General features: G+C 38.8%; 13 protein-coding genes across 31 annotated transcripts in view; 5 read left to right on the plus strand and 8 right to left on the minus strand.

Annotated features, from left to right (window-relative positions):
• Positions 1-8,328: 8,328 nt before the first annotated feature.
• LOC129727130 (larval cuticle protein A3A-like) lies at positions 8,329-23,758 on the minus strand. The gene is made up of 4 exons (XM_055684619.1): positions 23,633-23,758; positions 11,131-11,211; positions 10,591-10,707; positions 8,329-8,907 (listed from the first exon to the last, which is right to left on the minus strand). Exons 1-4 carry the CDS (start codon positions 23,642-23,644, stop codon positions 8,533-8,535), a joined length of 585 nt encoding a protein of 194 aa, XP_055540594.1. The 5' UTR covers positions 23,645-23,758; the 3' UTR covers positions 8,329-8,532.
• A 162,660-nt stretch (positions 23,759-186,418) lies between these two features.
• On the plus strand, positions 186,419-193,335 carry LOC129727121 (uncharacterized). Its single transcript, XM_055684599.1, has 3 exons — positions 186,419-186,610; positions 186,669-186,742; positions 186,799-193,335. Exon 3 carries the CDS (start codon positions 189,734-189,736, stop codon positions 193,052-193,054), a length of 3,321 nt encoding a protein of 1,106 aa, XP_055540574.1. The 5' UTR covers positions 186,419-186,610; positions 186,669-186,742; positions 186,799-189,733; the 3' UTR covers positions 193,055-193,335.
• A 65,494-nt stretch (positions 193,336-258,829) lies between these two features.
• LOC129727122 (dual specificity calcium/calmodulin-dependent 3',5'-cyclic nucleotide phosphodiesterase 1A-like) lies at positions 258,830-860,212 on the plus strand. 10 transcript variants are annotated; one of them, XM_055684608.1, is made up of 10 exons: positions 258,830-258,871; positions 258,951-259,067; positions 713,499-713,867; positions 736,212-736,596; positions 756,475-756,588; positions 758,375-758,614; positions 769,038-769,127; positions 842,499-842,748; positions 854,115-855,360; positions 855,515-860,212. In XM_055684608.1, the coding sequence occupies exons 4-10, from the start codon at positions 736,430-736,432 to the stop codon at positions 855,625-855,627; spliced, it is 2,220 nt and encodes a 739-aa protein (XP_055540583.1). In that variant the 5' UTR covers positions 258,830-258,871; positions 258,951-259,067; positions 713,499-713,867; positions 736,212-736,429; the 3' UTR covers positions 855,628-860,212. The 10 variants fall into 10 exon arrangements, with proteins under 10 accessions (XP_055540583.1, XP_055540584.1, XP_055540575.1 ...); XM_055684609.1 differs by having other exon boundaries at positions 258,951-259,052; XM_055684601.1 differs by lacking the exons at positions 258,830-258,871; positions 258,951-259,067 and adding exons at positions 528,380-529,350; positions 620,717-621,766.
• On the minus strand, positions 576,961-588,300 carry LOC129727127 (alpha-glucosidase-like). The gene is made up of 3 exons (XM_055684614.1): positions 587,118-588,300; positions 578,285-578,721; positions 576,961-578,223 (listed from the first exon to the last, which is right to left on the minus strand). The coding sequence occupies exons 1-3, from the start codon at positions 588,282-588,284 to the stop codon at positions 578,082-578,084; spliced, it is 1,746 nt and encodes a 581-aa protein (XP_055540589.1). The 5' UTR covers positions 588,285-588,300; the 3' UTR covers positions 576,961-578,081.
• On the plus strand, positions 633,493-636,454 carry LOC129727125 (maltase 1-like). Its single transcript, XM_055684612.1, has 3 exons — positions 633,493-634,045; positions 634,110-634,471; positions 634,531-636,454. Exons 1-3 carry the CDS (start codon positions 633,533-633,535, stop codon positions 635,486-635,488), a joined length of 1,833 nt encoding a protein of 610 aa, XP_055540587.1. The 5' UTR covers positions 633,493-633,532; the 3' UTR covers positions 635,489-636,454.
• LOC129727128 (maltase 1-like) lies at positions 643,871-645,740 on the minus strand. Its single transcript, XM_055684616.1, has 2 exons — positions 644,852-645,740; positions 643,871-644,797 (listed from the first exon to the last, which is right to left on the minus strand). The coding sequence occupies exons 1-2, from the start codon at positions 645,703-645,705 to the stop codon at positions 643,915-643,917; spliced, it is 1,737 nt and encodes a 578-aa protein (XP_055540591.1). The 5' UTR covers positions 645,706-645,740; the 3' UTR covers positions 643,871-643,914.
• On the minus strand, positions 649,247-651,685 carry LOC129727126 (maltase 2-like). Its single transcript, XM_055684613.1, has 3 exons — positions 651,087-651,685; positions 650,402-650,698; positions 649,247-650,343 (listed from the first exon to the last, which is right to left on the minus strand). Exons 1-3 carry the CDS (start codon positions 651,591-651,593, stop codon positions 649,327-649,329), a joined length of 1,821 nt encoding a protein of 606 aa, XP_055540588.1. The 5' UTR covers positions 651,594-651,685; the 3' UTR covers positions 649,247-649,326.
• LOC129727123 (maltase 2-like) lies at positions 667,060-699,758 on the minus strand. 2 transcript variants are annotated; one of them, XM_055684611.1, is made up of 7 exons: positions 699,461-699,758; positions 670,218-670,903; positions 669,856-670,143; positions 668,977-669,707; positions 668,770-668,910; positions 668,121-668,183; positions 667,060-667,541 (listed from the first exon to the last, which is right to left on the minus strand). In XM_055684611.1, the coding sequence occupies exons 2-7, from the start codon at positions 670,788-670,790 to the stop codon at positions 667,304-667,306; spliced, it is 2,034 nt and encodes a 677-aa protein (XP_055540586.1). In that variant the 5' UTR covers positions 670,791-670,903; positions 699,461-699,758; the 3' UTR covers positions 667,060-667,303. The 2 variants fall into 2 exon arrangements, with proteins under 2 accessions (XP_055540586.1, XP_055540585.1); XM_055684610.1 differs by lacking the exon at positions 699,461-699,758 and adding an exon at positions 671,191-671,276.
• LOC129727129 (mesoderm induction early response protein 1) lies at positions 851,647-869,141 on the minus strand. 2 transcript variants are annotated; one of them, XM_055684618.1, is made up of 6 exons: positions 868,814-869,141; positions 868,705-868,752; positions 853,659-853,972; positions 853,114-853,598; positions 852,786-853,047; positions 851,647-852,344 (listed from the first exon to the last, which is right to left on the minus strand). In XM_055684618.1, exons 3-6 carry the CDS (start codon positions 853,954-853,956, stop codon positions 852,304-852,306), a joined length of 1,086 nt encoding a protein of 361 aa, XP_055540593.1. In that variant the 5' UTR covers positions 853,957-853,972; positions 868,705-868,752; positions 868,814-869,141; the 3' UTR covers positions 851,647-852,303. The 2 variants fall into 2 exon arrangements, with proteins under 2 accessions (XP_055540593.1, XP_055540592.1); XM_055684617.1 differs by having other exon boundaries at positions 851,648-852,344; positions 853,114-853,601; positions 868,814-869,140.
• A 7,477-nt stretch (positions 869,142-876,618) lies between these two features.
• LOC129729559 (cyclin-Y) lies at positions 876,619-918,676 on the plus strand. 8 transcript variants are annotated; one of them, XM_055688210.1, is made up of 3 exons: positions 876,619-877,048; positions 877,374-877,707; positions 914,641-918,676. In XM_055688210.1, the coding sequence occupies exon 3, from the start codon at positions 915,408-915,410 to the stop codon at positions 916,431-916,433; it is 1,026 nt and encodes a 341-aa protein (XP_055544185.1). In that variant the 5' UTR covers positions 876,619-877,048; positions 877,374-877,707; positions 914,641-915,407; the 3' UTR covers positions 916,434-918,676. The 8 variants fall into 8 exon arrangements, with proteins under 8 accessions (XP_055544185.1, XP_055544183.1, XP_055544186.1 ...); XM_055688208.1 differs by having other exon boundaries at positions 876,619-876,945; positions 877,162-877,707; XM_055688211.1 differs by having other exon boundaries at positions 876,619-876,945.
• On the minus strand, positions 918,591-921,066 carry LOC129729558 (zinc finger CCCH domain-containing protein 15 homolog). The gene is made up of 4 exons (XM_055688207.1): positions 920,833-921,066; positions 920,318-920,761; positions 919,767-920,258; positions 918,591-919,710 (listed from the first exon to the last, which is right to left on the minus strand). The coding sequence occupies exons 1-4, from the start codon at positions 920,902-920,904 to the stop codon at positions 919,444-919,446; spliced, it is 1,275 nt and encodes a 424-aa protein (XP_055544182.1). The 5' UTR covers positions 920,905-921,066; the 3' UTR covers positions 918,591-919,443.
• Positions 921,067-935,731: 14,665 nt separating this feature from the next.
• On the plus strand, positions 935,732-938,653 carry LOC129731588 (translocation protein SEC62). The gene is made up of 4 exons (XM_055691694.1): positions 935,732-935,919; positions 936,462-937,256; positions 937,324-937,583; positions 937,745-938,653. Exons 1-4 carry the CDS (start codon positions 935,884-935,886, stop codon positions 937,836-937,838), a joined length of 1,185 nt encoding a protein of 394 aa, XP_055547669.1. The 5' UTR covers positions 935,732-935,883; the 3' UTR covers positions 937,839-938,653.
• An 18,976-nt stretch (positions 938,654-957,629) lies between these two features.
• LOC129728381 (uncharacterized) overlaps positions 957,630-975,119 on the minus strand; it is a 28,725-nt gene continuing 11,235 nt past the window's right edge. Inside the window, exons 5-8 of the mRNA XM_055686819.1 lie at positions 960,126-960,280; positions 959,631-959,794; positions 958,253-958,367; positions 957,630-957,835 (exon numbers count right to left, since the gene is read on the minus strand). Of these exons, the coding sequence (XP_055542794.1) occupies positions 957,723-957,835; positions 958,253-958,367; positions 959,631-959,794; positions 960,126-960,280 (547 nt within the window). The 3' untranslated portion in view covers positions 957,630-957,722. The remainder of the gene's footprint in view (positions 957,836-958,252; positions 958,368-959,630; positions 959,795-960,125; positions 960,281-975,119) is intronic.

Here is a 975,119-nt window from a genome sequence, read left to right on the forward strand (position 1 = left end):
AAAGGAGAGCGAATGCGTGAGAGAAAGCAACACATTGTTTCCCGGTGCAGAATCCAACTTCGCTTTCCTTTTGACTGCCTGCAGCGTGCGGTACACTGTTGCTGCCGGGCTAGCAGACAATGAATGGCGTGGAAATCTCTAACTTCTGGCGCGTGTCTGAGTCGCGTGCCGATCGGCGAGGACGTTCTCTCCTGAAGTTTTGTCTACCGAGACAGGTGAATCCTGTGGGTGCAGAGGATTGCTTCCTAGTCGGAGTCTGCCGTTCGTGGAACGTGGACTACATCGGGTGAGCACACATTTTTCTCCCACTCGGGTGTGCATTTATGCTGCTTTTCCGAAGGAAAACTGTGCCAGCTCTTGGTATCAGTTGGCACTCGGCTGTCTGGCTATCAGGTTGAAGGTGAAGACGAACATTGAAGTCGGTGTGATTTTCTAACCGTGGAAGGTGGAGACTGCATCCGAATTTGATCCGTTGCTCGATTAGTGCTTTCAGCGGTAATTGGGTTTTATAATCTGGTCAGGGAAGGGTGCAAGAAAAGTTTCACAGGCGCTGGAGCGAAGAAATTATGTGGAACTGCTTCCTAAGCGAATTTACAGCGCTAAACGGAAATGCTAAGGCAACACGTTGAGGATGATTGTTTGCGTGCTGAGGCAATTAAGGGAGCCATTATGGAGGCATTAATCGTTCGGATAGCATCGGGCGGCGACATACTGGAGGTTTTTGATCTGTTGTTTACGAATAACTGACAGTCGCTCGTGTAGAATTTAGTGCAGGTTGGCTAATTTATTTTAATAGGGTCAACACTTTGGCGGCAGAATTAACGGGTCGCCGGTTTCAAATGAAGGCAGGTTGTGTTAATTTGTGGTTGATTGGAGGTTTCGCTGGCAGTTGGGCCCATCGATTGTGTTAATCCTGTCGGAAGGTGTCACTGACGTAGGTTGAAAAGAAAACAAAAGGATTAGTGTTCTGCCGACGTCGGACGCTATCCGTATTGTGCTTGCTTTACTAATTGAGTTACCAAACCACCAAAAGTTAATGAAAGTGCTTTGTATAGTATTCTTGATTTAATTTGGTTACCAAAATTAATTATAAAGTTGTCGTGTAGTACTGATATTTCAAAAGGATTACGACTCTCGAAGAAAAATGATTTGAAAAGGTAAGTGCTTGTCCCTGAAATAAATTTGGCCATCCGTAGCGTTAATCAAACATTCATTGCCGGTAAAATAATGGGTTGGTCAATATTTAGCAACCCCACGAAGTTTTTCCTCACTGTTTGGACTTTGCAAACACATAATTTAGCTAGCGCCTGATGTGAGTAAATTGTAAAATTGTTTCAATTTTCGATGTTTACATACTTAAAACTTCGACATTTTGTGTCTTAGGGCGTTCGCGTAAATTCAAATATACATAACCAATATTGTTTAGTTGTGAATAGCACTGGGCAGCTCAATTTGGTTCCATTTTAATAATCGCATTCAAAAATTATTTAATCATAGCATAACTAAGAGCGGATGGGAAAAAGATCGATCTCCAATTTGAACATAGTTTGTACCAATTGGGATTTTTTAATGAACAATATAATATTGACCTATCGGCATCATGGCACAATATTAAAGTATTTAACATACTAAGAAAACGAAAAGAACAATTGAAATTTTTTTCGTCGTAGCGTGCTGAAATACGGGAACACAATAGTAGAGGGTGATTCGACATTGGTCTTGGGGGAGTTATACCTTTTCCAGTAGTTTAATTGGCTAAAACACCTTGCCGGAGACAATGGAGATCGCGGGTTCGAGTCCCTTCTGGACGAGGGAATTTTTATCCAAGTCTAAAGTCACACAGTTCTATTCCCGTTCATTATCGAATTCTCGCAAACTACATACATTGCCCGCTTTACTATACTTATTGATGATAGTTTCGAAACCTTTGGACTCTACACAAAGCGAAGTTATTCCTCCAAAGGTTAGCTACATTGCATTTATTATTGGAAACTGAGAGCACACATCGTATACGAATAAACAGCTTTCTACTGCACACGATGTGTACCGGAATCGATGACAAAAGTAAAATAAAAGTAAAGTTGTCTAGAATAAAAATAGAGACAAATATTCCGCATAGTAAATTTGAGCATTGATGAGATATTCCACTTCCAATAACGTACCGGCTCACAGTAGGTAGTCTGGAACTGCGAATAGTCGGAAAAAAGATAATTTTTCAACTTAATGCATCGAGCAGGCATTCTTTAGGAATCATTTCTGCAAGGTTTGAACTATGTGAAAATGCATTAGAATGTTCGGATTATTGATGCTGTCATACAATTAACTTAGTTGAAAATTTAGGGTTCTTGTATACTCACATCTTTTCTATTTTCATATTGATTGCCAAGGTGATTAATTATAGATTGAAGAAGTAGTAATGAATCTTACAATGGTTTCTAATCGATTATATGGCCTTACCATAGCATTCCAACAACTTCAGATATATTTTTTAGAGTATTTTATGGAAATAAGCACTCCACAAAATGAGTATGATAAATGGTATCCCCGCCGTTACCCGCGCATATTCAAAGACTAGAAAGTTTCCTCGTGTTCAAAAAAACAGGAACGTAAAAGTGTTGTGGGCAATTTTCGCCAAAACATTCACAATATTAAAAACAAGAACCCACTGTAGTGCCAATCACCGGTCCCCGGGGAGGCGATTCCACTCAGGACCCTAACTTACGACCCGTTGATTAATGGACCGGCGCCAACGGCTTTACTTCCTCATGCGATGGAAAGCGTGATCCCAGAGATTTTTCGCTTCGGAAAATCTCCCGGTGTCGGCTAGGATTGAATTTAGACCAGTTAAGGTTGGTTGCGAGTGGATCACACTACCCCATAACCATCGACACCTATGTCGGCGTTGGGATTCGAACCCAGGCATCGAGCGTTTTTGGCGGAGACATTGCCAACCACGCTAGTCCCCCGCCCCGTAGAAGGTCCCGTTAGCAGCTGCAACTCGTCCTTTCATTTCGTGGCATAACCTTGCATGCCATTCAATGTGCTCCAGCTTATAAGTGCGTCAATATCCTCCCGTAGAGCAGAACAGTCAAGTTTGTATTCAAATACACGGAATAATTTTCAAGTCATCCACAAACATGAGTTTTGAGGAACGCAGACGGGTACAAGGGTCGTTTACGAACAAAATAAAAATTATTGGTCCCAAATGATTGCCTTGAGGTACACCTGAAGGTTGTTTGAAGCTGGAAGACTTTGTACCATTGATTGAGACGTAAACTACAGTATTCTACTACTACTTGGTCACCCAATTAGGGAATCCCATACTCCTCATCTTATCCACTGCTAGCGCATGTGGTACCATATCGAATGATTTACTGAAATCCACATAAATTGCATCAACTTGTCGTCGTTCTTCAACGCCATTTATCAGCGAATCACTGTTCGTGACTGTAGATCGCTTTCCCACGAAACCATGTTGATGTTCAGATATAATTGGATCAGTAGAACGATATGTAGCATCGTAAACAATTTTTTCGAGCAATTTCAGAAGGCAGCTAAGTATTGAGATACCACGGTAGTTTTCGAAAAACAAAACAATGAAACTGATTATTTTGTGCTGTTATTTCGATTCCAACAGTTTCATTTTCAATTGATTCCTTCCGGCTTCTGTTATCGAATCACTGCTCTGTCTCTTCCCCCAATTTTGCAGGGTAATTGTTCGTTGTTCTCGCCACGTGCCCTGCTTAACGTATCCGTCCAGATTTGGCCACTTTCTGAAGCCTGTAGTAGGCAAGACTCCCGCTGATGATTCCTAATCTCACGGCTGGTATCGTTGTTCTCAGTTACCATTGACCCAAGATACACGAACTCGTCAACTACCTCAAGCTCATCACCGTCGAATATCACAACACTACCTAGACGTGCCCTGTCGCGCTCAGCACCACCCACTAGCATGTACTTCGTTTTAAACGAATTTATCTTCAGTCCAATCTTCTCTGCTTTACATTTTAGTCTGGTGTAATGATCCGCCACCGCCTCAAATGTTCTGCCGACAGTGTCCACGTCATCCGCAAAGCAGATTAATTGACCGGTTTGAACGAAAAACGTGCCCCACGTGTCTATTCCCGCTCGTCTCACAACACTTTCTAGCGCAATATTGAACAGCAGGCAAGAAATACCATCACCTTGTCGAAGTCCTCTGCGGGATCCGAATGGGTCGGATAGATCACCCGAAATCCTCACACAACACTGCACAATCTCCATCGTAGCCTTTATCAATCTAGTTAGCTTCCCGGGGAAGCCGTTTTCGTCGAGAATTCTCCATAGCTCTTCACGATTGATCGTGTCATAAGCGGCTTTAAAGTCGATGAGGAGATGATGCGTAGGGACTCTGTATTCGCGGCAGTTTTGGAGGATCTGCCGCAGAGTAAAGATCTGGTCCGTTGTGGACCGACCCTCCACGAAGCCGGCCTGGTAACTTCCCACGAATCTGTTGATTAGTGGTGACAGCCGCTGAAAAATTATTTGGGATATCACTTTGTAGGCGGCATTCAGGATAGTGATCGCTCAGTAGTTTTCACAATCTTGGTTGGATAGCATAATTAATAATAAGTTTGGATAGCATAATTAATTTCGCTTATCGGTGGGGGTGGCACTTCTCCGTTGCTTGCTGCACCGACAGAGTCTTCTGCGTCGCTGTTCTGGTCTCCTGCCTGTACGCCATTCAGATGTTCATCAAAGTGCTGTCTCCACTTTTCGATCACCTCACGATAATCTGCAAGATATTCCCCTCCTTATCCCTGCACATTTCGGCTCGCTGAACAAAACCTTTGCGGGATGCGTTGAATCTCTGATTGAACTTTCGTGTTTCATGAAAGCGGTACAGCTGCTGTAGTTCTTCGCACTCCTTCTCCTTCTAGCGGCACTTTTTTTTCCTGGAAGAGTTTGTTTGCTTTCTCCATTTCTGTTTGTACCGCTCCACGTTCTGACGGGTGGCTCTCCGCAGCATTACTGCGCTGCGTTCTTTTCATCCAATATCTGTCGACATTCCTCGTCAAACCATTCGTTACGTCAACTCGGTACTTCGCGACCTAGGACGTTCTCCGCTACACTGCTGATGGCTGACTTGACGGTATTCCAGCAGGCCTCTAGAGGGGCTTCTTCCAGCTCGTCCTCTCCTGGCAGTGCAGCTTCGATAGAAAGCGCGTAGTTTTCGGCGACTTCGGGTTGCTTCAGCCGCGCGAAATTATACCTTGGCGGGCAACGGTACCGTATGTTGTTCACGGCGGATAGCTTTTGGCGTATCTTCACCATCCCTAGGTAGTGGTTCGAGTCGATGTTAGCGCCCCGATGTGTTTTGACGTCAATAATGTCTGAAAAGTGCCAACCGTCTATCAAAACGTGGTCGATTTAAGTTTCTGCTTGGTTAGGTGATCTCCAGATGTACGGATGTTGGAGACTATGCTGGAAAAAGGTGCTACGTATGGCCATGTTCTTGGAGGCGGTGAAGTCAATTAGTCTTAGGCCATTTTCATTTGTCAGCCGGTGTGCGCTGAATCGTCCAATTACCGGTCTAAATTCCTCCTCTTGACCGACCAGAGCGTTATTATCCCCGATGACAATCTCAACATCATGTTTTGGGCAGCGATCGTATTCACGTTCCAATTGCGCGTAGAATTCGTCCTTGTCGTCATCAGTACTTCCGAGGTGAGGGCTGTGCACGTTTATAATGCTAATGTTAAAGAATCGGCCCTTGATTCTTAACCTGCACATTCTGGGGTTAACTGGCCACCACCCAATTCCCCGCTTCTGCATCTCACCCATCACAATAAAAGCTGTGCCTCGCTTAGGTGTGTCACCACAACTCTGGTAGATGGTGTGTCCATCCCTATACGTACGCACCGTCGTCCCTTTCCAGCATACCTCCTGCACGATGTTGAACTTGCGGTTTTTCAATTCTTCGGAAAGTAATTACTCCCAATCATTAAACAAAAACCAAATTCAGTAATTAATAAGCATTTTTCCTGCATTCGGTAACTGTCTCCAGTCGCACAAGGAACGATCCCAAAAACAAATCAGGCACATTCCGATCCGGTTGCCTTTCGCTTCTCCTGCCATCTGCTTCCACCATCTGCACCTCGGTCCGTGTGCGAGCTTTTTTGGACCGCCCGCTTTCCCTGCCGCCAGTTTTCAACGTCCGCAACTGCTGCTGCTTTTAGCTGCTCTCCATCCTCTGCTGCTGCTTCTGCTCCAGGAGCCAGATTGGAAATTACCGCACGCTGCCTGTTTGTCCTGCTTTTATGCATGAAAGTTTCCCCACCAACATTGTAATTGAAATCCGACGCTCACTTTTTCTTTTCTCACTTGCAATGTTGGTGGGGGAATATAGCCTCCAGATTATTTTCATTCATAGAAAGCAGTTCAGATATGCGGCACGCATTCATTTCCAATCTGATTTCGAAAGCTGAAGCACCAGCGGCAGTTCCGAAATATATTCCGAGAGATTATGTATGAGCAGCACATACAACGTTTTCAAGCTCCGTCATTCTCGCTTCTGCGTTTACGATGCTGCATGTGAAGCACATACAACTATACAACTTTCTCATGTTCCGTCATTCTCGCTACTACGTTTACGAAGCTGGTCGTTTTCATTGCCTTAGAGAAAAAACGTACAGCGAAGCAGTTTTCGACTGGTGACCGGCCTTGCACAATATTCAAACATCTGAAATGAAACTCCACACGGGCTAACTGATATTTGGCTACCGATCTAAACAAAATGTGTTGAATCTATCTACAATATTTTGGTAGCTGACCTTAGGTGTATGGCCTACAAGAAGCGTTATTCAAAAATCCGAAATAAAGGCTTTAGAAACAACTCTAGACGGTCTACAATCAGTATTCAAAATTGTCCTTTTCGTCGGCCATTTCGGATTTTTCGGAGGGCGGATTTTTTTTTCGACTAAGTCTTTGACTCAGTGAACACTAAGCCGTTTTTGGTTCCCAGCCCGCGTTAATTCGAAAATCCGCGAATTTTTTTCTAATTAGCGCGGTATCGCGTAAAAAAACCTGACAGTCATCATTGCTGGCCACCTTTACCGTAACTTGGGGATAGTAGAAAGGATATTGATGATGCGGTACATACTTAAAGGGAGGCCACTGACTCAGCGACACTCCCGTAAGTACCGTACTGCATCAAATTTCGAACACTGCTCTGATGTAACTTCTTGCACTAAAATATCAATGAAACAGGAACTTTCTCATCGATCTTAAAGGTTCAGCATGCTGGTTATTTTATTGTTGTTGCAATTAGGTGCTATTTATATAGATTTAAACGCGTTTTGTACATGAAAACAAGGAGAAATTTGAAATCGGCTTTGATTCAAATTCCGAACACTTCCACGTAATCACTAAGAGAAAGATAGCAAACCTGACTGAATGCTGACTGTCACTTTTTTCAACGCCTGCTGATTCCTTTAAGTGATCCTACACTGCCGTGATATGACATTGTGACGTAGATCCAAGCGATCAGTTTTTCAGTACGGCCCAAAAACGAATGAATTTCACGCCACTTTTGTATTGAAAGGTCTTCGAATAATGATCAAATTGGCATGAAAACCCATATTCGAAAAAATGGTCACGGCAGTACAGTAAAGAGCTATACATCACAGGGTGAAGGACATTCCAAGGAACGAAATGGTATATAATAATCATCTTTTTTTATTACATTAGCTATCATAACTCGATTTTCATTGTAAAGTGTTCGAAGCTTGAATCAGAACGGTACTACGGATTTGGAGGAAATTGAGGGATTAGCTGGACTCGCATCAAGCAAGTGCTTGTTGAGTCCATTTAGCGTTTATCAAGTTGCACCACGAGGACTCTTTTGCTACCCTGGTCACGAATCTTTTTTGATGAGAATTTTTTTTAAAGTTTCCACACAATGCACAAAATAGTCGATTGTGGTCTTGAACAAGAGAAAATATTTCGAAGTCCCGCTTGTTTTCCATCGGCTTTACTGCGTTTTTTGCTGGTCACTCCGATTTGCACCATGTCCCTACTGATTGGCAAAAACGTGCATTGTTTTATCGAGAGCAGAACCGAATTACATTTTAAAACAGGTGGAGATGTACTAGTTTCGGATTTTCTTCATAAGGTTTTTTTTTTTCAAACATATCGAGTGTCTACCATATTCTACTATTACTAGATGCATTTTCTCGAACGAAATACTTTTGTTCCTGGAAATGGGATAATCCAAAAAAATGTTCAACCAGATCCGGTAACGATATGGATTATAAACATTTCGGATAGTTGAAACAGAACAAAGCACGGTTTAGTGTTTAACCTATCGATGACTAATCGTACAGCAACAAATACTTTATTCAATAATCTCATCTCATGTTGCAACCAGTGTGTGTGTATCTACAAAAACAGAACAAATTTGAGCCATTGTTTAAAACCTACGATAGTGAAGTCCAATTCGAGTTCGAGTCCCTTTTAATGCCGCATGATTCGAGAAATAGGAGAGCCAGTGTTTTAATGGTACAGAGCGTGCGATAGCACTGGTTCGTGGTGCAGGATGGTGGTGGCCGGTGCGTGGTAAGCAACAGCTGGCGCATGGTGCACGGCAACGGCTGGTGCATGAGCGTAGGCATAGGTCGGGGCATGGTGGGCCACAGCCAGAGCCGGAGCATGAGAGTAAGCCAAAGCTGGGGCGTGATGTACAGCGACAGCCGGAGCTGCATGGGCAACGTAAGCTGGGGCGGCAAGGGTCTTGAAAACAGGAGCGGCGGCAACGGTCTTAACGAGGGCAGCATCGGTGGACTTTGACACGACAGCGTTGAATCCGTTGACGGGATCGGCGGTGTAGTCTACGGTACGACGGGTGCCATCAGGTTCAACCAGAGAGTACTGTTGGGAACAGAGATTTACAAAACGTAAAAACAGGGAAACCGTTAGTTTGGTGTTTCAGATAACATACTACTGATTTGATTCTGTGTGGTTCAAAGTAGAGCTGCGCTCTGTTTAATACGAGCCGTGTGGAAATCCCAAATGGCGAAACTAATTACGTTCTTCTGAACACAGTCTTTTGTTTGCCAGTCGTCTGCTGTTCAAAGAAAATTGCACCACTCACTACGGGACGGATGTGATGGATCAGATCCTGGGAAAATAACTCACAGGAACGACTCGGTTGAGATCACAGCAAAACTGGTTCGATTTCACACAGTGGTACCGTATTGAATTGTTGCTCAGTACCGTCGCTTCGTCACAGACTGTTCTCTCTTTCCACTCCCTTCCGATGGCAACGATGCTGGAAATTCGATTTTAATCACACAGTATCGGGGAACAGGGATTTTCCGCATCGTGTGGGCTTTCCGTTGCTGTACTATTTTTAGGCTTCGCCCTCACGCCTTTACCGTGTCTGTCTGGTAATGTAACTCACATTCAATTACCCATGCCAGAATTACTCGGACAGAATGCGACGGGTGCAGCGGAACCCACGATGGCGTAATTTTTAAATTGGTGTTTTACCGTCTTCGACGAGGAACGGCTGTAGTTTCACTTCAAAATGAAACAATATAGTTCCAAATTAGTTTATCAGTCCGGTCTGGAAATAACAGTTGCCAGTAATGAAAACGCGCCGTTTTGGTCAATCAACAAATTATTAAAATGTTTAGGATATTTTAAAATATTCCAGAAGTATAAATTTCTGGTTAGAGTTCTTTATTGTTGCCATCTTGGAAATGGATAGAAGAACAAATTCCTGGGACGGAGTCCTAGTCCCGGGATAAATAATCCAATAACCCAGATTGAAAGCAAACCAGTTAAACCGTTGAATTAGCGGTAAAATTCATTGAAATATGACCTCACATGATAACAATTATTTTCTTTATGTTTTCATTGATGGTCTTAAAAATTTTTGAAGTTTAATATCATCAATATGATAATAGTCTTAAAAGAAAGCCAAGCATTCACCGTTTAGGTGGATTTTTTGGTTGAAGCCACAGAAGTGTCTGACAGCATTACGCCCTAATAGCCTACCAGGTGGGTGGCTGGAATTAATTCGGAAATGATTGATAACGGTGCCTTGCGCATGCCGGAGATGGGCTTTTTTTCCGGCCAGGTAGAAATTGCTGGTTAATGCTGCATGCAGCATCTATAATGCATGCTGCATCGATCAGTGTCAGTTAACTTGAAAGCCGGTAAAACACATTCATTTGGTTTTGAATAATGAAAGAGGCCTGAAAGCTTAACGCATGACAGTGAAGCGCAAATTTTCATCTTCCATACAACAAAGAACAACAATTCTAATGTTTTGTTCAACAGACCTGTCTGGTTCTGCCTTAGATAAGTGGACGCTTGAAAATTATTGCACTAAACCATTCTGCAGAAAGCTTTAGCCCATAAACACAACTATATTTTAAAACCGCTGACAACGGTAGCAGGTTTAGCATGTCCTCTGCATTGGTTGTAATTCCCAGAAGTGTGGTTTAGAGAGCAAATTTTATATTTTGACACAGTTGACTGGGAAACATTTCCGGCACAGCTGTCCAATAGCACAAAGCAACGATGCACAGTGAAAATCGTACGTACCTGTCCTTGCACAACATCTCCGTCGCGGGTTTCGTGCTGCTGCTTGTTGTCACCGGTGAGCGCATCCTGGACGTCGTACGAGAAGCTGTACTGCGGGTGAGCGTCATATTCTTCGGTCTACGGGTGGAAAAGAAGTAAAACGAACGGGTTATTCTCGCGGGGAAGGTTTTGTTCCGGAATATGTTATTAGATGCTAGAGAGGAGAGCTAACGAAAACGGAATTATGCATGTTTGTATTTGCAGTTACGTAGATGGATTGGTAGACATGAAAGTATTATAAACGGAAGTTGACGTTTACAGCTTAAAGTTTTAAACTTTTTCACTAAAATAAGGTTAAGGTCTACTTAGACATTTAGTCGTACAAATTCAATTAAAATTGATCACCGGGGGAGAACAGCTAAATAATTATTTCGTGCTGTCTTGTGTGCTCTTTTCCAATATGTAAGTTGCCGTTTTCCGTTTCCCTTTTTTTTTTGGTCGAAGATTAAATCCTATACTTGGAAAACAGTGCAATGGGTTGACAGGTCACAACGAACGTACCTTTACGAGGGCCGCTGGAGCGGCAACACCGATTGCCACCGAGTTGACACCGACGGCGACGGCAGCAAGAAGGACGAATACCTGTTGAAGCGGAGCGACGATTTCGGGTTGTAGTGTAGGTGGCGACCAGGGTGCGTTTTCAGCGACATCACAGCCATTGTCAGCGGGTGCCGTGGGCAGAACGTCATTTTTTTGGAACGTTTTCATGAAAGAGAAATAGAGAGACACATTTTTTGCTCGGTTAGCTTTGCTTCATTTTTGACGGGATCAAGGAGGAATGGTCATCGTTTGTAAAAATGCCTTTCTGAGTGGAACAATTACACGATCTGAACAATTCACTGGCGGAGAATTGTTTGGTGTTTTGTTCGGTTCGCTGAACCGACAGCGAAATCCTGGAAATGAAACCTAGAGGGCCGCAAGCGAAAAAGAAACCGTTTTATCTGGAGATAAAATTTTATTGTGGATTATAATCTGTTTCGGCTCATATCATTGAGGATCTCTGCTACGGTAGAACGCGGTTTGCGTGTTGTTTTTTTTTTTCAATGCAATTCAACGAGGTTAATCACAACGGGTGCGCTTCTCAAATAACGCTTCAAAGTGGCTATTCAATGCCAATGAGGTATACAAAGGTGAGGAAGAAGAAGACATTTGTCTGTATTAGTAACGAAGAAGAGGTAAACAGAAGCACGTGTTGGGGTTGTGACGTAGATCTCCAAAAACAAGAAAATGCCATTTGGAATTGTGTTCCGCATTGTTTAACGACGCAGGTAGTTCAGCGGTAAACTGTCATAACTTGTGAAAATTTCTTGGAAAAAATGTACCGAACGTTGATTTTTGGGCATTGTTTTTTGACTTTTACGTCATCACTGTTAACAAAAAAGAAGCCCTTTAAACCCGAGACTCAAATCATCTCCGTACCTTTCTATATTCCATTGATTCAATGCTACAAAGCTGTGGGCTGAGTGAGGACAACCACCTTTGAAAGCATTCACTGGTAAGGTTATGTAATCGAGTTTCTTGGTTGCGTGTGGGAATATTTTTACTTTTTGTCTTTGAAAGGTAAAAACATTTGAAAGACCTCAAAATATTTCCGAACTTGGGCGCTGTAATATCGTATTACAGCTGTTTTCAAACACATAACTTCAGTACTGACATGTTTTGTCTGTAGAAATAAAAAAAGTTTTGTTTAAGATTTCACCGTGACGTCGAAACCGAAATTGAATTTCCATTGAATACCTGCCACAACTTGATCAACTTCGTTTTGTAGTTGGGTATTATCGAGGAGGCAGGCCTCACTGTTTTAGAATCACATTATGGCTACGAAATATAAATGGGCAGAGTTGTGAAAAAGGTTCTTTGAATTCACATAATTTTCCTTTCAGGGCTTTGTTAGCCTTTGCTACTACTAGACAGACGCTTGCACGTATTTCCCATCCGTTGAGTGTCTTAAAGCTATGTACTGCGTGGTTCTGATGTAAAGTTCAAGTGGCACTATCAGTTCAAGTTGAATAGATTGATGAGAATTGAAAGTAAAATGTGCCAAACCCTCCAGACGTGCAAGAGAAAATGATTTACGCGATAGAAATTTCCATGAATTATTCAGCTATTATGTTATTTGCTACATAAGGACTACTCAACTGCTTTTGATTTTCAGCTCTATTTTTCTGAAGATTTGAATTTAATTCCTTGCGCTGCTTAGAACTAAATTTAAAAAACGTTTTGCGCCGTTTTCTGTTGGTTATCGGTAAATTTTTCAAACCGTAATGAGTATAGATAAATTGTGGTTCTATCGAAGGTAAAATTGAGAAAAACTCTCACGGCAGCATCACCAATCGCGTCCATGTTTTATGTGAACCTTTCAGATTAAAAAATAACCACATCTTATCCACCTAAATTGGGAGCTCCCATATCGAACGGACCACTAGGGTTATACTTCAATAAATAGCTTATAAATGAAATACCACTTTTACTAGTCATATCAAGACTTCCATTGGAAATTGATTGTAAGAATGAATTCAATTTTAAACAAGCATTTGAAGCTACTTCACTAACTCAATACTAGAGCCTATTATCATCGTCATTTAATTTTCAACCCTATAATCGGCAGTCGCCGAGATGATTCGATAAGGTTCATGTTGCTGATTCGTCTTGTTTTACTTGCTCGGAAGTGTAATTAGCTGAAATTAGTTCTCAGTATTAACGAGCGGGTGCAATTTATGGGATTAGATACAGAGGAAAACGAAAATAATGACTCGAGAGGCGGGATGGTAGACTGTATTAGAGCATGAATTTATTATGCTATTTTACAATTGCTAGAATTACCTCTTTATAGCTTGATGTCATTCTTATTATTGCTACTATTTCAAAGTATTAATTGCATTATTCGCAATGTTAAAAATAATGCAAAATAAAACTCGGACAGGGTGAACCGAATTCTAAGTCATCATGCCGATTCATTCACTCTTGTCAACTTCGAAAAACCAAAACCAAAAGCTCAAACCAGAAAAAAATGAAATATTTTGGCTATTCAACTATTCCTGTGAATTTGGTGTTTGATCCGTTTTGATCGGGAACACAGCTTGGACTGGCTGCCCTGCTTGTAGCCTTCTGTTGTGGTTTTGTGCTCGCGATATTTTACTTGATTTCCAAGTGAAATAAAGCAGTTGCATAAACGAGTGTTATTCAAAAATGTATTTTGCGTACCGTAGTGCGTAATACGATAGAAGAAGGAATAATTAAGTGAAGTGCGTCACACAATTTGTGATCGTAAAGGCCCAAGCACAATGGATTTGACAGAAAATGTATTGGCTAACTGTCAAATTGCCGCAAACGCAGCCGCAACGTATCAATTGTGTTTAAACCTTAAGTCTTGCTTAGTTTTGCGGAATAGAAGTGATCACACAAGCTAATTGACGTTTGTCTATTGAGCATTCGCATGCAAGCTATCTTGTATGTAATCTTGAATCGCGTACAAGATATCTTGCATACGGTCTGACTACTCAAGCAGTGTTGCGATTGTGTATACTGATAAACTAATTATTTGCATGATGAAAATTAATAAAATGTTCTTGGCTTAAATAATTTGTGGTATATTAATACTTTTTGCAACCAAACTAACTTTTTTTTATTTCTAAAAGTTAGTAAATTAAATTGAGTCGTCCAGAACAGTTAAAAAATGCGACGAACTCAATTCCATAACCATGACAACTGACGAAAATTTGTATGACAATGTTCTACGAATCAAGGCGATGGAAAACTTTGCTTCATTTTCTTCGGCCATTCTCAAAACCAAAACCTCAGATAAATCCAAAACTGCAGTGTCCAACTCTTGGACAGTTCGGTAACGCCAATTGTACAAACCCGGAGGGCAATACCAAGGGCTACAATAGTAGCTATGGTAAACAGAACTCCGGGTTAATCAATACTGGTCTTATTTCTTTCCAAAGAGTAACTCATGCCCCTCGTCAGACTCTAGAAAACCTGCACAAGCAGCTGATCAATCAAAAAGCCTTGGAGCCTGGGCTAGGGACACAACTCAAACAAACATACATTCTTCTGGAAATCATTCCAATCAGAGGGATCTCATGCTCCTGAGGAATGGAAACCTACATAATAAAGGTGAATAAAATTATTAATTATTTAGGTGAAACATAATAAAAGGAACTAGCAGCGTCCAATGTAGCAGGTTAACCCGGGAAAACCTGGACGTAGCTCTAATCCTAGTGTCTTGAGATCCATGAAAAACAAATTGGGAGAACTATCATTCCACAAACAAGAATTTTGTTTTTTTCCTGTAAGAAACTGAACCACTGCGACTATCATTTGATCTGTTCTGGTATGCTCCGACTTAATCTAAGTGCGCTAGTTTATTACTATTTGGCGAGTAGATGTCCTTGCTACATCGCACATTTATCCCAGTTAGGCAACGCGTTCCGTATGAAGTTTAATACCTCACCGGGACTTTCCCTCCAAATATCGGTAGGTTCTTTACGTCCCTTACCGAAGATGCGCAATCTGCGTTGTATTAATACTCGGCATTCGTCGAGTAGGTGTTCTGATGTTTCGCTTTCGATGCTACAAAGGCGACAATTGTCATCACCAAGTTTGCCTAGCTTCTTGAGATGACACTTGCTCGGACAGTGCCCTGTAATTAGACCTGTGAATGTCCTCAGGACTTTCTTATTTAGCATGAGAAGCACGAGGCTCTTCTCGCGATTTGGCTCTATGACTTTTTTCGATTGTAATAATCCGTTTACTTTGATGGTCGCTTTCTCCCATTCACCGAGTTCAGCTTTTAGATCGCTCGGAGGGACTCCATAGAAAGGTTATGGGCCAACAAATCTAGTGATTGACCTTTGTCTGGCTAGTGAGTCAGCCCTCTCATTTCCTTCGATGCCACAGTGACCAGAAGCCCAGTATATCTTGGTTTTTCGTAGCTAACTGTCGAAGCGGCAGAATACATTTCCACACTAGTTTAAAGTTGCAAAAAAAAAGAGAATTCAGGGCTTTAAGTGCTGCTTGACTATCCCAGAAAATGCAAACATTTGCGAGTCGGTAATTTCTCTTTAGACACGTATTCGCGTATTCTATTATAGCGTGTATTTCCGCCTGGAATACTGTGGGTCATAGCCCATGGGAAAATATTTATTAATTCCTGGCTCTGTAAATCCGTGGGTGCGAAAACAATTCATTTTAAAACCGTCTGTGTAGAAGCAAAAGGAGCCGTCCCGAATTGTGGGTCCACAATGTTGCCAACTTTCTAGTTCTATCTCTGAAATTCTGTAGGGAAGTTTTGTTTCATTTCCACCCAATCCTCATTACTTTTTAGTTGATTATTTGCTGGGAAAATTTCCTGTATTCTCAGGTGTCCTGGTAAATCTCCTTTTAGATTAGACTGTCGATTTAGCACTTTTCCGCTTCTAGTTGAACCACCTGATGAAGTGGAAGGAGGTGAAGTACGGGCATCTAAGGCTTTTGATGAAATGCTACCCATGGCTCTACAAATTGATGCACTTTGGATTTTGCCAGGCTTAGCTTGAATGGATGTTTCAGCAGTTTTGGGCCACCAAACTAACAAGGCGTAGGTTGTTCTCGGTATGATTATTGCTTTATATATCCAAAGCGAGCGAGGAGCAAAATCTTTCTCCTCCTTTCTGATTGTGAACGAGACATATGCTACGCTTCTCAAGTCTTTTGATAACACGCTTTCGAGATTTTCTCGATTTTTTATGCATTTCCCTGACTAGCTGCAAGCGCGAACCGACACGCAAAAACTCTTTTGTATTGCTTCTCAGCGACTGTAAAAGAGTACGCGAGTTCCTGTTTGCGAGTCGGAGTACTCGACTAGAACTGTTCGATTAGGAGGAGTGCTTGAAAAACTATGCTCGAAAACGAAAATTCTTTCTTCCCGGTTTTGCTTCATGCACCAACAGCCGATAGTGGGGCCAAGAATATGTGAAGTAGCGCAACGTGTAGGGTATCGGACTGCTTTGGTAAGTGGTTTGGAGCAGCCGAAGCAAACCGCTGCCGAAGTCTTGAAACAACTGTCCTCGAGTACATACGAAGAGAGAAAACGGGAGTGTGGTGCATATGATCTCGGGAGCGAATCGAGAAATAGCTTGACTGGAGAATTCACCAGTGTGTGTAGCGGTAGCAACGAGAGCCTTGCATGGGGTGTTGCATGCTGCTTACGAGCGAGACTAACAACACTGATCCAATGTATTATGCTGGGTTCGAGACCCCAGTATTTTCCAATGACTATGCTGCATACCCATAAAGCGTTTGTAGCCTTGGTGATTGTTTGTCCAATTTGAGTGTTGCAGCTTACTTACTGGCCTAGTATGATTCCCAAATATTTGGCGTCAGTGCAAAGCTTTATATCGGTGCCTACAAAACCAACCGTTTCGAAGCCTTTTTCCGATAAGTTTCGAAGAAGATCGTCTACGATTGGTGACCACAACAGGGGTGACACTATCTCGCCTTGACAGAATCCTTTTGTAATTTTTCTTGTTAGGTAAGTGCCACCGAGTTAAGCAGTAATTTCGTGACTTATTAGCATAGCTTGCAGCCCACGTTATTGTGTTCCTGTCTATGTCATGCCTTTCCATGGCTATTTGCCTTGAGTTGTGAAACGCATTATCAATTGTCCCCTCAATATCAAGAAAAGCTGCCAGGGAAATTTCCTTGGCATGGATGGATTTCTGTTTTTGTAATTAAATTGAAATTTATCTAATGGATTGGATTTCATGCATACTGTTTTAATATTACTATTGATTAGTTCTTCCATAATTATCAAAGAGATGGAAGTTACACTAATTGGCCCTGAAGGCTTTCGGAAGTGTCCTATCCCATTTTCCGCCTTTTGGTATGAAAATGACTCTAGTTTCTCTCCAACCAGAAGGAATGTAATTTAGTATTAGGCACGCCTTACACATCTCCGTAATAATGGGAATAAACAGTTGCTTGCTTCTCTGGAGCAAAGCTGGTTGTATTTCATCCATTTACGAAGAATTGTATTGTTGGAAAGAGTCTATTACCCATCCAACCTTCGATTTACTGAAAATAGAACTGGCAAGTTCCTGGGTTTCAGTCCAAGAACTTTGTTTCAGTGGACGGCATTTCTTCCACCGAGCAGCTTGAAACTGTTTCATCATATTTGTTAACCAATATAATAGAAGCCTTCGAGGATAGTTGACCGTTGAAACGGAACCATAAACTTGAAAAAACTTATAAAATCATCTTTTTGGCTTTTTAACAAAGCTAAAGCTAGCGGCAATCGGACAGAATATAATAGCTGTCTAACAGAACACAATCGAGGGACTCGCAAATCAAAAAGAAGGGATTGAAAGTTTACATGCGAACATGCCTATGGTAGCTAGACTCCTTAAAACCCATTCTATAGATCACACTAATGTACCTGGTAGTTTAAAAAATTAAAACGGTCAGTGCACAACAGGTTCTCGGGAAACACTCAGTGTCATGATGAATACACATTTCCCAGACTCGCTTAACTTCTGAAAAAGCACTAGGCTTCTATAAGGTTCAATCTAGCTCAATCCATGAGAACGTTATAGCCCAAAGAAGCTAGTGTTATATTTACGAAGTCAATGGTTGAGTGGGTTTGTGGATTTAAAAAACGAATTTTTTTTCTTGAAATCAAACTAAAAATCAATGACAGATTATAGGTTTTTAATCGTTTGTGTGGATTTTACTTTCCTTAGCCAGCTCGGAAGTATGTTAAGTCTTCAGAGACTTGAATAAAGTTTTCCAAAGTGAACGTAGAAGCGACGAACCTTGCGAGCAATTATTCTGTTGCCTTTTGACGTTCCTCCGAGCTCGCTAGGGGCACGAAAATTCATGGTTAAAAAGTTGTAATCGTTCATATTTTGAGCTCAAGGGCAAAACTTTTGTTGACTAGTGTTATCAATGCCATTATTACACGAACCCTTTTCGAAAATTAGTCGTGATTAAATAACAATTACTAGTAGCACAAAATGATATCATTAGCCTATATGAACAACTGTGCAAAGTTTCAGCCAATTAAAAACAACAAATAGAAAAAAAATATATTTAACTTCATCAGATTTCAAAACCTTTTCGTAGATAATATTTCTGTCACTCTTTTTACCGAGCTCTACCATTAGCGGTAATTAAAAATTGTCTTCGCGAATGCGAATTAGAATTGCGCGAATGCGAATTAGAAAAATGGTATTCATCAGTATTTCATTGGTCATTTTATTTTCAAAAGCTGACTGTGATAGCAAACAGTGTAGTGGTGCTCTGGTGGATTTTTTTATGATTTTTTATGCTTGGTTTCAACTGATTTAAGCTATGCAGCTATGCAGCGAAGTATTCATTCTGATTATTTCTCTATCGGATTGTTATAAGTAGGTACGAGTCCAAGAAACTTCTTGTTCAGGGTAGACTGAGAAGACTTGACCTCTTCATTGTATCTCCCAGGTAGAATAAATTCTGTTGGTCGAATATTCTAGAGTTTTATATAAAACAGTAAAGGGTATCGAGTCTTCTTAGTCCCCCTGGTTATCTCAAAGTTAATTGGGCAATACATTCATTATTGCAGTTGTTATGAAATATTAAAGCTATATCGTTTTCAATAGTTGTTTGGTTTTCCGGAGCTTGAAGATAGAGATTACCTTTTTTCAACAAAAGAAACAACAAGCTTAGAGACTTGCAAGGTATTTTAAGAGTATTCATGATTTTGGTTGATGCTTGAAGACTCACGAGTTGACGCTGATTGTATACAGGCCTGAAAAACTACACTCGGATCTGCAACCTTGCGTGCAAGCCGCTCGTATTATTGAAGCATAGCATAGTACAATAGACTCTATACAAGTCGAGAATGGTGACATTTAATCTGTACCAAAATCTAACAACAATGCCAAATTGATTCTTTTAACAGCAGCATTCAATTGGGTGTTAATTCGTTTTCGGTTTACTGTTACGTCAAACGACAAGCTTTGAAATTCCCAGTTTAAAAGCAATGGGTAACAACTTTTCAACCGCAGTAAAAGTTACCATTCTTTTGCTGCGTTTGATAAAGAAAGGCAAAGAAAGCAGAGAAAAGATTTCCGTAGCACCACCCAATTTTGCTTGCTGGCGAATATTCAAATTAGTCCAGAATGCCATCGCCTTCACGGAATCAGCCGGTCGACTAGCCAGAAAGTTTTCCTTCGCATAGCGGCATAGAGTGACGAACAATTTCCATATCGTGAACTTTTACTGTTATTGTTTGCTAGTTCGATGCTGTGTTCAAAGAGCAGCAGCGTTCAGTCGGAAGGATGAGATATGGAAGTGCACATGAGTGAATTTTTTTCACAGTTGTTGGATACGGTTATGGATCGGATTGTGGAGCCAGATGGTTTGAGATGCCTCTTTATATGTTGGTTGTGATGTGAATTACAAAATACCAGAATGCGAGCGCATTAGATTCCGTAAAAAACTGTTATGCAAGTTGGCCCCATAGCTAACTGATGGCTGTGCCCTTGGGAGGGCGCATTCCGACTCAAGCATACTTCCTTATGAAGTGTAAATACAGAAAAAAAATGCTCTAGCAGCTAGCCGATGGCTTTCTGCTGGCATCAGCATCGTTATACGATCACACAATCAAAAACCGGATTCCAGCTGGAAGAACCTCGTATACTTTTAGCACAGAAAAGGAAACGATCACGGCTAACGAACTCCCGGCCAGTGAAGAACCGGAAACAATCAGTGGCACTAGGTTTATGTGACACTTTGAATGCTATCCTGCCGTGCTGTTGTAGCGATGATGGGAGGGTCATTAGCGATTGTTGAACTGTGTAAGCAGAAATACTCCCCAACATCTTTTTTGACAATTGAGCTGCCACAATCGAACGAACGGTGAGGCTTAGGATGGCTCTATTTTCGTTCAACAGCTGGCATTGGAAGAAATCATAAATGATGCCACAAGCTCAGATAAGCTCTATGCTTCAGACAACTCGGCAGAAATTTATTCGGGCACAGACAGTTCCGAGAAACGTTTTCTTGTGGTGAGGGAATATTAATCGAAAGTGGTTCCGGTTGCGAGAATAATTATCGATGTTGCGGCCCACTCCTACATGATTGAGTTTCTCACGTAGCAAAAGTTGGCTCTCTTTGTTGGTTGTCAGTTGAATTAGGAGAAATTACTATGCATTTATCGTTCATGCTTGAATTCATAGGACAGCAGCAGCGCTAGAGAGGCAATAAAGCAGATGCGACTACCACCGGCTGTCACTAGTGACGACGCAGGGCTGGCAACTCTGTCTGCGTGGGAAGTTTTTACGGCCCGCATCCACCGCAGGGAAGCAGCTTAGAGCTCGGTTTCGGGAACAAGATAATCAGCGTAGAACGAAGACAAAGTTTTGATAAAATTGAGAAGTATTCCTGGGTGGCGCGATTCCAGTGAATTTGCAAGCACTGAGTGATAATAATCGGATTCTGATGAGAAAAGTTTACCGCGCTGTAAGAGCCCCTTTCAATCTGACAGGTGTTAGTCAGGACAGGGGTTCGTTTGTGTTCGGAATTTAATCGAAGGTTTGAGGAGAAATCAAAAATTACCTCTTTGGTAAAGTTTTTTTTATTTAATATTGCACTTGTTGTACGTTGGAAAAAGGAATTGGCTAAAAATATTGTCAGGTGAAATTTATGTTTCAACTGATACACAACCAGTTCGTAATTATTAATTGCCCAGTTTCGTCATTGATTGTGAACTCAGGAGATTCAATCGAAATCGCTGAAGGATTCGGAGCAATGCAGTAAAGAAGGTCTCAAGATTTTGTACTGTTTGCATTCACCTGATTCGAATAGAGTAAATCAGAGCAGTTTACTGGGTATATTTATATAAATTTATTCTCGATATGGAACTGTTATTCAGTAAAGGCCACAGAACGATCTTTTCTTGTATGAAATTTATCAGAGTAAATTTGTTTTGCAATACAACCATTTGCGAGCCATTCGGAGCAAAGTGTTGATACCAATCGAACTGCACTCGTTTTCCTCCGATGTGAACAGATAATCAATTCAATTCCGGTTATTCTTTTGCATCATTGCTTCAATTGCGTTTCAAATTTTCCCTACAGAGCAATCAGATAATTTTTGAACTGCGCCACGAATGCTTTATCGCTTTTTTCAGTGATTTATTTTTTTCATTTTAAACTCAATGAATTTTCTAGTAGCTTTTCTGTTCCAGTCGACCGGAACATATCCGATTTCTTACTTCAAACACACTTTTTACAACCGAGCGCAAACGTTGCACATTGTATACTCCAGCCCACGTTTGTGTGAAATTTTCCCCAGTGTGCAGCAGCGCGGAAAAAGCTTTAGCAGAATGATGTTTGCACGGTTTATGGGAGCCAGGTTAGCACTGAGCTCATGCACTCTTGGGAAGGTGAATGACGGTTCCGTGCCGTACCGGAGCGATAAAAGATTGTAGAAGTTGATTGAAAGTACAGTCTAGTTTTCGTTTAGAACTTGTTGAAAGCTGTGTTCTGTGTGTCGTAATAAACTAGATGTAAAAGGATTTGGACGTGTAACGACGTCATTGTACCGCTTTGGTACCCGACTTACGATATTCTTTCAGTGCCTTACCGGGTAGCGATTCTTCAGAGGCGAAATGGGATGATTTTATTTATTCGACGTAGATTTGATTGCTTGAAGGTGAATTATTTCCTATTTTATCTACTTTCCTGAAGAGATTCTTCAAACACTGATGCTTTATTCTAGCACTTTTCGTGACACGCAGCGGAACTTCCACCAACTAAAATTGGTCATGTTTGATCACCAACTATCACAGCAATATGGTTTCAAAAATTGAAAAGAAAAATTCCACAGGAAATGTTGGGATTACGTTTCATGTATGCAAATATCGGTAAATTAAATATTTATTGATTACATCTCCATTGCACTTTGTATAGATCCATTACGCTTGGAGATGGTATTAAATGGAGCACTGTTAAGGTGGACAAAGTTGTTGTTTAAGTTGCCCATTGATGCGGCAACAGCAACTTATGCAAAATAAGGTCAAACCAGCGTGGTGACCGTTACCTAGGACGACTGGAAGCTAGATAAGTATTTTTAGCCAGAAGATGATGAAAAAAATACCACGATGGAACGAGAAAGTTATTACCGAATGACTTAAGTTTGAATCACGATGCTTCAGTGAAATTTAATGGAAGCGAGCAAGGAAACAGCTTCGGGATGGACGGAAAATGAGATTTTCACATCAACTTCCTTTTTGCTTTGATAAAAACAGAGCGCTTTGACGGCGTAAACATTTGGGAACACAAGGCAAGGAACGAGCCGATTTGCTGGAAGAAAGTCTTCAAGCGAAATTACTTTTGTTCGGGACTTTTTCGAAACTTTTTCATTGTTGTGAACAAATCCAATATATGGGAGGGATTGAATTAAACTATAATTATTTCGTGGTTTAAGGACTGACACTTTAAGATAACACCTGTCATAAAAATGTACTACTCTCGAACGGTACAAAACGAAAAATGTCTGTAACAGCTTACAAGCACAGTATTATTTTATTAATTAGTAACTCCACAGAAAGTGTACAATTTTCACGCAAAAAATATCGCTGAAAAACAACAACTTTAAATGAATTCAACTAGTTTTACAAACCGGTCTCCTATAAGTATCACGACAAAAATAAAAAAAAACCGTTTTCTTCCACAGGCTACATTTTAAACAAGCAGTATTACTGAATAATTGAATCTGCTGCGAAAAGCGAACAACTTGCTGGGAAAACGCGACCGTAGGTCCCCCTGTTTCCCTCGCTGCTTTCAAATGCACTTTGGTTCTCAGCTCGGTTTCGTTTCGAAACGGGTGACAAAGCTTCACAGTCTGCACCGAGCACCGGAATATTGCACTACGATACGGTATACTCTTCTGCTGATGACAGCGCCCTCCCCCGGTTGGCGTTTATATTTTCCCATCGCAAAACACTTGACAGTTTTCACAACCGCAGTTTGAACTTTACCTTGGAGAACATTTTGGCTGGTTTGTTCGGAAAATTCACACCGGGAACGACGGGGACTCTCGGGAGGGTAGGTTAACGAGTGTGGCTGTGCTGTAACTTGAACAGTTAACTGAACTTTGATTTTGGTTCGGTGCAATGCACGCACTTTATATACTACTAAGAAGGTTCGTCGTCGCTGGTGTCACGAGCGGTGCGTGAAAAAACGACCGCGGGAAGCACTATCTACGACGAGAATTCGACCTTCCCCCACCCTCAAACTGCACAGCAAAACAACGACAACGCATTAAAACGCATATAGAACCAATCTCGAATTGGGCCCTCCCTACGAGCGCGGGTTCTCCCACCTTGTTTGTCTGTCTGCCGGCTGTGACTGTAGACTTCTCTCACGCCATCCACTTCGTGCAGCCAGCGGCTGTTGCTGACAAGATCGAGACATACCGATTAGTAGAGGAGGTCTTTTGTCGACAACAACGGTCACACCGCTTGTTTCTTCAACCCCCCATGATCTGTTTTCCAGTTGCATATTGTCAAATAGAACCACCGAAGGCACCGAGCCTGGCTGGAGGATACGCGTACCCGAACGAAATGCGATGGTTGCACTTTGTACGACCTGTTGACGGCGAAATTAATCGTTCTCTCGCGCGAATACATGGCTACCGACTCCACCTCCAGTTGCGAGTCAAACCAACCGAAATCGAAATCCCCGCTTCTGATCGTACTGCGGCTGTGGCGTTTCGCTGGACATTGGACGCGAACTTTTGTGCATGCGTATACGGCTAATTCCACCGTGATATTTCTCGAACCGATTAAGATATCGATCGGCTGGTCTCGTGTTTTACTTTTAACCGTAGCGTATGTTTATGTCCGTTTAGTTTTTTTTCCTATTTGATAAATCATATTTTCCAATTTGTCTCTGATCGACGGAGCTGCCTTGTTTGGAACGTAGGCAGCACAAAATTAGTCACTGCAGTTAGGACTTGTGTGGCTTTTGTAAAAAATGTTATAACATTCTGTGATTATTTGCAAAAATGTTCAAAAATATTTGAAATAAAGGGAGATTTCAAATGACATGAAATTTCTTTTTTAATTAAATTATTTAAATTTATAGAAATGTGCATTTCAATCTGAAGCTGTTGATAACTTAATATTTGAAGCTATCTGTTTCAGAAGAATCTGTGAATTATTTGAATAACTTCAGCTCCAAAACAAAATTCAACTGCATTTTCACTATTGACATCACATGTATTCATACAAAATTTCTATTTCTCTATTGGCAGAAACACAACAATATGACATATATGACGCAATATTTTAAATTAAGAGTTATTTTCGCTGAAACCAGGCCAGTTGATGCACGAGGCCGTTCAAATTTGGTATAAATGATGTTGAAGAATGGTGAAAAAATGAAATTTTTGTTTGTTCAAATTTGTAGACGGGTAAAATAGTTGGAAAAGTTGAAACTTTATCTATTCTTGATGTTTTATTCACTATCTCTGAAACCGGTAATAGATCTTACTACAACCTGCACTTTTCTCTGAAGAAGAATGAAGGGGCTTTCATTTGAAGTGATCACAACTATAATCGCCATATTAAATTTCGAGCGCAATCCTGGTTTATACCAGCCGACATCTGACGGTAGCCTGGTAAAATACCTCAAGAGCATCTGCGGGCCTCATGTGATGCGTTCCCCGCTCGTATGCGGCGAGTGGTTAATTTAAGGGGCTAACAAGTAAAACTTGACCTGCCTGTTTTGCAAAAGTGATATGTTTTCAATCGAATTCTATTGCAATTGGAAAGCAAATTCATATTTTCGCTTCCGTGTATTTCCCTCCTGAACATGCAAAAAAAGGAGTCATACGAAAAATTCTTTAGTTTTGCTGAAGAGATTATTTCCAAGTCCGAACCTGAAATTAATATTCACATTTACGGTGACTTCAATCAACGAGCAGCAAATTTTATTGCTGATGACGAAAACGAATCTCTGCTGTTACCAATTATGAGTGACAATGAAACGCTTCATTACATATTCGAAAAAAGTGCGGCCATAGGACTTAATCAAATAAATACGGTTAGAAATCATAACAACTGTTATTTAGATTTATTATTTACAAACATGACTGATGACTTCTGCGTCACTGAGGCGCCAGCTCCTCTATGGAAAAATGAAGCATTTCACACAGCCATTGAATATTCCATTTTTATGCATTACAACACCACATTGCTAGGTAGCGAATTGTCCGAATCATTCTTTGACTTCAAACAAGCCAACTATGAGCTTATCAAGAGCAAATTGAACTTTGTCGATTGGCAAACCCAGATCTATAACTTGAGTATAGAGCATGCAGTGGATAAGTTCTACGAAATTATATATGAAATATTAGAACAGACAGTCCCAAAGCGGCAAAGAAAACATACTAGCACATCAAAAAACCCAATATGGTTCAACAGAAAAATAATCAATCTTAAAAATAGAAAACAGAAAGCTCATAAAGCTTACAAAAAGGATAAAAGTGATACGAACCTTTCATGCTATCTTTATGTATGTGACCAACTGAATATAAAAATAAAAAGTGCCTATGATGAATACAACACTAAGATAGAAAACAACATGAAATTAGATCCTAAATCATTTTTTAATTTTGCCAACGATAAACAAAAATCGAACACCTTTTTTTCAAAGATGCACCTTGAAAATAATTTTGGTCAAACTAACAGTGAAATCAGTAAGTTATTTGCTGAATTTTTCCAGGATGTTTACACCACTCATAATGATAGAGATCGTGATTATCAGTTTTTTTCATATCTTCTTGAGCCTTTGAGAGATATCACAGTCGATGATGTAACCCTTGACGAAGTATTGGCTTCCTTAAATGGATTGGATGTATCGAAAGGTGCGGGACCAGACGAGTTACCACCACTACTTCTCAAATCAGTTTCTGAGGAATTAGCACAACCTCTGTTGTGGTTGTTCAACTCTTCTCTAGAATGCGGCACGATCCCACCAGTCCGGAAAGAGTCATTTTTGATCCCTATATTCAAAAGCGGTAAAAAATCAGACGTTAAAAACTACCGCGGAGTTGCTATAATTTCGTGCATTCCTAAATTATTTGAGACTATAATCAATCAACGTATCTTTTCACAAGCCAAACATTTGATTTCCTGCAAACAACACGGTTCTGTTAAAGGTCGATCAACGACCACAAATTTGTTAAATTTTGTAAATTTTACTATTCTCGCAATGGATAAAGATAACCAGGTCGAAGCATTGTATACTGATTTTAGTAAGGCATTCGATAGAGTTGACATTCCTCCCCTGCTCTTCAAATTATCTAAAATAGGATTTAAGGCGAGTCTTTTGAAATGGGTTCAGTCATACCTGGCCGATAGAACACAAAAAGTAAGGTTCAAAAGTAGCTTATCATCAGTGGTAAATGTAACATCCGGTGTGCCACAAGGCTCTCATCTAGGTCCTATTTATCTTATTTCTGCTATTTATCTATTTGTAAACGGTGTAGAACATATTTTAAGCAAATTGAATGTTTTAATATACGCAGACGACATGAAACTTTTTCTTGAAATACGTAAAGATTCTGACCTTGAGATATTTCAACGGGAAGTTGATAATTTTCACACATGGTGTATAAAGAGTTTGTTGGAACTCAATGTGAGAAAATGTAATTCCATTTCTTTCACCAGAAAACATAGAGTAATACATAGGGCAATAACTATAGATATGAAAACAGTTGAAAGGAGCATTCAAGTTAGAGATCTAGTAGTTACACTCGACTCCAAATTAACCTTTGTTGATCATTATAATAACATTATATATAAGGCAAGTAATATGCTCGGAATTATATAAAGATTTAGTTTGCACTTCAAAGATCCATACACAATAAAAACATTGTACATTGCTCACGTTAGGCCCCTGCTTGAATATTGTAGCATAGTTTGGTCACCATATCATGATACACATATAAATTGTATTGAGTCAGTACAAAAGCAATTTTTATTGTATGCTTTACGAAAGCAAGGTTGGACCATTCTACCTTTACCTTCGTATGAGGCACGTTGCATGTTAATAAATCTAGATGGACTTAAAATGCGACGAGAATTCGCAATGGTAGCTTTTATAAACGATATTATTTCACAAAGAGTAAATAGCATAGAACTTCTAACGAATTTGAACTTTTATGCTCCCACTCGTTCTCTAAGAAATAGGAATTTATTTTATATCAGTAATCGAAGAACAAACTATGGCCAAAATGAACCTCTCAACAGAATGATGTCATGTTATAACAAATATTGTAAATTAATCGATGTAACAATGAATAAAACTACACTTAAGAAAATATTTTTTTTCAAGATTAACTGGTTAAGAACGAATTGTAAACAATATGGTCTACTTATGATTGACGACAATTAAATAAAAATAAAAATATAAAACCTAAATTAATCCACCTAGCGGTCAGACCCAGCCTTTCTCATTCAAACTTTTATTTGTAAAGATAGATAAATATATTCACTCTTTAGGTTCTAAAATATTGATGTTGTAATGTATACATATAAAAATGTAGTCCGGTCTGTCTGACTGTTTGATCCATATAGGTTCGTAAACTACCGAACCGATCGACGTGAAAATTTGTATGAAGGAGTTTTAGGTCCCGATAAAGGTTCCTATGATAGTTTGAGACCCCTCCCTTTTCTGGAAGGGAGGGGTCCAACACAAATGAAACATACATTTCTGCACAACTCAAGAACAAACCAAGCAAATGAAACCGAATTTGGCATGTGGATGTTTTAAAGGGTAACAAATATGTCCATATTGGTTCGACGCCCCTCCCTCTTCCAGAAGCACATGTTTCTGCACAAATTTCTGCACATCTCGCGAACTAAATGGAACCATATTTGGCAGGTGAATGTTTTTAGTGGTAACAAATATGTTCCATAATCGACCTTAAGCAACATTTTACATTGTAAGATGGCAACTTCCTGTTTCTGGAAAACAGCTAAAAATGGCCGATTTCCACCCAATATAATAATATCCGGATAAAAAATGAGGAGGAAGAGCTAAAATCGACCACAGACACCATTATGAACTGTAGGATGGCAACTTGTGGTTTCTGGAAAACAGCCAAAAATGGCCGATTTTCGTCTAACATGAGTATCTCCGGATCTAGAATGATACACGGCAGCTGAAATCGATCACAGACCTCATTTTGGACCTCAGGTTGGTGACTTCCGGTTCCTGGGAAACAGCCGAAAACGATCGAATTACACCCAATATGGGTGTTTCTTCAACCAGAATGACGCACAGAGGCCAGAAATTATCTTAAATACCATGTTGAAATCCAAGATGGCGACTTCCGGTTTGTGAAAAACAGCCTAAAATAACCGAATACCATCCAATATGAATATCTCTGGAACCAGAATAATGCAATGAGCTAACAATTGACCTCAGGCACCATTTTGAATCGCTAAATGGCAACTTATAGGAAACAGTCGAAAATGACCAAATAATACTTATTATGGATATTTCCGTAATCGAGAGGATGCATAGAAACCAAACATTGATCTGGACACCATTTTGAATTTAAAGACGACCACTTTTAGTTTCTGGAAAATAACCAAAATAACTAAATACCTCCCAATATGAGTATTTCCGGTGTCAAATTGATGCCAGAAAATTTGCTGAAAATGACCGAATACCACCCAATATGAATATATTCAGAATTAAGGTGATGTACAGAAGCCAAAAGTCGAGGATGTTGTCATTTCGTAAAACCAATCATTTCAAACGATTTGTTATTTGACTTTGATCATATCCTATGGCCGATTCGTCCTGCATTTTCAGACTTTAAACACATCGCAAGGAATCAATGAATTTGGAACGTTCAAATCGTACGATACCACATTTAATTTATGTTGAGGCCACATATATCGACAAAAGCAGGTATAGTTTTAACTAGTCTTTGAATTTCTGTTTTTCCCTTTTGAGCCACATATCAAATTGTTATGAAGTTTGTTATTTGTAAGTTCGAGAGATGACTCGTTTGTATGACACTAGTTATGTTCAAATAAGTCATGTAATTTTTGAGATAATAGACTTTCGTTGTTTTATTAACAATTTAATACATAACGGTTGCATAAGTTCGATTATAATGAAATTAAATGAGAACGTATAGGGCAGTCAAACTTTGAAACCACGTGTTCAATCATAATTCATTAGTTTACCCTTAACTAGCCCGCTCATCTGATAATAATATTGATCAAATCGGTTGTGTAGTTACTGAGATAATGAAGTTTCGTGATTTGCACATTTCGGTACATTACAGACGAAGTTACAGTTCGATTACAGTAAAATTTAATAGGGTGTTATGAGGCACCTAGACCTTTCATTTGACACTAATTTTGTGGAAATCGGGTCAGCCATCTCTGAGAAAAGTGAGTGAGTCCAAGTAGTCTTCGGAATATGTTCCTTTTCATAGATGGCTTTCACATTTTTAAACATAACAGGCAAAGTAATAATCCGATTGCAAAACAAATCAATAGGGTCTTATGGGGCAACTAGGCCTTCCATTTGCCATCTCTGAGAAACATGAGTGAGATTAAACAGTCTTCACAACACGTTTCTTTTCATAACTTTGAACCACAAGTTCAATCTTCATAAATTTCAAAAGTTAAGGGTTTTCGGGATAGCCCGTTCATTTGAAACCAATTTTATACAAATCGGTTGTGTAGTTTGCGAGATAATGATGTTTCATGATTTTTACATTTTGATACATAACCTTCAAAATAAAAATCCGATTACAATAAAATTGAATAGGGTCTTATGGGACAACAAGACCTTTCATTTGCAATTAATTTCATGAGAATTGGTCCAGCCATCTCTGAGAAAAGTGAGTGAGAATAAAAATCTGCACATACACACACACTGAGGTCAATTGTCATTCTGGTTCCAGAGATACTCATATTGGATAGTGTTTATTTATTTTAGGCTGTTTTTCACAAACCGGAAGTTGCCATCTTGGATTGCAAAATGGTATTTAGGATACTGGTTAAAGAAAAACTCATATTGGGTGATACTTGGTCACTTTGGACTGTTTTTCAGAAGCCGAAAGTCGTCATTTTGGACTTTAAAATTGCCTGTGGAATCAATTTCTGTCATCTGGGCGTAATTCTGGTTCCGGAAACATTTATATTGAATGGTATTTGGTCATTTCCGGCTGTTTGCCAGACACCGGAAGTCACCATCTTAAAATCCAAGATTGTGTCTGTCATCAATTTTTAGCTTCTGTGCATCTTTCTTGTTCCATAAATACTAATATTTAATGGGAATCGTCCATTTCAGGCTGTTTTCCAGAAACCGGCAGTTGCCATCTTACAATTCAAAATGTTGTCTGAAGTCGATTTGTGGCTCCAGTGCATCATTACGGTTCCGGAAATACCCATATTGGGTGGTATTTGGTCATTTGCCGCTGTTTTTCCGACAACGGAAGTCGCCATTTTGGATTTAATAATGGCATTTGGAGACAATTTCTGGATTTTGAACGGCATACTGGTTAAAAAAAAACTCATATTGGGTGGTATTTGGTAATTTTCTGCTGTTTTCAGAAACCGGAAGTCGCCATTTTAGAATTTAAAATGCTATCTGTGGTCGATTTTAGCTCCTGTGTATTATTCTAGATCCGGATATTATTATATTGGGTGGAAATCGGCCATTTTCGGCTGTTTTCCAGAAACCGGAAGTTGCCATCTTACAATCCAAAATGTTTCTGAGGTCGATTATGGAACATATTTGTTACCACTAAAAACATTCACCTGCCAATATGGTTCCATTTAGTTGATTAGTTCGCGAGAGGTGCAGAAATTTTTGAAGAAACATGTACTTCCAGAAGAGGGAGGGCGTCAAACCATTATGGACATATTTGTTACCTCTAAAAACATTCACATACCAAATTTGGTTGTATTTTCTTGATTGGTTCTTGAGCTGTATGAAATTTGTGTTTCATTTTCATGGGATCCCTCCCTTATAGAAGAGGGAGTCGGGTTTCAAACCATTATGTACATATTTGTTACCACTAAAAACATTTACCTGCCAAATTTTGTTCCATATGGTTGATAAGTTCTCGAGATGTGCACAAATTTGTGTTTCATCCAACTATTATGGACATATTAGTTACCCCTTAAAACATCCACATGCCAAATTCGGTTTCATTTGCTTGGTTTGTTTTTGAGTTGTGCAGAAATTTATGTTTCATTTGTATGGGACCCCTTCCTTCCATAAGAGGGAGGGGTCTCAAACTATCATAGGAACCTTTATCGGGACCAAAAACCCCTTCATACAAATTTTCACGTCGATCGGTTCGGTAGTTTTCGAGCCTATATGGATCAAACAGTCAGACAGACCGGACTACATTTTTATATGTATAGATTACAACATCAATATTTTAGAACCTAAAGAGTGAATATACATTTATTGGATTGAAGCGTTCATATAAATCTATTTTTACAAATAAAAGTTTGAATGAGAAAGGCTGGGTCTGACCGCTAGGTGAATTAATTTAGGTTTTTTTCAATGTAGCACACGAATTGTCGGACCCTGTACATAGAATCGCCAACAAATAGTACACTTTTACAATAAATGACACCAACATGGACTCTAGGTTGGAACAACTGTGATACAAAATTCCGAGAAAACGGATCAAATATCCACCAACGCATGGTGCGTTTTTTATGTACAACTGATTGTGAAGCTTTTCACGCTGAACGAAGAACAGTACAACTTCATATCCCTTGAGGAAGACCAAGTCCCAAAACCGAAACGTCGGACAAAAATATAATTAGTCAAATCGTAAAATTCGGGTTCTCCTATTACCTGGAATAGTTAAGAAGGCAGGATAAGTAACGTTTTAATCTCGAAGTCTTTAGTTTGTTTTTGACCAGTCATAAAAAATCCCGAATACACCATCGATCGCTGTCGGGTAGAAAAATTAGCCAATGAAACTGTCCTCAAAAATGACTGAAAATCCTGAATTTTGTTCAACGTATACAGTTTTAATGCTAGAACGAAAACTCTGATCAAATAGCTGTTTTGCGAACATACAAAATGCTGTTCAGCACAGGAAAAAACTTTGAAGAAACATCAATTGAAAAAATCAACGAAAATTGCAACCATCCGGGCGCCATTAGGGTGCCGAAAAAATTCCCTGTAAAACAGATGCAAACTGCTTAAAATAGGTTCGGTCGGGTGATTGAAATAGTGTCTCTCGATTGGGAACTTTCATTCATTACCAGTATAGTTTGTTAAATAAGTTTTACAATCTGAAAACAAGTGCTCACATCTAGAAGAAATGCTAACATGCAGAAAGATAGTAAACAAATTGATATACATACATAAATAAATGTCACCTTACACATTTCGAGTATTTCGCGCTGAGCTCTCAGGTTCAGTGTTGCAGAAGCGGCAATTGTCGGCTGGGACTCTGCGGATTTTCTTGAAATGGGGTTTGTTGAACTTGTCTGCAACCCTGCGCATGTTGCCAATAAGATGCTATTTCTAGCTTTCCCATGTATTTTGTTCACCTTCAATGGCGGATGTGGAGGTACTAAGAACGGTTCAGGTTTAATGAATGCATTTACTTAAATTCCGCAGTGACCGAGTGTTGCAATCTCTTTATTGAAACTCACTCTTTACCCATTTTATAGCGGAGGAGTGATTGAATGCATCCCTTGCTTGGCAATGGGTATAATAACTGTTTTAGCGGGGTTAATGCTCAGCCATTCTTCTAAGCAGGCATCCCAATGGTACAGTTTTTTACTGTCTTCTCAGATTACGTTTTCTGTTGCTGTTTGTTCGTGATACCTATCCACGTTAGCAGTCCGGTAGTCACACTGAGAATGTATTGGCAACAGAGCATCATAGAAGAAAAAGAAAAATGTACTTCATGAGTCGATTCGGCATTATTTGTAAAATGTCTTCGAAATAGTGAATGTGGATGAGAGCAGAAGCACACTGCTCGGCACCTTACCGACAGCCTTCTTGCAAAGAAGAGCGAACTCGGCAATAGAGCGGCTGTGTACTGAAGGATGTGTGTATCGCATACCGAATGTTATATACAATCATAGGGTAAGTATGTATAAAACTACATACTGTTACATACAACCATAGGGTAAGTATGTATATTACCTGGCATTTGCGAACTCGAGGTACGATGCTGGCCTAACAAGCCGGTCGTCGTGAGTTCGAGTCTCGGCTCGGGAGAGACTGTTAGTGTCAGTAAAATCGTAGCGCTAGCCTCGCAATTGTCCTGTACACTAAACAGTTGGCTGCGAAGTCTGTGTATAAAAAACAGAACGTCAAATTCCGAATCGGAATGTAGCACCAAGACCTTACTAACACGCAGAGAATCCTGAGTAAGAATCCCCAGGATACCTATAACTCGGTGACGGAATCGTCCAGAGGATTATTCGAGAATCCTAGAGCCATATACAGGGCATTCCTGAAGATTCTTTTTTCAGGAATCCTTTTCAAGGACGCTCACGAATCCAATGTGAGGAATCCTAGAGAATCTATGCGAATCGTATGTGGTCGTCCGGGAGGCTTTTTTTGCACTTACATACCGCAAGTGAACCTATAAGCAGCTGTATCAAGTAAAGAAACGGTAATAATTGCATAATTTGCTTAAGTATTTAATGATTTCTGCTACACTACAGCTCCGGGCGGTATGCCCCACCTTTAGTCGTATTGATACGTTCATTGCTTTAGCGTTCACTTCTGAGACTTCAAGTGCTCTTTTACTTCACGGGCTGAGCTGGCATAAGAAGCTATTGCTTGGAGCTTATTATACTGTATCTGTGGTATTTTGCCCCGGTAGATTGGATAGTTTGCGATTTAGTCACGTTTTTTAACAAAATTATGGCGTTCTTGTGTAGCAGTTATTGTTGTATTACCTATTCAATTATTTTTATACTTTGACCTGCCCCTCGCTTCACGAGAAGTAGAGTAGTTCGAATTCACCATGTACGAACAGTTATTCAACGACCCACATGTGTAAGACACTGAATAAACATACTGGTTATTATTCGATCTTTTATTAGAGTTAAAGAAAGTTCTTGTATCTCTTTCATGAATACGACATGGTGTCAGAAGCGGTCGCGTAGTGTTTTCTGCGCCTTGGAAAGTGAAAATATCTCGAAAATCGTTTTTCGCGAGTGGAAAATTCTCTCCGGCGTGGGGCTGAGGCCTACGTTTTTTTTTCTCTTTCCTATCTCTCGTCGCATAAGCGTTGGTGTGCGTGTAGCGGGACCGTCGGTGGTTGTATCCAGACGGTGAATGTATTGAACCTCATTGGAGGGCCGTGTGGTTAATTTTCGTGTTCGTGTCGGTACCGAGTAAAACAATATTGAAGATTTTCGTGTACTGCTTGAAAGGCAGAACGCTTTGTTTGCTGCTTTGACAGAACGTATCATTAACTTGCAAGTGAATGCTCCTGCGCCGATTGCTAGTGCATCTCAGCCGGTCCCACAGCCTCCTCCGCTATGTTTGGAGGGAGACATGGGTGATAATTTCGATTTTTTCGAGCGTAATTGGAACAATTATGCTAATGCAATAGGCATGAACCAGTGGCCGGCTGATCAAAATTCCAAGAAAGTTGGGTTCTTGTTATCAGTGATCGGTTTTGAGGCTCTCCGAAAGTATTTTAATTTTGAGCTAACAGACGACCAGCGTGCTTCGCCGGAGGTAGCTTTGATAGCAATAAAAGCTAAAGTGGTTCGCGAACGGAATACATATTTAGATCTGTTCGAATTTTTATCGGCTAGGCAAGAACTAGAGCCGATTGATGAGTTTGTTATGAAGTTGAATTTGTTATGAAGTTGAATTTGTTATGAAGTTGAAAATGCTAGCTAAGCCGTGCCAGTTAGGGGCATTTGAAGAAAAGTTTCTTACGTATAAAGTGATTACTGCTAATAAGTGGCCGCATCTTCGGAAGCGGTTGATTACTTCCAAAGACATTACCTTCCACAAAGTGGTAGATGAGTGTAGACTCGAAGAAGTTTCGGTTCGGCGTTTTAAGGCGCTTGGGGGTGAACAGGAAAGTGAAGTGAACTCCATACAAACCAGAAAAGGCAACGTTGAGAAAAAATACTGCAAGTTTTGTGGAGGACGACACATTTTCGAAAAGGGTTTGTGTCCCGCTTTTGGACAAAAGTGTAGAAAGTGTAAAGCGAAAAATCACTTTGAGAAGATGTGCCCAACAAACAAGGGTGCTGTTAAGAAGCGAAGAGTAAAGAAAGTGAATAACTCTGACGATAGTGACTGCAGTGAATCCATTGTGAGCAGTGAAGCTGAAGATTCGGGTGAAGAACGCCAGATTGGAAAAATTTACAACAATGCTTCGCAAGGTGGACACGTCTTGGCGGATATACGTTTCAAGTTGAACGGTCGCTGGAAGAAAGTGAAGTGCGAGCTGGACACAGGCGCGAACACGAGTCTGATTGGGTATAACTGGGTTAGAAAGCTTTATGGCAAAACTGAACCCGAGATTTTGCCCTCTGACTTCAAACTTCAGAGCTTTGGTGGCAACCCAATCCCTGTTCTCGGTGAAGTAAAAATTCCGTGTCAGCATAAAGAACAAAAAGTTACATTGGTGTTGCAAGTTGTCGATGTTGATCACCGGCCTCTTCTCTCAGCAAATGTGTGTGATGTGTTGGGCCTCGTAAAGTTTTGTAATACGGTGTCCTACAAGCGACCAGAAAAAACCGAACATCATTCGGATGTCTGGCAGATTCACCGAATTGAAGCGGATCGCATTGTGGATAAATTTGACGAGGTGTTCAGCGGCTATGGAAGGATCGAAGGAGAAGTGAAGCTGGAGGTTTATCCGATGGTGCCACCACTGATCCAGCAACCTCGTCGGATTCCGATCGCACTTCGGGGAAAATTAAAGGTAGAACTAGATAATCTGGAGAAGAACGGGATCATCGTGAAGGAGCAGGAGCATACCGAATGGGTGAGCAATATTCTGCTGGTCAACCGATCGTCTACAGGTGAGTCGTTCAGAATCTGTCTTGACCCGATACCCATAAACAAGGCTCTAAAACGTCCAAATTTACAATTTTTGACACTAGATGAAGTGCTGCCTGAGCTTTCGCATGCCAAAGTCTTCTCAACAGTAGATGCCAAGAAAGGTTTTTGGCAGGTGGTATTGGATGAGGCGAGTAGTAAGCTGACTACGTTTTGGACCCCTTTTGGGAGATACCGTTGGGTCAGATTACCATTTGGGATTTCTTCAGCACCTGAAATCTTTCAAATGAAAATGAGAGAGGTTTTGGAGGGGTTAGACGGAGTTGAATGTCTCGCTGATGATGTTTTGATATTCGGTCGAGGTGAAACTCTAGAAGAGGCTATGAAGGACCACAATCGATGTCTTCAACAGCTTTTGGATCGTTTCCGCCAGCTTAATGTGAAACTCAATCGTTCAAAACTTACGCTTTGTCAGCCATCAGTAAAATTTTTTGGACATTTGTTGACGGATAAAGGCCTTCAAGCTGACAATTCTAAGTTGTCCGTTATCAGAAATTATCCATCTCCCACGGATCGCAAGGAGTTACAACGTTTCATAGGTATGCTTAACTACCTAAGTCGTTTTATTCCGAACCTAAGCTCGAACTTACATGCCCTCCGCAAAATGCTGTCGGAAAAAGACCCTTGGTTGTGGAATTCGCAGTACCAGCTGGAATTTGACAGAGTTAAAGCGCTAGTGTCGGATATCAGAAATCTCCAGTATTACGATATAAACAAACCGCTCTGGATCGAGTGCGATGCCAGTTCTCATGGGTTAGGTGTTGCTGTGTACCAGGACGCAGGTGTGATAGGATATGCCTCTCGAGTACTAACGCCGACGGAGCAAAACTACGCACAAATAGAGAAGGAACTGTTGGCTGTGCTCTACGCATGTGTACGGTTTGACCAACTGATTATCGGAAATGCTAAAACTGTTGTCAAAACGGACCATAAGCCTCTAATCACCATTTTTCAAAAACCTCTATTGAAAGCTCCAAAACGTCTCCAACACATGCTCTTGAATTTGCAACGATACAATATCCAACTGCAGTTTGTCTCTGGCAAAGATAATGTTCTTGCTGATGCTATTTCTCGTGCTCCGGAAAATTCTAAAGCGGACTATTCACAATTTCAAAAGCATCATATCTACCGTGTTTTCGGAGACGTCGAAAGCATCGATCTAAGCAGTTTTCTAAGCATCTCGGACGATCGGATTAACAACATCATGGAGAAAACTTCCGAAGATTTAGTACTACAAACAGTAATTCAGTATACCAAGCAAGGTTGGCCGGTGAAAATCAGCAATCTTCCAGTTTCTGTGAAGCCTTTCTTCAAGCATCGCCATGAAATTTCCTATCAGGACGGTTTAGTGTTTCGTGGGGATCGTGTCGTGATTCCAAGCTCGCTGCGTCGAATGTTAACTGAAAAGCTTCACGTGGGCCATCCCGGAATCGAAGCCTCGCTGAGGCTCGCCAGATCTAACATCTTCTGGCCCGGAATGAATGATCAAATTAAGAATCGTATCCAGGAATGTGAAACTTGTGCCAAATTCGCTGCATCTCAAACAAAGCCTCCCATGAAATCCCATCCTATACCAGTCCTATTCCAGCTGGTATCAATGGATGTCTTCTTTCAAGTGTATCAAGGAAAGCAACATAAATTCCTAGTAACCGTGGACCACTATTCCGACTATTTTGAAATTGATATCCTCAAAGACTTAACTCTTTCGTCAGTCATTCAGGCATGTAAACGCAACTTCGCTTGTCACGGAACACCTCAAAGGGTCATATCGGACAATGGCTCAAATTTTGTCAATGAGGAAATGGTGCAGTTCAGCAAGCAATGGGACTTTAAGCACTCCACCTCGGCTCCGTATCACCAGCAGGCAAATGGGAAAGCCGAGGCTGCAGTAAAAATCGCAAAGCACTTAATCAAGAAGACAGCAGAATCTGGTCAGGACCTGTGGTTGGCGTTACAGCTTTGGCGTAATACACCGAAAAACATCGGTAGTAGTCCGGCATCGAGATTGTTTTCCCGTGGTACGAGGTGTGCCATTCCTATGCCGGGTACGAACTTGGTACCTAGTGTCGTCGAAAACGTGCCGGAAGCAATTTTAAAAAATCGACAGAAGATAAAATATGACTACGATAAACATTCTCGGCGCCTGCCCGAGCTGGACATCGGTTCTCCAGTGTATGTCCAACTTAGACCGGAATCATCTAAGGTGTGGACTCCTGGAATAGTGAAAAACAGACTGGGAGATCGATCGTATATGGTTGAAGTCGAAGGAACCAGTTATAGACGAGATACTGTTAACGTTAAACCACGCAAAGAACCGGTTGCACCTCTTGTGACCATTCAGGATTGTTTGCCTAGCACATCCACTGCAACCACTTTCGTGACAGTCCCAGACTGCACTCAACCTGGATTACCTTCACCTGTAATACCAACCATGGGATTCTCCGGACCTGCTGCTTTGACTACTGTGGTGGAACCTCAACGATCCGATATCTCTCAACAGCTTTTAAGTACCCCATCTACTTCCGCAACTACTAACAGTGCGTCTCCACGGGCTGCACGTCCTAAACGTCAAACCAGAATTCCCTCTAAGTTTAAAGATTTCATTGTTGCAATGAAGTAGTTTAAGTTTCTTATTTTTGCATTAGGGAGAGGATGTTGTATTACCTATTCAATTATTTTTATACTTTGACCTGCCCCTCGCTTCACGAGAAGTAGAGTAGTTCGAATTCACCATGTACGAACAGTTATTCAACGACCCACATGTGTAAGACACTGAATAAACATACTGGTTATTATTCGATCTTTTATTAGAGTTAAAGAAAGTTCTTGTATCTCTTTCATGAATACGACAGTTATTACAAAACAAATAATTAGCAGTGCATTACCAACTAAATAATATATAATAAACATTCGTTAATGGAGAACTAGACGACAATGTTGTAGTCGCAATACATTTTATCTATCGGCTGTTTTTATTTTCCAATACCACTACTGTCATAGAGGGTCGCTCTCGGATGTCTTAAAAAAACTGTCATCGCTTAGTACATTTTTTTCCCTGCTTCTAAGCATCACTGAAAGGTGGTGTTAAGAGCCGTTTGCATACGATAGAGTTGCATCACATTTTCCCCGAACAATGAGGACTATGTCATCACCATAACCTGTTATTTCGTACCCTAGAGAACGTCTACCACCAGTGACCATGACAGTGGAGAGAGAACTCCTCTCTGAAAACATTCTACCACTGCCTCTACTGTAACAGACGTATCTCCCAATATAGCCGTGATCTTCTTACTCGAAAGCATTACTTGAATCCAGCTTGTTGTAGTATTATTGACTCCTTAATTTTGTAGAGCCGTGCATCAGGACATGTTATCGAAAGCTCCCTAAATATCGAGAAAAGCGCAGACTGTCTCCTTATGTCTCAGGGACTTCTCGATCTCCGTCACTAGGCAATGCAAAGCGGTTTCAGTAGGCTTACCTTGTTGATAAGCACATTGATGCTTATGCGAATGGGCATTGATAGATTTTCATATTTTTAACTCTTGAAATAATAATAACAATTACCAAACAACTGCCAAGCAATGAGGTTTGAATTTTTGCCCTATCCTCAGATACAGACACATGTAAATAGCTTTGTTTCTGGTAAATTACTAGTACAAAATATTGGCACAACAAATAGCTATTCCAAAAGTTTTTAAATTCAATATTCGCTAATAAAGAGCGCATCTTTATTTCTTCCGTTTCCAACGCCACTTATCAAATATAACTAGATCAACTGGTACATCAATTTCTAAGCCTGAAGACCATAAACTATTGTAAACATCATATATTTCATAATTATTTTCGGCTGTGGGACTCACTTGCAATGATTTTTTTCTATGGGACCGACTTGCGATCATTTTTGCTCTGGGACAAACTGACTTGCTATTTTTTTCATAGTTTCTCAAAACAAGGTATTCAAAATGATGTGTTTTTTCAAAAGTACACGGTGAAAGGTGATGATTCCACCAATAAAATCAAAATTGATAAAAATGCAATTGGGACGGACTTGCCATGAGCGGCAGTTTAGGTCTGAAGGCTTTTAGCAATGTTTTGTCTTTTTTGTCCGGCTTTGGTATAAATACCACCTTAACATTCCACCAGGTGACCGTAATATGTGCCAGAGTAGAGCTGGCACAAAAAAGGCTGATTAGTTCGAACATGACGACTCCGTATGTTTTTTGCAGAAAAATTGGTAGAATGCTTTGCGGTCCTGGATGTTTAATAGGCTCAAAAGAGCTTAGTGCCCATTTGATAGAAGTCTCCGTGAATAGTCGACGAGCGAGCACTGTGGAGTCACGTGACGTCATGCGTTTGGATTCGAGGCTCTGTAGCTCTTAAACGTTCGACTCGGAGGTCACTGTTGAGCCAGGACAGTGAATGTTCATAAGAACATCCAGTGTTTCTTTGATTGTCACAATCTTCTATACTTTTATCTTCCTTCTTCAATAGCCCAAGACCATTCGTATGATCTCTGGACCATGATGTATAGAGACATGATGTAACGGTATGTCAAATGCAGAATCGGCCATATTGGAAACAAGTTTGATTGCCAAGAAGTTCGTTTATAAACAGCCTCTGAAAAAAAAAATCGCATCGTTGAATATATCATTAAGTTGCATTTATATTGTAAATATAACAATGCTACATACTTTGCTATCAATATTAGTGCTTCTTGAAAGCTACTCGCAACTTAAACACTGAAAACTCGAAAGTTTCTTTTTCAATTGAGCAAGGACACATAAATAAACAAGGAAAATTTTCTTCCTGTTGCATAGTGATACTTCGTCTCCAACCTCCTTAAGCAAAAAACACTACCTCTACCCGCGCCTACTGTTTGATCAAACCGTTACACCATGTTCTACTCATCATGCTCTGGACATCGTTTTTTTGCAGTCGAATTGCCTCGGGCAGATTTTGAATGTCTCTGGACATCATTTTGGCTTTGCGTAGTCCGTTTTATTAACGGGGTTTAAAGTAAAAGCTTCCGTGATCCTATACTTTCTGTGATGTCCAGTTCAATAGGATTTCGAATATTTTTGCGACAGGATGTTCTCGAGTTAAGCAAATGTTTTTTGAAACAGTTACAGTTGGTTTTCGCTGGATTCCTAAAGTGTTTTTTTCTCAAAGGGGTAGCCTTGACGTCAAAGCTGATGTGTTTATGGTCTAATAGACTGGGTTCATTTTGGCCAGTTTTTGACTTTTTCCGTTATCGAGGCGTTACAAAGAGTTAGATCTAAAACCTTTCGTCTAATAGCATTACTTGGCTCGTTTCTTACATTGCATACATTAACGTTGTTAGAAGTAAGGTATTCAAGCAGGTACTCACCACGTGTGTTGACATCCTAGCTGCCCCAGACTGTGTGGTGCGTGTTGGCATCGCAACCGACGATTAGTGGTTTGTAGATGCCTCGGCAGCACCGCACAAGCTCTGTGACTTCGGATGTCCGTATGTCATCCACATTCCCTGGGAAGTAAGCGACCTGGGAAGTAGGCAACGACCATCTCATGAGTGCCGTTAGTCGTTGGGTTAGCCAATTTGGCTATCGAATTCCGTTGTATAGGCACAGTAATGGGAACGAATTTAATATTTCTGTTCGACTCTCACGTTTAGGTGACGGAAAGCGGCTCTGAGGGTCACGACTGGTCAGATGCTCACGCTAACTCCTCTTTCGATTTTTCGGCGGAACCTTTTTCACCATCGCGCAAGTACATCGTGCAGGTGGTAGTGGTACACTCTTTGAGGGAGTCTCCGAACGTACCTTTCCTGCCTTTGCATCGAGGCCTTTCGTGCCTGTGTTAAAGGACTGTTTTGCCAACCTGCCGCATGCGTGCTTTGCCTTACTTGTAGTTCAGCAGGAAGTTCTCTGCAGCCATGAGGACAACAGGCTGTTGGTACTGCTCCACCATCAATTCCACAGTTTTTCCAGTAATGTTACGATGACATACTCGCCATGCATTAGCAGCAACCGTCGTTCTGGTTTTGGAGTAGACGAAGAATTTTCTCATTTGTGGTATCCACACTGTCCTGGGAGTGACCTATGAATTTTAGGGTCTTCGGCAGGTCCTTCGTGTGCAAGTCACGAAGGTGTGCCTTTTCTCACGATTTAATAGAAGACGCCGACAACCCTACATTACTCAAAATAGAGATTCTTTGTTTCACTTTGCTTCAACAACCAACAACAGTTGCCATAATATTATAAATGCAGAAGAGGCTGTTATTTTTGTTTTAAGAACTGAAGTATTAAGGCTATTCCATCTTATCTATCTTCTATCTTCTTCTATTTATATAAAAGAGAAGTTTTGTATGTATGTATGTTCCAGCATAACTCTCGGAGGCCTGAACCGATTTCAACCAAACTTGGCATACATGTTCTTTGTACAGAGGAAGTGGTCATAGAAATATTGGATAGGGGGAGGGGTCACCATTAAAGAAGGAGGGGATCAAGTAATAAATTTTTATATATAATGGAAACTTTTCATTGAAATTCGATGACTTTCGGGTTCTTGGTCATATTTGTAGGCCGGAGGTGGATGTCCAGAGACCGAAACATGATGTTCGATGCCATTTTCAATCCAAGATGGCGACTTTCGGTTTCTGGGAAGCCATTTAAAACTGTGGAAAACGCTCACAAACCCCCCAATGTTGGTATTTTCGGAGCAAAAATGACACCTAAGAATCGGTTATCGGTGTCTGACGATACATTTAAACCTGGGTCGCCGACTTCCGGTTTCTGGAAATCTGCGAAAATTAATAATTGAGTTATATACTAGGTAATATGGGTATTTTCGGAATCGGAATGATGTCGTCATACGAAAATCGAGCATATATTTCCAATCATTGGCCTTTTTTTGAAATGTAGTGTCGTCTGCTTGCAACCGAAAATCGGCTTTCATGCAAATGTTTCTAGAGAAGTGTTTCAAAACATCCAACTTCCTTTGATCCGTTTTTGGAACGATTTCTTGACATATTTCTTGCATAATTTGATAACGGAGAGTCCAATCTAGCGTTTTGGATAAAAAATATGTTTGGAAAAGTTGCTGAAGCTCAAAATCAAAGCTTGGTTAAGAGTATCGATCAAATAAGATAAGAGCTCCTAAAATCCAGCTATTTTTTTTTTTTAAAGTTTTGTATGTATGTATGTATGTTCCAGCATAACTCTCGAATGACTGTACCGATTTCAACCAAACTTGGCATACGTGTTCTTTGTACAGAGGAAGTGGTTATAGTGCTTTGTACAGAGGAAGGAGCAACCCCCAGAGTCTGAATATATGTATATTTTCGATGACGTCCAGAATCCAAATATTCATGTCCGGCGCAAATTTTTAAATCGTAGGGAAAGTAGGTTGAGACGGACACTGCGGGTAAGATGGACACTTTTAATATTTCACAAACTAAAACGTATTATGAGTGATGCGAATATTTTCTTTGTAGTGTGTTAATACTTTTGAGATGCACTGTCGGGTTTCAGCAAGCAAACTGTCAAATTTGTAAGTAAAACAAAGAATATTTTCGTGAACGCGCTATTTGAAGTAATTTTCATTCACGGAAAACAGTAGAAAACTCGTGAAACTTGTGTGTTTTTATTTGTTCTCTATAGTAAAGTGTTTAATTAGTCTTTCTTCGGTTTTCTTATGAATCCAGCAGATTTTCGATGTTCCGATAGAGAGCTACGATCGTTTGAAAAATCTGTTCAAACTGTTCACGTGATGTATAGATGGACCCTTATAACATAGAGTTGTGTATGGCAATCACTTAACACATAAATCAAAAGAATACGTAACGTACTCCATCTTTTTTGTGAGTGTCTACCTTTACCATCGTAGTGTTCATCTTATCCACCCCAGGTGTCCGTCTTTCCCAACCATGTCAAAAAACAGCAATTTGTAGTCATATTTTTGAAGTCCCCAAAACACATAAAACTTGGAGGAAGTTCACTACTATCAAAAATAATTATGACAACAAATGATCTTAAGTTTCAATTGGAGTGACTGCTGCGATCTAAATAGCAATACCTGAGTAATCATGTAGGTTAAACCTTAGGGTCTCCGTCATTACCTACTTTCCATTATATGGCGGATTACATTTTCTGGAAAGGTTACTAGAATACAGAAGAAGGCTTGGACGTAATATTGAAACGTTGTTTTGAAATCAATTCCACGATTTCTGCTTTTTGTCAAGCTGTATAAAACTGAGTAAAATGGTTAAATAATGTCAATATTTCTAGAAAGAGAACTATGTTCAGAAAATGATAACGGGCGTCCAACGCTTTTTTCAAATTCAAGAAGAGAAATATTCAAATACTCCCTGATATTAGGTTCATAAGGTCAGAGCTGACTCCCCAAAACCAAAAATTGGTGTACGAACGTTTGGGTCGTTTTTCTGCATTGGAAGTTATTCGAAACTTTAGGAAAATGTCGAGATAGTCCCCGTATCTCCAATTTGTTAATTAATTCATGAAGACTGATGTTCAACTATAAGGATGATATTGATATTGTTTACACAAAAAAGTAAAACGAGAAGACATAGCAAGCAATAATTTTAACTATCAAAGGTGAGCTTAGGCTATTGATTATGTAATTTCAGTGTAATTTGAGTTAATTGTAAGTTAATCGATACCGTCGAGGTTGCTGATGAGGCAATCCATTTTCCAACGGAATTTTCGAACTCACTCGACCCAGCTGGAATGCCTCCGCATCGATTGTTAATCAACGAAAAAGGTGGTATATAAACAAGTTTATAACTAAAATAGAAATATTATTTGAAATGATGGGTTGGAAAAAATATATGGATATATAGAAAATTATAGAAAAAGCAGAAATTTTTACACGAGCAAGGCCGGGTATATTCAGCTAGTTAAATAATAAAATTGGCATGAGAAAGGCCAGATGGTGTGCAAGCAAATATAATGCTCTTGAGTTAGCAACATAAAATTCTTCTGACTGCTTCCAGTACTACTGAAAACTTTTCAATTTAAATTCTCACCCTACCCACAACGTCCGTTTGTACAACCTGAAAATAAAACACAAGCATGGATACCGACACTTTTTGTGCAGCAAAACAACTAACTTAGAAGGAGTTTCGAGCACTACAGAAAACACAATACAAACTGCTGCGATCAAGTCACGATAGGGACTACAAACAGTTAAACTGCCAGCTGAGCTTATGTCATGGATTACACATCTCTCGAAAGATCAATAATTTAATGAAAAACGAGGCAAAAATGCAGTCAGCCAAACACTACCACACTCTACTTCACCAATGGTTAACGTTGTATTAGAAAAACCCGACGATTAACTTGAATGAAATAATAAAAATAAAATAAATAATATTTAGGAATTATACATTACTAATAGACGTAAACGAAATTCGACGGGATATCTATTTTAAACAAAACAGTTGCTTAGACTGTCAAAGTTCCAGACTTGAAGACTATTAAAATCCTAGCACAGACTCGATTTCCAATAACCATCTTAACAGTTCGATTAAATACTATAGATATTTGATAAATTCACTTTCGAAACTCAATTCAAGTCAAGTGATCCAGTTATAAAATAATAGAAACAGATTTTTGAGAACTGCAATGTAAGCAAAAGAACATCATGTGTATTTCGATATTTGACATCATCTCTACCAGAAGACACAGTAGAGTGTGAATAAAAAAAATTGCACAAGTTTTTTGTTGTATATTATTCGAAATTGAACTCGAAATGGGAGAAATGCAATGGAATAAAAAAGTTTTTCATGAAAAAGCATAAAATTTGGTTGATCACCGCTTGCTCTTCCTCGATTCGGTGAGAATAATAATTATGAATAAAACCACATTTTTTCTCGTGGGCATCCTCAGAAACCTTTTTGAAAGCTGCTCACCAGAATTAAAAAACGGTGAGTTGCAGAGCTCGTTGAAAATAACTCCCCAGAAGAACTAGTATTTGCTACTACCGTTTCGAACAACTGGAATTCGTCTGAAGATGACCTAAAACGAAATTCGACGGGATATCTATTTTAAACAAAACAGTTGCTTAGACTGTCAAAGTTCCAGACTTGAAGACTATTAAAATCCTAGCACAGACTCGATTTCCAATAACCATCTTAACAGTTCGATTAAATACTATAGATATTTGATAAATTCACTTTCGAAACTCAATTCAAGTCAAGTGATCCAGTTATAAAATAATGGAAACATCCTGAAAAAAATCTGTCGCGTTGTTGATACCTTTGCTGAGCCGTTGCCAGTCATTCATCATCGCTCGTCGCCGACTCAGCAGCAGCAGTCGGCGGCTAATATTAACCGTAGGTAATAGTACCGTAAACTCACACACGACGTGGCCCCTATGAAGCGCCAGGCCGCAGCCACCTATGGCTAGCCGGTAGGGGGGCCTGTCGACTGGCTCGACTATAGCTGAGCTGAGATTGAAAGTGATTTCCAAGATGCATGCATCGGGCAAAGAAAGAAAAAAAAACGGCCAGCCACGCCGTATCATATGATGCTTCAAACGGTTCAGCCGGTGTGAGTGGATTTTGCACAAAAGCGGTTTTTCTCATAAGGACTCTGAGGTATCTATCACCGGCGGTTTATTGTTGACTGTCATATAGTGAATTGCTTTACTAACATTGAACGAAGATGCATATTTGTGTGTGGAAAACGGATGCGAGAAACATGGTTGTAAAATTTGAATTTTAGTTGTTGAGTTTATTTCATTCTGTACCAATTTGAATTTGTAATGTATTTTATTGAGAATTTAAATATTCAACATCTTGTTATGAATAGTGCTCTACACTTCAGCTGATCATTTTTGTTAAACCGATTCGAAGCCCCATGACGGTCAGTAGAGTGTAGCAGTATTTGGCTGACTGCATTTTAGCCTTTTGTCGTCACTCGCTGAATGATTGGTTTTTCAAGAGACGTGCAATCGATGGTATAAAATAAGCTGGTAGTTTAGTTCTTTTTCGGTCTTTGTCGTAACATGGTCCCAGCAGCTTATTTTGCGTTTTGCATAGTGCTTGACTTGAAGCTCGTTCTTCGTTGGTTGTTTTGTTCGTTTTGGTGCACAAAAAGTTTTAGTATCCATACTTGTTAGCCACTTCGGCGCTTGGTTTGCATTTTGTGTTTTCGGATTGTTCTTCTCTCAGATTTTGTGGGTAGGGAAAGAATTTAAATTGAAAAGTTTTTACAAGATGAATCAAATCAGTGGAGTCCTAATGTATGTACTGGCTCCACTACAGATTGATTGAGTCGAAAAGCGTTCAAAAGAATTTTATCCTATTTACTGAAGAGCGTTTTTCAAGAGAATTTGCTTCGAAAAAAAAGAACAAGCTACTTCATACCATGACATGAGATGATATAGCTAAATTATTTCAATCGATTATAAATTCGATCCATCTTAAAACTGGAATTTGAAACAATGGAATGGGCTTAACCAAGATAAGAGGCATGTTTTTATGCATCGATATTCTGAGTAGAAAAATGCCTCGAATAAATCTATGACCATGACCACAGCTTGACATGCTTTGTTCACTATTTAAATTTACAAAGTATAAACAGCCACTTGCCTTTGTAATCCAAAATGTAAACTTCATTAATCATCAGGAAAAATGTTCCATATTTCTGATGTCAGTTTTAAAAAAGGCTACAAGTTTACGCTTTTTTAATTTCGAATCAAAACAATTATTTAATTCGCTTACATATTTACATTTATTTGAAATTCACGCAGCGCCAAATGAAATCCACAAAACAGTCCGTTCAATCTTCACATCATTAGATTACTCAAGGCATCATCAAACGCAAGTTCTAGTGAAATTAACAAAATTAGCGTGATATTTCTGCGTCAAACAATTTCCATGAAATAAGTTTCGCCACGCCGCACAGTGCGTTGAGCCATAGACAAAAATCTTTTTTCTTCCTTTTTTATTTGGATGCACCAAGTACCCAGAAGTGTTCACAGATATCTCGTGGGTTATGAACAAAAATTGGTAAGCTTTGGAAAGCATCACAAATACTAATACAAGCATAGCAAGCATCAGCGTCCAGAGGAATCATTAGTTACACATTTCGAGCTAAATTGTCGCGCGTTTTCTAAACGTTGGTAAAACTTAATTACTTCGTGTATTCCAATAAAATAAAATGGAAAACAACAATAAAGGTTAGTGCAATATATTTCATTGGTAGAGAGACTTGGTTTCGATTACTTGCATGATTAATCGGTATGATGAGTTGGTGAAGGCATTAATCCTTAAAAAAACGCGAACTCAAACTTTCGTTAGCGTTTTAAATAAAGTTGCACCGAGTTCCTCTCTAAAACATATATCAAAAGTTTGCTTGAAGTGTTCTCTACAGAATGTTTGAAAATTAGCTGCAACTTCCTGCAACTCTGCGAGATTTTTTATTTTTCGTATGTCAATGACGATCGCTCGTGAACCGGCAGATTTTTGAGAACTGCAATGTAAGCAAAAGAACATCATGTGTATTTCGATATTTGACATCATCTCTACCAGAAGACACAGTAGAGTGTGAATAAAAAAAATTGCACAAGTTTTTTGTTGTAAATTATTCGAAATTGAACTCGAAATGGGAGAAATGCAATGGAATAAAAAAGTTTTTCATGAAAAAGCATAAAATTTGGTTGATCACCGCTTGCTCTTCCTCGATTCGGTGAGAATAATAATTATGAATAAAACCACATTTTTTCTCGTGGGCATCCTCAGAAACCTTTTTGAAAGCTGCTCACCAGAATTAAAAAACGGTGAGTTGCAGAGCTCGTTGAAAATAACTCCCCAGAAGAACTAGTATTTGCAACTACCGTTTCGAACAACTATTCCAATTTGTCTGAAGATGACCTAAAACTTGACTTGATAATATAACATGCATCATGAAGAATTTTAAAATCGTTTATTACTCTGGTAATTGAATATATAAAAAATAATAAAAATAATACATAAAAGAATATCTAAAAGAATACCTAAAATAATCTTTTTTTTTTTCGTTATAATCGCGCGTAAGTCACTTTTGAAATTATGTAAAAATAAGTAAAACATAGAAACCGCAGTTTTCGTTACAATGTACAACATTTACAAAGAGATTAACGGTTTCTGGTAAAGGATGAGTACGTTGGCGTTTGGGACAGTTTTGTGATTTAGTGAAACACATAAGACCCTTATGCAGCTACTCTGAAGGTAACGAACAGCTTTTCTTGTTACATCAACATGTTTTATCGACAAAATCGTGTAGTTTTGATTTTTGTCCCGTCTTACCCTACATTCAACGTACTGTGCGCCGCTGCCTGTAGCGAAGCCTGTATTTTGTGTGGAAAATGTTAAACTGCAACAGGCAATTGATTTTTCACTCATAACATTTGTGAGTCATATAAATATTGTTACTATCACCATAAAAAAGAGCCATTCAAAACTAGGAAGCTATTTTCCATGAACTTTTCTATTATCTGCGAACTCTGTGGAAAATTTTAGTTCTTATAACAAAAAAAATGATATCAAAATAAAATAAAATTTATATTTTTCTAAGTGTAACAAAACCTTGGTTGAGAGATATGGCTGCATAACAGCTACCGGAACAACATAGCTATAACAAATATTTGTTTATCAATACTGAGAATATATGTTGACACGGATGGACATGTTTCCATTTGTCAGTAGTCAGCAAATCAATGAAGACGGAAATCTGGGGATGAATAAATTTGCGTACGATCGAATCATCACTTCATCAATATACGATTGAAACCAAGCGAACAGAGATGAATGGTGATGATTGTGATTTGATTCTGCCTCGCCATGTGGAAAATCGATACCGATACTCGCTGCACCCATATCAGTAGCTGCCGAGTGATACATCGTGAGAAAATTGTCTGAATCGCAAATAAACTGTAGGAAGGAAATTTCCAAGAATTCATCAATGATGAAAATATTCACTCTGTCAGCTGTATTCCATTCGACAGACTATCCAGCAGCCAACTGTGGCGCAACGATTACCGGCTTCACAATTGCTGACTCAACCCTTAATCGAAGCATCGACGACCGGTCGTCGCATCTAATATCAGTCGGTGTCAGTTTATTGGATTGACAAGTTATTCTATATTTTCACAATAAATCATACCGGGGCCGGATAAAGAGATGCTCAAGAGGCAATACATCCAACATATACATCTAACTATAGTATTCCTATAAGATCTCGAAGCATTAACGAAAATTGGTGGAAACTTGCGATGATGGAAGCTATTTCTATTGGCTACCAGTCGACTGGTGCAGGATTTTTACCGAAATTTAGGCAACTGTTTGAAATTGGTAAATTTTCGGTGAGCGTCCCGGTTTTGTGGAATATCTTGATATATGCCCATTGTAAAATCAGAGATTAATTTTCTTTTGATCCCAAACAATGACATCACCAACATTCAAGTAGATAAAAGTCTCCTTAGTACAGTCGCTAGTATTGCCGTCTTGTATGAAAACAAATTTTCGGTTAACAATAAAGCTAAAGAAAAACATTCTATAGCCGTGTTTAATCCAATAACAGTGTTTGGAAGCAAGTTTTAAAAATATACTAGCTTCCAAACAACTTCGGTAATTGTTGGCTTTCGTTTATACCTACATGGTTTCCGGCGAAAGAATAGAAAAACTACCAAACTCACAGCTTGTCGGGACTTTCTCTGTAAACAAAAAACTGTGAAGCTTTGACCATAGGAAATGAGTGAAAGCCAGATGTAGCCCGGAGCATTTGAGCAAGCAGCTTTGTGTTTGTGTTATTTAGTTTGCCCAAAAATCTGTCGGTGAAAGAAAAGTATATTTGGAAAAAAAATACAATAAAACTGGAGAATAATCGTTATTTGTGAAAACATATATACCGCATAGAAACAAAAAAAAAACGACTAAAAATAGTATTTTTGTTTTAACATAATCTGTTAGGATTTGTCAAAATTGATTGGCGTTATTGTGTTCGTATATTAGATTTCAATGTGAACGGACCAAATACGCCCTTCTGATGAGTGACGAAAACGATGTTGAATTAAATAAGTTTTAAAACACCTCTGAGGAAGAAAAATTGACAAACAGTCGAGGAAAAGTGATTTTCTGCTAAAGCTGTAACTGCTCTACAGAAGCATTTATAAGTCTTGTTTTGTAAAGTAGATAGAATTATTGGAAGGTTTTTTTGGGTTTTTGATTAATGATAAATATATTCTTGTACAATATTTAAGAATAATCAAACTGATTGAGCTCAAAGAGGCATTTTTTCTTTGCGAATTTGAAATGGTTTTAAATACAGATACAATATTGTTTTTCTTCAAGTACTGCTTGGCCACAACGAATTGTCCAGAATTTCTCTTGGAGTTTATCTTGAGGGTTTTTTTCTTTGAGGCCACAGCTTGAACAGCAAGCAACAATCGTATACCTTCAAAGGCAGCAGACGCTTCTTACATAATCGTTCGCGTGAATTTCCTAGTAGACGGTCCTGGTTGCAATAAAAAAATCTCTTTCCAAACCACAGATACAGGCAGCCGGCCAAACCAGTTATTTCTTACTTAACTTCGAGTTATTTCTTAACTTAACTTCGAGAGTTTCGTATGCTTGAAAATGGGGTTCCGTCGTCCATCACCACGTTATCAAACACTGAATCAAGTATTCACTTATTTGTTATTGGAAACGTCACATAACTTTACTTGTTTCATAATCTAATTCATGTTATGTGTACATATTAAACTACATGTGAAAACGAGATGAAATTTGTTAGAACGCAGGAATACTTTCTATCTGTCAACCTGATAGCTTTTATGTGAATACGCTTCATGTGCGTGGACAGTTTATAGTTATGAGACTTCCAGATGTGAAAAAATGTTTTTTCGTCCGTGTATTCAAGATGGCGAATGTCGCAGATAGTTTTCTGGAAGATTTGGCGTTTTTCAAACATTCCTTAGACCTTAGACATTACATAAATCAAATCTATTTTTTAGAGTGTGAAATTCAGCTGTATTAGCTCCTAACATTTTCGTTGGACAACTTCAAGAACAGTTTGGAATAAAGTTCCGTTGAATGGAGTTAAGTTTTATTTGTAATGTAAGTTTCATTTACAATTATGTTTATTTATTATTTGTAATATACCTCAAGCATCATTGAAATAAATGGACAAATTCAATGTCTTATATTTAATCTTTTATTTTCGGAAAAATGCAACACTTCAAACTGCCAGACCGAACATTACATGCACATGCACATGAAGTATATAAATAAAACCAATAATTCTCATCGCAGTAAAACACATACAGCGCATGTGATTATTCCAATGAATATAAATAAAACCGTAATGTGAGTTTCTAAGTGACATGCACATAAATGCTATTGGAAAACCTACATGGAAAAAAACTATATATGTTTTCCAATAACTTTTACATGATTACTTGGTTCAGTGAACTTCTTCAGCATAAGTTGCGTACAGCACTACCTTTTCATAAGTTGTTTTTATATGCTGTCTAATGAAACACAGCGAGCATTTTTTGTTTGAGCAAACGGGTCCCACAATAATTCTTAAAAAATAGGCTCCACCCCAATGTGCAACGTGTTTTACTCTTCTTAGTAATAGATACAAGTTAATTTTCAATTACACAAATATTTATTTTCAAAATTAAGTTATTATTATTGGTTCTTCGACAGCGTTTATGCTAAATTTAGCAACAAACAAGTCTAGTGACAAGAAGTGTCGTCAAAAAGCCTGCAATATGAATAATAATAATAATAAAGTGTGATTTTTCAACATTTATTTGAGTGCAAGTTACACATGCCGTAACTTGTATACAACTTTTAATATATTTATTTATTGTTCGTCCTCCTCTTGGCTAACTTTGATAACCTTGGACATGAAAAGAGTTCGAAGTTTGTATTTATTTGTATTTATTTATTTATTGTTCGCCCTCCTCTTGGCTAACTTTGATAACCTTGGACATGAAAAGAGTTCGAAGTTTGTATCAGCAGCCTTATTGTAATTTAAAATATAGAAAATTTACGAAAGCAGGGTGTCTAACTCAACTTGTAACGCTGATTTCGGCTGTGCTGAAAAGCTTTTACAAAAGCAATTAGAATATTATGCAACTGATTAGACATTGACGTTTCACTTCCATAGAGCGATATTCTGTGCAAAGTGTAATTAGAAAGGTGACATGCATAAATTACGTAATGCAAAAAGCCCAATTTTTGCACCCTATGTAACGAAACGTAACGGCAGCACCTACCGCCATTAAAATTACGTAACGCTATAGAAGATTTGCTTGATAGAAATGCTCGTTTTTGGAGAGCTTCTCCAGAGTTTTGTGTTACGTAACGCTGATTTTACCTTCCCCCTCCCCTATGTAACAAATCGTAACGCTCAAGGATACCCCCTTACCCCTTTTTTCCTTGTAGGTGCTTATGAAATACCAAGTTTTCCGAGAAGGTTAACCAATCCTATAAGGGCTACAAACCGAATCCAGATTTGTGTAGGAACGGAGAGGGAAACCTTATCACAAGCGAGCGCAAGGTGTTTGATAGGAGGAAGCAGTTTTTCGTTGGGCACCTTAATAGCGAAGAAACAGAAGGAGTGCCTAAAAACGATAACATCCTAAACATCAAAGGGAAAAAGGGCCACTAAAGAACAATCAAACCGCAGGTACACACTAAATTTATCTCGGCAAACTTCCCAACAGTTGTTCGAGCTCGGTGAAGTTTTTAACAAATGTCTGCAATATATTTCGACGAACATTCAGTAAATACATCGTTCTACCGTGAACCAGTCGAAGTTCTTGAAAAACTGCCGAAAACTTGTAGAACATTTCGCTGAATTTATCAGCTGTTGAGTTCTCGGCAATAAAGTCTAAGTGTGTGAGGACATACTACCGGCAGAGCTCTATAAACACGGCAAAGAGGCTCTATCATCAGCACTACACTCCGTAATTTGGTGGGAAGAGAGACTATCAGAGGAATGGATGAAAGGAGTTGTCCCATCTATAAAAAGGCCGCCTACAAAGTCTGCTTCCAAATTCTGCTCCGCCGTCTTTCTCCTCTAGCAAAAGGATTCGTAGGGCAGTACCAAGCAGGCTTCAGACAAGCACGCACTACTACCGATCAAATCTCCACTCTCCACAAAATCTTTCAGAGATGTCGAAAGTGCAACGTGCCCACACATCACGTCTCCGTGGACTTTATGGCAGCGTGTGATACAATAAATCGAGACCAGCTATGGCAAATAATGCACGACTTATTAAAGCTACCTTGGATCGAATGCCGTATTAAAGACTGGAACGCGCAAAAATTGGTCGACAAAGAAATCGTTTCTTTCAGTCAAAATTCATGATACAAAAAACTTCCGATGTTTATTTTGGTAGTTCAACTCACATATTTAAAGGAAAAAATGTACGTTTATTATTTTGGTTTGCCAAATCCAAACTGCCGTGCCTTCCGCATAACCCCTTTCATTAAATTTTGTACAGTGGTGTTATCATCGCCAAACGTCAGCTAGATTTATTCTGCTGCTTGTTTTCGATAGATTTATTAAGTTTTCAGATATTCCGTGTGATCAATTCTCAATACTGTTCGAAAGGGCGGAAATCTGGGCTGTTAGGAGGGTTGTGGTCGTAGGGAACCACAACCACGTTGTTCGATTCGTACCACTCGATCGCCTTTTTCTCAGAGTGGCAGCTTGCCAAGTCCGACCAGAACAGTACAGGCGTGTTATGTTGCTCTAGAAATGGTAGCAGCCGATTTTCCAGGTACTCTTGGACATAGATCTCTTGATTGACGGTTTCGTAGTAATGGAAACGCCGCTTTTTAGACCACACGTGTATATGGCCTGCCAAACGAGATATTTTTTCGGGAACTTCGATAGTTTGATGGTTTTGAAAATATAGGCCACCTCCCCTTTTCCTGATACGGTATAAAATTCCTGTCCCGGAAGCTGCTCGAAATCAACCTTCACATAAGTTTCGTCACCCACGGTCGAACTTTGTTAGCAGATTACAGTTTTCCGGACCACCGCTTTGCCGAGGTGTTTTGATCATAATGTGGGTTCGCCACCTTCACCGCCTTAAACGTCGACAACCCAGCTCGTTTCTTGGCCCGCTGCACATTAATATGGGAGACAATGAGCTTGCCAGTGACGTACCCGATGAAGAAGTTAGGATTCCGCCTATAATTCGCTACCACCTTCTTCATCGTCGTTGCCACGTCCGAATTACGATTGCCGCCGCCTCAAGGCTTCCTGACGGTGAACAGACGCTCCCTGAACACTTTTGAAATACATGTTATGGTCGATTTGGCCACATCCAGCAATTCCGCCAATTTGGCGTGCGAGAACGTCGGATTCTCTTGCTGCGCGAGCAAAATTTTGACACGCTGCTCCTCTTGCTAGGACGCCATTTTGAAAACTGGAGAGCAACCGGTGAAAACTCATTTTAGCAACTATTGTATATACAATAAACTTCCAAATGCAACATTTCATGGTTTATTTCATGCATTTTTAACAGAAATACACCAATTTGAAGTCGACCAATTTTTCCGCGTTCCAGTCCTTACGTGTGCGTATCGGAGACACTCTCGAATCCCTCCAGAGTACGCAGAGGGTTGAGACAAGAAGATGGACTATCCTGCACGTTGTTCAATATGAGCCTTAAGGGTGTAACCAGACGAGCGGGCATCGAAACGAGAGGCACGATTTCCAGCGAAGGTAGTCAACTCATAGGCTTCGCAGATGACCTCGACATTGTTACGAGAAACTTTGCGATAACGGATGCAATTTACGGCAGTCTAAAAGTGGAGGCTAGGAAAGTTTGACTAAAAATTAATGCGTCGAAAACCAAGTTAATGAGAGGGAGAGGCTGGCGAGAAACCATTGTTCGCCTCCCAGGGAAGGTGATTACGGGCGGCGATAAACTCGAAGTGATTGATGAGTTCGTATACTTGGGATCTATGGTAACCGCCGACAACAACACAAGTAAGGAGATCCAACGACGTATTCAAGTAGAAAATTTAACTTACATGGGCCTTCGCAGGACGATTTGATCCTGGAGCATACGGTGCCACACGAAACTCTCGTTGTACACGACACAAAATAGACCAGAAGTTTTCTATGGACTTGAAACCATGACGCTGCTCACGAAGGTCATACGCGCACTGCCCGTATTTGAACGGAAAGAGTTGCGGACAATTTTTGGTGGAGCACACAATCAGAGCGAAGAGTGGCGCAGGCGTATGAATCTCGAGCTGCAGGCGCTACTTGGAAAGATCCCCATTGTGCACGTGACGGATAAGCCGGACATATCGCGAAGATGTCGGACAACAGTGCGGAGAAATCGGTTTCATTCAAGGATCCGACGTGCTAGGTGGCTTGACCAGGTTGAAGTAGATTTGTCGAGGCGCCTAGGAAATTGAGAACGAGTTGCCAAGGACCGAAGACAGTGGAAAAAACTTTCTGATGTGCCACGAGCCACTAGGCTACTGAAGTAAGTAAGTAACTCTTATCCCTACCTCTACGTGATACCGACTGTGATAAAGGGTGTCCACGATGAAATTGCCACACACAAAATTGATTCGCAAAATTCGAACATTCATCCGATTGCAATCAAATTTTCAGGGATTGAAAAATTACTATTAAACTTCATTTTACCATTTTACTCGTATTTTATTAACAGTCCAACAGTGCACAACCTGTGAATCAACCGTTTTTTGCATGTAAACCCATACTTTCTTCAGTTCCTCGACTGTCTTCCTACCTTAGGTTGTTTAAGAAGGTGCTGCTTCATAATCGCCCAGTACTTTTCGATGGGGTGGAGCTCCGGAGTGTTGGGAGGGTTGAACATTTTCGGCACGAAATTGACCTTATTGTCCGCATACCACTTCAGCACGTTTTCGGAGTAGTGGCATGAGGCCAAATCCGGCCAGAAGATTTTTAGGACGTTATGGGTCTTCAGGAGAGGAAGCAGCCGCTTCTGGAGGCACTCTTTCATGTACACCTGTCCGTTCATCGTGTCCTGGGTCACGAAAGGTGCACTCCGCTTCCCGCACGTGCAGATGACTTGCCAAACCAGGAATTTCTTCGCAAATTTGGACATCTTCTGAGTGCGGACATGCTCCGGAACGCTGAACTTATCCTTGTCCGTGAAAAACAGGTTGCCAGGGATCTGTTTGAAGTCGGCCTTCACATATGTTCCGTCGTCCATGATGCAGCAGTCAACTTTTGTCAGCATGTTGAGGTACAACTTCCTGGCACGGGTTTTGGCAGACTTGTTCTGCTTCTCGCCGCGATTAGGGGCCTTCTTGTTCCTTGAACGTTCGAAGCCCAGCCTTAGTTTTGGCCTTCTGGACAAAACTTCGGCTTAGGTGCAGCTTCTTAGCCACATCCTGAACGGAGGCGTTCGGGTTTCGGTTGAAGGCCCCAACTACGCGGTTGTGATTTTTAGTGTTGTACGGAATACTTTTTCCTTCACTTCTGGGCTTCCGATCGGTGGTCAATCGTTCCTCAAACCGCTTAATCACTTGCGACACCGTGGAATTCGCGATTCCCAACGTTTTAGCGATATAACGATGCGAGAGATCCTTGTTCTCGTGATGAATGCGCAAGATTTTATCACGCACGAGCTGTTCCTCCGACTCCATTTTCGCGAGTTTTGATTACAGGACTTCAAAACTTGCAGGATCTAAATAATGTACTATGAACTAAATCCACCCAAATTTTCATTAAATTCTACCAAACGGTTAAAAAGTTAGAGCAGGTGTGGCAATTTCATCGTGGACACCCTTTACGAGTAACCAAGGGAAGATCGGTAAACCGGTAGGAGCTTGGTTATATGCTGATAGTGAAAAAGAAGCTATTCTCCACAGAGGTCAGCTTGTCTGAGCGTCTGTTTTTCATGTCAGGGGCGGTGCAAGGCAGATTCTTCATATATAGCCTTATCAAACCGACGACATAAAGAAGGAGTACTACGAGCTCCTTGAAAAAACGTATGAGGTGTGTTCACAATAGGACATAATGATTGCTATGTCGCAAGAAAAGAATACTTTCACACTGGTATTGATAGGATGAGCCTTCACTCTACCACTAACGACAACGGTTTGAGATTAGTTAATTTCGTTGCGGCTATAGGAACGGCTATTTATCAACGGCCGGCACTTTTCAGACGCAAGATAGGCAACATTCGCACCTGGTTGTTCAACGTCCGTCTGAATATCTAGTGGTTTTCTGCAAAAGGAATTGCTGCAGAAGACACTTGGAAAGTTGATGGACGAATCGGTGAGCCAGTTAGAGTGGAAGCACACTTCGTGGAGGCGCAACGCAACGAGCTTCTATAGATTACCGAAATCAGAAACGGGACTATGTGAGTTCTTGCCGTCTAATTGTCGGTAATTAGACATAGGTGACCAGGCGTTCGAAACAACACGCCGAAGCGATATTAAACGGTGAAGAAGATAGGAGAGTCTTCGTGGGTAAAAAAGAGAGAAATTGGGGATGATGGATAAGCTGTGAATCCGCCAACCTTGGACGAGGTGAAAAAAGCTTGCAGAGAGCTGAAGAACCACAAAACCACTGGGAAGAACGACTTACCGGTCGAACTTTTCAAAGTCGGAAGTGAGCGTCCGTATAGTACAATGCACCAGATTATCCTGAGGGTATGGTTTGAATCAACTTACCGGCTGGCTGGAAGGACTGATATGACAATAGCCTCCTGTTTCGTAGATTGAAGCCGTTATAGGAAGGTTTTTGAGCGGGACGACAAGTTTCGAGAACGCAACATGCAGACACATCATAGGTTTATTGACTTCAAGGTGGCGTACGATTCAGTGAAACGCAGTGAGTTACGACAGATTTTGCCTAAACATGGTTTCCCAACAGAACTGATCAAACTAATACGTGAGACTCCTGATGATTTCACATCAATTTCGGATCCATTTGTGACGTTTGATGGTGTGACGCAAGGGGACGGGCATTCAAACTTGTATTTAACATAGTCTTGAAAGGTGCTATACAAAAGGCAGGTGTGCAGAGGAGTGCCTCGTTATCACAAAGTCTTATATGTTTCTAGGCTTTGCCGACGACAGCGGTGATAATCGTAGAGCTGTGAAGAAGGCGTTTACGGCGCTTAGAAGGGAGGCTGCGAGAATTGGTCTCACCATGAACACGGTTGTTCTACGGACGTTGGCGCTGCGGTGGTGATAGATGAGGATAGTTTCGGAGTGGTTGATGAGTTTGTTTATTTTGGTACACTCGTAACATGTGATAAGAAGCTGAGCCGCGTGGTAAAGAGACGGATTGCGGCATCGAACAGGGGTTATTGCGGATTGCATAGCAAGCTTAGGTCCCGCAGCCTGCAGATCCGTAAGAATTTGGTGCTTTACAGGACGGCAACTCTTCCGGCGGCGCTTCACGGATATGAATCGTAAATGTCAAAGAAGATCGATCTGCAAGCGTTTGAGATTTACGAGCGTAAAATCCTGCGATCAATACTCGCTGGCAAGTTCGGAAATGGGATGTGGCGCAGTATACAGACACGCTGTTTAAAAAAATTTGTATTTGTATTTGAGTATTTTGACATATTCACTCTAAACTTTTTGTTTGAGTGTTTTTTCCTAACAACAAATTACAATGTTAAAAATTTATCACTAAGAGCATGATACCAATCCAATGCGCTATAACATGATCGATCATGCGTAACCGTTATCAGAAGGTTGGTAAAATAAAATGAACTCATAAGGTAATCCAACTAAACAATACGTGTTTATTTCCAAGCAAATTTTTTGTTAAAATACCTGTGGTGCAACGAAGAATTAATAAAAACCCTTCAGTATAATGCAAAACTTGCCAGTTGGCGTTCTTCTGTTGATGCCATCATAGAAAACTTAGTTTGCTACCATATGTACAGAAGAGGTCTTTTGCGGAAGTTGCAATCATATCGGTAACACCATTATATCTCGTACGGTTGTGTACGACCATTGTGCAAATTTTGGTGATTGGCGTTTTCCTGTTGATTCATACGGTTTTGTGTAGCATTCGCAACGAAGTAGATTTAGCAACTTTGTGTACTGAAAAGTTAGTTCGAAATTAGAAATTTTGGATAAGAAAAAATAAATTGTCTATCTTCTGTAGTTCTACGTCAGAATGAGGTTGTTTAATATGACACAAATGCTTTTAATTTTGTTTATCGCCACTGTAATCTCTTAAATGTTAGTTGCCCTTTGGATTACATAAAATTTTACTGAATGTTTTGAACTACAAAAAGACGCAGAGATCATCGGGCCATGATGATTTTCTGACAGCAGTTTTTACTCTGTTTAAACTGTAAAATTACTAAATCGGTTCTGAATACGGCAATTGTATTTGAAAATGGCAATATAACCTCATCTCTTTTGGAGTCGAGAAGGCATATCTATTTCAATCAGATATCAGAACAGTTCATGTTTTGTACTTTATAAAAGCATTTTGCATAATAAATTAAAACTGGCACGGTTTTAATTGCTGACAATATTAAAAAAAACACAACAAATAAATAACGCGTAGACCAACGACATCAACGTTGCGGAATGATATTTTAGGCATCATGGTTATTAAAATATGAAAACGCTCTGTCAATAATAGAACACCGCCTACATTGTGTGCGCGGTAATTAATTTACCTAGGTATCTGGAACTGGATCCAATTATGTGACACAGAAACATTCAGTGTTTTCGATTGGGTTCGGCACATGTTCAAGCTTGGATGGCTACGCAATTCTGACGAATTCTCATAACCCTTTAATGTGTGATGATACATAGGTTTGGCCTCCCAGCAGGTCTCGATGAGCTATGTTGATGTGAGAAACCAGTTGTCGTATGTTCGAATTTCGACTTGAGAGATACTCTTAGTTTTAGTAGGATTGTAGTCCGAGCCTGGCAATTGTTCTGTACACTAGAAGTTGGCTACAAGTGTTCTTTACTTTTTCAGGAAGGTAATATAGTTTGATATACATATTTCGTGCTCACTGTCATTCTCGAATCAAATCTGTCAGTTGTTTACAGAAATTATAAACATTAACGCGTAAACTTAAATTGTGCAACTTCTCAACTCACAGCTCAGAACCTGCGGCTAAAGTTGTTAACATATTTATTTTGCATCCAGTAAGCGTGAATAAACGAGTCGAATTATCACCTAAGGAATTCGATTTTTAATTGGCTTTGATTGCGCTACTAATAATAAAGATAATTAGTCGTGGCTTGGCCGATCGATTCGAGCCAAAGCGACTGAGATAATGTTCAACGGTCACTTGATAATCATTAGGTCTAACACCTCGTTATGACAAATCTTCTACATTTACTGAAGGGGCGCTGCCGTAGATAGTGTGGTCGGTTGGTAAGAGATCTTCGGCACCACACATGACAACATTGCGGTGAGGCTGAAACGGAAAATCAGAATGAAGCAATCAGCCAGCACAATCGGCTTGTGTCCAGAGTGACCAGAGCAATTTATCATGGGTGTTTCTACGCTCTTACCATAAGTATTCACGCAATGCTTGAAGCATCAAATTCACCTAGAAACGTCAGCAGATATAAGTCTCACTTGGATTAACTACCGGTCAGCAGTTGGTGTTTAGCGATTTATGTTGTGCTACCATATATATCTACCATGACATTATGCTGTAGGGTGCTTTGTGCGTCTTTTCTAAAGCTTGAAAGTGAGCTTTTTGTGAATACTAGTGACTAGTAGTAATTGTGTGATACTTGAATGACAAGCGACCTACAATAAGAGTATTTTTTTGAGATTTAAAAAGGGTGCTGCCCTACCAGAGGTATTAACCTCAAACCTTCCGGTGCCCATTCAGGTGCAATACGTTGCTGCTATTAACTGCTCTAATCTAATGTGAACTGCCTACACCTACCGAAGGGAAAGCGGATTGGTGTGGTGCTACACTTACCCACTGGCCAGCTAACTGCTGTCAACCGACAGATTATGATGCAAACATATCACAGCCTTATTCATTTTAAGATCTAATAACTTCAAGTGATACTCCGGTCGGTTGGTGGGTAGGCACGCATGTTCGCGCATGAGGCAATAATATAATAAGTCAGGGTTGTTGACTCGCCGGTTGTCACGACACTAACCACGCGTCTCGCAGGAGCTGTCCGCTGTTTTGGTTGCACTGGGAATTCATCAAGTGTTTGATCGAGCCGAAAGGGCTCACGCGCGAAGGGCAGCAGCCGGCAGGATCGTGAATCGACAAAAGTGGTAACCTAATTTTATTTTTCAATTTGTCCGGAAAGCCTGATGCGAGGCGGCTACTTTTAATCTCGCAAACTGGATCAATATTTTGAAGGTACGGGGAATATAAATTTGAAGGTCATCGGGGGTTCGTTTCGTTATCTTTACGCGTTTGGAATGCTGTAAAGCCCAAATTTAGCAATACTGTGTATGGGAGCTGTATTGACAAAATTGTTTTTTGTTCGACAACGGTTCGTTGCATGATTTGTCAGACTGTCAAATGTCATTAATTTTAATCATACTCGAAAGGCCCTTTGAACTGCTACTGAAATACATCGTGTGTTCTTATTGGCCGACGAAGTTCAGCAACCATTGAAACTGGACCGTAGTAAAAACAACGTCTGTAAAATTTAAAATAATGCTAGTCTTAATGTTTCATGGCAAATAGTTGGTTACAATTGGATCAGGATTTTTTCCATTTTGATCCACATGTTTAATCGTATTTAATAAAATTAGATTAGTAATGATACTAACAATATTGTATCACAAAAACATCAAAAACAAAAAAATGACAATAGTAAACACGGAAAAACAAACTCAAATTTGCACCAAAATTAGGAAAATATAATCGAACTGCTTTCACCATTGGTATGCCTTCTTCTCCAATATCCTAATTATGCTAATTGTGATATGCAACTTTAATTGTGGTGGTTGTATATTTTCAAAGGAATTGAGCTTTTATCCATAATAAAAATTACTCTTCCACAACAAAACGTGTTTCAGATATTTTTATGATCAGCTGGTCATAAAATAATATGCCTAATGTGACTGGTCGATAATTTATTACTTTTAATAAACAGGTCTTTGAGAAGTTTTTACAATCCTTTCCAGCTTCATCTGGCTCGATTATGATGCACGACTGATCGCCTGACTGACTGACTGACTGGTGAGCTGCTGAGGTCATCAAGGCTACCGTATAGATATCCAAAATCCGCACAAAATCTCGAAGCAAACCTGTTGAAGCAGCAGATGTCGAGCAGCCGCTGGTGACAGTCGGAAAATTGTTGGTCATCAATCATGCGTTGTCTTGAGGGGAAACGGTCGGGGATGGCATTGTTGTTTGGAGGTGACAAATGCCACTCCATACCGGGTGCGACCATTAGGAGCAAGTTCAAAAAAGTCATGCGGTTTGGATGCCGCTGGTCGCAGGAGATTAAGATCTAATGTTACTTTTAACAAATTCGATAAATGTTTATCGGTACACGGTTTACATATTGTTATCGTCCCTCTAGAAATAAATTTTTAATCTTGAGTTAAAATGTAGATAAATTATGAATATGATAAATTGCTTCTCGCGTCACTTACCTTATTATTTGACGGTGGGAAGCAATTATTCTGCCACTCTGATGTCTGAAGCTTGGATAAAAGGTACGCAGAAAATGCTTGTTGGGTCGTAAAAATATCATTGAAAAAGATTCGCGAGATTAAATGGATACAAGAAAATTAACACGTAGCACAGAGCGGTGTTTTGCGAACGCAGCTTCATTAAAATGAAATTATTTCTGATAGCAAGAGATATTTCAAACATTATCTTTATTATCCGTGGAATCAAAATTTGAATAAATTGTTTGAATGATATAACGTGGTATTAGGACAGATGGAATATTGTATTAAAGATTTTGAAATCTACATTTATTGTTATCGGAATAAGTCGGAAAATGACTGTCCCATTATTGTCCAACATCATTGTTTCCACTAGAAACGTTTCCGAATTGAGATAATAATAATGTAAATTTTGAGGTTATGGAGTCATTCGATTTTCAGTGCTTCTTCAACATTCAAAAACAAATTGTGTCCTAACATAAAGTGAACTCCGGCTACGAGGGAGATCAATTTTTTCCTTACTTACGATGCATCAACATCCTTTATTGCTGTTTCGTTATTTTTAACGAAATGTGACATTTTAAAAGCACGCCAAGGGACGACCTCTTTCTCATTCCAATGTCGTGGGGAATGGTCGAGAAAATGCAATGCGACTCCAGGCTCGCAGAAAAGCTTTCAAATGTAGGTACCAAAAAACCTAACACAAACAGAATCAACTTTGATGATTCTACAGCATACTAGTAGGTACCTATTTCGTTTAAGTGGAAGTGCCTGTTGGCAAAAACTTTGAAATTCAGTGGAATTTATTGCGGATGGAAAGTTTTAACCTACATACAAGTACTATTTAACACTTGATGTGGTGAACATTACTAAAAGAGTTATAGTTATATTTATGTTATCTGTTTAATACTCGTAGTGAAATAACAACACGCAAAATTTTTCCTTATTACTTTAGAAGCAATAGCGCAAAATTACCTTTTAGGTAACAAATCCATTACTAAAAAAGCAATAAAGTTCTTCTCAAGTCAAGTAACAACACATACTGTCATATATTTAGCACGTGTTATGAGAGTACGACTACCTAATAATGGTCGTTTCAACCACATGCAACGTTTTTTCTGTCGAAAAATGCTCCCTTTCCACCTCAAGTCAAAAAAAATCACACACCGTCGCATAAGTTGCACATGTTACAAGTTTTTTCAATCTCCAATTCATCCGGTGGGCGTGTATTAGTTCGCTCGTTGTATGCATACGGAGTAGCGAAAAAATATGACAAGAGCTGCCAAGCAGCATTTTCCCCGTCATAGAGTATGCAATCGTTAATGATTTCAAAGACTTGAAATGCGCCTTAAAATGACATCACGTTCTGTAAACTGCGTTAGAGAAAAATAAAAACATTCGCATTCTTGCAAGCTATTTACAGCACATAATCATTGGTTCATGGAAACTCATTTGGACCTGTTTGAATATACAAAACTCGTGCCCATCCAGAACAATATTCGCAACTTCGGCAACTCTGGTCAGACAGTATTACATATTTCCATTTCAAGTAAACACTGGGGGACGAAACGAAAGTGTTTCTAATTGGACATTTGAGGTTGACGGTTGAGATTCTGATCATGTGTGGATGAAGGGAGACAAAAATGAACCAGATCGTTGCATCAATACAAATGCAGCGAGTGAAGACTTGCCATGCATTGCGGTGCTTGGCTGTATGTTCTCCTGCAGAAACACATACAGGCATATGGCCGTCATAATTTTTATTACTTTTTGTTTGTTACTTTTTGTGTATAATGCGCAGTCATAAGACACAAAAAGTAATAAAAAATTGCCCAAAAGTAATAAAATATTCCCCGTTTGCGTTGGGTGAAGCATTCATAGTCGTACGCACGGGAAAGGTGTGTGTTTAAAATTTCACTCGATTGAATTACTTTGCATTTACAATCTTTAGTTGGTCTACTCCAGAGTCAATGAGAAACGTTTAAACTGCCTGTGCTTTAAAATAATTAAGAGTTTGTAGAGTTTATCAAGTCATCAAAAATAGAAACTTAAATGGAAAATAATTAGTACATTTTTAATTGCACAACTCTTCAGAGGGCCAGATATTGCTCGTTTCTATTGTTTATGTGAGTGAACTGATGACACTATTTTACTGACCGGATGTCCTGTAATGCTCGTTCAGGTTCCCTCCAACTGGTCCATCGATACGTCCATCTACTTTTTTAATGTACCCAGAAGCAAGCCCTTGCGCTGATAGCCACTGGATATCCAGATGTTCCTTCCTCTTCGATCGCAATTAAATTACGTAGGACAGCCGAGTGTGAAGCTTGCTTACCACGAGATAGTGAATTGAATCGAAGTTTGGTCTCCGAAAAGAAAGGTGACGGGGAAATCTGCAAATGAACACCTGAGAAGAGAACTGATGGTGTGGGGATGTAACTAGGAAAGTGATGCGGGGGTGGTCACACTTTCCTTGGCACCTACTCGGCCTGTTACGGATCCACTCAAACCCTTCAATTCTCCAGCCCCAATCTTCCCGAGAACGATGGTTAAGTATTTTATAACCTCCTAGACTATTCAACATCCTAGACTGGTAATTAGCTACCACTGGCGTGTTGGTGGTTGACACACCACACACGTTGCCGCTCCAGGATAATCAGAGAGAGGACTGCACAAATCGCGCCCCTGATGTCCGGGTCGTCGCACATCTTCTAGACTAGGTTGACCAGAGTAGTGCATGGCCCGCTCACTGCCATCATGTCGCTCCTCGCATGTACAGAACGTGGGCATACATAGAAACGTGCTTGGCAGCCTCTTCCGCATCCAGATAGATGAACTGGTCGCCATAGTGACTCCCGACCCAGCTCGACCTTTGTGGAATTGGACCATTCCCGATGCCATAGGGACATCGATAATGACCCTCTGGATTCTCGTATGCCCCTTGTGTTACGCTGGTGGAAGCATTCTCTGTCCTCCTTAATGGCGATGTTGATAGGTATCACGCCGGACAAGACACAAATTGCATTGTATAACAATGTACGGTACGCAGTCGCAACCCTAAGGCACATGAGCTTGTAGGTACTTTCCAGTTTACCACGGTAACTGTTAGTATTAAGAGCTCTGGACTACACTGGCTCACCATACCTAAGTATGGACGAAACCCCTCGTCCTTGTTGTAAGTAAGTACGTCCTACCCTTCCGGAAACCGAACTGGTTACTTGCCAGACTGAAATTACACCATTTGTGTACTTCACCAGTCTGTCGAGGACAATCCTCTCAAGCAACTTGCCCGCAATGTCTAGTAGGCAGATAAACCTTCATGCCGAATGGTCCCCTGGCGCTTTCCCAGCCTTCGGCAGGAAGATCAACCTCTGTCGCTTCCACCGCTGAGGAAAAAAACAATCATCTAAGCACCTTTGCATGACGGCCTGGAACAGCTTGAGAGACGTTTTTGTCGCCAGCTTGATTGCCAGGATACTGGAACGTCGGACGTGAGACTTGACAACCGAAAGCCAAAGATAGGGCTCGTGGCGAGGAAAGAGTCCCTCGATGATGCGCTCCACCGGTGGTGATCGCTCTGCAGGCTCCAGCACACCTTTGGTCTTGACCATTACGAACCTGTAGGCGTCACTCCATATTGATGACGCCTGGAAAATGTCGATCGTCAATCAGCTAGTGGTCTCGTAGTAGGCCTCTCCATTGGGGTGTCTCCAGGTGTGCTTCCTAAGGTTCCAACGTGTTAAATAGTTACTTCAGATGGCGATTTCTCTGGGCGTGGGAAAGTTTACTGGCCGCAAGCCATTGCCGTTGATGGTAGTGTGAAGGCTTTCTCTACCTATTACGGGATGAATGAATTCCTCCCCTTCAATTTGTACGTTCATATCTCTGACGATAACCTTTATATCATGTTGCTGGTACAGCTCCTACTGTATGGCTGCTACAACCACATTTGCCTTAGGCAGCTCTTTGGCCAAGACACCCAAGCGTCCCAGCTCGAGCAGAGTCCTAACAATCCAAATACTAAGTTTCCAATTGTTGTTCTTTTTTGTTTGCCTAGGTCTAATCCAATTGTCCCGCTTCGCATTATTCTCTGGGTGGTTTTTTGTATATTTGTTTCAGCATGCTGCTCTACTAGGGACGCGATGTCTAGTCTGAAGCTTCCGTCTTGTGTGTAACAGCCGAGATACCCCAATTCTTAGTTCAGCCGTCCACTCCAGATCAGTCGATTTTTGAGCCCACTGACATGGGGAACAGACACTTAGACAAGCTGCCCTACAAGGAGAACAGCTGCTCCTTCCCTGTCAGCATATGCCCAAGTTCCTACTGGTTCACTGATCTGCTCTTGGTTGCTTGCATCCCATTCGATACCACGTGGGGATTGCTGGGCAGTCTACTCTGGAATTCGGCCTGTTTTATGTCAAATAGTACGGGTTGTACTGCTGGTACGCTCTGCGGTGTCTCACGACTACAGAAAAAAAAAACAAATCTACAGGCTGCTCTCGATGGTAATGGTAGCTTCCCGCAACTCCCGGCTGCCACAGTGAAATGAGATTTTGATTTTTCGCACACTCTCAATATATGGTGGAAAGAACGTCATTATGCTACTCCACGAAACTAGAATGATACTTACTATAGTTTACTTTACTTTTACGGCAACAGACCGATTATCGATCCAATGCCGAAACCAGAATACGTCGCCATGTCACTCGGTCTTGGGCTGCTATCTTCCAATATCCCCTAACACCTATTTCGCGGGCATCCTCGTCGACAGCACACATCCAACGAGTGCCTACCTCGAAGTCGACGGCCTCTATCGGAATTTCTGCTAAATATAGTCTTCGCTGTTCGTTCTTCCGGCATTCTACCTACAAGCCCAGCCCAATGCATCCTGCCGTGTTTTATCCGCCACACCAAGATCTCAAGGATCGGCCTCTTTCAACGTCCATGCTTCATGGCCGTAGAGGGGCCACGGGAAGAATCAGTGTTTTGACCTAATCTGGTTACGCAATCCGTAGAAGGCCCTGTTTTTAGCCTTTATCCGCCTTTTTATCACACGGCTAACCTCGTTGTCACATGTCACTAATGTACCCAGGTAAAAAATTCGTCGACTGCTTCAAAAGTTTTCCCATCTAACATCACCTCAGCACCAACATCCGTTGGAATACCACGTTCTCTACCAGCCACCATGTATTTCGTTTTGGCAGAGGTAATGATGAGCCCTATTCTCGCAGCTTACCTTCTGAGAGGTTCTACGGTTGATACCAATGATGTCGATATCGTCCGTAAAACCTGGAAGCACTTCGTAATGGTGGTACCGCTTCTTTGCACGCCGGCCCTTGAACAATAAGTTTGACAGCCCCTGCTCAAACCATCTAACGTCACAAAGGAGTCCGATATCTCACCGGCTATCCTGACACCTGATGTAGAGCCTGCAAATGCGACACGTATCGGCCTAATTAGTTTTGTTGAGAAACCATGTTCGAACATAATTCGCCATAACTCATTTTTCCAAACTGTATCGTACGCTGCCCTAAAGTCAATGAACAGATGGTGCGACTGCGGGTCGAGTTCTCAAAATTCTCGAATTTCTCGAGGATCTGTCGCAGGGTGAACATTTGGTCCGTAGTTTAGCGTCCCCCTTGAAAACCATATTGGTAATCGCCAACAAAGGTTTCCGACAACGGTCTCATTCTATGGAACAGAATACGGGAGAGAATTTTGTAAACGGTGTTGAGAAGGATTATTCCCCGCTAATTACTACAATCCAGGCGGTGGACTTTTTGTAGATCGGACATATGAGACCCTTCAACCAGGCTGAGAGCAATTCTGCATCGGACCACACTCTCAGGATGATCCGGTGTAAAGCGCGATAAAGTTGTTCGCTCCATACGCTGAAGAGTTCTTCACTACTTTCTTAACCTCGCTCATGGATGGTGGCAGCTTTGCCATCATCCTCAATCACCATCCTGCTTCTTTCGATTACGCTGTTTTCTTCACCATTCAACAGCACAGTAAAGTGTTCCTTCCAAATGCCTGGCGACCTCCGTTCTATCGATAATCAGGTTCCCCTCCCTATCGTTGCATATGACAGGGGCTGACACGTTCCGATTTCTGATTCCATTAATCTTCTTGTAGAAGCATCTTGCATCGTGCCTAGAGAAGCAACCTTCCGCCTCCGCAAGAATACGCTCCCAATGAATGCTGTCGTTACACTCTGACAAGTCACAGCTGTGGCTAACATGTGAACTCTGGCGCAGTTCATTGCATCCGTCGCTCATGGCACCCAGCATCAAACCACTCATTGGACGCGGCTGTCCCAGATGTACCTAACACTTCTCCCGCTGTGGTGCGGATTGTACTGTGGATATTAGGGTGGGGAAAAATGATCGATTTTCCAGAACCAAGTTTTTTTGGTTCCATTTGGGATCCCAAACAACCCTAAATTTACCTGAAGTCGATTGGTCTTGTCTCCGCTTGGCGCATTGTATTTCAAATTTGTATGAAAATTTTTATGGGAAAACCTACTTTTTTGCATTTACCTTTCTAGAGAGCTCAATAATGTTCTAATAATGCACTTCATTATGTTAGTATAGTATTCAAGATGCCTAACAACTTTGTAGAAGACACAAAAGAGCTAGGATGTCCCTAAGAAGAGTTATAGCTGTTCAAAGTTGAGTATGTCGATTTAAATGCAGAAATTCGTCTTTTCTGCCAACATTACCAATGTACCGGCTTCAGTATGATTCCCATCAAAAGTAACCTGTCGTAACGAGTTTATACACTCAGCTGGATCAAGTAAACAAATTTAGGTCAATATTCTAGGCGTAGATATAATCTACAACGTGTTTCAGAGGTAACTTCTGATGGAAATCTGGCTGTCGCCGATACACTGGCAGTGTTGGCAGAAAAAAATGGTTTGCAACATAAATTTCGACATACTCAACTTTGAACAGCTCTAGTATTTTTTTGGCTCACCCTAGCTCTTTAGTGTCTTCGGCCAAGTTTTAAGGCATCAAAAAACCTACCGTTTGAAGTAATGAAACCTATGGTTTGAGCCATTTTGAGCTCTTTAGAATTGAAAATGCAAAAAAGTCAAGTTTTCCATACAAATCTTCATATAAATTTAAAATGCAATGCGCCAAGCGGAGACAAAACCAATCGACTTGCAATAAGTTCAGGATTGTTTGGGGCCCCAAACAGAACAAAAAAAACTTGGTTCTGGCTTTCTGCTATCAAATTTCGTTTTTTCCATATAACGATTCCCCACCCTAGTGGATATGCCTCCACTGTTCATTCAGGCTACCTCCAACTTGATCCTCAAACCGCTCATCAACCTTCCGCAAGTAATTTGTAGCCACTTCTCCAGTTGATAGCCGCTTCAACTGTATCCTCCTTGTCGTCCTGGATTTTAACACGTTGGACAACCGAGCGCGAATTTTGGATACCACGAGATAACAATCCGAGTCAACGTTTGGTCTTCTAAACGACCTCACGTGTGTAACGTCTGAAAAGTGCCGACCATCAATCAGAACATGGTCGATCTGAGAGCAGGCCTCTCTGCATTTTGGTGCCTCCAGGTGTGCTTACGTATATTCCGGTGTGCAAAGTAAGTGCAATAGATAGCCATACCTGTGGCTGCAGCGAAATTGACAAGCCTCAGGCCGTTGTCGTTCGTAGTAGAGTGGAGGCTCTACCAATCACGGGGCGGAAGAAGTTCTCCTGCCCAACCTGCGCATTTGCATCCCCGAGGATGATCTTGATGTCGTGTCACTCATTATACGTCTTTTCTTGGAGCTCATAGAACAACTCCTCCTTCTCTTCATCGGATTTATCGTTGGTCGGTGCGTACTCATTTATCATGCTGTAGTTGAAAAATTTGCCCCTTATTCTTAACACGCATATACGGTCACCGATCTCCATCAAATGACACGCTTCATCTGTTTCCCTATAAGCACGAAACCGACTCCCCTTTCTGCTTTTACGCTGCCACTGTTGGAGATGTGGTACATAAATAAAGGGCCCGCAATGGGATCTACTGCCCGGAACTCACGTTCTCCTGTTTTTGGCCACCACACCTCTTGTATGGCAGCAACTTTCACATTCACCTTCTGCAGCTCTCTAGCATGTGCCGGTTCGAGTAAAGTCCTTACATACAAGTACCGAGTTTCCAATAATCGTTGTCCTTTTTCGTTCGCGTAGGTCCATGCCGATTATTGCGTTTCGTATTTATACCTGGATTGTTCGTAGTATTTTACCTTCGATATGCTGCTTTACTAGGGCTGAGATACTTAGTCTCGCGACGGGGCTGTCGTCTTAGATGTAGCTGACGAGGCACCGCCTTTCGTAATTCAGCCACCCGCTGTTGTACGCCGCCCCTAACCTGAGGATACAGCCGCGTACGACCCTCCTTCCCAGTCAACATACGATAATAGTTGGTTACCCGATCTCCGCTAAAGTTACATAAATGAAGGGCCCGCAATGGGATCTACTGCCCGGAACTCACGTTCTCCTGTTTTTGGCCACCACACCTCTTGTATGGCAGCAACTTTCACATTCACCTTCTGCAGCTCTCTAGCATGTGCCGGTTCGAGTAAAGTCCTTACATACAAGTACCGAGTTTCCAATAATCGTTGTCCTTTTTCGTTCGCGTAGGTCCATGCCGATTATTGCGTTTCGTATTTATACCTGGATTGTTCGTAGTATTTTACCTTCGATATGCTGCTTTACTAGGGCTGAGATACTTAGTCTCGCGACGGGGCTGTCGTCTTAGATGTAGCTGACGAGGCACCGCCTTTCGTAATTCAGCCACCCGCTGTTGTACGCCGCCCCTAACCTGAGGATACAGCCGCTTACGACCCTCCTTCCCAGTCAACATACGATAATAGTTGGTTACCCGATCTCCGCTAAGGTTACTCGTATCCCGGTCGGCACCTCGTGGAGGTTGGGATAGGAGTTGCTAGACAGAGGTGAATGACCACAATGGGGTCTCAAGTGACACGTGGCCAGCCGTTTACCACCAACTAGAATAATAACCGAATTAAGAGAAAACTAGAAAAATAACCGAATTAAAAAAGGGATGAAAACTTTTACTGCATGGAAATATAGGTTATAGAAAATGAACGTGCGGCACTATTTTAGCTCGAATGCACAGCTATTGTGATTAAAAACAATAGTATTATATTATTATATTAAAAATTCGATTTCAATCGAGGTTGAAGTACAATTTCATTCAAAATTTTCAATCGTATTGAAATAGACGGTTTATCTGAAGCAGCAATATTGCAAGCTATTTATTGTGACTTTTTGTATCGCACTACTGCCAACAGGAAATGAATTTGGGTTTCCTCCAAACCAAATCATGATGTAACATAAAATATCGAATTATATCACCGGTAGTTGTAATTTAAGTGTCGCATAAAATGCTTGATGTTTTTGGTCAAATTTCTTTAGCTGCACGAAAACCCAGAGATTCTAGCTATTTCATAGCAATAATCTCAGATACACATGAAAAACGAATTTTTCGAAACATTCGTATTGATGCCAAAACCAATTAACTTTCACGCGTAATTTCGATCTTTATTTGTTTTTTTTTTGCTCATTACTGATCCGAATTATCTTTAAATATTATTGTAGCGTTTTCAATCAACTTTTCAGATCGTGTTGCACTAACGTCTGACAGGCGTGCGATTGAAATCGATATCAATTTCTTTAATTAGAATTGTCGAATGTTGTTTTAGGCCGCCCACGATTGTTGATTGACTCATGGCGAAGGTTATATCTTTCAACCTTGATTGTGCAATGGAAAAGAGATGAGAATGCATCAACTCGGTGGAGTGATAGACACTTTAAGATTACATTTGTTTACTGACTGGAATTACCCGCAAAAGGATCCACTGAAACCGCTATCTTATATAGAAATTCTACTGAATCATTCGTAAGTTATAATCGTTGCTGCGAAAACCCGTTGAGTGCATTATAGGTCGAGTAGTACCAAGACCGACACTCTCGCCACCTTACTACACGCATTGCTACCTTGAAAAATACATTTTAGTGGTCACTAAAAACATCATGTTTGGCCTTTGTACAAAGGCAACAAATCAGAAAATTCATTTTTTAATGGTTAGGCTGACAACTAGGTTGTCATTTTCAATACATATTTCAATCAATCTTCATGTGAAAACATGACAATAACACTCAAATATAGATGCCTAATCCCATTCCTGCTTTTCGCTTCGATTCTTCGAAAACAAATTCAACAATGTTCTGTCAAACAAACTATCGCTTCTCAAATGAACCTTTTTACCTTTGTTATACAAAACAAAGGTTATAAAATCGGTCGGAAAACGCAAAATAGATCCAAGGCCCGGAGGGCCGAACCGTATATACCATTCGACTCAGCTCGACGAACTGAGCAATGACTGTTCGTGTGTATGTGTGTGTGTATGTGTGTGTGTATGTATGTTGTCTGTATATATGTGCCGCAAAATACTAACGCACCTTTCTTATAGAACGCAATATCCGATTTTGATGATTTTATATGCAAATGAAAGCTACTGTGCTCCCCCAGAATGCTACCGAGTGGATTTTTGATTAGTGGCTTAGTTCTCGAAATATTGATCAAAGAGTATTTTTTACATAAGATATTTAACTTTCAAGGCAAAATGAATGGCATGGAGAGCCATGTGTTATACACCAGTCGACTCAGATCGATGAACTGAACAATTTCTGTATGTATGTGTATGTGTGCCTGTATGTATGTATGTGTAAATATGTTGTTTATATGTATAGTATTTTAAAATCGGAACAAAAAATTTCAAGAGAAGCGCTCATTTTACAGAACGCATCTTCCGATTTTAATGTTCGCATGCTCAAATGAACGCCCTAGAGCTCTTTAAAAATGATACTAAGTGTAGCTTGGACTGTAAAAATTTGACCGAAGTATATTTTAGACATGGGATATTTTACTTTTTGGATAATTCATCTCTCTCTCCCTGCTCTCTCTTCTTCTCTATCCCTCTATGTCTTTTTTTCGTTTTTTTTCGTATCACTATTTATTTCTCAAAAGAAAACAACAATCTTCGACAACGTTGCATGATTTTTACACTCTTCGTAGTGCGTCTTTATTGGTGTAAAAAAATTACCCTTTAGCTTTTGCTTAAAAATTTGAATTAGATTTTGGAGGAAACCGCAATGCTCACTTAGCTCCTTTTCTGCCTTGTGAAGCTTCCGTCCTCACTTTCTTTAAAATATATATATTAAATTGTACGTTGAATCCAGATTTAAGAATAAGAATCTTCTACAGCTACAGCCAAACATTGTAGCAAAATCTGATCTCACAGTGTTCAAATGTAACACAATTAGCGATGCAGATATTTTGAAAAGCTTTACCAAAAATGTACAGACCTATTTACGTACGAATATGTTAGTGCCACCCGTTTGCAATGTTACATTTTGAACAGCTGGGAAACTTCTTAGTTGAACACTTATTCTAAGTTTTAAATTCAGTTCTGAATATACTTTTTACTCGTGACCAGGAATCTTCAGTTGATGGTGAACGTAATTGGCAAAATAAGGAAAAAGTTTTGAGAAATTGTGAACATCGAGATGCGATGATTTACAGTTTGGATGAAACTGAAGCAACTTTACATGGCTATACACGTTTACTAGTGTGCGCAGGTGAAAAGTTACTTATTTCTATGATATGATACACTATTCTCATGTAAGATATAAATATTGCTGTTAATTTAGGACTAAGTGCAAACAGAGTATCCATGTTATTCCGCTTCTCGTTATCGCAGCAAGTTTTACAAAGACTTCATTTCGAATTTTATCATACAGCCTAGGCCTTCGAAAATAATAATGTTCTCGACTACACTCTGAAAATCCAAAATTCACAAATGTCGTACAAAACCTTCATTTTCAGATAATGCATTTGAGATAGAACTAAATTGACAACTTTCATGAATAATTCTGAACTATAATTTTTCGAAAACAGGTTTTTAGAAATTTGCTTCAATTCGTAAAAAATATAAGATGCTGATTCATAAATCCTGCAATTTCTAAAATTAAAGCGAAAGTGATATTCAAACCTTGTTTATGGGGATTTAAAAACAAAACTGCATTAAACTAACATACATATTTGTTGTTCTAGTATGAAATCAGTATCATTGTTATCTATTACTGTTTCCCCACGTTCGATTATTTCAAGAAAAAAATTGAGTTGCTTCTAGCTAGCATTTAAAAATTGGTTTGTGATCGAAAAAATAACACTCATATACTCCAGTGACAACATCCATAATAATTGCAAAACCCACGTCAAGCTTTAATTCAATGATAGTGTTTGGTTCACCCTCTGAAAACTATTTTTCAAATTCTTTTTATTCTTTATTGAAATTGGACTTACGTTGGTATACGATTTGTGGTTTAATGGTCTAATAAGTATGAAGTAATAGGTAGTTAGTATAACAAAGGTTTCTGCACCACTAGGTGGATTAATTCAGGTTTTATCGAATAAATTATCGCTATTGTTGTTGAATTGTTTGTTCTATCTGTGCATGTCACTTGTGCCACCCATTGTACACGTTGGACTCGGAATGAACCCAGCACGATTACCAGGCACTTTTCAACCGTGAATGATCATCAACCCTTTTTTGATAATTTTGTGTCCACCTGCCAACAACAGTCGGGCCCCCTTAACCGGGCCAGTCGAGTGTCAACTATTGAACTTGAAACATTATTTGTCCATTTGGACATGTTACGAAATTCTCGCTCACAACCGGGTGCAATCCTAGCTAATGCGCTGAATGCTTTCAACTGACCGCAGGTTTCCAACGGCAACAATAGGCTCACCAGTGACCTTCAAATTATTCAATCTAATTGTTAGTTGGGTTTATTTTACTTGCCGTAAACGAGTTAAAACGCGAGAGTGGGTCATTCCATTATGTTACCATTAGAAGGGCTTATCGAAAGATCATTTAGTCTCGCGTGATACCGTACTAATATGCACAAAGCCTGACAAGCTAAGATCGATTATTATTTTTCTCAAGGGCAATCGAGTGCAACAGATTGCTCGACTGTGTTGCGCGGAAGGCTCTTATGCCCAAGTGAATCGGCCCTTTAGTTGAATGGACTTATTCAAATGTCCCCAGATCAGATACAAAACCGATCGTACTGCAGCTTACAACCAACGACAGTCTGGTGAATTATTCAGTAAAGGCTTGTTTTCTCGATCGGTATCACGAAGAGCCCTTAAAGGAAAGGTCGTGGCTAATGTCACGACACCCTGCAGGGTCTGCGTTATGGGCTCGGTATTCAGAGCATGACGATGACGGAGCATTTCGCTCAGCTAATTGTCAGATCGCGCTGTGCGCTGTAGGCAAATCTGTACGTACGTAGGTGCTGCTCCTCGTGATTGACCATATTGTCTGAATAGAATGACGTGCGCGTTGCATAAGTTACCACGAACAAATTATTCGGTGGGCATGAAACAGCTTAATTAAAAAATAAAAATCCTTCTGCTATGAAATTATAATTCATGATGACAGACACGTGAACAGGTTGATAAATTGCTGGAATTTAGTCGATTGTTATCTCGAAACTGAGAGCATGCTGGGAGCATAATGATGTCATATAAATAGGTAAATTCTTTGAACTGCGTTTCAATTTTGTTCATACTCTTAATTATTTCAACGTTACACGGCAAATTAATACGTTTGATGACGGATTTGTATCGGTTAATCGTTTTTGGTAAAATATTTGATTTTCACGTAGAATTATGTACCATCCGCATCAAAAAATTTATTCGTTAGGTAAGGTTCAGAAAGTTTTGAAAAGTGTAACCCGATCAGAAAGACGAAACAAAAATGTAACAAAAGGTGTTAGTTAGTTATGTGAAAAATGTTCCAGGTTGTGTTTTAAGTTTGATTCGGTTAGGTGTTGAAATAACAGAAATTATAACAAAAATGATTCTACTAGTATCAAATTCATATCAAATTTTGTCACTAGCGTATCAGCTTTTTAACAAAATAAGATAGCATATAAAACAGGTTGATAACAATCATTGTGAGAAACAACAGCTTTCGATAGAGACGAAATATTCGAGAGATTTGGTTCAGAACAACTTCGTTTCAGGATTTGTTATCATATCTGTATCAGATTAATTTTTGTTATCAAAAACATTTTGGAAAATACTAAATCGTATCCAAATATGTTATTTGTATCTCTTGTATATAGAACTTTGAAATTCTTTAGTTATGCTTTTCTGATCGAGAAGACACAATTTTTGACAGTTAAATTAAATAATATACCGAATGCGTGCAATTACCATTCTGTGATTTCAATACACAATTATAAGAGTAGATAATGTTTTTATAGCATATCCCGTTTATGACAGCTTTTCAAGCGAAATGAAATGAAATGAAATTCAAGCAACAAGGACAAAGCTAAAGATTAATAGGCACCTAGATGGCAATGAAAGGTCGTTTTCTACGCAACCAATAACATGGAACAGTACTACAACCGCTCTCTCACAACGCGATTTTGTCAGTCCTAATTGAATTTTGCGATTGGCGACCTGCTTTCCTGGGAATTCCAGAGAGTTCAGCCATAAAGTCTAAGTTGCAAGATGAATGAGGGAGGCCTACAAGCCAGCATCTTTTATAAAATAATCGACGTTTTCTGAATTTTCTCGGTTGACAATTAAATATTTATCGATTTCCGGAACTCGGTAGCTACGGAACGCAGCATGAGCCAGTATAACATGAATAATACGTGCCTACAGACACCACAGAAAATACTGAAAATAATTTGACACAGCACGTGCTTTTAGTTAGTAATGCAAAGAAATTATAGATTGTGCGGTTAAATTACCGAACATAAAATTAAATAAAACAGTTGTTTCTTGTTCTTACCAGAGAAAAAATCACTTTATTCAGTATTTTCTGAAGAAAAAGCGTGCCGCGAAACTACCGCGAAATTCGAATATTTTCTAATTTGCCACCCGCGAATTTTCAATTTTTTTGCCGCGAATTACCACTGTCTCTAATGATGACCTAAAATTTTAATAGTTTTATTATAAACAGCGTATGTTCATGCTGCAGTAGAAAAAAAAGTTGTTATTAATCCGAGGTATTTTGAATCCACTCAAGCGCAATTGAAAATAAATAAAATCTGTAGCATGTATATCTACGATTGCTGCTTTTCATACCAAATGACCAATCGTTTAGATTAGAGTATCTCCGATAGTGAAGAAACTTTGCACACGTTTTCCCGCAGCAGGTGAAATTTTGTTGAACGTTCAGAAATCTTTGCTTCTACAGAAAACTGTCTAAGGGTGATTTAAAGGAAATTGATAGTGCTTTGAAAATAAATATATTGATATAAATTCTATGTTAAAGTGAAATGGCTTCATTTTTCAATTTTTCCATCTAAGAAACTGGAAAAAAATCCAGGATAAAAACATAGAAGATATTTTTCGAGCAGGTCATGTTCTATATTCAAAAAAAATTTATGAACTAATTTTATTGCAGTAATGTCTATAGATTTTAGTAAACATCATTTTCCAGTTTACCGCCAAGGATTGAACACAAGATTCTACCCTGAAAAACACCAGAAGCCCGTCGATCAGCCTCCTTTCGTGTCCCTGATTCATGACCATAGAGGGCCATAGGAAGAATCAGTGTTTTATAGAGTGCTATTTGCACGGGTTTGCAAGCTGCGGGACCTCAGCTGGTCACGCGATCCTTAGAAGGTCCTATTTGCGGCCGCTATTCGCATCTCTATCGCACAGATAACCATCGCACGTCTCCAATGTACCATAAATTCATTGAATACTTCAAATGATTCCCCATCTACCACCACCGCAGCACCAACATCCGACGGGCTACCACGTTCTCATGAACTTCGCTTCGGCAGAGTTTATGAAAAGCCCAATTCTCGTAGCATTCCTCTTGAGAGATCCAAAGGGCTCTTCCACCACTCTACGGTTAATACCAATGATCGTCCGCAAAACCTACGAGCATGTGAGATTTCATCTTGATTAGTGTTCGACATCGGACCGGGTAGGGTCCGGAAAAAGTCCGGTCCGGTCCGGTCCGAAGTCCGATCGGACCGGAACCTTCAAAGTCCGATTTTTTTCCGGACCGGACCGGAACGAAGCCATCCGGACTTCGAAACGGACCGGGTAATCCGGACTCCTGACATTTTCGGTGAAAAAAAAAAATTTAGGTCATAGAACGCAGCAAGTTTTTCATCCTTTTTGATTTTCTTCGCTGCTTTTATTAAAAGTCAACCCATATGGCCTTGCTCGCCTTTTTAACCTGTAATATATGCTTTAATTGATTACATGGTTCTCATAAAATTAGAAAGACATTGATTGATACATTTTTTTGCTATTTCAATTTTGCTCCTGCTATCGCTTCGAAACTAGTGAACAACTGATAGACTCGCACAACTTGTTCTGAGTTTGTGCTTAATTCAAGGTGGTCAGCGAACCGGGAAAACCTTGAAAACCGGGAAAAAGCCGGGAATCCGAAACTGAACCGGAAAAACCGGGAAATTTATCATGTCCATTTTTAACATTATTTTTCATTTACACATGCTTGGGATCTGTTGTATTAGTTAAACGCACTATACATTTTCTGCCATCTCACAAACACTGGAAGGTACAAGGAACCATTCAGTTGGTCTCGGGGTAAGGTGCTGGAGTAACAAGCCAGTCGTCATACGTTAGAATCTCGGCTAAGAAAGACGACCGTTAGAGTCAATAGGATCCTCGCGCTAGCCCCGCAATTGTTCTGTACACTAACAGTTGGCTGCGATTATTTTTCTCTAATTTGTCTCCCTTCTCATTCGCACTGATTAGGGCTTCAACAGTAAGTGGCGATCAAACATCAAAACAACCACCACTTTACAGGATCAACGTCTAATGTCATTAATGGCTGAGTTTGTTTCAATGTTATGTACCGAATTCTTCACAATTGATGTAAAAATATTCTTTATAAAGAAACAAGATTTGAATCTTGGGTTACAAGTCGGCAACAAAAACCTACAAAGCCCGGGAAGGTAAAAACTTCAAATTACTAAAAAATATTTTGAAGGCCAGAGAAGTCAAAAATGATTCCAATAAAATTTTATATGTTAACTTGAAATAGGCAAAAACTAAACTATGATAAAAAAATATTTTAAACCTGAAACAAGTAACCACGTGAAACAAGTAAGCCACGCTGGATCTGGGTTCGAAACCCAACGCCATAGGTGTCGATGCTGTGTGGTGACGTTATTCACTCACAATCAACCAAAACTGATCTAGATTCAATCCTCCGGAGATTTTCTGAGGCGAAAAATCTCTGGGTTCTTCTATCGCATGGGAATGTGAAGCCGTTGGAACCGGCCCGTTAATCAACGGATCGTTAGTTGAGATTCTAGTTGAAGTCGCCTCCCCGGGTGTCGGTGATTGACAAACATTTCCTATTTCGAACCGCCCTTCAAGACGACCGCCATTCGACCCGGGACGCATACAACAAGGCACTATGGAAGATCCTTATCTGCCTAGCTCAGTCGTGCTGCCTGCTGTTATCGATCCATCGGTGTTATCTCGTTCCTGCTATTCAAGTCGTCCCGGCCCTGAGTCTAGTGCTAAAGATGGGATCTTCCAGACGGCCTATTATGGCAAGTATCTTATAGATAACAACTCTCCATGTCCTGATGCCTCTTCACCTCCTAGCACTAAACATCCCATGAGCAAAGCCGCCACAACATCGTGTACAATGCTGATGTACTACCAGAACGTCGGTGGGATCAACAGTTCTCTATCGGAGTACCAACTGGCATTCAGCGACGGTTGCTTCGACGTCTACGTTTTGACGGAAACGTGGCTCTCCGCTAACACGATATCGAACCAGCTATTCAACGACTCGTACTCCGTTTATCGCCAGGACCGGTCGTGCATGAACAGCAACAAAAGCTCTGGAGGACGCGTTTTACTCGCTGTTCGCTCGGGCTACAAATCGCGTTTGGTAAACCCTCCCGAAGGTGCGTTAGTTGAACAAGTATGGGTTGCGATTGCTACTGCTGATGCAATGCTCTACGTATGTGTAGTCTACATCCCTCCTGATCGTGTATCCGACGACGCTTTGATTAAAAACCATCTTGACTCTGTTTATTGGGTTGTATCGCAAATGGGACCCAGAGATAACATGGTCGTGTTTGGTGATTTCAACTTGAGCGGGACCTCTTGGCAAAGCAATTCCAACGGTTCCTTTTTCCCGATTACCTCTCGTTCTTCGATTGGCCCGACGTCCCGTAGGTTACTGGTGCCTATTGCACCGCTGGTCTGAAACAGATGAGCGGAGTTGAAAACGAGTGCTCCCGCATACTCGATCTGTGCTTCGTTAGCGATGAGCTCTGTGAGGTCTGCACGGTTTCACAAGCTCCATCACCGTTGGCTAAAATGATCAGATACCATCCCCCTCTACTGGTAGATTTGAAAGTCAACCCACAACATCGTTTCCGCGATACTGCCGATAGCGTCTTCTACGATTTTAACAGGGCTGATTTTGATGGCTTGAATGACTTCCTTCTGCGTGTCGAGTGGGATGATGTTCTTCGAAGCTACGATGTTAACGTTGCTGCGTCAACCGTCTCCACTGTCCTTCTATATGCTATCGACCAATTTGTTCCCATGAAAAACCAAGCGTGAAGCAGCTAAACCTGCTTGGACGAGCGCCGATCTCAAATACCTAAAAAAAATGAAACGCGCAGCCCTCCGAAGACACAGCAAGTATCGTACGGACTCTACCAGGGCCAGTTATTTGTTAGCAAACGCTGAATATAAGCAACTGAATGATCGTCTATACAACGCTTATCAGGACCATCTGCAAAATAACCTCAAGAATAACCCCAAAAGTTTTTGGCGGTACGTCAACAGCCAAAGAAAGGAAACCGGATTGCCCTCTACGTTGACTGATGGTTTGCTGGAAGCTGAATCAACTGTGGATATTGCCGACCTCTTCCGATCTCAATTCAGCAGCGTTTTTACCAATGAGCTTCTAGATCCGCAAGACGTGGCTGCCGCTACCAGAAATGTTCCCCGACTGACGGCATCTGATTCGCAAATCGTCATTACCGATGATATGGTCAAAGCAGCAGGTATGGATCTGAAGTGTTCCACCGGATGCGGCCCAGACGGGATTCCTTCGCTTGTCATAAAACGCTGTATACACTCACTTGCAACATCGCTAACCACAGTATTCAATCGCTCTCTGCGTACAGGAGTGTTCCCTACTTGCTGGAAAGACTCGTATGTGTTCCCGGTCTTCAAAAAAAGGTGCAAGCGAGTCGTCTCGAATTATCGCGGAATAGCCGCGTTGAGTGCTACCTCTAAGCTGTTTGAGTTGACAGTGTTGCGCATACTGACTCAGAGATATGTACAGTATATATCACCGGATCAGCACGGTTTTATGTCTAAACGTTCCACAACGACCAGCTTAACCTGCTTCACATCGTTTGTAATTCGTCAATTAGAAAATGGCCAGCAAGTCGATGCTATCTACACCGATTTATCTGCGGCGTTTGATAGAATGAATCACCAGATTGCCATAGCCAAATTTGACAAACTTGGCATGAATGATAATTTGCTTGTATGGCTCGAATCGTATCTAACCGGAAGAAATATGTCCGTCAAAATCGGTGACCACATTTCCTCACCTTTTCCCGTTTGGTCCTGTGTTCCTCAGGGGAGTCATCTTGGACCATTTCTATTCTTGCTGTACATGAACGATGTCATCCTTACCCTCGCGTGCTCTAAACTCTCCTACGCCGATGACTTGAAGTTATATTACACGATAAAACAGCCAAAGGACGCGTTGTTCTTGCAACAGCAGTTGGAAGCCTTCGCTGACTGGTGTCAACTTAACCGGATGTCGTTGAACGTATCCAAATGCTCGGTCATTTCGTTTAGTCGTAGAAGCTCCAACATCAATTTCAACTACGCTTTGGCAGGTGTACAGTTAAAGCGCGAATCAACGGTGAAAGACCTGGGAATTCTGCTCGATACCAAACTGAACTTCAAAGATCATGTTGCATACATCGTTTCGAAAGCCTCGTCGCAGCTAGGATTCCTGTTTCGCTTCGCCAAGAAGTTTAAAAACATTTACTGCCTGAAAGCATTATACTGTGCAAATGTTCGGCCGTTACTGGAATATGCATCTGTGGTTTGGGCACCCTATAAACAGGATGGGAAGAACCGCGTTGAGGCTGTTCAACGCAGATTCGTCCGCTTCGCTTTGCGCCACCTCAGGTGGGCGAATCCACGCCATCTACCCTGTTATCATGGGCGCAACTATGGAAAATTTCTAGGGGGGCTAGTTTTCATACACTTTATTTAAAAAAAATGGGAAAAAGAGTTACAACGCGCCTATTTAAAAACGCATAACGCAGTGTCGTAACAGAAGACAAAATCACTTCAATCGGGAATAAATCTCCGAAGATATATTGAATATCGTGACCATCTCTTTCAGCTGACACTGATTCGATATTAAGGCGAACTAGGTTTGGTAAACGGCTGGGCAGTGCGTACCAGCAGTACACCCGTGCTAGTCGGCATAAAATAGATCCCAGTGTGGTCCAAGGCATAATGCCATATTCTTAACTCCACGTGGAACCGACTGGAATTCGAGCAACCATGAGAAGATTGGGGAACCGGTGGGAACTTGGTCGTATGCTGACAGGGAAGCGGTAGTTGTTCTCCTTGGAGAGCAGCTTGTCTGGGCGTCTGTTTTTTCAGGATGGGGGAGGCTCGAACAGCGACTGATCCGAAGTGGACGGTGAACTATGAAATTCGGTGTCTCGCCTCTACACCCAATATGGCGGCCCCGTCGCGAGACTAGGTATCGTAGCCCTAGTAAAGCAGCATGCTAAAATAAACATACTACGAACAATCAAGAACTGAAAACGAACCGGAATTCCCCGCAATGATCTAGTGACGAAATAAGGCCGACGATTAGAAGCACGGTACATGTAACAGTAGATCGCTTAACGCCTCGGATGCCGACCGGATCCTGCTGGATCAGCTAGAACTTCACCAGTTCGGCATCGTTGCGCTCCAGGAGTTTTTTCGAAAAGGAGAGAAGGTACGGCGAATTTGTGGCCGCAGGGCACAATTTTACCAGAACGGCGGCACAAACAATGAGCTGGGTACCGGTTTTATAGTGCTGGGCAGGATGCAGAGTCGTGCGATCAAGTGGCAGGCGTTCAGCGACACGTTGTGTTTGTTGAGAATAAAAGGCCGGTTCTACAACTACACCATCCTCGATGCCTACTGCCCTTTCGAAGGACGTCCCGATATAGAGAAAGGAACGTTCTACGCACAGCTGGGAAACTCTACGATAGCTGCTCACGTAGAGACAACAAGATCGTCATTGGGGACATGAACGCTCAGGTCGGTAGGGAAAACATATATAAGCCGGTGATTAGCCCGCACAGCCTGCACACCGTCACGAACGACAACGGCCAGGGATGCGTCAACTTCGCAGCTTCCCGCAGACCGGCAGTCCGCAGAACCTGCTTTCCCCAAAAAGACATCCACGAAACCACCTGGAGATCATCTGACCAACGTACAACAAACCAAATTGACCATGTTCTCATCGACGGCTCTTTTTTCTCAGACATGCAAACGTACACACCAATTGTGGTGGGGGTATTGGCATGACCACTTCGATCGAGTCTTGTGCGACGAAGTAAAAAGTTGACGATGTAGCTGATACGACCGGTAGTTCTCTACGGAATCGATACATCAACGCTTCTGGCCTCTTCGCTCTTGGACTTTTCGAACAGAAGGTGCTGCGGACTATCTATTGTGGAGTACAGACAGACGACAGATAATGGCAACAGTGCATGAACCATGAGCTGCACGCGCTGCTTGGAGAGAACCCCGTTGCACAGCTGGCGAAAGTCAATAGGTTGCGGTGGCCCGGTCGCGTCGTAAGGATGCCGGACGATGATCCTGTGAAATCACTTCTCTTCAGCAACCCTGTGGACTAGGGGCGCAGCGTGCGCGATGGCTCGACCAGATCGGAAGAGACTTGCGGGTGATGAGACGTCTGAGGAACTGGAGAAACACAGCCCAAAACCGAGCAGCATGGCAACAACTCCTTGATACAGCACGAGCCACCACGGCACTCGTCTTATTAGTGAGGTAAGTAAGAGAACTAGGTTTGAGAATCGATCCTGGGCACAGTACTAGTTCTCAGCCAATGAATGATGGCTTCTCAATTTGTGTTGATTTTGATGCTCTGATAGGAAAAATGGGATGTATTTATATTGACTACAATTATTCTCTGGGAAATTCTAGGGGGGGCTGTAGCCCCCCTTAGCCCCCCCCGTAGTTGCGCCCATGCCTGTTATGAAAGCCGTTGCTTGCTGTTTAGATTAGAACTATTGGAGAATAGAGGCAACTTGGCTAAAGCGTGCTTCATAGCTGACCTCCTTCAGGGTAATATTGACTGCTCTTCGCTACTTAGCTCTTTGAAAATCAACATACGCCGCCGCAACTTTCGATCGCACCGGTTCCTGAGAATCTGTCGTGCAAGGACTGATTATGGCCGTCATGAACCAATGAGTAATATGTCTCGAGTGTTTAATAGCTGTTACCATGTTTATAACTTTAATGTATCTCGCAAAGCGAACAAACGTCGTTTTAAGCGCATTTTGTGTTAATTTTAAGTTGTTATTATTAGGGAGGTCATTGGGGTAAACATATTATCTCTTGACTAAAATAAATAAATAAATAAATGAATAAATAATAGTGGCAGAAATAGACCATCAGAAAATAAGCAAAAATTGAAAAATCGTAACCTAACCCATTCCCGGCGTATCATGCCATATGGCATTACCTGACATTCAAACTTTGATATGAGTTCAACAATTATACTTGAAAATTTACACAAGGAAACTATTCAGCATCGTTAAAGAATAGATTGATGCTTAATATGCAATACAGTTTATGTTAATTATGCATATTGTTGATTAGTAATAAGAGTTAAAAATTCATTGTTTGAGGTAAAAACTGATTTTTCTCCACCGGTAATCGGTTATATAAGCTTAAATCCGCTTGCGAAAATGTCTTGAGGCCAGAAATTTCAGAAATTGATTTTGAAGAATTTGCGTTTCAAAAACAAGATGCAACGAAAATAATTTAATATTCAATTCAAAATTTATTAAATAGTATTCTAGAGGCTTCAAATGCAGAGCCTGTCTTTGTTTTTTTCTCAAATTGCGTGCATACTCCTCTAAAATCAGAAAGACATATTTTTCAAATAAAAAAGGCAAAACTATAAGGGCCATTGTGGAAATTATTCGCCTAAAAAAATCTTGGAACAATACCACGTAAGGATAACAATGGTATCAAATTAGTCCTTTCTATATTGTCAAGACAATAACTGAGCCTCAAGAGATCCTTAAGAAAACTGAAAAAATATTTTGAACGACAGAAATACACACAGTTGTTCATAATTCAGCTCACAATTGCCATGAAACGTTTACAGAGACTAGAAAAAGATAAAAGATATGTTCAAATGTTTCTAAAGCTCTCGATAAAAGTCAGCAATCAGATTTTGATTCAAAGCCATAAATGCACCATAAATATGAAAAGAATTCAATGATATTATAAAAGTTATGAATTCAATTTTTTTAAATAGATTTTTGTTGAAAATTCTGAAATCTAGAACGCGGAATCAGAAAACACAAACCAATCTTCTTATTTAGCTTAAAAAGGCAAAAATTGTTTCGAAGTAGAAATAAAGTTAAATTGATTTAAATTTAGAATTTCAAATAGATTTTTATTGAAGAAACGGCTATCATTGCAGATTCAGGCAAGGCGAAAAACTATCTCGATTCGGGGTCAAAAATATATGTTCTAATTATTTTAAAAACTCTGAAAAATAACTAGAATGTTTCCTCTCATCAAATAAAAAGGACTATGAACAAGTTATCAGGAAACAAGAAAAAAATAATAAAAAAAATTTTAAGTCAATTAAATAAAAATATTTAAAGTCAATTCAATTTAAAATTAGGTTTTAAAAGAGAAAATGAACTCAGAATTGGGAATTTAGCTTAAAAAATGCTAAATTTTAGTTTGACGAGAAATCAGAAGAAGAAACTCTAGAAAAGATTCCAAATTGAATTTAAAAAAAATCCACAATCATATTTGAAATTCAATATAGAATTAGTGGAAAATGAATTTTTATATTTTATTTTTAAATAAGCACTTTGAATAAGGCCAAAATCCGTAACAAAGCTTAAAAACAATTAATGAAATTCCACAAGGCTTGAAATGATAGAAAATGATTTCAAATATTTGTCGTTTCCGAAGCTCAACAGCAGCCAAAACAACTTTGAATTAAATTCCAAATTTGTAAAAATATATATTAAAGGTTTGAAAAGGAAAAACCAGTTCTACAAAACGCAGAAAATCTCAACCAGAGAGTGCAGAAAGTTACAAATATTGCTTTAGTTAAACAGTTTAATTAAACCAGTAATTATTTACGTAAGTCTAAAATGACAGAAAAAACGAGGTTGAACTTATATATTTATGTGTTTTAAAACCAGTAAAAACATTAATTTCTAACCGGGAAAAAACCGGGAATTTGAAATTGGAAATCTCCTGGCCACCCTGTTAATTGAATGCCATCGGCTAAATTGGTGGAAAGTGACAATATACATAATTTTTGTTTCATTTATGGTGTTGTTTATTTTCTTTTCATCATTCAGGACAATTCTGAAAGATTTCCGAACCTGTCGTCAATGGCAAGAGACGTCCTGTGTGTTTCTGCATCGAGTGTTCCACTCGAAAACAAATTTTCTTCGGGACGGGTCCTCGTCACATCACGCATAAACAGACTAAGTAGGAAAAGAATCCGGCAGCTACTTTTACTAAAATATTGGCTTAAATAAATGTTCCAAAACTAGGAAAATTGTAGAACCAGCCTTTTTTGTTACTGCACTCCAAATTTTTCAATTAAAAAAAATATATAATAAAAAAATAGAAAAACAAATTGCAAAACTTAGTTTGTATTGTATTGATTTAATTTTAATTTAAAGAGTAAATGTAGTAATGAAGATAGAAAATTAAACTAACTGAAAATATGATTGTAGAAACTACGAAAAATATAGTTCAGCAGGTGGGACTCGAACCCACAACTTCCAATCTCCGGTCAGATGTGTTCCCGTTACACCACCGCAGAACGTTAAAGACGTAGTTCTAGAATCGAGTTTTGTATCGCTTATCCAATTCTCGCACTTCGTACATTTACTGCGAGAATTGGATAAGCGATACAAAACTCGATTCTAGAACTACGTCTTTAACGTTCTGCGGTGGTGTAACGGGAACACATCTGACCGGAGATTGGAAGTTGTGGGTTCGAGTCCCACCTGCTGAACTATATTTTTCGTAGTTTCTACAATCATATTTTCAGTTAGTTTAATTTTCTATCTTCATTACTACATTTACTCTTTAAATTAAAATTAAAAATAGCATGACTTTGCTAAGAGTCGAAAAAAGAAAAGTAAAAGTGTATTGATTTAGTCAAACATTTTTCAACATGCATAAAAGTCTTTATAATATTTTTTTCACTAAAATAACGCTCTCGAAAAAACTGGCAACTTTTGTTCCCGGACTTCGGACCGGACTCCGGACCGGAACCGGAACGAAGCCAATCGGACCGGACCCAAATCGGACCAGAACGAGCTAGTTCCGAATTTTTACCGGACCGGACCGGACCGGAACGCGGACCCAATGTTTTCGTTCCGATGTCGAACACCTTGATAGTTTCACCTCTCTGCACGTCAGCCTAACGGTACGATAGCGTCCGATATCTCACCAGCCGCTCTATGTAAAGCCACAAAGGGTGGCATGAATCAGTCTAGGGTAAACAGGTATAATACGCCCCCCCCCCCCTAAGGAACATCGTCAATATTGTAGCTATGTTTATCACAAACAACAAATCTTTCATACAGTTGGCTACACTATTTAGTTGGTAATGCATTGCTATTATTTTGTTTTGTAATTACTGTTACACAAAAACGCAATAATTTTATTAAAAAATATGACTAAATGGCAAGCTTGCCATTCTACCAGGGCAAAACGCCCCAGATGCAGTATAATATGCCCCATGCATTAGCTTCATATGCCAGCTCAGCATGCGAAGTGAAACAGCGCTTGAAGTCTCAGAAGCAAACGCCAAGGCAATGAACAAATCAGCCGGGCTAGCGGTGGGGCATATTGCCCGGGAGCTGTAGTGTAGCAGAAAGCATTGAATACTTGAGCAAATTATAAAATTTTTATCGTTTATTCACTAGATACAGATGTTTAGAGGTTCATTTGAGATATATAAGTACAGAAACCAGGTAATAAACTTTATACATTAGTGAAAAAACGTTACGGAAACGCTGCAAGAAATTAGATCTGAAGCAGCTCAAATCAAAATTGATTTTTGTTTATTTTTTGCTGCTAGTGACAATGATCAAACTTGCACAGAAGATTGGTCCTATGACCCGCTACGGATTCCCAATAGTCTCATATTTTATTTTTTGTGTGTTTCCAAATAAAGGGACTGGGGCGTTATGCCCTGAGGGGGCGTTTTATACATATTTACCCTACTTAGTTTTGCTGGAAAACCTTGTTTGAGCATTATCTGTCACAACCACTTTTTTCTCACTGGGTCGTACGCTGCCCTCAAGTCTATGAACAGATGATGAGTCTGCGAATTGAATTCTCGAAATTTATTAAGGATTTGTCGTAAGGCAAACATTTTGTCAGCCTCAAAAACCACATTGGTACCTATTCGCCAACAAAGTTTTCCTGCAACGACCTCAATCTGTAGAACAGGATGCGGGTGAGAATTCAATACACAGCATTGAAAAGGGTTATGCCCTCATAGTTGCTACAGTTCAGGGGGTGTTATATGAGACGAGTCCGAGGGCCCACACTTTCAGTGTCTGATGGATGGCACGACACAGCTGTTCGATCCCGTGTTTGAAAAGCTCGGCGGGAATGCCGTCCTTTTCAGTTGCCTTGCAGTTCTTCAGTTCTTCAACTGTTTTCTTTACCTCGTCCACGGATGGTGGATTCATAGCTTGTCCATCATTGTAAATATTAGTTCTGCTCTTTTCGACGCCTCTCCCTCGCCGTTTTACAACACACTAAAATATTATTTCAAACACCTGACCACCTCTGAATTATCGGTGATTAGGTTCCCTTCCTTATCGTTGCTCATGACATAGGCAGACACGTTTCGGTTCTTATTTCCGTTAATCTTTTGTAGGAACCCCTCGCATCGTGAATGAAGAAGCCGCCCTCCTGCTCCGCAAGAACACGCTCCCAGTGTTGACGATTCTTCAGGTGATGCAGTCTCTTTTCAGCGGCTCGATACCTCTCTCCGCTCTGACGTGTCGCAGTCATAGCCAACATGTGACCTCTAGCGCGGTTTCTTTTCATCCGTCACTCGCTGGCACTCACCGTCACACCACTCATTGAAGGTGAATGTCGCAGTTGTACCTAAGACTTCTCGCGCTGTGGTGCTGTTCGTACTGTGGATATGTCTCCATTGTTCGTTCAGGTCCCTTCCAACTTACTCATCAACTTTCTGTGAGTACTCTGCTACCACTCCTTCAGATAACCACCGCTGGATGTTCAACCGGACATCCGGATGCGACATACTACGGACATCATACAACGAAACAGTGATCCGAATCAATGATTGGTCCTCTGAAAGACCTAACGTCTGTAATGTCTGAAAAGTGACGACCATCGTTCAGAACATGGTCGATCTGAGACCCCATTTGGGTGCATCTACGTGCATGCAAATAAGTGCTAAGTCATGCCTCGGCTGCAGCGAAATTGAGAAGCCTCAAGCCATCATCATTCGTAGTAGAATGGAAGCTTTCTCTACCAATTACGGGGCGGAAGGAGTCTTCCTGTCAGACCTGCGCATTATCATCCCCGATGTCATGTCCTGGACACTCACTGCACATCTTCTCAAAGAGATCATAGAGCTCCTCCTTCGCGTCATCGGGTTTATCATTGGTCGGTGCGTGCACATTGATTAGACTGTACACGGTCAATGATAGGCCTCCATCTAATGATACGCTTCATCTGTTTTCCAATTAGCACGAAACCGATTCTTCTTTTTGCCTTCACGCCGTCGTTGTGGAAGATGTGGTACTTAAATGAAGTGTCCGTAATACGATCCACTGTCCGGAACTCACACTTTCCCGTTATGGGCCAACGCATCTCCTGGATAGCTGCGACATCCACATTCACCATCCGCAGCTCTCTAGCCAGGATACCTGCGGGTGATGGTTCAGGTGGATTCCTTACATTCCAAGTGCCAAGTTTCCGAAAATCGTGAATTGTTCGTTGTATTTCATGATCGGTAGACCTTACTAGAGTTGTGATACCTAGTCTTGCGCGGGACTGCCGTATTAGATATGGCTGGCGAGGCACCGCATTCATGGTTCAGCCGCCTGCTCCGGGTCGCACGCTGTTGGATGCCTCCCCTAACATGGGAACATAGCCGCGTTCAACCCTCCTTCCCAGCCAGCATAAGACCAAATTTTCTACCGGGGGTTGGTTACCCGATCTCCGCTAAGGTTACTCGTATTCCAGTCAGCAACTGGCACAGTGCATTGAATGTATGGGAATGCGAGACAATAATCCAAACAACCATTCTACGTTTTGGAGCTACTGTTTGCATAAATGACGAATGTCAAATACGTAATCGCAAAAATGTCCTGAGCACCGTTTTTGTACTGAAGCATAACATAAAAGCATAAAAGGCCTAACAAGTATGTATTAATAACTTGTAGGCGACGAAAAAGTGATCCAAGAACCACCTTTTTTTTAAGCTATTAGTTATGTTGATATACGGTTTACTATTGCACAACATTTAGGCATCATCAATCCGGAAATCTCTCATGTGTTTTACGCATAAATTGCGTTTTATGAATAAAAATAAGGGTCAGATCTACGTTACATTGCTCGTTCTTAGTCACTGGTTCTTGGTTGGTCTTTGTATTTAAAAAATAAATTTGCATTTTTCGGCAAATTCGACACTTTTCAATTTGATTTTGATAGTTTCATCGTACTTTTCGGAAAATTTTACGTAAAAAACACTTATCACCCGGAGATAATATGAGCCAATCTCGAGATATAACATTTTTACGAAAACAGTTTTAAATCTCGTAATCATTTTTCGTAAAAATGTTATATCTTGAGATTGGCACATACTACCACGAGGTGATAAGTGTTTCTTACGTAAAATTTTCCGAGAAAGACGATGAAACTACAGTAAAGTCTTTTTTAAAACAGCCAATCTCGAGATATAACATTTTTACGAAAACAGTTTTAAATCTCGTAATCATTTTTCGTAAAAATGTTATATCTTGAGATTGGCACATACTACCACGAGGTGATAAGTGTTTCTTACGTAAAATTTTCCGAGAAATACGATGAAACTACAGTAAAGTCTTTTTTAAAACAGTTTTGCTTAACACGGTTCTTTTTTACGACGATTTTCCAAATAACGCGTTTTTTTGTATCGTTTTCTCAATAACGCGGTTTTTTTACACGGTTTTTTTTGCACGATTTTTCGTTTTGGCATAAAATTGTTACAGTAACGGTAACAGACTATAGCAGGCATTTTTTTACATAGTTTCATTTTTACACGTTTTGTGTTCTTCAAGAATCACCTATCAGTATTTTTCGGACAAAAACTGATTTTAAGGATGGGTGTTCCACAAAAAAACTCTATTTTATCGTGTTTAACGTACAGATAGAACATCGCAGTATTCAGCAATTGTTTTTCTTTAAAAATTTTACACAACTTTGCTGAAGAAAGCAATCCGATACATAGAAAATTAGAAAAAATATTTTTTTTATCTAACTTTTAGGTGGGTTGATCGAAAAACCAAAAACGCCAAAAGTAAGGCCTCGTTCTATAAAACAATTTTGCTGAAGACATTGAGTACCCAAAATCAATTTTTCATAGTCAAATCTTGAACGATCACGATTTTTCGAATTTAGACCACTGTGCACTGTGGGATTTTCAAAAAAAATCTTCCCACAAATTGTTAATGTCTTGAAATAATATAAATATTGGAGGAACAATATTTTGGTATTATTTTTTGTTATTTTACCAACTATGTAAACCATATTAAGACCTAAATGAGGTCTATTTTCAATATCTGGTTGTGATATTATAATGATATTTTCTCCTGCTCGGGAACCGCGTAGCTCAACTCATATTACAATTTCTCGTTTGCGTTTTGCGTCTCTTGCTTCAATCACTGCCATCAATCCTTTGCTTGGGCGACATAAATGCAAAACTCCTGACCAACTTTACAACATTATGGTTAAGTTAATTTTACCATATTTTGAAGCTGTCAATTTTATATATATAAACTTTTGAAGCGACTCTGTTGACATCTCAAGATCGTGTGCTTCTTGGAGGACATTTGGGGTTCTTTGTGAGACTTTTACCACTCGATCATTGTTTTGATCTTTTGTGGTGATATTTGAGGGTTTCTTTAAGTTCTTCCTCCAGAATCAGGAACTTTTTAATTATCGAATGTTCATTGCATTGCGCAATCAACCCGAATAGGATAGTTCTCGGCAAGTTATCACAAAATATGAAGAAACTAATCAAATTTTTACAATCGATGTATGACATAGGCATGATAAATGCACTCATTCAATAAAAACAAAAATTCAGCAAATCTGAATGTTCCAACTTCGCATTGGTCGCAATTACGAATTGGTGAGCATGGGGCAGATTTTCTTTCTGGTACTTATTGAGAAACACATGACCTTTCCAATGGTGGGTGAGTTTTTGCTGGGGCTTGCTGGAAACCCAAACGAAAATCTTTCGTTTTTTTAAATTTCGTTCAAAAGAAACTGAAAAACACGTGTATGGTTATGCCTTATTTTTAACAAATTTTTTCAACCTATACAACACATTACCGACATAAATTTACTTAACATACCTTCGTTGTTACCGCCCCTATTAAATTTACACTCAAGAATCACTTTAAAGTTATAATAACATGAGTGGAAGTTTATAGTTTTCGTACAACAATTTGTGACTTATTCATGGGCTCTAATCATTAATAAGGTTATGATAGTTACTGTAGTTAGTAAACAACTCAGATAATTTCAAGATGGTTTGCAGTAGTAAGTGTCAGAGAATTCAAAAAGAATCAGTAGCACGAGGAACACTTGAATTATTATTTTCGTATTTTGGCCAGGTTTTTGACTGAAATACTCCTATGTGCGTCATAACGAATCGAATGGTGTACTCAGATTCTTTGGTGCATTTTTTTTATAATAACGGTCTGTGGGAGCACCGTGAGTCGGCAGTGGAATGTGATACGCATATAGATTGTGGAACAGTACCACCGTCCCCCGTAGCTTAATTCGTCAAAACACTATGCCAGAGACAGGGAGATTGCGGGTTCAAGCCCCGTCGGGATTCGGTATATTTTTCCAAATCCGAATCATGTTCCCAGTCCGCTTATTTTTCGCTTCCTCTACTGTACACATTGTCTGCTTAATGAACTTGAAGGTTAACGGGTAAAAGCCGTTGTTGAAAATTTAAATTTAGTTCGAAAAAAGTAGTTGTTACTGTTGATGCTAATGGTTGATGGTAATAATTATGCGCAAATGTATAGTTTCGATTTTATACCGTAAAAATCTGTGTGGTTTCTCTTATTATTTTGAAATAGTATTTTTTGCTTCGTTTCCTTGAATGTGGACTACTTACATATTACATAAAACCACGCATACGTGTGCCTGGTTAAAACAGCATTTTACTATTGGCTTCAATCGATTTTAAATAGTAGAATTAAACACAATTTGAGAATATACACACACTTGTGCGTGGCCCCAACAAATTTTTTATTATTTATTGGTGTAACTCGGTTCCGTAAAATCAAAATATAACTTTTGTATTTTTCTCAATGAAATCACACACATTTGTGCGTGGCCTCAACAGCCTTCTCATGGTGTGCTGATTTAAATAGGGTCCACATTGTGTAGTATTCACCGAGTTCCAACATCTCCAGTCGCTCCAATTGTCTCAGATCAGAAAGTAAAGCAAGTTTGTTCCCTATTGAAACAAACCATGGACACTTGTGCGTGGCCCCAACAGCATTCTTACCGTCTGTTGGTTTAAATCGGTACCAATTATAAATAAGCTAATTATGCGTCTATAATCAGGCGGCTGAACCGATAATAAATCAGAAATAGTTAGATAGAGGCAGGTATGATCGCATCATTTATCATGGTGAATCCTGATCCAATGTACCTTTTCCTACTATTAAGAATTTTTTTTCTCTGTGAAGATGCATAGGTTTACACGATATCCAAACAGCAAAGGTCACGCTAACATCCCTTCCCTCTTTCCTCTTGATTGCAAGGACATGACCGGTGCCGTTATTGATTCTGCAAAAAGTATTGAGTCACTAAAACTTGAATAATGGAAAATCATCGGTTACTACCCGCCCCATTTAGTTGATTCATTGTGCAATTTAACTGATTTATATCAACTAGTATAAACTAAACTAAGCAAAGCATCCATTTTCGATTTAATTATTTCGTTTATTTGTATATCTATTCTGATGCGTCTATGCATAGAAAATTGGAATTGCGGGAAATAATCCTTTTAGTAACTTATAATCAATAAATTTTGATTTGAGATTGATTTCGAGATTTGATTTCAGATTGTATGTTTCGAAAGTTCATTCTTACGGAGAAAACTTTGGTGTAAGTTCAAATCATTCTGGCTAATATTGCGTAATTATATTTTTTTCATTGGTGAAGTAATTCAGCAATACAGAAGTTTCTGTGCTGCAGTTGCATCTGATACTTGAAGAAACTAGTAAGTTCTACCTGATCTAAGTACATACTTATTTACTCAATTACTTCCTTGACTATTTACAGATTTACTCACATAGGTATTCATTCAATTAGTCATTTAATTTCTTATTCCATTATTTATTATTTTCATCATTCAATATCCCCATTCTGTGCCGAACACGCATCAGCATCGGTTGTGCTTCGAAATCACTCCGATAAATTTCAATACATGTGTGCAAGTGGTGGCATTTTTTGACCGGTGTCTTTTGTCTAGATTGCTGTATCGCAAGGTCAAGCGCCTTTGTGTTACTGTGTCGCTTTGTAGCTGCCTGCTGTCGAACGATTTGGTGGTGAGTGCAGTGCACTCCAACACGAAGGAGAAAAAGAAAGGAAGGTACGTGCTTCTTGTCTGTCCCATCGGCGCGCTAGGTTTAGCGCGATGGATGTAGACCCCCCACCTTCCGCACCTCCATCCTCGAATCCCCTCAACCCTGTCCCTCCTGCACCCCCTCCTAATATTAATTCCTCAACTCCCCCACGTGTCAGATTGTATCCAGATGGATCGACTCTTCCGGTGGCAGTTTACCTCAGGCCTAAAGCGGGGCCGAAATCGAAATCTTTAAACATTCTACAGATTTCGAAAGACCTGACGTCACACTTTAAAGCTGTGACTGAAATTTTAAAAATCAGGCCGAACAAGCTCCGTGCCGTGGTCAATGACCTTAAAGAGGCCAACGATATAGCTTGCTCCGAGCTTTTTACACGGGAATACCGTGTCTATGTACCCGCTAGAGACGTGGAGATCGACGGTGTCGTGACCGATTCGAGTCTGTCCGTCGAGTGTATATTGAAAAGTGCTAAAGGGTGCTTTAAAAACAACACATGTCCCGATGTGAAGGTGCTCGACTGCAAGCAATTGCGGTCGGTATCGATCGTCGGTGACAAAAAAGTTTACACTCCGTCAGACTCGTTTCGAGTTACGTTCGCCGGGTCTGCACTACCAAGCCACATCTCGATCCACCGGGTTCGTCTCCCTGTGAGGCTATACGTTCCCCGCGTCATGAACTGCACTCATTGCAAGCAGTTAGGCCATACAGCCGCCTACTGCTGTAATAAGGCACGTTGTGGCAAGTGTGGGGAGACTCATGCGGAAGACTCTTGCAGTGTTAGCGCTGTAAAGTGTATTCACTGCGGGGAAAATCTGCATGAGCTCTCGACATGTGCGGTGTACATGCAGCGCAGGGATAAAATAAAACGGTCTCTCAAAGAGCGTTCAAAGCGTTCCTACGCTGACATGCTGAAGAAGACCGTTACCACTTCTCCCGTTACTTCGAACTCCTTTGATCTGTTGTCCTCTGATGAAACCGATTCTGACGATTCACCAGAGGGAACATCTTATGCCAATCCTGGGGCGTCTAGAAAGAGGAAAAATATTTCCTCTCCTAAATTTCCCCGAAAAGGTCCTAAGATTTCCCAAAGTGAAATGAATGGTACAAACAAAGCTAAAAGTGCAGCGGAAAAACCGAAGCAAACCCCTTCTGGGCTTGCAAATTTAAAGTCCCAGAAGGAGTTCCCAGCACTTCCTGGAACATCTAAAACCCCAGTTGTTCCTTTTGCACATCCAGTTGAAAAATCAAATGCTGGACTGGTGAAATTTTCTGACATTGTGGACTGGATTTATGAAACTTTCAATGTACCAGATCCAATTAAAATTTTTCTTACAGCATTCCTCCCAACAGTTAGAACATTTTTGAAGCAGTTGACTGCTCAATGGCCCCTCCTTGCAGCGATCGTATCCTTCGATGTCTAATTCATCTGCTTATGTGAAGGATTCTATCTCTGTCTTACAGTGGAATTGTAGAAGTATTTTACCAAAAATTGATTCGTTTAAAGTTTTGATAAATAAAAACAAATGCGATGCATTTTCCCTTTGTGAAACTTGGCTAACTTCGAATACTGATCTTAACTTCCATGATTTTAATATTATTCGCCTTGATCGAGACACCCCATGTGGAGGAGTACTTCTAGGGATTAAGAAGTGCTATTCTTTCTATCGTATTAACCTCCCCTCGATTCCAGGCATCGAAGCTGTTGCATGTCAAATGACAATACAAGGTAAAGAGCTTTGTATTGCCTCAATATATATTCCTCCCAGAGCACAGGTTGGGCAACGGCTGCTCTTTGTTTAATAGAACTTCTTCCCTCGCCACGTTTGATTTTGGGAGGCTTTAACTCTCATGGCGTGGCTTGGGGTTCCCCTTCTAATGATAACCGCTCCTCTTTAATTTATAACCTTTGCGATAACTTCGACATGACTATTCTAAACAACGGTGAAATGACACGTGTCCCGAAACCTCCAGCGCGCCCAAGCGCTTTGGATCTCTCTTTATGTTCGACGTCGCTACGGTTGGATTGCACATGGAAGGTAATCCTCGATCCTCACGGTAGCGACCATTTGCCTATTCTTATTTCAATTACCAACGGGTCAACTCGCATGCGGCCAATTGACATTCCGTATGACCTCACACGGAATGTTGATTGGAAGTTATACGAGGAAATGGTTTCAGAAGCTGTCGAGTCGATTCAACATCACCCACCACTTGAAGAATACAACCTCTTCGCGGGCTTGATTCTCGACGCCGCGTTGCAAGCCCAAACGAAGAAATATCCCGGCGTAACGATCAAAGAACGGCCTCTCACTCCGTGGTGGGACCAAGGGTGCTCCGATGTCTACACGCAAAGATCCGACGCGTTGTTGGCCTATCAGAAGAAAGGTATACCTGGCGACTATATACGGTATTCGGAGCTTGATACTAAGCTTAAAAGCTTGGCTAAAGCAAAGAAACGCGGATATTGGCGTCGGTTCGTGAACGAGACGTCGAGGGAGACATCGATGAGCACTCTTTGGAACACAGCCCGAAGAATGCGGAATCGCGTAACGGTCAACGAAAGCGAAGAGTCTTCAAGTAGGTGGATATTTGATTTTGCCAGGAAAGTATGTCCGGAATCTGTTCCTGCGCAAAACTTTGTTCGCGATGCGTCTCCGGGCCACGACGCAATAGAATCACCTTTTACGATGGCAGAATTTTCAATTGCCCTCCTGTCCTGTAGAGATAACGCGCCTGGGTTAGATAGAATCAAATTCAACTTGTTGGAGAATCTACCCGGCAATGCCAAGAGGTGCTTGTTGAACTTGTTCAATAAGTTCCTGGAGCAAAATATTGTACCGCAGGATTGGAGGCAAGTGAGGGTGATCGCCATCCAAAAACCGGGAAAACCAGCCTCTGATCACAACTCCTATAGGCCGATTGCAATGCTATCCTGTATCCGGAAATTGATGGAGAAAATGATACTCCGTCGTTTAGACCACTGGGTCGAATCAAATGGTCTACTGTCAGATACTCAATTTGGTTTCCGCCGTGTCAAAGGGACGAATGATTGTCTTGCGTTGCTTTCAACAGATATCCAGCTGGCGTATGCTCGCAAAGAACAATTGGCGTCTGCGTTCTTGGACATTAAGGGGGCTTTTGATTCCGTTTCTATTGACATTCTTTCGGGCAAACTTCACCGACAAGGATTTTCTCCAATTTCGAACAATTTTTTGCACAATTTGTTGTTCGAAAAGCACATGCATTTTACGCATGGCGATTTGGCAACTTTTCGAATTAGCTACATGTGTCTTCCCCAGGGCTCATGTTTAAGTCCCCTTCTTTACAATTTTTATGTAAATGACATCGACGAATGTCTGGCAAATTCACGCACGATAAGACAACTTGCAGACGACAGCGTGGTTTATGTTACAGGAGCCAAAGCTGCCGATTTGCAAGGACCATTGCAAGATACCTTGGACAATTTGTCTGCTTGGGCTCTACAGCTAGGTATCGAATTCTCTCCGGAGAAGACTGAGATAGTAGTTTTTCTAGGAAGCATGAATCTGCTCAGCTCCAGCCACAATTAATGGGTAAAACGATTTCTCAGGTTTTGGTACACAAGTATCTTGGTGTCTGGTTCGACTCCAAAGGCACCTGGGGTTGTCACATTAGGTATCTGATGAAAAAAAGCCAACAAAGAGTGAATTTTCTTCGTTCAATAACCGGATCATGGTGGGGAGCACACCCGGGAGACCTTATAAGGCTTTACCAAACAACCATATTGTCGGTAATTGAGTACGGGTGTTTCTGCTTCCGCTCCGCTGCAAACACACATTTGATCAAACTGGAGCGAATACAATATCGTTGTTTGCGTATCGCCTTAGGTTGCATGCAATCGACCCATACGATGAGTTTGGAGGTCTTAGCTGGAGTTCTACCATTGAAAAACCGCTTCTGGAGCCTGTCTTCTCGTATTCTTATCAAATGTGAGTTCTTGAACCGTCCCGTGATTGAAAATTTTGAAAGGTTAATCGAACTTAATTCTCAAACCCGTTTTATGACATTGTATTTCAATCACATGTCACAAAATATTAACCCTTCTCCGAATATTCCAAATCGTGTCAACTTATTAAATACTTCTGATTCTACTGTGTTTTTCGATACATCCATGATAGAAGAAACTCGTGGAATCCCGGATCATTTACGCGTGCAGCAGATCCCCAAAATTTTTTCCAATAAATATCGAAACATCAACTGCGACAATATGTTCTACACTGACGGATCACTTCTTGATGGGTCCACTGGCTTCGGTATCTTCAATAACAATTTAACCGTCTCCCATAAGCTCGATAATCCTGCTTCTGTTTACGTCGCAGAATTAGCTGCAATTCAGTACACCCTAGGGATCATCGAAAAAATGCCCACGGACCATTAGTTCATCTTTACGGACAGTCTCAGTTCCATTGAGGCTCTCCGATCGATGAAAGATGTCAAGCACTCTCCGTATTTCCTGGGGAAAATACGGGAACATCTGAGTGCTTTATCCGAACAATCTTCTCAGATTACCTTAGTGTGGGTCCCTTCTCACTGCTCGATACCGGGCAATGAGAAAGCGGACTCTTTAGCTAAGGTGGGCGCAACAAACGGTGAAATTTATGAAAGACCAATTGCTTTTAATGAATTTTTTGCATTTGTATGTCAGAATACGCAAAATTCTTGGACCAGAGGGGAACTGGGAAGGTGGTTACATTCCATTATACCCAAGGTATCGACGAATCCGTGGTTCAAGGGGTTGGATGTAGGTCGAGATTTCATTTGCGTGATGTCTCGGCTTATGTCCAATCACTATAGATTTGATGCGCATCTCCGTCGTGTTGGGCTCGGGGAGAGTGGTATCTGTGCCTGTGGTGAAGGTTATCACGACATAGAGCACGTTGTTTGGTCATGCCCTGTCCACCGTGACGCCAGGTCTAAATTAGTAGCCTCCCTTCAGGCCGGAGGTAGACGGCCAGCTGTTCCTGTTCGTGATGTCTTGGCGAGCCGTGACCTACCCTACATGACCCTTATATACATTTTCCCAAAATCCATCCATGCCCCAGTCTAGTCCCGTTCCCCTCCGTCTACACCCAACAAAACGACAAGAACACGTTTGAACCTTAAGCAGAGGTTTTGGAATCAACAACTGCACCCCACACGAATTCACCAGGACCTGAGAACCCGAGGCCTTCAGTGATATCTTGGCTCAGCGGCACATACCATAGGCCACTTGAACACCAGCTAACAACAACAACGAACCATAACCAGCAACTAGCCCCCGCACAATACCTTCAGGACCCGAGAATTACAAGCCCCTCTTCCAGCTCATGACATCGTGGCTCAGCAGAACAAATCCATACATGCTGCATATTCATGGCCATTCGAAGAGCATCAGACGACCATCAAACTACAAAACAGTGATTGAAAAATACATCCTAGTTTTAAGATAGACTTAATTTCAGCTCGTAGTCGGCAGCGAGGATAAAAAATTTGCTTTAAGATTTTAAGTCTTCAGATATAATTGGCGCCGTTTATCTTTAAATTGTATTTGTGCCGTGTCAAATAAATGATATGAGAAAAAAAAAATCATTCAATATCTCATTCACTAACTCGTATACTTTTTACTCACTCCTTTAATCGACTCATTTGATCATGACGAAGTGAATGACAGGTTTATATCCAGCTGTGCTCCAGTGCAGCATCATCGCCAGCCTACTAAAAATATGCTGGCTTTCCCTGAAGCTTTTGGTTTTCGACATGTTGAAGCGTGGGAAGCTGTCAATATGGGTATTTATATTGAGCTCGTATACAAATACCCAGCTGTAAAAATACTCACCTCCCTTGACGGGTAATGGAAGATACACAGTTTACGGCGAAATATTTGTATACGAGCTCGACGTGAAGACTTCTAATGCAATTTGGGAAAGTAAATCGAACGCCGTTGGCTTCGACGGTATTCTATTAAAATTTGTTAAGATTCTGCTTCTACTGAGTGTCGCACAGCTCACATTCTTATTCAATATTATTATAGACACTGCAACGTTCCTTGATGCCTGAAAACAATTTATCATGCTAGCTCATCGAAAAAACTCATCCTAATAGGCCATCAAATTTAAGACCAATCAGCATCCTATCTACACCATCGAAGATCTTCGAAGGTCCATTAAACAGTAAATATCTTCCTGTCTTAAAAAAGTGGATTATTGCCCGAACGACAAGCAGGATTACAAAAAGAATATAGTTTAAAAACGCTTGTACTAAAAGTAACTGGCAACATGTATCATTTTTGCATGTTTTACAGAAGTGTTTTTCAAATTTATTTCTCTTCATTTATAAGTCGACCATATCAATCCCAACCTTGTGAATGGTTTCTTTTCTTCAGCGTATTGTTCTCCATAGTTAGGTTAAGTTTTTTTTAGTAAATCTATAGGTAGAATTTTTCAACAAAATTCAACATTTCCTCAAAAACAGTTGCAATTCCTGAGCTAAAAATTTACCCAGCATTTCCAAACACAAGAGCAAACAGTTCAAAGTTAATTCCCAACCACTTCCATTGATTAGCGCATATTTTCACCCAACCCAACCGGATGTAGACAAGAATTGTTGATTAAATTTTCCCTGCCTTTTCCTGTTCCTTCAGGTACCAGTTGTAAGTCAGTTACTACGTTTGCGGACCGATTTCGAACCGGCTGGTACTTTGAGGTATCCATCAGCGGTGCTTGCAGCATACGGTGCTTCCCAGCCTCGCTCCCGAAAACCAATAAAATCGAGCTTGATGTAATAAATTAAAATTACAATAAGTGTTGCCTCAGGCTGGCGAATCGAATTACTATTCATTTCACATTCGTTAGCTCGGGTGATGTTGAATTAGCTAACGTTATTTATGAATGTGGTTCTATTTCGATTTTTTTGACAGAAAGTAACAAATTCATACTTTCAAATTAAATTTAGTGAGATCTTTCTGTCAAAGGAATAGTTGTCTGTAGTGAAGCTATCAATTTTGCTCAAAGAATGGAAATAAACGGATTTAAAAACAATGTTTCAATAGCTACATAATAACCAAAACATTTTCCTCCATTGTAGCACGTCTGGTCAGTATCCCGTTACTTTACTGATGGAACTGTTCCCACAACTTGATTTAATTTCACACACAGAAGCCGCTGAAGTAAGCAGTTAACACCAATTAGCTAAAATATAAATCACTTCATTTTGTGCTCACCTACCGTTTTTATGCATACCGTATCAGATTCACACTCACTCAATCGAGAGTTTAATCCTTGGCATGGTTTTTTCTACGCGTTCCAAATCGTCGAATCGACAAACATTGCCACCGGCGATTGTGGTGCCATGCTGTTGCAGCAGCTGCTGCTGCTACCGTGTTGCTGCCTGTTTGCAACAGTTTGTCAACCATTTATCAAAAGTTCACCCCAAGCGTTACTTTGTTGGACGCCCCCCGCTGCCACTGAGAACTGCTGGGATAAAAAATGTGTTTGCTTTTAATTACTAACTTCCCTTGCGAGCAGCGAACTGCAATCATTCGGTGCACTAAACTGGAAGTGAACTGTCAGGTTGGTCGAACGTGTTTCGCTGTAGCCAAGACTGATCAGAAAAATATTAAAATTTGATCGTCAAAACCAATTATTTTGGGTTTCGTTTGTCCCCGGAACGCTTGAAACCCTGCTATGACAAAGCTCACTGATTCAATGCCAGTTATGTTAACTGGAAAGATAGTAGAAAATATCAACCAGTCTACTACTCGTTCTGAATAGTCAAACTCAGAAGTCCGTTAATCTATCGCTTCCTTAAGGGCATTTCCGTGGGGTTGCTGCAATGCAGTACAGGACGGATTTTCTGCGGAACTTTTTTTTTTGTTTTATTTTGTTTGTAGCACTGTCAAGTACCGGTAGCCAGATCTAGCGCTGCGTTATTTCATTGGAAGCTGGAAGCTTGAGCGGAATGAAAAAAGTAGTTACAAGCACCTACACACAACCTAAATCAGCTGTTTTGAATGCTTTAGGCTGCTTGGCCATCGTCGCTGTCCTCAACTGCTGCGACGGTTATCGCTGAGCTCGTTAGCATAACAAATTAATTGTAACATGGCGGGGGTTTGTTGGGTGATTGCACGAACAACACCATTGAACGGGATGCAGCCAAGTTTATCTTCTCCCTCACGGGAGGAGAGTTCATTTGAATTTATATAGATATGGTTAGTGCAGCATAATAAGCTTGATTAAAGGATTTTTTTAGAACGATTCTTGAGAACGGAACAAGGGGAATGGTAAATAATAAAAGAGTTTGTAAACAATCACGGTTAGTTCGTCGTTTAAGGCATTCTTAAGCAGGTACTAGATGAAGCAAATATTTACTATTTTTGGTACGAATTTTATTTGGACAAAATAAAATTCATTCTGTGCCGAACACGCATCAGTACTGGACGTGTTTGGTGATCGGTCCGATAGAGTATAAAACAAAAGACGTGTGAACAAGTGTTGGCATTGTTTGCCTGGTCGAGTGAAATAAATCCGGGTTCAAGGTCGTTCCTTTGTGCAACTGTTTCGCATCGTGACTGCCAACTGGTGCGTAAGCCGATTTGGCTGCTGGCTGGATTGTGCTACAGCAGTGGACGAGACACAAACGAGGAAAAAGAAGAAGCCATCAGTGTCAGCGAGTCGTATCGCTGTGTGGAGTGATCTCACACCTGGCTCGCTGCTGGTGGCTGTTTGGTGCTGCTGTATTGGTGCTGCTGGCTGTAACGGCTGCTACTTCGAACGATCGGACAACCAACCTTACTGGAAGGGAGAAATAAAAAGGTACGTGTTCTTGTCAGCGCTAGTGCGCTAAACATAGCGCGATGGATGTAGATCCCTCGCCTCCCGCGCCACCATCCCCGAACCCCTCTGACCCTGACCCTTCTGTTACCCCCTCCCCTGTTCATTCTTCAGTCCCCCCTCGCCCCAGGCTTTACCCAGACGGAGCCCAGGGCAGCTATACTGTTTATTTTCGGCCAAAGGCAGGACCGAAATCGAAAAAGTTGAACCTCTTGCAGATTTCTAAAGACCTGACGAAGGAGTACAAGGGCGTGACCGAAATTTCCAAGGTCCGGCCTAACAAGCTCCGTGTCGTGGTCGGTAACCTGAAAGAGGCCAACGATATAGCTTGCTCTGAGCTCTTCACACGCGAGTATCGCGTTTACATACCCGCACGAGACGTGGAGATCGACGGTGTCATAACCGATTCGAGTCTGTCCGTCGAGTGTATACTGCAAAGTGCCAAAGGGTGCTTTAAGAACAAAACGTGTCCCGAAGTAAAGGTGCTCGACTGCAAGCAATTGCGGTCAGCATCGATCATCGGTGGCAAAACAGTATACACTCCGTCAGACTCGTTTCGAGTTACGTTCGCCGGGTCTGCACTACCAAGCCACGTCTCGATCCACCGGGTTCGTCTCCCTGTGAGGCTCTACGTGCCCCGCGTCATGAACTGCCTGAATTGCAAGCAGTTAGGCCATACAGCCGCCTACTGCTGCAATAAGGCACGTTGTGGCAAGTGTGGGGAGTCTCATGCGGAAGATTCTTGCAGTGTTAACGCTGAAAAGTGTATTCACTGCGGAGAAAATCTGCATGAGCTCTCGACATGTGCGGTGTACATGCAGCGCAGGGATAAAATAAAACGGTCTCTCAAAGAGCGTTCAAAGCGTTCCTACGCTGACATGCTGAAGAAGACCGTTACCACTTCTCCCGTTACTTCGAACCCCTTCGATCTGTTGCCCTCTGAGGAAACCGATTCTGACGATTCACCAGCGGGAGCATCTTACGCCAATCCTGGGGAGTCTAGAAAGAGGAAAAGTGTTTCCTCTCCTAAACTTCCCAGAAAAGGTCCTAAGATTTCCCAAAGTGAAATGAAGGTTACAAACAAACCAAACAGTGCTGCGGAAAAACCGAAGCAAACTCCTCCTGGGCTGGCAATTTTAAAGTCCCAGAAGGAGTTCCCAGCACTGCCAGGAACATCTAAAACCCCAGTTGCTCCTTTTACACTCCCAGTTGATGAAACAAACTCTGGATTAGTGAAATTTTCTGACATTGTGGACTGGATTTTTGAAACTTTCAATGTACCCGATCCAATTAAAATTTTTCTTACAGCATTCCTCCCAACAGTTAGATCATTTTTGAAGCAGTTGACTGCCCAATGGCCTCTCCTTGCAGCGATTGTATCCTTCGATGCCTAATTCAACTGCGTATATGAAGGATTCTATCTCTGTCTTACAGTGGAATTGTAGAAGTATTTTACCAAAAATTGATTCGTTTAAAGTTTTGATAAATAAAAACAAATGCGATGCATTTTCCCTTTGTGAAACTTGGCTTACTTCAAATATTGATCTCAACTTCCATGATTTTAATATTATTCGCCTTGATCGAGACACCCCATATGGAGGAGTTCTTTTAGGGATTAAAAAGTGCTATTCTTTCTATCGTATTAACCTCCCCTCGATTCCAGGCATCGAAGTTGTCGCATGTCAAATGACAATACAAGGTAAAGAGCTTTGTATTGCCTCAATATATATTCCCCCCAGAGCACAGGTTGGGCAACGGCTGCTCTTTGATTTAATAGAACTTCTTCCCTCGCCACGTTTGATTTTGGGAGACTTCAACTCTCATGGCGTGGCTTGGGGTTCCCCATACAATGATAACCGCTCCTCTTTAATCTATAACCTTTGCGATGACTTCGACATGACTATTTTAAACAACGGTGAAATGACACGTATCCCGAAACCTCCAGCGCGCCCAAGCGCTTTGGATCTATCCTTATGTTCGACGTCGCTACGGTTGGATTGCACATGGAAGGTAATCCTCGATCCTCACGGTAGCGACCATCTGCCTATTCTTATTTCAATTACTAACGGGTCAACTCGCATGCGACCAATTGACATTCCGTATGACCTCACACGAAATGTCGATTGGAAGTTATACGAGGAAATGATTTCAAAAGCGGTCGAGTCGATTCAACATCATTCACCACTTGAAGAATACAACCTCCTCGCGGGCTTGATTCTCGACGCCGCGTTGCAAGCCCAAACGAAGAAATATCCCGGCGTAACGATCAAAGAACGGCCTCCCACTCCGTGGTGGGACCAAGAGTGCTCCGATGTCTACACGCAAAGATCCGACGCGTTTAAGGCCTACCAGACGGGAGGTATACCTGGCGACTATTTACGGTATTCGGAGCTTGATACCAAGCTTAAAAGCTTGGCTAAAGCAAAGAAACGTGGATATTGGCGTCGGTTCGTGAACGAGACGTCGAGGGAGACATCGATGAGCACTCTTTGGAACACAGCCCGAAGAATGCGGAATCGCGTAACGGTCAACGAAAGCGAGGAGTCTTCAAGTAGGTGGATATTTGATTTTGCCAGGAAAGTATGTCCGGACTCTGTTCCTGAGCAAAATATTGTTCGCGATGCGTCTCCGGGCCACGACGCGATAGAATCACCTTTTACGATGGCAGAACTTTCAGTTGCCCTCCTGTCCTGTAACAATAACGCGCCTGGATTAGATAGAATCAAATTCAACTTGTTGAAGAATCTACCCGGCAATGCCAAGAGGCGCTTGTTGAACTTGTTCAATAAGTTCCTGGAGCAAAACATTGTACCGCAGGATTGGAGGCAAGTGAAGGTGATCGCCATCCAAAAACCAGGGAAACCAGCTTCTAATCACAACTCTTATAGGCCGATTGCAATGCTATCCTGTATCCGGAAATTGATGGAAAAAATGATACTCCGTCGTTTAGACCACTGGGTCGAATCAAATGGTCTACTATCAGAAACTCAATTTGGCTTCCGCCGTGCCAAAGGGACGAATGATTGTCTTGCGTTGCTTTCAACAGATATTCAGCTGGCGTATGCTCGTAAAGAACAAATGGCGTCTGCGTTCTTGGACATTAAGGGGGCTTTTGATTCCGTTTCTATTGACATTCTTTCGGGTAAACTTCACCGACAAGGATTTTCTCCAATTTTGAACAATTTTTTGCACAACTTGTTGTCCGAAAAGCACATGCATTTTACGCATGGCGATTTGGCAACTTTTCGCATTAGCTACATGGGTCTTCCCCAGGGCTCATGTTTAAGCCCCCTTCTTTACAACTTTTATGTAAATGACATCGACGAATGTCTGGCAAATTCATGCACGATAAGACAACTTGCAGACGACAGTGTAATCTCTGTTACAGGAGCCAAAGCTGCCGATTTGCAAGGACCATTGCAAGATACCTTGGACAATTTGTCTGCTTGGGCTTTACAGCTAGGTATCGAATTCTCTCCGGAGAAGACTGAGATAGTAGTTTTTTCTAGGAAGCATGAACCTGCTCAGCTTCAAACACAATTAATGGGTAAAACGATTTCTCAGGTTTTGGTACACAAATATCTTGGTGTCTGGTTCGACTCTAAAGGCACCTGGGGTTGTCACGTGAGGTATCTGATGAAAAAATGTCAACAAAGAGTGAATTTTCTTCGTACAATAACCGGACAATGGTGGGGAGCCCATCCAGGAGACCTTATAAGGCTTTACCAAACAACGATATTGTCTGTTATTGAATACGGGTGTTTCTGCTTCCGCTCCGCAGCAAACACACATTTGATCAAACTGGAGCGAATACAATATCGTTGTTTGCGTATCGCCTTAGGTTGCATGCAGTCGACCCATACGATGAGTTTGGAGGTTTTAGCTGGAGTACTACCATTGAAAAACCGCTTCTGGAGCCTGTCTTCTCGTATTCTAATCAAATGTGAGGTCTTGAACCGTCCCGTGATTGAAAATTTTGAAAGGTTAATCGAACTTAATTCTCAAACCCGTTTTATGACATTGTATTTCAATCACATGTCCCAAAATATTAACCCTTCTTCGAATATTCCAAATCGTGTCGACTTATCAAATACCTCTGATTCTACTGTGTTTTTCGATACATCCATGATAGAAGAAACTCGTGGAATCCCGGATCATTTACGCGTGCAGCAGATCCCTAAAATTTTTTCCAATAAATATCGAAACATCAACTGCGACAATATGTACTACACTGACGGATCACTTCTTGATGGGTCCACTGGCTTCGGTATCTTCAATAACAATTTAACCGTCTCCCATAAGCTCGATAATCCTGCTTCTGTTTACGTCGCAGAATTAGCTGCAATTCAGTACACCCTAGGGATTATCGAAAAAATGCCCACGGACCATTATTTCATCTTTACGGACAGTCTCAGTTCCATTGAGGCTCTCCGATCGATGAAAGATGTTAAGCACTCTCCGTATTTCCTGGGGAAAATAAGGGAACATCTGAGTGCTTTATCCGAAAAATCTACTCAGATTACCTTAGCGTGGGTCCCTTCTCACTGCTCGATACCGGGTAATGAGAAAGCGGACTCTTTGGCTAAGGTGGGCGCAACAAACGGTGATATTTATGAAAGACCAATTGCCTTTAATGAATTTTTCGCACTTGTACGTCAGAATACGATCATCAGTTGGCAAAATGCTTGGACCAGAGGGGAATTGGGAAGGTGGTTACATTCCATAATCCCCAAAGTATCGACGAACCCGTGGTTCAAGGGGTTGGATGTAGGTCGGGATTTCATTTGCGTGATGTCCCGGCTTATGTCCAATCACTATAGATTTGACGCGCTCCTCCGTCGTGTTGGGCTCGGGGAAAGTGGTATCTGTGCCTGTGGTGAAGGTTATCACGACATAGAGCATGTGGTTTGGTCATGCCCTGTACACCGTGACGCCAGGTCTAAATTAATAGCTTCCCTGCAGGCCGAGGGTAGACAGCCGGCTGTTCCTGTTCGTGATGTCTTGGCGAGCCGTGACCTATCCTACATGTCCCTTATATACGTTTTCCTGAAATCCATCCACGCCCCAGTCTAGTCCCGTTCCCCTCCGTCTACACCCAACAAAACGACAAGAACACGTTTGAACCTTAAGCACAAAACCAGCAACCAGACCCCGCACAACAGAACCAGGACCCAAGGACTACGAGCATCTGTCCCAACTCACGACATCGTGGCTCAGCAGAACGAATCCATACATGCCATTCGACGATTATCAGACGACCATTGAACAACAAAACACTGATTGGAAATCCCATGCTAGTTTTAAGTTAGACTTAATTTCAGCTCGTAGTCGGCAGCGAGGATAAAAAATTTGCTTTAGTTTTTAAGTCATCAGATATAATTGGCGCCGTTAAACATTAAATTGTATTTGTGCCGTGTCAAATAAATGTTATGTGAAGAAAAAAAAAAAAAAAATAAAATTCGTACCAAAAATAGGAAATATTTGCTTCGTGTAATACCTGCTTCAGGGACTCAAAAATTTTCAAGTTAAAATCTGATTTTTCTCCGCCAGGAATGGGTTAATGTATATTTCAAGGGTTGAATTAACTCTAACTAGGAACTTTTGGAACTGAACAAATGGTACAACAATTAGCAATAGCAATAGTAATAACAATAGCAATAGCAATAGCAATAGCAATAACAATAGCAATAGTAATAGCAATAGCAATAGCAATAGCAATAGCAATAGGAATAGCAATAGCAATAGCAATAGCAACAGCAATAGCAATATCAATAGCAATAGCAATAGCAATAGCAACAGTAATAGCAATAGCAATAGCAATAGAAATACCAATAATAATATCAATAGCCATATTAATCGCCATATCAATAGCCATATCAACAGCAATAGCAAATATTAATATCAAGACATAAAAAACTTTTTAACTTTTCGCAGAACATTTCCATACCTACATTTTTAAAAAATATTTGTCCATTCATCCATCAATCAGACGAGAGCCGTAGTGGCTCGTGCTGTATAAAGAAGTTGTTGTCATGTTGCTCGGTTTTGGGCTGTATTTCACCAGTACCCAAGGCGTCTCATCACCCGCAAGTCTCCTCCGATCTGGTCGAGCCATCGTGCACGCTGCGCCTCTCTAGTTCAGCTGAAGACGAGTGATTCCACTGGGTTGTCGTCCGGCATCCTTACGACGTGACTGGCCTACCGCAACCTGTTGACTTTCGCCAGCTGTCCAAGCAGCGCGTGCAGCTCTTGGTTCGTGCGCTGTCGCCATTCTCGGTCGTTCGTCTGTACTTCACCGTAGACAACCCGCAGCACCTTCCGTTCGAAAACTCCAAGAGCGTTGAGGTCCTTCGCGAGAATCGTTGTTGTCTCGATTCCGTAGAAGACTACCGGTCTTATCAGGGTTTTGTACAGGGTCAACTTTCGATTTCCAGCCTGGATGCGTCTCTGGATCTCTTTGCTGGTGTTATTGTCGACGGTCACCAGGGACCCAAATACAACTCGTGGACCACCTTAAGCTCTTCGCTGTCTACTGAGACTTGAAATGGGAAGCTGATGTTGTTCTCCTTGTATTTCGTTTCCGCAGTCCGGTTTCAGCTTTCCGTAGGGAGTAACTTTCCTCCGACATTGCAAAGTTACTTGTTATAATATCAAAGTCATCCGCGAATCCCAGAAGCTGAACAGACCTTGTGAAAATCGTGCCCCTCGTGTCATGCCCACCCTCCGGATCACACTCGCAAGGGCGATGTTAAACAGCAAACAGGAAAATCCATCACCCTGTCTTAGCCCTCTGCGCGATTCAAAGGGTCTCGAGGGTAATCCCGAAACACGCACCTTACTTGCGCTATGTTGGTCCTGATCAGTTGAGTCAGTTTACCCGGAATTCCGTTGTCTTGCATGATCTGCCATAGCTGTTGTCAATCCACTGTATCATAGGCTGCCGTGAAGTCGATGAAGATGTGAAGTGTGGGCACGTTGTATTCTTGACATTTCTGTAAGATCTGTCGGGTTGAGAAAATCTGGTCCAAGGTGGCAGGGGCTCCGATGAAGCCCGCTTGGTAGTGGCTCACGAACCTCCTGATTAAAGGTGATAGACGACGAGGCAGCATTGATAAGCGAGATACCGCGGTAGTTTCGGCACTCTAGCTCTTTTAGTAGATGGGGCAGACGACTCCCTCCATCCACTCGTCTGGTACTTTTTCCTCCTCTAAAATCCTGGAAATGACCAACTACAGTGCTCTAGCTCGCTTGCCAATCCGTCTTTGCCTGCGGCTTTGTTGTTTTTCAGCTTCCCGATCTAACAAAGAACTTCATGAACATCGGGGTCTGGTAATCGGTCATCTGCTTCGGGTGATCCTATGTCAGTTCCTACTCCGCTTCTATTTACTGTATCGCCGGTCAGGTGTCCAGCAAAGCACTCCTTCTACCTGTCGACCACCTCGCTGGCATCCGTGAGAAGGTTCCCATCGCGTCTTTGCACATGTCGGCTTGGTGCACATAGCCTCTGCGAGACTAGATTATCTTCTCATAGAACTTCCGCGTATAATTGGCACAGTGAAGCTGCTCCAGCTCTTCATGTTCACGATCCTCTTGCTGGCGCTTCTTTCATCTAAGAATCGCGGTCATGTCGTTCCGTGCCCGTTTGTAATTGGCCTTGTTCTCTCTCATTGATCTGCTCAGGTATATCGCCCTGGTCCGGTTCCTCTCATTCTCCGCTGCTTCGCACTGTCCCGTCATACCAGTTGTTTCTGTCACTCGGTGCTTCTACTCCTAGTGCTGCCGTTGCGGTCTCCCCGATAGCTGTGCGAATGCTGCACCAGCTGTCCTCGAAAGGCGGTGCACTAAGCCCCTACGCCGTGGGTTGTACCGCTTCTAACTGTTGCGTGTATTCCTCCGCAGCCTAGGGGTCCCGGAGCTGCTTGATTTTAAGCCGCGGGGCTCGGCGATGTCGCGCGGGGTATACGGTCGACAGTTTTGAGCGCAAAGATACCGCAACCAGATAGTGGTCCGAGCCAATATCCGCACCGTGATTGGTGCGTACGTTTGTAATGTCTGAGAAGAACCGGTCGTCGATGAAAACATGGTCGATTTGGTTTGCTGTACGTTGGTCAGGTGATTTCCAGGTCGTTTTGTGTATGTCCTTTCGGGGATAGAAGATACTTCGTACTGCCAGTTCTAAAGGAAAACTGCGAAGTTGACGCATCGCTGGCCGTCGTCGTTCGTCACTGTGATCAGGCTGTGCGGGCCGATCACCGGCTTGTATGTCATCGCCACCGATCTTAGCGTTCATGTCCTCGACGACGATCTTGATATCTCTACGCGAGCAGCTTTCGTAAAGTTCCTCTAGCTGTGCCTAGAACGCTTCTTTTTCTACATTGGGTCTTCCTTTGTGAGTTCAATGCCCATTGAGGATAGTGTAGTTGTAGAACCGCATTTTACTCTCAACAAACACAACCTGTCGCTGATCGCCTGCCACTTGATCACACGTCTCTGCATCTCGCTCTGCACTATAAAGCCGGTGCCCAGCTCATTGGTTGTGCCGCCGCTCTGGTAGTACTGTGCCCTGCGGTCACATATCCTCCGTACCTTCTCTCCTTTCCGGCCAAACTGCTGGAGTGCAACGATGTCGAAGTGGCGGGGTTCAAGCTGATCTAGTAGAATCTAGTCGCCATCCGAGACGTTCAGCGAGCTACACTTCCATGTACCGAGCTTCCAATCGTCGTCCCTATTTCGTCGGTCGCCTAGGTCATTGCCGATTGTTCCGGTCCGTATTCCATTCTTTATTATTCAATTTCAATTTTTCATTCCAATTCTATTTTTCAATTTTCCTTCATGCTGCCTTACTAGGACTGCGGACGCCTAGTTTCGCGACAGAGCTGTCGTCTTGGGTGCAGTTGGTGAGATACCGCATTTCATAGTTCAACCGTCCGCTCCGGATCGGACGCTGTTCGAGCCGCCCCTAACATGGAGGACAGACGCTCAGGCGAGCTGTTCTCCTAGGAGAGCAGCTCTCTCTTCCCTGTCAGCATACTACCAAGTTCCCACCGGTTTACCGATCTTCCCTTGATGGCTCGTACGTAACCTAGTATGTGCCACGTGGAGGGAGGAGCCATGCCAACTGTGTGTACTACTGGTACGAACTGCCCAGCCGGTTACCAACTAAAATACACTAAAGTCGCTTTTCACGCGGGGGATACGTGCCGCGTAAAAAAAACCGCGTAAATTTCGGAATCCGCGTAAAAAACCGCGTAAATTCTGGAATCCGCGTAAAAAAAACCACGTAAATTCCGGAATCCGCGTTAAAAATCGCGTAAATTCCGGAATCCGCGTAAAAAAAACCATCGTTAATATTGCATTCCGAGTAGAGGGAAACCGAAATCCGGGCAAAAACAAAATACCGCGTAAATTCCGGATTCCGCGTAAAAAAAAGTACGAGGGTGGTATCCAAGACACGACCGCATGTTTGACGTAGGACTACGATAGTTTTATATTTTATTTAGAGAATTCAGACTTTGTTCGATTTGACCACGTTTCACTTTTGACACGGTTCGACTTTGGCACACATAGGCCAAAAACGAGCGGTTAGCTTCAATCATAATTTCTTGCTTTCTTGTTTTGCTTTTAACCAATTCAAACTCAACAACCACCAAAAGAAAGGCATTTTGTCCATTATGTTGTCGAAACCGAAACCAAAATAGACATGATCAAAGCAGTACTTAATACCGTGCTATACCTCTAATTACTCGGAAGGGTCATATCAAGTATCTAGGTCGTTGAAGGCTTCATGCGGACCTGTCCCCGTTGCGTTCCGGATACTTTCAGATTATTGAGCCTAAATCCATCAAGCGACACCTCTAACAACTTACAATCCTAAAACTAGTTCATTACCGACATATTGTTAAGGTCATATGCCACCAGAAAGTCATAAAAAGAAAAGCGTTTATTTTTAACATGGTTCGATTTTGACTGAAAAAATTCTGATTATTTATTTGCAGACATCTATTCAAGAAGAAAAAAATACTGTTTTTAACATTGATGAATACCTTTCATCCTAATGCAGTCAATTTTCTTCAACACGAGAAAAGGCAATATTTTATATAGGTCTTAATTAAGAACAATTTAGTAGAAAGTAAACTTCCTTTCATCTTCAATTGCGCTTGTGAAAGATAGCTCACTCACCGATTCCAAAGCAGCATCATTGTCAGTTTCTTACAACTGCTTAGCAAAGATGTCACATAAAAAAATCCTGTTTTTACAAGTTCGTTTGAAAAGTGACGATAATGATTTTGAATTTGACATTGAAATTTATGAGGATGTAACATGCAACATTCATTTTTTTCATTTTAGGCCAATTAAAACATTTAATCATTTAGCAGAACCAGAAAAAAATAAATCAGTTCTAAGACACCAATAAAAAAAAACAAACAACAAAATGCCATATTTGAGAGTCATCCGTCTGTTTCCTTTAAAAATAAGCCTAGCTCTGTTTGATAAACAACACTCACCTCTCTAACTGATGTTTGCATAATGTTGTTCAATTACAAGTCCGGCAATGACAGGTTGTGTTTATATGTTTAGTATCTTTACACGGTTGTGTTTATATGTTGTGTTGTGCGACAGGTTGTGTTTATATGTTTAGTTACAGTTTCTTGCAGATGCTGATGTAATATTTTTGTAATTAAAAAACACGAATATGAATGTTTAAAACCTAACGTCAAGATGCATATAATTTGGTTTTTCTCTATACCACAACCGCGTAAAGCAACTAGGATTGTCATATTGAATTAAATTTATTTAACATGAAAAATATAACCATCAGTACAGCTCAAACGAGCTATCTGAACTATCTGTTTAAAAATCTTTACGAAGCATATTGGTTTTCTATTGTCTTTTAAATAGCCTATAGTTGGTCATTTAAATAAACCTGAGAAAAACAGCGTGTAGAATTCAAAACCCAATGCAACTTCGAATTTTAGGAATTTGAAAGAAGTTATTTTCATTAAACATGGATATGAAAATCACTACGGTTGCAGTTCAAATGCCTTCTACTCGTCGTTTAATTATTATAGTACAATCTTTCGCAATATTCTACCTATCAATTAAGTCATCGATGTTTGAAATCTGTTCAGGGGAAGTAATACAATAAGCACTTTAAAACGATGAGAAAACATCTGTTGCAGCTATATAAAGCGAGCTCGTGATTGGTTGAAAGCTGCGAAACTGAACTAGAAAAAGTGGATTTCAACTGAACTCTTTACTAATTTACTGTTCCATGTACAATGTACAATGATATGCCAATTATTGTATCACATGCTTTGGCAACCGTCGTCGTTCGATCAAAGCATTGGTGGTCAAAATCCGTTCAGTTGTAATCACATATTGGATGCAACATCCAACATCGTGATATACTGTTGGGTACAGAATTATTTTATCCCTGGCCGCACAGCGTAGTGTGCGAACACGCACCACTGTACGTCGACAGCAGCTGCATCGTTTCCACTTAGCTTGACTGCACACAAATGGCAATCGAGTGCTACTGCACTGACGACGAGCGACCGTCTTCTCATACATGGCTCGGTGCAGTACTGTTGCCTGTACCAGCATGTTTTCCTTCAAGACATCAGTTTTAATAACATTCTCACAGTAGATCGTTTAATTGTCTGATAAGGGAGGTTGTTGCGAACTTTCCGAAAAAGCTTCACTTTCAAGACATCAAAATAGTTCAGGTTCATAGAAGCAAATATTAGTTGACCTATTGGGACGGGGAGATTCTGTCAAATTTGTTTTTTGCCACTGATATAGAGGTTGTCATAGCAGGCAGTTGGTGTCCACTCATGAAGTCTGTGCCAGGCGTGCTCGCATGTGATTGGTACATTGTTCGTGAAAATACGAACTTGAAATTTTTCATCAATTTTCACTATTTAACAATTAAGTAACAATGATATATGAAGAATCACAAAATTTTCCATGATTTTATCAATCCAACGACATATTGATTATTGTGATCTTTAATGTGGTTACATCAGTATTACCGTTTGAAATCTTTCATTCCGACGTTACATCTTGGTTTTTAGTTTCCTCAGAATGAATCACGATTTAGACGTAGTCCTACGTCAAAAACGCGTAAATTCCGGAATCCGCGTAAAAAAAAACGCGTAAATTCCGGAATCCGCGTAAAAAAAGCCGCGTAAAAAGCGACCTTAGTGTATTTGTATTCTGATGGTTTTAGAACATTTGGAATGACCTTTTGAGCCTGAAAGCTTAATACAATTACCTTTCTACATGCACTTGATTTCAAGTTATCGCAAATTAAGTTTAGAAAGATAGAAAATTAACACGAATTTTCTTTATCAATACATGGAGATGAGACGAATATAACGCAATCGTTGTTTATCTTCAGCTGCGCAACTCATGATTTGTGCAGATTGCGATTAAACTTGAATCCTCTCAATACTTAATGAAATCCGGAGTGTTTCGCGATTAGGGCGTAACTAACATTATGTGAGCAAATCGTTCCTCTTCTAGTAATCGATAAAATTATTTAAATCAAGTTTCTGGTCAAGGGTGACAGAATAGTAAACAAAAGATAGTTTGGAATCAGGGGCCATTCACATACCACGTGGACAGCTTTGGGGGGGAGGGGTGGTTCTGTATGATGTCCACGGTCCATACAAAATTTTTAGAATTTATATGGGCAGTTGTCCACGGAGGGGGGGGGGGGTTTAAAATCATCAAAAATTTGTCCACGTGGAATGTGGATGGCTCCTTAGACCCTTTTCATTGTTTGGATAGGCGGATCAACATTGTTTTCAAAATACAGGCCCATTCAAATAGTTAGGCGAAACTGAAGGAAACATGAAAACAAGGCGAAATAGAGGTAGGCGAGTCTAGTCCGAATGATCTAAGGTTCGAGAAACGCAGATTTCAGGCATAAATGCACAAATTTAATGTACCGTAAACTGGGGTGACTTTGATCACTTTTTTGATTGTATCTTAAATATTTTCAGAAAAAAAATAAAAAAATATTGTTTAATATTTTTAAAATAAGTACTGGCATGCATTGAGAAAGATTCAGTCTTTACTTCAAATGTTTAGCAACAATTTTGCAGTTTTTAAATATGCTCTAAAAATTTTACACCAATCATCATTCCGGGGTGACTTTGATCACTTCATTATTTTGATGAATTTGGAGTAACACTTTGCTACTTTCACAAAATTAAACAGCCTAAAACGACTTAAACGAGTTTATAAATATGGAAAGCAATTTGAGGGCCATTCACATGCTACGTGAACAGTTTATGTTGGCGAATGTCCAAGATTCATACAAAATTTTTAAAATATATATGAACGATTATTCACTGAGTGGGAAGGTTGTCTAAAATCATCAAAAACTAGTCCACGTGGAATATGACTTATGCAATTGTCCAAATTTGCATGTTACTTCACGACTTGGGTTTTTGTTAAGAAGGTATATGTGATAGGCTGTGGAGAATATTGGGACTCAACATTGCCTTTGAGGAAAAACTTGCAAAAATAACAATAAAATGTATTGTTATAATATTTGTTTATCTTAAGAACTAATCTGGGAACAAAATAAAAAAACTTTACGTATTGCAACTTGTTGTTTTGAATCTGCCTGAACCGATTGTTTGTATGCAACAAAAATCGCCAAAAATACACTTTATTTTCAATTAATATTTTAGCATGAAAAACACTTTTCAAATAGCAGGAAATGCATAAATAGTAGCAATGCAGACATATATCCCCACAATCAGTGAAGATAACGGCAAATCCCAAGCACTACGAGCGCTTTTTTACCACATTTTCAAAAAAGAGGTATAGTGATCAAAGTCATCCCGGTGATCAAAGTCACCCCAGTTTACGGTAGTATTATTAAGAAACTATAAGTTAAGTTTATTCTACGTCGATTTTTGGTATTAATGTTATTGTTATTCACTTCCAACACCAAGGTTATACACTTTCAACACGGATTACGATTTGAAAAGATTCTAGCAAATTTTCAAACTGATGTTCTCCAATGTTGCCGCCCAGCTGGTCTCGCGGTACGATGCTGGCCCAACAAGCCAGTTGTCGTAGGTTCGAGTCTCGGCTCGGGAGAGACTGTTAGTGTTAGTAGGATCGTAGCGCTGGCCCCGCAATTGTCCTGTACACTTAACAGTTGGCTGCGAAGTCTGTGTATAATAAACAGAAGGTCGAGTACCGAATCGAAATGTAGCACCAAGGCTTTGCTTTGTTCTCCAATGTTGATTTTTTGCTAGTTGCGCCCTAATCGCAAATCTCTCCGGAATCGAGTGTTTAGTTGAAAAATATAGCGGAACTGCTCGATTATTCATCTCAGCCCATATATTCTTCTCATAAAACATGAAAACATAATTGAAAACAGGAAAAAAACGCATATTTTCTTCTTAAACCAATCTGCTAATCCTTGGAATGGATTCTTCTTAGTTCACTTTAGATTCCTCATAAAGTATAATCCTCAAAAACTCATTTAAAAGCGCTAAATTTGATATTATAGTCGGGCATTGGCACTCGAAAACTCATTTAATTCTTGAATTAGCAGAAATATATAAGATGAACTTCTACAATTCCTAAATTTCAACTGTATGTATTTTCATCTGTTTTCACTGCGTTGAAGAAAATCAAAAATTGCCAAATCAGTTTCTGTTAATATGAAAAAATCATACTGAAAATGTTGAATTATTCCGACATAATTGACATAAACGGACAGCACTGTAGTGGTTACCTACGTTACCAATTTCGCACGTAAACAACTGCAGCGTATATCTAGGTAACCTACTACGACGGGCTGCGGCTACGTTCATTTATGATAATGTGATTCATTCATGATTAACAGTTTGATGAATATGGGGGCGTCGCGTCGTGAAATGAATAATTGAGCAGTGATTCAAGTTTTGAGATGGATATGGAAGCGTTGTGAAAAATTGTTTGTTTCACAAAATTCAGGATAAAACTACCAAATTTTACAAAATATCCAATGCTAAACGATTTCATAAGAGCACGTAAGCATATTTAGTTTATTTGTTCAATGATTTCGTGAAAATTTGGTGTTTAATCCGTGCATTCTTCGTGAATATCGGCTTAACGAGATGAATAATGGAGCAGTTTCCCTATTTTGATAACAAATAAATTTTTTTAACGGTTTATATATGTACTCAGTTTGTTAAGGTAAAAACGTGTGCAAATTTCTATTCGTATTTTCAGATCTTTTGGCATACGTAACACTAAACCTAACTCCATTGCCACAAAAAAACGATCATTTGAAATTGCCAATCAAATAACAGTCGTCTTGCGACAATACCCTCTGTCATGTGGTTCCCAATTTGACACATGCACGTATGCTAGCGCTGCTCCTGCTGTCTAAATACAAGACGCAGCGTGTACACGACAGTAAATAGTGCTAGTATTATTCAGGTAAACTACTGTTATCAACCAAACGATGTTTGTGGTTTGATTGTCCATACAGAACACGAAAAAAAATACTAGTAAAATTTCCCGAAACATTTAAAAACTGGAGCTTATTAGCACAGTAAATTTGGGTTGTATACGAAACGTTCTCTCAATTCCTTTGTACAACCTTATAGTAGAATTGATTCATTTTTCATTAAAATTGCAGAATTCTATTTTTACATAATATTTTAGTATCTCAGTTTTATACTCACGCTAAAAAAACATGTACTCGCGTAATAGCGAGTGAAGCGAATGGAAGCATTTTTGATAATATCGAACTTTTGAGGATATCGATTCATCACGCATGAAGTGTGACCTGTTTTACACTGTTCCTTTCAGTCGACAGCTCACGTAGTGGCCTAGTTGACGTCGATGTCAGTTGGACCGATTTTCCTATTCAAAACGATGCTCTCGTGAATTCTTGTATTGGTTGTAAGGATACGATGCTGCCACAATGAGCTAAATAGCGCATGTTCGATTCTTGGGTCTGTTTGGATCAAACAGATGCACATATTAAGAGTTTCCTAGAAGCACGTTGGTTTATATCATATGGGTATCATGAAAAAATCATGTTTCTATTTCACTAAGTAGCATATAAATAATCACTTACATTAACGAAAGACATATATAGTTCTCGTCTATCAGACATCGCTTAGTGTAGAGAAATATATTCTCAAAGACATATGAAAGGCCATAAATCTGTAGAGCGAAAAGATTGTTTATTCTCTTCCGCTGTAATGCCGAGTGCGTTCGGTTGCAATTTGCAAGGCAAATTGGACGATGAATGACGGTCGTTAACCAGACACCAGACCACCCTTTCATCGGTTACCGAACTGTGCGTGGGGAGTCTGCGCTGCCGGTGAGAAAACATATTACGAGTCATTATACTGAAAATATGTGTAATCAGAATTAATACGACAGCAATAAATAGAAATATCAACTACGTGCATAATTAAACTGCACTGTGACGTGATTGGTCACCCGACCGGCGAGTGCATCACGATAACCACCGAGTTGAATTAATGGAACGGAATAGTGGTCATTCACTTGAAAATATAATATCTGCTGTTGTAGTTGAGAAACAAAAATCTTTCTGATAATTACTGAATAAGAATTCGTTGCAACTCAAAATGAATGTTTGACAAGTGTATTATACTTCTTTCATTTAGAATGCAATCTTAGAAATTACTCATAACACTTAGTTATTCTTGTTGGGTAAAATGATTGTTGTCTGACCCCGATTTCCCGCCCCTTTTCAGGTAATCTATGTTGTACCTTGTACAACAAGCACCACTGTCAAAGCTTGGAATGTAATGCATCAATAGATGCATTGGCTCTAATGGATTCGTGTCTCTTCGACAGGCAACCCACGTGGGTGGATTGGGTGACGGATAATGACATGCAGAATTATGGGTAACCTTAATCTGTATCTAAATTGGAAGTTCGTTTTAGTAGTAGTACGACAGCAGCAATGCGTGACTGGAGATAAGAGTCATGACTTAGCGTCTAGCTTTGCCGATTTGCTATTTGTAGAACATTGTAAGCCCTTTTTTAATACATTGGAGTTGTTTTTTATGCGAGAGACAAGTTTTGTTGAAAAGGTACAAAATGTAACATTTCTGAAGGAAAACATGATAAATTTGATTGAAGTGTTAGCATATCTTTTCCGAAACATAGATATCTACGCTGTTTATAAGTTAATTTTTTTATTTGAATGATACTTGAATGAAACAAGAATATATTTATCATATGGTAAAGTTTTAATCATATTTTTTTAATTGTTAAAATTTTTTAAGTTTCCCACAATCACTTCTTTCAAATTTTATGAGAAATATTTCAGATTTGCTACTAGTAAATTTAGAGAAATCAACTAGAATAATTTTGAGGAAATAGTAACTAACTAAGTCTAATGGTTTTATTCCAACTCATCGTGTCTAGTTTAAATACACACTAAAAATTTTTTGCCAGGTCTCGGTTATTTTTGCCGAGAACGGCGCCACTGAGTGTTCGGTTTGAGATTACCGAGCTATCACTACCGAGATTACGGGATATCTTGTTCCTAAATTTCAGTTAGGTATACCGAGATTTACGAAAAAGTGTGACAGCTGTCACTATTTTTTGAACCGAACACTCAGTGGTGGCGTTCTCGGCAAAAATTTCCGAGACCCAGCAATAAATTTTAAGTGTGTAGTTACAATTTTCGGCCACTTTTCTGCAGTAGTCCAATGCAAAACTTGCCGAAGCTATTTTGAAATGACAAAAATAAATAAAAATAATCGATCATTGCAAGAGATAGAACACACTTTTTTTTGTTCGTTTTGACATAAAGCTTGTAATCTAATGCCATTATCGGACTGTACGACAGTTAACTCTAAGTTTCTAAAAGATGAAAAGATAAAAAATGAATAACGAAGGAACGATTACGTTATAACTCAAAACCCGGCGGATGACTAAATACTGTTGAACTGCGGAACCTTGATAAAACGAAACTGGATCACAGCCTTGAAGGCAACCAAAGAAATTTATTGTCCCAGTTTTGCTACCGTTTTCCATACACATCATGCGAACGAAAGCTGGCGTATCAACTCTTGCAGTTTACAATCAGATGTTCGTGCAAAGCAGAAAAAAAGACATTCCGTTCATGTCTGACAACCGCGTAGTGCGAGCCACATTCTAAAGGCCAAAAGGATAATTTCGTCCGTCTAGTCGATTATCACCGGTCAGGTGAACTTTTTTCGCGGCCACGGCATGCAGCCACATCCAAATCGGAATGGCCCGCGGTACGACGGCACACGTAGCGAGGGTGTAATTGTTGACCGTTTTGGTTCAACGCGGCGCAGCGCTTTTACAGATTCTGCACTGATTAATTGGCACTGCCAAACATTAAATTATCGTAACTGCAGCCAGTTCGTGTTGTTGTCGTTGTTGGCTGGCGTCTCGCCAGACCGGTCGTCCAGAGCTGGAGGATGAATTACCCGAGGGCACTCGATGTGACGAAGCATGCAATCGATAGCGCGTATAGAATAACTACTCTGGCGGATTGTCTGGCGCGCTGCCGCAAAGGAAGAGAAACGAGCACGTACCTATAAATAAAAGCAAGAAAAAACGCAGCAAATTCCCTTGGAGACGAGGATGTAGGTAATGAAGAAAAATGGAGCACACCGTGCGAAGATGAGATGAAGAAATTGCTAGGGGTAAGCGGGGTAAGACCGCCCCCTTAAGCAATTCTGTTTATAGAAAAAAAAGTTGCGGCTGCAATTTCATTTTTTCTTCGCTAAGAGGTTCTTCTATTCAATACCCGCATTTAAAAAATAAGAACTGAAATATTTTTGTTTATTTTCCAGCTTTTTTTTTTTTAATTTTAAAAATTCATTGAAAATGTGCAGATCTTTTCCATGCGGGGTAAACCCGCCCACCAGCGGGGTAGGATCGCCCACCATTTTTTGAGGATAAACAATATTTTTAGGGCCGAAACGGTTGATTCTATCGGTATAGTGTCTCTGACAAAGTTGTAGATGGTATTTTTTTCTTTTTAAATAAAATATACACTGTGAAAAATCTGAAAAAAAAAATTTTTCTAAGTTTTAACTTATTTTGTTTTCTGATTATTCAAGTTCAAGTCAATGTTTAGGTAACTTTTTTGGTTTTCAAAATAAATAGATTTTTCAGCATTGGGGTTTTTCAAGATATTGAATTCATAATATACCTATCTTTAAGCTAAAAATTAAAACTCATTAAACCTATTTGTAAGATTCTTTTGAAGACTCATTGTGTATAGACAAATACAAATAATTATTATTTCTTTTATTTATATTTTCAATTTTCTATGTTTTTTTTTGAAGAACAAAATTACCAACGACTCTATACACCAAATAAACCGTCAAAAAAAAAAATTCTTCACAAAAATTGAGCTATCAATATTTTTATTACTCCATGATCCAACAACCATAAAATTTTAGCTTACCTTCTGTAGATTTTACAGGAAAAAACATGTTTTTTTTCAAAAAAAATTGAAAAAAAATATATTTTTAATTCTATTTCTATATTTTTTCTTTAAATTTTTTTAGAGCGTGTACTTTTTTCGAAAGTAAAAAACTACTATTTTCAATTCTGCTGGAGACGTCATACCTATCACACCGTCCTGGCTCTAAAATTATTGTGGTTCATTAACATCATTTTCACACAGGTTTACTTTTTTCAAAAATAAGTCTTGTTAAAATATATTACTAGAAAAGCTTAAACCAATCGACAATGGTCGATTAACATCGATGTCTTATGTGGCTTGAAGTTGCTTTACTGATCCTGTAAATATTCCCTTTGTAGTATCGAGGCATTTGGGTCTTGAAGTAAAACAACAAGCAGTTGGATTCGTGGCGGTTCTACCCCTTGTATAGTGAGCGACTTTACCCCCAGTGGAACATTTTCATATTTGACCGAAAAAGTAGTCAAAATTACAAGATTACTCACGGCCTTCGATATTTCCGAAAGAAGACAGATTCAGGCAAGCGATTAAACGTATTTTTTTTTTATTCTCGCTTATTTTCCGTCGGTCTAGTTCCGCCACTGTTGTGGCCAATCACCGACGCCCAGGGAGGCGACTCCACACCCAGGACCCTAACTCACGACCCGTTTATTAACGGACCGGCGCCAACGGCTTTACTTCCTCATGCGATGGAAGGCGTGATCCCAGAGATTTCTCGCCTTGGAAAATCTCCCGGTGTCGGCTAGGATTGAATCTAGACCAGTTAGGTTGGTTGTGAGTGGATCACGCCACCTCACAACCATCGACACCTATGTCGGCGGTGGGATTCGAACCCAGGCGTCGAGCGTGGTTGGCGGAGACGTTACCAACCACACTAGGCCACCGCTCTGATTAAACGTATATTCACGAACAAAACAATAGATTTTTAGACTGAAAAACCTTAAGTCCCGTTGCCGCAAAACAATAGCGCATTGACTGGTTGCCAGCTGAAAGGTTGTTTTTGATTATTTCTGCGACCGTTTGTGCACTATCAAAACAGAAAAACGTGTAAAATGTTATGTAATTATACTGTAATAGACACGTTAAAGAAATTTTTCAATTATTTTATAACTTTGTAGTAAAACTACGGTGGGCGGTCTTACCCCGCAAGGCGGACTTACCCTGTTTACCCCTACACAGTTTTTAGAGCTCTCGTTTAGCTTGCCGAGTAGTGACCATCATACCAAGTGAAAAACAGGGTTGCTAGTGATGTTGGTACTTTGTAGAATTTCATCACAATTATAAATGAAATGTTGGAGTGAATTGTCTAAATTTGCAGGATGAACAGATAGTTGACCAAACATTTTTTAATCGGACATTATTATTGTTTTAAATTCTATCGCAGGCGATTATAACTTCTTCAATATTGACCATCGGAACGCGATCTTAAAAGTCCGATTCAAATTACATAAACGTAACTACTAGTCAACTTTAAAAAACTGTAAAATGATAAATCTGTTACTGTAAACAATAACACGACTTCTGGCAAATTTGGCCTATTTTTAGTCTTCAGACCGGTGGCTTATCCTACCGTTGAAAAATTAGTCTTCTGTAGTTAGCCTCGGAATTGAATTTGCATTGTAAAGCAAGTCTTTAGACTGAAAACATATTTCGTATTGTAGATGTTTACTATCTCAAAAGGTCATTGTACTCAAAAAGTGAGCAACACTGCTATGCGTACCTCTTGGGATTATTTTCAACAAATCGTTTGCACAGTCAGAGTATCCGTTATTGTGAAAGAAATCATTTCTGTTCGCTGTTTTCAAGCACGGCGACAAGCAAAACAATTTAAATTATCGTGGTATACCTTCGTTATGTGCAAGTTGCTTGAAATCTTATTTGGAAACATTCTCTCACGTGCAACTAAACCGTACTGTTTTGAGGATCAGCATTCTATCCCGGACGATCGACAACAACAAGCTGCAGTTTACCTCACACTGTATTAGGCGCGTGGAGCTTGGATTGCAAGTGCATACAATATACACAGATTTGAAGGCAGCATTTGATCGCGTTGATCATGTTATCCTATTAGCGCAAATTGGAGAACTTGGAGCTGCATCTCCTCTTGGTAACTGGAAGAAGTCTTATCTTATCGATCTTTATCGTTGAAGATCTATTGCTGACTGCCGGGAGCTGCAGAGGTACGTTGACCTTTTTTGTGACTGGTGTTGCATTAATCTTCTGACCATTAGTGTGACAAAATGTTCCGTGATCTCATTCACCCGAAAGAAAAATCCAATAACCTGGAACTACACAATCAACGGTGAAATACTCAATCATACATTTTTAGAAAAACGATCCTTTTTTTCCTCTGTGTGAACTCATCGCTGCGACCAGAGACATTTGATCTATTGTGATATTGCACAGGGGTTTTTGTACTTCGAACCTTATATTATTGATAGTATCACTATTGAAATGTATGATACGTCTTTTCATTGAATTATATCCGTGCTTGTGTGTGGGAGTCTACCCTTTCGTTTCAAGCTCACTGCTGTACTACACCGAGTCTCTTTCTGAGACTACGCCTAATGTTCCTCTCTGGCCATTCTAAGAGGGACTTATTATGTCAACAAGAAGGAGTCTTATCGAAACCTCGTTCCTCGTGACAATATCGCCAAATACAATTCCCTAGAGAATGAATATTTCTATGATCAGTTTTATTATAAGAAGGACCTATTTTGTTAAGAGAAAGGAGTGTTATCGAAACCTCGTTTCTCCTACCAACACCGCATCACAATTACAATTCCCTGAAGAGGCACTTAATGCTTTACCTCTGGTCAGTTTTATTATAAGAAGAACTTTTTGTCAAGAGGCAGGAGTCTTAACGAAACCTCGTTCCTCCAGCCAAGATCGTGCCATAATCACAATTCCCTGAAGAGAACTATTATACGTTACTCAGATCAGTTTTATTATAAGAGTGACTTTTTTTTTGTTAGGATGAAAGTCAGCAGGGATACTATAGCATTCAGCTTGAAGGAAGGGTATGTGGTAGCAAGCTTGAGGATAAACCCATGTTAAAGTCCTTTGAAAACCAAATGGCCTGATTCTACTAAGATTCGAACCCACGACCAGCGGCTTATCAAAGCGGACTCTGTAACCTTACGGCTACAAAGATCTGCAATTTTTTATTTGGTTTCATATTTGATACGTAGCTTGGCTTGACTCCCCCTCTTGTCACATTTCGTCACAAAACTGTATACACTCCCCTCCCTCCTCGAAATCGAAATTTCATTTCGTGTTGGCAGCCGCAGCCGGGAGATGTCAAAGTGATTATCGATGCTGCTTCGGCGTGATAACAGTCTTTTCCAAGACGTTGAAATTTTGATATTTTCCTTAAATATTCTGACCACCTTGCGAATTAAATAACTAATATAAGTTTACCTGAGATCTCCCAGTTGATGTGACTACCGGTCGCATGTTGAGAGTGGAAGCGGGCATCTTTCCTCGGAAGGAAGTTTCTACCACCAAAAACGCCATAAGCGACGCATCTAAAAGCGTTATGTCCAAGTCCTAGTTGTGTTCGGGACTTAAAACAGTAGCACTACGTTGGTTCTCCAGCGAGAAAGTGGGGTTGGTCGTGGGCCTGGCAAGCCTGCACCGCGGAAAACAAAAAGCAACGAACGATATTACAGAAAACTAGAACCATAATAATCGACATAGACCCAGGACGAAAACGGACTAACAATTGGATACTCGGAACATGGAACTGCCGATCTCTCAATTTCCTAAGAAGTACCCGTGTACTTTCCGAAGAACTGAAAAACCGCAAGTTCAACATCGTAGTGCTGCAGGAGGTATGGTGGAAAGGAACGATGGTATGTACATATAGAGATGGACATACCATCTACCAGATTTGTGCTGACACACATGAGCTGGGCACAGCTTTTATAGTGATTGGTGAGAGGCAGAAACGGGTAATCGGGTGGTGGCCAGTTGATTCCAGAATGTGATTAAGAATCAAAGGCCGATGTTATACAGCATTATAAATGTGCTCACCTTACCTCGGAAGTACTGATGACAACAAAGATGGATTCTACGCACACTTGGAACGTGAATACGATCGCTGCCCAAACATGATGTCAAGGTTGTCATCGGGGATAACAACGCTCAGGGTCTCGGTCAGGAGGAGGAATTTAAACCGGTAATTGATCGATTCAGCGCATACCGGCTAACGAATGGAAATAGCCCAAGACTAATGGACTTTGTCGCCTCCATGAACATGGGCATACGTAGCACCTTTTTCCAGCATAGCCTTCAACATCGGTACACCTGGAAATCATCTGACCAAACAGAAACTCAAATCGACCACGTTTTGATAGTCGGTACTTTGCAGATATTATCGACGTCGAAACACGTCGACTAGAACCACCACTCGGATAGTTAAGATGGGCCAAAAACTATCCGTTGTGAACAATATACGGTACCGTAGCCCGCCAAGATTTAATCTCGCGCGGCTGAAGCAAACCGAAGTCGCCTAAAAATACGCACTTTCTCTCGAAGCTGCACTTCCCGGAAAGGCGAGCTGGAAGAAGCCCCTCTAGAGGTCTTCTGGAATACCGTCAAGCCAGCCATCAGCAATGTAGCGAAGAATGTCTTAGGTCGCGTAGTACCGAGTCGACGTAACGAGTGGTTTGTCGAGGAATGTCGGCAGATATTATATGAAAAAAAGAAGAACTATAACAGTTCTATCGCTCTCATGAAACACGAAATTCAACGCATCTCGCAAAAGCTTCCGCGAGCCGAAACGTGTAGGGATAAGGAACTGGAAGATACTTCGAAGAACATCTGAATGGCTTACAAACAGGAGACCAGAACAGCGACGTAGGATACCTTGTCGGTGCAGCAAGCGACGGAGATTTGCCACCCCAATCAGTAGGCGAAGTTAATGATGCTATCCGGCGGCTTAAAAAAAAAACAAGGCAGCTGGAAAGAACGGTAACGGACCGGATTTTTACTCTGCAGCAGATCCTCAAAAAATGCCGTGAATACATGGTCCCTACGCATCATCTTTTCGTCGACTTCAAAGCCGCCTATGCCACGAATAATCGTGAAGAGTTATGGAGAATACTCGACGAGAACGGCTTCCCTGGAAAGCATACCAGACTGATAAAGGCTACGATGGAGGATGCTGTGTGAGGATTTCGGGTAGTCTATCCGATCCATTCGGATCCCGCAGGGGACTTCGACAAAGTGATGATTTTTCCTACCTGCTGTTCAATATTGCGCTAGAAGGTGTTGTGAGACAAAGATTGAAGGCAGAGAAGATTGGATTGAATGTAAATACGACTTAAACGATGTACATGCTAACGGGTGGTACTGAACTCGACAGGGCACTCCTAGGTAGTGTTGTGATAATCGACGGGTTCATGTACCTTGACTCAATAGTGACTGAGAAGAATGAAACCAGCCGTGAGATTTGAGCTCCACAGAAAAATATGGTCGAAACGTCTAAGTCTCCGCGCAAAGTGCACCTTGTACAAAACGCTTATCAGACCGATTGTTCTTTACGGGCATGAAACGTGGACAATGCCTGAAGAGTATCTTCGAGCGCTCAGAGTTTTCATACGACGGCAGAATCATCTTAGGCGGTGTGCAGAAGAACAGAGTGTCGAGACGGAGTATAAACCATGAGCTCGCGCAACTCTACGGTGAATCCAGCACCCGGATAGTTGCCAAATCTGGACGAATGCGTTGAGCAGGGCACGTTGCGGAAACGACGGACAACTACCCAGCAAAATTGGTTCTTACCTCGAATTCGGTTGGTACGAGACAAAGAGAATCGTAAAGAGCAAGGTGGTTAGACCAGCTGGAGCATAGTTTGGCAAGTATGGGGTGCTTGCATGATTGGAGGCGGGCAGCCATGGACCGATCGAGTTGCGCGATTTATGTTATGCAGGCCATGTCGTGGAATGTAGAGCTGTTTGAGTAAGTAAGTAAGTTGGGGATGATTTACCCCAGTCCGCACAAATGGCATGTTGGTGACCTTCAAGAAATAATTCATATTCGTACGAAGAATATTTTCTGTAAATGGTCAGGAATGCTGAAAAAGCGTCGAAAAGGCGGGGCTTAGAGCCTTATACAAACTTTTGGTAATTGTCACAAAGTGGTTTGCTGGAATGTTCAGCTCTTTCGTATTAACAACTTGGTGATGTTTGTAGGAGAAACCAGCAACGTTTCCTTTGTTGGAAAATGTCACAGCGAGTCGTATGTTCATCAATACATTCATGAATATTTTTCGTGACAAAGTTCCAGAATAAACTATTTCATTCGTGACCAACTCCCATTACTATTTTGGATTCTTTTTATTTCGCTGATGGAAATTAGAAATGTGTACATATTAAGTGATAACACATGGAAATGCGATAAATGCCAAAAGTGTTTTCCAAACACAATTCCATTTTTATGGTGAAAGTATATCGCCTACCCCTTAAAATTTTCAAGCGCCATCACAAAAAATATAACTTTCATTCCTCTTTTTAATCAGATGTCTGTTCCAATGCAACCCCTGTTATAATATTGTTACAAAATATATGGAGTTTACGAGGAAAATGTATAAATTATATTATGCTATATTTTTATTATATATATTTTTATCGCTTTTAGTAATTATCACCTCCATCTTGATGAACTAAAAAACTGTAGGAATTCGTCACCAATTATTTTTGGTGACCGTTTTGAAAAAAGATTCATTCTTTTCGATAATGATCATAGCCTATTTAATAAAGATCAATTGATACGGAGACTCTTGTGAGCCAATACTAATCGAACGTTGGATGGAGGAAATATGTGATATGGAAGTAATGTTTTCTTTGTTATTTCATTTAAAAGAGATAATTACATAAATTCATGTGACAATGTTAATAAGAGATAAATTTTTTAAAGGATCACATATTCTAAAACAACATTTGACATATATTTCCTGACAAAAGTCACGGTGATCGAACAGTGATATTTGTCGATCAAAGCTTGATGTATACTTTTCCTGATTTTCAGTTCAAACCAAAAGAGATGATTACTAAAATCACTTGTACAATGCTAATAACTTATAAGTTTTTCAAAAGGTCACACCTTCTTTCAAACAAAACTGTTGTTGTATATTTCCTGTCGAAAGTCACAGTGACCGACTGGAAAAACTTTTTCTCTGGACAACATGTCTTTTGTTTTTCAAATTATCACCGTGACTACTGAATGAAAAAAATACCCTTGCTTCCAAAGTAAAGTAATTTGGTCTGTGATTCTTAAAAGAAAAACTTTTAAATTCTAATTCAATTGTCACAGAGTCAAAAATCGGAAAAATTTGTTTTAATGAAAACTTTAGTGACTTTTGTGAGAAAATTCACACAAGTTTTTCTATAAAAAGTAATAGTTAATCAATTACAAAAACTGTTGCCCCATTTTTTTCTAAAACGTTTGGGGGACAATATTGAGACCAAAGTCCTATTTAATTTGTAACTCTCGTGCGGATTGGGTCGGCCTCTCGGCATCTCTCTTTTCCAGGAAATACTCATTTGGGTGGTTTTTGGTCAATTCAAGCTGTTTTTTGTTCAAGATGACATTGGAGTTAATATCCGGCTTTTTGGCATCAATCTGGTTCTGGAAACACCTATATTGGGTGGTAATCGGCCACTTTAGGGTGTTTTCTAGAAACCACATGTCACCATCTTGAAATAAAAATTGGCATCATGGGCCTCTGTATATGACTCCGATCTCGAAAATATCCATAGTGGATGCTATTTTTGTTCTGTTCAGCTCTAATTGCTCGAAATCAGCGTTCAAAACAAGGCTTGACATATTTTAATAGTGCAATTCAGTGGACGCGTAGTTAAATTTTCAATCGATTACATGAAAAAAGAACAAAATCCGTTGAGAACTAATCGAGTTATGAGCATTTGAAACTGGACAACAATTATTACACGTTTAGATGTTGAATTTATTTACATCTCCCAGATGCCTACCGAATGACGTAGTTCTACCAGGTGAATTAAATAAATTTAATTGGAAAAGCAGCGGTTATCCAATCATGAGCTCGCTTTCTGTTTCTTATGTTTATTTTAGAGCTATCTTCCAACTAGCTTCGCTTTTGTTTCAAATTCTAACTGTTTGTCCCTGTTGTATGAATGTACGAAAAATAATCTCATTTATGTTGGTTACCAGCGATACCGGACCGATGGAGTTCACACAAGCGCAACAATATAACACATATCGTGTCGTGTTGTGGCTGAAAAAGGAGACAAATGAATTGTTCTTGTTTTGGATGGAAGTAGATACCAAGAGTACAATTTTTGCGTGTTGCAATTTGCCGACGTGCGACTGGAGGGAACATGAGTATAAAGTTCGAGCTTCTGTTGTGGTTTCAAACTATATCCGTCTTTTGTATGCTTTTTAATTATGTCTGAGGAATTTTCTAAAACGGATTCAGCATTGTTAGCAGAACATGCCTAACATTTCCGTTCGAAATTGGATTATCATATATACAGCTGGTTATGCACAGCAACACCGAATTCTTGTAAACATCATACTATTGCGCATTTGCTACGGCTTCTGATCACAGTTGCAGTTTAATAAAAAACATTTCTTATGCTCTTCCAAATACATGTACCAGCCTTTAAAAAGGATAATTAATGTAATCGCAAATTTGATTCAGTTAGCGCATAAATGCGTCATGGTAAGACCGCGTACGATATCCGCACTGACATAATTATATAACTGAAGAGTTTGTTGTATAATAGTTTACGTAGTCCCACGTCTGCCATCCGACGTGTCTTGGATCCCACCTTCCTTCTATGTTTTTTCATAAATATCCTACAAATAAAACAGTCTTGTACCGCTGTACATGGCAACCCTGCCCTTTGACGGCTAACTGTGAGCCAATGATAAACTGCTGCAACGGACAATGATATCAATTTCGTCATCGTAATCAACTTTTCACCGAAGAGATGATGAACTTGACGCTTGAACTCAACCGATGCGATGCGAAGCTGGACGCGCCGCGCCCTTCGTCCGTAACATCGCCGCCGTCAGTAGACAGAGAGGAAAGAAAGCGCTTTGCACCGCAGTATCGATTTGCCGCTGCCGAGATGTCAAGATTTCTCGTTATGTTGCAACCGTCGTAGGTTTGTCGAGCGCTGGCCTCCAGTGTGGGACAAAATGTACCAGAATATAACCAAAGAAAAGATGAATGATTGTGAGGTGCTCTGAAATTGGATCGACCAATCACTAACGACCGTTTGGTACTTCTTCTCGTCACTCGGGGAAAGTTACTTATAAAAATATTTCTCCACGTAGCCACATCTTCATCATCGTAGAGGTAGTTGCCTTTTGTTACACAAATAAGTATTGTAATTAGGACTGATTAAAATAGAAGATAGATTTGTTGCATTTGATGACATCTCCGAAATGCTGTTTAAAATGAGTGTGGTTCCAAATATAAGGATCTATTGAAGCAGGGAAGTGACACGAAACTATGCAAAGAAGACGAACAGTCACTGTAAGGTGACTTTCCCCACATTTGTTTTTGCATAATTGCCAACCTTGAACTTATTACCGCAGTCGAACGGATCTGTCTCGACGCAAAACGAATGAGGCGGAAAATACTGCCATTGATTGGTATTTAGCACTGTGATTAGTATAATGATGAATGGAGGATATGTGACAAAATGAAATGAATGTCTGGTATGCTCGATGAATGGGCTAATTTGAACGCCTACTGATTAGTGAAACGTCGGCGAGTTGTTGTGGTGCGGGATAACATCAATAATATCTGCGAGGTGTGTATTTATGGTAATAAACAAAAGTTCAGCTATAATCAATTTGGGAAAGCGTTGTCTATCCGGATAATGCTGTTTGCTTGGATCTCTCAGGTTTTTTGTCGTTGAAAGATGGTTTGTACAACGCAAGATATCTCTTTGTCATGAAAAAATGATTTCCTTTTCATTTTTTTTCAGTCAGCCATAAAATCACACGCGTCGGATACATACATTCAAAATAACTATTTTTTTAGTTCTTTAAATAATTATTCCATAATTTTCATTAACAAAGATATAAAAATTGATCAGACAATTCACCGAAGGTTTGAGGAACTTGACAAGTATTAATTAAATGAATTAGTAGTTTTTGGTCAAATACAAAATATTCGAAACAGCAGCTAATTCGAAGAAGTGTAGAGATGACTAAAATATACGACACAGTTGTGACACAGAAACTTTGCAATGTAAGAGACAAACCAAACAAAACAAACAGATCTTTAGTTTAGTAAATACTGTCATTAAATATCAAAATCACAGGAAAAAAAAATCGAGTGAAAATAGAAAAATTTAACCCGAAAAACATACATTCTTATACATTTTGAAAAATCGATTCCGAAAGTTATAACATTTTCAACAATGAATGTTTCCCGAATCATCAGATTGACCTTTTCGAAATCATCATCCTTGTATGGAGAACCCTTAAACGTTCACCACCCGTAAACACTTCGATTAACACTGCACCCATAAAATGCCGCATGTCTCGCATTTTATCGCAGTAATTGACATACAATATATATTTTTTGCTCCCTACAAGCAAACAGGCAAATTCAAAATGAATGCACCCAACTGGGGACCGACTTGGCCGTACTGCAGAATAATCATTCATCTCACATTCATGTTTTGCCACCGTTTTCTTGCCTTTCCTACTGTCTGATGCCAAATAAAATCTGATGGGTTTCCCCTTTCTACAGCATATAAACAAGGATTGCAATGTACCAATGCGAATTATTCTCTTTTTCATCCTTAGTATTCGTTTATTGTTTTTGGGGCTTGTGGCAGGAGTCTGGAGAGGGGTTGGCCCTTCATACTCGACTCGATCCGTGTGTCGAGTTTTGTTTCTGCAATTTAATTTATGTTTACGGCTACAAAACATTTTTTGGCATTTTTGTACACACTGATGTGTTTAAATGGCATTTTATGTGTACATGCTATGTACCCTAGGAATGCAAAACGTAAAATGATGTCATGATTCTTTCGTTCACAGCTGACAAATTTTGTCTGTATCAAAAGCTTTCGTTTTCAAAACATATCATGCTAGTTTAATGAATGAGTTGCCTCGGAGAAAGTCCGAGATTTTATCAAATTTTTGTTACCTTTGTCTCTGTTCATTGAAACTAAATGCACATAGCTTATTGTGGAGATTGAAAAAGTTTTTCTTCTGTTTTCGAGCAGAATGGTTGCCTGGTTGGCTACAAGGACAAAGCATTTACGGTGGGAGTTGTGTACGACATGTTACATGGTGATTTAGACTTCCCCATAAATATTGTTTGGTTGAACTGTCCTCGTTTTTTTTTATCGATAGCGACACTCGAAAAACTTGGTTTTTGGGTCAGCTGGTTAAAATACCCGTGACCGCCAGCAAGCGATAATATCTTTACAATGAAGGCGTTGATTAATGACTAGTTGGTCCTACGGTGACCCAAATTTGGTCGGTTTTGGTTGTGATTGCAACATTTATGCATTCTATTGTATACGGAGAACAAAGCTTGTTCTAAATTTAACATGTTTTATGTATTCTGCTAATTAAAGCACACCAAACGGGTAAATAAGCACCCTTGTCTTTTTGTGAGACTGAAGTTTGTATGACCTGTGTTCTGTCGAACGAGATATCAACAACCAAAATCCGTTCAGGAGTAACAAACTTATAAGCACTTGAATTCTTTCATTCTGCCGTTTCACTCAATTCTCGATTTTTTGGCATGCCTCGCTACCAAAGTAAGTCGTAATTAAACGTCAAAAGTTGTGGATTGTGTAATTCAATGCAATGCAGTTCCCAGTCGTTGACGAAGTCTAACTTTCGTGAAGCTTCCAATTCCATGATTTGGAACTAGAAAATAAATCAATTTTTTTTGTGATGTATGGAGAAGTTTCAACGGTGATTAAGAACTTGGGTTGATAACGGCAGGAATGAGATAAGAACTTGGGTTGATAACGGCAGGAATGAGATATTCCAACTTTTCTTCAATTCACCCATTGATTATCCTTTTCAGTTAAGTGGTAGGTCATAGTCAATTGAAAGAGCCGGCACAAGACCAAAATGAACATCTAGAGCTAACCGGACCAGAAATAATTGGACCGGGAGAATATATTATTTCCGTCTTGTTCAATCATCATGCAAACAAAACATCTATTTGGTCCATTGATAGCATAGACAAAAATAGACAGTAATTTCGCTGTTCAGATTATATCTTCTCTTGAATAGTTAGGAAATCCTAGAAAGGAATAGCTTCGAAAATCCAAAACAGAATATCATCCAAACCAAACAGATTAGTTAAATCTGAAATCGATTCGACATTAATCATTTAGTTTCTGTGGTGTCTGTGATTAGAGTAGGTAATTGGGAAACAAATCGTGTAACTAACAAGCACAAAATTCCACAGAAACGAAAGCTCGAAACTCGTTTAACACGATATTTCTTTCTCTGGAAATCACCTTCTTCAAATAACAATTATTTTTGTGACCCAAACCGAAACCGATCATTTGATTGGACGTTGCTAGTAAATTTACTTCGGAGGTTTTTCACAAGGATAGAAATATATAATAATTCGATCTCAAACCAGCACATAATGAAAAACCATTTCAAGTTTCAAGCAATGTTATTCATCTCGGAGGGGACAGCTTGTGTGATTTGTATATTGATGGCCACGTACCTTTCATTAGGGAGGTTACCTACCGATTTAATCAGAGCCCGGCGGAAACCAGCTTTCGTTTGTTGCTTTTCACTGTATTTTCCGCTTCGTGTGCTTTTCACTTTGTGACTGAATTGGATCCAAAAAAACGTATGAATAAATTTGGAGAGAGTGAACGCATCGGGTAGACCATTACAGGAACGGATCCTTGAAAACTTTTATTTTGTTTTCCTCTTCCTTTTCGTTTTTTATTGTAAAGCAGCCTTTTTATTTGCAAACTTTTCGTTGGTTCCAGCATCCGGCATCCGGTGAATTTTTCAATCAACATCGTTTGCTGCAAGTCAGGGCAATTTTTGCTTGAACGCACAACGAGATACGGATGTTTTTTTTCTGCAACTAGCGTAGGTACCTACGCCAATTCTGTGAAATGTGACTGTTAGAAAAATAACCAATTTATCGACTCACCTGTTGACATTTGCTGTGATAGATGTTGTAGTTGATTTTCGTAGTTAGTTCGTAGGTGCACATATGGTTCAAAGCATAATCTGTGCCCAATGGTTCCCACCTAGTACTGAAAGTAGATAGCTGTGTTCGCATAATTTCTCAGTTTTTGCTCCTAAGTTCATTAATTGAACTTTCAGTAATAAATAATACTAAAGTGTGGGTGTCCATTTTTCAAACAACGATTTTAACAGGTTTCATTTCCAAACAGCGGATTTTAATTTTTTTTGCATCGCAGTTTCGGTTCGGCAACCAGTGAGTGTAATATCCATTTTCTTCATTTATTTATTATTTCCATCATTCCATTATTACAACTCTAAAGTCTAAAACCCTGAGGCGTGGCATTGTTTGTCCATGTAGCAAGAGATACGCTGGCAACCCAGTTTTAAACAATATCGCACGCAAGCCTGGGGGGCTTATGCGGTCTCGATCAACTAGATTAATTGAGAGAATTCGTTATCGATATTGCTTTTGGCACATTTTGCATGTGTAGGATAAGTACAACGATACACCGTTCCCCAGTGCTGAGTCGAGAAAATTTCCAGCTCGAAAAGATCCTCGACCTGATCGGGAATCGAACCCGATATCTCAACCGTGTGGGAGAGCTAGCCGACCGACATCGCTAACCACAGAACCACGGGGACCACACAACCCAGTTTTAGTAATAAATTAATAATAAATGGATTGCTTGCGAAGAGCATTCGCTCAATCAAACAGAAATTTGTTGCATCATCCTGCTAATATTAAAGATGTCACCGGAAACCGTAACCAACATGGGGGTATTATTTGCCACCGATGGTAGGGAAGTTATTTATAGCCGTTAAGTTTTACCATCAGTCACCGTTTTCATTAGGTTTTGACATGGTATCACTCGTTACAGTATAGGAAAGACTAGAATTTTCAAACTTAAGATGGTTTATATAAAAACTTAATGAATGGTTAGCTTCAAAGTGTAGACGAAAATTTTTATTCATGATTTCCAACGCGTGAGTTGTGAGTGGCGGGACTAAAAAAAACACGTGTCTGTAAAGAAGTTTTTCTTATATTCATTATTTTATAACGGGTGACAACTAGTTCATTAAGCAGACAGTATGTGAAGTAGAGAGAGTGAAAAATAAGCGAACCGGAAATATGATACAGATTTGGAAAAATATACCGCATCCCGACGGGACTTGAACCCGCAATCTCCCAACTAAAATTATAAAATTATTTTTCTACTGCTGTCTTGAAGAGGTAGATGTGCTTATGTGGTGTTTGTGAGGAAATGGAATAAAAATTTTCTTCAAACGTTCGTTCTGGTATACATCTTGATTAATAGCCAAACCTGAGAAGCCAAACCATTGGGCTTGAACCATTATTTAGACCAGAAGAATGAAGTTCTTTTAGTACATTACTTTGGCCGGTCTTCCACTAACTTCTTTGCGAATTGTTGTTGAGGTTTGGCGAAAATTATACACAGATGAAACCAGAAGCTTCTAAAATTGTTTACCGTGAACTTTTTGCTTAATTTTTTGTGCAGTTCATTTTTAACTGTAAAATGCGCTTGTACAGACTACTTGTTTCGCCGTCATTTTAAAAGAATTGAGTATGCATAAACAAAACAAAAAAAACACTGGCCTAAAAAGACGTATAGCTTACATATACAAGCCTTTAATTTGCTCTTAGCGTGGTTGTTGTCAAGTAAGCGAGAAAAATTCTAAAATTTTAGCTGTCGCCCGTTAGCATCAGATATATTTTAAATGCACATATGTCTCATAAGTTAAAACAATAAATACTGAGACATTTGTTTTCCTGATGAGAAGCGAAACATAAACAAATAAGGAAAAGTTCCTTCCTGTTACCTAGTGATACTTCGATTCCAACCCTCCATAGTGAAAAAACGATTCTCACCCCACAGGCCCCGTGCCTGCTTTTTGATCGAGTCGGTACTCCATTCGCTACCACAGCAGACAAAACTGACATAGGACGTTAGTGAGCAGATAAGGTTTAGTGACTATCGTCATCGCCGATAACGTTAATGTTTGAAGACGCTATCGTTATCGTCAATAACGATACCATACGTTATCGGTAACGGCGATGACGATTGTCGACGATAATCAATCGTATATTAACAAGTCTGCTTAGCATTTTCACTATCCCATGCAATGTGCTTTTCAGGTGTGAAACAATCAGATAGATAGTGATCACTCATCCTCAATCTTCCACAAAATTTCGGAAGCCCTCGCCATCACAGAAACTCTAGACTACCTCGAGATTGACTTTTTGACATACCCAATGTTATGAAAGTGAAGTTGTTGAGCTATGGTGGCTTTCCAACCTTTTTCGTACACCGACTGGAACAGTACGACTTGATTGTTAGCTTTTTTGTTGTTGTTGGCAATCGGTCCTCTAGCATAGAATCGAACGATCATGCTATGTATCATAGATTTTTTTGTGGTCTACCGTCAAAACGTGACTCGAAACCTTCGAGCATCCAAAAAACGCGCTGCCGGGAGAATGCTCTCTTCCTTGACCTTCATCGTATACAAACGAAAACACAGTGAGCACGAACCACACCCACAGAGAGGAGAAAAAAGCAAAAATTTGGACCTTTTTGTTTATACAGATACAGATAGAAATTTTTCACTTATGTAAAGCATAAATTATCATGAACACTTGTTTCTGTCTATGAAAACATATATCTTCACAATCTCGCAATTATTCTAAGAAATAACTATTAGAATTTAGAAATGACCTTTGGGTTGACACTATTTTAATAAACAAAAAATTTTGCTTTTCTGTCTTTATTACACCTAGAAACTTACTAAAACACTTATCGACAAAAGCGAAAAACAAATTTTCCCCAGAGCTCAAACTGGGAAATAAGATGGACTATAGCTTTTTAACCGTTCCTGTGAATTTTGGTGCCCCCGGAAGCCGTACCGGAAGTGCAGCAAGTCTTCAAATACTTCAAGCGACGAACTCGGCGAAAAATTACTCTGAGGCTTTCGGACGCACTTCCGTTGCGACTATGAACACTAAAATTTACAGAAACTGTTGAAAAGTTAAAATTTTCAATTTTTTCCAGTGCGACCTCGGATAAAGGAACTGCTCCATCATACATCTCATTAAGCCGATATTCACGAAGAATGCATGGATTAAACACCAAATTTTCACGAAATCATTCAACAAATAAACCTATAAATTAATATGCTTACGTGCACTCATGGAATCGTTCAGCATTGTATATATAGTAAACTTAGCTAGATTTATCCTGAATTTTGTGAAACAAAAAAAATTCACAACGCTTCCATATCCATCTCAAAACTTGAATCACTGTCCAATTATTCATCTCACGACGCCCCCATATTCATCACACTGTTAATCATGAATGAATCACATTATCATGAATGAACGTAGCCGCAGCCCATTGTAGGAGGTAACCTATATTTCCGCTGTAGTTGTTAACGTGCAAAATTTGTAACCTAGATAACCACTGCAATGCTGTTGATTTATGTCAATTATGTCGAAATAATTAAACAGTTTCACTATGATTTTTTGTATTAACGAAAACTGATTTGGCAACTTTTGATTTTCTTCAACGCAGTGAAAACAGATGAAAATACATACAGTTGAAATTTAGGAATTGTAGAAGTTCATCTCATATATTTCTGCTAATTCAAGCTTGTTTTAGGAAATTTGAGGTGAACATTTCAAAGATTCAAGTATTCTTAGTGTAGTGAGTGATTTTGTTCAGTGATTAAAATGAAAAGTGGTCCGCTAGTGGTGAAAAAAAACTTTGGTTGGCTGCAAAACGAGTCCCGTTGTAGCCGTATAGGACATGCGCGGATTTTGTTTTCTGAGGTAGGTTATTGAATTAAATGAGTTTTCGAGAGCAGATGCCCAACTTTAATATCAAATTTAGAGCTTTTAAGTGAGTTTTTTGAGGATTATGCTTTATGAGGAATCTGAAGTAAACTAAGAAAAATCCATTTCATGGATTAACAGATTGATTTAAGAAGAAAATATGCGCTTTTCCTGTTTTCAATTGTGTTTTCATGTAGTATGTGATGGATATATGGGCTGATATGAATAATGGAGCAGTTCCCTTACTTTTTGTAGTTCGAACTCGAGTGCAGTGTTGACCAGTGTAATTTACCTTATCTGAGCTTTGAAGTATTCTCGTTCACATGGATGAATCACTTCATTTATTACTAAACGAATTCATCCGCTTAGACTGTTTATGCTATTGAAGAGAAGTTTCGCGAAGAATAACTTCAATGCTTGTTAAATTTTTAACCTTGGAATAACGTGAGTTCTGTTTCCCTAAAACTAGCAAATTAAGGCATTTCGAATGCCCTCGATTATGAGCTACGTGGAAAATACTTAAACAAAATCCAGCTTCAAACAACTTTCAGGTTTTCCTCGGCTCTACTTATAATAGAGTTTTGTTGCCAGAATCAGGGAAATTTTTTTCAGTTTAGAAATTCTCGAACTAAATTTCTATTTTTAACAATGGCTTTTACCCGTTAACACACAAGCTCCTTAAGCGGACAGTTTGTGCAGTAGGGAAAGCGAAAAATAAGCGAACTGGAACTGGCACGCCATACTATTGAGTTAAATAAATTGCAGAAGCGTTTGCTTCTGTTTTCACACGAAATTAATAATGTAATCCATCTGAGAGCTTAAACAATGTACGATAGATATGAAAGCACTGTTCATACGCAAATGTATCCTTCTCTTGTGTTGTCATACAGCAAATCAGTTTCGGTACCTTGCATACCGTTCCAAGATAGAACATGCTAAAGGCCCAAATACACACACGGCGCAATGACACCTTCTCCATACAAAATAGAAGGCGTGATCGCTATCCCGTTAAATATTTTTTTAATTTTTTTCTGGAATATATATAGGCTTTAGGCCCGTTATCCACACTTAATATTAAAATACAATAAATCGAAGAAAAAATACAATCAATTAATACTTTTGAAGTTGTCCTCTTAAATATAAACCTAGTCTGTTTTTTAAGATTGTAGGCGACATGTCGCTGTTAACAATATGCTGTAGTTCATTAAATGATCCCATGAAACGGCATGTAGGTTCATGTTGTGAATAATGCCAAGCTTGTTGCGGAGGGTTAACGCTCTTGGATTTTTCAGCGTACCCGTATAAGCTATAAGTCTTTTCTGTTAATACATTGGTGAGAAATACTATGTCAGCAATGTACTGTGTCAATATTAACTAATGCACACAATTCTTGATAGGCAGGTAGTTGATCACCATTGCATCTAAGGGTCCGTAAGGCTAAGCGCACGATCTTTTTTTGATTCCTTCAATTCGTTGAATATGTGTTACATATTGGAGGCGCCAAACAACGCTCGCAAAGCCCAGCTTGCCCCGCACTAGCGTTGTGTAAGTGGCTGATATAGAATAAGGGTCTTTTAAGTCCCGTCCGTACCGTCGCACAAGAGAAAAAAAAAATCAAGCATTGTCAATAAGATTTGTAAACGAAAGTTGTCGGTCAAATGTAACACCTAGGTCGCGAACTTTTTCTTTACTTGGTAACTCAGTTCCATTGAAATGATATTTAAACTCTATAGGAGATATTTTACGAGAAAATGTCATTACTGAACATTTTTCAGCGTTAACGTTTAGACCACTATCCGAACAGAATTTTCCAAAACTTTGCATGTCCAGTTGTAATTTATGACAATCGTCATTTGCTTTGACGGGCAAGAAAATTTTCACATCTTCAGAATAAATCAGAATCAAAGCATTAATCAATTTGTCTGGAAGCTTGTTCATCACGAGTACGAATAACAGTGATCCTAAGTGGCTTCCTTGAGGTACTCCCGAATTCACAGTGAACGAAGCAGGGATGTGTCCCTTTATTTTAACACACTGAACTCTTCCCACCAAATATGTTTGCAACCAATTGTAAAGTGGACCGCCAATGCCGAAGTCACTAATCGATCGAAGAATGCTGTCCGTCTTAACCGCATGAAATGCCTTGCTTATATCTGTGTAAATACAGTCGACTTGAAATCCTTTGCATATATAATCGGTTACTAGAGAAGTAAACTCTCAAAGATTCATGGTAACGGATTTCTACTTTAAAAATCCGTGTTGCACAGAAGAAATGCGTTCAGCGACTACCTCGTAAAGAGAATTGTACACTACCCGTCCGAAAAGTTTAGGGGTAGCAGATTGGATTGTTATATCACAATAATTCTCTACTTCTGAGCGAGATCCTTTTTTATGAACTGGTGTGACGTGAGAAATTTTCCAAATTAAAGGAACAGATGATGATGATGATGGTCCCACCTCATACCCCTAGTAAAGTAACCGGAAGCCAGTGACGCGTTGAACAAACCGGTAAGAGGGACCAAAAGCTCACCTTGAAACTGTTTAAGGAGGCTGTTAGAGAGAGTTTCATGGCCAGGCGGTGAGTTTGTGTCAAGTTTGTGGATTCCATTTTTGACATCAGTTTCAGATACTTGAAATACTTCCAAGCGACTGTCGAAAGAAGGTATACGCACAGTTGAAGGCTTCTCTGCAAAGACACTACGGAAATGTTCGGCGCAAAGGCCGAATTCAAAGTATGGGGCACCTTATCTTCCAGGGACGACGGTTATGTATTACGTCGTGAAGTGGCTTTTTGTGCTTGATATACCCCTTACCTTACCTTACCAAACAGACCAGCTCTGCAGTCTGCGTTGGGTCCGTAAGTCATCTTCCACCCGATCGATCCACCTTACCCGCTGTGCACCTATCCGTCTCGTCCCTGGTGGGTTTTTTTCAAGAATTTCTTTCGACATGCCCAGCCCAGCACAACCTGACAGTCTCAGCGGTGTGGAAGATAGATGGCATCTCAAGCAGTTCCTACAGTTAGTGGTTCATTTATCTTTTCCACGTTCACCGAAGATGGTAAGCAACAGAAAAGATCGCAAGGGCGCATTGTTCCTCCACAAGCATTATCCATGTCTCATGGCCGTAGAGTACAACCGGTCTGATCAGTGTCCTATATATGGTCAACTTGGTGCAGCGGTTACTCGATCGGAGCGTCCTCCAGAGACCAAGATTTGTGCTATTTCATGCCATAATGTGCCGTCGAATTTCTAGTATTGCTAGTATCGTTGTCGGAAGTTACCAGTGAGCGCATGAACTCGTTCGATTTTATCATCACCAATTTGAACTTGAGGTCGGAGATTGCATTATCTCTCTTGATACACCCCCTTTACTATTATAACTCCTAGAGCTGACGAACTGGAGACTGGCAATAAACTATCACTGGCGTGTTGATGATTGACTCACCACTCATGTTACAATTCATGGACGAGTTGAAAGGTGGCTGCACAGGCTGACCTATAGATTTCTGGGTCTTCGCAAATGTTCCGGACTAAGTTGTCCGGAATAATGTCTGGCACGCTCACTATCATCATGTCTTTCCTAGCATGCACAAAACGAGGATATACGAAAAAGACCTGAAAAGCGCAAATTTGAAGTTCATATGCAACCAGTCCAGTTGTTGATAATGATGTTTCTGTTCAACCATTAGGTAACTTGATTTGTTACACATCGATCGCAGTGAAACAGATGCATATCATGAAACTTTCCTTGGTCAAATTAAAGTTTCGATTTAACAAATTTCTCAGGCATATTTGTCTGGCTTTTACTCGCGACATTTTTCATAATCTAACCAGCATGTCCATGTAATATAAATGTGAGTGGTTATTTGTGCCTATACATGATTTTGACATGCAAATTAAAATCCATGGTGAAACTGATGATTTTGCTCACGCAAAAAGCACGCGCCCGAAAATGTTAGGGCATTAAATAAATCAATTACTTTTATTCACCATTCTACATACTCGTTTAAAATATTTTTCAATGCCGGCACAAATCATATATCTAAAAGTAGTGTAATTAACAACAAAAATTATAAGATAATCCCCCTTTTATTGTTGGAAAACATAGTTGCAGGATATTTCTATATGAAGCAGATTTTTTTTTCATTTGCTCAAAATAATCGCCATTTTTATCATCTCACTCGAATTTACACTGCCGGCCAATAGAGTGGCTATATCTTTCGTGGAACCAAACACAAATATTTATTAAAGGAAAACCAAAAGACCTGAGACGAGCGCTAGTAACGAGTCAGTTTAATTGAAGCGTAATGGGGAAAACTCTCAGGTTTTTTCAGATGTTTTTAACACGGATTTTTGTGCTAGTTTTTCTTACCCGGATTTTATTTTAGTTTTCATTGCGCGGATTTTTGATTATCGCGGCTTTTTACGCGAATTTTCGAATCAGCGCGATTTTTTACGCGGGTTTTCGAATCAATGCTTTTTTCCCGCGGAATTCGGATTGCGCTTTTTATCGCGGATTTTTGAATCAACGCGCATTTATAAATAACCTTGTTTTTTACCCGGATTTTCGTTATTAAGGTTACAATGTAAATTGTAACTGAAATATTTAATAAAACATTCCATCGATATCTTTTTGCTTTAACAAAAATATTTGTTAAAATAATGTTATTTTTAGATCTTCCATTTTCCTGTTATGATATTTGTTGCAATGGAGTTAAATTTTTATCAAATATTTGCAATGGTCTTCTAATTTAAAAAAAAAAACATGGCATTTCAAGATAAGGTGTACAGAAACTTTCAGTTGGTAGTAGAATAAATTTGACGTTATAGTCGGAAATCACAATTCGGTCACAATTATTTACCGTAACTACTATTAAACTTTAGCATGTTTCTTTGTCACTTGTTTATCGTCCGAATTTGTTTCACTGAAACAACGGCATCTAAAATGTTGCCAGTAAATTATCCTGTAACAATAGCTTGATAAATCTTGTCACGAAGTAACTTATTCTACCGACGCATCTTGTTATAATGTAATGAAGCTGTCGCATAGGGAAACCACGGACAAGACACACATTTTTCATCCAACGATATTTATATTATTCGACATTCACCAATACTCTCCATGATATAATACCAATTAAACCATTCTAATAGCATTAAAAATTATAACTTTTGAAAGATCTAAAGCCGCGATAGCCGAAAATCGACATGACGAAAACTACATCAGTTTGCTGCTTTTATGAAGGTGGCTTTCTTTCTGGTGGAATTTCGATTATTTCTTGAATATGTAAACGCTCGAAATTATCATAGTATAACTGGCATTATTATTTGTTAAAATATCGATAGTTTCATATAGAATTGAGCACGGACCATTGCTCAATTCTATATGAAATGCCCTTAGTTTCCCTGTGTTGTGTCTTCATCGCAAAGAGTTTGGGAACGAAGAAGCGATGCCATTTTGTTTGCACGACACACGGGACACAAGTGCAGACACGGATAACTACAAAAACCCTACCAGCTATCACAGTGCGGTGATGCAGGCAAACTGGGTGGTGAAAAAATTGTTTACTGGCCTGGATGGGACACATGATGAGTTTGGCAAAAAATGATGAATCTGTTGCGGATAAGTAGATCTGTCCATATTTTTGATCAGCTAAGCAAGCAAACTTCGAATCAAATCCGCAACGTAACCTTGCAAAAAATGTTAATTGCATACATGTCGTCGACTAGTGGCAATGTGACAAATTTTTTGTTATTCCGCATATCAGTTGCATGTACACATGATTGTAACAAAGGATGATTGATGAAAGTTACTGTTCGTCTTCGGAGTTACACTAACCACTATGTAACAATACTGTATCTTGGGGAGTTGAAAAGTAGTTTCGCGTCGTATATGTGACCTTTTCATCTCTCATGCAGTCTAGTATGTTTCACAGTAACTGCAGTGAGATCACAATGCGACTTTCATTTTTATTGATTTTTTCAAGAAGAGGTGACAAGTGCTGCTTGGGGCATCTACCCTTCGCGGAATTGGACCATTCCCGTTGCCATCTGGTCATCTGGTCATGTAGTAGCGCTAGCGCTTTAGACCACACTGACTCATCATACCTGAGTATGGACAAAACCTTGCTAGCAAAAAGTTTTGCTTGCTACCATATATCACCGAGCAATTCGCCAGCTTTCAAAATAATGCTGCATTAGCCGTTGAGGCCCTTTCTCAGACATAGTCGACGAGGCTCCCAAACGTGAGCTTGTCGTCGATCATAACCCCTATGATCTCCACAGATTTATTTGGTCGGTAAGTCCTTTGGGCATACTCTAGCAGCCAGACGATGTCTTCAGGTATTTTGTGAAACGGCATAATCCTGGACCTGTAAGGGGCCCGACAGAAGCAAGTGGTGCAAATACTGCGAGGAGCCTCCCAAGTGGAACACTTCTGGCGGTCATATAGAAGACAAGCAACTTCCTGGTTCAGGAGGTCATGTCAACCTCCAGCGTTAGAGTTTCATTGAATCGTATCTGTAGGGGAACTGTGTATAAAATACCCAGTCGGGGCAAGACGCGCCACTGCAATAGCTTATTGAATACTCACTTTTTTAAAGTAATTCAGAAGTTGATGGATTGTAGTTCATATAAACTTTCTAAATTGCATAAATCCCACAAAAATTGAATTATATATTTTGTATTTTTTTTTTTTTTAGTTAACGCTGGTCAACAATTGTCAAAACCTTTGTGAAACGTAGTGTTGTTATGATTCTGCATTGCTCCGGAAAAACCTTTTAATATGTCTCAGATCCGGAAAAAATCGAATCAAAGACTATCCAGGTGATTCCGGATAATTCTGGTTGTGTGGTTATCTAAATAAGGCAGCGTATTTTACCTCTTCGTTGTGACGCTTGCTGACCCTTTGTTGTGGGGCGTTTTGTACACGCATAGGCGCATTTTGGAATGGAACTGAAAACAAAATTCCGATTACCTTTTTTAATTTCACGATTCGACGTATTTCAATGATTTTTAAGACTCTGAATGAATGTATTTGTTACTGGTTTAGCTTCAATCTCGTGTATTTTGTGAATTGCAATCTGCAATGACGAGTTCCTAATGGCGGGTTCTTTTGAACGTGGTCAAACTGTCCCCAGTTCCCCTACACTCTTTACGGTTGTTTTAGGGAATTTGAGGCCCTTCGCAATTTTTGCACCTGAACACGTCGGATTTTACTCGTGAGTAGGTAAAGTTTCTCACGTCCTAAAAAACGTTCAATCGTCGAAAACTTTTGATCCACTGACGCTAATTTGATGAAACTTTCACTATTATGTCAATAAACCTTCCTCATCACTGCGCTGTCATTGGTTTTTCGTAACCCCCACTAGAGGCGCCTCAATAAATAGAAAGCTGCAACCAAATATTAAATGGATCTAACTTTATTTCCGTGTAGCGATATCTTCGTGATAAGAAAATAATCGCTTCTTATTCGAAGTTCATCGTTTCTCTTCATTGCTTAGCATGGTTAGTTAATTCAAAAACAAGATATGAACTGCTAGTAGAGTTAGTTATCCACAATCAAAGCTGATTTGTTCGGTGAGTTGAGTCATGCATTAAGGAACCGAATTTTATGATAAGTTGAATATTACAAAAGATGACTGTGCAAATTGAATTGAAGTTAAATAAGATAATAAGCACACCATGCAACTACAATTTCATGTGCAGACATTCGTTTAAAATAAAAAAACCCAACAATACCCAATTTTGTCTGCTCGAATAATCTCTCTTCGAAATACAATGCAACGCTAGACACCGCGGTCCAATGACCTTGCCCTCAAATTTGTTTTGAACATCATCCATTCCATCAATGGTTTTTTCCCGTCGTCTTACTGATTTACTACCCTTCAAAAGGTCGCTGAGCAAAAAGCAGAGCAGAGCTGGCCGACCTCTAGAACAATTACGCTACGATCGCAGCAAAACCTCAACCTTGCTCTTTCGTGGCAACATTGGGAGCATATTTTACCCGTTGTCCCTTTCCGGACCACCACCACCGGTCAGCCTCGAAGCCGCTTATTGAATTATTGTTGAACATTCAGCAGAAACATCTCGTTATCCTTTTCCACTTTCAGTTTCCACCTGGGCAGATCAGTAACAATGAACGGTAATAAATTATGTCATCGATTGCCGTTCAATTACTCTCGTCTCCCTGCAGTTTTGCCTGGCCGTTCTTGAGCTTGATGTGCCGCATTTCATCAGAGTGCAAGCTTTTAAAAGAATCACTTTTTGCTCTGATTATATCTGGAACCATTTTAATCACTGCTATCAAATGAACGATGGCCCAGTTTTACGCGTGAGTAGCTATAAATTTTCTCGGTATAATTACTCCCTCAGCGCCGCAGAATACGGCCGGACGCCGCACCAACCGTTTCGAGTGACGCGAGATGAACTCTTTCGCTGAGTTTTGCCGCCAGTGTCGTGTCCGGCCAGCAGGCGGTGCTTTCGATCCGACTTAAATTCAATTTTACACGCTCAGTTATAATTAGCACCGTCCATGTAAGGTAACGCAATGCAGTCAGACCGCCGAGAACGGATGTGATCTGGAATAATGGAATGCCATGTTTGCCAGCTAAACTAATTGAGAGGTATTGAACCGTTATACAACGGAAGCAGTGGCCGCCATCGGAAAATGTGTTTGAGGCTGATAGTGGACGCGGGTTATTAGGATACTGTTATTACGAGTTGTCAAAATATTTTATATCAAATGTATCTATATGTGGCATATTTTTTACCCACATATGAAAGTAAATATTGGGATAGGGAAAGTTTTGATTAAAAATCGACATAACAACACGAGGAAAGTGCTAAGATATTTTTAGCCACAGGCTAAATGTTCCAGCTTGAGAATCAATCCATGCAAATATTTCCAAACGTGTGGCGGAATAGGATATGACAACATTTTCTCTTTCTTCGCCTTCATGTCACTCTTTCAGATAATCCTTTAGCATCGATGACAGCAATTTTTCCAGCGTAAATATTCCATCCTGAAGATGCCCATCAGCTACGAGTGGAAGGCCATCTTTCGCAGGAGAAGATGATGCCATCGACAGTGAAACGATGAATCAGCATATTTCAAGAACCTTGAGGCAGCAAAAAAACATCAAATCCATTGCCAATTCAAAGTTGCACCTGTGCATGACCCCTACCGGATGATCGTGTGCTGGACTCCACCGATAGAGACTACTGGGGCGCGAATAGTGTACCGACGAAAAGTGCAATAAATTATGGGAACTGTTGTGTGTCTTCCGGCTGGACCGGAACTGATTTCTCAATGCAACCGATGTGCGACTTGTCTGCCGAAGCCATTCGGAAAGCGAGGTGAGTTCTGGCCTTTCTCACTAGTTCTGGTTCGTTTTACTGCTAGCGGTGAGCTTTCATGATGAACTCATGTTCGGCCGAAATCCGACTCGGGTTGGGGAGGTAAACGAAGCTTTCCACTGATGCTTCCACTGTTGCTTTTCAGGTGTCTCTGCGCTAAGCTCGGCAGTGCCATCTAGCGATAGTGTGTACAAGCTGGCTGTAAGTTTATGTGGTTTCATTCTCTTACTTGATGTGTCGAACGTATTTCTTCTGTATTAGTGAGTGGTAGTGATGCTCGAAAATAAATGTCGTGTGTAATATGTGAAACATGATTATTACAAGCTTTGGCATTACTCCTAAATTTACTAATTTCAATGTGTGCTTTGTGACTATCTGATCTGTTTTTATTTTTGTTACACAGACATAATCTTGATCTGTTTATGTTTTTTAATACAATAATGAATTAATACATACGTAAATTTGAATTTGTACAAAAATGAAGCTTTGTTTACGATTTTATGCAGAAGTATGTTGTGGAAAAATATATATTTTATTCATTCTGAATCCAATTTTTTCCACTTTGTTAAACAATAGCGTGACCAGATGGTTGCTGCATCAGTTAGTTTTTAATCGTAAAATTTGTTTAAAAATTACAAGTTTATTCTAGATATAAAGTTTCAAGAATTTCGAGGATTTAAACAACTTATATATTAAATAAACTTTAATTTTTAATTTAAATAAGCTTGTTCAATATCTATGTGATCTTTGAAAACATGTTTTTATCTTTAAAAACGATTTGTTTAACATCGAATAACCCCATTTATCTCGATAACGCGATCATTGTTCAATTTGAGAGAAGAAGCTTTAGGCTTATGAGAAAAAATGGTGTTTGAGCAGCATTAGAAGGAATTTAGCACTTTTGCAAGCAGGTAAAGAAAACATCTGAGCCGTTCTGCAATCGACTGTCACCTTTAGACTCTTTTTAGTGAAAAAACAAGCAAATAAGTTTTAACTCTAAATTGTTAAACATACTTCAATGTCCTTTCTGTCGTGAAATTTCTTCTTGTATTTATTTTATTTAATATCATAAAACTCTAACTTTTGACGATTTCTGAATTTTCAGGAAGTGCGACAAAGTAATGATGGTTCTGTGACGCATCACATGATAGAAGGTAATGTATTGATTTTTAATGTTATTATTAAAAATATACCAAACAGGATACAAAGCTGTGTGATTATACCCTACACTGTTACCCATTCTAATAATGCTCCTATTTTGATCCATACTTTCATCTAGAAGATATACCTTAGTAAAAGTATTAATCGCAATCAACCGTGGTTGATCAAATCCAAAAAGGTAGGAGGCTGTTATTCACCAGTCGTACTTTTTCCCAATAAAACATAAAAATAATAGGCACAGAATGATCAGGACAAGAATATTTACTTCGTATCCAGAATATTTACTTCGTTCGCTTATGTCTGGTTTTCAGATTCACACCACGTCTTGGTGTTAATTTCGCTTTGTGGCTTGCTTGATGGCAGTTCATGAGAATGGATCAATAAATTCCATGGCTCGTTTCATTCGTCTTTTGCCTTTATACCCTTGGTATTATTATTCTATGAGCATTTGAAATTATGACTCATCTGACTGGATAATCATTTGATAGAGAATAAAAATCAATTATAATGTCATCTTAAATCCCGTTCAACTTCCGAATAGATTTTCCATAACACAATAAAGTGAAACTAATTAAAAACCACTCAAGTGTTTCCGCTTGGCTAATTTTTGTTATCCTTTTTCGCGGTACTGCACGAAAAATTGACACTGGTCTACCGAGCGCCACGTAACCATAATTAACGGCTGCAGCAACTCTCTACACTGCCTAGAGGCTCTCCTCCCATCATCACCCCAAACACTCAATCGAATTTTGTGGCTCTTTTTCGATTATACTGCTGACACCCAGACAACGAAAGCGATATCATCAGAATATCACACTACAGCTTCTCCGGAAAGTGCCACCCTGCAGGAATGAAAGTCACTGTTGTCATCCACACCGGTGTGCCAGTAGATTTCAAAGAGATTTCAAAAATTCATGTCATTCGCCTGCTGGCACTGATGAAGTTGAAACGACACCAGGTTGGAACGACTCAGGAAAATGGTGTGGACTTCTGCTTTTGCGTTACGCGAAACAACGGAACCGGTCGAAGCCAAGCCCTAATTATGTTGATGTTTTATTTTCTCTTAGGGGCTTTCATCTTCATTTTGTGGTTCGGTTAGCGATATATGAGCAAAATTCACCTTTTTCGGGGGAAGTATTTTCTCCTTCATGCGTGATCCTCCCTAGCAGGGAATGTGGGGATAATGCATTGGATTGTTGTTTGCGTAGTTTATAAACTTTTACGACTGAGAAAGTTGAAATTGGAACGTCCTTTACCCCTCTTCTGCTTATGATATGGTGTAACGTCGGCCAAACTTTGAATGCGACTTCAGGGCATTACTTTCCACGGGATTCACCAAATTATGGGTGGTTTGTTTACCTTGCCAATGAGGATTAATGAAAAAAAAAGTACGACGGACGTTTGGCAGAGAATTTTTATTTCAATTTGACAAACAAAAGTTTTGTCTTCTGCTGAAAAAACTCAAATCCGATTGCAACTGGTTTACTGACAGATGTGTGGTTTGTAATCAAAGCATCATTCCACTTCATTCTTTGTATATTTTACTAAATGTTCCATGTGTAACCTCTTAAACATCCTATGATTGTATTTTGAGATGCACTCTTCCAATTCCAATTCCAATTTCCAATTCATACTTATTTCCTAATTTATTTAATTGATCACGGATCAAAATAATTAAATATTTTGTAGAAATATTGCAACTGCCTTAAACTGATAAAAATGGAAGCAGTTTGACCAGAACTACCATATTGAGTTCTGCTAGCCTAGCAGCTAGGCGTTGCTCTTGCGAATTCCGGCTGGAGGAGACCGTCAGAGTGCCAATAACAGCGATAGCCCTGCGATTTTTCTCTACATCAACGGTTGGCCTCGAAGTCTGTGTCACGTAATCAGAAAGTCAAATTCTGAATTGGAACGTGGCACCTGAGTTTTGCTTTGGTTACTATTCAGAATTTTGATCAGCAAATGTTACCTCAAAGAATGACTGATTACATGAAAAATCTCCGGAAACAATTGTCTCAAAAGTTATTTTCCGAAAAATAAATTTTCCAGATGAACCTATTACTCGAGGACCATTATTCCGCATGATTTTTTCAAGAATAAGTATCTTCCCCAAACACTGTAATTTGCTGCGATTGGAAGGCTCTTAACAAATATTTTTTTAAATTAATCTAGACTCTCCATCTTAAGCAAAAGGCTATTTGACTTGGTTTCTGGATTTAGAAGGTGTTGGCCAGAGTCAGATTTACGATTGCAGGGGCTCGAGGCCCGAATTTTGTGTGGGTGCCTCAAAATAATACAACAGTTTTTTGATCATACGCATTCAAAACCGTCATTTGTCTTTAAAAATTTAACGGAAACAGTCAGACATTTTCAGAGTATCTTCTTGAAAGGATTATTTGACGAAAACTTATCCCTTTTAAAATCAACACTAAATTTCTGCAGTCAAACGTATTTGTAACATCGCCTTGGGGTGCTACATTCCGATTCGGAACTTGACCTTCTGATTTTTATACACAGACTTCGCAGCCGACTGTTTAGTGTACAGGACAATTGCGAGCTAGCGCTACGATCCTACTGACACTAACAGTCTCTACCAAGCCAAGACTCGAACCTACGACGACTGGCTTGTTATGGCTTGTTATGTAACATAGTAATGCCAAATTTGACATCCATTCACTCTCTATAGTCGTACGCAACCTATTTTGATTGAGGTTAATCTCGAGAAAGACCTTTTCTCAGTTGCGTTCAAAATCCAAAATCATGTGACTCAAATGAACACGCAATTTTCGAAATTTGTGGGGGCCCTGAAAATGAGGAGGCCCGGGTCCTTTAGATCCTTTCGTAAATCGGTAAAACCTTCTGAAGATTCTTTTTTTAAAGTTTGGGACCACTGCGACCATCAATTGCTGTACATTCCGGAGCCATTTTCCAATCGGCAAGCCACGTTTCTAAACAATATTAAAATGTTCTAAATTCTATTATTGTTTTAATAATTTCAATTCATATGTCAAATATATTGACGCGTATTAAACGATCGTAGGGGGAATAGGGGCATATTGGAGCACCCTAACTTGGTTGCAGATTTAAGCATGGAGAACGACAAAAATTTTAGGCTGTCTTCAATGCGAAACTTGAATTAACTATCTATAATTAAAGGTACACTATTCACAAATTGAAAAGTTTATCGTATAGAGGTGAAAAACACAAATTAGATTCATGCATCAAAAACTAGCAATCAGTCGATGTGTGGGGCACAATGAGCACCCCACTGGGGCATAATAAGCACCCACGGGGTATAATGAGCACTCTTATAGAACATATCTTGAAACTGTGTAGAAGTACAACTAATGGGCCAACGTTTGTCGCGAGATACCGTGATAGCTGGCGGCTTGTTTCGTGAATATCCCGTCTCGCCTTATGGTGGCCAATTCTACCTGCAGTCCCTTTTTCTGACCGATTCGGTCTCAAAAATTTTTTTCTATTCGAAAAGATCTCGCACCATCACTGTAAACAAACACTGACTATGGAAACAGACAAACTCACAAGTCTACTGAGATGAATTTCAGATAAGTTTATGTGGCAAGGTGTGCTCATTTTACCCCACCTAAAGGTGACCATTTCGCCCTATCGAATTAGTTCAAGTAACATGAGATTTTAACACTAATTAAAGCTTAAAATCAAAACTTCAATGACGGTGAAATTTGGGGTACGACCCATACGTCATATTGATAGATGTGTCTACATACTTGATTGAGCCATTTAAACGACGGTAGAAGCTTATTTTGTAGTGCGTAATAATAATAACTTTTCCAACATCCAGGAACCAAGTTGATTTTTTCACTATAATTCCATATTTTAAACAGACAAATCACTTTTGTTCAACATAAAAAGATACTGTAGTAACCAGGGCTCTACATTTTCGAAACAAAACAATGAAACTGATATACTCGCGCTGACCTTTCGATTCGAACAGTTTCGAAAATGATACAAAAGCTTTTCAATTGAAAGCGACGGGTCAAAGCGTCACTATAACCTGATAATTGGTTGGCGTGCGACCAGACCGAACCAAGCGCCATTTTTTTGAAAATTGAGTTTTTAACACCAGTGGTTGTGAAAAATAATAATCTATCTTTCATGAAACAATGAAATCATTTGAACAGTTCATGATGATATTATAAAAAAAAATTTCCTGCAGTAGCTTGCAGAAAACAAACGAGGTGGTAAAACTTTGAACCCCGATTACTCGAAATAATTTTTTTGGCGCTTGGTTCGATCTGGTCGCACGCCGACCAATTGTCAATTGAAAATGACTTTGTCAGGCTCTGGTAGTAACTACGAAAGAGTTCCATATACCATATTGTATTAGAAAATGCGTAGTTTCGCATAAAAGAGGGGTGCCCATTTCGCCCCGTGTGCTCATTATGCCCCTAATCCCCCTTACGTTTTATTAAATAAATCGACGAGTGAAAAAATGAGAATAGAGCCAGAACATGCCCGCATTTAAGGGGAGGCAACGGAAGCAAACGCCCCGGGTTTCCCGACTTGAGCCAACCGCGGGCCAACCTTTCTTTTTTTACGCGCCATCGCCATAGCGTTAAGCCATTTCACAATTTGCCACAATCTTTGCCCCCCATAACTCAAGTCAGGCTCTGACCAGTATTAAATAATTAAAAGTACAAAACAATGAATAAGTCTGGCAAATACAATACTAAACGAATTACACTAAAAATAGCCATTTAAAAAACAAAATAAGCAAATTATCGTTGTTCTGTACACGCAAAAGTTGGACTGTTCGAAACCATATCAATATTTTATCAATTTAGAGCATCTTTTGTACTGTTTTGTATCCAGTACAACGGGTGTGTTGTTCATAACGCATTTGGTGCTCTAGCGAATGTTCTATGTATTGAATGGCTCAAAATCATAACACTTTTAAAGTATTAACCGGTGCTAGTATTGTCAGAATAATTTGTACTGGTATTGGTAATATTTTTCAGAATGCTGCTATCGTTAAAGCAGTGCAAGCAGTAATCAATAGTGATGATCTTGGTACTGACTAGCTTAAGCTACTCTGGAGGTTCGAAAAATAATAATAATTTGTAATTTTTTGACGGATGTTCAGAGTAAAGTGATGTGTTCGGGTATTTTGGCTATTGATTAAGGTATATGTGGAAATATATTTTGCATGTCCTGGATTCAAATATAGTAAGTATTACGCTGTTGGCAGCATTTCTCTCGAAACCATGTTTTGCAACTGGTGGTACGTTTTTCTCAGCATCTATCAAACCGATTTGGCTGAAACTCTTTTAGCTCGTAAAAATAGATTATCTAACTTGTTATAAAGGCTGTTATTGAAAATTACAAAAATTGCCAAAATGGCGGCCTTTTTAGTAAAAAAAAATACTTTTTTTCTAAGAAAAATCCCTATTTAAAAATTCATAGAACATTGAAAAATTTAGATATCAAAAAACAGTTATGTATCAAGCTAGATGATCCATTCTTACATGCTGAAAAAAATTTTCAGCCAAGTCGGTTCAGTAGATGCTAAGAAAAACTTACCGCCATGGTTTTGTGAAACATCCGAATACTACACCTTTCTTTAAACATCCGAAAAAGTATCACGAAAATTCGTTATTTTTCAACTTTTCAGAGTAGACAACATTATCGCACGCTTAGCCTTGGGGCTAATGGCGGTCTCGATCAACTAGATTAGTTGAGAGAATTCGTTATCGATATTGTTTTTGGCACATTTTGCATGTGTAGGATAAGTACAACGATACACCGTGCCCCAGTGCGGAGTCGAGAAAATTTCCAGCTCGAAAAGATCCACGACTCGATCGGGAATCGAACCCGATATCACAACCGTGTGGGAGAGCTAGCCGACCGACATCGCTAACCACAGAATCACGGGGACCACAACACTTTTCAGAGTAGGGTCCCCCCTTAATGCAAATATGAACTGATCGATTCGCTATCATAAATCCGGTCATTCAAAAACATCATAAATATAATCATAAATATAAATAAAGAAGATAGTACTTTACTTTACTTTTATAGACCGTTCCAATAATTATAAATACACTTACGATCAACCGTCATTTCAAATAACGTGCAGTATTCAACCAAACGTTGGCTGCGTCCTGTTGTTTACATCCAAAAGAAACAGATGCTGTCATTTTTTCTAACATTTAGTGCGAAATTTTGAAAATGCGTGGCCTTTCTCCCGAGCAAAGAAAGCGAATTGTGCACAAATGGTGCACCGTGAGTGGTCATTCTATAAGAAAATTAGCCAGAGAAGAAGGTATAAGTGTCGGAGCAGTTCAAACCGCATTGCGGAAGTATTGTGAAGAGTGCACATTTACTGATGCTCCAAGACGTGGTAGAAAACCCGGGCCTGTTGATCCCACAATGGACAAAAAGGTTAAGGAATACTACAAGCGAGTACGAGATGTGGCGAGGAAGCTTGGAACCTCGGCGAGTAACGTTATGCGTGCCAAGGGAAGAATGGGTCTGCAGACCCGTCGGAAGCAGAAGCAGCCAAAACGAAATCCAAAACAAGCTGAATCTGTGAAATCGAGAGCTCGGAAGCTTTATGACAAACTTCTGACCAAAAAAATGGGGTGTGTTATCATGGATGACGAAACCTACATAAAACTGGACTATAAGACTCTGCCAGGACCGCAATTTTATACATCACTGAAGGGAAAGGATGTCCCTGGACCAGTGAAAGCCATTTACACCGAAAAATTCGGCAAGAAGGTAATGGTTTGGCAGGCCATTTGTAAATGTGGGAAAATATCTCGTCCATTCATTATGAATGACACAATGAATGTGAAATTTACGTTAAAGAGTGTTTGCAGAAAAGGTTGTTACCCATGGTTAAGCAGTATAACAATCCTCCAATCTTTTGGCCCAATCTTGCTTCCTGTCACTACTCTAAGGATGCACTAGGGTAGTTTAAAACAAATAATGTCACATGTGTCCAAAGGAGATGAAACCTCCAAACTGCCCTGAAATTCGCCCTATTGAAACTTTTTGGGCTTTGACCAAGGCAAAGCTGAGGAAATATGTCAAACCAGCGGACAATGTTGAAAAATTTAAAAAAGATTGGCTTAAAGTGGTAAAAATGGTCGGAGAACACACTGTGCGAAAGCTTATGAGTAGTGTTAAGAGAAAAGTTAGAGAACTCGCGTATTCTACGAAAAATAATCCCAACTTGAATTGAAACTGGAAAGAAAACACTTTTTATCTATATTTCAGAATAAAATGACCCGAAAAATCCTGTATTTTTTGTTTTATTCAAGAAAGAAGATGTATTCATAATTTTCGGAACAGTCTATATGGCGACAGATCATTAAGATCCTATGCTGAATCCAGAATACGTCTCCACAAAACTCGGTCTCGGGCTGCGGCTCTCCAGTCTCCCCTCACACCCGCTGCTCTGGCATCCTCGTCGACAGCACACATCCAGCGCGTGCGCGGTCTGCCTCGAAGTCGTCGGCCTCTATCCGGTTCTCTACTAAATATTATCTTTGCCGGTTGCTCATCCGCCATCCGTGCTACATGGCCAGCCCACTGTAACCTGCCGTGTTTCATCAGCTTGACAATATCAGCGTGTTTGTATACTTCGTACAGCTCGTGATTCATGCGCCTGCGCCACACCCCGTTCTCTAGTTTGCCTCCGAGTATTGATCGCAGGATTCTACGCTCGAAGACCCCAAGCGCTCGTCGATCGGCCTCCTTCCACGTCCACGATTCGTGTCCGTAGAGCGCCACCGGGAGGATTAAAGTCTTATAGAGCGCAAATTTCGTACGGATCTGTAGGCTACGGGACCTAAGCTGGCTACGCAATCCGTTATAAGCCCCATTCGCCGCCGCAATCCGCCTCTTCACCTCGCGGCTCACCTCGTTGTCACATGTCACGAGAGTACCAAGATAAATAAATTCGTCGACCACTTCGAAGGTATCCCCATCCATCTCCACCGCAGCACCAACACCCGTAGAACTACCACGCTCTCTGCCCGCCACCATGTACTTCGTTTTGGCAGTGTTTATGGTGAGTCCAATTCTCGCAGCTTCCCTTTTGAGAGCCTTAAATGCCTCCTCAACTGCTCTACGGTTAACACCAATTATATCAATGTCGTCCGCAAAGCCCAGAAGCATGTGGGACTTAGTGATGATGGTGCCGCTTCTCTGCACACCTGCCCTTCGTATTGCACCTTCCAAAGCTATGTTGAATAGCAAGTTCGAGAGCCCGTCACCTTGCTTTAGACCATCTAACGTCACAAACACGTCCGAAAATTCGCCCGCTGTCCTGACGCATGATGTGAAACCGTCGAGCGTCGCACGTATCAGTTTAATCAGTTTAGTTGGGAAACCATGTTCTAGCATTATTTACCACAGCTCGTTGCGTTTCACTGTATCGTACGCCGCTCGAAAGTCTATAAACAGATGATGTGTCTGCAGGTTATGTTCTCCAAACTTGTCGAGGATCTGTCTCCAGGTGAACATCTGGTCCGTTGTAGATCGCCCCACTCGAAAACCGCATTGGTATTCTCCAACAAAGGCTTCCTGTAACGGCCTCAGTCGCTGGAACAGGATACGGGAGAGAATTTTGTACGCGGAATTGAGGAGAGTTATGCCTCGATAATTACTACACTCGAGTCTATGTCCCTTCTTGTAGATAGGGCATATGAGTCCTTCCAACCAGTCCGTAGGTAGTTGTTCCTCAGACCATACCCTTAGGATAATCTGGTGAATTGCACTACACAGCCGCTCGCTCTCAACTTTGAAAAGTTCGGCCGGTAAGCCGTCCTTCCCAGCGGCTTTGTTGTTTTTTAGCTCTTTGCAAGCATTCTTCACCTCGTCCAATGTTGGTGGGTCCACAGCTTGTCCGTCCTCCCCAATTTCTATCCTGTTCCCCTCGACGACTCTCCTCCTTTCCTCGCCGTTCAACACCACTTCGAAATGTTGCTTCCAACGCACAGTGGTCCAATAAGGCAAAAAGTGGAACTTAATTCCATAGCCCCTTTAAACTTCATCCTAGCTTAATAGTGTCTTCGTGGCAATTGTTTGTATAAATGACCCACATAATCGCAAATTATCAAAAAATATGAAAAGTTTACCATACTAAAAATAAAAAAAATAACTTTTTTGTGTTAAGAGATAGAAGAGCAGTTAATTCAGCAAAGTTGTAGGAAATTCAAAAATATGAAACTTTGTTGAACAAATGAAAATCCTATCTCTTTTCGGTACAAAGTTATAAAGTACACTACATGGAACTTATTTAAAAGTTAGTTTTTTGTACTTAACTTTTGTTAGATGCATTTTACACGAAAGTGTAGTTCGGAGGAATTGTTATGGCACACAAAACACACATTTTTGCCGAAGACCATATATCTCCAGGACTTTTCCTTACAAAGTTATATCATATTTTAGCTTATTTTTTCGATAACTTCAAGAACGTATAGGTTAAAAAGGGGCAAGTGGAATCATGATGTCAATACTTTTCCTTGAAGTTAAGCTGAAGTACTATAAACTTCTTTAAGTTCCATTTGTCCCAATCCACCCATTTTAGAGTACGGCGAGCATATGTCACAGTAGGTTTTCATATATTAAAAATACTAACTTTTTTGTGTTAAGAGATAGAGGAGTAGTTTATTCGGCAAAGTTTTAGAACGTACAAAAATATGAAACTTTGTTGAACAAACAAAATTTCTATCTTCATTGGGAACAGAGTTACAGAATATTTCATGTAAAAATTACTTAAAAGTTAGTTTTTCGTATTTAATTTTTGTTAGTTAGATTTTACAAGAAAACGTTGTTCTAAAGAAGCATTTGGGCATACAAAACACACGTTTTTGTTGAAGGCCACACATCTCCACGACTTTTCCTTACAAAGTTATAGCGCATTTCAGCATATTTTTTCGATAACTTCAACAACGTATAGAATAAAGATTTGGTGGATTGGGACGGATGAAACTTATAGTAGTTTTGAGCACTTGAGCTAAACTTTGAGAAAAAGAATTGACATAATGATTCCACTTGCCTCTTTTTCCTTTATACGTTCTTAAAATTATCGAAAAAATATGCTGAAATGTGCTATATCTTTGTAAGGATAAGTCCTGGAGATGTGTGGCCTTCAACAAAAACGTGTGTTTTGTATGCCCAAATGCTTCTTTAGAACAACGTTTTCTTGTGAAATGTAATTAACAAAAGTTAAATACAAAAAACTAACTATAAAGTAACTTTAACATGAAACACTCTGTTACTCTGTTCCCAATGAAGATAGAAATTTTGTTTGTTCAACAAAGTTTCATATTTTTGTACGTTCTAAAACTTTGCCGAATAAACCATTCCTCTATCTCCTAACACAAAAAAGTTAGTATTTTTGATATATGAAAACCTACTGTGACATATGCTCGCCGTACTCTAAAATGGGTGGATTGGGACAAATGGAACTTAAAGAAGTTTATAGTACTTCAGCTTAACTTCAAGGGAAAGTATTGACATCATGATTTCACTTGCCCCTTTTTAACCTATACGTTCTTGAAGTTATCGAAAAAATAAGCTAAAATATGATATAACTTTGTAAGGAAAAGTCCTGGAGATATATGGTCTTCGGCAAAAATGTGTGTTTTGTGTGCCATAACAATTCCTCCGAACTACGCTTTCGTGTAAAATGCATCTAACAAAAGTTAAGTACAAAAAACTAACTTTTAAATAAGTTCCATGTAGTGTACTTTATAACTTTGTACCGAAAAGAGATAGGATTTTCATTTGTTCAACAAAGTTTCATATTTTTGAATTTTCTAAAACTTTGCTGAATTAACTATTCTTCTATCTCTTAACACAAAAAAGTTAATTTTTTTATTTTTAGTATAGTAAACTTTTCATATTTTTTGACAATTTGCAATTATGCGGGTCATTCATACAAACAATTGCCACGAAGACATTATTAAGCTAGGATGAAGTTGAAAGGTGCTATGGAATTAAGTTCCACTTTTTGCCTTATTGGACCACTGTGCAACGCCTGGCCACCTGCGATTTATCGGTAATCAGGTTCCCCTCCCTGTCATCGCACATGGCATTTACTGGCACGGTCCGGTTCCTGATTCCGTTGATCGTTCTATAGAAGCTCCTCGTGTCGTGCCTGGTGAAGCAATTCTCTGCCTCCGCGAGGACGCAATCGTAGTGCTCACGTTTATTACGGCGATGAAGCCTCTTTTCGGCAGCTCTTGCCTCCCGATATTTCTCCCGCATCTGACGCGTTACACGATTAGCTGCTACTAACGTGTTGGCATAGGCTCGATTCTTCTCCTCCGTCACCTCTAGGCACTCAGCATCGAACCACCCACTACGCGTGGTTCCCGTTGTCATGCCTATCACTTCTCGCGCTGTTTCGCTGACCGCATCATGGATGTGCTTTCACTGCTCGTTCAGGTCCACTCCAGCTGGTCCACCGATCCGTCTATAAACTTTCTGAGTATACTCTGCAGCAACTCCTTCCGCTGATAACCTCTGGATGTCCAGATGTATCTTCCTCCCCGATCTCGATTTAAATACATTGGACAACCGGGCGCGAATCTTGCCTACCACGAGATAGTGATCCGAGTCGATGTTTGGCCCTCGAAAGGACCGCACATCTATGACGTCTGAAAAGTGCCGGCCGTCGATCAGCATGTGGTCGATTTGGGAGCAGGCCTCTCCATTGGGGTGTCTCCAGGTGTGCTTCCGAATATTCAGACGTGCAAAATGGGTGCTACAGATGGTCATTCCCCTGGCCGCGGCGAAGTTCACTAGCCCCAAGCCGTTGTCGTTGGTGGTAGAGTGAAGGCTTTCCCTACCAATAACGGTACGAAAGAACTCCTCTCGTCCGACTTGTGCGTTCGTATCTCCGATGACGATCTTTATATCGTGTTGTGGGCATTCTCCATACGTTTTCTCGAGGAGCTCATAGAACTCCTCTTTTACGTCATCGGTTTTATCGTTTGTCGGCGCGTACACGTTGATAAGGCTGTAATTGAAGAATCTGCCCTTGATCCTCAATACGCATAGACGGTCATTAATTGGCTTCCACCTTATAACACGCTTCATTTGGTTTCCAAGTAGTACGAAACCGACGCACAGTGGGGCCGTTTTGAAAAAAGACGGTCAAAAGTCTTTTCTCACTTTTACTTACATTTTAGGGGTTTGGTATCTTCGGAAGAAATGTTCAGAATACTGATTAGAGTTAGCTGACATTTTCATATAATTGCTTATTAAGCTTGTATCGTACTTGGAAAAATTAACTTTTTTATTTTACGAGATATCCAATTTTGATTTTCGTCAAAGTTGTAGAGCTATCGATTTCATGAATCTTTGCCCAAGACCCAAAATTCCTATGTCTTATTTCTGAAGAAATATAACTGTTTTTTTTAAAAGACTACCTTAAAACTAGTTTTTTCACCTAAATTATATCTTAACTACTTCTGATCGACTTGAGATGTTCTAGAAAGTTTCAGATAATAACAAAATACAATTTTTACCAAAAAAAAGAAGTTAATTCTGTTGAACCAACTCCGAGATAGATCGATTTCAAGGTAAAATTATGTCAATTTTCAAAATCAAATTATTTAAAATTGTGAATGTTTGTGAAGTATTACTCAATGTCATTTGTTTTGGCATGTTTCGAGGTATAAGTACACATATTTTTCAGAATCGGGACTCTTCGGGAACTTCGTATTTTCATAGCTTTAAAATATCACTTTTTAACTACCTTGTTCTCTTAAATACTGCCCAAAACTAGTTTTTTCACTTTAATGATATCTTAACCACTTTTGGTCAACTTATGATGCATTAGACAGTTTAGAAAAAAATATAATGCAAAACTCATGCGGTTACTGAGATATTGTATGTAATGAACATGGATGTGACACACAATTAATGGGTAAAACGATTTCTCAGGTTTTGGTACACAAATATCTTGGTGTCTGGTTCGACTCTAAAGGCACCTGGGGTTGTCACGTGAGGTATCTGATAAAAAAATGTCAACAAAGAGTGAATTTTCTTCGTACAATAACCGGACAATGGTGGGGAGCCCACCCAGGAGACCTTATAAGGCTTTACCAAACAACGATACTGTCTGTTATTGAGTACGGGTGTTTCTGCTTCCGCTCCGCAGCAAACACACATTTGATAAAACTGGAGCGAATACAATATCGTTGTTTGCGTATCGCCTTGGGTTGCATGCAATCGACCCATACGATGAGTTTGGAGATCTTAGCTGGAGTATTACCATTGAAAAACCGCTTCTGGAGCCTGTCTTCTCGTATTCTAATCAAATGTGAGGTCTTGAACCGTCCCGTGATTGAAAACTTTGGAAGGTTAATCGAACTTAATTCTCAAACCCGTTTTATGACATTGTATTTCAATCACATGTCCCAAAATATTAACCCTTCTTCGAATATTCCAAATCGTGTCGACTTATCAAATACTTCTGATTCTACTGTGTTTTTCGATACATCCATGATAGAAGAAACTCGTGGAATCCCGGATCATTTACGCGTGCAGCAGATCCCTAAAATTTTTTCCAATAAATATCGAAACATCAACTGCGACAATATGTACTACACTGACGGATCACTTCTTGATGGCTTCGGTATCTTCAATAACAATTTAACCGTCTCCCATAAGCTCGATAATCCTGCTTCTGTTTACGTCGCAGAATTAGCTGCAATTCAGTACACCCTAGGGATTATCGAAAAAATGCCCACGGACCATTATTTCATCTTTACGGACAGTCTCAGTTCCATTGAGGCTCTCCGATCGATGAAAGATGTTAAGCACTCTCCGTATTTCCTGGGGAAAATACGGGAGCATCTGAGTGCTTTATCCGAAAAATCTACTCAGATTACCTTAGCGTGGGTCCCTTCTCACTGCTCGATACCGGGTAATGAGAAAGCGGACTCTTTGGCTAAGGTGGGCGCAACAAACGGTGATATTTATGAAAGACCAATTGCCTTTAATGAATTTTTCGCATTTGTACGTCAGAATACGATCATCAGTTGGCAAAATTCTTGGGCCAAGGGGGAACTGGGAAGGTGGTTACATTCCATAATCCCCAAGGTGTCGACGAACCCGTGGTTCAAGGGGTTGGATGTAGGTCGGGATTTCATTTGCGTGATGTCCCGGCTTATGTCCAATCACTATAGATTTGACGCGCATCTCCGTCGTGTTGGGCTCGGGGAAAGTGGTATCTGTGCCTGTGGTGAAGGTTATCACGACATAGAGCACGTTGTTTGGTCATGCCCTGTACACCGTGACGCCAGGTCTAGATTAATAGCTTCCCTGCAGGCCGAATGTAGGCAGCCGGCTGTTCCTGTTCGTGATGTCTTGGCGAGCCGTGACCTATCCTACATGTCCCTTATATACGTTTTCATGAAATCCATCCACGCCCCAGTTTAGTCCTATCCCCTTCCGCCTACATCCAACCAAACGACAAGAACAAGTTAAGACCCCGGATCCGGAAACAGCAATCAGACCCGCACGATACTCTCAAGGCCCGATGGAAACAACCCAACATGCCAGTCCGTAATATCTTGGCCCAGCAGCGGAACAAATTTAATATGCTGCTTACCTATGGCAATGAAAACCATCAAACAGCAAACCTGTGCTTTTAATGCAAAATATTCTAGCTTTAAGTTAGATTTAGTTTCAGCTCGTAGTCGGCAGCGAGGATAAAAAATTTGCTTTTAGTTATTAAGATACTTTAGAAAGTAAGCTACCAGATATAATTGGCGCCGTTAAACATTGAATTGTATTTGTGCCGTGTCAAATAACCTATAGATGAAGAAAAAAAAAAGGTAGTTAAAAAGTAATATTTTAAAGCTATGAAAAGACGGAGTTCCCGAAGAGTCTCGACTCTGAAAAATATGTGTACTTGTACCTCGAAACATGCCAAAACAAATGACGTTGAGTAATACTTCACAAACATTCACAATTTTAAATAATTTGATTTTGAAAATTGACATAATTTTACCTTAAAATCGATCTATCTCGGAGTTGGATCAACAGAATTAACTTCTTTTTTTAGAAAAAATTGTATTTTGTTATTATCTGAAACTTTCTAGAACATCTCAAGTGGATCAGAAGTAGTTAAGGTATAATTTAAGTGAAAAAAATAGTTTTAAGGTAGTCTTTTAAAGAAAACGGTTATATTTCTTCAGAAATAAGACAAAGGAATTTTGTGTCTTGGGCAAAGTTTCATGAAATCGATAGCTCTACAACTTTGCCGAAGATCAAAATTGAATATCTCGTAAAATAAAAAAGTTAATTTTTCCAAGTGCGATACTAGCTTAATAAGCAATTGTATGAAAATGTCAGCTAACTTTAATCAGTATTCTGAACAATTCTTCCGAAGACACCAAACCCCTAAAATGTAAGAAAAAGTGAGAAAAGACTTTTGACCGTCTTTTTTCAAAACGGACCCACTGTGCGACGCCCCGTTCCGCTCTATCGCCGCCACTGTAGTAGATGTGATACTTGAAAGAAGTGCCCGCGGTCCGATCGACCGCCCGGAATTCACGTTCTCCGGTTTTAGGCCAACCCACCTCTTGTATGGCTGCTACCTCCACTTTTGCCTTCCGTAGCTCCCTGGCCAAGATGCCCACGCGTGTCGGTTCGAGCAGAGTCCTAACATTCCAAGCAGGGTTGATATTTGTTGACACTCTTGAGTGAAAGTGAAAAAAAGCATCCATAAACGTTATTTTTTTACAATCCTTTCAGAGTTCTCCTTTCCCGCTTTTTGCATGGAAGTGAACTGTCAAAACACCTCATTATATTTCATGCGATGGAAGTAAGACAACAAAATCAGTTTATCAGTTAACGAAGATTGTCAAGGCATCGGTCAGTATCAGTGAAAAAGTGTTTCGGTGAGGTTTATTTTGGTTGAGTGAACTGTTTGTTTTTCTTTTTCGCTTTGAAGTGAAGATCATTTGGTTGGATTTGTCGTCAAATTTATATTTCATGTGAGTATAACAGCACGTTACTAGGACGAAAATCTAGTGTATCTGAAAGAGTGCTGTGATCATTGGAAGTGAAAATTGAAAATCATTGGCTGTAATTTTCGAAGAATTTTGCTGGGGAAAATGACTTTTATCAGCACTGATTCCAAGTACCAAGTTTCCAATCGTTGTCCTTTTGAAGTAGAATACTTCTCTCAGGAAGTTCGGCTACATAGGGATGTGAAATGAAAATCTAAAACCGAAAAAAGTGAAAAATATGTCCAATTTCAAATGCTAATAAATCGGTTAGTATTCGATGGATTTCCTTCGTTCTTGCAGCAATAGATTGGAAAATCTTCTAAGATTCTTCCCAAAATAAGATAATTGTAATTTTATTATTCACACTATTGTACTATTGAAAATAGCCAAGCCTTGTCAAAACGAAAAATTCGACCTCTGATTGGTCGTTATATGCTTGCTTCCCAAGCACGGTCGACAGGATCATATACCTTGCAATTGAAAACATGCTATTTGGCCTATATAAGAGCCTGTTTCAGCCGGAGCCGCTCATAATAGTTCTAGACAGCGACAACAGCAGTCGTCCTTCCTTAGCAGCAGCACTAGCCCTGTGGTTGGTCACCACGTCTCAGGAGCAGCGCGGATTTTCTCAGCGTGTGTCGCCAGACAGCCATTATTCCCCCCGTGTTGGGGCAGCATGATGATTGCCATCAGGAAATCCAATTTCGGAAATCAAAATGCCTTTTTTGAGGCAAATAAACAAGTCATTGAAAGTTAATAATTTTTGTCAACGCAAGCAAGCATTCTGTGTTGCATCCTAGCAATTCAAATTTGTCGCACCCGTCTAATTTACTGAATGTGAAATAGCTTCCACAGTGCATGTTGTCCGTGTATCTTAATTCCCCCAATGTTAGGGCAGCTCAAAGGTTGTAATTAGCAACCGATTTTGAACCGCAACATGCTTTTTTCAAGGCAAATAAAAAAATAATTGAAGGTTAATAATTTTCTGGCATCAACACAAGCAGACATTCTGTGCGGGATGCAATCAAATTCTGTTGTAGTTGTCTAATTTTTACTTTCACTTTATTTAGTAAACCCCCCACTGTAGGGGCAGCGCAAAGGCTGCGATCAGCATAACCGACTTTGAATAATTAACTGCCCTGTTAGTACGCATTCACAAAAGCAGTTAGTTCGACTATGCAGAGCTAATATGAAGTCGATTCAATCCATCAGCATTAACAGAATTTCGTCGTCTCCCAGCTGCCAAGTTGCAACATGATGCAACACGCAACAGCGAGCAAACGAAATCGCTTGATGTTACAAACCGCAATAAGATACGGGTTAAAACCGTTGCGTGTGTGAGAGCACCATCGGTGTTTATTCGCTGGATACACTATCTCTATACTGTCTACTGAACGCAATAATCTGCTTACATGCGACACGGGGACGGGAACATGTTCTTCTACCAAGGTGCACAACACGACACAAAACATATTATTTTGTTGCTTCAATGAGAGTGCTATCAGTCCGGCTCGACAGAATGTTCACAAGAAATCATTTTCGTGCATCCGTGCTACGAAACTGAAGAAAAACTTTAGAAACTGAAAAAAGAGGTGGAGCTTATCAAATAATCGCTCTGACACATATTTTTCAAGTTATATCATTCCACCATGTACGAAAAATAGTTCATTCCTATTTTCATCCCTATATAAGAGCCTGTTTTAATCGAAGCCGCTCATAATAGTTCTGAACAGCGACGACAGCAGTCCTCCCTCAGCAGCAGCGGGAAAGAGCAGTGGGTACCATCGATAGCGGATAGCGGCTACAACTGTGGCATGGCTGCGGATAAGCTAAGCAGTTTCAACGGATCTCACCATCGATAGCAGCAGGGCCAGCAGATGCAGGTACAGCGGGTACCAATGGTGGCCACAACTGTGGCATGGCTACGAATAGCGTTGCAGTTGCTCAGCAGTTGGGCCAGCGTATAGCGGCCACAACTGTGGCATGGCTATGCATAGCGTAGTTGTTGCAGCGGGTATATCAGCATCGATAGTAGCAGGGTCAGCTGATGCAACGACACTCCCTTCACTAAAATGCTGTTTCAGTGTGGTAGCGAGAAGCATCAGCAGCAGGCTTGCATGAAGTGAATACATCAGCCAGCAACTTTCTCTAAGGCCTCTGCCATAGTAGACGCGAAAAGCGGCGCGAACCGATTCGCTCGGCCGTAGTGAATCGGTTCGCGTCGCTTTTCGCGTCTATTATGGCAGAGGCCTAATGGGAAAGTTGAATCATTTTGTTCAGAAGAATATTATTGTCGGTAATATTACAGAGATGCGATTGCGTAAATCCGATTTTGAATTGAACAATTGTTCTTCTGAGAACAAATAAAACACTTATTTGAAGAGTTAATAGCTTTTGGTACCAATAGCAGTATAGTGACAGCCTCAGCGGTAGATGCAGATGCGGCCGGTACTTCCCTGAGGCCGATGTAAAGGTAAATGGGAGCAGCACGGCGAAACAGTTCGGGTTATGCTTAGACGCGCGTCATTTTTCGTTGTTGACATTCCCCACATGAAACGACGCGCTTTCGTATGATATCGGTGGTATTAGCGGTAGATGCATTTGCCAACACTTCCTCCAGTAAAGCCGTGTCTAGTTTTCAATGTGAAAACACCTTTCTCATTGTGTTGACCGTGCGCCTTAGTCCTCACTATCAAGGTAACACAGAGATGTAAGATAAACACTACATCCTATGATAAATTGAACAATTGTCCTTATAAGGACAACAAATGAATTAATGAAGATTTAATTTTGAATTACAATACTTCTCTCAGGAAGTTCGGCTACATAGGGATGTGAAATGAAAATCTAAAACTGAAAAAAGTGAGAAAAATTTCAAATGCTAATAAATCGGTTAGTTTTCGATGGATTTCCTTCGTTTTCGCAGCAATCGATTAGAAAATCTTCTAAGATTCCTACCAAATGCATGAAATTGCAATTTTGCAATTGCAATTTTATCATTCGAACTATAAAACTCTTAAGCCTTGTCAAAACACAAACTTCGACCTCTGATTGGTCGTTATACCGCGCTTTCCCAAGCACGGTCGGCAGAGTTATGGACCTAGTAAATTGGGAATGCATCATTTGGCCTATATAAGAGCTTCATCAGATAATAAACAAACATTTCATCGGATATTAAATTGAACAACTGAAATTAGAAGAACACGAATGATTATTTGAAGAGTTAATATTTACTCGTTTTGCGCTATAATCCAAAGTTAATTATCTTTATCTACATGCATACTCTGATTATTATTACGTGTTTGCGTCGCTTAGTGTTTGGCTACGGTCATGCAAAACGCAAATAACGGCGCGATGCGATTCGGCAAGACGAAATCTGTTGAAATGTATAGCTCTACTTCGCTTTAAAAAGAGCTGTACATTTCACCACGGTAAGGCGAATCGCATCGCGCCGGCATTCGCGTTCTGCATAACCGTAGCCTTTGTTCCGTTCCCGTTCAATGATGTCGTATTAAATATGCATATTCCAATTCGGCAGCACTTCAACTTCTCATTTGCACAAAATTTAAAAATATTCAATGAACTTCATTCAAAATATCAGACAAAAAGAAATTACAATACTGCCAATGAACGGTCAACATTTATTTACTAGAAAAAATGACTGACACGCAAGCAGCCGGGTTATCTTTCTTGTAAAAGTATTCTACTTCAACCTTGCGGTCGTGGCTTTGCATACAACCTTATTGTGATTTTTTCGTTTGCCTAGGTCTATACCGATTGTTCCGATTCGTATCATTCTCTGGATTGTTCGTAGTATGTTTATTTTCAGCATGCTGCCTTACTAGGGCTGCGATGCCTAGTCTCGCGACGGGGCTGCCGTCTTGGGTGTAGCTGGCGAGACACCGCATTTCATAGTTCAGCCGTCCGCTCCGGATCAGTCACTGTTTGAGCCGCCCCTGACCTGGGGAACAGACGCTCAGGCAAGCTGCTCTCCAAGAAGAACAACTCCCCCTTCCCTGTCAGCAGAAGATAGTATAAGTCTTAAAATACTGCCTTGAGGTACTCCGGAGTTGCAACGGAACCAATTTAATGGCCACGAAGATACGAATCAATCCATGCTATTATCTCAGTTGAAGCAACTAATTTATTGCATTTAGCACATCGAATGCAGCTTTCAAGTCCGTATAGACCACATCAACTTGATAATTTTGATCCATACCTCGTAAGCAAATGATGGGAATTCCAGGAGTTTAGTCGTCATGAATTTGCCGGGGTAAAAACCATACTGAGCAGTAGAGATGTAGTTTCACAAAATTGTTCTTCATACATTGGAAGTTACAAACAAACATACGTCAAGTATTGAAAACGAGGTTCATGTAGAGCTCCAAAAGCTCCAACGTGAAGGATTGCATGAAAGCTTGTATAATAGCTGAATGGATAGTGCTTCTGTTTCCACCGTACACACAAAAGTTCAAGCTCACATCAACCGATGTGTCCACTCAAAACGCACATTAAATGCTCTGATTTTGCACAACAAGTGTGTCAAAAGGATAACGCAACAGTTGCACAATGAATACATTGGCAGAGATCGAAATCAGAATCTGTATAAAACACACAAAATCGTGGTGTTTTGATAGATTTCGGTTTCGGGCAAACAATCAGTTTCGTGGCGCTCAAAACATGGTTATCTCTAAAAACAAGTCGAGGTTAATGTGTGTATTTAGTTAGATATATTCCCAACATTTTATGATCGTGTGCGTTACCAAGTCACGAGGTTTTGTATTGGGTGTAGTTACTTCTCTTACCGTAGTCACTACTGCCAACTACTACCAACAAGTCTCGGGCACCGCGATGGGCAACCCTTTATCTCCCACTGTTGCCGATCTGGTCATGAAAGTTCTTCTAAAAAATGTTTTATCGGAGATTAATTTTCCCGTACCGGTTATCAAAAAGTACGTAGATGATCTGATTTTAGTGGTACCGGAATACAAGGTGGATGAAACATTGGAGAATTTCAACAAGTACAACACGAACATACAATTTACACACGAAAGAAAGAAGGACGAATTGCATACCATATTTGAACATGGTTTTGGTACGCCAGCCTGATCAATCCATTGAAACGGAATGGTACTGCAAACACATTTCGTCTGGACGTTTCTTGGATTTCCTATCTAGTCATCCAATGCACATGAAAATAAAAATGGCCACTAATTGTATTAGCCGTGTTCGCAAACTCAGCACGAATTTACCAACATTGTCGCTGAACAACATTATTGAGAAAAACGTACGAATCAACCACTATCCTGTCTCTCTTCGGCACCGTATGATCAACCGATCAAGTCAAAGGAGCATTGAAGTGAGTTCGAATCAACAACAGGATATAGCATACAAACCAATGGTCCACGTAAACATCCTGTCGAGTCGACTAGCGAAGGCCATTAATGAGGATTTCCCAAACATCAGACTAGTGATGAGAAACGAGTATACGATCAGAGGTTTGTTTACACAAACGAAAGATTGCATCCCAAAAGAATTGCGCAGCAACGTAATCTATCGGATTCCCTGTGCCGATTGCGATGCTAGTTACGTTGGACTCACAACTACAACTCTGAAGAAGAGAGTTGGTCATCATAAGAGCGATTTGAAGAAACTAAATGCTCTCACGAATGACGACAACAGTATGGGCGATAATACCAGCTATGAACTCGGATGACTAAAAAAGAAAACAGCTCGCTTGCATCATTCGGCGGACAAAATAGTAGGAGGGTGGTATTCAAGACACGACCGCATGACGTTGACTACCGTATTCTTATATTCCATTAAAACAAATAGTAGAGGGGATTGCAACGCTTCTATTACAAAACTTCGAGGCACCAAAAGGTACCAGTTGCCGATTATTCTTGTTTACTGGTTAGTCCGTCCAGAATTCCAGACATTTCAGTATTTTGCAGTAGCCATGTACTACTAACAGCCACCATTACGGGTGAAATCGGCCCGAGATGACCGGTACTATTTTGTCTTTCCTCCTTTCAGTTGTTGACACCTAGCGTCCGTATGTAACCGGTACGGTTTAGTAATGAAACTGATGGGGTTTGATTGATTGATTTTGAAGGGACTTTAGCCCCAAACGGTCATTCGTCCCTCTGCTTTGCTTGAGGAGAAACAGTCTCTTATATAGCCCAAAGACATACGCTGGATGATGGTGGCTTCTCAAACCTGGCGGTGCCACACGTAGTGATGCCACCTTTTCATCTGTATTTTGGAGCTCAAAAAATCTTATCACCTTGGTAAAATTTTATAAAAATGTGTAAAATAAAATCTGCATATGTACTGGACATATCCTTCTTGAAAAAAAAAGCAACATAGCTTGTTTAACATTTTTTCCGTGATTCATTCATGCACACGTTCATGCGTAGCATATGAACATAATAAAACCTCCGACACGCTCCACCGCATTTGAGTTAGTTTATGTTTTTCAACTATATAAAGAAGTTTAATTTACGACCCCGTGAAAACCAAAAAAATCTGTTAAAATCTGTATTTTTTCCAGAAAATCTGTAATCTGTATAGGCAGATATCTGTATGTAAAATACGCAAAAAATCTGTATAAATGCAGATAAATCTGTATATGTGGCATCACTGGCCACACGCGCTATAAACATGCACACACGCGCAACAGACATTCATACACGCCATAAACATACACACACGCTATATAGCAAGCCACACACGCTAGCCACACACCTTATATATTAGGGACACACGCTACAGATATTCACACACGTTATGTGCACACACCCTATATATACATACGCTGGATGATGGTGGCAACTCAAACCACCTGGCGGTGCGAGGCTCTTTCAGTTTCGGGTTGTATTCACCCAACGATATCTGAATCGGATTACCGCTGGCGGGGTTCAACTCAGATCGAAGGGAAGCCGAACTGAAAGAGGTAGAAACTGCAGTTAACCACTACCACCGCCGCTGTTGCCCGCTGCTGATCCACTTCGCCTACTGTCATCGGTGTTAATGTCCGCTGCTGCTGCCTGCTGCTAGTAAACTGAACTGATGGGGTGAAATGTTCGAACGGTACCTTTATACCAAGGCTTCGTCAGTTAGTTAGAAAGAAGGAGGAGCTAAGTAGCTAATGAAATGACAAGTAACGTAAATAAGCATCGTAAACAGAAAGTGACAACAACAATTACAACAAAGTCAGATCGATTGTATCCGTTAGTGTCGACTGTGCTTGGGAAGAGAGGTAATGATTGGCTGCGCGGTATGATTTAGACAATCGATATTAATTACCAATGTTTCAATAGTGTATCTCAAACAATAGTTCGTTTTTGTTACATAAATTAAACCGTAAAAGAATTTTTGATCGTTTGATGCCAAAACCTCGAAATTCTAAAAAGAAATGACTGATATATAAGCGCTTGAAACCTGACCACTTTTTCCTGGTTTTCCCTGGTTAAATTACTAGATTTTCAAATTCAGGTGCCTAACTTCGATATAGACGTTAGTCAACGTCAAAACACCGCTTCGCACTAGAGAACACAGAGATTCTAGAATACCATCGACGACGCTCATTGATTGTACAGTTTGGAAAGCAGTGTTGCCAATTACAGATTAATTTAAGTAGGTAAGTATTCGAATTAAATAAAATGTTTCGTAGGACTGAATTATTCTATATTATAGCGACACCATTACTGCCTTCTAAACAAAATTTCAAAGTAATTGTTATTTTTCTAGACGAAACAATCTTAATCGAGTGGCACGTCTGGTTGTCTGTGGTTTATTCATTATGAATTGAATGTTGAAGCGTTGTTTATTACCTAAATTTCGTAACCAATTTGAACAAAAGTAATGTCAAATGAACGCTGTCTCTTGAACCCTAATAAAATCCATGCTGAGTCAAAAATAAAAATACATCAGTTGAAAATAATTCAAATATATGTTGTTGTTATATCAAAAATTTCATCGGACAATATTTTGTCCAAATAAATATAATTAACTTATAGAGACGATTAACAAAAAATATTCTTAGTGGATACTTAGGCGATGCAAAAAAGTGTTCTGAAGACGAACCCCAGCTGCTATTGTGTCCAGTACGTAAGCTGGCTATCCAATACTACGCCAAGATATCTATTATGACATACACGCTGGAAAGCGTGTCCAGACAAGCTGCATGAAAATCTGATTGGTTGAAATTTTTTGCTAAAGGTAATGATGTTACGTTTTTCTACGCACAATGTATGGTGATTTCGGGTGCTACAATCACTGAAGGCATCAATAAACTCTTGTAGTTCCAGGTAGTCTCTAAGATAGGCAATAATCATTAGGATGTTCAAATCATCTGTAAAAAGGAGCTGTGTATCACGCGATAATATAGCTGCAATGTCATTAATGAAGAGTGAGAACAAAATTGGGCCCAAATTACCTCCTTGCGGCGCTCAAAAAGAGGTTGTGAATTACTCAAAATATGACAACCCAAGACTAACACATAAAACTCTGTAAGTCAAGTATGATCGAAACCATCTCACAAGCCCATCGGAAAGCCCTGGTTTATCCTGGTTTTGCAGACAGTATCAATAGTTGGCTATTGCGCGTGTGTTCCCATTTCTATGAACAGACGTGAGCATTGAATTTTTCCACCTGGCAGATTGTTATCCTTGATACAGAGAAATTAAACAGCTTGACCACCAATTCGCTAGAGAAATTTTTCAACATGTCATGGTGAAAGTGATACACTTTATTTATGCAATAAAATTGAAATAGTTGAATAATTATTCTCTGTTTTTTTATTGTCACATGGTAGAGTAGTAAAGTTACAGTTAAATCAGTTCAACTCGAATCCGCCTTTGCATTTGATTACGGTCTGCAAACGCTTCTCACGCACGACTTCGATCAGCATTTCAGCCCAGATTCTCACCAAGCGGTTCTTGTAAGTGTCCAAAGTCATGCGTTTTATTTCACTCAGCCTTCTTAGCCCCAAATGCTGAAGTCTAATGGATTCAATTCGGAAGCGAATGCGAGACATTCAGAGTTGCTGATATAGCACGGTAAATTTTTGTTGCACCATTTTCGAAAAACCAATGCCTTTTATGCCGGCGCTGAAAATCTAAATTTTGCTCTTTTTTCTCGAGAATAAAGGTATATAACTCCTTAAAGCAATTCTAATAAGAAATTTTATTTTATTTTATAATTGAATTATAAACAATTTTTAATATTCAAAGAGCAAGAGCTGGTGTGAACTTTGATTATCAAACCTTCAATAATTTATTTTTCTGATGGTTGGTAACTAAATTTAATATTAACAAAATAACGTGTTAGAGAAATTCTAATTATCTGATCTGTCTTTCAACATAATATCACTGAATCAGCTTGCACGATGATAATGGGTTCTTTTCCAATTAGATTATAGATTGCTACCCGCTGCCAGAGCACAACGTAAATAGAAATATCGAAGTCTCTAGAATATCAATTTATTTTTTTCCTAAATCTTTAGCCGGTAGTAAATAATCGAAAATACACATAGAAATAAACGATTCGCCTACTCTTGCAGCGGAATCTTTCCATAACCATCTCTCCTTTCGGAGACTTCAGTAAACAGCAGAAGTCCCTTTACCATAACAATTCTCCACGGAACAACACAAAAAGTCGAGTGGTCCTTATCAGGAGCGTTGCTCGTTGGTTTGTACGTTGGCATGCTCGAAGTGGCACGTACACATCCGTCGACGGCCGATGCTAACTGAAATAAAACAACTCGACATGCTTCCGACCCCGGTTCGGTACGGTTGTGTAGCGAGCGGCTCTACTAACGAACCTTGTCGATTGTGATACTTACCACCTGTGTCGTCCTTTGCGGTGCCGGTGCAGTGTCGGACGGAGGCTCGGTTCATCTATTCGTGGGCAAGTAGCACGTGTCGAGTGGGTTAGTCTTGCCAGTCAAGAACCATGCCATTTCCTTGGGAAAGTGCGGAACCCCTTGCAGCCTGCAATGTACCTACCTGATGGTCTGAAGGAGTTTGAACAGAGCTGCTTGCGCGGACGCTATCGGGCAATGAATGCAGAAAGATATTTCCCTAATAACATTATATAAATATTGCGTATTCTATCGATCTGTAATAATGTATATATGCAGTTATTATTTGCTTTTGGATGCCTGAGTTGTTTTTTTTTCTTCGACATCTATAAATATAAATATATAGTTTTTAACACGTAATGGTTACGACGCATTTTTTCAGCTGTATCTCTGAGATAAGCGGTATCCTTTGCGGAGCTGGAATTGACCCATCGAATTGAATTTTGATTACTAAATCTACAGTAAACTGAAATGTATACCAAGAATGCCGATATTTGGGGAAACAAGCCCTAAATGTTCTTGCAAGAAATGTGTAACCAACAACTGAGCCATACATATAAAAATTACAACGTAGGTATAACAAGTCGCGATTAAACACGGTAAGCTTTCAATTTCCAATCCTGCAATGAAGCCAATCAGCCAAGTAATATTAAACCTCCTTATAACATTTTCATTTATAAAGAGCCTGTTTTGCTTCAAGCACACACGCACACGATTTAACTTTCAAAAGGTGTTCTGCTGAGAATCCTTTTCTCCAGACTGAAAACCACTTTAAACTTTTTCTATGATCAAACAGCAGAATAAACGCGCCTGGGATGACGGTAGTGGAAACCGCAGAAGGACGAAACACTTTGTCGCTTGCGATCTATCGATTTTAATCCTCTTAAAATTGCAACTTTATTAGCGCTGTTGGTAAGGGGTTGTTTTATGGGCGAGGAACGTGCTAACACAGGAGATGTGATATGGTACATGTAATATAAAACTCACAAGAAAAAATATGAAGTATTATAAATGACAATGAAGAAACTGTACTCCTTAAATTCAGTTTTGCATGGAAAATATAGTTTGAAGGAATATTTAAAAATATTAATGAAGGAAATTATGGCCTGTGTTAGTTATGGAACATCAGTTTTGAATCAGATACTGAGCGCAGCATCGTTTAGCATGTTCAGAATTGTTCTGCTATCTCATGTAGAATCACGAAAACGACTAAGGACAATGAAATGTTGGAACGTGACATTTAAACGACAATCTTTTCGGTCAAGATTCGCAGAGTAGGAAGAAGGACCCTTTTTGTGGTATCTGCAATGTCAAATCGGGCCGGGTTGGGTTGCAGTTAGGTAGTAACAGACTAACCGTCCGTGGTGGCATTCAATGTTGCTCTGAAGAGTTATGTTTCCATTACTTGTAACAGTGTTGGTTGTAGAGAAAACAACGAAGAAGGGAACCATTTTTTAAGAACTGGTTGAATAAACTTGAGATAAAAACTTATTAGTGACGGGACGGGAAAGAATTTTCCCTCATTAAATGCCGTGTTGAATAAACATTCATGGCTTCATTAAATAATATAACAATTAGTGACGGCATTTTCATCCTTGTTGTAATATCAGAATTAAAACAGCCAGTTTTTTATGTTCAGGAAATAGGTCACGAATGTCTGCCGAAAGCATTGGACCGCAATTAACAAATTATGTGAGAAAAGCTTCTTTGTGTAAAGCTTTTCTCTTCTCCAGCTCTATAAATGCACATACCAAATTGGTTTGCACTCGTTAATTAGAACAGCCAAAGGATAAGCGAAGCAATGAAACTACCTTGTCATTGTAGGCGAGCCTAGTTTTGCTTGCAGCTATAGAGATAAACAACCTTCCACAATTGGTTGATTCTGTTGAGGTTGAGTGGCTTTTTGAACAGAAGTAACCTTTTTTTAAATGATGCTGCAATTAGCGAGAGCAAAATTACTACCAAGAGTTCATTCTTTGTTCATTATTCAAAACTGTTTCACTCCTGATTTTGATTCCATCATTTTGTTCGATTGTAACGATTTGTGAATAAATTGATTTAAATCCTTTTACCATCTCGTTAAATCCCCTATATGTCAATTTGTAACATAGAATCAATCAAAAAACCTGGATCAAGTTCTAGAATCCTGTTATACAAATCAACCCAAAATTGAATGATGAGCATACAGCAAACAAAAAGAAATACACAATATGTTTCAATTGATTCTAAAACCCACATCAGCGGAGACAAATAGGGATCCATAACCATGATTGCAAAGCGACAGAAAAGATAAACCAGTCGCAATTTAGCTTGACGAAAAAACAAGTGGAACACGCTGTAAACTGAATCCCTAAATTCCGCAGATTTGCAAATCAACCGGATTGAATACAGCAAGGACAGACTACGAGCGTACAGGGCTCCATCTAGCACTCCACACTTCCATTGTGTCCCGAATAAACCCGGAATGTAAAATCGATTACGACAGCATTTTGCCGCTATCCCGGTTCGTAATATGCGAATGTAGCAGGCTTCTCTCGAGAAAAGCTTCCCGGGTTCCCGAAGAAGTGTGTCCGGGTTTTTATGCAGGGCTCATATCTGAAGCGGAAAACTTTCACTGTCGAGCCGAGGGATCGTCGGAATAACGGGAAAGCAACTTTCCAGTGCGGTGTATTTTACTCTCTTTATTCGAGTGTTCGGTGGCTGGCCCAGTAAAGCACAAAAACCCCAATTCTCATGATATGATATTATATTTATGTCGGTTATTTTCGTTTTCTTCTGACCGTGTCGATGGAGTTGCTGTTTTTATGTGGCATTTGCTCACAGTAAAACGGTAACAAAAGCTTACATGAAATGAAAAAAATTGATTTATGTGTCATGTCTATGATTAAACGGTATTAGTAAAGACGAAAACTGCTGGAGTTGGATGGTAATAAATGAAACTTTCATCTAGCACATTATTTGATCGTTATGTCGAAATAATGCTTTTTTGATTTTCTTTAATTCTGTTGTGTATACTGAAAAGAATAAGGAAGGAAGCAGCACATAGGAAAATATTATGCAATAGAGAAATCTTCCAATTTAAACCCATTTTAAAATGGAAAATCAAAAAAATATCGTTAAAATGCAATTTAGGAAACTATCTACAGTGGACCCCTCTCCTAGAGTGGATCACTCGTCAGATTATTTCTAAAATTCGTCGAGTCCACTATAGCAGAATGGTCCACTATAAGTTAATTAATTGTTATTCGATATTATCAGAATATTATTAGATATAATAAGAAAAGCCTTTAAGAGTAAATTTTAACTATTATAGGTTAAATTGACCAACAGGGGACCCTCTATTAAAAGCAACGGTTGATTCCATATGATTTGATTATCTTATGCATACGAAGTTAAAGCTTGATCCATTTTATACTTGGTTGCACCATATCTTCGTCAAAATATACACGTAGAAAAAATGTTACTGCAAATTTATTTAGAAAAAATATAGAAAAAGTTTTGAGTTTCAGACGATTTCACACACCTTTGGTTTGATGGTGTCCATCATATTCTGCACAGTGGAACTGTCAACTCGATCCGCCATTTTCCACCACTGCCACTTTTCTTCAACTAGCTCTTGATTATCGCGAAATATTTTTCGATTGGACGAATATCTGGGCAATTTGGTGGCTTGATCGCTTTTTCGATGATATCAATTTCATTCTCGTTGTACCAATCCATGACTTCCCGGCTGTGGTGGCAGCTGGCCCAGTCAGGCCAGAACTTCACCGAACCGTCAAGTGATTGGATTACCGGCAAAATCCGCTTCTGGAGGCACTGTTCCTCGTACACCTAGCCATTCATGGTTGATCCGGTGATGAAAACCTTGGTTTTTTTTTGCCACTGCTGCTGATTCTCTGCCACACCATCAGCTTCCGAGAGAACTTGTCAGCAAACACGAATTCAAACCGCTTTGCGACGCTTTGACATATAGAATTTATGTTCTGAGAGCTGCGCGAAATTCATATGTCTTAACGTCCATTAAAATGCAGCCATCGAATTTGGCCAAGACTGTCTAATATAGCATCCTAGCGCGGCGTTTTGCGACGTCTGTAGGTTTGGTTGGGGTTACTTGCTGACGTGGAACGACCTAAGGCCTTCACGCCGACAGATTCGTCGAGCAGTGCCGAACGGTGCCGAGAACTTCTCAGCGAAATCGCGCAGGGTGGTCCCAGAGTTAGTCCGAACTGCACTGCAGGCTTTCAATCGTAACTGCTTGTCAATCGTCCCACTTCGGCGACTGCTATGATCAGCGAGATCCTGCGTTAGAGTTTTATTTAATCGTTTCAGCACGCTGTTTACGGTTAATTGGGGGATTTGAGGCACTTCGCAATTTTTGCATCTGACCACGTCGAATTTTTAAAGTGAGTGTGCAAAATTTTCTCACGTCTTTCACGTTCATCGTCGGAAACTTTTCACCCACTGACGCAAATTTGATGAAACTTACACCATTTTTTTAATAAACCTTCCGCATGACTGCGATACCATTGGTTTCTCGTAATCATCACTAGAAGCACCACAGTAAATAGAGAGCTGAGATCAAATATCAAGTGGATCGTACTTCACTGTTTTTTTGGTTCGTAAACATCTTTAACCCATTATAGACCGGACCTTGATCCCGATTTTTATTTAACATGATTTTTGCGGGCTTGTATTGTTCTAATCAAGAAAAAACTGAAAAAAAATTCTTTTCGACTTTTCACAACTGAGTTTTTTACTGGTTGTTTTGCACTACAATTATCCCAAACGTGAAAAAATATGCTTGCAGAACATTGGTAAATGATACAAAAATAATGTCAACAGTTAACTACTAGAATATATTATTATCAATAGTTTCTATTGGTTTTTTCAGCAACTAAACAATTATTGAAAAAATGTGTTTTTGAACACATTTACGCGAAACACTCCTCTACTTACGGAATGAAAAGAAAAGGAACACTGAGAAGAAAAAAGAAATAGCTTTCATAAAAAATTGTGTGCAATTTACGTCGTTTGTAACTTGCATGCAAATACCACAATAGATCAAACAATGGTCGCAGTGGTTTAGTATTCTACAAGGGAAAAAAACTTGCATGCAAAAGTGTGTTGAAAAATATCACATTATTATCATTATTAATCATTTGGCTTGCCTTTTGATGACACTCTCACTGTAACTGGACTTGTTTGTTGCTAAATTAAGCATACACGCTGTCGAAAAGACAATAATATTAACAAAACGGCTTGAAGGGGGGGAGGGAGGTGGGCATAAAATGAAAATGAAAATTGTATCGGCCTTATGCAGAAAAAAATCTGAAGTATTGTTCGAGAAATAGAACAGTTCGTCCTATTTGCGTTAACAAATGGACATAAAGCCTGTTTTGAAATTAAGGTAAGTTAAATTACAGTGAACCACTTGACACTGGGGTCGCGTTTTACGCGGTTGGTTGTACCGCATTTAGAATATTAGATTCGATATATTTATACTAAACTAATTTGATACCGCGTACAAATAATATTTCGAATCGACTGAAAATAATCCGATTAATTGTAAAAATATCCCGTTTAAAAAACGCATAAAAACAACCCGCGTGAAAAGCGACTCCAGTGTATTGTAGTGGACCACTCATCATATCATCGCAATTTAAGCAAAAACTCGAAAGATTTTCAAAGTATGTATAAATTTCGATTTATGTTATGAGAAATTGAGTTAATCTGACGAGTGGTCCATTATATGAAAAGGGTCCGCTGTAGGTTAATTTACTCTACATCGTTTCATACGAACATTTTGTATTTATAACCGATTTAAAAGCGTGGGGCAGCTTTCCTATAATCGACCCCTTTTCCAATAAAGACACTCCATCCCGGGCGAAAGAATGGTTTGCCTCTTAGGTGAAACGGTTGGGTAAAATAATCTATATGGCACCCCTTCCGTACAGTGGGCCACTCGTCGGAAATACCTAATTTCTACAAAAACTCAAGGGATTGACCGAAAACTTACATCGGGATACATCTTCTTCAGTCAATCTATATCAGAATCACATTAAACATTTGTAAGTTCCGATTTATGTTAAGAGGAATTCAGGTAATTTGACAAGTGATCCACTAGAGGCAAGGGATCCACTATAGGTGAACTTTCCCTTGAAATCGTCAAAACAAACACTTCAACAACGTTTCACATGATAACCGTCTACGTAACTGACGATAAGTTTTAAATAGGGTAAATTAACCTATAGTGGACTAGTCGTCAGATCAACTGAATTTCTCTACCTATGCTTGAGTGGTCTGTTGGCCAAAAACGAAGGGGATGGGTGTTCAAGATAAGTTGGAGAAACTTCCGCCACTCTCTCAATAACGGATGCAATAAGAAGCCATCTACCGAGCCCATTGGAAGCTTTTCTGCCTTACAGATCATAAGATCTTTAAACCTCTTCGAGGGTGACCTAACAGGTCATCTTAATATTCTAAATATTTTTCGTATCAATTCTTTAGTAGTCAACAATGAATACTGGATGGAGAAAAGATACAATTTTGAAAAACGATTGCGAATACTTGAACCTGAGTGCGATGTTTTGAACGCGGTGGTCCCGGTTTCTGCACTGTGGTCCAGAAATAAGAAAAGGTAGTCAAAAGTTGGTTTTTAGCGAACGGTACATTTCTGGGCAATGACTCGAGAAACTTTCACATTAACAGATCCGTGATGAATCCCCCAAAAGTGACATAAAAAAGTACGGTTGTGCACTTAACACGAAGTGTAATACCGGACTGGACTTATACTATTGGTCAGCTAGAGTAGATCTTCTTAATATAAACTACTTACTTTAGTGGACCACCTAAACTTCTTACACCGAATGACACATTATAAATATACTCATTTTGATTTGTGCTTTGACAACCTCAGTTCTTCATTAGAAATGTTGCAACAGACGTGTTGGCTCTGGCGACACTGCTATGCCAGCTACCAATATCTCCGATAAAGAAGTTGCTACCCAAAACGAAAGTGGAGCTGTCAAGCAGGCGGAAGCAGCAGACGACGATTAGGAGACCAACAGCATACACCTTTTTAGAGTGAAGTTGCGAATTAGAATTATATTACAATAGATCAGTGAATAACAATTAAAGATATATTAAAATTTTTCTTATTGAATAAAATTTGTCGTTAAATAGAATTAGAGATTAAAATTGGATTGAGTTACGAGTTACTACGTGAGTAAAAATTAATTATATAATTAGCAATCTAACCTAACAGACTGTGTCTGAGCAGGGTTTACGTAAATCCCTGAATCCGTAAAGGAAAGCAGAATTTTGCCTTTATTATTAGAGGAAAGACCGATTTTTGTAAGTCGCATTAAATGTATCTTTTAAAACATCTACTAAAAATAAATATTTCACAGCTAAAAGCTGCATTCGCTAAAAAACTGCGTGCTGCTAAAAAGAATTCGGTTCCTCATACAACTCCGCTATTTCGGAACAATCTTTTAGAAAAATCGATCGATCATGGATAGCACAGCTGCCGATAACGAAATAACAAATACACCCAATGCGGACTTATCGAGCTGCGTGAATTGCGACCGCCCGGACAGCGATGATAATTTCGTCCAGTGCGACACATGTGATGCATGGTGGCATCTATCTTGTGCTGGAGTTACGCCTTCTATAGCCGATCGACACTGGAGCTGTCGTTTGTGTGTGCACGATGTATCATCTATACGCACTGTGTCATCCGTGGCAAGATCGACTCGCCTTGCGTTGCAGGTCCAGAAGCTGAACGAGCAGCGTGAAGTGGAGCGAAAATACATCGAAGAAAAATACAAGCTTATTGAGGCTGAACTGGATGCGTCTGAGGAGAACGATAGTGTCCGGACACAAGCAAGTAAACGGGCCAACAATGAGAGGGTGAGGAAGTGGATCGACGAGAACGCAGGTCAAGCTGAAGGCGCAGTAGGCCACAATGAGGACAACAAAGCCGCCTCCTCGACGCTGCCCCCCGCACCACTCGACCCTATTGAAGTTGCTGCTGCCGATATGATTGCTCCCGCATCCAGTCCATTGAGACATCCATCGATACTGTCTCAGCTTAGGCAGTCGATTGGGGCAAAGAAGCACCCAACGAACTTGCAATCATCTTTACAGTTTAATAAAGAATTTGCTGCTGTACACACCGATAATGCAGCAGTTTTGTTCGCCAAATTTCAGCAACAACTGATGAACCCAAGTAGTTCATCCATGCTGGCAACAACCGCTAACCAATCGAGGGAAAGTACTATTTTGGAGAAGAGCAAAGGAGCAGTACCAAAGGTGCTGCAAAATGAATCGAATCTTACTCAAAGAGATAATCGTTCGAAAGCAAAAGGTAAAGTCATTCCTGAACCCCCCGTAGCACCGCAGCAAGGTAAGCCAACAATAAATAAGAAATCCGCCCCATCGGCTGAAGATGGAAATTTTCAAAGTTTAATTGATCAGTTTGGTAATATGTTTCAAACCAAACCGAAACCAATACCACCACGATACTCCACCGCTTTACCTAAACCAAACCCAAGTGTTCAGTTTCAATCAAGTACTGATTCACTACACGAAGATGTAACAACCCCCATCGAATTTTCGAGAATTACCGAATATATCCCCACCCTCTCGCAGCTAGCCGCTCGTCAGGTTATGTCACGGGATTTGCCTCAGTTTTCGGGCAACCCTGCCGATTGGCCTGTGTTCATAAGCAGCTTTACAAATTCGACGCTTGCTTGTGGATACACTAGTGCTGAAAATTTATGTCGTCTCCAACGCAGCCTCAAAGGTGCTGCCTATGAATCGGTACAAAGCCGCCTTCTTCTTCCGGAGTCAGTTCCGCACGTATTAGATACCTTGTATTTGCTCTATGGAAAACCAGAGCTGCTTATACAGGCGCTACTGGAGAAAGTTCGTTCCGTGCCCGTGCCGAAAGCCGATAGACTAGAAACACTAATCGATTTCGGGATGGCAGTGCATATTTTGGCCTCTGTGATCATCTTGAAGCTGCAGGGCAACTCGCGCATTTGTCTAACCCAACACTCTTGATGGAATTGGTTGGAAAACTTCCCGCTCATATAAAGATGGAGTGGGGTAATTTTTTGCGAAACGTTTCGGAAGTTAATTTGAAAACTTTCGGAGACTTCATGTCAAACATCGTGATATCTGCGAGTAAAGTGACAATGTATGAACGAAGAAATATCAAGAGTGAGTCCAGAGAAAAATTAAAACCAAAATATCGCGGAACTTTTAAACGCACACTCAGACATAACAGAGGAGGTGCGTGACAAGGAAAGATTGTGCTACGTATGTAAGAAAACTGGACATCGTGTGCACGATTGCAAAACATTCAAAGCGTTATCTGTCGATGAACGTTGGAAATACATTAATGCCGAGAGACTGTGTCGGAACTGTTTGTGTGACCATGGCAGGAGGAGCTGCAGGCGTTCGAGTTACTGTGGGACGAATGGATGTCAATACCGTCATCATCCTTTGCTTCACACTATGAGATCCAATAATGCACTGAGCCGCCCGCCGTACATATCTTCTGGTGAAAACTACACACATCGACAAGTAGAGCAATCGCTGTTTTTCCGTATCATACCGGTGACTCTCTTCGGACCACGCATAGTGGTTAATACGTTCGCATTTCTTGATGACGGCTCGTCAATGACATTGATTGAGGAGACTTTGGTGAATCAACTTGGTGTGCACGGTGACAAGCGACCGCTGTGCCTAATGTGGACGGGTAACGTAACTAGAATGGAAACAAGATCACAGCAAGTGTCTCTATCAATTTCCGCGGTTGGCGGACAGAGTATGCATCCTCTAGATGATGTACGCTCAGTTAAGGAACTTTCACTTCCGAAACAAACTCTGTCGTACGAAAAATTAGTGGCAAAATACCAACACCTACGAGGGCTTCCCGTAGCTAGCTATGTAAATGCTACGCCTCGGTTGCTTATTGGTGTGAACAATTTGAATTTGATCGTTCCCTTAAAGGTGAAGGAAGGAAGCTGTCGTGAGCCGGTTGCTGCGAAAACTAGATTGGGATGGTGTGTTTATGGCGGCCATGACGGACAAAACACGAAGCAATCGCTGAACTGCCATTCTTGTAGTTGCACTAACGACGATGAACTACACAAAATAGTAAAGGATTACTTCACACTTGAAGATGTTGCCGTTTAATCTACAATACCTCTGCTATCCGCGGTAGAGAAGCGGGCTCAACAAATTTTGGAGAAAACAACGGTCCGAGTTGGGAGCCGCTTTGAAACGGGGCTCTTGTGGAAGTACGATCGGGTACAGTTCCCTGACAGCTATTCCATGGCACTGCGCCGGCTGCAGTGTCTCGAGAAGCGAATGGACCGGGAGCCTAAGTTACGGGAGAATATCGAAAGACAGCTGATGGAATACCAGGCGAAAGGATATGCACACCGCGCGACAGAAGCGGAACTGGTACTGGAGAACAAAGATCGGATCTGGTATTTACCGCTCGGGGTAGTTATAAACCCTAAAAAACCTGAAAAGGTTCGTTTAATATGGGACGCAGCAGCGAAGGTGGGAGGTATATCACTAAATACGCTCCTGTTGAAGGGACCAGACCAATTGACCGTCTTACCAGCTGTTTTGTCGCGCTTTCGGCAGTTTAAAGTAGCGGTTTCAGCAGATATAAAGGAAATGTTCCACCAGATCGTAATTCGTGCCGAAGATCGGCATTCGCAGAGGTTCCTGTGGCGGAAAGATCCGTCGTGTCTCCAAGAAATTTATTTGATGGATGTGGCGACCTTCGGATCAACATGCTCCCCGGCGTCCGCACAATTTGTCAAAAACAAGAATGCGAAGGAGTTTCAAGAACAGTATCCCCGAGCAGTGGAGGGAATAATAAAAAACCACTACGTAGACGATTCGCTGGAAAGTTACGAAAGCATAGAAGAGGCGATCAGAGTCTCTGAGGAGATGCGGTTAAAACATGCCAATGCTGGCTTTGAATTAAGAAACTGGCTATCCAACAGCACAGAAGTACTGCACCGTCTCGGTGAAATAAAACCGTCGTCCAGTCAGGATATTAAGTCGAACAGAAAAGAATTCCAGCGCGTACTGGGGATGATGTGGTGGACCAATGAGGACATTTTATGTTTGTCCACAGTAGTACAAGAAGCTATCCAGAAATTAATCGATGAGGGAGAGCGGCCAACCAAGAGACAACTGTTGAAATGTCTAATGGGTTTTTTTGATCCACTGGGCCTGTGGAGCGCGCTGCTTGTGCATGGGAAAATTTTGCTGCAAGATGTTTGGCGAAAAGGAACGCAGTGGGACGAGAAAGTCGATGATGCCGATTTTGAACGTTGGACTCGATGGGCGAGCCTTTTCCAGGATATCGGAGGGATACGCATTCCCCGATGCTATTTTCAGAATGCAACCGTTCGCCACTATCAAAACCTCCAGTTGCATATATTTGCAGACGCAAGCGAAGTAGCTTATGCCGCTGCAGCCTATTTTCGGATCACAAACCCAGACGGTATAGTGGAGTGCACACTGGTTGCCGCAAAGACGAAAGTGGCACCGCTAAAACCTTTGTCAATTCCTCGACTGGAGTTACGGGCCGCCGTGCTGGGAGTAAGGTTAATGCAATTTGTTGAACAGAGCCACAGCGTCAAGATTCAACAGCGTTTTCTTTGGAGTGATTCAACCACCGTTTTGTCCTGGTTGCGCGCCGATCATCGAAAGTACAAACAATACGTGGCATGTAGAGTAGGAGAGTTACTCGAGGCATCCAACGTACGAGAGTGGCATTGGGTGCCAACCAAACTAAACCCAGCTGATATGGCAACAAAGTGGGGGAAGGGTCCATGCAAAAACATAGCTGGCGCTTGGTTCAATGGGCCGGAGTTTTTGAAAGGTTCCCCAAACGAATGGCCTCGTGAGAAAACTAAATTGTTACCCACGGAAGAAGAGTTGCGACCGTGTCACGTACACCGCCATATTTCCATACCCGGAATGGTGTTCGACCTACAGCGGTACTCACGTCTGTCACGCCTGATTGGCTCAGCCGCATACGTACATCGCGTTTTCGACACCCGAAAACAAATGTCGATCGTGAAAAGCCAGAACAGCAGCTATTTGACTTCGGAGGAGCTGCTTAAAGGGCAACGGACACTGATTCGTTTAACGCAATGGCAAGCGTTTCCAGACGAAATGGTGCTTCTAACGCACAACCAACAGAACTCGACGGATAAACAATTACAGCTTGAAAAATCAAGCAGCTTGTACAGGTTGTCGCCTATGCTTGATACTTTTGGAATTTTGCGGATGGAAGGGCGCATAACAGCCGCCCCCAACGTGACAGAAAGCTCTAAGTTTCCAATTATACTCCCCAGAAAACATAGATTTACTTATCTCATGTTGGATGATTACCATCGCAGATTTCGCCATTGCAACCACGAAACAGTCGTGAACGAGGTTCGTCAAAAATACTACGTGCCGCAACTAAGAGTTGCCGTGAAGCAGGTCGCTAAAGCATGCCAATGGTGTAAAGTGTACAAAGTAAAACCCAGCATCCCCCGAATGGCACCGTTGCCAGCTGTACGTCTGGCTTCATTTGAACGACCATTTACGCATACCGGTTTGGATTTATTCGGACCCTTAGTGGTGAAAATTGGTAGGAGCAATGCGAAACGTTGGATTGCGGTGTTCACCTGCCTTACTATACGAGCAGTTCATGTTGAGGTGGTTCACAGCCTCAGCACTAGTTCCTGTATAAAAAGCATTCGCAGGTTCGTCGTTCGTCGTGGATCACCAGCTACTATTTACTCCGATAACGGAACGAATTTTCAGGGAGCAAATAGATTATTGCAGGAGCAGATGGAAGAGCTAGCCATTACCTTCACCAGCACTTCAACTAAGTGGATGTTTATCCCTCCCGGTACACCCCACATGGGAGGCGCGCGGGAGCGCATGGTGCGCTCAATAAAAAATGGCATGAACGCTGCGTACCAGAGTCATGCAAAATTGGATGATGAAAGTTTAGAAACACTGGTGATAGAAGCAGAAGGTATAGTGAATAGTCGCCCGCTCACATATCTGCCAATCGCCTCTGAAGAAAGTGAAGCATTGACCCCGAATCATTTTTTACTAGGCAGCTCAAATGGGGCTCACCAGCTAGTGCCTCAATCAAGAAACAATGTGGCCATATTGCAAAAGTCTTGGAGTCAAACTCAATTGCACTTGGCCACCTTTTGGAGGAGGTGGGTACGAGAGTATTTGCCTACTATTGCTAAGCGAACGAAATGGTTTGCGGAGGGAAAACCAATAACCTCTGGTGACTTGGTTGTTTTGGTAGACGAGGCGATCAGAAGCACCTGGGAAAGAGGTCGAGTTGTCGAAGTCATCAGAAGCAGTGATGGGAGGATCCGTCAGGCTATAGTACAAACTGCGAGGGGGTTGATTCGTAGGGCGGTGAATAAGCTGGCGGTATTAGAGGTAGATGAAAAATGTAAAACAGACCCAGAGGGTCAGTGTTACGGGGGGGAGGATGTTGGCTCTGGCGACACTGCTATGCCAGCTACCAATATCTCCGATAAAGAAGTTGCTACCCAAAACGAAAGTGGAGCTGTCAAGCAGGCGGAAGCAGCAGACGACGATTAGGAGACCAACAGCATACACCTTTTTAGAGTGAAGTTGCGAATTAGAATTATATTACAATAGATCAGTGAATAACAATTAAAGATATATTAAAATTTTTCTTATTGAATAAAATTTGTCGTTAAATAGAATTAGAGATTAAAATAGGATTGAGTTACGAGCTACTACGTGAGTAAAAATTAATTATATAATTAGCAATCTAACCTAACAGACTGTGTCTGAGCAGGGTTTACGTAAATCCCTGAATCCGTAAAGGAAAGCAGAATTTTGCCTTTATTATTAGAGGAAAGACCGATTTTTGTAAGTCGCATTAAATGTATCTTTTAAAACATCAACTAAAAATAAATATTTCACAGCTAAAAGCTGCATTCGCTAAAAAACTGCGTGCTGCTAAAAAGAATTCGGTTCCTCATACAACTCCGCTATTTCGGAACAAGACGTTTACTATAATATTTTTCCTTAAAGCTGCAAAAAATGTTTTTTAAAAACAGCTACTTGATTTGCCATGGTTCGTGAACGTTTTCATAGGAAATGGCTTTACCAAAACCTGTACTGACATCACACTTTCCGAGCGAAAATAATCATATTTTCGATGAACGGGTAGGATAATAGTGTCTTTAAAAGATAAGCAATAAATTTTACTAGAAAAACACTTAAAATATTGAAAAAATAGTGGCCCAATTAAGGGTGGAAATAATAACGTTTTCCTTATTCCGGCATGCTTCATTTCTAACAAGAGCTATCATCGAAATAACGCCGCGAATCATAGTTACCATAAATTTGTTATGATCGTGTTATTGTATAAAATTGCTGCTAAAATGGGAAAAACGCCGGAAATTGGTAAAAAATATACTGAAGCAGCTGTTACTGAGTGTCTTCAAGCAATAAAAAGTGGTGTTTCGACTAGAGTAGCTTGCAGGCGCTCCAATGTTTCACGATCCACCGTAATGTTCCGTGCAAGCAGCAAGTGGTCAGGAAAACCACGAAAAGGTAAACAAAATGCATTGACTGCCGCGGAAGAGGATTCAATTGTTGGCTGGATAACTCGGATGGCACGTAACGGATTCCCTATTACGAAAGAACGGGTGCAGTCTACAGTTGATCCAGATCTAGAACTCTCAGTGCGTAAGCCAGAGTTAGTTTCATAAGCGGCGGCTACGGTCAAAGAGATGTATAATTTAGACCTGGCCCAAATTAGGAAATTGTTGTGGTCCAAATAAGGAAACGGTGGCCCATTAAAGGAAACTGAAACGATGATTTATTGCTTTTATTTTTAGAAAATAGAGGTATTATCTAGTTGTTTTTATGCAGAAAATATAATAAACATGTTACTTCATGTTTATACATGATGAAATACTGAATTCAGTTTAGATATTTACACTTTTTCTTGCAAAATTTGCAGCTACGCTACTAAGTGGTCCATTAAAGGCAGTTATACCCTATAACAACCACTTCCAATAGTGATACGCTAGCAAGAATCAAAAAGCAGAGTTAGCAACATTAAAAGGGGTCACAAAATATAGAAAAATTGGTCGCAGTAACAAAAATCTCTAACTATCTAACTAAAGCATGTATTTATAGTGGACTCTTTCCTATTATAATGGACCACTTGTTTCAAGCTCAGCAGCATTTGTTTTGTCAATTAAAAGTTCGAGAGAAACACATCGTTTCGGATTTACCTTACCTGCTATGCATTTAGAATAATTAACACCTGGCCAAAGAGTAGTTTGACAAGTAATTCTCGATTTTCTACCGTTTCTCATCACATCCCACGGCAATATTATCAGGAATTGAATCGTCTAAGTGCTCTACACATACGGGAGGTTAAATTTCTTGCAAAAATATCTTTAATTTAGGTTTAACTATGCCATGTTTATCAATAGCGGATCTATGTTAGCAAACACATAAGGTAAATTAACCTATAGTGGACCCCTTTTATAAAGTAGACCACCAGCCAGATTCAATGAATTTATACGAAAACTCGTGGGATTTTCAACCGGATTTTATTGGGAAACAACTTAACCAGTCAATCTGCATCACAAACATTTATGAGTCCCGATTTGTGTTAAGATGTAGTAGTTAATCTGACGGGTGGTCCACTATAGGTTAATTTACCCTAGCAAGCGTTGCATTTTCACATTCGGATGCATCTTAAAGAGCGTTGTCGTTGGGTGTTACCATGTGATTTTTGAAAATTCAAATTTTAGTTTAAATGCTCCCAAATGCTTTCAATGGGACAATGACTCAGTATCATATGACCAGAACCTTTCTGTGGTCAATTTGCTTGTTTCCTTCGATTGAAACTGAAACGCTTAAATCCCACTGAACAACCGCTTTTAATGGTAGGCAGTCGAAGCGGTTTATCTAATCGAACGTTTCTATGACTCGCAAGCTCTAAGCACATATACTGGTCTAATAACAGGGTATATTCCGAGCCGTAATCATTTGAAGGTTGCGAAACTTTGAAATGATACATGTACCATCGAAACTTCAAGATGATACATGCCGTTTAAATGGAAAGAAGACTAGGAACATCTGTTATACCGATGTCCGGCAAATTTTAGCAAAAGGTATAAGTTTTTCGATAGAGGGCTACTAGAACCCTCTGAAATCTGGAGAGCGAATCCCAGTACGGTTGTGCACTCAATACGAAGTGTAATACCAGACTGGACTAATACTATTGGTCAGCTATAAGAACCACTTTTAATAGTGATACAATAGCAAGAATTAGAAAGCAGCGTTAGCAAGATTAGAAGGGGTCACAAAATATAAAAAAAATAGTCGCAGTAACGAAAATCTCCAACACGAAAGCATAAACCTATAGTGGACTTCGTCCCTGTTACAGTGAATCACTCGTCAGGTTAATTCAATTTCTCTTATTATAAATCGGAATTTATAAATGTTTCTCGTGATTCTGATACAGATTGGCTGGATAAGATGTTTTCCGCTGGAAGTTTTCGGAAAATCTGTCTTTATTGTATGTGGTTCCCCTACAATATATGGTACAGAGCAGCTTGCGCTGGACTAATTTGCCGATTATTCCTTTTAGTAGAATCAGGAGAAATGTTCGATGACTATTCGTTACAGTTGTTTAAACATTCGAATCCGAGTTCACCTTTCTTTATTCAAGCTCAGCAGCATTTGTTTTGTCAATTCGAAGTTCGAGAGAAACACATGGTTTCGGATTTACCTTACCTGCTATGCATTTCGAATAATCAACAGCGTTCTGATTAAACAGAAATAGGATAAGACCTTTAGTGAACTTCTTTGCTTTATCAACCTATGGTGGACCACTCGTCAGATTAACTCAGTTTCTATTAACATACCTAAACCGTACATGTTTGTGAAGCAGATTGGCTGGATAAGATGTTTCCTCATAGAAGTTTTTTGAAAATCACTAGAGTTTTCGAACGAGGATTACGTAACATTGATATAGAATTGGTTGCACAAAACATAATTTCAGATGAAAAGCTCCTAAAATCCATAATTTAGGAAATGGGGTCCACTACAGGTTAACTTACTCTATTTAACGTTTCAACTATTACACTAGACATCATCTCAATTTAATTTTCAACTTTCCCCGTAATCACAATCCTTCGCATATTTATTCCAATTTCGATTCAAATTCCAATTCCAATCCCAATTCCAATTCCAATTCTAATCCCAATTCCAATCCCAATTCCAATTCCAATTCTGATTCCAATTCCAATTCCAATGCCAATTCCATTCCCTATTCCAATTCCAATCCCAATCCTAATTCCAATCCCTAATCCAATAACAACGGTACGGGAATACACTACGCCTCACTGTCTCCGACAGATTCTAATCAAGTCATCAGTGTCTCCATCTACGCTAAGTTGATGCCTTTAGTAATGTTGCTGTGATGGTGTCAATCTCACGGTAAATCTATCAGAATAATGCTGGTCTAACGAGTCAGTTATCATATGCTAGGAAAGTCGTTTAGTATCAAAAGTTAGTCCCATAATTGTCTTACACACTAACAGTGAGCAGCGCATTTTGTGTCAAATAATCAGTAAGTCTGGTTCTGAGCGTTGGTTCTAGTGTAACAAGTTTCTTTACCATATACACCAGTTTGGAAATATATTGCATTTTGAGTGTCCTAAAAGTAAAGCAAAGCCTTGGTTCTACATTCCGATTCGGAACTTGACCTTCTGTTTATTTATACACACACTTCACAGCCAACTGTTTAGTGTACAGGACAATTGCAGGGCTAGCGCTACAATCCTACTGACACTACCAGTCTCTCCCGAGCCGAGACTCGAATCTACGACGACTGGCTTGTTGGGCCAGTATCGTACCTCGAGACCAGCTGGAGATTTTTGAGTGTCCTATATTATCGTAAATATTTTATCGATTGCATCTGATCATCTCGAACTAGCTACTAGCTGACTAAGCTCATGAATTAGTTATACGACAGAAAAAGCACGTTCTTCTACCTGGCAAGCTTTTATTCAACCTGCCAGAGTATTGTATTGTCCTTTAGGCCAGCTTGTTCTGTTAGTGCTGCTAGCTCAGAAGCAAACACCGGCTGTGAATCAATTTTATCGATCCTCTATTTTGGGATTAGTGAGACGAAAAGGCAAAGTTCAAACTTTTTGTGTCACCATCGACAGTTTCTTTCCATTTGTTTCAACGTAACCGGAATAGTGTTTCAATGCGATAGCATGCGGGTTGGTAATTAATACTCACCCAAACGAAATAGTCAGAATGACCGACCTAAAGTTTCATTAAACAATCTTATCAAATTATTAAACAATTAGATAACTTTTTGTTGCTGCTAGGTTAATTGCCGTAATCGAATGCAGCTCAAGGTTAGACTGTAATTTTCGAGTTATTTTTCACTCACACAAAGTCAATCCCTATTGAATGGTGCATCTCACCAGATACTGTTGCTGCGGAGTCAAGTCTCGATTCATTTAGACAGGAAACATCATTTTGTGTACAAATTTTCTGGAATAACATAGTTACCTTAACTCTGCTGGTACCGATTTCGCAACGCTAGTTGTACTGCCTTGTACTAACTCAACTGAAACGGAACAAAATCATAGGGTAACCGCTCCTATGTTCATATTAGTACCTATATTCATCTCATCACGCCTTTTTGATCAATTCATCGTCAGATTTTATTATATTTTTAACGTAAAACTTTCAACCACTTGACAAAATCGAGAAGCAAATAGATTTACTTTCAAAATTTGTAGAAATTTGACGGTAAATTGGAAAAATGAGGGAAATATGATGAATAGAGGAGCACCTAGCTGTTGAGATGAATAATGGAGCGATTACCTTACGTGTTGCGATGATTTTACAGTGAAATTTCAGTCCGAAGATAAAAACGAAAGATCTTTGGAGGGGATGTTATAGCGCTTGGAGAAAGTTAGTTTAATGGATACGGAAATTGTCATTTCTCTGTCGTTACACTACCATTCTGGCAGTACATACATGTAAAATGTGCGATCCGTTTTCCGATAGGTTCATTATTTGTCATCAGAGATAATAAAGTTATGTTTGAGTGTTTTCCATTTTTCCTGGTTGCCGTCATAAATGTGATGTGAAAGCATGTGTTTGTTGTAGGCGAGAAAGATTCCGTAATTTGTTTTATTCTACATCGAAAGCTTCCAGCTGTAGAACAACATTAGGGATTGAGTTGCAGTTGCTAGTCTGTGTATGCTGAAGGATAATAACGTTACATAATCTTGATGCATGGCAATCATGAATAAAACAGCTTTTCACTTGGCACTTTGAAAGTACTGTTGATTACTTGTTCTTTTCGCTTCAATTAAGATGTGGTGTGTTGTGCAGTTTAAACTCTAGTTTTTTGGTTTTTTCACACAATATACTATCGTCAACAGCTTAATTCTGAAGCATGTCATTTTCTCTCTTTATTTAAATTGAGTAGTTTTATGCGACATGATGAAAGTTCGGTTTTATTTTTTTTATTATCTATTTTCGAATTCAATTTTGAACAGTTCCGATTTCATTAGAGGGATCGTTCCGAATAAGCTCATAATTTAAGACTTCGTTTACTTACTTGAAAAGAACTTTTCAAACATAACACAAATAAATAACATTTAATTACAATCCTTATTTCAATCTCAATCTTAATCCGAATTCCAATCATGATCACAATCCCAATCTCTTACCCAATGCCCTGTCCACTGTCAATCCTATACTTAAACAGAATGTCAATCTTAATCCCGATCACGATTTCAGTAACAAATCCAATTCCAATCTTTATTCCAATCCTCTTCACAATCATAATCCTAATCCGAGTCTTAATCCCGATTCCAATCTTAATTTAATTACGATTCCAAATCCAAAGTCTTTGACCCCCCCCCCCCCCACTCCCAATCTCAATTCGATCCCATCTCCGATCCAAAACCCGAGCTCAATCTCGAATCCAATAACAATTCTTTTTTCAATTCAGTCCTATCAAAAAGGGACGAGATTACGCAACCCGACCTTCGCAGTGCTGGCAGTTCCATGAAAGCCATTAGCATTTTGAAATTTATCTTCTTAATATTTCATGCGCGTCAAAATATCATTTAAAAATAATTGTGTTGTAGCGAAAATAAACTTTCGTGACTTTGAAATGAAAGCTTTTAATATTATGAAATAGCGCGCAGTGGAAGCGTGCTTGGCCTATAACCTGTTAGCAGGGTAAAAGCACTAGGATATGCAGATCGAATCTAAAACACGCGTGTACGGTAGAAGGTAATGATAAGTAAGAGAACGATATATTTAATTTCTTTGTTTATAACGGAAATGGCAAATAGATGTCAAAGCAGGCATTGTTGCCTACACGCCAGTCTCCACTGACACGTAACCAGTCGAACCTAGGGGTTCAACAGTACGTACCAGAAGTACAACCTGCACTAGTTGGCATAGTAAGACGCATTTCGCATTTTTTCTGCCGCACCCTGTAGTGCTTTTTACAGGAGCTTACAGGAACTGTCATCTTCTACTATATAAAAATGGAATTCCGTAACGCTTGATCTTATTGATATTATTCCCTTTGTCTCTGAGGTGTACAGTAACTACGTAAAACATGCACAATTATGACTTTTTGTGCTGAATTTGCTTCTAAATCAAAATTTAAAGCGATGAGATATGATTCTTTTTCAATTAAAATGTTTGTCAATGTTCAAAAAAGACATTTGAAGAAAAATTATTAGTATCTGATCACTAAAACTTGAGATATTATTCACAAAACTACGTAAAACATGCAAAGTTATGACTTCTTGCGCTAAATTTGCCTCTAAATCAAAATTTAAAGCGATGACGTATGATTATTTTTTTATTTAAATGTTTGTCATTGTTCAGAAAAGACATTTGAAGAAAAATGATTAGTATCTGATCACTAAAGCTAGAGATATTATTCACAAAACTACTTAAAACATGCAAAATTATGACTTTCTGTGCCGAATTTGCCTCTAAATCAAAGTTTAAAGCGATGACATATATTTTTTTTAATGAAAATGTTTGTCAATGTTGATAAAAGACATTTGAAGAAAAATGATTAGTATCTGATCACTAAAACTTGAGACATTATTCACAAAACTACGTAAAACATGCAAAATTATGACTTTTTGTACCGAATTTGCCTCTGAATCAAAATTTAAAGCGATGACATATGATTCTTTTTTCATTAAAATGTTTGTCATTGTTCAGAAAAGACATTTGAAGAAAAATTATTAGTATCTGATCACTAAAACTTGAGATATTATTCACAAAACTACGTAAAACATGCAAAATTATGACTTTTTGTGCCGAATTTGCCTCTAAATCAAAATTTATAGCGATGACGTATGATTCTTTTTTGTTAAAATGTTTGTCAATGTTCAGAAAAGACATTCGAAGAAAAATTATTAGTATCTGATCACTAAAACTTGAGATATTATTCACAAAACTACGTAAAATATGCAAAATTATGACTTTTTAGGCTCAATTCGTCTCTTAATCAATTCGCGGTGATATGTGATTCTTTTTTCATTGAAATATTAGTTGATGTCCAGGGAAGACATTTCAGGAAAAAAATTAGGTATCTGATTACTCCGATTTGAGATATAATTCACAAAACTACGTAAAACATGCATCATTAAGACTTTTTATACTCAAATCGTCTCTAAATCAAAATTTAAAGCGATGACATATGATTCTTTATTCATTAAAGTTTTCGTTGATGTTCAGGAAAGACATTTGAGGAAAAATAATAGGTATATGATTACTAAAACTTGAGTAATTATTCACAAAACTACGTGAAACATGCAAACTCATGACTTGCCTTTAAATCAAAATTTAAAGCTATGATCTGTGATTTTTTTACAATGAAATGTTTGTTAAGGTTAGGGAAGTTATTTGAGGAAATCACGTGAAAAATGGAAAACCATGATTTTTTTAATTTGTTTATGTCAGAATTCAAAGCGATATCATGTGATTTTTTTTAAATAAAATGTTCATTGTTCCTACAACTTTTGCAAATGTTTTCCTGCAAAAAAACTCATTTTTTGATTCAGTGCGAGTCGAGCATAATAATTTAATATGTCTGATATTTTCGTAGTTTTGTGGATAGTAACACAATACCGGATTCGATTAACTTTTTCACTTTCATTTTACTTTTATTCAAACTATATCTTGGGAGATTGATTGGAAGAAAGACTACATTTCATTAGTTTAAACATCGATTAAGGGGCGACTTTAGCATTAAAACTCATGCTTTTTTATTTTCTACGTAGTTTAGTGAATTAAATCACAATTGTGAGTTATCAGAAAACCTTCACTTCTTCTCAGACGTGTTCCTTGGACACTAACAAACCTTTATCATTTTGAAAAAAAAAAACACACATGTCATCTCTTTAGATTTCATTGTAGAGGAAACCTAAGCATGGCTGGTCATGCTCATGTGCAATTCTTCTCACGTTAACTTCTTTCTTTCAAAAGAGACACGAAAAGAGGTTTTACTGTAAACGATTGTGGAGTTGCCCGAATTTCACCCAATATAGGTATAATCGGAAATAGGATGGACCCACTTATTTTCCAAAATGGCGACTTTCGGTTCCAGGAAAATAGTCTAAAGTGGTATTTGACCAACAATTTCAATACTTCCGAAAGTGGAACTCCATACGTCATTTCGAGATTCTAAATGATGTCTTAAAGTTTACGTTCTGTGCGTTCTTAGAATATTGGCAGTCCCTCTACAATTATGGGTCAATACACATGTTTCCTAAATGTTGAAAAATGAATATAAAATCAGAAAAAATTATCAACTATGAATGTTTTATTTTCCCTTTCTGTATTCTGATGTATACTTTCGATCGACAATTAGTTTCACTGCAGCTGATGCGTGTAAATCGGTTAGTAAGAAAAATAGTACTTGCATAGCAAAAGACACAATTATGGGTCACTTTTGCCCTTCAAGATCATTGAGTTTATAAAACCACCAAATCCATCACAAAAGTTATTTTATTGTTGTAAAAGCTGGATAATAAGTTATTTTATTAGATCGTGATGTATTTTCATGCAAAAGTGATAAAAATAGCCAAAATATGGACTGACCCACAATTGTGCACCGCAAAACGTAACATTACTACAATTACGGGTGATTCACTTATTGCAACCGAGCAGAATTATTGTTTTTAGTAACATTTTCAACATTGAATCATTTTAATCGTATGAATGGGGTTACAATTGAGTTATAAAAAATACCACTGCCAATGAAAATTGTTCAGTTTTATGAGAATAGACGTATTTGTGTAAAAGTGACCCATAATTGTAGCTGACCCATAATTGTGGAGGCACTGTATACGATGCGAAATATTTTTGAAGTATGTTGTACTAATGCATCAATGAAATAAAAAAATGATTCTCAATTTTTAAACCTTTGATCCCGAGCATCGCCGGGAACGTTAATCATAAAACCGAAATTGATATATTTTTTGTTCCAAGATAAAATTTCCAAACCATTTTCGAAAATCAATGTGTGATAGTTACATGAGTGTATACCAGTAACTCACTGCTATCGTCACCACCCGAATCATGTGTCATTAAACCGACATTATTACACCCACAGACCTGCCATCATGGACTAGTCTAGTCCGTCTTTTTGTGCTACAAACTAGCACAGGCTTTGCGAAGGTGGAAAATATTCTCCGAATGGGACCATCATCAGCCGCTATCTTCCGTCGCCGGAAGCACTACATTCCCAGACCGCTGACGAATCTTCTCTGTGTGGTCCGTTAGAGAAATTGAATAAAGGAATTAATGAGTGGCACCGAAGAGGAAAAATCCAGAGATTGCTCCACCATTGAGAAACGGTGAATGGGGTAAAGCTTCCGAGTTCGCATTAGAAAAGGATCCCGTTGGCGAAAACAAGGACCCTCAATTTTCGCAAGTCGGAAGCAGACATTTTATTTTTGGTTGTTACTCTTTCCGGGCTGGGATTCTCCAACAGACTCACAACGTTCGCAAAGAACGGACTGAAGTGAGAACCGAATTGGAAGTGTAATTTGTAATAGAAGCGAAGTTTTGTGAATTTGATTTCTGGTTTCTTGTGGTCTTTTCATGCGGTTCCGACCGCTGTCGCTAGCATTTACGCCTCTATTCTGTGGGGAAAAGTTTTTCACACTCCGTTCCGCTCTCGACTGCTCTTGTCTACCGGATGGATGAAATTTCCGACGCCAAGCACCAGTTTGGCCATCAGAATGAGTGATTCCATTGTCGTGCTTGTTGATGACTCGCCTAGGCTAGTAGTCAATGGTTCGCCGCATGGTTATTTATTGATGGAAAACACATCGCGGGCTATGCGATGTGTCCTGTTAGCGCCGGTGCTTCGTATGCACATGGGATACGGTGCTGGCTTGTGTTGAATTACTTTTACTGGATTCAGAAGTTATTTCTGTTTATGGCACATTTCAATCACTTATTCATCGGCAGCATAGCGTTATAATGATCGATCTATTTCAATGTTGTCACCCGTGGTTATACGAAATAATCATTGTATGTATTAAATCAATCAAACTTATCCAATGTCTGCATAATGGAATATTCGTAACGAATGGCTAAGTGGGTAATCTCTATTAATTCATTGTCCATCGAATTCCTCAAATTCCAAGTTTACCGACGCCTTCTTTTCCATCATTTATTATGAATTATAACTTAATCACCGAGATTATTAATTGGCATCCAGACTTGAATGAAATTTCAACTGCCTTTGTGGCTGCAAAATACCTTCCGGCTTTTCACAGGAATGTTAATCGCAGTTCCATATTCATGTACAGTGTACAACGATAACAGCCAACTGTCGATAATTAATAAAGAATAATCATATGTGAGCACAGTTTCATTATATTGAGCTACATTCTGCAGATTAACTCTGGTTGGATCGGTTACTTCTGCAGCACGGAGCTTGTTGATACGTAACGGCAGTGGTCGATATCGTGTAGCAAAAAGTCAGAACACCGAGAAACTCATTTGGTCTGTGTTGGGGCACACACATTTCGAGAGTACGACTTGTTTCACGAATAATAATGGCGCCATTAGGAGTAAAAATAATTTATTACTGACGATTGACGAACCAACTTTTGGGACCAAGAGAATGGCGGCATTTTTCGCTGCCGATCTTGAATTCCGTTCACCCAATGGAATGTTGGGGCCTGTGAATGAGTCGCAATGCGTAAGCTTTTTTTGGTATGTTTTTTGCAATGGACGAAGGCTACCTAAGCCTCTCTAAGTTACGCATAGCAGTTGGGTAAATGCGGGTTGAAATTTTCGGCATCGGAATATGAGAGCGACATTTCGGCGGTTATTAATCTTTATTATCTCTGGTGCTTTGTTTGAGTTTTAATGATATTCACAGTAAACTAGAGAGGAGTTATCCCTTTGAGGAAAAACCGTGGAGTGAGGGCAAAAACGAACCGATGCACAACGACTTCATACAAATGCTGGTCAAGTAAATAATGCCGGTGTGTCCAAAATTAATGTTATTTTTTAAAAAGCGAATATTTGCTTAAAAAATTTAGAAAATTTGGAATCATTGGCATTGTGTTAAATATGCAAATAGATATAGCCAGCATAAGAACATGAAATGGAATAAATCTACTATATAAAAATGGAATTCCGTAACGCTTGATCTTATTGATATTATTCCCTCAGTCTCTGAGGTGTACAGTTATCAGCATCATTTTGAATCGTTCTAAATCAAAAATAATAAGCGATGATATGTAGGTTTTTTAACATTTGAAAAAAATTATAGGTATCTAATTACTAAAACTTGAGATATTATTCACAAAACTACGTAAAACATGCAAAATAACGACTTTCTGTGCCTCTAAATCAAAACTCAAAGCGATGACATATGAATATTTTTTCACTAAAATGTTTGTTAATGTTCAGGAAAGACATTTGAGGAATAATAATTAGTATCTGATCACTAAAACTTGAGATATTATTCACAAAACTACGTAAAACATGCAAAATTATGACTTTTTATACTTAATTCGTCTCCAAATAAAAATTCAAAGTGATGACATGTGATTCATTTTTCATTGACATGTTCGTTGATGTTAAAGAAAGACATTTGAGAAAAAATAATAGGTATTTAATTACTTAAATTTGAGATATTATTAACGAAACTGTGTAAAACATGCAAAATTATGACTTTCCTTGCTAAATTTGCCACTAAATCAAAATTCAAAGCGATGACATATGATTCTTTTTTCACTAAAATATTTGTTATTGTTCAGGATAGACATTTGAGAAAAAATAATTAGTATCTGATCTTTGAAACTTGAGATATTTTTCACAAAACTACGTGAAACATGCAAAATCATGCCTTTATGCTGAATTTGCCTCTAAATCAAAACTCGAAGCAGTGATCTGTGATTTTTACTATAATAAAATGTTCGTTGTGTTTAGGAAAGATATTCGAGGGAAAAATAATAGGTATCTGATTATTTGAAATTTAAATATTTTCTACAAAACCACATGAAAAATGCAAAACCATAATTTTTTAGGCTCAATTTGTTTCTAAATCAGAATTTAAAGCGATGACACGTGATTTTTTTTTTTCAATAATATGTTCGTTGATATTCAGGAATGACATTCGAGAAGAAATAATAGTTATCTGATAACTGGAAATAGAGATATTATTCACAAAACTAAGTAAAACAGGCAATATCACTAATATTTTGGCTCAATTTGTCTCTAAATCTTAATTCAAAGCTATGATATATGATTTTTTCCATTTAAATGTTTGTTTATGTTCAGGAAAGACTTGAATAAAAATAACAGATTTTTGATTACTGAAAATTGAGATATTATTCACAATACTACGTCAAACAAGCAAAATCATGAATATTTGAACTCAATTTGCCTCTAAATCGAAATTCAAAGCTATGATATGTAATTATTCTTCATTGAAATGTTTGTTAATGTTCAGGGAAGACATTTGAGGAAAAATCATAGGTATCTTATTGCTAAAAGTTAAGATATTACTTTAAAAACTACGTATGTTTGAAGATGATTTTCTGCATACAGAAAAACACATTAAAATACTCTTTTTGAAATTGATATATATATATATATATATATATATATATATATATATATATATATATATATATATATATATATATATATATATATATATATATATATATATATATATATATATATATATATATATATATATATATATATATATATATATATATATATATATATATATATATATATATATATATATATATATATATATATATATATATATATATATATATATATATATATATATATATATATATATATATATATATATATATATATATATATATATATATATATATATATTTATATATATATATATATATTATACATAAAATACATTCAAAATTTTGACTTTTTGAGCATGAGCTCAATTCGCCTGGGAATTAAAATTGTTTTTTCAATAAAATGTTCGTTGTTCCTTCAACATCTGCAAATATTATCTTGCAGATGAATTTATGTTTTAATTTGTCGAGTCGAGCAGAAAAAAATACATTTCTAATGTTTTCGTAATTTTGTGAATAGTAACACATTATTGGATTCGAAATACTTTTTTACCTTAACCAAAACTAGATCTTGGGACATTTGGCTGGAGGAAAGGCCGCATTTTGTTTAATCTTTTATTTTTAATTTCTACGTAGTTATGTGGTTTAAAACGGTTACTTCATCTCAGACGTGTTTCTTGCACACCAACAAACATTTTCGTTATAAAAATTCACATGTTATCTCTTTAGATATGATTATAAAGGAGAACCAAGCATGAATTGTCACGCTAAATTCTTCTTACTTTGATTTCTTTCTTCTAAAAGTTGCATAAAAAGAGGTTTTACTGTGAACGATTGACGAATATCCGGTTATCACCAGAGTGTGGAATATTCGGAACTGAGATGACCCCACATAACATTTTCCTAAATAACGACTTCTGGTTTCAGGAAAATAATTTAAAGTGGTATTTGGCCAACAGTTCAATACTTCCGAGCTCCATACGTCATTTTGAAATCCGAAATGGCGATTTCCAGTTTCTTTAAAACATCCCCAAATCACAAAATGCAATCCAATATATGGGTATTTCCGTTCTGTGCGTTCTCAGAATGTTAAAGTACTTAAAGTGATGATGGACGTATAAGATGTGAAATATTTTTGAAGTGAGTGGTGCTAACAATGCAATGAATTATAAAAAATGATTCCTAATTTTGAAACTTTTGATCCCGACCATCGCCGGGAACGTTCAACTAGTTATATATAAAAGGAATTATATAGGGTGTCGAACGTCTTCGTCAGTGGTTTTCTTCGGCAGTTTTTCTGCAGCAATCTTATGCAAAAGGGGGCAGAAGAAAACCACTGACGAAGACGTTCGATACCCTAAAAATCATTTAAGTACAAATGGACTTAAACTACCGAGATTCAGAGCAAAGTATCCGAGACCCCTGTACAGGAGGATGGCTGTAACAGTTCCTATCCATGGTTATTACATAGAACGCGGATAAACCCTCCATCGAAGGTGTCACGCGGTCCATGCTTGAGAATGAATGGCAGGAGTGTTTGACAAATGTCCTTGTCGCGAACAGAGCCAGTGGGTATCCTCTACTGAATCTCTGCCCTTACTGCGTTAAGCTGGGCTATGAAGCTGCGGCCCTCCATTTCCCCTTTTTCGGACCCTCGTTGAATTCGCATAGAAATGATACAAATAATTCAAATTATATCAGAAATAACAGTGCTCAACAGAAGACGGAGAAATTGGTCGGACAAATACTTTTTGATCAGCAGTTGGAAGTAGGGTTTAACCTTGACAGCGATTCCTTACAGGCTTTCCCATTCACCTTCTCCATGATCCCCGTTTCCTCAAACCAAATTTATATCTAAGAAGCAACTTGGGACTGTGCACGATTTGATCCTGGATCAGATTGTGGCAATAGCTACTTACTTTACTTTGTTGGCTAACGGACCGTTCACCGGTCTAGAGCCAAACGAATTAGAGATGTCCAGTTTCTTCTGTCTTGGGCAGCTGTTCTTCAGTCTCCTCGTACACAAGCAGATCGTGCATCTTCTTCCACCGCGCATATTCACCGCGTGCGAGGCCTACCACGGAGTCGACGGCCTGTTCCTGGTTCTCTACTTAAGATAGTTTTGGCGTCTCTCTCGTCAGGCATTCTGGCTACATGTTCAGCCCACTGAAGCCTGCCCCGCTGTATTACCTTCACTATATCAGCATGTTTGTATACCTGGTACAACTCGTGGTTCATGCGTCTGCGCCACACTCCATCTTCTAGTTTACCTTTACGCTCAAAAACTCCGAGCACTCGCCGATCAGCTTTCTTCAGCGTTCCTGCTTCGTGTCCGTAAAGGGCCACCGGGAGTATCAGCGTTCTATACAGCGTTAGTTTTGTGCAAGGTCGCAAACTACGAGACCTTAGCTGGTTACGTAGTCTGTAGAAGGCCCTGTTCGCAGCTGCAACTCGTCGTTTCACTTCACGGCTCATATCGTTGTCACATGTCACAAGCGTACCAAGATAAACGAATTCGTCAACCACTTCAAATCGTTCCCCATCTATCTCCACCTCAGCATCAACACCACGGGGACTCTTGCTCTCTGCCAGCTACCATGTACTTCGTTTTGGCAGAGTAAATGACAAGTTCCTATCTCGCGGCTTCCCTCTTAAAAGGAACGAAGGTCTCCTCTACGGCCTTACGGTTGATAATGATGATATCGATGTCGTCCGCAAAACCAAGAAGCATGTGAGAATTCGTGATGATCGTACCGTTTTATTCCACGTTTGCTCTTCGTACTGCACCTTCAAGAGCGATGTTGAACAGCAAGTTGGAGAGCGCATCCCCCTGCTTCAGTCCATCCAACGTTATGAACGCGGCTGATGTCTCGCCAGTTATCCGCACGCACGATGTCGATCCCTCCAGCGCCATACGACTCAGCTTAATTAGTTTCGTAAGAAAATCGTGTTCCAGTATGATCAGCTCGTTTCTTTTCATTGAGTCGTATGCCGCCCTGAAATCCACAAACAGATGGTGAGTCGGTAAGTTGTACTCCCGGAACTTATCGAGGATCTGTCGCAGGGTAAAGATTTGTTCCGTCGTAGGATGCCCTTGTCGAAAACCAGCCTGGTATTAGCCAACAAAGGATTCCGTTAACGGTCTCAATCTGAAGAACAGGATACGGGAGAGTGCTTTATATGCAGAGTTGAGCAACGTTATGGCTCGATAGTTGCCACAATCCAATCGATGACCCTTCTTATAGATAGGGCATATGAGGCCTTTTAACCAATCGTTCGGAATATGTTCATCCACCCAGATCCTTAGTATTATCTGGTGGATCACATAGTACAGCTGCTCGCTGCCCGCTTTCAGAAGTTCGGCCGGGATACCGTCCTTTACAGCGGACTTGCCGTTTTTCAGCTTCCTAATCGCCTTTTCACCTCCTCCTGTGTTGGTGGCTCCACAGCTTGTTCGTCACTCATAATCGTCAACCTGTTACTGCTCTGCTCATCCAGCTCCTCACCGTTCAATAGCGCCTGAAAATGCTCCTTCCACCTGGTTGCAACCGTCAGTTTATCAGTAAGCAGGTTGCCGTCCTTGTCATTACACATGACCGGCACAGAGAAATTCCTGCTTCTGACTCTGTTGACAGTTCTATAGAATCTCCGCACGTCGTTTTGAGCATGCCTGGCACGGTTCTTCTCAACTGTCGCTTTCTGGCACTCGGTATCGAACCAGCCGTTACGCTGTCTTCTACTCGTACCTACCACCTCTCTCGCAGTTGTTTCGATGGCACCATGGATACTGCTCTACAGCCCATTTATGTCTTCCACTCCTTCCTCCTGCTGTTCTGCGATCCGTTGATCCAGCTCTCTGGCCTATTCTTCTGCCACACCATCAGCTATTAACCACTGTGTGTTGAAACGCATCGTCCTCTCTGTGTGAGATTTCAGCACGTTGGACAACCGTGCGCGGATCTTACAAACGACTAGATGATGGTCAGAGTCAATGTTTGGTAAAGACCTAACATCAGTAACATCTGAAAAGTGCTGACCGTCAATCAGTACGTGATCAATTGGGAGCAGGCTTCCCCATTTGGATGCCTCCTGGTGTGCTTCCGAATATTCGAACTAGGGTTTGCAATATTCCCGAGAATAGATTTCCCGGGAAACGGGAATGAAAAATCTGGAAAAGAAAAAATCCTTAGCAAAAATGAGATTTCAAATAAAGTTTATTAATAAAAAGTTTCAAACAATCGTTTACAATTTAATTATCAATTGAAAATCAAAATTTATTCAACTTTACTCCAGAAATTCTATCAATCGCCTCAGTTCCACTGACAATTTTTCGTTAGGCCCAAATAATGTAGTTCCCTTCTGTAAAACTTTGCTTAAGATCGCTGAATCAGCTCTTGCTACATTTCATTAGAAACTGAAGAGTCCAATACTTTTAGTTTGTTGAAGATAAAGCTGAGTGTTTGGCAGCCAGATTTTAGAGCATTTAAATGCTTTCGTAATTAATGTGAAATCGCGGCCACGACCCAAGTTACACTGACTGAGTTTTATTAATTTATTTATTTTTGGTCGCATTGACTGACGGGTTTCAATTTTTTTTATCAATTTACAGGTTTCAAAATTCAAGAAAAAATCAAGCAACTATCCGCTTAGTAGTAAACTCACTAGCAAAAAAAGACATCAGACGAAGAAAATATTTCTTAATTTATCGTTTACTAAATAAGACAGCATATTTTTTTGACAAATAAATTAAGCAAATAATTTGATATTACACGGCAAGCAAATATTGATCGTCGTTTCAAGCAAATATTTGCTTCGTATAATGCACACTATGAAGCTGCTCTACACTTCTACGACGTAAGTTTCGTATTTGGATACAATATTTAGTTTTATTGCAATATTGTATGGAAAATTTTCCGAGGAGCTCGGGAATCCCGGGAATCAATATTCCTATTCCCGGGATCCGGGAATCCCGGGAAAAGGCAATTCCCGGCAAATCGTTCCCGGGATTGCAAACCCTATATTCGAACGTGGAAAATAGGAGCTACATATGGCCATTCCTCTGGCCGTGGCAAAGTTTATCAGCCTTAGGCCGTTTTTATTGGTTGGGTCGAAGCAAGCCATGACCGAAATCGGACGCAAAAATTTTTCGCTCGCATGTTATATCGGAAGCAAAATTGTTTAATTTAGTTGTGCATGTTCGTTATAGATGTAATCGCGGAGTGAGTTTATTTTCTAAATTTAAAATTGTTTTTTCTTGGAAAAGTTCGCGGATGGTTGTGCGAGGCCGTGATCAAAATTGGCCAGCTGGTTCCTGCTTTGAAATCATCACATTGTTTGGTGATTTTCGGTTATTTTACACCTAAAGAAATGTTAAACACATATACAGGTGTTCTATTGAAATGTGCTGAGTGCGAAAAGTGTGAAGTTCCACAAAAAAAAAGTTAATTTAATTGTGAAAATTGAATATTATTGCGTTGCTTTTTAGATTCACCAAAGTGTTTATTTTTTCTTGTTCTTTTTTCTATCGCTGTCTTGGCGACGGTTTGAAAGTGTGGAGTGTGTAGTGTTATTACATACAATAAGGAGAGTGTTTTTCGAGCAGCTGCTCCACATAGTTTTATAGTGATTGGATGCTCATTAGGGATTTATTCATTGGCATAGTGCAAATTATATTTGGCTTGTATCTAGTTAAACTTGAAGTGAAAATTTGCCAATAAGATCAAAACCATGCATCGCCGTTTACAGTGTTAATGTGCTATCTCTTTTCAACGAATGAAATGTTGTATGGATTAAACGAGTGTGTGAAGGCATACAAGCATGTTGCCACTGTACTTCTATTAAAAGAAAAGTCCAAAAACGATGAAAACAACTGGAAAATGCAGAGATGAAAGCTATATATACGTTTTGTCTTGTCTGTATTGTAAAGTGATATGTTGATGCTTTTTTCTAGTTTTACTTTATGTGAGAAAACAGATACAGAGAGATTTTGATTTCATCGTTGAAATTGTGTGCGCGGTATTTTTTTCCGCAGAGTTTCAGTAACAAGTTTTAATTTTGTCCACAAAGTGTTAGTGTGGTTTGTGGAGTTTGGAGTATGTGTTTCCCAGGAATCATATGCTTTGATTTTTTGATTGTTCTAGCTTTTTTTTTTTTTGACCAGTTGTTTTACATAAAATGTTATATTTATGACTAGTTCGGCACTTTGTCAACAAATTTAAAAATATATTCTGGCTAATGTGTATATTTGCATTTTTTAAATTGTTGAGGCTTTGGATGCATGGAACATTGCCAATTTTCATATTTATTAGGCGTACATTGTTAAGAGATAATCGACGTAAACGCCGAGTTCCTGCGCGTATGTGTCGGCCGGGGGGATTAAAGCGGTTGTTCGTAACGCTTCGGTGTAAACGCGTATTCAGCCCGGGCGAGTTTTGCTGATATATGGACTTCCGGCGTGTGGTGATTTCGCGAAGTGAACCCAGATATTTCATCATATCTTTCTCATCTTCATCAACGTTAAGTCGGAGACTGCTCGCGCGTTGCATATAAATTATTACATCGGAAATCGAAGAAGATTTCGTTCAGTCGATAAATATCATTTCAACCCCCGCGTCGGTACCTTCCATGAGGTCGTATTATCTACAGATGGATCAACAACGCGCAATAGTTTTAGGTATAAAGAGCATAACCTTACGAGGAGATATACGGTAATTTGAGGTTGTCTCGGTTTAGTCAAAAATCCTGTATCCTCGCGTACGTTTTATTGTTGCGGTGTTACATTGTCAAACTAAATAAGTTCGAATCACATTATAAATATAGTGGCGGATGTAATAAACTTGTAGACGCGGCACATGTTCTGAAGAACCCGACATTAGCGCATCGTTTACCAAAACGAACCCTGCTGTATACCTTCCCCTTTATCCAACATCCCAGTGATTTCTCGTGGAAGTGCAGAGGTGTTCTCGGCTTCCATAAAGCGAGTATCACGTCAACATATTCCTATACAAACTCCTTCTTTGACCAGCATTCGGATGCGGCCGGCGCTGGTATTGCCTAATATAAAGATTTAGGTCACCTGTTTTTACACATTGAGGATGCATGTTGGTCCCAAACATGATCTGTTGGTTCTTTGTGTAATTACAGCTGATCTGGCAATAACGGAGTAGCAACCGCGGGCGGTCAATCATGCTCATGCTCATGCTCATGCTCTTAGGCCGTTTTTATTGGTTGATGAGTGGAGGCTATGCCTTCCAATGTCCGGACGGAAGAATTCCTCCCTCCCAACCTGTGCGTTTGCGTCTCCGATGATGGCTTTTGCGTCGTGTGTTGGGCGCTCGTCATAGATTTGCTCAAGCATGTTATAGAACTCATCTTTGACTTCATCGGATTCGTCGTTTGTCGGTGCGTGGGTGTTGATTAAACTGTTGAAGAATTTGCCCTTGATCCTCAACACGCATATACGGTCATCTACGGGCCACCACCGGATGACTCTTGTTTTCTGATTTCCCAGCACTACGGAACCGACGCCCCGTTCTGCTGCTTTTCCGGCATTGTAGTAAATGTGGTACTTGAAGGAAATGCGTGCAATAGGGTCTACTGCACGGAATTCCCTTTCTCCGGAAACCAAACCTCCTGAATCGCTGCGATTTCAACTCCCCGCCGGCCGCTGTAGTTCTCGAGCAAGCAAGCCAGCTCACGTAGGTTTATTGAGAGATCGGACGTTCCAAGTACCCAATTTCCATTCGTTCACCTTAATTTTTTTCCGTGTTCGTAGCCTAGGTCTTTGCCGATTGATCCGGTATTGTATTTCTAATTTCGTTGTTCGTGGTTAAAAAAAAGGTTTCGGTATGCTACCTTACCAGGGTCGCGATACCTACATCCTTCTGATGGGGCTGCTATCGTAGGTGTAGCTTGCAGGATACAGCATTCCATAATTCAGCCGCCCGCTGCGGGTTAGACGCTGTTGTACGCCACTCCTAATATGGGGTCAGAACCGCGTACGACCCCCTTCCCTGTCAACATACGACCATAGTTTCCACCGGGGATTGGTTACCCGATCTCCGCAAAGGTTACTCGTACCTCGGTAGGCAGCTCGTGGAGGTTGTGACAGTAGTTGCTGGACTGAGGTGAATGACCACATTAGGGTCTCAAGTTACAAGTGTCCAACCATTTGCCAACCACAAATCATATTATTTCATACAAAAAAAAAAACAACAATAAATGTAACAGTACGGTTACTAAGAATAGTGCACTTTCAATAATAAAATGTTGCATAGGAACTTTTTTTCGAGAAGACGAAATTTTTTAAATTTAAAGGCCGAATTTTGTCTTTACATTGCATTGGCACCATTTAGAACGTTATAGAAAGTGTTTCTTTCTCAAATTTTCAATATTTTCACGTTGATTATCGTGCATATTTGTATACAAATGTTTTATTTATTGCTTGCTTGGGAGAAATTCCAACAAAAATATTCCAATTTTTCCACCGTGACAAAATCGAAAAATTTCTGTATTTTTTGACGTAGAATTACGTCTTACGGCAACATATACAGGGGACCAATTTCATTACAGGGATCCAATTTCAAAAACCAAAAACATCGAGAGCGTCACAAAAATTGTCCATTTTCAACCGTTTCAAGCTCAGTCAGTTTCCAACCGATTTTCGTTATTTTTGCAGTAATCGATTGGAAAATTAACCAACCACCCGTCCAAATGCAGAAAGTTGTAATCTGATTGTTCGAACGATTGTACTATTGAAAATTGTCAAGCCTTGTCGAAACGCAAATGTCGACCTCTGATTGGTCGCACAATGCTTCTTTCCCTAACAAGGTCGACAGAATAAACCTAGTTGACTAAGAATGCGCGCTTTGTGTTTTATGTATAATTCATTCCATGGTTGTGCCGTTACCACACGGACGTTGGTTGCTGATCGTGAAGAAGAAAGAAAAGCCGGGTTTTAATTTCTGGTTGATCGTTCTGGGCGCGTTGATACTTAAGCACCTGTCTATCTGGCGGCTGTTGTGGATATCGGTAGCTGCAGAATTATTGGAAATGGCAGACAATTCTAAAAGAGAAACCGGGAGATGTAGAATCATCGGCGAATGGTTATCCGGAATGATGATAATTGAATAAACTTGCCAGTGTTGTTACTGTTGTGAAATATAATAGCACATGTTGGTGCTCTTCAACTATGTGATTGAAGTAGTTAAAATTTTTCATCTTGTGTAACAGACGGAAAACCGCGAATTTCAGCATTTGCAAGCGAGGAAAAATTCAACATTGCCTCAAGAACGTGTTGGTGGCCCTGAGAAGGACCGGTTATAATGTATACTTGTTCTCGTGCTGGATGGCAGCAGATGGCAGCAGGCAGCAGGCAGCACTTACGCTCTTGCGTCTTAAATTAAAACGGTTATATTTTGATACCTCAGCAGAATTTTGACCTTCATATTCATGTCTACCATCGGCAATGTCAAACACGCAATAATCTGCTTTCATACGACACGGGGACGGGAACATTTTCTTCAACCAAGCTGCACAACACGACACAAAACATATTATTTTGTTGCTTCAATGAGAGTGCTGTCGGTCCGGCTCGACAGAATGTCCACAAGATATCATTTTTGTACAAACGTGCTACGAAACTGAGGAAAAACTTCAGAAAACTGAAAAAAGAGGTGGAGCTTATCAAATGATCGCTCTGAGCCAGAATGAAGAGATGTATTTTTTTTTTCGAACGTTGTAGTATGGTATAACTGGAAATGATTAAGTCACACATATTTTTCAAGTTATATCATTACACAACATTTGAAACAATTATTATGTCAGAGCGGATATTGCACGCTATCTGACTATGAAGCATTTATGCAATAATTGAATGAAAATTGCAATTGCAGCAATCGGCCTTTTTCAAAGCTACTAAATGTATTTCGAAGAGCATATTGAATGGTTATCAATAAACTGCAACTGAGGTTTAATGCTGCTACAAATGTACAGCAGTCAGCACGTTCTGCTTACGATGGTGAGTCTATTTTAGAAAATTCGTAACGTCTGGTCGTAACGTCTGGTAGAAGACGGTTGAAGTTTAACATCACAGCAGCTCATGTCTACCATCGGCAATATCAAACATGCAATAATCTGCTTCCATGCGACACGGGAACGGGAACATTTTTTTCAATCAAGCTGCGCAACACGACACAAAACTTGTTATTTTGTTGCTTCAATGAGAGTGCTATCAGTCCGGCTCAACATAATGTACATCCGTGCTACGAAACTGAGGAAAAACTTTAGAAACTGAAAAAAGAGGTGGAACTTATCAAATGATCGCTCTGAGCCAGAATGAAGTCACACATATTTTTCAAGTTATATCATTCCACCACGTACGAAAAATAATTCATTCCTATTTTCATCCCTATATAAGAGCCTGTTTTAGTCGAAGCCGCTCATAATAGTTCTGAACAGCGACAACAGCAGTCCTCTCTTAACAGCAGCGGGAGCAGTGCAGTGGGTACCATCGATAGCGGATAGCGGCCAAAACTGTGGCATGGCTGCGGATAAGCGTAGCAGTTCAGCGGATCTCAGCATCGATAGCAGCTGGGCCAGCAGATGCAGGTACAGCGGATACCAATGGCAGCGTATAGCGGCCACAACTGTGGCATGGCTACAGATAGCGGCCACAACTGTGGCATGGCTACGGATAGCTATGAAGTTGCTCAGCAGTTGGGCCAGCGTATAGCGGCCACAACTTTGGCATGGCTATGCATAGCGTAGCTGTTACAGCGGGTATATCAGCATCGGTAGTAGCAGGGTCAGCTGATGCAACGACAATTCTTTCACTAAAATGCTGTTTCAGTGTGGTAGCGGGCAGCATCAACAGCAGGCTTGCATGAAGTGAATACATCAGCCAGCAACTTTCTCCAAGGCCTCTGCCATAGTAGACGCGGAAAGCGGCGCGAACCGATTCGCTCGGCCGTAGGTTAATGTACAGCTCTACTAGGGTGGTCGGTATTACCGACTTTTCGAAAAACCGGTATTTCGGTATTCATAAAATTAAAAACCGGTAAAACCGGTAAAAAACCGGTATTTTTATTTTTTCGGATTAATACAAACCAGGGGTGGCTCGTGGCCTTTAAACCTATTTTTTCAACTACAAAATTCCTAAAATCTTAGTTTGGGGAAGTAATGATGATTGTTCGCGAAAAAAAACGCAAGTCACTCTCTGTACTATTTAAAAATAAAACTGGAAAATAATTGAAGGGTGTCGAACGTCTCCGGTAGCGGTTTTTTTCGGCCGGTTTTCTGCCACAGTCCTCTGTAAAAACCTGCCGAAGTAAGCCACTGCCGAAGACGTTACCTTCATAAATTTGGATTTGTAATTTATTTTTTGCTTAGCGTCTCAGGCAGGGTTGCCACATTTAAATCTGTGTTTTCCCTTGAAAAAATCTGAGCATCTGTATCTGGAACAAAAATATCTGTAAAAAAAATCTGTATTGTTTAAACATAAAGAACTTTGTTTTTTTTTTAGGTTTTTATGGTACATAAACGAAATTTTTAGCTTAAAATGTGTGAGGAGTTGAAAATATGTTCAATTTGCTTAATATTTAATGAAATAAAATTTGGATTGTTTTTAAAAATTAATGTCAATTTCGAAAAATCTGTAAATCTGTACATTTCGACGAAAATCTGTATATCTGTATATGCAGATTCTGTACCGTTACTTCGGCCAAAAATCTGTAAAATACAGATTAATCTGTACATGTGGCATCCCTGGCCTCAGGTTGCATATATGTATGGACGTGTCGCTGCATGATTATGTTTTCGCATTTATGGGTATCTATGCTTCATTACAATCCAGATTTTTTTGTAAGATTAGGACCTCTGCGATCATTGTTTTGATCACTTGTGGTATACGATCCAGATACAACACTGGATAACAGTGTTTGAAAAACTCCAATTAATGAATCTAGTGATATGATTACGAAGAACATAATTTCAAAACTCATGTTATAACAAAAAAAAACATGCAGATTTTTATTTAAATTTTCTTTTACATCGCAAAGCTTAGTTTCAAATTAGTGAATAACTTTAAAATTCGTAGAAAAACAATATTTGAAACTGTTGAGAAGAGTATATGAATGAAGTAAAAAAAAAGTATTGTGCTGTGTCAAATAAATGTTGTGTGAACAAAATAAAGTAAAAAAAAAGAAATCACGATCAGACCAGAATTTACTTTTTACGAATCCGAATGAATCGAAGGTTAATACTTCTTTATTCTGTTCAATGCTTTTTTGTTCGTCCAAATAATTTATTATTATAATTATTTTATTAACTTTAGCTTCTGATGGAGAATCGAAAAATGTGGCATATGAGCAAGTTTGTAACTGAAATAGAAATAAATATTTGAAATGAGAGGTTGGTAAAAAACGAAACTTTGACCATGCTACAGCTATTTAAATTTCACTTTTTCAAGGAGCAGTAATTTTTAGGATGAAATTCTTTATTGGTTGATTATCTCATCCTGTGAACACTTTGTATCAACAAAAAAAAAAAATCCTCATCGAAGTTTATATATATATATATATATGTTTATTATTTTTTAAGTTTTACTTTTAAATAGCACAAAATGAATAATGACTTGCGTATTTTCGCTGACATGATTGTGATTACTGCCTCAAACTATGATTTTCATAATTTGTAGTTAAACTGGAAGGTTAAAAACCCACGCGTTGCCTCTGTGAGTATGAGTGTGTAAAGTGATTAGCAGGTCAACTTGAACAATAAATGTTTTGCTTTATTGATATGAAGTTTTCTGACTTATTATCGATACACACAAACACATCGTCTGAATCCGAGCAGATTGTTAGAAAATAACAAAAATTGATACATAGGGAAGGGTAAAATAATATTTAATGTTGCTTCTGTCTAAACGTATTCATTATACAAGGTGCTACGGAGCTCATATAAAATCCTTCAAGGGGCGATAGAGGACCATATTTGATGAAAAAAAATCCTTCTACGCATATGGCCAAAAAACAACTACTGCAGAGTTATTCACTATTTTCAGTTTTCGGTTATGTTTGCCTTTAACGAGCAGAAAATTATGAATTTTTGAGACACTATTGATTACGAAATTCTCTCAGCTCTCCAAGAGAACCAACAGAACTGAGCTAGCTATCATACTTCTTCTGATAGACCTCGTTGAAGGTGAACATAACCGAAAACTAGAAGAAGAGAATAACTCTTCAGTAGTTAAATTTTGACCATATGCGCATAAGGATTTTTTTCATCAAATAGGGTCCTCAATCACCCCTTAAAGGATTTGATTAAAAATGAGCTACCTAACACCCTGTATACATCATCATGTGATTTGTAACACCTTACCAAAGTGAGTAGCATTCATTAGCCCAACAATGATTTATGAATATTGTGATAAGATTTTTTTTCAATATAAAGAAAAATACCGAAAATACCGGTTTTTTCGCCTCTCCAATACCGGTATTTCGGTACTGAAAAAAATATCGGTTTTACCGGTTTTACCGGTTTTTGTTTTACCGGTAAACCACCCTAAGCTCTACTGATGGCTGCACATTAACCTACAGCCGAGCGAATCGGTTCGCGTCGCTTTTCGCGTCTATTATGGCAGAGGCCTAATGGGGAAGGTGTATCATTTTGTTCAGAAGAAGATTATTGTCGGTAATATTACAGAGTTGCGATTGCGTAAATCCGATTTTGAATTGAACAATTGTTCTTTTGAGAACAAATAAAACACTTATTTGAAAAGTTAATAACTTTTGGTACCAATAGCAGTATAGTGACAGCCTCAGCGGTCGATGCAGATGCAGCCGGTACTTCCCTGAGGCCGATATGGAAGTAAATGGGAGCAGCAAGGCGAAATAGTTCGGGTTATGCTTAGACGCGCGTCATTTTTCGTTGTTGATATTCCCCACATGAAACGACGCGCTTTCGTATGATAGCGGTGGTATTAGCGGTAGATGCATTTGCCAACACTTCCTCCAGTAAAGCCGTGTCTAGTTTTAAATATGAAAACACCTTTCTTATTGTGTTGACCGTGCGCCTTAGTCCTCACTGTCAAGGTAACACAGAGATGTAAGATAAACACTACATCCTATGATAAATTGAACAATTGTCCTTATAAGGACAACAAATGAAATAATGAAGATTTAATTTTGAAGTAGAATACTTCTCTCAGGAAGTTCGGCTACATAGGGATGTGAAATGAAAATCTAAAACTTTAAAAAAGTGAGAAAAATTTCAAATGGTAATAAATCGGTTAGTTTTCGATGAATTTCCTTCGTTTTTGTAGCAATCGATTAGAAAATCATCTAAGATTCCTACCAAATGCATGAAATTGCAATTTTATCATTTGAACTATTGTACTATTGAAAATTCTTAAGCCTTGTCAAAACACAAAATTCGACCTCTGATTGGTCGTTATACCGCGCTTTCCCAAGCACGGTCGGCAGAGTTATGGACTTAGTAAATTGGGAATGCATCATTTGGCCTATTTAAGAGCTTCATCAGATAATAAACAGACATTTCATCGGATATTGAATTGAACAACTGAAATTTGAAGTAAACAAATGAATATTTGAAGAGTTAATATTTTCTCGTTTTGCGCTATAATCCAAAGTTAATTATCTTCATCTACATGCATACTCTGACTATTATCACGTGTTTGCGTCACTTAGTGTTAGGCTACCCTAGTAACTATATTAGTATTATAAGTTTTATAGCGCCAAATATAGCCAAAATAGCGCAATAAAACTTTGATAAAACCAGTTTTGTTACTTGGGTACGGTCATGCAGAAGCAAATAACGGCGCGATGCGATTCGGCAAGACGAAATCTGTTGAAATGTATAGCTCTACTTCGCCCTAAAAAGAGCTGTACATTTCACCACGGTAAGACGAAGCGCATCGCGCCGGCATTCGCGTTCTGCATAACCGTAGCCTTTGTTCCGTTCCCGTTTAATGATGTCGTATTAAATGTGCATATTACAATTCGGCAGCACTTCAACTTCTCATTTGCACAAAATTTAAAAATACTCAATAAACTTCATTCAAAATATCAAACAAAAAGAAACTACAATACTGCCAATGAACGGTCAACGTTTATTAACTAGAAAAAATGACTGACACGCAAGCAGCCGGGTTATCTTTCCTGTAAAAGTATTCTACTTCAACCTTGCGGCCGTTGCTTTGCATACAACTCTCTTGTGATTTTTTTTTTCGAACGTTGTAGAATGGTATAACTGGATTAAATTTTTCCAGTTATCCCATTCCACAACGTGCGAAAAATCTATGTCAGAGCGGATATCGCGCGCTTTCTGGACCATGAAGCATTTATGCGATAATTGAATGAAATTTGCAACTGCAGCAACCAGCCTTTTTCAAGGCTACTAAATGTATTTAGAAGAGCATAGTGAATGGTTATTACTGAACTGCAACTGAGGTTTGATGCTGCTGCAAATGCATAGCAGTTCGATGTTTATTACGATTCATTGATACTGTGCATCACAAACGGTATATGCGAAACAAATTTTTAGAAAATTCATAACACTTCATTAACATGGATGTAACGTTTTGAAGAAGACGGTTATTGCTCGACATCACAGCCGAATTTTCACCTTCATACTAATGTCTACCGTCGGCAGTATCAAACACGCAATAATCTGCTTCCATGCGACACGGGGAAGGAAACATTTTTTTCTTCCAAGCCGCGCAACACGACACAATACATGTTATTTTGTTGCCTTCATGAGAGTGCTATCGGTCCGGCTCGACAGAATGTCCACAAGAAATCATTTTTGTACATCCTTGCTACGAAACTGAGGAAAAACTTGAAAACTAAAAATAAAGGTGGAGCTTATCGATTGATTGCTCTGAGCCAGAATGAATGAGATGTATTTATTTTCGAACGTTGTAGAATGGTATAACTGGAAATAATTTAGTCACACCTATTTTTCCAGTTATTCCATTCCATTGCATTAATGCAAAAATAATATACGAAACATATACGGAAAAATATATTGCTTCACACCATTAAAATGAATAACCCTAATCGAGTGTATTTCCAAAGCTATTGCAAAACATTATTGACATAAGACAGGCTGTCGTAATTCTACGTTAACCTTGCCGTTAACCGTTAAACAAACCAATCGGGCTCTATACATACCTAGTAAAAAAATTGCCTATTTCGAAAATCCGTGTAAAAAACACGTTTATTCGACATTCCGCGTCAAAAACCACGTTAATTAGAAAATCCGCGTAAAGTGAACCACCAAGAAAGGCTTTTGAAAAAAAAACGAGACGCTCTACGACCAGTATTTGAAATTGTCCTCTTTAACGGTCATTCCGGAAACCTTCGGAGGGCGGAGCGTTTTTTTTTTTTAATAAATCTGTTACTCATTAACACTTAGACGTTTTTGGTTCCCAACCTTCGTTAAATGAAAAATCCGCGTTGATTCAAAAATCCGTTTAATAGAACCTCGTAAAAAATCCGCGTGAAAAAATCCTGACTGTAGTTGTAATCATCAATATCATTTTTACCTAGACCCTTTCCTTTCTTCTACGCTTCTTACATGAAGAAGATACAAAGCGCGTGAAAATCATGAAAATCCCGAAATTCGCGTGAGAAACCTACGCGATTTTTCTAAACTTCGGTTAATTTGATAAAATTGGTCGGACGGTTCAGTTACTAGATCCTCTTGTAGAATAAATTTTAATTATTGGTTAGCTGCATGATAGAATTCCATAAAGTGCCGCCAAAAATTCGAAGTTGCGATATGAACTAAGCACAAGCTAGTATTTTTTTAAATGTTCAACAGTGAGATTGGTATTATAACTTAGGTAGATATTTGGATCACGGACGTTGTCTTGAACTTTTCCAGATGGATAATATATATTCACCGATTCCCGAAAACCGAATGGTAGATACGGAATGCAGTGTGAGCAGTGAATAAAACAATTATTTCTTCATTTTACCGGAAAAAATCACTTTATTTAGTGTTGGCTGAAGAAAAAAATTGGCGAGAAATTACTGCGAATTTTGAATGTTTTCTATTTTTCCACCCAACAGTTACCATTTTTTTTGGAAATCCGCCACTGTCTTTAGTGAGCGGTAACTAATAACATGATTTTTCATCTTCTAAAAAAATGTGAATTGTCAAAGAAAGCTTGTTAACATGAATAAAAATACAGAATGTTCAATAAGTTCGAATACACTTTACAATACAAGTGTGTTGAAAAAATGAAAATACAAGGTATTATTTTCTGAGTCGATTTTTATTGAGAACCTTTACAACATGTTAACTGTAAGCACTCCCACATTGTACTGCATGACGAGCTTGTGTCGTTTCTTAAAAGAATAGCACGCGGCACGCATCAGGTCCAAGTTTTATACGAGCTTATTGAACACACTGTAATGTAAAAAAATGTTGATCAACTAAAATTAAAAGGAGGTGGTCCAAATGCGAGCCATGAGGAACTTTAATCACTTCAACAGATTTCAAAAGCCTACTTTTTACGTTCGACTTCTTGTTGACGATCGGTCAACCAATCTGGACCCGAAAATTTAGAGGCATCCAATGCTTTTAGAGCACCGTCAATCATTTGAAATGCTCGGTCATGATTCGCTCCCGGTAGTGTCTCATTTTCACCAATAGTTAAAAGTAGAAAACAAGTGGTGTCAATATTGGAGATGAAACTATATTTTCTTGCAGTTTGATTAAGATGTGGCGAATTGTTTTATTTTTTCTTTCGTCAAGCTTTAAATTGTACATATTTTTCTGTTTTTCTTTTGACGTTTTTTCGTTTCATCGAAGAACTGCTAGTCAGCTTTCCAACGCATTGTTGGTCCAATTAAACGAAATCCCGTGATCACTATCATTCTTCGGGTCTGTTGAAGTGAAAGGAGAAACTTTTTTTCTGTATTCTCAAGACAGGTATATCGATTGTTGTTTTTTTATTCTCGCTTGTTTTCCGTCGGTCTAGTTCCGCCACTGTTGTTGTGCCAATAACCGACGCTCGGGAGGTGACTCCACCAGGACCCTAACTCACGACCCATTGATTAACGGACCGGCGCCAACGGCTTCACTTCCTCATGCGATGGAAGGCTTGATCCCAGAGATTTTTCGCCTTAGAAAATCTCCCGGTATCGGCTTGGATTGAATCTAGGCCAGTTTGGTTGGTTGTGAGTGGATCACGCCACCTCACAACCATCGATACCTATGTCGGCGGTGGGACTCGAACCCAGGCGTCGAGCGTGGTTGGCGGAGATGTTACCAACCACGCTAGGCCCCCGCCCCCATATCGATTGTTGTTGAAAAGTTTGGTAAAAAATTGGCTTCTGGGGAAAGTTCATAGAATGCGAATAACAATAATAATGCGTGAAACCAGAGCAAGAAACAGTGTCTTTTGCCACTCATTCGTCAACATGATGACCTTCTATTTTTGGTAACCCAGAAGTTCACTTCAAGAGGAAATTATACTTAAACGACTAAGAAAAGATTGGATAAAACTAGCAATAATTATTGCAAGTAAGTATGTGCGAATCTTAACCGAAGGAGTCAAATAAAACAATTGAAAACTCGCATAGCAATGAAGTAGTATCAAAAAGGTGTCAAGAGTGTTAATAATGTTTTAAAATACTTATTTATAAAAATTAGAAATAAATAAGTTAAAGTCTGTTTCAGTAGTCAAAATAATAGTGAAGAAAAACCAGAAGGAACAAAAATTACAGAAATATTCAAATAATAAAAAAACTGTATAAAACATTAAACTCATTTGCTCAGTCAAGTCATTTTGCTGACATAAATTATTTCATATTTCGAATCTTCCAAGGTGTATTCCATTGTAATTAGAAGCGAAACATATTTACTACACCTCCTCTTTGAAAACGGAGCTAGATCCATTACCTTGGCAAGTTATCTAAGTAAGTAAGTAAAACTTCCCTTCAATTTTGCTCAATTTGCATTTTCCTTCCCCCGGACAATAAGTTCTCTTACTCCACTGGAAATAAACACCATCTTGTGCTCGTGTCACATGAAAGGTCCACTTCTTTCTTTCACTAATTAATAGCACTCCAGAAAAAAAAATCCTCCCTCAAACTCGAAGTGTGCAGGTAAAATATTTTTAATTAAACAGGCCGTAAAATTTATGCATGCCGGTCGAACTTTAGCGTCATCTTTTCGCCATCAAGGCGCACGGTTTGCCTGCCCGAGGTCGCATTCCGATTTACCCTCGAGAGGCGGTTTAATTTGCGGTTGGATCTAGACGCGGAAAGTGAGAGTAGACGGAAATGAAGCTTGTGCTATGATGATTCTTGCGGCTTAATTTATTGCGGCAAATTTCTTGCCGGTAGGACACTTGTTGTTCAGGAGAGAAACTCAATATTGATATTTTTCTAACGTCAATTTCGGGTTGTTGAATTGAAGGGTAAACACGTTTTCTTGTTCGGGGAAGGTAAAAGGTTTTTAGAACCATTTGTGACCAAAAGGTACGTAAAATGCGACATCCAACAGGGAAACCACCAGTTAAAAATTACCGCCTGCAGAATTTTAATCGTGACCATTTACGCTTCCGTTACTGTGTTGATTTAAAGTTAGAATAATAAAATTATACTCGTCGTCATCCTTACAATTTCACTTAAATTGGTAGGCTGTTCAGTTTGTTTCTTCCAGTGTCGCTCTATCTGTTTGATGCATTGCTGAACATTTATTTTCACTCACTTTTCTGAATTGGATCACAATCCAATATGGGACGAAAAACACGTTCTCTCCAAATGGTCATTACGTTACAAGACTCCCCACTACCCAGCCTTTCCTCTCCATAGGAAGGTGTCGTAGCAGTTTGGTAATTCTGTCCTCGGAGAAACCGGTTGGCAGGAAATTGGCCAGCAATGAAAGTTCTTCCAGATGCCGGAAACAAGCGCAACACCTTACGTTCCACTCCAACGGACAGCCAGCAACTATATGATACCATAAATAACATTACATTATGACACAGGCAGGCAAGGAATGCTGGCACACGGTTCACTGGTACGTAACATCAAATTAATTGGGCTCGAGTCAACCATCGGAACTCGAATGATGAGCCTCATCGTTCGGTAGCGGTTTGTGTTTGATACTGGACGGCGTTACACTCTCCATTTCGGCGTGGGGCAGTAATTGCGGTGTTTTCATCATTGTAAATCAACTAAATTTGGACATGGCAGTGCCGATCAGTCGAACCCAATAACTCTGCTGAGTAGTGCTAGAGCTATGTTATATTGTATTTCACGCGTACATTAGATGTTCTGCTTCGAACCTTTCACAAATTACGGTGCGTCATCATTTGTTTATCAGGATTAATACACTGCAAACTAATGGAGTCAAAAGGATACCCAGCAGACGAAATGTTCTATATTATTCGAACTCTACTTTGTTAAATGAACCCTTATTTGATAAAAATGACCATATTAGCCATATACGTGCATTGAGATAAATACTCTTTACAATTTTTTAAAACTTCGCAAGATATTTTAAATAGCCTTTTTTGTAAGTTCATGTTGCCCGTTATATGACGTAGAGGAATAAAGTGTTTTACGATTTTATCTGACGCATCAAACTGCTTCACATCTAAATTAAGATTGCTTTTTAGGAGATTAAATATTCAACGGTATAAACAAATTTAATGTTGCATCTTAAGTAACTGAAACTTGATATGCATATTCGAAAATGTGAGACTACGAAGAAGACTGCCTTCAAACCATAATTTGGTAGACAAACGATTTCAATCAATTTTTAAACACCAGTGAAGTACTCTGAAATCTTCATAGCATTGCTGGTTGACAGAAAAAATCGAGCGAGAAAAACACCCCTTGAGTTGCATACATTGAAATGAATGCTACTCTGGGCAACACAGTAATGACCTGAAAAAGTGAGCTACGCAATGCGTGCAGGTAATATGTTACAAAGCTCCCACTAGTCAAGCAACGGTTCAGGACGCATATACTTTTAATTCACCAACGCATTTTTTTTTGTTATCTAAAGGGAATATAGTTGGTGTGGCCGTATGACTTCTACAGCAAGTAGAAGCTAATATTATTACATTGGTCTTCGTTTATTAATGTATGCTGCTGGTCATTTGAAGCAGTCAGTCCACGGGCCAGTTGTAAACTAAAACAAAAAGGTTGCAAGATCAGGTACATGGTACATGTTCTTTTGCTCCTTGGTCGTTAACAACATCGTAAAGGTCCTTTGTTAAATTTTTAATGTGTTCCACCGTTTGTGGTTCTGGCAAACAGTGATGGCATGAACTCGTGCAAAGTTGAACTGAGTAACACTTTTCCAGATTTGAATCCAACTTGAATCTGCTTCCTCTAGATAGTTTGAGTTTTTTGCACCGCACACTCTGATCGATTGAGTTTAAATGCGTGCAATGCATGCAGTGCACGATGTATCCAGCGATGCAGGCGATAATGTAACGCGATGAGTTTTGTTTTTAGATCGAATTTATGCTTTCAAAGGACAATGCAACAAACTGTAGCAGCAGACGCGGCGCGAATTTCATCGCAATTCGATTTGTATGCAATTGTTGTTATGCAGGATTCAAACTCAAATCCAACTCAAGTGTAGTGCACTGTTAGTAGGGCTTACGTGCAAACCGAAAATAAATGTGCAAGCAAGTTTTAAAACTCACTTGGATACGAGTGCAAAGTAACACTGCCTACTCTGCTGGCAAACGCTGTGTTCAGTTAGAATGGAGCGCAAAGCATTGTAGAACAACTTTTGTACAAAGGCTTTCTCGTTTTGGGCAACGTCAGTGGCAAAAATAAGTGTTCATGTTAAAATACCTTTCAACAACTCTCAAAACTATTTAGATGTAATTAATAAACGATTCATACGTTACCAAGAAAGGCAGCCAAGCGCCTCCATCAACTGTGAAGCGCTGCTGGTATGCGTAGAACAAATCTCGTTCGTTGTTCCTGTACCCGAAAAAGTTTCACCTTTTGCTACACTCTTACTCTGCCTGCATGCTCGGATGTAACATACAACAGTAATTTAACACCACTCAGTTAAATTGAGTTAAATTATCAACCTTATTGTATTAGCATGCTCGTTAGTGGACTCCCTTCAGGCGAAAAACGATCGATAGATTAGAGTAATGCATTTAACCACGCTCCGGCGGTTAATTATGACACAGTTCGAAGCTTCAACCGTGTCATGGGCTGGGAATGAGATTCAAATAGCAGCAACAGCAGCACAATGCACGGGATTTTGACGTTGGTCGTATATGTAGCTTCGTCTGCTGCTGCTACTGCTATGGAGAAGCCGAGTCAAAAGAGAATGTCACATGAAAGTAAATTTTGCTTTTGAAGATTTGTCTCTAGGTTGAATTTATGGCTTCCTTCGCTCAGGTGAAAGCCGGATTCGGCTCACCGAAATTGTGACTATTATTGAACCTTTTTCACCAGCATGCGATGGTTAAAATTGATTTATTTTAAATATGAAAATGTTCACAAAAATCGCACAAAGTCTAACGGTAGCAAACAGTAAGCAGAGCTCTGTTCAATTCTACCTAGACTACTTCTGCACAGATATAAAAACTCGAACGAACGTTATGATACACGAATGGCGAACTTGCGAGTAGAGCGGTAGCTTAGCATTCTGTGTTTTGTGTACAACTAAGTACCACAGTCGTAGGCTAAAAATAGACCATCCCTACAGGGCGCTTCGCAAGGGAAAAACATAATCAAAAATCATAACAAACTGTGACGCGAATGCAGCAAGAGCCGATGGCAACGTTCAAGAGAATGAGCTCCACTCGCGAGTGCGGTGCGTTTAATTCGGCTGACTTCGGGCCTAGGTACGGGAGTTTTGTTACTAGTCCTATTCGGGTATACCGAAATACCTACAGTGTGGTTGGTTTCGGTTCGAAAATTGTGAGCTCTCGGGAGCTCACTTGGGAAGAGTGATACCTACTATGGCATATGAAATGTTGTGGTGAAATTCAAATACTCCTACATGCCAGTACAATAGCGATAGAAATAAGTTTACGTCTAAACTTCACTCTCTAGTTCTGCAGTAAACAGCAATAAACTTATTTTAACTTGCTGTGTTTGTGACAGTTTTGCCGATACAATCTTACTTTGGGATATTTCGATCATTGATTTAAGGGAAACTCATTGCTAATTTGTAAATTTACAAAATTTAGAAACATATTTCCGGGTTTTTTCAGGTAAAACAGGCAAAGAGTGAAACACAATTTGAATTGCATTGCAAAACATCAATGAAATTCTTTGGCGAAAATATTGAAGATTAGTTTCATTTGATTGTGATTCGACTTAACAACAAATTGGGAATCTAAATTTCAGTCATTCTATTTGATTGTAAAAAAATGTCGACAGAAAACGGCACTAAAGCTCAAACTAAAAAAAAAGGAAAAATCATAGCTATTTAACCATCCTTCAAGCCATTTCAAAAACGCGTCAGAAGCTCCCACTAACTCCAACGCGAACTTGAACCTGGTGTCTCCTTTCACTGTTGAATCTGTGGAAAAGCTAACCAATAACCATTGTAATGCGTTCTGGGGAACGAGTTTAGAAGAACTTTTAGAAGAAATTGTTCTGTAATCACAAATTTGAGTGACACTAATTTTCGATGACATCAAGCATCTAACTTTCTTATCTTTACAGACAGAGTTAAACGATGTTCTACATTGAAAATTTTGCGTAACTTTCCAAAAAAAAATTTTTTGTCTATGTTTCAAAATAACGAGTTAGATCTGATTTACTAATTTATAACAAGAAAATTACAGGTGCGGCCTTAAAGCTCAAATTAGCAAACAATGTAAGATTATAGCTATTTCACCATTCCTGTGATTTTTGGTGTTCCTAGCTATTTCAAAAACGCGTTGAAAGCTCTCACCAACTCAATCGCGAACGTTAACCATGCGCCTCCTTGTACTATTGAATCGATGGAGACCTGGGAACGAGTTTAAAGGGATATTTCGATCTGAAACACGTAATATTACTATAGAAAAATTTCCTTCTACAAAACTGTACAGTATGATAGAGTGCGCATATACCTCACATTTTCCAAAAAACGTGACCCTAAATAGATAGAGAAAAGGATTGTTCCGTTTCAAATTTTCGTACTTAAAATTCATAACAGCATTTTCATTCTAACCCTTTTATGATTCATGAATTATAAAGTAACTCTGGATCTTCGAAGTTGCCCACGATTGGCGGGGCTACAACAATGTAGAACATCGTTAAACTCTGTCTGCAAAAATAAGAAAGTAAGATGCTAGATTTCATCAAAAGTTTGGATCACATTTATTTGTGATTACAGGAAAATGTGCGCTCCATCAGTTAAAAAAATCCTAGAACATTACTATCCACCACTAGTTCCAAATGGTCCGTAGTATAATGAACAATTGTTCAGAAGTCGTTCGAAAACAGTTTGAAGGTGAAAATTGAGAGAAACAAGTTAGAGCGAAAAATGTGTTTTTTTTTCAATATTAATCGGTTATTCTCTAAGATAGGAAATAACTTTGTTTTCATAAAGTTACTTAAAATAAACTTGGTTATAACATTGTGGAACAACTTTTTCTTCTATCTACAAAGATAAAAAAGTTAGACACTTGATTTTACCAAAAATATGGGTCACCCTAATTTTTTATATTTTTTTCGATAAGCGCTTTATTATATGTAACAGCTTTGTAGAAGAAAGTTTTTCTTTAATTTTTTTTTCTAAATTTGGTCTGGACACAATTGTACAATGTTTAACCTAGCATCTCCACCGAGTCAACAGTGTAAGGAGGCGCACGGTTAACGTTCGCGTTGGAGTAGGTGAGAGCTTTTGACGCGTTTTTCAAATGGCTAGGAGCACCAGAATTCACAGGAATGGTTGAATAGCTACAATCTTAATTTTTTCCAGTTTGTTTCCAGGGCCGCACTTGTGTTGTCCAGTGTTATTTACAAAATATATTATTTTTGAAGAAACCGAAAATATCGAGTGATACAATTTTTCGTCAGAAGTTTTCGAAGATTTTCTCTTTTGTTTAATGACTATAATGCAAGTCAAACCTTTTTTATTTCTATTTCAAGCAGTAATTGTAGAGTTGATGATTGAAACATGTACTAGCTGGAGAAATGATTTATTAGAAATTTTTCGAAACATATATTCCAGCAGGTGGGAGTCTTATATAGACCAAAGAGTCAACTCGGATAACTAGGTATAATACTATGTCAACCGTGTTAAGGAAAACATTCAGTTCGTGGACGAAATCTGCGATTCATAGGGTTCGACAGTTTCTAATAGTACAATAATTCTAAAAGGAGAGCATTGGAGCCGCAAGGTTACAGCGTTTGCTTTGGCAAGCGGGTGGTGATAGGTACGAATCCTAATAGAACCAAGCTACTTTTTGGCAAAAAGGACTTTCAAGTAGAGACATTCCATGGAAAATAAATGAAAATATTTTTTTTTAGGATGTCATTTTCGATTTCGCTGAAACTATGCACAGTTGTTCCCAGTTGATAAAGAGGTCATACTACACTATCAGTTCTTCATGTAGACTTACGACTGCTGTTTCAGAAGGGCCTATCCAAAAATGTAACTGATGAATAAAATATTTTGTATCACAAAAACGACTTGTTTGATTGAAATGGTGTCTTCGGCAAAGTTGTAGGTAATTAACTTCCGATTCTGAAAAAAATATATACACCGTAGAAATTTTTATTCATGCATTGAAGACGACAATATGTACTACTATCTGTCAAAATTTGGTGATGGTTAAATGAAAAATAAAAAAGTTATGATTGTTTGAATATTTTATCATTCTCACTCAGAAATTATTTTTGAAGATTTATTTTCCTTGTTGTTATAAATTATCGCTAAGAGTATGATACAAATCCAACGCGCTTTTTTGTGGTAAAATTAACTATTTAATCGATTATACCTGCCATGCTATCATACCTGCCTATAATATTTCCCAGCCAAATAGCTGCTATAACTAAACGCAAAAGTTTAACTTATTATTCGTACTAAATTTCTATTTTGACCAACGGCTTTTACCCATTAACATTCAAGTTCATTAAGCAGACAATGTGTGCAGTAGGGAAAGCGAAAAATAAGCGAGCTGGAAATATGATACAGATTTGGAAAAATATATCGCATCCCGACGGGACTTGAACCCGCAATTTCCCAACTTGAACCCGCAAATCCACAGTCCCGGAGATTGCGGGTTCAAGTCCCGTCGGGATGCGGTATATTTTTTCAAATCTGTATCATATTTTCAGTTCGCTTATGTTTTGCTTTCCCATCTGCTTAATGAACTTTAACTTATTACTTGGAGAATAAGTAAAAACAACACATACTGTCGTGACTTAAATGAATTAGATCGCTGCATCAATACAAACACAGCAGATGATGTCTCGCTCGCAACGCGGCTCTTGCTTGTATGTTCCCCTGCAAAAATGCATACAAGCGCGTAACTTTATTACTTTTTGGTTATTAGCATCTTTGCAGTAGCAACAACTATACATAAAACGGTTTTGAAGTGAATAAATAAGTGGTTTAGTGAAATAACTGTTGGTGTTAAGGTCCAGCAAACAACATGAATAACACTACGTACAAAATTAAATGTATTCGACCTTCCGATAGTAAAAAGTGTTCGGAGCAGCTGCGGAAACTATCGGATAATAATATTCTGAACTTGAAAGCGATAAAGTATCGTCGTCAGCATGTATAGAAACTAGCTCTCTCTACGCGTCTTATTTTTAAACCCGTCTGATAGCGGGGATCGTCGCTGAGTTACGCATATTTGATTTTAATAGGGCCAGTATCAAAATGATTGATTATGTTACAAAAACAGCGCGTTGGATTTGTATCAGGCTCTTAGCGATAATTTATAACAATAACAGAAAAAACACGAAAATAAATTCTGAGTGAAAATGACAAAATATTTAAATGTCCATAACTTTTTTTATTTTACCATCACCAAATTTTCACAGATAGTAATAAATAGTCGTCTTCAATGTGTGAAAATATTAAATTTTTTTTAAGAAAGGTACTTTTTGAGATATTTTAGATTTTGTGACAATTTGGAATCTTTGGCCTAAAAAACATTTTTACAGTGTATATTTTTTTTAGAATCGCAATTTTATTACCAACAACTTTGCTGAAGACACCATTTCAATCAAACAAGTCGTTTTTCTGATACAAAATATTCGATTCATCAGTCACATTTTTGGATAGGCCCTTTTGAAACAGCAGTCGTGAGTCCACATGAAGAACTGATAGTATGAAATGATCTCTTTATCAACTGTAAACAACTGTGCAAAGTTTCAGCGAAATTGAAAATGGTCGATCGGAATCGATTTGGGAAGTATCGTGAACTTGCTCAGAATGGGTTTATTCTCAAGCTGTTCCACACAAAACTTTCTTCTAGACCTAATAACTACTGGTCTAAAGCTTGCAGGAGGATATAAGGTCGATAAGGAAGAAAGTAGGTTACGGACCTTTGTGAAGATGGCGGATACGTACATCGGATTAAAGGCTGAAGCCAAAAAGATTGGACTGGTCATCAATGCATCGAAGACGAAGTACATGAAAAGAAGGGGTTCACGTGAAGACAGTAACAGCATCAGTGACCTCCCACCCCGAGTTCAAATTGGTGGTGATGAAATCGAAGTGGTCGATGAGTTCGTGTATCTGGGCCCACTGGTAATTGCCGACAACGATACCAGCGGAGAAATTCAACGGCGCATTATGGCAGGAAATCGTGCATACTTTGGTCTCCGGAGGACGCTTCAATCGAGTAGAATTCGCCGCCGCACCAAGTTAGCCATCTACAAGACGCTGATCAGACCGGTAGTCCTCTACGGGCATGAGACATGGACTATGCTTGTGGAGGACTAACGCGCCCTTGCGGTGTTCGAGCAGAAGGTGTTGCGTACCATTTTCGGTGGACTGCAGATGGAAAACGGAGTGTGGAGAAGGCGAATGAACCGCGAACTGCAGGAGCTGCTTGGGGAGCCATCTATCGTCCACACCGCTAAGATAGGCAGGCTGCGGTGGGCTGGACATGTTGTAAGGATGTCAGACGACAGCCCGGTAAAGATGATTCTTGAAACCAATCCGTCAGGGACGAGACGGAGAGGTGCACAGCGGGCAAGGTGGATCGATCAGGTGGAAGACGACCTGCGGACCCTACGCAGACTGCAGAGCTGGTGAACTGCAGTCATGGACCGAGTGGAATGGAGACGACTCTTACGTACAGCAAAGGCCACACCACGGCTTGGGACTGTTTGGTAAGGTAAGGTAGGTTACTAAGCCTGAAGTAGAAGACAGAAGTACCATAACACGAAGCAGGTTACTTCTCAATAGGTAACACTGCAAAAAAATTAGAAACAAAATTGTGCGAACAGCATACCCGTCCGGGCAATGCCACAAATGATAAAATCCTACAAGACATACAGCCCTAGGGTTGTATGACATGGTGACGTGCAGTGGTGGGCACCGCTAACCGAAAATTTAGCGACGCTAATCGCTAAGTCGCTAACCGGAAAATTTAGCTCGATAATCACTAAACGCTAAACGCTAAACTCACATTAGCGGAACTTTCGCTAATCGCTAATCGCTAACTTTTTAATATGTAAATAGTCATTTCGCAATATTTATTGCTCGTGTTTTGTAAGATTTGGACCACTTTGATCTGTTTTGGTTAAACAAACGAAAACAATTACTTCTTAAGGCTATTTACAGTAAGAGGTTCACGAAACGGTATTCATATTTGATTTTGTAAAAACAAGAATAACAAAAGTTATTTAGCTTGCATTGAAAATAGATACTCTTAGGAATGTTTTCATGAAAATTCAATTATTATCTGAATCGAAAAAGTAGAACCAAAGTTGTCATAATTTCAAGCGCATTGCAAATTACCAAAGTTCTTGGTGTGCCAAAAAATCAATCTAGACCTTGTGCTTGTTCTTCCAAATGCTCCTGTGGCTTGTACGATAACTGGAACTCCATTCTAGGGTAAAAAAATTGAAAGAAGTCACTTTCGCAGTAAAGTATGTTCATCTTTCGAAGCAATTTACGTAAGCCATGAGCAACTCACAGTTTTCTAAATATTTCTATTGTCGCTTCTCCACAAAATTTAGCGAATTAGCGATTAGCGTTTCGAAGGCCAAAATTTTAGCGACGCTAACAGTTTCGCTAACCAGCTCAAAAATTAGCGAAATCGCTAAATCGCTAATCTAATTTTAGCGTCGCTAATTAGCGAATTAGCGAATTAGCGGAATGGTGCCCACCACTGGTGACGTGGGATTAAACACTGTAATTAGGGGATTTTTTGTTCCAAAATATAGTCCGCAGACAGAATCGATGTGTTTGCTCGGTGACTTACGTACTTTTATTTTCAGCCTTAGAATAAAAATATCGTTTATATTTGGCGATATTATGCCTGTAGAATTTTTTGTGCAAACAACATGCATTTGACAAAGCACAAGCTTATCGTTCTTGTTTAGGAAGCACCAAAAATTTCTCGTAATGCGTCAAAGTCAGAATTAACTCTACATCCTCCAAAACCAAATCCAATAATACTTACGTTATTATAATGAATGGTTTTGTCTTATTTAACTCTGATTACATCAAATTTATAATATGAATCTTACTTTCAAAATAATATGGGAGCCCTTACGAAAGTTCATTAATTGGCAAACATAAGAAGATATGTTAAACAAAATTATCAACAAGTTTCAGCAAAAAATCGTAGCAATTACTCTTCTCACTCTTCTATAAATTTGTACATTTGTAGAAGTTAACTTTCGATACTATCCGGTCACGATTATTTAGTGAATATCGAATATAAAATATAATAAATATAACTTATAACCGTTGCAAAAATGTATAATTCTTGTTGAGTAATTTATGGTAATGTTGAGTAATTTATGGTAATCATATTCATGAGATAAACTGTCAATCACCATCAGCAGCAGCATTGCAGTTTTTCCTCGATTGCACACGAATAGAAATGTACGAACAGAAGTGTACCACTGCAATACGAATAGTACCGCGCGATGCAGTACGAATGGAAGTGTACCGCTGAAATGTACGAATAGAAGAGTACCGCTGCAATCATAGACGAAGAGAGACCTGCTGCTTTTTGCTCCACTGGTACTGTTGCTTATACCAGCATGTTTTCTTTCAAGACATCAGTTTTTAATACATTCTGACAGCTGGTTCAGGAATTGTTAAAGTATGGGGGTTGTTTCAAATTGTTCGGAAAATTTTTACCTTCGAGACATCACATTAGTCCAAGCTCATGGAAGAAAAAATAAATTGACCTATTGGGACGGGAAGACTCTGTCAATTTTTTATCGATATAGATACAGAGAATTTCACAGGGAACCAACCGCTCCATTCACGTCATCTGTGCTAGGAATACTTGCATGTAATTGGTTCATTGTTCGCGTAAATTTGTCATTAAAACTTTTTATCAATTTTCCGGCTTATCAATGAAATCAGAGTGATAACTAGCATATAGCAAAATTGTACTACTCCCCAGGGCTCATGTTTAAGCCCCCTTCTTTACAACTTTTATGTAAATGACATCGACGAATGTCTGGCAAATTCATGCACGATAAGACAACTTGCAGACGACAGTGTAATCTCTGTTACAGGAGCCAAAGCTGCCGATTTGCAAGGACCATTGCAAGATACCTTGGACAATTTGTCTGCTTGGGCTTTACAGCTAGGTATCGAATTCTCTCCGGAGAAGACTGAGATAGTAGTTTTTTCTAGGAAGCATGAACCTGCTCAGCTTCAAACACAATTAATGGGTAAAACGATTTCTCAGGTTTTGGTACACAAATATCTTGGTGTCTGGTTCGACTCTAAAGGCACCTGGGGTTGTCACGTGAGGTATCTGATGAAAAAATGTCAACAAAGAGTGAATTTTCTTCGTACAATAACCGGACAATGGTGGGGAGCCCATCCAGGAGACCTTATAAGGCTTTACCAAACAACGATATTGTCTGTTATTGAATACGGGTGTTTCTGCTTCCGCTCCGCAGCAAACACACATTTGATCAAACTGGAGCGAATACAATATCGTTGTTTGCGTATCGCCTTAGGTTGCATGCAGTCGACCCATACGATGAGTTTGGAGGTTTTAGCTGGAGTACTACCATTGAAAAACCGCTTCTGGAGCCTGTCTTCTCGTATTCTAATCAAATGTGAGGTCTTGAACCGTCCCGTGATTGAAAATTTTGAAAGGTTAATCGAACTTCATTCTCAAACCCGTTTTATGACATTATATTTCAATCACATGTCCCAAAATATTAACCCTTCTTCGAATATTCCAAATCGTGTCGACTTATCAAATACTTCTGATTCTACTGTGTTTTTCGATACATCCATGATAGAAGAAACTCGTGGAATCCCGGATCATTTACGCGTGCAGCAGATCCCTAAAATTTTTTCCAATAAATATCGAAACATCAACTGCGACAATATGTACTACACTGACGGATCACTTCTTGATGGGTCCACTGGCTTCGGTATCTTCAATAACAATTTAACCGTCTCCCATAAGCTCGATAATCCTGCTTCTGTTTACGTCGCAGAATTAGCTGCAATTCAGTACACCCTAGGGATTATCGAAAAAATGCCCACGGACCATTATTTCATCTTTACGGACAGTCTCAGTTCCATTGAGGCTCTCCGATCGATGAAAGATGTTAAGCACTCTCCGTATTTCCTGGGGAAAATACGGGAACATCTGAGTGCTTTATCCGAAAAATCTACTCAGATTACCTTAGCGTGGGTCCCTTCTCACTGCTCGATACCGGGTAATGAGAAAGCGGACTCTTTGGCTAAGGTGGGCGCAACAAACGGTGATATTTATGAAAGACCAATTGCCTTTAATGAATTTTTCGCACTTGTACGTCAGAATACGATCATCAGTTGGCAAAATGCTTGGACCAGAGGGGAATTGGGAAGGTGGTTACATTCCATAATCCCCAAAGTATCGACGAACCCGTGGTTCAAGGGGTTGGATGTAGGTCGGGATTTCATTTGCGTGATGTCCCGGCTTATGTCCAATCACTATAGATTTGACGCGCTCCTCCGTCGTGTTGGGCTCGGGGAAAGTGGTATCTGTGCCTGTGGTGAAGGTTATCACGACATAGAGCATGTGGTTTGGTCATGCCCTGTACACCGTGACGCCAGGTCTAAATTAATAGCTTCCCTGCAGGCCGAGGGTAGACAGCCGGCTGTTCCTGTTCGTGATGTCTTGGCGAGCCGTGACCTATCCTACATGTCCCTTATATACGTTTTCCTGAAATCCATCCACGCCCCAGTCTAGTCCCGTTCCCCTCCGTCTACACCCAACAAAACGACAAGAACACGTTTGAACCTTAAGCACAAAACCAGCAACCAGACCCCGCACAATAGAACCAGGACCCAAGGACTACGAGCCTCTGTCCCAACTCACGACATCGTGGCTTAGCAGAACGAATCCATACATGCCATTCGACGATTATCAGACGACCATTGAACAACAAAACACTGATTGGAAATCCCATGCTAGTTTTAAGTTAGACTTAATTTCAGCTCGTAGTCGGCAGCGAGGATAAAAAATTTGCTTTAGTTTTTAAGTCATCAGATATAATTGGCGCCGTTAAACATTAAATTGTATTTGTGCCGTGTCAAATAAATGTTATGTGAAGAAAAAAAAAAAAAATTGTACTACATTCTATCTATCCAACAACATATTGGTTATTGTTATCCATCATGTGGTTATACTGTTATTGACGTTTGAAATCTGACGCAACATTTGCCAGTTTCTTTTCCAGTTTTACAGAATGCATCTCAGTATAGTAAACAAAGACGTAGTCCCACGTCAAAAAAACTACAAGTCGCATCGGGTCCACACAAAAAAAAAATCGAATAACCAAATTACAGTTTTCAACACTTGGGCGAACGCATAAAAGGTTATCCGATCGATTGGTGCAGGAATGCAGAGAATCTATTAACTAACCGACTTATTAGGATTTGACATATTTGTCGCCTTTTCCGTATTTAGATTTTCATTTTACACCCCTAGGTAGCCGAACTTCCCGAGAGACGAGTGTATTTGTGAGCAGTAGAGCTCTTTAATATTTTTTATGCAACAAACTTTGCAAATAATTCATGATCTGAAATAGTGAGTAGTTCCCTTTTCTGATTCTTGTTTTAGCTTTCATCAAATTTGAAGTATGTACCCTAAAACGAATGTACTTACTTTTGGTTTGATTAATATGAACACAATGTGAGCATGCAACTTTATAAATATCTGCTTCGTGTAATTCGCCAGTAGGGTACTGAGTGAAAATCAATCTTGTTTTAATCTGGTCATTTCTGCTAGTGCAGATAATATCCGTACAAATTTTTTCAACTTTGTTTTACGAAGTGGACGTCTTGAGAGTTGTTTGAGATTTTCCGTGTTAAATTATTTTCTCTTCATCAAAACTAGTTTGGATGGGTCTGTTACCATTAACATTTCACTCAGCAATTTCATTAAGGGGCAAAGATTCGATAGTGTTGTAAAAATCAGCCGTTTTATGTTAAAAGTAGTAGTTAGAAGGGCTAGGTATTATCCATTTTGCGTGCATGAGATTTCAAAAAATTCGGATTCAAAATTTCCAATTTTTTCAGCAATGACTACATCCAAAAAAGGATGCTCGTCGTTTTTTTAGTTCATCTAACCTAGGATTACTTGAATGACGGTCACAATCGATTTAGAATACTGTACACCTAACAAGTTGTTGCCTAAACTTATATGACGGCACACCTCACCTTTTGCTCAGTTTCCAAAGTAAAGCGTAAATATTTATGGATATCATTCGAATTTTTGACGTAGAACTACGTTTTACTTTAGCATACCACACAGGGATGCAAATTGAAAAACTGGGACGAAATTTGTCCCTTTTCAAATGCTTATAGGTCGGTTGGTTTTCAACCGATTTTCTTCATTCTTGCAGCAATCGATTGGAAAATTATACACGCATCTGCCCAAATGCAGAAAAATGTTGTTTGAATCTACCAACTATTGCACTATTGAAAATTGTCAAGCCTTGTTGAAATAAAAATAACGTCCTCTGATTGGTCGCTTGCTTGCTGTGTGTGTATGATATGGTATCATGTGTGTATGTGTGTATGATATGGTATGATGTGTGTATGGTATGATGATATGGTATGATGTGTGTGTGTCTATGATATGGTATGATTTGTGTGTGTGCTGTGTATGGTTTTTAACTCGGCACGATCTGCTAACTGCTGAATCCGGTTCATGAAATTCACAACCCTTCATTAGTAGACATTATAACTCATTACCCAAGTAAAAATATTGGTTTTATCAAAGTTTTATAGCGCTCAATACAGCCAAAAAAGTGCTATAAAACTTTGATAAAAACAGTTGTGTTACTAGGGTAATGAAACACTCAATGCATTTGTTAATAGTGTACGTAGTTCTACGTCATTTATGCGGTCGTATCTTGGATACAACCTCCTACTTTTTTAGTAATCTGGTAATCTTTTTACCCTCGGTGATTGCCCGAAAAAGTTCACATAGAAAAGGTAAAACAGGATTTCCCATAGGTACTCCTCTTGTTTGTTTGTAAAATTTTCGGAGCAATAAAAACCAAAAACTGCATGGCTGTCTCTCACAAGGTTAGAGCCGTGATACCGGTGCTGCAGAGAAGAAAACATTAAAGATACTGACAAGGTAAAGGGTGTTACGGTAAAAAATTGGTCGACTTTAATTTGCCGTATTATTTTTATCGTGTATGAAAAAAATTGAACACCCCTCGTTTTAAAAATGTGTGCGTATAGTATCATCATGTTTGATTTTGACATTTACTCTTCAGTTGTGAAAACGGCGTCAAAGCATGGGAAGCAACGCATCAAAACTTTGCTCGCGCATCGCTAAAATCCAAATTTTTCGCACGCCAAGTTGGCTAAATTGTTGAATGTGGCCAAATCAATCGTCATCAACGTAACTCAAGTGTTTGGAGACTGCCAGGACGATAGTATCGGGGGGAAATCGAAATCCGAGAGCCGCAAAAACGACGAAAAGAGTGGCCAGCAGTTTCAAGCGGAATCCCAACCTTTCCGTCCGAGATGTCGCTAGCAAGCTAGGAATGTAGTCTACAACTGTGATTCGAGCCAGAAAACGAGCTGAATTGTCGACGTACAAAAATATGGTGGCTCTAAATCGTGACTAGGTAAAAGCAAAATAGGTTGACTAGACAATGCTGGCGAATTTGGACCTAAAATTCAACCAAGTTGAGTTTCAAGCATAACTGTCCCAGCATCCATAGGCTTACATAGAACATGGGACAGATATGCTTTGAACGGCAGTCATGATCTACAGAAATAAAAGTAAATAAACTGTCGATGAAGTAAAGCAAAGTGAGCTGTTGGTGAATGCATAACTATAACACGATGTAAAACCCAACATTTTAACTCGTTTATAAAAGACTCAAGAAAAATTAGAAAAATACTATGTTTGAGTATTTCATCCATTTCGGGGGGGGGGGGGGGGCAAGTCAGTAGTACAAGATCTACGAAATCCAGTTGAATTTCTATCAACACTCCAATAATCAAGTCACTGTATACACCAAAGTGTGCAATAAAATAAGGCCGGGCGGTATTGGAAATTTTGTTTTTTTTGTTTTTTTTTTCAACAATCCATTTTATTATAACGATCACATTTCTAATAAATGTGAGACGAACTCTCAGAATTCAATGAAACATTGTGGGTGTAAAAGCCTTACTAAACTAACCAACTTCTCATACTTATATTGAAGAGGTTAGAAGAAGATAGAGAAATGTTGCCAATATATGACTTCTAGGGATTTGCTTGAATTTTCATCTAAACATCTTAAAAAAACGAATTCGAGATCCTACACTAAAAAAAAATCAAAACAACAAGTGACTTAAAAATTCTTTTTTCAGATTTCTCCTAACTGAAGTTTTATAAATAGAGAATTGAGTGGCCTAAGACTCTTCTGAACATTATGAAATGGAGACATTTAATGATACAAAGTTGAACAACCAGTATGCTCAAATATTTGCCGAAGCGTCGGAAAATCCTTCGTCAGTCTTTTTTCAGCTTAATTCCTCTGGGTGGTTTCAAGGTTTGCTATTACTTGCCTTCCATACCTGCCACAATATATCAATATTTACAAAAATGAACTAACGAAATGTTGAATTTAATCAACCAAGTTGAGCTAAATTTAGCCAATGTAACCCACCTTTGCATTGTATAGATCGTATTTTGCTGAAAATCCTTGGGAAAACGTGGTAAGAAAGTTGCAGGTAGAATGAACAGTGGTGGTTAAATAGACTCCTATTTAAATTTTGACTGTTTCATTGAAAAACAGATCTTACTTCATTACCTTTTTATATAAGAAGCTATGCGACATTAAACTATAAAACATTGAAAGTAATAGACAAAACCAAAAGTCACGAGAACATTCGAGATGGGGATGTTATTTTTGGTCTACAATAATAAAATAAACTAAACTGTGTGTGAAATAAGAAAAACTAAACTGTTGGTGAAGGTATAACTCTATCACGTGTTTTAAAATAATGAGAGAGTTATACTTCTATCTTAGTAGAGCAATAATTGATTTCTTCATCCAATGAACAATATTACCACCTCCCTATGTTCATTTTAAATGCACATTTCGATTTAACCCAGAAAAAACTCATTCTAAAATTTATTTTTTATTTTTTGAATCAACCGCTAGTGGCCCAGAGAATGTGTGCAGCTCAAAATTTAAATGTTCAATTGGGGAGAAAAGCGAGAAATGGCTATGGGTGTCCAAGTTATCCACTCTTCCCCTATACCAATAATTAATGAAATCGTTAGGCTTTTCACAAAAAAACGGATACAAAGCACAATAAGGACACATTTAGAATATTTTTCATAGTTGAGTCGACATAAAAATATCATCAAAAGTTTGATGCATAACATTTGGCTGGTAGTTCTACGTTAATGGCGTGCTCGTATCTCAGATGCTACTCTCGATTTTTTTTTGTTTCCATACTATACTACTTTACAGTTTCTAATTCATTCTATACATTTTTTTCATTTACAACGAAATAAATCGCGATAATATCTATAAAACAGATGTGGTGTTTCCATGATTGCGATTTTATTTCATCGCAAGCGTAGATCCCCAATGGGTTGCCAATAGAACTCAGAAGTGATCTAAAAAGTCAGTTATCAGCCGCTCTGGATATTAAATGGCGTAAAAAAGCAGTATTGCTTATAAAAAAATCGTGTCGGTGTTGTTCTCTCTGACTCCCCATCCACCACTTGACTGTCTTTAATAGGAAAAACAACAAACCATACCATTATATACAAGTTTATTGTCCCTATTAATGGGATTATCGCAACAACTTCCCCGATCGGTTAAACCGTCTGCGGAGCTTCCAGTGAATTAACCTTCCACAATCAGTTTTTCTCTTCTACGCGTTGCCTATGACAACCGAACAGGCGTCTCCACCAGCTGACGAGAAGTGAAAAAAAAACACGTTACACATAGCGGAAGAGATAGACTCGATTTTCATTGGTGTCTCATCAGTCAAGGTTGGATGAGATGATTACAGTTTACGAGCAAACCGAAGCCCGAATCGAACGTGAGTGCAGTCAAAATAAAACAACCGCGCGCATCCGAATGCTTCTCGCCACTCAGAGTACCTCCCTCCGGCAACGGAAGCATTATTTTCACAGTTTTCTAAGTCACATGCTTTTCTTCCTTTGCACCTTGTTATACAGTACTCACTCTCAACTCAACAGCTCGTGTTAGTAATTTTAGGGCTCAATTGAGCAGAACTCATTGATTCCTAACCGTCGTCTTCTGATGGCTTGGCAGTTAACCATCTGTTTCAGTAAGCACTCGGCAGTCAACTTTTCAGAGAAACTCGGTCGGGAAGAAGGGTTGTGCGTGGTATTTGTCAAGAACACTTGTGAAACGAGTTTTATTGATTGGGAAAAGTTGCGTTTAATGATCTCTATTGTCTGTAAGGTTTCCTCAAAATACGATGCCAATTTAATGGTTTGCCCATTTTGACGCGTTTTCCCTGTCATGTCTCGATGCGGGCGTTTGTAATAATATCAACAACCTGTGCACTGAGTAGCGAAGAGCTGAGAGCAAGTGGGGCGCCACCGCCGCCGCTACACTAAAACACGAGGACGAATTCTGCCAACACAGCGGGTGTACGATTGGGTTCAGTTTCTATGAAACCGGCACCCAGTGTGGATCGTTTTTCCCGTGCGTGTGTACAGTTTTCCGCCTTCCGTTGCGTGAGTTTTCCCATCGTCAATATCGTGGCGTTGCTGTGAAGCATACCTACGCCATTCTTGGATGGTTAATTTATTGGGAAAAGTACTCTCGTACGATGCGGCTAACGTGTTTATTCGACGTTTAAGATTGTTGCCGTAGATTTAGTGGGAAAGTTCGATGTAATTGGTGAGATTCTATTGGAAGGAGATTTTTATTTTCGGTTAAAGTTGAGGAAAGTATTCTCAAGGTGGTAACCGAAGAAGCACAGCTGCGCGTTAGTTTCGCGCTAGTGCTATAGTGCGTTATCGTCAAAACACTGAGTCAAACAGATGGTTGTTGCTAGTGAAAGGTGAAATGTTAGGAACGTGTTTTTTCTGCTTTTCCCCGCCGTACGCAGGCCGACTGAGTGAGATTATTACTTTTTCCGAAAGAAACTAACTGCCGCAAAAAGCAAGTCCCGTGCCAGATGGTGGCAGTGTATAATAACTTTCCTTGCGATGGTTGTCGCATTTCTTGCGTTCCCGGGGTGCAACGCTTTTCTGGTTGTGTAAGAAAACTGGAACCGAAGCAAGAGCCATTGTGAAGGTTTTATAATTAGCTTAAATGTGGGGTGCCATTTAGTTTGCTTTGTTTCTTATGTTTTTATACCCACCTGCAGACTGCATTGTTACCGGCTGGCTAATTTATGTCGCTTTGTTTGGAGTTAAATGGGGAATATCACTTTTAGGACAGAATATTCAAGCTATAACTTGAAAAAATTTTTAATTCCAGTAGAACAATATATTTGGATAGACTTAAGGTGATCGTTGATCTTAGTTTTTGTGTCTTACAAATTGAATACAAACCAATCGTCTTATATTCGAATCCTACCATGGGAGAGACTGTTAGTATCAGTGATATCGTATCTCTGGCCCAGCAATTTTCTTATACACTAAAAGTTGTCTGCGAAGTCTGTGCATAATGAAACAGAAGGTCATCCTCCGACATCGAAATATTGTACTTGAACCTTGCTTTTTATTATCAGGGATTTGTTTAGCAAATCACAGTGTTCCAATGCGATTCCCAGTCATGGTCAGGAACGGATACAATTGGATTTCAAGGAAACCTCATTTGAGAATATAATAATCGTAAAGGGTTTTCTGGTTGGGTTCCGCATTACAGTATTGTTTCGATTTTATCACGGTCAAAAAAACATCCTCCGACAGAACTGTGTTCTTAGGGAAATGATAAAAATCAGTATTTCTTGTTAGATTTCGTTTCAAAAACTACTAACCTCCATCATTTCCTCGAATCTACAGTCTCGCTAGATTCGCTAGATTGACCGTGATGAAATCGAAACGGCACTTTATTACAAAACCCTTCTCCCACACTTCTAAAACAAATGCAATCCAAAACATAAAAAATATACGATTTACAATCAATATACATACAATTATTTGCTATAGTCTACTAAAGCGACGGAGTTTTCAAATATTTGCTGATATTTATTATTAAGTTTCGGTTTTGTGTAATATTGATAACATTAGAAAGCCGATATTTTAGCATCTGAAAGAAGAACAAATTTCTATGACATTTCTTCACCTTGAAATTTTCCCAAAAGTTTAAGTTATAACTTCAAGTTACGCCAACAACACCCAAAAATTTAAAAAAAAACCTTTTTTATTGAAGTTATAGCTCTAGTTGTGGTGTTTTTGCAAGTTGTGTTTGAAACTCGCTTTTGAAATATTTAAAATTTGGTTTACATTTAAAATCCTTATGATAAAAGTTTGATTTTTTTTAGTGTATACAGGGTGAATGGTTCCTTGTTAGAAATATTTTAGGGCTGACTCTTAAACTGTTATTCCCCCAAAACTGAAGCAGATAGCGAGTTGATGTTAAACAATGAACTATAGGGTAGTCAAAGCGATTCATTTGAGCTAAAAAAACTATAATGCTAACCACGTCTTTTTGTGAGAATTTATCAAAATACGATTAAAACTGCACTACTTTTGAACATTTTTGCTTCGAGAATGGTAATTTTTACTTTCATTTCGACATTTACAAGCTGTATCTAGTAGAATTTTTTCTCAACTTTCAAATTAAATGAACAGAATGGCTTCAAGTGGAATGACCACAAATTTGGAGCCACTTTATGGATGAGTATCCAAGAACCTTCAAAGTTGAATAACTCCGAGTGGATTACGTTAAGGCATATGCTTAAGAAAGTTTTTTTTATAAAATGTGGCCTTTATCATCCCTCGAAACACTCCCGACAAGGAACCAATCAACCTGTATATTTCAAGTTATTTGACGTAGGACTACGTCTATCTGGAAGCTGAGAGCAATGCAAGCATGAAAAATATGATCAGGGTTTGAGCGCCTATATTCCAGTCATTTGTTATCAGATTCTGAAATTTTTAACATCAGTCGATCAGAAATTCTTTTACGGTTGAATTCTTGTCACAAAAACAATCGATTGATTGGGATACACCACTAAAAACTTTAATACACCACTAAAAACTTTAACTTCATGGACGATTTGTTGTTGTTGTTGTTGTTGTTGTTGTTGTTGTTGTTGTTGTTGTTGTTGTTGTTTTGCTCACTCGAGTGTACGACGTGCCCACCGGAAATATAATTTTTAGTTGTCGCGTACAGAAGCTGGCATGAAGAAATTTAGTCTTCTTGGTTTAACTGATTACTGTTGCAAAGGATAAATTTGCATAGACCAGCAGCAAACAGGTGTGGTCCCCGTGGTTCTATGGTTAGCGATGTCGATCGGCTAGCTCTCCCACACGGTTGTGTTGAGGGGTTCGATTTGCAATCAGGTCGAGGATCTTTTCGAGCTGGAAATTTTCTCGACTCAGCATTGCCTGGGGCACGGTGTATCGTTGTACTTATCCTACAACATGCAAGACGTGCAAAAAAACAATATCGATAACGAATTCTCTCAACCAATCTATTTGATCGAGACTGCTATTAGCTCTCCAAGCCACAACAACAACAATATCGCACGCTAGCCTCCAGGCTTGATCAGTAAGCAGGGCTGCAGGCGATGATTTCATATATATTTTTGTAATGTTTTTCTGCTACACCTGCTACACTGTTCTGCTGCTACATTGGATAGCAGTCTTCCGAAGCACACGAACCAACAGAACAAACCGGAAATCACACATTCGCAGCACTTAAATGGTAAATCTGATAGATTGCCTGCTAAAGCTGATGTTCCTCAAGGAAGTATCTTGGGACCAATATTATTTAATATTTTCACTTCTGATCTTCCTGATTAAACAACAGGATGTTAGAAATCTCTATTTGCGACGATACAAACATTTCCGTAAAAGGAAAAAGTTTCCGTGCAATCAGCCGCAAAAATCTAGCTATATAATCTGGATATAAATCATCACACTTGCAGAAATGTAAGATTTCTTCTAATGCATTGAAAACACAATTAATTAGTTTTCGTCATAAGTAAACAACTTCATTTTTTTTAACTCCCCAGTCAATACGTTGGGTGTAGATGATGCGATCTCAAATTGGTCTGCTAAAGTTGAATACTTAGGACTTATTTATGAATAGAATCTTTCTTTTAAGGAGCACAGTGAGAATATCCAATCAAAGTACAATAGTAACATATACGAAATGTTCATATCCTCTTATCAACAGGAGACCTAGACTTTCTAGGTTTTTTTTTCTCAAGAGTAAACTGATGATTTACAAATAAATATTTAGACAAGCCTCATCTGGACAAGTTGTACAACCAGGAAGAAGTAAGTTTCGACACAAATCGTTGCAATCTTTAACTACAACGATTAGCACACTTTATAGTCAGAGAGAAAGTTTTCAATATCTTTACCGCACTTTATTCTTTACTTACTGAACTTTTGAATGAAAAACTAACCGGCGGAACATCGGGGGTTTCTTTTCGTAGCGGTGACGGAGTTGACGAAAGTCAAACCGTTCACAATGATAAAACCTCTTTGCGTTGAAAGCTATTCCGGCGAGACGAACTAGAGTAGACCAGTCTTATTTACCGGTGTTTTTACATGTGTGGCTAGCTCAGGCCCCTACTGGAAAACAGCTGGAGAGACGAGCATTAAAATTGCAACGCTGCATTTTGCGTGCTGTATGAATCAGGCACCAAGCGTTGCGGTAAACTCAGCAAGGCCTGGTAGCGAGTGTGCTGTAACGCTTAGGCATAAGGCTTTCAGTAAGTAACGGAACTTACTTGCGTGGGTCAGTGGTTTGATTCGAAATTTGTTTTGTTTATGGTTTACGGTGCCGTACAAAAGAGTTGGTATACGACAAGTTGAAAGTCTAAGTCAAGGTTTTATTTTAATTCATTATTCCCTTGACAAGTAGGTTTACAATTTCGAGCGGCGGTGAACCTGCCTGTGTCTGAAAACCACCTTAATAAAGAATAAAAAAAATTTAGAATTTTCCTACAATTGAAATTAATTATGCTTTATTAAATGCCACTTTAATAAAGCAATGAAAAAAAGTTTATAATTTTCCTGCAATTAAAATCACGAAAGCAATTACATTCTATTAATATGATAAATTTTAAAATATCTGTAATACTGTCGATATGTCACCGTTTGTAGTAGAACGCACAATATAAATTCTGGATAAATAATAATTGATAATATTATATTTAATGCAAAACATCACCCCGTCTAAAAAATAAAATAAAAATAAAATCTATTCACAACAATAGCTTTTGGATACGTTTTTCTCAAAACCACTGATTTTGAGCTGTGCCTGTCTTGTATTCAACTGATGATATTTGTGGTTTGCTTCCTTTGCAGTGAGTGTGAAGAAATAACAAGAGAACTAGAAATATCTCAGGTCAAAGACAAATGATAATTCGAAATAACGATAAATTAAACACACTTTCCGGTGTTACTATTCCGAAACACCAACGGTACATTTTAGCACCCCAAAATCAATTAATTGAAGTAGTTGATATTTTTCTCCACTCGCCATAACGCTGCTGATAGTGGTGAAAACTACGCAATAAGCATATTAATTTTTCGACTGCAGCCGGCACAGCTATCGAATGTAGTTCACTTTCCTTGCCATTTTCTAGTCTTTCAAACTCCACTCTTATTCAAAGCTTCTCTCGAAACCCCAATAACATGCAAAAATTTCACCTTCGTTTTTATTCCTGAGAAGGTGCCATATAGACGCTAGGGTGTGATCATGGCAAAAAGGAAGGGAAAAGTGCCGTTCATCTCATGACGGGTTTCATTTTCTGGCAGGGCGTGTGATTTCATTTTCTGGCGTGCTGAAAATTATCGAGGGATCTTATATTGGTGTCCCTAGTAACAATATTGGTTTTATCAAAGTTTTATAGCGCTTAGTACAACCAAGACAGCGCTATAAAACTTTGATAAAACCAGTTTTGTTAAATGGGTTATCCATTACCATCTCATGTTTAATGTGAAAAACTATATTTCTACTGCGTAGCACGGGTTTTGCCCCGGTAGATCTGTGTCTACTAATTTACTGGAGTTACTCTGCTTTCTTTTTTGCCTTCAGATCGATACTTGGTATACAGACTTAAAGGTTGTTAATCATGGGCTTCTTTGTTCCATGTTCAACATATTTGGAACTGCATCTGGAAAGGGTGAAGTGGCTAGATTCCTATCTACGTAGTTGGACACGTCGTAATCCACCTGATTTAGCAACAGTTCCGATGTTCCCCAGGGTTGAATCCTTGGACCGCTACTTTTTTCACAGTTCATCAATAATGTGACTAAACTCATACGACCAGGAACAAGACTGTTGAACGTAGATGATACAAAACATTTTAAACTCATGAAACTCTTGAAGGTTATCATGGAACTCAATCGCTGATTAACTTATCCTTTTTGAATTGCTCATAACTAGACAATATTTTTTTTTTAAATTTGTAACTTTTGAGCCGTTTGACCAATTTAAAACCTTTTAATGCAAGTTGGAGGTCATTAATAGGCCTTTCAAGGAAAATAAGAAATAGTACGTCAACGTACGTTTGGTATATTTTTCTCGTTTCATGGATAAACCCTTATCGAGCCATTAGAACAACGATATGCAAATCGGAACCCGGGAATTTGAAAAGTATGGTAAATTTCCTATAGGCTATCCGATCGTTCCGAACTATTTATCTATTATGGCCTTCCGGAAGTATGTTTTAAACTTGATTTAAAAACTTGTTGCATTTTTGGAAAGCGTAGGAAAATGACCAATAATTACATTAAGTTCTTTTAAAAATGAAACTTACTGATGCAAAACCATGCATCACAATTAAAAGAGTTACAGGTATTTGAAGTTAAGCTTTAAATGATGATTTTCAAATACAAAAATCATCAAAATTGCCTGACTCAGCGACATTTAAAGTGCTGCCAAAAATCGGTATATCAACCGATTCCCATGAAACTCTACGAAGAGGTTATTAAGAGTGTAAGAGACCTCGGAAAAATATAAATCATATAAAATATTGACATGAAAGTTTTAGGTTTTTTCCGGCCCCCGACTACTGTGGGCCGATTTGATTATCCAGTTAACCTGACTTTACTAGAGCTGTATTATCCCCTTCGTCCTCGACGAAACCCAAGTCCATTTCAAATAAATGTGTACAGCATGAATTACGACCTGAATTAACCTGTTCGTCGAATGGCCTTGCTCTCCAAAATATGCTACGAAAAATTTAATTTTTTGTAATTTGTTGTATATTATGAAATATTCGTTATCTATGTTATGTTACACTTCTACTATTGCTATGTATGATTCTTAAAAGATGCTTGGTTTTTATGCCGGGTTCGAAGTTGCCTCAAGGTGGCTTTTTCCAGCCATATACCTTCATATACAATTCAATTATCAGTAATCCTAATGGCACTTTTTAGCACCCTAAACTCATATAATTAAAGTAGTTCATATTTTACTACCACTCTCTAAATTATTGCTGGTATTGATAAAAGTATAGTAGTTTAACGTCAACCATGCGGTCATGTATTGGATACCAACCGCCTACTACTTTTGGTGCGCAACTAAATTAGCATTGTTTTTTTAGTAATGATGCAAATTTTTTGAATATAATAGTAATTTATTTAAAGTATTGCTCACCGCTAACTACGACTATCCCATCTTTCTGGCACAGCTCGAATATCATTACAATAAAAGTGTTCGTCTTCTGAGACTATCCACTATTCTGGCCATTTTTTGGTGTCGTCGTGTAAGCAGAACTGCTGATCAACCAGACCATGATCATCGTAATCGTAATCGTCATATCTGGGGAATACGGCAGGTGGAGTAGGACTTCCCATTTGAGCGTTTCCGAGTAAGTTTTAACGACTTTGGCAGTATGGGACCGAGTGTTGTCATGCAGTAAATCACTTTTTCGTGTTGTAGCCATTTTTTGCGCAGTACTCGGTTTAATCGCATCAATTGAAGTCGATACCGCACCTTAGTGATGGTTTCGTTCGGTTTCAACAGTTCATAATAAATAAAACTGACCTGGTTTCACCAAATACACAACACAACCTTTTCAGAGTGTATATTTGACGAATCGATGACGTATAAGCATGAGTACGTATAAGTTGTTGTAATGAATCCATTTTTCATCACTCGGACGATGCGATGAAAATCCTTCGTTTTCAGCCACTGGAATAATGTAGCTTCAAATCATAAGGACCCAAGTACCTTGTTTTTTATTAACCCCTAAAGCATGCAATCGCTTGGAAATGGTTTGGCGGGTAACTCCTAATACCGAGACAAACTGTTCCTGTATTTGGCATGAAACCCCGAGTAGTTTATCCAATTTATCTTTTTCAAAGGTTTTTTGGCATTCTTTCACGCGGACAGTTGTAAACATTAAAAATACCGTCTTTGAAGCGATGGAACCAATCACGGCACGTTGTATCACCCTAGTGAAGTATATCAGTAAACTTTTTATCAACTCTCGATGCGCTTCAACTGCTGTTTTCTTTGATTGAAATGAGGAAATAAGAAACATTCTCGGCAAATGATAATAATTTAGCACCCAATAAGGTATTTTCAAACAACCAAAAGTCGGCCAGGAATCACTGCTGGTGCCATTTATGGATATAAAGGAGGACTTTGCGGCGCACTGAAATCATCACACAACTAATTTTACATGATGACTGTTTAAATTTCCTGAATTATTGTCGAAGGGCTCCATTATGCCGAAATAGAAAAAGATGTCAATGGTGATACATAATCCTTTCGAAAATAAATGTCTGCCAAATTTACTAAAGAGATAATAAAACTATTTTCTGTACATAAAAAGGGAATTTTGTTTAGAATAAACTACGTTTCAGTATGCTGTAAATAAAAGGAGTTTGAAAGGGTTCTACAGTTTTAGGAATTGACGCCTTTATAACGATGATTTGTAAGCAGATCAATGATTTTGGTGGTTATGGTTTTTACAGAGTAGTCAGTGTCTTATCCACGTAAAATGTCAGCAACATGTCAATTTTGTCCCAATCCCCCTACAATACTAAAATGGCGTTATCTCGACGTTGGATTCACTTATTTGAAATATGTTTAATGTAATATCAAGAGTGTAAGAGATACTCAAAGTTTCAATAAAAATTTGCCTTCACATGATACTCCCCTTTTTGCGGGGAGCCAAGGCAAAAGAAATTGTTGCACTCTGTTATTGTCGTCTCCTGAATTATTATTTTTCGTATATTTATATATATTTTTTTCTGACTAGGTGCAGAAGAATTGCATTCAAACATTTTCTGTAGTATACAAATAATTGTAAATCCGGATGATAGGTTACAACGGCATGCGAATCACTTCAATACACTTCAATACAATAGATGTTTTTGCGCATCAAATACGATTTATTTCCATAGGTACACATGCAAATATATTATCCATTTAGAACTTGAATGTATATAAAAAGTATATTTGTATATGGAAATGCTGTGAAAGTGGATAATCTTTTACAATATGTGAATCATCGTCAGTAGACAGAAATAGCCACTCAAATAGAGTTGATATTCATTTTCTAAATACAGCATACTAGCTCTTACTTTTTGTTCGCTCTTTAAAGCTAGTAAATTGAGTTAACAATAATGAGAAGACAATAGTTTTACTCTGAATAAAAAATATATCCATTATGACCCAATGTTAGACATTAAAATAAACCAAGTTCCCATGAATCATTGGAGCAGATTTTAATGCGCTACAGCTCAAGAGTCCTTCTCAAAGCCGTATTTAATATAGTTAAAACATAACTTTCACTTAGTTTCTAACAGAAAACCGAAAAAAAGTAAATTTATTGCAAAAAAGTAGGAGGTTGTATCCAAGACACGACCGCATAACTGATGATGAACTACGCACACTATCAACAAATGCATTGATGTAGGTGTTTCATCAATGAGTCATAAAGTCTACTAATGCTTGCTTTGTGCTGCCTCAATAGTGGGGTAATAAAGACACTGAAAACACGAGCTGTAAAAGCTGTTTCACATTCTGTATTCTGATTTAAAATGCCACTATCCAGCACAGATTGCTCGCTTGAGTTGTCAAAAATTATTAACTTTCAATTACTTGTTTATTTGCCTTGAAAAAAGGCATTTTGCTGTTCAAAATTGGATTTGGTGATGACGATCTTCATGCTGCCCTAACACGGGGGAATAATGGCAGTCTGGCGAGGCACGCTGAGAAGAACCGCGCTGCGCTGCTTACTTCAATTTGAAGGCAGCCACAGGCGCAACCCGCTGTTACTTCTTAGTGCTGTATCTGCTTCTACTGCTGTCAACGTTGTGGACGGTCCATCCAGCTCGCCTTCCGACTAATGAATGTAGCTAATTTTCCCAGAAACACTCTTTTATAGCCGAAGGGTGCTACGTAATAGGCCACGCCTTTCTGTTCAGTTGTCTGATTATCTAATATTCTTTAGAGGAAATATTCCACAATTCGCATTCGATATTTGTTTCCAACGAATAAACACCGATGGTGCTCTCTCACACGCAACGGTTTTAACCCGTATTTTATTGCGGTTTGTAACATCAAGCGATTTCGTTTGCTCGTTGTTGCGTGTTGCATCATGTTGCAACTTGGAAGCTGGGAGACGACGAAATTCTGTTAATGCTGATTGATTGAATCGACTTCATATTAGCTCTGCATATTCGAATAAACTGCCTTTGTGAATGCGTTCTAACAGGGCAGTTTGTTATTCAAAATCGGTTATGTTGATCGCAGCCTTTGTGCTGTCCCAACAGTGGGGGTATTAACTAAATAAACTACAACAGAATTTGATTGCTAGGATCCCGCGAAGAATGTTTTCTTGTGTTGATGCTAGAAAATTTTCACCCTTCAATTACTTGTTTATCTGCCTTAAAAAAAGGCATTTTGCTGTTCAAAATCGGTTGCTGATCGCAACCTTTGTGCTGCTAAGATACACGGACAACATGCACTGTGGAAGCTATTTCACCTTCTGTTAATTAGACGGCCGCGACAGATGTAACTGCTAGAATCCGCACAGAATGCTTGCTTACGTTGTCAAAAATTATTAACTTTCAATGACTTGTTTATTTGCCTTGAAAAAAGGCATTTTGCTGTTCAAAATTGGATTTGGTGATGACGATCTTCATGCTGCCCTAACACGGGGGAATAATGGCAGTCTGGCGACACACGCTGAGAAGAACCGCGCTGCTCCTGAGACGTGGTGACCAACCACAGGGCTAGTGCTGCTGCTAAGAAAGGACGACTGCTGTTGACAACTTGTCGCTGTCCAGAATTATTTTGAGCGGCTTCGGCTGAAACAGGCTCTTATATAGGCCAAATAGCATGTTTTCAATTGCAAGGTATATGATTCTGTCGACCGTGCTTGGGAAGCAATCAAATAACGACCAATCAGAGAACGTAATTTTCGTTTAAACAAGGCTTGACAATTATCAATAGTACAATAGTTTGCATAATCAATCAACAATTTTCTACATTTGGGTGGATGCGTGTATAATTTTCCAAACAATTGCTGCAAAAATGAAGGAAATCGGTTGAAAACAAACCGATTTATAAGCATTTAAAAAGGGACATATTTCGTCCCCTTTTCGTTGATAGTTTTCCTATTTACATCCCTATGTGGTAGGCTAAGAAAAAAACGTAGTTCTACGTCAAAAGGCATTTTGCTGTTCAAAATTGGATTTGGTGATGACGTTTTTTATGCTGCCCCAACAGTGGGGGAATGATGGCAGTCTGGCGAGGCACGCTGAGAAGAACCGCGCTGCAACTGAGACATGGTGACCAACCACAGCGCAAGTGGATTATTTAATGTGAAGGCAGCCACAGGCGCAACCCGCTATTACTTCTGAGTGCTGTATCTGCTTCTACTGCTGTCAACGTTGTGGACGGTCCGGTCCATCCAGCTCACCTTCCGACTAATGAATGTAGCTAGTTTTCTCAGAAACATTCTTTTATAGCCGAAGGGTGCAACGTAATAGGCCACGCCCTTCTTTTCAGTTGTTTCATTCTCTAATATTCTTTAGACGAATTATTCCACAATTCGCATTCGATATTTGTTTCCAGCGAATAAACACCGATGGTGCTCTCTCACACGCAACGGTTTTAACCCGTATTTTATTGCGGTTTGTAACATCAAGCGATTTCGTTTGCTCGTTGTTGCGTGTTGCATCATGTTGCAACTTGGCAGCTGGGAGACGACGAAATTCTGTTAATGCTGATTGATTGAATCGACTTCATATTAGCTCTGCATATTTGAATTAACTGCCTTTGTGAATGCGTTCTAACAGGGCAGTTTGTTATTCAAAATCGGTTATGTTGATCGCAGCCTTTGTGCTGTCCCAACAGTGGGGGTATTAACTAAATAAACTACAACAGAATTTGATTGCTAGGATCCCGCGAAAAATGTTTGCTTGTGTTGATGCTAGGAAATTTTCACCCTTCAATTACTTGTTCATTTGCCTTGAAAAAGGGCATTTTGCTGTTCAAAATCGGTTGCTGATCGCAACCATTGTGCCCCAACAGTGGGGGAGTTAAGATACACGGACAAGATGCACTGTGGAAGCTATTTCAACTTCTGTAAATTAGACGGCCGCGACAGATGTAACTGCTAGAATCCGCACAGAATGCTTGCTAACGTTGTCAAAAATTATTAACTTTCAATTACTTGTTTATTTGCCTTGAAAAAAGGCATTTTGCTGTTCAAAATTAGATTTGGTGATGACGATCTTCATGCTGCCCTAACACGGGGGAATAATGGCAGTCTGGCGACACACGCTGAGAAGAACCGCGCTGCTACTGAGACGTGGTGACCAACCACAGGGCTAGTGCTGCTGTTAAGGAAGGACGACTGCTGTTGACAACTTGTCGCTGTCCAGAACTATTATGAGCGGCTTCGGCTGAAACAGGCTCTTATATAGGCCAAATAGCATGTTTTCAATTGCAAGGTATATGCTTCTGTCGACCGTGCTTGGGAAGCAATCATATAACGACCAATCAGAGGACGTAATTTTTGTTTAAACAAGGCTTGACAATTATCAATAGTACAATAGTTTGCATAATCAATCAACAATTTTCTACATTTGGGTGGATGCGTGTATAATTTTCTAAACAATTGCTGCAAAAATGAAGGAAATCGGTTGAAAACAAACCGATTTATAAGCATTTAAAAAGGGACATATTTCGTCCGCTTTTCGGTAATAGTTTTCCTATTTACATCCCTATATGGTAGGCTAAAGAAAAACGTAGTTCTACGTCAAAAAACCTAAACCTATTTCCCAAGTAGGATTTATGAAATATCAATTGAGAATAATCATCACTCCGCAATTCATTGGATTCGCTTCTTATTTCCACTTGGCCCTGTGATGATGCCTCTGCAACTAGATGAAGCACACTAAAGCACAATCAACCTATTCATTTATCTTCCGTCAGTGATATCTCGCGGAAGATCGCCCTAAGACACTGTTCACAAGGCGAAAAATGAAAAATTCTTCCATCTCGACCTTAAGCTGATGCAATATTCCATTTTATCAGGCCTGTCCTTGCTTTGAAGTGAGTACATAAGTGCGGGTAGGAAGGCTAGCGTACGGATGCGCAAGCAGTGCGGATATGTAGCGGTTGAGTTGAGAATGGGAATGTGACTACACTCTGCAATAGTCCCTCCCCTTCGGGGAAAAGCAGAAAAAAAATTGTCCCTTTCGGCAACATTTTCCCATTCCGAGGAAAGGCAACGCCGGGAGTATTTCATGAACGATTTCTATTAACAGCTCTATATGTCGATTGCGTTTCACTGACAGCAGACGGTTGGAAATCTGGCTGAAATCGCCCCAGTCCGGGAGGAAAGCAAAACAGACAAACTGCCAATCTGGAGAAAGTGAAAGAAAATCAATCAAAATCGTCAGAACTGTTTGACGTGAGCAAGTAGTACCGCCGCTTGGGAATTGTACCACACCAATCTGGGCGAGTGTTGGGTGTTTGTTTGGAGAATTTTCTCGTTCCCTGCTACAGTATAGAGGCAACCAAGTGGAAAATATAATAGAAGTGTGAAACGAACTTTTTCGTATAAACAACAGTGCACCATTCCGCTGGTGGAAGTGGGAAACAAAAAGCAAAAAAGAAGCAGTGTATAAAATAAAATTTACAAATTGAATCGTTCTCGTGTAATAGCATGTGAATTTGATTTACGTGAGAAGTGCTGTCGTTGTGCAAAGTAAAGTGGAGGTGGGGTTCGGCAGTTTATCTTTCGGCCTGAATCAAGCGAAGTGAAGGACTTTGCAAGCTGAGTGCAGAGATACCATCATCGAGGAAGAGGCCGAGTATTTCCTTAGTGTTTTGAGTGCTGCAGGCGAGCTGTTACAAACCAGTAGTGTGGGTATTTTGCATAGTGGCCTGCCTCAAGCCGCAGTAAGATAGAGAGAGAGAAGATCGGTTGGTGAATAGCAATATTAGTTGTGGTGATAAGAGTAAGTTATGATTTCTGTGCAATCTAAACTGCTAAGTGATTCGAATGGACATTAGCGTAAAATGTACGTTGGTGATCAGTTTTTGTGCAGTATTATTTTCAGGACTGGAGTCATCACGGGATTGCTCCTGCTGGCTTTGAGAGGTGGCAAATTGTGGTGGAATTCAACTGTGTTGATCTAGGTGAGTTACAACGAGGTAAACATATCAGTTTTTTAAGAAAAAAAATCAATAATATAAACTCAGACTTCAGCATTATAATAATTATTAGACGGGATTGTATCGAAATTTTTACTTCGCTAGTTTCAGACACTATTTAAGCGTATGTGTCGAAACAAACCTTCAAACACCAGGACCAACTGTGATGAATGATCATTCTCATACTATAGAAATATAGATGTAAAGAAAACGTCATTATCTTTCTCATCTATTAGATCGGAACACTGCTTTCCTTTTTGTTTCTGATCAAAATAATCACCTAAATCAGCAAATATAATGGTAAATAATTACGATACGACGGCAAATATGGCTGCATTTTAATCATGTTTTTTACATGATTTTGTTAAACTTTAATTGTTCCAGCTCTATTATTGTTAATTGTTTTAATGAAAATGGATTGAACATTAAACATCATTTACTTTCAAAATTGGCCAAAAATTTAAATAAAAATGGTTTTCGAACTGCAAACTGTCGTATAAAATTCATACTGAATAAGTGAAAATTACGAATCCGAAATCCGCAGCGTTACAGAGTAACCATGACGTATCAATAAAGTTTCAAAAATAGTAGATACGATTAACACGCTTGTTTACGTGAAATCTTAGTTTGCACCTCGCTCTTCAATCGCTGTAAGAAAGAGAGCACAATAAAAATCGGTTTCGCCTTGGCGTTCCAAAGGTGAAATTTTATTTCCATGCTCGGATCCAATCTGTTTACTTTAGGTTAGTAAACAAATGCGTGCGTGCCAATTATGTTGAATGAAATTCTGGCTGTCTGAGTTTCGAAGCAATTTTTAGTATAATTAAATTTGTCCCCTTAGAATGCTATTAATTTCAAACATTTTTAATCAGTTGAACAAATACGACTACTTGAGGCAGGTTTATTTGCTTCTCAATATATCAAGAAGATAAATTAGTAAAGATTAAAGAAACGTGATTTATTAACTTGAAGCAACAATCGAGATACCTACTAACAATGCGTTGTTTTGATTTCATTTTATTTCTCACCTTTAATAAAACGAAGCGGAGCAGAAATTCCGTAAGCATCGTTTGAGAGACGCAAATTCTCGTTATTCTGCTACCGAACTGAAATGAATCAATTGTTATGACAGAAATGTTAAATAACGTAAACACATGTTCGCGTGAGCACAGGAAGATCTGCTTTGGCCGTTTTCATTGCCTGATGTCTGGTCCGTTGAACACATTGACACAACCTAAGTAACACATTTCAAACACCCACGATTCTGTTTCGCTGCCGATTTACAGCTCATATTTCCATTAAATTTTTGATTACACTTTAATACAAGCCGTAAAGCTAGACCTAATTTCCGAACGTCATCCGCCGACAGTGGCGCATAAGGGTAGTGCATTGGAAACGCAATTTACGACTGAACGGTTTCGTACCAAATGAATTTACCCAAAAAGCGTACCTCGCCGGTAGGCGTTTAGCTATCTTGTTGCTCATCCGGAAGGAACGTATCCGGTCATAAAATAAATTTCTGAACAGCATGGGTTGGGACTATCCGTTACTGTGCCAAAACTCCCAGCGGACAGGTAGAGGAACGTATAATAGATACTTTCGCGCCTCAAGACGAACCGGAGGATTCATTTTGCGCCTACCTGTTCGCCAATCGTGTTTCGAAACAGGCCGTAATTCAATCAATTTTATCGAATCGCTTCCCTCCTGGGAAAGGTCGTACAGCATGTCTTATGGCATGTCCTTAGGTGATCTGGGTTGTTCTGAATTATTTGTTTTTTTCCCTATTTTTCGTGAAACGAAAACTTTTAAAATCTGGTGAACAAATTTACCGAAAATATCCAACTGACTTTCCGCATCAAAGAGAGTGGATTAAATCTACAACTTTGTTTGTAGTAGGTTAATCTAACTGATTATAAGGGGATATTTTTACACGCTATCAATCACTTTACTGGTTCATTAGTGGTGAACACGTGGGTGTTCACACACCCACGTAATGTCAATTTATGGTGTCCTTATGTCCAGGTCAGACGCCTCAAGAATGGCAATTTTTATCCGGACACCACACGGACACGCAGGGCTCTACAGGATGTTGCGTATTTATGTTTATTACCCCAAACGTTACGACTATTGCCGATGTAAACACGATTCTTGCGGCAGTATCACTCCGAGCTGATTTATAGACGCTCAAACGAGACCTTGTTTGTTGGGTTCGATTAAAATGAACACATTCTGTCTGGTTGGTTAGTTTATGGCACGGTAAAGGTAGCGATGGTGTTGATTGATTAAATCTCTGCTGCACAGCTATCTGAAGACGTTTGGGTACGTGTGCCAACAAATCGCAAGATCTACCTTTCGCACGTAAAAGTTGAAAATTAGTAATCCCCCCTGAAACGATTATTCCCTTCTCACAAGGGTTTTATCACGTTTAAGCCTTTTAATTGCGATAACATAATTTAAGAGCTGCGAATTTAACTGTATGAGAACGATACAGTGCAATACGTAATTGAAATATCTGCGTATAATGAACAGTGCGAAATGAAGATATTTCATTTAAAAAGCCTTAAATAAATATTGCTTTGATCCTGGATTGACAACGCTTGTTTGAGCACTCAACTAGTGAACATGGCGATAGACACTTTGTCGGTTCGTCAGCAGTAAAAATTATCTTTTTCCTGGTACTGTGCTCCTCAATTATGTTGTGTGAGACCTTCTACTATCAAACCAATGCATTGCAATCGGTGCAAACGAGTCGGATACGCAATGAAATATTGCTCGGATAAAATCGAATATAATGCTTAAAATGTGATTTACAACACGATGAAACTACTTGCCAAGCTAGTCAATCCATATGCATTTATTGCAAACAAGAATCACACGCTATTGAACAATGCACTGTTTATGAGGCAAAGCAGATAAACGAACGTAGACGGAATCGCATTTCAGCTAGACGGAGTTATTCTGAAGTACTGGAAGCTCTTCTTCTCGAAATAACTACGTGTACCCATCGAACCCATATGATACCCTTATGGAATATACGTATTCAAATGAAAGTAGCAGGACTCCTCAAAATAATGCAGCCAGTTCGTCGAGAATAAATCGCCTGAAACCCTCAGCAATGCAAAAGGGTAAAACTTGATAAATCTGAACACAGCACTGCTGCTTCTATCCCGAAACACCGCAAATAGAGTGAAGGTATCTCATTGAAACCCCCACGGTACTGAATCAGTATTTCAATAATCAATAATCAACAAAGCGTATTTCGTTGAATCGACGTATTATTTGAGACGTTGGGAAAAATCAATTTGTTCGGCAGCAAGGTGCCCATCTAACAATGATTTGAAAATAATAAAAATTGGCGGTCGCACAGTTTCACATAAACAAGCATTAAACTCTCTTAACTATGCTGTAGAATGGGCAGAACAAAATCAAATTGACATTGCATGTATAATTGCCTTGAGAAAGTTCGCGAAAATGCTTTAGATACTATGAAGTAACATTTCTTTTTGGCGTATAATTATGTCTTACATATTCAAAATCCGAAAACACCGTGAGTGTCATGAAAAATGTTCACTTTCAATCATTGAAAATATATTTTAGTTTATTCTACGAAAACGTGTGTATTATATACAAAACATTGAGTTGTTTTCTGCAACGAAACCAATGCGTAATAAATATGAGGGTACTATCGTTAAAACTCTCAAAGTACGTACTCGTATAATACGTAACGAAAGGTTTTAAAAATGAACGCAATCATTCGTACAAACAAACGCTGCATAATGTAAATAGCACGAAAAATTAGTAAGCCTAAGCAATAACAATGAAAACACAATTGAAAACAGGAAAAAAACGCATATTTTCTAACTAAACCAATCTGCTTATTCATGGAATGGGTTCTTCTTAGTTTACTTTAGATTCCTCATAAAGTAGAATCCTCAAAAACTCACTCAAAAGCTCTAAATTCAATATTATAGTCGGGCATCTGCACTCGAAAACTAATTAAATTCAATCACCTACATCAGAAAACATATTCCGCGCATTGTTCTATACGGCTACAACGGGACTCGTTCAGCAGCCAACCAGAGTTTTTTTTCTAGTGGACCTAGTGGACTAGTGGACCACTTTTTTTTTAAATCACTAAACAAAATCACTCACTACACTAAGAATACTTTAATCTTTGAAATGTTTACCTCAAATTTCCAAAAACAAGCTTTAATTAGCGGAAATATATGAGATGAATTTCTATAATTCCTAAATTTCAACCTTATGTTATTCCATCTGTTTTCACTGCGTTGAAGAAAATCAAAAGTTGCCAAATCAGTTTCTGTTAATACGAAAGAATCATACTGAAAATGTTAAATTATTCCGACATAATTGACATAAATCGACAGCATTGCAGTGGTTACCTAGGTTACCAGTTTTGCACGTAAACAACTACAGCGGATATCTAGGTAACCTACTACGACGGGCTGCGGCTACGTTCATTCATCACAATGTGATTCATTCATGATTAACAGTGTGATGAATATTGGGGCGTCATGAGATGAATAATTGAGCGGTAATTCAAGTTTTGAGATGAATATGGAAGCGTTGTGAAAAATGGTTTGTTTTATAAAATTCAGGATAAATCTAGCTAAGTTTACTAATTATACAAATTTGGTGTTTAATCCGTGAATTCTTCATGAATATCAGCTTAATAAGATGAATAATGGAGCAGTTCCCCTATAAAATCAACAAAAGCGCTGTACAATCTACGAATTCCATGTTTACGAAACTCAGTCAGTCTCCAACTGAGCTCCTTCATTTTTACAGCAATCGATTGGAAAATGATCTATGTATCGTTCAAATTCAGAAAATTGAAGTTTGATTATTCTATTGAAAATTGTTATTCCGTGTCATGTCCGTTGTGTTAATCGCCTGATGTTTGCTTTCCCTAACACGGTCGACCGAATATTATACAGTAAGGTCTTTTTTCACGTGAGTTGCTTTCTCCATCACTTGAAAACATAACAAGATATCGACCTCATTTCAATAATTTTTTCCGTTTTGGGCCAAAAGTTATCATTTAGGAAAGGGGAGCCAATTATGGCAAGTGCACCAGTCATGGCTTTATTATACTCCATTTAAACTCCATAGGCCATAAGGCGTCGTACACATATTATGTAACGCATGAAAGGGGGGAGGGGGTTGAGTCTGCGTTACTTATTGTTACGAAGGGGGGGGAGGGGAGGTAGTAGAGACAGTTACGTAACTGTGATGTTTGCTCGAAATTGAAAATTTCGGAGGGGGGTCAGGCTGATCAGCGTTACGTAAATTTAGGAGTGGAGTCATGTCGAACGTTACCTTTCGTTACATAGGGGGGGGGGGGGGGAGGGGGTTTGAAATCTAGATTTTTAGCGTTACATAATTTGTGTACGACGCCTAACTAGTTCATGCCATAACTGGTACATTTTTAGGTATTGCCATAATCGGTACTCCTCCCCTATCCGTTTTCAGAAAAAAATCATAACTTTTGATGTAAATACTGAAAATTTAAAATATTGCATTTTAGTCTCCATATTGTCCACTATCATATTCGAGCTAGGTGTAAACAATTTAGGACGGTTTTCTTAGTTATATTTTCAACAAAAAAGTCTTTTTTAACGTGGGTCCATACAAATTTGGAACGTATCCCCCGCGTAAGAAAAGACCTTAGTTTACATAGTAAACCGGTAATTGAGGAGTTTCGAAGTCGCAAGGTTGCAAAGCCTGCTTTGACAAGCGGGTGGTCATGAGCTCGAATCTAAGTAAAATTAGGCCTTTCAATGTCAAAGGACTCGAGTATGAATTTATTTTTAGATTCTCCCTCACAGATACTTTTCTGCAGACTGGAAATCTCTTATCCAGAACGTCGGAAACTTCATCCATCCGTTGCATGTTATACATTTTGATCACATTCTTGAAGCGATTATAAGAAGATAAGAGAATAATAAGTCTGGGTGTATGCATTACAGCACGTGGCAAGTAACCTCTCAATAAGTTACACTGCAAAAAAGAGAAGTGCGAACATCAAGAAACATTCGGGCAATGCCACAAAAGATCGCAGTGGGGTCCATACAAAAAAAAAACTAATGCACTATTGGGCTACAAACAGCCTGCCTCTGGTTAAACCAATCATTTTACTAATGGATGGTGGAAAGAACGGTCCTAACTTAGTAGTAGCTGATTACAGCAGCGGTTAGCAATATCGGTCACGGCAGCGGTATATCCGATCACTGTTTCAAGAGGATGCTTTACTGGAAACTGGATCGACAAGCAGCAAGCAGAGTTGCAGCAGGCGGCGATTTCAAATATGAGCCGCTGAGAGCAAAAGTGGTACATGTGCCTTTTTTATGCTTTATGGTTTTTTTTGGCATAAATTGATGCAGAACGCGATAACGTACTAGAATATTTAATAAAATCCAAGATCTGATAACCTGAAACAAGTTTATAGCTAAAAAAATTTCGGTAGGTAATTAACATAATCACCATTTCGTTGAGAGCAAAAGTGGTACATATCCAATCTGTGCATGTTAGATACATTAAAAGTCAAGGATCTTAGGATATAGAACAATCATGTCCTGTCCTGTCCTGTGCAGTTGGTCAAGTGATTGAATACTTTCTGATGAAGATCTGTCTGCATTGGACTTGTCTCAATACGTGGCGCTTGTGTACCCGTAACTATTTTGTAACAGAAAGCATGTTACCTATTTCAGTATCGTTTCTTTTGCTGTGGTCAATTTAGAAGATAACACTCTGATATTTTTGTTATAGATATATGTTTACACACTGGACCCAGGTTTGGCTTTAGGCAGGCCACCGGAAGCCTTCCGGAAGATCCGGTAATACCGTAATTAAGGCAATTTTCTAAAGTGATCCAAGAGCTACCTAGTTTTTTCGAAACTGCTTCTGCGGGATTGATCAGAAACGAAATGATCTTTTGATCGAAAGGATGTTCAAAGTGGCCACCAGATGGTTCACCGAAAGATTCTAAACTAGCGTAAAATGTCAATTTTCAAGTGCTCCTAAAGCTTCCTGTTTTTTTTTTTTTGAAACCTCTTCTAGAAGGAAAATGATCTTTTAACGAAATATAGTACAAGATGGCCACCACGTGACCACCGGAACTACCTTGAAAGGGGTTGTTTTTAAGACTTCTTACTTTTCTTAATACCATCGCGAGCACTCGTCGATCAGCTGCCTTCAGCGTCCATGCTTCATGTCCGTAAAGGGCCACCGGGAGTATCAGCGTCCTATACAGCGCTAGTTTTGTGCGAGTTTGCAAACTACGGGACCTTAGCTGGTTACGTAGTCTGTAGAAGGCCCTGTTCACAGTTGCAACTCGTCGTTTCACTTCACGACTCATATCGTTGTCACATGTCACAAGCGTACCAAGATAAACGAATTCGTCAACCACTTCAAATCGCTCCCCATCTATCTCCACCTCAGCACAAACACCACGGGGACTCCCACGCTCTCTGCCAGCTATCATGTACTTCGTTTTGGCAGAGTTATTGACAAGTCCCAATCTCGCAGCTTCCCTCTTAAAAGGTACGAAGGCCTCCTTCACGGCTTTACGGTTGATACCGATGATATCGATGTCGTTCGCAAAACCAAGAAGCATGTGAGATTTCGTGATGATCGTACCGTTTCTTTCCCTTTGCTCTTCGTACTGCACGTTCAAGAGCGATGTTGAACAGTAAGTTAGAGCGCATCCCCCCGCTTAAGTCCATCTAACGTTACGAACGCGGCGGATGTCTCGCCAGCTATCCGCACGCACGATTTCGATCCCTCCAGCGTCATGAGACTCAGCTCAATTAGTGGCTGTGACTCTGTTATACATGCAATTTTTTTTGAATTTTATGTGAGCTTTTGTGATTAACTGATTTGTAAATAATGCAAAAAAACTGTGGTTCCTCTAACTCTCACACTTTGGAAATTTATGATACTATGAATATTTTAATTTATTTCGCCTTCCTTCATCAAATTTTACCTAAAAGCGATCAAAATGAAAATTATGGTAAAATGCACTATGAAGCACTGCAATAAATTGCATGACAACTTGAGGTATGTTTCATTAGTTTTGATTTTACTCCTGAGACTTCAAACGCTTCTCATTTCACGTGCTGATTTTTGCTAGGTGCACATTAGCCTTCTGCATTGGAACATATTGGCCTTTGTTTCGGTGCGTTTTAGCCACGAGCTTGTTTGGTAGCAACTGTAATTTTTATCAAAAATAACAATGAAATCGAGTATTTTAGAATTAGCTTCGTTGTTAACATACATTATATAGATCCTACAATCATCCTACAGGTTCAATGTCGCTTAAAACTAAATAGAAGCACTGTAAATTGCGTAAATGCTTAACTGGTGTTGTTGCTTAAACCAGCTGAATGGATGTTTCTGAATTTTAAACCACCACAGGGATTTTTGGTTGGTTGAAATATCATTTAATACAAAAAAACTTTTGATGATAAATTTCTTAAATTACAAATTTCGCTTACATTTAGTGCCTCCAATTTTGTTCACCACGTTTTATACCTGGTTATATTTCAGCTTTAGGTTAAGCTTTGCCGTTCCTAGTAATAAGCAATCGCATTAACTACTAGATAATTTGTAATATTAATTTTAAGTACAATTCCTCACCCGAGCTTTAATTATTAAGTGAATGTATTTTAATTTTATAAAGTAGAAAAATTGCAAATAATTTTAAAGTTGCGCACAAACTCGCTGGATCCTCCTAACTCACCAAGATGAAACTCGCTCAGATCCCTTGCTAGAATGACACGCAAGTTCCTTTGATCCCATCCGATGACAGGCCGAGTTATGGATGAACGCCGAGTTATTTCAGGCAGATAGTCTTTGATCCAACGTTTCCAAAAGAGATTAGCTAGCCACTGATAAGTCGGCCAGCCACGTCGTAGCGCTGCAGTGTCAGATTCGATCGTTGTCAACGGTTTGGATCCATCTGTAGATCCTAACAGGAAGTGGTTGGACGTTAATGCGGAAGCTGCCTCATCGTCAATAGGAACATGAGTTAGAGGTCGGCTGTTAAGAACACCTTCTATTTCCGTTAATGCATTTCTAAGCTCTTCATCTGTTGGTCGCCGCAAGTGAAGAATTTCAGTCAAATTGCGTTTTTCTGATCCCACGAGTCTCTCCCAGCACCCACCCATGTGGGGGGAAGCCGGTAGGTTAAATTGCCACGCTGTTGAAGGAGTGGTGAATTCACGCATTAACTGTTCTTGGTTAACAGCCTGATATATCTGTTGTAGCGTTCGATTAGCACCCACAAAATTGGCGCCTTGGTCGCTGTAGAAGCTAACAGGCGCACCCCTTCGTGCCATAAAGTTTTAAATTGCCATTATGCATGAGCTTGTTGTTAGAGTGTGAGCTGCTTCAACATGAACGGCTCTTGTCGTCAAACAGGTAAATAAAACTCCCCATCTCTTCTCGACTTTTCGGCCCACAAGTACCTCGATTGGACCAAAGTAGTCGACCCCAACATGAGCAAATGGCCGAGTATAGACAGATAGTCTAGCCGGCGGGAGATCAGCCATTTCCGGTGGTACAGGAGTAGCATCTCTGTTTTTGCACCATTGGCAGTTGCGACGGATTTTTGAGAGTGTTTGTCTCAGGCGAAAAATGCTATATTTTTGGCGTACTTCATTGACTAAGATCTCGTAATTACGATGCATATATTTCTCGTGGTAGTAAATTAACAGCAGAGCAGAATCATTTCAAATCGCCTGGAAATAGGCGAAAATTTATTCGACCATTTTTTATTTGAATGAAGCTTTGCACACGTATTTGGCTTAGCAAACTGAGCATTTTTCACAGGTGCAGAGATTTTTTACACCCATGAGTTACATTCTAAAAGGGCGTATGCCTTTTGGCATAGGTTTTATTCGAAGCATTGTAGCCCAGAAACCATTGGTTGTATAGAAAAACTGTCTGAGAATGAGTTGTAGGGAATTAAAAATGCACCATAAACAATATACACTGTACAAAAAAATTCTTTTTGACCAAAATAAAATTAAAAATAAACATTAAATTTCAATTTAAAAAAAAAGAGTTGAATTTTTTTCTTATTTTTTTTTTAAAGAAACTTGACGTTAATACGCAACTTTTTAGAAAAAGTCCAGAATGGAGAAATGAAAAATAATTTTTTTATGGTAGATTATTTTTTTTATGAAAATTCTAATTTAAACATTTTTCAAAATATTTGTATTCTGATGATTTTAAAAGATGCAGAGAGTCATTTTAAATCAAAAAGCTCTTGGTAGTTAACATTCTAAAGGCATTGGTTTTCGAGTTATTTCTAATTTAAGCTCGAAAATTATAATTATTTGGGAAAATACACGTTTTTCTTAATTTGTCCATGGTTCTCCAGCAAAAACCATACGTTCATTGGAATGCTTGATCAAAAATATACAATTCATTCTTTGACAAAAAAACGATTGGGCGAACGGTTCTCAAGAAAAGAGTTAAATGTTTTAAGTGATATAAATATATATAAGAATCAAATATTTATTTTCGAGTTTTATCATCTTAACAACATATTTTTTCATGACATAGATACTTTACAGAACTAGTTTCACCTTATATTTCATATACATCATAAGTAAATGATTCGTCATCTTTTGAAAACAGCTTCGTTTGAATCTTATTTTCTGAAATCGAAACAAAAGAGTAATACTTTTGTGTGGCAGCTATTATTATAGATTTTTTGAAAATATTGCTCCATTCTGTTACTCCTTGTTCATATTCTTCATATTATACCCAACTAAATGACATTTTTGATGAATTTTTATTACTTTTCTGATTAGACCAATCATACAATTCTTTTGCGCTTGTAATGGGATGTTCATGTTCTTTAGCTAAACTTGTATTTCCTGCCATTCGTTTCAATATGCCACCAATTGCATCGCATGGGCCTTTAACATGAGAAGTCGCAAAAAAATGCCACTCTGCATCGACGTTATATTTTGTTTTGAACTTGCAAAGTTTTTTCTATTTTTATATTGTGAGGCAGCTCCATAAGACATTAATATCGCTTTTTTCAACTCCATTGTTGTTTTCAAAAAACTTATTAATTTGGCAATGAACACCTGAACCGCAACAGTATCATGATGTAGTACTTCCGATATTATGATGAAGCTGGTATTCTTAAGTGTTCCAGATTCTGAATAGTAAACAACGAAGGGATGAATGGTGGCTTGACTATCATTCAAATAACTAAACGAATCACAAATTGATAAAGACGTATTAAAATGAGCTTGACTGTTCAATGTTTTTAATTTTGCAATAACGTTTTCGTTTAATTTGCGTAAGCTTGATGAGCACCGATGACCAGGAAAGGGTTTACAGCATTTGGGCTTGGTGTATTGCATTTTCACTTTATTCATCTTCACAAAATGCAAACTGTTACTAACACATCTGGAGTAGTGCAATCGTATTTATATACGAAAACAGATGTTATACTTATAGGTAACCCAGTAGTTATTGGTTGCGTACTTTACAAACAGTTATTATTAGTAAACAAGTAGGTAGTGTTGCACGACAAACATATTTTTTTATAAAACATTCGGCAAGGGGGAACGTGTAGGTAGGCTATGGTTTAGCGCTTGAGTTATTTATCCAATCGTTTTGTTGTCAAAGAATTAATTGTATATTTTTGATCAAGCATTCCAATGAACGTATGGTTTTTGCTGGAGAACCATGGACAAATTAAGAAAAACGTGTATTTTCCGAAATATTAATAATTTTTCGAGCTTAAATTCAAAATAACTCGAAAACCAATGCGTTTAGAATGTTTACTACCAAGAGCTTTTTGATTCAAAATGACTCTCTGCATCTTTTAAGATCATCAGAAAACAAATATTTTGAAACATGTTGAAATTAGAATTTTCATAAAAAAATTAATCTACCATAAAAAAATTATTTTTCATTTCTCCATCCTGGACTTTTTTTAAAAGTTGCGTATTAACGTCAAGTTTCTTTAAAAAAAAATAAGAAAAAAATTCAACTCTTTTTTTTTTAAATTGAAATTTAATGTTTATTTTTTAATTTTTTTGGTCAAAAAAATTTTTTTTTGTACAGTGTATATTTTTTTATGGTGCATTTTAAATTCCCTACAACTCATTCGCAGACAGTTTTTCTATACAACCAACGGTTTCTGGGCTACAATGCTTCGAATAAAACCTATGCCAAAAGGCATACGCCCTTTTAGAATGTAGCTCATGGGTGTAAAAAATCGCTCCATCTGTGGAAAATGCTCAGTTTTCTGAGCCAAATACGTGTGCAAAGTTTCATTCAAATCAAAAATGGTCGATATTCGAACATCGGTGATTTGGCGCGATCTTGCTCAGCAGCGATGTAATTTGATGGTTTGGCGGTAAAATCACTGGATTTTTCGCATCACTGTGAAGATAGGCACATACACCTGTTCTGCCCTTCATCCTCATTACACCGACGTTATCTATGAATGGGCTTAGTTTGTACAAGGCACTAGACTTCGAAACTTGCTTGGTTGTTGTGCTTGCCGCTCTCAACGTTGCAACTTCGTCTTGATATGAGTCTTGCTGAGCTTGGCGGTAATGATATTCCTCGGCTCTTCGTAACTCTTCACGCGATAATGGCCCAGAAACTGGAAAATCTTTGCTGACTCGACGAAGCAGTTTTGAACAAAATCGGATGACATATGCGGTGGCCCCCAACAGACATCGCCAGTTAGAAAACCTGCTTATGTTGATTATCTGCTCAGACGCGTGGCAATGAAACAGCACATTGAATCTCATCTCTGCTTCTGTCGAAATAGACTTTAACGGTAGACACGGCCATGTACCTTCTTCCTGCATTAAAAATTCAGCTCCTTTAAACCACCTGCTTGTAGATGATAAGTCAGGCTGGTCTCGCCATCTTGTTCCGTCGTCCGCTACATTGAGCTTGCTCGGTACCCATCTCCATTCACAAATATCTGTTGATTCTAACAATTCACCCACACGCGATCCAACGTAAGCGCTGTATCTTTTGTGATCAGACCGCAACCAACATAAAACATTTCGAGAGTCCGTCCAGAACACCCGCTTCGACACCTCCAGCGAAAGATTTTGTAAAACAGTTTTCGCTATTCTGCAACCATAAACTGCTGCTTCAAGTTCCAAACGTGGGATGGAGATGTATTTGAGCGGAGCAACACGAGTCTTGGCCGCAACCAGAGAACAGTCTACTTTCGTATCTATCACAAACCGTAAGAACACGACTGCTGACATGGCGTTTTCACTAGCATCTACGAATACGTGCAAATCGATAGCATCAGCTTTCCGTAATGGTAGTACTTGCTGATAGCGTCTAGGAATACGCAGCTGTTCTAATGTTGGAAGTAAACGTAGCCAATTGCGCCATCTGTCGAACAAGTTTGCTGGAATCTTTTCATCCCACTGGACACCAGAGCGCCACACTTCTTGGAGAAGAATTTTCAACATAATCAGGGAATGATCTATGAGACCAAGTGGGTCGTAAATCGACATTAATGTCCGTAGAATCTCCCTTTTAGTGGGACAACGACTTCCATTTAGTAGGGCTTGATCGAACCTCGTCCAGCCTATTTTATACTTAAAAACATCATCATACGTATCCCACCACATTCCAAGGATCTTTTGACTCGCCAGCTCTCCAGGAATATTTAAATCCTTTTCTGTTGATGCCCTATCATTCATCTTCGTAAGCACTAGCGGTGAGTTTGACACCCAATTGCGGATTTCGAATCCGCCCTGCTTGTGAATAAACTGAACCGCTTCCGCTAGGCTGACTGCTTCATCTTCCGTTTCCACGCTCACAACCATGTCGTCTACATAATGATTATTCTTGATGACGGCAACTGCTCCTGGATATTCTTCAGCAAATCGGTCGGCGTTTCTATTCTTCGCGAATTGCGCCGTGGCTGGTGAACAGCATGCTCCGAAAGTCATCACCTGCATGATGTAGGTATCCGGCTCACTATGACTGGCGTGATCGCGCCACAAAAAACGCTGGCAGTGTTGGTCTTCAGGAACAATTTTCACCTGGTGGAACATTTCGCGGATATCGGCACAAAATCCTGTTTGGTGCTCCCGAAACTGATAGAAAATGCCCACCAAAGAAGCCAGCTGGTCGGGTCCAGTAAGAAGCACTGAGTTCAAAGATGTTCCGTAGGCTTCAGCAGCTGCATCCCATACCATTCTTACTTTTCCTGGCTTGTTCACGTTGTAAACCGGAAAAATTGGCAAATACCAAACGCGCTCGTATTTTTCTGAGAGTTTTTGTTGCGACAGTTTACGAATATAATTTTTCGACATGTACTCCGCAATCTTGTTTCTCATAATGTTAGCCAACTCTTCATCCTTTTCCATTCTCTTCTCAAGACATTTCAAACGCCGGACTGCAACTGGTTTATTATCCGGTAGACGGGTCTTATCAGAGCACCACAACAATCCGGTTTCATAATGTTGTCCACCCAAGCAACAATTGAAACATAATAAAAAAATAAATTGTGATCATTTGTTGCACTAATGAAATTCCGAGGTTTTAAGAAACAATTGTTGTTACTTCGATGAAATTGTAAAGAAACAAGCAACAACTAAAGTTGCATCGCTGATTCAAAAATCTTCACTCCAACAACGTAATTCGCGAGGTTGGATTTGTTGTTGAAACGTGTAAACGGCATTTCAAAACCTAACCTTCACTGAATAGATCTAGTGGGTGGAGCATATAGGTTGCCAACGTGATGCTTGCGAGATACAAAAAACAAACACACAAAAATACTTCTAAAAGTTGCTGTCATGTGCTGAAGCCATGTAACAGCCACTTTTGCTCGATTGTTCGCCTTGTATTTGTTTTTGAGATGAGGTTATTTACTGCGTTGTAACTTTTGGGTACTTGGACTAGAAGTCGTCCAAAAAGTGTGGGTCTCTAAAACGAAATGTGATAAATTGCTTTGAATTTCATTATCACGCTGAGGTACTGATGAATTGAAGAAGCAAAATTAAAACTGGTAATGACCATTAGCATGTTAAGGGAAGCAATATTTAAAACTAAGCCATGAACTTGCAAGTGTTTCTACAGCAAACGACGTAAATAGTACAAACGAGAAAAGTGAATAGAAATTGATAACTGGAGATAAATCCTCAAATTTCTGGAAATAATCAAAGATAAATCGCTATACAAACAATCTCTTTCCATTCTGACCATTTACCATTTTACAATCTACCCACAACGCCATGAAGTTTCTATTGCGCCCTAGTTGCTGCTACGATGCATCTTCGTAGCTGAAATTTCACCATACAGCATTTACCATGTTGTTATCAAATTTCATGCATTAGTTCATACACATTGCGGTTTCATTCTTGAAACTTGTGTTGAAACAACGAAAATGTTGCAATTGGCTCCACCTCCTGCGCTTTTTTTGTCATTGTATATGAAACTGAGATGTAACTGCAACTTAATTTCGCATAAGAATTTGTTGCTGTGATGTACAAAGTTCATAATCGAAACAAATTTTGCTGCTTGGGCATCAAAGCGGGTACGGGATTCGAGGAGAAGCATCGCGCGTTCATCGTTTTTCGACAATCTGGTCCGACTCGGTTTGACAACCAAACTGTCCAAAGAAAAATAATCTTTCACTGTTTGATTTAAATCTCGCACGTTATCCCCAGTACAAGTGCAAATGTGGTAAGTGTGACTAACTATATTTGATGCGTTCTCCGTTGTCCAACCACCATACACCGTCCAGCCAAGATTGGTTTTAACAGCGATTGGGTCACCGATTTTTCCCTCTCGGCTTTTGCGTACTAACATGAGATTAGCGTGCTTCAGGCCAATTAATAGTCGTGGACGAACGTCTTAATAAGAATCAACGGGTATTCCTTGCAAATATTTATATTTTGCGCACAGTTCATCCATGTTCAAAGATTGATAAGGTAATTTTAATTCCGCTACCGTTCGTACATCCTGAAGGAACCACCTCTTACCTTCGCGCCCACACACCTCAACGTTAACACTTTGATAGTCAGACTCGTAACGGTGCGTACCTCCCGTCCATTTTAGACAAAGTGGGCGAATATCTCCACCTACTTTTAATTCTCTGGCTAGATCTTGATCTATGAGCGTCAGTTCCGATCCATCATCTAACAATGCATGGCATTGCACCTGCTTTTCATTTCCAAACAACGTTACTGGCAGATAACGGAACGATCCCGGAGTGGTGCAAGACTGATGTGTGTGAATATTGCGTTCCTCATTGCGATTTACCGCACCGCTACTCGTACTTGCGGAAACAATCAAATCCTTATGAAGCAGAACATGACGTTTAAAGGTGCACCCGTTTTTACCGCAAACTTCAGGGTTACAGCCACCCTTGTGTTGCTGCAAGCATTCCCGGCAATAGTTGAAGCCACGAACAGTCGTCCATCTGGTTTCGTATGACAGCTCCTGGAATCGTGGACATTTTCCAAGGTTCCTGCATGTACCTTTGCAAACTGGGCAAGGTTTTCCTTCACTCTTTGATACGCCTACCGAAGAATTGCTCTGTGCTATCGGTGTGGGCTTGTTTTCAAAATGGGAAGTTATATCTGAATGAGTGTTCATATACCGTTCCTTACGACCTGCACGACACACCTGGTGTTTGCTTACTCGACTCTGAGAGCTGAAAACTACATTCACATCTTCTGCTAATCGATATATCCATCTACTGAAAGTAGCTAGCTTTACCGTCGGCAACTTTCTTTTGTACCGTGCCCAATCGAGTTTAATTTGCGGTGGCAACTTACTCACGAATTCTCTGATTAGGGTGGTATCCCACATATATTCGGCCTCATCATTAGCCTCAATTGTGGCGCAAAGATTTTGCACCTCGAGTGCAAATTCAACGAGCTTTTCCAGCGCGTCTGGCTTTATGCTAGGCATCGCCACAATTTTCTCCTTCAAGTGTTCGATTATGATTTCTGGTTTACCAAAACGCAATTTTAATGCATCCATTGCCTTTTTTACTGTCTCGGGTCGCAGTAGAAAACTTCGAACGGCGTTATAAGCGTCACCTTTTAGGCTGGTTCTTAATCGGATCATATTTTCTGCCTCAGTGTAGCCACACATCACAGTGGTATCTTCATATGTTGACAAAAACATCGGCCAATCCTCCGGATTACCGTTAAATTTTGGTAACTCTCGTGTAACGACTTGGCGCGCTGAAATTTCATCTCTTGATAATCGCTTGTTGCAGCGTAGGGAGCCTTGCCGTTCTGCCACAGAACGCTGTCTGCACCCGCCTTCTGACATTATCGAGGATTGTTGTTTTGATGATTTGCGCTGTAACGTACTGTTCCAATTAAAAGAGTCTAAATCCATATCGCACTCTTCACTAACAGATCGGTTGGATGATTTCTCTCCGCTGAAATTCTCATCATACGGTATATCGTCGCACAGATCCTCTTCTCTCGAGCATTCGGATTCTAGTTTGCTTTTGGATCTGTAAGTGCTGTGATCTTTCACCACCGAGCTCCGTTCACTCCGGCAATTCTCACGATTATTTAACCAGTCCTGCACTCTAATCCGGCTCTTCTGATGATCAGAGGTAGACTCAGCACGACAATCCAAATCGGTAATATCTTTCATAATAGCAAATTTCTTCTTTACTAAATCGCGCTTACGTTTCATTTCTTCTAGCATTAATTTCTCCTCGGCTTCAATTTGCCTCAATTCTAGATCCAAACGTGCCTTGGTTGACTTGAATGAGGTGGCTGATACAATAGACTCGGCCTTGGGAATCGACGTTGCTGCTGGTGCTGTATTTCTATTATTCATCACAACCGAAATATCATTGCGTATTACATCGACTTCATCGGTAGCATTGCCTAGTTTTTTACTCGCCGAAACTTTTCTATTACCTTTCGCATTAGTGAATCGCACAGCCTCTCTACGTTTCACGGGGGATGATCTTACTCGCGTTGTAACCTTCCGTTCGGATTTCGATTTGCCTCTGGTTGTTTTCGCATTACCGCATTTTAAACAATCCTGGCTGCTGTGAGCAATATCTTCTGATACGCCCACGCACGAAAAGTGGTGCCAAACGTCGCAGATGTCACATTGGACCATACGCATATTATCTGGCTTATCACATACGCCACAACTGCTTTGGGCCACAGGTGTAGTTTTTTGCTCAAGGTTAAAGGGGTTAGGGGTCGAACTAATTACATTGTCACTTTGAGGTTTTTTATTAAACATTTGTTCCAGTGGGATTATCATTTGTTCAAGGGCATCTCGAGAGGGGGTTTGCTCTCCTGGCTGAGCACTGGGGAAAGACTCCAGGTGCTTACCTGAGCTAGCTTTCGCTCCACTTTTTTTGGTTTTGCTCATGATTGGCACCGACATCACCACCGGTAAATGTTATTTTAATTTGTTGCTTAAACCAGCTGTATGGATGTTTCTGAATTTTAAACCACCACAAGAAGTTTTGGTTGGTGCCTCCAATTCTGTTCACCACGTTTTATACCTGGTTATATTTCAGCTTTAGGTTAAGCTTTGCCGTTCCTAGTAATAAGCAATCGCATTAACTACTAGATAATTTGTAATATTAATTTTAAGTACAATTCCTCACTCGAACTTTAATTATTAAGTGAATGTATTTTAATTTTATAAAGTAGAAAAATTGCAAATAATTTTAAAGTTGCGCACAAACTCGCTGGATCCTCCTAACTCACCAAGATGAAACTCGCTCAGATCCCTTGCTAGAATGACACGCAAGTTCCCTTGATCCCATCCGATGACAGGCCACGTCCGATCAGCCGTCGATAATGTAGACAGCGGCTCCAGAGGTGTTGTGATTTCTAGGGGCGTTTCGTCTCTGACGTAACAGGTGTATTTTGTACAATTCTCCCCTACTTTAAAAGACTGCGTTTGTGCTATTTACGGATTATTTTACGCATCGCTGGTAATGTTGACAGAGCATACCGTTTGTGCACACAACTGACAAAAACAGCAAAGAAAATACTTCCGGAACGGGTTACTGAAAGTCACCAGCAGAAAGTTTTGACTGAATCTTCCAAATGAATTTAACGAGTTCAAGTGGATGGTTAAAAGGGGTGTGGCTAAAAAAATGTCTCTTGATACACCTGCGTCTACCGTGGTATATTCGAACATAGTGACATTTTACGTAGATCAGACACCTACCATTCTATTTCTGAGACTTTTTTACTCAAAATAAGATACAATTTGACTACCGCTTTGAGATATTAGCGAATTACCATTAATGCTCAAAATAATCGATATTATTTTGCTTTGTGAAATATACTAAAACTATGCCAAACCCGGTTTCGTAGAACACCGTTTTGAGCTCAGTTTTTGTCCGATTTGAGATCTGTTTTTTTCAAAAGATGGGTAAAAAGATGCTAATATGTGGACAAACTCTTAGAATTTTGATATTTGGCCTCAAAACAAAATGGCGTCGAAAAAACCTCAAAAATGACCGGTTTCTCAAAAATTCAAAATGGCACCATTGTTGCCCCTTAAGTTGAAATATGTTCAAACTCGGGGAAATTTAGTTTTGCATAAAAATACACAAAAAAATTATATAAAGAAGCCAAGGTAGAAAAAAGTCAATTTTTGTTGCACTGTGTTATTTTCGAATGCGTAACCAGCGACACGCAAGTTTTGTTCAAGATTAACCCCCTACCCCGTAGGTAGCAAATCATTACGCACATCGTTATTTGCAAAAAAAAATCCCATTTTCTTCTGTGCTTATCTCAATAAAAAATATATCGGCTCTTTTAGGTCAAGCAAAACTATTAGGAAAAATATATTGAACTGAGAACAAATAAACAGTGCCTAAACTTTTTTTGTAGCCTAATTCGAACAAGGTTAAGTATTTTTTTCTTGCATCGAAGTATTACTTATGTTAAGTATAACTAAAAACATTGTTTCGTTTGTATAAAAATAACTGCGCGATTTTTTTTTTCCTAAAATCATTCACTCTTTTAAAAAAAATAAGTTTCTTGGTTAATGAATTCTGCCCAATAGGCAACGTATCATTACTGATTCATACGAAAACTGAAAGAACGAGACAAACCCGGTGATTTTTCGGTGATTTGAACTGAAAATAAACTAAACATTTATTTACTCCCGTCTACACGCGACGCACGCGTACTGCCTGGTGGCATTTTAACACGCAGGTATTACGTGTATTTGTGTACGGCAGAAATAGTGTGAGTGAAAGATGAGCGGTCCAAATAAAAGTAGATTTGTTAGCTGGGTTTCAATGTCAGAGATGGCAGATCGCTTCTCAAAATGCAATGTTGACTGGCTTTTCCGTAAGACTCGTTTAATCGGTGGAAACAATAAAAGTCCAAAAAAGTCATAAAGTATATCGTACAATTTTGTAGAAACCGAGTCTCTTTCTCTGAGTATTTTTAATGTGTGGGAGTATGGTTACTACTGTTTCGGCAATTTTGTGAACAAATAAGACTTCCAAGCTAACAGCTGATCTCGAGGTGCAATGCTGGCTTAATAAGCCAGTTGTCGTATGTTCGAATCCCAGCTCGGAAGGGACTGTTAGTGTCAGTAGAATGGTTTGCGGCGCCAGTCCCTTAATTGTCCTGTACACTAACAGTTGGTCGTGAAGGCTGCGTGTAGAAAAAAGAAGGTCAAGTCCCGAGACGGAATGTAGCACCAAGAAGAAGAAGAAGAAAACTTTCACCAAATCAGGTGCTGAAAGAAGAGATAAATAAAACCGATTCTCGCACAACAGAATTGAGAAAAAATATAATTCTAGTGATTTTTTATTGCCGCATAATCGCCTTCCTACGTACACAATAACCTCAATGTGCCTGTAATTTTTTTTTATTTCAAAGTTGGCGTGTAAATTCACATGATTTAAAAAAACGCGACTCTTTTTATGATTTGTTATGCAAAAGTTTTTAGTGTTTCTGCAAACGGAAGTAAAAGTGTAACTTACCTACCAGAAAAAAAGCTTTTACCTTTTTGTATTATTTTCTATGGTACGGGTTTTCAACATGAGCATCCACATTTACGTGAGTTACTTTTATCAAGCTTTCGTGTAAGGCTGTACATTTGTAAAAGCTCACCGAAATATTAGCTAATGAATGGCGCAAATGAACGAAACGTGTTAAATTCAAGCAGACAGCAATTGATAATCGCTTATTTCACACAATGCAAGTAGTGGTCAGTTCGAAAAAAACTCTCACATTCATTGGTTGGGATTGCATCGTTTTTATCCTGCTTCACGTATACTTATCGAAACCTTCGTCGACGAAAATATTTTCAATTTCTACTCATTCGGAAATAGATTACTCACACCACCATACCAGCAGATTGAAAACTGATCTCTGTATCCGCCAGCATGTGGCAGTGCCACACAGCGAATCGAAGAAAAAACTCCACTGTAACCTTGCATCCTTAACAGTACGCCATTCGATTTCGCAGCTGATTCAGCGCGTAGAAGCGTACCCATTGAAGCGTTTTTTTTTTGCCTCCACCCACGATTACAGTACTTTCGTTCGCCCTTTGGAACCACCAACGAAAATCGTCCATGATCAGATTGCTAACCATTATCAGCCAGCAGGAATCAGTGCAGCAATTGGAATCGCGGCTGGAATTTTGCCTTTACACTTGTGCTTTCCTCTCTCCTCCACCTTCTCCCGGTGCCTCTTTCACCATTCCATTCGATTCTTCGATTATTTATTTCTGCCGTTTGATCACGACTCGAATTTCATTAGCGTGCAACCCGTCGAAACGGTAGCGCTCCTGTTGGGCAAATAAACAGGCAATTGATACATCGGGAATATACGGCGCACGTAACCGGTAACACAAACAAGGCCACGAAGAATTGGGTCCGTTACCTTTCGCGCAGCGGGAAAAAATTCAAAAGCGCTTTTTTCGGATTAACTTACGATGAAGACAAGTATTAAAATATGAGATTGATAGAAGTTAATGTTTTTTGTACAAATGCGAAAAATGTCTTTTTTCTGTTGATTTGATCGGTGCTGCAGGAAACGAGCAGGGCTAGAAGTAAAAAAACATATCGACTCAGGCTGTGAAAGGTTCCACATGGCCACTGGATGGAAAGGTTGCTTTATATGGTATGCTTCAGTACGATTTTCATTTCCAGTATGCTGTATCGCACATCGAATAGGGCTGAAAACATCCTTCCAGTCTCAACCAAAAACTGCCGCGAGATACTAGATATGAGGATTTGTTGAATAAGTAAAATCCTATTTTTACATTTCCTATATTGGGCCGTGTACATGATCTGTAGTTTTTAATAGATCTTTCATTTTTAACGAGTTAAATGGAACCTTTTTAGTCTATATCCATCAGTAGATATTGGAGAAAGTAATTGAGCTTTTTCTTTAGTGAACGATAATTCCTAGTTAGTTTTAATTAATGCTTAATTTATCTGATGAGAAGCGATAGAAATGTAGGCGTTCAAAGCCTGACTACTTTATCCACTTAGACGTAGTACTACGTCAAAAAATGCAACATAGAGTTGTAATCGATATTATTCCCTCATTCCTGAAGTGACTTATACTTATTCTCAACAAAACTAGTCAAATGTCAAATATATGCATCCGCATCATTAATCCGAAGGTTTTCCACAAACAACAAGCATACACCGTAAGACGATGTTAAAAATTGAAAATGCTTTCTCCGCTGGCAACGGCAATTTGTCAGCCGTTCTTGTGCACTCGACAGGATGCAACCAGCAGGAGTTCACTTATCTAGTGCTATTACTGTTTATACTGAGCGCACGCCAATCACCAGCCTCTCAGAGGATTTTTTCCGATGGCCAGCTCTTACAAGAAGCATGCAATCCTACTACCCTTCACAGTAATAATTCAACGTCTGATTGCATTTATCACGAATCGAACCCTTGCAGCGTTGCACAATAGCGGACTAGCACATTTAGACCAAGATTAATTGTGCTGGTTGGTTGGTTAGATTATAGCTTGTTCCAAATTGGCAAATCATCTCAAGACTCTTCATATGTGGTGGGTCCAGATTTGAAATCGCTGTTTTTGCAACTCATGCTGACCGTGTGAGCTTGTGCACTCTGGCTGGAGAAAAAAACCGGCTGGTTGCAATAGATTGACCCTAACCAACGATTTATTTTAGGATTTTTGGATTATATAAAATGCTTACTTAAGATTTGAGGATTTGTTCTGTCTGTAGAACTAGCAAGTATTGGAAGGAGCTAATTCATTAATGCTGCCACGGCACATTGTGCGACACTCGTACGAACTAGATTAACAAGGGTTTTAATTGAATTGTTCAGTTAGTTGTATGCGTGCCACGTTTTTCACCTAGAAAGGAATTGCTATAAGAACGGCTGGGTCGTATGGATCGTAAGTAAATAAAACACAAAACATTTGTCAGAGGCTGTGGTTAAAGTTATTTATCCGTTCTCCCTCAGCTTTTTAAAACATGTCCAAACCTTTTTTCACCAATTTTAGTATCTAATAATAAGTCTGGCTGCTCTTCTTGCGATTTCACAAAGTTTAATCAACGCAAAATCTTTAAAATAAATAGAATATATACTTAAGCATACGAAACATTATATCAGCACCATTTCATTGAAAAAGTGTGGTCCCCGTGGTTCTGTGTTTAGCGATGTCGGTGGGCTAGCTCTCCCACACACGGTTGTGATGTCGGGGTCGATTCCCGATCGGGTTGAGGATCTTTTCGAGCTGGAAATTTTCTCGACTCAGCACTGGGGCACGGTGTATCGTTGTACTTATCCTACAACATGCAAAATGTGCCAGAAACAATATCGAAAAAGAACTCTCTCATCAATTCTTGATCGAGACCGCTATTTGCCCTCCAGGCTAGCGTGCAATATTGTTTGTTTGTCCATTAAAAAAGTAGTCCGACGCAAGCTTTACATACGATTGCGAAGATCACCTATATATTTTGGCAAGTTCGTCGGTCTTAGACAACTTTTCTCCTGTCCTCTCGAACGCCAGCAGCTCGTGCGTCTTCCTCGACAGCGCCCAATCACCAGGTGCAGGGTCTACCACGGAGTCTATGGTTTTTTCCTAGTTCTCTGCTGAGAATAATCTTGGCGACTCTTACATCAGGCATTCTGGTTACATGCCCAGCCAACTACAACCTGCCGCGTTAATTCACCTAAACTTATTTATTTATTTATTTGACATTTCTTCTTAATGTCATGGCCTGATTCACAATGTTTATTCAATTCACTCGGTTATTAGCTGCCGCTCTCCAATCCCTGGGACACCCTGTACTCTCTGCCAGATCTAGCTCCACCTGGTCTACCCATCTTGCCCACTGCGTCGGTGCTGTCTGCGCCGTGGTCGTCTTCTTCCTACCGGATTCGAGGCAAACACCATCTTCGCAGGTTAGTTGTCTGGCATTCTTGCAACATGCCCTGCCCAGCGTATCTGTCCAGCTTTAGCCACCTTCTGAATACTGGGTTCACCGTAGAGTTGCGCGAGCACATGTTTTAACGTGGTCTTCCGACCACGCCTTTTTCCCAACTAATCGGCACTTGACAGAATCGACTAGTCGTGTTATTAGTTATATAAAAGTGGATCTTCATTTCTTGGAAAAGGATTTTTCGATTTGTGCAACACTTCAAAATCATAGGCCAATTCAAAAGTTGTTCGGATTTTTTTTCCTCACACGTTATTCTCCGCCTCCATATTCCGTTCTCCTGCATGCCGCCAAAAATCGTCCTTAGTACCTCAAACTGATTGAATGTCTGACGGACGGCTCACCATTGAAATTTTCCAGCAACACTGCTACAGCATGCTGCTATTGCAAACTTGCTTAAGTATGAGGAATAATTTCGCGTGGAATTAGCTTTCAAGGCGTGATTTTTGCTCATAGTATCTTCGGGGAAGCCTCCAAGATAAATTTAAGCGATATCATTTCTCATTACATGGTTGAATTTGCAACAGCAGCTTGCTGCAGCAGTATTGCTAGTAAAATTCAATGGTGAGCCGTTCGTCAGATATGAAATCAGTCTGGGGAGAATATCTTTTTTCACAAGCAAGGTAGCGCCTTGCGGTCTTCAGAAGAGTTTTTCCCAGGAAAATTTCCTATAAATATCATGTATTGATATATTCTTAGGAGCCAACTGGACATCTCTAGAGAAAAAGTTTTGAAAAAGTGGTCTTTCCCATATAAAATCGTATGGAAGCTTTAAAAATCGGGCGCAAATCGGACGTTTCACCGATCGAACCGAAAAGTTACACAGTTGTTATAGGACCCATAAGGAACAAGAAAAGTGCATGGGAGCGAAAAAATAACACCATCGCTTTTTTCTCATATAACCGTGTCCCAGTCTATTGTCCACGTTTCATGCCCGTGTATAACAACCGGTCTTATGAGCGTTTTGTACAGGTTACACTTCGTACGGGGACTTAGTCTGTTCAACCGCAATTACTTGTGGATCCCATAGTAGCCTCCGGATCTCTCGGCTGGTATCATTGTCCTCCGTAAACAGTAAGCCAAGATAGACAAACTCTTCGACTACCTCGAACTCATCGCCGTCGATCGAAATGCTCCTGCCTAGGCGTTGTCGGTCGGCTTCGGTTCCGCCGCTTAGCAGATACTTCGTTTTAGAAGTATTTGTCTGCAACCCAATCCGTTTTAGTTTGGTGTACTGTTCTGCCACCGCCGCAGTTGTTTTGTGGACAATGTCCATGTCATCAGCAAAGCAAACGAATTGACTGCATTTGTTGAAAATCGTTACTCGCGTGTTGATGTCTGCTCGATTCATTACACCCTGTAGCGCAATGTAGAATAGCAGGCAGGAGAGATAATCACTCTGTTGAAGCCTGAGTGCGCCTTGAGCTGCCCGACAGATCAGACGTATTTTCGGTTGCTTGTGGACTGGTCTTTGACTGCCTATAGCTTCAAAGTTTGTGTTTTGTCAGTGTGTCTTTTAAAGATTACCTGGAAGTTAACTTACATCAGTCTTTCTCAAGACTACCTATTTCTTTCTTTCTCAATACTTGCAATTTGATATTATTTTTGAACTTTTTCTGTATCACCTGAAATGGCAGGACGAAAAAAGAAACCACGCATCGCTACGGGGAGGAAAAGTGAGGCATCTCTTTCTGAAACTAGCTTATGCAGTGAAAATTTATGATATTCTGCCTGAGCAGGAAGCCGGCGAAATTGAAATGCTCGAAAGTAAAACTATTCAAAGTGAAATTTCTGTAAAAATGGAGAAAGTTCCACCTATTGTGGTAACTATTGTTTCTGAATTTAATATTTTTAAAAGAGAACTTTCTACGTTTCTCTCCGACGTCAAAGTTACTTATCAAATTGGCCGAAGAGGCGAATGCCGTTTACTGGCCCAAACATTGAAAGATTGGAATCGTCTTATTCAGTATTTAACTGACAAGATGTACAATTTTTTTATATATGACACCAAGAACGCCAAGCCGTTCAAGGTTGTCTTGAAAGGTCTCACCAACGATCAAACCGTTGATGAGATCAAACTTACTTTAACAGAATTACTTGGTATAGCCCCTACCCAAGTAGTTCTGATGAAACAAAAATCACGAGGCGAAAACAGTCAGCGAACTGGGATTTCCCTTGTAAATAATTTAATTCATTTTAACCGCAGTGAGGTTAATAACTTAAAATTTTTTGAAAAAGCACATGCTTTATATAACGTGCGTGTAAAATGGGAATTACATCGAAAGTTTGGCGGAGGTGAAAAGCATATCACCCAATGCCGTGTTTGCCAACGATATGGCCATGGTTCAAAGTTTTGTAACATGGACCAAAAATGCCTCATTTGTGGAGACTCTTCTCACAAAAAGGACACATGTCCTGTGAAAGAGAGTAAAAATTTTCGCTGTGCGAATTGTAACGACAACCATATGTCGAATTTATATCAATGCCCAGTCCGTTTAGCAATTGTTAAGGCAAGGCAAGGTAAACAAAATTCAATTTCCCAATTAAAACAAGCTTCAAAACAAAATTCTCCAAGCGTACCAGTGACGCATAGTTTACCTACTCCTTTGCATACCCGTTTAACATATGCACAGGTTACAGGTAGTTCGAACATTCTACCGCCTAGTGTTGGTAGTTCGAAAATGACCGCTAATATGGGTAAGCAAAACACGCTAGAAAATAATTGTACACCTATTACCCCAGCTAATATTGCTGCCGAAAATATTTTTTCTAATGTCAACTGCCTGGGGTCTATTACGGCAGGTAAACTTTCTTTTCTGCAACAAGCAATGTTCGATCTTATGAACGCCATGTTGAAGGCAAAATCAATGTTTGAAGCCATTCAAATAGGTACAAATTTTACAATTAAAATTGTATCTAATTTAAAATTTAGCAATGATTTTAAATAAACCAATCAAAATTTTGAATTGGAATGCTCGCTCATTGAAGGCCAATGAGAATGCGCTTTTCAATATTTTAACAGTAAATAATGTGCATATTGCAATTATTACTGAAACATTTTTAAAACCTAACATTAAATAAAAATATGATCCCAATTACGTGGTTCATAGATATGATAGGATTCAGGGTTCCGGCGGTGGAGTTGCAATTGTTATTCATCGCCGAATCAAACATCGTGCTCTTCCCCATCTTGAGACGAAAGTTATTAAAACTTTGGGAATTGAAGTTCAAACTGAACTTGGGATTTTATTTATTGCCGCAGCATATTTACCATTTCAATGCACACGCGAGCACAAAAATTATTTTAAAGGTGATTTACAAAAACTCACCAGAAATCGTTCGAATTTTTTTATAATCGGTGATTTTAACGCTAAACATCGTTCATGGAATAATTCTCAAAGTAATTCCAATGGCAAAATTTTATTCAATGATTGTTCTTCAGGATACTATTCTATTTTGACTCCGAATAGTCCTACATGCTTTTCTTCTGTGAGAAACCCATCAACAATTGATTTGGTGCTAACAGATCAAAGTCATGTATGTAGTGATTTGATCACACATCTTCCAATAACTTTTTCTTTATCACATGAATCAGTTTTAAACCCTATGAGCTCTGTTTTTAATAATAACAAGGCTAATTGGGGAAGATACAAAATTTATATTGAGAGAAATTTCAATAATGAGCTTGATTTGCAAAACGAAGTGAATATTGATTCCGCTTTGGAAGCACTGAAATGTGCAATTGTTGATGCCAGGAATTACTCTGTTCCGAAGGCTCAAGTGAAATTTGATTCACCAATAATTGACGCAAATCTTCAACTTCTAATTCGTTTGAAAAATGTCCGCAGACGTCAATATCAACGTTCTCGTGACCCTGTTTTTAAAACTATTTATAAAGATTTACAGAAAGAGATTAAACATAGATTTACTCTTCTGAGAAATCAATTATTAAAAATTTCAAAAATATGAAAGCACCTGGTGACGATGGAATTTTTAATATACTAATCAAACATCTCCCTGAGAGCACAATGGAATTTTTAGTGAAAATTTTTAATTGCTGCTTCAAAATTGCATATTTTCCCAAATTATGGAAAAATGCAAAAATTACTCCAATTTTAAAACCGGATAAGAACCCAGCTGAAGTTTCAAGTTATCGACCAATCAGTTTGCTTTCTTCAATATGTAAACTGTTTGAGAGAGTTATTCTTAACAGAATGATGTCACACATCAACGAAACTTCAATTTTTGCAAATGAACAGTTTGAATTTCGCCATGGGCATTCCACAACTCATCAATTACTCAGAGTTACTAATATGATACGAGCTAACAAATCTGAAGGTTATTCCACTGGAGCTGCTCTTTTAGACATAGAAAAAGCATTCGAAAGTGTTTGGCATAGAGGTTTGATTGCGAAATTGCAAACTTTTAATTTTCCAATTTACCTAATCAAAATTTTAAAAAATTATCTTACTGATCGAACCCTGCAGGTTGTCTATCAGAATTCAAAATCTGATAGATTTCCTGTCAGAGCAGGTGTGCCTCAAGGTTCAGTCTTGGGTCCAGTCCTGTACAACATATTCACTTCAGATCTTCCTGATTTGCCTCTAGGATGCACAAAGTCATTGTTCTGCGATGACACAAGCATTTCCGTAAAAAGAAAAAGTCTTCGCGTCACATGCAGTCGATTGCAGAAAAGTTTAGATATTTTTTCTTCCTACTTGCAAGAGTGGAAAATCTCTCCCAATGCTTCTAAAACTCAAATGATAATTTTTCTTCATAAGCCTAGGGCTTCTTTCCTCAAGCCAAACAATAATCACGTTGTCAAGATGAATGGGGTTATTTTACGTTGGTCTGACAAGGTTAAGTACCTGGGACTAATTTATGATAAAAAACTTATTTTCAAAGAGCACATTGAGAGTATACAAGCCAAGTGCATCAAATATACGAGATGTTTATATCCTCTCATTACCAGGAATTCTAAACTTTGTTTAAAGAACAAACTTTTGATTTACAAACAAATTTTTAGACCAGCAGTGTTTTATGATGTACCGCTCTGGTCAAGTTGCTGTTCAACAAGGAAGAAAACGCTCCGAAGGATTCAGAATAAAATTCTAAAAATGATTTTGAAGCGTCCTCCTTGGTTTGGTACACTCGAATTACATAGACTGACTGGTGTTGGACCATTAGAAACTATGTCAAATAAAATTATTAACAATTTCTGACAAAAATCGTTGCAATCCTCAATTGCTACGATAAGCTCTCTTTATAGCCAATAAGTTAGCAACTAAGCCAGTTGTAAGTTTACTTCCCCTTATCTGACAAATAGGTTTAAATCCCTACGATAATAAGTCCTAATTGCGAAAGCAAACAAATCCTAACAATTAAAATTACAAGTTTGAGAAGTCACCATTTGTGATTGGACACACATACTCATTATTTACTAATATTTATCATAAATATTCAAGCTACTAACAAATCCCCCCTTAAAAAAAAAAAAAAAAAAAAAAAAACCCTGTTGAAGCCCCCTGCGGGACCCGATAATCTACCCGAAATCCTTACACAGCACTGCGTCCCATCCACCGTAGCCTTTATCAGTCTAATCAGCTTCCTCGAGCGCCGGTTTCGTCCATGACCTTCCATAGCTCTTTTCGGTCGATAGTGTCATACGCGACTTTGAAGTGGTGGTGCGTGGAGGTTCTGTATTCACGGCATTTCTGGAGGATCTGCCATATGGTAAAGATTTGGTACGTCGTAGACCGTCCTTCCAAGAACCCGGCCTGATAACTTCCCACAAATCTGTTGGCTAGGGGTGCGAGGCGGCGGAAAATGATTTGAGAAAACACTTTGTAGGCGGCAGCTGTGGTAGCTGTATCCCAAATTCTTGTAATAGGCCGGTGCAAACTCCGCTTCTCCGGGCCCATCTTAATAAGCCGATTTATTGGTTATCAACTGCTGGATTTCATCCTTAACTTTGCCTATCGTTGGGGCTGGCACGTCTTCTACGTTTGTCGTACCGACGTGATCACTTTCTCCGCCGCCACGGTCCTCTGCCTGGGCGCCATTCAGGTGTTCGTCGAAGTGCTGCTTCCACCATTCGGTCACCTCACGATCGTCCGTCAGAATACTACCACCTTTATCCCGGCACGTTTCGGCTCGCGGCACAAAGCCTCTGCGAGATGCGTGGAGTTTCTGGTAGAACTTTCGCGTTTCCTGAGAATGAAGCAGCTGTTCCAGTTCTGTAAACTCCTCCAACTCCTCTAGGCGGCGCTTCTTCTTCCGGGAGATTTGGGTTCGCTGCATCTTCTTCTGACGGTGTTTTTCCACATTCTGACAAGTGGCACTGCGCATCTTAGCCGCCCGCGCAGCATTCTCCTCATCCATAACCCTCCTACATTCGTCGTCGAACCACTCCTTCCGTTGGGTTTGGCCCACATGCCCGATGACGTTATTCGCTACGCTGTTGATGGCTGTTTATATTGTGTTCCAACAGTCCTCGAGAGGACCTTCCTCCAGCTGGTCCTCTTCCAGCAGCTTAGCTTCGAGCGAGTGCGCGTAGTTTTCGGCGCGAGATCTAACCGGAGCAGGCGTCGGTACAGAATGTTGTTAATAACGGAGAGTTTTGGGCGCATCTTAACCATCACCAGGTGGTGGTCCGAGTCGACGATAGCGCTCCTAGAGGATCTGACGTCGATGATACCTGAGAAGTGCCGCAAATCAAACAAAACGTGGTCGATTTGTGTTTCCGTCTGATTTGGTGACCTCTAGGTGTACTCGTGTGGGAGGTAGTGCTGGAAGCAGGTACTACGCACGACCATGTTCTTGGAAGCGGCAAAGTCGATGAATCTTAGGCGAATCTCATTGGTCCGCTGGTGCGCGCTGAACTCTCCAATCACCGGTTTGTATTCCACCTCCTGGCCGACCTCCCAAGTAACAAAAGTGGTTTTATCAAGGTTTTATAGCGCTGTTTTGGCTGTATTAAGCGCTATAAAGCTTTGATAAAACCGATATTGTTACTAGGGCTGGGCGTTGAAACCCCCGATGACGATATTGATATCATGTTTTGGGCAGTGGTCGTGCTCACGGTCCTACTGCGCGTAAAATTCATCCTTGTCGTCTTCGGTACTTCCGAGGTGAGGGCTGTGCACGTTTATGATGCTTATGTTGAAGAACCGGCCCTTGATTCTCAACCTGCACACCCGTTTCCGCATCTCGCCCATCACTAGAAAAGCTGTCCCCAGCTCATGTATGTTGCCGCAGCTTTTGTAGATGGCATGACCAATGGCTGCCCCTAACCTGGAGTAACGACGCCGTTGTGAGCCGCTCCTAACATGAAGGACAGACGCTCGGACACTCAAAAGAGCCCTCCTTCCCTGTCGACATACGACCAAGTTCCACAAGGGTTGGTTTTACAATCTTCCCCTGGTTGCCCAGCTGGCACCGCGTGGACGTTGGGAGAGGAGTGATTGGATAAGAGGCTCAGGACCACGTGTGGGGTCTATTTTGTTCCTGTAGCTGCACTTGGCTCCGATGGTACGCATTTTCCAGCCGTTTACTAGTAACCTTAACTATGTCAGCATGTTTGGATTTTATTATTTATGCTTGGTAAACAGCTCTTGACTCATGTCTTTTCACCACACTATATATTTTAACTTGCCACCAATTATGGAACGCAGCATCTCACGCTCAAAAACACCAAGCACTCATCAATCAGCTTTCTTCAGCGTCAATGATTCATCACCGTAGAGTTGTCCTCTACCGAGAAGATCAGCGTTCTATACAGCGCCAGTTTCGTGAGAGTTTCGAACTAGTTACGTAGTCCATCGTAAGTCATTGCAGCTGAAACTCGTCGTTTGGCTTCGCGTCCCATGGGTACCAAGGTATTTTATTTTCTCAACCACTTCGAAGATTTCCCCATCTAGCTCTTCCTCAGCACAACTACTAGCGCTCCCATGTTCTCTGATTTGGCAGACTTCATGATGAGCTTTGACCTCACTGTTTCTGTCCTGAAAGACCTGAAGGCCTCCACCATAGCTCTATGGTTTTTCCCCGAATATATCGATGCCATCCGATTTGCGGAGAAGCATATGAGATTTTGTTATGATGGTGTTGATTCTCTTCCTACAACACCTTCCAAGGCAATTTTTGACCGATTTTCGATCTTGGCCTGTCAAAAGATTGCAAAATCTGTCTACTTTTAGAATCCGGAACCGACATGAACCTGTGACCACATCTGGTTCCTGTAAATCCGGATCTTCGGGAGCATATCCCGATGAGACAAATTACTACAATTGTTAATACAACTGAACATGGAGTTTTTTTTTCATTCATTTTGAGTCCACCTGATAAGTTGTCCAAAATGGCCATTTCGGAGCAGCTTTCCGCAGCTGCCGGGTACTTCCGTGTGTAAGAATTGCCAACTACATAACGAATAATGAATCATAGAGTCTCAAATCTAGAGCAAGCTGGGAGTTTATTGTCCACTTCAAAGAAATACTGCAATACCAACTTGGAGTAATAGACAGTTTGCAGGTTTTGTACCGCGCTGTTATCGCATGACGCCCTTAGAAAAAATGATTGATCTTCAATTGCTTGTTTAGTTACCCTAAGAAGGTCAGTTGGTCAATTTTTGCCTTTCTCCTAGAAAGGTATAGCAATCACTGGAAAAACCAAAGGTATAAAAGTGCTCCAAAGGGTCGAATCTCGTATATCAATCGACTTAGTTTGACGAGCTGAGCATTTTCTGTATGTGTGTGTGTGTAACGCTCTCCCAATCTCACTCGATTTTCTCAGAGATGGCTTAACCGCTCTTCATGAAATTAACTGCAAATGAGAGGTCTAGTTGCCCCATAAGACCCTATTGAATTTCATTGCAATCGGATTTTTAGTTTAGAGGTTATGTTTAAAAATGTGAAAATCACGAAACATCATTATCTCAGAAACTACTCAACCGATTTTAACAAAATTGGTTTTAAATGAACTAGCTACTTAAAAACCCTTAACTTTTGAGTTTCATGAAGATTGAACATGTGGTTCAGAAGTTATTCAAAGAGACGTGTCCTGGAGAGTGTTTAATCTCACTCATGTTTCTCAGAGATGGCTGAACCGATTTCCACAAAATCAGTGTCATTTGAAAGGTCCAATTACCCCATAAGACCCTATTGATTTATTTTGCAATTGGACTATTACTTTGCCTGTTATGTTTAAAAAGGTGGAATCCAGCTGTGAAAAGAAACATATTCCGAAGACAACTTAAACTCACTCACTTTTCTCAGAGATGGCTGAACCGATTTCCTCGAAATTAGTGTCAAATGAAAGATCTAGCTGCCTCATAACACCCTATTGAATTTCAATGTAATCAGTCTGTTACCTTGTCTGTAATGTATCAATATATGAAAATCACGAAACTTCATTATCTCAGAAAGTACACTACCGATTCGAACAATATTGGTATCAAATTAACGGGCTAGTTAAATGTTAATTGATGAATTTTATAGGGATTAAACACGTGTTACAAAAATTGTGAAAAGAAACATGTTCCGGTGACTTTTCAAATTCACTCGTTTTCCCAAAAATGGCTGGACTAAATTCAACAATCTTAGTGTCAAATGAAAAGTTTGGCTTTCCTATAGGTTCCCATTTTATTTGACTATAATCGTATTTTTATTCCAACTGTTATGTATTAAATTATAAAAACAACGAAAGTCTATTATCTCAAAGATCACACGACTTATTTGAACATATCTAGTGTCATTTGAACGGGTTGTCTTAAACTCACAAGTAAGAAATTCCATAGCAATTTGATATGTGGTTCAAAAGTTATGAAAAGAAACGAAATTCAAAGACTATTTACAACTGTAACTGCTTTGATCAAAACATATGGCCTCAACAAAATTTAAATTTGGTATTGTGCTATTCGTACGTTCCCGGTATTGCTCGTGATTGAAGTGTACGAAATTCAAAGTCATTTTTTTTATTTCGCTATTTCTTCAGCACGAATATTTTACTCCTAATTAATAATTTTGTTAACTTTTTGCCTTCCTCCTAGAAAGGTAAAACCGAAGATATGAAAGTGCTCCAAAGGGCCGAATAGCATATATCACTCGACTCAGTTCGACGAGCTGAGCATTTTCTGTATGTATGTATGTGTGTGTGTGTGTGTGTGTGTGCAGATTTTTATTTTCACTCACTTTTCCCAGAGATGGCTGGACCGATTTAAATGAAATTATATGCATATGAAAGTTCTAGTTTCCCCATAAGACCCTATTGATTTTTTTGCAATCGGACTATTACTTTGCCTGTTATGATTAGAAATGTGAAATCTAGCTATGAAAAGAAACATATTCCGAAGAATACATAAACTCACTCACTTTTCTCAGAGATGGCTGAACCGATTTTCACGAAATTAGTGTCAAATGAAAGGTCTAGCTGACTCATGACACCTAATTGAATTTTACTGTAATCGAATTGTAACTTCGTCTGTAATGTACCGAATTGTGAAAATCACGAAACTTCATTATCTCAGAAAGTACACAACCGATTTGATCAATAGTATTTTCAGATGAACGGGCTAGTTAAGGGTTAACTGATGAATTATGATTGAACACGTGGTTTCAAAGTTTGGCTGCCCTATACGTTCCCATTTCATTTGATTATAATCGAACTAAGCAACCGTTATGTATTAAATTGTTAATAAAACAACGAAATTCTATTATCTCAAAGATTACACGACTTATTTGAACATAAAAAGTGTCATACGAACGAGTCATCACTCAAGCTAACAAATAGCAAACTTCATAACAATTTGATATAAGTTTGAATGAGAAAGGCTGGGTCTGACCGCTAGGTGGATTAATTTAGGTTTTTTTAAAAATTGGATGCAATACTGATGGTAACCTTTGTGCTGCCTCGACAGTGGGAGAATAAGGCACTCTGACAACACATACAGTGATTCGTTTAAGCCGAAAACAAATCCGGAAAGCCAGCCGATGGCGTAGCCAGCTGCTGCTACAGCTAAACCTGTTACGCTACTGCAAATGTAGGACGTCTGTCCATTCGACCAGAATGTAATGTTTTTGACCAGAAGCAAGTTTTATAGCCGAAGAGTGCCTTATAATAAGCTCCGCCTTTTTGTCAAGATTCTCGTTCTCTCATCTTCACTAGATGAACGATTCAATAAATCGCATATAATTTTTGTTACCATCGGAAAAGACCTATGGTGCTCTCACACACGCAACAATATAACTCGTATCGTGTTACGGTTTGGAACGACTAGCGTTTTTCTGCTCACAGTTGCGTGTGCAGCATATTGCAACTGTGCGGCTGGGGAACAAAATCCTATTCATGCTGATTGATGAATCGAGTTTAAATTATGTATTGCTGTAAAGTTAAATTGACCGCGGTTTCGGCTATAGCAATGTGGCCATAGCAGTTTTGGCCATGATAGAATAAAATTGACTATTGTGAAAAAGTATGTTTAATTACATGCATACTAATGGGTTTCATAAAATGACACGAGTTTTGTACTATCAAACAGCTCCAAATGAGTCTTTGTTGCTGTTAACACGATGAAGATTAAGGAGAAACGAATCAACGGAAGGACAAAAAATAACCCGAATCCATTTCTTAAAATTTTATCGGTGGTAATAAAAGCATTGATGAATGATGATTGTTTGTTTTGTTAGAGCAAACAACATTGTAGAACATGGAAAAATTGTAAAAAATCACTACTAAATATTATATTGGAAAAGTTGATTTTTAGTGGCAATCTGTAGAAAACTCTGCAAAAGTTCATTTAAGTAGGCTGATAGACGTGTGGTGTCCTTGACAAAGTTGTTTTTTTTTATAGAATGTGCCAGAACTTTTCCGAAGTGGATTTTTATTTGCAAAAAATAAAGAAGTAAAATTAGTCTCTCACTGTTTAGTAGATCAATTACAAAATTGCAAGCTCTATGAAATGGAGAATAATTCACGAATCAACCTACCTGAAGGTACTACGGCTCTACAATCATATTTTTTGGGTGAAAATAATTTCGATCACTTTTTTGCTGCTTTGGAAACAATGGGCGATGATGTTAGTATTAAAATGTATTTATAATTATCTCCATTTTGATTTTTGTCCTGTTCTTTCAACAAATTAAAAAAATAATAAATCATATTTTCGATTAGATACAATCGATTTGTTTTCACTACTGCTTTGCTACCGCCACAACGCGTAGCTTTGTTGACATTATTTGTTTACAAACTGAGCTTGTACATATACTATTTTTTCCTCTTGAGTGACACACAAACGAACGTGTATAGAACGAGCGCGCAGAAAATCGATGCCGTTCTGATTCAAAACCTTTCGCAACCGCTCCATCCGATAACTACTTCGGTGGACTGTTTCCGAGATGAACTGTATGGAGCAGAGAGGGACGGATGGAAAATCAACAAGGATGTGTATTTATTTATGTGCATAAATACATTTCAGCCGGTAGTCCGCGAATCCTGGCAGTGATTTGCGATTCACTGAAATGGAGTTTTAAATGTTGACTCGTCAGATGTCTGTGTGGATGGAAGGATCTGACATGAATATTTTTATCTGCTGATGTGGCCATCAATGTCTGCAGCTGAAGTGGGAAAGTTGTGGAAAGCGATATGCTGGCCTGTGGATTGATGTTATGAACCGGTCAGAGCGAAAAGCTGGTGGTGCAGGAAGAGGCCCTTCGGCGATGCGGCATTCTGGACAGCACAATACTCAACCATCAAAAGTTGATGAGACCGGTATACGATTCCGTGATGATATTCATTTAATCATTCCGATTTCGGATCATTACACTTTGACACCGTATCATCTGAACCATAGCACGGAATCAAAAGGATTCGATGGAATTTCATACATAAAAAGTTGCGAAAGATAAATGTCCGAATTCCTCTTTCGATGCTATCATCAACCGGCAACCGGGGCTACAATTTAATAAACCTAGACAAGTGAACAGTTCCGACGTGATCATAAAACTGCTGCACCTTTCTCCGATGCACACAACTCAGTGACTGAGCTTCTATATATTCAGAAAAAAAGTGTTTCGAGAACAATTTCTCGTTTTCTCGTGCAACCATCCGTATGATCTTCAGAAGTTGATTTTTATTCCTCGGCGAAGGCAAACGCCACTAACGACTCGGCTGCGGTGCAATCGAATCATCGAATTCCGACTTTCGTCGGGAGTTTCTCCTTACCGCGCAAATACAGACAGAAGCCATAAGAATGGTTGACATCAGTCCGACATTGGATCAATCACCTTGCAGACAGCACGTTCTGCTTTTCAGGATGGATAGGTTACCCTTTCTATTTCACTGCCCGCACATTTTATGCTCTTCCTGATGTATCGAAACCTATTTCATTGGAAATAGCACAAAGAGAAAACGGGTAAGCCTGCTTGTCATACACCACAACCCGTTACAACGGCCATTCTGTTATGTAACCCCGGTTGGCCTTCGCTCCTGCGGACCACGTTCGCAAGTTGCTAAAGGTGCCTACACCCGGTTGAAATGGCAAGTCTATAGAGAATACCATTTGTCGATAGAGAGTAAATGGAAAGTGACCTTCGACTTGATTGTGAATTATATTTGGATCGGATTTTTTTGTGTTCGATAAGGATTCGATGAAATAGGTACGTCGTTTTGGCTGTAAATAATGGGATCATGATATGAGCATGTTTACAAGTTTACACTGTACGGTTGGTTAGCTTATTTTAATTAGAAAGTTTTCTCACAATATGACGCAAAGAAGATTCACTAGGGTAAAGTTAAAAGATCCTATTAAATATAGAACGACCGTCTCTCGGCTTGAGCTTGGGTTGCAAGTTGCTTTAAGAGTGAGCTTGATTAATCTGTTTTTATAAGACACTTCTGGGTCTTTTTTTCATGTAGACTGATCGAGAACTTTTAATAGGAATTTGGGATAGGCACCGTAATATTTAAGTTATGCAGAGGTGTTACATTCTATTGGAACTTGAACTAACTTTGTCTAGCAGTAACTTTTTTCAATGGAGACACATGGTGGTTCATGAAAATATATCTCCTTCCAAATTTTTTTCAAAATTTCGTGAGGTGTCAAACAAAATTTAACCGCCAGGGTCTTTTAGGTGTTACAAAACTTTTTAAAACAGCAAAATGCGATTTGTATCATAATTCTTCTTTAGTTATTGTTATTTAAAGTACGGTTTGAGTTTTTTTCTGGTAGACCTAACAATTACCTTCAATTTGATGCCAAAAAAACAAAATCCAGGACTTTTTCTTACAAAGTCAAATCATATTTGAGCTTTTGTTTTCGATGATTTCAAGAACGAATTAGATAAAAGAGGGGTAAGTGAAAGTAGGATGCGAATACTTTCTCTCAAAGTTTAGCTACAAAAAAAAAACTAACTTTTGAGTAACTTTTATATAAAACACTCTGTATTGTGCCGTGTCAAATAAATGTTGTGAAAAAAAAAATACTCTGTAACACGGAAACCAATAAAGATACGAATTTTGTTCGTTCAGCATAGTTTAATATTTTTGCACGTTCTGAAACTTTGCCAAACAAACGCTTCCGCTATATCTTAACCAAAAAAAATTAATTATTAATATATGAAAACTTACTGCAACATATGCTCGCCGTACTTTAACACAAAAAAGTTAGATTTTTCATTTTTGGCATAGTGAACTTGTCATAATTTTTTACAATTTGCTATCATGCAGGACGTTCAAATAAACAATTGTTTTGAAGACACTATTAAGCTAGAATGAAGGTGAAATGCGCTATGGAATTAAGTTCCTCGTTTTGCCTTACCACTGTGCACAGTGAGGCGACTCCATACAAAGGCTGGCCAAGCAAAAAAAATGTCGATAAAAGCGACAAAAACTTGGTATATACATAACTTTGGGGCGCTGAACACAAATTTGGCATCCATTTTTTGTTTGGGGCCGTCCATAAAGCACGAAATCCAATTTTTAAGAATTTTTGACACTTTTTTCCTTTTTTAAAGAATTATATGATCTTTGACCACAAGTAGTATATATATATATATATATATATATATATATATATATATATATATATATATATATATATATATATATATATGTATATATATATATATATATATATATATATATATATATATATATATATATATATATATATATATATATATATATATATATATATATATATATATATATATATATATATATATATATACATATATATATATATATATATATATATATATATATATATATATATATATATATATATATTAATTAATTACAAATTGAAAAAGTCATCATCATCATCATCTTCCGCTGTGATCGCTTAAATCTTGTGTTGAATTGTTTCCAGAAAATTTGAAGTTCATTATACTTATCAGCAGGAAAAATGTCTTTCGCTGCAATTTTCATTCTTCTACTGATTGTCGATGTTTCATTGTTTCATATGTATGTTATCTTCCTAATCCGGTTTCTATGGTTGAAAGAGGACTGTTAAATACATGTATAACACCATGAATTGACAACTTACTAGACATTGAATTGAAGGCTCCATAATAAAATTCAACGAATTTATGAATTTGAAAACCAAGACACTGGAATGACACAACGTTCTAAATGAATACGAAAAGATGCGGAGAGCGACGACTGTGCTTTGTTTTTTTATCATAAAGCAAAATGTGTGCTTTACTTTTGTATGCAAACGAGTGCTAAGCAAAAGAAATCTTTAAACGGGCTATTGTTAGCCGGAGTTTGATGGTGTGAATTTGCTGCTAGTATTTGACACTTCAATCAGTTTAGCGAATTTTATTATCATGAACTGAAGGGGGCTGAATGTTTTTAATACTGTTTTAAATTTGCAGAAAGTGATAAAGTTTGACATAATCAAAATTTTATAAAGATTTTTTTACTGTTTTTTTGTTTAACACTTATTTTATAACTTTTTATTGATAAATTTTGTGATTTTTGCCTAAATTTATATTTTATCCTTACGGATTGAATACGATATCATAAATGTTCATTAATGGGGTATCATGGTTATGATTAAAATTAATCCTGGATGAAATTTCAACTTCAAAAATAAAAACTAAAAAAATCTGCCATCGCTTTTTTCACTAAAGTGACAATTTGCGCAGTTTTGCGCTACAGCGGACACATGCATTTGAAAGCTTACGTTTTTCCCTAAATTTTGAATGTAGTCACAACCGTGGCAAACTGCGGTAACTAAACTTTTAAGCTGCTTTTTTACAAAAAATCAGGTTTTTTGAAATTTTTTTTTAGTGTCAGGCCTACCATAACCAAAATTTACAATATCTAATGAAAAGGGTTTGTTTTTAACAATATTTACAAAAACTTTTCCTTTGACGTCAAAAAAATCCAAGCTATCATTGAAGCTACAGAGCGTTTCAAAATAATGTACTTTTTTTTCAAAAAAAAAAAAGCAAAAAAATCAGTTCGCCAAGCTTTGAAACGTCATAAAAAAATCAAATTTCATTATATTACGCCCAAATTTTGGATTGAGACACTTGAATGTTATAGCAATAAAGGAAAAATATTATGAAACAGCTAACGAAAAAAATTTTTTTGGCTGATGGCCAGCGATTCCCCACTGTGCTGTGCTGTGCTGGTAAAAAAAAATAATCGGACGGCACAATATCTGGAGAACAACGTGGGTGAGGTTAACATTAGAGCTTTTATATGTAAGTTTTACGGGTTTGTAGTAAGAGGCCGAGTGTTGTCATGTAGTGGATCGCTTTTTCGAGTTTGTATTGTTGTCGTCGCGCAGTGTTCGGATTAACTGCATCAATTGAAGTCCCCAGTGATGTTCTCGTAAACATAATAAATATCACCAACCTGATAAAACCAGATACACAGCGTCCAATGACGTAGCAGCATGGCCGGACAGTTTTCATGATTTTCTTTTCTTTGATTTACTGTAATGAAGTCTTTTGTATCGCCTATTACGATGCGGTGAAAACAACCCTTCCTTTCCTGTCGCTGGAGCAACGTTCAAAAACGATCGTCCCTTGCTTTGAAATTATATAGAACCCAGGTTCCTTGATTTTAAATCATTCTTAAAGCATGCAACCGCTTCGAAGAGGCTTGGTGGATAATTCCTAATACCGAAGCAAGCTGAATCAGCATTTCTTTTTCTTTTTTTCAATTCTGCGATTCAGTCGACCTTTTTATTTTATTGAAACGAAAATAATAAAAGTGATCGCAAATGACTATTATTTTGCACAATATCAGACATTTATACCCATCTAAAAGATTTTGCAAAGCAAAGCATTGGTGCTACATTCCGATTCGGAACTCGACCTTCACGCCCTTATTATACACAGACTTCGCAGCCAACTGTTTTAATATACAGGAAAATTGCGGGGCTAGCGCTACGATCCTACTGACACTAACAGGTTCTCCCAGGCCGAGACTCGAACCTACGATGAGTGGCTTGTTAGGTTAGCATCGTACCTCGAGACCAGCTGGGCGGTCTGAAAGATTAGCCAGCTGCTGCGGTCTAAAAGATTATGACGCCACAATTAAATCACTAACATGTCAAAGCAGTGTGTTTACCATATAATTGCGGGGCTAGCGCTACGACTCTATTGACACTATCTGCCTCTCCTGAGCCGAGACTCGAACATACGACGACAGGCTTATTAAGCTAGCATCGTACCTCAAAACCAGCAGGGAAGGTATAACTTCTAATATCTACAAAAATTCTCTACTACAGTTTCTACTTTCTACAAGTTTATCAGTTACACAGTTCATTTAGCCAAATACTTGTGCAAAGTTTCATTTCAATCGGAGCCACTCGGAAATTGTGCGACAGGCAATTTGGCATGCAACCTATCTACCAATCTCTTTTCTATTTACGCTTGCTATAAGAAATTATGATCCGTAAAATTAAAGCACATAGAATGCAAAATAAAGAACGTTTTCAACAGATAATCTTAGCGCAAAAACTCATCAGTATCGAACATTTAATCCGATGTTACGTTCCGCAGCACAGATGAAAATCCATCGACCCCACCTAATTAACATGTCGATTGCACATTAGCAGCTATTTACCGGCCTATCATATTCAACCCGGTCCGGCCGAGCCCTAATGAAATAGCGAAAACGATCGAATTCTTTTCATTACAAGTTCAGCGAACAGAATGATCAAATTTAATTAGGATACTCGCACACATCGGCAAAAGGTCGGAAATTGATAACCCAAAGCGAGAGAAAGGACCGATGAAATTCCTCCGCCTTGACATCGTGTTGCTTGGTTTATATTTTAGACAGGTCAATTCGTTCGCAAAAAATGGATAAGGTGGTTATTGGGAAGAATGCTATTTACACAAAAATTTCATTAGTTTTATGGGGAAACATGCAATTTTGAGCAACCGTTCCAAATATTGTGACGGTTTTTTGAATATGAATAAAACCTGTAGACACAGCAACCAGTCGGGATTTGCCTAATTGAGTCAAATTGGAAAGCAGGCTCCGGCCGACAATAAGCCGCGCCAGCAGTTACCGACGGACAATACAACGGCACAGATTTATGCAACCTAGAAGAGTAGTTAGCCCTAAAAGATTTTCTCTGGCAGTTGCCACGAAATCACCTCCCGAAAGGTCGCAACGATTGAATCCCACACGGGTCACCGCATTGCAGCCTCTGCTGTGCCACTATCAAATTCCGCAACCTTGACAAGGGCGGTAGCAGAATGCATGTCGTGGCGCGATCATCAGCATTCGAATGTGGTACCTCGAACAGCGCCAGAGTAGCGCCATGACAGCCAAATTGAATTTGCGTCATTGTGAATTCGATAAAATACCACGACACGTGGCCGCCGGCTTTGGCTCCTGCATCCAGCACTGCCGGGCTTGAAATCGTGCGTTGAATGTGATTATTATTCAAATGCTACCACATGGCGATTAACATTTGGTCGATGAAGCGGAAGTTTGCATCCCGATGGTGTGCTTTGTACCTACTATGGCAAACCGCGATGGTCGAGCAATTTGAAGCGATGATAGTTGTTGAGTTGTTGGTGTGACAAAAATGTCTTTCATAACCGACAGTAATGACATGTGGAGCTATTGAGATTAGTGCTGTATCTAAAATGCATTAAAATCACTGTTAAAAAGATGAGCTGTGAAAAAGTAAACGCAATTTTTCTCTACAGAAATGGAATCCATCTAAACAGAAAACATATGTGGTTTAACACCATGGTATCTGGATATTTCTTACAACCGCACATTTTTGGTCAGATTTTTGTAAAGATTAGGTATTCACTACTTGCCATAAGTTTGGAGTCGATATAACTCTATTGAATGTATTGATCAATATGACGTAGGTTAGCTAAAATGGATAAACATTTTGTAATATGATCAGAGCCTGGAAAAGTTATCTTCAATTGACAATTGTCAGATTATAATGACGCTGGTAACCGTCGCTTTTAATTGAAAAACATTTCTTTCATTTTCGAACACTTGTTAGTCAAATGAAAACTACTCGAATGATAGCTGAAGGGCTTAAAAAGTGAAGAAATGATTTGCAATTGAAAGTAGCAGGGTAGGTACGTGAATGGCATCAGTGGTAGCGAGGATGTTCCGTTTTAGCTTTGCAAGTAGCATGGAATTGTATTGGTTTATTTCTATTCTTTTCGAGTTTTATGTACAGGTTTGTTCTATCTTTTTTTTTTGTAAGATTTGGACCACTGCGACCATTATTTTGATCTTTTGTGGTATCTATCCCACTCCAATCCCATTTAAGTTACTCCAGGTGTTCCCCAAGGCTCCCACCTAGGACAACTCCTTTTTATTTTGTACGTAAACGGCATTTCCTTCATCCTCAAAAATATTAAAGTTCTAATATATGCCGACGACATGAAAACTGTTTTTGGAAATAAAAAATCATGAAGACATCAATGTATTTCAGAATGAAATCCACACATTTAACATCTGGTGTAAAAAAGCCTACTTGAATTAAATAAGAAAAAATGCAATGTAATATCCTTTAGCAGAAAATTAACAACGCACAAAATTGTAATTGAATTAGGGAATCACAATGTAGAGAAATGTGAAAAAGTTAGGGATTTAGGAATAGTCTTAGATTCTAAACTTAATTTCATCGACCACTATAACACTATCATACACAAGGCAAATAACAAGTTAGGGCTTATCAAACGCTTCTGCTACAATTTTCAAGACCCGTACACTATCAAAACTTTGTATATTGCCTATGTGAGGTCAATACTGGAATACTGTAGCATTGTGTGGTTTCCTCGTTCAAAAGTACAAAAGCAATTTCTACTATATGCTCTTCGTAAGTTAGGTTGGACCTCACATCGTCTTCCGTCATATGAAGCAAAATGCATGTTGATTGACATTCAAACATTAGAAAAACGGCGAGAGTACGCGATGGCTTCATTTGTAAACGATATCGTTGCGCAGAACGTTGACTCAGAAGTACTACTTTCTAAATTGAACTTTTATGCACCCATTCGACAACTTCGACACCGTAGTTTATTTACTCTCAACCATCATCGTACGGAATACGCAAAGAATGGCCCAATAAATAGTATGATGAATTCTTATAATCAACACTGCGAAGCTATTGACTTCACGATGTCCCGGTATAAACTGAAACAGTATTTCAAGTCCTTGAGACTGAGGACACAAAATTAATTCGTTTTATGTTTTGTGTATAGTTTAGAAATTACAGTCTTTGGACATTTAGAGTGCCTGGAGGAGTAGACATAAACTAAATCTCCCAGAAATCGTCACTAATTTTGGTAGATTTTATTTGGGTAAGTCTCGTTTACAGTTTTAAGCAGTGCTGACATGTATGTAGACATAAACTTCTCAGACTGAACCCCCTGTCTCCATGGATTTTCGTCCATACAAAGCAAAGCAAAGCCTTGGTGCCATATTTCGATTCGGAACTTGACCTCCTGTTTATTTATACACAGACTTCGCAGCCGACTGTTCAGTGTATAGGACAATTGCGGGGCTAGTGCTACGATCCTGCTGACAACTAACAGTCTCTCCCGCGCCGAGACTCGAACCTACGACATCTGGCTTGTTAGGCCAGCATCGTACCTCGAGACCAGCTGAGAGTACATAAACATTCAAGGAAATTTCAATAGAGGGTAGAATCTGCTCTATAAGCTTGAAACATTATCTTATTAATTTACCTATTAAAAACTCAGGTAACAATCAAAATGCTTCAAAAATTTACTCTGGCTTGGTTTTTTCCAAGTTGGCTTGCATTAAAGCCTTCGATTGTAAGTAGATTCTATTTGATAGACATAAAATATTTTCTGCTTTACAAACTATTATGTGTCTTCCATAATACAACTTAGCTGGCTTGCATTAAAGCCTTCGATTGTAAGTAGATTCTATTTGATAGACATAAAATATTTTCTGCTTTACAAACTATTATATGTCTTCCATAATACAACTTAGCTTCACAGCTTTATGAAAGGCCATTTTTTTTAATATTGACTTCCATAACAACCGAATAAAACCAGAAATACATGACCTGTGGAGCTGTATGATAGTCCCTCTCAATGCTAAGTCATGTAGGTTATGATTGCGGCTTGTATTTAACTTGATTATCGGAACATAGCCAGACGAATGCTATGATTGGTTTTCTTAGGTAATGATATGCTATGATCCGATCAAACTATGAGAATTGGTTATAACGAAGATTTTAAATACGTCCGGAGTTTTATTTTAAAACAACATGTCGTATTGAATGGAAAAATTGCAAACTTTTGTAATTATATCTGAAATCAGCATTTTTTTTACAAGAATAGCGAAACCTTACCAAAGTTTTGAAAATCTAATGATAGATAGCGGCATGCATATAACAAAATATTCCAAATCATGGCATTTATTTTTTCATCACCTTAGTTCAGAGGAATTGAATTTCAATTATTTATTCATTTCCTACAGAATTCCTGCGGCGCGTATCATTTGCGATAAAATTCGTGGCCGATTTCACCATAAATATTTTATGGCATGTGTTTTCACATGCACGAAAACAATTTAGAGGCAACAATATATTCATTAGTCAATCAAGATGGATTTACATAAACTTGTTTTCACGAAACTGTCGGAAAAGAACCCTTGTCATAGAGAAATTAAATCAAGATAAAATCAATGCATCACACTTAATTTGGAGAATATATCTCTATTAAAATTTCGAGGCCATTAAGTGGTTAGCAAATCGAGCTGTATAAAACTTCTGGTCCTATAATAAAGCGTATATGAATTTTGATGACTGCAATAAAGCTGGACCAACTAGCCATAACACATCGTCAGTTGAATTCAATACTGGCACAACTCAAAATTCATAGTTTCGAGTAAAACGCGTTCGAAAATTTGCGCCAAAAATTTCTTTTTTTCATTTTTGGGAAAAATTCCAATTTTAAGACTTCTCATTTTGGTTGAACGTGTTTGGGTCTATCAGGTGCATGTAATAAGCAAGAATTGTAACCTCATTTTTCTGTCTATTTAGTGATTTTTTAGATTTGTGCAATAAAGGCACATCTACATCTTGTGCAATAAAGGCACATCATGTTTCAGGGGAACTCGTAACTGAAACATTCTGGGCCCCTAGAAAAACTAATTGGGATAGCTATAATTCCACACTTCAAAACAAGAATTTTCTCTCAGTGGACATCTCTGCCACCGAGCAGCTTGAATCTGTTTCCTCAACTTTTCTAGCCAATATAACGAAAGCTTTCGAAGAATGTTGTCCGCTGAAACGGAAAACTTCTAGCAGGGACGTATCTTGGTGGAACAATAAACTTGAAAAGCTTAGAAAATCATCCAGAAGGCTTTTTAACAAAGCTAAAACTACCGGTAATTGGACAGAGTATAAAAGATGTCTAACCGAATACAATCGAGAGATTCGTAAATCGAAGAGAAGGGACTGGCAGCTTACATGTGAGCAAGTTGAAAGCTCGCCTGCTGTAGCCAGACTTCACAAGGCCCTCTCTAAAGATCACACCAATGGACTAGCCAGTTTGAAAAATAAAAATGGTCAATTCACAACAGATTCTCAGGAAACACTTAGTGTCATGATGGATACACACTTTCCTGGCTCGACTCATTCGACTCCTGATAACGCACAGGACTTCTATATAGCTCAGTCTAGCTCAATTCATGGCAAGACTAGAGTTCAAGGAATAGCCAGTGTTATTTTCACTAGGTCAAGAGTTGAGTGGGCAGTGGATTCTTTCAAGCCCTTTAAATCGCCTGGACCAGATGGGATTTATCCAGCGCTTTTACAAAAGAGTAAGGATATTACAGTCCCCCTTCTAGTAGAGATGTTTAGGGCTAGCATGATACTAAGCTACATTCCTAGTAAATGGCGAGAAGTCCGCGTCATATTTATTCCTAAGGCTGGAAAACGTGACAGGACGAGTCCCAAAGCATACAGACCAATCAGTCTAGCGTCTGTCATTTTAAAAATGATAATAAAAAATCATCAATCTACATATCAAATTATCATATTTGAACAGTAGACCATTGAACAAATTCCAGTTTGCCTACCAAGCTGGTAAATCAACTGAAACAGCACTTCACACGTTGGTTTCAAAACTAAAAAAGTCTTTTGATGCCAAGGAAATCTCACTAGCAGCATTTTTTGATATTGAGGGAGCATTCGACAACGCTTCTCACGAATCTATAAAGAAAGCTAAGATAAATCGGGGTTTTGACATATGCATCTCGAACTAGATACTTGCTATGTTAGACAATCGGTAAATCACAGCCAATTTAGGAAGATCAACTTTAACGACAAAACCAACAAGAGCCTGCCCGCAAGGAGGGGTTTTATCTCCTTGATTGTGGTCTCTGGTAGTCGATGATCTTCTTAATAACTTAACAAACCTAGGTTATGAAGTCATAGGATTTGCTGATCATATTACTATCTTAGTTAGGGGCAAATGTGGGCCTACTATTACTAATAAAATGCAAACTGCCCTAAACTACTCACTCAAATGGTGCAAGCAGGAAGGACTAAATGTTAATCCTTCTAAAACAGTCATTATCCCATTCACAAGAAAGAGAAAGTATAACATTGCAACTCTAAAGTTGGGAGAAACATAGTTGGAGCTATCCAAGCAAACCAAGTACAATGCTCTTTTGGCTTGCAGCAATACATTTAGAGAGAAGTGGGGACTCAAATCAAGGATGATTCATTGGATTTACTTGGCTATAGTGAGACCCAGAATAACTTATGCCTCATTAGTGTGGTGGCCTAAAACTACACAAACATCAGCTCAGGAAAAGCTGGATAAGCTACAACGTCTGGCATGCCTATCTATAACTGGAGCGATGGCCAGCGCACCATCCAAAGCCTTAGAAGCTTTTTGTATCTTCTACCTTTGCACCAATATGTGCAACTTGAAGTGGAAAAAGGTGCTCTCAGGCTCAAACGCGTTAAACTTCTTCGGGAAGGGGATCTAGAAGGACACTTTCGAATCCTTAAAGATTTTCAATTGAACAACTTGAACAACGTGCTGGGGTTACTGAACCAAGAACTAATATATCAATTCCAATGGGACAGTGGTCCACAGTTTTCCAAGCTGAAATAAATGCACAAATATTTGTTTGGCTAGAAAATATAGATATACCAATATCTGTATTTTCTCTGATAGTCAAGCAGCTCTTAATGCACATAAAGCCTACACATGCCAGTCGAAGTTAGTTTGGGATTGTATTTTATCCCTACGACAACTGACTGTAACAAACAATGTAAATCTATACTGGGTGCCTGGTCACTGCGGTATAGAAGGAAATAAAAAAGCCGATCTTTTGGCAAGAATTGGTTCTTCAACTGCATTCGTCGGACCGGAGCCATTCTGTGGGGTTTTATACATCCTGCCTGAAATCAGAGCTCAGAGGCTGGGAAGCAATGATGATTGGTGGCAACTGTAATCTTGAAGTCGAAACTTCGGAACACCTACTGTGCCAATGCGGCGCATTATTTTAGCAAAGACAGCGTATTTTTGGAAAAGGTGTCCTTACGCCTAACGAAGTATGGAATGCTGAACTAACAAAGGTAATAAACTTTATCAAAGAGGGCATTCCTTCTTGGGAAATGAAAAGTCCTAGGGCGACCGTCACTGATACCCATAGTGATGGAACGAACTGACAGCGCATATATATTAACGCGGAGTATATTTTTTTTTTCCTGTATGGACTTCCTCGCTGCGACCAGAATCGTAGATCTATTGTGAGACGCAGAGTATACCACAATATATCTAACTAACGGTAGCAGTGGTCATAAGCTCCTATAAGGGAAAAAAAGGCACATCTACCTACTTATGTTTCTAGAAATATTGTGAATTTTGAAACGTGATTTTGTGAGACGAAACTTCATAGTATTTGGCATCGTTTGCTATCAAATTTTGAGTTGTGGCAGTATTGAATTCAACTGACGAAATGTTTGTAGCTGTTGTAAGTAGGTTGTTATAACCGCATGGTCGGCATTGAAGGTTTTATATTTTAGTTGTATCATATACACTAAGGTCGTTTTTTATGCGGGATGCGTTCCAAATTTGTATGGGCCCTTGTAAAAAACGACTTTTTTGAGTTGCAAATATAACAAAGAAAACCGTCCTAAAACGTTAAAACTTCTTCATATTCAAACATGATAGTAACCAATTCAATATTTCAAATTTTGAGTATTTACACCAAAAATTGTGATTTTTTTTTGGAAACTGATAAATGATTACTCGTGGCCTAAAACGTGAAACGTGATTGAAATGAGGTTGATATCTTGTACCGTTTTTGAGTAATGGAGGAAAGCAACCTGCGTAAAAAAAACCGCGTAAAAAGCTGAGCTTAAAAACTTTGATCTAACTAATTCTGTTACTCTGAGCAGTATCAAAAATCTCTATCCCCCATTCTCGTCAGAAATGTTGGAATCATACTTTAGCCTATGAATACTCCGTCATAGTCACATTTATTAGAATTAGTTGTGAAAAGTAGGCTAGTTCAAGTCTTTTTGAATTGTTTTTGGAGTTATTAGTCATCTTTGCTAACAAACAAAAACCCTTAAAACTTTTTTCTAAAAAAAACAACTCTCTATGACTTCATGAAACAGAAGACACCAATAGAGGAGAACTGAACAAAACGCACCAGCTAAGCACTTACGCAATACACAGCTCTTCTAAACATTTTAACCTCCTCCCCGAGGAGAGGAATCAGTTGTTACCTCGAACAATGATCCTCAAACTGTTATTACTCATCAACTACATGCAAAATTGGCACAAACTGTATTTCAAATTGTCTCCCAGATGGTCTCGAGGTACGATGCTGGCCTAACAAGCCAGTCATCGTAGGTTCGAGTCTCGGCACGTGAGAGACTGTTAGTATCAGTAGGATCGAAGCGCTAGCCCCGCAATTGTTCTGTACACTAAACAGTTGGATGCGAAGTCTGCGTATAAATAAACAGAAGGACGAGTTCCGAGTCGGAATGTAGCACCAAGACTTTGCTTTGCTTTGTATTGCAAATAAAGATCAATCGGGTTTATGACCGTGTTAAAAAGTTTCATTGAAAAAAATAATCAATGTTTTAATGTCAGGTGATGTCATTTGTCGAAAAAAATCAGCTTGACGGAGCACCTTCTGTTGTTGTGCCGCATCTGCAAGAACGGCACAGACTGGCTTTGGTCTCGATCAGGCAGGTTAATGAGAGTAATCATCCACAGATGACGCAAAAATAACGCCTGCACAGCAGTATGAGTAGTTGATAGGGGTGAGCAATAGAATGGGCGGAAGTGGAATGTGATACGTCATTCAATAGCCCCTAAGTGGCTATGGGGTGCCAGTGATGAACAGCAAAAATATCGTCCGGAATATTATTTTTCTAACTGTGAGGCTTGCCGTGTTAGAAAACAATCATCAAATGACTTGTGCGGTGATAAGGGAAGAAGGGGCAAGACCGATACCCCGAGCATTTTAACTAATAGAAACATGGAAGCAACAACAACAAATGACTACTATACCGCAAAGTTTCTACATAGTCCAATCAATATACCTATGTTAAATATCAAAAACTCGATTTCCTAACAAATGCACTAAGTATTATGATTGTAGAATTTTATTGATAAAACGGCTATTTTTTCTCTGGGTGGGTTCAAACCGGCACCAGTGGAGTAAACCAACATACTGTTTATCTGCTCAGAGAAAATGCAACATCCACTTTTATTTGTTGGCTTATTCTTCCTTATTATTTCTGCTAATATAAAATATTAAGTAGATTATAAACCTAACTTCTATAATCTTAGGTAGGTTTGAATTTTTTTGCCTTGGCTTCTATGTATGATTTTTTGATGCAGTTGATGCGAGAACAAATTTCCCAGAGTTTGAACATATTTCAACTTAAGGGGCAATAATGGCGCCATTTTGAATTTTCTAGAAATCGGAAATTTTCGATGCTTTTTCGACGCGATTTTGTTATAAGATCAAAAAACAAAATTATTTGAGTTTGTCCACATATTAGCATCTTCTTACCCATCTTAAAAAAAAAAACAGATCTTGAATCGGACAAAAACTGAGCTTCTACGAAACCGGTTTTGGCATGGTTTTAGTATATTTCACAGAGCAAATAATATCGAGTATGTATGAGCATTATTGGTAATGCGCTAATATCTAAAAGTGGTAGGCAAATTATATCTTATATTGAGTGAAAAAGTCTCAGAAATCGATTGGTAGGTGTTTGATCTACGTAAAATGTCAGCAACATGTCGATTTTGCCCCAATTCCCATACAAAACTAAATTAGGTTTATCTCGACGTCAAATTAACTTATTTGAAATCTGTTTAATGTAATATCAAGAGTGTAAGCGATACTCAAAGATACAATAACAATTTGGCATCACATGATCCTCGCCTTTTTGCGGGGAGGGGGTCGCATTTGACATTATCGAAGACGCGATGATTCCGTCTCATAGCCGAAGCGAGATTTTTATATTTGACGGGTCCTGGCCAGAACTGCAACTGAAAAAAAGTCAATTTTTGTTGCACTGTGTAATCAATAAAGTATTACGTTTCTGTTTACGCACCATCTGTTAAGGAAAACCTGACTATACTAGTTGTTTCTACGGGAACCGTCTGGACGATGTAAATCTTTTCTATGTCTAAATCACAAGGGCTGAAGTTCATTTTTCGTATCGTTGAAAAAATCACATACATTGCCTACTTTACAACTTAACATGTAAGTCATAAGACAAAAAATGTAATTAGTTCATGAACTAAATTGATTGACAAAAAAGTTGTATCCAAATTGGCAGCGATTAGTGAAGTGTTCGTTTATGCGATTTATGTTGACGTTTCTCGCGGTGAAGCAGTACATGCTGGTCGATGTACTAAGCAAAATTTAAATTAAATAAAAATTGATTAGAAATTAATGTTTTCGTAGCAAACGACCGGCTTTAGCCCCTAAGCCCCCCTTGAATTAACTTGAAAAAAACTTTTATCTGAAACTCTACTAAAACCACTATTTCGACCCTATAAAAACGTTTTCTAGATATGTTTTTCGAAGGGGTTCTAAGATTAAGTTTCCTATGCAGAGTTTTAAATAAAATAATCATAATGCTCAAATGAGGTGAACTGGAACACGTATTGAATAAAAGTTTTATTTATCCATGATATGGTATGTCTTAGGAAACTTAATGCAAAAAAATGTATTTCAGATTTTCAAGTTGATCGTCAAACTCGGTATCATTTGAAGACACCAAATTTAAATCGAAAATATTATTCACATTCCCCTTCCCATTACAATGTCTACGACAAAATTGAATATAAATAAAGTGTGAGCACATTTATCCACCGTTTCATAGCAGCTTGCATTTTTTCGCTATAATAGACCGTTCCGATAATTATAAATATACTTACGATTAACCGTCATTTCAAATAACGTGCAGTATTCAACCAAACGTTGGCTGCGTCCTGTTATTTACATACAAAAGAAAGAGATGCTGTCATTTTTACTAACATTTAGTACGAAATTTTGAAAATGCGTGGCCTTTCTCCCGAGCAAAGAAAGCGAATTGTGCACAAATGGGGCACCGTGAGTGGTCTTACTATAAGAAAATTAGCCAGAGAAGAAGGTATAAGTGTCGGAGCAGTTCAAACCGCATTGCGGAAGTATTGTGAAGGGTGCACATTTACTGATGCCCCAAGACGTGGTAGAAAACCCGGGCCTGTTGATCCCACAATGGACAAAAAGGTTAAGGAATACTACAAGCGGCATCCTTCAGTATCAGTACGAGATGTGGCGAGAAAGCTTGGAACCTCGGCGAGTAACGTTATGCGTGCCAAGGGAAGAATGGGTCTGCAGACCCGTCGGAAGCAGAAGCAGCCAAAACGAAATTCAAAACAAGCTGAATCTGTGAAACCGAGAGCTCGGAACCTTGATGACAAACTTCTGACCAAAAAATGGGGTGTGTTATCATGGATGACGAAACCTACATAAAACTGGACTCTGCCAGGACCGCAATTTTATGAATCACCGAAGGGAAAGGATGTCCCTGGACCAATGAAAGCCATTTACACCGAAAAATTCGGCAAGAAGGTAATGGTTTGGCAGGCCATTTGTGAATGTGGGAAAATATCTCGTCCATTCATTACGAATGACACAATGAATGGTAAAATTTACGTGAAAGAGTGTTTGCAGAAAAGGTTGTTAGCCATGGTTAAGCAGCATAACAATCCTCCAATCTTTTGGCCCGATCTTGCTTCCTGCCATTACTCTAAGGATGCATTAGGGTGGTATAAAACAAATAATGTCACATGTGTCCCAAAGGAGATAAATCCTCCAAACTGCCCTGAAATTCCTGCTGTAAATTATAATACAATTACAGATGGACAAACTAACTCGGCTTTATCCACTTACTTCAAAACTATTAAATGTTGACCGAACATTATTCTGTTGCTGACATGTCGCGTGCCCTTTAGAGTGGTACGTTAAAATAACCTGGCTGGTTTCGACATTCGGTATCACAATGAATGTCCAAAACAGCTTCGCCGCAATTAAACGAGAACCTATCAACCCCCAGCATGGGTTCTACGTAATTTATGATTAATATTATGTCAATGCCGAAAAAACTTTTTGGGCTTTGACCAAGGCAATGCTGAGGAAATATGTCAAACACACTGTGCAAAAGCTTATGAGTAGTGTTAAGAGAAAAGTTAGAGAACTCGCGTATCCTACGAAAAATAATCCCAACTTGAATTGAAACTGGAACGAAAACACTTATTATCTATATTTCAGAATAAAATGACCCGAAAATTCCTGTATTTTTTGTTTTTTTCAAGAAAGAAGATGTATTTATAACTTTCGAAACAGTCTATAGAATTTTTTAGAACTGTTCAGTTCTCACCCTCACAAACAAACGATTGACTGGTACTGAACAGTTGTGCCAGCCCGACTGGCTGTCAAACAATTTCAATTAAATTTTCGATTCGACCGATGTTTATTGGAATGAACAAAAATCCATTAGGTCAAGTGAACAAGTTCCTGACTATCAGCCCTAATGCATTTCCCTTTCTCATCTAGTTACGGCCGACAGCATTTTCACGAAATTGATCGCATCCAATTAACATTACCGTTCCGATACCGGTCTAAACCGTATATAGCTAGTTTGGATTCATTATGCAACTTAAAACGCATCCAGCTACCCTAACGCCTAACGAGAGGAAAGCCGTGAGTGGAAAGCAGAATTTTCCTGCAGCTCTTATCTCTAACTAATGACGACCCACTTTATCACGAACGCGGTCGCCGGTCCGGTGCGGGATGAAAGAAGAGCTGTGATCATCAGGCGACAACAGTGAAAGAATTTTTCATTGAAATTTTTCTCTCTGAAAGACAACAACAATATCGCCGAGCGACCGACCGGAGTCAACCGAAGACAACGATAGCACCATGGGCGACAACAGAGGCAAAAGTTAGCAGAACGTAAAACTATGTGGCAGTAGGGAAATTGTCCTCGAAGCAAAAATATACCATAGCGAGGAAAGTGGTGTAGAGTAAATAAAAAGTATATATAGTTTTTTTTTCGCTGAACGAAATAAAAATAACTATTTAATGGGACGCTCAACCGAGCCAGGCGGTGGATGATTATTCTGTGTAATTAATTACTGCCGGTTTCTCGTACGATTCGATTCATAAAAGCGCGAGAATAGAGCGTCTTTAAACTACCACAGTGTAATATTAACAGTGCCGTCGTGGTCTTACCAATGACATTGGCCTTCTTCTTTCGCCTTGCCACGGCTGACGTTCATTCGTATTATCGTTAACGATTCATAGCATCGTGAAACTATGCCAAACTGCTGTCGCCTCGATGGGGATAACTTAGTGCGACACGGCCAGAGTGCAGTTTGTTTGAACATCTTATTCTTCCCACAAATACCAGCTTAAGCAGAAAATCGATTTAGAAGAAAATCTGTTTTTTTCCGGGCAGGATTGTAAACAATCTGCGAAATCTAACGGGCAGAATCATCGATGTGCATCGAAGCTTAGAATAAGGGATTTCTTTTTTCCTTAATTATAAAGGTGGACGAGAAAAACGTTCGTAACAAATCAACCCACGAGCAGGTGCTTGGCATGCTACCAAAAAAATAGCAACAAATTGTGCTCAATGGATTTCCTTGTTGTTTCCTCTTTGCACTATGGTTTAGCAAGAGATGAAAGATGCTTTTTCAGATCACCTGTTGGCTCTGATAACAATGCTATTTTTGGCTAACCAAACCGTATTTACGTCTATTCCAGTGGGTCCAGATTGTCCCAATCGGGAACAATCGATACTGGTTGCATTGCGTAACATTTCCAGCGGCCAGCGCATTAAAGAAATGAAACGTGCGGGAGGTAAATACTTCCGCAAGGTCAGAATTCCTCCCCATCCCGTTCTGGCTTCACCATTATATTTTACACTTGCGCCCATAACTTAGTGGGTGTCATTTTCATCGTCAGCCGCCATCGCCGGTTACTCCGCAGGCGAACCAATATCGAGATTATAATTTCCATTTTTATTGGAAATGATTGACATTTTTTTTCCTTTTCCTGCTGCAGCCGGCTTCGCGCCGGAAACAACTTTCACATAAAGAAAGCATTTTATGTGGAAATGACCACTTGTTTGTGTATGCCGACTAAACGACCAGCGGCCATGAATAATGCCATCAATGTACACGATTGACGTTTATTTCTACCCCTTCTGTCGCGGCGAGTTCGGCATTGACATAATATTATTCATGAATTACGTAGAACCCATGCTGGGGGTTGACATGGTTCTCGTTTAATTGCGGCGAAGCTGTTTTGGACATTCATTGTGATACCAAATGTCGAAACCAGCCAGGTTATTTTAACGTACCACTCTGAAGGGCACGCGACATGTCAGCAACAGAATAATGTTCGGTCAACATTTGATAATTTTGAAGTAAAGCCGAGTTAGTTTGTCCATCTGTAATTGTATTATAATTTACAGTAGGTTTATTCATTGATTATGATTCAGCGTAATATCCGAGGGAACCGGAAAAAAATATTAGCTTTTTTTCGGAAGAACTACTTGAATTTATTTCTCGTTCATTAATTTATAATCCTGCTGTTCTTCAAACTTGGCATTTTTGTATCCATTTGTTACAATATTTCTACTAATTTTTGAGTTTCGTTTAAAAGCTTTGCAAATTAGGGTATCGGATCTATTATTGTTAGGTTTGTCCAATTATCGTCAGGAGGGTGACAATGTCCTAGAGCGTTAATTTCTTGCATGATGGTTCTTCATAGCATCTTCCTGTAAAAGATTAGTCTATGACTTCATTAACCCCTCGGACGATAATAGGACAAGCCTGACGAAAATAGAGCCGTTACCCTATATTTTTAAAGTCCATTTAAATTTATTAGGAGGATATCAAGGCCACACCTCTAACAAGTATTCGAGGAACGGTGGAAAAAACCACATAACTCCACTTCACAGAGTGGAAGCGCAACAGTTGGTTGAACAGGTTAGGGTATCTGTATTTTGGGATGTGCACGAAATCCATTGAGTATAGCTGTTTTTGGAGCAACTCAATGATGAGCTTGGTGAAAGAATAATTCTTAATAGAATGAAAAAACATGTGAATGAGAGTTCAATTTTTGAAATGAGCAGTTTAATATGAATCGAACTAATAAATCAGAAGGTAATTCCACTGAAGCTGCTTATCTTGACTTAAAAAAGGCATTTGACAGTGTTTGGAATGAAGTTTTATCAAATTTTAGTTTTTATTTTTACATTACAGAATAATACAAAAAGAGGCTCTGGCAGCACGGTCATCGTTTTTTTTTTTTTTTTATTCTCGCTTATTTTCCGTCGGTCTAGTTCCGCCACTGTTGTGGCCAATCACCGACGCCCAGGGAGACGACTCCACACCCAGGACCCTAACTCACGACCCGTAACGGACCGGCGCCAACGCCTTTACTTCCTCATGCGATGGAAGGCGTGATCCCAGAGATTTTTCGCCTCGTATCGTACGGTTATCGTCAACACGTGTGAATTGTCTGCTTAGTAAAAGTTAACATTTCAAGTGTTTTTTCATCAGTTTTTTTTTTGCTGAAACTAGCGCGTTTGCTATGAGCAGGCTTCGAAATGATCACGGTAGAGCCACTTTTCACTGCGATAATCGTCTTCTTCTTCCTCTGACGCAACCAAGGCTCGCTGTCTGAATACATTCTTAAACAAAAATGTCAAAGGAGTATCGCCATCACGACGTCATTTACCTCAAACGTATTTTGACTTTTTTTCTAGAAATGAGAATTACGCACGTTGAGTGCGTGTATTCTGGAAATTATTTATATCATTGATCTTTTAATAATATTTCTCAACATAAATGAACGAAGTAGACAGAAAAAGGCCGAAATAACATCGCTAAAAGATTGACAGTGTGCATCTCTTTGATACGCGAGTGTTGTTTGACTATCCTTTTCTTTCTGTGAGCTGAGCGGCGATGGTTTGGTTATTTAACAATTACGAGCGAAAGCCGACTTTGACGCACGCTAAGGAAGCGAGATCAAATGAAAATGGTGACCGTTTACAAGCCTGGCTATGAGTGTTTGCTGCAGGCTGTAGAGGCACTCGTATATGCAACAATTTCAATGGATTCAGTAAGATAGTTACGAATTATTGTTTCGATTTTATTATGAGTTGATATTCGAGCTCATACCCAGCAAAAAATATTCGACACCCTATCTTACGCCGCACTGAAAGTGCAGGGAAATGTCGCATGTGTGGATTGCAATATCGAGGTTTTCCAGATGTTTTTTTCATCATTGCATTTTTTATGCGTTTGCTTATGAAGATAAGTGACATTTCTCGTACATACACCGGCAAACCTGTATGGACCATTTTACGAGCTGGTAGAATACACGGTATTTGCTGATGTTGATGTCGCTTTCACGTGCGTTATGACAGTAGCTTCATGGTTTCTGTTGAAAGTTTTATTCATGAATTGAGCTCGGAAACGTCTCGTAAAATGGTTTGTAACCATGTAGGATCTTTTTTGCTACGCTCGACCAGTGAATCATCGCATCTCGGTGCTCCAATTTTTCCACTTTTTGCCGATAATGCTTGTGGTTGTGGTAGATGCGTGAACGATGGTCTGTGTGGATGACTTTATACAGTGAATGGTTGTAGGAAGGAGCGACACGTCTGTACAAGCGCTGCAATGTTGTTGTAATAACTTCTCTTAATTCATGTTTTATGTCGAAACAGAACACAACAACAACCATTTTATTAAGAAACACAATAAACCCCTACCATATGCTATTCGAATATATTCATATCTATTTATCGAATATAATTATATCTATTTCTATTATTTTTTCTATGTTAATGGTTTGAAAATTTCAGCAGTCGACAAAAATTTTCTTTACATACTCTAATACTTTTCATTATATTCTATAATTCATGTTCAATAATTTCAAATTATATGTAGATGGGGTATCAAGACATTGAACACGTGGTTTGGGTGTGTACTGAATTCCGCGGCGCCAGATCTCTACTTTTGGATACCCTCAGGGCCCGAGGAATACAGCCCTATGTGCCAGTTCGTGATATCCTCGCTCAGCGAAACTTGCCATACATGCTATTTGTTTATAGCTATTTTAAGTGCATCAAGGTGCCCATTTAACAGCGAAACGAATCTTGGATAAAAAAACCATGTTAGTTTTAGTATTAGATATAGTTTTAGCTCGTAGTCGGCAGCGAGGGTAAAAAATTTAGATTTTAGACCATAAGGCATTAGATTTAATTGGCTTCGTAAAACATTAATTTGTATTGTGCCGTGTCAAATGAATGTTGTGTGAACAAAAAAAGTTATATGTACATGGTCATATCTATAATCCAATTGAATCGTGGTCATATCACTTATCAAAGTGAATCCTGATCAAAAACCCATCCCACTAACAAAAATTTTCTTTCGTGGATGCAGAGGTATTTGTCTCTAACAAAGCAAAGACTACATTTCTCGATGGTTTCGTGCGGTACGGAAACAACTCAAAATTTCTAGGATCCGATAGAAACGGGATTGAAAAGATAGCGCCTAAAATTAATCTCCACGAAAATTGGGAGCAAGTTAAAATCTCTTTGGTAATCGTTGAAGGATTTTTTGGATCTGAATTTCAAAGACACATCAGCTTATAATTCAGGATTTTTTTCGAATTCTGAAACAAGTCAGTCAGAGCTAAGCCATGTCACAAAATATCAAAAAATTGGTCGCAGTGACGAAATACCCAACACGAAAAAAAGCCAAGCTAAGCTAATATACATTACAAAATGATACAAAGTTCTTTCACTTAACGCATTCTTCAACTTAACAATTGGTAAATCGGATTGGAGAGCTCAAGGAATGGTCCAATCTTGCATGATATTTTTACTGCTGATCTTCCTGATTTATTACTAGGATTTGAGAAATCTCTGTTTCGTGACAATACAAGCATTTCCGTAAAACAGAAAAAAACTTTCGCGTCATTTGCTGTCGGCTGCAAGATGGAAGATTTGTTATAGAGCATCAAAACCACAATTAATTTTATTTTCTCATAAGCCAAGAGTTCACGTTGTTAAGATGAACGACACGATCTTAAACTGGTCTGATCGAGTTAAACACTCAGGGTTAATATAGGGTGCTCCACAGACCGTTATTATAAAAAAATGTACCAAAGAATCTGAGAACACCATTCGATTCGTTTTGACGTTCAGAATCTCTGGTCAAAATTTCAAAATCATCGTACGGTACATTTTAATTTTAATGCTCTTTGGAAGGGCGTAAAATATGAAAAAAGTGATACAAAAACGACGAAATACTTGTTGTAAAGCACGTTTTCAACCACTATTTTATGAAATTACTTCTAAAATAGTTTCTACACATTCCAAGTATTATATTTCAAGACATTATCAATAGGTGAAGGATTTATTTGAAAATCCCACCACTGAGCTGAATTCGAAAAATCGCGATCGCTTCAGATTTGACTGTTGAAAATTAATTTTATGTACTCAATGTCGTAAGCAAAATTGTTTCATGGAACAAGGCCTTAAGCAGGTATTAGACGAAGCAAATATTTGCTATTTTTGGTAGGGATTTTATTTTCTGCAATTAAAATTCGTACCAAAAACAGCAAATATTTGTTTCGTCTAATACCTGCTTTACTTTCGGCGTTTTTGGTTTTTTGATCAATCCACCTAACAGTTGGATAAAAAAATATTTTTTTCTAATTTCCAATATACCAGATTGTTTCCTTCAGCAAAGTTGTGGAAAAGTTTAAAAGAAAAACAAATACTGAATACTGCGTTGTCCTATCTGTACGTTGAACACGACAAAATAGAGTTTTTTGAGAAACACCCCTTCTCAAAATCAGTTTTTCGTCTATAATTTTGTCTATAATTGTCAAAAGAATTGTGGCTTGTACCTGTCGTTCGATATTCTTACGACATGGCCAGCCCATCGTTGCCTCTCAATTCTCGCCGTTTTGAGAATGAGTGGTTCTCCGAGCAGCTGATGCAACTCGTGGTTCATCTGCCTCCGCCACTATCCACCTTCAATCCGCACTCCACCGCAGATGGTACGCAGCACCTTCCGTTCGAAAACATCACGGGCGCGTCGATCCTCCACGAGCATGGTCCAAGTTTCGTGACCGTACAGAACTACTGGTTCTTCAATATTTGAAATGATTGGTGTTCTGAGCAGCGTTGCACCGAATAATAGAGCTGGGAAAAAGTTTTTTTGTGGAAAGTACCGAATTTTCAGTTTACAGAATAATGGTTTAAACTTGAGCTTGTCTAGGGTAAGTCACACAAAGTCAAGGATAATTTGGTTTTCAATTTATCTCATCTTATCATCATGTTTAGTTGAATATTCGGCCGTCTGTTAAGCCGAGTATTCGGCCGAACGTACGGCCGAATATTCAACAGAACATGATGATCCTGAATTAAAGAGGATTACCCAAGACAAGTTCTAGTTTAAATCATTGTTCGAGAATCAGAATACACTAAGGTCGCTTTCTACGCGGTTTTTTACGCGGTTTTATACGCGGCTTTTTTACGCGGATTCCGGAATTTACGCGGTTTTTTACGCGGATTCCGGAATTTACGCGTTTTTTTTTACGCGGATTCCAGAATTTACGCGGATTCCGGAATTTACGCGGTATTTTTTTGCCCGGATTTCGGTTTCCCTTCACTGGGAATGCAAAATTAACGATGGTTTTTTCTACGCGAATTCCGGAATTAACGCGGATTTTTTTACGCGGATTCCGGAATTTACGCGGTTTGTTCTACGCGGATTCCGGAATTTACGCGGCTTTTTTCCAGCCCTATTATTCGGTGCATCTCTAGTTTTGAGCGGCGACTTGTTGGGCCTTCCCGAACTCCTTGTCCCACCGGCGGATCATCGTGTCAACCCACGCTGACACCAGGACTTTAATCAGGAACGTTTATCCCAACGTGAAGATCAGACGAAGGATGCTTTACGCGCCAACGATCGCGTCGCGCTTTCTCGCTTAGCTATTGCCAGATGACAATATTACTCAAGCAACGCCAACCATATGTGTTGCTGTTTCCACTGGCAGTTCTATGTAATCGTATGACGCGTAAAAGAGTAAGATAGGATTTTGTGAGGCCCGGAGCTGAGCTTGACGATCTTCGCAGGTTGTCAAATCACCGTTTGAAGTCCGCATTGCCTCCCAGCTGATCTGAACGTACGATGCTGGTTCAACAAATTAGTCATCGTATGTTCTCAGCCGGAGCTCAGTGACGTTCCTACAGTGCCGCATATGGCGAAGAAAAAAGTGCTCTTTCACTATGACAACGCTTCCGCTCATTCTGTTCGTATTCTGTTTACGACCAATCAATTGGAAAAATTGAGCTCTGAACTAGTTTTCTACCCTCCGTATTTATAAGATTTAGCCCCATGCGACTATTTCCTGTTTCCTGGTTGCAAACTCGGCTTTCTGGTAGGCGATTTGCAGTAATCCAGGAGGATCCAGGTTACAGGAGGGTAACATTTACCAGCTCTATGTAGTCACTTGAAAAAGACTAACAAATGATCTTCAAATAATTTTTTTAATTTATTTTTGTAAATTTATTAGTTTTAATGAAAAATTGAGTTGCTGGGACTAATTGGTCGGCGTGCGACCAGATCGAACCAAGCGTGGAAAAATCAATCATCTATCTTTCATGAAAAAACGAAATCATTTGAACAGTTCAAAATGAGATTGTAATAAAAATTCTTTGTAGCAGCTTGCAGAAAACGTACGGGGTTGTAAAACTTTAAACGCCGATTACTCGGAATAATGTTTTTGGCGCTGAGTTCGGTTTGGCTGCACGCCGATCAATTGTTCACTATTCTTCCTACAGTTTTATAATTTGTGAAAATGTATTTTTACCTACTGTTCTACGCAGTGTTCAGAAATCGATCCTCCCGCCTTTCGCGCCATTCATTTCATGCTTCTGTCTTATGAAATTTTCTGTTCTATGTGTTTGGTCATTGAACTTTGCCTATAATGTTTATGTACTTGATTTTGAAGTGGGACTACGCCTTAGGCCTCTGCCATGGTGAACGCGAACGAGAGAGCGAATAAAGAGAGCTGTTTATTTACCTACGGCAAGTTTCTCGCCCCATCGCTCGCGTTCGCGTTCACCATGGCAGAAGCCTTACTCTCTGACACGGAACGCACTTTAAATGCCAATCTCTTGAACGAAAGGTCAAGGTTGCCCTCGAAAGATGTTCAAGCAAGAACAATATAGATTGGAAATTTCGTGTAAATTTTCAAACAGAAATACGTTATAAATCACTTGTACACTAGTGCTGCATGGTGATCTCATTGCTACAACAAAATTTAATCGCAGTTGTACGAGGTTGGCGTCGCTAGTAGCGTCATGACTTTTTTGAAATACTGCTCGTTCATATCCGATACATAAAAATAAAAATATAGAATTATTGAATTTCGAAACTTAGCCCACTGTTTATGCAGACAGTGTAAGTTACTATCGCGAAGCATTGGAAGTTCATTTTATTCCAAAATGCCCATATACATACCCACCACATCCCAATCGCAATGATTCTGTCTGAATAATCAATAAAAGCACATTTCCGAGGCGTCAACTGCCAAACGAGCCAGTATTGTGCACTTTCCATGCGGTTGAGTAATGCATTCTGGTGAGCTGCTGTAGAGAAATGGAACTAACATACACCTACCTATAAAGGTATAGGTAAGAAGGATGCAATGTGAGAACCGGTAACATACGGTTTACGTAGGTACATGGATTCAATTTTCCACTGCACTGCATATATGCAACGTAGTCATACTAGCAGTGAAATGGTTAGAGCAAAAAAAATTAAATTAAATAGGCCGGCTGCCAAGGTGGACTTCACTGATTTATAGCACCGAAGAACCATCTCACGTGAGTGTTACTCTCGAAGACCTGTCTGTTTTTGACGTAGGACTACGTCTAACCGCACTATATCGAGATACATTCTGAGGAAACTAAAAACCAAGATGTAACGTCGGAATGAAAGATTTCAAACGGTAATACTGATGTAACCACATGATGGATCACAATAATCAATATGTCGTTGGATTGATAAAATGATGGACAATTTTGTGATTCTTCATATATCATTGTTACTTAATTGTTAAACAGTGAAAATTGATGAAAAGTTTCAAGGTCGTATTTTTACGAACAATGTACCAATCACATGCGAGCACTCCTGGCACAGACTTCATGAGTGGACACCAACTGCTTGCTATGACAACCTCTATTCAGTGGCAAAAAAAAATTGGACAGAACCTCCCCGTCTCAACAGGTCAACTGATATTTGCTTCTATGAACCTAGACTATTTTGATGTCTTGAAAGTAAAGCTTTTTCGGAAAGTTCATACACAGGCAACAGTACTGCACCGAGCCATGTATGAGAAGACGGTCGCTCGTCGTCAGTGCAGTAGCACTCGATTGCCATTTGTGTGCAGTCAAGCCAAGTGGAAATAATGTAGCTGCTGTCGACGTACAGTGGTGCGTGTTCGCACACTACGCTGTGCGACCGGGGATAAAATAATTCTGTACGCAACAGTATATCACGATATTGGATGTTGCATCCAATATGTGATTACAACTGAACGGATTTTGACCTTGATCGAACGACGACGGTTGCCAAAGCATGTGATACAATAATTGGCATATCATTGTATATTGTACGATGAACATAAATTAGTAAAAAGTTCAGTTGAAATCCACTTCTTCTAGTTCAGTTTCGCAGCTTTCAACCAATCACGAGCTCGCTTTATATAGCTGCAAGAGATGTTTTGTCATCGTTTTAAAGTGCTTATTGTGTTACTACCCCTGAACAGATTTCAAACACCGATGTCTTAATCGACAGGTAGAATATTGCGAAAGATTGTTATATAATAATTAAAATATCTCTTCAACAAAAGTTGTGTTAACATTCTACTAATCAGAAGCTTGCTACCCCGTTGCTCGTTTCCTTTTGGTTGTCGTGACGAGTAGATGGCATTTGAACTGCAACCGTAGTGATTTTCTTATACATGTTTAATGATAAAAACTTCTTTCAAATTCCTAAAATTAGAAGTTGCATTGGGTTGCTGTCTTTTTGAATTCTACACTCTGTTTTTCTAAGATTTATTTAAATGACCAACTATAGTCTATTTGCAAGACAACAGAAAACCAATATGCTTCGTAAAGATTTTTAAACAGATAGTTCAGATAGCTCGTTTAAGCTGTACTGATGGTTTTATTTTTCCAGTTAAATAAATTTAATACATCAGCATCTGCAAGAAAATATTACTAAACATATAAAGACAACCTGTCGCACAACACAACATATAAACACAACCGTGTAAAGATACTAAACATATGAACACAACCTGTCATTGCCAGACTTGTAATTGAACAACATTATGCAAACATCAGTTGGAGAGGTTAATGGTGTTTATCAAACCGAGCTAGGTTTATTCTTGAAGGAAACAGCCGGATGACTTTTAAATATGGCATTTTGTTGTTTGTTTTTTCATTGGTATCATAAAACTGATTAATTTTTTTCTGGTTCTGCCTAATGAATAAATGTTTCAATTGGCCAAAAATGAAAAAAATGACTGTGACATGTTACATCCTCATAAATTCCAATGTCAATTTCAAAATTTTTGTGAATATAGATTTTCTACTAAAAACTGCAACTCTTTATCGTCACTTTTCCAACGAACTTGTAAATACAGGATTTTTTTATGTGACTTCTTTGCTAAGCAGTTGCATGAAACTGACCATGATACTGCTTTGAAATCGGTGAGTGAGCTATCTTTTACAGGCGCAATTGAAGATGAAAGTAAGTTTGCTTTCTACTAAATCGTTCTTAATTAAGACCTATATAAAAAATTGCCTTTTCGCGTGTTGAAGAAATTTGACTGCATTAGGATGAAAGGTATTCATCAATGTTAAAAACAGTGTTTATTTCTTCTTAAATAGATGTCTGCAAACAAATAATCTAGATTATTTTTAAAAATAATCGCTTTTCTTTTTATGACTTTCTGGTGGCATATGACCTTAACAATATGTGGCCACCAATGAACTAGTTTTAGGATTGTAAGTTGTTAGAGGTGTCGTTTGATGGATTAAGGCTCAATAATCTGAAAGTATTCGGAACGCAACGTCCGCATGAAGCCTTCAACGACCTAGACACTTGATATGACCCTTCGAGTAATTAGAGGTATAGCACGGCATTGCTTTGATCATGTCTATTTTGGTTTCGGTTTCGGCAACATAATGGACAAAATGCCTTTCTTTTGGTGGTTGTTGAGTTTGAATTGTTTAAAACCAAAACAAGAAAACTATAAATTATGATTAAACATAACCGCTCGTTTTTGGCTTTTGTGGGCCGTGTCGAGAGTGAAACGTGGTCAAATCGAACAAAGTCTAAATTCTCTAAATAAAATATAAAACTATCGTAGTCCTACGTCAAACATGCGGTCGTATCTTGGATACCACCCTCGTACTATTTTTTATCCTCAATAGAATTGCAGTAATATTTGATTTTCTAATCCCGTTAACAGACACGTAAAATGCTGTAGGATTTGATTTGCGAGGGCCGTTTATTGAATGATTCGATTGAAACCGTCTGTGACGGGCAAGCTTTAGGAACGTCCTGGTAATCCTGTCGAATGTAGTAATGGATAGATGGACAGATGGATAGAATGTGCCATTTCACAGCTTTGCGCTTACAATGGGCAGACTTTGCTGTCCAGCATACGATTGTAGACTGAAATGATATCTAAATAGCTTCTCCAGCTCAAAGCATTGGTAGTGAAATGTGCGTGCTCAAGCCATACTTGATTGCTCCTAGCAGCAGTGAAAGAATTACATACCAGCGGAAACATGGGATGGCGAAAACATACTGGGTGTACATATCGAAGCGCTAGCCGACCGAATCGAGGGATGAACTTTCGCACAGGGGTGGGTCGAATAGGGAGAAAATTGTTTTGTTTTGGTGAAGTTTATCGTATATTTTGCTTTGAGCAGATTAAATTTTGAATATAAAATATTACAGGTAAAAACAACAACTTATAGCAGCTTATTCAATGCTGCTTATGAGACTAGAGTTTGCTGAAAAATCTTTTTCAAGCAGGTAATTGACAATGTTAAGCTAATCTTTTGTAGTTTTCATGAGAAAAAGTTTGATATTTAAAAATGAACTTTAGAAAAGAATAAATTTTTAGTTTTTCTTTTATCTTGTTTTTTTTACTGTGTATTTTTTTTTCGGAGAGACAAAATTATTTTCTACAACTTTGCCAAGGACCTTACACCGATCGAACAAACCGTTTTGGCTCTAAAATATTTGTAATCATCAATACCTGCCCAAAAAAGCATTTTTAAATGATTTTTCCAAAATTAGTCATATTTCCAGAAATAAAACCAATAGCACAAAATAGCAAAACTGTTACATTTTTTGTGGAACTGCTCAATTGTTTAATTGGATAAAACACCATACCAGAGACATCGCTGATTGCCATAAATGTCCCGTTTGGATTAGGAAATTTTTTTGCAAAACCTAATTACCAACCTCAGTTCATGTTCATTTTTCGCATTCTCGTAGAATCACAAACAAAGCTTACTTTACAAAAACATAATAATGATATGTGCATCTAAATCGAACATGTTTTGATTGATGGCACTCACTTCGGACGTTGCAGACATAACCGGATTAGGTGGAGGACCAGAGGGGACCATGACCTCCGGGCCTCCATATTTTGGGAGCCTCCCCAAAAATTTATTTCTCATGACTCATGACTAAATACAAAAAAAAAATAAAAACCCAAACCCAACTAAAAAGCAGTTTCACAAAGTACTTATTATTGATGTTGGTATCGAGAACTACGAGCAAACCGGAGGTTTAACTCCCAATAGCCACGTATAAAAGCTGCAGAAATTGAGTATTCACTGTATAACCGACAATGTAGCAAGAGGGCGACTTTTACTGCAAACTGTTTTCCGCAGCCGGCAGATCAGCAGCTGATATTAGCGCAGCAAGGCTGAGCATTTTGATCATTCCATCGTAGTTTTTCACAGCAGATGGACCAACCGGTGGATCGCAGCACCGCACAGCATTGCTAAACGTGTCCGGACATGTAAATAATTTTGCTCGGATCTTTCGTATCGCGTTTGCTTTCACTCATTTAGCCACAGCCAATATCTGTGAGTGTGCCAGTAGCGTGTGTCATATTTGCTTGCTTGCAGTATGTGCGGAGTAGGAAATAACTGGAAAAATAGAATCATCCCTTATCATTGGTAAATGGCAATCAAAAATCAACGCTTTTTTTCAAGATTATCAATCAATTAATAGTAAAAAGAGTTGAAAGAAAAATATCACTGAAATTAACCGCACCATAGAATTGATTAACTCCAATCGGGTTTATTCTCAAACCTTTTGCAAAAAATACATTAACATAAAACAGGCTGCCGTAATCAGAGCTTGAAAAGTCATTTTCAGTTGAAAATTATCAGGTAATAGTGACGCTTTGACCCGTCGCTTTTATTTGAAAAGCATTTGTTTCATTAACAAGCACTTTGTAAGTCACATGGAAACTACTCGAAAACTCTAGATTTGATTTTGACAGCTGAAGGGCTAGAAAGGGAAAGAAATGATTTTCAATTAAAAGCGGAGATCAACAGCGTCAGCGTCTGATGATTTTTAATTGAAAACGGCAATGAACGCTGCGAAGGCAGTACTTCAGGCATGCAGAGGGAAGGGTGAGAAAAGAAAATCATGACGATATAAAACGGAGAGCGCCAACTCCAGTTCCACGACCAGAAGTGGCTACGGAGTGTCAACAGCAAAAAAATCTCCGAAATATTGACCGAAACTTACGTGACGTATTTATTACGGTGGTATTAGAAAACTATTATCAAACTAGTTTCAATTGACACGGTGAAGGAAAGAAAAAAGTTTTTCTCTCCGTCAATCAGTTTCATTTGAAATGATGCGATAAACAGTAGACTGGAAACGAACCCGTAATCTGTTTGACAGCGAAAATGTTCATCGTAATTCGATGACAGTAACCGAAAGGAATCAACAGAAAATGAAACTGTTTGTATCGAAATGACTGCGCGAAATCTTCAGTTTTATTGTTATGTTTCAAAAATGTAGAGCCCTGGTCGTCATTCTGCGTTAGCATTCCGGTCATGTATTATGAATAACCTCTTCAACTGTTTACATATATTGAAAAGCTTTAGCAACAATCTCATGAAAATAAAAAAAAACTGTATTATTTCCAGAAAATCTGTTTATACATATGAAATTATGAATTTCTATGAATGAATTTATGATTATTATATTTATATGATTTATATTATATGAATTATGAAAAATACTTGATAAGTCTGTATAAATGCATTTCAATTTGAATATGAGGCATTCTATCTCTAGTGAGCACACCTAATGTCAACTACGTTCTCAGATTTGGACAAACTTTGGAAAATTGCTTATGTAAGTTCACTATGCATGAATCCCAACTTTGTAACTGATAAGGCCACTCCTCGCGATTGGGATCCTTCCTTTTTTCGATGAAAGTGAAATTTTTGGAATATCGCTACAAATACATAATGTCTAGAAATAAACGAAGCTATTTTGAAAAGAATAAATAAAAAAATAATTTTAAGCCGCGGTGTTGCCAGATATCTTTTTCTGCATTTGAGTAATTGAATTTTTTTCGACAAAAAATGAATTTGAAATTTGATAATTTCATCCTCTTCCTGAGAAAAAGTTACATGACAAATACTCATTTCCCGAGGTATTAAAAGCAAAGCTCAAGCAACAGCATTTTCAAGAAATAAAGTCAAATTTTTTCTTGTTAATTCTTTTTCAAGTTTTTCACATCTGCAGAAGCTTTCTATCAATGATTGTTCTAAAAATTTTGAAGAAAATTAGCGAAGGAATCCAAAAATATAAATTTCGAGCGACAGTGTTGCCAGATGTTAAGCTTGCCTTTTATAAATAAATTTCGTTTTTGGGCTAACGAGTATGCTCTGATTTAAATTTGACAACTTCATCGCATTTTAGAGAAAATTTCACACGAAAAACATTTATGACTCAGGGGTATCAAGAGGAAAACTAGAGTTATAGCATTTAAGATATAAAATCAAATTTACTCTGATATTTTTAAATTTCTATTTTTACTTTGCTGATATCTCTATTTTGATTGTATATATTCTGAATAATGCAATTTAAAGAAAATTTGCCAAGGACTTCAGAAAGTTCATTAAGCAGACAGTATGTGAGTAGAGGAAGAACTAAAACTAAGCGAACTGGAAATATGATACAGATTTGGAAAAATATACCGCATCCCGACGGGACTTGAACCCGCAATCTCCCTGTCTCCGGCATGGTGTTTTGACCAATTAAACTACGGGGGACTTCAGAAAGTATATAAATTTTTACTAGAAAGATTGCAGTGGCTTGAATGTCCATAACAAATAGTTTTTTTTTTATTCATTTCGAATTTTACAATTGTAACTTGATACAATTGTAACACCTTCTGGTGAAACTAGCGAGACTGTGGATTCGGGTAAATGATGGAGAATAGTATTTTACGTTCAATAGCATTAAAATATAACAAAAAATACTGATTTCTATCATTTCACCAAGTCCACAGTTTCGTTGGATTCACGAGAGGATGTTTTTTTTTGATAAGTGTTTTTCGTATATAATTTTTTCTAGAACATGATGGAATTATTAAATTTGAAATCAGAATAAACCTATCATATTATTTCGCCAAATAAGTCGAATCTACCTATTGGAATTGAAAGTGGATGCTTATTATGTTTGCTCTTGTGTGAAAAAGGTTTGACCGATTACTGACTCCAATAAGTCATGCGTCTTGTCATAACACACTGCAAATCTAACAATGCAATTTCTGAAACGAAAACTCGTCGGACATGTGATGTCATAAAGGACGACATTGACTGGCCACCCAAATTTCCGGATTTGAATCCTCCGGCTATTTTTTGTGTGAGGGACGCCAGCAAACTTTAGAATATGAGCGAGCTCAAGGCAAACATTTGGAAGGAAAAAATGATGGCAAATGCAGTAGAAGAGGGCAGATTCGATTTGATTGATAAAGGCAAAAACTAGTTCAGATAAATTGGACATCGGATAGTTTTGGAGTAATTCAAGAAGACAATTTAGTTTATATGGCCTCAGCTGCAAATAAATTGTTTATATGTCTTGAATAATCCTGACGTTGGGATTTTGAATGCATTGTTAAAAACTCAATACCGGTGCGCTTTTTTACCTTACAACAGAACAAAGTCCCGATACCTAAATAAACCCATATTCTACACTCATGCTATTGTTTCAAATCGAGCACTGCTAGACAGGCATGTGAAAGAAGCAGAACCACCCTTCTGTACCGTGCCAGTTCGCTGGGCGTGAGTCGTCCGTTCCGGAAATAGGCCTTTGTCAGTCCGCCATGTTCGTTCGGTTTTAATATAGCCTTTTACGCCGTCGTCGTCGTTTGTCGTTCGCCGTTTCATTTCCTTTGCACCTCCAGTCTATCTTTTTCTCCTTTTCTCTTCCGTAGGCTCAGCAAACATGGGCACATAGGAAAACAGTCCGTTTCGGCGAATCCTGGGTGGTTTAAAGCGAATCATCACCATCAAACGGAGTGATGAAACTTGTTCAAGCAGTTAAAGCAGATCGCTCTATTCAGTACGCCCTTGGGTACAAGATTAACGGTGTGCTTTAGTAGCCTACAGCACGAAAAAAGTCTGCTTTTAATTTCCTACCCTCCTCTGGACGGTGGGTAATTGAAAGCTCTTCCCAAGGGGATCGAACAGCGCAAATGGTACACAGTCGGAAGGAAAACATTTAGGACTAATTAACGTCGATTCTCGTTTTATATTCTGACGCACGGGCTGTCCTGGCGCCTCCCTCGCAGCTGGAAGTGAAGGTCGCTGCCGTAACGTTAATATACCTTTGAAAACGCATTTGGTAACCGGGTCTCTACTTAGCCCCACTGCTAACTTGTGGATGGGGATGAAAAAAATTTTTTTTTTCGGTGCAGAGGAAGTGGAGTCATTTTCGGTTCGATAGCCAGTAAAAACCCTACAGTATTCGAAGGGTGTGGTCGTGAAATGGAAAACTCCACTCGAGTGCTTACATGAGAAATGGCAGCGCAACAGTTGCAGGTTAGATTGTGGTCAGTTTGTAGTAGCGGCAAAGAGTAGGAAACTTTGATTGCCTTTTAAGACACAGCTGGTAAAACAATAAAGTATATATATATATATATATATATATATATATATATATATATATATATATATATATATATATATATATATATATATATATATATATATATATATATATATATATATATATATATATATATATATATATATATATTCGTAGTATATATTCGATTACAGATTAGGTCGGAAACTCTTAGTTGTTGAGGGGTAAATATACATCGAAGAAGCCGGACAACGTGAGGAAAAGTCATATCGTTTTTGAATCACTCGGCATTTTCATTGATAGGAACGGAAAACTGGTTATGAACGTGAATTAATCGTGCTTCGACGTTTAAGGAATGCACTACCGACACGCGACGATTCACAAGAAATTAAATAATTTAAATCACCCGAAAGATATGATAGACTCGATGCTCTAAATAATTTTCACACAATTACCAAAATTTTTCAAAGCAATATTATACAGCATTAGTTCTACTACTATTTTGTATACCATCATATGACTGAAAATTAAATTGCTTTGCTTTGGAACAGATTAAGTTAATTCCGATCAACAACTGATCAGTTTTAAGATTTCAGCAAACTGGCATACTAATGTACAAATTGACATGCATATTTTTCCATTTTTCATCAATTATTATTCCAAAAACAATAAGTAAACATAAAACAAACCATAAATAAATACAGCCAACTCTTGTGAGCGTTATCTTCGTTATCATCAGCAGGTTACAATCGTTGTTCGAACGGCGTTATAAAACTTTTAATTGAATTTACTGTTTGCGTTCCACTCAAAGATAGCAATCAGTCAACACCACCAGAAAGTTTAAATTCAATCCTGTTATAACTCGAGATCTCAGCTTGTCCCCCTAAAACAATTCACATTGTCAATATAATGAGGTACAGTTCCGTTCAACCGTTAACTGTCGGACCATTTTTCGATTTTGTTACTGTTTAAGTTGCGGAAGTGATTTAAAGCAAATTAATTCGAAACCTTTTTATCTTTTCTTTGCAGGTAGGACACTCAAAAATAAATAAACAAATGGTAAGCAAATGATTAAACCAATAGAGGCTAGTCAGAATCGTGGAGTAAACATCCGAAACATTAGCTTTTATTGGAAAAATTCTTTATTGATGAGGGTTGTTTTATTGCCATCGATCCCCTGAAGGCTCTTCTAAAGAAGAGAGCGTGATTGAGGGGATCCACACTATGTTCTTGGCTTAAATTCAAAAAATTATGCAAAAAAATGGAAAATGGCTCGAGTTAAATATTTTTTATCATTAGTCTTCTTGAAAACCATTGAAATCAACAGAAATTATTGGTGACTAGAGAAAATATTTCAAAGACTTTATTTTCGCAAGATTTTGGAATAATTATTGATTCGCTGAATTTAATTTTTGGCCTGTGCGGGAACCATTGTGCGGCATAAATTCACACTTCGAACGCTTATAATTCAATTGGGTTTATTAGCTTTCCGGTACGCGTTGATTTTACTAATTTGTGCAAATCTGTTTTGTTTCCATTTTGTTGATTGTACCATAAATATTCAACCGCATAATAATTAAGTACGAATCGAGTATATATCGATCATCTATTCAAAGCCCAGTTTATAGCAAATGGTTTTGCCAAGAGACATTCAACTGTTGAAACATTTTCGTAATTTTGTCAGCTATAGCTGAACAAGTGTTAAGTGTATGTACGTACCTACGCAGCTCTAATTCAATATGCTTAGGAGAGCTGATGTAGCCTGTGAATTTATGCGCCTTCAATACAGTGGAGAAATGCCTGGTCAAATGGCTAATTAGTGTCGGCAATCTAGTATAATTATTGTTAGTTGTTCGTATCGCACAACAGCAAACTATACGTTCCACCTTGTACACATTTTTATTTCCCCCATCACGAATTAATGTATAGCTTGATTTCGTAAAAGCTAGTTAAGCTTAATACAAAATTAATCGTGTTGTTTTTCGCATGATATGATAAATTATACGTTTGAAGAATTAGTGAAATGAAGTTACGGGACTTTGCTACCCACTAGAAAATACACTCGAATATTTCACCATACTGGGCACAATCTTAATAGCGCGTGCGAAGTCGCTAATAAACTAGAATGCGTTTAAACGAATCCGCTTATTGAATATAAAAACTGGTAATATTCCATGCTAAAAACTTAAAAAAGTGTTTTTTTCATATGATGAATGTTGAATGATGCCTATTGAAATACCAATTGTCGAACTAATCACAATTAGAAAACCTTCGTTATTAACCCGTATCACGTCGAGAGCTCAAAATTAGGAATCATTTCATATATCTTACTGCTTGTTTGGCACAACTCACTTCTCAAATATCACGTTGCGTTACACATCTTATAATTCAATCATCACATTCTTTCAAAACGGCTTCTAGAGCCGATTTCCAACCTGGTTCTGGAAACACTCATATCGGGTAGTATGTGGCCATTTTATGTTGTATTACGGATACTAGAAGCGGCCATTTTAGATTTCAAAGTGTCATCAAAGCCGATTTTCAACTGCTGGGTATCTTTTCGATTCAAAAGATACCCGTGTTTGGTAACATGTGACCATTTTAGGCAGAATTCTTATTACCGGAATTTACCATCCTGAGTTCGATTCGTTGTTTTGCTTTCGTCTCGATTAGATGCAAATTGTTTATTTCCGTTTGAGTTCGCAAAATAACAATACACGAGTTACCGTACGGGTGTTTTTTGTCGATTAGTTCTTGTGTTGCGCGATAACAATAGCCTGTTGTATATCGGCAGAAACATCTGCACACTGGTAGGGGCAGGCTACCCCGCCAGTGATACGATACGCAGCTGATATATCAGCAAGAATAATTCTCCCGCACCGCTGTTACCCCGCTAGCAGCACGGACCACCATACGATCGAGCGAGTGGAAGTCAACTACAAGTGGCATCTACAAGGTCGCGTGTAAGATACAGCCACTGTGTCACAACACGAAGCTGGATCGTCATTGTTTGTTCTGCGGAGACACTCGATTAATCCAACTATCAGCCGTGAGGTCGTGACTTAGACGTTCGGTGAAGTATTACCTTTAGAATTTTTACTATTATTATCAATATTATTACTATGTTATAATATTATTATTAATATTATTATTGATATTATTATTATTGTTATTATTATTATTATTACTACAATTATTATTATTATTATTATTACATTTGTTATTAGCATTAGTATTACTGTCTTTTTTTTATTTGATCCATTGTAGATTGAAAAATTGTTTTTAAAATTTAATATCAACTACTTGAACCCCCCCCCCCCCCCATATTCGAATATTTATCGTTTGTGTGCGGTAGAGCGTAACGCTCCCGCAAAATGGACGACATGCAGGTGCAACTTTTCCTGGATGTGGAAACAAACGGGGAAGAAATTGAAATTTCTCCCATCAGCTCACCCCTACCTTCCCCTGTGCCCTCCCCTTTGCCAAGTCCTGTACCAAGAGTACCGGAAGTACGGGTAAAAGCTTACCCAGATGCCGCTAGCGGTCCCTACGTTGTTTTTTTCCGGCCCATAAAGAAGCCATTGAATATTATTCAAATTGGCAAAGACCTGGCAAAACATTTTTCGGCCGTAACCGAGATTACGAAGGTGAGGCCGAACAAACTGCGAGTTGTCGTGAGTAGCTTGAAGCAAGCAAACGAAATTGCTGGCCACGAGCTCTTCACGAGAGAGTAACGCGTGTACATCCCTGCCAAAGATGTAGAAATCGACGGTGTGGTTACCGAGGGGAATCTCAATGTCGATGACATTTTGCATCATGGAGTTGGCTGTTTTAAAAACCCTTGATGCAAAGTGTAAAGATACTGGATTGCAAGCAATTGCATTCAGTATCCATCGAAGAAGGGAAAAAGAAATTCCTCCCTTCGGATTCCTTCCGAGTAACATTCGCCGGATCCGCGCTGCCGAACTACGTCCGCTTGGACAGGGTTCGTCTACCTGTACGCCTGTTCGTACCGCGGGTCATGCATTGCCAAAACTGCAAGCAGTTAGGTCATATAGCCACCTACTGCTGCAACAAGGCACGCTGCAGCAAGTGCGGAGGCAATCATGCTGAGACCGCTTGCAGTGAGAATACTGAAAAGTGTCTTTACTGCGAGGGAACTCGGCATGACCTTTCGGCGTGTCCCGCGTACAAACAGCGCGAGGAAAAAATTAAGCGTTCCTTCAAGGAACGATCAAAGCGCTCTTTCGCAGAAATGCTGAAGAGTGCTGAGCCACCCTCGACAGGAAACATCTTTTCCTTTTTGCCAACCGATGAGGGTACATCGGATGATCCCGTCGAAGGGTGCTCTTATGCCATGCCAGAAGGATCTAGGAAGAGGAGAATGATCAATTCTCCAAATCTTTCTCGCAAGGTCGCAAGATAACCCCTAGCGGAATGACCAATAAGCCAACACAAAAAGGAAGCGGTGAAGATAAACCGAAGCAAGTACCTCCCGATTTTAATTTTAAATCACTCCAGGAGTACCCACCGCTTCCTGGGGCACCAAAAACCCCTCGTGCACCTATTTCTCGATCAGAAGATAAAAAAGAAACAGGGTTCATAAAATTCTCTGATATTGTGGACTGGATATTTAAAACATTCAACATACCAGATCCCCTTCAAAACATTCTTCTTGCCCTTCTCCCTACAGTGAAAACCTTTTTGAAGCAACTCACAGCAACTTGGCCCCTCAATTCAGCTATCGTATCTTTCGATGACTAATACGTCGAAAGAGGTTAGGAGTTTTGTCACTGTGTTACAGTGGAACTGCAGACGTATCATCCCCAAATTTGATTTATTTTCACATTTGATAAACACATACAATTGTGATGCGTTCGCGCTCTGTGAAACTTTTCTCGATTCAAATGACCAACTTAATTTCCACGATTTTAACATCATTCGTCGAGATCGAGACTCACACGGTGGAGGGGTACTTTTAGGGATCAAAAAGTGCTATTCTTTTTCCAGAATCGACCTCCCCTCGATCTTGAATATTGAAGTTGTTGCCATTCAAACGAATATGAATGGAAAAGACCTTTGCCTTGTTTTGTCATATATTCCCCCATCCGCGCGGATTGAACAGAAGCAACTCCTTGATATAGCAGAATTGCTTCCCGCACCTTTTTTGATTTTGGGAGATTTTAACTCTCATTGTTCGCTATGGGGGTCACTGTACGACGACAACCGATCTTCTTTAATATGTAACTTGATCGACGACTTCAATATGACAGTTTTGAATACTGGGGAAGCGACACGTGTACCTAATCCTCCAGCACGTGAAAGCGTGCTTGACCTATCCCTCTGCTCGACATCACTAGCGTTAGATTGCCAGTGGAAAGTAATCAACGATCCCCACGGTAGTGATCATCTTCCAATCGTTATATCAATTGCTAATGGTTCAACTCCCCCGAACCCAATCAATATTTCCTACGACCTTACACGTAATATTGATTGGAAACGTTATGAGTCTATTATAGCGGAATCTACCGAGACTCACGAGGAACTTCCTCCGGAGGAAGAATACGCGTTCTTAGTTGACTTGATAATCGACGCCGCGACTCAAGCTCAGACGAAACCGATACCCGGGGTAACGATTAGACAGCGCCCTCCCAACAAATGGTGGGACAAAGAGTGCTCTGAGCTGTACGCGCGAAGGTCCGCGGCGTATAAGAACTACCGGGAGTACGGCACTGTCAACCTACTTCGAAAGTACGAGGCACTGGGCAGGCAGATGAAGAGCTTAGTAAAGGCGAGAAAACGCGGGTACTGGCGGCGGTTCGTAAACGCGTTGTCGAGGGAAACAGCGATGAGCACTCTTTGGGATACCGCCAGGCGCATGCGGAACCGTGACGTTTCGAATGAGAGTGAGGAGTATTCAGATCGCTGGATACTCGATTTTGTCAAAAAGGTCTGTCCGGACTCTGTACCGGAGCAGAAAACCTTTCGCGACGCGTTTGTAGTAACTACGGAAGAGCCTCCATTTTCGATGTTGGAATTTTGAATGGCTCTCCTGTCGTGCAACAATAAGGCTCCAGGGTTAGATAGAATAAAATTCAACCTGTTGAAGAATCTACCCGACTCTGCAAAAAGACGCTTGTTGAATTTATTCAACAAGTTTCTTGAGCTAAATATTGTTCCGCATGACTGGAGGGAGGTAAAAGTCATTGCTATTCGGAAACCCGGGAAACCTGCCTCTGATCACAATTCATATAGGCCGATTGCGATGCTCTCTTGCCTCCGGAAATTAATGGAGAAAATGATCCTCTTACGGTTAGACAAATGGGTCGAAACAAACGGGTTACTTTCAGATACTCAATTTGGCTTTCGCCGGGGCAAAGGGACGAACGATTGCCTAGCGTTGCTTTCTACTGAAATTCAACTAGCCTTTGCTCGAAAAGAGCAAATGGCTTCTGCGTTCATGGATATTAAGGGGGCTTTTGACTCTGTCTCTGTAGAAGTTTTAAGCGCGAAACTTCATTCGCAGGGACTTTCACCATATTTGAATAACTTTTTGCTCAATTTGTTGTCAGAAAAGCATATGTATTTCTCACATGGCGATTCGACAACTTCCCGAATTAGTTACATGGGCCTCCCCCAGGGCTCATGTTTAAGTCCTCTCTTATATAATTTTTACGTCAATGACATCGATGAATGTCTTGCAAATTCATGCACGCTAAGGCAACTTGCAGACGATAGCGTTGTATCCATTACTGGTGGCAAGGCTAGCGACCTGCAAGGACCATTGCAAGATACCTTAGACAATTTGTCTGAATGGGCTCTTAAGCTGGGTATCGAATTCTCTCCGGAGAAAACTGAGCTGGTCGTTTTTTCTAGGAAGCATAACCCAGCTCAGCTGCAGCTCCTACTAACGGGTAAAACGATCTCTCAGGTTTTACTCGCTAAATATCTCGGGGTCTGGTTCGACTCCAAATGCACCTGGGCTTGTCATATTAGGTATCTGACACAAAAATGCCAACAGAGGATTAATTTTCTTCTTACGATTACCGGAACTTGGTGGGGTGCTCACCCAGGAGACCTTCTAAGGTTATACCAAACAACGATATTGTCAGTTCTTGAGTACGGCTGTTTCTGCTTTCGCTCCGCCGCGAACACGCACATTATAAAATTAGAGAGAATACAATATCGTTGTTTGCGTATTGCCTTGGGTTGCATGCAGTCGACCCATACGATGAGTCTTGAAGTGCTAGCGGGTATTCTTCCGTTGAAACATCGTTTTTGGAATCTCTCTTACCGGTTGCTAATTCGATGCACAGTTATGAACCCATTAGTAATTGAAAATTTCGAGAGGTTGGTCGACCTTCAATCTCAATCCAGATTTATGACTTTATATTTTGACTATATGGCTCAAGATATTAATCCTTCTTCATACGATTCCTCCAATGTCGCTCTTTTAGCTACTTCTAATAATGCTATATTCTTCGACACCACCATGAAACAAGACATTTCTGGTATCCCGGATCAATTGCGACCCCAAGAGATCCCTAAGATTTTTTCCAATAAGTTTAAACATGTTAGTTATGATAAAAGCTTTTACACTGACGGATCTAATCTAGATGAGTCCACTGGCTTCGGTGTTTTCCACGAAAATTTGACCGCCTCCTACAAACTCGATGCTCCTGCTTCCGTGTACGTCGCAGAACTTGCTGCTATTCAGTACTCTCTTGGAATCATCGAAACCCTACCCATAGACCACTACTTCATCTTCACAGATAGTCTCAGTGCCATTGAGGCTCTGCGATCAATGAAGCCTGTGAAGCACACCCCGTATTTCCTGGGGAAAATACGGCGGTTTTTAAGTGCTTTAACAGATAAAAATTACCGGGTTACCTTAGCGTGGGTCCCTTCTCATTGCTCGATTCCGGGTAACGAAAAGGCTGACTCTTTAGCTAAGGTGGGTGCTATTGACGGCGATATTTATGAAAGACCAATTGCTTTTGATGAATTTTATAGCATTTTGCGTCAGAGAACACTCAACAGTTGGCAATCATCATGGAACTCAGATGAACTGGGACGGTGGCTACATTCCATTTTTCCTAAGGTATCGACGAAAGCATGGTTCAAGGGGTTGGATGTAGGTCGGGACTTCATTCGCGTGATGTCCAGACTTATGTCCAATCACTATACGTTAAACACGCATCTCTTTCGTATAGGGCTTGTAGACAGTAATCACTGCGTTTGTGGCGATGGCTACCATGACATCGAGCATGTTGTTTGGTCGTGTACCGAATACTGTGGTGTTAGGTCTGAGCTTATAGATTCCCTTCGGGCCCGAGGAAAACAACCGAACGTACCCGTTAGAGACATTCTGGGAAGCGGTGATCTCCAGTACATGACACAGCTATACGTGTTCATAAAACACGCTGGTATTAAAATATGAAACTCTTCTATCTATTTGTTAGATTACCATTCCCGCTACACGCTGAAAGAAGATGATACACTAAGCTGGAGACACCCAAACGAAGACTCGGCATCTTCATGTTCACGCAGACACCTCAGTCCAAACTGCTCAAATAGAACATCACTGCTTAGCCATGTACAAATAAATAAATCGTATAACTCAATATAGTTGAAATCAAAATTGTAACTCCCCTCCTCTCACCTTAAATCCCCACTAGCTCGTAGTCGGCCGCGAGAATAAAGAAAAGGCCTCCCTCTTTTCCCTGCTAATTTAGAATTTAAAAAAAAATGTACTTGGCTCAGTTAAACATAAATTGTATCGTGCCGTGTCAAATAAACTATTTAAAAAAAAAAAACCAGTCGAAACACAAATAGATCGTATATCTTAATTAGTTTTAAGCAAGAATTGTATCTCCCCTTCTCTCACCTTAAATCCCCACTAGCTCGTAGTCGGCCGCGAGAATAAAAAAAGGCCTACCTCTTTTCCCTGCTAACGTAGAATTAATACGAATTGTTCTTGGCTCAGTAAAACAGAAAATGTATCGTGCCGTGTCAAATAAACTAATTTTAAACCATACCATCCTGAGTTTCCAAATGGCATCTGCGGTAGATTTGTGGCCTACCAAGCATCATCCCGGTCTGCGGAAAAAATGTACCGAGCGATGACAGTTTTTTAAGACATTCGAGAGCGTCCCTCTATGACAGTGTTGGTATTGACAAAATAACGACAGCCGACAGATAAAAATTTTTTTTGACGTAGAACTACGATTTTCATTAGCCTACCACATAGGGATGTAAATAGGAAAACTATTAACGAAAAGGGGACGAAAATGTCCCTTTTTAAATGCTTATAAATCGGTTTGTTTTCAACCGATTTCCTTGATTTTTGCAGCAATTGATTGGAAAATTATACACGCATCCACCCAAGTGTAGAAAAGTGGTGATTGATTATGCGAACTATTGTACTATTGAAAATTATCAAGCCTTGTTGAAACGAAAATTACGTCCTCTGATTGGTCGCTTGCTGCCTTTCCCAAAAAAGGTCGACAGAATAGTATAACTAGTTAGCCGCATCGTAGCGAATTGCAGCGGGTTGCACCAGCAAACAAATCACATCACGTATCTAAGCAGCAGCTAGGTAGCACCAAACGTCTCGATATGCCAGTTAAGAGCTTCGGCCTTCTTCTCGCAACAAAGTTTTGCTTTATCTTGGCAACAACACATTCTGTGCTGAATCCAAGAAAACACAATTCTGTCGCGGCCGTCTTATTTACTGAATGCCAAAACAGCTTTTAAAGGTTTTGAACAACAAAATGCCTTTCTCAAGGCAAATAAACAAGTAATTCAAGGCTAATAATTTTTTGGCAATAACACAAGCATTTTGTGCTGGATCCTATACAGCAATCAAATTCAGTCGCGATCAAAAAATTTACTTTATTTATTTACCTAATCCCCCCACTGCTAGGGTAGCACAAAGGCTGTGATCAGCATAACCGATTTTGAACAACAAACCGCCCTGTTCTGTTAGAACACCTTAACATCAATTCGACTTTACAAGAATAAATTGACAGAGCGGGGGCCTAGTGTGGTTGGTAACGTCTCCGCCAACCACGCCGACGCCTGGGTTCGAATCCCACCGCCGACATAGGTGTCGATGGTTGTGAGGTGGCGTGATCCACTCACAACCAACCCAACTGGTCTAGATTCAATCCTAGCCGACACCGAGAGATTTTCTGAGGCGAAAAATCTCTGGGATCACGCATTCCATCGCATGAGGAAGTAAAGCCGTTGGCGCCGGTCCGTTAATAAACGGGTCGTGAGTTAGGGTCCTGGGTGTGGAGTCGCCTCCCTGGGCGTCGGTGATTGGCCACAACAGTGGCGGAACTAGACCGACGGAAAATAAGCGAGAATAAAAAAAAAGAATAAATTGAAATTCAATCAATCAGCATAATCAGAATTTCGTCGTCTGCCAGCTGCTCAGTTGCAACATGATGCAACATGCAACAGCGAGCAAACGAAATCGCTTGATGTTACAAACCGCGACACGATGGGGGTTAAAATCGTTGCGTGTGTGAAAGCACGATCGGTGTTTATTCGTTGTATACAAAAATCGAATGCGAATTGTGGAATAACTCGTCTAAAGAACATTAGAGAATGGCAAAAATGAACAGAAAGGCGTGGGCTATTTCGTAGCAACCTTCGACTATAAAAGAGTGCTTCTGGTAAAATCAGCTACATTCATTAGTCGGAAGGTGAGCTGGCTAGACCGTTAGACATCATAATCTTATTACTATGCATATTTGATATAGTCAGGTTTCGGGTTTTCAGACCCAAACCCGACATTTTCAAACCTGAACTCGACCCGAACACGAAATTTTTTTTTCCACCAAACTCGAACCCGACCCGTGCCTGACACCTTTAAAAATGTTCAAACCCGAACCCGACACTTTCAAAACTTTTCAAACCCGAACCCGACGGGCACGGGCCGGGTTCGCGTTTTGGGTTTTCAAACCCGAAACCTGACCATCTCTACTGTCGGTGAGTTGCCGAGCAGTTCTTACGCTTTTTTTTCTCACAGCCTTTTTCAACAGCCGTCACCCGACATCCACCGTAGTCAAATGAAAAAAGAGGAAAATATCTTAGGCGGATTCGGGCTGTTACCGAAACGCGCTGTTTGTGTAGTGCGGACACGAACTTCTGTATAAAAAAACAGCTTCTTCTCTTTTCTACATCCGCAATCCCAAAGACAATCTTCCAAATAATGCCGAATCGACACACGGAATACATTTTTCGTTTCCTTTTGTGATGCTCTGTTGCCAATACGTTCTCAATGTAATTATCGGACTGGCAGCGCGAATAGGTATGGTAACGACTCCATAATTCGCCCACTTTATCCGAGTACCCAAAATTCGCCCACCTATTTTTTTATTGTTCGCAATATAGTGTCAACTCTTAGAACCGTGTTTAAACATGAAAAAGAAACAGCTGAGATTGAAAATGAATTATTATTTGGCATTATTCAATAATAAACCCCGTGAACAATTTGTTGATTAGTGGGTGGGCGTATTATGGGGTCAGGGCGAATTATGGGTCCCTTACCCTATCACGAACAAATAGCAACAACAAACCAGCGTTGCAAATCGAGCGAGAAGCAAAACCTTTCTCCTCCTTTCTGCTTGAGAATGAGACTTATGCTACGCTTCTCAAGTCTTTTGCACACACGCTTTCGAGATTCTCTTTTTTCTTCATGCATTCCCCTGAGTAGCAGCACGCATCGACACGAAAAAAATCTTTTGTTTTGCTACTCAGCGACATTAAAAAGAGTACGCGAGTTCCTGGTAGCGAGTAGGAGTACTTGACTAAAATTGCTCGACTAGGAGGAATGCTTGAAAAACTGTACTCGAAAACAAAAATGCTTTCATCATCTACCCGGTTTCCGGTTATTCTACTAAATAATCGCCGCTAGACTGACAACCTGAAACATAGCATTTCTTATGTAAAATTGGTCACTAAATCGATTGGTGATGGTTCAATTTTGTGCAGGGCACGGAAAATGGTCTATTTTGCTCCTTTTCACTATATTTTTTCGTATTTTTGGAAATACAGACCTTTTCCCGTGCCCTGCACAGAATAAAACCATCACCAATAGATTTATTGACCTATTTTACATAAAAAATGCTATATTTCAGGTTGCTAGCTCAGCGGCATTAATTTAATAGGGTTTTGGGCTCGTTTTTTCCAGCGTGCATTGGCATGCCTGATCCCAGTTCTAAAAAACAAACGTAGGAATTTGACTATTTGCGGCTATTTTACAGACACCGGAAGCGGATTTCAAAAACCTATATAGAAAGGTATTTAGTCATTTAAGGTCTTGGATTTTAAAATGGTATTTGGAGTTAGTTATTGGTTCCTGAAATGCCAGCATTGGTTGGTATATGGCCAAATGGCATCCGGAAATAATGTTCGACCTTTGGGATTCATGCCAATTCCGGAATAATCCGTACTGGTAGGTATTTTCCCATTTTAGGTTGTTTTTCAGAAACCGGAAGGCGCCATCTCGTATTCTGAATTGGCGTCTGGAATTCATTCCCGGTTTCTGAGAATATTCCCTTATTCGAGAATACTATTCAGTTACTTTTTGCTGTTTTCTACAATTTCGAAACCAACATCTTGGACTTTGAATTGTGTGGAGTATATTTCCCGCATTTGGGCATCATCCCGATTACAGGAATACCCATGTTGGGCGGTATTTCATCTCTCTAGACATTTTCCAGAAACCGAAAGTTGCCAACAGCAAATTCAAACTGGCGTCTAAAGTTGATTTTCAGCCTTTGTGTAACATCCCGGTGCCGAAAATACCGATTTCGCCATCTAAGGTTGTATTCAAGAAACCGGATAATAGACCGGCATCCAGAACCGGCATCATCTTGGATATTTGGTAGTCATGCCATACATATGAAACACAAGTTTGTTCATAACTCTTGAACTAATCAAGCGAATAGACTTAAATTTGTTATAAGGCGGTTTTTTGGTACGAGTAATGTTTCTATAGCGCTTTATGATTTCCTTTCTTTGAAAGAGGGTACACGAATTTCTGCATAACTCGTTAGTAGAGCGAATGGAACTAAAATTGGAATGTAACTGTTTTTCGACGCTACTGTGTTATTAAAAAAAATTTATCTCTTTGGCGTAATAAGGATGGGGAGGGAGAGCTTAGAACTTTTAAATAAATTCAAAACCGCTGAACCGACCACCATTAAATTTAGTATGTATAAGTTATGGTAGCGGATGTATTTTAACGACTTTGAATTTTATCCATTTAATCAGCGTAGCAAGGTGAGTGGTGGTATATTTTCATTACCAACCCTCCACTCACACCTACTCCACGAAGCCCATAAGTAGCCTTTTTGAAGAGTTCGCAACTATTTTATTTAAATTTTTTCTGTTCCTACTTTTTTTTCCGTGTTGGATATTTTCGTCACTGCGACCAATTTTTTGATATTTTGTGACATGTTCCTACTTACATTCTAACTTAAATCTTCACAAACGTGTTTATCACTCGACTGACTTGGAGATGATTGATGTTGGCGATGACACCCCGTTAAGCGTACAGACGCGAGGCATACGGACGCGAGGCATAGTACACTAGGCATAATGGACGGCAGGCATACGGACACGAGACATACGGACGCGTTACGTCTAAGGCTAGTTTTAAACTTTTGAATATTTCGTTGCGCTTTTATGGTCGCTGGCAGGGTACTGTATTTTATTTTACCGCAGTAACAAAAGGACTGTTGTATCAGCCCAGAATTTGGTCTTTTAATCATTAAATTGGATTGATTTCTAGTTTCATACAAGTGGGATGGGTGCTCAAGTTGCAAGTTATAGAGTTCGATTGGGTTGTAGATTCTACATCTGCAAAGGCAACTGGTAGAAAGGAATGGTCTGCTTCACAATAAAATATTACAGTAGAAAATAGCCTTGAGGACGGTTTTGATGCAACGATTTTGTAATCGTTGGAGTTATTCCTGGAGTTATAACTTAGGCTTCGTATTACTGGCAGCTCCCCATACAGAAATGAGATACTGCAGATTAGAGTACACGAAAACGTGTCAAGAATTCCGAAGTTTTCCATAAGAATCCATAAATAGAGCTTAGATCGGACGATAAGGCACTTATGTTGTAGCTCCATTTCAATGAAGGTCGAGGATAAGCTCCAAGTATTTGAGTTTGAATACTCCTGAAACCAATCTGAAGTTGAGCACTCACAGGTGTTGAATGAACTGAGTGGACGATCATGTATTTAGTCTTGCCCAAATTAAGAGACGGAAGATTTTCACAGAAATATTTTTGGAGTATCGCCATGTCCTTCGAGATTTGTGTGTACGTTTGTTGTAGGGCGAATATGCGAGGCTTTCCGGTCTATCTGAGATTGGCTTTGTCCTTTATGTATATTAGGAACAACAACGAGCCGAGGTTGCTTCCTTGTGGGACACCTACTCATAAGTAGTGATAAGTACTTTTTGCTCCGTTTATTTCGATGTACTGGGTTCGAAAGCTTATTTCTTAGCAGTTGATTGGGAATTCCTCCTTCTCAATAATATTCAAGTTTCTGAGGTAGAATCTATATCCAAAAATAGAACACTCATCACTTCGCATCTGCAGCTTCAACAATGCCATCATTGACAGTTATGAGTAACTTTGTGCTATTGGAGAAATTTTATGATTCTCTTGGCCAGTATTCGCTCCACGATTTTGTTGATCACAGATAGGACGGAGATCTACATTTGCGCACGTCTGTTTTACAACCTCCTTTGTAAATCGGAACTAGAAGTGCGGTATTGAACTGCTGTGAACTTCTTCCAGCAGTTTCGAGAAGAATACTTGATGGGTTTTGAGGAAAGAGACAGGTATTCCACCTGATCCGCAGCTTTTTGATCCATTTATATCTTTTATCATTAAAATTACTTTTTCATCTGTGGTAGGTGTTATGAAAAACGAATTGCTTTGGCAGTTCAGAGAGAGTAATTCCATGCTACTTCGCAAATCGATCCTGACCCATCATTTCCGATTTCGCTGAATCTTTCAGCTAACTCGCGACTTCTGTTGCAGAAGGGCCTATTCAAAAGTCACCATTTTAAATAAGCCCTTTTGCAACAGTCGCGATGGATAAACATTTGTATATCAGAAAAACGAATGGTGTGATTGAAATGGTGTGATTGAAATGGTGTCTTCAGCAAAGTTGTAGGTAATAAAATGACGGCTCTAAAAAAATATGTACAATGTTAATATTTTTTTTCTGTGCCAAATTTTCCAATTTTCCAATTTACCAAATAAACACAATCACAAAACCCAGGTTCTAAACCTGGGATACGTGAAAGTCGTGAAAATCAGTAATGGCGGACAAAGCAATTCTACATAGTACCTCATTCATTGTTAAAACTTGCTCTTGAAACATGACTGTACTACCGAGAAACGCGGATCAGTCCCATCTGCATTTTCGTTGATTTTGAGTTAGAATCGCCAACGCTTCTCAAAATAAATGTGAAAGACAACATAGTTTGTTTTGTCAAATTTGCAAAAAATATCAGGTTAGTTAGTCCCATCTAAAAAATAAACGCATACCAGTCTCATAATGAATAAAATAAAAAATAACGATTGTATTTAAAGCTTGAATGCCTTTTTCCACAACACTTTATTTTTCTTTGTTAATGTTAAGTAAAACCAAACGAAAAATTATTTAGAAGTGATCAAAAAATTTTTATGGAACAAAAGAATCAAAAACATTGAAATCCATCAATCTGATTCACAGCTCAACGGCAACTTTCAAAACTCGGTGTCAAAGTGGATGAACCTTCCAAGATATCATGAATAATCATTGGGTCCACATAAACTGGTCACCGCATTCAATAGCGGTGAAAGAATATGTGTGGCCGAATAGATAGCACTCGCCAACAAACGGATCAAACCGAGTCCTCTTCATGAGCTCTGTCCACTCGTTAGATTGTAACCGTTCTCTATTCGAGAATGAAAGCTCATTTGTTAAATTGGGTATCATTTGTGGACAATCATGATGATATTCTGTATAACCAACTCATTAACCAACCACAGACACACACACACGCGCACACAATAAAGCACCCATTCTCAGCACAGAGCACATAAAAGTTGGTGTGTTGGTTTATTGACACTATCAAACGACATTTAACGACACTATCAAAAAGCTATTTCATGAAGCTTTAGTTGTGGTTGGCATCGGACAGTCGGGCAGAAACATAAACGAAGTCCTACACTGAAGAGTAAGTGAGGGCGAACCTATTCTTATGCTTCGTCCGTTCGTCCATCCGCTCGATAGAGCTTCCAGCTGGGAGTTCATATTTTCCACGAGAGCCGATTGTACTGTGCTTGTATATTCATGGTAGGCGATAGAATTTCGACACAATTCCTTCGGTTGGTGTTTAACCAGAAGCTTTCCAATCAAGTTTTCCCAACGCGTAACCAGATGGTGTACTGGTAAAATGATTTTTTTTTTAAATTCGTAACAAAGAAAGTAATTAACGAAGATAAGTATCTTACATTTTGTTTTCCATGAAATAATTGGCAAATTTACTTTATCGTTTGGCAACAATCTACAATCCTCGATCTAAAAAATGAATGATTGTACAGAAAACATACTCTTTTCCAGGTAGCGTTTAGTTTGCTGCGAAAACATTCCACAATTCCCTCGGCAGCAACACTATCGGCAGTCTGTAAAATCACAGGTCAGGATTCTGAGGAAAACTCATTTCCCTTGGAAAAGTGCCACCTAATGTAAACAACCGATAATAGGTTTTGCGTACGATTAGTGCGCTCCTTGCTATGGAATTCAATAACGGAAGAGCAAACATTCCCGCTGGCAAACTGGAGCGTCGGTTCGGGCAACAAATCGGTTCCTAGTCACAGCCTAGGCTAGATTCTACGTGCCACATGGATGGGCGTGCGTTTAGATTGCGTTTACACAATCACATGCTGGGTAATTTTTTCCATGCGAATTAAGCTTTGCAGAAATCTGATAATAGTTAATGACTATGTACCTTAAGTCGAAAACAATGTTATTAATTGTGGAACAGTATTGCAAATCTTGTCTTTTCTCTACACATAATTTTTAATTTTAATTCTATATACATCTATCGTCCAGATATGTGAGCTAAGCGGAGCATTTCATTGAATGTTGGCTCGTTCACATACGTTAATTATTCGTCTAGGAAAAACAGCGTCTTCAAAGATTTATGACATCTTTTCGATGGTTTTACGATCGTCTCTGCTACTAGCTATTTCACCTAAAACAAGGAACATGGAATCTGGCGTATCATCGTCTATTTCAGTGTTCCTCAAGGCAGCAATATGGGGCCTATACATTTTTTGTACAATTCACCTATTCACCGGAAATAACAAGCTTGACTTCAGAATGTACATCGAAGAGAACAGTTTGGTTGATTGTCAAATTCTACCTGACCGAATCAACGCACACTGTTTCCCAAGCTGCAAAAACGTGATCGAAATTATTTTGACCCAAAAAACTTGATTTTAGAGCCATAGTATCTTTAGTAAAGTTGTTCCATTATTTATTCTCCATGTTATAGAAGTTACAGTTTTGTGATCAATCCACTCAACAGTGAAAAGCGAATTTCACTTTTTTCATTTTTGCATACAAAAATTCATCGTGTTCGACAAAGTTGTAGCACATTTAATAAGAAACAACTTTGTCAAAAACACCATACTTCTATCTGACTATTTTAATGGACCTATGTGAAGTTTTCTACAGATTGCCACTTAAAATCAGTTCTTTCAATATAACTTTCAGTAGTGATTTTCTACTATTTTTCTATGTTCTATAATATCATTTACTATAACAAAACAAACAATTTCTTCGAAGGAAGTTCACATATTTTTTTTCAGTTATTGACGATTTCTACTCAAATAATGCACTAATGCCTGATTACTTTTGTCAGTATTGTCCCAGCTTCAGCAGCGAGCGCTGTAGGGACTCCCTGAACAACAGCCTCAGGGTCGGCTTACTAAGGAAATTTCGCGGTTCCAGGAAAATGCTTGTCTGAGTCTCTATGTACACAATTTTTATTACTAGCATTCGTCACCCACTTTCTTATTTCTAGCTAACCTTATTCACTTTCGTTCTACTCCGGGGCCCCGTTTCACCGTCAGCGCACAGTCCACCTTCTCGTTGCACCTGGTTCCTGCACACCCACGTTCTGTCCGGCGTCGTCTTGCGGCCTTTGCCGCCAAAATGGCTCCTAATCGGCGTCCTCAGTCACCGGCGTAGGGTCCAAAGGGATTCTCGGCGTCTTCGTGTTTAATCCAAAACAGCGGGGTTCTGGGAAATAAGCGTTGCTGCTGTTCACTATAGCCACACACTTTTTACTGTCTCCTTAGAGTCGCTTGTCTTCTTGGTTTCTAGTTAATTTTCCGCAGGTCGTGACCGTTCAATTCGGAATCTGGTTACTGAGTAAGTGTAGTGGCTACAGCAGGTCATTCCTCCTTGCCCTAAGACGTTGGCCTCGTCTAAATTTTCGCGCCAATAATCGCAGCCGCGCTTTTTCCCCATCTGTCATTTATATTTTCGCCTGCTCTATATTGGGTGCTGGTGTCTGGAAAACCGATGGGTGGTGGGCTGCGTGCTTTAGGGTGCGGTGGACTAACTCTGGCCTATCGGTGCGTGGGGGTGTGACAGCAACTCACGACAAACCCTTCCTGTAGATCTTGCATTGCATTTCCAATGCCAGCGGTTCATAACTCTCAGCAATCCCTACCACCTTCATTGCTTAAGCTAGCAATGCTTACACTCTCCCCCAGCTCGGATAAAAAAAATGTTTATAAATTAAACATTTTTTCCCATCATAAATTCCTTGTCCAAATTTTTGTCACACATACCATCTGAACCTGCATCCCACAACACAAATTTTCACCGGACCTCCCCCATATCAACCTTTAATTGCACGTGAAATTTTTCAAACGAAACGTATTAAATTCTGATGAACAAACCGCAAAACAAATTTGAAACACATTAATAATTTTACTAGTAACTAAAAAAAAACATTAAATAGATCATGCAAGACTATATTCTACTACAAAACGAATTACTATAAACTTATGATTACATTCAAATCATTACAAATTAATGAATACAAACTCCGGAGTGTTTAAAACTACAATAAAATTCAAATCCCCTGAAATATTTCCTATTGGGTGTCGGAGTTGGGTTTTAGTACATCATTGTTGATAGCGTTATCATCTTTTATCAGTGTGCGTAAGAAAGCTACTGGAGATCGAAACATCTGTCAATTCAGCCACTTGCTCGTTCAGTGAAACGTGTTCGGACAGTGATATAGACTGATGAAGTCTTATCGAGGAAAAAGTATTAGTTCTCTAGTGGAAAAATTATTTGTATTAATTTTATTTTGTTAACTCTGGCCAGTGAATCATTATTAGTTATTTTTTGTCCCGTGAGCTCCTTTTTTTTCCTACATAAAAGTTCATCGATCAGTATATAAGGTAAGTACATAACGATTTTGCTTGCGTAGCGTGTTTCGGTTATTACTTCTGTGGTGTATTCCTTGCCATTCTATTGTTCTAAGTTTGATCGTGACCTTGAATTCTGATGTTCGTAATCTTCTCCCAGTTTCTCTTTCGCCAATGACGATAGTTGCTACTCATTTCATTACTCTGCCTGGGTGCACTGCAAGATTAAAGGATTGTTAACAATCTTGCATGCAACACGAGCAGATGCATTACGTTCAAGCGCACGATGCAGTCACCAACCCTTCCATATGCACCCTCGATTCCGATTTTTCCCATTTTCAATATATTTTTTTTCTAGCTAAAACCTTTGGATTTCAATATGAAATACTTTTACCTCCTCAACCTGCATGTAAGGTTACATTCTGCGGTTACATGCAGTACAATAATTGATTTTCCACGGACACTTATGAATGAAACATGTTGGTAGACTTTTAGATCACATTTTAACAAAAATTACCCATTTTTTTCACTCTAAATCGCAATGGTAAGTATTTAAAATTTTTGCACATTTATTATTTCATTCCCACATTCACGCTTTTAGGTCTGCGGCTGAAAAAACTCCAAGCGATCTTCCATTTAAGTCGGCTACCTCATAAGAACTGGTGCCCTTTTTTTTTATTACAATACAAGGCGTGTATTGTGGACCCAGCTTGGCATTGAATTTACTACTTGCCACGGACTGACGAAAACACCTTTTGTAAACGCGCTGCCCGACGTCGAAAGTCGGTGAGTATCGTTTGTGTCTAAGATCATATCTTTTTTTCGTACTTTCATAACAGTTTCGTAAATGCTTTTTTACCATTTCATAAATTTTACCACTCACACCTTTAAGCTTTTCCATTCGTTCTTCCTGTGTTAAATTTCCTTCCTCTTCCAATCTGTAATGCGATCCTTTCAGTATTATTTCATGACCATAAACTATGTGATATGGACTAAATTTAGTTGTAGAATGAATTGTGTTGTTCAAAACATGTTCAATTTCTGAGATTTTCGAGTCCCATAATTTCTGATCCTCTTTCACATAACTACGTATCATAGCATTTATAGTCCGGTTGAGTCGTTCAACTGGGTTTGCCTGGCTTCGGTGCCGGGCATTCGCCCAATGCTGCACCTCGTACCGCGCCATGAGGCTCTGAAAATCTTTTGACAAAAAGGTTGTCGCATTATCGGAAATCACGATTTGGGGAACGGATAGCTTTCTCAACCACTGCTCTTCCAGTAATTTGCATAAATTAATCGCCGAAATCTTCTTCACAGGCATAAGCAAGCAATACTTAGAAAATAAGTCCATTATTACTAATAAGTGTGCGTTGCCCTGCTTACTGCGAGGAAGTGACTGGATATAATCTATGCATATTATCTGGAATGGCCGGTTTGCTATGCGTTGCTTACCCATCTCCGGACATGTTGATACAGTAGAATGCTTGTTCTCTTTGCACAGGCTACAATTCGCTATATACTTTTTAATGTCCGCCGCCATCCGCGGCCAATAAAATAGACGCTTGATTTTTTCAACGCATTTTTCATATCCAATGTGTAAGTTTCCGTCATGTTCAAGTTTCATAATTTCTACCCTTTTATTCTTCGGAACGCACTGCTTCCACTCAAAACGATAGTCCATAGTGTCGGTTTTTGTTGAAACGAATTTATATAGTTTACCCTCGACTATTTTAAAGTCCATGTAATTTTCAGGCTCTTGTTCTACGGCCAACAAAAGTTGTTGGTGCCACCTATCGTCGGGTTCCTCCTCTAGACTTTCTAATGATCGGGAAAGCGCATCAGGGACAATGTTTTCCTTTCCTTTCCTGTGCCGAATCTCCATATCAAATTGCTGGAGTGTAATACTCCATCTACTAAGTCTCGAAGAGGATCTCCATTTGGCTCGCATGATAAAGGTTAATGCAGCCGAGTCGGTCACCAGAACGAACCTTGTACCCTCGATGTACCCTCGGAATTTATCGATGCAACGGAGGGCGGCTAAACCTTCCTTTTCCGCCGCATGGTAGTTTAGTTCAGCCCCTTTTAGTTTTTCGGAATGGTACGCAATCACCTTCTCTTCGCCTTGCTGCACTTGCGTCAAGATCCCAGCGATAGCGTTATCACTCGCGTCAGTCTGGACAGTAAATGGCAAACTAAAATTTGGATTAGCCATCACCGGAACCGATATGAGCCTTTCTTTAATAATTTTAAACGAATCGTCTGCTGCCGAGTTCCACACTACTTTCTTTGGTTTGTTTTTCAGCAAATCGGTGAGAGGTAAAGTGATTTCACTGAAGTTGGCGATGAACCTCCGGTAGTAATTCACCATACCAAGGAATCGCCTGAGTTGCCTAACGGATTTCGGTACCTGATATCCCAAAATCGCTTGTACGCGATCTGGATTAGGCCTTAGTCCGTCTCTGGATAAAATGTATCCCAGGTAAGGCACCTGCTGGCAACAAAATTTTGATTTTTGTACGTTAATACACAAATTTGCCTCTCGTAGTCGTTTCGCTAAATCTTTCAGTTTTTCGATATGTTCCTCGAATGTTCGACTAGCAACGACAATATCGTCTAAGTAAACGAATATTGCCGGCTCTAGCGCTCCGTGGCTCAACACCCGGTCCATAAGTTTGCTTAGAGTTGCTGGACTATTCACTAACCCAAACGGAAGTCGGGTGAAGTGAAATAGCCCTCTCCCAGGTATTGAAAAAGCGGTAAATTTGCGAGACTTGACGTTTAGGGGGATTTGCAAGAATGCTTGCGAAAGATCGATAGTCGAAAGGTATCTCACTGGCTCCAGGTGGCTCAATATACGATTTTGATGGGGCAGAGGGTATGCGTCTTTTTTTGTTCTCTCATTCAGTTTTCGCGCGTCTAAACAAAGTCTAACTTCCTGGCTATCACGTTTCGTTACCGGTACTACTGGGAGAGCCCATTCTGAGTTTGATTCCTCAATTATTCCCTTCTGTAACATATCGTCTACTGCCTGGTGTATTTTCCGTTGAATTTCTGGACTCCAAGGGTACGGATTTTTCCTCACCGGGTCCGCCCTCTTGAATTCGTCCTTGAATTCAATGGAATGTTCTATCAAGTGGGTCATACTTAAATTTCCTGGTGTCGCTTCTAGAAAATGCTGCTTTACCGTTTCTAATTCTTTTTCCTGTTCTGCTGTGAGTTCGACTTCCTCTTCTAGGCTCTCCTGTGCGCTTTCATCCACAGAATCGATTGCAAAATCGTTCCAGGTGGGCCGAATGCCAAACTTTACCCAGAAATCGTAGCCTAGTACACACCTTCGTTTTAAATTTGGAGCGATTAAAACAGTTAATAATTTTGTAACATTGTTAAACGTGATCGGCAGTTCAGTTGAACCAATCACTTCCAAATTTTCACCTGCAGCAGTTTTTAATTGCACTGAAGAAGGCTCTACCTTTAAATTCAGGTCTTTTATTATTTGCCTTGCTCCGATTCCAAGAACCGTCCGAGCTGCTCCGCTATCTAAAAGCCCAATCAATTTAATCCCCATTAAGTTGATTTCAGTAAAAGGACGAACATCCCCGCTAAGTTTAACCAGCAATGACGCTATTTCGTTGTCGTTGTTACCTTGTTCGATGACTCTCGCATAACCCAGTTCTTGTAACAACTTGGTTGGTTCTTGTTCTACGTCTTGAGGTCTTGTTCGGTTGTCGGGCTGACTGCTATGCCTCAGTGAGCAGTCTTTCCCAAGTTTTTTGCTTCACAGTATGGGCAGTCTTTGGTGGAAAATCCCGGAAAGCCACAATTTTCACAAAAAGTATGCTTCTCTCTGGGACACCTCTGCCAACTGTGCCCTTCTTCATGGCAGTTAAAGCAAATTCCTCGTTTAATCGGAATGTAAGCGTTAACTATCCGTTGCAAGGCATTTGTTCCGCTTGTGCCGGGTCTGGGTTCGTCATAGCAAAGGTTTGTTTTTTGATTGTTGTTTATTCTTGAATTTTGGTAGTTGCTTCTATGTGATTCTTTTTGTTTTTCTCTCTGTTCATTTTGTTCTATTCGATCTTCGGTAAACTTTTTCTGGAAATAGTTATAATTCGTTCTAGAATTTTTCACACGATTTCCATCATTCTGTCCTCTCTGGAACCTATATGCAGTTTTTTCTTGAACATTCTGTCGATTTACTTCTATTTCTTCTACATTTACGTTTCCTCTATATCCCGGTCTATTTTCTCTTCTTTGGTAAATTTGCCAGTTTATCGCATCGTATCTTTTTCCGAATTCTCGCATTTTGGTGATCGACGTTACGTTAGCAGCAAGCATTGCAGTTCTACAGTCTTCTCGTGTGTTTCTAAATAATACGTCAAACTTTCGTTGTTCGTCCCAAGGTCTTGACACGCTACGGAAAAGCCGGACCATATCCAAATAAAAGTCTTGAAACTTCTCCCTCAGGCCTTGTTTACGCGCATTAACTATTTGTTCGTATTGAAAATCAATATCAATCGGCAAAAACTCATTTTTCAGTTCACGAACTAAATTTTCCCACGTTTCAAGCTCGTTGTTACCATTCACTTCCATGAACCACCCCCTAGCTTTTCGTGTGAATAAATGGTGTGCCGATAAAAACAATTCTACGTAGGTGAATCCTTCCGACCTAGCATTGAACTCCACATCTTTTAAAAATTCATTCAATCTTCTCCCATTATCCATACCATCATATTTTATTCCCCATTGATAAACCGGTAATCGGTGACTGTTTCCCTTGCTAGCTGCGTATGCATTTGCATTCCTTTTCTCTCTTTCATCTTTCTCTTTCAACTCTCGTGCTTTCTCTTCTAGACTATCTATCGAGCTACATCTATTTTTAACCCAGTCTAGAAAATTTTCTTTAGGTTTCTCTCCCACACTGTCACTCGGAATAGGCTCTTCCTCCACCGGAGTACTGTTAGCCATTCCACATTCATTCTCTTGTCTTCTAGTATTTCGCATATCCTTTCCTCTTTCAAGCGATTCAATTCGGTGTAGCAAACGTTCTACTACTATTTTCAAACGATCGTTTTCCCTTGCAAGTAGCACCAATCTATCTGGTTCTCCCACTCTATTTCCACTTTCAATTTCTTCCTCATTTACATTCTGGTGTATTTCATCGTTTCTACTGGGGACTCTTCCACCATTATTGTCGGTTGTTGGGTTTGCTCGCTGGCCATTCTGTTGATTTCTAGTTTCTACCTCTTCATCGATTTCTGATTCACTATCTTCTCTATCGTTAGTCTCTTGGCGGAGTAGCCGTAAACTTTCATTCACTCTAGCTATTTCCGCTTCTCTCACCTCTGCTAAGGGGGAGATCATTGAAAAGAATTTGTTCAAAAGTCTAATGCATTCATTTGCCATTTTCGCAATGTTACTCAAATCTGTTTCCTCTTTGGCATGATTTCGTAATCGTTCCAGTCGGAAAAAGACATGTATTAGTTTCGTTTTATGCCGTTGATCTGGTACTCGTTGTTCTTTTCTTCCTTCTAAAAAAGTTCTAATTTCAACTATTTTCTCTTCACAACATTTAAATTCACCTTTTAAAGTTGTCCAACATTTTCTGTAGTTCCAATTCGGGTTTTCTTTTTCTGATTTCAGGTATCCACGCAGTGTTCTTTCCTGCACCGTACGTGTTTCACTCATTAGGTCTGCGCCCCGGACTTGCAGCTCATGATCTAGCTCGTCGTCCGTCAGGTGCATCGTATTCATCGCAAAATATTGCGTTAACAAGTGTTGCTGTTCCATAGTTGAATTTTCTTATTCTTAGAATTAAGTTTCACTAAATTTCCGTTATTTCGTAAGTATTCGATAGTAAGTGACTAAATAAAATGTTTTCACTGTTGGGTTTATTTTCTCCCTCCGAACTTCTTACGCACTTTGCTAAAACCTCCGCTCGACTAAGTAATTTGGTAATTTTCTATGATTGTTATTTTTGCTAATTAATTGAACATCAGAACCCCTCGGTTTCGAAAAACGTTTCGTAGTGCACTGTCAGTTTCAGTGGATTTGCCACTTAAATGTGAATATTTGTTCGTGAAAGCATGGACGTTTTCCCAGAGACGTACGTAGCAACTCAATTTAAAACAAGCAATTTTACAAGCTGGAACCCTCAAAATATCGGTAAGTTTATTTTTGTTGGGCGCCAAAGTGTCAGTATTGTCCCAGCTTCAGCAGCGAGCGCTGTAGGGACTCCCTGAACAACAGCCTCAGGGTCGGCTTACTAAGGAAATTTCGCGGTTCCAGGAAAATGCTTGTCTGAGTCTCTATGTACACAATTTTTATTACTAGCATTCGTCACCCACTTTCTTATTTCTAGCTAACCTTATTCACTTTCGTTCTACTCCGGGGCCCCGTTTCACCGTCAGCGCACAGTCCACCTTCTCGTTGCACCTGGTTCCTGCACACCCACGTTCTGTCCGGCGTCGTCTTGCGGCCTTTGCCGCCAAAATGGCTCCTAATCGGCGTCCTCAGTCACCGGCGTAGGGTCCAAAGGGATTCTCGGCGTCTTCGTGTTTAATCCAAAACAGCGGGGTTCTGGGAAATAAGCGTTGCTGCTGTTCACTATAGCCACACACTTTTTACTGTCTCCTTAGAGTCGCTTGTCTTCTTGGTTTCTAGTTAATTTTCCGCAGGTCGTGACCGTTCAATTCGGAATCTGGTTACTGAGTAAGTGTAGTGGCTACAGCAGGTCATTCCTCCTTGCCCTAAGACGTTGGCCTCGTCTAAATTTTCGCGCCAATAATCGCAGCCGCGCTTTTTCCCCATCTGTCATTTATATTTTCGCCTGCTCTATATTGGGTGCTGGTGTCTGGAAAACCGATGGGTGGTGGGCTGCGTGCTTTAGGGTGCGGTGGACTAACTCTGGCCTATCGGTGCGTGGGGGTGTGACAGCAACTCACGACAAACCCTTCCTGTAGATCTTGCATTGCATTTCCAATGCCAGCGGTTCATAACTCTCAGCAATCCCTACCACCTTCATTGCTTAAGCTAGCAATGCTTACACTTTTTACTCAAAAACAATTGATTTTGGAGCCTTAGTGTCGTCAGCAAAGTTGTTTTGTTATTTATTCTTGATTTTATGAAAGTTAGAATTTTGTGATTAATCTACCCAAAAGAGAGAAACGAATTTTATTTTTCTCATTTTTGCATATGAAAATCCACTTTGCTGAGTAGAGTCTTAGCATATTTTATAAGAAACTTAGAGGTCTTTAACAAAGTTGTATCTTATGAAATGTGCTACAGCTTTGCCGAACACGATGAATTTTTATACGCAAAAATGCTTTTCACTGTTAAGTGGATTAATCACAAAACTGTAAATTCTATAACATAAAGAATAATTAATGGAACAACTTTACCGAAGGCATTGTGGCTCTAAAATCAAGTTTTTTGGGTCAAAATTATTTTGATCACGTTTTTGCAGCTTTGGAAATAGTGTGCAACGTTAGCGTCCATGCTTCATGACCATAGAAGAGGACTAGTGTTTCATAGAGTGCAAGTTTTGTATGGATTTGCAGATTATGGGACCTTAGGTGGTTACCCACGCTGGAGATTGCCTTTTAGAAAAAAAAACAAGGTTATAACCTACGAAGCTACGAATTTCAATCTCAATGCACCATACTGCTAAGCTGCTACTGCTGATGCATACCATGATGCCAAAAATTAGTTTTGTAAGTTGTTACTAACCCCTGAAATTCTATTTTAATCACCGCCGAAAAATCCCTTCCTTATTCTAGAACATTTCAATAAATGACCTGCTTTTTCTCATGAAAACTTAAGTTGTTGAAAAAAAGATATTATTCAAAAAAAAATCCTTTATTATTTATTACAATTTTTAATGCTATCATATTTAATTAAAACTGCGCTGCTGGAATTGATTTTTCCTTCTCTATTTTTCCTTATTTGGTGGCAGTTTGTTGATAGCTAATAAAGATATTCGAACTGTGAGTTTCCCAGCCACTGTTAGCTTCAGATAACAACCAAATCATGAAATAAATTGGCAATACCATCACGAGATACATCAAAATCAGTAGCACAAGCGAATCATAAAATAAAACTACTCTAAATTTTTCGCATTTTCGTTGCTATGACCATGACCGTGTATATGCTTGATGTTTTGGCTTCTCAGGTTCTGGATAGACTGTTGGTTTTCCGCTTTATTTTTATTCCTTCGATTTTCAGAATGGTATATCGTAAAAGAATCACATGTTGTTTCGAATTGCATAACCATGAAGCGAAACGATGAATTCATCAAAGCAATTGATCCTGCTTCTATTGAACATCTTGCATCCAATGGAGGTATCCAATTTAGACGATTGACAACATATCAAACGTACCATCGAACACTCACAAACAATTGTGAAGTGTTTTTTGTTTCTATTTTCATAGATTTGAGAATCCATATTTTTTAATGGCGTGACGAAGATGACATCAATGTTAATAGGATCACATACTTTTTGTTTTTATTCGGCAATTAACTCTTAAGATTGTATATCTGTGTGTTTCCTAATATATCCCCCAATATTTGATTATAGCGTATTCGCAAAATTCCCTTTCCGTAAATTGTGATCAAAAAGTTAGTTTTGTTATAACTACAATATTAGAACAAATTAACCTTATTACATGCCGCCGTACACTGTATTACGATCATTTTCTGACCAAACGATAGTTAGATTGCTTTTCCGAAAGCAATCAACGTCATTTTCCCCGAAATACGGGGACGCACAAACACCTGCGTAAATATTTCGCCAGCCGAACGGGAATGAGCCGAAAAGTTCATTTACGTCCAAAACAAAACTACCCGGGGCAGCAATTCCGCTAGTGATCAAGCTGACCGATAAACGTTTTCGATTATCATAAGGTTCATGGTCGGTCCAACGTTGCTAATTCCAATGGAGACCTCTGTGCCTGGACGAAAATGGTTATGTCCAACATAAATACTCGGGATACTAAATAAAATACTAGCGCTGCCTGCTGATATGAGCATCACACATACTAACTAGGTTAGTGACACTATTATACCTCAGGAAGTTAAGGGTGCTCAGTGTGTGGTTTTCACCAGGAATGCTCTGCGAAACATGGTTGATAGTAACACTTCAAAATTTGTTTTAAACAAATGTTAATTTGTGTGGTATTAGATAATATCTACTTCAATCCTAGAATGTTTTCCATATGGTTTAAAAGTTTTCTCAAACCGACTGTAACCTGTATCAATTAAGACTTTCAAATGATTATATGGTGACAGCGAAATTTTTGCAGAAAGATAATAAAAATATAGAACTTTTATCATAACTGAGTTGATAATAATTTTGCAATGGTACTAGCATGATTCACGAATTGATTCCAAAATATGTGAGCATGACTACATTCTCAGAACTTTTCATTCGAAAACGATGACCTTAGTATGAAATCCAAACTGTTATGAAATCATTTAAAAAAAAATTTCACTTTCCCTAATTGTTACAAAATTGTTTCTCAAACGGTTAGAAAAAATTCCAACTAAAGCTTTCGAATTCAGCCATAGTTGATTACTCCAAAATTGATCAAAAGGGATACCAGAAAAAGTTTCAAAAATATATTGTTCCTCAATTTTTTTTGATTTCAAAATTTTTATTGGATAAATTTATCATCAAATGATTGTGTAATAATTCTGAAATACTTTCAAAATGATAATAAATAACAAGTTGTTACTCAGTGTTTTTAAATTGATTTCGTGATGAACCTAAAATTATTCTAATTAGATTTTTAAATGACATAAACATGATTCTGGAATGGTTTTGGAAAGGAAATTTTAAAACGCTTGTGGCATCTAAGAAAAACTCCAAAGAGATTCTAAAATCGTTCTTAAAATTGTTTTTTTCGTGTTTTTATAAAGATTCTAGGGAAAGTAACGGCTTAAGCAGTGTCGCCTATTCCAATCAGTCGAAGAAAATACCTTACCTAAGTTTTTATCAATATCGACAATTTCAATTACGATAGCAAAAACTCTAATTATCTTACGGATATATAAAAACCCAAGTTTATCCATCTAGCGGTGAGACCAAGCCTTTCTTTTTTACTTATTATTTGTTCCAACAGATTTACACGAACACTTCAATTTTCAGAAAAAAATACACCTTGATAATATTTGCTGGATTTATTCATCGCTCTTAATATTAAGTTTTTGGTGGCCAGCAGTGAAACTATACCGAACATTTGAAACATAACATACAAACACATTAAGCATACATTAACACATACAAATAACATGAAATAAATATGTTTAAAATTTATGACGCGAATTCTTTTTTGATCGTTGTATATTCGAAACGTCACTGTAGGTGCTTATATTTAGGTTGAACTCGATTACATATAGATTCGATTATATATGGTTATGTTTGAAAGATCAATAAAAACGCTTTATATTGACGATTTTGATTCTACTTGCTTTGACTTTCGGCGAGGAAACTACGATGCCATTAACACCGCACTGTGCAGTGTTTATTGGAGTTTTGTTACCAACTGCATCGATATTAATGTAGCTGTGTCCAGATTTACTGCCATTATTCATGAACTGATTGTTCATCATGTGCCTAGAGTTTGTCTTCGTCGCAAACCCAGCAGAGGGAATAACCATCTGACTCGTCTCAATCGGGAACGAAAATCAGCTCTTAGCGCATACCAAAAGTGCAAGAATCCTGCCAACCGATATCACTTTATCTCTGCAAGCAGATACAGTCATCCCAGTATTATGGGTCAGTCTACACTTTGTGTTGGTTTCTAACATATTTCAATAACTTTCAATAACCAAATTTAAGTTGAGTGAACGTGAACAACGTTTACAAACTTGAATTTGACTATTACATGTTATTGGCATACGTTAGAAACCAATACAAAGTCCATTGGCCCATAATACTGGTTGGCCCATAATACTGGGATGACTGTATTATAAAGCGTTAAACAGAAGACCCCGCACGAACCCGACAGAGTCCGAGGAATACAAGCCTTCCATGATTTCCTGGCTCATTGGAACATCAAGATACCCAGTAAACAACAAAACCAGCAATCAAAAAAAAAACAATTTAGTTTTAATTCTAGGATTAAATTTGGCTCGTAGTCGGCGGCGAGGATAAAAAATTTGCTTTTAGTTTTTAAGATACCTTAAAAATTAAGACACTAGATTAAATGACGCCATTAAACATTTTTTGTATTGTGCCGTGTCAAATGAATGTTGTTGTGAACAAAAAAAAACTGAGATGGTTGCATGGATTAGTTCGTATCTTAGTGGTCGCAAAACTGCCGTTAAATTGGACACGTCGCAATCTAGCTGGTTCTGTAGCAACTCCGGAGTACCCCAAGGCAGTATTTTAGGACCTCTTCTATTTTCCCTATTTATTAACTACTATTTTTCATTTTTTTCAAAACACATGTTTAGCTAATTTAATGTATTTTTGGATGTTCTGTTAGGTTGATTAGTTTCTGTTTTGACAATTAATGCACTAGCCGAAGAACCACTTCACAGGAAACAGGTCCTCTCGGTAATGATGTTATGTGCATAATTTATGTATTTGTTTCTAAAAATTGTTTTGGTCTTATTTTACTTGTAGAGTCTTGATAAAGAATATATATTATTCGAAACGTCGGTGTAAGAGAAAAATATCGTTTTCTTTTCACATTTTAAAGACTGCGAAGCCGAAAGAAACTCCTCCTATTTATTAACGATATAACTATTGCACCCAGGCACGAGACTATTGTACACCGATGATACTGAAATCTATAAGTTCATTCAAACTCGTGACGACTGCGCCAGACTCCAAGAGCTAATTAACCTTTTCGCTGATTGGTACCGTCTTAATTATATGTCGATAATTATCCCTAAGTGTTCCGTAATCAGCTTTAACAGAAAAAGTAGGAGGTTGTATCCAAGACACGACCGCATGAATGACGTAGAACTACGTATACTATTAACAAATGCATCGAGTGTTTCATTACCCTAGCAACACAACTGTTTTTATCAAAGTTTTATAGCGCTTTTTTGGCTGTATTGAGCGCTATAAAACTTTGACAAAACCAATATTTTTACTTGGGTAATGAGTTATAATGTCTACTAATGAAGGGTTGTGAATTTCGTGAACCGGATTCAGCAGTTAGCAGAACGTGCCGAGTTAAAAACCATGCACAGCACACACACACACACACATCATACCATATCATACAGACACACACACACACACACACACACACACACACACACACACATTATTCCATATCATACACACACACACATCAGACCATATCATCATACCATACACACATCATACCATATTATACACACATACACACATCACACCATATCATACACACATCATACCATTTCATACACACACAGCAAGCAAGCGACCAATCAGAGGACGGTAATTTTATTTCAACAAGGCTTGACAATTTTCAATAGTGCAATAGTTCGTAGATTCAAACAACATTTTTCTGCATTTGGGCAGATGCGTGTATAATTTTCCAATCGATTGCTGCAAGAATGAAGAAAATCGGTTGAAAACCAACCGACCTATAAGCATTTGAAAAGGGACAAATTTCGTCCCAGTTTTTCAGTTTGCATCCCTGTGTGGTATGCTAAAGTAAAACGTAGTTCTACGTCAAAAAAACATCCACTAGTTTATGATTACCGCATTGCTGGAATGAACTTAACGCGCTGCGAAGTTGTTACTGATCTTGGTGTTATACTCGACACTAAACTTACGTTTAGGCCACATTATACCTCGATTATCAATAAAGCCAACCGACAACTCTGCCTAGTTATGAGAATTGGTAAGGAATTTGATGATCATGGTACCATGAGAACCCTCTATTGTTTACTAGTATGCTCCATTTTGGAGTCTGCCTGTGCCGTGTGGGACCCATATTACGAGTTTTGGGGCCAACGCATTGAACGTGTACAAAAGTTTTTCGTCCGAAGGATTTGTCGCACCCTGCCTTGGAGTAATTCTGACATGCTTCTGCCCTATGAGGATCTCTGTGCGTTGGTTGGCATAGCACCATTAGAACGGCGACGAAAGGACATCATTGTTAAAACTGCACATTAAATCCTAACTGGCATCTATGATTGCCTCAACATCCTGTCGTTACTTCAACTGCACTGCTCCTCTCGCCCTCAGCGACATCAGCGACTCCTACAGCTATCTCCGCAACGTACTAATTATGGCCTGCATGAACCCATCCGTCATCTCGCAGAGAAGTACAATTTAAATGGACAAAATTTTAATTTTTAGCTATTGACAACTGTTTGTTTGTTTGACTATTGCTAGTATGTTTAAAATTATTGTATTGAAAAGTATTGTCATATGTTTGTAATCTTCCTGTTATCAAGATGCAGGGTTTTTATGCCGCTTTGAAAACCGCTACTGCTCTTGCAAGGCGGATTGTCCCAGCCACCAATTCATTAGGACCCTGTGTCGGACGAATTTTAAAGAATAAATAAATAAAAAAATAAATAAATAAATAAATAAACAAATAAATAAATAAATATATCATACGATAAAATATCATTTTAGAATCGATTATTTGTAGTAGTTTTTTTTTATTTCAAATATGACATTCTTTTCACAACTTTTGAACCGCGTGTTCAGTCATTATAAAATTCATCGGTTAACCCTTAACTAGCCCGTTTATTCGATATCGGTATGTTTCAAATCGATTGTGTAGTTTCTGAGATAATAAAGTTTCGTGATTTTCAAACTAAAAATCCGATTACAATAAAATCAATAGAGTTTTAAGGGGCAACTAGAGCTTTCATTTGAGAATAATTTTATGAAAAACGGTCCACATTTTTCTGCGAAAACCGAGTAAGATTGAAAAGTTGCACACACATATACACACACACTACAAACACACATACACACATAAAATGCCCAGCTCGTCGAACTGAGTCGAATGATGCCATTCGGCCCTTTGGAGCACTTTTATACCTTCGGTTTTGCCAGTGATTGCTATACCTTTCTAGGAGAAAGGCAAAACCGTTCTACACGGAAAAATCCTTGAAAAAACATTAAACGAAAAAAATCAACCAAAATTGTAGCCATTCAAACGCCATTTGGGTGCTTTCTTGCAAACCAGATGCTACTGCTTGAAATTGGGTCGGGATGAAAATTCAGAATATTTCCTGAATGACTATGAAATGATTCTGTAACAATTGTAATATAATTCTCGAATAATATTGAGTTCCGCAAAAAAAATCGAAAATGTTATTGATTCTAAATTATTTCATAACGATTCTAAAATGTCTTTGCAATGATTCATTTGGAAATTTTATTGATTAAAGAATGATTTCAAAGTGATTCCTAAACTATTCTAAATTCTACAATAACTCAAAAATGATTATGAAATGACTGTGATTATTAATCATTGTACAATAAATTTCAAATGATTCTAAAGTAATTTTCATAAGGTGCTCGAGTTGTTTTAAAATGATTCTTAAATGTTTTTGAAATATTTCGGAATGATTCCGAAATGTCCCTCAAAGATTTCATAATAATTCAAAAATGATTTTTAAACAAATTACATATGATATGAAATTCCATTAAGGGTTTCAAATTAACCCAAAATTGATCAAAAATGATTATTTCTCTGGAATCTGGAATATCAAAATTTTTTATTCCCAATTACTGTGCGAGTTTTAAGTTATTATAAAATGAACTTTTTATAGAATGATTGCAAAATAATTCTGAATGCTTCCAAAACAATATAAAAATTGTTCCCTGATGTTTCTAAATCGAAATGAACCTAAAATGATTCCAAAACATGTTCAAATGGCACAAAAGTTATTTCAGAATGATTCTCAACTGATTTCGAAATGTTTTTAAAATATTTCTAATATGATTAGAAAATTTTAGGAAAGATTCCAAGAGATTCTGACATAATTTCAATACATTTTACAAATGTTTTTAAAGATTTTATTATGGTTCTAAACTGATGATTCTAAGTTCATTCTGAAATGATTCTAAAATGATTCCACAAATTTAAAATAATTCTGAAATGACTAAGAAATAATTCTTAAATGTTTCTAGAGTAATTCTAAACTCTAAAAATAATTTCAAATTGTTTTTGATTCTAATTCTAAAATTGTGTAATTGTAAATTGTGTTTCGTCGATGTATTGCCGCATTAGTTTCCCCACTCTGCTCAATTTTGAATAGCTCACTCGAACAGCGTAAATTCCCGAAAATATGGAAACAATCATTTCTGGTTCCAGTGTTTAAAAGTGGAGATAAAAGTAATATCCATAACTACCGTGAAATTACAAATCTCTCGGCAGCATCGAAATTATTTGAAATTATTGTCAATCGAAGTCTTCTAGCTGGAATGAAGTGCTATATCTCTACAGACCAGCATGGTTTTATGCCTGGAAGATCGGTTACCACGAATTTATTGGAATTAACGCATACTTGTTCTAAACAACTGGAAGCAAAATGCCAAGTGGACGTGGTTTATATGGATTTGAAAGCAGCATTTGACAGAATTGACCATATTATACTATTGCGCAAAATTAACCTGCTTGGTGCCTCTGACAGCTTTCTTGCATGGCTTAGTTCATACCTGTGTGATCGATCACTTCGGGTGAAATTGGGAGCGTGCAGCTCAACTCCGTTCGTCAACTTGAATGGTGTACCTCAAGGAAGTAACTTGGGACCGCTGCTTTCTACAATACTTTTAAACGATGTTAGTATTTTGCTTGGTGACGGATGTAAGCTTATATATGCGGATGACCTAAAACTATATTTAGCCGTGAAGTGCATAGAAGATTGTCACCGTTTGCAGCAGTTACTGGATATGTTTGTTGAATGGTGCCATTGTAATAAGCTGATTGTCAGCATCCCTAAATGCTCTGTAATGACATTTCATCGGAACTCGCAGCCTATAATGCTCAACTACCATATCGATGGAGTCGTGCTCAACAGGGTTGAAGAGATGAATGACTTGGGTGTGACAATGGATAAGAAACTCTCCTTTGCTAGTCATCGATCGGCCGTCATTGCTAAGGCTAATCGTCAGCTGGGGTTTATAACCAAAATAGCCAAAGATTTTAATGATCCGTATTGCTTGAAAGTTCTGTATTGCTCTTTAGTGCGACCTATCTTAGAGAATGCTTCACTAGTTTGGCTTCCACATCAACTGACCTGGAGTTAACGAATTGAAAGAGTGCATAAGAGATTTGTCCGAATTGCTTTGAGAAATCTGCCTTGGTGTGACCCACAGAACTTGCCTCCATACTGTGATCGGTGCAAGCTAATCAATCTGGACACCCTAGCTCGACGAGGGAAGATTTAGCAGGCAACATTTGTCGCTAAACTTCTGAACAATAAGTTGATTGTCCCAAACTACTATCTTCACTTGATTTTCGTGTTCCATCGCGTGCTTTAAGGACTTCTACTCTTCTCCAAACATGGTTTCATCGCACAGCGTTTGGATTTAATGCCCCTATGTCTTCGATGATACGGGCATTTACTTCTGCTGAAGATTTATTCGAATTTGGTGAGCGTTCCAGTTGTTTCTCCAGTCGAGTAGCAAGATCTGCTTGTCTTACATAATGACGTTGACGATAGTGATATATTCATATTCATTAAGACTTTATGTTAGATGGATAAATAAACTAATAATAATAGTAATAATTTTTAAGCCATTATCAAATGTCTCCATGATTCATAAAAAATTTAAAGTGATTATTAAACGTTTGTAAAATGATTTTAAAATGACTATACAATAATTCAAAAATGATCTTAAAATGATTCTAAAATCCTTTTACAATAATTTCCAAATAGTTTTCAAATGGTTTAGAATGATTTTCCAGTTTTTGAAAGATTTCGAAAACAGTTTCAAAATAATTGTGAAATGATTATGAAATAACCAAAACTCTAAAATAATTCTGAAATTTTCATAAAATGATCCCTAAACAATTCCAAACCAAATCTAGAATGATTCTGAAATGATCATAAAATGATCCTATGGAGATTCTCAAATAAATATCAAATGATTCTTAAATAATGCACGGTTTCCGGCCGTGATAGAAATTACTAAAGGCCACTCCAATAAATTGCGTGTTCTGGTGTCAAGTCTCGAGCAAGCAAAGCATATTGCTGCTTTTGAGCTATTTACACTGGAGTACCACATGCAAGCTCGCGCAATGGAAATCGACGGCGTGGTCAACCGACTCGAGTTTGATCGTCGAGGATTTGCTGACGGCCGTTTTTAAGATTCCATCTTTCAGCCGGTAGAGATACTGGATTTCAAGCAACAGCATTCAGCATCGTTTGACAAGGGTGTATGGAAAAACTGATTCGTTAGCCAGACAGGGTTCATGTTTTGATTTCATAGGTCCAGAACCGTTCTGCGGGGTGTCATCAAGTGCCCTGAAAGCAGAATTGAAAACCTGAATACATCAGACAGTACAAGAGACCTTGATATGTTGTGAAGAGCTACGTCAGTCTAAACGCATTTGTAAAAACAAGCGTGCAAAAAGCCAGCAGCTGCTTAGTTCAAACAAAATGGATTTAAGCACAATAATAGGTGTGTTGTCACGGTGCTCCCACAGACCGTTATTATAAAAAAAAGGCACCAAAGAATCTGAGCACACCATTCGATTCGTTAATCTCTGGTCAAAATTTCAAAATCATCGTACGGTACATTTTTTTTCAGCCACAATTTTATGAAACAACTTCCAAAATAGTTTCTACACATTCCAAGTATTACATTTCAAGACATTTACTATTGGTGGAAAGATTTATATGAAAATCTTACAGTGCACAGTGGTCTTAATTCGAAAATCGTGATCGTTCTAGATTTGACTATGAAAAATTGATTTTATGTACTCGATGTTTTCAGCAAAATTGTTTTATAGAACTAAGCCTTACTTTTAGCGTTTTTGGTTTTTCGATCAATCCACCTAACAGTTAGATAAAAAAAATCTTTTTTCTAATTTTCAATATACCGGATTGCTTCCTTCGGCAAAGCTGTGGGAAATTTTAAAAGAAAAACAATTTCTGAATATTGCGATGTCCTATCTGTGCGTTGAACACGACAAAACAGAGTTTTTTGTGAACACCCCTTCTTAAAATCAGTTATTTGTCTATAATTTTTTCTGTGATTGTCAAAATAATAAATTTTACAAAGTCTTGGGGAAAACTTAGTTGAATGCATAAATTCTTAGAACATTTTGCTTGTTTTGACCATTACAGACGAAATTATAGACAAAAAATGATTTTAAGGAGGGGTGTTCCACAAAAAAATCTATTTTGTCATGTTCAACGTATAGATAGGACATCGCAGTATTCAGAAATTGTTTTTCTTTTAAAATTTTCCACAGCTTTGCCGAAGGAAGCAATCCGGTATATTGAAAATTATAAAAAATATTTTTTTTACCTAACTGTTAGGTGGATTTATCGAAAAACCAAAAACGCCATAAGTAAGGCCTTGTTCTATAAAACAATTTTGCTGAAGACATCGAGTACATAAAACCAATTTTCGTAGTCAAATTTAGAACGATCACGATTTTTCGAATTTAGACCACTGTGCACTGTAAGATTTTCATATAAATCTTCCCACCAATAGTAAATGTCTTGAAATATAATACTTGGAATGTGTAGAAACTATTTTGGAAGTTGTTTCATAAAATTGTGGCTGAAAAACGTGCTCTACATTGAGTATTTCGTCGTTTAAATATAACTTTTTTGTACTTTACGACCTTCAGAAGGGCATAACTCAAAAATGTACCGTACGATGATTTTGAAATTTCGACCAGAGATTCTGGACGTCATAACGAATCGAATGGTGTACTCAGATTCTTTGGTGCATTTTTTTTAATAACGGTCTGTGGGAGCACCGTGTTGAGTTTTCAAATAGTTTTCAAATGGTTTAGAATGATTTTCCAGTTTTCAAAATATTTCGAAAACAGTTTCAAAATAATTGTGAAATGATTATGAAATAACCAAAACTCTAAAATAATTCTGGAATTTTCATAAAATGATCCCTAAACAATTCCAAACCAAATCTAGAATGATTCTGAAATGACCATGAAATGATCCTAAAGAGATTTTCAAATAATTCTCATAGATAGAAATTACTGAAGACCATTCCGATAAATTGCGTGTTCTGGTGTTTTCATACCGGAGTACCACATTCACATGGATTAAGAAGTGCAATTCTTTCTATAGTATTAACCTCAATTGGTCCGAGGCATCGAAGTTGTCGCGTGTCGAATGACAAGGCAAGGCTTTGTAGTGCCTCAATATATATTTCTCCTAAGGCATAGGTTGGACAACGGTCGTTCTTTGATTTGATAGAACTCCTCACCTCGCCACGGCTTATTTTGGGGTTCTCCTTCAAATGATAACACTCCACAATGGTCCAAAAAACCAAATTTAGGGGGAAGTTTAGGTCTAGAGCTCTATAGCAACATTTTTAAGAAAAACTTTCTTCTACAAAGTTGTTACATATGATAAAGCGCTTGTTGAAAAGTTATCAAAAATTAGGGTGACCAACATTTTCGATGCAATCAAGTATCTAACTTTTTTATCTTTGTAGGTAGAAGAAAAACTTCTTCTACAATGTTATAGTTCCAATTCTCTTAAGTAACTTTGTAAAAAAAAAAGTTTTTCTCAATCATTGAAAACAACCGATTTATATTGAAAAAACTCATTTTGCGCTATAACTTTTTTATTTCAAGTTTCATCTCAAAACTGATCTATTGGTCTATAATCTTTGCGCTGTCTTCGATACGAATAATTTTAATAATTGGGATATGACTCGTCTATCAAAATCTCCAGCGCCATCGAGCGCTTTAGATTCAACCTTATATTCAACGTCTCAACGATTTAATTGCACATGGAGGTAATCCTGGATCCTCACAGTAGCGTTCATTTGCCTATCTGGTTTTGATTACCAGTGGATCAAACCATGCACAATCGATAAACATTTCATATGACCTCATACGATACGAGGAGAAGATCTCACGAGCTGTCGAGCGATTTAAGATCTTCCACCACTTGAAGAATACAACCTTCTCGTGGGCTTGATTCTCGAGTGTTCCGACGTCTACGCGTAAAAATTCGACGCGTCAAGGCCTTCCGGGAGGTAGGCTAACCCGATGACTTCAACCGGTATTCGAAGCTTGAGGACTCTTTGGAGCACAGCCCGAAGAATGCGAAATCGTAATATAGCCAACGAAGGCGAAAAGTCTTCAAGTCGGTGGCTATTTGATTTTGACAGGAAAGGTATGTTCGGACTCTGTTCGTGATACGTTTTCGAGTCACGACGCGGTAAAATCATCTCTCACGATGGCAGAACTTTCAGTAGTTGTTGAAGAATCTACCCGGCACTGCTTAAATGCGCTAATTGAACTTGTTCAATATGTTTTGAAGTAAAATATTTCACCACAGGATTGGAGGGAAATTAAAAACAAATAAAAGTAATCACCAGCCGCGATAAAGATTCCTTAATAATTCTAAAATGACTAAAAAATGTTTATAAAATCATTCTATAATAATTTTTAAATAATTCTAGATTATTTCCATAATTATTCCAAAAAGATTCATATAAGATTTTAAAATAATTGTAAATTGATTCAGAATTCAGGAATCACGAATAATTGCTGCTTGCTTATTGCTAATAAAAAAGCTGATGCTAATAAACAACTTCCACAAAAATTTTATATAACGAAAAATGTTGCTCTAGCGTTATTACTAGTTGCCGCACAACTACCGTAGCATCCGCTCTATTCAAAATAATTCATAAGGAACAACCATATGACATGCACCGCGAGACCCGAGACATTACATCACACCGTTGTTCCGGAAACTCGCTTGAAAAGTACAGTTCAGCAGGCAACTGCGTATGATTGATGTGAAACGAGCCAAAGTTGAAGACGGCTTTTCTAAGCTTAACTTTATATGCTAGCCTTGTTTGGATTGTCGTTGAAAATACATACCTCGCCGAGAGGATTTTTGTTATACTTAGAACATCGTCTAGTAGAACTGATCTGGTACCCCGTTTACAACGATGGTTTTATTAGTTTGAGTTTCCAAGATTATTTGATGGCAGCTAAACCGGTTTCGGTTTTTATGAAGCACTAAAGACCATTTACACTAACATTAAACCTCAAACGTTTGACAGCAAAACCAACAAAGCTTTATTATTCACTCGTTAAAAATTTTAAACATAATCGGGTCTTGGCGCGTTTTGCTACTCTGTTGTCTAACTTGCGAGACACACAGAGTATTACACTCACAGGATGTCGAATGCTCTCGCATTTTAGCTCTCGTGTCGGTTCCCTTAGTGTTGGCCACTGAGGCGCGTCAGTGTGGAGAAAAATTGAAATTCTACTATAGTTTCGGCGAACTTTGTGAGTAGAATCAAGCATGGTAGTATGATGGTATCAATTGAGATCCTTTCGTTATGGACTAGACTTTAGATAGGATGCAAAACGGAGATTATATTTCAATTTAAGTGTTTTCATCTCCGTGGTAAAATTGAATAGGACCAAATCTCACAATCTGGACACTGTTTATTCTTCCAGCCAGCATGAAAATGTCTTGATAAGAAAAAGAGCGTGCCAAATTCAAGTTTTCAAAAATTCTTGTTTCTGTACAAGCATACAATTGGAGGAATTTGACGCAAGTGTACTTCGTTTACTTTGGGAATGTTGAATTAATTCTTAGTGAAACTTTGTCACGCATTTGGTTCACGCAAGTGTGGACGCATCAGCTGATTGTATACAAGCCTGAAGAGCAGGATATTGCACTTGTTTACGCAACCACTCACATTGGTTTGCTTTTGCATAAGTATTGTATTCGTTTATGAGTTTTAACGTAATCTTATGCATTGATGCAATTTAGGATTAAACTCAAAAGAATTTGAGTTTATTTCATTCGAAAACTTTGGGACTCATAATTTTTTCCTGTTGGTACCCAAAACAAATTCTTTTCATTACAAAATTACAATGAAATTATTTATCTCAAAAATTAAAATGTATTTTCCTTGATAACGATTTATTTCGAATTTTTAAACTTTTCCTAAATACTATTGTTTTTTTTTTTCGATGGATAGATACATTGTACAATACAGTGCTACAAGGAAAAAGTTTTTCTAACAGCGAATTGGCATGAAATCCCTCACTATCGACGCTGACGATAGTGGTAGATAAATTTAGTGAGAGTGAAACGCTTCTCTATTCGCACACTCAATCCCACTAAGAAGGGAGCCTGATTCGGGTCGTATTGTGTAACACGTGTTCCAGATGGGCAAATGACGGTTCTAGCCGATTTCTCGCTCGTTTCAATCCCGTACCGCAAGCCAATGACAATGTTCCGATTCAGTCGGCCTGTCAGTCAATCAGCATCCGGGAAAGTGAAGTTGTTGCCTCACGAAACGTTTTCGGTCCAGAGTGGTGTGTTGATGTGGGTTTACTGTGTGCTGTTTTTGTGCTTTGCGCCCGAATCCAGCTGTTAGCAAAAGGATTTCAGCTGCCATAAGTGATGCCCAAGTGGATGCGTTGATAAGCTCGTTGAATAAATCTGTGTTCTCGCAGTTTCAAAAATCCTCGCATTCAGTCGACTATTCAGCTGCGCCATTGTTTCAGTGCGGTCGCCATAGTGCAATCTAGGATAATGAACATATTACGAGCAGATGTTTACCATCTAATTAAGCTAAACATATTCCCTTCTGGCCGCCGCCGGAGAGGAGTCTCATCTGTGCGAAAGCTTACTAGTGTTTGTTGTGAATGCTGTTTATTGAACCGGTTTTGCTATTAGTTCCAGCTCTGGCAGGGGGAAAATGTGGCGGTTGTTGATTGTGAATAAAAATAAATGCTTTGAAACCAGAGTTACTAGTTGACTGCAAATTTGGTAACCAAAGTGAAGCCATGTGTTTCGAAATTAGAAGCATGCAAAATGAACCTGGATGGAAGTAACATGCAAAATAATAAAATTTCAGGCACTTTGTATGATTTGCTTTTGAACCGATAGTTTGCTGAGTATAATTTTCTAAATGCTGTTCTAGAACAGTTAGTAATCATCTTGTACGATAAATTTGTTAAATCCAAATTAGCTAAAATAAAAGTAAAGTACTGCAATAATGCTTGATTTTGAAGGATTTGAAATTGAAAACTATACATGCAATTTCAACACCAAACGGAAAACTTTTTCTGTTTGAATTGCTTTAAAAAATCGTTAGTCGAATCCCTGAAGATTTATCATCAACAAGCAAACTCGTTCAGTAGTCCAATACTATTCCTACGAGACAGCACGGAGAAGCACTTGTGTCAGTGGTGCTCCTTCCTTGCCGTCGGCTTCTTTAGTCTGTGGCAGGAAACAAATTTCACCCTCAGCAGCAAAGCGGATTCTTGTGGAAAGTACTCTTACAACCACACAAAACCTTCGGGCGCTGATCTGTCTGCTCCAGTTCGTACGTAGGCGGAAAATGCAATGTCAACGGTTTGCAGCCATTTTCTTCTCTGTGATACAGGGAATGGCAGTTTTGTGCTACTTCTTCAAGAGGTGTTATCTAGGAATACATATAGGGATCGATTCTAAGGAAAACTATAAACAATTAGAAAGTTATTCATGCAACCATATAATCTTAACCTAGATGTTTAGTATACATTCAGGATATATTATGTGAAAAAGTAAAAAGAATCACTTATAAATATATATAAGTGTATTATTAGTGTTTTTAGTGATTTGGGGCAATGAATAGCTGCACGATTCATGATACATCTGAATGTGTATCAAACACTTAAGTATTTCGTGTAGGAAAAGATATTTTGAGCATTTACGCAATGGAAACCGATCACTTAATGGTTTACAGCCAAAATATGCTGTAAATAAAATTGCACAGGTTTCAGCTGTTACATGTTTTGTATTTTTGGAAAGGTGAATCTCACTTCTCAATATATCAGATGTTAAAATATTTGAGCCAAGAGTTGAAAATTTACTGGAAGCTAAGCAAGATTAACGAAACCTGCAACTTTATTTGGAAGCATCCTATTTACGAAGGTTAACGCATTTCATGTACAGTCCCTCTACAATTATGGGTCAGTCAACGTGTTGCCTAAATGTTGAAAAATGAATATAAAATCGGGAAAGTTATCAACTACGAATGTTTTACTATCTATTTCTGTGTTCTGATGTATACTTCCGATCGACAATTAGTTTCACTGCAGCTGATGTGTGTTCAAGATCATATAGTTTATAAAACCATCAAAATCCATCACAGAAGTTATTATATTGTTGTAAAAGCTAGATAATAAGTCATTTTATTAGGTCTTGGTGTATTTTCATGCAAAAATAATAAAAATAGCCAAAATATGGACTGACCCACAATTGTCGCTTGCGATATTTTTATTTAATTGATAGGTCACGTATTCTTTACGCAGGTTCTATTATAAATCTTGCGGCATTCGGCCCTCGTGAAAAAATTTTTATACCAACCGAGCCGGATAATCGCCCTTAGAAGCTAAACACTAGCACACTAAGGTCGCTTTTTACGCGGGTTTATTTTACGCGGATTCCAGAATTTACGCGGTTTCTTTTTACGTGTCACGTATCCCTCGCGTAAAAAGCGACTTTAGTGTATTACAGTATTCATGCTTCCAGTAATAAAATATAAACCGATTTCGAAAAGAGGTAGAAAGAAGTAGGGTATCGGCTCTATTATCGTCCGGTTTGTCCAATTATCATCCGGGGGGTAATGAAGTCATTGAGAACTCTTTACAGAAAGATGCTCTGCTTTGTGAAGAACCATCTTGCAAGAATTTACCGCTCTAGGACATCATTTACCCCCCTAACGATAATAGATAAAACCTGACGATAATGGAACCGATATCCCATATACCATCATATCCCGCAAAGCAAAATACACTAAAGCCGCTTCTTACGCGGGAAATACGTTCTTAGTGTGATGTAAGACGAAAATAGTTTTGCTAGTGTAAATGCTTATAAGAAAACAAATGGTTTCGGCGATGCTAGCTTTGTTTTGTCCTACTCCCATACCAAATGACATCTTTGAAGATATCTTGACTTGGATTCATGAAAAAAAAAACATTTTTTTTCAGAAAAAACTACCTTCTTCTCCTGAACAATTACCGCGTCTGAGATACGACCGGATGGTAAAAATAGGATCACATGAAGCCACCTTTCGCATTAGAAGCTTGTATTGCAGCGGTAACTCTACTAAGGTAAATTAACCTATAGTATCCGCCTGCAATGGATCCTTTAGTGCTCGTATGAATGGACTTGAACTATTGGGAATTAAAGCAGAGGGTCCAAAGCTTTTATAATGGAGGATGGATTTGAAAGCTACTATTTATAGCTATTACGGAAAAAGAAAAAGACCTTATCTAAGGTGTTACGCGACCCGTGCCGCAAACGAAGTGGAGTACCAGGGCACCCTCCCCTGTACATCTGCTCTTACTGTGTCAAGCGGGGCTCTGACGCAGCGGACCAATTTTTTCCTAGCTTCTCGTGAGATTCACTTAGACAATACAAACAATATAAACAGCTTCAACAAATATACGCAACAGGAGACGGAGGAAGTGGTCTTACGAGCACTTCTTGATCTGCTTGGTTTAATCTTGATAGTGTTTACTACAAGGATGCCCATCTGCCAACATAACCAGACGTACCTTCTAGTCTGCCCGCTCCCCGTAAGAAGAGAGCGAAGTCCAACGAGAGCCTCTCTCCAACGAACAAAAGCGCAGGTACGCGGTGTAGCTGAAAGAATGCCACTCAAGGGATGATCCGATGCTCCGGTCGGCCAGAGCTACAAGGTCAAGCTGCTGTTAAGCGGCAACGATCGATTGACGTCCCGTCACCAAGCACCAGCACCGATCGTCCGGCGAACAAAAAATCTCGGGTCGCCAATTGGGATGGTCCCGAGACCCTTGGTGTAAGTTACTTACAGGGAAATGGGTAGCTTCACCTTCGCCATCACCCTTGACGGCTGCTCCGCCAAACTTCTATCCAAGGAGCAACTTGGAACTGTGCATGATACCATCCTAGATCGATTTGCGGCACTTGACCAGGCACAGAATTAAGATCAGGAGTTGCCATTTCGAACATGGCTACCTTTACTTAGTCTACGCCGACAGCGAAACGGTTGTGGGGCTGGAGAAGACCATCCCAGACCTAACACCGATAACCTGCCGAAAGTGATCCTATTCGCAGTTTTTTTTCGTACAGCGTGGATATCCAAAATCAGAACTACATGTAAGGTAAAGCTCGCATGCGCCGGGTAGGCAGGTCGACGACCAATATACAGAAGAAAACTTCTGTTCAACGAGAAGGAAGGTACATCCAGTTCAGTCATCACCACTTACTCAATGAACAGGAACAGAACGTCCAGTTTCGTCATCATCGCCTGTTCAATCCAACCCTGCAATCGAAGTTAAGGTTCAGCAGACGACTGGTAATAGCTTGTTGCCTCAACCACTCCCCATTTACAAACCCGCGAGTGAATAGAAATTTCCGCAGAAAACTCCAAGGAGCTCACTGTCTCAACCATCTTCAGTTCGCAAACCTAGGTCCCAGAAACTACCTTCCGGTGCTGATCATGTGTCTGTTGCCCATCGCTTACAGCAGGCAAAGCTAGCCTGTGTCGGAGCAAAGGCAACCCAAAGCCAACAACCGTCTAACCACAGGCGAATCCAAAACGCAATGAGCAGCTTTCACTGCATCCAGGTGAATCTTCATCACGCTAAGGGAGCCTTCAGCATCGTTAGCAGAAGATTCACCAAGGAGTAACTAACCGATTCTTGGCTTTGTGGACTTAACCCTCTAGTGCCCAAATTAATTTCTAAACGGACTTCGATAAAATCATTATAAACCATTATAAACACTTTTTGAGTATTGATTAAAGCCTTTCGGAACTTCGACTGAAGCCCGCCAAATGGCGGCATTGGGCACTAGAGGGTTGAAAAGTAAGTTAATCTACCCTAACAATCAGCCCACACCAAGGAGGACGCAGAGAGAAATTCAGTCAAAACAGCAACACGTTTTTTTTATGTATCCACCAAAATATTTTTCTGGCAGCCCCTTTTTGCTCAAGTTCCAGTTGACTTCAACGGAGTGTTGTTATTGTCAGAGTGAAAAGATAGTTATTATATTTAAATTTAAAACAAGTTCGTTTGGGAGATCGAAGTAAACCACGAACGCGAACGGACGCAATTTTTCGCTGTGTCACAATTTGCTCGTTGAATATACTTAAAGTTATTGTTCTCGGATAGTGTTTCATAAATGTAATCGTAAACTGAATCAAATCAAAGGTAAAGTTGCTAGTCGAGCAAAAATCAGCCCGGAAATTGTGAATTCAGACTTCAAGTGACTAATAAGCAACTAACTGTGACAATTCTGGTCTATCAGCACCAGGAAAGAGGAAGAAAATTGTGTATGTTATGTAATGGTGTCGAGTTTAGTGCGCTGGACAAGGGTGCTTTTTGGTGCGGCCTCAATTTCAGCTGCAGCCAGGAGCCAGCTCAATTCAAGTGTTTGTTAGAAGTTGAGATCGGTTGTGAAACTTCCGCCTAATCAACCACAGTGTCGGTTAAATATTGTGTGAGAAAAAGTAAGGACAGGCAACAGCCTAAACTTATTCCCAATCTGATCCGGATGACATAGGTGATAGCGTTCCTTTTATATTTTATCATATTTTTCTTTAAATGCTGGAGGATTCGATCAATGGGATAGTAAACAAGCAGTCTATTCGTGTTCGCGTGCATTTAATATTAAGAAGTAGCCATTTTGGGATAAAATTCATGGAGTCGAAACTAAACCACGGTTAGAAGTAGAGTTTGAATACCCGGCTTCACGCGTATTGTTCTACACAAAATAGCGTTAGTGATAGAGACCCCCATTGGATCATAATTTGTTAACAGTGACTAAACAAAATAGTTAAAGTTGTTTTGGTAAACATGCACATGGATGAGGAGAGTTTGAAATGTAAGTTTTGCTACTAACCAGAATCGATGCTAACTATTTTTCGATTTTTCTAGCTTTTGAATAGTCGTTTTGAATATTATTTTATAATTATGGCTAGTTTGGCGTTTTGTTCGCAAATTTGAGACTACGTTTTGGCAAATATGTGTACCTGCATTTTTCAAATTATTAGGGCTTTGGATGCATGGAATTTCGCCAATTTTTGTATTTGAAAGGCGACTCTTGCGTAGACAAACAAAAGAAAATCGACGTGAAACGCCGCGTCCATACGCGTCCACATCGGTAGAAAGGAATAGAGCGGTCGTGCATGATGCTTCGGTTCTGCCTTAAAGTCAGTAAATCGCTTTTTAAGAACAGACGAATGTCGTTAGTCGACCTGTTAAGCAGAAAGCCATATCTCCGGGTGACCGAATATCTACCGTTATAATTTTCGGTATAAAGAGGGTCCTTCACGAAGAAACGATAGAAGTGGCGAGACGTTAACGTGGACTCAACTCCAGTAGTTTTCGTAAAATCGTGTAGTCAGCTGAGATAAATCAATGGGAGATACGTTTCGGTAGTTGTATAAGGACTTCATAAACAGATGTCCGAATGTCACGTCGATACCTTCCATGAGTTCGTGTTTTCTACAGATAGATTATCAACGCGATGTAGTTTTCGGTATAACCTCTTGGAGGAAACAATAGAAGTGTCGAGACGTTAACGTGGATAGAACTTTCGTAGCTCTCGTAACATTGTGTAGTCGGCTGAGATACACCAATGGGAGACTCTCTTCGGTAGTTGCATGATGATTTGTTGAGGGAATGTGCGAATATTTTAGTCTGTATTAATTTAATCACAGTTCCGGTATTCTCGCGTGCCCTTTTTTCGGTGGTATATCAAACAGAACGAGTTCGAATCGCGTAATAATTTTCGCGGAGGTTAATATGAACTTGTAGGCGCGATATTTGCTATGAACCCGGTACCCGAATTCAGCGCATCGTTTACCAAAACGAAATCTGCTGCAAACCCTACCCTTTTCTCCAACATCCCAGTGATTTCTCGTGGAAGTGCAGAGGTGTTCTCGGCTTCCAATAAAGCGAGTATCACGTCAACATATTCGCTTACACACTCCTTCTTTGACCTGCATTCGGATGCGGCCGGCGCTGGTATTGCCTAACATAAAGATAAGATCACCAGTTTTTACACATTGAGGATGAATGTTAGTCCCAAACATCACCCATTGGTTCTCTGTGTAATTACAGCTGATCTGGCAATAACGGAGTAGCAACCGCGGGCGGTCAATCATGCTCATGCTCATGCTCATGGTAACAATCAGCCCACACCAAGGATTGCAATTCTGTTGAACAGAGTAATCAAATGCAGTCCAATTACAGAATTTATTCAACCTGACGTCTTTGCCACAGTCCCGACTACTAACGGGAAACAAGACATGGTCATCGCATCCGCTTACTCCTCCGGTGACTTGGACGATATTCCGCCTCCTGAGGTCAGCGCATTGCCAAGAAAATCAAAAAATTGCATGTCTCTGACGAACCAAGCTTGTCAGATCACCGACACGTCATTTTTGACACCGAAGCTAATCCTATAAAAAGCGAAAGAATGACTAACTGGTCCCCGTTTAGGGAACACTTAATTAACTCCAATGATCTTGGGCAATTGAAAAGTGAGGACGGTCTTACCGTCACACCAAGGGAATCACTGCTGGTTCTTATGGCTGCCCACAAGGGGGAACTCTCTTTTAAAACAGTTAATTCCTCCTCCACCAAACAAAGGAAATACGTCCTATCTCCTCCTTCACTGAATGGGTTCTTACTGAACTTCTGTAAAGAAGTGAAACACTTCTGGTTAATAAGCTGAATTGGACGGCTTAAATTAAATACGTAGTCAAAAAATCTACAACGGCAATTCGAGCCTACAGCACACTATTTAGTAAAACCTGGGGGTTGAAACAACAATTGGCTCTTTGGTCCTACATAACTATCGCACGGCTAAGAATTATCTACGCCGCTCTCGTGTGGTGGCCGAAAGCGAATGAAGTGACAGCCCAAGAAAAGCTTAGCAAAGTTCAGCGACTGGCTCGTCCCTTCGTCACCAGCCCCATGCACCAACAGCAGCCTTGGAGGCCATGCTCTGCTTACCACCTCTACATCTACATGCTTCTGTTTGTTATTCACAGACGTTGCAGCCAACTGTTTAGTGTACAGGACAATTGCGGGGCTAGCGCTACGATCCTACTGACACTAACAGTCTCTCCCGAGCCGAGACTCGAACCTATGACGACTGGCTCGAGACCATCTGGGAAAGGTAAAATGGGCCGTCTGGTAAACGTAATGACGTTCCATATAAGGTGATCGAAACTAATCGCCACATGTGGAGCACTTCCATCAGCCATCATCTGTTTCAATACAGATGGGTCAAAAATAGGACCCAACACTGGCTCCGGAGTCTACGGGCCCAGTGTTAAGGAAACTATTTAAATGGGTGTATGGCCACCGTTTTTCAAGCAGAAGATATGTCTTAAGCGTAATTACAGGCACACGAAAATCGATATCTTCTCGGACAGCCAACAGCACTTTTGGCACTTAAGTCCTCAACATGTGCGTCCAAATTAGTTGGGGAGTGTAGCGCAGCACTACGGGAGTTATCCCTGGACACTGTGGTATCGGTGGAATGAAAAAGCTGACTACTTCGCAAGTCAAGGATTAGCACAGCAATTCATTGGCCCTAAGCCATTTTTGGGTACCTTCAAACCTGCCGTCAAGACCAAACTTAAAACATGGGAAAAGCTAGAAATAGTTATCTGATGGACCAACACAAAAAAAAGTAGGAGGGTGGTATTCAAGACACGACCGCATGACGTTGGACTACGTTAGTATTGCTGCAATTTTATATAACAGCGCATTTCTGAATTCTTAGACGTTAAAGCGCTTAAAATAATTATATATGCTAAAAGGATGGATATCTTTCATTTAATCGCTGTCATTTCATACATATTCGAATCAACCCTTTGTTCGTAGCTGCACTACCAAGACAATCATTCAATTGAGCGAATTGGTAAAATTTTCCTATCTAAGCAAAAAGCAAACTTAACGAAACTATCTGAAATTGGAACCCAGAACGATTCAAACGAAATTTTTAAATTTAAAAATTGTTTGACATTGAATCGATAAAACTCATGCTAGGTTAGCTCCAGCCCAGCATATAACTTCATGTATTTAAAAAGAATACGTTTAGTTCAATAACTTAATATAGCAAGAGCTCAATCACAGGTTTTTCGGTAGTTGTTATCAAGGTTTGGGCGAGTGACAGGAAAATATCTTAACTTCTTCAATTGTGATTTAGAGCATTTCTAATTGTTTTGTTATTTTTCACGATAGCGACAAGTTTGTTTCTTTCTCTGTGTGCGTGAAACATAATCAAAACCGCGCACCGAGAAACAAAACGAAAATTTAATGAATTCTCATTGAGAAAACTTGCAAATCTCTTTATCAATAATTTATGATACTCAAAAGAACTCGTTTTGATATAAATGAAATTTCTAGTAAATAAGTGTTGATCATTCATAGGCAGTAATTTTTCCTCGATGAATAAAGACTGGCTGAAGAAGTTAAAATCGCTGCTGTAAAATCAAATTCACAACTGTGTTCGTTAAGACGTTTTAATATTTTTAATGACAATAATAATCTTCGATAAACACCCGCTATAGTTATCCACACACATGCTATAACTATCTAAACACACGTTGAAACTATTCATACACACGCTGTAGCTATAGTTTTTTATACACACATGCTAAAGCTATCCATACACACGCTATTCCTATCTATACATCCGATACAACTATCTATACACACGCATAAGCTATCCAATCATGTGCTATTACTATCCATACATACGCTATAACTAATCATTACACACGCAGCAGCTATCCACACACACGCTATAACTATCCGTACACACGCTGAAGATATACACGCATTAGCCATAATATGCTACACATGCTACGTCTTACACACGCTATAGCTGGCTACACGCAACAGCTCTAGCTATCGATACACATGGGTTGGTTAGCTCCCTATCATCGCAAATGTCATAGCTTTGCAGATGCACATACGCTATATGTGCACACTGCACACACACTAAATGGCAGTAGCTTTCCTAGTGGCGGTGCTGGCTCGTGCAGTTTCTGGCTTTTTTCACCAAACGATATCTGAATTGGATTACCGCTGGTGGGGTCCAACTCAGATCGAAGGGGAACCGAACTGAATGACGAAATGCAGCTGTCCACTACCTCCGCCGCTGCTGCCTGATACTACCGCTCTGGTTCTGCTGCAGCTCAGTTTCGCCACTGGAATTAGCCACCGCTACTGATTATTCAGGACCGTTCTAGTGGCCTTCCACTTGTTAACTAATGACTGCTATTATATTATTATTGATATTATTGAGGTTTTAACATAGGAGTCATTCACCTCCTTATGACTGCTATGAGACGACGCAGGCTATTATATAGCCCAAAGCAAAAATCCATCCGCGAGCGAAGGAGAAGCGAGCTTGTGATTAGTTGAATGTGCACGACTTTTAACACAACTTTTAACTAGTTTAGTATCGAAAACATATTTAAATTATCATATGACAATCTTGCGCAATATTTCCCCTATCAATCAAGCCATTGGTGTTTAGAATCTGTTCAGTTGTAATGATAAAAGAATCATTTCAAAAAGGTGTTGAAACACCTGTTGCAGCTACCGAAAGCGAGCTCGTTATTGGTTGAAAGCTGCGGGACTGTTTACAAAGTCAGATCGGTTGTATCCGTTAGTGCTGACTGTGCTTGTGCAGAGAGGTGGTGATTGGTTGCTCGGTATGATTTAGACAATCTGTGTGATTTATCAATTTTTCACTAGTGTATCTCGAACAATAGGTTGTTTTTGTTACATAAATTCAACCGTAAAAGAATTTCTGATCGGTTGATGCCAAAACCTCGGAATTCTGAAAAGAATTGACTGATATATAAGCGCCCAAAACCTGACTACTTTTCCCTGGTTTTCCCTGGTTGAATTACTAGATTTTCAAATTCAGGCGCCTAACTTCGATATAGACATTAGTCCAACGTCAAAAAAATTTGAGCTATAACGCTTCAAATAAAGTCCATGCAGCGTCTCCGCCAACCACGCTCGACCTAGGTGCCAACGCCGACATAGGTGTCGATGGTTGTGGGATGGCGTGATCCACTCACAACCAACCCAACTGGTCTAGATTCAATCCTAGCCGACACCGGTAGATTTTCTGAGGCGAAAAATCTCTGGGATATCACGCCTTCCATCGCATGAGGTAGTAAAGCCGTTGGCGCCGGTCCGTTAATCAACGGGTCGTGAGTTAGGGTCTTGGGTGGAGTCGCCTCCCGGGCGTCGGTGATTGGCACAACAACAGTGGCGGAACTTAGACCGACGGAAAATAAGCGAAAATTAAAAAAAAGTCTATGCTAAAATACATACACTTGTTAAGAAAAATTTCTCTCGATTTTACTGTGTAAAATACGTGTGCTAAGTTTTATTCAAATCAAAATATTAAACTGCTTCATTTTTGGGGGCGCTGAAAAGCCCTGTTTTTGAATGACTGCCATATATATCTGACCTTGAAGGATTCGCTTGCTTGTAACTATTGCAATCTGCTACATGTATATCTCGCTACTGTGGATTAGAGAAATGCCATATATTTCGCTTTTATTTATTTATTTATTTATTTATTTATTGATTTAAATTTCATCTGACATCGTGGTCTTAATGAATGGTTTTAAAACTAGTCTAAAGTTAAAAATACAGTTCGCAAGCGTTGTCTAAAACTGACACAAGAAACATTAAAGTCAAAAACGTGATAGCCTTCTTGAAAACGTCTCCGTATTGTGTTGACTGGATCGTTATCACCGTATACGGTGTTCCTCGGTTCTGGCAAAATAAGTTGCCGTGGACGCAGTACACGTGCGGGAGCATAAATTCTCATGCGCTCCAGCAAGCAGGCACTATCGATTTCTCCGCGCAGTATTTTAGCGCCAAACACAGCTTGGTTTATACTTCGACGGGACTCCAGTGGCTCTATACCCAATAGGGCACATCGATGTTCGTAAGGGGGCAGGTCGTTGGGATTGCGCCATGGAAGTCTTCTTAGCGCACGACGGACAAATTTATGCTGAACAGATTCGATTCTGGATTTTCACACAGCTTCATAAGGTGACCAAACGACCGATGCGAACTCGAGTATCGAACGAACTAGGGAACAATAGAGGGCACGTAAGCAGATGGGGTCAATAAAGTCGCTTGCCATTTTCAGAACAAAACCTAGTTGACGATTGGCTTTTTGGATTATCGCGGAATAATGCAGCTTGAATGTGAGTTGGTAGTCAAGCAATACTCCAAGATCCCTGACTTCGTCAACCCGTTCGAGTATCTGATCACCGATGACATAGTTGTATAGGATAGGTCCTTTAAGTCGTCGATATGAAATCACGTAACACTTTGCCACACTCACTACCAGGAAGTTTGACTTGCACCAATGAACGAATTTGTCCAGTAGCTTCTGGAGTTCTCTGCAATCAGCTTCATTTCGTATGATCAGGTAGATTTTCAAATCGTCAGCGTAGATTAGTACTCCACCATTCGCAAGAAGTATCGTCACGTCGTTAAAAAATATCACAAACAGCAGTGGACCCAGATTGCTTCCTTGAGGCACGCCAGAGGAGGGGGTCAAGCTTTCAGATACTGTTGATCCAATTTTTACGAAGAGCTGTCTGTTGCTCAGGTATGAGCGAAGCCAGCTGCAAATATTGTCGGACATTCCAAGACGATGCAGCTTAGCAAGGAGGATACCGTGATTAACGGTGTCAAATGCGGCTTTATTTCGCTCAACACTTAAATTCATCCATTTCCAGCCATCCAAAGTACAAATAACACTAATCATTTTTATAATACTACACAATAGGCTCGTTAATTTGATGAGGTGTCTGCATCAAAGCTGTATGTACAATAATACAATACATCTCAAGATGCATTTGTGAAACCTTTTGAAATGATATCTATCAAGATTTGTTGTTTTGAAGTTTGTTTTCATGTACCCACTAAAATTCAAAACAATTGGGCAAACAATAGGGGAAGGGGTGATAAAATGGACACCCTAAGCCATTTCTCAATTTCCTCCACAGTTTAGCACTACAACTTTGAGTCGATAGCGCACATTAACTGAGCCACTAATGTTAATACAAAAAATAAGAAGAAGTACTCAAATATAGTATTTTTCGTAGTTTTCATGAGCATTTTCAAAAGCAGTTGGGGGGAAAAATGGACACGTGTGGGTAAAATGAACATATTGAGGTGGTAATATGAACACCTTGGGCGTGAACATTAATTATCCCTTCACAGATAGTAAAATGTTGTTCCATAGCAGGTGATACACTTATGCATTCACCAACAGTTCAATTTTCACCGTTTGTCGTAGAATTAATAACAATATATGACCTTATCCGCAAGGAACTGAGAAATGGCGGAAGATTTTTTTACGGACATTCCGCATTCAACGGTACGTTTGGCCGCGGTCATCTGTTCATCGGTCCTAGTTAACCTTTGCGTTTTTCTGATATAAACACGAAGCAACTAGATTTTTCAACGGAAATTAACACAATTTTTTCCCCATCACCATTGGATGTCCATTTTACCCGCACATACATATTATTGAAAATACCTAACTATATCGAGAAAATCATTTAAACAATCACTAACCTTTGATGATTTCTACTGGTTAGTAGTAGTTAGTAGATATTTGCAGAAAAATCGTTATAAAATACTGTTTTACACTAGAAATAACCTTATTTTTTGCAGGCCAAAAATAACATCACCACCACGAATGTACACGTGTTTTTTGTGTTTGTTTATTATTTTGACGGTTTGACTGTATCATGTCGCATACTTTGTCTCAAATAACTTCTTGTGTCTCTAAGATAAGGTGCCAAAGAAATTTGTACTATTTTTCAACGTAATAGTCGAGATTTAAACGGGTGTCCATTTTACCACCCCTGTTCACTTTACCCACAATTCCCCTACGTTATTTATATGTAGCATTCTTGTTATTCGATAGCCACTGAGATCTTGTAAATAGTTGTACTTATAAGAAGTGTAGAATCAAACAAAGCAACACAAAAGAAGAAGAGCAATAATTAGATTAACAATTAAAAATTTTTGTTCTATTGTTATGGTCCTGGTTATTTTCACGGTCCCCTAAACCGTTGCCGGTACATTCTTTGGAAGTGCGTCTCTACGTTTGATATTTATACTCTTCCTTCGGTGTTTTCTGTGAAGTGGAGCCCTATTCAATTACTACTTCGAATATTATAAAAATAGAAAGAAGGAAAGAATCCACATAGTAATTTTTCTTTTGGGCTCAAGAATAAAAAATAAACGAAAAATAACTTGACCATTTCTCCCTCTATGTTGAAAGTTGCATTTTTTTCATTAATTTGGTGATTAATCTTCCGCTAGCACCATCGAAGGCGCATCTTTCGAAGGTAACCAACAAAGATTCTCCTTTTCGGGATGACCACCGTTTGGCATTTAAATTGGCTCCCCATTATTTACCCACCAGGCCAGAATGTATTTTTTGCGACTATAACCAACACAAGTACGCGAGAAATTGATGTCCATAATTTGGTTTTCCCCACCGTAGGAAGATGGGTCGATATACTTTATAAATGGCATGAAAGAGCATACTGATGTCATTTATTTCCAGGGAAAATCGAACAGCCATGAATATAATGATTTCCGGTTCAGTAATAAGAGAAGCATGCTGATAGCACTATGATGAATAGATTTTAATAATGTTTCGTTACGCTTTTCTATCTGCGGGTATCGTCCTTGGTCCTTTGCCGTACCATAGACTAACGGACGTATCAGGTTGAACAGCAATTTCCGCTGAATGATAGTTTTCATTATGCTAATAAGGCTAAGCAAGTGGGCTATCAACCATTTTACACAGAAAAGTTCATATCACTCTTCATAAAGTGAATCGCACACTCGCGGTGGTTAAACTAACAAGAATTAATTTGTATGACAAGTGAGAAGTGTTTTAATGGTATGTTTTTCAATCTGTGGCAGCTCCGTAATAGGCTCGATTTTTCTTCGCACTGTTTCCTATCGAACAGAACAAAAAAGAAATATTTTATTCAGCCAGTTGAACAGTCCTACTGAATTATTTATTTTTTACACTGACACAAAGTACGTGGTTTTTAGCTTTTCACGGGTGCAAGACAGAATATGGGGCACAGTAATCCAATCAATAGTAATGAGTTTTCCCTCGAATAGTTGATGAGCGTGTACTTTAAAACAGTAATGCGCTTCAGCTGTCGTGATTACTATTTCTTCTTCTATCATTCATTAAAGCATGCAAGCATTTTAATCTCGTCAGGATCCGTTACATTCCAACCTCCGATTTAACTATCTCTATTCAGCAGCAAGCATGCAAACAATTTGTTGGCCGCTGGATCGTTTCTCAGTGCAAATGGGTAGCCCCCCTTTTGACCTCCCTGGCCGGATGACGTTGGCTGAAAAACTTCACTCTGTCTTTCGTCCGATGATGATTTCAATTGTAATGCTTACTCATCTCATCAGGGAATCACATCACGAGCGACACTTTCAGTCGCTCATCGCCGCAGCCACCTAACTAGCAGTCAGCCAGCAAGCAGGTCACGAGATGGCGCGCTCGAGGGTGAAAATAAGGATCGTTCCACTCGACCTTAAAACGACCAGCTTTGTCACGTTCCTATGTAGCTACGGAGCCGGCCGGAGCCGTTTGTAGGCGGCAAACGTCAGCGTTAAGCCGTGAACTGGTCAAACTGTTTCAACCGTAATCCGAGTGTGACGTTGTTCTCAGTTGTTAAGAATAGGAGATTATTTTTTTTGCAGCTGGGAACTGTTGATTCGGGTTTGTTTATTTTGATTCCGATGAGCGTTAATAAGATATCCGACTTGTACTCAGTTTAATTTTTGTATAAGCGGCAAATCGCTTTAATCAAAGATGATTATTTCTGGTTCTGCAAAAAAATTAAAAAAATTCCATAAAGTACATGTTTTGGTTGAAAAACAAAAGATATTGAATAGCTAGAAATAAAACTAGAAAATTTGTTATGTTGCAATTGGAATCAGTATTATCCAGACAGCAGCAATTATTTTTAAACATTTCTCCAATAATTTGAGAACGTAAAACTGTGGAAATAAATTCCACATCATTCTAACGAAAACTATTAAAACCATAAAACGTCACAAGGCAGCCTAAACACCTCAAGCGCGTAATTATTGTAAGAATGGTTTCTTTCTCGAGCTTTGTCCCCGAATTTCTATCTCACGCCTCAGTGAAACAAGTGGTGAAAAGCAATAAAATGTAGTAGCTTCCACTGCTCCGAACTGTCGAGTAATTTAAGTACGAGTACATATTCTATTCTACCCTTCAATGCGACTGTTTTGTGGTCTCATCTCTCTCGCCTAAACTCACCATCCAACGTTCGTAGGGATTTCTGTAACCAACAATATATGTTATGCGTGGCGACACAATACTGTTAATGCATGATGTTGATGATGATGAGCTCGGTGATGTTGATGATGATGATCATGATAATAATAATAAAAATAATAATAACGGCACAGCGGAGGTTAAGCATACTCACCAAGAGCTCCATCGACTAACGCTTCGCTTTGTTGAACCATATAACAGGATAAAGGGATTGTGTGATGGAATGTTTCCTGTTCGCACAAATTGCATCCGACAGAATGTGCATCATCCTCTAAGATCGTATCCCGTTACTACTGAAAGAGGGTTAGGTTTTTACAAAATTGACTTTACAAAACGAGGACCATTCCATTTTCTTCTTCTTACACCTTCCAAATAAAACTATCCCGTTTATTACTGACCACTTTATTCGTAGTATCTCGTAAGAACACCAACGGATAGTATTTGATTGAAAAATGCCATTCGTCCTGCCGCCTCAGTTCGCCCTATCCTCTGCTTCTTGCATTGAATCTTTTCTTCAATAACCAACGAAATGGCCTGCAGTAAAGGTTCATAATTCATTCCCATCACTTACACACATACAAATCTGCTTCAACCAACAATGGCTGGCCTGGCTCTATCGGTGACTAGGACTACGGACGGCTCCGGAAGGTTGATACTACATTATTCACGCTGCCACTGAATACCCCGCAACGCCGACGCTCTGGCTTCTCGATTCATGAAGCGGAAGATGCGATCTAGGAAATTAAATCCTACTATTTATTGGTGCTTCTCGACGACATGCATGACAAATGAGCTTTCGCCGTAAACGACAGGCAAAAACAGAGGCTTTGAATATTTTACGACTGCACTTTTTTTTCGACTGCCGTGTACGCCTCCGACTCCAACAGGATTTTTGTTGAAATTTATGAGTTGAAAGCCCTTTGTATCATCGCACGTCGAAAGGTTGGTGGAATTGTGTTTTCATGAATGCGATCAGACAATTTGAGAGCTATGATGAATTAATTCTGTAAGTGTCAATAACTATGAGAAGTACCGTAAAACGGGGTAACATTGATCATTTTTTTCACTTTTTCGTGAGTATTTATTTATTTTACAACTGAAATTACAGGTTTCATATATTTAGAACCAGTTTTGGCATTCTTAGAACTTGAAAAGTTAGTTTTTGAACTAACCCCTTCGAAAATCTTGAACAGTAAAAACATTTTTTTTTCGTCCTTGTTTCAATTTTCCTTATTTGGGGTAACTTTGATCAGTTTCAATATCATATAGTTTTGAAGCCTTTTTAAACTAAAAATGTTAGATAATGCTTTGATAACATGTTTAGAGACGCTTCCCGGATTGACATCACGTTCTCCTTAAATGCTCTTACTGCGGAGGATATTGATGATGAAAAACATAAACGTTGGTCGCGAAAGTTACTTACCTTACCTAGCGGGCTAGGGCCGGGGTGGCTTGTGCTGTATCAAGAAGTCGTCTCCATTCCACTCGGTTCTGGGCTGTATGGCGCCATGGTCCCAAGCGTCTTGTCACTCGTAGGTCACTTTCAATCTGATCAAGTCATCGTGTACGCTGTGCTCCTCTGTTTCTGGTGCCGGAGGGGCTACTGAAAAGGGTCATTTTAACCGGGTTGTCGTCCGGCATCCTTGCGACGTGTCCGGCCAATCGCAATCTGTTACCTTTGATGCGTCTATGCCATTCTCCGTCTTCAGTCTATACTCCACCGTAGATGGTTCGCAGTACCTTCCGTTCGAAAACTTCGAGGGCGTTGAGGTCCTCTGAGAACAGTGTTGTCATCTCTAGCCCATAGAGGACTACCGGTCTAACTAGTCTTTTGTACAGCTTCAACTTTCTACGGCGGCGCACTCGATTGGATCTCAGTGTCTTACGAAGTGCAAAGTAGGCACGATTTCCCGCTTGAATGCGTCTCTGGATCTCCTTGCTGGTGTTGTTATCAACGGTCACCAGCGATCCTAAGTACACGAACTCGTTTACCACCTCAAGCTTATCGCCGTCTACGGTGATCCGGAGTGGGAGGCTGACATTGTTCTCCTTGGAGCCTCTTCCCTTCATATACTTAGTTTTCGACCCATTGATCAGCAGTCCAATACTTTAGCTTCCGTTTTTAGTCTGGTGTAGGTTTCCTCCACCGTCGCAAAATTTCGTGCTATGATGTCGAAGTCATCAGCGAAGCCTTTAAGCTGAACCCGTTTTGTGAAAATCGTACCACTCGTGTCGATGCCCGCTCTTCGTATAACACCTTTGAGGGCGATGTTAAAAAGCAAACAAGAGAGTCCATCACCTTGTCTCAATCCTCGGCATGATTCGAAGGGACTCGAGAGCATCCCCGAGACCTGCACATCACACGGTTCATAGTAGCCTTGGTCATCCGCGTCAGTTTATCCGGGAAGATATCCTCGTTCTCGTACATGATCTGCCATAGCTGTTCTCGATCAACTTTATCATAGGCTGCCTTGAAATCGATAAAAATGTTATGCGTGTAAACGTTGTACTCGCGACATTTTTGTAAAATCTGTCGGATTGAAAAAAATTGGTCCGTGGCTGCGCCGGCTCCCATGAAACTCGCCTGGTACTGCCCCACGAACCACCTTGTTAAAGGTGTTAAACGTTGGAATAGAGCTTGGGAGAGTATTTTATTAGTAGCGTTGATGAGCGTAATGCCACGATAATTGCAGTACTTTAGATTGTCGCCAGACGACTTCCTCCATTCACTCTTCCGGCAGTTTTTCCTCTTCCCAGATCTTGGAAATAACCCAGTGCAGTGCTCTAGCAAGCGTTACTTTACCATGTTTGTAGAGCTCGCCCGGCAGGCCGTCTTTGCCGGTGACTTTGTTGGTCTTCAGTCTCCAAATCTCCAACTGAATTTCGTGGAGGTCGGGGGCTAATACCCGGTAATCTATTGCTGGCACGCCCAGGTCCGTTCCAGCTTCGCTTCTGTTTGCTGAATCGCCATTCAGATGTTCATCAAAGTGCTGCTTCCACCTGTTGATCACCTCGCTGTCGTTCGTGATGAGGTTACCTTCCATATCCTTGCAAAAGTCGGCTCGCGGCACATAGCCTTTACGGGATTGGTTAACCTTTTCGTAGAACTTTCGCGTCTCATTAGCAGTGAAAAGCTCTTCTAGCTCTTCATGGTCAGGATCCTCTTGCTGGCGCTTTTTACGTCTCAGGATCGTGATCCTTGCCCGTCTGTACTTGACCAGGTTCTCTCTCGTCCTCCTCTCGTCCTCTCCGTCTGGTATTCCCCATCATACCAGTCCAGTTTCTGCCACTCGGCGCCTCTGTTCCTAGTGTCGTTGTCGCGGATTCCCTGATGGCCGTGCGGATCATGGTCCAGCCATCCTCGAGAGAAGCTGCGCCGAGCTCCTCTACGATGGGTAGTGCCGCTTCAAGCTGTTGCGCGTAGATTTCGGCAGCTTGCGGGTCCCGTAGCTGCTCGATGTTGAGCCGCGGGGATCGGCTCCGTCGTGACTGGGACAGTCGACAGTTTTCAGCGCATACAAACCGCCACTAAGTAGTGTTCCGTGTCAATGTCTGCACCTCTGTAGGTGCGTATGTTGGTGATGTCCGAGAAAAATCGTCCTTCGATGAGCGCATGGTCAATTTGGTTCGTTATTTGTTGGTCAGGTGATTTCCAAGTGGCTTTGTGGATGTCCTTGCGGGGGAAGAATGTACTTCGGACTACCATTCCTCGGGAAGCTGCAAAGTTGACACATCTTCGGCCGTTTCGGTGTGCAGACTTTTGTGTCCGATCACCGGTTTATACAAGTCTTCCGATTTGAGCGTTCATATCCCCGATGACGATCTTGATGTCCCGCTGCGAGCAGCCATCGCAAACGTCCTCCAACTGCGCGTGGAAGGCTTCCTTTTCGCCATCGGGTCTCCCTTCATGCGAGCAGTGCACATTGATTATGGAGTAATTGTAGAACCGGCTTTTAATTCTCAATACACACATCCTGTCGCTGATCGCCTGCCACTTGATCACACGACTTTGCATCTTGCCCAACACTTTGCATCTTGCCCCGCTCATTTATTGTGCCGCCGCTCTGGTAGTACTGGGCCACACATCCTCCGTACAGTTTCTGCTTTCCGACTAAGTTCCTGTAGCGCTACGATGCCGAAGTGACGGAGCCCCGACGGAACTGATTTAGTAGGATCCTGTCGCCACCCGGGATGTTCAGCGATCTACAGTTCCACGTTCCGAGCTTCCAATCAGTGTCGTCTAGGTCGTTGCTGATTGATCCGAACTGTTTCTTCTTCTTGATTATTTGTAGTAAAGTGTTTTTACCATGCCACCTTACTAGGGTGGCGATGGCTAGTCTCGCGACGGGGCTGCCGTCTTAGATTTAGCTGGCGAGGCACCGCGTTTCATGATGCAGCCGCCCGCTCCGGGTCAGACGCTGTGGTACGCCACCCCTAACATGGGGAAACAGCCGCGTACGTTCCCCCTTCCCAGTCAGCATACGACCAAAGTTTCCACCCGATCTCCGCTAAGGTTAATCGTTTTCCGGTCGGCACCTCGTGGAGGTTGGGATAGGAGTTGCTGGACAGAGGTGAATGACCACAATGAGGTCTCGAGTGACACGTGTCCAACCATTTACCAACCTGGTCGCGAAAGTTGCCAGAAGTATTTTGTAAGTCAGCAATCGTTGCAAAATGTTTTTGTTCAGCAAACGTATGTTGATCATATATGCAAGGCCTTTACAACAACAGAAGTATCAATAGGTCAGCTCTAGCCTCTTACGTTCTATGATCTAGCCAAAACAACACCCTTAACGAATATAAATTAATTTCTCAACAAATATAAATTAATTAACTGTAAATGTAATAAATTTGAATACAATTTTTTTTAGTTGATTGAGAAAATTAAATAACGAATTTGAAAAACATGTCAATGCATACGAAATGATTAATATTCGACTGATATAAAGTGCTTTTTTTGGCACTTAATGAGAGTAAGAAACATAACGATCGAATTAATTTTTAAATTTGGTCATCAAAACAATAAAAAATTTCAACCAACACAAAATTGGGCAAACCTCGAGTGACACAAAACTAAGATGTTATACATAAAATTAGTAAAAGTAATCACGGAGCAGTTTTATTTCAACTATTCATGAGTCGGGTAAAACTGGTAAATGTTACCCCGCTGATCAATGATACCCCGTTTTACGGTACCGCAGAGTGATGATGGTCATGCAGGTGCTCATATTTCACTTTATGGCAGATTGGAAGTCGCTAGAGCATTGATAAAACGCCTGCTAACTACCGGAAGTGTAAAGGTTGTCAATGAGGGTGGAAATAGAAGAGAATTCTTCTTGGTAGAGAATGCGATTTCATTAAAATTGTTCAATCTGCAAGCGCCTCTGCAACGGTGATTTACTGTTGGTCGGAATATAACATAAAATATTGTGTCTAGTGAAAGGCATTGAAGATTCGTATAAATCTTCTGGAGGCGGTCGAGATTGCTCAGTCAAATCATTTATCATTCAATTTTTTCGAAGTTTATCCTTTTTTTTTAGATTTCTACTAACAAAAATTATCCTCTTTATAATATGAACATTTTATATTGCACGATTGTTGATTTAAAACTTAAATTTTGTATTGAAGATACTGTAATAATGCTTCTCTGATGTGGTTATGGATCCTGGAGGGCACTTTTTACTGCGAAACAGTGTCTTTTTCTCATGAGTAATTTTAAAATTTTGAATCACAGAAAAGGTGATGAATGTTCTGAAGTTGATAACTCAATCGAGTCATGATGGTTTATAGAAGTTACATTGCTAATCTAAGTTAATATTATAACAGTCACAAGATTGATAAATATTAGTAGAAAATTAAAACAAATAATTATTTAATGTTTCATTGTGATAGTTTTTAATTCGCGAAAATGACTCGATCATCATTTTATCTTGAAATACAACTCATGATCTGTACAAATTTCAACCAGCGTTTCCAGGTCCATTAAGTTGATATCTGGGAAAAGTGGAAGTAAAAAACAATCTGGTAGTCATTTCGTATGTCAAAAGGTTTTTTAAAAATGAGTATCTTAAAGTATGCAACACTTAAAGTGCTAAAATTGCAAAATTTAAAGCGAGAATTTTTAAGAATATAAATACTATAAATAAATCAACTCTCCCAGCTGGTCTCGAGGTACGATGCTGGCCTAACAAGCCAATCGTCGTAAGGTCGAGTCTCGGCTCGGGAGCAGGGATCGTCTAACTACTCAGAGCTATGCAAAAAATCTTCGTGCGTCTCGCAGATTCTTGTGCACGTCTCCAATATTTGGAAGGAGTAAGAGACACGGCAGGAGAGAGAGATTTTCTACCTGAGAGCAGCGTTGCCAGGTATCCAGATTTAGCTGGATTATCCAGATTTTTGAACATGTATCCAGGTAGACAGATTTGATGTCCAATTATCCAGATTTTTCATGAATGGTCCAGATTTTATCCAGATTTTGTTTTCTCTGCTCCGCAAAAAGGTCATCACTTCAAATTTGGCGCGAAATTTTGCAATTTTGTCACCTCAAATTTTACGTACCCCAAGACTTTTATCCGGAGAATTTACCTTTCGCCCCACGAAATGACTTCCAGATTTTTTCCAGATTTCTTTTTTGCCTTTTCCAGATTTTTGAAAAAATGTGCCAGGTCAGAAAATGCTGCCTGAGAATCAGAGATCGGGTGTTACTCGTTTTTTTGCGTGCAAAGCACACGCCGTTGTGAGACTGCACATTAATTTTTAAAGAGACGAGTAAGAGCAGTTCGGATTGCACTGTACATTCGTTTCCAAAGACGCGAAAAAGTGCAGTTCGCATGTCACAGCGCTCTTTATCCGTCTCCTACCGGAGATGTCTCTTCGCAATTATGTGCAATGAAAGCGTTCGAAACTTGCTACGAATGTTGCATTAAAATCTGTGTAGGGGGATTAGGGGCGTAATGAGCACACGGGGCGAAATGGGCGCCCCTCTTTTATGCGAAACTACGCATTTTTTTAATACAATATAGTACGTGGAACTCTTCCGTAGTTACTACAGTATCTTTTTATGTAGAACAAAAGTGATTTTTCTGTTTAAAATATGGAAATGTATTGAAAAATTCAACTTGGTTCCCGAATGTTGGAAAAATCATTTTTATTGCGCACTACAAAATAAGCTTCTACGGTTGTTTAACGGCTCAATCTAGTATGTAGACACATCAATATGACGTATGGGTCGTACCCCAAATTTCACCATCATTGAAGTTTTGATGTTAAGCTAAAATTAGTGTTAAAATCTCATATTAACTTTGACTAATCCGATAGAGGCGAAATGGTCACCTTTAGGTGGAGTGAAATGAACATACCTTGTCACATAAATTTACCTGAAATTCATCTCAGTAGATTCAGTAGACTATATATTAGAAAATCTTTGAGATCGAATCGGTCAGAAAAAGGGACTGCAGGCAGAATTGGCCACCATAGGGCGCGACATTCACGAAACAAGCCGCCAAGTATCACGGCACACTGTGGTCCAGAAATGAAAAAAAGTGGTCGAAAGTCATTTTCTCATAAACGTTACATTTTAGAGCAATACTGTCTTCGGGAAAGTTTTAGAGTAAAAAAAAAGATCCTTCTTTGGACATTAACAGATACGTGATAAATCCCCCTACAAGTGAGATAAAAAAAATATTTTCTCTAAAAATCAATTTTTTTACCGCCGTCTCTGGCAAAGTTTTCCAAAATAACATAACAAAAAACTTTGCTGAAGACACTAGGTAGCTATTTCTCAATCTTACTGAGCTATCTGATTATGTTTGATGATGCTTTAAAAAAAGGTTTTTGCCGTTAAAATTCATATTTTATACCACTATACTGCCGGTAACCGCAAGTCAGTCCCATCTGTAATTTTGTCAATTTTGAGTTAGCATCGTATTTTGGCCTAGCTTTGAGTATATTTTTAGATGTACCGATAAAAAATAGTGGTTTGTTCAACAAAAGTGAAAATCAATACCAAGTCGAATTGTCACATTAGGCAGAGTAACCGCAAGTCAGTCCCAGAAGAAAAATAACCGAAAGTCAGTCCCGATGAAAAAAAAAATGAATGGGGAGTGAACAAGTGTTCGATACGACCGTTTAGATGAAAATAAGTTATCTAGTAATCAATTATTGAGATTATTTTTTAGTTTGAATTGGTAATGAATTTATGTGGAGCAATTTTCTGCTAATACGAATCCAAGTCCTTGGTTCGCTTCTTCGTGGATCTATCCGCAAAATCTTGAGTATCGTAAAAACTTCCATCAGAATCCGGGGAATCGTTCCAAGAAATCTCCAAAGGTGATGCTCGATCCTCAAATGGATTTGGTTCATCTTGACATTTGTTGTCGGATGAACCAACTGCAGTCCCGGCTTCAGTTTCTTTATCCGAGTCCTCATCGGATAAGCTTTCATCGGTTTCGTACATCATGAGATTTTCCAGCGTCGCCATTTCTTAAAAGGTTCTCATGGACATACACTTCCTAACAGCGAAGGATTAACAGTTTTCCACGGCAACGAATAACAACACGTCAACACGCACTATAGTTTCAACATGGCAATGTGACTGACTTGCGGTTACTTTTCTCTTCGGTGTAGAATGTAACGGCAAGTCAGTCACACTCAAGGTTTTTATCATAAATTCAATTATATCAATGGTTTTTGCAACGTAATTAGTGCGGGCTAGTATGCAAACTATATTTTAGCATGAATATTGTCAAAATAATTCATCTTAAATAAGCGATAACTGTGCGTGAATGAAATATCTTTCGAAGCTGTTTTCTCGTTTTAATATTTTTACAGATGGGACTGACTTGCTGTTACCGGCAGTATACCTCTGATATTCTTACTGAAATTTTAAAACAACACCAGACCTTTATTTTTTATATGTTACAGCAGACTTTATTCAAGAAAATTAGGTTGCTTTCAATTTTTCCTGCTGAAAAATTTACTTTTGACAAGTAATTTTCGATTTTCTGCCGTTTTCCAACACATCCCACGGCAAGATTACCACCAATTAAATTGTCCATGTGCTCTGCACACACGGCAGTTAAAATTTCTTACAGAATTTTGCAGAAACTCTAAAATCATGAAACAAAACAACTTTAACGTGAGTTCATTTAAGTCATGTTGATTAATAGCGGATCTTTGTTGCGAAAAACATAGCAAGCTTTGCATTTTTACTTTTTGATACATCTTTCGAAGTATAATCAATGCATGTAAACAATAACCAATTATTATTGTTGCTTACTAAAGATGAATTATATGAGCGGTAAACCTATTCGAGAATATTTGAGCTGAAATTTGAATTTTCAAAAACCACGTGTTTACATACATCGATTATACTTCAAAAGATGCATCAAAGGTAAAAATTCATGGCTTGCTATGTTTTTTGCAACAAAGATCCGCTATTGATCAACATGACCTAAATGAACTCACGTTAAAGTTGTTTTGTTCCATGATTTTATAAGTTTCTGCAAATCTCTGTAAGAAAGTTTAACTGCCGTGTGTGCAGAGCATATGGACAATTTAACTGGTGGTAATCTTGCCGTGGGATGAGTTGGGAAACGGCAGAAAATCGAAAATTACTTGCCAAAAGTAATTTTTTTAGCAGAAAAAATTGAAAGCCACCTAATTATCATGAAATATAGTCTGCTGTAACATATAAAAATTAAAGGTCTGGTGTTGTTTTAAAAGTAAAGTAAGAATATCAGAGGTATAATAGTATAAAATATGAATTTTAACGGCAAAAACTTTTTTTTAAACATCATTGAACATAATCAGATAGCTCAGTAATATTGAAAAATAGTTACCTAGTGTCTTCACCAAAGTTTTTTGTTATGTTATTTTAGAAAACTTTGCCAAAGACGGCGATAAAAAATATTTATTTACAGAGAAAATATTTATTTTATCTCACTTGTAGGGGGATTTATCACGGATCTGTTAATGTCCAAAGAAGGATCTTTTTTTTACTCTAAAACTTTTTCGAGGAAAGTATTGACAGTAACGTTTATGAGAAAATGACTTTCGACCACCTTTTTTCATTTCTGGACCACAGTGCGGCATCCTACGACAAACGTTGTAATGAGCCAACGTTGTACTTCTACACAGTTTCAAGATATGTTCTATAAGAGTACTCATTATACCCCGTGGGTGCTCATTATGCCCCAGTGGGGTGCTCATTGTGCCCCACACATCGACTGATTGCTAGTTTTTGATGCATGAATCTAATTTGTGTTTTTCACCATTATACGATTAACTTATCAATTTGTGAATAGAGTACTTTTAATTATAGATAGGTAATTCGAATTTTGCCCTGAAGACAGCTTAAATTTTTTGTCGTTTTCCATGCTTAAACCAGCAACCAAATTAGAGTGCTCATTATGCCCCTGTTCCCCCTACGAGCCAGCAGGAAGACGCAAACGGACAAAATTTTTATACAGCGCAGGCATAATCAGGGTTGCCACTCACATTTTGAAATTCATTTAACTACTGCACAAGAAGTGTAAAGCTAGCTAAACTTTGTTGGTTTCGTTGGAAAGTCGAGAAATTTCGTTATCAATATCTTTAAAACGTCGAATTAAAGAGAATGAGAAGCACCTAGAAAAGGAACAATTTCCTCTCTTAAATATGTTATAAACATGGGTTTTGTTGTTAACTAAATTAAATTTTAAAGTCTACTCTACAAGATTTTCTTTGACGCCAAGCATCTAACTCTTTGAGTTTAGGTGCTTTTGCACTTCAAATGCAATAAGCTGTGCCTTCATTTAGTGTTGTAAGATCAATTTTCTTCAATCTGTATGTTGTTCAACATAGAAGCATACCTTTCAAAACAATAACAATGTGCGTTAAACGGTTTATTTTTCACTTATTGAAAAGGTGTGATCCGCATCCTCATAAAACCCAGAAAATCTTTAATGTCAAAAAACAAAATGTGTATAACTACAGATAAATCTGAATATGTGGCATCACTGGCTGTGATCAAATACCCTCTCAACAAGGAGACGCACAAAGCCCAAGAAATTTTCTGAGGTAGGAACTACCTTGATTGCGGGTAATTCCGAGCAGCACATTTTCCGCGCAATCATCTTAAAAAACTATTTTTCAACAGTAAATTTCACTAAAACACAGTTAATTTGTGTGCTTTACCATGTGCATAGCATAACCTGCTATAATAGTACAGAGATCAGGTATGTTCTAGTAAAATTTACTGTAGCAAACAGTTTTTTAGGCTGAGTGCGCGGGAAATTATGCTGCGCAGAATTACCCGCAGTCACGGTACGTCTTTCTGCATTATACTGGGGTAAATTCTGTGAGCTCTTCTGAACGACACGAAAGCGATCCGAACTGCTCTTACTCGTCTCTTTAGAAATTAATGTGCAGTCTCCCAACGGCGTGTGCTTTGCACGCAAAAAAATGAGTAGCACCCGATCCCTGCTCGGGAGAGAATGTTAGTGTCAGTAGGATCGTTGGCTACGAAGTCTGTCTATAATAAACAGAAGGTCGAGTTCCGATACGGAATGTAGCACCAAGGCTTTGCTTTTTTTTAATATAAATAAATCAGCATATCTGGCAACACTAGTTACAACTAAACTTGAATCCTTTCAAACCGTAATGAAATGCTGGTTCAGCGATATGGACGATAGATGGCTCTTGAAAGAACCTCCTGAAGTTCGTGGTTCATTCGTCTTCTCCACGCTTCGTTCTCCATTTTCAATGCACCAAAGATAATTCACAACACCTTCCGCTCGAAGACCACAAAGGCGCGTTGGTCCTCCACAAGCGTAAACCATATCTCTTGGTCGTAGAGGACTACCGATCTGATCAGTGTTTTGTAGATGTGGATGTCCTCCTGTCCTGAGACCAAAATCTGCGCGATTCCTCATTACAATGCGCCGATGAAATCTGATCTGATGCTATTGTTCGTCGACCTCGATTTTATCGCCACCAACGTAAACTCGAGGTGGAAGGTTAGCACTGTCTTCTCATGAACCCCTTTCTTTCATGTACTACGTCTTCGATGCTTTGATGATCCAATCCGTTCCTCAGAATGATTGCCCGATAATTGCAGCAGTCCATGCTTGTCGCCCTTTTGGTAGATGGGACACACAATACCTTCCATCCACTCCTCTGGTACTGAGGGACGTTGTTTTAATGTTCCTCGATTGAGCTGAAATTTTCAGCATTTGTTTGTCTATTCAAGGTAGGAAGTTTTGCAAAATTTCAATTTTTTCTTTCATTGAAGTTAAGTGGGATAAACGGCAGTGCAAACAAAGTATCCATGTTATTCCGCTTCTCGTTATCGCAGCAAGTTTTATAAAGTCCTCATTCTGAATTTTATCATACAGCCTAGACCTTCGAAAAAAATAATGTTCTCGACTACACTCTGAAAATCCGAAGTTCACAAATGTTGTACAAAACCTTCATTTTAAGATAACGCATTTGAGATAGAACTAAATTGACAATAATTATATAATAATTCTGAACTATAATTTTTCGAAAACAGGTTTTTAGAAATTTGCATCAATTCAAACCTATTCGAACCTGGATTATGAGGATTTTAAAAAAAGATCTACAATAAACTAACATACATAATTGAAGTTCTAGTTCTAGTTGTTATCTATTACTGATTCCTCACGTTCGACTATTTCCAGAAAAAATTTGAGTTGCTTCTAGCTAGCATTTAAAAATTGGTTTGTGATCGAAAAAATAACACGCCAGTGACCACATCCATAGTATTTGCGAAACCCACGTCAAGCTTTAATTCAATGATCGTGTTTGGTTCACCCTCTGAAAACTATCCTTTAAATTCTTTTTATTCTTCATTGAAATTAGACTTACGTTGGTATACGATTTGTGGTTTACTGGTCTAATAAGTATAAAGTAATGGGTAGTTAGTATAACAAAGGTTTCTGCACCACTAGGTGGATTAATTCAGGTTTTTTTTTGTTTTGCATTAGCATCAACAAGAAAATATTACTTTTCAAAACCTTACTTGTAATTGAACAACACTATGCAAATATTAATTGCTGAGGCTAATGTTATGCATCACTCTAGCCCTGTTTATTTTTGAAGATAACAGACATATGACTTTCAAATATGGTATCTTCGTTGTTCTTTGGTATCTTGGAACTGATTAATTTTTTTTTCTGATTGATTCTGTATACTGATAAAAAGTTTGAATTGACCTGTATTGAATGTTAACATGTTACAATTCTATGTCAATTTTGAATTTTCTGAGAATATACATTTTCTACTAAAAACTGTAATTCGTTATCGATATATTTTCCATGAGCTTGTAATTGCGGAAAAAAAAAATAATGTGACATTTTTGCCGCTTTGTGATCGGTTAGTGAGCCATCTTCCACGATATAATAAAAATCGAAATCGTACAGATATAATAAAAATCGTACTTAATTTATTATTGTATAGAAGGTTGCCTTTTCGCGTATTAGGGAAAATTGACTGTATTAGAATGAATGATATTCATCAATAATAGAATAAATTTTCTTCTAAAAAAGAGTGCTGCAAATAAATAATCAACATACAGACCCCATGAACTAAAAGAGTTCCAAGTCGTTTGAAGTGTCGCTTGATGGATTACGGCTGACGACCTAGATACTTGATATTACCACCCGAGTAATTAGAAACATATTACCGCTTTGCCTATATTGCCTATACACTATATTGGCGGAACATATTCCAGTCATATCTCCGGAACCATTTTACCTATTTCGGTTATCCGCTTCGGCAACAAATAGAACCAAAATACTCTTCTTTTGGAGGATGTTGAGCTCGAATTGGTTAAAATAAATCAAGAAAACTACAAAATGTGATTAAACGTAACCGCTCATTTTTGGCCCATGTGTGCCAAAATCGAACAGTGCCAAAAGTAAAACGAACTCAAATCAAACAGAGCTTCAAACGCAAATATAAAACTATTGTACTGCCCATAAAAGCAAAAGAGTCCCATACGACTTTTTGGCAAATTTGAGTATGTATCTAGTTTTGTTCATATTTTCGTATGCCTTGATGAAAATTGAAAAATTGAATTTGTTCTGAAAAATACTGGAAAAATACCAAACCTTGCCTGTCCCATATTGGAAATAAAGGCATACGAGTCCCATTCTAAGTATATACTTAATTGTCTTTTAAAAACTACATTTCACAGTTGTTATCAGTTAAAAAATAGTGTTCACTTACAAATATCATTGACTAAAATAAATTAAAACACAGTTAATGTTTGCAAGGTTCAATTTAAAATAAGCTAGAGACATTAAAACTGAATAAAACTTATGTGTAATTTCGAAGAAAATTCTTCTTAGCATCTAAGATGGGCAAAAAAATGTTCAGGAGTGTGGCCTTACGGTCTGTATTGTTGTGGACTCTTAGGAAATTTCATTGTAGACTCTATGTCGAACTATGTCTATGTCGAACGAGTTTTCGTCTATCAGCTGTAGTTGCTCTTTGGTAAAAAACATGCACCGGTTCATGCTACAGTAACTATATTGCAACTCTATGTTGGATTACGATAAACTGTTCACATGACAGACACAACAAGAAATAATTATAAATGCTTTGGCCGTCTTAGAATGCGTGGAGACTGATATGCTTTTATTTTTTGAATATAGAAAAAAAAATAAAGGCAAACGAGTCCCATCATATATTTTCAGACCTGGAATTCATGCGAAAGTTCTTATAACTTGTGAAAGTACCCAAAGCTTCACCTCATGAATATACAGTTGAATAAAATATACCTTTAGTTAAATCATAGTTATTTACTATAAATTCAAGATTAGAACTTCATTTGCAATTTTCTCAACTGTGAGCATTTCCATATAGGAATCTTATGCTTTTATGGGCAGTGTAGTCCTACGTTAACTATGCGGTCGTGTCTTGGATACCACCTTCCTACTATTTTTGTAAGAAATGTGCTTTTTGACTTTTAGGCGGATGAATCAAAAGTAATATACAGAAATTCTCTGATTCGATTATATATAGTAAAAAACAAAATCGGAGACTATATATAATCTAGTTCGACCTGTAAAATGCATAATTAAAATTAAGCCCATTAAATTACGGATCCAATTTGGGTACTCCATTATCTGATTGTAAATTTTGATTGCTACATAAAACTCACATAATCCTAATCCTTATAAAATATGATATAATAATGATTTTATAATGAAATATGTTGAGAGCAATTCGATCTATATTGGGAGTTTCGAGGAACTGACTATCGGCCATCAATTGAATCGTTTCTAGTCCGTTTGCATAAGTTCAACTAAATGTTTTTAACGGCTAATTGTACCAAACCAAATGCCGCATAAATTATAAGTATTTAAACATATTTGGACAACATCCGTTAATGGATTGAGCGGAGAACCAACAACTAAGTGAATCTCTAAGTTTTCCCGGCATTAGCCAACCGCCCCGCCGTCGCGAACGCTGCAGCATCGAAGCTGACATTCGAGAGGAACGAAAATATCAACCGAAAACCAAACGAAACTGCCGCCAGACAGGTGGAGGGAAGGGTAGGGTTTGAAACCTGAAGCAACTAGATAAAAGCTTTCCATGATTCTTCGGCCGGCAACCGCAGACCGACACGAGCGAAGTTTGATTTTATGCTCAACTTGCTGTCGATTCGATTGCAACCCGATTCGGCACGAAGCGGAAAAAGCTGGCGTGTCCCGACGGAAGGACGATAGAGCCTACGTAAATATTTGCCTGTACTGTGGGAGTAGATTAGAGTTTCTTTTTCTTGCCAATTCAGGGGGAAACAAACTTGCAGTCAGTAGGTAAGATAGCGGGGTATCAAAAAAATTTCGCCGGAGCTTCGAAAGGATCCGGTAATGTTATCTAATTTCTGTTTTGACGGTTATTCCTGTCGGCTGTTAACATCCAAGTAAAGTGTGGTTTTTGGGGATTTCCTTGGATTTTGTAGGAGGCAAAAAAACATCTGTGAAACCGAAATACTCGTTCGTTGTTACTTTAGTTGTGTCAATTGAAGAGCACAATAATTGAATTCAAACTTTTGCGTGTATAAATCATGATATAGCCAGCAGAAATCGATGGACAGTTCTATACCATTTTAGTTTATCAAAATCTAAACTAAACATCGCTAATTAACGCGGATGTTGTTACAAAGTGTCATTACATTTAAGCACTCCATCATCATCTGGTAGCTTTGTGATCACTCAAAACGAAAACAGACTGTGTTCTTCCAGACGGCCAACGTAAACCTAGCAGCAGCAACAGCACATCACATCATTGCAGCTAAATTTGACCTAAAACTAAGAGGAGCCTAAAGATGCCAAGCGGCTCTCAGAAGATGAGAAAGTCCTTGGCAAAATACATGCAGGTCCTGCTGCAAAAACAGCCATCGGGAAACACAAACCAGGAGACGAGTAATCTATCAGAAAAGATGACAGCTCCAGCCCCGCAGACGGAAACAATAAGCTCGGTCTTTGCGGTCTCAGTTGGTCGCCTATTGTCGATGGTGGTCGGTGTCGGTGGTTAGCAGCTCGGTTGGAATGGGAGTTCCTCCCGCCCATCCACCCCTTACTGCCCCTGATAGCAGCTATCAGCTGCGAGTCGAAACACTGAGCCAGCTTAGACTCCCACGGAGATTTTGACATACGGAATGGGGGGGCGATAACGCGGTTTCGGCGTCGGTTTCTCCATTTTAGAACCGGCAGCACCAGGGAAGGACGAAATAATTCAACAACAAATAACGGCCTCTGCAGTGCCGCTGAGTGGTTTTCCATTAACAGGCCATAAAATTCAAATTTATTCCAATCTTCCCCCGTACACTTCTGGCTGTCAACTCGCCCACCAGACCAGACATGCCAGCATCCACCGGAGGGTCTGGCCTCTCCGGGTGCTTCCTTCCGTTTCGACGGGTGGTGAAGGAATGACTTGGACAAAGAAGTATCGGCAACAATGGGAAGTATGGTGTAACGTGTCACGCGACCTAATTTGATTTACTGTGAGCGCGAATTTGACGCGAGAAGTTATTAATTCATGATTTTTTTTCGACCCGTTTTACGTTGTGAACAGCATCATCAAACAATGTAGAAGATTTCACCATTCTCACCGAAGGAAAAGTGATAATTTCACTACCAAAAGAGTGTTTAAATTATCGTCACACATTTAAAAGTTCTTATGCGCTGATTATGACGATCTAAAATAGCGACCTTTGAGCTATTATTTTTATACGGATAAGTAAACCCGGAAAGTTTCAGCCCAATGGATAAACTTTTCCCTTGCTACCTTTCAATGCTTCTGATTTCCACCAGAAAAACCTAAATTAATCCACCTAGCGGTCAGACCCAGCCTTTCGCATTCAAACTTATTATTTGTAAAAATAGATTTACATGAACGCTTAAATCCAATTAAGGTAGGGTAGCGAACGGCAGTGGTTTTCTTCGGCAGGTTTCTGCATAAGATTGCTATTTATATATACATATATTGATCAGAGCAGGTATAGTTTAAAGTAGTCTTTGAATTTCTTTTCTTTCCATAACTTTTGAACCACATATAACATTGTTATGAAGTTTGTTATTTGTAAGTTTGAGAGACACTAGTTATGTTCAAATAAGTCGTGTAATCTTTGAGATAATAGACATTCGTTGTTTTGAAAATTCAACGCATAACGGTTGCTTAAGTTCAATTATAATCAAATGAAATGAAAACGTATAGGGCAGCCAAACTTTGAATCCAAGTGTCCAATTATAATTCATGAGTTAACGCTTAACTAGCCCGTTAATTTATTATCAATATTGTTCAAATCGGCTGTGTAGTTTCTGAGATAATGAATGTGATTTTCACATTTTGATACATTACAGACAAAGTTACAGCCCGGTTACCATGAAATTCAATAGGGTGTTATGAGGCAGCTAGACCTTTTATTTGACACTAATTTTGTGAGAATCGGTTTAGCCATCTCTGAGAAAAGTGAGTGTGTTCAAGTATTCTTCGGGATTTGTTTCTTTTCATAGCTGGATTTCACATTCTTAAACGTTACAGGCAAAGTAATGGTCCGATTGCAAAACAAATCAATAGGGTCTTATGAGGCAACTAGACCTTCCATTTGACACTGATTTTATGAAAATCGGTTCAACCATCTCTGAGAAACATGAGTGAAATTGAACAGTCTCCAGAACACGTTTCTTTCCAAACTTTTGAACCACATGATCAATCTTTATAAGATGTATGAGATAATGATGTTTCGTGATTTTTACATTTTGATACATAACCTCTAAACTAAAAATCCGATTACAATGAAATTTGATTGGGTCTATGGGGCAATTAGACCTTTCATTTGTATTTATTTTACTTGAAAATCGGTCCAGCCATCTTTGAGAATAGTGTGTGAGAATAAAAATATTCACATACACAAACACACACACACACACGCACACACAGACAGAAAATGCTCAGCTCGTCGAACTGAGTCGAGTGATATATGCTATTCGGCTCTTTGGAGCACTTTTATATCTTCGGTTTTGCAAGTGATTGCTATACCTTTCTAGGAGAAAGGCAAAATGTAGACTTATGTTGATACTTCCAAAAACATATCAGTACCATTTAATCCGTAGAAATAACTGTCTGTCAGCGTACGACTCGAGCTGTCTTGCAGTACGGTCGCATTTTACCAACAGCTCGAGGATTATCGAGAGATAAGGGAAAATTTTCCACTTTTAACACGTAATCTTTTTAAAAAATTTCGTGAAGTAATTTTTTTTTCTCTCCCGTGAAATAGATCACTACTTTACTTACTTTTACTTTACTTTAATATTAGTTTCAAATGTGTAAATTGTTGGGGAAAACACAAATCTAATTTCTTTGATTGTACTGTTAGGTTAAAAATTATTGTATTCAGATAACGTAGGTATTTAAAACAGTCTGTTGCCAATTCATGTGGGTATTCATGTTGGTAACCAAACGACATTCAATACTGATCAGGAATCATTAGCTTTTTCTCTAGCTAGTGTGTCTGAAAATAATATTATATAAATAAATAAATTTATTTATTTATTTATTTATTTCGTCAAACAAAAGTAGACTACATATGTTTAAAACTAACTTACATGCTATATGCTATTTATACTAGTGGGAGCAAAAAAAAGTGTTTATACATAATTGAATAATAATTTCTTCACTTGACGGATTATTACAATGAATGTTTTCTATCGATTTAAATTGCGCGTTGAATTGAAATATTGTTTCAATTTAGTTCTCGACATAGAAAAGTCAATTGCTTCACAGTGTTGGTTATACACTAACATAATTTGATTAATTGGCCCGTATTTAGCATAATTGTTTCGTTGATGATTTAAAGAAAACAAAGTCCGAGTTCGTAAATTTCTAGAAGGTACATAAAGATTGAGTTTTGATAATATTTCGGGTGAATCGACACGTTGAGATACGATATCGTTAACAAATGACATCATTGCGAATTCACGACGGGCTTTTAATGATTGGATGTCAATAAGTCTGCAGCGTTCGTCATATGATGGTAGGGGAAATGACGTCCATCGTAGATTACGAAGTGCATGTTTACATGTGTTGCAGAAAACGGAGACCATACAATGCTACAGTATTCTAAAAGTGACCTGACATAGGAATTATAAAGTGTTTTTATTGTGTATGGATCTTGGAAATTATAGCAGAAACGTTTTATAAAACTGAGCATGTTACTAGCCTTATTAACAATTGTATTGTAGTGATCAGTGAATGTTAATTTTGAGTCGAGAATGACTCCTAGGTCCCTAACTCGTTCCCTTTTCTCTACTACCTGATCTCCTAAGGAAATCATATTGCTTGGCATGTTTCTTTTTCTGCCAAAAGCCATCGAACTACATTTTTTAACGTTTAGCTGAAGAAGGCTTTTTTTACACCAAATGTAAAAATATTTTATCTCGTTACGAAAAATATTTACATCATCAGCGTTTTTAATTTCAATGAAAAGTTTAATATCGTCGGCATAAATAAGAATTTTTACATGTTTTAGAATAAAGGAAATGTCGTTTACAAATAATATAAATAGTAGAGGGCCCAAGTGAGAGCCTTGAGGAACTCCTGAGGTTACCTGAATAGGTTTCGATATTCTACCTTTAAATTTGACTGTTTGTTGACGATCTGTCAAATACGATTCAATTCATTTGAGTAATTGTGGATGAATTCCAATTTTTCGTAACTTGAAGAGAAGCAGGGGTATATCAATGCGATCGAAAGCTTTACTGAAGTCAGTATATAAGGTTTCAACATAATTACCTTTATCCATTGCGTTCAAAGAGAAGTTAATAAACTCGAGTAAGTTAGTAGTTGTTGAGCGCCCTTTGAAAAAACCGTGTTGCGTTGGGGTAATTCTATTTTTTATTTGGTGGAATAACTTTTTGTTTATTATTGCTTCAAAAAGCTTAGGTATACAGAAAAGAATGGCTATGCCTCGATAGTTGCTAATGTCGGTTTTTTACCAGATTTGAACACAGGCACTAGATATGAGTTTTTCCAGAATTTCGGGAAGCAACCGGATTCCAGCGACATATTGAAAATCAAGAACAGTGGGGAAGTTAGCTCTTTAGCTAAATGTTTCATGAATGCTGGCGGAATTCCGTCTGGTCCCGGACCTTTAGACGCATCCAGAGCTTTTAAAATATCTTCAATTTCGCGTGCGCTGACATGTTCAATATTGAAATAGTTGGGAAACTCAGGAAAGTTGGTGAAGAATGTATAGTCACGATCAGATTCGGAGAAAGTTGTATAATTTTTTTGAAAAAAATCAGCAAATAGATCAGAGATGTATGCCGGGTTCTCTTCAACTTTGTCATGCAGTTGCATTTTTGAAGGAAAATGTGAACTCTTCAAACGCGTTACTAATGGCATCGTTTAATTCGCCGCAAATGTTAAGATAAGTTGTTAAAGCATCACGATTTTTATGAGTTTTGTATTTTTTATGTGCTTTTTGTTTTTTGTTTTTTAAGTTTTTAATTTGCCTATTGTACCAGACTGGGTATTTGGAATTGCCATGACGTCTTATTCTTTTCAATGGTATTTCGCTAATAAATAAATCAGATAATATGTTATAAAAATTTTCTATAGCCGAATCGACGTTTCCGTCTTCAAACAATACATCTTGCCAGTTGATACTATTTAGTTTATGTTTTAATTCATCATAGTTTGCTGACTGAAAGTCAAAAACATCTTCGAATTCATATTCGTCAGGTCTTTTATTCACATGCACAAATAAAGTAAACTCTATAGCTGTATGATAAACTTCGCTCTTCCATAATGGTTGTAATGAATTCGTCACACAAAAGTCTTCACTAATGTTGGACATTAACAAATCTAGATAACAATTTTGTCCATTTTTCACATGATTTATTTGATTAAGACCAAGACTAGAGGTTTTATCAAAAAGAAGTTGCAGCGTTTCATTTTCGCCAATAATAGGAAGTAAAATGCTATGGTTATCGATGTCCGGAATAAAATCAATGTTGCGTTGGTTGAAATCACCGTATATGTGGAGTTTTACTTCAGGTAACAGCTTAGATGCAATATTTTCAACAACATGAAGAAACTTTTCAAAGATTTCATTCCGCGCATTATTTGGAGGGAAATAGACAGAGACAAATACGTGTGTCTCTCCTGCTAGTTCTGCTTTCACCCAAACATGTTCGAACTCTTTAAACTGAATGGTGTCGATAAGCGCTGAATTAAAGTCTACTGACACCGCAATCAACACACCACCACCGGATTTCATTTCAGATAATTGATAGTTACGGTCATTTCTATAGACATTATATCGGCAACCGAAGATTTCTTCGCTGCGAACACCCTCATCCCAGCTGGTTTCGGTTGCTAAAATAACAGAAAATGAACAGGATAGTACATTTTTTTGAATTTCGTTAATTTTGTGAGCGCCTCGCATGCGGTTAAAATTTTGGCAATATACAGAGATCTCGGTAGTGGTGGGGTGTTCGAGTGTAGAAGCTAAAGAATGAGAGTCATTATTAACAGAAGTGTTTACCAGAGCGGAGCAGGTCGCGTCATTTCCTACATCTCTAGGTTGAACAAAATTATCACCAGCAACGGTCCTCTGATGAGTGAGTCAATTGCGTTGAAGACACGAGTGCCTAGATGAGCACGCAATGCATTGTGAAGTAGGAAGGTGTGCAGGATCGCTGATCATCTGGGGTTGAGAAAGTGAAAACTCGTCGTTCGCCGGGTATGGGTTAAGAGTTTCGCCTCTTTGAAATTGAATCGTAGGAATGAAGTTAGATTGAGGTCTGGAGAATCGGTCTTTCGCTGCTGCAAGAAGCACTCTGTCAGGTGGTAACAGTTGATTTGCATGGAAACGATTAGAGTTGGTGTGTTGTTGATTATTGTAGGAGTTGGTGACGTTATTCTGTTGCCTGTTGGCCATGTTATAGTTGGGGCTATTGTTATTATTCCAAAAACTGTTGTTGACGTGACGGTTGTGGTTGGTATATCTACGGTTACTATTGGTGTTGAAGTTGTAGTTGTTTCGATTGGTACTTTGATGGTTATTATCGAGATTTCTGTTAAAGTTGAGGTTGCGATTCTGGTTCTGATTGTTGAAGTAGTTCTTATTGTTGCGGTTGTTGTTGGAATTGTTATTATTATTGTAGTAATTGCTGTTGTAGTTATTTCTATTGTTATTGACAGAGTTGTTGTTATTATCGTTGTTGTTGTTGTGAATGATATGGTTATGCCTAGGGTTGTTTTTTCTGTTGTAATTATTTCGTCTTCTGGCCCTCCGTTTTCTTGCTTTGTCAGCTTGTTTTTGCTGCTGCATAATACGGTGTAATTTTGTATCGTACGCTGTCCAGTCCTGTTTCCAAACTTTTCTCGAGCCAAGGAAACGCCATCCACTGTTTGGAAGATCATTTGAAGGCTGGCCGGCCATAGTTATTTCCTCTGCCACACTTGGATAGCCAATGCTGTTTTCGATGGGCATCATTCTTGGCGTGTACTCAGAAATTCTGCTGCCAATTATTCGAAATTCTTCCAAGATTTCAGGAACACTACATTGAGTCTTAGAAGTGGCCACATCGATCAAATTTTCATTAACAGCTTCAAGCTGTTCGTCGACTTTATTAGTTATTTCATCAATATGACTGGTCAGCTTATTTGTAATCGAGTTACTAAGTATCCCAAGCGACTCAGTCATGTTAACTTTAGCGGAAGTTATAGCATCGTCGAAAAGTGTCGTCACGTGGTTATTGATTTGTCTCACTACTTTTGTAGGAGAGTTCACTTTTTTAACAGACGAAAGCTCCTGTTTTAGTTCATCGAATAGAGTTTCTTGTCGTTCGAGTGCCTCTTGAACGATTCCAATTTTCTGCAATGTCGACGTCGATTTGTGTATTGCTTCGCTATGCTTTTTCACTAAGTCAGCAAGAAGAGCCTGCTGGTGTACCAGGTGACGAAAATTTAATTCCATCGCGATTCGCTCCTGGCAATCATTGCAGTTGAAGCCATCACCACGCTGTCATATGCTAGTGACCTTTCAGGTAATAATTCAAATTCAAACGGCAAATAAGCAAACAGCGTGATTGATGCGAAAAGTTACCCTGTTGTAATTAGGGTAGTCATACTCCTGAGAAGACTACCTACACCAATCAATGTTGCAGTTAATGTCCGTTTTGAGTAACTATGACTCGATTAAGATGCTGTTTAAGAAGGTATGAAATTTATTCATGAAATTTTTATAAATTTGAAACTCAGCCATGATTTTGAATAATAATGCTACCAAATTCTTGAGCAATTAATATTAACTCAAACGGAACCCAAATTATCTAGTTCATAAGTTTGACAGAATTGATGTTGTCAGAGGGGGAGTTGCAACAATTATCTACTGTAAAATAAAACATCTAGTCACAACTTTAAACGAAAGTCTGTCTGTCTGTCTGTCTGTCTGTCTGTCTGTCTGTCTGTCTGTCTGTCTGTCTGTCTGTCTGTCTGTCTGTCTGTCTGTCTGTCTGTCTGTCTGTCTGTCTGTCTGTCTGTCTGTCTGTCTGTCTGTCTGTCTGTCTGTCTGTCTGTCTGTCTGTCTGTCTGTCTGTCTGTCTGTCTGTCTGTCTGTCTGTCTGTCTGTCTGTCTGTCTGTCTGTCTGTCTGTCTGTCTGTCTGTCTGTCTGTCTGTCTGTCTGTCTGTCTGTCTGTCTGTCTGTCTGTCTGTCTGTCTGTCTGTCTGTCTGTCTGTCTGTCTGTCTGTCTGTCTGTCTGTCTGTCTGTCTGTCTGTCTGTCTGTCTGTCTGTCTGTCTGTCTGTCTGTCTGTCTGTCTGTCTGTCTGTCTGTCTGTCTGTCTGTCTGTCTGTCTGTCTGTCTGTCTGTCTGTCTGTCTGTCTGTCTGTCTGTCTGTCTGTCTGTCTGTCTGTCTGTCTGTCTGTCTGTCTGTCTGTCTGTCTGTCTGTCTGTCTGTCTGTCTGTCTGTCTGTCTGTCTGTCTGTCTGTCTGTCTGTCTGTCTGTCTGTCTGTCTGTCTGTCTGTCTGTCTGTCTGTCTGTCTGTCTGTCTGTCTGTCTGTCTGTCTGTCTGTCTGTCTGTCTGTCTGTCTGTCTGTCTGTCTGTCTGTCTGTCTGTCTGTCTGTCTGTCTGTCTGTCTGTCTGTCTGTCTGTCTGTCTGTCTGTCTGTCTGTCTGTCTGTCTGTCTGTCTGTCTGTCTGTCTGTCTGTCTGTCTGTCTGTCTGTCTGTCTGTCTGTCTGTCTGTCTGTCTGTCTGTCTGTCTGTCTGTCTGTCTGTCTGTCTGTCTGTCTGTCTGTCTGTCTGTCTGTCTGTCTGTCTGTCTGTCTGTCTGTCTGTCTGTCTGTCTGTCTGTCTGTCTGTCTGTCTGTCTGTCTGTCTGTCTGTCTGTCTGTCTGTCTGTCTGTCTGTCTGTCTGTCTGTCTGTCTGTCTGTCTGTCTGTCTGTCTGTCTGTCTGTCTGTCTGTCTGTCTGTCTGTCTGTCTGTCTGTCTGTCTGTCTGTCTGTCTGTCTGTCTGTCTGTCTGTCTGTCTGTCTGTCTGTCTGTCTGTCTGTCTGTCTGTCTGTCTGTCTGTCTGTCTGTCTGTCTGTCTGTCTGTCTGTCTGTCTGTCTGTCTGTCTGTCTGTCTGTCTGTCTGTCTGTCTGTCTGTCTGTCTGTCTGTCTGTCTGTCTGTCTGTCTGTCTGTCTGTCTGTCTGTCTGTCTGTCTGTCTGTCTGTCTGTCTGTCTGTCTGTCTGTCTGTCTGTCTGTCCCATAAAACAATAAGCTCACTTTAGAACCAGTAGGAAAGCTCTTCAAAGTTTCATTTGATTCAATTTTTTATTGTTTGACAAGAAAGTTTTGATTGTTTCAGGATTACATTCCCTTAACTGCGAATGCAATCACAAACCATTAATGTAATGAAGTTTACAAATCTAGAGAATCATTTCAAAAGGTTCTATCTGCTTCGATTGATTTTTTGATCGATGACTTTTATTCAATCACCACAGCTCATTAAACACCTTTTATGACACGTTATTTGTACAAGTCAATAGCGGAGGGATCACTCTTGCCTTCTGAACAAAAACCACGCTTGGGAGAGTCACTAAAGCTGAACCATTACCAAAATGAAAAGACGCTCCGGAAAAACGATAAAAGCAGATAGGACCTTTTGAAATGTTTATCTAGGAATATATTAATATATATTAGTGTTGTAATGTCACCATTTGTGACAGAAACATACAACACAAAGTCTTCATGAATTTTAAAAACTAACCGTTACAAACATTCCCTCTTCTAAGAAAAAATTTAAAAACTGACTGTCAACGGCCTGATACTTTCAGTTTTTTATCAAAGCGCTTTGTATTTATTCCCAGTTTTCTTCGAGTTCAATATTTCTCCCTGATTGTTAGAAAAAAACGGTTTGTATTTTATGTTAACATACTGTTAAGCAGAGTTCTTTATTTCGAAGCATGTTTCTAAGTTTTTGAGTTTCTGAGTCTTGGTACTATAATTAATCCGGTCTTTTTTCTTTACTGCTTTTTTTTTCGAATTTCAATTTTATTAGCATGTTTTGTGAGGAAACCACGCGTTTATTGTATAACTGGATTGAAATGTATTTTTGTTTTTTATTTGCTCTGATGATTTTGCGATTCGTGAATGTCATAGAACGGATGCCGTTGGCGACACCGATAGAGATCTGGGCAGGACACGATAATGACAGGACACCATCCGGTCTGCTCATATTTTGTTTTATGTATTTTGCAGTGAATCTTTCTACGTTCAGTGCTCGACGATTGTGTATAATTTAATCATTCATCATTGAGTTGTTGCATCAATACTCTTCAAAACCATTGAAATGTGAATGACACTTTTTTTCGCACCAACATCGTTGGTCGTTCACCAGCACGGGCGTCGCAAAAATCCCTGAATCATAATTTTGCCAAATAAGGCTCAAAGGCACACTATATTCTCTTTAAATATTAATTATGCTCAAAAGTGCTTTCAGTTTCATTGCGCGACAAAAAAGTTTCGTATACAACTGCCTCTATATACACGTTTGTACTTCAGCGAAAGCACATACATACTTTTGAAGCTTGAAAGCAAATCCCTCTGGAATTCTACTGTACTGCAGCATAGCTGCGCTCACTTCGTTTTGCACTCAAAACTTACTAACTTTGGTAAGTGTAGTGTGGCATTGCCAGGAAAACTTTTCCCGCCGGCTGGTGGATGGTACATTTCAAGACGAATAACGTTTCGTTTACTATCGACCCTCCGGCAGCAATCTCTTAGCTCCTTCTACACACTGAAGCCTCCCTGTTTTACGGACAATCCCAGATGCTAAATTTTCTTTAGCCCCCTGAAAACTATATGGCACTGAGGCAGACTAGTTTCCAGCTGCGAGTGAAGCGCTTTGTGAAAATATGTTGAATTCATTCGTTGGAAGTGGTACCGAAGGTATGCTGAAAAGAAACGAGCATGTGAATAATTTATTACGTAATCATGTGCACGGTGTCGTGCCAACTTATGGTCGGACCAATGTGTCGGCTGGGGAATTCACAATATGCCGTTGTCCATTTTGGGAGGGATCAGAGGTTGCTCACTTGTAGTGTTACTGTACCGTTCTGTACTGACGCCGCGGGGAAGGTTTACTACGCTGACTAGCTAGGCACGTGGCGGTAATTTATCTCTTCAAAAGTTATGTTTTATCCACAATGCCACGCACAGGAAATTTCTGGGCAACTACCCAGCATGTGAATTAAATATGTGAATCCCAGAAATGATTTCACCTCGAAAAATTATAATTGAAAGCATATTTAGAGCCTATTAAAGCCATCGCTTGAAAATCTATAAAATTTGGGGATTTTAAATAAGTTTTGCAATCAGAGTACAATTTTCTAGGCTGAGGAATATTGATCTGCTTGTAATAAAGGTTTTTATCAAAATTCACATTTGATCCAAGGATCTGATTTTATCATGATCGAAAAGATTAAAAGGTATCCACCATAAACCATTGTGGTGTAAGTTTGCAGAGCCAAGTCATTCACCGCAATAAGTTCTGCTTTTTATAATCCCTTTTCAATTAAATTGGTGTGCAGGTTGTACTTGTGAAGCTGAAGACTATTTGCCAGTATTAGGGGGCTGCATCAACTGGAGCAGCAATCAAGTTTTTGTTAAATTTATTACACCTTTATAGCCATCCAATATGGATACTGCAGTCTATATCACGAACTCTCGTAACCACAAGAGACGAAATATTATTCCTTTCTCAATTTGTTCACAGCCGTTGTAAAATCACTCGTTAAATCGAAGAAAAATCACACACCGTCGTATATGTTGCACATGTTAGGCCTGAAACATGCTGAATGCCAACGCGAGCGATCAGGCAAGATTCTTGCCGTAGGTTGATGAACAGCCATAAGTAGAGCTGTTCATTAACCTACGGGAAGATTCTCGCCCGATCGTTCGCGTTGGCTGTGGCACTGGTGTTTGGGGACACCAAGTCATCCGACCGCTGTCGCTTGATGGCGACTTGATTTTTTTGAGCAGCTGCTCTGGAAGAAGGGTCAGCTTCCTGGCTTCTTCGTACGAGAGACCGGAGCGCAGATTTTTGCTCACTCGCCGTCTTTGCGCATTAGAAAGTCGCTTGAAAAGGAGTGCCGACGATTTGGGTTTCCCTTCGTCTTCGGGCCTTGTCTCTGGACCGGGAAGTAAGTTAATTTGACTCTCGTCATTCCTTTGTGGAGAACGTAGGATTAAGGATGAAGCAGAGGGTCCCCCGTCCAGCGATTCGCTGTCGAGGTTGAAATCCCCCTTCATACTCCATCTCCTTAGTTCCGCTCGGTGCTCTCCGTTAAGTCCATGGGTACCGGCAAAGGAAGGCTGCCGGTGGCCGAATTTTGTGAAGTTTTGTCGTTCATAAAATTTCCACGAGTCGCTTAATAAGGGTTCACTGCATCAGCGACCCGCGTGATTAGGGTTTGCAATATTCCCGGGATTCGATTTCCCGGGAAACGGGAGTGAAAAATCGCATTTCCCGGGAATTCCCGGGAACCTGGAAAGGACATTTTTTCAGCAAAATAAGGTTTTAAATTAAGTTCATCAGTAAAAGATAACAAAAAATTGTTCAAAATTTCATTTTCAATTCGCATGAAAAACAAAAAAAAAACAAATGAAATTCAAAAAATTCGTGATCGATTTTTGTAGCATATGTTGCAGAAGAGGAGCATTAACGGTCTTGATGTCGTCAAACAATCGCTTCAAATCCGCTGACAATTTTCCGTTAAGCTCAAAAATATTTCCTTTTGTGAAACTTTGCTCAAGTCTGCTGAATCACCGCTGATGTTCGATTCCTAGAATACTTTCAAATCACCGACTACAGCTTTTGCTACACTTGAATTGAAAACTTCCAATTCTTTCAGTTTGTTGAAAAGAAAACTGAGTGTTAAGCAGGTATTAGACGACGCAAATATTTGCTATTTTTGGTACGATTTTTATTTGCACAAAATAAAATTTGTATTGAAAAATAGCAAATATTTGCTTCGTCTAATACCTGCTTTAGACAGGCATTGAACGCGGAAAGTATTTGCTATATTTGGTACGGATTTTTTGGGCAAAATATTTTTACACTACAGTAAATATTTACTGTTTACTTGAGCGGTAGCAAACCTATTCACTGTGTCTCAAATCTAGGTTTCATTGACATTTCAAACCCTTTTGGAGTTTATATCATTATTGATTTGAACGTAAGATTCCGAGGAAGAATTTTGGTTAATTAACTACGTTATTTCGTTATTTCGCCGTTCGGTGGTTTTCTGTGACTGAGACAGACCGGAAGGAAACGAGAGAATACAAAATAATCAGTTCAATACGACTCAAAATTAGTCAGTCTTAAAGCATTTGAATGCTTACTTATTAACATGCAAAGATGATTTTTACGCTGAAATTCTATACTGACTTTGAGTTTTATTAAATGATTTATTTCAGGTCGCACTAGTTTGACGTATCTAATTTTATTGCAATATTGCATAAGAAACTATAGCGAATCTTACAAAATTTTTCGCGGAACTCGGGAATCCCGGGATCCCGGGAATCAATATTGCTGTTCCCGGGATCCGGGAATCCCGGGAAAAGCTAATTCCCGGGAAATCGTTCCCGGGATTGCAAACCCTACACGTGATGCAGTAAGGGCTAATTACAGTGAAGGGTGCCCTGGTGCTCCACAGGCTCCGTTAGCGGCTGAGTATTTGTTAAACGACACCCCCCCCCCCTCCTCAACCCATTTCATTTATCGGCACGGGTCGCATAACACCTTAGCTTAGGGGTTTAACCATTGGATTTTACGTAACAGTCACGGTTAAGAGCTGCTAGAACCATCCTCCTTTCCAGGGGTTTTGGACCCTCTGCTACAGTACTCAATAATTCAAGTCTATTTGTAAAGGATAGACTAAACTAAGGAGAACTGTAACAGGCGGAGTTCAAAGATAATAAGATAATAAGGATTTTTTTTGACGTAGGACTACGTCTTTATTTTCCATACTAGATTACATTTTGTGAAATTGAAAATGAAACTGGCAAATGTTGCGTCAGATTTCTAACGATTATAGCAAGCGAACGACTTAATGCATCTTAGTCATTTATATGTCGGTGGATAGATAAAATGTGTAACAATTGTTTGATATAATGTTTAACATTGTTGCTTTACTGCTTAATGGTGAAAAAAGGTGAAAAGTTCCAAGGTCAAGCTTTCCCATACATTTCCCTCGCTATTGGCTTGCTTCCCGAGCACGGACAATTATAACATGGACGGAATAAATTCCACTGCCTGCATATTTTGACTCAACAAAATGTTTTGTTCCGTTTGTCTTTGACGAAACTGCGTGGTCACGCCCTCTTAGCAAAAATGTACGCTAAAGTCGATACAAAAGACTGCGTGTAGAAAATTCAGCTTCAGCCTAGTTTGTCACACGATAGCGAGTGGAGTATAGCTGTTAGAGGTACGCGACATTAAGAAACGAGAGCTGCATACGGGTCAACTTTCAGGCAGTGCGTAGCATGTTACCTTTATTTTTCATGCGGCAGCAACAGTTACCATCGTACGCTGCAGGATATTTTGCTGGCACAGCTATTGGAGGGCACAGCGGAGTGCAAATTTTATGCGCGGCCAACAAAATATTCAATACTACCGGTGCACAGTGGTCGGAAAAGACAATTTGACGAACTTAATTCATTTGTGCTTAAACGATTGATGTTAGCCAAAGACAATGTTCAGAAGAATTGTTCACAAAAATATAAAGGAAATGTTGATAAGAAAATTTTTTGATCATGGCCTACTAACATACAAATAAAAAAATTTACTTTTGATACAGCGAAGATACATAAATAGTTCCTTCAACAAAGTTGTAGAACTTTTTAAAATATGGAACTTTGCCAAAGATATTTAATTTCTATGACAAACCGGTGCACATCATCAAATTCTTTTTTTAAAGCTTAGGCCTTGTACTATAAGCTAGTTAAACTTTGCATTTTACTCACGTTGAATGATCGATGGATGCACCTATCAACAACTAAATATACCCAAGAAGTTTTCTCACTAATTTTGAAAGTATTGCGAGTTATCTGTTTCATAAATTCACAAATTATCGTTCATTAATCAGGTAGTTGGTGCATTTTTGTATACAATACCTCAGAAACATACATACCTGAAACATCACTCTACTCATTCATTTATAAATTGTCAAGTATCAAAGTTTAACTACTTATAGTACAAGGTCTAAGCTTTAAAATAATGTATTTGGTGATGTGCACCGGTCTGCCTCTTTCTCCCCTATATGCATTTAAAACAGGGAAATTAATTAATGAAAAAACGCTCTAACTTAGCATAGAGCGATTGTAGCAACATGCTGTCTTCGAAAGAAACCTGTGTTTTTATGTAATTTATATTTGTCCAGAACATTATGTTCTTGAAAAAACAATGTTTAAAAAGCTTTGCTAGAAAAACTAAATTCGAGGGGGTTGACAGCGACAATGCTTTGTATTTCAATAAATAGACGTCATATAAATTTAATATTTTCGGCATAGTTTCATATTTTGAAAAGTTCTACAACTTCATTGAAGAATCTATTTATATTTCTTCGCTGTATCAAAAGTTAAATTTTTTATTTCTATGATAGTAGGCCATGATCAAAAAAATTTCTTATCAACATTTCCCTCATATTTTCGTGAAAAATTCTTTTGAACATTGTCTTTGGCTAACATCAACCGTTTAAGCACAAATGAATTAAGTTCGTCAAATTGCCTTTTCCGACCACTGTGCGGTGGTGGTGCGATCATCAGCGTTCTATAGCACACATTTCGAGCTGAAGATTATGAAATCGGTTCTTATTAGAACTATAAATGCTTGAAGATAAGGGTTATGAGAATTTTTAAAACTACTACTAGTGTAAAATTTTCATGTATTCATGCATCGTTAGTTTTACAATAACGACCATCAAATATAAACGGTAGTGTTGCCTATGAACAGTTTATCGCAGCATATAATATATACATTTCGTCCTACGTCACCATTTCATACAACCCCTAGGGCTGTATACCTTGTAGTATTTCATGTAAATTTTCGTCATGAATCCCGTTTTGCAGTAAAAATTTCAGTTCCTGACTTAAAGATTTTTTGCGTGTGTTTTGGAGGGTTTTATCTGAAAAATACGGAGAAAGTTCTCTTGTTTGCGATGGTTGTTTTGCGAATGTGCTCTGTGAGTCAAACAACTGAATGTGATGCACAACAAAACTATGCACAATACTCAAAAATAACCCAGCATAAAAAAATATGGAAAAATGTGGGAATCGAACTGCAAAATAAGCAAAAGAGTGGAATTGTAGCTTAAAAAAGTATTTTTTTTCATAAATTACGTTTGGGCAACTTGAAAACCCTTTTTTAGAAAGTCGAAATGTCCCACAAAATACTGTAAATAACACTATCTTTCAATTCAAGGTTGAGCTTTTCAACAATGAAAACACATAGTGAAAACACCACAAATAACTAACAGTTGAAACAATAATCCCCCTTTCTCTCTAGCTTAAAATACCCTTTATTAATTCTTATTATACAAATAACCAGCAAAGCTCATGCGCTAAACAAAAAAACGATACCTTTGTAAGTGAACGATACACCACAATTATTCCAGAATATTGTAAAAAAAACATCTATTTTAGAATTTCTTTGGAAAAAGCCCGTAACCAACGGTCGAAACGTCGGATGTGAAGAACCTATTCGTTTAGATCCTTCACTGAGACTGCAAAGCAGAAAATCCCGAAATACCAGGTGTTGCATCGAATTTAATGGAATTTTCACAGCAGGTGCTTCCTAAGTTGCAGGTTTCGGAATCATTTTTTGGGGAGAGATTTAAATAGTTACTATTTTTCAAACCATATGTTGAAAAATGATGTTCTGGGGCTATAACAAATCTCAAAAAAATCACTAGTATTATTGACATAATTTTTTGGTCAAAAGATATGGGGTAAAATTTGGTCCCGCAACGCATTTTCAAACAAGATGCGAGTGAGTAGTACTATCATAGACAATTTCAGTTTTAGTTATTTGCAGAAACTCTGCAAGGTGTGTAGGCTCAGTTTGATAGAAATAATGCTCATTCTGTTACTCAACTAGATGATGTAGACAGTATACTTTTATTTATATGTTTCAGTATCCTTTATGGAGTGTTTCTCGAATCACAAAAAAATATTCGAATTCGCAATCAACGAACCGAATATAATTGTTTCTTTTTAATGCAGCGACGTAGCCAGAAATTATTTTTATGGGAAAAAGAAGTAAAGTCTTAAAAACAAAAAAAAATAATTAGGCACGGTTTGGTTTTACTTTCCTCTGACATGGTCCCAAACATGCCGAAAGAGATAGAAATAGTAATAAATATCTTAAAGAAATCGTAATAAATATCCTAGAAGAGATAGAAAAGGTGAAGTTTCTATATAAAAATTGAAAACTATCAGAAAAATGATTATTCGGGAGATCGTGTCTTAAGTTCCGGATTATCGAGTTCCGGATAATCGAGTCCCCGGATAATCGAATCCGACCTGTATTTTAATATGCTCTTCCGCATTATATTACACAGAATGTGGCCGTTGCAAGCAAACCAATGAGGTTTTCAAGAGGGACTCCACTACGGTGCAAATGTTCACCTTGCGACAAATGCTTGATAAACTTCGAGATTTTAACCCGCCGAATCGTTATTTGTTTATAAACTTCAGGACAGCGTACGATTCAGTTGAGAGGAATGAGTTATGGTGGGTTATGCTCGGACATGGTTACCCAACAAAACTGATGAGACTAATAAGTGCTGAGGCGGATAACTGCAAACAGGGCCTTCTAGGTACGGATTGCGAAACCAGCTAAGGCCCCGAAATCTGCAAACCCATATAAACCTATTTTATTCCTCTGTTGGCTGCAAACTGTTGATAAGTATCTAAGCCGCTTTTCGAAATTAGATGCGTTCAACAAACCATAGCAAAAGCGAATACAGAAGCTACTTGCCATTCTTATAGGAATAAAAAATATGCAAAAGGCTCTAGAATACAAGCACCGATAGTCTGAGTTTTTTTTTTCAAACGATAAAACCATCAACCGTAATAGGTTCGTTATTTTTCCCTCAGTCTCCCCTTCCCATACTCGCACATCTCTATCCCACTCATCCCTCTTGTTAACGGCCATAGATTTTCCAAACATCAATTTTCTCAATTTAACGGATACTTCCGGTCGGCAATCGATCTGTTATAGCAGCATAACAATATTAGCATAAAAATCAGCTCCGTGGAAGTGAAAAATTACCCACCATAAAATTTGCTACTGAAAGTTACCGTGAGAACGCTCGAGCTGGATAAAAGGTGGAAAATCCAGAACGGGAAAAAAAGTTATGCTGATTCGTGAAACCGAAAAGGAATCCCTGAAGTTACACCGCAGTATAATATATTCTCCTTTAGTGTATGAAGTACATAGTTTGGCCTATCATGGAAAAATCAATACCCAAGATACAGTGACAAAGTAAACAAGCGAGTAAGTTAAAGTCTACCCTCGTCGCCTCTCGGTGATAACAGCGAAAGCGTGTGGTGAAATCAGCGCAAACATTTAGCTGAAGTTTTTGTAATATCATTGCGTTACGGAAGAAACGGCACGGTAAAGGAAAATGGCAAACCAAGTCAATCAATCATTGAAAAATAATAACTTATCATCGACATCGCCAGCTAAGGAATCCGTTTCGGGACCGGTCGCTTTAGCATCGAGCGACAAAGGTGCTGCTTCGGATGCCAGTAAAGTGCCACTCGATTCAACGGTTCTGACGGGCATCCACCAGCAATCAGAGGTTTTACCGCGAACCACCTCAACATCAACAGGGAGCGTCCGAGGAATTCCGGTGCCGACCCTGGCAGGACGAAGTGCAACCCGAGCTGCTTCAACCAGCGGAACTGGTGGCGGATTTGCATTTCCCTCCCAGAGTGCCGGGATGAGAGTGTTCAAGAAGTGCAAAAGTGCCACGTTCCAGATCGACGGACATACTTATACGATAGGTGAGTATGGGTCGGGTATCGGGTTTCCGGTTGCGGTGAACATTATCTGAATGTATGACGCTGGAATAGCGCCGCTCCTGAAGAAGATGAATGTGTTTTGTATGCCATTCCAATGGTGGTTGGGCACGCGTGAAAGTCTACGACAGGATGAGACGACAGTGCAATTTATGTGCCACTGACAATCCACAAAGCTGTATTCATTTTTGTTATCATCGTCTGCAGAAAAACACATACCGCAACTTCACAACCCAACACAAGCTGTGAGTGTCTTTTATTTTGTTTCTTTCTTCTTCTTCTCTGTGTAACAAGTGCCAACTTGCTTGGAGTTGTTGTGTTTCCATTAATCTTGATTAGATGACCAATCGAATAACTTTTTCGCTAAGTTACTTTTTCGTCGTTGTTTTACGACACACTGGCACGCACACATCCTGAAACAAAGGCCTAAATGGAACCCGACAAAACTGCTAGCCTCCCTTGGGATTAGTCCTACATTATCCACGTCTTGGAAAAAATTTGATTTGCGATTATTCAATTGTGTAATTTGCACGTCCATTAAAACGACTCTTCTGACAGCGGAAGATAGTGGTGCAGCTCACGGTTGGTGATCTTCGATCTGACAGGCAAGGCATCGCTGATTGCATCATTGCCGCATGGAGGGTAACAACTAAAACGCCCTCGGCAAAAGCCGACATGTTCTCAGTTAAAGTCTAAAACAGATTACTTTAATGTTGAAGTCCAAAATAGGTTTTTCTTTTAGAAAAATTTTAAAATTATGTGATATTACATGATGCTGGTTGATGTATTGTTATTAGTAGGATTTCTCATGCCACTTGAGGACATCTCGGCTTTAATGGCAGCTTGCCAAGTCAGGCTAGATCTTCATTGTACCTTTGTGTGATCGAATGAATGGCAAAATCCTCTTCTGAATTTTATATTAGAAATTGTCTGAATCTCAAATAGCTAAAATTTGTCGGAACAAACTTTATCATTATAATCAATGATAGCATCTTTACGATTTCCCGCGGGCTTTAAAACTCTTTGCAAAGTCTAAATATGCTAAAAGGTCACTGAATAACATAGCAGCATAAAAAGTCACTTTCACAGAGTTAAGCTATTTATGGTTCGGACCCCTTATAAGCCAGGCAGCGCCGCGATTCACCGGAGCGTTTTCTTTCCCCAGACAGAAACTCGGTTTCCTACGTTTCAACCCAGCACCAACTTGTCATACGATCAAATTGCGCTCAGCTGGTATAAGATTTCAGCATGCCGAATGACAGCACTGCCAGGCAATTTTCCGCGCTCCAGTCGTCATCCTGACGGGCACATCACATCACAGGGTGACTTATGATCCACCATTTTATCCTATTAGCTTTGACAAACTTTACCGAACTTCATTAAAAGTTAAAATCTAAGCTAGCAGTTCAAGTCTTCTGTAAACCAATTACGTGTGGCCCTTGGATCACCGGAACGCCGAGGTTTTGGGTGTTGGAGTGAAGTTTAATCGTCAACCACAATTTTACACGTTGCTTCGACTGCTCTGTTTCGTTACACCCAGCCAAAAGGATACTCGTCAGTCATTAATCTCTTTCAGTTGCTCACAGAGAGAGACAGAGAAAGCAGTCGACCTCCGTCACAGATGGTGTGTCAAATTATGCAAATAAAAGCCAGAAACAATTTTACCTTAATATTTTCGCCTCTTTCTTTCGTTCTTTTGTTTCAAGACGGTACAGTGTCGTCTTTTTTTGTGTCGTGAGAAAGTCATTTCTCAAGTATGCATTCTTCATGGGCAGCGAAGAAGCTTAATTTCATTCATTCATTCATTCATTTCATTCATTTTTATTTGCGCAAAAACTACGCCAACCGGAAACTGCTGGCTGCTCCAAGTTAGCAGCGAATGCGAATTAAAAATTGTATGGTGAGGGTTTTCTTAGCATTTATTTTGCACAATCAAAGATGAATTTATTTACAGTTTGTGCTATTTGTTTCAATTTGCTCCGATCTTGTGCTATAATCAGTTTAGGTTTATCAACATAAGTTTGGCTTCGTGCCAAAAAATGACACCACAAAAAAATTTATTATATTTTTTTTTTCTTTATAGGTAACCGAATATTTCTGCTACATGATTTGAAAACATTAATTAAGGTAATTCCGCTAAGCTTTTTCGTATCTTTGAATCACTATAATTTAAACAACCGCTGCCAAATAACGACCAAAACCTAAATAACTATCAAAACCTATTATACGCTCGAGTTCAGTTACTATCCCAATGATACATAGAAATCCTCTTCCAATCAAACTTTTCCAATAAAACTAATATAACCTACCTATACAGGTCACTGCGAAAGCAAACGAAGGGAAAAACTTATACCCATACAGTAAATTGATTACGATTAGAAAAGATACCAACATGCGTTCTGATGTTGAAAAGAGGAAAAAAACACGTAACCTACATTTGTCGGCTAGAACGACACCGAATACATTTGGTAGAAATGAATGCGCTCTTTCCGTAGGTAAACAATTGATTGGTGCTTCCCATAGCCCCCCGCACAAGTTACCCTCCGAGAGAAGAGCATACTTTTCTGTCCCGAAGAGTATTGTGTTGCAAAGTTTACCAACAACTTCGGAAAAGATAAACTTTAACGTAAAATTTCACGTCTGAAAGCATCACATAATTTGAAGGTGACATTCACTGCAGAAAAACTTCATAACATAATTTATGTATCAGTAGCTGTACAGTTCAATTATTTTTATCAGATTCGTTGCTTATTCCAAATATAGTAGGACAAAACGCTTTGGGTGTTCTCCCCCCAAACAGTACATAGTGTTTCGAATTTCGGCTTTTCCCATTTGTTTGCTATACTTTTGACTGAAATCAATGTCCGTGCATAAATTATGTTAATATGTCCTTGTGGTGGATGGGCGTCCAAAGCGTTTGACTGCTCTTCTAAAATTATTCTATATTCAATAAATACGACCTTTGGAATGTATAGGATGGTGAAGTTTCGAGAATTCGTTCCAGACAAACGCGGTTAACACGCAGTAAACATTTGCCAGTAGAGACGAATAGTTTCAATGCAAAGCAGAGCGGAAACGTGATCTCGGATTCCGACCAAAGTTTAGCATATGTATGCAGCGCTGGGAAGTAGTTTTTAGTTGGAATGTTTAGCATCCAATTTTCCCCGGTTGTTATCTAACAAGAACGGGTGATACGTTTCAAGCACGCTGCGCGTGATGCTGTTCGAACTTGAATATGCATTTTTTTTTCGCTGATTATATTCTCAAGGAAAATAAGTTTTTAAATTACTTCCAGAGGTTTCTTTGTGGTCGTTAAAATGATTGATTAAGTCTAAGAATTGCATTTGCCTTTCGATTGTAAATAAAGCTTACACTTTTAAACGTAAATAAAATTTAAAAATATATTTTTCCTGGATTATAATACTGTTACGAATTTATTATTCTACGATTTTACGACCCTAAGACTATGATGTTATGGCTTCATGAATTCACGACTTAATTACTTAATTTATGACTTTATGAATTTATCACTTTATGCCTTTAAGACTTTATGAATTTCACTCTCCCAGCTGGTCTCGAGGTACGATGCTGACCTAGCAAGCCAGTCGTCATAGGTTCGAGTCTCGGCTCGGGAGAGACTGTTAGTGTCAGTAGGGTCGTAGCGCTAGCCCCGCAATTGTCCTGTACACTCAACAATTGGCTGCAAAGTCTGTGTACAATAAACAGAAGGTCGAGTTCCGATACGGAATGTAGCACCAAGGCTTTGCTTTGCTTTGACTTTAAGACTTCATGAATCTATTACTTTATGACCAAATAACCGTGTGATTTTATGACTCTGTGACTTTATGACTTTATAACCTTATGACTTTATGACTATACGACTTAATGATTTTATGACTTTATGCCTTTATGGCTTTAGGACTTTATGACTTTATGACTTTATAACTCATAATATGACTTTACGACTATATGGCTTTTTGACTTTATAACTCTATGACTGTTATGATTTCATGGCTTTATAACCTTACGACTTCATAACTGTATGACTTTATGGCTTTGTGACATTATAACTTTATGATTTTGTGATTTTATGATTTTATGATTTTATGGCTTTATGACTTTTATGACTTTAGGACTTTGTGATATTATGATTTCAAGATTTTATGACTTTATAATTTCATGACTCTATGACTTTATGACTTTAGGACTTTGTGATATTATGACTTCATGACTTTATAACTTTATGACTTTATGACTTTATGTCTTTATGACGTCATGACTTTATGAATTTATAACTTTATGACTTTATGGCTTTATGACTTTATGACTTTATGGCTTTATGACCTTATGACTCTATGACTTTATGACTTTATGTCTTTATGTCTTTATGACTTTATGACTTTATGACTTTATGACTTTATGACTTTATGACTTTATGACTTTATGACTTTATGACTTTATGACTTTATGACTTTATGACTTTATGACTTTATGACTGTATGACTTCATGACTTTATGACTTTATGACTTTGTGACTTTATGACTTTATGACTTTATGACTTTATGACCTTATGACTTTATGACTTTTTGACTTTATGGCTTCATGACTTTATAACTTGATGACTTGATGACTTTATGACTTTGACTTTATGATTTTATGACATTATGACTTTATAACTTTATGAGTTTATGACTTTATGACTTTATGATTTCATGATTTTATGACAGTATGATCTCGGATTCCGACCAAAATTTCCAACCAGGATGTGTCTCTGGATCTCTTTGCTGGTGATATTGTCGGCAGTTACCGCTGACCCTGAATACACGAACTTGTCCTTTCGATTGTAAATAAAGCTTCCACTTTTAAACGTAAATAAAATTTAACAATATATTTTTCCTGGATTATAATACTGTTACGAATTTATTATTCTACGATTTTACGACCCTAAGACTATGATGTTATGGCTTCATGAATTCACGACTTAATTACCTAATTTATGACTTTATGAATTTATCACTTTATGCCTTTAAGACTTTATGAATCTCACTCTCCCAGCTGGTCTCGAGGTACGATGCTGACCTAGCAAGCCAGTCGTCATAGGTTCGAGTCTCGGCTCGGGAGAGACTGTTAGTGTCAGTAGGGTCGTAGCGCTAGCCCCGCAATTGTCCTGTACACTCAACAGTTGGCTGCAAAGTCTGTGTACAATAAACAGAAGGTCGAGTTCCGATACGGAATGTAGCACCAAGGCTTTGCTTTGCTTTGACTTTAAGACTTCATGAATCTATTACTTTATGACTTTATGACCAAATAACCGTGTGATTTTATGACTCTGTGACTTTATGACTTTATAACCTTATGACTTTATGACTATACGACTTAATGATTTTATGACTTTATGCCTTTATGGCTTTAGGACTTTATGACTTTATGACTTTATAACTCATAATATGACTTTACGACTATATGGCTTTTTGACTTTATAACTCTATGACTGTTATGATTTCATGGCTTTATAACCTTACGACTTCATAACTGTATGACTTTATGGCTTTGTGACATTATAACTTTATGATTTTGTGATTTTATGATTTTATGATTTTATGGCTTTATGACTTTTATGACTTTAGGACTTTGTGATATTATGATTTCAAGATTTCATGACTTTATAATTTCATGACTCTATGACTTTATGACTTTAGGACTTTGTGATATTATGACTTCATGACTTTATAACTTTATGACTTTATGACTTTATGTCTTTATGACGTCATGACTTTATGACTTTATGACTTTATGAATTTATAACTTTATGACTTTATGGCTTTATGACTTTATGACTTTATGGCTTTATGACCTTATGACTCTATGACTTTATGACTTTATGACTTTATGACTTTATGTCTTTATGTCTTTATGACTTTATGACTTTATGACTTTATGACTTTATGACTTTATGACTTTATGACTTTATGACTTTATGACTTTATGACTTTATGACTTTATGACTTTATGACTGTATGACTTCATGACTTTATGACTTTATGACTTTGTGACTTTATGACTTTATGACTTTATGACTTTATGACCTTATGACTTTATGACTTTTTGACTTTATGGCTTCATGACTTTATAACTTGATGACTTGATGACTTTATGACTTTGACTTTATGATTTTATGACATTATGACTTTATAACTTTATGAGTTTATGACTTTATGACTTTATGATTTCATGATTTTATGACAGTATGATCTCGGATTCCGACCAAAATTTCCAACCAGGATGTGTCTCTGGATCTCTTTGCTGGTGATATTGTCGGCAGTTACCGCTGACCCTGAATACACGAACTTGTCCTTTCGATTGTAAATAAAGCTTTCACTTTTAAACGTAAATAAAATTTAACAATATATTTTTCCTGGATTATAATACTGTTACGAATTTATTATTCTACGATTTTACGACCCTAAGATTATGATGTTATGGCTTCATGAATTCACGACTTAATTACCTAATTTATGACTTTATGAATTTATCACTTTATGCCTTTAAGACTTTATGAATTTCACTCTCCCAGCTGGTCTCGAGGTACGATGCTGACCTAGCAAGCCAGTCGTCATAGGTTCGAGTCTCGGCTCGGGAGAGACTGTTAGTGTCAGTAGGGTCGTAGCGCTAGCCCCGCAATTGTCCTGTACATTCAACAATTGGCTGCGAAGTCTGTGTACAATAAACAGAAGGTCGAGTTCCGATACGGAATGTAGCACCAAGGCTTTGCTTTGCTTTGACTTTAAGACTTCATGAATCTATTACTTTATGACTTTATGACCAAATAACCGTGTGATTTTATGACTCTGTGACTTTATGACTTTATAACCTTATGACTTTATGACTATACGACTTAATGATTTTATGACTTTATGCCTTTATGGCTTTAGGACCTTATGACTTTATGACTTTATTACTCATAATATGACTTTACGACTATATGGCTTTTTGACTTTATAACTCTATGCCTGTTATGATTTCATGGCTTTATAACCTTACGACTTTATAACTTTATGGCTTTGTGACATTATTACTTCATGATTTTGTGATTTTATGATTTTATGATTTTATGGCTTTATGACTTTTATGACTTTAGGACTTTGTGATATTATGATTTCAAGATTTTATGACTTTATAATTTCATGACTCTATGACTTTATGACTTTTATGACTTTAGGACTTTGTGATATTATGACTTCATGACTTTATAACTTTATGACTTTATAACTTTATGACTTTATGACTTTATGACTTTATGTCTTTATGACTTTATGACTTTATGACTTTATGACTTTATGGCTTTATGACTTTATGACTTTATGACTTTATGACTTTATGACTTTATGACTTTATGACTTTATGACTTTATGACTTTATGACTTTATGGGTTCAATGATGGCAATTTCGGTCACGGGTTTCTTTAAAACACGTTTTATTATGTCAAAGCCAACGTTTCAAGGATATATTTCCTCGTCCTCAGGGCAACTACGATTAACAGTTTACAATTTACATAAATTAGTCACACGAATTAAGTTATTACATACACAACTTACAAACAAAACAAACAAGTTCTCGTCAAAATATGGTGCATTGGTGTAAAATTGCTTTAGGTTAACTGCACTACACTATGGATATAAATTATACAGAATATTAATTGGTTTGTGACTTTTCAAAATTTAAAAAAAAAAAAAAACGCAAACGGATGAGCTACACTTACACAGTATCTTCCAACACACATCACACACGATTAAAGCCGTCGGGAAATGTTGCGTCAAAACGGGGAGAAATAATGTGGCATAGTACGCGAGTACTTGCTTACCAACAACTATCCGAGCTCACTGATAAATCGGTTAATCAACAGATTTATCAACCAAAGCACGAATAACGTTGTTGAGGAAGTAAACTCGGAACCAAAAGTATATCGATCTTTGCACCATGTTGACGGCCTCACACCCGCACTTGCACGCAGCATTAAAAAGAACCATGAAAATATCAGTCTGAGTTTCAAATGCGTCAAAACCAACAGACTACTTTTCACGAAACTCAAAGACTCTTCTTCGCATCTTTCAAAAAGAAACGTTATATACCGTATCCCGTGTGCAGACTGCGATAGCTCATACATTGGTATGACTACACAGCAACTGAAGAACCGTCTTGCCGCGCACCGCTCTCTCATGAAACGCTACGAACAGTATAGAGATTCTAGCACTGAGAGGGAGGGAAGGGAAGATGAGTTTAAAAAGACGGCGTTGATGAAGCATGCGATAGAAGAGAATCACAGTTTCAATATAGCCAACACTAGAATTTTAACTTCGGATGACAGGATTCAAGCATTACAGGTGTTAGAAATGTGTTACATCGCATGTGACAGATCCGCAATAAATTATAGAACGGACACGAACAACTTAAGCATCGCTTACTCCGGCACGCTGCGATCTCTCACATGTTGATGCAGACTACTACAGTCTCTAGCACTCTCTATCTCTGTCTTGCAACATTATTTCTCCCCGTTTTGACGCAACATTTCCCGACGGCTTTAATCGTGTGTGATGTGTGTTGGAAGATACTGTGTAAGTGTAGCTCATCCGTTTGCGTTTTTTTTTTTTTTTTTTTTTTTTTAATTTTGAAAAGTCACAAACCAATTAATATTCTGTATAATTTATATCCATAGTGTAGTGCAGTTAACCTAAAGCAATTTTACACCAATGCACCATATTTTGACGAGAACTTGTTTGTTTTGTTTGTAAGTTGTGTATGTAATAACTTAATTCGTGTGACTAATTTATGTAAATTGTAAACTGTTAATCGTAGTTGCCCTGAGGACGAGGAAATATATCCTTGAAACGTTGGCTTTGACATAATAAAACGTGTTTTAAAGAAACCCGTGACCGAAATTGCCATCATTGAACCCATTAACTATTTATTGGTCAAGCACCGCTTAACATTTATGACTTTATGACTTTATGACTTTATAACTCATAATATGACTTTACAACTATATGGCTTTTTGACTTTATAACTCTATGACTGTTATGATTTCATGGCTTTATAACCTTACGACTTCATAATGACTTTATGACTTTATGACTTGATGACTTTATGACTTTATGACTTTATGACTTTATGACTTTATGTCTTTATGTCTTCACGACTTTATGACTTTATGACTTTATGACTTTATGGCTTTATGAATTTATGACTTTATGACTTCATTACTTCATGACTTTATGACTTTATGACTTTGTGACTTTATGACTTTATGACTTTATGACCTTATGACTTTATGATTTTTTGACTTTATGGCTTTGTGACTTTATAACTTGATGATTTTATGACTTTGACTTTATGATTTTATGACATTATGACTTTATAACTTTATGAGTTTATGAGTTTATGACTTTATGACTTTATGACTTTATGATTTCATGATTTTATGACAGTATGATCTCGGATTCCGACCAAAATTTCCAACCAGGATGTGTCTCTGGATCTCTTTGCTGGTGTTATTGTCGGCAGTTACCGCTGACCCTGAATACACGAACTTGTCGACCACATCAAACTCATCGCCGTCTACAGAGACTTGATTTGGGAGGCGGATGTTGTTTTCCTTGGAGCCTCTTGCTCTCCTTGATTGCGTTTTTGACGCATTAATCTGTCGTCAAAGTCATCCGCCAAGCTCAGAAGCTGAACAGACCTTGTGAAAATCGTGTCCCTCGTATCGATTCCCGCCCTCCGGATCACACCCTCAAGGGCTGTTAAACAGCAAACAGAAAAGTCCATCACCTTGTCTTAACCCTTTGCGCAATTCAAAGGGGCTCGAGTGTATCCTCGAAACACGCACGTAACACATCACTTGCACCACAGTGGCCTTGATCAGTCGAGTCCAGTTTATCGGTAAATCCGTTGCCGTGCATGATCTGCCATAGCTTTTCTCGATTGGCTGTATCATAGGCCGCCGTGAAATCGATGAAGATGTGATGTACTGTACTCGTGACATTTCTGTAAGTTCTGTCGGATTCAGAAGATCTGGTCCGTGGTGGCACAGGCTCCCATGAAGCCCGCTTGGTACTGACCCACGAACCTCCTAGTTGAAGGTGATAGATGATGTAACAGGATCTGTATGCGTATTTTGTAGGCGACATTGATAAGCGAGATACCGCGGTACTTGCGGCACTCCAGCTTGTCGCCCTTCTTGTAGATGGGGCAGAAGACTCCATCCATCCACTCGTCTGGCAGTTTTTCCTCCCCCCATATCATGTAAATGACCCATCCAGCTTCCCGATCTCACAAAGAACTTCATGAACATCAGGGGCTGGTATCAGAGTCATTTGCAGCGGGTACTCTTAAATCAGGTTCTGCTCCGCTTCTGTTTACTGAATCGCCATTCAGGTGTCCATCGCAGTATTTCTTCCACTGGCATCCGTGAGAAGGTTCCCATCCGCGTCATTGCACATGTCGGCTTGCGGCACATAGCCTCTGCGAGACTGGCTTAGCTTCTCATAAAACTTTCGCGTATCACTGGCACGGTATAGTTGCTCAAGCTCCTCATGTTCACGATCCTCTTGATGGCGCTCCTTTCGTCTGAGAATCGTGGTCATATCGTTCCGTACCAGTTTGTAATTGGCCTCGTTCTCTCTCGTTGGCCTGCCCAGATATATTGCCCAGATCCAGTTCTTCTCATTCACCGCTGCCTCACACTCCCTGTCATACCAGTTGTTCCTGCCACTCGCTACTTCCACTCCTAGTATCGCCGTTGTGGTCTCTCCGATAGTTGTGCGAATGCAGCACCAGCCGTCCTCAAGTGCCATGCCCCTCCACCGTGGGTAGTACCGCTTTGAGCTGTTGCGCGCATTCCTCCGCAGTCTGGAGGTCCCGGAGCTGATAGATTTTGAGCAACGAGGTTCGGCGACGTCGCGTTGTATATGGTCGATAGCTATGCGCGCACAGATACCGCAACTAGGTACTAGGTAGTGGTCCGGGCCAATATCCGTACCGTGATTGGTGGTACGTTTGTAATGTCTGAGAAGAACTGGTCGTCGATGAGAACTTGGCCAATTTGGTTTGCTGTACGTTGGTCAGGTGATCTCTAAGCGGTTTTGTGGATGTCCTTTCGAGGAAGAAGGAACTTCGGACTGCCAGTCCTCGGGAAGCAGAGAAGTTGACGCATCACTGGCCGCTGTCGTTTGTCACGGTGTGCAGGCCGCGCGGGGCGATCACCGACTTGTATATATCTTCCCTACCGATATGAGCGTTCATGTTTCCGGAGAAAAAATCTTGAGTTCTCTACGCGAGCAGCTATCGTAGAGTTTCTCCAGCTGTGCGTAGAACGCTTCTTCTCCTATATTGGGTCTACCTTCGTGAGGGCAGTGCGCATTGAGGATAGTGTAGTTGTAGAACCGGCCTTTTATTCTCAACAAACACAACCTGTCGCTGATCGCCTGCCACTTGATTAAACGATTCTGCATTCTGCCCAACACTATAAAGCCGGTACCTAGCTCATTGGTTGTGCCGCTCTGGTAGAACTGTGCCCTGCGGCCACAAATTCCACAATGTTGTGGAATGTCATGTATGACGAGGTGTTGGAACTCAAGTTTACTGTAGGAGTTGTGATCGTCGGCTTTGCAGACAACATAACGCTAGAGGTCTACGGCGAGTCGATCGAGGAGGTCAAGTTGATGGCCGCGCATCAAGCGTAATATTCTTGACAGCGTGGTTTCATCCATATATGGAGGCCCAGTCTGGTCCAAAGCAGTGGGTACTATCAGTTATCGTGGTAAATTGGAAATGCCTGAAGGTTGCGAGTGCGTTTCGTACAGTGTCTGCGTCCTGTTCGGCATGATGCCTATCAGCATAGCCATTACCCAAGTAACAATTTAAGTCGTATTGCATTCTTTTAGCGGTTTTCATGACCAATTTCGCAAAACTGCTGTTGAAACTGGAAATACTATCAGAACCTCCTGATAACCGCTATACTGCCGTAATCTTCCAGACTGACGTATGCGACAGCGAGTAAAATTTTCAGTACGAAGCTTTTTCCAAAAACGTTTGTATATTGAGTGTTAGGACGAATTTCAACAATCTGATCTGTATATGATGCATTAATATAATCACAAAACATTGCCGAACGTATGATTTGTGGAAAAAGGTTTATCAACTAAAGTTATGTTACCAACGCCATTGAGAGGACTGGCAGCACGGCTACATTATTTATACGTGCACTGGAGCTGCTCCTACAAGTTATTGTTTTGCAAGTGATTTCTGTTGACAAATTTGCTGAAAAGTAAAAAAATAAGTGTTCTTCAGTGATTTTTCTACATGAAAAAAGTAAAGTTTCAGTGTCCTTAGTATGAAAGTGTTAGATTTCATTTATGCTTAAAAAATGAAAAGCCAGCAGTGTTGTGTTGGTGTGAGTGCAAGCATCGCGCTGGTTAGCACTGCGTTATGAACGATAGCTTTTGGAGACCGGGGCACGTCGATGTTATCATAATGCGGGCAAGGAAAGCAATCATAATGGACTGCTTGGAATGCTCAGATAAGTACCACATTAGATAATACAATTTAGTGCATTTATAACGGTGGAGTGTAGAGAGGCAAGATTTATTTGCTTGTGTGTACATGTGATGAAGCCGGTGCGATGGTTACTCGGCGGTGGTATAAGTATTGGCGCGAATGAAGTTGATGTGGAAACGAGTTTATTGAACGCTTGTTTTCGTGCATTTGGCTAGTGGCTCGTTCGCACTGACAATGGGCTACGTTCATATAGTGAGCATCGCGTTTCGTTCTAAGATTGTTTCAGATAGTGATGGGAAATATCGAGCGGAGTCGTTGACGATGGCATCGGTTGTTTCCGAGTTTTTATCGATATTATCGAGAAATTACTGATGGCTTTTGACGTTTTCAATAGGACCTATCTGGCTTTGGTAACAGTGCGGGGTCACGGGAGCAGGGATACTTTTTGTTTACCTCTAAGTTTTTCTTAAGTCTGTTTGACTGTGGTGAAGCAGTTGATAATTTTCCTATATGATGATTTTCAGGTGCAGGAGGTGGTTCACATGCTTTGTGCCACCTGCGAAATATCGATGGTTGTCGTTGACACTAGAAATTTAGCGATGTTATCGATGGGAGGCGGTTGTCGATGTTAAAGATGGGTACCAATAACTTTTCTATAATGTAATAGAAAATATGGGAAAGATCACGAAAGATCTTTATTCTTGTACGAAAATAGACCTGGAACTGCAATTTAAAAAGCAGGGTTTTCTATAAACTGCACACTATTTACCAATGTCATTGTCGGACTATGGTGCAGTGATGATAGCCAAAACCTTATGCTTCACTTTTTCGATTTTTCTAGCTTTTGGGCAGATGTTTTATATACTATGTTACAATTATGACTAGTTCGGCATTTTGTTAATGAACTTAAGACTATATATTGGCCAATATGGATAACTGCGTTTTTAGATTATTAAGGCTTTGTATGCATGAAACTTTGCCAATTTTTCTATTTAATAGGTAAAATTCGCATCGAAATGTCGTGTCCCCGAGCGTCTGCGTCGGTAGAAGGGAAAATAGCGGTCGTGCGTAATGCTTCGGTGTAAACCGCGTTTCCGGTTCGGGAGAGTTTTGCTCATATGAACGTTTTCGAAATGAAGTGATTTCACGGGGTATACCCAGATGCTTCTTCATGTCTCACCGCAGATTTCGTTCGGTCGATAAATATCGTGACTAACGAAAACGCGATGTATACCTTTCAAAGAATCGCGTTGGCCAACGTGTACTCGGGATTAACAAATAGCTGGTTGCTACAAGTGGTAAAGGCTACTTCGCGCGCGTCGTACGCAGAGGATCGCGGTGTTTGGCAAGAAAGATACTCATGGTTCGTTTCCGTAATAAGCGCGCATCATTGTTATATTCCGTGTTTCAGGTGTGTTTTTCGCGGGATCGTTTTTGACGTTGACTAACGTCTATATCAAAGTTAGGCACCTGAATTCGAAAATCTAGTAATTCAACCAGGGAAAACCAGCGAAAAGTGGTCAGGTTTTAAGCGCTCATTTTTCAGTCATTTATAATCAGGTTTTCGAGGTTTTGACATCAATCGATCAGAAATTCTTTTACGGTTAAATTTATGTAACAAAAACAAACTATTGTTCGAGATACATTATTGAAAAATTGGTAATTAAATTCGATTGTCTAAATCATACCGCACAGCCAATCACTACCTCTCTTCCCAAGCACAGTCGACACTAACGGATACAATCGATCAGACTTTGATGTTATTGTTACTTTCTGTTTCCGATGCTTATGTGCGTTCCTTGTCGTTTCATCATCTACTTAGCCACTCCTTCTTTCTAACTAACTGGTACTAAAAGGTACCTTTCGAACATTTCACCCCATCAGTTTCATTACTAAACCGTACCGATTACATACGGACGCTAGGTGTTAGCAGCTGAGAGGAGGAAAGACAAAAGAGTACCGGTCATCTCGTGCCGGTTTCACCGGTAATGCTGGTGGCTGTTAGTAGTACATGGCTACTGCAGAATATTAAAATGGTTGGAATTCTGGACGGACTAACCAGAAAATAAGAATATAATCGGCAACTGGCACCTTTTGGTGCCTCGAAATTTTGTAACTAATTGCATTTTCTGTATTACAAAATGCTGCTGCTAGCGGGAAAAACCTTGCAAATATGCATCTTTTTGTTGGTGTTAATTCTACGACAGCGGTCGGCGCAGCTTTCAAGGAAAATTTACTTTCCTTGTCATTTCATTCTCTACTTAGTCACTCCTTCTTTCTAACTAACTGACGAAGCCTTGATAAAAAAGGTACCTTTCTAACATTTCACCCCATCAGTTTCATTACTAAACCGTACCGATTACATACGGACGCTAGATGTTAGCAGCTGAAAGGAGGAAAGACAAAAGAGTACCGGTCATCTCGTGCCGGTTTCACCGGTAATGCTGGTGGCTGTTAGTAGTACATGGCTACTGCAAAACACTAAAATGGCTGGAATTCTGGACGGACTAACCAGTAAACAAGAATAATCGGCGACTGGCACCTTTTGGTGCCTCGAAGTTTTGTATAAGAAGCGTTGCGATTCCCTCTACTATTTGTTTTAATGGAATATAAGAATACGGTCAACGTCATGCGGTCGTGTCTTCAATACCGCCCTCCTACTATTTTAGACCAGACGAAGTGAACACGAGAGACGTCGTTTGTCGATCTGTTAGATAGAAAATATACGGTTGACCGAACCTCTAGAGACTCCGCGTTTATTCCTTTCATGAGGCCGTTTTATCTCAGATAGATCAACAACGCGCAATAGCTTTCGGTATAAAGAGGATCACCTTACGAGGAGATATCCGATCATTTGAAGTTGTCTCGATTCGGTCAAAGATCCAGTATCCTTGCGTACGATTTATTGTTGCGGTGTTACATTTTCAAACTGAATAAGTTCGAATCGCATTATGAATATCGTGGCGGATGTAATGAACTTGTTGGCGCTACACTTGTTGTAAAGAACCCGACGCTCGAAATCAGCGCATCGTTTACCAAAACGAACCCTGCTGTATACCTTGCCCTTTCTCCAACATCCCAGTGATTTCTCGTGGAAGTGCAGAGGTGTTCTCGGCTTCCATAAAGCGAGGATCACGTCAACATTTTCCTATACAAACTCCTTCTTTGACCTGCATTCGGATGCGGCCGGCGCTGGTATTGCCTAATAAACAGATTAAGATCACCAGTTTTTACACATTGAGGATGCATGTTGGTCCCAAGCATCATCTATTGGTTCTCTGTGTAATTACTGCTGATCTGGCAATAACGGAGTAGCAACCGCGGGCGGTCAATCATGCTCATGCTCATGCTCATGCTCATAAAGTTATGTTACCAACGCCATTTTGTTGTAGAAACAGCGATTTTTATTTCACTGTTTCTACAACCGATTGACGTACATCCATCGTAGTATGCGACAAGTCGCTTAACTTTTTTTTTTCATAATCAGGCAAATAGTCGCGATTCGAGAATAAATTTTTGAAAATGAATTTGGTTTGGAATATAATAGCATTCGTGGCCTCTGCCATCTCCCATCTGCACTTCTTCCGTACAAAAAGCAAGTGTGCTTTAGTTGTTCACGAGCATGGGCCAAGCTTCGTGGTCTTAGAGGGCTACAGTATGATCATTGTTTTGTAGATAGTGAACTTCGTTCCGCGTCGAATTTTATTCGAGCAGTGCGTCCTACGGGGTCCATAAAAGGCACGATTTTCCGCCATAAGACCTTGAAGAATTTATCTGCAAATGTAGTTCTCGGTAATCACCAGTTAACCTAGGTGCACGCAATTGCCAACTACCCCGATTTCATCCCCGCTAGGCTGAATCCGTGGTCGGAGATTAACACGGTCTTCTCTGGAGTCAATTGTAAGCTTCTGTTCTCGTTTAAGGAAATATCCATATTGAGTGGTATTCGATAATTTTGGGATGTTTTCCAGAGAGCAGGGTCGTCATCTTAGATTTCAAGGAGGCTTAATTTCTGGCCTCTGGGTATCATTCTGATTCCGGAAATTCTCATGTTGGGTGGTATTCGGCCATTTTGGTCTGTTTTTTAAGAAACCATAAGTTGCCATCTTAGAATTCAAAATAGTCTCTGGGGGCAATTCTTGGCTCTTGGGCATCATTTCGATCATTTTCAGCTGTTTTCCGGAAAAATTGTTTTAAATATGAGTTTTACTTGGACAGAACCCTTCTCTTTCCAAGAAGACCTGTCGTACCACCATAGGAATATTTTCTGCTCCCAAAAGCATCTACATGCCGAATTTGGTTTATTTTGCGAGTCGTTGAATGCAGTAAGAGCATCACAAACATAATTGGGTTGGATTTACGTCACGATGAGTAGAAATGGCCACCAGAACATCACGCCACTTTTTTAATAAGGAAATCTCTCGTCGCGGGAGAAATGTTTCACCTGTGTTGGTTATCATCGTGCAATCGATTTTATTTGATGGTGATATTGTAGAAAGATAAGGAATTAAGAGGGGTTTTTTGTAGGTTATGTAGCTCTCAAGCATATGCGCATGAAATTTGTCGTGCATTTTGAGAACATAGGCGCTTAAAATTTATGCGCCATCAAAATAGTACGGGCTTACAAAAATGATCTCATTGTTAGCATAATTGAATTGGATTGTTTCAGCTCAGTTTTTCAGAAAAAAAATCTAGCCGTGTTCTTTAATACAGGGCTAAATCAAACTCAACTTTGGATGTTCAATTTATTTGTTAGTCAGACGACGATTCGATTTTCGTTTCGAGATCATAAAAAGTTTCAAAAATATCAATATGGCGCGGTTGGTTATTAGTTGGTAACAATCGTAGCCGCAATAAGCCTAGTTCAATGATATATATGTTGTAAGGTGCGGCAAAGGTTGGATGCCTGTATTATTAGAGAAAAATATAGTAAATCCCTGGGGCCTAGACAACTTTATTTTTATGAACAATCTAACATCACACCGACGATAATGAGGAATCAACAAGCTTTGATATGAATAGAGAGGTGCACCAAAAATGCAACGATACATACTTAATTTAATTGAATATTGAATATATTTCGAAATATATCAATAGTGTCTTGCCCTTACCTTATTTTTAAGGACGCATAATTCAACGACATAGGAAATTATTTTCAACCGAAACAAGACAAAACTAAATTTAAAAAACAACTACCGAACAGTAATACGCACTAATACTAAGTTTGCCGTGTTACTTAATTAGATTTTTGGAGTTCTACGTCATCAATGTTCACAAATGCGCTGCAAGATGCTCTAAGGCATTCTACACACATCTTACGGAGACTGCGACAGAATTCTGCATCACACTAAACCAACTAAGCCGCTTTTGTCTCACCTGTATGTACATCATTGCCTGCGTACTTTTGTTTACAAGTTTGACAGGTTAAAACTGGGCACTTATTACAATTTTATACAAGGGGCATACGAGGTACCAAAAGATCATTATCGGTGATCAGTTGGTAGCAGAAATGGTCGACGGTAGATGGAGGCCCCGACTTATTCCGATGTATCCGTCCCCGTCTTCTTCGTATGTTCTCTTTTTGCACGTGCGCGGAGGGACATGATGATAATGAGCGGGCCAGAAACTTCTCCAGATAACTTAGTTCAAAGGATGTGAGAAGACCCGAACATCTGGAAGGCGGACAGTCGCCTCTCAAATAGTCCTAAAGTTGCAAAGCAGGCGACAAATTGATCACCGACACGCCAGTGTTAGCTAACTACTAGTCTCCAGATAAGTTAGACAGTTAGGAGACTTGATGTAGCCCGGAGGATGCACAAAGCAAAAAAGCCGTTTCCTAAGGCAACACCTAGAAGGCGTCCCGGGGAGTATTATGGGCTAGGGATTGGAGGGTTTTTAGTGGGTCAAACCCTAAACTACCTGAGATTGGTCTCTCAGGTGTTTGGCAGCAAATTTTCCTTCTACCTGAAATAAAATAAAGCGTTAACCAATGATTTTAGTTCTATTCTGAGAAATATTTTCATGTTAACAAATAGTAAATAGTGAATGCTGCAGCCGTACAACAACTTATCAACATAATATATTTAAAATCTTGCAAAAGATACTATGCAATTAAGTCACTTTTTCCTGAATTGAAGGTAGTGCTAAATATAATGTGCAAATTTTCAATGCTCACCTACTTATTTTTCTTCCTGGTAAAAACGGTACGTAAGTACTAAGAAATGTGATATCATTTATCGGTGGGAAATCCGTATTGGATTCCAGGTGAGAAAAGGGAGTGTATACAGAAATATTCACTCTACCCGTTGATACGTTTGACGCTATTCCTACTGAATCACAGGAAGGGGTACAGTACAGTCATGAACGTTTATTTTAGTTTGATTTTCGTTTTTGTTCGTCGTTAAATTATACTTTTTACTGAGAGCATACAAAAATTGGTATGATTCGTTTATATTCGAGAGAAACAAACAACCAACCGCTTCTTCTACATCATTTCAAGCGAATCACATATTACCCCGGGGGTGCGTGCCTTCGAATTGCTAATAAATCAGTCCCAAAATCAATTATTTTGGGAGCTATCGCTATTCAATTAAAGACAACTTAGCAAACAAGCTCGTTCGGAACCAATAAAATACAAGGTTCTGGTGTTTTATTAAAATACACCCATTTGTTCCGAACTTCATTACAAAATCCACACGGAGAAAGTTTTCCTCTCGTCTGCACCGCACGCCGTTAACCGTATTCGTGTCTAGCGTCGTCGGCATGAAATATTCAATGTGTGGAAAATAGCGGAAACCAAAGTCGTTGCTTCTGGTGGCTGCCATACAACTTTCGGATGGAGAAAGTTTTCTCCCGGTCGGAAACAACTACACGATAGCCAACGGCTGGCCAAGAGCTCCCACACACGACTGGCGTGTTGGCACGGCTGTAAAATTACGTCGAAGGCTTGCTTCCGGTACTGAAAAAGATCTTTGCGAATCGTCTCTAACTCACATGCGGAAGCATATTATCTGAATGACTGTGGATTTTCTTTAGGAAATTTATAGTCATTGTTGAGCCTTACAATCCTGGGTCACTTACAATCCGTGGACTGCTGCAGTAGCAGAAAAACATTTTCCGATAAGAACATTTCCGATAAGGTTTCCAAATCTGTGTGATATGTGGAAACGGAAATAGAAATGAATGTCATGGATACACATCATTCTCAAATAACAACTCAAAAAATATTTTTTAAGTTCACATTTTACAATTTATTCGGGTTGTTATGACTTTGAAGTTGAATAAGAAATGTATACTCAAAATTCAGATACACAAACCAGTTGAATTAGCGGCCTGAATCGCAATAAAAGCTTTATAAAATATTATTATTTTTGTGCCAGTTTATTTTTACATGCAACTGATTTATTCGCAAAAAAAAACATCTTTTTATCAAAATACTACAAGGTATACAGCCCTACAGGTTGTATGAAATGGTGACGTAGGACTAAATGTATACCGTTTTTATTTGATGGTCGTTACTGTAAAACTAACGATGCATGAATACATTAAAATTTTACACTAGTAGTAGTTGCGAAAATTCTCATAACTCTCATCTTCAAGCATCTATAGCTCTGAAAAGAACCGATTCCGTAATCTTCAGCTCGAAATGTGTGCTATAGAGCGCTGATGATCGCATCACCACCGGTAGTATTGAATATTTTGTTGGCCGCGCATAAAATTTGCTCTCCGCTGTGCCCGCCAGTAGCTGTGCCAGCAAAATATCTTGCGTACGATGGTAACTGTTGCTGCCGTATGCAAAATAGAGGTAACATGCTCCGCGGTGCCTGGAAGTTGACTCATATGCAGCTCTCATTTCTCAATGCCGCGTACCTCTAACAGCTATTCTCCACTCACTATTGTGTGACAAACCAGACTGAAGCTGAATTTTCTACACGCAGTCTTTTGTATCGAGTTCAGCGTAGATTTTTGCCATTAAGGCGTGGCCACACAGCTTGGAGAAAGAGGAACAAACCAAAACACCTTCGATACTACTGAGTGATTTTCATAAGCATCAAAAAAAAGTTTTTGCTTTCCCGATGCGAAAATCACTTTGGTTCTTAGATTAACTAATTTTCGTTGCTAATATTTGACTGATAACGGTGTTCGAGTGCACACAAAGAAACAATTAAACCGGAAAATCACTCAATTCAGCAGTGAAAATTCTTGAAATGAGGGTTATATCTTGCTGTGATAAACTCTTCATAGGCAACACTACCGTTTATCTTTGGTGCGCCCTGGTCGTTATTGTAAAAATGATTATTGAGAAATAAATGAACATTTCAAACTAGGAGTAGTTGTGAAAATTCTCATAACTCGTATCTTCAAGCATTTATAGTTCTAAAAAGAACCGATTCCATAATATTCAGCTTGAAATGTGTGCTATAGAGCGCAGATGATCGCACCACCACCGCTAGCATTGAATATTCTGTTGGCTGCGCATAAAATTTACTCTCCGCCGTGCCCTCCAGCAGATGGGCCAGCAAAATATCCTGCAGCGTACGATGGTAACTGTTGCTGCCGTGTGCAGAATAAAGGTAACATGCTCCGCGGTGCCTGAAAGTTGACTCGTATGCAGCTCTCGTTTCTCAATGTCGCGTACCTCTAACAGCTATACTCCACTCGCTATTGTGTGAAAAACTAGACTGAAGCTGAATTTTCTACACGCAGTCTTTTGTATCGAGTTCAGCGTAGATTTTTGCCATTAGGGCGTGGCCACACAGCTTGGAGAAAGAGGACCACAACCAAAACACTTTGTTGAGTCAAAATATGTAGGCAGTGGAATTTATTTCGTCCATGTTATTGCTATCTGTGCTCGGGAAGCAAGCCAATAACGAGGGAAATATATGGGAAAGCTTGACCGTGAAACTTTTCACCTTTTTCCACCATTTAGCAGTAAAGCAACAATGTTGAACATTATATCAAAAAGTTTTTACACATTTTATCTATCCACCGACATATAAATGACTAAGATGCATTAAGTCGTTCGCTCGCTATAATCGTTTGAAATCTGACGCAACTTTCACAAAGTGTAATCTAGTATAGAAAACAAAGACATAGTCCTACGTCAAAAAAAAATAAGCAAATAACAAAACAAATAAGCAAGTCATACACTTGATTCTTCTTTTGTGTCCTCTTAACTCTAACTAGTTTCAGCAAAGGCATTCTCCTGCTGAAGATTGCATCAAGTGTTTTTCCTGAAACTGTTCCCGCAGTCCTTGTAACTCAATCCCGTTATTTTGTGGAATTTATATGTAACAAAGTTTGCTTCACCGAATTCTACGACGACCCAATCAAGCCGTTATCAGACCACTTCAATGATCTAACAGCTCAGATGTTAAATCCGGATGGAACTGTCCATGTCTTTGGATTCAATCTGAAATTCATACAAAAAATCATCTCTCGGTTACCTTCTTAAGGCAATTAAGTAAGGATAATTCCAAAATCCCAAGGATTTTTGCAATCTGGCACAGGATTCCTCATTCTTTAGTTTTTGTTCGGCATTTTTCAGTACCCTGGGGGTGTGCAAATCTTTCCACTTATTATTTTTTTGTACGTCCTGATTGGCAACATGATTATTCTTATTATCGAACGAATGAAAACGAGTACCCTAGCCTAACTGATACTGTTTGCTTTTGTCTGCTGGACATGACAAATATTTTTTTTTTTTTTGTTTACTGGCAAAAATATTATGTTAAACTGAAATAACACGCATGATCAGCTGACTCGATTAGCTGTTAAAACGGTTCAGTGTTACTAGTTTCAATATTATTTTCTGTATCATTTTCGACTTGTCCTGTTACAACAAAGTTTCGCAGCTACCTAGAAGAGTGAGTGAATCATTAAAATGTTTTAGACATTTTGCATGATGCAGTTCTTTCAATGATGTTTGATCCCATTTGATCACTGTACTCTCTATATTAGTTGATGAAGAGAGAAATTTTACGGTCAGCAATAATGTGACTAGCACTAGAACTCTGCTGATTCATTTACTTCGGGGTCATGTAGAGCAACTGCCAGTTATTTCGAAGCTTATTGTTTGGCTAGACCTAAAAATACATCACAAGCTTACATCGCTGTGCCAATTACGCCATTCAAGGATAACAAATCAGCAAATGGTTTAATTCTCCCACAGTTCGCTCCCACCAACAACGGGTAAGCTTATTTTATAATTACTTACATTATGCAAACGCAACCATCCGATGAGTGGTGTGCGGACAGTATTCCCTCCCACTGATTGAGCTGCACTAAAAGAAGGACAAAAACGCTGCAAATCGATATCAGCCGGAGGGGGCGAGCGTTACCGGCGTAATTTAAAATCGCAGCAGCTAGCATCCCATCAGCTTCACTTATCGTATGGATACTTTTGCAGCAAGGCGCTCTGGCTACCAACTGCTGCGAATACCCAACCAATGACTGCAAGCAAGAAAAGAATAGATAATCCTACTAGCAGGTACAGGTTGATCATTCTCATGTATTTTGTGTCGGTTTGAAACAATTTCGTCTTCATTTTCTCATGCATTGGAACGTTTTTAATCATAGAGAGATAGTGACTTTTCCCGGGTAAAATAACGAAAAAGCTATGCTGACACCGAGCAAACGGATCGGGTTGAACCGTAAGTGAAACGTTTAATCTGCATCACATTATTGTCTGTCGCTTTCCGCCTGTTGCCACCCACACCTTCCGGGCAAAGCGTCTGGTTGTTCATGCTGAGTCAGCCAGCAGTGGTGACATTGTCTTTCACTACTTCAACTGGCTCCCAGCTGGCTATCAACGGTGGGAGGGGCTGGGAACATTGTTTTCCGTGGAAAATTCAACAAGGTAGCAATTAGATTTGGCATGATCATCCAATGACATTCATATGTGTACACAACACTGTTGCCATTCAACAGATGAAGGCGATGTTAGTAAAAGCTCGACCTGGATGGATAGAAATCAATTTACCGGCTCCATCTCTTCTACTAGTAAATATCATTCCATTTATAAAGTCAGAGTTTTCAGAAGCACTTTAGAAACAAGAAATGATGTTTGCAGCTAGGGAATGTGAACAATTAGAAATCTAATTGAAAAGATTATAGAATTAATCTAAAGCTTGATATGTTTCTAGTCAAGAAGGAAGGCAAAAATGACAGTCATTTTAACTACAAGTAGTATGTAATAAATTGGATCACGACAGAAATTTTAAGCGGCTTCAGAAATTCGTAAATGAGAAACGAAAAGAAACTGCTCCTCCGTAACTCACATGCTCATCTATAAGAAAAGTTGAGTTCGTTAACTAGATGAAATCTTAACACCTTGGACGATCTTCATTAGAAAATTGGGAACTGTCGAGTCTTACCTGTGCGATAAAGTCAAGCAATTTGATTGTTACACAATGTAGTGTCGTTTGTTTATGACAATTAGGAGAAAGAGCAACTCTCTGCTGGGATGTTGGATATTCTAATTGAGTACATCCAACAAGGCGATTCTGTATGGAAAGTACAAAGAGGTAAGAGCTTACCGTTTGCAAAACAAAAACATGTGTAAATAGATGTGAGAATAGAAGTGGTGACAAGAGATTTTTCCAGCAAAAGGCTGATTTTATAATTCGGAGATCGAGAAAACCTGGCGCTACAGGCAACTCTTGTTGTAATCTAAGAGAATCTTAAAGACTAATCTATTAGTTACTTGTATGAACAACACGCAGAACGGAATAATCTTCATTTGTAGCTCTTTTAATGGTGGATATACTTTAGGGTGGGGAATCGTTATATGGAAAAAACGAGACTTGATAGCAGAAAGCCAGAACCAAGTTTTTTTTTGTTCTATTTGAGGCCCCAAACAATTCTGAATTTATTGGAAGTCGATTGGTTTTGTCTCCGCTTGGCGCATTGTATTTTAAATTTAGATGGAGATTTGTATGGAAAAACCAACTTTTTTGCATTTTCCATTCTAAAGAGCTCAAAATGGCTCAAACCATAGGTTTCATGACTTCAAATGGTAGATTTTTTGATGCCTAACAACTTGGCAGAAGACACTAAAGAGCTAGAGTGTGCCAAAAAAATGCTAGAGCAGTTCAAAGTTGAGTATGTCGAAATTTATGTTGCAAATCATTTTTTCTGCCAACACTGCCAGTGTACCGGCGTTAGTCAGATTTCCATCAGAAGTAACCTCTGAAACACGTTGTAGATTCTATTTACGCCTAGAATATTGATCTATTTTTTTTTGCTTGGTCCAGCTGAGTGTATAGACTCGTTACCACAGGTTACTTCTGATGGGAATCCTACTGACGCCGGTACATAGGTAATGTTGGCAGAAAACAAGATTTTCTGCATTTAAATCGACATACTCAACTTTGAACAGCTATAGCTCTTCTTAGGGACATTCTAGCTCTGCAGTGTCTTCTGCAAAGTTGTTAGGCATCTAAAATACTATACTTTAACATAATGTAATGCATTATTAGAGCATTATTGAGCTCTCTAGAAAGGTAAATGCAAGAAAGTAGGTTTTCCCATATGAATTTTCATACAAATTTGAAATGAAATGCGCCAAGCGGAGACAAAACCAATCGACTTCAGGTAAGTTCAGGGTTGTTTGGGACCTCAAAAGGAACCGAAAAAACTTGGTTCTGGAAAATCGATCACTTTTCCCCACCCTAATATACATAAAAACAAGCAGCATATTCAAACAACTGACAAGTCGTACCATAAAAATGTAAACATTAGCATAAAAACCCGAAAATCTAAGTGTTATTGCTGTCCCCTACCGTTGCTTTTCCGTGAGAAGAAACATCAAAGAACCATCGGTGGGTACAAAAATGGTGGTGGCACCCATAATGTTGTTTTGAAAGGAATCTTACAGCCACTTCTAGCCCCCGAGTCTTACAAAGTTGTAATTTTATCTTATGTGCCTCAACGAGTTTCAACAGTATTTTAACCTTTTTCGCGACTGGTGTCCTAAAAACTCAGTGGCCATTAGTGTGACAAAATGTTTTGTAATTAAATTCACCCGGAACCATTACTCAGTTGCTTGAATAAGACAATTAACGGTAAAATACTCAATCAGTTATTTGGTGTTGAAAATTCTCGATGTGCTATTAGTGGTGTAGGGGATGTCTCGATTGTGCGTCTGTATTCAATTTCTTCTGTGGTTGTTTGGAGTTCGTTCGCAGAAATATGAATCAACGTAATCGAATTTGAGCATTCCTTCCTGACAACCTGGCTAAAAAATGATGGCTGCCGTCAAAGATAACTAGAACAAGATACCTAACTTTCATATTTTTCATACATTTTGAACACGACCGATTTACGACGGTTAGTGCTGCCATCTGATGACTTAAATTCTCATAAAATTGTCACTATGAGCAAAACCGATTTATCGTGCATAGTCCGTCATCGATCATTGAGCTGTTCAAGATTGTTTATGAAAAGGGTGTAGCAGTTTGGCTCGACGCTTAAGATAACATGCAGATCAATGATATTGTTATTTTTTGCACTTAATGCTATTGCCATATTTTTTGCACTTCAAAGTACGACAGAAAAGTGTGACATTGACTATCAGAGTGGGGGTTTATATTGAGGGGTTATATTTATTTTCAGATCCCATTCTACCAAAAATTAAAATTTGATATGTCGCAAGCCAGGGGTGGCATTGCGCAGCTCGATTCGAACGATTTTCGCTATTTTCGAGTAGGTCACATATTGCCAGTTATGCTTTAAGCTTAATAGGAGCTGTCATTGTCATTTGTCCTGCGGCTCATCTAACCCGCAAAGTCGAAAAAAATACGAAAAACAAAACAACGCCCCCCAGCGATCATTTAGTTTTGTTCGAGTTGCTCGACAATGCGCAATGTCACCCCAGGTTTCAGAACCATTATGCTTATGGTCAGGTTCACCGGGTCACTTTTTCTTTATTACCCTCGGTAAGAGTGGAAAACTTGACTGTATACCGTGCTCATAGTGGTTATCAGAAAGTTCTGATGGTACGCTTAATTTTAAATGATGCGCCGATAATTCTTGATTCTTCCGGAAAGTTTCATGTTTGAGAACTAAACATTCGTACACATTATTATCATTTTTCGGATGGCAGCACCGCACAGTCGTCCACATGGATACTGAAAAAATTGTTTCACCTTTCAGCAGTCATGTCTTGGCCTTGTCGTTAGTTGATTTTGACGTAAAGTATGCATCATATTAACAGTGTATTAATTAGTTCGACTTTCGCTCACGCGCAACGACAATCATGTCCGATGAATTCTGCAAGAGTCAGGTATCTTGTTCTAGTCATTTTTGCTGCCGTGTTAAATGTACACGCGAAAATTTATTGGTGCGAAATCGTATCAATATTGTGCGGAATTAGCACAACTGATGATTAGGGTTGAAACCTTTACCTTTTAGTGCTTAAACTGAGAAAAAAAAAGAAATATAATAGATTTTCAACCATTCCCGTGAATTCTGCAGCCGCTTGTGTATGCAGAAGCGCGTCAAAGTGTGGTACAGTAATTGCTCGCCGCATTCGTCGCTTCTACGTTGTCTTATGAGAAAACTCATTTAAGTAACAGAAAATTTTACCTTTACTAGGGGCACCAAAATTCACAGGAATGGTTCGAAAGCTTTAATCTTTCATTTTTATACAGTTTTAACTCTAGAGCAAAACCTGAGTTTACCAGTGCAATCTTTTGCGTCCCTCCCCGACTGCTGTATACAGATAACCAGGTACTCGTACTCATTGAAAGAGTATTGGTTGATAGTAATACTGAGCCTCAATTTGGTATCGCATAGTCGAAGAAACTAGCGACCTTTATGGGATTAGAATTCCATGAATGTTATGGAGTTAAAAGATAACGTTTGAAGAACTTATGCCTAGCAAACGCAAGGCTTCATCCTGACAAAGTAGGCGAGCATGTTTGGACATATTAACTATGCTCGGTTAAGGCCCAGTTACACACCCGGCGTAATGACGCCTTCTCCATACAAAATATCGCCATCACGCCTTCTATTTTGTATGGAGAAGGCATCATTGTACCGTGTGTGTAACTGGACCTTTAGTTATTTCAACCATTTCTCATGTTTTAGGCTTGCGATCGACAGCGGAGGTTTCCAGAAATGGTTCAGGTTCAACTAAATGCTTTGCTGCGCTTTGTCTTGCGAGGTAGTCATCGTTTTCCTTGCACACGATGGCACAGTGTCCAGGTATCCAGAACAGTAGTACTTGGTTCTGCCGGGATAGCTACTTTGGCACTGCACTGCACTTCCAAGCTACGGTTCTCCATTTTTCTCGCGCCCTGTTCCCCCTGGTACCGCCGTTAGGCATTGCTTCGGGAAGAAGGGCGATTGTTCCTTTAAAGCGCCCCACGACAATTCGATAATATCTGGACTTTACTGTTTAAGTGAAGGCAAGGAAGGTCAGCCTTCACTGGCATTTCGATGATTGTCCCGTCGATGGTTGCCTTGCAGCGAAAGAACAATCTTGGAAGCAGCCGTGCTGACTGCTCTCCAGGTACCCTCGTCTTCGCACATCCTTCCCACTATGTTTTCCGGAGTAGTATCCGGCCCGATTACTGCCAATATTTCGCTTCTTACCTGTGTGAAAAGTGGACAAACAAATATCACATGTTCAGTGGTTTCTTCCGCCTCCGCACATTGTGGGCATTGGTGACTCCGCATGCTCAAACTCTTGAGCTACTGCTTAAAGCAGCCATGGCCTGACAGTATCTGTGTCAGGTGGAAGTTAACTTCCCCATGGCGTCCTCGATCCATCCGGCTATCTCCGGGATGATTCGGTGTGTCCATATACCTTTGGTAAAATTGGACCATTCCCGCTGCCACCTGGTCATCGAAGTTGACCTTCTGGCGGTTCGTATACCTCTCGTGTAACGTTGATCGAAGCATTCTACGTCCTCTTTGACAATGATGCTGACAGGTATCATGCCAGTCACGACGCATATTGCTTTGTATGACACGGTTTGATACGCGCATGCGACCCTCAGGCACATGAGCCTGTAGGTGCTTTCCAGTTTACCGCGGTAACTGCAAGTACCCAACGCTTTCGACCACACGGGTCCGCCATACCTGAGTATGGACGTTGTCACACTAGCTAGCAGCTTGCACCTGCTGCTAAATACCGCCGGGCTATTCGACATCATGCGCGATAATGCTGCCATAGTCGTGAAAGCTTTCTTGCAGGCGTAGTCGATATGGCTCCCAAACGTGAACTTGTCATCGACCATCAAGGCTTCAAGGATCGCCTCGAGGCGATAGTGTCCCCACCGGCACTGATCACCGCCTTCTGTTCAGATTTGCGGTTGTTTACCATGATGACCTCTGTCTTATGATGCGCTAGCCTCAGTTTCCTGGAGTGCGTCCAATCCTCAACTACGCGTATGAATAGCGTGGCTTTCAACTCGACCTCACTGACCGACTCACCGTAAACCTCTAGAGTTATATCGTCTGCGAAGCCTACAATCACCGTTCCAGGTGGGAGCTTCAGCGGACCCAGGATGGATCCTTGCGGTACTGCTGCGGTAATCGGGACGCATTTCTGACCCTCATGTGTGTAGTAGACTAGTACTCGATTCTGAAAGTAGTTTTCCAGAATCTTGTACAGTGCCACCGGCACTCCGAGATTCCGAAGCGCGTAGGATATAGAGTCCCAACTGGCGCTATTGAACTGGTTTTTTACGTCTAGCGTGACAATTGCGCAATAACGAATGCCCCTTCTTTTACTTTGGAGTGCTACCTCGGCCGTCTTGGTGACGGAGAGAATAGCATTCACCGGGAACTTACCCTTACGGAATCCGAGCTGGTTGCTTGACAAACCAGTTTCACTTTCGGTGAATCCTACAAGTCTGTTGAGGATTACTCTCTCAAGCACCTTGCCCGCTGTGTCTAGCAGGCAAATTGATCTATATGCCGAAGGGTCACCTGGTGGTTTCCCTGGAAGAGGCAGTCGTCTAAGCATTTCTGCATGCCCGCCCTGAATAAGCCGGGGGCTACCTTAATGGTCGTCCTAATGGCCAGGCTCGAGATTCCGTCCGGTCCCGGTGCCTTGCTTACCTTCTGCGAGTTTGCGATCTCAATGAGTTCACTGTTCGTCACCCTTACCGCATCCTCGGCCTCTGCGCGGCTGCCGTCACTCGCTGTTTACGGTGAATCAGCAGCAGGAGGCCAGAGGTTTGGCTAGGCTGACAAGACCTAAGCATGGTGGCTTTGCACGCCCGTGATAGTATAGCAAAAAATTGGTCCACCCTCCAGGGAGCCCTCTCCCCTTCGAGGTCCAACCTTATTGCTTCCGCGAATACATCGGCATCAAAGTGCGCCCAATCCGCACGAGGGTCACAAATGAAATAGGGCTTTTTTCTTACAATTGTCCCCCGAACGTTTTAAAAATAATATGGAAATAGTTTTTGTAATCGAGTAACAATTACTTTTTATAGAAAAACTTGTGTTTATTTTCTTACAAAGACACTAAAACTATGATCAAAAAACAAATATTTCTTTTATTTTGTTTCCGTGATCATTGAACTACAATTTATTTATTTTTCTCTGAAGAGTCACAGACGAAATCATTTCACTTGTGAAACGAAAGTATTTTTTCCATTATGAAGTCACGGTGATAATTCAAAGTATAAATGGCTTTTTGTCTTAGAATAGTCACCAAGAAATTAAGAGTTACATTTAAATTTTTCTGACAAATGCACAGTGACTTTTTATAGAAATAGTTTCCCCAGTTAGTCACTGTGACTTTTGTAAGAAAATATTTGACAAAAGTTTTGTTTAATAGAGTTCGTGACCTTTTGAAAAAACTTATAAGTTATTAACATTGTCACAGTGATTTTGGTAATCATCTCTTTTGGTTTAAATAAAAATCAGAAAAAGTAAACATCGGGCTTCGGCCACTTAATGTTACTATTTAGTCACCGTGACTTTTTAATGCCAAATGTTGTCATTGTAGAATATGTGATCTTTCTGAAAAATCCGCGGGATTTTAGTAACTATCCTGTTTTAACCAAGTTACAAAAAAATGGTTCAATTTAACAAGGTTACATATTATCTGAAACTAACGTTCGGTATTGTCTCAAATGAGTCCCCGTATCAGTTGATTTTTATTGAAGAATCAAGAAATGAGCTATAACCGGAGGAATGCATCTTGTTTACAAAAGTCACCAAGAATAATTGATGACGAGCACCTGAAGTTTGTTGGCTCACTAAAATGGGGGAAATACTTGCTAAAAGCGGCGAAAGTAGTCCATTATAAAATTAAACCACAATTAGATTTAGACGTTTTTCTCGAAAATTTTCATGTATTTTGTAGCAAGATTACAACACTGCCGTAATCTCGCAGACTGACGTATGCGACAGCGAGTAAAATTTTCAGAACGAAGATTTTTCCAAAAACGTTCGTATAATGAGTGTTAGGACGAATTTCAACAATCTGATCTGTGCATAATGCATTAATATAATCACAAAACATTGCCGAACGTATGATTTGTGGAAAAAGGTTCATTAACTGAAGTTATGTTACCAACGTCATTTTGTTGTAGAAACAGTGATTTTTATTTCACTGTTTCTACAACCGATTGACGTACATCCATCGTAGTATGCGACAAGTCGCTCAACATTTAACTTTTTTTTCATAATCAGGCAAATAATCGCGATTCGAGAATACTTTTTTGGAAATAAATTTAGTTTGCAATATAATAGCATTCGTGGCCTCTGCCATCTTCCATCTGCACTTCTTCCGTACAAAAAGCAAGTGCGCTTTAGTTGTCCACGAGCATGTACCAAGCTTCGATAGTCAACTTCGTTCCGCGGCGAGTTTTATTCGAGCAGTGCGTCTTCCGGTGTTCAAAAAAGGCACGGTTTTCCGCCATAGGACCTCGACGATTTCTCCGCTAATGTCGTTCTCGGTAATCACCAGTAAGCCTAGGTGCACGCACTTGCCAACTTTCTCGATTTCATCTCCGCTAAGCTGAATCCGTGGTCGGAGATTAACACGGTCTTCTCTGGGGTCAATTGTAGGCTTCTGTTCATCATCCCGATTCAGGAAATATCCATATTGAGTGGTATTCGATAATTTTGGGATAGTTTCCAGAGAGCAGAAGTCGTCATCTTGGATTTCAAAACGGCTCAATTTCTGGCCTCTGGGCATCAGTCTGATTCTGGTGGTATTTGGCCATTTTGGTCTGTTTTTTAAGAAACCAGAAGTTGCCATCTTAGAATTCAAAATAGTCTCTGAGGGCAATTCTTGGCTCCTGGGCATCATTTTTATCATTTTAAGCTATTTTTCGGAAAAATTGTTTCAAATATGTGTTTTACTTGGACTCTTGCAGAGAAGAGAGTGGTGTCGTACCACCATAGAAATATTTCCTGCTCCCAAAAACATCTACATGCCAAATTTAGTTATATTTGCGAGTCGTTGAATGAAATAAAAGCATCATAAACATAATTGGGTTGGATTTACGTCACGTTGAGTAGAAATGGCGGTTACGTCATTTCGTTTTCGTGAATTTATGACGCTAGTTTTTGCACTTTTGATAAAATTTCGGTGCCCATAGGTCCGGTCTGGTGTGTTCTATCATTTAATCTCAAAAAACATTAATCGGCCACTTTGGCGCTTACGTCAGTTTGCGAGATTACGGCAGAACAGGAGTCACTTATAAACAGACATTTGCCTTAAGAGATCAACAAAATTATTTTGTCGTGTTTCTAAAATATTAAAAATTTTACAAATACTATCTAAAACCTAATTTTTTCAAAGGCGCGTGAAAATTTTGAGGGGTAGGCGATATACTTTCTGCATGAAAATGGGATTGCATTTGTAAATAGCTCTTGGCATTTATCGAAATTTCGACTTGTTCTATGTTATTACTTACATACACACACTCAATCATTTCTATATTTCATCGGCGAAATAAAAAAAAACACTAAAATAGCAATGTTCGTGAGTTGGTCACGAATAGTATGTTTTATTTTAGAACTTTGTCACGAAAAATATTCATGAATGTGTTGATAAAAATATGTCTCGCGGTGACAATTTGAAAATAATAGAAATGTTTCTGGTTTTTCCTATAAATATCACCAAGTTAAAAATATGCAAATGTAGAAAATTTCTAACAAACCACTTTGTGACAATTACCAAAAGTTTGTATAAGGCTGTAAGCCCCGCCTTTTCGACGCTTTTTCAGCATTCCTGACCATTTACAGAACATATTCTTCATACAAATATGAATCTTCTCTTAAAGGTCACCAACATGTCATTAGTGCGGACTGGGCGCTGTCTCCCAGCCACGAGTGATTGAGGTATTGGCCCTACCCGTCGCTTGCCGCCTCGTGTACACGCTATAGCTGACCGACTGGTGGTCGCTATTAGTGTGGCCGTTGTCTACCTTCCAGTTCGTGATCAGCCCAGGGCTGCTGAACGTCACGTCGATAACCGAACCCGCGCCGTTTCTGCTGTAGGTTCTTTTAGTACCGACATTTGCCAGGCCTAAGTTGAGCTTCGCCAAAGCTTCCAACAGGATCTGACTCCTCTGGTTAGTGCAGCGGCTTTCGCAATCAACAGCCCAGGCGTTAAAGTCTCCTGCCACTACCAACGGCTTTAGGTCTACTAGTTCCAAGATTACCCGATCGACCATCCGAACCTTTCCGTAAACCAACTGCAGTAGAATACCCCTACCATGGCAACCAGGTAGCCCTCGTTCGACGTCGACACAACCTCCTGAACCGGGAACCTGCCTGTCGTCCATATGGCCGCCATCCCGGACTTATCCGCTACCCAGTTACCGTTTCCAGTAGGGATGCGGTAGGAGTCCGATACGATGGTCTGACAGCAACTCAGTGGCTGCTTGGTGTAGCAGTTGCAGGGCCGCGTAGCAGTGGATCAGGTTTAGTTGCATCACCCTCACGTCTGCGGTTTAGTAGCCGGCTTGCTAGCCGGGCACTTGGGGCCTCCCGTGACGTGCTTAGCGTCCAGCTTACCGGTGCATACTAAGCACTTGGGAGGCGCCCCGCAGTCCCGCGCTTTATGGCCTGCACCACCGCAGCGTCGACATTAACTGGACTTGTCGGGCTCTTTACAGGACCATGACTTATGTCCCCGCTCGAAGCACCTGAAGCTTACATCGGGCTGCTGGAGAATGCCCAGCGGACATAGCGACCAAAGAACCTTCAGCTTGGTTTTCTTCAGTGCTTTGCTTCCTTCGGACGATGGATGTTTTACGGTGGCAACCTGAGTCCCAGAGGGGCCCTTTCGGAGGCGAATTACCTCTACGGCCACCGTGACCCCGCATTCTTTCTCGAAGGCTTGTACAATGTCGCACCCCTAAGTAATTTCGTCCAGGTTTTTAAGCTGAAGAGTCACCTCCGGGGTGAGGGCTCGCATCCCTGCGTAGTTCGAGGATCATTTCGCCGGTACGAGATCGACGAATGGTTCGAACATCTTCGCCCAGTTCCTTCAGCTGGGTGTCGCCTCTCATGGCCCTCAAGACCTCCAAGTACTTAGACCCGTCGGTTTCGAGTATGAGCGCGTCACCTTTGCTCTTCTTCGTTTTCTTCGGCTTTTCAGAGCGGTTTTCTCATTTCTCGCGCGTTTCCGCTTCTGCCGTTTTTTGTCCACCACGGTAGTCCATTTCTCCCTACCCGTGGTGTCCCTGTTGGACTTTTCCTTCGTAGGACCAACGTTCGTCGTTGACGGACCATCTGGTGGGTTTGTCTCGATCAACCTCCTCTTGATGCACGCGGGGGCCTGCTCTCCTGGAGACTTCCTCGTTCGCTTTGCTGCCGGTTCTGTAGAACAGACCTCGGCGAACGAAAAATGTGGCCGTCTGTGTGCTTTTAGACACGGTCACATTTACGCGCTTAGAAGTGCTTTGGCACTTTTTGAGCGCTTTTTCTGCCGCTTCCGCGCGCTTCAAGAGCGCAGTATAATCGACCCTCGCACTGTTAATGCAGATGCGTAGCAAAACAAGACTCTGATTCGTGCTTCGAGATATTGCTACGGCAATCCGCAAACTCGATTATGGCATCGAGTTGTATCGACAGTACCGCCACACTGGATAGCGTTTCCATCTTTGCCTGAACCACCGCTACCAGCCGATCGCCGGGACCGCGTTCGCTTTCCGGGGTAGCTTTAGGTGTACCTGCCTTACCACTGCCTTTGACAGTGTCTGTCGGCTTCGGTGGGGACCGCTGAATTCCCCCTGTGGCTTTGGGCGTTGCCGCCTTTCCGCCGCTCTTGTCTGCATCTGGTGATCCCGATAGGGACCGCTGAATGGCACCTCTTGCGAATGGATTTGGCGATTCATCCGCTCCCGCATCCACTCCCGCGTTCGCTCCAGCATTCGCACGCACGCACTTATCCATTTTTTGAAAAGGGTCCCCCTTCCAGCCGCTATCCTCATTCATATGGAGTAGTCACCTCTTTGGTGGGCTATGCCGAAGCAGTGAGGTCATGGCTAGAATGGACGCTCATAGCGCCTTATGGGCAACCGCGGCGTAAATCAGGAAAGGGAATCTGCTGCTTAGGCCAGCTCCCAGCATCTGATCCTACTCCTGCCTGATTTCCACCAGGCAATGAACGCGAAACGTACTGGAAGGTCTGCCAGGTTTTACGGGACTGAGACCCCTGCTGCCGTTTGCTACCTCGCCGTTTTAAACCGTTGTCACACGACTTTACTAAGGGAGCTCGGTGCAGCCATACATCGTGGTATAGAACGTGTACCAACTCATATCCTCAAAAACTGCGACCAGTTGCCTGGTTGGTATTGGTCTCCGATGGGTGGGGCCTTTGGGAGATGGGAGCGGCACTATTCACTCCGTCGAAGCTGCTTGCGGGTACCGTAAACTGGGGTTACTTTGATCACTTTTTTGATTGTATCTTGAATATTTTCAGAATATACTGAAAACAATATTGTTTGATATTTTTAAAATAAGTACTGGCATGCATTGAGAAAGATTCAGTCACTACTTCAAAAGTTTAGTAACAATTTTGTTGTTTTTAAATATGCCCTAAAAATTTTAGACCAATCATCATTCCGGGGTGACTTTGATCACTTCATTATTTTGATGAATTTGCAGTAACGCTTCACTACTTTTACTAAATTAAACAGCCTAAAACGACTTAAACGAGTTCATAAATATGGAAAGCAATTTGGGGGCCATTCACATTCTACGTGAACAGTTTATGTTGGCGAATGTCCAAGATTCATACAAAATTTTTAGAATTTATATGAATGATTATCCACTGAGAGGGAAGGTGGTCTAAAATCATCAAGAACCAGTCCACGTGAAATATGACTTATGCAATCGTCCAAATTCGCATGTTACTTCACGTCTTGGGTTTTTGTTAAGAAGAAATATGTAATACGCTGTGGAGATTATTGGGTCTCAACATTGCCTTCGAGGAAAAACTTGCAGAAATAACAATGAAATGCATTGTTATAATATTTGTTCATCTTAAGAACTAATCTGGGAACAAAATAAAAAAACTTTGCGTATTGCAACTTGTTGTTTTGAATCTGCTTGAACCGATTGTTTGTATGCAACAAAAATCGCCAAAAATACACTTTATTTTTAATTAATATTTTAGCATGAAAAACACTGTAGTAGCAGTACAGACATATATCTACACAATCCGCGAAGATTACAACAAATCCCAAGCACTACGAGCGCTTTTTTACCACATTTTCAAAAAAGAGGTACAGTGATCAAAGTCAACCCGGTGATCAAAGTCACCCCAGTTTACGGTACCGTGGCTTTTACGGGGAGTCGACGGCCCAGTGTACGATACCCCACCACGCCCTAGGCGCGCTCCCTCTGCCGGTACGAGACTGTTTGACTACTTTCAGTGAACACACACTAAGCATACATGGCCTTGCCGTCGCCGAGTGCCGACTTGTGTGGACACGCAGCTCTACCAGTGAACTTTTAAGCTAATTCGACGTGTGGGACCACCTCTATTCCGACGAGTGGATATGGTCACTCTATAAGGAACGTCTAGACTGCTCTAACTTCTAGGCAGTCTGATGCAGTGGTTACTAAGGGTGTAAGTTTTAACCCCTTCGATGCGAAAATTACCAGCCTGTTTGCCTTAGAACATTTTTACACTATAGGAAACTGGTGTTAGCGCATCAAAAGACGAAGAACACGTTTGTGAACAACCGGAAGTCAAAGCAATAGGCGATGGTCGGAGCCGGAGACTGCACCATTACCTCAGAACGATTTTTGAAGCTCTTGGGGGTTATGGTCGACGACAATCTCACATTTGTGACCCACGCTGACTATATCTCTAAGAGGGCCGATTATTGCAGCACTATCTCGAGTGGGACTCTAAACAGTGGTGTCACGATGGTCCTCCAGCAAGTCTGAGGGCTGTTCAGGCCTTACAAGTCAACCGTAAAAAAAATCAGTACAGGAATCAAATAATGTTAACACGGACCGAAACAATCGGCGTAGATCTAGACGGATGAACATGGAGTGATCGACAGGTGGAAGCAACACTACAATGAACTACCAGATGACGCAGAGGCAGAAGACCAAGACGGTAGGAGAAACGACTTCGTTAGCACAGCGGGCGAAGGAGACATACCGCACAATTCGCAATTTCAGTGTACAAGTAGTGCAATCTCGGGGTATGCGATTATAAGGAAATGCAGAAGGTGCCTGTATAAGTGAACACGTTCTATCCTCGAATATATACTTACAATAGAAATCATTGTTCCTCCATTTGTAAAAAATTGCTTTCGTTTCAAATCTGACCTTCAGGCCGTCTGCGCCACCTCTAGACCTTAATGAAATTTAACCATGTGAAATTTTCCAAATGTTGCTCATTGAACCCCAAGGAGGTCTTTTTGCCTGGGAAAACAGGTCCCGCAAATATTTTTGAAAAAAAAACTCCACTCTAATATACTGGAGTGTGCTAAGAAGTTAATGGCATTACATAAATTTTTGACCGATAAGCGAGCAGAAGTTTTGGAATGTGGTCTAAAGTATGCAGAAGAAAATTGTACTGAACTAGAGATTGACCCAAAACCCCGAAAACGAGTTCGTCGAAAAAAGGGAATGCCAGGTGACGAGGAAAGGAAATTGCCACAAGATCTCGATCTGAACTCGCAGAGGAAAAGGCTTTTCAACACCCGACATTCTTTTGGATTCATCTTGGTGAAGCAATAGAGCTATTAAATTTTATTCATAGGTATAAATTGTTCGATTCGGTACCAAACATAAAATTCGTATGTACGGGGTACGCGTATCGCTATAAGTACGCGAAAGCCTTCAGGGGGTATGCGAAAGAAAAATACAACGGACAAAACATTTTATCTCTGTAATACTTCATTTGTTGTTCAAGCTCGCTCTTAAAACATGACTGTATAGCAGTAAAATAAACCATAGTTCAATTTAAAAAACCTGAACTAGACTATCTCAACATGGCCTACCTCTACTCTCTCCATTCTGCGAGAACATTCCAAGGTACAATTGACTTGGAAAATATCGCCAAGGGGTACGCGGACAAAAAAAATTTGAGAACGGCTGTTCTAAGTTAAAGTTGATCAAGAACTATTTGAGGTCAACGATGAGTAACTTAAGATTAACAAACCTTGCCACTTTATCAATCGAACGTGAAATCACTGATTCCATTGATTTTGAATCTGTAATTTCTGATTTTGCCAATCAAAAAGTACGGAAAGTGAGTATCCAAATTAACCTTATTTTTAATTATGCGGAAAACGGAATAAATAAGTAGAAAAATCTTTTTTTTTGTTTGTATCATTTCCTTTAATGGAAGAAAAAAATCCCCAGTCATTTTCATGGGGGGCCCACATTTTTGTTACCGCACCAGGCCCACCAAATCATTGCTACGCCACTGGGGGTATGTAAGGATGATGTATAGAGACGAAGAATGAATCACGAGCTGGAGCAGCTCTACGGCGAGCCTAGTGTCCAGAAAGTGTTCAAAGTTGGAAGGGTACAATGGGCGAGACATGTAGTAAGAATTCCGGACAATAATTCTGCAAAAATGGTGTTCATTTCGAATCCGGCCGATACAAACGGAACGGCGCAACGAGCTAGGAAATGTAGGATGCTCTAGAAACTGGAGAAAAGTTATCATGAACCGAATGCGTTGTGACGCAGGTGAAATCCCGAGGGATGTTTCACCAGGAAAGTAAAAAGGTATCTCGGAGATATCGAATAGCTCAGCGGTGTTCGGCAGCGGGTGGATATTTCTTACCAGCGCGATTTCGTCCATACTTAGGAATGGTGGGCCAGTGCAGCCCAAAGCGCTATGTGCTAACAATTATCGCGTTACACTGGAAAGTACCCACAGGTTCATGTACCTGAGGGCTGCGAGCACGTATCATACAATGTTATACGACGCAATCTGCGTCTCGTTCGGCATGATGCATACCAGTATCGCCATTAAGGAGGACGGAAAGTACTTTGACTAACGTGACACGAGGGGCATGCGAGGTAAATCATCCTGGATAATTGCCTGACAGTAGAAATGGTCCAATTCCGCGAAGAGTAGATGGACGCGCTGACTTACCCCAATGTTATCCGGATGGGTACTTCTCTGGACCTCTGGAGCGATGTTTGTGCAGCCGCTTCCCAGTTCCCAGATTGTCCTGGAGTTAGTCATGAGATATAAGAGTAAAGAAGGCTTTTACGAGCAGCTTTTATCAATTCATCATGCTGTGAATTCAGGAGAATCTCATTGCGGATATAATAGCTGAATGTCTTTCATCCTACCCTTGGTGTTAAATTGACTTTCCGCGTGATATCTGGGAAAGGTATTTTTTTCACTTTGAGCATTACACCATCCCGTCTGGATGTGATATTTTTTCCCAATACTGTATTCAGTTCTTATTTTTCGCTTCACTAATTCAATGATCATTATACCAACATCTGTCATTCACAAAAAGAAGAATAAAATGCCATCTGGTCCTGGAGACTTCATAGGTTCCAGAAAACTTAATACCCGAATGTTTGAAGCTTCCGTGGACAACCTAAATCAGTGAAATGCAGAAAGTGAACGAAGTGTGTGTATCGTCGAAGCACATTACTATCACTAATTGAGCCGTTGCGGACCAGAGTGGTCTATGTGCCATCGAGCAAATTGTTCAGGAGAAGCAATTTTCGAAAAATCTCTGAATAAAATTCTGTTCAACGGATTCTTTCAAACAAAATGTTCTAATATAAAGGTTATGAAGTGGCTTAACATTGGGATACATGCAATTAACAGTACCTTTCCCAAGTAACACACAAAACGTGTTAGAAAATAAGTAACAACGAAAGTAGTCATATGAGTGTATTACAAGCGCAATTGAAAACTTGCGTTACTATATTTTGTTTGAAGTTGTTTTTCATCAGTAATACAACCGCATTTCGAAAACAAGCACGTTTTTTCTGGTTTTGGAGATGTTCTTAATAACATGAGTTCAAGAATGACAATCACTATCACTTGGTCTTTTCGTAAGACATAACACCATCTAATAACAACACTACATACCTGTAAATTGCTTTTCCTTAGTACAATAGCCCTAGCATTGTACCTAAACTTAAAATTACTTGATCAAAATAATATTTAAATTATATGAACGATTTCTATATTTATTCGATGCGCTTCAAAACGCGCCATCAAAAGATAAACAAAACGCTTGCAGTGTAACCAATATCATTTCAGTTTTTTGTTATTGTATATCTAACAACGTTTTCTAGTTTTGTTAGATTTTAGATCCAGATAACGTTGAAACTATGCGAAAACAATTTCAATATTGTAGCGAAAGAAACAACTCATTTTGAAAGGTTGAATATTATTTTTTGTCATCATTTTATAATCAATTAAAACTGCCACTGATAAAAGCAATTGTCGATCTAGTTGCACTGCGCAGACACAACACATTTGCGCATGCGCTGGTTAACAGTTGTCATAGCAACAGATTTGCGCATTGCCATTAGTACTCGAGATGTATTTTGCCACTTAATTATATCAAGTTGGCTTGCTTTCATGCAGTAATCGGTACTTGTTCTACTAGCCTTCATGTTTCGCGCTTTTCTGGTGATATTGATGTCATGGAATAGGTAACGTCAACTATTCTATACCAACGTGTGTTACTTGGGTTGCGAAATCGGTGATTTTATCTCACCAATGTACATAGACCACTCTGACTTCATATATATATTCACTGGAATCCTCGAATCGTTTCGGAACAGAGTGGTCTATGTACACAAACCTGGTAAATGACAAAGAAAATGACGGTAAATCGTATGGCTAGTGTCACATGTTATATGATACATATAGCATGTCACATGTAAGATGTCACGTGTTGCATTACATGTAACACAAGATATTACATATTACATAATATTTTACATGTTAAATTTTTCGTGTTACATTACGTGTAACATGTTACATATCACGTGTGACATGTACAAAACGAGTGCATTGTTCCTTATCACATGTAATGCTACATGTTACGTGTTATATGATAGTATTACATCGATTTATGTACATAGACCACTCTGTTCCGAAACAATATGGCCATTCTGTTTCGGACGAATTTTCAACACGGAATAAATCAGCTTTAAAATTCGATTTTCCGAAATTTTCTTAATCTCCCAACTTCAGCTTCTTGAGTAGATGCGGTTTATGCAAAAAACTCATTTTCGAAAAAAATGGTCTTTAGACCACTCTGTTTCGCAACGGCTCAATTACAGGTGACTCATCACCTGTTAATATATTTCAAGGTGGCGTGACATTCAGTTAAGTACAACGACTCATGGCAAATGATGTCTGAACATGATTTTCAACGAAACTGATCAAGTTTCCTCGACGGTATTACATCATACGTTAGAATAGCAGGAGTAATGTTGGACCCGTTCATAACGTCGGACTGTTTGATGCTTTCAAGAGACGTTGTGTCGAAATTATTCTCTACCCCAAAGCTCGCTAAACTCTTAATGCGAGATGGAGCCTTTTTGCTTTACTCTCATTGAAGGTACTGTTTTTACAATACGCTTTCCATAATCTAAACGTTTATGTGAATCACTGTTCAATTCACTTTCGCAATGGGAAAATTATTACACTAAATATGTGTAGGTACATCCTCACATCTGAGGTTATTTGTACAGAAATTAAGCATGAAATCAAATGAATTTCGATGAGCCTAGCAAACATCAACATTGGTCAAAACATAACACATCACCCTGTTTTTAAGTCAGAAAAAATTAACCACTGGCTTCTACTAAAAGATACAGCAAAACCCAAACTAAATGTGTCAACATCAAGCAAGGGACAAATTTATTATTCCATTACCAAATGTGTTTGCAAACTCCATCCGGGGTCCGATTGTAATACGAGTGGCTGTTGCCAACCGTTCCGGTTCACTGATTTTATCTTCAGAAGTCCCACATTTCCAACAAACCTGACACCAACACCCATCGGTGAACTTTCCACTTGCTGTCGTTGGGATAATTCAAGCCCAGCCAAGTTACATATGTGCCATGAAACATAATATTTTCTCAGAACTCATTGTAAAGCGACCGAAGAACTCTGAACCTACGCGTATACCTCCGAATGACAAACGCTGACGGAAAAAAGCACACACCTTTTGATTTGAAAAAGGCCCCTTTGCTAAAGGAGTTCAACCGAGAAAGCAAAGCACGTTCAGCAAGTAAAAAAATCCTATTATTTATCATGTCAGAATGGATGAAATCTAGCGGCTGGTAACAAGTCAAGTGAACGACTCAAATTTAATCAGACGGTGTTGAATGAGTGTCTCTGGAACAACACGGATTATCATAAAACAGTTTTTGTTCCGCACAGAAGTTTTTATCAAAAAAAAAAAGTTAGAAGTTTCCCTGATGTGAAGCAAAATGATTCCAATTCACGGTAGAGCAAAAGAAAACGGTGCGGTCTGGGTTGGTTTCTTTTCATCCCACAGATCTGTAACTTGATTATCTCCGTCTGAGGCTTAGGAACATTCGAAGCTCCTCGCAGGTTCATTCCAATTTGGGACCAAGATTGCGGTGCCTTCTGATGTAGGCTTTTCAACTTATCACGTGTGTGAAGGATACCAGCCTGTGAAAGGGAAGTAGCATTCGACGAGACACAACCTGTGGTGAAATTGGTCGGTCCGGGAGAGAAGATGAGCCTGGAGAAGTCTCCTTTTTACTGACTGCGGTAGACGAGAGTGCTGTCGGTAATGATTTTGAATCAGGAATTAGTCAGGAAAATTGCTCCTATTGTTATGTTAATCCCTTTTGTGGGCCGACAAATGGATTATATGGAATCGGTAGATTCATTGGCGGGGAAAGGGGTAATGCCGTAGCTCAGACGGACGGTCTTTGGACGATGAATCGTTCTCTTGATATCAAGGTTTATTAAAATGATGTGAGTGGATAAACTTTACTTTTTTTTTGCTCCCCAACTCTATTCGAAATAAAGTGTATCTATCTTCTCGAATACCAAATTAAATTTACACGTGAAATATTCGTTTTTGCTATAACTCTGAAAAGATCGTAGAAAAATAACAGAGTAAAAGTAATACAGATAAATTTCAATCGAACGAAATGTTGATGGAAGAATGCCTATTTACGAACATCGCAAGAAAACATGCACATAAATATTTCTCGTGCTCAAGAGTTATCTTTTTCCGGGAAGCGCCTAGCATTTATAAGAGAAAATGTAAAATGGATCGACGAGGTTCGGAAATATGCTTATCGCGTTACTTCCATAGAATATTCACAACTCTGGTATGATAATTGTAACTGGAAAGTTCATTTTCTGTTGTGTTTATTGAAGAATTCCCTTCATTATTCACGCTTCACCTATCGATATATAAATAAAAAGAAGCGTATCCATGTTTTTCACGAATGGAATGGACTGGACTGGACTGGACTGGACTGGACTGGACTGGACTGGACTGCACTAAAAATTCCCTAAAATTTTGCGAATTTATCAACGTCGTCAAAATTTGACGGACGTTTCTTCAAACAAATATGTGGAACAGCTATGGACAACCTGCTTTCTCCCACAGTAGTGGATCTTGTCACAGGAACACTGCTTAACTGGGATTTGAGTAATTAAAAATCATGCTACCGTTTAATAAAATTCAACCATTACGTACACGAAACTTTTAACAATCATAATTCAAACTTTCAATGTACCTCCGAAGTGAAGGGAAACAAATGGCTACCGTTCCTCGATATGACACGGTGACCAACATATTCCAATGGAATAATATCAGAAACCGACGCATTCTCTACATCAGAAATTTTATTGCATTAAAAATTGGACCATCTATCCTTAGTTCCACTTAGTATCCACGATCCTTCGCTGGGTAAAAGGTAGAGAGTTTGATAGGTTGATAGAAGTCTCCATGCAATCTTCGTGTAATCTCCATGCGAGCACTACAGATTCACGGGATGTCGTACGGCTGGATCAAATGTTCTGTAGCTCTGCGACGTTCGGTTCGGAGATCACTGTCGAGCCATGAAAGTAGCTGTTCATAATAACCTTGAGCGTTCCCGAGGTTTTGATAGTCAGACTACCATTTTTCTTGTTCAATTGACCAATACCATTCATATGATTCATATGATCTTTGGATCTCTCAGACACAGCCTGAATGTTCTCACACATTCGAACTCTGGACTTCTATTTGGCTTTGCGTAGCTCATCGTTATACTTTGTGAGGGATGCTCTATACGCTTCCCAGTCGGACGTAACCTAAGCTTTGTTGAACAGGCTATAGCTTCCCGATGAAGGTTGCTGAGAGTTCCGTTTCACCAGGGTACATCACGACAGACTGCCCCTTTGATACCGCACAAGTGCTGTGACTTTGGATGCAGTATGTCTTTCATGTCCCCCAGGAAGTAAGCGGAGGCAACAACCATCTCTTGAGTGTCATTGGTCGTTGGGATTTCTACCGCAGTGGCAACCAAATCCCGTTGGATTAGTAGGATTGAATTACACTGGTCAACGCACTCCAAAAGTTCATTCCGAAAAAAATTGAAAGATCATAGCTATTCAACTGTTACAGTGAATTTTGGTGTCCCTGGCCATTGCCGTTTTTTCAGAGACCTAAAGGAGTTTTCTCATAAACATAACGTTAAAGCGACGAACCGGGCGTGTAATTTCTATACGACACTCTCCCGAAAGTTGAGACGTTTTGGTAATCGTTAGGGGCACCAAATGGTTGAATAGCAACAATCTTTCATGTTTTTCTGGTTTGAGCTTTTGGAATGCACTTTTTTTATTCTATCGTCCAGTGTTATAGTTTAAAGACAAAATCACACTTTTAAATACTATATTGGAGACTCATTGATAATGACAAAATAAATTGCCGAAACGTTGGAGCGAAAGTAACAAGTGACACTTCGTTTATCCAATGCTTGCAGACTGCAGACCGATAATCCAAAACAGTTTATACATAAGTGACAGTCGGGTATGGTTTTCAACAACAAAAAGAAGCAGCGCCAAAAATTATATAGCAAAAAATCTCGGCAAAGAATGAATGTTATGATTTATAACCAACACAATTTATCAGATCTGCATTAATACGCTGAAGCCATATTTGTTGTAGCACCAACAGCAGAAAAAAACCTTGCTTAGTGTATTTTTGTTGGTGCTCTGCTGAAATGAATCATGTATACATAGCTATAGCTAATAACTAGCATCATTAGGAACCACTTTCGTATGACTTCATGTACATCATCATCCTCTTCAGTATGAAAGTTTGTAGTGCTCCAGTCATTACTACAATGTCGAATAATACCACTTTTAATCTTCGTCGTGTTCGGGACGAAACTCTGTAACAGATTTTTTAAATACTCACGATGCGCAATTTAAAGGCAAACAATATAATCACTCGCGGGGAGTGAGTTTAAAAGGTGGTAGTACTCGAAAACTAAGCTTGTATTAAGGTCAACCGTAACAAACAGTCCTTGAACATGAAAAAGCAATGAAATTGACAATGTATTTAAAATTTTCTAGAGCATCAGAACTTTTGAGAGGCTATCTTTATTTTTATTTTATGGTGAAAGGAATAAACAAACAAGATGCGGTGCGTAATCATTGATTCGAGTTAAAGTACTTGAGTTGAACATATTGAATTGCCTTTCCCCCTCCATATTTACCCTCTTCATAATTTTCAAATAAGCATATTTTCTTTCAAAGCCATCCCGCTGTACTTCTCGTTGAATAGCCGGAAGCGATCGTAAAATCCGTCGCTAAACAACATGCTTCCTATTTCCTAACCCTGTTTTGGAATTCTCCATGCATTAACTCCAGTATTGCTCCAGTGTGTGCAAAACTGAATAAAAAGCTCTTCAACTCAGCGTAAAGCTCCTCTATAAAGCTTTCGTTGTTGTTTGTTGTAACGAAAGTCAACTTTCTAGGGTGGTATAAGAGACACACAAAATAACGTTACTCATTTACCGAAGAGCTTTCGATGGCTTTCGCTAGCATCCGCAAGAGGCGGTATCTTATCCTGTACAAAGGATACCCTCACAACTAGACGTCTAATCCTCTCTTCTCTCGTTTACTTTCAGGTAGGTACGTAAGCTTGAATGTGGGACGTCACCGGCACCAACTTGTTGATTCCCCATTAGGAAACTAGGAATAAGCTACGTAACTGATAAAAGCTTTTGATTAGATAGTGAGGCGCTAAATCTTCTCTCAGGTAATCGATTTGAACGCATTTTTTGTAAACATGTCTAATTTTGTTCGCCATCGTTTGTTATTGTTATACTGCATTAGAAACATGGAGTGCAAAACTAATGATGAAACATCAAACCAGTTTCCATCTCCGTCCGCTAGATCTTCATCACGCTAATGAGGAGCCAAAAGCGCATACCACCTGGCTGCATAGAGTGTAGCAAAATTAGTTCGCATCGGAAAGGCTCGGTGTCGGTGCATTACCAAAAGTGCACCAGCGACGAGTCAATTGCTAACGCATTCTAGAGCGCGCGCGAGATTACAAATGCAGGTATGAAGGCATTCCGTACCTGGGCCTTCGGAAGGTTGAATTCATTTGAGTATTGGCAATTTAATGCATCAATAGAGTGCGTATAGTGAACCGTTGGGTTGAGCCCTGCCTGATGCGGGGCGGAGGGACGATTTCCACTCACGCTGACTGCGCAGTGGGACTTGTTTCAGCATGGGGTATTTTCTCGTGCCATAATATGCTTTCATTAGTTTTTTTGTGTATCGAGCACTCAAACGATAGATGCGAAAGTACTTTCAGTTTGCATTGGATATGTAGATTAAATTAAACCGTTGGTAATTATACTAGCTACATGACATATGTAAATGGTTTTCCGAACAACCATTTACACGACAAAGTGCACAGTGGATTCGAGGGTGACTACAAGTGGTGATCTGCTACTAATGGGTTTTTATTCAGGTGTTATTTCTTTTGTGTTGGAAATGTTCAGCATAATCGTAATCTGTTCAACGCTTATCTTTCCACGTACTTTACATGTGAAAACCACGTGAAAAGCGACCTTGGTGTATAACAATTGGTCTTAAGATGTTAAATTAATTAAGTCGATTAACTAAGAATATTGGCCTTCTGAAAAGCTATTTATGAAGATAAAGTAAACTAAAAGAAATAAAAAGGTAACAAAAGTACATAGGTTTTTAGAATAGGCTTTTACAATTTATTTAAAAATGAGTTTAAGTTCGAGTGTTTGAACTGACGTATAGGAAGTTTATGCACCGTATTGCACTGTTATATCCGTATAACGGACATATGTTTAGAACAATATTTTTTCGCTGCAAGAAAATCAATTAAGTATCGGTACTAGCTTTTGGCTAACAGTCACTTGAGTACACTAGTTTTATCAGTACCCAGATTGGGTTCAACCTGAATATTTATTGCTTTCGAAATCGCGATTTTAGAAAGAGAAGAATTTGATAAAAATGGTTGAAACAGAATAGCATATCAGCTACGATTAAAATCAAACAAAATTACCAACCTCCACCGGCACTCTAAAATAAAACCCAAAGAATGTCAGTCGTGATCGAGAATTTGTTCTATTGATACAGTTCACTCTACTAAATGTCTAAAACCCACTTAGTAATTTCACTACATTGTAATTATACTCTATAAAAAATCCTAGTGACCACTGGATACGAGCTTCCGTTGAAACCGACTCAAACATTTTTGCAATCAACCCGCCCCATAAAGCTATACTGCAGCCAAAACTCTGCAACAAAGTATCACGAGGGGACGGAAACTTACCTTACCCTACAGCTTCGCGTCATTAGGCGCATTCGAAACCGTATGATCTGGTGGCGTGGCGGCTAAGGTAAACAGCCGAAGAGCGAAAGGCGCCGTTTACTGCGCCGTTGTTTGACGGGCTTGAGTTGAAAAGATCAAGTGCACCGATTGCCGGGTGCGTTCCGCGATCGAGTGAAACGGCATTTTGTTTTCGGCTCGGTTGCATATAGTGCTGCGGTTAGCGACGCAGCAGTGGAGGGATGCAAGCAGGCAGGTGGGTGGGCAGGTGTACAAGGGATTTATCGCCGAGTGTGTTCGATAAACACCGTAAAGGCAGCTTCGACAAGTTCATGCGACACGCACATCGATGTAGGACTCGTTTAAGCTTCGCGTTGAAGTTTGTTTTACTAAGTGATTTCTCGCTTGGCGATCGAGATTGACACCGCTCTGGGAAGCGACTTGTGATGCTGAGGCGCCGTCGATGTGGGCGATAGGTGTGCGGGAACAGAAGAGCTGCCAGCTAATGATTCAATTTTTTCACGTTATATGCCTTCATGCGTGATGTCAACGTATTATCATTACGTTTGCAGCTATTAGTATTAAATTTCATTACAACCTGTCGCTGTATTTATAATTGAATTATTTTATGGAGGCCTAACAAATTTTATTCAGATAAAAATACTCACTATCACTTTTGAGTAAAACAAACGATTAGTTCAAGTATTGTAAGATATTTTAGTTATTCTACAAATAAATAGCAGTTGTACAAACGAAGATAATAATAGAGTATGAGTATTTTGAAATGATATGAAGTATGATAGAAGACGGTGGAAGATGATGATGCTTAGCAAATTATGATGCAATATGTTACATTGCCATTCCTAATCATTTCTTAGCCTGTCAAACATTAATGTTTGTTTACAGTCCCAAAGGAAATAACAATTTGCGGTAGAGTTTAAATTGGAAAAATAAGAAAAAATTAGCTTTTTACCCATTCCTGTGAATTTTGGTGCCCATAGCAAGCTCAGAAATGCGTCAAAAATGCCGGGTTTGTCGCTTCTCCGCTTTGAAGTACGGAAGCTGCTTCATCAACAGGAGCAGCTTGTGGAGGCAATACATCGACAGACGGACGCCAATCATCGAATTGCCGCGGATATGAAAAAAATCTGCTTAGTGTCAGAATTGTTCGACAGTTCTGAGCACCTGCTTAATGATGTCAAAGAAACTTTGTCAGCGATTAACAAAAGCAATCAAAACATGTGCAGTGCGGTCGGGCAGCACATAAAGTCGTGTGACAATAAATTGCACACGACATTGACCGGCATCAGCGAGTCGTTTTCAACGATGCCACAAAAAATACATAATTATTTTGACGAACGGCAATCAAGCCTGACTAGCAATTTTATTAGTTCAATCGCAGAGGCTGAGTCATTGAAACCTCATACAGATAACGACGCAAAACTTACTGAAATACTCGAGGAGGTGAAATTTGTCTCAGGGACTGTCTCCAATCTTTAGGTGACCAATACATGCAGTGCAAAACCTCAAACAAATCTTCAGGAAGAACTAGCTGAAAAATCTTTCTACCCGAAAGCGGACCACACATCTCCAGGATGGAGATTTCTGGGTAACAAATGGCAATGGAAGCAGGACTGGTCCACTTATGATGCCAAGCAACGGTCTTGAAGACTACAAGAAAAAGCTGCCGAAAAAGCCAAAAGAAACCGTAAAAAAAGAAAACAACAAATCACTCATACCAGTAAACAAAACAACCAGCACAGCGGTACGCAAAACTATCAACGTATCAACGCATCAGACAAAGAATTACTAGCCACAGCAAAAGTTCAGTTCGCCGGGCCACCCTCATCAACCGACCATCCGATAGCTGCACTTTCTGCTCCAAAACTCATCAACTTCAGGAAAGGAGAAACTATCAACCCGTATCGATCTGAAAAAGTACAACACAGAGCACTACTTCACAGTCAGAACCGGAAAATACTGCTCCGCTGCTAGATCCTATGCGTCCACCGATTGTCAGACTAACGGAGCAATCCGCTGCTGGTGACAAACGCTATCTGAAAGCACGGCTGCGTGATCACAAAATTATGGATACGGTACGAACTTTCCTTGCTTTCCTGCATGATCAGCCAATAACGGTGTGCATTCGAGGAATCACCAAAATTAGTGCATCGGTGATGCTGGCAGCTGAAGGACTACCAACTGACTTAAACCTGCTACGTGAAATTTTCCTGGACGTACATGAAGAACTGGGAATATCACGCGATGACGCTTTAGCAGACCTGCAGTCCAGTGAACGAACACACCGCCTACAACAACTAAGGGAAAGCACCGACAAATTTTACAAACCGAGTTTTCGGAAATAACGACCCCTTTCGATGAGAAAGAAGAAGACTTACAGGTAACACTCACCAACCCTCAAACATCTTCAACCACCATATCCCCAAAAATTTTTTCACCAACACAAAATGCGACTGAAATTTTGGTTTATTTTCAAAATTTCAATCGCATGAAAGGCCCAGCCAAAATAAAACAAATTTACAACAATCTTTTAGGCTCATCCTTTACAGTCATATTGGCGACTGAAACAAACTGGGATGAAAGTGTCAAAAGTGAAGAAATTTTTGGAAATATGTTCAATGTATTCAGGAATGACGGGAATCTTCAAGAATCTGAAAAGAAGTCAGGCGGAGGAGTCCTCATAGTGGTCTCTGTGAATTTTAATTCAGAAACTGTTGCTGCACCTAAATTCAAAGAATTCGAGCACATTTGGATAAAATCGCACATAGCAGGTAAAACACACGTATTCGCCTCTGTGTACTTTCCTCCACATAACGCTAATAAAATTACGTATGAAAAGTGTTTTTAATTGCGCAGTAAAAATTTTATCTAAACTACCTCCAGAAGTGAAAGTTCACATCTATGGGGACTTCAATCAAAACACCGCTGACTTCATCTTGGACCCTGAAAACGAAAGCATCCTACTCCCAGTCGTTGGAGATAACATCACTTTGCACTTCATGTTTGACGAAATTGCTAAACTAGGTTTGAACCAGATTAACCATGTAAGAAACCGTGAAAATTGCTATTTGGACCTACTCTTAACGAATATCCATGAAGATTTCTGTATGACCGAAACAGTTAACCCACTGTGGAAAAACGAAAAGTTTCACACAGCAATTGATTATTCTTTATTTTTACATGAATATCAAAGACCCAAAGACTGTGAGTACGAGGAAGTCCTTGATTTTAAACTCGCGAACTATGCAAATATCAAAAACAAATTAAACTGTGTCAATTGGCAACAAATTTTAAGAGATGAAGGAAATGTCGAATCATCTGTTAGCGTCTTTTACAAAATTCAGTACAACATCATCTCTTAAGAGATTCCATTGAAGAAAGAACGACGTCACGCTAACACTAAACATCCAGTCTGGTTTAACAAACAAATAAAAATTTAAAAAACCGCAAACAAAAAGCCCACAGAATTTTCAAAAAACACAATAGCAGTGAAAATCTAGCAATTTACTTGGAAATATGTGATCAACTGAACTTTGCAATCAGTGATGCATTTGAAGAATTCAATGCAAAATCTGAACTAGAAATTAAGTCTCGTCCAAAGAACTTCTTCAATTACGTCAAAACAAAACTAAAATCAGACAATTTTCCATCAATAATGCAACTCGTTGAACATGTTGGTGATAACTCGGAGAAAAACTGCAATCTCTTTGCAAAATTTTTCCAGGAAATCTGCCTATTTTCAAATCTGGGCGTAAATCTGACATACGTAATTATCGTGGAATCGCTATTATCTCTTGCATTCCTAAACTCTTTGAGGCAATTGTCAATGAAAAGATATTTGCTCAAGTCAAAAATCGAATAACTGACAAACAACACGGCTTCTTCAAAGGCCGCTCTACATCAACAAATTTACTTGAATTCGTAGATTACTCATTGAATGCAATGGATAATGGGAATCATGTTGAAGCTCTTTATACAGACTTTAGTGAAGCATTTGATCGTATTGACATACCAATGCTACTTTTTAAACTGCAAAAAATTAGAATTGAGTCTGGTCTCCTGAAGTGGCTTGAATCATATTTAACAAACAGGCAACAAATAATAAAATTTAATGGAAAAAGTCAAATCCCATTCAAGTTACTTCAGGTGTTCCCCAAGGCTCCCACTTAGGACCACTTCTTTTTATTTTGTACGTAAACGACATTTCCTTCATCCTCAGAAATATTAAAGTTCTAATATATGCCGACGACATGAAGCTGTTTTTGGAAATAAAAAATCAAGAAGACATCAATGTATTTCAGAATGAAATCCACACATTTTACATCTGGTGTAAGAAAAGCCTACTTGAAGTAAATGTAAAAAAATGCAATGTAATATCCTTTAGCAGAAAATTAACAACGCCCAAAATTGTAATTGCATTAGGGGATCAGAATGTGTAGAAATGTGATTAAGTTAGGGATTTAGGAATAATCTTAGATTCTAAACTTAATTTCATCGACCACTATAACACTATCATATACAAGGCAAACAACATGTTAGGGTTTATCAAACACTTCTGCTACAATTAAAAACAGACCCGTACACTATCAAAACATTATATATTGCCTATGTGAGGTCAATTCTGGAATACTGTAGCATTGTGTGGTCTCCTCGTCCTGGCGTACATGAAGAAAGAATAGAATCAGTACAAAAGCAATTTCTACTATATGCTCTTCGTAAGCTAGGTTGGACCGCACATCGTCTTCCGTCATATGAAGCACGCTGCATGTTGATTGACATTCAAACATTAAAAGAACGGCGAGAGTATGCGATGGCTTCATTTGTAAACGATATAGTTTCGCAGAACGTTGACTCAGCAGTACTACTTTCTAAATTGAACTTTTATGGGGCCATCCACATACCACCCCGTGTACAAATGCCCATATAAATTCTTTTTTTTTTGCGTTGCGTTGTTTGCTTTGTATCTTGAAAAAAAAGAAATGAAAAAAAAAATATAAATCCAGTCGCCCGTCACACGTGTTTGCTCTTAGAATGCTATCTAATTTATCTCAGCAGTAATCGCCGCGGTGTACTTTTGTGTATTCTGATTAAAACTGTGATGTGAGCAGCAAGTGTACTATTTTTTGCGAGCGGCAGAAACACAACACTAAGAAGAACGAAGAAGTTTGGTGCGAAAAATTGCTATACCCAGAGCTCATGCTGGGGAAGAAGTGAGCGGTGAATAAATCCTCTGCTTTTTCAAGTATTGAGTAGAATAACAAACCTGACTGACAGTTTCTTCCAAGTAGGGTATGTTTCAAGTTAATATGTAAAGTCTACTGAAGACAGTGTATAGAGTAGAGATGGTCGGGTATGGGAAATTTGTTACCCGTATCCGACCCGTACCCGACCCGTACCCGACTCATCGAGAATTTTCAAACCCGTACCCGACCCGAACCCGAAGTCGGGTTTGTTTGAAATACCCGTACCAGACCCGAACCCGAAAATATTTGTTTTCAACTACCTGTACCCGACCCGTACCCGAAAGAAAAATAACCCGAAATTACCGGTACCCGACCCGTACCCGACCCGTCCTGGATTTTTATTTTATTTTTTTTAAATACCTGATTACCTCGTACATTTTATGCCCTGATTGTCATATGTGGTTTCTCGAGATGATGGCCAGAGTTGGGCTAGACCCGAGTGTTCATGTGAACGAATGTCAATGAACCAGAGTTCCAGGCGATGTATTGGTGCTCCCAGAATCCAGCGTAGCATCTGTCACTGAGAACGTCCGCTCGTCTGATGTTGAAAAATTTTATCATTTTTATCACGCAGCAAAATATCTATTCATAACAGTGTACGAATAATTTGGGTTCCGTTAGTTACCTCATATTAAAATTGATCAGGGATTTCAATTATTTATTTTGTATGCATACGTATGATTCATATAAACTGCTGAAAATTTTTATTTTGTTAATTTACCCTACTAGCACAACTCGCACAACAATGGCTAAAAATGCATGTCTGGTAGAGTTTAAATTAAGCGACGAGTTTTATGTGCACATCGTAGCAATCAGGAATTTTAAATTCGGTATAACACAGATATTTCTGTACATGCGGCATCCCTGGTCACAGTGCAAATCAAGACCTGGGATTGAGAAACGAATACTACACTAAAAAATTATCGAGATGACACGCACATTCGTCGTTTTTTGATAGCGTGTAACTATTTTCCTGCTGTAACCCGAGTATGACTCGAACATAACGAATATTAAATGTGCAAATTTGTATGCAAAACACAAATTTTTCGAGTCAGTTTTTCAGATTTTTGAGTTTAATTATATTTTCTCAGACTTGCGCAGAGTTGCAATAGTTTTAGTGTATAGTTGGAAACTGTTACCAAACGACTTCTTTTTATACCCGAGTAATAATTATGTATGAGGTCTGCCGAAAAGAGTTTATTTGCAAACATTGCTTACACGTTTAAACAACAAAAATGCTTTTAAAAAAATCGGCAAACTTTCAAAACTCGTAGCTTACCAAAGGACAGAAATATTATGTTTCAGAAAATATTGTTAATTTCATTGCTAGTGTGGATATTATTTTTTTATTTTTAATTGTTTATTTATTTCGTCCAGCAAATGTAGATTACATAAACATTTCATACAGTTATTATTTATAGTGTTTACAATGTTCTTGTTACGAGCTAAAAATTTCTAGTGTATTTCAGACAGTTTTTAATTTCTTTTTTTTTTGACATTGTTATGCCAATGGTTTTACAATGTAGATTATACTGACACATCATTCGATTTATGGGACCATTTTTTGCATATTAGTTCTGCAATGTTTTTCTGAAAAAAGTTTTCTCGTTCTAAGATGCCGTGAAGGTGTATTAATGCTGAGTTGTGATAGTAATGCAGATGAGTCTATACGAATTGAAATAATGTCATTGACGAAGAATAGCATTGCAAATTCGTGGCGTTGTTTAAGTATTTGCAGATTAATGAGCATGCAACGTGCTTCGTACGATGGCAGAGGAAATGCAGTCCAATTCAAGTTGCGAAGCGCGTAAAGAGGGAATTGTTTTTGGACTGATCCATATGAGATTACAATATTCTACAATAGGTCTAACATATGTAATATACAATAGTTTGATAGTATACGGGTCTTGAAAATTGTGGCTGAACCGCTTAGCAAAGCCCAGCATACTATTTGCTTTGCTTATGATGAAGTTATAGTATCATAATAAGTATTTTTCGAATAAGTCCACGGTCGAGCAAAATGCAATCATTCTTCTATAGAAATCAATGATACCGTTACCGATGCAACTTCGTGCTGCTTCGTATCCGTTTCTCCCTCCCAGACCAAGACTATGCTAAAACACCTAGGCTAGAAAAGTTTATAATTAAATTCTCATAATGCACGACAATCGAATAACCCGTACCCGACCCGTACCCGACCAGTTGAGAATTTTTCAAACCCGTACCCGTCCCGAACCCGAAAAATATTTTTTGACGTTACCCGAAACCCGACCCGAACCCGTCGGGTACGGGTCGGGTACGGGTATCGGGTAAAAATACCCGTACCCGACCATCTCTAGTATAGAGCTCTAACGTGGCTCTCATTAACCATCACGTTTAACCCGTAAAGACGCGGGACGGAACTTGTTTTTTGAAAATGCTCGTTCTCAGCACTGGAACGGCCGATTTGGGAAAACTTGGAATTTTACTCAAGGGGAATAGTTGCTCTAAGTTTTGGTGAAGATGCCACCCCTCTGGACCCCTCCCCGTTTTCGTGAGACGCAAATATGTCTGTGTTTTTTTTTCTAATTTTTCAAGCAGATTTAGTAAACACTGGGAATTTCCATACGTATCAATTGCTCCATCCATCTAATCATGTCAGGTAGATGAAATATGATACCGTAAACTGGGGTGACTTTGGTCACTTTTTTGATTGTATCTCAAATATTTTCGGAATATACTGAAAACAATATTCTTTGATATTTTTAAAATAAGTACTGGCATGCATTGAGAAAGATTCAGTCACTACTTCAAAGGTTAGCAACAATTTTGCTGTTTTTAAATATGCTCTAAAAATTTTACACCAATCATCATTCCGGGGTGACATTTATCACTTCATTGTTTTGATGAATTTGAAGTAACACATTGCTACTTTCACTAAATTGAACAGCCTAAAACGACTTAAACGAGTTTATAAATATGGAAAGCAATTTGGGGGCCATTCATATTCTACGTGAACAGTTTATAATGACGAATGTCCAAGATTCATACAAAATTTTTAGAATAAATATGAATGATTATCCACTGAGAGGGAAGGTGGTCTAAAATCATCAAAATCTAGTCCACGAGGAATATGACTTATGAAATAGTCCACATTTGCATGTTACTTCACGTCTTGGGGTTTTGTTAAGAAGAAATATGAAATACGCTGTGGAGAATATTGGGACTCAACATTGCCTTCGAGGAAAAACTTGCAAAAATAACAATAAAATGTATTGTTTTAATATTGGTTCATCTTAAGAACTAATCTGGGAACAAAAAAAAAACTTTACGTATTGCAACTTGTTGTTTTGAATCTGCTTGAACCGATTGTTTGTATGCAACAAAAATCGCCAAAAATACACATTATTTTCAATTAATATTTTAGCATGAAAAACACTCTTTAAATAGCAGGAAATGCATGAATAGTAGCAATGTAGACATATATCCACACAATCAGTTTAGATAACGACAAATCCCAAGCACTACGAGCACTTTTTTACCATGTTTTCAAAAAAGAGGTACAGTGATCAAAGTTACCCCGGTGATCAAAGTCACCCCAGTTTACGGTATGTAAGAGTGAATTTTGGTGTTTCTAAATTATTTCAGTACAAAATCACAAAACTACGTATTTTCATAAAAATTCAAATAAGAAAATCGTTCTTCAAACTTTAAGCTCTACATATTTGAAGTAAGGTCTCCTGAATCGATACGCGATGAAATATTTATTTTAGCATGCAAATATTTTCAGCAAAACGAGTTTAAATTCACCAAAGTACGTATTTTCATGGAAACCTGATTTTCTCAGTCTCCCACAGTAGGTTTCAACTTAGCTTTTCAATTTTCAAGCTCTTTATTTCTAGAGTAACGTCTTCTGAATCCAAAGATGCGGAAAGATTTTTTCTTGCATGCATAGATTTAGAGAAAAACGAGTTTGAATTCACTAAAGTACGAGTTCTTATTAAAAGTTGATTTTCTCTAAATCTGTGCATGCTAGAAAAAATCTTTCACTATCTTTGGATTCAGAAGATGTTACTTTAAAAATATAGAGCTTGAAAATTGAAGAGCTATGTTGAAACCTACCGTGGGAGACTGAGAAAATCATGTTTTCATGAAAATACGTACTTTGGTGAATTTAAACTGGTTTTTCTCAAAATAATGAATATTTCATCGCGTATGGATTCAGGAGACCTTACCGCAAAAAATTTGAAGAACGGTTTGAATTTTTAGAAAAATACGTAGTTTTGTGATTTTGTACTGAAATAATATGGAAACACCAAAATTCACTCTTACATACCATATTTCATCCACCTGAAATAATTTGATACATGGAGCAATTGATACGTATGAAAATTCCCAGTGTTTACTCAATCTGCTTGAAAAATTAGAAAAAAACACAGACATATTTGCGTCTCACGAAAACGGGGAGGGGTCCAGAGGGGTGGCACCTTTTCCAAAACTTAGAGCTACTATTCCCCTTGAGTGAAATTCCAAGTTTTCCCAAATCGGCCGTTCCAGTGCTGAGAACGAGCATTTTCAAAAAACAAGTTCCGTCCCGGGTCTTTACGGGTTAAAGAAAAATTAATGGACTTCTTTAAACTTGTAACGGTATAATGATCTGAAAGGTCTGCCTTGTTGCGTACTAGAAATCCTATTTGATATTCATGCTCCAATGCAAAATTTTTCATGAATGCTGAGATAATTGTGCCAGGACTAGGACCAGTGTAGCAGTCTAATGAAGACTGTTCGGGTTGAAACCGACACACACTCAAATTGCTCAAATTGCAAATTGCAGAGAAGATAGTTTACCGTGCATTTTTGACACTAAGAGAATTGGCTTCATTATATGCACAATAGTCGGAAAATTTTTATCAAAAGAACAGCGTGTTCGCGAAGAGTAGAGTAGAGTAGAGTAGAGTAGAGTAGAGTAGAGTAGAGCAGAGTAGAGTAGAGCAGAGTAGAGTAGAGTAGAGTAGAGTAGAGTAGAGTAGAGTAGAGTAAACGGTGATAGTCGATGGCACAGAATTTCAGAGTTTTGTAGATGGGCCACACTGTACCCTCCATCCAACTCCTCCGGTACTACCTCCTCCTCCCATATCATGGCAATAACCCAGTGTAGCGCCTTAGCCAGTGATTCACCACCGTGTTTCAACAGCTCGCTGGGGAGTTGGTCAGCTCCAGTGGCTTTATTGTTTTTCAGCCGGCCGATCTCCTCTCTAGCCTGCTGGAGGTTAGGGGCTGGAATTCCCTCTGTACCTAAAACATTTAAAGGTACAATAATAGCAAATTGTGAAATGAATTCACGCTCGGCTGGAAAGTGGCGAGCAAAAAAAGGTTTTCACTTTGTCTTCCCGTCTATTATGCTGTCGAGTGGTGTCTGGCCTAGGACTACGGTGTCCCTCGAGTCGGGGGTCCGGGGCATTTGTTCCCGTTACCCCCCTTAAATCCGGGCCAAGGGACAATGATACCTATCCGTTTCGTGTTTACGGAGCTGAAAAAATTTTGTGGGCATGATTTGACTTCATTTTTGACTCTACGATAATATTTTTCTTGTCAACTAATGTCAATTGGAAACTGTAGCATTGTCCCATAGAGGGGTTGACAATTGTAAAACGGTCGGTTGAGAAAATTTGTCGCCAGAATCGGTTTTAAAAAAGATAGTGCTCAGAGTTAGATCAATAAAACTTTTAACAAGCTGCCGAATCAGTTAACATCATTTTTTATACAAATTACAAGGGGAAGTTTATTTTGATAAGTTTTCAAACCAAAGCGCTTGACTTTTCTCTCCAAGCTTTCACAAAAGATATGAATTACATCGAGGTTTACTGCACCAGATCATAGCGACCCACAGTAACAAACTATGACGCAACAGCAATCTATTCATTAGTAAAGTTACAAACTCCCGCACTTAATTAATTGTAGCCTTTGAAGTAAACGATCGAAACATTTCCAGCACCTTTTCGAACATAAATTATAACTACACTTCGGCTATCTGACGTGTGAATAGCAGTGGTCTTACGAATGGTTCATTTATTAACTATAACCCACCCCTTGGCGGGAGCAGTTGTCTAGTGGTCACATGTGCAAACTACTCACCAGCAATCACCAGTGCTCTTAGGGCGTCTGTGTTCACACAGGCGAAATCGCCTATCAGTGTTAGCTAGCAGTTCAATTGAAGTTTGGCAAATGGTAAATGATTAGAAATACAAAGCCTGTCCCTGGGATTTAATACCTACAAGTTTACGGATATTATCCACACGTCCGGAGGGATTATACGCAGCCCACTTCGAGACGCTTTTGACTCCCAGCGAATCACCTTTCACCGTTGATTGCATGGTGTTTCACGGTCCAAATCACACTTAACCAAAACGGTCGCAAATCGTGTGATTGGTTGGCAAAACTTGCCGGCGGCGATTGGTAGCAGCATCTCACAAGTGCTGTCTAGAGCCTGACAGGCGTTAATTGCCTGGGCCCGTACAAACCGATCGAAAGATCGAAACGGGGGTATATTTATTTTATTTATTTCATTTTTTTTTTGTGGCGATTTTCGATTTCCACCTCGATCGTACTCGATGGGCGGCACACAATTACTGTCGATACCGAGCGGCGATCATATCGAACGCGGTTGTCCCAACGGTTGTTGGTTTGTCGCTGTTAGTGTGACTTTGAACTTCAAAGGGCAGCGGACGCGACTGACCGATCGGTACTACGGTTTTGTAAATTCGAGCTGAGCATCGATTATGCTGCGTTTGTTTTGGCAGCTTTGTGTTTTTCTTGAGAAATGTCGGAAACCACGTGTTAGTTTACTGCACAAACGCCACGTTCCTTCTTATGTATGCGCGCATAGTACGTGATTGTGTTCGGAGTAGAAGTTGAAGTGCCTTCCCGGGTAGGGCAATGTTCGAACGGTGAACGTGGTTTTCTGTACCGCCGATATGGATTTATTAAACTGGCAACTTACGCGTTCAGTGGCATGTGTTTAACTGACAATTGAGTATGATAATTCCGAATAACTGTGCCATGGAATATATTGGAAATTTTATCGGATAGCGCAAAGGGTTGTAATAAAGGTGGAGTTTCGGTCAAAAATATTCCTTGTTCTACCAACTAGATGAAGAAAATATTTTAAATTTTTTTTTTTTTCATATAGTTAAAAGTTATCTGTTTCATTTAATTTGTGCATATCACAGAGCACATTTGATCAAAACGTTTCCTTTTGCAAACAAAACGTTCTTTTTTAACACATAACATATGAGGAAAAAAATCCGAACAAACTTTCAATTCCAAATTGAAATCTTGCGCAACTTATTTTTCTATACTTGTTTGTTTATTCAAGTAATGTAACTCATTTACAAACCTCATAGGAAAAACTCAGCTCTACATCGCGCTGATTTCCTGATCCTCTGAGGTACTTGCTTTATAGCTTCCTGAATTCCGGATGTTTCAATTGTTTTGAGCTCCATCTTGCTTTTTCGATCAAACAATCGACGTTTTTTGCTCTGTAACCTTTATGGTAGACCATTCACTTCAAATTTGCTCTGAAAGTTTCAATAGACTGCACCTGTGGCACATTTTGAAGATTTTTTTTTTTTTATTCTCGCTTATTTTCCGTCGGTCTAGTTTCGCCACTGTTGTGGCCAATCACCGACGCCCAGGGAGGCGACTCCACACCCAGGACCCTAACTCACGACCCGTTTATTAACGGACCGGCGCCAACGGCTTTACTTCCTCATGCGATGGAAGGCGTGATCCCAGAGATTTTTCGCCTCAGAAAATCTCCCGGTGTCGGCTAGGATTGAATCTAGACCAGTTGGGTTGGTTGTGAGTGGATCACGCCACCTCACAACCATCGACACCTATGTCAGCGGTGGGATTTGAACCCAGGCGTCGAGCGTGGTTGGCGGAGACGTTACCAACCACACTAGGCCCCCGCTTCGTGTATTTTGAGGATTGTTTCCTTTCGGAATAAACCCGATATTGCCTTGTCGCAAATTCGCTAAAGTTACATTAGCATAGTTTGACAATGCAAGGTCTGGCCAAAACACTACTTTGTAATTTTTTTGGTACTTAAATTTAAAGTTTTAAACCTATTTCATGCAGATACTTGATCACCGTTTTTTAATCAATCGAATATTTATTGCGCAGCTCACGATATGATTACGCTGACCGACCAGTCGTTTCCGCCCTTAATTTCGCTCGAACTTTGCACTCTTGCAAAGTGCATTTTTGTCCGGAACCAGATTTTTATTTGAAGGTATTTTTATTCTCGAAGAGTTTGTCAATAATGTTTATAACTGTTTTAATCTATATCCAAGATCTTTAGAATAGTGGAACACTTCACTTTTAGATTTTTCTTCATTTCGCTCACAAAAATTGCAAATCAATTTACGACGATCTTTTTCCGACCACGCCTTTTTCCCAACTAATCGTCACTTGACAGAATCGACTAGTCGTGTTACCAGTTATATAAAAGTGGATCTTCATTTTGTGGAAAAGGATTTTTCGATTTGTGCAGCACTTCAAAATCGTAGACCAATTCAAAAGTTGTTCGGATTTTTTTCCTCACACGTTAGCATGATATTTTTATTCAAAATTGTTGCACGAAATATACAATATTGGCAGTTTATTTTTGAACTAAATTGGTTTTTACAAGCTTTAATGGATGAGAGACTACAGAATAATTCGTTTTTAACCTCATACTGTTTAGCCGAAAATTATTCACTTAAACTTGTTTAGATACATATCCCAAGTAACAATGTTGCTCTTATTAAAGTTTTGTAGCGCTCAATACAAACAAAACAGCACTATAAAACTTTGATATAGCCAGTTTTGTTACTTGGGATAACACCTTACGGAGCTGCAAATAAGATTAAAATAGGGGAACTGCTCCAGTATTCATCTCCTTAAGCCGATATTCACGAAGAATGCACGGATTAAACACCAAATTTTCACAAAATCATTGAACAAATAAACTAAATATGCTTACATGCTCTTATGGAGTTGTTCAACATTGTATATTAAGTAAAATTAGCTAGATTTATCCTGAATTTTGTAAAACAAACCATTTTTTACATCGCTTCCATATCCATCTCAAAACTTGAATCACTGCTCAATTATTCATCTCACGACGCCCCTATATTCATCACACTGTTATCATGAATGAATCACATTATTCTGAATGAACGTAGCCGCAGCCCTTCGTAGTAGGTTACCTAGATATCCGCTATAGTTGTTTACGTGCAAAATTGGTAACCTAGGTAACCACAACAGTGCTGTAGATTTATGTCAATTATGTCGGAATAATTCAACATTTTCAGTATGATTTTTTCGTATTAACAGGAACTGATTTGGCAACTTTTGATTTTCTTCAACGCAGTGAAAACAGATGAAAATACATACAGTTGAAATTTGGGAATTGTAGAAATTCATCTCATATATTTCTGCTAAATCAAGCATGTTTTAGAAAATTTGAGGTAAACATTTCAAAGACTAAAGTATTCTTAGCATAGTGAGTGATTTCGTTTAGTGATTAAAATAAAAAGTGGTCCGCTAGTGATGAAAAAAACTTTGGTTGGCTGCTGAACGAGTCCCGGTGTAGTCGTATAGAGCAATGCGCGGATTTTGTTTTCTGAGGTAGGTGATTAAATTAAACGAGTTTTCGAGTTCAGATGCCCAACTATAATATCAAATTTAGTGCTTTTAAGTGCGTTTTTGAGGATTATACTTCATGAGGAATCTAAAGTGAACTAACCAGAATCCATTTCATGGATTAGCAGATTGGTTTAGGAAGAAAATATGCGTTTTTTTCCTGTTTTAAATTGTGTATTTATGTTGTATGAGATGAATATATGGGCTGAGATGAATAATGGAGCAGTTCCCCTACTAGTAACTTTTTCATAATATCCGAAAGCGAGTTCAATCTTCAGGGGTGAGCAATAAAATTAATCGACAGTGGAATGTGATACGCACATAGATTGTGGAACAGTACCACCGTCCCCTGTAGTTTAATTGGTCAAAACACCATGCCGGGGACAGGGATATTGCGGGTTCAAGTCCCGTTGGGATGCGGTATATTTTTCCAAATCTGTATCATATTTCCAATTCGCTTATTTTTCGCTTTCCCTACTGCACACATTGTCTGCTTAATGAACGTCAATAGTATTGTTTTGCAAAACTTTGAGTTTGATATGTCGTAAGCAAGGTTTCGATACAATTCTTAATCTAGCCTGTGTCCCTAGAATGGTACTTATCCCACGGCTTCTCTCAATAAATCAACACTAACAAACAAGCCTTGTCGCTACATTCCGATTCGTAACTCGACCTTCTGTTTTTATTTATTCGCAGACTTCACAGTTCAGTGATAAGGACAATTGCGGGGCTAGCGCTACTATGCTACTGACACTAACAGTCTTTCCAGAGCCGAGACTCGAACTCACGACTACTGGCTTGTTAGGCCAGCGTCGTACCTCGAGACCGTCTAGGACACACAAATGACATAACGCAAAAAATCCAGATTTTTGAAACCCCTCCCCCTAGGTTTACGTTAACATTTTATAAATTAGTTGCGTAACTGTCCCAAGTACCCTCCTCTCTCTTATGTATCAAACGTAGACACAACACTCTTTCCCCCGTTTATGCGTTACTTAATTTGTGTACGACACCGACACCATGGTCTACATGGATTCGGGCTCGTCCTAAACCACTGGGTACCAGTGATCACGATCATCTCGGAGATCAATCTCGTAGTACGTTTCGGAGACATCTGACGAGGAGAGAAAGCCTAGGGGTTCCAAATTTGAGTGCGAAGTCGCCTGGTTGCACCACGAAGGTGCCTGCTTTCTCTGCATCTTCGTGCTTAGTTTAGTCGAACAGAACTGTATCATCACTGTCGATCTGATCTCTCTGGACAATTCCTTTCGCAGATTGCTCTACTTCCTTTTTTCACTCTTACTTTTTGATCTAGGGCTACACCAGTCTGTTTTTCAATACGATCTGTGTCGATCATGCTTGCTCCACAGTCAGTAGTCACTGTGTTCTTATTCAACCTTGAAGAGATGACGACTCTTGGCATCCTACTTTATCATTTTTTGGTTCGGTATCCACGCAAAGGCTTGCCATCCAAAGACACGTAGCTTCTCTAGACTTGGTGAAGCTGCTAGAAACTTCTCCACATCAACGAAGTCCCGTTGCTGCTAGCTATTCCTCACGCTCTTCTTCCACCTCCTTCACCTCCTGATCCATCTTTTCCACCTCTTCTTTCACCTCCACGGAGGTCCGTTGCTGCTAGTCTCCCCTCACCTTGTTCTTTCTCCACCACCTGCTCCTTTATCTCCACGGAGTTCCGTTGTTGCTAGTCTTCCTGCACCTTGTTCATCCTCGAGGCAGTCGGCCTTGCAAAAAGCCTGTGGTAAACAATGTCCTGGCCGTGTCTCTACGGACGGACAGAAGCTTTAAACGTAATAATCAACAGCGACTTTCATAGCTTGGTAGACGGTAGCGATTTGTGCATGGCAATTTACAAGAAGCAAATCTCAAAAAGCGCAGTTGAACTGACTCGGATTTCTCCATACCTTTGTTGTATTGAGGGGTCCAGACTAAGGATCTAAGGCAGTAAATATCCGTGAACTCCTAGCGGTCCTGAAGATGAGTCCCAGAGCTATAGAGGCTTCATCGACGGCAAACGAAATGCGAGATTTGAAAGTGAGCTAGAAATCCAAACTTAGTTCTCTTGAACTTGATCTACGCGCTTGATTTCTGTTCCTAGCAAAGTGTATTTGAAATGTATAGTCTTGTATACTGGAAACATGTACGCTAATGGCCAGTAAGACGGAAAAAATACCGAAAGCGACAGATAGCTGGAAGACCTGCAAAAGCGGAGATACGAGGTTTTTAATATGCGTTTCAAGAAACGTTGACAAAATCTCTTCAGGTCCCGGGCTTAGTTTGCTGCAAGCTCTAGAAATCATCGTCGCTTATGAATGAAAGCTATTCAAAGTTTGGCCGGACAGTCTTATTATGTGGCAACGTTCGCCACAGCTAAGATGACATCCATAAATTACGTACGGGGTATCCTTGAGCGTTACGATTTGTTACATAAAGAAGGAGAGGTAAGATCAGCGTTAGGTAACATAAAAATTCTGGAGAGACTCTCAAAAAACGAACATTTTAATTACGCAAATTCTTCTACTGTGTTACGGAATTTTTATGAGGAGCTACGTGTTGGCGTTACGTTTCGTTACATATTGGGGGGTTAGTCCAAAAATCGGGGTTTTTGCATTACGTAATTTATGAATGTCGCGTAAGGCACTTTCTGTTTAACTTGCAGTTTTTTACGTTTTTCGAATTTTGCATCGTTGCGTACCCTGTCGAAGGGCTTCGACTAGTCGTCGAGCAACCGGGTTTTAATCACCTCGTATGTCAGCTTGTTTTCTGGTAGATTTTCAAAGGGTCGTCATGGAGAATCTAAGGACTGCGATAAAGGCAAACTCAATGCTGAATCCCAAACATTCGAGTCTTCAAGAAACACCTGCACACGAAGCTTCCAGATATCGTAACCGCTTCTGGCGAACTGTGGAATCCCGTGAAACTGCTTGTTGCTCATGACCTATTTAGGTGCATTATTCAAAAACGGGGAAAGTGAAAGAAGCTTGGTGGTTAACGTTTGAGGAGATTTATTGTATGTCTTGTAAGGTTGACTGTTTGTTCAAAGATTTACAAACATTTTGGGTTCCGTATAAAATAAACTTTAGATTTGCTGAAAAATATTTTTAAAACATTTTATTGAAAGACCAATATTTTGAATCATCCCGAACCTAGCAAAAAATTAAAATATAGTAAAATAAAATACTTCTTGAAATTTATTCGTTGAAATTATGCATGATACTAACAACTAACATTATACATAATATTAATGCTTCGAATAAAAAATGCTGGATGAAAAAAAAAATATTATTTAAGATTTTGTCAGTGCAAAAATAATTCTTCATGACCACGCACAGACTTGAAAGACATTAAAATTTGCTTTGCTGATGTGCTGATGTGTCATAAGAATTGCTTCAAGAGCATATGAAAAACATTTGCAAAGTTAAATAAAATCAAAAGACAACAGAATTAGAACATTGAAATTTACGGTACTCATATAAAACTGCACTTTTAGTGGTCCAATGTAAACAGTTTTTGGTAATCTTATAACACTAAACTTCCGTTCATTTGCCATTCTAGAAACATTGCTCTTTACGTCCTTTTTTGTTTCATAATTGTCCAAGCTTCTCAATCGGTTTGAAACAGCTAAGCTAAGTTGAAAATTGATCCACTTATTATTATATTTTTGAGGAACTAAACTAATAGAAAATTACAGGATAAAAATAATGTTAGGTAGTAATAATTAATGCATTTTTGTCACTTTAACACCAAGTCAAAATAAATTTTAATACATATAAATTATTTGAGCTACTATCAATTCGTCCATCTCACTTTCAATCGGGCAAACAAACGCATAACGCCCACCACAAACCCACCGTGCGCTACGATAATACAAGCGAACAAAAATGCAATTACTTCGTTGCCAGCTTAATTACTCTTGACTCTAAAACGTACAAACGTGGCTATGTGTTCCTGCAGAGGGCTGCGGCGTTGTTCTAGATGCGAGTGCATTTTTAGTTTGAGGCAACCCCGCATGTTAATTCGGCCCCTAGTGCGCGCAGTTTACACGCCGTCCGGAGGTGAGAAGCATAATCGGTTGCAGCGACGACGACGACGACGTCGACGTGACTTGTGCACAAGAATACATAAAATATAGAAAATAATGTTAGAAGCAAAAGTGGCACAATAGGTCTCGTGACCGGCATCTGAGAGGCTGCGCTGTGACCCTGGGGGCTACTCCCAGCAATCGGTCGACGCTAGAACCCCGTAGCGTACCGTCTGTGCTCTGTCGGCCGTGCATAGTAAGTGCAAGAGTGTAGGAGGAGTCTAGTGCGACATAACCCCAATCGGTCGGCCCGGCGAAATATTAAATCATAAATTATAAAAATATTAAAGGTGCTTGCGGTACGGGTCTTTAGTTGTGGCGGCGCTTCGTAGAGTCGTGTGGAGCTAGTGGATGAAGTGGATCAGTGTTAGAGTGTGCAAGAATAGAATATACGGGCGGTGAGAAAAAAAGTGATCTATTGACTGACTAAGCGGTGTCGCGGTTCTTCGGATACCAAAGTCAATGCAACACGAGGAATGCGTGCAGTGTTGTGATATGAAAAATTGCAATTACCAGTAAACTGGGTCGATGGGTGGATGCATGATAACAACGTGTGACGTAGGGTTTATTACACCAAGTGTTTTACATTGACGAAGGTTTAAACACAGTGCTTCATATTAACATTATACCAAATTAAAATATTTTAAACAAAAGTGCGAAATGAAAATTCGTCAGAAACCTTTCACCGACTCTTTAATTTCTCCAAACCTGTTTTTCTCCATCTTGAAACAAAAGCAAACACTTCACGTCTAAGAACTCGCACCACTTGTTTAACAGGCAAATCACAGTTAATTAAATGTTTAGACTCACGACCGTCACCCTCGTGAGACTCCGCTCCGTCTAACGCGAGGGTACGATTATGTGCTGAATAAGCAGGCAGCCAGCAGCAGCTCGAGCCAGGACACCCAATGTCTTCATCTCTGCAGCAGTTCTCGTTGACATTGACATACGCAAGCTCTGCTCCCGTACACAGCGCACATGTCTCTTCTGCCTTCTCGTGCGTTGAGTTTTTGCAAAAGAGGATATTTTACTTAGCAATGGTTTTTTAGCTTTTCTCTATGGGAAAAGTCGTGCGATCACCAAGTATTGTTGGAGTGGCAGAATATTTGCTTCATTATGAGAAATTTCTCATATTTAAACTTACCTTATATGAATACAAAAGACTATTTCTCTATGCTGCTTTCACCTTGAAAAAAAATAAGAAAACCTCCTCCGACTGACGAGGAGACCCCCTTAAGCATTTTTGGAGCTGCTGCTGCGTGAGCAAATTTGAAAATGATCATAGATGGCGACCGTTGACTTTTCATTCGAAAAGAACATCGATGTTTTTGATTTTTAACTCTGGAACAATTTGAAAAAAATATTGAAATGTTACTTCACAATATTGGAAACAGTTCGATTTCAATTCTTCAACACTGCCTGCAATGCATCCAAAAAACAATGTCTCACAGGTTTCTTATTGGCATTAAATTCACGATAGTCTTGAAACGATAGTCTTGAAACTGAGAAGAATTGACAAAAATCCTTTGCAATCGTCCGTTGGCCATATCCTTTGGAAGTACATTAACTGCCAATAAACACGTTTATTCAGATCGTTTCCGAATACTATCAGCAAAAACAAATGATTTCATAATAACTTTGAGGCCATTATAGAAACAAAACCTCATTTTCTTACTAATAACTTCTTTTTAATTACTAAATAATAAGCTAAATTATGGCTATTTATCAACAGCCAAATTGAATTAATTACTGAGTATATCTCTCTGAAATATACGAGAAATACTTATAAAGCATTGATTTTACCAAAGAAATGTTATTAGATCTGATCTAAGAACCACAGAAAGCCCTTCGCCATTAAAAATAATAGGCCATAAAAACTGCAAAACGAGTGTGATAAATCTTTAATTACTATGTTTTATTACTTTTAAATCTCGTGGAAAAAGGGACTCTATACTACGGCTGCCAGAGCCAAACCGATCGGAAGCACTGTTAGGAGCTTTTTTTTGCTGTTCGTTACCAGACCGAGATTTTCTTCGCCGATTAAAGTACGTCGTAAATTTCCTCCACACATCCGAGAGCAGCCAACCGGGGGACCGGTCGGTCGTGCTGCTACCGATTAGGCTGTACGACAATCCCATCGTCATTCTGTCGACGAAAAACATCAAGCTAAATAATTGAGCAGTTTGCCTAAATGGGAATGAATTACATTAAAACTGCAAACGCTTTTATTAGTCACAGGCTCCACTCGATGCGAAATTCGTTTGCCGTGCAGCGAATTCGAGCTGGGCCTTGTCGCTTGTCGGTTTCTTCCTCTGATCCGGTCGGTAAACTGTAACACCAAACCGGATTTTCTTCATATTAATAATGTTTTTTTTTTTTGTTCGTGTTTTGTTTTTGTCCTGCACTCGCTTAATTTCCGCTAACCGAAAGCAAACAGCGGTTGTAATATTTGCGGTTAAATAATGTGTAACAAGTAATACCCGGCTTTATCCCTATACGAGTGTGAAACCCAATCGATCGGCAGCTCATCCGAACCACATTGCACATACACCGACCGCAGAGACTCGCACAATGGTAATGTGCAAACAAGTGCAACCCACTCACTGACTGTAAGAGCATTATCCGCACCGGAAGGCCTCTTTAGTCGTTTAAAGATTATTCGTTTTATAACATTCGGATTTATAAGATCAAAGTCAATTTAATTATCCTAATGAAAAAATGTTTTTTTTTTCTTTCAACGTTGGAGTTGAATTGCTTCATGGTTGTTTAAATCAAAAAAGAATTACATTTTCACATACCTTAAGTGGGTTTTTGTAGCACGAACTTAATGAGTAAAAGCACTCTCAACCGATATCGGCCGAGTGGAGGCGAGCAATACCAGAACGCAAAATCCATTCAACTTCGAGAGTAGTAACAAAAAAGCTCCTGAGTGGGTATAAATTATTAAATGCCACAAGCATAAAGTACCCACACTTTATTATGCAAGTTACACTCACATTTCGTCTGCTGTGTACGTGGACGGGGGAAGCCTAGGGGCTGGCAATGGGACGAACCGATCGTTGGTAAAAGCCGCGTCAGCGACAGAAGGCTAACCTTCGCCACATCGCCACGGAGGCTGCGGAATGATCAATTAATGAATACATTGATGGTAATTTATGTAGTTAACGCGGGAGTAGATTAATTAATTTATTCGCTGCGTGATTTCGCACGTTTCGATCTTTCAAACTTCATTTTAGCCACTGCTGCTGCTGCTGCTGCTGCTCTACACACCATCAGACGTTTCAATGCTGGTTTGGAGAGTAAAACATTGATTTACTAATAAATAAATCGGTCGCATGACCGCAATGATTCGCGTAGAACGTGTGGTCTCTGTTAATCAGCGCAGAACTGTGACGGACCAGCAGAAAAAAATAATATGCCACACTACTGATTCTGTAAACAAAGCACCGATATTAATTTCCGTGTCCGACAGAGATGATTTGCCTCGAGCCTTGCGTCAGATTGCTAAAATATAGCTATAATGTTTATCTTTCACCTGGCTGTTACCAAATTCTCTTACATAAACAGTGATACTATCTAGATCATGTAGAAATATTGAAGGTTATACCCAAAAACAACATATTCATATTATTCACCAAAGGTAGGAAAGCCACCATTTTGGTTCAAAGCTTTGAGTATGCTCTTTTTTGGTTATTTTCGTCTACAAAGTACACGATTGTTATGATTTGTTTATGACCACCATTATTTTCTTAGAACGAGACTTAAATTGGTTTGGCGAAAAAACCTGTGGTGAAGCAAAACTTGGTGTGCCCATTTAGTAGGTTACGGATTGCTATTGGATTCAGTTACCATAAAAATAACATTAAATAAAATAAGTTGCATGTGCATAACAGTTTGCGTTATTTAGTTGACCCGTGCAGATAAGTGCAGCTTTCGTAGCAAATTGGGTTTAATTTCAAATTTTAACAGTTTTATCAAACATGGAAAAAGTATGTTTTAGAGATATTTTCCGTCCCTTCCTGGTTAATTAACAACTGGAGTCCTGAAAGTTTTTTATCGTATCAATATTACCAGCGTATAATTTCTATAAAATAAAAACATTGATGTTTCAAAATGCTATCAATTGTATATTATTCAAAACGGTATCAGAAACATATTTTTTTTCAAAACTGCATCAATTTTTCTCGTTGGTGAAAACAATAAATAAATTAGTTGAAAATTCACCTCAATAAATGTGAGCAATTATTCTTACTGAAATTTCTTCTTCAAAAGTTAACACAAATATTTGCGTGCAAATAAATTGTCCTAGTGATTCGTGCTTTCACATAAGTGTCCTGTACAGCAGTGTCCTAGAACCACAAAACTACAGTGTGTTTCATGTGCAATAAACATCATCGTGGTCTCGTGCAGCATAACCGCCATCACCTGCAGCAAGCAGTGCAGAGAGCAGCAAAAAGAAAATGGATAAAAAACCAAAGCTGGACGACTACAGGGCAGCCGAAATGGCAACGGATTCGGACACGGACTATACGGACAGCAGAATGGCTGCTATTCTGCTGGCGGCCCGGAAGCAGCTTGTCGCTCGGCAGCAGTCACAAAAAATCGTCTTGGCACCCGGCAGCAGCAGCGATCCGATTTATCATATTTACGGTAAGTGAGTTGCGTTCCATGGAAGAGCAGAAAAAAACTTGGTTTTGCGGTCCAATGTTGGTTGTTTGCTAGTACAGCAACGGTTGCTCTTTGCTCATTTCATAAATTAAAAAAAAAAGTCTTAAATTTTTCATTTGTCGGTATTGTGTGTAGAAAGCAAGTTCGTGGTAATGGTCCTTTTTCGCCGCCCATAGATCTGTTTCATTTATCAGCACAATTTGAATAGACTTCGTCATACTTAATATAGCGCCAGCGCGTAAACAAAAATGAAAAATCTATTCTCATGCGTCGTTGCCATCTTCATCAGGCAAAAGTTATTACAAATTTAAGAATAATAAACAAATTAAAAAGAATTTCCGTGCACGTCTTCGTATAAATAAGACGATGTACAGCACATATACAGATGGATGATGAGAAGGAATCATTCCAACAGCTTGTGGTAGCATTTATACTTCGCATGCAGTAGTACTGCTCGATGAAGGCGTGTTGTTTTTCATTGTGCACTTTATTTTTTAAGCATGTAATTATGTTGGCACTGAAATTAAATTAACACGGTATGCAAACATTTGTGGAAATTTGTTTGGTTTGCGTATCGTCAAATGATACTAGAGAGTGTTCGATGAAACAGATGTGAACTTCTGAAATTCACAATTAACTGGCGGTTCTACGGTGGTGGAGGAAGAGCAAGATTCGAAACATAAAAGGTACGATGGGAAACAAAACCATTTTTTAAATTAATTGGCCACCAACGAACAGTAGCAAGGAAAAAAGCTTCAGTTCACTGTGGCGAAAAATACAGTAATTTCCAACAACAGTAAGAAATTAGAAAAAATCAAAACATCAATAAACTTGCATACAAAACTTTAAGAAGCATGCCTGAATAAATATGTAAATATGTTGGTATTGGTAAAATTTATCAGGCGCTTTATCGAAGCAAACATATAAAATAATCTTCAAATTAGAAGTTGAAAATATCATTTTTTCTTTCAATTTAAAAGAAAAGATTCTGGTAGCAGATCTGAAACTGAATTTGCGGTGCAAGCTGTTACCTACTATTTCGACATAACATATTCCTTAAATAGTCTGATGAACAAGATTCCTCCAAGGAACTTGGTTCCCGACAACGTTTCTCCGATCCCGCGGGCATCCAGTGCTTGCTGAACCTTGCTCTACTTGGTCTCTGTATCTTGCTCACTGAGCTCTATCATGTGCCAACCGGATTTCCAATAAAGACAAGTTTTGCAGGGAAGTTGTCTGGCATTCGTGCAGCTTGTCTTGCTCAGTGTATCCATTCGGCTCTGCCCGTTTCTCAAGATACTGGGAGAGTTGCCCGAGCTTGTGGTTTCGCCTTCACCACCGTCCTCCGAAGATGGTTCAAAACATCCGATGTTCGGAATGACCAAGTATATGAACGTTTTGTGCCGCTTTGCATAAGCGTTAAGTTTGTTTGTTTCGCCACTTGTGTAACCCGTAGTAGACACGATTTTCATTAATAACACTGGTCAACACACTCCAAAAGCTCAAACCGAAAAAAAATTAAAGATTCAACCATTCCTGTGAATTTTGGTGCCCCTTGCCACTAATTTTTTGAATGTGTTTTCTCGTAAACATAACGTTGGAGCGACGAACCCGGCGAGCAATTACTATGCGAACTCTCACGTAAGTTGACGCGTTTTTGTAATGGCTAGAGGCACCAAAATTCATAAGAATGAATTGAATTGAATGGCAATTTTTCATTTTCTCCGGTTTGAGCCTCTGGAGTGCTTTTTTTATTTTGTCAACCAGTATAATACTCCTCCGGATCTCACGGCTGGTATCATCGCCTGAAGTTATCAGAGAGTCAAGTTCCTCGAGTTGACTGCCACAGCGGGCGTGATTTGTTCTTAGCATGTTTTTAGTTTTTGATTGCTTATTGTTTAACTCAACATAATATACCTCTGCCGATAATGTCCACGACATCGATAAGTCGATACGTTTTCTGGTTAGGATCGTGCCCCGCATGTTAAACGCCGCTTGCACATAGCACCCTCTTAGTGCAATTTTGAACAACAGGCAAAAAGGACCGTCGTCATGCCGAAGTCCTCTGGGGAATACGAATGAATCAGATAGACGACCCGGTATCCTCACACAATTTGAATTAGTCGGGTCAGTTTTTCGAAGCAGCCGCTCTCGTCCAATAGCTCTTAATGGTCTGTTGTAACATATGCGGCATTGAAGTTGGTGAGACTCTGTATTCACGGCGCTTTCGAAGGATCTACCATGAAGTGAAGATCTGATGCTGATCTGAGCTTGATATCTTCCCACAAATCCATTTGATACTTGCGGAAGAAATTGGAAGGTGATTTAGAAAAGCACTAGACGGTATTCAATAATATAATAATAATTCTCACAGAGCTATTTGTCGCCTTTTTGTAGCTAAGGAAGATAACTGCATCCACTCCTCCGGCAGCTGCTCGGTATCGTAAATTTTGACAATCAGTCGATGCAGACAATACATGCGTTTTGCTCTGACACCATCTTTACCGGCTGATTTGTTGTTCTTTGGTCGCTTGATGGCATCCTTAGCTTCACACCGTGGCATGCGTACGTCCTCTGCTGCACCGACGATTTCATTTTCTCCGTCGTGGAAGAGAGTCACCATTTAGGCGATCATCAAAGTACTTTTTCTTTGTACGTGATACGTTGAGTTTCTGGTAGAACTTTTGCATCTCATAAGAAATTCTTCGAATTCCTCGTTCAAAACTCCTCGGCGGCGCTTTTTCGCCTGAAAAGAATGGTTTCACTGTCTTATAGTTGGTCATTACCTCACACACACTGTTCTTTTCGTCTAACACATGCCGACACTCTTCGTCGAATCATTCGATTTCGTTCCACATGCCCCAAGTTATTCTACGCTACGCTGTTGATGGCTGTTGTTACGGATGTTTTCATAGTACTCGAGAAGGGCTTCAATCAACACACCCTCTTCCGGTAACGCAGCTTCGAGCAGGTGCAAACAGTTTCGCGTAGAATTAAGCTTGAAAGCGTGATTTTTTGCTCATAGTATCTTCGGAGAAAATGCTTAGAATATCAATCCCTATATTTTGATAGTATTCGTTGTGTGATTTATACCCCTAAAAGTAAGAAATCAGCTTTCTAAACACCCCTACGTAGTGGAAAACATTTTTGTGTAGGATTAAGCTTGAAGGTATGATATTTTGCTCACGTTATCTTCATTATCGGAGAGCTTGCTTAAAATATTAACTATCAAGTTTTAATGTAGATTGATTACTCCCCCTGAAAGAGGTAAATAAGCTTTCTGGGTGTTTAGAAAGCTTATTTCTCACTTTTAGGGGTATAAATCACACAACGAATACTATCAAAACATAGGGATTGATATTCTAAGCATTTTCTCCGAAGATACTATGAGCAAAAAATCACGCTTTCAAGCTTAATTCTACGCGAAACTGTTTCTCATTCAGTTCAGTTTGCAACAGCAGCATGCTGCAGCAGTGTTGCTGGAAAAATTCAATGTTGAGCCGTTCGTCAGACATTCGATCAGTTTAAGGTGAATAACTTTTTCTACAAATTTTGTAGCGCCTTACAGTCTTCAGAAGAATTATTTTTAGGAAAATTTCCTACAAATATCATGTATTGGTATATTTTTAGGAGCCAACTGGAAATTTCTAGAGGATATGTTTTGAAAAAGTGGATTTTCCCATTTAAAATCGTATTGAAACTTTAAAAGTCGGGCGCAAATCAGGGGTTCCACCGATCGATCTGAAAAGTTACACAGTTGTTACAGGACCCATAGGGAACACAAAAAGTGCATGGGAGCTAATATTTATTTTTTGTCCCACCCTAGTGTCGGTATCTAATGTTGTTAGCGATGGAAAGTTTTTGGCACATTTTTTATGTCGGCGTCTCGACAGGTTCTAACGTCGGTGATGTCCGAGAAGTGCCGATCATTAGCGATTCTGTCTGTCTTGGAGACCTCTGCGATGTGAGAGGCTTTCTAATCACCTGTTTTAACTCCTCCAACTCCTTCGACTTCTGTTCGACCTGAGCGATAACGTAATCCCAGATGATGATCTTGATATCATGTATTGGAGAGTGGTCGTATTCATTCTTGTCATCACCGCTACTGTGCACATTAATGATACTGACGTTAAAAACCGAGCATTTGATCCATAACTAGCACATTCGGGAGGTGGTTAGTCACCACTCAATCAGCCGCGTCTGCTTCTCGCACATCAACAAAAAGCTGTAGCCAACTCATGTGTATGTAGAGCGGGGGCCTAGTGTGGTTGGTAACGTCTCCGCCAACCACGCTCGACGCCTGGGTTCGAATCCCACCGCCGACATAGGTGTCGATGGTTGTGAGGTGGCGTGATCCACTCACAACCAACCCAACTGGTTTAGATTCAATCCTAGCCGACACCGGGAGATTTTCTGTGGCGAAAAATCTCTGGAATCACGCCTTCCATCGCATGAGGAAGTAAAGCCGTTGGCGCCGGTCCGTTGATAGACGGGTCGTGAGTTAGGGTCCTGGGTGTGGAGTCGCCTCCCTGGGCGTCGGTGATTGGCCACAACAGTGGCGGAACTAGACCGACGGAAAATAAGCGAGAATAAATATCGCCACAGCTGACTTGTAAATAGTATGAGCATCCCGGAACGCACGTACCGTAGAATCTTTCCAGCACTTTAGCGCTACGATGTCGAACTTGCGGCTATTCAGTCCATCAGTACTCGTTCCTGCCTATGATTTTGAGAGATCGGCAGTACGATGGTCCGAGTTTCCATTACCCGAGTTCCTATCATTAGTTCGTTTTCATTGCCTCGATTCCATAGCCAAATTTTCCGGTACGACTTTTTTTGTTCTTCAGTCGTTGTTAGGTTACTTTTCTTGGTGCGGACTCGCAAGGCCCTCAATCCACTCCAAAAACCGGCCGCGAAGCGAACAAGGCAGTCTCCGGGAGAACAGACTCCTACGAGCATCAAAAGAAGATTGATCGAGACAATCCCACCGGCTGGTTCGTCAACAGACAGGCCTACCTGTGGGCCTGTCTGTGGGCTGGTAGGCCCACGAGGGAAAAGTCCAACAGGGACACCACGGGTAACGGAAAATGAGCTACCGTGAATAACAAAAAACAGCAGAAGCGGAAAACGCGTGAAAAACACGAAAACCGCGCCGATAAACCACGAAAGGTGAAGAAGAGTAAGGGTGACTCGCTCATACTCCATACTGACGGGTCGAAGTACTCGGAGGTTTTGAGGGTCATGAGAGGCGACACCCAGCTAAAAGAGTTGGATGAGGATATTCGGTTCATTCGTTGACCTCGCACCGGTGAAATAATCCTAGAACTACGCAGAGACGCGAAGGCCAAGGAAGCTACCTACAAAGAGGTAGCCCAACAACTATTAAGGAAGGACGTGCAAATTCGGGCCCTCACCCCAGAGGTGACTCTCCTGCTTGAAAGCCTGGACGTAATCATCGAAGGGTGCAACATTGCACAAGCCCTCGAAAAGGAAAGGTAAAGCTTCCATCGAAAGAAAGAAGTAAAGCCCTGAAGAAAACCAAGCTGAAGGTCTGTTGGTCTCTATGCCCGCTGGGCATCCTCCAGCAGCTTGATTTTTGCATTAGGTGCTTCAAGAGGGGGCATAAGTTGTGGTCGTGTAAAAGACCCGACAGGTCTAACTTATGTCGACGCTGCGGGGGTGCATGCCATAAAGCGCTAGACTGCGAGGCGCCTCGCAAGTGCTTGGTATGCACCGGTAAGCGGTACTCTAAGCACGGGTGGCCCCAAGTACCCGACTAGTAAGTCGGCTACTAAACCACAGGCGTGAAGGTGACGCAATTAAACCTGAATCACTGCTACGCGGCACAACTACTATACCAAGCAACCTGAGTCGTTGTCGGACATTGCCATCGTATGGGACCCCTACCACATCCCTACCGGAAACGGTAACTGGGTAGCGGATAAGCCTGGGATGTCGGCCATATGGACGACGGGCGGGTTCCCGGTTTAGGAGATTATGTCAACCACGAATGAGGACTACGTGGTTACCAAGGTGGGCGGAGTATTCTACTGCAGTTGCTATACTCCGCCGCGTTGGTCTACAGAGAGATTCGCTGAGTTGGTCGATCGTGTAATGGTGGAATTAACAGCTATAAAGCCATTGCTGGTGGCGGGTGACTTCAACGCTTGGGCTGTTGCACTAACCAGAGGGGTCAGATTTTGTTGGAAGCTTAGATCTGGCCAATGTCGGTGCTAAAAGTACCTACAACAAAAACAGTGCAGAATCAATCATCGACGTGATGTTCGGCAGCTCAAGACTAAGCTCGTACTGGAGGGTAGACAACGGCCACACTAATAGCGACCATGAGTCGGTCAGCGACAGCGTGGACACGAGCCGTCAAGCAACGGGTAGGGCCAATATCCCAACCACTCACGGCTGGAAGACATCGCATTCCAAATAATTAGTTGGGGCCTCGAAGAGGAGAAGGTTCCCCCGAGCGCTGATTAAATTATTGCTACAATATCGCAGGTGTGCAACCCCATCGTGTATAGGTCTTGTGAACCTACGAATGGAAGGCCACCAACATACTGGCGAAAAGGGTGAAGGACAATGAACTCATTGGGATCGCAAACTGAAAGTGAGCCAGGCACCAGGACCAGACAAAATCCCGAATTTGATCATTAAGATGGCTATAAATGTAGCCCCCAGGTTGTTCAGGACGGTCATGCAGAAATGCTTGGACGACTGCCTCTTCCCGGAAGTGACAGAGACTGGTGTTACTGCCGAAGGTCGAAAAACCACCAGGTGGCCCTTCGGGATATAGACCAATCTGTCTCCAAGACACAATGGCCAAGGTACTTGAGAAAGTATTTCTTAACAGACTTGTGATAGTGACCGAGAGTGAAACCGGTCTGTCAAGCAACCAATTCGACTTCCGAAAAGGTGGGTCCACGGTGGATATTCTCTCCTTCTACTTCTCCTTTCTCTGAATCCTCAAGCATATAAGAAGGGGCATGTGCTATTGTGCAATCGCCATGCTAGACATGAGAAACGCGCTCAATAGCGCCAACTGGAACTCTAGAGCCTACGCGCTTGGAAGTCATAAAATGCCGATTCGTGTGTTAGTTCACAACACACACGAAGTTCAAAAATGCATCTCATAAGGTTCCATTTTGGGTCCGGTATTGTGAATTATCATGCATGACGGTATGTTCAAACTTAATCTTCCTCCAGGAGTAACGATTGTGGACTTTGCAGACTATATAACTCTAAAAGTCTACCTCACCTCAATACGAGTAATTGAGGATTTGATGCAGGAAACTGAAGTTAGTCCACCACAGGACAGAGGTCATCATAGTGAACAATCGTCAATCGGAACAAGAGGAATCGATTTGTGTTGGTGAATGCACTATTGTTTCAAAGTGATTCTTAAAGCTTTTGGAAGTGATGGTTGACGACAAGCTAACATTTGAGTAGCGGCATTTTTACGCATGATGTCAAATAGCTCAGTCGTTGGAATTGTTTACTTTAGGGAGCATCCATAAAATACGTCACGAGTATATGAGGGAGAACTGCTTAGAATAATTGTGATGATTTTTACCAGTGTGTGTCAAAACGTGTCAGTGGGTAGCGAAAAATTAAAGCTTTTCAACCGTTCCTGTTAATTATGGTGCTCTTTGTCAATCGGGTAATAAATGCGTAAAGTCTTCAGAAACTTAAATGAAGTTTTCCCATAAGCAAACAAAGAAGCGACGAACCCGGCGAACAGTTGCTCTGCAACTTATTGACGCTCTTCGGAGCTTGCTAGGGGCATTAACATTTACAGGAACGAATGATTAGAACGCTGTTTTTCATATTTTTCCTATTTGAGCTCTAGAGCAAAACCTGTGTTCAGCGCTCCTAGTCAGAGATGCCAAATTTTTGAGTTTTGAGAAATGTCTGCAACTGCTCGATAAACCGGAAAAAATGTTCGAAATCTGAAAACAATCTGTCCGTGATTCGCAAAAATTACACTCGCGCAGGCAAATCTGTAGAAAACTGCACATGTTTTAAGTAAGTCTGCTCAAAAATAAGAGACTTTTACAAGAATATGCAAAAACTATAGAAAAACTGCAAATATCTGCGAATCAATAAAAGTCTGCACACGAACTCCAAAAACCTGAGTTTAGCTGACAAATCTGCACTCCTGGTACGCCTGCTTCTAGTAATAAATTCGTATAAAGCGCTCAGATAAGAATAATAAACTCATACAACGGAAGTTTAGAGCACAATTTCATCCATCATACCTTACATAAAATAGATATTTTATTTACATGCTTTTAATTTTAAATATAGGTATTTGATTTCATTAGGGGCCATCCACATACCACGTGGACAGCGGGGGGTGGGGGGGTTGTGTAATGTCCACGGTCCCTACAAAAAAATAAGAATTTATATGGGCATTTGTCCCAGGGGGGGGGGGGGTCAAAATCGTTAAAAATCTGTCCACGTGGTATGTGGATGGCCCCTAAGGCAAATTGCGTCAAAACTTCTGTGAAAAAATCGAAAGAAATCTGAAAGAAAAGGCTACCGAAATCTTTTTAAGTATAATATTTTATACTAAATTCTGTCTTCCACATTTCATGTGAAAGTAGAAATCTAGATGATTGAAAAGAAAAAACACTGCATGTCTTCGCTTTTGTGATCTGGTCATTTATTTGGACGGCTTTCGCAAACAAGCCAAACGGAAATCGGGTGCTATGTTTCTATCTACAGTGATATATCTTCGCAGCATGAACCTCGCTATAAATCAAGCTACTTGCCTTGAAACCATACCGAATAACAAATGGCCTTTCGTTACATTCGATAGCATCGTAGCAAATATGTTAACAGATGAGCAAGCACCGTAAAATCACACAATTTCAGAGTTTTTGAATTACTATCCTCTTTGGCATATCTCCAAGGCCAGAAAACAATGAAAGTTTCTGGTTATTAGCGAATCCTTGGTACTTTCTGGCAACCGTCAAAATGTCCTGTTGAAAGGTTAAACAGCAGTTCATTCGCCAAGCTGTTCCATTACTAGACGGTTCACGTTACAAAACTGTGTTCGAGTAAGTCACGGTCCGGTTTCCATGCGTGGGAAACATAGAGCCAACAAGGGCGGTAGTCCATGCAAACGTGGGCAAATGTGTGTATTTTCATGATTTTAACTCTACTTTCGCTATGCAATGCAATCACACTGATTCAACAAGTCGTGGGTTTTTTCAATCTGAAAAAAAATCAAACATTAAAATCTAAAAATAAGAATACGGGCAATTATAACTAGTGCACTAAACTCTATCTTTAAACCACCAGACTTCTTCCACAATTGTGATGAACCAAGCGGGAATAAATTGATATAAATGATAACCATCCATGTATAACCAGATACATCAAATTACCAGGGGTAATGAAAACAGCAATTAAGATTAAACTTTAAACGAAAAACGAAATGAAAGCTCTGCTTTTACATCGTGATTCATAGCTACCAATTTGCACTCTTCATCATACTAATGACCTTTTGTTTTCGTTCTAGGTGAGTGCTGTTGTATAAAAGCGTTTGCGAAAAAGTGAGTATACAGTAAATTCTTTTGTCATTGACTACATCGTTGAAAATTTCTCCCGTTCGCAAATGGGAAAGTTGGAATAAAGTCGTAACCTCAATCAACATTAAACATAAACCGTAATCATAAAATATTTCGACGCGCAATCATTATTGCGGTCAATTGTACGCTTTACCAGTTGTGGGAACAGTATGCGATGAGATATGTTCAATATTGCTGCTACATCCCCCGCAATTTGAAACGATTTAGCGGTTTTTTTGATCCGCAATCTCAACTTTCGTTGCACACAAAAATCTCCGCACGTGATTATGACACGTCTCGGCACAAGGGAAGATAAATTATTTTTTTGTTCCGGCACCGAAAGCGGTTGAAGTTAACGTTGTTTCAACTTAATCCCCCTAACGTGGAAAAGTTCTACAACGCCAGTTGCTATGCAATCTGCTCAGCGGGTTTGAGCTTGACATTAGTCGATGCAGATAGAATGACTATCGTACAATCTGTGCATCCAACATCTATCATCGATTGTTCCACTAGGAAATACAACACTCCCAGCTAGCTAGAAAAGCGTGATAAGTAGCAGGGCGAAAGGGAAAAAGTTTACAGCCCTTCTTTTCCTAGGGCCGATGACAGGTTTTTAAAAGCAACACGAATGCGAACGTTGATTTATTGATTTTCCCAGCTCAGATGAATTTTCCGCAGACGTAAATAGCCTTAACCCTGGCGTATACAAGCCGAACACAGCAGTTTCATTTGTAAATTGCCCAACAATAATAATGTTCAATCTGTCGGAAGTCTATATAATTCTGCCCGCTCGCGTCTCTTGTATCGACTGCTGAAACGAGCTCTCGCAACATATGTTTATGCTGGGAGAGCGCAGCCTCCGAACGAAAACAGCTGAGCACCGGGGTTGTAATAAAGTTGTACGCTCTCTTTTGCTCGTATACTCCAACACCACGCTCTCGTTCTCAGTTTGCATGACGACGCTCCCGCAACGATGGGAAGCAACAAATGGTTGTCTTCATTTTCTTCCGCTGTCGTTGCGCTGTTATCACTTATCAGTTTGGTGGAAAAAAATCTCTGATAAATATTATGCTACTGGTTCCGAGTTGATTCATTTTAGTTCATTCGGAATGGGGTTCTCCGTTTTTGTTATTGACATGCTTCAATGAAAAAAAAATGATAGTGTAGAACCGTCTGAAGCAGATAAACAATTCATTTTGCTAAAGTTTTTTTTTTGATTAATTTTATAGACAGGTAGATTAACCTTCAGACCTGATTCATCCAGGTTCACTCAAAGTGCTGAGTTTTTACCCCGAGTGAAATGATAAATTCTCTTGTTTTTTAGTATATTTTGATTCACTGTACAGAAGACAAATCAAATCAAATCAAATAAATTTAGTTCTCATGTTTAGATGTACAAGAGACTGTGAATAATTGTGTAAATTTTTGGACTTTGAAACATGATAAAGTCTTTCTAATGAATGAAAATAAATAACCTATGTAGGTTAGTATGTAGGAACAAATTGAAATTTTATGTTCAGCTCTTAATAGATTGCGTTTGAGAATTTCCACCTTAATCCAGCTTTGTATAGAAATAACGTTAATTTTTTTTAAATTTCACAAATATATTAAGTAAAATATGCTCTCAACGCAGAGAAAAGTCTTTTATTGTACTTCGAAGTTCGAGTCGAGTCAGTCGCGGAAATAAAAAAAAATATTTTTCATAAATGGCTGTCCCCAAATTCTTGTCTTTTTCGAAATTTTTGAAATATAACTTGAAGAAACAAAATTCTCCTTAAGAGCTATAGCATTCACCATCAGAACCGAGTTTGTTTAAAAAGAAATCGCATATTTGGAGTTCCTTAACAACGAAAACTGGACTTTGGACAATTATGCATTTGGAAGATTAAATTGAATAGATCATTTATTGCTGAACATACCCAAGTAACAAGACCAGCTAACTGCTTAGGGTAATGAAGGTTTCATACATTGCGATTCCATGCAACATAGGACTATTCAATTTTTTATATTCTCAATAGTCAATTTCAATTCGGCTGAAATTTTGTACAGCTAAATATGAGATGATTTTTATTTTAATTATGACTCATTTTTTAGAAGGCTTTTGTGAAAAAAGTAGTCAAAACGGTTTGTTTCATCGTTTTCATCAAAGTTGTAGATAATAACGTTGTTTATTGAAAAAAAATATACACCGTTATTTTTTTCAAGGGAAACATGAATCGGAAAAAAATATTCTAATTTTATTTTGTGAATAAAAACTACAAAAGGTTACCTCAACATTTTTGGTGGGTTTTCGATTAGGTAGAAATGAAAAATATGTTTCCTACTGTATATTCATGGAGTTTATGAAGAGAAAATAAGGTTTGATTTTTTATTTTGTGAAGTTCATGTTGTTACATTGATGCTTTGATTTCCTGGCAGTATGGTAATTAGAAAACCTTCGAAAAAAAAATATATATTGTGTACAGGGTGGCAACGTGAAAGTGATACACTTTATTTATGTCATAAAACTCAAACCAGTTTTTATTTCTCTCCGGAATCGATTTAAATAACATCTATAAATAGTAATAAAATGTACTTAGTTGAGTTCAAATCTTTCACTTTTGATAATGACCCGTAGACGCACGCACAACTTCGTTCGGCATTTCATCCCAAGTCTTCACCAAACGTTTTTTAAATGTGTCCAAACTCAAATGCCCAACGTCGTCCAACTTTCCCCAAATACTAAACTCTAGCGGGTCTAAATCCGGTGACGAAGCAAGCCATTCAGATGAACTGATGAAACAGAAAAATTCTGCCAACATCATTTCTGAACGATCAATGCCTTAAGCGGTGGTGCTGAATCCTGTTGAAAGCAAAAACTGTCTCTCCTAAAAAGCATTTTAGCGCAAGGATGCAAATGGCCTTTGATAACGTATTGCAAGTAGTACTCCTTGTTCATTTTCACGCCCCTGTCGAAGAATAACAATGGTAATTTCCCTTTGGTCGATATACCTCCCCAAACCACCACAGCTGAAGCAATTTGATACCGCTCGACTGCTCTTTTATGGGCTGGTATATCACGGAAACCTGCTCCATAAACACGGTCATTTTGCTTGTTCAAAGTTGCATCCAGAGTTAAAACTTTCCGTCCGAAAAAAAAAATGTTTTGACCTACATGCGTCTTCAGCAGCAACCGAGATCTAACAACCCTGTCGGCAATATTTCTAAGAGGTAATCCGTGAATGTTCTGCTCCATAAAGAAAAGCAAAGCAAAGCCTTGGTACTACATTACGTATCGGAATCCGACCTTCTGTTTAACTATACACAGACTTCGCAGCCGACTGTTAAGTGTACAGGACAATTGCGAGGCTACCCGATCAGAAGAGCATAACAAAAAAATTACAAAATTCCATCAACGTGAGATACAAATAACAGATTTTGATACAATTTTGTATTTTTCCATATAAATTTGATAACAAAATTGAATCTGAATGAGTTATAATAACAAAACGTGAAATAAAGTAGTTCTGAAACAAGTCTAACTAATTTTTCGTTTTTATCAAAACCTGTTGTTTCTAACAATGTTTGTTGTTATATTGTTCTATATACTATCTAATTTTGTTAGAAAGCTGATATATTAGTAACAAATTATGATATGTGTTTGATACTAGTAGAATCATTTTTGTTATAATTTCTGTTATTTTAACACCTAACGGGACCAATTGAAAACACAGCCTGTAAGGATTTTCCCGTAACAAACTAACAACTTCTGTTACATTTTTGTTTTTTCTTTCTGATCGGGTATCGCTACGATCCTACTAACACTAACAGTCTCTCCCGAGCCGAGACTCGAACCTACGACGACTGGCTTGTTAGGTCAGCATCGTACCTCGAGACCAGTTGGGAGATGTTCTGCTCCATAGAAGCTGAATATCCTAGGTTCTCTTTGATAACATTCTAACAAACTAACTGTTTTGATTTCGAATAAACAGTAAACACTCTTTCAGAACATGTTTAGATGTTCATCATGCTGTGAAAGAAAATACAACGAGGGGCACTCGAATACGTGTATCACTTCTATGTTGCCACCCTGTAAACACTATTACTATTAGGTGCGCAAATGAGCTTATAAATGGCCTGCGGTTAGAGCTGGTCAACGTATTTGAAACGTAATGATTTAAGATGATACAAATGGTAAACACACCGCTGTTGGCCCAATTATTCGTCATTTGCATCACGGCTTCTGAGACGCCAAGAATTTTAAAAAGTTTACAGAAATGCTGCTCTATGTGAAATACTCACTTACTTTACTTTTATGACGAGAGATCGTTGAGATCCTATGCCGAATCCACAATATGTCTCCACGAAACTCGGTCCTGAGCTGCTACTCTCCAGTCTTCTCTCACACCCGCTGCTCTGGCATCCTCGCCGACAGCACACATCCAGCGCGTGTGAGGTCTGCCTCGAAGTCGTCGGCCTCTATCCGGTTTTTTGCTAAATATTATCTTTGCCGGTCGCTCATCCGCCATCCGTGCTACATGGCCAGCCCACTGTAACCTGCCGTGTTTCATCCGCTCATGATTCATGCGCCTGCGCCACACCCCATTCTCTAGTTTGCCTCCGAGTATTGATCGCAGGATTCTACGCTCGAAGACCCCAAGCGCTCCTTCTACGTCCACGATTTATGTCCTTAGAACGCCACCGGGAGGATCAGAGTCCTATAGAGCGCAAATTCCGTACGGATCTGTTGGCTACGGAACCTAAGCTGGCTACGCAATCTGTAATAAGCCCTATTCGCCACCGCAATCCGCCTCTTCACCCCGCGGCTCACCTCGTTGTCACATGTCACGAGAGTACCAAGATAAACAAATTCGTCGACCACTTCGAAAGTATCCCCATCCATCTCCACCGCAGCATCAACACCCGCAGAACTACCACGCTCTCTGCCAGCCACCATGTACTTCGTTTTGGCAGTGTTTATGGTGAGTCCAATTCTCGCAGCTTCCCTTTTGAGAGCCGTAAAGGCCTCCTCAACTGCTCTACGGCTAACAAATTATATCAATGTCGTCCGCGAAGCCCAGAAGCATGTGAGACTTAGTGATGATGGTGCCGCTCCTCTGCACACCTGCCCTTCGTATTGCACCTTCCAAAGCTATGTTGAACAGCAAGTTCGAGAGCCGGTCACTTTGCTTCAGACCATCTAGCGTCACAAACGCGTCCGAAAATTCGCCGGCTGTCCTGACGCATGATGTGAACCCGTCAAGCGTCGCACGTAACAGTTTGATTAGTTTTGTTGGGAAACTATGCTCTAGCATTATTTGCCAAAGCTCGTTGCGTTTCACTGTGTCGTACGCCGCCTTAAAGTCAATAAAAAGATGATGCGTCTGCAAGTTGTGTTCTCGAAACTTGTCCAGAATCTGTCCCATGGTAAACATCTGGTCCGTTGTAGATCGCCCCACTCCAAAACCGCATTGGTATTCTCCAACAAAGGCTTTCTGCAACGGCCTCTCACTCACACTCACGCTCAAACATTGCTCAGTAGATTTTCTTGGATCATACACCTTACGACTGTTGAAACCATATACAGTCGAATCCCTTTATAGCGACTTCGCAAGGGACTGTCGTTATAGCGAAATGTCGCAATAATACGGAGAATTTTTGTATATGGGTCATTCCATACGAAGTGACCACGAAAAAGCACAAACTTGGACACGACCATCACAGATTTTGCTCAAAGTTGGGAACATTATTCATCTACTGTCACTTTGGAAAAATCCCAAATTTGGTGTTGATTGGAATACCCCCGCTCTGTGGGACCCCCCTGTTTATTGCAAAGTGACGCATTTTTTGTTCAAAATCTCTTTCTTCTTTTCCTTACAATTCATAGACGTAAGATGTCCGAAAAATACTGATAGATGACTTTTGAAGGAAATAAACCAAGGAATCCAGAAAAAATATAAATTTTGACCGGAAGTGTTGCCAGATAAATTATCCTGGTATTTGAAAACTAACTTTACATTTTTCGGCAAATGAAGCCATTTTGATCATAAATTTGATAATTTCATCGTGTTCCTTGGAAAATTTAACATAAGAAACAACTATCGGTAATATGAGCCAATCTCGAGATAAAACATTTTTACGAAAAAAGTTGTAAACTTCGTAATTAATTTTTTTACAATTTGTAGACGTAAGACACCCGAAAGATAGTGATAGATGAATTTTGAAGGAAATGAACCAAGGAATCCGGAAAAAATATTATTTTTGACCGGAAGTGTTGCCAGTTGGATTATTTTTGTATTTTAAAATTAAATTTGCATTTTTAGACAAATACAGCCTTTTTATTTTAAATTTGATAATTTCATCGTGTTCCTTGCAAAAAATTTTACATAAGAGACAACTATCAGTCCGAGGTAATATGAGCCAATCTCGAGATATAGCATTTTTACTAAAATAGTTCTGAATTTCGTAATTAATTTTTCGTAAAAAATGTTATATCTCAAGATTGGCTTATATTACCACGGGGTGGTAAGTGCTTCTTGCGTACAAGTTTCCGAGAAATAGATGAAATCATCACATTTGAAATGAAATTAGCTGCATTGGCCGAAAAATGCAAATTTAGTTTTAAAATTCAAAAATAATCTATCTGGCAACACTTCCGGTCAAAAACAATATTTTTTCTAAATTCCTTGGTTTATTTTCTTCAAACGTCATCTATCACTATTTCTCGGGCGTCTTACGTCTATAAATTATAAAATAAAATAGTTACGAAGTGTACAACTTTTTTCGTAAAAATGTTTTATCTCGAGATTGGCGCATATTACCTCGGGATGATAGTTGTTTCTTATATGAAATTTTCCAAGGAACACGATGAAATTATCAAATTTAAAATCAAAATGCCTGCATTTGCCGAAAAATGTAAGGTTAGTTTTCAAATACAAAAATTATTTATCTGGCAACACTTCCGGTCAAAACTTATATTTTTTCTGGATTCCTTGGTTTATTTTCTTAAAAAATCATCTATCAGTATTTTTCGGACATCTTACATCTATGAATTGTAAGAAAAAGAAGAAAGAGATTTTGAGTAAAAGATGCGTGACTTTGCAATAAACAGGGGAGTCCCACAGAGCGGACGGTATTCCAATCGATACCAAAATCGGGATTTTTCCAAAGAGACAGTAGATGAATAATCCCCCTAACTTTGAGCAAAATCTGTAATGGTCGTGTCCAAGTGGTATGTACACTTCGTATGGAATGACCCATATGTAGAACAGAAGGTACCGTTGAGAATGTTGTTCATAGATTTAGCAATGTCGTTATTATTTTTTTTTTTTTCAAAGGTGGCGGGGAAATCTGCAAACAGACACCTGAGAAGAGAACTCAGGGTGTGGGGATGAGACTAGGGGAGAGATGCTGGGGTAGTTACACTCCCCCAGACACCTACTGATCCCTGTCCCGACCCACTAAAACCCCTCCAGTCTCCAGCCCTGGTCTTCCCGGAACGACGATTAAGTATTACGTCGGGAAGTGGCTTTTGTGCGTGATGCACCCTCTTTACTCTTATAACCTCCTAGCTAACTACCTGGAGACTGGTAGTCAGCTACCACTGGCGTGTTGGTGATTGACCCGCCACACACGTTGTAGCTCCAGGACAATCTGGGAGGCGGCCGCACAGGCCGCGTTCCAGATGTCCGGGTCGTCGCACATCCTCCGGACAAGATTGTCCGGAGTAGTGCCAGGCCCGCTCACAGCCATCATGTTGCTCCTCGCTCTTACGAAACGGGGGCATACGAAGAAGACATGCTCTGCAGTCTCCTCCTCTTCCACGCACTCGGGACACATGGGGGACCCCGCGTGCCCGAACCTGTGCAGATATTGCCTGAAGCAACCATGGCCTGACAGGATCTGTGTCAGGTGAAAGTTCACCTCGCCATGTCGCCTCCCGACCCAGCCGGATATCTCCGGTATAAGTCGGTGCGTCCATCTGCCCTTTGTGGAGTTAGACCATTCCCTCTGCCAACGGAGCATCGAGTATGACCTTCTGGTGCCTCGTATGCCCCTTGTGTCACGGTGGTCGAAACACTCTCTGTCCTCCTTGATGGCGATGCTGATAGGCATCATGCCGGACAAGACACAGATTGCATCGTATGACACCGTCCGATACGCACTCACAACTCTCAGGCACATGAGCCTGTAGGTACTTTCCAGTTTACCGCAGTGACTGTTAGTACCTAGCGCTCTGGACCATACTGGCCCACCATACCTAAGTATGGACGAAACCACGCTGGCAAGAAGTCTTCGCTTGCTGCCATAGACCGCTGAGCTATTGGACATCATACGAGATAGTGCTGCAATAGCCGATGAGGCCCTCTTACAGGCATAGTCGACGTGGCTCCCGAACGTGAGCTTGTCGTCGACCATAACCCCCAAGAGCTTCAGGGATCGCTTTGAGGTGATGGTACAGTCTCCGACTCTGACCACCGCCTGTTGCTCTGATTTACGGTTGTTCACAACCGTGACCTCCGTCTTATGGTGCGCGAGCTCCAGTTTCCTGGAGCGCATCCAGTCCTCGACCTTCCTTATGCAATGCGCAGCCGTCAACACGACCTCTTCGATCGACTCGCCGTAAACCTCTAGCGTTATGTTGTCTGCAAAGCCGACGATCACAACCCCTACAGGAAACTTTAGTTTCAACACCCCGTCATACATGACGTTCCACTAGGGGTGTGCGAAACTGGCTTTCCTGGTGTCGAAACGAAACGAAACGAAATTAACCCTTAATTTCGGTTTCGCCAAATTAGTCGAAACGAAATCAAGGTGGATTTCGAGTTCTCGAGACGAAACGAAATTGGTCTCTAAATTTCGCGAAATTTCGAAAAATAAAATAAATGTTTCTGAAACATGGCATTACAATGATTTGAAACGGTGGACCGTACGCTAACGATGTACCCTTCAGCACCTGATCGCAAGGTGCTTACCTGGTCGACGAAGAGTAACGTAGGTATTCAGATATCGATAAACCGACAATGACGAGAAAATCAAAAATGTTGAAAACTAAAATCTTGATGCATATATCCATTTATACAGATTATATTGCAGGTAATAGTAGCGCGATAGATACAAATGATCTAAAGGTCACACTCGAAATGTCTTTGTAAATAATAATTTAATAAACTTCTGAACTGATTTTTTTGGTTTGAATGCAACTATGTTTAAAATAGTAATCCTTCTTTCATAACACTTTCATCATTCAAAATCCAAGTTTTGTCTTAGAGCTCGAACTGGAAAACATGAGATATGGTAGGTAGGTTTTCAACCATTCCTGTGAGTTTTGGTGTCCCTAGCAAAGATAACTTTTCCAAAGAGTTTTTCCCTATGCAAACGTAAAAGCGACAAATCCGATAAGCAATTCCTCGGCGGCCTTCTGATGCAATTCTGCATTCTCTAAAAGCAGCAAAATTCACAGGAATGGTTAAAAAGCTGTAAACCTTAGGACATTTTTTTCACTTTTGTCGACCAGTGTTATTGATTTTTTTTTAACACCGTTTAGTCAGACTAGACTAAGTGACATCTTTATCATTTCGAGGAAAACAAAATTTAAGCTAACTATTCTGTAAACTTTGAAGTTTTCAATATTTTTGCACATTTTTTAATATAACTTAAGATTACTTTTTAAAAATGTCCCAGTTTCAATATTTTTTGTCATTTTTGATTTGGCTTAAACTTTGCATAAACGTTTCTATAGGCTGAGAAGCTATTAAAAATGCTATTTTGGGAGGATTATTGTGATTATCAATATTTTCAGAGCCAAAAGTTTTTTGATCAGTGTGACGTCTCTGGAAAAGTTTTAGATAGTAACTTTGTCTTTCCGATAAAAAAACACTAAAAAATTCATATTTTTTAATGTAAAAGAAACATTAAAATTAATATAAAAAGCTTATTTTTCAAAAATCCTATTTTTTTTGTATAAAAATTACAAAAAAAATTACCGAAGCGATGAAGTAATAAAAAAAAAAACAGTTATAGATTTAAAAAAAAAAATTAACAACATGTTTGTTTTTAGAAGGACAATATTATTATCTACAAGTTTGCCAAAGACACTATGCCAATCCAACAAACTGTTTCGATTATAAAAATATTTTAATTACCCACAGAGTGCCCAATTGGAAATTAAAATTATTTTTTCAGCTAAAACAGTTTGTTTGACTGGCATTATTAGTGTCTCTTGTAAGGTTGTAGAAAATAATTTTGTCCTAAAAAAATATGCCTTGTGAGTTTCTGCGACACCAAAAATAATAAAATGCATTTGGGACCATTCCTGAACTACGTGGTCATATTTTGATCCCTTTTATACCCCCTACTCCCCCGTGGTCTTTCGTGGTCTTTTGTTTTGTGATATTATTCTGCAAATATATGTACAATAAAGTATGAAAAATTTATTTAAAAAAAATGAAGGTTTAAGATTATTAGTTATTGCGCAAATTGTAAATAGAATTTTCAGTAATATCATTTTCTCAAAAACAAAAATAACAAATAGATAACAACCATTAATTTTTAATAATATTTCATTTTCTTTAACAAATATAATAATTTCCTTACCTGAAAGTTATTTAAAATACGCAATTCTTTTGAGTATATTCAGATTGATTTTCAATTTGTTGTTGAGTATCAAAATAAATAAAATTTGTTTAAGCAGTTTGATCATATACGATAAATTTTTCGCTTATAGTTATCATCTAGAAAAATATTATTTGATAATAAGTGAAACCTTACTTTTAGTGATTTTCAGGTATCGGATTTGTAATTTAGTTTTTTTCTTTAATTACAAATTTTTTGAATGTCGAACAAAATATAAACATCTTTCTTTCTTCCTTCAGTTCACGAACATCCAGATCTTATATATTGTTTTAAGACCAAGACGTTGATTTTTTTACCGGTCGTTGAGTATTGAAATATACTTCCAGGAAAAATGTCATAAATCCCGACGCATTGCCAAATAGAACTATTATTCTATAGAAGTAAATGCCCTATAAGGCAAAGCCTGTTTAAAACCAAAAAAAATATTTTCTTCTTTCGGATAAATTTGAAATATGTTTTAAAAATTTGATTACAGTTAATTGCTGACAACTCGCAAACTTTCCGTGACACTCATTAATTATCAAGTCGTGCCAAATAAATTTATTAAATAAAAAATTACGAAAGCTTTGTCTTGACTTAGGGGAAATAATAAATTATAAGTCAGAAAAAAGACTACGTGGTCTATTCAATAACCCCCACACCCCCCACATGATTTTTCGTGGTCTTTTGACAACCCCTCCCCCTCCTCCCCGTCTCCCCCTTTATAACGGCCCCATTGAAATCAGGCCCGGATTTAAGGGGGCAGGGGGCGAAGGGGGTGAATGCCTCGGGCCTCCCGATTCAAGGGGCCCCCCTAATCCTGGGGTGACCTTTTTTTTTGCTCGTCACCTTTCAGAACGTTACCTCTAAATGTTTTAAGAAAAGAGGGCCTCACAAACAAATTTTCCCCACCGTCTAAATCCGGCCCTGTTTGAAACAAACAAAAATTATTTTTCTTTCAAACAATCAACAGTTAGAATGGAATTTTGTAATGCAACAAACAAATAGTTTTCTTTTTACTCAATTAAGTTATTCGTAATCATCCTCGTTCTCTTATTTCTCGTTCTTTCTAACCTTTTTTTCTTCTACCTTGTAAATTCGCCAAGTGCGAAGTCAGAATTACTTTTATGTTAGAATCTGAACTTGTTTTTGACATTGTAAAATTTTGTGTCCCCTAAAAACAAAAGTAACATTTCTCAGTTATGTGTTCAACGATGTACTTTTTATTTATTCATTGATAAAGTATACTTTTTTGGTAACACGTTTAAAATAGTTTTGATAAGGTACCTGGCAGTTTTGAAACCTATGCTAACTTTGAAGTCAGCAGTCAGAGTGTTTTGAAACAATACTAAAAATTCAGGCAATTACAACTTTTTCTGCTTGAATATGACTTTTAAACGCTTGAAAATTTTTACAAGTCGAGTAGCATAGAACATTTGGCCTGTATGATAGAGCTTCAGAGCTTTAGTTTTGACAGAAATTGCCATGCCCTCCTAAGCGAAAGACAAAAAGTGATAGTTGTCTTTAACCTTGTGCGCTGCAAATATAACCACATTTTGATGTGCGTAAAAGATGCATAAAATTTATTCCTACAAACAAATTACTAGATACCTTGTAGCGCATTTGGACGGCTTAATATTTCTTGAATATGACTTCAGTGTTGACATGAATTTTATGCTCTGCGTGAAAAAAAAACTTCCCGCATGATGTTACGGTTTTGTCTTTAAAAACAAAAATTACCGGCTGAGAGTTTATTCTTCTATGTCTGACTTTTATTAGTAAACCAGATATCTGTTGAGATATATTCAATTTATTTTTAGTCACAATGAGCACAAACCAAAATAATGTAATAATGTGCATCGGAAATTTTGTCCGAAATTTCGTAATCGTCGAAATTGGAAGTTTAATTTCGCGAAATTTTAGGCGGAATTCATCGAAATTCAACGAAATTTTTCGGCAATTTCGCGAAACCGAAATTTCGCGAAACTTCGGGAAATTTCGAGTTTTGCGAAATTATACGAAATCATTCGAAATCTCGCACAGCCTTACGTTCCACAACACCGGACCCAGGATTGAACCTTGCGGAACCCCGGCGGTGATTGGGACGCACTTCTGACCCTCCTCTGTGTTGTAAACCAGTACTCGATTCTGGAAGTAGTTTTCCAGAATCTTGTACAGCGACACCGGTACGTGGATGCTCCTGAGCGCGAGCGCTATGGAGTCCCAACTGGCGCTATTGAACGCATTCTTCACGTCAAGCGTGACGATTGCGCAATGGCGTATTCCCCTTCTCTTGCGCTGGAGTGCTATCTCCGCCGTCTTGGTGACGGAGGCGATGGCATCCAGCGTGGACCTGCCATTCCGGAAGCCGAACTGGTTGCTTGCCAGACCGTTTACACCCTCTGTGTACCTCACGAGTCTGTTTAGGATAATCCTCTCAAGTACCTTGCCCGTCGTGTCCAGCAGGCAGATAGGCCTATATGCCGATGGGTCATCTGGTGGTTTCCCAGCCTTTGGCAGTAGGACCAATTTCTGCCGCTTCCACCTATCCGGAAAGAGGCAGTCATCCAGGCACCTCTGCATGACTACTCGAAACAGCCCGGGGGCCGTTTTTATCGCCAGCCTGATTGCCAGGTTATAAACAACCTCTTCCACTTTTTTGGTTTTCGGTTTGGCTCATTTTTGTTAATTGGGTCCCCCTTCCAGCCGCTATCCTTGTCCATAAATGAGAAGTCGCTTGTATGGTCCCATGGTAATCTATGCCGAAGCAGTGAGGCCCTGGGTAAGGGGGGTCGCCATAGCACCTTATGAGCACTATGACGCCCCCGCCCGCGCAAGTCAGAAGAGAAGCATCTTGTCCTAGGACTAGTTCCCCCCCATCTGATCCTTCTCTGCCTGATTCCCACCAGGCAATGGACGCGGAACGTACTGGAAGGCCTGCCAGGTTTTACGGGACGAAGACCCCTGCACCGGGTACCATCTCGCCGTTTCAAGCCGCTGTCACGCGACTTTACTAAGGGAGCTCGATGCAGGTGCCAGCCCTTGGTCATGGTTCCTTATCGTATTCGACTCGAATCCGTTTCGTTCGCTGCCAGTTGCCATAATTGGGACCTTTCTGGTGTCGGCCCCAATGGGCGAGGGAGTGCATTTGGTTGATGGGAGCGGCACTACTCGCTCCGTCAGAGATGCTTCCGGGTAATTGTGGCATTTACGAGGAGTCGACGGCCCAGTGTCCGACCCTCACCACCCCTAGGCAATCTCCCGCTGCTGGTCCGGGGCTGTTAGGTACTGTCAGCGGTCGCCCTCATATAACGTGACCTCGGCGGTCGCCACGCGCCGACCCGTGGTGGCATGCAGCTCTGCCAATAGCAATGTCGTTATAGAGAGATTCGACTGTACTATTGTCGCAATAAAGAATGACAAGTATGAGTTTTGGCATGCGGTTATAGAGGAAGATCGTGACAGCAAAATATCGCAATAAAACGAAGAATATTAGTATAAAACTGAGAGGCGTTTGAGAATGTTGCTATAGCGAAATTTGTCGCTATAAAGAATGTCGTTCTTGAGGGATTCAATTGTAGTTTAGACAGTTTGCTTCGGTATTAGAAGTTACCAACCAAGCTATTTCCTAGTGGATGCATGCTATGGGAATAATCTAAAAACAAGAAATTGGGTTCCTTATTATTTAAAGCTAAGGGACGTTGATTATCGTTTTTCCTTTTATGAGCAACTGCTCCAGCGGCAAATAGGAAAGTGGATCCATTACAAAAGTCTTAAAACAGAAAATCGAAAGTCATGAGGACAGCCTGGTCATTAGGGTGTCCCAAAAAAAACGATGTTGCAAAAGTCAAGGTGCTCAACCCTAAATTGAGGAATAATGTTATTTATAGTATTTTTGTAGAACAATTCAACTTTCTAAAAAACTGTTTTAACGTTGCTCGAACGTGATTTATGAAAAAAAAATAGTTTTTAAGGTAAAAACCAGTTTTTGATTTTTTTTTTCGATTCTGGTAGATTCCCACATTTAATCTCATATTTTTTATTTTTTGTGGGGTTATTTTTGAATATGCTGCATGGTAAAGTTTAGCATCACATTCAATTATTTGACTCACAGAGCCCATTGAATACCGCAAATAAGTGAATTTGGTTCAAAACTTTTAGATAAAACCCTCCAACACAAATATTAAAAATAATTCTGTCGAGTATTGAAACCTTGATTGCAAACCGGTGCTTAAAAATGCCAATATGTCAGCCCCTTGAAAAGATATGAAGGTTCTTTTTTAACGTAAATTTTTGTCATGAATCCCGCTTTGCAGTTCCTGGCTGAAAATTTTTATATGTATTTGATGGGTTCCAACTCAGAATTATAAGCAAAATGCGTTTGTTTTACGTTGTATAATGGGCTTTGTTAGTCAAATAACTGAATGCGATGCTGAACTAAACCATGTACAATATTCAAAAATAGTCCTACAAAAATAAAAAGTGCAAAAGGGTGGTTTTGTAATCGAGTAAAATTGTCACTGGAAACGATCGACTTTAATTGATGTGATTACGAGCAGAGGCTCGAAAAAGTGATTTTACAGCACGACAACGCTCGGCATCACACTGCCAGAACATTGAAAATGTACATAGAAACGCCAAAATCGGCTGCCGTTCCCCAGATATTGCACTATCTGATTATTATTGATTCCGTTCGATAGCACAGAATCTGCTGATAGTTAAGCAGCTCTGCTCACCTGACAATATCGAAAAATGGCACGATCAGTGGATAGCTTCAAATGACGAGCACTTTTATTGTATCGCTTTTCGAGCTCTGACTGAAAGGTGGGACAAAGTAACACCTAGCGATGGACAATATATTGAATGATTTATAGATGATTATTTTTCCAATAAAATCTGAATTTTTATTTGAACTTAGTTGCACACCGAATATAACTACACAATTTTTACCAATATTCGGTTTTATTTCTCAACACACTCTTTTTTTTAGGCCGCTACAGCGAGTCCAACGATTTTCTAACTTTTCGCTACCGTCCGAAAAGTACTCGATAAGAAGATTTCCAAAATGAGCCTCAGTTTCAGCTATGAGCTTTTCATTTGAGTAAAAACGCACCGGTGAGCCATCTCTTCAGGTTAGACAACAAGTAATAGTCGCTGGGTCTGGTGAATACGGTGGCTGAAGAACCAATTCATGCAACTTTGCAACTAAGCATGAATGAACAGGCGCATTTTCGTAATGATAAAGCAGTTTTTTCTTCTTCAAACCCGATCGTTTTCGGCGGTTTCGATTTTCAATCGGTCCAATAATGATAAATAGTATGCTCCGGTTATGGTTTTACCTTTTTCAAGATAGTTCACGGATATTGTGCCCTGTGCATCCCACAATACGGAGGCCATAACCTTTCCGACCCATTGTTGAGTTTTCAGACGCTTCGGAGCACTTTGGCCCGGTAAAATTCACTATTTTGCCTGTTGCGTTGACTCAGGAGTTTAGTAATGGATGCAGGTTTCATCCGTGATTATGAATCGGCGCAAAAACTCGGTCGGCTTACGCAGAAATGATGCCAAATTCTGTTGGTAAGTCGTTACACGAATTCGTTTTTGGTCCACTGTAAGAAAACGCGGCATCTCTCACGCACAGAGCTTCTTCATGCCCGAAACTGAACGCACGATATTTCCCACGCGCTCCAATAACATGCCTACACCATTAGCTACCTTTCTCAATTTCACTTTGGGATCATTCAACAACATATCATGGTTTATTTCGGACGTTTTCAGGTTTAGTAACCTCTTTTGGGCACCCAGATCGTTCAGCATCAACTGCTCTCGTACGGCCACAACGAAACTCGGTAAACCACTTATGAATGGATCCAATCGACGGTGCAGAGTCCGGGAAATACTTATCCCGTTTGGCCTTGGTCTCGGATATCGTTTTCTTAGTGTTTGACCAAAACTTGAAACTCATATATTTCCATATTCAAAAAACTCGGAGGATAGTCGCTTCTCAGTACTGTAACTTGTAAATTCATAAACATAAATTTTAGAAAACCGAAAAATCGGGGGGGGGGGGGGGGTTTGGATACGTGAAATTTCGGTTTTCGTAATTTTTTCTTGATGCCAAATGACTTAAACACGAATGAAACGTCGAGAATTGGTGTCATCTGAAATTTTTTTTTGTAAAAATCGACTCTCTGGGACTTAGTCGTTTTTTTCAATTGTGGAAGGCTGAGTTTAAACATTTAGAATTTATTTCAATGAAATTGATCGCTAGTCTCTCGAAATAGCCTGTATAATGATATACACTATAACTAGCATCAATGCATTATGTTTCATTAGGGTGGTTAATATATTCGACATAGGGTGGTTCCTAATATTGTGTAAAATTGAATATAAAAGGAAAAAAATCACTTTTCACTGAATACAAACAGAAAAATTCCTGAAAACGTAATATTTGTTATATCATTGTCGTTAGGGTGGCAATGTTGAATTGGAAAAAAAACATGTAAAATGGCAAGATATTATAAAACAAATTTACAAAATGTTTCAAAAAACTACTCTATGCAAAAAAAAAATTATCTCAACCAAAATAAAGATTATGTTCCGCGGAAAATGTTGAATGCTTTCATGTCATTTTCAAAATCACACACGGGGGGTACATGGAATTTGAATATTTGATAAATGTTTTCGAATCCAAGTGTCTTAAAAGTACATGAAACGGTGGAAACTGATGGAATATGTTTTTTCAAATTTTGTTTGAAAATCTACTCTCTAGGACACTTGTACTTGTTCTTTCGAATGTTGTACCAGATAATTTATTCGTGTTATTTACCACAATGATGTCCTTTGCCAGCACTTGATCGAACACACAGTGCTCTGGCTTATATAATCGGACAAGGGACTGTATCGATGTTATTCCGTGATAATGAGAGTATAAGGATATCAATCAGATACGCAACACAATTGACTCGTTGTTTCTGGGTTTGCGTCGTTTTGACAGTTCGACCATACATTTTCAATCAAGTTTACATCATCAGAATAGGCAAATTTATAGGCAAAAGATGCCATTTTTTGCTATTGGTTTAATTTTTTCAAACACAACTCATTTCGAAAAATACTATTTCGGATAGGTATTGATGATTACAAATATTTTTAGAGCCAACACAGTTCGTTTGAGCGGTGTGACGTCTTCGGCAAAGTTGTAGATAATAGTAGTGTCTTTCAAAAAAAATATACACTCTAAAAACAAATTATTATTTTTTTGAAAAAAAATTAAAAGAAAGTTTAAAATTAATTTTCCAAAACAGCCCATTTAATAAAAACTGGTTTTTTTCATGAAAAATACGAAATATTACCTGAACAACGAAACCGGTCATGGAGAAATCAGAAAAAAAAGTTATATTTTTTTAAATTTATTTTTGTTTTCATAGAGTACATTTCTTTTGGAAGAACAAAGTTATTATTCACAACTTTGGCAGATACACTATGCCAATTAAATAAACCGTTTTGACTGTGAAAAATATTCTTAATTCCCCATAGAGTGCTCTATTGGAAAGTAGAAATATGCCTAGTCGAAACGGTTTGTTTGATTGGCATAGTGTCTTCGGCAAAATTGTAGAAAATCATTATGTCTTTCCAAAAAAATTCCACTTAAAAAAATTATTTATTTAAAAATAAAAAATTAGAATAAAAATTAACAATTAATTATTCAAAAGAGCTAATATTTTTCAAAATCTGATTAAAAAAAAACTGCAAAAAACTTCTAAAACAATAAAGTGAGGTTCATTTTGGTTGATTGGACTGTTCGTTTTTCTTTTTCGCTTTGAAGTGAAGATCATTTGGTTGGATTTGTCGTTAAATTTTATTCCGTAACCGTGAAGGATGCGCGCGATCTATTTCATCTGAGTATAACAGCACATTACTAGGACGAAAATCTAGTGTATCTAAAAGAGTGCTGCGATCATTGGAAGTGAAAATTTGAAATGATTGGCTGTAATTTTCGAAGAATTTTGCTGAGGAAAATGACTTTTATCAGCACTGATCATTATACAGGCTATTTCGAGAGACTAGTGATCAATTTCAAAAGATAAATTCTAAACATTTTGAACTCCGCCGATTTTTGCAAAAAAAAAATTTCATGACACCAATTCTCGGCGTTTCATGCGCTTTTAAGTCATTTGGCATCAAAAAAAAAATTCGAAAACTGAAATTTCACGTACAATCCCCCCCCCCCTTTGGGTGATTTTTCAGTTTTCAATAAGGTGAAAATTTCCAAGGTCAAGCTTTCCCATACATTTCCCTCGCTATAGGCTTGCTTCCCGAGCACGGATAACAATAACATGGACGGAATAAATTTCACTGCCTACATGTTTTGACTCAACAAAGTGTTTTATTCCGTTTGTTTTTTGAAACTGCGTGGCTCTAATAGCAAAAATCTCGATACAAGAGACTGCGTGTAGAAAATTCAGCTTCAGTCTAGTTTATCACACAATAGCGAGTGGAGTGTAGCTGTTAGAGGTACGCGACATTGAGCAACGATAGGGCTGTATACCTAGGGCTGTATACCTTGTAGTATTTCGAGGAGGTGAACATTTTGTATAGAGTTTTTGTTTTTTGAAATTCGTGATGACCATTTTGGCTGGCACCCTAATACAGGTCGGACTCGATTATCCGGAACATCAAAAACTGTTTCATTCCGGATAATCGAGTCACACAAAAATACTGAAATTTTGCAATTAACGAACATAAAATAAAAATTTCTATTCTTTATTTACTTGTATGATGCAGAGGCGTAACCAGAAGTTATTTCTGAGGCGAAAAGGGGTAAAATCTTGAGAAGCAAAATACATTAATTGGATATTGATTATTTTCACTTAATTCGAACATGTCCCAAACATGCCGGAAGTTACTCAAATGGTAACAAATATGCCAGAAGGGATGGTAAAGACAAAATTGCGGAATAAAAATTGAAAACAGACATATAATATTTTTAATACAAAACATGAATTTATTCCCAGAAAGCAAATTATTGAGAGCTCGTAATTTGCTATTTTTCTTTTCTTTAAACAAGTAATAACGTCAAATCTACTACTTCATTCGAAATTCAATCATGTTTTAGAACCCAGAATGATATAGATTTCCTACAAGATACACCAAAACCTTTCTTTTGAAATAGGATTTACAAAATGCAGATCATTTCAACCCCAGATTCCTAAAAACTTACTCAATTTTACGCAATTCCTGTAGTAGATTGCTCGCAATGTGTAAGTTGTATGAACAATCATTATACATCACGACACGTAATCAAAAAATCTTAGTTTTTTGACGTAGGACTACGTCTAACCGCACTATATTGAGATACATTCTGAGAAAACTAAAAACCAAGGTGTAACGCCGGAATGAAAGATTTCAAACGGTAATACTTGTGTAACCACATGATGGATTACAATGATCAATATGTCGTTGGATTGATAAAATGATGGACATTTTTGTGATACTTCAGTGATCATTATTACTTAAGTGTTCAACAGTGAAAATTAGTGAAAACTTTCAAGATCGAATTTCCCCTACAATGAACCAATCACGTGCGCGCATGCCTGGCACAGACTTCATGAGTAGACACAAACCATGGCGCATGTAAACGTAAAATTGATTCTTGAAATGCCACGTCGTGATTGATTTTTTGTTACGCTTTCGGACATTTTAAACAACTATTCCATTTAAAATACAGCTTCGAAAAAGTATGAATATCCTTGGTTGGATGAAATTGAAATAACTATTCTTATACATTTTTCAAAAGTCTTGAAAAAGACTGTTTCTGAACTGCTTGATAAAGTTGTGTGCTGGGCTTCGGCAGATACCTTCGCTGCAGCAAATTTGTTTACTACAAGTACTGCCCTTCCAAGCATAGTTGTCCCAGCGTGCATAAGTTTTGTGTAGAACATGGGACTACTATGATTGGAACGGCAGAGTAGCCTTTCGACAGCCCATCACTTTCATCACAACTATTTTTCTCCGTCTCCAGTGTTAGCGCTAGAATCAGTCAAATGATTAGAGTTCGTTGTCTAATCCGAACAGGAACATCCAGCGTTCCACTAGCTCCAAACAGAAATGCTGCGACCGCGACGCGCACAGGTCTAGCTCAAAATGCGAAATGACTGAACGCGCGGACGGTTCTTTTCCTTTTATACTCGCACACTGGCAACTGATAAGCTCCGCCCGGTTTAATTTTTCTTTCATTTCCTTAGCTGCATATGTTCCCGCAATCACACGCAATGAGAAATTATCTCAAGCAATCTGCGGCGGGACAAATGAATTCAATTTAAGTTTTGATTTATGACGGCTTGCCACTGCTCGTCAGAACCCGCAGAAACGATTTTAAAACACTAATAGCCATGAAATTCGATTTTGATCTTACATTACAACAGTATTGCTGCCGGTTGAAACAAGCTAGCGCACCGTTTCTGAAGCAAAACGAACCTGTTATTATTCACTGTCCATTCACTGGGCTCGAAATTCCCATCGTTGAGTAAAATTTAATTAACTTTCTTTATAAATTTAATAAAAGTCTTGAAAAAGACTGTTTGTGAACTGCGTGTTAAAGTTGTGCAAACAGGAACATCGGGAGTCCGCTAACTGCAAACAGAAATGCTGCGACCGCCTTGGAATTCGATTTTGGTCTAACATTACAACAGTATTGCTGCCGGTTGAAACAAGCTGGCGCACCGTTTCTGAAGCAAAACGAACCTGTTATTATTTTTAACAAGACAAGAACGAGCCAGTATTGTCATTCGCTGGGTGAGGGTAGGGAGAAGCTTTGTGCTGGATATGTCGTTGCAATGAAACCTAATGAGAATAGAGCTGTGAAGAAATTAAAATCAATGATTTGAGCATGTAAAAATCAAAGATGTGGTAATTCTAGTTTTCTTTCCTCTTGCTCACTGTGTTGTGTGTCAATGAACGATTACTCGGAGTAGTCCTACGTCAATAATGCGGTTGTGTGTCAGATATAACCTTCTACTTTTTTACATTATTCTGTTCTATTACCTAAACCAACATTTTTGAATTCGATTTTTCTATCTATGATAAAAAACACGTATACAACCTTTCTCTACGCACATGTACTTCAAATGCGCAGTGAGAATATGTATTACCTGATTTCCCCTTTACGGATTGTGAGCTCTCCCATCGTTTTTTACGCTGAAGGTATAATATGCATTATCAACTATCCGCTGGCAAAGCATTCCACATGAAAACGAAATCTACGGGCAGAGGTAAGCGACGATAAACAAACGGCCCCCAATTATAGTTCTACTTACTATAAAACTACACATTTCTATGCTGGTTAGTAAGCATAAAATATGCTCTTTGGGAGATTGATTGTGTGAGAGAGAGAGTGCGCGAGCGAGAGATTGATCGGGCTCAGAAGCTCCGCGAAAGAGAGCTCCTTTGGATCCCCTGGCATGGACGAAGCAGACGCTGGCGAAGGCGAAGAGGACGACGACCGGCCAGCTGACGGGCCAAACGGTTAGGATTTTGCGAAAACCCCCAACGACAACATCAGGCAACTGAAAACAACAACAAAATGCACAGCTTCTCCGTTGATACCGACTGTGACGATGATGACGACGACGACGATGACGAGAAGTGGTTCACTAGAAAAGTAGTTCAATCTTGCAGCCTCGGCCAGACCGAGACCCGAGTTTACCGCTGGCTGCCGCACCGCGCGCTCACCCGGCTGAATTCGATAATTCATTTCAATCGTGTAAAATTCAGTCTCAGTATCGCGACGGTCGGTCCACTGGCAGCCCCTTTCGTTCGGTGGCCACAGTTTGCTCATAGAGGGCACTGAGTTCGCGCGCGTTTTCGGCTGGTTCTTCGCCGGAACCTGTTCTGAGGGAAATACGGTCGTTCCGCTGCTGGCAAATTGTGTTCTGGAAATTGTCATGAGCTCTTTTTCATTGTCAAAAAGAGCTACCATTCATCCACCAGAGGTGAGGGTGTTACTTGACGGTGAAAATCAGGATCAGCAAGTATACCGTCAGAATTGTGCGTTCGTGTTTGTATGCGAGAAAACCATGTTATGCTGAACTAAACCCATGAAACAAGATAAGCAATTATCGTCACAAATCGCTGTTGGCTGTCACCTCTTGTCACTAGTGATAGCAGCCTTGATAATTAAATGTACTTTTCCCTCATCAAAAAATCAACCCACCTGTAAAAAACAGTTGAAGGGAAGTTTTTTTCGCTCTCTCGCGGTGTTTTGAGTGGTCATCTTGCTCGAGTGGAGTTGATTGGAAAAAAATGAAAGTGTTTGTAAACAGAGGAAACAAGTTGAACAGCATTTCGTTTGAAGCATACTTCAGACGGCCGGTCGGACAAAGGTTAAAAGCTTCCAACAGAATGGAAGCAGCAATATCCATTTGCCCCAACTCAATGGAAAAATAATAATCTCGAAAAATTAGCACTCCTTAATTATATGTGATCGTACGTGCAGTTCTTCGAGTCTGCCAGCGCGCGACCGTTTAGACACTCGTAAACCGTTTGATCGTCGGTCCTGTTGGCGTGATTGTGGCCCCGTGTCCAGACTTATACGCGAGTTTAAAATAAATGCGTCTCGTATATAATTTACGAAGCCTCAGATTATCTTTCCCGTCGCCTTTCGAAGAGGTCGGTAAATGTGCCCCGTTTAATTAGAAAAAGTTAAAATTGATCAAATTAAGTAACGAAAAAAAAGCTGCCGCGTGAATATCGATGAAGGTGAGCGACGAAGTTTGCGGTCATCTGTGATTTGTCGCTGCGACCCGACGGGGTGCCCAGCTGTGAGCGGCGATTTTCAGCGATCACAGTAGTGTGGTGTTGATGTCATTAGTGTTGTTTCTTTTGTGTTTCTCAGTTCTTTTTTTGGGGGGGGCCCTTCAATGAATGAAGCGAGAAATGGAGTGATCTTTAAAGTTCGGTGCTCGGCAAAAAATCAAGTTGCGATCGATCTGTCGATTCAATCACGAGTAGGTCAAACGCTGTCTGCTGTTTGGTAGGTCGGGATCCGCGCCACAACAGGGAGGGCGTCTGTGTTGTGTGTGCCCGGCATACAAGATATATATCAGCGAAGCGAGAGCATAGGCATACTACCATCTGAAAACAAGATCTGCGCTTATTGGGCGTACGAGAGTCCGGTGGATTAGGGTGAACAGCGCCACCGGTTGGACTGCTCGAGCTCTCGACGACGGCCTGTCTCCGGTAACCTTCGATTGCAACGATCGTGGAAAGCCGTATAGATGGATAGGTTGAAACAAGTATGAATGGGTGCAGCAACGATTCCTGCTGTTTCGCTGGGCGGGAACTTCCCATCAATTTATCTTGACAGATTATCGTGGGTTTGTGCGCTTGTCGAGAGCTATTATCGGTTGTGTTTTTCTTTTTCGTAAGCCTCATTATATTGCAGAGCTAATGGCAATGTTTGTCCAGTAAGTCGTACTGTTCGCTAATTTGTTTTTTTTTTGGGTGGACTGGATTTAAGACATCGATAGTTGAGCAACGATTAGCGAATTCAGTACAACATTTTTCCCCACCAAATGCTTTTTATTTTGTTTGGGATATAAGAAAATATAAAATATTCGAATATTAGGCACAAACAAAACAAGTGAAAATAAATAATGACTTCAATTTAGATCCACAATAAACAAAGTTGAAATTTTAGTTCCAATTATAAATAGTAATTTTTTATCCTTTTCATCTATCAGCTTAAAACCGAGTGAAGTTATGTGCTATGTATGTATTAAAATATGAACGTCGCAAATATGCAATCACCGTTAATGTGGATTATGGAATTTGATAATGAAACAAACCAAAGCAGCATGATGGGGTTGCATATGAAATTATTCCATGGTATATTTTATGATCGATATAGTGAACAAATAGTTGTTACTACAGAACAAGAAGTTGTTACTGTTAATATGGATTACTATGAATTTTCGTTTTTTTTACCTATAATCATCTAGATTTTCACGAATTCAAGAAAAGTTCCAATCAATATTCGCTTAGCTTCATTGAATATTACTCTCTGCTAAGAAATTTATGAAGTTCGAGAACCCTGAAAAATTGATTGGTGTAACTTTGAACTATTTTTTCTGCAAGGGTGTACCGAAAATGACCTGCCATATTCAGGGTAGATGTACTTTCATATTTTCAATTTTTTAAAGCTCCATGGAACGTTTTAAAAATGAGATGAGCTGAAAAGCCATCATAAAGGTGTCCGGGAATAGCCAACCATTTTATGCATAATTCGAATATTCAACACGGAGGACCTAATTTTTGCGGAAAGCTAATTAACACAGTTGGTCTTGAACAAAAAAAGTTAACAAATTTAAAACAAACCACAAACTTCCGTTTTTACAAGTTTTTATGGAAAAATGCAAAAGGTAAAGCGAAACACAACTTAAATAACACCTGTCGCAAACACACCAAACTTGTCAGCAAGTAATGCATCAGTGGTGGTAAATTTTCAGTTAGTGTTAGTTGAGTGCTTTTGTCAATTATTGAGCAAAGCGGCGAAACTGCGTCGTCTAATGCTCCGGCTTCGAAACACTTTTAAGAAGCGGTAAGAAAATTATTGTTGAATAATTCTTATGCCTTCGTGTCAGTAAGCAATTTGTACGGTATCGGTACCACGGTGTTCCAAATACCGTTATTAAAAAAAATACGACATCAAAACTGTTGATGCCAGTTTATTTTTTTTCACCATCCTACACTTCTGAGCCGATTTTAAAAATCTTTCTGGGAATAATTTTTGAGTTACGCCCTTTCAAAGTTTTAGGGGGGATTTATCATACAAAACAAAATTGAGTTACTTTTCCAAAACAAACTTAAATCATGGTTGGTATGATTTGCAGGCAACACATGTCCATTGACGAACTATTGAGAAGATTTAAACTATATTAGCACCACTGGAAAATTGTCCGGATCAAACAACAGTAAACATTATTTGACTCCTCAATCTACCAGAATTTAATAACTAGACTAATGGAAACCTTATATCTAGAACAAAAATGGTTTAATCCAAATATGATTCAACTATACAGAAAAAAAAACTTTAAAAATTTTCCACGTTAGATGATGTCTCGACTAACTGTTATAATCATAACTATTTGTTTTATGAAGGGTTTTGCGACAAGAGTGCTACAACAGTAGACAGATAGGGACAGCAAACGATGCCGTATTTTTTCCTGCTTTTTTACATTTCTTTTCAGTAGGTATGCCATTTCATAATGGAAAGATACACGATCCAACAACGAGTGGATTAAAATCTTTCCACTAGACGCTCAATTGTTATCTAGCAGGGCGATTATGACGACCATAAATTGGATGTAGCGCTCATAAAATGTAAGTCAAGAGACAAAAAACATAATTAGTCCATGAAGTAATACAAATCAGATTTTTGCGCGTAGTCATTGGATACAAAAGAGAAGGAAGAGGTAGGAGATTTAGTATAAACAGAGCTCAAAACTTTTCCTTATATATCCACGTATGTATAGCAAATAATGTTGATAGATGTACTTTAAACATAAACATAAGTGTAGTATATGAAAAATATTTGTTATTATAATAATTTTTCGAAACACCATCTAACGTGAACAGTATTTTCGGGTCATTTTTTGTATAATTGAACCATGTTCGGATTGAACCATTGTTGTAGAAGCTGTGAACTAAGGTACCAAATGATGTTTTTTGGGTTTTGGTTGAAAATTTTCCATTTTACCCGGGGTCTGACTTCTGACTAGAAAAAATTTCCGATGGTTCTAATACAGTTTAAGTCTTCTAAGGAGGCGTCAATGGGCATGTGTTGTCTGCAAAACTATACCTACTATGATTAGCGTTTATTTTGAAAGAGTAATTCAAGTTTTTTTGCCTGAGTAATCCTCTCTAAAACTTTAAAAGGGCGTAACTCAAAAATTACTCCAGGGATGATTTTCAAATTTGGCTCAGAAGTGCAGGATAGTAATACAAACTAACTGGCATTAACAGTTTCGAGGGCGTATTTTTTTATAATAACGGTGTTCGGAGCACCGTGAGTACGGTACGGTACGATACCGGTATTTGGACTTAATACGGTAATGTAGATAGTTCTAAAATGATTGATATTATGAGTAAATCGGATATGGTAGTCTAAAAATAACCAAAATCAGGCAGCATTGCTACCAAGAATATGTTCTAATATTACCAAGTTTTTAAACAATCACAATTAAGTATTCCTTGTCATATCACATTCGGTTTATTTCTTTATTTGAACACAAATAATTTTTTTTCTTGACTCTAAGCAAAGTCATGTTATTTTTAAGTATTGGTTAAGGAGAAAATGTAGCGATGAAGATAGAAAACTAAATTAACTGAAAAATATGATAGTAGAAACTACGAAAAATATAGTTCAGCAGGTGGGACTCGAACCCACAACTTCTAATCTCCGATCAGATACGTTTCCGTTACACCACCACAGAACGTTAAAGACATAGAAGACAAAGGCAACATACCAAATATGGATTAAATTGTTCTCAAGATACGATGCTAGTCTAACATGTCCGTCCTCGTATGTCTCAATATCAGTTAAGTAGAGACTATTAGTGACAGTAAGATTCTAACACTAGCTCCGCAATTGTCCTCTCCTGTAAACAAATCTGTCTAATGAACAGGCATCACAACAGGTTCTGACCAGGCATTCCAAAAGTACAACCTATTTACTGTCTTCTCAGAATACTTTTTCTGCTGCTGAGGCAACAGAGCTTCACTAAGTGTAACGAAAATTGTAAACGAAATTGTGTTACGCATTTCACACATTTTATATGCGAAGTCAGAGCAATCATCGTGCGTTTTGAGGGGACATATTGGTTGATAAGGGTTTGAACTTTTGCGTGTGGGATTTGTAGATAGAATCTTCAAACTGGAATAATTTTTAAACCGTTGTATTTAGCAATACTGCATAAAAATGAGCTAATGGCAGAATTGAATCTTTCCTCCGTTGTTGATTTTCTCCGTTGCGGGACAAATGTCAATAAAATTGTTCATCTTGTAAACTTGTCGAGATCAACAATATTTCAAGTTGAAAGATGCTAAGGAAACACAAAAATGTCCCAAAAATTATTCCTGAGTTTTTGAAGCAGGAAGTTTTGTTGCCTAGAAGTTCTAACCTTCATCCACTGGACTATTTCCTGTGCGTAGTCGTTGAATGGGGTATCAATAGAGCTCCTGACACAACAATCGCTCCACGCAAGTCCAAAATAAAAGATGATGACTTCAATGAGATGTTAAAACAACATTGTAGCAGTGGTTAGAAGCGAAAAGCCACAGTCGTCAAGAAAACGGGCAACTTTTTTGAATGAAATCGTTGTAAAATACCAAATTGTTTGAAAAAAAAAACAATCGATATGACGTTTATCAAAGAATTATCTTTTGAAAATTATTTCGGTAGTATAATAACACTGTGTTACAGATGAAAAAAAAAATGCAAGCACTTCTGAAGTGATCTAGTGTAGGTTATAGATCTTATTGAGTGTAACATTCGCTCATACTAGAAATTTTCCAAACATATAAAAAAATTGATGTTATGGTCAGAATATCGTAAACCTCAGCGCATACATTTTTTTCAACTTGGCCAATTCTAAACCGATTTTCAATGCTTTAGTAGTTTTGGAAAGGGAAAAAATAGAGCTTTCTAAATATATGCAAGTTTGTACTAATTTCATGAACAAACATTAAGTTATTTGAGTTGAAATCTTATTTTTTATACTTTCTCACGCAATTTGTCGACTTAACATGAAATTTGCGACTTATTTTTGTAGGAAAAACTCTACAAATCCACTGGGATTTTGAAAGTATATTCGAAAACGATTCAAATATGGGTGATTTTGTGAAATTGGTTTGAACTTTTTAGAAGTTCTTAAACGCTGTAGCACAGTGTTATTTAGTTCAGAAATACTGTGCGCACCCTGTAGAAACCGGATATTCATGCTTTTCTGGTCGGAATGTAAACGATTTATTCATTTCACTAAGATAATGTTGTCATATTTCAAGTCAAGTTATTTGAAACAAGCAATCTATTAGCATATTTGATTATAATAATTTATATTAAAGGTGTTAAGTGTGATAAGTAATCATAGAAAGTTTGTCTATGAAAAACGCTTAATCGGTTTTACAAAATCCATCAAACACCCCCTAATAAGAAAAATAAATTCGCATGTTTGGTTTTAAATGGTTTGAACATCTTTTTTACTTCTTCCGTAAATGCAGCAAAAAGCGGATAATTTTTTTACCGGCGTACAGTGGGACGCAATCAAATATAGTGGGACATCGGTGTTTGTTACGAAACGCATAGTTTTAGCGTTTCGATGTTTTCTAGAAAGTTTCTCAGTTCTGTAAGTACTTTATTTGGATGGTTACATTTTTTGTTAAAGAAATTCAGAAGAATTAAGTAATTTATTTCTAGAACTAAGTATTTCGAGCAAGGTTGTAGAATATCAAAAAATTCTATATCGTAATCTGACAAAGTTATAAGGTATAAGGTATAAAGCCCCAAACCCCCCTCTACCCAATTTTTTTGCGTGATATCTTTTTTATTTAACTTTTCCATTGTTCAAGTGTTCTACAAAGCTAAAACTGAGATAAATTTTCACAGTTCTGTAGAAGAAATTGTATCGCCATCTCTTAGTTTGGAAAAGTTATGTCTGTTTTTGCAATTTTCTGACACAGTTTTCACGAGAGCATATCTTGCGTTTCTTTCTTCATATATTGTGTACTAACGATACAATCGGATCTGATCAACCAGTTTGGTGAGTTTTGCTCCTGTTGGGGTGATTGCATGGCTTCCGGGGGAAGCCTGGCTGTATCTTTCTTGTGTTCACTATGAGCATTCATTTGAGCAACAAATAAAAGCTCAGCAGCAGTCCTCAGCAACCCGCCATCTTTTGCTTTAATCAGTCAGTCAATCAAAGAATTGTTTGAGTTGAACGTGGTTCAAAACTTCTGCAAGCCAAGCTTTATTACGATCTGCGAATCAATTGTCCCAATTTCAATCGGAACATATGACAAGTGACGAAGATAAAAAATTGACCAAAATTCCAAAATAGTTGCAAGTTATCTTCCGAATAATTATTCCAGTTCGATCCCGGTCAATATATACACACAATTGGAAATTATCCTAACAAAATAAAACTGAAAGTGGCTGCCAATATCTGCCTTTCTACAAGATATGCTCTCGCGAAAATTGTGTCAGAAATTTCAAAAACAGTCATAACTCATCCAAACTAAGAAATAGCGATACACTTTCTTCTACAAAAATGTTGCAAGTAGTCTAAGTTTGAACTTTGTAGAACACTATAATAATGGTAAAATTAATAAAAGAGAGTTATCATGCAAAAATATATTTTAAGGGGGTGCATTACTATTATACCTCATAACTTTGTCAGATTAAGAGATAGAAATTTTCGGTCTTCTACAAACTTACTCGAAACAGTTAGTCTTATAATGTTTCGGCAGAAAGTTATCAAGTTTACCAAGAAATAAAAACAAATAAATTCTTATTTTAATATACACCCCCTGAAACAAAATCACAGGAGGGTTGTGTGCAAGGCCACAACTGCAAGGTTGAAGTAGAATACTTTTACAAGAAAGATAACCCGGCTGCTTGCGTGTCAGTCATTTTGAAATCGGATTTGTTTCGTATATACCGCTTGTTAAGCACTGTATCAACAAATCGCAATAAACATCGCACTGCTGTGCATTTGCAGCAGCATCAAACCTCAGTTGCAGTTATTAATAACCATTTATTATGCTCTTCCAAATACATTTTGTAGCATTGAAAAAGGCCGATTGCTGCAATTGCAATTTTCATTCAATTATTGCATAAATGCTTCATGGTCAGATAGCGTTCGATATCCGCTCTGACATAATAAATTTTTCGAACGTTGTGGAATGATATAACTGGAAAAATTGGTGTGGCTAAATTAATTCCAGTTATACCATTCTACAACGTTCGAAAAATGTTATTTCGTATGTCGTAATACTCACGTACGAAAAATACATCTCATTCATTCTGGGCCCGCCTTTATTTTCAGTTCATTCAGATTTTCTCAGTTTCGTAACACGGATGTACAAAAACGATTTCTTATGGACATTCTGTCGAGCCGGACCGATAGAGCTCTCATTAAGGCAACAAAATAATATGTATTGTGTCGTGTTGTGTGGCTTGGAAGAAAAAAATGTTTCCGTCTCCGTGTCGCATGGAAGCAAATTGTTGCGTGTTTTATATTGCCGATGGTAGACATGAGTATTAAGGTCGAAATTCTGCTGTGATGTCAAACTTTAACCGTCTTATTCGAGACGTTACATCCTTGTTAATGAAGTGTTGTGATTTTTCTAAAACAGACTCAGCATCGTGAGCAGAACGCGCCGAACTTTGCTGTTTGAAATCGGATTTGTTTCGTATATACCGCTTGTTATGCACAGTATCAACAAATCGTAATTAACATCACACTGCTGTTCATTTGCAGCAGCATCAAACCTCAGTTGCAGTTTATTAAAAACCTTTCATTATGCTCTTCCAAAAACATTTAGTAGCCTCGAGAATGTCCGATTGCTGCAATTGCAATTTTCATTCAATTATTGCATAAATGCTCCATGGTCAGATATACCCGCTGCAACTGCTACGCTATTCGTAGCCATGCCACAGTTGTGGCCGCTATACGCTGCAATTGGTATCCGCTGTCCCTGCATCAGCTGGCCAAGCTGCTATCGATGCTGAGATCCGCTGCAACTAGTGCGCTATCCATTGCTACGCCACAGCTGTGGCCGCTATCCGCTATCGCTGGTATCCACTGCACTGCTACTGCTAAGGGATGACTGCTGTTGTCGCTGTCTAGAACTCTTATGAGCGGCTTCGGCTGAAACAAGCTCTTATATAGGCCAAATATTGTATGATTCTGTCGACCGTGCTTGGGAAGCAATCATATAACGACTAATCAGAGGTCGAATTTTTCGTTTTGACAAGGCTTGACTATTTTCAATAGTACAATAGTTTGAATAATAAAATTACAATTATCTTCATTTGGAAATAATCTTGAAAAAATTTAAAATCTATTGCTGCAAGAACGAAAGAAATCCATCGAGTACTAACCGATTTATTAGCATTTGAAATCGGACATATTTTTCACTTTTTTCGGTTTTAGATTTTCATTTCGCATCCTAATGTAGCCGAACTTCCTGAGAGAAGTATTCTACTTCAAAAATGTTAACATCCAAATGAAGTGTTTATAAAACTGTGAAGCTTTCTATAAGACATCGAAACACAAAAATCATGCGGCACAAACACCGATGTCCCACTATTTTTAATTTCATCCCACTGTGCGGTGGAGAATTATACAACCAATTGCTTTAACTAGTTCTGGTAAAAATCATTCCCACTAGCGAAATCATTCGAAAATTTCAACCAATTTTTTTAAATTTTTACTTCTAATGAAGGCTGCACCCTTCCAGATACACTACTTTTTCATCCGTGTAACGAGCTGTCATACTCTGAGGAAATATTTTATGCGCATCGTTCACGGCCACGCAATAACATTTACTGAGAATCCAACCAAATGTTTTTTACTGTTTTTTTGGCGGGAAGCGAAAATTTAAAAAAAAAACTACAAACGTATTAAAAATTAAACAAAAAAATTGATCCAAAAGCAGACTTTCCGGTTTTTTGGGGTAATGTTCCTCCCATCCATCACAAGTCGCGTAACATTACACGAAGCGAATTCACAGAATTACAGTTCACAGAACAACACTCAAAGTAAAGTTTTTAAAAATGAAATGATAATGATGATGAAAAAAATGGAAGGGAGAATAAGCATTGCATGATAGCGAAATACTTCCCTGCCATGGTAACACTAACGTGTATAATACAGTCCCTATATTTACAGTCTGTCTGTTAGCAAATCATGCAATCTGACAACCGGATAACTTGATCAAAATGGTTGGCAGTATTGCAAATTATTGAAACGCTGAATGGCAAATATTCGTCTTGGTCTTATGTAAACTGTTGCTTTGTCCTATAACCTAAAATCAAATATATATTAATTTAGTCGATACACAACAGCTGATAATATTCCTCAAATATAATTTCAACTATGTTTGCAAACTTGTTTGCCGTCTTTTTTTTCCAGAACATCTGATTATGATAGAAATTTTCATATGTGATTAAAATATGTGACAAAAATATGTGTGGTTTACTGTCTCTTATATAGTCTTTGAATCAATATTGAAATAGTTGAAATTATTTTGACAATATCATTTCAGGTCTCAATAAAAAAAAGCAAAGCCTTGGTGCTACATTCTGTATCGGAACTCGACCTTCTGTTTATTCTACACAGACTTCGCTGCCAACTGTTAAGTGTACAGGACAATTGCGGGGTTAGCGCTACGATCCTACTGACACTAATAACAGTCTCTCCCGAGCCGAGACTCGAACCTGCGACGACTGGCTTGTTAGGCCAGCATCGTACCTCGAGACCAGCTGGACAGCTTTTAACACGATTGTTATATAACCCATAAGGAACACGAAAAGTGCATGGGAGCTAGAATTTATTTTTTGTACCACCCTAGTGCCCTGGTATGGAGTTGTGAGGTAACTTTCGAAGAAGTTAAACCTCGATGAAGCAAGAGCTCCGCAAAGACACATGCTTAGTTATGTGAGAGGCTGTTCTATTAATGGTTTTGTGAAATCAAAAGTCGTGCATTTTTTTCAAATATGAGTTAAATTTTCCTCACTAATGGGTAACTTTAATTTAACGTGTATTTGACTCCAACTGTAAACAACGCACTATCGTATACAACAGGTCCGGCCATCTATAACCAGCCGTCGTTTACATTCACTTGCTTTCAAATGGAACAGAGAGTAAGACGTCACACTCGCTGTTGTAAAAGCTTTGCGAGAGAATAAAAGTAACGAAAATTTGAAATTTGTTTTTACTGTACTGCCGTAATCTCGCAGACTGACGCAAGCGCCATTTTTTCAAATATGGGGTTCTAAGGCCAATTTGTTCGTTATTCGAAGACCCATCTTTTGGTATCTTTCTTTTAGTTGTTACTTATTCGTACGTTGCATAAAATCAAGAAAACTGAATAACGTATGCACCATTTCAATACAAAAGTGACAAGTAACCCGTTCGATTTTGGGTCGTATTGAAAAACTGATCAAATGGATGTACGTCATAATGATGTATCACGGCAGTGTACGTTATTTTGTTATTATAAACTTATTGAATCATATAATAAATAAGTTTTCATAATAATTTTAAAGTCTTAAATTGATTATATCATGACAAAAAAGGTTTTCTTTTTTTTGGCACGGTTCCGGTTTTGGCAACTGAAATTTAAAATTTTGTTGCCAAAAACGGAAACTTACTGTACCATGTTTTGTTAGCTCATACTATTTTAGTAGCTCTAAGCAAATATTGAGTTGTGAATGCTTATGGTAAAATCCAAAGTGTTCATCTGCAAAAATTCAACTTTCATTGATGTGTGACACCATCCTATTGAGAATAATTCTCTCAGGCAGTTTACTGAGCGAAGGAACCAAACTCGATGGTCGACAACTTGAAGCCACAACTGAATTTTTATCCGTCCCTGAAATTGGAATGGATTTCACAATTTTACATATTTTGAAACAAATATTAAAGGTTTAAAAAACAGTTGTGCTAAAACTTCTAAAATCTAATTGTCGCCAGTGGCTATAAAATTTTTAAAATTTTTGACAATTAATTTCATTTCATTTACAATCAGCTTAAATTACTTCTGCAGGTAAAAATTTCTGGAAAAAAAATTGCTGTAGGTATTGACAAGTGACTTTATCTTAAATAGAACTCATAAAATTTCGTAAAATTAAGACCTAAACGACTATGTTATGTCGGAGCAAAGGAGTAATTTTAGATTTCTTTTTTTTGTCTGTGACTCGTTTCGATCTTCGATGATTAACGATTTTATTTTCTTGAGGAAGTCATTTACTAATCATGGAGACATTATACAAAAATAAGAATCGTTATATAAGTGCATTCAAGAAAAAACGCTACAAACCGGTGGGTGTTTATCTATTCTGCCTGAGAAACGCAAAAGGTCTCTGTTGGCAGATGTTGGTACACTGTACAACTGTAGAATATCTCCCAGCTGACAATCGAGCATTCGGCTGATAAGTTGGACCAGAATCGTAGCTCGAATCTCAAATAGTTCCTCAAATTGTAATAAATCAATACTAATATTAACGACGAACGAAAAATCACATGTTGGAAGCACTTTTTGGCAACACCACAAAATCCGCACAACAGAATGAATATTCATTTTACATTTTTTTTAGATTTGGCATTCCATGTAATTAACGTTCGTGATTAATCTATAAAGACGTTGAGCGCTACAGACCAAATCGCCGACATCAATCTGCAGCCGTTAATTTTTGTACACAGCCCAAGCTGTCCCTTCGATACAGCGGCGCGGCGGCGTGATCGGTTTCGCGTCCAGAGATTTCTGCAATTTCATCACTTGTCGCCTAGGTGGCGTGCCGACCTATCAAACTATCGCTGAACTGCACAACGTGGCCAGCACCGCATTAAACTTCCATCCGCACCGCCCAGCTGGTAGCGAAGCAGAACAGGAGAGAGTAATGCAAGGCAAACAAATTAGTGTCAGTGGATTGTCGAATTAATAAGCGCTCCGAAGTAGCTAGCACCCATGTCGCATTCAACAGATACGGCAAGATTTCGGCGGTTCGGTTGATTGCTTACTTCGGGTGTACAAGACCTTTTGATATATTGAAGCTTAACATGATCAAAAAATTTTAATTGCACTCTGCCTGACTGACATACTAAATCACCGCCAGCAATCGAACCGGGCCGTGGAACGGGTGAAGCCCGTAGACTCGAATTCACCGAGGACGGCCACACCTTGAGGTTGCTGGCTGCGAGGAAATATGACGTTCGCCGGAGGCGCCATCCGAGCAACGGAACATTCGAACAATCGATACGCATAAGGCAGATGAAGTGTTGTGTATTATTGGTGACCCCCTCCGAGCCGCAAGTTGCGATGAAATCTTATCGTAATTAAGAGCGACGTACCGCAAGCATGGAACCCCATTTGTGTCCATTGTATGCACTGTGGCCACAGCCACAACACAAACAGCAAGTGCTAATGACTGCGATTACTAAATTGATTGATCTGATCACCGAAACTCACTGTCCCACTGCTCGGAGCTGGAGAAATTAATTATGCCATCGACGTGCCGAACAGATCTTCAACCGAAAGACAGCCGGCGGCACTCGAGCTCTTTAGCTTTAAGATGAAAGCTGGCTTGTACCTGGTTGATTGAAATGAAAAGTTTTGTTATCAAACAAAACTTTGTCGAGCAGCAGAAAACTTATCACTACTAGGTGGATTGTTTCCTCATTATTACTTTTCCTGTGTCCTGTAAAAACAACCGCTTGTAATAAAAGGCTGTGTGGCAGTTTGTACTGCAACACTGCTTCGAGGGTCTCAATTAGCCCGCTATCAGCGATCCACGATCGGTAAAAAAACGGGGTCTGTGTGAGAACGGAACGTCTCATTACAATGTACCGGAATGGGTGATCGTTAAATCGGTGTGCATTTTTTCGCCGCTGTCTTTACACACGCATGAGAGTCCGTTATTTAAGATTTGCTTTGGAATCGGTCGATTCGAGGTTTACAGTTGTTATCATTTTGATGAACCTTTAGAGAGCCGATTTTTCATTAAAGCGTCCTCGCACGCAGTTTGTCGGAACTGAATTATAAAGAAAAGGTTCAGTAACAAGGTTATTATAAATGAGAGAAATGAGCAAACATTCCAAACCGATCTAAGACCCTCATCTGCATTTGAGATTGCTACTCTACAACCAGCCGGTCGTTTTTGTTCATAGATAAAAGCAAAGCCAAATTATTGGATGATTAAAGTTTATTACCATTATTTATCCTTTTGCGACTGGGGTGAAATCAGAAAACATAATAAAATAAAACTGAGGAAAAGGGTCGTTCATAATTTTGGAATGTCTTCTGACGAAAAGCAATTCAACGTACCATTTTCTATTTCATGACCTGCTACAAGAATAATATAAAACAATTTCGATGAAACACTTGGTGAGATATTATAACCTCCATTGTTTTAGCCATAAACATCGTGAGAACTAGAATCTGCGCACACACTTTTGGAAGTAATTCCAAACTGGCACAAAATTTATAGTTTTAGCTTGCCGCATTGTAAACCATGCAAACATCATATGCACACTGCAATGAGAGCAGTATAGCCTGCCTAGAAGCCTCCTCTGTGCCAGAACGTATTTCCAATTTTACCCAGTCACAGAAAATTTATGTCTGTTTTTAGGTATCTCTAAACTGAAATGTTATTTCGCCTTGTTTTATTTTTTAAAATAGTATCAGTATTCAGGATCCATGTTTCATGCACTATATCAAATATGCTGTGCAATACGCTTACAAAAATGTGCAAATTCACATTTTTCATTATCTGTGTTAATCTCTATTTGAAAAAGAAATTTTTCTTTATTCGTGATTTTTTTTTTTAATTTAACAGCACAAAAAAAAGGGAAAACAATGTGCGGGTATCATGTTAAACCAGTCTTAATGTGTTTTTATGGAGTCCTACATTTTGTTTTGTTTTGTTTTTTTTTTTTTTTTTTGATAAAAGTTTGAGCTTGATAAGATTTTGTTAAGTTAACCCTCAAAGCGGTCAAAATTTGACCTACGACGATTGATGAGATGTTTCTATACTATTGCCTTCAACATTACATCTAATTTATGGCATTTTCTCGAACTATCGACAAAGTCAACCTCTCTAATTAAATATCCCATATAATAAGCCATCAGCAGCATATGATTGAGAATATGTTTCATTACTATTATCATGAATACTTCAGTAACTGCATTCTAATTCTTCGTTTTAAATTCAACCGAGCTCAAAAGTTCCAGAAGGTCGATAATTTTCAAAAACATCAATCAGAAGGGTTGTATGCAAAGCCATGACTGCAAGGCTGACGTAAAACTACTGTTTGTACTTGCATTGTGAGTGATCGCAAAGGGGTGGCATGTTGTTGGATTTTCAACGAGACTGTGACCTTCTAAAATGCATATTATATTATTACGTTACATTGTGTTGAAGGAAATGTGAAGATTGCCCCGAACTTGTGGTATATTAGTTGACACTTTTTCTAATAGTAATTTAAAAATAAATTGAGTTGAAAATGAATCATTTATCCGCACTGACAAACAGCGTTGCAAAGCGAGCGAGAGGCAAAATCTTTTTCCTCCTTTCTGCTTGAGAACAGCACATATGCTACGCTTCTCAAGACTTTTGCACACACGCTTTCGAGATACTCTTTCTTTTTAATGCATTCCCCTGAGTAGCAGCAAACACGCACCGACACGAAAAACTCTTTCGTATAACTACTCAGCGACTGTAAAAGAGTACGCGAGTTCCTGCTAGCGAGTTTGAGTACTCGACTGAAATTGCTCGACTAGGAGGAGTGCTTGAAAAACTGTGCTCGAAAACAAAAATGATTTCTTCATCTACCCGGTTTTGCTTCGTGCATCAACAGCCGAGCGTGTGGGAAGAATCTGTGAAGTTTTTTTTTTGTTTTTTTATAGCAGTCTGATGCAAAACCAGCCGAAGCAAACTGCTACTGAAGTAGTTCGCTACCCTGTTTGAAATTTTTTTTTGTCTCTCCGCAGCTATCGTAATGCATCTTAAAACAGTTGTACTCGGCTGGTTGTGCTCATTAAAAGAGGACTACACGAGAGTAAAAGAGTAGGCGCGCGTGTGTGCATATGATCTCGGGGGCGAACGCGCGCAAGGGAGACAGCGAGTAAGAGCGAGAAATAGCTTGAATGGAGAATCCTCTAGTGTGTGATATCGGCAGCTACGAGAACCTCACTTGAGGTGTTGCATGCTGTTTATGAGTGAGATTAACAGCTTTACTGACATAACATCATTCTTTGTCTTGTTTTTTGTTTCAAAGGAATTTGAAACAAAGAAGGATTTTGCGCCTACTCGGCTGATAGGTTGGCAGCATTCCCTTAGAAAATTTTGGGGGAATTTAAACCTTACTACACTTAACTACTTTTTTTGAAATTTCATCTATACTAACATTTGAAAATGACGTGTTTTTTTAAATCGATAAATTTCAATAGTTACAAGATATGGAGAAAAGTTGTTAAGATGACTGAGTGGTGAGAAGACTGAGAAGTGTTTGTAGAAAAATAACTGAACCTGAGTTGTTAAGAAGACTGAGAAGTGTTTGTAGAAAAATTATGTCAAAATTGAATTTGAGTTCCTACACTGAAAAAACCCATCTTAAAATCAAAAAGTTGTTTAAAAATAATCGGTTATTTCAATTTTTTTTTTGAAAATAAGTTTTTTTAGATAAGAAATCGGCTCTTTTATCATCTTTTTAAAACACCCGGACGATGATAGGACCGATACCCTACACAGTAAAATAAAATTAACATTACTTTAAATGCACATAAATGGAGCATTGGAAACCATGTAATATTCCGTGTGGCATTATATTCACATGCAAAGTAAATGAATATATTGTGAATTTGCATGCCTATTTACATTCAAAGCTTTAAGTTTATATCAATTAACGTACAAATTTACATGGCTTAATACGATTCTGTATTGTGCATTATTAACGGTGTAAAATTGCATATGTTTTTCACTTTATGTGCTTTATGTGCGAAATCGTTATGCGCTTTCATTTTTATTAGTTGTGAATTTAATTTTTTGGCACTGTGTAGACAATTTCTCTGCCTAAATTTTTCCTGAACAAACCAAAGTCTTGGAAGTACGGTAATAAAAAGAGTTAGGCGTCGTTCTCAAATAACGTAACGCTAAAAATCTAGATTTCAGACCCCCTCCCTTCTTATGCAACGATAAGTATCATCCAATCGGACATACAACCCCCCCCTCTCTCCCCCTCGCAATTACGTAACACTCAACAACTAAAGTTGTTCGATTTTGAAAGAACGTCACATTTACGTAACTGTCTCAATTACCCCCCGTCCCTCATATGTAGCAATAAGTAACGCAAACTCAACTCTCCTCCCCCTCCCCTTTACGCATTACTCAGTTGGAATACGACGCCTCAGATAAAAGTTGTCAAGGGATGCCTGCTAAGAAATTATCGGAACTTTCATACTGAAAAAATTGAATTTGAGATGCTAAGCTGATAAAAAAATCAAAATCAAATTATTTTTAATTTTTCTAAATGAAAACTTGGACAATTTTCTAAAACCACTTTTCTCTAACTCATGTCGTTAGCAAACGGTTATGGTCTTAGAAGCAAAAATCGTGAAACCGCGTCATGTTGCTGTTAGAGAAACTTTTTTTATTCTTAAGAGTGTCCACTTTGATTTTCCATTAAAAGTTTCAAGCAATTAAATTAACCATCCAAAAAAACTTGTTTTAAAAAAATCTAAGGTAACCAATTTTTTCAAAATCACTATATGTTCCTAAAATTAATTTTTTCATTTGATCTCAAATTGAACTTTGTCAGTATTTTGCTAAAAAAGTTCTCAAAGTCATGCTTTGGTAACTTTTCTCTATCTCTTATCATTGTTCAGTTGAATCAATTTATTAATTTATCAAAACAAACCAAACGTCCTTTTCAGATGTTAGTACAGATAAATAAAAAAACTATGCACAGTAGCTTAGGGCTTACACACCCACAAAGTTTTCGTTAAATTCTAAGAGGGTGCTGCCAACGTCTGGCCGAGTGTTTCACTTCGCAATGTTTATTCTAGACCTATGTTGTAAGTGACTCCGCCTTTTTTGTAAATTATGTCATTTCCCCAGTTTCGCAAGACACAAACAGACAAAATAACACATTGTATCGTGTTGCGGATCCAGTAGAAGACAATCAAATTCTTCTTGGGTTCGATGGAAGCAGATAGCAGGACGTATCGCGCTCTCAGCAACAGATTATTGCGTTGTTGCGTGTTGCATATTAAAATTTTGCGGCAAGAGGACAAAATTATGTTCGTGTCGGATGGAAGCTAATAGCAAGAGAAGCCGCTTTCTCGGCCACACTGTGTGATATTAAATATGATATTTGTTTGGGCCGAAAACCGACCCTCATATAACCCAAAAAATGCATTCCCGATAATTAGGTACTCTAAAGACTTTTTTAATGTGAGGATGCATTTCAATTTTGCATAGAACCGAGTAAAAATAAACTTTTTTGAGTTGCAAATATAATGAAAACACCTTAATTAATCCACCTAGCGGTCAGACCCAGCCTTTCTCATTCAAACATTTATTTGTTAAAATAGATTTACATGAACGCTTCAATCCAATAAATGTATATTCACTCTTTAGGTTCTAAAATGTTGATGTTGTAATCTATACATATAAAAATGCAGTCCGGTTTATCTGTCTGTTTGATCCATATAGGCTCGAAAATTACCGAACCGATCGACGTGAAAATTTCTATGTAGGGGGTTTTGGTCCCGATAAAGTTTGGTGATAGTTTGAGACCCCTCCCTCTTCTGGAAAGGAGGGGTCCAATACAAATGAAACATACATTTCTGAACAACACAAGAACAAACCAAGCAAATGAAACCGAATTTGGCATGTGGATGTTTTAAAGGGTAATAAATATGTCCATAATGGTTCGACGCCCCTCCCTCTTATGAAAGCACATGTTTCTGCACAAATTTCTGCACATCTCGCGAACTAATCAACTAAATGGAACCATATTTGGCAGGTAAATGTTTTTAGTGGTAACAAATATGTTCCATAATCGACCTCAGGCAACATTTTGGATTGTAAGATAGCAATTTCCGGTTTCTGGAAAACAGCCAAAAATGGACGATTTCCACCCAATATAATAATATCCGGATAAAAAAAGATACACAGGAGCTAAATTCGACCACAGATACCATTTTGAATTCTAAGATGGCGACTTCCGGTTTCGGAAAAACAGCGGCAAACGACCAAATACCACCCAAAAAGGGGGGGTATTTTCGGAATCGTAATGATGCACTGGAGCCACAAATCGACTTCAGACACCATTATGAATTGTAGGATGGCAACTTGTGGTTTCTGGAAATCAGCCAGAAATGGCCGAATTCCGTCTAACATGAGTATCTCCGAATCTAGAATGATACACAGCAGCTGAAATCGTTCAAAGACCCTATTTTGGATTCTAGGTTGGCGAATTCTGGTTCCTGGGAAACAGCGGAAAATGATCGAATTTCACCCAATGTGAGTGTTTCTTCAACCAGAATGACGCTCAGAGGCCAGAAATTATCTTAAATACCATTTCGAAATCCAAGATGGCGACATCCGGTTTGTGAAAAACAGCCTAAAATAACCAAATACCATCCAATATGAGTATCTCTGGAACCAGAATGATGCAATAAGCTAACAATTGACCTCAGTCACCATTTTAAGTCGCTAAATGGCAACTTATAGGAAACAGCCGAAAATGACCAAATAATACTCAACATGGATATTTCCGTAATCGAGATGATGCATAGAAACCAAACATCGACGCTTGACACCATTTTGAATTTAAAGACGACCACTGTTAGTTTCTGGAAAACAACAAAAATAACTAAATACCTCCCAATATGAGTATTTCCGGTGTCAGATTGATGCCAGAATATATTATATGAATATATTCAGAATTAGGGCGATGTACAGAAGCCAAAAGTCGAGGATGTTGTCATTTCGATAAAACCAATCATTTCAAACGGTTTGTCTTTTGACTTTGATCATATCCTCTGGCCGATTCGTCGTGCATTTGCAGACTTCAAACAAACCGCAAGGAATCAATGAACTTGGAACGTTCAAACAGTACGACACCACATTTAAATTATGTTGAGGCCACATATATCGATCAAAGCAGGTATAGTTTTAAATAGTCTTTGAATTTCTCTTCTTTCCATAACTTTTGAGCCACATATCAAATTGTTATGAAGTTTGTTATTTGTAAGTTTGAGAGATGACTCGTTCGTATGACACTAATTATGTTCAAATAAGTCATGTAATCTTTGAGATAATAGACTTTCGTTGTTTTATTAACAATTTAATGCATAACGGTTGCTTAAGTTCGATTATAACCAAATGAAATAGGAACGTATAAGGCAGCCAAACTTTGAAACCACGTGTTCAATCATAATTCATCAGTTAACCCTTAACTAGCCCGCTCATCTGATAATAATAATAAAATCGGTTGTGTAGTTTCTGAGATAATGAAGTTTCGTGATTTTCACAAGTCGGCACATTACAAATGAAGTTACAGTTCGATTACAGTAAAATTCAATAGGGTCTTCTGAGGCAGCTAGACCATTCATTTGACTTTAATTTTGTGGAAATCGTGTTGGCCATCTCTGAGAAAAGTGAGTGTGTCCAAGTAGTCTTCGGAATATGTTCCTTTGCATAGCTGGATTTCACATTTTTAGACATAACAGGCAAAGTAATATTCCGACTGCAGAACAAATCAATAGGGTTTTATGGGGCAATTAGTCCTTCCATTTGACACTGATTTTATGAAAATCGGTACAGCCATCTCTGAGAAAAATGAGTGAGATTAAACAGTCTTCAGAACACGTTTTTTTTTCATAACTTTTGAATCACAAGTTCAATCTTTATGAAATTCAAAACTTAAGGGTATTTTAGGTAGCCCGTTCTTTTGAGACCAATTTTGTTCAAATCGGTTGTGTAGTTTCGGAGATATTGATGTTTCATGATTTTCACATTTTTAAACATAACCTCTAAACTAAAAATCCGATTACAATGAAATTCAATAGGGTCTTATGGGGCAACTAGACCTTTCATTTGCAATTAATTTCATGAAAATCGGTTCAGCCAGCTCTGAGAAAAGTGAGTGAGAATAAAAATCTGCACATACACACACACATACACACACACACACACACACACACACACACACACACACACACATACAGAAAATGCTCAGCTCGTCGAGCTGAGTCGAGTGATATATGCCATTCGGCCCTTTGGAGCACTTTTATACTTTCGGTTTTGCAAGTGATTGCTATACCTTTCTAGGAGAAAGGCAAAAATCGTTCTAAAATGCTTAAACCTTGGTCATTTCAGAAACCAAAATGCACTGTTTTAAATTTTGAGTATTTACACCAAAATTTGTGATTTCAAATGACTGATACATGATCACTTGAGGCCTAGAATGGAAAACGGGATTGAATAGAGGTCGATATCTTGTACCGTTTGTGGGTAATGGAGGAAAGCACCCCACGTGAAAAAAAAACACGTAAGAAAGACCTTACTGTATAGTATTATGTTGACCGTGCTAAGAAGAGCAACATTAGATCGCATGCATGCATTACTTGCTGAGCTGCGCAAGACCAAAAACCGATTGAATGTACCCTAAGAACCTTTTTTTCCTGCTAGATTTAGTATCCGGCCTAACATGCATTTGCACTTTTATTTTCAGATTCACGGATGACAACCAACATTAAGGTCTATAAGAGTATGTTTATGTAAACTCTCTCTCAAAAATTGTTGTGAAGAGGCTCGAGGTTTTTTCTTCAAATTTCCCTTTCTAGTTTTGTTTGATCCGGATATAACTCCGAACTGTTATTCGTAACATATAAAAGCTAGCATACAACAATTTTGTCTACATTCATCATTGTTCATCCGATCACTGTAGCAAAGAATGATTTACTGAAAACCGGATCGACCAGCAGCAAGCAGGCTTGACGCAGCGCAGCAGGCGACGATTTCATGTTTGTATGGTTTTTGCTGCCACACACGCTCATTTGATTACTGCGTTCTATAGCGGACGGCGCCTTGTTTTTTAGCGCATTCAAATTATTCAATTGAAGTCGTTATTATTCTTCTGCCACTCGCCAGAACGTTTCTAATAGTGATAAAAGCTATAAAATCTCGCTTTTCTTCGTAGTGTTCACTTTTTGTCCGCAGACGTCGAAAGCAACGATCGAAAATGTTTTGATTTCTCCACCATTTCCTGGTCTTTGTGTTTATATTGTGACGTACCAATGGCATTGTTTTAACTTATTTATCAGACGATTTTTTGAGTTCTGTAGTTGCATTAATTTAGCGGTCTAGTTTGTATTGCACATACTAAACGACTTCTTCCGTCACTTCTCAATCGCTTGAAAGAAATTGATGATGATTCGCAAGGTACGAAGGTCAGCATAGCTTCAAGAACGTGTTTTTGGCCTTGAGAAAAACCAATTGTAATTTGTACTTGGCAGCAGGAATAAAACAATTTAATTTGAGCTAGTGTATTTTGTAATCCCTTAAGCTTCGGACCCAGCGTACTTGGCTTGCTCTCCTAGTAGCAGCAGCAGTACGGTAGTCTGAGCTTGGCTGCTCTGCTGCTTGTCCGTATCCGGCTTATGTCCTTGGTGCCACCTTAACGATGTACTTCTTGACGGCTGAACGAAAAACTAATGTACTTCGCGCGCCGTCGATCCTTCGTCGATCCGTCGACGCGCTGTTCAATCCTTTTTTCACCTTCTTACATAATAATAAAACACTATCAACAATGCGTTTGTTATTACCAAACCAACAACCATACAATAACTTATTAAGCTGTAGTTTAGGCGGAATCCCATTAATAGCAGCTTTACCAGCCATAAATCAACAAAATAGTTTGTCGGAAAGTGTGCGTATTCTTCGTCAGTTACGCGATCGTGCTTTGGTTACACCCTCTTAATATTTTTCGTTACTAATGACTGTATCATCATGAGCAATAAATCAGTTGTTCTTCGAAAACATCTTTTTTAACAGAAGAAGATAAAAATCATAAGGTTTTGTTGTCGCTCCTGATAACTACATTCTCCAACTTATCATATTACCTCTTTTACTTTTCTTAACGTGTCGAAAGACGCATTTTTAATTTTAAAATCGAGTGCAATGTCGTCCACATCCACATCAAAATTAGGAAAATCGAATAGGAGAAACCCTAAGTGGAAACCTTGTGGAACTTTAAAAGTTGCTCTAAATAGGCTGGAGATTTTTTTTTTTTTCAAAATTTACTATCTAGTTATGATTGATCTGTTGTGCATTGCATCAAAAACAGCTCTGATTATTTGGAGAAATTTTGTCGTTGTCGTTATCGAACGTCGAAGCTAATGCTGCTTTTGATTTGGTTGTACAATTAATCATAGGTGGTCATCGATTCATTTGAGAGTTAAGAAATGATATTTTTAACTCGTAATGTCTTCCGTTTCAATGTTTCACCAAAAGCGTCATAAGAACCTTTATCATTGATTATTGCAATAAAAAAGCTATTCTATGTCAATCGTGACTCAAACTGGAATAAACTCACAAAGTTTTTTGTTGCTCCATAGGGCACGAATGTTATCCAGTTTTTTTTTTTTCAAAGATATTAATTAAGAAAGAAATATTTACTTTCATTTCATGCTATTAGAAACATACCCAAAGTTCAACTGCAGACCTCATGGAGTACCCGTTGATAACGAAACTCCGATAGATTTCCAATCAAAACTTGTGATAAAGTTTCAAAATTGAATTACTCATCCAAATTGAGTTTTGCCCAGAAATTAATTACTTTTCCCCGGCAGTCTAGAATACTTTTCGTGAGATTGTTTTCCTGCTCTCACTTATCTCCGGGCCATTATGGACCGGTGTTGTTTTCATCAGTGAATTGATGAAAAAACGGTATTGTATACATTGTCAGCAAACTCTAGTAAATTTGTCAGTGAACCTCTGATGTTCTGATTTCGTTTACCTATTGAAGAGGCTTCAATATGTTTTACCTTCTGAACTACATCAAAATTGCCTCCTAATAGGCTGAGTTTTAACAACGCAGATAGGGAGTAACAGCATCTAGCAGAATATATCAAGCCGAAATAAAAATCAGAAATATGCATGATTTAACCAACACCGTAATAAATACTAACGTTGAGAAGCAGTGTAAGTATCTAATTAACAACACAAATTTTTAACTTTTTCAAGACAACAAAAATCAATCAAACATAGAATGGTTGAACGTTACAGAGTCTAACTCTTGAAATTCATTTCTAATCAAAACTCAATTTAGATTTTTTTATTAACTTTCTTGTCATACGAAAAAAAACAAGACAAATTGAAACAAATCTTTACATTCTATACGTCTTGTATCTCGAAATTGGATGCTAAATATTGGGTTCACTTTCTTGCTTCGCCTCTGCAGGCCTTTCGTTTGCTCCTCGGACGTAAAATTTCTACTGCCCAGAGTTGGTTTAACCTGTGTGGTACGATACGCTATGCGGTCATATTCTTTCAATCCTCATTTCGGTTGCGCCTTCCGACAGGCTACATGTGCATTTTGTAAACCCGCACAGTTTGAATATGATCAAAGGACAACCCAGCACGCTCGGTCATCGTTCAGTTGATCAGAAATAAGACCAGCCATAATTAACCAACCGTACGCTTGAGCAGAAGTTACTTTCTAAAATGAAGACCTAGCATGTTTCTCTTGTCCCCCGCAGGATGAGAGGGTCAGTTACGAGCGTTCGCCTAGTATTGATTTTACAATACCAAGCGTTCCCATCGCGAACGAATTGTACTTCATTTAGCAGAGTCCACAGTTTTTTACTTGGCCCATACCATGCACACCATGCAATCCTTGCATGCCTCGGTATGGTTGCCCGGAATCATTTCCGGATACCATGTAGCCACTCAGTCATGCCGCTGCTGAAACACAGAAAGCACAACCCAGTGGAAACACGGTACAGCGGCTGGGCAAAACTTCCACCACAGAAGCACATTAAATTGTTTGCGGTCGACTGGCAACTGACTTGCCGCCTCATCATCCTCACGGGCAAACGTTTCTTGTTTCTTTCCTGTTCAGAACAGTGCTACAATGTGCAAAAATATATGTATACGTCAAGCCCTTTCGTAGCAAAGGGTTTCACATTTGGGCAAATAGTGATGTGTAAAATAACAAACGTCCGTTCCACAGGGCAATAAAGTTTTCGGATGCAGATCTATAAAATATTCAATGAAATAAACTAATTTTAATTTTTCCATAGCCCAATTCTCTGTGTGTGTGTGTGTGTGTGTGTGTGTGTGTGTGTGTGTTTCCGGTAGCAACCATGGCGTAAATATCCGACCCTGTCTAAACCCCTGCAGCATGACACTCCACCGGTTTTTGCATGGTATGATTTAGACAGTCGGTTCGCCTGGATTGCAGGTAAAAGCTTTTCATCATTGGGAAAAGGCGAAAATGGGGATATGTGGTCAGCTGCCAGATACGATTTCGGCGTTTTTTTTTGTGCTGGCACCTTGTGAAAGGATTTGGCATCATACTCGCATGTATTCTTGCTTCGCTTAACTGGAATGGCAAACGAGAATCAAAAACTCGAAAAAATAACGCATGGCTTTACACTCACCAAAAAAAAAAATAGGAAACAGTTCAAAATTATATTTTTTACTCGCTTCTAAAGCCTATTACGAGTGAATGAAATACAGGATGTTTCACCTGAAACTGGTTAGTATTGCTGTTCATCACCATTCTTTAAAATATTATACTTCATTTTGTGCATACTAGCATAGAAAAAAATATCTTGAAATGAAAGATTTCAACTATGAGATGTTCAGTATTCTCTCCCACAACGTTATTTATTTTCAACTGGTAACTAAACGGTAGGTGGTTTCAGATAAGCACTAATTGTCTGCTGAATCTGCTTATTTGAGTGATACACATATAAAACGTATAAGGAGAACCTCCTCGTCCCTACAATTGCACGAACTCTTGTCTTCACAGACCTAATCCAGCTTATGCTGAAAAAATGTTTTTTTTCAAGATGAAACAGACTGAAAATGAAAGTTTTACTCACTACTCACTGAAGTGGTCAAGTCATTAGTACTAACAGAACTTTTTTGCGTGGAATATTTGTTTTTGAAAATCGGCACGTTTTGCCACTCTTCAGAAACTTCCACCATAAATAAATAAATCGACATGGCGTACGGAGGCAGAGTCCTACACCAAGTTTAAAGGGAATAGCGCAATATGTTTTAAACTACAGCCATCCACAACCTTAACAACGTAAAGCACAGCAACGTTATTGGGATGTTGTGTGTTAAAAAAAATTTAAAATAAAAATAGAAATGAAATTGTTTCAGTTTTGGGTTCGGTTTCCTGTTTTTTTTTTCTCTATCACTACGAGAAGCTTTTTTTTTTTGTTCAATACGATAAGAATTAAGTTTTCGAACCAATTTTCCCCTCATAATAACAGATATGAGATAAGGGAACCCGTTTTTCTCACCACCTGCATCCGAAACCAAAACACTACCTACGTCATCGTTGTTGGCTTAACGTCGCTAGTTTTTTGGCTCCGAATGGAGCCGATGACGGCACCACTCTCCGCATGTTGTTTTCGAGGTTACTGCGCTTGTCTATTTTTATACCCTCAGCCAGAGTGCCCCGTCGCAAACATATTCGCACAGTTTTCCGTCCAAGCCCGGTGCGGTGCGGGACGAAAGCGAAAGTCAAAGCTTCGGCTGTGGCGCTAGTGAACATTGAACTGTGTCGATTTTTAAACGTTTTCACGGGAGTGTTTATTTAACGAACACAATGCACAGTTTTGGCGTCCCTGACGCTGCTGCCCGCGGAAAGTGATAGTCATTATGGATGGAAACCATGTGGACTTGGTGAATACGCCTTGGTTCGGGAAAACATGTGGCCGATAAATGAGCTGTAACTCGTGCCGACAGGACGGAAGCATGTGGCGCTGTTTCTTTTCCGCTAATTATAGCTATCATGCTAATAATGCGGCACAGAAGGGTAATCGCACTGCAGTAATATTAGCTTCAAACCGTAATATAAATTTGATCTTCTATTTTTTCACATTAACTGTAACTACATATGCAACGATACTTAGACAGTAAAACCGTGTCAGAACAAACCACGAGTTGGCTTCAGGACAATCTCGTCGCAACAAACAGACACCTCGCCAAAAGCAGCGGACCGCTGTCAGCGCCAATTTACACGATGAACTTGTGACACTGGCCATCGGCCGCTCTCTGGCTTTGGCACTGTATACTGTGCCACTGCTATAATTTTCCGTCGCCAAAGAACAGACGCAAACCGGCAACGGACGACGGACGGACGGCGTCAGTTTGCTGCAAATCGATCCAACCCATTCTACCTTTTGCGATGAACCGGTTGGGAACTGCTGCAGGCGTAATGTGTAGATATGTAGTGTGGAAATAGTCCGATTCAACTGTAACTGTGTTCTATGCAGCTGTTCGGTATGCAACCGGCAGCAGTAGCTTCCATGAACTTCTGCACAGCTGCCCGACCGCTTGGAAGTGGGCCAAATTTAATGCTAAATAGCAAAAGTCGAAACTATAATCGAATGCGCGCTAATGATACTTCAAGAATCGTTTGGATTTCGAGCGAAGTAGTCATCGGAAAAGATGGTTACGGTGAAGCGTCTAGGTAGAGATTTTAGCTGCTGCTATACGTTAAAAGCGACAAATGCTGCTTAAGGCATAGTGGATAGTGAAAGCGCTACAATGTGTTAAATTTGCTATTTCGAGTAGCCTTAGGTGACGTTGAAATATGCCATAGATGAGTCGCAAAGTGACACACGTTTATTCAATAGCGGTTTTCAATACAATTATTTGGTTATTTTTTGGGTTTTGAATAGAGAAAAAACACTGGGGTTTATTGCTTAGTAATTAAATCAATAGATTTACTACAGGAGGAGAAAAATTGCATTAAACTTTTTCAACCTTCAAAGCTTGAATGAAACAACATAGTTTTTGTTCAAAAATTTATAGTTTTTAGTGGTGAAATTTGTTACAATATTTTTTTTTTTTATTTCGAGTAATGGCCGAAAACTAACCATGGGTCACGCATCCTGTCATGAAAACTATCAAAATTGTCGTCTTCTTGTTTACTGCCATCGTAAAAAATTTAAAAATCCATGGCGAACAGTGAAAAAATTTTTTGAATTTGCCATTGAACTTGAGCACATTTGGTAGTTGCTTCTCCGTGATGGATCTGAGATAATTGCACAAAAAACCACCGTAGGATGGCCAAAATGAACATTGCATACCATCACCAATGCACATTATTCAGCAGCTTTCGCTTTGTAAAGATCGATAACGGTGCTAGCTACGTTCTTAAGGTCGGTTAGGGAAGGAAAAAAGGAAGTGTTACATTCGTTGTTGCCAGAGTCCGAGTAAACCTCTGCATCGCTAACTACTATAACGGAAAGCAAGGTTGCTTTGTCACCGTGGTAAGTGACGAATTACCATATTTTTACCCTTCCCTCTACACGCTGATATATAGACTCTACTGCTCTTCTTTATCGAGCCACAGTAGAGTATCTGATGACTCCTTTAGGTTGCATGTATTGTAGGCCGTTGCTAGTTTGCGTAGCTCCACTGCTTTTATTCCACTTAGGAACTATCTTACCTTGCTCATTGAAACTTTCTCGTTTACATGATTGAATCACGCTATCTAAAACTCAGAATGTTTATTGCATATCAACTTTAACACATTCAGATATTTTTCACTGCCGAAGAAAACATTCATGAAACACTTCTTTGACGCTAGCGATATTTGGTTACCATTTTCTCTAGAAATACACATTCGTTTACCTTCGAAAAACCTCAGTTCCACCGTATTAGAGCTAGCAAATACTTACGATTAATGAGAGCAGCGAAATAAATCCAGAATAAAATATAGCCACGAACAAAACAAAGGTTCTCTTCGGCGCAGCATATTGGGTGGTGTTTTTATTGCCAGAACAAAAAGGGAACTTTTTTTTGTTGCAAAACGCATCGCATCCATTGTTTCTCAAAGTTCATAGGAAGCCATTTTGATGTTTATTGAACAGCGACAACTTGTATCAAACCCTTGACAATCATGTATACCAAGGCGCATCTTACACACCCACAGAAATGACATCATCTGTATTGATGTGCTTCAGAAACTGATGGCGTCAGGGGTCCAAAAATGCTTTGAGCGGCTGTGTGACAGAGTACGAATTGCAAAATTCATAGCGAAAGGTGAACGAAACGAGTATAGTTTTAAAATCTTTCTCTCTCTCTTTGCTACTTATGAAGAGAACAAAATGATGCTTGAAACGTAAATGGGTTAACCGAAAAAGAACTGTCAGAGTGAATTTTTATAATTAAATTTAGAAGCTCGGTTTAATTGATGAAACTGCGGCGAATGCCCCAAATGAACCGAATAAAACCAATAATAATTCAATTAAAATTTGGAAAGCAAAGTTTGTTTCTTTTTACTACAGCACAGAAGTGAGCTAACTCATTTTCAAAAAAAATGCTAATGGATAAGAGTTCCTTGAAACGCAAATACATATAAGCATGCAATAAATATGAAGATATTCCTGCACAAAGCTGCACAAAATCTAGAAGAATCTTCCAACTTTTATTTATCAGTTGAATTTGTAAAATATAGTGAAGAAATCCCAAAATCCGCGTAAGTAAAACCGCTTAAATTCCGGAATCCGCGTAAAAAGCAACCTTAGTGTATTTCTCAAATTTCATTTTCCTCGCGACACTAAGTCTGTGGAGAAATAATCTTTTGTATTTTTTGAAAGATAAATTGAAACATGAAAAAAATAACTCTTAGTACAAAAAAGGCAGTCTCATTAACTACTGTTCGTGCTAGACTGGCGTACAAAGTTACAAAAATAAATACTTATATATACAAAATTTCATAAATTTCAAATGTAATTAAAATACGCAACTATTCCACCACGGTTACCTACAAAAAATTTAAAAAAAACGCTAAAATGAAGCATTTTTGAATAAATAACTTTTAATAGCTATAACTTTTGATTGTTATTTTTAGACAGAATTTAAGTGCATGATAAGATGCGTAAGGCTCTACCGAATAAGAAAACATTGTTATTGTATGTTAAAGGTAAAAAGAAAAACCGAAATTGTGCACATTCGAGTAGTCAGGTGCCGTCTGGAAAACGCCTTTTTGCATTTATTTAAATAAAAGTTTGGACGTGAGAAACGAAAATCTCCGATAATACAATACAATATTGCGGAGTATACAACAATTCCCCCACCAATTTTGTAATCAAATCAAACATTTTTGTTCCTCTCGTCCAAACTTTAATTTAAATAAATGCAAAAAGGCGTTTTCCAGAAACCGGAAGATACCATCGTGAACCTTAAAATGGCGTCTGGCTGGATTCCTGGTTACTGGATATCACACCGAATCCAAAATTACCGATGTTGGATGGTATTTGGCCTTGTTTTCAGCTCTGATTGGTCGGAATCTATGCTTAAAGCAAGTCGCTACATGTTTCAATAGACATTTGTTAGCATCATTAAATCACAATTTTTCGTATTTTAGTGGACGCTAAGCTAATTTTCCAACCGATGGCGGCAAGAATGACGGAAATTCATTGAAAACTGCCTGAGTTATTAGCATTTGAAGCTGGACAATTTTCGTGACGCTCTTAATATTTTCGGTGTTTTAATTCGCTCCCCTTCTAAGAATTTTGCCGTAAGACGTAATTCTGTATCAAAAATTCAGCATTCAACTTTTCAGAAAAACTATGTTCTGTATATTTATATTTATCAAGAGCTGGTAGTAGGGTATCGAACGTCTTCGTCAGTGGTTTTCTTCGGCAGTTTTTTGCAGTAATCTTATTCAAAGGGGGACCGAAGAAAACCACTGACGAAGACGTTCGATACCCTACATAATTTATGAATTATTTGAATAATTTCCTTAGATTTTTGACGTAGGACTACGTCTTTTAGGACTACGTTTCACATTGTTGCTTTACTGCTTAATGGTGAAAAAAGGTGAAAAGTTCCAAGGTCAAGCTTTCTCATACATTTCCCTCGCTATTGGCTTGCTTCCCGAGCATGGATAACAATAACGTGGACGGAATAAATTCCACTGCCTATATATTTTGACTCAACAAAGTGTTTTGTTCCGTTTGTCTTTCTCGAAACTGCGTGGCCACACCCTCATGGCAAGAATCTACGCTGAGTTCGACACAAAAGACTGCGTGTAGAAAATTCAGCTTCGGTCTAGTTTGTCACACAATAGCGAGTGAGGTACGCGACATTGAGAAACGAGAGCTGCATACCAGTCAACTTCGAGGCACTGCGGAACATGTTACCTTTATTTTGCATACGGCAGTAACAGTAACCAAGGTCGTCATCGCCGTTACCGATAACGTATGGTATCGTTATTGACGATGACGATACCGTCTTCAAACATTAACGATATCAGCGGTAACGATAGTCACTAGACGTTATCAGCTCACTAACGTCTTATGCCAGTTTTGTCTGCTGTTGTAGCGAATGGTGTACGACTTGATCAAAAAGCAGGCACGAGGTGAGGAAACGTTTTTTCACTTCGGAGGATTGGAGACGAAACATCACTAGGCAACAGGAAGAAACTTTTCCTTATTTGTTTATGTTTCAGGAAAATAAATTTCTCAGTTTTGATTGTTTAAAGCACAAATTTGAATAGTAAGGTATGTAGCATTGTCATATTTGCATTTAAAATGCATCTGAATGATATATCTAATAAAGCAAAACATGATATTGCATTGGATGGTAATAAACAAACGTTATTGATTCGATACCGTCCAGTAACTATCGTCATTGACAATGACGATAATGTCTGAAGACGTAAGCGTCATCGTCGATAACGATAACAGACGGTATCGTTATCGGCGTTTACGATAAATTATCGTAATTATTTGCTGGCACAGCTACTGGAGGGCACAGCGGCGAGCAATTTTTAGATGCGCGGCCAAGCAAAATATTCAACGCTACCGGTGGTGGTGCGATCATCAGCGTTCTGTAGCACACATTTCGAGCTGAAGATTATGGAATCGGTTCTTTCCAGAACTATAAATGCTTGAAGATAAGAGTTATGAGAATTTTCACAATTACTACTAGTGTGAAATGTTCATCTGTTTCTAAATAATCATTTTTACAATAACGACCAGGGCGCACCAAAGATAAACGGTAGTGTTGCCTATGAATAGTTTATCACAGCAAGATATAACCTTCATTTCAAGAATTTTCATTGCTAAATTGAGTGATTTTCCGGTATTACTAGGATTAGGACTAGGATATTAGTAAAGCCCTATTTAGAGTTCCAAGCGAAGTGAAAATCTCATATAAAATGTTCATTTTTTCACGCTCGTGGAAAATGCAACCTGCAAAAATTTCACTTCGCTTGGAACTGTAAACAAATCCGATCCAGCGAAATCAAAGGTTGTGGATCACATCTTTTTCACTTGGGTATATTTTTCTCACACATGCAAACGCTAGTGAAAAAAAGCAGTAGCAAGCGCCAACTTGCGTGCGTTTCTATTTTGTCAGTTGCAGCCAATTTTCACTTCGCTCGGAGTGTAAGTTCGTGAATTTCGCTTCACTTGAACTGTAAACTGCAGGCTGGTGAAATACCTGCGTGTTCCACAAACGGGTTTTCACGACAGATTTCGCAAGCGAAAATTTACGCTTTTTCACTTGTTAAATTTTTCACTTCGCTTGGAACTGTAAACTATGCTTAACGAAAATTAGTTAACCTAAGAACCAGAGTGATTTTCGTATCGGGAAAGCAAAAACTTTCTTTTGGTGCTTATGAAAATCACTCAGTAGTATTGAAGGTGTTTTGGTTCGTTTCTCTTTCTCTAAGCTGCGTGGCCACGCCCTAATGGCAAAAATCTACGCTGAACTCGATACAAAAGACTGCATGTAGAAATTTCAGCTTCAGTCTAGTTTGTCATACAATAGCTAGTGGAGTTTAAAAAAATCCGATAAAACACAATGTTTTAACAAGTCGACATGAAATTAAAACATTCTTCAAGTCGATCTTTTCGCATCCAATTTGTTGTGTTCTCATAATTCGTAGTAGTTTTCTCAAGAAGAACTTCTCAAGAATGCAAATTCAAAATTTACTGAAAAAATCATTGAATAACTACAAACCCACAAACCTAAATTAATCCACTTAGCGGTCAGACTCAGCCTTTCTTATTCAAACTTGTTGTTTGTAAAAATAGATTTACATGAACGCTTAAATCCAATAAAAGTACATTTACACTTTGGGTTCTAAAATATTGATGTTGTAATTGAAGTGTAAAATATAAGAAATGACTTAATTTCGAACAATTAAATCACGAGTGAAACCGTAATTACGTAAGAAAATAGGGGTGGAGGGGGTGTGCAATTTTCTTACGCTATCTTACAAGGGAGGGAGGGGGTGAATTGATTTTCTTACGTAAGAAAAACATTGTTAATGCAGCTGTTCAAATAATCATGTTCATGACAGCGTGGACGGCGAAATTTATGAAAAGGAAATTACAAAATTACTCGAATAACGGACAGAAGACGAAACGAAGTACTGCGCTTGCTTTATAATGATAAAACTAAAGTAAAAATCTATATATGCTTGCAGTAGGATATTACAAGGGGGGAGGGGGTGTATCAAAAAATCTTACGATGTCTTACAAGAGAGGGAGGGGGGGTTGAAAAAGTGGAAAAATATGCTGATGTAATTATTGAACGGCCCCATATATATTGATCAAATCAGGTATAGTTTTGAATAGTCTATGAACTTTGTTTCATTCCAAAACTTTTGAATCACATATCAAATTGTTATGAAGTTTGTTATTTGTAAGTTTGAGAGATGACTCGTTTGTATGACACTAGTTATGTTCAAATAAGTCGTGTAATACTTGAGATATTAGACTTACGTTGTTTAAACAATTTAATACATAACGGTTGCTTAAATTCGATTATAATCAAATGGAATGGGAACGTATAGGGCAGTCAAACTTTGAAACCACGTGTTCTATCATAATTCATCAGTTAACCATTATTATCAATATTGTTCAAATCGGTTGAGTAGTTTCTAAGATAATGAAGTTTCGTGATTTTCACATTTCGATACATTACAGACGAAGTTACAGTCCGATTACAGCAAAATTCAATAGGGTGTTATGAGGCAACTAAACCTTTCATTTGACACTAATATTGTGGAAATCGGTTCAACCATCTCTGAGAAAAGTGAGTGAGTTTATGTAGTCTTTGGAATATGCTCCTTTTCATACCTGGATTTCACATTTTTAAACATAACAGGCAAAGTAAGAGTCCGATTGCAAAAAAATCAATAGGGTCTTATGGGGTAACAAGACCTTCCATATGACACTGATTTTATGAAAATCGGTCCAGCCATCTCTGAGAAACATTAGTGAGATTAAATAGTCTCCAGAACACGTTTCTTTCCATAACTTCTGAACCACATGTTCAATCTTCATATAATTCAAAAGTTAAGAGTTTTTAAGGTAGCCCGTTCATTTGAAATTAATTTTGTTCAAATCGGTTGTGTAGTTTCTGAGATATTGATGTTTCGTGATTTTTACATTTTGATACATAACCTCTAAATTAAAAATCCGATTACAATAAAATCCAATAGGGTCTTATGGGGCAACTAGACCTTTCATTTGCAATTAATTTCATTAAAATCGGTTCAGCCATCTCTGAGAAAATCGAGTGAGATTGGGAGAGCGTTACACACACACATACACACACACACGTACACACACACTTACACACACACATACAGAAAATGCTCAGCTCGTCGAACTGAGTCGAAAGATATACGACATTTGGCCCTTTTGAGTACTTTTATACCTTTGGTTTTTGCAGTGATTGCTATACCTTTCTAGGAGAAAGGCAAAAAGATGTTATTTCTAAGACACAATAGTTTGCAATAGTTTCGGGAATACAATTGATATGTTCTTACCTTGTTGGAAGAAAGATAAAACGAAATTGTGTCGAATTTTGTGAAGTCAACTGATTGTGAAGTAGTAAAGATATTTCTGCTGCTCGCGCGCATTGTTATATTCTGTTGTCTGTCTGCTAGTTATTTTTATTTTATTTATTAACTTATTTTTTGAAAATGATCGTTCTCAGCACTGGTGCGGTCGATTTGAGAAAACTTGGAATATTATTCAAGGGGAATAGTTGCATTAAGTTTTGGTATAGGTACCACCCCATTGGACCCCTCCCCATTTCCGTGAGATGCAAATATGTCTGTGTTTTCTGTTACTTTTTCAAACAGATTGAGCAAATGATGAGAATTTACATAGGTATCAATTGTTCCATGTATCAAATCATGTCCGGTAGATAAAATATGGCAAAAAAGAGTGAGTTTAGAAGTTTCCAGAATATTTCAGCACAAAATCACAAAACTACGTATTTTTTAAAACTTTCAAAAAACATTGTCGTCCTTCCAGTTTTTAGGTCTACATTTTTAGAATAAGGTTTCCTGAATCCATACATGATAAAATTTTTCATAAAAACTCCTACTTTATAAAACTCAAACCCATTTTTCTCGAAATATGTGCATGCTAGAATAGATATTTCATCGTGTAAGAATTCAGGAAACCATATTCTAAAAATGTAGAACTAAAAACTTGAAGGAGGACAATGTTTTTTGATTTTTTTTAAAAATACGTAGTTTTGTGATTTTGTACTGAAATATTCTGAAAACTTCCAAATTCATTCTTATTTGTCATATTTCATCTACCTGACATGATTTGATAAATGAAACAATTAATATCTATGAAAATTCTCATCATTTGCTTAGTCTGTTTGAAAAAGTAGCAAAAAACACAGACATCTTTGCATCTCACGGGAATGGGGAGGGGTCCAGAGGGGTGGTACCTATACCAAAACTTAAAGCAACTATTTCCCGTGAATAATATTCCAAGTTTTCCCAAATCGACCGCGCCAGTGCTGAGAACGATCATTTTCAAAAAATAAGCTTCGTCTCGGGTCGTTACGGGTTAAATGTCTTTCAAACGATGACAAGTTTTTACGTCTGGCATCCCCGCAAAGGGGGTAGAATCATGTAAACACAAATTGTTATTGTATCTTTGACTATCGCTTACACTCTTGATATTACATTAAACAGATTTCAAATAAGCAAATCTAACGTCAAGGTAAACCTATTTTAGTATTGTAGGGGAATTGGGGCAAAATTGATATGTTGTAGATATTTTACGTGGATCAGACACCTACCAATCGATTCCTGAAACTTTTTTACTCAATATGAGACATAATTTGACTACCACTCTTAGATATTATCGCATTACCATTAATGCTCAGACATACTCGATATTATTTTGCTTTGTAAAATATACTAAAACCATTTCAAAACCGTTTTCGTAGAGTCATTGTTTTGAACTCAGTTTTTGTTTGATTTAAGATCTGTTTTTTTTCAAAAGATGGATAAGAAGATGCTTATATGTGGACAAACTTTTAGAATTTTGATATTTGGCTTTAAAACAAAATGGCGTCGAAAAAGCATCGAAAATATCCGATTTCTCCAAAAATCAAAATGGCGTCATTGTTGCCCCTTAAGTTGAAATATGTTCAAACTCGGGGAAATTAGGTTTTTCATCAAAAGACACAAAAAAATTTTTGTTGCATTGTGTAATCCATTTTATAGTCAGTGCCTTTTTTGCAAGCAGTTATACTGGAATAAAATATTCAGGGATTGCAGTATATTTTCCTTTGAAATGCTTCTTTAACGTTTAAATTTCATGTAGAAACACTTTTTGTGCAAAATATTTGCATTACAGTTGGAATTATTGCTGATATGCGAAGGACTGTTTTGTATCATGTTCGAAACAGCTTACTTCTGAGACATCATACATCTATCTTCCTATTTACTGGACTTTTGTGGAGTTTCTATAGATCACCCCCAAAAATTGCTTGTTTTCAATTTAACTCTTCATAATATTTTCCACAATTTTTCAATATGTTTCAATATTTTTTGCTATAAGAAAACACACAATTTTTTCAAAGGAAGTTTATTTACATATCACATATTTCATTGGTTATTGACGATTTTACTAAAATAATGCACTTATTACTTTTTACTCGAAAAAAATGATTATGGAGCCTTAGTGTCTTCAGCAAAGTTGTTTTGTTAATTATTCTACATTTTTCTATAGTTAGAATTTTGTGATTAATCTACCTGAAAGTGAGAAACGCATTTTTGCATATAAAAATACACTTTGCTGTGTAAAGTTGTAGCAGATTTCATATCAAACAACTTGATCGAAGACATCATACTTGTATCTGCCTATTTAAATGAACTATTGTGAAGATTTCCTTAGAATTTCTCTTAAACCGATTTTCCACGATTTCTCAATGTTCTACAATGTTGTTAACTATAATAAAACACACAAGTTCAGAAGTTTATTATTTCTCTCATATTTATTCAGTTATTGAAATTTTCTCTTAAAATAATGCAATAAGTCACAAAGACAGTTAAATTTAATGGTAAGACAGCGCTTGATCCTGCTCTTTTAGTCAAAAAAAAAATTCTGAGAAAAAACATTAAATCAGCCAATATACCAACAAAATTTTAGAAATGTAGCGTTTGAACAATTTTTGTTTGATCGGAGAATCCGGTCAGAAAAAAACGAAAATTGATAGGAAGTTGTTATGCTATTCAGGTTTTGTTATGAATAAGATTCTGGCAGATATTGAAATGGCAGAAAGTATTCTAAAAGTGCTCGAGGTATTCGCAAACTTTTTTCAAACTGTTGTATTGGCTTCAAAATTCTATAATAACCGTTGTTAAAACACATACGTGGATAGATTAAAAAGTAACGGTGAAACGAACATGTTCAAATTGACGATTTTAGTTAGATGTTTCAGATTAATATCTGACCATGATTTGTTATAACAAAGCAAAGCCTTGGTGCTACATTCCGATTCGGAACTTGACCTTCTGTTTATTTATACACAGACTTCGCAGCCGACTGTTTAGTGTACAGGACAATTGCGGGGCTAGCGCTACGATCCTACTGACACTAACAGTCTCTCCCGAGACGAGACTCGAACCTACGACGACTGGCTTGTTAGGCCAGCATCGTGCCTCGAGACCATCTGAGAGAATTGTTATCTTGTTCAATTTGATTGTTATTACTGAAAGCACATGCAAGTACAACATTAACGCATTCCCGGCGAAGAGAAGTCAGTTTTTACCTGAAAAAATGAACTTTAAACTCTTATTACTAATCAACTATATGCACAATTGGCACACACTGAATTGCATATTGCATATCAATCTATTCTCTAACGATATTCAATAGTTTTTTCATCGTATAAATTTTCAATTATGATTGTTGAACTCAAATCAAAGTTTGAATGTCACGTGATGCCATATGGCATCAACCACCGGGAATGGGTTAAAATAAATAAATAAATGCAATAATTGTATGATGTTTAGATTAACTTTTAATAAAAGGTGGTTGTGCTCTTCTGGTTTGGAATATTACTGACATAACTAAGGTTGCGTTAATAAAAAATCCTTGACCAAAACTAATAACGAGCAAAAACTATCCCTATGCGGGGGACTATCCCTTGCGATATAATAATACAAAATCGGACAATAGCATACATTCATTGCTTAGATTCGTTGTTGATACCAATGCTTAATGCTTTGTTTACGAAAACAAATTCCCCCCGTTCGGCGGACAGCGACATGAAATTGTGGTCTTTACTTTCATGTTGCCAAACAAAGGTCAATGCCTCCAGAGGATTGTCAACGTTGTGGCCAACTCCTTGCAATTGTTGAGAAAGCAAAACGGAATGTTAGTCCAACATGTACTCAGGAGAATCGTAAAGAATTCCAAGTGCCTTTGTCATGTTTCACGTCAGGTGGGAGAAATTGACGTCAGATGGGTTAGAAAAAGTGAAGATCCCGAGAGACACCCGATAGAAGTTACACACACTTAAAATTTATTGCCGGTTCTCGCTAATTTCGCCGAGAACGGCACCACTGAGTGCTCAGTTAAAAAAATTGACAGCTGTCCCATTTTTTCGTAAATCTCGGTTCACTTAACTGAAATTTCTTCACAAAATATCCGTAATCTCGGTATTATTTTATGCCAGTATTGTGTGAACGTGAACAACAGGTTATATCATGGCTTTATTTTTCGCAAACAGTAAAGATACTGTGGTAATTTTTCAACTCTCAAATTTCATTTTATAACAATCCCTTGATTGTGTGATATCTGATTATTGGTACATTATATTCTGATCATTAAAAATCTGATTATTATGAGTCGCGAGTTAGAGTTCACCATATCACACGCATTCGACACCTTATCATCTGCCTGACTAAAGCGAACCTACCTTCAGTCTTACGAAGACAACACGCATTAAGCCCGATGGCATCTGGCCACCAAAAGTTATTTATTGAAATACGTACAAAAGAGCACCTGCTGTGAACATTTATTATAACGCCCACAGGGCTTGAAGAAATTCCACAGTTATCAGAATCACTTTCATTTTCGAACAACTTACTCAGCACAGCAAGCAAAACCCATAAAAAATATAAGTATGACAATCAGAACAAAAGAAAACGAAATCCCGTTTGTCGCCATTCGCATCAAAATATCTCCTCCTGCAGTGTCGGTGCGGTACAAACGGAAGAAGTCGAAAGTTCCCTTTATTGGATATGTGTTTGTGAAATAATACACACAATAATTTATACTCATCTCACTGAATTCACTAAACCCGTTTCACACTCGAGTGCCTCACAACCTGCAGTATTTCCAAACTTGAAACAAACTAGGCTTCAGCATTTTCATTCGGATGAAAAAGGACTTCAATTAATTTTTTATTGGATAAGCAATTCTAACGTGCACACGAATTAGCCTTGCTTATGCTTCATTTTACTTTGAATCATTTATTTGAGGGCTTCCAATTTTCACCTATTCCCACTTGCTCGGGATTTTTGGTCGAATGATTTTTTGAAGCACGATTTCTAGAAGCATGAAATATTAATACTTCCGTCACTAGGTGAAAATTACCTTTCGTCGAAAGTTCGAGTACTTTTTTCCGCTATGAATCGATAAAGGTTTAATCGTGTTTAAATTATTCAGCAACATTTGAAGATTTTGAGTAAATTGACTATTAAGATACATTACAAATTGATCACTTGAATGTTTTTTTCTGGGACAGTGGTCAGGTCACAGCATCAAGACATTTAATCGTCGATTGTGAACGTGTATAACGGAATATTTTTCGAGTTTATTTTTAACAACAAACGAGCAATTCATGCCGAATCTTGACAAAATAAATATTGGTCGATTCTATTCTGAATTCATTTGTTAAGCACATTTATAAACCGACAATGATCCTACACATATTATCGATGCCAACGCTCGATGGACCTCAGGCCACAGATGGAATTCTGTAATTTGTAATTAAACAATAATTGAGTATTAAATTATCTTAATTACCAATCCCGCAAGCTCCCTCTATTGTTGTCCATGACATACAACCGTACGTGAAAAACTCCTTCCTAAATGCGCCTGCTTATTTTCACTTACGAGATGTAACCTGTTGGCTGGTCGATGACAACACGTAAAACATCCTCGAGTCCAGATGTTCCATTTCAACCCTTCCTCTCGAATGACAGCTTGAAACTTGTGCCTGGCCGCACAGTGCATACCAGCACGCAGTCAGCTTTCCGATATTCGCCTTGCCACGGCTGTCATCCTGCCACGCGACAGCTACAAAGTGGAATATGCACGCGATTCTTGTGTGGCCAATTTGCAGCCACACACAGCCGGGTCGCGCCGGACAAGCGGGAGTAATAAACGGAACACTGCTCGCGTGGCAGTCCCGGTTGGCAGTGTTACACAACCGAGGCAACGCACGGAGCTGTCAAGACTAATTAATTATTTCCGGACGCGAAGCCGCCACGGTATGTTTTCACTTTACAGAGCATACCTGAAATAGCACCGCAGCTGGCAGCGAACATTGTGTGAAAATGATTCAATGTATTTTCTCGACGACCAATTCCTGAATTGGTGGGCAGTCAAGTGTCACTCTAGGATTTCTCGCTCATGCTAATTGAGAGACATTTCCCGCCAATCGTGGAATTGCTTGCCCATCCATTCTGGAAAGTTTGTCTAATCGTTGGTGATTATTTCCACCTACTTTCTGAATCAATTAAATGCAAATTATTCTCAGCAGCTTCCACTTGAGCAGTGTAACTAACGGTCAGAATTCAATTTATAATCTGCTTCACAATTGGGTGTGTCTTGTTTTCCTCCCCCTTTTAGACTTCAGTGATTCTTTGAGAGTTTGGTGTCATCGGAATTTTAAGCTATTTTGTAAAAAATGAAAAGCTGACAACGGCTGCCTCAATTGCCATAAAATCCCACATTATGAAACGAAATAGCTAACTCACATTTTGATGGCTGTGGACGATAAAGGTAAAAACTTCTTCCTATCAACACAATTTACCCAGAATCGATCCCATTCGAAGGGAGCGATTCGATTTGTATCATCAATTATTCACCATTTGGCTTTTCCCCTTAGTCGATACCATATTGCGAAACTTTCTTCGCAAACAACGCTTGTTTATATTCTATCCTCAACAACTGTTGAACGAATCGTTTAGCTTTCCCCCACCGTCTAACTTCACCAGTGCAACCTTTTCCCCGTGAAATTAATGGCTCCCAATCCAATGTGGGAGGTTAACAAAAAATGACCATTTCAGCACCGTTCGGATTATTGTGTCGGCAAGCCGGTGAAAGTCATCGACCTGCGTCAAAGCGCACCCCCCGGCCCCCGTCGGACGAAGGATAATCCACAATCAAAATACACTGACTGCACAGCATTCAATTAATGGGTTCGAATCGATGTCAGAATTAGCTGCGAAGAACTGAATGCTAAATCTCATCCCGTTCGAGGAGCAAAAATATAAGCAGCGATTTTGGTTTATTCCTACTCACGTTCAGATGGTTCCACGAAGCTGCTTCGGCGTTTTGGGTTGAACATATCGGATCACATTATCGATGATTTTTGATTTCCTTTTTTTTTTGTTGACTCGTTAATCCTTACGGAATGTTAAAAGACTCGGGCAGATGAATCGAGGAGCAGTGCTGATTTGGCAGAAATTTCTAACAACATTGTCTGGCCAGGACTTGAAAAAAATGCAAGTCATAATATTTTGGAGTCATTTGTTTTTTTTTTCTTCTTTACCAGTTTTGCATGAAATAAGAAGGTCGTTTGTTGTTATGAATAATTATGATGTTTGCTTCATAGTCGGGTCGATTGTCATGCAAATAAATTACATATAATAACAGCAAAAATCTTATGTTGGTGGGTAGGTCTTCTATAATTTCACAGCCGTGCAAAGTATTTTTGTGGGGGTTGGTTTGTTGAGCTATGAAAAATAAATTTTCTAAACAGGTTCCTCAGTTTCGAATATTTTAAACCGATAAATTAAATTTACTAAAGACAGATTCTGTTCTGATTGTTAACTCCACCAGGTTTCACTTACCCAATTCAGCTTTAGTTTCGATTATTGTTTACACTATTGAACTATTTTCCAAGCAATAAACTATTATTCTTCAAACTTTATTCACTTTTCTGTGTGTTCTCTCGATTCCTGATTATTATAAACTGAGTTCCCAGAAAACATTTTTCGTCTTTAAAATAATATCGCAACTTTGACAAAAGTACATATTTTCGAACGCTAATATTATGGCATTGCAAGCCAATAGATATCGTCAGTTCAATTCAATACTGGCACAACTCAAAATCTTGCAGTTTTAAGTTTTTAATGGTAAACCAGCGTTGCAAAGCGAGTGAGAAGCAAAACATTTCTTCTCCTTTCTGCTTGAGAACGAGACATATGCTACGCTTCTCAAGTCTTTTGCACACACGTTTTTGAGATACTTTTTATTCTTCAAGCATTCCCCTGAGTAGCAGCAAGCGCGCACCGACACACAAAAACTCTTTTGTATTGCTACTCAGCAATTGAAGAGAATTGTAGAGTGCTTGAAAACCTGTGCTCGAAAATGCTCTCATCCCGGTTTTGCTTCATGCATCGACAGCCGACAGTGGGGCAACGTGTAGGGTATCTGCTTTGGTAAGTTTTTTTTACAGCAGTCTAAGACAAAACCAGCCGAATCAAATTGCTGCCGAAGTAGTTCGATACCCTATTATTTTTTGTCCCTCTGCAACCATCGCAAAGCATCATGAAACAATTGTCTTCGGCTGGTCGTTCTCGCGATAAAGAAAGTGGGTACACACGAGTACACACGAGGAGAGTAGACGGGAGTGTGTGCATATGATCTCGGGAGCAAATACGAGCAAGCAAGAAAGCGAGAAAGAACGAGAAATAGTTTAAATGGAGAAATCTCCACTGTGTGATAGCGGTTGTAACGAGAACCTCATATAAGGGTGTTGCATGCAGCTTACGAGCGAGACTAACAACACTCGATGCCTTTATTGCCTTTATTGCACAAATCTAAACATCTCTAAACAGACGGAAATTGAGGTTAAAACTCATATAACTTGCTTGTTATATGCACAATAAAAATGAGAAGTTTCAAAGTTTGAATTTTTCACGAAAATGAAATTTTTGTCGCAAATTTTCAAAGGCGTAACATTTGTTTTTAATGGAATAATTCGCTAAGTACTTCGAATGGCAATTTTTTTTTAAATGATCGTTTCTCAGGATATTGTTTAATTTTATCTCCGGATATGTTTTTCTCCTGTAATAAATCCATCGGTTTTGGTTCGATTTGGTACTAACGGATCGAAGTCATGTATGTAGTCATGGTTGCTAACCTTTTTAGCTTCGCACTCCCTTTGCGAAGCATAAATTAACTCTGCTTTTAAAGCATTGAAATGTGCAAGTACTGATGAATTATCCTGTTACAACGCACTCGTGACCCCGGATTAGAAACAAATTATACAGTTTTACAGAAAGAGAATAAATATAAATTTACTCTTTTAAAAAATCAAAATTTTGAGACTAAAGTTGAAAAATTGGAACCATATTCAAACCCCTCTTGGAAGCTGTTAAAGATTCTGAGAAAATCTTCAAAGCCTATTCCAGTAATTAAAAATGGCAAGGGCGAAGGTTACGGTAAAAATGTGAATTACGTGAATATTCCGAGATAGCCAGACTGGAAGAGTGTCACCTAAATCTATGACTATCATGTAGCAAAATGGAATTGAAAAACAATGATTTGACACGCTCACGTCATTCACTCTCAATACGGGTTGCGTTGTAGTAGCGATATGAGGGTGGTGAACATTAAAGAAAAAAAATGGAAAGAACAACGTAAAGGATTAACTATTTTCCTGCTATCGTTGGCGATACCACTTACCGTGTAACGCACATGCTGTTTAAATAAACCGTTGCGTCAAGGGGAAAATCTCGAAAGTTTCGTCTTTTCGAAAAAACTCCCCATTCAAAATTCATGTAGCAGCCTCTGTTCCAGAATCAGCTATAAAATCAAAATTGCATAGTCCAAAATAGTATACTTTTCCGAGTTCTTTCGCCAGAATTAAGTGTTGATACTAGACACCTTGTTTTCCGTAAGAGAAACAATGGCGGCCGCATGGCAGCGTGAAGAAGTAGCTATAAAGTTTTCTTTTCTTAGTAACTATTGGAGCGTCATACCAGGGACGTCTCGGGATGGAGTTCCCGAAATTTCAATTTCCTGGAATTCTTGTTTTTCGGGATTTTTTATCCAAATCCCAAGATTCCAGAAAGTATTTTCTACAATAAAAATTATTAATAAATAAACTTAAAATTTTAGAACTTTTCAAAATTGTATACACTTCTAAACAATATTGAGTAAAATTGCACAACCATTTACAAATTCGGCCTTGAGCAGTATGAATCTTTTTTTTCACTCTTTGTCAACGGTTATGCTCCTTAGAGTGTTACTGGAATGTTTTTCAAAATTTTGACCTTTGACTCTATCGGATTTCGGCAAGTGGAGTCTCAAAGCGGTCATAGGTTCATGTTTTTGACCGATAGAAAGATGTACAGAAAGTAGTGAAACTGTCGAAATCGAACCTTAATGCTTGATTCTCTCGAAAGAAAAATTTAACTGGCAGTCCCAAGCTCCAGCGAGAGTTAACTTCAGATTTTGACGTTCCATTCCATTCAGATTTTGACCGAAATTCGAATAGTGGATTTCCATTGACACCTTAATTCTATTGTTATAAATGCATACATAAATACATTGAAAGCAGTTATCAGTTAGTTTTCGAAATCATATCAACTTTTATAATTGTTATAATGCTTCGTTAATGATTTCGAATCATTGAATCATGTTTTGAATCTTTTTTTTTATGAGACAAAAATTTAAATTACACAAAACGCCGTTTTTTTACTTTTCTTAGGACTTATTTTGTCAAGAGGAAGACGTCTTATCGAAACCTCGTTCCTTCTACCAACACAGCATCAAAATCACAATTCCCTGAAGAGGCCCTCAATGCTTCACTTCTGGTCAGTTTTATTATAAGTAGGACTTATATTCAATCAAGAGGAAGGAGTCTTATCGAAGCCTCGTTCAGTTTTATTATAAGAGGGACTTTTTTGTTAGGATAAAAGTCAGCAGGGGTACTATAGAGTTCAGCTTGAAACTGCTGGCTAGTCTTTTCGTTTTTTTGGCAGTCGACGAAAGTTCTCCAAACACTTCTATTATTCTGATGGCGGTTAATTTGCCTACATTCAAATTTGATGAGTTGCTTCTGTTACTTCGACGCCATTTTTACAACTGAAGAGCAAATGTCAAAATCGAACATAATGCATGATACTAAGAAAAAGAGAAAAATAGGCGGGACGAATACCCGCAAACTGGTCAGCTAGGTCAATAAAAAATAGGTTATAAACACAAGCCTCTAATAAAAAGACGCATTCGCCAATTTTATGGTTCCCGTTGTCTTCACATACAACCACTCCTGTGTGCACGGTTATGAATGGTGTTGATAAACTCGTTTCGTAAACATATCATGAACTTTGCACTTATTTGTATAAAATATTATGAACTAAGCAAATAATGTAACAGTGACAGTTCCTTTTTCTGCCAGCCGCAAACATTTTACTTAACAGAAAGCGCCCCATATTCTAGCGCCTAACATATTTTCGATCCACTGTCTGAAATATGTGTCAACATTTTCATTAGTTCCGATATCTCCGAGTACATGTACGTTCCATGTACCGCACGGACACCTTTGCACAAATGCCTACATTCCCACCATCAACAATTTTCCCTCTTGTCATCGGGAAAGAGAACAGAATTATTGTCGTTTACTAGCTACACTATGACGCTTGGCCCCTGTGCTTGTTATCATCTCCGCCTCCGGGGCCCGTCACGACCATTCCTCCGATTCGGAAAAAGGAGAAAATAGCGACGTCAATCTCGCATATTTGAACATTTGTATGCCTTTTACCTTTGCATTTTTGCGGACGGATTTCCCCCCATGGTGCGACCATATCTCCATCCACTCCACACATGGGTACTAAACTGAGGCGGTCCAATATACAGTGCACGTAACGCGAGTATCGTTAGCCAGCCATAGTAGAATGAATATATTATAAAACTACGGCGATTGGACTAGGATGTACGACGGAGATAGCGGGAAATTGGATTCACTGGAAACTCACAAGCCCAATGGAAATACCCTTACAAATGACGCCGTGCGAAAGGCGGCACAATGGTTTAGAAGAAAAGGGAAAAGAGTAAAAAATAACATTGAATCTTTTTTTTAATACATACAGTTTTGTTTGATTTCCATTGATTTAAAAAAAACAGGCCATATTCAAAGGTCTAAAAATGATTGAATGACCAATACGTTTAGAATTGAGAAAGCTCACCTAAACCAATAGCACTGTGCGTTGTGTACAGTCAGGGGAGCAAGTTTCCCATCTCAGCAGGAATGACTTGACGGTTGATCAAAACAAATTACGCATTCGCTTAATGATATTCGCATCATGGCAACCATTCCATTTTGATTGGCTACGGGTTCGTTCCTGGGTGCTCGTATTTTTTTTTCCACCCGCAATGATGATACTATCGTCTGGTTTGATGGATCAGAGCGATATTGGATAATGACGTGGCTTGTCACTAGAGCCACGGGCCAATAACAAATAAAGAAGCCAACCAGCAGTCAGTTTTTTTACAATTTTTGGCAATCAGAATTGACAAAAGGGATTGAAAAAAAAATTCAGGAATGATTTCTACCATTTCAACGCGTTTTGCTGTTCATTCTGCAATGAATTAGGTAGAAAAACAAATAGCGTTTCAGATATCAAAATTTATGAGAAAAACTTACCGTCTACGAGTGAATGTCAATATCGCATATGTCAATCATTGTTTGTAATAAGTATTGCAAGTAATGGTCACTGTGGCATACAATTGGCCGAATTGAGTAGGGCAAGGGATGATAGATTCGACTTTCAAATATAAGTTTATGACAATAAATTTGGTTGATTTTTTGACATATTCATTGTTTTTATATGCAAGTTAGTAAACTCTTCGTGATAGTTTTGTGCACCTAACATAAAAATTAGACAGCATTATCTTTATGCAAACTGTAGCAACTGAATATTGTTTATCAGGCTCAGGTTTTAGGTTTCAAAGGTTTTAGGTTTCAAAGCTTAGGTTTCAAAGCTACGAAAGAACTTAACCCAACATCAGACTTGTTATTCGTGCTTCGAAAATCACACATCATTTTGTGAATCACATTAAGCGTGTTATGCTCGAGTTGACAGTTAATAATATTCCTTGAAAATTATGCTTGCGGCAAAATTGTAATTTCAGTTAGATTATGTTAATCACTTAAGCTTTAAGTATTTCAGTGAGACATACCCCGCATGTTTTTCCAAAGCTTTCAGTGAGAAGAAACAACAATTATTACTCATTATATATTGGAAAATTGATGATTACAACTTTTTTTAACGTTTAAGAGTACCAGTCATGCGCATAGTGTTCCAACATGATAATTTTTTCCATCAACATTTAGACCCAGTTTACTGACAAATAAAAAGTTCGTGTTCGAAATTCCAATTTATACAACACCTGTCGTTAACGTAGCTTTTCTACTTTGGCCTTTTTTTGCTCTGAATTTAATCACAAAGCTATGATCTTAAGCCTTCCGTCTTCCGTAACTTTCCGACATATAATCCTTTTTTTGCATAACTGAGAATACATGCTCTTGCATTCCAATGAATCAACTTACTATTTAATGCTTCTCCTCGAAGTCCCGAAGTAAATTTGTATTTTTACAAACCGTTCGTACAATGGTTTTTCTTTCCACTACAGGTCGAACTCGATTATCCGGGATTCGATTATCAGGAATTGTTTTTTTTTTGCTATTTTTTTAAATTTCTATTTCGAAATTTCACCTTTACTATCCCTTCCGGCATATTTGTTACCATTTACGTCCTTTCCAGTGTGTTTGGGACGTGTTCGAATTAAGTGAGAATAAAATCAATGTCTAGTTTATTTATTTTTGCTTCTCAAGATTTTACCCCTTTTCTCCTCAGAAATAATTTTTGGTTACGCCACTGCATCATACAAGTAAAATAACAATAGAAAATATTCATTTTATGTTCATTGATAGCAAATTTAAATTTTTTTCTGTGATTCGATTATCCGAAATAAAAAAATTTGGACATTCGGGATAATCGATTCCGACCTGTACTCATTAACTAAACATGTCTAAATATTTTTTGAACATTTATCAGACTGGAATGGAATGCATACACTGCTTTGACCCTTCTACCGTTCCGAAAGATTGAATACTTTTCTACAGCTTTCACAACTAACCTAGGATGATAATGGAGTCATCAAATCGTTTAAAAACCACAAAAACAAACGCTAATCGTTTGGAAAATATCGACTAACGATAGTTTGCTTACGTCCGCTTCGCTATGGCGGCAACCGGTGTTGGCAGTTGTCATAGTTGTAGTACCGAGTATAGTATGATTATAGTACTTAATTTGTCGAAAAAATGATGTAAATATAGTATCATAGTATCTAATGTACTGCAGTAATCAAGCTGCTTGTCCGTAATTGTGCTCTAAAAGTTGGGTTTAGCTTAAAAGCCCTACGTCAAAAATACTTAACGTTGCACCCCACCTTCTGTCTGTTTCGATCAATCCGACAAAATTTAGAATATATTTGATTTATGTTATCCCTGTACTATGCTGGAAGCTTTCGATTTATTGTGTGCTACTTTTCCTATCTACTCAGAAAAGCAAACATACAAAGACACTGATCCCTACGATTGATCTAGGTCAGCCAGTGTTGACTGACATATGTCCTTCTGGTCCAAAAGAATTGAAAGCTTCAAAACCCATTACGAGGACACACAATTAATAAGATTAATGACTTATCAACCACATAATGTTTACCGGAAAGTAAAAAATAATAGGTCAATCGGCTGGAATATCGTAACGGCAATAAAGAAAAACTGCCCCGCGTCGATCCATCGCAATTATTGACAGAGTGGTGGTACATACTCTCCACGGGGCTAATACAAATAATTTATCCTCGATTAAGCTCCATCAGCCGGCTTCCGTTTTCGTTTGCTTTGCTGCTGTCTGTAACTAAACCAGGAAAAACCGCAAAACCATCACCAACAGGGTCGAAACCGGAAGTCCAATCATCATCGCCGAGGACGCCAGATCGGCCATCAGTACAATCGAGTCATACGGCGCCAACTGCACCTTGCCAATGCTTACGATGTCCCTGAAACAAAAATACGTTTATTATTTTAATGGCCAACACCAGTGACTTCACCATAAATTACCCTGCTTTATGTGCGGACTCCGGCTGAGCCACGTAAACGGTCATTTCTAGTGGAAGATTCACGAAATCCCTTAAATCAACCGTATCTTCTTGTCCCGCCATATTCAACAGTGCCAAGTACGAATCAGCCCCGCGATACTCCCGCAGCAAAGCGTACACACTGGTTCCTATGGTACGGTGGAGAAAATCTCCGTCGCGGATAGTCTTCTCCCGTCTTAAATAGGTCATATTTCGGAAATGGTACCACGTACTGCGAAGTTCGTTCTGTTGTGCGGCCACGTTCCGCTCGGCATACTGTGGATGCACGTCGAGCCACGTGGTTCCGTTGGTACTGAAACCGGCGCTGGTTGTACTGTCCCATTGCATCGGGGTTCGGTTTGGATCCCGGCCGTCAAACTTTTGCGCTTCCTTGTAATCGAGCATACCGATCTCCTCGCCCTGCCGGATTCGTGGTGACGCGGAATGGGTGATGGAAATGGCACCGCAAGAATGAGAATTGGAATTATTAATCGAGAAGTTGGAGGAAGTTAAAACTTCAAGAGGGTTTCATGAATGCTGGGTCAGATTAATATTGGTGATTGATGATAGTTTACAATCTAATGTGCTGTCATATATAATCCATAACATAATGTTCAACGATATCTTAAAGTGGCTGTTTTAAACACAGCCAATCCCAAGTTTCTTCGAGCTAGAAGGGTAAAAATATGTCAAAAGTATAATTAATATATTGTAGAAACAACTCATCGAACTCCTATAAAAAAATATTTCTTTTGACATCTCTCCATCATCCATGAAAAATTCATCAATCGTGGAGCTGAGCTCGACTGTCAGCGGTAAATTGCTGATGTTCCACCAAGTATGCTATCATCGCGAAGAACATTTCGCTGAAATCTCTTCAAAGAAACTTTATTCGTGCTAGCTGTGAAATTAGGTTTCTTGTATAATGTATTAAAAAACATTTATTAGAATAATATCATGTATTATTGTGTAATCAATGCTAAAATCAATCTAGTATGTTTTCAGTACCGCAAGTTAGTGATCAGTTTATGTTGTTTTTTGTATTTCATGATAATTAAATAAATATACATTGTTTGTTTTACTTCAGGGGAACACACAACCAAGAGCCACAGCCAAGAGCCACAATGCATGTGTTATTCAAACCGGCGAAGTGGAGGCAGGGCTGGAATTCACCTCAGTGCAGACAGAACCACACAATTGTACACAACACATTTGCCATCAAACCGTGCGTGCCACTCCCGATATTTCGTTTGTGTTCTCTTCACCCCATTCGCTCTTTTGTATTTCTTTCGCACCGAAAAAATGCGACTGAGTACACTTTGTGCATTTGCCAAAAATGTGCGACACCACACATTGTGATTTACTTTGTGTGTTGCTTGGGGCAATGATTATCGGATTTGACAAACGAACGATTATAGCATTAATTTTTTTTCTGGTTTCATTTGACTGCTACAGAAATATTATAGGAGCTGATTTTCAGTGCTGCTCAATGGGTTTTGTTTCAAAACTAAAAATGGTTTCTTCCCGAAGGTAGCCGCAATATGTCTCGTACATGAACAGTAGGGTGGCAATAGAAATCGACATTTCTAATTTCGTTTAGAAGTTGGGCTCAATTGTTTCGTCTTCGGAAAAAGTTCCCATACTAAACTTCAGCTTAATCTGACTTTGGGAACACGAAAGCATTATTTTGTAACCAATGGAAAAAAGGCACAGTTAGTTCAATCTTTTCTGAATATCAGAAAATTCTAATGCCAAATGTCTTAAAAATGCATGAAACATCGAGATTTGGTGTAATCTAAAAACAAAACATGAAAAAAACGATCGGTTAAAGTTTCACTTTTCGACTGAACGAACTTCTAAATGCGTCGAAGGACAATTTTTTTCCATACAAGTCATGATGAACGGTATCAGTAGTGAATGCATGTAGCGATTGTATATAAATACCGCGACAGAAACATGTCTGGACGTGCGTAATATGTCCTTTCCTATGAAACACGTCCACGCCATTGAGAATCGTGTTCAAATGAATTCTCAAAAATGTAGATGGTCCTTGCTTGGTTCCTTTTCTCTGCTATTTTTTCTACCCGCAACGCAACGCAAACTGCTCAAACTGAAGCTCTTTGTTCTCACGCAATGTGTCACAAAAAGCAGCACATAGTGTTGTTCCGTTCTCCCTCTCTTGAAATATTTCTCACTTGGTGATATCTTTCACAGTCATTTCGTTTTCGCTCTTTCTCTTTGTGCCTGTTTGTTGTCAAAATGTGTAGGTACCGTTCTCGTTGTGCCTTGACGTAAAATTAACACACTGAGCGCAATGAGTGTGCGAATGACAGCCCTGCTTGGAGGGCTTAAATATTCAATGCTTTCTGCAACACTACAGCTCCGGGCGGTATGCCCCACCTTTAGTGGGGCTGATATGCAGTGTTGCCACAGGTACAGATTTATCTGTAAAAGTACAGATTTTTTCGTTTTTTCTGGTACAGATTCTGTACGGTACAGATTACAGATTTTTGTCAAAAGGTACAGATAGATACAGATTTTTCTAAAAGACCCATTATTTACACTGAAATATATTTCTCGGTGTACTTGAAATCACTTGAGATGCTTCCCTTGGAAAATAAAACCAAACATTTGTTTGAATCTCGGTGTGAAGGGCCGACTGGTGGTTTTATGCAAACGGTGCTATTGTGCTACTGTCCCAGACGGATCTCGGAAATCTTGAAAGCGAATTCCAAATTTAATAAAAACATGTGTAAATATCATGAACCTAATAAATAACATATAGCTTCTGTAATGTTTTTAAGGTTAACAAAAGTGATCCTTCTATGCAACACAAATGTTAAAGGTACAGATTTTGGTACAGATTTTCGGAAGAAAAAGTACAGATGAAAAAGATTTTTGCCCTTCCAGTACAGATGAAAATGTGGCAACACTGCTGATATGTTCATTGCTTTAGCGTTCACTTCTGAGACTTCAAGTGCTGTTTAACTTCGCGTAATAAGCTGAGACATATGAAGCGCGGGGCGTTTTGCCCCGGTAGATTGGAAAGCTTGCGATTTAATCAGATTTTTTAATAAAATTATGGCATTTTCGTGTAACAGTAATTACAAAACAAATGATAGCAGTGCATTACCAACTAAATAGAGTATCTAACTGCATGAAAGATTTGTTGTTTGTGATAACCATAACTACAATATTGACAATGTTCTTTGAGGGGGGGCGTTGTTTACCCTATAATATGCCCCCAGCCAATAGTTTCATATGCCTCTACCACTGCTCAGCATGTGAAGTAAAACAGCACTTGAAGTCTCAGAAGTAAACGTTAAAGCAATGAACATATTAGTTGGGGCATACCGCCCAGAACTGTAGTTGAGCAGAAAGCATTAAATATTTAAGTAAATTATACAGCTTTTACCGTTTCTTTACTTGATACAGCTGCTTATAGGTTCACTTGAATATCAAGTAATAAACTTTATACACTAGCAAAAAAAAACATTACGGATACGCTGCAAGAAATTAGATCTGAAGCAGCTAAAATCAAAATTTATTTTTGTTTATTGTTTGTTGCTAGTGACAATTCATCAGACTTGCAACAGAAGGTTGGTCCAATGAACGGCATATTTTTTTGCATGTGTTCGAATAAATGAACTGGGGCATTATGCCCTGGAGGGCATTTTATAAATGCTTACCCTACTCACACGCATTTGTATTGAGGCAACGCACAGTGGTCGGTGGCCGAAAAAAAATTAGAATTTTAATGTCAATATTTTTTAATATTTTTTCGAGGTTTTTTACACTCTTAACAACCTTTTTCCAAAGAATCGGAATCGGTTGATGTACCTACCGATTTTTGGCAGCACTTTGAATGATGCGTGGCCGGTAATTTCGATGATTTTTATGTTCGAAAATCACCATTTTAAGCTTATCTCAAATGCCTGTAACTCCTTCAATTTTGATCCAATTTTGAATCAACAACTTTTGTTTTGAAGGAAAATTTACCTAACTCCTTTTTTCGACGCAGGACTACGTCTTACCGCACTATATTGGGATACATTCTGCGGAAACTAAAACTTAAGTGTGACGTCAAAATGAAAGATTTCGAACGTCAATACTGATGTTACCACATGATAGATCACAATAATCAATATGTCGTTGGATTGATAAAATGATGGACAATTTTTTGATACTTTAGTTATCATTATCACTCATTGCTTAGCAGTGAAAATTGAATAAAAGTTTCAAAGTCGAATTTTCACGAACAATATACCAATCATATGCGAGCATGCCTATCACAGACCTCATAAGTAAACGCCAACTGCCTGCTGCGATATCCTCTATATCAGCGTAGATTATTTTGATGTCTTGAAGGTGAAGCTTTTTCGGAGAGCTCCCAACCACCTCCAGGTAACAGGCACAGGTAACAGTACTGCACCGAGCTTTGTATGAGTAGAATGCTTATTACTCGTCGTCTATCAGTGCATTAGAACTCGATACATATACATTTGTGTGCAGCCCAAGGGTGTTTTTTTGCGAGTGAAGTGAGCACCGCCTTTAAGGTGAAACGGGATTGTGGCCTTTTCCTATACAATTTTGAGGTTAGAGTTCTTTTTACTTCTGTATTTTGATCGAAAAAATTCGGCTTCCTCTAAATAAACAGCACTCAAATTGCTATTTCAGGCATGCAACAGTTGTGAAAACAATTGATCAAAGTTTCATGTACGTAGTTTTCATAAATCAAGAAAAAATTAGATTGCTAAATTCGAGTTGATCGCGATGGCCTGATCAGTCGATCTCTAGCGATTTGATGATCCGATCTTCTGCCGGCACTTTTCAGGTACCTAAGTCCACCACTCCGCGATGCTGTACTTCTTCACTATACTTCACTTTAGCCCGATTGTAACTTTTTTGTCGATACTCTGATCGACCGCGTCGCGTTCTAACGTTCCGATTCTGCCTAGTTTCTTCGCGTCCGTCATATCATTGCCATGGCTAGTGGAATTGATTTTCAAAGCCAAGGTAGTTTTTTCCAGCGTTCAGCATTTTTTCTACCTGACAAGACGAACCGACAGTGCAAAATGACTCCGGAGATTACTTGACCAAAGCGCATCGGGCAACTGATGTATGACAATAGATGTATATATGACAAATGAGTACTGAACTCTAATTAGCCACTCTAGTTTTACAGCTTTTTACAGCCTTTTGCAAACGACCGCAGCTTTTCTTTGCCAGTTCTTACAATCCGCGACTTGTCAGCCATCTCTTCCGGGTCAGAAGACTAATTTTTCTTGGTTAAATATTGGAGGAAACTTATTCAAGAAGGCTTGGTCTTGTGATCGCTATAAGATGGCTGACAAACAATGGGTTTGTATGGCAAAATCTCACCCCCATTAGCACAATCTTACCGCGGCTTACGAAAGTCATAAATCAGCATCATTCATGTCTTGTTTCTTTGAATCAGGATACCACAAACTGGAACATAGGTTTGTATTCCTCGGAACCTGAGGGTATCCAAAAATAACGATCTGGCGCCACGGCGTTCAGCACAACCAAAACCGCGTGCTCATTGTAATGATGGTTCAATCCACAAACGCAATGATTACTATCCATGAGCCCAATTCGCAGTAGATGTGCGTCTAACCCGTGGTGGAAGGACGAGTTCTGCTAGTTTAAAGGCGTACTCTGACGAGAAAATCGTAAAAACTCATTGTAGGCAATTGGTCTATCATAGATATCACCGTTTGTTGCGCCAAAGCCAGAGTGTCAACCTTCTTAATGCCCGAATTGGAACAATGAAAAGGGATCCACACTGAGGTAATCTGAGAAGAATTTTCGGATAAAACTTTCTGATGTTTCCGTATGAAAGGGCTATGCCATTTTCATCGACGAAGCCTGAATAGAACTGAGACTTTGTAAAGATGAAATAATGGTCCGTGGGCATTTTTTGCGGCGCAAAATCTCTGTAATACTTTTGTTTTGTAGTCATTATTGCACAAAAATCAAGTACTCAACATGTGTGATTGAACCATCCTTTTCCAAAATGAAAGAGACTAAGCGTAGATCATTAGTTTTCCCGTTTGGTTTCATTCATTTACACGGTGCACCCGCCGTGTACTCGAGAAATAACACGCGCGCACCACCAAACTAATGCGTGTTCACGGCGTGCAAAAAAAATTCTCTTCGCGCGAATCGAGTAGTCTGCTCCTCGTGATAGTCGACGAGTACACCTGGTGCAGAGAAATACCAAGTCTGTTTGCATGTTAATTAGTAAGCCTTCAAATGCTCTAAGACTGACTTATTTTGACTCGTATTGAACTGATTAATTAGTATTCTATCGTTTCCTTCCGGTTTGTCTCGGTCACATAAAACCACCGAACGGCGAAATAACGAAATAACGTAGTTAATTAACCAAAATTCTTCCTCGAAATCTTACGTTCTAATCAATAATGATATAAACTCCAAAAGGGTTTGGAATGTTGTTCAGTCAATGAAAACTAGATTTAAAACGCAGTTAATTTAAAAAAATCACAATAGCATAGCAAATATATTTAAATGAAAAAAAAAAAATAGCGAATAGGTTTGCCACCGCTCAAGTAAACAGTAAATATTTACTGTAGTGTAAAAAACATTTTGCTAAAAAAGTCCGTACCGAATATAGCAAATATTTTCCGCGTCCAATGCCTGCCTAACACTTAGTTTTCTCTTCAACAAACTGAAAGATTTGGTCACCAGTTTTCAATTAAGTGTAGCAAAAGCTGTAATCGGTGATTTGAAAGTATTCTAGAAATTGAACATCAGCGCTGATTCAGCAGACTTGAGCAAAGTTTTACAGAAGGAAATAAATTTTTTGAGCTTAACGGAAAATTGTCAGCGGATCTGAAGCGATTGTTTGACGACATGAAGCCCTTTAATTTTCCTCTTCTGCAAAAATATGCTACAAAAATCGATCACGAATTTTTGATGTTAACTTGAATATGTTTTGTATTTTATTTGTTTTTCATACGAATTGAGAATGAAATTTAAACAATTTTTTGTTTCCTTTTATTGATCAACTTCATTGAAAATCTCATTTTGCTAAAAAATTGGTCTGTTCCCGGTTCCCGGGAATTCCCGGGAAATGCGATTTTTTATTCCCGTTTCCCGGGAAATCTATTCCCGGAAATATTGCAAACCCTACTCTGGCCACTATTGTTTTTACGAAGCGTTTCGGCGTGAGCGACCCTTCTGGCACAATTCGGGACCACAGTTGACGTGCTTCAAATCGACCGTTAGTTATCCTAATTCTAATGGGGGTTATATTTTTTGCGGAGTGATTTTGCGCGTCTTAATTTGGAAGCTGCTAAGGAATAGTCGATGGAAAGCAGAGTATAGTAAATTTTGAGCTTACACGCGCTCTCTTTTAATAATTAAAAAATCTTTCCATTAACGTTCAACTTAAGTTTAAATTATATAAACCAGAAGGTTTTTGTTTGGTTGCCCTGAGCAAATTATATCTGCTAAACAGGTTAATATATTATTCGGATTTGGGAATGAGCCTGGGTAACGAGCGGCGACATCTCACGCTGTGAGTTGGATCAACAAACATAGGGTATCGTAAGTTTGAAATGGCTTTTTATATATTTTTTTACATCGAAGTTTCATATTTCTGGTGTTTGAGAAGAAGGTTGTAACCTGTACACCCTCAATTACAAAATAGAGTCGAACACCGATTTCAGAATTTCAGCGTTTCGGAAAAACCAATTTTGAGTTTTTTATTTCTCCACAATTTAATTTATTTTTTTGTTAACCAAAAGTGGATCAAAAAGAGCACAAACATCATGCTCCGCCCTCTGAAGATCAAGATTTGTCTTTCATACATAGCCAAGGGTCTGAAAATTCCCCCACTTTTCGATTCCATTTGAAAATTTCCTAAAAATATTCACTTTCTTATAAACTAAGACCTTCTCCTCTTTCAGTGGTTAACCCACCTCTCTTCCAATACATTTATGAGCACTAAAACTACAACCATAGAAATCTTGATATTTATATCAATAGATGAAAGAAAATAATGGGAGAAATAATAAGGAAGATTTAAAATGTAACCTTTGTTTTTTTGGTCCGATTCGATACGAATCATTCAAGATATTTAAAATATGCCCTTCATCGTCTAAATATAGAACGAACGCTACTACGCCTAGATGAAAACCTTGCGATACACCAGATGTCACATTCACTGCTGTTAGCATGCTTATGAGTCTTACACAAAAAAGTTTTTTCGCGATTTTCTGTTATGTTCTCTGATATTCTGAAAGTCCTCATGTGCGTATACTTTTCACAAAGTCTCATGGTCTACAAAATTACGGTATTGGCAGTGATTAGCGTTTTTACTACCAAAATATGCTGTTTGATTTTCTGGACATATTTATTATAAGCTAAAATTTTGTTGTATTTCAGAATTGCTGTGATGAATACAACTACAATACTTTAAATTAAAAGTACGCAAAGCATACCAAAATTTGATATTTTTGTTGCATACTTGAAATTGATCTTGACGGTTTATAATCTCGCAAAGAAAGATTCGAATAAATTTCTTACTGAGCGTCTTAGTAGAATGGAATAAAATAATAAGAATAGGTTATGTTTCCATTTAACTGTACTGTCAAATTTTTTAGTAGAATTGAATGGAACCAATTCTCGATATTCAAGAGCATTTCGATTTGGAGCAGAACTGCTAACTCGCTAACAGATAGTTAGCAATGGTTAGCAAAGCGCTTTGATGAGAAATGATGCCCAACACTAAATATCAGTTATTTACTCAACACGATTAAATCGATACTTACATAGTAAGTGATGCTGGTTCCCGGCAGCATATGCAGCAAGGTTATGAGCTGGTCTACTCGGTCTTCTCCAACCCGTGTTGCCACCCTAGAATGGTCGTGCGATCCGGCAACCCAACTCGGGGTATGTCGTGCCGGCATATTGTCCAACCACCAGTCGATGGATCGTTTCAGCCCGACCGCGTTCTGGTCACTCTTGAAGTCATAAATTAACTGAAAGTTGAACGGCATGTGAGCCCCCCGGCGGGTTCTGTTCGCACTTTCGTAATACAGCATCGTGCCCTCGATGCTGGAGTATGCTTCCGTCATAAGGATAACCGTTCGGTCGTTTTCGCTCGAGTACTGATCCAACTGGTCGCGCCAATCGTATACTACACCGTAGACGTTTTCTACATCCTTAGTGTATATATGATTCAGATAACAATACTTTTTGGGATCACACTCTCCCGATAATGGCTCATCCCGCAGTTCTTCATCTTCAAATAAATGATTAATCGCATCCAATCGGAACCCATCAACTCCGTGATCCAACCAAAAGAATAACATTTTCGTCATTTCTTCCAACACCTTTGGATTGCGATAGTTCAAATCTGGTTGTTTTTCCGAGAATTGATGCAGATAATATTCCTGTCGTTCATCATGGAAGGACCACGCGTCACCATCAAATGCGGAAATCCAATTGTTCGGAGGCTGATGTTCCCCGTCAACCACCTTTCCCGGATGCCATGTATAGAACTCATCATACTCAGGATCTCTAGCAACAGACTTATTAAACCATTCATGTTTATCACTGGAGTGGTTCGGAATAAAATCCAACAAAACTTTAATACCATGGTTGTGTGCTTCTTCGACTAATTCTTTGAAGTTTTCCAGAGTCCCGTACTCTGGGTTGATATCATAAAAGTCGGATACATCGTATCCAAAGTCCATATTCGGCGAGGGAAACGGAGGACTCAACCAAACCGCGTTAATTCCTGCATCGGCCAAATATTCGAGTTTCGATGTAATCCCGGGGAGGTCTCCGATCCCGTCACCGTTACTATCCTTGAACGAGCGAGGATAAATCTGATAGAACGTCGCATGTTCGTACCAGTCTTTGGTTTCCGAATCCCGAATGTCGGCTGCATTTGCCACGGACAGTAACACGGCTAGGGCCACTAAAAACCTCATCCTACCTGCGCACTAGCTCGAACGACACTGAAAGCAACCGTACGACAGCGACGGCCAACTATTTGCGGTCAGAGAACCGATAAGGAACGAACCGAAACAATCCTCATTGTCATTGCTTAACGATCAAACTGATAAGCTTTGAATTCGACCGGTCCAGAGCAATTATTGCTAATTATCACCTCGATTGTATAATGGCACGTCTTCCAGTCTCAGTGCACGCCGTAATTCAGTGTTAATGTTTCATCTAATTTGATAAACTTTGTACCAATCGTTTTCGGTACTGATGCAGGGGTAAAAATTTAAATTATATCAGCTTGAAACAAATTAGCTGGTTTCAAGAGTGGGGGATTTTCTGCGTTAGTTTGCGGAACAGATGGAATTCTGATAATATGCTGATTATCACTATTGATTTTAATTTTTTTGATTTTATTCAATTTTTTTGATAACGAAATCAATTTAAAAGACCGAATTTAGAACCGAGATTTTCATTCGGAAAATAACAGTAAGACGTGTAGCAATAATGATGAGACGATAACAATAAAAATAATGAAATCAGAAGGCAAGATACAAAATATAATTCTGACTAAAATAATTGGTAACTTGAAAGTTTGAGAATAAAAATGAAAACATTTGGAATCTTCTGGTCCCAAATAGAACGACACCTTACCATGAAGGTTTATAATAACATAGTTGACAAATATATTACTCCTAGAACAACATTTTTTTTTTTTTTCTTCACATAACATTTATTTGACACGGCACAAATACAATTTAATGTTTAACGGCGCCAATTATATCTGATGACTTAAAAACTAAAGCAAATTTTTTATCCTCGCTGCCGACTACGAGCTGAAATTAAGTCTAACTTAAAACTAGCATGGGATTTCCAATCAGTGTTTTGTTGTTCAATGGTCGTCTGATAATCGTCGAATGGCATGTATGGATTCGTTCTGCTGAGCCACGATGTCGTGAGTTGGGACAGAGGCTCGTAGTCCTTGGGTCCTGGTTCTGTTGTGCGGGGTCTGGTTGCTGGTTTTGTGCTTAAGGTTCAAACGTGTTCTTGTCGTTTTGTTGGGTGTAGACGGAGGGGAACGGGACTAGACTGGGGCGTGGATGGATTTCAGGAAAACGTATATAAGGGACATGTAGGATAGGTCACGGCTCGCCAAGACATCACGAACAGGAACAGCCGGCTGTCTACCCTCGGCCTGCAGGGAAGCTATTAATTTAGACCTGGCGTCACGGTGTACAGGGCATGACCAAACCACATGCTCTATGTCGTGATAACCTTCACCACAGGCACAGATACCACTTTCCCCGAGCCCAACACGACGGAGATGCGCGTCAAATCTATAGTGATTGGACATAAGCCGGGACATCACGCAAATGAAATCCCGACCTACATCCAACCCCTTGAACCACGGGTTCGTCGATACTTTGGGGATTATGGAATGTAACCACCTTCCCAATTCCCCTCTGGTCCAAGCATTTTGCCAACTGATGATCGTATTCTGACGTACAAGTGCGAAAAATTCATTAAAGGCAATTGGTCTTTCATAAATATCACCGTTTGTTGCGCCCACCTTAGCCAAAGAGTCCGCTTTCTCATTACCCGGTATCGAGCAGTGAGAAGGGACCCACGCTAAGGTAATCTGAGTAGATTTTTCGGATAAAGCACTCAGATGTTCCCGTATTTTCCCCAGGAAATACGGAGAGTGCTTAACATCTTTCATCGATCGGAGAGCCTCAATGGAACTGAGACTGTCCGTAAAGATGAAATAATGGTCCGTGGGCATTTTTTCGATAATCCCTAGGGTGTACTGAATTGCAGCTAATTCTGCGACGTAAACAGAAGCAGGATTATCGAGCTTATGGGAGACGGTTAAATTGTTATTGAAGATACCGAAGCCAGTGGACCCATCAAGAAGTGATCCGTCAGTGTAGTACATATTGTCGCAGTTGATGTTTCGATATTTATTGGAAAAAATTTTAGGGATCTGCTGCACGCGTAAATGATCCGGGATTCCACGAGTTTCTTCTATCATGGATGTATCGAAAAACACAGTAGAATCAGAAGTATTTGATAAGTCGACACGATTTGGAATATTCGAAGAAGGGTTAATATTTTGGGACATGTGATTGAAATACAATGTCATAAAACGGGTTTGAGAATTAAGTTCGATTAACCTTTCAAAATTTTCAATCACGGGACGGTTCAAGACCTCACATTTGATTAGAATACGAGAAGACAGGCTCCAGAAGCGGTTTTTCAATGGTAGTACTCCAGCTAAAACCTCCAAACTCATCGTATGGGTCGACTGCATGCAACCTAAGGCGATACGCAAACAACGATATTGTATTCGCTCCAGTTTGATCAAATGTGTGTTTGCTGCGGAGCGGAAGCAGAAACACCCGTATTCAATAACAGACAATATCGTTGTTTGGTAAAGCCTTATAAGGTCTCCTGGATGGGCTCCCCACCATTGTCCGGTTATTGTACGAAGAAAATTCACTCTTTGTTGACATTTTTTCATCAGATACCTCACGTGACAACCCCAGGTGCCTTTAGAGTCGAACCAGACACCAAGATATTTGTGTACCAAAACCTGAGAAATCGTTTTACCCATTAATTGTGTTTGAAGCTGAGCAGGTTCATGCTTCCTAGAAAAAACTACTATCTCAGTCTTCTCCGGAGAGAATTCGATACCTAGCTGTAAAGCCCAAGCAGACAAATTGTCCAAGGTATCTTGCAATGGTCCTTGCAAATCGGCAGCTTTGGCTCCTGTAACAGAGATTACACTGTCGTCTGCAAGTTGTCTTATCGTGCATGAATTTGCCAGACATTCGTCGATGTCATTTACATAAAAGTTGTAAAGAAGGGGGCTTAAACATGAGCCCTGGGGAAGACCCATGTAGCTAATGCGAAAAGTTGCCAAATCGCCATGCGTAAAATGCATGTGCTTTTCGGACAACAAGTTGTGCAAAAAATTGTTCAAAATTGGAGAAAATCCTTGTCGGTGAAGTTTACCCGAAAGAATGTCAATAGAAACGGAATCAAAAGCCCCCTTAATGTCCAAGAACGCAGACGCCATTTGTTCTTTACGAGCATACGCCAGCTGAATATCTGTTGAAAGCAACGCAAGACAATCATTCGTCCCTTTGGCACGGCGGAAGCCAAATTGAGTTTCTGATAGTAGACCATTTGATTCGACCCAGTGGTCTAAACGACGGAGTATCATTTTTTTCATCAATTTCCGGATACAGGATAGCATTGCAATCGGCCTATAAGAGTTGTGATTAGAAGCTGGTTTCCCTGGTTTTTGGATGGCGATCACCTTCACTTGCCTCCAATCCTGCGGTACAATGTTTTGCTCCAGGAACTTATTGAACAAGTTCAACAAGCGCCTCTTGGCATTGCCGGGTAGATTCTTCAACAAGTTGAATTTGATTCTATCTAATCCAGGCGCGTTATTGTTACAGGACAGGAGGGCAACTGAAAGTTCTGCCATCGTAAAAGGTGATTCTATCGCGTCGTGGCCCGGAGACGCATCGCGAACAATATTTTGCTCAGGAACAGAGTCCGGACATACTTTCCTGGCAAAATCAAATATCCACCTACTTGAAGACTCCTCGCTTTCGTTGACCGTTACGCGATTCCGCATTCTTCGGGCTGTGTTCCAAAGAGTGCTCATCGATGTCTCCCTCGACGTCTCGTTCACGAACCGACGCCAATATCCACGTTTCTTTGCTTTAGCCAAGCTTTTAAGCTTGGTATCAAGCTCCGAATACCGTAAATAGTCGCCAGGTATACCTCCCGTCTGGTAGGCCCTAAACGCGTCGGATCTTTGCGTGTAGACATCGGAGCACTCTTGGTCCCACCACGGAGTGGGAGGCCGTTCTTTGATCGTTACGCCGGGATATTTCTTCGTTTGGGCTTGCAACGCGGCGTCGAGAATCAAGCCCGCGAGGAGGTTGTATTCTTCAAGTGGTGAATGATGTTGAATCGACTCGACCGCTTTTGAAATCATTTCCTCGTATAACTTCCAATCGACATTTCGTGTGAGGTCATACGGAATGTCAATTGGTCGCATGCGAGTTGACCCGTTAGTAATTGAAATAAGAATAGGCAGATGGTCGCTACCGTGAGGATCGAGGATTACCTTCCATGTGCAATCCAACCGTAGCGACGTCGAACATAAGGATAGATCCAAAGCGCTTGGGCGCGCTGGAGGTTTCGGGATACGTGTCATTTCACCGTTGTTTAAAATAGTCATGTCGAAGTCATCGCAAAGGTTATAGATTAAAGAGGAGCGGTTATCATTGTATGGGGAACCCCAAGCCACGCCATGAGAGTTGAAGTCTCCCAAAATCAAACGTGGCGAGGGAAGAAGTTCTATTAAATCAAAGAGCAGCCGTTGCCCAACCTGTGCTCTGGGGGGAATATATATTGAGGCAATACAAAGCTCTTTACCTTGTATTGTCATTTGACATGCGACAACTTCGATGCCTGGAATCGAGGGGAGGTTAATACGATAGAAAGAATAGCACTTTTTAATCCCTAAAAGTACTCCTCCATATGGGGTGTCTCGATCAAGGCGAATAATATTAAAATCATGGAAGTTGAGATCAATATTTGAAGTAAGCCAAGTTTCACAAAGGGAAAATGCATCGCATTTGTTTTTATTTATCAAAACTTTAAACGAATCAATTTTTGGTAAAATACTTCTACAATTCCACTGTAAGACAGAGATAGAATCCTTCATATACGCAGTTGAATTAGGCATCGAAGGATACAATCGCTGCAAGGAGAGGCCATTGGGCAGTCAACTGCTTCAAAAATGATCTAACTGTTGAGAGGAATGCTGTAAGAAAAATTTTAATTGGATCGGGTACATTGAAAGTTTCAAAAATCCAGTCCACAATATCAGAAAATTTCACTAATCCAGAGTTTGTTTCATCAACTGGGAGTGTAAAAGGAGCAACTGGGGTTTTAGATGTTCCTGGCAGTGCTGGGAACTCCTTCTGGGACTTTAAATTTGCCAGCCCAAGAGGAGTTTGCTTCGGTTTTTCCGCAGCACTGTTTGGTTTGTTTGTAACCTTCATTTCACTTTGAGAAATCTTAGGACCTTTTCTGGGAAGTTTAGGAGAGGAAACACTTTTCCTCTTTCTAGACTCCCCAGGATTGGCGTAAGATGCTCCCGCTGGTGAATCGTCAGAATCGGTTTCCTCAGAGGGCAACAGATCGAAGGGGTTCGAAGTAACGGGAGAAGTGGTAACGGTCTTCTTCAGCATGTCAGCGTAGGAACGCTTTGAACGCTCTTTGAGAGACCGTTTTATTTTATCCCTGCGCTGCATGTACACCGCACATGTCGAGAGCTCATGCAGATTTTCTCCGCAGTGAATACACTTTTCAGCGTTAACACTGCAAGAATCTTCCGCATGAGACTCCCCACACTTGCCACAACGTGCCTTATTGCAGCAGTAGGCGGCTGTATGGCCTAACTGCTTGCAATTCAGGCAGTTCATGACGCGGGGCACGTAGAGCCTCACAGGGAGACGAACCCGGTGGATCGAGACGTGGCTTGGTAGTGCAGACCCGGCGAACGTAACTCGAAACGAGTCTGACGGAGTGTATACTGTTTTGCCACCGATGATCGATGCTGACCGCAATTGCTTGCAGTCGAGCACCTTTACTTCGGGACACGTTTTGTTCTTAAAGCACCCTTTGGCACTTTGCAGTATACACTCGACGGACAGACTCGAATCGGTTATGACACCGTCGATCTCCACGTCTCGTGCGGGTATGTAAACGCGATACTCGCGTGTGAAGAGCTCAGAGCAAGCTATATCGTTGGCCTCTTTCAGGTTACCGACCACGACACGGAGCTTGTTAGGCCGGACCTTGGAAATTTCGGTCACGCCCTTGTACTCCTTCGTCAGGTCTTTAGAAATCTGCAAGAGGTTCAACTTTTTCGATTTCGGTCCTGCCTTTGGCCGAAAATAAACAGTATAGCTGCCCTGGGCTCCGTCTGGGTAAAGCCTGGGGCGAGGGGGGACTGAAGAATGAACAGGGGAGGGGGTAACAGAAGGGTCAGGGTCAGAGGGGTTCGGGGATGGTGGCGCGGGAGGCGAGGGATCTACATCCATCTTAAGTCTAGCGCACTAAGTAGCGCTGACAAGAACACGTACCTTTTTATTTCTCCCTTCCAGTAAGGTTGGTTGTCCGATCGTTCGAAGTAGCAGCCGTTACAGCCAGCAGCACCAATACAGCAGCACCAAACAGCCACCAGCAGCGAGCCAGGTGTGAGATCACTCCACACAGCGATACGACTCGCTGACACTGATGGCTTCTTTTTTTTTCCTCGTTTGTGTCTCGTCCACTGCTGTAGCACAATCCAGCCAGCAGCCAAATCGGCTTACGCACCAGCTGGCAGTCACGATGCGAAACAGTTGCACAAAGGAACGACCTTGAACCCGGATTTATTTCACTCGACCAGGCAAACAATGCCAACACTTGTTCACACGTCTTTTGTTTTATACTCTATCGGACCGATCACCAAACACGTCCAGTACTGATGCGTGTTCGGCACAGAATGAAGAACAACATTGAAGTGAATTATTCCCAGAACAGCGCTAGATAACATAGAAACCGTGTAAAAATTAATACAGGTATAAAATGCATATTTTTCAAACATTATCCCATTCTGTTTTCTGTCTCTCATCTGTGAAGCATGATTTTATAATCAAGTACTCAACTATCCTGAGAAATAAAAGAAGAACACTCTGCGATTGAGCTGAGCACAGCGAGCTGAGCATCAAATAAATATGTTTTATAATACGGTAATTTGAATAGCATTAGGAGGAACGAAGCGTGGGCACTTTCCATAAATTTTATTCTCCACTATTAAGGGAACAAAGGAGACAGACTGTTTCCTTGAAGTTAAATTATTTTTTAACAAATTAGGGAATTTTTTATTTTGAACAAACAATTGTTTGAATCAAGATTCGTCGACGTTGATAAAAAATGACGCACAATGTTATATTTTTTTCATACCGTAATATTATGGGTATACAAAATTGTTATCAATTGCGTTCTATAAAATGTAATTCAACTCGTTTTGCCACAAAATTGCCATCCATGGCATCCTTATGGCGCTGTTGCTTTAGGACCCGTTTACGCCTGCTTTGCGTCGTTAAATAACTGTACAAGAAGTACAAACCACACGAAGCCACTCACAGGTTGACATAAAAGAATAATAACTTGCTGCTCAACCTGGCTGCCTGTCTGTCTGCCAGTGGCGATGCGATGGCTACCAGCAAACTGATTAAGAAATTTATTCTCTTTGATCGTTAGCACTCATTCGACCTGGAATAACAGTTTTGCTTTTCGCCGACAGCTAGAGGCTTTGTTTTAATTTTTCATTTTTACGGGAATTTAATATGTTTTAACTTATTTTGTAGAATAGTCTTGATTTTGTTTTCGTTTGAAACAAATTTAGGAACAATGAAGTCTTGAATTGATTTGAACCAATTTAGTTTCATACTAACCAAAAAGTTCGCCTTGGGATCATTTTTAAACCCCCCCTGATCGGGGTTTCTCAAAAAATCACTCAGGGACCAGGTCAAAAGACCACCCAAAGACCAGGCAGGGAAGCGAGGGGGTTAACGCGCAAACCACGTGGTCTCTATTTTTTTCTAACCTTCAATTTAATATTGCCACCAATGCATGAATTATGATAGTTGTTACAGAAAAACAATGCATTAATGGTTGATTCATCGTTAGGCGAACCGTCATCGCAACGCAAGCCGTGCCAGTATGTTCACGGCCTAACATGTGCAACATATGCGATGGTATGTGTTGTTTCATAACTGGATTTTTCGACAAAGAAAATCTTGCATGTGGTTGAAACGTCCATTATTAGATAGTCGTAGGGGAGAACCGTACAAGACGCACCAGTTTGGTAAGATGGCCCATGCTATTAATTCCCCAAAATACTCAAACATGTGGCTTTTTATTACGAATTTATTCGCTTTTCGCATAAGCTTTCGTACTAAAATACTCAAAAAACTATACAATTGGCTGTGGCTCCGTCCAACATGTAATTATTCATGAATTTTACATAGGCTTTTATGATTAACGCACTTGTCAATAATACAAAAAACTGAGGTTCGCCTAACCTTCACACTTTTGGAGATTATAACACAATAAATATTTCACTTTATTTCACTAATTTTCGTCAAGTTTTACCTGAAAACGACAAAATGTAAACTGCGTTAGAAACAAACTAAAACATTTGCTTTCTTGCAAGCTATCTTAAACACACACTCATTGCTTCATGGAAACTCATTTGGACCTGTTTGAAGATAGAAAACTCGTGCCCATCTAGAACAACATTCCCAACTCCGGCAAATCTGGTCACACGGAATTACATATTTTTATTTCAAGTAAACACTGGGGAACGACACAACACGCAAAAGTTAAAATGTGCGTACGTAACATAAAGATTATTTATGAGTGAAACTAGTGCATTCACTGATTAAGTTTGGAACTAGTACAATAAATGTGTGCTGAGCATAACGCATTTGATGCTCAAGCGTATTTTGAATGTACAGTGCCTCCACAGTCTTGGGTCCGCTACAATTATGGGTCACTTTTACACAAATACGTCTATTCTCACGAAACAGAATAATTTTTATTTGAAGTGGTATTTTTGTAACTCACTTGTAACCTCATTTATACGATTAAAATTATTTAAAGTTGAAAATGTCACCAAAAACTATAATTCTGCTCAGTGCAATAAGTGAAGTGACCCATAATTGTAGTAATGTTACATTTTACGATGCACAATTGTGGGTCAGTCCATATTGTGGCAACTTTCATTACTTTTACATGTAATGCATCAAGACTGAATTAAATAACTCGTTATCAAGCTACAACAATAAAATAATTTGCGTTATGTTTTTTGACGATTTTATAGACTAAATGATTTTGAATGCCAAAATTAACCCATAATTGTGTCTTTTGCTATGTAAGTGAAATTTTTTTTCCCAGCCGATTTAAACGCATCAACTGCAGTGAAACTAATTGTTGATCGAAAGTACACATTATAACACAGAGATAGATAGTAAAACATTCGTAGTTGATAATTTTTCCGATTTTATTTTTGAACATTCAGACAACACGTTGACTGACCCATAACTGTAGAGGGACTGTATTTAGCATCTCCAAATCACTATACTTCAAAAGTTTGAACCGGTGTTGGTATCGTCGTGATGATTTGTACTAGTATTGGTAATGTTCTTTAGAAGGCTGCTATCGTTGCAGCAGTGCAACCAACAACAAACACAGATGATTTTGGTCATGAATGAATTGATGAAAACATTAACTGATTGTTTCCCTTTCCTGAATCCGGTCATTTAAAAACATCGTCGAATCAAAAACAAACAAAAGGACATTGGGTTTATTAAAAACATTTTGAATTTAACTACGACTCTGGTTTTATTCATATCATTCGGTTCCACGTTAATGGCACCAGCGTCAGTAAATCCTGTTGTAACAGGATTGCTATTGGCTGTTTCGTTTACTGACAGTGATTAGGGATGCACTAGCCTTTGATACGCACCGGCTCGCAAAAGTAAGCAGCGGTTTTTTGAGCGCCGAAGCCGAAGTTTACCGAAACATTAGGATTTTGTGTGTATGATACATATTCTGATTCCGATCTATGTCCATGTATTCATTGTACAACTGATGCGTTATGCATTTTACACATTTTTTGTGCAAAGTCAGAGCAATCATTGTGTGTTTTGGAAGGACACATTGGATGATTTTGAACTTTTGCGTGAATGGTGTTGCTAATTAGGCATTTGAGGTTGACGGGTGGGATTTTGCTTATGTGTGAATAAAGGGGACAGGAATGAACCTGATCGTTGCATCAATACAAATGCAGCGAGTGAAGTCTTGCTAATACATGCATTGCTGTTCTTGGCTGTACGTTCTCGTGCAGAAACCCATACAGTCGAATCCCTTTATAGCGACATCGCAAGGGACTGTCGTTATAGCGAAATGTCGCAATAATACGAAGAATTATTGCATATGTAGAACAGAAGGTACCGTTGAGAATGTCGTTATAGATTTAGCAATGTCGTTATAGAGAGATTCGACTGTACTACTGTCGCAATAAAGAATGACAAGTATTAGTTTTGATATGCCGTTATAGAGGATGGTCGTTATAGCGAAATGTCGCAATTAAACGAAGAATTATAAAACAGAAGGGACTGTTGAGAATGTCGCTATAGCGAGATTTGTCGCTATGAAAAGTGTCGTTATAGAGGGATTTGACTGTATGTTGTGAGCAGCCTGCGTCTTCAGTATCAAACGAGATCTGGCAACCCTGTCTCCGTATCCAAGATCATTTTTGACTATTTTATACATAGTGTTATGACTCACCTTCATTTCATGAGCCATTTTTTTGCCGACAGGGCTGGATTTCGCCTGGTACGTTCTTTAACCACGTTGATCACCACGGCAGTCCACACACACTTTTTAAACCCGGTTTCTGCTTGGAAACAGCCGTGTCAGTTTCTTTGATTCATCTGATGGTCCTGTACACGAATAATCTGTTCAAATTTAGATGTGACAGCGTCCTTCTGATCTGTATATTGCTCATTGCAGCAAGAAACATGTTTGTAATAACTAACTAACTAATTAAACAAACCTTGTTAGGCCTCACGAGGGGCAAAAGAGGCACTTGGATATGTGTATCACTTTTACAGTGACACCCTGTAAAATAAAGTTTTATTTGTACGTTTTACCCTACTCACATCATCCAATCGCCTTTTTATCGTTACTCTAACATATAAAATGCAGAAAAACGTTATTTTTTATTAGATTAGGCCGTTACAAATTTTGTTGTCATTTTATGTCACCTCCCCCTTCAAAAATCTTGAATATTTAAAGGGGAAGAAAAAAGCTCAAACCGTTTTGTTCATTTTATTGGTTTTCCGACAGCATAAATGCTTTATTTAACAACAAACAAGGCCAGTGACAGCGAGAGTGTCGTCAAAAGACAAGCGAAATAAATAATAATAATAAAAAAATGTTATTTTTCAATATTTATTTGAGTGCGAGTTACAAACTTGCACACAAACTTTGATCAAAGATATTTCTTTTTTTTTTCGTCTCGGTGTTATTTATTTTTTGCCACCCCCTTTGCTAACTTTGATAATCTCGGACATAAAAAGAATACAAAATTTGTATCAGCCTTATTGATTTAAAAAAAAATCGAAATTGGCGCAAACATTTGATTTTTTTAAGATGAATATAAAATTTATAACTGATAGCGGAAAATGCTTCATGGATGATTAAACTATTCAAACAAATTTTCATTTTCTAAACCCCGCACAAAGCATACTCAACAGAATAACATACGTAGAGTTGTAAATTATTCATCTGTTGAAATAAATAAATGTTATTCAAAAAACAATCCTACAAGTATTGTTTTTTTCTGAAAAAAATTTTATCACCGAAAAGTTTATATAAAATTGGCGTAATTTCTAAAAACCAGTTTTTATAACCATCCAATTCTCATGAACACTTTCACACATATTTTCGCATAACTTGATCAGAAATCAATTTTGCTAGGAATACCAAAATAAGTAACATTTCACTTTTAAAAAATCTAGAAGTTTTGTTTTGGTGCGCGATTTTCTTGAAAAATGACAAATTACAACTTTCTGACAATATATTATTTCCCAACCATAATTTGTACAAATTTGCGAGTGAGGGCTAGCTGGATAAATAGAATGCTAAACATTTTGAATTGCTTTGACAATTACAGAAAAAGTTATAGACAACAAACTAAGATTGCAACATTTAGTCTTTTTTGTAACTTTTTTACAACTTTTCTGAAGAAAGCATCCTGGTATGTTAAAATAAGAAATAATATTCTTGAATCTAACTTTAAGGAGGATCAATCGAAAAATCCAAAACGACAAATGTTAGGCCCTGTTTTATGGAAAGATCTACAAGAGCACCGTGAGGCAGGTTTCGAACCTAACCTTTTCTTAGTTTTATAACAGAAGTTTTTTTATCTTAATTTCTAATCATTTCCATGTAGTAATGAAAAATTCAGGAAATTCACAATATTTTTATTTGAGTGCAAATTGACACAAAATTCAATAACTTTATTTTGTATCCAAATTGGGATATGATCCACCTTTTTCGGTTCTTTTTCTTTATCTATTTTTACACTAGATATGTTTGTTTAATGATGGTGATGGGTTGATTTCTTTTCTTATTATTTATTTATTCTTCCATTTGTTTTTCCATCTACAACTCAATCTATATGTCATTCTACACTTCCATCTCTGTATATTTCGTGTTTTCTATTCTATAAGCTCAGTTCCTCTCGAAATTATTCTTTCTATGTTTTCGAACATATTTTTTACTCTCCTCTTTCATTGCTTTCTAGACTTCTATTAATAAGAACTCGTTCATTGAGTTCTTTGATTGATATCAAGCTCTGCACATGAGTTTCGTCTCCTGCAAAACATCAATATTTGTTCTATCATCCATAATTTCCATCGTCTATCTTCCGTGCTGTGCATTTTGAAGGCTATCCAAGTAACACACAAAACATGTTAGAAAATAAGTAACAACGAAAGTAGTCATATAAGTGTACTACAAGCGCAATTGAAAACTTGTGTTATTATATTGTGTTTAAAGTTGTTTTTCATCAGTAATACAACCGCATTTTGAAAACAAGCTCGTTTTTTCTGGTTTTGGACATGTTTTTAATAACATGAGTTCAAGAATGACAATCACTATCACTTGGTCTTTTCATAAGACATTACACAATCTAATAACAACACTACGTACCTGTAAAATGCTTTTCCTTAGTACAGTAGTCGTCGCATTTAACACCTAACTTAAAGTTACTTGATCAAATTATTATTGAAATTATATGAACGATTTCTATATTTATTCGGAGCGGTTTTGACGCGCCATCAAAAGATAAACAAAACCCTTGCAGTGTAACCAATATCACTTCAGATTTTTGTTATTGTATATCTAACAACGTTTTCTAGTTTTGTTAGATTTTATATTCAGATAACGTTGAAACTATGCGAAAACAATTTCAATATTCAAGCGAAAGAAACAACTCTTTTTGAATGGTTGAATATTATTTCTTGTCATCATTTTATAATCAATTAAAACTGCCACTGAAAAAAGAAATTGCCGATCTAGTTGCACTGCGCAGACATAACACATTTGCGCATGCGCTGCTTAACAGTTGTCATAGCAATGACAAGAGATGTATTTTGCCACTTAATTATATCAAGTTGGCTTGCTTTCATGCAGTTATCGGTACTTGTTCTACTAGCCTTCATGTTTTGCGCTTTTCTGGTGATATTGATGTCATGGAATAGGTAACGTCAACTATTCAATACCAACGTGTGTTACTTGGGTATCTATATCTTTCGAGATCTTACACTTCCCAGCTCTCTAATTATTCTATTTTTTATCTTCTCTTAGTACACTACCTTTTTATTACTCACTGTTTGCTTTGAACCGAGTTTGCTACCTTACAAACCACAGGGTGTGACGAAAAAAAATACATAAATTTATGGTGTTTCCTTCAAATATTATTTAAAGTACTTTTTGGCAAAAATATCAACATTTTTGAATTCAATTATCTGTATGAGGTCCTATCCAACAAATTCACTCGATATGTCTTCCGTTTTTAGCAATTACATCCTCGAGACGGTGTCAGAAGCTAGAACACGCCTTTCGAACGTAGTCCTTTGGCAACGGCCGCCATGTGCGCGCTATGTTAGACCGTAGGATAGGGTGAGATGTTTTGCAAGCTTTTGCTTCAACATACGTCCAAATCGAATGATCAAACCTACAGTCGAGGCTGCTAGAAGGCCACAAATCTGTCGGCCAAAATTTCAAATTTTCCATCAGCCAGTGTTGGGTCCGATTAGACATACGGTGCTCTATCCTGTTTGTAGCACAACGTATTGATCCTTCAAGTTGGTCTTTACCCAGAGAAGCTTTTCCTTTAAAATAAATATATCACACTTCAATAATTGCACGGACCGATTCGTGATCAAAATCAAATTTGCCTACGTGCTAACGGAGGACGTCCACTTCCCACCTTTCGCTGCTTAGGGCCATTCTGTAGAGACTTTTTGATGCGATAAACTTTGGCCAAATGACATCCAACAGCTTCGGAAATCTCTTTATTCGCCCATGAATAAAGCTTCAACCTTAAAACGGCTTTGTTCTAGAGTTTGCATTCCTAAGAGCCGATAGCCTTCAGCGTAGGATGTGGGATCGCGTCAGGGAATGAATTTTAGAACAAATTCGAACAAATTTTCGTTGCACGGATTCAATTCTAGTAACCCAGAACTTGTAGAATGGATACCATACAACGGAGCAGAATTCCAAGAGAGATCGCACTAAAGAGTAGTACAGCGATCTAAGGCAAAATGATCGTTGAACTCGTGGGTTATCTTGAACATAAATCCGAGTTGTCGATTAGCTTTAGAGATGATGTCGATGAAGTGCAGTTTAAAAGAAAGCATAGTATCCAGAACAACACCCAAATCTCGAATTTTAGTCACTGTAGATAGAGTATAGCTGACCTTATATTAAAGTCAAATAGGATTGATTTTTTAGTCCGATAGAAGGAAATGACTCCGCATTTTTGAATACATACAACAGGAAAGTTTCCGGAACATCATTAACTATAAATATCCTATAGATGAAGAAAAAAACACAATTAACTAAAAATATCCACTATTTATTGAAGCTTAACACAGTCCGCAGTATTCCTCACAACTTTGAAAAGCTTAACGTCATCGGCGTACAATTTACGGCAACCATCCGGAAGAAGTAGAGAAATATTGTTAATACATGAAGAGTAGCGGTCCAAGATTGCTACCTTGCGGCACTCCAGCGATATTGTTAAACTGTGCTGAAAACTGAAACCCTATCTTCACACACAGTGATCGATTCATCAAATAGGATGCAAACCATTGCATTGGCTAGATCACACTCCCAGTTGTTAAAGTTACGCTTGCTTTCTATCTATTTCTTCTTTCTATCTATTTCTGATTTTCTTCCTGTCGTGAAACAACGAACAAAAAATCATTCAATGTCCAGAAAATATTCGAAAACTCACCCCGCTCTCTTCGAGACATCATACCGATCAAACAAACCGTTTTGACCCTTAAAATATTTGTAATCATCAATACCTCCCCAAAACAGCATTTTTCAATAGCTTCTCAAAAATGAGTCTTGGCATCTTTTGCCTATAGAAACGTCTATGCAAAGTTTCAGCCAAATCAAAAATGACAATTAAAGAAAATATTAAAACTGGGACATTCTTTGTGGGACGGTTCCGCTATTGGCTGTTTCGTTTGCTGACTGTTTTGAGGGATGGGCAAATGGTGCACGAGCCGTTGATAAACACCGGCTTGAACTTTTGTGTGTAGATCAAAACCTTGTTGTCCAGCGTAATTCTTGTAGAGATTTCGTACATTGTTTTTACGTAGAACTACATCATTCGGGAAACTTTTTAGGAAAGGTGTAGAACGAAAGTTTCGAGTCCTGACATGTTATTATTTTTGTTCAATTCCAAATGCTTCTAACTCTGTTAGTTTTTAACGGATTTTCTTCAATATCGCAACAATTTTGTTTACGATGAAGAAAACAATGAAAAATAAAGAGAAAAACTGCAATGTAAGTCATAAAAAAATCAGTGGTACAAGCTGCAAGACGGATTCTCGAACTCCCGAATCTCGACAGTAATCGCTTGGAATTTGATACCCTGTAAACCACTTGCTTGATAGACTCAAATTATATTTGAGTTTTTCTAAATCATGTTTCTTTTCTGATATTGTAATTCTCAATTCTCAATTCTGAAATTTGTTTCATCTCAGTCTCAGAGTTCAAGTTCCAATTCATTACCAGAGGACATTTTTCTGGTGGAAAAGTACCACCATGGAAAAGCACCATCAAACCGATGCCCGCAAAAGCTAACATTCGCCGATGCTAAGAACCTCGAAGCACTTTGTTCCGCCAATAAATCACGATACTGCTGCCGTTCATACCGCCGAAATTGCCAACACTCAATAAATAACCAAACATTCCATAAATGAAGTTTGTGGAAACGATTTGGGTCCAATTTTCTCATTAGTGACACAACTAAATTGGTTCCACTGCACAGGCAGTCCCAAGTGAGGGGACACTTTATGATTTGATCATTTGTAATTCTACGGAAACCAACGCCAGTGATCCGTTGCCTGCGGCTTCATGTCTCCACTCACTGCCAGTGTTTCTCATCGATAGGACAAACCAACTTACTGCTGGCAGACCCATTTTGGTTGATGGAGATTGGCTGATGATACTTGATTCTTTTTTTTTGCGCTCGTTATGATGAGCGTACATCAGTTACAACAGTAAGGAACTTATCTCCAGGGTAGAGACTTTTGTTCTACGGCATTCATTTTGTTTGCAATAGAAGTATTTTTCGCCCTGTTGACAGTTGCAATTGCCCGACTAAAAGAAAAGGTCAGCAAACAATTGTTGGAAACCTTTTTCCTGGCCGTTCAATCTCAAAAGATGTTTGAAGAGATGAAATCTAGTAGATAAGAAAAATAAATCTCAGCCGACGAGTTACACCGTTCTTGTGCAGGACTTACGGACCATGACTAACATTTGATTTAATTGGAAATATTCGAAACGCCTACATTTACTATAGACAATAAACTGTTTATGCGAATTCTCAGTTCCACACAAGTTGAGCTCACCAGTACGAAATAATCCTTTCGCCACTACAATCGGTTTGTTTTTTTTTTTACCAAAAGCAAGCCCTGGTTACCACGTGTCAAAATAGCTGTTGCGAACTTCTAACACGCAGCGAGCCAAATTTAAACCCATTTCGAGCCGAGCGCAATCTCACAAACGGTCCTCGGTATCTTCTCCCAGCTTCCATTCAACGGTATTCGCTTCCAACTGGGAGGAGCACAAATGGAGACCTTTTTTCCTAGCGTGCGTCAAAACGGATTGCTATCTGTCTATTGACATGCACCCGGCCTGTGGGTCCGGGGCAGTTTGCACGACCGGGTCGAAACCATTTGCTTCCAATTCGGATTTATTGCGGGTTTTTTTTTTGGGGGGACTCGGCTATTTTCTGTCCTCTCGGTGAGTGTTTGTGTGGTTCAGGTACAACACAATCTGGGTCGGTAAGCCTGCGGACTATTCAGTTCTATCAATTTCAAAAATGTCTGCGAAAAGGTTTCGTATTGTCGACTTCAAAGGAAGATTTCTTCTGCGGAAAGGTTTTTTTCTGTTTGTTCAATGATTCGCCTTAAATGAATAATCAATTGAAACCGTCCTCTTAAGCGTGTAAGCTCTTGGAATGCGCTGTTTAAATGAGCCAATTTTAATTTGTTAGGATATTCACTGTTTGTTGTGATTGTGATGCAGATTTTAATATCAGCACGAAGAGATAGTTATGAATTAAGAAAAATAGCAATTCGATGGTTTATTGTCACTGCTCAACCATTTATTCCTCAAAACTGTTCACTGAAATGTTTTTTTTTGCTCTTCAAAACAGCGAGTTACTTTTAATAATTCAATCCACATGGTGTCGAATTTCATGCTACAAAGTATAAAGCAACTCCATTCTTTATGCAGCAATGGAGACGCTTGCTGTTTGGCAAAGTAGACCAACGAGATGCACTCTAGATGCAATATTTTACCAAACCTTTAATTAAAAATTAAACATTCATTCAGCTTCCAGCAGAGTCAACAAGTCAAGTTTAATCGGAGCACGGCACGTATCTTAGCTATCATGCCGTGCGCGGAGGATTTCAAGTGCAAAGTTGAATCTTACTGCGACTAAACTACGACACGAAGACAAAACCCGAAACAGCCAAGATATCCCACTAGGAATCCCGTTACAAAACAGTTAATCCAGAATCACATAAATGATATTATTTTGTCACCGCTATTAAGCTCCCGCTATTTCTCTACGTTACATTTTATCTCAATTTGCAAAAGTCTTACAATTAATTGATTCACTTGCGTGCAGTGTGACGAAAGTAGCTTTCTTTACAGAGTATTCGAACAATCAAACTATTAATTGTTCATGACAACATTTATCTGTTTATTTATCGGAACAGTGCACACTGCTATCCCAAATATTCCGAAATATCCTAGAAAATTCCACTCATTGCGTGTCGAATTAAATCTGCTTGCTGTTGCTACATTCCTAGCGTGACCAGAGCAAGGGAGAATGACTCATTAACCTTTCGGAGTGATCGAAACGTTCTCAGTTACATAAGGCTAACCAACGAAAATATTCTATCGAACAAGAAAGCTGTCAAGATAAACAATTAAATATCCCAAAATATTTAAAAGTACCTTTTAAAACTTCCAACTTGTAACGCTGATTTTCCTTTGAGAACCGCAAACAAATTCCTAATTTTCTGCACGGAGTGTCCATCGTCTTTTCAAATCACTGAAGGACTGCAATTACTGTCTTAACTTTCAGCAAGCTAAAGCGTACATCCGGCGGAGACAGCAATGACAACAATGCCGACGAAGGCGTTGTTGGCCGTCAAGCTCGAGAAAACCGGCCGAGTAACAGAGATTCGCTTTCGTGGCACCCAGCCCCCTTCCATCGGCCGGCGCACTTCCCTCTGTCAAATTGTTACGGCTAATCAATTAACTAATTAGCCTGCCGGGATACAAACGAATGGCCTACGCTTTTTGCAGTGGGCATGTAAAGTGAAGCAGGTAGTGAAAAATGAGAAAATTAGAACGAAATGAAGGTGGGGACAACCGAAACAGCCGTCGGGATGATCATAGGCGCGGATAATTGATTGGATTTATTTTTCGATCCAAGGTCAAGACAAATGATATAAGCTTTGTTGATTTTATCATGGCAATTGAATGAGTACCGGGAAATTCTTTAGAAATAGAATTCTTGTTATTTCATTTTAGACTCTAGTAACGACGCAATTTTACAATTATAATTATGAATACGAAGAAATTCGTTGGATATACTTAGCAGTCATTGTTACATTAAATTTCTCCATTTCGCTTCCTAATGGTATTACGTGTGGATAATACATGACTAGCAGACGTTATTAGAGCCATGAATTCCACTGAGCTTGTGCGCAAATAGAAAAGTAATTGATGTTCAATAATTTCCAGTCGTCCCAACCCATCTTAAAGGAGACCGGCACGTATGATTGCTCGCTAACCTCTGACATTAATTACTGCGATGTCTCAAAGTGGCGATAGTTGCGTGTCAGGTTGATAATCAGAGGTACAGCAATCAACCAACGCGATCAATCATGTCACGCTCGCTCATTCTTACCCAATAAAATATTTAATTATATCATGTCTATGTTACATATTCCATTGAACCAACCTGTATGGTCTACGAAAAACTTCCCCCAAATTATTAAAGTTTGTTGATTCTGTCGGAATGAACTGGGAGACTGTCATTCTTATGGCTGCTTCTGTTACTGTTTCCGTTCATTGAATTAGATAGACCGTAATGTTGCCCCCAACTTTGTTACCCTGAAATTAAAAGATGAGTTTCAATATTTCGTAAATACTATTTGTCAAAACAGGTTTTTCCTTTTAGCCGAACTGAAAACTATGAAAAATTGTAGCTTTTCAAGAATTCCTGTGAATTTTAATGCTTCTAAACAAGTCGGAAGTGTGTATAGTCTTCGGAAACTCAAATAAAGTTTTCCCGTAAGCAATCGTAGAAGCGACGAACCCGGTGAGTAATAGTTCAGTGGCCATTGGACCCACTTTTATCTTTGCTAGGGGCACCAAATTTCACAGGAATGATAAAAAAAGAGCTATAATATTTCGTTTTTTCCAGTTCAAGTTTTAGAGCAAATATTTTTTGACGTAGAGCTACGTCTCTCAGGAAGTTCGACTACATAGGAATGTGAAATGAAAATCTATAAACGGAAAAAGTAAAAAATATTTCCAATTTCAAATACTAATAAGTCGGTTAGTTTTTAACGGAATTCCTTCGTTCTTGCAACAATCGATTGGAACATCTTCTTTGCAGAGAATTTTAATTTGATTTTTGGAACTATTGTGCCAAGCCTTGTTAAAACGCAAAATTCGACCTCTGATTGGTCACCTAATACTTACTTTCCCAAGCACAGTCGACAGATTTATAGACCCAGTATATCGAGGATGTACTCTTGCATCTAGGTTAGAACCTGCCTCAGCCTGAACTCATATTAGTTTTGGACAGCGAATTCGACTGTCCTTACACAGCAACTGTAGTGGAAGCCGGTATCAGCAGCGATAGTGGCAGGGTCATTTGGTGCAGCGGCACTTTCTCTAGTTAAAAAGCTGCCTTTTCGCCGTAGCGGGCAGCATTCGTAGTAGGTATATATGGCTTCATTTCCTCCAATGCAAGGTTACCTTATTTTGATAACACGCAAACGTTCTGGAATGCTGGTAATCAAATTACGCGGGCCGTCAAACTGTCAGTGTGAAAACAGCTCTCCACTGTATTCAGAAGAATGCTTTATTCCCACAGTCAGGGATAGCACAGAGATGCGATTTGCATTATATCCGATATTAAATTGAATTTATTTTTTGAGGACAAATTATATACCTGATTGAAGAGGGCATATCTATGGGTACCAGCAGCGGGTATCAGTAGCAGTAGGTGCAGTGGCACTTCTCTTTGTAGAAAGTTGCTCTTCCTTCAGTGAAAAGCTCTGCCGTGTTTTGGCAACACACAACCTTCTTTGTGGATACTGGCAATCAATCTGCCGGCCGTGTCTAGTTGTTAGCACTGTTGCCAGCTATACAGATTTATCTGGAAATGTACAGATTTTCTCGGTTTTTTTCGGTACAGATTCTGTACCGTACAGATTACAGATTTCGAGAAAAAGTACAGATAAATACAGATTTTTAGATGGTTAGAAAAAATTAGACAAAACTTTTTGACCGACTCTGCAACGATACAATGGATGCGATCTTGTTATCCACGCACTTAGAATTTACTGCCAAATCTCGGTAATTTGATGCCGAGAATGGCACCACCCGGTTAAAAAACGGTAGCTTTTACAAATTCTCGCAAATCTCGATTTAACCAAACTAAAATGTTGGCACAAAATATCCGAAATATCGGTAGTGTTGCTGAATTAAGGGTTTCATTGTTTTTTGGCTGGATTTTCAGGAGATTGAACCGCAATAGCTCGGTAATATGCATTAAATGTGCAAAAGTTTTATTGACAATCGAGCTAGTAGTTTGGAATTAATATTAACTGAGTCAACGCAGTCACAGTTTTCTCTAAACAATTCACGTTGAAGCTGTATAAATATATAAAATAAAAACTTTAGGCCAGTGGTACAGATTTTGGTACAGATTTTTCCCGGAAATAGTATAGATGAAAATGATTTTTGCAGCTCCCAGTACAGATGAAAATGTGGCAACACTGGTTGTTAGTGTGAAAACAGCTTTCCACTGTTTCGTCTGTGTGCCCTTATCCTCATTGTCGGCACAGTACAGAGATACGATAAACATTGCATCGAAAAACAATTGATCATAAGGACAACAAATAATTTATTGAAGATTTAATATTTTCTCGTTTTGCGCTAGAAACAAGAGTAAAATGACTATTCAAAAATGTTTGCGCTAAATAGATTTACTCCATTCGTGCTCAGTGATATCGTATTTATATGTGAATTTCGGTAGCACTTCAACTCCGCTTTTGCACAAAATTTTAAACATATTCAATACCGTTATCCAAGGTGAGATTGTGCCAAAGAAAGATGCTTTTTTGTTCTCAAGCTTGTAACGCACACATTTAAGCAAAGAATTCGATCCAAAATACACCAATGCATTCTAGAATGTTTTGTTAACAACTACAACAAATATGGTTAAGTTACAATAAACTATAATTTTGCTAAAAATACATGAACTTTGGCTCAATCTCACCTCTTCTATGGGGTGAGATTGTGCCAAAAACAATAAGTTGAATTTAATACCTGTTAAATGAAAAGTAGTATGTCTACGAATAATCGACATGACTAACATGATAAAACAGTAAGTATAGGGACAACCATAAACAACTTGGACTATTAAGGGGCTTCAGGGGGTTGATCAGAAACTATATTTCATAGAATTATAGAAAAATGTATGGCTGGATCAAATTGATACATAGAGTAATTAGTTATGAGAACTTATAGACAGTCTCTATACTTGACACAAATTCAGAAATTTTCATTCAACTAAAAGTGTATGACGCCACAATAAAACCATTAACGTACCAACGCGGCTTGGTTACCATATGTTTCACCTTGGTTTGAAAATGTAAAAATGGACCAGCTGTAACCTGACTTCATCTATTGACAAATAACGAGGAATTGGTTGCACAAAAAGATATGCTGAGTAAAGCCAAAATAGATGTTTTTAAGAAATGATATCATATGAAACTGTAAAAAATGTTGTCATTAAATTGTTTTTAAAAAACAAACTTTTGTATATATTTGAAATTCACTTTTTGGGTAAATTTTTTCGTTTGGGTTGCCATTATTAATTTTTTATGTAGGGTAAATTAAGCTATAGTGAACCCCTTTGCTATATTACCCTATAGTGGACCACCTGTCAGATTGTTTCAATTTCTCTTAACATAAACCGGGATTTATAAAGGTTTGTGATGCAGATTGCCTGTATAAGAAGTTTTCCGATGGATTTTTTTTTATTTTTTGAAAATCCCCCGAATTTTCGTATGAATTAATTTGATCTGGCGGGTGATCCATAATAGGAAAGGGGTCCACTTTAGGTTAATATACCCTATTTTAAATCAGGAATCTTGATAATTAACATATCCTTAATTTAATCGTTTATGAAATATTTTAAGATGCGAATGTTTTCTCGAAAACGGCTGTCACTTAAGGATGTGTTCACCAAGAGCGTTTTTGATTTGAATTACACCAAAAAACATTATTCATTATAAATTTTGTCAAATCGAAAGATCGACAATGCTCAAAATCACGAGGAACATTTATAGGGTCTGCCTTGAGAGGACCTTTTTTATTAGTGGACCACTCGTCAAATTAAGCCAATTTTCTCTTGATATGAACCCTAATTTATTAATGTTTCTCGTAGGATGAATTAACCCATAGTGGACCCCTTTGCTGTATTAACTTATCTCTCAGATTATACCAATTTCTCTTAATATAAATCGAAACTTAAAAGCGTTTGTGATGCAGATTGGCTGAATAATATGTTTCCCGATGGGTTTTTCCTAAAAACCGCCCGAGTTTTCACATAATTTCAGTTAATCTGACGGGTGCTCCACTCTAGGAAAGGGGTCCATTATAAGATAATCCACCCTAATTCCGATGCAGGTTTGCTGGATAAAATGTTTTCGATGAAAGTTTTCTGAATTCCACCCGCCATATAATCTCATTCTTTTAGAGAACTCGAGGGATTTTCAAAAAACTTCTCTCGGGAAACATCGAGTTAAACTAATCTGCATATATAAAATAAAGGGGTCCACTACAGGTTAATTTACCTTAGGTAATTAAGCACGTTCAACTCTGATTCTAATAAAATATTGTTGATTTATTGTAGAACTAACTTGGATGAACCACTTCCTACAGTGGATCACTCTGACGAATAACTGTTTATTCTTCCCAGTAGGCACAAATGACATGTTGGTGACCTTAAAGAGAAGATTCATATTCGTATGAAGAATATGTTCTGTAAATGGTCAGGAATGCTGAAAAAGCGTCGAAAAGGAGTGGCTTAGAGCCTTATATAAACTTTTAGTAATTGTCACAAAGTGGTTTGTTAAAAATTTTCTACATTTACATATTTTTAACTTGGTGATATTTATAGGAAAAACCAGAAACATTTCTATTTTTTTAAATTGTCACCGCGAGACATATTTTTATCAACACATTCATGAATATTTTTCGTGACAAAGTTCTAAAATAAAACATACTATTCGTGACCAACTCACGAACATTGCTATTTTAATGTTTTTTTATTTCTCCGAAGAAATTTAGAAATGATTGAGTGTGTGTATATAAGTAACAACATAGAACAAGTGGAAATTTCGATAAATGCCAAGAGCTATTTACAAATGCAATAACATATTCATGGAGAAAGTATATCGCCTACCCCTTAAAATTTTCACGCGCTTTCAAAAAAATTAGGTTTTAGATAGTATTCGTAAAAATTTTAATATTTTAGAAATACGAAAAAATAATTTTGTTGATCTCTTAAGGCAAATGTCTGTTTATAAGTGACTACTGTTGTAATCTTGCTACAAAATACATGAAAATTTTCAAGGAAAACGTCTAAATCATATTATGGTTTAATTTTAATTTTTTAATGGACTACTTTCGCCGCTTTTAGTAAGTATTTCCCCCATTTTAGTGAGCCAACAAACTTCAGGTGTTCGTCACCAATTATTCTTGGTGACTTTTGTAAACAAGATGCATTCCTCCGGTTATAGATCATTTCTTGATTCTTTAATAAATATCAACTGATACGGGGACTCATTTGAGACAAAACCTATCAAACCTCAGTTTCAGGGACTATGTAACCTTATTAAATTGAACTTTTTTTTTATTTGGTTCAAATATGATAGTTACTAAAATCCCGCGGAACTTTCAGAAAGTTCACATATTCTCCAATGACAACATTTGGCAAAAGTTTCCATACAAAAGTCACGGTGGTTAAATAGTAACATTTGTTGGTCAAAGCCCGATGTTTACTTTTTCTGATTTTTATTTAAACCAAAAGAAATGATTACCAAAATCACTGTGACAATGTTATTAACTTATTAGTTTTTTCAAAAAGTCACGAACTCTATTAAACAAAACTTTCGTCAAATATTTTCTTACAAAAGTCACAGTGACTAACTGGGGAAACTATATCTATAAAAAGTCACTGTGCATTTGTCAGAAAAATTTAAATGTACCTCTTAATTTCTTGGTGACTATTCTAAGACAAAAAGCCATTTGTACTTCAAATTATCACCGTGACTACATAATGGAAAAAATACTTTCGTTTCACAAGTGAAACGATTTCGTCTGTGACTCTTCAGAGAAAAATAAATAAATTGTAGTTCAATGATCACGGAAACAAAAGAAAAGAAATATTTGTTTTTTTATCATAGCTTTAGTGTCTTTTGTAGGAAAATAAACACAAGTTTTTCTATAAAAGGTAATGGTTACTCCATTACAAAAACTATTTCCATATTGTTTTTAAAACGTTCGGGGGACAACTGTAAGAAAAATGTCCTATTTTATTTGTGACTCTCGTGCGGATTGGGTTATGATATAGGGTAAAACTACCTTGGATAGACCAAGTCCTTCAATGGACTGTTTTTCGTCATCAGCGTGGTTCACTGGAAGAAGTGGTTCACCCTGAATTGGAATTTACAAATGTTTCTCGTGATTCTGATGCAAATCGGGAAACATTTTATGTAGCCCATCTGCATTAGAATCACGAGAAACATGTATAGGGTGAATTAACCTATAGTTTTCCCCTTTTCTGTAATGCACCGCATGTCAGATTAACTAAATTTCTCTTAACATAAATCAGAATTTAGATTGAACTATACTATAGTGGACCTCTTTCCTATAGTGGAACACCCGCCAGATTACCTCAATTTATGCGTAAACGATGCGTGTAAGATTTTCCGAAAACTTCCATCCGGAAATAGCCAGTTTTCATCACGAACATTCATTAATTCCAATTTATGTCAAGAGAAATTGAGTTATTCTGATGGGTGGTACACTATGGATAAACAAAGGAAAGGGTTGTTCCTCGTGATTCTGATGCAGATTGGCTGGATAAGATGTTTTCCGATGGTAGTTTTTGGAAAATCCCTCCAGTTTTCGCATAAGTTGAGTCCACTAATAGTTTACCCTAAATTCCGATTTATATTAGGAGCAATTCAGTTAATCTGACGAGTGGTCCGCCATTAGGAAGGTGTCCACTATAAGTTAATTTACCTTAGTTGGATAAGATGCTTTTCGATGAAAGTTTTTTGGAAATTCCTCAAGATTTCACATGCATTGAGTTAATCTGACCGGTGGTCCACCAAAGGACGTGGTCCATCCGAGGTATTTTTTCCGAAATTTAACGCAACATTTAAACGAATTTGTCTTTAAGGTAGAACTACCTTGGATGGACCGCGTCCTTTAGGAGAGGGCTTTCCAGAAAACTTCCACTGGTAAACATCCTATCCAACTAATACGCATCAGAATCACCGGAAACATTTTCAAACTAGGGTTAATGAACCTAAGGTGGACCATTTTCCTATAGTGGACCACTCGTCAGATTAATTCAATTCCTCTTAGCATTAAATCGCAATTTATAAATTTTTCTGGTAAATCTGACGCAGATTGGCAGGAAAAAATGTTTCCCGATGAAGGTTTTCGAAAAAAATCCGGCAGGTTTTCACAAAATGTGAGTTAATCTAACGAATGGTTCTCTAGAGGAATGGGATCCACTATAGTTAAATTTACTGAAAAATTTATTTCAAAAGAATAGAAAGTTTTTCTCCCGGGTGGTCCACCGGAGGAAGTGTTCCATTCAAAACAGTTCAGAAAAACAGTTTGAACGATTTAAATGGTGTCCTTGACAAAGTTGTGAGTAATAAAGTTGCGATTATAGAAAAAATATATACACTGTGATAAAAAATCTTTTTATGTGCCATATTTTCTACATTTTGACAAAATATCAGGGTGAATTTATCTTCAATGGACCACGTCCTTTAAAGGACCACCCGTCAGATAAACTCAATTTATGAGGAAATTCGAGAGATTTTCAGCAAACTTCCATCGGGAAACATTTTATCCAGCCAACCTGAATCACAAACATTTAAAAGTTCCGATATATGTTAGGAGAAATCGAGTTAAACCGACATATAAGTTGATAAAGCAAAAGGGTCCGCTATAGGTTAATTTACTTTAAATATCTCAAAAAGAACACTTAAACATAGGGTAAATAAACTTATAATGGATCCCTTTCCCATAGTGGACCACTTACCAGATTGACACAGTTTATGCAAATATTCGAGGGACTTCCAAAAAACTTCCATCGGGAAACATTTTATCAAATCAATCTACATCACAAACATTTTTAAATTCCGATATATGTCAAGAGAAATTGAGTTAATCTGACGGATGGTCCACTATAGATTCATAGAGGAAAGAGGTCCACTGTAGGTTAATTTACCCACGATTAACTCTGATTCCAATGAAATGTTGTTGATATAGAGTAGAACTACCTTGGATGGACCACTTCCTACAGTGGACCGCCGGTCAGATTAACTCAATTCATACAAAAACTAGATAAATTACCAGAAACTTTCATCGGAAATCATCTTATCCAACTAATCTGCATCAGAATCTGGAAAACATTTGTAAATTCCAATTTATTTCAACAAAATAACCAGTTTTCGTCATGATGATCCACTGAAGGAGTTGTTCATCCAAGAAAATTCTACCCCAAATTGGAATTTTAGTGTTTCTCGTGATTCTGGTGTTAATTTGGGTAATTTTGATGCAGATTGGCTGAGATAAAATGTTTCCCGAAGGAAGTTTTTCGTTTACCCCTCGAATTTTCACATAAATTAAGTTAACCTGGCGGGTGGTCCACTATATGGAAGGGGTCCATTACAGTTTAGTTTACCCTAAATTGCAATTTATTCCAAGAGAAATTAAGTTAATCTGACGAGTGTTCCGCTTTAGCCTAATTTACCCAATGTTGAGAAAGATAGAAAAAAAAACATAACTTGTGAGGTTCATCTCTTAATCTGTGGTGGAACCCTTTCGTATAGTGAAACATTCGTCAGATTAATTCAAATTAATCGAAAACTCGAGGGATCTCCAGAAAACTTCGGTCGGGAATCAGAATCATCTTATCCAGCTAATCCGCATCAGAATCTCGAGAAACATTTGTAAATTACCATTTCTTTTTCAAGAGAATAACCATTTTTTCATCAGGGTGGTCCACTGAAGGAAATGGTCCACCAAAGGTAGTTCTACCCTAATCCCAAAGATTGATTCATGTCAGCACAAAATCCGGGACATCAAAATTCGGATCCATGCAAAATTTTTAGGTGAGGAAGGAGGGGCAATTCAAAATCGTCAAAAATTTGTCATCGTCCGGTTGTCAACGAAGGGGAGAGGAGGGGTCAAAATCGTCGAAAATTTGTCAACGTGGAATGTGGAAGTTAAATATTTTTTTCGCCAATTTCACGAATTGTTTTAACTCAATGTGGAACAGAACAGAACAGAACAGAGTTCCTGTCCTTCGTTATGTGAAGCTATATGTGCAGAAGAGCAATTTTCAATTGTTACGAGGGCTCTGTACGTACGACGCGAGCTGCCAAATATTGTTTTTTGTTTTATACCATTGGTTGTAAAGGATTATGCAATTCTAAAACTCAATTGATCATTTTTCCTCATAAGCTAAGAGCTTCTTCTCTTGCACAAATAATAATCGTGGTATCAAAATAAATGGGGTTATTTTATGTTGTTCTGACGAGGTTTAGTACTATATGAGCCGTTGTGGAACAGAGTGGTCTATGTGCTATCGGTCAAATTTTTCAGGAGAAGCAATTTTCGAAAAATCTCTGAATAAAATTCTGTTCAATGGATTCTTTCAAACTGCAAAATTACAATATTAGTACTGAGAAGCTGATTTTTGTATGATTTTAACTACCAGGCTCCTGTTAATGAGTCCAATGGAATCCCACTACGAAACCAATTCTAAGTTATTATACTATTTCATGTTTATCGAGAGAAAATTCTGTAACATCGAAACAAATTTTGTTGGTCAGTGTTATATCAATTCAATTCGATTAGGTCACTGGAAGTTGCTTGACAGAGAAACTGTTATCTCTATGAACAAAATTTAAACGATAAATTCTGTCTAAACCACAAATTATGTTTGTTAACCTTCAAACCAACTGCTGAAAAAAGCTGCCAAATTTATAAATTTCACAAAATGTGCTTTAAGGTCGCTGCAAGATACAACATCTTATCATTATTAATATATACAACCATCTTACAATAGACTCCAGGTAAATTTGCCGCAGTCTTCGACGAAAAGTTACCTTTTTCCATCGCTGAATACATTTGCCAGCAAAACCAACGTTGTGGAAGGAATCGAAACCTGCACCACACCACCGCGCCCGGGTGCTGACCCGATGCTAAGAAAGCAAGCTGCGGTCTGCCTCGGAAAGTTTGATTAACTTTGCGAAAGTTTTTGTTTGAGTATATCCATTCGTTTCGCCCGGCCTACGTGCTGTTAATTTGCCTACCTCCTCAAAGTATGCTTCCATTCTTATTACGCTTGAGACATTGTTGCACTTGCAAGGGTTGACAGACCGTATCCGGATATAACTGCGGATGCCGTTTGGGTTTGTTGTTTTTCTTTTTTTTTTGTGAAACAAAAGTTAAAAGTTACAGAAATTACCACGAGATGTGAAACGTTAAAGTTTGTTATAAATTAGGGGGTAGGATGCCACAAAAAGCGTTTCACCGAAAGAAAGAAACGAAATAAAATTCTCCAAAAGTTTCGCGGAAATTATATAATTCGAACATATCGAAACAACGTACCTTTGCGGTAAATTTCAACCTGTCAACAAACTAAATCTCAAAATCATCTACATCTCTCGGATTGAAGCACCCGGAACCGAGACCAGACCACAAATTTATAAAAACTTATGTTTTGATTAGATTGGCATCAAACCCTCCCAATTCGTTTCAAAGTCATTAACACGCATGTGATGGATGGCTATTTTTCGAACCAGGTATATAACGTTCCACTAGGCCCGGGACAATTCATTTATGTGGTCTGGATATGAACGCGATTATCACCCAATAAATCGCAAATTATCACAAATCAGCCGTTTTAGCCGACATTGACACATGAGCAGAATCATTTCAAATCGCCTGGAAATACGCGAAAATTTAATTGACCATGATTTGAATGAAACTTTGCACACGTATTTGGCTTAGCAAACTGAGCATTTTTCACAGGTGGAGAGATTTTTTACACCCATGAGTTACATTCTAAATGGGCGTATGCCTTTCGGCATAGGTTTTATTCGAAGCATTGTAGCCCAGAAACCGTTGGTTGTATAGAAAAACTGTCTGAGAATGAGTTGTAGGGAATTAAAAATGCACCATAAAAAAATATACACAGTACAAAAAAAAATTTTTTTGACCAAAAAAAATAAAAAATAAATATTAAATTTCAATTTAAAAAAAAAAGAGTTGAATTTTTTTTTATTTTTTTTAAAGAAGCTCGACGTTAATACGCAACTTTTAAAAAAAAAGTCCAGGATGGAGAAATGAAAAATATTTTTTTTATGGTAGATTAGTTTTTTTATGAAAATTCTAATTCAAACATTTTTCAAAATATTTGTATTTTGATGATTTTTGAAGATGCAGAGAGTCATTTTAAATCAAAAAGCTCTTGGTAGTAAACATTCTAAAGGCATTGGTTTTCGAGTTATTTTTAATTTAAGCTCGAAAAATTATAATTATTTAGGAAAATACACGTTTTTCTTAATTTGTCCATGGTTCTCCAGCAAAAACCATACGTTCATTGGAATGCTTGATCAAAAATATACAGTTCATTCTTTGACAACAAAACGATTGGGCGAACGGTTCTCAAGAAAAGAGTTAAGTGTTCTAAGTGATATAAATATATATAAGAATCAAATATTTATTTTCGAGTTTTATTATCTTGAGAACATATTTTTTATGACATAGATACTTTACAGAACTAGTTTCACTTTATATTTTATATACATCATAAGTAAATGATTGGTCATCTTTTGGAAACATCTTCGTTTGTATCTTTTTTTCTGAAATCGGAACAAAAGAGTGATACTTTTGTGTGGCAGCTATTATTATAGATTTTTTGAAAATATTGCTCCATTCTGTTACTCCTTGTTCATATTCTTCATATGATACCCAACTAAATGACATTTTGGATGAATTTTTATTACTTTTCTGATTAGACCAATCATACAATTCTTTTGCGCTTGCAATGGGATGTTCATGTTCTTTAGCTAAACTTGCATTACCTGCCATTCGTTTTAATATGCCACCAATTGCATCGCATGGGCCTTTACCATGAGAAGTCACAAAAAAATGCCACTCTGCATCGACGTTATATTTAGTTGCAAAGTTTTTTCTATTTTTATATTGTGAGGCAGCTCCATCAGACATTAATCAACTCTATTGTTGTTTTCAAAAAACTCATTAATTTGGCGGTGAACACCTGAACCGCAACAGTATCATGAGATTCTGATTCAGTGAGTGTTCCAGATTCTGAATAGTAAACAACGAAGGGATGAATGGTGGATTGACTATCATTCCAATAACTACACGAATCACAAATTGATAAAGACGTATTAAAATGAGCTTGACTGTTCAATATTTTTAATTTCGCGATAACGTTTTCGTTTAATTTGCGTAAGCTTGATGAGCACCGATGATCAGGAAAGGGTTTACAGCATTTGGGCTAGGTGTATTCCCTTTCACTTTATTCATCTTCACAAAATGCAAACTGTTACTAACACATCTGGAGTAGTGCAATCGTATTTATAAACGAAAACAGATATTATAGGTAACCCAGTAGTTATTGGTTGCGTACTTTACAAACAGTTATTATTAGTAAACAAGTAGGTAGTGTTGCACGACAAACATATTTTTTTATAAAACATTCGGCAAGGGGGAACGTGTAGGTAGGCTAAGGTTTAGCGCTCGAGTTATTTATCCAATCGTTTTGTTGTCAGAGAATGAATTGTATATTTTTGATCAAGCATTCCAATGAACGTATGGATTTTGCTGATGAGGTTCAATTGAAGACCGTCTGAAGGTGGCACTGGGCACTAGAGGGTTAAGGTTGGCGGAGCTTGACATTTTGAAATACGTTGTACTGCGACAGGTTTGATTGATTGAAGGACGGCATTCGAGTTGCATGAGGCGTAACAGCAAAAAATGCGTTGCTGTGGGTGAACCCACGGACTCTTGAAATAGTGCAATGAGGGAATGTTATCAGACGAAGTACGATACCGACACAATGTTATCTCCTCTAAGATACAATCTAATAAAAGTAGAGAGCTGAACCAAAACATGTTTACCACTGCGAAGTCTGTTAAATCGTGCAGGAAAATTATGCAAACACAATTTGCAAAAACTTAACCGTCGAGCAAATCGCGTAGCAGAAGCTTTTTACTTCCACTCAGCGAAAACATGCAACCAATCTTTTTTTTTTATGTAGTACAGAATGAAATTCACTTTACACTTTTCTCGCTTCACTACAGCAGAGGGCCATTTTGGGTTCGCTTTTTTATTAATTTTTCGCCCCATTCAGTTCAAAGTGAAGTGATTAATATAAAACAAGTGCGATTCTAGCAAAAAAGGGTTTCATCGGCCGCCGAATCGTCAGTACTTGGCAAAGTCAACCAGTTCCAGTCCAGTCATCCTCGTAGCGTGCGTTTTTTATTTCTAGTTACCGAATTCACAAACCAGACGTGCTGCATAAAAACTATCCTAAAACGTCCGAATGCCAAATTGGCAAGTGCAAACGTCCTCGAAGCACAACCGTCTGCTCCAGTCAAAAAACGTCATCGTCCCCCGAAACGATAAGTAGCTGGTGTCCCACAACTGTGTGTGTACTTGGAATTTACTTCATATGCAAATGTAGATAAACTGTATTAACCTTATTAGCATGATAGTAAAAAATGCTAAAGTGAAGGGAGCAGTCAATCTTATGTTTCAGCATAAAATGTAACCGTCCGAATGCGATATCTTCGTAAACAACTGTGGCACTATGCAATCCGCAAATGGTTTTCTCAATCCCAAGAATACGTGACCAATTAATAGTGGTGAATCCAGTTGTCTGTCTTCGTTTATATTGATCGACTTTCGGCCTAAACTATAATTGAAACGACATTTAGCCGAATCACCAGGGAAGGGTTATTAAAACACTTTTGCGAAAAGCAAATAGTGCCAAAGAGTAAAATTGGCTTGAAATGAAGCGATGATTTCGAGTGGAAACGAGAAGTTTGTTAGTGATGTGCTGAATAAATAATCTCTATCCAACCAAAGAAGATGGCCGACAGCAGCTCCAGCGAGGAAGAACAGTGCCAAGGCGTTGATTCCGAGTCAACTGTTTCGGTGCCGTCGTCTCAGTTAAAGTTGGTCCAGCGTGGTTCGGCACGGTGCCACGACTGCTATGGCGACTGCGGCGATTGTATTCCTTGCTGCAAGGATGCGGTGCACAAGTGCCACTCGGATCCACTGACTGGTGGTAGCAGGATGCTGCCCGGCAAGAGCTTGTTGACCCGTTCGCTGCGTTATCCAATTGGGCCAGCCACTCGAAAATGTGTGCTCACACTGGACGGGTACTCGTACGTAATCGGTGAGTATTTCAAACAAACAGAGATGGGGATTCTTACTGGCAGGAGAAATTTATTCAAATTTATGGGCATCCATACATTCGCTTAGTTACACTCCAAGCGTACAATTTCAACACAAAGAATCAGAATAGCTATGGCTCGAGACGTCTTTTATGAAATTTTAGTTGTGTGTAATATTTGTTAAGTCATAGATTATTTTGTTCAATTTTGCTTTAACACTTTCTTTGTTTATCTCCAGTACAGACACCAGAACAAAAATAGTAAAAAGAGTAAAGAAGATTACAGGTAGCAGAGTGGCTGCCGTTTCCACGATGTATCAGATTTTCAGGAAATTCAGTAAAAAATGAAATTCTTTTCCAGAGCCTGCAATCGAAGATAACAACAATTTTTATTGCATTCCATTGAGTCAATATATTTCTGTTTCTCTTCAACCCAAAAGCACTGATCTGTTCAACAACCGTTGATTCAGTATCGATCCGTGTAATGGAAATGTTTATCATTTCACAGGTCGCATACACTGTTTTTTTTTTATTCTACTATATCAACACCAAACGCACATTCAAACCATCTTTTCAGTTTATTGACCAGTCTGGGATGCAATATTTTTACACTATTTCGGCTCTGCGCACAATTTCGTTGCAGTTTTTTTTTTTGCAATCAGATAACTAGTTATCAACTCAGAATGATGATGCAGTCGCTAAATCGAATATAAATCACAGAAACAAGAGCAAAGCACTTGGAAAAATTGCCTGACGAAAGTTTGTAACTGTTCACTTCGCTATGACGATAACCGGTGTCGACATTTTTTGGCGTGGTGTATGCCGCTTTGCATGAGTGGAAATATTTCATCACTTTTGTCGTTCCACTGTGATAGTGTGCTACCACATGAGGATGGAGGTTGATGACGACTAGCAAGCTTCCCCTGATCCTCCAGTCCAAATACCCGTTATCTTCCACCTTTTTCCTTCCTCGTCCATTTCCCATCATCCCAGACGGATCGGATCGATGGTACCGTTAGTCATTTACTTTCGGCCCAAAGCAGGCGCTAAATCGAAATCGCTTAATATAAACAGATTTTAAATGATCTAACGTCACACTTCTCGGCTGAAATTCCTAAGGTTAGGCCAAACGAATTGCGGTTCTTGGTTATCAATATCGGGCAGGCCAACAGTATTGCTACCTCTAAGCTTTTTACGAAGGATTATGACGTGAATATCGACTTTGTAGTGACCGATCCGAGTCTGTCCGCATCTTGAAGGTTCCTTTTGGCTGTTTTAAGAACAGCAGCCTTCCTGAGGTTAAAATACTAGATTGCAAGCAATTGTTGTAATATCACTCAGTTAAGGTTGAGAAAACCTGCACCCCGTCAGACTCGTATTGAGTCACATTTTTCGGATCTGCGCTGCTCAACCATATCTCGATCCACCGGGTTCGGCTGTCTGTCCGGCTGTATGTACCTCGAGTGATGAACTACGTTCACTGCAAGCAATTAGGCCACACGGCCACCTTTTGTTGCAATAAAGCACGATGCGGTTAGTGCGGAGAGAATCACGCTGATGATTCCTTCTGTAAAAATACAGAAAAGTTTATAAACTCAGGGAGACTCAGCATGATCTCCTAACGGGGACGGGACACGAGGCATATGGACGCTAGGCATATGGATGTTAGGCATAGTATGCTAGGCATACAGACGCGAGGCATAATGGATGTGAGGCATAATGGATACGAGGCATACTGCCACAAGGCATAACGGACGCGAGGCCGAATGGACGCGAGGCCGAATGGACGCGAGGCCGAATGGACGCGAGGCCGAATGGACGCGAGGCCGAATGGACGCGAGGCCGAATGGACGCGAGGCCGAATGGACGCGAGGCCGAATGGACGCGAGGCCGAATGGACGCGAGGCCGAATGGACGCGAGGCCGAATGGATGCGAGGCCGAATGGACGCAAGGCCGAATGGACGCGAGGCCGAATGCGATGTTGTACGATCGCATGAGATCCAATTATGTAGTTCAGGTGTTATTATATTCCTAAAGAGTTTAAGTTGGGTATAATACCTTTCTTGAAATCATGCGGCGAAGACGCATAATCGAGGGCAAGGAAACGAGGTGGCACTAAGCCGCCGTGGTTTCCGCAGTCCGAGCCGGCCGCCGACCCGCCGTCGGAAGCGGCGGCCTCTCGCACCCAAACGACTGATCTACTGGTTTGCTAGGTCTACTCAAACAGAGTTTTCTTCCCTTAGTTAAGTCCGAACGAGCGGTAGCGAGTAAGGACAGCATTCGCTTGGACAGCGAGTCGGCCGAAGGCCGCGAGTGTATTGCTTTTCAAATGACACTTTGAAGCGAAATACATGTTATCGAATGCTGTGTTGATGATGACGATAATAACACATTCCATATCACTTCCCCTTGGCCTTGTGTCCTTTCGGCCTAGCGTTTATTCGGCCTCGCGTCCGTTCGGCCTCGCGTCCATTCGGCCTCGCGTCCATTCGGCCTCGCATCCGTTCGGCCTCGCGTCCATTCGGCCTCGGGTCCATTCGGCCTCGCGTCCATTCGGCCTCGCGTCCATTCGGCCTCGCGTCCATTCGGCCTCGCGTCCATTCGGCCTCGCGTCCATTCGGCCTCGCGTCCATATGCCTCGTGTCCGTATGCCTGCCGTCCATTATGCCTAGCGTACTATGCCTCGCGTCCGTATGCCTCGCGTCTGTATGCTTAACGGGGTGTCATCTCTCCTAACATGCTCATGCAGCGCAGGAAGAAGTTGCAGCGGTCTTCGAAGGAGCGTTCCAAGTGTTCCAATTTATATCAAACACATTCAATCTCCTGTTATCTGACGAAAACGGCTCTGACGATCCATTAGTGGGAATCTCGGGGAGTCTGGTAAGAGAAAAAACCTTGCCTCTCACTAACTTCCCTGAAAAGGTCCCAAGATTTCCCTAAATGGAATGGATAGTGCATCCAAACCGAAAAGTTCAACGGAAAACTTAAGCTAGCACCTCCTGGAATAGCAATTTTAAAGTCACAGAAGGAGTTCCCAGCTCTTTCAGGAACATCTGAAACCCCAGATGTTCCTTTTGCACATCCAGCTGATGAAACAAATTCTGGATTGGTTAAGATTTCTGATATGATGGGCCAGATTTTTGTAACTTTCAGTGTACCAGATCCAATTAAAACTTTCCAACAACATTCCTATCAACTCTTAGATCATTTTTAAAGCAGTTGACTGTCCCTCCTTGCAATGATAGCATCCTTGAATTGGTAATTCATCCGCTGAGATTGAGAATTCTATCTCTGTAATGGAGCGGAATTTAACCCACTTACTTATTGGTCCGTGTTCGCCAGTCCGGCAGAACAAAGGGAAGGAATTAGAGCCATGAGCCTATGGGTCTGCCTCTTCTGCGTTGTCCTTGCGGACTCCAGCCGAGTATTTCTTTGCAAATACCGTTCACTGTTTTTCTCAAGGTGTGTTCGATCCAATTCCACCAACACTTTCGAATTTCTGTCGCTATCGGCCGTTGATAACATCGATGATAGAGCTCCTCGTTGAATATCTAGTTATCAGGCAACCAGGCACGAATGATGTATCACATGCAGTGATTAACAAATACCTACAGTTTTTGCCTTGTCTTCGCTGAGGCGCACCACGTTTCGCAGATGTACAGCAATACAGATTTAACGTTTAGACTTAGTCTTTGCTACATTGACTGAGAGACCCGCTACCTGGGAGCACTCATCTAACTTGCTCTGAGAGAGTTTATCTAACTAGCTCTGCATGTTTCGGCGTGCCAGCAAAACAATGTCGTCGACTAGGTCGAGATCATTTAGGTGCTCCATTGTTAAAGGATTCCGAAGCCAATACTCGGTTTGGTCTACCTCCAATCGCTCCAACTGATATCTCTTCCATAACGATGAGGAACAGCAGCAGTGACAAAATGCAACCCTGTCTCACACCAGCAGTAACCCTTATAAGGTCGGCCAGACGCCACTGCACAACACCATGCACGAAAACGCCTCGTACTGAGCCTCGATGAGATGGACTAGCTACTCTGAAACTCCTCTACACCTGAGAGCACCCCAGATGTTTCCGTGGTTGAATCGGTCAAACGCTTTTTCAGGTTCAACGAACACCAGTAAACGAGAGTCCTGGAGTTTGCTGATCTGCTCCAGTATAATGGGAAGCGTTTTGATATGGTCTACACATGATCGGCCAGCACGAAATCCGGCCGCTCGAGAGTTGCGTCAACAACGAAGTTGCAGAAGTATTATTTTGAAAATTTATTCTTTCAACGTTTTGATTAATAAATACAAATTAATGAAGATGCACTTTGAAGGTAATCCTTGATCATATTTCAACTTTATTTACTAACGGGTCAACTCGCACGTAATCAATTGATATTCCGTATGACCTTACAGGAATATTAATTGAAAGCATCGAACTTTTTGAAGTAGTATCGTAGAGGAGTCCAAAGGCCGAAACGTCAGATATAAAACATAATAGCGTTGTGATCCACCGTTACGACTGAAAAAATGTCGTATTTCCCTAGCATTTTTTTTTTTTTGTGATCGTATGCTACGTTATATACGGATTAAAATTAATTTTTCTACAATAAATTTAGTAATTCCGAACGTGCGGTAGCGCATGAGATTAATCAAAACAGTTCATCTCCTAAATTTTCTTTTCCTTCTCTGACACATAAAAATCAAATAAATTACCAAAGCTACCAAATTTTAAAAACTTATGACCGCTTTTTTATCTTTCTAGGTAAGTCCATCAACAAATTATCAGCACTCATCATAGAAATGGCAAGTACCGCAAAATTATGGATTAATTTCAAATACAGCTGCTTTACCTTGCCATGTTTGGAAAAAAACGTCTGGATTTTTGTTGTTTTGTACTAAAACTCTCGAAAACACGTAGTGGTTGTTTACACTGAATACGAACATCATTTTGACATCATTCACCAACACTGTACACTTTTAATCAACTTATAAGTAACAGAAAAAGGCTCCAGAGGTAGAGCCTTATGGAACGAACAGAGTGCTACAAGAATCTATCGACAACCGCTGCAGCATACTAAAGTAAAAAGAAGCAAGATTAAATTTTGTTTACTTTCACTTTTATTGCTCTGTCGGTGTTTGTTGGGCTAGTTGAAAATATCTCCATTTATTAATAAAAAACTATATCATACAAATAAATCAAAATTTTACTTTACTTACTCTTCTAATATGTATGTACTTCTATCCAAAACAGATCGCCTCTAAAATTTAAATAAACCAATAGCACAACATGGCATCTTTTGCCTATAGAAACGTCTATGCAATGTTTCAGCCAAATCAAAAGGGACAATTTAAAAAAATATCAAAACTGGGACATTTTTTGTGGAACTGCTCTCGGATAACATTACATTTACTGAAAATAAACTTTTTTAGATAATTATTTTTAATTTTTCTTTTAATTTCTTTTCATAAAACAATTCTTTTAAGAGTGTATGTTATTTTGGAAAGACCAAATTGCTATCTACAACTTTGCCGAAGACGTCACCCGATCAAACGAACCGTTTTGGCTCTAAAAATATTTGTAATAATCAGTACCTTCCCAAAATAGCATATTTAAGCTTCTCAAGAATAAGTCGTGTTCCAAAAAATTAAACCAATTGCACAAAATGGCATCTTTTGCATATAGACACGTCTATGCAAAGTTTTAGCCAAATCAAAAATGGTTGATTAAATTGGTTGCCTGTTTTATGTGGAATTGCTCTCAAGCAAAATATTAGATAAAAAAACCGTATGGTTTTGAACAATAATCAGATTTTTTATATTCGCATTTAGGATGGTCATGACTATAGCACCAGTCAATGACGATCTTGAATTAGCAAAAAACGGCTCAAACTTAAAAAAAATCTAGAAAATAACAGTACGCCACACCGTGCGACATTTTTGTTGCAGAATATCACTAGGTAATTACTTGTGTAGAATAACGAGAATGTAGCAAGTAAATAACAATTGTTTCAATTGTTCAAAATTTTATTGGTGCAACCAGAAAAAATTCTTGCAACATTCCATATTTTTAATCAACAAATATTGGATAGTTTGCATGGAAACACGTGGTTTTGCCATTCATTAAGATTTTTGTTCAAGTTGTTTACTCAGTGTATTTTACAATACTCCATTTTTCTCATAACGTACAATATGGTGTTTGCGAAATTTCACAGATTTTTTATATGTTCCATTCGTTATTTGGTAGAACAAATTTTTGCTTAAAAACCAAGTTTGGACCTTCTTTTTACCAAAGACATACTTGCACCATTTAAAGGCGCAATATACAATGGAAAAAAATACCAGTTTTATTCTTTTATTTTTGACGTTGAATAACGTCTTATTTTAGTAGGGTGCCATTCCAAAAAATCGAGAATGGAGTGAAACAACAGAATGAAAGATTTCAAACGCTTACGCTCGAGTACACAACGACACGGCCACCGGAAGTATAACATATAAAAGTTAGTATGCAGCAATCTAGTCTTCATTGATCAGCCGATCATTTATGCTTTACTGGAAACCGCTGCACCATACAAATCGACCGGCAAAGCGGAAGGTTCTTTCAAGAGCAGCAGAGAGCGGGTGGTGGTGAATTTTAGTCGCTCATTGAAACGCACGCCATCGAATTGAATTTCTCATTCTTCCTGGAGCAGCAGCATGTGAGTGGTGGCAAATATTGATATTGATTGAACTGTCATCTTTTGAAGAAGGGCACGCTTACAAAAACCGCAAAAAACGCATCAAAATGGTTCAAGTGTATAGCTTCATTTCACACAACCCATTCCGCCCCCTGAATAGTTCTTCCAACTGATGTCCCGCGATTAAGTCTTTACCATCTGGTTAATTTTTTAAAATACAAACTAAAGTGCTTCTGCATTTGTAGTGCTTAGTTAAGTACTCAACCATACATTTGTTAATGCCAAATGCGCGTTATTCAACGTCAGTCACACGGCCGTGCCTTGGATACAACCTTCTGCATTTTATCAAACTAGCAGCAGTTCACTTATATTTTTCAAGCAGTTTCCACCACTGCACTGTGGTTTAAAAGTCCATTTTGACGCGCTTAATTGATAACTCCTCGTACGTTGGATATAAAATATTGACGTCTTCAGCAAAATTGATAGGTATGACCCCCTGCATCTTCTGGTGCTATGAGATTTGTGATTAATCTCCCTAAAAGTGAGATGCAAAATCAATTTTTTTGTTTCATCGAGAGAATAGCACTTTCATTCAAGCATATGCAATTTACATGTTCTGGAATAGTTAAACCACGCTTGGTGGGATGGTCACCATAGATAGGAACTTATTACGTGGTATCTTGGTTTACAATATTAGTATTTCATCTGGTTAAATCATTAAAGAGAGTGAAAACGAGGTTTTTTGTTATGAACCAAACTCCTCAGCAGAAAGTCGTGGACTAGCGAAACTACCAGCGTTTGAAAGTTCAATTGTCATACTTTCATATGATGACTACAGAATCTGCATCTAAGTGCCTCTAAGAAAGATACAGAGGTTTGAAATATGTCAAAAAAAAATAGTCCATAAATCATAGTTTTTTAAACAATACGAATATAGTATCTTTCAGACAATTGTGTATATTGATGCTACTAACAACTTTGTAGAACATAGTGAAGGCATAGAAAATAGAAAAAAATATGTTTCATTGAAAAATGTGTTTTGACAGGTCTATTTTTAATAAAAGCTCTCTAAGTCAATTTGAGTAAGAGATATGCATTTTGTGTCTTCGACAAAGTTGGTCGAACTGATTTTACCTATAACTTTGTCAAAGACATCAATCCTGATTTTGCATCTAACTTTTAGGGAGATTAATCACAAATCTCATAGCACCAGAAGATGCAGGGGGTCATACCTATCAATTTTGATGAAGACGTCAATATTTTATATCCAACGTACGAGGAGTTATCAATTAAGCGCGTCAAAATGGACTTTCAAACCACTGTGCGCTGTGAAAGTTTGGCAAATCCAATGAACTTTCTTTCTGTTTTAATATAATTTCCCTAGTTTTTTCTGCAATCTGACTAGGTATTACACAAAAATAATGTTTTCGGAAAATCTGGAATGACAATTATCCTAGAGACAAAATGAAAGCAAAAACAATTATCACTCGCGCCCATTTTTTTTCACAAACCGATAGCTCTTTTAACTAGCACAATTCTGTACAACTTTGTATGACGGATGGACTAATAATTATTGCGATAGTTTCCTCAATGTGCTCTCATGGTTCTGCTGTACTACTTGAAAACTTCAAATTCGTCATACAAAGTTGTTAAAAAATGTGCATATTGAATGAGCTATCGCCTTGCGAAAAAAATGAGCGTGAGTGATAATTTACATCGTTGGCTAAAAGATTACTACCTTGCTTGCTGTGAGGATAAGATGTTTTCGACGAAAGTTTTTTTAAAATCTTTCGAGTTTTCGCATAAATTAAGGGAATCTGGCGGATATTCCATTATAGGAAAGGGGTCCACTATAGGTTAATTTACCCTAATAACGCTATTCCAAACACTGAAAACGCTATTCCAAATAAAAATACTTAAGAAGACCGTCTATGCTGATTCCCAAGGTTGCCCCGTACGACCTCCAACTTAGGAGGTGGAAAAACTCCTCAGAGACACTATGAAATTGAATTTCAATCTGTACAAGACGATACAGATGCTCCACCTACGACCAAACATTTTCAAACAGGCAAAATTATGAACAAAAGTGTTATTCTACCCCATGCACATTGAAGATGATGCAATTGCTGAATCGAATGCGATCCACATGAAAATAGAGGCTACCGAAAAGTATATATTGTACGTAGATACGATAACTGGAAAAAATCTCAGATGATGTGTACAGCGGCGTATGCATCTTGCGAATACGCTAGCATCACACAATTCCCAGCTACATACAATTTGAGTGGGACATTTTTTTTTTCAACTTGCGAAGAAGGCAAGGGCAGAGATTGCCTCGCCATCGCAAAAAAAAAGAAAATAAAAACAAACAAAAAAATAAGCATCACGAATCAAGTAAACGGGTCCTGATAATTGGAACTCACAGTAAATTTTGTAGAAAAGTCGAAAAAACGTTAGCAGTAAAAATCTCAGTTTTAACTCCTTTCTTGTTCTCAACTAACATCCTAGCGTAAAATCTGGTGTTGAAAGAATGACAAAATATCGGTGTTTTAGTTCCGGTCCCGGTCCCATGATTTCTAAAATTTCTGCTGTTTACAAAAAAGTAGTATGATTTGCTTCTGATTTTATTTCACACTGCTCTGACAAAATTTGAGGTTTTCGATTGTTTTTCGGTAACCATTATTTTCGTTTTTGCAATAGTTCATCACTTAACTGACTTGCGGCTAACAAACTCTTTTTTATCTTCATTTCCATTATTCCAACTTAATTGAATACAATTAAACTCCAACTTTTTAATTGGTTAGTGAAATGAGTTATTCAAAATCCTCTAGGAATGAAAATTCAAAAAAAGGTCTGTCAAAAAACCGGTTCAATGCAGGAAAAACATTTTCCCAATAACAACAGTTGCACTAGAGGAATAATTTCCTTACAACCACCAGAACACACAAAGCTCCTGGATACAATCGAGTCATGGCGTTCACAAAAGTTGTTCCCACGAGACCAGTTCGGTCTGATAACGAAACATAGTAAATCCCATTCCGTTGTCGATTTTCGTGGAAGTTTACTGTGTATATCGTATCGATTTTTTCTCCTTCGAAGCGAAACAAAACACTACCGGAAAAGAAGAAAATTACTACTGGGAACCCAACTGCAGCACAAAAGTCATAACGACTCTATTGTTTCACGCTGAAACATGACCACTATAGCCGGGATGCTGGAAGCGTAAATTCATCATAAAGTTCATGCCCTACTGCATTCTCTTTCTTCCAACTGATAAAAGCATTGATTTGTTGAAACAAAACGCCAATGCGATCCAAATGTAAAATATTTTATTCCACGGTGCTCCCACAGACCGTTATTATAAAATAAAATGCACCAAAGAATCAGAGTACACCATTCGATTCGTTATGACGTCCAGAATGTCTGGTCAAAATTTCAAAATCATCGTACGGTACATTTTTGAGTAAAGCCCTTTTGAAGGTCGTAAAGTACAAAAAAGTGATATAAAAACGACGAAATACTTATTGTAAAGCACGTTTCTCAACCACCATTTTATGAAATAACTTCCAAAACAGTTTCTCCACATTCCAAGGGTTATGTTTCAAGACATTAACAATTGGTGGAAAGAATTATTTGAAAATCCCACAGTGCACAGTAGTCTAAACCCGAAAAATCGTGATCGTCCTTGATTTGACTGTGAAAAATTGATTTTATGTACTCAATGTCTTCAGCAAAATTATTCCATAGAAAAAGACCTTACTTTTGGCGTTTTTAGTTTTTCGATCAATCCACCTAACAGTGAGATGAAAAAAAATATTTTTTCTAATTTTTAATATACGAGATTGCTTCCTTCAGCAAAGTTGTGGAAAATTTAAAAAAAAAAACAATTGCTGAATACTGCGATGTCCTATCTGTACGCTGGACACGACAAAATAGAGTTTTTTTGGAACACCGCTCCTTAAAGTCAGTTTTTTGTCTATAATTTTGTCTGTAATGGTCAAAACAATGCAAAATGTTCTAAGATTTTATTCATTCAACTAAGATTCTCTTAAGACTTTATAAAATTTATTGTTTTGACAATCATAGATAAAGTTATAGACAAAAAACTGATTTTAAGGAGGGGTGTTCCACAAAAAACTCTATTTTGTCGTGTCCAGCGTACAGATAGGACATCGCAGTATTCAACAATTGTTTTTCTTTTAAAATTTTCCACAACTTTGCTGAAGGAAGCAATCTGGTATATAAAAAATTTAAAAAAATATATTTTTCATCTCACTGTTAGGTGGATTGATCGAAAAACTAAAAACGCCAAAAGTAAGGCCTTGTTCTTTGGACCAATCTTGCTGAAGACATTGGGTACATAAAATCAATTTTTCACAGTCAAATCTAGGACTATCACGATTTTTCGGGCTTAGACTACTGTGCACTGTGGGATTTTCAAATAAATCTTTCCACCAATTGTTAATGTCTTGAAATATAACCCTTGGAATGTGGAAAAACTGTTTTGGAAGTTATTTCATAAAATGGTGGTTGAGAAACGTGCTTTACAATAAGTATTTCGTCGTTTTTATATCACTTTTTTGTACTTTACGACCTTCAAAAGGGCATTACTCAAAAATGTACCGTACGATGATTTTGAAATTTTGACCAGACATTCTGGACGTCATAACGAATCGAATGGTGTACTCAGATTCTTTGGTTCATTTTATTTTATAATAACGGTCTGTGGGAGCACCGTGATTCCACAGTTCCATTTACTAATGATTTCGAATCAATATAAATTATGACTTAACTCGCTTTTCACTTCCATAAATAAGTATTATTTCATCAAGTCATAGTCCAGCATTTCTAAGGTCAACCGTCCGTATCAATACTCTCAACTCTCTAATTAAGATAGACTATTCAAGGTAAGTCATGATTGCTTAGTATGGTAAGATAAACGTACACACTTGCTAAGCTCACACGGAGCAAAATAATCTAAATATCGTCTATTTTATATTGTCCTACCCCGAATACAAGCACTGAATCAATCAATCAATCCTATATATCATCGATTGGTCAGTCAGGCACAATCAGTTCGTCGGTGCCGGTGCAATGAATAGTGTTAGATTGCTCTGGTCGCTGCTGGTGGTTTTGGGTATTGCTGTGGCTCATACCCAGGCTCAGCAAACCGATCAGAAAGACTGGTGGGAAACGGTGGTCTTCTATCAGATCTATCCAAGATCATTCTACGACACCAGAGGTGAAGGAATCGGAACCGTGAAAGGAGTTACCGCTAAGCTGCAGTACTTGAAGGACACCGGTTTCGACGCTACTTGGCTTAGTCCGATTTTCGCCTCTCCTCAGGAAGACTTCGGATATGATGTTAGTGACTTCATGTTGGTTGATCCGCTGTTCGGCACGAACGAAGATCTTGAGGAACTGTTCGCAGAAGCGAAAAAACTCGGTATCAAAATTGTCCTAGATTTTGTTCCTAATCATTCTAGCAATCAACATGAATGGTTCTTGAAATCCGAACTAAGAGAAGATCCCTACACGAATTATTATGTCTGGCATGACGGATTAACCAATGAGACTGGAGGCCGTCCCTTAGTGCCCAACAACTGGGTAAGTAACGTTCAAAGGTGAGAGTGTTTATCTAGTAACGACGTCTCACAATCCTATCATTCAGCAATCCGTCTTCTATGGCTCCGCATGGGAATGGAGCTCCACCCGGCAGCAGTATTATCTGCACCAATTTGCCGTTGGGCAACCAGATTTGAACTACCGCAATGAATTGGTAATCGAAGAACTCGATCGCATACTTCTTTACTGGATGAGCAAGGGTGCTTCCGGATTTAGGATCGATGCAATCAATCACATGTTCGAAGTCGCAGATTTCCGAAACGAACCGCTCACAGGAAACACAGACCCTGATAGCTACGGCTACACTCATCACATTTACACCAAAGATCTACCAGAAACATATGAAGTGATAGCGCACTGGCGACAGTTGATTGATGACTACGTTAAGGAGAACAACTTGGAGACGGTGTAAGTGTTTTGATATTTTTACAATCCTACTTTTATATTGATTATTTGTTCGGTGATAGAATCATGATGACGGAGGCATACGCAAATCTTACTATGACAATGCGGTACTACGAATCGGAAGATGGGACGCAACAGCGGGCGCACTTTCCCTTCAATTTTGCAATGATCGAAGATCTGAATCAAGATTCAACAGCATCCTACTTCAAATTTATCGTCGACCGATGGCTGGAGAATATGCCTCGCGGCAAAGTCACTAACTGGGTGTTGGGAAACCATGATAAACCTCGCATTGCCAGTCGATATGGACGCGAACGTGTTGAGGGCATGGCGTTGCTGTTGATGACCCTACCTGGAGTTGCTGTCGTTTATAATGGGGAAGAAATTGGCATGGAAGATTTCAGGGACATGTCTTACGAGGACAGCCGAGATCCGCAAGGGTGTAACCTGGGAGAAGAAGGTTACAAATCGGCTTCTAGAGATCCTCAGCGTACTCCTTTCCAATGGGACGATACTTACAATGCTGGCTTTTCTAACGCCTCTAAAACATGGCTTCCGGTGCATCCCCTGTACAGACAAACCAACCTGCTGAAACAGCAGGAAGCTGATTACAGCACCTATAAATTCTACATTGACATCCTGAAACTGCACAAAGAACGTGTTTTCACTCACGGTGAATTTGCTTCGCGTGCGTTCAATGATAACGTATTTGGTATCTCTAGGTTCATACGCGAGGACGAGGATCGATCGTTTGACCCGTACAGAGTGGTAGTGATTAATTTTGCCAGCAGCTCGTATGAAATCAATGTAAAAGAACTTTACCGTTTCGCTGGCGATATGGCCACGGTGCATCTCGTTGGCTCAGACTCACGCCACAGCGTGGACGATTCCGTTAACACTACCAGCCTAATGCTAGGACCATACGAATCCATCGTACTCGGAAGCGCCAGCGCTGCGATGGCTGTCAAAATATCTTTCCTGTTACTGGTCGTAGCTCTACTAAAATCGATTTTGCTGTAGTTAACTTACAATTTCATCACAAATATTAGCTCGTAGGTACATTTATAATATCGAGTTAGTTTATCAAAAGAGTCAAAAGAGTAAGCCTTATTTCAAAGGAAAAAAATATTTTGGAATCATGTTCCAAGGACACCGAAAACATTGAAAGTTACACTCTGAAAACAAAACCAACATTTTTTTAAATATCACTCAACAATTCTATGGAATCGTATTGAAGAATATTTTGTAGAACCAACGTTCAATTATTTTAGTTTTCGTCCAAATGCAACTCTGCATATCCATATTTATAAATATAGACAGCTGGAATCTATAGTATAGTCAATGTCTACAGATTTAGTGGAGACCAGTTTGATACCCAAAAAAGACAGTTATTTGTGGTAAATATTCCTACATGTGTCAGTGGTGCTTAAATTCATTATATTTTACGGAAAAAAATGATTATATATTACGTAAAAATATAATCATTTTCGCTTTATCGTTTCTACGTGAAAAAATATTTATATTTTAGGTAAAAAAAGTGAATGTTGATGAGTTATTTCTCCATGTAGGGTCGTTAAAATGATCAGATTTCATTGATTTAACCACAGATAAACAAATGCAACGCTGTGAGAATATACTAGTGATACTCAGAGAGAGAGAGAGAGAGGGGGAGAGAGACGATAAAAAATCCGCAAATTTGGCAACTGGGTTCCAAATGTCAAAGGTGACAGATCTCTTCTCAAAGCGCAATGTTAACTTTCTCGATCGACTTGTAGATTCGGTGGTAACGATAGAAGTCCTGAGAAATAACAAAGTGCACCGCGATATCCGTGAAGGAGGTAAATTTTATGTTATGTTTAGTTTTATATACTTTTACCCAATTGATCATTATTTTGTTGACTATACAAAAGGTTTGTGCACCTCCGGTTTAAAAACATTGGAATAATGTAATTTTGTATCATTCTTAATTCACTGTTTAGCAATATAACAAGAAAAATGTACAAAAATAAATACGCCCTTAATTGTCTCTGAGTATTGCTACCCAGGCAGGAGATCATAACATAATCATAACTCATCAATAACATATTTAGCTATGAGGAGTTATCGTGTTATTCGAAAGATATTCACGTTTCAAGCATGCATATGAAAATATCATAAAATTTTGATATCATATCTCGCCATGGCTTCAATAAGATATTTGAATTGATTTTAAAGTATCTCATTAAAAGTAAGTTTTTGAGTGGAAATTGTTCGTTATTGATTATTGATAATATATTCAGTTATGCATTCAGTGTTCAATAAATTGAAAATATCTGAATCGGTCATTTTCGTGATTTTTAATGCAAATTATTGATTTGTTATTGAAATATCAAGCTTTGTTATTCATATAGCCTTGGAAGAACAATATTTTGGTATTATTTTTTATTATTTTACCAACTATGTAAACCATATTAATATCAAAATGAGGTGTATTTCCAATAACTCGTTGTAATATTATAATGATATTTTCTCCCGCTCGGGTAGTTTACACCGTATAAAAACATTTTTTTCAGTCCAGTAATATACGCATAAAATACTAGTACCATCTGGTGCAGCCTTCACGCAGTGTTCATTACGTCAATAGCAGCGCCAGCATCTGCACGGATGTCAAATTGGGAAACAGTAGAAAATGTATACGATTACATACACTACATTGCAATGGCGCGGTGACATTTCTCAATGCGAAGATTCAAGTTAATCGTTTTTGTATAGATATAGTGAGGTTCCATTAATGCTATTTTTACTAACCACATAAATATTTGTACACCAAGGGTTCCATATTAATGCGCCTCCTCAGGTTAATGTGCTTTACAACCATTTCTTAACTGGTTGCGATCCTGAGAAGAGCACGTAACGTAACCAGTAGACTGGGACACGGTTTTATGGGAAAAAAGCGATGATGTTATTTTTTCGCTCCCATGCACTTTTCGTGTTCCTTATGGGTCCTATAACGACTGTGTAACTTTTCAGATCGATCGGTGAAACGTCCGATTTGCGCCCGATTTTTAAAGCTTCCATACGATTTTATATGAGAAAAACCACTTTTTCAAAACTTTTTCTATAGAGATGTGCAGTTGGCTCCTAAAAATATATCAATACATGATACTTATAGGAAATTTTCCTGGAAAAAACTCTTCTAAAGACCGCAAGGCGCTACCTTGCTTGTGAAAAAAGATATTCACCCCAGACTGATTGAATATCTGACGAATGGCTCACCATTGAATTTTACTAGCAATACTGCTGCAGCATGATGCTGTTGCAAATTCAACCATGTTATGGGAAATGATATCGCTTAAATTTATCTTGGAGGCTTCTCCGAGGATAATCTGAGCAAAAATCACACTTTGAAAATTTATTCCACGCGAAATTATTTCTCATACTTAAGCAAGTTTGCAATAGCAGCATGCTGTAGCAGTGTTGCTGGAAAATTTCAATGGTGAGCCGTCCGTCAGACATTTAATCAGGTTGGGGTGAATAGCTGTTTCTACAAGCATCGTAGCGCCTTACGGTCTTCAGAAGAGTTTTTTCCAGGAAAATTCCCTACAAATATTATGTATTGACATATTTTTAGGAGCCAACTTGGAATTTCTAGAGAAAAAGTTTTGAAAAGTGGATTTCCCCATATAAAATCGTATGGAAACTTTAAAAATCGGGCGCAAATCGGGCGTTTCACCGATCGATCTGAAAAGTTACACAGTTATTATGGGACCCATAAGGAACACGAAAAGTGCATGGGAGCTAACATTTATTTTTTGTCCCACCCTAGTAACCAGTTTCAGCAAAGTTTCGAAAATTTCATCAAAGTCTTATCCATGCACCTGTGCAAAGTCTTGCTCCACAAGACGTACCTTGTAGCGAATCATCTTTCCAGTAGCACCACCTTTCTTTTTGAAATTCAGCTGGGTTAGCAGCTGTGGTAGGTCGACTTCAACGAGCAACGCAAGTTCACCGGCGATAGCTGCCTTCCATTGCTCTTTGGCCAACTTACTACTTCGAGATATGATCGAAAATTCAAATTCGGTTTGGTACCGCTTGGTACCTTCGAAACTGTTTTCATACTGCGCTCTGAGCGGCGGACGTCAACTGCCTCCTCCTACAACAGATCTTTATTATCAGAATTATCCTCGAATTGTTTTCTTTCTTGGAACTCGTCAGCATCTTCATACACTGCGGCATTTTCGTACTTGTCATTCTTCTCCGCCTGTCCTTGAATTTCATCTCCCTCCGGCTGAGCAACTTGCTGCTGCTTGGTCATCTCTTGCAGTTGAGCTTCCTGGAATTCGTAGTTAATGACCTTCCCAGAATTTTCTGTCTGCTGCACGAACATCTCTTGCTCCTCCTGCTTCAGGAAATGTACATCGCGGTTGATTACTATTTTGTTAGTCTTCAAATCGATAATACAGTATGTATCACTTGTCTCGTACGGAGTACTCAGTGACCGTTAATTTCTTTGCTTTGGTATGTAGCTTTGTGCGTTGCTCCGTTGGGATGTTGTTCACCAATCACATGCAGCTCCGTAAGATACCATCTATCCCCATGGGCAATCTCGCATGGAGTCTTCGTTTTGGCTCGAGTTGGAAGAAAGTTTCGCAAACAAATTCGCCATACTTACTTCTGCCCAATACTGACAGCTGAGTTTCGCATCGAACAGCATGCATCGCGCCATCTCTACCAGGTTCCTGTTTCTACGCTCAGCGACACCTTCTAGCTTCGGTTTCTCCTTTTTTTAATGTAGTGGAGAAATCTGCTGAATGGGTTGAATTTAATCTAATCCACTAGAACCACTCCAATCTCTAGCACTTATCTTTCCGGAATGACGGTTAAGTATTACGTCGGGAAGCGGTTTTTTTGTGCCTCATGCACCCTCTTTACTCTTATACCTCATAGCTGATCACCTGAAGACTGGCAGTTGGCTACCACTGGCATATTAGTGGTTAATCTTCAAAATAGTGTTTAGCCCGCTCACTGCCATCATGTCGCTTCTCGCCCGCACGAACGAGGGCATACGAAGGAGACATGCTCAGCGGTCTTCTCTACATCCACTCACTCGAGATGATGAGTAGATACTACTTGAAGCAGCCAAGGCCTGATAGGATCTGTGTCATCCGGATACCTCCTGAATAAGCCGATGCGTCAATGTACCTTTCGTGGAATTGGATGAAATAGAAGCAGTCTTTTATGACTCCTGGTTTCAAGCCTCGAAACTGTTGGAAATTAGTTGGAATAGATCGGTTACAACGAATACGATGAAATTGACGTCGGAATGTATAACAAACATGGAGAAAAAAGCGCAAGTCGATGCCATATATATATATAGACTTAAAGGCAGCTTTCGACAAAATTTCGGCATCAAATAGTGCTAAACAAGTTATCCCGGCTAGGGATTTCTACTCAATTGGTGTCCTGACCAGAATCATACTTAACGAACCGTGAACTTCGGGTGCGGATTAATGGTTGCGTATCGAGGACATTTACAAATAATTCCGGTGTGCCACAAGGTATCAATCTTGGTCCGCTACTATTCATTCTATTGTTCAATGATGCTGCTTTGATTTTGAATAGAGGTTGTTTTAAACTAGTGTATGCTGACGATTTGGAGTTATATGCTGTTATACTAACGCAGGAGGATTGTTGCCATTTACAAACCTGTTTAAGTTTGTTTGTTGAATGGTGCCGAAGAAACAAATTAATTGTTAGCGTGGAAAAATGTCAGGTAATCTCGTTTCATCGTAAATCAAAACCAATTATGCACGATTATCATATTGACGGCATTGCGCTCTCTAGAGTAAACGAGATGACTGACTTAGGGATCCTGTTGGACTCAAAAATGACATTTGATTTGCACCGCTCAGGATTGATATCTAAAGCAACAAGACAGTTGGGCTTTGTATCCAAGGTTGCTAAGGACTTTCCTGACCCGCATTGTTAGAAGGCACTGTACTGTGCAATTGAACGACCGATATTGGAAAATGCTAGTATTGTATAGAACCCCTACCAGGTCATATGGAACCTTAGGATCGAACGGGTTCAAAAACGGTTCATTCGATTGGCACTGCGGAACTTACCATGGAGAAACTCGCAAACTCCTCGTGTCACGTTGATCACGGTTGATTTCACGAAAGTAATTTTTCAGAAAGTTGAACAACGACACCGGTACATGGATGCTCCTGAGCACGAACACTGAGGAATCCTAACTGGCGCTATTGAACGCATTCTTCACGACAAGTGTGATGATTGCGCAACAGCGAATGCCTCTTCTCTTGCACCTGACTGCCACCTCTGTTATCGTGGTTTCGGAGAGAATAGCATACAGCGTGGACCTACTTTTCCAGAAGTCGAACTGGTTACTTGCCAGACCGTTTACACGATCACTGTACATTACCAGCCTGTTGAGGATAATCTTCTCAAGCATCCTACCGGCAGTATCTAGCAGACAGATAGGTTTATATGTCAATGGGTCCCCGGGCGATTTCCCAGCCTTCGGCAATAAGGCCAGTATCAGTCGCTTCCACCTTTCCGGAGAGAGGTAGAGTCATCCAGGTATTTCTGCATGACTACCCGGAACACTTTTATGGCCGTATAGATATCCAGGTTTGGGGATTTCATCCAACCCCGGTGCCTTGCTTACCTTTAAGAAGCTGGCGATGGGCTCCTGGGGCAATCGCGTATAGCCCTTCGAAACCAGTGCTAATCGCTCTCTTAAGCACCGATCTTGCAGATCTGCAAGCTGCACGCTGGTCTATCCTATGTTCAATGGTTCACGCACGATGCACCCTCCGTCTTGTAAAGCGTCACGCACTGCGAAGGTCCGCTATCACGCCTGTTCACCAGTATACCGATGACTTTCCATTTTAAGGCTGGTGCTTCCTATGTATGGTGGTGCCACACGCCCGCGATACCGTGGTAACTAATAAGTAAGCACTCGGGCGGAGCGTTTTCAAATGCTTTATTGCCTCCTCAAATACTTTTGCATCGAAATGCGATGTCTTCCACCCGCGGACGGTTGAGGTGGTGACTCAACCCGTTGCTTGCTGTCTCCCGTTGTAGTCTTCGCTATAACAAACCGACTGTTGATCGCTATTGGTGTAGGCATCGTTCGTGATCAGTCTTGGGCTGGAGGACGTCACACCGATGATCGACTCCGCACCATTTCTGTTGAGTGTATTTTCGGTCTCAACGTTACCCAGATCTCGGGTGAGCTTTGCACGAGCTTCCAACAAGATCCACTACCTTTCCACTCAATAGCCCAAACGATGAAATAAGCCGCTGTTTCATGGTTACGAGGTCAACCATCTGAACGAACCTTTCGATAAACCAACATGGCTGAGCGTAACAATTACTTTTCTCTGACGGCCGCCTATCCTTCGTTTGAGGTTAACCCAACCTCCTGAACTGTCATCGATATACCCGCCATCCTAAACCCGCGACCCAGCTACCGTTTCCGGGAGGGATGCAGTAGGGGTACGATACGATGGCGATATCCGACAACGACTCATCAGCTGCTGAGCCTTGTAACAGTGTTCCAGGTTCAGCTGTGTCATTCTTACATTCGTGGTTTAGTAGCCGGTTTACCGGCTAGGCACCTCGGGCCTCCTATGAAGTGCTTGGCGTTTCGTTTTCCGGAAAATGCAAGGTACTTGGGAGGCTCCTTGGAAGGCGTTTTTATCTTTCTGGTCTGCACCACCGCAACGCCTGTACCACTAGCCCCAGGGGGCATACTGAGCTAAGCTTGGCTCTATCGGGATCAGATTCGTATCTGCTTATGTTAGTCGGAAAGTGGCCACCTGAGTCCCCGCTGACCCTATCGGAGATGGATTGACTCAGTGGCCACTTTCACCCAGCACTTTCCTTTGAGAGCTTGTGCGACGGTGAGTTTGTCCAGGTTTCCGAGTTAGAGAGTCACCTCTGATGTATAGATCGTTATACCGCAGTATGCCGAATTCTTTGCACAATATATCCAGATTACTGCGATATTCGTCACCTTGGTACCTTCGCAACCTTCTCTTACTCCGTCTTCATCATCGGCACAAAATATTCTAAATAATTGAATGTCTCCGATTTCTCACAAATAAGGCATCTCAACGAACAGTGTCGATAAAGCGAAAAAAGTACTGACAATTACTCGAAGTCTTGGGTTCAAAGGTCCACCAGCCTCATGTGCCACTCGTGAATATATAAAGGGCTGTTGCTTCTAACGGCTGCTACTGCTGGACATCGTTACAGCTTTATCTCGTATCTTCCATTCTTAGGAACAGAGGCCGCCGCTATAATACCACCACCTGAAATGACGCAACCAATTTTCAGCCAAAGGACAGTAAATTGACTTCCAATTCTGGGATGTATAAACCCGGCTTAGAGTCACTTCCTTCACCACGCCATCATCAATAAAACACAATAGCTTGCACGTACCTTCTCCTTCGACCGGGCACTTCCAGTCATCAGCTACCACTATCTTATGGTTAGTCTATCTCCCGTTGTTCCATCTCCACGAAGAAGTTACAGATTGCACAGATATGCCATGAAGAACAGAATCCACTATACAACTGAATTGGTCATAATGAACGGATAAATTTGAACAAGCTTTTTGAACAATCGTTCCATAAGGTAAAAATGCTGTTCGATATTGTCGTCGTCGTGTACCACATCTCAAACAGCTGGAAAAACAGTCCAGTATTTGAAGAGAGAACAATCTTTTTGTGATGATTTCAAATGTTATTCTACGCTTGTTTTGCCAAGGTCGTATCCAGGATGAATATTGTGCTTCTGTTCAACTAACAGCCCGATTGACCGGGTCGAAACAGTGAAATTTTCACCGCTCTGAGGCCCAGTCAACGAGGTCCGATTTAGCTCAAATTAAGCATGAAGATGTTTTTCTAGAATATAAAATATTTGAGCCCTACCGCTTTTGAAACTCGACAAGTCGATTTTCATTAGCAGCTTTATGTGCATTGTTTCATGAAACGAAAACTACTTTAATCATTACATCTTGAATATTATGATACAGCAGAGTATGTGAAATCTGGAGTGAATTCGCTTTTGTTATGTGTTAACACTAATCAATAATTACAACACATACGTTCTACGGAAACTGTAAGACATGGCAAAACTCAAAACAGGTAATTGTCCTAGTCATGTACTCATGTGCTGTCGCTTATCATTTGAAGCTCCACAGAATTCGAATCACTTTTTTGTTCATTTATCATAATCGAACGCTTAACTAATGATCAGCACAGTAAACTGATAATGCAAAGAATACCGTGCTGAGAGCAGCTTAATGACCATGATGTCGAACATAAACGCACAACTGTCACTGAAAGTCATCAATCATCTATATAATTGGCTATTGGTTATTTGTATTTCAACAGAAAACTTTATTTAACCTTCCATTCAAGATAGCTAAAACTTCGTCAATTACCGATCACAACGGCCTCGTACGGACCAAGTGTGAGACCTCCCGTTCCAACACTATCTCCAACGTTGTAGCAAGACTGCTTACTAGACAACTTAACGGTGGCGCTCTCACTGGCGTACTCATACATGTGATGAACGTAAACCTTCTGCTCGCTTCCAGACAGATTAATAAGCACAGCATTGTATGGATCCAGGTACCGATTCTCGTGCTCATGGATGTATCGAACTATACCGAATACTTCATTGTTGAAGGCGTACGATTGGAATGCTCCATGTGTGAAAACCCGTTCCTTGCGAAGTTTTATAGCATCAACGTAAAACTTGTACGTGCTGATACTTGCCTCCTGCTGTTGGCGAAGATTGTTGCTAGCGTAGTTAGGGTGCATTGGAAGCCATGTCTTGGCAGCATTAGAGAATCCAGCGTTGTAACCATTATTCCACTGGAAGGGCGTTCGCTGTGGATCTCTCGAAGCCCACTTGTACCCGTCTGGACCAAGGTTACAACCCTGTGGATCCCTGGTATCTTCATAGGACATGTCCCGGAAATCTTCCATACCGATTTCTTCACCGTTGTACACCACAGCAGCTCCAGGTAGAGTCATCAGCATAAGTGCCATTCCATCGACACGGTCACGACCATACCGGCTTGCGAAACGAGGTTTGTCGTGATTCCCCAAGACCCAGTTCGTAATTTTTCCGCTGGGCATGTTGCCCAACCATCGATCAATGACGTATTTGAAATCATAGGCATTAGACCAGTCGCTTAAATCTTCAATCATGGCGAAATTGAATGGGAAATGTGCTCTTGGGCTTCCATCATCCGACTGATAGTACTTCATGGTCATAGTGAGATTGGCATATGCCTCCGTCATCATGATCCTGTAATAAAATTCGAAATAATAACCCTTTTCCGAGTATCAACCTTAAACTTACACTGTCTCAAGTCCGTTTGCAGCCACGTAATTATCTATCAATTTACGCCAGCGACCCACAACCTCGTAGGTCTCAGGAAGATCCTTCGTGTAAATGTGATGCGTGTACCCGTAGCTATTCGGATCATCCGGATTGTTGATCGGCTCATCGCGTAGATCCTCCACCTCAAACATATGGTTAACAGCATCCACCCGGAATCCAGAAGCACCCCTCGCCATCCAATAGCGCAGAATATCGTCAAACTCTTTAACCACAGCTTCGTTACGATAATTCAGATCCGGTTGACCTACTGCAAATTGATGCAAATAGTACTGCTGGCGAATGTCACTCCATTGCCACGCGGATCCGTAAAACAGAGACTGCCAGTTGTTCGGCACCAAAGGTCGGTCACCTCCGTTCGGTTTGCCATCGTGCCAAATATAATAGTTCGTATACGGTTCAATTCTCTGTTCTGATTTGATAAACCATTCGTGCATGTTACTTGTGTGGTTCGGAACAAAATCGAGAATAATTTTGATTCCCAATTTCTTCGCTTCCGCGAACAGTTCCTCCAGATCAGCATTAGTACCAAACAGTGGATCCACCGACAGGAAATCACTAATATCGTAGCCATAATCCTCCTGCGGAGATTTGAAGATTGGACTCAGCCACGTAGCATCCAACCCGGAGTCCTTCAAATACTGTAACTTCGCTGTAATTCCTTTCACATCTCCAACACCATCGTCGTTCGAATCATAGAACGAGCGCGGATAGATTTGATAGAACACTGTAGTCTCCCACCAATCCTTCTGCTGGGCTGCAGCTACTCCCAGCAGAACTGCCAACAGTAGCGCCAAAACTTTACAACTCACCATCTCTCCAGTCTCAGATAATTTGACTGTTCGGGGCCCCCCGATGGCTTCTTTAAAATCAACTGAGAGTAAACCAAGGGGGTGATCATGCACGAAGTGCGTGTGTTAGGCTATCACACTCAAAGTATTAAATACAAGTTAAAAAGCCCAAGAAAAAATGAATAATACAGCATTTTTGCTTGGGTGCATGATTCCGGACATCTAATGGGGTATGAAAGATTATGGCTGATAGGAGAAATCATAGAATCTGTTTGCTACTGGCGGAGTCAAAGAAAGGGGTTCAATAAAAGTCAACACAAACAGTAGCAATAAAGATATTAAAACACTTTGTCTTGATTTATAAATATGTGTGGCGCATGTATGTCATTAATAGGTCAAATTTAGCGAAATGATTAGACACCTAATAATACATCATAATAATGTAGAACAGGAAAAACAAAAAGTTTTACACAGCAATTGATTCTTTCCTATTCGCTTGTGAATTTTAAGGATCTGACGGCCTTTAGTTACATCGAACAAAATTAAAATCAAACAATTTCCAACTAACAAATACTCTAAAAAAACTGCTTTCTTTTTGCAAATTTCATCCAAAAACCTTATTTCGACATTTTTGGTGAAGGATTATTTGGCATTTCATTCAGAATACCTAAGTTATAGTGTTGATGTCAAAATTAACCACCAAAATCCGCTGAAAACGATGCAATCAAATTTTTTTACAAACATACGAGAAAAATTATTTTCAGTGAATGTTTTTGAATCTGGGTGTAAATATGGAATATATAACTATCGAGAAATCGCTATTATCTCTTGCACTCCTGTACCTTTCGAAGCCATTGTCAATCGACAGTTTTTTATTCAACACAAAAAACTGTCGATAACGGACAATCAATACGGTTTCGCCTAAGGTCGCCCAACCGGTACGAATCCACTTAAATCTATAACGTTGATGACTTTAACGAAGCATATGGCCGTACTGATATACGAACGAATATAGAGGGTGTTACGGTCAAAAAAATGGTTAACGCCAGGCTGCGATCATATTTTTAGCGTGTATGTTGTAAAAAACCTGAGCACCCCTCATTTTATAGATATGTGTGTATAGTATTATTCCTTATGTTTGATTTTGACATTTGCTCTTCAGTTGTTAAAATGGCGTCGAAGAAAGAGAAGTAACACATTAAAATTTTGCTCGCGCATTGCGAAAATCCGGACTACCCGCACGCCAAGTTGTTGAATGTGGCTAAACCATCTGTCACCAACGTAAATAAAGTCGACTGCCAGGAAGACAAAATCGGGGAGAAATTGAAACCAGAAGGCCGCTAAAACGACAAAAGAATTGGCCAACAGTTTCAAGCGGAATCCCAACTTTTCCATCCGAGATGTCGCAAGCAAGCTGGAAGTGTCACCTACAACCACGGGAATGGCATCGCTGTCAGATACCATACATTTGACGCGTTACCAACATCACTGGCATCCGAAAAATGGGCAGTTTACCCTTATCTTATGTTGATTCGGGCAAACCGGCTAAATGTTGACTGCAATTATTAATAGCATATCAGACAGTTTTGAGCAATTTCTTAAGGTTTTCACATGGTATGTGATATTCTAAGTGATATTTAGTACATTTATTGTGTCCCAAAGCAAAGTGAAGCAAACTGTGACAGTTTTGGGACAAACGGTACAGCTACAACTGTGGATCGAGCTGTAATAACGAGCCAAACTGTCAAACTTACAAGAAGATGACTCCAAATCGTGACGCTAAGTAAAACGCTACGAGGGCAAAACAACGATCGCGAAATCTGTACGGGAAGATGCTGACGAAGCTCAGTTGTGTGGTACAGGACTATGAAATTTATGTCAAGGCAGACTTTAAACAGCTTCCTGGACTGGAATATTATACGGAAACTGAAAGGGGGAGCTGGGAGAGATTTTCAAACACATTAAACTGTCGAAGGTTGCAAAAAATATCTCGTATGGCAGCCTGTGTTTGAAGAGCAACATTTTCATCACGAAAGGGAAGATGGTATAACTAAATTATTTCCTAGCTTTGTAAAAACTAAAATAAACCGCCTTTTCAAAGACGTCCACATGTTTTCAATCGAGGTAATGAAAATGAATTTATGGCTCTAATTAACGTTCAAAATTTGGCAAAATATTTTCATCGAGCAGGACTCAGTTCCACCTGCATTGTCATACAAGACAGTCACAATTATTACCCATACATTATGTTGAAGTGAACATGCTTTTGCTATAATGTTCAAGACCCGTTCACTATGCAAACTTCATGTATCGTCTATGTGAGGTTCATAAAATTGGGAGAAAAATAGTTCAAAATAGGAAAAAATAGTTCAAAAAAAAAAAACAAGTTCTACTATGTATGTGCTCTTCGTAAAGATGGACCTCATAGCATATGAATATTGCTGGACTTTGGACTAGGACTAGGAACGCGCGCTGATTTTGCATTATGTGATGGAATCTTGTCATACGGAAAAATCGAGAGGTTGGCAGCGTTTAGTTTCCCGTAAGTCATTAATTACTGAATTCGATTTTCGAGTCCTTTCAATGCTTTAAATCTAAACCATCCTTAGAAAATATTTTTCACCGGACAAGATTTCAACGGAGAATCGACTTTGGAGTTTTTTTTGAGCTTTGCGTAATTTATAAACCATGGTTATCCGTTCCATAGCACGACAAAATAATCCTCTTTTTAACTATAACGTAATTTCTGATACGGCACGCAATCTACTGCTGACCGATGGGTATGATAATATTTGTTCATCTGTTCAATATAGGGTGGTGTGGCTTAATTTTCAATCGCATGTTGTCGAATTGTCAAAATAATTTATAATCGCATATTTTCGTAAACTCGACCGATGAACAATGAAGCCATATAAAGAAAAAGATTACAAATATTTATTATTTTATTTGAATTTTGCTGAAACCCTGAGAGCCGCTTTTTACATTTAATTGATCTCAATTACAAAATCTTCACAAAGTTTTAAATAAATTTCGTCAAAATGAATGTTTTTCATTTCCATTTCTGTATTCCAATAATCAAACTGCTGACAATAAAGTTTCTCCTAGTGCTTAGTATATGCACGAAAAATCTCAACACGATATGTCTTGCGAATGATGCCATTCGACAGATAAATAACTTTATTCAGTACTTTGCAACGCAAGCAGTCACCGGTACAGTGGATTTCATTAGTCCAATAACATGCGTGGTATGGCAGTCGAATGATTTTTATTGATCAGACATTAATCTTATCTAGTCGAAAACGCAAATGGAAGTAGGCCATATGCGAACGAATGGATAAAATCATTCCATACTTCGATAAGCTAAGAAGCTGTAAAGGGCTGGAGAAAGAGATTTATTATCGCCTTCAATCATTCTTTATCTGTCGATACTGATACCAATACGTCGATGGTCTAGCGACTTTTGACATATTTATAAGACATGTTATAGAGTTGGTCTTGGGAGGAATGTTCCTTTTTTGGGATTTATAGTGATAGTGTTTTCCTTGAAAAAAATCTGTAATCTCAATCATGGGAATCACTTCAAAACTTCTAATTTCAGCTTAAATTTGTACACAATAATAAACATATATTCGAATAAAGTTATGTTCATTGTATGAATAACGATCGCAACACTGCCACCAAGAGCAACAGCAACGATCCCGTTAGCGCTGCACTGCCAGCGATAACCTCAAAGACCACCGCGTCATGGCTTCGCAATATCATGTTTTCCACATCCGCTACTTCAGCGTCAGCTGCGTAATCGGAGTCCGGCGTAGTTAGAACAACCTTGACCTTACTGATATTTTCGTTCAAATTTTTCAAATTGAGCTGCACTTCCGATGAGACCAGATTAATGACCACCACGTAGGAGTTATGGTCGGCTAGCGACCTCTCGAATGCGAACACGTTGTTTACCAAAGCTTTCGCTGTGAAATCTCCATACTGCAAAGTATGCTTCTTTCGTAACTCAATTAATTGCTTGTATAAGTTATACATGCTTTTGGAATTTGTTTTCTGAGCAGCCAAGTTCACCTCCTTGTAGTTAGGATGTACTGGCAACCATGGTTTCTCCCCGGCGGTGGTCTTGAATCCGGCGTAATCTGAATCATCCCACTGGAAGGGAGTTCGTACCGGATCTCTAGTATACAGCTGGTACGTTTCTGGGCTTGTATTTATTGCCTGTGGATCTTTCGTGTCATTGAATGTAATTGCACGGTTATCTACCATGCCAATTTCTTCACCGTAATACACGACGGCTATTCCCGGTAACAATAATTCTAGAATGGCAAAACTAGCAGCCCTGTCAGTACCAAAGCGTGACGCAATTCTCGGCCGGTCGTGGTTTCCCAAGACCCAATTAGCATTCGCTCCATCAGGCATGTTGTCCAGCCACTCGTCAATAATCACTTTCATTTCGGCGGCGTTTGTGGCATTTGTCACTCGGTTTATCATGGCGAAATTGAAAGGAAAATGAGAGCCGTTGCGCTCATCATTTCCATACCATCGCATTGTTTGCTCCAGATCGGCATATGCTTCGGTCATCATCAGTTTAGTGCTACCAGCCTTAACGGAATGCTCATCGAACAGTTCTCTCCAGTCGTAAATAAGATCGTAGGACTCGTTCTGTAAAAAATAATAACTTTTACTATCAAAATTGCAAAATACTAAACTTATACCATACCTGATTCATAGTATAAATGTGATGCATGTTCTCGTAAAACAATGGTTCGGTCTCATCGATTAGCGGCTCGTCTAGAAAATCTGGGTGCTCGTAGGCGTGGTTGATGGCATCAATACGGAATCCATCGACGCCTTTATCAAACCAAAACTCCATCATTTCGGTCATCTCTTGCTTCACTTTCGGTTCGTTGTAGTTTAGATCTGGTTGGCCTGCGTCAAACTGGTGCAGATAGTATTCATTGCCCTCCACGTCCACGTCGGTAGGCAAGCTCCACGCGTCCACATGGAAGACTGATTGCTACCGATTGGATGGAAAGATGGACATCGCCGTATATTATTTACTGTTTTCTAAAACATGTTTTTGAACAACACCAATACACTTCACTAATCCTCTTAGGATTAGCTGTCAAAAATGATTGATTCTTCCATTATCTTTAATTAACGCCGTAAATTGCCTTTTCTCAATATGTTACGTAATACTCCACAAACACTAACATCCTATAATCATTTGCCATATCTTGAAAAAAAATGCACTCAGCAATACCCTCGCTTCAATATAGTGAGTCATAAATGATCGCCAACGTTCTTAATAATAAGCTCACCCAATATTTCCACTTTGTAATTCTAATATATACTGAAAACCCCCACTGTGTATAAGTTAAACAGTAAAAAAATCCACTGCTCACCCAATTGTTTGGTGGACCCCCATCCTTGCCTTCTCGCCACACGTAAAAATTCCTGAACTCGGGATCACCGTTCTTCGCTTTCTGGAACCATTCGTGCACGTCACTGGTGTGATTCGGAACGAAGTCCAAAATAACTTTGATACCCAGCTCCTTGGCCTTCACAAGTAACGCATCAAAGTCTTCCATCGTTCCGAAAACCTCATCTATTTCGCGAAAGTTTGAGATATCGTAACCAAAGTCCTTCATCGGTGACTTGAACAGTGGACTGAACCATACACCCGTCACTCCCAAATCCGCTAGATGATCTAGCTTTTCAATGATACCCTTGATATCACCAACACCGTCGTCATCCGAGTCTTTAAACGAGCGCGGGTAGATCTGGTAGAACACTCCGTTTTCCCACCAGTCTAACTCGGGACCGTGATCATGTTCATCATCCTCTCTGGCGAAATTTATCCCTTCTGCCCAAACACAGAGCCCGAACAGAAACCACAGCACCAACTTCATTTCACCACTTTGACGTATAATACAAAACTAGTACTGCTGGACCGGGTAATTACGCGATTTCACGACAGATCGATACAGACTAGGCATTCGACATCTATCCATCACTCTTTATATGCACTTGGCAGAGAACAACCTTATCTTACAATGCGAGATAAGTACCTGCCAAATTGAAACCATACGGTTGGCACGATTTTGGGCTTTTAACCCGCCGTATTCGATAGAGGCATGTGCCAGTGAATGAATTGGATTGGTCGTCGACTGTAGCTATGTGAGAGTGATAAGCCGCCCGATAATTACCAATTATGAATCATCCTAATATTGCAGCGTCGATCACTAATCTAAAGTAGCGGATTTATGAGTTTGTGCATTGTGAGAACCCACAATCTTAGAAATTTGTTAGTTATGGGCTTTAGAAGTATTTTAGTATATTACGTCATGCTCAATCTTACAAATCAAAAAAAAAAATTCTCACACCTATTTTCCGTGGAATCGCTTCTTTGTAATGTATGGTAAAAATCATTATACAACTCGTACATAGTTTAATCTATTGTTTTCAGGTTTCACCCTTATTAAAGTCTGCAAACCAGTTTAACATTCTTTTTCTAATAATCGTTCTGCTGTTCAATGCTTGTTGGTTAAGCTTCTAATCAGCAATAGTTAGTCTCAATTGCTTAGAGCAAGTTTACTTTAGGCTTATTATTGATTTTTTTTTTCAGCTGAAAAGTTGTTCGGCTTTGAGAACCTTCCATTGTGATGTAAGAACACATGCAGCTACAGTGAAAACTGGCCAGGGTAACCGTTTTGAGCGGAACAGTTCTGTTTTGTTTTTCGATCAGATTGAACAGTCCGATTTTCGTCATTTTATACCATTTTGACACTCCTTCAAACATTTGTATAACAATTTTCCGAAATAATAAATAATTTTCTAAGCTGCCAGGATATTGTTGTTATTACTGAGCACATAAGCTGTGCAACTCAGTTCTCGCTAATTATTACTAGATGGTATCAGCAGTAAGTGCTGGTCGATTTTGACATATCTAAAACTTGATGAACCGAACCGAGACAAATATTTAAAGTTGTGTGAAAATGTTTGATCTTCACTTGAAGAAAGTGTTGATTTTTCCGATATTATTTAAAGAAAACTGTGGCTGAAACGCATTTAGCGTGAAAAAAAGTTTTCGGTAATGCTGCTCTGAGCGAAACAACGTGCCGTGACTGGTTTCATCGCTTTAAAGATGATAATTTCGATGTATACAGCTATTCGCGGGAAGAACGGCCAAAACACGTTGAAGACACTGAATTAACGGAATTACTCGACGAGGATCCAAGCCAAAAGCAGAAACAGCTTACGTCGGTATTAGATGTTACGATTGCAATTGTTAGTTACTCGTGGATATCGCCTCAAAAAACGTACACTTTCACGGTATTCGAACGCTGTCAGGAAGATAGGACGTTGCAGCTACCATGTTATGATTTATTTATAAATACCTTTGTTACTTACTTTCGTTCATTCCTCAGGATTTCACCTGCGTCACAATGTTACGTAAACGAACTTGGTCAATGGCAGCTTGCAAGCGCGTTTCGTCGCAATCTACGTCCTGTCCGGCAGGATGACTATCAGCATAGCCATTAGGGAGGATGTAGAATACTTCGGCCAACGTGACACAAGGGCAGGGCCCGCGGTTGATGTGGGTAGTATGGGTAGTAGTACCCACTAGGAAAATATCCCTATGGGTACTAACCCACACGGAGTTATCGGACAAAGCCACAAAACGTGTGACTTTTTTTTCCGTGATGGGTATTTTATCACTGCGACAAATTTTTTTATCTTTTGTGACATATGCCCTTTTTTATTTTGCTAAGTCAGGATAACGACAATCTGGCAACACGTCTGTGACGCTCCAGTGACTGTTCTTGAGCTCTGTATTTAAATTCGTTTTTAAGCTGTTTTACTGATTTGATCTATTTGAAGTTTGTTATTCTAATTTAAAGTATCATCAACCAGTGTGGAACCTGCATTAACTCAGTGATTTGAGACGTTATTATTGTGATTTAGCTGCAAGTTAAAGTGACTTCTCTTCCCTTTGTTAATTGATTCATACTCTGTGCGCGCTCTTCTTGTAACGCGCCATCTGTGAGCACTCACTCCAATCAGCATCTAAGAGCTTTCCACCTCGACAACTTATGCATTGCGCTATCGCCTTTGAGCATTTTTTTTTTTTTTGGTTGTGTCGACTGTTTTGCTTGATATGGATAAATGCTGCTATGAATGCTCCGAGCCAATCAAAAACCTAAATCTGATTAAATGCCATTTATGTGTTCGTGTTGCCCATATAAAATGCTTCGGGTGGATTCGCTCGAATCTCAACTTTGTCAACGGGCAAACAAACTTGTTGTGGTTCTGTGCTGATTGTCTGAAAGCTGTTGATCAGCTGAAAGAGCAAGCGGCACCTGATATTAACAATACTGTGATCTCATCTGTTTCTGATTTGATCAACTGTTGTATGAATGGCATTAAAGATGAGCTTGGTCAAACCAATGCTTTAATTAAGTCTGTCTCGGAAAAGATACATTCTGTGTCGACTACGTCCGTTCAATGCAGCAGTCGCTCAACTAAGCGCCCGAGAATAATTTCTCCAGATAAAACTCCAAAACTGCCCAAAAGCGCAAAAAAATTACTCAGTGGAACGCGATCGGCTGAGAATATAAACGAGATCGTTGAGACTGTGCCCAAGCCACCAGAAAAATTTTGGTTGTACCTCTCACGCATTGCCCCGCACGTCTTTGAAGAGGACGTTGCTGCACTTGTGCAGAAATGTATGCCTGGCGCTAAACCGTTCGTCAAGAAATTAATAAAGAAAGATGCTGATTTGAAATCGTTCGCTTTTGTTTCATTTAAAGTCGGTGTCGATTTACATATGAAAGATAATGCGCTTGATCCATCTACTTGGCCAAAAGGAATATATTATCGTGCCTTCGAGGATCAAAGGAATAGGTCTCAGGATTTTTGGATGCCCAACACGAGCAAAATCCCGCGAATCGATTTGTCAACACCTGCGTCCCGCCTGACTGGGTAAATTTAATTGATCAACCGCCGTTGGAACATGGGGGCCACCGGGCCCCCAGTCCAGTTAACTCGTCGTTTGGTGACACGGACAACAATGAACAGCTGATAAAAACCAGTCTGCCAGTTTCTGCACCGCTGTTAATCTGCTATCAAAATGTTCGCGGCCTACGCAGCAAAATCACTGATTTTAGTCTCGCAGTGTCAGTTTCCCCGTACGATTGCATCGTGCTAACGGAAACTTGGCTTGATTCGCAAATCAACTCGTGCCAGTTGTTTGGTACAGATTATACCGTTTTTCGTTCTGATCGCTGCTCTAAAAATAGTAGTAAAGCCTGTGGTGGCGGAGTGATTATTGCAGTTTGTAGTTCAATACCGTCTTCGCTACTAAGCAATGCAATGGATGATTCACTTGAGCAGCTTTGGGTTACCATTGCTACCATGAATGCAAAGCTAGTGATTGGTGCTATCTATATACCGTGAGTGTGTTCGGCACTGATTCTGTCTCGCCCGGTTTCGTAGCAGACACCCTATCGTCTGTCCCCAGCGATGTATTCACAGCCGGATCATTTACTGTTGCTGCCGATGACGTGGAATTAGCCATTCACAAGCTAAAACAATCGTATTGCCCTGGACCTGACGGTATTCCTGCCGCTCTTTTGAAGGCATGTTGCGAGGCGTTTAAATTTCCTATCACTGTTTTGCTGAATCTCTCTTTACGAAGCCATAAGTTTCCTGTGAGTTGGAAGTCATCGCATATGTTTCCCATATTTAAAAAAGGTGATAAGCAGAATGTGGAGCATTATCGTGGAATCACTTTACTGTGCGCATGTTCTAAAATATTTGAGAACATCGTTTATAATCATCTGATGTTTCGTGTGAAAAATTACATATCCACTTCTCAACATGGTTTTTATCCAGGCCGTTCAGTTACAACCAACTTATTGGAATTTACATCGTTGTGTTTGCGCACCATGGAGCAAGGCCATCAAATTGATGCCATCTACACTGATCTCAAAGCGGCATTCGATCGGGTAGACCATGAAATATTACTCGCTAAGCTTAACAAACTAGGCGTATCACCTTGCTTGCTTTCGTGGCTTAGCTCCTATCTACGCCCTCGCAAATTTAACGTCAAGTTGGGATCATCTCAATCTTGTTGGTTTCTTACCCGCTCAGGAGTACCACAAGGTAGCATTTTAGGCCCACTACTTTTCTCTCTGTACATTAATGATGTCACCCGGTTGCTGCCACGTGGAACCAGATTATGTTATGCTGATGATGTTAAAATCTATTTGCTGATAGAATCTATCGACGACTGCGCAAGACTTCAAAGCTACGTAGATTTGTTTGCACAATGGTGTGAATCTAACCGTATCACAATCAGCATCTCAAAATGCTCTGTTATCAGCTTCAGTCGCAAAAAACAGCCTTGGGTTTATGATTACTGCATTGGAGATACGTATTTAAGACGCAGCGATATTGTAACTGACCTTGGCGTGGTGTTGGATTCTCATTTGACGTTTAGACAACACTATATGACGATTATAAACAAGGCGAATCGACAGCTGGGACTTATTTTCAGAATTGGACGAGAATTCATTGATCCCGGAACTCTGCGTGCTCTCTATTGCTCTTTAGTACGCTCTATCCTCGAAGCTAGCTGTGTAGTTTGGAATCCACACTATGAGTTCTGGACTAACCGTTTGGAGCAAATACAAAAATGTTTTATTCAGAAAATTTGCTGTATGCTACCATGGAGAAACCCTGACGCTCGACCGCCCTATGAACAACTGTGTCTACTGATTGGCTTAGCGCCGCTCGAACAACGTCGCAAGGATATTTTAGCAAACACCGCCCATAGAATACTATTGGGCGTTTATGACCGTTCTGTCGCTTCTTCAGTTACATTGCCCACTCCGACCGCAACGGAACAATCAGCTACTACGGGTTAGGTCACATCGCACCAACTACGGACTGCATGAGCCAATTCGGCAGATGGCTTTGGAATATAACCGACGTGATATTAGTTTAGTCTTTTAACTGTATTTGTTTACTTGTTAAGTATTCTGTATTGTTATAATCTAATAGTTTTATCTTGTGATTGTGTTGTACTAAAAGATACTGGGTTTTTATGCCGCTTTGAGTGAAGACACAAGTTTGCTCAAGGTGGCTTTTCCCAGTCCAAATATCAAATATCATTAAGACGTGTAGTCGGATGACGAAATTCAATAAATAATAATAATAATAATAAATAACGTACCACTATTGGAAGTGGCGGTCATGATATGACCAATGGCATTAGTCCAGTGTGGTATTACACTTCGCATGTAGCGAATAACCGTAATGGGAGTTGTTCTCCTGATTTCAGAGGGTTCTAACAGCCCCCTATTGAAGAACTTATGTCTTTTATTAATATTTGCCGGACATCGGCATAACAGGTGTTCCGAGTCTACTTTTTCCATGCCACATAAGCGACACGTATCATCTTGAAGTTTTTTCATAAGCTTCAAGTGATAACGGCTCGGACAATGCCCTGTTATTAGACCAGTATATGTGCTTAGATCTTTCTTTGAAAGCTCCAGTATTTTGCGAGTCATAGGACCGTTCGGTGTTATAAACCTCTTTGACTGCCTACCAATGGAAGTATTTGTCCAGTTGGACTCCACCTTCGAAATTTTCCGGTTTTACAAGCTTGGCCTGACTTTTGCGCTGTACCTATGGCATTTTCAACAATACAATGTTCAGACAAATTATAAAGATAGAGTGTCTCTACATGTGCTTCATATATGACTTGTTCGAATTCTGCCTCCTCGACAAATTATAGGCTATCGAGCATTCAAAGAGCAAAAGAGCGAAACCAAGCATGGTGAAGAAGCGGATAAGCACAGAAAGGTTCTGGTTCTATGAGCTGATGAGACGATCCAAGTCTTGCAAGTCCATCGGCTTTTTCGTTCCCATCTATTCCACAGTGACCAGGAACCCAATATAAATTTACTTGATTATTGCAACCCAGTATTTGAAGTGATTGAAAACACTTCCAAACAAGTTTTGATGTGCATGTTGCAGACTTCAGAGCTTTTAAAACTGCTTGACTGTCGGACATGATGCAAATGTTTGAGTGTCTGTATTTTCTCCGTAGGCATATAACAAAACATTCTATAGCTTAGACTTCGGCTTGGAAAACGGTTGGCCATCGACCCATCGAAATTGATAGATCTATTCCTGGGCCTGTTACTCGATCGTTCATTTTTGAACCATCTGTGTAAAAAACAATTGATCCCGGACGGAGATCGGGACCCCCGCGTTCCCAAACATCGCGCTCAGGTTTAACTATTTGATATCTTCTTTCAAAGTTGTATCTTTTTTCCATCCAGTCTTAATTGTTGGTTACTAGGGGATTGATACGAATAGTTTTTAGAATATTTATTCAAGATGACCTGTTAGGGTTCGCCACAGAAGGCAGAATCACGAAAGGCAGAAGCACGAAAGGCAGAATCATGAAAGGCAGAACTCTATGTCCGTACACACAAGGCAGAATATTTCAAAAGGCAGAATTTCGGAGGGCACGAAAGGCAGAATCACTGGTAGCAAAACCTGACTCACGATAGCCAAGTGCGTGATGGCAAATTGGTGCGAATCCGAGTCACGGTATCAAAACTGCTACTCTACCTTTATTATTTAATATTATTTGGTAACCAGATATAATAAATGGTCACAAGAAATGAGCAGTTTTGATGGGAGGTGCAAATCAAGCCTAATTATTAGATCCGAAACGCGCAAACTGGTTTGGCTCAGGTCCTAAAGACTCTCACGGCATCGCGGAAAATAATTTTTCTATGTTAGGTATAACTTACACTAGTCTCAACGGCTTGTTGGTTATAATTAACATAAAACAATTCATGCGGCGAAGACGCTTAATCGAGGGCAAGGAACCGAGGCGGCACAAAGCCGCCGTGGTTTCCGCGGTCCGAGCCGGCCGCCGACCCACCGTCGGAAGCGGCGGCCTCTCGCATACAAACAACTGATCTACTGGTTTTCTAGGATTATTCAAACAGGTTTTCTTTCCCTTGGTTAAGTCCGAACGAGCGGTAGCGAGTAAGGACAGCATACACTTGGACAATAGAGTCGGCCAAAGGCCGCGAGTGTGTGTTGTTAAAAAAAATAGACAATTTTTTGATTCTGCCATTCGCTATTCTGCCTTATGAAATATTCTGCCTTTCGTAATTCTGCTTTTCGTGATTCTGACTTTTGATTTTCTGCCTTTCGTAGGAGACCCACCTGTTAGTTCACCTTCAAAGAGTTTTGAAAGTCTTTTGATCCTTAAAGCACTCTTCTCTGCTTCTAATTGTATAAACGTGAGACTTACACGACTGTAAGGCTTCAGTTCCAGAAGTACTATTAAGCTTAAATTTTGAATGGAGACTTTTTCGAAAAGACAAGTCCTATTGCTGAACGAAATTCGAAGGTCAATTTTTCTTCCATACATTACATTTGCACTTTATTGTTGGTGCTCTGTCAATCAGCGGGTACCAGCCCCCGACTACTCCTTTGTCTTCCATACTATCCAGTTGGGAAAATAGTGTCCTGTCAGGTCATGGTGGCTTCAGGCAGAATTTACACAGGTTCGGGCATGCGAAGAGCCCCATGTGCCTCGTATGCGTGGATGCGAAAAATACCGCTGAACATGTCTTCAGGTTAGTTAGCTAATTAGCTAGGAGACTTGATTGATCCAGGAGGCTGCAAAGCAAAGCAAAGCCTTGGTGCTACATTCCGTATCGGAACTCGACCTTCTGTTTATTATACACAGACTTCGCAGCCAACTGTTAAGTGTACAGGACAATTGCGGGGCTAGCGCTACGATCCTACTGACACTAACAGTCTTTCCCGAGCCGAGATCCGAACCTACGACGACTGGCTTGTTAGGCCGGGAATCATTATGGGCTGGAGTTTGGAAAGTGTTTAGTGGGTCGAACCTCATACTTCCTGAGGTTGGTCTTTCAGGTGTTTGGCAGCAAATTTTCCCTCTACCTGAAATAAAAAATGGCAGCTTGCTTATAGCTTCTTGAACGTCCAACACTTTCAAGATCTTGTTCCACTGGGTCCAACCATCTAACTCGTTGCGCGCCTCTACGTCTTGTACCGGCCGGATTCGAGACGAACACCATTTATGCGAGATTGTTTTCCGGCATACTCTAAGCATGTCCCGCCCATTGTACCCTTCTGGCATTAGCGACTCTCTGGATATTGGGCTTGCCATAGAGTAGCACCAGCTAGTGGTTCATTGTTCACTTCCATGCGCCATCCTCACATACTTCACCGAAGATGGTCCTTAGCACTCGAGAAATGGCTAGTACTTGCAAGTCCTCCTCGAGCATTGTCCATGTCTTGTGTTCGTAGAGGATCCTATAATCGTCTTGTTCATGGTTCACTTGGTACGGGGGCGAAGTTTGCCAGACCTCAACGTCTTGTGGAGTCCGTAGTAGACACGGCTTCCAGCTACAATACGTCTGCGAATTTCTCTGCTGCAGTGGTACACAAATTCGTCAACCACCTTCAACTCATTTTCGTCGATCACTACGCTTTTGCCTATGCGAGCCCTATCGCGCTTGGTTCCCCCTGCTAGCAAATACTTGGTCTTCGACGTATTCACCTTCAATCCCACCTTTTCTGCTTCACTTTTCAACTTGATGTACTGTTCAGAAACCACCTAGAACGTCCTCACGATAAAGTTCACGTTGTCAGCGAAGCAGATGAACTGACTACCCCACATGTTGAAAGCCGCACGTTTCATACCACCTTCAACTTTCCATAGCTCTAGACGGCCGATAGTATCGTAAGCGGCCTTAAAATCGATAAATAGGTTGTGTATGGGCACTTGGTATTTACGACACTTTTGAAGGATCTGCCGCAGCATGAAGATATGGTCCGTTGTCGATCGCCCATCCACAAAACCGGCTTGAGAACTTCCTACGAACGTTCATGCTAGCAGCGAGAGACGGCGAAAGAAAATCATTGATCACTCGGTAGTTCTCACATTCCAATTTTTCGCCTTTTTTGTACATTGGGCATTTTACTCCCTTCTCCTAGCTTCTGGTAGCTGTTCTGTATTCCAGATCTTGACTATCAACTGATCTGAGCCCAGCTTGATAATCTCCGATGCGATGCCATCTTTTCCAACCGATTTGTTATTCTTGAGCGGCTTGATAGCATCGTGAACCTTACTTATCGTGGGGGGCAGTATGTCTTCCTCAACCGCTATGCTGAAGAAGTCGTTCCTCCTGTTAAGAGGTCCTCTGCCTCTGCGCCATTCAGGTGTTCATTGTAGTGCTGCTTTCACTTGTCGATCACCCCACGTTCAGCCGTCAAGATTCCTCCAACTTTATCCCGACACATTTCAACTCGAGGTACAAAACCTGCGCGGGATGCGTTTAGTTTCTTGTAGAATCTACGTGTTTTTTGAGAACGACATAGCTGCTCCATTTTCTCATTCTCCAGCTCTTCCAGGCTGCGCATTTTGTCCCGGAAAAGATGGGTCTGCAGTATTCGTTTCTGTTTGTATCGACTTAAGTTATGACAATTCCTTTGCTGCAGCATCATTGCCCGTGCCGCATTCTTCTCGTCTAGAATTGTTTGACACTCCTCGTTGAACCAACCGATTTAGGGGATTTAGGGGAATTCAAGTCGCTCCAGATCATACCGTGGCGGGCGACTGCAGCGTACGTTGTTTACAGCCCAAAGTCTTCTGCGCATTCTGACCATCAGGAGATAGTGGTCGAAGCTTGCGTCACGAGAAGTTCGGACGTCAGTAATGTCCGAGAAGTACCAGTGAAGAAACGGCCTCTGATCCTCTACTTCTACATTTTGCCCATCACAATGAAAGCTGTGTGTTGCCGCTGCTCTGGTAGACGGTTTAACCATCTCTGTACGTATGTACTAGGGTGGGGAATCGTTATATGGATAAAACGAAACTTGATAGCAGAAAGCCAGAAACAAGTTTTTTTGTTCTAATTTTGGCCCCAAACAATCCTGAATTTATTGAAAGTCGATTGGTTTTGTCTCCGCTTGGCGCATTTTCCATTCTAAAGAGCTCAAAATGGCTCAAACCATAGGTTTCATGACTTCAAATGGTAGGTTTATTGATGCCTAACAACTTGGTCGAAGACATTAAATAGCTAGGGTGTGCCAAAAAAATACTAGAGCTGTTCAATGTTGAGTATGTCGAAATTTATGTTGCAAATCAATTTTTCTGCCAACACTGCAAGTGTACCGGCGTCAGTCAGATTTCCATCAGAAGTAACCTCTGTAACACGTTGTAGATTCTACCTACGCCTAGAATATTGACCTAAATTTGTTTGCTTGGTCCAGCTGAGTGTATAAACTCGTTACGACAGGTTACTTCTGATGGGAATCCCACTGACGCCGATACATTGGTAATGTTGGCAGAAAACAAGATTTCCTGCATTTAAATCGACATACTCAACTTTAAACAGCTATAACTCTTCTTAGGGACATTCTAGATCTTCAGTGTCTTCTGCAAAGTTGTTCGGCATCTAAAATACTATACTTTAACATAATGTAGTGCATTATTAGAGCATTATTGAGCTCTCTAGAAAGGTAAATGCAAAAAAGTAGGTTTTCTCATATGAATTTTCATACAAATTTGAAATGCAATGCGCCAAGCGGAGACAATACCAATCGACTTCAGGTAAGTTTAGGGTTGTTTGGGACCCCAAAAGGAACCAAAAAAAACTTGGTTCTGGAAAATCGATCACTTTTCCCCACCCTAGTATGTACCGATACTCTCTTCCTGCATACCTCCGCAGCACTACAATGTCGAACTCACAGACCCTCAATAAGTCGCAAAAATACGGGTTCTTCCTAAAAAATAAAGAGACATTATTTGCTTCCTGTACTGATTGTTTTTACGGCTGGCTTGTAAGGCCTGCACCTTTCCCCAGTTCCGCGCGGAGGACCATCGTGACAGCACTATTTAGAGTCCCATGCTGTCATCAGAAAGTTCAACAGCCACCCCTAATACGAAGATCAGACGCTTTTCTGAGCCGCACTATCTTGATGAACTGACCATCGGGTTGGCGAAGCATTTCCTCTACCGCCGAGATATGGTTATCGCACCAATGATCGCATCGCACCTTCTCACTTAGCAATTGTGATCGTATGACTTGTGGAGGTTTGAGATTGGAACTTCTGAGGACATGCCTTCCAGGTTGTCAACTCACCATTTGCACTCGCTTGTGATCCTGATCTTCAATAGAACATCCATTCTGACCGCATTTCTCCTTTCGTTCGATGCTCAGCGTTTCGTAGTAACGTTAAATCATACGACACACCGTTGACTGCACGACTCCGAGTCGTTTTCCGATGTCGCGATGCGAGAGTTGACGATTTTTCAGGTGAACAATACATTCCAAACTACTTCTACCCAAATTTTCAATGCAAATACCCAATGGGTAATTTTTTGCAGCATTTTTCCCGTGTTGCAATTTGATGTGGGACGCCCTTCAATACGGAACGGAATAATCGGCATAGGCGATCGAAAAGGGACGAAGATGATTGGAAACTCGGCGCTGTATGGACGCTATTAGAACCATCGAAGGTATCTTGACCAGAGAGCTGTGAAAGATGCATGTGGAGATCGCAGCTATCCACTAGGTGGCCAAAAAACAGGAAAAAGTTAACTCCGGTCAGTAGATCCAATTGCTGACACTTTAATCAAGTACATATACTACAAGTCATTTAATTTAAGTACATATGCAACAGTGGCGTCGTTTCGTGCTGATTGGGAAACCATGTTTTTAAGCTCTTTCTTCGTTTTTTATTAATTCCTCCTCCGTTTCGCGAAAAAAATGTTGGAATAGTTCTTGTGCTTCAAGTTTGCCCAGAAATTCTCGATAGAAAGCAGCTGGTAGAATTGGGCGGATACGCCGACTTGGGTACCACATCGATATTCAGCCGCTCCATCTCCTCCAACGATCGCTTCGAGTAGTTGGCCGACGTCAAATCTGGCCAGAACACTGTGTCTTTGCGCTTATGGTATTTCTTGATGAACGATGCAACTTCTGGCAGGCACTTCGTACTATAAATTTCCCCGTCCACGACCAGCCCGGAGCGAAAGAAGAGCAACTTTGACATCCCTTTCTCTCTGATTGTCAGCCACAGCCGCACCTTCTTGGGGAACTTGGTCTGTGAAATAAACTTCACCTCGGTGCTCACTTCCTTCGTGGGGGAGGTAAAATACAAAGAGCCCTGTTAATCGTTGCCATCCAGGGTGAGATAGGTCTCGTCGTCCATCACCACTGCCACGTCGCGATTCTTGGGGAAAATCGAATTGACCATCTTATTCAACCGCTGTCGCTGCGTCATTGCCTGCAGCTCCGAGACCAGTGGACGGGACTACCGCTTCCTGATATGTATGTCCATGTTCTCCAGAAACTTTTTCACTGTTCCTTTGAATCTTCTTGTTGTCGTTGGCCGTCCGGAACCGGGCTTTCTTTCAATGCTCTGATCGTTTTTCAATAGTGTAAAGATGTTGTATATGCCGGAACGGGCATACCTGGCGTCCACAAAGTGCCGCACGATGTCCGTTTTTAACGCGGCGGGGTACCGTCCTTTAAACGCGCACACTTCTGAACGGAGTAGCTTCACTTTTCGCCATCACAGTTAGAGTTTGACTGATAGAGCAGTCAAATTTTTTTTGCTAACTCATGGGTTACTATGATTGATGATGCATGAATAGTTTCGTCAGTGCGATCAAAGGTAAACCCACGAAAAATCGGCAATTTTTGTCCATTTTTTTACCGCAAACGTAAATTGCGTGTTGGGCATAACGCAAATCATGCTCTAGCGTTTTTTTCAATTTGGTAGCTTACTACACTTAAAAAGTTTTTTAGAAGGTTGCTCCCGTTGAAACATTGCAGCTATCAATCAATACTGATAATTTGAGTACTGACTAAATTAATGAAAATATTAACTGATCGGTTCACTTTCATGAATCCGGTCATTTGAAAACATCATTGAATCATTAACAATTAAAAGGATATAAAATTTGTTCAAAACATTTTGCATTTATCTACGACTCTGGTTTCATTCATATGCATATGAATAAGGTTGTTTTGGCTACAGAGTATTATTAGGGATGAGCAAGTCGTTCCTATGAACCGGTGCACGAAAATAAAGCACGATTTTTCGAGCGCCCAAAAATTATCGTTCGCCCGAAACTGAAGTTTACCGGAACATCACAATTCTCGTGTGTATGATATATATTTTGATTTCAATCTATGTTAATGTATTCGCAGTACAACTGTTGCGTTATGGATTTCACACATTTAATATGCGCGAAGAGACATTGATTGTACAAGACTTGAACTTTTGCGTGCAAGATCCGCGCCCTCGATTTCAATCCGCGTCCAACGTATTGAAATCGAGGAAAACGAGGAAGATACGGTTGAACATTCAGAGGTTATAAGCTGAAGGTGTGGCTGCAGTGTACTAGCAGAAAGTTGAGGAGTGGATCAATAAGCATGCTGGAGGGAGCCTGAACGAACATTGGATACATATCCACAGAACGATCAGCACCACAGCGCGAGAGTTGGGTACAGCTGCGGCAATTACGTCCAATGAGTGACTTGACGCCGAGTATCATCGAGCAACAAATGAGCGGAGAAAAATTTCGACTAGCTGAAAAGAGACTCCATTACCGGAAGAAACATCAGCAAGGAGAGCGTTTTCTTGCGGAGGCGAAGGACTACTCCTTCAGACACGATGCGAGGAGCTTCTACAAAAAAAATCAACGAAATCAGGAACCGTTTCTGCCCATGTGATGTGAAACGATAGGAAAGAGAACCTTCAGTATTTCAGAGGTGTCCAGGCGATTGAAACAACATTTTAGTGTGCTGTGGAACGTAGAGGAAGACGTAGGCGTCGAAAGGAGCAGGATGCATATTTGAAAATGATAGGCAAGCTGTGAATTCAAAAGAGGAACTGTAAGGCAACAGGAAAAGACCACATTCCCGCCGAGCTTTCCACAGTCGGGTACGAACAGCTGTATCGTGTCTTCCATCGGATCATGCTGAAAGGGTGGACTGATGAAGGATTGCCCCTGGACTGGCTAGAAGGTCTAATATACCCGATCTACAAGAAAGGCCACCGCCTGGACTGTAATAATTTTCGTGGCATAACTCTTCTCGATATCATGTACAAAATTCTCTCACGCATCCTGTTCCACAGACTGACGCCGTTGCAGGAACCTTTGTTGGCAAAATCCCATATGGTTTTAGAGGGGAACGCTTTACTACGGCTTAATTGGTATTAACCGTAGAGCGGTGAAGGGACCTTTGAACTTCTCAAGAGGGAAACTATGAGAATAGGGCTTGTCATAAACTCTGTCAAAACAAAGTACATGGTGGCCAGTAAAGAGCGTGGTAGCCCGTCATATCCCAAGCAAAAAACTGGTTTTATCAAAGTTTTAAAGCGCTGTTTTGGCTGTATTAGGCGCTATAGAACTTTGATAAAACCAATATTGTTACTAGGGATGTTAGTACTGCGGTGGTCATTCATTTGAAATTATCGATTAATTTATTTATATGGTTACATTAGTGACGTGACGAGGTTAGCCGAAAGATAAAAAGTCGGATAGTGGTACGAACAGGGCCTTCTACGGATTGCGTAACCAGCTTTGGTCCCGCAGCCTGCAAACCCATACCAAGATAGTACTATATAACGCATGTATACTGGGCGAGTATAGTCAAGCGGATAAAACTAGGCAAGCTTCAGTGAGCTGATCATGTAGCTAGAAGGTCCAGCAAAAACTATATTTAGCAGGAATCTCAATAGAGGCCGTCGACTTCGGGATGGACTCCGCACATCCCTTGACAACTTTTCTCTATTTCTTGTTATTTCCGGATATATCGATTTACTTCAACCCCTTTCAAATGTAATACACACCCACAAAATTTAATCTTTCTATATCTTGTCATGGAGTCATTTTATCTGGAGAAATGCAGAAGTTGAAAAACGTAAACCTGCTCACAAGAATGCGACATCGACTGCGACTGCTTAGGACTTTTTCATTTCGTATTCTGCGAAAATCTGAGGCAAGCCAAATAGCAAGGTTCTCGAATATATAACGGTTTATGGTTGAAAATAACATGAAACCCAAAACAATGATATTCTTTCGAAATGCAAATCGTGCCAAATAATCTACGCTAGCCTATTCAGCACGAGTATTCATGTTACCACATTGAAACTAAATTGTTTAGCTTCATAGACTCTATTATACTTACTTTTTCCAGAACACTCACCGTATTGCATTTAATATCATTACATTTAATATACATAATTTAGTTAAAAAAGACATGTTTAAAAGATTCACGTTTCCATTTTCATTTATTCGTGAACCTAATCTCTACATGAGTTCAGCCATACTAACATTTCTAGTAAGTGCTGCATCTTTCTGGCCTACAACCAAAATACTATTAATCTCAGAAGTAACTCGTATTCACGGCACTAGTAACACTTTTCAGCAGTTTTGTCATAGCTCACTCACTATGAACAGACACAACAGGTGTTGTTGTTGTTGTTGTTGCGCCTGAGCATCCGGAAAATCACTTCACTCAGGTCCCATTTTTCACAGTCTCAAAGAACATTCTTTGCCCAGTCCCAGCCTTCCTGCTGCAGCTCCAGTAGCCAGGGTGTATGACATTCCACCACCGCCGCTGATTCCACCCCGGCGAAAGATGTGAAAACAGCCAACTGCGAGACCAATCACTATGGAAGCAATTATGATCCTATCCTGCGCTGCCGTTTGCAGTACGCTGGAAATCGAGAAGGACACACCTAATGGCAGCCGCCGATGGGTGGTCGGGCTGTGCATTCACAGAAAACGTCCAACCGACGGGGAAGAAGCCAAAAAATAAAGAGAAAATAAAAAGAAACATGATAAATCACTTCAACGAAATTGTCGAACGCTTGCTGCTGTGAGGCAGCATGCGGGGGAATAGCGTTTGTAATTGAGCTTAATTAGCAAAGGAACAGCTTTCACATTTAAATGAGATTATTTTGGGCTCCTCAAATCCGAGGCAACTAAGTTCGTAATTTGACTTTAGTTGGTCTGCGAATGGTCATAGCAATATTTTCTCAACCAAATTTTATCAAATTTTTCCATGTTTGCATTTGTTTATTAATTTTATTCTTTCGTATCTCTTTACAGGTGAGTGATCAAGCAAACTGACATCTAACAAGTAAAGTAAGTCTACAACTCGAGACGCGTGTTTTATCCGCTGAAAACATAAGCCTCATGAATATTTTAGGACGAGGAAAAAGATAGACCCGTTCACGATGAAACGTTCTATTTAAGCTGCAAACCGTTTTCTTTGTCGAAAGCAAATGTTTGTTTGCTCAAAATATTAGATAGAAGTTGATTCTCTGTTCGCTACTCAACCTACCTTTCTTGCAATACCAAGGAGTCGTAGGGCCCACAGGAGATGCTGCTACGTTGAACTCTGTCGCTAAATTGAATAAATGAAAAGTCAATTTGTTAGCAGCTTAGTTGTACTGTTTGCACATTGTTTGACGACAAAAAATAGACTATAAGAAGAACAAACAATACGGGATGCTTTTGCATCCCGCGATAAAGGTTCAAATTGAATATTTTAAATATATAGCTTTACGCTCGACTACACTTTCACAAAGACAATCAAAATAAACAAACGCTCGAACCTAACATTGAGAAGCAGGAGCTAGTATTTTGGTTTGACCCGTAGCTTTGCAGCCAACGTGCAGAATACTAGCTGAATAATAAAAAGCATTTTCACCAAGCAAAGTCGTCGAGTGGCACACAAAGCGCATAATTGACATTGTGTGACAGCGTCGCTAATCACTCCTGAAATGGTTATTCTATTTAGCCTCAACTCGCTGATTTATTGCACAGTTAACAAACGGATGGAACACTCACAAACAAAAACGAAAACACTCGTGAAGAAGGATAAAATGAGAATCAGATGCAGAAAACACTCAGCAGCATAAGCCAGGACTTTTCATTAGACAGGAGATATTTGCATAATAACATGCACCCTACTGAGATTCGTAGCTTACCCTGCTTTATAGCCGGAGGCAGACGATGCCACTACGACCGTAAGTCGGTCGGACAGTCGGGGGAAAACTGACAGGTCCACCAGTTGTGCTCTAGAACCTAAATTAAAAATAATGGCGAAAGTGTCATGATCAAGAAGTTCCCTGAAACGACAACGCCTAATTATTTGCACAGCACAGGATAAACAAAACGCAAGCTGGTAAATTCACCTGATGAAAGTTACTATCTCCTCGTTAAACGGTACCAACTGGATTGTTCCTCTGCGGAACGTCTCATGTTGTCTTATTTTCACCAACTGTTGGTAGACTTTGTATTGACTTTTCTCTGCCTCTTTTTGAATCCGTAAGTTTAGTGTCGGATAGTTTGGATTTACTGGTAACCAAGTTTGGTTTGCTTCAGAAAATCCTGCATTTTTACTATCATCCCACTGGAATGGGGTTCGCTCGGGGTCCCGCGTAAAGTCTATAAAAACGTTATCGGATTTCGTCGTTCCCAACTCCTCACTGAGCTTTGGAATGTTTTTGTAATCCACCATTCCAATTTCTTCTCCGTAATAGGTAACAGCAACCCCAGGCAGCGTCATCAAAAGCATATTAATCGTATCGATTTTTTCTACACTGTACCGAGATCCAACTCTAGGCTGATCGTGATTCCCGATTACCCAATTTGCATCCCGATTCCGGGGCATGTAGGTTAACCATTTGTTGATGATGAACACGAAATCCGCTGCAGTGGATGCCTCCGTCAGATCGGTAATTAGCAAAAAGTTAAACGGCAAATGCGACCCTCTGCGGGTACCATCCGCTGTCTGATAATATTTCATTGTGAAGCTAATGTTGGCATACGCTTCAGTCATCATGATCCGCGTTGGACCTCCATGCGATTGGCTCCAATCGTCCAGCAGAGTGCGCCACTTGTAAACCATGTCATAAACCTCTGGCTGAACAATAGGAAACATTCATTAGAGTTGGTAAAAAACCAAGGTTTGAATTTGTTGCAATAACAAGCGGTGGATTTAGCGGGCTGATAACGACCCTTTCCTAATCAACAGCGAGATTCTATTATTAATCACTTGTTCATTAACTTACCAAATCCTTCGTATAGTAGTGATGGGTGAATCCATAAGAGAGCGGATCCAAATCCGTTCCCGTTTCCGGCTCATCCCTAAAGTCCTTCACCTCGAACAGATGGTTAACGGCATCAATCCGAAACCCTGCCACTCCTTTCTCCAGCCAAAATTGCATCACATCGTTCATCTGCTTCTCCACGGCCGGATTACGGAAGTTTAAATCCGGTTGCTCTTTGGTAAATTGATGTAAATAAAATTGGCTCCGCTCAGGGTGAAACGTCCAGGCCGACCCGTAGAAGACAGATTGCTGCCAGAGAAGGTAGCGGAGATAAATCGAATTATTTTCAATATAATCTACTCGCAGCAAAACATTTCCATTACCCAGTTGTTCGGTGGTAACGGAAGACCTCCCGCTGGATTCACCCGACCGTCATGCCACACGTAGAAATCTTCGTACCCTGGATCCCGTGCCACCGACCTCTGGAACCACTCGCACTGGTCACTGCTGTGATTGGGCACAAAATCCAGCACTATCTTGATCCCCAACCGGGTCGCTTCCGCCAGCATCTCGTCAAAATCCTCCATCATACCGTACTCGGGCTGGATCTGGGTGTAATCAGCGATATCATAACCGAAGTCTACCATCGGAGAACGGAAAATTGGTGACAACCACGTTGCTCCTATACCAGCATCCGCTAAGTGCGATAGCTTCGATGTTATACCTCGGATATCCCCGATGCCATCACCATCGCTATCCATGAACGAACGGGGATAGATTTGGTAGAAAACAGTGTCCTGCCACCAGTCCCTAACCTCTTCTTCCCCGCCGCTGAAGCCTCTGACATCGGCATACACCGTTGATACCATCGCTAACAGCCAGATTATCCGGCTCAGGTCCATCCGATGCTGGCAGTGCAACGAAGCCAGCAAATCCAACGGCAGGTAATTTTTCATTCGATTCAGTCGATTGATTACCGGCAAAGTGGTTTGAATGAAAATACGATTATCCTGTTTTTCCGACACGGTCTGGCAAACCGCACCCCAACAGGAAACGAGGCAAGACTTCACTGAAAATAAAAATGGGAACAAAACTGTTTATAAATTACTGTTATAAGTAACACGATTGTTCTGTTTTATTAACTCTCAACAAGGTCAGATTCGAATTGTGACGGTAAAACTCTAAATCACTGCAAACAAATAATATTTTCTCAGTCTTCTATACATCAAATGTAATCAAAACCCAAATAGACAGCACCTGCGTGCCACAGATGAATATCGACACCGTTCAGGTACAACCCGAGTGCCTGATATCCGATAATACTAAAGAAACGAAAAAAAAAGCCGGGCTGATTACCTGCATCCAACAAAACATAATAATTCCCGGAAAACCAAGCCAGCGTTTTCATTCCTAGACACTGCTCGAGCGAGCTTTGGGAAAACTTGTTTATGCCATTTTTCCTACCAGATGCTTACAAGATAAAAAGCGAGCGGACTGACGGCTCGCCCAGACTGATGCTATAAATATTAACTTCTAGTTAACCTTTGGCCGGGCTGCGAATCAATGGTGCATTGAGTAGAGATGAAAATTCACTCACCAGCGCCGGGAAAACGGGAGGCACGTGCAGAGAGATAATCGACTACAGAAAAAACGGGTGTTGATTTGTTGTTACAAACTTTTGTACCAAACCAGTCCATTTTTGGTTTGTGAAACAATACTAAAAAATCCAGTAATTGTTATGACTTGGGAAAGTCGTGTTTTGATAACAGTTGGTGCACTGGCTATAAAATTGAGCCAGTAGTTAACTGCTGAAAAATACAACTGAGTTGTTATAGTTTATTTTTTTTATGTGTGCAACAACGTTCTCGCTGTATTTTTGATTAAAATGCAACTTTATTTTGAAAAAAAAAAGTTATCTTTCTGTAAATCATTCAAATCATTATTCCTCGCTAGCTGCTACTTGTTTCTTGTTTTATGCAGAGCTCGAATAATATTACGATAAAAGTAGTCGTGTTTTGAGACTATGCACGATTCATGCTATTTTTCGATGTCTTCATATCAGCAGGATTGCTGATCTGCCAGACCATGTGCCATCGAACGACACAAGTAACAATCGGACGGCGTAATATCTGGGGAATTTGGCGCGTGAGGTACAAGTTCTTTTTTAAGAGTTTCTATGTAAGTTGTACCGACTTTGGAAACACAAGGCCGAGTGTTGTCATGCAGTAAAATCATTTTTCGTTAATAATGATCGCATTTTCATCCTTTTTTTATGCTTCTGCTCTTGTTGTGATCGTTTTTCGCTCAGTGCTAGATCTAATCGCATTTATTGAAGTCGATACTGTTTCCCAGTGAGAGTTTCATTTTTTTTTATTCTCGCTTATTTTCCGTCGGTCTAGTTCAGCCATTGTTGTTGTGCCAATCACCGACGCCCAGGGAGGCGACTCCACCCAGGACCCTAACTTACGACCCGTTTATACACGGGCCGGCGCCAACGGCGATGGAAGGCGTGATCACAGAGATTTTTCGCCACAGAAAATCTCCCGGTGCCGGCTAGAATTGAATCTAGACCAATTGGGTTGGTTGTGAGTGGAGATTACGCCACCTCACAACCATCGACACCTATGTCGGCGGTGGGATTCGAACCCAGGTGTCGAGCGTGGTTGGCGGAGACGTTACCAACCACACTAGGCCTCCGCTCTTAGAGAGTTTCATTTTGTTTCAATAGCTCATATGAAATAACACCGATCTGGTTCCTTCGCCGAGTGTATAACGGGTAACAACTAAATTTTTGGAATTATTCTAAGGTTTTCTCACTCAACGCTCTGAAAGAAATGAGAGTATGTATATGTGAACTTTCTCTCTTCTATTCATTGCAGTATTTTTTTGTTTTGTTTATGCATGCTCAGTTCTGTGCAAAATGGCGACAAAACAAGAACTTTGCACAAACGCATTGTACAGTTCTAACTGGGCTGCTAAAAAATACGCCAAAAAATTCATAAAATTTAATAAAATTTTATTTTTATTGGCATATTCCCTTCGCAGGTATTCGAATTAGAAAAGCATTTTTTCGTAGCTTGTGATGATATGACAAACATTTGAATTAGCGAATTCGGTAGATTCTCTCTTTCTCAGTAACAGAAAATACGAACCTATTCGGTATTTGAGACCAGAACGATTCACTGCACCGGCCGCTATCGAAAAATGAACACCAAGAAACATATGCATATTCAATTTTGAGGTGCTTTTTCGCCGAGTGCCGATAGCTCGCTGTACAAGTACAATTTTGAAAAACAATGTATGACAAACTTGGAGCCCCTAAGTAGTACTACAAGTTTATCGAATAGTGCAATAGTGTGAAAACCCATATTCAGTGCAATATTCAGCCAATATTCGCGGTGAATATTTTTATATTCACCGCGAATATTGGCTGAATATCCCACTGAATATTGGCTCTCACACTTTAGGCGTAAGAGTTAGAGCACTGCTCTCTTCGACAAACTTGTAGCATTACTTATGGACTGCAAGTTTGTCGTACATCATATTCAAAATGATAATTCAAATCAAAATTGTACTTGTGGAACGAGTTATCGGCACGCGGCCAATTGAATGGAATTGACGCTCCAAAATTGAATATGCAACCTAGTTTGCAAGGCTTTCCCTGCTATCAGCAACGTTTTTTGCCTTTCTCCTAGAAAGGTATAGCAATCACTGGAAAAACCAAAGGTATAAAAGTAGTCCCAATGGCCGAATGTCATATACCACTCGACCCTCTTTCAACGAACTGAGCATTTTCTGTATGTATGTATGTATGTGTGTATGTGTGTGTGTATGTGCAACTTTTTTTTCTCACTCACTTTTCTCAGAGACGGCTGGACCGATTTTCATAAAATTAAATGCAAATGAAAGGTCTAGTTGCGCCATAGGTTGCTATTGAATTTCATTGCAATCGGATTTTTAGTTTAGAGGTTATGTATCAAAATGTAAGAATCACGAAACATCAATATCTCAGAAACCACACAACCGATTTCAATAAAACTGGTTTCAAATGATCGGGATGTTTCCAGAACCCTTAACTTTCAAATTTCGTTATGATTGAACATATGGTTCAAAATTTGTGTGAAGAAAAGTTATCCTGAGGTTGTTTAAACTCACTCATTTTTCTCAGAGATGGCTGAACCGATTTTCACAAAATTAGTGTCAAATGAAAGCTCCAGTTGCCCCATAGGTTGATATTGAATTTCACTGCAATCGGATTGTAACTTTGTCCGTTGTTCATAAAAATGTGAAATCACATAATGAAAGTAAATATATTGACTTTCTCCTAACGATCACTGGCTAACTAAAAAGTAGAAAAGTGATCCAAATGGCCGAATGTCATATACTACTCGACTCATTTCGACGAGTTGAGCATTTTCTGCATATATGCATGTATAGGTGTATATGTTTGTGTGTGGGTGTGTACGTGTGTATGTGCACCTTTTTTTCGCACTCACTTTTCTCAGAGATGGTCTGACCGATTCTTTCTATCTTGGTGTCAAATGAAGGGTCTATTTGCCACTTATGATACTATTGAATTTCATTGTAATCAAACTTTTAGTTTTGGCGCTGCGAATGTGAAAAACGCTCTCATATCTCAGAAGCTATGAACATTGTACAATTTTAATGTTTGCGGCCTTGCTCGGGATTGAAGTTGAAATTAAAAGTCATTTCTATCATTTCACTTTTCGCCTTCCTCCTAGAAAGGTATAGCAATCACTGCAAAACTAGTGGTATAAAAGTGCTCAAAAGGGCCGAATGTCGTATACCACTCGACTCAGTTCGACGAGCTGAGCATTTTCTGAATATGTGTGTGTATGTGTGTGTGTGTGTAACGCTCTCCCAATCTTACTCGATTTTCTCAGAGATGGCTGAACCGATTTCAATGAAATTAATTGCAAATGAAAGGTCTAGTTGCCCTATAAGATCCTATCGATTTTTATTGTAATCTGATTTCTAGTTTAGAGGTAATGTTTAAAAATGTAAAAATCACGAAACATCAATATCTCAGAAACTGCACAACCGATTTGAACAAAATTGGTTTCGAATGTACGGGCTATTTAAAAAACCCCCTAACTTTTGAATTTTATGAAGATTGAGCATGTGGTTCAGAAGTTATGGAAAGAAACGTGTTCTGGAAACTATTTAATCTCACTCATGTTTCTCAGAGATGGCTGGACCGATTTTCATAAAATTAGTGTCATATGGAAGGTCTTGTTGCCCCATAAGGCTCTAATGATTTTTTTCTGCAAACGGATTATTACTTTGCCTGTTATGTTTAAAAATGAGAAATCCAGCTATGGAAAGAAACATATTCCGAAGACATCTTGGACTCACTCACTTTTCTCAGAGATGGTTGACCCGATTTTCTCAGAATTAGTATCAAATGAAAGGTCTAGCTGCCTCATAACACTCTATTGAACTTTGCTGTAATCGGACTGTAACTTCGTCTGTAATGTATCGAAATGTGAAAATCACGAAACTTCATTATCTAAGAAACTACACAACCGATTTGAACAATATTGATATCAGATAAACGGGCTAGTTAAGGGTTAACTGATGAATTATGAGAGAACACGTGGTTTCAAAGTTTGGCTGCCTATTTTCATTTGATTGTAATCAAACTCAAGCAACCGTTATGTTTTAATTTGCAAAACATCGAAAGTCTATTATCTCAAGCATTACAAGACTTATTTGAACATAACTAGTGTCATACAAACGAGTCATCGCTCAAACTTACAAATAACAAACTTCATAACAATTTGATATGCTGTTCAAAAGTTTTGGAAAGAAAAGAAATTCAAAGACTATTCAACACTATACCTGCTTTGATCAATATATATGGCCTCAACATGATTTGAAAGTGGTATCGTACTATCTGAACGTTCCCGGTATCGCTCGTGATTAAATTGTTCGAAATTAAGAGTCATTTCTTTCATTTCGCTATTTCTTGAGCACTAACATTACGTCAAATTTCATATTTTATACTTTAATTACAACATCAATATTCTAGAACCTAAAGACAGAATATACCTTTATTGGATTTAAGCATTCATGTGAATCTATTTTTACAAATAATAAGTTTGGATTAATTTAGGGTTTTTTTCTTCATCTGAGCATCAACAACGTTTTTTAAAAGAGAAAATTCAACTAGCCACTTCAATTACAACACTTTGAGGCACCAAAAGGTGCCAGTTGTCGATGATTCTTGTTCTCTGGTTATTCTGGCTAGACGTCCACCAACGTTACGGGTGAAAGCTGGCACGAGATGACCGGTACTATTTTGTCGTTCCGCCTTTCAACGGCACCTAGCCGTTGTCCATGTGTCACTGGTATGGTTTTAGAATGAAAATGATGGGGTGAAATGTTCGAATGGTACCTTCTATATCAAGGTTTCGTCAGTTAGTTAGAAAGAGGGAGGAGTTAAGATGAATATGGAATGGTAAGGAAAGTAAAAAAGTATCGGAAACAGAAAGAATCCCGAGTAAAACAATAATAACAACAACAAATTATTTACAAAGTCAGATCGGTTGTATCCGTTAGCGTCGGCTGTGCTTGGGAAGAGAGGTAGTGATTGGCTACTCGGTATGATTTAGACAATCGATGTTATTTTTACCAATTTTTCAATAGCGTATCTCAAACAATAGGTTCTTTTTGTTACATGAATTTACCCGTAAAAGAATTTCCGATCGATTGATGCCAAAACCTCGATAACCTGATTAAAAATGACTGAAATAAAAGCGCTCAAAACCTTTTCCCTGGCTTTCCCTGGTTGAATTACTAGATTTTCAAATTCAGTTACCTAACTTCCAAATAGACGTAGTCCTACGTCAAAATGTTCTGGTTTCGAATGCGTATACCATCCTGCAAACCTCAAAAATAAGTAGTAGTCAAAGTAATGTACAAAAGAGGAGTGGTTTAGCAAACATTCCAGATGTGTTATGTTTGAAGAAAAGTTTGATTCCATTTGTGTGTTTAATAGAGATGGTAGGGGTTTTTTTTTTAAGCCCGTACCCTACGCGAACCCGATTTTTTTCGGTTGAAACCCGAACCCGATTTTTTTTTCGATCAATCCCGAACCCGAAAATTTTATTTCTATGAAACCCGAACTTGACCTGTATCCGAAATTTTGACACCTGAACCCGAGATTTCATAGATTTTATAGTCGAGTTTCGGGTTTTCTAACCCAAACCCGACCTGAACCCGACGTGTACGGGTTGGTTTTGGGTTTCGGGATTGAAAACCCGAAACCCCACCATCTCTAGTGTATAAGCCAGATAAAGCATCATTACATTACGGAAAAATACACATTCCTGAACTACCTGCTCCTATTAATACCAAAAATACGCAACTCAATGAAACTGCCTCTGTGTCACCCAATCGAAAATTTTTCGGAATTTCAAGTTCCTTGGTGTACAGAAACAACCGGAGAGCAACAATCTGCAAACAGTTTGTTGGTAGAATCAAAAGATGCAAACCGACATGAAAACCATACACCATACGTAATCCGTACATCATGGAAAGGTTTCGTCAGAAAACCGATTACGGACCTTTTCCAAATAAATCGAGAGATAAATCAGTTTTTCATTAGATACATCTACCTTGCTTTGACAGCATTAGAAAAATTCCGAAACGGTGATCGGCAACACTGCTTTTATAAGTGCAGAGTCAATCTTTAATCGGCTCGTAAACAAAACTAATTGTAGTGGTTTAGTAAGGACAACGGAATCACATGTGATAGTGGACGTTAACGCAAAAACAATGCTGCTAGAGATAAAAGAAATGCACAGGCCGGAAGCAGTTTAAATATGATCTTATTTTACTTACAAAATTGTACTTCATACATTGAAAGTGACAATCAAAAGTTGCGTCATTTGCTTCCCACATAAAGGCTTGCATGAAAGCTTGTATGCATGTCTGAGAGGACACACAGTATTGCTTTTTCCATTATAAATGATGCAAATGCAATGTAAATAAACATTTTCATTTCCTATTTTATTTTTTATAATTTATCATTATTCATTTTTGTGTTTTGTGTATTCAGATAGGCGAAACAGGCAAATTTTGTCCAATCTTCAAGATTTTCTAAAAATAATAAAAAAATAGAAAAGGTCATCACAATATATTTTTTTAAGGAGGGAGGGGTATCAAAATACCATCAACATATGTTTTACCTCCCCAAATTTGATTCCGTTTGCTTGATTAATTCTCAATTTATGCTGGAGTTTGTATGAGATCCCTCTTTTTCAGAATACCCAGAAACTTCTGCTTACCAAATTTGGTTAAATTTGCTTTGGTTCTCGATTTATGGAGAAATTTGTATTTCATTTGTATAGGACCCCTCCTTCCAGAAGAGAAAGGGACGTCAAACCAGTATACAAATATTTCTTGCTTTCTACAACTTCCATTTGCCAAATTGGTTTTTTGATTAGTTCTGGTGTTAAGCAGAAATTTGTGTTTCTTTTGTATGGGAGCCCTCCCTTCCAGAAAGGAGAGGGATCCCAAACCATATAATAACCTTTCCCGGCTCTAAAAAACCCTACATACTAATTTTCACGCCGATCCACTGATTCGTTCTTGAGTTTAATCGTGACATACTGCCAGCGTTGTATTCTTATTATATAGAGAGAAAAGAAAAAAGAAGAGAGAAGATATTGCGCTACACAGTAGACCGGGCCAGTGAAAAAAAAATGTACATGTTTAATCATTTCTTGAAATGAAAAATGATAGAATCATTTTTAAGGATTTTTTCAAGTACTGGCTGTGTTAGTGTAGACTAGACTCGGCTACTTCATTATTATTATTTTTAGTTTAATTTTTTTAGTGTTGCATTTGCAGAGGTGATCAGGTGATAAACATATTATTTATTTACTACAAGGTTAGCACTGTGTCAACAAATTTAAAGTTATATTTTGGTGCACAAGTGTATGGTTATTTATTCATTCAATTATCTTGCCAATCCTCTATTTATTAAATATAACATTTAATAAATATAAAATACGGATTAATTATTCTGATAAAAATATTTCAAATGAATTCAAAGTCTGAAAATAATAATAGAATCTACAGGTTTCTTATATTATTTTGATGCGGGGCTTACCGAATGGAAAATTACTCCGGAACGTACTGCAAGTACTAAGTCATTCTGTTAAGGGTCTTTGAAAGGTTGAGAGAGCTAACACCTTCTAGATCCCGAAACTAAGATACTTTAGAAATCAGGGACAATTGGAACTGTCTTTCTTTCATAATATCACAGTCAAAGTGATATCACAGTGAAATCTAGAAATAGGTTTTCACAAACACACAGACTAAGAAATTTCCGAAATTTTAATCGTCACCCGTTATTTGGCCGAGTCGACAACGTACAAGCATGGCCGGATAGTGCCCATGTCTTTCTTTTCTTCTGATTGCTGTAATAAATCCATTTTTTATGTACCATCACGATGCGATGAAGAAAACCCTTTTTTTGCCGGTGGAGAAGTTGTTCACAGGCGAAAAACGATCCAAGTTCCTTATTTTGAGACATTCCCAAACCATGTGATTGCTTATAAATGGCTTGACGTATATCTCCTGAAACCGAAGCAAGCTGTTCCTGTGTTTGGCATGAATCCTCATTGAGTAATTTTTCACTAATTTTAGGCCTCGTTTCATGCGGACCGAGGGGCAAGACAGCTTTTATCTGAGTTACTCATATGCTTGGGAATAACTCTATTTTACTCAATATTACTCCGAAACTTCCAGATGATTTGCATCTTCGATTACCTTGAGAACAAGAAAAATATATGAGCGGTGAGACAGAGTAACATTTATATTTATATACACGGTGGGGAAAAGGTTTAAGGACGGATATTCAGAGACACGAGAGTTACTCAGATTTGCTCTTTATTTTTCACGTTTTCTCAGGAAAACTTTTATCCTCTTTTATCTGAGTTACTCTTATGCTCTATTTTACACAATATTACTCCGAAATTTTCGGACGGTTCACATCTTTGATTACCTTGAGAGCAAGAAATATATATGGACGGTGGGACCGAGCAACATTCATGTATATATTTGCGGTGGGAAAAAAGTTTAAGGATGTATATTCAGAAACACGAGAATTACTCAGATTTGCTCTCAATTTTTTAGGTTTTTTCAAAATTACCGTACTTAAAGCGACAGAATCAATCACGGCCCATTGTTTCACTTAGAGCAGCATATCCTTGAACTTTTTCTAGCTCACGATGCGCTTTAGCCGCCATTTTCTTTGAATGAAATGGAAAAATTTCCACTTATCGCAAATGTCGATTATTCGGCATAAATTCGGCATTTTCATATAACTAAAATTATATGACGCCACAATAAATCAGTAATGTATCAAAACGTTTTAGATATGAAAAAATCAAGCAGGATTTACTGCTGGCGCCATCTATTGACTTATAGCGAGAACTAAGTTGGGCACCTCTTTTTTGTGACTTGTTAAAAATAAAAAAAAACGTGTTTTAAATTAAATATTTATTTTATAATACTAAATCAGAGAGTTTTATCAAATCCTAAAAATTAGTGTCAAATGAAAGCTCTAGTTGCCCCATAGGTTGATATTGAATTTCACTGCAATCGGATTGTAACTTTGTCCGTTGTTCATAAAAATGTGAAATCACATAATGAAAGTAAATATATTGACTTTCTCCTAACGATCACTGGCTAATTAAAAAGTAGAAAAGTGATCCAAATGGCCGAATGTCATATACTACTCGACTCATTTCGACGAGTTGAGCATTTTCTGCATATATGCATGTCTAGGTGTATATGTTTGTGTGTGGGTGTGTGCGTGTGTATGTGCACCTTTTTTTTGCACTCACTTTTCTCAGAGATGGTCTGACCGATTCTTTCTATCTTGGTGTCAAATGAAGGGTCTATTAGCCACTTATGATACTATTGAATTTCATTGTAATCAAACTTTTAGTTTTGGCGCTGCGAATGTGAAAAACGCTCTTATATCTCAGAAGCTATGAACATTGTACAATTTTAATGTTTGCGGCCTTGCTCGGGATTGAAGTTGAAATTAAAAGTCATTTCTATCATTTCACTTTTCGCCTTCCTCCTAGAAAGGTATAGCAATCACTGCAAAACTAAAGGTATAAAAGTGCTCAAAAGGGCCGAATGTCGTATACCACTCGACTCAGTTCGACGAGCTGAGCATTTTCTGAATATGTGTGTGTATGTGTGAGTGTAACGCTCTACCAATCTTACTCGATTTTCTCAGAGATGGCTGGACCGATTTTCATAAAATTAGTGTCATATGGAAGGTCGTGTTGCCCCATAAGGCTCTAATGATTTTTTTTCTGCAAACGGATTATTACTTTGCCTGTTATGTTTAAAAATGAGAAATCCAGCTATGAAAAGAAACATATTCCGAAGACATCTTGGACTCACTCACTTTTCTCAGAGATGGTTGACCCGATTTCCTCAGAATTAGTATCAAATGAAAGGTCTAGCTGCCTCATAACACTCTATTGAACTTTGCTGTAATCGGACTGTAACTTCGTTTGTAATGTATCGAAATGTGAAAATCACGAAACTTCATTATCTTAGAAACTACACAACCGATTTGAACAATATTGATATCAGATAAACGGGCTAGTTAAGGGTTAACTGATGAATTATGATAGAACCATTGGTTTCAAAGTTTGGCTGCCTATTTTCATTTGATTGTAATCAAACTCAAGCAACCGTTATGTTTTAATTTGTAAAACATCGAAAGTCTATTATCTCAAGCATTACAAGACTTATTTGAACATATCTAACACCTGTCTTACAAACGAGTCATCGCTCAAACTTACAAATAACAAACTTCATAACAATTTGATATGCTGTTCAAATGTTTTGGAAAGAAAAGAAATTCAAAGACTATTCAACACTATACCTGCTTTGATCAATATATATGGCCTCAACATGATTTGAAAGTGGTATCGTACTATCTGAACGTTCCCGGTATCGCTCGTGATTAAATTGTTCGAAATTAAGAGTCATTTCTTTCATTTCGCTATTTCTTGAGCACTAACATTACGTCAAATTTCATATTTTATACTTTAATTACAACATCAATATCCTAGAACCCAAAGACAGAATATACCTTTATTGGATTTAAGCATTCATGTGAATCTATTTTTACAAATAATAAGTTTGAATGAGAAAGGCTGAGTCTGACCGCTAGGTGGATTGATTTAGGGTTTTTTTTTTCATCTGAGCATCAACAACGTTTTGTAAAAGAGAAAATTCAACTAGCCACTTCAATTACAACACTTTGAGGCACCAAAAGGTGCCAGTTGTCGATGATTCTTGTTCTCTGGTTATTCTGGCTAGATTTCCAGCCATTTTAGTACTTTTGCAGTAGCCATGCATTACTAACAGCCACCAACGTTACGGGTGAAAGCTGGCACGAGATGACCGGTACTATTTTGTCGTTCCTCCTTTCAACGGCACCTAGCCGTTGTCCATGTGTCACTGGTATGGTTTTAGAATGAAAATGATGGGGTGAAATGTTCGAATGGTACCTTCTATATCAAGGTTTCGTCAGTTAGTTAGAAAGAGGGAGGAGTTAAGATGAATACGGAATGGTAAGGAAAGTAAAAAAGCATCGGAAACAGAAAGAATCCCGAGTAAAACAATAATAACAACAACAAATTATTTACAAAGTCAGATCGGTTGTATCCGTTAGCGTCGGCTGTGCTTGGGAAGAGAGGTAGTGATTGGCTACTCGGTATGATTTAGACAATCGATGTTATTTTTACCAATTTTTCAATAGTGTATCTCAAACAATAGGTTCTTTTTGTTACATGAATTTAACCGTAAAAGAATTTCCGATCGATTGATGCCAAAACCTCGATAACCTGATTAAAAATGACTGAAATAAAAGCGCTCGAAACCTTTTCCCTGGCTTTCCCTGGTTGAATTACTAGATTTTCAAATTCAGGTACCTAACTTCCAAATAGACGTAGTAAATGTTCTGGTTTCGAATGCGTATACCATCCTGCAAACCTCAAAAATAAGTAGCAGTCAAAGTAATGTACAAAAGAGGAGTGGTTTAGCAAACATTCCAGATGTGTTATGTTTGAAGAAAAGTTTGATTCCATTTGTGTGTTTAATAGAGATGGTAGGGTTTTTTTTTTTTTTTCAAGCCCGTACCCTACGCGAACCTGATTTTTTTCGGTTGAAACCCGAACCCGATTTTTTTTCGATCAATCCCGAACCCGAAAATTTTATTTCTATGAAACCCGAACTTGACCTGTATCCGAAATTTTGACACCTGAATACGAGATTTCATAGATTTGATAGTCGAGTTTCGGGTTTTCTAGCCCAAACCCGACCTGAACCCGACGTGTACGGGTTGGTTTCGGGTTTCGGGATTGAAAACCCGAAACCCCACCAACTCTAGTGTATAAGCCAGATAAAGCATCATTACATTACGGAAAAATACACATTCCTGAACTACCTGCTCCTATTAATACCAAAAATACGCAACTCAATGAAACTGCCTCTGTGTCACCCAATCGAAAATTTTTCGGAATTTCAAGTTCCTTGGTGTACAGAAACAACCGGAGAGCAACAATCTGCAAACAGTTTGTTGGTAGAATCAAGAGATGCAAACCGACATGAAAACCATACACCATACGTAATCCGTACATCATGGAAAGGTTTCGTCAGAAAACCGACTACGGACCTTTTCCAAATAAATCGAGAGATAAATCAGTTTTTCATTAGATACATCTACCTTGCTTTGACAGCATTAGAAAAATTCCGAAACGGTGATCGGCAACACTGCTTTTATAAGTGCAGAGTCAATCTTTAATCGGCTCGTAAACAAAACTAATTGTAGTGGTTTAGTAAGGACAACGGAATCACATGTGATAGTGGACGTTAACGCAAAAACAATGCTGCTAGAGATAAAAGAAATGCACAGGCCGGAAGCAGTTTAAATATGATCTTATTTTACTTACAAAATTGTACTTCATACATTGAAAGTGACAATCAAAAGTTGCGTCATTTGCTTCCCACATAAAGGCTTGCATGAAAGCTTGTATGCATGTCTGAGAGGACACACAGTATTGCTTTTTCCATTATAAATGATGCAAATGCAATGTAAATAAACATTTTCATTTCCTATTTTATTTTTTATAATTTATCATTATTAATTTTTGTGTTTTGTGTATTCAGATAGGCGAAATAGGCAGATTTTGTCCAATCTTTAAGATTTTCTAAAAATAATAAAAAAATAGAAAAGGTCATCACAATATATTTTTTTAAGGAGGGAGGGGTATCAAAATACCATCAACATATGTTTTACCTCCCCAAATTTGATTCCGTTTGCTTGATTAATTCTCAATTTATGCTGGAGTTTGTATGAGATCCCTCTTTTTCAGAATACCCAGAAACTTCTGCTTACCAAATTTGGTTAAATTTGCTTTGGTTCTCGATTTATGGAGAAATTTGTATTTCATTTGTATAGGACCCCTCCTTCCAGAAGAGAAAGGGACGTCAAACCAGTATACAAATATTTCTTGCTTTCTACAACTTCCATTTGCCAAATTGGTTTTTTGATTAGTTCTGGTGTTAAGCAGAAATTTGTGTTTCTTTTGTATGGGAGCCCTCCCTTCCAGAAAGGAGAGGGATTCCAAACCATATAATAACCTTTCCCGGCTCTAAAAAACCCTACATACTAATTTTCACGCCGATCCACTGATTCGTTCTTGAGTTTAATCGTGACATACTGCCAGCGTTGTATTCTTATTATATAGAGAGAAAAGAAAAAAGAAGAGAGAAGATATTGCGCTACACAGTAGACCGGGCCAGTGAAAAAAAAATGTACATGTTTAATCATTTCTTGAAATGAAAAATGATAGAATCATTTTTAAGGATTTTTTCAAGTACTGGCTGTGTTAGTGTAGACTAGACTCGGCTACTTCATTATTATTATTTTTAGTTTAATTTTTTTAGTGTTGCATTTGCAGAGGTGATCAGGTGATAAACATATTATTTATTTACTACAAGGTTAGCACTGTGTCAACAAATTTAAAGTTATATTTTGGTGCACAAGTGTATGGTTATTTATTCATTCAATTATCTTGCCAATCCTCTATTTATTAAATATAACATTTAATAAATATAAAATACGGATTAATTATTCTGATAAAAATATTTCAAATGAATTCAAAGTCTGAAAATAATAATAGAATCTACAGGTTTCTTATATTATTTTGATGCGGGGCTTACCGAATGGAAAATTACTCCGGAACGTACTGCAAGTACTAAGTCATTCTGTTAAGGGTCTTTGAAAGGTTGAGAGAGCTAACACCTTCTAGATCCCGAAACTAAGATACTTTAGAAATCAGGGACAATTGGAACTGTCTTTCTTTCATAATATCACAGTCAAAGTGATATCACAGTGAAATCTAGAAATAGGTTTTCACAAACACACAGACTAAGAAATTTCCGAAATTTTAATCGTCACCCGTTATTTGGCCGAGTCGACAACGTACAAGCATGGCCGGATAGTGCCCATGTCTTTCTTTTCTTCTGATTGCTGTAATAAATCCATTTTTTATGTACCATCACGATGCGATGAAGAAAACCCTTTTTTTGCCGGTGGAGAAGTTGTTCACAGGCGAAAAACGATCCAAGTTCCTTATTTTGAGACATTCCCAAACCATGTGATTGCTTATAAATGGCTTGACGTATATCTCCTGAAACCGAAGCAAGCTGTTCCTGTGTTTGGCATGAATCCTCATTGAGTAATTTTTCACTAATTTTAGGCCTCGTTTCATGCGGACCGAGGGGCAAGACAGCTTTTATCTGAGTTACTCATATGCTTGGGAATAACTCTATTTTACTCAATATTACTCCGAAACTTCCAGATGATTTGCATCTTCGATTACCTTGAGAACAAGAAAAATATATGAGCGGTGAGACAGAGTAACATTTATATTTATATACACGGTGGGGAAAAGGTTTAAGGACGGATATTCAGAGACACGAGAGTTACTCAGATTTGCTCTTTATTTTTCACGTTTTCTCAGGAAAACTTTTATCCTCTTTTATCTGAGTTACTCTTATGCTCTATTTTACACAATATTACTCCGAAATTTTCGGACGGTTCACATCTTTGATTACCTTGAGAGCAAGAAATATATATGGACGGTGGGACCGAGCAACATTCATGTATATATTTGCGGTGGGAAAAAAGTTTAAGGATGTATATTCAGAAACACGAGAATTACTCAGATTTGCTCTCAATTTTTTAGGTTTTTTCAAAATTACCGTACTTAAAGCGACAGAATCAATCACGGCCCATTGTTTCACTTAGAGCAGCATATCCTTGAACTTTTTCTAGCTCACGATGCGCTTTAGCCGCCATTTTCTTTGAATGAAATGGAAAAATTTCCACTTATCGCAAATGTCGATTATTCGGCATAAATTCGGCATTTTCATATAACTAAAATTATATGACGCCACAATAAATCAGTAATGTATCAAAACGTTTTAGATATGAAAAAATCAAGCAGGATTTACTGCTGGCGCCATCTATTGACTTATAGCGAGAACTAAGTTGGGCACCTCTTTTTTGTGACTTGTTAAAAATAAAAAAAAACGTGTTTTAAATTAAATATTTATTTTATAATACTAAATCAGAGAGTTTTATCAAATCCTAAAAATTAGTGTCAAATGAAAGCTCTAGTTGCCCCATAGGTTGATATTGAATTTCACTGCAATCGGATTGTAACTTTGTCCGTTGTTCATAAAAATGTGAAATCACATAATGAAAGTAAATATATTGACTTTCTCCTAACGATCACTGGCTAATTAAAAAGTAGAAAAGTGATCCAAATGGCCGAATGTCATATACTACTCGACTCATTTCGACGAGTTGAGCATTTTCTGCATATATGCATGTCTAGGTGTATATGTTTGTGTGTGGGTGTGTGCGTGTGTATGTGCACCTTTTTTTTGCACTCACTTTTCTCAGAGATGGTCTGACCGATTCTTTCTATCTTGGTGTCAAATGAAGGGTCTATTAGCCACTTATGATACTATTGAATTTCATTGTAATCAAACTTTTAGTTTTGGCGCTGCGAATGTGAAAAACGCTCTTATATCTCAGAAGCTATGAACATTGTACAATTTTAATGTTTGCGGCCTTGCTCGGGATTGAAGTTGAAATTAAAAGTCATTTCTATCATTTCACTTTTCGCCTTCCTCCTAGAAAGGTATAGCAATCACTGCAAAACTAAAGGTATAAAAGTGCTCAAAAGGGCCGAATGTCGTATACCACTCGACTCAGTTCGACGAGCTGAGCATTTTCTGAATATGTGTGTGTATGTGTGAGTGTAACGCTCTACCAATCTTACTCGATTTTCTCAGAGATGGCTGGACCGATTTTCATAAAATTAGTGTCATATGGAAGGTCGTGTTGCCCCATAAGGCTCTAATGATTTTTTTTCTGCAAACGGATTATTACTTTGCCTGTTATGTTTAAAAATGAGAAATCCAGCTATGAAAAGAAACATATTCCGAAGACATCTTGGACTCACTCACTTTTCTCAGAGATGGTTGACCCGATTTCCTCAGAATTAGTATCAAATGAAAGGTCTAGCTGCCTCATAACACTCTATTGAACTTTGCTGTAATCGGACTGTAACTTCGTTTGTAATGTATCGAAATGTGAAAATCACGAAACTTCATTATCTTAGAAACTACACAACCGATTTGAACAATATTGATATCAGATAAACGGGCTAGTTAAGGGTTAACTGATGAATTATGAAAGAACCATTGGTTTCAAAGTTTGGCTGCCTATTTTCATTTGATTGTAATCAAACTCAAGCAACCGTTATGTTTTAATTTGTAAAACATCGAAAGTCTATTATCTCAAGCATTACAAGACTTATTTGAACATATCTAACACCTGTCATACAAACGAGTCATCGCTCAAACTTACAAATAACAAACTTCATAACAATTTGATATGCTGTTCAAATGTTTTGGAAAGAAAAGAAATTCAAAGACTATTCAACACTATACCTGCTTTGATCAATATATATGGCCTCAACATGATTTGAAAGTGGTATCGTACTATCTGAACGTTCCCGGTATCGCTCGTGATTAAATTGTTCGAAATTAAGAGTCATTTCTTTCATTTCGCTATTTCTTGAGCACTAACATTACGTCAAATTTCATATTTTATACTTTAATTACAACATCAATATCCTAGAACCCAAAGACAGAATATACCTTTATTGGATTTAAGCATTCATGTGAATCTATTTTTACAAATAATAAGTTTGAATGAGAAAGGCTGAGTCTGACCGCTAGGTGGATTGATTTAGGGTTTTTTTTTTCATCTGAGCATCAACAACGTTTTGTAAAAGAGAAAATTCAACTAGCCACTTCAATTACAACACTTTGAGGCACCAAAAGGTGCCAGTTGTCGATGATTCTTGTTCTCTGGTTATTCTGGCTAGATTTCCAGCCATTTTAGTACTTTTGCAGTAGCCATGCATTACTAACAGCCACCAACGTTACGGGTGAAAGCTGGCACGAGATGACCGGTACTATTTTGTCGTTCCTCCTTTCAACGGCACCTAGCCGTTGTCCATGTGTCACTGGTATGGTTTTAGAATGAAAATGATGGGGTGAAATGTTCGAATGGTACCTTCTATATCAAGGTTTCGTCAGTTAGTTAGAAAGAGGGAGGAGTTAAGATGAATACGGAATGGTAAGGAAAGTAAAAAAGCATCGGAAACAGAAAGAATCCCGAGTAAAACAATAATAACAACAACAAATTATTTACAAAGTCAGATCGGTTGTATCCGTTAGCGTCGGCTGTGCTTGGGAAGAGAGGTAGTGATTGGCTACTCGGTATGATTTAGACAATCGATGTTATTTTTACCAATTTTTCAATAGTGTATCTCAAACAATAGGTTCTTTTTGTTACATGAATTTAACCGTAAAAGAATTTCCGATCGATTGATGCCAAAACCTCGATAACCTGATTAAAAATGACTGAAATAAAAGCGCTCGAAACCTTTTCCCTGGCTTTCCCTGGTTGAATTACTAGATTTTCAAATTCAGGTACCTAACTTCCAAATAGACGTAGTAAATGTTCTGGTTTCGAATGCGTATACCATCCTGCAAACCTCAAAAATAAGTAGCAGTCAAAGTAATGTACAAAAGAGGAGTGGTTTAGCAAACATTCCAGATGTGTTATGTTTGAAGAAAAGTTTGATTCCATTTGTGTGTTTAATAGAGATGGTAGGGTTTTTTTTTTTTTTTCAAGCCCGTACCCTACGCGAACCTGATTTTTTTCGGTTGAAACCCGAACCCGATTTTTTTTCGATCAATCCCGAACCCGAAAATTTTATTTCTATGAAACCCGAACTTGACCTGTATCCGAAATTTTGACACCTGAATACGAGATTTCATAGATTTGATAGTCGAGTTTCGGGTTTTCTAGCCCAAACCCGACCTGAACCCGACGTGTACGGGTTGGTTTCGGGTTTCGGGATTGAAAACCCGAAACCCCACCAACTCTAGTGTATAAGCCAGATAAAGCATCATTACATTACGGAAAAATACACATTCCTGAACTACCTGCTCCTATTAATACCAAAAATACGCAACTCAATGAAACTGCCTCTGTGTCACCCAATCGAAAATTTTTCGGAATTTCAAGTTCCTTGGTGTACAGAAACAACCGGAGAGCAACAATCTGCAAACAGTTTGTTGGTAGAATCAAGAGATGCAAACCGACATGAAAACCATACACCATACGTAATCCGTACATCATGGAAAGGTTTCGTCAGAAAACCGACTACGGACCTTTTCCAAATAAATCGAGAGATAAATCAGTTTTTCATTAGATACATCTACCTTGCTTTGACAGCATTAGAAAAATTCCGAAACGGTGATCGGCAACACTGCTTTTATAAGTGCAGAGTCAATCTTTAATCGGCTCGTAAACAAAACTAATTGTAGTGGTTTAGTAAGGACAACGGAATCACATGTGATAGTGGACGTTAACGCAAAAACAATGCTGCTAGAGATAAAAGAAATGCACAGGCCGGAAGCAGTTTAAATATGATCTTATTTTACTTACAAAATTGTACTTCATACATTGAAAGTGACAATCAAAAGTTGCGTCATTTGCTTCCCACATGAAGGCTTGCATGAAAGCTTGTATGCATGTCTGAGAGGACACACAGTATTGCCTTTTTCATTATAAATGATGCAAATGCAATGTAAATAAACATTTTCATTTCCTATTTTATTTTTTATAATTTATCATTATTCATTTTTGTGTTTTGTGTATTCAGATAGGCGAAACAGGCAAATTTTGTCCAATCTTCAAGATTTTCTAAAAATAATAAAAAAATAGAAAAGGTCATCACAATATATTTTTTTAAGGAGGGAGGGGTATCAAAATACCATCAACATATGTTTTACCTCCCCAAATTTGATTCCGTTTGCTTGATTAATTCTCAATTTATGCTGGAGTTTGTATGAGATCCCTCTTTTTCAGAATACCCAGAAACTTCTGCTTACCAAATTTGGTTAAATTTGCTTTGGTTCTCGATTTATGGAGAAATTTGTATTTCATTTGTATAGGACCCCTCCTTCCAGAAGAGAAAGGGACGTCAAACCAGTATACAAATATTTCTTGCTTTCTACAACTTCCATTTGCCAAATTGGTTTTTTGATTAGTTCTGGTGTTAAGCAGAAATTTGTGTTTCTTTTGTATGGGAGCCCTCCCTTCCAGAAAGGAGAGGGATCCCAAACCATATAATAACCTTTCCCGGCCCTAAAAAAACCCTATATACTAATTTTCACGCCGATCCACTGATTCCTTCTTGAGTTTAATCGTGACATACTGCCAGCGTTGTATTCTTATTATATAGAGAGAAAAGAAAAAAGAAGAGAGAAGATATTGCGCTACACAGTAGACCGGGCCAGTGAAAAAAAAATGTAAATGTTAAATCATTTCTTGATATGAAAAATGATAGAATCATTTTTAAGGATTTTTTAAAGTACTAGCTGTGTTAGTGTAGACTAGACTCGGCTACTTCATTATTATTATTTTTAGTTTAATTTTTTTAGTGTTGCATTTGCAGAGGTGATCAGGTGATAAACATATTATTTATTTACTACAAGGTTAGCACTGTGTCAACAAATTTAAAGTTATATTTTGGTGCACAAGTGTATGGTTATTTATTCATTCAATTATCTTGCCACTCCTCTATTTAATAAATATAACATTTAATAAATATAAAATACGGATTGATTATTCTGATAAAAATATTTCAAATGAATTCAAAGTCTGAAAATAATAATAGAATCTACAGGTTTCTTATATTATTTTGATGCGGGGCTTACCGAATGGAAAATTACTCCGGAATGTACTGCAAGTACTAAGTCATTCTGTTAAGGGTCTTTAAAAGGTTGAGAGAGCTAACACCTTCTAGATCCCGAAACTAAGATACCTTCAGAAATTAGGGATAATTGGAACTGTCTTTCTTTCATAATATCACAGTCAAAGTGATATCACAGTGAAATCTAGAAATAGGTTTCCACAAACACACAGACTAGGAAATTTCCGAAATTTTAATCGTCACCCGTTATTTGGCCGAGTCGACAACGTACAAGCATGGCCGGATAGTGCCCATGTCTTTCTTTTCTTCTGATTGCTGTAATAAATCCATTTTTTATGTACCATCACGATGCGATGAAGAAAACCCTTTCTTTTTTGCCGGTGGAGAAGTTGTTCACAGGCGAAGAACGATCCAAGTCCCTTATTTTGAGACATTCCCAAACCATGTGATTGCTTATAAATAGCTTGACGTATATCTCCTGAAACCGAAGCAAGCTGTTCCTGTGTTTGGCATGAATCCTCATTGAGTAATTTTTCACTAATTTTAGGCCTCGTTTCATGCGGACCGAGGGGCAAGACAGCTTTTATCTGAGTTACTCATATGCTTGGGAATAACTCTATTTTACTCAATATTACTCCGAAACTTCCAGATGATTTGCATCTTCGATTACCTTGAGAACAAGAAAAATATATGAGCGGTGAGACAGAGTAACATTTATATTTATATACACGGTGGGGAAAAGGTTTAAGGACGGATATTCAGAGACACGAGAATTACTCAGATTTGCTCTTTATTTTTCACGTTTTCTCAGAAAAACTTTTATCCTCTTTTATCTGAGTTACTCTTATGCTTGAGAGTTACTCTATTTTACACAATATTACTCCGAAATTTTCGGACGGTTCACATCTTTGATTACCTTGAGAGCAAGAAATATATATGGACGGTGGGACCGAGCAACATTCATGTATATATTTGCGGTGGGAAAAAAGTTTAAGGATGTATATTCAGAAACACGAGAATTACTCAGATTTGCTCTCAATTTTTTAGGTTTTTTCAAAATTACCGTACTTAAAGCGACAGAATCAATCACGGCCCATTGTTTCACTTAGAGCAGCATATCCTTGAACTTTTTCTAGCTCACGATGCGCTTTAGCCGCCATTTTCTTTGAATGAAATGGAAAAATTTCCACTTATCGCAAATGTCGATTATTCGGCATAAATTCGGCATTTTCATATAACTAAAATTATATGACGCCACAATAAATCAGTAATGTATCAAACGTTTTAGATATGAAAAAATCAAGCAGGATTTACTGCTGGCGCCATCTATTGACTTATAGCGAGAACTAAGTTGGGCACCTCTTTTTTGTGACTTGTTAAAAATAAAAAATAACGTGTTTTAAATTAAATATTTATTTTATAATACTAAATCAGAGAGTTTTATCAAATCCTCTGCCATAATTGGTAACATGTACATCAACCATTTTAATTATTTTGTGGAATTTCAGCAGTTCATACAGTTAAGTGAGTGATAAACTTGATTTTGTGGAGTGTATGAAGACCACACATAAAGAAACGCAGAAAGAATCACTCAAACTCAAAAATCTCACAAAAAACAAATTTGCCAAATTTGGACAGTACCTATGAATAAAAAAACACTTAACCTGACACAAACAGAGCGAGCTTTGTGTGATTTTGTCTCTCTTGTGCAATTTTATTATAGATTATTCTGTTTTTGTGCAGTGAATAGAGAACGCATATAAAGAAACACATAAAATATATAGAAATGCAAAAAAAAATCCTACGAAAAATTAATAACACAAAAACAGATCTATCCGTACCGAAAACAATCAAAATTCATCTTGGAGCTACAAGAATTGAGGTAACACTTAAACAAAATGGGTTTTGTGTAATTGTTCTCTTTTGTGCCATTTAACTATCAATTAACTCATTTTTGTGGGGGAGCTTCGTAGCCGCAATGTTACAGAGTCCGCTTTGTTGAGCGAGTAGTCGTGTCAATCATTTTCAATTTTCACTTCCAATGATCGCAGCATTCTTTCAGATACACCAAATTTTCGTCTTAGTAACGTGCTGTTATACTCAGATGAAATAGATCGCGCGCATCGTTCACGGTTACGGAATCAAATTTGACGACAAATCCAACCAAATGATCTTCACTTCAAAGCGAAAAAGAAAAACAACCAGTCCACTTAACCAAAATGCACCTCACCGAAACACTTTTTCACTGACACTGACCGATGCCTTGACAATCTTCGTTAACTGATAAACTGATTTTGTTGTCTTGCTTCCATCGCATGAAATATAATGAGGTGTTTTGACAGTTCACTTCCATGCAAAAAGAGGGAAGGGAGAACTCGGAAAGGATTGTAAAAAAATAACGTTTATGGATGCTTTTTTTCACTTTCACTCAAGAGTGTCAACAAATATCAACTCTGATCCCTGCTGACTTTCATCTTAACAAAAGTAAGTCCCTCTTATAATAAAACTGGTCTGAGTAGCGTATAATAGTTCTATTCAGGGAATTGTGATTATGGCACGATCTTGGCTTGAGGACAAAAAAAGTTCTACTTATAATAAAACTGACCAGAGCTAAAGCACTAAATGCCTCTTCAGGGAATTGTAATTGTGACGCGGTGTTGGTAGGAGGAACGAGGTTTCGATAAGACTCCTTCCTCTTGACAAAATAAGTTCTTCTTATAATAAAACTGATCATAGGAATATTTATCCTCTCCAGGGAATTTGTAATTGGCAATATTGGCACGGGGAACGAGGTTTCGATAAGACTCCTTCCTCTTGACATAATAAGTCCCTCTTAGAATAAACCTGGCCAGAGAGGAACGTAAAGTGAAGTCTCACTCCAGGGAATTATAATTTGGCAATATTGGTAGGATAGAAAGAGGCTCGGTATTGTAGAGCAGTAAGCTTGAAACGGGAGGGTAAAATCTCACAAACAAGCACGAATATAAGTAAAAAAAGCGTATCACTCATTTCAATAGTAATAATGGCCAATAATATGAAGTGCGGAATACAGAAAAACACCTGGGCAAATATCACAATAGATCAAATGTCTCTGGTCGCGGTGATGAGTCCAAACAGAGAAAAAAAACTCATTATTGTTGAGCGGATAGAAACCATATAAATAAAACCTAAACTAATCCACCTAGCGGTCAGACCCAGCCTTTCTCATCCAATTTTTTATTTGTAAAAATAGATTTACATGAACGCTTCAATCCAATAAATGTATATTCACTCTTTAGGTTCTAAAATATTGATGTTGCAATCTATACATTTAAAAATGCAGTCCGGTTTGTCTGTCTGTCTGATCCATATAGGCTCGTAAACTACCGAACCGATCGACGTGAAAATTTGTATGTAGAGGTTTTTGGTGCCGATAAAGGTTCCTATGATAGTTTGAGACCCCTCCCTCTTCTGGAAGGGAGGGGTCCCATACAAATGAAACATAGATTTCTGCACAACTCAAGAACAAACTAAGCAAATGAAACCGAATTTGGCATGTGGATGTTTTAAGGGGTAACTAATATGTCCATAATAGTTAAATGAAACACAAATTTGTGCACATCTCGAGAACTAATCAACCAAATGGAACAAAATTTGGCAGGTAAATGTTTTTAGTGATAACAAATATGTACATAATGGTTTGACACCCGAATCCCTCTTCTATAAGGAAGGGGTCCCATAAAAATGAAACACAAATACCGCACAATTCAAGAACCAATCAAGAAAATACATCCAAATTTGGAATGTGAATGTTTTTAGAGGTAACAAATTTGTCCATAATGGTTCGACGCTCCTCCCTCTTCTGGAAGTACATGTTTCTTCACAAATTTCTGCACATCTCGCGAACTAATCAACTAAATGGAACCATATTGGCAGGTGAATGTTTTTAGTGGAAACAAATATGTTCCATAATCGATCTCAGACAACATGTTGGATTGTAAGATGGCAACTTCCGGTTTCTGGAACACAGCCGATTTCCACCCAATATAATAATATCCGGATCTAGAATAATACACAGGAGCTAAAATCGACCACAGATAGCATTTCAAATTCTAAGATGGAGACTTCCGGTTTCTGAAAACAGCTGAAAATGACCAAATACCACCCAATATGAGTTTTTCTTTAACCAGTATGTCGTTCAAAATCCATAAATTGTCTCCAAATGCCATTATGAAATCCAAAATGGCGACTTCCGGTGTCGGAAAAACAGCGCAAACGACCAAATACCACCAAATATGGGTATTTCCGGAACCGTTATGATGCACTGGAGCCACAAATCGACTTCAGACAACATTTTGAATTGTAAGATGGCAACTTCCGGTTTCTGGAAAACAGCCTGAAATGGACGATTCCCATTAAATATGAGTATTTCTGGAACCAGAAAGATGCACAGAAGCTAAAAATTGATCACAGACACAGTCTTGAATTTAAAGATGGTGACTTCCGGTGTCTGGCAAACAGCCGGATATGACCAAATACCATTCAATATGAATGTTTTCGGAACCAGAATTACGCCTAGATGACAGAAATTGAATTCACAGGCAATTTTAAAGTCCAAAATGACGACTTTCGGCTTCTGAAAACAGTCCAAAGTGACCAAATATCACCCAATATGAGTTTTTCTTTAACCAGTATCCTAAATACCATTTTGAAATAAAAGATGGCGTCATCTGCGTTTTCGTCATCTGCGTTGCAACTGCCTTTTCGTCGCACCAATTACAGTGCAATCAGTGCCATCATTGGTAATCAACGAGCCTTCAACCGTGTATCATCTGCTTTCGACTTACATTTATCGCATCGAGTCCTACGTACAAAACTTGTATCTCTGTTTCGCAATGTTTTATATATATTTTTTTTATTCTCGCTTATTTTCCGTCGGTCTAGTTCCGCCACTGTTGTGGCCAATCACCGACGCCCAGGGAGGCGACCCCACACCCAGGACCCTAACTCACGACCCGTTTATTAACGGACCGGCGCCAACGGCTTTACTTCCTCATGCGATGGAAGGCGTGATCTATTTATTTATTTATTTATTTATTTCGTCAAGCAAATGTAGACTACAGTTATAATAATACAATGTTTTCTTATATTCTATACATTATTTCCAGTAGTTAACCGTTTTTTTATTTGATTTCTGCCCATGGTGATGTCGATATTTTCGCAGTGCTGATTATAGTGACGCATCATGCGATTTATTGGGCCATTTTTTGAGTAGTTTGTTCTGTGAGAATTTTCCGAAAATATTTTACGATTTCTTAATTGACGACTGGGTGCATAAAAATTTAGTTGTGGTAATAATTGAGTAGATTGCACGCGTTGAGAAATAATGTCATTGATAAAATAAAGCATTGAAAGATCGCGGCGTTCTTTAAGTGCTTGTATGTCTATAAGCATGCAGCGTGCTTCATATGATGGTAAGGGAAATGATGTCCAATTTAGCTTACGAAGCGCGTACAAAAGAAATTGTTTCTGGACAGATTCAATGCGTTCTTCATGTGTGGCAATATAGGGATTCCATACAATGCTACAATATTCCAGAATTGGTCGGACGTATGTAATATATAATAGTTTGATTGTATATGGGTCTTGAAAATTGTGGCCAAAGCGTTTTATAAAGCCCAGCATACTATTTGCTTTGTTGATAATTTTATTATAATGTTCTATGAATGTAAGTTTGGAGTCTAAGATTACGCCTAGGTCCCTTACGATTTTGCATTTTTCTACTGGTTGGTTTCCTAAGAAAATGTTTGTAGGTGGTGTTACTGTTTTCAGAAGTCGGTACATTACAGATGAAGTTACAGTTCGATTACAGTAAAATTCAATAGGGTCTACTGAAGCAGCTAGACCATTCATTTGACACTAATTTTGTGGAAATCGGGTTAGCCATCTCTGAGAAAAGTGAGTGAGTCCAAGTAGTCATCGGAATATGTTCCTTTGCATAGTTGGATTTCACATTTTTAAACATAACAGGCAAACTAATCGTCCGATTGCAAAACAAATCAATAGGGTCTTATGGGGCAACTAGACCTTTCATTTGACACTGATTTTATGAAAATCGGTTCAGCCATCTCTGAGAAACATGAGTGAGATTAAACAGTCTTCAGAACACGTTTCTTTTCATAACTTTTGAACAACATGTTCAATCTTTATAAAATTCAAAAGTTGGAGGTTTTTCAGGTAGCCCGTTCTTTTGGGACCAATTTTAAATCGGTTGTGTAGTTTTTGAGATAATGATGTTTTATGATTTTTACTATTTGATACATAACCTCGAAACTAAAAATCCGATTACAATGAAATTTAATAGGGTCTTATGGGACAACAAGACCTTTCGTTTGCAATTAATTTTATGAAAATCGGTCCAGCCATCTCTGAGCAAAGTGAGTGAGAATAAAAATCTGCACATACACACACACATACACACACACACACATACATACAGAAAATGCTCAGCTCGTCGAGCTGAGTCGAGTGATATATGCCATTCGGCCCTTTGGAGCACTTTTATATTTTCGGTTTTGCAAGTGATTGCGATACCTTTCTAGGAGAAAGGCAAAAAAAATCTCAGCTTACTAGTAATAAAACCAAAAAAATAGTTGACGAAGTTATGTATTCAAGACGATTTTCGTAGAATCACACCAGTCTGTCGTATGTCAATATATCTTTTGCAATAGGTTTGAAAACACACTCGAGCTTGATTTGATGGTGTGAAGTGATAAATTTCAGTAATGATTCTCTCCAACTCTCTCTCCTTCTCTTTTTTTAAATTATTGGTAACTTCGAAGAGCAGCGTTCCCTGATTGGCTTGAAGTTGGTCGAAAATAATGCTAAACGAGATTATTTCAAAAATATTTTTTTTTAACTTTTACCTTTGCATAAAAATAACAGCTTCTTATAATAACTACGTTCATATAGACGAAAATGAGCACTAAGAGATAAGGCGCAGATCGTATCTCTGTTAGCATCGTTTTGGCGAACGGCAGAAAAACACGACTTCAATTAAACTATTTTGGTGCGCTAAAAAGTGCCATTGATGTATCACAATAGTGACACCCGGCAAATGTATGACGTGGGGAGATTCTTGATCTCTTCTTATGACGGCAGAATTTTCAGCACTTCAGTAGCTGGTATGTATTCCGATACAGCCAATAGATAGAAAGGTGCTTCAGCACTAACGCAATTTTTTTTAGGCTGCAGACAATAAATTCGACTTACTATGGAAATCGGAGCACGATACGAATTGAACGCGATTTTACCTTCCCTTCTTTCGGCGTCCTAATTATAGTAACTTACCGTCCGTATAATACCGTCTTGGGGGTCATCCACAAATTACGTAAGGGTTCAGGGGGAGAGGGGGCGTTGCAACATGCAACATGACAAAAATATGTTGATTTGTGACCAAAGAAGATATCATGAACGTAACTCAATTTGTTCCATGCTTTCAATAACGGACAATCTGAAAATTTGAATTTACCTGTGATATCCTGAATGCCATTCTTTCATTTTCAAGGAATTAATATCTAACCTCTTGAAATGGTAAATAAAACCATAAATGTGAAAGAATTGAAGTCGCATTGTCTTATTCGAAAATGGGCGCATATTTGTTCTACTGCATGACATTTATCATCATTTCATTCTTACCACCAGCAGCAAACTGTCCCAACTAATCGGAAGCCCCCATTGAGAATTCATTTACGTGACCCAATGCAAATGGCTTACGAATCTAGGAGGCAAAATAAATTGAATTCGAGACCGAAACTTTTCCTGCCGGAAAACCTCCCGTGCTCGTGCCGTTCTACTACAAGATTATTTTCTACTGACACTATTCTGTTTCGTGTGATAATTCTCCCAGCAAGAGCGGGAGGTAACGGAATGCCATGAGCGCAGCCATTATTTATATTAGTAGAGCCGGCAGGGCGGGGTGTGCAACCAGTATCACCTTGTTGACAAAATAGACCAAAGGCCGTTAGTCCGATTCACCTGCACTGCGGCAAAATGTTTCGAAAGTACCGATGCCTGGCCACGTCCTCGTCCTCTGCCGCTTACATAAGGATTTTGGGAACCATTAAACTACGAGAACACTAGATCTGCATCCCAACAACGCTCGTCGACTCGACGCCGGCAACAAAGAAATCACTCTCATCACTTACCGGATTAATACAGCCGGCTTGAGCACACTATTAGGACAGCAGACTCTATTCTTAATATGTGTAAGCGCTGAAAAACTCATTACGTTGCATGGTACGAAATCCCGTCTTCGCAGACTAAACTGCAGCGATGTATTCAGCTCGAGTAGAGAATTTTAACAAACTGGCATTAGGGGTAATTTATAACCGGCACTGTCTAGCTTAACTCGAGTTTTAAAACACTACAGTGAAAACTTTTTCAGTCAACAACGTCTTCAGTCCTCGCACAATCTCCCGCTCTGAAATATGTATTTATTTGACATTCAGCTGATCGGAGAAATGAACTGCGAAGGGGAAGCAAAACAAAGGCGAATCGAAGCGCATGTGCACACGATATCTACGAAAGTTCATTACCAGTCAGTACCTACACGACTACTCACGGTTGCCTGTTTCGGTGAACCTGTCAGCTGCTGAACACTCAAACGAACAATAACAAATGATAGCGATGGCGATAGGAGCGACACAGTTTTACTGGTGGATTTGTTTTATTTATTATTTTTATTTTCCAGACGAAGACGGGGCATGTTTACTAAACTGAGACCTTTCCTCTTGGGAGACGTGTTGGATTACGCTAAATGGAACTTAAGCGAAACGAAAGCTTGTAGGGCAAACGGCTCTTATTGGGTTTGGATGCCAAGCTTTGTTAGGCAACGTCTGTATTTTTCTTAGTCGAACTACTGAAAATCAAAAGAGTACACGCTTATTTGTTATTTCAATACATGTTGTTCAAGCTACTTCAAGTTATTTGTATCAGCCACTCACTGGAAGCGTGTGAGCAATCTTCATAGAAGAAACATCAGCTGTACAAATACCTCCAATATGCCTGGAAACATTAGCTTTCAAGAGATTGTTTACATGTCTACGAATCTACGAAATGTGTCTACAGTTTTTTATCAATTGCAGTAATACAGTCAGGTTTTTTTACGCGGTTTTTTTACGCGGATTTTTGAATTAACGCGGTTTTTTACGCGGATTTTTGAATTAACGCGGTTTTTTTTGCGGATTTTTGAATTAACGCGTTTTTTTTACGCGATACCGCGATAATTCAAAAAAAAAATCACGAATTTCCGAATTAACGTGGGTTGGAACCAGAAACGTTTAAGTGTTTATCTAGTAAAAGACTTAGTCCAAAAAATACTCTCCGCCCACCGAAAGATCCGGAATAACCGTCAAAGAGGACAATTTTAAATACTGGTTCTAGAGCGTCTAGAGTTTTTTTCTAAAGCTCTTCTTGCTGGACTACTTTACGCGGATTTAAAAAAAAAAGTGTTTTTTTACGCGGATTTTTGAATTAAAGCGGTTTTTTTTACGCGGTTTTTTTACGAGGTACGTATCCCCCGCGTAAAAAAAAACCTGACTGTACTGTGTATTGTGAAGTAGAGGTTACAGACGGTTATGAGAGCTTTCGAAAATACTTATTAAAAGCGTAACGTATTTTCACACACATTGGGAAGCAAGAAGCTTAATCGCCGAGAAAAAATATTCGGGGCACATTTTTAACCACACATAAGTGTAGAGTTCAATCACTACCTATTTGATTTGTTAAATTTAGACACTTACGAACTTGTTCAACCAATGGTGGAATAACTACAAAGTATCATATAAATGAAAGCAAAAGCTATGTGCTTCTTACAGGAAATAATTTTGATTAATAATACATAATTTTATTTAATTTTTTAATAATTGCTGAATCTGAAACTGAAAAGGGTTACAATAAAACGATCACCTGCAGTACATAACACTGGCCGATATTACAACATACCAGCAGGTCGCTCTATTCTCTCTACTAACATGAAGATATCAATTATGTACATAAGCTTTTAGCAGCGCTTTACCTCATTTTACCGTCCTTCTAGTTCCCACAGGTTCAACCGTTCTCTTCGGAATAGTTCTACTGAAATGGAACGGTTTGCCATCTACTTTTTATGACCAGCGGTGGGTCTCATAAACCTCCTGACTCATGTTCCATTTCAGACTGAGATTCACAGAATCGACGGTATTAGTTGAATCGTAATTGTGCTTTTCACCAAGAATGAAACGAATATACCTGGCTGCGAAATAGGAACAAAAGTTTTCACTCATTTTTTTCTCGTGTTCGTTGTTAATGAATATTAGTTAATAAATCTGAATCTTAGTAGAGTCAAGTAATACTTACACGACGATGATTTTTGCAGAGTGTAATAATGGTGACGCGGATTTTCAAACTACTTACAAACTTGATATAAGCTTTTCATTTGATTTTTTCTATCTGTGCTCATCAATGACGCCGCTTCTAGAGCAGCAGTCGCGTTTTATGATAGACCACAAAAACGGCACGTTGAACCAACTTAGGAATGCTAAGATAGTTTACGCCAGAAACGGATAAATATCACCCAGAGAGGAGAGAGTTTTACCAATCCGAAGAAAGGAGTTTTAATTCCAAGAGTGCGATGTACGATGCGCCTCCATCACTTGTTAAATAACGCAGTCGCATCATTATCTGTGATCATTTATTGTAATGAGCCAATAATGATTGCAAACAAATAATGAATGAATCTATAAAGTCGTTATATATCTCATGGTGCTGGACAGTAAAATGAAAGAAACAGAAAATTTGATTCTCTCTTTTTCATCAATTCAGCTGCATTATCGTTTAACTGAAAGAAGTGCACGAATCTAAAATTCTGCAGATATCTGTGTGGAAAAGTACCCCACTGTCTGCCCACAGACATCATGCAACATCAACCCAAGTATTATTTATTTTTGTGCATCGTTTTAGGCAGCCCATTTAATTTATCAAAAAGCATTTTGTATTCATTCTATTTTCTGTCCAAAAATAACCATCTTCGTTCGTGCCATTTCACAAACCGCCCATCAAATGGTTCAAGAAAGCTCTCAACCTACATCAAACAATCTTCGCCGACTAAAAATAGCGCTTGTACTGTTCTTTCAAATTCAAAACTTCAAACAAAACCACGCACTTTTACAGAAATTGAGCTATCATTGCCTTTTGTCTTAATGACAAAACACCGAGACAAAGTACTATTTCTATATTTCGAATGTACCACATCATTAGGCTTCATCAAAAACCTACCAGAAATCAACCGGAATTCGGTTATTTGGGTTGCAAAACCTTGGGACCAAAATGCCTAGCAACGATTACCACTATCACTGGCAGCAGAGGCCGAAAACTTGTACGAGCAGCTTCCCTTTTATGTCGATGCCATGAAACGGCAATCATGTGGAATGGTTGTAATGCCACATACTCGTGCTTAAACAACTTGTACGTACAAGATTTTCCCGTTCCAGATCATTGATTTTATTCTCACCGAATATGTTCTGCTGAGGAAGCCTGGAGGCGTACAAGTAGAAAAGTTTGCTATATTTAATTCCAGTATATGTGTGTGCTTGGCGGACAGTTTTCGCTGATTGGTACAATATTTTTAATTTCAAAAGGGCGTGTTCTATTGCTGCCATGAGTGCCAGATTAGTAACAATGGTAACAAGTCTTATCAAAATCTCGAGAAAAAATTAGACTTTATTATTATCTGGTCAATCAGTGCATCCGACTCATTTACGTAGTACTGATTCAGCTTGTTCTAGCTGGCAACAAAGACCATAGTTGAATGTAAATATCTGGCTTCCCAGTGAAGTATAATTCCCCCATCGGCTAGAATCGATTAAGGATTTAAAAAACCAATTAAAACCATGCTGTTCATTTCGAACATTTGCGACCGTGTCGTCGATTTTAATCTGTCACTCACTTTTGCCTACTTCAAAACGAATAACTTCAAATTAAAACCTACTCGAGCTTTTCCGTTACATTATTCTATTTGATAGGTGTGCGAATGGAATTGGTAGTGCCGATATAAAAAAATTACCTCTGCTTCTGACTTAATCAATATTATGTTTTGCATGGAATATTCCTGCAAGTAATCAAAGTACATTTAGGTATATCTGAAAATAAATTGTTATTTTTATTCTGTCAATTTCCAATTTAACATGGAACAATTATTCCAGTTATCATCTTTCGTCATTCCGGGCCATTATTGGTGTCATTTTTCTGTGTCGTTGAATGAAAAAATGTCAGGTGATTGACTGACATTTTAAACTCTAGAGAACCAATTGATGTAAAAGGTTATATAATGCATATGAATCTAACGTCAAGTTGACAATATTTGAGTTACATTGCATGTCTTTCGTTCGTGGTTTACGCTCTGCTGTCGTCAAGGGACGACAATAAATAAATGGATATTTCCCTCTAATGTCATACTGGCAGCCTTTAGCGGTATTCAAACTCATGAAATATCTCATCAGTACGTGATGATTTCTCCACATCTAAGAATCTGTCTTTCGACTCCGCCGCAAATAAAGCCTGCACATCCTCACGGGGTTTCCTCACATCCTCATCTCATACGGACCCTCGCGCGCCTCCTGATGGCAGTAAAATGTGCTTCTTGTGAATCTTATTGTGACGTTTATCGAAAAATATCAAGCATCCGGCTGCAGAGCCTCGTCTCTGATTTCCGCCGTCAACAGTCTCCGTTAGACAGGAATTCGCTAGTTGGCACGCATTGCCTATATTTTCCCAGCCGGATATGATACCCTTGAACAATAACCCAGGGGAAGAATAAGATTCGACAGATCCATTGGCTGATTTGATAGGCATTTAGCGCCGACACAAAAAGGCCAACAACTGTAATCCTGATCAGGCGACAAAGAGCGCACAAATTGCCGACAGAGCATATCCTGTTACCTCCCGCATTCAGAAACGAATGGCTTGTCATCCGGTGCTAAAAAGTCCATGTGAAGTTTTAAACATGCCGAGAAATTTATACATCTGAGCTCACCCGCTTGCTTCAAAATGTAACCATACTGTGTTCTATTTTATAGCAAATGTCTTTAAAGTCCTCTCTATAATTGAACAATGCTCAACTAGTGATTAGTAGTACTCTTTCATGATTCAATAAAACTTGGAACGTTTTCTTTGTGTAACACTCGTATGATTTGATTGTCCAAAACATAACCTGGTTGACGCCTAGAAAAAGCAGTAGACCTTTCAATAATAATAATAAATACTGTCCAATTCACTGCCCCTGTTTGCATGGTTGATGTAAGAGCCAAAATGACCAAAATGCACTTTTTCGTTGATTCAGCTTCCTTTCCCTAAGATACATACACTACAACTGAAAAGAAAACTATTTTGTTCTGAAACTTTAGAGAAATATTGGAAAAACGTTTTGGCGTAACTGCCAATTGGTTGCAAAAACTGGCGTCACTCCATACAAGGTGCAATTGTCTATGTTAAGTCGTTTTACTCGACTGTCTAACTACTGTCTGTTCGTCTAAGATAAGTCGTTTAGTTCGACAAATATTCCATGGAAAGGGGGAAAGGGGAAAGGGGGATTGAACTCTTGTATTGTATATTAATATTTTTACAAACACTCAGCCCTAGAAAGGTCTAAAGTCACCGTGTCCTTTCCTCCTACTAGTGGATATTTGCACTAGATAAAATAATTGAACGTGTGTGTGTATATGACGGTGGGTAAATTCAATCGATTCGCCAGAACGTTTTTATGGTTCTATTTGGGGCCCCAAACAATCCTGACACTACCGGAAGTGGATTGATCGATAGCTCTCTAGGAAGAAACATGCGAAAAAGTTTTCCTATACTAATTTTCATACAAATTCATGTACATGCATATGTAATGCACCAATCAGAGGCACGAGTAATCCATAATCGGAAGGTTTGGCATTGTCTGGGGGCTTAAATTGAACAAAAAAAAATTTTTTTTCTGGCTCTGTGCTGTCAAGTTTGCATTTTTCCTTGTAACAATTACCCACCTTAGCGTGAATGTAAGTTTTTGTGCATGTGTGTATGTGTGTGGGTTTGTATGTGTGTTTGTGCGTATTTGTCTAATTGAAACTGTCGATGGACAATAACTGACGTTTGATCGAAACACGATTGATAAAACTTATTCAACTGCGAGGCAGAGTGGGATGGGAAGTAGTCGAGTTTTTACGCCAAGCTATGCGAACAATCTGTGAAAAATTCATGTTTATTCGCATAAACTGGCGTAGCGGTTTTTCTGGATTAATTACCATGGGCAAACTCGTATAATCCGTGAGGCCTCTATTACAACACCAATCTTCATAAAATTGACAGACTATTTTGTTGAAATTGTATCTCAATATAATTATCTGGGTTAAAATAAAAGAAACGCATTTTTCTCGCAATGATGGTGTTGGCTGTTACGTCAACTATGTAAACAGGGGCAGTTCAGCAAAATGTTGTTAATTTGCCCAAACTTTCCAAAAGTCTTACCATTTTTGAGTTATGCTTTTCATTCAAGAAATCAAATTCGACCATTTTTAAACATAAGTTCGGATTAATTAAAAAAAAAAAAGATACGGAAACTTGCTTAATTAGACTGTCGATTTTCGATCTACATGGTTTCACGTCGTTACGGATTCTTAGAGGTTACTACTATAAACGAGTTAATTTGATCGTTACCAAAACATTGTTTTTTTTTTTGGAAACCAAACAGATTTGAAGTTCCGCATATTTTGATTTTTTTATTCATTTTTCTGTTAATTCTAACGCTGTACCCATTAAAAGACTCAATTAAACTTGTTCAATGAAAATACATAGTACACACGTATCTGATTCAGTAAATCGGGTATTTTGCACGGGTGTAGAAATTTTTCAGACTCAAGCGTAATTTTCCAAAAGGGAGTATGCGTTTTAATACAAGCTTTACTAAGTGTATTGAAGCTCAGAAACCTTTGGTTGTACAGAAAAACTGTCCAATGATGATTTAAAGGGGTCAAGTTTTTTTTTTCATGGAACTCGAAATTATAACAAAACTTTTAGTGAAAAGTTAAAAATGTACTGAATTCTTTTTTTACGCGATTGTCTTTTACGTAATTTTATTATACACGATTTTTTTTACACGTGGCGGATAATTTTATCAAAACGACGTGAACTTTTTTTACATGTTTTAAAGCTTTTTCCATCTCTAACATTTTTCAGAATTGTTGCTGTTGTTATTTTTGTTGTTTATTGTTAGAATCATGTGACAATTAGTGGCTTTAATGATAATATGTCTTCAGGCTATTACAAATATTAACAAACAAAGCACTGTGCTTCGAACCGTCGCGAATCGCGTAAAATAGGGCGTAACGTACAAATTTAGGATGTACGGATTCTATTCTTGTAATCCAGTTTGCGTTGTAAGGATATCACACTACAAAATATGTTTCAAAAACAGATCGCGTGGTCTAAACGATAGCGCTGCATCCAATGTGACACCAAAATCTCAAATCTGGTTAACTCTAGTTAAAGCTTGACCAAACATGCTATAGGTGTATAAAGTATCGGGCCATTTTTTCTATTGAATGAAATTACACGACATTTCTGGATACTAACTGTCAGTGAGTAGTAAGAACACCACTCGTGGAAAATGTTGACTAGTCGCTAGAGTTCGACACAGTCTGCGATTTTCTGTATAATCTTCAAAAGCATAACGATGCGTCATTTATACACAAGTCAAAAAGCAGCAGTCCCAAATTACTGCCCTACGCAACACCCGATAAATTCGAAAAACATGAAGATTTGTGATCCAGTCCTAACATGCATCGTCCAATCTACCAAATAGGATCTCAATCATAGTACGAGAGTAGAAGCTGCTCCTAGATTTTTCCATCTTAGCGAGCAGGATACTATAGTCGACGCGATCAAATGCTGCTTTCGAATCCGTAGAAACCACGTCAATTTGAGCACCTTCCATCGTATTTGGTAGACATGTAGCGGTAAATTGTACAATATTGGTAGAAGTAGTGCGTCTAGGATAGAAACCGTATTGACCTATCGAGATATACTGCTTGCAGATTGTATTTCAATGACTCGATGAATCAACTATATGATTAATTTTGCAAATGCATCTGGGTTATTCCATACGAAATGACCACGAAAAAGCACAAACTTGGACACGACCATCACAGATTTGCTCAAAGTAGGGAAAATTATTCATCTAGTGTCTATTCGGAAAAATCCCAATTTTGATTTCGACTCCAAGCTCTGTGGGACCCTTTTTTTGTTGCAAGATAGCACATTTTTTGTCAAAACCACTTTTTTCTATTTCCTATAATTTAAAGACGTAGGACATCAAGAAAATGAATCAAAAAATCCCGAAAAAAATATTGTTTTCAACCAGAAGTGCTGCCAGACTGATTATATTTGTATTTAAAAACTAAGTTAGCATTTTTCAGCCAATTTTATTTTAAATTTGATAATTTTGTCGTATTTCTCGCAAAATTTTACGTATAAAACACTAGTCACCTAGAAGTAATATAAGCCAATATCGAGATATAGCTTTTTCACGAAAATAGTTTTGAATCTCGTAATTAATTTTTTCTAATTCAAAATAAAGTTTGTTGAAGTAGCCGAAAAATGCAAATTTAGTTTTTAAATACAAAAATAATCTATCTGGCAACACTTGCGGTCAAAAAAATTTTTTTTCTGGATTTCTTGGTTCATTTTCTCGGGCGTCTTACGGTTATAAAATGTAAAAAAAAAATTATTACGAAATTTACAACTATTTTCGTAAAAATGTTATACCTCGAGATTGGCTTAAATTATCTCGGGGTGCTAAGTGTTTCTTACGTAAATTTTTCGAATTTTCTCTAACCGCCTCGGAAGCTATAATAAAAGGCTCATTTTATTTTATTCCAGTTTAAGCTCTAGGATGAGACCTAAAATGACCAGTGTAATGGCCGTTTCCCCGAAACATTTTTTGTTGCAGGGGTTTGCGGTGTTTACGATAGAGACTCGGCCGATCAACTTTATAAGTATTTTATTTTCAGTGCAAACAGGAACGTTTTTCTCGAAAAAAAAACATGTTTTGAGCGTTAAAAATTATTCTTCGGCAAAGTTAAACTTCGTATAGCAAAAAACGACCATTCAACGACCGGAAAATTTAAAAACGAACATTTAAAAAGAAGTTTAGGGAAATCGGCTCATTAGTTTTACCGTAATCGTAAACTCGGCAAAGGCATTTTTTGAGAAACACTCTTCGAAGAAAAACGCGTATGAAGTATCAAGTTTAGCTTATACAGCCTTGTTGAAGCGCACTTCAAACGCTCTAACTTTCTGCTTATTGCTCAGATCTTTATGAAAATTTGTGGAAATTTTCTCTAGAAGTTGTACTTTAAGATAATGCAACAAAATTATTTTCGCGGGAGGCCTAGCGTAGTTGGTAACCACGCTGGTGGCCCGGGTTCGGACCCCAACGCTGACATAGGTGTCGATGGTTGTGGTGTGGGGTGGCGTGATCTACTCACAACCAACCCCACTGGTCTAGATTTAACCCTAGTCGACACTGGGAGGTTTTCTTAGGCGAAAAATCTCTGGGATCACACCTTCCATCGCATGAGGAAGTGAAGCCGTTGGCGCCGGTCCGTTAAACAACGGTTCGTAAGTTGGGGTCCTAGGAGGAGTCACCTCCCCGGGCGTCGCTAATTGGAACTAGACCGATGAAAAATAAACGAGAATAAAAAAATTATGTTTGTGTCCTTTGATATCGAATGGCCCAATTTTACTAGGATTCAAACCCAAGATCACCCGCTTGTCGAAGCGGACTTTGTAACCGGCTGTGAAGCTCCCCGTAACTACATACATGATTAAGATTTATTTTAACAAAATCCAAATTACTGAAAAAAAACGCGAAAGGCTATTAATAAAAATAAAAAATAAAAAAAAGCATAATATCCTGAGAGAGAATCATCGAACGATTGCTGTTGGAATTACTTAGAGAATTGTACTATAACCAGTGCCTACCGTTAGACGTCTGTGTTTTTCTCCGTTTATTCGTTCACCGCCGTACATGACTAACGGACATTAACGGTTGTTTTCGACCTGCATGGAGTTAGTGGCACCTCAACTACCTGCTAACATAAAGCGTAAGAATTACTCAAACGTAGAAAATGCTGGCGATAGAATTGACTAGAAAGAAACTCTATTCTTTGATTCAGAATTTTGCCAAAAGAATAGTTCAGTTCTCTGTCAGTTCTTGCCTCGTGATTTAGTTGAAAAAAAATACTTGAAAAGGGAGTATGTGACTCGTCTTTATGACCAATTGAATAGGTACCTAACATAATCAGGGAAAAAAATGTACTAAGCGATGACAGTTTCATGATGACATCCGAGAGCGATGATGACAGTAATGGTTTTGGCAAAATGAAGCCAGCCGAAAGATAAAATGTATCGCGACTATAACGTTGCCGTATAGTTCTCCATACACGAATGTTTTCTTTTTGCCGTACACCTTATTCCCGTGTCGACGATGGCATGTATGGTTCTATGTAACATTCGGTATTTCGCTCTATTTCAGAGTTTGCATAATTTTGCACGAAGGCTGCCGGTAAGGTGCCGAGCAGTCTGTATTTTACCCCTTACGCTTCTTTACCCACAGCCTTTTCAACAGCCGTCACACGACATCCATCTTAGGCAAATAAAAAAAGAGAGGGAAAGTGTCTCCAGTAGATTCGGGCTGTTACCAAAACGCGCTGTTTGTGCGGACACGCACGACTGTATAGAAACAGCTTTTTCACTCTTCCACATTCGCTATACCGAAGACATCCTCCGAATAATGCCGAATCGACACACGAAGTACATTTTTTATCTCCTTTTGTGATGCTCTGTTGCCAAGCCAACAGAAAACGTAATCTGAGAAGAAAGCAAAAAAAGACTGTACCGTTGAAATGCCTGAACTTAACGTCAGAAACAAACGTTTAAATTTAATTCTTTCAAAAATAATCTCGGATAATCACATTTCTAATCGAAAACCCTACAATTTCCTTCACTTTTCACCGCTTGGAAATGAAAATGTGTTACATTGCGACCATGCTTGTTATTCTCCTCAATGTGTGGAAAGAGCAGAGTGAATAATAACCGCTCACTTCTTGCCCACTACGTGTAGAAATTGTTTGCAGCACACGTTTTGCTTCTGCGTTATGCTGTGTTTCTGCAGCTCGCAGAAAAAATAATACACTTGCTGCTCACGCCACAGCTGAGAGAAACAAGAGTGCTGAATCACTCTAGTGAGAATACACAGAAGTACACTACGGTGTGCACTGATGGGATAAATTCTATAGCATTCGAAGAGCACACATGCATGACGCGCGGCTATATTAAAAAAAATTTTCAGTTTCGAGATGCAAAATAAACAACGCACAGTAAAAGCAATGCAGTGAGCTCTGTCCTATAGTATTTGAGCGTAATGTCCTTTCGTGTAAGAAAGCTCACCAATTTATTATCTCCCTGAAGAGATATTACAGATTCAACCGCGGTGTTTTTTTTTGCATGCTCTTCAAATACACACTATTCGCTGCTCTCTTCAAGCAAGTGCGTCGCTTTGCCCAGCAGTGTGAAAGCAGTTGTTTTCGCAGTAAAAGATATTGTCACACACGCTAGTCACGAACGACAAGCCTGATTGCAACCAAAGTCACCGGAGATTGTTTCAAAATCTTAAAAAAATCGACTAACTAAAGTTCTTTATTGTTCGAGATTTCTTTATATAGCTAAACCTAGGTAATTTATTTACATTCAATTCTTCGACGAAAATGCATTCTTTGCATAATTTTCGGTGATTGATGAACAAACGTTATTGCTACGCGCATGGCTGCGCTGAGTATAGTAGACACACGGAAGGTGTGCTTTATTGCTGCATTAGTGACTGGATGATATGTTAAGGTATTTATTTCTACCACAACATCCTCCTTAGAGAGAATAATGTAAAAGGGTGAAATTATGCTAAAAATGGTCATTTCCCAGTTGTCTCGAAAAAAAATTCTTCAGTTTCTTCTTAATGTATATGTATTAACAATGTTTCAATTCTTGCTTGGCTCTTGTTCAATCTGGTTTTATAAACTGTTATTATTTTTCCTGTAACTGTATTTTGAGTTCTCAATAACTTTTTATGGTCCTAGACAAAAAGTATCTAATTTTCCTCTTTTCATTAAAAAAAAAATAAGTCTTGTGGTGTACCGGATTTATGGTTTGTTTGTCTTCAATCAATTTTTCTGCTTAACAAGTGAAGGTTCGAATCTTAGTAGAACCAAGCCATTCGTTGGCGTAAGGACTTTTAGTATAGGTTTATTCTCAGACTCTTCCACACAAAACTTCCCTTCAGACCAATAACCACTAGTCTAAAGCTTCGATATAATATCATAAACTATAGCACGTTATACGCTGTTAGAAGGAAGGCGGTTACTGAGTCTGAAGGAGGAGACTAAAGCACTATAACACAGAGCAGATTACTTCTCAATGAGTAGCACTGCAAAATGGTAAAAAACTAAATGTGCGAACAGCAAAGACAATGCCTCAAGAGATAAAAAAAATTACTGGACTTTGAAGACTTTATTTCCGCATTCAATACATAATTTCACATAACTTATTTGAACGGTTTTGTTGCATAAAACAAATATGTTCAACTGTCTCGCGGAATGGCACATTTATAATTAGGTGAAATAAGCTGGGCTTTAGTCATCGCCAATTATTTTAATAGCAAATCAGCACTTAATCAAATCAAGCCACAAGCAAAATACAATTGTGCGGTAACATAAAACACAAACGCAACAACAACAGAATCCTCAGCCAAAATTATGTCTTCCATTAATGTAATTGAAATCATTTTCTAGATCGCAGTAATACAAATAGGCTACGCTTCCTCACTTGTCGTGAAGCGCACCATCATCACCCCACCGAATTCAGTCGAACTGCTTCATAGTATTAACGACATTATGGCGCATGAAATACCATCAATACCGATAATGGACGTTCCGAGTGCTGAGCATGGTCGCAAATTGAAATACAACCTAATTGAGAGCATTCTGCTTCAATAAACTCTTCCGATTGTAGTGAAAGATGAACCGTTTAGTACAATCACTATAACATTATCAAACATGCATTATTTTATCTAATTTGCTTTTAAACCTTAATAAGATAAACAAATACTTTAAATGAACGAATATTCTCTGTGCTATGTTCCCAATTAAGCTTGCTAACCCACGAGCTACTGTTTACAAACTACGTTACTTAAGGCGAAATAAAAAAAACAGCTTCATTAGCATCGTAAAAAGGTATACACGCTTTCGAAGCCTACCGTTCCTAAGAATGCCTAAAGCCATGCAGAGTGGCCCAAAACAACAGTCTGACGGACGCGTGTTTCACATATGCACCATACTCAGCTTTGCAATCTAATATTCGATTGCCTTAATCTCTGCCCGAAGGAAAAAAATAATCTCCGACCCCATGTTTAAAGCGGCCGCCAGTTTTTTTCTGCCAGCAGGACGGAAATATTGTCGATCCTTAATGGTGAGGATGATGGTGTACTGCTTGGAGGGAATTTAATAGACATACCAAAAGGCAAGCTTTTTACCTAATCACTTCAGCTGGTGCCACTCATCAGGGCACAGAATGAAAAACTTCAGGCTCCCGTAAGTGGAAGTATTTTGCATTAGTTGACCACGAAATGGGAACGAACCAGCCATGTCCTCGATGTTCTCAGTGGAATGTGTTGTGCGAGTGGCAAAGAGGGCTTATATAATGGAAAGCAAACGAAGTATAAATTGAGTCTGGTACAAATTAGAAGGTTTACGTTTCAATTTGTAGTTTGAGGCATGTAGAAATTCGAATTTTTAGTTTTCGTTCATTGTTCCCGAGTTTTCCTTGCGTAGAAAGCTTGTTCTATCAAAAAGATGCAATAGCATCTTCATCCGTAGAGACTTCAAATAACTGCAAGAAACAATATCAGTATTACTTATTAATAGTTATAACAGTAAACTACTGCAGATTATACCACAACCATCTTTTGCTCGGAAATTTTGTGTCAACTGTGTATACGTGTTCTAATAAGCTCGATGCGAAACCTCACTTGCTGACGATTTTTCATCGAAATCGTTTTTTCTTCTTTTTTTTCTCTCTCTCTTCCTCTCTTGTTCTTTCCCATTGCGTTTATTACAGTGGCAAGCTCACCGGAGAACAAATTTACCAAAGATGATCTAGCTGCCGTGGCCTCCCGCGAGCAAACTGGGTGCTACGAAGCCACGTGTCAGGGATCCACAAACTACGGTGCTTGCGCTTCGTCATCATCGCCCTTAGCGGTGTCATCATCCTCCGCTGCAGGGACAAAACCGCCATTGCTACAGTTAGAACAATCACAACAACAGCAACAACTAAGGCCATCGTCAGGCTGCAATTGCCATCAACTTCACCATCATCATCATCACCACCATCACCATCCTCATTGCCATCAGTCGGCAACGACCGCTTCCACTAGCCCTGGCGTGTCTTCTCTAGGGGACTGCTGTTCACGTAATGGACAAATTGCAAGTAAGTGTCCGATGCTTGAGTTTAAAGTTCGAAAGTGCTTGCTTATTTGGTGAACCCCAGTAACAACTAAATAGAACGCAACATACATCACCGATATCCTTACGGTTTACTCACGTCCTGATGTTCTCGTTGGAATGGTAGAAGAAATATAATCCTTGCTTAGTGACACCGACAGGCAATCAATCTTCTGTAAGAGGATAACAATTATGTACTAGTTCACATCCATTCTACCAATAATCAGAATGGAAATAGTCCATGGTAGAGCGACATTGTATCAGCCGTAAGGAAAATATTAGTCCATTGCTAGTATTATTATCGCAAACGCTTCGAACTAAAGCCATACTATGTTTTTCAAATATCATTCAATAACATGATAATCTATACATAAAATGAAAATAACAAACAATTCTGTAGTTTGGGTTTTCATTCGTATTTACAAAGTGGATATTTTCAATCAAAATCCAACACGCAATTTTCCACACAAGCATTTTTGATGATGAATCATTCGTATGAGCATTTGTAAGTAGCGCTAAGCGCAAAATGTATGACAACAAATTACTTTGGCAAATATTGTTCCATGTAACCGTTTTTGTATTTCACGAAGCCATGTGATCTATGAAAAGAAAGTCTCTACAGCGTGAAGCGCTTTCCGTTTTTTTTTTGTTTACCGAAGTGTTATTTACTTTTCCGGATAAATTTCCGGTGATTTGAATTCCATTTTATTCCAAAGTAACTCAATACTTCCTGCGCCATTCAGCGTCACATCAAAGTAAGCAAATAGTAAGCAGAATCATAAAGCGGTATTTGTGTGCTCATACGTGAGAAGGTGAAAAACACCGAGTTTTCCAAGCAAAGAAATGATTAACAATCAGGCATGTTTCACGACGAGGGAATCAACAGACAACAGCAAGTGAATTGCTGGATTTTTGAACAAAACAAACATTCTGGAAGCCACGCTTCTTTCAAATGTTCATAGTTCACAGTTCAAAGCAATTTGTACAGATTAACAACAATCCGCAGGCTTTTGTGATATTGTCAGTTTTATCAACCGACTCTAAACTCAACAAAATCGCTAATCCGTTAATTAAGAATTAGTGCCACTAATTAGTTCTCAGCCTTCCAGCAGGTGGTTCTCTAGTCGTTCCGGCTCGAAAGAGACTGCTTGTGTCGGTAAGCGCTCACCTCGTTATTGTTCTGTTTACAAATAATATAGTCGGCTGCAAAATTTATGCCACAAGAAGGTCGAACTCCGACAGCGGATTGTTGTTTAACTATACTACGTGCTTTTAGACAACCATTAAAGAATCGCAATCAAGTCAATTTGTCAGCGGGGGCCTAGTGTGGTTGGTAACGTCTCCGCCAACCACGCTCGACGCCTGGGTTCAAATCCCACCGCCGACATAGGTGTCGATGGTTGTGAGGTGGCGTGATCCACTCACAACCAACCCAAACTGGTCTAGATTCAATCCTAGCCGAAACCGGGAGATTTTCTGAGGCGAAAAATCTCTGGGATCACGCCTTCCATCGCATGAGGAAGTAAAGCCGTTGGCGCCGGTCCGTTAATAAACGGGTCTTGAGTTAGGGTCCTGGGTGTGGAGTCGCCTCCCTGGGCGTCGGTGATTGGCCACAACAGTGGCGGAACTAGACCGACGGAAAATAAGCGAGAATAAAAAAAAAAAGTCAATTTGTCAAGTTTGTCGGTTCTCAGGGAAGCTACCTTTAAATTCACGGGGAGTTAAGCAGGCTTTTGTATGGTTTCCTTATGAAAAAATCGAAAAATGTTTTTACATTTGATTAAAAAATAAAAATAAAAACAAATTTAATAAACTATGGGGTGGCTCTTAAGATTATTGCGGTTTTGAGCTCGGCAATTTTTTGTCTTTTTTTTTCGCTTGAGCTGTTGATACTGATTAGTTCGTCAGCAAGCGAGAGAATAAAAACCACACAGTTTCGGTAATGAAATATAAGTTTATATCGAAAAAGGAAAGTATTTCAATACCAGTCGGACGTTGATCGGGGGAAAAAGGTATCAAAATTTCAAATCGTTCTTCTATATTCCACTGCTCATTTAGCCATCTGAAATTTCACAACGGCAAGCAGCCAGCCTCTGGAAGTCATTTCGCTCTTGGAAATATCCATATTGGATGATTCAAGATTGCATTTGCGGTCAACTTACTGAATACACCTCGAAAACGAAGGAAACATCTTATCAATAAGATCAACTGCGGAATTTCGTACAAATAGAAGACAAAATATGTCAAGTGTAGTAGAAAAAAGATCATCAGAAGATAAGAGGCTGAAAATTCCGTTTCCATGAATGGGTTGCTTGTCGAAGAAAACTTTCACGGAAAACTTATTCGATGCTATGATTAACATTTTTTTCTGAATATATACAATTGTCCACCTTCAAATAAATGTTTGATTTGGTTTAAAAAAGCATATTGTTGATATTTCTATTGCGTTTGATGTTTAAAGGATTCCAAAAACTTATATTTCTGCTTAATATTTACAAACAAAAGATCTTTTTGCGTTGTAAATTAAATGAATATAGTAACAACTCCTAAAACAAAAACAACGCGAGGTTTTTTTTATTCATTGAGTTCTCACACAGCAAACGACACCCAAGTAACACACAAAACATGTTAGAAAATAGATTACAACGAAAGTAGTCATATAAGTGTACTACAAGCGCAATTGAAAACTTGTGTTATTATATTGTGTTTGAAGTTGTTTTTCATCAGTAATACAACCGCATTTCGAAAACAAGCTTATTTTTTCTGCTTTTGGAGATGATTTTTAATAACATGAGTTTAAGAATAACAATCACTATCACTTTGTCTTTTCGAAAAGACATTACACCATCTAATAACAACATTACGTACCTGTAAAATGCTTTTCCTTAGTACGACAGTCGTAGCATTCAACACTCAACTTAAAAATACTTGATCAAATTAATATTTAAATTATATGAACGATTTCTATATTTATTCGAAGCGGGTCAAAACGTTTCATCAAAAGATAAACAAAACGCTTGCAGTGTAACCAATATTAATTCAGTTTTTTGTTATTGTTTATCTAGTTTCTAGTTTTGTTAGATTTTATATCCAGATAACGTTGAAACTATGCGAAAACAATTTTAATATTCAAGCAAAAGAAACAACTCTTTTTGAAAGGTTGAAAATTATTTTTTGTCATCAATTTATATTCAATTAAAACTGCCACTGATAAAAGCTACTGTCGATCTAGTTGCACTGCGCCGACACAACACATTTGCGCATGCGCTGGTTAACAGTTGTCATAGCAACAGATTTGCGCATTGCCGTATTGGTACTCGAGATGTATTTTGCCACTTAATTCAATCAAGTTGGCTTGCTTTGATGCTGTTATCGGTACTTGTTCTATTAGCCTTCATGTTTTGCGCTTTTCTGGTGATAGAGATGGCATGGAATAGGTGACGTCAACTATTCTATACCAACGTGTGTTACTTGGGCAACATGTATCAAACTGTCGACAATATTGACAATCGCGTATACAATGGCGCATATTACACATCTACGGAAATGACATAATTTACGTTGAAGAATGTAGAGCTGATGGCGTCAAGAATCCACTTACATATGCTTTGAACGGCGGTGTAATGAAGTACGTTTACTTTCATTTCATAACAATAAAAAGAAGTACACAATAATCTGGACAAATTGCTTGATGTTTCCGTCGTTTTGGTAGCCTTTTTAAGGAAAGTTTAGATGCGTCGCCCAAAAAAATAAGAATTGACTTAATTGTCGTGTACTTCTTTCTAAAAAAGGCTGAGAAAGCCAAAACACAAAATAACACCGCATATTTATTACCAATGGTTAACATAACAATATATAGTTTCCCAAGCTTTCTTGCACGCTTTCCGATTGACGAAAAAAAAACAAATAATGACCTTTTCGTATTTTTTTTCTAATGATTAAATGAAATTGAAAACAGAATATTATGATCGAAATAAATATCACAAAATTCTTCTACTCACTAAAGAAAAATGACAATTCAAACATAACAACTGCTTAGACTGACGAGAACTGATCACATATGTACCTTGCATAAATATGGAGTTCTGTAACACATTTTACGGTTTCTCGAATACAGTCCAAAGTCGCCGAAACTAATCAAAATGACTTAATCTGGAATCGAGATGATTCCCAAGGGCCACAAACCCTTTCCAGTAGCCACCCTCCCTCCCCTTACCAAATATTATCTAACATTTGGCCAAATATAACTCAATATGGATATTTCTGGAGTCGTAAATAAACGACAGACGCCATATTGAAATCCAAGATGACGAATTCCGGTTTCTGGAGAATAAAATGGCAAATATTTCCAGAATAGTAAAATCGTTTGCAACATTGTTTTGGAATCCAATATGGCGACTTTCTAGTTCTAAGAAAAAACAGCCTAAAATAGCCAGATACCATTCAACATGGCCAATTTTTAAACCGGGAATTACTCTGACGCCATTTCGAAGTTCAAGATGACGTGTTTCGTTTTCTCAAAACTAGAGGTGGGCCATTCGTTCACGAACTGATCTAAAGAGCTGGTTCTTCAAAATGAGTTCATGATTCACCGCTCTCTTTTAAAGAGCGGTAACTCAACCCTTACTTCAGACAAAAAGCTGATAGCTGATCTTGTTAATCAAACATCGCAAGCAAGAAAGCTTGAATCTCTCTTACCGAGCGCAAAGCCACGCGCGAAACTACAATAGAACTCCCAGCAACCAACTGCCACTCACTGGCTGTCTGCTCTGCTATGCGAAAATTAACTTGCCACAGGTCATCCATTGGCACAGGAGCTGGCTAACACCGAGTACGCACACAAATGGATAGTAAAAGTGGATCTTCTGAATCTATACAGATGCAGGCAATCCGCTCGCGAGCTGATCAAAAGAGTTTATCGGAAGAATAAGTTTTTCGAGAGCGATCAAAAGATCATTCTTTCAAAAAACTGACTCTACTAGCCAAATACCACTAAACATGAGTGTTTCCAGCATCAATCAGCTTTGTTGCCCAACTCTGATTTCAAACAGGATGTAGATACCCAACAGAATGGCTTCGACTCAACGAATGTAGTTTAAGAATCAATTCTTGCTAAGAGATCGGCTTTTACATTTCCTCCTATACCACAGTGACCAGGCATCCAGTATAGATTAACATCGTTTGTTAAGGTCAGTTGTCGTAGGGATATAAAACAGTCCAATACTAACTCTTAATGCATTTAGGACTGCTCAGCTATCTGAGAATATATAGATATTGGTACACCGATATTTTCTAGCCAAGCAAATATTTGTGCATGTTGGAATGCTACTCCATTGCTATTTTAGCTTGAAAAACTATAGGCCACTGTCCCATTGGAATTGATATATTGATTCCTGGTCCTCAAAAGTACGCACTTAATTGTTTTTGCAACAAAACTATTGCTAACAATTATCATAAAATTCGGTTTTGTTTCCAAGCCAAGGTATATGAACCTTACGCCTTCAAAATGTATTACCAGAGTTTTTCGAATTTTGTTTGAAGCATGAGAATTTCTCTTTTTAGAAAAAAAACTCAGATGCGAACTTTTACCGAGCATGCGGGGCAAAAGTACGCAGTTTACGGGGCAAAAGTTCGCACTGTATGAACAGTGTGTTTATTACACTATCCTTAAAAAGTTTATTGTTTTTTGTTGGTTTTTCACTGATTCTTTTAAGCTGCGTTCGAGCGGTGCCCCGAAATAATTTTCTTACTTCCGGAAATTCGGTTTTCTGGGGATATGTTTGGGTGTTTTGGTGGTATATCCCAAAAATGGACCTTCCAGAAGAGATTCCACTGGGGCTTTTAGAGGCCATACAAACAGTTAGTAAAATTTATTTTCGGAACCGGGGTGATACACAGAGACCCGAAAACAACTCCAGATGCCATATTAGATTCCAAAAAAGCGACTCCCGGTTCCCGAAAAACAACCAGAAATGGTAGAAATGGTTGATGCTCTGAGATCAAAAATCAACTTCAGATGTTATTTTTGAATTAAAGATGGTGACTTCCGGTTTGCGATAAACAGTAGAAATTGACCAAATACCACCCCATATGAGTTATTTCAAAATCGAAATGATGCCAAGAGACCTTAAAACGATCCCAGACGCCATCTTGAATTCCAAGATGGTGACTTCCGGTTTCCGGAACACAACCTAAAATGTCCAAATACCAATATGTGTATTTCAGGAATCGGGATGATATGCAGACACCAGAAATAAACTCCAAACGCGAATTTAAATTCAAGATGGTGACTTCCGGTTTCTGGAAAAACATCCAAAATTGACCAAATATCATCTCATATAGAGTATCATCCCGATTCCGAAAATACTCATATTACCTAGTATTTGATCACATTTTGTTGTTTTCCAGAAACCAGAAGTCGCTTTTTGGAATCCAGAATGGTGTCTGGGGTCGTTATCCAGTCTCCGGACATCATCTCGATTACGGAAGTTCACATATTGGGGGGTATTAGACCATCTTAGATTGCTTTCTAGAAACCAGAAGTCGCCATCTTGAAATTCAAAACGGCGTATGGGCCATTTTCAGATCTGTGGGCATCATCCCGGTTGCGAAAATAAATATTTGATGGTATTTGGCCTTGTATTTTTCATTGTTTCTTTGGCTTCTGGAATCCCCTATCTATTCGGGAAGGACCATTTTGAAAGCATATTAACAAAACTAGTATAATGGTTGTAAGATTCCATTTAAAAAATCATGAAACCATAATATTCCTCAGTTTCATAGCACATCCGCATATCACTAGTCATTTTTGAGTAGCTTCTGTACAAAAACATCGTTATTAAACACATTTTTTCATTACGGTTAATGGCAGTGCGTACTTTTGCCCCACGGTTTATGCGTGCTTTTGCCCCACAATGAGTTCTCCATCTGGTTTGAGTTTTGTGACAAACATCCAAATATTTTCAGCCAAACAAATTCACCCTACAAACCGCAAATATACAAGAGTTTTTGGGCTCTGTCGTTTTCGAGTTTTTGTAGTTTCCGAATAGGTCAATCATAGTTCCCAAAACTAAGAAAATTAGATCAAAACAGCTCAAAACCCAACCTTCCTCATAGCTTCACCCCATTTAAACGGAATCTTGTGTGTTAACATGTGTGATTAACTGACGTTATAATACTGCAAATTCATACAATGTTGCCAGTTTATTTTTCTCATATGCTTCGAAAAGGCTAATGCGTACTTTTACGCCGTGCGTACCTTTGCCCCTCACTACTCTAAAGTTTGTCTTAGAGCCCATCCAGTCTTTATTCATGGTTAATTTCAGTTGGAAATCTTTGAGAATCCGTAAATGTCCCTTAAGATCCCCTTCCTGGAAAGTTTTAACACTTTTGCTCCTTAACCCGCTGCAAGTTGTACATATCGATGCAAGAGTAGAACATTCAAAATGCTCTATTGCTTCAGCCTTGATGATAACTTAAGGCCGGAATTCGATAGCGAATGCCATTTTGAAATTCAAGATGGTGACTTAAGGTTTCTATGCAATAGGGTAAATACGATCGAATACACTGGGGTCTTTTTTTACGTGGGTTATTTTTATGCGGTTTTTTAATACACGCCTTTTCACGCGATTTTTTACAATAACGCGGATTATTTTTACGCGGTTCTTTGAATTAACGTGGATTTGGAAGATTATTTTAACGCGATTTGGAAGATTATTTTTACGCGGCATTGAATAAGTTTAGTATAAGTAAATCCAATAAAGTGAAAAATCAATCGTATGGCTCATGACAATAAGATATTCCGTTTTATTAATTTAAATAATGCATATTTTCAATGTATTTGCTGTTATTATCAAATAATAAGCAATTTCCGTTGATTCGGGAAGAATGGACAAAAATACCTTAATAATTGTATAACGATACGCGTCAGGATCGTTGCGATTATCTTCCGATTAAAAAACGAGAGCTCAAACATGTGGCAAAATTATTATAAAAATGTTATTGTCATGTTCTTCAATGAATTTTCATTTTAGACTCATTTTGTTTGTTTCGTTACCATTTTTAGGGTAAGGAACGGCTTAAGCAGTAGCGCCTGTTTTAATCAGTCGAAGAAAACAGGCCTCAAACTCCTGCATTTTGATCATTATTGACAATTTCAATGATGGAAACGAAAACTTTGATCGCCTAGCGGTCTTACGAATATAAGAAATACCGTTAATCACAAAGAAATCTGTTAACAATTGCAATTAAAACAAATCGACCTACATTGCAGCCATTTAGGAGCCACTTCGGGTGCTGAAACAAAAAGCGCCTGTAAAACAGATGGAAACTGCTTAAAATAGGTTCGGGGTGATTGGAATAGCGTCCATCGATTGGTAACTTTAATTGATGATTGTTAAAGTTTGCTAACTTAGTTTTACAATATGAAAACAAGTTCTGGCAGAGAAAACGATAGAGAACAGATTGATATACTACTGTTTGAGTTTCACCCAACACATTTCGAGTTTTTTTCATAGGGGGGGGGGGAGTTTGTAATGATTTATTTATGTACTAGAATATCTATTCAGAATTAGTATTGTGTGTTCTGCCACAAATGATGACATTTCAACACTATTATATATATTTGTACGCTTTTTAGTATTATTGAATGTTATAAGCTTTCGCAGTTAAGATGATGTAATTGTAGGAAAATTATTAAACCTACTTGTCAAGAAAAAAAAAGGAATAAAAGGAATAAAACGAAACTTAAAATAAACTTAAAACTATCTTACTGACTATAAAGTGAGCTAATCGTTGCAATTGAGGATTGCAACGATTTTTGTCGGAATTTGTTGATAATTTGGCTTGACATATTTTCTAATGTTTCTACATTAGTGTGCCTATGTAGCTCGTTCGTGCTAAACCAGGGAGGACGCTTCAAAATCATTTTCAAAAGTTTATTCTGAATCCTTTGAAGTGTCTTCTTCCTGGTTGTACAACAACTTGTCCAGATGGGAACTGCATATAACATTGCTGGCCTAAAAATTTGTTTGTAAATTGACAGTTTATTCTTGAGACAAAGTCTAGAATTCCTGTTGATAAGAGGATATAAACATTTGATATACTTATTGCACCTTGACTGGATATTTTCAATGTGCTCCTTGAAAGTAAGATTCTTATCATAAATTAGCCCTAAGTATTTAACTTGATCAGACCAATTTAAGACCACACTGTTCATCTTAATAAAGTGATTATGGGTGGGTTTGAGAAATGAAACTCTTGGCTTATGAGGAAAAATAATTAACTGTGTTTTTGAAGCATTAGGGGAAATCTTCCATTTTTGTAAGTATGAAGAAAATATATCTAAACTTTTTTGAAGCCGACTGCATATAACACGAAGGCTTTTTCCTTTTGCGGAAATGCTTGTATCGTCACAAAACAGAGATTTCTCACAACCTGGTGGTAAATCAGGAAAATCAGAAGTAAAAATGTTATATAAGATTGGGCCCAAGATACTCCCCTGAGGCACACCAGCTCTAACAGGCAATCTATTAGATTATCATTTAGATAGATTTAGACCTGGAGAAAGCGGTCAGTTGAATAACTTTGTATCATTTTTGTGAGGTAAAGCGGAAAACTGAAATTTGACATTTTAGCTATTAATCCTTTATGCCAAACACTGTCGAATGCCTTTTCTATATCTAGAAGAACAGCTCCAGTCGAATATCCTTCAGATTATTTAGTTCGAATCATATTTGTTACTCTAAGTAACTGATGAGTAGTGGAATGCGCATGGCGAAAACCAAACTGCTCATTTGCAAAAATTGAGTTCTCATTAATATGTGTTATCATTCTATTAAGAATTATTCTTTCAAAAAGTTTGCTAATAGAGGAAAGTAAACTAATTGGTCGATAACTTGATGCCTCAGCTGGATTCTTTTCGGGTTTTAAAATTGGAGTGACTTTGGCATTTTTCCATTTCGTAGGAAAATGTGCTAGTGCAAAGCATCTGTTAAAAATTTTTACCAAGAAATTTAAAGAGTTTTCGGGAAGTCTTTTGATGAGGATATAGAAAATCCCATCATCTCCTGGTGCTTTCATGTTTTTGAATTTTTTGAGAATGGTTCGCACCTCATTCAAGTTTGTCTCCAATACCTCTTCGGAAAGAAATTCTTGGGTGGTGTTCTGAACATACTTTTGGTTTACTTCATTTTCAATAGGACTTACTACGTTCAAATTGGAGTTATGAACACTCTCAAACTGCTGAGCAAGTTTTTGAGATTTTTGTTCATTCGTTAGAAAAATGCAATCACCATCTTTAAGGACTGGAATGGGCTTCGAGGGTTTCTTAAGAACCTTCGAAAGCTTCCAGAAAGGTTTTGAATAAGGTTTTAGTTGTTCAACTTCTCTCATGAAATTCTCATTTCGCAAGAGAGTGAATCTATGTTTAATTTCCTTTTGTAATTCTTGAAAAATAATTTTCAAAGCGGGATCCCGAGATCTTTGGTATTGACGTCTCCGTATGCTCTTCAAACGTATAAGAAGTTGAAGTTCACTGTCAATAATTGGTGCATTAAATTTCACTCTTGCCTTAGGAACTGATAAATTCCGGGCATTGAGTACTAAGCTGCTGAAATTTTCCAATGCTCTGTCAATGTCAGCACTATTTTGTAAAATAATATCATCATTCAAATTTTCTTCGATCGTAGAACGATATCTATCCCAATTAGTCTTGTGATAATTTAACACAGATCTAGTGGGATTTAAAATAGTTTCATGGGAAATAGAAAATGTTATGGGAAGATGATCAGAATCAAAGTCAGCATGAGTTAATAAATCACTGCATGAATGGCTTTGATTTGTTAGTACCAAATCAATTGTAGATGGATTCCTACTAGAAGAATAACATGTAGGACCATTTGGAAATAAAACTGAATAAAATCCAGCCGAGCAATCATTAAACAATATTTTTCCATTGGAATTGCTTTGAGCATTATTCCAAGATCGATGTTTCGCATTAAAATCACCGATGATTAAAAATTTAGATTTATTTCTTGTGAGTTTTTGCAAATCTCCCTTGAAATAATTTTTTCGCTCACCAGTGCATTGAAAAGGCAAATACACTGCGGCTATAAATAAAATGCCAATACTTGTTTCAATTTCAATTCCCAAACTCTCGATAACTTTGGTTTCAAGATGGGGTAAAACACGATGTTTTATTCGACGGTGGATAACTATTGCAACTCCACCACCGGCAACATCAATTCTATCAAACCTATGAACTATAAAATTTGGGTTCTTTTTTAGTTTAATATTTGGCTTTAAAGGCGTTTCAGTCACAACTGCAATATGCACATCGTAGACTGTTAAAAAATTGAAAAATTCATCCTCTTTAGCTTTTAAAGAGCGAGCATTCCAATTTAGAAAATTTACAGCATTATTTAAAATCATTGCTGAATTTCAATTTCATAACAATATTAGTTGTAAATTTTATACTTTCTTGAACAGCCTCGTACATCGAGTTACAGTTCAACAAAACGGACATTAGCTGCAGCATGGATTGTTGTAGGTATTCAATTTTTTCGGGAGTTGGATTACCTAAATCAATACTGGCTGACTTTTCAGCACCAAACACGAATGGTTTGTTACTGTTCGAATTTGAAATATTACCTGAAAGGACACTGGCATATGAACAGCCTGGTGTTGCCTGAACAGGATTATTTTTCTGAAATTTGTTATCTGAATTTAAATTATTACCTACAGACACACCTGCTAATGAAAGTGCTGGTGATGCCTGAACAGTACTGAAAGTCTTTTGATTACCCACATTGACAACAGGTTGTTTAGAATTCCTACGTTGTCTAGAAGCAATAATTTTTGACCTTACAGGACAATTAAAGAAATTAGATTTGTGATTTCCCTCACAATTTACACATTTGTAACTATTAGTGATCTCTTTCACGGGGCAGATATCTTTCGTGTGACTAGTGTCACCATAAATCATACATTTTGCAGCCATATGGCAGTTTCGAGTTCCATGACCATAGGCTTGACAATTCCGACATTGCGTAAGATTATGGATTCCTTCATGTCTCTTGAAATTTTCCCACTTTATTCGCACGTTGAATAAAACACGTGCTTTTTCTAAACATTTTAAATTATGTACTTTGGTACGATCAAAATGTACTAAGTAATTTTCCTGGTGTATTCCAGTTTGAAAAATTTTGGCATTTGCCTTTCGTTTCATCAAAATTACTTGGTTGGGGGCAAAACCAAGTGATTCTGACAAACAATCTTTGATTTCATCAATACTTTGATCATTTGAGAGACCTTTCAACACAGCCTTAAACGGTCTCTCGTTTTTGGCATCAAAAGAGTAAAATTAATACATCTTTTCAGTCAAATACTGTAAAAGATGTTTATGGCCATCAAAAGATTCGCCCAAAATACGAATTTCGCCTCTGCGACCAATTTGAAAATTAACTTTCACATTCGATAGAAATGATGAAAGTTCTGATCGAAATGCTTTAAAGTTTGCTACAAATACCATAATAGGTGGAACTTTAACCTTCTCCATAACGGCTTTATGCTCAGTATGAGAAGTTTGGAATTCTAGATCCCCAACAGAAGAAAGAATATCATACCTGTTAGTCGAAATTTCAGTGTCACTTGGAGGAGATGCCTCACGTTTCCTTGATGCCGCATCAAAGCGAGCTTTTTTATTTCTTCCAGGTATAACTGGACAACTTCACTACACTTTCACTTCACTATAGAATTTGAGTAGAAATATCTCAAACCAAACTAATTCACTAAACACTCGGTAACTTTAAAAACAAATTTATTACTTTGCCTTTCAACAGGTAGTCTTTTAAAAAGATTGCCTGTTGAAAGCGAAAAACAAAATTTTAATATCTCTCGGTAGTCTAAGACTTAGCCTCGAGCTGTTGGTAAAATGCGACCGTACTGTAGGACAGTTCAAGTCGATCTGAAACACATTTCGAGTATTTCGTCTGCATACACAGGCGGTTCCTGAAGCTGCTTAGAATATGTTCCCTACCCTATATCATTTTTCAAGATTACATTTACTTACGTGCCATTATTTTTAATCGGATATTTCTACTGAATGGAGTTTTTTTTACGCGATTTTCCAAAATTACGCGGTTTTTTAAACGCGGATTTCTCCAACGCGGTACAACCAACCGCGTAAAAAAAGACCCCAGTGTATGAGTATTTCCGCTGTCAGCCTTCTAAGAATATTGATGGTGAGTTTTAGGTAATAATTGAATTAAAGGATACGAAATTTGACGTAATATTTGTCAAGTAATTTGTACCAAAAAGTTGAATATAAGTTAAAAGATTGGAAAATTTGTCTATTCTTATTATACGGGACCTAAACAACGATTGGTCCCCATATGGTTCCCGTAAATCCGGATCTTCGGGATCATGTCCAAGATCGGAAATCTGCTCCGAAATGACCATTTCGGATAATTAACCAGATGGACTCAAAATGAATGAAAATCAACTCCTGGAGTGATTTCATGAATTTTGATACCAATATTGGTCGGTTTTATTGACAATTGTAATAATTTGTCACACCGGAACATGCTCCCAAAGATCCGGATTTACAGGAACCAGATGTGGCCACAGGTTCATGTCGGTCTCGGATTCTAAAAGTAGATAGATTTTCCAATCTTTTGACAGGCCAAGATCGAAAATCGGTCAAGAAATGAAAAAGCAAGGCTCATTTCATTTTGTGGGTACCCGGGTACCCTGCCGAGTACTTATGGGGTAAGAAAATTCGAAGCCTTCCCCTCCGACCTCCGCTGCTGTTATAAACAGTCTGATGATAGGAACTGGTTTATTTCCACTAGTTAGGAGCATTCCATAAGTTTCAGCTGGCTGAGTTGAGGTTATCCTTGTTTTTAAAAGCAATAAAGCCTGAAAAGGTACCCGGGTACCCTGCCAAGTACATAACGGTTATTCTCTATATCAATTTGGAATTTAGGTATATCTGAATTTAGAAATATTTGTTTATTTGTTCATCGTCTTCGATCACATCGTACAGACTGATTTGTCTTATGCTATATTTTTAAAACTATTTTTGGTCAAGTTAAAGTCAAATAAATCACTGACGTCATTGAATCCTCTTAGGCAGGAACTGAGCGGATTGTTATAACCATAGCTTGTCCTGTGCCCGGGTATGGAGATCATTGTCCAGCATCGCAACTGGCGCTGAGGAACATTTATTTGAATTAGCAGGAGAAGGTCTGAGCAGTCAATATTGTTCGTTAGGACGTCGAAAACAAACAATCGTTGAAGTTTTATTCGTCTTGTTGACAGCAACTCCAGGTCGATAATTTATCGTGATTCTGATATTATAAATGTTTCTCATGACTCTGTTGCAGATTGGCTGGATGAAATGTTTCCAGATGGAAATTTCTCAGGTTTTCGCATAAATTAAGTTAACGCTGGTTCACTACAGGAAGTGGTCCATCAAGGGTAGTTTAACCCTTTAATACGAAAAGTTAAAATTCAGTTAGTATAATAACGATAATTTCAGACACATGAATATAATACGAAGTGCATTGGGTGATGGATTCCATGCCTAAATTTATTAATTTTTACTGAACAGTTGATGGAATTCATCTCACTTTAATTCTTCTTCGTTTTGCATTTTGACGTGGGACTTTGTCTTTGTTTACTATACTGGGATGCATTCTGTAAAATTGGAAATGAAACTGGCAAATGCTGCGTCAGATTTCAAACGTTGATAACAGCATAACCACATGATGGATAACAATAACCAATATGTTGTTGGATATATCAAATGTATAACAATTTTGTAATAGTCTAGTTATCATTCTAATTTCATTGCTAAGCGGTTAAATTGATAAAAAGTTTTAATGACAAATTTACGCGAATAATGAACCAATTACATGCGAGCATTCCTAGCACAGACGACGTGAATGGACACCATCCGTTCCCTGTGACATTCTCTGTATTAATATCGAAATAAAAATAGACAGAGTCTCACCGTCCCAATAGGTCAATTTATGTTTGCTTCCATGAGCTTAGACTAATATGATGTCTCGAAGATAAAAGTTTTCCGAAAAGTTTGAAACAATCCCCATTCTTGAACAATTTTTAAACCTGCTGTCAGAACCTACTAAAAACTGATGTCTTGAAAGAAAACATGCCAGTAAAAGCAACAGTACCAGTGTAGTAAGGCGTCGTACACAAATTACTTAACGCTAAAAATCTAGATTTCAGACCCTTTCCCCCCCCCCCCCCCTCTCTATGTAACGATAGATAACGTTCGACATGACTCACTCCCCCTAAAATTACGTTACGCTGATCAGCCAGACCCCCCATCGAAATTTCCAATTTCGAGCAAACATCACAGCCACGTAACTGTCTCTACTACCCCCCCCCCCTCCCCCCTACGTAACAATAAGTAACGCAGCCTCAACTCCCTCCCTCCCCTTCATGCGTTACGTAATTTGTGTACGACGCCTAAAGAACCGTCTCTTATCGTCTATGATTGCAGCGGTACTCTTCTATTCGTACATTGCAGCGGTACATGTCTATTCGTACTGCAGCGGTACTATTCGAATTGCAGTGGTACACTTTTGTTCGTCCATTTCTATTCTTTTGCAATCGATGAAAAACTTGCGTTGCACTGAATAATAGGGCTGGGAAAAAGTTTTTTTGTAAAAAGTATCGAACGGACGGCCGAATATTCGACAGAACATGATGATTAAATGAGAAAAATTAAAAACCAAATTACTCATAAATTAAGATGGATTACCCTAGACAAGTTCTAGTTTAAATCATCATTCGATAATTCGAATATTCGGTAATTTTCAAAAATAATCGTTTCCCAGCCCTATTATTCGGTGCATCTCTATGAGAAACTGCAATGCTGCTGTTGATGGTGATTGAAAGTTTATCTCATAAATATGATTGCCAAAAATTACTCAACAAGAATCGTGAATTTTTGCAACGGATATCTATTCAACTTTATTTTCACTAAATATTCACTAAATAATAGTGACCAAATAGTATCGAAAGAGTAAATTCCTAAATATACACATTTATAGAAGAGTAAGAGCCTTCGATTGCTTGAGAATTTTTTGTTTATTTACTAAGATTCATTCAGAATCTCTTTTTACATTTCAAAAATAGAATTGTTGATTGCTACGATTTTTTTGCTGGAACTTGTTGATAATTTTGTTTAAAATATCTTCTTATGTTTGCCAATTAATAAATCTTTGTAAGGGCTTCCATATTATTTTGAAAGTAAGATCCAAATCATAAATTTGATTCAATCAGAGTTGAATTAGACAAAACCATTCATTATGATAACGTAAGTATTACTGTATTTGGTTTTTGAGGATATAGAGTTAATTCTGACTTTGACGCATTACGAGAAATTCTTGGTGCTTCTTCAACAAGCACGATATGCTTGTGCCTTGTCAAATACATGTTGTTTGCACACAAAAAATACTACAGGCATGATATCGTCAGATATAAACGATATTCTTTCGAGTGTTGTTGAATATATTTCAAAAATTGATTTCAAGGGGAGGCTGAAAATAGAATACGTACAGTCGCTAAGCAAACACATTGATTCTGTCTGCAGACTCTGTATATTTTGTTACAAAAAATCCCCTAATTACAGTGTTCAGTCCCACGTCGCCATTTCATACAACCCTAGGGCTGTATACCTTGTAGTATTATCACTTTAGACACCTGTGATCAGATACGGTTTCTACTTAAAGGCTACTTCAGTGCGTAAAACGATATAGGAGCCAGAAACTGCCAACATCGGATTTTCAAAGGCAAAAAGCAAAGCCCAGGTGATACATTCCTTTAGTTAATTTGTCACAGACTTCATAGCCAACGGGTAATGTAATGTAGCGCCACGCTCTTATTGGTTCTAACGGTTTTTTCCAGCCGAGATCCGAACATGCGATGACTAGCTTGTTGGGTCAGCATCGTACCTTAAGACCAGCTGGAAGGTTGAAGTTACTGAGGTGATGCAAACATGAGAATGCATTACTTTTTTCCGTGTCTTATGCATTCAAAAATTCGAAGTCGGCCATTTCTGGCTCCTATACCGATTCACCTTAAATTGACTGTTAAGCTAATAGCGAAAAAATCTACATTTTCACATCGGACTAATAGGGATAGTGCAAAATCGAAATTTCACAGAAGCCGTGAATCTCGCAAAATTTCGCATCGAATTTACAAAAGCCCTCAAAGTAAATGAAAAAACAGTAATATTTTATGTTATTCATTTCATTTTCTCGGCTCGGATTGGAATTTTTTTCAAGTGGTACAGCGGTTAGATCCATTTGAAACGTAAACTTTACCGCAAAAGATCAAAACAATGGTCGCAATGGTCCAAATCTTACAAAAGGCGTAGATTCTGGCGATTGATGACCTACATGATGGAAATACATAGTGGGTAGCTATAAAATCAAAATTTTAGGATTAACTAAGGGCTTGCAATCGCGGACGTTTTCCTGAACTTTGCCGGTTGGCAATCCAAACTTTAACGATTCTTGCAAATTCGGTAGATGCGGATTGCAGTGTGAACCAGTATAACTTAATTAATACGTACCGACGCAAGAATATGACTGAAAGCAATTTGATACAACATGTACTTTAGGTCGACAATGTACCATAAATCGTTCAACAATGTGAAACCATAAATCGTTCCGTTGAATTACCGTATATTTTTGGAATAAAACAGCTGTGGCTTATTCTATAAAAATTCACTTCGTTTAGTATTTTCAGCAGAAAAGCGTTGTCGCGAAATTGGCGCGAAAGTTGAATATTTTCTATATTGCTACCCGTGGATATTTTTCTTCACTGTCCATCCTAGCTAGGTAAACAAACTGGCTTAGGTAGAGCTACGGGCTGGTTTTCCCTGTTTCGACGGGACGGACATTTTATTGATGTTATAGATCGAATAAAACTAATGTCGTTGTGCTTCTTTCTTGTAAATAAGCTCAACTACTTTAGATTTCAATAATGAGGTATTCTCTCTTCAACTTCAGATTTCGTAAGTTTTAAAATATATCCTCTGAAGCGACTGCCTAAACTTGGTGGCAGTTCCAATTCAAACCTTGTCACATTACGGGAAAGCATGCAACACGTGTTTTGCATTAACAATCAACAGGATTCGTAAAGGAACCCAATATAATTTTATTCTGATTTCTCAACCTGTATAGTGGTGAAAATATTATTTATTCCTTATTTATCCATGTTTGCTATAGAAAGCTCACATGAAAAGGTGAAAGTGGATTACGCATGGGCTCTCCTGTTGGTTGTTTGTAATTATGATCTTCCTTACAATGTCGACTTAACATCAGGTAGTTGCACACCGTGGAATAGGATGAAAATATTCAGCTAAAAATTCATGACAGAAATTTGTGATATAAAAAATGTATTAATTAGGAGGTACTAGATACTAGTCCCCGTGGTTCTGTGGTTAGCGATGTCGGTCGGCTAGCTCTCCCACACGGTTGTGATATCGGGTTCGATTCCCGATCGAGTCGAGGATCTTTTCGAGCTGGAAATTTTCTCGACTCAGCACTGGGGCACGGTGTATCGTTGTACTTATCCTACACATGCAAAATGTGCCAAAAAACAATATCGATAACGAGTTCTCTCAACTAATCTAGTTGATCGAGACCGCTATTAGCCCCAAGGCTAAGCGTGCGATATTGTTATTGTTTTTAGATTTACAATACTAGATAATGTTAACAATACTATATTATGTTACCTTATCAACAGCTTTGTGCACCCGTAGCAGTTTTATATATTTTCTTAGATTTTTCTAACAATACCAAAACTCAATCAAATTTGATCGAACAAGTTTCAAAATACCAAAAAATTATTGAATTTACTTAAAGTGAATCAAATTTAGAGTAAACTATGGTAATCTTGAAGAACTGTGTAAAACCTAATATAAATAACTTCCAGCAAAACCAATTATGTAATACTGATGATTTAACTGGACATTACAAAAAATAAATCCACAGTTATTTTTTATCTCGTGTAACGAACTGAACTGAAAGCGATCGAACAATAATCAAATGAGTGCAAAATTATTGAAGCTAATCTCGTTAGGCAGAAGGATTTTAACTTGAAATATGATTGAAATGTACCATTAGTGCTAGAATCCAATTCTTTTATGACCGACAACCTCTAAATGTGCTGGTGGCCGATCAAATAAACAGCCAAACTAACCAATTCTTTGGAAAAGAAAGTCATCACCATCCGAGCCTTTCACAATTTTATTGTTATTTTCACAGAGTTACATAAGCTGTAGTAAACAGAGCCGTTGCACTGCGTCACTAACTTTCCTGTATTTTTTCAACCGCGAATGAGCTTTCCTCATAGCTAGTAACATTCAAGCCACTCAGCTTGTAGTAGCAGTTTTATTTTTCTTTGCAACCACTACGCGTACCATAAAGTATCGTGTCAACAAGAGCACACGGTGTTGCTGGTTCAAGCAGGTACAGTGGGAAAACTCTGGTGTGCTTGTCTACCTCGTTTGTTTTTACTGGAGTCTACCGCATAGAAAAAGCTGGTACTTCAAGCACTAAAAAATAATTTGCACTGCTGCACAATCCAGCCAGCTTCCCGTTAAAGAGAAGCACATTTCCATAACCAGATAAGTGAACTTTGGTTGGCCAGGTGCGCGGAGCATGCTACTATAAACATGTAATTTTATGATATTGTGCTAAAAGTGGTACAGCGGAACTGGGTGCAAATCATTTCGCCGTGCCAGGCACAGCGCTACATTCTTGTAAAAATATGCTCGCGGAACGTCAGTTCAGTGAGAGCGCTTCTAACAATTGGTTCTGCCTGCCAAGGATGCTTGATGCTTATGGAACGCAGGAGTAAATATGCTTTCAATGAAGGTAATAAGCATGGTAAACCCCCAACCAACGATTGGTTGAATTCTGCGCTGGAAAATATTGTAATTATATTGAGGGCATGAAATTTGATTTGCTGCGGACCGGATCGGAACATTCAAGTGCCCAGGAATCTGTCGCTGTATAATTTTTTTATGTTTTATTTATATTATTTTACTAAGAAATCTCTACATATTCATTGGCGCGAATCATTAGCGGTGTACACTCTTCTGGATAATGTATAATGGCTTTGTTACAACAGTGCATATTGCCGGTCATACCAGTTAAAGTAATTGATGCAAAACACAATAATATTCATGACACATCAATGTCCTTATAAGCTCCACAATAACCCTAGCAAAAGGCAAAAGTAGTACCGAAGCTGTCCGGACCAACAGCAGCATCCTGTGGAGTCGCCATGACCATTATTCCAGTTATTATGGTAGCATCCTTATTTTAACAGACGGTTTTAGCTACGTACTTTATGACGCGACATCCTCTTACGTTGTTTATCCTTTCCGATACCGCTGGGTGTCAAGCGCTAACGACAGCAGCGGCTCCAGGACTGGGGACTCTCCGACAAGCAATTTTGAGAACTATATAAACCATTTAGTTAATTAACAATTATCCTTGGCAAAATCCGTTTGAACACCCCTCACACTACGTCTCCCCCAGTGGAAACAGTTTCCGGCTCAGGAATGTGTGCAAGCCAAGCGATAGGCAAACAACGACACAGGGGGCTCATCAGCCGAAGGTTAACGGTCAATTATGTCGCGGAAGCAATGCAAGTTACTTCCCGGGGTAACTAAACTAACCACTTGCAATAATCGAAGCTAACTGTGGTTCCGCGATAGGCCACTGCTGCCGGAGGGAACTTCACTAATTAATTGGCGATAAAGTTTTATCCCCTGCTAGTTTCAGCCATTTGGTGCTGAAACGAGAAGTTATAGTTCACATATGTTATGCCTAGAGTTTATTGCGTCGCTGCCAAGAAAAATGGTTTATTTTTTTCGGCGCCAGTGTCGTGCAAGTAAATAATTTTTCAAAGAATTGAAAAACTAATATTTCAATCCTGAGAATTTTTGAGAATTTTGCAAATTATATTACTTTAAAAATATCATTCTCCGCATAGTACCGCAAAGTTCCAACAACTTAAATCTCCAGTCTCAACCATATTATGTTTTGTATGCAAGATATAAATGTTTTCATTCACATTTTGCAGCCAAACCAAAACCTCTAGAAGAAAAACATAGTAGAGTGCTTGGTCCCTGATTATGACGGTGGCTGCTACCGTGATGTTTTCAGCTTCGAAGAAGACGAAGAGTTTCACAAGATTCCGGTTCACGATTGTCAAATAACGAGAGAAGAAACCAAGCACGTGGACTGTGGTGGCTCAATGTACGCTGCGAATAAAAGTTACTAGGAATACTCAGAAAAAAGGATGCTCGTTTTGCTAAAACTTGCATTGATTGTTTGACTCAAGTTGGACATGGAAAAACACATAAAATACGAGGCAAGAACAAAGCTATAAAATCTTCCGATAGAACTTTCAAGATTACTTGATTTCAAAGGTCATTCGAGAGAAATCAACAAATGTTCAAACGCTTTTCTAATCTAAAGAGAAAACTTATCTGTATCATGCGAACGAAAAGAAGAATGTCAAATTAGCATGAAGAAATATTGATCTTTTTTCTTTCACTAAAATAATGTTTTATAATTTTGTCGTTACAATTTCTTTACATCATGAATTCGAGATAATAAAAAAAATTGTAAATAGACTTATATGTTCCTCTTTCTATTATATTCTGAATGATTTTGTATTGAGAATGTTCAAAAGTCAATACCGTGGCCAACTCGAAGCGTTTCAGGCAGATAAGTTAGATTAATGCTATGTTAAATGAGGAGGATTTGGCGAACAGACATAATTAAACGTTTCCATTTAACCGCAACGAACAAAACATACGGGTCCCATATCCATTACTCAAGTTTTAATGAATTGTCCGCTATCACTTATACATAGCTTCAGTTATTATTTATGATATAAGCCCTCATGGTTTTTATACGTAGTTGAAAAACACAAAGAACGGAAAAGGCTTTAAATGAACTTTAATAAATCAACTTATTAAAGTGTTGTTAACTGAGGGTCAGTTAAGCGACTAAGGCGATTAAGTCTTATTCGGATAGTCCAAACAGGTCTGCCGGTAGCTGAATTGTCAGGATTTGGATGTAAAAATTAACTTAAAATTAAAATGGTAATATTAAGTTGGATATTATTTTAACTCAGTAAACTTGATTTGAAATTGCCTGAATAGTAACATAAAATTTCTCATTCCTTAAGTATTTATGTCGCTCAGAAGTTTTTTTTTTCTTGAATATTTTACTAACTAATGTTTCTGACTCCGTTTCTCCCTTCCTTACAGAGCAAGGCGGTCTGACGATTGTACGGCGTACCAACAGCAGAAAGAACACGCACACCCTGCTTCAGCAGCAGGAACCACTTGACATTGATACAGACTATCAGAGCCAGCAGCAGCAGCAGCGCCAGCTACTGGAGGAGGGGGACGAGCCGCAACAGCAACCACTCTCGGCAAGTGAACTCGCGTACGTCAACAGTCAGCTAAGCCGGGAGCTCGCGAGTATGCAACCGACGGCCGGATCCGGATCCGGAACGTCACCGTCTAGTGCCGTCGCCGTCGTGAGCCGCGCCGATCCTGCCACCGGGGATGACATGGACAATGTTGACTTGGCCACCGACAATTTGCCGGCGGTCGATACTCCAGATGCATGTGATAAAGCCGCGCTAAGGTAGGTGTTTTGTGTTTCTTTGGATGAAAAAAAAAATTATAAACTATATCAATGCAGCGGTAGATGAAAAAGCCAATGGAAAACCGAAATCAAAATGTATTTTAAGTCGTTCAACTCCGGTTCTGGATTTCAGTACTCTGAAGAATTTAAAAAAAAAAACTCTATAGCTTGGAAGTTATTTACTTTTTTACATTACTAAAAGCCTATTTTCAACAATGATCCACTTTCGTTACCCTCAGTCATTTTCAATCAGATACATTAGAGTGCACCACACTCTATTATACTTTATAGAATATTGATATATTTGTTTACCACTATATCACCACGGACTGCATAGTATTTCATCACACTTCAGTGAATTTCACAAAACTATCATCAAGACACTTCGGTAATTGTTTCATTGTCTTCACTTTCGCCTATAAAATATCGCAGCAGTGGAACTGTTTCGCTTCTCTCAATCGAAGCAGCTCCATTTCACACAGTAAGTCGAAGAAAATACATTTTCTATGAATGGATTATTGTTTCAAAAGTGTTATAATCAAACCTGATGAGAAAAGAAATGCTGACAAAGCCGTTATGAATATACGAAATAGAAATATGAGATATAGGTACGTCTACGAAAGTTATGGTGGAACTGACTACGTATTCCTACTGTTCAGGAACAGAGCGTTTCCATCCCAAATGATCTGAAAAATCGCCAAAATCAATTCGATCATTTTTTATTTGAATGGAACTTTTCACACGTATTTAACTTAGTATGCTGAATATTTTCCGCGGGTGGAGGAATTTTCCAGACTCAAGACTAATTTACTAAAAGGGTGTCATTCTACATAATGCATTTTGACATAGGTTTTGTTAAAAGCATTGTTGCTTAGAAACCATTGGTTGTACATAAAAACTGTCTGAAAACTTATTGTAGGAAACTAATAAAAGCTTACAAAAAATTCATGAAAAAAAATTATTAAAGAACTTCCTCATTAACACTAAATTTTAATTTACAAAAAAAGGAGTTAATTTGTTAGAGGAGATTCAGTTCCACAAAAAATACAAGTTCAACATTATTTTTAAATATTTGTATTCCATGAGTTTTAAAAAATCGAAAACCCTAATAATTAACTACGTGATTGCATCCGTTTTAAAGTTATTTCAAATTAAATTTTAGAAAATTATAAAATAAACACTTAATAATACAATAAATCAAAATAGGTTTACACTACCCACCATACGTTTGGAATTGCTTAGCTGAGTATTGCAACACCCAGTTTGAAAATTCCAATAACCCGAGAAGATAAGCATCACCTACAGTGGGGAGATTTATGTAATTGTATTTCATGAATTCGAAAACCTAGAAATTTTTTTTTTTTTTAAGTTTCAACTTTTTTGCCTTTCTCCTAGAAAGGTATAGCAATCACTTGCAAAACCGAAAGTATAAAAGTGCTCCAAAGGGCCGAATGGCATATATCACTCGGCTCAGCTCGACGAGCTGAGCATTTTCTGTATGTGTGTGTGTGTGTTTATGTGTGTGTGTATGTGTGTGTGTATGTGTGTGTGTATGTGTGTGTGTGTATGTGCAGATTTTTATTCTCACTCACTTTTCTCAGAGATGGCTGGACCGATTTTCATGAAATTAATTGAAAATGAAAGGTCTTGTTGCCCCATAAGACCCTATTGAATTTTATTGTAATCGGATTTATAGTTTAGAGGTGATGTTTAAAAATGTGAAAATCATGAAACATCAATATCTCAGAAACTACACAACCGATTTGAACAAAATTGGTCTCAAAAAAACGGGCTACCTAGAAAATCTTTAAGTTTTGAATTCCATAAAGATTGAAATTGTGGTTCAAAAGTTATGAAAAGAAACGTGTTCTGAAGACTGTTTAATCTCACTCATGTTTCTCAGAGATGGCTGATCAGTATCAAATGGAAGGTCTAATTGCCCCATAAGACCCAATTGATTTGTTTTGCAATCGGACTATTACTTTGCCTGTTATGTTTAAAAATGTGAAATCTAGCTATGCAAAGGAACATATTCCGAAGACTACTAATTAGTGTCAAATGAATGGTCTAGCTGCCTCAGAAGACCCCATTGAATTTTACTGTAATCGAACTGTAACTTCATTTGTAACGTGCCGACTTGTGAAAATCACGAAAGTTCATTATCTCAGAAACTACACAACCGATTTGATTATTATTATCAGATGAGCGGGCTAGTTAAGGGTTAACTGATGAATTATGATTGAATACGTGGTTTCAAAGTTTGGCTGCCCTACACGTTCCCATTTCATTTGATTATAATCGAACTTAAGCAACCGTTATGTAATCAATTGTGAATAAAACAACGAAAGTCTATTATCTCAAAGATTACATGACTTATTTGAACATAACTAGTGTCATACGAACGAGTCATCTCTCAAACTTACAAATAACAAACTTCATAACAATTTGATATGTGGCTCAAAAGTTATGGAAAGAAGAGAAATTCAAAGACTATTTAAAACTATACCTGCTTTGATCGATATATGTGGCCCCAACATCATTTAAATGTGGTGTCGTACTATTTGAACGTTCCAAGTTCATTGATTCCTTGCGGTTTGTTTGAAGTCTGCAAATGCACGACGAATCGGCCATAGGGTATGATCAAAGTCAAATAACAAATCGTTTGAAATGATTGGTTTTATCGAAATGACAACATCCTCGTCTTTTGGCTTCTGTAACAACAATATCGCACGCAAGCCTGGGGGGCTAATGCGGTCTCGATCAACTAGATTAGTTGAGAGAATTCGTTATCGATATTGTTTTTGGCACATTTTGCATGTGTAGGATAGGTACAACGATACACCGTGCCCCAGTGCTGAGTCGAGAAAATTTCCAGCTCGAAAAGATCCTCGACCTGATCGGGAATCGAACCCGATATCACAACCGTGTGGGAGAGCTAGCCGACCGACATCGCTAACCACAGAACCACGGGGACCACATTGGCTTCTGTACATCGCCTTAATTCTGAATATATTCATATTGGGTGGTATTCTGTCATTATCAGCAGACTCTCTGGCATCAATCTGGCACCGGAAATACCCATATTGGGAGGTGATTTTGGCTGTCTTCCAGAAACAAAAAGTGGTCGTCTTTAAATTCAAAATGGTGTCCAGGGTCAATGTTTGATTTCTATGCATCATCTCGATTACGGAAATATCCATATTGAGTATTATTCGGTCATTTCCGACTGTTGCCTATAAGTTGCCATTTATCAATTCAAAATGATGCCTGAGGTCAATTGTTAGCTCCTTGCATCATTCTGGTTCCAGAGATACTCATATTGGATAGTATTTGTTTATTCTAGGCTGTTTTTCACAAACCGGTAGTCGCCATCTTGGATTTCAAAATGGTATTTAGGATACTGGTTAAAGAAAAACTCATATTGGGTGATATTTGGTCACTTTGGACTGTTTTTCAGAAGCCGAAAGTCGTCATTTTGGACTTTAAAATTGCCTGTGAAATCAATTTCTGTCATCTGGGCGTAATTCTGGTTCCGAAAATATTCATATTGAATGGTATTTGGTCATTTCCGGCTGTTTGCCAGACACCGGAAGTCACCATCTTAAAATTCAAGATTGTGTCTGTGATCAATTTTTAGCTTCTGTGCATCTCTCTGGTTCCAGAAATACTAATATTTAATGGGAATCGTCCATTTCAGGCTGTTTTCTAGAAACCGGAAGTTGCCATCTTACAATTCAAAATGTTGTCTGAAGTCGACTTGTGGCTCCAGTGCATCATTACGGTTCCGGAAATACCCATATTGGGTGGTATTTGGTCATTTGCCGCTGTTTTTCCGACACCGGAAGTCGCCATTTTGGATTTCATAATGGCATTTGGAGACAATTTCTGGATTTTGAACGGCATACTGGTTAAACAAAAACTCATATTGGGTGGTATTTGGTCATTTTCTGCTGTTTTCAGAAACCGGAAGTCGCCATCTTAGTATTTAAAATGCTATCTGTGGTCGATGTTAGCTCCTGTGTATGATTCTAGATCCGGATATTATTATATTGGGTGGAAGTCGGCAATTTTCGGCTGTTTTCCAGAAACCGGAAGTTGCCATCTTTCAATCCAAAATGTTGTCTGAGGTCGATTATGGAACATATTTGTTACCACTAAAAACATTCACCTGCCAATATGGTTCCATTTAGTTGATTAGTTCGCGAGATGTGCAGAAATTTGTGAAGCAACATGTACTTCCAGAAGAGGGAGGGGCGTCAAACCATTATGGACATATTTGTTACCTCTAAAAACATTCACATACCAAATTTGGTTGTATTTTCTTGATTGGTTCTTGAGCTGTGCGAAATTTGTGTTTCATTTTCATGGGATCCCTCCCTTATATAAGAAGGAGTCGGGTTTCAAACCATTATGTACATATTTGTTACCACTAAAAACATTTACCTGCCAAATTTTGTTCCATTTGGTTGATTAGTTCTCGAGATGTGCACAAATTTGTGTTTCATCCAACTATTATGGACATATTAGTTACCCCTTAAAACATCCACATGCCAAATTCGGTTTCATTTGCTTGGTTTGTTCTTGAGTTGTGCAGAAATTTATGTTTCATTTGTATGGGACCCCTCCCTTCCAGAAGAGGGAGGGGTCTCAAACTATCATAGGAACCTTTAACGGCACCAAAAACCCCTACATTCAAATTTTCATGTCGATCGATCCGGTAGTTTTCGGGCCTATATGGATCAGACAGACAGACAGACTAGACTGCATTTTTATATGTAAAGATTACAACATCAATATTTTAGAACCTAAAGAGTGAATATACATTTAATGGATTGAAACGTTCATGTAAATCTATTTTTACCAATAAAAAATTTATGAGAAAGGCTGGGTCTGAGCGCTAGGTGGATTAATATAGGTTTTTATTTTTTGATTATCCAAGTTCAAATCAATGTTAAGGTAATTTTTTGTGGTTTTCACAATGAATATATTTTTCAGAATTGGGGTTTTTCAAGATATTCAATTTATAATAAACCTGTCTTTGAGCTAAAAATAAAAACTCATTAAACCTGTCTGAATGATTTTTTGAAGACTTATTAGATATAGAGTAATAATAATAATTATTAATTTTTTATTCATTTTTTTATTTTGTTTTTTTTTTTTTTTTTTTGAAGAACAAAATTACCAACGACTCTATACATCAAACAAACCGCCCAAAAAAAAATCTTTACAAAATTTGAGCTATTAATATTCCTATTACTCCATGACCCAACTGTCATCAAATTTTAGCTTACCTTTTGTAGATTTTGCAGGCAAAAACATGATTTTTTTTTAAATAAATTATAAAAAAAATTTTAATCTTATTTTTATATCTTTTCTTTGAATTTTTTTTACAGTGTATTTTTTTTCGGAAGTAAAAGACTACTATTTTCAACTCTGCCGGAGACGTCATACCGATCAAACAAACCATCCTAGCTCTATAATTATTTTTGTTCACTAATACCATTTTTACACAAGTTCACTTTTTTCAAAAATTAGTCGCGTTAAAAAAATATTACTAGAAAAGCTTCAACCAAATCGAAAATGGTCGATTAGAACAGATGTCTTATGTGGTTTAAAATTGTTTCACTGATCCTGTAAATATTCACTTTGTAGTGTCGAGGCATTTGGGTGTTGAAGTAAAACAACAGACAATTGTATACATGGCGGTTTAACCCCATGTATGGTGGGCGACTTTCCCCCAGTGGAACAATTTCATATTCCACCGAAAAAGTAGTCAAAATTACAAGATTACTCACGGCCTTCGATATTTCCGAAAGAAGACAGATTCAGGCAAGCGATTAAACGTATATTCACGAATGAAACTATAAATTTTTAGACAGAAAAACCTTAAGTCCCGTTGCCGCAAAACAACAGCGCATTGACTGGTTGCCAGCTGAAAGGTTGTTTTTGATTAATTCTGTGACCGTTCGTGCACTATAAAAAATAGTAGTGCAAAATGTTATGTAATTGTACTCAAAGATGACTAAAACAAGATACCTGACTCTTGCAGAACTCATCGGACATGATTGTCGCTGCGCGTGAGCAGATGTCGAACTAATTTTTACACTGTTAATATGATGTATACTCAACGTCAAAATCAACTGACGACAAGGCCAATACATGGCTGCTGTAAGGTGAAACAATTTTTTTCAGTGCCTTCAGAACTTCTTGATAACCGCTATGAGCACGTTCTTGCCGAGGTTAATAAAGCAACAATCGGGTGCCTCGGTGAACCTGACCATGAGCACAATGGTTCTGAAACCTGGCTTGCGACATATCAAACTTTAAGTTTTGGTAGAATGGGATTTGAAAATAAATATAACCCCTCAATATAAGCCCCCACTCCGATACTCAATTTCACACTTTTTTGTTGTACTTTGAAGGGCAAAAAATATGGCTTTAGCATTTAGTGCAAAAAATGACAATATCATTAATCTGCATGTTATCTTAAGCGTCGAGTTGACCAAACTGCTACACCCTTTTCATATACAATCCTGAACAGCTCAACGTTCGATGACGGACCATGCACGATAAATCGGTTTTGCTCATAGTGACAATTTTATGAGAATTTAAGTCATAAGTTGGCAGCACTAACCGTCGAAAATCGGTCGTGTTCAAAATGTATGAAAAATATGGAAGTTAGGTATCTTCTTCTAGTTATCTTTGTTATACTGTAACAAACATGTTAAAGAAAATTTTCAATTATTATATAACTTGGTAGTAAAACTACGGTGGACGGTCTCATCCCGCTGGGCGGTCTCACCCTGTTTACCACTACTACTACCTTTTTATCGATTACTTGTTCCCAAGGTCCGATTGAGCTAAAATATTGAGAAGACGAACTTTTGAGCACTACTTATAGGCGAAATTTGAAAAGTTGATTTCTGTTGCCACCCAAATGAACACTCGACTAAGTTCGACAAACTGAATATTTTCTGCGTGCCCAAAAAGAATGACAAACAAATAAAAAACGCGGGCATCCTCGTCGACAGCATACATCCAACGAGTGCGGGGCCTGCCTCGGAGTCAACGGCCTCCGTCGGGATTTCTGCTAAATATAGTCTTCACTGGTCGTTCTTTCGGCATTCCAGCAACATGCCCAGCCCACTGCAACCTGCCCTGGTTTATCCGCTTAACTATATCCGCCGATTTGTACACCTGGTACACTTCATGGTTCGTGCGTCTGCGCCAAACACCATTTTCTAGTTTGCCGCCAAGGATTGAACGCAAACCCTACGCTCAAAAACAACAAGAGCTCGCCGATGACTTCATGGCCATGGAGGGCCACGGAAAGAATTAGTGTTTTGTAGAGTGCAAGTTTAGTACGGGTTTGTAGACTACGAGACTCCAGCTGGTTACGCAATCCGTTAAAGGCCCTGTTTGCAGCTGCTATTCGCCTTTTTATCTCATTGCTAACCTCCTTGTCACATGGCACTAATGTACCCAGGTAAATAAATTCGTCGACTACTTCAAAAGTTTCCCCATCTAACACCACCTCAGCACCAACATCCGTCGGTCTACCACGTTCTCTACCAGCCACCATGTATTTCGTTTTGGCAGAGTTAATTATGAGCAGCTTCCCTCCTGAGAGGTTCGAAGGCCTCTTCCACTGCGCTACGGTTAATACCAATAATGTCGATGTCGTCCGCAAAACCTAGAAACATGTGAGAATTTGTAATGGTGGTGCTGCTTCTTTGCACGCTGGCCCTCCGTATGGCAACGTCACGAAAGGTCCGATATCTCACCGGCTAGTCTGACGCATGATGTAGAGTCTTCAAGGGTGGCACGTATCAGCCTAATTAGTTTTGTTGGGAAACCATGTTCGAGCATAATTCGCCATAACTCATTTCCCTTTACTATAGTGTAAGCAAAGCGTAGCCTTGGTGCTACATTCCGACTCGGATCTCGACCTTCTGTTTATTTATACACAGACTTCGCAGCCGACTTTTTAGTGTACAGGACAATTGCGGGGCTAGCGCTATGATCCTACTGACACTAACAGTCTCTCCCGAGCCGAGACTCGAACCTACCACGACTGGCTTGTTAGGCGAGCATCGTACCTCGAGACCATCTGAGAGATTAATTTACTCGTACGCTCCCCTAAAGTCAATGAAAAGACGGTGCGTCTGCAGGTTGAATTCTCGAAATTTAGGAGCGTCTCCCTCAACAACCACATTGGTAATCGTCAACAAAGGCCTCCGACAACGGCCTCAGTCTATGGAACAGAATACGGGAGAGAATTTTGTAAACGGTGTTGAGAAGGGGTATGCCCCGATAATTACTACAGTCCAGACGGTGGCCTTTCAGACATCTGAGACCCTCCAACCAGTCCGAAAGCATTTCTTCATTGGACCACCACTTAGCATGATCCGGTGTAAGGCACGATACAGCTGTTCGCTGTAGTTCAGCTGGAATGTCGTCCTTACCAGCTGCCTTGCAGTTCCCGGGTCCACCACTCTGCCATCATCCTCAATCATCATTCTGCTCCTTTCGAATATGCTGTTTTCTTCACCATTCAACAGCACACTAAAGAAACATCCATAAATGACGTAGCTTTTGTTAGGTTTTTTTGTATACAATTTATCAGGCTGTAGATGAAAATATTGTGCTTAATTCTCAACACACATATACGGTCACTGATCGGCCTTCATCTAATGACACGCTTCATCTGTTTCCCTATGAGCACGAAACCGACTCCCCTTCCTGCTTTCACACCGCCACTGTAGTAGATGTGGTACTTAAATGAGAATATATAATAGGATCTACTGGCCGGAATTCGCATTCTTCCGTTTCCGGCCACCTCACCTCCTGTATGGCAGCAACCTCCACATTCACCTTCTGCAGCTCTCTAGCCAGGATACCTGCACGTGCTTGTTCGAGTAGAGTCCGTACATTCCAAGTACCGAGTTTCCAATAATCGCTGTCCTTTTTCGTTCGTCTAGGTCCATGCCGATTATTCCGTTACGTATTTATATCTGTATTGTTCGTAGTATTTAATATTCAGTATGCTGCTTTACTAGGGCTGCGATACTTAGTCTCGCGACGGGGCTGCCGTCTTAGATATAGCGGGCGAGGCACCGCGTTTCGTAATTCAGCCACCCGCTCCGGATCAGACGCTGTTGTACGCCGCCTCTAACATGGGGATCGTATCTCGGTCGGAACCTCGTGGAGGTTGGGATAGGAGTTGCTGGACAGAGGTTAATGACCACAATGGGATCTCTGGGGTTGCTCTGCCGTTGACCAACCTCATAACTTCTATATATTAAAATGTGAAAATAACGATACCCGATTAAACGATCACAACAAACGGGTAACACAAATATTTCTGAAGTTGATAAAAATAACAAAGCCTGGAATATGCTTGAATGTTTAAAAGTGTGTGTTTTGAAAGCATATTTATAAAAAAAAACTGTTATTCAATTATAAAAATATTGTACATTCTAACTAATTCTGATCTTTTTTTGCCAAAAACTTTACAAAACTTGCTATAATTTGTTAAAATCAGCAAACAATTTTGATAGGAATTTTGATATTTTAACTATTAACGAGACCAAGTTTAGAACACAAGTTGATACAAGAAGTTCGAAACAAAATATCAAGATTTGTTATAATCCCGATATTTTTGACTGATCGGGTATTCTATTATCCCAGAGATTACGTAGCCGATTTGGACAAAATTGGTGTCAAAATAATATGCTGTCTGAATAAAGCGGATCTGAGTACGTTAACTGGCCTACTGACTGGACACTGTCCGAGTAGGTATCACCTTAAAAAAATAGGTAAACTGACAGATGACATATGTCGTTTCTGTAATTCTGAAGTAGAAACCTCGGCACACTTACTATGCCAATGCAGCGCATTGATTCAGCGAAGACTGCGTATTCTTGAAAAAGGTGTCTTTACGCCTAACGAGATATGGTCTGCTGAACTAACGAAGGTAAGGAACTTCATCAAAGAAGCCATACCTTCTTGGGGTGAAATGCAAAGTCTGAAGGCGACTATCACTGATACCCATAGTGAAGGAACGATCTGACAGTGCATATAAAGTAACGCGGAGTATACCACAATATATCTAACTAATGGTAGCAGTGGTCATAGGCTCCTACAAGGAAAAAATATATGCTGTCTCTCAAAATCTTAAGTAATGAAACTCATAAAGCATTAACTCATTTTTAGAGGGAAAACCCAAAATATTCCACCTAGCGGTCAGACACAGCCTTTCTCATACGAACTTATTATTCATTAAAATAGATTTACACGAACACTTCAATTTCCAGAAAAAATACAACTTGATAATATTTGCTGAATTTTTTTTTTCACTCTGAATAACAAATTTGTAGTAGCCAACTTCTATTGCGCAATCGTCACACTTGACGTGAAGAATGCGTTCAATACCGCCAGTTGGGACTCCATAGCGCTTGCGCTCAGGAGCATCCATGTACCCGTGTCGCTGTACAAGATTCTGGAAAACTACTTCCAGAACCGAGTACTTGTTTACAACACGAAGTGCATCCCAATTACCGCAGGAGTTCCGCAAGGTTCTATCCTGGGACCGGTGTTGTGGAATGTCATGTATGACGGGGTGTTGAAACTCAAGTTTCCTGTAGGAGTTGTGATCGTCGGCTTTGCAGACGACATAACGCTAGAGGTCTACGGCGAGTCGATCGAGGAGATCGAGTTGACGGCCGTGCACTGTATACGCAAGGTCTAAGACTGGATGCACTCCAGGAAACTGGAGTTAACGCACCATAAGACGAAGGTCACGGTTGTGAATAACCGCAAATCAGAGCAACAGGCGGTGGTCACAGTTGGAGACTGCACCATCACCTGGAAGCGATCTTTGAAGCTCTTTGGGGGTTATGGTTGACGATAAGCTCACATATAAGAGTAACGACAACTATGCTTGCAAGAGGGCTTCAACGGCTATTGCAGCACTATCTTGAATGATGTCGAATAGCTCAGCAGTGAATGGCAGCAAGCTTAAACTTCTTGCCAGCGTGGTTTTGTCCATACTTAGGTATGGAGGCCCAGTGTGGTCCAAAGCGCTAGGTACTAAAAGTTATCGTGGTAAACTGGAAAGTACCTACAGGCTCATGTGCCTGAGGATTGCGAGTGCGTTCCGTACAGTGTCATACGATGCAATCTGCGTCCTGTCCGGCATGATGCCTATCAGCATAGCCATTAGGGAGGACGTAGAATGCTTCGACCAACGTGACACAAGGGGCATACGAGTTACCAGAAGATTACTATCGATGATCAGATGGCAGAAGGAATGGTCCAACTCCACGAAAGGTAGATGGACGCGCCGACTTATTCCGGTGGTATCCGGGTGGGTCGAGAGACGCCATGGAGAAGTTAATTTCCACCTGACACAGATTTTGTCTGGTCATGGTTACTTCAGGTTCGGGCATGCGGAGTCCCCCATGTGCCCCGAGTGCCTGGATGCGAAAAAGACTGCTGAGCATGTCTTCTTCGTATGTCCTCGTTTTGCGCGTGCGCGGAGCGACATGATGGTAATGAGAGGGCCAGAAACTACTCCGGACAACCTAGTTCAGAGGATGTGTGACCACTCGAACATCTGCAGGGCGGTTTGTGCAGCTGCCTTTCAAATAGTCCTAGAATTGCCAAGCAGGCGACAGGTTGACCACCAACCCGCCAGTGTTAGCTAACTGCCAGTCTCCAGGTTAGTTAGCTAATTAGATATGAGACTTGTAGAACCAGGAGGTTGCAAAAAGCATAAAAGCCGCTCCCCGAAGCAATACATATCGGTTGTCCCGGGGAGTATTGTGGGCTGGAGACTGGAGGGGTTTTAGTAGGTCTGGTCACTGATTCAAACCAACCCCACACTCCCTGACGTTGATTTGGAAAGCCTTTCATATAACACTGATTTTCTGAAAACCGATCCAGCCATCGCTGAGAAACATGAATGAGATTAAACGGTATACAGAACACGTTTCTTCCTATAACTTTTGGACCACATATCCAATCTTTATAAAATTCAAAACTTAAGGGTTTTTTCGGTAGTCCGTTCGACGGACTATCGGAGATTGCGGGTTCGAGTCCCGTCTGGACGACGAAAATTTGTTCTACGTCTAAATCGCATCCTCAGCCCGTGTTCATTATTAGCATCCTTAAAGAAATCACATACATTACCTACTTTATAACTTGAAATTTCTAGGATTGACAAAATTATCCAAGAATCAGAAATGTGCCCTATTAAATGCAAAAACTTTAAAACAACCCGGTTTTCACTTATGCTTTTAAAATGAATTTACTCAAATAATAAAAATTATGATATACAAAACTATTTTTAAAATATAAAAACAAATTTTTGTGTGCGAAATTTCATTCAGATTCCAGGTTATATTCTAACAAACTATTTTGTAGTGTCTTTGTTAGTTCGTGGTAAAAATTTGGGTTCCTTCATTTGCTCAGCTTAATGACTTGGAATAATATGAGGTTCGTCGTACGAAAATTATATTAAATACTGCTTATCAAGATTCATATCCATTCTGTGCCGAACACGCATCAGTACTGGACGTGTTTGGTGATCGGTCCGATAGAGTATAAAACAAAAGACGTGTGAACAAGTGTTGGCATTGTTTGCCTGGTCGAGTGAAATAAATCCGGGTTCAAGGTCGTTCCTTTGTGCAACTGTTTCGCATCGTGACTGCCAGCTGGTGCGTAAGCCGATTTGGCTGCTGGCTGGATTGTGCTACAGCAGTGGACGAGACACAAACGAGGAAAAAGAAGAAGCCATCAGTGTCAGCGAGTCGTATCGCTGTGTGGAGTGATCTCACACCTGGCTCGCTGCTGGTGGCTGTTTGGTGCTGCTGTATTGGTGCTGCTGGCTGTAACGGCTGCTACTTCGAACGATCGGACAACCAACCTTACTGGAAGGGAGAAATAAAAAGGTACGTGTTCTTGTCAGCGCTAGTGCGCTAAACATAGCGCGATGGATGTAGATCCCTCGCCTCCCGCGCCACCATCCCCGAACCCCTCTGACCCTGACCCTTCTGTTACCCCCTCCCCTGTTCATTCTTCAGTCCCCCCTCGCCCCAGGCTTTACCCAGACGGAGCCCAGGGCAGCTATACTGTTTATTTTCGGCCAAAGGCAGGACCGAAATCGAAAAAGTTGAACCTCTTGCAGATTTCTAAAGACCTGACGAAGGAGTACAAGGGCGTGACCGAAATTTCCAAGGTCCGGCCTAACAAGCTCCGTGTCGTGGTCGGTAACCTGAAAGAGGCCAACGATATAGCTTGCTCTGAGCTCTTCACACGCGAGTATCGCGTTTACATACCCGCACGAGACGTGGAGATCGACGGTGTCATAACCGATTCGAGTCTGTCCGTCGAGTGTATACTGCAAAGTGCCAAAGGGTGCTTTAAGAACAAAACGTGTCCCGAAGTAAAGGTGCTCGACTGCAAGCAATTGCGGTCAGCATCGATCATCGGTGGCAAAACAGTATACACTCCGTCAGACTCGTTTCGAGTTACGTTCGCCGGGTCTGCACTACCAAGCCACGTCTCGATCCACCGGGTTCGTCTCCCTGTGAGGCTCTACGTGCCCCGCGTCATGAACTGCCTGAATTGCAAGCAGTTAGGCCATACAGCCGCCTACTGCTGCAATAAGGCACGTTGTGGCAAGTGTGGGGAGTCTCATGCGGAAGATTCTTGCAGTGTTAACGCTGAAAAGTGTATTCACTGCGGAGAAAATCTGCATGAGCTCTCGACATGTGCGGTGTACATGCAGCGCAGGGATAAAATAAAACGGTCTCTCAAAGAGCGTTCAAAGCGTTCCTACGCTGACATGCTGAAGAAGACCGTTACCACTTCTCCCGTTACTTCGAACCCCTTCGATCTGTTGTCCTCTGATGAAACCGATTCTGACGATTCACCAGCGGGAGCATCTTACGCCAATCCTGGGGAGTCTAGAAAGAGGAAAAATATTTCCTCTCCTAAACTTCCCAGAAAAGGTCCTAAGATTTCTCAAAGTGAAATGAAAGTTACAAACAAACCAAACAGTGCTGCGGAAAAACCGAAGCAAACTCCTCCTGGGCTGGCAAATTTAAAGTCCCAGAAGGAGTTCCCAGCACTGCCAGGAACATCTAAAACCCCAGTTGCTCCTTTTACACTCCCAGTTGATGAAACAAACTCTGGATTAGTGAAATTTTCTGACATTGTGGACTGGATTTTTGAAACTTTCAATGTACCCGATCCAATTAAAATTTTTCTTACAGCATTCCTCCCAACAGTTAGATCATTTTTGAAGCAGTTGACTGCCCAATGGCCTCTCCTTGCAGCGATTGTATCCTTCGATGCCTAATTCAACTGCGTATATGAAGGATTCTATCTCTGTCTTACAGTGGAATTGTAGAAGTATTTTACCAAAAATTGATTCGTTTAAAGTTTTGATAAATAAAAACAAATGCGATGCATTTTCCCTTTGTGAAACTTGGCTTACTTCAAATATTGATCTCAACTTCCATGATTTTAATATTATTCGCCTTGATCGAGACACCCCATATGGAGGAGTACTTTTAGGGATTAAAAAGTGCTATTCTTTCTATCGTATTAACCTCCCCTCGATTCCAGGCATCGAAGTTGTCGCATGTCAAATGACAATACAAGGTAAAGAGCTTTGTATTGCCTCAATATATATTCCCCCCAGAGCACAGGTTGGGCAACGGCTGCTCTTTGATTTAATAGAACTTCTTCCCTCGCCACGTTTGATTTTGGGAGACTTCAACTCTCATGGCGTGGCTTGGGGTTCCCCATACAATGATAACCGCTCCTCTTTAATCTATAACCTTTGCGATGACTTCGACATGACTATTTTAAACAACGGTGAAATGACACGTATCCCGAAACCTCCAGCGCGCCCAAGCGCTTTGGATCTATCCTTATGTTCGACGTCGCTACGGTTGGATTGCACATGGAAGGTAATCCTCGATCCTCACGGTAGCGACCATCTGCCTATTCTTATTTCAATTACTAACGGGTCAACTCGCATGCGACCAATTGACATTCCGTATGACCTCACACGAAATGTCGATTGGAAGTTATACGAGGAAAAGATTTCAAAAGCGGTCGAGTCGATTCAACATCATTCACCACTTGAAGAATACAACCTCCTCGCGGGCTTGATTCTCGACGCCGCGTTGCAAGCCCAAACGAAGAAATATCCCGGCGTAACGATCAAAGAACGGCCTCCCACTCCGTGGTGGGACCAAGAGTGCTCCGATGTCTACACGCAAAGATCCGACGCGTTTAAGGCCTACCAGACGGGAGGTATACCTGGCGACTATTTACGGTATTCGGAGCTTGATACCAAGCTTAGAAGCTTGGCTAAAGCAAAGAAACGTGGATATTGGCGTCGGTTCGTGAACGAGACGTCGAGGGAGACATCGATGAGCACTCTTTGGAACACAGCCCGAAGAATGCGGAATCGCGTAACGGTCAACGAAAGCGAGGAGTCTTCAAGTAGGTGGATATTTGATTTTGCCAGGAAAGTATGTCCGGACTCTGTTCCTGAGCAAAATATTGTTCGCGATGCGTCTCCGGGCCACGACGCGATAGAATCACCTTTTACGATGGCAGAACTTTCAGTTGCCCTCCTGTCCTGTAACAATAACGCGCCTGGATTAGATAGAATCAAATTCAACTTGTTGAAGAATCTACCCGGCAATGCCAAGAGGCGCTTGTTGAACTTGTTCAATAAGTTCCTGGAGCAAAACATTGTACCGCAGGATTGGAGGCAAGTGAAGGTGATCGCCATCCAAAAACCAGGGAAACCAGCTTCTAATCACAACTCTTATAGGCCGATTGCAATGCTATCCTGTATCCGGAAATTGATGGAAAAAATGATACTCCGTCGTTTAGACCACTGGGTCGAATCAAATGGTCTACTATCAGAAACTCAATTTGGCTTCCGCCGTGCCAAAGGGACGAATGATTGTCTTGCGTTGCTTTTAACAGATATTCAGCTGGCGTATGCTCGTAAAGAACAAATGGCGTCTGCGTTCTTGGACATTAAGGGGGCTTTTGATTCCGTTTCTATTGACATTCTTTCGGGTAAACTTCACCGACAAGGATTTTCTCCAATTTTGAACAATTTTTTGCACAACTTGTTGTCCGAAAAGCACATGCATTTTACGCATGGCGATTTGGCAACTTTTCGCATTAGCTACATGGGTCTTCCCCAGGGCTCATGTTTAAGCCCCCTTCTTTACAACTTTTATGTAAATGACATCGACGAATGTCTGGCAAATTCATGCACGATAAGACAACTTGCAGACGACAGTGTAATCTCAGTTACAGGAGCCAAAGCTGCCGATTTGCAAGGACCATTGCAAGATACCTTGGACAATTTGTCTGCTTGGGCTTTACAGCTAGGTATCGAATTCTCTCCGGAGAAGACTGAGATAGTAGTTTTTTCTAGGAAGCATGAACCTGCTCAGCTTCAAACACAATTAATGGGTAAAACGATTTCTCAGGTTTTGGTACACAAATATCTTGGTGTCTGGTTCGACTCTAAAGGCACCTGGGGTTGTCACGTGAGGTATCTGATGAAAAAATGTCAACAAAGAGTGAATTTTCTTCGTACAATAACCGGACAATGGTGGGGAGCCCATCCAGGAAACCTTATAAGGCTTTACCAAACAACGATATTGTCTGTTATTGAATACGGGTGTTTCTGCTTCCGCTCCGCAGCAAACACACATTTGATCAAACTGGAGCGAATACAATATCGTTGTTTGCGTATCGCCTGAGTTAAGAGGTTTTAGCTGGAGTACTACCATTGAAAAACCGCTTCTGGAGCCTGTCTTCTCGTATTCTAATCAAATGTGAGGTCTTGAACCGTCCCGTGATTGAAAATTTTGAAAGGTTAATCGAACTTAATTCTCAAACCCGTTTTATGACATTGTATTTCAATCACATGTCCCAAAATATTAACCCTTCTTCGAATATTCCAAATCGTGTCGACTTATCAAATACTTCTGATTCTACTGTGTTTTTCGATACATCCATGATAGAAGAAACTCGTGGAATCCCGGATCATTTACGCGTGCAGCAGATCCCTAAAATTTTTTCCAATAAATATCGAAACATCAACTGCGACAATATGTACTACACTGACGGATCACTTCTTGATGGGTCCACTGGCTTCGGTATCTTCAATAACAATTTAACCGTCTCCCATAAGCTCGATAATCCTGCTTCTGTTTACGTCGCAGAATTAGCTGCAATTCAGTACACCCTAGGGATTATCGAAAAAATGCCCACGGACCATTATTTCATCTTTACGGACAGTCTCAGTTCCATTGAGGCTCTCCGATCGATGAAAGATGTTAAGCACTCTCCGTATTTCCTGGGGAAAATACGGGAACATCTGAGTGCTTTATCCGAAAAATCTACTCAGATTACCTTAGCGTGGGTCCCTTCTCACTGCTCGATACCGGGTAATGAGAAAGCGGACTCTTTGGCTAAGGTGGGCGCAACAAACGGTGATATTTATGAAAGACCAATTGCCTTTAATGAATTTTTCGCACTTGTACGTCAGAATACGATCATCAGTTGGCAAAATGCTTGGACCAGAGGGGAATTGGGAAGGTGGTTACATTCCATAATCCCCAAAGTATCGACGAACCCGTGGTTCAAGGGGTTGGATGTAGGTCGGGATTTCATTTGCGTGATGTCCCGGCTTATGTCCAATCACTATAGATTTGACGCGCTCCTCCGTCGTGTTGGGCTCGGGGAAAGTGGTATCTGTGCCTGTGGTGAAGGTTATCACGACATAGAGCATGTGGTTTGGTCATGCCCTGTACACCGTAACGCCAGGTCTAAATTAATAGCTTCCCTGCAGGCCGAGGGTAGACAGCCGGCTGTTCCTGTTCGTGATGTCTTGGCGAGCCGTGACCTATCCTACATGTCCCTTATATACGTTTTCCTGAAATCCATCCACGCCCCAGTCTAGTCCCGTTCCCCTCCGTCTACACCCAACAAAACGACAAGAACACGTTTGAACCTTAAGCACAAAACCAGCAACCAGACCCCGCACAACAGAACCAGGACCCAAGGACTACGAGCCTCTGTCCCAACTCACGACATCGTGGCTCAGCAGAACGAATCCATACATGCCATTCGACGATTATCAGACGACCATTGAACAACAAAACACTGATTGGAAATCCCATGCTAGTTTTAAGTTAGACTTAATTTCAGCTCGTAGTCGGCAGCGAGGATAAAAAATTTGCTTTAGTTTTTAAGTCATCAGATATAATTGGCGCCGTTAAACATTAAATTGTATTTGTGCCGTGTCAAATAAATGTTATGTGAAGAAAAAAAAAAAAAAAGATTCATATTCTTGATCGTGATAAAATTAAATAACTGTTCTATGCACAAATACGTCAAAGTTCCAGTTTTTCCCGTACCTATATAATAAAACAAAAAACACCTGGAATCTTTGCTCTTTGGCAAATTATGTTGTGCAAGAATAGCACCAAACTCCAAAATTATTAAAGGTGTCGATGCTCTTATTGACAAACGAATAAACATCGGATTCAAGCTTTCAATATTCGTCCATCGTTTAGTATGGCCTTCAAAGAAACTCTGCACTTCATTAATCCATATGCAAAAATCACAAAGCGAAAGACGCGAAGTAGCAAGAAAGCTAGACTAACGGACGACGTTGTTCTAGCAGAAATTGCTGAGTGAGATCTCTCTTGTCAGACTACGTTAATAAATAAAAAGAAGAAAAATGCGAAAAATTACCACTTGAAAGACGGCTCAGCCCGGCTAGAGCCACAGCCATTAATCTAAGCCGAGCCCAACTCCAAACGTTGTTGCGGCGATCGACGAGTGCTTGCCGTGGATAATTTGAGACAAACAATATTAAGTATAAAAACTTGTTCCTTTTTCTTCATTATACAGTCATTATGAAAAAATATATATAAATTGAACGTCAAAAACCTTAAGAGGATGACTTAAAAGGATAAGATGGAAACTGTCTAAACCGTCTCAATTTGAGTTTTTTTATTTGAATCTTGGCACAAACATTCATCTCGTGGATCATAAATATTCAGTTCAAAACGATATAAAAGAGCATATGCTCTAACAAAATCAGTCTAACAAATCCGTGAAATGGATTCCTCTCATTTTATTTTAGGTTTCTAATGAAAGAAGAACCTTGAAGGTTCACTTTAAAGCTCTGAGTTTGGTAACAAGAAATTCTTTTTTGTTGTCTAGGATAAAGAATAGTAGGATGCATTTGGTAGCAATGATAGCACACAAAAAAACTAGAACAGTATTTCAAGTGTAACGAATATGGGAGCGCTATAAAACATGGTTTATTTCATAGATTATCAGGTAAATTTCGTCAAGTTTGCTATATTTGTACTACTGGTCGTTTCCATTAGAGTAGGTAAGCCTTTTTTGTTGATTTGTTCGATGAATTCATTAAAATATGTTTGATCTGTGTATTCACTGCGTGAACGTCGGCTTAACAACATGAAAACGGAAACAAACAACCTACATTTTCAGTCGAATCAGAGGAGCATGAATGGGAAGATATTCTTTTGTAATGTGCTGCGATATTTAACATTTAATGATGAATAAATCAACCAATAATCATATATAACACTTTTTTTATGTAACTGATAAAGCCACAAAAATCAAACAAAACGAAAGCCAGAACCGGAGTAATTTACCCAAGCCAAGCAATTATCACCGCACCGGGAAAATAATTAGAATTTTAATTACCGAACGTCCAGCGTAATTATATCCGATCGTAAATAATATTTCCTCCTTTTTTCTGCTTCTATTCCACTTTTATTCCAGACTGCGATGTCTTTTGCGGCAACTGCAGCGCGGGGAAATATCCGCAGAGCTGCTGCAGAAAAACCTTCACTACGCCGCCCGCGTACTTGAAGCGGTTTTTATCGACGAGACAAAGTAAGTACTACTCTGTACCACTTTTTTTAACTCCACTTGGACTACTTCTGGAGAAAACCATCGCTCTTCTCCGCATCGTGTCGATCAAAAGGAGGCAGCTCTCCGCCTGTTGACGACGCAAACGAAATTAAATTATCACCAGTCACCATCTTCATTTTTCATTCCATCATCGGCGCAGTCGGGGACCAGCTGGCTCCCGCGGGAGTTATACTTCCAGTTCTTGCTGCATAAAATATCATTTTCCGATCGGCGAGTATGGAAATCGTTCTTTCGCTATAGCTGTGGTATTGTTTTTCTGCTTTCTCAGGTTTTTCTCTATAGATGGCAGTTCCATATAAAAATCTCAATTTTCTGATTTAGCTTCACTGAACATATATATAAAACAAATGCAGATAGAAGAATAGATTCTAGTCAAGGAAAGTAAATGGTGTGGGCAAACAAAATGCTTTTATTTCTGTAAAGAGGAAGAAAAATTATTCTTCAAATTTATAAACTCTCATCGGAGTTGAAGTGTTTCAAAAGAGACGCATCATCACTGAAAGTCTAGTCGTAAGAACCTACTTACTCTATTGATTCCTCACGAGGCCGGAAAGATGGGAGGGGAAATTTGCGGTGAGCGCATTAAATTTCAAGCGCGTGATAAACCGTGCAAAGGTAAGTGGGATTCTGTGTTCTCGACAGTAGGTCGAGGGCCTATTTGATGTTCACCCCGCTAACCCGCTAACAACGCAGCTGACCGCATGCGGTCCTTTCGATGACCGTTGCGAGAGGCAAACCGCACGTAGCTTGGCGGATTTCTCCCTGCGGACGTTGAACAGTCGACTCGTTCTGATTTATTGTCACGGCAGTTAGGTTGTGGGTAAATACCACCAAAAGTTATTTTGAAATTAGGCGTGAATTATCAACTCAATAATTTAAGAATTTTTTTATTTCATAAACTTGGAAATAATTCATACGACCTTCAGCATACAGTATTCGAACGATGAAAAGTATTAGTTAATTCATACTGCTGTCAGAATAAACTTTCATGTGTTCATTCCGAAAAGTTTCCCAACAAACTACAATCTATCAGTATCACACTAATACTGCATTATGTAACACTTCTTCCACTAGAGCAATGCCAAGGACTGAGAGCTCATTCATCTTCTTTTTCGCTTCCTCCCAAACCGATATAAATTCCAAAGTTATTAATTATTGCTGCATAACAGAATGAGCCAGCTAACGTTGAGAGCAGTGAAACCAGTGAAAACTTTATATCATACTATCTAACAACCAATTGTATGACACAGCATTTGCCGTGTAACAGGATAAAGCTGCAAGATATAAACCTGCAATAAAATATAAAAACTTTTCAGCGCTGGAACAATGCCATGTCACTAATTCCACTGATTACATCCGAAGAACAAATTTCGAATCGGAGTGACGCCACCAGAGCTAGCATTGAACGGTTTCCACTCGCATGCCAGCTGTATCCATCATCATTATCGTCTTCCATCCATTATTGATAAGCTTAAGATACCAGCAAATCCATAGCAATAAGAAAACTCTTTCTTTTCTTTTCGTTTAATTCTGACCAAATCGTGTAAATAATGCAATTCAAAACCTGCGAAAAAAAAATTAAACCAATCTCACTAACCCTCGCTCTTACTGATAATTGCCATTTTTAATCTCGCTGCCACGATGGCTGACAAATGGCTCTATTTTAAAAATTACAAAAAAAAAACAAACACACACAACCCCCCAAACTGTGCGCTTTGTGTGCACCCGCACTCGGAATGATGAGCAGTCAGGACGATGGTAGTGGCGGTAACGCAGGAAGCACGGGTGGTGGTGGTGGTGGTGGTAAAGCTAATAGTAACAACGTTGGTGCCGTAGGAGATAGTAGCAACGTCAGCAATGTCGTCAATAAGGAACCCCGGCGGGGCGTCACCACATCGGCCCCGCCCACCCACAGTGGCCCAACGGGACCACCGCTCGGGAAGACCATCATTCAAAGGCGAAAGCTACGTGCTCCGGTCTGGGCCAGGTCTCTGTTTAAATCCAAGAAAACCATTTTGTTTTTGCGCTTGATCAACAAATAATATGCCGACTTTCACCTCTACCTAGTCTACTAACTTTAGTTTTCAAATCTTAACACCACTGATATCCGAGTGCCGAGTTGATTTCACCCTGTCCGATTTTATTCCAGATTTTGCTTTAACCTATTCTATACTGCGCGAATGACTAATATTGCACCCCCGATGCATACCCTTTTTCGATCCTTCTATTTTCTAACATCACGTTTTTTTCTCCACACCCTGTGATTAACCTAGCGTAAAACACCAAGCGTACCAAGAGTCACGAGTTGCAACCAAGTCTGTCTCTACTCCTGTCTAGGTGCAAGATTGTGTTTGTCCAGTCAACGCACAGGATGTTAGCCTGTACCAGTTAGGGGATAGTCTAGGACATGTTTTTTATTTTTCTCATAAATGCATGCATTTAATAATAGGGCACCTCCTATAACACATTTCATTGTCTTATCGTCTGTCTGCCGCCGATTTATGTTGAGAGTGTTTGCACTCTCATCGAGTGATTTTATATTTGTAGTTTGTTCCAATATCAAATCATACTAATTTTTCGATCGAAGAGTTCATCATATTCCAAAACATTTCTAGAAGCCTATATAAGTAAGCTCATTTTTTCCCTTTCTCATAGAATAGTGAATAGTACATGAATAATGTACAATGATTTCGATACTATATATTATATTATACAATCATTTTGAATTGTATCTTCAAGTAAGCTCATTTTATCCCTTTCTCATAGAATAGTGAATAGTACATATATAATGTACAGTGATTTCGATACTATATATTATATTATACAATCATTTTGAATTGTATCTTCATAACTGTATATATAAAACGGTTCTCTCCTACATTTAACAAATTTGAAAAAATATGATCTATCAATCTAAATCAATACCAATATCCATTTTTTCTCTAGTGGATAGTCAAGCAAACAATTAAAAGGCGCACTTCAAAATCTAGTATTTTTTAATTAAGTTATTAGCGCCAACGGATTTTAAAATAATATTCTATCTTCCATGAAAAAATGAAATCATTTGAAAAGTTTATAATAATTTATAACAAAAAATCACTGTAGCAGCTTACAAAAAAACAAACGGGCTGATTAAACTTTGAACGCCGGTTACTCGAAATAATGTTTTTGACGCTTGGTTCGGTTTGGCTGCACGCCGACCATATAAGGGATAAATTATTATCTCGTGGTTTAGTTTCTACTGCCTTGGGAACGTGAGCTTGATCAACTAAAAGATTCAGCATCAAATTAGTCTTTTCTGCGGCCTTTATTTCTGGTGAGCTTCCGTACATTCGTTTTGTAACTTGAAAAGTCGGCATAGTCAACATATCGTGGCTCTACCAAATATGTTGAGGCATTAAATCATCTTGATCAATGTTTGAAAAATATATTTTCGAGAGGCCCTCTCTTCACAGAACATTTGTTTTTGACAGCCTTTTTTGACAACATACATTGAAGTAGTAGAAATTATCAAAAACCATCGTGAAGCTTTCTCGTCTGCATTTTGGTTCGGTAAAGCTCCTAATCAAGTCTCCAAAACCGACACAGACCTATATTTATATACGCAATAAAGCAACAGTGACGTAACGTCTAAAATTATTATAACTGTAGCATGCATACAGGGTACGGCAGTAAAAAATGGGAAAACATATGGTCCTTCTTCAAAACCTATTATCTACTACTTTAAGCAATAATTTATTCATTCAAACCAACCTCGGCTTTTCGCGTTCCACTGCTTAGTACCATCCTGTAGGAACTTTTTCATGTGATAAACTGTAGCCAAATGACATCCTACTACCATAGAATCCTTCTTAGACGTCTCCTGGGCGGGCAGCAAACCAATAATCCCTTCTTCGTCATATATATTCACAAATTTGCAATGAAATAATCCCTATGTTTTGATTCATCACTTGAAAGTAAACCTAAACATATACACTAAAAACAGAAATAAGTGATTAGTTACACACAAATAATATTAAAATTAACACACTTTCGCATTTTTTCCTGCCGCACACTGTATGTGTATGTAGATAGTTCAATCAAAAATCATGTATTTTCCGCGATCAGAACTTATTTTTTTTGATAACTTCAGGAACGTATAGGTTGAAAAGGGGCGAGTTTTAACTTCAAGGAAAAGTATTGACATGATGTCAATACTTTTTCTTGAAGTTACGCTGAAGTTATACACACTCTTGTAGGATCCATTTGTCCCAAATTATCCATATTAGAGTACGGCGAGCATATGTTGTGTTAAGAGTTAGAGGAATAGCTAATCTGGCTAAGTTTTAGAACGTGCAAAAAAATGAAACTTTGCTGAACAAACGAAGTTCCTATCTTCATTGGGTACAGAGTTACAGAGTATTTTATTTAAAAAGTTACTCAAAAGTTAGTTTTTTGTACTTGACTTTTGTTAGTTATGTTTTACAAGAAAACGTTGTTCTAAAGAAGCATTTGGGCATACAAAACAGACGTTTTTGTTAAAGGCCACACATCTCAAGAACGTTTCCTTACAAAGTTATAGCATATTTAAAAAAATTAAATATAATATAACTTCGCAAGAGGAAACCCTGGAGATTTATGACCTATGATAAAAATGTGTAGTTTGTGCGCCCTAACAATTCTTTCGAACAACACTTTCGTGTAAAATGTAACTAACAAAAGTTAAGTACGAAAAACTGAATTTTAAATAAGTTTCATATAATATATTTTATAACTTTGTACCGAATGAAGATAAGATTTTCATTTTATTATTAAAGTTTCATATTTTTTAATTTTCTAAAATTTTCCTGGATAACCCATTCATCTATCTCTTAACACGAAAAGGTAAGTTTTTTTTATTTTTAGTATAATAAACTTTTCATAATTTTTGTCAATTTGCGATTATGTGGGTCATTTATACAAACAATTGTTCCGAAGATATTATTAAGCTAAAATGAAGGTTAACAGCGCTATGGAGTTAAGTTCCACTTTTCATCTTATTGGTCCACTGCACGTAAGACGGTCTCCATATAGAAGAGTGGCCAAAATTACAAAAATGCGAATTTCATACTTGGAAAGTATTGAACACATAATTCCATAGTTTTTTATCTATATTTCCATAATTTGTCAATGAAATCTTGATATATTAGACGGTTTATGTTGAAAAACGCCTCCAAAGTTACCTCTTTCAAAAATAAAAGAAAACAGTTTTTTCTGAAGATTTTGAAATATATAAAATCCTACAAAAGCTGGTATGGCATGTTTGCACACAATTAAGAGCTTATTATATTAGCTTCCTAAAACCGGACGAATATTTAATAACCCTGCAGAAAGTGCCGCAGACCACGTAGAAAATATTCGGAATTTTCCTAATTTTGACCATTAAAAACATCAATTATAAACACGTGTAAGCACAGCTCCTGATAGTGTGCATGAGAGCCCTATTTGTGCCCTTCAAGAATCAATGTGAATAGTTCGCGGAAAATTTGCGTTTTTGCAAAATTAGATGATCAAAAGTTTTTCATATTTTCTGTATATTTTAAGTTTTTGGGTGATTTATCGACGAAATTCTTCGTATACAACACCAATTTAGTCCAGAACACATTGAAAATACGTAGTAGAATTATTCGTTTGTATACACTGACAAGTTTTTTTATTGTTTCGAAAAAAAACTGAGATATGCCTCAATTCACGTGGTTTAGGGACAGCCCCTTGTCACTATAATACATTCTCATATGTCAAAATCATCTACAGAAGGAAACTCCCAATTTGACAACAACAAAATTATTTTGGCCGTAAATTTTAATTTTCCGACCATTGTGCACTGTGCAGCAGTGTTCTGGGCAAAATTAAACATTACAGCATTTTTAAGAAATAAAGTTAAATTTGCTCTGATTTTAAGGGATCTTCTTCTTCAAGTTTCTCCATGTCTCCGGATTAAAAAAATAATATCAATTTTGAGCGCCAGTGTCGCCAGCTATGTTGTTTTTACATTTGAAATTCGAACTGCGTTTTCGACAAATAAGTATTTTTTTAATTTTGACTTTTACTATTTCAACGTGTTTCTTAGTAAATTTCACCCGAAGAATACTTACTACCCACAGCACAGTGAAGCAACCTCATACAAAGGCTGGCCAAGCAGAAAAAGTGTTGATAAATGTGACGAAAAAATGCTATTCACCTGATTTTGGGGTGCTGTACACGAATCTGGCATCCATTTTTAATTTGGTGCTCTATGGAGCACGTGACCTAATGTTTAATGAATCTTTGGCACTTTTATCCTGATTACGAGCAACGCTACAGGGCGTCCTCCTCACTGAAAAAAAATTTCGTAGTTTTTGCTCGACCTCGAACATTAAAACAACATAGGTAATAAAATCTAATTTCACATCAAAACAATCATCATCTTCTTTTTCATCAGCATCATCATCTTCCTTTTCTTCTTTTTTTTATCTTCATAACTGTGATCAGATTCATCATCAGCTTTCCCTGATTCAATAAATGTTTTCTTCAATAAAAATTCACTTCATCCGGAAGTTTTTTACAATTCTTTTCACCTTTTTAAAAAAAATGTGGCATTTTGCGCAGTTTTGCGCTGCAGCGGACAGTATGCATTTGAAAGCTTTCATTTATACCTAATTTTTGGATGTAGTCACAACCGTGGCAAACTGCGACAACAAAACTTTTAAGCTGCTTTTCTACAAAAAATCACTATTTTTATTAATTTTTTTAATGTCAGGCCTACTATGACCAAACGCTACAATATCTAATGAAAGAAATTTGTTTAACACAGTATTTTGAAAAACTTTTCCTTTGACGCCAAAAAACCAGGCTATCATTAAAGCTGCATAGCATTTCAAAGTAATGTACCGTAAACTGGGGTGACATTGATCACCCCTTTGATCACGCTACCTCTTTTTTGAAATTGTGTTAAAAAAAAGCGTTCGTATTGTTTGGGATTTGTCGTGATTGTGTTGATATATGTCTACCTTGCTGCTGTTCATGCTGTTGCTGCTACTTAAGAAATGTTTTTCATGCTAAAATATTAATTAAAAATAAAATTATTTTTGGCGATTTTTGTTGCATACAAACAATCGGTTCAAGAAGATTCAAAACAACAAGTTGCAATACGTGAAGTTTTTTTCAATTTTGTTCCCAGATGAGTTCTCAAGATGAACAAATATTATGACAATGATTTTCATTATTATTTCTGCAAGTTTCTCCTCGAAGTCAATGTTGAGTCCCAATAATCTCCACAGCGTATTACATATTTTCTTTTTAACAACAACCAATTTGAACTATTGCATGAGCCATATTCCACGTGGACTAGTTTTTGATGATTTTAGATCACCTTCCTTCTCCGTGGATAATCCTTCATATATTTTCAAAAAATTGTGTATAAATCATGGACATTCACCAACATAAACTGTTCGCGTAGAATGTGAATGGCCCCCAAATTGCTTTCCATATTTATCAACTCGTTTAAAAGTCGTTTTTGGCTGTTTAATTTAGTTAACGCAGCAGAGTTTTACTCCAAATTCATCAAAATAATGAAGGGATCAAAGTCACCCCGGAATAATGATGGGTGTAAAAATTTTAGAGCATAAAAACAGCGAAATTGTTGCTAAATTTTTGGAGTAGTGATTTGATCTTGCTCCATGCATGCCAGTACGTATTTTAAAGATATCAAACAAGATTGTATTAAGTATATTCTGAAAATATTTGAAATACATTCAAAAGTCGCCTTAGTTTACGGTACTTTTTTCATAAAATGTGTAAAAAAATGTCAGTATTCCAAGCTTTGAAAAGTCATAAAAAATTAGATTTCATGATATTGCACCCAAATTTTAAATTTAAGCACTTGAATATTATAGAAATAAAAGAAAAATATTATAAAACAGCTGACGTAAAAAAAATTTAGGCTGATGGCCAGCGATTCCCCACTGTGCACAAGTGTCATAAACCAAACTCGAATGACAGCCCTTTAAAGAAATAAAAACAAATTTCTTCTGATTTGTTTATAATTTCTATTTTTACTTTTTCTATACCACTAAAACTGTTATGTTTATGCATATTCTGAATGATGCAATAGAAGGAAATTAGCAAAAAAATTAAGAAACTATATAAATTTAATCGGAGGAACTTGATTATCAATTTCTTACTGTAGGTACCAGGCCTCTTAATCATTTTTACACCAGGAACAGCGTTGTCAGCAAACTGCTTCAATTGATCAACTTTTGGCTACATGTTCACAAATACATAATATTTGACCAAAACAAAGATTGTCGTTTTTAGAATTCGGATTTTATTTTCTGGTGTTGTCAAAAAAGGAACGTCTCACGAAGCAAGAGGTGGTTCAGTCAGCACCAAAGTTGGAATTCTCCATAGTAACCTTATATGAACTATACATCATTTTTTATGCATAACTGTGCATACCCGGGGGTGCGGCAGGAAAAAAAGCGAAAATGTGTGATCTTTAATATTGAGTTAATTTGTATAATCAATCACTTAGTTCTGATAATTTCTGTTACCATGTACACGGCAAGGTTTACTTTCAAGTGGTCAGAACATCGGAGTTATTTCATTGCAAATTCGTGAAAATGTATGACGGAGATGGCATAATTGGTATGCTGCTAGCCCAGTCCTAGTTACAATATTGGTTTTATCAAGATTTAATAGCGTTTAATACAACCAAACAGCGCTATAAAACTTTGATAAAGCCAGTTTTGTTACTTGGGAGGAGCAGGCATGCCAATGCAATGGTACAGTCTTTTTTTACTATCTGCTAAGGGTTTTCTTTCCTGTTGCTGTTTATTCGTGATACCTATCGTGCTAGCAGTCCGATAGTCACATTGAGAACGTATTGGCAATGGAGCATCACAAAAGGAAACGAAAAATGTACTCCGTGTTTCTATTCGGCATTATTTGGAGGATGTCTTCGGGATTGCGAATGTAGAAAAGAGAAGCTGTTTTTTATACAGAAGTTCGTGTCCGCACTACACAAACAGCGCGTGTCGGTAACAGCTCGAACCCACCGGAGACATTTTCCCTCTCTTTTTTTATTTGCCTATGGTGAATGTCGAGTGACGGTCGTTAAAAAAGGCTGTCGGAAGAAGAAGCGTAAGGACTGCTCGGCAACTCACCGACAGCCTTCGTGCAAAGAAAAGCAAACTCGGCAATAGAGCGACTGTGCACTGAAGGATGTTTGTATCGCATATCGAATGTTATATGCAACCATACATGCTATCGTCGACATGGGAATAAGGTGAACAACAAAGAAAAAAAACATCGTGTATAAGGAACTAGACGGCAACTTTATAGTCACAATATATTTTATCTGTCGGCTGTCTTCAGAATGTCTTTTGGCCACAGTTTATTGCATCAAAAAGTCTCTGCAGGATGGTCCTAAGCAGTGGAAAGTGAAAAGTGCAAATTGACATCACTGCTTGAAGTAGTAAAAAATGGGGTACGAAAAAGTACCATACGTTTTCGCTTTTTTTTCTGCCGCACCTTGTATGTATTTTACGGTTATGATAATCAGAGATGTAACGTCACTGTTTGCTTTATTCCGTATTATTTTGCACACACAAGTAAGCGGTCTGTTTGAGCACACCTCGTATCGATTTTGAAGACTTGGTTGGGAACATTTCCGAAGCAAAATGCAGACGACAAAGCTTTACGTGGTTTTAAAATTTGCGAATTTTTAATTTATGTTATCAAAAACACTATCAAAAAAGAATTACTTGCAATATTCTTACCTCTGAATGTTTTTAGAACTGAATGGTCTGGAGTTCTGAATGTCATAGGTATAAAATGTATGCTTCTTTGAACTACTCTTAAATTCAAATAATACTGAACAAGATGATTATAATCATTCATTAATTCGGCCAATATGCGACATTCGCCTCTACAACGAATTTTTTAGGTAACTTTAACGTCAGAAACAAACGTTTAAAATTCATCAATTACGTAAGTAGTTATCACAATATGGGGAATCTCCGCCTTTTGATGCTTTTAACCGAACTCTCGAAATATGTAATTTTGAGTTTGGAGATTTATCTGATTTTATGTTTTTTTTTGTACGATTGCAGAGCGGATAAGAAATCAAAGACATGAAACAGAAAGCGTAACTTGGAAATAGGAACTTTTTAAATCACAAATTTTGATGCATAATGGGTTATATTTTTCAGAACACACTGTAGAAGTCGACGCGGAACCTATAAAACTAAAGTTCAAACTTGTTTCATACATTCGGAAATATAAATGAACATTCTGACAGATATATTATCGATCATTTCCGGCGAAGTGAAAAACAACATCCGTGCCAAAACGAAATAGTTTGCCGGCTTGACGAGCCCTCCTGTAGCATTGGGCTGTCACGGTGAATATTTCTTGTCCGATGTTTTCGTCTCTTCTGGTTCCCATTTGGCAGACTAACTTCTTGAACTTTTCCGAGATTACGATAGACTTAGACCGAATCCTTGTTTCTTTCTTGCTCATTATTTTAATCAGTTTTCCACAATTGCTCTTACGGGCCGCTGCTGGAACACGATAAACTTTTCTCACAAAAATAACCCGAATCTGAAGCAAGTCTAGCGGTTTAATTCCGGGGGCTTTTTTAATTCGGTTAATGTTTCTCTCTGCACGTTCGTGGTATACCTGTATATAAACACCTCGTCTTTTTCTAAAAAACCATACATCCTTTTTGTGGATAAAACTATTAAAATAATTTAGAATGAGATAACATTTGGATCCAGTAAATTATTGTACGAGGAAAGTTTTCAAAACAAAACATTAACATCGGTCGTGCTGGCTGATTAAAAAAATAAACATTTCATAGTGCAGCTGAATCTAGTCGCTATCGACCACGTTTTTTACAAAAAAAAAAGTCAAAGATACCCAAATAGAACGAATCGTCAATCATGCTATCGAAATAAAAAAAAAACATCTTCAAAGACGTGATGTCTGCAATATTGCCAGGATACCTTCGCATAAGTTGAGTCTTGAAGTGGGTTCAATATCAAGCAGCATCAAGTTGCAACGACAGTATTTTCTATCAACATTTTTCTATCTAAACGGCTTTTTTTTGAAACTGCGTAAGTACTCGTACCATTGAACATCGATTTTCTTGTTAAAAATAAAACAAAAATGTCACTCGATGTCACGTACCACGGGATTAAACTGGTTTCATTGCAATGACGCGTTTAAAAGTCACAACCAACTGTACCATTACCATCGACTACAGCACCAACTTCGTATTCACTATATCAGTAGAAAAACTTAATATCTTTCAGCTGTGTCATCCCGTAACCGTAGCAACCTTTCCATCGTAGACTCGCAATTGTTTGTGATTTTTTCTCATGTTCTCAAACCGCTACCGGAAAAATGCGACATCGTGACTTTTAACTTGATAGTCTTCGGAGAGTGGATGCGAAAAAATTGTTTCACTCTTCGGAATGGAATGCAAAACGTGAAGATTTTTTTCTTCTCATCGTTTGGGTGCTAGGGAATTATCCAAAACAGGTACATTAGTTTGTATTACGAAGCTACTGCTGGTCACGTATCGAGCTGTTTAGACGACCTTAAAACGATTTCTGATTTTTTTCCAATATTTGATGGCTATCTGATGTAAAAAATTAACAAATGGAGGCGCGTGGTTTCCAGTGAGCACTATTACATTCACCGAAAACCATGCGCTCTCACTGATTAAAACATTCAAACTTACTACAGTTTTCCCACTCCATCGCGCGTGTAGTATCATTACTGAACATAATAGCCAAAAGCTTTAAGTGTCTCGCGAACGTTGTTCGCTATCTCTTTTAGCAATCTACGGTCTTCGGGTGATGAAGCCTTCGCCAACTTTTATGTCTCTCTAGCCGGCCGGTGATAAAACGATTGTTTCCACGTTTCCGACTTGGAATTCCGGCGTTCGCCACAGTGCAAAGCAAACAAGGGTCGCGCAATAGCGGCCAAACTGTGCAGCTGCGATTTATTGTTTCACCTTTAAATGCCCCTTGACAGGCGTAGCTTTTCGGGCGCAGCGGCGAAAGGCCTTTGGAATACAGAATGAAAAATAAATAAAACACCCGAAGGTTACTTTCAGCACGCCATTGTTCTGCAGAGTAATTAAAAGTTTTATCATTCGGAATTGCACAACTGTACGACAGTTGAACGCTTCCGAAATACAATTTTTTTTTTTTTCATATTATGATATCGATTGAAAAATGTTCACCGAAAATCGAAGGCGATTTTTTTACAGGTTATTCAGGTAATTTTTCGTCCCGTAGTTACCTATCGCTAGAAGCAGTTAACTTGAACACTCTGTCTTTTTCCGCCATGGTTTTCAATTTCGTCATGCTCTATATATTTCAACTCTTTTTATTCAATTTTAGCCCAATCCATCGTTCCAAGTACGATGCGATTCCGTTTGCACAAGACCTGAAACCACCAACGTCCGAGGACGTGCACGCGCCCATCGTTAGGTCTGTGAATTTCCCATAACTTGTCTGTCCATATGCTAATGCAGTATTCGTTCGTTGGCTAGCTGTAATCGATCGATGGAATTTGTAAAACTAGGTGTTATTCAGTATTCTAGAGTATACATAGTTTGAATTGGGCTGCCTTCGGCTGCAGTACCACTTTGATGTTGTTTAGTAGGACTACAAGTAGGAGATCAGACCGCAAAACTCTCCGAAACCATTTGAAACTATTCAACTGTACATATCCACATAATGAAACATTGATGTAGTACTTGTTAATACACCTACAATTTGGAATCCATCGGTCAAATGGTACTGAACGGATTTATGGCGAAATTAAGACCTAAACCTTTTTTGGCATGATTATAATCAGCACAGTAACCACAGGTGCACAATTTTCGACCTGAACCTGAATTCGACGAATTGAAGCTAATAAACTACAAAGCAATACGAACATTTCCATTACATAACGCTTATAAACCACAACCAGAACATTATCCGTGCTTTGAAAACTCGGACAAGTTCGCCATCGTTTAACTCGTGGTCTAAAAACGAAAAAAACACATTTGTTGTATAATTTGTACCCACTCTAGTTGTGTGTATTTATGTGTGTATGCTCCACGTAGACTCTGTGTAACTTCCACTGGAAATAAAATTCGCTCCAAACAGGAAATTGTGCAGGTGGCATTGTAAATTACTGGGACAACCGGGAACAGAACGTTTATGTCGTAGCAACGTTCAACGCAACTCGTTTACCAGCGTCCAACCGGAGCCAGCTAGGGTCAGGAAATGGATTCATTTTATGTTTTGCGGCTACTCGGTGGTGAACAATTTTCAGCACAAAACCTGAACCTATTTTCTATCGATATTGGAACCAAATCGGACATTCTGTTTGCTGGTCGCTAGTCTATGTCCCCGGTTGACCGGTTTACCGAACACAGTAATGAGGCGATGCAGTGCTGTTCGCAGGCATGTAATGAAACAGAAAGGCAGACTAGCGACCCTGGGCGGAAATTATGGCAATTTAATTCACATTGGGGACGACGATTGGGGAGCGTTCTGCTTGAAACAATTATTAAAATGAAATATCGATCATTCTTTTACATGGAAGCCTTCACTATTTTCACAAGATTGTTAGGCATTTTTACGGATTTTCACATGCTTTTGTAAAAATTTAAATTAAATGTTTTGATTGAATGTATTACATTCCAGAGTATTGCACTGCTGGTCTGTCCATACACTTATAAAGCAACGTCAGTACACGACAATCTGTTCTGTTGAAAAGACAGAAAAGACCTCGCTTTGCTCGTTAACATGTTTATTTTATAAAACTTTGAATAATTTACAATATGACGATTTTTCTTATTGGTTTTGTTTTTTTTTTCTCATTAAGTCTCAATAGGCTCAACACTGTTAGGGGCCATCCACATACCACGTGGACAGCTTTGGGGGGGGGGGGGTGGCTAATGTCCACGGTCCATACAATTTTTTTAGAATTTATATGGGCAGTTGTCCACGGAGGGGGAGGGGGGCGTCAAAATTGTTAAAAATCTGTCCACATGGTATGTGGATGGCCCCTTACCAAAGCTGCTAAAAAGTGATCAAAACTATTTCGACCCAAAAAAATGGGTTTAAAGCCGAAGTGTCTTCAGCAAAATTATTCTATCAATTATTCTTCATGTCAGAGAGATATTTTGTTATTACTCGACCTAAAAATGGGAAACGAGTTTTACTTTTCCTATTTTTACAAATAAAAATCTACTTTTTACGACAAAAATGTGGCATCTTTTATAAGAAACAAATTTGTCGAAGGCACCATACTTCTATCTGCCTATTCAAATGGACTTTGGCGGAGTTTCATACAGAATAACAATTGAAATCTTGATTTAGTTTAATTTAACTTTTTATAGTGCTTTTCTACAATTTATCAATATTTTACAATGTTTTTTCTATACCAAAACACACAATTTTACCTAAATTTATTTTCATTTTTATTTTATTTTAAATATATTTTCATCTTTTTTACTACTTTAGTTATTAAAGATTTCTATCAAAGTAATGCACTAATTTTTCAGCAGAAATCTTCTCAGATAGATAAACACCTATGTCTGGATTGAGTAATTTTTGACTTATATTTTAATATAGAATTGATTTTGTCTGTAAATATTTGCAGATTTGGTAGACATCTGTTAGAAAATTATTGTATAATTTTAATACAACTCTATAATAAATAAAGAAATATGAGAGATAAAAATCCACTTTTTTCTGTAAATTGTGTGTTTTGCTATAGCAAACTTCATTGTGAAACACTGAAAAATTAAAAAAAATGAAATTATATTATTTCAAAGATTATCTATAGAAGCTCCACACAACTCCATTTAAATAAGCTGATAGAGATATGGTGTCTTCGACAAAGTTGTTTTTTTTTTTGAATGAGCTATAACTTTGCCGAACAATGTGAATTTTTGTAGAACGAGATTAATAAAATTTGTTTCTCTCTTTTAGCTAGATTAACCACTAAATTAGGACTTACATAATATAGGGAATGATTATTGTAATAACTAGACACTACGGCTTTAAAATAGTATTTCATGGGCCAAAATCATTTAGAACACATTTTTGCAGCTTTGAAAACACTGTGCAGTGCTTTATATACTTTCTGTTTAACGACAACTCTCAAAAACCGAGATCCCATAACCCATAAACCCATTAACCCATAGAAAAATGTTTTTCAAAAAAATCGACTAGGAAACATTATAAACAGAGGATCTTCTTTTTGACATAAAAGAGATTAAAAGAAATATATTAAAGAATATTTGGATGTAAAGAAACATAGACGGTTTGCCGCTTCCATGAATATTTTTAATGGTTTATTTCTTCATATTATCGACTCACACATCAATTGCGAATATTAAACAAATTCGAATCTTTTTGCCTTTCTCCTGGAAAGGTATAGCAATCACTGGAAAAACCAAGGGTATAAAAGTGCTCCAAAGGGTCGAATATCGTATATCAATCGACTTAGTTCGACGAGCTGAGCATTTTCTGTATGTGTGTGTGTATGTGTGTGTATGTGTGTGTGTGTATGTGTGTGTGTGTGTGTAACGCTCTCCCAATTTCACTCGAATTTCTCAGAGATGGCTGGACCGATCTTCATGAAATTAATTGCAAATGACAGGTCTAGTTGCCCAATAAGACCCTATTCAATTTCATTGTAATCGGATTTTTAGTTTAGAGGTTATGTTTAAAAATGTGAAAATCACGAAACATCAATATCTCAGAAACTGATAAACCGATTTTAACAAAATTGGTTTTAAATGAACGAGCTACTTAAAAAACCCTTAACTTTTGAGTTTCATGAAGATTGAACGTGTGGTTCAGAAGTTATTTAAAGAAACGTGTTCTGGAGAGTGCTTAATCTCAATCATGTTTCTCAGAGAAGGCTGAACCGATTTCCACAAAGTCAGTGTCATTTGGAAGGTCTAATAATCCCATAAGATCCTATTGATTTTTTTTGCAATCGGACTATTACTTTGCCTGTTATGTCTAAAAATGTGAAATCCAGCTTTGAAAAGTAACATATTCCGAAGACTACTCAAACTCACTCACTTTTCTCAGAGATGACTGAACCGATTTCCACGAAATTAGTGTCAAATGAAAGGTCTAGCTGACTCATAACACCCTATTGAATTTCAATGTAATCGGTCTGTTACTTTGTCTGTAATGTATCAAAATATGAAAATCACGAAACTTCATTATCTCAGAAAGTACACAACCGATTTGAAAAATATAGGTATCAAATGAACGGGCTAGTTAAAGGTTAATTGATGAATTTTATCGTGATTAAACACGTGGTTCAAAAAATGTGAAAAGAAACATGTTCCGGTGACTTTTCAAATTCACTCGTTTTCCCAAAAATTGCTGGACTAAATTCAACAATCTTAGTGTCAAATGAAAAGTTTGGCTTTCCTATAGGTTCCCATTTTATATGACTATAATCGTATTTTTATTCCAACCTTTATAGATTAGATTTTAAAAACAACGAAAGTCTATTATCTCAAGTATTACACGACTTATTTGAACATAACTAGTGTCATACAAACGAGTCATCTCTCAAACTTACAAAAAACAAACTTCATAAAAATTTGATATGTAGTTCAAAAGTTATGAAAAGAAACGAAATTCTGAGACTATTTAAAACTGTAACTGCTTTGATCAAAACATATGGCCTTCATTATAAAAGTTCACATCAATGGACAACGTTATTCTAATTCCCTAACAAAAAACCTAAATTAATCCACCTAGCGGTCAGACCCAGCCTTTCTCATTCACTCTGTTATTTGTAAAAATAGATTTACATGAATGCTTCAATCCAATAAATGTATATTCACTCTTTAGGTTCTTAAACATTGATGTTGTCATCTATACATATAAAAATGCAGTCCGGTCTGTCTGTCTGATCCATATAGGCTTGAAAACTACCGAACCGATCGACGTGAAAAATTTGTATGTAGGGGTTTTTGGTGTCGATAAAGGTTCGTATGATAGTTTGAGACCCCTCCCTCTTCTTAAGGGAAGGGTCCCATACAAATGAAACATAAATTTTCGCACAACTCATGAACAAGCCAAGCAAATGAAACCGAATTTGGCATGTGGATGTTTTAAGGGGTAACTAATATGTCCCTAATAGTTGGACGCCCCTCCCTTTTCTGAAAGGGAGGGGTTCCATACAAATGGAACCAAATTTGGCAGCGGAATGTTTTTAGTGGTAAAAAATATGTCCATAATGTTTTAACACCCCTCTCTCTTTTGAAAGGGAGGGGTCCCATACAAATGAAACACAAATTTTGCACAGCTCATGAACAAATCAAGAAAATACAACCAAATTTGGTATGTGAATTTGGATTGTAAGATGGCAACTTCCGGTTTCTGGAAAACAGCCAAAAATGGCCGATTTCCACCCAATATAATAATATCCGGATCTAGAATGATACACAGGAGCTAAACTCGACCACAGATAGCATTTTGAATTCTAAGATGGTGACTTCCGGTTTCTGAAAACAGCTGAAAATGACCAAATACCACCCAATATGAGTATTTCTTTAACCAGTATGATGTTCAAAATCCAGAAATTGTCTCCAAATGCCATTATGAAATCCAAAATGGCGTCTTCCGATTTCTAAAAAACAGCCAAAAATTACAGATTTCCGTTTAACATGAGTGTCTCCGGATCTAGAATAATACACAGCAGCTGTAATCGACCACAGACCCAATTTTGGAATTTGATTTGGCGACTTCCGGTTCCTGGGAAACAGCCGAAAATGATCGAATAACATCCAATATGGGTGTTTCTTCAACCAGAATGACGCTCAGAGGCTAGAAATTATCTTACATACCATTTTGAAATCCAAGATGGCGACATCCGGTTTGTGAAAAACAGCCAAAAATAGCCAAATACCATTCAATCTCTGTATCGCTGGAACCAGAATGATGCAATGAGCTAACAATTTACCTCAGGCACCATTTTGAATTGCTAAATGGCAAATTCTAGGAAACAGTCGAAAATGACCGAATAATACTCAATATGGATATCTCCGTAATCGAGATGATGCATAGAAACCAAACATTGACCCTGGACACCATCTTGAATTTAAAGACGACCACTTTTAGTTTCTGGAAAACAACCAAAATAACTAAATAACTCCCAATATAGGTATTTCCGAGATTGATGCCAGAAAATCTGCTGAAAATGGCCGAATACCACCCAATATAAATATATTCAGAATTAAGGCGATGTACAGAAGCCAAAAGTCGAGGATGTTGTCATTTCGATAAAACCAATCATTTTAAACGATTCGTTATTTGACTTTGATCATATCCTATGGCCGATTCGTCGTGCATTTGCAGACTTCAAACACATCGCAAGGAATCAATGAATTTGGAACGTTCAAATAGTACGATACCACATTTAAATTATGTTAAGGCCACATATATCGATCAAAGCAAGTATAGTTTTAAACAGTCTTTGAATTTCTTCTCTTTCCATAACTTTTGAGCCACATATCAAATTGTTATGAAGTTTGTAATTTGTGAGTTTGAGAGATGACTCGTTCGTATGACACTAGTTATTTCAAATAAGTCATGTAATCTTTGAGATAATAGACTTTTGTTATTTTATTAACAATTTAATACATAACGGTTGCTTAAGTTCGATTATAATCAAATGAAATGGGAACGTATAGGACAGGCAAACTTTGAAACCACGTGTTTAATCATAATTCATCAGTTAACGCTTAACTAGCCCACTCATCTGATAATAATATTGATCAAATTGGTTGTGTAGTTTCTGAGATAATGAAGTTTCGTGATTTTCACATTTCGGTACATTACAGACGAAGTTACAGTTCGATTACAGTAAAATTCAATAGAGTGTTATGAGGTAGCTAGACTTATTAATTGACACTAATTTAGTGGAAATAGGGTCAGCCATCTCTGAGAAAAGTGAGTGAGTCCAAGTAGTCTTCGGAATATGTTACTTTTCATAGCTGGATTTCACATTTTTAAGCATAACAGGCAAACTAAGACTGATGAATTATTATTTAACACGTGGTTTCAAAGTTTGGCTGCCCTATTCGTTCCCATTTCATTTGATTATAATCGAACTAAGCAACCGTTATGTATTAAATTGTTAATTAAACAACGAAAGTCTATTATCTCAAAGATTACACGACTTATTCGAAATAACTAGTGACATACGAACGAGTCATCTCTCAAACTTACAAATAACAAACTTCATGACAATTTGATATGTGGTTCAAAAGTTATGGAAAGAAAAGAAATTCAAAGGCTATTCAAAACTATACCTGCTTTGATCAATATATGTGGTCTCAATATAATTTAAATGTGGTATCGTACCATTTGAATGTTCCCGGTATCGCTCGTGATTGAATTGTTCGAAATTAAGAGTCATTTTATTTATTTCGCTATTTCTTTAGCATTTACATTACGTCAAATTTTATATTATATACTTAAATTACAACATCAATATTTTAGAACCCAAAAAGTGAATACACATTTATTCGATTGAAGCGTTCATATAAATCTATTTTTACAAATAATAAGTTCAAATGAGAAAGGCTGGGTCTGACCGCTAGGTGTATTAATTTAGGTTTTTCATAGGTGGTCAGTAAGCGGCGGAAGGCGCTGCAAAGCGGACCTATTTTTTCTATTTTTTGGGTTTTTTCGTGTTTAGCTTGAACGACTTTATAACGAACAAAATACTCTGAAAATCAAATACTACTCATACCTCTTAGAATGATCCACCACTCCACTGCCCCTGTCTACATAGTTGACGTAAGAGCCAAAATGACCAAAATGCACTTTTTCGTTGATTCAGCTTCCTTTCCCTAAGATACATACACTACAAACAAAAAGAAAACCATTTTGTTCTGAAACTTTTGAGGAATATTGAAAAAAACGTTTTGGCGTAACTGCCAATTGGTTGCAAAAACTGGCGTCACTCCATACAAGGTGCAATTGTTTATGTTAAGTCGTTTTATTCGACTTTCTAACTACTGTCTGTTTGTTCAAGTTAAGTCGTTTAATTCGACAAATATTCCATGGAAAGGGGTGAAGGGGAAAGTGGGATTGAATAATTGTATTGTATATTAATATTTTCACAAAACACTCAGCCTCAGGAAGGTGTAAAGTCACCGTGTCCTTTCCCCCTACTAGTGGATATTTGCATCAGATGAAATAATTAGAACGTGTGTGTACAATACGGTGGGTGAACTTAATCGATTTGCTAGAACCTTTTTAAGGTTCTATTTGGGGCCCCAAACAATCCTGACAGTACCGGAAGTGGATTGATCGATAGCTCTCTAGAAATAAACATGCGCAAAAGTTTTCCTAAACTAATTTTCATACAAATTTATGTACATGCATATGTAATGCACCAATCAGAGGCACGAGTAATCCATATCCGGCAGGTTTAGCATTGTCTGGGGGCCTAAATTGAACCAAAGAAAAACTTTGTCCTGGCCCTGTGCTGTCAAGTTTGCATTTTTCCATGTAACGATTATCCACCTTAGCGTAAATGCAAGTCTTTATACATGTGTTTGTGTGTGTGTTTGTATGTGTGTTCGTGCGTGTTTGTCTAATTGAAACTGCCGATGGACAATAACTGACATTTGACCGAAACACGATTGATAAAACTGAATCAACTGCGAGGCAGAGTAGGAAGAAGCCAAGTTTTTACGCCAAGCTATGCGAACAATCTGCGAGAAAAATACATGTTTATTCACATAAACTGGCGTAGCGGTTTTTCTGGATCAATTACCACGGGCCGACTCGTATAATCCATGGGGCCTCTTTTCAAACATCTATCTTCATAAAATTGACAGACTATTTTGTTGAAATTGTATCTCAATATAATGATTTGGGCTAAAATAACAAAAACGCGTTTTTCTCGCAATGATGGTGTTGGTTGTAACGTCAACTATGAAAACAGGGGCAGTCCAGTTAGCAGGAGAACTTCTACCTTCACTAACTATACCAATATTATTCTGAGGTAAAACGGTATTTGCCACCTAAACCTCACGAAGAGGTAGAACGCGCACAACACGGTTCCAATTTGTGAAAATTTCGCACGCATGTTCTACTTGATCAACTGAGTATTTTTGGTGGTAGACCACCATAATGCTTTGTAAAAGTATATATACTGAGTAAATAACTTTTTTTTGTGTGAAAACTTCAAGTTATAACATACATTTTGGTAATCACATCACTGGAATTTGGATTATCACATCACTGGAATACGTTTATTGAAATAAAAAAATGCTCAAAGACTCGACCTTGAAAATGTATGCTATGACTTCAAGTTTTCGTACAAAAGTATGAAGAAAAAATTAACTAGCTATTACAGTTAGTTGAAATCTAGAGTCTATTTCAACATTTTATGGCTCGCGTTAAATATGTTCTTGGTGTGATTTTTAAAGCATCATTTCATCCTACAACTATTCTCCCAGCTGGTCTCGAGGTACGATGCTGGCCTAACAAGCCAGTCGTCGTAGGTTCGAGTCTCGGCTCGGGAGAGACTGTTAGTGTCAGTAGGATCGTAGCGCTAGCCCCGCAATTGTCCTGTACACCTAACTGTTGGCTGCGAAGTCTGTGTATAATAAACTAGGGTTTGCAATCCCGGGAACGATTTCCCGGGAATTACTTTTTCCCGGGATTCCCGGATCCCGGGAACAGAAATATTGATTCCCGGGATTCCCGAGCTCTTCAAAAAATTTCGCAAGATTCAATATAATTTCCCATACAGTTTTGCTAGCGCTACGAGCCTACTGACAATAACAGTCTCTCCCGAGCCAAGACTCGAACCTACGACGACTGGCTTGTTAGACCAGCATCGTACCTCGAGATCAGCTGGGGAGGCTAAATTTCAGTATTATAATTCACCAAACTCTTCAGTTATGATAAGGACCGTTTAAATTGTTATTGTGGACGAAAATGGTATTGGCAGCTTCCAAATGCGATGTCCACACACTATAGCAAATGCTGGCTTCCTTTTGAAAAATCAATTACACATAACAGAAAACATTGAAACGGTTTACAAAAAAAGTTTACAGTTCAACTCCACCGAAGCATTTCGAACTCAGAACAGAATTTTGTCATCCCTCAGCAGCAACCGCAAAATGCAACACGCAAAAGCGTGATATACTGATGCGTAGCTGAGAAGGCTGCATTTCTGCTATCTACTTCCATCCGGCACACAATGAATTTTATCGTAAACACATTTTTCGCTCTAACTTTTTTGTTTCATTTTTCACCTGTCTTTGAACGACTTTCAAGGTCTTTTAAGAGAAACAATTTGCAATGCAGACATCATGGGTGTCTTAATTCTACTCAAAGTTATTGTTTTTTTTCATCAAAATATATCCGTTTTTCATTTGTTTGTCATTCTTTTTAGGGCAAACTTAAAAAATACCTCTTAGTGTCAATTGAAAGGGCACATTAGACTCTATATATATATGGAGAAAGTTTTAAAAATATATTATATCTTATATTTGAGTAAGGCTGATACAAATGTTGAATAATTTTTATGTCCTCGGTTATCAAAGTTAGCTAAAGGGAGGGCAAAAAATAAATAACACTGAGAAGAAAAAAAAAGGAATAGATTTCATAAAAAATTGTGTGCAAGTTACGACGTTTGTTACTTGCATGCGAAAGTGTGTTGAAAAATATCACATTATTATCATTATTAATCATTTAACTTGCCTTTTAATGACACTTTCGATGTCACTGGACTTGTTTATTGCTAAATTAGGCATATGCGCTGTCGAAAAGTCAATAATATTAACAAAACGGCTTGAACTTTTTTTTTCTTCCCCTTCAAAATTTCAACATTTTTGAAGGGGAGTGGGGGGGGGGGTGACATAAAATGAAAATGAAATTTGTATCGGTTCAAATTAAATCGAAAAATTCGATAAAAATTTCAATAATTTTATTTATTATATATGTGAAAGTACGCAGATTTATTTTTTTGCTATTTTTCTTAAAATTAGAACTATTTACCTTTAATTCAATTCTAAAAGATCGAGAATCGATCCACTGGTTCGAAAATTCTGCAATGTTTAAAATACAATATATCGTATAAGGCCGTTTTATATGGTCACCCTATTTCGAAATTAGTCACGCAAAGTGCTTCAGTTGTGCTCAAAATTGCAGGGATATATGTTGAAAATAACCAAACCAGTATTTTTCCTTTGGGTCGTTAGGGCGACTAGCTCCGAAATAGGGTGACCATAAAAACCCGTTTTATACGATGTATTTGATTTTCAAAAATTTATAACTTTTGAACCTGTTGATCAACTCTCGATCTTTTTGGATTAAATTGAAGGTAGTTAATTTCTGTTTTAGGAAAATAATGGCAAAAATGTGTGCTTTCACATGCATAATTTTGCATGTTGTTTGCATGCATGTTTTGCATGTTTGGTGCGGTTTGCCCCAAAAAGAATGACAAACAAATGAAAAATGCACATACTTTAATGAAAAACAATAATAACTTTGAGTAGATTTGAGATTTTCACGATGTCAGCATTGCAAACTGTTTCACTTAAAAAGTCGTTCACAGACAGTTTTTAGGTGAAAAATAAAATAAAAAAGTTAGAGCGAAAAATGTGATTTTTTTTTAATATAAATCGGTTATTTTCGAAGATAGAAAAAAACTTTTATCACAAAGTTACTTGAAACTAACAGAGCTATAACATTGTAGAACAACTTTTTCTTTTATAAAATAAAAAGTTAGATACTTAATGGTGTCGAAAATTTGGGTCATCCTAATTTTTGATAAATTTTCAATAAGCGCTTTATTATATGTAATAACTTGGTAAGAGAAAGTTTTTCTCTAAAGTATTTCTATAGAGCTCTAGACCCAAATTTCCCCCTAAATTTGGTTTCTGGACAATTTTGCAATGGCGGTTTTACTGGTTGTCAACGCGAAATGATAATCATTTTGGGTATACACTATGATCTTTTTACGCGGTTTTTCCAATTACTGAATATTCGCTGATCCTTTTGGATTATGGCTACATATCCACCACGTAAAAAAAGAATTAAGGGTATTCGTATTGCATACCGAATAAAACCTCCGATAGTGAAGAATTTTTATCTAATAGCAACTGTAATTAATCAATCAGCCGCTACATATACGCAGTAGTTTGAAGCATAAACAGCGGTATATACAAAACTTATCCGATTTTAATCAAAAGTTGGCGTGCTCTGCTGAAAATATTGAATTCTTAATTTTCTTAATTCAAAATGTTGTAACGTCTCATGAATACAGTCGATTTGACTCAACAGCGGTTTTTAAAACTCCGTTCTCATGTGTGCCACCAGTCAACATCAGCACGTTCAGGATTTTGTTGTCTCCCAGCCGCACTGCTGCAATGTGAAACACTCAACATCGTAATAAACTGTTGCGTGGCTAAGAGTGCTGCACGCCTGATAGATAACCGTTTCCAACCGACACGAGAGTACTTTGATTGTCTTTCTTCCAACGTGTTATTTTGTCACATGACTGAGAGTTCTATTGTATTATATCCAGAAAAAAGTTTCATTGCCTTATGCGAAAGTAGGGAGTTGAAATAAGTTGAAAAAAGACGGAGCCACCTACAAAAAAAAAAAATAACATCTCTAACAGAAAGCGACGATGCGGGGGCCTAGTGTGGTTGGTAACGTCTCCGCCAACCACGCTCGACGCCTGGGTTCGAATCCAACCGCCGACATAGGTGTCGATGGTTGTGAGGTGGCGTGATCCACTCACAACCAACCCAACTGGTCTAGATTCAATCCTAGCCGACACCGGGAGATTTTCTGAGGCGAAAAATCTCTGGATCCCGCTTTCCATCGCATGAGGAAGTAAAGCCGTTGGCGCCGGTCCGTTAATAAACGGGTCGTGAGTTAGGGTCCTGGGTGTGGAGTCGCCTCCCTGGGCGTCGGTGATTGGCCACAACAGTGGCGGAACTAGACCGACGGAAAATAAGCGAGAATAAAAAAAAAAAAGAAAGCGACGATATGTTAATTGTTATACCAATAGTTTGCGTGCATTCAAACGGCACATGGAAAGTGAGCTGGTTGTTGGTACACTTAACAGTTGGCTGCGAAGTCTGTGTATAATAAACAGAAGGTCGAGTTCTGAATCGGAATGTAGCACCAAGGCTTTGCTTTGCTTTTCTTTGGTTGGTTGATTACTTCCAAACTAAACCGAAAATGACTGATTTTCAACTCAACTTTTCAATAATTTACTATTGAAAAGATATGCCTACCACAAAACGAACGAGCCTTAACTTTCCGATCAAGATAAAGCAAAGCAAAGCCTTGGTGCTACATTCCGTATCGGAATTCGACCTTCTGTTTTAATATACACAGACTTCGCAGCCGACTGTTAAGTGTAAAGGACAATTGCGGGGCTAGCGCTACGATCCTATCGACCCTAACAGTCTCTCCCGAGCCGGGACTCGAACATACGACGACTGGCTTGTTAGGCCAGCATCGTACCTCGAGACCAGCTGGGAGATCCGATCAAGATATTGGAGTTTGAAATCCGTTCAGTGCGTTTTGCATGCAATACACATTTCAGACGGCATATTCTACTTTGTACTAAAGTAAGATGAAGTTCTACGACAAAAAGTTCGATTAAAGTTTTGCGCACATTTATTTTGGCTTAGAACGCTTTCTAACAATGGTTCATCTTTAGCATAGCTCAGCCTAGCTTGCTTGACTGCACATATCAATGGTTGTACTCCGTAACTGATCCGAATCAGTAAAATTGCTCAGTGAATCAACTCAATAAGGTTGGGAGTGACCGACCATTATGATCTTACAAGTTTTAGTGACTCAACAATGGTCAATAACGACGCCGGCCACGTGCAATCAGGTGGGGAAAGGGGATGGATGTTAATGCAACCCTTGCTATTTGGAGACCGTGTTAACCTCTGCATCTCCACAAAGGTCACAGGAAGGAGGTTTTTTACAATAGGGAAGGGTAAGTTGAATCAGGATTCACCCGACTCTATTGACCTATCTACAGTTGATTCTTTGTTCAATCGGCTGATTAGAGATGCACACTTAGCTTATTTATATTAGATATTGATTTAAACTAAGAGACATTAATAATGCTGTTGGGGCCACACGCGAGTGTGTGTGTTTTTTTTTTTCACTAGAGCACAAAACAGCTCATTTTCTGGTGTGAGATCGATTCACACCAATAGACAACGATGTGCTGTTGGGGCCTCTCACAGTAAGTGATATATTTTATTGAACTGCAAAATACTATACTACTCAATGTGAATCTGATTTACACCGACATAAAGAAAGCTGTTGGAGCCACTCACAAATTTGTGGTGTTTACAAGTTATCATATTTTAATTTTGTCAACCGAGTTAAATCTATTGTTGAAACCACACATGAGTATTTATGGTTAGCTTAGCTAATATCAAAAGTGTATTAGATTTTATGATTTGACTCCGGTTCAAACCAACATGAGGAGATACTGTTGGGGCAAGGCACACGTGTACCTTGTTCGTATCATAAAATATACACAATTTGTTTATATTTGAATAGGTATTTTAAAAGTAAGGAAACGAGTCAAAACACTATTTGAGTCACGAATAAGAGAAGTCACACGGAATGGTATAATGTAACATTGAAGTGATAAGTCTATACGAGATAATTTCTCATATAGATCGTTAGCCTTTCGAGATATCATCTTCCATCATATACTACGACTACCACCTCGAGGATAAGGACGATAATAACGCAGTCATTGTCTTCGTTAACGCAATAGAATATAATCCTATAAAATTCGAAATCTTGGCAACATTCATGCATCTAAAGCCAGAAAGTTAGTCAAAAGCGCATAAACACCAACCACAACACAATCCAATTCACCCTCAAAAGGCCAAAGCAAATCATTATTGGTTTTATTGTTTCAGACATTTGCCATGGCAAATTTTCATGCATCCAATGTCCAAAATTTAAAAAAAAGTTAAAATAGTAGTTGAAGTTTTGTTTACCATTTGGCCGCTGCGCGTTGAACGGAAAAGCAGCTTGTAGCAATTCATAGGCTAAGACTGAGAGTATATGTAAACCGCTATAAGGCCGGTATTTTCATTTTCACATGCCTGAAATTTCGAAGAATGTACAGCAGAAGAATGTCCTCCTCAAATCCACTGTTTCTGCTCTAAAAAGATCTATGATGATTTGGAATATAATTAGACCGAAATATTTCCGTGCACGGCTCTAAATAAAAATTGTTTATGTTGAAAAACCGTGTTTTTATAAACAAATTTTGCAATCCATTCCTAAAGCTGACCAAAATATCAATAAAAAAAGGCTAAAATTGTTATCTAACTTACTCTAGTAGTGAATCCCAGTCAATATTCGAACATAAAGCTTGCTAAATGTAAAGATCAGAAAGCGAATCTACGAAAAAAAGCTCTTCTACTCCAAGACACGATTACCATCCCGTCTGTCAAATAAATAAAATTCTCCAACGGTGATTTAAATTTTATTGCTTATTCAAATAACAACTAATCTACTCTGAAAAAAATGCACTCGGTCTCGAAATGAAATCACTCGAAACCCTGCCGCATTTAGGTGTCACCAAGAGAATTCAAATAACACATTTTTGAATAACAAACACTATTCATTAAATGCCTTTGTTCTCAGCTGCACTAACGAGAACTACGTCAACGGAAACACACAACACACAAACAGCAGTAAAATGTACACTCTACGAAACGTGATTTTCAACAGCCATTCATTCACCCCACCAGGGGGAAATATACAGTGAAAGGCAGAAATGGCTGGGTAGTTCTTGCTGAAATCCGCCCTAGCGTTCCCGGTGGGAGGAGTGCGGGATTAAATGAGAAAAAAAGATAAACACCTAAGCAGAAGACGTTTCGCTTGCCGGCAGCTTTCGAAAATTTCAAATTCGGATGAATGTCCACACCGCACTCCGATGGGTTCCGTCAATCGTGAGAAAGGATTCCGGTTGGGAAGAAGAACGGCTAGAACAAGTAAGCATTTCTTAGCTCGGTTTGGTCTATCTTCATACACGTGGGAAAAGATATGATTTTATCTTGCTTACAACCACTAAAGGAAAAAGGCAAAAGAAAAATGGCAGTTGTTCCATTTTTATTATATGACGCAGGCCAATTTTTTGACACGAAATCCTCCAGTCTTGATACAATCTAATAGAACTTTCAACTTTATCATTATCCTTATGAGAAAAAACAATCTTCACTAGTAGTTAGAATGAGCTTGCTTTTCTCTAGATCTAATGGAAATCAACAAACGTTTCGGTAGTCAGTCGTTTGACGCTGGCTATGAATGGAATAGTATGGGAACACGTTACCAACTGTGCGCGTAAATAGCGAATGTAACCTGAAGTAAGGCGAATACAAATTGATAGGCACAAGAAAGCATTCTTCTGCCAAACAGAGCAGAGCAGTAGAGTTCAGGTGCTCAAAGAAAAGTTGACTCCTATAGCTTCTACGTTTGTTGATAGATGAATTCAATTATAGTATTGCTTTGTACTGCGCCTCCAACTGAGTTGAAGGTAAAATGATTTATGAATCAATTATAACAAGTCGCAAAAATGATAATAGACTCATTCCACTGTGGATATTGTTAATAAAGAAGATACCTACGCATATTTTGAATTGTTGGCAAAACAACTGCACACACTCACCTCTGGGCGTCGCGTCGACTGTTGAAAATACACCTATGAAGGAATTATTTCTACTCAGGAAGTGTGCCTAAAACATACTAGGAAACCTTTCAAATTTTTTTTGTGTAATATTGAAATATACAGTTGCTTAGGAGTTTAAATACTTTTTACAAACTCAAAAATAGCTCAGCATTTTGACACTGGAAGCGACCAATCATATTGCTAAAGATATGTGTGGAGAATACAAGTTTTGTGACATGGTGACTCTGACAGTTATGAAATAATGTTTTGTTATGCCAAAAATTTTCGAAATTTTCCAGAATTAATTTTAATCACTTTCTATCAGAAAGATAAATGATAATGCATTAGTTATGCTAATCCGCTGTTCTGTCATGAAACTTCCATCCTGACAGTTTGCTTGTGGCAATGGAATTACTCATTGAAACAAAACTCAACACAGTGGTAATCCACCAAAGTAATTGACGCATAAAATACGATATATTTACCCATCACTTAGCCCTGACCTTCGGCTCTAATGCCACGCTACTGACCGCTATTTGATGCATCAATCTACCGCACATCCCGAGGCAGCGAGTAGCAAATAGTACTAATTACTATAAATAATTTTAATTAAATCCCCCGCCGTAGTAAATCAATATTCAGAGCCCAATAGAAAATCTAATTATACTTAACCATCAATTTACAACTATAACCAATCATGCTTCTGCGGTCTTCGAAAACGGTTCGCTGCGGCCGGCTGACAGGCACTTGTGACAATGCAAACATTCCATCCGCTCCCACACACACACACCGATCCGTTCCCATTTGCGTGTCGAATCCTTTTCAGCTCGGTTTTGATATATTTGTAGCCCGGGAAGACACGTTGTCGAGTGCTGTAATAATTCCTCAGCCCTCAGAAGCTATCAACGGCGTAAGACGATGCCGACGATAGGGTAATAATTGTAGACACGAAAAAAATGGATGGTCCGCTTGAGAAAGAGAACAGTAATTGCTGACCGCTTGTGTTGGTTTTTCTTTGACACACAGCGGAACTGCCGGATCCTATAACGGGTTGCTATCCCGGTTGGACAGTCGCTAATCCCACTTTGACTGTTATAGAAGTATTTTCAGTACGAAACAAACCCAAATTCGATTATCCAATTTCACAATAACGGACTCAGTGATATTACCGCGTGTGCTCGATTATGCTTAAAACTAGCACAAAAAAGGATAAAAAAAATCGGAAGTGCAGTCAGAAACGTGCTTCAAAAATGCAGACCTACTGCCATGATCACTGTCGGGCGGTGGCGATTGATTTGGTTAATTTCATGATTCGGTACCAATATAACTGCAGGTAGTTGTGTGAAAGTGTTCAAACGTTGTGCAGAAAGTATCATCCGTATATGAAGTTCACACGTAATTTACACTAGTAGACAACTGTACAGTATCTTTAAATGTTGTTTTTGTGGGTTTTCGTACTTGAGGTAAAACGGTATTGAATCCACAAACGGCCGACTTCGAGCCATCACTTCAAGTTTTCAGAAGCACACGACTCTGAAATAGATAATGTGTTTCCAGTGAAAACACAATTTTACGTTTGCTTCACCGCAGCAAACATAAAATAGCGTCTTCACAGGTGACGCATTAATTGTTACCGAGTCTTGCGCTTCTGAAATTCCGAAGTGGTGGCTCAAAGTCGGCCATTTGTGGATTCAATACCGTTTGGCCTTAAACGTGAAGAGCCTGGCAGAAAAGAACAAAAAAAAGTAAACATTCTTCAGCAACGCACTGTTATTTTACTCAAGCCATGGTTATTTTCATCAGAATAAATAGTTTTGTGTGTAAATGTTAAAAAAAAGTAAAAAATAATGAATTTTGTAGGATAACGCATACCAACATAAACACATTGTCCACGTGGTATGTGGATGGCCCCTAAGAAATGCATAAAACTTAAATCTGGTGTTATAATAGCACATCTTGAAAAAAAATTCGAAAAATTCGACTTTAGAAATTTTTTGAGCTAGAGGCTAGTGAAATATATGAGAACTTAGACCTACGAATTTCGCTTAGAAGTAGGACTCTAAAGTTTCGTCTTCTCTAAAGAGTACCCATGCAAAATTTCAGCTCAATCGAACTTCGGAAACACGTGCCTCGAAGCGGTCATTGTTCCACTTTTGACGTAGAATACGACGTTTTGCGACAACATATACGAAGGTCCAATTTCAAAAACCGAAAACATCGAGAGCGTCACAAAAATTGTCCACTTTCAAACGTTTAAAGCTCAGACAGTTTCCATTCGATTACATCTATTCTTGCAGCAATCGATTGGAAAATCATCTATGCACCCACCCAAACGCAGAAAATTATAATTTGATCATTCGACCTAATGTACTATTTAAAATTGTCAAGCCTTGTCGAAACGCAGGTTTCGACTTCTGATTGGTCGCTCAATGCTTGCTTTCCCTAACACGGTCGACAGAATATACCTAGTTAACCGGAAATGCACTCTTTGTGCTGTATGTATAATTCGTTCTAAAAACCCGTGTTTCAATTTCTGGCTGGACGTCTTGGTGTTTAAACACCCGTCTATCTGGTGGCTGTTATGTAGTGTTATAGAGCTGCAGAATTACAGGAAATGGCTGGCAATTCTGCTACAGAAAACGAGAGAATTGGAAATATCGGCGAATGGCAATCCAATTTGAAGATGAAGTGAACAAACATTCCGGTGTTGTTACTATTGTGAAATAGAATGGCACGTTTTGGCGCCCTAAAATTATGTAGTTGAAGTAGTTAAGATTTTCAATTACTTGGAACAAATGTAAAACTTCACTTTCCATAATTTTCAACGTAAGAAACAATTCAGTATTGCTTCAAGAACGTTTTTGTGACCCTGAGAGGGACGGATTGTAATTTTAAGTTGTTCTCGTGCCGGAAGGCAGCAGATATCAAAAATGCAGCACCCTCAGTCCCGCAACAGCATTTACGCTATTGCGTCTGAAAAAAGACGGTTTTAGTTTGACATCACAGCAGAATCTCGACACGCTACATGTTGTATTGTTGCGTTCATGAGAGCTTTATCAGTCCGGCTCGGCTGGATGCCCACAAGCAATCATTTTGCGTACGTTCGTATTGCGAAACTGGGACAAACTGTGGGAATTTGAAATGAAGGCAAAGCTATTCAGAAGATATTTTGCTCTAAAACAAAATGAAATGAAATTTATTTTTCGTACATTAGTATTCCAACATACGAAATAAAATTTTACTCAGTTAGGGAAATGAGAGAACATAAAACAATACCGTGACCTGTTTTATTATGTCAGTGCGAATATCGTACGCGATTTGACCATGGCGCAATTATGTGACAATTGAATGAAATTTTACATTCATCGGCCTTTTTCAAGGCTACTACTTCCGGATTATATGCGATTAGCAGAAGATAAACATTGAAGAATATCAGTTTGAAAATTTGCAAGTACAATTTCAAATCGTATTTTAAATGAAAGTGAATAACATTAACATTAATACTTGAAATCGACATAGAATGAACCTATCTATAGTTTCTCAACAATACTACATTAAATTTGTGTATTTATACCTGAAATCTCCTTTTTTAACCCTTTTGATTCGCCACCCTCTACTTCACCTTGTTTTCGTTTTTCCTTCAGTTTCGTCTGTTTAAATGCGCCTGTATTTTGGAAACAATGTAGATCCGCCCTTTACTGTCGCCTTTACGTGGCTAAAGTATGTGTTGTTTTGGGTAATCTATTCTGTCGCCCTTCACTAAAAATGTAATTTAAATAATGTTCTCGATTATTACAAAAGAAAGGATTCTTACCATGAATTTTGTCAGTCTTTTCAAAGCCAATGCACAATGGTCCAGGAACCAAATTTAGGGGGTAATTTGGGCCTAAAGCTCTATAGCAATATTTCGGAGAAAAACTTTCCTCCAGAAAGTTGTTACATATGAAAAGCGGTTATTGAAAAATTACCGAAAATTAGGGTTACCCAAATGTTCGATGAAATCAAGTATCTAACTTTTTCTATCTTTGTAGATAGAAGAAAAAGTTGTTCTACCATATTATAGCTCCGTTGATTTTAAGTAACTTTGTAAAAAATTGTTTTTTCTTATCTTCGAAAACAATCGATTTATATTGAAAAAACATGTTTTGAACTCTAACTGTTTTATTACACGTTTCACCTTAAATTTGTCTTTGGACAACTTCTAGGGCTTTCTAAGAGAAACAATTTGCAATGTTGACATCGTGAATATCTCTAGTCTACTCAAAGTTATTAATGTTTTTCATCGGAAAATATTCGTTTTTCATTTGTTTGTCATTCTTTTTGGAGCATACATAAAAATATCTCTCGGTCTCAATTTGAAGGGCACATTTGACTCAATATATAGAGAAATTTTTAGAAATATGTTCTGTTTTAAATTTGAGTAAATTTAATTTAAAAACACGACAAAAATTCCAACAATTTTATATATTATGTATGTAAAAGCACTCAGGTTTATTTGTTGGTATTTTTTCTTATAACCAGAAAAAATACCATTAGTTTGATCCTTAAAGACCGAAAACTGATCGACTGGTTCAAAAGTTATGAATTTTTGAAAATAAAATGCATCAAATAAAGCCGTTTTTTATGGTCCCTGCAATTTTGAGCACTATGCGTGACCAACTCCGAAGTAGGGTGCCCCCGTTTTAACGATTTTTGCAGTGTGAGGCCGAACGTTGTCATGCAGTAGAATCACTTTTTCGAGCCCTTGCTCATATTGAGGCCATTTTTCGCACAGTGCTCGACATATTCGCATCAATTGAAGTCGATACTGTTTCCCAACGATGGTTTTATCGATTTCAACAGCTTATAAACAATAACACAGAACACAGTCCCATGACCATCTAGACTAACAAAGTTATTTTCAATCAACAAATCAGGTTAATGTGACGCTGTGACCCGTCGCTTTTAATTTAAAAAACATTTGTTCTATTTTCGAGCACTTTGTGGGTCAACTACTCGAACACTCTTATTTTGACTTTGACAGCTAAAAGGCTCGAAAAAGAATGAAATGATTTTCAATTGAAATAACCAGCGTCACTCTCACTTGTCAATTTCATACAGTGCTTCACGCGTATAAAGAGAAGAGGAAGAAAAGAAAATCGTGACGATATGAAACGGAGGACGCCAACACCAGTTCACAACCCTAAGTGACTGCGGAGCGCCAGTGATCATCAGCAAAAAAATCTCCGAAAGATTGATCGGAACTTGCGTGACGTATTTACTGGATGCCACTGCCGTTACAACTGCGTCCTGGGGTATGAAAAAATATTATCAAATGACATTATGTGGTACTAATTTTAAATAACACGCTGAAGGAAAGAATAGTAAAGACTGGAACGCGCAAAAATTGGTCGACTTCAAATGGGTGTATTTCTGTTGAAAATGCATTGAAAAAACTATGAAATGTTGCATTTGGAAGTTGATTGTATATACAATGGATGCCAAAATGAGTTTTCACCGGTTGCTCTCCAGTTTTCAAAATGGCGTCTAAGCAAGAGGAACAGCGTGTCAAAATTTTGCTCGCGCAGCAAGAGAATCCGCATTCTCGCACGCCAAATTGGCAAAATTGCTGGATGTGACCAAATCGATCATAACATATATTTCAAAAGTGTTCAGGGAGCCTCTGTCGACCGTCAGGAAGCCTAGAAGCGGCGGCAATCGTAATTCGGACGTGGCAGCGACGATGAAGAAGGTGGAAGCGAATTATAGACGGAATCCTAACCTCTCCATCAGATACGTCACTGGCAAGGTCATTGTCTCCCATATTAATGAGCAGCGGGCCAAGAAACGAGCCGGGTTGTCGACGTTTAAGGCGGTGAAGGTGGCGAACCCAGATTAGATGAAAACACCTCGGCAAAGCGGTGGTCCGGAAAACTGTAATCTGCTAACAAAGTTCGACCGTGGGTGACGAAACCTATGTGAAGGTTGATTTCGAGCAGCTTCCGGGACAGGAATTTTATAACGCATCAGGAAAAGGGAAGGTGGCCTAAATTTTCAAAACCATCAAATTATCCAAATTCCCGAAAAAATACCTCGTCTGGCAGGCCATATGCACGTGTGGTCTAAAAAGCGGCATTTCCATCACTACGAAACCGTCAATTAAGAGATCTACGTCCAGGAAAGCCTGGAAAATCGGCTGCTACCATTCCTAGAGCAACATAACACGCCTGTGCTGTTCTGGTCGGACTTGGCAAGCTGCCATTTTGGGAAAAAGGCGATCGAGTAGTACGAATCGAACAACGTGGTTTTGGTTCCCTACGATCACAACCCTCCTAACAGCCCAGATTTCCGCCGTTTCGAACAGTATTGAGAATTGGTTACACGAAATATCAAAAAAAAATATTAAATCCATCGAAAACGAGCAGCAAAATAAATCTAGCTGACGTTTGGCGACAAATAAGGTCGATAAGACCACTGTACAAAATTTAATCTAAGGGGTTAAGCGGAAGGCACGGCAGTTTGGATTTGGCAAACCAAAATAATAAACGAACATTTTTTTCTTTAAATATGTGAGTTGAACTACCAAAATAAAAATAGGAAGTTTTTTGTATCATGAATTTTGACTGAAAGAAACGATTTTTTCGTCGACCAATTTTTGCGCGTTCCAGTCTTTATGCAATAGTCATAGTATGCGTCCGTGTTGGCGTCAATTAAGACAGTCATCAGTTTCATTTGAAATGACATGATGAACACCAGACGGGAAAGAAACCCGAAATTAAATCGGTTTGACAGCGATAACATGAATGTGATTCGATGACAGCAGCCGGAAGGGATCAAACGAAAATGAAACTGTTCGAATCGAAATGACTGCGCGAAGTAATCAGTTTCATTGTTATATTTCGAAAATGTAGAGCTCTGATAAGGAACCCTTGAAAAAGAGTCATTCTCAAAGCATACAATCTCTTTGAAATAGCTTAGCGGGTAACTTCTAATACCGAAACAAGCCGTTCCTGCATTTGGCATGGATTTTCATCGAACAATTCCTCCATTTCAGTGTTTACGAAAGTTTTTTATCTAAATTATTATCTTTAAAGCGACGTAACCAGTTACGGCGCGTTGTTTCACTTAGAGCATCATTGCCGTAGATTTTTTTTAACTCGAGGTGCGCTTCAGCCGCCGCTTTCATTTAATGAAATGAGAAAAGAAACTTTTCCCCGTTGGGGATCTCCCTTGCCGCAAAGTTACAGAGTCCGCTTTGAAAAGCAGGCGGTCGTGGGTTCGAGTCTTAGTGGAATCAGGCAATTTGATTGTCAAAGGACTTTAACATGGGTTTATTCTCAGGCTCCCCACCACATATCCTTCCTGCAAGCTGAATTCTGCAGTTCCCTGTTGACTCTTCTCCTAACAAAAATAAGTCCAGCTTATGATAAAACTGGTCTGAGTAACGTATGAAAGTTCTTTTTAGGAGTTTGTAACTGAGCGATATAGACAGGATAGAAAGTGGCTAGGTTTAGTAGAACAGTAAGCTAGAAACGGAAGGGTAGCACTCTCACATTAGCACGAATATAAATGATAAGTCTAACACTTACTTCAATAGTGATATTCTCTAGACACTTGTGATATTTGATCACAATTTTCTTAAAAAAGTGTACTATTGTTTACCTTTAAATAACGCTAGTTTTGTTGCACTGAAGGTTGTTTCGGTAATGCTTATTAATGATTTGGAACAAAGAAAAACAAATATTGACGAGGATAGAAATGGACCTGCCAATAAAAAAACTAAAGTTAGCAATAGGAAAGTATGGTAAAAATTAATTTTACGTATTTCGATTACTCACTGATGGAGAGTAACAATTGAAATCAAAATCACTGCTTTAACTACTCCGGACTGATGGAGTACCTATTTTTAATCAAAATTTAAAAAAATCAACTTTTTTTTTTAATTCAATTATCAACCCTGTCTCAGACTTAGTTATAATAGGATTTGTGATTTTCAAGTGATTGTAATGCAATTACACTTACAATTGCAACATAAACTACGTATTGCCTATGAAGGGGAACGGGTATCCTATTTTTTCTTCATCTAAGAAAGGGGTATCCTTAAGCGTTACGATTTGTTACTAGGGAAGAGGGATATAAAATTAGTGTTACGTAGCCAAAAAAAATCTCTCCGGAAAGACGCTCAAAAAATGCTCAATTTTTAAGCAAGTTCTTCTATTGCGTGATGTAATTGTTATGAGGGGGTTGATGTTGGGGTAACTTTTTGTTACATATGCGTAATTACGTAACATATGGATGTCACCTTAGGCAAATGATTTTTACAATACTCTAACTATTTCTTATCATAATAATAATGATAACCAAAATATCTTTTCTGTTATCTTTCACTATATATACACAAATACTGGCATGAGAGAGAAGATAAGAAGAAATAAATCAAGGACAAATCCATGCTTAAGTCAATCGACATCGAATGGCCTGATTCTACTAAAATTCGAACACACGACCACTCGCTTGTCAAAGCGGACTCCCTAACTTTGCAGTAACAGCCATACTTTCCTTCGTAACCTCGAAACTATAAGTTCGATTGCTATGAAATTTGACAGCAGTTTATGAGAAGACTAGAATCTGCATTACATACTGCGGTTGAGGAAACTGTTCTGTTCAGCCTTTTCTGACCAATAATTTCAAAATTACCCAATAGTAAAACGCGTAAGGCCTAAAATATTTGTAGGTATGTAGTTTTGCCTAGACATTGAGTGTGAGCCTGGACGTAAGAGTATGACAACACACGAGAAACCTACAAATGTTATATCGTTCTTTTACTAAGCCACACAAACGGTTGGGCTATTGAAGCACCTTACCTTTTAGTTTAATTCTCAAGCTTCATATTTCATAAGTGCCACTAAGATCAAGCAGAAATTGAGGAATTTCGTACCAATTCTTTTGAAAAGATTTCTTTACTATTTTTGTTCATAAATTGTTCATTCAAAATATGTAATATGTATCTACAAAATTCCATTATTGTTTTTTTTTTTTTTTTAATTCTGATTTATTTATATTTAATCTATACCCTCAATGTCGTTCCTACAGGATGAAATGTGCATCTTTACAAAGAAAGCACTTTTAACAACTTTGTCCTTGTTTCCGCGAAATTTACTTCAAAAATATGAGGTTAAAAATTATACAATCAGCGGTTTAAAAGTCAAAACAAAACTGTACCCCATTTCAAAAATTCGTCGAGGTGTCAAGTCGAATTACCGATGTCACCAAACTGACAAAGTTGCCAACTCCATACACAGGATTGCGTGAAATCCCTTGTTTACTGTAACTGCAAAACGAAATTCAACTAATTTTATTTCAAAGCTAACCGGTCAGGGGCTAGGGCCCTTTTCCCGAGGGCAAAGGAAGCTGAATAAAGCGAACGAAATGAAGATAGAGAGTCGACTTTCCAACCGATGGCCCTACTGAGAATAAAGAAAAGGACTCAGATGTGTCCCAAACGTGCAGAGCTACAATCAAGCTAGCTCGAGAGTTTTACTGCTGATGTGCGTAGCAGACACTCATCACGACTGTGATGAAAGTTTTAATTTTGCTACCCACAGAACGGGAATATGTGTCAGATCATAGATGGAATTTCATATCATTTCAATATTTTTCAAAGTTGATTAAAGAAAATATGATAAGATAGTCCATACAGTTTATCGTAGAAATATTGTCTAGTGTATGAATGCTAACCGTAGCAACTTTCAGCTGCACGTCAGCAATGTCGATAAACTTTTTATCCTATAACATAGCACCCGTCAAAAGCTGTATACCAGCGTAGGTATCATATCCTCAAATCACGCAAACACGAGCTACTACAAACCCGAACTGCGAAATAGATCCCCATTGTGTGTATGTTCGGCATCTTTCGCATCAATAACTTTCCCATAGAATCATCCATTATTCACCTACTCACAATTGATGAAAAGTACGGGTAATAAAAGCTGCTCAACATGATAATAGGATCTTAAGCAAACTACCGATTACCGGAGTGCTTGCTCGGAAAAGCTGAATCAAGTCCTACCGTCTTCTCCTATCTGCGCTCATGAAGCATTAGGTAGCAATCAACCGAACTACAACAGACGCTATTACTGGTATAGCTTCCATTGTCGAAACACTTATGCGGGGGAGGACGCAAGAGGCTCCCGAATCCCCATCCACGATTTGCGAAGATTCAGGCAGCAATGAAAATCATGTTGTTGTAAGTCAGGATGAGATGATTGCCGCACGTGATTCTTAGTTTAAAGCGTTTAAGTAAAGTTACTACAGTACCCGTTGAAGGACTTTACTTGACTCGTCTCGTGAATTTTAAGGGAACACCGCACGTGGGTACAGAATCAGTTAGTTCCACATGGTGACGAAAAGTTTTACCGAAAAAAAAAAACTTTTCCAGAAAAATGTAGTCTGTTAAATTTTTGTTCGATACTGTAAAATACACACCCAACTGAACAGCGAACAGGTTCTGCTCGCAAGAACAAGTAGAGCTATGGCTCTGCATATTGTATGATGGAAAATCAAGCATCTAACGCCTGGTTATTCATATACGTACAGGCCAAGAGTAAAATGAAACGATGTGTTGTCTTCAGAGGGATCCATGATGCCGTAGATCTTTACTTTAACATGAAATATGTTGGTATTGAATCGACTTTTGGTTGCCTGGAAAAATTTTCGAGCTTTTACTTCTTTCTTTCTTTTCAGTATTACTTCTTTGACGAATTGTCTTGCGGTTATATGAAATATTAGAGCGAGTTGCCGATTCACCTAAGAAAGTTAGCTTTGTAGATTTTTTTTCTTTTAAGTAAACAAAGTTACATTGAACACCGATATCATCAGATTCACAAAGTTTCACTGGAATCGGTGAGGGTGCAGTGAACTCCAATGACGAGTTTCCTCCCTCAAATTGTTCTACAACTTTAAGAGCATTCGGATAATTTTCTTCCGATTATAATGTACCTATAAAATAATTAATTATGTGCAGTTAAAAAAAGTATGTACGGCCACGGTCGTAGATTGCATACAACTATCAGTGTGCAAATTTACATGTATTTAGACTTGCTTGTTTGGGCGGCTGTGACTGAACCGATCCTGACACTCTGCACATCCAGCAAACATTACTCTTTATCTGCGGCAGCAGTCAACTTTATCTGCAGAAATGGATTCAGTAATTATAACATTCTGGCTACATTTCCGACACTGTTTAACCAGCAGGACATCAGTCAGTCAAAATGTAACAACAGCTAGCATACATGCAGGGAGGATGAATGGTAAAGTGCATAATTTTCCAGAATAATTATTTTGTCGTGTACTGTGCGATGACACATCCTATGGGTAGACGTCCGTTGAAATGATAATTGAAAAGTGAATCCATCCGTCCAATGTGACTTTTCCGTTTCAATTTTTTTTTTTTTAAATAGTTTATTTGACACGGCACGATACAATTTATGTTTAACTGAGCCAAGTACATTTTTTTTAATTCTAAATTAGCAGGGAAAAGAGGGAGGCCTTTTTTTTATTCTCGCGACCGACTACGAGCTAGTGGGGATTCAAGGTGAGAGGAGGGGTGTTACAATTTTGTTTTTAACTATTTTATATTACAGAATGTATTCATTTGTACGTGGCTGTTCTGTTTGAGCAGTTTTGGTCTGAAGTGTCTGCGTAAACATAGAGATGCCGAGTCTTCGTTTTAGTGTCTCCAGCCGGGTGTATCATTCTCTTTCAGTTTGTGACAGAAATTGTATTCTACATATAGATAAAAGAAATCAAATTTTAATGCCAGCATTTTTTATAAACCCGTATAGCTGTGTCATGTACTGGAGATCACCGCTTCCCAGAATGTCTCTAACGGGTATAAGGTCAGACCTAACACCACAGTATTCGGTACACGACCAAACAACATGCTCGATGTCATGGTAGCCATCGCCACAAACGCAGTGATTACTGTCTACAAGTCCTATACGAGAGAGATGCGTGTTTAACGTATAGTGATTGGACATAAGTCTGGACATCACGCGAATGAAGTCCCGACCTACATCCAACCCCTTGAACCATGCTTTCGTCGATACCTTAGGAAAAATGGAATGTAGCCACCGTTCCAGTTCATCTGAGTTCCATGATGATTGCCAACTGTTGAGTGTTCTCTGACGCAAAATGCTATAAAATTCATCATAAGCAATTGGTCTTACATAATTATCGCCATCAATAGCACCCACCTTAGCTAAAGCGTCAGCCTTTTCATTGCCCGGAATGGAACAATGAGAAGGAACCCACGCTAAAGTAACCCGGTAATTTTTATCTGTTGAAGCACTTAAAAACCGCCGTATTTTCCCCAGAAAATACGGGGTGTGCTTCACAGTCTTCATCGATCACAGAGCCTCAATGGCACTGAGACTGTCTGTGAAGATGAAGTAGTGGTCTATGGGCAGGGTTTCGATGATCCCAAGAGAGTACTGAATGGCAGCAAGTTCTGCGACGTACACGGAAGCAGGAGCATCGAGTTTGTAGGAGGCGGTAAAATTTTCGTGGAAAACACCGAAGCCAGTGGACTCATCTAGATTAGTTCCGTCAGTGTAAAACCTTTTATCATAACTAACATGTTTAAACTTATTGGAAAAAATTTTAGGGATCTCTTGGGGTCGCAATTGATCCGGGATACCAGAAATGTCTTGTTTCATGGTGGTGTCGAAGAATATAGCATTATTAGAAGTATCTAAAAGTGCGACATTGGAGGAATCGTATGAAGAAGGATTAATATCTTGAGCCATATAGTCAAAATATAAAGTCATTAATCTGGATTGAGATTGAAGGTCGACCAACCTCTCGAAATTTTCAATTACTGATGGGTTCATAACTGTAAATCGAATTAGCAACCGGTAAGAGAGATTCCAAAAACGATGTTTCAACGGAAGAATACCCGCTAGCACTTCAAGACTCATCGTATGGGTCGACTGCATGCAACCTAAGGCAATACGCAAATAACGATATTGTATTCGTTCCAGTTTGATCAAATGTGTGTTTGCTGCGGAGCGGAAGCAGAAACACCCGTACTCAATTACAGACAATATCGTTGTTTGATAAAGCCTTAGAAGGTCTCCTGGGTGGGCTCCCCACCAGGTTCCGGTAATCGTTCGAAGAAAATTAATCCTCTGTTGGCATTTTCGTGTCAGATACCTAATATGACAAGCCCAGGTGCATTTAGAGTCGAACCAGACCCCGAGATATTTAGCGACTAAAACCTGAGTGATTGTTTTACCCGTTAGTAGGAGCTGCAGCTGAGCTGGGTTATGCTTCCTAGAAAAAAAGACCAGCTCAGTTTTCTCCGGAGAGAATTCGATACCCAGCTTAAGAGCCCATTCAGACAAATTGTCTAAGGTATCTTGCAATGGTCCTTGCAGATCGCTAGCCTCGCTACCAGTAATGGATACAACGCTATCGTCTGCAAGTTGCCGTAGCGTGCATGAATTTGCAAGACATTCATCGGTGTCATTGACGTAAAAATTATATAAGAGAGGGCTTAAACATGAGCCCTGGGGAAGGCCCATGTAACTAATTCGGGAAGTTGTCGAATCGCCATGTGAGAAATACATATGCTTTTCTGACAACAAATTGAGCAAAAAGTTATTCAAATTTGGTGAAAGCCCCTGCGAATGAAGTTTCGCGCTTAAACTTCTACAGAGACAGAGTCAAAAGCACCCTTAATATCCAAGAACGCAGAAGCCATTTGCTCTTTTCGAGCAAATGCGAGTTGAATTTCAGTAGAAAGCAACGCTAGGCAATCGTTCGTCCCTTTGCCCCGGCGAAAGCCAAATTGAGTATCTGAAAGTAAACCGTTTGTTTCGACCCATTTGTCTAACCGTAAGAGGATCATTTTCTCCATTAATTTCCGGAGGCAAGAGAGCATCGCAATCGGCCTATATGAATTGTGATCAGAGGCAGGTTTCCCGGGTTTCCGAATAGCAATGACTTTTACCTCCCTCCAGTCATGCGGAACAATATTTAGCTCAAGAAACTTGTTGAACAAATTCAACAAGCGTCTTTTTGCAGAGTCGGGTAGATTCTTCAACAGGTTGAATTTTATTCTATCTAACCCTGGAGCCTTATTGTTGCACGACAGGAGAGCCATTGAAAATTCCAACATCGAAAATGGGGGCTTTTCCGTAGTTACTAAAAACGCGTCGCGAAAGGTTTTCTGTTCCGGTACAGAGTCCGGACAGACCTTTTTGGCAAAATCGAGTATCCAGCGATCTGAATACTCCTCACTTTCATTCGAAACGTCACGGTTCCGCATGCGCCTGGCGGTATCCCAAAGAGTGCTCATCGCTGTTTCCCTCGACAACGCGTTTACGAACCGCCGCCAGTATCCGCATTTTTTTTCGCCTTTACTAAGCTCTTCATCTGCCTGCCCAGTGCCTCGTACTTTCGAAGTAGGTTGACAGTGCCGTACTCGCGGTAGTCCTTATACGCCGCGGACCTTCGCGCGTACAGCTCAGAGCACTCTTTGTCCCACCATTTGTTGGGAGGGCGCTGTCTAATCGTTACCCCGGGTATCGGTTTCGTCTGAGCTTGAGTCGCGGCGTCGATTATCAAGTCAGCTAAGAACGCGTATTCTTCTTCCGGAGGAAGTTCCTCGTGAGTCTCGGTAGATTCCGCTATAATAGACTCATAACGTTTCCAATCAATATTACGTGTAAGGTCGTAGGAAATATTGATTGGGTTCGGGGGAGTTGAACCATTAGCAATTGATATAACGATTGGAAGATGATCACTACCGTGGGGATCGTTGATTACTTTCCACTGGCAATCTAACGCTAGTGATGTCGAGCAGAGGGATAGGTCAAGCACGCTTTCACGTGCTGGAGGATTAGGTACACGTGTCGCTTCCCCAGTATTCAAAACTGTCATATTGAAGTCGTCGATCAAGTTACAGATTAAAGAAGATCGGTTGTCGTCGTTCAGCGACCCCCATAGCGAACAGTGAGAGTTAAAATCTCACAAAATCAAAAAAGGTGCGGGAAGCAATTCTGCTATATCAAGGAGTTGCTTCTGTTCAATCCGCGCGGAAGGGGGAATATATAACGAAACAAGGCAAAGGTCTTTTCCATTCATATTCGTTTGAATGGCAACAACTTCAATGTTCGAGATCGAGGGGAGGTCGATTCTGAATAAAAAATAGCACTTTTTGATCCCTAAAAGTACCCCTCCACCGTGTGAGTCTCGATCTCGACGAATGATGTTGAAATCGTGGAAATTAAGTTGGTCATTTGAATTGAGAAAAGTTTCACAGAGCGCGAACGCATCACAATTGTATGTGTTTATCAAATGTGAAAATAAATCGAATTTGGGGATGATACTTCTGCAGTTCCACTGTAACACAGTGACAAAATTCCTAACCTCTTTCGACGTATTAGTCATCGAAAGATACGATAGCTGAAATGAGGGGCCAAGTTGCTGTGAGTTGCTTCAAAAAGGTTTTCACTGTAGGGAGAAGGGCAAGAAGAATGTTTTGAAGGGGATCTGGCATGTTGAAAGTTTTAAATATCCAGTCCACAATATCAGAGAATTTTATGAACCCTGTTTCTTTTATGTCTTCTGATCGAGAAATGGGTGCACGAGGGGTTTTTGGTGCCCCAGGAAGCGGTGGGTACTCCTGGTTTGATTTGAAATTAAAACCTGGTGGTACTTGCTTCGGTTTTTCTTCACCGCTTCCTTTTTGTGTTGTCTTATTGGTCATTCCGCTAGGGGTTATCTTACGACCTTTGCGAGAAAGATTAGGAGAGTTGAGCATTCTCCTCTTCCTAGATCCCTCTGGCAAGGCATAAGAACACGCTTCGACGGGATCGTCAGATGTAACCTCATCGGTTGGCAAAAAGGAAAAGATGTTTCCTGTCGAGGGTGGCTCAGCCCTCTTAAGCATTTCTGCAAAAGAGCGCTTTGATCGTTCCCTAAGGGAACGCCTAATTTCTTCCTCGCGCTGTTTGTACGCGGGACATGCCGAAAGGTCATGCCGAGTTCCCTCGCAGTAAAGACACTTTTCAGTATCCTCACTGCAAGCGGTCTCAGCTTGATTGCCTCCGCACTTGCTGCTGCGTGCCTTGTTGCAGCAGTAGGTGGCTGTATGACCTAACTGCTTGCAGCTTTGGCAATGCATGACCCGCGGTACGAACAGGCGTACAGGCAGACGAACCCTGTGCAAAGAGATGTAGTTCGGCATTGCGGATCCGGCGAATGTTACACGGAAGGAGTCCGAAGGGAGGAATTTCTTCTTCCCTTCTCCGATGGATACTGAATGCAATTGCTTGACATCCAGTATCTTTACATCTTGAATCAGGGGGTTCTTGAAGCAGCCAACCCCGTGACGCAAAATGTCATCGACCGTGAGGCTTCCTTCGGTAACCACGCCGTCGATCTCCACGTCCTTGGCAGGGATGTACACGCGGTACTCCCTTGTAAAGAGCTCGTAGCTAGCAATTTCGATTGCTTGCTTCAAGCTACTCACGACAACTCGCAGTTTGTTCGGCCTCGCCTTCGTAATCTCGGTTACGGCCGAAAACTGTTTTGCCAGGTCTTTGCCTATTTGAATTAAATTCAAAGGTTTTTTTATGGGCCGGAAGTGAACAACGTAGGGACCGCTAGCGGCATCTGGGTAAGCTTTTACCCGTATTTCCGGTACCCTTGGTACGGGGCTAGGTAGCGGGGGTGGTACAGGGGAAGGTAAGGGAGAACTGCTGGGGGAAATTTCAATTTCTTCCCCATTTGTTTCCACATCCAGGAAAAGTTGCACCTGCATGTCGTCCATTTTGCGGGAGCGTTACGCTCTACCGCACACAAACGAAAAATATTCGAATGTGGGGGGGGGGGGAACAAGTAGTTGATATTAAATTTTAAAAACAATTTTTCAAACTACAATGGATCAAAATAAAAAAAGACAGTAATACTAATACTAATAACAATAGTAATAATATTATTTATAATAATAATAATAATTATAATAATAATAATAACAATAATAATAATATTGATAATAATAATATTGATAGTAATATATTAATAATAATGATAAAAAATCTAAAGTGAATACTTCACCGAACGTCTAAGTCACGACTTCACGGCTAATAGTAGGATCAATCGAGTGTCTCCGCAGAACAAACATATGGTGGTCGTGCTGCTAGCGGGGTAACAGCGGTGCGGGAGAATTGTTCTTGCTGATATATCAGCTGCGTATCAGATCACTGGCGGGGTAGCCTGCCCCTACCAGTGTGCAGAAGATGTTTCTGCCGATATATTGCAGACTATTGCTATCGCACAGCACAAGAAAAGATCGAAAAAAAACACCCGTACGATAACTCGTGTATTGTTATTTTGCGAATCACACGGAGATAAACAATTTGCGTCTAATCGAGACGAAAGCAAAACAACGAATGTTTTCCGTTTCTATGTTTTGAATAAATTTTATATCATGTCATGTAATGGTAAATGAATTAATTTTAGTTGGGTTGAATACCGGTGAAACAATGCGATGAACAATGGTGAATTGGCACGCAAGAGAATAATTACTAGAATTGTATAAATAAAAGATAGCAGTAATTACGAATAGGTGCTTCAGTAGTTTGTGTTAACCGAAAACAAATGTTTACTGTAGGCTTTAAAAAGAAAGAATCATTTCAAATGGTTCCGAACCAATGGTTGAGTGAAAAACAAAAGCAATAACAAAGTCAACAATCTTATTTTTTCATCAATAATCATCAAAATGTTTGATTCAAAAACGTACTTTTCACGCTGTTTAATTTTTAGATGTGAGAGGTATCTTTTTCTTATTGTCACATTTTTGAATCTGTGATCATTTCAGCGTCATACTAATTGGAAAAACGGCTGTATGTTGTGCACAAACGCCATTCTATCATATCCCAAATACAAATCCTTTTGGCGCCAAAAGATTGCATCAATCCCCGTAGCATCTGAAAACGCTAAGACAATTGGCTTTCTTAGTATATTTACTCTGTTAAATTTGGCTCAATTATAAGTCAAAATGAATCAAGAAAAATATAACTGAGCAGAATCATTTCAAATCGCCTGGAAATACGCGAAAATTTAATCGACCATTTTTGATTTTAATGAAACTTTGCACACGTATTTGCTTTAGCAAACTGAGCATTTTTCACAGGTGGAGAGATTTTTTACACCCATGAGTTACATTCTAAAAGGGCGTATGCCTTTTGGCATAGGTTTTATTCGACGCATTGTAGCCCAGAAACCGTTGGTTGTATAGAAAAACTGTCTGATAATGAGTTGTAGGAAATTAAAAATGCACCATAAAAAAAATATACACTGTACAAAAAAAATTTTTTTTTACCAAAAAAAATTAAAAATAAACATTAAATTTCAATACAAAAAAAAGACTTGATTTTTTTTTATTTTTTTTTAAGAAGCTTGACGTTAATACGCAACTTTAAAAATAAGTCCAGGATGGAGAAATGAAAAATATTTTTTTTATGGTAGATTAATTTTTTTTAAATTCTAATACAAACATTTTTCAAAATATTTGTATTCTGATGATTTTTAAAGATGCAGAAAGTCATTTTAAATCAAAAAGCTCTTGGTAGCAAACATTCTAAAGGCATTGGTTTTCGAGTTATTTTTAATTTAAGCTCGAAAAATTATAATTATTTAGGAAAATACACGTTTTTCTTAATTTGTCCATGGTTCTCCAGCAAAAACCATACGTTCATTGGAATGCTTGATCAAAAATATACAGTTCATTCTTTGACAACAAAACGATTGGGCGAACGGTTCTCAAGAAAAGAGTTAAGTGTTCTAAGTGATATAAATATATATAAGAATCAAATATTTTTTTTTGAGTTTTATTATCTTGAGAACATATTTTTTATGACATAGATACTTTACAGAACTAGTTTCACTTTATATTTTATATACATCATGAGTAAATGGTTGGTCATCTTTTGGAAACATCTTCGTTTGTATCTTATTTTCTGAAATCGGAACAAAAGAGTGATACTTTTGTGTGGCAGCTATTATTATAGATTTTTTGAAAATATTGCTCCATTCTGTTACTCCTTGTTCATATTCTTCATATGATACCCAACTAAATGACATTTTTGATGAATTTTTATTACTTTTCTGATTAGACCAATCATACAATTCTTTTGCGCTTGTAATGGGATGTTCATGTTCTTTAGCTAAACTTGCATTTCCTGCCATTCGTTATAATATGCCACCAATTGCATCGCATGGGCCTTTACCATGAGAAGTCGTAAAAAAATGCCACTCTGCATCGACGTTTTATTTTGTTGTAAAGTTTTTTCTATTTTTATATTGTGAGACAGCTCCATCAGACATTAATCAACTCTATTCTTGTTTTCAAAAAACTCATTAATTTGACGATGAACACCTGAACCGCAACAGTATCATGAGATTCTGATTCAGTGAGTGTTCCAGATTCTGAATAGTAAACAACGAAGGGATGAATGGTGGATTGACTATCATTCCAATAACTACACGAATCACAAATTGATAAAGACGTATTAAAATGAGCTTGACTGTTCAATATTTTTAATTTTGCGATAACGTTTTCGTTTAATTTGCGTAAGCTTGATAAGCACCGATGATCAGGAAAGGGTTTACAGCATTTGGGCTTGGTGTATTCCATTTTCACTTTATTCATCTTCACAAAATGCAAACTGTTACTAACACATCTGGAGTAGTGCAATCGTATTTATAAACGAAAACAGATATTATAGGTAACCCAGTAGTTATTGGTTGCGTACTTTACAAACAGTTATTATTAGTAAACAAGTAGGTAGTGTTGCACGACAAACATATTTTTTTATAAAACATTCGGCAAGGGGGAACGTGTAGGTAGGCTAAGGTTTAGCGCTTGAGTTATTTATCCAATCGTTTTGTTGTCAGAGAATGAATTGTATATTTTTGATCAAGCATTCCAATGAACGTATGTTTTTTGCTGGAGAACCATGGACAAATTAAGAAAAACGTGTATTTTCCGAAATATTAATAATTTTTTGAACTTAAATTCAAAATAACTCGAAAGCCGATGCCTTTAGAATGTTTACTACCAAGAGCTTTTTGATTTAAAATGACTTTCTGCATCTTTAAAAATCATCAGAATACAAATATTTTGAAAAATGTTTGAATTAGAATTTAAAAAAAAAATTAATCTACCATAAAAAAAATATTTTTCATTTCTCCATCCTGGACTTTTTTTCAAAAGTTGCGTATCAACGTCAAGCTTCTTTAAAATTAAATGAAAAAAAAAATCCAACTCATTTTTTTAAATTGAAATTAAATTATTTTTAATTTTTTTTGGTCAAAAAAATTTTTTTTTTTTTGTACAGTGTATATTTTTTTTTATGGTGCATTTTCAATTCCCTACAACTCATTCTCAGACAGTTTTTCTATACAACCAACGGTTTCTGGGCTACAATGCTTCGAATAAAACCTATGCCAAAAGGCATACGCCCTTTTAGAATGTAACTCATGGGTGTAAAAAATCTCTCCATCTGTGAAAAATGCTCAGTTCGCTAAGCCAAATACGTGTGCAAAGTTTCATTCAAATCAAAAATGGTCGATATTCGACCATAGGCGATTTGGCGCGATCTTGCTCCACTGAAAAAGAGACGAAACAGTACTATTTTCATTACAACGATAATATTCTTTCGATATAACTCTTTGCCACGTTTGATAACCTTCTAACAAAATTTGAAAAATTTTATGCAGGAGCGAATAACACTACAACCAGAATTTTACGATTGTACGATGCGAACATATACGTCTACATCCGCTCTGTTATTATGTTATATAATATCAAAATGGTACATTTGCAAAACATTAAATACACTGTACATGTAGGTAACTTTTCCGGCGGCAAACGTTATCTTTTAGGTGATATTTTGATTTCATTTCTGTATGCTCCAGCAACCATTGCGCTCCACACTTGTCTATATCTACGTACATTCCGAATTTATCTACGGTCGTGTGGAGCACAATTTTGCGGCAGCAATTTCTCGTGTACCAGCACAAATGTCATGCTACCGCTGCAATCTGATGCCGGGTTCAAGCATTCGGCAAAACATGGATACTGTTTCTAATTGTTCTGGTTGCTATAACTTCGCTCGATTCGCGCACGCTGTAAAAACATCCAAAAGCCATCATTTACTGTGAATAACAATGCGCTTTGTGCGCTACACAAGCTTGTTTGAATTATTTTTGAAGGTTTAAAAGGGTATTTTCCATACCGTTTGCAGCCTAATATAGTAATGGATTATGTGAAGAAGGCATACGACTGTTTTTGCACCACACACGGTGAGAAACCGAACAAATATCGGTAATACTGATTCTGGGAAGAAAACCTTGCAATGAGTAATATTATTGTCATGATACATTTTGGTTTGCCTGCGAACAAAAGTTATTTACCATGATTGTCGGTTTTTCCCATCAACTCAACTGGTTTAACTGACTTTTACCCTTATGAATGTTCAATTTCAACATAAAAAAATCTGACTGCCCAACAATCCAGAAGGGTGTTAATACTAAATTGCTCGTATGTGCTTTACAAAGTTGAAGTTCGTAGAAGTATTTTCGAATGAAGCCATTCAAGGTAGCCTGTGAAATCACAAAACCGTAAAGAATCGTAATGTACCATAAAACCTGCAGATTTGTACACATAAATAAGGGTTTACTTAGCAGAGTTGTTTGCTGTGTGTAGGTATTCTGACAACCATGTGCTATTTAAATATTCATTTATTTCATTGTAAATGCATGAAAAATATTATAAACTTTCGATGAATGAATTTCAATCCAAGATTGTTAGCATTATACCATTGTGCGCCAATAACTTGATCCTTAGCGCTCTGAATAATTGTACAGAAAACCTGTCGAAATTTTATCAATTTCTATGTTCAGGTTGTATTTATTTCGTACATTCTTTTTTACAGATCATAGTGCTCTCAATATGTCGATTTTTATTTAATCACGACACTATTAATTTCTGTATAATATTTCATCGCTATCCAGTTTACTGCAGAGATCTTCCACAGGATTTTTTGAATTGTTGAGAGCACTCCACAGTTGTCGCACAGTTGTTTGTCTCAAGATAACGCCAGCAGTAAGTGCTGATCAATTTTGACATATCTTAAACATGAAGAACCAAGCTGAGACACATGGTAAATAAACCGCTTCGACACCTCAGTTATTTTATTGCGGCGTGATATACTTTCAGCAGTGTGAAAAAGTCTAATTTTGAGCCAGAAATGATGATTATCATTTACGGACAGCAGTCTTGGCATACTCATCGTGTATGAGAGTACAAAGAGGCTCATATATTTTGCACAGAACACAGAAGCATGTTAACAAAAAACGGATGAGTTGATTATTTTTTTCGCACACTGGAAGCAAATGCCCACTGTGTAAAGAAAGCCAAATGAGCAACATCAGAAAGCTTGTATTGTGAAGAGTAAACGCATAAAGTTATCGCAGAGAGACTTTCTCGATTACAACTGATAAAATATAGATAGAGCACATTTATTGCTCATTGATAAGGGCACTATGATGAAAATTCTATCTGGTTGAAAACTTTTCTGACTGTTTTCTTAATAACCTGTTCTGTAGCGTCTACGTAGGGCTCTGCGCTATGCTCACTGTGTTATGCGCTTTGAGTGATTTTTAAATAATCACGGTGCAGGTCTTTGATAAATTTAGCCCAGACACAGTTAATTTACTCATCGGCACGCAGCTTTGGCTCGCCTACTCATATGTATAGTTATATTCCACACTCTCTACGCGCAGAGGTACCGCTCAGTGAGGTTGTGCTTTTCTATTTACTCATCACAAACTGTTGTGGAGTAATTTATGTGTTGAAAAATGCACAAATATGAGTTAGTGGACAAGACTGACGGACAGTGTTACTTTTCTCATTCCTTTCGAATAAAACGACGGCTGAAGCGCATCGAGAGTTAGAAAAGTTTACGGGAATACTGATTTAAGTAAAACAATTTGCCTTGATTGGTTCCATCACTTTAAAGACAATAATTTCGATGTTGACGACTGTCCGCGTGATGGAAGACCAAAAACCTTCGAGACGCTGAATTGGAGGAAACGCAAGAACAGCTTGCCATTTTGAAGCGATTACATGCTTGCGTGAATGAAAACAAAAACAACAGAATGTGTGCCTTAGACCCACAAAAAAAAATTCTCATACAGACGGGACCCGTCCAAGTCACACCTTCTGTCCTTGTTCATTTTTCGCATCCTCGTTAAATTACATACATTGCCCACTTGACTAAAAATCTAAAATGTAGTCTAAAATGTATCTAAAATCAAAAAATTAAATTAGTTCGTGAAATAACAAAAAAAGAATAGCGATAATGTTTACAAAGCCAAGAAATAAAAAAACTAGTGAAGGACAGGGGGAAAATCGGAAAAGAAAATGACTTGAATCCGGGCTTTATTTCCTCCGCACGTACATAAAATTCTGTATTACAAGTCCCTGGCGAAGGTCTAAAATAATAACTTTGCCTTTGCAATCGGACTTCCGGAATCCGTGCCTCAAAGCGGCTAAAGCTTCACTTGTCTGGCCGATAAAAAAAGCATAAAATTTTTGATATAAAAAAAAGATTGTTTATACCAAATATTTTTGACCACTTTCACATCCTGAGTCCCATTAGAACGAATTTTTAGCACGGGGACTATTTCGAGAAAACGGAGTATTTCAACCCAACTGCTAAATTGAATTCGTAGGTCACATTTCTCCCATACAAGCCATTGACACTCCAATAAACAGTAATGCAGAACCCTAATATTGAAAAAAAAATTGAAGATGTAATTAAAAAAACCTAAAAAAAAGCTACGTCATTTCTGCATGCTCCCTTATGGGATATTCTCCTACGCCTAAACGGCATGCTCGATCGGTATAGTGTCTTCGGCAAAGTTGTATATACAGGTTTACCGCGGTTTTACGCACATTCTCGTTTTTGAAATGTGCGTAAAATCGAATTGTGCGTAAAATCGAATCAAGATTTTTAATTTTTTTCATAGCCCTAAATTAACTTCCGTGATAGGAAATGTGTAAGAAAATATTTAAGGGATCGTCCAATTAGTATGTAACGTTCGGGTTGGAAAATTATAGGGGCCCAAAAAGTGAGTGACATAGGAGCGGGGTCGAAGAAGGCAATAATTTGCGTTACGTAATTAAAAGACGTTCCCCAATTTGCCCTGAGAAACTCACGGCACATGCAAAATGCAGAATGCTTGAAAGGAATTACCGTAAACTGGGGTGACTTTGATCACCGGGGTGACTTTGATCTCTATACCTCTTTTCTGAAAATGTGGTGAAAAAGCGCTCGTAGTGCTTGGGATTTGTCGTAATCTTCACTGATTGTGTGGATATATGTTCACATTGCTACTATTCATGCATTTCCTGCTATTTAAAGAGCGTTTTTCATGCTAAAATATTATTTGAAAATATAGTGTATTTTTGGCGGTTTTTGTTGCATACAAACAATCGGTTCAAGCAGATTCAAAACAACAAGTTGCAATCCGTACAGTGTTTTTATTTTGTTCCCAGATTAGTTCTTAAGATGAACAAATATTATAACAATACATTTTATTGTTATTTTTGCAAGTTTTTCCTCGAAGGCAATGTTGAGTCCCAATTTTCTCCACAGCGTATTACATATTTCTTCTTAACAAAAACCCAAGACGTAAAGTAACATGCAAATTTGGACAGTTTCATAAGTCATATTCCTCGTGGACTAGTTTTTGATGATTTTAGACCACCTTCTCTCTCCGTGAATAATCATTCATATATATTCTAAAAATTTTGTATGAATCTTGGACATTCGCCATTATAAACTGTTCCCGTAGAATGTGAATGGCCCCCAAATTACTTTCCATATTTATAAACTCGTTTAAGGCTGTTCAATTTAGTGAAAGTAGCAAAGTGTCACTCTTCTTCGGCCGGGAAAAATATCTAGATGTGTGAAAGTGGCAGTTTAATTTTTGTCAAAAAAAAAAACAATAAAAGTGTTTGAGTTTTTAATGGAGTGATTCATTCATGCGAACAAAAAAACTTCAACGTTCAAGGTAAGTTAACACAAATTGAGTTTCTGAATGGAATATAAGCAGTAGAGCTTGGCAAACTGAATCCTGCCCACAACGCATATCACCTGACGAAGCCGTCAGTTACCCTATATATATTAAATACGGGTCAATTTTTTTGATATTGATAAGTCAAATGAATTGAAAGTCTGAGAATAATAATAGAATCTATTAGATTCTAATATTATTTTGAGGCGGGGCTTACCGAATGGAAATTGACTCCGGAATGCGCTGCAAGTACTCAGTCATTCTGCAAAGGGTCTTTGGAAGGTCGGTAGAGCTAACACCTTCTAGGTTCCGAAAACAAGACAGACGCAGAAACAAGAATCAACAGTATTGTCTTTTTTTCACCCTATCACTGCCAGACAGTGGAATCTAGAAGGTCATACATACAGTAGCAAAGTGTCACTCCAAATTCATCAAAACAATAAAGTGATCAAAGTCACCCCGGAATGATTATTGGTGTAAAATTTTTAGAGCATATTTAAAAACAGCAAAACTGTTGCTAAACTTTTGAAGTAGTGACTGAATCTTTTTCAATGCATGCCAGTACTTATTTTGAAAAAATCAAAGAATATTGTTTTCAGTATATTCTGAAAATATTTGAGATACAATCAAAAAAGTGATCAAAGTCACCCCAGTTTACGGTACTTAAAACAATAAATATGGACGCGTGTGTATTAAGTATATATGTGTATGTGTGTGTATGCGTGTATGCGTATGTATGCGTGTGTATGTGCATGTATGTGTGTGGCTGTGTGCATATATGTGCGTGTATGTGTGCGTATGTGTATGTGTATATGTGATGTATGTGTGTATGTGTGTGTGAGAGAGAGAGGGAGAGCATATGTGTGACTCACACATTCTTTTTAACCACATACTAACGCTGTTTTTACGCACATACTAAAGCTGACCTTCGTTGAAAACAGCTCCTCTATTTTGTACAGGACACGTTTTAAATAAAAGTTTTAGTAAATTACTCCAAAAGAAATTGTGTGCCTACGACGTCAAATATTTTACTCGTTAGACACGTATACAACCTTGAAAAAGTCCGTTGTTTCGCAAAAATAAGTCTTTTTCTTACTGTCTCCCGATTTTCGGTAGATTTCCCAGTCTATATGAACGACCCCTTATTTGTGAACGATGTCTAATATATATAATTCTTCATTATGCACAATTTAATGAAGAAAACATACGAATTCAAAATGTGTTTGAAAAAAGTGTGCGTAAAATCGAGGTAAAATGTGCGTAAAATCGAAGTATGTAAAATCGAGGGTGCGTATAATCGAGGGTGTGTATAATCGAGGTATACCTGTAATAATTTTGTCTTTCAAAAAAAAAATATCCACTGTACAAAAGTTGAAAAAAAATCATCCACTTTTTTTAAAAATCACATTATTTTTAATTTTTATCCTACCACGTTCAAACAATAATCAATGTTTAGCTAATAGTGTGTATTTTTAGTAGAAATACTACAAGGTGTACCCTAGGTGTTGTATGAAATGGTGATGTTGGACAAATATAAATACACTAAGGTCGCTTTCTACGCGGCTTTTTTTACGCGGATTCCGGAATTTACGCGGTTTTTTTACGCGGGTTTCGGAATTTACGCGGTATTTTTTTGCCCGGATTTCGGTTTTCCTTCACACAGCATGCAAAATTAACGATGGTTTTTTTTACGCGGATTCCGGAATTTACGCGGCACGTATCCCCCGCGTAAAAAGTGACTTTAGTGTATTGATTTTAACTCTCGTTTAACATGTGTCACTAAGCTTGTTATACACCGTGTATCTCACACAGGTATAAGGGCTCCACTTGCAATCGTGTTAAGGAAAAGAATGGAGTTGAATTTTCTACACACAGTCTTTTGTATCGAGTTGAGCGTAGATTTTTGCATTGAAGGCGTGGCCACGCAGTTTTGAGAAAGAGAAACGAAACAAAACAGCTTCGATATTACTGAGGTATTTCCATAAGCACCAAAAGAAAGCTTGTGCTTTCCCGATGCGAAAACTACTCTGGTTCTAAGATTAACACATTTGCGTTATTGTTATTTAACCGATAACGGTGTTCGAGTGGGCACAAAGGAACAATTGAACCGGAAAATTACTCAATTTAGCAGTGAAACTTCTTGAAATAAGGGTTATGTCTTGCTGAGATAAACTGTTCATAGGCAACACTACCGTTTATCTTTGATGCCCTGGTCGTTATTGTAAAAATGATTATTGAGAAATACATGAAAATTTCACACTAGTAGTAGTTGCGAAAGTTCTCAAAACTCTTATCTTAACGCATTTATAGTTCTGAAAAGAACCGATTCCATAATCTTTAGCTAGAAATGCGTGCTACATAACACTGATGATCGCACCGCCGGTAGCATTGAAGTTGACTCGTATGCAGCTCTCGTTTCCTAATGTCGCGTACCTATAACAGCTATACTCCTCTCGCTATTGTGTGACAAACTAGAATGAAGTTGAATTTTCTACACACAGTCTTTTGTATCGAGTTGAGCATAGATTTCTGCCATGAAGGCGTGGCCACGGAGTCTCGAGAAAGAGAAACGAAACAAAACACTTTGTTGAGTCAGAATATGTAGGCAGTGGAATTTATTCCGTCCATGTTATTGTTATCCGTGCTCGAGAAGCAAGGCAATAGCGAGGAAAATGTATGGGATGCTTGACCTTGGAACTCTCCACCTTTTTAACCATCAAGCAGAAAAGCAACAATGTTGAACATTATATCAAACAATTGTCACACATGGTTGGTAACGTCTCCGCCAACCACGCTCGACGCCTGGGTTCGAATCCCACCGCCGACATCGTCCAGCTGATGGGCAAGATCGCTGCCCGAAACCGGTCGACTAAAAAGGTAAATCAAATTCCTTTTTTATGTTTTGTAAGAACAATAAGTGTTGTGTCCTGTCTCTCGTCGCGTTCCCTCCCATCCCCCAACGTTGAGGAAGGCCTCACGCTAAGTTAAAGAAAAAAAGCGACACGCAAAGTTGAAGTCTCCAGGCAATTATAATTGCCGATACTTAGTAGGATTAACTAACAAGGCTCAGTAAAGAAGAGAGTCTAGAGACATGTAGAGGGAGTGGTAAAAGTGTGAAAAATCCATTACCATAGTGAACAAAAGTGCCCTTCCTTCCCGTAACAGTCTATAGAGATGCAGAGGTAAACTCAACCTTTGGCAACAACGATTATAACAATTCCTTCTTTTCTTTCCTAACCGACCGTAACGACGCACAGTGCGTTGAATATACGAGAATGGACAAAAATTGAATCAGCCATAAATTTCGAATTGATATAACAAGAAAAAATGTTAGTACCGATGAGAGCTACTATTTGCATAAATGACGAATGTCAAAAACGTAATTACAAAAATGTCTCAAACGCCAAATTTGTTGTACAGAAACATAAAATAAGGTTTATTATTATTTATTTATAATATTATTTATTTCGAGAAATTGAAAGCATATTAAAACAATTTCTAGGCGGCGAAAAAGTGACCTAAACGCCACCACAATTAATTTTTATTTTTATTTTTGTTCAGTTCTCCATTAATTATGTTTATATACGGTTTACTGTTGCACATCATTTAGACATCATTAATTCAGGAATGTTTTTTGTGTTTTACACATCAATTATGCGTTATACATAGAAACTAAGGGACAGATTTGCGATGCATTGCTCATTCTTGGTAAGAAAAAGTGAGATTCGGAGAGGTATTTCGGTGTACTTTTTTGGCGATTGATTTTAAATGAAACTGCAAACCGGAAGCTACTGTATTATCGTACACTGAAGATGGTGAATTGAATCCAAATAGGCCATCTTACGGTGGTTCTTTGTGCAACTTCACCAGCTCAGCTCCATCACGGAGAAGTACCTACGAAGTGTGCGGTCATTCAAGCCCAAACTCAAGCTGAATTTGTTTTACCGAAAATTTTCTGGTGATTGTCATAGAAATTAAACCAGTTAGAATATTCATCGTGGGGCAAAAGCTGTATTGTAACGTAATTTCAAAATTTCAAAACTTCAACATACCTGTGAAGAAGTCATGTATCCTTTGATAGCAAACAAACACGAAGTTTCATTTGAAACAAAAATATTACTGTTTTGCCACCTACCTACCTGTTTCCAATCGAAATGCACAATATTAATCTCAAATATCCTTTTTTTCATTTCGCCGCTCTGCTAAAGTTAATCTAATATAATGGAGAAAAATCACCCTGGTTCGCACGGATAAGCACGTATATCATATACGTATCAAGACATTGTGCTCAAATTATACAAAAAAAACTGTTTGTTACTACATTAGGAAAAATTGTCTGGAACATAACGATATTACAAATCCTGCTGAAGTACCGTTATGTAGACGTTAAAAGTCAAACGAAATACTGCAAGTATCTACTAAGCTATAAAACCGTTCCGAAACGGTGCTATTCGTTTTTATATGCTCTAGCAACGCAATGCTTATTAAACATATAATTTTTCATCCAACTCCTGGCACGACGAAGTGTCTGAACTCTGAACAGACGGTAGGCGTCAGTAAGAGCTCTCAGACAATCTCGAAATTGGGAAAACTAACTTTCACATCCTCCGATGCAAAGGAAATGTTAGTGCACATTAAATGAATATGGTGCTCCGATTTGTTCAGTGCTGCTGATATTCGCGGCGATCGTTTACGTATCCTCCGTTTATGTACGTTTATGGTTTTCACACGGCGGATAGCACTAACCACGTGTGTTGAATCTAATAAATCTGACCGAATATCTAAGCTTTCTCAGTGGTGTTGAAATATCAGCTAATGATTTCATGTACCGTTTTGCGTCTTCTTGTCTATGTCCATTTAAACTTAATTTAAGAGCCAGTTCGCGAAGACCGCAACTAGGTCTTGTTTCGAAGTTTTCCGATCGGACTGAAACTTCCAGGGTTTGTTTATCTATATAATAGAACAATGTTTTGCATAATGTCAGATTTTTTCAAAAGGGGTAAGTGGGGTAAAAAAGCACGTCTAAAATTGATGTCCAAAAATTGCTAAAAATTTGAAATTGATATAACTTTGTGAAAACTGAATCGATTTTCATGAAAATTGGCATGTTTATTCTACTTTTTAAAGGGAACAAAATGAAAGTCATTGGAAGTTGCTGTCGAGAATACATGATGAGATATTCGCATTTTTCTAAAAAAATAAGGTGATTTTCACAGCAATTTTTCTCTTGCCAACAGATCTAGGATTAAAATCCAAATAATACGTTTTGTACTGCAACTCAAGAGCTTTCAATAGATATATTCGAAAAATGCGCCGTTATAAAGATGCCTGAGAAAATCCAATTTTTCTATAACATGTCATTGACCATCATTTCTAACCCATTGTGCGAGAAGCGAAATTCCGTTTTGCGTCATTGTTCTTCCATTGAGCTATAGTTTTCAGGTACAAACATAACCTGAAAACTATAGCTATGGACTAATGCAATAGTTTGAAGAATTTGTGGTTTTGGGAAAACCCCTTTTAGTGGGGTAAACAGGCTCTTCAAAATCTTATATTCAGAAACTGCTCAAATCGTAAATAATTACTAGGGTGGGGAATCGTTATATGAAAAAAACGAAACTTGATAGCAAAAAGCCAGAACCAAGTTTTTTTTTTGTTCTATTTGGGGCCCCTAACAATCCTGAATTTATTGGAAGTCGACTGGTTTTGTCTCCGTTTGGCGCATTGCATTTTAAATTTATATGGAGATTTGTATGGAAAAACCAACTTTTTTGCATTTTCCATTCTAAAGAGCACAAAATGGCTCAAACCATAGGTTTCATGATTTCAAATGGTAGGTTTTTTGATGTCTTACAACTTGTCCGAAGACACTAAAGAGCTAGGGTGTGTCAAAAAAATACTAGAGCTGTTCAAAGTTGAGTATGTCGAAATTTATGTTGCAAATCATTTTTTCTGCCAACACTGCTAACAACATTACCAATGTACAGGCGTCAGTCAGATTTCCATCAGAAGTAACCTCTGAAACACGTTGTAGATTCTACCTACGTCTAGAATATCGACCTAAATTTGTATGCTTGATCCAGCTGAGTGTATAAACTCGTTACGACAAGTTATTTCTGATGAAATTCCACTGACGACGGTACATTGGTAATGTTGTCAGGAAACAAGATTTTCTGCATTTGAATCGACATACTCAACTTTGAACAGCTATAGCTCTTCTTAGGGACATTCTAGCTCTTCAGTGTCTTCTGCAAAGTTGTTAGGCATCTAAAATACTATATTTTAACATAATGTAGTGCATTATGAGAGCATTTTTGAGCTCTCTAGAAAGCTAAATGCAAAAAAGTAGGTTTGCCCATATGAATTTTCATACAAATTTGAAATGCAATGCGCCAAGCGGAGACAAAACCAATCGACTTCCGGTAAGTTCAGGGTTGTTTGGGACCCCAAAAGAAACCAAAAAAACTTGGTTCTGGAAAATCGATCATTTTTCCCCACCCTAATAATTACGCACTAATGCAATAGTTTGCGGAAATTGAGGTTTTTGGAAAAGAGGTTAGTGGGGTAAGCAGGCTCTTCAAAATCTTGTTCTGATTACACTGCTCAATCCGCAAAATCGGCTTATTCCTGACGTTACACGATGAAATGAGAGGTTAGCTCTAATTATTTGTTCTACCGATAAATTCATTTCCGGTTTGAATTGCCTTATTCCTGCAGAAGGGTGTACTTTTGACCTCATTCCATTATGAGCATCTTCCGGTGAAGCTTTTTTCCTTATAGTATCGCGTAGCTTTGTTGACATTCGTTCATTCTCTTGTTGGCTTCAAAATAACCTCTCATCCTATCGTGTAACTTCAAATATAAGCCGAGAGTAATTATTTTACGGTTTGAGCAGTTTCTGAATATAAGATTTTGAAGAGCCTGTTTACCCCACTAACCCCCTTTCCAAAAACCTCAAATTCTTCAAACTATTGCATTAGTCCATAAACAAACATAACCTGAAAACTATAGCTCAATGGAAGAACAATGACGCAAAACGGAATTTCGCTTCTCGCATAATGGGTTAGAAATGATGGTCAATGACATGTTATAGAAAAATTGGATTTTCTCAGGCATCTTTATAACGGCGCATTTTTCGAATATATCTATTGAAAGCTCTTGAGTTGCACTACAAAACGTATTATTTGGATTTTAATCCTAGATCTGTTGGCAAGAGAAAAACTGCTGTGAAAATCGCCTTATTTTTTTAGAAAAATGCGAATATCTCATCATGTATTCTCGATAGCAACTTCCAATGACTTTCATTTTGTTCCCTTTAAAAAGTAGAATAAACATGCCAATTTTCATGAAAATCGATTCAGTTTTCACAATTTTTGGACATCAATTTTTGACGTGCTTTTTTACCCCACTTACCCCTTTTGAAAAAATCTGACATTATGCAAAACATTGTTCTATTATAAGCATAAACAAACCCTGAAAGTTTCAGTCCGATCGGAGAACCTCGATACAACCTCCCTTGTAAAGGTGGTTGCGGTTCTCGCGAACTGCCTCTTAAGTCTCATTTTACACTTCGTAATCACTATTAGTCTGTTTACAAAAAAAAAATAGAGAAAGAGCAGAAGCAAACAACCCTTCGGGGTGAAACAAATGCAAATGCTTTCCGTAATATGCATGTGTGCACATACATCACAATGTAGCAGGCTATCTATGAGAGCACAGCAAGAGCAAATTATAGCCCATTCGAAAAGAGCATTGGTATATGAATTCTTTCGGTAAGCACTTCTGTGAACATTGTAGCTTTTAGAATTTCAGTACAACGTTGTTTTGTTCCGTATTCTCTAGAAGTAGGTACTTATGATTCGAATGTTTTATTCATTTTAATTTCGCGTGGCGTGCGTTTGCTCCCATAACGTTTGCTTAGGGTATCAGGTTGAACAATGGCAGCTATGGGTTTTTTTTATATTTTCAGTTTTCACTTTAATTTAAATAATGTTAGTAAGTTTTCTTAAAGCACCTAATAAAATATTGAAAAACGAACAGAAACAACATTTGCCCAAATATCAAACCAGCTACCCTAAGCTGCTTCACCAATAAAATTTAAATGCGAAGCGTGATGATACGGTTGCACATATCCAGCAGATCGAAGTTCCGATACTCTGATAGTATCAGCAGTCAGCTGATAAACTCCAAAATCATCCCGAATCACTTATGCATTCGGTATGCATTAGCATACAATATTTCGCCCCCATTGCAAAAAATTGCAATATCATCCGTGTACTCCCTCTGCATCGCTGAATCGCTACTTGGTGGCGGAGCTTCGTGTGAAGATGATACTCAAAGCACATATAAGATCAAAGAAACTTACAGAGCAAAATATGCCAATTGTCATCAACCTTTTCCTTGACTTTTTACTTGTAACGTAAAATCATTGAAACCCGTTTGAATTTCACCTTCATACAGCAACAAGCAAAAATTTAAATTTCACTATTTTTTGAATTGCTTATGGTGCCTAAGCTAGGTGAACATCAGTGTATCGGAGGAAACATGACAAGCAGAAAAGTAGTCAGAACGCAGTTCTTCTCAACTGTAATCTTTCAGTGGATGTTTCTTTCAACGTTAGCAGCTCCGGGTGATGCCTTTACGTTACTCGGTAGCTCTGGGGAACAGTGAAAGTTTTAAATAAGCTTATTTACATTGGAAATGAGAACCAGTGCAGTGCGCAAATTGTTGCCCCATGGCAGTGATTTTCAATATTTGATACTAAAAGTCAGACATATCTTTCTTATGGTGAAGTTGCAAATTGCATCTCGTCACAATCCTTTTTTGTTGTATGAATTTTTCTAAAATAGGTTAAGTTTGATGGAAGTTTTGCATCAAACTTAACCTAAATATTTGCATATGGATGTGTTGGCATCCTATTACAATTGTAAGAACGCATTCGTGAAATACTTCTCAGGGCCAATTACACCTAGTACTGAGTGAGATACTATGCGAAAAGTACGCAAGGCGTTACAAAGCGGTATTTTATGTTAAACTTGAAATTTTACTAAATAATCGAAAAGAATATAACCTAAAAATATAATAAGAATATAACCTAAAAATATAGAATCGACTCACTAAAAGAGACATAATACCGTGCTGGATCGAAATCCGTACACCTAAGCACATGATAATCTTCGACGGTCAATATAAAATCAAGAAATCACATATTGCTTTAAACTGACATATTTACTTATAGGTCTACTTATATTTTATCACTATTTTCCAGCAAAATGATTGAAATCACTCCGAAACTTGAAAAAATCATGTTTAAATAGAACATGTTTTGAATCGAAATCCGTACACAGTTTTTTGTCTGAATCAAAACCCGTACACTTTTGAATCGAAATCCGCACACACGCGATATAGACTGGATCAAAGTCCATACAACAATAAGTCAAACTCCGTATAGATGAAGAAGTACAAAAATGAACATCTTTTATTTATAATTTATCTTTAAATTACCGAATAAGTATATTTTGAGGATCAACTGGCTTCTAAAGTTTCACACGGTTTTCTAATTTTTGATATCAGCTGAAATAGTGCAATTTTCGTAGCGTTTCGTAGTAACCGGAACGCCGGAACCTCTCGAAGCTTCCCGGTACGACTTTCCCTTGCGCACCTCAGTCACAGCTCGTTTAAAATTGTTTGCCGTATATTTATACTTGTTTTCTTCCATTATATGCTGAAAACAAGAAGAAAGTTCAACAATATATGCATGATACACACGCTGTACGGATTTCGATTCAAGCAAATAAAAAGAATCAAAATCCGTACGGCAGAGTTTTTGTTGAATTAATACAACTTACACTATTTATTAGACAATATACAGCTCGAAAATGACAAAGACTTACCTTTTCCATCAATTTTAAAAAGATTCACAGAGTAAAACACTTATATCCCACTTGAAAATCGTTTTTATCTGAAGAACGTTTCTTTAGTAAATTCTCTAACGATACAACGAAATGACAACTGAAACCGATACACGATTGATTTTTTATTTTTTATATTTTTATTTCATGGCCTACTGGCGCATAGTTTAATTTAACAAAAGGCCAACAACTCAACGGATATGTACATGTAACTATCATATGAAATTTCACTTTTATAATGCTCAAAACTGAAGAAAAACATCAAGGTGTACGGATTTCGATACTGTACGGGCTTCGATCCAGCACGGTAGCACCAGTAGAGTTAAAATCCCATTGTTCAACGCCCCTCGGTAAGCATTATGAGCAGCAGGTTAATAAATTTCTTATACCGCTACGCTGTGGCCAATTTGTTTTTGTTCTAGATGGGTCCGTTCATTAAATGTAGAATGCACGGGCTAGATAGCATTCAGTTATTATGTTCGCGCGCAAGTGAAAGCGAAAGAAAAAACACCACCCAGACGTAACCGTCGGGCGGTGAAAACGAAGCACGTCACCTGTAACGTCAACATCGCAACCGCCATCAGTCATCATACCATTAGGTAGATATGCCATCAGAAAACATCATGCTGCCAGACCTTCCGGATCGATACTGGATGTGCGTTCAATTATGTTTGTTTTTCGCGTGAGCACCCGGTGGGGTTGTAATCAACAGAAACGGATGGAAATGAACATTTTCCAATCAACCCAGTCGTGTAATAATTTCCGCCCTCCGCGCTTACGCAAACAGTCGCACGCGGCTCGGACCAACTTGCGGTGGTAAAAGAGTTTCGAGTATCTTGTGTATGTGACGGCTGATGAAAGAAGCCAAGCTATCCTCCGAAGGAACGTTTGATTGATTGAATGCCGGAGTGAACTGAAAACATTCCGTTTGGAAGATTGATTTTTGCATTGCTTTAAGCTGTAATCCACTGAAAAAGAATTGCGATAACTTATCACTGTTCGCTTTATCATTTTAATGCTGTTGCCATAGACAACATCTTTGTATTTCAATCCATTGTTATCGGTCCCTAGAATAATTCTTTGGACTTCGAAATCTCACGTCTCAGTTATTAACGTTTTACTTTGTTTCATTGGCACCATTCGGGAAACACATTTTTCGGAATTGCTTTATGGTGATAATAAACGCAAAAATTCTAGCCTTGAGATGGATCCTACCAAAGAAAAGTTCTTTCATGGTGCTATGATTGTGTTAATAAACACAAATTCGCACACGCTCTGCCTTAAATGAACTTCGCCCCCCTTTTTCCTCCCAAGGAACACAAGCTTACTTTTGTGGAAAATATTCTCGATGCTGGCTGAGTCCCTTTAATGCCCCGGGGATTGTGTGGTTTTTCCATGCGCAACATGGGGGAGGGGTTGACTTACAATGATGTCATACCGCTTCCATTAAAATTATGCGGGGCCTGATATCACAAATGAAAAGCCGGTTTTCTCAGCTGGCAGCGACAAATAGGATTCACCGTTCACTAGTCATAATGTGATTTATTGCGCTAGTACATGATAGGAAAATATCTCTACGGCATAGCCGTAAACAGGGGGGACTTGTTCTTCTGACCACTCGAGGCAGAAGAAAAAACTGAGCATGAGGTAATTTAGTTATATACAAACAAAAATAATATCGCACGCTTAGCCTTGGGGCTAATAGCGGTCTCGATCAACTAGATTAGTTGAGAGAATTCGTTATCGATATTGTTTTTGGCACATTTTGTATGTGTAGGATAAGTACAACGATACACCGTGCCCCAGTGCTGAGTCGAGAAAATTTCCAGCTCGAAAAGATCCTCGACTCGATCGGGAATCGAACCCGATATCACAACCGTGTGGGAGAGCTAGCCGACCGACACCGCTAACCACAGAGCCACGGGGACCACATTGTTATATACACATTGCACAAAATAATTGTGGTAGCGGGTCCTTGGAAATTCTTGCACTTCCCCGATAATTGTCAGATTTCAATTTAATTTTTACTAGTCATGAAAATTTTTGGGACAGAATTCTGAGTTCAATTTGTGAATTTTATACTTCAAATACATTGTTGGTGACAAGATTTTTTTTCTTCACATAACATTTATTTGACACGGCACAAATACAATTTAATGTTTAACGGCGCCAATTATATCTGATGACTTAAAAACTAAAGCAAATTTTTTATCCTCGCTGCCGACTACGAGCTGAAATTAAGTCTAACTTAAAACTAGCATGGGATTTCCAATCAGTGTTTTGTTGTTCAATGGTCGTCTGATAATCGTCGAATGGCATGTATGGATTCGTTCTGCTGAGCCACGATGTCGTGAGTTGGGACAGAGGCTCGTAGTCCTTGGGTCCTGGTTCTGTTGTGCGGGGTCTGGTTGCTGGTTTTGTGCTTAAGGTTCAAACGTGTTCTTGTCGTTTTGTTGGGTGTAGACGGAGGGGAACGGGACTAGACTGGGGCGTGGATGGATTTCAGGAAAACGTATATAAGGGACATGTAGGATAGGTCACGGCTCGCCAAGACATCACGAACAGGAACAGCCGGCTGTCTACCCTCGGCCTGCAGGGAAGCTATTAATTTAGACCTGGCGTCACGGTGTACAGGGCATGACCAAACCACATGCTCTATGTCGTGATAACCTTCACCACAGGCACAGATACCACTTTCCCCGAGCCCAACACGACGGAGGAGCGCGTCAAATCTATAGTGATTGGACATAAGCCGGGACATCACGCAAATGAAATCCCGACCTACATCCAACCCCTTGAACCACGGGTTCGTCGATACTTTGGGGATTATGGAATGTAACCACCTTCCCAATTCCCCTCTGGTCCAAGCATTTTGCCAACTGATGATCGTATTCTGACGTACAAGTGCGAAAAATTCATTAAAGGCAATTGGTCTTTCATAAATATCACCGTTTGTTGCGCCCACCTTAGCCAAAGAGTCCGCTTTCTCATTACCCGATATCGAGCAGTGAGAAGGGACCCACGCTAAGGTAATCTGAGTAGATTTTTCGGATAAAGCACTCAGATGTTCCCGTATTTTCCCCAGGAAATACGGAGAGTGCTTAACATCTTTCATCGATCGGAGAGCCTCAATGGAACTGAGACTGTCCGTAAAGATGAAATAATGGTCCGTGGGCATTTTTTCGATAATCCCTAGGGTGTACTGAATTGCAGCTAATTCTGCGACGTAAACAGAAGCAGGATTATCGAGCTTATGGGAGACGGTTAAATTGTTATTGAAGATACCGAAGCCAGTGGACCCATCAAGAAGTGATCCGTCAGTGTAGTACATATTGTCGCAGTTGATGTTTCGATATTTATTGGAAAAAATTTTAGGGATCTGCTGCACGCGTAAATGATCCGGGATTCCACGAGTTTCTTCTATCATGGATGTATCGAAAAACACAGTAGAATCAGAAGTATTTGATAAGTCGACACGATTTGGAATATTCGAAGAAGGGTTAATATTTTGGGACATGTGATTGAAATACAATGTCATAAAACGGGTTTGAGAATTAAGTTCGATTAACCTTTCAAAATTTTCAATCACGGGACGGTTCAAGACCTCACATTTGATTAGAATACGAGAAGACAGGCTCCAGAAGCGGTTTTTCAATGGTAGTACTCCAGCTAAAACCTCCAAACTCATCGTATGGGTCGACTGCATGCAACCTAAGGCGATACGCAAACAACGATATTGTATTCGCTCCAGTTTGATCAAATGTGTGTTTGCTGCGGAGCGGAAGCAGAAACACCCGTATTCAATAACAGACAATATCGTTGTTTGGTAAAGCCTTATAAGGTCTCCTGGATGGGCTCCCCACCATTGTCCGGTTATTGTACGAAGAAAATTCACTCTTTGTTGACATTTTTTCATCAGATACCTCACGTGACAACCCCAGGTGCCTTTAGAGTCGAACCAGACACCAAGATATTTGTGTACCAAAACCTGAGAAATCGTTTTACCCATTAATTGTGTTTGAAGCTGAGCAGGTTCATGCTTCCTAGAAAAAACTACTATCTCAGTCTTCTCCGGAGAGAATTCGATACCTAGCTGTAAAGCCCAAGCAGACAAATTGTCCAAGGTATCTTGCAATGGTCCTTGCAAATCGGCAGCTTTGGCTCCTGTAACAGAGATTACACTGTCGTCTGCAAGTTGTCTTATCGTGCATGAATTTGCCAGACATTCGTCGATGTCATTTACATAAAAGTTGTAAAGAAGGGGGCTTAAACATGAGCCCTGGGGAAGACCCATGTAGCTAATGCGAAAAGTTGCCAAATCGCCATGCGTAAAATGCATGTGCTTTTCGGACAACAAGTTGTGCAAAAAATTGTTCAAAATTGGAGAAAATCCTTGTCGGTGAAGTTTACCCGAAAGAATGTCAATAGAAACGGAATCAAAAGCCCCCTTAATGTCCAAGAACGCAGACGCCATTTGTTCTTTACGAGCATACGCCAGCTGAATATCTGTTGAAAGCAACGCAAGACAATCATTCGTCCCTTTGGCACGGCGGAAGCCAAATTGAGTTTCTGATAGTAGACCATTTGATTCGACCCAGTGGTCTAAACGACGGAGTATCATTTTTTCCATCAATTTCCGGATACAGGATAGCATTGCAATCGGCCTATAAGAGTTGTGATTAGAAGCTGGTTTCCCTGGTTTTTGGATGGCGATCACCTTCACTTGCCTCCAATCCTGCGGTACAATGTTTTGCTCCAGGAACTTATTGAACAAGTTCAACAAGCGCCTCTTGGCATTGCCGGGTAGATTCTTCAACAAGTTGAATTTGATTCTATCTAATCCAGGCGCGTTATTGTTACAGGACAGGAGGGCAACTGAAAGTTCTGCCATCGTAAAAGGTGATTCTATCGCGTCGTGGCCCGGAGACGCATCGCGAACAATATTTTGCTCAGGAACAGAGTCCGGACATACTTTCCTGGCAAAATCAAATATCCACCTACTTGAAGACTCCTCGCTTTCGTTGACCGTTACGCGATTCCGCATTCTTCGGGCTGTGTTCCAAAGAGTGCTCATCGATGTCTCCCTCGACGTCTCGTTCACGAACCGACGCCAATATCCACGTTTCTTTGCTTTAGCCAAGCTTTTAAGCTTGGTATCAAGCTCCGAATACCGTAAATAGTCGCCAGGTATACCTCCCGTCTGGTAGGCCTTAAACGCGTCGGATCTTTGCGTGTAAACATCGGAGCACTCTTGGTCCCACCACGGAGTGGGAGGCCGTTCTTTGATCGTTACGCCGGGATATTTCTTCGTTTGGGCTTGCAACGCGGCGTCGAGAATCAAGCCCGCGAGGAGGTTGTATTCTTCAAGTGGTGAATGATGTTGAATCGACTCGACCGCTTTTGAAATCATTTCCTCGTATAACTTCCAATCGACATTTCGTGTGAGGTCATACGGAATGTCAATTGGTCGCATGCGAGTTGACCCGTTAGTAATTGAAATAAGAATAGGCAGATGGTTTTGTTGGTGACAAGATGATTCAGTTGATTGCGGGCTGCTCAATATTTTTACTATTTGTGAATGATTTGTAGTGAGTTTAATGAATTTTTCTACGATTCTCCATTTTTTTATTGTTATACCAAACAAGATTTTCAGCACAATGACATTTAATTTATTCAAATCAATAAAATCATCCTGCCAGTTATCTTAAATTTTCGAAACAAAACAACCCGAGTCACTTGAACTGAGAGGATTGGTAAACAATTCCAATGTTTCTTCTCATCAGTGGTTTCAAGAAGGGTACTTTTTTCATTTTTCAAAGGCACCTTTGGACATGAGAAAAAAAAAACGATAAAAAAAAACCAACGGCACGGCGGGCGCGTTAAAAAGCATCTTTAAATAACTTTAGGGCAATTGTTACGTATTTATCATCTTTATGACAAAAAAAAATGGTGTACATAACTGAATCAGTTTATTTGTAATCATGCATGTTAATCCAGCACAGGCCGCCCGCCATTTTTGTTTTGTTTTGCACCAAAATAATTTTTTCTCTAACGTTCAAACTTACCTTTAAATGAATGCAAAACATTGTTTTTACGTCATTTTTTCACCCCAAAAAAAAAAAAAGGAAAAACCACTTTTAACTGATGAGAAAAAAACCCTACTCGAATGTGGAATTTGACCGATTGCTTAGCATAAATCGCAACACTACCAGTATTTTTGAAAACTTTAAGGTGAGCAAAACCACAACGAATGACGAAACGTCGAATATCGACCGTTTTAAATATTAATGAAACTTTGCACACCTATTTGGCTTGGTAAACTGAGTGTTTTTCACAGATCGGTAATTTTTTTTATTTATATATATATATATAATTCAGTAATTATTTTCAATTGTTTTCAGCTCATATTGAAAGTGACTCGAAAACAGATACATTCTCCAAAGATAATGATTATAAAGTTTACGATTTATAATGACCATACAAATTATTTAATATCATTGCACAAGGGTCCAGAAACCGAATTTAGGGGGAAATTTTGGTCTAGAGCTCTATAGCTACATTTTAGAGAAAAACTTTTTTTAAAGTTGTTACATATGATAAAGCGCTCATTGAAAAATTATCAAGAATAAGGGTGACCAACATTTTCGATGCAATCAAGTATCTAACTTTTTTATCTTTGTAGATAGAAGAAAAATTTGTTCTACAATGTTATAGCTCCATTAATTTTAAGTAACTTTATAACAAAAAGTTTTTCTCTTTCTTTGAAAACAACATAGTTTACGCTCTAACTTTTTTATTTCAAGTTTCATCTCAAAACTGTCTTTGAACGACTCTTAGAGCTTTGCAAGAGAAACAATTTGCAATGCTAACATCGTAAATATCTCAATTTTACTCAAAGTTATTAATATTTTTCATCAAAAAATATGCGTTTTTCATTTGTATGTCATTCAATTTGGTGCAAACATAAAAAATATCTCTTGGTCTCATTTTGAAGGGCATACTTGACTCTATAAATGGAGGAACCTTTAGGAATATGTTATTTTTTAAATTTGAGTAAATTCAATTTAAAAACAAGCCGAAAATGTCAATAATTTTATACATTTTGCATATAAAAGCCCCCAGACTTATTTTTTCGCATTTTTTCTTACAACTAGACGTAATTACCTTTAATTTGACCCAAAAAGATCGAAAATCGATCAACTGGTTCAAAAGTTATGAATTTGTTTAAATAAAATACATCGAATATAGCCGTTTTTTATGGTCACCCTATTATTTTTTTTAAATTAGTAGAGTATAACGGAAACCGATAACTATTTCTATAACTCCTTTTTTGTATTATTGAAAATTTATTGTTCAATTTGTTCCAGTCAAAAAAAAAAACGTTGTATATTTTTTAACAAGGCACAGGCACAAGGCACCAACGATTTTTGAGCTACAAGGCTTTGGATAAAATCTATGCTAAAATGCATACGTCCTTGTAGAAAACTGCTCCCGAGTCTAGAAAAAATCACCATCTGTGAAAATACTGCTTATTTTAACCTAGAACTAAGTCTCTCAGGAAGTTTCTTTGCTAAGGGGTGTTCGATCTCGCAGTAATCGATTGAAAAATCATCTATGCACCCGCCGAATTGCAGCAGATCGTAATTTGATTATCCGAACTTTTGTACTTTGGCAAATTGTCCCTAACACGATCAACAGAACATTATGCCTAGTGAACCGGGAATGTACTCTTTGCGCTACATAAGAGCCTGCTTCTAGTCAAACCAATCATTTTACTAGTGGATGGTGGGAAGGACGGTCCCAACCTAGTAACATCAGCGGGTACAGCAGTGAAGCGGTAGCAGCAGACTTGCACAATTTACGAATTTTTCCGTAGATTTGTTGATTTTTTTCAGTTCCACGGATATACGGTAAATTTCGCAGAAATCCGTAAAATCTACACAGTACCAAAAAATGAAATTTACAACTGATACAAATGAAATCTCCCAGATGGTCTCGAGGTGCGATGCTGGCCTGACAAGCCAGTCGTCGTAGGTTCGAATCTCGGCTCGGGAGAGACTGTTAGTGTCAGTAGGATCGTAGCGCTAGCCCCGCAATTGTCCTGTACACTAAACAGTCGGCTGCGAAGAATCGGAATGTAGCACCAAGGCTTTGCTTTGCTTTGCTTTACAAATGAAAGCACATAACGGTTTCTAGCACATAAGGTGAAAAACATATACAATTTCACACCGTTAATAACGCACAATACAGAATCGTTTTAAGCCATGTAAATTTGTACGTTAATTGATATAAACTTAAAGCTTCGAATATATATATGCATGCAAATTCACAATATATTCATTTACATTGCATGTGGATATAATGCCACACGGAATATTACATGTTTTCCAATGCTCCATTTATGTGCATTTAAAGTAATGTAATTTTTTTTACTGTGTACAGATTTACACGACATAGTTCTGATATATTTGTTATTGAATCTGCTTTTGGCTTCCTCCGGTGAAGTTCTGATTTGTTTGAACTATAACACAAGCTTTCTGGATCCTGGCAATCAAAATTTAGCGGCCGTCTAGTGAAAACAGCTTTCCACTTTATTCCCTTGTGTGTTCTGCTATCTGTTTCCATCCAACAGGATCCGAAATAGGAAATGTGCTTGCTGTTCCACGATACGAGTTATACTATTACGTGTGTGAGAACTCATCAACCGATGCTTTTTCGCTGGTTGCGTATATGGTTTATTTTTATCTCATATATTTATTTGGTTATTGACGATTTTTACTAAAATAATGCACTAATTCACGCTAAATACTTTTTACTTAAAAACATGATTTTGGAGCCGTAGAATTTTCAGCAAAGTTTTATTAATTATTCTTCATTTCAAAGAAGATAGAATATTGTAATTGATCTACCTCAATGTGAGTAACGAATTTTATTTTCATCATTTTTGCGTTTGAAAATTCATTTCGCTGAGTAAAATTGTAGCATATTTTATAAGAAACAACTTTGTCAAAGACACCATACTTCTACCTGCCTATTTAAGTGAACTATTGTGAAGTTTTCTTTAAAATGCCCCTAAAAATCATTTTTTTTAATATAACTTTTTATTGTGATTTACTTAAAAAATTTGATGTTCTGGAGTGTTGTTTCATTGCATGTCGCATTGATCGGAACTGAGAGAAGACAAACCTAAAAAAAAGTTAGTAACAAAACATGCGTAGCCTCTCACAATATTCATTTGGGCTATTTAAGAGTTTGCCTTTGCTCAAATAAATCATGTCACTTTTGGATGGTGCGACTGTCGGACATAATTCAGCAGCAGCGAGTGGCAACAGTGCACACTGTTTCCAAAGCTGCAAAAACGTGATAGAATTTATTTTGACCCAAACAAATTGTTTTTAGAACCGCAGTGTCTTCAGCAAAGTTGTATCATTAATTATTCTCCAATTTTGTGTTAATTCACTAACAGTGAGAAATGAATTTTTCTTTTCACATTTTGGAAAATCAAACTCTCTTTTTTCGGCAAAATTGTAGCATATTTTGAACGAATCAACTTTGTTGAAGTCATCATACTTCTATCTGCCTATTTAAATGAACTTTTGTAGAGTTTTCTATAGATTACCCTTAAAAACCATTTTTTTCAATTTAACTTTTTATAGTGATTTTTTAAATTTTTTCAATGTTCTACAATATTGTTCGTTATAACAAAACAAATAAACTATTCAAAGAAAGTTTATTTTTATCTCATATATTTATTTGGTTATTGACGATTTTTACTAAAATAATGCACTAATTCACGCTAAATACTTTTTACTTAAAAACATGATTTTGGAGCCGTAGAATTTTCAGCAAAGTTTTATTAATTATTCTTCATTTCAAAGAAGATAGAATATTGTAATTGATCTACCTCAATGTGAGTAACGAATTTTATTTTCATCATTTTTGCGTTTGGAAATTCATTTCGCTGAGTAAAATTGTAGCATATTTTATAAGAAACAACTTTGTCAAAGACACCATACTTCTACCTGCCTATTTAAGTGAACTATTGTGAAGTTTTCTTTAAAATGCCCCTAAAAATCATTTTTTTTAATATAACTTTTTATTGTGATTTACTTAAAAAATTTGATGTTCTGGAGTGTTGTTTCATTGCATGTCGCATTGATCGGAACTGAGAGAAGACAAACCTAAAAAAAAAGTTAGTTACAAAACATGCGTAGCCTCTCACAATATTCATTTGGGCTATTTAAGAGTTTGCCTTTGCTCAAATAAATCATGTCACTTTTGGATGGTGCGACTGTCGGACATAATTCAGCAGCAGCGAGTGGCAACAGTGCACACTGTTTCCAAAGCTGCAAAAACGTGATAGAATTTATTTTGACCCAAACAAATTGTTTTTAGAACCGCAGTGTCTTCAGCAAAGTTGTATCATTAATTATTCTCCAATTTTGTGTTAATTCACTAACAGTGAGAAATGAATTTTTCTTTTCACATTTTGGAAAATCAAACTCTCTTTTTTCGGCAAAATTGTAGCATATTTTGAACGAATCAACTTTGTTGAAGTCATCATACTTCTATCTGCCTATTTAAATGAACTTTTGTAGAGTTTTATATAGATTACCCTTAAAAACCATTTTTTTCAATTTAACTTTTTATAGTGATTTTTTAAATTTTTTCAATGTTCTACAATATTGTTCGTTATAACAAAACAAATAAACTATTCAAAGAAAGTTTATTTTTATCTCATATATTTATTTGGTTATTGACGATTTTTACTAAAATAATGCACTAATTCACGCTAAATACTTTTTACTTAAAAACATGATTTTGGAGCCGTAGAATTTTCAGCAAAGTTTTATTAATTATTCTTCATTTCAAAGAAGATAGAATATTGTAATTGATCTACCTCAATGTGAGTAACGAATTTTATTTTCATCATTTTTGCGTTTGGAAATTCATTTCGCTGAGTAAAATTGTAGCATATTTTATAAGAAACAACTTTGTCAAAGACACCATACTTCTACCTGCCTATTTAAGTGAACTATTGTGAAGTTTTCTTTAAAATGCCCCTAAAAATCATTTTTTTTAATATAACTTTTTATTGTGATTTACTTAAAAAATTTGATGTTCTGGAGTGTTGTTTAGTATAATAAAACACAAAAGTTCACCGGAGAAAGCTTATTTTTATATCTTACATTCATTTAGTTATTGAAGATTTTTATTTAAATAATGTACTAGTCTACTTGCAGATATCTACATAAAGAGAATGCATGAGACAGTGAGAAACAAATGTGTATATTGGATGCGGATTGAATCATGTTTTACGTATACTTCAATATAGAAACGGTCTTGTCTGCAGATATTTGCAGGTTTTGTAGATACATATCTGTTAGTAAATTAGTGCATTTTTTTTTTTAAATCGTCAATAACCAAAGAAATATTCACCCTTGCATTTTAGAAAAAAGGTGTTCTCAGAAAAGTTTTAGATAATATTATTACAAAAATGTTTGCTGAAGACACTTTTTTCTAACTCTTCCTATTTTAAAGATATAACGTTTTATATTAGACTAGTCCTTTAAAAAATAAGTTTTTTTTAAATATCTAAAAACCTGTAATAATAAGACAGTAACAATGTTTGACATATATTCGTATATCATCGAAACATACAAAATTGTAGAAGATACAAGAAAGATAACTTCTACATAGATAAAGTTATTGCCTAAAAAATATTTTTATATTTTTATATGTCTTTTTGAATTGCATATCAGGCAATGAAGATACTGGAAGGTACTACCGTTTTAATCTATCTCATAAAGTGATAATGGTGGTAATACATCTTATGCAGATTCCGCCTGCTAGTTTTTGAATGATTTTAGATTGGAGATATATAAAAAATGATACATTTTTGGCAATAACCCGGTCTATGTAGGAACTATCTTTTTTGTATCTTCTACAAAGTTGTGTGTTTCGATGAAGTGCAAATAGTGCTGGGACTATCCGGATCAAAATATCCGGATATCCGGCATCGGATATCCGACAAATATCCAAAATCCGGATCAACCGGATATCCGGATATTATCCGGCAGGATATCCGGATTTATGGATAGTCGGATATCCGGGTTTAATATCCGAACCGGATATCCGACTATTCGTTTATTCGTATCCGGATGTCCGAGTATCCGGATCCTATTGGTTTACCTATCCGTGATCCGAGCTTCGGATAACCGGATCACGAGTATATCCGGTTAAAAGTCCCAGCACTAAGTGCAAATATGCCTTCATAATGCTACAGTTTTACGGATATTCAAAAAAATCGGATATTCAAAAAAGGAAAAGTTAGATGAGCAGTCTTCATCAAAGTTTTTTGTGACATTATTATCTACAATTTTACCGTTTTCTATTTGTCAATCAGTGAACAAAAGATTATGCATTACAGAATGTTTGCTGATTTATTTAATTGCGAAGAGTCAATTAAGCCCACCACCACAAGGGCTTAGTTCGTAAACAACTATCTGGCATCTCTTTCTTACATGCGTAGTAAATCGCATTTTTGTTTTTTTTTTGGGTAGATCCGCACTGACCCAGTGGAATAAATAAATTCCCGCTTTCGTGGGTCAGAATCCGCCACAACAAAGCGCATGCGCAAATGCGTTTCTATGACAACATTTACCCAGCATATGCGCAAATGTGGTATTATGCGCAGTGGGACTAGATCGACAGTCGTGTTGTCAATGACACTTCCAATTAATTTTAAATTGATTATAAAAATCAATGTACAACCTTTTAAAATGGTTTGTTTCTATAGCTTAAATATTCAAATTGTTTTCACATAGTTTCAACGTTATCTAGACTAAAAATACTAGAACTCATTGTTAGATATATGGTAACAAAAAATGAAGGGATATTGGTTGCAATGCAAGCGTTTTGTTTATCTTTTCATAGCATATTTTCACCCACCTCGAATAGTTTTATTGAAATCGTTCAAATATTTTAATAACAATTTGATAAAGTAATTTTGCGTTGGCTTCTGAATACTAAGATCAATCATAAGAAAAGAAATAGCGAAATTTATTTATTTCGTCAATCAGGTAGACTACATACAGTTTTATTTACATATATGATCAATTGTTAATTTTGTCTTCTGTTCAAAGCATTTCTTATTGCTGCCCTAGACATAGTTACGTCAATGTGTATACAGTATTGATTATATGTGCTCATCATTTGGTTCAACGGTCTGTTAGTTGCATACATTGTTCGTTGAGGAGCCACTTGAAACAAATTTCTAGTTCTAAGTATGCGTGAAGGTACACAAGAGCTCAAGCTCTCTAGTAAGTATTCTGATTTCACACGATGGGAGATTATGTCGTTGATAAAAGAGACCTTAGCGATTTCTCTTCGTTTTGCAAGCGTTTCAATGTTAATTAGCATGCACCGTGATTCATATGATGGGAGTATCAAACAACTCCAACCTAGCTTCCTGAGTGCATACAACAAAAACTGTTTTTGAACTGATTCTATTCTTGCTACATATGTGGGTAGAAATGGGCTCCAAACTACACTGCAATATTCGGGAACAGATCTTACATACGATACATAAAGTGTCTTAATGGTATAGGGATCTTTAAAATTGTAGCTGAACCTTTTGATGAATCCTAACATACTGAGGGCTTTTTTTTAATAGGGGGATTTGTTAGTAGCTTAAGTATTTATGATAAATATTAGTAAATAATGAGTATGTGTGTCCAATCACAAATGGTGACTGTTCAACACTGTTAGTAATTTGTAATTTTAATTGTTAGGATTTGTTTGCTTCCGCAATTAGGACTTATCATTCGTAGGGATTTAAACCTACTTGTCAAGAAAGGAAAGTAAACTTACTACTAACTTAAATGCTAACTTATTGGCTATAAAGAGAGCTTATCGTAGCAATTGAGGATTGCAACGATTTTTGTCGAAAATTGTTAATAATTTTATTTGACATAGCTTCTAATGGTTCAACACCAGTAAGTCTTTGTAATTCGAGTGTACCAAACCAAATAGGACGCTACAAAATCATTTTCAGAATTTTATTCTGAATCCTTTGGAGCGTTTTCTTCCTTGTTGAACGGCAACTTGACCAGATCGGTACAGCATAAAGCATTGCTGGTCTAAAAATCTGTTTGAAAATCAAAAGTTTGTTCTTTAAACAAAGTTTAGAATTCCTGTTAATGAGAGGATCAGTGTTGTTAGTCTCGCTCGCAAGCAGCATACAACACCTCATGTGAGGTTCTCGGTGTCGCCGCTTTCACACAGTAGAGAATTCTCCATTCAAGCTATTTCTCGTTCTTTCCTGCTTTCTTTCTTACTCCCGAGATCATATGCACACACTCCCGTCTACTCTTCTCGTGTGTACTCGTGTATACCTACTCCCCAACTCGCGAGAACGACCAGCCGAAGACATGATTCAAGATGCTTTGCGATGATAGGGTATCGGACTACTTCGGCAGCGGTTCGCTTCGGCTGGTTTTGCATTAGACTGCTGTAAAAAACTTACCGAAGCAGTCCGATACCCTACACGTTGCCCCACTGTCGGCTGTCGGTGCATGTCGGGAAGAAAGCATTTTCGTTTTCGAGCACAGTTTTTCAAGCACTCCTCCTAGTCAAGCAATTTTAGTCGAGTACTCCTACTCACTAGCAGGAACTCGCGTACTCTTTTACGGTAGCTGAGAAGCAATACGAAAGAGTTTGTTCGTGTCGGTACGTGCTTGCTGCCACTCAGGGGAATGCATGAAGAAGAAAGAGTATCTCCAAAGCGTGTGTGCAAAAGACTTGAGAAGCGTAGCATATGTCTCGTTCTCAAGCAGATAGGAGAAGAAAGGTTTTGCTTCTCGCTCGATTTGCAACGCTGGAGAGGATATAAACATCTCGTATATTTGATGCACTTGGCTTGTATACTCTCAATGTGCTCTTTGAATATAAGTTTTTTATCGTAAATTAGTCCCAAGTACTTACCCAAGTAACAAAACTGGTTTTATCAAAGTTTTATAGCGCTATTTTGGCTGTTTTGAGCGCTATAAAACTTTGATAAAACCAATATTGTTACTAGGGTAACCTTGTCAGACCAACTTAAAATAACCCCATTCATCTTGACAACGTGATTATTGTTTGGCTTGTGGAAAGAAGCCCTAGGCTTATGAGGAAAAATTATCATTTGAGTTTTAGAAGCATTGGGAGAGATTTTCCACTTTTGCAAGTAGGAAGAAAAAATATCAAAACTTTTCTGCAATCGACTGCATATGACACGAAGGCTTTTTCCTTTTACGGAAATGCTTGTGTCATCGCAGAACAATGACTTTGTGTATCCTGAAGGCAAATCAGGAAGATCTGAAGTGAATATGTTATACAGGACTGGGCCCAAGACAGAACCTTGAGGCACACCTGCTCTGACAGGAATTCTATCAGATTTTGAATTCTGATAGACAACCTGCAGAGTTCGATCAGTAAGATAATTTTTCAAAATTTTGATTAGGAAAATTGGAAAATTGAAAGTTTGCAATTTCGCAATCAAACCTTTATGCCAAACACTGTCGAATGCTTTTTCTATGTCTAAAAGAGCAGCTCCAGTGGAATAACCTTCAGATTTGTTAGCTCGTATCATATTAGTAACTCTGAGCTATTGATGAGTTGTGGAATGCCCATGGCGAAATCCAAACTGTTCATTTGCGAAAATTGAATTTTCGTTGATGTGTGACATCATTCGTTTAAGAATAATTCTCTCAAACAGTTTACTTATTGAAGAAAGCAAACTGATTGGTCGAATCCAGATGAAACTTCATCTGGATTCTTATCCGGCTTTAAAATTGGAGTATTTTTTGCATTTTTCCGTAATTTGGGAAAATATGCAATTTTGAAGCAGCAATTGAAAATTTTCACTAAAAATTCCATTGTGCTCTCAGGGAGATGTTTGATTAGTATATTAAAGATTCCATCGTCACCAGGTGCTTTCATATTTTTGAAATATTTAATAATTGATTTAATCTCATTCAAGTTAGTTTCAATTATTTCTGCAGGTAAAAAAATTTGGAAAGATATTAAATCAAATTGACGTGTGACTTCATTTTCAATTGGACTCACAAAATTCAAATTTGAGTTATGAACACTCTCAAACTGCTGAGCAAGTCTTTGAGCCTTTTGTTCACTGGATACAATAAAACGTTCACCATCTTTTAAAACCGGAATAGGCTTTAAAGGTTTCTTAAGAATTTTCGACAGCTTCCAAAAGGGTTTTGAATATGGTTTCAATTTTTCAACTTTAGTCTCAAAATTTTGATTTCTCAGAAGAGTAAATCTATGTTTAATCTCTTTCTGTAAATCTTTATAAATAGTTTTAAAAACAGGGTCACGAGAACGTTGATATTGACGTCTGCGGACATTTTTCAAACGAATTAGAAGTTGAAGATTTTCGTCAATTATTGGTGAATCAAATTTCACTTCAGCCTTTGGAACAGAATAATTCCTGGCATCAACAATTGCACATTTTAATGCTTCCAAAGCGGAATCAATATTCACTTCGTTTTGCAGATCAAGCTCATTATTGAAATTTCTCTCAATATGAGTTTTGTATCTTTCCCAATTAGCCTTGTTATAGTTAAAAACAGAGCTCATAGGGCTTAAAACTGATTCATATGATAAAGAAAAAGTTATTGGAAGATGGTCAGAAATCACTACATACGTGACTTTGATCTGTTAGCACCAAATCAATTGTTGAAGGGTTTTTTACAGAAGAAAAGCATGTAGGACTATTCGGAGACAAAATAGAATAGTATCCTGAAGAACAATCATTGAATAAAATTTTGCCTTTGGAATTATTTTGTGAATTATTCCATGAACGATGTTTAGCGTTAAAATCGCCGATTATAAAAAATTTCGAACGATTTCTGGGGAGTTTTTGTAAATCACCATTGAAATAATTTTTGTGCTCGCGTGTGCATTGAAATGGTAAATATGCTGCGGCAATAAATAAAATCCCAAGTTCAGTTTGAACTTCAATTCCCAAAGTTTCAATAACTTTCGTCTCAAGATGGGGAAGAGCACGGTGTTTGATTCGGCGATGAATAACAATTGCAACTCCACCGCCGGAACCCTGAATCCTATTATTTCTATGAACCACGTAATTGGGATCATATTTTAATTTCATGTTAGGTTTCAAAAATGTTTCAGTAATAATTGCAATATGCACATTATTTACTGTTAAAAAATTAAAAAGCTCATTCTCATTGGCCTTCAATGAGCGAGCATTCCAATTTAAAATTTCGATCGCTTTATTTAAAATCATTGCTAAATTTTAAATTAGAAACAATTTTCATTGTAAAATTGGTACCTATTTGAATGGCTTCAAACATTGTTTTTCCTGCAACATGGCGTTCATGAGATCGAACATTGCCTGTTGCAGAAAAGAAAGTTTACCTGCCGTAATAGGCCCCAGGCAGTTGACATTAGAAAAAATATTTTCGGTAGTAATATTAGCTGGGGTGATAGGTGTACAATTATTTTCTAGCGTGTTTTGCTTACCCATATTAACGGTCATTTTCGAACTACCAGCATAAGGCGGTAGAATGTTCGAACTACCTGTAACCTGTGCATATGTTAAACGGGTATGCAAAGGAGTAGGTAAACTATGCGTCACTGGTACGCTTGGAGAATTTTGTTTTGAAGCTTGTTTTAATTGGGAAATTGAATTTTGTTTACCTTGCCTTGCCTTAACAATTGCTAAACGGACTGGGCATTGATAAAAATTCGACATATGGTTGCCGTTACAATTCGCACAGCGAAAATTTTTACTCTCTTTCACAGGACTTGTGTCCCTTTTTGTGAGAAGAGTCTCCACGAATCAGGCATTTTTGGTCCATGTTACAGAACTTTGAACCATGGCCATAACGTTGGCAAATACGGCATTGGGTGATATGCTTTTCACCTCCGCCAAACTTCCTATAAGCTTCCCATTTTACACGCACGTTATATAAAGCATGTGCTTTTTCAAAAAATTTTAAGTTATTAACCTCACTGCGGTTAAAATGAATTAAATAGTTTACAAGTGAAATTCCGGTTCGCTGACTGTTCTCGCCTCGTGATTTTTGTTTCATTAGAATTACTTGGGTAGGGGCTATGCCAAGTAATTCTGTTAAATTAAGTTTGATTTCATCAACGGTTTGATCGTTGGTGAGACCTTTCAAGACAACCTTGAATGGCTTGGCGTTCTTGGTGTCATATGTGAAAAATTTGTACATCTTGTCAGTTAAATACTGAACAAGACGATCACGACCCTTTACTGAGTCGGCTAATAAGCGGCATTCACCTCTACGGCCAATTTGATAGGTAACTTTAACGTCAGAAACAAACGTTGAAAGTTCCTTTTTGAATATAATAAATTCTGAAGAAATAGTTACCAAAATAGGTGGAACTTTCTCCTTTTTTAAAGATTTTACATTTTGTATAGTTTCATTATTAATAACTTCCATTTCACCAGCTTCTTGCTCAGGCAAAATATTAAAAGGATTGTCACTACAGACACTCGAAGTGTCAGAAAGAGATGCCTCTCTTTTCCTCCCCGCAGCGATGCGTGGTTTCTTTTTTCGTCCAGCCATTTCAGGTGATACGAAAAAAGTTAAAACAAATGTTAAATTCAAAAGTAGGTAGTCTTGAGAAAGACTGATGGGAACTAATTTTCAGGTAGTCTTTAAAAGACACAATGACAAAACACAAACTTTGAAGCTATAGGCAGTCAAAGACCAGTCCACAAGCAACCGAAAACACGTCTGACCTGTAGGACAGTTCAAGACGCACCGATACTGAGGGCTTTATTGATCATTGTATTATAGTGTTCCACAAATGTAAGTTTTGACTCAAGTATTACGCCCAGGTCTCTAAACTTGTAACTCCTTTGAATCAACTGATTTCCTAAAGTGAAGCTGAAATCATGATTAGTGTGTTTTTTGGAGTAGTTTTAATGTTGCATTTTTTAATATTAAGATCCAGTAGACTTTTGGCACACCAATTGAAGAAAACGTTAATTTCATCCTGTAAATGTTGCAGATCTACGTTGTTACGTATCTCCATGTACAATTTCATGTCGTGTGCATAGATGAGTACTTTGGCGCGATTCAGTACAAGATTGACATCGTCGACAAACATAATAAATAATAATGGACCCAAGTGGGAACCCTGTGGAACACCAGAAGTGACTTTAATTGCTGTCGAGGTTTTACCCTTAAAACGAACAAACTGCGTTCTATTCGTCAAGTACGATTCGATCCATGCTAGCAGTGTGGCTCTCAATCTCATACGTTTAAGCTTAAAAAGTAGCAGCGGAATATTAACTCTATCGAACGCCTTACTAAAGTCAGTATATAGAGTTCCAATGAAGTTATTCCTGTCCATCGCCCCCAAAGAAAAGTTCACAAATTCTAATAGGTTTGTAGTGGTAGATCTGCCTTTGAAAAACCCATGTTAGTTATTTGAAATACTATTTTTAACTGGGCTGAACATTCTTTGATTTACGATTGCCTCAAACATCTTGGGGATCGACGAGATGATTGCAATCCCTCGATAGTTCTTGATATCTGACCGCTTACCAGACTTAAATATAAGGATCAGAAATGATTCTTTCCATGCTAGCGGAAAAACGCCTGACTTGAGAGACAAGTTGAAGAGCCAAAAAAGGGGTTCAACAAATGAAGCTGCAAGTATCTGATCGGGACCCGGTCCTTTATTGCCATCAAGGCCTTCAAGCGACATTAAGATTTCTTGTACAGTAATATTGTCAACTGATATCAACTGAAAAGCACTTTGTAGGTACGTAGTATTATTATTAGGCGTGTAATATTGAATTGGCGCGGCTGCCCCGGCATTTTATACACAGTTTTTCTAATAGTGCAAACATCTGGAAGACAACTTGAAAACAAGTTGCATTCATATAAAAGTTATTGTTCGTTCAACCCATGCTATTGTAAAACATCTCCAAAACCAGAAAAAAACGAGCTTGTTTTCGAAATGTGGTTGAATCAACTTCTCGCAAATGATGTATTTTAAGTTGTTTTCTGTGTAGTTTTGATAACATCATAAACACAAATTATGGACAAGCAGCGGCAGTTTATATTCAATAATCTATGAAACACAATTATGCCATAAAAGAACATCTCGAGAACAAGAATATAACAACACAAGTTTGCAATTGCGCTTATAGTACCCTTATATGACTACTGTCATTGTAAATTTTTTTCCAACATTTTTTGTGTGTTACTTAGGATCCGTTTATCGGTTTTTGGCTGTCAACATACTACAGTGAATGCCGTTTTTCGATTATTGAAACTTTTCCACTGCCGACAACTAAGACGATGTTTTTTTTATTAGCGTTGCCTTCCTTTGCCTTCAATCAATACTAGAGTTTCAGTGTGCAATGTTGTCGTCCATCATCAGTTCATCATACACATTCACATTCATAACATTGTGGATTTCACTAAACCAATGTTAACGAACAAAACCGTCTATGTAAAATGCAGCATATTAAGTTAACATTGAGTAATAAACAGTCAAAAAGTTTCATAACTGAAGCTAAAACGCAAGGAGTTCGTCCTCCCCAAACGATAAGCTTGTGCACGACCATGCTCCCCGGTTATCTATCATGATTGTATTGAAAATTGGTAATAAATTCAAGAAATTGAGTAGAAACGATTCAAGCATACGGGTTAACAAATAAAATCGATCCATCAATCTAAGCTCGAAACGTCTGCTGAATTTGCTGTCAGATACTCTCCCAAACGACAACGGGATACTCACTGCAGATGTTTTGCCACCTCCAGACGGCCACAGCTTGGAGAAAGGGATGCCGGCTCAAATAGAATTTCGAACATAAAAGCTATTCCTCGGAGCCAAATCCCACTGGGTCGTGACCCGCTTTATCGCTACCGAGTTTAACTGTTGTAAAGCTTTATTTCACTTCTCTTAAATCCATCCTTTCGGCACAATAAATTCGGATGTTCGACACTTCTGAAACCAACACATAACAATTGCATCATCGAACAAGAATACGGGAAACTAAATATAGGTATAATAAGGTAAGTTTTAAACATCCCGCAAAGAACGAGTTATCTGTTTACAAGGAGTATCTATACTACTGACATTAAAATGTATGGGCCACACAAAATCTATTCATCAACCACATTTTTACCCCAGGATCTTGTATAGCTTTGAAAATGTTGGTTTACTATTGAAATGTTAAAAGGTATTCAGACAATAGCAAAATGTGTTGTGAAAATCTATTAAGCGATTTTTTCGCCAACCCAAAGCACCTAATCTCTAGACAGCAACTTAAATTACACTAAGAAGTAATGTTTTCGTCGCTAGATAGTAGATTTCACCTCAAGATAGATTGCACCGTAGCACGCTAGGTAATATACAAGCTCGGTTAATCCTTTTTTGTTACTCCTTTGCTTCTTTTTCTTTTTCATACAGTAAATTCCATTTTCAAATCCCTCCATTAAAGCTTCCAACCCGCAGAAAATTTTTATTCCTTGCTTTATAGAATTTTACGATTGCACTTCGATAAATTAAATGCCATAGCCACAAATTGCGAGTGGCAATTGAAATGCTTCCCAACATATTTATTACCACTCCACTAGTGATAATGTCAAATTACTACTGCGGTCAAACTTTAACCATTTGAGAATAGTTAGAAAGCACGGCACAAACAACTAAACTCTTCGCTCAGCGAATAGCGCGTTTTAGAACTGAAATGGAATGCAAACAGTTTTTTTATATTCTTACTTGAAAATCCCCGCCAGTAATTGTCCTTTTAGATTTTTAGTTTTATTAATTCAGTTTGTGAAAGTGTTGCTCAACGTTTTGTTTCAATTAATTTTAGTTTAGCTACCTCATCCCTTCAACCTCACCGCTGCGGAGAAAACTTTTTACTAATTCAAACTTTTATATCTCTTTCTCTCCCTCCCTCCCACTCGGCACGTGTTTGCCATACTCATACACGATTGCTGTCCACAAACTGTGAAACCGGAATTCGAACTATTCACTCGCCACACCCGCAATCAGGCGCCTGGCCGATGAAGACGATGAACTGTCCGAGGTGCAGCCCGATGCCGTTCCACCGGAAGTACGAGAATGGTTGGCGTCGACTTTTACCCGGCAGCTTGGCACCACCCGGAAACGGTCGGACGAGAAGCCTAAATTCCGCTCGGTGGCGCACGCCATCCGGGCGGGTATTTTCGTCGATCGAATCTATCGGCGCATTTCCAGCACGGCACTGATGCAGTTCCCACCCGAGGTGGTCAAGGTATTGAAGGTAAGTACCTGTGTACCGATTTCGAGCGTATTTGTTTCCTGGAGGTGAACTGCATTTTTGTTGGTAGAATCGATTCGAATGACACAGTAATTTCCATAGCCAATAATTGAGCAGAACTATTGGGGCAACTATTGAAATTGAAGTTCTAGAAAAGTTCTGCACTTTATTTCATCAATCTCAGAGGTTCACAAAACAAACAAATCTGACAAATGTGAAAGGGCCATCCACATACCACGTGGACAGCTTTGGGAGGCGGGTGCAGCTGGATCGTATATATTTTGTAGAGGACTCTCTATACTCTACTTTTGATAAATGTTGCAGGAACGAACCGAGCGGAACTTTTATTAGAACGGTACACAAATTTTGAGTTTTTTCATTTAAATTATTAATACTTTTATTAATTTATTGTGTCGATTGCTCAGACGCAATCAAAATTGAACCCATAGATGAATCTGAATTGTTATTCGTGCGTGGAAGGTGAAGTCTTTGCCCTCTATCCGGATCTCTGTTGAATAATATCTTTAGCGGTCCCTCATCCGCTAATCGTGCTACGTAGCCAGTAACCTGCCGCATTTCATCAGCTCGACAATGGTACTTGTTACGGGAGTCATTTCACGGTGAAATAAATTTCACGCTCAGTCTACATTCTGAGATCTATTCCCGACTCCACTAAAAGTGAGGTGACAAAAATTAGCTCCGTGAAGTGAGATTGACAGTAAAGTGAAATGAGGGAATTTTCCAGCTCAAAAATTTCTAAGTCCCAGAAAGCCGATTCGGCTATAATAGTGTATGAGGACATCTTCGAAAAAAACAAAACTTTTAAGCCCTACCGCTAAATTAAAACCGAAGGTCAATTTTCTCCCTTACGTTCCATTGGCCGCTCAAAAATTTGTAAGTCCCAGAGAGTCGATTTAAAAAATTAATGATTCGTCTTGTTACTGGAAAATAATCCGATCCGATATATATTTCATTAGATCACAAAGCAATCGATTTCAAACGTTCCCCATCTTCGTGAAAACAACTCACCGTTCTTGTGCCGTTTCAAATAAATGTTTTGTGAACAAAAGAAAACTCACCGTTCAAAATGGTCGTGGAATAATTCCACTCGATATGTCGCTTTTTCCGTTTTCACTTCAGTGATATGACACTCATAATAACCCAGATTTCACGACAGATGTCATTTTGCGACGTTTTTCTCACTAACGTGAGTCCCGCAACAGGTCTGTATTCACTTCACTCTGATTTCACCGTGAAGTGACTCCCGTAATAAGCATCAATAGCTGCGTTCTATTTTCCACTTTGCCACCGAGAATTAATCGCAAAATTCTCAAAGACAAGCTCTCGCCGATCCACGTCCACGATTCATATCTGTAGAACCGCCGGGATCATCAGCGCCCTTTTGAGTGCAGGTTTTGTATGAATCTGTAGTCTGCGGGACCTAAGCTGGTCACGCAATTCGTATTAAGCCCTGTTCGCTGCCTTAATCCGTTCCTTTACCTCGCGGCTCATCTCGTAATCACACGTTACGGGTGTACAGTAGGGCGTCCCAAAAAAACGATGTTAAAAAAGTCAAGGTGCTCAGTCCTATATTGAAAGACAATGTTATTTATAGCATTTTTGTAGAACATTTCGACTTTCTAAAAAAATGTTTTCAGGTTGCCCAAACGTGTTTTATGAAAAAATGACTTTTTCAGGCTACAAATTCACTCTTTTGCACTTTTTTCAATTCTGTTCGTTTCCTACATTTTTTTATATATTTTTTTTATTTTTGGGGGGTTGTTTTTGAATATTTTGTATGGTTCAGTTTAGCATTGCATTTAGTTTTTTGACTCTTAGAGCCCATTAAACATCACTGAAAAATTGAGTTTTCTAATAATTTTCAGATAAAACCCTGCAAAACACAAATGAAAGAAATTTCATCAAGATCAAGAACTGAAATTTTCATTGCCAAGCGGGATTTACGACGAAAATGTACAATAAAAAAGATACTTGATATCTTATCGGGGAGCTGAGATATTGGCATTTTTATATGTGGTTGAAAACTATGTATTTTAACAAATATGTTTAATAACTGTTTTATTTTAGGAGATAAAAAATAACAATGTTTAGAAAACAAATGCGTTTTTGGATGGCTGATAACATAGTAGAGGGTTTAAAAATTCTGAAAAATCTGCGAAAAAAGTTAGAACGAAAATTGTGATTTTTAGTGCCTTCTAATAGAAAACTCGATGTTGCACGTAATATGTAAGAGATTGAAACATGATGTCTTCGGTAAAGTTTCTTGTTTTCAGATAACCTAAAACTTTGTCGAAGACACCTTGCGTCTATCATATTCTGATCAAAATGTAAATTTTTTATCTCACTCATTGGTGGATTGATCACCCATCTTTCTACATTCAAAGATGCCTTTTTGAATATCCTTAAACTTCTCCGAACATACATTATGGCTATCATCAACCTTTGGATCACTATTTAGGAAATTATACGCACAAACGGCAAAATAAAACACTGTGCAATGGAGATATTGAGCTTTAGTGACATTTTCGTGGTTATGCATAATTTTCCATCACATGTAAAAACGCCAATATCTCAGCCCCCCGATAAGATATCAAGGATATTTTTTCATGTAAATTTTTGTCTTGAATCCCGCTTAGCAGTTAACAATTTAGTTTTTGATCAAAATTTTTTTTATGTATTTTGAAGGGTTTTATCTGAAAATTATTAGAAAAATTATTTTTTTGTGATGTTCAATGGGCTCTGTGAGTCAAATAATTGAATGCAATGCTGAACCAAACCATGCAAAATATTCAAAAACAACCCCACAAATATAAAAAATACATGGAAATATGTGGGATACGAACAGATTTGAAAAAAGTGCAAAAGGGTGGTTCTGTAGCTTGAAAAAGTCATTTTTTCATAAATCACGTTTGGGCAACGTGAAAACGATTTTTTAGAAAGTCGAGATGTTCTACAAAAGTGCTATAAATAACATTATCTCTCAATTTAGAGCTGAGCACCTTGACTTTTTCAACATCGATTTTTTTTGGGACACGGTATTCACTTCGATAATCGGCTTCCTTTACTCCTGACGTTGGCAAGGCTCGCTATCTGAATACATTCTTGAACAAACATGAGCGATGCGGCATTCTGGGACCGCCGGACGTTATGTGAGACTGGGAATGCTGGCCAGCGTCAGCGCCCACAGCCGATCAGTTTGGACATTGTGTCACTGTTTCAAGACAAAGAGTTTCTTAACAGAAAACACGAACTACCAATCTGCGTGCGACGAATTATCAGTTTGGCTCTGCCAGTCTCTTCTTCGTTGTAGCCTCCGATACCCCTTTAGCCTTGCGTATTTTGTGCAGGCTTGTATCCCAGGTCCTTCGTCATCGTCGTGTAGGAAGTCGCTATGGACATATTCAGGACAGCAGCGGTCTTCCGGATCGAGCGGTTAATTTTTCAACAAACTCGTTCTTTCGTCTTGATGGCTGCTGGTGTCCTCGCCGGACGCAGCCACCTGGACCTCGAACATTATTTGACCAAGCTCGTCTTTGGTACCGACGGATGGTGGTATAGATGAACTTCCGATTTACGTGGGATTTCAACTGCCGGAATACGTCTTATTATAACTTATTCACCGTTTTTTTTTTTTTTTCCTGTCTGGGCTCATCACTGCGACCAGAGATTAGATCTATTGTGGTATTGCTCAAGTATTTTCTGCACTCCGCACTTCATATTATTGGCAGTATCGCTATTGAAGTAAGTGATACGCTTATAATTCATATCCGTGCTTGTGTGTAAATTTTACTATACCGAGCCTCTGTCCCTCCTAACAATATCGCCTAATTACAATTCCCTGGAGAGAACTTTCATACGTTACTCACACCAGTTTTATTATAACAGGGACTTATTTTTGTTAGAAGGAGAGTCAACAGAGGTACTGTAGAATTCATATTGAAGGAAAGGTACTTGGTGGGAAGTCTGAGAATAAACCCATGCTAAAGTCCTTTGGCAATCAAATGGCCTGATTCTACTAAGATTCGAACCCACGACCACCCACTTACCAAGGCGGACTCTGTAACCTTGCGGCTACGGAGCTCCCCCAACTTATTCATCGTGCGCAGTAACAAAATAAGAAATTACGGCGGCACGGAGTCGCGCGTCGGTTAGCTTAGATATGAGGCTAGAGCTAACACCAATAGTGATAAACAGAATGCATATGGTGCGCACCTACACAACGATAAAAAGTTGTAGTCGAACTTATTGAACACCCTGTATGTGAAACCACATAATACATCTCTGCACACTAGCTCTTGGTATAGCACCTTCCAAGGCTATAATGGCTTACAAGTTCTGAAGCCCGTCCCCTTGCTTCAGACCATCCAACGACACGTACGCGCCCAACACTTCGCCCGCTATCCTAGCGCATGATGTGAAATCGCCAAATGTTGCACGTTTCAGCCTAATCAGTTTAGTTGGGAAACCATTTCAAGCATAATATGCCACCGCTCGTTGCGTTTCACTGAGTCCTACGCCTCTTGAAGTCTAGTAAACAGATGATGTCTCTGTAAGTTCTCGAACTTAACGAGGATTTGTGTTAAGGTAAACATCTGGCCCATTTTGGATCACCTTTGGCATTACAAATGGCGAGTCGGCTGGATTTTGGACGAGTAGCTCGTCTGTTACTCAGCTGTCACTAGCCAGGTTTCACTCGCTTTCCCTAATACCACATTTTGCACGCCTCGTCATCTGTAAAAGAGCCTTTTTATAGATAAAGTATATGAGTCCTTTCAACCAGTTCGTAGATAGTTTCTTCCAAACGTACGTCCACCAGGACGCGTACCGATGTGCAAAGATCAAAGCGCCGGGTAGCAGTCATATCCGCTGAGGCTACACTCAAGACCGCAAGTAAGGCCAGTAAACGAGCCTGTTTCGATAGTCTATGCGACAGTGCCAATACGAACCCATGGGGTGACGTCTACAGGATTGTAACGCCCAAGACCAGAGGTGTATCAGCCCCGGCAGAGCAATCACCAGCAATGTTGGTTCCCACGCCAGTAGCCAAATCCCTAGCCTCCGGCTGTTGAGTCACCACAAACAGTGAGTGACGGCAGTCGCGCAGAGGTCGAAGAGGTGATAAGGATAACGGACGATGAACTCATTGAGATCGCAATTTCCCTGAAGGTGAGCAAGGTACCAGGACCAGATGGAATCCCGAACCTGGCCATTATTACCGCCATGAAGGTAGCCCCCGGATTGTTCATGGCGATCATGTTGAAATTCTTAGTCGACCGCCTCTTCCCTGACAAGTGGAAGCGACAGAGACTACCAGGTGTTGCATCGGCATATAGACCAATCTCTGCTCGACACAGCGGGCAATGTACTCCATCCTGGGTCTGGTATTGTGGAAAGCTATGACGACGGTACGTTGAAACTCAAGAGGTGTCTAACCGTAAATCGGAACAGAAGGCATCAGTTAGTGCTGGTGGGTGTACTATTATTAACGACAAGCTCGCGTTTGGGAGCCCTGTCGACTTTGCCGTAAGAAAGCTTCTACGACTATATCGGCATTATCACGCATGATGTCAAATAGCTCGGCAGTATTAAGCAGCAGGCGCAAGCTGGTGGTCGAAAGCGTTAGATACTTCCAGTTACCGTGGTAAACGGAAAAGTAACTATAGGCTCATGTGCCTGAGGGTCGCGAAACAGTGTCAAACGAGGAAATATGCGTCCTGGCTGGCATGATGCCTACCAGCATCATCGTCAAAGAGGAAGTAGAGTGCTTCGACCAACGTGACACAAGAGGTGTACGTAACACCAGGAGGTTAATTTCGATGACCAGGTGACACACATCGACTCATCCCAGCAATATCCGGTAGATCGAGAGTCGCCATGGGGAAGTTAACTTCCACCTGACACATATCCTCTCAGGCCATGGCTGCTTCAGGCGGTATCTGTACAGGCTTGGACACGCGGAACCACTTATGTGTCCACTATGTGCGAAGGAAACTGTGCTCTTTGTATGTTCCCGTTTCGTAAAGGTGAGAAGCGAACATACAGTGCGGATGATGTGCGATGACGCGGGCATCTGGAGAGCAGTCAGTGCGGCAGCATTAATCGACGGAACAATTGCCCGCCTTTGGGGAGTTAGCTAAGAGTGAATTACTTAAGGGGGTGCCCTGACGCAATGCCTAACGGTAGTCCCAGGCAGAAAAGGACTCGGACCCGAAGATCGAAACGTAGACTATACCCTGCGTATGATCTGGTGAATGGCATTGTGCTGCCGCTCGCTCACGACTTCAAAAATTTCGACCGTTGAGCCCAGCGATTCTGTGGTTCTTCAGCTCTTTGCCAGCTTTTTCACCTCGTCCAAGGTTGGCGGATCCAAACCTTGCCCATCCTCTATAATTTCTCTCCTGATCCTTTTCGAGACTTTCCTACTTTCTACATCGCTCACCGTTCTGTTCCAATGAATTCGCCTTTGTTATCTTTTTCTTCAATTGTTGCAATGGAAATAATTCCGCAGAATCTTCCGCTTCAATATTGCCACTTCCAAAAACCCGCGAAAACTTCAACGAGTACTTTTGTTAAAATGAATGACAATCTTAATTTGGAACATAAACTTTCTGCCAGGTAACGTCGAATGCATGTGGTGATATGCATAAAAATAGTTTACTATAGATGGCGAACCGAGCTGGGGCCTAGTGTGGTTGGTAACGTCTCCGCCAACCACGCTCGACGCCTGGGTTCGAATCCCACCGCCGACATAGGTGTCGATGGTTATGGGGTGGAGTGATCCACTCACAACCAACCCAACTGGTCTAGATTCAATCCTAGCCGACACCGGGAGATTTTCTGAGGCGAAAAATCTCTGGGATCACGCCTTCCATCGCATGAGGAAGTAAAGCCGTTGGCGCCGGTCCGTTAATATACGGGTCGTGAGTTAGGGACCTGGGTGTGGAGTCGCCTCCCCGGGCGTCGGTAATTGGCCACAACAGTGGCGGAAATAGACCGACGGAAAATAAGCGAGAATAAAAAAAAATATATAGATGGCGAATTTTTCAACATATCTATCCAAGCATCGAGCATAACAAACAAATACAGGAGTTGTGTTTAAGGTAAAACTATGTTTAAGCAACAAATGGCCAACTTCGTGGCACCACTTGGACGACTTGGAATTTTCAAAAAGTCTTATCGGTAATAGTTAATGCGTCGCCTTGAAAAAATATTCTTATGTTTGCTGTAGTTATGCAATCATAAGATAGTGTTTTCACTTGCGTTACGGGTTCACTATTTCCGAGTCTTGTGCCTTCGGAAATTCGTAGTCGGCCGCGTGGTGGCTCCTACACAGAACATCTTTGAGACACTTCGCATAGTTGACGTTGGACCACGTTTTTTGCTTAATTCACAAAGTTTTCAATTTACAATTCAATTGTCTTCAATCACCTTGAATAACCACGGTTTCCAATCGCGATCTTGAATTATTTCTGCCTCCCTTTCATTTTTCTTCAAACACTCAAGGGCCCATAATCTGTAAAGACATGTGGTGTGAAAGTGAATAAAATCATTTTTACACAAAAAATATCGGAATAGAATTTCAAGTCGAGTACTCACCGGAAATCTGTAAATCTGTAGGATCAGTCCGTCTCATTTTGGCTCTGTTAGTCGGAGAATGATTACCCTGTTTTGCAGGAAACCCGCCAATCACTTCGTCAAGCGAAAGCTTACTAAAATATTACAGTTGAAAATTACCAAGCTTAAATCGGCTTTTGGAGTGCGAACCACAGGAAGCACTTTAATGATGACACTTTCGGTAAACGGTCGAACACGGTATGTTGTGATGGTGCTAAGTAGGTATTTTCCTGAGCGGAAATTACCGAACTGGCGTAAATCGATTAAATTGCGAAGGTTGATTGGCACATAAATATCCTCTTTACGCTGCTATAATCACCATACAATAGGGCATAAATTTTATGTTAAGCGGGTTGACTGCCTCGGTTGGCAAAACAGATTTTAAATGGCGAAACCAGCTTTTAACATGTGAAAAATGACATCGTTGGTCAATAAGAACCAACAATTATTTTCCTTTGCTCTGACATTATGACGATGATGTTTCATCAATCTATCTATGTGCCACCGAGGGTGATTTTATGTCGCATTCAAAAATGTTTGCAGTAGTGTTTAATTATTCAATTAAACACGAAATTTCAATTGCCGGTTTTTTACCTTACCTTGACTCATAAAAAATATCCGCTCTCCGCTAGTTTCCTAAACGTTTAAAAAAGCCATCATCGTATATTAATAACAGTTTGCTGGATTTTTCATTTCGATAAACATGAGTGATAAGGGGAAAGCGATGCTCCCGCTCACTATTGGAAATCTGAATAAAATAACTGAAATAGGAAAACACTCAGAATCTTTTGAATGAAATGGTAAAAAGGAAATACAACTGTTTTTCATGGCGTAAATTGCGCAACGGTTGTGCCTAAAGTGTCGTGGCAAGGATAAGCGATTGGCTTTCTTATTCGCCACTTGTTGCCATCCAGCAGCTCGCGCAGTCCGTCTTTGTTACGATGATTATTGAGCAGAAAAAATAGTTCATCTAATCTTTCCCCTCAGAGACACATTTCAAGACCATTAATAAAATCAAACAAGGCGGAAAAAGTGAAGATCAATTAGAGAAGTTTTATCGACAAGCAGTGATGTTCTATTCATTCACATAATAAATTTAACTTCTCGTTACTTTAGTTTCTTAACCAGGATGATTGAAAAGTTTTTTCCAGTTGGTCAAAAGCAACGCATCAAACTCAACTATCATTTTTAGCTGTACTAATAACTCCTAGTTTTATGTATTTAGTAGTAAATATGACTTTCGGATGTTGCAACTAAAAAACTCGGCAAGTAGGATCGTAAATCTGCTTTATGATTCGAGTCTAAGTATGTGTAATTTCAATAATTTAGAAACAATTTACAATACAGAATTTTATCGATTCAATGATTTGCGTTCTATAGTCAACTATTCTCATTTGTCACTTGCCTGCCTACGTTCACGAATATACAAAGAAACAGAATAATCCAATATTCCCAAAAATGCAACTTGCTTCTGGTTAAATTAAAACAAAGTTGTAAGAAAAAAATTCTAAAATGGTACTTCCATTCAGTACCGACCTAAACATTAACAAATACTTCTCAGCTCGTAAAATATGTTAATAAAAGTGAATCACTTCCATAACTGAATAAGTTAAATACGGTTCTTCTTCTGCATAAAGGATTATCCACTGGATACTAGAGAAGCACACTGCCGAGAGTCATGCATCAACAAGTTTACTTTTTGTATTCATTATCTCAGGCTTTCCTTACACTCCGGAAGGAGAAGCACCAACTTATGCGGTAGCTTTTTTTGTCTTACCTGGCCGTACTTTTTTCGCTCTTGTAATATTTGTGCTGTACTGTGAATGATGTAGTAAATACTAAGTTACTCCCTTTTTGCCCACCAGAACCGGAACCGGGCCGATAAAACGGCTTTCAGCACCGTTTCAGCAATGGACCTGAGAGTCATAGTGCCGAAGAAGACTTCTTTGAAGATCCTGTACTTGCTGAGGAACGTAATTTTTTTATGTATGAACATTTTGTTTCCGGTAGAGAGAAAAAAGAAAAAGGAGAAAGTTCATACTGTTTTATATGGACGGAATCAAAGACGTCACAACACACACATAATGTTAGGATAATTATGTACATTCGCACACCGCGGTGAAGGTCCATCCCTGGTTTTGGTTGTCTTATTTTATGGACTAAAATCACGTTTTTAATGGCCAATCTTACAGCCCCAACGGATCAACCTTCTCAAAGAGGTACTCTGATGGGAATGAGCCCAGAATGAATGATGATAGATAGATATGGCCTTGATTTGGTGCTGGCTAGGAAAGTGTGTTCTAAGAAAAAGCATGCTTTCGGGTGGTACACAGAAGTTTGCTGATTTCCATTTCACAGTGACTAGCATCGCCAGTAAGATTAATAGCTGCCGCCATCGTACTCACCTTTCGAATCCATCAACCGACTTCGTTTCGCTTCGGAAGTGGCACTGTACAGGCTGCTGAATCCAGGCGAAGAGCTGCGATCACCAAAACCGGTGCTGTTCTCCTGCTCCTCCAGGAAGCGATCCATATGATCGGTCAGTCCCGGATGAAGGTTGTACTTTTTCTTCTCCAGTCTTGCTTTACTAGCGAACAGATCGTGTCGCTCGGTTTTCTTCCAAAGGTAGTAAAACTGCACCAGCTCTCCAACGGAACGAGTGCGGACCTGGAACGATGTTTGAATTATACTTTTCTTTTCTAAAAATGCTGGTTTATTGGTTGAAGCCCCCACCTTTGATTGTTGAATCATATGAAAATCTTTCCCATGTATCCGCAGACCATTTTCAAAATTCCTACACTCTTCTTCCGACCAAATGCTCATCTGTTGTTCGGCCACGGGTACCGCGTTTATTCGTTTCCTTCTGAGCGCTTCCTCGATATTGTGGCCGCACTGCTGCAGCAGGTAAAGTCCCTGCTCATCGTCGCGCAAGTGTTTCCCTAGAGGAATCGCAAAAACGCTGTTCGTTTGCGGTGTTCCCGTGTTGCTACTGGCTCCGCTGGCAATCTTCAGTAGGTATTCCTCTATCAAGTCTTCGTTTAGCACCGTCGGATTCCAGAGAAGTTTGTCCTCGTTCTCGTAAGGCAACGCGTCATCGTACCGGCACAGGCCTTCCGGTATTACAGCCTGGAAGTCACTGCCCACCATGATAGTCTTTTTTACTTCCTCGTCCGGAATGTAGTCGCCGTCTTCTTCGTCTTCGCTCTGCGCTTGGGCATCTACTAAGAATAGAAAAGAAATCAATTTTTTTATAAGCGTCCGTTAACGACGAAACTCACTTATCGGTGCGAACAACTGTCGCAGCTCCGAGTGCTCCTCGATTTCATCCTCTTCGTCCTCTTCCTCCTCCTCGTAGAAACCCCCACCGGCAGAGGTAATCTGGGTGCTAGAATAACTGCGGGCCCCGTCCGTTTGGTCCGCTCCCGTGCCCGTTTCATCATCATCCTCTTCGTCGTCCTCTTCCTCCTCGTCCAGACTGGCCTTCGACGGCGTTTTCTGGTCGCCGGTTTGGTAGAACTGTGCCTGCGATTGATGCGACTGTTGATTCTGCTGCTGTTGTGCTTCTTCGATGGGCATCCTGTTGGCGGAGATTCTGCAATGGAAAAGGATGGGCATTATTTTAGGGTCACTCAGTTTAATGATATTTAAATTCCAAGTTCAAAATTATTTTTGCAGTTTTTGAAACTATAGGCTGGTTGAATAGAGAATAATGCAGTTTTATTTTTGTTTCACAGTGTCTGGACGACTGGTCGTTCGACGTGTTCGCCCTGGCCGAGGCCGGCAACTGCCAGCCGGTAAAGTACCTCGGGTACGATCTGCTGAACCGGTACGGGAGCATCCACAAGTTCAAGATACCGCCAGCCACACTGGAAACGTTCCTATCGCGCATCGAAGAAGGCTACTGCCGGTTCCGTAATCCGTACCACAATAATCTACACGCGGCCGATGTTGCACAAACCGTACACCACATCCTCTGCCAGACGGGGATGATGCACTGGCTGACCGATCTGGAGATCTTCGCCACGCTGCTAGCGGCCTTAATACACGACTATGAGCACACGGGGACGACCAACAATTTCCACGTGATGTCTGGTTCGGACACAGCGATGCTGTATAATGACCGTGCCGTGTTAGAGAACCATCACATCAGTGCGGCGTTCCGGGTGCTGAAAGAGGACGACTGCAACGTGCTGCAGAATCTCTCGAAAGAGGAGTATCGCGAGTTGCGGTCGCTGATCATTGACATGGTACTCGCGACCGATATGTCCTTCCACTTTCAGCAGCTGAAGAACATGCGCAACCTGCTTACGCTGGCCGAGCCGCAGGTGGACAAATCCAAGGCGCTCTCGCTGGTTCTGCACTGTTGTGATATTTCTCATCCGGCCAAACGCTGGGACATCCATCACAAGTGGACGATGCTACTGCTCGAGGAGTTCTTCCGGCAGGGCGATCTCGAGCAGGAACTCGGGCTCCCCTTTAGTCCACTGTGCGATCGTAACAACACGCTGGTGGCGGAATCACAGATCGGTTTTATCGAATTTATCGTCGAGCCAAGTATGGCTGTGTGTGCCGATATGTTAGAAATAGTCTTAGCACCGATAGCACCAATCGCAATGAATAGTAGTAATAGCAAAAACAACAATAACAATAATACTAGCATTAAAGAAAGTAATACTCTAAGTGTACCGAGCAACAACAACAACAACAACAATAACAGCAGCAGCACTAGTAATCACGTGAATGCAAGCAATGAAGCAATAAGCACTAGCGGGGGTGGTGAAGGTGGCGGCAGTGGGGGAGGCGGTGGAGGAGCAGGCGACAGTGGTACGACCGGTAGTGGCGGTGGCGATGCTACCGACAAACCAAAGGCGAAACCGGATGTTAAAAACGGAGCAAAGCCGGAACGATTCGAAATCAAGAAACCGTGGATCACCTGTCTAGCAGAGAACAAAAAAATCTGGAAAGAGCAGGCTCAGAGAGGTTAGTTTCAAGTGGAAAGAATTCGCTATAATTTTTTTCCCTGTTAAATTTTATAATGCCCTTAAGAGAATATCCATTCCCTGTTACGTTCATGAACGCAGAAACCAACATAAATCCTAGTTAAACCTTAATTTGGTTTTCATTTCATTTGCAGATGCTGAAGCTCGTGCTGTTGCTGCGGAAGCTGCGGCCAACGCTAGCACAGAGGACATAATGACGGACGGAAACGATCCGAATGCAGCCCAGGAGGCCTCCCAAGAGGAGTAATTTACTTTGTGGATCAACTCTTCACTACACTGTATACCCACTCACACATGGGCATACTTTGCTATAGAGACCAGAACAAAAGCAGACTACCTAAAATTTGAAGAAAAAAGAAATATTATAGATAATTAAAAACCAACCACAGCAACCAGTAGAACTTTTGATGGTATTTTTGTGCGCAAGGAGAATCAAAAGACAGTGCAAATGGGAACACTGTTTATTGTGCGTAGAGAAAGTAGCAAATGAAAGAGCTAGCGCGTAGTTTAAAATTAGCTTATAGACCACCAGAGAGAAAACAAAAACTTAAATCCCAACTAGCATGACAAATATTGCAATGAATGTTATAAGGAGAAAAAAAAATCTTTCTTAAAGTCTAACAAAGCAAAGAATTACAACACTGGGATAGTATTTACAATCTCTTTACGTACAGATACACAACACTATTGAAATGCACGTAAAAGTAAGTAAGACAGTGCAGTGCTGGCACCCATTGACAATTGAGCCGTTGAGAACGAAAGTGGTACATGTGCCATTAAGTAAATTTTTCAGGAGACGCGATAAACGAAAACACTCAAATAGTAAATTATTTTCAACAATTTTTCCCAACATAACTGCGCTGAATCATTGCTGGAAAGGTGTCAAAAGACGGTACATAATAGGATAACGAGTTCTGGTTGAGAAACTTACACAAACTTCAATGGAAAAACATATACCACTTTTGTTCTATGGGAAAAATAATGACAACCAGAAAACGTTGAGAGCAAAAGTGGTACATGTCCAGTCTAAGCATGAAGAATGCATTTGCTCGCTAATCTTAAAACATAGAACTCATGTCTTCAGCAGAGTTGTTCAAGTGATTGAGTACTATAGAATGATGATCTGTTTGTTAAGGAATTCTGTCATTTTGTGGCGCTAGTGTATATGTAACAGAAGACATTTTAAATAATCTAGTTCGACTGGGGCCAATTCAAAGGAAAATACCCTGGTATCTTTAGAATTGCTATTTGGTCGATAATAACTACACGATGGACCCAGGTTCAACTTTCGGTAGACTACCGGTTGCCCTCCGGATCCAGAAATACCGTAGAAGAGGAAAACTGAAAATTATTTTGGCTATAACTCTGGTATAAGTTATCAGATCTCGGCTTTTCTTTAATATTGTGGTATATTTTTGCATGTGATAGTTTCGAAAAAAAAACTCGGAAAATACAAGGACCTGTTTATTAAAGCAGACAGTGTCTGTAGTTATAGGAGCGACAAATGAGTGAACTGAAAATATGATACAGCCTTGGAAAAATATACACCGTATCCAGATGGGACTAGGACCTGTTTTTCAAAATTAATCTCGTTTACGGTAATTCCGGATCTTTCGGAGAGCTATCTAATGGTAAATTTGAGTAACATTCTGTCATGAGATCATTTATTTTCGTCTGGGAGTGGTTTAGAAAAAAAAGTGGGACTGTTCTTAAAAATTAATCTCTTTTATGGTGGTTAACGTGGTGGCCATCTTGGAGCATATTTCGTTAAAAGATCATTTTTCTTCTAGAATTGGTCTCAAAAAAAAAACAGGAAGCTTTAGGAACATTGTTGAAAATTGACATTTTACGCTAGTTCCGGATCTTTCGGTGAAATCATTTCGTTTCTAGTCAATCCCGCAGAAGCAGTTTCGAAAAAATTAGGAAGCTCTAGAATCACTTTAGAAAATTGACCTCAATTACGGTATTTCTGTAACTTCCAGAAAGCTATCGGCGGCCTGCCTAAAGCCAAACCTGGGTCCAGTGTGTAAATATATATATATATATATATATATATATATATATATATATATATATATATATATATATATATATATATATATATATATATATATATATATATATATATATATATATATATATATATATATATATATATATCACAGACCTCAGAGAGTTATCTTCTGAATTGGCCACAGCATACGAGTTGATACTGAAATAGATAAAACTCTTTCTGTTACAAAATAGTCACGGGTACACTAGCGCCACGTAGTGAGAAAATTCCAAAACAGATAGATCTTCATCTGAAAGTACTCAATCACTTGACCAACTTTGCTGAAGACATGATTGTTCTATATCCTAAGATCTTCGACTTACAATTCATCTAATATGCACAGACTGGACATGTACCACTTTTGCTCTCAACGAAAAAATGATTGTGTTAATTACCAAAAATTGTTCTGGCTATAACTTTGGTTTAGGTTATCAGATCTCGGTTTTTCTTGAATATTCTAGTATGTTATTGCGTTCTGCATCAATTCATGCATAAAACCCAAAAAGTGTAAAAATGGCACATGTACCACTTTTGCTCTCAACAGCTCAATTGGATAAAAACCAATATGCTGTAGGAAATATATTTTGAAAATCATATTACAACGTCTAGCATAACAATAGCAAATGGATTTGGTTTGTATCGGAACAGCCTCTTCCACACGATCCAAGTTGTATAAAGTTCCGAGGAAAAAAGAAGCAGTGGAAACTGAAACTAAAGAAGTCTCTCTATATACAATCATAGATTAACCTAGATAACATTTAGTTTTCCAGTCTTTTGCGTATACGTAAGTAATTCACACATACACACACCGAGTACAGAACCAAGAAAAGTAGAATAATCGAATAAAATGGGCATCTGCCGGAAACACGCAGCAACAGGTTAAATCCGAACTAGTATAAATGCTTACCAAACCAAATACAACTGTATTTTAATTTCCTCTCTGACAAAAATCCCCTCTAATCCTCTGGCGGCTAAACCCGCAGCATCCTCTTTCGAAGTGCAATTCAAAGCAAGAATAATACCATTCTGTTGCATCCGAGTGGGTATTCCAGCAGCTCCACAAATAAACTTACCTTTCGCAGCTCGGTTCGGTTAGGAGCGTTTTGTTAGAGGCTTACCAGATTGAATCCCTAATTAGTGGCTGTGAAGCCAAACCATTGTTTTGCCACAAGCCATTTTTGCGTGCGGTTCCCCCAGCTGCATTTTACCGAGAGCCGGGAAAACCATTAGACCTAATTAGGACATGGAAATACGAAGCGAAAGGAATGACGCATTATCTACGAGTAGGACAGTTGAAAAAGGTGTAAACGGTTGAGTGTTCCAAAAGAATCACCACCAATCACGATGGGGTTTTTTTTTTCAAGATAGCGGTTGCCTTTTATAATGGGGGCTTTTAATGATTCCAATTGAAAAGGAAATATTCAACCCACGGCACGACGTACTTTTCGATTGTGCAGCACAGTGCGCAACTACCGTAGGAAAGTTTATTCTCACGGGTATGTTGTTCTTGGGAATGTTTTAACTATGATAAAATCAAAAGTAGGAAACTGGAGTGAGAATCGAAATACATCGGAGGATTCAACTTTTTCCAGGAACTGATACTCTGTAAAAAATGATAGAAAACTGCAGTCATGATCGCCACTATAAATTTGATGTTTTTTTTTCGGTAGGTCAACTGTAATAGCACCACTCAACGCAACAGAATGATTCACTCAGTAGATATCCCTCGAGAAAACTACAATAAAACCAGTCTTCAAAAAGTTACCTCTTCACAGCTGTCAGACATTCAATATTTTCAATCCTCTTCAAGATCTAATCTCAGTCCTGTTTTAGAAAATAGCAGAGCACTACCATCAATAAGCAACAAATAAGCCTCAGTTGCGTTTTTCTCGATTCTTTTTCTCAAGCTTAAAAAAACGACTGATACGATCAAATCATGATAAAATGTTACTAGGAAAGCGAGCAACGCAAGGAAACACTATATATTCTTAACAATTTCCTCGAATCAAATTGATCTATAGAATATAGAAAAAAAAACACTTCATATACACAATCATCTGAGAGAGAAGAGTAAAAATAATTTGAAAAACTATATCTAAATCCGCCCTATTAACCGCTAAAAGCATATTCTATTTATATACGAAAAAAGAACGAAATAAAAGCTGTGCTTTTGTACATAGAAAGAATACCTTTTCACCTCTGAAAGGAGCGAAAAAGAGAGTACCAGCAGTAACTCATCTACGATTCAACACCTTGTTATCTATTTTTCCCAAATCTCTTTACATATATTATAAATACCAATTATATAGCGGAAACAAGACCATTTTATACTCGAAACAACTGACACTGTATTGGCAAGCTCAAGCTGAAGGCCTCCACTACATGCATTTATCCAGGCTATAACTAAGTAAACTTAACTAATTCGAAGTAATAATGACATCTCTCGATTGTTTTTTCTTCTTCTTTCAATTAATTCAATCTCAAAACATTGCTAAGCAAACAGAAGTAATCATACACCCACATATATGAATATACACACACACACTCACACACTAGAATTTGCATAGATTTTTTCCTACAATCAAAGGGCGAACTAAAATCGAACCTAATTTGCACAAAGTGTTAGCCAAGCATGTAGTTCTCTAGTAGTCAGAAAGAAAAGAGAAAAAATAAGTCTATAGTTGAGTTTTTGTTTTCAGTTTGAAACCGTAATTTATATTGATTGATAAGCAAAAAAACAATAAAGAAAAATAAAGATAGTGCTAAATGGTGTAATCAAGCTATGGTGTGGAGTTTTCTTTACCCCTTATTTTCGAGATAAATCTTTCGTCAATTGAGGTGATGATCCGTTATGGTTGCAAGGGTTATCTCTTCTCAAGATTTTTGTTTACCAATACATGTAGAAGAGTTTTCGAAACGTGATGCGTGATATTTGAGTTTATGCTCATTGCTTTGTTACGAAAATAAACGATAGTAAGCATTATTCGGGTTCAGAGTCGTGGCAAGAAATTCCTTCACTAAATCACTCAAAATCGCTACAATGACAGTTCGCCTAGAGATACTCAGAGAGAGAGAGAGATAGGCGATGAAGCCATGGCCGGATTTAGGTGCTGCGGGGCCTTGAGCAGATTTGGGGCCCCTTTTCTTTAACCCGTAAAGACCCGGGACGGAACTTGTTTTTTTGAAAATGCTCGTTCTCAGCACTGGAACTGCCGATTTGGGAAAACTTGAAATTTTACTCAAGGGGAATAGTTGCTCTAAGTTTTGGAAAAGGTGCCACTCCTCTGGACCCCTCCCCGTTTTCGTGAGGCGCAAATGTGTCTTTGTTTTTTTCTTATTTTCAAAACAGATTGAGCAAACACTGGGAATTTTCATACGTATCAATTGCTCCATGTATCAAATCATGTAAGGTAGATAAAATATGGTATGTAAGAGTGAATTTTGGAGTTTCTAATTATTTCAGTACAAAATCACAAAACTACGTATTTTCATAAAAATTCAAATAACAAAATTGTTCTTCAAATTTTAAGCTCCACATTTTTCAAGTAAAGTCTCCTGAATCCATATGCGATGAAATATTTATTTTAGCATGCAAATATTTTGAGAAAAACGAGTTTAAATTCACTAAAGTACGTATTTTCATGGAAACCGGATTTTTTTCAGTCTCCCACGGTAGGTTTAAACTAAGCTCTTTAATTTTCAAGCTCTATATTTCTAGAGTAACGTCTTCTGAATCCAAAGATACTGAAAGAATTATTCTAGCATGCACAGATTTAGAGAAAAACGAGTTTGAATTCACCAAAATACGAATTCTAATGGAAACTTGATTTTCTCCAAATCTGTGCATGCTAGAATAAATCTTTCACCATCTTTGGATTCAGAAGACGTTATTCCAAAAATATAGAGCTTGAAAATTGAAGAGCTGAAATGAAACCTACCGTGGGAGCCGGTTCCATCCGGTTTTCATGAAAATACGTACTTTAGTGAATTTAAACTCGTTTTTCTCAAAATATTTGCATGCTAAAATAAATATTTCATCGCATATGGATTCAGGAGACCTTATTTTAAAAATGTAGAACTTAAAATTTGAAGAACGATTTTGTTATTCGAATTTTTATGAAAATACATAGTTTTGAGATTTGTGAAATAACTTAGAAACTCCAAAATTCACTCTTACATACCATATTTCATCTACTTGACATGATTTGATACATGGTGCAATTGATACGTATGAAAATTCCCAGTGTTTGCTCAAGCTGTTTGAAAAATTAGAAAAAAAACACAGACATATTTGCGTCTCACGAAAACGGGGAGGGGTCCAGAGGGGTGGCATCTTTACCAAAACTTAGAGCAATTATTCCCCCTGAAAAAAATTCCAAGTTTTCCCAAATCGACCGTTCCAGTGCTGAGAACGAGCATTTTCAAAAAAACGAGTTCCGTCCCGGGTCTTTACGGGTTAAAAATTTCGAGGTACAAAAAATTGAAATTTTGAAATCACTAAACGCTTCGCTGGAAGATGACGGACAAAGAAAAGGTCTCCACTCTGTCCTCACGTTTGGCCCAGGACTAGGGGACTTGGGGGCCCGTCGTATCGAAAGGCCCGGGGCATTCGAAAATTTAAAAAATGAATATATTCCTTATTGTACTTGATTGCAACACCTTTCAATGTGTTACCTTTCTTGTTCGTTTGGCTCGGATTTTGACATGTTGGTTTGGCTCACAACATTCTTTTGGCATATCTCTTCCTCTGAGTATTGCTAGGTTCGCCCATATACCAACTGCTATTGTAACGATTAAGAGCGATTTTTGTTCTTCATTTAAAAATCGAATGACAATGATATAAAATTTGAAAAAGTCACGTTTTGCTCAGAAAACTGCACTCTTTTAGCTGATATATAAAAATCAGAAATCCGTGAATAGCTAAACAACCAAATTTTTGGAATCCGGAAGAAAGAATTATAGGTTTCCGTTAGACTCTTCTAGAAATTGATATAGATTTTTCAAAACTCAATTTTGATAATATTAAAGAGATAGTAACCTAAATCAATGACAATCATGTATGTAGCAAAATGGAATTGAAACACAATGATTACTCTCAATACGGGTTACGTTGTAGTAGAGATATGAGTGCGGCAGAGTATTGAACAGAAAGAATAGGAGAGAACAACGCAAAAGGTGCATTGTTTTCTTGCTATCTTTAGCGATACTGCTTACCGTGCAACGCGCGTGCTGTTTGAATAAACCGTTGCGAAGTTCAGTCAGTGGTCATATAGAGAACAACATTCGAATTATTGTTTCTCGCATAACATGAACACTAGGGTGCCAATGAAAATCTACTTTTCTAATTTTGTTTAGTGGTAGGTATCAAAAGTTTTGTCTTTTAAAAAAAGTCCCCATGAAAATTCCAGCTCAATCGTGCAATAGCCTTCTTTCCCAGAACCAGGTATAATCACAAAATTCCTTCGCCATAGACAGGAAAACATTCGAAGCGGCCTTCTGCTGCGTAACGTTTGCGTTAAAAAATGGACAAAACTTGGCGATTTTTCATGGGTTACCTTTACACGCACTGACGAAACTACGCATGCAGCATCAAACGTTAACCGTGATGGCGAAAACAGTGAAGCTACTCCGTTCAGAAGTGTGCGCGTTCAAAGAATGGTACCCCATGGCGTCGAAAAAAGGCATCGTGCGGCAGCTCCTAAACATCTGATTCGTCCGTTCAGGCATCTACAACATCTTGGCACTGTTGGACAACAATCAGTGCATTAAAAGAAAGCCCGGTTCCGGACGACCGACGACCCTGAGCGACACGAAGTTCCTAAGGATGCTAAAGAGGAAGACGGAGGGGAAAGTGGCTACATCGCTACGTGCGCTCGGCCAGGAGGTCGGTGCAACCGGCTAAAATTTATTTCACACACAAAGTTCCCCAAGAAGGTGCTGCTGTGGCTCAATCAATCACCGAGAAAGGGATGTAAAAGTTGCTCTTCTTTCGCTCCGGACTGGCCGTGAACGAGGAAATTTATAGTACGAACTGCCTGTCGGAAGTTGCGTCGTTCATCAAAAAATACCAAAAGGCTGAAAACGCTGTGTTTTGGCCGGATCTAGCGTCGGCCCACTACTCGAAGCGATCGTTGGAGGAGATGGAGCTGCTGAATATCGATGAGGTACCCAACGTCCCCGAGTTGCGTCCCATCGATGATTTCTATCTACTTCAACAATGTTGTTGCGAAAACTGAGGATGAATTGATGAATTAAACGACGATAGAATTAAAAAAAAACATGCTTACAGGCATGTTTTCGTCCGCCATGGCGAATGTTCCGGTTAACAACCGGAAGACTGCACGCAAGGACGTAAAATTTTTTGCGAGGAAACTAACATGATTACCTTCCAAAAGATATTTATCAAACTCAATTTTCTGTTCTAGTTATTTTTTATCACCATCCGAAAAAGTCCATTTATTTTTTAACGTATACGTTAGTCCGAAAAGAAGATATTTTCTCGATATTCCTTCACCGGAATAAACTGCTGATACCAGACACTTTGTTTCCCGCGGGAGAGCAACGCCGTCTGTATAGTAGCGAAACAAATGGGCGACAAAAAGAGAGGCGATGAAGTTTTCATTCTTGGTAACTACAGTTGACAGAAACAAAATTAAAAAGTTGAAGAATGACAGGGAAAAAATCGGAAAAGGGAATTGTTGTTGAAAAAAAATTGGAAAGGGGATTTGAGGAAATTAGGTTTAAGTAGAAGATGTTTAATAAAATCAGTCTAGCAACCGACTCGATTCCGAGCACATGGTGGCGAAAAAGATTTAAAAATTAAATTTCTTGATTTTCCCTGGAATATAACATTAATTTCCCTGATATTTTTCAGTATTCAGCACAAAAAAGTGCAACGTAGATGAACGCAACTCTAAGATCTCAGTGGAAAATGAATTTGATCAGATATAAAACTGAACGTCAGGTCCTGAATAATCCTTTTAAATAAAAAAAAAAATCAGTTTTTGCGCTAAAGAGCCGTTTAAAAAAGAACAGCGTATCGGTTAAAAAAATTTCCCTGATTATTTTACAGTTTTCCCTGATAATCCGTTATCTCCCTGATCGAAAAATGAAATCCCTGACATTCCCCAATTTTCCAGATTTTCCAGGTTTTCGACACCCTAAAGCAATCGTTTCTCCGCACATTTGAAGACTTACCATAAAACGGGACGAATAGAAACAGTCCCCGATATATCTTACAGTATACAAAAAATACTGTAATATCTAGAGCGAATATAAAAGTTTTGAAACATGGGTCTAACCTTAACCACCATTTTGATCAATAAATAATTCATTCTTTCATTGAAAAAAATCTAGCCTAGTCGCCCGGCAACAGGGCAATAGAAACACTCATCAGTCGACTGCGTTATTCTTGCTTTAAAGAAAGATTCGAGTTTTATTTGGAAGAAAAAAATACATTTGCATTATCTTTATTGACAGGAGATGCAAAAAACGTTAAAGAGTATTCAAATAGCGGAAATATTTGGTTTATCACTTTATGCTTGCCATCTTAATGTATAGATTAGTCCCAGCAAAGTCCTAATTAGGAACGGAAGGATTCGTTGGGTCAAACATTGCTATCGATTTTCGAGTTGTTGATTGATGTCTTTGTCGATTTATGTCAAGTTTTTGGTCAACAGTTTGTGTGTTTGTTGGATTGGATTCTGTTGACAGCTAAGGTAGTTGATTCAATATTTCATGGCCACTTGACTTTTTTCTACGTATCATCCTCAACGGCTTGCATCAGGCGGAGTGAATCCAGTTTTTTGTACGTTTTTGGACCTTTTTGTTTGTAGGTTCTGACCAAGATGGACTGAGAATGTAAAAAGCATGTTTCAGGCATCTCTTTATACAAAAAGTATTATTGCAATTGGGTTGTTTAGCTATTCACGGATTTCTGATTCTTATATATCAGCTAAAAGAGTGTAATTTTCTAAGCATAATGTGATTTTTTTAAATTGTTTATCATTGTCATTCGATTTTTAAATGAAAAATCTAAATCGCTTGAATGACAGTTGGTACATGGGCGAACTGTCATTGTGACGATTTCGAGCAGATTGAAAATTAACAGAGCCTTTCATCTTTCGAAAGTCGTGCCTCAAACCCGTCAAAGTTTTACTCTTTTACCGATGGAAAAAAAGGATTACATTTCCACTATCGATTTTTTCCTATTCCAAATGTCTTAGAAATACATGAATCGTCGAGATCTGGTGCTGTATCTTAAAAACCGACTTTCCAGGGGTCAGGAAGTTTTCAATTTGTGACACTTTCTCAGTTTTTTTTTTTTTCGATAAACATTTTTTGAGACAATGCAAATAAATACTAATTTCTAAGACACTTGGTTTTTGAAACAAAATTTTCCATCGAAAATTTCAGTGCATTTTTTCATCGGTCCAAAAATTCCAAAAACTCCAAAAACTTTGATAGCTTTGAGGCCCTACAGCCCGGAGTCCGATTGAGCTGAAATGTTGCATGAGGACTATATTCTCGAAGACAAAGCTTATGAGCCCTACTGCCAACCGAAATTCGGAGGTAAAATATTTCCCATACATTCTATTGACACCCTTATAAACAGTAATGTAGAGCTCTAATGTAATGTAGAGCTAACTTGCTTCCAAAAACCTTCACATGATAAATTTGGTTAGAAGTTCTTGAGTTATACAGAAATTTGTTTGGCAGCCCTCCCTTCCAGAGGAGGGAGAGATCTCAAACCGGCATTAAAATTTTTCCGGTCCTCAAAAACCGCTTCATACAAATTTTCATTCAAATTTTCATTTTCATGGAGAATGGCGGAGACGTCCACCCAATAAAAAGCAAAACATAAGGTTGGATATGCTACTGAATAATTTCCTCTCTTACGTCTTCAATGTTTTGCAATACGTGCTGAATAAAATTATTCCGCATTAGCCCGTGCATTTAGCATATTGGAAAAGTGGTATTGAGAAAGTGAAGTTTCCAATTTCATTACAACAGTGACTTGACGGAAGACGACGGCGATGAAAGAGTTACAAGCTGTTTTTAGCTAAGCAACTGAAAACGATTTCTTCTGAGTTCTGTTAATTTCAACTTGAATGATCATTTGAAGTGAGCAGATCATCCACATGAAATTAACGCCTTACAGAAAGCAGCTTCGCTAAAGGCGGTTTTCCTCTGATTGTCGAAACCACCAGCCTTTCGGGAACGAACTTTCTAAAAAAGTAAGTTTCATTGTCTACTAAAAATTAACTTTTGTGTGGAGTTTACTTGAAACAACCTTGCATTTATTAATTATTTGATGATTTTTAACAGTAAAAAGCTTGAAAAACAGCACCAAGTATTTGTAATATTAATTGAAGAAAAAAACATGGTCATACTCAGGAAAAACATCTGGTGGGACTGAAATGCGAGTATTTTAAGGATGGAACAATTTTACCTAACATTTTTTTCTGACTTTTTCAAATAAAACATACTTTTTTGTTTCCTTAATCGATAGTAAAGCAAGGAATAGATGGAATCTGATATTTAACTCAAAAACGATTAAAATTCATATGGGACTGGTATAGGCAGAACAGTTTCGAACCAAAGTCTTGTATTTTTTTTTGAATTTCTTGGCTAGTTTCTTTTTGTATCATTTAGAATGTTTTTGAAAAAAAATTTAAAATTTTTAAAAGTCTAATAGAGCACTCAATGGGGACTGAAAATAATTTTTAGAGTCAACAGGGTTTGTTTGATTGGCATAGTGTCTTTGGTAAAGTTGTTGATAATAATTTGGTCATTCCAAAAAAAACCCTGTATATACCATGTGAAAAAAAAATTAAAAAGATTTGCAAAAATTTATAACTTTTTTTTCCTGATTTGATCTGACAGTTTTCATTGTTTTAGTAGCCTTCTGCAGGTTTTTCAAAAACAAATCAGATTTTTAAAAAAGGAGCTTTTTATATAATTAATTTTTATTTTTCTTCTAACCTTTTTTCAAATCAAAAAAATATTTATTTGAAGTGTATATTTTTTTCGGAAAGATAAAATTACTATCTACAAATTTTCCAAAAAGTTACACCGATCAAACAAACCGGTTGGGCTCTGAAAACATTTGTAATCATCAATACCTTCCCAAAATAGCATTTTTAAAGAGCTTTCCAAAAATGAACCGTGTTTCAAAAAAATGACCCAATAGCACAAAATGGTATCTTTTGCCCATAGAAACATCTATGAAAAATTTCAGCCCAATTAGAAATGCCAATTAGAAAAAAATATTAAAACTGAGACATTTTTTATGGAACTGCTCTAATCATAACAGTTCCAGATATACTAGGCAAAATTAAAATTACGAGAAAATTAGAGAAAATTTGACTTTATTCCTTGAAAATACTGTTGTTGTATAACAACTCTCTCGTACGACACTGTAAAACAAAAATAAACAAATTTCAAATTATAGTATAATCGCTCCAGGTGTTTTCAGTAGAAGCCTGAATTGTCCATATAAATATGCACATTTATATACAATTTCAAAATTCGGCATGTGTCTTTCCCTAAAGTATGTTATTTTTAATAAACGATGAATTATTAATTAGCTTTTCGAAGCGGCTGGTCAACTCCATTTCGTTTCACCGAATACATTCAAGGCAATATGCATAGAGAATTTATTGCACGGGTTGGCTTTCGTCAACAACTCAGTATGTTTTCCTGTGCCGAATACAGGAACATTGGACTATTGCATGAGTTTTGCGCATAATACTTCTGAATGATAAGTGTTTTTCGTTTAAAATTTTCTCAAGAACACAATGAAATTGTCAAATTTGAAACCAAAATAAATCCACTGAAACTCACTTATCCGCTACTGAACAAGGAATTGAATAAAAAGACAATGAGAAAGACTTAACAAAAAAAAAAACATTCAACCAAGATTGAAAACGTTGATGATAAAATTTAGTGATAAATGTATTTGAGTTTCATAATCTTGTTCATGGGGAATAATTCTTGCTTATGGGAACCTTCCTTTCAGCAGTAAAGCGTAAAGCCAGCATTAGGAATTGAATAGAAATGAATAGACTACAACGTTTGATCAAAGTTATCAGTACACGTAAAATTGTAAAAAAAGTTGTCGACAGTCACTGAATCCAGAATATGAGATGAGTATCGCAACTAAAGTCTCCTTATCCTATTCCTTAATACAAACTTAAGCCCTGACTTGACTTGAATACATAAAAAGTCCGAATTCCCAGAATATGCAAATTGAAATAGTTCTATACATACCTTACATAGAGAGCCACAAGGAAAAATCGGCCAATGTGGGTCGTCCTTCTGAAATATGCCATTGGTATCAAAGGTTGAACTAAAATAAAAAAAAAAACCTTTAACTTACTGTTTACCACTAGCACCAAGATTTGCTTTCTGAATGTTTTGTTTATGTCGATCCCGTCGATCGCGTCTTCTGTGTTTTTGAAAAACGAATTTGTGTACACAGCACAATCCAGTCCGATTCGAAATCAGAAATCGTCTAACCGAAGTCACATTAAACACGGACTACCGAAAACATATGTCAGCTATCGAATTTTGTTTGCCGGGGAAACTTGTCGATATGAACTCCACATGATTGTAATCGGAAACTTTTAAAAAATGTTAAAATGAAAATTTTCGCGTTGATTCTTATTGCAAACTGAATTGTAAACAAAAAAAGTATTACCTTCTGCCAAAAAGCTATATGCACTCACTTGTGAATTGACGTTGTAGGCGAGGGGCACTCGAATGAGAGAAATACGCCATTTACTCTACACAGAAAAAAATATCAATCTATATTTGGTTATTGTGTTGAACCATAGATTAATGAAACAAATATCGAACTTCTCGACTTCTTTGTGATAAGATCGAATGTCTAAACGTCAACAAAACGAGTGAGAGATGATTTGTGCTTGTGAAGTACAAGAAACATAACTCTCACTTGTTTTGTTGACGTTTAGACATATGACCTTATCACGAAGTAGTCGAGACTTCTTTATTCCACTGCGTCAGAGCAAATCTGCCGAGCAATGAAACAACGGCATCACGATTTACGACGCAAGTAAGAAAGAGATGCCAGATAATTGTTTACGAACTAAGCACTTGCGGTAATGGGTTGAAGCTGACAAATTTTACAGTGCACTTCGGGCAACACGCCAGGTCGAAACTGAGTCAAAATCGAGCGAATAAAGAAGGGTTTTGCCAGCAGTTAGGTTGCTCCCAGGTCAAAACGAGGTCAGTTGGTGGAATAAAGAAATTCGCTACTAGATAATCAGAGAACTTATTCGAAACAAAGTAGATAGAGCTGTAGTCATATGTAAAACATGTGATTATTTCTTCGTGCACGGGTAATTCTAGTTGGTTACATATATCTTAACCCTCTAGTGCCCAGTGCCGCCATTAAACGGTCTTCAATTGAACCTCTAAAAAGTCCAATAGTCAATATCACGAAGTATTTATCGTTGCATTTTTGGGCACCCCTCTGTTTATATCATAGCTCATTGACGTTATATTATCGTTGGAGAATTGTCAATTGACAGATGAACGATAAATATCAAAATATATCTACCGATATGGGATCATTCATATAATACATAACGCGCTCAGGGGTGGGGGAGTATTCAGCGAAGCGTTACTTTGCGTGTGTCAAACATGTAAAATTGCGCTACGTGGGGGTGGGTGGGTATTAAAAAATTGTTTATTGTTTCTCGTCTTCGAATAAAAATCGTACAGACTAATTATAGCTTATTCTAATTTCTAATTCTATTTTTAAAAGCCGTTTTCGTCATACCCAGTTCATGGAGGTCACTGACATCGTTATATGCTTTCAGACATGCATTATATGCACTATCACGTCCGTAACTAGTTCTTCGGAAAGGTAAATTAATCGTGAGATAACTTCGGAGGGCTCGCGGGGGTACATTAAAATTGATGTGTCTTAACAGTTCTGGACAGTCAATAACATTTTCTATTATGTCGAAAATAAACGTTCTCTGCAGCTTGATTCGACGGGCTGCGAGAGTTTCTAAATCAAGAAGCATGCAACGCGCGGTGTAGTCAGGTAAATTCACCGGATCATTCCACGGTAGTTGGCGTAAAGCATACCGAATGAACTGCTTTTGTATCCGCTCTAATTTCACGGCGTGCGCTAGTTGGTATGGTGCCCAGACTTGAACTGCATACTCAAGGATGCTCCGAACCAATGCACAGAAGAGGGTTTTTAGAGTGTATACATCAGTGAAATGGCGCGACTGCCTTCGAATGAGTCCGAGCACTGCAAACGCTTTGGCTGCAATGATTGAGACATGATCATGAAATCGGAGTTTAGAGTCTATTGTGACTCCTAGATCGCGAATAGAAGTGACCCGCTCCAGGACGTTACCATCGATGTAATATGTATGGTTTACAGAGTCAGAGCGTCTTGTGAATGAGACAATTTTGCACTTCGCTGCGTTCATTTTCATGCCATTTTGTGAACACCATAGCGAAAGTTCGTTGATGTCGTCTTGCAAAGCCAGACAGTCCAGAGGTGCCGATACTACTCTATAGAATTTGAGGTCATCAGCAAACATCTGCTTCTGGGAGTTCAGTCTAGTGCATATGTCGTTTACAAACAAGACAAATATAAGCGGACCCAGTACGCTTCCCTGTGGGACACCAGACGTGAGGACGAACTCTTTGGAACACACGGAGTTCACGCAGACTGAGGCTTTACGGGTAGTGAGGTATGAGTGTAGCCATTCGGTGATGTGCTCTGGAAACCCCATACGTTTAAGTTTTTCGATGGCATAATCGTGTGGTACAATATCAAAAGCCTTAGAGAAATCGACATAGACAGCATCGACTTGTTTTCTGTTCTCAATTTCAGGAAATAGTGCGTTTGTATAACACATCAGGTTGGAGGTTGTGGACCTTTGTTGCACAAACCCGTGTTGGTATTCTGATATAAGCGGTCGTGCTACTCTATATAGCACGACATGAACTAGCGACTCGAATATCTTCGCAAGTGAGCATAGTATTGATATGCCACGATAATTGTTGACGTGGTGAATATTGCCAGTTTTGAGAATCGGTACAATGCGTGCGGTTTTCCAGACCGTTGGGAAGACCTTCGAAGAGAGCGATAAGTTGAAGAGGCATGAAACAGGATGAGCCAGTGATGCTGCGCAATTTTTGAGAAGTAGAGGCGGAAGCCCGTCCGCTCCAGCGCCTTTTGTGGTGTCGACATTTTCCAGTGCTTTTCGAACCTCTCCAATCGAAAACCTTATTTCTGGTAGACTTATGTCATACGAATTTACACACTGGAAGCATTCGGGACGTATCGCAGGGGACGATGTACTATAGACACTTTGGAAGAAGTCGGAAAATAATTCAACAGCTTCATCAGCCGTATTTGAGGTTTTACTCGCATGTTGTAAACTGGACGGTATTCTAGGGCCAGCCTTAAGTGACTTTACATATTTCCAGAAAGAGGCCGGATTTTGCCTTAGGTTTTGTTGTACATTTTGCAAATACGCCCTGTGAGTATCAGCAAGAAGATTCTTATACGTAGCTTCCATATTCCGAAGCACCCTACGGTTTTCTTGGGTTTTCGACTTGAAGAAGCTTTTTCTCATTTTACGAAGCATGTTCCTTGAGTGGCGAAGTTCGGGAGTCCACCAAGACCTGCGAGTTGATGCGTGGGGCGCACGACGTACAAGCGGAACATGTGTGTTGATTACCTCAAACAGTTTATCATAGAAAGTAGACATATCCAAATCGACGGATTCGTTAACCAGATGCTGTTGCCAGTCGATAGAGGCAAGAGCATTATTCAGCACATCAAAATCGCACCGCCTGAAATTTAGCTCCACTTCGGCTGGTCGATTCGCAGCATTTAACACATCGCAACGAGCATCGAGCAATACAACGAATGGTCTATGATGACAATCAACTGGTAGCAGCGGGTGTGGGGGCTCGTCTACTTCGACTTCATCCGGCATGTTACTGAAGAGCAAGTCCAGCCAGCGCCCATTCACATTTGTGAGATTGTTCAATTGAACTAAACCACAGGCGAGTAGTGTTTCAGTAAGTACTATCTCTTGTTCAGACGATGCATTACTGGGCAAATAACCGTTCAGATCCGCGTCACATTGCCATCTTAGGTGTGGGAGGTTGTAGTCCCCTAGCACCATTATAACGTCAGTATTGTCGACCTGATCAGACATTGCCCCGATTGCTGCAGAGTGAGCAGCGTACACATCAGCACTGGAATTTGGCCGTAAGTATATACAGCAGATGTAAAGTGAGCGACTTGGAAGGTGGACCCTAACAGCAACCTGCTCAAGATGGCTACTGTTCGGCAGTGAGATCAAAGTGCTTGTGATGTTATTTTTGATAGCAATAAGCACACCACCACCCCGCGATAGTTCACTGGTACGCTCACTGCGGTCACATCTAAATAAGGAGTAGTCGGATGACAACTCCGAATCAATGATGTCAGGTCGGAGCCAGGTTTCGGTGAAGACTAGGACATCGTAGTCACAACTGGAAAGCAACAGTCTCAGCTCGTGTGTTTTGGTACGTAGGCCCCGCACGTTCTGGTAGTACACAGTCAGATAATTTTTTACGGTGGTACTCTGTGATCTGGAAGCGTAGTGCGGATCAGTAGTGCATGCGGAAGAAACGGAAGTGTACTTGCCGTGACTAACATTTTGGAAGCCCCGTTCCCCGCTACCACACGCAGGACCGGGACGACTGTTGAGCGCTGGCGGCAGTGGCACGACTGCGGTGGGGGGTTCGGAGGATTCCACAATGCTAGAGTCGTTGCGTCCCGGAGTTGTCAGCGAGTCGACCGTAGAACGCCGTGTGTTGGAGACTGGTGGCCGAGGGTCAAGTTCTAGCGGGCTGGAAGCGCAGTGCTGATGAAAATGATTACCGTAAAAAGATTTGTACTTGCCATTGATGAGTTCTTGGAAGCCCCGTTCCCCACTTCCACACGCAGGACCGGGACGACTGTTGAGCGCTGGCGGCAGTGGCTCGACTGCGGTGGAGGGGTCTGGGGCTACCATAATTCGAGAGTCGGTGCGTCCCAGTGGCCAGAGGACTGTGGTTGTAGCTGGTGAAAAATCGGTTGATGCGTTGGTCTTCGTGTCTACGAGGTTTCTATTTGCGAAGAGCCTACTTCCGTGCTGGGGGGCAAGAGATCGCTTGTTGGGGTTACCTCTATGCGGGGAGCATTCGGTGTCTTTTCTTGAATTTGTGGTGCCCAGAAGTTTTTTGCATTAGTGCCGTCGAACTCCCGGAACACAACGCCACGTGGCCAGGTTTCCACGTCAAGCGCGATATCGCGGTATTTTTTGTCCATTCCAACTTTGAAGAATATGAAGTTCATCGTGCTCAAGTCGGCGTTCCTTTTCAACAAAGGAATTACTTTAATTGGCTCGTTGCACTGTAGACTCTCTTTAGCGAGCTCGACAATAGCTTCAGTTTTGACACTGGGATGAATTCTCGACAAATATAACCAGAAAAGTTCCTTTGGAGGTGAGACTGTCATTATCGTCTGTGAAGAAGATGACTTCGTTCCGACTAGAAGTGGTGGAATCGTTTTCGTTTGTTCCTCGCGGCGACGTTTTTTTGGAGGCTCTCTAGCTTCATTTCTTGAAGAAAGTGGTGTGGATGCAATTTCAATGACCTTCTTGGAAATTTTTTCCACGTGTTCACCATTGGCTTTAATTGCCTGTTTCAATTCGCTAAGAGCTTCGGCGTGTCGATCATGGGTTGATGAAACGGCACAGCTAACAGATGACATAGCTTCCTTGAAGCGAGTCATTTTCATGAGCTTTACACACTCGTCGCACATCCAGAAGAGATTTTTCCTCTCGCGAAGAATTTTCAAAAAGGACGAGTTCATTTTGGCACACATAACATGGGCGATTTGGTCGCAGAAACCCATGCATCGAATATTATCCCCATCGGCTTGAGCCGGCTTAGCGCACTGGTCACACACATTCTCCATTTTAGCGAAAGATTTTCGTTCAGTGTAGCAAATGTGTAAATTTAAAACGGCGGTGGATATGACCTTATCCTCGATGGCGGTGGCGCAAACGAGCAACAAAAACAATAGGCGGTGTCAGTGATTAAAATGAAACTTTGCAGCTTAAGAATTAACGGAATCAATTAAACTTCACTTTTCTTTGGTCACAAATCACTTTAGAAAATAGATGAGATACAACACATAGCAGACGAAGTTTGAAGTTGAAAGAAAAACACAGATAAAAATCTACTCGAAAAAACGCTGAATGTAAACAACAGAAACAGTTGATTTCGTTCGTTGAGAGGTGCCAAATTCCGCGTTATGTAATACAGTCGTCGTTCGATAACTGCAACATGTTTACATTGCAGTTATCGAATGCCGTTCGATAACTGCAACACTTGACACACGCCAAAATTTAACCTTTCAGTTCGTAAAATGATCTATATAACGCTAGGTCACAAAGTATTGTTTGTGATCTACTATGTACTGCCTCGTTGAGTAGTGACAGCTAGCCAAACAATGCACAAAGGATTTTTTTCTCTTATAATACTTACGGAAAGTGAACCACATAACAAGGTGATTTTGCTTCATGATTAATAATGGAGATCTATAATCTCCCATCTAGAATGGAGAGACAACAAGTAAACGAAATTGAAAGAAAAAATCGAGAGAAATGAAAGAGTCCTTTTTAAATGTTTTCAGAGATTCAACAATTTTCATTTTCGAATGCATTTAGAATCCCCTCGCGAGATCTACCATCTCAATGTCAAATATGACTTTGACATCAGATTTGATGGATTGCGGTCCGATAACTGCAAAGTTGTTGTATTTATCGGTCTTGCAGTTAAAAAGCGTTGCAGTTAGCGAACGGCGACTGTATTTTAATGGTTCCTATAGAGTAATATTATTGAATATATTTTTCATGAATATAAAGCTATCTAGCCCCTACGTTAAGTATGTTGTAAAACAGCTGGCACAGCAATTCAGATCAAAAGCAGGACCACCATCGCATTTCAGCACTGATTAAGGAGCTACTGACTATTTAAAAAAAACGAGCAGGAGAAAAATATAATGGCATCTAGAATGGCATTGTATATTTGCCTGTTAAATTAGTAATTTGCTGAGCGTTATGAGTCACGCATGGCAATTGACACTCCGTATTTTTGTCAACTGCATTAAATACATGGCATCTCGTAAAACAACGTACATTGTATCCGGATTAAATATGCAAGTTCTATACAGTACATCAAGTCAAATTTGCGGTTAGCTTTGCCAAAAAATTAAAAAAAAATCATTTTGTTTCGACTGAATGGAAATTGCTAATTTTCTTCGCACAAAACTGAACACGGTATATCCCAAACACCACGCTTGAATCAAAGGCCGCACTGAGTTGACAGAAATATGCTGTTTTTTTATGCATCTGTATCAGAAATATCCTTGAAAAAATCACTGCTGGCGACAGCGGTGACTAAAAAGGATTCTCGCGTAATTTTTCAAAGAGACCTTAGTAACAATGACAGATTCTCTTATCCCTCACTTTGTTTCGTTAATTACGTCGTCATTATATATATTTTCTAAGCTTTCTTCCCCTTAATCGAGAGATAGTAATACTGTCTTGCTTACTATGCATTGAGTGTTATGAAATATGGAAATGAAACATCATTATTGATTAAAGAGAAAGTAAACAGAGAGAGTCTCTCAATGTTAGATAGGTCGCTTTGAAAAATTACGCGAGGATTACTAATCATCAGAGGAACTTAAAAATCTATCGGATCATATACTGACTTTGTGGTATATGTCCATATATATTTTGAGCGTTACGAGATCCATGTATTTTAGATTAATCTGTAAACCTGACACCCCTGATGCCGTCTTCAGTTCAGTTCAGATTCGAAGTTTGCTTTGAATTTCCTAAACGCTTTACGTGATATATGATGATCTCTCATATTCATTAGAGGATTTGAAACTACCGTCCAGTGATTATACCATAAATTCACAATCAAATTGGTGAAGCAAAATCCGACCTAGTTGACAACGTAATATTCATGCATTTATTGAATATATTTAAGTGCTACATCTGTTATCCTGGGACTGCATAAACACTCAATTGACGTATAGAATTCCCATATCGCGTCAAATGACAGCGCCTCAAATTCATCCATCTTTCAGTCATCAGCTCACACAGTTAATGGATAAAATTACGGACGATAAGTTAGATCTTTTACAGCAGCAAATCAGTCCAATCAAAATGTCTTGATTTTAAACCAACAAACTTACAGAAACCTGCAGTCTAGTTGCGTTTGTGAAATTGATCTGTTTTCAAGTGCAAATTGAAGAAAGTAGTGTCCGTAGTGCTGAAGCGAATCAGAAGAATCAGCGTATGATTTGTGCAGAATCTGCAAATGAGTGCGTGCGCCTCTCTGCTGGAGAAGATGAAAAAATACTGGGCTGGCTAAAATCATCTTGCTGGAGTGAAGCAGGCGGTTGGTTGGAAATTTGGACCTTTGTGTCCTAGGGATTTTGGTCAACCCACTGTCCTGGAAGTTCTACTCGTGTTGAAGGCATTGCATTACTGCAGCAAGCATTGTGATTACAACCGGCTCTTAATTATTATTTTTTCATTCATTTAAACTGTGCTTTGGATTATTGAAAAAAAAAAAAAAACCAATGAAACATTTAAAAATCGTTTTTTGGTGCAGATAACGTTGTAATAGTAGTAAAAATGTGTCATCGATTGTTTCTCAAAAATTGCTTGGTTATTGCATGAAAATTGTGATATACACAGCTTCCGAATTTTCCTCTCGTAACAACCCCATAAGATAAGCAAATTAAAATTAAAGCCTAATATTTAATTCATAACGTCCCGGAGCAGGGCATGCAGATAATAATTCGTGTTGCGAAACCATTTCAGGTTTAATGGTCGATAAGCTGGTGAAATTATCATCGCCAGTCTCAAGAAGAAACGAATAGCAGTGCATAAGTGTGTATACTCTCCAGCATTCAGTGTCGAGAGCGGCTTCGAATGATAAGGGCGATCACCCGCGGATGCTGTTGACGATGTGCCAGTAAGATTGGCTCTTCAAGTGTGACGAATTTTAGTGGTGTCGGAAAAAAATGTGTTGTCCGGTTACTATTCACCTTCTTGCATGCTGCTGGGTGATTTGATCAAAGCAATTGCTAATCAAGCTGTGGAATTGAGGCCGGTTGGATGCGGATACCTGGGCTGAAAACAGTTGCAAGTTACGGTAAGAAGTTGTGGCGTTTATTTTCCTAACAGTATCGTTTTAATTGGAACCTAAAAGTCTTTGGTTATGCACAATAGACATGAATAATGTTTCAAAGCCAAACTCCCCTTTTTAATGTTTAATATATGATTCGACGTATTTAGTTGAGTTAAAATGTTATTGTCGATTGTTTATTTCTGCTTTCACATCTTCATCAATTTGTTGGACTCAATTCAACTATTTTATACATGTCTATAGAAAGTCTGTCATACAGGAACCATTTCTTAGATTTGTATCAAATCTGGAAAATATGAACGATGTATAAACCAAAATAAAGACATTGCAGCTTTCGACTGTAAATGAAATCTGGTCAAATTAGTGCAAATTGGTTCCTCATTAAATTCAAACGATGCTTAGTTCCACACCGTCAGTCACCGTTGGAACAACAAATAACGTAAACTATTTTTACCACTAACAGTGAGCAGTTTGCACTACTAATCTTATATTTCCAGCCATTCATACGATACGATGCTGTTGCAAAGCATGCAACGCAAGAGTCATTCGTTGTAGCAGGTTTGAGTTGATCCTTTCCGAGTGCGTTACTATTATTTGGTCGCGTGCCACATGCATTCTCGTTCGAAACCATCCTAATCTGATGGCGGTGAAGCTAGGCAAAGCACTTCAGCTAATAGACGGGTCTCGTTTGTGCATTTGAATAGTCGATCGAAATATCCGAATCGGGAATCTATTTCTGGAGCAGACTGCTGCAGCAGCATCAGCCGACCCCATGCAAACGATTGAACCATGACCAGACTCAATGAAATTACCACCCTCTGGAGCTGAACCCGAGGTGTGTATGGAGGTGGTCAGAACGCTAGAAGCGGACGGTATCTTTGTGTGCTTTGATGTATTTGCTGAGGGCATTGGCTGACGGGGCGCGTTCTATCTAATCGATAAATGGCATGATGTGGTAAGATTAGATGCGTTCGAAATTACTAGACTAAAACCGAACCTCAAGCGTACCATTTAACAACTTCCTTGAATTTCTGGAAATCTCTAAGTTTATTTTTATTGTATTAGACATTCAATTAGTAATGAAAAATTGGAAAATCTTTTTAACTATGCAAATCTCTCTAGCAACTCCTTTTAATATGGAAGCACCACTAAATGCAAAGTTCGTACAAAAGTACAAAACGATCAACGAAACGATAATGAATGTCCCCAATTTAACGTATTATTTGTGTGCTTTCAAAAATCCTTGCTTTGTTTTTTTCGTCGCTAAAATTTAAAAGTTTTAGTTTCTCTCAGAGTCTCTCACCTGGTCTCGAGGTACGACGCTGGTCTAACAAAAAGAGACTGTTAGTGTTAGTAGGATCCTGGCGCTAGCCTCGCAATTTTTCTCTGCACTTAAAATTAAACACAAGGTATCAGCTTCCATTGCGGAATTGTAACACCAAGGTTTTGCTTGGCTTTGTTAGTTTTGTTTAAAGTGTCACGAGGTTAAGTGATGCATAATTTTAAAAAAATTTAATGAAAACAAAATCAACATAAACTAGAAAAAAATATGAGCTTCGCGCCGAAATCACTGTTTCCCAGTGTAACGCGCGGACACCTAGCAATATTTTCCAAATAGTAGAAAAATGATAGTGATAATTGTTATATCACAGAAATCTTGTACGTTTAGGCTATCTAACGTCACATCAGTTGCTACATTTGGTATAGCTGTACGAAGGTTAGTAGCGTTTGAAGTCGGTCTCAACGTTACATGCTAATTGTTTTCTTTATATGGGCCAACCTCGGCGACCAGTAAACTTGATCTATTAGGATGTTGCATGTGTGTTTGTTGTATTTCACATTTCATATTATTAGCAACAACAGATTTTGGTTAATTATTTTAAACAGCCGAATTTTAGGAAAAAAATCTTCCGCTTCACGTATAATACGGTCGATTTTTCTTCAATACGTAAAGCGTAATCTTTTGTACAGAAATTAATCAGATGCAAAAATGTCTTATAAAAAATAGGTCACTTGCCGATTCCAAAGCAGCATCATTGCCAGCTCTTCGCTCGACTGTCTATATCTCACAGCTACCAAGCAGAGATATTACATAAAAAGATTTACCTATATATTCATTAGTTTTTGACAAAAGTACCTACCTTCAAAAAAGAATTATAGTATTAGCAAACAAGTAGATCCACAAAATTTTTTAAAGATGTAATTCAATTGTATGAACATTAGGGTGGGGAATCGTTATATGGAAAAAACGAAACTTGATAGCAGAAAGCCAGAACCAAGTTTTTTTTGTTCTATTCGGGGCCCCAAACAATCCTAAATTTATCGAAAGTCGATTGGTTTTGTCTTCGCTTGGCGAATTGCATTTTAAATTTATATGGAGATTTGTATGGAAAAACAAACTTTTTTGCATTTTCCAAAGAGCTCAAAATGGCCCAAACCATAGATTTCATGACTTCAGATGGTAGGTTTTTTGATGCCTAACAACTTGGCCGAAGACACTGAAGAGCTAGGCTGTCCCAAAAAAATACTAGAGCTGTTCAAAGTTGATTATGTCGAAATTTATGTTGCAAATCATTTTTTCTGCCAACACTACCAGTGTACCGACGTCAGTCAGATTTCTATCTGAAGTAACCTCTGAAACACGTTGTAGATTCTATTTACGCCTAGAATATTGACCTAAATTTGTTTGCTTGGTCCAGCTGAGCGTATAAACTCGTTACGACAGGTTACTTCTGATGGGAATCCTACTGACACCGGTGCATTGGTAATGTTGGCAGAAAACAAGATTTTCTGCATTTAAATCGACATACTCAACTTTGTTCAGCTATAGCTCTTTTTAGGGACATTCTAGCTCTTCAGTGTCTTCTGCAAAGTTGTTCGGCATCTAAAATACTATACTTTAACATAATGTAGTGCATTATTAGAGCATTATTGAGCTTTCTAGAAAGGTAAATGCTAAAAAGTGGGTTTTCCCATATAAATTTTCATACTAATTTGAAATGCAATACGCCAAGCGAAGACAAAACCGATCGACTCCCGGTAAGTTTAGGGTTGTGTGGGGCCCCAAAAGGAACCAAAAGAACTTGGTTCTGGAAAATCGATTATTTTTCCCCACCCTAATGAACATTCTAACGTTTATTGCATTAAATTCTGGTCAATTTAAATATCATAACAGGGAATAGAGTCAGAATTATTTTAACCAGTCATTTATTCAGGTAGGGTCAGGTTTGTCCAATTATTGTCCGGGGGGTTAACAAAGTCATAGAGAACTAATCTTTTGCAGGAAAATACTCTTCATTATGAAGAACCATCATGCAAGAAACTAACACTCTAGAACATCTTTAACCCCCTGACGATAATAGGTAAAACCTGACGATTTGACGATAATAGAGCCGATATTCTGTTTAAATTTATTACACTTCTTTCAATATATTGGAAAGTCTTAAAAGTGACGGTTAGTTCGACTTTCGAACTTAGAAAAGAATTGTATATCCCCTAGACGCACCTGCAGTATGTAACACGCAACAGCGTAATATCCTGTTGTGTGGTTGAGAGCTCTTCACGCTTGCCATCTGCTTTCATTTGAGAGGAATTCGATTGCTCTCCTTCCAAACCGCAACCCAGGAAGCAACATGATGCAACGTGCTTGCGTTTCGCGAAACTGCGGAAATGATATAACATGAAAAAAAGGCGGAACCACTTACAACATGGGTCTAAATTAATCATCGCGAACCGGAAGCGAGCTTGAAAGATTAACACATTGGTGTTCAAAATTCGTTCAGTGGCAGTAACATAAAATCCTCAAGTTGGTCTCAAGGGACGATGCTGGCCTTGCCAATCGTCGTACGTTCGAGTCTCAACTCGGGAGAGTTTCAGTAGGATCGTAGCGCTAGCCTCGCAATTGTCCTGTGTACATTGAACAGTTGGCTGCGAATTCTGTGTATAGGAAACAGGAGGTCAAGTTCCGAATCAGACTGTGGCACCAGAGTTTTACTTTTCTTTGGTAGTAACATAATATACATTTGAAGAGGGTATATTTATCGTTACACTTTCGACTGCATGTCACCACCTAGAGTTAGACGTAGACTTACGTCAAACCTTTCACATCCGACACTGTCCTGCTACTTTGTGTTACAAAAACCTTTTTTCCTAATAAAGCCCATTACGAAAGGTTTTGGAAGGTTTTGATTCATAGCAACATCACTTTGAAGGTAAACGTCATGCTTATCATTTATCCGTGCTTGTGTGTATGCTTTCACTCTTCCTTGTTTTTTTTTTGAATCTAAAGAAGGAACATTTGCACGACATTGTTAAGAAAAATGTTGTGTTTTTCTTTTTCTCAGTGTATTTTAATACAATAAATACAATAAACTAGCTGACCCGGCAAACTTCGTCTCGCCCATTTTTGTGCTCAATTTATAATTTTAAACATTTCAAATTTATTGATTCCTTGTGATTTGTTTATAGTCTGCAAATTCACGACTAATCGGCAATAAAATATGATCGAAGTCAAAAGGCAAATCGTTTAGAATGATTGGTTTTATCAGAATAACAACTCGACGGCTTTTGGCTTCTGTTAACCTCTATTCTAAAATATTCGATAATTTTCAGCGGTTTCACGTTAGCGTTCAGTGATTTTGTTGTTTTCCAGAAACTGAAAGTTATCATCTTTGAATTCTAAAAAATGTCCACGGTCAATGCATTATCTCTATTACGGAAACATCCATTTTAAGTCTTCTTCAGCTGTTTTTCCGAAACCGGAAGTCGCCATATTGGACATCACATGGCATTTGGAGACAATTTCTGGCCCCTGAGCGTCATTCTGGATTGAGAAACGCTCTTATTGGGTGGTCATTTTCGGCTGTTTTCCACAAACCAAAAGTTGCCATCTTACAAATCATAATGATGTCTGTGGTAAATTTTCAGCTTCTGAATCCGGAGATACTCATAGTGGGTTGTATTTGGTCATTTTCGGCTGTTTTACAGAAACCGGAAGTCGCCATTTTGGATTTCAAAATGACATTTGAAGAAAATTTCTGGCCTCTGAGCGTCATTTTGGTTAAAGAAACGCCCATATTGGGTGTTTTTTGTCATTTTCGGCTGTTTTCCAGAAACCGGAAGTTTCCATCTTACAATTCAAAATGTTGTCTGAGGTCGACATGTGGCTCCCGTGCACCATTACGATTCCTGAAATACCCATATTAGAATCGGAAGTTTCTGGAGTCGAGTTTTGGCTCCTGTGCATTGACCCGATCATTGTAGGTTTTCCGGAAAACATGGTTGAAATATCTGTTTAGCTTGTATGGGAGACCTGCCTTCCCTTCCAGAGTACGGAGGAGTATCAAACCACCAAAGAATTTTATGTTTGATTTGTATAAGAGCCCTTCCATCCAGAAGTGGGAGGGGTGTTGAACCATCATTAAAATATTTATTGACCCCAAAAACCTCCACATGCTAAATCTGGTTCCATTTTCTCGATTAGTTCTGGAGGTGTTGAACCATCATGGACATATTTGTTACATCTAAAACATTCACATATTTGCTTGATTGGTTCTCGGGATTTGCAAAATTTGTGTTTCATTTTTATGAAACCCCTCCCTTATAGAAGAGGGAGGGGTGTTAAACGATTATGGACATATTTGTTATCCCTAAAAATATTCACCTGCCGAATTTGGTTCTATTTGCTTGGTTAGTTCTCGAGATGTGCAGAAATGTGTGTTTAATTTGTATGGAATCCATCCCTCCAGAAGCGGGAAGGGTGTCGAACCAATATGGACATATTTGTTACCCTAAAGACATCCATATGCTAAATTTGGTTCCATTTGCTTGGTTATTTTTCGAGATGGGCAAAAAATTGGGTTTCATTTGTATGGGACCAACAAACTATCTTAGTCACCTTTCCTGGCCCCTACAACCCCTATATACAAAATTTCACGCCGATTGGTTCAGTGATTTCCAAGCCAATATGGATCAGGCGGACAGAGCTGCATTTTTATATGTTAAGAGATAGTTCAATCGATTACCGTGACGGTAGCCACCAGTCGAGCGTACTTCTATTTGTATTTAATTTTCGGTGGTAGCTTTTAAAGGATGATTGTAAACTAACTGTCGAGATTCACCTGTTTTGAATTGCTGTCATGTTATTGTTGTTCATTGCGCCTTCTGCGATCTCATTTCTTCGTTGTATGGAAATTCTATTTTCGTGAATTCTACCATTTTCCTTCGAATTTTCCTAGTTTTTCGCCGTAACAATTTGCCTTGGACAAAGACGAACACAACAAAACAAAGCCAGCTTAAATCAGACGCTCCGTTGTAAAGTAATGGGCGATCGCACATATGTAACTTTATTTTATATATAAGATTGTCCACCACTTTTCTTAGATCAGATAAGTAGATTTAAAGTTACAAGAAAAAATAACAGAAGAGATGTGTGCAAAGCCACGACCGCGTTACATTACTTGCATTGTTGCATTCGTGAGTGATAATTTCGTAGCAAACTCCTCTTTTACAATAATTCTTTGTATTACGGTGGATGCGAGCGAGAAATAGAACGGCGAACCCCTGGCGCTCCAGGCGGTTGAGAATATACTGGTATGCAGAGTACTGTCAGATAATTGCTTTTGATTAGGAAACACACATTTTATTGTTTTTTCATTAATGTTGGGTACCAACTGATTCGCGAGGGGAAATTATATTAAATTTAATTAGGTGCCTAGTTTGAGACTACTTGTGAGTATTACGAAACCCGTCGGTCGAAAACCCGAGTGACTTAACAAGATCCAGCTAGCAGCGGTTCTCAATCATCCCGTGATAACCCACCAACGAAACGGATTCGAACCATCGAAGTTCGACATCGAGCACGGCGAACTTTCGCGGAGTTGTATATGGTCAAATGCACAGCAAGTTCCCAGAGATCGGTGATAGCGCGAGAGCTTCAACGGTTAGACGAAAAGCGAGGAAAGGTTGCAGAAAAAAAACTATTGGTCGACGATGCGATGTCAAACTTTGGCGTGAAAAGGAGTACTTGGCTCGGAAGCATGAGTTGCTTCGCCAGCTGGATGAAGATGCGAGAAGAACGCGTATCAGCCGTAGCAGTCGCAGTCAAACCACCAACTTATAAAGCCAACAAGTTATTTTTCTCTTTTCGGCCGGAAATAAGGTAAACCAACCGGTTCGACCGGTGATCGGTTCAAATCGAGAAACCCGTGGGTTCATCGACACCCATCGATCCGATGTCGCCGACGAGTATCCCGATCGAACGGCGTTGAGCAAAAGGGACTTTTGAAGCCACAATCCGATGAGCAGCAACAGCGAATAATTTACCAGTTATACCGTTAGTCAGATTGTTAGACAGTAGCGGTCATATTCCGAGTTCACAGAAAGTAGGCTCGTTCTCAAAAATTGTTTCGAGGCTAATTGGAAATTCAGCACCGTACCAGGAATAGCAACACGAGAACAGCGAGATGCGGAAGCATGCCCAACAGCAGAAAGAAGAGCTCCGCCAGCAAGAACAGCAAGAGCAAAAGTTGGCAAATCTGCTGAAATATTCAGCGTTGAAGCCGGAGCAAGTTAGACAGCTGATGGAGGAGATTTATCAGCAGCGGTGTCGGAAAAAGGAGAATGCGTTAAAACTTCGGGTGCAGCGGGGTCAGGAATTTGCCAACCTATTGAAATGCGCGGGTGAACAGCGCGAACAGGAGAGGCAGCGACTGCAGCAAACCGAAGCTGACTTGAAGAAGCGGTACGACGCGACGTTGAAAAGCATCAGCGGAAAATAGAAATTGACTTTGTCCAACTTATAAAGCATCTAGAACAGCAGGGCCAGGCTGAACGATCGAAACGAGACGAAGAGGAGCCGAACTATTTGATTCAGGAGCAGAATCTCGTCGAGGAGGTACAATGGATGGCTACGCATGACGTGCGAGCAAGAATCGGCCCAGCGACGATCCAGAGACGAACCTGCAAGCCGTATCCGTGAGTAAGAACTCTCGAATGACTCCCGATAAAGTTGGTGGAGTAGAAATACCCCCCAAATACCACATGTAGCTCTGAGGCCAGCTATGAACCCTGTTCCTCCCTTGATAGAATCGCTAGAGCCATCATACACCCCCATTACCAGAAAACCCTGGTCATGGATCGGTAACGCAAATTCTTGACGTATGAGAAGCTTTGGGCCAAGGGGAAGATGTTCTTAAAAGTGCACGGCACGCGCGACGGAATCACCAACCAACCCACTCGCCAAACGGCGAGAAAATCTCCAGACTGCAATCGTAGGCCATGCGAAGTCTGCGGAACCTACAAATGTCAGAAGCGATATCATCGTTTCCTGCACAGTGAGTTTCTAAAGAAGTGAAACGGGGAATCTACAGATGCGTCGCCATCCATCGGCTTCCGGTTCCGTCAACTTTGTTCAAGTTTAATCCAGTAACGCTGTACGGCAAGAACGACGCAGTGAATACCTACGAATTGTTGGATGACGGCTCCCTTGTAACTCTTATGGAACACGCGAATGCATATAAGTCCGAAATTTACACAGCAGTTAGCAAAGATGGTACTTGAGTTGATTGGGTTGAGTAACTCACACTTGCTGACCACAACGAAGCTTCGCGTAAGAAATGAAGATGAACCGATTGGCTGGGTCGTATGTGGCCGCAAACGAGGGGGAGAAAACAATTTCCTGCATCCTCAAATGCACATCTATGCCGATTAGACAAAACGCGATCTTCACGACTACGTTCAGGAGTTTTTTTTTTTTGCGATAGAAAGCCTTTGGAAGTACCGTAGCTTCTAATTTGGAAGAAGCCGAAGACCAAAGAGCACTCAAAATCCTTAGAGAAACGACAGTTCGGAAAGCAAACGGAAGGCTCGAAACCTGGCTAATCTGGGCGCAAGGCGGCTTTGAAGTATCATTAAGGTGAAACTGTGTTTAAGCCACAAATAGCCGACTTCGAGCATGTTGTGTGTTTGTTCCCATTTTTATATTTGCTTCTTCAAAGCAAACATAGAATAGCGTTTTCACAGGTAACGCATTAACTAGTACCGAGTCTTGTACCTTTAAAAATACGTAATGATGGCTCGAAGTCTGCCATTTATGGCTTCAACACAGTTTCAACTTGAAAAGAAAATCATTTTTTGAATACTGCAAAGGTGGCATCCCTCTTGAAACAAAATCGAAGATTCACCTTTTTTTTGGGGTTTTAGCTACCGCGACCATAAATTAAATCTATTGTAGCATTCCCTAGCTTTTTATTACCTGATCAGAGTGAAAAATTACTATGAGAAGTAACTCTCAGCCCAAATAGGCCAAATCCTCCACATGTGAGGGGAACGTGCCGTTATAAGCCATGGCTTTTTAGCCGACCTACCTGAACTCTCAGCTTCTGATTTAGGTATGATCCCAATTAGGTATTATGTGACGTATAAACTGCACTACCTTATTAGGACAAGACAGCCGAATTTCAAAGGGCTTTAACAGTCCCTTAATGAAAAACATTACTCTTCTGTCGTGAAGTGCTGGACAAATACATAATAAATGTTCTGAAGACTCGATTTCTTCATTACAAAAACGACAAATATCGTTGTCAGCCTTACCAATTATTTTTAGATGATATTTGGCTGTAATTAGACCTATATAGGTGCTTAGGTCTTTTTTAGATAGAGCAAGAATTTTGTGTGTGTTTGATGCATGTGGCATCACAAACTGTTTTGATTGCCGGGAAGTGATAGTATTTTTCCAGTTTGAATCTATCATCATTTTACTATCTTAGATTGCGGTTGTCAATTGTACATTGGGGTCTTTTACGCGGTTGATTGTACCGCGTATAAAAAACGCGTTATTGAAAAAATCGCGTAAAAGAACACTATACATTAAATAGGTCCAATTACAAATAATATTACGTAAACTTGAAAACTATATAAAAATGGAAACAAAACACACAAAATGCGTTCATAGTGCATCCAAAATGATAATTCATTGAAAATCAGGGAAATGAATTTTCATAATAATTTTGCTATATTTTTAAGCATTAGCACTCGTTTTTTAAAGGTAAGTCAATCTCAACAACCTAGACTCGTATCGGTATTCAATTATTAATGTTTTTTTTGTCCTATTTTCCGAATCAACGAGAATACACCTATTCTTTGATAATACCAAAATTTCTGGAACAAATATATTAAAAATATTATATTAGGATTAGATTTAAAAAAAAAACAAAAAATCTAATTTTCATGAGCCACACAATTAATTTTTTTACTTTATTTTACTTTATTTTTATTAGATTTACTAATACTAAACTTACTTACTTAACACCGCGAAAAATTGATCTTCCGCGTCATTGTAAAAAATTGCATAAAAAGTCGCGTAAAAAAACGCATATAACTAACCCACGTAAAAAAGACCCCAGTGTACTCATAACCCCAAAAATAATTACTTAACATCGACATTGCTGAGCTATAAAGACAGGTAGGGTTAAGCGGGGTAGGACCGCCCCCTTAAGCAATTCTGTTTATAGAAAAAAAAAGTTGAGACTGCAATTTCATTTTTTCTTCGCTAAGAGGTTCTTCTATTCAATACCCGCATTTAAAAAATAAGAACTGAAATATTTTTGTTTATTTTCCAGCTTTTTTTTTAAATTTTAGAAATTCATTGAAAATGTACAGATCTTTTTCATGCGGGGTAAGCCCGCCCACCAGCGGGGTAAGATCGCCCACCATTTTTTGAGGATAAACAATATTTTTAGGGCCGAAACGGTTGATTCTATCGGTATAGTGTCTCTGACAAAGTTGTAGATGGTATTTTTTTTCTTTTTAAATAAAATATACACTGTGAAAAATCTGAAAAAAAAATTTTTTTTCTAAATTTTAACTTATTTTGTTTTCTGATTTTTCAAGTTCAAATCAATGTTTAGGTAACTTTTTTGGTTTTCAAAATAAATAGATTTTTCAGGATTGGGGTTTTTCAAGATATTGAATTCATAATATACCTATCTTTGAGCTAAAAATTAAAACTCATTAAACCTATCTGTATGATTCTTTTGAAGACTTATTATGTATAGAAAAATACTAATAATTATTATTCCTTTTATTTATATTTTCAACTTTCCATGTTATTTTTTTTGAAGAAGAAAATTACAAACGACTCTATACACCAAATAAGCCGTAAAACAAAAAAAATCATCACAAAAATTGAGCTATTAGTATTTCTATTACTCCATGATTCAACAACCCTAAAATTTTAGCTTACCTTTTGTAGATTTTACATGCAAAAACATGTTTTTTTCAAAAAAATTTGAAAAAAAAAATATTTTTAATTCTATTTCTATATTTTTTCTTTAAATTTTTTTAGAGTGTGTTCTTTTTTCGAAAGTAAAAAACTACTATTTTCAATTCTGCCGGAGACGTCATACCTATCAAACACACCGTCCTGGCTCTAAAATTATTTTGGTTCATTAACACCATTTTCACACAGGTTTACTTTTTTCAAAAATAAATCTTGTTAAAATATATTACTAGAAAAGCTTAAACCAAATCGAAAATGGTCGATTAACATCGATGTCTTATGTGGCTTGAAGTTGCTTTACTGATCCTGTAAATATTTCATTTGTAGTGTCGAGGCATTTGGGTCTTGAAGTAAAACAACAAGCAGTTGGATTCGTGGCGGTTTTACCCCTCGTATGGTGGGCGACTTTACCCCCAGTGGAACATTTTCATATTTGACCGAAAAAGTAGTCAAAATTACAAGATTACTCACGGCCTTCGATATTTCCGAAAGAAGATAGATTCAGGCAAGCGATTAAACGTATATTCACGAACAAAACAATAGATTTTTAGACTGAAAAACTTTAAGTCCCGTTGCCGCAAAACAATAGCGCATTGACTGGTTGCCAGCTGAAAGGTTGTTTTTGATTATTTCTGCGACCGTTCGTGCACTATCAAAACAGAAAAACGTGCAAAATGTTATGTAATTATACTGTAATAGACACGTTCAAGAAATTTTTCAATTATTTTATAACTTGGTAGTAAAACTACGGTGGGCGGTCTTACCCCGCAGGGCGGTCTTACCCTGTTTACCCCTAACAGAATTTCACAAGTAAAATGTAATTATGCATCCGGTATATCTTGAGCAGATTTGATAAAAACGTCATTCGAAAATGCAAACTGCTAACATCTGCAGTCGTGCAGCCTGTTGTGCGGTATTTTCGAATGATGTCACCGAGTGTTGTCATCGCTTTACGATGTCGCCATCGAAACAGACTGTTTAGAAATAATGCGTCTTTAAGATGTGTAAATTGCGTTAGGACAGCGCATCTGCGGACAACATTCGAGCAACATCCGAACTGCAGGAACGATTGAACTCAATAACCTAGCGACAATGTAGGTTTATTTGTACTGAAAATAAGTTTCGATTGTTTTTACTGAAACTATGGATATTTACGCTACTCCCTATTTGCATACCTTATCAATTATCGGCACAGAAATGTAATAGACGCTGTGTACAGAGTGTCGTAAAGAACAAAAAAAAACTAAGCAGCAATTCGAAATGTCGTTTCAATTAGTGGCCTACATTCACATGGTATTTGCCAACCTTATCATATGTGGATATCACCTGGTGCATTACCCCTGCTTTCCCCCTCCCATCGCTTCCAATAGTGGATATCTTCATTTTTGCGAACAAAATAGCATTCTTTCCGTTGCACAGTGGGTCGATTTTAATAAAAACACTGATAAAAAATTTAGTTAAATTAAAGAAACAGCACAATGTTCTACTTAATTGATTCTACTTAATTGATGAAACTTAAGTAGATTGTTAACTATAAACAAGTTAATTTTTACATAATTAGTTTTATATGTGTAATTGCTCTATGGTCTGGTGTTTTTGATACAATGCAATACTATTGATACTAGCTCATAGTTTCACATATTTTTCTGTTGTTTTGGTAAGTAAACTTTTTAAACATTAAACGGACAATTCGATTTATTAGTTTTTGGTTGATGGCCAGTGATACCCTACTGTGCTTTGGTGGGACGGAAAGTCACGTTGACAGTTGCAGTTACTTATTTGAAGTCAAGCTTTTTGTGCGATTTAATTACTTGTGCGACTTTTTCATGTGTGATATATGAAAAGGAACATGTTTTTTTCCGTAAAGTATGTGAGCAACAACATATATGTATATATCAATAGTATATTTCAAGATTTTTTAAACAACAACCATCAAATTTTGCGTTATTTTCAATGTGATTTTCTCCATGCGGTTTCTATTCACTGCCTACAAGAAGTTACCTTAACAAAACTTTATATGATTTTGGTATGCGTTCATTTCCGTGCGCTCTTCATCAACCGCACAATAACAGGTTTCTCTGTATTGTAATTTGCGAACCCCAAGACTGCTTACAATGTCACTCTTTTGACGGAGGTGCACTCAGATTACCATTGTTGTTCGTTTACGACGTTTGGCAATGCCGTTCACCCGATTAGACGAATCAACAGGAAACCATCAGGTGCTTAAATTAGTTTCAAACAAGTGTTTGCGTTTACGGAACGTGCATAAAAATCGTATTGAAAACAGATTGCGTTCACTTTTTAGTTCAATTGACAGTCTTTTTGGTATACTTCGGATTTCGATTTGTTTTATATTTCGGCACAATACAGCTTTGACCTTGTACAGATAGAGGACAAAAAAACCAAAATATAAGTCCTATGAAAATGTTAAAAGTGTAATTCATGACACAGTTAAAAGCCACATAGTGAAACTCAAAATAAAAAAATATAAAAGCATGCATTTCATGACGTTGCTCGGGTGGACATTCCCCTGCCGGGAATGCCTTTCGCGCTGGATTTCTTGGGTTTGGTCCATCAGATGGCCGTACCGAGAGCACCCTATCAGGCCATTTATTAATATTTTATGATCATGGCCCTCGTGGTAGCTGTATAACACAGGAACCAACATGTTATTGCCTTATGGAACAACAATTTGCGATAGAATGACTCACTTTGTCATGTCACTGTTGTTATCAATTTTAGTAGGTACAGCCCCGGCTTGACTACTGGAACAGACATTGTCTGCGATCATGTGAAAGCACTTCAGTGTGAGTCACGCGGAGAGCGAAATTGATTGTCAGCTTCGATTATTTGATAGTTTATGAATTACTCTCTAGTAGCGGATAAAAATGTATGACCTTTAAAGTTTTGAGCTAAAAATCTTTTTAATAAAGAACCTCTTAAAAATTACCTGTCTCATTTTGCTTCAATACACTACGCCACCGATCTGAACCACCTCTTTTTCTCCGCTGTTGAATCCAGCAAGCGAACAAAAGGTGCTTATGTTTTCGGCCCAAGCAGTGATGTGAGACGGAACACTCGGACGATATAAATTTTCGGTTTTATTACACAATCCCGATAACTGTATGGTGAGGGGGCGTTTATACACAATCACAGTCAACCCTAGACCGGCACTTTTTGTGACGCTCATTTGTAAGCACTTTTTTCCGTTCTCATCGAAACAATATATGTACACTAAGGTCTTTTACTACACAGTTTTTACATGCGGATTTCGGAATTCTCGCGTTTTTTATGCGGAATTCGGAATTCAAGCGAATTTTTCAGAAAAGTCGTTTATTGCGCGGCATGTTTTTAATGGTTTTTCATTTTCAAATCGCCTATTGAGAGTGTCCGGTAAGTTTACTAAATCCAAATACTGAATATTCACTGATTTGGCCTAACCTTTTTATATTTTTTCTTTATATCAAGCTAAAGTCGTAGGTGTGTTATTTTCGTGTGTCGAAAGTATTTATCAGAAATAATTAAAAACTATTAGCAAATAAAGCTTGTTTTTACGCGCTTCGTATCCCCCGCGTAAAAAAGGCTTTAGTCTACCTTTGGAGAGATTTTGTAGAAACTTTACTGTGGGATATATTTGTATTTAGATATTTATACTACAAACATGTAATTCTTAGGCTGCGATGATACGTTTCGAAGACAAGAGGTTTATGTGCCACTTGATAACCGAACAACCGAACCGAACCTTTCACACAAAGTTTTTACTTGTTGCTTTAAAAGCAAAAACTTAAAATCGATCATTTTTTTATAAATTGGTTGCTAAAAAGCAATAACATTCAAGTAACGAGACATACTGTCGTATATATTGTCGTATGTATATTGTCTGCATATGTAGTAAGTAAACAATAAAAAAGTAAACAGGACTGAAATGAACCCCTTTTTCTCACTATTCACTTAAAAGTGTAACGGTTTAAAAGCCACAAATGGCCGATTCTGATCCACTACTTTGAATTTTAAAAGGCACAAGACTCGGCAATAGTTAATGCGTTCTCTGTGAAAAAGCTATTTTATATTTGCTTCATCACAATATATTGTATTGTTGATCGTAGTGGCGTGGCGTGACCAGGGCGGAAAATTTGGGTGTCATCCCCAGTGCCGGATTTGGGTCCTGGGGGGCCCGGGGCAGATATTATCGGGGGGCCCCCTCTCCGAAGAATTTTCAAAAGTAAGAAAAATGCAAGTAACTATTTTGATAGCGTTTATTGTCATACATTAAAGTAGCAGACATTCTTAAATTTTTGAACTATGCAAAGCATTGTCGTCTACATTTTGCTTCTGAAAAGTCCTTTATCAAGTCTTCAAAATCGATCGTCTTGAGGATATCACTTTCTATGTTCAGCAAACATAGGGAGATTAATCTTGCATCCTTCGATGCATCTCTCGATTTGCTTTTAATTAAAGCCAGCTTACTAAAAGATCTCTCTCCAGAACAATTGGTAACCATCAAGCTCAAATACATTCGTAGACAAATGTATACATGCGGAAACGTATCTGCCAGGTCCTAATCGTGAAGTAATGCAGCTTGTTGTGAGGCTGTTCAAGATCTTCGTATTTTAGCAAATGTTGAAAACTGTACGAGCTCATCAATGAGAAGATTTTTTAGATCATTAGGATACAATTCAATTATTTTTCTAGCTTCCAATCTTAATTCAGCTTCCGATAGAGTGCATAATTCCACTATGCCCCTGAATCTGTCGTACACTGCTTGATACGCGGCTCGCCTCTTTTTTAATGCCCGCAAAAGCTCATTCAATATGACATCGAAGGTTAAGCGTTTGAAGTTTTCCCTGTACACGTTAGTCGTTTCAGTTTGATTCTTTCGTGGTCTGCCTTTAGTTGGTCGATATTCCGCAGTTGTACTAAGAGCATCAGCTTCTTTTTCCAGTTCTTCGAAACGGTTTTGCTCTTCTTGCAAAAATGCATCCAGTGAGTCGTACAGGTCAACAACCTTTTTCAAATCCACGTCAACGCCCTGCATAGTTTTACTCGACTCATTGAACCGAAGCAATATACGACACCAGATTTTCGTCATCAAAGCCGTTTCAAGACAATCCATCTTTTTCGCTAGAGAACCCGCTTCATACTTTGTTGCAGAAGATTGATCATCTGTTGCTTCAATATGTCTTAGAGCCTCTCTGATACTAGCATATCCTTCCAAAAGCGCTTCAGCTGAATCGGCACGTGCCGACCAACGGGTGTCAGAAAGCGATTTAATGGTTAACTTGCGATTATTCTTTGCCATGGAATCGCTTTAAACATTCCATCGCCAGGTGGATGAAGAAAGGAACGTGTACAATTTTTGAACAAAACCAAAGTAGCTTAAAGCTTCTACGCAGCATGAACCTGCCGCATGACCTACTAGGTTCAAAGAATGCGCTGCGCAAGGAACAAACACTGCAGATGAATTCTTCTGCAGAAGACGAGCTTGCACTCCTGAATAGGGATAAGCCATATTATTTGCGTTGTCATAAGACTGTCCACGGCAGTCATCGAAGTTTATTACATGGCAATCAAAGAACTCCAACAAGGTATTCGTTAGATCTTCTGCTTTATGAGACTTGGGTTGCAAGAAAGTCACGAACCGTTCTACTGGCCTACCAGATACAACATACCGCAGAATGACTGTTAGCTGATCGGTATGGGTCGGATCTGGCGTCGAATCTACCGACACAGAAAAATATTTGGCAGTTTTCAATTCTGTTAGAATGAAATTCTTAACCCTCTTTGCCATTAGAAACAAAAACTCCTCATACACGGTGGAAGACAGATACGATTCCTTGCCACTACCAGGATTCCCATAGTTCTGCAGATGACTCATCAAAAGCGGATCAAATTGAGCAACCAGTTCAATTATGCCCAGAAAGTTACCATTGTGTTTAGAGCCAATGATCTCATCTGTTCCTTTGAATGCCAAACCCCTTTCCGCCAAAAAGATAACTACAGCAACAATACGACGCAGAATTTCTCGCCAGTACTGCCGCCTTTCGTTTACTTGGAAAACGCGTCTCGGCCTGGTGTCATAACCGTGCAGTAGAAACAAAACACGGAACCTAATTAACCAATTCAGATGTATAGTAATGTAGATTTAATGTGGTAAGAGATCATACCTTTTAAATGACTATAAATAAGCCACTTTCTCATCCGTTTTTCTCCGTTTTCATGTCTGGTGTAAAACTTGGAGTTTTTGAAGAATCGATTAGAACCACCAGCACCGTCATCAACTGACTGATAAAACCTTTTAGATTCTGGATATGAATCTGAATCATTCTTATTTTGGTTCACCGGAAACTCTGTCAAAAAGGAAATTCGTTTCTCTGTGATTGGGAACCACGTTGAGGGATCACTAGTTATTTTTAAGAAATCGGCGTTCATCGTTGAAGGACCAGCTCCAGAATCACCGATATCAATAACAAAATCAACTTCAGTGGCAGGCATATCAGTTACTGAATCCTCAATGCGAACAGCAGATTCCTCGGGCGACATTGGAGCAACGGGCTTGTTTCCAGATTTAGATCCAGAGCTAAAAAAATCCGAAATGCGGTGTGTTTTAGCTAGTATTGCATCATCCTTTTCCAATTTTTGTTTTGATGCTTTTCTTTTCTGGGCACCGGAGGGTTGAACAGTACGAGGCATTATCAGAACTGAGTCTAAAGGATAATGATCAAAACAAATTAAGCAAGTTTCTACGTTTTAAATCACATTAAACTTACCTTTTCGCGTTTACTTCGAAAACAAAATTCACCAATTCTTTCTAAAATATATTTCTTATTCACAAGCACCAGCACACTACCAGCACATCTATCAGCACACGAATCAGGATGCAGGTGTTTGACAGCTAGTAACAGCTTATTCCCTCTTATTCCAATGCCTTTCATACGAGGTGTGCTCAAACAAGCCGCTCACTTGTGTGTGTGCAAGAATAAACAAGTAGTGATTTAACGTTCAACGATTTTTATTGACGTAATTTTTACATTAGAGTTAGGAAAAATTCAACTTGATAGCACAAAGCCAACCAAGTTTTTCGTCCTATTTGGGGCCCCAAACAATTCTAAATTCATTGGAAGGTTTTACCTCCGCTTGGCACATTTTATTTCGAATGTATGTATTTTAAAAAACTTACTTTTTTGCATTTCCCTTTCATGAGAGAATGAAATGGCTTACACCATACGTTTCATGAAGGTTTTTTGATGTCTAAAAACTTTTCCAATAACACTACAGCTGTTCGAAGACTTAAATGCTGAAATCATTTCTGCCAATACCACCAGCGTACCGGCGGCATTAGGATTTACATTTTAACCTGTCGCATCGAGTTTTTATACACATGCAGCTGGAGCAAACACATGTAGGTAAATTTACTGACACCGGTACGCTGGTAGTGTTTTCAGCAAAAATCATTTTCAGCATGTGATTCGACATACTCAACTTTGAAAAGCTATAATGTCAGTTAGAGATATCCTAGCTCTTTAGTGTCTTAGGCAAATTGTTGAGCATCTGAAATACTATACTTCATCGTTTTCCAGTACATTATTTAAGCATAGATGATCTCTCTAGAAAAGAAAATGCAAAAATATGAGTTTTCCCATACAAATTTGAACTGCAATGCGCCAGGCTGAGACAAAACCAATCGAATTCTGGTAAGTTTAGGATTGTGAGAGGCCCATAATGGAACCAAAAAAAAACTTGGTTCTGGAAAATCAATCACTTTTGCCCCACTCTAGTGCTTATGTTTATGCAAATAGTTTTGCCTTAAAAACATTGTTTTCTTGCACCGAGAGGTTGAAAATCTGGCCTCGATGACAAGAACATGGGGGGCCCCTCTCGCCGTGAGGCCCGGGGCATCTGCAACCCCTTTGCCCCCCCCCCTCAAATCTGGGCCTGGTCATCCCTTTCCGCCGGGGTGTCACCCCCAGCAGTTTGCAGTGGAATTATTTCGCCATCAAAAATAGTGCGAGTTAGCACGTTTTCAATTGCCCTAAATCTACTCATTTTTGAAAAATTGGTTGAGATTATATTCGTATAACCAAATTTATCTAATTTTCGAGGGTTTCACCGCGACCTCCACCTAATTGATAGTTAATCTCACGGATATAACGCTTTTTAAGGTGACACGTATGAAAATTCTGTGAAATGTGAAAAAATCACTCACTCGGAGAATCACTTCCGATTTTTTATCGCATGGAATCGTTTTGTTGATTTTCATTTATCAACAATGATACGGCTGCTTAGTTACGGAAATGACAAAGAATCGATGATGATAATTTCAGGAGAATCATTACTGAAAGTTTTCGCTTCCTGAAGACGAAAATTCTCTCACCGATTTTTTTTTTTCAGTTTAATAGTTTTAAGTTGCAATTTTTGCGACACATTCAAAATTGAATCAACGACATAAAATGATGCCATTCTCTAAAGATTTGTCTCACAATGATATAAAATTGGACTCATAAAGTATTAAGTATAGTACTTTCTATATTCATACTAGTCTTTCGATAATTCTGTTGTTTTTCTTGGTTGAAACCTCCAAACTATAAGGCAATTCAAATCTCAGTCTTGCATGTTCCTCATGTAGTGTAGGGTAGCAAACGGCTTCGTCAGTGGTTTTCTTCGGCAGGTTTTCTACAGCGATCTTATGCAGGAACCTGCCGAAGCCGTTCACCACCCTACATTACATGAAAGCTTGCAAGTAATATACTTTTAACATGCTTTCTAGAAATCTGTTTGATGCGCCTCGGCCACACTACCAGTATATAAATTTCTATTTCTAGAAGACAACACCCCGTAGAATATCCAGCTTTCATTCTTGCTTAATTATTTCAAAAGAAGAAAATTAGTTTCTCGGTTTGCGCGTGTTGTACCTATCTAAAAAAATCGAAAGCGCGAAACGAAACAAACAAATCAAAGTAATCGCGAGTGAAAATTTTTCACCACATATCCTTTTGAAATTATCGAAAGCGATAGAGAATCAGTTTGGGCTACTTATTAATTATCACTTGAACGATTTTTTCCATCCTTGTGCTCAAGTGATATTCGTTTCTTGACTCAATTAATTCGCGCTATTTGCATCAAACTTCAAGTATAATCTGATGGTAGTGTTACAACTGTTTGAGTGCCAGCTTTGGTCGAGAGCGATTTTTACACTTTAACCTAAATCATCATTTGAATCAGAACTGTTTCCGTCTAGTTGAAATTAACGTTTGCGGTTGAAATAAAAAGGACAAAAATTGCTGATTTTTCATGGGTTTACCTTTAATCGCACTGACGAAACTACTCATGCATCATCAATCATAGTAACCCATGAGTAAGCGGAAAAAAATTGACAGCTCTATCAGTCAAACTCTAACTGTGATGACTACCCGTTCAGATGGGTGCGTGTTCAGAGAATAGTACCCCGCTGCGTCAAAAACGGACATCGTGCGGTACTTTGTGTACGCCGGATATGCCCGTTCCGGCATCTATAACATCTTGACACTATTGGACAATGATCAGAGCATCAAAAGAAAGCCCGGTTCCGGATGGCCAGCGACCCTGAGCGACAAGTAGCTTCGAAGGATGCTGAAGAGGAAGATCAAGGGAAAAGTGGCTAAATCGCCGCGTGCACTTGGCCAGGAGGTTGGTGCATTCGGTTAAACAGTGAAAAAGTATCAGGAGAACATGGACATACATGTAAGGAAGCGGCAGTCCCGTCCACTGGTCTTAGAGCTGCAGGCAATGACGCGACAGCGGTTGAATAAAATGGTCAAGTCGATATTCCCAGCGAATCGCGACGTGGCAGTGGCCTTGGACGGCGAAACCTATCTCACCTTGGATGGAAACGACTGGCAGGTAACTTCGTATTTCACTTCTCCCACGAAGGAAGTGAGCTCCAGGGTTAAATTTATTTCACACACCAAGTTCCCCAAAAAGGTGCTGCTGTGGCTGATAATCAGCGAAAGGGGATTTCAGAGCCGCTCTTCTTTCGCTCCGGGTTGGCCGTGAACGGGGAAATTTATAGAAGAATCAAAAAATTCAAAATTAGTATAATATTTAGAACTTTTTCGATTTACTTTAAATTATAACATAAGTACATTCTCTTAAGTTGAACGTTGAAGTTAAAATTACTATCTCTGGATTTGCTATCTCTTGTTATCTCATTATTCGAACATTTTTTGAGAAATTAATTTGAAGAAAGGCGCCTGTAAGTATATAACATTTTTGATATCGAACATGTTAACTTATCATTGAGTTGATTTTTGATTGATCGATTAATGATCTGTTAAATCCTATTTGTCAGCTTCTATATAAAGTTGATCTTACTTTCCTTTTTTATCTCCACTATGCTATGCAGTCCTTAATTTAGCTGTTGTTGTAAGGAAATAGAATACTGAAATTGCTGTTAAGAATTGGTACAATGTTTTATCAATCTACAAAATTCACGTTTTAAAAATATTTCCAACAACCAATCGGAACTTGAGTGAAGAAAAAATCTTGATAAAACTAACAAATATACACAATAAACTGGAAGATTTTGGTATTTTGTTTCGTTCACACAACATTTATTTGACACTGCACAATACAAACCAATGTTTTACGGAGCCAATTATAAGGATTTTGGTATTGAACTGTTTGATTGGATCACTTGAAAAAAAAAAAACTGGAGAAATCCGGTTTGAACTGAAACATTGGCAACTCTGTACGACATATGACGGCATTGCATTTTCTGTTCACACTCTAAAAAACTAGCCTGGAAAAGCGAGTAGAAATCTCTTGGAAAAACTTAAGGATGATAAGGTGAAGAAAAGAAGCTAAAAAGAATGCCTTCATATTCAATCAAAAGTGGGTAACTGATAGACTCAATACTATCCGGAAAAAACAGCTAAGGAAGCTCAAATACGAAAGGTAGGAGAATATGCATTGCATTTCTCAAAAAAGGTCGATAAGTGTCTGGAGAACATATAGAGCGGGAGTGCATTTCGTTTCATTAAGTCACACAGGAACCAACACGAAATCAAGACACGACGCTACAACAACATACAAAACTGGCAACAGAAACTCCAAGATTTCAACGCGGAATCGAACGAACAAGTCATGCTGTTACCGGAAGACGACGGCAGAACGGTTTTGGCGTAACCAAAGCCATTTTGAAAATAGATGGATTCCATAATGTGACAGATTCAATTGAATATTAGATATCAAATATGGTTTAGAGAAGGGAGATCCTAGGTGTACTGAAAACGGCCTTTAACACCAATGAAATCCCTGGTAAATGTACAACCCCGGTTCAAACTCCCATTCAAAAACCAAGCGATGATTATAGATACATTACGCTATGCCCAACAATTTACGCCATAGTGCTTTTGAACAAAATTTAGAGTCAAATGTTAAATGCTTTTGAACAGAATGAAGAGACAATTGAGACCGATTGCAAGCTACCAAATGACATTCTCGAAGCTCGATTCGATCAAAGCGATGGTTATCAATTTAGGAAATCTGGCCTGAGCTACGAATGGACCAAGACTAAGGTAAAACTTTTCCCTGCCTGTGAAGATATGCAGATAATATACTCCTGATTTGCAGAAACGAAGAGGGTGTTGATAAACCATTAGATCTGCTCACATCGTTACTAGCATCGGTTATGCTAGAAATCAATGAAAAAAAGGCTAGCTACTCCGGAACTGTCGTTGTTAGTGACGTCATCCGAATCGTTGAAATAAACAAATCACAGCTACTGCGATGAAAATGAATAATTCAGAAAACCAGAAAGCCACGTGACTTCGAACGGAATATAATACACAATCTGTACTGCATTGCGATATTCGGTGTAAACGATTGAAGTGAGCGTAGGTTCGTTGTGAATGAAGTCCCGGTTAGTAAAAATTGGCACTGTAGATGCACCAGTATGCCGTTTACATTAACATGCATATGAGCACAAAACTCTGAGATATGAGTCTACCACAATGCACAATGGTCCAGAAACCAAATTTAGGGAGAAATTTGGGTCTAGAGCTCTATAGCAACATTTTAGAGGAAAACTTTCTTCTACAAAGTTGTTACATATGATAAAGCGCTTATTGAAAAATTATCAAAAATTAGGGTGACCAACATTTTCGATGCAATCAAGTATCTAACTTTTTTATCTTTGTATTTGAACGACTTTTAGAGCTTCTTAAGAGAAACAATTTGCAATGCTGACATCGTAAATATTTAAATTTTACTCAAAGTTATTAATATTTTTCATCAAAAAATATGCGTTTTTTATTTGTATGTCATTCTTTTTGGGGGCAAACATAAAAAATAGCTCTTAATCTCATTCTGAAGGGTATACTTGACTCTATAAATGGAGGAATTTTTAATAATATGTTATATTTTAAATTTGAGTAAATTCAATTTAAAAACAAGTCAAAAATTTCAGTAATTTTATACATTATGCATATAAAAATACCCAGATTTATTTTTTGGTATTTTTTCTCATAACTAGTAATAATTACCTTTAATTTGATCCAAAAAGATTAAAAATCGATCAACTGGTTCAAAAGTTATGATTTTTTTTTCAAATTAAATACATTGGGGGCCATTCACATACCACGTGGACAGATTTTTAACGATTTTGACCCCCCCCCGTCCGTGGACAAATGCCCATATGAATTCTTTTTTTTTGTAAGGACCGTGGACATTACACAAGCCCCCCCCCCCCCCCCCCCCCAGAGCTGTCCACGTGGTGTATGTGGATGGCCCCTTGAACACAATCGTTTTTTATGGTCACCCTATTTCGAAGTTGGTCACGCAAAGTGCTTCAATTGTGCTCAAAATCGCAGGGATGCATCTATGTTGCAAATAATCAAACCCGTATTTTTTCGTTGGGTTGTTAAGGGAACTAGCTTCGAAATAGGGTGACCTTAAAAAACGGCTATATTCGATGTATTTTATTTAAAAAAAATTCATAACTTTTGAACCAGTTGATCGATTTTTGATCTTTTTGGGTCGAATTAGGGGTAATTACGTCTGGTTATAAGAAAAAATACCAAATAATAAATCTGGGTGCATTTATATGCATAATGTATAAAATTATTGAAATTTTTGTCTTGTTTTTAAATTGAATTTACTCAAATTTAAAAAATAAAATATTTCTAAAAATTTCTCCATTTATAGAGTCAAGTATGCCCTTCAAAATGAGTCCAAGAGATATTTTTTATGTTTGCCCCAAAAAGAATGACATACAAATGAAAAACGCATATTTTATGATGAAAAATATTAATAACTTTGAGTTAAACTGAGATATTTACGATGTCAGCATTGCAAATTGTTTCTCTTAAGAAGCTCTAAAAGTCGTTCAAATACAGTTTTGAGATGAATCTTGAAATAAAAAAGTTAGAGGGTAAAATGTGTTTTTTCAATATAAATCGGTTGTTTTCAAGGATAAAGAAAAACTTTTTTTTACAAAGTTACTTAAAATAAATGGAGTTATAACAGTGTAGAACAAATTTTTCTTCTATCTACAAAGATAAAAAAGTTAGATATGTAATTGATTGCATCGAAAATGTTGGTCATCCTAATTTTTGATCATTTTTCAATAAGCGCTTTATCATATGTAACAACTTTGTAGAAGAAAGTTTTTCTCTAAAATGTTGCTATAGAGCTCTAAAGCCAAATTTCCACCTAAATTTGGTTTCTGGACCATTGTGCAATGTTTATTTTGATGATTAGAATGACATCATTGCCTTTTCTATTTACACTCTTCAGAACTAGCCTGGTATTTAAATTAATTATCAACGCAACGTACAAATGTTAATAAATTAATATCAACGCGCGTTAAAATATTTTAAAAATTAAAGTTCAACAATACTATCTTGAAATGGAACTTCACTTCATTTTATCATTGATAAGAATCTGGTTGCATTTAAGTATGAATTGCACATTTAATCTCATTAGATTAATTTATAATTTGATTGGTATATTCATACAGCCAAATTCTTGTAAAAATCTAGTTTCATCTTACCAGAAACTCCTTAGCTGAGCCTTTTCTTTATTTACATAAAAATTTCAGACAAATTTCGTTTTCTTTGCAATTCTCTATTCTCATCAATCGTGACTTTCCAAATTTTGACCCATTTCGCAATTATTTCAGTTGAACAACGAACATATCAAGATACTTAACATATTTAACTGTTAAGCCCTAGCAGTGATCCCATCATTATCAACATTCAACGTAATACAGAACATCTCAATCGAGAAGAATGTCTGCCTATAAATCTATCCATGAGGTCGTTGCTCCGTATGAATATTCATTGCTGCAGAATTCGTTCCGTTTCCTGCATTGGCTGGCATTGGAAAAGAGTTCCTTTTCAGCGTATATAAATAGCAATGAAAACAATCTTTCTTCGAGTAATGCCGACACGAGCTTTTCCCTGCCGAGCTGAGTCAATCTGAATAGAGAAGAGGGAATCTGGGGTACAATATGCCGAAGGATGTATAACATTTACCTGAATGTCGTATACACAGTAAATCTCCGGAGAGCTTCAATTCATCGGGTTACTTTTGAAGTAGAATACTTCTCTCAGGAAGTTCGGCTACATAGGGATGTGAAATGAAAATCTAAAACCGAAAAAAGTGAAAAATATGTCCAATTTCAAATGCCAATAAATCGGTTAGTATTCGATGGATTTCCTTCGTTCTTTCAGTAATAGATTGGAAAATCTTCTAAGATTCTTTCCAAATGAAGATAATTGTAATTATATTATTCAAACTATTGTACTATTGACAACAGTCAAGCCTTGTCAAAACGAAAAATTCGAACTCTGATTGGTCGTTATATGATTACTTCACAAGCTCGGTCGACAGGATCATATACCTTGCAATTCAAAATGCTATTTGGCCTATATATGAGCCTGTTTCAGCCGAGCCGCTCATAATAGTTCTAAACAGCGACAACAGCAGTCCTCCCTTAGCAGCAGAATGACCGTTTGGGGTTTAAGTCCCTTCAAAAGAAATCAATCACAAAAACCTTAGCAGCAGCAGTAGCAGTGCAGTGGATACCAGCGATAGTGGATAGCGGACACAGCTGTGTCATAGCAATGGATAGCGCCTAGTTGCAGCGGGTCTCAGCACAGCATCAATAGCAGCTGGGCCAGCTGGTGCAGGGACAGCGGATACCAATGGCAGCGTATAGCGCCCACAACTGTGGCATGGCTACGGATAGTGTAGCAGTTGCAGCGGGTATTAGCATCGATAGCAGCTGATGCAGTGAGGCACTTTAGTGAAATGCAGTCTCTGTGCGATAGCGGGCACCAGTAAATGCATCCAAGTTAATTTACATTTTTAAATTAGTAAAAGTTATAAATTTTACTTTATCTCCGTGTCTCAGAACGTACTGAATTATCTTTTCCTTCAGTCATGAGCACGACATCCGAAAAACTATCATTATATGCATAAAAATTAATTTTTCGCATAACCAAAATTAAAAATTGTCAAGCCTCAATCATGACCAGCAACTTACTATATTATTGAAAATGGTCAATCCCTGTTACAGCGCAAAATTCGATTGATCTGAATAAATAGTCAACGTTTATTTATTAGAAAAAATGACTGACATGCAAGCAGCCGGATTATCTTCCTTGTAAAAGTATTCTACTTCAACCTCGCGGTCGAGGCTTTGCACACAACCCTCCTATGATTTTTTGTGTGTAAAAACTGGGCTTAGGAAAGCACTTTATCTGCAGTTCACCGCAAAACCGGAATCAGATGTAGAGGCGGCAAAGGGGACGCTTCCGGATCAAAGCCTGTGTACCCGTGCCAAATGGGTCGAGAGAGCAATTCAAAAGCTGCCCCAGCAATGTTCTACTGTCTGTATTTAATGCCAGGGAAAAAATACAGCATTACTATTCGGCTCGGGTTGAGAGGTTTATTGGTTGTACGGAATAATGGAAAAATGTTTGGAGCTACTGAACTTGTTTGTGTTCTTCGTTTCTACTCCATAGCACTCGTTATCGTGCGGTGAGGAAATTTAAATATTTAACTGAGCTTTTTTTTAATAAAACAAAGCACAAATTTTTTGAATAGGTAAAAATCGTTATGTTAGTTTTTACGAATTTGTTTATGTTTTTTCAACATTATACCGTATTAAAAAAGTATTAAGGATTCTGGCAATTTTATAAAAAGTTTTTACAAAACGGTTCAAATTTTCCCGGCTAACTATCTGGATTGTTAGAACAGTTTTAATGTAGGATAACTAAATATTGAAAACTCACGGGCGCGTGTCGTCTTCTCGACAAGCCTAGCAACATAAACACCAGTTTGCAGATAGAAAGCAAACCACAGTTATTTGCTCCTGTAGATACAAACACCGCCCGGTTGCAGCTGGAATATCAAATTTGCAATGGAAACTGCTCCGGTAGCTGTCTGTGGCCCTCCCGTCTTGTGTAAACTGGAAAGGAGCAAATGCATCCAACCAGATGAAACCGGGGTATAAAAATGGAATTAGCTCACGCCACTGATACGCTCGGGCAGCCTCCGTACGTACAGTGCTATAACTAACAGGTCCGTGGTTGGGCTATTATCATCACCCGGCCGCGGCCCTCTTTATCAGCTGGGCTGTCGAATTGTATTAACTCCAGTGTGTAGTAGCGTCGTTATTGGCCTACTCAAAGTCTGACGGCGCTCTGAATCGATTAGCCGAGCTACGCAGCATCATCAAAGGCCGTCAGCCGATATCTAGCTGGAAGGTGAAGGCAAGCCGCTTCGCACGGTGCACGCAGTGAAAATGGGGTTGAGGTTGATAAAAAAAAGAATACATTGAAACAAACCGTTCATAAAGTGCGATGGAGCATAGTGATAAGATCTTTCATTAACTGTTCTACCTTTATTATGGTTTTTGGTAAACGACAGTCAGTAGTCTATTTTTACTGATTGTTACTACCCACCCCTTGTAAAGGTTTGTAAAGGTTGATTATGAGTACGCAATTATGTTATCTTTGGTATCGAATCGTTCTAAATTATATATCTATCAAAAATCCTTTAAATTTTTTGCTGCAATGAAATACACCCAGGGCCACGAATTGTTTTTAATAATATTCTTTCGTAGTTTTAAAAGGATAAATTGTACATCATTATTATCAAGATTCAATTCGTTAATGGAGCCAATCGATGAATGTGTGTAAATAATGAAGAGTTATTTATTATGTTCACACATTTATCGATTGGCTCCGTTGGTTTCTGTATTTACAAATATAGGAAAGTTCTCAATGTTCTTGTTTTCTCTAGCAGATTTGGATTTTGATTGAAAGGTTTCTCCTTCTTGCATTTTTTAGATTAAAGGTAGTTATCCCGAGCTAACATAAGGCACTCAAGGTTCTTTGAGATCTTTCATTAACTGTTCTACCTTTATTATGGTTTTTGGTAAACGACAGTCAGTAGTCTATTTTTACTGATTGTTACTACCCACCCCTTGTAAAGGTTTGTAAAGGTTGATTATGAGTACGCAATTATGTTATCTTTGGTATCGAATCGTTCTAAATTATATATCTATCAAAAATCCTTTAAATTTTTTGCTGCAATGAAATACACCCAGGGTCACGAATTGTTTTTAATAATATTCTTTCGTAGTTTTAAAAGGATAAATTGTACATCATTATTATCAAGATTCAATTCGTTAATGGAGCCAATCGATGAATGTGTGTAAATAATGAAGAGTTATTTATTATGTTCACACATTTATCGATTGGCTCCGTTGGTTTCTGTATTTACAAATATAGGAAAGTTCTCAATGTTCTTGTTTTCTCTAGCAGATTTGGATTTTGATTGAAAGGTTTCTCCTTCTTGCATTTTTTAGATTAAAGGTAGTTATCCCGAGCTAACATAAGGCACTCAAGGTTCTTTGAGACATATCCGTCGTGTATCCGCAAGGCGGGATCCATGGGTGTAGGTTTTGTATGTTGTAGATAGTGTTCCAACAAATCTGTGAACAGATCCGGATGCATTCAGCCGCTAGGGTGAACCCTGAAAAGCGTTTCAACCGGAGCTCTGCATTCCATACCGCTTTTATCGCTACCTGAAAGGCTAAACGTCCAACATGTAGGTATTTCGGGCCAACGAAACGGCTCCCAATTTCCTGGGAAAAACTATATCGTAACGCTTTTAAATTCACTTATTCGCTGGCGAAGAATTTCGCGTTGGATATTGTGGGGGGCGACCACTGTTTTCCGAATGGTTAATGTGCCCTTTTGCAATAACCTAGATGCTCTCTTGAAATCTGGAAGCGTCTATAAACCGCGGTTAGACTTGGTGACTTTTACTGCTCCGTTCTTGGTGGCCCATGCTGCCCCAGTAATCAATCAATGCAATATTTGAACATTTCTGTGTATTTAGCATTTAATTATGCTTAGCAACAAAATGTTCAATACAATTTAATACGTTATTAGCAGTACAGCTTTTGCAAAGAAAGTTTACTTTTCATTATATATACAAAAATTATGTTATCACATAAAATTTTTTGACGTAGAATACGTCTTACGGCAACAATTACAGGGATCCAATTTCAAAACCGAAAACATCGAGAGCGTCACAAAAATTGTCCAATTTCAAACGTTTTAAACCCAGTCAGTTTCCAACCGATTTCTGTCATTTTTGCAGCAATCGATTGGAAAATCATTTGAGCACCCGTCCAAATGCATAAAACTGTGATCTGATTGTTCAAACTGTTGTGATATTGAAAATTGTCGAAACGCAAATGTCGACTTTTGATTGGTCGCTTGCTGCCTTTCCCTAAAAAGGACGACAGAATGGAGTACCTAGTTAGCCGGGAATGCACTCTTTGGGCTATATAAGAGACTGTTTCTCCTCAAGCAAATCAGTTCACAATTGATGATCATTTTCTGCTAGCTTGTTGAGCAGTACAGCAGTTTATTTTCGCTCCGTTCGTTTTGTACGTTCGTTCGTAAGTTTGTGTGTTCGCGTTGGAAGCCGACGCTACGGTGAACCCTAATATGGGTAAATCAAAAACCAGTTCCAGTACGGGGAAAAGGCCTCGGCCTGACAATACGCCTGATCCTGCGGCTAAAAAGCTGTTGGCCAACAACAGATTCGCTGTCCTGGAAAACGCCAAGGATCCCGAAGCAGTGAAAAAGGAGAAAAACCCGCCTTTCTATGTGAAAGGCTTCACGGAAGGACTACGTGAAGCAATTGTGTTTTATATCGACAAAGGACTGGAATGCACCATCCGCATGTGCACTGAGGGATACAAACTGATGGTTCCGTCGTTGAATCATTACAAGGCGGTGCAAGTGATACTGCAAAAACACGAAGTGGAATATTTCTCCCATGACATCGAAGCAGGAAAACCCCTCAAGGTTGTTCTCCGCGGTCTTCCTGACATGGAAGTTGACACCCTGTTGGAGGAACTGAAGGCAAATGGACTCAAACCAATCCAGATCCACAAGATGACGCGGCACAACAAAACTCGGAAGTACCGTGATCAATTATATCTCGTAAACCTGGAGAAAAATTCAACGTGCCTGGCGGACCTGCAGTCCATTCGAGCACTTTTTCACATCATCGTAGCCTGGGAGCGACGTCACCCAATGCTCTAACTGCCTGCTGTTTGGACACGGGACTGAAAATTGCCATATGGCGTACCGTTGCATCAAGTGTGGCCAAACGCACGCCCCCGATGCCTGCCAGCTGATGGAGTCCGCCGATCCGGTGTGCGCCAACTGTGGGGATGCTCACAAAGCAACCAGTAGAACGTGCCCGAAACGCGAAGAGTTCATCGAGATTCGTAAGCGGGCCTCCACCAACAATCAACCAGGTCGCCGAAAGGTGCCCCCAAACAACACAAAGAAGTTCCCTGCCATTGGCTCCCGGCACCCCATACCTTTGCTCGCCCCGCTACCGCTGAATCCAACCACCAAACCAGTCACAGCTGCCTCTACGTATTGTAAAAACAACAACATCCGGTAGCCGTTCACCCCCGCCAGGTCTCCAAGGGAACTCTTCCGCAATGACGTTCTCCCAAGCTGCATCTGGCCCAACTGACAACGAACCCATGCTCACCATGGAGCAATACGTTTCACTGATCGTGGAATGCATCAACACTTTTCGCAATTGCAAAAGTAGAGCTGAACAACTGCAGTCTGCGGTGATAATCGCTTCCAAATATGGACCATGAAATCATCAAGATTGCTAACTGGAACGCTTGCTCCATCAGGAACAAGAATTACGAGCTTGTTGATTCCCTCAACGTACACGAAATAGACATTGCAGTCATCACGGAGACGCATCTCAAACCTGAGGTGAACATCTTTCTTACCGATTTCCGATTGGTACGGCTGGATCGAGCATATTCTTCTGGAGGAGGTGTGGCTATTGCTCTTCGGCGTGAAATAAGCTGTCATCTGCTACCAAGTTTCGAACTCAAAGTCATCAAGGCCGTGGGATTGGAAGTAACCACTGGAGTCGGTCCCATTACCATCATCGCAGCCTACTGTCCCAAGCAAGTCAAAGTAAGGGACGGGACGGCAACGAATCTAAAAAGCGACATCATCAAACTGACTTGGAGGCAGGGACAGTTCATCATTGCGGGTGACCTCAATGCAAAACACCAAGCCTGGGGCAACAGTCGACGCAACCAAAACGGCCTGATCCTCTTCAACGATCTACAAGTAGGCCACTACAATTTCCTAGGTCCGGCCGCTCCCACCCGGTTGAGCAGATCCGGAGTACACGCAACCATCGACCTGTTCATCTCCAATATGAGCAACATCATCAACCCGGTTGTACACCAAGAACTCAGCTCGGACCACTTCCCAGTGGTAGTAGAAGATGGATCCTCTGCTAATCGATTCCAAGTCTCTCGGCGTAACTACCATCGAGTCGATTGGGCGCGGTTCCAGTGATGTGTGGACTACGCAATAGACTACAGCGTCCAGATTGAGTCCTCAGAAAACATCGACCAGTGTCTTCAGTCCATCGATGAGGCGTTATCCCAGGCTCGGGATCTACATGTGCCGGCTTCCAGTCTGGTGAGTAACTCTCTGAACCTAGACAACACAACCAAACGGTATATCCAATTCCCTAATACTATTAGGCGACAGTACCAGCGCTCTGGCCTGTCTCACCTGAAGACCAATATCAATCGTCTTAACAAAATCATCAAAGCCAGCTTGGTGGGTCTAAGAAACAAACATTTTTCTCAACATCCTCGCTCCCTCCCAGTGCGTGGAAAGCCGTTCTGGAGACTTACCAAAATTTTGAAAACCAAACCGAGGCCTATTCCTCCTCCAAAACCAATACCCCCAAAACCAATCCCCGGTAATTTCCTTCTGACAGCATCTGAAAAAGCGAATGCACTTGGTCAGCATTTTGTCAACTCTAACAATTTGGGTCATGTCATGGTTAGCCCGCACGAGCATGTCGTCCAGGAAGTAATAACTAGAGTCGCCGATCTTCTCTCAGTCATTCCCGATGAATCTAAAACATCTGCTAATGAGGTGTTAGCTCAACCTTGAGCTGAAAAACTTGAGTCGAGAATTTTTCGAACACCTGGCAGCGATCTTTAATAAGTGTCTGGAGCTCAGCTATTTTCCGTCTCGCTGGAAGCTAGCTAAAGTGATCCCCATCCACAAATCTGGTAAGGACCCTACCAACGCTGAAAACTATCGTCCCATCAGCCTATTATCGTGCATCTCGAAGTTGTTCGAAAAATTGATTCTTAGTCGTTTACTAGAATTCGTAAACCAGAATAACATCTTCCTCCCAGAACAGTTCGGGTTTAGACAGGATCACTCCACCGTTCACCAACTGACTAAAGTTACTCAGATCCTAAGGCGGAACAAGTCCGTTAGTAAAACATCTGCTATGGCATTGTTGGACATCGAAAAAGCATTCGATAATATCTGGCATGATGGCCTGGTGTTTAAGCTGCAGCGATTCAACTTCCCGATCTCCCTCGTGAAGATCATCAAGAATTATCTGTCGAATAGATCATTCCAGGTCTTCCTCAACAACATTCCCACTGATTCGTTTAACGTAAATGCTGGGGTCCCACAGGGAAGCCTTCTTGGTCCCATCCTGTTCAACATATTTACCTCAGATGCTCCTCCCCTTCCGGGTGGTGGCATCCTGTCTATGTTTGCAGACGACACTGCCATTATCTACAAAGGTCGAGTGATAAGAGCTTTGACGCGTAGACTACAAGAGGGTCTGGATGTTTTGTCCGACTATTTCAACAGCTGGAAGATCTGCATCAATGCAGCTAAGACCCAAGCTATTATATTCCCGTATTCAAAATCAACTCGACTTGTTCCACCTGCCAATGTGAGAATCCATCTCAATAACACTCCCATCGAATGGTCGAGTGAGGTTGTCTATATTGGCCTCTCCCTGGACCAAAAACTTCTGTTTCGTTCACACGTTGAGAAAACTGTTACCAAGTGCAACATACTGACCAAATCCCTCTATCCTCTCATTGATAGGAAATCCACTCTTTCCCTCCCTAACAAGCTTGACGTACACAAGCAAAAAATTTTACCGGTCATAGAGTATGCTTTACCTGTCTGGGAGGGCTGCGCTAAAACCCACCATCTTAAACTTCAGATTGTTCAGAATAAAATATTACGTATGATCTTAAGCACCCCTCCGAGGACACGAAACTCTGAGATCCATCGCCTGGCAAGTCTTCAGGTGCTGGAAGAACGGAGAACAACTTCGTTGACTAGGTTCAGAGAATCCTGCGCCAGGTCACCTCACCAGATCATTCGTGAGCTGGTACCTTAGTTTTAAGTTAATTTTAGGTTAGTTATTCGTAGTTAAGTAGGTTATAAAAATTTATTTTTCAATTAAAAACAAGTCCTATAAAGGAAGAACTGTAAAATTCTACACGAATAATGTAAATCTATAGAATTAAGTAACCAGCAAACCTCAGAACAAAGCTGCAGAGCCTTGAAAGGCTTAACAGTTATTATGTAAACCATTTAAAAATATGAATAAATATACTTTGAGTTATGCATGAGTTATGCTCAAGCAAATCAGTTTACTTGCAGCAGGCAGCAGCAGCGGACATCAACACCGATGGCATTAGGCGAAGTGGAACAGCAGCGGGCAACAGCGGCGGTGGTAGTGGTTAGCTGTAGTTCCTACCTCTTTCAGTTCGGCTTTCCTTCGATCTGAGTTGGACCCCACCAGCGGTAATCCAATTCAAATATCGTTGGGTGAATACAACCCGAAACTGAAAGAGACTCGCACCGCCGGGTGGTTTGAGAAGCCTTGAATATCTGTAGCGTGTGTCCCTAATATATGAGGTGTGTGGCTTGCTATATAACGTGCGGCTAGCGTGCGTGGCTTGCTATATAGCGTGTGTGGCTAGCGTGTGTGGCTTGCTTTATAGCGTGTGGCTTTCTATAGAGCGTGTTGCTAGAGTGCGTGGCTTGCTATATAGCGTGCGTGGCTAGCTGTATAGCGTGTGTGTATGTTTATAGCGTGTATGCATGTCTGTAGCGCGTGTGTGCATGTTCATATCGTGTGTGGCATGCTAAATAGCGTGCGTGGCTTGCTATATAGCGTGTGCATGTCTAGCGTGTCTGTGCATGTTTATATCATGTGTGGCTTGCTATATAGCGTGTGTGGCTACACTGAAATAATCTCACCTATTCATATTATATGGGAGTGTTATAAATTTGCACTATTAGAACTTCAAATTAAAACGATGTGATCGGAAATGTGCCATGCATTCTTCATAGGATCGTCTGATAGACTCTCATTACTACCAAGCTTTTAAAATAGATAAGAAAATCCTTTAAAAACTAACGAACAAATAATTCATTAGACTCATTGGAAATGCCATAATTTATATCTTGGCATATAATAACAATTTCATTGGAAAAACTCATGCATTTCGTGTTATTATCCTATAGAAATAACTTCACTAAAGGGACTGTTTCTTTCATATGATATGTACATGAAAACAAATCGAAGTGCTTTTTTTTATAAAGGATACAAGAATTTATTATAAAAATAATATTTATTTTAAGAAATTTGTACTTGATTGTTGACTGTCCTATAAATCCTATAATCCTATAAATTAAAGCAAAAATGAATTACGTCGGTCAGTGGCAATCACAACTTTCGAGAGATTTCACTACCGACTTCCTGACAAATGATTAATAAAAAAGAAATTACCGGTTCAACGTTGGCCACTTGATCCGAGTTCCAATGGTCTGTTCGTTGTTTGCCCTACGATTATATAAGTGCCAATTTCTTCGGTGTGATCTATAGTTGTGAATATCTATGTAAGTTTAAACTCAAATGAAGTTAAAAAAAATAACTTACCCATTGGAGATAAGAAAATATCCTTCCAATCGCTCAATAAGACGCCATCTTCTCGTGGTGTAGCCATTTTGAATAACTATCTGGATTATTCGATACCAAATCCAAACGTCAAAACAAAACTTCACAAGTTAAACTGACAAAAAGTCACAGCGACATGTGTTTTTAATGGATTTATCAATAAGATTTATATGTTGGTTTCGATACATGACGGTTTTATATACCTACTTTATGAAATGTATTCCGCAATGTTGCCTGTAAATTTAAATTTTTACGGCACATGTTAGACGTAAATGAATTAAAATAAAATGGATGTGAAAATCCGATAATTATTATTCTATTGTGCGATTCGTTAAAATTATTGTATCACATTTAATTTACAAATGGATTTCCAATGGAATCATATAAAATTAGGAGATCGTTTGGTACGTTAAATTCATTGGACAAATTTAATGGAGAATATATGTCGACTTGTTTCAGTGTAGCAGTATAGCGATTGAAATTTTCATGTATAATTGCCAATAAATCACCTCATGTAGAATTTAATTATCACTGTAAATCATTCAAAACTAAATAAAAAATTTGCCATGTTGAAAAAAATTATTCAGCCGTCAATAAATGGCATTGACAAACACAATTAACCTCAATGTTTATCTGAAGAACTTCTGAGCTAGTGAGCTTGAATCACATAATCTTTCGCGCAAGTCTTAAGGCCCAAGCACAATGGATACGTTTGCGTTGCGTTGACATTAATTTGACAGAAAAAGTATGGGCTACCTGTCAAATTGCCGCAAACGCAGCCGCAACGTATCAATTGTGTTTAAGCCTTTACTAATTGCAGCAATCAGTTGTAAAATTATCTACGCTATCGTAAAATGCAGAAAATTGTTATATCATAGATGGGGAATGCACTATTTGCCCTTGTCTATAGCCTCTTCGTAGCCACTGCCTAAATTAATAAATCTTAGTGCAACTTGATACAAAAGACAGCCTCAAAACAATTCAATTTCATTCTTGTTTTGGATACGGCAGCAAGTGAAACCGCGGTGCCGGCTACAGAGGTAAACGTCATCTGGAGCAAAGAGACTATTAAATTAATTAACCCCAATTGAGTCTATTCCCAAACCTTTTCCAAGAAATACATTGACATAAGACAAGCTGTCGTATTCTACGTCACCTTTGCAGTCGTGTCTTATAAACAACCTCTTCAACTATTTCACGTTCCAGAACGACACTGACTCATCTTCACTTTTTTTTAATTTTATTTATCAACATTCAACTGATTTCAAACCTCTTTCCTTTTTTCTTTCTTCTTGCAGATAAATTTGCCAGGACTTTAAAATTGCCTCCAACGTTGAGATAAGTTCCAGGAGCCACAATCAACCTGCACAGAATCCTATCCGAGAGATAACCAGAACAAAAGTTATCGCCATAATATTTTACGGTGCGAATAGTAACATTGGCCAGATACAAGCATAATATTGTCACGGCAAAAAGCTTGCTGTTGGAGTGAATCGGGAATACTGCCGTACATGTCGAAACAATTTCACCAGTTAAGCTAAAAACAAACCTCCAGTAACCCGTCGAGCGTGTTATTAACAGAAAACAAAACCGGCGCAAAGCAATAAATCCACCACGTCTATCTAGGCCATATGGATCTAGTGCCAAAATTTTACCATTTAAGATTGAAACACAGTTGCAGCGACAGATAAAAGAGAAAATAAAAAAAATCGGGAGTGAGCAAGGAATTTTAGAGTTTAATAAGCCGGCAAAGTACTAGTCATTCATTTTACAAATTGTAGAAAATTGTTTAGAAACAAAACAAGATTTATATAATACAACGATATTACTCATTGCTTGTCACAGGAGAGATTTTTATCAGATTCGTCATTGATACGGAAGACCGGAGAGATAAGAGGCGGCAGTCGTTTTTAGAAATCAAAGATAAGCTATTCGCAGGAAACAGTGATAGTAACGGAAAAGCGCGACAAGATATCGCCATTCCATAAGATTATCTGCAAAGCATGTCGCAGTCTCGTTCAGTTTGATACCTGTTGTGTGTGCTTGTAAAGTAAGCGGCTGAGAAATGGGTAACAAAAACTCCTGCTGCTCGTATTCGAGTCCTCCGCCAACGCGCAAGGCTAAGGAGACTCCGGTGTTCGAAGAGCATCTACCGGAAGGCGAACTATCGACCAACAATCTTCAGCACATTTCCGAGCGCGAAGGTGATGACGGGGAGCATGACCCTTCGGTGGACCCCTCGGCGGGTACGATGTTCCTGGAACGGTCAAAACAAAGCCTGGAAAATGGAATGACTCGGAAAAGATCCCAGCATCAGATTGCTCCTCAAGGCGGAAACGTGCTCAAGAAAAGCAGTTCTTGCTCGACAATCTATCTGGATGATTCTACAGTCTCGCAGCCGAACTTGAAGAACACTGTCAAGTGTGTGTCACTCGCCATCTACTATCACATAAAGACCCGCAACAGCGAGCGAAGGATAGACATATTCGATGAGAAGTTGCATCCGCTGACCAGGGATCCAGTATCAGATGACTACGATAAACATAATCCGGAGCATCGACAGATCTATAAATTCGTTCGGACCCTATTTAACGCCGCCCAACTAACCGCAGAATGTGCCATTATCACCCTAATCTACTTGGAAAGGCTTCTCACTTATGCCGAGCTGGACATTGCACCTTGCAACTGGAAGCGGATAGTGCTCGGGGCAATTCTACTTGCCTCCAAGGTGTGGGACGATCAGGCCGTCTGGAACGTAGACTACTGTCAGATACTGAAGGACATCACTGTGGAAGATATGAACGAGCTCGAAAGGCAATTTCTCGAACTGCTTCAGTTCAACATCAATGTACCGTCGTCGGTGTACGCCAAGTACTATTTCGACCTGCGGACGCTGGCCGAGGCAAACGAACTATCATTCCCAACGGAACCCCTGTCGAAAGAGCGGGCCCAGAAGCTCGAGGCCATGTCCCGGGTAATGCAAGACAAGGCCACCGCCGAAGCACTCAAGAATGGCATGAAAAAGTGGTCCTCCATCGATAACATCCATCAGCAGGGTAACGTGCGGCGGAGTGTCGCCATTCTGTCGTGATTCCTCAAACCTCCAACGGCAGAGGGCGTGTGGTGTTTGCGTGTTTTCTGTACTGTTCATTGTATGCCAACTCTAGGGATCGTAAGGTGTCATTAGTTAGCGCGTCGTACTGTCGCGTCGGATATTTCCGTGATGTGCAACAAACCAGCAACGGCAACAACAACAACCACAAAAAATATGGCAAATGTTGTGTGCGAGGCGAACCGGATGCGTGTGATCAGATTTTACATGTATTTTGTATGTATTTTTATGAAAGACAAAGAATACCCAGAATTGTAATCTAAGCGGAAAGTATTGAAGCAAACTATTTTGTACTGTTTGATACACTAGTTTTGAACAGGTGGGTGAAAAACGAAGGGGTGTGATAGTGATCTGGTAGCTTCACTTACGCTTGTCCTGAAGAGTCGAGTATCCGAGAAACCCATTCATGGAAAATATTTTTTAAATTTAACTCGTTTTGTGACCTTGCGTACTTATTAATTTGTTTGTGATGCAACAGAACAATTGAGAATAAAAACTTGAAAGCATTTTGCGTTTTTTTTCGAAATACTTTTTGAATTGAGCTGGTAGTGTGTAGAAGCCACCACGTGGTCGACTACGAATTTTCAGCGCAACAAGACTAGGGAATTGTTAATGCGTTATCTATGGAAACAACTAACTACAACTAACATGAAACTATTACCGAGTGGTAAGCATTTAAAAACTCGAAGTCGACCACGTGGTGGCTTGAAGTCGGTCATTTATGGCTTCGACGCACTTCCACCTTAAACTTCATTAAAACTGCAAACGGCTCACATGGGATAAGCGATAAACGGAAGTTGCTGCACTGGCGCTGGAATAGTATCAGTATAAAAGTATCTGTGTCAATTTCTTCGATGAGTAGAAGCACAAGACTGTGCAATCGATGTGATGGAAGAATCTTTTTTATCATTGAATATTAACACTATTAAAACGCATTAACATTTACCGAGTAATTGTCACGATTCATACATCATTCAACGCTCATAGGCGAGTGGGTTTGACCTAACGAGAAGCAATTCTTGAGACTATTGATTGGATGTCATCACACCAGTGAGTGTAATTTTTTAACTAGTCACTTTTCTAGGGATAATTGAGAGCGTTTTTTTTTTCAAAAATGTTTAAACTTGAACCTTTTCCGCTTGGAGAATAGCCAAAAAAAACAGGTCATTTTATACCTTATCCCATTATGCGTTCCGCAATTTCATTCTTTTGTTTATTTTCCAATTTCATATTCTCGCTAGGTTAAACCTGACTCACTTTGCGAAATACATAGCGCATAAAAATCGAATACGTTCTGCCAGTTCGAGTCGCTTCATGGTACCATTTGCGCAAATCTAGAATATACTTGAAAAAAAAAGCAAACGCGATATATAGGAAGCAGCGAGAGCATAACAGTAAAATCGAATAGACTAGGCATAGGATCCTAACACAGAGTAACAAACAAATAACAAAGCAAAAACAAATAAGCAGCACAGCAATAGAGAGTGCATCCGTTGAATCGAAAGCTAACAAAAGCAAACAGAAACCCGAAAGTAATTTTAATGCCGTCACTTTAGATAACATAGCAAGAGGATTAACTACGCTGAGAAAGGCGAAACAAAAATCTGATTACAATAGACTTATTCTTAGGCACGTAGGAAGTAAACGAAAAAGGTAGATTTAGAAGGAAGCTAGTGCATTTCCGAGCGTGCAGAAGAACGGCACTTAAAAAAGTGAAGGTGAAAAGTAGAAATTGGAATTTTATGCGAGGTAAACGTGATTGGTGTCCGGATGTACGGAACGATTACGCAAACGAAGAAAAAAGAGCAGTGATTAACGCTCCCTGAGAACAGGAACGAAAATAGAAAGGATGATTTCGCGACTGGAAGCTTCCAGTTGGTTATGCTGGTTTTAAAATATTTTCTACAAAAGAGAATAAAACGTGAAGGAACCTAAATACTAGAAAAAGCATGAACTCTAATCAGTAGTGGTAGGCCCGGTAGGAAAATAAGCCAATAACAACCATTAATGTCCTGTCGTCAACGCAAACCATTGCTGCAAAATGGAAGCAAGACAAGAGCAAAGAAAAATTAAAAACCAGATTGAGCAGAAATTAACTTATAGTTTTGTGATATCAAAATGATTGATCAGAGACTATTGCAAGAGTATCGTACCAATTTATATGTAACTTAAGCTATTGCTAGAAGATACAGCATATATGGAAATAAAAACTTGTGAAATCAGCTGTCTTTTTGCATTACATTTACGAGAAATTGTACTCAATCCGAATGACATTCATTTGACTACGTTTTGTCACGGGGAGGTTTGTGGAATAACTGAAGCCGGATTCAGAAGAGGTGGGATTTTATCACCCGCATTTTCGGAGCACCAACAATCAATCAATCAAATCAATCAATCGCGAGTTATCAAGTCCTTTATGCCCTTTATGCCTTTGATGCATTATTATAAAATCACGAGAAAAATTAGTCGAAAGATGCTAGGAACTCACCGCAAAATTAGTACCGAAGAATCAACTTAAAATTAGTATGGCCTATTATTATCACATCCCTATTACACAGGAAGAGTCTAGAGTCACTTTACTGATTGACCAATAGTCGAGTCTAGTCGATTTTTAGTCGAGTATTTCGTCAGTATCGAAATCAACAACCACGATCAGCGATAATAAAAGAAATCTAGGAGAAGTAAATTAAAATGATTTGGTTGAAGTCTCAGGACAACTTTTCGTAAACAGCAAATATTCTCTGACTTTTGCATGTTTTTTTTTTTTTCAATAAAACCAAGTTCCTTAATAATACTAGATATTGTTGTTCCATAAAAATACAACTGAGAATTTGGGGAGGCTTCGACACGAACAAAAAAGCTCGCAAAAATTTAACGGTTTATCATTTAATTATGTATCGGACTTTCAAAGCTCACGTTACAACAGCAGCCAGTCTAATTTAATGATTGTGCTCCAGTAGAATTAGTCACCTGATAACTGGATCGCGTATCACGATTTTCCACTCTTCTCTGCTTCATCGTCGCCGTCATCGTCATCATCATCGTCATCGTCGCTCAGTTCATCATCAATTCCTTCCAGATCTTCATCCAAAAATAGATTTTCGTTGATCGGAGCCGCATCGGCCACCCCGCCAGCCGCTGCAGATGCATCCACGGAGGGCTCATCGGACGACGTTCCATTCGTTATCGCCGTTTGTTGACTGACTTTCATCTTCTCCCAGCGATCCGTATCCGCAACGGTACCAGTGTTATCCACCTGCAAACAAAACCGAAATTATACACAGTACAACGGAAACACCACTCTTCTATGACCTCTTTGATCGACAATGAAAGCATATTTAAATCCAGCTCCTTATACTCAACAGTGTCGTCCTCATCCTCATTCCGGCCGTAATTATCGATCGCGTCTTCACCCTCATCCATACCGAAATCAACCAGATCAGGATTGAAACTAAACATCTCCCTACCCGACAGCCCGTTCTGTCGACCAGCTTTGAAGTCCTTACGTTTGCGCTCTTCTTCATCCAACTCGCGTTGCTTTTTCTCTTGAATTTTACGTTTCTTCCAGGCCAGAAACGTTTCCAGTGTTACTCGGGTTTGGTTAGGACCCAGCGCGGCCCGTTCCGTCTCAATCAAATCAACCAGGGAAATCTCCTCCTTAGAAGCTTCCATCTTCTTTTTGTCCTTTTTCAGTACATATCCTGGCGGGAGTGCATGTCGGTAGATGCACTTCTCTCCATTCGGACACTCCCAAAACCAACCATAGAGGGATCGTTCAACAGCATCGAGGAAATATTTGCATATCTACATAAAAAAAATCAAACAATTTAACAATTTCAAATTTGAGCACCTTCAAAACTTACAATAGTAGTAGTCGGCATATTCTTCTCCTTTCCGTGCTTTTTCGCTACCACTTCCGCCAGCTTTTCCTCGGTCCAATTTTCGATCGTGTCATTTTGTTCACTATCGCGCATATCCACATGTATGGATCTCTTTTCGGCCTTCCGCTCAATGGACAAATCATGAGAAAATTTACACTTGTTACCTTTGGTACAGGTTCCCTGTTTAAAGAATGCACAAAGAATCGATTTGGGATCGACACCCTTCTCGATTTTTTGCGTAGGAATTGGCTTGAAGAGCGCCGCCAGCTCCTTTTGCTCTTTCAGCTTCTTTTCTTTTTCCTCTTTTTTCGCATTCGGATTCAGGTTCAGATTATGCTGACCGCCACTCATGACTTGCTTCTCGATTTGGGAAATGAACTTTTGCTGCTTGGCCCCTTTCTTGTTTTTCAAACCGAACGTTTTGTCCTGCATGAATTATCGATAATACATAAATGTTAACTACCTAGTTAACTCTAGAGCTATCATCTTTAACTTACCTCAATAATTTTCTCCTTCTTTTTGGCCTCTGCCTTTTTCGAAGGACCAGCCGCAGGCTTCTTCGGTGGCATATTCGATCGTTTATCTTCAGCAACGGTAATGTAAGAAAGTACTTAAACTGCTAAAAGCTAATATTAATTATTAAGAAAAACCCACCGCACTGAAAATTGCCTTTTAGATAGACGAAAGCAATGTTGACTTCACAGATTGCGAAACAGACACTGCATCGGCACACGCGAAACGAACTGTCATTTTTTACAACTGTCATTCGACATTCGTTGACTTTCGTTACGAGGGACCCAAAGGACAGAGCAAACTAGTAAATTCAACCGTTTCAACCAGGCCTTAGACGCGCCTATGCTTTTGCACTGGGTTGTATGTGACTTTTTTGTGGCTCCATTTCCATTTCGAACCCACCGTGGTTCCAATATTCTGCTTGTTATTTTTCGGTCATGTCACGGCAACTGTTTCCTGAAGCCGCCGCCGATGATGATGGCGCTACTGTTAATGATATGGTCTTAAGCTCCGTTCATTGTGCCGCATAGGCTGTTGCACGTTTTTTTTGCGTGAAAGGTTCTTATGAATACATATCAATATGAATATTGAATTTATGGTCCAGGACGTGTTGAAACATGTCTGGACATATTTATTTATGTCCTGCACAACATCTAGAGAACTAACGAAACAAAAAAAAAACGTTCTTCGCTTTTTACATTTCTACACACCACTTGCAGCAAAAGCTGATCTCGCATGAACGAAGCTTAATCGGCTGTTTCGAAAGCACTGACAGCCTTTTGACGTAAAATCGAGCCAGAGAGCCAGAGAAAATTGGCTTCAAGCAAAATGTATGGGAATGACGTTCGTGACATGGATGTGCTTTTCATAGGCCTGGTTTCAACAGTTTGAGTCAAAAACTCCACTACACACTAGAAATACTAGAAACAAATCGAAGCAATCAGTTGTTGAAAAGTTGTGCTATACGATTATTTGCTCTGCAGAAAATTTTCATTTCGTTTTCTTCTTGCGGAGGAGCAGAACCTGTTTGAGTTTCGTTAGGTAAGTTTTCGATCCAATGTTTTCTTGATTTTTCAATTAAATTTATTTTTTTACTTGTTCAGGTAACTTTTCTGGGAGAAATCTTTTAAATATGATCAACTTACCTGCAGATGTAGAGATCAGTTCGCCACAAGTTCATACCTTTTTCAAACAGATGTGTGACCTACATCTTGTGGCCTTGATGTCGGGAGAAGGCTGCCCGGAACTTGGCACCCGGTTTAACGAAGCCTTTCAGCTCCTGCAACCATCATAAAAAGCGAATTTCTGGAATTCAAAAGCCCGATTTCATTCCCCTCCTGTTTTGGATGTCCCGCTTCTGGATGAAGCGTCGGAGAGGTGTAAATCCTCATGGCTCCGGTTCCCCAATGCCGTTGCAACCCCTTTGTTCACACGGCCCGTAGAATGATCTAATATGTTTAAGTTATCTGCTGTTGATTTTAAAGTATCTTTTTTTGCTTAGATAAATTTATTGAGTCCATTTAGCGTTACCCAGGTTGCACCACGAGGAGGCGGACTCATTTGCAACCCACACGCATACACACTACAGACACACATCATACTTACACTTTTTTTTTCATACATTACGCATACACACATTATAATTCTATTTTTAGCTTAACACTTCTAATTTTGAACTTCTAATTTTCTACCTCTTTCTCCTAAATTCCAATGTCCAATGTTTATCTTTTTCCTAAAACTAATAATTACTATATCTAACATCTAATGTCTAATTTCCAATCTATAAAATCAACTAAATAATCTTTTGCTAACTTCAAATTTCTAACTTGAAATTTCAAATATCTTAATTTTAATTACTATAGCTAATATCGGAATATATATAGTTTGCTTGTCTTTCAGTCACGCGCACGACAAACGAAAGTTACTCAAATTGCCTTTTTCCCAAACAAACTTTGAAGCTGAGGTACACTTAAGTTTATTTTTTGTGGGTAGCAATGCAAACACTCCAGTTCTGACTACAAGTTACCTTTGCTTTTAGTCCTCCACTCACCTCCTCTCGCCTGGTGTATGAAGCCAGTCGTAAGGAAATCAAAGCTAACTGCGTCTTAACTAATATTCGGCACACGTGTTAAATTAGCACATGGCTATAGGTTCTGATACAGGTGCATCGACAAAAACCGCCAAAAACGTAATAAAGGGCGGAAGGCAATTTTAGGATGTAAAAAAGGCATAGTATCAAAGATATCAAGCATGTAAATGAAATCTAAAGTTAGCCAAACCACTGTCGGTTAATTATGAACGTTATTTTATAGTTACATGTCCAATAAGTTCTGTAATGTCATGGCATTACCATCATAATTAGGTTGTCAAGTGATGGAATAAGGCAGTACCTGTTGTAGTTCATTAAGTATAGACTATGGAAAAGTCAAGAAAATAATGGGGACTATAAACCTTTTTGCTAGAGAAAATAAGCAGTTTGGTTTTTTAAAGTGTTTAGCAATTTTTATATGCATTGAAATTGTAATTTTTTAATAGTACAGTTATTCGATAGCAAAAAGTTGACCGAAGACGTTAATAACGAACATTTATAAAAAATTAAAGAAAACCGGCTGTAACTCGCCAAAGCCATTTTATGCAAAACATCATATCGAGTTTAGCTTATGGCGCGTGACAAGCCGCACTTGAATTCTATCCAACTTTCTCCCTATTACTCAAAGCTCTAACAAAATTTACATAAATGTTCTCAAGAAGTTGTACTCAAAGATAAAGCAATATATTTTTTTTCGATATTTTCAAAAATAGAGAAGACATTTAACCTACACAAGACATGCTGCACATATTGTACCCCAAATTAATTCTTCAAGTATACTACGATGTTCAAGATGTACGGAGAAAGGGATAATTATTTTGCTGACATGTGAAAATTTTAGCTGTTTCAAAAAAACTTAGAGTATAAGATAAACCCATTCCCGACGAGAGACATTCAAACTTTGATTCAAGTTCAACAATTATACTTGAAAATTTTCACGATGAAATTATTCAGTAAGGTACAGATTGATCTTTAATTTGCAATACAGTTTGTGTTAATTATGTTTATAGTTGATGAGTAATAAGAGTTTAAAAGTTCAGTTTTTGAGGTAAAAACTGATTTCTCTCCGCCGGGATCGGGTTAAGTTATTGGTCATTATTTCTAAACATTATGTAAAATCTGATCCACTGTTTTGATTTAAGATATTTTGATATATCGACATAAAATTTTCAAAGTTTTGAAAATTAAACATAGGTTTATCTACTATCCTGCAAATGCGCTACAGTAAGCAAACTTTTTTTTTATTTTTTATCAAATAATATTTGTTTGCTTATGTAGAAGAAGACGAAAACAAAGAAGTAGACAAAGGTGGTGGTGATGGGATGAGGATTGTTATGTTGTTACGCAACACTAGAAAAGGTTTCTGTGATGTAACGCAGATGACAGTTGTTTCATGCGCGTCATTTATCATGTGTGAAGTCATATCGGAGTATTAGAGAGGGATTTGAACTACCCATCAATTATTGAAAGAGGACAGTACTTCGTTATTCTAAGCTTTGCTATTGTTAATAACAAATTGCAGAGACAAACTTTTGCATGTGTGAATATTTTTTTTTTTGGAGGAATCCAGTATTTTTTCATGAGAGATGGTTTTTGTTAATTGTTTTTTTTTTTCAATCACATTCATTTTCAGTTATTTTGTAAGTTTAGTTTGAATATAACATATGTAACATCAAACAATTGAGAAAATCAGCTATTATTCAAGTTATGCAATTAAAAAAAAAATTAAATCGTTAGAAAACAATTTTTCGAAAATAATCAAATAATGGAAAAAAAGTCTTTAGATGTTGAAGAAAACAGCTGTGCAGTGGATCCGTATAAGAAGCGAGATGCAGATTCGTATTCGAGTAAGCAATCAATCCACGATCTACTGAACGAAGGATTTATCGCAGTTTAGATAATTAATTAAGTTTTAAACCATCACTGGCCATCTGCATCGAATTGTCGATAGTGTCATAGTTACATCTTGAACTTCAACTCGATATTTCAAAAAAATAATTTATCATTTTAGATTAAATACCAAGTTTTAATAGTCTAAAATGCATTTGAAAGTGGCTAGCCACTACGGGCCAACTAGTTATTTTAATATAACAGACTACAAACATACACACACACATGATAAGAGGATAAGGATAGGACGTAGTGCTCCATCGCTGATCCTACGTCCATTATCCTTCCACCATCCATTCATCCTCAATCCATTCATTATCCATGTATCCACTATGCACGCGAAAAGAATTTCAAAACAAACTAATAACAAATGAACAATAAATTAACTATGAACAAATAAATCAAATAAACAACAACTAAATTAAACGAACAACAACTCAATTTAACAAACAACAACTACACAAAACGAAACTCAAACAATAGTAACAAGAGTAACAATTTCTACATCGCAAAATGATTCTTCGGCCGGTAAAAAATCTGTAAAAAGCTCCTCTGGGTATTCGAATTCGTACCTCCGGTACGAACCATCATCTTCATCGGTATCCGAAAGCCGGCATGGGACACAACACGCCACGAACCTCAGCATTAACTTTCGCCAAAAAGACATTTTCGACAGCTAGTAAAGAAATGCTTCCGTTCCCACCTTATCCTTATCCTCTTATGATTTTTTTTAATAGGGGGGGAATGTTTGCAATGATTTATTTATGTACTAATATCTATTCAGAATTAGTATTGTGTGTTTTGCCACAAATGGTGACATTTCAACACTATTATATATATATATATATAAAATCATTTTCAAAAGTTTATTCTGAATCCTTTGAAGTGTCTTCTTCCTGGTTGTACAACAACTTGTCCAGATGGGAACTGCATATAACATTGCTGGCCTAAAAATTTGTTTGTAAATTAACAGTTTATTCTTGAGACAAAGTCTAGAATTCCTGTTGATAAGAGGATATAAACATTTGATATACTTATTGCACTTTGACTGGATATTTTCAATGTGCTCCTTGAAAGTAAGATTCTTATCATAAATTAGCCCTAAGTATCTAACTTGATCAGACCAATTTAAGACCACACCGTTCATCTTAATAACGTGATTATGGGTGGGTTTGAGAAATGAAACTCTTGGCTTATGAGGAAAAATAATTAACTGTGTTTTAGATGCATTAGGGGAAATCTTCCATTTCTGCAAGTATGAAGAAAATATATCTAAACTTTTTTGTAGCCGACTGCATATAACACGAAGGCTTTTTCCTTTTGCGGAAATGCTTGTATCGTCACAAAACAGAGATTTCTCACAACCTGGTGGTAAATCAGGAAGATCAGAAGTAAAAATGTTATATAAGATTGGGCCCAAGATACTCCCCTGAGGCACACCAGCTCTAACAGGCAATCTATTAGATTTACCATTTAGATAGTTAACCTGAAGAGTGCGGTCAGTTAAATAACTTTGTATCATTTTTGTAGGGTAAAGCGGAAAACTGAAATTTGACATTTTAGCTATTAAACCTTTATGCCAAACACTGTCGAATGCCTTTTCTATATCTAGTAGAGCTGCTCTAGTCGAATAGCCTTCAGATTTATTAGTTCGAATCATATTTGTTACTCTAAGTAACTGATGAGTAGTGGAATGCCCATGGCGAAAACCAAACTGCGAATTTGCAAAAATTGAGTTCTCATTAATATGTGTTATCATTCTATTGAGAATTATTCTTTCAAAAAGTTTACTAATAGAGGAAAGTAAACTAATTGGTCGATAACTTGATGCCTCAGCTGGATTCTTTTCGGGTTTTAAAATTGGAGTGACTTTGGCATTTTTCCATTTCGTAGGAAAATGTGCTAGTGCAAAGCATCTGTTAAAATTTTTTACCAAGAAATTTAAAGAGTTTTCGGGAAGTCTTTTAATGAGGATATAGAAAATCCCATCATCTCCTGGTGCTTTCATGTTTTTGAATTTTTTGAGAATGGTTCGCACCTCATTTAAGTTTGTCTCCAATACCTCTTCGGAAAGAAATTCTTGGGTGGTAATCTGAACATACTTTTGGTTTACTTCATTTTCAATAGGACTTACTACGTTCAAATTGGAGTTATGAACACTCTCAAACTGCTGAGCAAGCTTTGAGATTTTTGTTCATTCGTTAGAAAAATGCAATCACCATCTTTAAGGACTGGAATGGGCTTCGAGGGTTTCTTAAGAACCTTCGAAAGCTTCCAGAAAGGTTTTGAATAAGGTTTTAGTTGTTCAACTTCTCTCATGAAATTCTCATTTCGCAAGAGAGTGAATCTATGTTTAATTTCCTTTTGTAATTCTTGAAAAATAATTTTCAAAGCAGGATCCCGAGATCTTTGGTATTGACGTCTCCGTATGTTCTTCAAACGTATAAGAAGTTAAAGTTCACTGTCAATAATTGGTGCATTAAATTTCACTCGAGCCTTAGGAACTGATAAATTTCGGGCATTGAGTATTAAGCTGCTAAAATTATCTAATGCTCTGTCAATATCAGCACTATTTTGTAAAATAATATCATCATTCAAATTTTCTTCGATCGTAGAACGATATCTATCCCAATTAGTCTTGTGATAATTTAACACAGATCTAGTGGGATTTAGAATAGTTTCATGAGAAATAGAAAATGTTATGGGAAGATGATCAGAATCAAAGTCAGCATGAGTTAATAAATCACTGCATGAATGGCAGTACCAAATCAATTGTAGATGGATTCCTAATAGAAGAATAACATGTAGGATCATTTGGAAATAAAACTGAATAAAATCCAGCCGAGCAATCATTAAACAACATTTTTCCATTGGAATTGCTTTGAGCATTATTCCAAGATCGATGTTTCGCTTTAAAATCACCGATGATTAAAAATTTAGATTTATTTCTTGTGAGTTTTTGTAAATCTCCCTTGAAATAATTTTTTCGCTCACCAGTGCATTGAAAAGGCAAATACACTGCGGCTATAAATAAAATGCCAATACTTGTTTCAATTTCAATTCCCAAACTCTCGATAACTTTGGTTTCAAGATGGGGTAAAACACGATGTTTTATTCGACGGTGGATAACTATTGCAACTCCACCACCGTCAACATCAATTCTTTCAAGCCTATGAACTATATAATTTGGGTTCGTTTTTAGTTTAATATTTGGCTTTAAAAGCGTTTCAGTCACAACTGCAATATGCACATCGTGGACTGTTAAAAAATTGAAGAATTCATCCTCTTTCGCTTTTAAAGAGCGAGCATTCCAATTTAGGAAATTTACAGCATTATTTAAAATCATTGCTGGATTTCAATTTCATAACAATATTAGTTGTAAATTTTATACCTTCTTGAACAGCCTCGTACATCGAGTTACAGTTCAACAAAACGGACATTAGCTGCAGCATGGATTGTTGTAGGTATTCAATCTTTTCTGGAGGTGTACTACCTAAATCAATACTGGATGACTTTTCAGCACCAAACACAAATGGTTTGTTACTGTTTGAATTTGAAATATTACCTGTAAGGACACTGGCATATGAACAGTCTGGTGTTGCCTGAACAGGATTTTTTGTCTGAAATTTGTTATCCGAATTCAAATTATTACCTACAGGCACACCTGCTAATGAAAGTGCTGGTGATGCCTGAACAGTATTGAAAGTCTTTTGTATACCCACATTGACAACAGGTTGCTTAGAATTCCTACGTTGTCTGGAAGCAATAATTTTTGACCTTACAGGAAATTAGATTTGTGATTTCCCCCACAATTTACACATTTGAAACTATTAGTGGTCTCTTTCACGGGGCAGATATCTTTCGTGTGACTAGGGTCACCACAAATCATACATTTTGCTGCCATATGGCAGTTTCGAGTTCCATGACCATAGGCTTGACAATTCCGACATTGAGTAAGATTATGGATTTCTCCATGTCTCTTGAAATTTTCCCACTTTATTCGCACGTTCAATAAAACACGTGCTTTTTCCAAACATTTCAAATTATTTACTTTGGTACGATCAAAATGTACTAAGTAATTTTCCTGGTGTATTCCAGTTTGATTAATTTTGGCATTTGCCTTTCGTTTCATCAAAATACTTGGTTGGGAGCGAAACCAAGTGATTCTGACAAACATTCTTTAATTTCCTCAATAGTTTGGTCATTTGAAAGACCTTTCAAAACAGCCTTAAACGGTCTCTCGTTTTTGGCATCAAAAGAATAAAATTTATACATCTTTTCAGTCAAATACTGTAAAAGATGTTTATGGCCATCAAGAGATTCGGCCAAAATACGAATTTCGCCTTGGCGGCCAATTTGAAAATTAACTTTTACATCCGACAGAAACGATGGAAGCTCTGATCGAAATGCTTTTAAATTTGCTACAAATACCCCACAATAGGTGGAACTTTAACCTTCTTCATAACGGCTTTATGCTCAGTATGTGAAGTGTGAATTTCTTGATCCCCAACGGAAGAAAGAATATCCTCCTTTGATGATACATAGGCTCGATGAAGCCAGGTTTGCTGCGATTGAAAATCGGTGGTTTTGTTTGTTCGTTGCTACGCTAAACGCTAGGGCTATTTTGCAGCATCGCTTTAAATGCATTGTTAGCTACGATCTTCAACGCTACTGGCTGTACAAAGCGGACATGGCCATGGATATCCATAGCTGGTCTTTCGGAAGCACGGTCCCAGAAATAATTTGATTGACAAAATAAATTTAAATTTTCATATTTTGTTTCATCAGTTTTCTCGGTTTCCGAAATTCCATGCACCTTTCAGGTTGGCCACCTTAATGTGCTTCACTGTTTCGGAGGTTAAGTCCAGGATAGCTGACGCGAGTTGTTACCACGTCTGCAGCCTCGATTTTATTCCATTTCCTCATTGTCGAAGCTGTATCCAACCATGGCCCACGTCACAGCCGTTCTGGTGAAGCACGAAACCAAAACCGGGCCGTGTAAACAAAGGTGTTGTACCGTCATTCCTCGCTATCCGTTTAAAGGATAAATTGCAAAAGCCGGCTCCGGTTACCGGCTAAGACGGAAACACCGATCATTATGGCGAGACCTAGAACCGGACTCGCATCTTTCCCAAGGTTTCATCCGAAAAAGGGACTTCCACAAACAGCAGAAAAAATCGGTCAGATCGTGCTGTACTTTGGTTTTCGGAAGCGGGTGTTCAAATTCCAGAAATTCACTTTTCTTTATGATTTTACGAGAGCTGGAAGATTACGCAGCAAAGTGTAATCGTGGTGCCTTCTTTATTGGTGACGATAGTTGCAAAACTTCTCTTACCAAATTACCTAAACAAGTAAAAAATTAATTTAATCGAATCAATAAAAATTTATCGAAAACTTACTTAACAGAGCTCGAACAGGTTCTGCTCTTTCGCGAGAAAAAACGGTGCGAAGATTTGCTGAGACTTTTTTATTAGTTTCGTCTGCTTAGCAACGTTATTTTCAGTTCAATTTTCAGGGAAATAATCACAACTCAACTTTCTTTCGACTGTTTGCTCTGATTCGTTTTTAAGCGCTCACTCTGGATAACCCAAAACCACAGATAACAGACATCCAAGCTAATTTTGCTTCATGTGTAAAAAGATGCAACGGTTTTTTAGCATGTCGCAATACGCAGCATGGTGGCGCTAAGAACACTTAGTGATCAATGTTTCGCATTCGATAAAATCGATAGTTTTCCAGCTCTTATCTATATTATTGGAATAAGAAGCGTTGCCGTTTTTTAATGTAGAAATTTTGAGCAGTCGTAATTTGTACATAATCGACAATTTTGTTCAATTCCAGTTTATGTTTGAGGAAAATTTGTTTGTTTAGTGTTGCTATGAAAAAAATACACAAACCTCACAAAAACCGTGTTGTATCGTTGCAAAAACAGCGACTCTACTATTTGTGAGAACTTTCATACGTCTGGCAGCTTTGACTATAATCCAGCGCTGCCATCACTAAAGTGGTTCAAGTCGCAAGTTGCAGAAAGATGTCGTTAGCATTCCAAACGAGTAAGAATTTGAAATCTTACACACGATTTCTGGAGTTTTTGTTCTAGCTTGGATATCTGTTATCTGTGCCAAAACTGAGTCAAAACCTAATCAGTTTCGCTTAAACCGAGCCTTTGGCATCCCTATACCGAGTAACTGTGAATGACAATGAACTCATGTCCTGGGCTCAAATTAATTTGTGCCCGCTGTCAGCAGTACGATAAAGATATATGAAAAGAAGCGGTGATATGCTATCTCGTTTTTACATATGTTGAGGTGTTAGCCCTTGAAACATGGCGTGATGGCAAAGGGGTGGCTAGAACCGTATGTATTCAAAATTGAGTAGAAGTTGTTTTACTCATTTTTGAGTTCCACCGAATGTTATAAAAATTGAGTAAATATTACCCATATTATACCTGATGCCCGATGCGTAAAAGTTACTCATTTTCGACTCAAAAATGAGTACTTTAAGCTTCAATAGGGGAATTTCGGAAAAATTATCATTATTGACTCGATAATATTATACTTTGCATTTTGAATAAATTTTATTTAAAAAAAGGCTTATTTCAAGAAATTTACCTTTGTTCGCCGGGACACGGGAGATCTTTGAATTTATTGTGGCGCCAGCACTAAATTAAAGTTCTTTCTTCCGACTTTACAAACACATAGAACAACTGCGTGTTCACACAACATGAACTGCGGAATGATTTCAATGTATTTGTTTTTATAAACCGGACTGACAGCGCAGTGGCGGCTGAGATGCTTGCAGTGTTGCCGTAACACCAAAAATAAACATCGGAAGTGAGCCTGACTGCCAGTTTATCAGCGACATTTTGATAATTTTTATTTAAATACCAGTATTCGCCGTATATCCAACCAACGAGTCCTGGTGAAAAAGAATAATTGGCATTAGTTGCAGTCAATTATTTCAAATTATGAATTACCTACCGATAACAACTAGTTTCAAACATTTCTATTTCCTCCGTTTTTCAGACGGTTTGCTTGGTTTGCTGTTTGCTTTTAATTGCAAAAAAAGTTATTAACAACACGCAAGCACCAGTTACCCAATTTTGAGTAAATTTGCCGCCATGATCAATTTAATTCTACTCATTTTTTGACGTCTTCGAACAACTGAAAAAAAATGAATAAAATTCAACTCAGCCGCTGAGTAGCCCAGAGTGAGCGTGAAAGGCTAAGGGGTGACTAGAGTGCCTGTAAATATATAGAGTGGCGACACTGTCAAAATTGAAATAAAAATTATCTGTCAGTGTCATTCCAATTGAGCAAACAACCTATTAAACACGTGTGGGGAAAAGAGAAAGGATGTTCAGTGTTACCAGTGTTACCAGCGTTACTTTGGATGACACGGCGCCACTCTAGTTGTATATACACGCTCGTAAATAATAACTCATGAACTGAGCAACTCTGACTCAGTTTAGAACGATGTTCGTAGACGCCAAAAAATGAGTAGAAGTCCTTTTTGATTTTGAGTAACTTTGACTCACTTTTTGGGTTCCCTTCATATAACTTCTTTCTGAGTAACGTCGCATGTAACGACGTCCATTTTGAAAGATGATTTCGATGTGATTCAGTTTGTGACAATGTTTTTTAATTGTGTGCGCCTCAGATGGCATTATAACCAAGAGAATGGTATGGTAGCCTTCAAGCGTTACGAACATCTATTTCTGTACCATTTGTCCCAAAACTACCTTTTCTGCTGTCACAGTTTGCTTTACTTTGCTTTGAGACACAATTAATGTACAAAATATCACTTAGAATATCACATACCATGTGAAAACCTTAAGAAATTGCTCAAAACTGTTTGATATGCTATTAATAATTGCAGTCAACATTTAGCCGGTTTGCCCGAATCAACAAAAGATAAGGGTAAACTGCCCATTTTTCGGGTGCCAGTGCCAGTGATGTTGGTAACGCGTCAAATGTATGGTAGCTGACAGCGATGCCATTCCCGTGATTATAACTTTTTACTTTTATTGCAAGGTAATTATTGATGAACATGTAGTGTCGTTTATTGGCCGTGGCGGATTTCTGGCCAGTAATGAAACTGAACTGTACCCAAAAAATGAGTAATGTCGTACTCAAATTTTGAGTAATAATGACTTATTTTAAAGACGCCTAGTGTTACTCAGTTTTGAGTATTTGTGGAGTTACTCAATTTAAGAGTTGTTCCACTTTTTACGAAAATGCGTCAAATGTTACTCATTTTAGAGTTATTATTTACGAGCGTGTAGGCACTCTAGGGGAGACATCTGGCTTTTTACTCTTCTTACTCACGCACCTCGATGATCCCTGTTGTATTTTTCGTAAGTGATGCCATTTACTCGGAAAATACTTGAATGTTTTTAATGCTTTTTAGCAGCATTATGCACAATTCCTCCTGCAGGCGATAGTTTTACCGGCTGAGGGTTACCGGAGAATCTGCATCTTTGTTATCCTTAAAATCAAACGTGTCATCCATCAAAGATTATGATTCATTCATTGGCCCATCTGAATTGTACTCTCCGCATAAGCAATATGCCTCAACAGGTATGTTCCAAACTTAATCTAGAACGGTTTCAAAAGTAGGAATAAGCTTACACTACACTATTTACTACCGAAATTGTGCAGCGGTATGCTGTTCTTATGCTTCACGCAAAACCGTTTTAACTCCTTGCGCACTTTTAGATCTTTTGGTAATTGATATAAGTGATTATCCAATTCGGATCTCTTACTACACCCGTATTTGTATGCTTTGTACTTTATTCTGAATATTCACTTGAAAACATTTTAGATTATAACAGTTCGCACACTCATTGCGCTCAGTGTGGTAATATTACGTCATGGCACAACGAGAACGGTACCTACACATTTTGACAACCAACAGGCACAAAGAGAAAGAGCAAAAATGAAATGACTATGAAATATATCACCAAGTGAGAAATATTTCAAGAGAGGGAGAACGAAACAACAATTTGTGCTGCTTTTTGTGACACATTGCGTGAGAACAAAGAGCTTCAGTTTGAGCAGTTTGCATTGCGTTGCGGATAGAAAAAATAGCAGAGAAAAGGAACCAAGAAAGGACCACATTCATTTTTGAGAATTCATTTAAACACGATTATCAATGGCGTGGACGTGTTTCTTAGGACATATTATGCACGTCCAGACATGTTTCTGTCCCGGTATTCATATACAATCGCTACATGCATTTACTACTGATACCGTTCATTAGGGTGGTAATGACGCATTTAGAAGTTCGTTCAGTCGAAAAGTGAAACTTTAACCAATTGATTTTTTGTTTTTGGATAACACCAGATCTCGATGTTTCATGCATTTTTAAGACATTTGGCATCAGAATTTTTCAATATTCAAAAATTTATGAACCACCTGTGCATTTTTTCATTGGTCACAAAATAATACTTTCGTGTTCTCGAAGTCAGATTAAGCTGAAGTTTAGTATGGGAACTTTTTCCAAAGACGAAACTATTGAGCCCTACTTCTAAACGAAATTCGAAAAGTCGATTTCTATTGCCACCCTACTGTTCATGTACGAGACGTATTGCGGCTATCTCTGGGAAGAAACCATTTTAAGTTTTTAAACAAAACCCATTGAGCAGCACTGAAAATTAGCTCCTAAATTATTTCAGTAGGAAGTACTGTCCGCCATTACCGCTCGTGGAAAGCTGGATAGTTAAATTTTTTAATAACATTTGAATAAAAATATTAATATAAATTTACGTCATATTTCTGGTTTTCTTAAATAATTTAAAGTGAACAAAAAACAAACATCACAGATCTTTCGGTACTGTCTTACACAACTTACAGATTTGATCGGTGGTTTTGGCAACTAAATGCATTCGCCGTTTTCACAAATTAGGTCGGTAATAATGACAGAAAGCAACAACAATTTGATTACTGATCGGTCGGTAGTGGTTTATATTACCGAACGTTTTACCGAGCGCTCAGCTGTTGAAAAGTCGGTGAAAAAAAAAACGAATTCGGTGATTAAATGTAAGGGGCCGTTCCTAAACCACGTGGTCATAAAGAGGGAGACGGGGGGGTTTGTCAAAAGACCACGAAAGACCACGCACGGGGGTGGGGGGGTTAACGAAATGACCACGTGGTCTTTTTTTCTGACATATAATTTCTCGTGTATACCAATTCCAGAATGAAGCTATTGCATTTTAGAAATATAGAATGTACTGAAAGTTTAATAATAAAAATGTAAAAAATTCAAGCGAATTTTTGGCACTTGACAAATGAAAAGACCACGTGGTTAAAGTCGCAAGGGGGGGGGGGGGGGTTGGCCAAAAGACCGAAAGACCACGGGGGGGTACGGGGGGTATAAAAAGTGATCAAAATATGACCACGTGGTTTAGGAACGGCCCCTAAGTGTGAGTGAAAAGTAACCTCGTTAAATTTTCTACTTGACGATTGCGCTATCGGATTCAGCCAATCAGCAGCCTGGTCGCAATTGGTTGCATGTAACGATGATCAGCTGTCGCGACTTGTCTTAGAGCTGGACATTACCCCGGTATTAATCAAGGAACGAGTTTGTCTACATATGGAACATAGGCCCTTTTCACAAGTTTGGCGAGAATTGATAATTTCGTCCAAATAGATGCATTTGCTCACCCCTCATGCAAAGACCAGCTTCGAACTCTCAAGAAACGGTTCATTTTCATCTCTCTTTGTCAAGAGATGACAGTGCAAGTTAGCCTCTTTCCTCTCACTGTGAATTACATTTGAAAGTACTACAGCGATATGTAGACCCAAAGCATTGCTTCATCTCTTTTTCTCTAAAGAGAAAATACTTAAGAAAGAAACGATCGGTTTAGTCTGCCTCATTACGTTTGTCGATGCTAATGTTTTGTTCTGCGTATGTGGAAGCGGGTGTTGGTGGGGCAACGCGTACCGTCATCAGTTTTATTTCAGAGAAGAGTTTGCTCATTTACGCGTAGTATCTTTATGACGAGTGCATAAAAGGAATAGCAGCAGCTGGAAAAATACTCGAAAAGGATTCACCGATGGCTGATAAGCGGCGATCAAAAAAGCGTAAGGATGTAAGTAATCGAAAATCGTGTGACATTTGATGCCAGAAGTGTAATTTGCGTATGTTTGCTTTTCGTCCACATCGGTGTGAAAAATTCGACCGCTGTGGCTGAGAGAAAGTTTTTGCCTTTTCTACTGTATTTGTGTTGCTATTCAGATTGCACAGGTGTTACAGTTTTAATCTATGAATAATCGGCTGGTTGTTGCTTATTTGCCGTTCATGCATGCCAAACTCGTTGCGTTTTGATATTTAAAGACATTCAAGTTCTTTTGCCTTGGAGGCATTGGGTGGAGTTTTCCGGGTTCTTATGTATGTTCTATGTTTGACGTAACGGGACAGCACAGTTTCACTTCGCGAAGTTTATCAGCATCATAGCATAAAATAGCAAAAACCCGATAGAAATAGGGCTGAGTTGTATCGCAAGGCAGATTTGGCTTTCTTCGGTATGATTGTCATGTGATAAGAAATTAGACGACGTGTTTCTAATCAAAACACGTTGATTGTGGAAAATGTGTCTGACCATAACAATAACATAAATCTTTGAATTTTTAGGAATATACTGGCCCCGGTGGGGCAGAGCAAGAGCTGGAGAAAGCAACAAAAGAAGAATACAAAGTTGCGAAATGGCTCAAATCTAATGTACCGACAAAGAAAACTAAATTTTTGAACCATAATGTTGAGTATTTTTCGTCGGGGCGAGCTGTGGATGCCTTGCTGGCGTCTAAATTTGCACAGGGAGACAACTGTTTATTCCCTCATCGCCAAGCGGTGATTGACTTCATGGATGGAATGTTGCATCACAAGTTTTTCCATCGAGCAAAAAAGGTTACTGTTAGTGAACAGGAACTGAGAGGAAAATCCAAAAAACCGACACCCGAAAAGGAAAAGGATAAAAGTAAGGATGAGAAACCTACTGATGGAGGTGAAAGTAGCCATGCTGAGGGAGGTGGTGGAAAGGTAGATAAAACCACAGCGGAGAAGGAAAAACGGAAGCGTAAGATTCGAGTAGAAATGCACCCGGAACAACTGTTTGTCGATGGCCATGAAGCATACGTCTGGCTGTATGATCCCATTCCGATGCATTATTGGATTTTCGGTGCTTTGTTGGTGGTAGGGGCAATCGTAATCTGTCTGTTCCCGCTGTGGCCACCTCTGCTTCGAAAGGGCGTCTACTATCTCAGTATAGCGGCTGCCGGATTTTTGGTATTCATTCTCGGTCTTGCCGTTCTTCGATTTGTCATTTTCTGTCTCGTGTGGATTGTAACGGGGGGAAAGCATCATTTCTGGCTATTACCAAATTTGACCGAAGATGTAGGATTTTTCGCTTCATTTTGGCCACTGTATGATGTAAGTATTATATTTGGTGATTATGGATCTAACAGCTTTAATAAATGAAATTCTTTTTTTTCGCTAGCATGAATACAAGGAAAGTAACGCGGACAAGGATAAAAACAAGAAGAACAAAAAACGAAAGCGTGACAAGGACAGTGACGTCGAGGAGGAAACTGCTGACACAAACGTTCCTTTAAGAATAGACGAAGTTAAAGAGCACGAGTTTAAATTGAAATCATCGGGCCAGAGTACACTAAGGCATCGTGGAGCTATCAAACTCGAAGAAGATGTTGCTAATGTTAGCGATGGCCAGGAAGAAAATCATGGTGATAAGGGCAAAACGTAAGTATCATTCAGGATTTTTGTTCACTTTCAAGATAAGAAAACAGCCAGCATGGATAAGAATTGCTCGTTCTTAATTGCTTGTTCCCATGTTCTTGTTTGATCGATTAATAATTTTTAACATGCTTCACATTCGATTAATAATTTACTTCCGCTTTTAGTTCACCATCGGAGAGTGAATCGGAGGGCTCTCAGCGGTCTTCCACCGGTAAAGACTTCGAAATGGTGGACCCCGATGAGATGGACAACTCGTAAGCCGCATAAGACATCCACACACAGCATGCTACTAGAACAGACACTTAGACAACTGCACTTTAGTGGAAGCATTGCAAGTATATCTACTACCTATTATGGGCAATCTATTACGCATGGAGCTACAACAATTGTATTTATTGCTTACTTGTATTTGTTTTTGTTTAGTTTCAACAAATTTATCCGATAAAATAACATTAGTTTAGCCGTTTTTTGACAGATTAGAAAAGGAGCAACGATGAGACGGTTTACAACAGTATAGCGAACATATGTTAGTACCTTACAGCAGCATGATTAGGCAAGATCTGATTTACTGAGGCCACTGAAAAGCTATTTAGAATGTGCTAGATAACTCTAGCCGTAGAAACATTTACCGGATTCTGGTTACATTTGTTGGAAAGTTCTTGATGCGAATAATAAAGAGGATTTTATTTACAAAAAGCAAATCATAAACAAATGTTTGAACTTTCGATTCTTTGGAAATAACGAATTTTCAAAACAAGCTGCTTATGATAAGAAAGTTATATTGGTGTGATTATAAAATCTTAGCAACGGAGGTTAACAAGATAAACGAAAAAGGCTCACTTACGCATAAAATGTAGTGTGTTACGTGCGATTCGAACAGTGATAAATAGTTTTTCCCTCTTTTTCTTTCGTTTGGCAACAACTAGTACAATTAAAAAAGTAGCGCTACATCTAATTGATTACTGATAATTTGGTTGGTAACTGTGGTAAATTTTTTACTCTAATTTTTAATGATAGTGCTAATGTTCCAATGAGAATAGAAATAAAACCAATAAACATTGATATAAACGTTAGGGCTGTTTAGTTTCCGATGCGTAGTGGATTTTTGTCACATCCTTTTGTCAAATGCTCTAGGCTAATGTTTGTTTAATTTGGTTAGTTAGTTTGTTTTTTTCATTGCATCTCAAGTTTTTTTTTTTCATCATGCCATTTGTCAAGCATTCCACAGTCGCAGTCGGTTACCGGGTATGAAAACCTTTTTTTACTAGTGAAGTTAGTTATCTCATTTTTCAAAATGATTTATTTTCTGCATTTATTTCTTGAATAATCTTGAATATTTCAAGCGATTAATCTAGGAAAATTAACGCGGCACCCCATGAGATGCCTGCCCTATGGTCTTAACAAGCGATTTCCAGGTTATGGTACCTCGGTTTTGAACGAATTGTAAGTGCCCAGGATGGTCGATCTTAGCCAGTCTTTCACCAGTCACCTCGGGAGCTAGAGCTCGTGCGCTGCACTCCATCTTCTAACTTGCCGCCTCACTAACTTACGCTCAAAAACATCAAGCGCTCGTCGATAAGCTTCCTCTGGGGTCCCTGATTATTGACCGTAAAGGACAATCGGGAGGATCAGCGTTCTATAAAGCGCGTTTTGTGCGAATCTGTAGACTAAGGGACTTCAACTTTCTACGTAGTCCGTAGAAAGTCCTATTTGCAGCTGCAACTCGTCATTTGACCTCGCGACTCACGTTGTTGTCACATATCACGAGAGTACCAAGGTATATAAATGACTGAACCACTTCTAATATTTCCCAATCTAGCTCCATCTCAACACCAACACCACTAGCATCCCCACATTCTCTGCCTGCTACCATGTACTTTGTGTTGGCAGAGTCGATTATGAGCCCCACAACCTCGCCGCTTCTCCTCTGAAAGGCCTGAAGACCTCTTCCATTGCGTCCGGTTTCGGCTTTCAGGCGGGCGTAAGTTTTCTCCGCCGTCGCAAAGTTACGTGTCATGATGTCAAAGTCTTCCGCGAAGCCCAGAAGCTGAAGAGACCTGGTGAAAAATCATGCCCCTCGTGTCGATGCCCACCCTTCGAATCACACCCTCAAGGGCGATGTTAAACAGCAAACAGGAAAGTACATCACTTTGTCTTAACCCTCTGCTCGATCAAAAGAAGCTCGAGAGTATCCCCGAAACACACACGTAGCACATCACTTGCGCCATGGTGGCCTTGATCAGTCGAGTCAGTTCATCCGGAAATCCGTTGTCGTGCATGATCTGCTATAGCTGTTCTTGATTGATTGATCTTGATTGAGTCGCCGTTAAGTCGATGAAGATGTGATGTGTGGGCACGTTGTACTCGTGACATTTCTCTAAGATACGTCGGATCGAGAAGATCTGGTCCGTGATGGCACGGGATCAAACTCACTTGGCTATGGACCACGAACCTCCTGGTTCAAGGTGATTGACGACCAAACAGGATCTGTGAGAATATTTTGTAAGCGGCATTCCAGTTTGTCGCCCTTTTTGTAGATGGGGCAGACGACTCCCTCCATCCACTCGTCTGGCAGGCCTCTCTCCCATGTTTAAAGAGTTCGCTCGGCAGTCCGTCTTTTCAGCTTCTCGATCTCACAGAGAACTTCATGAACATAAGGGGTTGGTACTCGGTCATCTGCAGCTGGTGCTCCAAGCTCAATTCCTGCTCAGCTTCTGTTTATTGTATCGTCATTCAGGCGTCCATCGAAGTACTCCTTCCACCTGTCGACTACCTCGCTGGCATCCGTGAGAAGGTTCCCGTCCGCGTCGTTGCACATTTTGGCTTGCGGCACATAGCCTCTGCGAGACTGGTTTAGAACTTCCGCGTATCACTGGCACAGTACAGCTGCTCCAGTTCGTGGAGTTCACGATCCTCTTGCTGTCGATTCTTTCGTCTGAGAATCGTGGTCATTTCGTTCCATGTACGTTTGTAATGGGCCCGATAGCTGTGCGAATACTGTACCAGCCGTCTTCGACAGGCGATGCGCCAAGCCCTCCACCGTATATAGTACCGAGCTGTTGTGCATATTCCTCCGCAGTCTGGGGACCCCGGAACTGCTTGATGTTAAGCCGCGGACTTTGGCGATGTCGCGCGTGGTATACGGTCTACAGTTTTGAGCGCAAAGTTACCGCAACTAGGTAGTGGTCCGAGCCAATATCCGCACTGCGATTGGGGCATACGTTTGTAATGTCTGAGAACCGGCCGTCGATGAGAACATGTTCAATTTGGTTTGCTGTACGCTGGTCAGGTGATCTCCAGGTGGTTTTGTAAATGTCCTTTCGGATTGCCAGTCCTTGGGAAGCTGCGAAGTTATCCGGGGTGTTCAGCGATCTACAGTTACATGTACCGAACTTCCAATCGTCGTCCTTATTCCGTCGCCTAGGTCGTTGCCGATTGTTCCGGTTCGTATTCAATTATTGACTGTCCGTAGTATTTTAATTTCGGCATGCTGCCTTACTAGACCTAGTCTCGCGATGGAGCTGCTGTCTTAGGTGTAGCTGGCGAGACACCGCATTTCGTAATTCAGCCGTCCGCTCTGGAACAGACGCTGTTTGAGGCGCCCCTAACATGGAGAACAGACACTTAGGCAAGCTGCTCTCCGAGGAGAACAGCTCCCCCTTCTCTGTCAGCATACGACCAAGTTCCCACCGGTTCACCGATCTTCCCTTGGTTGCTCGTATCTAGTCGGTACCACGTGGAGGTGCTGGGCATTCTGCTTTGGACCACACTGGGGCTTATTTTATGCCAATTAGTACGGGTGTACTGCTGATACGCACTGCCCAGCCATTTAACAACCGCAACTTTCGGCACTTCCTAGGGATTTCTTGCAACTGCATCTTCGTGCACTTCGGTCTCTATGCTCGCTTGTAACTTTTCACGCTCCCCGTTCTCAGGATTCCGATAACCATGCGTAGTCAATCTAGTTGCTGGCCGCAGCTTTCAATTTCGTCCGCTTGTCGGTATCTATTCCGCTCTGTCGGCCCGGTTATATTGTTATTTTGGCCCTCCATCGTAGAACCGAGCAATCAAGTTTTAAGTTTTGGATTATTTGTGGTTCTTGGTCAAAAAGTGCCTCCGATTTTGGATGCTGGGCGCTCTCGGAGAATGCTGTGTTTCGCGACCTTCATCGTAGACAAACGGAAACATACTTAGCACAAATTACACCTTCGAAGAGGAGAACAAAACCACACACAGTTGTTGTTGAAATATTTGCAAATAAACAGTGATAAATATTAATTAATATTCGCGCACTAACGTTATACTTGTGAGGTTATCACAACAACACTGTTTTGGTATACAATTTTCTTTCCAGTCGTTCCACCATTGGCAATAGAGCAGAATCAACTGTGGAAGAACAACCATGTTGTCAGTTAGATTCATTTGTTATGTTCTATTTAGTTGCGCAGGCAGTGCCAGCAGTTCAGCAGATAGATAGATAATTGTTAAGTAGTTTATATATCGCTATTTGACTAAGGCCAATTATACTGACTATCGATCAGTAATAGAAAAAGATATATTAAGTAATAAAGTAGTTTAACTTATTTACGGTAGTGGTTAATTAATATACAAGTGGACAACGAACTTCAACAGTTGTTTGTCTCACTCTGGCGCGTGTGGTGGAAAACAGGACATGATTTTAATTCCGCTACTTAGCGGGTGTCTACTTTAAAATGAGAATGGTTCCAATACTCTCCAAGGTACATCTCCAAGGTACATTGACGATCAAATCCAAACCGAGAAAACCCAGTGCCGCTGGATGACTCGGGATAGAATTTGCAAAAAATACGAATACACTGATTCCATTTATTCGCAAATATCACTGGAGAACACCTACGTGGTTTGGCCGGTAAAGGTATCACCTCACTATGCTAAGAAACATGAATATTTCCGGAAAGCCAGAATATACCATGTGTGTCGAAAGACCGAAACCCGATAAATCTGCCGCAGTGTCGTCGTACCGAAGATTTTTGCGGTTTATTTAGCTCCATGGTGTACAAGGATAATTGGAAGGCAGAGAACACAAAACAGGATCAAAAGCTGCATCCGAAAAAGCAAGTGGCTTCCGTCCAACGGTCATGTTCCAATGGCATGACTAAGCTGCACCGCACGACGGATCGCGGTCCGTATGTCAGTGTTCAATAACCACATTTTGAAGACTAAAGTGTTGAAATAAATCAGTTTGAAGAAAATTTCTTTTCTGTTCTTTTCTTGACCCATTTTTTGCCTCTCTCCTAGAAAGGTATAGCAATCACTTGCAAAACCGAAAGTATAAAAGTGCTCCAAAGGGCCGAATGGCATATATCATTCGACTCAGCTCGACGAGCTGAGCATTTTCTGTATATGTGTGTGTATGTGCAGATTTTTTTCTCACTCACTTTTCTTGGAGATGGCTGGACCGATTTTCATGAAATTAATTGCAAATGAAAGGACTCTTTGTCCCATAAAACCCTATTAAATTTCATTGTAATCGGATTTTTAGTTTAGAGGTTATGTATCAAAATGTAAAAATCATGAAACATCATTATCTCGAAAACTACACAATCGATTTTAACAAAATTGATTTCAAATGAACGAACTACCTAAAATACCTTAAACTTTTAAATTTCATAAAGATGAAACTTGTTGTTCAAAAGTTATGACAAGAAACGTTTTTTGAAGACTACTCAATCTCACTCATGTTTCTCAGAGATGGCTGAACCGATTTTCATAAAATCAGTGTCAAATGGAAGGTCTAGTTGCCCCATAAGACCCTATTGATTTGTTTTGCAATCAGACTATTACTTTGCCTGTTATGTTTAAAAATGTGAAATCTAGCTATGAAAAGGAACATTTTCCGAAGACTACTTGAACTCACTCACTTTTCTCAGAGATGGCTGACCCGATTTCCACAAAATTAGTGTCAACTAATAAGTCTAGCTGCCTCGTAACACCCTATTGAATTTCACTGCAATCGGACTGTAACTTCGTCTGCAAAGTACCAAAATGTGAAAATCACAAAACTTCATTATCTCAGAAACTACACAACCGATTTGATCAATATTATTATCAGATGAGCGGGTTAGTTAAGAGTTAACTGATGAATTATGATTGAACACGTGGTTTCAAAGTTTGGCTGCCCTATACGTTCCCATTTCATTTGATTATAATTGAACTTAAGCAACCGTTATGTATTAGATTGTTAACCCTTTCCCGCTCATGGTGACTCTAGAGCACCAAGAATTATAATCATCATATCTTGACATAAAATAGTTTGTTGTGCTTACGATTGTTCCATAAACTTTTATATGCTGCCTCAGAGCATCACTGGGCATTTTCTTCAAAATACTACAGTTGACAGTAATTTTAGTTAGTCTACAAAGTTTTCAGATTGAGTTTTCTCGTGAAGCTATAAATTTTAGCTTAGCTTAGCTTAGTTTGACTGACTGCACATATCAATGGTTGCACTCCGTGATTGATCCGAATCAGTAAAATTGTACAGTGAATCAACTGAATGTGATTGGGAGTGACCGACCATTCTCATTGTACAAGTTTTAGTGACTCAATACTTTAAAGGATCAATAACGACGCCGGCCACGTCCTTGCAATCAGGTGGGAAGAGGTAAGGGATGTTAGTGTGACCCTTGCTATTTGGAGACCGTGTTTACCTCTGCATCTCCACAAAGGTCACAGGAAGGAGGTTTTTGTTAGTAGGGGAGGGCTCGTTGGATCAGGATTCACTTTGATAAGTGATGCGATCATACATATAACTCCTATCCGTCTCTATTTAGCTATTTTCGGTTTATTCTATAGTCAGCCGGCTGACTAGAGAAACACAATTAGCTTATTTATATCTGGTACCGGTTTAGACCAAGAGACATTACCAATGCCTTTGGGGCCTCGCACAGGTGTGCATGGTTTATTTCGATGGAGCACAAAATTGACCGATTTTTACAATATGATGTTATTGGAGCCACGCATATACGACTACACGATGTGAATCTGATTTAAACCAATAAACCATAAGTAGGCCAATCATCTATCATCCTATGTGAGTGACGCGCGCGAAAATCATATACAACCCGAAGCATCTAAGTATTTATATAAGTGACTAAAAATCCTGAATAGCTTCAAGAAAGCAAGCGCACTTCGGCAGAGGCGGTCCTTTATAAGATTTACATCGCGTAGCTATTAAATTAATCTCGATATTTATCGACCAGACGAAACCTATTCCGGTTTGCAACGTGATTAAATGAAACCGACGAACGAGCACTCTCCGACTAACAGTCAACGTGAGACATGAATAAATAAGACACATCGGGAAGTCACTACACTCTGAAAACCCTTAGATGTGCTTAACTAACCCGAACCGAAGACGCGTTTACACCGGAGCGTTATGCACGGCAGCACTATTCCCTTCTACCGACCCAGACGCGTAGGGACACGATGTTTCGCACCGGTTCTCTCTTTTAATAAATAAACTAAGATACCTACTGAGTATAGAAACTGGCAAAGTTTCATGCCTCCGAAGCCTAAAAACTAGGAAAAATGCAAATACGCATATCAAACAAAACAAAGTGCTATGTTTATTAACAAAATGCCAAAACAATCACAATCAAAATTTAGTTGTCGTGGACTATCGCCAGCCCGACCAAAACGGTTACAGTATTATTAAATAAAAATTGTTTATGTGTATTACAATTGCCCAAAAGCTAGGAAAGTCATAAAATAAAAACATAGATCTAAGGGAAATGTCTGTAACCGACCAGTTAGGGCATGGTAGGCGATAGGATCAAATACTTGTCGAGCACGATATTAAATTTTCAATCTATTTTTAAACTATATTATAAAACTGCCTATTATTGTCTTGTAAGAGTGTCATGCATTTATAGCTTATTTTTCAAAAGCCAAACTAATCATAAAACGAGCCCAACAAAAGCCATCAGATTGAATTTAGGATCGTAGTCTTTTTATTAATCAATCTGCATAGCTGGCAACCCCGGGTCACTGGTCTACACCAAATAAAAACAAAAAAAGATTTTTGTTGCTATGTTCCTAGCCCCCCCGTGGTAATGAGAGGAAGAATTATTCATGTACTAGGTTCTCTGCCGACATGAATAAACCACGTACCAGAGACATGGAAACAAGCAGCCAACGTATTATCTATGATATATCTTATTCACCGAAAACCACTCGAAAAACGCCAACACACATACTATCGAACAATTGAACCAAGAAATCGAACGAAGGAAAAAAAAACAGCATCGATAACATCAGATTTGCACACACAAGCAAACAAAAGCTATGCAGAGTGTTTAACTGATAGACTTCGGCTAAACTGCATGTATTAATTATTAGTCTTGTGCGAGTCAACATGTTCAATGATTTATGGCACAATTCGGCATCACTGATTATAGCATAACAAATTCCAATAAGATTTCGTTCAGTTGGAATATTTTCAAATTGTGATGGGAAATGACAAGACGAATATGAGTGTAAGTAAACAACATTGAATGGATAAAAAGGAATACTTAGCTTTTGGGCTTTTCAGATGTTTAGCTGAGAATACTATTTTTCAAGACGAGAAACACTTGTGAAATATTTTTTCTTTGGTATAGAACGGTTCTTTTTTTGCCAAATATTCCACTGTTAGTTTCTTACTCTCGCTCGCACACTAACACCTCACACCGTCACCGTCACCGAGGTAACGAAAAAAAAAGTAGAAAACAAGCCGAAAGAAACACATCTTTAAATTCGATTTTTGCTTGCAAGACAGCTTGTTTTGGATGAACTTTACACATTTCACACGCGGCGACCCGAACTAGAGAACCCTACATATATTTAACGATGTATTAACACCGAAATCACTAGTTATCGGAACGATTGAAAAGCACGTTGCAGCCGGCCAGTACTGTGCTGCCAGTCTTTCCTTTCACGTGAAGCTATAAATTTTTATGATAAACCTTGTGAGCGGGAGAGGGTTAATTAAACAACGAAAGTCTATTATCTCAAAGATTACATGACTTATTTGAACATAACTAGTGTCATACGAACGAGTCATCTCTCAAACTTACAAATAACAAACTTCATAACAATTTGATATGTGGCTCAAAAGTTATGGAAAGAAAAGAAATTCAAAGGCTATTTAAAACTATACCTGCTTTGATTGTTATATGTAAAAACAAACAAACAATATCGCACGCTAGCCTAGGGGCTAATGCGGTCTCGATCAACTAGATTAGTTGAGAGAATTCGTTATCGATATTGTTTTCGGCACATTTTGTATGTTGTAGGATAAGTACAACGATACACCGTGCCCCAGTGCTGAGTCGAGAAAATTTCCAGCTCGAAAAGTTCCTCAACCTGATCGGGAAACGAACCCGATATCACAACCGTGTGGGAGAGCTAGCCGACCGACACCGCTGACCACAGAACCACGGGGACCACGTCGACCACGGGTTATCGTTTATATGTGGTCTACACATAATTTGAATGTGGTTTTGTACTATTTAAACGTTCCAAATTCGTTGATTCCTTGCGATGTGTTTAAAGTCTGCAAATGCACGACGAATCAACCATAGGATATGAACAAAGTCAAAAAACAATTCGTTTGAAATGATTGGTTTTATCGAAATGACAACATCCTCGACTTTTGGTTTCTTTACATCGCCCTAATTCTGAATATTTTTTTTTTAATTTAAAGGGGGGATTTGTTAGTAGCTTAAGTATTTATGATGAATATTAGAAAGTAATGAGTATGTGTGTCCAATCACAAATGGTGACTTCTCAACACTGTTAGAAATTTGTGATTTTATTGTTGGGATTTGTTTGCTTACGCAATTAGGACTTATCATTCGTAGGGATTTAAACCTACTTGTCAGAAAGGGGAAGTAAACTTACAACTAACTTAATTGCTAACTTATTGGCTATAAAGAGAGCTTATCGTAGCAATTGAGGATTGCAACGATTTTTGTCGAAAATTATTAATAATTTTATTTGACATAGCTTCTAATGATTCAACACCAGTAAAGCAGGTATTAGACGAAGCAAATATTTGCTATTTTTGGTACGATTTTTATTTGCACAAAATTAAATCTGTATTGAAAAATAGCAAATACCTGCTTAAGTCTATGTAATTCGAGTGTACCAAACCAAGGAGAACGCTTCAAAATCATTTTCAGAATTTTATTCTGAATCCTTTGGAGCGTTTTCTTCCTTGTTGAACAGCAACTTGACCAGATCGGTACAACATAAAGCATTGCTGGTCTAAAAATTTGTTTGTAAATCAAAAGTTTGTTCTTTGAGGGGTTATATACCATTTTAATTTTCAAAAAACCGAAAAAATTTTTATTGTATTATCTTCAAATACAACATCTTGAGAACATTTTCACAAATTTTCATAAAGATCTGAGCAATACGAAAAAAGTTAGAGCGATTTGCAGCGCGCCTCGCTACGGCCGCATAAGCTAAACTTAAAACTTTACACGCGATTATCTCGGAATAGTGTTTTCTGAAAAATGACTTTGCCGTGATCCTGATTGCGGGAAAACTACTGAACCGATTTCCTTCATCTTTTTTTTAAATTTTCGTTATTAAATTCGCCGGTCCTTGAACGATCACTTTTTGAAACATACAGTTACATTTCGCCGTAAAAAATTTTTAATGCAATTTTCAGCGCTCAAAACGTGCATTTTTTGGGAAAAACGTTCCCATTTGCACTGAAAACAAAATACTCATAAAAGCGATCGTTCAAGGACCCGGCACACTTCTAAACTAATGAAATAATATGGGTTTTTTAATTTCGGTTGACCCGCTGAGTCTCTATCAGGATCACCGCAAGCCTCTGCAAAAAAATAGCGTTTCGGGGAAACGGCCATTACTCCAGTAATAATTGGTATATCTCAAAATCAAACGTATTTTTTTGTTGTTGATAAACTGTACTTTCAGAAAAATACCCCTTTGATGCAATGAAAATGGTGCTGTGCACTTAAAAATAGATTCAAACTTCCCTCATTTTTCTCGACCAAAAAGGTATATAACCCCTTAAACAAAGTTTAGAATTCCTGTTAATGAGAGGATATAAACATCTCGTATTTATATCCATTGTGTACTCTCAATGTGCTCTTTGAAAATAAGTTTTTTATCATAAATTAGTCCCAAGTACTTAACCTTGTCGGACCAACTTAAAATAACCCCATTCATCTTGACAACGTGATTACGTGCTAGAGGAAAGAAGCCCTAGGCTTATGCGGAAAAATTATCATTTGAGTTTTAGAAGCATTGGGAGAGATTTTCCACTTTTGCAAGTAGGAAGAAAAAATATCTAAACTTTCCTGCAATCGACTGCATATGACACGAAGACTTTTTCCTTTTACGGAAATGCTTGTGTCATCGCAGAACAATGACTTTGTGCATCCAAGAGGCAAATCAGGAAGATCTGAAGTGAATATGTTGTACAGGACTGGACCCAAGACTGAACCTTGAGGTACACCTGCTCTGACAGGAAATCTATCAGATTTTGAATTCTGATAGACAACCTGCAGAGTTCGATCAGTAAGATAATTTTTTAAAATTTTGATTAGGAAAATTGGAAAATTAAAAGTTTGCAATTTCGCAATCAAACCTTTATGCCAAACACTGTCGAATGCTTTTTCTATGTCTAAATGAGCAGCTCCAGTGGAATAACCTTCAGATTTGTTAGCTCGTATCATATTAGTAACTCTGAGCAATTGATGAGTTGTGGAATGCCCATGGCGAAATCCAAACTGTTCATTTGCAAAAATTGAATTTTCGTTGATGTGTGACATCATTCTGTTAAGAATAATTCAATTCAAATTCAAACAGTTTACTAATTGAAGAAAGCAAACTGATTGGTCGATAACTTGAAACTTCAGCTGGATTCTTATCCGGCTTCAAAATTGGAGTAATTTTTGCATTTTTCTATAATTTGGGAAAATATGCAATTTTGAAGCAGCAATTGAAATTTTTCACTAAAAATTCCATTGTGCCCTCAGGGAGATGTTTGATTAGTATATTAAAGATTCCATCGTCACCAGGTGCTTTCATATTTTTGAAATTTTTAATAATTGATTTAATCTCATTCAAGTTAGTTTTAATTATTTCTGCAGGTAATTCTGGGAAGAAATTAAATCAAATTGACGTGTGACTTCATTTTCAATTGGACTCACAAAATTCAAATTTGAGTTATTAACACTCTCAAACTGCTGAGCAAGTCTTTGAGCCTTTTGTTCATTGGACACAAGTAAACGTTCACCATCTTTTAAAACTGGAATAGGCTTTGAAGGTTTCTTAAGAATCTTCGACAGCTTCCAAAAAGGTTTTGAATATGGTTTCAATTTTTCAACCTTAGTCTTAAAATTTTGATTTCTCAGAAGAGTAAATCTATGTTTAATCTCTTTCTGTAAATCTTTATAAATAGTTTTAAAAACACGAGAACGTTGATATTGACGTCTGCGGACATTTTTAAAACTTCTAAGTTGAAGATTTTCGTCAATTATTGGTGAATCAAATTTCACTTGAGCCTTTGGAACAGAATAATTCCTGGCATCAACAATTGCACATTTTAATGCTTCCAAAGCGGAATCAATATTCACTTTGTTTTGCAAATCAAGCTCATTATTGAAATTTCTCTCAATATGAGTTTTGTATCTTTCCCAATTAGCCTTGTTATAATTAAAAACAGAGCTCATAGGGTTTAAAACTAATTTATGTGATAAAGAAAAAGTTATTGGAAGATGGTCAGAATCAAAGTCAGCATGTGTGATCAAATCACTACATACACGACTTTGATCTGTAAGCACCAAATCAATTGTTGAAGGGTTTCTTACAGAAGAAAAGCATGTAGGACTATTCGGAGACAAATTAGAATAGTATCCTGAAGAACAATCATTGAATAAAATTTTGTCATTGGAATTACTTTGAGAATTATTCCATGAACGATGTTTAGCGTTAAAATCGCCGATTATAAAAAATTTCGAACGATTTCTGGTGAGTTTTTGTAAATCACCTTTAAAATAATTTTTGTGCTCGCGTGTGCATTGAAGTGGTAAATATGCTGCGGCAATAAATAAAATCCCAAGTTCAGTTTGAACTTCAATTCAGAAAGTTTCAATGACTTTCGTCTCAAGATGGGGAAGAGCACGATGTTTGGTTCGGCGATGAATAACAATTGCAACTCCACCGCCGGAACCCTGAATCCTATCATATCTATGAACCACGTAATTGGGATCATATTTTAATTTAATGTTAGGTTTAAAAAAGGTTTCAGTAATAATTGCAATATGCACATTATTTACTGTTAAAAAATTAAAAAGCTCATTCTCATCGGCCTTCAATGAGCGAGCATTCCAATTTAATATTTTAATTGTTTTATTTAAAATCATTGCTAAATTTTAAATTAGAAACAGAAATAGTAAAATTTGTGCCTATTTGGATGGCTTCAAACATTGATTTTGCCTGCAACATGGCGTTCATAAGATCGAACATTGCCTGTTGCAAAAAAGAAAGTTTACCTGCCGTAATAGGCCCCAGGCAGTTGACATTAGAAAAAATATTTTCGGCAGCAATATTAGCTGGAGTAATAGGTGTACAATTAGGTGTACCCATATTAACGGTCATTTTCGAACTACCAACACTAGGCGGTATAATGTTCGAACTACCTGTAATCTGTGCATAAGCTAAACGGGTATGCAAAGGACTAGGTAAACTATGCGTCACTGGTACGCTTGGAAAATTTTGTTTTGAATTTTGTTTACCTTACTTTGCCTTAACAATTTCCAAACGGGATGGGCATTGATGAAAATTCACAAGACATGTGTCCTTTTTGTGAGCAGAGTCTCCACAAATGAGGCATTTTTGGTCCATGTTACAAAACTTTGAACCATGGCCATAACGTTGGCAAACACGGCATTGGGTGATATGCTTTTCACTTCCGCCAAACTTTCGATATAATTCCCATTTTACACGCACGTTATATAAAGCATGTGCTTTTTCAAAAAATTTTAAGTTATTAACCTCACTGCGGTTAAAATGAATTGAATAATTTACAAGGGAAATTCCAGTTCGCTGACTGTTTCCGCCTCGTGATTTTTGTTTCATCAGAATTACTTGGGTAGGGGCTATACCAAGTAATTCTGTCAAAGTAATTTTGATCTCATCAACGGTTTGATCGTTGGTGAGACCTTTCAATACGACCTTGGCGCTCTTCGTATCATATGTAAAAAATTTATACATCTTTTCAGTTGAATACTGAATAAGACGATTCCAATCTTTCAATGTTTGGGCCAGTAAACGGCACTCGCCTCTTCGGCCAATTTGATAAGTAACTTTGACGTCGGAGAGAAACGTAGAAAGTTCTCTTTTAAAAATATTAAATTCGGAAGCAATAGTTACCACAGAACTTTCTCCTTTTTTACAGAAATTTCACTTTGAATAGTTTTACTCCCGAACATTTCAATTTCGCCGGCTTCTTGCTCAGGCAGAATATCATATAAATTTTCACTGCATAAGCTAGTTTCAGAAAGAGATGCCTCTCTTTTCCTCCCCGTAGCGATGCGTGGTTTCTTTTTTCGTCCTGCCATTTCAGGTGATACGAAAAAAGTTCAAAAATAATATCAAAATGCAAGTATTGAGAAAGGAAGAAATAGGTAGTCTTGAGAAAGACTGATGTAAGTTAACTTCCAGGTAATCTTTGAAAGACACACTGACAAAACACAAACTTTGAAGCTATAGGCAGTCAAAGACCAGTCCACAAGCAACCGAAAATACGTCTGATCTGTCGGGCAGCTCAAGACGCACTGAATTCTGAATATATTCATATTGGGTGGTATTCGGTCATTTTCAGCAAATTTTCTGGCATCAATCTAACACCGGAAATACCCATATTGGGAGGTATTTAGTTATTTTGGTTGTTTTCCAGAAACTAAAAGTGGTCGTCTTTAAATTCAAAATGATGTCAAGGGTCAATGTTTGGTTTCTATGCATCATCTCGATTACAGAAATATCCATGTTGAGTATTATTTGGTCATTTTCGACTGTTTCCTATAAGTTGCCATTTAGCGATTCAAAATGGTGTCTGAGGTCAATTGTTAGCTCATTGCATCATTCTGGTCCCAGAGATACTCATATTAGATGGTATTTGGTTATTTTAGGCTGTTTTTCACAAACCGGAAGTCGCCATCTTGGATTTCAAAATTGTATTTAAAATAATTTCTGGCCTCTGAGCGTCATACTGGTTGAAGAAACACCCATATTGGGTGTAATTCGATCATTTTCCGCTGTTTCCCAGGAACCGGAAGTCACCAACCTAGACTCCAAAATAAGGTCTTTGGTCGATTTCAGCTGCTGTGTACCATTCTAGATCCGGAGATACTCATGTTAGACGGAAATCGGCCATTTTTGGCTGTTTTCCAGAAACCACAAGTTGCCATCCTACAATTCATAATGATGTCTGAAGTCGATTTGTGGCTCCAGTGCATCATTACGATTCCGAAAATACCCATATTGGGTGGTATTTGGTTGTTTGCCGCTGTTTTTCCGAAACCGGAATTCGCCACTTAGAATTCAAAATGGTATCTGTGGTCGAATTTAGCTCCTGTGTTTTTTTTTTTTTTTTTTTTTTGTTTCAGGTGGAGGGGAAATTTGCATCCAAACCCCTGAGGTGACCAACCTCAGGGAGTGTGGGGTTGGTTTGAATCAGTGACCGGACCCACTAAAACCCCTCCAGTCTCCAGCCCATAATACTCCCCAGGACCACCGCTAGGTATTGCTTCGGGGAGCGGCTTTTGTGCTCTGTGCACCCTCTTGGTTCTATAGATCTCTTTGCTAACTTAGCTAACTAACCTAGAGACTGGCCGTTAGCTAACACTGAAAGCTCCTGGGTATCTTTCTTTATCCGGATATTATTATATTGGGTGGAAATCGTCTATTTTTGGCTGTTTTCCAGAAACCTGAACCAGAAGTTGCTATCTTACAATCCAAAATCTTGCCGGAGGTCGATTATGAAACATATTTCTTACCACTAAAAACATTCACCTGCCAAATATGATTCCATTTAGTTGATTAGTTCGCGAGATGTGCAGAAAAATTGTGCAGAAATATGTGCTTCCAAAAGAGGGAGGGGCGTCGAACCATTATGGACATAGTTGTTACTCTTTAAAACATCCACATGCCAAATTCGGTTTCATTTGCTTGGTTTGTTCTTGAGTTGTGCAGAAATGTATGTTTCATTTGTGTTGGACCCCTCCTTTCCAGAAGAGGGAGGGGTCTCAAACTATCATAGGAACCTTTATCGGGACCAAAAACCCCTACATACAAATTTTAACGTCGATCGGCTCGGTAGTTTTTGAGCCTATATGGATCAAACAGACAGACAGACCGGACTACATTTTTATATGTATAGATTACAACATCAATATTTCAGAACCTAAAGAGTGAATATACATTTATTGGATTGAAGCGTTCATGTAAATCTATTTTTACAAATAAAAGTTTGAATGAGAAAGGCTGGGTCTAACCGCTAGGTGGATTAATTTAGGTTTTGCCTTTCTCCTAGAAAGGTATAGCAATCACTGGAAAAACCAGAGGTATAAAAGTGGTCCCAATGGCCGAATGTCATATACCACTCGATCCCTTTCGACGAACTGAGCATTTTCTGTATGTATGTATGTATGTGTGTGTGTGTATATGTGTGTGTGTATGTGCAACTTTTTTTTCTCACTCACTTTTCTCAGAGATAGCTGGACCGATTTTCATGAAATTAATGTAAATGAAAGATCTAGTTGCGCCATAGGTTGCTATTGAATTTCATTGTAATCGGATTTCTAGTGTAGAGGTTATGTATCAAAATGTAACCGATTTCAAGAAAACTGGTTTCAAATGATCGGGCTGTCTCCAAAACCCTTAACTTTTAAATATCGTAATGATTGAACATGTGGTTCAAAAGTTATGTAAAGAAAAATTATCCTGAGGTTGTTGAAACTCACTCGTTTTTTTCAGAGATGGCTGAACCGATTTTCACAAAATTAGTGTCAAATGAAAGCTCTAGTTGCCCCATAGGTTGCTATTGAATTTCATTGTAACCGGACTTTGTCCGTTGTTCATAAAAATGTGAAATCACGTTATAAAAGCAAAGCATAAATCAAAAACTGCTTAAACTCACTTACTTTTCTCAGAAATGGCTAGACCGGTTCTCACGAAATTAGTTGAAAATGAAAGGTCAAGTGGCCTCATAACACCCTATTGAACTACATTGTAATCGGATTTTTAGTTTAGGCATAGGCAATACATACATGGTGTGTTCACATTTTGAATGTGAAAATCACGAAATTTCATTATCTCAGAAACTACACAACCGATTTGAACAAAATTAATTTCAAATGAACGGGTTACCTAAAAAACCCTTAACTTTTGAATTTTATGAAGATTGAACTTATGGTTCAGGAGTTATGAAAAGAAATGTGTTCTGGAGACTATTTAATCTCACTCATGTTTCTCAGAGATGGCTGGACCGAATTTCATAAAATCAGTGTCATATGGAAGTTCTTGTTGCCCCATAAGACCCTATTGATTTTCTTTTGCAAACGGATTAAAAAATGAAATCCAGCTATGAAAAGGAACATATTCCGAAGATTACATAAACTCACTCACTTTTCTCAGAGATGGTTGAACCGATTTCCACAAAATTAGTGTCAAATGAAAAGTCTAGCTGCCTCATAACACCCTATTGTATGTTGCTGTAATCGGACTGTAACTTCGTCTGTAATGTATTGAAATGTGAAAATCACGAAACTTTATTATCTCAGAAACTACACAACCGAATTGATCAATATTATAATCAGATGAACGTGCTAGTCAAGAGTTAACTGTTAAATTATGATTGAACACGTGGTTTCAAAGTTTGACTGCCCTCTACGTTCCCATTTCATTTGATTATTATCGAACTTAAGCAACCGTTATGTATTACATTGTTAAAAAACAACGAAAGTCTATTATCTCAAAGATTACATGACTTATTTGAACATAACTAGTGTCATACGAACGAGTCTTCTCTCAAACTTACAAATAGCAAACTTCATAACAATTTGATATGCTGTTCAAAAGTTTTGGAAAGAGAAGAAATTCAAAGACTCAAATTTAGAAAATCTATAACGAGCGTCTTAGCAGAGTGATTGAGATCAATCAAAGAAATAGTTATCGGTTTCCGTTATACTCTACTAAATTTTTTGGAAATAAATATTGAAATTCAGTCCGCAAATATATATTTCGACTGTGACATACAGTCTTCCTCAGTGCTTATGTGGACTGATTCAAAGACTATTCAAAACTATACCTGCTTTGATCAATATATATGGCCTCAACATGATTTTAATGTGGTATCGTACTATTTGAACGTTCCCGGTATCGCTCGTGATTAAATTGTTCGAAATTAAGAGTCATTTCTTTTATTTTGCTATTTCTTAAGCACTAACATTACGTCAAGTTTCATATTTTACACTTCAATTACAACATCAATATTTTGGAACCCAAAGAGTGAATATACCTTTATTGGATTTAAGCAGTCATGTAAATCTATATTTACAAATAATAAGTTTGAATGAGAAAGGCTGAGTCTGACCGCTAGGTGGATTAATTTAGGTTTTTTATTCTCATTTTTAGTGGAGACCCGTTATGACTCATTCGTTATACAATAGTTAAGTTGTTCTATTTCAAAAATGACATTATTTACTGAATGTTGTTAAGTTTAAAAGTAATTCTATTTACAATTTGAAACTTCTGTCTGAAGCGAGGCGGCGTGTTTGAACGGTAGTTTCATAAAGCATCATTTGAATAATAACATGTACATACATAAATTACAGATAGTTTAGATTAACGTTGATTAATGACATTGAAAACCAATTCATTCGTGCAACGTACGTTAGTTTTGTTGATTTTTGTGATTGATTAAGGGGTTATATACCTTTTTAGTTTTCAAAAAACCGAAAAAAAAAATTTTGCATTACAGGCCCTGTCCGATTTTGGCAACACGTCCAAATTGAAATTTTTTATGACGCCTACCGGACTGAAGAGAAAATTCAAGAGCCAATTATATAGCCAATCCGAACAGTGTTGTCCAATGCCTACCGGACTGAAGCGAAAATACAATTCAACGCTTGGATGGTTGCTGGTGGCAACACGTCCAAAGTTTTTATGTTGCCAAAATTGAGCCGTGCCAAAAACGAAACGTGCCAAAATCGAACAGGGCCTGTATCTTCAAATACAACATCTTGAGAACATTTTCACAAATTTTCATAATCTGAGCAATACGAAAAAAGTTAGAGCGATTTGCAGCGCGCCTCGCTACGGCCGCATAAGCTAAACTTGAAACTTTACACGCGATTATCTCGGAATAGTGTTTTCCGAAAAATGACTTTGCCGTGATCCTGATTGCGGGAAAACTACTGAACCGATTTCCTCCATCTTTTTTTTTAAATTTTCGTTATTGAATTCGCCGGTCCTTGAACGATCGCTTTTTGAAACATACAGTTACATTTTTCCGCAAAAAAAATTAAATGCAATTTTTAGCGCTCAAAACGTGCATGTTTTGGGAAAAACGTTCCCGTTTGATCTGAAAACAAAATACTCATAAAAGCGATCGTTCAAGGATCCGGCACACTTCTAAACTAATGAAATAATATGAGTTTTTTGATTTCGGTTGACCCACTGAGTCTCTATCAGGATCACCGCAAGCCTCTGCAAAAAAAATAGCGTTTCGGGGAAACGGCCACTACTCCAGTAATAATTGGTATATCTCAAAATCAATTGTATCTCAAAAAAATTGTTGATAAACTGTACTTTCAGAAAAATACCACTTTGATGCAATGAAAATGGTGCTATGCACTTAAAAATAAATTCAAACTTCCCTCATTTTTCTCGACCAAAAAAGTATATAACCCCTTAAGTTTATTTATTCTACATGATTTGCAAACCTTTTTTCAAACTGTCTAGCAGTAAGCAATTACGTAACACATCTCTATTTACTACACACTATCGGTCAAAATCTCCTAACAATTTATTCATGCGAGCAGACAAAAAATCACCCATCATTTGCGGGATGTGGCGTTTCCTTCAACGGCGGCCCTGCATGTACCAAAGCATTCGGAGGGTGAAGAAGTAGACGATTTCCACCACGCCTAGCACACTCAAGCCAAGGAAAAAGCCAGCCGTTCCCCCGATGGATACTGGAAGTAAAGTAATAATGGGCTCAGAAACGATTCTGCACGGTCTATTGAATTGAAGTTGCGAAAGGCAAACAAGGGCCCTAGTAGGCAAAGCAGGATGCGGCACGATAAGCTCCAGGTTAGTGCATATAATGAGAAAGAAACGGTAAGCGGCCATTAGTTTCTGCCATCAGTCGTTTGCTTGTTTGTATGTTTGCGGTTACTGTAGAACGCATAATGAGCGTGCGGATATGCTAACGACGTCTGGCTGGCAAATGGCGAACTTTCCTGGTAAAAATAGTTCTAATGAAGAATGGCTGGTGGTTGACTCGATTTGGAACAGGTGGGTAAGTGGGGGTCGCACCAGGTGAACGTGAGATGACGGGTTGTTATTCGCTGTGCAGTTGCCGGGTTAGGACATTCACGATGAATACGAACCTAGTAAATCAGTGAAGGTAAATAACACCTGTCGACTGAAGCGGATAAGCGGAAATCGTTTCATCATTACTAGTCCGCCGTTGCTGCCGAGAAGCTTTCTTGTGCCCACGAGTACCTGGGGGTGACAAAAAAGATGATTTTGCTGTTATTTATTCATGTACCTACGTGGAAAATAATTAAAAGTTCGGAGAAAAACACAGACGCAGTGAACGTCGAATGAGTTTTGCTTAAGCTATTACAAGGGTTGATAGAAGGAATATTGAGATTATTATTTTTGTGTATATTTAGTTGGATGAAGCACAATTGCAAATTTAATTTTTCGGACACTAAACTCACGACATGAATAAAATACAAACAGGAGAAAATAACAAAGCCAATGATAGTAGGGGAGAGCCGTACAAGACGCACCAGTTGGGTAAGATGGCTCATGCTATTAATTCTATAAAATACTTAGACATGTGGCTTTTTATGACGCAATTCTTCGCTTTTCTCATAAAAATCCAGTTTCTCTACAGTTCTCATATAAAAAAGTGTGCCATAATGACTGAAATACTCAAAAAACTGTGCAATTGGCTGTGGCTCTGTCCAACATGTAATTATTCATGAATTTTATTTAAGCTTTTATGATCAACTGACTTGTAAATGCTACAAAAAACTATGGTTCCCCTAACCTGTAAACTCTTGGAGTTTATAATACTATGAGTGTTTCAAATTGTTTCACTAACCTCCGTCAACTTTTACCTAAAAACAATCAAAATTATAATTGGGGCAGAATGCACTACGAAGAGCTTGCAGGAGATTGCTTGACAACTTAGAGCATGTTCCATTATTTTAGATTTTACTTTCGAGACTTCAAGCACTTCTCACTTCGTGTGCTGATTTTTGCTAGTGGCATATTAGCTTACTGCTCTGGAGCATGCTGACCTTTGTTGTGGTGCGTTTTGGTCACGGGCTTGTTTGGCGGCAATGGTAATTTTTACCAAAAAAAAACATTGAAATCGAGTATTTTATAATAAACATACAATAAATAGATCTTTCAATCATCCTACACGTTCAATGTCGCTTTGAAATGATTTCAAGCGCTGTAAATCGCGCAAATGCTTAACTGGTGCGTTTTGTACAATCCTCCCCTAATGACATTTCGACATATGTAGTTAGATTAATTGCAATGGAGTTTAGTTAGTATGCCTTACAGATCTCGACTGCGAGAATTAAACTCACAATGTGAGTGCTATAAAAAGTAGAGGAAAATAATAAAGTTTATGATGACAACATTTTGAGGCTTCATAATCGATCGAAAACAGCCGGAAAATGATATAATTAGATGCAAGGCCCCACTAGAGCTGCAGCACGTGCATAAAATTGTGAATCCACCTACCTGCATTTTTTCAACGACAACCTTTGATGCAACGCAATTCTGTTCACAGTAACAGTTGACCTTGTCGTGATGACCACGGGTTTGAAATTCGAGAAACATTTCCTCTAGCGGAGGAAAGCAAATCTTTAGCGTTCGGTAGTCACACACGGGCTTCGGACGCCTTACTGTGAACATTGAAATAATTGTTGTAAGGAATACAAACCGCGTCATGCAATTATTGAATGGCAGGGGAAAATATGTGTGTTTGGTAACATCGGTAATTTTAGCAACTTTCCTAACAAACATATCAAGTCCATAAAATATCTTAGGAGCTCTAACAAACACATTTTTCTGAAAATTCGCTGTGTAAAACTGTGGGATTTTCACATGACAATGGAATGAAATGTACAAAACTCTACTGTAAATTTGGCCTTTTTTAAAATATTTTATGCAAATTTCCTAAAATTACCGATGTCCCCAATCTATTTGCACAATTGGTGTAGACTTGAAACTCACTATTATTAGGATAAAAGTGTGGAATGCATCCACAGCGATCATATGCAATCTTAAGCCGGCACTCCTGAATGCAGATTTCTTTCGTGTATATACTATAGTGAGTAAGGTTTGACTCGAAATTGAAGCGACATCCACGTTGTCTAACTGAAGTATCTCTGAAAAATTAAATGTAACATATGTATGTTGATATTAAAGGTATTAGAGATCATATGTAGTTGGACGTAATCATGACATGATCATGCGAAGTGATAGGTTACTCTACTGAAAAGCTGATTTCTTGCCTCTGGAAGGATAGGCATTAGCAAACGATGTCATTTTAATCTCTTCCATATAAAACATTAGGTTATGACATTTAACAGGGTTCGCAATTTGATTTTAATCACATCGTTGATTATTTATGCCACACAAGGATCGTGCTAAGGATCTTTAAATAATCTAGGCATCGTTTCCTACCTTTAAAAACTAAATGTCACTGATAATTGCTACGGTCTGAAGTTGCCGGTTTGATGCTGGATGATTTCGTTTGCCATGGCAGCTCAACGTTTATTAACGTCCATGTTTCTTGTTAGTGCATACAAATTATATGCCTACATTAATTATATGGTCCCAAGTCGTTAGTCGAATAATGACCTTGATGCACGTCACGTAATGAACCAAATAAAAAAATATTTTGCGATCCCAAAATTATTTTGTGATAAATTTGGAAGCACAAATCGTGCAAAACTATTTCTCTCTTATTCTTTGTTTTTACAGAGCAAACTAGAAACATGACAAGATACGACATGTTCACCTTGAAATCAAGTTTATGATTAATAGATTAGAAGAGTGTAGTGTACATTGCCCCACCACGCAATTTTTTCATGTATGAGATTGATACTAGTCGAAAAAATCCAAAAGGAAAATCTGAAATATAAGCGATAAGCATTATTGAATAGTCTCCAGTTTTTTTAATGTTAACGATATCAGTCAGTTTTTTGGTCGAGCTCAAATGCCAAAAAGAATAGGCTTTTGGTTAGCCAGCCTGATTCACGTCGAAGTTGAAACTAACGATCCGCATACTTCCGTTTCGGATGTCCGGTCCAGCGTCTGGGAGTGAAAATGTCAGTTTTTTAAGTGTCATTTCAATGAAAGAACAAATAAATGTAAAACAAGTTTGGCTGTGAAATTGGACCAGTTTTTCCAGAAGTTTTTATTTTCCACTTCTTGATTTCTTGGATTTAACAAATCGTGGGAAAAAATGACATACAAGACTAGTTTTTTCCAAATATTAAATTTTCAGCCAGTATCCTAATTTCCTGCAATATGGATGTGCTTCTTGTGATTCATGTTCACATTCAGTTTAATATATTTTGGCCGGACTTTTTCACATCTCGGAAGCATAACCCAGTCCGTTAAGCCTGTATCAAGCCTGTATCAGACTAACCGTTGCAGCGGTCAACCGCTACCGTTCCGTTCTTTTTCGACTAATCAGAACACAGCGGTCGACCGTCGCTTGTTGTTGTTGCAAAAAATAGAATCTTTTCTATTTTTGCCGCCGACCGTTCCCAACGGTTGCCGGCTTCTGTCATTGACATGGCGAAGGCAAACGAATCTCTTCACACCTACACAAGATCACATATAGAGACTTGACAAAGGAAAATGTGTGCTTCTCTTTTCGGCACACACGACAACCAGTCAAAACATTGATAGCACCGGTAACGCTGGTTGGCGATGTCAATTTTCGACCAACGCACACTGGCAAAAATGAATCCAAATTCCCACTAATTAAAAGCCGCTGGGCTGGATACCTTAAATATAGCATTTCTTATGTAAAATTGGTCAACAAATTGATTGGCGATGGTTTCATTTTGGACACACACTTAAAATAAAACACCGAATTCGGTAAAATTTTACCGGAATCTCAACAGCTGAACGTTCGGTGAAATCTTCGGTGTTTTCGAAAATTACCGAACAGTTTGTGAAACCACCAACCGAGTGGTCGGTAATTTTCGCAGCTTTTTGGTAATGTTCCAAACCGAGCAGCCAGTAAAATTTACCGCAAGAAACTTAAAAAAATGAACAGAAATACCGAACGCACCTGTAAAAAATACCGGTGGCAGAAAAAGTCGGTTATAAATGAGACTGCCGGTACCGTCTAAAATCAAACTAAATTAACCAGATTACTTACGAAAAATGATAGCGACTCGTACATCCATTAACACTTCCAAATTATAAATATCCTATGTTTACACACAACAATTAAAACAAATCAGCAGCACCAGTAGAAAATATTCGCGTCTTGCACGATTGGACGTATGAGAAAAATGGCCACCACATTCACAATTTGGCATTTTTACAGGTTGTTCGTTAAAAAGTTATGCAAATTTCGGTAAATGTAAAATTAAGCAAATATTTCGGTAACAGTTAACAGAATTATGGTAAAACTTACAGATCTCACAGAACAGTCGTTAATTTGATGCTTTTTTGCAGGAATACCGGTATTACTACACTTTACCGATGGATTATTGTAAAAAAAATTACCGAACGACTTTTTTTGGATTAAGTGTGCAGGGCACGGGAAATGGTCCTTTTCGCCTCTTTTCACCCTATTTTTGCGTATTTTTGGAAACATAGACCCTTTCCCGTACCCTGCACAGAATGAAAATATCACCTATCGATTTATTGGCCAATTTTACATAAGAAATTCTAAATTTAAGGTATCCAGCCCAGTGGCTGGAAAAAGAACGGAACGGTAGCGGTTGACCGCTGCAACGGTTAGTCTGATACAGGCTTGATACAGGCTTTACCTGGCCCGGACAACTATGTTCCGGTTCGGTTCGAAATAAAATCGGACTATAAAAATTATAGTCTGGCCGGACTTCAGACCGGATATTCCACACTCTACCCGGTTTGATGGTAAACATTGATCAAACAACGCCAGCGTAAAATTTAGACTGACGGTTGACGGTTGAATCGCTCCATACTCTCAGTACTTCTTCGCAAATAGCATCTCTCAGTATCGTTGGCTGATTTCTAACGGTGTAATTCCTTCAATGCATTTGTTGCTTTGGAGTAGAGCTTTTAAAAACTCTCTTCTGTCCTCAGTTTTTCGAACGCACATGGTCGCACCCTCAAGACATTTGAACACTTGAAGAAATTAATTGGAAGATACACAGTTCCGCCAATCAATAGCGGTCTTCACGCGAGCTCGAATACAAATACCCAGCCGTAACCTATGCATTAGGGTGCCAATGAAAATCGATTTTTCGAATCTCGTTTTGGCGATAGGGCTCAAAAGTTTCGTCTTCTCGAATAAAATTATTAGCCCTACCGCTAAACGAAATTCGAAGGTCAATTTGTTCCCATATGTTTCTTTGACCCCAGCTCAAAAGTTTCGAAACGTCAAAAAGTCGATTTTTTCCCGTTTCATGCATTTTAAGACATTCGGCATAAAAAAAAAAAAAAAAAATTCGATATCGATATCATACATGTGCGTTTTTTTCATCAGTCAAAAAGTTGAAACATTGATCGCTTTGAGGCACGTGTTCCCAAAGTCCGATTTAGCTGAAATTTAGCATGGGGAAAACGAAGCTTTCGAACCCTACCGCCAAACGGACTTAGTGATGTCCGATTTTTTCAACTAATCGATTAATTGTTAATCGATTATGTTGTTTGTGCCCGCTAATTGGACTCGATTAGCTGACACGAGATAATCGATTATTCGAGATAATCGATTATTTGATTGCGTGAGCCCTACGTTCAAAAATAAAATGTTAGTGCTGACCAACAGTCAGTTACCAATAAACTTGATCTCTAGATTTTACTGACAAATCTGGCAGAAAGCTCTAGAAATATTCCGTGGCCTACCTCTTCATTTCGATGTACGAAGTTGGTTCATCGAACAAGCCTATGATCGAATCTCTACTGCAAATTCTGTGTTAAATAGTGTATCACCTAAACTTTGCGTTTTTGCAGCAAAAAATATTGTACAATTTTACAACATATTAAAACTTTCTTCAAGACAATTTTTGGCTATTCGGTAAATCACATTATTTAATATATTTATTAATTCAATTAGCCTAATTCTTTATGAATCTTCGAGAAAGTATTTTTCCGATTCATTTAATTCTTCAGTTTTGCAATAGTGCATTCGTTTGCAAGTGATTTTGCTGTACGAAAAACTTTACACTAGATTTAACCGATCAAATCCTATATCCTAAATATTAGGCAACCGAATCAATAAATAGGAACCACCATATAAATTTACTTGTTAACGTTTGAAAAGCGAGAAAAGAAACATTTATTTTTAAAAAAATGCTAAACATTCGAATGACAATGAATGTCACTAGACACCCTGTGACGTGAGTAGGTGCCGTCAGTAGAACCATGCATCCTCTCCTATCGACTGTTAGATTAGGAACATTTCTAGTTGGGATCTTGGGAGCCGATTTAGCAGCTTTGTAATCGTTTGACCGGCTTTGCTGAATAGACTTCTGAAGGAACGGATGTTCCTAGAACTGGCATGTATTTCATCAGTATTTTATAAAGCGTTGGAATCTGTCCTTGAATTCGGTTCCATACTATAATTGGGTCAGAATTTCTTGGTGCCAAATCGACATGCAAATACTGCCGTAACTCCCCGGGTAATTCAACCATATGGTTGATGTTTTTGTATCTTGATGCTTCTCTAGCAAGAGTACCGTGGGCAGCCCACAGGTCATTACTTGGTTCGATGTTGACTGGTTCAAGTTGCTCCTCTCTACACTGCCTAGTAATTTTTTGCATCATATTAACTAAAATTATATTAAATGTGATATATGTTCATACAAAGAAAAGCAACATTTTTCATCATACTCACCAATTCAAGAAATTGTTTTAGATGTGTTCAGTGTTCAGCTCTCAAAACCTGCCAGAGGTAATTGGCATACTTTGTTAGCCTGACTTGCTTCCTGTTGTACCTCTGCGTGATGAAAAAAGAAAAATATTTCATTTCTTCATTTTCGCATGCAAAAACAAACAAAATATCAGCAACACCTTCAACGCGAATTCGTTCGGTTCTTGCATGCGAAAAAGAGGGAAGGAAATATTTTAGCTCTGGCACTCACACATATTTTAACAATCGCTTATGGGAGTTCGCGTAGGTGCGAACAGCCCTTAAAAACTTTTTTAACTTCGTAGTCGCGACGCCAAGAGTTTTGTTTGTGAACACGCAAAAAAAAAGAAGTTTAGTTTTCGTTCGTGTTTATATTTTTGAATGAAATATTACGTCGCAGCACTAAATCGAAATCGCGACTTTAAATATCCTTAGGGCATCTTCAGCGGTGGTCTATTTTTGAATCAACTTTATACTAGATTTACACCAGCGAAACCTGAATAAAACCAGCTAATATAGACCAACTTTTCGTTCTCCGCACCGGTGTTGTATATCTTGTTTTTTTAAACCGCTGACATCTATCACACTGTCAACAATTCAATACCCCATGCTATCAGTTAATGAGACTTGTTATAATAAAAAGCACTTAATATTTAACAAATGGAAATTCGCTAATTTTTTCGCACATTAAATGATTACTTTGGTAAGACACTTTATATCCACAAGACTTTATAGATTTGACGGTTTGACCCGAGCGTAAGTGACATTTCTCAGGATGGATTGGTATGATCGAGAAAATCTTGCAGTTCTTTAAACGTGGTTTGGGTTTTGACGATATTGGGTGGCATTGCGCAGCTCGATTCGAACGATTTTCGCTATTTTCGAGTAGGTCACATACTGCCAGATATGCTTTAAGCTTAAAAGGAGCTGTCATTGTCATTTGTCATGAGCTGCAGCCTGATCTAACCCGCAAAGTCGAAAAAATACGAAAAACGAAACATAACGCCCCCCAGCGATCATTTAGTTTGTTCGAGTTGCTCGAAACAAAATGCGCAATGTCATCCCAGCATTTTTAACGTTTTCAGTTCAATGTCTTCGAGGAACATTTTTCTGGCCTCTCAAGGTCTCCTCTAGTCCCACTATAATTAAGGCGATTAATAAATAGCCAACATATTTGTCATCCTTGTGGCTGATGGTTGCAAACCAAGTAGTTGCACCTACGGTTATGGTCTTTCAGAATTCCCCCTTTTTGGTCGGTTTCCTTAAAGCCAAAACCGACAAACCTGTTTATATTCTTCTTCAGAAAAACCATAAAAATGAATTTTGAATTGTCTTAAAAAATTTTTGTTTTGTTTATTCCCCAACACTAGCAAAACACTTATATGGAAATAGCTAAAAATGAGGTATTCAATAAAAATATGACATTTTACCCACCTATTGGCAGCGTGAAAAGGGTTTAAGAACGATCTATTTCTTGTTCCAAAAAGTGACAAAAATAGACCAAAACGTATACCAGTTTCAATTTTTTTCAATTTAGATCTGGTATAAAACAAAATTTACACCACCGGTGCAGCAGTGAATTTGAGTTTGTTCCAAAAAAATAGAACAAAACAACGATTTGGACCACTTCATTGTTTTCGCCATCACGGTTAGAGTTCGATTCAAATTTTTTCTACTAACTCATGGGTTACTTTGACTCATGCTGCATGGTTAGTTTCGTCAGTGTTTGTAAAAGTAAATCAATGAAAAATGGGTTAGGGCTTAACAGTTTTGTCTTCTCTTAAAAAAGTCTCCATCCAAAACTTTAGCTTAATCGGACTTTTCATGAGCGAATCTCTTAGAAATGCATAAAATGTCGAGAACTGATGTTATCTCATAAAAAAAAAATTAAAAAAATTACCTTCAAGGGACATTACAACTTTTGCGCTGGGAAACTCAAGCTGCACCAGAACACACAAGAGACTCTCTCAGCTTGAACATTTTTTCATCGATCAAAAAACTGAAACTTTAACTGCTTTGAGGCTCTACTTTCCGAAGTCCGATTGAGCTCAAATTTGGCATGGGAAATTTTTATGAGAAGACACAACTTTAGAACCCTATCGTAAACGAAATTCGAAAAAGTCGATTTGAACCCTAATCAACTGTCAAAAAATGGTGAAAATAAAAATTATTCAGGTTGGTGCAAAATACAAAATATATTGAATCTAAGACTAAAAAAATGCTAACTGCTGTTGCTTTATAACCTCAATTTTAAATTGAGAAGAAAGAAAACATTACATTTTTCTTGGTTTTGTCCGATAGTTCCGTCATCCATGTTGGTAAGTACCCACAGGGATATTCTCCGAGTGGGTACTACTATTCATACTACCCACATGAACTGCCGGCCCTGGACGCGGTTCTTTGAAAGGTATACATCGCGTAGCATCGCGTGCAGAGGCTTGCGGTGATCCTGATATAGACTCAGCGGGTCAACCGGAATCCAAAAACTCATATTATTTCATTAGTTTAGAAGTGTGCCGGGTCCTTGAACGATAGCTTTTATGAGTATTTTGTTTTCAGTGCAAATGGGAACGTTTTTCCCAAAAAAATGCACGTTTTGAGCGCTGAAAATTGCATTAAAAATTTTACTGTATGTTTCAAAAAGCGATCGTTCAAGGACCGGCGAATTTAATAACGAAAATAAAAAAAAAAAAAGATGAAGGAAATCGGTTCAGTAGTTTTTCCGCAATCAGGATCACGGCAAAGTCATTTTTCGGAGAACACTATTCCGAGATAATCGCGTGTAAAGTTTCAAGTTTAGCTTATGCGGCCGTGGCGAGGCGCGTTGCAAATCACTCTAACTTTCTTCCTATTGCTCAGATCTTTATGAAAATTTGTGAAAATGTTCTCAAGATGTTATATTTGAATATAATACAATAAATTTTTTTCGGTTTTTTTTAAACTAAAAAGGTATATAACCCCTTAAGAGCCAGTTCGCAAGAACCGCAACCACCTTTCTGAGGGACGTGGTTTTGATGTTCTCCGATTGAGCTGAAATTTTCATCGTTTGTTTGTCTATTTAAGATAGGAAGTTTTGCAAAATTTCAATTTTTGTGAGGTTAAGTGGGGTAAAACTGCTCTTGAAAATGATATGTCCAAAAACGTCCAAATACTAAAAAGTGCAATAACTCCTGCTAGACTTGATGGATTTTTCTAAAAATTTGTGGTATTATCCTAAGAGTATTTCAAAACGCATGGTCACAATACACTAAAGTCGCTTTTTACGCGGGGGATACGTGCCGCCTAGAAAAAACCGCGGAAATTCCGGAATCTGCGGGAAAAAAAAACCGCGTAAATTTCGGAATCCGCGTAAAAAAACAGCGTTAATTCTGCAATTCGAGTGAAGAGAAACCGAAATCCACGCAAATAAAAATACCGCGTAAATTCCGGAATCCGCGTAAAAAAAAACGCGTAAACTCCGGAATCCGCGTAAAAAAAAACCGTATAAAAAAACCGCGTAAAAAGCGACCTTAGTGTATAAGGGAAAGAGGTAACATGACGAAAAAATGCATTTTTCTTTTTAAAATTGTCAATTTTCAGGGTCATCCTACTCTTCTCAACATCGCTAGAAAAAATATCTGAATATAGCATAGCGTTTTGTAGAGCAACTCAAGAGCATTTTTTAGTGATGAATTATTTATTTACTAATATTTTTTCAGAATTTGTATTGTGTGTTCTGCCACAAACGGTGACATATCAACACTATTACATATAAGGGTCGGACTCGACTACATATAGTCTCCGGTTTTTTTTTTTCACTATATAGAATCGAATTTTATATATAATCGAATTAGAGAAAAAATTTTTTTTATTTATTTTACATAAATGATTCGTTGTTTTCGAATAAATAAGAAGAATTTTATTTTTGACACATCCCCCTAAAGGTCAGAAAACACATTTCTTACAAAGAAAATATATATCTTAGAGTTATTCCTGATGTAATTGCAATCAAATGTGAAGAAAAAGTTTGATCAGTGTATATTCTTGACTTGTCAACTCGTTTTTATTTAATTTCTCGAATTAAAAAAAATAACTGATATACTATATATTATATATTATTATAATTATTTAGATAGTTTATTTTGTTATGATTTAATTTAAAAAAAAAAAAATCAAAGTTTTTGGTTACTTTAAATTGTTTTTTTCTTTTTATCAAGCGTAACGTATTTTATGGATATCTTCTTACAATATATAAGCTCTAGATCAGTCATATATGAAATTCAAAAAAAAAATTTTTTTGCTACTACAGGTCGGACTCGATTATATATAGTCTCCGATTTTTTAATATGTATAATAGAAACTCACTGTTTTAAATGAGAGATATTGAAAGTAAAAAATTAAAAATGGTTTGATTATCCGGAGGATTCGATTATCCGGAGCGAAATGTTTTTCAAAACTCCGACCTGTATATATATCATTGAACTTTATATATAATCGAATCAGAGAAAAAATGTTTTATTTTTATTTTTCGTAAATGATTTGTTTATTATTATTATTCTCGCTTATTTTCCGTCGGTCTAGTTCCGCCACTGTTGTGGCCAATCACCGACGCCCAGGGAGGCGACTCCACACCCAGGACCCCAACTCACGACCCGTTTGTTAACGGACCGGCGCCAACGGCTTTACTTCCTCATGTGATGGAAGGCGTGATTCCCAGAGATTTTTCGCCTCAGAAAATCTCCCGGTGTCGGCTAGGATTGTGTCTAGACCAGTTGGGTTGGTTGTGAGTGGATCACGCCACCTCACAACCATCGATACCTATGTCGGCGGTGGGATTCGAACCCAGGCGTCGAGCGTGGTTGGCGGTGACGTTACCAACCACACTAGGCCCCCGCTGTAAATGATTTGTTGTTTTCGAATAAATAAAAAGAATTTTGTTTTTGATTCATCTCCCTAAAAGCCAGAAAACACATTTGTTATAAAAAAACATATCTTGTAGTTATTCCTGATGAAATTTCAGTCAAATGTAAAGAAAAATTATTAAAAAAATTATAAAAGTATATGTAGATTCGTTAACTTGTTTGTATTTAATTCCTCAAAGTTTTTAAAATTACATATTTTAATTTTTTTTATTTTTTTATTTTTGAAATTATTTTTATTCAGGTATTTATATTTAAGTATTTTTAGTTTTCTTATTTTTAAATTTTTAAATAAATGTCAAAATCAAATTTTTTTATATATTTTTTCTATTTTTTCCCTTTTTATCAAGCGTTGCGCATTTTGTAGATATTCTCTTACGATATAATAGATCTAGATAAGTCATATTTGAAGTTCAAGCAAATTTTTTTTTTTTGCTTTTTTTTGCTTATATATAATCGAGTCTAAAATTATATATAATCGAATCATATATAATCGAGTCAATATAATGGAGTCTTTACATAATCGAGTCCGACCTGTATTTTAATTATTATTTCATTAAAAAAATGTAATTGCTTCCGCAGTTAAGTGAATATAATTTTGGAAAATTGTAAACCTACTTGTCAAGAAAAAAAATGAATTTAAAATTAAACCTTAGTCTAATCTTACACTTATTTTACTGACTATAAAGTGAGCTAATTGTTGTAATTGAGGATTGCAACGATTTTTGTCGGAACTTATTGGTAATTTGGTTTGACATATTTTCTAATGTTTCCACATTAGTAAGCCTGCTAACCCGCGAGGACGCTTCAATATTAATTTCAGAAGTTTATTCTGAATCCTTTGAAGCATCTTCTTTCTGGTTGTACAACAACTTGTCCAGATGGGGACTGCATATAACATTGCTGGTCTAAATATTTGATTGAAAATTAACAGCTTATTATTGAGACAAAGTCTAGAATTTCTGTTGATAAGAGGATAAAAACATAGAGATATGGTACACATCGAGAAGCTACTACATTTCGAAAACCCATTTATGAGTGAAACTTACCCGGGCCGGGCGCGTTCACACTCGGGAATTATGCACGACCGCTGTATTTTTTTCCGACGCAAACGCGCACGGATACCCCGATTCTCTCTTACACAATCATACAGGCGCGCACGAAATCGCTTATTATCGAAGTTTATGTACGAATTTGTTGTGAAATAAACTCAGCATTCCTCAGATAAATATATTTTAAAAACAATTCTTCTAATTTTTCGGGCAAGAGGCAAACTATGAAAAAATTGACAAAAATATCGCCATTATGACGACAGTTGAGAAAAAAAAACAAGTACATAGCAACATAATAGTTAGCATATTAATTTTTCAAAAATTAATCTGGGCAATTTGCCAATTTTCAGGAATTTTAAATAAAAAGTAGAAAATAACATAGACAAACCGATGTACCACGACTTTTTTGCGTGGATCGAAGTGACGGTTAAATTAAGTGAGCTTTAGTTCCGCGGAATATGGCACCCCACATCGTTTCCAAAGCTGCAAAAACGTGATCGAAATTGTTTTGACAAAAAAAAATAAAAATAGAACGGTAGTGTCTTCAAGTTGCTCCATTAATTATTCTACATTTTAAAGAAGTTGTATTTTTGTGATTAGTCTACCTAAAACTAAGTAACTAAATACTTTTTTCAATTTTGCATATTAAAACCCTCTTTGTTCGGCAAAGTTGTGGAATAGAAACAACATAGTCGAAGACACCACACCTATGTTTTCCTATTTAGATGGTCTTTTGTGGAGTTTTTTTTATAGAATATCCCTTAAAATTATTTTTCTAAAATAACTTTTCATAGTGAATCTCACAATTTTTTATATGCATAATTTTGACAAAAATCTTCGGTAAAATTGTGTGTTTTGTTATAACAACCCTATAGGAAACTATAAAACTGCAGGAAATCACTATAAAGTTATTTTGGAAAAAAATGATGTCGAAGGTATTCTACAGAAAACTTCACAAAAGTCTATTGTTTTTTTTTCGTATGTTCATTCGCTCTATTCAAGATATAATATTCTGAGAACCATCCTGGTTATTTTAATGGAAGATTGCTATCCAACTAAAAGGATTTGGATAATTCCAATTGAGCGTATCAGCAGAACGATAACAAGTATTGGAAATAGAAAAGATTTTCATCAAATTCTAATTTAACAAACAAAACTCATGCGCTAAATATAATTGATTTCCCTGCAATTCACCAGAATATAACCCTTCAACCATTTAGTTAAATCAATTATGTGCTTTAAATTAAATTAGAAGCTCCGATCACGGACTGTAGCAAGTAATACTGCGCGTCTCCATCCGAGTAGCGTGCTTCTGAACATTCTGAGTGTCATTTTCCCCCACTGACTGACTGATAAATGGAACGCGCGAGTAAAAATGCACACTTTACAATTTACTCCACGGCGGACCATAAGCATCTTTTAATGGACACATAACAATTGTCATCCCCTGTCAAGTTTTGTAATCAAATTAGAATGTACAGTTATCTTTGCAGAACCCAGTGCACCATCAGCAGAAACCAGGTGCCAACGGCAGTTCTGAATTCTGTAATAGTAATAGTAGCATAAATAACGGGAAACTGACACGCAATCATGAATCGCAATGACACTCCAATTAGTGCCATTAGAGCCACCGGCTTCGAGAGTGGGCCAAAAGTATTCTGCACTGCACAGACGACGACGCGGAACGCATGGTATATTTTGTGTCCTGTTGAAATAGTCCAACACGGGAATGCTTTCAAACATTGCTAAATCAATTGCATGCTGTGACCTGTGTTCCCGTAGAGGGTGCGCTTTATAACTGACTGCCAGAAAGTTGAAGTAGAAATGTAATGAAATGTGTACTCACTCCCGGAAGTCCTTCGTTGTAACGATTTCGATGGAGTACGTTTCGAACTCGTATGCTTCGTTGCTGTACGGTAGGTACCGGGCAATGTTGATCGTTTCGTACGGACTGTGATAAAATACCTGACGGTTTTCACCCGTACATGGCGATGGCAGATGCAGTCCACAGTCGGCGAAGATGCGTCACGGAGTGGAGTGAAACAAAAAATAAAATGCATAAACTTTCAATATGAATGAGCTCTACAAAGTGTTAACCAGGCGTGAGTCGCGTGAACAACTGCAGACAGATAAGCTTTGTGCCGGTGAAAAGCGTGTTTTCAATTTACTTGCAAATATCGTAATGGATCCGACACGCCAGATGCTTTTTTTTATTTTTTTTACAAAAGATCGGGTTTCAATGAAGCTTGATATGCCTTGGCGAGGAGTCAGATGGTTTGGTATTTTTTAGGATTGCAGAAGCATCGTTGTATGTTTTACGTTCTGCTAAAAGGATCTTCAAGAATGCGTCTTTCTAGTAAAAATATCATACCACTAAATGATGCATTTTTTGTATGCATGTAAACTCAGTTGTACCAAAGTTGTGCTGTGTGAGATAAAAATATAAAATAAGCAACCAACTCGTTTTTTGTTATATTCTAATTATTATGTTTCTAATTACGGAAATGGGTCCATCGAAGCCAATGAAGCTATAGGTGATGTCGCCGTCGAACAGATTCCCGAAGCGGATGTCATGTACTTTATGATTCAGGTAAAAATAAGCCTCGTCCGGTGGATGCCCCTTCAGTAATTGACTGTCCATTGTCCATTCCGCAGGATATACGGGTTCAGTGGATGCGGTTTGTTTTGAGAATTGAGAGCCGTTCGGTGGATGGCCATTTGCGAATTTTCCGGGCCGCCACGACACGATGTGTATTGATAACAGTAAACGTTCGAATTTTGTAATTCATTGCGGCACAGGGTACGGTGGGTTGACTCACGCCCATGGTCGCCATCGTGATGGAGATAACGGCGATGACGATATTGACAATGGTGATGATAATGATAGTTATGGTTCACCAAATTACGTGGTTGGCAGAAGCGAGGTTGTTTGGTTTGTCGTTGAAAATACGGTGAAATAGTGATACCCGAAATTTTGATTAGACAAGCATGTTGGGTGCTATTATAATGAAGTGGGAGGCACAGGTGAAGTTTGATTTTCGTATTCTAATATGTTATGCAAATGTTGATATCACAGTAATTTAATGTGGCAAAGAGATGCACTGCTTGCTATCGTTGTTGAAAGCTAACGTGTTGCAATTAAAACATTTTGAGCGAGTTTTCGTTTAAATTTCTTTTCATCCCTGACACGCAGATCTTGTATCTTTGCAGTAAGCTTTTTGTGTGATATTAATGTTGTAGGAGTTTGAACCTAATTCAAACATAGTCAAAGCTCGGAATGACATTGAATTTTTTACTATTTTGGAATATATAAATCCACTTTGTTCGACAAAGTGGCAGCACATTAAAAAAAACCTTGCATAAGATATCATACTTATATCTGTCTATTTAAATGGACTTTTGTGGAAGTTTCTATAGATTCCCCTGAAAATCGATTGTTTTCAATTTTACATTTTATAGTGATTTCCTACAACTTTTCAATGTTCTACAATATTGTTTGCTATAATGAAGCAAACAAAGGAAGTTTATTTTTACCTCACATGTTTCTTCAAATATCGGCGGTAATAGAATTACTGTAGTCATTTCAGAGGGTTTGAAATTCCTTTCTGAAAGAAATTTATAATACAATGCTTCGCCAAGAAGAAGTACACTTTCACCAAAAGCTAGGTTAAGCATTGTATGTTAATTTTTCCGTCTGAAGTTGAAGCCGTCTGTAAGCGTTAAATGGTTTACTTAATTTTGTTTGAACATGAATCGTCCACTCCTGCTCTTGGGCTACGGAACCCAGGTTGAACTTCATGAACTTCTGCACAGGACAGCTTATATCGAGTGAGGATGAGACAGCGAAGCATCTGACCTGAAGTAAAAATTTTAATTATGCACCCTTTTACACTGCACTTTGTAAAGCGATTGTGGGCTGTGAGGCGAATAGCTTAGGATGGAAAGTTCAGTGAAAGTTCAGTGTTACGTACATGGACAACACTTGTTGATGCTGTTCGGGTAGATAAATTTACCATCCCTCGGCGAGGCATACATGGAAGGTCTTATATAGACTAACTTTTTTAAAATATACATGTTTGATCAGTAGGAACAGTGAACAAGAACAATTGAGTGCAGATTAAAAGAGATTTTTTTTCGAAGTGTTTTGTCTGTTTGTCTGTGGTTTCATTACCTTAGTGCTGTTGAGAAGCGA

Source organism: Wyeomyia smithii, chromosome 3 (genome assembly GCF_029784165.1).
Source record: "Wyeomyia smithii strain HCP4-BCI-WySm-NY-G18 chromosome 3, ASM2978416v1, whole genome shotgun sequence".
In the NCBI taxonomy this organism is placed as follows: domain Eukaryota; kingdom Metazoa; phylum Arthropoda; class Insecta; order Diptera; family Culicidae; genus Wyeomyia; species Wyeomyia smithii.

Coding starts and splice junctions, on each gene's coding strand:
- LOC129727130 (XM_055684619.1), bottom strand. Junction 10,708..11,130: donor CTCCAGCGGCCCTCGTAAAG/GTACGTTCGTTG, acceptor TTCCACCCGTAG/ACCGAAGAATATGACGCTCA. Junction 8,908..10,590: donor GAGATGTTGTGCAAGGACAG/GTACGTACGATT, acceptor TGTTCCCAACAG/TACTCTCTGGTTGAACCTGA.
- LOC129727121 (XM_055684599.1), top strand. CDS start 189,734: ATGGCACTGCGCCGGCTGCAGTGTCTCGAGAAGCGAATGGACCGGGAG.
- LOC129727122 (XM_055684600.1), top strand. CDS start 424,519: ATGGCAAACCAAGTCAATCAATCATTGAAAAATAATAACTTATCATCG. Junction 424,901..713,498: donor CGGACATACTTATACGATAG/GTGAGTATGGGT, acceptor CGTTTATTACAG/TGGCAAGCTCACCGGAGAAC. Junction 756,589..758,374: donor GTTTTTATCGACGAGACAAA/GTAAGTACTACT, acceptor AATGATGAGCAG/TCAGGACGATGGTAGTGGCG.
- LOC129727127 (XM_055684614.1), bottom strand. CDS start 588,284: ATGAGGTTTTTAGTGGCCCTAGCCGTGTTACTGTCCGTGGCAAATGCA. Junction 578,722..587,117: donor GAACCAGCATCACTTACTAT/GTAAGTATCGAT, acceptor CGAATCCGGCAG/GGCGAGGAGATCGGTATGCT. Junction 578,224..578,284: donor GAGTCCGCACATAAAGCAGG/GTAATTTATGGT, acceptor TTTTTGTTTCAG/GGACATCGTAAGCATTGGCA.
- LOC129727125 (XM_055684612.1), top strand. CDS start 633,533: ATGAATAGTGTTAGATTGCTCTGGTCGCTGCTGGTGGTTTTGGGTATT. Junction 634,046..634,109: donor CCTTAGTGCCCAACAACTGG/GTAAGTAACGTT, acceptor CCTATCATTCAG/CAATCCGTCTTCTATGGCTC. Junction 634,472..634,530: donor GAGAACAACTTGGAGACGGT/GTAAGTGTTTTG, acceptor GTTCGGTGATAG/AATCATGATGACGGAGGCAT.
- LOC129727128 (XM_055684616.1), bottom strand. CDS start 645,705: ATGGTGAGTTGTAAAGTTTTGGCGCTACTGTTGGCAGTTCTGCTGGGA. Junction 644,798..644,851: donor GCAAACGGACTTGAGACAGT/GTAAGTTTAAGG, acceptor ATTTTATTACAG/GATCATGATGACGGAGGCAT.
- LOC129727126 (XM_055684613.1), bottom strand. CDS start 651,593: ATGAAGTTGGTGCTGTGGTTTCTGTTCGGGCTCTGTGTTTGGGCAGAA. Junction 650,699..651,086: donor GGGGTCCACCAAACAATTGG/GTGAGCAGTGGA, acceptor TCCAATCGGTAG/CAATCAGTCTTCCATGTGGA. Junction 650,344..650,401: donor ACATTTATACTATGAATCAG/GTATGGTATAAG, acceptor TATTTTTTACAG/AACGAGTCCTACGATCTTAT.
- LOC129727123 (XM_055684610.1), bottom strand. CDS start 671,242: ATGAAAACGCTGGCTTGGTTTTCCGGGAATTATTATGTTTTGTTGGAT. Junction 670,904..671,190: donor TTATGTTTTGTTGGATGCAG/GTAATCAGCCCG, acceptor TTTTATTTTCAG/TGAAGTCTTGCCTCGTTTCC. Junction 668,184..668,769: donor GCCTCCGGCTATAAAGCAGG/GTAAGCTACGAA, acceptor TATTCAATTTAG/CGACAGAGTTCAACGTAGCA.
- LOC129727129 (XM_055684617.1), bottom strand. CDS start 853,956: ATGCCCATCGAAGAAGCACAACAGCAGCAGAATCAACAGTCGCATCAA. Junction 853,602..853,658: donor ACAGTTGTTCGCACCGATAA/GTGAGTTTCGTC, acceptor TTCTATTCTTAG/TAGATGCCCAAGCGCAGAGC. Junction 852,345..852,785: donor TCGGTTGATGGATTCGAAAG/GTGAGTACGATG, acceptor TACGTTCCTCAG/CAAGTACAGGATCTTCAAAG.
- LOC129729559 (XM_055688210.1), top strand. CDS start 915,408: ATGGGTAACAAAAACTCCTGCTGCTCGTATTCGAGTCCTCCGCCAACG.
- LOC129729558 (XM_055688207.1), bottom strand. CDS start 920,904: ATGCCACCGAAGAAGCCTGCGGCTGGTCCTTCGAAAAAGGCAGAGGCC. Junction 920,259..920,317: donor ATATGCCGACTACTACTATT/GTAAGTTTTGAA, acceptor TTTTTTATGTAG/ATATGCAAATATTTCCTCGA. Junction 919,711..919,766: donor TTTCATTGTCGATCAAAGAG/GTCATAGAAGAG, acceptor TTTTGTTTGCAG/GTGGATAACACTGGTACCGT.
- LOC129731588 (XM_055691694.1), top strand. CDS start 935,884: ATGGCTGATAAGCGGCGATCAAAAAAGCGTAAGGAT. Junction 935,920..936,461: donor GATCAAAAAAGCGTAAGGAT/GTAAGTAATCGA, acceptor TTGAATTTTTAG/GAATATACTGGCCCCGGTGG. Junction 937,257..937,323: donor CATTTTGGCCACTGTATGAT/GTAAGTATTATA, acceptor TTTTTTCGCTAG/CATGAATACAAGGAAAGTAA.